The 1,153,433-nt window shown below is 46.4% G+C and overlaps 1 protein-coding gene across 1 annotated transcript; it reads right to left on the bottom strand.

Annotated features, from left to right (window-relative positions):
- Positions 1 to 430,363: 430,363 nt before the first annotated feature.
- Positions 430,364 to 966,988, bottom strand: NKAIN1 (sodium/potassium transporting ATPase interacting 1). The gene is made up of 7 exons (XM_069623039.1): positions 966,342 to 966,988; positions 578,279 to 578,416; positions 543,065 to 543,145; positions 511,687 to 511,884; positions 507,584 to 507,644; positions 483,366 to 483,447; positions 430,364 to 436,408 (listed from the first exon to the last, which is right to left on the bottom strand). The coding sequence occupies exons 1-7, from the start codon at positions 966,393 to 966,395 to the stop codon at positions 436,399 to 436,401; spliced, it is 624 nt and encodes a 207-aa protein (XP_069479140.1). The 5' UTR covers positions 966,396 to 966,988; the 3' UTR covers positions 430,364 to 436,398.
- Between the last annotated feature and the right edge of the window lie 186,445 nt (positions 966,989 to 1,153,433).

The following is a 1,153,433-nucleotide window of genomic DNA, read 5'->3' on the forward strand; positions in this document are numbered from 1 at the left end:
GGAACTGTTTTAGTATTCAAGCCCGGAAGAGGCGGATCCAAGGGGTGAAAAACAATCACCCAACACCACAAGGAAGAGGGGTCTGCACCCGGAACAGGGGGAGCCAGTGGTGAAGAACTTTCACCCTAAGTGAAACCAAGAAACAAACTTTTATTTTGTAGAAGGAACTTTTGTTTTGTTACTTGAATACATCAAACCCTTGAAGGCAAGAGACTTTCAAGGGAAACAAGACTTGGCCATTGAGGCTCCTGATAAACTGGAACAGAACTGCCGACTTGTGCTGAGGAAGCTCGATCCCACCTTGCCCTTGCTCAAAAAGTGGGGAAGGGAGACCCAAGCTACTGCATCCTGACATATTATTTGTGAACACTTCTTTCTTTTCTTGAGAACTATCCCACACCCTTTTGTATTAGTTGTAAGGTTTGGCAATAGGTTTCTTAGTATAGGACCTTTTTTTATTGACACAACGCCACTAGGGCTGTCTTATTTTTCATTTGATGGTCGACACTTGCTCCCATCTTAGATTTAGGTTTAGAGTTCATTTTTTTCCAACCTGCATACAGTTTGATAAACACCCTTGAACTGTGATCACTTGTGTCTGCCTTTACTGTTTCCACCATGAATTCTTTACATGGGCTTGTGGTCTTTCTCAGTCTGTACTGCTCGATTCCTCTTGCTTATCCAAGTATTTTGTTAATTCTGGGAGATGAAGTTCAATTTTGAGAAATTATTTGGAAAACCTGAATAAACATTTCCGGTAGTTTTAAATGGTGAATGAGTTCTGGATAATTGATTGGTGGAGTTGGAGAGGGTAATTTCCCTATTCTTCGTTGAAGAAGGACTAGATGTATCAGTCACCGCTGGGAAATCAGTGATGGCTCTATCAGATTCATCACATTATCGAAATGGAAACATCTCAGTGGTTGATTATCTAAGTGGCCAAGTATCTTGTTAAGATGGATTTCTGAACTCTGACCTGGTGGGCAGATGTTTAGAAGGCCAGCCTTGTTGTTTTGGAACAGGGTAACCTCTGGACAAGCCAGACCAATCAAGGTAGCTATGGCAGGCAGTCAAGACTAGGCCTCAGGGGAGTGAGGGTGACTGAAGGACCTCAATGAGCACACAAAGCAAGGACACTTACAAATTACTCCCAGACAGGTGTATATATAAAAAAATATAAACACATTTATTACAAGGCCTTTGTAACTCAAAACATAGTAAAAGAATCACAGCAATACTAATAAACCAACACAACACTATCAATACAATATATATGATATGATGATATGATATGATAAGGCATTTATAACACGCCTATACACAAGTGTTTCAAGGTGTGATATATACAAGACCATTGGGCTCTAAAGGGTTAACTGCACTAAATATGTCTACAACCTAGAAGGGAAGGAAACAGGCAGTGCAGGTAGTCTTTAGACCCCTTCAACATCAAACACACACCTAACTACAAGGCAGTCCAAGCCCTAAGAAAAGGGGAGCCTTGTGCTCAATAGTACATGCAATGCCAGCGCACGCGGTTGTTCCAATGGGCAAAACTGGGTCTCTTCGGGGGTCTCTAGCAGCTCAAAAAGGTGGGTGAGGTGATGAAGAATAGATTCCCACTATTCTGGGAGGACCTCCAATTGAAGGCAGAGGCAGTTCCAAGGTTCTGGAATAGTTTGCTAGTTCGCACTAGCAGTGGAAAGGAGAGGGACCTCCAGGGGCCATTTGTGCGTAAAAATGGGTGGAGGTGCTAGGGGCCACTGGTTAGGGTTACTCACCGGCCCCAGAAACACTCCAGACCAACCATCGCCAGTCGAGTCCACTGCGGTTGAAGGTTCAAATGTGACAAAAAGGACGTCTCTGCGGCTTTCAGTTCTGAAGATACAGCGATGATTCCCAAACGGGACAGTGGCGATTTCTTCGCTTCTGATGGATGGATCAGGCCAGTTTCACTGCAGCGGGCTTCAGCGGCAAGAGGGTTACAAATGCAGCGCACCTGCAAACATAGTTGCCAAAGCTGGGCAACACAGTAACCGCGTTTACTCCGGTCCTGGCGCACTCGTCTCACTTCAGACCTGGGAATGCCAAGTATTCAAAATTTGGTGTGAGGGTGCCGGGGACACAGAGCTAGCAGTATACCAAGTTTCGAGGGCCTCCTTGAAATGGCGGCGGGGACATTCAAAGGTCCTGTGTAAGCTGGTCAGCCCACTGGTTGGTCCAGGGACACTTCTGAGAAGGCTTACTTGCAGGTTTTGGTGAAGGTGCAGAGAATAGTTGCTCCCACTATTCTAATGGGTCGAAGCTTCTTCGCAGACCTTCTAGGACGACCAGATGCAGAGGGGTCCCACAGGATGACAGCGGGCTCAGGGTGCCAAACCTTCCAGCGGTTCACCAGAGGTTCCTGGACTCAGCTTCTTAGTTTCAGGATACTTGGATCCTATCCTTCGTTCAGTGAGAACTCCAGAGATCGACATAGTATGGGTGTTTGGGGTCTGCTCCTATCCAGAGTCTCCTTTGCGCCAAAACGAAGAGGACCCAATGGGAGATCTGCTCACAAACACCTACTCCATACGTGGACCAATCATGGACCACGGTGGTCCTAGCCATTCACAGCACTCCAGACTCTCTGCCACCCAGGATGTGTTTTGGGGCCAGACACCCCAGCCCACATCCTGGAGGCACACACACAAGGCATGCAGAAGCCTGCGAAAATTTGGCGTTTTGCGGGAAATTGCATGACCAAATAAGGACTGACCCGGGTTGGAAGGCAAAGGGGCAAGATGGCCAAAGGACAGGACAAAAAACCTTGTGGCATGGCCATTTTTGAGCCAAGCCCCCTATTTGTGGCAAACGCGGTTAACACGGTTTAAATGGCAGGAAAAGGTTAAAACTATATGAAAAGATAAGCTGCCACCAGCCCTGTCCATGACACATCTGCACATCTCCCAAAAAGTCCTACGAGAGTATCCAGGGCCGTGGAAATGACTGTGAGACCCAAGTGCACTGTACTGTAAGGTACATGGTGAACTTGTTTCATGTTGCAGAAAAGTTGCAACATTGGAAAAGGACTAAGGGAAACAAAGTCTCCCAGTACTGACGGTCTTAAGGGCATGTCAGTTTCCCCATAAAAAGTGAGCAAAAGCCCAGAGGAGTGCAGCAGAAGGCTGTGCTCCCCTGGCAAAGTCAAACTAAGGTGTTTAAACATCAGCAACAAGTTTGGGGGTGTACAAATGGAGGGAAAATTACATATAAAATGAAATCTTTCCTAACATATCCCAGTTGCAAGTTATCAAAATGGGAAAATAACAGTGGCAGAGTATCAGAGTGGCAAGTTATCCAATGGGAAAATATTACAATGTCAGAGTACTGTGAAGGGCCAGGAATCTAACACAGACACTCACTAATGCGAATTGTGCTAATACGTTTGGTGAAGTTTGCACTGAAGACTTTGGGCCCCGCCTACTTTTCCCAGACTGCCTTTTAAACACGGTACTGTTTTTTGGGTACTTTGATTTGAGGTCAACCTCTTAGGTGTTGCGCCCTTGATAAATTCTATAGTTTTAGTGTTGCGTCTGTGTAAAAAGATGTTTTCGGAGGAACCACTACCCCTCCTCCGAGGCTTGAAACAGATTTAGAAGGGTTTCACACTGCGACAGCGCCACAAATATTTGAAGAATATTTAAAATATTGGATTCGTTAAAAAAATGCATATATATTGACACCAGTTGTGTGTAATGTATCTCCTGTGGGAGGCCCTTTTAATTTGACACATGTTTCGGCTAACTCCAAGCCTTTCTCAAAATAGGGCATATAGTACGATCATTAAATCACTGTTAAGCCACAATATAGATTAATTCATAACATCAGACAGATATTAGGGAGGGGGTAAGGGGTAGGATTAGTAGGAAACAGAAACCATATAAAAGAATAAGAAAAAAAGGGGGAAAAGAAATCGAAACCTTACATTAATTGCATGTTCAAACTCACATGCTGGTCACATTACATGTATACCTGTTGATAAATTGATTCACATATTGTGCATAAACTCTATTTTACAGAAAAAAAGACAAAAGAAATAAGTCAACCTACTTATATCCGTATATGTAATGCAGTTGTTCTAGTTATCACTGTTATGTTTCACACATCAAGTTACAGTGGCATGTTAGGATCTATGGACAGTACTCTTACCGTCATTGCGATTGTTCAAACAAGTGTGGAAAGAATGCATGCTTCCCTGCACAATGCAGCTGCTCCCTATTCTCGCGCGTCGGCTGGACTCATAGGAAAGTGCTGAGTCAATGGAGTGTTGGTTTATGTCTGTTACCATGGCAAAGTAAAAAGTCCCGTGTTGATGTTGGTGGCAGAAGCCAATTACGCGGCCATCTTTTGAGCTAATTCAATTCAAAGCATAATGTGGCTGACGTGGTCTCCCAAACTTGCAGAAAGTGGAGTTATCAAAGAATGCATGAAATGAAGTATATTTACTGAATGATATGAAAAGATTGTAAGTAAGGAAAAAAAGATAGCTGGCTGCAAAAGATTGACAGGATAGTGTAAATATAAAAAATAGGGATTATAGAAAAAATAAAGTAAAAAATATTTGCAGAAAATAAACAAAAAATAAATGAAATGTGTGTAATAGCGGAGTTCAAAGAATGGAGAAAGTCATAATGACATCATCTATTGAGACGTACGGTCACAAGTAGGTTGACATAGTTTGAGAAAATGAGATTGTGAGTTGGGGCGGGATAAAGGTGAAAAATGTGGTGAAGGAAGAGTGGATTGGTGAAATGTATGTGAACATTTGGGCTGTGTTCAAAGCAATGAAGTAGGTTCAAATGACTAAAGGCCAAATGAATCAATAGCTCGAATGAATTTTCTCTGTGCATTTAAAACAGATAATTGATGATGGTATCAGGCAAAAAATCATACTCAATCTGATGCGGGATAAGGAATAATAATGATGGATGGTCAAGAAAACCTTGGGAGAGGTGATCAGTTAATCTCACATGCTTGGGGATCTCTGCCAAGTTGAACTCAAGTGTCATCCCATAAATTGTATTGATGTAAAAACGTCATACAAGAACACATGCATGCGATACTAGGCATAATCAGCTCCAATTATTGACAATAGTGCTAAATGCCACTTAATGCTAGGCTGTAATCAGCCACAGAATAATCAATAAGAACCTAGGGGTGTTCATTCACAGGAAATGGCCTAGTTCATTGTCCTGATTGAGGCCAAATTCTACTGATCTGAATTTACATATGAGGCGTGCATGTCAAGACTCAGGGCTGGCAAAGACGAGAAGTGTTTAGATATGCCTCTTAAGCTGGGAAGGTCTAGAAACTACAATTCCCAGCATTCTCTGGGTCTGCGTGTAGTTCAACACGCGCGAGCTTCGACAGCTGCCTGGGATTAAGGGCAGCATATTAACTGGTAACGGCAGCGTGCAGGTGTGGCTTATTCTGATTCCGCGTGGAGGCATACTGGCCGCGTGCGGAGAGGAACGATGGAGAGCAGGACTGCATGAACTACAGATGGCCGCATTTCGGAAGGAGCAGGAGAGTTCTGATAAGGATCACGGCTTTACGGTCATTGTCTGGGAAGCCCCGTGGGGCTCCCCAGACCAATGATAAGTACGGGGAAATGCACAGTGATTGCTTACATTGTTGGGAGTGATTTACAGCGGGTCGCATTTCGTCTGGGAAGTCCTGAGGGGCTCCCAGACATAAGATAAGTAGCGGCGAATGTTTTTTGGAATGTTGTGCTGAGAAAACATTGTGTATGCGCTCATGTACTGCTGCGTTGGAACATCCAGGGTGTTCACTCATTTACAGTTGTGCTGGGCAAACTTAGTGTGTATCAAGCAATAGTGAATCTGCATCTTTAATGGGTCTCTATGAGTAACAAACTATTTACTGACAAAAGACTCAATAGGATACATGGACATTACATTTACCAAGTTCACCAAATCTTCACTGGTGCAGTAAACTAGTGTAGGAAGGAAATCATTTATGTTATATGTTGCTTTGCTGCCCGAAGGGCCATGTGTCTTGTTTATCATGATGGGAAGTTTTCCTACTGTTTGTTTTCATCAAGTTGCTTGCTTATGTGTTTTATTGTGAACCAACAGGGGTTAGTACACGTATTAAGGTGTACTAGATAGGAAGTCAGGTTATTTACGTGGACAGTGTTACATGCTGGACAGAGTAGGGTTCTTTCCTGGTGCGTCCCCTGTCCCATCCAAAGTAGGAGTTCCTTACCCTTTTTCCGGTGTTCCTAAATTCCCCATCCTATCCACAACCTCTCCCTAACCCCTCTTCCCCCCATTGGCTGCCACGTGGCGACCTGTTTTATATATCAGACGTCTGTGCCAATCACGATGGGAGGGTCGAGTTAATTCGGCTTCCGTGGTTCGGGGGAGAGTGTCGAGCTCTCTTCCTTTCCTTTAAAGTGTGATTTTGACATAATAAGCCACCCCCAGATTGGGATACTCACAACAACCCAAGCCAAATGGACACGACACCTCCACCTTTAGCCGACGTGCTAAAGGCACTACAAGATATCCAAATGGAATTAGCGCATTCTCGGCAGGAAACTACCACTTTGAAATCACAAGTACAAGGATTGGTGGCCCAAGGTACCCCTTTAGAGGGGCCTAGTACAGCCAATACTGGGAGCGTTTCCACTAGTAGAAATCCCACTGTCATTGTGCAACCTCCTAGTAACGTACCTCTGGCAGCACCAGAGCGTTTTTCAGGGGATCCTAGAAAATATATGACCTTTCTTACCCAATGTAGACTTCATTTTTTGTGCAAGATTGCGGCATTTGAAACTATCCAAGCCAGAACTGCATTTGTAATATCATATTTAACAGGCGATGCTGCAGCATGGGCTATGCCTCTGGTACAGAAAGATGATTCGTTGTTATATAATTGGGATAATTTCTTATCAGTGTTTGGCAGACTGTTTGATAGACAGGAAGTCTCACTAGCACAAGACAAAGAGTTGTTAGGTTTAAGACAGGGGTCACGAGATCTGGTAACATATGTGACACAGTTTAATAGACTAGTGATTGAAACAGAATGGCCAGTGGCTAAACAGACCGTATTGTTTTATCAAGGTTTACGAGAAGAACTAAAAGATGCAATTGCGCAGGTAGAACCGCAACCAAGCACTTGTACGGCCATGATAGATCTGGCCCTTAGGCTGGATCACCGGATGAATGAGAGAAAACGAAATGAAAAGAAACCAGAAACTGTCCCATTTGTGAGATTAGATAGGATGAAGGGAGGAAGGAGTAGTGAGGTAGAACCAATGCAGATTGGTAGTGTGAGAGGACCATTATCAGAGGCAGAAAAAGAACAGAGGAAGCTTAACAAATTGTGTTTGTACTGTGGACAGGCAGGCCATTTTATACGCACTTGTCCTAATACTCCCCAGAGGAGTATAGGAGGGGAACGAAGCAAAAAGGAGGCGGGAAAATAAGTGGGCAGACCTTAGGGGGAACTCAGGTGACAGGCCTGAAGGAATTAAAGTTCCCCAAATTGGTGGCAAATACAGTTGGAAGTAAGACATCTCATTTGTATATATGAGTGACGTTATGTTGGGCAATATCCAAGCAGACAGTACTGGCAATGATAGACTCAGCGGCCACAGGTAATTTTGTGGACATTACATTGGCCAAACAATTGGGCCTTCCTTTACAAGACAAACAAAGAGTGGAAGGAGTGCAGTCGGTGGATGGGTCTCCTTTAGTGTCAGGGCCCATAAAACAACAAACACAAACGTTGCGGATGACATTTACATCAGGCCACAATGAAGACATTACTTTTGATTTGATAGCCGCACCACAGTTTGGTTTGATTTTGGGAATGCCTTGGTTAGTGCAACACAATCCAAAGATTGATTGGGAAAAACAGACAGTAGAGTTTGATGAACAGAGGTGTAAAGAACACATGTTACCAGAAGTGGGACCCACGGCGTGGTTAGTTAAACAGGATAGCAGAGCGCAATTGGTGGGAGCCGTGGAAGCAGAACTTCCCCTGCAATATCGAGAGTTCACCAAGGTATTTGACAAAAGAGGGGCAGAACAATTACCTCCCCATCGACCTTATGATTGTGTCATTGAATTGGAGGAGGGGGCGAAGCTACCCTGCAGTAGAATTTGTGCCCTTACAGAGACAGAAAATAAACACTTAAGAGAGTATTTGGATGAAATGTTAGAAAAGGGGTTCATTAGACATTCCACGTCCCCGGTCTCTTCTCCTTTGTTTTTTGTTCCAAAAACAGAGGGGACATTACGCACTTGTATTGACTATCGCGCCTTGAACAAGGTAACCATTAAGAATAGGTTTCCATTGCCTCTAATTTCAGTGTTACTGGATCAGGTGCGGGCGGCAAACATTTACACTAAATTGGATTTAAGAGGAGCAAACCACTTGATAAGAGTAAAAGAGGGGGATGAGTGGAAGACGGCATTTCGGACAAAATTTGGATTGTTCAAATACTTGGTTATGCCGTTTGGATTATGCAATGCTCCTGCGGCATTTCAATTCTTTATGCAAGAAGTGTTGAGGGACTTTATTGATGTATTTGTTATAGTGTACATTGATGATATTTTGATTTATTCAGTTTCAGAGGAACAGCATGTTCAACATGTGAGGGCAGTGCTTCAGAGGCTGCAGGAGTATCAGCTTTGTGTAAAACTGGAGAAATGTGCTTTTCACACTAGGCAAGTGGAATTTCTGGGGTTCATACTAACTCCAGAGGGTGTAGTGATGGATGCCAAGAAGGTACAGGCTGTGAGAAATTGGCCATCACCGCAATGCATCAAGGACATCCAATCAATTTTAGGATTGCCAATTTCAATCTGCGTTTTATTAGTAATTTCTCAGCATTAGTAACACCGATTACTCGACTTCTCAAGAAAGCAACACCATTCATTTGGGGTCCTGAAGCAGAAAAGGCTTTTCAGGAATTAAAGATCGCTTTTACTACTGCACCAGTGTTGAAACATCGAGACACCAATGAAACTTTTCAAGTGGAGACAGATGCTAGTAATCTGGCGATAGGGGCGATTTTGTCACAGAAGGATAAGGAGGGGGTATGGCACCCAGTGGCTTTCTATTCTAGAAAACTATCAGGGTGTGAACAGAATTATTCTATCACGGACAAGGAATTGCTGGCTATCTGATCAGCCTTTTTAGAATGGAGGCATTACCTATTGGGGGCTAAGCATCAGGTGGTGGTGGTAACGGATCACAAGAACTTGCAATACTTTAAGACTGCTCATAAACTTAGTCTCAGGCAATTACGCTGGTCTCAATACTTTAATGAATTTAATTTTGTGGTGACATTCAGACCAGGAAAGAATAATGGCAAGGCAAACGCATTGTCTAGGCAGCAAAATTTGGAGAGTGTGGTGAGTGAAGTAAGAGCAATTATTCCTCCAGAAAAAGTCATTGGAGCTATTACAAAAAATGTAATTGATGAAGTCAAGAAGGCTCTCCCCCCCCCGACAAATCCATAAGTGGCAGGCCAGTCATCCGGCAAGGAAGGTGAGGCAGGGATTACCGTACCATCAATCTCGATTGTTTTTACCTACTAAGGAAATACAGGCAAAAGCCCTATATTGGTGTCATAATTCTACATTAGAGGGACACGCTGGGCAAAGGAAAATGCAAACCATGTTGGAAAAATACTTTTGGTGGCCTACTTTGAGGCAGCATGTGGGCAAATATTTATTACAATGTGAACATTTAATGAGGAATAAAGCAGATCATGTAAAAAAGAGAGGGTTATTACAACCATTACCCACACCTGAGAAAGTATGGACACACATATCTATGGATTTTATTACAGACCTTCCACCTGATAAGCAGTTAGAGACCATTTGGGTAGTGGTGGATTTTCTGTCCAAGCAAGCTCATTTCATTCCTTGTGAAGGAATACCTGGAGCAGGCAAGTTAGCGGAGTTGTTCCTTCAACATGTAGTTAGATTACACGGGATGCCCAAGAGTATTGTCTCGGACAGAGGTCCACAGTTTACATCAAAGTTTTGGCGAGCTTTCTGTCGCATGTTGGGAATCAACTGTGCCTTATCTACCAGTTACCACCCTCAAACCAATGGGCAGACAGAACGAGTAAATCAAACACTCGAACAATACTTACAGGCCTATTTGGGCGATGGCCGAGAGTCTTGGGTGCAGGCAGGCATTATGGTTGCCAGAGTTTACGTATAAAAACACGCTGCACACTTCATTGGGTATGTCCCCCAATGAATGTTTATTTGGACAGAACATGATACCAGAACATTTACCTGAAGTAGAGAATGTACCAGTTTTCCAAGGACGCAAACAGCTGCTTCTTAAGATCAGACAGAAAGCGCGCACGCATTTGGAACAGGCTAAAGAAACCTATAAAAGACACGCTGACAAACACAGACAGGAGAGTCCTCGCTATAAGACAGGAGACAGAGTTTGGTTATCAACCAAGAATCTATCTATAGTAGGATCTCGTAAATTTATGCCTAGATTTATTGGACCTTATGAAATCGTTACATGTGTGTCATCTACAGCTATGAAATTGCGTTTGCCAAAGACTCTACCTATACACCCGGTGTTCCATGTGTCTTTGCTTAAACCTGCAGCTCCTGGAACGACGACAAAAAAACCTCCAGCCATATTGAGAGAAGGACAAACGGAATATGAAGTAAAGCGCATTGTGGATTCCAGAAGAAGATATCAACAATTATGGTATTTGGTGCAATGGGAAGGTTACGGGCCTGAGGATTGTTCTTGGGAACCAGCACGAGATGTCCATGCTCCCAGGTTGGTTAAACAATTTCATGTACGACATCCGGGTAAACCAGGTCCTGGGAGGAGCCCTGGAAGGGGAGGTAATGTCAAGACTCAGGGCTGGCAAAGATGAGGAGTGTTTAGATATGCCTCTTAAGTTGGGAAGGTCTAGAAACTACAATTCCCAGCATTCTCTGGGTCTGCGTGCAGTTCAACACGCGTGCGCTTGTCCAGCTGTCTGGGATTAAGGGCAGCATATTAACTGGTAACGGCAGCGTGCAGGTGTGGCTTATTCTGATTCCGCGTGGAGGCATACCGGCCGTGTGCGGAGAGGAATGATGGAGAGCAGGACTGCATGAACTACAGACGGCCGCATTTCGGAAGGAGCAGGAGAGTGCTGATAAGGATCACGGCTTTACGGTCATTGTCTGGGAAGTCCTGCGGGGCTCCCCAGACCAAAGATAAGTACGGGGAAATGCACAGTGATTGCTTACATTGTTGGGAGTGATTTACAGCGGGTCGCATTTCGTCTGGGAAGTCCTGAGGGGCTCCCAGACATAAGATAAGTAGCGGTGAATGTTTTTTGGAATGTTGTGGTGAGAAAACACAGTGTATGCGCTCATGTACTGCTGCGTTGGAACATCCAGGGTGTTCACTCATTTACGGTTGTGCTGGGCAAACCTAGTGTGTATCAAGCAATAGTGAATCTGCATCTTTAATGGGTCTCTATGAGTAACGGACTATTTACTGACAAAAGACTCAAAAGGATACATGGACATTACGTTTACCAAGTTCACCAAATCTTCACTGGTGCAGTAAAGTAGTGTAGGAAGGAAATCATTTATGTTATATGTTGCTTTGCTACCCGAAGGGCCATGTGTCTTGTTTATCATGATGGGAATTTTTCCTAATGTTTGTTTTCATCATGTTGCTTGCTTATGTGTTTTATTGTGAACCAACAGGGGTTAGTACACGTATTAAGGTGTACTAGATAGGAAGTCACGTTATTTACGTGGACAGTGTTACATGCTGGACAGAGTAGGGTTCTTTCCTGGTGCGTCCCCTGTCCCATCCAAAGTAGGAGTTCCTTACCCTTTTTCCGGTGTTCCTAAATTCCCAATCCTATCCACAACCTCTCCCTAACCCCTCTTCCCCCCATTGGCTGCCACGTGGCGACCTGTTTTATATATCAGGCGTCTGTGCCAGCCACAGTGGGAGGGTCGAGTTCATTCGGCTTCCGTGGTTCGGGGCAGAGTGTCGAGCTCTCTTCCTTTCCTTTAAAGTGTGATTGTGACAGTGCATCCGCTTGTCTTAGGCAAGTCTCAATATTGCTGCCTCTCCTTCCCAATTTTATCTTCTGTAGTCCAAGAAATCTCAAATTACTTTTCATATCTAATTGATGCATTTGTTGCCAGTGTGAGGCTAAAGGCAAAGTAGGATCCTGACTCCCAATTGCTGCAATATGTTCTCTGATTCGTATCCTGGTTTCTTGAATAGTGCTTCCAAAGTAAATTCGTTGGCATACACAAATTAGCACATATACTACAAATTTAGATGTGCAATTAATATTGTCCCGAATTGTTTCTTTTGTGCCTCTTGTGTCCTGAAATTCTTTGGTGTTCTTATGGGCATAAATACACATTGTACATGATCCACATTTTCATAAAAAACCTGCAGGTTCTGTGGGTAACCAAGTTGTAGTTGTCTTTGTTGGTATTTCAGGAAGTAGTGATGGATTGAGGTTCATTTTGAGGGTTCTTGCTTTTCTGAAAATTACCCTAGGCTGCTCTTTAATAAAATCGGTTAGGTGAGGGTCCAATTTAAGCAGATGCCAATTTCGTTTCAGAATTGAGATGAAATGTTGATTATTCGCACAGTAAATTGTGATAAACCTGATTTTATCCTGGTAGGAATTAATTATTTTCTCTTTTGGTGTCAATGTCTGTTCTCTGCTAATTTTTAGAGCTTTCTTACAGGCAGCGAGGATGCAACCGCCGGAATAGCCTCTCTCTTTAAATCTCTTGGTCAAAAAATCACAATCCTGGGTCAAAACTCTAGGGTGCTTGCAATTTCTCCTGGCCCTTATAAATTCAGCGGTGGGTATATTCCACTTGATAGATCTCTGATGGCAACTCGTTGCATGTAGTGTTGAGTTCACCTCAGTTTCTTTTCTGTAGGTTTGAGTTAGCAGTTCTCCGTCCTTAACATAAATTGTGAGATCCAGGAAATTAATTGTAGATTGGCTGTTGTGTCCTGTGAATTCCACTCCCAATGTATTTCTGCTCATTCTGTTTTGAAAATTTTCCAATTCCTCTGCAGAGCCATTCCAAATTAAAAAAACGTTGTCAATATATCTTGCCCAAAGGGCTACATGTTTGGTGAATGAGGGGTCCTGATAAACCATTTGATCCTCATACATACCCATAAATAGGTTAGCGAGTGCCGGGGCATAGTTGGTGACCATGGCCACACCTCTACATTGTTGGTAATATTTGTTGTCAAATATTAATATATTATGTTCCAGAGTGAGCATCAACATTTCCTTAAGCATTTCTACAAAGTGATAGTGTGAGGCAGAATCATTTCTGAATATGTAGTCCATTGTCTGTATTGCTGTGTTGTGTTCAATAATTGTATATAGGGCTTGTACATCCCATGTGGCCAAAAGATAGGATGGTTTCCAGAGCACTTGATCAATTATGTTGATTATGTGGTTTGTGTCCTTGATATATGCTTTAAGTTCGAGTACTCTGGGCCTCAATGCTTGGTCTATATACTCTGCAAGTTTCTCTGTGGGCCATCCTATGCCACTTACTATAGGCCTGCCTTCTGGAATTTTATCGAAGGTTTTGTGCACTTTGGGAAGGAAATAGATAGTTGGGAGAACCAGATGTTTGACATGTAAAACAATATTTTCCTCATCAGTGATTAAGCCCTTACTATGCCAATTGTTGAATGCTTCTTCAATGAATTTCATGATATTGATTTATGGATTACTTGGTACTTTTTTGTAACCTCCTGGTATTATTAAGTGATTTTGTGCCATCAATATGTAATCGCATCTAGTCATAATGATGATATTACCCCCTTGTCGGCGTCTTTAATTACTATTGTAGTGTCATCCTTTAGATCTTGGGGTGCTTTACGCTCATTTGGTGTTAAATTACATTTAGAGTCTGGGTTTCTATTGTATTTTTTCTTTGTTTCTCCAGGGTTCTGGATGTCTCTTGTGGCCACTTTAAAGAATACCTCAATCAAATTCTCAGGTGCAAATTTGGATTTCTCCTTGAACGCCTGTGTTTCTTCCAAGTTCTTTTGTAAGTGTATATTTTTAATATCCAAGATGGTGAATGAGCTTTTCTCAGGTGGTTGACCATGTTTCTGTTTTTGCCTGGCTGCTGTAGCAAAGTATTTTTTTAATTTCAACTTTTGAACAAATTTAAATAGGTCTATTTGTAATTCAGTGGTATTGAATTCATTGGTAGGGGCAAATGTCAGGCATTTATTCATTAATGTAATTTTGTCTGGTGTGAGTTGTCTGTTGGATAAATTCATGACTAGATTGTTGCTTTGTTCCTTTTCTCTGTTTCCCGTGCACTGGCCCTCATTAGGCATCTGTAGTCCTCCAGAGCATCTGGGTTTCCGCTGTCAACCACTCCCCTTCCTTCCTCTCCTCCTGATGAGTGTTGATTCTTGTTGTGTTGTACCAGAGCCTGAAAACAGACCTGTTTAGTATTAATTGATCTGGTCCCTTTTTTTATATCGCCTGATTTGGTTCAGAAATCCTGAGCTTTCTTTGTTCTTATTCTTATTCCCTTCATCTTGAGTTTCCTTGTCAGTGTCAGAGTCAACTTCAGAACTGGCTGATGATGTGTTTGGAGTGCTGGTTTTAGTCGGTTTGGTGTATAGATTACATTTTTCCTGAAAAGTATATACTTGATCATCTATGTAGTCACGTTCGTCCCGAAAGAATTTTCTTAATTTTCTTAATTTAATATCATCCTGATATTCCTTTAGTATTTTGTGCATTTTAAGATAATTATTTTCTTTTGTCACTTCTAGTGCTTTAGTTTCTTTGATGTCATTTTTGATGGTTTCAATTTGATCTGTTGCACGTTTGTGTTTCCGTGTTACATGCTCAATGAGCAATTCTAGCAAGTTCGTGAGCTTTTGTTTAGATTATGCTCCCATTGTTCAGCTAAGTCCTGAGCCTCATCTTTTGAGAAATCTGGAAAGATTAGGATCCTTATACCTACTGGGAATTTTTTTGTTGGTCAAGTAATTCTTTAGCTACATGATTTCCCAGTACTTATCTATTTCTCGTCTTGATACTCTTTCTAGTATAATGAATTTGGATCTTAGATCCTCCTTTCTAGGAGTTATGTTTTTGAAGCCATGGTCCATGCTTCCCTTAGGGGCGAAAAGAATTGGTAGAGTCCTCTTCTCTGCTCAATTGATATTCAGCCATGTTTATTTAAAGAGGAATGTTTAATTTTATTTTGGAGATTTCCTTTTTGTACCTTATTTGTGGTCTGCAAGACAGTTGGCCTCTTGATAACAGCATGTGTTCATGCAGAGCAGGCGCAGAGTTCCCGAACACGGTGCACACGTCGTTCCTTACTTTTACTTTTACTAGGATTTTTTTGTCTCTATTAGTATCTGTAGCGTTTTATATAAGCCCGACCTTTTTTTACTAACAAGTCTATAAACGGTGTACGTATTATTGGAAACATGGCCCCAGCAATTACCCATGGTGGACTCCAGGCCCCAGTCTCGCACAACACCAGCCTACACCCCTGCCTACACGCGGTATATTTAAGATACCTTATAAACAGGAGTCTGATATTTTAGTAACAATGATGGTTTCAGCATAATTGTATGAACTGATTAATGTAATTTTCATAGATGGGATTCGAACCCAGGGACTAAAACTGAAAGACATGCACGCATTCATTCAACACTTGTTTGAACAATCGCAATGACGGTAAGAGTACTGTCCGTAGATCCTAACATGTCACTGTAACTTGATGTGTGAAACATAACAGTGATAACTAGAACAAATGCATTACATATGAGGATATAAGTAGGTTGACTTATTTCTTTTGTCTTTTATTTCTATAAAATAGAGCTATGCACAATATGAGAATCCATTTATCAACAGGTATACATGTAATGTGACCAGCATGTGAGTTTGAACATCTAATTAATGTAAGGTTTCGATTTCTTTCCCCCCTTTTTTTCTTTTTCTTTTATATGGTTTCTGTTTCCTACTAATCCTACCTCTTACCCCCTCCCTAATCTCTGTCTGATGTTATGAATTAATCTATATTGTGGCTTAACAGTGATTTAATGATCGTACGATATGCCTTATTTTGAAAAAGGCTCGGAGTGAGCCGAAACACGTGTCAAATTAAAAGGGCCTCCCACAGGAGATACATTACACACAACTGGTGTCAATATATATGCATTTTTTTAACGAATCCAATCTTTTAAATATTCTTCAAATATTTGTGGCGCTGTCGCAGTGTGAAACCCTTCTAAATCTGTTTCAAGCCTCGGAGGAGGGGTAGTGGTTCCTCCGAAAACATCTTTTTACACAGACGCAACACTAAAACTATAGAATTTATCAAGGGTGCAACACCTAAGAGGTTGACCTCACAACCTGGTGTCAATATGTATCCATTTTTTTAACGACTCCAATCTTTCAAATATTTTTAAAATATTTGTGGCGCTGTCGCAATGTGAAAACCTTCTAAATCTGCCTTTTAAACACTGCGCGCATGAATCCCCGCGCGCGCACATGGGAAGTGCTTTGGAAGTGCTGCTTGGCTGCCCAGAACCACCCTGCTGTTGATCACCTTCAAACCTCACTAATGCGGTGTGGCTGGAAGACCTCATGAGCCCCCTCTATTGACTTTGCAAGTGCTGATATTGGAAGGCACTGACTTACACTAATGCATATTGTTTGTCATTATTCTACAATTGTGCTAATACATTTGGTGAAGTTTGCACTGAAGAGCTTTTGGCCCTGCCTACTTTTCTAAGACTTCCTTTTAAACATTGCGCACACGCATCCGTGTATGCGCATACGGGAAGTGCTTCGGATGTGCTGCTTGGCTGAACGTAACGTCCCTGCTGTTGATCTCCTTCAAACCTCACTAATGTGTTACGGCTGAAATACTTTGTTAGCCCCCTCTATTGAATTTGCAAGTGCTGATATTGGAAGGCACTGACTTACACTAATGCATTTGGTTTGTCTTTATTCTAGAATTGTGCTAATATTTTTGATGAAGTTTGCACTGAAGAGCTTTTGGCGCCGCCTACTTTTCCCAGACTTCCTTTTAAACATTGCGTGTGCCGGCATTCAGGAAGTGCTTAGGAAGTGCTGATTGGCTGCCTGGAACCTCCCTGATATTGATCTCCTTAACCTCACTAATGCAAATTGTGCTAATACTTTTGGTGAAGTTTACACTGAAGAGCTTTTGGCCCCTCCTACTTTTCACAGACTTCCCTTTAAACATTTTGCATGCGCGTCCACACTTGCACATACAGGAAGTGTTTTGAAAGTGCTGCGTGGGTCCCGGAACCTCCCTGCTGTTGATCTCCTTCAAACCTCACTAACGTGGTATGGCTGAAAGACCAAGTTAGCCCCCTCTATTGACTTTACAAGTGCTGATATTGGAAGGCGCCGATTTATACTAATTGCATATTGTTAGTCTTTATTATAGAGTTGTGCTAATACTTTTGGCGAAGTTTGCACTGAAGAGCTTTTGGCCCGCCTACTTTTACCAGACTTCTCTTTAAACATTGCGCACGCGCGTCCACACGTGCGCATACAGGAAGTGCTTTGAAAGTGCTGCTTGGGTGCCCGGAACCTCCCTGCTGTTGATCTCCTTCAAATCTCACTAACACGATACGGCTGAAACACCAAGTTAGCCCCCATTATTGACTTTACAAGTGCTGATATTGGAAGGCACCGACTTATAGTAATTGCATATTGTTTGTCTTTATTCTAGAATTGTGCCAATACTTTTGGGGAAGTTTGCACTGAAGAGCTTTTGGCCGCGCCTACTTTTCCCAGACTTCCTTTGAAACATCACATATGCTCATCCAGGCGCGTACATACGGGAAGTGCTACGGAAGTGCTGCTTGGCTGAGCGGAACCTCCCTGCTATTGATCTCCATCAAACCTCACTAATGCAGTCCCTCTGAAAGACCTCATTAGTCCCCTCTATTGACTTTACAAGTGCTGATATTGGAAAGCACTGACTTATACTAATGGCATATTGTGTGTCTTTATTCTAGAATTGTGCTAATACTTTTGGTGAAGTTTGCACTGAAGAGCTTTTGGCCCTGCTATCTTTCCCAGACTTCCATTTAAACATTGCGTGCACTCATCCATGCACAGGCATGCGGGGAGTGCTTGGGAAGTGCTGCTTGGCTGCCCGGAACCTCCCTACTTTTGATCTCCTTCAAACCTCAATAAGGCGGTGCAGCTGAAATACCTTGTTAGCCCCCTGAATTGACTTTGCAAGTGCTGATATTGGAAGGCACTGACGTATACTAATTGCATATTGTTTGTCTTTATTCTAGAATTGTGCTAATGCTTTTGGTGAAGTTTTCACTGAAGAGCTTTTGGCCCCACCTACTTTTCCCAGACTTCCTTTTAAACATTGCGTGCATGCCTATGGGAAGTGCTTAGGAAGTGCAGCTTGACTGCCCAGAACCTCCCTGCGGTTGATCTCCTTCTAACCTCACTAACGCGAATTGTGCTAATACTTTTGCTAAAGTTTGCACTGAAGAGCTTTTGGCCCCGCTTACTTTTCCCAGACTACCTTTGAAACATCACATACGCTCATCCACGCATGTGCATACGGGAAGTGCTTCGGAAGTGCTGCTTGGCTGCGCAGAACCTCCTTGCTATTGATCGCCTTCAAACCTCATTAACGCAGTACCGCTGAAAGACCTTGTTAGCCCCCTCTATTGACTTTGCAAGTGCTGATATTGGAAGGCACCGACGTATACTAATTGCATTTTGTTTGTCTTTATTCTAGAATTGTGCTAATACTTTTAATGAAGTTTGCACTGAAGAGCTTTTGGCCCCACCTACTTTTCCCAGACTTCCTTTTAAGCATTGCGTGCGCACGCATATGGAAGTGCTACGAAAGTGCTGCTTGGCTGCCCGGAACCTCCGTGCTGTTGATCTCCTTCAAACCTCACTAACGCAAATTGGGCTAATACTTTTGTTGAATTTTGCACTGAAGAACTTTTGGCCCCCCCTACTTTTCCCAGACTTCCTTTTAAAAATCAAGCACGTGCATCCGTGCACGTGCATACGGGAAGTTTTTTGGAAGTGCTGCTTGGCTCCCCGTTTCCTCCCTGCTGTTGATCTCCTTCAAACCTCACTAACGTGGTACGGCTGGAAACCGTGTAAGCCCCCTCTATTGACTTTGCAAGTGCTGATATTATAAGGCACTGACCTATACTAATTCCATATTGTTTGTCTTGATTCTAGAATTGTGATAATGCTTTTGGTGAAGTTTGCAGTGAAGAGCTTTTGGCCCCACCTACTTTTCCCAGACTTCCTTTTAAACATTGTGCACATGCATCCGCACACGCGCATACGGGATGTGCTGTGAAAGTGCTGTTTGGCTGCCCGGAACCTCCCTGCTGTTGATCTCCTTCAAACCTCACTAACGTGGTACGGTTGAAAGGCCTTGTTAGCCCCCTCTATTGACTTTGCAAGTGCTGATATTGGAAGGCACCGACTTATACTAATTGCAGATTGTTTGTCTTTATTCTAGAATTGTGCTAATACTTTTGGTGAAGTTTGCACTGAAGAGCTTTTGGCCCCGTCTACTTTTCCCAGACTTCCTTTTAAACATTGCATGCACGTACATACGGGAAGTGCTTCAGAAGTGCTGCTTGTCTGCCCGGAACCTCCCTGCTGTTGATTTCCTTCAAACCTCACTAATGCGGTACAGCTGTAAGACCAAGTAAGCCCCCTCTTTTGACTTTCCAAGTGCTGATGTTGGAAGGCACTGAATTATACTAATTGCAAATTGTTTGTCTTTATTCTAGAATTGTGCTAATACTTTTGGTGAAGTTTGTACTGAAGAGCTTTTGGCCGTGCCTACCTTTCCCAGACTTCCTTTTGAACATCGCGCATCCACGCGCACACATACGGGAAGTGCTGCTTGGCTGCCCAGAACGTCCCTGCTGTTGATACCCTTCAAAGCTCACTAATGTAGTATAGCTGAAATACCTTGTTAGCCCCCTCTATTGACTTTGCAAGTGCTGATGTTGGAAGGCACCAACATATACTAATTGCAGATTGTTTGTCTTTATTCTAGAATTGTGCTAATACTTTTGGTGAAGTGTGCACTGAAGAGCTTTTGGACCCGTCTACTTTTCCCAGACTTCCTTATAAACGTTGCATGCGCATGCATTCAAGAAGTGCTACTGAAGTACAGCTTGGCTGCCAGGAACCTCGCTGCTGTTGATCTCCTTCAAACCTCACTAACACGAATTGTGCTAATACTTTTGGTGAAGTTTGCACTGAAGAGCTTTTGACCGTGCCTACTTTTCCCAGCCTTCCTTTGAAACATCACACATGCTCATCCACGCGCGCGCATACGGGAAGTGCTAGGGAAGTGCTGCTTGGCTGAGCAGAAACTCCCTGCTATTGATCTCCTTCAAACCTCACTAACGCAGTCCCTCTGAAAGACCTCGTTAGTCCCCTCTATTGACTTTGCAAGAACTGATAATGGAAGGAACTGACTTATACTAATTGCATGTTGTTTGTCTTTATTCTAGAATCGTGCTAATACTTTTGGTGAAGTTTGCACTGAAGAGCTTTTGGCCCTGCTTACTTTTCCCATACTTCGTTTTAAACATCAAGCACGTGCATCCGCGCACTTGCATACAGGAAGTGTTTTGGAAGGGGTGTTTGGGTCCCCATAACTTCCCTGCTGTTGATCTCCTTCAAACCTCACTAAAGTGGTACGGCTGAAATACCTTGTAAGCCCCCTCTATTGACTTTGCAAGTGCTGATACTAGAAGGCACTGACTTATACTAATTGCATATTGTTTGTTTTCATTCTAGAATTGTGCTAATGCTTTTGGTGAAGTTTGCATTGAAGAGCTTTTGGCCCCGCCTACTTTTCCCAGACTTCCTTTTAAACATTGCGTGCATGCATACGGGAAGTGCTTAGGAAGTGCTGCTTGGCTGCCCAGAACCTCCCTGCTGTTGATCTCCTTCTAACCGCACTAACGTGAATTGTGCTAATACTTTTGGTGAAGTTTGCACTGAAGAGCTTTTGGCCCCACCTACTTTTCCCAGACTTCCTTTTAAACATCACGCACGTACATAAGCACGCACGCACACGGGATGTGCTGTGAAAGTGCTGTTTGGCTGCCCGGAACCTCCCTGCTGTTGATCTCCTTCAAAGCTTACTAACGTGGTACGGTGTAAAGGTCTTTTTAGCCCCCTCTATTGACTTTGCAAGTGCTGATATTGGAAGGCACCAACTTATACTAATTGCATGTTGTTTGTCATTATTCTTTAATTGTGCCAATACTTTTGGTGAAGTTTGAACTGAAGAGCTTTTGGCCCTGCCTACTTTTCCCAGACTAGATTTTAAACATTGCGTGCGCGCGCATGTGGGAAGTGCTTTGAAAGTGCTGCTTGGCTGCCCGGAACCTCCCTGCTGTTGATATCCTTCAAACCTCACTAACGTGGTACAGCTGAAATACCTCGTTAGCCCCCCTCTATTCACTTTGCAAGTGCTGATATTGGAAGGTACTGACTTATACTAATTGCATGTTGTTTGTCGTTATTCTTTAATTGTGCCAATACTTTTGGTGACGTTTGAACTGAAGAGGTTTTGGCCCTGCCTAATTTTCCCAGACTTCCTTTTAAATATCATACACGTGCATCTGCACGCGCGCATACGGGATGTGCTTTGGAAGTGCTGCTTGTCTGCCCGAAACCTCCATGTTTTTGATCTCCTTCAAACCTCACTAATGCGGTACGGCTGAAAGACCTTTTAACCCACCTCTATTGACTTTGCAATTGCTGATATTGGAAGGCACTGAATTATACTAATTGCATGTTGATTTTCTTTATTCTAGAATTGTGCTAATACTTTTGGTGAGGTTTGCACTGAAGAACTTTTGGCCCTGCCTACTTTTCCCAGACTTCCTTTTAAACATTGCGTGCGCGCGCATGTGGGAAGTGCTTCGAAAGTGCTGCTTGGCTGCCCGCACCCTCCGTGCTGTTGATCTCCTTCAAACCTCACTAACACAAATTGTTCTAATACTTTTGGTGAAGTTTGCATTGAAGAGCTTTTGGCCCTGCCTACTTTTCCCAAACTTCATTTTAAACATCAAGCGTGCATCCATGCACGTGCATACGGGAAGTGTTTTGGAAGTGCTGCTTAGCTGCCAGTGACCTCCCTGTTGTTGATCTCCTTCAAACTTCACTAACGTGGTACTGCTGAAATACCTTGTAAGCCCCCTCTATTGACTTTGCAAGTGCTGATATTGGAAGGCACTGACCTATACTAATTGCATATTGTTTGTCTTTATTCTAGAATTGTGCTAATGCTTTTGGTGAAGTTTGCACCGAAGAGCTTTTAGCCCCGCCTACTTTTCCCAGACTTCCTTTTAAACATTGTGCACACTCATTCGAGTGTGCGCATATGGGAAGTGCTGTGAAAGTGCTATTTGGCTGCCCGGAACCTCCCTGCTGTTGATATCCTTCAAACCTCACTAACGTGGTACAGCTGAAATACATCATTAGCCCCCTCTATTCACTTTGCAAGTACTGATATTGGAAGGCACCGACTTATACTAATTGCAGATTGTTTGTCTTTGTTCTAGAATTGTGCTTATATTTTTGGTGACGTTTGCACTCAAGAGCTTTTGGCCCTGCCTACTTTTCACAGACTTCCATTTAAACATTGCATGCGCGCGCATGTGGGAAGTGCTTCGAAAGTGTTGCTTGGCTGCTTGCAACCTCCATGCTGTTGATTTCCTTCAAATCTCATTAACGCAAATTGTGCTAATACCTTTGGTGAAGTTTGCACTGAATAGCTTTTGGCCGTGCCTACTTTTCCTAGACTTCCTTTGAAACCTCACACATTCTCATCAACTCGCATGCATACGGGCAGTGCTTCGGAAGTGCTGCTTGGCTGCGCGGAACCTCCCTGCTATTGATCTCCTTCAAACCTCACTAACGCAGTACCGCTGAAAGACTTCTTTAGCCCCCTCTATTGACTTTGCAAGTGCTGATATTGTAAGGCACTGACTTATTCTAATTGCATGTTGTTTGTCTTTATTCTAGAATTGTGCTAATACTTTTGGTGAAGTTTGCAATGAAGAGCTTTTGGCCCTGCTTACTTTTCCCAGACTTCCTTTTAAACATCGCGCACACACATATGGGAAGTGCTTGGAATTGCTGCATGGCTAACCGGAACCTCCGTGCTGTTGATCTCCTTCAAACCTCACTAAAGCAAATCGTGCTAATACTTTCGGTGAATTTTGCACTGAGGAGCTTTTTGCCCTGCCTACTTTTCCCAGACTTCCTTTTAAACATCACGCATGTGCATCTGCGCACGTGTATATGGGAAGTGTTTTGGAAGTGCTGCTTGGCTGACCAGAACCTCCCTGCTGTTGATCTCCTTCTAACCTCACGAACGTGAATTGTGCTAATACTTTTGGTGAAGTTTGCACTGAAGAGCTTTTGGCCCCACCTACTTTTCCCAGACTTCCTTTCAAACATCACACACGTACATACGCACACACGCATACGGGATATGCTGTGAAAGTGCTGTTTGACTGCCCGGAACCTCCCTGCTGTTGATCTCCTTCAAAGCTTACTAGCGTGGTACGGTTGAAAGGTCTTGTCAGCCCCCTCTATTGACTTTGCAAGTGCTGATATTGGAAGGCACCGACTTATGCTAATTGCATGTTGTTTGTCGTTATTCTTTAATGGTGCCAATACTTTTGGTGAAGTTGGAACTGAAAAGCTTTTGGCCCTGCCTACTTTTCCCAGACTTCCTTTTAAATATCACACACGTGCATCCGCATGCGCGCATACAGGATTTGCTTCGGAAGTGCTGCTTGTCTGCCCGAAACCTCCATGCTTTTGATCTCCTTCAAACCTCACTAATGCGGTATGGCTGAAAGAGCTTCTTAGCCCCCTTTATTGACTTTGCAAGTACTGATATTGGAAGGCACCGACTTGTAGTAATTGCATATTGTTTGTCTTTATTCTAGAATTGTGCTAATACTTTTGATGAAGTTTGCACTGAAGAGGTTTTGGCCCTGCAGTCTTTTCCCAAACTTCATTTTAAACATCAAGCATGCATCCAGGCACGTGCATAAGGGAAGTGTTTTGGAAGTGCTGCTTGGCTGCCCGTGACCTCCCTGTTGTTGATCTCCTTCAAACTTCACTAACGTTGTACTGCTGAAATACCTTGTAAACCCCCTCTCTTGACTTTGCAAGTGCTGATATTGGAAGACACTGACCTATACTAATTCCACATTGTTTGTCTTTATTCCAGAATTGTGCTAATGCTTTTGGTGAAGTTTGCACCGAAGAGCTTTTAGCCCCGCCTACTTTTCCCAGACTTCCTTTTAAATATCGTGCACGCGCATCCGAGTGTGTGCATACGGGAAGTGCTGTAAAAGTGCTATTTGGATGCCCAGAACCTCCCTGCTGTTGATCTCCTTCAAACCTCACTAACCTGGTACGGTTGAAAGGCCTTGTTAGTTCCCTCTATTGACTTTGCAAGTGCTGATTTTGGAAAGCACCGACTTATACTAATTGCAGATTGTTTGTCTTTGGTCTAGAATTGTGCTTCTACTTTTGGTCAAGTTTGCACTGAAGAGCTTTTAGCCGTGCCTACTTTTCGCAGACTTCCTTTTAAATCACGCACGTGCATCTGCGCACGTGCATATGGGAAGTGTTTTGGAAGTGCTGCTTGGCTGCCCAGAACCTCCCTGCTGTTGATCTCCTTCTAACCTCACAAACGTGAATTGTGCTAATACTTTTGGTGAAGTTTGCACTGAAGAGCTTTTGGCCCTACCTACTTTTCCCAGACTTCCTTTTAAACATCACGCACGTACATACGCACCACGCATACGGGATGTGCTGTGAAAGTGCTGTTTAGCTGCCCGGAACCTCCCTGCTGTTGATCTCCTTCAAAGCTTACTAACGTGGTACGTTGATAGGTCTTGTTAGCCCCCTCTATTGACTTTGCAAGTGCTGATATTGGAAGGCACTGACTTATACTAATTGCATGTTGTTTGTCATTATTCTTTAATTGTGCCAATACTTTTGGTGAAGTTTGAACTGAAGAGCGTTTGGCCCTGCCTACTTTTCCCAGACTTCCTTTTAAATATCACACACGTGCATCCGCACGCGCGCATACGGGATGTGCTTCGGAAATGCTGCTTGTCTGCCCGAAACCTCCATGCTTTTGATCTCCTTCAAACCTCACTAATGCGGTACGGCTGAAAGAGCTTCTTAGCCCCCTCTATTGACTTTGCAATTGCTGATATCGGAAGGCACTGAATTACACTAATTGCATGTTGTTTTTCTTTATTCTAGAATTGTGCTAATACTTTTGGTGAAGTTTGCACTGAAGACCTTTTGGCCCTGCCTACTTTTCCCAGACTTCCTTTTAAACATTGCGTGCGCGCGCATGTGGGAAGTGCTTCGAAAGTGCTGCTTGGCTGCCTGCAACCTCCATGCTGTTCATCTCCTTCAAACCTCACTAACACAAATTGTTGTAATACTTTTGGTGAAGTTTGCACTGAAGAGCTTTTGGCCCTGCATTCTTTTCCCAAACTTCATTTTAAACATCAAGCGTGTATCCAGGCACGTGCGTACGGGAAGTGTTTTGGAAGTGCTGCTTGGCTGCCTGTGACCTCCCTTGTTGTTGATCTCCTTCAAACTTCACTAACGTGGTACTGCTGAAATACCTTGTAAGCCCCCTCTATTGACTTTGCAAGTGCTGATATTGGAAGGCACTGACCTATACTAATTGCATATTGTTTGTCTTTATTCTAGAATTGTGCTAATGCTTTTGGTGAAGCTTGCACCGAAGAGCTTTTAGCCCCGCCTACTTTTCCCAAACTTCCTTTTAAACATCGTGCACGCGCATCTGAGTGTGTGCATATGGGAAGTGCTTTGAAAGTGCCTTTTGGATGCCCGGAACCTCCCTGCTGTTGATCTCCTTCAAACCTCACTAACCTGGTACGGTTGAAAGGCCTTGTTAGCCCCCTTTATTGACTTTGCAAGTGCTGATATTGGAAGGCACCGACTTATACTAATTGCAGATTGTTTGTCTTTGTTCTAGAATTGTGCTTATACTTTTGGTGAAGTTTGCACTGAAGAGCTTTTGGCCCCGCCTACTTTTGCCAGCCTTCCTTTAAACATCGCGTGCACACATACTGGAAGTGCTTCGAGAGTGCTGCTTGTCTATCCGGTAGCTCCATGCTTTTGATCTCCTTCAAACCTCACTAACACGGTACGGCTGAAAGACCTTGTTAGCCTCCTCTATTGACATTGAAAGTACTGATATTGGAAGGCACCGATTTATACTAATTGCATATTGTTTGTCTATGTTCGAGAATTGTGCTAATACTTTTTGGGAAGTTTGCACTGAAGAGCTTTTGGCCCGCCTACTTTTCACAGACTTCCCTTTAAACAATGCACACGCTCATCCGCGGGCGCGCATATGGGAAGTGCTTTGGAAGGGCTGCTCGGCTGCCCGGAACCTCCCTGTTGTTGATATCCTTCAAACCTCACTAATGTGGTACAGCTGAAATATCTTGTTAGCCCCCTCTATTCTATTCACTTTGCAAGTACTGATATTGGAAGGCACCGACTTATACTAATTGCGTATTGCTTGTCTCCATTCTAGAATTGTGCTAATACTTTTGGTGAAGTTTGCACTGAAGAGCTTTTGGCCCCGCCTACTTTTCCCAGTCTTCCCTTTAAGCAAAGCGCATGCTGATCCGCGGGCGCGCATACGGGAAGTGCCTCGGAAGTGCTGCTTGGCTGCCCGGAACCTCCCTGGTATTGATCTCCTCGAAACCTCACTAGCGCGGTATAGCTAAAAGACATAGGGCCTCATTACACGTTAGGCGGTAAGGGTTTACCAGTACCGGTAAGGGCACCGGTACCGGTAAACGCTTACCGCCTTACTATGAGTTCCCTTTGCGGGACCTGACTTTAACGGCTGGTTTTACCACCCGTTAAAGTAGGGTGCCGCAAAGGGACCTTGGAGCTAATTACGGTACCGCAATTTGCGGTACCGTAATTAGCACCTTCCCCATTCCCATTATGCCCTATGGGGGCAAAAATGGGAATGGGGAAGTGCCTTGGTGAATGGGGAATTACCGCCCCCGCTTACCTTGGAGTAGGGCGGTAATTCCGCCATCCACCAAGGCGGACACGGTAAAATACCGGCGGCAACCATGGTGCTAATAGCACCATCGTAACCGCCTACCGTGTAATGAGGCCAGTCGTTAGCCCCCTCTGTTCACTTTGCAAATGCTGATATTGGAAGGCAGCGACTTATACTAATTGCATATTGTTTGTCTTTATTATAGAATTGTGCTAATACTTTTGGCAAAGTTTGCATGGAAGAGCTTTTGGCCCGCCTACTTTTGCCAGACTTCCTTTTAAACATTGCGTACGCGAGCATACGGGAAGTGCTTCGGAAGTGCTGCTTGGCTGCCCGGAACCTCCCTGCTGTAGATCTCCTTTAAACCGCACTAACGCGGTACCAGTGAAAGACCTTGTTAGCCCGCTCTTTTCACTTTGCAAATGCTGACATTGGAAGGAACCGACTTATACTAATTGCACATTGTTTGTCTTTATTCTGGAATTGTGCTAATACTTTTGGTGAAGTTTGCACTGAAGAGCTTTTGGCCCCGCCTACTTTTCCCAGACTTCCCTTTAAACAAAGCACGCGCAGATCTGTGGGCATGCATACGGGAAGTGCCTCGGAAGTGCTGCTTGGCTGCCCGGAACCTCCCTGCTATTGATCTTCTCGAAACCTCACTAGCGCGGTATGGCTAAAAGACGTCGTTAGCCCCCTCTATTGACTTTGGAAGTGCTGATGTTGGAAGGCAACGACGAATACTAATTGCATATTGTTTGTCTTTATTATAGAATTGTGCCAATACTTTTGGCAAAGTTTGCACTTAAGAGCTTTTGGCCCGCCTACTTTTCCCAGACTTCCTTTTAAACATTGCGTACGCGAGCAAACGGGAAGTGCTTCTGAAATGCTGCTTGGCTGCGCGGAACCTCCTTGCTATTGATCTCCTTCAAACCTCACTAACGCAGTAACGCTGAAAGACCTTGTTAGCCCCCTCTATTGATTTTGCAAGTGCTGATATTGGAAGGCACCGACTTATACTAATTGCACATTGTTTGTCTTTATTCTGGAATTGTGATAATACTTTTGATGAAGTTTGCACTGAAGAGCTTTTGGCCCTGCCTACTTTTCCAAGACGTCCTTTTAAACATTGCGTACATGCTTACGGGAAGTGTTTAGGAACTGCTGCTTGGCTGCCAACCTCCCTGCTGTTGATCTCCTTCAAACCTCACTAACGTAAACTGTGCTAACACTTTTGGTGAAGTTTGCACTGAAGAGCTTTTGGACCCTCCTACTTTTCCCAGACTTCCTTTTAAACATTGCGCACATGCATTTGCACGCCCGCATGCAGGATGTGCTGTGAAAGTGCTGTTTGGATGCCTGGAACCTTCCTGCTAATGATCTCCTTCAAACCTCACTAACATGGTATGGTTGAAAGGCCTTGTTAGCCCCCTCTATTGACTTTGCAAGTGCTGATATTGGAAGGCACCGACTCATAATAATTGCAGATTGTTTGTCTTTATTTTAGAATTTTGCTAATACTTTTGGTGAAGTTTGCACTGAAGAGCTTTTGGCCCCGTCTACTTTTCCCAGACTTCCTTTTAAACATTGCATGCACGTACATACGGGAAGTGCTTCAGAAGTGCTGCTTGTCTGCCTGGAACCTCCCTGCTGTTGATTTCCTTCAAACCTCACTAATGCAAATTGTGCTTATACTTTTGGTGAATTTTGCACTGAAGAGCTTTTGGCCCCACCTACTTTTCCCATACTTCCTTTTAAACATCAAGCACGTGCATCCGCGCACGTGCGTACAGGAAGTGTTTGGAAGTGCTGCTTGGCCGCACGTAACGTCTCTGCTGTTGATCTCCTTCAAACCTCACTAACGCGCTACGGCTGAAAGACCTTGTTAGTCTCCTCTATTGACTTTGAAAGTGCTGATATTGGAAGGCACCGATTTATACCAATTGCATATTGTTTGTCTATGTTCTAGAATTGTGCTAATACTTTTGGTGAAGTTTGCACTGAAGAACTTTTGGCCCGCCTACTTTTCACAGACTTCCCTTTTAAACATTGCATGCACGTACATACGGGAAGTTCTTTCGGAAGTGCTGCTTGTCTGCCGGGAAACTCCCTGCTGTTGATCTCCTTCAAACCTCACTATCACGGTACGGCTGAAATTCCAAGTTAGCCCCCTCTTTTGACTTTCCAAGTGCTCATATTGGAAGGCACCGACTTATACTAATTGCATATTGTTAGTCTTTATTCTAGAATTGTGTTAATACTTATGGTGAGGTGTGCACTGGAGAGCTTTTGGTCCCACCTACTTTTCCCGGATTTCCTTTAAACATTGCGCATGCGCATTTGTGCGCACATACGGGAAGTGCATCGGAAGTGCTGCTTGTCTGTCCGAAACCTTCATGCTTTTGATCTCCTTCAAACCTCACTAATGCGGTACGGCTGAAAGACCTTGTTAGTCCCCTCTATTGACTTTGCAAGTGCTGATATTGGAAGGTACCGACTTATAGTAATTGCATATTGTTTGTTTTTGTTCTCGAATTGTGCTAATATTTTTGGTGAAGTTTGCACTGAAGAACATTTGGCCGCGCCTACTTTTCCCAGACTTCCCTTTAAACAAAGCGCACGCTGATCCGCGGATGCGCATACGGGAAGTGCCTCGGAAGTGCTGCTTGGCTGCACGGAACCTCCCTGCTATTGATCTCCTCGAAACCACCAAAGTTTTTACTGATTTATTCATAAAATGTTAATGGATACATGCATGCATTTTTTCACATTTTTTTTTTTAGCTTGTAACCATAGGACCAACGGCCTATGTAATAAATTATGAAATTTTCAGTACAAAAAGAAAAATACTATCTACTGTGTGTTCTGTTCCTTGTGGTGATTCAAATAGCCTATGGAATAGGACCCAGTTGCAGTAAAGACTGGGTCATTGAACTATTTGATTAATGGTTTATCTGGGGGACCCCCCCTATGTGTGAAAGTACTGTTTGGCTGCCCGGAACCTTCCTGCTGTTGATCTCCTTCAAACCTCACTAACATAGTATGGTTGAAAGGCCTTGTTAGCCCCCTGTATTGACTTTGCAAGTGCTGATATTGGAAGGCACCGACTTATACTCACTGCAGATTGTTTGTCTTTATTCTAGAATTGTGCTAATACTTTTGGTGAAGTTTGCACTGAAGAGCTTTTGGACCGGTCTACTTTTCCCAGACTTCCTTTTAAACATTGCGTATGCGCGCATATGGGATGTGCTTCGAAAGTGCTTCTTTGCTGCCCGGAACCTCTGTGTTGTTGATCTCCTTCAAACCTCACTAATGCAAATTGTGCTTATGCTTTTGGTGAATTTTGCACTGAAGAGCTTTTGGCCCCACCTACTTTTCCCAGATTTCCTTTTAAACATCAAGCACGTGCATCTGCGCATGTGCGTACAGGAAGTGTTTTGGAAGTGCTGCTTGGCCGCCCGTAACCTCTCTGCTGTTGATCTCCTTCAAACCTCACTAACGCGGTACAGCTGTAAGACCTTGTTAGCCCCCTCTATTGCCTTTGCAAGTGCTGATATTGGAAGGCAACAACTTATACTAATTGCATATTGTTTGTCTTTATTATAGAATTGTGCTAATACTTTTGGCAAAGTTTGCACTGAAGAGCTTTTGGCCCGCCTACTTTTCCCAGACTTCCTTTTAAACATTGTGTACGCGAGCATACAGGAAGTGCTTCGGAAATGCTGCTTGGCTGCGTGGTACCTCCTTGCTATTGCTCTCCTTCAAACCTCACTAACACAGTACCGCTGAAAGACCTTGTTAGCCCCCTCTATTGACTTTGCAAGTGCTGACATTGGAAGGCACCGACTTATACTAATTGCATATTGTTTGTCTTTCTTCTAGAATTGTGATAATGTTTTTGATGAAGTTTGCACTGAAGAGCTTTTGTCCCCGCCTACTTTTCCCAGACTTCCTTTTAAACATCACGTGCACAAGGGAAGTGTTTTGGAAGTGCTGCTTGGCTGCCCGGAACCTCTCTGCTCTTGATCTCCTTCAAACCTCACTAATGCGGTACGGATGAAAGACCTTGTTCCCCCCTTTATTGACTTTGCACGTGCTGATATTGGAAGGCACTGACCTATACTAATTGCATGTTGTTTGTCTTTATTCTAGAATTGTGCTAATACTTTTGGTGAAGTTTGTAATGAATAGCTTTTGGCCCTGCTTGTGTGCCTCACTTATTTTGGTACATTGAAAAATGTAGGCTAGGTGGTTTTATTCACTGACCAGCACAATATGAAAATTGAAAAGGTGCTGTATAGCAAAACATTACCCTTTTCGTGTGTTCTTAAAGTACTTTCCTTAGGGTCTGGTGTCAGCTCATGATGCACATGCATGGGGCAATAGCAGGCGTCTAACACACAATTAATTTGTATACCGGAAGATAAACTGTCGGATGCTGCTAGTTCTTTCTACCTTACTTCAGTTTCCCTGTATGTGCCACTCATTTGTATGCATTGGGTCGTCATATGTATTGTTTGTTGTAGCACAAGTGTGTATTAAGTCTATATTGTTGAGCTCGTTATTACATGTGTAACATTACACAATCACCCCTGACATCTTGCTACCAACATAATAGAAAGAACCCTTTGTAGGTAGGGACTTTTTAGGAATATTATTTTTACAATCTATGTCATCAGTGATGTCATCAATGATATTTGTGATCTCATCTTTGATGTCCTGGGTGTTAGTCTTAGCAATGCACGTAGATGGTGCGAGTTATGGTTGCTTAGCTTACTTTTAATGGGGGAATGTGCAGTGGTGTTTGGTTGCACTGTGAAGTATAACATTTCTTTAGTGAAATCTTTTTACTGACTGTACATATATATGTATGACAGGGAAGGAAAAGAAAGGGGCTAAACAAGTGATGTCGTCATTGATGTCAGCATTGACATTTGAGATGACATCTTTCATGGTCTGGGTGTTAGTGTTAGCAGTGCACAGGGGTTGTGGCAAGGTTGGGGGCTTAGTTTACCATAACTGGCGAATTCCAGGGGTTTTCCGTTTTGAATTTGAAGCATAAAGGGGAGGTGGAAAGTTTTTTTCAGTGAAGTGTACAGGTTTTTGCTAGGGCAACTTAACCATAACGTCCCCTCAACAAAGTTTCTTTTGTATTGAATTTCACTGGTTTTTGGGAGGGCAACTTAACCATAACGTCCCCTTAACAACGTTTTTTTTGTAGGGAATTGTGTAGGTTTTTGGAAGGTGGAAGGTAAGCATGAAATTGTGGCAATGAAGTTAGTGAGCAGAATATACACTGTAATCATGAGATTTTGAGAGATATGTAGCATAATCTACGTACTTGACATACATTTAACATGGAACATACAGACCCCCCTCTCTATTGATATTGGAAAGGTACGGACTGAGCCGCCTGTTTGCGGACGGGGTTGGACAGGATCAACATTACCGAAAGAGGCGGGGGGTAGTTGAAAATGTACTATTGTCTTACACAAAAAGTGTGCAACGTAGAAGAAGGACATAAAGATATTATAAGTAGTAATAAGTAAATATGGAAACCTGAAGCTGGGAAAAGAAAACAACAAATTTAGTAAGCATGTAGAATGAAGTGGATGGTACCATAAAAAAAAGAATGCCTCCAGCGTAATCACTTCACAGAAACTCGGCAGCCTGGAACGACAGTGGACGGATGCAGTAGGACAAAGGGATATTGCAGCAAAAGAGTGAGTGCAGATCATTTTTTTATATGCGTGAGGTTTTTTTTTGGTATGTGGTGCATAAATAATAATTTCTTTCTGTTGTTTTGACTCAGAAATGGCTAGTACTTTGGAGTGGCTGCAGGAGTATTTCCCGCATGGGGAAATGTCTGAAGACAGCAACAATAATGGTACACATTGCTCTGCATATGCAAAATAGTGACCAGTATTTTAGAGGCATTCAATTTATGGATTTTATTTTTTTGAACAGATCAGGAAAAAAAAGACGAAAGGGCAACAAACGTGACAGAAGAAGACAAGATAAAGAGGATAGAGGAGAAAATGGACATACTGAACGCCAATTTTCAAAGTTTACAGGAGTTTGTGGAGGTCTGTGTAAGAGGAAAAGTTTGTTATCATTGCCCCACCTGCACCTGCCCTGCTTCTCCATTCCCTAGTGAACCATCCCCAAACCTTGAACAGGAAAATAGACGTTTTGACGAAATATCCATCCCTTCTTCCCCCTCACAAATCTTCTCCTCATAACCACCCGTGTTGAATCTTAATTCCCCCATATTTGTTTCAGTGTCCGCTTCCCCTGCTATTTCTTTAGATTGATGTGTGTGTGTGTGTGTGTGTGTGTTTGAAATGTACTAATGTGTTTTTGTACAGTAGTTGTAGAGAAAAAAGTTTGTGTGTAAAATTATTTTTTAAAAAGATGTAAAATGTTCGCGAACAGTGCGCCTGTTACCTATCCGCAAGGAATGGAATGTGGGTGCTGTGTAATGTCAAGTAAGACGGATGTGATGTGTGACTGCACCATCTGTTGAAATTGTGTGTACATAAACAGAAAAGGGTGTCCAAAGGATATACTACCTCGGCGTACCGCTTGGAAACAAGATAATAAATGTTCGTAGAACACACCAGATGTCCGGAATGGGTGTAAATGAGGAAAATTGGAGTGTGCGAAGGACAGTGTAGCGGTCCATATCGGGCGCAGCCAAAATGGTGCCGTCCGTAGAACAGGCACGGTGACCGGCAAGTTCGTAGGCAAACAAAATGGAGTTGTCCTAAGGACACAGGAACTGTCCGTACAGTGAACATAGCATGCGTGCACATGCACAGTAGAAACGTAAGTATTGCGAACATTGCGCCTGTTCCTAATTGTCTATCTCACTTGTGTCGCACTTTGAAGTAGTTTGAGAACCCGAACACTGTCCGTAGGACACTTGTGCGCATGCGCACGTTTGATTCTTTGCATTTGCTGTCCAGGAGACTTTCATTACTGGGGCAGATGTGTTGAGGACGTCATCATGTGACCGCACCTACGCTGAGTGTGGGGACTAATTTCCGTGGTTGGTGTGCTTCCGCAACAATACAAATGACCTTGTGGGCACAAGGCAAAGTATTATAGAGTGTAAAAATGTAATTTCACACATCCCAAACAATAGGCCACCTCAGGACTTGCTGTGTAAAATTTGTGTACCGCTTTGTAGGGATGAAGACGGTCACGAGGCACACCCCTGCACCCCTACAAAAGGCCACACCCCCGAGCGCATCTTCATTGTCCTTCTAGCTATAACAGATTGAGGTGTGTTGCCTTTACTGCTATAGTGACCAAAAGGAAACTAATCGGTATGACTTCCATGGCTGCTGTTGGGTCATTAGCCTCTGCACCACCCCCAAACCCACCACCACCTCACCAAGGGCCTGCAGAGAAATATATAGGTGAGGATGTAGAGATCGAGGAAGAAGAGGAGAAAGAGAATGAAGTGGAGGAACTCCGCACTAGGAGCACTCGGCGAGAGTCGTGGGTGTGGTGGTTGTTTTCCGTTTATGGGAATGTACCAAAAGCACGTGCGAACCTGGTGACGTGTAACCAGTGCGAGGTGGTGCCATGTCCACACTGCGGACATTTGCAAGGTGGTGCCATGTGAAGAGCGTAGTCGCTTGTGTTCCTCCACAGCATCCTCGGTATCCAATCCTCCCACCACAAGAGACACTCCCGTGGGGGAGCGCCTTCCTCCAGCTGCCTCACAAGCCATTCGCAATGCTGTTGAACCTTACCTTTCAAAGGTGACAGTAGTGTGCACATATTGTAACGCAGTACTCTGCAGGGGGGAGAGTTTTCGAAGTGCTTTTGAGGCTGCAGTCAGCGAGCACCAGAAGATCTGCTCCTCACCTAAATAAAGCTCACCCTAAATCTTTCTCTGTTCAGTTGCCCTTTTTTATCCCCGTGGCTGGTGTCCCTTCCTTACCCTCCTTTCGCCTCTTCTCCTAGTGTGTCGTGTGCTGTTAAGCAATGAACGTAAAAACAACAAAAATTACAGAAAAGGCTCTTTTCAGAGCCGCCTTTCTCAGTATAACAATAGAACTTTGAAGTGACGGCCGTAGAACCCTGCGGAGTTCTTAAAATGTTTGCGGACAGTCATAGAGGAAAAAAGGGAGGGTGCATGCGGAGCAAACACAATAAAGTGTACGTTTAGAGTAAGTGGCGGCTCTGAAAAGAGCCTTTCGGTGGTGTGTTGTGTGGGTCAAAAACAGTGGATTGGGAAAAAGGGATTGTCAGATAGGTTAGTGTAATTGCAAAAGAGGCCGCAATGCATTTTGTACATTGCGAAGAAAAATCTGATTGCCAGCATATGTGAGTTGGACTCCATCTCTGCGGAAAATGAAAGTGCTGAGAAACAAAATGTTTTCATTTTTGAAAGAGGCATGCCAACATCTCTTAAAAATGCACACACAGCCTTATTCACATTACGTCTCGCTTTCTCCATTTGTGGACCAAACGCAGAAGAACGCAGCCATATTTGTCTTTGGGCAATACGAGAAAAAAGTATTTGACAATTTGGAAACATGTCCACGAGCTTCACGAGTCCTTCCTTCATTGCAAATTGCAAAGAAATTCCAGTTACATGGCCTAAACTGTTTCCTCCACAATGAATGATCATTATATCGGGAGGACACTCTGTCAGTAAAGTAACACAAAGAGTTACCAAGTCCAGCCATCTCATGCCACGCACGCCATGCCAGTGCACTTCCGCATGTGGAAATCCGAGATTTGTAGATAATCTGCAGCTTTCTATATGCACCTTCAACAATTTATTTTGTTCTTGCTTTGCTCCTACAACCATTACAGAACCTTCTCTAAAGGAAGGCTTACGTTCCAAAAGAACATTGCATTTCCCAAAGAAGATAGCGCAACACCATCTGCTTCAAAATAATCTGCATTGCTTGGGGCAATGTTATCGTGGCTGCAGAAAAACATAACAGCTCGTAGCATGAATGCACGCATGTCGCGATTGATGACACACCTCCCAATGCTTTGATCCGGACAGAAAACAGAATTGTTGTCCCATTTTACTCTAGGGAGTAAAGCAGAAAAAATGACTTTCGTTGTTGGGAAGATGGTTATGAATGCTTCAATCAACTGTGCCAAATCTGCCAACAAAGTATGTGAACTCACGTATACCAAATGGCAAGCACCGTAGTGCAAAATGACCACATAAGGAGTGGTCATTGTACGCATGTCTCTGCAAACTTGCAGAATTGCCACAGCATTGGCATCAGTGTCAGCACTCCACACCACCTCCACTACTCGCACATCGAAATGGTGTGCCACATGCCTACTCTCGGCATAGTGTTGTAAGCCTTGCACAAAAATGTCTCCAAGCATCAAAACCCTGACCTTCTCCAACTCTGCCATCTTCAGTGTGCGCACCGTTTTTCCACACAAAAGAGTAACGTGAACATCTGATTGGCTGATGCCTACAGTCGCCTTTCCATGCAGGATTCGCACAATCATCCACCAATCACATAGAACATCACTAATTTTAACTTCGTCATCAACATTGCACACTTAAAAATTACTGTCGATGATTCTGAATGCAAGTCGTATACCATTGCAAAGCACCTACTTCACAAGCTACTGTGCAAGGATTGCGAATTTCTACGTACAGCTCCATACATGTCCACATGCATCAGTATAGAGTACAGGTATGTATATTTTAATCAGAGAACATGTGGAAGCCTTATGATTTAAATTAGACAAAATAATGCTGCTAAATGTCCATAGGGAACACATAACAACGCTCCACCTTTAAAGTGCAAGATTGCCGATTTGTCATTCACATATTGCACAACTGCTTACTGTCTTCCGCATAACCTGTACATATGTTGCAAGCATGCCTATTTAGGGCAGACCTCAATTTTGTATGTAAAAATGTCAGAGTTCTGTACTCTGTACGGCCTACAGTAATGCTACTTGCAACGTGATTGTATGAGAATAATAAGCGCTCCCGATTGTAGTGCTGACATTTCCTTCTGAAGGTCTCCCGATTTTTCCACATCGTGCTTTTCATTAACACGCACAAAATGTTTCCCCATCTAGTACTTTGCCCTATCGCTTACAAACCTCTCTCCTATGCATAGTACACTTTGTAAAGAACAAGGCATTTCCATACCCTTAAAAGATTTAGTTATTTTGAAGGACTTACAAGTACCATATTGCAAGTACTATGCCAAGACTTCACACAGTGAAGTTAAATGTGCACGTGCACTGGGTTGAAATATGAAAGTTCAATCCTCTGACGAAAGAAGCACAAGTAATGTCTGCAGTATCATCACTGCTGCAAACACACAAAGTAATTGATTTTGTTTTTTTAATTCAAAGTGAAGACTACTCTCCTGAGAATCAACAGCATCTACACTGCAGATGACATATCCAAAGAAACCTGGTCATCTTGTACAAAAAAGTAAGTACAGTACAACCTTTATATTGTAACTACTTGTTAGAGAGGCTGCGTGGGTTATTTTTTTATTTTGGGCACCAAAGCAAGCATTGATTTGTAAACCATTCTACTTACAAATATCCATTTATTGAACAAAGAATAACAGGCAGAATGGCTGAAAAATCCCTGTGTGTTTGGTACTGAAATAACATAGGTAATCCTTAGAAGGTTAGATTGTGAAAGGAAGTTGCTGTACCAGGTTTTTGGCATTTTGGTTATTAATAATGGTTCTCGTCACAAGTAGGCCACTTTGCACATTGTAGTAGTATACAAACAGTAAAGTAGCCTTACCAAATGATTGTTAGAGTTCAGTGTACGTTGACACACCATGACAAAGAGCTTCCCCGTGAGACTTATGCATACATGCACATTGCACACATGCATTGGACAACAGACCAAAGTATACTTTTTTTTCTGAACAGACACCAAAGAATGCCTACCAAAAGCAACTCCGTAGAAAGGAACGCAGAATTAAAGCAAAGAAAAATAAAGGTGCCCAATGTGAGCATCCACCTGTTGTAGAGTGTGTAGAGAATCTTGGTACAAACAAGCTAATGCAGTTGGGTAACATAATAAAGGAAGTCTCAACTACCGAAACTGTACCTCCTCCATCAAAAAGTGTCACAAAACACAGAAATGTTGTAAAACAAAACGGCTGCCAGTACAGCTAACAATGTTCCTAATAATCCTGATAGTGTAAGAAGAACCCATAGTATAAAAAGTATTTTAGCAAAAGATTTTCGTCACAGTCCTTCAGAATCTACTAAGAAGAGGACCAAAATCATCCTCACCCCTTAAAACGTACCGTAGAAAGTTAATTCTACAAGCACTCGTCGACAGTGCAATCCTTCTCAAAAGGAAGTTGTTCATATTAGTGTTAAATAGGATGAAAGCACTAACAAAACTAAGTACCAAACTACAAAAGAAACTCAGCAATAAACGGAGTGTGAACAAAAATAATTTCTTGCATGTTTGTGGTGGTGAATGGAGTCACACAACAACCACAGAGCCATATTTTAATGAAGAAGCATACAAACAAAATCAAACAAACACAATTGCCATCCATAGCAGTGGACGAGGGTATGAGAAAATCAATACTACCATCATGGAACAAGAAACACTGCTTACAAAACTATCTCCTGAAAACTCAGAATTACCTCTCGATTCAGCAGAACCACAACGTCCAGTATACAAATGGCCGTGCACATCAATGTGTGCCATTCCAAACAAAGCTTTCAAATCTTTACGTCAGTTCCTCAATCAATATGTAAAAGGTAAAGACAAAAGTAAAATGAAAATGCTGCAAAATATGGATATTTGTGCAGTGCGGAAAGACACAGGACTAAAAGGACATTCATTAGCCTGCATTTCTGGGCCTATTTGCAAAAGTACCTTCCATGATATCAAAAGAATATCAGTACATCATTCCAATGTAAGAAATTTAGTGTATAAAATATACTATGCAAAGAGTCCAGCTTCAGAATTAGGCAATTTAAATACCACTCTTCTACATGGTACACCCAAATACTTACAAGAAGAAATGGACTGTTTTCAGAAAAAGTATTTTGGAAGTGAGAGTCACGTAGAAAATGCAACAGTTTTAGAACATAGTAGCGCCAATTCTGCACATAGCAACCTTCTACTACACACATACAGAAAAGAAATATTAAAATGTAAAAGGTCATTGGCTGAAGTACCAAACCATGTGTGTGTGTTGCCACAGAACGTTAACAAAAGGAACACAAAAAATGAGGACATAGCATCCAAAATAGAAAACAACGAAGACTCTAAATGGTTTGAATTAGCTTTGTAACTTTTAGCTGAAAACAAATATGAAATAACTGAACGCCTAATATGTTGCAGTTACTGTACTGCAAAATTAGACAACAACCACACTCCTTCACGTGATATTACAAATAATTTGGAATTGTTTCCATTACCAAAAATCCTGCAACAGCTCAATTTTTATGAGAGCATAATAATTCAAACAGTTCACCCATTTCAAGCAATTATACGCCTTCATCCAAAAACAGCAAAATTACCTTCCTCTGAATTGGTGAAAGGCATGCGTGGCAAAGTAGTTTACTTGCCATTAGATCTAACAGAAAATGTACACACTCTAAGAGTGGAACGTTCAATAGAGCATTCTTTAATAGTCTTGGTAAATGGAGTACCAGCAAAGGACAAAAAAATGTGGGAACAACTAGTGGACTTAAACAAAGTTAGACAAGCATTGCAATATCTAAGAGACATACGCATAGCAAACAGCAACAAAAACAACATAGATATATTAACACCTGGAGAACTTTGCTCTCTAGATCCAGTTAATATCTCAAGATATTTCCATCATCGTTTCATTGCAATGCTACACTTTCTTTGCAATAAAACTGTTCCTCCCCTTGGAGAAGTGCAACACTTCTTTTGGAGAAAAGAATATCAAGCGAGAGGAGCACCACATATTCACATGCTGTTGTGGATCAAAGGTGCACCAAAATTTGGGCACGACAGTGATAGCACTGTTTTGCAGTTTATCCAGAAATATGTCACATGTGAAATCCCTTCAAAACAGACACATAGTGAGCTGCATGGGCATATTTTACAATTTCAAAGACACAAATGTGGCAAATATTGTCGCCGTAAATACAAAAACAAAGATAAATACTACACCAAATGCTGCTTTGGTTTCCCTAGACCAGTTACAGAAACAGGTGAAGTAAACAACTTCATGTCTTCAGTTCGACATAGTGTTAAAGATAAATCACCTAAAAACACGAAGAAGGGAAGAATCAAAATATATCAATGATTACAATGCAATCATTGCCCTATTATGGAATGCAAACATAGATGTGCAGTACATTGCAGACAACTCAACTGCTGTTGCACGATATGTTACAGCCTACTTAACAAAAGCAGAAAAAACAGAGCTTCAAGACCTCTGGGATGACCTAGCATAAGACAAAACATTATCACTGAAATTGTACAGCTTGGGCATAGAAATGCTCTCTCATGGAGAATGTGGGGCCTATGAAGCAGTAGATTGTTTAACCGGCACTGCTTTGTATGGAAAATCAGACAAAATAGTATGGCTCAGTCTTGATCCTGCAAAATCTAGAAAAAGAGTGCTAAAATCATATGAGGACAGAGAAACAATTGCCAGAAATGATCCAAACAGCCAAGACATTCTAAAAAACAATTTACTGGACACATACTATCCGAACAGGAGTACCACTCTGGAAAGCATGTGTCTATACCACATAGCTCAAAACTTTGCATACAAAGAAAATGTAAAACCCGATGAAAGCAAACGTAGATATAGAGTGACCAATTGTGAAGGGAGCTTAGTGAAACTTAACAAATAAAGCTTAATTAATCATGTGAAATTGTCATTAAAACTCATCAACAGAAAGAACTATATTACATGTCTATGTTACAACTTTTCAAACCATGGAGAAAAGAGGAAGACATACTAGATAATTATGAGTGCTATGAATATGCTTTCAAAGCAAATGAAAGCACTATCACCGATGTGAACTTTACGCAGTACAAAACAATGTTACACAATGAGCAGTAACAGGAAGAAGAAATTCAGGCCCAACTAGATAAAGACTCTTCCGACAGTAGTCAACCTTCTGTAACAGGAAGTCAAGAACCATTAGGACAAACACTAATAGCAAATGAGGCTGAGGTAGCTATGGCAGAAGTAGAAAACACCATGTATCAGTATCAAGAAGATACAGAAGACTTAACTGTACAACAACCAAACTTTACAACGATCAGCGCACCATTTTTGAAGACGTAACAAAACAAATTGTACATGGTGTACAACACGAAAATAAAAAATGTACCTGCCAAAATTACAAACCGATGCTGCTGTACGTCAGTGGTGAAGCTGGATCAGGGAAAACATTCTTAATCAAAATTATCAGCAAGTTCCTTCAACAATTGACAAACAACAAACTGTCAGCTGTTGTAACACCCCCCACAGGTTTAGCTGCCTACAACATAGGTGGTGTGACTTTACACCAATTACTACTGCTTCCAGTAGAGCATCGAAATAAATTAGACTACTACAAACTTTCTGCAGAAGCTGCAATGGAATTACGTAGAGTATTGAAACAAATGAAAATGCTACTAATATATTAAGTGAGCATGGTCTCCAATCTAATGTTGGCTTTGATTCATCTCAGATTGCAAGAAGTACTTAAAAGTAATAACAAAGAACTCTTTGCAGGGAAACACATTATCGTTTTCGGAGATCTTCTACAATTGACACCAGTGAAAGGTGAACGATTTTTAAAACCTTAGGCCACAAACTGTGCCGGAAAACTGTTGGTAGCATAGGTAATGTTAACCTTTGGCAACATTTCCAATACAGAGAATTAACTGAGAACATGCAGCAATCTGCAGATCTCACTTATGCCAACATCTTAAAAAGTATTAGAGTTGGTGTATTATCGCAAGAAGCACAAGCTGTATTGAAAAACCGGCATATACATGCATTTTATGGCGATAATGCATGTGCAACTGATGTTATGGAACAAATAGCGCACAAAAATGTCAATTGTATGGCCTTAATGCCAACTCTTGCAAGCTGTTTCAAATTCAATGAAACAATGTTAAAGAAAGAAATGCAAGCAATAATAGAAATTAGCGCCATAGACAAACTAGACGTACATGGTATGACAGTACTCATGTGTGAGCAAGCCACAACAAGACTAAATAGTTTAGAAAATTCAATCTCCAACACAGCTGGGTTGGAAAAAATATTGAAATTGTTATTAAATTGTAGAGTTATGCTTAAACATAACCTTGACGTAGAGCAAGGGCTAGTTAATGGAGCACTGGGCACAGTTGTTGGCTTTCAATCATACCCACGTGATAGCAACATTCAGTTTGTAAATATTCGCTTTGATAAAGTTTCAGAAGTAAAAAGGATAGGGCGCTCAATTGCTCGATTCCTTCTCAAAGACATGTATGTATGTAGAGAGCAATTTTCTCTAACTCTTGCATATGCAGTTACCATTCATAAATCCCAAGGTCTTACCCTAGAGAAAGCATTGATAGATATAGGAAAGACAGTGTTTAAGGAAGGCATGAGCTATGTAGCATTATCACGCTTACGTACACTTGACGGTCTATTGCTAATAAACTTTGATTCAAGTAAAGTCAAAGCTGATATTCCTTGCATTCTAGAATACAATAGATTGCGTTCACTGTACACCCCTCATCTGAAACAGTACCCTGTTCCAGATAAAGTGAAACGTGGTAAAAGAAAAGTAAATGAAACAGAAATGCAACACAATGCAACAGCAAATTCCACAAAGAAAAGAAAAGAAGCTAAAGTTTCATCAATTGCCGCAAACATTGAAGAACCTATTAGGGAATGTAAACCAGGCACGTCGGCAAAGAAGCAACAGAAAAACTGAAAAATGCACTCAGATACAGAACTTGCTGGCCCATTCAAATTTACAAATGAAAGTGGAAATGTAGCAATGAATATTCTATTTCAATTGCCACCAATTGTTAACAATATTTACCTGACAGCACAGACCAATTGTGTTTGCAAATGTTAGTGCTGCATAGAAATGCAACAAGCAATCCTGACAACACATACAGTGTTCATGGAGTAGGGCAACAATTGGACGACTGTGCTGGAATGGTGAGATTCACTATGAACTCACAAGAAGATCCACAAGAATTTCTAATGTACATATTATTAGTATTGGAAAACAAAAGCATACCTGTAAATGAAATCTTCCAAATTTCGTACATGTGGAAAACATACATGAACTCTCTGTAACAAAGTGATACAGGAAGAAATCCCAAATTAGCGGTTTGTGTATGTTTCCATACCAAATAGTGAGAGCATTCCATTTCAGCAACTTGTACATAATGCAAATCATGGCAGATTATGTAGTATTTGCAATTCAGACAATCGCTCTACCTTACTGATACAATCGCATAGTGCCTACATAATACTTATGCTTCTACTTTATAATGCAGATGCCACCAAATACAACTGCAAACTGACTGGATTCACACACGGTGAAGTGTCACTTGGAAAGAAAACCTTTACAACAGTAGGAAAAATCTACCATACAGGGGCTACAACCAATGCAGGTCACTACACTGCATACATTAAAAAGAATTATGGATGGTTTGACTGTAATTATAGCACCATTACTCTAAAGCAGAGGTTGCCAGCTAACCTAACAAATGCGTATTTAATGTTCTTGAAGCCAAAATTTACGAAATAATGTGTACTTCAAAATTGTCAACAAAGTTTGTGAAAGACTACAAACAGTTAGAATACGCCCACAGGTATCTAACTACCCAACAGGTTGGAAGAATGACACAAATAAATGATTATCACAGATCGTTGGAAACAAATGCACAGGTAGAATACGCCTACAGGTATCTAACTGTTGTTAAAAATCAGCAGGAAGACAACAAAGAAAACATGAATGGGAAAGTTAAAGGAAACAGGATAAGACAACGACACAAATGAATGAGTATCACAAATCTGTAGGAACAAATGCACAGTTAGAATACACCTACTGGTATCTGCAGGAAGGCAACAGATATAACATTAATCAGAAAGATGAAGAAAACACAGAAACTGAGCGCAATGCAAAGTACACTGGTTTGTAAACTAAATATGAGGGACAAAAACAAAAAAGTGAACTGTCTATTATACAATGTAGTACATTTTAATAAAATGCAAACACTAACACACCTTTTTTTTTCATCAAAGAAATGGAAAAAGTGATAATTCCGCCAAGTACGATAGCCAATAAAAAAAAAGTATGTGGAACAAAGTAAGGAGTAAGTATATTGGCAGGCATTTTCTACATATGGGAATCTGCACGTCTAATCTATGGTACTAATATGCTGCAGTACCTGTAGTCTGCCCTTCCATCTTTGGTGAGTAAACTACCACCTACGCCTTACAACCAAGGTACAAGGAGTATAGTTCCTATCCACAACCATCGCTGCATATGGAAACCATGGTCCTTGTAAATTAGCTGCTTATAAATTTACTTTTCGGACCATTGTCTACAGCCATGAAGTTAAGACACTAGGGCATCAACACAACTAGCACATTTCACCACACCCATATTGACTTGTAACTCCACTGCTTATGACTTCAGGGTCTCCCCACACCCGTCTCGGTGATGTGTGGTAGTGGGGGTTATTCTATAGGTGTGTTATCCTTCAGCACCTCTGCCCAGAGGCTTCACTCCTATCTGTATGTCTGTGGATCTTACATGGGATGGGTGTGCAGTGTCTTCCACGTCTAATACTTACCACTTTGTTCTTGGGTGCATGGCCTTTGGCCTTTGGCCATGCACCCAACACTGCATGCACCCCCCACAACTTGCCAATCAAAATGCAACACTACGGGTGTATGCATGGGTGGCACATGCGGCGGTGGTTGTGGTCAGGGCCTACAGTCTTGGAAGTAAGGCCTTCGCCATAGCATGTGCCACCCATGGCGGCGTACTAATGAGTATATTAACTAATTGCTTATTTAAAGGAGGGAGCGCGCAGGGCTTGGTGCCCGAAATCTATGACATTGTTGGGAATTATAGACCTGCAAGAGGAATCGGACATATAAAATGAATCAAGAATGGTCTGGGTTCAAGGATGTATCGTTTAGGGTTATGGGTCTCAGCCCTTGTTCGGATGCCTGGAACTTATCGGTGACATCATTGGGGGGGGGTGGTATTTCCTGGATCAAGTAAGGGGGAGGAGGGAGGTGGCGGTAGGGGGAGTTCTGTCCTGTTGACAGTTTCATTGTTGGTGTATGAAATGTCAATAAAAATCTAGTTGAAGAATAATAGCTATTGGAAAAAATAATGCATTCACGGCATGTTGTCAATTTCAATGTTCCCTAACACGACACGTGTCCTTACAAATGTACCAACTCCCCCGTGCACTGCACGGGCTGAAATACTGGCCTTATTGGACCCCTCATTTTCTGTGCGTACAAGGAGGCCATAGAACATACGTCATTAAGTAGGCATAAGTGTCCTGTGCGTACAAGATGTCCATAGAAATTACATCATGACGACCAGAACAAATGCATTGATCACCAATATCTTAAGACTCTAGCCCCTGGCCACAACCACCGTAGCATGTGCCACCCATGGCGGCGTACTAATGAATATAATAGCCATTGGAAAAAATAATGCATTCACGGTATGTTGTCAATTTCAATGTTGCCTACCAATACGCATGTGCTTTCAACAGTTACAAATTTCCTGTCCATTACATGGACTGAAGTGTTACAAATGTCCTGCCCACTACATGGACTGAAGTGCTATCGTTATTACACCCCACATTTACAGTGCGTACAAGGTGTCCATAGAAATTACATCATGACCACCGAAGAACAAATGCATTGATCACCCATGTCTTACTGTCTGAACCTTTCCCAATGCTCTGTGACACATCAAAATAGTTTCATGAAAAAAGCATGTGTACGCTGGTTGTTACTCCGCTTTCCGCGGATCCAAGATGTCGGGCGCATCCAAACCATCTGACGAAGAACACGTCTCGCAGCAGCCAATGGACAGAGACGTCCCGTGTCCACGGTCATGACGCCAGCCCCTTAGCCAATCGATATCTTGTTCGTCGACCGAACAGGGAAGTGTGACCGCAGAGTGAACATAGATATCACTAATTATTTCAGACCTACTTTTTGATAATTATAAAGAAACATACTGCACGGATGGTGACCAAATTTACAAAAGCACGCTTTCCGGACCAACTGTTGATCAGGTGTTTATTTTTCTGCAAAACATTCCATAGTTATTTTAATTTTTTCGTATATCACTGAGAAGAATGATATGAGAATGAAAGATTCATTGTATGAAGTATTCTTGGATTTTAATCCACATTTTGATACAGTAAACATACATTGTTTTAGGCAAAAGTTCACTAAGATTACTATGAATGCACAGATTCTAAATATATTGAAGAATCTCTGTAAAAAAAAAACTACCATAATGTTTGGACATGGTGTTCCAGGTCACAGGAGTGATTCAACATAGCCCAACAGTTGAGTGAAGTAGGTTGTAGGCTCCTATGCCCTTCAACCTGTCCACAAAGGACTTACAGAACATAACATTTCATTGTCTGCGATATGACACAAAAAGAAGGTTTGCAAATTCCAATCCCCTCTAATTGTTCAGGTGGGCAGAACACATTCTATTCATGGCCCTGCTCCAGAAGCCCTACCTCATGCAACTATGCCATATTGGAAGGATAAGAAACGGAAACTTAAAAGCTCAAAATCAAAGGTGATTATTTGCACAGAAAGGTCAGTTCATCAAAATGCCTGCGGTAACTGAAGTGACTTCACACACCTACTGGCATCACATTACCCTTTACCAAAGTGATATCACAAGAAATGATGTAACAGGACTTTTGACCCCAATGGCATCTCTGGAGGGTTGTATACGAATTGTTCGTTTTACAACTGTTCGAATGACAATTGACCTTTTCACAATTTACTGAATTGTGAATGTCAATTGTACCATATATGTGGGGGGAAACCCCCCACAACCCCCCACCCAACGCCAAACCCCCCCAACACCCATATATATATATATATATATATATATATATATATATATATATATATATATATATATATATATATATATATATTACCAAACCAATATATATATATAAATATATATATATATATATTATATATATATATATATATATTCGGTCAATTGTGAAAAGGTCAATTGTGACCCTTTAAATTCGGTCAATTGTTCATTCGAACAATTGTAAATGAACAATTTGGGTAATACCCTCTGGAGATGCCAAGCAATAATACAGGTGAGGCAAAGCAAAGATAGTGTGCATCCAAGCCTTTATTTGAAGCTAGGATGGGTTTGGCAAAAGTCCCATAGGGTCTATGGGAAATGTGATAACCAAAGGGGAACGGCTATTGAGACCATGGATGGTCCAACACAAAGTGAGGGGGATCAAGATGTGCCTAACCTTGAACATGGGGCTCAAATGTAAAGGAATCCAAACCTACCTTTAATCACCCCTCGTCCCTGCAAGGACAACCTAAGCTATCCAAGACGAAAACTCCAATAAGATGGGCAACTAAAATGTTCCAAAATCTAATCTTAAGCAAACTTTTCAACCCTCAGGTTAACCCTAGACTATGCCACACAAAACACAAAGTTCCAACCAACAGAAACAGCTACAATCTGTTACTATAACGGCCAGCCAAACTTCAAACTTCAAAATAATGAAAGATGGTGCAGCATTCAGCCTCACTTGCTCAGGAGTACTCAAAACAATGAGGGGTCAACTGACTTTTTCTCAGGGGTCTTCACTAAGCTCCTCACTAGGCTTCTCTCACAGGTCCCAGGTTTCCCAAGGTACCCTCTCACCAGGTCTCTATACCACGTCACAGGTTTCTCCTGGTGGCCTACCCACAGGGTCTTGCAGTCACACATCTTGGATTCTTGCATCAGGCTTTCTCCAGTGTCCTTCTCGCCAGGCCACCATTGTTCTGTTTGCTCCCACTGAACTCAGAATACCAACAGGCACCTCCAATACGGAATTCCCCATCTCAAAATCTCCAACAATAATTCTACCTTTTTCCAGTGGGGTCTTCCTCCACTCTCGGGTTGTAGTACCAGCATCTTCCAGCTCTTCATTGAGTCAGGCAGCAGTCTCTCTTTCAGGTAGGAAGCAGCAGTAGTTACCTCCTCTTGGTCCAAGACACCAAATAACTGCCTGCTTCCTCTTCTGAACCAAGGTGGCGCTGGGCTATTTTGTAAGCTGACACATGATTGGCTCTTTCCCCAGCCTCCTAGGTTTCTTGTGTCTGGTTGATCTAGTAGTACTGGGTTTTCATTGGTATCACTTATTGAATAATTATTTTTTCTCCAGCATTGGTTAATTGCATAAGGGTCACTGTTGCCTGAAGGTGTTGTCTTATTAGCTTTAGCTGAGGATTGTAAAGGCTTGCATCCTCAGACACAATCTTGGTTTTCCTTGGATGCTGTTTGGCGGCTCTAGGAGTCTCCATGCTCGAGCCAAGTACGTGAATGAATGACTCGGCTTTTAATGCTGCTCATGAGGTAAGTGAGCTGCTGGTGCTTTTCTGCTTGATCTGTGATTCTCGTACGGTTTCATGTTCATATGGTAACTTGGTGGAGGAGTACTTGCTCCATGATTCACAGTGTAAGTGCCTTGTGGTAGCTGGGATTTGTAGTTCTCCTTATTCCTCAAGTTTGATGGCATAAGTAGGTGTTTATTGCATCTCGGGGAAGACCATAGCCTAGGGAATCACACTCCTTCCACCTTCTGGGGTCACACGGGGCAAAGGCCAATCCCATGTGACTTGATCTCACCCACATAAAGGATGGTGATGGCCTCATACCCTTTTCCTTAAATTTGGTCTCTTCCTAGGGGGATCACAGGAGTATAGACCTTTAGCACTATCTTATGCTTTTCGGGGCATCGTCTTGCAAAGTGTCCAGTTTTCTCACAGCAATAGTAGGCAATGAGACCATAAAGGAAACACCTCTCTGCATTGGCTGAGTTCCAAGTTGGGCAGTGATCACTCTCAAATCCGTCCTCTCATATCTCTGCCCACATTCGCTCTCTGTCTTTTCACAGTACAGGATCTACTGTTCTTGGCGAGACATTTTTGTTCAAAGACATCCCTCTGCTTCTCCACTAAAATCCCAGGAAGTGGTTTCCTGTTTCTGAATGTGTATTGGACAGGCCACTCTCAGAATATCTTGAGTCTTTTCCAACCTCGCTCGGTGTGGGGCCCCCAAAAATGTTTTGTGGCCAGATTTTCCTAGGAGTTGTTCTCTTCTCCTAGTATCACCCGCCTTCCCATCAGTTGAGGGGTGCCTCTTAGGTACCTTGTTGGGAAATACAGGGCCTCATTCTCACTATGCCTGTCCGGTAATAACAGTGCCGGTAAGCCTACTGGCACTGTTGTTACTGTACCGGCACAGTATGAATATGCGGGCAGGTGCCGTCTCGCCCACTAGGGTCAGACCTGGCGGGTGGAATGGCTTCCACCCGCAGAACTACACAGAAGCACTAGCCCCGTTATTAAACGTGCCGGTGCTTCCATGGTCCCCGTTCCCATTGAGTCGTATGGGACTCAAATGGGAATGGGGATTTACACTTTACCGGCACCTAATTTCCCAGAACGCTGGGGTTGTAATCCCCTGGTGTTACCGGCAAGCCAGGCACCGGTAAATATTGCAAGTCTAGCGGTAATCCACCGGTAGCACCGGCAGGGTTACCGCCAGACTTGCAATGAGGCACACAGTTTTGTTTTGCCTCAATCAGTGTGGGCATTGGGGTAGGTCTGTAACTAGGACTAGACTTTCGGGAAGTCCTAGCATGATAGCATCTGTTATTTCTGTCTCTCAGGAGGTTGTGTCGCTGTGGACACAGGTGACCTGGACGTTTTCGCCGAGGCACAAGTTCTCCAGATGTACCAGGTTGGTTCGGATTGCCACCTGCCTGAAACAAGTAGGACCTGGGTCTCTCTCCCGTTGTTTATTGCTGTTACTACTTGGTATAATTGGGAGCTAGTTTGGGCCAACATATATGGAATTTTCCCTCAATCTTCCTTTTCTTGTGGGTCTTCCGTGGAAGACTGTGCTCAGTCGGGGGCTTGAAGCACACAATCTGCATGGGTTCATCTCTCAGATTATCTGGACATTGGGCCTCATAACGAGTTAGGCACTAACCCTGGTGGTTTTACCACTGGGGCTATTAGCCCTACTGCCAAACCCCCCGGCGCTATTAGCGCCGGATCACGGGTTTGGCGGAACGGTAAATCGTCATTCCCCATTGGGCCCATTCTGAATTTCCCATTCCACATTGGGCACAATGGGGAATGTTCGGCGCTATTACCGCTGGCGCTATTACTGCTGGCGGTAATAGCGCCAAAAATCATCAAATTCGCTGCAGATCTGCCCCCCAGCTCAGAGCTGGGAGTAAATCCGCCAAGCCTGTGATTTGGTGGACCCTTAAATGCAGCATTAATAGTGTTACTGCCGCATTTAAGGGTTACCGCCAAACTCGTGATGAGGCCCATTGTCTGGAGAGATTCCCAAGAATAACACATACTGTCACTAGGGAGGCTGGTCTAAGGTTTTTTGGGTATGTAAGGAAGGCATAGTATCAACAGCAAGATAGACACAAGGATCACATTTCAAGGGTGTTTATTGAACTTTAACAAGGGTGTAATAATCTAAACCTAAATCTACAGATGGGAGCAAGCTATGACCATCAAATAAAAATAATGCAGTCCTAGTGGAGTCTCGTCAAAATAAAAGGCTCTATACTAAAATAAACTATTGCCAATCCTTACCACTAAACATGCATAGTGAGGGGTAGTGTTAATGAAAAAGAAAAAAGTGTTCACAAAATGATATGTCAGGATGTTCAGGCTGTTGGCCTCCCTTCCGCACGTTTTCAGCACGGGACAACGCGGTTCACTCGAGCAAAGCACACACTCTGGCTTCTTCAGCAGGAGGATACAGTTCCATTACCAGCATCATGGCCTTCTGTGCTGCAGTCTCTTTGCTTTTCCAAAGTCGCTTGACTCAGAGGGCAGGATGTACAAGAACAAAATAAACACCCAGTTCCTCTCCTCTTTTGAGTGTTCAATTCAGGTGTCTCCCCCTGGATCCCCCACAGCCGGGCTCAGATCCCTTTTTATATCACAGTCAGTATTGTGGATCCCCTGTTCCGGGCTCAGATCCCTTTTTATATCACAGTCAGTGTTGTGAATCCCCCTCTTCTGGGCTCAGATCCCCATTATCCAATATTTAGAGAATACCCGTTCTCGGGTTGACTCACGGTTCACTCTGCATACCCCTCAGCCACACTCAGATCCTTTCTCCCTTACAATTAGTCTCACAATTGCTGCTTGCAACCCTGGGTCTAACATATGCAGGGTTTGTGATCCGTCTCTCTGACTCACCGGCTATGCTTTCCTTACTGGTACTGCTTTGTTGTAGGAGCCAAGGACAGTATCACGGCAGGAGCCGCTCCTCCCCACCTTGGTTATCGACGCGGGAGAGCCCCGGGTACCTCTGACACACAATGCAGGTTTGTTCAGCTTTAGTTCCCGGTCTTAGGTTTCTTGCTTTCCAAGGTTTGCAAAAGTAACGGTCTGACGAGGTCCCTCCTTGCAACCTTCTCTGGCCTCTGGTCTCGCCGTATTTCGCCTTGTATTAAACTGCCATCTTGGAACCGCTGTTTCCTGGTGTGCTTTGCCTCGCTCACAGTGTGCTTTCGTGCTTCGCCTTTTATCCGTGTGGGGAAGTGTGATGGAAGTCAGGTGTGTGTAAGGATCAATAATTGCCTGAAGTTGCCTGACCATTGTATTGGGACATGTGAGGTATACGGCTCTGGTGTTAGTCAGTTTTCGCTCACGGTGTACTGTCCATGAGAAAGTGTTCGTGTGAGGAAAGTGAGATGAGGGGTTTGAGTTCCTAGGTATCCTACCTGGTAGAATGGGGAAAGGGTGTTATGGTAAAGGTGATACCGCGTCTCACCTTCCGGGGTCCCACTCCACTCCCCGAAGACCCCTCATCCAGATGATCCTTCCGCACTGATCCACCCCCAGGAACTAGATCCAAAAGTGATGGCCGTGTCCTGTCCACCTTGATGACAGATCCCTGGGGACTAGCGGGTGAGCCATCTTCAAGTTTCTCACAGGTAGATGAGGTGAGACCAGAGTGGGGCTTGCAGGGGCCTGGTAGGTCAACATTCCCATTGGCCTTGTGGCAGCTTTTGGCATGGGTATTAGGGCATCCGTCTTGATGGTGGTTGATATCTTCTGCACTCAAGATTTTTCCTCTGAGAGATCTGATTTCCTTGTCTCCCTGGAACATCTGTCGTGGCATTTCTTGGACCACCAGCTAGCTAGTAGTCTATAGCCTTACAGATAGCCTGCTCCAAGGAGGGAGTATACAGTCTTGATGGTGTTCTCAAAATCCAGTGTCCATTTCCACTTCAGTAATAAGTTCCAATCTCTCAAGTCACATCTCTAGACTCATTAGGTCCCAATTGTGTTTCTCTTAATTATCTCTGACAACATTCTTCCATGTGCCCAGTTATTTCAAGAAAGACTTGCTTAACATCATTGTACGTTGCATGGCCTTCTTGATTAAGGATCTGAGAAGTTGCTTGAAGGTCTCCCTATAGTAATGGTCCTAAGTAGTTTGGGAGGCCACTCAAAATTATCAGCTGGTCTCTCATAGTTAGGAAGATGGCAGTGAGATTGTACCATTCCCTATACATTGTAATACACCCAGGGGCATGTAAGATTCATGTTGCACCAGATGGTGGCCCCAGTAACTCCATTGATTTGGTATGCTTCTTTTCTGCTGCTGTCTGCAAGGCCACAAGTTGACTCGGACTGGCTTCCAATGTGATCTGGCCCATCACAGTAGTGATGCTCGGGCAGCCTCGGGTTTCAAGCGTCGGTGGAAGTTTAGATACCCCTACTTCTGGATCTCCCTTGGATTTCCAAATTGAGTGTTACACAATGATGAACGGTCTGAGTCCTCCGGCAGAGAGATGAAGCTGAGCTTCTCTAAGGCACAGTGAACAAGGGGTCATTGCCTGGATTGCCTATCGTAATACAGGACAAAACCCCAAGTTTTACAAAATGGACAAAGGGTGTTGGGGCCCCTCTTCTGAGAACTAACATGGCTAAAATAGCTTGTTGTATGAGATTTCTTCCACTCAGGGTGATCTACAACCATATTTTAGCTCACTGTACCCTTCACAGAGGAGAAAAAACCATTTACATATCAGTCTGGTACCACCCTAAGTCACTAAGGGTAATCCAGACGTGGGGCCCTTGATCACTGTGCACACGGCGACCCAAGAAGTCGAAAATAAAACGTGTCTTGGGTTGTTGGTGGTAATCCTGTTCAGAGTAGAATTGTCTAGCATTTTGGTGATGGACTGCCCATCTGGGTGGCACCAGACTCATATGCAAATGCTCATGTCTCTTCTGTGAAGGGTGCAGTGAGCTAAATCGTGGCTGTAGACCATTCTGAGTGGAAGAAATTCCATAGAACAGTTTTTTTCTGTAATGAAATATGTTTACAGTGATGAAATACAAACATCTACTAATGCATATGAAAGACTATTTTAGTTAACAAACATATTGTAACTAAGGCGTTAACCTGATATGCTGTACGTGGGGACAAGATATGCAAGAGATACACGCGGCAGAACACAGACCTGTCCTGACTCCTTTCACATGCCAGTACAGCTGTATATGGAGAGGTACTGCCATTTCATGCCAGTTGTAGCCTGCTATTCCAGGTGTAGTTGGAATATGCTAAATACAGCCCATCAATTCCAGGTGTTGCTATAAATTCCCAAGTGTAGCCCCCTACACACAGGTATTGCCATGTTATGTCAATTATAATCTCAAATTCCAGGCATTATCACATTATGTAAGGTACAGCTTCACATACACCTGCGCTGCCATCACATGCCAAGTCAAGATTCATGTGCTCCAGTACTACCATTGTATGTCAGTTAATGCATTCTGTGACTGGTGCAGTCACGATAAGCAAGGTACAGCCTCACGCACCAAGTCTTCATATGCCAAGTGCAATCTTAAATGCAAAAGCAATGCCATCTAAAGGGTTTATAGTCAAAAAGTCGAAAACTTAATTTCGAATAGCAAAAATGTCGAAAAAAAAATGTCGAATGTAAAAAAGTCGAAACCCCAAAACACTTTTTTTTTTTTTACACAAATACTAACATTTTTTATGGGGGGGGTCCCCCCCCAACCCCCCATCCCAAACCCCTACCCCAACCCCCCCCTCCTCCCCATCCCCCCCACCCCCCATAGATATACCTTTAATTATTTTAAAAAAATCTTTAGTATAATATTAAATAATTAATTAATTATTAAAAAAAACCATCCCAAACCCCTACCCCCAACCCCCCCCCCTCCTCCCCATCACCCCCACCCCCCATGGATATACCTTTAATTTTTATAAAAAGTATTTAATAAAACATTAATTAAATAATTAATTATTAAAAAAAACCATCCCAAACCCCTACCCCAACCCCCCCCCCCACTCACCATGGATATACCTTTAACCATTTAAAAAAATTATGTTTTATAAAATATAATTAATTAATTATTTATTTAAACATTAATTCGAAAAAAAATCAAAAAAAATTCGACATTTTTGTAATTCGACATTTTTATTTTCGACATTTTTTTTTCGACATTTTGACTTTCCATATTATTGTATTCGACATTATGACTGGACACCCATCTAAAGCAGCACACGCCTCATATTCCTCATATTGTCACCATATGTAAGGCACAGGTTCAAATGTCCAGGTGCTGTCATCATATGCCAGTTTGTGTGCATGTGTGTGTGTGTTTACTTCAAAATCTCAAGAAACTGACAAGCTAACAAACTGCCAGGTGTGAGAAACCTGAAGGTGTCTCCCTAACTAGTCCCCAGGTATCTGTCATCCAGATGGCCAGGACACGGCCATCACTATTGGATCCAGTTCCTGGGGGTGGATTAGTGAGAGAGAATCACCTGGATGGGGGATCTGGGGGGTCCTTGGAAAGTGGGAGTGGGACACCGACAGGTGAGACGCGGTATCCCTGTTCTTTCAACACCTTTTCCCAATCCTACCACGTAGGATATTCCAAAACACTGCCCCCCTCCCCTTTCTGACATGAACACTTTCGCACAACACGAAAGACAACGGACTAACACCAGAGCCGTTCACCTGAAATGTCCCAATACAAGGGTGAGGCAAAGTCAAGCAATTGACCAGAATCACTCACACCTGGCGGCCATTTCCCTTCCCCACAGGGATAAAAGGTGGAGTACGAGAGCACAGGACGAGCGAGGCAGACCGCACGACGTGAAAGATAATTCAGCACAGCAGTTCAAAAGGAGTCGAAAGACAGCGAATACCGGTAGGGTGGCAAGGAGAGAAGTGACCTTATCTTTCCTATCAAGGCCTGTGAATCCTCAGCAGACCGAAACATAAGACAGTGAACAAAGGCCAGCGTGTGTTCCAGCAGATGGCAATGGTACATGAGACCCTCCTCCTACGCTGATGACCAAGCGGCAGAGAGACGCATGTCTCAGTGGTACCAACCTTGACTCGAACTAGAAGAAAGCCAAGAAGGTTAATCACAGCCAGTGAGCCACAGGTAAGTCGATAAGAAACTGGGCTGGGTGGAATGAAAAGTAGCAAACCGTTCATTCGAACTTTGGAAAGTTTAAAGGAACTACTGAGAAAGTGAGGGAAAAGCATTCAACAGAGGCTTCCGGCACCACGTGGGTGCCCATGCAGAAAACTCGGGGAGATTACCCGAAGGTACAGACTACCATAACCAGAAGACCTTGGGAAGTGGCGAAGAGAGGTCAAAGTGGCCATACACAGGGTCTTGTAAATCCTCTGTACTGTTGAAAGTCTTTGACTGGCAGATAATTGTGAAGAAGGGAAATTAATCCTGCATGGTCAAATCAGTAATGAAATGTGTTTTGTAAAATTGGCTAGAGTGAACCCGGTGGAGGGATGCTAATGAGAAGGGGCGAAGTTTAAAGTCCCATAGTGAACTGTTTGGCAAAGGTTGGTGAGAGTGAACTCGGCCGAGGGAAGCCAACCACCAAGGGCAAAGCCTGATGAACTGTTTAAAACAACATTGAAGATTTGTGAATGCAAGACATGGGGAAGTGAATTTTCCCCCTTGTCAGTTGGGTCCGAGGCCGGCTGAGGGAGATCCAGGGATGAAAAGTCACCACACAAAGTTCATTGAGAAAAGGAACTGGTTAGTTGTTTTGTGGAATATGACTGATGAGGGGTCTGTGACCAGAAGAGGGAGATACGGGGGTGAAGCCGTCACCCAAAGTATATGTGGAACAGAAATTTGCTTTTGTTGAATGCAGCAGGCCCTCAAAAGCAAGATACTTTTATTAAAAGCAGACTTCACCGTCGAAGAACCTGATAGCTGATATGGAAATGTTGGCTCGTGCTGAGAAGGCTCAAGTGTGTGCTGTGCTCCAAGGTCCTACCTTGTCCCATGCTGAAAACGAGGCAGAAAGGGAGACCCCTGGCAAACACATCCTGACTTATTATTTGTGAACACTTTCTGTAATTAGTTGTAAGGAATTGGCAATAGTTTTTTTTAGTATAGGCCTTTTTATTTTCACACAACGCCGCAAGGACTGCCTTATTTTCATTTGATGGTCGACGCTTTCTCCCATCTTAGATTTAGGTTTAGGTTAGGCGTTTTTCCACCCTGCATTTACAGTTTAATAAACACCCTTGAACTGTGATCACCTGTGTCTTTCTTTAATGTTGCCACCATGAGTTCCTTACACCGGATAGAAACCCGCTGAGTAATTGCACAAAATAAACATAACACATTTATTACCAACTACAGGAACACAGTTCTAATTGAAGCTGCAAACTACACGGTTGATAGGAACATACTGCACGCTTCCAGGTAAGTTTCCATCAGTGTGTTGTTCACTTCAGCAGACACAGTTAAGCATCTTCTTTCCAAAGGTAGATATAGTTTCATCATGGTAGTAATATATGCAGAGATCCACCAGTTTATCTACACCTCCAACATTCATATTCCAAGTGCTTCTCCTGAAACACTCTGTCCCATGCATGCACATACATTCTACATTCCAACACCTCACCACTCCACAAACCAGACTCGAACAGAGACCTTCGACTTAAAGAATAGAATATACAGGGTTAAACACAAGTATTAAGCTTTGGAAAATACACATAGTTAAAATATTATAAGGCTAAAGAATTCCTATGGCTGAAAATCTGTTGAATTAAATCAATACATCTTAACCATTCACAAAGTCACGGTAGCATTTCAAGTAGCAAACTAATAACACACACTTGCCAACCCTACTGATTTAGGCAGTAGGCTACTGATTTCTAAGCAGTCCTACCGCCTACAGATTTTGGTGACAGATCCTACTGCTTTTTACAGTGGCAGGCAATTTATGTGACTCTAAGGCAGGCTGCTTGAGACCAGCCATAGGACAAAGCATGCAACACATTAATTAATCTGTCTGTGCAGTGGGCGGGTAAGTGATACATTTGAGTGATGGGCTCAGATCAATCCACTGACCTGACAGCTACATGACTCTGCCCTGCCCTCTGGCCGGGGCAGGCACTAGGTGAACCACCAGTGAAGGCAAGTGGCAGAGCGTACCACCATCACGCAGCATCTGCCTATTGGACTGAGGAGGGTATCAGTCTCCATGTTTTTCAGTGTTCAATCTGCACTGCAGGAATACATATGTACTGTCCGGGCTGCTGCTACAGAGCAGTGGAAAACGTTGCCTACCAGCTCTGTGATTATCTTCTGTGAAGGTAGGTAATTGAATTTGATGTTAACTTGCCATTCACAATAAACATTTGAGCATCTTTCCATGTTGTGCTGTTTGATGGGTTGTGCATTTTAGAATGCTCCAGTTCTGCCAACAATGTAAATTTTGTAATTTCATTTGATGTCATTGTTATGCTAAGTAATTTTTTTGAAACTTGAAAAATCCTACATCTTTTTGATCACAGAATGTTGGCAAGTATGATAACATATTAAATATATGTGCATATAGCATTTGCTAATGCAGTCTTACAGTTTCATAGTGCTCTAAGTGACCGGGGTAACCGCAACTGGTGTTAATCCCAGAGGCTTCATGTGATGCAGTTGCGTGATCCTCGGCAGATCTGTGCCTCTGGGTCTTGCTTCTCTTCTATATAATCTTTGGAAGTGTCTAGAAGGGGGCTCATTGTTGTTATTAATCAGGCACAAGATTAAAAACAGAAGATGCACATTTCTATGAGTGAGCCAGTGACAGCATAATACAGACTAGCTTTCTTCCTAGAGGCCCGAGTCAGGAAAATCCCACATACAAAGTTATGTTTTTTTGTCACAGTTGATACACTTTGACGTCAATTATCTGTTTCATTTCAAAGGATTTCTTGACGAGGTGCTGGTAACAACTTCATGCCGTTTCGGTGGGAAATTAGGGTCCACCGACCAGCTCATTTTAGATGCTTCACACTATTGCAGCAACAGCGTTAATATTAATTCGTGTTGACCAGTGTGGAGGGGATTTCAAAAGGAAACAAGCAGAAAACAAGCATTGGCAAATCCAATATTTCTGGATTTGTTAAAGTAGAAGGTAAGACTTTTTCTTTTATCAGTTAGCCTATACATTTGCAAAGCCAGACCTATTTTCTATGCCAATGCTTGTTCTTTTGGCAGCCATTGTGGATTAGGAGCATGGTAAAAGTTTAAGTAGTAAGATGCTTCCAATCCCTCATGACCGCTTTTTTTAACCACACAAACAATGCAATCAATAAACATTCATAATAAATATAATAATGCTCAAAACTAAAAATAACAAACACAGTGTAATTCGGAACAAAAGTGAAAATGCACATAAATGTACTAAACAACATTGAAGAAAAACAAGCTCTTAAAAGCAACAATGAACAACTCTCCCCACAGTTATGTTGCACACCACATCACTTTCCCCCAGCGGTGATGTGGCCAAATAAAGAGGCAGCGCAAGGGCTTCCGGTTCACTGCGGAGCGTGCCACAAAGCCTCCAAGTTGTTGTGTCCTCTGTTGTGCCTCCTTCCCCGTGCCCGCTTAGGTATACTCCGGAAGGACATCACGTCCAATACGGCCCTGTGCACCAGGACCGTAGGACTCGCCACTGACAATGAGGGGCCACGCACAATTGAATTAATGGCAGCATACTCAGCCGTCTTGCCCGCCGCAGGTTCCGGTGGTGCGAACAATAAATAAATAATAACCATCACAAGAAGATCAAGAAAAAAAAATTAAAATTAGAAGAACAACGAGGCACACTAAGGCCCACTACACAAGAGGAAACTGAACAGAACTGACCAGAAAACAACCACTATAAAACAGGTCAGCGCACATAAAAAAAACAAAGGGAGGATGTCCACACCAGACCCTACCAGCCCAGCCATGTTTGTGCCAACGCTCAGCCCCCACACCTTGACACGATAGCATAGCAAATCAGGAACACTGATGCCACCATTCAGCCATTACAAAAACTCATCCTTAGTGGGGCCTAGATGGGCAATTGGAGATGCTGATGGATTGCTGGGACATCACTGCACTGATAAAGATGTAGTCCCACCTCCTGCTCAACATAGGTGATGATGCACTCCACATCTTCATCAGCACCAACAAGAGGCACGGATGACTACGTCTCAGCCAAAAACGCACTAACAAACAATTTCATGCTGCAACTGAACCCAGATAACGAGATCTTCGTTTTCTGCACAACAGTACAAAGCGAGACTGAAACACTAGACGCATACAAAATGTGACTGTACCATCTAGCCTTATCATGCAAATTTGATGGTGACGAGTAGGAAGTACAGTGCCAAATCAAAAATGGCATAAAGTCGGAGAAACTGAGGTGTATCATACTGAGTGAAAATGGGATTCAGCTATTGCAGACACTGGAATACGGACGCCAGACGGAACTCTCTCATGCCAGAGTGGCACACATGAACACCACACTGCAGAAGCTAAAACTCACCCAGTGTTGTACGTGATTAATAGGAGCACAGCCCCTTTAAGAACAGAGACACACAGGGAAGCGGGAAGAGGGCGGAAGGGGAGGGGACAAACGGGAAGCAGGCAGTTACGATGTAGGAGGAATAAAGGGAAGATTGATACGAATGGTGGCTCCGTGTCTTCATGTAATGCGCGGACGCTGATGGGTGGTGAGAGAACCCCCTAACACTGGCGACGAGGCTGACACAAACCTGCGTGTGATGGTGGCAGCGGAGGGCCGTGAGCCCAGCAGTTCAGACAAGCCCGTGTGCCCTGAGAACGAGCAGAGGCCTGCATGCCCTGCCGGAGGACCCGTGTGCCCAGCAGTTCAGGTGGGCCCGTGTGCCCTGATATTGAGCAGAGGCCCGTGTGCCCTGCCGGAGGGCCCATGTGCCCAGCAGTTCAGGTGGGCCCATGTGCCCTGACATTGAGCAGAGGCCCGTGTGACCTGCTGGAGGGCCCGTGCGCCCAGCAGTTCAGGAGGGGCCCGTGTGCCCTGCGATTGTGTAGAGGCCCGTGTGCCCTACGACAGAACAGCGACCCGAAGTGGACTACCTTGCGGGCCTGTGCACCCGACATCGATCGTGTGGCCCGTGTGCCCCTGGAAGGGAGAACCAGCAACTGTAGAGCCGCCAGGAAGGAGAGAAGAAGACCGCGTCTGTGACGCTCGTGACCGTGCTACAACAACCGTCAGCTGGCATACTTTCATCCAGAGTGGTACACCATCATTACGGTTGATGCCAGTCCAGTAGGACTCGGGTCAATCCTCGCCCAGACCGACGCCACAGACAACGCCGACCATGCAGTGGTGGCATATGCCAGCCGCGCCCTATCACACACAGAAAGGGCTTACTCACAAGCGGAGAGGAAAAGCCTAGCTGCAGTATGGGCCTGCGAGAAATATCACCACTTTATCATTGGCCGGAAGTTCACCCTTGTAACAGACCATCAGGCACTCCTCTCAATATTTGGAAACCCCAAAACCAAGATGCCACCCCGCATAGACTGCTGGGGAATGAGACTACAAGAGTATGACTACGTGATCATCCACAAACCCGGGGGAGACGCCAACCCGGCGGACTACCTATCCAGACAACCCACGATGAACAAGGACAACCCCCTGGCTCATGAGGCTGCTGACTACATCTCCTACCTGTCCTCAAACGACATGCCACCAACAATCTCATCTGCGTTCATTTGAGGAAAGGAGCAAAGCTGACCCAACGATCAGAGCCGCCGTCTCGCTCACTCGCTCCAACAAATGGAGAGAGCGCCAGAAAAGAGGCAACAGAGGGGAGGAAGCAGACAAGAAGGAGCTTGATCGGCTAGCCAAGGTGCACAAAGAACTAATAGCCACAGATCAAGGAATACTACTGTGCAGGAACAGAGTAGTAGTCCCGAGGGACCTAAGGAAGACCCTGGTAACACTAGCCCACGAGGGCCACAGGGGAATTGACAACACAAAACAAATTCTCAGAAACTACGTCTGTTTCCCTTACATGGACGTGATAGCTGAAGATATGCTGATGCACTGCAGACCCTGCCCACTTGCAGCAAAGGGGCCAACCCCGAACCCTCTCCAAATAACCACACTTCCAACAAGGCCCTGGCAAAAAGTTGCGATGGACTTCTACGGACCCCTGGAAGAGGGGGCTAGCTGCTAGTAATAATAGACGAATACTTAAGGTTCCCATTCGTCAAGCACATACCCTCGACTTCATTCACGGAAACAGCACCCATCGTAGATCAACTATTCAGCGAGTGGGGTTTCCCAAACATCGTCAAGACAGATAACGGATCCCCGTTCCAAGTACGAGAATTTGCGAAGTTTGCGGACCACCTAGGTTTCCACCACCAGAAGATCACACCACTCTGGCCCCAAGCCAACGGGATGGTGGAACGGTTCATGGCCACCATCAAACTGACCAGACAGAAAGCGGCAGCAGAGCAGACTCCCCATACGCAAGCCATCTGCAGTATGCTTGAAGCTACCGAAACACTCAGCATGACGCAACGGGAAAGCCACTGGCCGAACTCATGGTGAGATACCAACCCCGAACACGCATTCCCCGATGGGAAGATTACACGCCAGAAGAAGACGCGACCATCAGAGAACGAGACGCCGAATAGAAAAGAAAAGCCAAACAGTGGGCCGACAAAAGGAGGAGAGCGAAGGAACACCAACTAGCAGTAGGGCAAACCGTCCTAGTCCGACAAACTCAACGTAAGAAGACAGACACACGCTACAGCCCAGAGGCCCGGGTCATCACAGCCATCAAAGGACCCATGATCACGGCGACTGGAGAACCAGGAGACATCACCCGAAACTCCTCATTCTTTAAGAGACTATATATCTTGAAGAGCCGGAGACACAGGAAATCGCGGCGGAAGGCCCAAGCGAGGAAGAAGAAATAGAGCCCCCAGCGGAAATGACTGGTGAAAGCAGGGAATCCCCAGGGAGGCCTCTCAGAGCAATAAAGAGACCAGTGAGACTCATCGAACAGATGTAACTGGACTTTCATGTTAAGCACGGGGGAGGTGTTGTACGTGATTAATAGGAGCACAGCCCCTTTAAGAACAGAGACACACGGGGAAGCAGGAAGAGGTCGGAAGGGGAGGGGACAAATGGGAAGCAGGCAGTTACGATCTAGGAGGAATAAAGGGAAGGTTGATACGAATGGTGGCTCTGTGTCTTCATGTAATGCGCGGACGCTGATGGGTGGCGAGAGAACCCCCTAATATCCAGGCCTCCACGATCACTTTGGTCACCAACCGCAACCAGCAGAGGGGAAACAAGAGAGAACCAGGAAACACCCCTACATGGTGAACACGAATACCAGGGCCCAAGGACGGTGGCAGGTGCAGAGGGCAATGCATTGGGAAGAGAAACTGGCCCGGACAAGGAACAACCTGCAGCATGTGTGGCCGACTCGATCACTATGCTACAGTGTGTTGATCATCAACCCCTGTAACGCCAAATCGTCCCATGCCAACAAAGCCTACCCTAAAAAAGAAACAGGCCAAGGATCATCAAGTGGAAGCAGAGGAAGACTTCTCTACAGACAATTCAGGCGATGAAGAGGTAACAGCAGTCATGGAAGCTCAGCGAATGAGGAAAAGAATGGGAAGATCCACACAATCTCTTCGTTAGAACAGGGAGGAGGAAAACAAGCAAGGACAAGATGGGCAAGATTCACAATACAAGTTGACTATTGACATAGGAGCCTTGGTGAATGTCATGCCATAAACACCACTCAAGTGCATGCACCCCCAACCAATGCTAAAAGCCACCAACACAATGCTATATGCATAAGGTAGCAAGAAACCCCTACTCGTGGTGGGAAGATTCTGGATGGTTCTCGGATGAGGAGACACAAAGATAAAATCATAAATATGTTTTTGACACCGGGATGGATTGCCTACTAAGCTGGAACTTGGCAGAAGACCTTGAACTGATCAAATTCATCTGCAACATTGCAATAAACAATGGAATCCAAGGACTCATGGCTAAACACCCCAACATACTCCACAAATTAGTGGAAAACTAATAAAACTAGATATTGACACGACCGTCCAACCTAAAGTTTTGAGGCACCGGAGAACAGCTTTCCACATGCGGGACATGGTTGTCAAAGAACTACATGATCTAGAGAAGGCCGACATAATAGAGAAGGTGACAGGACCCATCTCATGGGTCTCTGCTATGGTGGTTACTAACAAGCCAAAGCAACTGGGGAGGGTAAGGGCATGCATAGATATCCGAAGATGGCGTGACATCTCAGCCTGGATGAACACTAGCTGACCTCATTGTAGTAAGTGGAAGATAGAGGAGGTCTGGAAGTTGGAGGAAGTTGTACTAACACTAAGAAGGAATCTCTCCTCCCACTCCGTATCCCCCTGATTTTTAGAAAACATATCAAGTTGTTATCTCGGGTTAAATGCTTACACGTTACAGTTGATGATGTTTGCAGCCATTTGCAAGGTACGCTTATTTTCATATTAGGTTGGTATGTGATCTTTTTCCCTTCATGCCACTGGATGCAATTGTAGTAAGAGCCTTAGTGATTAGTTACTTGAACTATTATAATGCACTCCTGGCGGGTGCTTCAATGAAACGTATTGGTAGCCATTGGGTGGATCAAAACGGAGTGGTTTCTGGACATAGATAAACTGATCATTTCCAAGTTGCTCCCAGGAACCTTCTGCGATGTCCAGCAGGGTAGACAATTCAGCGTTTAAATGCCCCACATCCCCTTCAAATGCATCCATGATGCTGCTCCTGCCTACCTTTTTTTTATACAATATCTGTTCATTAGCATTTCTGTAAGAACATCATAAGTGGAACAAAGATACACTGAATCTTCCAACAACCATAAACATATGAGCAGTCTCCCAGGCTTAAACATGAAGATAATTGCCCCACCGGCCTGGAAGGACTATAGAAGAGGCAGCATCAGTTGCCTCGAATCGGGCCCAGGAGTTATCACTTCGGTAAGTACCATGCTGCTGCATATAAACAGGTATAGTCCATTACACCATGCTATTGTCTGCAGAGCCTGATGAACCCACTCAGCACTACTCTGTGAGGCTTTGATAGAGTTTAAGATGAGTACAAGTCTGAAGGTTCGTTCAACACATCATGCACTTCATGCCGCACAGTGTAATTGGCAGCATCTTCCCCTGTCCGTGGCCTGTTATCACTGATATGCATCCCAGCTCTGACCCACTTTTTAACATCTGCTAGCAATGCCATGTAATTCAGCCCATTCGTAGATTTCCAAGAAATTGCGATATTCCTCTTAGCTAACAGTGGTCCCAATGCTACTAGCCTGGTCGCTCAGTTGCCTCTTTTACTTCCTAACAGACGTTATTCTCAATAGACAGTATATAACCGGTAATTGAACATCCATACCTGCCAGTTCTCCAAATTTCCGTCACCAGCTTTTCCCAAAACAGAATCACCTTGTGGCAATCCCACCACATTTGTAGAAATGATCCGCCTTTTGACCCACATCTCCAACATTCCGTTCAATGTCCCCCAACATCTTTGCCACTGTGGTGGCCTAAATATATTCCCTCATTATGCATTCACGTAAACATAAAAAATGAAGGCTCCTCCCAATGTTTCAAAAAATTATCAAAAATGTGGCTCTTTACCAAATTCTAGACAGTTGATGAGTAACTAATATGAGGTGGCACTCTCCACCTCAGATTGATGCTAATTAAATGAGTACTGCTACACCGACTATGTAACCAAGTAACTTTAAGCTATATAACTATAACTAATGTGGCTATAATATGTAATCTGTTGTTATTCTTTTATATGTATGTACCTTGAATGCCGCCAAAGTATATTTAAGATGTCTGTAACTACCCCGTGATACCTCAGGGTTTGGGTGTAAAACAAATGCAATAAATAAATAAATAAATACAAATAAATAAATACTGTATCCAAAGAAATTTTAAATTCCTAAAAACCTCCTTCATGTGTCATAGTACCCTTGCCCATTCTTCATTGTTGAGCAGAGCACCCGGACCTGCCTCCCATGCATGTCTAACTATCAGCAGTTTCCCATCTTTTTCACTTGGAATCCTCTTATAGAGCTCAGGCACCTTCCTTCCACCCACCCACCACCAAACCCATCAATGTCTGATTCAACTGGTGCATTTCCGGTTTCTTCGGAAACCCCTGACAGAGCCTCCTAAATACTGCCATCAACCTGGCGTATTCCAAGAAAATCCTATGTGCAATCGAATTTAACAATTACAATTCCTAATATTTGGCTACCCAGTCTCCCTGATATAAATACTCAACCTTTTCCCTGATCTTGCTGCTGGGGACAGCCACCCATATGTGCTTAGTAGAGGCATGTCACATGTAGCTGCTACTTAACAGCATCATAGGCAAATACGCCAATTTCTGAAAGGGTGCCCTTGTCGCTTGTCTCTAAACAGTTAACAGGGTGGTCATAGGAACTGGCAAAGTTTTCAATACCCTCCCAGTGGCTCCTATAATTTTGAACAACTGTAAGGGATGACACAACCCCTCTACCAACTTCATTACCACAATTTTGTCGAGGTACTAGAAACCAATTTTGTAATATCAACGCCCAATAATAAGCCCTAAAATCAGGAACACCATGTCCCACCACCCAGCTGGCAGTTGTAATGTCAACAACGCAATTCTTGGAGTTTCCTAGTATCGTGTTGAGCTTCCGCAGAAATTCTGTTGGTATGACCATAGGCATATATTGGAAAATGTACATAACCCAGCAATGTGATCGTCTTTGCCAACCCCGCTCATCTCATTACAGAGAGCAGGAATTTCATCCAGAAATCGTGAGATTTATCAACTATGATCAGTACTTCCCAACATTACATTGGAACACCCATTGTAGATCCTGACTCACTTGCATGCACAGGTTTTTGAACCCCTTAGTATCCATGTCCATACGCGAACTCCGTAGGTCAGCCCCTAATGAGTCCGGCCTAATGTATACCACGTATTTAGAACTATTCAGCACAGGCCTGATACCAACCCACATTCTTCAACTGTTCCCAACATCAGGCCCAGCGTCTGTGTGGAGTCTACATTGTACAACAAAATATTGTATGCATATAACATAATACAGTGAGAGATCTCCCACACCTAGACTCCCCAGTCATTGTACCTACACTGTATAACCCTAGCCAGTGGCTAAATCACTAATGTGAATACCACTGGTGACAAGGGACATCCCTGCCTAGTACCCCTTTACCCTACCCATGGGTGTGACATTAACTTGCAGCCTTTCACTCTGAGACGCCTTGTCCGACAATGCTCTATCAACGTTCAGGCTTTCACTCTGAAACGCCTAGTCCAGCACTTTTGATGTCCCTATACGATCTTCTCTACCAAAGTCAAAACACTTGGTTGTATTTGGCAGGCAACTTTAAGTTGTAAGCTGTATGTATTTTGTATGCAAATACAAACCCTCACTCTATAAGTAGGTCCTTTGTACAGCAACTTAATCCACATTAAAAACTGATCCCCCAACCACCATCTTTGCTATACCCACATGTTTTCCCAATCAATGGTATTGAACGCCTTTTACAAGTCCAAGCTAGCAATCCCCAGCTTTTCCTGTACATGACTACATTTGTCCTATATCAAAAACAGTTTCCTCAAGTTTTGGGTGGTGGTCCTGCCTGCTATGAAGCCCACGTTATCCATGTGGACCAGCGTGGGCATTACTTTCTGTGTGCTAATTTCTTATTGAGAATTTTCAGATAAAGGTTGATCATGGACAACGGTCTGGATGAGCCGCACACCATCTTATCTTTCCCAGGTTTGGGTAGCAGGACCACCAATGCCTCCAGCATTGGACTCAGGAATGTACCTCTAGTGAAAGCTTCCTTGAAGATGTCCAACAATTTAGGAACCAACAGGTGTTTATAATTCCAATAGAGTTTCACCGTCCATTCATCTACACCTGCTGTTTTACTCCTCCCCAAATTGTCCATAGCCTGCTCCACATCTGAGAGATTTATCAGCGCATTAAGTTGTTGAGATTGGCCCGTGCCCTCTCTAAGGCTCTGGCGCTTTTGGATCAGGGAAGATGGGCTGAAGACCAAGCAGGAAAGCAGGCAGAGACTCAGGCTGATTTTCAAAGTAATCTTTTTACTTATCTCAGCAAACCAGGAAACAGCAGACACCATACATTAGGAGCTCCAACAATAATCAATTGAGCTATGAATTCAGCCCCCTTATATACTATTTCAAAGCTGGTGTAATTTAATATTAATACATAAAACCCTTTCTATTGGTCTTTATAATTAAAGACAAACCCACATATGCCTGTGATTAATTGGTTTAACTGACACTCATCATGAGTACCAATTTTGGTTGGGTGATATTGTATGTAAATATATGCTCTGTAAAGCACTTTGGATTAAGGTGCTATATAAATAACACATCATTATCATTATCATGATCATCAGGTACCCATGTCATAACAAAACCACAACATTCTAGATACAGCTGCCTCCAGTGAACTTTCCATGAACTGCTATGAGGGAAGTATTTTATTATTTAAGTATGACTTGCAGAATTCCACCATTTTGTATGCCTAGCAACCATCTTAGAGTTTGCCTGACTTTGTCCCAAACAAAATGGCCAACCAAATTATGAAATTACTGACCAAACTATGTTTGACCATAACTTGGTTCCTATTCAATTGCAAGCCTAGAATATTGGTATCTATGATAAATATATGCTACCCATCAGGCCCTCTGCTGTGCAAGGCATTATGACCCCAAAAATATTTGCCACCCTACAATGTGCTAGTTTGACCTTTTCACCACTATAATTCTGATTTGCACAATACTGGAGTTATCGATCAACCCGACAAGTTATCTGCATTTAGTTTGAGAGGTGTGGGGGTCTACCTTTTATACATTCAGTTTGAGGGTGGGCGGCGTCTACCTTCTGTACAAAGTGACTCACCTTCCCCCTCACTGAGTGACTGCAACCCCCGCCTCCTCCAATCAGGCTGAGATCCAGCTCGGGTTCACCCTAAGCTGTGCCTCGTACAAATAGGCACTAAAATCATGCACTTCACAGCCACAAAATGGAGAGGGAGAAATCACCACCTTCCCCTCGTGTGCTGGTATTGTTTTCAGGTAGAATCACTGAAAATTACAGGATATTAATCAGATGCCACAGGGCTATAGAGTGGAGATCCATGAGGTTACATGGTCTCGGTGTGGTTCCTGACCATGCCTCTGCTCCTGCCTACCTTAAGGATAGGAACTAGATCGAGGTATGCCGTGTGTAGGCTGGTGCTACAAAAATGGTGGTCAAGGAAAACCACAAGAGAAAGTCTATGAAATTATAGTCGAATGAGGGCTGCTGCAAACTAGAGGGACTAGTAGTTACCTCAAGACTACTAGAATTAGAACAATGAACAAAGAAAGTGGTGCCACCTCTGTCTCGTTGCGCAACCCAAACGGCAAATAATGGAGATACCAATACAACAGCTCTATAACAGTGCTAATATACAATAGTGCCAGTCCGGCAAGAAATCAAGGTCATCAGCCTGAATAGTTGTATAAAGTTTATGGTGAGGTATAGAACAATACCTCACATAAACTTTATACAACCAAAACTGTTGTATTGGTATCTCCATTATTTGCAGTTTTCGTTACCTTATGGATAGCTTCACATAGTATATCCCAGGTTGCAATCTTTAGTGTATGGGGGATCACAAACTATTCATCTCTGTTACATTCCCCACTCCAGGGCCAAACTCGTAGTGTGGTGGAGTGGGTAAAGTGTCAGTAATTCCGTTACCACCCCTTTTTTCCCACTCCACCATACTCGTAATGAGGCCTAGTCTTGGGATTCAGGCTTTGGAATACATGACTGAATTCTATTAATGACAGCACAAGTTCTAAATGTATTCGCCATCTGTTCAGGTTGGTGTTATTTATGGGTGCCAGCCAGCGGAGCTACGATCAGTGAATAGAGTGAATTCATTTCTCAATAGAGATGTATACATGTTCCACCTGACTGGTAGAAAAATAAATAAATGAAAAGCTTAAAGGAAAGCCTGCATTATTTTGCCCATTTCACACACTTGACGGTCAACTTGCCCAGGCTGCAAGTCATCGACACATAATAACATGTGTTACACCATGCTCCTGTCTATTCCATCCACAGTGAGGTTACAGTTCCGCTACTCTTTTTGGTACACCTCTACTACTGAGACATTTACTCTGAATAATAAAATAATTTTGGATATATTAATTCAGTTGTCCCCAAAACCTCACAATATAATTAGTCACCTGACCCTGCCTCTAACCCTCAATCGCCCACATGTGGTCACTTACAACTCTCAAAAGCTGAACTTGTGATAATTTATAGGGTATCACCATTCCAGACTGGGGTAAAGTAGCGTCCTAGTTGGTGGACACTCCCGTCCCCTGCACACCATATAAGCTTAGAAAGACTCAGTAAAAGTTTATAAATGATCTTCGAAAATGATAAAGTCAAGGGAATTTTGTTTTTTCTGGTTGATGCCAGTATTTAATGTGAGCTACATAGAATAATAGTAATAAACAGTGATATTAAACAAAATAATGAGCTCTATGCCTTTCGGGATCTAAGTCCCTTCATCAGGAGCAGTAAATCTTAGCTAAATAACTGTTTGTCTACATACTTCATGCTTCATATGTCTACACAAAGCAAAAAGAAAAAGTTATTTTAGCTTCGAGATTTCTAACAAAATCGGTACTAGCCTTCAAACGATGTAAATTAGTATAAGTGCAATAAAACATCATCTTAATTATTCATTAATGATCATGGAGGAGGTAAAGTCTTCATGTGTTAGTGCTGTCTAGGATGAGGAGTGTTGCTCCATCTAGTGTCATATATACATTACACGGCCCGCGGTAACAGGCGTGTAGTTATGATTTAGTTGCTAAACTCATGGGAAGAGCACTTTTTCGGCGCCTTATAACTTCGCTCCCCATAGAGGAATACTCACCAAACTTTGTAAAAAAAGTATGTGGCCGGCTCTGAATGTTTTCACCAAGTTGGGCAAGGTTTTGTGCGGGGCCGGGGTGGAAAGTTATAGTGGGGGTCCCACATTTTTTTTCCCCATAGACTGACTAAAAACTTTGTGCACGGCTACAGCCCGAACGGCTGGATGGATTTTCACCAAATTTGCTGCAGGCGCGGGGGCTTGGGCCAGAAAGCGTGCTTTTGTGTGTTTGGTTGCAATCAGACCAGGATTTTGTTTGCAAAACACTGAAATGTACGTCCTAAAGAATTTGTGATATCTGGGTCTGCTGCGTGGACCCATTTCCCTGTTCGCTCTAAGGACCGATGTCAAATTGGCCTGTGGTACGCCATGCTGTCGGCGAACAGTAGAGGCGGCCGGTGGTTGACTGGAGGGAAGCGTGCTGTGCGTCAAAGTTTTTGGGAAACGCCGCCATGGTGTATCGGAGGACAGTGTTGCGGTGTGTCTGGAAAGGGTCTACACTACTTTGTGCATGGCTGGGCCTTTTGTACGTAGCAATGTGCATACTCAAAATAGCCATATCTGGAACAGCTCTGCCGTCCTATTTCCCTGTTCACAGTGTAATCAAAAGTTTGATTGCACTACAATGTGCAGTGACGGGATGTGTGCACAGTTTTCCATGCCAGCAGCATGTTGTATCGGAAACCAATGCGGCGGCAAAAGCATCTGAAATCATAGTGTACGGCATCTGGTGGTGGGAAGAAGGGTTTGAAAGGCTGCTGTTGTGAGAAGAACTTCACGTGATATCTATCAATATACAAGAAGACGGTGGTGTGACAGCGGTATCCAGTGTCAGGCACGTTTGCTGAAGGGGAGTGCATTGCACGACACATGACGATGTAAACATAGCATGACCTATGGTGTGCTGTGTGAGGTATGTTTGTAGCCCCTTGGCTGCATACCTGCATCCCTAACACAGAAAATTATGTTTATTGGTTGAAAAGGTAAGTCCACTGGTTGACAGTAGGTGCCACATTTTTGATTATTGTGTCACATTTGGCTGCAGTTGATTGCATGTGTGTGGTGATTGGTACACCAACCTACAGTTGTTGGTGTATGGGTAGAGATGGTGCAGTGAGCAGTTACGCAGTGTGTCCACTGGATGTATTAACGGAATAGTGTACATATGGAAGAGGTCCATGTGCAATTGCTTCTTGTATATGCTTGTGTAGTGTCCATTGCGCAGATTAGTAAGTGTTGCAACATAGTATACACCATTGGTTCTATGCACATACTAGAGTGGTGGGAGCAGGCTGAAAGCTGTGAAGATTGTCTTGTTTGGTTGGCATGCTTATAATGGTTTCTGAGTGGAAGTCGGTAGCGATGCAGAACACACCGGTATGTTGGTGCATTACGGTAAATGGAACACGTGTCATTGTGTCTCTCCTTTATGGTGTGGCGGTTGGGTGGAAGTGCTGATGCGTATGTTGGCTTTGTGACATTTGGCACATGCGTAACTGTTCGCCTGCATGGCTCTTTTATGTTGTGTTGAGTGTGGCCTAGGGCTTAATCACAAACTCCACAATATAATACAGCAATGCAGTTGTTACTGTGCATGCTTTTGGAGTTGGTGAGTAGCACACAATGGTTGCGGAGGGCATTGTGCACTTAGTGGAAGAGCAGAAGTGAGCTGCTATGGCTTCATTACAGCTTGCACAATGCGATGCAGCAATGCAGGTGTTACTGTGCATGCATTTGGAGTTGGCGAGTAGCACAAAATGGCTGTGCAGGACATTGTGCACTTGGTGAAACAGCAGAAGTGAGCTGCTATGCGTACATTAACATATGGTATACATGATTGCCCCTGTTGCGCAATAAGGAGCCACATGTCACCACCTGCATTTGCTATGGGTAGGCCCTTATAAAACCCTTCCCTGACAAAGCCTATTACCACATTGCGCCATGAAAGGAAGTCATCAGCATTAGAAAGTTGCAAAATGCAAAATGTACACAGCCCCTCGCATACCAGTATGTACAGGCAACACAATGTAATTGAGCAACGTATGTACAGCTGTGGACAGGGTTAAATTTGGCAGGCCCATTTGCAGATGGGGCCTGCATTACACATGAAATGAGAAGTAAAACATAGGTTGCACTAGAGTGTTCAGTGTGCGGTGAGGTCCAGCGGTCAGTGATGGTAGAGCAATGGCAGAAGGGGAGAACAATGGAGAACACATGAAACTTGGAACCTACACTGCAATAAGGTGTGTTGCGTGTGCTAAGCCTGTAGACCCTTCCATGCATTGGTGGCCACCTTGCACTGGCAAAAGAGTGCTGTGGGGTGAAGTTGGTTTTACAATGCTGTCCTCGATGTGCGCTTTGTGATCATTGCATGCAATTTTGCTTTTATGGTTGTGGGGAGTGGTTGAAATTACTACACAGTGTAGTATATGCTTGGACCTGATGGAGTGCAGACTCCTCCAGTGTGTCCTGTGGGAGAAGAGCTGAAGTAGTGGATGCTTAGAAGTGGCTAAGGGTGACCTGCATGTACCTGGAAACTTGTTCACCTGTATAAGTTTGTTATGTTGAGCTTGGTGCGGCCAAGGGCAACATTGTTGGGTGTATGGCAAAAAGCCTGTAGCCCGTAGCCTAGTGACCGAAGAGGATAGGCTTGCTGAATAGCACGTCACCATAACACCAACATGCACTTTTAAGTACGCATGTACCTGGCCACTTGTTCACCTGCATAAGTCTGTTATGTTGAGCTGGGTGTGGTCAAGGGCACCACTGTTGGGTTTATGCCAAAAAGCCTATAACCCATAGGGTAGTCACTGAAGAGGCTAGGCTTGCTCAATAGCATGCCACCATAACGCTGACATGCACTTTTAAGTACGCATATCTCTGCTGGTGGCGACGTTGAAAAAATGGTTGTGTGGGAACTTGTATATGTGGTTGAACAGCACAAGTGTCCTGATATGTGTCCGGTAACATATGGTACCTGGTTTGTGATCATTGCATAACATGTTGCTTTTATGGTTGTGGGGATTGATTGCAATTCTTACACTGTGTAGTATATGCCTGGACCTAATGGAGTACTGACTCCTCCAGTGTGATTTGTGGGGGAAGTGCTGCAGTAGTGGAGGCTTAGAAGTGGCTAAGGGTGACCTGCATGTACCTGGAAACTTGTTCACCTGTATAAGTTTGTTATGTTGAGCTCGGTGCGGCCAAGGGCAACATTGTTGGGTGTATGGCAAAAAGCCTGTAGCCCGTAGCCTAGTGACCGAAGAGGATAGGCCTGCTGAATAGAACGTCACCAACATGCACTTTTAAGTATGCATGAAGCGGCTGGTGGCGACATTGAAAAAATGGTTGTGCAGGACCTTGTAGACGTGGTTGAACAGCACAAGTGCCCTGATATGCGTCCGGCACCATATGGTACCCATTATGCCACCACCTTGCACATTAGGGAGCCACATGTTGCTGCATGAGGTTGATATCAGTTACCTTTTGCAGCACCCATCATATGTTATGTTTCTGGATTGTGGTATGTGGGAAATGTTCAGTTTCATGAAGCCATTATGTTGTGCTGGGTGTAGGTAAGGCCTCCAGCATTGGGTATATGGCCAGGGGCTTTAGGCCGTTGGTTATGCACCCAAGAGCCTATCCCTTGACAACAGCCAGAATACCATACTGCAGCCATGTGCAGTTGCCTCGGTTTGTCTCAGAGGATGTTGACATTTGAATAATGGGTGCAGAGAGCATTTTATTCTTGGTGTAACAACCACAGTGAGGTGCTATGCGTTCGAAAGCACATTCTGTAGGTAATTGCACGTGTTGTACATTAGGCTGCAATTCGCCCACAGCTACAGGCCGGAAGGTGTTTTATAAACAGAAGCATGTGTGCCTTTATGTGCAGTGCTGGGATGTTCGGCACCGATTATGACAGCATTAAGGAGCAAGATTTGCACTGGGTGCAAGGAAATTGAATTTTTCTGCCCTCCATTGGCAATGTTGTTTTGTTTGCCGCTCTGCCCGCAGCATTGCATACAATCCTGTAGAACTATAAGAGGAATGTTGACTTTCGGTACGTACAAGTGTGAGGAGAAGGGAACAGGAACGCATCGAAAGACATAAAAAACAAAAGAATGTGTAAGCAAGCATGTACATAACAAAAACAGGACAAAAAAAGTAAAAAAAAAATTATTTTCTGAGACAGTACTACAGACCCAACTCCTTATCCTGTTTTACATTTACCCCTCCAACTCACCTCCCTCCCGCGCTCGCCACCACGAACAGTCAGCAGTTTACGCTGAACGTTACGCTTTCACATGCCACATCCAGCCATTTTCTGAATGGGAGCCATGGAAAGGAAACTGTGGAGCGAAAGACACTGTTTATAAGGTTGGTGGGTCAGGTTTGTACTGAAAAAGTGTAGCAGAAGGTTTCTTTGCATAAAGCAGTGCAGAAGGCTAAGGTGGAAGTGAGCAATGTAAGGAGCAGGCAGCCTGGGTGTCTGCATAAAATCTATGTATTTCTTTGGAGTTAGTAACATACAAGGTGTGCTGCGTGTGCCCAATATTTTTTGACAAGTGTGCAGTAAGGGGGGTAGTGCCGAAACCAAACAACAACTTTGCAGTGTACACAGTAAGTGGCAAGCATCCCACTGTTGTGCATACATTGTGTGCATGATATAATATGATGTCTGCTACGGCATTCGTAATGCGCCTACACACATGTCTAGCAAACCACAATGAGGCAAAGGAAGGCAAACAGAACGTAGACAGAGACAATGAACCTACCAGGCTAGGTGTGACTTAGATCCCCCAAGTGCATTGGTGGAGGGAGGGGAAGGTACAGTACATGGGAAGAAGAACAAATGACAACAAGTAAAAATATTGGCCAATTGTGCCAAGTGTACGGATAAGTGCACACACGAGGTGGTGGATACACTGTTAGGCATACAGGAGGTGACATGGGTTCGACATCACAGAGTCGTCAGGTAAGTAGTGCAGATTAAGTGTACGCCATACAGTTAGCTGGGGAGATGAGCAGAAACAGCAGACGTGAAGAGAAAGACTTTGAGGTGCTTCCGGAACCGGCGATGGTTCCCCTCAAGTGTCAAGGAGGCAGGGAGCATGTTGCAGAGGGAGGCCTCAGGTGAAAAAGCACATCTACCAACAATTGTTTTTTTGTAGAAGCGTGTGACCCTGAGGGAGTTGGAGACGGATGAGGGAAGAGCTCGCGCACGCACATATATAGGGAGTTAGATTTGAAGGTATTGTGGTCCCAGTGGCCAGAAGGCCTTCTGCATAATGCATAGTCTTCTCCCTTTACTGCTTGCAGCTACTGGGAGCTATTGGCGACATTTCAGTGCAGGATAGACACCATCCCAAGTCGCACACTCCTTTTCTGGATGCGTTGCAGAGGGCCGAGAGTGCAAGGGGGCACATTTAAAAAGAGCCTACTGTAAAAGTGCAGCCTACCCAGAAGTACAGCTGTGCAGACAATGATCTTTTGGAAAGTTGCTTTCCCTAGGTACGATACAATTAATGCTGCTATTGATGCCATTTTTGTACACTTTATGTAGGCGGTGGGTTAGTGGGGAAAACATTTCGTACCATTGTGGGAAGGAAAGCAAGGAATTCCTGTGTGGATATTACACTGTATGATATGGGTGAATGAGACCGTTGCAAGCACATATCACTAACGTGCCACTTCATGATAGGGGATGGGGAAAAAACAGTAGGCCTCTAAAGACCGTAATGGCCGCTCAGTGGCAGATACCGGGCGCAGAGGTACTTATAACACAGTAATACGCATAGTGCGGAAACCTTTTTTGTTACCTTACATTTGTGGTAGTGGGTGCACAAGTGGATGAATGTGGATGCACACATTTTGCAATCTATTACCAAATATTGTAGTGGATGTGCTTTCAAGTGACAGTACAGTAGCAGGCTGATTTTCTAACGGTACCTGAAGTGTTGTACACCACAGCCAGTGTTAGATGGTAACGTCTTCGATGGCATTGGTGGAATCGTGTGTATGCATTTACCCGTAACCATTAAGGTGGTGCTGGACAAAAGGCAGTGGAAAGGGAAGAAGGACTGGTACTGGTTTCCTGGGGTGCAGCCCTCGCGGTACTTTGGGAACTGCACGTGCAAGAATCTGTGCTTTTTACGTTGTTGTCCAATGAACATGGGAGTTTCAGAATTATCCAATCAGGTACTGTGGGTGTGGTTCACTGGAAGGGGCGTTCACACTGCTGTATATTATTCTCTGCATAGTGAGGCTGGTTGACATGGCGAAACCTATTGTGTTGCCTTTAGGTGATGCCTTTCTACTACATCTCCATGAGTATGCCCTGGAAATAAACTTTGATGGGAATTTCGGGTTGGAAGGAGTGGTCACATTGTGGAATGGTGTGTACGAGCACAGTTTCGCTGACATGGATGCACTTTGCAAAGACCTGGCAAGTTTCGGTAGAGACTACATGATCTTCATCCACTAAGGCGGCATGCACATGGGTTACATGTCTTGTTTAGACTTGTTCCATCGACCAAAGAGGTTGCTAAAGAGGCTTTTTCCCGCTGCCAAGGTGCTGTTCTCATCGATAACACCATGAAGATTGTGTGCTACTGATCATGGTTGTTGCTCCGAGCCAGGCGCAGGAAGGTGTCTCATCGACAGAAGTATGTATAGTTTTTTGTCCGCTGCTGGGATGTTCTTCTGCAACAATGACCTCATTAGTTGTGGAAATGCAGAATTTTTCCAACCAGATGGCATTTCTTTGTCGCCCATTGGTAATGCTGTTTTGTTTGCCCGTCTACAAGATGCGGTGAAGAGTTTACTTTAACAATGTCCGCACAAGAAACCAGAAAATAAAAATAAAATGGAAAAGAAGGTCTTCATCTAGAAGCCTTTGAAATAGAAAAACTAACTAAGCTCTTTTAAGTGCGCCCCTTATAACAAACTTCCCCTACCCTGGGTGGACGTTATGCCCCCACCCTTGCACGCAGCACGAAAGCCACCTCTGGACATTTTCAGGATGGCGCTGATGGAAATGGGACTATGGAGCTATAGGGATTGCGCAATAATATATCTAGGCGGGCTGTGTATGCAGCAGACTATTGTACAGAACTGATACATGCAGACCTCTTCAATGTCATTGGTGGAAGCATGTCAAATTTTCTAACAGTACGCAATGACGGCGTGCTGCAATGAACAAACTGAAAATGCAAGAAGAAATGTTTGTGCTTCATTTGGACAAGGCCATATCGCCATACTTGGGAACATGCCCATGCGTATACTACCCTTTTCTGGAACTTACCAATGACATTGCGACAATGGGGACTATCGCTGCTGCGGATGTGTGTACCACCAAAGCCTGTTCATAATTTTAGCAACTACTGTGTGTACCTAGGCACAGTCACATGGCTGCACCATTACTTGCAAGGCAAACCTATGTCTTGCAAGTACTCCGCTGCTCAGAAAAGGCGCAAATACACTACACAGCACATCTACGGTGTGCCTTTTGGGCGGATTGTTGTGGAGATTTTTAACGCGGAAAGCAGCCGTACATTGTTCGGAAACATGCATGCATGTGTAATGGGACATAGCGATGTGTTTGTAAGCCTCTGCTTTCCAAAAAAGACAGTGTACATTGCTCAACCCTATGCTTTGCTGCTGTCAGAGAGTCTGTCTCCTGTCCCGGAAATGAGTGCCCACCCGCACCAACTGTGTGGTCGCCTGGTCACATTGGCAATGGTGTCATTACGCAGCTTGAAAGGCACATCCGGTGACTTTGAGGATGGCAGCTATGGAAATGGGACTGTACAGGCACAGGGATTGCAAAACTACGTTTGTGGCCGTGGTGTACGCAGAAGGCTGTTGTAAACAACTAATACTGTGACATGGAGAGCTCTTGAATGTTATTGGTGGAAGCATGTGCAACCTTTTAAGAGTATGCAATGACGCTGTGCTGCAAAGAAGAGTCTGCAAAGGGAAGAAGTAATGTTTCAGCTTCATCCGGCCAAGGCCGTCGCCATCCTTGGGTAAACGCACGTGCGTATACTCTCTTTTTCTGCAAGCTACCTATGACATTGGGGCAATGGGGACTGTCGGTATTGCGGGTGTGGGTGACAGGAAGGGACGTTCATAATTTTCTCCACTACTGTGCGTACCCAGCCAGAGTGAAATGATTGGTGGTAGTTGCAGACGCACTGTAGGACACCACTTTTAGTCATTCCACCATTGCGAAAAGTGAAATACTCCCAATTTCTTCTAGAAATGGTTTCAAGAGACAATCTTTTACCCCAGCCTACCCAGGCCTGTCACATGCATTTGTGACATACTGCTCAAGAATATTTAGAGGCCCACCACAGTGTTTGTGTACCATGTGCAGTATGACTGATTGTATAGAAAACTGAGTGATATCTTATGAAAGGTGTTAATGCACTTTGCACAGACCCCCACCAGTGTATGTGTTTCTTGTGAGGTCTGAGTGACTGTGTACGAAAGTAAGTGATGTCTTATTTGAGCCTTTATGCACCTTTGACAAACCCCCACTACTGTATCTGTTCCTTGTGCGATCAGATTGCATGTGTAAGAAACTGAGCGATATATTGTGTTTTTTTTTGTTCATTAGGATTTGCAAAGTGCACTAGCAGCCCAAGGGCATTGAGGCGCTGTTGCATGCCATTGTCTTAGTTACATGATCTTGTCTTAGTTACATAGGGATACTTGGCTCTTGGTTACCGTGATATAATTTTATAAAGACCTTATACACAATCCAATCCCTTACCCAATCCGAACAGACAAGAATACAATAAATGTGCAAAAGAAAAGCAAATTTAAAGCATAAACTGTCCTAACAATGAAACTCCTGCTCACGGCCACCAAGGGAAAGTATCTCATTCTTCCTCTCCATCAAAGAAACATTAGATTGTGAAACCCATTACATTCAACCAGTACGAAAAGCATTGATAAATTGTCCGGTGAAATTAAAAAACAAACTGCGAAATCATAAGTAGGATAAATCAACATAAGAGTACTTTGCACCTCCTGAAGATCCACACTTTGTGGTGAAATATGTGTAGAGGACTTATTCTTGAATTACTAAAGACTGTTTTCTGGAATGATTTTGATATAGATGTGTCATAATGTTTAATTACAGATTGTACCAAATTGACATAGTGGTGCTTGTTTGGCAGTAGTTGGTGTGGGAGTCAAATGTAGCTGCTGCTAACTGTTCAGTGTTAAGCTAGGCAGGCCCTTCTCTGCTACAAGTAGCATGTACATTGCTGCCAGCTCCCCTGATTTTGGAACCCTGTATTGTATGTTTTTTTTGGCTCCATTTCTGTGATGCCTACTTATTTCAATGTAGCATTACAGTTTGTAACACCAACTACACTTGTTTTTTGTTAAAAAGTGAAGTCTTTGTTAGGCCTCTACAAAACAAAATCTGTTTGATGTCAAGGTACTCTTTGCTATTTAAAATGTTACTGCATTTACCTACTGAGTACACGATTATCACTTTCTTTACTTGCTCTTCTTTACTTACTGACATGTCGTTTGTTTTACCAAGACCTATTAAAGTTTTTCATTTGTATAGAAGTAGTACATGTGTCTTGCTCTCATACATTGTTCACTAGGTTTCGTGGAGTTCTAAAAATCCAAAGTGAATGGTGAATTACATTGTTGTCATTGATATGTTTCAGGAGGAAATTGTGTCCTGTTAAGGAAGAAACTGGTGACACTATGTACAAGTCACTTATTTGGTACTTCTCTTTATCATGATGGGTCAGAGGATATGGGATGGAACCCACTAGGCACTCCACTCCTGTGATCTCTTGAAGGCCATATGCCAACTGAGGTCATTTCCCGTGATGTCATAAGGTGATAGTTAATGTGAAATAATTTCCTGTGAGGCTATGTACTGTCATTTCATTGTGTGAAGTTGATGTGGCATCATTTCCCATTATGTCATCAATATAGTAGGTACGATTGTTGAAAATTAACATCCCTACACATTTCTGGGCACAGAATGTAGGCATGTATGATTTTAGATGACTGTCTGCTGGACGCGTTTTGGGCGCACTGCGTTGTGTGCATGTGCCTGGGTGTACTATGCACACTGTTGCCAATTTTCTACACACTAATAGTGCGCAACACGTGCGCCGACCATTTTGGGAAGATGCTGGCTACTTATAGGGTGCACCAGCTGGGATGCTTATTTGCATACCTATCTGTAGGACGTGGGTGCACGCCCCGACAAATTAACGCTCCTTCGCGTATGCTGCAGAGTGCTGATGTTACCAGGATACAGAGGCACATATACACATGACTGCAATTGCAGTACGCACAAACGTCCGTTCCCACACGCATTGCCAGGTGGTGGATAACATGCAGCCATGCGGAGCCTGCTGCCGTCATACTGATGCGTCCATTGTGATTGTGGGTATTCCGTAGGACACTTATCTTTTGCTGAATTGCAAGCATTGCAAGGAGGACTTCGTGCTGCTGAGTCTGAGCGCAATTTCATGGAAAATAGCATGCCACTCAAACACATAGCAACACTATCATTATTAATGTTCACTTTTGCACATTCCTACAACCCATTAGGGAAGGGAAGGGGTAGCACAATTCCATACTTACTGTGGGTAAATGCGGATTTATAGAACTTGGTTGTTAGGGAAGGAAGAGATTGCTGTGTCACTGTCACGTCTCCCATGACATGATTTTTGAGGGGATGGCGCCCTGTGACATGGGGAAGGAGTATACGTGCAGGTGTGCCCCAGGCATTTAATTTTGTCCAAAACATTTCTTTGTACGCAACTTATCTTAAGGCTTTATATTATAATAACTTATTAAACCAGCTACTATATGTATATGAACAAAAGATGTGTCATGTACTAACCTCACAGATTGCACTAAGTGCTTACATTAAATTAAATTACAGTGCTACACTTATGAAGGAAAAATATTGTTTCATGAATAAAATATGTGGTATGCAAAAAATTGGTGAAGTCATGCTTTCTATTTTAAGTGGTTTGAGATAGAGTAAGCACGATACCTGTTGGCCTCTAATTGAGCGGATTGAGAAAGGGGTAGTTGATTTGACCTGTTCACTATTCAGTTACGCAACTCGTAAAAGGGCAACATTTTTCCCAATTTTTTTTACTTTGCCTTCTAGCCTCTTCTTTTTGGTATTTGTACAGTTTCTTTCCTTTGCTATGCGCAAATGGTGTTGTGCAAGGATTGCAGCTTCTACTTCCTTGCTTTCCTTTGCTTTCCTTTCCAATATATTTTCTTACGGAAAACAGAATGTGTTTGCTGTACATGCAGGAATATATAGTACATAATGAACACTTCACACTACAGTGCGTACCAATGGGGTTACTGTACAAAGTCATTCTGTTATGAGGGACATTTCTTTCCTGCAACTCGAAGGTGCTTGGCATTGCCACGTTTCAAAAACACATGTCACACATATGTAATATTGCATACTGCAACACCTGTGAAATCATTAGAGACCGTTCTGCTTCTTTACTACATTGTTCTGACGTTTTGCTGTAAACTCTTGCCAGTTGTTACTCTGCCCCTTACTTCTTTGTTCCCATGTACAGTAGCAGTGCGGTATGATTGGTGAAGGCAGACGTTAATTCTGTTGTTGAGCATTCCCTTATGGTGTCCTCCCAATGTCTTTTTCCTGTTTGCTTTGTACGTACACATTTTCTACACCTACTTCATTTTGTCTTGCCATGTTTTGCCATGCTGTTGTTTTCATATATTTTTTGCGTTTGGTGATTGGCACCACTATGTAAGAAAGCTGGTGGCTTACTCTGCAGGTTGCATGCCACCCAATGTGCGGAACCAGATGCATAGTACAACTTCTGTCTGCGTTATCATGCTGCCAGCAGTTTCACTATGTTGGAGAGTTCTTCTTTACAAACTAAGCATATCCTGCTAAAAACCAATGAAATTCACTGGCAAAAAACGTTGTTAAAGCAACGTTATGGCTAAGTTGCACTAGCAAAAACCTATGCAATTCAATTGACAAACGTTGTTACAGGGACGTTATGGTTACAGGTAAAACTGAAAAAACCTGAAATTCGCAAGTTATGGTAAGCTAAGCAACCATGACTCGCGCCACCAGTGTGCACTGCAAGGACTAACACCCATAACATCAAAGACGCCATCACAAATCACACTCAGTCCTGGGTGCTACTTGTTTTTTTCGGTTTTACTTTTAACCATAACGTTCCTTTAACAACGTTTTTTCACGGAATTTCATAGGTTTTTAGTAGCTCAACTGAACCATAACACCCCTTTGACAAAGTTTTTTTCACTGAATATAGATATAGATAGCATGAATTTGATAGGTGTTTATTAGAGTTCCCTTAGTTTATGTACATGTAACATAGAAAATTCGGAACCCCCTCCCCCACGCTAGTGGTTCTGAGGTCAGTGGACCAAGCACCTGTCCGCAGATGGACTCGGCCAACATCTGCATTATCCAAAAACTCAGAGGGTATCTTACATTGTTGTATCATGCAATAAATACACTAAACATGCTCAAGCACCAGTATATAAATACATTACATTCAACAAGAAATACAAAGTGCAAACTGTATATGTAAGAAACCAACAGTCCAATTACATAGCATATGCAACATAATGAAATATACCAAAAGAAAATAACATATGCCTCCAGCAGAATTACCTCACAGAAAATGCACAGCAAAAATCAACAGCACACCTATGCAGCAGTAACAGCAAAACTTAAAAAGAAACTGGTAAGAACACTACATTCATTTCATACATTTGTAAACTTTCTGTATTCGAGTACACTAAAGGTAATTCTTTTTTTTTTACACAGAAATGTCTAGTACTTTGGAATGGCTAGAAGAAAATTTTCCTCAGGACGAAATGAGTGACAACAGTGATAGTAATGTTAGACACTACAATTCGGTAAATAAATCAATTAATAACCATCATTTTATGTGTACCTAACATATATTTTTTTTTAACAGTCCATACAGACAATAAGAACAATACAGAAACAGACACCTTAAAAAATCATCTGCAGGGTGTAGAGGAAAAATTGATCTATTAATGACAAATTGAAATCTTTTAAAAAACTTTGTAGAGGACCATATAAAAGAAACAATTAAATATCACTGTCCCACATGTACATGTACCCCTTCTCCATGTCCCAGCCAACCATCCCCAAAACCTCCCCAGCAAAAAAAACGATATTAATAAGCTTCAATCCCTTCCTCCCCTGCCATCCAACATGTACAAATCCCTAATTCCCCTGTATTTGTATCATTTTCTGCTTCCCCATCTCTTTCATAATTTTTATATTTTTCTACAATAATAAAATATTATGTGTGCTGTTACTATATTACTCTGTTTCATATTTTCTTAAAAAGGCAGTTTGGATGTCCGCGGACAGCACGGGTGTCTGGAATGTCCTTAATTAATCAAAATGGGGGTATCCTAAGGACACTATGCCTGTTCGCACTGTTCACAATGAAAATGGAGGTGTCCTTTGGACACACAAGATGTCCGCCCATCCGTAATCAACCAAAATGGGGATGTCCTAAGGACACTATAGCTGTTCGCAATCAAAATGGAGGTGTCCGCAGGACACAAAATTCGTCTGCATATCCGCAACTATTCACAATGAAGTGTCCTTAGAACATACCCTCTGTTTGCGTTGTTCGCAACTACAATAAATATGTCTGTAGAACACACAGCTCGTCCGCCTGTCCGCAAAGTTCTGACACACATTCAATTTGCTCAGGGAACTCAACTCTGTCCGTAGAACACCCGCACGCATGCGTATTACACCCTTGGGTCCTATGAACATCGCGCCTGTCTGTAACTGTCCGCCGCGTGTGTGTCGCACTTTTAATTAGTTCGGGGACATGAACACTATCCATAGAACACCCGCATGCATGCCTGCACCCGACCCCGCACATTTGGTGTCCTACGGACACCTGTCCCATTCGCAAAACGTGTCCGTGACATCATCATGTGACTGCACCCACGCTAAGCGTGAGCCCTTGTTCGCTAACACAGTCCGGGCCCCCAGACATTAACAAAGTGCTTCTTTGAGCAATCCAAACTATTTTCCTGGACAAATTCAGCCTTGCACATGTTCCAGACAATGCGATCTACATACTTTTTGGAACTTTTTGAGCCCTTTTTTAGTGTTCGAAGTGTAGAGGAGGTCGCAAGCACGACCCACACTCAAATCGTTCATTTTGAAGTACCAGGAACTTTTACGCCGAAATATGTGACGTATGATGAGCAAATAAACCAGCACAGAGCCGCAGTGGGGCTCTGCCAAGTACTTATCAGACTGACAGCACCTATTGAAGTACTTGCGCATAAGAAACCTTGGATAGTAAGGTACCCATTGAGGAAACCATATCGACAAGTGAGACAAACTTACGATGTCAAAAAACAATGCCTGAAGAAGCCAAGAAAGTCCTAAAGGAAGACAAATGGTGACATCACAAGAACCCAGACTGACTCACAAATAAAAGAGATGATGACCTGCGAATGACGAAAAGAGACGAAACACCATGGATAAGTGACATCCTGAGTTTAATGTGAAATGAGTGATTTCAAATGTAAGAAGCTTATGCCGTGAGCGTGATGAAGATATGCAGCCAGTTTACACATGTACATATGCTTGGGACTGCAAGAAAGCTAAGAAAATTGTGCGGCTTGCCATGCTTAGAAGTAAGATAGATTGTGTCAAGCGCCACCTATACATATCTACCTTGAAAAGGAGCACTTTATACTTTTACTATGCACAAGAACAGAATCAACCAAAGGTTACTAAAGGTCTCAGGACAGGAGCCCCTCAGCATGTAAATTGAAAACTAAAGACTGAGAGAAACTCAGACACATGAAAATCGTGCCAAGAAGCCAAGGTCGTATCGGCTGAAATAGACCAACAGTAGATACAATTAATGAAGCAAAGAATAGAGTATCCTGTTCAGAGAGTTCAAGATAAGCCGCAGAAGGCAGGTGGTGGGCAAAACTAAATCAAATACATGAATTGCATGGAGAATGAGACGATTTCACGGTGTCTGAATCACATGACCAGCCAAGCGAGAAGAGATGAAACTTTCGCACCTTCGCATGGCCTTGTGCCATGCACAGATAACTGACCTTTTCCAGACAGAGATGCAGTCTCGAGACCAACCACAAAGAAATAATTGACACATGACCACTGGGGTGATGATTGATTGTAGCAATAATTGGAGGAAGGCTGGGGGAGCAGACAAGAACGCTGCAACTGGCCGGATATTCTGCACGCTGCTAAGCTAGCGGAAAGGTATGAGTGGGGTTGGTGCCAACCCAATCATAGTGGACCAAGTAATGTAGGGTCCTATAGTTAATAGAACCAATGAGACGTCATACTTTTAGTGACGTCCACAGTAGCCATTTTGAAGGAGGGGCTTAGATGTCCCACCTGACACTGTTTATCCAATCCCCTCACTCCATTACCATATACAGATGTAGTACCTATATTAAAGTTACCTTTCTATAACCAATAGAATTGCATGCAACATTTTAAGCGTTACACGTCAGTGATGACAATTTTTTAGTATAAAGGATGTGTTTTTTATGAAGTTCATTGGAGTTGTTGAAGCGAGAAGGAAGATCAAGCAATAGCTGATGTTCATGAACTCCCCGTTTTTGTACTTGTCATTAAAAAGAATCCCTTTGCCAAACCATTGAGTTGTCATTTTTGATTTGATGCTAGAGTATCAATCTGCATCCCCATCCATCTCACGGGTGCTGTTTCTCATCTTAAAGTGCTATTGGGCAACCCCCAGCTTTATGGGCCGGTTGGAGTCCTAGTGCACACTTGGTAGCAGAGATAGGGTGATTTATCGATTATCGATTAGATAAGGCACTCATTGACCGTTGACATAAAGTAACTCTAGGTCCTCGGCAATATCACAAGTCCCTTGCTATCTGGCCAAGTAGACCGAGAAGCTCCCTGTAGATAGTGGCTAGATTAAATTTTAAACCCTGCAGGTTGAGGTCTGAAAGAACCTGTGTTTCACCCACAAACCCCTTCCCACTTCTACAAGCAGCCGATCGAGCGAAAGGCAGGAGAGGCGGGGACGAAGGCGGTGGTCCCGAGGATCCAGAGAGAAAAACATGCGAACAGTGAGTGAAAAAGACTGAACGCTTTGGCAAAAAAGTTGCATGACTTAGAACATGTAAGGGAAGATAACGGTGGGAGGTGGGACAAAAATAAAGTTAGAGATAGAGTAGAATGTATATATATATATATAAGTGGAAGGAAATAGTGACTCGGGGATACCCGAGCATAGAGGGGGATACCAGGAGGATACCGGAGCAGAGAGAGGATACGCCCAAATACCTATGCTTTAATATATCGGTTAGAAGAAGCCTGCATTCAAAGTCCTGAATAAAATAGGACGAAATAGGAGACCAAAACGGTTAAAGATGTTTTTGAAAGGAATGGGCTTACACTCCATGTCAGGGTAAATCATAGGGGCAGGAGATCTGATCTGTGTAGCCGGTTGAAGTCTGTCTAGTCTGTCACGTCTGTTTTATGTTTTTTTTCTTTTCCTTTTTTCTCTCTGATGTCATAAAAAATAAGACATTTTTGGAGGAATTAGCACGAAAATTACGTGATTGTTTAATTAAGATATTGTATAGCATGAATTGATGGTTGTTGTGTGAGAAAGAAAAAAAACATTTTGTGAAAAAACAGGATTGGAGCTTGCCACGATTGGTGCTCGCTCATATTGTGGATTTTGTTTAAGTAACGTAAAACGTAACAAAGTGTTGTGTGAGGAGAAGAGAAATAATTTTAAGTATGGAAGATATTACACCGTTACTACACTTGTGCAAGCAGTTGCCAAAACATGAACCTAAACTGAAAAAGTACAGTGCAGAATGGGTTAAGGGAACTGCCAAGAAAATGTTTATGCCATGGCCCCAGGGTGGATCGCTGTCTAAAACGGTCCTGCAACACATGACGACATATTTGCACGCCACGTACAATGACAAAAAGTTAGACAAACTCCTAGCTAGTTTAGAACTTTGGAAGTGGTACCAAGGGGATGAGGAGGAGGAGCCACCCTTAGATTGGATGCTTAACGTATGCACAGAGGGGGTTGAGACGCCTTCCGCGCCACCCACCCCTTCTGAAACAAATAGTGAAGTCAGTAAAGACGAAGGAATATACCCGCTAAGGGAACTTAAAGCAGCCACGGGATATAGCAACCCGGCATATGAGTCACCTACGCAAAGTAGTGACGAAAACCCAGTCAAAGACAGAGATAGGGATATCACCTCCAAAGTCCCCAGGGACAAGGAGAGGCGTGAGAAAGAAAAAGGAGACCAAGCACAAGCAAGTACATCTCTAGATACGAGTAGAGAGGGAAAAAGAGGGAAAGGAGATGAGGATAGAACTGATGAGATAGTATTCACGCAGAACAAATGGATGGGAGGTCAGATTCTGTTGAAACTCGATGGTAAAGGCATTGAGGACGTGAGACAAAAGGGAGCCAGACTATTTAAAAAGAAAAGAGAAGGAAAAGGAAAAAGGATTGGGAGACGAAAGGATAAAGAAAATAAAGAATAAAAATAGGCAGAGACGAGAGCGGTTGTACCGCAAAGAGCAAGAAAGGAAACACGATCAGGAGCAGAGAGCAGCTAATGATCAGAACAGGCAGGAACAATGGAGAATAGAAGAAGAAGAACAACATATAAGGAAAAGAGAATAAAAAGACGAAGGGATGAGGAAATACAAAGGGCAAATGAACGTAGAGATGCAAAGAAATGGGAAGAAGATAGGGTCAGAGAGGAAGCTAGGAAGTGCAGAGAATTTGATGACGACATAGAACGTAATCGAATACAGAAAGCGCACGATCTTGAATATCTGGAAAGAGAGGTTAAAAAACCTGATCCAGTAGTAGATTGGGAAGACATAGAAGAATTCTTCCCTGAGTACGATTCAGTACCAGGCACGTCTAGGGCAAATATCAAGGATGACTTCGACACCAGAAGCATCGGAGAGACGATCGATAGAATATATGATATAAGGGGGCTAGAACAAGTACCCCAAGGGAGAGGAGAGGACGAGCGTCTTGAGAGTACTCAGCTGTACGATACTGAGGAGGCCTCTCGAAGTAGTAGAAATAGAGAGCTGTCCCTAGATAGGCTGACACTAAATCGGAATGAGGAAGATGAGAGGAGTTGCACGAGTTGGGCACATACAATATCAGACGCAGAAAGAGAGGAATATAAGGAAAAGGAAGAAGAGAGGAGACGCAAAAAATGCTTCTCCGGAGGAAAAGGGATAAAATGGTCAGATTCTAGCAAGTCTGCACCTAAGGCATCAGAGTCAGTCACACAGTCAGACCGACACGAAGGAGTATTTTACGGTCAGAGGGGGGTGTCTCCACCACTCTATCTATATGAGCCGACTAAGGACATTGCCAGGTAGACACCGATGCGGGACTATCACCCCTGCAGTGGATAGAAAAATTATGAGAGAGGAAAAGGAGTGCCATGTATTACAATTCCCATTGCTCGAGAAAGGAGGAACGAGGCCGCAGTGTATTCCGTGGCCACACATGTATTGAGAAAACCTGAAAAATAAGCTTCCAATGTTAACATCGTGAGCCGGAAAATGGAGACATGAGCAAGAAAGAATGACGGGAGAGAACACGTTGCTATTGGAGATATTAAGGGTCTGTTAATCGCCATACTTGGTGATAGAGCTGACTATGTGTGGACATGTGCAGGTTACCCTGGCGTGACTACAGTTAACATTGCACACGATGGAGCTCCATTTAACAATAGCAGAGCCGCGGTATGGAAAGCATTACGATTGCTACATCTGACATGGGAGCCATAATGACACGAAAAATGAAAGAGTCAGAAGATCCTTCACTTTACATTCAGAATTTCCAAGAAGCTTGGGTATTGGAAATGCATGAATCTTGGGGGAAATCCATACCCGTGTTTTACCATATATTATGCCAAAGGCTGCCAGATCAGGTATAGAAACAGCTCAAGAAATTTGTAGGAATTGAGGCCAAACCGTGGTCTGAAATACAGTTGACCATAGCTCACTATTGCATATTGCTGCAGGAGAAAAATCGCAAAAAAGAGGCTGCACGAAAAGCCGAAGAGGCAAAATGAGTGCAGAAAAAATTGTCAAAGTATGCCATTGAAGGGGCAATGATTAACTAGCGCAGACGGATCGAACATACAGCAGGTCAATAATCAACTGCAGGTTCATCAGGGCAGTAATGGGTTTTACCTCAGAGGGAGAGGCTTTCGAGGAAGAAGATGGCAGAGTAATCAGGGAGGTTTTCAATACAATCAGGGAGGTTTCCAAAACATTCAAAATGGCAATCAGGATATGTCAAATGGGCAAATAATCAGACCACCGCCAATCTGTTTGACGTGTGGGATGACAGGGCATCTAGCACTCACATTCAGAAGTCAAGGCATGGTTCAAAATGACCAAGGAACAAGAGTAGGGATGGTGAATCCACCCGTGTTTTTACAGCAGGGAGAAAATGGAGTTGCACAGAATCACACGGTGCAACAGCAAGTGGCAGGAGCACAACAAAGCTTGCAAACTCAGAACTTGATAAGTTGTCCACAAGGACAGTCTCAACAGTCGCTGATGCAACTTTCACAAACAACAAGTGCAGGACAGGCATTGAGCTCTGGTATGAGAGCCAACACTGGTGATGGAGGAAATCCATTCACGCAGCATGGGACAAGGTTATATATGGACTAGGACAGTTCACTGTGAAACCTGATGTGTTCTATCCTATCAGTGACACCTAACCCTCACAAGGAACCAAGGGTAGATGTCGTTATAGGGGATACGTGAACACAAGTTTTCCTTGTCCGGCGATGCCATAAATACTCAGGGCTTCACAGGAGCAACAAGTCATGTTCCTTTTACAAATGAACTTCCAGTCTCTATAGGAGAATGTGATATGAATGTGCCATTGCTATATTCAAGGCAGACCCCAATAAATATTTTGGGACGAGAGCCAATGACGAAGTTAAACATGACAATCTCGTTCACAGAGAAGGGCATAATATGTTCAACTCAAGAATGCATTATTTGAATGTATACAAGATGATAAGAGCATACGCGGGACAAACAGCTATGAGGGCTGTCCCATTGGAACCAGAAATATTAATTTATGGGATACGCATACTAATGGCAGGGCTACCAGGCCTTGCAGATAAAAACATGAGAACCCCAGATGAATTTCTATTCAGGCCAAGAATACCTATGCACGAGGAAAAGGAACAAGTAGTTCCCTTGGCAATACACACAGCCATAGTGCGAGGGAAAATGGCCCTGATCGATGGTTGTGATGAAGGCAGACAATGGTGCACAGTAATCGCCATAGAGGAAGGGTACAGATTGACTGACGTCACTGATGACGATCTGTTTGACGAACAAACAGATGTTGAGGAAGCAACAGTTGAGGTAAATCTCATTTTTTGGGTGAGGATGATCAAAAGAGAAGTGCCCCAGAGAATGATGCTGGCACAGAACCGTCCTGAATATTTTGATGACGACATGGCCCAGGTGGTTTTCTCAGTGTGGACCACAGGCCCCTATGACTTAGGCTTATTGAAAGGAGTCGGAGAAGTGAGGATTAAATTGAAACCAGGAGCAAGTTTGCCGAAGTCACGACAATATCACATGTTTAGGGAAGCAGATGAAGGAATTTTAAAGACAATTTCTGCTATGATGGAACAGAGCATCTTAGTGTTGTCAGAGTCATCATGCAACACCGCGGTTTATCCAATTAAAAAATCAAAGGGAGGATCATGGAGACTGATTCAAGATTTACGCCCAATAAATGATATTCTAGAGGCCGAGTTCACTCTAGTCCTTAACCCGGCCACAATTCTATGTAATATACCTGTTGAGGCACAATATTTCTCACAAGATTTGACGTCATTTACATTCAGACAGATGCGTCTGAAAAGCACGAGGTTACCCTGGGGGTACTGTGAGTCTCCTTCAATTTTCAACAGAGTCCTGCAGATGGACATAAGCAATGTTGCATTAGAGAGTGTTGTCTTGCAATATGTGGATGACATCTTAATGAGCAGCACGACAGAGGAAAGATGTAGACACGATTCTATTCAGCTATTGAGTATATTGGCTGAGAAACGATATAAAGTTGACAAAGAAAAGTTACAATATTGTCAGCAAGAAGTGCTGTGCATAGGCCAGCTGATATCGGATGGGGTGAAAAGGCTGACCCCTGAAAGAGCTGAAGCCATACTCAACACAGCCAAGCCACACATGATAAAACAGATGCAGAGTTTTCTAGTTCTTTGCAATTATGTCAGGGCATAAGTCCTTGACTACAGCTCATATACCAAGCCCTTGTCACAGGCCCTAAAGAAGGCACAGGTGACGAAAGAAAACATTGAATGGTCTGAGACCATGGAAGAAGGGAAGAAGCCATTTGCACAGCACCAGTTTTAGGGATTCCCAACTATGCAGAGGAATTCTACCTGTTTTCACACACAAATTGCAGCGTTATGACGGCAGTACTTACACAGAGAACCACATTGGGGTACAAGCCCCTGGCCTACTACAGTGGGAATTTAGACCCAGTGATGAGAGGTCATTTCCCTTGCGAACAAAGTTTAACTACAGCAGCATTCACCATAGAGAAAGCTACAACCATTGTGACGGGATGCTCCTTGACGTTGTTCGTCAAGCACGCACTATTTGCCATTCTAGAGAAACCAAAGGGCACATTGACATCTCAGAGAGCTTCTGCTTATGAAGTGATAATATCAAATCCATCGATTAAGATAGTTCATTGCAAAATAGTGAACCCATCTATGTTCATAGCAGAGGCAGTCATTGAAGGAGAGCCGATCCATGACTGTGCAAATTATGAGGAATTCTATGATGAAATTTCCAGAGTGAAAGAGAACGCATTGGCAGATGGAGAAATTGTCTTCATTGATGGTTCCTCGAGAATCGGTCAAAATGATGGACAGAGATATACAGGCACCGCTGTGATGAAGCAGACAGCAAATGGAGAATTTTGAGTACTCAGTGCATGATTATCATCTCATTATTCAGCACAGACTGCATAATTATTGTCATTGATACTTGCCATCGAGAATCACGCAGACCAGGAAGTGACGGTCTACAGTGACCCCGCCTATGTGACATCTACAGTGCATGCAGGCCTAGTGCGCTGGAAAAGGAGGGGCTACCTCCAAGTAGATGGCACGCCAGTGAAGCACGCAGCCTTATTGGATAGGCTCATTAACGCACTACAGCTCCCAGTGGGCATAGCAGTCATGAAATGCACCGCCCACATGAAGGGGACAGATTTTACCTCACGAGGAAATCAAGCAGCAAACTCAGAGGCCAAGCATATGGCATCCAAGGGCGAAACCATAATGAATTTGGAAATAACTGATGTAAATGAAAAAAAGTATTGTTGCACGAAGTTAGCCTGAGGATTATAGTGACGTGGGGCAAACCCAATTAATGGAACTTCAAGGGGAAGCACCACAGGAGGAAAAGAACCTCTGGAAGCGGCAAGGGTGTTCTTTAAACCCCTCTGAAAGCTTGTGGTGACAAGACAGCACTGGTAAACCAGTAATGCCCATAGCCCTGTTAAAATTAGCATTGGAACAATTGCATTACCCAGCGCACATGTCAAAAGAGAATCTAGAAGCAACAATCGCTGAAGACTGGTTTATACCGAACCTAGCAGAACACATTGCATTTTTTATGGTGAACTGTGTAATCTGCCACCAGTTCACGGCTGAGCATACACTAAGAGTAATTAGAGGAGTCATCCCAAGGCCCAATGGACCTTTTCAGCACTTGCATTTCGATTATGTCGATATGATTCAAGTATGTAATGGAAACAGGTATTTCATTGTTGTGGTGTGTCCATTCTCTAGATGGATAGAAGCAGGTCCATGTACATACCCAGTCTCTACCTGTGTGGCTACATTTCTGGTGAGAGAGGTATTTCCCAGGTGGGGAGTATGTGAGGTCATGAGGTCAGATAATGGTCCTCCCTTTGTTAATGCAGTATTTGAGCAGATCAGCTTGCTGCTTGGTATAAAGCACAAGTTCTCGTCGGAGTATCACCCGCAAGGTAATGGAATATTTGAGAAGCTCAATGGCTTGTTAAAGGAAAGGATAGCCAAGTTGAAGCTTACTCTAAAGAAGGGGTGGCTATACTGCCTTCTATTGGCACTGTACGCACTCAGAAACAAGCCTGGTTCTGACCATCATTTTACGAAATAGCAACAGGCAGAAGGATGCACCCTCCTTTGACACCCCGAGAAAGAGCTAGATTAGATGCCCAGCCAAAAGGAGAAATCAAAAATCACTTGAATTGCATGACATCTTGACTTACTGTAATTTCAGGACAGCTGCAGGGACGACAAACAGGGTGCACAGAACACAGAAGGAGATACTACGGCAAACTCAATTCAGAGTTTATGTGTACCATCAATCTTCCCTGGATACACGGTCCTGGTGAAGAATCACACGAGAAAGAAGTGGGATGAGCTCTTGATGGAGTTCCCAAAGCTCGAGCAATCAAGGTGCGCTGCACTCAATGCCAGTTGGTGCTGAGTCGTGGCAAGCTAGGTTTGTAGAGCTACGGTACTACCTCAATGAAGTGACACCTAAAGGCATTCCACGGTGTGGCTATTTGTAAGGTTGTACCTTGTGATAAATGTAGTAGGTTGACTTCCTCTGCAGCATCCTCCGTTTCGGCTCCTGCCATCACAAGAGACACTCCTGTGGGGAAGTGCATCCCTCCAGCTGCCTCGCAGGCCATACGTGATTCTGTAGAACCTTACCTTTTGAGGGTCACAGTAATATCTATGTACTGCAATGCAGTACTCTGCAGGGGGGAGACCCTTCAAAGTGCTTTCGAGGCTGCGGTCCAGGAGCATGAGAAGGACTGCCAACTATCTGATTAAGGCCCACCCTACATCTTCCTCTCTCCACTTGCCCTCTCGTATCCCCGTGGTTGGTGACCCTTCCTTACCCTCCATTCCCTTCCTTTCCTTATGTGACATGTCTGGAAAAAAAATACAAAACAACAAAGAAGAAAAAAAGAAAAAAGGTTATTTTCAGAGCCGCCTTTCACAGTTCAAAAATAGAAGTGCCAATGAAATGCTGCAGGGATCTGTGTATTTTTTTTAGAATTTTTAGAATTCCCCAGACAGTTCGCGGGCATTGACATTTTTGGTGGGCTGCCCTATCAAAACCATTGCACTCTTCTCCGGGAGGAAGTGGTGGCTCTGAAAAGAGCCTTTTGCTGGTGTTTTTTATGTTTCAAAACTTCACATGGTCAACCCCTACTGGAAAAAGGATTACTATAAATCCAAAAAGGGTTGCAATGCATTTTTGTATATTTCGCAGCAAAATCTGATTGCCAGCATAAGTAAGAAGTACTCCATCTCTGCGGAAAATGTGTGTACTACGAAACATAATATTTTAATTGTGAAAAGTGGACATGCCAACATCTCTCAAAAAGGTACAAACAGCCTTGTTGACATTACGCCTCTCTTTCTCCATTTCTTATGTTTGTGGAGCAAATGAAGAAGAACGCAGCCACATTTGTCTCTGCGCAATACGAGAAAAAATTACTCGGGACTTTGGGAACATGTCCATGACTTTCCCAAGTCCTTCTTTCATTGCAAATTGCAAAGAGATTCCAGAGACATGTCGTAAACTATTCCCTCCACAATGAATAATAATAATGTATGGATGATGCTGTGTCACCAAATTAGCACAAAGAGGTACCAATTCCAGCCACTTCATTCAACGTACTCCATGCCAGTACACTTCCACATGAGGGAATCAAAGATATGCAGCCACTCAACAGCGATCTGCATGCACCTCCAACCAATGTATCCATGAGTCTCCCAAAATCCAGACAATCTGCCTTCTGAAAGACACAGCCATAGCTATCTGCTCTCCTCTCAGGAAAATACTTTCTGACAAAGTATCTCCTTACATATCACACCCAGTAAACCTTATTGACCAATCCCTTGCCCTGCTAAGTCTCATATGCATGCCTCTCAGCCTCAAAATCCCTGTATGTATTACATAGTGTCTGCGGACAAATCGTACAATCTGAGAGTGGGGAACGAAAATTTAAATTGTATGCCCCATTTCTCCTTTGAGGTTGGCTCTGAAAGAGCCTTTTTTTTAAGATGCTTCAGAAACACTTTTCATTTTGTACATTTGTTTGTTTTTGTTTCCTTATTTTCCTCCAAATATCTTCACATTAGCTTCTCTAAAGCAATCCTTATGTTCCAAAACAGCATAGCATTTCCCATAAAATATAAAGACATGCCATCTTCTTTAAAATAAACAACATTACCAGAATCAATGTTGTCATTATTGCAAAAGAACATGCCAGCTCTAATCATAAAAGTGAACATGCATTGGTTAATTAAACACATAGCAACATTTTGCTGAGGACAAAAAACAGAACTATTGTCCCATACTGCTCTAGGTACCAAAGCAGAAAAAATAACCTTGGCATTTGGAAGTACTTTCATGACTGCCTGAACCAAGTTTTCCAGATCTTGCAACTAAGTATGGGCACTGACATAGCCCAAATGCAAAGCACCACAGTGTAGGACAACTACACGTGGACTATTAAACCTAGCCATATCCTGACAAACTTCTAGCATTGCCTGCAAATTGAAACCAGGCACAGTGCTCCACACCACCTCCACTACTTTTACATCAAAATTGTTAGCCACATTCCTAGATTTAGCATACTGCTCCAAACCATTCACAAACATATCTCCAAGCACCAACACCCTGACCTTCTCCACCTCTACCATCTTCATTACACACACCTGATTGGCCGATCCCCAAAATATACTCCCATTTCATACTCTGAAACCCTGATGTGGCACGCCGTGTCCGCGAACAAATGCGGTGTCCAAAGAGCACGTGAGTAACACTGGGGCAACCCTTCTACCCTTTCCGCTTCACATCCAAGAACTCTACATCTAACTCCGTCATCCCAGTTCAGCACTTTAGATGTACTGTTGATCACTCTGAGTACAATTGGGCTTTGATTGCAAAGCACATACAAAAAATCTCCTAGATTTCTGCTTCCAGATTCATCCACACCCACATGAATGAACACAAACTACAGGTAAGAATATTTTCTGCACAGTACATGTACAGCTCTTGTATAAATGCATATAAACGGGGTAACTGCCCCTAATCCCTGCGTAACCCATATCTCCCAACCTTTTGGGTCAACAAGGCGGGTGAAAACAACCGATTTTCTTTTTAGCGGGTGAGAGGCCATAGAAGTGAATGGATGTATGAGGGACTTGGTGGGTGATTCAGCTGCTTGCAAGGCGGGTAACACCTGCCAAAAACGGGTGAGTTGAGAGTTATTTATAACCTGTAAAAAAAGCTTACTGTCATTCCATCTGCTATGATCAAGTGTCGCTTCCAAAGTTGTCTGCTCTCCAAATTTCTATTTATCTATATTACTAACTGTAATGTGCAAACTGTTATTCTGTTCATTCATTCTGTCATTTGTGTAACCACTGCCACCTATTTATCCACATTTCAACTATAGTAGCATTTAATGCATTATAGTGCATCGGATGTACATACAGTTTCCTTTCTATGCAACCTGGATATTTTACACAATCTATTATTTCAACTTCCTTTACAAATGATTATGATAGTAATCAGATATAACACACACACCTATCTAACAAACTGGCATTCGATGTTAAAGATGTGTGAAATAACAGTATAATTGTGGGAGAAGGCTTCGTAGTGTGTTATAAAATAACACGCAGCCAGGATGAGTACATGCATCTTTATTCATGCACATTGATAGCCAATATCATTTGAAAGGCTCCCAGCTGAAACAACACCACTGCATCTACAACTATTCTTCAAATCTTCACAGCTCTCTCATTCCAGCTGGTTGCCCATTCCGTTTCAACTATACACAGGTGCAGTCATGTCTATCACATCATGTACAACTATGTACGAACAATGTAGTAAACCAACACATACAACATCTCCCCCTTCCCTTCAGTCTGCAACGCAAGCACCACACCCTTCATTGCAACCCTTACTTTATTTCAGACTCTCCCATCTCCAAGCACCAGAGGATGACCCAGTAGTTTGCTAATCACCTGCAGTCAGGTAAACGTGCTTTGTCCCATTGCCACTTTTCCAGGTTTTCTTATTTCAACCTTCTTCCCTACAACTTTCCCGAAGAGTAATTATTCTGGTAGCATTCTGGTAGTATTCTGGTAGTATTCTGAGTAGTATTCTAGTCACGGCGGTGGCATTGGCCTCCTCTTCCATCCTAAATACCTTTCCTCTAACTCCTCACCACCTCTTCCTACCTTTTCTTCCTTCAAATACCTATTCAAATCCTTTACTTCCCCTCACCCTATTTCCTTTCTAATTATCTATTTGCCTCCGGGCCCCCTCTCCTCCTTCTACGATGACCTCGACCACCTCCTCTCACTTATCTCTCCCTCCCCCTCTCCTCTCACTGTACTGGGTGACTTTAATCTTCATCTCCCTTCTTCCCCTCAATCTTTCCCTCTTCTCTCAAACCTTGACTCCAATCTCCTTTCTCCTCTCCCTTGTTCTCTTACCCACTCTTCAGGCTCCACTCTTGACCTTATCTTTAATTCAACCTACCCCTCCTCCACTGTCTCTACACTACCCATTTATCTCTCTGACCATGCTTTACTCTCCTTCTCTCTTACTCCCCTTCCCCATTGATCTACTCCTGTACCCTCCCCTACCTTCTTCTCTAGACGTGACCTTCGTGACTTTAATCCATCTCTCTTTTTCGACACTTGCTCATCCTCTCATCCACCTTCCTGATTTCTCTCCTCTCTCGGCCAATGCTGCTGCAGCCACTCTCTCCTCTTCTATCGCCTCCACTCTTGATCTACTTTACCCCCTCTCCTCCTTCCGTCCTACTCGCAAACCCTCTCACCTATGGCTTTCCCCTCATCTTCTATCCATGCGTCATCTCCTTCGTCGCCTCGAGCGACTCTGGCTCAAATTCCCCTCACTATCCAACCGAACCTCCTATTTCCCCTACCATTCTCTTTATGACTCCTGCCTCAGCTCTGCTAAACGTTCCTACTTTTCTAACCTTCTCCACTTACAAGCCTCTAATCCTCGCCGTATCTTTTAAACCCTCTCTCGTCTTCTCTCCCTGCCCACCCCTGACTCTTCAGCCTCATCCTCCCTCTCCCCTTCTGACTTGGGAAACTTCTTCTCCTCTAAGATTCTTTCTCTTAGTCAAAAGATTAACTGCTCTCCCTACTCACCCCTTCCGCTCCCCTCTATTCCACTTCAGTTTACATGTCTGACTTCTCATCTGTCTCCCCTTCTGTCGTGTCCCTCCTCCTGTCCAAAGCCCACCCTACATCGGCCCCTACTGACCCTCTCCCCACCCTCCTCATCCGGAAGATCTACCCTCTTATTATTCCTTACTTAACCTCCTTCTTCAACATCTATCTCTCCTCAGCTACCTTCCCCTCTGCATTCAAGCATGCCACTATTATACCTATTCTGAAAAAACCTTCTGCTGATCCCCTTCTTACCTCTAACTTCCATCCAATCTCTCTTCTCCCATTCCTCTCTAAACTACTTGATCGACTAGCCTACTCCCAGCTCTCAACCTTTGTTACCAACCTTTCCTCCTTCCCCCCTCTCAATCTGGCTTCTGACCTAAACACTCCCCTGAAACTGCCCTCACTTATATTCTTAACTCCCTCCTCTCCGCTCGATACTCTAAACAATCCTCTGTCCTCATCCTCCTCGACCTTTCTGCTGCCTTCAACACTGTCGATCATCCCCTACTTCTCAACATTCTTTCTTCCTTTGGTTTCAAAGGCTCTGTTCTCAACTGGCTCTCCTCTTACCTCTCCTTCCGCTCGTTTGCTGTCTCCTGCGGAGGTCCTACCTCACCCACCCTCCCCTTGGTTTACGGAGTACCCCAAGGTTCGGTTCTCGGCCCTTTCCTATTCTCTCTCTACACCTCTCTCCTTGCCCCCATCATCTCTTCCTTTGGTATTTCTCACCATTTCTATGCCAATGACACCCAACTCTAAGTTTCCTTCTCTTCCTTTTCTCCTGATCTCCACCTTAAACTCTCTTCTTGTCTTGCAGCCATTAAAAACTGGATGTCATCCCGCTTTCTTTCCCTCAATACTGATAAGACTGAAGTCTTATTATTTCCCTCCAACACTCTTACCCTCCCTCTCCTCCACCTTTTATCCACTTTCCCCCCTCTAATCTTCCCATCTGTCCCCATGCTTGCAATCTAGGCATTCACTTTGATTCCTCCCTCTCCTTTTCCCACCATATATCTCTTACCTCACGCGCCTGTCGCTACCACTTTTCATCATTCGCAAAGTCTGCTCCTCTCTCACCTTCCACGCCACTAAACTTTTAATCTCCTCCCTTATCTTCTCTCACCTCTTCTACTGCTCCTCTATACTCTTTGGACTACCTGCATCTCATCTCGCCCCCCTCAAATCCCTCTACTACTCAGCTGTCCGTACCCTCTGCCTCCTTGCTCCTCACGACTCAATTTCCTCTTTGCTTTCTTACCTTGGTTGTCTTCCCTTCCACTCCCAACTTAAACTTCATTTTCTCTGCCTTGTCTTTAAATCTCTCCATGATCTTGCTCCCCCTTACCTCTCATCTCTCCTCTCATTCTACACCCTTTCCCGTTGCCTTCATTCTGCTGATCTCTTCCTTCTCACCCTTCCCCCTTCTCCATGTGTCTCCTCCCGTTTCCGCTCTTTTCAGCTCCTAGCTCCCCTGCACTGGAACTCCCTACCTCTCTATCCACTCGATACCTACCTTTTCCTCCTTCTGTACTTCCCTGAAATCTCTCCTCCATCCCCCACCCTGATACCTTCTCTCATTACTATCTCCTTTCCCTCACATCTCCCCCTAATCAACTCACCCTAACCCCCCTTTTTCCCTTACCCTCCTTGCTTCTTCATCCTAATGCCCTTTCTTTTTCCCCCTTTTTCTCATCCTCACCCCCTCCTTCCCTCTAACCCTCACAGATGAATTGCTCTACATGCTGTTTTATTGGTTTGATTCATGTTTTGCAAATTGCTTCTACTGTTAAAAAATGTTTTATGTACCTTGTTAATATAAAGTACAGCACTTTGGATTAAAGCCCTATATAAACACAATAAATACAATAACAAGCTGCTGAACCCATCAAATCCTCCTAATTTATTTCCCACACCTTCACAAATGCATACTTTGTATATTTTTCCCGACAGTTCCTGCCATTTACCCTGTATAAATAGCAAGAAAAGCATACAGTTATTTCTCCTATCTCCTAACATCCAATAACACCGCCTTAGAAAGCCAAGCGTGTTCTGTGTGCTTACTATTGTAATCATTTCTAAAGCACGTTCAACAGACTGATTCTAAGTAAGAATGTGACGCACCTCACGATTCACCGCAACCAATCAGCAAACATGTCATATGTCTGCAGACACAACGCGAGACGATTATCCAATCAGTGTCCTGTCCGCAGAGCGAACAGGGAAGTGTGTCCATGGAGCGGACATAGGTATCACTAATTTTTTGACATGTACTTTTGCGTCGTTTAAAAAAAAAGTACTGGACGGATTTTACCCAAATTTAGAAAAGCACGCTTTCGGGACCAAGTCGCTGCTCCTCCTGCAAATCTGATGAAAATCCGTCCAGCGGTTTGGGCCGTAGTTGTGCTCAACATTTTTTCTCTATTCAGTCTGTGGGGAAAAAAAGAAATTTTGGGACCCCCCATATAACTTTGCCCCCTTAATCAAACCTTCCCAAACTGTGCAAAGAAATTCAGAGTGGGCCATATACTTGTTTTTGCAAAGTTTGGTGAGGATTCGTCCAGGGGGAGCGAAGTTATAAGCCACCCAAAAAGTGCTCTTCCTATGGGTTCAGCAACTTAACCATAACTACGTGGCCTCTACTGCAATATATATACATAGGATCCTGTCAGCTATTATTCAAAAGGTGCTGAATAGATAACCTCAACTACCACAATATGTAGGTCTGATTAAGAAGTGAGTGAATGCTCACATGATAGTCGCCTCACACCAGATATGGCTGGAAAATGCTTCATATAGAATTAGGTTGAACATCAATGGAAAATGAGAGTTGTTATTTGGTCCTGCAGAGGAGCCTGGTAATGGATGGCTGGAGATTAATTATATATTGAGTAAATTAGTCAATATGCCTCCTAAAAATATAAAGTGTCCACCCAAATTCCACATATGGATTCTAAGACAAGCATATGACGCGAACAAATGTAATGTACATTTTTCTTAGCTGTTTCAACTTTTGAGAGATATGTGGCAAACAATAAATAATGGTACAATCGTTTAGTTGATAAAAAATTATATTACTTCTTAACAGAACGTGAAACAGAGTTCTTGAAGTTTTGAAAAAAACAGGGACTAGTTTCAAAAGTAATCATAGGTCCATTATTAAATCCCCGTTGTTCAATTTTGACACCATCAGATTCTGTGTGCTACATCAACATAAACCACAAGACCACGTGTGTCCTTGTTTTCCACGCTAGGGCATCCTTCAGAAATCTGGAAACTGGCCCATGTTAGCGTATGTTATGAATCCACTAGTTTGGTATACAGAGGAAACATTATTTTTCCTCTGTATACCAAACTAGTGGATTAATTTAATCAAAATCATAAAGGAGTAGCGGAAGTGACATCACTCGGCCTAAGACCCACCCCCATATCACAAAAGAGGAAGTGACATGAGAGTATCTTTGTCCTAGATCATTGTGATTAGGTAAACAATCTATGTAAAACGTGAGGCTGGGGCATGTTCTTGGTCACTGCAACAGCACCAGGGTGCAATACACACCAGAGTGCACATACATATGAATAGCATTCTTCTGAAGGCGAGGGGTAGATGGAAGGGCCACTACCTGTCCTGAAGGAACGGCAAGTCGTGTATATGCATTTGTGTAGGGTGCCATCTGCTGGACCATCATGAGGCACTAGACTGTCACTATAAACGGCAATCTGGACCCTTTTGCAATGTAGGGTGTCCAAATAGCACTTTAGCAGTGCCAGGACAAGTACTGCTTCTGGTTCCTACTTCCATTCGCATGACGTCGGATGTGGGCATCATGGATAGCAACTGGTACTCCTGGCATTGCCCTGGGTTGCCTTGGCTCTGCCTTTCTCATCCCTATCCCTAATAGAGGTAATTTCCAGGGCCACTGACCGTCTTCAAAGGCACATAGATGTGTTTAACTGCCTTAGACCAACATAGCGATCACTAATGAAAGCAGGGTGGCCTTTGCCTAACCCTTTTTTGTTATCGCGGGTCTCCTTGTGCCCTCCCACCCCCGCTCAATTGCCCTAAAATATTTTACGCACATTGCCGGCATGGCGGTGACTCATTCTACTTCTGCTTCACTGCATGATGTATGTAGTCATAGCTCTCTGCAGAATGTTGCTGGTTCCTGCTAGTCTATAGACAATGTTCCAGGCCACATTTGTGCTAGGCAGCACAACCAATCAACAGCAAGCAGAGTTTCAGACAGGGAGCGCTGGGGAGTGAGTGGAGTATGGATTACCTGGTCTCGCCACTAGCAAACAACAATGCACTGATTCCCAAATCAGATTGTCCTGTTGTTACTACAACCGTCTGCTCCTGCTTTTACCAGCACCTCCAATTATATACTGCTTCCTCCATCTGTTAGAACTTCCTCAAGTCTTTTACAACCTGCTCCTTCTGTTACCACCTCTTCCAGTGCTCTACCACCTCTTCCTGCTGCTAACGCATCCTCTGAACATCTACCACTTCCTCGTGCTGGTACCGCCCATTCCAAACTTCTACCACCTCCTCCTAACTCTTCTCTACCTCTTACTTCCAGCCACCACCACTCCTCCACAATCCACATAATGTGCTTCAACCTCCTTGAACAACCAACCACAACCTGCTCCAATAACCCACACTTCCAGACTGGGTTGCCTGGCCTTTATACTTTCTTCCCTCCTCTCCCAGGGTGGATCTTTTACTAAAGGGCTTCACCTGTGATGGAAGGCTTCTCTGACCCACCTAGCATATGTCTGCACTGACTTGGACCACCGTCCGTGCTTTCAGCAAATGAAATCAGGCTTGGAAATACTCCTTGTTAGTTTTCTTGCACCTTTGACTAATTTAAAAGCCTAGGTGCGTGGAAAAATGAACACAACGGTACCCTGGCGCATGAATTTGCCACAGCATTTAATTATACACAGGTGCAGTCAGGTCTATCACATCATGTACAACTATGTACAAACAATGTAGTAAACCAACACATACAACATCTCCCCCCTTCCCTTCAGTCTGCAACGCAAGCACCACACCCTTCATTGCAATCCTTACTTTATTTCAGACTCTCCCATCACCAAGCACCACAGGATCACCCAGTAGTTTGCTAATCACCTGCAGTCAGGGAAACGTGCTTTGTCCCATTGCCACTTTTCCAGGTTTTCTTATTTCAACCTTCTTCCCTACAACTTTCCTAAGGAGTAATTATTCTGGTAGCATTCTGGTAGTATTCTGAGTAGTATTCTGGTCGCGGCGGGGGCATTGGCCTCGTCTTCCATCCTACATACCTTTCCTCTAACTCCTCACCCCCTCTTCCTACATTTTCTTCCTTCGAATACCTATTCAAATCCTTTACTTCCCCTTACCTTATTTCCTATCTAATTATCTATCGGCCTCCAGGCCCCCTCTCCTCCTTCTACGATGACCTCAACCACCTCCTCTCACTTATCTCTCCCTCCCCCTCTCCTCTCACTGTACTTGGTGACTTTAATCTTCATCTCCCTTCTTCCTCTCAATCTTCCCCTCTTCTCTCAAACCTTGACTCCAATCTCTTTTCTCCTCTCCCTTCTTCTCCTACCCACTCTTCAGGCTCCACTCTTGACCTTATCGTTAACTCAACCTACTCCTCCTCCACTGTCTCTACACTACCCATTTCTCTCTGACCATGCTTTACTCTCCTTCTCCCTTACTCCCCTTACCCATTGATCTACTCCTGTACCCTCCCCTACCTTCTTCTCTAGACGTGACCTTCGTGACTTGAATCCATCTCTCTTTTTCGACACTTGCTCATCCTCTCACCCCCCCTTCCTGATTTCTCTCCTCTCTCGGCCAATGCTGCTTTAGCCACTCTCTCCTCCTCTATCTCCTCCACTCTTGATCTACTTTACCCCCTCTCCTCCTTCCGTCCTACTCGCAAACCCTCTCAACTATGGCTTTCCCCTCATCTTCTACCCATGCGTCGTCTCCTTCGTCGCCTCGAGCGTCTCTGGCTCAAATTCCCCTCACTATCCAAACAAACCTCCTATTTCTCCTACCATTCTCTTTATGACTCCTGCCTCAGCTCTGCTAAACGTTCCTACTTTTCTAACCTTCTCCACTTACAAGCCTCTCATCCTCGCCGTATCTTTTAAACCCTCTCTCGTTTTCTCTCCCTGCCCACCACTGACCCTTCAGCCTCATCCTTCCTCTCCCCTTCTGACTTTGCAAACTTCTTCTCCTCTAAGATTCTTTTTTTTAGTAAAAAGATTAACTGCTCTCCCTACTCACCCCTTCCGCTCCCCTCTATTCCCCTTCAGTTTACATGTCTGACTTCGCGTCTCTCTCCCCTTCTGATGTGTCCCTCCTCCTGTCCAAAGCCCACCCTACATCGACCCCTACTGACCCTCTCCCCACCCTCCTCATCCCGAAGATCTACCCTCTTCTTATTCCTTACTTAACCTCCTTCTTCAACATCTAACTCTCCTCAGCTACCTTCCCCTCCGCTTTCAAGCATGCCACTATTATACCTATTCTGAAAAAACCTTCTGCTGATCCCCTTCTTACCTCTAAGTTCCATCCAATCTCTCTTCTCCTATTCCTCTCTAAACTACTTGAACGACTAGCCTACTCCCAGCTCTCAACCTGTGTTACTAACCTTTCCTCCTTCCCTCCTCTCAATCTGGCTTCTGACCTAAACTCTCCCCTGAAACTGCCCTCATTTAAATTCTTAACTCCCTCCTCTCCGCTCGATACTCTAAACAATCCCTGTCCTCATCCTCGTCAACCTTTCTGCTGCCTTCGACACTGTCGATCACCCCCTACTTCTCAACACTCTTTCTTCCTTTGGTTTCAAAGGCTCTGTTCTCACCTGGCTCTCCTCTTACCTCTGCTTCCGCTCGTTTGTTGTCTCCTGGGGAGGTCGTACCTCACCCACCCTCCCCTTGGTTTACGGGGTACCCCAAGGTTTGGTTCTCAGCCCTTTCCTATTCTCTCCCTACACCTCTCTCCTTGCCCCCATCATCTCTTCCTTTGGTATTTCTCACCATTTCTATGCGGATGACACCCAACTCTTCCTTTCCTTCTCTTCCTTTTCTCCTGACCTCCACCTTAAACTCTCTTCCTGTGTTGCAGCCATTAAAAACTGGATGTCATCCCACTTTCTTTCCCTCAATACTGATAAGACTGAAGTCTTATTCTTTCCCTCCAACACTCTTACCCTCCCTCTCCTCCACCTTTTATCCACTTTCTCCCCTCTAATCTTCCCATCTCTCCCCACGCTCGCAATCTAGGCATTCACTTTGATTCCTCCCTCTACTTTTCCCACCATATTTCTCTTACCTCTCGCGCCTGTCGCTACCACTTTTCAACATTCGCAAAGTCTGCTCCTCTCTCACCTTCCATGCCACTAAACTTTTAATATCCTCCCTTATCTTCTCTCACCTCTTCTACTGCTCCTCTATACTCTTTGGACTACCTGCATCTCATCTCGCCCTTCTCAAATCCCTCTACTACTCAGCTGTCCGTACCCTCTGCCGCCTTGCTCCTCACAACTCCATTTCCTCTTTGCTTTCTTACCTTGGTTGTCTTCCCTTCCACTCCCAACTTAAATTCCATTTTCTCTGCCTTGTCTTTAAATCTCTCCATGATCTTGCTCCCCCTTACCTCTCCTCTCTCCTCTCTTTTTCTACACCCCTTCCCGTTCTCTTTGTTCTGCTGATCTCTTCCTTCTCACCCTTCCCCCTTCTCCATGTATCTCCTCCCGTTTCCGCTCCTTTCTGCTCCTAGCTCTCCTGCACTGGAACTCCCTGCTGTCATGATCTCTGCTTCCAAAAGATCAGGACTTGCCCGACTCCCTTGGAAGCAGACCCATAACCCCGGTTCCGAGTGCCAGCCAGTCCCAATTGGGACCTTTTGGACCCTGTCCTGGCGCCAGTGGCACCAGGCGCATAAAGATGCCCAGTCCCAGCGCTGGAAGCGCTGGGCTCATAATGCTTGGGTGGACTTACCTGCAGCAGACCATGCTGCTTACTTACCTGCCAGTTGAACCCCTGATCCTCTTCTGTTTGGGACTACTTTTCCTGTTGGGTGGGGCAGGAGCCACTCCCTAGGTTCAGAACACTGGAACTCTTCTGGAAAGCAGGAACTCTTTTCTTACCTAGGCGTGGCTGTGGAAGGAGACACCTAAGCACTACAGGAGGCTATTTAAACCACACCCGATGGATGAATCTTGCTTTGCATTATTCTGCATTCTCTGCAGCAGAACGCTCATCGTGTCTTCTGCTTCTGATCCTGGGCCTAAGGGAACAAAGGCTTACCATCCTGGAATCCAGTCTTCAGCAGCACCTGTAAAGACAAAGAAAGAACAGGTTAGCACTACGGTCTTCAGTGGCAGCGCATCTCTTACCTGGTCCATCGGCTGTCACCAACGCCTCGCGCTGCATTCCGGCATCTGAAAGACAAAGGCTTACCTACTCTTCGCATGCTCCGGAGGTCTTCGCACTGCATTCCGGCATCTGAAAGACAAAAGCTTACCAGCTCTTCGCACGCTCCGGAGGCCTTCGGCGCTGCATCCCGCATCTGAAAGACAAAAGAAGGTGCGTTTAAAGACATTGGGCAACTTTATTACTCACGTGCCATTACTCCTTCCCACGCCGAATCCAGTGGGTATTCCAGCACCCTTTAGCTTCTCTAAAGCTCCGAACTTGTACCTGCAAGATAAAAGGGACAGTTAGTGCGCATCGTGAAGCAGGCTACAAGCGCTTACTTACGTGCTTCCAGGCGCTTCTATTCCTCACGCGGGTTCGATCCTCAACTCTCATCAGCCCACCATCCGCCATCGCCGGAACCCTGCAAAACAAGAGATATCATTACAAAAGACTTTTAAGACATTTGAAGTGCCCAGAACTTACCGTTCGTGCAGTTAACGACGGACAGCAGTCCTCTGAGGTCAAGAGGCCTGCACCCTTATCCAGTGAAGAAACTGGTTACGGCACCCTGCCCCGAGGCAGATGGAGAGCTCGGCGTTCACTTACCTAAGGTGAGGGTGTTAACCTTTGGGGTTCTACAGGAGAAGAGAAAGGGAAGAGGAGAGAGGCACCCAATAACCCCAGTTCATTAATCCCATATTTTCTATCTGCAGACATCTTACTCTTCGAGTCAGACATACAGTGCACAGAGGTCCAGCCCAAAGAGCTAACCGTGTGTTACACATCACCTTTGAAGATACGGCATTCACCCAGTCAAGACCGGCGCCTCTGCGGGAATCAGGTGAGCGTTACACCTACCTCTCTATCCACTCCATACCTACCTTTTCCTCCTTCTGTACTTCCCTGAAATCTCTCTTCCATCCCCCACCCTTCTCTCATTACTATCTCCTTTCCCTCACATCTCCCCCTAAGCACCTCACCCTAACCCCCCTTTTTCCCTTACCCTCCTTGCTTCTTCACCCTAATGCCCTTTCTTTTTCCCACTCCTTTCTCATCCTCACCCCTCCTTCCCTCTTACCCTCACAGATGAATTGCTCTAAATGCTGTTTTATTGGTTTGATTCATGTTTTGTAAATTGCTTCTACTGTTAAAAAATGTTTGATGTACCTTGTTGTTATAATGTACAGCACTTTGGATTAAAGCCCTATATAAACACAATAAATACAATAATAAGCTGCTGAACCCATCAAATCCTCCTACTTTATTTCCCACACCTTCACAAATGCATACTTTGCATATTTTTCCCGACAGTTCCTGCCATTTACCCTGTATAAATAGCAAGAAAAGCATACAGTTAGTTCTCCTATCTCCTAACATCCAATACCAACGCCTTAAAAAGCCAAGTGTGCTCTGTCTGCTTACTATTGTAATCATTTCTAAAGCACGTTCAACAGACTGATTCTAAGTAAGAATGTGACGCACCTGACGCTTCACCGCAACCAATCAGTAAACATGTTATATGTCTGCGGACACGACACAAGACAATTATCCAATCAGTGTCCTGTCCGCGCAGAGAACAGGGAAGTGTGTCTATGGAGCGGACATAGGTATCACTAATTTTTTGACATGTACTTTTTCGTCATTTAAAAAAAAAAGTACTGGACGGATTTTCACCAAATTTACAAAAGCACGCTTTCGGGACCAAGCCGCTGCTCCTGTCGCAAATCTGATGAAAATCCGTCCAGCGGTTTGGGCCGTAGGCGTGCTCAACATGTTTTCTCTATTCAGTCTGTGGGGGAAAAAGACATGTTGGGACCCCCCCTATAACTTTGCCCCCTTGATCTAACCTCACCAAACTTTGCAATGAAATTCAGAGTGGGCCATATACTTTTTTTGCAAAGTTTGGTGAGGATTCGTCCAAGGGGAGCGAAGTTATAAGCCACCCAAAAAGGGCTCTTCGTATGGGTTTAGCAAATTAACCATAACTACATGGCCTCTACCGCAATATATATACATAGGATCCTGTCAGCTATTATTCTATGGGTGCTGAATAGATAACCTCAACTACCACAATATGTAGGTCTGATTAACAAGTGAGTGAATGCTCACATGATAGTTGCATCACACTGGATATGGCTGGAAAATGCTTCATATAGAATTAGGTTGAACATCAATGGAAAATGAGAGTTGTTATCTGGTCCTGCAGAGGAGCCTGGTAATGGATGGCTGGAGATTAATTATATATTGAGTAAATTAGTCAATCTGCCTCCAAAAAATATAAAGTGTCCACCCAAATTCCACATATGGATTCTAAGACAAGCATATGACGCGAACAAATGTAATGTACATTTTTGTTAGCTGTTTCAACTTTTGAGAGATATGTGGCAAACAATAAATAATGGTACAATCGTTTAGTTGATAAAAATTATATTACTTCTTAACAGAACATGAAACAGAGTTCTTGAGGTTTTGAAAAAAACAGGGACTAGTTTCAAAAGTAATCATAGGTCCATAATTAAATCCCCGTTGTTCAATTTTGACACCATCAGATTCTGTGTGCTACATCAACATAAACCACAAGACCACGTGCGTCCTTGCTTCAGAAATCTGGAAACTGGCCCATGTTAGCGTATGTTATGAATCCACTACTTTGATATACAGAGGAAACATTATTTTTCCTCTGTATACCAAACTAGTGGATTAATTTAATCAAAATCATAAAGGAGTAGCGGAAGTGACATCACTCGGCCTAAGACCCACCCCCATATCACAAAAGAGGAAGTGACATGAGAGTATCTTTGTCCTAGATCATTGTGATTAGGTAAACAATCTATGTAAAACGTGAGGCTGGGGCATGTTCTTGGTCACTGCAACAGCACCAGGGTGCAATACACACCAGAGTGCACATGCATATGAATAGCATTCTTCTGAAGGCGAGGGGTAGATGGAAGGGCCACTACCTGTCCTGAAGGAACGGCAAGTCGTGTATATGCATTTGTGTAGGGTGCCATCTGCTGGACCATCATGAGGCACTAGACTGTCACTATAAACGGCAATCTGGACCCTTTTGCAATGTAGGGTGTCCAAATAGCACTTTAGCAGCGCCAGGACAAGTACTGCTTCTGGTTTCTACTTCCATTTGCATGATGTCGGTTTTGGGCATCAAGGATAGCAGCTGGTACTCCTGGCATTGCCCTGGGTTCCCTTGGCACTGCCTTTCTCATCCCTATACCTAATAGAGGTAATTTCCAGGGCCACTGACGGTCTTCAAAGGCACATAGATGTGTTTAACTGCCTTAGACCAACATAGCGATCACTAATGAAAGCAGGGTGGCTTTTGCCTAACCCTTTTTTGTTATCGCGGACCTCCTTGTGCCCTCCCACCCCCGCCCAATTGCCCTATACTATTTGACGCACATTGCTGGCATGGCGGTGACTCATTCTACGCCTGCTTCACTGCATGATGTATGTAGTCATAGCTCTCTGCAGAATGTTGCTGGTTCCTGCGAGTCTATAGACAACGTTCCAGGCCACATTTGTGCTAGGCAGCACAACCAATCAACAGCAAGCAGAGTTTCAGACAGGGAGCGCTGGGGAGTGAGTGGAGTATGGATTACCTGGTCTCCCCACTAGCAAACAACAATGCACTGATTCCCAAATCAGATTGTCCTCTTGTTTCCACAACCGTCTGCTCCTGCTGTTACCAGCACCTCCAATTATATACTGCTTCCTCCATCTGTTAGAACTTCCTCAAGTCTTTTACAACCTGCTCCTTCTGTTACCACGTCTTCCAGTGCTCTACCACCTCTTCCTGCTGCTATCGCATCCTCTGAACATCTACCACTTCCTTGTGCTGGTACCGCCCATTCCAAACTTCTACCACACCCTCCTAACTCTTCTCTACCTCTCACTTCCAGCCACCACCACTCCTCCACAATCGACGTAATGTGCTTCAACCTCCTTGAACAACCAACTACAACCTGCTCCAATAACCCACACTTCCAGACTGGGTTGCCTGGCCTTTATACTTTCTTCCCTCCTCTCCGAGGGTGGATCTTTTACTAAAGGGCTGTACCTGTGATGGAAGGCTTCTCTGACCCACCTAGCATATGTCTGCACTGGCTTGGACCACCATCCGTGCTTTCAGCAAATGAAATCAGGTTTGGAAACACTCCTTGTTCTTTTTCTTGCACCTTTGACTAATTTAAAAGCCTATGTGCGTGGAAAAATGAACACAATGGTACCCTGGTGCATGAATTTGCCACAGCATTCAACTATACACAGGTGCAGTCATGTCTATCACATCATGTACAACTATGTACGAACAATGTAGTAAACCAACACATACAACATCTCCGCCTTCCCTTCAGTCTGCAACGCAAGCACCACACCCTTCATTGCAATCCTTATTTTATTTCAGACTCTCCCATCTCCAAGCACCACAGGATCACCCAGTAGTTTGCTAATCACCTGCAGTCAGGTAAACATGCTTTATTTCAACCTTCTTCCCTACAACTTTCCTGAAGAGTAATTATTCTGGTAGCATTCTGGTAGTATTCTGGTAGTATTCTGAGTAGTATTCTGAGTAGTATCCTGCTTGCGGCAGTGGCATTGGCCTCCTCTTCCATCCTAAATACCTTTCCTCTAACTCCTCACCCCCTCTTCCTACCTTTTCTTCCTTCAAATACCTATTCAAATCCTTTACTTCCCCTTACCCTATTTCCTTTCTAATTATCTATTGACCTCCGGGCCCCCTCTCCTCCTTCTACGATGACCTCGACCACCTCCTCTCACTTATCTCTCCCTCCCCATCTCCTCTCACTGTACTTGGTGACTTTAATCTTCATCTCCCTTCTTCCTCTCAATCTTCCCCTCTTATATCAAACCTTGACTCCAATCTCCTTTCTCCTCTCCCTTCTTCTCCTACCCACTCTTCAGGCTCCACTCTTGACCTTATCTTTAACTCAACCTACCCCTCCTCCGCTGTCTCTACACTACCCATTTATCTCTTTGACCATGCTTTACTCTCCTTCTCCCTTACTCCCCTTACCCATTGATCTACTCCTGTACCCTCCCCTACCTTCCTCTCTAGACGTGACCTTCATGACCTTAATCCATCTCTCTTTTTTGACACTTGCTCATCCTCTCATCCCCCCTTCCTGATTTCTCTCCTCTCTCGGCCAATGCTGCTGTAGCCACTCTCTCCTCTTCTATCTCCTCCACTCTTGATCTACTTTACCCCCTCTCCTCCTTCCGTCCTACTCGCAAACCCTCTCAACTATGGCTTTCCCCTCATCTTCTATCCATGTGTCATCTCCTTCGTTGCCTAGAGCGACTCTGGCTCAAATTCCCCTCACTATCCAACCAAACCTTCTATTTCTCCTACCATTCTCTTTATGACTCCTGCCTCAGCTCTGCTAAACGTTCCTACTTTTCTAACCTTCTCCACTTACAAGCCTTTCATCCTCGCCGTATCTTTTAAACCCTCTCTCGTCTTCTCTCCCTGCCCACCCCTGACCCTTCCGCCTCATCCTCCCCCTCCCCTTCTGACTTTGCAAACTTCTTCTCCTCTAAGATTCTTTCTCTTATTCAAAAGATTAACTGCTCTCCCTACTCACCCCTTCCGCTCCCCTCTGTTCCCCTTCAGTTTATATGTCTGACTTCTCGTCTGTCTCCCCTTCTGACGTGTCCCTCCTCCTGTCCAAAGTCCACCCTACATCGGCCCCTACTGACCCTCTCCCCACCCTCCTCATCCCGAAGATCTACCCTCTTCTTATTCCTTACTTAACCTCCTTCTTCAACATCTATCTCTCCTCAGCTACCTTCCTCTCTGCATTCAATCATGCCACTATTATACCTATTCTGAAAAAACCTTCTGCTGATCCCCTTCTTACCTCTAAGTTCCATCCAATCTCTCTTCTCCCATTCCTCTCTAAACTACTTGAACGAGTAGCCTACTCCCAGCTCTCAACCTTTGTTACTAACCCTTCCTCCTTCCCCCCTCTCAATGTGGCTTCCGACCTAAACACTCCCCTGAAACTGCCCTCACTTATATTCTTAACTCCCTCCTCTCCGCTCGATACTCTAAACAATCCCTGTCCTCATCCTCCTCGACTTTTCTGCTGCCTTCAACACTGTTGATCAGCCCCTACTTCTCAACACTCTTTCTTCCTTTGGTTTCAAAGGCTCTGTCTTCAACTGGCTCTTCTCTTACCTCTCCTTCCGCTTGTTTGCTGTCTCCTGGGGAGGTTGTACCTCACCCACCCTCCCTTTGGTTTACAGGGTACCCCAAGGTTCGGTTCTCGGCCTTTTCCTATTCTCTCTCTACACCTCTCTCCTTGCCCCCATCATCTCTTCCTTTGGTATTTCTCACCATTTCTATGCCGATGACACCCAACTCTTTCTTTCCTTCTCTTCCTTTTCTCCTGAACTCCACCTTAAACTCTCTTCCTGTCTTGCTGCCATTAAAAACTGGATGTCATCCTGCTTTCTTTCCCTCAATAGTGATAAGACTGAAGTCTTATTCTTGCCCTCCAACACTCTTACCCTCCCTCTCCTCCACCTTTTATCCACTTTCCCCCCTCTAATCTTCCCATCTCTCCCCACGCTCACAATCTAGGCATTCACTTTGATTCCTCCCTCTCCTTTTCCCACCATATATCTCTTACCTCTCGCGCCTGTTGCTACCACTTTTCAACATTCGCAAAGTCTGCTCCTCTCTCACCTTCCATGCCACTAAACTTTTAATCTCCGCCCTTATCTTCTCTCATCTCTTCTACTGCTCCTCTATACTCTTTGGACTCCCTGCATCTCATCTCGCCCCCCTCAAATCCCTCTACTACTCAGCTGTCCATACCCTCTGCCTCCTTGCTCCTCACGACTCCATTTCCTCTTTGCTTTCTTACCTTGGTTGTCTTCCCTTCCACTACGAACTTAAATTTCATTTTCTCTACCTTGTCTTTAAATCTCTCCATGATCTTGCTCCCCCTTACCTCTCCTCTCTTTCTACACCCCTTCCCATTCCCTTTGTTCTGCTGATCTCTTTCTTCTCACCCTTCCCCATTCTCCATGTGTCTCCTCCCGTTTCCGCTCCTTTCAGCTCCTAGCTCCCTTGCACTGGAACTCCCTACCTCTCTATCCACTCCATACCTACCTTTTCCTCCTTCTGTACTTCCCTGAAATCTCTCCTCCATCCCCCACCCTGATACCTTCTCTCTTACTATCTCCTTTCCCTCACATCTCCCCCTAAGAACCTCACCCTAACCCCCCTTTTTCCTTACCCTCCTTGCTTCTTCACCCTAATGCCCTTTCATTTCCCTCCTCCTTTCCCATCCTCACCCCCTCCTTCCCTCTTACCCTCACAGATTAATTGCTCTACATGCTGTTTTATTGTTTTGATTCATGTTTGGTAAATTGCTTCCACTGTTAAAAAATGTTTTATGTACCTTGTTATAATGTACAGCGCTTTGGATTAAAGCGCTATATAAACACAATAAATACAATAATAAGCTGCTGAACCCATCAAATCCTCCTACTTTACTTCCCACACCTTCACAAATGCATACTTTGCATATTTTTCCCGACAGTTCCTGCCATTTACCCTGTATAAATAGCAAGAAAAGCATACAGTTATTTCTCCTATCTCCTAACATCCAATAACATCGCCTTAAAAAGCCAAGTGTGCTCTGTCTGCTTACTATTGTAATCATTTCTAAAGCACGTTCAAGAGACTGATTCTAAGTAAGAATGTGATGAACCTGACGCTTCACCGCAACCAATCAGCAAACATGTCATATGTCTGCGGACACGACATAAGACGATTATCCAATCAGTGTTCTGTCCGCGGAGCGAACAGGGAAGTGTGTCTATGGAGCGGACATAGGTATCACTACAATTTTTTGACATGTACTTTTTCGTCATTTAAAAAAAAAAGTACTGGACGGATTTTCACCAAATTTACAAAAGCACGCTTTCGGGACCAAGCCGCAGCTCCTGTCGCAAATCTGATGAAAATCCGTCCAGCGGTTTGGGCCATAGGCGTGCTCAACCTGTTTTCTCTATTCAGTCTGTGGGGGAAAAAATACATTTTGGGACCCCCCCTATAACTTTGCCCCCTTAATCTAACCTCACCAAACTTTGCAAAGAAATTCAGAGTGGGCCATATACTTTTTTTTGCAAAGTTTGGTGAGGATTCGTCCAGGGGGAGCGAAGTTATAAGCCACCCAAAAAGTGCTCTTCCTATGGGTTTAGCAACTTAACCATAACTACATGGCCTCTACCGCAATATATATACATAGGATCCTGTCAGCTATTATTCTAAGGGTGCTGAATAGATAACCTCAACTACCACAATATGTAGGTCTGATTAACAAGTGAGTGAATGCTCACATGATAGTTGCATCACACTGGATATGGCTGGAAAATGCTTCATATAGAATTAGGTTGAACATCAATGGAAAATGAGAGTTGTTATCTGGTCCTGCAGAGGAGCCTGGTAATGGATGGCTGGAGATTAATTATATATTGAGTAAATTAGTCAATCTGCCTCCAAAAAATATAAAGTGTCCACCCAAATTCCACATATGGATTCTAAGACAAGCATATGACGCGAACAAATGTAATGTACATTTTTCTTAACTGGTTCAACTTTTCAGAAATATGTGGCAAACAATAAATAATGGTACAATCGTTTAGTTGAAAAAAGTAATATTTCAACTTTACAGAACGTGAAAAAGAGTTCTTGAAGTTTTGAAAAAAACAGGGACTAGTTTCAAAAGTAATCATAGGTCCATAATTAAATCCCCGTTGTTCAATTTTGACACCATCAGATTCTGTGTGCTACATCAACATAAACCACAAGACCACGTGCGTCCTTGTTTTCCACGCTAGGGCATCCTTCAGAAATCTGGAAACTGGCCCATGTTAGCGTATGTTATGAATCCACTACTTTGATATACAGAGGAAACATTATTATTCCTCTGTATACCAAACTAGTGGATTAATTTAATCAAAATCATAAAGGAGTAGCGGAAGTGACATCACTCGGCCTAAGACCCACCCCCATATCACAAAAGAGGAAGTGACATGAGAGTATCTTTGTCCTAGATCATTGTGATTAGGTAAACAATCTATGTAAAACGTGAGGCTGGGGCATGTTCTTGGTCACTGCAACAGCACCAGGGTGCAATACACACCAGAGTGCACATGCATATGAATAGCATTCTTCTGAAGGCGAGGGGTAGATGGAAGGGCCACTACCTGTCCTGAAGGAACGGCAAGTCGTGTATATGCATTTGTGTAGGGTGCCATCTGCTGGACCATCATGAGGCACTAGACTGTCACTATAAACGGCAATCTGGACCCTTTTGCAATGTAGGGTGTCCAAATAGCACTTTAGCAGTGCCAGGACAAGTACTGCTTCTGGTTCCTACTTCCATTCGCATGACGTCGGTTTTGGGCATCAAGGATAGCAGCTGGTACTCCTGGCATTGCCCTGGGTTCCCTTGGCACTGCCTTTCTCATCCCTATCCCTAATAGAGGTAATTTTCAGGGCCACTGACGGTCTTCAAAGGCACATAGATGTGTTTAACTGCCTTAGACCAACATAGCGATCACTAATGAAAGCAGGGTGGCCTTTGCCGAACCTTTTTTCGTTATCGCGGGTCTCCTTGTGCCCTCCCACCCCCGCCCAATTGCCCTATAATATTTGACGCACATTGCCGGCATGGCGGTGACTCATTCTACGCCTGCTTCACTGCATGATGTATGTAGTCATAGCTCTCTGCAGAATGTTGCTGGTTCCTGCGAGTCTATAGACAACGTTCCAGGCCACATTTGTGCTAGGCAGCACAACCAATCAACAGCAAGCAGAGTTTCAGACAGGGAGCGCTGGGGAGTGAGTGGAGTATGGATTACCTGGTCTCCCCACTAGCAAACAACAATGCACTGATTCCCAAATCAGATTGTCCTCTTGTTACCACAACCGTCTGCTCCTGCTGTTACCAGCACCTCCAATTATATACTGCTTCCTCCATCTGTTAGAACTTCCTCAAGTCTTTTACAACCTGCTCCTTCTGTTACCACCTCTTCCAGTGCTCTACAACCTCTTCCTGCTGCTATCGCATCCTCTGAACATCTACCACTTCCTTGTGCTGGTACCGCCCATTCCAAACTTCTACCACACCCTCCTAACTCTTCTCTACCTCTCACTTCCAGTCACCACCACTCCTCCACAATCCACGTAATGTGCTTCAACCTCCTTGAACAAATAACTACAACCTGCTCCAATAACCCACACTTCCAGACTGGGTTGCCTGGCCTTTATACTTTCTTCCCTCCTCTCCGAGGGTGGATCTTTTACTAAAGGGCTGTACCTGTGATGGAAGGCTTCTCTGACCCACCTAGCATATGTCTGCACTGGCTTGGACCACCATCCGTGCTTTCAGCAAATGAAATCAGGTTTGGAAACACTCCTTGTTCTTTTTCTTGCACCTTTGACTAATTTAAAAGCCTATGTGCATGGAAAAATGAACACAATGGTACCCTGGCCCATGATGCCCAGCCCTTGTAGGGAAACCACTTTGATGTTGAGTGGCTCCCTGCTGTAGTCTTTTAATGTTACGGGAGCTGTCGGGTTGAAAGATGATGTTCAGGGGACAGGAACGTTCAGTACCGGTGACGTGAACACCAAAACAAGGTGTTTCGCAAGGGCCAGCTCTGGAATTCACGGTTCCCAGACCTCCACTACGTTTGCTATAACCTCAGAAAGGGCTTCCTTTAAAGGCACAGCCTTCAACCTGAGCATGCCTGGCTAGAGAACGTTATATGCTGCCTTGCCTAGAAAAGTGGAGCCTTCCGAAGGTCATATGACTGTCCCCTGCCATGTACTGGGCACTGAGGCCAAGCAATTAAGGGATCCTCCCCATACTGCCCTCACGCCCAACATCCACAGTCTTGGGCTGGCATACAGCCCCCTGGTAGACCTTCTTGATTGTCCCCATACTGAGACAGGAGACCTTGTCACAGGGCATACTAGTTGGGTGGATGTGCCACCCAATAGGATGGTCTGGATGTCTTTTATGATTTGCATGAGGATGGGAGTGAATCCAATGTTGAAAGGTATGAGGCAGGTGGTGGGTCGCCAGTGAGCAGGATATTCCTTTCATATAGGTGGGTTAGGCCTGCAGGGGGATTTAAAGCAGGTGTCTGTTAGGGAGGAATGTATATTCTGCAGTTAGTTTCATGCTGTCTGAGCTTTCTTCACTGTGTGTGTTTTGAAGGAGAAGTAGCTGTCTACGTGAAATCCCAGAGACATAGCCTATGGTGTCAGCTGAGAGGTGACACCCCTGAGGTTTATGGTGGAAAGCCAGGCCTGGAATCAGGCTGTTCCTCAATTTTGATGATGCGCAAGAAATCCATCTTGGTGGTGTTCAGTTTGAGGTTGGCAGTGGGCATCTCAGTCTGATTCAGGGGGAAGTAGATTTCGAGCTCGTGGATGTCTTCAATAGGGTGGTATTTTCAAGTAGAGTTGTGCATTGTGCTATGTGACCCCATAGAGGGGGCAAGAAACAGACAGATTAGGTTAGCTGAATTGATCTGAGCCTCTTTATTCCGGAGGCACCCGAGCACACCTCCTCTCCCAGCTGTCTTTCAACTGTCTTTCCAGACTCCGGTGCTTGGCCCTAAGCCAATCATGCCAGAATGCTTCCTCACGTTCCCAAGCATGAGAGCACAGATACTAGACCACTGATTTCTCTACATTGTTCATCAAAGCTTTATGATACCAACATGTCTTCATTTCTTGTAAAATAGTGTCTCTCATGCCAGCCTGAATCCATTCTTTTTTGCTCACATGCACAATATCTGCATCTAGTTCATCAATAGTTGCCACATCAACTTGATCTTCTGTGGTCTGCTCTTCTAGTGGCATTCTCGAAAGACAGTCTGCTGCAACGTTGCTCCTCTCAGTACTCAATCATGTAAGGCCCAGTACACCTCTTGCAAGCATAACAAGCATAACAAGTTTTATGTCCATTCAAAGGGAAAACCGCCAACAAAGAACACTGGTGCCGCAGAATGTTCTGGCGAAATCAGTATGGACAATACTTTATGACGGCATACACCGTCACCAATGATGCAAATTACATAATGTGCAAACCTGCACTGCTGGTCGGTGAGACCCTAGACATAGGTCACCTGCTCCATAGGGGATGTCGGGCCATTGGAGCCAAGCCCCATCTGTCCATCTTCCTCCATGTGGGCAATGTTGCAGTAGTCATCAGTCAGCGGACAGCCAAATAACAATTATATTATTAAGTAAAAACACATTTATTTCTATGTAACAGTGCACCTGGTATGAACAGACAGGCTCCCAGGGGGAAAGCCGAGGTCACACTAACTCACACGCTTCACTCACTCCAATACAGGCTGGCATTTCTCCAAGGTCTCACAACCTTCTGGGCTATAATTTCATCCCTCCCTGCAACTTGCAAGCGACAAATCACGTGACCTAGGAGTGAAGGCAGGAATGCCCTAATTTCTGATCTTTCTGATCAATCTGGGGCCCACAGGTTTATGGTCAGTGGTCTGGGGTTATCTAGTACATTGGTCATTGGTCCTAAATCCAGGGCATTTGGCTGCTATAATTTAGGATTGGGACTGGTGGGTTTTGGAGGCCCGTGCCTTCCTTCTCATGGGATTGCACCATTCACAGACAATCAGTGCTCCTCCCGTGGGCACATTCTTCCCAGGGCGTGAAAGTTGGCAACCTTTTAGGACAATGAAGAGTTTTATGGAGTTGTGCAGCTCAGGCCTTTCTCATTGGTGTGTGGGATACAACCTATTCCCTTGCTCATGTTCACAGCCTAGGCCTGGAGTATTGACTGCCATGCTATGTTTAAGCTATGTGTCACAAAATGGTTGCTAATATCTAAGATGGCTGCTATTCCCGCATTGTACTACAACTACAAAACATGCAATAATATGATTGTGTATAAGACTTTAAGATCACCCCTTTCCCCCCTGGTTTCTTACATTACCTATGACTGCCTTTGTTTTATTCTAAAGTGCCTGGGAATGCAGTGCTCCTATTATTTTCACCAGAGAGCTGTTCGCTGTGTTGTTTTTAGGGCGAGTTCTCCAGAATGGCTAATTTCCATTACCTACTGAGTCCCTCAGCAGCTTTGATGGATTTCTGGGGTTTATTTTCACTTGATAAGAGTGTGAGCCTTTTTTCCCACTCTTATATGTGTTTTTCTGTGTGTGTTTAACATTCTCTTGTGTTCATAGACTGTGGAGCCTCACCTACTCCATAGGCATCATCTTTTTACTGTGTGTTACACAGCACCTTCAGTGCAGTGACACAGGGTTGTCTTTTGTCCCAACTCCGACTCCATTTTCTGAGACTGACAACTGTCTCTCAGAACATGCAAAGTTGCCATTGACTTTATTAGTCTCTTTTAAAACACACAGACCCAGTACAAAGTATCTTACATAGAGTTCTGGAAAGGGTTAATACTAACCCTTTCCAGAACTTTTTGTCTGTTTCTCTTGGAGCATTGTTTCGCTCGCTTTTCTTTAAGACTTGGCTGGTGGCAGTGGTAACTACCCTATTTTTCCCTACCGCGGTTATCTTAAATAGCCCTGGTATTGTTTTAGGCTATCTTGGTAGCCTCGAACTTAAGCCCGCTAAACCATATACATTTTTATGCGTATCCGGCTGGGTTTAGCCGCCATTATATTTTGTAAAAGTCTTTCTCGTGTTTTCCTCTGCATGCCAAGTTTGGTTCCTTTGTTCACCGTCCCTTCACGGGCTTCTACACAGAAGCCCTCCTTAGGTACCTATATGTCTTGGGGGAACAGGATGTGAGGGAGGGGTTTAGGACTCACTGCACAGGGTCTCCTTGGAGACCCATGTCACCCTCTGATCTGATTGGCTGTGGTGAATGTCCCGGCGGGGCAGACACCCTGCTGTGTAATTGACAGCCAGGCTGTGTGAATGGAGGAAAACTGCATAAAAAGCAGATCTCTGGGTCTGGAAAAACAGAGACACCACTGGAATGAGAGAACCGAAGAGGAGTTGACAGAAGAGGACCCCTACCAAGACTGAACTGCCCGGTGAAGCCCTGCTGCAGGTCCGAAGATCTTCTCCCCTTGAGCTGGTGGGACCAACCAGTTCACCCAAACTCCAAGCAAGGCTCCCTTTTCAGGTCGAATTTGCTGTACAGAGCTACAGTGAACTGGATAGCCAGGAGGAACGGACCCTGCTTGCGTTTTAAGGAGTGCATCTTTTATTCATTGTTTTGCTCTGCTGCTGGTTTCTTCCCTGGGCAGTGCAGGACCCTCCAGTCTTCCAACTTTATGTCAGTCCGACAGTCGCTTCAGGAACCATTAGCCTTTAGCCTGCAGGACCTGCCAGGAACGTCCGCCTCAGCTACAGCCTTCTTCTCCTTTTAAGGTACTGTTCAAATCTGGTTGTTCGTTTCGTCCAGCCATGGTGAAAGTGCGTGAAACCTTTTGCCAATCCGAGGGCTTGTCCTTCTCCATTCTTTAAACTAACTTTTCTGCCGACCAACTTCGTCCGGAACTCTGGGCAAAGACTTAACTGTGAACTACCCTGAACTGTGTGATCTTGAGCAAAAGACTCTGACCCATTGACTTTGGGCCAGGCCCTGTTTGAATCTGATTTCCTCACTGTAGTTCCTTTTTCTAGATTGCCCTGCTTACTTACTTGTTGGTGTTACTCAATTTCTGCCTAACTTTGTCTTTCCCTCCCTTTTAAATTGCTGGAGTGCCATTTTGCTCACACTTCATTTTGAGCCTAACTTGTCCAGAATCTATTGGGTGTGGTGTAGTGTATTAAGAGTGTAATTTTTCAACTGCTTTACTTTAGTGAAATTTTATACAACTCATGTGTAAATAAATGTATATTCTTTTACTCAGAAACATTGAGTCGTTGTTTGTTTGAATCATACTAATTGCTGTCCTTTGTGTAACTATTGATACTGCTCACTTACTCTTGAGATAAGTCTGGCTGCTCAGCCATCGCTACCACTTTACTGTGTAGTACAGGCTTGTACCAAAGGTGAATTTGTACTGTCACTTGTAGTCTTAATTGTATGTGGTAGTCCCATAGGGTACTGCATATAATTCTGCCTAACAGTTGTTTGGAGGTACGAATGTGCAGCAGGAATCACTGATTTTTTGGCAAACCCCTCCTTGCATCGATGTGAGCAGATTGAGCACATACCGATTCTGAAGGGTCATCAACCTTATGGTGCACATCTCGACCATTATTGCATTGTGGCCTTGTTCTGTGTCATTCGCCAGCAGCACAACCTCCCATCTTATTTTTTGCAACTTAACATTCATTGCTGTTTGGACCCCAGCTAGAAGTAGGAATGCAAAGAATGTTTCTTCTTTGCTAAATAGTCTATATTCGTTAGGTATTTCTTTACGAAGTTCGGAGGACTCTAGAGACAGATAGTTTGATCTTCTTTTTCTGCGCAAATTGCTGTTCTTTTCTTTATCGGGGAAGACATGAAAGATGGGGCGTGGTAACAGGTTTCTGGTCGGCTCCATTGCGGCTGGAGCTGGAGTCGGGACAGGCAAATTCTTTGATCCCACTGCAAGGTGTTCTTCAGGGATCACAAGGATTGTTGAGTGCAGCATGGCCAGTGAGCAGTGGCTCCTCCGTGATGGCGGGAGATGCAAGAATGCCTGCTGTCCACACACCCAGTAGTAGTCCATTACTGCAGGGAAGCCTTTTTTTTAGGTCTGGGATAAACAGTGCGTTTGTCTCAGGGATCGGAGCAGCTTATATAGCTGTGATTGTGGGCACGCCCACTAGGCTCGGCTTGCCTGCCACACCTTGCCACTCCTAGAGAGTAAGCACGTGCAAAGCAACCCAATAGCACAGCAGCCACACCCAAGAGTACACTTGGGGCTGCTTTAGTGATGGAAGTTCCCATGTTAAATGCACCTTGCACCCAAAATGAGGTGTTATGTCCAAAATAAAAGCATTCTTCTCCCAAATAAATGTTCTTGCTTATTGTTATTCATGAGCCTGGCGCCAAAGCGCCAGGACTGTGTCCACTCGGGGCCCCTGTGTATGTGGCCCTTTAATGTCTGCGTTCTTGGCCCGATGACCATGACAGCACTCCCCCTCAAGGCCCCTCTCAAGGGTGGTCCTCCTCCCGGTTCTGGTTTGGTGGGATTATTGCGATGGAACTGCCTGTTTAAACGTGGAGCATGGACGTGTCCACTGGGTTCCCATATTTGGTCTAGGGGTCCGTAACCTTTCCAGACTATAAGGTAATACAATTTGGGCCAAACCACCTTGGAGTCCAGCATGGATTTTACTTCATACTCCGGTTCCCTATCAAGTAATTTGGGCTCTGGTGGAGGGCTAATCAGTGTATTTGGTTTCATTGGTTTGAGGAGAGAGACATGAAATGCTGGGTGAATCTTCATGTGCGATGGTAACTCTAATTTTATGGCGGCAGGATTGATTATTGCTTTGATAGTATAGGGGACCAAATATCTGGGGTGGAAGGCCCTTGGTCCTTTCAATGGTATGTATCTGGATGCTAACCAGACTTTATCCCCAATCTGGTAATCGGGAGCTTCTTTTCGGTGCCGATCAGCAATCCGTTTTTGTCTTTCTTTGGCCTTAGTCAAATGTTCTGTCACTTCCTCACGAACCTGAGTGATGGTTTTATCCAAAGTTTTTATTGCTGGCATTTTCAAAGTATCGAGTGGATCAAATACTGATGTCCGCGGATGCCTTCCGTGCACAGTATAAAATGAAGTTTGCCCAGTACTCGTGTGAACAGAGTTGTATGCATACTCGGCTACCCAGAGTATGTTTTTCCAGGAGTCCTCGGAGTGCTGTAACATAAACCTTAAATACCGCTCTAATGTCTGATTAGTTCATTCGGTTTGCCCATCCGTTTGGGGGTGATGGCTTGTGGATAATCGGACGTCAATTTTGGCCATTGTACAACACCTTCTCCAAAAGGCGGAAACAAATTGAGTTCCACGATCCTATATATTAATATTGATGGAAATCCATGCAATTGGACAATTTGTTCTAAAAACATAGTAGCGAGAGTCGATGAAGTTGGGAGTCCCTTCAGAGGGATGAAATGGGCCATTTTGGAGAATAAATCCACAATGACTAAGATGGTGTTGTAACCATTGCAGCGAGGAAGATCCGTGATAAAGTCCATTGACAGAGTATGTCATGGTGCTGGTGGTACCATCAAGGGACGTAGTAAGCCAGCAGGGTTTTGTTTCTGAGACTTGTGTTGTGCGCAGACACCACAGGTTACAATAAATTGGGCAATGTCTTTTCTCTAAGTTGGCGACCAGAAGTTTCGTGTCCTGGATATATAAGCGTCCTTGAAAATATGGTAGATTGTTTTCAATGGCGTATCATTGAAAAGCCATTCCTGTTGTGTTGACTGATTCATCTGGGATTGCAAACTGGTTTTTAAGTCATCTACACACGTGGTGGCGGCGATCTTGGTTTGAATTCGTTCTTCGGGAATGATGGCCACAGAATCTGATGTTGTAAAAGCCCCTTTTTCTTCACTCATGCGTGATAGTGTGTCTGCCTTTCCATTCCGTACTCCAGGTCTATAGGTGATAATAAAGTCGTATTCAGTGAAAAAGAGAGCCCAACGAAGTTGACGCAAGGATTGTGCTTTGGCGGTCTTCAAGTATTGTAAGTTACGGTGGTCTGTGACGTCGGTGACCGTGTGTCTTGCCCCAAGAAGATAATGTCTCCATGCCTTGAATGCTGCTTTAATCACCAGTAATTCCTTATCCGTGATTGCGTAGTTCAATTCGGTGGCAGAGAACTTGCGGGACCGGAATGCAAAGGGATGCAACTGTCCTGTTTCCGGTCCCGTTGAGACAATACTGCCCCCATTGCTACGTTTGAAGCATCTGTTTCAACCATGTATGGCAGGTCTGGTCGAGGGTGTTGAAGAACTGGTGCTGTGGTAAATGCTAGTTTCAGCTTCCGAAAGGCTTCTTCAGCTTCTGTGGACCAATGGAATTTCTTGTTCTTTCTCAGCAGGGAAGTAATTGGATGTACGATTTGTGAGAACCCAGGTATAAATCGACGATAGAAATTAGTGAATCCGAGCACACTTTGTAATCCTTTCGTGGATGTTGGTGAAGGCTATTGGAGGATTGGGTGCACCTTTCTCGATTGTCCATATGTACGCCCTGTGGTGTGAGCATGAAACCGAGAACTTCGTCCTTGGTCACATGGAAGAAGCATTTTTCCAGCTTGGCATACAACTCATGTTGTTTAAGCTTCTCTAGAACTGCCATGGAATTTGAGTAGATGAGAATGTAATCTATGTAGACAAGTGCGCAAACGTCCAATAGTTCATCGAGCACATCATTCATAAAGAATTGGAACGCCGCAGGGGCGTTACATAACCTGAGGGGCATGACCTGGTATTCGAAGAGGCCATATTTGTGCGAAAGGCCGTCTTCCACTCGTCTCCTTTTTTGACTCTCAAAGATGGTAGGCCCGTCGTAAATCCAGCTTTGTGTAAATCTGAGCGTGTTTCACCTGATCCGGGAGTTCTGGTATAAGTGCTAAGGGCTATTGGTTTTTTACTGTGATGTGATTGAGGCACGAAGAAGAGGGGCGATGAAGCAGGGGACTTGGATGGACGGATAAAACCGTTTGCCAGATACTGTTCCAGGTAAATTCTAAGATGTTGGTTTTCCTGCTCTGTTAGAGTGTAAATCTGACTGCAGGGAATCTGGGCTCCAGGTTCGAGGTCTATTTGGCAATCGTAGGATCTGTGCGGGGGCAAAACGTTGGCTTGCTCTTTTTGGAAGACATCCTGGTAATCCAGGTATTCAAGTGGTAAAGAGCCAGTGAGGCCCAGCACGATTCCTTTCTTTGGTTTCAGGTTGACGACGTCTTTGTTGTAACAGGTGTCAGCACAATCTTGAGGAAAGGTCAGAACTCGTTTTCACCAGTCGATCCTAGGATTATGGGTCTCCAGCCAAGGCATTCCCAATATCATCTGGAACTGAGAAGCACTGATGAGATCGAAGGTAATGTCCTCTTGATGCCAGTGCTGCAACAGAAGCTTGACTTTCTCTGTGTATTGTGTCACCGGGCCAGATGATAGCTGAGAACCATCCACTGCAGTGACGTTTTCCGATTTCTGCTTTTGTTGGAGAGTAAGGCCTATTTGGATAGCCAGATCTTGGTCAATGTAGTTACCCACAGCTCCACTGTCAATGCATGCCTCCAAGGCATGTATCTTTGACGGTTGCTTGTGATTCACCAAAAGTACCGGAAAGACTAGATGTGAGGTCTGCACAGATTCCTTTTTCTCGCTCGACAAGTGGATCCCTACGCTTGCCAGGCATTAGAGTTAGCCGAGTCCTGTACTTCTTCTTCATCGTTTTCGTCAGTTGCTCCAACTATTTTCTTGGGTGGTGTTACGGGCATTCACGGATGAGGTGACTTGCTTTACCACAATATAAGCAGCGCTGTTGTTGCCTTCCATTCTCTCTTTCCCCCTTGGTCAGAGGACTTCATAAACCACTGATCAGCATTGGTTCCGACTGTTCGGGTAGTTTGGTCTGGTTCTCACGTGGTCGCACATAAACTGATCTTCCCTCTGTTCTGGCTCGATCCATTTTCCTATTCTGCAACTTATGATCGAGTTGCCCTGTCAGGTCTATGTATTTCGCACACCCCTCAGGTGAGTTCACAACGTGAGCCAACACATCCTTAAGTTCTCCACGTAACCCACAATAAAAGAGCGTAGTTCTCTTTTCTTCTGGCCGGTTGGTCTGGGCTATGAGACGATTGAAGGTTTCAATGTAGGTTAATAAATCTTGAGTCCCCTGTCTGAGTGACAACAACTCATTGTCTAGAGCTTGTCCTTGAGTATGTCAGGCAAACAATTTCTCCATCTCATGCTGAAAATCCCCAAAGTTCTGAAGCAAAGGATTATCTTGAGTGACCAATGGTATTGACCAGTCCACCGCGTTGCCTCCTAGATATGAGAGTACCAATGCAACTTTGGCTTGATCGTTAGGAAAGGCTCCTGGTCTGCATAAGAAATGAAGGCGACATTGGTTCATGAATATGGTGAACTTGTTTGGATTGCCGATGAAGCGTTCAGGCGGGGCTAAAGGCACTGCTCCTGGAAGGACCACCTGAATTGGTGTTGATTGCTGTGGCGTGGAAGAATGGGCTCTCCCCAGCAAGGGAACCTGCTCTGCTTGTGCCTGTAACATCTGTCTTTCCAAGTCGTCGGTTCTTTCTCGAGTTACAATAAGATCCCTCCTTAATGAAGTGGTTTCCTGCCTTGAAGCATGTACTTCAGCCCATAATTCCCATAGTAATTGGGCCAATTGGTCTGTCTCTGAAGTTTCCATAATGCCCAGGCAGAGAGTCGTAGAGGCATCACGTTCTGTTACGCTCACCTGGTCTCTACTGAGGCGTTGGAGCACGGTTGCAGCCCTCCCATGAGTTAGATCACCCCCATCAGATCTTTCCCTCAGCGGATAAGCTGTGAACGGTGGCAATTGGTGACACTGCTCTGCGTGAATATGAGAAAATGTGAGTGCACTGATCTGTGAATATTGTGCCTCTCAAACCCTTCTACCCAAGGTGCGATTTCTGTGTGCATGTACCGGCCCATAGGGCTCAACTGTTAATTATTGATGGTAAGCTCTCTGTCCTGCTACTTCTGGCAGGGGCGCTTGTCGATGGGATCTAGTTCCTTCACTGATCCCTGTTAAGTAATAGTCCAGTCCAGCTGCGACTATGCTTCACCTCTTGTCTCTTTCCCTTTCAGTTTCCTCTTTGCCTCTTCTCATTTTCTGTCTTGGTATTATTGCTCTCAATGTTGCTGTTAATTCCTGAATAACATTTTCTCTTCTGTTTTCTTCCCAATAGATGGAAATGCACTCAAAAGCAGCTTTTCGGGCACGGAACACAGCCAGGAAAAATATGGTTGAGTGATAGCTTGATGCAAAGCGCGAGGTTCAGTGGTAGTGCAACCTTAATCTGAATGTCTTTTAAGTGTCTAACCTTGACTTTCGTTTTTACTTGCAGGTGCTGCTGTTGCTGATGAAGCGCGTTGTGTTGCGGTGCCAAGATGAAGATGTCAGCGTTCGGGAAGGCTTGAAGATGAACTGCGGTGTCAAGAAGAAGATGTCACCGTTCCCGGAAGATTTGGAGAAGAATGTCCGGATCAACGAAGACGCGCACAGGTGAGAGCAGTTTCCCCAGTTGGTAAGTATGAAAGCAGGAAGCAGGATTTCCAAAGATAAGTTTATTCCCAGGCGGCGGTGAGCATTATGCTGCATGGAAGTGCAGAATAACGCGAAGCGTCTGCCTCAGGGATCGCAGTAGCCTATATAGCTGCGATCGTGGGCACGCCCACTAGGCTTGGCTTGCCTGCCTCACCCTGCCACTCCTAGAGAGTCGGCACATACAAGGCAACCCAATAGCAGCAGCAGCCACACCCAAGAGTACACGTGGGGCTGCTTTAGTGATGAAAGCTCCCATGTTAAATGCACTTTGCATCCAAAATGAGGTGTTTGTCCAAAATAAAAGCATTCTTGTCCCAAAGTAATGTTCTTGCTTATTGTTATTCATGAGCCTGGCACCAAAGGCGCCAGGACTGTGTCCATCCGAGGCCCCTGTGTATGTGGCCCTTTAATGTCTGCGTTCTTGGCCCGATGACCATGACAGTGTGAAAGTATTTGGTCATATTTACATCCTGAATTCCACTGTCAGTCATTCTTGCAATTTGAATAGACCCATTAACGGTAGCATTTGGTTGCATATACTCATTTGCTTGCATATTCCCCCCTCTTTTATATGCCCTACCCATATAAATGTACACCCTGAACTTGCACCTAAACCAACCATAAATGTTGCAAATAGTCCAGAAATGTAATGCATTGCACATAGATATGAATAAGAGAATATTGACATGGTACTATACACATAACTTTTTCCTAATATAAAGCTTGCTGGATCCATCGCGATGATGACCTAAAAAGGAACTTTTTATTAAAAGAGGTAGATGAGAAGATAGAGAAACAAATATAGAGAATGAGATGCAGTGATGGAGAGAGGTAAAGAGCTGGGGAAAGAGGGAGAGGGAGAGAGAGAGAGAGAGAGAGAGAGAGAGATGGAATGGCAAGAGTGCAATTCCTGTGCAAATGTAGTACGTAGCAGCATTGTGTGGGGGTATTGGACAATGCTTCTTTATTCCTTAAAAAAGGTTGCTTGTGCTGTCATGGATGGTGGAATGTCAATATTGTCGGCAAGGTGCAGTTCAGTCCGTCAGTGCTGGTTGGGGCAGAGGTGCTTTTCCGACATCAGAGAGGTGCACCCAGTAATGTAGTTCCTTTACTTTGACGGCAAGGGGAGTGGTGTAAATGACCCAAAATGGACCGTTATACCAGGGCTTATTCCATCAGTAAATAAAATTCCTAACATAAATGAAATCACCAGGAAAACGCTGCAGAGCGGGTGATGTTGCAGGTGTGTCCGCTGCAGCGCCAGTTGCTTCTTCTGTTCGGGGAGGCGCAATATGTTGGGAGACACATTGTATTGCCTTTGTTAGGGAGGAGAGGTAGCTATTAAACACCTCCCCCAAAATGGATGCTGCTCTATGAGCGTCTGACGCTCGCCTGACAGGAGAGAGCGGCGTGTGCATGCAGCACCTTGTGACCACTTTGTGGGGCGATAAATGGTGGTCTTTACAGGGCTGGGTGTGCAAACTGTACAATGCGAGTGGTGGACATGCACCAAGTCATTTTTTAAGGTGGTACACAATTTGAACAGCTTTCTTTTAAGCAGGCCATTTATCCTCTTTAAGACTTTCTTGGCCTGTGGGTGGTAAATGGTTCCCATCCGATGCCTGATGCCTAGGAATGTCGAAATCGCTTTGAAGAGGTCACTGAAAAAATGTGTGCCATTATCTGACCTCAATACATCGCACACACCCCATTGAGGAAACACTTCCCGCACTTAAAAATACTTAGTGTCAGGATGTGCACAAGGCCCCGCCTCCAAACATTGCGAGAAGGAACAAACACCCACAATGAGGTAATGAGATCCATTACACCTTTCACCCATGTCTGCATAATCAATGTGGAATTCGTGGAATGGCCCAGTAGGGAGGGGCAGGGTGCCTCTGATAGTCCTTAGTGTGAGACCTGTGTTTTAACTTTGGCACGTAGTGCAATGTGTGGCCATGCTCATAATTTCTCTTGTCTGTTGGGGACGAATTAGTCTTCCTGAATGTCTGCTGCAATTTGTTGTTTGGAAACATGGGATGGATGATGTAACTGGTCGGCCGCTACTAGCAATAACTCATGGGGCATCACTGCTTTCCCTGATATTTCCGGTCTCCACAAGAGATCTGTCGGAGACTGTTTACACCCTCTTTTCACCCAAAGCTCTTTTTCCTCCTGTGGCACCTGTCCCTGTAGCTCGATCAATTGTGCAATTGGTAGGACATTGCATGAGGTAGACAACTGTTCTGTGTTGGGTGTCAGCATGGGATACTCGGCCACTTGTGGCACTGGGAGGTATGCTGCGGATTTCTCTGCTGCATCCGCAGCAGTGTTACTGAGCGAGACCTTGTCTGTGTTAGCAATGTGGCCGGTGTAATTTAAGACCGCCAGAACAGAAGACTGGGAGAGTGCATGGATCAGTTTGTCAAGTAATGTAGCATGTTGCACGGGAGGATGTGTCTGCCCTCCTGAATCCCCTTCTCCTCCACTGTGCAAGACTTGCATGTACTGTGGTTGTTACTTATGCTGAGTCTGAGTAAATGGTCTCGTGACACCCTTGGTATGCTTGTAGTGCCTCAATAAGCGCTACGAGCTGCGCTGCTTGTGCTGAGAAATGCATTGGTAACCTATTCTACACAAGTGTCTCGTATTTCCCATCTACTACGTAGACCACTGCCGCAGCAGTGTGTCGTAAGCCTGTGTCCTGGTCAATTGTTGCTGACCCATCAATGAAGAGGAACTCCCCTTCAAGTGGTTTGTCATGTGCTTTATGGATATCGGGGGTCATTACGAGTTTGGAGGTAGCCATGGCGCTATTTCTATTAGCGCCATGGCTGCCTCCAAACCCGTGTCCGGGTAGTCGGAATGGGGACTTACCGGGTCATTCCAACCTTGGAGGACCCGGTAAGACCCCATTCTGAAAATCATTCCCCATTCCCATTCGAGCCGCCATAGGGCTCAATGGGAATGGGGAAGGAGCTAATAAACGGGCCTGCAAATAGCGGGCCCGTTATTAGCTCCCTGGTCCCTTAGCGGGTCCCACTAAGGGCGGCTGGTAAAACCAGCTGGCCTTAGCGGGAACCGCTAAGGGACCTCAGAATGCAGTGGTAGGGGGTTAACAGCACCGGCATCCTTACCGGTGCCGTTAACCCCCTACCACCATACTCGTAATGAGGCCCATCATCTTTTTTACGCTCAAAAGTGACACAGTCGTGGTTGGCCAAGTCTTTGTCAGAGCACATTTCCGTTAGGAAAGTCGCAGGGTTGACAGTTTTACATCATACAATGTGAATGTTGGGACTGGATAGAATGATCCCGTACGCGTATGCTCGCTGCATGGTCAGTGTGGATTTAGAGCATTCTAAGATGGCAAACACTGTGTGCTCAACGTACAATGCTACAGAGATTCCGCTGCAGAAAGTGCTTGGTCACAGGCGAATTGCCCCAGGATCACTGAATCTAAAATACCACTGTAATAGGCCAATGGCGTGTGGCCCATGGAGCTTTTCTGTGTCAGTACCACAGTCATCAGCAGTCCATTAGAATGGGAAAATAGGTAGAGCTCTTGCATGTAGTTTTGGGTTGCTAACACTGGTGCAATCAAAATGACCTTCTTGAGGTCATTGAAATTGGTACACATCTCTTCTGTCCATATTATTTTGCTGTTGCCCTTCTGAGCTTCCTTAAGGCCCTCCAACAGTGGTCTTGTGTATGCAGCGTGGTCATGTATCCATGCCCTACAATAATTGCATAGCCCCATCATTTTTTCATTTCCTTCACTGTTTTGGGCTGCGAGATGGTGTTCACAGTACGGCGCGATCAGGTATTATTCATTCGCTATTGACAGAAATTAACTGACCCAAGTAGAGCACCTCCTGGAGGCAATAATGTAGTTTTGCTTTGTCAACCTTGTATCCCTTGCAACCTTAAAGTTGTAGGAGCGTTATGGAGTCTTCTCTGCACTGGTGCTCGCTGACACTGTAGACTAGCAAGTCGTCAACATACTGAATGTTGATACTGGGCACATGAATATTGCCTAAATCTGCATGTAGTATCCTATTGAAAATACTGGGGGACTTGCAGTACCCGTGAGGCAATCTTGTGTGTTCTAAGTTCTTCCCCAATGTGTAAATGTAGTGAGGTACTGTGAGTCAGGTACAGAAGGACAGAGAAGAAGGCATTTTTAAGATCCACCACAGTAAAGTGGGTCACCTCTTTGGTGATATTATAAAGTATTGATGCAGGTTTGGGGACCATTGGAAATTCTGCCTGTACAATGTCATTAAGAGGGCGCAAATCGTGAATCATCCTCCAACTCCCCCCTTTTGCCTTTTTTATTGGGTAGATCACCCATGTTACATGGGGAAGTAGAATATAAAATTATCCCCTGATTTAGTATGGCCACAATAGTGTCTCTTATCCCTTCCCCCTCCTCCCATGACAAGGGGTACTGTCTTACCGGAGGCAGCCCCGTTCCTGGCTTGAGTGTTATTCTAATTGGGGTTACCTATTGTAAGAGCCCAACATTGTGGGCATTTGTCGTCCACAATCTCTGAGGGACCTGTTCCAAGTCTGTGTCAGTGAAGGGGGGTGGGGCTACAAGGGCCATCAATGGACACTGCACTTTCCGATACTGCACCATAATATCACAGGGAATAGAAATTTTCAGCACAATCTTGACATTATCTGGCCTATCTTCAAACAAGTCTGCATCTTTCACTTCCTTGAGGGGCATTGTAGGGTCAATACACAGCACTGTGCGCAACTCACATCCATTTGAGCCTATTGCAATTACCACAATCCATTTAACTGACACCACCAGACCCTGCAAATCTAGGAACTATATTGTTCCCGCCACCAGTTAAGGGGACACCACAGGTTGGAAAATGAAGTCAGACGGCACTCACCAGCAAGCTTTACCAATATGGGGCACGGCTTCGAGAAGCACTGTTATGCCACACACAAACAAATCAGGGTCCACAGGAATACCACAAACCACAGCCTCAGCTCCCCTTGCATGTTTTATGACCATCGTTCTTATAACATACGTGCCCGAAGTGGCGCACACTATCCATCCATCTGTGAAAGAAACGGTCATGCTCACTTTACTCAACAACTCTTTCCCCAATACATTTATCGGAGCTCTCAGAATATAATAAAGGTGCATGCACCACTTTCCCTCCTATTTTGATGTCCAGTTCTTTTGTATAGGGAACCATTCCGACAGCCCCAGAGAAGCCCAGCTTGTCTAGAGTTTTACCTGATAGTGGAAAGTTTCCCTCACTGCTGCATGATTTAGTGGTACCTGTGCCAACCATGAAGATGAATTGTTTGTTACCTATCTCAGCCCCCACCAAGGGTTTCTCATCAGGGTGGATTGTCATGGACAGGCCTGGGCATTTTGAGAAACCTGAGGGTATTCTCCCAAGTAGACCTTGAGAATACCTTATTCAGGTGGTGAGGGAAGGGCTGGCACTCTCAGATCCAGGAGGACGAACGAGGAAGGATCACCTGGGTAGGGGATCCCATGGTTATGCTCAGGGGAATACCCCAGGTGAGATGCAGTATTATACCTGAGGCGATGGTGAGAAGGATGAAGTCCCTGAGGCCTTTGTAGGTTGTCCTACACCTACATCCCTTCCACCCAAAGAATCTCCCATACCTCTATCCAACGGCCCTTCCACATCTGGTAAATCCCCTAGAAGCCCAAACCCTGTAGCATTCGGAAACCACATCTCCCAGAATCCCTGTTTTCCTGTTTCCTGTTACACCGGACAAGCTGTTCAAAACAGAGGAGAAAGGCAGCGAGACCTGGAGAGATGATGAAGGGTGAACTGCCCTTGCCCTTTTCAACTTAGACCTGCAAAGACTCTGAAAGGGAAATCATAAGACCGGGAGTTACAGCTGGTGTGTGGAGGAACAGATGTGAACAGTGCATGGGGGCCTCCAGCATTGATAGCACAGGCGTGGAGGCACGCTGGCTACCATGGTACCGTCCTTCACTCCAAAAGCAAAACAAGCCAACAGGTTCAACACAGCCAGGGAGTCGGAGGAAGCTGAAAGCTAACTGAACTGTGCTGAGCCCAAGTTTGCAAGTGGCAACATTATATGAATGCAAGGAACTTTAGAAGAAAGAACTTGTGTGTGCGTTTCAACTTTTGGGAAAGTCCAGACAAGGGCCAGTTGCAGAGTGGTCAGGTGCCACAGGTGTGCTCATTCAAAGGACTCTCACTGGCCACTTTTGTTTTGTGTTGAAACTGCAAGTACCAGAAGGCCCTAGGAAAGGGTGGCGTGAGATGTTAGAGTGGACTTACAAGGGTCACGTCAAATCCCTTGTACAATCCAAAGTCTCTGACCCATTGCCAAGAGAAAGCTAGGGGAAGGGAACCCCCGCTTTCTGAAGAGAATGTTCTGAGAACTGTGGCAAGTGTGAACCCGACCGAGGGATGTTGAGAGAAAGCTATGGGAAGGGAACCCACGCTTTCTGATGAGATGAAGCAAATCATGAACTGTGTTAGAAACTCATGAACTGTTGTTAAAGATGGCTATGTAAACTCAACGGAAGGGATGCCATTGAAAAGCTAAAAGAGTAAATCTTGCATGTGATAAAGCAAAGCAAACTGTGTATTTTGCAAGCGGGAACCCGGCTGAGGGATGCCTGCGAGTTGAGGTGAAGAGTAATGCACCCGTGAACATTGTGTCGACAAGTGTGGCCGCGGCTGAGGGTTGTCCACAGTGAGAAGTTGTTTAAAAAGACATTAAGGCTCTTAAATATTGCAAGATGTATTTCAAAGGCCGTAGTGAACCTGAAGGAGGGAGGCCCAATTTACAAGAAGGCTCTGAGCCCGGCGGAGGGAGATCCAAGGGGCGATGAGCAATCGTCCAAGGTGCAAGACAAGCGAAGGAACTTTTGTTTGTTTGTTGTTTTTGATCCAGCAGGCCTTCTATTGCAAAAGACTTTGTAGGAAAGAGACTTGGCCCCGGAAGGTTCTGGTTGAATGGAATTGCGAACTTCGTGCTGCAGAGGCCAAGGAGTGTGCTGTGCTCAGAAGTCCCACCTTGTCCCGTGCATAAAACGTGGGGATGGGAGATCCAGCCATACCATCCTGACTTACCATTTTGTGCACACTTCTTTCTTTTCTGGTGATAATTATCCCACACGCTTTTTTATAACTTAGTGGTAAGGATTGTCAATCGTTTTTTTTATATAGGCCCTTTTTATTTGACAAGACGCCACTAGGACTGCCTTGTTAGTATTTGTAGGTCATAGCTTGCCCCAATCTTAGATTTAGATTTAAATTAGGCGTTTATCTCACCCATTATAAAGTTTAATAAACACCCTTGAACTGTGATCACTTGTATCTGTCTTTACTGTTGCCACCATGAGTTCCTTACAGCATTTAAGAGTTCTCTGTGGGCTGTCCTAGTCAGGGTATGTATTGGTACAGGGAAACATGATGGGGTTGTTTCCCACCATGCTCAACCCTTTGGTAGGAAACCACAGTGCTGTCCGGCACTGCATCGGTTGTTGGCATGTTACTCCCTTACATAGCGTTCTGCTGGGGCATTAATGTTTGTGTCATTTGTGGCTGTTGCACTTGTGGTAGTTGAGTGCCGGCCTGGTCTATGGAGGTTGGCCTGGGGGAGTGCAGCTGTGGTTGGGGCAGGGGTGGTGGACAATAGTTGCCATACAGATTGTTGCAATACAGATTTGCCGTCTTTACGACTTTGGCGGTAGCCAAACCGCTATTGGCGGCATGGCTGCCGCCAAAATCGGGTCCAGGTCCGGGTTCCCAGAATGGGGAATTACCGGGCCATTCCGAGTTCGGAGGGCCCGGTAATTCCTCCCTTCAGGAACCCGGGCCCAGATCTTCCCCATTCCCATTTTACCCCCCACAGGGCTGAATGGGAATGGGAGAGGGAGCAAACAACGTGTCGATTACCAGCGGCCCGTTGTTTGCTCCCTCTTCCCCTTGCGGGACCTGCTCTGCACGTCTGGTTGACCCAGACGTGCAGAGCGGGTTCTGCGAGGGGCCTCGTAATCAGGCGGTATGTGGTTGATGGCACCAGCACCTTTCCCGGCGCTGTTAACCCCTTACTGCCTGACTTATAATGAAGCCCACTGTATCCCACCCCATCTTGCTGGCCTTTGGCACTCGCCCTTCCCTTTCCAAGTAGCCACCAAGGATTTACGCCACTGTTAGGTTACTGTCTAAATTTCCTTTACTCCTCATGAGTGCATAGATTGCAGCAGGCTAGCCTTCTGGTCCGATTTGCTCGACAGCTCAGTTTCGGCTCCAGCAAATAGGAAGCCCCTTGTTGCCAATGTTATGTGGCGCTGTGGAGGGAGCAAGGGTAGCTGAATTGATCTGAGCCGCTTTGTTCCCAAGACACCTGATCACATCTCCTCTCCCAGCTTTCTTTCAACTGTCTCTCCACGCTTTCGGGCTTGGTCCCTTCCCCATCATTCTAGAATCCTTCCTCACACCCCAGGCATGAGAGCACAGATACTACACATTGTCAGTGTATTAGTGTATGTGGATCTTGTGCTTGGCGAGAATGCTTCGCAATGAGTTTGTGTAGAAGTTGAAGGTCATGGGTGATATGATTTATCCATGTGGGACTATACATGTGAAGTTTAGAGGTGGACAAACTGTTTGCAGTAGGAGGTTAAATAGTGCATGTCATTCGCTCTGATTCACCATGTGGTTGTGTTGAAATTTGAAATGGGTTTGATAGTCTGCTATGTTGAATGATGTGGTAAGTTTGAGGAATAACAGGAGACAAGGGCCCATTGTTGAGGATACAGACTGCATTGTCTACCACTGGGATGGCAGCTGTCTCCATGCTGCATCTGGGTCTCCTGATTGATGCGTCTATTGGAGGCCGTGGAGGTTTATGTGCACTTGATATTAGGTAGCTATAGCTCTTTGAAGGATCTTGCCTGACAAAAGAAGATGTGTGATGTAGCGGCAGTTGCTGAGATTATAAGGGTCCAGCATTGTTGTCGGGGGACGAGGGGGAGGGCGGATTTGCCCAATTCTGGTGGTGGTAGTGGGAAGGTGCTGTCATTGAAGGATGGGTTAATGATTTCTCAAATATGAATATGTTGGCGGCTTCTATGAGTAGTGTCTTCAGTATGGAAACTGAGAAGTTAATATCTGAGTAGGGTATTGCTTTGAGGGATGTTGCAGTCTATGCCCGGTCTTCCATGGTGAGTGATTTGAAGGTAATCTATGTTGTTGTTTTGCGTGGTGCAATGAGAAAGCTGTTGTCAGTTTTGGCATTAGCGTAATTGTTTTGGTGGTTTTTGTGATCTTGTCAATGAAGAAGTGATTGATGTCAGTGGATTTTTCAATAAAAAATGTTGTAGGGTTAGGGGTTTTCTGAAACAATGTGTGACTGCCTTGTAGGGAGCATTGTTTTCACTGTTTAATTTGGCTACGATATTCTGGTAACAGGAGCCGTTTGCTGAGGTGATCCTTTGTTTGCACAATGTCTTGAGTTTTTTTAGAGAAGGTTACGTCAGATGGGGTTTTTAACTTTCATTAGCTTTTCTCTTGCTTATGAATAATTATTTTGCTAATGTTGAGTTCTTCTGTGTACCAAGGAGCAGATGGTTTAGGTATGATGCACATTGTTATTCTGGGACATGTATGTTGATGTTTGACCTTAGGGTTTTGTAGAGTGATTTGGTATGGTTTTGCTGTCCTTGTTGTGGGGTAATGACAGGGCAGTGGCAACGGTGCTCAGCCCTTATCTGCATGGTTCTAAAGGGAGGTATTTGAAGGTTTGGGAGATCTGCTTGGTAGGTTTTGGTTGGGTGTAGTTTGTTGGTGTGACGTGGGTGATGGGGAAGGGAACAGCAAGGTGATCTGACTTGTCTAGGCATAGGGACATGTTTTATTGTAGGGTTGGTGAGGTTGTAATGATGAAGTTCAGGATGTTGCCTTTGTTGTGAGTTCAGTGCTCAGTGACTTTCACCATATCTCGAAGGTTGAGCAGTGCCGTCTCCTTAATTTTGGTGGCACTGTTGTCAGAGAGCTTGAAGCCTCTGAGAAAGATGATGTTGGTGTGTGTGAGGGAGGTGCTGTTGACCAGATTGATCAAGGGGTTCATGAGTGATGAGGGATATATTGGACTTAGGGTGTCTCGAGATAATGTTGAATATGATTGTGCCTGTGGGAGAAAGGCACAAGTGACTTGACTGTGCTTCAAAGGAGTGTATGATGACTACTTACAGTCTGGTGTAGGGCTAGAATTATTTGTGGATGATGGTGAGTCCTCCACCAGACCTATGAAGCTTGTGTCTGAGCTCAACTCAAGTCAGGTCAATTCAGTTCAGTTTGGTTAAAACAAGATCCATACAACTTCCAATCATCACCTTAAAACTAATAACAAGTCTCTTCATGCATTACCTCATTGAATTTTAAAAAGTAATCCTATTACAATCATATAATGTTACAAGAGCATATTATAATATTGTTCAGCTAAAATCCATGATTTACATTAACCTAATTCAGTCAAACAACGAAAGTGCCAGTGTAAAGTGCTTGTACTCTACGAGGTGCAATAGGCTGATATAGATTCACTTGATTAGCTGCTAGAAAACATGCTGGAAAAATCCCACCACCATATTGTTCTTTCTACATCGTCATTCAATTTTCATGTGCGTTTTCCAGCCTAAATAGCCCTGATTGATCTTCCAATTTTCAAATGTTTTCAAATGTTTATGAACACCTCTCGATAATTCATAAGACTGCTTTTGTTTACTATGAGTCCAACACCTGACCATTGCATTAAGGATCAGCCTTGGTGCACAAATGTCCAAAACACCCTCTCTAACAAAATCCCCCTTCTCCAGAACAGAATCAAAGCCAAAAAAAGCTAAACTCATCCGAGACACCCCACCACCCAATTCTCCCACTGTGGCGCCACCTACTGTCCACAAATTTGAATTCACCCCTGTGTCCACTGCTGAAATTATAACAATCATCAAAGGATTGAAGCCCTCAAGATGCCATGGTGACATCTGCCTGGCAACCCTCATCAAAGACTGTGTCAATGAGCTTGCACCCTTCATCACAACTCTGATCAATAACTCCTTCTCCTCTAGTATAGTGCCAGATAACCTGAAAGAAGCCTGGGTACTCCCATTCCTCAAACACCGACACTGGACCCTAACGTCCCCACTAACTACAAGCCTATCACCACAGTTCCATTCCTCCTGAAAATACTCGACAGAGTAGCCTACTTACAGATACAACAACTCCTAGAATTTAACAATCTCCTGGCCCTCAGGCAATCCAGCTTCCTCCCAGGCCACGGAACTGAAACAGCACTTCGAGATCTCAAAATCCAAATGGACCAAATAAAAGAAAAAGGGGACAAAGCAATTCTCCTTCTACTCGACCTATCTGCAGCGTTCAACCTAGTTAACCATAATATACTATGTCAACACCTGGCACTAGATACTAATTTCTTGACCAAGGCCATACAGTGGATTGAATCATTCCTCTCTAACCATATGATGAGAGTCTTCTCCACTTCGGCTGCTGCCATACCGGCTCCTGTCTCCTGCGGAGTGCCACAAGGCTCATGTGTCTCGCCAACTTTGTACAGCGTGTTTACCAAGCCACTTTTTTACCTCCTTGAAAAACTGGGTGTCACGTACACTAACTAAGCGGACGACATCCAAATACTCTTACCAATCACCGGAATTTATGACACTGATTCCAACCTCTTGAATAAAATCTACCTCACCCTTTAAGCTTGGATGGCGCAACATGAGGTTTGTCTTAATGATGATAAAAACTGGACTACTTATCATCGGTAGCCAATCTAAACTGAATAATCTACCCCAACCATACAAATCTTTCAATATGGATGGCAATATCATCACTGTAGCGAAGGAGGTAAAAACGTTAGGTGTTTCTATTGACTCCTCACTCTGCCTAACAAGACAAGTCAATACCATAGCCTCCTCAGCAGCGTACACTTCCAAACTGATCAGAGCCAGTAGACCCTTTCTATTCACTAACAATTGCATTCCCCTCACAAGAGCACTTATTCTATCAAGGATTTATTACTGTAACTCCCTCTTTGCCGGTTCTAACGCACGTAACATTAACAAGTTACAAGTAGTGCAAAACAATGCTATCCGAGCATCCCTCAATATCCTCAAACATGAACATATCTCCTCAGCCAGACGCAACATCCACTGGCTTCCAGTCCGAGATCGGATTAAATTCAAAACCCTCTCACGCACAAATGCCTCTCCAATAGCGCCCCAGCTTACCTGCTAAGTCAAGCCTCGAAAACCCAGCCCACCAGACATTCCCGTTCAACCTAGGCTGGCCACGTCACCATCCCCAGGTTCAGACAACAAAAAAACGGGCGGCTCCAGCTTCCCAGTGATTGCGGCCAAACTTTGGAACTCCATGCCATTGCCCTTGAGGACAGACCCATCCCTATGGTCCTTCCGCAAAAGGCATCAAAACTTGGCTCTTCGCCCAAGAACTCAACTAACTTAAGGTTTATGGTATCACAGGCAGTTTATAGTTGGGACTCATGCAATCCTGTCTGTACGCTCTGTAAATTCACTAACTATGCTTTTGATTCATGTTTTGTCTGTAACTTATTCTGTAATCTGTTACCCGTGCGACACAATTGTGCAATGACTGTAACATACAAGCATCCACTGTAACCGAATTCTTAAACAAAAAGCGCCTAGATGCCTCTGGGCTATGTGCACTATACAAATGACAAAATAAATAAATAAATGGGTCCAAAGTTGTCTACCATCCCCATGGAGGAACACCCAACTCATTTTGATTTCTTACTCTTCCAGCTGGATATGTTATTGAATAAATCTAGATAATGTTGTCTTAATTTAGAAATTAGTGTGCTGTGGGCATGATCTGAAATCGCTTCTAGATGGTGCTGCGGCCTGCCTGGTGCTGTTAATAAGAGGTACTTGTACACAGATGAATGTGATTCTCACTGCTCAGCCAACAGATCCAACAATACTGTATTTTTCAGAATCTGTTTTGCATATGGGGGTGCAGTGTTGGGATTAGAGAAAGACCAGTCCGTTTTTCCCACAAAATGTCTCCCATCTGTTTTAAACATGTTATCCTGCTAGTTTAATAGAATATCAGCATTTGCTCAATCATATATCTATGAATGAAAGTGTTACAGGGCTCTAGCCGTGTTGTATAAACGATCCACACGATCCATCCTAATCCACCTATTCTATCCTGAAAACATGATGTACCTTCTGTTTCATCTACACATTTGGACTGTGTAAGGTGCTCCGACACCTTCTGGGTACAGCCAGCACTGAACAAAAATGTTAATAAAATACAAATAATAAATTATTGTGTACTGTGATGTTGGACTGATTTATTTACCTCAAAACATTTGTGAAGACATTATTTTCACTAGTGTTAAAGTATCTTATAATGTCACGTAACCCCCAAGCTTCCACCCCACATAGGACTTGGGCAATTGATGTTGGATGGCATACTCTGAGCACCGCATTCATTGACACTGTACCTCAAATACTATGGTGGGCAATAATTGTCCTCATTGGCTTACCAGAAAACTGTGTGCAGGGTAATCTGGGTTGTCAAAGATGAGTCAGAAACAAAGCGCACCCCAGGTAATCATATGTGGAAACCAGATCTAGCAGCTTAGCTTTCACCACAAAATCAAGTGTGAGATGCTCGCGTTACCCCACCAACAGGAGTTTTGATTTGTCCAATATATGTGGCAAGCCTACATGCCAACATCTAAAGAAAACCTTAACATTTTTAGCTAGGGCTTCTTCTGTTTTAGCCATGAGAGTGGCCTCATTCACAAGTAGGAGCAGTGTGGCCCGTCCATTTACATTGGGACCATCTGGTATTGCTAATTGTAACCTCTTGTCTAAGCCATTCAGATACAACACAAATAAGAGGGCGTCCAACCTGCTGCCCTGGAGTACTCTGTGAGTGACTGGGAATCCATTGTGAGGTGGCCGCCACATATGCCAGTTCTGACACAAGCTGTGTTGTCTTTATAGAAGGCCTTGGCTAAAACACATTTTAGCAAGCCCACTGGAGGTTCTAGGTTTGGCAGAGTTTGACCAATTTCCTCCTAACTAACATGTCAAACACCTTTATCAGGTCAATGAACACTACAAAGTGTAATGTTTTCACTTTTATGATCTAATGTGTCTGAGTTGAACCCTGTAGCTATTGGGGTGAGAATGCTCTGGATGTGGGGAGAGGTGGGAGTTAGCCAGATTTCGGTTAAGAGTGCATCCACTTTGTGGTTGGTGAGGATGCCTACAATGAGTATCAACGTCTAGGTTCATGTAGGTGGTTGGTTCGAGGATGATATGGCTGACGTTGGTGTGGTGTTTATGTTACTATCAGTGGCTTGCAGTGTTTGTGCTTTCTGTTGATGGCGTGGATGGACTTTGGTGTGAGAGACAGGGCAGAGAGCTTAACTGAGGGGTGGGATGAAAGGCTAATTCATAGTCCAAATACAAATGAGAGGCAACCTGAAAACTAAGAACTAAGTGGGGAAGGGAGCATGTGGGGGCAGGCAACAATAGCTCGAAGAAGAGGCACAAACAAAGGCAAGCAGCGATTAGCTGGTTGGTGGCTGAACACCTGCTAAAGAAAAATGTTTGTCAGACAGGTTAAATGCGGGACAGGTCAGTCAAAATGAGCAGGAAATGGAGGAAGAAAGAAATACGTCCTGTGGATGAGGGCAGAGGTCACGTCAACCTTGCTTCACTTCCACTAGTAAAATAACAGCAAAAGAAAAGGCTGAAAGGCAAATTAAGAGGGAAAGAGAGGTATTGTGCAGGCAAAAAGAGAGAGAGAAACAAGGACAAGCAATGCCTGACTGTTGTCGTACAGGGCAGAAGTCACATGAGCTTGCTCCAGTTGCACTGGTTGAACAACAGTAAAAAATGAAAATGCTCAAAGGCATGCTAAGTGGAGAAAAGATGGGACAGGACAGGCAAAAGATTAGGAAAAGGAGGGAGAAACAAAGACAAGAATGACTAGTGGGTAGAGAGGGGCCATAGGACATTGCTCTGCTTGCACTGGCTGAACAGCTGCTAAGAGAAAGCTGGAAGGCAGTTTTATAGGGAAATGGAGGGGGTGGGCCCGTAAAAGAAGTGCTAAAAGGAGGAGACAGAATCACAAGTGGCGATTGGCTGGTGAGCAGAGGAGAGGCTATGTGCCCTCATTCTCCTTAAAGCAAAAAGGCAAGGACAAGTAATGCAGGTAAGAAAAGGACGGTGAAAGAAGACTAGTAGTGATTGCCTGTACAGCAGGGCATATGTCATGTGACCTTGCTGCACTAGCACCGGCTGAATAACCAGAAAATACAATAATGCTTATAGACATGATGAAAAAGAACATTGCTAAAGCTGAAAACAATACGTTCAAGCATATATTTGGTGAATGTTGTTTGCCACAGGGTGTAGCATCTCATTTGATTGATTAGTCATATTTTTGAATAAATGGTTGGCTGAATGGTTTAGGGTGTTTGGGTGTCTTATGCTGTGACACACCACATTCTGCTGGATATTCTTTTTTATTTATGTGTGCACCTGTTTACAATAAACCTTACAGTCTGAGGTATTGTCATCTGCCAAGGGTGTAGAAGGCCAGGCTTTTTTGTTTTGTATTAATTAATAAGAATTATTTGGTTAATTTAATCTCTGAAAGGGTAATCTGCAAATCAGACTCCCCATTCATAAGCTCCATTACAAAAAGATAGTGTACCCTGCTGTATCAGAACTCTGATCTGCAGCACCTGCTTTTCAGTGCCACAGAGCAGGTTCGGGGGACACAAGTGCCCATCTGACAGCTGCAGTGATGGCCAAGCCTCTGCAGAAAAGGGGCTGCATGAAGGACAAGCATCCCAGTACCAAAACCCATAAGTATGACGCTACTGCACTGGTGGCAGAATAATCTCTTAAAATAAGACATACCTGAGATATTGTATGGTGGACAGTATCCTCATAATTAATAGAGTCACAGCAGTTTTGATATGACAAATGTGTCAGACCTATGAGCCCAGATCAGCTGTGAAGGGACTATGTGCCCCAGACAAGGTTGTCCCTGCTACTGATGCAAGACCATACTGATGTGTGTTGTTGCAAATGAGGGACCACAACTCATTTGAGGTAAGCACGTGAAGGCACTTCATTATATTTCACCAGCGGCCTTCTCCATGCTCCTTCCTCCGTCCACCATTTATCCTCTCTCTGCCAACCATCCTCTCATGCTTGCTAACGCTCCAACTCTCAAATTCCAAACACAGAAGCCACTACACATCCTCTTCCTACCAGAACTCAAAACAACAAAACTTAAGCGAGAAATAAAAGCTCTTCCTTATTATTTACTTTGCTAAAAAATAAATAAGTTACTAACAAAACAAGATATCTAAACGTATATAATAATTAATCTTCAAGCATTCACCAGTTTCAATCCTTCACATATTCCTTGGACCACACAGGGGATTCCTGTCTCTTGCGCCATCCAACCTTTTGTAAAACACCACTCCTGTCGTCTTGCCCAACATTCATGGGAGAATCTGCCCCCAAACTCACTACTCTAGCATCGTCATCCAGCCAACCACAATGTCTATTCTCCTTTTCTCTCACCTCACTATCTACACTCACTGCATCCCAATTCCACTTTCTCATTCCATCCATATTTCAGATTGATCCGTCCTCAATCCTCACAGCATTCGCAAACACCTCTCTTATCGTCATTGGATCCGAAAACCTGAAACCACCCTTACAAGACAACACTCCCTTGTTGATCCTCACCAAATCTTCTATCCTAAACCATGCATTCCTACCACACACAACAGTCCGCTCCCAGAGCTTGGGATCCACAAACTTCATCTCTTTCCAGTTATTCACCCATGACGGATTCAATGCTGTGTTAGGGTCTGTCCCTCTCATAACCACAAACTTTGACTTTTCCATATCTCTCCTGACTGAATTTCTCATGCTCTATAACCTTTCTGCTATAATCATATCAATGGCCACATTATTTCTGATGGCTTGCTCAAACATCTCAACCAAAACCCTATTGTACCTTCTGTGGCATGCTGGAGTAAGGAGTCGAACAAAGGGGTGGCATGTTTAAACAAGTTTCATTTTAAAAAATAAAATACAAAGGTCCTACCTCTCTGTATCTCAAAAGGGTTATCCCTACCTAAACAAATATCAACTCAGGTGCTCGTCATCAGGATGTTTGTCCAAATGAAAAGGTCCATCCTCTGTTCAAAAACCTACTCTAACCCTACAACTAGTCTACAAAAGGGTTCAGCATCCAAATGAAAATAGCACCAGGAGAATAGCTTGCTTCTCCTGGTGAACTGGATCAGTCTTTATCTCTTTCCCATCAATCTTTTGCTTTAGTTTCCGATTCAATAAAGAGAGTATGGTCAGGAGAATGACTCCCTTCTCCTGACCCACCTTGCACAGCCTTGAGGGCTGCCCTGGGATATTCTTTGACAGTAGTCCTCAGAAGTCTCTTCACTTCCTCCCAAGGGGTTCTGAAAGTTTGCTTTACAGTTCCAGCAATTGGTCCTTGTCTTATGATGTTATGAAGAGTATCTCCAGATAGCTCTTGTTGTCTAGGATCCTCTTTAATATTAATTGGTTTACCTCTTCACTCTTGGTTCTCTGGGTATCACGACTGTAACAAGGGCGATTACACCCGATGCAACTTTCATTCTCTGTCTCTGTTTGGTCATCACTGTGATGAGAGAGATTACGTTGTTTGTGTTGGGAACTCATGTCTGCTTCTTCCCAGTGTCAAGACTCCCGCTACCTCTTGGTCTCTTTGGCAATGCTGGAGACGCAGGCATCCACAAGGATGCTTTCTCCCCACAAGATGGCATTCGGTATGTGCCATTTTCGGAACCTCTGGGTGCGGTTCAGTGTTTCAAGAATGTCAAGCGCAGTGCAACGTTCCGCGGAAGGAACTGAACAGAACGGCGTCATGTTACGGAAGAAACAGGTAGGTTCACTACGTTGCTTCTGATCCTTGATCACTGGCACTCCGTAGTTTGTGTTCTCCTTCTTACCCTGTCTTTTGAGCATTTCTTTGGTTGTTCATTTTTTCCTGCCTTTTTCCCTGCCCAGCTCTGCTACACGGTGGCTGCCCGCTCGCTGCTTCTGTTTCTTGCCTCTGCCTTCTGTATCCTGGCTTCTCGGCATACCTCTTGCTCTGGACATTTCCTCTCTCATTACATGTGCTGTTCTGCCAGTAAGCTCCAACATTCTTGGCTTCATCCAGCAACTGGACTCCTCCACTGTAGTCCTTGGATACTAGCAGACTACATCTCTCTTTGACCACTTCAACATGCAACCTTATCCAGCAATCTACATACGGCAGAACAGGTTTTATTTCTCTTTGGGGTTTGCTTATTCAACGCTCGTAGCTTACAGTATCAATTGTGGCTATAGAACATCGTTTGGGGCATTGTCTCATTATCAATACGATTTGGAAGTGCTGCTGCTGTCAGGTCAGTCCCTTAAATACAGATCTTAACAGTAAGCAACGCCTAAGAAGAAAAGAATAGGAGAAGACAGCTACATCGAACAACAGATGCAGCAAATGATGGCTGCTTTACAAGATCTCACTCAAGAGGTAGGACACTTTACAATTGAGAATATTATTTTAACACAGATAAATGCGGCAGGCAGAGCTGGCTCTGAGTTACCCCCTGTGGCACTTAGTTCTGGGAAATTTGACGCCAATCCAAAAATGTTAAAGGAATTCCTAGAATCCAGTGTTGTACAATTCATTCTGAAACCATCATATTTCCGGACTGACAAATCCAAGGTCAGTTTTATGATATGATATGATATGGCATTTATAATGCGCCTAAACACAAGTGTTTCAAGTGTGTCTAACCTGTTAGGTGGTGCCTTGGCGTGGGCAACTCCCTTAGTGAATACTAACAACCAGATGCCGGATTCCTATCCGGCATTCGTGAACAGCCTGCAAGCCATGTTTACTCGTAAAGTGCTAACCATTACTTCTCAAGAACATCTCCTGGACATTCGCCAAGGAGCACAGGATACTGTCCCCAGACCGCCCAATCTTAAGGAAATGATTGCATTGGTTCTCCAGATTGATTTCCGTCTGCAGGAGTATTCTGCTGAAAAGCGAAAAGGGCAGAATTAAAAGTCTTTTGAGTCCTTACGGCCCAATCTTTGCCACCTGCAAGAAAAAGAGTCTATACAAATTGGCACCGCAAGAGGCCCTCTTACCCCTGAAGAACACAATTGTTGGCTAAATATGGGATTATGCATGTTCTGCGCTTCAGATAAACATTTAGTAAGAGAATGTCCAATTGCTTCGCCTAGACAGGCAGAAAACGCCAAACCTTGACCCTAAAGGGAACAAAGAATCGGGGAAAATACATTTGTTCCCATGCTTAGAAACACTTGTGTACAGGCGCGTTATAAATTCCATATCATATCATATCAAGATAACATGATGATGGTCTTGAAGGCGGATTTGTATATTAAAAACAGAGTGATTGCAGATGCTCCAGCCCTTATTGATTGTCGGGCAGCTGGGAATTTCTTTGATGATCATTGGGTCTCTGAACATGGTATAGCTCGTGAACCCACTCCGGTGCTCATTCTTGAGGAAGGGGTAGACGAGTCTCACTTATTCTCTGGACTTATAAAGGAACATACTTCAGAGATCCAAATAAGTCTTACCTCACATACAGAGGTCAGTAGATTTTACCTGATTAAGGCAGCACATTATCCACTGATACTGGGTCTCCCTTGGCTCAGGCAGCACAGTCCCTTCATCAATTGGACAGCTGCCACTTTCTTCTTGGGCTCTGAATATTGTCTTGCTCATTGTTTAGGCCATGGAGCAAAATGTCGGGGAGAGGGTAGTAGTCTCCCAGCTACAGTTTTTACCCCCAGAGTACCATGTCGATCAGAAAGTATTCTCGAGGAAGAGTTCAAAGAACTGCCTACCCCGGTCTGACGATTGTGCTATTGATTTACAGCCCAGTATGCTTGTCCCATTTGGAAGGATGTACTCCTTGTCGGATCCCGAAAAGGAAGCCTTAAGACAGTATCTTCAGAATAATTTGCAGAATGGTTTGATCACAGAGTCCAAATCATTGGCTGGTGCTTCTATGTTCTTTATCCCCAAGAAAGACACTGTAGAGCTACACCCTCGTATCAATTAGCGTGGACTAAATAAGATCACTCTCAAAGACAAATACCCACTTCCCTTGATACCCGATATCCTGGAAGCTGTTCGTGGGGCAATCATCTTCACAAAACTGGACCCTAGAGGCGCATAGCATGTGCTCCGGATTTGTAGTTGCGATGAATGTAAGACAGTATTCTGTACTCCCTTTGGCCACTACGAATACCTTTGGTCTGGCGAATGCCCCTGCAGTTTTTCAATGTTTTATGGATCATTTGTTCTCTGACCTTCTGCTACATTCGATGGTAGTCGATTTAGATTACATCTTAGTATTTTCCAGAACACTACAAGAATCCTGAGTCCATGTTGCAGAGCTCCTCTCCCGTCTTTGACCAAACTATCTCTGTGCAAAACTGACAAAGTGCCATTTTCATCAATCCTCATTGAGCTACCTAGGTTTTGTGCTCTCTGCAGCAGATGCATCTATGGATCCTAGGGAAGTCCAAGCCATTGTAGATTGGAGCGAACCAACCTCAGTGACGGATATCCAAAGGTTTGTGGGCTTTTCCTATTTCTATTGCAAGTTCATTCAAAATTTTTCCAAGAAAACTCTGTCCTTAATCTCCCTACTAAAAATCCTTTGCATGGAATGAGACTGCTAAGAGAGCCTTTCAGGACTTAAAAGGTGATTTCATTTGGGTTCCCATCCTACGTCTACTTGATCAAACCTTACCGTTTATCTTGGAGACTGACGCCTCCAATGCTGCCATCGGAGCTGTGTTAAAACAAAGGTTTGATGATGGTAACGAAAAACCCATCACCTGCATGTCAAAAACTCTACTACCTTCTGAACTAAATTATACAGTCCTCGAGAAGGAATTACTGCCCATCAAAAGAAACTGTACTGAATGGAGGCATCTGCTTTTAGGCTCTATACATCAAGTAACAGTCAGAACGAATCACAGGAATCTTAAAGTTCTCCAGCAGCAGGATTGGCAAAACAGCAGACAGGCTCGCTGGTCCTATTTTTTGCCTCAAACAACCTTCTCTTTACTTTTCTTCCGGGAGTGGAAAATCACATAGCACATGCCTTGTCATGCATAAACATGGGCACTGAAAGAGCCGCTTTGAAGGAGAAGTTACTGCCCAAAGCATCCTTTCTATTTGTGATCTCCACATTCATGCAGAAAATACGACAAGCAACTCATCCCCTAGATCCCGTAACTAAAGAAATTGTGAGGAAGAAATCCCTTCAAGATGATCATGGCTTGCTCTTTCATGTTCAGAAAGTGTATGTATCTGCTGTTTCTCTGCAACACCAAGTACTGCATATATGCAATGAAGTAAAAACAGTAGGACATCGTAGCGTTCGGGTAATAACAGAAACCATAACCCGTAATGTTTGGTGACCAAGCTTACCGCAAGATGTATGCGATTACATGCCAGCATGTATGATCTGTCAACAGAGTAAGAATCCTTGCAGACTTCCTTTAGGTAAGTTGGTTCAACCTGACTTACCTACGGATCCCTGGCAACATATCAGTACTGACTTTATTGTAGAAATATCACCATCCAACAACTTCACCACCATTATGGTCACTGTGAACTCTTTTCTAAAATGGCCCACTTCATATCTCTACCCCAGGTTCCCTCTGCACGCCGTATGGCAAACGTTTTTCTCCAGACTATTTTTTGCTTACATCGCTTGCCCACACCTATCCTGTCTGATAGGGGAGCACAGTACACTTCCAACTACTGGAAATATTTGTGTAAAGCCCTTGATGTTCAAAGAGCCCTCTCTTCCGGACACCATCCACAGTCAAACGGACAGACCGAGAGACTGAGCCAGTCATTAGAACAATATCTACAATGCTTTTCCTGTGCAACTCATGACAATTGGGCTGATTTACTTCCCTATGCAGAATTTGCTTACAACAACTACTTCCAAACAGCTATTGTAACCAGCCTTTTTTTTTGTTCCTACGGGTTTCATCATGTGTGCATGCCTTCCGCATCTCTTACTGGTTCTAAGATGTCTTCCGTTGATGACCACCTGGACAAGATTTCCTCAGCTCGGGCTCTTGCATTGAAGGTGCTAACTCTGAACCCAGAGCCAGTACTAAACGTAATGCAGAACGCAAATGTTTGGCAGGCCCAGACCTCAAAATAGGAGATGAAGTATTGCTCTCTTCTCGTTACTTACCCCACATTTTGGTGCCTTCCAAGTTGTCACCATGCTTCTTTGGTCAATTCCGAATTCTACAACTTGTGGGAAAAGTGGTCTTCAAGATTCAGCTTCCACCTTACTGGTATAGGATTCATCCAGTCTTTCACCTTTTGCTGCTCAAACGCTACATCCAGGACCATTTCCACAGAAGAGAACGGGGATATCCAGCTCGCCTGGTTCTGAATGTGAAGTCAAAGAGATTTGCAACTCACGTTATCATAGAGGTGGATTACAATACTTAATTGACTGGAAAGGCTATGATCCCTCGGACCGTTCTATGAGACCGCTTCCGGGGTAGATGCGCCACTTCTCCTATGCCATTATCACAGGAGCCACCTAAGGAAACCAGGGCCTTTACCCCCTCAGAGGGGGCATACTGTCAGGACTCCCGCTACGTCCTGGTTTCTTTGCAATGCTGGAGACGCAGGAATCCAGAAGGACGCTTTCTCCCCACAAGATGGTGTTCAGTGTGTGTCATTTTCAGAACCTCTGGACCCGGTTCAGTGTTTCAAGACTGTCATGCACAGTGCAACGTTGCATGGAAGGAACTGAACCGACCAGATCCATATTACAGAAGAAACCGGCAGGTTTGCTGCATCACTTCGATCCTTGATCACTGATGCTCCGTAGTTCATTTCCTCTTTCTTATCTTGTCTTTTGAGCGTGTCTTAGCTTGTTTGTTTTTTCCTGCTATTTTCCCTGCGCAGCTCTGCTACGCAGTGCCCTCCCGCTCGCTGCTTCTGTTTCTTGTCTCTGCCTTCTGCATCCTGGCTTCTCGGCATATCTCTTGCTCTGGATATTTTCTCTCTTGTTACATGTCGTGTTCTGCCTGTGAGCTCCAAAATTCTTGGCTTTATCTTGTGGGATGCATTGACCCACTAGGCTCTGCCCTGCGACATCACTGTGTGCTGGTGGCACCAGAACCAACAAAATGGCCGCAAAAAGCCCTATACGCGCTAAACCTCTGAGAATTGCACAGTGAAACCAGAAAGTTGGCTGCCAATCTACTTTGCCTGTGTCAGTGGTGGAACAGGAGACCACACTGCTAAAACCTGTCATTGGGCTGCCCACAGAGTACAAAGGGAAACTACACGAAAGGCAGTGCTTCATTGCAAGGAAACCCAGAAGTGCTCTGAAATCCGTTTTTCCTTGGTTGCTGAAATTACAAAATAATGATTCCAAGCATCAGAAAATATCCAACATCCTTGCTGGGTGTTACCTGTCACTTTATTTAAAGAATCCACATAAGCACACAATTTCAGGAAAAGCAGATTCCAAAACACAAGAATATCCACATTAAAAAGTGTGCTTGTCTGTAAAAATCTGTCAGAATATGGGCGCAGTACCGCTGGCTGCCTGCGTGACAGCTGTCAGTTAATTACATTGGAAGCTTAACTTGTGTAGTTAAAATCACATGGTTGAAATTAAGTGACTTGCTATCAAAAACAATATAGGTTGCAACTATTTAATCTCTATGTTTAAAAGACCGGAATTAGAGATTTGCTGGCCTGTTTTGAAAATGTAAGTTTATTTTCATCAGAGAAAAATTTAAACAAAGTGGATTTTTAAAGTCAACCTCTGATGCCATTCACAGAACTTCAAAGCAAATTCCACAGCGTGCCCCAAAGAAAAGGCACCTTCCTGGCTCTCTGCCATAGGAACTCCAATTCAGGTGTTAATGAAGAGGGGAGGAGATTTTTCTATGCTGCGCTGGGGAGAGACAAAGACTCCCTTGATTGAAAAGATATGCAGATGCAACTGTCAACAGAAACTCCCGCCAGAGGACAGACGCAGGGATTGCTCTTGACCCACCAAAACTTTGGGGGCGGGGACAGACAATTATGTGTATTCTTAAAGCACAAGAAAGTATATTTTTGAAAACAACTGACAGAGGATTGTGCACAATTGTAAAAATGTGTAAAATACAGTATTGTTAATATGAAAATTCTGATCACGTTTTCAAACTACTCAGAAAACTGTATGCTATGTTCAGGGACAAGACTACATAATTTGTGGTTTTGTAGCAATTGTAGTGATACCAGAAACATGAAACTTCACATGATTATGCCCAGATATCATGCGCACATGTGTGTAACAATGTGGACAAATCTGACATTGGGTACCGGACCAAAAGTGCAAACAATTGCCAAATCTAGACCCAAGCTCTCACCGAGACGGGGCTTGGATGAATACTTGCTCCACCAAATCTGTGATATAAATATGCTGTTGCTAGCAAGTTTGTAAAATTGTAAATATGTCTCATATGAAAAATAGATTTCATGTGCAGAAACAAAGGGGAGGTGCTCCCTGGATCATAAAATACAGCATCATCATGACACTCTGTTTTCTTCTCAAATCAGGGGAGAGGAAATACCCTAACCAATAGAATCCCTAGGGGTGTGCCTAGTAGATGTCAGCATACCCACCTGTTTGGAAAATACATAAATAGAGACAACTTAGGACCTAGAGAGACACACACATTCACCCACCATCCGATTGCTGGTGGAGCACTTTGCAAGAGAAATCCATATTCCAGACTCTTTGAAAGCAGAAAAGCCCAGTTCCAAAGCTGAACCCTTCTCAGCTTAGCCTTTAATAAATCCTGAAAAGAGATTTTACCCCAGACCTCCAAGGGGAACAAACAAAATAACAGCCTGGCTGAGCTGTGCTGCTTTCTTACTAAGAATTCTCGCCAGAATCCAGAGATCCGCCCAGTAGAGCAGAGCTGTGACCAGATAGCTGTGAACCAGAACCAACCCGTCAGATCCAGTCCAATTCCACCATGCAGTGTCCAGAGTGCTGTGCTGAGGGCAGAACCAGAGCGCCTTGAGTCCAGTCCAGTGTGCTAGCTGAATTCCTGTCCAGAAAGTATCCCTGACCAGATCTCTGACGGGTCCATTCCAAACAGTGGTAATGAGTATCCATAGCATAGGATTGTCGCTAGAAAATATCTTATCCATAAGTAATCCTATCCAAACCCATTCTATTATATCCAGAACTGCATTGTAGAAAATCTTTGGTCTTACCTGAATCTTTCTCTCATCCCTATAGTCCTTTGGTAATAGTAGTGTTAAAATCATCTTTGCGCTAATATATTTGCTGAAGAAAGGCAAACGTCTTGGTGGGCAAAAACCATCCAGAGGCGTCGCTGGGCTGGTGGCTGTGCTGTCGTGTAGTTTGTGGCTTCATAGTCTCCCTAGTATAAGAAACCTTGTTTCTAATTTTAAAAAGTGCAACCTTGTTTTACAAATTTTGACTCTTTCTGAAAAAAACGACCTCCACAAAAACCTTCATAACTTCTTCACCGTGTATGCTAGAAATTTAAGTGTCAAATTGAAGCTAACACCGTCAGCTTTCCAACGAATTCAGAACCGCATCACAACTATAGTTATTCCGCAATCGCCCTTACCACGTGCGGAAAGGTTTTCCGCAAATTTTTTGTTTGGCTCAAATCTATCACGTGTGAAACAGCTGTACATTGCATCCAACCTCAGAATTAAGTTTTCAACCTGATAATTACTCAATAATCATTGCTAGTGTTTATCTGAAACTATACAAAGCGGCTCCCTCTAGTATTGAAACCATTTTAGTGAATTAAATCCATTTTTCAGTGTTTTTACCATTCATTCAAAGCCACATTCAAAAGCATTTTGACAAGTTGAAATCATTCCTGTTTTTCTCTGTGTTTGCTGGGGGGAAATTGGGATTGATACTGTATTTGTTGAGTGTGTATTCCTGAAACCTGTTTTCTCTCCTTCCATCTCTTTATACTGCATATTGGGGGGATTGAGTAGTGTGCAGGGGGAAAGAGTGATCACATTGCAATTTGATTGAACCCACACCAAGTATTATTCTATGCTGCATTATTTTTCCTATCATTACTCTGTGTGATTAAAGAGATGTATTGTGTCATCACCCCATTGGTGATCATTGTATAAATATTAGTGTGCTATATATATTGTGCAAATCCATAAAATAAATATTTTAACTTTGCAAAACAGCCTGCTTCCTGGTTCAGTGTGACGGGAGGGGATTTAAAGAGAGGGGCGTGATATAAGGGTACATCATTCAGAAATAAAAGAACTTATAGACATAAATAAATAATTAAGGGTTCCAGCTGTGCATCACATGCTAGGCATTGACTTAGGTGGAGTGCTGGGTTGAAATCACTTACAAGATAGCAGTTGGACTCCTCCACTATAGTCCTTGGATACGAGCAGACTGCATCTTTGGGCTTTACCCATTCAATGCTCGTAACCTACAGTATCACTTGTGGCAATAGAATGTCATTTGGGGCATTGTCTCGTTATCAACATGATTTGGAAGTGCTGCTGCCCTCAGGTTAGTCCCTTAAATACAGATTTTAACACCCATGCTCATGGGCCATTTGCTGTTCGTGCTTTGCTTCCTTCTGGTTCACCTGCAGGCGTCATCAAAGGCCTTTGGCTGGCGGTCTCAGCGTTGTTGTTGGACTGAGAGGTCCACCACCTCAACTACCCCGGCACTGTAGTGAGTTGGCTCCTTGCTGGCTCGCGGTTTTCTTCTGCGGCTTCGACTCTCCCGCATACTCTCTTCCGAGGACCAGCTTCTGTGTACATTTGACAGGTTCTTGTGTTAGAACTTGCCAGGCATTGCTGGCTCCTTGCTGGCTTCTCCTCTTCCTTCAGTCCTTTCTCAGTTTTTATCTCTCCTAGCTGTGCCCATCCCAGCACTGCTGGCTTCTCTCCTCTCCCTTCAGTCCTTTCTCAATTTATATCTCTTCTAGCTGTGCCCACCTAAACGCAGTGTCATAGTCTTTTGGTTGTTTCCGTTATATACTCTTCATACCTCCCTGTGGCAACCTATTCGCAGTACTCTTAGAAAAGGATATGCACCGAGAGTGCGCTAGAGGGCCAACCAAGATGCCCACCTCCTAGTGAGCTCCCGCACGGCCTGCCATAAATCCGTCATAAACATCCTTTAATCGGTTCACCCTCGCCCAGACGAACGACATCCCGTGCCACCCAGACTCTGCTCGACCATATGGCGAAAGCTAGACAAAAATCAGACCTGCAAAGGCATAAAACGCAGCCTCTCAGGCACTCGCACCCTGGAGCAGCAACTGAGCCTGATCGAGCCAAGGCAGAAGGGAGCCCCCAGTGTGAGCGGCGCAGGCTCGGAGGAGCCCCCCGCCAGATCAACCCTCCCATCGGGAGACCAGCAGCCCGGAACGAACACCTGGAGACCCACAAGAAGCCACGGGTAGGCTGTACGGTCACCGGACTGCCCACGCAGGACAGCCGCCAATTGCGGGGCAGGCCCGTGCCGCCCCCAGTCTCTCCCTCCCTTCGCCCGACAACTCCAACACATGGCGTGGGACCACAGCACAAACCCCGCAGCCGGAATATCCCATGCACCAGAGGTCCTCGGCTACAGTTTGGGGGAGGCCCCCCGCGACATCAACCCACCCGTCAGGTCTCCAGTCTGAATGAACACCCCGGGTCCACGGGGAGCTGCAAGAAGGCTGTGCGAACACCGGACCACCTGCACAAGGCAGCCGCTGACCTGAAAGCGGTCTGCGCCACCTCCGGGCTCCCCCTCCCCACGCCTCACATTTCAGCACAGGGTGTGAGACCACAGCACACCAGCCCAGCAGCCGCGACTTGGGGACAGAGAACGGCGCCCCCCCTCGAGGAGCAGGGACCTCTCGGAAGTCAGGAGAGACGAGACAGAGCCGTGAAAAAGAGCCCAGCAGCGTGCTCTCCAGGTACGGAGCCCATTTGGGAGAGGGGCGGTCGGCTAACTGGCGGGGGCCAGACTGGGCCAATTAAACTTTAATTCAAGCTGGACATAAATGATTCTCGAGACACAGGGCGCACCGTTGAAGTCAGGCTCTAACCCCTCATAACCTCAGCAGTGGTCCACTCTCCCCCCTCAGCGGTGACCACCACCCCCCGGTCACCTCCCGCCACCTTACGCAGTGACCCTTGGTTACAAGAACACATTTGCCGGGCGGTGTCCGGCACGCTGGAACTTTCTCCCCCCCTTGCCGGAAACCTACGCTGTACACTAACTTTTTATCCAGAAACCCACAGCGGCTCCCTGCACTCAGCCGCCACAGTGAGCTTGCCCAGCCCTTCTCTCCCGTCGGGCATCCTTGAGTGACCAGCAAAAACCAATCCCCTCCGGAGCAAATCTTCAAGATAGCCACACCTGTCCCTACAAAGGTACCTACCCATCGAGGCACTACAATATAGTGCAACTAAATCCCGCCTCTAAAAACTCGCAGACAGCGAAGCGACTACCCACCCTCAACAATTTCTACAAGGCGAACCCACAACCCCCGGCCCATTGGGGAAAACCGACAGATTGGAAAGGAAGTTAACCTTTGAATCCGGCACACTCCCTAAAACCCCTAGGCTCCAACAGGACTCTTAACCTATGTTAAGCGGCACCACCCAGGCAGACGAGGATACATCCTCCACAGATATCAAGAGCCTTTTACTGGACCTTAAGGTCGGAATAGGGAGCCTCAATAAAAAAATGGACGGGCTCTCCTCGAAGGTAGATCTTTTACAACACAGAATGGATACCCACACAGAACGCCTCAATGAGGTGGAACAACGGGTCTCAAATCTAGATGACGGCACGACAACCCTAGCAGCCAAAGTCAACCGACTGGAAGCCCAAATGAAAGCAGCCAACGCCAAGTGCGAAGATTTAGAAGCCCGCTCCAGAAGGAACAACATTAGGATCATCGGAGTGAGGGAACAACAGACGCAGCTAAAAATGGAGAACTTTATCGAGGAGCTATGCACTACCCTCTTTGGCCGCGAATCCCTCTCTCACATGTTTGTAGTAGAAAGGGAACACCGGATTTCCTCTTCCAAGCCATCCCAGGAGCACCCTCCAGGCCAATAATGGCCAGACTACTAAATTACAAAGATTGTGACAACATCCTTCGTCTAGCCAGAGAAAAGGGAGAGCTACACCATGATGGAGACAAAATACATTTCTATCCGAACTTCTCCCCGGAAATCCAGGAACAACGGAGATCCTTCACCTCTGTCAGGCAAAGTCTTAAAGACAATCAACTCACATATTCCTTGCTCTTCCCGGCGCGAATCCGAATCCAACACAACGGCAAAATACATTTCTTCTAGACACCAGAGGAAGCCAACACCTTCCTAGACCGAGCAGGATGTCCCGGGCCAAACCACAACCAAGCCCGCGCGCAACGGGAGAGAGCACATAGAAGCCCACCCTAAACATTACGGGATCGATGTCTTGTACCTTGTACACAAGAACCTCGCAGACAGAACCGAAACATACACAGGAGCTAAACACTCCAAGGCCGTGCAGATTGGGAGGCCCCTTGGCACCCATTGCACAGAAAAAGTTCTCAAACAAGTTCAACAGTTAGTTGTTAGCCGTAGGGACACCAGTTGGTGGCTTGGCAACGCCTGAAGCCGCCTCCTGCATCAGTTTGCAAACAGGCGAGTTGGGGGTTGCCCATGAACGCAAGACACCAATGGGAAAGGGAGGGAAACGCGCTGCCTGTTCAATGCCCCCGTCAGACCTCCATCCCTCAAGCCACCTCCGCCTCTACTACCTCATCCAGCCAAAAACCCTCCAAAAGGCTAACTACAACCTCTCTGAATGATACACGCAAAATCAAAGCAAACATACAATTCAACCCACTCCATTCAAAGTTGCAATTTGGAACATAAGAGGAGCTAACGTACCGTCTAAAACCAGGAAAATCCTGCAGTACTTGAAAAGGCACGAGATCGATGTGGCCATGATCCAGGAAACACATCTACTTCCGGGGAAGGATCACCTTCTGGGCCAGGAGCTGGGGCTGCCACTGATACTTCTCCTCATACTCATCATACTCCAGAGGAGTCGCAATCCTAATCAGCAGAAGGACCAACTTCCGCCTGGTCCACACAGAGAAAGACTCCGAAGGCAGATCAATTCTAGTGTGTGGTATCGTGGCAGGCCAAAAAATTACCCTTGTCAACTCCTACAGCCCCAACGTGGACGGCGCCAACAATTTCGTCAGGGTATTGACCCACTTCTCCACTCAAGACCCGACAACAATAATCTGGGGAGGCGATATGAACACGGTGCTTGACCCAGCGAAAGACAGAACGCGGACCACACTACAACCCATCTCCAAGGCCAGCCTTCAAATAAGAGAAATCTGCAAGGCATTCGACCTTAAAGACGCATGGAGAACATTCCACTGGGCAGTTCACAACACGAGTTCCATGATTGACTACCTATTCACCTCAGCAAATGGTCCACTGATATGCGGCCCTTGCCACATTTTACCGAGAACTCTCTCCGACCACTCTCCTGTAATCCTTAGCCTCAGCCCATCCAACCCCAGACACCCGTTACTGCGCTGGCGCTTCAAGGCAGGCTCCATGCAAGACGAGGTATTCGCCTCTGAATTAAGAGAAGAGATCACATCATTCCTTGACACCAACATAGACTCTGTCCCCTCGGCGAGCATGGTCTGGGAAACACTAAAGTGCTTCACCAGAGGAGTCTGCCTTGCCAAGGAGAACGGCATCCTCAAACTCATCAGGTGAGAACTGGCAGCTAGCGAAGAGAAACTTAAACGCCTCGAGCTCAAAAGCGCAGGCACGAACGCCCCGGGCTCACAGGCCACCCTAAAAGAGGAATTACAAAAGTTCAGCGACACAGCAGACTGCGAAATAAAATTCCTAAACTGCAGCAGCCAAATCCGACAATACGGAGAAGGTTAGAAACCAGGCGCTCTCTTAGCAAAATTGATAAGAGCTGACAAGCGGTCACCGATAGACGGAATACTCACCAAGCAAGGCGAGTTAACCCACACCGACGAGGGAATTGGCGAAGAATTCAGACTCTTCTACCAGGAGCTTTATAGTTCCAAACACAACACAAACTCAAATGCCCCACTGGAGTACCTCAAAAATAAGGAACTATACTGGGTCGAGAGTCAGCTGCGGGAACCATTCAACGAGCTTGTTACGCCAGAGGAGATCATCAAAGCTATCAAATCCCTCCCGAACGCCAAAGCTCCCGGCCCAGATGGTCTGACTGGTGAATTCTATAAGTCATTCGAAAGCACCCTGGCCCCCCTCCTGGCGGCGGTATACGAAGAGGCGCCAGAAAAAGGAGTCCTTCCCCAGTCAACCCGCAACGCCAACATAGTTCTCCTCCATACACCTGGTAAACCTCCAGAGGAATGCGCATCATACCGCCCATTTCCCTGCTCAACCTCGACAACAAAATCCTAGCAAAGGTACGCACTAATAGACTGATGCCACTGATGCCCGCTCTGGTGCTCGCAGACCAGGCAGGGTTTATACCCGGCCGCAACACGACCTTTGGAATCAGAAGACTTTTCGGCCTCATTGAAGCTCTGGACCCATCCCAGCAGGCAATCGCGGTGCTGCTCGACGCTGAGAAAGCATTAGATTCAATGGAATGGCCATTCCTATTTGTGGTGCTCACCAGGATGGGGCTGGGAGCCCGGTTCATCAAATTGGTATCCCTACTATATACCAAACTACAAGCCAGCATCATCGTAGGGGCAGCAAAGTCGTCCTCCATAGAACTACAGCGTGGCACCAGACAGGGTTGCCCACTATCAGCGTTGATATTTGCTCTGATAATGGAATCACTGGCCTCCAATTTGCGCGAGCAGCGTCAACTCAGGGGGCTCAACATAGGCCCACACAAGCTAATTATATCCTTATATGCAGACAATGTGGTTTTATTCATCCGTGACCCCACGGAAAACCTGAACCCAGTCATGAGAGAGGTTATTAAATTCGGAGCAGCCTCCGGGTTGAAGATCAATCAGACGAAATCCATCATATTCCCGCTGACTCCGGCGACCAAGCCGTTTGCCGACGACTTCCAGTTCACATGGAAAACATCCCGAGTCCGGTATCTAAGGATACAGATGTCACTGAGCTACCAAGACGTATTCAGAGATAACTACGACGAAGTTGTGAAAACCTTGCAAGACAAAGTAGCACGATGAAAGACCCTGCCATTATCCCTATGAGGTATGGCCTCTGTGGTCAAGATGGTGATCCTTCCGAAGCTCCTCTACCTATTCACTAACATCCCCATACTACTACCACAATCCTTTTTGAACAGACTGAAAAGCATGGTTCTCGATCTCCTATGGGTAGGCAAGCCAGCCAGAGTGCACATTCAACACTGACTCTTCCGGTATCACACGGAGGGCTGCCCCTCCCGGATCTAGAGAAATACTACTTGGCGGCGCAGGCTCAATTCCTCAGCTTTTGGTACTCCACTCTTGCAATTAGACCACATGTACTTTTTTTTAAAAAACTTTCTTTATTGGTTTTTTCCAACAAAACAAACAAACCATGAGACCGAGCACTGGTCGTACTGTGAAAACTGCACCCTTCCCACCCTCTCCTCCCCCCCCCCGCCCATTGTATTGAAAAGAGTCATTGTGCCCATGGTTGTCATCTAGGTGGCACCGCTACTGGGGCTTCGGCGTTGTGTGTCGGGCTGGTATTTGAGTCATGCGTTGGTTCCGGTTGTTGTGAGTCAGCAGCGTCAGTCGTTGAAAGCAGGTATGTGATGTACGGCCCCATATGTCTGGAGGGCGTGCATGTAATGGCATAGTCTTGATGAAGTCAGTTTCTACATCTTGACAGAAAGTTACGTCTTTCAGCCAGTGCTGTAAGTTTGGAGGGGGTCCTCTACCCCATGTGTAGGCGATTCTTCATCGCGCCAGGATCAGCAGTAAATCTGCTAGCCTTCTAACTGAACTCGGTAGCGATTGAGTCAGGCCTAATAGCACTGTTTTTGGCTCGCGAACAAGCCCTGTTTCGATTATTGCTGAGATCTTTTCAAGTACTGCTCTCCAGAAGGTGGCCACTGGAGGACAGGACCATGCCAGGTGAAGGAAGTCAGCTGTGGGTGCCCTACATCGGTTGCATTCTGCTGAGATAGAGTCCCTTTGGCAATTAAGTTTCACCGGTGTGTGGTATGTTTGGTGGAGAAAGTTAAAGTGGATCAGTTTGAACCTTGCGTTGATCGCTATTCTATGAGTGAGTTTTAGGATGTAGGCCCATTCTCGTGCTGTCTAGTGTTTTTTCCCATCTCCTTTTGGCTCTTGCGCCGGGTGGGTTTGCTTCGTCGAATAGGCCTTTGTAGATGTTAGTTACCAGGCGCACTTCTCCCTGGGCTTGAATTGCGTAGTGGAGTAGTGGCCAGATTGGTGGTTGTTGTGGGAAACTCGGGATTACTGCCTGAAGCAAATGTCGTAGTCTGTAGTATATGAACGTGTCGAGAGCATTGTTGCCTCCTCTTTCTCGGACTTGTTGTGCCGTCATGAAGGTCCCTGCTGGAAAGAGGTCGTCCATGGAGTGCACCTGTAGCTTTTCTGTCCAGAGCGGGAAGACTTTTTCGGTTTTGATGGGAATTCCAGGAATGTGCTTAACTGGCAGAAGAGGGGAGTATCTGGTCGAGATGTCGTTTTCCTTGGCAATTTTCTTCCAGATCGAATATGTGGTGGCGACTGGATTCATTCCGGATTGAGTGACTGGGAATTGCCCAAAGATTATGGATTGGAGGAGGTGCGGCGTCGCCACTGCTCTCTCTATCTGGACATGCGGTCTTATGAACTGCGTTGCGTACCATTGGCTGAGGTATTGGGCCCAGGCCACCCAATAGTAGCGCTCCAGGTCTGGGAGGGCCAGTCCACCTTGCCGTGTCGATAGGGTTAGTGTGGAGCAGGCGACCCTCGCTACCTTGCCGGCCCAGACGAGGTCAAGGACCATACTCTTTATGCGTTGAAGAAGTTCCTGTGTGAGGAGCAGAGGGATGTTTCAGAAGAGGTACAGCAGTTTTGGTAGGATGATCATCTTTACAATTGATACCCTGCCCCAGATGGTTAGTGGTAAGGACTTCCACCTCTCGATCTTGGCTTGGAGGATGTCTATGGTGGTTTCGTAATTGTCATGAATGATCTCCTCTCTCAGATGGGACATCTAGATGCCGAGATACCTTACATGTGTGTGTTGCCACTGGAAGGCAAAGTCGTCAGCAAATTCAGTGGTGGCGGCGGTGAGTGGGAAGATGACCGATTTGCTGTTATTGATTTTCAGCCCTGAGAAGCGACCAAACTGTATTACTTCTCTCATTGCTGGGTTTAGGTTCTCATCTGCGTTCTGTAGAAACAGGGCTATGTCGTCTGCATAAAGTTAGATGACCATCTTGTGTGGTCCAAAAGAGAGGCCTCTGTGAAGGTGTTGCATACGCATGTCGGAAGCTAGGGGCTCCATTACTAAAGTGAACAGAAGTGCCGAGAGTGGACAGCCCTGTCTTGTTCCTCTTCTCAAGTGGATATCGGCAGAGCAGTGGCCGCCTAACATGATGTTGGAGATTGTTTTTTTGTACAATAGGGAGATCATTTGCAAAAAACGCTTACCCTGCCCCATCCTTTCCAGAACTGTGAACAGAAAGGGCCATTCGACTGAGTCGAAAGCCTTCTCAGCATCTAATAGTACTGCCACGGCCTGACAGTCGGTTCTAAGGCTTCCATTGCTCCGAACATCCTTCTTATCCCGTATGATGTGTTCCTCCCAGGGACGAAGCCCGCCTGGTCAGCCAGCACCATGGCGGGCATGAGAGGCAACAGCCTCCAGTTTAGGACTTTTGCAAAGATTTTGTTGTCCAAATTTATTAGCGAGATTGGCCTGTATGAGCCGGATTCCGTTGGATCTTTGCCGAGCTTGTGCAAGAGGATTATGTTGGCCCTCTATAGTGTTGGTGGTAGCTGGTCAATGGTCAGGGCCTTCGTCATAGACCTGGAGGAGTAGCGGGGCAAGGAGGTCTGCGAAGTATATTATAGAATTCGCCAGACAGGTCCTGGTGCTTTAGAGTAGAGTAGTTCCTTGATGACCTCGAGGATCTCCTCAATGGTAATGGGGTTGTTTAATGGTTCTCTGAGCTCTGGGTCGACCCAGTATAGCTCTATTTCATCTAGGTATCGTGTCAGCTCTGTTTGGTCGGCGGAGTAGTTTGAGTCATACAGGTCCTGGTAGAATCTGCGAAAGTTTTCGACGATGTCGATTGTCGAATGGACGGTGTTGCCTGTTGGGTCTCTCACTGAATCAATCGCTGTGGGTTTTCTATCGGCAGCTATGAGCCTCGCGAGGAGAGCGCCGGGTTGCTGCCCCTCACCGTATTGCCGAATTTTACGGTGTATGCCTAAAAATTTTATTTCTCTTTCAGCTGCGTCTCGGAACACTTCTAATTCTTTCTTAATTGCTCTAGCGATTGTGGAGTATTGTTTGTCAGGAGAGCGCCTTCAAGGTCCTTGAGTTTTGTTTCGCTGGTGTTCAACTCCCTTTGCAGTAGTTTTAATATTCCGCATTCTTTCATCATGCAGACCCCTCTGGTAAAACATTTTAGAGTCTCCCACAGAGTCCCGGCTGAGGGCACTGTTCCTAGGTTGGAGTCGAGGAAATGTTCTAGTTCACTTCGGAGTTCTTGCGCAAAGACCGTGTCTTGCAGCGCTCGTGGCTTGAATCTCCAATGAGGTCGAGGTTTGGTTGCTTGTGTGGTGTTGCAAACTAGAGACACCATGGAGTGGTCTGACAGGGTTCTCGGTAGGATGCGGCAATCGTCCCATTGTAGGCGGCGATGGCAGGACACAAGGAGATAGTCTATTCTCGAACTAGTTCTGTGAACCCAGGAGTGGAAGGTGAAGTCGCTGGTGTTTGGGTTCTGGTGTCTCCAAATATCAATGAGGTCGTAGGCTTTGCAGATTTCAGTGATTTGTAGGGACACCTTGGATGGGGTCGCTGTTAGGTTATGCGATTTATCTTTAGCTGGGTTCCGGGTTGTGTTGAGGTCGCCACCCCATATGATCGTGGACCGACTCACCGTGCTCAGTTGGGTCATTACCCAGTCGAAGTTATTGGGACCGTCATTGTTCGGCCATATGAATTCACTAAGGTGATTTCTTCTCCGTCAATCGTTCCTTGTATCATGAGCGACTTGCCTTCTGTGTCCTTTTTTTGAGCGATTAGTTTGAAATTGATTGCCTTGTTGATTAGTATGGCCACTCCCCTGGCGTAGGACGAGAAGGAGGTGAACTAACGGTGACAGCCCCAGTCTTTGGCCCAGGGGTGTTCGGAGGTCGGACGTAGATGTGTTGCTTGGATGAGCGCAATGTCGATTTTGTGCCGGCATAGGTATTGAGTCATCTTCCTCACTTTCGCTGGTTGATTCCCACCTTTAATGTTCCATATAGCTACGGTGAAGGCGCCATTTTTTTAATTCTTTGTTGGTGCGGATCATGGCGTTTGGCTACTAACGGGTGGGGGGGTGGGCCTTGTCGTGTTGATTTTGTTTGTGGTGTGCTCTTCTCCTGAGTGAAGCATATGAGGTGTACTGGGTGCTGTAAAACTTGTTAACTCCCAACTTGTGTGATTTTCCCTCCCATTTCTCGCGAGCAACCCCCAACTGGCTCGTTGTGGATCCTCCTTCTTTTAACCTGTAACTTGAAATCTTGAACATTGCTGTGCTAGGGGCGTTTGGATCTTCCCAAGTCGCGCGGCCTTGAGGGTGTTTTACCCTCTATTTCGTGTTCCAGCAGCGCTGATTGTCACAGTGCACCAAGTTCTTTTGCTTCAGTCCATCTATGGTGGATTCCTCTGGGCCCTTTCTCTTTGAGCTCGTGCTTGGTTATTCTCTGGAGGTCGACAGCCCGCCCGGTCCAGGTACACATTTGCCTCTTCGGGTGTTTGGAAAAACTGGGTCCTTCCCTGGTGTTGTATTCTCAGTCTGGCTGGGAACAGCATTGAGTATGGGATCTGGTTCATGCAGAGTCTCTGTTTAATGTTTGTGAAAGACCTCCTTTGTGCCTGGATGGCTGGGGAGAAGTCCGGATAAAAGTGGACGGTATCGCCGTCGTGCTGCAGCTCACCTTTCTCTCTGGCCATTAGGAGTATCGCATCTCTGTCCTTGTAATTGAGTAATTTTGCAATTATTGGACGAGAGGGGGCTCCGGGAGCGGGTCTTAGCGTCGGTATTCTGTGGGCTCTTTCGATGACGAATAGGGGCGAGAGAGTTTCTGGACCGAAGAGGGATTTGCAAATTTCTTCAACGTGGTCTTCCATTTTGCCTTGTGGTTGTTTCTCTCTTACTCCTACTATCCGGATGTTGTTCCTTCTGGAGCACCCTTCGAGATCTTCATTTTTTGCATTGATTATTTTCATTTGGGCCTCGAGGGACGACACCTTGGTATTTAAAGATGATACCCCATCGTCTAAATTGGAGATCCATTACTCTGCTTCATCGAGACGCTCATTGTGGGTGTCTAGCCGATGTTGGACTTGATCGACTTTGGATGAGAGGCCGTCCAGCTTACTAAGTTACTGATACCGGATTTCAGTTCCAGGAGCAGTGCTCTGATGTCAAGGACTGGGGATCGTCGTTCTCTTGGTTTAGCATACGTGGCGGGGACTCAGGTTCGTTGCTGTGTCTCGGGGTTTTTGCCGAGGTTACAGCCTCGAAGTTCAGTTTACGCTGTTGTTTGTCGGTTTTCCCCATTGCGGGTACGGATGGGCAGCGTCGTTGGTTGCCTAATTGTAGGATTTGTATGGCGGCCGAGGCGGGGGTTTCTTGTGCCTCTGTGGGGGGTTTTGCGAGATGTTTTGCCCGACTGTAGCGGTGGCCTGTGCCGGACGCTCAGCCCGCCATATGCGTTCTAGTTGGTGCCGGGGACGGTGGATTATTGGCCGACCAAGCCAGTCAGGTCCCAGGATAGTTGATTCAGTTCGAAGTCCTATTGGCCCTGCAGACTGGCTGTGGTAGTATCACTGTCAAAGTGGGGCCTCTTGCTAGATAGCGCTGAGTGGATTGTTGGGCGCAGCCCGGAGGGGCAGAGTCATTCCCCCCAGGGTGGTCGTGAGCCGCAACAGTGTGGCTCTTTACTTTGAGTGCTCCTTGCTCGAGCCGCCTCCCCCCCAGTGTGCGCCATACCTGGTGGGGTCTAGCCATGTTCTGCTCCCTCGTGTCGGCCCCGTCTCCCGGCCGTCGCCGCGCCGTCAGGATGTAGCTGCCTGGGTAGCCGAAGGGAGTCCGTGGAGCTGCAAGGTTCTGCCGGGATGTTGCTTCTCGGCCGCTGGGATGGTGTGGCCAGGTGGGAGCGTGGTCCGCCCACCGTCGGCGCGGGGGCCTTCCTCGCACCCGGCGCGGGTCCGCCGCAAGCCCTGGCGGTGGAGCGCAGGACCGCTCGTGCCCCTCTGGGCGCACGCCCTGATCTCCAGGGGTCGGCAGTATCCTCTATGCTGGAGGGGGGGCCCGGCCGACCCGCGCCGGCTTGGCTGCTGCTGTTGTTGGGGGGGTAGAGCCAGGGGGGCACCTGTAGCACCGGTGTCCCGGGCGACAGATCACTCTGTTCCTTTGCTTTTACCGCAGTCTCGGCTGAGCCGCTCGACAGCCGCCGAGGCTCTCCCGCGGCCCTCGAGACACCTCAGTCACCCGGGAACGCCGCGAAGCAGGGTCTAGGCGGCAAGGGTCTTCGGATCCGACATCTGCACGGCTGATCTTCTTCCCTGTGCACTGACTGGAGCGTTGGTAATTGTTTTAGGGAGTTATACTGCCGGAATAAACAGGATTAATAAGGATTTTAATAGGCCGCGCGGGAGCCCACATGGGAGCGGCCATCTTGGTCGGGTCTTTAGCACCCTCTATTAGACCACATGTACAAATAGAATGGGCCGTGGCGACACCTAACTTGTTGACTGTGGTCATCATCAGTCAGACCCCAGTCTCCCATACCACCATGAATGTAATGATTTCGACCTACAAGATCTGGAAGAAAATCACCCAAAAATATCGAGTGCAAACACGATTCTCACCTCTTCTCCTGTCAAGTTTATACCAGGGGTTCCGTTAACATCACAGAGGGTCTTCCACCAATGGGTCGAAAAGCTACACATAAATACCCTGGGTGATCTCTTCACCGAAGACGGATTTCTGACCCCACAACAGGCAAAACTAAGAGGCGGCAACACCACCCTCGACACATTCATCTACTTCAGAACTCGATATACCCTACAGGCACTCCTACCCGACTTCCCACAACAACCTCCAACCTGGCAACTTCTCCACAATGTTATACAGGCGCAAGGCGAGGGCAGACTGGTATCGCAAATCTACAGAGCGATTATCACTGACACAACCCCTAACAACACCCGCACAAAAGCTAGATGGGAAAAAGCCCTACGAATAACCATCCCAGAGGAAGAATGGAACTGCATCCTAAGGCAAACGCAAAAAATAGCTCTCAACTCACGCTTTAAACTGACCCAGTTTAACTTTCTCCACCAAACGTACTACACTCCGGTGAAAGCAAACAAACACCATCCTGATTCCTCCTCAAAATGCGAAAGATGTGGAACACCCAATGCCGATTTTGTCCACCTCGCATGGGGTTGTCCCAAACAGACTTCCCTTCTACAGAACACACTCGTGGAAACACAGAACTATGAGGCGGAGGAGAGCGGAGAGGGGAAGGGAGTGGGGAGGGAGGGGGATACGGCGCACAGCTAAATTCACCCTAATGCGGGTGCGTAGTTGTATCACGTTCAAAACCCAAAAATAAAGGCTTTAAAAAAATAAATAAATAAAAGGATGTGCACCATTGTCAAGGAAGGAAGAGAGGGAATGTTGTAGTTACAGCCAGTAGTACTTTCATTTGCACTCTCTGCAGACTTTAGGGTTTTTACAGGTACAAGGGCAGGAGGGTTAGGGAGTTCCTTCACAGAACTGGAGTCCTTATCCCCATGAGGGGAGTGTCTCCCTGTGAGGTCCCGATTTCCACCACCCCTAGAGGGACTAATGGGTAGTAGCCTCACAGGGAAGGGCTCCTCCCTGGGGAGAAATGACGAGATCCTGTGAATCATCACATTTTCCACCAGCCCGTTGGTCTGGGATGATCATTTCCTGAAGACCTCCACTCTATGCCTATACACCGGACATATTTCTTTATCTCCTCATTCCTAGACTGAACACCATTGTCACTGATTATCCTCTTGAGGTATCCCTCTCTCCTAAAAACGTGCTCCAAAACATAATGACATCCCCAGTACCTACTGTTAGGGGTCAGAAATGAGAGACATACACAAGATTGTTGAATTCTTGGTTAAAGACATTTTTATTAAATAAAAATGTTTTGGGAAAGCACCTCTCTATCCCTATTCTAAAGAGGAACTTCCCTACCTAGAAACTTAAAACTAAGGGTCTGTCTGTGTCAGGATGTCAGTAACTGAAAAGCTGTCCTTGTGTCCAAAGCAACCTATCCTGACCCTCACACTAATAAATAAACAACAAAGGTGCAAGAAAATGTCTTTAAAGTTCAAAACCAAAAGTATAAGAATGACTCCAACGAAAATGTTCTCCAAGGTAAAGACCCTTGGATCCAGAAGGTGGCCCTCTTCCGATGAATTCTTAAACAGGTTGGCAAAAATATCTCTTTAGCTAACAGTTTCTTTGTGTCTTTACTGGACTTACAAAGTTCTTGTTCAAGCAAAATGTCCTGTAACAGTCTTTTTGTAGACGTTTGTGTAACTTTGCAGGTTACCTGGTATACTCCCCTGCCAGAAATGTTTATTCAATTTTCAGCTGCCTGATGCACTCACCTGCCAGGACTTCTCTTTAGGGTTTTCAGATCACCTCGTGTAATCTGCTGCCAGAAATCTTTGTACAATTTCAACTGCCTGGTATACTCGCCTGCCAGGACCTATAATGTGTTACTCAGTTTCTTGACACATCTTCATCTCTCTGGGGTATTCACCTGCCAGGACTCTTATGCATTTCAAAGTTATTTGATACACCACATTAGCATATACCATGTGGTGCTTGATATATCTATCGATGGTAATATTTGCTCAAATGTATTTGCTCAAACTTCTCCACCACACTGGCATCTCATGCATCTGTACTTCAGGGGTTTTCCTTTATATTTTTCCTTGACTGCATTCAAGCAAACCTTGCCTTTGTACTTCACCTTGATTTGCTTTCAAACAAACTTTGCCTTTGTATATTTTCTGCATTAGCAATCTTGTACCATTCAATCACTTGTTGGCATGCTTATCTGTACGCCCCGGGGTCCCCAGCTGCTTTGGGCAGACTCACCAGTGTCGTCCAGCGTCTCTGATGCTGTTTGTGCTTCAGCGGTGTGGCTTCTTTACCCACTTTCCAGTTTGGAGTGTGTAGATGCTCCTCCAGCATCCAGAGTGGCTCTGTGGTCACACACCAGCTTTCCTTCAAGGCCTGGTGTGAAGACTGCTATCTCGTCGAGTGGCCCAAACTCCAGGAGCTCTTGCACTGCTCCTGGCATCGCCACGGCCCTCCTTGCTCACACGCGGTGCCACTTTCCCTGCCCAGGAAGCCTTCTCTGGTTTGCCAGCTTTATCAGTGTGCCTCGCCTTCAGGATCCTTAGCGTGGATTTCAACATCTCCTCCTGTACTACCATCTCCTTAGTGTGGTTGCCATCTCTAAATGTCCCTCTCATTGAAGGTTTGGAAAAACAACTAGTCTGCATGTTGTACTTCAAGATCCTGACACTTTTCACAAACCCATGTGTCCTCCTCCCCGTCTCAGTATCTGAGTGGTTATGGGAGTTGAAGTCCATTACATTCTTTAGGCTTTTAACTCCTGGATGGTTTTTCGCAGGGATTTCACACAAAGGCACATCGGAAAAAGGTGTTATGGGTGAGTTGTGGGTGTTTGGGTGAAAGGTGGAGGCCTGACTATAATGATGTAGACAAAAGGTTTCTTGACTTCCTCTACAGGGGGTAACTGTTAACTGGCAATAGGCCATTAAGGTATTGGGTGTCAGGGGATCTTTCTCATGGGAAAGGGGGAATACTGTGACTTATCCAGTGAAGTCATAACATCTCCCCGGTAGTTGTCTCTTCCCATGTGATCCTATAACTGCCCCCAGGGTCAGGACCAGGTAGCGGCTGCTGTCCCCTTGCCACATGGGAGGAGATTCCTGCCTTGGAATCCATGATGACTCCACTGGATTCATCACACTACATTATGCACAAACTTTGCTTCAACCCATTTGGAGCAATAATCCGCCATCACTATGAGAAATCATTTCTCTGCTCTCACCCTATTATAGGGTCCAACAATAGCTATCCCTAACTGCTCCCAAGCTGCATCAGGTCATTTAACGACAACAAAATCAGACTTTTCCACTTTGCAACTCTTGTCAGAATTTTGACATTGCCAACAAATTCTCACAAATCTTTCCACTCGTATGTCCATTCCCGGCCACCAATTCTTCACTCTGCGATTTTGTTTAGTACCTCTGGATCCAGGATGGCCTTGGTGTGCTTTCACAATCAATTCTTCCCTCAACTTCTCAGGCGGTATTCATTTCCCGCCCCTGACCAACAAATCACCTACTGATCGAGAACTCTCCTCTAACTTCCCAAAACGGTAACACTTTTTCCTCCAAATCACACTTCGATGGCCATCCCCGAACCGTGTAATTAATGACACATTGCAACACTTCATCATCTTTAAGTTCGTCCTGCTACCCATCTCTTGATGTGACATCCAGGACAGCAGCCACTACCTCTTCATTACCCTCATCTCCTGTCACATCCTTGTTCAATGGTTTCCTTGATGGGAAATCTGCCACCCTATTATTCACATCTGGAACGTATTTAACATCAAAACAGTAATCCTGCAACTTTATGCTCAACCTAACAAGCCTCAGGGTTGCCTTACACATAACTTTTACTGTTAAAGGTTCCACCAAAGGAGCAGATTGCAGATGATAAACCTATTCTCCCACACATAGTTGTGGAAATAGTTAACGCCCCAGCAACTCTCTCTCGATCACGGAATACCTAGTTTCTACATCCGTCACTGCTCTTGATGCATGACACACTACTTTCTCTTGTCCATCAATCACCTCCGACAAAAAAGCCCTTAATGTAATGCCACTTATATTCACTGCAATTTTGGTCTCCCTCCCAGCCACAAATCCTCCTAAATCCACAGTCTCGCAAATGCCATCCTTTATGAGTTGTTTTGCCCTCAGATACTCTTCACTCCAGGCAAACCTATTTTCCTTTTCAATAGCCTCATGATAGGTTCCATCACGTTTACAAAATTCTTCCCAAAATTACTGTGATATTCAGCCAAACCCAAGAAGGAACTCACTTCGTCTGTGGGATCTGGAGCATCCCTTATGGCCTCCGTAACATCCAACTTGGGTCTGTACCCTTTAGCGTTCATCAAATGTCCCAAATACTTCACTTCATGCTCTCTGAATCTACATTTGATCTTTTCAACTTTGAAACCCTTCTCTTTCAACCTGTTCAACACCATCCTCAACCTAGAATCATGGTCATTCTCTCCTTTTCTGTAAACTATAATATCATCCTGATAGACCAATGTCCCCTTCAATCCCTTCAGAACTTATGTCATGGCACTCTGGAACACAGCTGGTGCTGACACCAGTCCAAAGGCATCCTTCGATATCGGTACATCCCAAATGGTGTTACAAGTGTAGTCAAATCTCTGCAATCTTCTGTCCACTTTATCTGATGATACGCACTTGACATCCAACGTTGTGAAGATATCCGTCTCTTGTGTATAGTTCAACATTTCAGCAATTATGGCCAATGGAAATTCATCCAACTGTATCTTCTTGTTTAAATTCCTTAGGACCCCACAAATCCTCAACTTGCCATTCCTCTTCAATGCCACCACTATGGGGCTCACCCACTGGGACGACTCAATCTTCTCAATTACTTCTTCTCTCTCCAGCCTGTCCAATTGATCCTCACCCTTATCTATTACTGTGAATGGTATGGTTCTTGTTTTCTCATGGACAACCGTAACAGCCTCTGGCCTCAATAGGATCTTGTGTACATATCCCTTAAGCAGACCCAATTTTGACTGGAACACATCCGCAAAGTCTCTGCTCTTGCATGTGCCACTCAGATCATGGTCTCCTTTTGTGCCCTCCACATAAAGAATTGGTTCTGCCTCCCAAGGGTCTTACCTTATTTTCAACACGACTTGGCCTTGCCACCCCAATATGTTCACTCCTTTCTTAGCAATATAAATCTTTACCTCTGCTATTCTGTTCTTAAATTGTACCACACTTTTCATCCATCGGACAATGTGGATCTTCGACTCCTCAAACCCTTTTGGGTTCTATACTACTGAGTCACGCAATTTTGCTTTCGCTTTCAGGCCCTTGCTTTTCCGATCCTCCCATGTCTTATTTATGATGATCCTGTATGGTGAACAGCTATCCACCATCACTTTCAACTTCCATTTTCTACAATTATTTTGCAACTCGGGCACTTTTACATCTGGTTGTTGTTCTTCATATTTACTTGAACCACCACAACTCTCTCGTCCTATCAATCTGAATCCTCTTGCACCATGGAGACTTTCTTCACATACCTGCAAATTACTTCAAAATGCCCTCTAATTTTGCATGAGGCACAAATGTGCCCTATCACCGGACAACTTCCGGAATTCATATAGTGGCCTATTCTGTAACACTTTTACTTGTTTCTTACTTCGCTTCTGTAAGGTCCCTTCTTCGAAAACTTCTTGCCTTCATGTTCTTTGGGTGTTTGTTGCCTCTCTTCTTTTTTTTCATACTCTTTTTCCACCTGCAAACTGTCATCTTTCTTCTTTTTAACTATGCCAATGCGTGTTTGTGCTCCCTCTTCATTCCATTTGCTACCTTCTGTTTGTGTCTGCTGTAACTCTTTCTTCTTGACTTTTATTGCTTTTGGACACAACTGTGTGTGTGTTCAATTCTTTTCGCCATGGCTCTAGCCTCTTGTAGAGATGGATGACCACGCATTCACAATCATTCTTGGATGACGGAGTCTTTGGTATGAATTATTATTTGGTCTCTGATTAGTTCTTCAGTCATTATGCCAGCCTCAAACCGGCACACCAGAGCTAACTTCTTTAGAAAGGATACATATTCTTCTAGGCTGGTGTGACAGACCTTGCTTGGTGATGGCGCTGGCATTAGGTTGTTAACCAAGGTTGTGGCCTTAGATTGCTTGAGTAGTTTGATATTCGAAATAAAGGAGAAAGGGACTCCTGACCAATTTGCATCAGTAAGGGTTTAATGTGCAAAAAGACATAATGATCACAGGTCTAACAATTTGTGCTGGTTAAGGTGAAACAAAAGCCAACGTGCGTTTCAACCGTAGTCTTTATCAAGGCGGAGAAGGTGGTTGATCCTGGATAGGAAGGGAGCGCATGAGGAGCCTCCCCAAGTTAAAGGGCGGTGGGCTGGTTAGCTATGGATCGAATTGCCCGCATTTTCAGATTGGCTAACCAGCCCACCCCCCTTTAATTTGGGGAGGCTCCTCAGGCGCTTCTTTCCTATCCAGGATCAACCACCTCTCCGCCTTGATAAAGACTACAGTCGAAACACGTGTTGGCTTTTGTTTCACCTTAACCAGCACAAATTGTTAGACATGTGATCATTATGTCTTTTTGCACATTAAACTCTTACTGACGCAAATTGGTCAGGCGCCCCTTTCTCCTTTATTTTGAATATCAAACTACTCATGCAATCTAAGGCCACAACCTTGGTTAACAACCTAAAGCCAGCGCCATCACCAAGCACGGTTTGTCACAACAGTTAGCAAACAACCCACAGGGAACATTGGAGTTTTGGTTCCCTGACAAACTATGTGCCAGGACGCAGGTACTATCACACACATCCACCAACTATTGCCGGTTGCGCTAGGGACCGCCTTCCTCTCAACTCCAACCAACCAACCAAATCTACATATTCTTCTATATTTTTGTCCTCCTTTTGGGTCAAAGTATACAAATTAAATCTGTTAATTGCGACATTTGCCTCTGGGGCATAGTACTTATCTAACTGTCTGATGGTCCTCTCATGTGCATCCAGATCCCCAGCCTCATCATCCGTCAGCGCAGGCAACTCCCTGTATTTGTGTTGCCCCTCTTGTGGTGTCACGTGCCCGAGTAGTTCTGGGTAACGTGACACACCGGAAATAAAGGTACCACCGGGACTGGCGTCAGAACGCCAGTCCGGGTTTATGCACTCAACTAACTGGTCGTGTTTTCTCTTTGCCTGCGACCGCATTGCGCAGCGCGCCTACGCCAGCCTGCCTAGGCCCACGTACGATGGTCGGGCCCGCACCCATCCTGCGGCCCGACTCCACACTGGCGACGAGGCCGGAGAAGAATCCATGTGGGGCCGCACCCCTTTTCTGCAGAAGGCAGAGGCTGACTGCCTCTGGAAAGCCGCGCGATCGGACGCGCACTCTGCTTTCCACGCGGCTGCAGAGCAGAGTGCTCTGTGAAGCCACGTGTCGGCTGCATCAGCAACGAGAACTGCGTATCATACGCGCACCGGAAAAAAAAAATAATAAGAATCTCTAGCCGCGTGTCAGCTGCAACTATGCCGGCACGAACATTCCAGGAAGCAGCGTGTCGACACACACACCCGTAAAGACAGCACTGTCTCCCCTCAACACTCTAACATTGTCACGGGGATCAACAGGAGAAAAAAAAAGAATATTTACACGCACAATGTTTTGCTGCCACCATCTCTGAAAAAGGAGGAGAAGTCACCTTCAAGCCAAATAAACTCTCGTGTTCTAGAGTGAACTGGAGCAGCTTGGGACCTCGGTCTCCCACACTACAGGCAAGACCCAGGATACCCCCACGGCAATGCAGGATGCAGGAATAACACCGGTGAGTGTACCAAACAACCACCCTCACTGAAAGCGTCCTCCCGTCATCAAACCCGTAGCAACATGTCCAGTTCTGAAACCAGCCCCGCGAGGGCCAGCACGAGCTCATCCAACAGAATGAGCCTTGCTACTGACCACCCTGACCCAGCGATGTCCACACTCCTGCCGCCGTTCGACCCTTTCACCACAGGAGCAGCCATCAGATGGGAAATCTGGCTGCAACAATTTGAAATGCACCTTGATGCCAGGGACATCACCTTAGCAAGGAAAAAACGCACTTTCCTTCTACTCAACGTCGGTGCTGCCACCCTACGCCTATTCAACGCCACCCCAAACCGCGGGGACAACAACAACTACGACGCAGCCAAGGCCATACTCACGAACATGTTCAAACCAGATCTCAACCCGGACTACGAACGTTTTCATTTCTGCATGGCAAGGCAGCGCGAAAAGGAAACTGTGGACAAATTTCATGCCCGCCTTCGCGAAATGGCAATAGGCTGTGAGTTCCCTGACGAAGAGTTTACCATCCGCCTCCAAATAATCAACGGCATATCCTCGGAAAAGCTAAGGAGAGCCATACTATCCGAGAGAAACATTCGCCTGTCGCGCATCCTAGAAATAGCGCGCCTTTGCGAGCAGACGGAAGATCAGGTAGCAGTGATGGAAGCAGCGATCCAAAGGCTCCCACTGGACAGCCCTAAGCCGACAGAAGACGTCGCGGCCATATCCAAACATCAGGGCACTCGAACAAAACAAGGCCAGAAAACACACCTACCAGAAGGGAGAGACAAAGCCTGTAAGTGGTGCGGTGGCCCATGGCATAGAGGCGAATCCTGCCCAGCATGGGGGTCTACGTGCAGAAAGTGCAACCGCCTAAATCATTATGCTGCAGTCTGTTTAAACCCGCCAAATCGAAATGACAAGGAAGCTACCACGCGACCGGCACAAGACCGCCGGAAGACGTTCGCCTGAAGAGAATCCTCCTACCAACAAGAACGGAAAGGGAAGGCCAGAGCTGTCGATCATTCCCAAAGATCCACTAACACGAGTGACAGCGACGACAGCGACGACAGCGTATCCCCCGAGAGAAAAGATAAGGACAAGAGGAAGAAAGGGCATAGGCGGATACACCGAATACACCTCATATCAGCCGTTGAACCACACCGATCACGCCAAAGGAGGAGACCATTGTGTACTATCCTCTCCAACGGAGAACTGCTAAAGGTGGTTATCGATACAGGTGCAACAGTAAATGTCATGCCAGCGACGGCATTCAGCAAACTTCATCCAAAACCCACACTTCACAAGAAGAAAGTCCGGCTATATGCCTACGGGTGCAAGAAGCCCTTACCCGTGCAGGGGTCATTTAAGTCATATTTCGCCCACAAGAACACCAATTGCCGGGCGTGCATCTATGTCGTGGATGCCGGCTGTGAGACACTATTAAGCTGCAGGACAGCGGAAAAGCTGAAACTGATTCATTTTGCTTTCGACCTTCAACATGACGAACTTGATGACCTACTAGAACGGCATAAAGCACTATTCCAAGGCATCGGATGTCTAAAAGGCAGAACCATCAAGCTTCACATAGACCCAACCATCGAGCCGAAAGCCGTACGACACCGACGGATTCCCTTTCATTTGAGAGAAGCAGTGGAAAACGAACTGGACAAGCTTGAAGATGCAGGTATAATAGAAAAAACATCAGGCCCAACCCCGTGGGTATCGCCCATGGTAGTGGCCCAAAAACCCAAGCAGCCTAACGCAGTAAGGATCTGTATAGACATGAGGCTTCCCAACGCGGCCATTGGAAGAGAACGTCATGTGACCCCAACAATAGATGAGCTCATTGTGGACCTCACAGGAGCAGCCATCTTCAGCAAACTTTACCTTAGGTCCGGCTATCATCAACTCAGACTAGCTAGAGAGTCGAGATACATTACAACTTTCTCCTCTCACCTTGGCCTAATGAGGTACAAAAGGCTCAACTTCGGAATATCGTCAGCTGCGGAGGTATTCCAACACGAAATCCGCCGAGTCATCACTGGCCTAGAGGGCACCACAAACATCAGCGAAGACATTCTGGTGTACGCATCGAACGAGAAAGAGCATCACAAACGCTTAGCAGCAGTACTAAGCAGGCTGGAAGAGGCGGGCCTGACACTAAATGCGGAAAAGTGTGAGTTCAAGAAAGAAGAACTATGCTTCTTTGGATACATTTTCAGCGCGAAAGGGGTATCCCCAGACCCTTCCAAGGTACAAGACATAAAGAACTCAGTCGGCCACGGAGGTGAGAAGTTTCATGGGGATGGCGATGTAATGCGCGTGTTTCATTCCAGACCTCGCCAGCATCGCAAGCCCACTCCGAGAACTGACGAAGAAAGACCAAAAATGGGAATGGACCCCGACTCACCAACAGGCGTTTCAACAAATCAAGGACACGTTGTCAGCATCCACCACCATGGCATTCTTCAACATAGAAAGACAGACTGAGCTCCTCGTTGATGCCAGCCCAGTTGGCCTAGGGGCAGTACTAACCCAAACGGACAACGACTGCAATGTGTTCCCCATTGCATTCGCCAGTCGGGCACTCACTAAGCCCGAGCAGAACTATGCTCACATAGAAAAAGAAGCCCTCGCTATTCTATGAGGATGCCGTTATTTCAAAGTGTACCTGCTCGCCAAACAAGTGAAAGTCTTCTCGGACCACAAGCCCCTGATCCCGATATTCCGAGGGTCTGCTCCCCACCCACCAGCACGCATCGAGAAATGGATGCTGCAACTGCAACCTTACAACATAGAAGTTGACTATCGCCCAGGAACAGACAACCCCGCCGACTACCTGTCCCGCCACCCGAGGCCGGCCACTGAGGGAGATCAACGCCATGCGAAAGAAACGGATGAACATGTTTGTCACGTAATCGCCTGTGCCCGACCACGAGCCCTGACCCTACATGAAGTGGCACGTGAGACGGAGTCAGACACCATCCTGCAACATACCACCGCTGCCATTCAGTCAGGGAATTGGAAGAACTACCTTGCATCCATGGCCCAACACACCATGTCGGCTCAAGTCAAACTCCGAGCACTTTTCGGGATCCGACATGAACTCTCCGTTGCCCCCGAGGGGGTGCTCCTCAAAGGACACCGGATCATACTACCTGCGTCCCTGGAAGAGAGGGCCCTCCGGCTAGTCCACAGCGGACATCAAGGGCATCGTCAAAACAACGGCATACCTGAAGTCCCGAATGTGGATGCCCAACATACAACAAAGAGTAGTGGAATTAGTAGGATCCTGCGCAGCCTGCCAAGCGTCCAGAAGACCGGAGAACCCAGAACCCATCAGCAGTGCTCCAAGAAGCAGCAAGCGATGGGATGCGGTCAGCATGGATCACTGCACAATCGCTGGTGAGGGATACTTACTCGTAGTGATCGACAAGTTCAGCAGGTATCCTGAAGTGGAACACGTGGCATCTACCAATGCTGAGACCACAATTCTCACGCTAGAAAAGATCTTTGCAACACATGGGATCCCAAGAAAAGTAAAGAGCGACAATGGTCCATCATTCACCAGCCAAGAACTACGCGAGTACTTCAAGGACGTAAACGTCAAACACCAGCAAATCACCCCGAGGTGGCCCCAAGCGAACGGCGACGCTGAAAGATTTATGGGATCGCTCAACAAAGTTATTCGCATTGCCAAAGAACGAGGGCACCCATGGCTGAAGGCGGTATATCGGTTCTTGAGAACCCACAGGCAAACCCTGCACTCCTCCAGAGGCATCAGCCCTGCCGCGCTCATGCTCGGAGTGCCCATACAGGCAGAACTCCCCATCCACCCCCAGTGGATAGCCCCGGAGCCAGACATCCCACCCATAGACGCCATGCGACTAAGGCAAAACGAACAAGAGAGCATTGCCAAGAGAGCCAGCCACAGAGAGTTAACACCAGGCGACACAGTCATCGTCAGAAACCGAGCAACGCCTAAGAAGATGTCACTCAACTTCGAACTCCAACCGTGGACAGTCAGTGCGACTAACCACAGGATGGTTACCGCCACTCGAGAGAGTGAAACCGTAACAAGAAACGTGTCACACTTCAGGAAAGTACCACCGGAGCTATGGGAAGAGCACCCAACGTCCCCACCGGGAGAAACTGTGGCACCGTGCACACCCGGAGGACAAGTGTTGCCGAGGAGTCGCGACACACGAGGGGGCTTTGAAACAACACACCAGCAAGAAGGTAGGGCTGAACCCGAAATCCCCCGGGCAGACACGCCGGAGAGAGGAAACACCCGATTTCACCTGAGAGAGAGGCCCAAACCATCGTCCCGTCTCCGAGGCTGCGTAGTAGATGGAGCGCACACAAAGGAGACCCCCTCCAAATGAACTCAGAGTAAGACTTAATGTGTCAGTATTAGCTCATAATGTTTGTCGTTGACAGTAATGTAAACACCTCCAAGTTTGGGAGGAATGTGGTGTCACGTGCCCGAGTAGTTCCGGGTCACGTGACACACCGGAAATAAAGGTACCACCGGAACTGGCGTCAGAACGCCAGTCCGGGTTTATGCACTCAACTAACTGGTCGTGTTTTCTCTTTGCCCGCGACCGCATCGCGCAGCGCGCCTACGCCGGCCTGCCTAGGCCCGCGTACGACGGTCGGGCCCGCCCCCATCCTGCGGCCCGACTCCACACCTCTGGTGTCAAAGCATGTAGGAGAAATTATCTCCCTTTTTCTGTGTTCAAATTGTCATGCTTTACTGTCTTGGCATAGTTTCTCCAATATTCTCTCCATTCAGACCATTGGATGGCTGGTTTAACAGGATTGGGGAGGACACTTTCTGGAGAAGGAACAGTGATTCCCTGCATAATGAATCACCAACAATCCAAATTCTCCAAAGATATTTATGCCTTTGGATGACAAACCAGATCACTGGTAGACTTCAATATAGTTTCTCTCCATGTTTCAGTATGTATTCAGCAACATTCTTGCATCCAACTTTCCTTTCGCTACTCTGTAATTTAATTCTTCAGTTATTTAAATAGTACTGGGATGAGGAGGAAGACCAATAATGATCACTGTGCTCCCAAGGAGAAAATACATCAAATTGTAGTCAAAATGGCTGCACACAGTGCAACGCCAAATTATCCTTTCCTCTAATCCCTTGGGGATTACCTCTCTTTCAGGGATCAAGTCCTAAAAATAAAAGGGGGGTCTGATTACCATACGGAATGGGATGTGACGTCACCAGAAATGAGCAGATCACAGTGAAATATGCACATTTCAATCAATTGCCTTTGTACAACCATACAAATTGCACAGGACGAATGGCATTTGCCTTTCATAAAATCAAGACACACAAAAAACCAAGCGAGGATATTTTCTTCTAATAGTGTTTTGAAAACAATAAAAGGTGTGCATGTTTTAAACTCCAAAAATCAATGCCAATGTTTTCCCTGGAATAGGCAGTCCTGAAGTGTGACATTTCAACTTTAGTTGTGTGCTGTTTTCCATCAGGTGATATGGTGCAGTGGTGAAGTGTCTGGCCTGAGACTGTGATGACCATGGTTTAAATCCTGAGGTCGGCATAAACACACAGCCTCTAAAATAAAGGGGGGACAGTGTCAACTCTCTGAAAAAATGGGCGGATGTCATCCACCCGTGTGTACCCTCGACTTGTGCCCTGCTCTCTTTGTTCCTTTTGGGAGGGCAGGTAACACCCTTCCCAGGAGCCACAGGAAGCTGGCCTGGGAACAGGAATCAAAAGAGAACACTCATACAAACAGAATTAGCCTCACACCAGGGCACTGCATATCTAAAGACCTTTGTTTCTATTAAGAAGGGAAGGTGGCAGGATTAGTGTAGGGAGAGGGAGCACCGTACAGTTGGAGGGTCCATTTTGTTTCTCACTGCCGCAATCTTTCCTTCCTGCACCCACCCCACTTCCTGTAGCCCACATTGGGTGTGATGCCAGAAGGCAAAATCCACTGGTTCCAAGAGCAGGGATTGGACCCCTAATGCAGGCTAGCTTTAATCCAATCACCTGGGGGCTTTTGCCTTCAAAAGAAGGGTCTCTCACCACTTCACAGATTAGCTTTGGGACAACCATATAAGAATTTTGTTTGGACCCCTGTTGGGAGACTTTACTTTCCAGAGCCCTCTGCCAGTGAAGTGAAGACTGAGTGCCAAAGGCAGAGGCAAGCTCAATTCCCTACCCATCCCCAGGGCACTTGGTGGTGAACCTGCTGCTGAAACAAGACCTCCATCTCTGTCAGTCACGCTGCTACCAGGACCTCAACTTGGTGAATGACCCCTGAAGGTGTGCACCAGCATCCCTTGCAGGGATGAGAACCAGGACTGAAATTGTCCCTGATACCCCTGAGAGACTCATAACATCCTGAGAACCAGGACAGCCGAGAGCCCTTTGTTTTCCTGCTCCGAACCGGTTGAACTGTGGTTGAACCGGGTTCACTGTATCCAGAAACACCAGGACCCTCCGTAACTGCATTTGGCACTCACTAAGCTCTTCGAACTAAAACTGCATGTTTGAAGCTGCTTGTCACTGCATCACGCTAGCTGAGCACATCATTGCCTTGTCTCAGACAACAAGCTCTTTGTTGCATCTGTCACCACCAAAACTCTGCTCGGCCCACCAGCAGCTTCGCTGCATGGTGGATACTGGAGCCATGACCACCAGACGCTGCATTGAACCAAACCTGCGTATCCAGTCATCACCGTCTTTGCTGTCTTCTCAACTGTCAAACCGTTTCAGGATCCACAACAGCACTAACCCGACACAGCGACAAAAAAAAATGTCAGAGAAGCGATCACTGATGTGATGAGGTGCTGCTGGCTGATGAGAACAAAGATTTCCCTTGGAATATCCAGCCCCTGATGACAAAAACAGATAGTTGTGTACCGGGCCTAGGGAAATCCTCAATGGGGAAGAAAACCCTTGTTTTGCTGCAGAAGTAGCTGGAAGGCGAGGCGAGTAGCGTGGAGCCCAGAGAGTAGCAGCAAGATTACTGTTTAGCTGCATTGTTGCTGGAAGGCAAGGCGAGGAGCGCAACGTCAGGAGAGCCGCAGCGAGATGAGAGTCCCGTAGCAGTGTAGCAAGGAGGTGTTGTGAGGAGAGCTGAGCCAGGAGAGAAGTGGCTAGAGGGATCGGGAAACTAAGACATTGGGAAGTGGCCCAGGAGCAGGACCAAGTATCCAGGGCAAGTCAGAAGGAAGGTAGAGAAGGAAACCCTAGGATTGAAGCCACATTTGCTCCCGGTCGAATAATGACTATGCCGCAGCTTCTACTGTTTCCAGACGGAGACATCCAGTTCAATCTTGGAGTGGTTATCACAGCACAAAGTTCCTTGTATTGCCATTTGCGCCCAAGTGACCAGGTTGGGAACCTATTCCTGACAAATCAGCCCTGGTGGCCCTCATGGTCTGCAGTACCTCGAGCACGTCATCAACCCTATCTGGCAGACCAGCGCATCCAGTCACCGGCCTCTTCGAACTGAATGTCGAATCACATCTAGTGGCCCTCACGATCCATTCATTTCCACCCATCACCATCAAACGACAACAAGCTCTGTTCGGCACCTGCTCGACACCAATCCCCATCTAGGGCACCCCAATCACTGCTCTCAAACTGTCTCGAATTGCACAACAGCACCGAACACTCTTGTTTGATATAGTCTAGCCGCTAAGAAGGTACTATTGACCTGTAACTGTTCATTTGATCCATTTTGGGGCCTAGAGACTGGTTGGTCACCTGTGCATCTTTTCCAAAGACATATACTTGTACAAAGTATATTTTCATCGTTGAAATTGCCTTTTCACCACTGTATTCCCATCCAGAGTACTACATTTTCTCTTTTCTGCATCTGCTCTGTTCTTTTCACAGGGGTGGGTTTTTCTACAGTTTTTCTATTTTGTTTTACCGCAGATGGTGTGTTTAAATAAAGCATATATATGTTTTTTATAGAACCTTGATTGGACATTTCCTTTATTTTGAGCTGTGATACTTTGCTGTTTGGGCCACAATTAATCACATTCACACCCCTCTCAAGAGTAGAGCCTTCTCTTGGACCACATTACCACAAAAGGCGAAGGAGGGATATCTCTTGACTGTGCCTGTTTTACCTTTTGTGATTGGGATCACTATTGGTTTGTAGAAGTGTGAAGGCTAAGTAGGCGGTTTATTCTCTCGTCACCCCGGTGAGCAGATCAGAAGTCATTATGCCACATACAGACACGCTTAAAAAGCAAATGTATGACATAATATTCAAGCAGTAACAAGACAATTCATATTAAAATACCAGATACAATACAAAATAAGTTGCATTTGTTAATTAATCTTATTACATAGACTACTAAAATGTATTCCCTATTATGTGCAGGCATGTTAAATATCGTATGACTTGGAGTCCCCTGGCATATCCTAAACCATGAACTATCTGAAGTTAGATAATCCACCTGGCACACACCTTTACTAAAATCAAATAATGTGTGTCACCAGAGCCTCACAACTAATAATAATATGCTTTAGAGATTCCATCTGATCTGACAATTGGCAAAATCTACGCCTTTATGTAGCATCTGTATTGTTCTTTTATAATGCGCTTAATACCAGCGAGTGGTTTCCAAGCGCGGGATCGGGATTCGACCTGTGTTGTCCCTGAGCTATCCTTCCTCCCCTGGGAATCCCCATGATTTCACGTGTAGGTAAACTATTGAAAGTATCTGAAAGAAACTCGTCACACTCGCATTTGCGAATTTAGTAAGATCGTTTGGAATTACTCCAAAACGCTTTTCTTCACATGATAAGAGGTTAAACATTGTATACCTCATTGTGGCTGGCATCTGTTGTTTCTCTGCTGGATATTCTCTGCTTTGTCTACATCTAAGCAGCCTTACAGAGCAAACAAGCGTGGTAAGAAACCTCAGTGGGTTGAGAGCCGGCTGCAGAGACCTATGGGCTACCAGTGGGCCATAGATTACAAATACAGCAGGATTGTTTCTGCCCTTCATAATGCGTAGGTTGCTGAAACTAGTACTGTTGAGGACTGTAATCATCACTTGTATTACTTCAGCACAAATCAGTCTGTGGTGTGTGCCCAGGCCGTTTGCTATTTAAATAGTTGGAGTTGTTTAAGGTGGAGCCGTGGACCATTTGGGGCATCGTTTTCTCAGTGGAAAAACGTTAACGTGCGAATCCCACTGGCTGCCTATTCATGAATTGACATCGCTTCCTATAGTCCGCTGCTCGGCAAAAAGAAAGAATGCAAGCCTGTAGGGGCGGAGGGGGAAAGGGGTGGGGACGGGGCAGCTGCCGGGGTTTCTTTGTCTGACGTGCACATGCGCACAATGGCACTATAACATCCTTCAGAGGCACTAACGAGAAGAGCTCCATCTCCATGGCAACGCCAGAACTCATCAGTAGACATGGGCTGGAGGGCAGAAAGGAAAAAGAAGGGTATCATGGATGGAACGAGGTCACCGATAATAACTCGTGACCTAGACTCTCTGAACCTATTAATTCTCCTCTGAATGTCTGGCCTTTCAGAAATGACTGCAGATGCTGGTCCGCTCTCAATAACTGGCCTCTATCGGTCTATTTATCAATCAGGGCATGGACTCTAGCAGCTGTGATGTGTCTCTCATTGATTGGCCTCCCTGAGTCTTTGGGCCTCATTACACGGATGGCGGTAAGGATTTACCGGTACCGGTAAAATACCGGTACCGGTAAATCCTTACCTGCCTTACTACGAGGTCCCTTTGCGGGTTGGGGGATTTAACGCCTGCTTTTTGCAGGCGTTAAAATCCAACCCGCTAAGGGACCTCGGAGCTAATTACGGCACCGCAAAATTGCGGTGCCGTAATTAGCGCCTTCCCTATTCCCATAGAGCCCTATGGGGCAGAAATGGGGAAGGGCAATGGCGGAAAGGGGATTTACCGCCCCTCCAACCTTGGAATGGGGCGGTAAATCCCCTTTCCGCCAAGGCGGTGCCGGTATTTTACCGGCATGAGCCATGGCGCTAGTAGCGCCATGGCTCACCGCCTACCGGGTAATAAAAGGACTTAACACCTGGCCTCTAGGAGTCGCTCCACCTCGCTTTCAATGACTGGCCTCTCGGAATCTGTTTCTCAATGAATACATAACCTCCCCTCTACGAGTAAAGCCTTTTTAATGACTGGCCTCTCTGAATCTGTTTCTCAATGAATACATAACATCCCCTCTACGAGAAAAGCCTTTTTAATGGCCTCGCTGAGTCTAGATGCTGTCGTCTAGGAATCTATCCATTCCTCTCAATGATAGTCCTCTCTGAATCTGTTTTTCCATGACTATAGAACATGGAAAAAGGAGTCAAGATAGGAGGCTGACCATTTCAATGACTAGCCTCTGTGAGTATATTTGTTGTCAATGGCTTAAGAGCAGGGATGTCATTTCACCAAAATGCCTGGGGTAGCGGAAGTGACACCACACGACCCTTGACCTCTGATGACATCACAGGAAGTGATGTCATTTGACCCCACACCGAAGTGACATCACTGGAAGCAATGGATCACAACCTTTCACCCCACGACAAAAGAGGAAGTGGCATCACATAGCATTGTTTCTGAGTTCACTACGAAAAAGATGGTTATAATATCCCTGCAAAGTGATATACATTTAATACAAGAATGGAACACCATGGGCCTCATTACGACCCAGGCGTTAAGGGTTAACGCCGTCGTTAACCCTTAACGCCTGATTCCAATTTTAACGGCTGCTTTTAGCAGCCGTTAAAATCCATGGCGCTAACCCGCCATGATGCTAATTACGCCACCGTAATTTACGGTGGCGTAATTAGCGCCTACCCCACTCCCATTATGCCCTATGGGGCAAAAATGGGAATGGGGAAGGGAAAATGGGAAATGGGGATTTACCGCCCCACTCACCTTGGAATGGGGCGGTAAATACGCCATCCACCATGGTGTAAACGTAGTTTACACCATGGTGGTAAAGTTGGCGTACTTACCGCCTGGGTCGTAATGAATATGTATAGTTAATATCAGTGCTTAAAGGCGCATATTACCAAATCTCTGTGAATGCAAGCAGACGTCCAAGGCTAAACGATAATGATGTGTTATTATATAGCACTCCCTCTACACACTTAATATAGAACAAATATACATACAATATCACCCGACCGGTGTTGGTACTCATTTATCAACCTCAGCAGGATGAAAGGCTGACTTAACCTTGCTGGGAGTCGAACCTGCAACCTGCAGATCACACACACATTGCAGGAGCCAGCGCTCAACCCACCGAGCTATCTTAACGGCTGTAGCCATCAGAAAAGCAGCCACTCCATAAACAAAGAGCCACATGCTGGCCACAGTCCATGAGCCTCAATGTAAAAAAATAAATCAAGAACATCTTTTTTGGTTGCATTTTTTTAGGGGTAGCAAGGGAGACCTCAGGGGTCGCAGTTGCGACCCCTAAATGACATCCATGCTTCAGAGGCTGGCCATAGTCAACCATATGGTAATTAAGAGCTGGCGTCTTCACGCCAGTACCTTTCCACAACCACTGCAGAGACTGTCTTCTCTTAACTTGCTCCTATAAGTGAATGTAAAGCCTCTTATCTCTGGGTCACTAACCTGCCAATGACTGTAGAACCTTGCTTTATGGTTATCCCTGTCAAATACTACCAGGTCTGACCTCTCAGTCGGTGTGTTCAGGGAATGGTCTCTCTGTATCCATCTCCGACAATGGGCCTCATTAGAAGTGAGCCGGTTTGGAAATAAAGGTGCTGGTGACAAGTTACTAGCACCTTTTCCAGACCACTTCAAGTCTGTCGGTAGGGGCACTGAACAACCAGCAGGCCTGACCTGCTGGTAGTTCAGGCCCCTACCGGATGGTTTTTCACTGCAGCAACGGCACCGTTAGTAACGGTGCCGGTGCTTCAGGGTTCGCATTCCCACATGTGAATGGGAACTTACTGTACCGCTGCCGTCTGTCATATCCCGGTAGCACCGGGATGTCAGGCGGCGGTAACGGTAATACGAGGCGGGTTACCGGAAACCTCGTAAAGAGGGCCAATGTCTCTAGAAGCGTTCCTCTGAGAGTCTAGACGTTCCCCTCACAATGACTGGCCTCTCTCAGTCTACTTGTTGTGAATGTCTTCAGAGTGGTTCTATGTTCAATCATCCCCATTTCTTTTGAAGAGTTTCTTGCCAACACATTTTTGCCAAAAAAACTCATTGCATTTTTGAGGGGGGCATCCCCACTCAAGTCCACCATCCCTATTATTTATTCCCCATTCCACACACCCCTATCTCTTATATGCCGTTACCCACCCCAGCCCCCAAATATTTTACAAAAAACTCTGCCAAAATAAAACGCTGTTCCCTTCAGAGCATGGCTGCTCAGCATCTATCTCCTGCTGCAATGATTACAAAGCCTGACCTCTCTGGGACAGTAGCTTGCCAATGACTACATAGCCTTGCTATAAGCCTGTCCCGGTCAAATACTATCAGGGTTGACCCCTTAGTCGTTGACTGGCCTCTCTGTATCTATGTAAAAGAACAATTATAATGATAATTATACGTCTGTCACTGGCTGCAGAGCTTGGGCTCTCTGTAAAGGAACACAGTGTATGCTGCTTGAGGATGTGAAGTGTTATCTCGAATCTGAGCAGACAAGTGCTATTATTGGAAATTGTTTAAAAAAAAACCTTGCCAAAATGAACATTTGTTTAACTTTATTCCTTTGCTTAAATCTTCATTTTGCTGAATCTGTCACGTAGCATAACTTCTTATTAAATACAACTAACACACTTTCCGTCCCTTGCTGCAGAGCGTATCCTCTCTACATACATCGCCATCAATTACTGCAGAGCCTGACCTTTTGAAGGGATATAATCATCAATTGTTCCAGAACATACACCCTCATTACGAGTTAGGCAGTAAGTGGGAAACTTGGCGGTAACTGAGTTACTGCCAATTTTACCACTACGCCAAATTATGAGGTTGGGTTTTGAGTGGAGGATTTAACTCCAGGAAATCCCTGGAGGCAAATCTTCCCACTCAGCGCCGAACAATCAGTAATTCTGCTGCAATAATTCCCCAAAAAAGCCCCATTTGGTGTCTAATGAACTCAAAGGGCCTCATTACGACCCAGGCGGAAAACCATGGTGCTAATAGCACCATGGTCCATGCCGGTAACTTACCGACTCCGCCATGGAGAAAGGGGGAATTACCACCCCATTACAAGGTTGGCGGGGCGGTAATTCCCCCTTCCTCCATGGCCTTTCCCCATTCCCATGTTTGCCCCATAGGGCTCAATGGGAATGGGGAAGGTGCTAAGTACGGTACCGCAAATTGCGGTACCGTACTTAGCACCAAGGTCCCTTTGCGGGTCCCTACTTTAACGGCTGGTGTAGACCAGCCGTTAAGGTCGGGTCCCGCAAAGGGACCTCGTAATCAGGTGCTAATGGGTTAACGGCGCCGCAGCCTTTTTACGGCGCTGTTAACCCATTAGCGCCAGGGTTGTAATGAGGCCCAAAATAAATGGGGAATTACACCGCCACCACCACTTGTAATCAGATGGAAATTGCGCCTGACCAAGTGGCGGTAATGGTAATTCCTTAGGGGAATTATTTTGCATATTTACCGCAGAATATCCGCCTACGTCTTAATGAGGCCCATACTCTTTCCGACGCAGTCTGTTCTCAATAACAGCAGAGCATAGCCTCCTTGTGTCTATCAGGTTAAGCTGGGAACATAACCGAATGTAACTACACAGCACTGTTCTTGCAGCCACAGGTAAATCCCAGAGTATCAGACGGCAGGTAATGCCCCAGTCCAGGTCTTTTCTTCATCAATTGTATTTTGGGAGTTGCAGACTTACTGCATTTCAAAACTATGGAAAAAAGTAAAACTAAAGTGAAAGCAAACACCAACACTGGATTTGGGTGTAACCGGTGACATGTAGTCATCTGATAACCATAAATACATCTTTATTACGTCACAGGCTTGTCATCCCACAAGTAGTGTTCCTAGGCTTATCCATGCACAAATGTGATATCAGGGGGCCAAGAAGATACCACTGAAGCGTAGGATTGATTTCTGATTTGTGGGCCGAAATCAAAGAGCAGACTGGGAGATGCGGATTAGTCAACTACCATTAATGGGCAAGGGGTGAAGGGCCGTTGACAAATGATGGAGACCAGAAGGATTATACTGCAGAAGGAGTAGCCTGAAGGATTTCATTGATGGGCAAGAGAATAAAATAGTGCTAGATCTTGATGGTACAGTGCAGTGAGATAGTAGCGTTGAGAAGAACAACTGCATGCTGGAACATGCAGTGTGAGATCCTGGAGCGCATTAAGATAACCACATTAAGTAGAAATGCTGAGAGCTGGAACTTGACGTGTAATTTCCAAGAGCATATTGAGAAGGCAGCCTTGAGAAGAAATGCTGAAAGCCTGGACTTAAAATGGAAGTTCATAGAATACATTGAGAAATCTTCATGGAAATGAAAATCTGCATGTTGGAACCTAAAGCGTGAATTCCTTGGGCTCATCTCAGAAGATACCTTGAAAGGAAAATATTGCTTGCTGGAGTCAGGAATCATCGCTCCTAGAGCATCATAGAAAGAGTACGCCATCAAACAAGAGGCTTTGCCTCTCAAGTGGGCCGTGGAGGCGCTCTGTTATTGTTTCCCCCAAGAAAATGTCACTCTTGTTGTGGACCATACGCTCTTTTGATGTGGCAGTCTCAAAATAGATATTGAACACCTGGATACAGCCCTTTTACTTCTCTGTCCTCCATCGAACTTGGAAGAGAAATCGGAAGTGGATGTTCTCTAACTCTTCCCCACTCCGTTAGACAAGCAAAAGGCGATCAGTAAGTAATGTGGAGAGGCTTCCGAGGAAGTGGCATCCACAAATTGCTGTGCAATGTCAGGTTTACAGTCTGTCTTCCTTAACTACAGTCAAGCGGCTGGTACCACAACACCATGGGCAGAAATAAAAGCCCTTGAAAGTAGGAGGGATGAGCCTAGTGTTCACTTGGGGAAATGTTTGCTAGTCGGAGGATGATTGTCTTGCTGGTGGGAGTCGAAAGGACCACAAAGAAACAAAGAGAAGAGGCTGAGCTAGAGGATGTCTGAGGTGGATCCTCTCAGCAAAGAAGATGAGATGTGAATTCCTGCCAGAGAGAAGGAGACCAGGGCAACGCAGAAAGAACATGAGCGAGGGAAGCCAAGAAGAGATGCAAACCTCAGGGGATGAGAAAAGCCACCGAAAGGGTGTGCTGACATGTGGACATAAACAAGAGAGGAGATTGAGAGGTGAGATGTTAGAAAATGAAAAGAAGTCAACAATTATAACTAGGGTAGGAGTGTAGGACTGAGGATAGACACAAACACAGGAGCGGAGAGAGCATATACAGGTTTAGACTCTGACACAGGATAATCGAACGGTGCTAAACAGTGATAGTAACAGACATTGAGAAACCTCCATTGAGAAGGAGCACTGCATGCTGGAACTGGAAGTGTGAGTTCTTAGGGTAAATGACGAAGTCACACTGACAAGAAATGCTGCATGCTGGAACTTGAAGTGCGAGCTCTAAAAGCACCTAATGAAAGCTTCATTGAGAAGAAACATTGCAGGCTGGACATTGAAGTGGTAGTTGCTTGAACACACTGAGAAGGCTACCTTGAGAAGGAATATGCATGCTGGTGCTGGAACTTGAAGTATGAGTTTCTGGGGTGTATTGAGATAGCTGCATTGAGAAGAAACAAGACATGCTGGAACTTGAAGTGTGAATTCCTACAGCTCATAGTGAAATCTTCATTGAGATGAAACATTGCATGCTCAAAATTCAAGTGTTAGTTTCTAGAGCAGATTGAACAAGCCGCCTTGAGAAGGAACACACATGCTGAAACCTGAAGTGTGAGTTTCTAGAGTGTATTGAGTTGGCTGTCGATGTGAAGAAATTTGGCATGCTGGAGCTTGCATCGTGAGTTCGTAGGGCACATCAAAGAAGACACCTTGAAAGGGATATGCTAGAGTTGGGATTCAGAACTCCTAAGTATCTTATGAAAAAGATATTAAGGGATCATATTGCATGATAGAACCTGAAGTCAGGACTGCTAAAGCATCTCAAGAAACACACAGCCATTAAAGAAACTTAGTGCATGCTGGAACATGGAGTCAGGAAAAGGAGCACAGTGCATGGTTAAATATGGAATCAGAAATCCTAAAGCTCCTTTAGAAGTTACGTGTCATCTCAAGCCTGAAGAGACAAGTGCCAGACTGGACAATTGTTAAAAAACCCTTGTCGAAATGAAATTTTGCTTAACTGTCTTCCTTTTCATAAGTCTTCATTTTGTTAAGTCTGACTTAAAATAACTTATCAAAAATGAATACAAAAGAAAGTTCCATACAAAGTGTAGAGATAGATCAACAGAGTGGTATTTAGGCTAGGACTCCAGTTTCCATTTTTCCCTCACCTTTGTTTGTTCCAGAGTCTGCACAGCTGTCTTTCTCCTGTAATAATTATCAATATTGAGGAATACAGCGTTTTTGGGGTCCTGGTGTGACAAAATGACCTCTACTCTGCAGGAGTACAGAGATGAGAAATGATTTCTAAACACTTGTTTAGCCGCACACTACTACACTGCTACTTCAAGACCAGCTATGGCCTCAATCATAAAGGTGAAACAGGCACAGCATGAATGGTATACCTCCTTTGCCTCTTATGGTAACATGGGCTGATGGTAGACTATATTCTTCAAGAAGGACGGGAGCTAACACAGAAGCATCCAAACAACAATAGTACTGTGATATTAAAATACAAATACATGTCAAATCAAGGCTCTATGAAACAAATAGGAGACTTTAATCAAACTAAAAATACAAACAAAAAACACAAACAATCTACCACTGCAAAGGGATACACAGAATATACAGATTTTTGGATGAAAGGGGTTGTCTGAGTATGAAGGCAGCGGTATCAGGAAATTGTCTTTGCTGCAAAAGTTTGGAGTATATCTTTTCGGAAGGTGAAGAGTGGTGTCTGAAATGTCACTAGGGCCTTTAAAACCAGGCCAGGAGGACAGAAACACTACAGATACCTTTGAGTGTTGTTCTATGAGCCTGATAGCATTGATCTGGGAATCTGGGAGCTTTCTAAGTTGTGGAGTCGGTGTTGTGTTGGGAGGCCCCCAGTCCCTGTTCCTTTTTCTTGTGCCTGGATGTTTGGAATAAGTACCTCTGTGGATCACTTTAATCCTGCGCTGCCCAATTCTGACAAGTTTCATTCTGTATGCCCCATAGAACTGAAGTAGCAGCAGCCTTAGTGGTGGAACAGCCATCGGGCAACCTGACCCAGAGAGAGCCAGCAAAGTGCAGACGGGACACAAAGCAAACCACACAGCTACTTAATCCAGCCAAGCTGCAACAAGAACCACACCAGCACAATTCCAGCGATATAAATTGAACGGAGCTCTACACCAGTGTTCACATGCTCACTCTCAGAGACATTTGTACTCACCTTTGGGGGCGCAGTGGAGCAGTTCCCTCCTCAACCTGGCATCTCAAACCAGCAAGAAAGCCCTCAAATGAACCGGGAGACATTCATTGAATGCAGCGGGCCAGCACTGCCTGAAACCGGCGGACCTCGTATGAGAAAGGGGTGGGGCTTAAGATACTTTTTGTATGTTGTCTGCCAGTAACACCTCCCCTGAGAAAATGACAAACAGCCGTTGGCCTGGGGAACCAGCTGATGGAGAGAGACAATGGAGGGGGAAGAGGGAGGATAAAAGGGGGCACAGGACTAGGAAGATGTGGGAGATTAGGGTGAGGTCAAGGGATATGAAGGAGGACCAAGAGACCAGCTGGAGGAAGGACAGTCGAGAGGAGCATGTAGGAGAATTGCTGAAGAAGTATGCAAGGTAAGGTATTAGTTGGTGGGAGAAATGGGTACTTGGGTTAGAGTGCATGTGCAAGATGAGTGAGTGATACTAATAGAGACAGTGTAGGGAGCGAATGCGGATGTGACTGTGGGAGAAAGTGTGGGTGGAGAAACTAGTAGTAGCATGCAGAGGGGAGAGCAGTATTAGTGTGGAGAGGGCAGAGTAATCGAAGTGTAGAGAGGAGAGTGCAGTAGTGTGGAATAGGGAGGGTAGTAATAGTCTATAGTGGGGGTGTAGGAATGTTATGGAGGAGAGAGAGAGCAGTGGAGATTAGGATCAGAGTTCATATAGGTAGAAAATAGGGAGAAACATTGAAGGTATAGAAGAGGAATTATGTGAGAGAGAAGAGAGACAGTGGATGGAGTGGTAGGCAGGAGAGTAGGAGGAGGAAAGGGAGGGTGACAGGGAGACATAGGTAGAGGAAAACCAGACTGCAGAAGGAAAAGATCATTACACGGTAGGCGGTAAGGGTTTACCGGTACCGGTAAACCCTTGCCGCCTTACTACGAGGTCCCTTTGCAGGACCCGACCTTAACGGCTGGTTTTACCAGCTGTTAAGGAACGGGCCCGCTAAGGGACCTTGGTGCTAATTACGGTACCGCAATTTGCGGTACCGTAATTAGTGCCTTCCCCATTCCCATTGAGCCCTATGGGGGCACAAATGGGAATGGGGAAGTGCCTTGGTGAATGGGGAATTACCGCCCCCGCTCACCTTGGAGTAGGGTGGTAATTCCGCCATCCACCAAGGCGGACACAGTAAAATACCGGCGGCAACCATGGCGCTAATAGCGCCATGGTTACAGCCTACCGTGTAATGAGGCCCAAAGTGAGGCCCAGGTGTTTGGGAGGAACCAACCGTTATGTTATATTGCATTGTGGTAAGTATGTCCGGGACTGCTTAGATTGTTCCTAGAAGGAGTTTAGAGAGAGGAGGTGTTTGCCTTTAAGTCATCAAAACCAGTCAGGCAGCTTCTTAGATAGTATCGGTTACTGATCTCATGTGATAATCCTGGGGTTGAGGGAACGCCCCCCACACTAACATAGAGGGAGCGTGAGAGAGAAATAGAGAGAGAAAGAAAGGGACGGGCAGCCTTTAGTGAGCCCTTTGACTATTCTAAACATAAAAACCCTTAACTATCTTTGAGGGTTGGTTGGTTCTTGCGGCCATATGTGACAGAAGCCAAATGTTTGTATGTTATAATGTTCTAGGAAACACCATGCTAGAAGACATGTATGGCACCTGGTAAAAGTGATATATCTTTCATGCTGAATGTGCCTATGCCCGTTTCTTGATAGTAAATTAAATCAATTGGGCAATTATTTTTACCTTGTTCTACGTTATCCAAGATAAATCATGCTGCGGTTGGCCACTTGACCACACTGCTGTTGCATTTATAACAAATGCCAATAAAGAAATTTAAAAATAAATAAAGTAAATCAATTGGGCAAATACCCAAGCACCTTGCAAGTAGCCAGGGCAAATAAATATCTTAAAAGTATATATGCAATGTGCTGTACCTTTATTTTGACAGTAAAGGAAGTCTTAAGAGTACATAGTTCCATTTGTTTCTTAGATGGAATCATCACTAGAGAATTCCCTTTGTCCCTTACTGTACAATTTAGAGATTCAATCTCCAGCTATTTATTTCAGTACGCTCATGCTCCTTTCAGAGAACCCTTAGTATCTGAGTCACTTCACACTTTCTTTCATTAAATCCATAGTATCCGAGTGTCACAACTCTGAAGCTCTACCTCTGGATGGCACTGTCTGCAGACCCGCTGGGCCTGGTCAACCACTAGCAGACATGACCGCAAATCATCATTCAACATCTCCTGGCACAAATCTGTGTTCCCTGAAAACATGGACTACAAATACTGTGCTTTTGTTTCTATACAAAAACACCCACAGTGTGTCAACACCGGCTCCTCTGCCAAAGTCTGTGCCAGGGATTTCCATTAACTACAGTTTTGATTGCTTGTTTGAAGCCCAATCATACAGCTACACCCTGGCTTTTCACCCTGCATGTACTGCTTTTAATCTGCTACACCCTGAGGATTCATGTTCATGCATTGTGCTCTGAACCCCATGCAGCTGGAACCCATTTGAAATCGCTCTGCTCGGCTGATTTTTCTTCTTGTGCTTTGCCTGTTAATCATCCCTGCTCCTGTGTTGCTTTGCTTCAGGTTGCATAGCCCTTGCTAGCACAGCCCTTTCCCTCTGTCTGCTTCCAGTGTGCTTCCCCTTTTCATTTTTGCTGATTTCCTACAGCCCCCAGCCCTTGCTTATTGTACTATGTCCCTGCAGCTTCCAATCACTGTTACTTGCACTGCTTCCCTTCAGTTTCCTTCCCAGCACTGCCATTCTCCTGCTTTCTCAAGTCTTCATAATCTGAAGCTTTTCCCTGTTTAGTCAGACTGTTTTCTCTTGCTTATGCTTGTACATTGCTGCTTAGTTCTAGTCTTGAGTTCCAAGCCCCTGCTTTCAATAGCTCGTGTGTTTCCTGTCGAGTTTAATAGCTTGCTTTAGTTACCTGTACTGGGCCCTTGCTAGAGTTACATTATTGAAGTTATTTACTATAATTCACCTTCTTTTAGTCTCAAGCTACAGTTACCTTGTTGTAGAACAGTGCTACAGGTTCCTGTATTCCCAGCCCCTGCTCTGAATTCTTGTTTCGCCTTTTGGACTCTCACGTGTCTAGTGAGTGTTCTACAGTGTCCTCATCTGTGCTTCTGTGTATTCCTTTGTACAGAGATTGCCTCCTATATAAAGGAGGAAATCTGTGATCCTTTCTTTGTCTTGTTTTGCCTCTATCCTATAGTGTATTTCATCTGACAGTGGGTGATTGCTGTTTCCACAGAAGACATCCACTGAATGTTTCTGGCTGTACCCACATAGGCTTGTCTTGTGTAAGTACACTCAATGGGCCTCATTACGACCCTGGCGTTGGACCATGGTGCTAATAGCACCATGGGCCATGCCGGTAACTTACTGACTCCGCCATGGCGGAATGGGGAATTACCGCCCCATTCCGAGGTTGGCGGGGCGGTAATTCCCCATGCCGCCATGGCCCTTCCCCATTCCCATTTTTGCCCCATAGGGCTCAATGGGAATGGGGAAGGCGCTAAGTACGGTGCCGCAAATTGCGGCACCGTACTTAGCACCAAGGTCCCTTTGCGGGTTGGTTTTTAACGCCTGCAAAAAGCAGGCGTTAAAGTCTCCAACCCGCAAAGGGACCTCGTAATCAGACGCTAAGGGATTACCGGTACGGGTACCCTTACCGGTACCGGTAATCCCTTAGCGCCAGGGTCGTAATGAGGCCCAATGGCCCTCATTACAACACCGGCGCAAAACCATGGCGCTATTAGCACCATGGTTGGTGCCGGTGTTGTAACGGGTCCGCCATGGTTCAATGGGGAATTACCCCCCCATTCCAAGGTTGGCGGGGCAGTAATTCCCCATTGAACCATGGCCCTTCCCCATTCCCATTTTCGCCCCATAGGGCTCTATGGGAATGGGGAAGGCGCTAAGTACGGTACTACAAATTGCGATACAGTACTTAGCACCAAGGTCCCTTTGCGGGTCCCTGCTTTAACTGCTGGTCTAGACCAGCCATTCAGGTCGAGTCCCGCAAAGGGACCTCGTAGTTAGGCGCTAATGGGTTAACGGCGCCGTAGCCTTTTACGGCGCCGTTAACCCATTAGCGCCAGGGTCGTAATGGGGCCCATTGTTTGTACCTTAGGGTCCAGACAATGGGCAGCCTCTCTTGCAGCCCCTTTCCCATGGACTTGCGGGGTGACTATCTGTTAGAGTAACTTGTACAGAGGCATAGAGCTTCCCATATGTATGTGTGCAGTTCAAACCCAACCTTTGAACACCCCTAGTTGGATTCCACATTGCTTGTCCAGTATATAGTTCCCATCCCTACCTTTTAACTATTGAGGTCTGCCCTTTCTTCCTGATACATTGTTCTTATTTGCCTAAACTGTTCTTCCTCTTTTTTCACCCTCCAGCTGCATAAGCATGCCTGTCCATTTACATTAGCAGTTCCAAAACCTTCACATGGTGCCCTGTGCAACTCCTGACACTGATTCACTTCAAGCTTCTTTCATTCAAACCTTAGTATCCAAGTCACTTTGTGCTCCTTTTATTGAACTCTTAATTTCCAAGTCACGTTGTTATCCCGTTCATACATCAAAATTACATTGAAAAATATGGGTAATTATGGGGTAAACAGGCGGTGAGGAGGGTTTTAGGTAGGAGCAGTAATAAAGGAGAAGGGAGGCCATAGCGAGGGGCCTGGGGGGTTCAAAAAGTTTAAATTTGATGTATAATTTCACAGTAATTACTTTGTAGTAAATTATCACAAAGTAATTACTGTCGATGTAATGACATGGAACCGTCACGTTGTGCTCCTTTCAGTAAATCCTTAGTATCCAAGTCAATTTGTGCTTCCTGCCATTGAACCCTTAGGGCCTCATTACGAGAACAGAGGCAGCCATGGAGCTCCAGCTCCATGGCTGCCTCCGTTCCGGGATCCATTACCGGGTTCCTGCAATGGAGACTTACTGGGTTACTCCGACATAGGAGGACCCGGTAATTCCTCCTTGCAGGAACCCATCCCCATTCCCATTTGAGCCCCCATAGGGCTCAATGGGAATGGGGAGGGAGGTAATAAGGGGCAGATTACATCTGGCCCGTTATTGCCTCCCTCTTCCCCTCGCGGGACCCGGAAAGCACGCCTGCTTTTACCAGGCGTGCGATCCCGGTCCCGCGATGGGAAGCTTGTAATCGGAGCTCCCGGAATGAAGGGGGCCGGTGCTGAAGCGCCAGCCTTATAATGAGGCCCTTAGTATCAATACACTTTGTGATCTTTCATTGAAGCCTTGGTATCTAAGTCACTTTCTCCATTCTTTAATTGAACCTTTATTATTGCAGTCACTTCATGCTATCTTTCCTGGAACCCTTAGCATCCAAGTGGCTTTGGGCCTCATTACGAGTTTGGAGGCAGCCATGGAGCTGTTAACTCCATGGCTGCCTCCAAACCGGGCTCCATTACCGGTTTCCTGCAATGAGGAATAACTGGTCATTCCGACATAGGAGGACCCGGTAATTCCTCCTTGCAGGAACCATTCCTCATTCCCATTTGATCCCCCATAGGGCTCAATGGGAATGGCGATGGAGGTAACAATGGGCACATTATAAGTGTCCCATTGTTACCTCCCTCTTCCCCTTGCGGGACCCGGAAAAGACGTCTGGTTTTACCAGACGTCTGATCCGGGTCCCGCAAAGGGAACCTCGTAATCGGCCCTGACGGAATGAAGGGGGCCGGTCCCTTACCGGCCGCCTGCATTCCGTCAGCGCCAGGGTTGTAATGAGGCCCAATTGTGTTTACTTTTATTAAACACTTAGGGCCTCATTATAAGGCTGGCGCTCCCAGAATGAAGGGGCCGGTACAGCACCAGCCCCCTTCATTCTGGGAGCGCCGAATACAAGCTTCCCATCGCGGGAGCCCGGATCGCACGCCTGTTAAAACCAGGCGTGCTTTCCGGGTCCCGCGAGGGGAAGAGGGAGGCAATAACGGGCCAGATGTAATCTGCCCGATATTACCTCCCTCCCCATTCCGATTGAGCCCTATGGAGGCTCAAATGGGGATGGGTTCCTGCATGGAGGAATTACCGGGTCCTCCTATGTCGGAGTAACCCGGTAAGTCCCCATTGCAGGAACCCGGTAATGGAGCCCGGAACGGAGGCAGCCATGGAGCTAATCGCTCCATGGCTACCTCCATTCTCGTAATGAGGTCCTTAGTATCCAAGTCACATTCTGCTTCCTTTCATTGAATACTTACTATCTGAGCCACTGTGTGTTTCCTGTCATTGAACCTTTAACACCCGGTCACTTAATGCTCCTTTCATTCTACCCATAGTTTGTGAGTCACTTCATGCTTCCTACTCTAAGAATTCAAGTCTCTTTGTACTTTGTTTCATTGAAACCTTAATATCTGCTTCACTTTGTGCTTCCTTTAATTGAACCCTTTGTATACAAATGACTACCTACTTCCTTTGAAAGAACCTTAGTATCCAAGTCACCTTGTTATTCATTTAATGAAACTCTTAGTATCCAAGTCACTTTGTGTTTCTTTTTTTGAACCCTTAGGATCTGGGTCACTTCATGTTCCTTTCATTGAACCCTTAGCATCCGTGTAACTTTTTCTCCTTCATTAAACCCTTTGTATGAAAGTCACTTTGTAGTTGTATTCTAATCTTTGTGCTTCTTTTCATTGAACCTTATAATTTGAATCATTTTGTGCTTTGTTTCTATGAACCCTTAATATCCGAGACACTTCATGATTCCTTCCGTTAAACCTTTAGTATACAATTCCCTTCATGCTTCCTTTCACGGAACCCTGAGTAGCTGAGTCACTTTGTGCTTCCTTTCAATAAACCCTTAGTATCTGAGATATTTTTGATTTGTTTCATAAAACCCTAAATACACAAGTCACTTTGTGCTTCCTGTCATTGATCCGTTAGTATCTGAGACACTTTATTCTTGCTTTCATTTAACCCCTAGTAACCAAGTCACTTTGTGCTTCCTTTCATTGAACCCTTAGTAGCCAGTGACTTCCTGCTTCCTTGCCTGGGATAATTAGTATGCAAGTGGCTTACTGCTTCCTTGTGTAACACCCTTATTATCCAAGCCACGTTTGTCACCAGTCATGGAACCCTTAGTATGCAAGTCATTTTGTGCTTATTTTCATTGAACCCTTAGTATCAGAGCCACTTTGGGTTCCTTTTCTAGAACCCTTTGTATCCAAGCCACTTTGTACTTCCTTTCATTGATCCCTTAGTATCTAAGTGACTTTATGATTCTTTCAGTGAACCATTATTTTCTGAGTCACTTTGTGTTTCCTTTCATTGAACACTTATCCGAGACACTTTGTGCTTTCTTTCATTGAACCCTTAGTGTCCAAGTGCCTTCCTGCTTCCTTTCAAAGGAAACCTTAACACCCAAGTCACTTTGGGATTCCTTTAATTGAACCCTTCTTATCAGAGTTGTATGTGCTTCCTTTCACTAAACCCAGAGTAGGTGAGTCACTTCGTGCTGTCTTTCATTGAACCCTTAGTATCCGTGGCGTTTTTGATTTGCTACATTGAGCCCTGAGTATCCGTATTACTTTGTGCTGTCTTTCCTTGAACCCTTAGTTTCAAAATTAGGTTGTGCTACCTTACCTTGAAGCGGCCTTCCGTCTCACCATCCATTGACTCTTCCTCAATGCCTTTGCTTCAGAAAAAAATCTCTGAAAAAAGGTTTCTGTAGCATTCTTTCAGTTGCATGCTTCACAAAATATTTCTAATTTCCTCTCACCACTGCAGAGTCTTCCACCATTTCCGCATCAATTTTATGTGAAACATACAATATAACATGGACCTGTTATTTTTACTCACATAGGTGGGCAGATTACAATTTTAACTGAAGCTATTAAGCACTTCTACCAGCCAATTAAAATTATATGAACTACTTGTGCCATCATACATCAGCCAGGTGAGCTGTACCCACCTGTCAGAATAATTGAAACAAACATGCGTAGTAATGAAACGTAGCCTACCTAATCAGCCGATGTCATGTCACTTTGCTGATTGTGTGCCGTCACATCATTCTACTATCGGGAATACATGCCGCCTACAAATCTGGAATTCATTTTGTGTGGTTCCTTTATGATTGACTCTTACCTGCATGGGGTCTGCCTTGACTGGTTACCTGATGAAGTGCTGGTGCCTGATGCACGTGGTTTTTGAAAATGTACTTGAGGCAGCAAGAAGAGATTTCTTTATTGTCTTAAAGTACGTATAATGGAACTTTAATAAAAAGAAATGTCCTCCATGCTGTTAACGGATTATTCTAAAGGTGTTTCAACCCTCCCAGTGTGTACGTCCACATTTTTCGCAATTTTGTACATTGGTTAACATTTTTTTTATCACTGTGCTTATTTGTGCAATATGCCATCTGGTAAATTACCTGAGCACGTTTTTTTTTTCTGATGTGGTGAGCGAGTGGCTGTCTGGGCTGCCTGATCGAGGTAAACTCTGCATTGCGGTTGAATCATCGACCCAAAAAACGAGAAGCCAAATGCGGCTTGCAAAGGCGTTAACTCCGCCGAATAACAAGGTGAGATTGTACGGGGGGAGGGGGAGGGACTACAGAGGATATCTGCAGGCCATGACGTGGTGACGTCCCCTGATACTGCGTGTGCTGGGCTCCCGATCACTATCAAGGTGGGAGAACTGCCACTTGAGGGCGTGTCCTCCTTGCCATCTAGCACCTCCGGTCTGAATCTATTCCCCAGGATTCGGAGGGGATGGATACCATGGAGCAGAGCTTGTTGCGCCATTGCTTACTGGCTTCCACCCGGACTCTCTTCTGTCAGCCCCTCAGAGGGAGATGGACGCCCAAGCTCTGGTGGAACCGGCAGCTCCCACTAAATTCATTGGAACTATGGAGGTGATCCACAAGGATTGTAATTCGGACGTTTCCTCTCTTCAACCCCCCGCCCCCCTCCACCTCCTTCAATGCCCCTGTCTGCATTGGACCCCAAGATTAATGCAAGACTTGCTTACCCAAGTGAACCCCTGTGGTCTCCTGGGTGGGGGATAAAATGGATTACCGCCCCACAACCAGAATCACTGCGTTATTTCTTTAAGGAAAATGGACCGATTGTTCCTCGAAGAAGCCTGCCACTGAATCTCGAGATGCAGGGTAAAGTTAACCCCTTACATGGAACCTCTCTAAATGAACTTTCAGATAAGGCCCTGTCAGCAATCTAGCACTTATTAGAACTTTGCTCTGAACAGACAGAGAACCTTTTAAGAGAGAGGGCTTCCTCATCTTCACCTGTCAGCCCTGTGATACCATCTCATTAGATTGGGCTACCGATTCCGCCCATGGGAAGCCCAACCCCTGGTCCTAACTCCATTTGGGTGTGGAAAAGACGCTGTGTAGCGGATATTCGGGATATTGTGAAACTGCCCATGGGGGTTCCGGTACAGCTGCACCGTGTTCTGTCAAAGAGATTGAGAAACTAGAAGCAGCGGGCACTAGTGCAACAAACGCCAGATTAATTAACGATATAGCCTCACTATCGCTTCTAATGGAAAACACACGGAAATCCCAGGCGAGACTGTGGCCGGGTTTTGTCTTGTACCCAAAAGATGCTCAGACCCAGCGGCCTTCAGGTAACAATTCCGGAGAGCACGCTAACTCTGCTGGCAACTTCTGTGGTGGGAAACTTGCATTAAACCTCAGTCTTACCAGACATTAGTCAGAGTCGGAGTCAGACTTCTCTTCTTTTACAGATCAGTCACACCGCCCAGGCTCTTATACAGCCCCTAGACAAACACAAAAGAAGAGGAGTGACCCAAGTGCCAGAGACACTCCATCCACAAATGTGACTAGAGAGACTCAAACAAGCCCGCTGGAACAGATTGTAGCTGCTAGCAGCCTTTATGAAGAGCCAACAGTGAATCTAACGACAATTCCAGAGCAAACTCAATCCATCTCTGTAATCTCAGAAATGATAGAAGAGACTCACGGGCCTACTCGGGTTATCTTTGGTCCGCTTGAGAATCCTATGAGTACAACACCTCTGAGCCTTCCTCCAGAGTCATGATCTGTTGAGGGGCTCTTGGACTCCAATGTGGAGGAAGAGGAGCCATTTGTGGGCTCAATGGCTGAGGTGGAGGAAGTGGAGTGTAACACCTATGAAATCTTCTATACAAGAAGGAAGAAAAAGAAGATGGGTAAAATCAACCCTCCAGCTTGCTCGAAACAATCAAAAAGAAATCCAAGAATAAACCTCCTAAAAGTCGAACGGTTCTACAGGCTTTATTCGAAATCTTAAGTCTCACCTCCCTGATACAGAGTCGTTGACGGGGAGACCACGGAGTGTTACTCCGATGGAAAAGAGGAAAGAGCCAAATGGTTCCCTTGCTGAGGATAATGCCGTGGTAATTACGTCTGTGAACTCAATCAACCAGGAGCTTCTGGATTTATCAGTGTATGAGATGGATGAGGTCGATCACGAGCCGATGGCCCGTTTATCTGAGGGCAACAGCTGAGAGGTGCGGACGCCCAACTTCCACCAACTAACATTGAAATATCACCTCCCATCGGTCTCCAACCGTCCGAGCCCTTAAAAGTCTGGTTTTTGACTTTGGAAGAGAGTCGCAAAAAAGGTGGCAACAAACGTGGGCTCTGAGGTCCGACCGCTAACCCCACCTGAGAGAAATGCTGCACAAGTGAGCAACCTACTTTTAAATAGCTTGGCTCGAAGCATGCCACCTAAAAAGGAGCTACTCCCCCAGACGTGTAATGAGCATCCCACTTTTAGTGGTTAAATGGCTTCAAAGTTGAGAGACAATATGACTGAAACACCTAAATTATATTTGGACAGATTGCAGCCAACAAATGATGGGTTACGGATGAATCATACAAACATTTTAAAACTTCTACATCATATACCAGCGCTAGAGGCTTTAGCCTCGGGAGACATTGCTGCAGTCGAGTTTCCCATCACCCAAAAATGTGATTATGCGTGCTTACACTTAAAGTCAAAAATTCTCTGCAACCTGCTTATGGGGGTCGTGAACAATTTTGGCTGCTGGGATTTGACCTAAGCAGTAAGAAGATTAATCTGGTCTCTAAATACAATAAATGGGGTGGAGAAAGGCACCTGGCAGTCCCGGGTAAAGAAGATGGTTCCTGGATCTTGGGCAGTCGAAGTGAGCAGGAGGTGGACACGCCTCAGGAGCTTACAGGAACTTACATCAAAGCAATGATACCAATGGCACTGAGTCCGATTAAAGTCACTTTTGACCAACTGCCAAGGTCAAAAAGGTCAATAGTGGTGAAATCAGCAGCTCCAGACAGTGGCCTCGAGGACGAAAGCTGGGGATGCGCAGCTAGTACCCTCAATGCCAATAGGACCTGTTAACGCCGGGCTGCTGCTGATTGCGATCAGCTAGTGGTGGCCTCATGGAACACTGAGGGTTTCACCCATCTGTTTAATGATTCGGCTTGGGGCTTTGATGTTTTTCATATTTTATGCCTACTAGAGACTTGGTTATCGGCGGCACACATAGCAGATGGATTTCATCTTTTTCTAAATCCTGCTATCTAGAAGGGAAGAGAAAGATCAAGCACATGCCTCCCCACTTTAATTAAAATAAATCTTGCCATTAAATCTGTTAAATCCACTTGCCAAAGCCCCTGTATGCAAACCATAGTAATGGAATAGGAGGGGAGATGTGCGGGTTCATCTTTCCATCTGATGTTAATCAATATTTATTGGAACCCACTAAAGGGGAGTATCTGGGGCTTTTGAATTTATTAATGAAGGTGATTGATGATTTGGAACCCAGAGTATAATAATCTCTGGGGATTTGAACATGAATTGTTTGAGTATTGGGGAGAAGAGACTTAAATCTAGCTCCACAATTATGGCAGAAAAAAAGAAAAGATCCAGGACAACGATCTTAATGCAGGAAATGGCAGAGCAGGGTTTTTATATGTTGAATGACCAAATGCCTGGGGACATTCCAGGGGCTGCGATGTGGAGCCGAGGAGATCAGAACTCTACCTTAGACTACTTTTTTGTCTCGCCAGGAATTGCCCTCTTTGTGAATACGCTCAAAGTTATCTCAATGACACACAGTGACCATGATTTAGTCCAGCTGACATGGTCCCGACCGATTGATAAGGGTGATAAATGGGATGTCAATGTCCAAGTGGTGCTAGGCAGAAACCGCCTCTGCTAAACCCTGATGAGGCAGCATCTCTCAATAGTCGCTTGATGGCTGATTTAGCCACTAATAACCAGAAAAATGACTATGTGTCCCTCTTGAACAATTACTGGGAGATCAAGGGAGAGGGACGAAGGTCACTATTTAAGCCAAAACATCAGTTCGACTACGAGGTGGTAGCCAAAAGGCGCAAACTTAGAAGCAACATCAGGATCCGACTCCACACCAGGGATCCAGACCGAGGCGAAACAATTAAAAGGAAACAGCACTATAAAAATTGGCTTTTATCACATAAAGTCCTTACATTACAGCTGGACTATGAGCTAATGCTCAAAACATTATCCTCTAGGGACTCGAGAAGCCTGTGGCTGCTGCTAAATGAAGTGGGGGCTCGCAGAGGGCCTTAATGTCAAACTGAGTTAAAGATCAAGAAAGGGTAAGGATTTTTGAAGCTCTCTACCAAATACAGGGTGGTTTGAGAGCAGTCGCTAGGAGTGATGGGATTAACCAAAACGGCGGATGGTCCTTATCACTCTTGAGAGAAGAGATTATAAATCTAATAACGAAGGCTAGCAATTCTAGGGCACCAGGCCCAGGCGGTCTGTCCAATTTAATGCTCAAAAAAGCTCCTGAAGAATGGGCTGATTTCTGTATGACCCTTTTTTCTAAAATAGCATCTAGCAGCGAGCTTCCGAACTCTTGAAGACAAGCTGTGGTGATTCCTATTTTTAAGAAAGGTAATCAGCTTGACCTGAAAACTGACAGCCCTATTGCGCTCCTGGGTGTCTTAGGGAAAGATTTCGCTTCTCTCTTGTTAACAAGGCTGAAGAAATGGGTAAAGGAGTCAGGCCACTTTGATTTAAGACAATCTGGCATTGTAAAAGAGGTAGGATGCAGTTAGAACCTTCTCCTCTTAAATAGTCTTAAAATTAGAGCCTTATGACAGGGAAAGAAAATTTATATTGCCCTTGTCGATTTTGCACAAGCTTTCGACAGTGTCAACCGAGAGCTGCTTTGGTCACATTTAGAGTCATGGGGCTGTCCTAGAGACAACAGTTCGGCCATCATCTCCCTCTACACCTTCACTTCGATGCAGGTGAAGCTCACCCTAGATGGACTCCTCTCTATAAAAAATTGTGACCTCAAGAGGGCTAAAACAAGGCTGTCCGGTGGCCCTGGAACTATTTAATTTATTTATTTCAGATCTTAAGGAGGCTCTAGGAGGTGGGGGGGGCACTTTACCACCATGGCTCAATGGCGAACAGGTTGGATGGCTGCTTTATGCAGATGATTTAATTATTTTGGGTCGGGCACAGATTGGCCTTCAACACAAACTAAACACGTTACAAAAATATGTTCAGGCCAATGGTCTTAAAGTCAAAGTGTCTAAATCTGCAATCTTGTAAAAGAGAAAAATATGTCTGGCACCTGGAGAATTAACCAATAACTGTTGTGAACACTGTGAAATACCTGGGAATCGACATCAATCCTAGTGTCAGTGACAATAAAGAATAATTCTTCCAAAAGAACATGAGTAATGGTTCAAAGACCAAGAATCTGGTTACACAGGCATGTTTAATCCTTAGGAAATTCTGAAAGTTCTCCCTGACGCCAGCGCTTATATTTTATAAGCAAAAGGTACCCCCTATTTTGACGTATGGTGGGGACATTTCGCTAAGCCTAACATGAGACATCTGGCCCAAACTGCAGGGCCTTTTCTGGATTAGGATCCTCCAGTTGCCACGTTGTACTCCTATAGCATTGATAAAACACATGCTAGGGCCGGTGTCCTTATATGCAGTGGTCATATGCAAAGCCTTCCTCCTCTACTGCAAACTCATACTAGAGAGCTTGCCTCCTCAATTTAACATCCTGAATAAAAAGAAGGCTTTGAGATTGGATTGGGCTGTGGAGTCCTGGGTCGAGCATTATATTGGAATATTGGTAGAAATAAATGCTACGGAAGATCTGCTGTTATCCAATCCTGATGCGGTCAAAAGGAAAATCTGGCTCGACGATTGGATTACAACAACAATTGAAAAATCAAAATCTTCCTATACCTGCCTTGCTATGGCTGAGATTAGGCTTCAAACAATGTACCTAAATATTTGGTTAGATTTCCTAGTATGCGCCATCGAATGGCATTCATAAGATTTAGATTTAACTTGCTCCATACCAGAGAGGTCCTACTCAAATACAATCAGGCAAATGATGGAGATACATCTTGTAGATTATGTAGGGATCCTGTAGGAACATTACAGCATTTAGTCTTTTTTTGCCCAAAGTTGAGAGAAATTAGAACATCCTTCCTAGGAGATTTTGTACGTGCGTTTCCAGCTAGGAGCGCAGAGGAATGGTGGTCCGCTTTGGGACGGGGGACTGACCTTAAATTGACATTTGCATTAATAAAATGTGTAGAGGAAATACTTAATAGATTGGAAACGGCCTAGGTTAAGTATAGCCTAGGATTCAAGGACTCCCTTTTCCTTCTATTATATGTGATTTTAGTTTTTTAATAAGCAGTACCATGCTACCTATTGTGCTTTATACTTGGGTCTTTTTGCTCGTGTTTTGTGCTTTGTTCTTTTATACTCACCATGATTTTAATGAAAAGATAGTTGATTGTTTGTTTTAATGTAATGTATCATCTTTTTCGTTCCTGTATGTGGCAAAGTTTTCAAATAAACCAACGCTTTAAATAAAAAAATAAAAAAGATTTAAAGCCCTTCACATAATATGTTTTCATTGTAGCAGAGAGCCTCTGTTTCATGTTTTGAACTACTAGAGACTTCTATCGACCATGCTGGGATTTCAATCTACTATCTGTACTACAGATAGTAGCTTGTAACCTAAGCTTCGCATTTTCTGTACTGCTGCGCTCGGCTACCTTTGGGTCTGGTGCGCATTATAACTGAATAAAACAAACAAACAAACATGACTCCTACTAATCTGTTAGTATTTTTGTGCATTGCATTCATTCATAGTTCCGCAGTCAGAAAATATCACATGCTTTAGTGAGTTTTACTATTTATTGCCAGATTTCAGATACAAAAATTGAAGGATTTAGATGATAATGTTTCTCCATCTGAATTAGCATAATTATTCTATGGGGACTGTTTAAGGGAGACTGTAATGGAGTGACACTCTGGAGGCAGCAGGTATGTTATTTCCTTTATTAAGTTACAGGACACATCAGGTCAGCAAGATTACAGGTACATATAAGGGTTAGTTGGTACAGGACAGGAGCCCACTGGCTCGCACCACCAAGGCTTACATCTTCAACTGCGAGGATGTGGAACCCCTTTGACAACCAAATATTCTTATCTCTCCTCAACATTCTCACCGTGACATCACAGAGTCAGACATACAGGAAAGGCAAGACACAGCAGAGACTTTACCTTTTGCACACCTTGTTTCTATATCAATGTGTGTGTCTGTGTGTGGGATAGTGGGTTTACTGATCAAATAAAGGTCCTGCCATGAGGCTCATTATCATTTTGGTGGTATCTATGAAGTAAATCTGCAGAGATACCACCAAGCTGTATTACCGTTACTGCAATTTGGTCTAGTGGTATTACCGCTGGATTACAAGTGGCGGTAGGAGGTGTAAATCCTCATTTATTTTGAGTCCATAGGACTCAATGGCGAATGTTGGCAGAATTACTGCAGCCGTAATTCTGTCAAAATTGGGTGGATAGTGAATGGATTTACCTCCAGCTCGAAGCTGGAGGTGAACCCTTGTTGTAATGTAGTCTTGGCTTGTTATGTCACTGGCCTGGAGTGCTTGCTGTCAGAATGCTGATGCATGAATGCAGCTCAGGAGAATGTTGTGTGGATCTGTGAGTGAATGTTCTGAGAGAGTCAGTTGGGAGCCTGAGCTGGTGTGTGAAGGATGGCCGGTGGGTCTTCTCTGTAATTATGTCCTGTCTACTGTGGCACTATAAATACCCTCAAGAGAAACTGGATCATGTACATTTGTACTTACGTAAATAAAGCTATCTGGATCAAACCCAATGACCCCACAGCAGATCTGTGTCTTGAGTCCCAGCTTGATTACACCAAACAAGCACCATAACATAACAACCCTCCAACTTTCTGCCAAACTTACAGTATACAGTAATAATGGCGCACTTTACCCGCACCGCCCAACTTGTAATAAGCATCATTAATACTGAGCTTATTTAAGTGAAAATACAGTGAGCGTGCAATGCTTCATTAAATGAGGGAAGTGAGATTTGGTAAGTAACTACCAAGCCTAAATTGCCTTGCCACGCTCTTCTTGCTTCACCTATGTCTTTTATGAGTGTCTCATGGATGAAGGATGTTGGTAGGAATGAGTGAGGATGGAGTTAAAGGACACACCACATTATCCCTTTTCCTTAAGAAGTCGACATCAGTTCATGACAGTGTATTTGAGCCTATATTGAAGCTTTCTTTCTCCTCTGGGTCCCTGGATTTGTCCTTGAGGGTCCCTATCATGTGAAGGGGATCCTCACCTGAAGCGATTGTGAGTCGAGTCTCATTTGGGCTGCAGTCCTTTCAGATTTCTGGGAAGACAACGCTACTGGGCCTCTTCTTAGTTGGCGTAGAGTCAAAGCACTGTTCTTTACCTTTTGCCATTCTTTGACTTTCATTTCTCTTTCCTTCACCTCAGCACGTCATCTTTTGTATAGTGCTATCTGCTCCATGTTCCAAATCTTTCCATTGGTCAACCTTGATGCATGTCTCTATAGCCTTGCAAACGTGTACAAGGTTGATGTATTTTAACTGGGAGAGTCTGTCCATATGTGGAAATCTTATTCTTACCCCCAGTCATTGGGTTTTTACGTTGTAGGCCATTGTCAATCTTTTGGCATCTTGCAAGACCTTCTTCTTGTCTTGCTCCTTTTTTTATTGCTTCTGCATCTTTTCTAGTTCCATGTTGGCATTCCTGTTCTGTTTGTTCACCCATCTCAGGGACAACGTTGCACAGTAAAGACAACAGGGAGATTCATGTGACGCTGTTGGGAGTGACCCAGTGCACTGCAGGGGCTTTAGACACCTCTACTGCAGGCCAGCCCTCCTGCTACTGATGCCTATAGGATGCCCTTTATATAGTGAGTTGCTCTTTTTACTTGGCAGTCGTCTTGTGTGTGGTAGAATTGTGCTGCTCGTTGTCAGTTTGCTGCAGTTAATCTTGCATCCCTGTTGACATGAACTGTACGCTGTTACCACCTACTACTGCAGTGGCGCTCCCCTCCTTTCCGAAGACTTCTTTGAAGAAAGCAAAGATGTTGGTGTGGTGATATCTTCCAAAAATGTTAATTCCATCCATTTGGGCGATTACAATGGTTTACCTTTCGCTGAGTAGCATCTACCACATGGGGCCTATAAAGTTGACGTCGGCACTGAGGCCATTCTAGAGAATGTAAAGTTACTGCCCTCTTCTTGAGCCTTTTGTTGGTTTTCTTACATCTCGTGGCCCTTTTATTCTTCCCTCCATAGCTGAGTCGAGGCCTGGCCACAACTACTTCTCTCTTGTGCATTGCTTGGTTAGTGTCATACCAAGGTGAACCTCGTGCCTAGCTTGATAATGTTGTGGTGTTTTAGCAACTTTATTATTTTAACTGTCAGCCAGTCATAGTAACATAACAATCAACAACAGTGTGCGCTGGGCAGGGTCTCTACATCCTGGGCCGGCACGTTGTTATTCACAAACCTGATGACCCAAGTTGGCATAGCAGGACTGTTATCCATTTTCATGAAATACAGTGAGATGCAAGGTGACAGTCCTGGGCATTGATGCTGGCCATGTCCACACACCACTCCACTAAGCCTCCATGACATTTCTGCAAATTCTCTAGTGTAATAATCAGCAGGGTGGGTCGACAACAACAGGACAGTCATCAGCCAACAGCCCCAAAAGCCCTAACACAGGGCTAATTCAGTGAAAAGACCCATATCGAAGAGGGGAGCCAGTCATGAGTGCCAACCTAAGCAAGACGATCTTGCTGCAGTGTTAGTCAGGCAACTCATCAGTTCAGTCATGATTTTGCCTACATTAGTCCAACAATTTGCCATTGGAGGAAAGCATTTTTTTACTCTTTTTTCTGTGGTTAGATGGTTAACATGCTCCACTTCACACCAATACAATTAGAGCAAAATATGAACGATGATGTGTTTTAAAGAAACACTTAAACATTTATTTTATTTTAAGACACAACTGATATGTTATGTTGATTTCACCCTCAATGAACCAGTGGGAGTTGGAGACCTAACTCCAAATGTGTTGACACCTTATGGAGCAGCCGAGTGACACTGTATGTATCAACAGTGGGTGTTGTCAACAGTAGACGGGGAGCTACCCCAAATATGTTCTTACAAATTAAGCACTGATTGTGTTTCACATGTTGATTGTTCCCTGCAAGTGTATTTCTGTGGCCACTTTTCTGTAACATTGGTGATCAGAACAAAGGTCTCTGGTCCCCGTTCACTGTGCCGGTCCTAATTCTGTTTAGGGTTTCGTCATGTAATTCTTTGTCTTGCCATTCCTTTTGCACGATCGCCATTCCCTTGTAATATTTGGGATCTGTGAGGGATGTGAAAATTTGACGCTGAGGAACGTCTTTTCTGTGCTGGAGTTCATCAGCAGGCGAGACAGTCTTCCTGCAGGTTCTGACATCCTCTGATGTGTTTCATTGAATACCTGTACTCTTTGAGCTTGTCTTCCTAAGCGTGGAGTTTGTGTGTCTGTGCTTCTCGGGCCTAATATGTTCATGAGAGGCTTGTGGTCTGCCCACAGCCTCAACTTCCTACTCAAAACATCTCTTGTTCAATGATACAGTAGTGTTTTCCTGTTTTTATTGGTGCTTTAGAAGGCGACTGGATTCATTTGACCATGCCTCCTTTGTGGGGGAGCTGCTCTCAGTCCATACCCACTGGCATTAATGGCTAGCACAGTGGGCATCATCAGGAGTTTGGTGGTAAATCCACTGAATTACTGCTAAATTTGTTTATCGTTATAGCCACTTGGTTCGGTGGAATTACCACTGGATTACAAGTGATGGTAGTTATTTATTTATCGTTACATTTAACAAAACCCTTGGGCATCGAGGTCCTGTTACAACCAGTTGCACTCACGTTATGTTATCGACGAAGCATAAATATACAAAAGTCAGATGGCTTAGGTGAACAGCCAGGTTTTCAGTGCCTCTCTGAAGGTTCAGTAGGATTGGTCCGCTCTTAGGTGTGGTGGGAGAGAGGTCCATTGGTTGGCTGTCACAGAAGGGAAACTCGCACCCCCACTTTTTGCCTGTTTGGATTTAGGTCGGACACGTCTTGGGTGTAGGTCTTCGTGAACCCTTGAGATAGGTAGTGCGGAGCAGAATTGGACATGTATCTGTGTGTGATGAAGTTTTAAAGCTAATCCTTTCCTTGACCGGCAGCCAGTGGGCATTTCTTCTTGCCTCTGATATGTGCTCTCTTTTAGGAATGTTGAGTGCTGCTCATGTCGCATTGTTCTGGATTACTTGGAGCTTGCAGGTATTGTGCGCCAATGTACCGGTGAAGAGAGCGTTGCCATAGTCTAACCTAGCCCCAATGATGGCTCTTGCAATGGTGAGACAGTTTTTTGGGGCTAGGAATAGACTGTTGGCATTCATTAACTAAGTGGTGTAAGCAGCTGAAGTTTCAATGGCGTTGACCTGGCATGTCAAGGAGAGGGTGGTATCGAGGTAGAGAACTAGGGTCTTCAAAGATGCGGAGGCAGAGATCTGAAGCCTGTCAATACTGATGTTGCCATATTGGGGGCTGAGATTCTTGATTACAGATGGAGGCCCTACCATCAGGATCTCTGTCATTTTGTCATTTAGACAGAGTGTCATGATGCCTACCCCCGGGCATCCGGATCAAGCCCATCAGCCCCAGGAGCAGGCATCCAGACATTTACAAAAACCCCAGCAGCCCCAGCTAGGGGCTGTCTGGGTTCAGTCCTGGCGCCGTAGGCACCAGGCTCATAATAAAAATCAGTCCTGGCGCCATAGGCGCCAGGCTCAAAGACATTACTTACCTCATGCAGACCATGCTGCAAATAAATCCAAGCCAACGTGAGGCCTGGATGGGACTATTTTATTACAGGGACTATTTTTTACTCGGGTGTGGTCCTGGGGAACTTCTTTCCTGGGACTACTTTGGAGGCTATTTAAACCACGCCCGAACAGCAGCACATGCTTCGTGTTATTCTGCATCCAGGAGCGTGACTCTCACCGTGCCTGCAGCCAGCATTCAGTCTTCTGCCACGCCCGCCTCGAATCCGGAGCTCCTAGAATAAAGAGGAAGAAAAGGACAAGGTAAGAAAATGAACTTCTTTCAAATTCCTCACCTGATTCCGGATCCATTTCATCTCCCGACCTGGAAGTACATCAGTCCTGCACGCGTCGCTTCGCCAGTTCCAGCACGGCGCCATACTCACCAGTTCTCACAGCATCTTTCGATCCGGCACTGTCTCCATCATTTTTTCGCCGTACTCCGGCACCTAGGGGCACAAGAATAACAAGGTGAGCCAAGGGAATCAACAAATACCTCTTACCACCATAGACTTACCTGATTTACCACCGGCGGTATTATTCTCCATATCTTCATATGCCGCATCTGTACAGAGGGAGAAAAACAACACGTTAACGCATGTAATAGCTACCGGACAGCGTTGGGTAACACAGACTCTTACCTGAACGCCAGCAGCAGCTACGAGACCTTCTTCTCACGAACTCAGTTGCAACTTAAGGAAGGAAGGGGACAAGAGTGAACATCGGGCACATTGAACTCTTTGAACTTGATACTTACCAAACCCGCCTGGGACTTCAGAGTCAATGCTTACCGGAACTCTCCCAACGCCTTCAAACCAGTGAAGTAACTGGTATCTACGCGCCCCTGCAAGACACGCAGGATGGAGAACTCATCTTTTACAAACATAAGGTGAGGTTACTAAGGGGATATTGGAGGTGATTAGTGGGGGAGAGCGAGAACAGTTGGAAGGCCATCACTAAAACCCACAGGTGGCTAAACCCTGTCTCCACTTGCAGGAAAATACTTCTTCGGGTCCAGCAGACAAGACTAGGCGGGCCAGTCCAGACAGTCATCTCTGCACTACACATCACATTGACGGAGACCGCAGCTGTCCGGGTCCGATCGACACCCCTGTGGGGTCCAGGTGAGCGTAACACAGAGGCAGTTTGCTGCCATCTATGCTTGGATAGACAGGTAGATTGTGTTTAGGGCATGAGAGTCTTCAAGGAAGTTGCTGGTGAGGGGATAGAAGAATTTGTGTTATCAGCATAGTTTATGTAAGAAATACCGATGGAGTCCAGAAGATCAAAAAGGGGTTTGGTGAATATGTTGTATAGGGTGGGGCACACAGAGGACCTTTGGGGCAATCCAGATGAGATGGCTGAAGGAAAGGCACAGGCAACTTCAGAGAAAACTCTGATTGACCTGCTAGCCAGGAAGGATGCTACCCAGGACATGGCTAGCAGTTTAGGGTTTTCTTAACGTTTCAGTGACTTTTCCCAATTGTTTATGTCAAACATGCAAAATTAGAATAAGATCATGGAATATCTGTACGTTTTGTTTTTGTTTCAAAATTAACTATTTTCAACAATGTGTCTACGTTTTTAGAGGATTTAAGTATGCGACTTATTTAAACCGGACAACCTTAAGTAGTTTTTGCAAGAAAACTGTCACAGTGCTCACTGAGCTTAAACCAACTGTTAATGAAGTCTAAGAAAATACCTTTCACTGCGCAACCTGAAGCCCAGACAAAGGAAGACTTCTGTAAATGGAAACTAAAAAGGGTGTGGTCCACAGTGCCAATCACTGAAACAAAGGCTGCCACGTTTTGAAGAGAGGTATTTGCTGATGATAGCAATACTTTTGTTTAGACTTTAGTTTTGGTGGACGGGCCACATATAAATCGACAAGGATATATACACCAGCATGTGGCCCAAAAGAAATGGCTCTCTAACATCTGTTCACATAACTTTTATTGTTTCAACCGAGAACATGCCTTTTCTTTTTATATTAAACTTTATCTAAATATCTAGATACAAGTTACATGATGCAAAGGAACATGGTTGCCCATTCCTGTCCCACCCTCCCCTATCCTTGGGCTATGGGTCGAGAACACCCGCAAGAAAACGTGCTCAACTTTCTTAAATTATTTGTGATTTGTAACCAATTTCCATCCACCTACCGCTACCCCCAAACAAAGCAAAACAGGGGCTCGGCCATGTTGGCACAAGGGATTAAACCCCAGGGGCAATGTCTGGTGCCAAGGAAGATGGCCGCCTGACTCATCGGTTCTGTCTTTTTCTTTACTAAATAAGGCATTATCTACACTTTTCATGAACTCTCTTTCACTACCCTTAGTGCTCGCAGCTCCGCGCCAACCTCCGTTGTGGATTCCGAGGCTCTAGCTGCATTTCCTATGATTGATGCCCAAGGCGATGTGTGAAGCTGGTTGAGTGTCTGTTGGCTCTCTGGTTACCCGCCGGGCATGAGTAGAACATCGGCGTCCCTCCCGGCTGTGATGCGTGGACTGTGTGGCTACGCGCAGCTCCTCCTTCAATAGTACACTGCCCTCACACGGCTACGGAGAGTACTAAGATTTAATTCTGTGTTTCACATACACCGCCAAGGTGCAGGACACTTTATATTGTGTATAACAGCGAAATTAAAAGGAAAAAAAGAAAACAGAATTTAAATGATATGGAGGAAGGTTATCAGGTGAGCTGTTTTACCCACACTATTTTCACCATCTACAGCAGGCTCCAGCTCCCTCTACTATAGAAATTGGCGCTCTACTTTTGCCCATTTTAATACATCTGGACTGTGTTAATGGATTTATTTCAGTCAACCTTGACTCCACCCCAGTACAATTTTATACCTCACACCTAAAGTGATCTTTGCTCTGGAGTACCTGGTTCATATCTATATTATTGGCATTAAATATCTTCTACTGTAAAGAATATATTGTGCTTAGGTCACAAATTAATGGTGGCTACTAAAAGTGTGTCGCATCTACTCTAAACTTCCTGGGTACCACAATTTTCAGTAAGATCTTCATTGTTCATTATCTGTACCTTGCTGTTATTAAATCTACCAGTTGGAACCTTGGCATTTTCTATGCTCCTTGTCACCATAATTGTCTCAGCATACTGGTGAGATGGCTTCCAATAAAACCAACCAAAAAACCACACCTACCACAAAATAATCCATGCCTCCGTCCACAAATCTTAAAAGGCCCAAAAGCAATTTGCCATCACCGCTCAATACATCTGATCCTATCACCCTTGCTCATGTAAGGTCTCACACAACGGTCGCTCAGCAATGTCTGATGATACAGTCGACCTCAGAGCATTCATACGTTCCATCAAGACTGAAAATATGGACACGTCCTCTCCAGACAATCCTTCAACCTCTGGTGGTTTATGAGCTCTTCTACCAACAATTTACTCTCAGCTCACCTTTTGTTTCTATATTGTTCATCATTAAATGCCGTTGATAAATATTCCCATTTAACTTGAATGAGACGGTTGCTGATATGGTGCCCCTCTTTCTCCGTGCGCTGCCTCTTTTTTTTTTAGGACAGTCGGTAGGCGCCCCCAGCTTCTGCTACTTTTCTCCCCCTCTTTTTCCCTAGTTCCCTGGCCGATTAACTTTGGAACTTAAGGCTGAGGTTCCTAAGATTTTGGATCTATATACTCTTTCCATACTAGTCGCTTCAGTTTGGATCACCGCATATCTGGCCTCTGCTCCCTTTCTCTTTTTCCTTTTATGTTTCCCTTATGTGTCCCTCCCTTAAGTGTTGGACATCTGACTTTGTCTATTACCTAGATGTTAAGTTTTGGTTCTATGAAATGCCTTCTGAACTGATAATTATCTGTTCATATGACATTTAAATGTATCACTTGGAACATCAAGCGATATAATAACCCCATTAAGAGATGTAAAGTTGTAGCCCATTTAAACAAGTCCAAACCATCAGTAGTATGCCTGCAAGAAACACATCTATCCTCTATAGAAACAATGTAATTTAAAACATTATGGGTTAAGGAGGTTATACCAAGCCCTGCTTAGGAAGAAATTATCATTTAAAATCTTAGATTAAGATGTAGGTGTGAATTGTCGTTGGGCATGGGTCAAGCTCATGGTCAGCTCTGTTTAAATCTCAATCTTGAACATATATGGCCCTACTCAACCAGACACCATGTTTTGGACATCTATCAAAAAGATGATTTTTGCTAACAATTTTGTCAATTTAATTATGTGTGGAGATGTGAATCAAGTCTTGGACCCGCTTCTGGACAGTAAATCCAGCTGTATATTTAAAACGTCCAAAACAAACAAATCTTTTCTGGGGTGTATTTCTGAATCAGGCCTAATTGACTCATGGAGACTTTCACATCCCATGCAACTCAATTTTACTTTCCACTCTCTACCTAACAATACGTTATCCCGCCTTGATTACACCTTTACTTCCAAAACTCTTACAGGCACTATTGTTGACACTACTATTTCAAACATTCTCATATCCGATCATGCCCCGGTTAGTACATCCTTTATGTTTGATGATCTTAGTCAACCATCCCCACAATGGAAACTTAATAATTACTTATTACAGGACAAACAATTTATTTCCTCAGTCCAATCCTTCTTACAACAATACTATGAAGATAATGTTGATGTAGAGACTAATGTGGCAAACAATTGGGATGCATTCAAAGCTGCGCTGAGGTGTCATATTATGGCATATTCGGGGAAGGAAAAAAGATGAGGAAAAAACACCTAACTGACCTCTATTCTCAGCTTACTTCTCTAGAACGTAAATATTATCAAAACCCTAATACCGCCAATCTTCATCCTGTAATCTCACTTCGCTGGCAGATAAATAAGACATTAACTGATCTAGCAGCAGGGACCATTCTTAAATATAAAACAAACATTTATCAAACCTCTAACCAGGCGGGGAAATCACTAGCATCATAACTGAAAGCTAAGAAGGAAAGGTTGTTTGTTTCTCAAATAAAAGATTCCTCCGGTAATACATATAGTCATCCCAAGGACATTTTAAACTGCTTTAAAAAAATTTATGAACATCATTGCTCCTGATTCCCCAATACCCACTGAAAATATGAAATCCTTCCTCTATAAAATCAATATATCATATTATCCTCAGATCGATCGCTCCCATTTAGATAAAGATATCACACTTCCTGATATTACACAAGCAATTAGAGGTTTAAGTAGAAATAAAGCCCCTGGCCCAGTTGGCTTCTCGTCCGAATTCTTTAATTTTCTTGCTCATTCTCTAGCTCCTAATCTCCTAATCTCCCTATTCTCTTACTTTGCTGAACACAAATCATCTTCTGGCTCTTTCACTGAAGCTTTGCTTATACTTTTCCCTAAACCAGATAAAGATCCCTCATGTCCTAGCAATTAACGTCCTATATTCCTCATCAATGTGGAATGCAAAATGTATGCTAAAATTCTTGCCAATAGAATAGAATCATCCCTCCCCGTTTTGATCAAATCTGATCAAGTTGTATGTGTTAAAGGTTGTTATATTGCTTCCAATGCTAGACTCTTCTTAGCTGTCATCCATATTGTCTCCATTGATGTAAAAGACAGACAGGGGTATGCTGCCATTGCTCTTGATGCTCAAAAGCATTTGACCGTGTCAGTCGGGACTTTATGTTTCAATCTCTCCTCTGGCATGGCTGTGGTGATAGATTTATTTCTTTAGTCAAATTGCTTTATTCTTGCCCCAAATCATCTATCTGTATGAATGACCAATCCTCCTCCTTCTTCCCTCTTCTCAGAAAAACGTGGCAAGGCTGTCCCTTCTCCCCAATCCTGTATATCCTTACACTGGAACCCTTACTTGAACTCATACGATCTCGTAAAGATTTACCGGGAATAGCTAGGGGACATTGTAAAACTGCCACTTATGCTGATGATGTTCTTATTTTTGTTAAAAAGCCCAAACACAATCTGTCCCATTTACTTGATATACTACATCAATTTACCCTAGTATCTGGACATAAACTGAACAAGGAAAAATCAGAAATTCTTCCCCTTAACTCATATTGTCTCAAACGTGAGCTAGACTCCTTTGGCTTAAAATTGTGTAAGGATTCTATTAAATTCCTAGGGTACATTTTGCTCCTACGATATCTGGCACTATTAGACTTAATATGCAAATTCTGCTTAACAAACTCAAAGATCTTACGTCAAAATTGTCCCCCCTCTATCTATCCTGGTGGGGTAGGTTGGACACAGTAAAAATGATGCTCTCCCCTATCATCCTATATTACCTTTAACTCCTGCCGGTCTCTCTCCCATTGTCTTTCTTTAAACCTGTTTACTCTGTTTTACTAGATTTCTTATGGTGCCCTGGCAAATCTAAGAGGATTGCAATAGCCAAATTAAGATCCTTTTATGACAAAGCCGGAGCGAGGTTCCCGGACTTCAAACTCTACCACTTGGTCTTCCTCATGAAACAATCTCAACACTGGTTCAACTCTTCCCTCAAGGTCGATACCCCGTCTTGGTCCAGATTAGAAGAGAATATGGTTTATCCGCATGATCCAGCTGATCTTATATACCGGTTCAACTATTCCTCCTTGGCTATATCCGATCCTATTAAAGCCACTGCTGCTGCTCTCAAAGCATTTCTGTTTCCCCATAACAAAACCCAAAATAAAGACCTATCTCCCTTGATTTGGCATTGCAAAAATATTTTCATTAATAACAGGACTTTGAATCGTAAATCTTGGCATAAAAATGGTGTTAGATTCATTCAACAAATTATCAATGGCCCCACTACCTTACCCTTCCTACAACTGCAACATTTATTTTCTATTCCTAACTTTGATTTTCACTTTCACAACTAATTGGTCAACGCTTCTCTTGACACTCTTCAACGCTTCTCAAACAACATTCTTTCACCAGATGGCCTTAGAATGATGCACCTAACCACATCACCTAACATTCGAGCTGCTAACATTTACTCAGCACTTAACACCAATCATGCACCACAGTCTGTATGCCTGCTATGGGAAAAGGGACTTTGGATCAGCTCTTGATGAACACTAATGGTCCTTAATCTTCTCCAAAGTTAGAAACACCTCTGTCTCTGCTAACATTACTCAACACTTCCTGTTTTTCATACATGGGGCTTTCCTTACTCCTGTGAAACTCGCCAAATCTAACAAGGGTGTAAGGGACAATTGCTGGACCTGTGGTCATACCCCGGCCTCGTATGAGCATATGTTTTTTAGTTGTCCTTTTGTCTTTTCATTTTGGCAAGATGTCTGGAAATATGTTAAACTTATTTTTAGGATTGATGTTCCTCTTTCCTTTATGAATATTGTTCTAATCTTCCTGTTAATTATTATGACATACTAACTTCAAAATGAAAACTATATGATCTTTTAATATGTATTGCGTTAAAACGTATACCTACTAATTGGAATAACTCTCGCTCCTTAAGTTGTAGAGGATGGTGGAACAATATCTGTCATATTCAAAGAATGGAACATTGCATGGCTAAAGTACAAGACTATGAGGGTAATTCATAGAAATTCGCACAAAAGTGGCGCACGCGGCTGGCGCACAGTGTCCCCGTGCGATACACTGCGCCAGCCGCGTGCGAAAAAATCCTTTTCATTGCACAGCGTATTCATGGATTTTAGCCTCCGAAACCAGCCGTGGTGCAGAGTGCCGTAGCGATCCTGCAGCAGCACCAGTTACGCCCCCAAGAACGCCCTCGTGCAAGGAAAAGCCTTCAAAATTCCAAAATCATCGCAAAGGGCTGCGCTAACCCTGGACCAGTTCACAGGGCTGCCAAACAGCAAACGCCAAGCGTGGAACGTGTATTTCAGTGGTTCTCGGGAAGTTTCAAACGTGATAGTCCTGGGTACGTGTACATCAGGGGTGTGTGGGAAGTAACACACGCAATTCCATCAGGGCACGTGTATTCCAGGGGTGCGCGGGAAGTATCACATGCAAAAACAGCAGGGTACGTGCATTTCAGGGGTGCGCGGGAAGTATCACACGCAAAAGCAGCAGGGTGCGTGTACATCAGGGGTGCGTGGGAAATAACACACGCGATTCCATCAGGGCACGTGTATTCCAGGGGTACGCAGGAAGTATCACACGCAAAAACAGCAGGGTACGTGCATTTCAGGGGTGCGCGGGAAGTATCACATGTGATTCCATCAGGGTACGTGTATTCCAGAGGTGCGCGGGAAGTATCACACGCAAAAGCAGCAGGGTATGTGTATTCCAGGGGTGCGCGGGAAGTATCACACGCAAAAGCAGCAGGGTACGTGTATTTCAGGGGTGCGCAGGAAGTATCACTCGTGATTCCATCAGGGTACGTGTACTCCAGGGGTGCGCGGGGAGCACCACACCTGAATTGCACGTGTGGGTCCTTCCAGTTGTTCCCGCTACACCCTCCACGGCCCCTGCAGGCGGCCCACACCACAGGGGACTACCCTGCACATGGCCCGCAGGCAGCCCATTCACCATGCCCATGCCCCCCAGCCAACCCACATGTCACCTTGCACTACTGCCCACCAACGCATGTCCCCCTGCACCCCCAGCATCCAGGGGCACCCTCCACCAGGCCCCCACTCATGTCCAACTCATATCTCCCAGCACCCCCATCCCCCAGCAGTGCAGGGCACCCTCCACCAGGCCCCCACTCATGTCTCCCAGCACCCCCACCCCCCAGCATCCAGGGGCACCCTCCACCAGGCCCCCACTCATGTCTCCCATCACCCCGACCCCCCAGCATCCAGGGGCACCCTCCACCAGGCCCCCACTCATGTCCAGCTCATGTCTCCCAGCACCCCCACCCCCCAGCAGTACTGGCACCCTCCACCAGGCCCCCACTCATGTCCAATTCATGTCTCCCAGCACCCCCACACCCCAGCAGTGCAGGGCACCCTCCACCAGGCCCCCACTCATGTCTCCCAGCACCCCCACCCCCCAGCATCCAGGGGCACCCTCCACCAGGCCCCCACTCATGTCTCCCATCACCGCCACCCCCCAGGATCCAGGGGCACCCTCCACCAGGCCCCCACTCATGTCCAACTCATGTCTCCCAGCACCCCCACCCCCCAGCAGTGCAGGGCACCCTCCACCAGGCCCCCACTCATGTCTCCCATCACCCCCACCCCCCCAGCAGTCAGGGGCAACCTCCAGCAGGCCCCCACTCATGTCTCCCACCACCCCCTACCTCCAGTATCCAGGGGCACCCTCCACCAGGCCCCCACTCATGTCCAACCCATGTCTCCCAGCACCCCCACCCCCCAGCAGTGCAGGGCACCCTCCACCAGGCCCCCACTCATGTCCAACTCATGTCTCCCAGCACCCCCACCCCCCAGCAGTGCAGGGCACCCTCCACCAGGCCCCCACTCATGTCTCCCAGCACCCCCACCCCCCAGCATCCAGGGGTACCCTCCACCAGGCCCCCACTCATGTCTCCCATCACCCCCACCCCCCAGCATCCAGGGGCACCCTCCACCAGGCCCCCACTCATGTCCAACTCATGTCTCCCAGCACCCCCACTCCCCAGCAGTGCAGGGCACCCTCCACCAGGCCCCCACTCATGTCCAACTCATGTCTCCCAGCACCCCCACCCCCCAGCAGTGCAGGGCACCCTCCACCAGGCCCCCACTCATGTCCCCCATTACCCCCACCCCCCAGCATCCAGGGGCACCCTCCACCAGGCCCCCACTCATGTCCAACTCATGTCTCCCAGCACCCCTACCCCCCAGAAGTGCAGGGCACCCTCCACCAGGCCCCCCACGCATGTCCAACTCATGTCTCCCATCACCCACACCCCCCAGCAGTGCAGGGCACCCTCCACCAGGCCCCCACTCATGTCTCCCATCACCCCCACCCCCCAGCAGTCAGGGGTACCCTCCACAAGGCCCCCACTCATGTCCAACTCATGTCTCCCAGCACCCCACCCCCAGCAGTGCAGGGCACCCTCCACCAGGCCCCCACTCATGTCCAAATCATGTCTCCCATCACCCCCACCCCCCAGCAGTGCAGGGAACCCCACACCAGGCCCCCACACATGTCTCCCATCACCCCCACCCCCCAGCAGTCAGGGGCACCCTCCACCAGGCCCCCACTCATGTCCAACTCATGTCTCACAGCACCCCCACCCCCCAGCATCCAGGGGCACCCTCCACCAGGCCCCCACTCATGTCCAACTCATGTCTCCCATCACCCCCACCCCCCAGCATCCAGGGGCATCCTCCACCAGGCCCCCACTTATGTCCAACTCATGTCCCCCAGCACCCCCACCCCCCAGCAGTGCAGGGCACCCTCCACCAGGCCCCCACTCATGTCCCCCTGCGCCCCCACCCCCAGCATCCAGGGGCACCCTCCACCAGGCCCCCACTCATGTCTCCCATCACCCCCACCCCCCAGCAGTGCAGGGCACCCTCCACCAGACCCCCACTCATGTCTCCCATCACCCCCAACCCCCAGCAGTCAGGGGCACCCTCCACCAGGCCCCCACTCATGTCTCCCACCACCCCCTACCCCCAGCATCCATGGGCACCCTCCACCAGGCCCCCACTCATGTCCAACTCATGTCTCCCAGCACCCCCACCCCCCAGCAGTGCAGGGCACCCTCCACCAGGCCCCCACTCATGTCCAACTCATGTCTCCCAGCACCCCCACCCCCCAGCAGTGCAGGGCACCCTCCACCAGGCCCCCACTCATGTCTCCCATCACCCCCACCCCCCAGCATCCAGGGGCACCCTCCACCAGGCTCCCACTCATGTCCAACTCATGTCTCCCAGCACCCCCACTCCCCAGCAGTGCAGGGCACCCTCCACCAGGCCCCCACTCATGTCCAACTCATGTCTCCCAGCACCCCCACCCCCCAGCAGTGCAGGGCACCCTCCACCAGGCCCTCACGCATGTCCAACTCATGTCTCCCAGCACCCCCACCCCCCAGCAGTGCAGGGCACCCTCCACCAGGCCCCCACCCATGTATCCCATCACCCCCACCCCCCAGCATCCAGGGGCACCCTCCACCAGGCCCCCACTCATGTCCAACTCATGTCTCCCAGCAACCCCACCCCCCAGCAGTGCAGGGCACCCTCCACCAGGCCCCCACTCATGTCCAACTCATGTCTCCCAGCACCCCCACCCCCCAGCAGTGCAGGGCCCCCTCCACCAGGCCCCCACTCATGTCTCCCATCACCCCCACCCCCCAGCATCCAGGGGCACCCTCCACCAGGCCCCCACTCATGTCCAACTCATGTCTCCCAGCACCAATACCCCCCAGCAGTGAAGGGCACCCTCCACCAGGCCCCCACTCATGTCTCCCATCACCCCCACCCCCCAGCATCCAGGGGCACCCTCCACCAGGCCCCCACTCATGTCCAACTCATGTCCCCCTGCACCCCCACCCCCCAGCAGTCAGGGGCACCCTCCACCAGGCCCTCACACATGTCTCTCACCACCCCCACCCCCAGCAGTCAGGGGCACCATCTACCAGGCCCCCACACATGTCTCCCACCACCCCCACCCCCCAGCATCCAGGGGCACCCTCCACCAGGCCCCCACTCATGTCAAACTGATGTCTCCCAGCACCCCCACCCCCAGCAGTCAGGGGCACCCTCCACCAGGCCCCCACACATGTCTCCCTGCACCCCCACCCCCAGCATCCAGGGGCACCCTCCACCAGGCCCCCACGTATGTCCAACTCATGTCCCCCACCACCCCCACCCCCCAGCAGTGCAGGGCACCCTCCACCAGGCCCCCACTCATGTCCAACTCATGTCTCCCATCACCCCACCCCCCAGCAGTGCAGGGCACCCTCCACCAGGCCCCCACTCATGTCCAACTCATGTCTCCCATCACCCCACCCCCCAGCAGTGCAGGGCACCCTCCACCAGGCCCCCACTCATGTCTCCCATCTCCCCACCCCCCAGCAGTGCAGGGCACCCTCCACCAGGCCCCCACTCATGTCTCCCATCACCCCACCCCCCAGCAGTGCAGGGCACCCTCCACCAGGCCCCCACTCATGTCCAACTCATGTCTCCCATCACCCCACCCCCTAGCATCCAGGGGCACCCTCCACCAGGCCCCCACTCATGTCTCCCATCTCCCCACCCCCCAGCAGTGCAGGGCACCCTCCACCAGGCCCCCACTCATGTCTCCCATTACCCCCAGCCCCCAGCAGTCAGGGGCATCCTCCACCAGGCCCCCAGTCATGTCCAACCCATGTCCCCCTGCACCCCCACCCCCCAGCAGTCAGGGGCACCCTCCACCAGGCACCCACACATGTCTCCCACCACCCCCACTCCCCAGCCGTCAGGGGCACCCTCCACCAGGCCCCCACACATGTCTCCCACCACCCCCACCCCCAGCATTCAGGGGCACCCTCCACCAGGCCCCCACTCATGTCCAACTCATGTCTCACAGCACCTCCACCCCCCCAGCAGTGCAGGGCACCCTCCACCAGGCCCCCACTCATGTCCAACTCATGCCTCCCAGCACCCCCACCCCCAGCAGTGCAGGGCACCCTCCACCAGGCCCCCACTCATGTCTCCCAGCACCCCCAGCATCCAGGGGCACCCTCCACCAGGCCCCCACTCATGTCCAACTCATGTCCCCCACCACCCCCACCCCCCAGCAGTCAGGGGCACCCTCCACCAGGCCCCCACATATGTCTCCCACCACCCCCACCCCCCAGCATCCAGGGGCACCCTCCACCAGGCCCCCACACATGTCTCCCAGCACCCCCACCCCCCCCCCCGCATCCAGGGGTAGCCTCCACCAGGCCCCCACTCATGTCCAACTCATGTCTCCCAGCACCCCCACCCCCCAGCAGTGCAGGGCACCCTCCACCAGGCCCCCACTCATGTCTCCCAGCACCCCCACCCCCCAGCAGTGCAGGGCACCCTCCACCAGGCCCCCACTCATGTCTCCCATCACCCCCACCCCCCAGCATCCAGGGGCACCCTCCACCAGGCCCCACTCATGTCCAACTCATGTCTCCCAGCACCCCCACCCCCCAGCAGTGCAGGGCACCCTCCACCAGGCCGCCACTCATGTCTCCCAGCACCCCCACCCCTCAGCAGTGCAGGGCACCCTCCACCAGGCCCCCACTCATGTCCAACTCATGTCTCCCTGCACCCCCACCCCCCAGCAGTACAGGGCACCCTCCACCAGGCCCCCACTCATGTCCAACTCATGTCTCCCAGCACCCCACACCCCAGCAGTGCAGGGCACCCTCCACCAGGCCCCCACTCATGTCTCCCAGCACCCCCACCCCCCAGCAGTGCAGGGCACCCTCCACCAGGCCCCCACTCATGTCTCCCAGCACCACCAGCCCCCAGCAGTGCAGGGCACCCTCCACCAGGCCCCCACTCATGTCTCCCTTCACCCCCACCCCTCAGATCCAGGGGCACCCTCCACCAAGCCCCCACTCATGTCCAACTCATCTCTCCCAGCACCCCCACCCCCGAGCAGTGCAGGGCACCCTCCACCAGGCCCCCACTCATGTCTCCCATCACCCCCACCCCCCAGCATCCAGGGGCACCCTCCACCAGGCCCCCACTCATGTCCAACTCATGTCTCCCATCACCCCCACCCCCCAGCATCCAGGGGCACCCTCCACCAGGCCCCCACTCATGTCCAACTCATGTCTCCCAGCACCCCCACCCCCCAGCAGTGCAGGGCACCCTCCACCAGGCCCCACTCATGTCTCCCAGCACCCCCACACCCGAGCATCCAGGGGCACCCTCCACCAGGCCCCCACTCATGTCTCCCATCACCGCCACCCCCCAGCAGTGCAGGGCACCCTCCACCAGGCCCCCACTAATGTCCAACGCATGTCTCCCAGTATCCCCACCCCCTAGCAGTGCAGGGCACCCTCCACCAGGCCCCCACTCATGCCTCCCAGCACCCCCATCCCCCAGCAGTGCAGGGCACCCTCCTCCAGGCCCCCACTCATTTCCAACTCATGTCTCCCAGCACCCCCACCCCCCAGCAGTGCAGGGCACCCTTCACCAGGCCCCCACTCATGTCCAACACATGTCTCCCATCACCCCCACCCCCCAGCAGTGCAGGGCACCCTCCACCAGGCCCCCACTCATGTCTCCCATCACCCCCACCCCCCAGCATCCAGGGGCACCCTCCACCAGGCCCCCACTCATGTCCAACTCATGTCTCCCATCACTCCCACCCCCCAGCATCCAGGGGCATCCTCCACCAGGCCCCACTCATGTCCAACTCATGTCTCCCAGCCCCCTCACCCCCCAGCAGTGCAGGGAACCCTCCACCAGGCCCCCACGCATGTCCCCCTGCACCCCCACCCCCCAGCATCCAGGGGCACACTCCACCAGACCCCCACTCATGTCTCCCATCACCCCCACCCCCCAGCAGTGCAGGGCACCCTCCACCAGGCCCCCACTCATGTCTCCCATCACCCCCACCCCCCAGCAGTCAGGGGCACCCTCCACCAGTCCCCCACTCATGTCTCCCACCACACCTACCCCCAGCATCCAGGGGCACCCTCCACCAGGCCCCCACTCATGTCCAACTCATGTCTCCCAGCACCCCCACTCCCCAGCAGTGCACGGCACCCTCCACCAGGCCCCCACTCATGTCCAACTCATGTCTCCCAGCACCCCCACCCCCCAGCAGTGCAGGGCACCCTCCACCAGGCCCCCACTCATGTCTCCCAGCACCCCCACCCCAAGCATCCAGGGGTACCCTCCACCAGGCCCCCACTCATGTCTCCCATCACCCCCACCCCCCAGCATCCAGGGGCACCCGCCACCAGGCCCCCACTCATGTCCAACTCATGACTCCCAGCACCCCCATCCCCCAGCAGTGCAGGGCACCCCCCACCAGGCCCCCACTCATGTCCAACTCATGTCTCCCAGCACACCCACCCCCCAGCAGTGCAGGGCACCCTCCACCAGGCCCCCACTCATGTCTCCCAGCACCCCCACCCCCCAGCAGTGCAGGGCACCCTCCACCAGGCCCCCACTCATGTCTCCCATCACCCCCAACCCCCAGCATCCAGTGGCACCCTCCACCAGGCCCCCACTCATGTCCAACTCATGTCTCCCAGCACCCCTACCCCCCAGCAGTTCAGGGCACCCTCCACCAGGCCCCCACTCATGTCCAACTCATGTCTCCCATCACCCACACCCCCCAGCGTGCAGGACACCCTCCACCAGGCCCCCACTCATGTCTCCCATCACCCCCACCCCCCAGCAGTCAGGGGCACCCTCCACCAGGCCCCCACTCATGTCCAACTCATGTCCCCCTGCACCCCCACCCCCCAGCAGTCAGGGGCACCCTCCACCAGGCACCCACACATGTCTCCCACCACCCTCACCCCCCAGCAGTCAGGGGCACCCTCCACCAGGCCCCCACACATGTCTCCCACCACCCCCACCCCCCAGCATCCAGGGGAACCCTCCACCAGGCCCCCACTCATGTCAACCTCATGTCTCCCAGCACCCCCACCCCCCAGCAGTCAGGGGCACCCTCCACCAGGCACCCACACATGTCTCCCACCACCCCCACCCCCCAGCAGTCAGGGGCACCCTCCACCAGGCCCCTACACATGTCTCCCACCACCCCCACCCCCAGCATTCAGGGGCACCCTCCACCAGGCCCCCAACCATGTCCAACTCATGTCTCACAGCACCCCCACCCCCCCATCACTGCAGGGCACCCTCCACCAGACCCCCACTCATGTCCAACTCATGTCTCCCAGCACCCCACCCCCCAGCAGTGCAGGGCACCCTCCCCTAGGCCCCCACTCATGTCTCCCAGCACCCCCACCCCCCAGCATCCAGGGGCACCCTCCACCAGGCCCCCACTCATGTCCAACTCATGCCCCCACCCCCCAGCAGTCAGGGGCACCCTCCACCAGGCCCCCACATATGTCTCCCACCACCCCCACCCCCCAGCATCCAGGGGCACCCTCCACCAGGCCCCCACACATGTCTCCCGGCACCCCCACCCCCGGCATCCAGGGGCAGCCTCCACCAGGCCCCCACTCATGTCTCCCAGCACCCCCACCCCCCAGCAGTGCAGGGCACCCTCCACCAGGCCCCCACTCATGTCTCCCATCACCCCCACCCCCAGCATCCAGGGGCACCCTCCACCAGGCCCCCACCCATGTCCAACTCATGTCTCCCAGCACCCCCACCCCCAGCAGTACAGGGCACCCTCCACCAGGCCCCCACTCATGTCCAACTCATGTCTCCCAGCACCCCCACACCCCAGCAGTGCAGGGCACCCTCCACCAGGCCCCCACTCATGTCTCCCAGCACCCCCACCCCCCAGCAGTGCAGGGCACCCTCCACCAGGCCCCCACTCATGTCCAACTCATGTCTCCCAGCACCCCCACCCCCAGCAGTACAGGGCACCCTACTCCAGGCCCCCACTCATGTCCAACTCATGTCTCCCAGCACCCCCACACCCCAGCAGTCCAGGGCACCCTCCACCAGGCCCCCACTCATGTCTCCCAGCATCCCCACTCCCCAGCAGTGCAGGGCACCCTCCACCAGGACCCCACTCATGTCTCCCAGCACCCCCACCGCCCAGCAGTGCAGGGCACCCTCCACCAGGCCCCCATTCATGTCTCCCTTCACCCCCACCCCCCAGATCCAGGGGCATCCTCCACCAAGCCCCCACTCATGTCCAACTCATCTCTCCCAGCAACCCCTCCCCCCAGCAGTACAGGGCACCCTCCACCAGGCCCCACTCATGTCCAACTCATGTCTCCCATCACCCCCACCCCCCAGCAGTGCAGGGCACCCTCCACCAGGCCCCCACTCATGTCTCCCATCACCCCCACCCCCAGCATCCAGGGGCACCCTCCACCAGGCCCCCACTCATGTCCAACTCATGTCTCCCATCGCCCCCACCCCCCAGCATCCAGGGGCACCCTCCACCAGGCCCCCACTCATGTCCAACTCATGTCTCCCAGCACCCCCACCCCCCAGCAGTGCACGGCACCCTCCACCAGGCCCCCTCTCATGTCTTCCAGCACCCCCACCCCCCAGCATCCAGGGGCACCCTCCACCAGGCCCCCACTCATGTCCAACTCATGTCCCCCACCACCCCCACCCCCCAGCAGTCATGGGCACCCTCCACCAGGCCCCCACACATGTCTCCCACCACCCCCACCCCCCAGCAGTCAGGGGCACCCTCCACCAGGCTCCCACCCATGTCCAACTCATGTCCCCCTGCACCCCCACCCCCCAGCAGTCAGGGGCACCCTCCACCAGGCCCCCACACATGGCCCCCTGCACCCCCACCCCCCATCATCCAAGGGCACCCTCCACCAGGCCCCCACTCATGTCCAACTCATGTCCCCCACCACCCCCACCCCTCAGCAGTCAGGGGCACCCTCCACCAGGCTCCCACATATGTCTCCCACCACCCCCACCCCCCAGCAGTGCAGGGCACCCTCCACCAGGCCCCCACTCATGTCTCCCAGCACCCCCACCCCCAGCATCCAGGGGCAGCCTCCACCAGGCCCCCACTCATGTCCAACTCATGTCTCACATCACCCCCACCCCCCAGCATCCAGGGGCACCCTCCAACAGGCCCCCACTCATGTCTCCCATCACCCCCACCCCCCAGCATCCAGGGGCACCCTCCACCAGGCTCCCACTCATGTCCAACTCATGTCTCCCAGCACCCCCACCCCCCAGCAGTGCAGGGCACCCTCCACCAGGCGCCCACTCATGTCCAACTCATGTCTCCCAGTATCTCCACCCCCTAGCAGTGCAGGGCACCCTCCACCAGGCCCCCACTCATGCCTCCCAGCACCCCCATCCCCCAGCAGTGCAGGGCACCCTCCTCCAGTCCCCCACTCATTTCCAACTCATGTCTCCCAGCACCCCCACCCCCCAGCAGTGCAGGGCACCCTTCACCAGGCCCCCACTCATGTCCAACACATGTCTCCCATCACCCCCACCCCCCAGCAGTGCAGGGCACCCTCCACCAGGCCCCCACTCATGTCTCCCATCACCCCCACCCCCCAGCATCCAGGGGCACCCTCCACCAGGCCCCCACTCATGTCCAACTCATGTCTCCCATCACTCCCACCCCCCAGCATCCAGGGGCATCCTCCACCAGGCCCCACTCATGTCCAACTCATGTCTCCCAGCACCCCCACCCCCCAGCAGTGCAGGGAACCCTCCACCAGGCCCCCACTCATGTCCCCCTGCACCCCCACCCCCCAGCATCCAGGGGCACACTCCACCAGACCCCCACTCATGTCTCCCATCACCCCCACCCCCCAGCAGTGCAGGGCACCCTCCACCAGGCCCCCACTCATGTCTCCCATCACCCCCACCCCCCAGCAGTCAGGGGCACCCTCCACCAGTCCCCCACTCATGTCTCCCACCACCCCTACCCCCAGCATCCAGGAGCACCCTCCACCAGGCCCCCACTCATGTCCAACTCATGTCTCCCAGCACCCCCACTCCCCAGCAGTGCAGGGCACCCTCCACCAGGCCCCCACCCATGTCCAACTCATGTCTCCCAGCACCCCCACCCCCCAGCAGTGCAGGGCACCCTCCACCAGGCCCCCACTCATGTCTCCCAGCACCCCCACCCCAAGCATCCAGGGGTACCCTCCACCAGGCCCCCACTCATGTCTCCCATCACCCCCACCCCCCAGCATCCAGGGGCACCCGCCACCAGGCCCCCACTCATGTCCAAGTCATGACTCCCAGCACCCCCATCCCCCAGCAGTGCAGGGCACCCTCCACCAGGCCCCCACTCATGTCCAACTCATGTCTCCCAGCACCCGCACCCCCCAGCAGTGCAGGGCACCCTCCACCAGGCCCCCACTCATGTCTCCCAGCACCCCCACCCCCCAGCAGTGCAGGGCACCCTCCACCAGGCCCCCACTCATGTCTCCCATCACCCCCACCCCCCAGCATCCAGTGGCACCCTCCACCAGGCCCCCACTCATGTCCAACTCATGTCTCCCAGCACCCCTACCCCCCAGCAGTTCAGGGCACCCTCCACCAGGCCCCCACTCATGTCCAACTCATGTCTCTCATCACCCACACCCCCCAGCAGTGCAGGGCACCCTCCACCAGGCCCCACTCATGTCTCCCATCACCCCCACCCCCCAGCAGTCAGGGGCACCCTCCACCAGGCCCCCACTCATGTCCAACTCATGTCCCCCTGCACCCCCACCCCCCAGCAGTCAGGGGCACCCTCCACCAGGCACCCACACATGTCTCCCACCACCCCCACCCCCCAGCAGTCAGGGGCACCCTCCACCAGGCCCCCACACATGTCTCCCACCACCCCCACCCCCCAGCATCCAGGGGAACCCTCCACCAGGCCCCCACTCATGTCAACCTCATGTCTCCCAGCACCCCCACCCCCCAGCAGTCAGGGGCACCCTCCACCAGGCACCCACACATGTCTCCCACCACCCCCACCCCCCAGCAGTCAGGGGCACCCTCCACCAGGCCCCTACACATGTCTCCCACCACCCCCACCCCCAGCATTCAGGGGCACCCTCCACCAGGCCCCCAACCATGTCCAACTCATGTCTCACAGCACCCCCACCCCCCCATCAGTGCAGGGCACCCACCACCAGGCCCCCACTCATGTCCAACTCATGTCTCCCAGCACCCCACCCCCCAGCAGTGCAGGGCACCCTCCACCAGGCCCCCACTCATGTCTCCCAGCACCCCCACCCCCCAGCATCCAGGGGCACCCTCCACCAGGCCCCCACTCATGTCCAACTCATGCCCCCACCCCCCCCCCCCGACCCCCCAGCAGTCAGGGGCACCCTCCACCAGGCCGCCACATATGTCTCCCACCACCCCCACCCCCCAGCATCCAGGGGCACCCTCCACCAGGCCCCCACACATGTCTCCCGGCACCCCCACCCCCCGGCATCCAGGGGCAGCCTCCACCAGGCCCCCACTCATGTCTCCCAGCACCCCCACCCCCCAGCAGTGCAGGGCACCCTCCACCAGGCCCCCACTCATGTCTCCCATCACCCCCACCCCCCAGCATCCAGGGGCACCCTCCACCAGGCCCCCACCCATGTCCAACTCATGTCTCCCAGCACCCCCACCCCCAGCAGTACAGGGCACCCTCCACCAGGCCCCCACTCATGTCCAACTCATGTCTCCCAGCACCCCCACACCCCAGCAGTGCAGGGCACCCTCCACCAGGCCCCCACTCATGTCTCCCAGCACCCCCACCCCCCAGCAGTGCAGGGCACCCTCCACCAGGCCCCCACTCATGTCCAACTCATGTCTCCCAGCACCCCCACCCCCAGCAGTACAGGGCACCCTCCTCCAGGCCCCCACTCATGTCCAACTCATGTCTCCCAGCACCCCCACACCCCAGCAGTCCAGGGCACCCTCCACCAGGCCCCCACTCATGTCTCCCAGCATCCCCACTCCCCAGCAGTGCAGGGCACCCTCCACCAGGACCCCACTCATGTCTCCCAGCACCCCCACCGCCCAGCAGTGCAGGGCACCCTCCACCAGGCCCCCATTCATGTCTCCCTTCACCCCCACCCCCCAGATCCAGGGGCATCCTCCACCAAGCCCCCACTCATGTCCAACTCATCTCTCCCAGCAACCCCTCCCCCCAGCAGTACAGGGCACCCTCCACCAGGCCCCACTCATGTCCAACTCATGTCTCCCATCACCCCCACCCCCCAGCAGTGCAGGGCACCCTCCACCAGGCCCCCACTCATGTCTCCCATCACCCCCACCCCCAGCATCCAGGGGCACCCTCCACCAGGCCCCCACTCATGTCCAACTCATGTCTCCCATCGCCCCCACCCCCCAGCATCCAGGGGCACCCTCCACCAGGCCCCCACTCATGTCCAACTCATGTCTCCCAGCACCCCCACCCCCCAGCAGTGCACGGCACCCTCCACCAGGCCCCCTCTCATGTCTTCCAGCACCCCCACCCCCCAGCATCCAGGGGCACCCTCCACCAGGCCCCCACTCATGTCCAACTCATGTCCCCCACCACCCCCACCCCCCAGCAGTCAGGGGCACCCTCCACCAGGCCCCCACACATGTCTCCCACCACCCCCACCCCCCAGCAGTCAGGGGCACCCTCCACCAGGCCCCCACCCATGTCCAACTCATGTCCCCCTGCACCCCCACCCCCCAGCAGTCAGGGGCACCCTCCACCAGGCCCCCACACATGGCCCCCTGCACCCCCACCCCCCAGCATCCAAGGGCACCCTCCACCAGGCCCCCACTCATGTCCAACTCATGTCCCCCACCACCCCCACCCCTCAGCAGTCAGGGGCACCCTCCACCAGGCTCCCACATATGTCTCCCACCACCCCCACCCCCCAGCAGTGCAGGGCACCCTCCACCAGGCCCCCACTCATGTCTCCCAGCACCCCCACCCCCAGCATCCAGGGGCAGCCTCCACCAGGCCCCCACTCATGTCCAACTCAAGTCTCACATCACCCCCACCTCCCAGCATCCAGGGGCACCCTCCACCAGGCCCCCACTCATGTCTCCCATCACCCCCACCCCCCAGCAGTGCAGGGCACCCTCCACCAGGCCCCCAGTCATGTCTCCCAGCACCCCCACCCCCAGCATCCAGGGGCAGCCTCGACCAGGCCCCCACTCATGTCCAACTCAAGTCTCACATCACCCCCACCCCCCAGCAGTCCAGGGCACCCTCCACCAGGCCCCCACTCATGTCTCCCAGCATCCCCACTCCCCAGCAGTGCTGGGCACCCTCCACCAGGACCCCACTCATGTCTCCCAGCACCCCCACCGCCCAGCAGTGCAGGGCACCCTCCACCAGGCCCCCAGTCATGTCTCCCAGCACCCCCACCCCCAGCATCCAGGGGCAGCCTCGACCAGGCCCCCACTCATGTCCAACTCAAGTCTCACATCACCCCCACCCCCCAGCAGTCCAGGGCACCCTCCACCAGGCCTCCACTCATGTCTCCCAGCACCCCCACCCCCCAGCAGTGCAGGGCACCCTCCACCAGGCGCCCACTCATGTCCAACTCATGTCTCCCAGCACCCCCACCCCCCAGCAGTGCAGGGCACCCTCCACCAGGCCCTCACTCATGTCCAACTCATGTCTCCCATCACCCCCACCCCCCAGCAGTGCAGAGCACCCTCCACCAGGCCCCCACTCATGTCTCCCATCACCCCCACCACCCAGCATCCAAGGGCACCCTCCATCAGGCCCCCACTCATGTCTCCCAGCACCCCCACCCCCCAACATCCAGGGGCACCCTCCACCAGGCCCCCACTCATGTCTCCCATAACCCCCACCCCCCAGCATCCAGGGGCACCCTCCACCAGGCCCCCACTCATGTCCAACTCATCTCTCCCAGCACCCCCACCCCCCAGCAGTACAGGGCACCCTCCACCAGACCCCCACTAATGTCCAACTCATGTCTCCCATCACCCCCACCCCCCAGCAGTGCAGGGCACCCTCCACCAGGCCCCCACTCATGTCTCCCATCACCCCCACACCCCAGCATCCAGGGGCACCCTCCACCAGGCCCCCACTCATGTCCAACTCATGTCTCCCATCACCCCCACCCCCCAGCATCCAGGGGCACCCTCCACCAGGCCCCACCTCATGTCCAACTCATGTCTCCCAGCACCCCCACCCCCCAGCAGTGCAGGGCACCCTCCACCAGCCCCCCACTCATATCTCCCAGCACCCCCAACCCCCAGCATCCAGGGGCACCCTCCACCAGGCCCCCACTCATGTCCAACTCATGTCCCCCACCACCCCACCCCCCAGCAGTCAGGGGCACCCTCCAGCAGGCCCCCACACATGTCTCCCACCACCTCCACCCCCCAGCAGTCAGGGGCACCCTCCACCAGGCCCCCACTCATATCCAACTCATGTCCCCCTGCACCCCAACCCCCCAGCAGTCAGGGGCACCCTCCACCAGGCCCCCACACATGGCTCCCTGCACCCCACCCCCCAGCATCCAGGGGCACCCTCCACCAGGCCCCCACTCATGTGCAACTCATGTCCCCCACCACCCTCACACCTCAGCAGTCAGGGGCAACCTCCACCAGGCCCCCACACAGGTCTCCCACCACCCCCACCCCTCAGCAGTGCAGGGCACCCTCCACCAGGCCCCCACTCATGTCTCCCAGCACCCCCACCCTCCAGCATCCAGGGGCAGCCTCCACCAGGCCCCCACTCATGTCCAACTCATGTCTCCCATCACCCCCACCCCCCAGCATCCAGGGGCACCCTCCACCAGGCCCCCACTCATGTCTCCCATCACCCCCACCCCCCAGAATCCAGGGGCACCCTCCACCAGGCCCCCACTCATGTCCAACTCATGTCTCCCAGCACCCCACCCCCCAGCAGTGCAGGGCACCCTCCACCAGGCCCCCACTCATGTCCAACTCATGTCTCCCATCACCCCCACCCCCCAGCAGTGCAGGGCACCCTCCACCAGGCCCACACTCATGTCCAACTCATGTCACCCATCACCCCCACCCACCAGCAGTGCAGGGCACCCGCCACCAGGCACCCACACATGTCTCCCACCACCCCCATCCCCCAGCAGTCAGGGGCACCCTCCACCAGGCCCCCACACATGTCTCCCACCACCCCCACCCCCCCAGCATCCAGGGGCACCCTCCACCAGGCCCCCACTCATGTCAACCTCATGTCTCCCAGCATCCCCACCCCCCAGCAGTCAGGGGCACCCTCCACCAGGCACCCACACATGTCTCCCACCACCCCCACCCCCCAGCAGTCAGGGGCACCCTCCACCAGGCCCCCGCACATGTCTCCCACTACCCCCACCCCCAGCATTCAGGGGCACCCTCCACCAGGCCCCCACTCATGTCCAACTCATGTCTCACAGCACCCCCACCCCACCAGCAGTGCAGGTCACCCTCCACCAGGCCCCCACTCATGTCCAACTCATGTCTCCCAGCACCCCCACCCCCCAGCAGTGCATGGCACCCTCCACCAGGCCCCCACTCATGTCACCCAGCACCCCACCCCCTAGCATCCAGGGGCACCCTCCACCAGGCCCCCCTCATGTCCAACTCATGTCCCCCACCACCCCCACCCCCCAGCAGTCAGGGGCACCCTCCACCAGGCCCCCACATATGTCTCCCACCACCCCCACCCCACAGCATCCAGGGGCACCCTCCACCAGGCCCCCGCACATGTCTCCCGGCACCCCCACCCCCCAGCATCCAGGGGCAGCCTCCACCAGACCCCCACTCATGTCCAACTCATGTCTCCCAGCACCCCACCCCCCAGCAGTGCAGGGCACCCTCCACCAGGCCCCCACTCATGTCTCCCATCACCCCCACCCCCCAGCATCCAGGGGCACCCTCCACCAGGCCCCCACTCATGTCCAACTCATGTCTCCCAGCACCCCCACCCCCCAGCAGTACAGGGCACCCTCCACCAGGCCCCCACGCATGTCTACAAGCACCCCCACCCCCAGCAGTGCAGGGCACCCTCCACCAGGCCCCCACTCATGTCCAACTCATGTCTCCCAGCACCCCCACCCCCAGCAGTACAGGGCACCCTCCTCCAGGCCCCCACTCATGTCCAACTCATGTCCCAGCACCCCCACACCCCAGCAGTGCAGGGCACCCTCCACCAGGCCCCCACTCATGTCTCCCAGCACCCCCACTCCCCAGCAGTGCAGGGCACCCTCCACCAGGCCCCCACTCATGTCTCCCAGCACCCCCACCCCCCAGCAGTGCAGGGCACCCTCCACCAGGCCGCCATTCATGTCTCCCTTCACCCCCACCCCCCAGATCCAGGGGCATCCTCCACCAAGCCCCCACTCATGTCCAACTCATCTCTCCCAGCAACCCCACCCCCCAGCAGTGCAGGGCACCCTCCACCAGGCCCTCACTCATGTCTAACTCATGTCTCCCATCACCCCCACCCCCAGCAGTGCAGGGCACCCTCCACCAGGCCCCCACTCATGTCTCCCATCACCCCCAACCCCAGCATCCAGGGGCACCCTCCACGAGGCCCCCACTCATGTCCAACTCATGTCTCCCATCACCCCCACCCCCCAGCATCCAGGGGCACCCTCCACCAGGCCCCCACTCATGTCCAACTCATGTCTCCCAGCACCCCCACCCCCCAGCAGTGCAGGGCACCCTCCACCAGGCCCCCACTCATGTCTCCCAGCACCCCCACCCCCCAGCATCCAGGGGCACCCTCCACCAGGCCCCCACTCATGTCCAACTCATGTCCCCCACCACCCCCACCCCCAGCAGTCAGGGGCACCCTCCACCATGCCCCCACACATGTCTCCCACCGCCCCCACCCCCCAGCAGTCAGGGGCACCCTCCACCAGGCCCCCACACATGGCTCCCTGCACCCCCACCCCCCAGCATCCAGGGGCACCCTCCACCAGGCCCCCACTCATGTCCAACTCATGTCCCCCACCACCCCCACCCCTCAGCAGTCAGGGGCACCCTCCACCAGGCCCCCACATATGTCTCCCACCACCCCCACCCCCCAGCAGTGCAGGGCACCCTCCACCAGGCCCCCACTCATGTCTCCCAGCACCCCCACCCCCCAGCATCCAGGGGCAGCCTCCACCAGGCCCCCACTCATGTCCAACTCATGTCTCACATCACCCCCACCACCCAGCATCCAGGGGCACCCTCCTCCAGGCCCCCACTCATGTCTCCCATCACCCCCACCCCCCAGCATCCAGGGGCACCCTCCACCAGGCCCCCACTCATGTCCACCTCATGTCTCCCAGCACCCCCACCCCCCAGCAGTGCAGGGCACCCTCCACCAGGCCCCCACTCATGTCCAACTCATGTCTCCCAGCACCCCCACCCCCCAGCAGTGCAGGGCACCCTCCACCAGGCCCTCACTCATGTCTCCCATCACCCCCACCCCCCAGCAGTGCAGAGCACCCTCCACCAGGCCCCCACTCATGTCTCCCATCACCCCCACCACCCAGCATCCAGGGGCACCCTCCATCAGGCCCCCACTCATGTCTCCCAGCACCCCCACCCCCCAGCAGTGCAGGGCACCCTCCACCAGGCCCCCACTCATGTCTCCCATCACCCCCACCCCCCAGCATCCAGGGGCACCCTCCACCAGGCCCCCTCTCATGTCCAACTCATCTCTCCCAGCACCCCCACCCCCAGCAGTACAGGGCACCCTCCACCAGACCCCCACTCATATCCAATTCATGTCTCCCATCACCCCCACCCCCCAGCAGTGCAGGGCACCCTCCACCAGGCCCCCGCTCATGTCTCCCATCACCCCCACCCCCCAGCATCCAGGGGCACCCTCCACCAGGCCCCCACTCATGTCCAACTCATGTCTCCCATCACCCCCACCCCCCAGCATCCGGGGGCACCCTCCACCAGGGCCCCACTCATGTCCAACTCATGTCCCCCTGCACCCCAACCACCCAGCAGTCAGGGGCACCCTCCACCAGGCCCCCACACATGGCTCCCTGCACCCCCATCCCCCAGCATCCAGGGACACCCTCCACCAGGCCCCCACTCATGTGCAACTCATGTCCCCCACCACCCCCACCCCTCAGCAGTCAGGGGCAACCTCCACCAGGCCCCCACACATGTCTCCCACCACCCCCACCCCCCAGCAGTGCAGGGCACCCTCCACCAGGCCCCCACTCATGTCTCCCAGCACCCCCACCCCCCAGCATCCAGGGGCAGCCTCCACCAGGCCCCCACTCATGTCCAACTCATGTCTCCCATCACCCCCACCCCCCAGCTTCCAGGGGCACCCTCCACCAGGCCCCCACTCATGTCCAACACATGTCTCCCAGCACCCCACCCCCCAGCAGTGCAGGGCACCCTCCACCAGGCCCCCACTCATCTCCGACTCATGTCTCCCATCACCCCCACCCCCCAGCAGTGCAGGGCACCCCCCACCAGGCCTCCACTCATGTCCAACTCATGTCTCCCTGCACCCCCACCCCCCAGCAGTGCAGGGCACCCTCCACCAGGCCCTCACTCATGTCCAACTCATGTCTCCCATCACCCCCACCCCCCAGCAGTGCAGAGCACCCTCCACCAGGCCCCCACTCATGTCTCCCATCACCCCCAACCCCCAGCATCCATGGGCACCCTCCACCAGGCCCCCACTCATGTCCAACTCATGTCTCCCACCACCCCCACCCCCTAGCAGTGCAGTGTACCCTCCACCAGGCCCCCACTCATGTCTCCCAGCACCCCCACCCCCCAGCAGTGCAGGGCACCCTCCACCAGGCCCCCACTCATGTCTCCCATCACCCCCACCCTCCAGCAGTCAGGGGCACCCTCCACCAGGCCCCCACTCATGTCGAACTCATGTCCCCCTGCACCCCACCCCCAGCAGTCAGGGGCACCCTCCACCAGGCACCCACACATGTCTCCCACCACCCCCACCCCCCAGCAGTCAGGGGCACCCTCCACCAGGCCCCCACACATGTCTCCCACCACCCCCACCCCCAGCATCCAAATGGAAATAACCATTACATGATAGATAACAAATAAGCAGTATGCGCATGAGCACAAGTCCGTCAGACCCACACAATGGCAACACATGACTGTGAAAACACACATTGTGGCAGGCATGAAACCAATGAGAGAAGTCCACACATTGAAGTAAGAAACAAAAATGTATTACAGTGTAAATGAAGTGAATGAAATCAAAAGAAACAATAATGGGAACAAAAATCAAAATGCTGCATGTCCACCAAAATAATCAATAATGAAAAAGGTAATCCAAAATAACCGTAATGAAATTGTGCCCAAAGTCACCGTCCAACAAAGCAAGTCCAAAGGGAAAGTAAAGTGAAAATCCATTGCTCCATGGTGAAAAAATAATAAAAGATGAAGGCCACAAATCCACTGTCAAACTATGTACAAAGAGCAAATCCAGGGTCCATGACCCCAACTATGTAAATGAAACCTACAATAAAACCCACCTAACTAATAACTATATACAAAAAAGTGGGGCATAGTCCAAGTGCCCCAAATTAAAAAAATAAAAATAAAACATAACACTAATTAACTATGTACAATGGCAGCGGGCTAGTCCAACGGCTCACTTCTGGATGTTGCAGGCCAGGGCATCATCGAACTCCTGCTCAATGTCCCGGAGGCGGTCCTGTTCCATGGCCCGAAGGTCCGCAGGGACGACGACATGTTCTCCTCCAACTCCCTGCGGATTGCCTCGAGGCACTCGGACCGCCTCAGGGCCCTCCGCATGGAGTTCTCCACCCTGACCATCGTGAGCCGTGCCTCTTCTGCCCGCTGGCGCTCCACATCTATGGCATGGCCCAACCGCTGCCACATGGAAGACACTTCCCGTCCTGGGTCCTCCTGCCCTCCGGCCGATGCCTGCCCCTCCGATGTCGAAGGCCCCGAGCCATCGTGGCTCCCACCTACAGCCTCCTGCTGCTGCTGCTGCTGCAGCTGCTGCTGTCCATGTGCCCTGTCCGATGGTGCCTGCACATCCTCCTCCAGCTGGGGTGCAGTTGTTGATGTGGCCACCCCTGCTGGACGTCCGACTCCCGACTGTGGCAGGGATCCGTTGTCCACCAGCCTGGCTGCACGGTCAGAGGCAGCTCCACAGGGCACCCATGTGATACATGGGTGGGAAGATGGCATGGAGGACGACTGGGGCATAGGGGGTTCCGTTGAGGAGGGGGTCAGAACAAGGTCCAGGAAACGGAGGAATCCGGCCATGGTGAGCTGTCCCAGTGGGTCAACGCGTTCAACGAGCCATGTGAGAAGACGTGCAGTCTCATCATGGAAAGACTGAAGGCCAGCTCGCATGGCCCATTGACACAACACCACCCCACCCTGGACAGGCTCAACCTGTTGCAGGATAGACACATCCGCAGGGAGAGGAAGGCCAGTTGGTGTAAGCCAATCCCCTCCCTGAGAACGGGTCTGGAGGTAGGCATCCCTGCTGGTGCAAGATGATGCAGTGACAGGAGCAGAGACAGGATTGCACACAGGCACCTCCGCGGTGGCCTGTGCTGCCACCTGTCCCTGGTCCTGCACTGCACCACTAGCACCAGTGGAATCCCCACCTCCAGACCCCACCTCTGTTGCTTGCACGGCCTCCTCCTCCACCAAACCCCCCACCAACCTGGATGACTCCGTGCCATCTTCCTCCGTTGGGCTCTGTGGGGTCCCAGCTGCCCCTTCTGCTGCTGAGGAGTCCAACTCCAACCTCTGCCTCCTGGACCTCCCCTCGGCAGCTGCGGCCTCGGACGTGGCACCGGACTCCTCACTCCCCGACGAGATCACAACCTGGGAGGGGAGCCAGGCCTTGCTTCTCCGGCTGGTGGTGCGACCCCTGCTGCTGTGCTCCACAGCAGCTTCTCCGCCCTCTTCATCAGTTGACGCTGCAGACAGGGAGAAATAAAACACAGGCATCAGGGCACTGTATAATGGACTGATAAACACATGACAGTTGTACATGAGTGGCATTGGCAAACCTCAGACATGACATCACAATCCCCAACACACATGTCATTTCAACTTGCACACATGAGCTATACCACAGCCATATTGCAACAGCCAGCACCATCCATACAGATACAACAGCATGAGCAGGCAAAGGTGAGCCAGACATCACATGTGACACAGGGAGTGCACTACACATGCACACACACCACCACACTTGCATGCATGTGTACACCTCTGCCAACTGTCGAAGTGTTCAGATCAGCATCCATGTCACACCTGCCAATCATTCTTCCACATCCTTTGCCATGCAAGCCTAGACACACAAGCACCATCCATGTGTCACACATGAGAGCCCTCGCATGTGTCAGCCTCACGGCCCTGTACCCCCCCCCCCATACTTGGCCACATAAAACCACATGTGCAACCTGCACACTCCTGCCACACCACCACACGCACAGCTTACAATCAGTATGCATGTACACTTACCGCTCGACTCCAGACGGGTCTGCCTCTCAAGGACCTGGACGTGGAGCGCTGGGGATATGCGTTCCAGGACCCTCATCTGATCTTCCGACAAGTGGCCCCGGCGCCCCTTAGCATCCGCTGCTTTCAGGAGGCGCCGGGCCTTCTTGAGGGTCCTGGACCTGAAGTCCTCCCAGCGCTTCTTCACATGATGGAATAGTCGGACTGCCACCCCCTCCGCGTTGATGGCAGTCACGATGTCCGTCCAGATCCGAGTCCGTCCTTCCTTGTCAGCGCGCAACCTTCCAAAGAGGGCATCATACTGCCCCAGGACATGCTCCACCAGGACACCAACTTCGGTGGCAGTGAAGCTGGTGCCCCTCTGCCTCTCTGGCCGGGGGTTGCCACTGGTGCCAGATGTTGCAGTGCCCGACATGGCAACCCAAGAGGCAGGAGTGGGTGGGCAACTGGGTCCTGGGGCTGGGCTGTGGAGGGATGGTATCCCAGTTGGGAGTCTTCGGTTCCAGCAGGGGTGGTCACAGCAACAGCACCCCTGGCTAATGTGCAGGCAGCAAATGACAGGACATGTGAGCAGCAGGCAGTCAGGCAGCAGCAGATGGCAGGTGGGAGCGTGCTTGGGGCTCTGGGGGGCAGTAATTCGGCCTTCTGGGCAGGAGCGTGGTCTTCCGTGTGCTTACGCGTGGCCAGCTTGATATGGAGTGATTTGGCACATGAAAATCCAGCACGTCTGCGTGTAATTCGAGGAAAGGCCCTTAGCGCGTAAGCGCGTCAGCACATGTACGTTAATTCATTGGCCCAAAGGTCCCCATGCACATCTATGACGTCACGCGCATGGCCGTAGAGAATGGCGCGTGTAAAAAAAAATATACACGTCCGAGTGTCAAAGCGTGTAATTGGTGGAAATGGCCTCATCGCGTATGCGCGTCTGTGACGTGTGTATAAAAGGTACGTGTAGAACGCCATTTCCTTGTACGTGTGTGTCATCCATGTGCATGGTGTGTGTGTGAGCGCTTCTGTTTGGGTGCCAGGTGAGGGTGTGTGTGCCTGAGTGGTTTGGGTCATGTGCCTCATCCAATACATTCTGTGCACCAGCATTTGGGTATGGCAGTATCCCTTCTGCCAACATTAGACATCTAGCCCAACACCACGCCAGTTGCCTTTGAAGTGTCATCTTGCCACAACATTGTTGCTTATTTTTCTCTGTTTATTCAGGCAGATTGTTTGCATACCACCACTTTTACTAGGCATTTCTCAGTCCTATTGTCACATGTCTGACATGGCTATGGTACAGTGGACTGACTTTGTTTCCTGGATATGATTTGTTTAGACATGTTCCTGTGCTATAGGACCATTTTGGACTGGCAGCTCCAGGTTAAACATTTGAACCATTTCAATGAAAAAATCAATTTCATGAGCAAACTAGACTGAATGAACAATTGGTGCCCTCCTATCCCTCTTCACTTTATGGCTAGGGTACATGCCATCTGTGTGATGGCATGTGTATTTGACCTGCCAATCACAGGCCAATGTGTGATGCCACTGCTAGGCAGCATGCAGCAAATGTGTTCATCTTCCATCTTGGTGTCATCAATGTGTGCCATCTGCCTCCCCTTCACACGCAGTGACGGTGCATGCATGGGAGGGTTTTAGTCATGTGGGACATGTGTCAATCAAGTACTGTTTCTGTAGCTTCTCAGCCCTAATTGTGTGCCATAGTGCTAATGCCATTTCTTTTCTTTTATGTCTTTGCAGGGGATGACGCACTTGATACTACTGGGGTTGTGGAGATGGTGCAGACCCAGGAGGGGTCTCAGTGCCGACCGACCACCAGTGAGGGACGTGGTGTGGTGGTGAGTGAGAACCCACAACTGCTGCAGGTCGTGCTCTCAAGGGGTGTCTCTGGCTGCACCTCCCCTGAGCTGTATTCAGGTGTCGATTCGGATGATGAGACCTATGTGCCGTCGCAGGTGAGTGTTCCTGGGAGGGATTCTGTTCTGTCCCACCCACCTGCACCAGGGTTAGAACCCTCAATGGGGATGTCAGTGTTTGGCAGGTACGCCTTTGGTGGTTATGGATGCAGGGTCACACTCCGCAACATCTGATCCTGTTCCTGGGCCAGCAGATCAGAGGGGGAATGCAGTCCTGCAGCCTCAGGCAGTGCCGGCACAGCAAGGCACAGTTCGCCTTGCCCCAGACAGGTGTGGTGCCCGCCGACGTGGTGGCCGTACGCCACCTGGCAATACCGAATGGGAGCAATCCATATACGGTATGGCAACCCAACAGGCTGCATCATCAGAGATGATGGCTCAGGCCATGGATAGGGTGGCCACTTCCATTGTCCCCCCCGAAAGGCTGATGGAGCGACTACAGCAGGCAACAGACTCCATCTGCCAGTCACACAGGGAGGACATGTTGGCGTCCGACAGGGACAGGTGGGCGGCACTGGCGACTCTGCGGGAAGCCATTTCCATAGAGTCCCAGGGCCACAGGGAAGCCCTGAGGGTGGAACTCCATCACCTCAGGACGACTCTTGTTGAGCTTGAGGCTTCAACAAACACAAGGACAGAACAGCAGCTGGAGCGTCTCACAAGTACGCTCTCAGCTGAGATGCAGGCAACTAGGGCGGAGGTCCGGGCATCCCGTGAGTTGTTGCATGGGGACCTACGCGCAATTAACCTCCAGAACGAGACCTTCCTCACCCGCATGCTTGCTGCCATGGAGGACCAGACTAGGGCTTTGCGTGGGCTGCCTCCCATAGTGCCACCACCTCCTGAGGAAGCTGCAGAGGGTGAGGAGAGCGACAGCAGCGATTCTCCCACAATAGGGTAGCCGTGCAGGCCATGAGCCCATGGAGGTGTTTTTTTTTCGCAAGATCCACACAGGTGGGTTTTGGTGTGCACCCTGTCCTCGGACCTCCTGGGCCCATTAATGGCCATTTTTTTAAATTTATTTTTTACTTTTGATTTTTTGGACAGTGTGTTGCCTTGTGTGGCTCCCGTGGGCATACGCTGTATTGTGGCTGGGCACATGCAGGCTTGTCATGAATTTGGGTCAGATGCTTGGGTTTGTGTGAAACACACCCCTCCTGCTTCCCGTTTCCATGGGATTGCAAAGGGTGTGCCCAAGTGACATTGACATACACAGTGGCGTTGGACTTCCATTTGATGTGTGGGCAGTCTGTAGTCAATACTGTGTATACATTCCTAGTGCATATTGTTGTTGTATTGTACACTGCATGCTGTATTGATATGTGACTCTGCATACATCTCATCCTCCTAATTTGCAGGTCCATTTCTCATGTCTTCACAAGGCAGTCTACTTTGGAACTGGAGACCATGTTGTAAGCAGTGCACCTACACTTTTGCGTGGCGCTAACACTGTATACTTGGAAGTGTTCGAAGTGCTGGCATCATCAGGTAGTGAGGCGACCAATTTTATAAGTCTGTACTGTCATGTTTAAGGTAGGTTGGAGGTTGTGTAGGTGATTGGTAATCTTGGTAAGTATTTGGTAATGTGTGTTGTAGGTCCTGCATTGCTGTGAACATTTCATGTGTGGCCAGTTTCCATTAGGGACACTGTAGCTGGTGACACTTGGGGCATGTTGTGGGGTATTAATTTGTTTGCTCTCACATTGCATGACATGCCATGGTGTGTTGTGTGGCCGTGCCGGGGAGGGGAGGGGTTGGGTGACATGGCACTGTTCTCATGTAGTATTTTGCAAGTGGGTATTCATTTCTGCTGCATGGAAGTGTGTCTTTTGATGACAGTGCATTGGTGGTGTTTGTGTAGGTAGGATGCACACATTGTGACACTTCCACATGAACAATCTCAGGCTGCTATGGTTCTGACAGTTGACTGTCCCTTTGTTCGTCATAATTGTCAGGTCGAGTCATCATTGATTATCAGATGGTATGTGCCAGGGCTGTGTGCACTCCACAGGGGTGTGATTTCTATGTGAAGTAATTAGCCACCAGCTGCATACGTGCTGCCTCACCCTGTGCCCTTTCCCCTCCCATGCGCAGCGGGCGTGCGTGTGGTTGGGGATGTGGGGGCACCACCATGTCCACAGCCAGGCCCCGGCGTGTTGCAACATTGTGCAGGACACATGCTGCCACTATGATCCTGCACACTACTGGGGGCGCATATAACAGCTGCCCGCCAGAACGGTCAAGGGAGCGAAAGCGTGACTTGAGCACTCCGAATGTGCGCTCCACTATGCCCCGGGTTGCAATATGGGCTGTGTTGTATCTTACCTCGGGAGGCGTGATGGGGTTCCGAATTGGCGTCATCATGTGGGTGCTCAGAGGGTAGGCACTGTCCCCTGGTGAGGAGGTGATGGGTATCATTAGTGGGGTAGTGACATGACTCTGCATCTGACATGCATGCATGGGCAGTGGCATTCATACTCACCAAGCAGCCATGTATCGCCATGCCGCCCAGCTTCTAGGTCCCGGCTTAGGGTAGACATTCGGTAAATGAAGCTGTCGTGGGTGGACCCTGGATAGTTGGCATATAATGAGGTGATGATTCCCTTGGCATTACATACTACCTGCACGTTGATGGAATGCCAGTGCTTGCGGTTCCTATAGATGTGCTCAGATGCCCTGGGGGGACGTAGTGCCACATGGGTGCAGTCAATGGCACCTAGCACTTTGGGGAATTGTGCCACACCGTAGAAATCCAGGGCGGCAGCCTGCCTTTCTGCAGGTGTCCTGGGAAGGTATATGTGCCTGCGGACTGATGGGCGTGCAGTGATGATGTTCAAGACCTGGTGTAGGCAGCGTGACTGCGTGGCCTGTGACACCCCACCCACTATGGCACTTGCCCGCTAAAATGATCCAGTGGCCAAGAAGTGCAGTACATTAAGGACCTTCTCCAGGGAGCTGAGTGCTTGGGAGCACAGGGTGGGTGATGTGAGGTCATCCTCCCACTCACTCACCAGGTCCAGTATTATGTGAAGTGGAAACCTGTACCTCCCATACACCTGGTCATCAGGCATCCCAAAAAGGCTGGTTCTGGGTGTGAAAATTCGGGCCCTCACTATCCTCCTCCTTTGGTAACCCACGGCCACTGCTGCTAGGAACGGTATATTCATCCTGGCGTCTGAGCTTGTTTGTTGTTTGCGCGCATTTTTATGCTGCACGGGTCGACGTACGCCTGCTTCCTGCTGGCGTACGTGTTTCTGGATTAGCACGTTTTTTTGTGCGCATGCCTTAGCCCCGTTCAATTCCATGGATACGTGTTGTTGGCGAGCGTGTAAAACTTCCCGCGCACCCCTGTAATACACGTACCCAAGCAAATCGCATGTGAGAATTCCCGCGCACCCCTTTAATACACGTACCCAAGCAAATCACGTGTGAGAATTCCCGCGCACCCCTGTAATACACGTACCCAAGCAAATCGCGTGTGAGAATTCCCGCGCACCCCTGTAATACACGTACCCAAGCAAATCGCGTGTGAGAATTTCCGCGCACCCCTGTAATACACGTACCCAAGCAAATCGCGTGTGAGAATTCCCGCACACCCCTGTAATACACGTACCCATGCAAATCGCGTGTGAGAATTCCCGCACACCCCTGTAATACACGTACCTAAGCAAATCGCGTGTGAGAATTCCCGCACAACCCTGTAATACACGTACCCAAGCAAATCACGTGTGAGAATTCCCGCACACCCCTGTAATACATGTACCAAGGCCAATTGCGTGTATGCGCACTTTCATCCAATTACACGCAATGATACTCTGACGTGCAGTGTTTCCACGTGTGCTCTGCCATCACATGCTATGAAGGAAACACCCGCGCGCGTCACGTCACAGATGCGCTTACGCGCTGAGGGCCTTTGGTCCAATGGAATCGCGTATGCGTGCTGACGCGCTTACACGCTAAGGCCCTTTCCTCGAATTTCACGCTGATGTGCAGGATTTTCACGTGCCAATTCACTCCGTATCAAGCTGGCCACACGTAAGCACACGGAAGACCACGCTCCTGCCCAGAAGGCCGAATTACTGCCCCCCAGATCCCCGAGCAGCCTCCCACGAGCCATCTGCTGCTGTCTGCCTGCCTGCTGCCACCGTGCCCTGCCATTTTGTGCCTGCACATCTGCCATCTGCAGGGGTCCAGTTGCTGTGTCCACCCCTGCTGGAACATAAGACTCCCGACTGCTATACCATCACTCCACAGCCCAGCCCCAGGACCCAGTTGCCCACCCACTCCTGCCTCTGGGGTTGCCATGTCGGGCACTGCAACATCTGGCACCAGTGGCAACCCCCGGCCAGAGAGGCAGAGGGGCACCAGCTTCACTGCCACTGAAGTTGGTGTCCTGGTGGAGCAAGTCCTGGGGCAGTATGATGCCCTCTTCGGATCGTCAGGTGCCAACAAGGAAGGACGGAACAGGATCTGGGACGACTTGGTGGTTGCCATCAACGCGGAGGGGGTGGCAACCTGCAACATCCAGAAAGTCAAGAAGCGCTGGGAGCACTTGAGGTCCAGGACCCTCTTGAAGGCCCGGCGCCTCGTGGAGGGGGGCTGGGGCCGCATGAGTACCATCCAGGTGAGGGTCCTGGAACGTGTAGACCCAGCGCTCCACGCCCAGATCCTTGCGAGGCAGACCCATCTGGAGTTGAGCGGTAAGTGGGCAAGCATTGCTGTGTGAGACAGGGCATGTTGCAGTGTGCTGGTTATCTGATGCTTGCCTGTATGTGTGACATAGGCCATGTACGCATGCATGTGTGCAGGGACATCATGGTCATGCATGTGAGACCAGTAATGTGTGAACCACACGGTTGGTGCATGTGTTTGAATGCATCATGGGGAGCCCTATGCGGACTGGACACATGTGAGCATGCCAGTCTCTGTTCCTGGACATGGGTGGGGGTGAGGGATGGTTGCTGATGCCATGTACATGTATGTTATCCATGTCTGTGTGTCTGACCTGCGTGTCTGTGACTTGTGAATGCCATGGATGCATGACACTTGTCTGTGACAATGTACAGATTCACAGATGCTGCCTAGTTATCCTTGTATCCACTGTGTCTGGGGTGTACAAGGCCAGATGGATGAAATTACGTTGATGTGTGTGCATGTGATAGGCATGACCCATGATGCATGTGAGTTCCATAACAACATTGTATGTTTGGAGAGTCCCTTGGACATGTATGCAAATGTCCATAGCATGTGCCATGCCTGTTACTGAGTGTGTTTTGCCTGCACTGACCCATGTGTTGTGGAGGGACATGATGGAAGTGATCTTTGACAGTGCCACTCATCTGCTATTGCTTCCTGTCTAGGGGACCATTGTACAGTACCCTGATGCTTGTGTTCTATTTCTCCCTCTACACAGCGGCAAGTGAAGAAGAGGGCGGAGACGGCGCTGTGGAGCAAAGCGGCGGGGATGTCCCCACGGCTGCAGCGGAAGGGGTGGGTGAGCCCCCAAAGGGGCTTGCAATGGTGGAAGACGGTGTGGAGCCATCCAGGTTGGTGGTTTCCACAGAGGAGGAGGAGGCCGCTACTGAGGCGCACATGGGGCCTGGTGGGGGCATCCCTGCTGGTGCAAGTGGTGCAGTCCAGGGGCAGGGGCAGGAGGCAGCACAGGTCGCCCTGGAGGGGCCTGTGCATGTCACTGTCCCTGACACTGTGACTGCACCACCATGCACCAGCAGGGATGCCCCATCCCAGGCCCGTCCGCAGGTAGGGGGGATGTCCATGTCATCTGACTCCTCTTCATCTGCGGACGAGGGGACCCGTGGCCGTATGGAGAAGGTCCTGATTGGTGTCGCGTTGCGCACTGGTGTCATTCGTGATGACGTGCATGCTTCCCGGGAGGAGCTTGCACGTCATCACGAAGAGCACCGTGCCAACGTGGCCCAGTTGGGATCGCCCGTGGTCGGGGGTTTCATACATGTGTCGACCAATCTGGCGGCCCTCTCCTCCTCTGTGGAGACTATACGACAGTCGTTCCCCATGCCGTCTTCCGGCCCAGATGCCACCAGGGCCCCCTCTGAACCTGCCCTGACCAGTGCTGCCGGCTTGGTGGGGATCCCATCCCTGCCACAGTCGGGAATCGGAGGTCCAGCAGGGGTGGACACCACAGCAACTGGACCCCAGCAGATGGAGGATGTGCCGGCATCATTGGGCAGGGCACGTGCACGACGGCGTTGGTGGATTCCATCAGCCTGGATGCCGTCGTGCTGGCAGAGGCAGTTGCATCAGAGGCAGCAGCGGAGTCAACGTGGGAGGCATCATGGCTCGGGGCAATCTACATCAGAGGGGCAGGCATCGGCCGGAGGGCAGGAGGACCCAGGACGGGAAGTGTCTTCCGTGTGGCAGCGGTTGGGCCAGCAGATAGGTGCGGAGCGGCGGCGGGCGGAAGAGGAGCAGCTCACGATGGTCAGGGCGGAGAACTCCATGCGGAGGGCCCTGAGGCGGGCCGAGTGCCTCGAGGGAATCCGCAGGGAGTTGGAGGAGGACATGTCGGTGTCCCTGCGGACCCTCGTGGCCATGGAACAGGACCGTCTCCGGGACATCGAACAGGAGTTCGATGATGCCCTGGCCCGGGACACCACGGAGTGTGCCGCTGGACTAGCTCACTGCCTTTGTACATAGTTAATTAGTGTTAGGTTTTATTTCTTTTTTTTTAATTTGGGGCGCTTGGACTATGCCCCACTTTTTTCTATATAGTTATTAGTTAGGTAGTTTTTATTGTAGGTTTCATTTACATCGTTGGGATCATGGACCCTGGATTTGCTCTTTGTACATAGTTTGACAGTGGATTTGTGGCCTTCATCTTTTATTATTTTTTTCACCATGGAGCAATGGATTTTCACTTTACTTTCCCTTTGGATTTGCTTTGTTGGACAGTGACTTTGGACACAATTTCTTTGCCTTTATTTTGGAGTCCCATTTTTGTTATTTATTATTTTTGTGGACATGCTGCTTTTTGATTTTTGTTGCCATTATTGTTTTTTTATATTTCATTCACTTCATTTACACTGTAATACATTTTTTTTCTTACTTCAATGTGTGGACTTCTCTCATTGGTTTCATGCCTGTCAGAATGTGGGTTTTCACAGTCATGTGTTGCCATTGTGTGGGTCTGACGGACTTGTACTCATGCGCATACTGCTTATTTGTTATCTGTCATGTAATGGGTATTTCCATTTTTAATGGATGTGAAGCTTGGTTGGGTGTTTGGACTGGGGTGGCGTGGGGTGGGATTTGGGTGGGCATAGGAGCCTGGGATCTGGATTGTGATGACGTGTTGGCTGGGGGACATGTGTGGGGGCCTGCTGGCAGGTGCCCCGCACTGCTGGGGGGTGGGGGTGGTGGGATACATGAGTTGGACATGAGTGGGGGCATGGTGGAGGGTGCCCCTGACTGCTGGGGGGTGGAGGTGCAGGGGGACATGAGTTGGACATGAGTGGGGGCATGGTGGAGGGTGCCCCTGACTGCTGGGAGGTGGGGTGGTGGGGGACATGAGTTGGACATGAGTGGGGGCCTGGTGGAGGGTGCCCCTGACTGCTGGGGGCTGGGGGTGGTGGGAGACATGTGTGGGGGCCTGGTGGAGGGTGCCCCTGACTGCTGGGGGTTGGGGGTGGTGGGAGACATGTGTGGAGGCCTGGTGGAGGGTGCCCCTGACTGCTGGGGGATGGGGGTAGTGGGGGACATGAGCTGGACATGAGTGGGGGCCTGGTGGAGGGTGCCCCTGACTGCTGGGGGGTGGGGGTGGTGGGGGACATGAGCTGGACATGAGTGGGGGCCTGGTGGAGGGTGCCCCTGGATGCTGGGGGGTGGGGGTGGTGGGAGACATGTGGGGGGCCTGGTGGAGGGTGCCCCTGACTGCTTGGGGGTGGGGGTGGTGGGAGACATGTGTGGGGGCCTGGTGGAGGGTGCCCCTGACTGCTGGGGGGTGGGGGTGGTGGGAGACATGTGTGGGGGCCTGGTGGAGGGTTTCCCTGACTGCTGGGGGGTGGGGGTGGTGGGAGACATGATTTGGACATGAGTGGGGGCCTGGTGGAGGGTGCCCCTGACTGCTGGGGGCTGGGGGCGGTGGGAGACATGTGTGGGGCCTGGTGGAGGGTGCCCCTGACTGCTGGGGGGTGGGGGTGGTGGGAGACATGTTTGGGGGCCTGGTGGAGGGTGCCCCTGACTGCTGGGGGGTGGGGTGGTAGGGGACATGAGTTGGACATGAGTGGGGGCCTGTGGAGGGTGCCCCTGGATGCTGGGGGGTGGGGGTGGTGGGAGACATGTGCGGGGGCCTGGTGGAGGGTGCCCCTGACTGCTGGGGGGTGGGGGTTGTGGGGGACATGAGTTGGACATGAGTGGGGGCCTGGTGGAGGGTGCCCCTGACTGCTGGGGGGGTGGGGGTGCAGGGGGACATGAGTTGGACATGAGTGGGGGCCTGGTGGAGGGTGCCCCTGACTGCTGGGGGGTGGGGGTGGTGAGAGACATGTGTGAGGGCCTGGTGGAGGGTGCCCCTGACTGCTGGGGGGTGGGGGTGGTGGGGGACATGAGTTGGACATGAGTGGGGGCCTGGTGGAGGGTGCCCCTGGATGCTGGGGGGTGGGGGTGGTGGGAGACATGTGTGGGGGCCTGGTGGAGGGTGCCCCTGACTGCTGGGGGGTGGGGGTAGTGGGGGACATGTGTGGGGGCCTGGTGGAGGGTGCTCCTGACAGCTGGAGGGTGGGGGTGGTGGGAGACATGAGTTGGACATGAGTGGGGGCCTGGTGGAGGGTGCCCCTGACTGCTGGGGGGTGGGGTGGTGGGAGACATGTGTGGGGGCCTGGTGGAGGGTGCCCCTGACTGCTGGAGGGTGGGGGTGGTGGGGGCATGAGTTGGACATGAGTGGGGGCCTGGTGGAGGGTTCCCCTGGATGCTGGGGGGTGGGGGTGGTGGGAGACATGTGTGGGGGCCTGTTGGAGGGTGCCCCTGACTGCTGGGGGTGGGGGTTATGGGAGACATGTGTGGGGGCCTGGTGGAGGGTGCCCCTGACTGCTGGGGGGTGGGGGTGCAGGGGGACATGAGTTGGACATGAGTGGGGGCCTGGTGGAGGGTGCCCCTGACTGCTGGGGGGTGGGGGTGGTGGGAGACATGTGTGGGGGCCTGGTGGAGGGTGCCCCTGACTGCTGGGGGGTGGGGGTGGTGGGAGACATGAGTTGAACATGAGTGGGGGCCTGGTGGAGGGTGCCCCTGACTGCTGGGGGGTGGGAGTGCAGGGGGACATGAGTCGGACATGAGTGGGTGCCTGGTGGAGGGTGCCCCTGACTGCTGGGGGGTGGGGGTGGTGGGGGACATGTGTGGGGGCCTGGTGGAGGGTGCCCCTGACTGCTGGGGGGTGGGGTGGTGGGAGACATGTGTGGGGGCCTGGTGGAGGGTGCCCCTGACTGCTGGGGGGTGGGGGTGGTGGGAGACATGTGTGGGGGCCTGGTGGACGGTGCCCCTGACTGCTGGGGGGTGGGGGTGGTGGGAGACATGTGTGGGGGCCTGGTGGAGGGTGCCCGTGACTGCTGGGGGGTGAGGGTGGTGGGGGACATGAGTTGGACATGAGTGGAGCCTGGTGGAGGGTGCCCCTGGATGCTGGGGAGTGGGGGTGGTGGGAGGCATGTGCGGGGGCCTGGTGGAGGGTGCCCCTGACTGCTGGGGGGTGGGGGTGGTGAGAGACATGAGTTGGACATGAGTGGGGGCCTGGTGGAGAGTGCCCCTGACTGCTGTGGGGTTTGGGTGGTGGGAGACATGTGTGGGGGCCTGGTGGAGGATGCCCCTGACTGCTGGGGGGTGGAGGAGGTGGGAGGCATGTGTGGGGGCCTGGTGGAGGGTGCCCCTGGATGCTGGGGGGTGGGGGTGGTGGGGGACATGAGTTGGACATGAGTGGGGGCCTGGTGGAGGGTGCCCCTGACTGCTGGGGGGTGGGGGTGCAAGGGGACATGTGTTGGACATGAGTGGGGGCCTGGTGGAGGGTGCCCCTGACTGCTGGGGGTTGGGGGTGGTGGGAGAGATGTGTGGGGGCCTGGTGGAGGGTGGCCCTGACTGCTGTGGGGTGTTGGTAGTGGGGGATATGATTTGGACATGAGTGGGGGCCTGGTGGAGGGTGCCCCTGGATGCTGGGGGGTGGGGGGTGGGAGACATGTGTAGGGGCCTGGTGGAGGGTGCCCCTGACTGCTGGGGGGTGGGGGTGGTGGGAGACATGTGTGAGGGCCTGGTGGAGGGTGCCCCTGACTGCTGGGGGGTGGGGGTGATGGGAGACATGTGTGGGGGCCTGGTGGAGGGTGCCCCTGACTGCTGGGGGGTGGGGGTGGTGGTGGACATGAGTTGGACATGAGTGGGGGCCTGGTGGAGGGTGCCCCTGGATGCTGGGGGGTGGGAGACATGTGTGGGGGCCTGGTGGAGGGTGCCCCTGACTGCTGGGGGGTGGGGGTGCAGGGGGACATGAGTTGGACATGAGTGGGGGCCTGGTGGAGGGAGCCCCTGACTGCTGGGGGGTGGGGGTGGGGGGAGACATGTGTGGGGACCTGGTGGAGGGTGCCCCTGACTGCTGGGGGTACAGGGGGACATGAGGTGGACATGAGTGGGGGCCTGGTGGAGGGTGCCCCTGACTGCTAGGGGGTGGGGGTGGTGGGAGACATGTGTGGGGGCCTGGTGGAGGGTGCCCCTGGCTGCTGGGGGGTGGGGGTGCAGGGGGACATGCGTTGGTGATCAGTAGTGCAAGGTGACATGTGGGTTGGCTGGGGGGTATGGCCATGGTGGATGGGCTGCCTGCGGGACATGTGCAGGGGTACAGGGTAGTCCCCTGTGGTGTGGGCTGCCTGCAGGGGCCGTGGAGGGTGTAGAGGGAACACCTGAGAGGACCCACATGGTCAATTCACGTGTAGTACTACCCGGCACCCCCGAAATACACGTACCCTGCTGAAATCGCGTGTGGAACTTCCCGCGCACCCCAGAATCCACGTACCCTGCAGAATTAGCGTGTGGAACTTCCCACGCACCCCGGAATACACGTACCCTGCAGAATTAGCATGTGGAACTTCACACGCAACCTGGAATCCACGTACCCTGCAGAATTAGCGTGTGCAACTTCCCGCGCACCCCGGAATACACGTACCCAGGCCAATCGCGTGTGGGAGTTCCCGCACACCCCGGAATACACGGACCCAGCCATTGCGCGCGTGGGACTTCCCGCGCACCCCGGAATACACGGACCCAGGCAATTCGCGTGTGGGACTTTCCACGCAGCACAAAATGCACGCACACGCTATTTTTCACACAGCGGGTGTCCGTGTTTGTCGCGTACCCCTTTGCACGTCATTTGTCCTAGAGGGCCACAATACGTGACATTCATCATGGCTGTATATAAGTGCTTTTTGTTGGCGCACATTTTGGCGCACATTTATTTCAGGGGCAGGGACACTACCGCCTGCTTTCTTGTGGCGGACGTGTTTGGGCCTGTGCGCTGGTTTGACCGTGCGCTGGTTTGCCCTATTGGATTCCATGAATAAGTGTTGTAGGCGAGCATGTGGGCGTTCCGCGCACTTGCCTCCTGTACTTCCCCCGTGACGCCCACATTTTGACGAGTTGTTCCCCATTCCGAGTGTTACGCCCCATGTTCCGCCTACTTTTGTTGTGTGCGCCGCGCTATGTGCGATTTCGCTGTGGCCGTGGCACACGCCGTTAGATATCCTGTGCGCCGGCGTGCGCTGCACACTTTTTCAGCACACATCCGATATTTTTCTCGCTCACGGCTTTCCATGAATCGATGTGCGCTGGTTTCCCTGCGATTTTCGCACTTGCACTGCGATTTTCGCACTTTTACTGCGAATCGCATGTTTTGGCACCTCTGCGCAAGAATTTTCGGCGCACATTAATTCCATGAATCGACACCTAGATTCCCAAGTACAATGCTAAATGGTCATTATGTATTCAATATTGAAATAGTTTCACTGCCTCTACACATGGTACATGAATGTATTGATGTTTACTCCGCACATCATCCTCTTCATGTTCATAGCTATATTCATATCTATACGTATGATTTTGTAAACTAGACTTTTATTGGTATAATACTCCACTCACCCATTCTTCTGTCGTTTGTCTCCTGTGTCTTTGTCTCCCCCTTATTAAACTCTTGATACATTTCTTGTTCTTATATAGTAGATTTGAGACAATTACTGTTGAGCTTTCTCACGACTTTTGTGTTAACAATAATTTAACCTCCTATCTAAGATTGTTCATTATTGATCAATTGTGATGTCTTCTTTTATTTATGCTGTTGTTATTCTAATAAAAATGATGAAACAAAAAACAAGGGATTAAACCTGCTTCATGGAGAAAAGGAAAACTGTCATACTATTTAAAAATTGGGAAAAGTCGTCTGCAAAGTGGGTGCGTGCCAGCGGTGTGGAGGCACAGAATCAATGAAATAAAATGCAACCCTATCTCTGTGTAAAAATAAAAACAAAAAACTAAAGTAGCCCCTGTCCTTGTTCCTATACTGCTTTATCCCACCTCGCCCCACCCCTTCGTATCTTATGCCGTACTCCGAAGGACAGTGGAGGATTCTTAATTTCTTGGTCTGTACAAGAGGTCCCAGTGAGTCTTCAGGGGGAGTGACCCTACCGCCCCCTACTTCTCTTGGTCGTCACTAGTCATAACGCCGCATCTGTCTGGAGGGTGAGGCCTCTGGTCCCTGGATAGCAAGGGATGCTCCCTCCAAAGCACTTCATCTGGGAGCTGCGATCATCCCATCTGCGAGATGGAATCATCCCACATCCCTCTGGAAATCCTCATTGAATGCTAGTGTCTCATTCTCCTCCAAGTTGATGTAGTCTTGCTGCTCTTCTTGATCTCTAGTACAGTGGTTTTGGGGTCACTGCATCACATGCTCCTGCTCTTGGATGACCAATTTACATCTGTTCCAAGCCACTGCTTTAATCCTGCACAGTCCGCACAGTCCACCGTGTCTGAGGTGTTAGTTCCCATTTATGGAGTCCATAGCGATCTCGGCAGAATTCTCACTGGTGGTAATTCCACCAGCAGTACCCAAGAGGTCAGGCATGTGGATGGGTGCTGAGCGAGGTCACAAGAGTGTGCTAGTACAAGAGACTGGTTATGTGTCCAGCGAGACTGAATTTTGTTGTAGGTTGTCGCTGTATTCTAATATCATAGGTGTTGAGACAAGTCGGGCATAAGGAAGCCAAGGTGTTACGTGTCCAGCTACACCAAATTTGTTGTAGTCCTTGCTCCATTCTAACATATGTGGGTAGATAGCCGTGCGTGCGGCCGATGTCCACCGAAGTGGTGCGTTTATACACACCTTAAGCTCAGATGGAGCTTATCTTGGATCTCGCTGTGTGATCTGATCGTCTGCTTGAAAAGACAAGCTACCCTCATAGGCTCTTCTAGGCACTCTAGACAGTTTACCCTCAAATTTGTCTTAGTGCAAATGGACAGGCTATCTTAGTACATCTTCTAGGCATGACAGGCAGACTATTTTAAGATCTTGGGATCATAGGATTCTTTAACATGATAGACAGGCTACCCTTGTAGCCTTACTATATATCTTCTAAGTTCCATAATAGGCTGGCATCAGGCCTCTTCTAAGTGCAATATCAATGATACCTGTGTGTATATTTTTGTATTACAATGGCTAACTTATATATCTTCTAAGCGCAATAGAAGGGTGATCTACAATGATGTTGGTTTACTGAAGTCTTTTGGCTAGTACCATTGTTGAGAGGAGGAGACGTGCAACCTGGGTGCCTGGAAGAAGCCTTTATAATTGCATTTTATGCGCGGATCACGGCACGGAGAGTGAAGCAGAGAGTGGTCTGCAGTGGTGTTAGTTTGCTGGAGTCTTTTGTCCAGTACCATTGTTTTGAGGAGGAGCCGTACGATCTGACTACTTGGAAGAAGCCTTTATAACTGCATTTAATGTGCGGAGCATGGCACGGAAAGCAATGCAAAGAGTCGTCTGCAGTGGTCTTCGGTGGGCCGAGGAGACCGAGACATAGAACAATAGATCTCGATGCGGGACATGGAGAACTTTGTTTCACCAGCGATGCTCTGGAGGTATTGGGGATGCCTTTAGTCATCTTGTTAGTGAGGTAAGCAATTGACTCTCTGATCCGCTGCCGTCTGTGAAGTATTTCTGCATTTGAATATTTCATTTACCACAACTACCACACACATGCTGAGAACAAACTATACACAAAAACTGCATAGCCACTCTAGCTCTGTGAGTATGTCACAATCACTTAACAGAAATATGCAGCTATCAACAACTAATACATTGACTAGTATTTAGCTACAAAGGCAACAACACAGAAGCAGACATTTATAGCAATGGAAACTGACAAGGACGTGGTGACGTTCGACCAAAGACCTAAAGCCTTCACTCTGACTCATGTGCAAGTACACTCAGAGGAGGAGCTGGTGCAGGTTATATGCACTTTCCTTGGAGTACAGGTGAAACATCAGGCTACTACACTAGCACCAGCTGGAATAATAGCAAATGCGGCTATAGCGGCAGGCTCAGGAAACAATCACAGGTCTGAAGCTACATGAACAGCCAAGTTTTGCGCAACCACAGTTGCTGGTCAGAAGATTACAGATTTATTCCCGCGAGCGGGCTCAAGTACTGAGATAAAATACTTGGAACACTTAAGGGCATGTCTCATGGAGGGAGGGTATGGGGATTCTGAATGACTATAGCATTCTATTCTATTCTATTCTATGGAATTTTTCTATAGCACCAACACGCCTGAAGGCCTCAGGGCACTCACAAGACATACGACAAAAACACATGTAACCCTACAATAGAAATAGCTGTGGTGCATTTAGTAAGTTCCTTTGTCAAAAAGAAGGGTCTTCAAGCTTTTGTTAAAATTGTGAGATCGAGGGAATGGATCTAATTAGAAGGGGTTGTTAATATTGGTTGTCTTGCATCTGAGTTTGAGCCAGTGAACATTGGAAAGATCTACACATTGGGTGGGTCAGTTTACCAGAGTGGGAATATTCAAGCACCCGATGGCTTCCTATCTGTGATTAACTTTGAGTCTACCCCAAGGTCACCCTCGCAGATAATCGAGCTATTCTCCAGCAGTAACCTTGTGCAAGGACCAGATGCTTGTTTGCTCAAAGCAATGCATCATACATTAAAGGAAGGCGATGACCCAATTAGGCTATCACCTTCCATCTCAGTGTGGAATTCTATATTAAGTGCTTCAGAAGAAATTTATGACAATATCCAAGATGCGGTGAACGCCCATACCATAATCCAAAGTGTGCTCAATCTAAAAATTTATATTTTAAGTAATTGGGTTTATACAGCAAAGTCTGCCACAGTAGTAATGCTAGTTACGCAGGTATGGGTGGGTGGAAATGAATCCTGCGTGGAGAATAGTGTTGGAAAAGGCAAGGATCAGGTAATGACAGAAGGTAGAAGAGAAGAGGAAGTACAGGTTGGAAAAAAGTCTAAAAAGGCACTGTATAATCTAAACATGGGAGTAAAAATCAGCTGAGGAATAACTCTAGAAAGTTCCTAAGGAATCTTTATTTTACTGAGGAAGAGGCTGATAGTTCTAATCATATAACTGTGGGCCCGGAAGAGGTTATTGGTGCCTTAGTTAATCAAATCCTGCTGTTATATACAGATAGAGCTATCCAAACAGAAATGGGGTGCGCAGAGTATTGATTTAATGGACAACCTCCCAGATAGCCAAGATCAATTGAAAACTTGGTCCACAAACATGTTGGTAGAACCTGAATATGAGAACATTGATTTTCTCTAATCTGCCAAAATTTCAAATAAGACAAACTATGCAGCTGAGGGATGACCGTGAGGATCCGATATTAGTAGTGGATCATCATCAAAAGGGATGGATGACCAACAGAGCTTGTGTTCTATATCAAAGGAAATCTATGACACAAGGAGGTATGGGGGTGTCATAGAGCAAAACCTCACCGTGAATGTTGGTATACCCCCAAAGTCACTTGGAAAGGAGTGCTGGGAGCCCATTTTCAATACGCCCAAGAGATCTAATCCCAAATCTAATTTGGTGGGAAATCAGTACCAAATTGGGAATCGGTCTGTGAGACTGAACACTAAACCCAATGTGTCAGAGGCCCAAACACAAACTGATATTTTAAAGTATGCAGACTCGTCACTTGAGTGCCCCTTAATGCTACAGCAGGATGCAGGGGATAGGAAATGCTGCATTACAATATTTGGGTTGGAGGAAAAACCTCATATAGAGAATGAATACATGAATCTGAGCCTTGTACAAAATCCATACCTTCTGTATCAGGTAGATCTTAGATAGGTGGTAGTTTGAGAGCAAAAGAGATGGTTGAAGAAAGAAGATTGTATTTTGAACTTCAGCCACATTTGAATTTGGAAGTTGTTTTAAATCGTACAAATATCTTGAAGCAGTTGCGTGAAAAAGTCGCTAACACGAGAGAGCAGCTGTTCATTGTGGGGAGGGGAGTGTAATAGAGCTAAAGATGACATGAAAGACGTGTAAAACAATACAAATGATAGTAAAATTTGTGGAATGGTTTAATAATGTGAAGGGTGATGAGGATCAAGAGGGCTGGGCTTGGTTGCTCAGCATTTTGAAATGAGAATTTACAAAAAAAGACAAACCTGCTAATGATCACTAATATCAGATGAAACCCACATCTTAATGTGGAATACTAGAGGCCTTAATAGTTTCTTAAAAAATGAGGAACAAAGCCACATTTTCAATGAAGTATGATATAGGGCTTCATCACGAATTGGGCGTTAGCCCTTAAATGCGGCGGTAATGCTATTACCACTGCATTTAATGGTCTGCCCAATCATGAGTTGGGCGTTAAGTTTGGAGTTTTACCTCCAGCTTTTTGCTGGAGGTAAAAGTCCAGCTTTCTGCCCATTTTAGCTAATTTTTGGACTATTACTGCCAGTGGTAATAGCGCCTCCCAACCCCATTGGGTTCAATGGACCGAATGGGGGAATGGGAACTTACTGCTGCACCACTATTTGTGATCTGGTACTAATAGTGCCGGACCAAGTAGCAGCAATGTCATTTGCATTGGCGGTATACCAGTGATATTACCGCCGGGATACTGCCACGGCTCTGATAGAGCCCATAGTTCTATTCCAAGAAACATGGCTGTCGTTGAATATATGGTTAGATGGCTTCACAATTATACAACAAGTAGCAACTAATCAGAATGGAGGAAGACCATTGGGGGGTTTATTGATTGCAACTAGGATTTCTTAAATTAATTATGTATAGATGTCATCACAGAGAGTATTCAGTGCATTTTGGCCATAGCAATTAATGTTAATATCTATGGGGAAAATTCATGCATACCTATAGTGAATTTGTACTGGAATCCTGCTGTTGCTTAGATGGATTTCTTTCTGGAAATGACATCGGAAATTGTAGGAACCTGGCTGACCACCAATGAATCCAATGGAATATTGGCTGGAGATCTAAATTCGCATTGCTACATGAGTAATAATCCTAATATCGATTGTAGTAGCTTTAATGGTAAAAAATGGAGAGCCATGTTTGAAGACTGGATCTTGGTCGTAGCTAATGACAATGTGAGAGGGGATCTTATGAAAAATAGAACATGGAAAAGTGGAGTTGAATCAACTATGATTGATTACATGATGTTATCCAATACAATATTTGATGCATGCAACTTTTTTATTGTAAAGGACACTCACTTAAGCCATCATAATATGTTGACAGTCAAGTTGGAGTAAGGATAAAAAATCAATACGTCCAAATGGCATATGAACTTGAGTGTCACTTGTGGAGGTAATCGGATCAGGAAATGTAAAAAGGGTGTAGCCCACTTGTGAAAGAATTGGAGAACTACGTATGTAATGTTACTGAGGGTACATTAAAATCCGCTTGTACCAGCCAAGCATTTAAGGATTTTCTTTGGGATAGAGAGGAGCCAAACTGTGTGAGGCCAAGTAAAATTGTCCATACTCGTATATTTGATAAAGCAGTTTAGGCTAGGAAGAAAATGTATCGACAATAGCTCAGCCAATTGAGGATAAGTGTTTCTTGCCACTAGTGAGAACTATAAAACAGGAAAAGTGAGTTGGTGAGGGCGTATAAATGCTGATATCAAACCCAAAGTTCTTTGATGGTGTAAACGGATGGGGAGCTAATGCTTAATTCCCTCATCCAAAAGAATTCACATAATTTCTGGTCTTTAATTAATGACACTAGGAATAAACAAGGTGGCATACAAAGTAACACAGTCAGTGAAGCAAGTTGGTGCTCATATTTGGTAAAAATGATTGGAGTTTCAAGTAACACTAAAAGATTGAGTGAGTGCACATATTGGATTCTAGATTTGGAGATTGAAGACCTATAACACCTAATATCAAAGGCATCTATTTCTAATGCTGCTGGGCCAAATGGTTTAACAAATGCGATACTAAAGTTGAACAAAGAGCTGTGGGAAGCTTTGTTGGACATGCTTTTAAGAGATATTTGACCCATAGAACAAAGCTGGATTTGTGGAAAGACTCCATAATAGTCCCTATATTTAAGAAAGACGATCTGAACCTGTAAATTGCAGACCGATCGCGTTGTTAGACTCAGACAGTCCGATTTTTGCTGCTCTGATTCATGAGAAGTTGGAAACTTGCGACATGGATAGGAGAATATTATCGAAAGGCCAAATTTGAGTTCAGGTAAGGCATGGCAACAAATTTAAATGGTTTGATACTTACAGTATTGAGGGATAATGCATAGCTAAATAGTGGTATCTCTCTGTATGTGGTGATGGTGGATTCCTCTAAAGCCTTTTATACTGTGAATTGGCAAATTATATGGCAAAAGCTAAGGCCATGGGGAATTCCATCTTCCCTTCTCGCAATTCTTGAATGCATACATGATGATACTTGTGTTCGAGTCAAACTAGATAAACGATTCTATTGGCATAACAAGAGATCTTAGGCAGGGATGCATATTGGCACCCTACCTTTTAAATGTGTACTTAGCCAATGTCAATGAAGCATTAAGCAAGGTGGCCTTCGCTAGCCCTAAGCTAAGAGGGCAGCAAATTAGCTGGATGGCGTATGCAGATGACATTGCCCTCCTAGATGTAACACCTATAGGACTGCAGTGGCTACACACAGCCGTGGGAGAATATGCTAGAAATAATGACCTAATTATAAACCAAAAGAAGTCTAAAGTTATCCATTTTGTGAAAACACCACAAAAAAATTGGAAATCTTAAGTGGTTTATTGATAAGGTCCAAATAGCCTCAATGAGAGAAACTATGTACCTAGGCGTCATGATTACAGCGCCCAAAGGAAGAAACTATTGTAAAGAGGTTAGATAATAAAATGGATCAGCTGGTTTATCAGATGAAGAAAATCGTAAAGACTGTAAGTTCTCACTTAAACCCTTGCTCAAATTTTAAATTGGTAAAGTAGTTCCAGCAATTCTGTACGGGTCTGAAATAAAAGGGATGTCTTATGGATTACCGTGGGAGAGATCGGAAGGTAGAGTTTGGAAAAAATGCTAAACCTTCCGCTTTTGGGTCCTATGGCGTCATTGCGCTATGAACTAGGTTTCTTGTGTCTTCAGGCCTGGTTTCAATGACGTTTGGTCTCACATTTTGGCAAAGTATTCCTGCCTGCAAGCTCCTCCCTGTACGAAGATCTGCAAACAGCTACGTATAGTAAGTCATCCAATCTCTTGCTTAGAATAGAATTATATGCAGAATGTATTTTAGCTCACTGTGGAAGATTGAAGAGCGATCTCATGGAAAATACTCTGGGTGAAAACATTTCTTAAAGAAATGAACTGGATTGACACTGTGAAAAAAACAAGAAATTATAGTTTGCATTCAATGTTTTAATGAACAGATAAAGCAGTGGGAATTTTGCCTAAAGATCTGGAACAATATAAACAGTTTTTCAGTATTTTGATTAAACCTCTTACCAACTTCGGAAATTGTATTTGTTTGTTCTAAAAACCACGATTTAAGTCATGGCAAATGTGGCTGTTGCACAAACTCTTAAACACATTGTAGTAGAATGTCCAGCCTTATCAAGTATCAGGAAAAAATACCTGGGATATTTCTTTGTAATAAGACATGAAGTTCATACTGAAGACACGTAGGAACGTCTGAATGCTGGTAATTACATTTTTAGACGGTGAAATACCAACTGCCCACTCCCAGATCCATCTAAGTGCAGCACACTGCCGACCCTCAAATCCGCCTATCCTTCACAGATCTTCTCAGTGAAATACATGTGCTAACCTTTGCCTTTTCTTCTAGACATGTGAAGCCTTCTTCATGTGCAATACATGTGCTAGCAACTAAACTTCACAATGTCTTCTAAGTGCAATACATTTATTAACCTACCCAATTCTTTCTAAGAGCAATGCATGTGCTAGCCTTCACATTTCTACACATGCAATACATCTGCTAACCTACACAATTTCTTCTAAGCGCAACACATGTGTTAACTAACCCAATATCTTCTGACTGCAATTTGTGGGTTAACCTTCACAGTTCTCCGAGTGTGATACAGGGGCTACTCAATTTCTTCTAAGTGCAACACATGTAGTAAGCCTACATGTGCTAATCTTCTAGGTGCCATATCAGGCTACCGCATATCATTGTGGCTATCCTCATGAATTTTAGCACAAAATACGGATTAACATCAAGAAACGTTGTGGTCCAATACCAAAGCTAAGTGCGATCAGCGAGCTATCCTGATATCAGAATAAAGCGTGCACTGACCTGGTCTTCATTTCTAGTCCACTAGAATGTACCTACAGCCCAGAAAACACTTGAGGTACTGAGGTGTACAGTACCTCTAGGGTAATCCGGGATGCAGGTAAGGGAAAAACCCTTGTGGGGAATAACAAACCCCTGCAGATGGTGATTGCAGTATCCTTTGTATAGTCGATTGAACATGTAGTGCAGAGATATTTACAGCAAGTATATGCAATACCACGTTCAATGGAGTTCCACAGTATGAAGAGAAGGGTTTATGGTCATTTCATATGGAAATGTTTCCATCTAAAAAATGTCCTCCATCTAATGCATTTTTTTCTTTAATTTTTTGGGTCGGGGGTCCCCGCAAACCTCAATTTTTTACCCTTTAAAATACACCTGTACAAAAATTAACCCTTTACCCCCCAAAAACATGCATTAAATGGACATTTTTTAGATGGAAACATTTCGATGGAATGGTATTAGATGGAATGGGCTTAGCTTAATTGACTAGATACTGAGAGAAGCAGCAGAGTGGAGCAGTCAGGCAGCTTGCAGAGGTCAGAGCGATGCAGGTAAGCAGCACAGATTGATTAGGAAATTAGCTGCAGATGTACAGCGAGGCGGTGACAAAGAAGCAAGGTAATGAATTACCCAAAGCCGTGTGGAGGTACAGTGGACTGCAGAGTGGAAAGAGTATAAAGCGATGCCAGCAAGCAGTGTGAAACAACTATAAAAGGAAGCTCCGAAGGACGAAGCAACCCAAACCACCTGTAGAGCTGCGTGGAGAAGAACATGCGTAGCAGGATTCAGAGGAATAGGGAACCAGGATCGAGAAGAAGAACAGGCGCTCAGGATGCTAGAGATGGGAGAGGAAAGTGAAAAACAGATATTAGAACAGCATCAGTGCTCACAAGAAAGAGGCGATGCATCTGCTTACAGTGCTACTGCTCCTTATATGTTAAAGCTGCCTTCTGGCATTAGTGTTTTCGTATTCCTGCAGGAGTGCCATCTTGTGGAAATACTAGTCTGTCACTGGCAGATTGAGATCGTAGAGCAGCTGGGCCCCATCTTGGAGCTGACAAAGTATTAGCAAAACAAAAGAGATGATGGCTGGAAGGTTTAGAATATTATTATGATATATTAGTATTATACACATGATGTTTCTTCCACCTCTGCCACAGGGACCGTAGGGACCAGGAGGAGGAAGGGTTTTTCCTGACACCTGATAAAACTGTTAAGCGCAATAAAGAGAGCTGTCCTAGTTCTCTTTTGAACGGAAGAACCACTGTCCGAATACAACCTCTAGGTGATATAAACAGTCTGTCCTCATATAACTTCAAAGCGCAATTGGACCGGTCCTGCCTATAATCTTTCATCATAAATATTCTGTGCATAATGGACAGGCTAATGTTTGAGTGCCAAAGATTATCCACCATCCAAATCCAATCCATCTAAGTGCAACACATTTCCTGCCCCAAAACACACCTAGGTGCAACCCATTTCCTGGTCCAAAATACATCTAAGTGCGACACATTTTCCTGCCCCCCAAATCCATCTAAGTGTAACACATTTCCCGCCTCAAAGCACTTCTAAGTGCAACACATTTCCTATTCCCAAAATACATCTAAATGCACCACATTTCCTACCACCAAAATACATCCAAGTGTGACACATTTCCTGCCCCTGAAATAAATCTAAGTGTGACACATTTCATACCCCAAAATACATCCAAGTGCAACACATTTCCTGCCCCCAAAATACTTATCGGTGCACCTATTTCTTGCCACCAAAATACACCTGAGTGCAACATATTTCCTACCTAACCCATAAATACATCTAAGTTCAACACATTTTCCTGCCCCCAAAATCAATCTAAGTGCAACACATTTCCTTCCCCCAAAATACATCTAAGTGAGACCATTTCCCTCCCCAAAGCACTTCTAAGTGCAACACATTTACTTTCCCCAAAATACATCTAAGTGCAACAGATTTCCTACCCCCAAAATACATGCAATTGCGACGCATTTCCTGTCCCCAAAATACATCCAAGTTTGACACATTTCTTACCTCAAAATACATCCAAGTGCAACAAATTTCCTGCCCCCAAAATACCACTCGGTGCACCCATTTCCTATACCCAAAATACATCCAAGTGCAACACATTTCCTACCCCCAAAATGCATCTAAGTGCGCACATTTTCCTGTCCCCAAAAATCCATCTAAGTGCAAAATCCCACCCCAAAGCACTTTAAAGTGCAACACATTTACTTTCCCCAAAATACATCTAAGTGCAACACATTTCCTACCTCCAAAATACATCTAAGTGTGAAACATTTCCTCTCCCAAAATACATCCAAGTGCATTACATTTCCAACCCCAAAATACATCTAAGTGCAACACATTACCTGCCCCAAAATACATCTAAGTGTGACACATTTCCTGCCCCAAAATACATCTAAGTGTGACACATATCCTGCCCACAAAATCCATCTAAGTGCAATGCATTTCATGCCCCCAAAATATATCCAAGTGTGACAGACAGTTTACTTCAATACATCTAACTGGCTACATTGGGGGTGCATAGGTCATCTACACAGTGTTATAATTTGATGGTGGAATTGATGGAGATGTAGCAGGGTTTTAATTGAGTACAGTAATGCCTGTGTTCACTGTTCTTACCACATTACCTTTGTAGTAGCTGGAGGGTGCTTTGTCTGGCTTCCATGGGCGAACATGAGCAAACGGAAATGGGAGTTGCCACAGGGAGTTGCCCTTTGCCTTGTGGCCCTTTGTGGAGTGGTTTTACCCCCAAGACAAAAGGAAACTGCATTTGGCTGAGGCCTAAAAGTGCAGAATATTGAACACTCACTGTTGTACATTTCAACACTACCACATACCTCAACAGTGTTGTCAGAAGAAGACAAAACAAAATTAAATGCGTCCTGTGCTGTTATGATTAGGCCCAAAGCCAGAGGCCTCCTTTTCATTAAATGTGACTGATGCCTAAAGTGCAACTTTACAAAGACAGAAACAGTTACCGTGGAATGATGTGCATTTTGCAGCTTAGAACAATGAACACATGGAAAAAGAATCTCCATTGCCAGAGTAATGTGAATATATCTCAAGATGTAAAGATGAACATTTATGACGTAATGCAATCATTTGCAAGCAGGCTTCTCAGATGTAAAGAAAATGCAACAGATTGAAAGGCACCATGTATTGGAAATGAACATGCCTTTAAAATCACCAGTTTCTTTTCAGAGGAATTGGCTTCAGCCTGTTCAGAATACTCAAACAGTGACCTTCCCGCTATTTGGACATTTCCATGTAGCCACAGCAATGACCAGGAGGGAATGTATGGGGTTTAAGTGCTAGACAACTGTGTAAATAAAGGCAACCCTTAATGGGCTGAACTCTGAATAATTCTTGAAAATAAAATCCAAATTTGTGGTCTCTGCTCAGAGATAATGATAGCAAACCTGTCCCCGAGGGATTTCCCATGAGCATGGAGGTGGAGATTGCCTCTCTGCTCTCCTAAATAGGGACCCAAATGGGCATTAGCCCTGGGAGAAAGAATGTTAATGGATTAAGTGGATGCAGCATAAGCAAAGAAGCAGATGGCCCGACTACATGTTAAGTGGGGAAACGAAATGTAATGTGCAATTGCAGTCAAAATATGCATACATGCCTAGAAATAGTCATAGGTTTACATAGAGGATCATACTTTGTCCATTATCTTTGGAACTGTGACACTTACAAGAAGGGGACAAATATTAAAAAGTGTATGAACAGACTTATCTGTAGTGAGAACTTTCCTAATAATTCGACCTTGGGAACAAGAGTTGCAACCTGAAACGTGATTATGACTTCCCATGAAATGTCACAAAGCAGAGATTTGGGGAGATAGTAGCTTACTGAATATTTTAATTGTATGCAAAATTTTGTGACACAGGGCCTCATCACGAGTTGGGCGGTAGCCCTTAAATGCGGTGGTAATGCTAGTACTGCTGCATTTAAGGGCTGGCCCATTCGCGAGCTGGGGGGTAAATGGGAGTTTTATCTCCAGGTTTTTGCTGGAGATAAAAATGTCCCCTTACTGGCCATTTGTGGTGCTATTACCGCTAGCAAAATTACCACCGGCGGTAATAGCGACCCCAACCCCATTGGGTCCAGAAATCCTAGTTGCAATCAATAAACCCGCCCCCCCCCCCATTGGGGGGAATGGAAACTTACCGCTGTACTGCTACTCGTGATCCAGCGCTAATAGCACCAGACCGAGTAGAGATAACACTATTTGCACTGGCGGTATCCCAGCAGTATTAAAGTTACCTACCTGGCGACTTTTTCACAGAGACATTATCATATGGAACAACCAAGTCTTGTTGGTATCTGTTTGGTTTAATACTTTTCCCATTATTGATTAGGTGGGCAGACAAAGTACATCCCTAGTATTTTTTACTAAATAATAATTTTATTAACTCCCCTATAACCAACTAAAACGGGGCGATTTTGTTGAAATTTAAAATCAACAACATTGCTTCCAGTGTGGATAAAAATATAGGGCCTCATTCTAAGTTTGCTGGTATCCCACCGGTAATAACGACGGGATACCAGCAAACTAACCTACCGTTACTGGCCCCTGATATCCCGGGATTTGAAGGATATTACAGATGCTGGAAAGGGCAGTAAATCCCCATTGCATGGGAGGGGATTGCTGGTATTTCCAGCACCGGTAAAACCTGTCCCATAAATACTGGCTGTTTTTTGCCATTGGGGTCCTGATTTACCTCCAACTCCTGGGTGGAGAGAAATCTGGTGAACCCCCACCGGCAAACTTGTAGTTTTGTGGTGCAGGAAATGTGCCGGTCACGGAATTACTGCCACTTTTACCAGCACCTTTCCTGCACCAGAAAACTTGTAATGAGGCCCATAGTCTGTTAAAGTCATTGGGTACTCCTATTTCTCATTGCCAACCCAAAATTCCCTAAAGGGAAAACCAAAATTCCTAACTGTTCACCATTTCTCAGCCCCTGCCTTAAAGCAAAGGGGTGCTGAATGTAAACTGAATATGTGCTGGGTTTTTGTGCTGGGGCAGAAAAGTGTCTTGCCCAACTTAAAGAAAGTGAATTCCCTGATTGAAAAGTATGTGCTCTACTGAGAGTGGGAAAGTGACTCCTGGCAGAAGAGAGATTCTTCGTTGCATTCTGGTGAAGGAAGAAAGGTTCTATATATATATATACAAAGTGACAACTGAAGACAACATAGCATAATCAATATCAGTCATACATACCATCTATCTAATAGATACTGAAAGGTAATTATTCATCATTATATGAATGTTATGTCAACCATATTGTCATAGAAATTCTTCGGGATTGTCATAGAAATGTTTTGTCATAGAAATGTTTTAAGGATCGCAATTATAAATTGCAAAAGATAATTAACTTATGTTTTATATGTAATAAGATTAAAAGTTGATAAAAATCAACTAAATAAATAAAAAAATAAAAAATATATATAGAAAAAGTGTTTTGTTTTTAAAAGTCTGTTGTGCTCCAACACTGCTAGCATTGCCTTGTGCGTAGGGAGATTAAAAATACAGAGCGATTTGTGCTCTAGCACCTTGAAGCATCTGTGTCTTAGATGGTATCACCAATAAAATATCTCAGACCAAATAACTGGACAAACTCAAAGTAGATGGTAAAATACTGCTTTAATCTCAACGAAGTGAAGAAGGGTGAATAAACACTCATCAAATCGATTCATGCAGGATCACAATGTCATTTTGACCATATTTAATTTATATAATGCTAGATGTATCGTGGTAAGTTGCAAAAACATATCGAAGCGTCGGATTGGATTAGGGGAATATGTCTACATACAGAATATATGCATGTTAACCCCTCATTGGCGTTCTTGATTTGTGATTTTGTACAAATATCAATTTTCCTATTCATTAATAAATATATTCTTTCTATACAACTGTCTGGTTTTTGGCCTACCTATTGCTAAAGGGTGAGGGACCTATGTGGTTCTATATGAATCACAGGCAGGACTAGATTGCACGTAAAAGGAATGTTGGTGTGGAGCTTTTGATTTGGGAGGGAAAGAATTCCCTGCATTGATTGTTGCCATATAAATATCTCCAAGACTTTAGTATGATAGCCTGGGGGAGTTATTGAACGTTACTGACAGTTCCGGTCACATGCAGCAGCACAGACCCAATTAGAGAGCTTGATGGGTGGGTTGGGAGGAGGGGGGGAGTAGGGTCTGGGAAAAGGGCTGACGGGGAATATTCATGAGCATGTGAATCCATGCCAGACCCATGCTGAAGAACAACGGTTACAGGTAAGTAACTTGGTCCATCCTTAGTCCCCTTTCTCAGGTCTTTAAGTGGGTCAGGGCTGGGCCCCGGCAGGCTCCGAAATTTCGTTTTGAGGCGGGGCCCGGCCAGGGGCCCACTAATCTCCCCTGGAAGCCCCGGCCACTACACGAAAAGGCTTATTTTTTCTACAATCTGAAGCTCTCGCTCGTGTGCGAGTGCTTCAGGCTTCAGAAATAAATGCCTTTCAGTCATAATGGTGGCGCTGCACCTACGAGGCATCCCTTTAAGCAAGAGATGACCGCGGCCGGCGCCACCATTATGGAGAAAACATGAGACCGCTTGAAGCAGAGGCCTTGCTTTTTAAATACTGAAACTCCTGCGGATTTGCGGGAGTGTCTTTAGGAAAAAGGCCTCTGCTTCCAGCGGCCTCACCCTTTCAGCCTCAATGGTGACGCTGTCCCTCCCCAGCTGGTGAGGGGCAGCTCCACCTTTAAGGCTGAATAGGCGAGGCACTGCCCCCTGCCAGGCAAGCCTACAGAAAATAAATGCAGAGATCAGCACCCTCTCCCCTAAGGGGAGAGGGTGCTGATCTCTACAAAAGGCTGCCTGGCAGGGGTGCCAGGAGCCCATTGAGCCGAGGCTTGTCAGGGGAGCGTGGCCTAATCAGCCAGCAGGACCCCCACCATTAGGCCATGCCCCCTTGATGAGCCCTGGCTCATTTTGTAATGCCACTTAAGGCACTGCCCTTTCCTCTATACGTCCCACCATCCTCCCCTCCCTAATAGCTTCATTAAGCAAAGAAGTAGAAGCAGAAGAATTGTTCTTGCGACATAGACGGACACCTCGAGATGCACGAGCATCTCAGACCTCAACGTCATTGAGGAATCCATTTGAAAGATTGGAAGCAATTTCCAAAAAAGAATCAGCTAAGTGGTGGGAGATGAAAACTTTAAGAATGTACATGGACATGGGAAGAATCCCACGAGGGTTAAGGATATGTATTTTTCCATCCTTTGAGGATGGAGATATAGATTTGCAGGATTTGGAGGCACTACTTACAAAAACTTCAAAAGATATGATGATCAGAATTATAAATCATTCTGCAGTAACACATGAGAAGGCATTAGAAGAAATACAAGTTTTAAAAGAAACAATTGAAAAATTAAATCTTCCTGAAATAACATTCAGAGGCAGAGGGAAAACAGAAGGAGAAATAAATAAATAGAATGGGAAATATGCAGGGGAGGGAGCGGCTTACCGTGCAGGTGGCCGGAACAGAAGGAGAAATACATAAATAAATAAAACAGGAGATGAGGTAGGGGAGGGAGAGGCTTACTGTGCAGTGGAACTTAAATAGTTGATTTCTAAAGTGCAAACAAGTTGAATGCTGACTATCTTCTCTGGCAAGTATGGAAGTATATGATGAATTCACTTAAAACTCAAGGAAAGCTAGTAAAACCAAACTAGATTTGTCCAGGTGTTTAGGGAACACAGTAATAGTCCACTGGAACACTTGTGCGCTTTTTCCATAGTCGTGTATAGATGTATAGCTGTATTACTGTGTAACACTACCTTTATTGGAAAGATGAATAAGATGCTTGCACACCCCAAGGGCTTGGACTTAACGTGTAGGTTGGGCAGCAATTTCTGCTAGTCTTCTAGGCAGACTCCCTTTGAGCAAGCTAACGTTCCTTAGTGTGGGGATTGGGGGTTGCAACCAGCTGCTTTGGACTAAGACTTCTATGATCTTCACTGTTTTGTAAGCTAGTTAGCGCCAATGGGCACTTGCTTTTTAACGTCCTTCCACCTGTAGTTTAGTATTCGCAACACTTGGCTCATTTCTTACTCTCCCCGGCCCAAACATTATGACCGGTCTTGGAAACCTCCTGCTGGTAAACTTCATCCCTGTGTGATGGGTTACATATTTTAGATTAATGGTGTTACATTTAGTATATGCAGGCCTGCTCAGGCTCAACCCAGCTGATCACGCATGGCATGTGTGTGAATGAAGATGTGACAGCTCACAATGTTGAAGGCATGGTCTAGTAAAAAATGTTATTGTCCCTACGGGTCGGCCATGTTTTTTTAAGCCTAAGTGGCTCGATTTTAGAAACCTTTCCTATGGACCTTACCCGAGTTTTCGTCTATTAAACGCACGCGAAAACAAGCACTGATTTCCCTGGCTGACCTGCTTTTGCGGCACTAAATCAATTCCCCCGCCCCTGAGCCTGTCATCAGCAGACTCGTACCGCCCATTTCCCAACGCCAAAGCACGTCTCGTGTCAACATTCGCTGCGCTTCAGCTAATGACGTGTCGCCATGGAAATGGCAGGACGCCTCTTTCCTCACTAAGTATAAACAAACCGTTTCACAACACACAGCAGCAGATTTTCGATTCCATTCCTCTCTCTGTGTTACTTTGAGTATTCTGTGACTCGTTTCAGTGCTCTGGTCAGCTACCTTCGTCGCTTGTAGCCCGTGTGAACAGATACCAGTACCACCGCTATAAATTATTTTAGTTTGTTTAACACACAATGGCTACAATAATGCCCTACATGTATGAGCCCGAGTATACCGAGGAGGAACTACTGGAAAGGGAAGCACGCGAAAACGATGGGGATTCGGACGGCAGTTGGCAGGACAAATCAACAGATGAAGAGCCTGGGCCTAGTCGAATGGACGGCGTCTCCACCTGGTGCACATGCAATCGGTGCGAGCTAATGCCGACCGAGGAGGAGAACTGCTGCTGCCGAGAAAACTCGGGATGCCTGGCCTACATTTCGGAAGGCGAGCCACGACCGCAATGCATCACCGAGCTGCCAGACTTCAGGGCAGCCTGCCTCACACGGGCCGTGTCGAGAATAATGATGGTGCTTATGCACGAACTTCGCGCAACTGTTCGTCCTCGTAATCCGAGTAACGAGTAAGTATACTTTGCTTGTCATGCCACTCCTATTTCATGTTCTTCTACTATATCCAAAATTACATCTACATATCATTGTAACGCATGTAAGTCGTTCAATAGTGTGCATTGTCTATATAGCATTTGTCCGTGCAGAATGCCATTAGTTACAAGAATTGTCATTGACAACAAACGTTTATTAAACTTATCTTGGTCATTTAAAAACAGTTTGTTTCATTCCTTTTCACAGGTGGTACAGGCTGGTGGCCTATCGTTCCTTTACATGGTGGCTCCATGGGAGGCTTGGGCACCGCGTTCGAAGAGTGATACCCGCCTGTGCCGTTCGTGCCGTTAGAGAAACGTTCCCGAGTGACAGCGGTCAGTACAGGGGATTGTCTCTCGCTGTGCTGCAACCTGAACTGTACAATGTTTAAAGTCTTGTATTTTTGTGTCATCAAAATAAGATACAAAATAAAACACCACATATATTTTAACAACGGTTGTTTCGATTTTTTAAATGAATCAAGTGTGTCTCCATTCACGGATGGACGTCAGACATCTGTGCTCCGAATGGGTGAAGGTCTGGTCGCTGTGAAGCAGGGTGGTCACTATCTATCTAAGCTAACATAACATATTCTCGATAATGCATGCACTAAATAACACTTGTTCAAAGTCTTTCAGTGGGTTATGTCTCTATAAACGTCACACATATGTCTATACTAACAATTACCATTGGATTATACAGGCCTTGGGTCTTGACCACTATAATACACCGGTTGAAGTGTGGGTCTGTGCTCACAAGAATCTCCGGTATGTGGCATTTGTTATTGATAAGCAACGATATACTATCATTGATTTAAAGACGATATACTATATACTGATATAAAGGCGGTTTGTGCCGGTGGATGCACGCTGGCATGGAGGGCTGTCAGGGGCGCGAAAGGCCAAGTTGCCAAACTACATGTACACTTCAAAAGGTATCCCACGCCAAGGGGCTGTCGGTCACATGGCCTCCTCAGACCCCGTGTCTCCAGCCAGGCCTCCTCTTGAAGCAGGCCGCCCCCCTGCAATCCACATAAGTGTGTCTCCATTCAGCAGTCTTCCTGTGCCTTATCTGCACGCCCCAGGCCCATCCATCCCACCCGCCTTTATCAAATGCGGTTTGCGCCGATGGATGCGCGCTGGCATGGGGGGCTGACAGGGGCGCGAAAGGCCAAGGTGCCAAACTACATGTACACTTCAAAAGGTGTCCCACGCCAAGGGGCCATCGGTCACATGGCCTCCTCAGACCCCGTGTCTCCAGTGTTAGGGAGAATTCTCTGTTTAGGCTGAATTTCCTAACCTAGTGAGACCCCCAGCAGCTTTGCTGGATTTCTGGAGTGTTTTTTTCCATCCTGCCAAGAGTGAGACTCTTTTTCTTCTTCCACTCTTGGACATGAATGTGTGTAATTCCTTTGAATGTCCATGTGTTCTATGGGCTATGGGGTCTTTTACTCCATAGGGTCTCATATGTTTTTCTATGTGTGTTACACTGCACCCTACGTGCCGTAACACTGGGGCGTCCTAGCGGACCTCCATCATAGACTCCATACCCGGGGACTGACTACTGTCTCCCCGGGCATGTAAAATCACCATTGGCTTTCTAGACCTAAATTTACTAACAGAACTAGTACAAACCATCCTATTGTGGACGTACTAGTAGGGGTAATTCGATTACTCCTAGGTCTGTTATTCGAGGGGGCACTGTCCCGTCCCCCCTCGTCGAGTTTTGGCTGGTGGCAGTGGAAACTACTTGTTATATTCGACCCCGAATATAACCCTATGGGATTCTTCCCATTGTTGGAGATTGATACTGTTTCTCGTTTATCTCTAACATACCTCCGGTCTACTTATCTTAAATAAGTCTATCGGATGGTATTTTCTGCCAGAACTCGGCTTTTTAAAATGGCGTTTGTGTTCGTCTCTGTGACTCCTAAACCAAAGGTTGAGCCCTTTGTTCCACTTTTGGCGGGCTTCTGTACAGAAACCCTCCAAAGTGGTGCCATTCTGTCTGGGTTACCACAGGGGTGTGGGAGGGGTTTAGGCACCCTGGACCGAGTTGCCTTGCCAACTCCGGTCGCACTCTGGTGTGATTGGCCCAAGTGGTGAGCCTCCCCGCTCACCACTTAGCGTGTTTTGAGTGACAGCTAGGCTGAATGAATGGGGGTTTTCTGCATAAAAGCAGGGCTTTTGGGACTGGATCTTCAGAAGTCGCCACAGGACCTAAGAATCCGACGAGGGTAAAGCTGAGCCGACCTGCAACGACGACACCTCCGGTGGAGCCCTGCTGAACCGACTCACCACTTCCTGACGACAGAGGAGATCTCCCTGCCGGAGAGTCTCTTCCCCTGACTGGTGGGAACAACCAGTCCCCTTTGCTTTTTCTTCGCCTCAGGACGCAGTGGTCGAATTGCCCGTGCAGAGCACCTCAGCAACTGGATAGCCACTACCCCTGTACCGCGACCAAAAGGTGGTGCCTTATGACGGAGCACTCCGCGGCTGGTCTCTTCCCTGGTGGTGCAACGATCTTCAACTTTCCTTCGACGACGAGATCATCTCTTCTCTTGGCAAAGACCGGACGTGCATCCACCACCAGGAAAAACTGCCCCCGCCGGAGCTGTCTCTCCACAATCAAGGTACTGTGTCCGCCTGGCTTCCCTTGTTGCCGGATAGAGTGAGGTGTCTTAATCCTCGCCTCTCCATAGGGTCGTCTCCAAGCTTTCTCTAGCGTGTTGTTCTGAACTGGTCCAATCTGCCGATAACAATTTGCTTCAAAGACTCGAATGCATTTCCACTAAGATACTTTTTGGGACATATCGCTTCGCCTCTCTCCGAGTGGGCCTGGCCTCTGAACTTTATGATCTACCGTGGTTCTTGCCTTCTTGCCTTGCATTTGTCCGTAAAGTATTGGAACCGTGTTAATTTCGTAACCTGCTTATTTTTCTCTCCCGTCCTAACAAATACTAGAGTGCCATCTAGGTTGAAGCATACACCTCTGTCTGCAAATAAGTGATGCTGGTAAAACCTAGACTTGTCGAACTATTGTTAGGGGGATTGATCTTTTTTTCTTCGTAGAGTAATTGTAATTGAAGCGTTTGCCGTAATAGTGCCAGAGTGTTTTCTATAGATGTGTCGTTATAAATAAATACCTTTATATCTTTACACTAAAGCCTTGTTGCGTGTTTGCTTGTCTTACTGTGTAGAATTGCCCTATGTTGTATACTCCACATACTGGCTAACTCTTCTTGAGGGAAGTCTGACTGCTCAGCCACAGCTACCAAGTGAATCTGTGTGGTACAGACTGCTACCAAGTGGGTTTACTGCCAAACACCTGTAGTCCTAAATCTTTTGCAGTGGTCCCAGAGGGAACTGCACAGGTTTCCGCCTAACACTGGTGTACGGCGGTGGGATTTGTATCGAGTATACTGTTTAGAGTGCTTTTCGACACTTTAGGATAACTAACCACAAAACTTAGCACTAAAAAGCAACTTTCAAAAACATGTCTACTATGGAAGCTTACAGTCAGGAATCCCTGTTAGGAGAAAATAGTGAGAGTTTGCGAGCTCTCTGTAGACAAGAGAATCTTTCTGTAAGGGGCAAGAAGTTAGAACTAATAGAGAGATTGCTGGCGAACCAAAGTCTGGGTACTGGTTCAGAGGAACCAATCTCTCCAGCAAATGTAGATAACAGTGATGGTGTTGATCTAAATCATAATTCTGATGATAGCGATGAAGAGGCTGAAGAGGAAGGAAAGAGGCTAACGAAACTGTCTCCCCTGCTCCTCTACCTGCCTTACCAGCTGTACCTATGGGGCCCATACCAGGTCCCACATGTAACCCTGCTTATTTTGAACTTGAAAAAATGAAGCTCGAATTAGAATACAAACGGTTCTTGGCTCAATCTGAACGAAACCAAGAGCTCGAATTCAGACGGATGAATGCCCAGGCTGAGCAGAAGCAAGCTGAGTTAAGACTCAGGGAAATATAACTTAATCACGAGTTAGAGATGAAAAAGTTGTCTATGGAAAATGCTTCTCTCTCCTCTGGTTCCTCTAGGAGCTCCAGTCCCAAAAGACCCCGGATGCCGAAGGAATTAGTGGGTATGTATGAACCGAGATTGGATGTGTTGGATTAGTTAAAACTGTTTGAGTACAATCATGGGCTCCAGGACATCACCGGGAATGATTTACTTCCCTGGTTGTTCTCTAGGCTCCCTCCTGTTGCGACTGATGTGGTAATGGAGTTGGGGGAGGCGGATAAGACGGATTATGAAAGTGTGAAACTAGCTTTGATAGCTAGGTTCGGGAAGACCCCTTCCCAGTATCTTAAGAGGTTTAGAACCCTCAAAAAGCATGATGGTACCCCTTGGGCTACCTGGGTGAGTGAAGGGTTGAAAAACTTAGAGGGATGGATTAAGGGTTACAAAGTGAACACTTATGAGGATATGAAGAATCTTTTTATGTTGGAGTCTATTTATGATGCCTGTTCTCCTGAGCTCAGACAGCACTTGGCTGATTCGAAGGAATTAGATTCCCGGAAGCTAGCTAAGGCTGCTGACTTGTGGGTTGCCAACAGGGCTACTCATAAGGATTCTGGGGCAACTCAGAAAAAGGATGAGGGAAAACAGCCTAAAAAAGACTCAAAAGAGAATTCGAATAACTCAAATTCCAAAGAGGGCCCCAAACAAAACCAGAAGGGTAAGCTACTGGGAAAACCACAGCAGAATAGTGTGTCTTCTGGTGCCAAACCGGAAGGAGGCCAGAACAAGCCACCATTCCAGAAAGCATTCGGTAAATGCTTTGTTTGTGGCTCGACTGACCACGTGAAAGGAGATCCCAGATGTAAGGGTAAACCTTCAGGGGTCCAGCTTGTCTCCTTAGCCTTCGCTCCAGAGGAGGAAGTCCAAATGGCAAGTGGAAACTTTCTACTGCTGGCCGACGAACCCATTGGAGTCTCAGCCAGCGTTTCTTTAGTATCTCTGGGGTTGTGGGAACAACAGAATTTAGATGTCTATAATTCTATCCACGATAATACTAAAGAGTATTATAAGGACAGTGTCCAGGTGAATGGTCAGGAGACTCCTGCCATTAGGGACACTGGGGCCAGCATAACTGTGGTGGATAAATCATTTTTTCAGGCTGAGGATGTGGTTAAGGCACCCAAACGCCTCACCAAGTTAGCTGGAGGGCCTGTGCAGATGCTTCCCCAATTACCAGTTCTCATCCAGTGTAACGACATGACTGTGAAGATACCTGCCAGCATACAGAGTGAGGTACCAGGATGCGTACTGTTGGGTAACGATTTGAAAACTCTCAGAGTTGTATCGCATACTCCCAGACCTCCTAGTAAACGGTTACAGGAGCTAACCAGACCCGCAAGAGAGAGGACCATGCACGGTACTCTCCAGGAGATGATGAAGAAAGAAATCACTCCTGCTCCACTGGAATTGTCGGCCGCTGTCTCGAAGAAAACAGAAGCGAAAGGGAAACCTAAGACTTCTACCCCAAAACCAGCAGCCAGCATTCCATTGCAGCCAACACGGACTTCCCCGCGGTTGTCCAAAGTTACACCCGTAACTCCACCTCCAGTCGAGGCTGAGAGGGAGGTACAACCCTGTGTGGTAGAGTTAGACTCTGAGGAAGAGCTAATGGAATGCCAGGAACTCATTGGAGATCTGGATCCTGTTGACCATCCTGAGCTGCAGTCTTTACTGGCAGAAGGTGGACCCAGCAGGGCAGACTTCAGTAAGGGACAGAGAGAATGTCCAACTCTGGAAGGTCTTCGCCACCAGGCAGAAGCTCAGGCTGAAGGGCAAGAGCCTGGGAAATACAGGTTGCACTGGGAAGATGGCCTCTTCTACAGTGAACCGACCGAGTCTGCACCTGGAGACTACAAACAACTTGTAGTACCCCAAGAGAACAGACCACAGTTCTTGCAGTTAGCCCACGAGATTCCTTTGGCTGGTCACTTGAGTTTCAAGAAGACTAAGGAAAGGCTCTCTCTCTACTTCTATTGGCCAAAGATGGGGGCCGAAGTAGAAAAACACTGCAGGAGCTGCCACACCTGCCAGACCTCTGGTAAGGTTGGCTCCAAGAATGTGGCACCTTTAGTGCCTCTCCCAGTTGTGGCAGTCCTGTTTGAGAGAGTAGGGATTGACATTGTTGGTCCCCTTGATCCTCCAACCTCCTCAGGCAACAGGTTTATACTTGTTGTAGTAGACCATGCTACTAGGTATCCTGAGGCAATTCCTATGAGGACTGTTACAGCTCTGGCTGTGGCTAAGGCCCTCCTTGGTATTTTTACTAGGGTCGGGTTTCCTAAGGAAGTAATCTCTGACAGGGGGTTAAACTTTATGTCCCACTACATGCAAGCCATGTGGAAAACCTGTGGAGTTACTTACAAGTTCTCAACAGCTTACCACCCACAAACCAATGGGTTGGTAGAACGGTTCAACCGAACCATGAAGAGCATGATAGGTGCTTTAGAAGAACCCCTTAAGCGTAAGTGGGACCTTCTACTGCCATGCCTTCTATTTGCTTATAGAGAAGTCCCTCAGGAGGGAGTAGGTTACTCTCCCTTCGAGCTTCTCTATGGTCATCCCGTCAGAGGTCCATTGGCCCTGATTAAGGAGGGGTTGGAGAGTGCTCCTTCCCCCAAGCCAGTCAGAGTGACTGACTACGTGATAGGTCTCCGGAGGAGAATGTCGCACATGATGACGGAAGCAAGCGATAACTTGAAAGCTGGACAAGCATTGGTCAAGCACTGGCACGATCAAAAGGCTAACATGGTTGAGTTCGCTCAAGACCAGCTTGTTCTCGTTATGATCCCAACAAGGCAGAGGGCCTTGCAAGACAAATGGATGGGACCCTTCAGAGTTGTGGGTAAACTCGGAGAGGTCAACTATCTGGTGGACTTAGGCAATCCCAAGGAGGCTCCGACAGTCTTTCACTCCAACCGACTCAAAGCGTATGTCTCAAGACCCGATGTAGGAGCATTGCTTCTAGCATCATCCGAGGAAGAAGAAGAGAGTGAAGCTCTTCTGGATCTCCTCAGAGGCTTACCTTTGGACGAAAAAATTGAAGGAGTAAATCTCTCTTCAAATCTGACACCCGAGCAACAAGAAGAGTGCAAATCTATGTTGAATCAGTTTGCCTCTCTGTTCTCGCTTTCACCAGGCTTGAACCCTTGGGGCCAGCATGACATACTCACTGGTGACTGTCTGCCGGTCAAAAGCAGAGGATACCGAATGTCAGAGAACGTACGAACCCACATCAAAGGTGAGGTCAGCAAGATGCTCGATCTTGGGGTAATAGAGCCCTCTACTAGTCCATGGTCTAGCCCAGTTTTGTTAGTACCAAAGGCCGGATCAAAAGAGCTTAGATTCTTTTTGGATTATAGAGCTCTTAATGCAGTCACCAAGACTGATGCCCACCCTTTGCCAAGAACAGATGAGTTGGTGGATAAACTTGGCGCCGCCAAGTTCCTCAGCACATTTGACTTGACGTCAGGCTATTGGCAAATAGCCCTGACAGACCATGCCAAGGAGAAAACTGCATTTTCTACCCCTGTTGGCTTATACCAGTTTAAGGTAATGCCTTTCGGATTGAAGAATGCACCTGCTACGTTTCAACGGATGGTAAACCAGGTTCTGAAGGGGATGGAGGACTTCTGCATGGCATACTTGGATGACATCACAGTGTTCAGCAATTCCTGGGAAGAACATGTAACCCACCTGAGAGATGTTTTGCAGGCTCTTGGACGAGCCAATCTGACCATAAAGGCAAGTAAATGCCAAATTGGACAGAGTAAGGTAGTCTATCTTGGACATGAGGTAGGAGGTGGAGAAATAAGGCCTTTGCTCAGTAAGATTGAAGCTGTGCAGAATTGGACAACACCTACTACTCAAACCCAAGTGAGAGCCTCCCATATGAAAACAGGAATTTCATATGGGACCATAGCTTCTCCACTGAATGTCATCTCCTCGCCCAAATTCCCTAAAAAGGTTAGATGGAACGAGGAGTGCAATCAGGCTTTTGAAAACCTGAAAAAGGCTCTTTGCCAAGCCCCAGTACTCAGAGCTCCTGATTACCGCCAACACTTCATTGTGCAGACAGATGCTTCAAATGTAGGAATAGGTGCCGTACTCAGTCAACTGGATGGGAAAGGTAGGGAGCACCCCGTTTGCTTCATCAGCTGCAAGCTGAAGGATCCTGAAACAAGGTGGGAAACAATCGAAAGAGAGTGCTTTGCTATTGTGTGGGCTCTGAAGAAGTTTAGGCCATACTTGTATGGTTCTACTTTTGTCATTCAGACTGACCACCAACCCTTGAGATGGTTAATGCAAATGAAAGGGGAAAACCCGAAACTATTGAGATGGTCGATCTGCCTGCAAGGGTTTGATCTCACCATTGAGCACAGGTCAGGGTGTCACCACCAAAATGCTGATGGTCTCTCTAGGATGTATGTCATCGACTAGAGGTATGAGATTCATCCAGGAGTGGATTAAATCCTCCTGTCCCTTAGTCTGGGGGGGGGGGGGCGAGTGTTAGGGAGAATTCTCTGTTTAGGCTGAATTTCCTAACCTAGTGAGTCCCACAGCAGCTTTGCTGGATTTCTGGAGTGTTTTTTTTCCATCCTGCCAAGAGTGAGACTCTTTTTCTCCCACTCTTGGACATGAATGTGTGTAATTCCTTTGAATGTCCATGTGTTCTATGGGCTATGGGGTCTTTTACTCCATAGGGTCTCATATGTTTTTCTATGTGTGTTACACCGCACCCTACGTGCCGTAACACCAGGGCGTCCTAGCGGACCTCCATCATAGACTCCATACCCGGGGACTGACTACTGTCTCCCCGGGCATGTAAAGTCACCATTGGCTTTACTAGACCTAAATTTACTAACAGAACTAGTACAAACCATCCTATTGTGGACATACTAGTAGGGGTAATTCGATTACTCCTAGGTCTGTTATTCGAGGGGGCACTGTCCCGTCCCCCCTCGTCGAGTTTTGGCTGGTGGCAGTGGAAACTACTTGTTATATTCGACCCCGAATATAACCCTATGGGATTCTTCCCATTGTTGGAGATTGATACTGTTTCTCGTTAATCTCTAACATACCTCCGGTCTACTTATCTTAAATAAGTCTATCGGATGGTATTTTCTGCCAGAACTCGGCTTTTTAAAATGGCGTTTGTGTTCGTCTCTGTGACTCCTAAACCAAAGGTTGAGCCCTTTGTTCCACTTTTGGCGGGCTTCTGTACAGAGACCCTCCAAAGTGGTGCCATTCTGTCTGGGTTACCATAGGGGTGTGGGAGGGGGTTTAGGCACCCTGGACCGAGTTGCCTTGCCAACTCCGGTCGCACTCTGGTGTGATTGGCCCAAGTGGTGAGCCTCCCCGCTCACCACTTAGCGTGTTTTGAGTGACAACTAGGCTGAATGAATGGGGGTTTTCTGCATAAAAGCAGGGCTTTTGGGACTGGATCTTCAGAAGTCGCCACAGGACCTAAGAATCCGACGAGGGTAAAGCTGAGCCGACCTGCAACGACGACACCTCCGGTGGAGCCCTGCTGAACCGACTCACCACTTCCCGACGACAGAGGAGATCTCCCTGCCGGAGAGTCTCTTCCCCTGACTGGTGGGAACAACCAGTCCCCTTTGCTTTTTCTTCGCCTCAGGACGCAGTGGTCGAATTGCCCGTGCAGAGCACCTCGGCAACCGGATAGCCACTACCCCTGTAGGTGGTGCCTTATGACGGAGCACTCCGCGGCTGGTCTCTTCCCTGGTGGTGCAACGATCTTCAACTTTCCTTCGACGACGAGATCATCTCTTCTCTTGGCAAAGACCGGACGTGCATCCACCACCAGGAAAAACTGCCCCCGCCGGAGCTGTCTCTCCACAATCAAGGTGCTATGTCCGCCTGGCTTCCCTTGTTGCCGGATAGAGTGAGGTGTCTTAATCCTCACCTCTCCATAGGGTCGTCTCTAAGCTTTCTCTAGCGTGTTGTTCTGAACTGGTCCAATCTGCCGATAACAATTTGCTTCAAAGACTCGAACGCATTTCCACTAAGATACTTTTTGGGACATATTGCCTCGCCTCTCTCCGAGTAGGCCTGGCCTCTGAACTTTATGATCTACCGTGGTTCTTGCCTTCTTGCCTTGCATTTGTCTGTAAAGTATTGGAACCGTGTTGATTTCGTAACCTGCTTATTTTTCTCTCCCGTCCTAACAAATACTAGAGTGCCATCTAGGTTGAAGCATACACCTCTGTCTGCAAATAAGTGATGCTGGTAAAACCTAGACTTGTCGAACTATTGTTAGGGGGATTGATCTTTTTTTCTTCGTAGAGTAATTGTAATTGAAGCGTTTGCCGTAATAGTGCCAGAGTGTTTTCTATAGATGTGTCGTTATAAATAAATACCTTTATATCTTTACACTGAAGCCTTGTTGCGTGTTTGCTTGTCTTACGGTGTAGAATTGCCCTATGTTGTATACTCCACATACTGCCTAACTCTTCTTGAGGGAAGTCTGACTGCTCAGCCACAGCTACCAAGTGAATCTGTGTGGTACAGACTGCTACCAAGTGGGTTTACTGCCAAACACCTGTAGTCCTAAATCTTTTGCAGTGGTCCCAGAGGGAACTGCACAGGTTTCCACCTAACATCCAGCCAGGCCTCCCCTTGAAGCAGGCCGCCCCCCTGCAATCCACATAAGTGTGTCTCCATTCAGCAGTCTTCCTGTGCCTTATCTGCATGCCCCAGGCCCATCCATCCCACCCGCCTGTATTAAAGGCGGTTCGCGCCGGTGGATGCGCGCTGGCATGGGGGGCTGTCAGGGGCGCAAAAGGCCAAGGTGCCAAACTACATGTACACTTCAAAAGGTGTCCCACGCCAAGGGGCCATCGGTCACATGGCCTCCTCAGACCCCGTGTCTCCAGCCAGGCCTCCCCTTGAAGCAGGCCGCCCCCCTGCAATCCACATAAAGGTGTCTCCATTCAGCAGTCTTCCTGTGCCTTATCTGCACGCCTCAGGCCCATCCATCCCACCCGCCTGTATCAAAGGCGGTTCACGCCGGTGGATGCGCGCTGGCATGGGGGGCTGTCAGGGGCGCGATAGGCCAAGGTGCCAAACTACATGTGCACTTCAAAAGGTGTCCCACGCCAAGGGGCCATCGGTCACATGGCCTCCTCAGACCCCGTGTCTCCAGCCAGGCCTCCCCTTGAAGCAGGCCGCCCCCCTGCAATCCACATAAGTGTGTCTCCATTCAGCAGTCTTCCTGTGCCTTATCTGCACGCCCCAGGCCCATCCATCCCACCCGCCTGTATCAAAGGCGGTTCGCGCCAGTGGATGCGCGCTGGCATGGGGGGCTGTCAGGAGCGCGAAAGGCCAATGTGCCAAACTACATGTACACTTCAAAAGGTGTCCCACGCCAAGGGGCCATCGGTCACATGGCCTCCTCAGACCCCGTGTCTCCAGCCAGGCCTCCCCTTGAAGCAGGCCGCCTTTATAAACCACTTGATATGTCTCATGAGAACATCTTTTTGCTTTGCAAGTCAACTCCTGAACGTGTTACCTGGCAACCACTGAGATCTACGCTAATCTGCTCCTCGTAGTGCTATCCGTGAACTTCTGTGACCGCTTAGAGCAAACCCATCAGTGTGCTACCTGTGGCCACCCACCTATTCTCCTGCAACATACTGCTCTGCTTGCTGAATCCAACTGTTTGTTGGTCAAGGTAAGGCCATGTATACTAGTCATATTTCGCAGATTTTTAAATTTCTATCTATTTGCGAGTTGAGTACACAATAGTGCTAGGTTCATTGGTCTCATTGCTATTGACTTGAGTTTCCATTGCTATGCTATCAATAGATCTATTTATTTTCATCTGTGTCTATTGTCATCGAATTGCACCCTTCGGGGGTCCAGTCTATAATGTAAGCTGTTTCCTTCTCGTACAATACAGAACATCCAAGGGATGAGTCACATGTTCAGTTTTTAGTCACATCATTTATACATTTCTGCAACATGCAAATACTAAGCCGCACATAATGAACTGGTATAGTTCCTGCGACCAAAACAAACCTTGCATTGATCATTGTATGATTCATTTACTTTTGTATCAAATCTTTATTCTTGAAGATTGTATAATAATGTCGATATTTACTTTTCAGATTTATCAACAATGCCTCCCTGTTCGATTAGCGGTTGCCCTTCGAAGACCCATGCTAAATCTGAAGCCACTACAATGCATGTATTCCCGAAAACTGTTGATCGAATAAGAGAATGGGTCAGACATTGCGGATATCCACTGGATGAGCTGGAAAGTAGAGTCCAACAAGTCTTACAGGACAAGAGGGGTGATCGATACCGCATCTGCAGCTGGCACTTTTCCTTGGACATGTAGACAACATCTAGGGTAACAAAGAAGAATAAACGGCGAACGACACGGAAATTGCTCGAAAACGCTATTCCCACTCTATTCGTCCACATTCCGCCACCGGTGAGTCAAGTGTCCGGATTTAGCTTTAGGCCTTGCGGTAGTGTGTAGGTATCCGAACGGATTAATTGATATTGTAGGTGTTCTATCCCTTGCAATAATTTCGATATTGACATGAGTGTATAGTTTTTTGAATAATGACATTTACCAATATATTCTTTTTCGATTTCATAACCCACAAACGCAATGTATATATATGGGAACAGGGAACTGTGCTGTATTGAGCATTTTACAAGTATTCTGTCGCCTTACATGGCTATTTTTAATATTGGCATTTCATTATCAATCATTAATTTACCTTTAAAACTTCTTGGCTATCCCTTGAATCTGAAGCAAGAACATTCTACATCCTTGACGTGGTCGCAGTTATCAACCCCTTCTAGCGCGTATCAGGTAATCTTACTAGGCTAATCCGCTACAGACCTGTTTTATGCATGTCAAGTAATATTTTTATTTTATCGTGTAATCATTTTACCAAATGTTTGGTTAGTGCTTTCCAATTGATATACACCTTAGTTATCGTCCACTGGTGTTTGTTTTCAGTTATAATTAGTGTTATTCATACTAATGCAAGTACTGTCTTTCAGGGAGATGCTGAAGCGTCCGTCACATCTACAACATTTCTAGATGTTCTTCAACAGCAGGAGATATGGATGCTGACAGCTCCATCGAGCGTCATCATCAGAGCTGGAATTCTTGTTGTTTGATTGTTCTACACAATGTTTCATTCGTGGTTAGCCGTTGATATGTACCTGTGCTGTCGACCCCAGGTGTGTGTTATGTTTTCACTATTGTAATCCTCACTAATGCAAGTACTATGTTTCAGGCAGTTGATGGAGCGTCAACCCCTGCACTTGATGCAGAGCCTGACATTCAAGTAATTCCAGGGGAAGTGGAAGCGGGACCATGCGTATACGAATTGGCGCAACAGCTTTCGGAAGTGCGCACTACATTTGCAACATCCATAGATATTCTTCAGCAGCACGAGGTATGGATATTGACAGCTCCATCATGCGTGATCATATAACGTGATTCCATTTGCTATACTTTCTTCCCTATTAACGCAAGTGCTGTGTTTCAGGGAGACGACGAAGCTTCCACTACAATCACAACATCCAATTTAGATGATGCAGATGTAAATAAATCGGAGAAATAAGTCGATGAAATGTGATCATATTTAGATTTTCCTTGATTCTTTTGGACAATGCATCATTTGCGGTTATCTCTTTATATGACCTGTGCGTTCGACCCCAAGTGTGTGTTATGTTTCCAATATTGAAAACCATACTAATCCAAGTACTGTGTTTCAGGGAGACGACAGAGCTTCCACCACAATCACAACATCTCATTTAGATGATGCAGATGTAAAGGAATCGTTGAAATAAGTCGATGAAATGTGATCATATTTGGATTTTCCTTGATTCTTTTGGACAATACATAATTTGTGGTTATCTCTTTATATGTACCTGTGCCGTCGACCCCAAGTGTGTGTTGTGTTTCCAATATTGAAAAGAATACTAATGCAAGTACTGTGTTTCAGGGAGATGCGGATGCCTCCTCTCCAATACAACCATTCATGGCAGTCCATGCAGAGCCAGAGGTATGGATACTGACAGTTCCATCGAAATAGATCATCACTGGTCGAATACTTGTGGTTTGATTGTTGCACACAATGTTTAAATCGTGTTTGGCTATTGAGATGTACCTGTGTGTTCGTCCTCACGTGTGTTTTATGCTAACAATATCTTGATACATAGTAATGAAAGTACTATGTTTCAGGGAGACGATGGAGCCTCATTCCGTGCTGTCTATGCGGATACAGAAAATATAGTCGTTGCAGCGCAAGAGGAAGGGAGGACATGCGGAAACGAATCAGAGCTACAGCGTGCAGATGTTGAAGATCGAGTCAAAAAAGTTGCAAAGAAAAAAAAACAAAAAAAGGTTAGTTACAAACAGTTCATAACTTTAAAAAAATGTTTGTGCTGGGGACTATTTTATGTTTTTTTCCAGTCAATTCTACTACACTCCATCTTGTGTTTAAACTGAACATCCCTTTTCCAATCTCTCCTCCAGTTACCCGTGGGTGTCAGAACTATACACACACAGACGGTGAAGCGAATGAGAGATGTGGCTTGCCAGACCGTGTACACTATGGAGGAACTATTAATTGAGGCGAGGCGTGTTCAGGCTCGAGATGCTCATGTCCAATGGCCAGAACATGAATTAACTGTGTTTGGAGACTACAGCAAAGTTGCATTGGACCATAGCCACAGTGCGACCGCACCACCACAAGAAGATGTTATTGAATGTATTGAAGATAGCTCTGAAGTAGTTGCAGATCAATTTACACAATCTACACCCGCCAAAAATTTGCCACCAAAAAACCTGTCAACATTGTTGTGTTCTCCCATCAATGTTGAAGTAATAGATGTCGAAATGACAGAGAATGAACCAGCCGCAGCATCCATAGACGCATCAGAACTTGATATCAGCGATATTACTTTCCAATGTGTTGAAATCTCCACAACATCACAGGCTGAAACAACGTTGACGCAGGATGACAGTCTAATGAAAGAGAGAAAATACATTGTATTCGACAGTTGTTTGATAGAAATTATAAGTATGCTGAAATGTGTGCATTCCATTAGAGGGAAAGTATGTGGGAAGCCATTGATTAATGTGACTCGTCAAATAAAAGGCAGTAACGTCAAATAAATGCCGCCTGTCGATTAAATCATAGGTTCTCATGGTCTGGACAGCCGATGCTGGAGAAACTGCCACCAGGCAATCTACTGTGTGCAGCTGCATCACTTTTTAGTGGCTCCAGTTTTAGAAAGTTAGAGGCTTTCTTTCAGTTTGTGGGACTCCATTTCATTTCTAAAGCGCTGTACTACATATACCAACGTGATTATCTGTTTCCGGCCATTAGTGATGCTTGGAAAATTGAACAGTTGTCTCTAGCAAGTACATTCGAAGGCAAACGATTCAGGCTAGCCGGCGATGGACAGTGCGACAGCCCTGGATTTTCTGCCAAGTACTGCACCTACCACTTTCAGGACATGGATAGTAAGAAAATTGTGAGTTCGGTGGTCGTGCAGGTAACACAATGTACATCGTCAGTGGCCATGGAGAAACTAGGATTTATAAAATCAGTGGAATATCTACAATCAAGGGGAATGCACATCGACCTCATAGCCACGGATAGACACATTTCAATTGCCAAGACAATGAGAGAGCAGTTCCCACATATTAAACATCAATTTGACGTATGGCATCTTGCTAAATCAATCAATAAGAAAATCTCGGCTGCAGGGAAAAAAAAGGTTTTGAAAGTATTTTGCAGTGGTCACATTCTATCACCAACCATCTTTGGTGGAGCTCAAAAACTTGTGAGGGGTCAGTGAAAATACTACTTAAAAAATGGCGGTCACTGATGCACCACTGTACCAACGTTCACCGCTGGACAGCAAATGAACATTTCCACCAATGTGAACATGGCCCTTTGTCCCCAGAGGAGGCACGGAAGAAGAAGTGGTTGATTCCATCTTCACCGACACACAAAGCCATTGAGATTGTTTTCGACAAAACTCTATCAAGAGATTTGAGAGGACTGACAGAATTCTGTCACACAGGAGATTTGGAGGTGTTCCACAATATGTGCCTAAAGTACAGGCCAAAGCGCTTGCATTTTAGCTTTCGGGGGATGAAACATCGCACTCTACTAGGGTTCTTGGCCCATAACAGCAATGTCGGACGTGAACAATCTAGGACTAGGGGTAAAGTAAGGATGCCTCACTACACTAAGATGTTTTCAAAACGAAGTAAGCAATGGGTGATCAAACCAGTCTATGATGAAATGCAGTTCGACTTTGTGAAAGGCCTTATTGTTGCTGTGTTAGAGAAGCACAGATATGGAATTTTGGACGTTTCTGTGCAGAGCAGTGATCCATTGCCACCGAACATTGCGATTGTGCCATGCCCACCCGAAGCACAGCTGATTGTGAAGTACAAATCCCGGTTTAAATAATTGCAATACGATTGTCTTTTTGTAAATAAATGTTATTGTACAGTGTACCTGTGAACCTAACCCCTACCTTCACCATCATGGGTGGCGAACAAGCTGGGTGTCATCTTTGAATTCTCTCTATTCACCTCACATATGTGTATGTATATATTTTTCTAATGTCTCATCTCATGTAAATGTAAATGCTGGGCACTGTTAACGGAGGGGAGGCTTGCGTATTGCAAATAATAAAACAAACAAACAAACAATAAAACTCACTTTTAACTCAACTCCTGTGGTACTTTATACTTTCCCTGACCTTCCGCAAAAAATTAAATGTCTCAATTTGGGCTGCAAAGCTCGCAGACAACGGGGACAAAATTGGGGCACTTAGAATGCGCCAGCCAAGCGGGCCATGGCATTTGGGAGAGAAGCCAGTTCGCATTTGCACATTGAGGCGCACTACATAGACGGATTCTAAACTTCAAGTTCTCACAGATGCCTATACTACGTGATGTTGCAAATAAAGAATGCGAAGGACAGCGCCCAGATGAGGCCCACAAGTCGCACTGGAAGTTTAAGGGTTTATTGTTTTTTTACCTTGAGACAGGGACCATGCCGAAAGAACTACATTTGAAGGGAGTGCGCAATAACGTAAGAGACGATAAGGCAGAAAATTCAGAAACTAGACCGAGTTTCATTTTAGTTCAGTATACGAAAAAGCGTTGTCAAGAGCACGGTCCGTTTTACAGACTGCATTACGAAGAGACACAATGGAAATTTCAAATATAATGTAAGTAAATCTTTACACGCTTTTATACCGGAATGAAGATTTAATGAATGGATGCATGAATAAATGAATGAATGAAGAGCTAGGAAAAGCAAGTAAAACGTGTTCGTAGTGGGCACATGGGCATGCAGGTCCACTGGTCTCACCGATCTCGGTCCTTGGCCCAGCCACTTTTACCTGCACTGCCTACCTGCACTACGGGACTGTCTCTGTATCCTTCAGCCCCTTCTCCCGGCATTTACCTTGCACTTGCCACCAGCTGGCCCTATTATTTAATTTGTATTCAACTAACCATGTACAGCCCTTCCCCATGCGCAATCAGAAAGACACCTGGCCTAGTAGGATCGTTGTCTGTCTGCCCTTGTTCCCCACCTGCCTCGTCACGCCTAGAAACACTTGAGTATAGGCGCGTTACAAATGCCATATCATATATCATATCATTCCTCACGCATGTAGACTAACTGTCGTTTATCATTGTGTGTTGGCCTCGATTTATCTCGCTACTTTTCGCATTGATTTTAGAGACGAACATACTCCATTGAACTATCCTTGCAAGCAAATAGTTTCTGATCGGCCGTAATAAATGAAATGAGTAATATTAATGAAGTTCGGCTAGCGAGACTAATTATAATTTTTTTGTTTTCATAACAGGTATTTGATCCCATTCTGCCACTGCCATCTGTTTGAGACACCGGCGGATGGATTCTTCAGCAGACACATGCAGCTTCCTGTCAACAACTGGAGCACGATCACCATATTATGGGACGATCGCCAAGGGCCCACATGCCCTTTCGCTGTACTAGTGGCTAGAAGCAACATATCAACCTTTACGCTGGACTAGTGCCTAGTTGATGGAACAGCCTTGCGGTTCACCGTGCTCCCAAAGTGATTCTTTTTACGAAAATGAACACCCTGTGTACCATAAAGGAACAGCGCATGACTCAAGATGAAACGGAACAGTTATTGCGGATACAGATAAAAGAAAATAAATGGCTTTCGGAGTTCATATGGCAATTGCTGAATATTCTCTAAACATTTAATGTCAAATAAATGTACTTTACCAAATGTACCGTGTTGCTGTTTCATTTTAAAGTACAGTTTCATATTCCGAATTGTGGCGCGCTGTGTTGTGAGTTGATCTGTGTTGGTTTCCGGGTTCTGTGTGGAGTCGCGCAGAAGACGACTGGGCGCGTTTGCCTACGCAGCACACTAACGTCACGGAGAGGGGCGGGGAATATGAATGTTTTGATAATGTCAGGCTCAGGGGCGGGGGAATTGATTTAGTGCCGCAAAAGCAGGTCAGCCAGGGCGATCGGGGAAAAGATAGGATTATCAGAAAATGGCGGCTCCCTGGTGCTTGTTTTCGCGTGCGTTTAATGGACGAAAACTCGGGTAAGGTCCATAGGAAAGTTTTCTAAAATCGAGCCACTTAGGATTAAAAAAACATGGCCGACCCGTAAGGACAATAAAACATTTTACTAGACCATGCCTTTAAGAGCGCAATCATCAGTGCATTACTCTGCTTACAGCATTTGAGGCAGGTTGGACTTTGATGGGTGGTTGGGGGGAGGATCAGGCTAAAAACTGGGGTGGCACACAGAATCTCAGGGGCAATGCACTCGTCTTGGAAGCAAGACGACGCGGAGCAACACAGGTTCGATCTAAAAACCTCTGGGTATTAAGCGTGTGATAAATAACCAATTACAATTACATTCAGTGGGGGCTAAAGCTTTCATTGTTGGGAGGTGTAAGGTATGGAAGGCAGCTGACTGGAGCAGTCAATCAATAAATAGAGCACTCACTCAACTGTGCCGAGGTGACTTTGGCGTTGTTGGTCACGTTAGACATAGTTTTGCAAATCAAGAGTTAAGGGATTGGACTAGGTTTTACTGAAGAGTATACAACTCTCCTGGTGTTTGAGGAAAGGCAGTACATCAAAAATGTAAACTGCTTTCTTCAGATGGGATTTGTATAAAGAAAGTATAACCACTGCCTGTCTAAAAGAGTCAGAATCCCTGACTATCTGTGACAGAGAAAGTGCGACTGGAAAAGTAAGAACGAAACCAGTTAAGGCTGGAGTCATTAGCAAGAGATGAAAGACGAATGTCATGATCCACTGTCCCGAATGCAGAGGACAGATCAAAGAGGACAAGAAGAGAGGGGCGTTTGGAGTAGCATGAAGTGAGGAGTGTATTGGTGGTGGACAGGAAAAGAGCAGTTTCAGTAGAATGATGTGTCTAAAGCCAGACTGCAATGGAGGCAAAACAGACTGTGAATTATCCAAGGAAGGTACCTGGGAGTGCAGAATACGCTGCAGATGTTTGGAGAGGAAGGGAAGACGAGAAACATGGAGGAAACTAGAGGTCAAAGAGGGACAGAGCAAGGTTTTTTTTTACAGAATGGGAAATATTGAAGTGTGCTTAAAGGAAAGAGGGACAATAGGTGAAGAAAGAGAAGGGTTCAAAAAGGCAGTCATGTATGGAAGGAGGTAGGATGTGCCCTAGCGAGAGTGGAAGAAATGTCAAAGTGAGTAAGTAAGTCAAATGGTGGTGTTGCTGGGGTAGATGGAGCGAAGCGTTAGATAAGGAAGAGGATGATGGAGAAATAGATGAACGAAGTAAAGACATTTTAGATGTGAAGCAGTTAGCGAAGTCGAATGCAGGCAGTGGGGGACAAGACGCAGGGGGAGGAGGGGAGAGAATGAGGGTTAGGTTCTGGTAGAGACAATGAGGATGAGAGGGCGATGAAAGTGGAATGGAAATAATGCTGTTTAGCAGAGAGAAGCAAGGAGTCATACGTAGAGTGAACTTCAGTAGACCAAGAATCAGGTCTGCCGTAGTTCCAGACTTACGCCAGCACCGCTCCGAGAGGGGCTACGAAACACAAAAGAGGGGTGGAGAATGCCAAGGGAATCCGTCAGCCTACAGAGAGAATAAAAACAAGCAGAATCACCAGAAAGAGAGAAAACCGAAGGGAGGGAAGGCAGAATGGAAACAATAGCAGAAGAAAAGACAGATGCAAATAAAGTGTACAATCAAATTGTGAGAAAGTATAAAGAGAATTCAGACCTAATAAACGATTGGAGTAGAAGGTTGGGGTGTGAGATCTCGTCTGAGATGTGGCATGCATGAGATGTGTGCAAATATAAAACATTGTTCTATCAGCTTGAGTGAACGGTCAAGACAAATAAAGATCCTCAATAGAGTGTATTGGAGCCCGGAAAGGCTGATGAAGCGAGGTATGCTAGACTCTGACAATTGCTGGAGCTGTGGGAGTGAGATAGGCAGTTTACAACATATGCTTTGGGATTGTATATGAGTTCGTGGATTTTGGCATGATGTTTGTACAATATGTTTGTGAGTTCTACACTTGGATATTGATTTGGATTTTATGGATTTTAAAACAATGGTTTTATGGTTTGATGATTTACTCGAGGTCCTTTCCTTATCTCAAAAAAAGTTTCTGTTTAGAGGGGGCTTCGACCTGCAATATTTTAAGAGGCCGGAAGTCTCAAAGTGCTCCACAATCTGCTGAATGGATTGAGGAAATGAATTGCCTTGCAAATATGGAAAAGGTGATTTACAAGAGACAGGGAAAACTACACTTCCATGAAAAATCTGGTATGATTTTTTGGATATGTACTAGTTCATTGATTTGTAAATCTGTTAAAGGATAGTTCCGGGATTTTTTTTTATTGTCCCTACGGTTCGGCCATGTGTTTTTAAGCATAAATCGGTAGATCGTAGAAAACGTTCCTATGGACCTTACCCGACTTTTCGTCCATTAACGCACTCGAAATCAGCCGCCATTTTCTGATAATCCTATCATTTCCCCCCATCGCCCTGGCTCACCTGCTTTTGCGGCACTAAATCAAATCCCCCTCCCCTGAAACAGACTTTATCAAAACATTCATATTCCCCGGCTCTATCCGTGACGTGACTGTGCTGCGTAGGCAAACGCGCCCAGGCGTCTTCTACGCGACTACACACAGAACCCGGAAACCAACACAGATCAGCTCACAACACAGCGCGCCACAATTGGGAATATGAAACTGTACTTATAAATCAAACCGCAAGATTGTAAATTTGGTAAAGTACATTTATTTGACATCAAATGTTTAGAGAATATTCAGCGATTTGCATTTTTATTTGCTCACGTTCCAAAAAGTTCGTTTTGAGGCACGCAATGTTCCTTTGCTGTACACAGGGTCTTAGATCATCTCACAATACAGCGCCACAATTCGGAATATGAAACTGTGGTTTAAAAGCAAACGGCAAGATTGTCCATTTGGCAAAGTACATTTATTGGACATCAAATGTTTAGAGAATATTCTGCGATTTGCATTTTTCTTTGCTCTCGATCCAAAATAGTTTGTCTTGAGGCAAGCGATGTTCGTGTGCAGTACACAGGGTGTTGGTTTACGATAAAATAAGCTCTTTGGTCACACTGATAATCGCATGGCTGCTCCAACAACGAGGCACTAGGCCACCACAACGGTCTGTATGTTGCATCTAGCCGTTAGTACCGCGTAAGGGCATACTTGTACTTGGCGATCGTCCCATAAAATGGTCAGGGTGCTAACGTTGTTCACGCGGAGAAGCAAATGGCGGTTAAAAAAGCCATCCGCCGGTGTCTGGTACTCGTGACACATACAATAATGAAGGATGTACCTGTTTTAAAAACATAAAAAATGAAATTAGTCTCACCATCAGATCTTTATTAAAATTATTCATTTTATATATTAGGTCGGGAAATTATTTCATAGCTAGGACAGTGCAACTGGGTATTATACGTCAAGGGGGGGCTGTAGGATACTGAGACAGTCCCCCAGTGCAGGGGTTGACAGGGAGGCAGTGCAGGTGGAGAGTGGAAGGGCCCAGGACCGAGGTCGCAGACAGTGGATCAGTTGTAGCAGGGGAGAGGGAGAGAGAAAGCAGAAGCAAAGAGGAAGGTTTTGAGGTGCTTCCGTAAAAGGAGATGGTTCTCCTCAAGATAGTGCGCGGTACAAAACAATATGCCACATAGAACGAACAAGTACAACTTAACCCGTCTTTAAAGCTACTGTATAGTAATTAAATTGCGGTATAAACTCATCTAAAGAGTTACTTACATTATATTTGCATTTTCCATTGTGTCTGTGCGTAGGGCAGCCCCGAAATACCACTCCTTCTATGCCGACGTTATTTCTTCTAATGAACGAACATTAAATGGCTTTCGTTTCTGAAATTATATTCATTATCGTTTACGTTATTGCACCACACCCCCAAAAAGAAGTCTTTCGGGATGGTCCCGGCCATTCCGGCACCCGAGCAAAAAATCAAAGCAGCTGACCTTCACTTTGAACGAGCACACATTCCTAGTTAGCTACATTCAGTGTAAGGCCATCTCACAGGACTTGAAATTTACACTCCATCTTTGCATTTTGTGTGCGTGTATTTGCAGCCCCAGAGAACCATAAATACGGAGACATTCTATATATTTTGAAAAATGATTTATATTACTGTTTGGTTTAATTCAATGCGCAAATGAACAAGGTTGGAGAGACACATTGCATGTACACTGAGCAATCACTTTTATTTACACAATACATAGCTACACATATTCAATGGGCCTGCGACATGAGGAGACTCGAGAGCAAAGTCACAGGTGACACCCGGGTGGTTCGCACTACTGCACGGTGAAGGGAGGGGCAACGGTGGAGAGACACATTGCATGTACACTGAGCAATCACTTTTATTTACACATTACATAGATACACATATTCAATGGGCCTGCAACATGAGGAGACTCGAGAGAACAGACAATCAAATTACAATCATTTAAACCGCGATGTGTATTTCTCAATGAGCTCTGCTTTAGGTGGACATGGAACAGAGGCAATGTTGGGTGGCAATGCAGTTGTCCCCTGCACAGGTTCGTTCACAACTCCATGGATGTGCCTATCTAGGACATCAACAATAAGTCTCTCAATAAAGTCATATTGCATATCCTCAAACACTGGTTTGATAACCCATTGTTTACTTCTTTTTGTGAAGGCCTTATTGTAGCGAAGCGTACCTAAAGTTCCGGTCGTCCTACTTTGTTGACGGCCAAGACCGCTAGAAGAGTCCGATTTATCATGCCCTCCATGCCAAAATGCAATCGTTTTGGCCTGTACTTTAGGCACATATTGTGGAACACCTCCAAATCTCCTGTGTGGCAGAATTCCGTGAGTCCCCTCAAATCTCTTGTTATAGTTTTATCAAATACAATCTTTTCAATGGCTTTGTGAGTGGGTGATGAAGGAATCAACCACTTCTTCTTCCGTGCCTCCTCTGTGGACAAATGGCCATGTTCACAATTGTGGAAATGTTGGTTTGTGGTCCAGCGGTGAACGTTGCTACAGTGTAACATTACTGACCGCCATTTTTCCAGTAGAATTTCCATCGAACCTCCACATGTTTTTGAGCTCCACCAAAGATGGTTGCTGATTGACTTGGACCACTGTGAAATACCTTGCATATCTTTTTTTTTACCCGCAGCCGACATTTTTTTATTGATTGTTTTTGCAAGATGCCAAACGTCAAATTGGTGATTTATATTTTTGTACTCTTCTCTCATTGTCTTGGCAATTGAAACGTGTCTGTCCGTGGCTATCAGGTCGATCACCATTCCCCGCGATTGTAGTTCTTGCAATGATGCTACAAAGCCAACTTTCTCCATGGCCACTGAGGATGTACTTTGTGACACCTGCACGACCACCGAACTCACAATTTTCTTACTTTCCATGTCCTGAAAGTGGTAGGTGCAGTACTTGGCTGAAAATCCTGGGCTGTCGCACTGTCCATCACCGGCTAGCCTGAACCGTTTGCCCGCGAATGTACTATCAATAGACATTCTTTCCATTCTCCAAGCTTCACTAATGGCTGGAAATAGATAATCGGTTTGGTATTTGTAGAACTGAGTTTTCGCAATGAAATGGATTCCCACAAACTGAAAGAAAGACTCTAACTTTTTAAAACTTGAACCACTAAAAAGTGCAGCCGCTGCACAAAGTAGATTGCCTGCTGGCAGTTGCCCCAGCATGGGTTGTGCAGACCATGAGAAAGGATCATATTTTGTACAGGTGGCATGTATTTTAAGGTTAGTGCCTCGAATTGCACGAGTCACATTAATCAATGGCTCCCCACATACTTCCCCACCAACCGAATGCCCACATTTCATCCGAATAATAATATCAATCAAACAACTATCGAATACAATGAATTTGGCCTCTTTCCTTATACTGTCACTCTGCATCCCAGCTGGTTCGGCCTGTAACGTTGAGGACATGTCACTCACATGAAAGGTAGAATCTCTGATATCGTCTTCCGCTATGTTCAGTGATATTGATGGTGTTTCATTGTCGTCCACTTCATTCTCTTCCATTGCAACATCTGTTCCTTCTCCGGCGATGGGTGAATAAAACAATTTCTTCAACTTTCTCGCGGTCTTAGTTTTTGCGGGTGTGGATTCTGTGAATTGATCTCCGACTGCATCCGAACTACCAGGAGGACATTCACTATCAATGGCTGGATGTGGTATAGCTCCGTTGTCAATCACTTCATATTCTTCCCATTGGCACGATGCATCTCCAGTCTCAAGTCCCTGCCAAAAGGTTTGACAAGCAACATCTCTTGTTCGCTTCACTGTCTGTGTAGATCTAGTTCGTACACCCACTCGCAACTAGAGGACAGATTGGAAAAGGGATGTTCAGTTTAAACACAACTTACAGTATTGAACTATTAACAGTGAAAAACAACATAATATAGTGACCAGGACACTAACCTTCTTTTGCTTTCTTTTCTTTGAAACTTTCTTGCCTCGAACTTCAACATCGGGACGCTGTTGCTCCGACTCGTGTGTGCATGTCTCCACTTCCTCTTGCGCTGCAACGACTATATTTTCATGATAAGCACATCCATCACGCACTGACGCTCCATCGACTCCCTGAAACATAGAACTTTCATTAGTATGTATAATAATATTGAAAACACAAAATGTACTTGGGGACCAATACCCACGTACATCTCAATAGCAAAACACGAATGAACACTTTGTGTAGAAAATTCAAACGACAATTATTCACGCATTGTTGATCTAGTTAGATGGAACTGTCAAGATCCATACCTCGGGCTCCTCATAGACTTCCATTGATGATATTATTGAAGATGATGCTTCAGTAACTCCCTGAAACACAGTAATTGCATTAGTATGGTTTTCTATTTTGTTAAAAAGAACATACACTTTGTGCAGCCGTCAACGGCTCATCTAAATAGACCTGCACAAATGATCAGTTGTCTAAAATAAATAATGGATATCTAAATATGATTCGATTTGCTCGATCGTTGGAAGTGTCACCACCCAGATATCTGCATCAACTACTAGGGGTGATGTTCTTGTAGAAGAAGCTCCGTCATCTCCCTGAAACATAGTACTTGCGTTAATAAAGAAGGAAGTATAGCGGATGTAATCACGTCATATGATTTCGCTTGATCGAACTGTCAGTATCCATACCTCGAAATGCATAAGAACATCAAGGGACGATGTAACTGCGGTGCACACTTCTGCAAGCTGTTGCGCCGACCCGTAACTGCATGCTCCCCCTTCTTCTTGGACTAATGCTCCATCGACTCCCTGAAACATAGGACTTTCATTAGTAATGAACACAATATTGAAAAAAGAAGACACATAGGAGGGCGACGACAGAAGGACATATCAATGGCTAAAAACGAAAGAAACATTGTGTGTAACAATCACGCTACAAGAATGCAAGATCTGATGATCTCCATCGATGGAACTGTCCGGAAACGTACCTCGAGCATCTGAGTGACATCAACGGTTGTCGTCAATACTTTGGACTCCTCAGCATCTCCCTGAAAGACAGTACTTGCATTATTTTGGATAACAATAATTATAACTGAAAACAAAGACTAGAGGACGAGTACAAGGGTGTACCATTAGGTAAAATAATCACACGATAAATTAAAACTATTGATTTATATGCCTAAAACAAGTCAGTGGCAGAATAGCTAAGTAAGATTACCCGATAGGCGCTTGAAGTGGCTGATGACTGCAATAACGACACGGATGGAGAATCTTCCGCCTTCATATTGAGTGGATACATAAATGGGGAAATTATTGTTAGCTAATGCTACACACTACCGCAAGGCCGAGAGATAAATACGTAAACTTGACTCACCAGTGGAGGGATGTGGACGAATAGAGTGGGAATAGCGGTTGAGAGCAATTTTCGCCTCGCTCGCGGTGTGTTCTTCTTTATTAGCAATGATGTGGAGTACATGTCTGAGCTAAAGTGCCTGCTGCAGATGCGGTATCGATCACCCCTCTTGTCCGCAAAGACTTCTAGGACTCTACTTTCAAGCTCAGACGGTGGATATCCGGAATATCGGACCCATTCTCTTATCTGATTCTCTGATTCTTAGGGAAAACATGCATTATAGTACCTTCAGATTTATTATGGGTCTTCGAAGGGCAACCGCCAATGGAACAGGCAGGCATTGTGGAAAGTTCTGAAAAGTAAAGATCAACAATTCTCTATGAATACCAATGTGTTAAAAAATTAAATGACACATAAAAGGTTCAATGCAAGGTTCGTTTTGGTTCTTGGAACTATACACGTTATTCACATGCGGATAAGTATTTGAATAACTTTAAAAAAATAGAAAGATAATTTGACTAAACTCAGAACATGTGACTAGTTCCTTGCATGTACTGTCTTGAACGAAAAGAAATTGGACGCAAAATGATTATGGTACATGGCCTTACCTTGACGAACAAACAGTTAGATGCAGGGATCAGAGTAGTTTCTTGTCGTAGAACAGGGAGCAGTTCACAGGTTGCAAACTGACGAGTTTCCTCAAAGTGGTCACGGAAGTTCACAGAGACGAAGAGCAGATAACCAGCACCTTCGCGGGTTGACTAGCAAAGCGCAAAGAAGTTCTCATTAGAATATGAAGTGGGTTATAAAGAATTCGAAACAGGGGTGTGTTTGTGAATGAATGACGTGTATATGTCGTGGCATTATGCGGTTTGCAGGGGACCGTCCAGCGTGAGGGGGGATGCTTGGCAGGAGACACGGGGTCTGGAGGTAGACATGGGAACAACAACCCGTGCTCTATAGACCACTTTGAAGTGTACATGGTCTTTGGCACCTCTTGGCCTTTATCGCTCCCTGACAGCTCCACTTGCCAGCACAAGTACCCCGGTGCGAACTGCCTTTGATAGGGCGGGGGGGGGGTGGATTGGGGCGGTGGTCGTGCAGACAAGACACAGGAAGACTCGTGAATGGAGACACACTTATGTGGATTGCAGGGGGCCGTCCAGCGTGAGGGGGGATGCTTGGCAGGAGACACGGGGTCTGGAGGTAGACATGGGAACAACAACCCATGCTCTATAGACCACTTTGAAGTGTACATGGTCTTTGGCACCTCTTGGCCTTTATCGCTCCCTGACAGCTCCACTTGCCAGCACAAGTACCCCGGTGCGAACTGCCTTTGATAGGGCGGGGGGTGGATTGGGGCGGTGGTCGTGCAGACAAGACTCGTTTGCCGCAGGGCCTCACCAAGGAGAGGCCATCTAACTGCATGTAAGAGGCAGGCTGCAGGATCTAGTACATGGAAGGCAGGGGGGTGAGTTTATAAATACCTCACCCTCCCAGGAGAATATATGGGTGCAGTTCACCCTGGAGACCCTGGATGCCTAGGCAGTTAGTCAGCAGCAGGCTGGCCTGTGGTGGCAAGGCGGCACGGGCCAGAGGGGGTCATCTCTGTACCCGGTGCCCAAAAGGATGATTTATTATGATCAACCATATGGATTATTTACCTATAACCATGTTTTGTATCAATAAAATCCAACGGCCTTCCTTTTATTGCCAACGCTTGAACAAAGTGGTGTGGTAAGTATTTTTGGGGGAGGAGGCAAGGCCGGGATGCTTGATGCCAACCCGCAAAATAACATATGTATGTCTGCTGCATATGGGTTCAACGGTTATGTGGATTGAAGGTGGGCGGCCAGCGTGAGGGAGGATGCTGGCCGGAGACATGTGGTGTGACAAGACAAGGCACAGGAAGACTATTCAATGGAGACACACTAGATTCATTTAAAAAATCAAAACAACCATTGTTAAAATATATGTTGGGTTTTATTTTAGATCTTAATTTCAATTGAACATAAATAATAAACATTACACATTGTAAAGTTCCGGTTGCAGCACATCCAGGGAAAATCTGCGGTATTGTCCACTGTCGCTGGGGAAATTTTGTCTAATGGCAAGTACCGCACAGGCAGGTATTACTCTCCGAACGCGTTGTCCGAGCCTCCCGTGAAGCCACCAAGTGAAGCAACGATAGGCCACCAGCCTGTACCACCTGTGAAAATGAAAGATGCAAACTGTATTAAAATGACAAAACTTTCTTATCACTGTCGATTCAGGTAAAAAATGTCATTCTGCTTTGAAAAAAATTCTATCTAGAAAATGCACAATATGGAACCAATTTACATGCATTCGAATGATATGTAGATGTAATTTTATATGTGGGAGACGACCATGAAATAGTAGTGGCATCACTGACATCACAACCAGAGTATACTTACTCGTTACTGGGATTACGCGGACAAACAGTGCCGCGAAGTTCGTGCATAAGCACCATCATCATCCTCAACACGGTCCGTGAGAGGCAGGCTTCCCTGAACTCTGGCAGCTCGGTGATGCATTGCGGACTTGGCTCGCCTTCCGAAATGTAGGCCAAGCACCCGGAATTTTCACGGCAGCAGCAGTTCTCCTCCTCAGTTGGCATTAGCTCGCACCGATTGCACGTGCACCAGGTGGAGACGCCGTCCATGCGACATGGTCCAGGCTCTTCATCCGTTGACTGGTCCTCCCAACTGCCGTCCGAATCCCCATCGTTTTCGCGTGCTTGCCTTTCCAGTAGTTCTTCCTCGGTGTACTCGGGCTCGTACATATACGGCATTATTGTAGCCATTGTGTGGTAAAGAAAGTAAAATAATTTACAGAGATGGTACAGGTGTTCACAAGGCCTAGAAGCGGCGAAGGTAGCTGACCAGAGCACAGAAACGAGTCACAGAATACTCAAAGTAACACAGAGAGAGTAATGGAATCGAAAATCTGCTGCTGTGTGTTGTGAAACGGTGTGTTTATACTTATAGAGGAAAGAGGCGTCCTGCCATTTCCATGGCGACACTTCATTAGCTGAGGCGCAGCGATTGTTGACACGAAACGTGCTTTGGCGTTGGGAAATGGGCGGTACGCGTCTGCTGATGTCAGGCTCAGGGGCGGGGGATTTTGATTTAGTGCCGCAAAAGCAGGTGAGCCAGGGCGATGGGGGGAAATGATAGGATTATCAGAAAATGGCGGCTGATTTCGAGTGCGTTAATGGGCGAAAAGTCGGGTAAGGTCCATAGGAAAGTTTTCTACGATCTACCGATTTATGCTTAAAAACACATGGCCGAACCGTAGGGACAATAAAAAAAAGTCCCGGAACTATCCTTTAACTTTTTCTCTGCATGTATTTTTATTGCCCTTTATATTTTGTGGTATGTTCTGTTTGCTGATTGTTTACTGTTTTTTCTAATGTTCTATTAAATGAATAAATAAAGAATTAAAAAAAAAAAGACAGATGCCAAAAAGTCGAAGATCACCACTATGGTTCTAACTATGAAATGAACACACATGCAGGAATGTTTGCATCAGTAAATAGCATTGTAAAACCACCACGCTGATCTCCCTATGCTGATCTCCCTAAATTAATTCAAAAATGGGGCCTCATTACGACCCAGGCGGTAAGTTACCGCCTGGGCCGTGACTTTACCACCATGGCGTAAACTATGTTTACGCCATGGTGGTTGGCGGACTTACCGCCCCATTCCGACCTTGGCGGGGCGGTAAGTCCCCAATCCCCATTTACCCTTCCCCATTCCCATTTTTGCCCCATAGGGCATAATGGGAGTGGGGAAGGCGTTAATTACGCCACCGTAAATTACGGTGGCGTAATTAACTCCATGGTCCCTTAGCGCCATGGATTTTAACACCTGCTAAAAGCAGGTGTTAAAAGCGCCATGGCGCTAAGGGACCTCGTACTCAGGCGGTAAGGGTCGGCGCTGTTAACGCTGCCGTAAACCCCTTACCGCCTGGGTCGTAATGAGGCCCCATGACATGACAAGTGCAACAGAAAAACTGATGAATAACAGAGCAAACATGGCAATCCGACATATACGATCATAAAAGCCAAATTAGAATCAAGAACATCAGAACACGGCTTGGCATGGATTGCTGGAGGTTGGGGAACAGCGTGGATCGCTGTGGCAGTACGGCGAGACAGCAGCCTGCCTCTGCGCTGGCCAGTCACTATATTCTCTACCTTGCTGCATGATGGGAGGTAAGCCAGACATCACGTGACCACAAATCACAAACTGACACAGTGAGCAGGTGGAGAAAATAGTTCCATACCAATAAAAAAAGGCCATGATATCCTTTAAGATGGATGTTTGTGTGGAAGGCCTTGACACGGGCGTCTTGCTTTACGATAGTTGACAGGATTTATCACTGCCATGCTGTCCCCAAATAGCGTTATTAAACCCGTCAGCCGCTCAAGCCCAACGCCAGCCACAGCACACGCTCTCAGGGCACCTTTAGTGAATGTTTATTAACCAGTTTTTGTGCCTGGGGCATTTGTGCTGCCCTCTAAAGAGATCTTAAGCTGTGTTCTCATGCTCCGTAAAGCAGCGCAACATCATGATGAGTTATTGGGCTTAGACCTACATCGGTATTGCTCAGCGCGGGAAGGTGACAAGGATCCCTTTATTTATGTTCGAGGCAGACATATTTGATCTGTGGAAAGTCTTCATGATCCCTGGGATTAAGGTGTTGTTACAGCCTGTGCTTCTGCTGTACTGCTATGAAGAATTGTCGTATGTTTGTGTAAGGTGGCAGTACTGGCCAAGACGTTGGTCCGCATTAAAGTTTTGCCGGTACCCTGTTGGTAATTCTGGCGGGATCCCGGCAAAACTGCCTTACCATTTCTGTCACCAGATATCCTGGTATTACTGGGATATTACGGGTTGGTGCCGATGATGGTAAATTCCTATTGCATGGAGTTCGATGGATGGAATTGCCAGAATTACCGGTACCGGTAGTATAGGTGCTGGTGATTCATGGTATATTTTTACTGGTTGGTGCCTCAACTCCTGGCAGGTCAGGCCTGCCGGTAGTTCACTACCCACACCGGCAAACCTCTCTTTCCCCGGTCTGGAAAAAAATGCTGGTGACGGAATTGTCAGCATTTTTTGCATAGCGGGGAACTTATAATGAGCACCATTATGCTTGAAATATAGTAGAACTAGCTCTCCCTTGCTCTCACACTTCAATCTAGCTCTCTCTCCATCTCTCTGTGCTTCTGTTCTCTCCCTTTACTTCTCTCCCTCACTCTTCCCTGTCTCACTTTATCTCTGTTTCTCGCTCTCTGTGGGCATCTGAGTGAGAGTTGGGTTGTCAGGTGCACGGTTGCTAGACCCACCTGAGCCTTTGCTGACAGCAGTATAACCAAAGAAAAAACACAGATATCCTGAGTGGGAGATGTGCAATATTTTTCATTGTGAAAAGTAGAAGGAAAGCAGCAGAAACAGAGTCATCCATCGAGGTAGGGACTGGCATGGCGTTTGGAGACATTTAATGTCACTGTGAGCCTTGCAAGAGTGAAACATCACACATCATAGAAGAGTCTGTGAGGGGGAAGTGGATTGGCTTTGCAGGGGGCACTTAGGGACTGACAGACACAAACCGTATAAAGCGCAATGTTTTGGTACCATTCTAGTGTACTTTTTCAAAATACCCTTATGAGAAAGGCGAAGGGGATAAATAGCCCTAATGCAGGTTTCTGGCTGTTTTGCATACATCAGGGAGCATTTTGGGAACTTAAGAATGACTGCAGAACATTATATTTGACAAATATGTCTGTGATAAAAGGGGGTATGCTTGATTCACTAAGTACATAATGCACACCCAGATTGGTGCTTATTTAATTTTTCAAAACACTCACCCTAACATTGAAGTCTTTGCTGCTATGAAAAATGTATACTCATACCGACAGCCTGAGGATCCGGGTGTGTGGATAAATGACTTTGACTCCATTGGGCTTTCTTGTTGCTTATGTTTTGGAGATTTGCTTGGTCCGAAAGCGTGCTTTTGTAAATTTGTTGTAAATCTGTCCAGTAGTTTTTTGTAAAATGGGCCAAAAGCAGGAATAAAAATTGTGATAACTGGGTTCGGTCCACAGGCTCACTGCCCTGTTCGCTCCGCGGACAGGAGTCTGATTGGTTCTGAAGTCGACGTGAGGTCCGCGGACATCAGGCACGCCCGCTGATTGGATGGTGAAAGCGTGAAATGCTTCAGAAGTTTGGAAACGCCCGCCATGTTGGATTCGCGGACATTCGCGGGTGTCCACGGACATCATGGTAAAAACCTATTAAAAAACACAACATTGCACTTGTCAAACTCATCAAACAAACTCGAGGGAGGCGGGGGGTGATGAGCATGGGATGGGATATGGCCGTAAGAAGCCAAAAAACAGGCACTTCCATCCCCGAAGTCCGCAAATGGTCTGGATGGTCGGGTACAGTCCTGTGATGTTCGCTAACACTTCAGATGTTCAGGGACATCTATGCCTATTTCTGCATTGCTGGGTTGGTGAAAAACTGTGTTTGGATGGCTTGTAACTTTGGCGCCACTCAATGAATCTGCATGACATTTTTTAATTTTATTCTAGACCTGATACTGATTGGAAAGCGTGGAGCTGCTATGTCAAGAGTGAACAGAATTAGAGGGGGGGTCCCAAAATATTGCAAAGGCTTATAATTGTGATGCCAGTTGACCAATCTGCACAGAAGTTTGCATAACGATTTTAAATCTAGATGTAAATGTTTTTGCAACATTTGGTGGTATTCTGTCAAGAGGGGGCAAAATTAGAGGGGGGGTCCCAAAATATTGTAAAGGCCGAATAAATGTGGTACCATTTGACAAATCCACACACAGGTTTGCAAAATGATTTTAGATCTAGATATACACGTATTTGTCAAGTTTGGTGGGATTTTGTCACAAGGAGAGGTTAGAACGTAAGGTGGGAAGGGAAATGAGGGATGAGGCCCCAAGCACTAATATGGAGGGGCAGGTGGACAGGGGAAGATGTTGCACTTGTGTTACTTCTAAGGTAGGGGCCAGTGTTTCTCATGCTCCTTGATTACAGATTCAAAAGCACTTTGGAATTGCTTCCCCCTGCAGAGTGGTGTGTTGCAGTATATGCAGGGGACTGTTTTTTTAGAGATATGGATCAACAGCCTGTTTTATTGCTCGCAAGATAGCTGGTGAGATTTTGTGTACCACAGAAATAGGCTGTGTGGTTACAGTATTGGTTGAGGACGACGAGGTGGAGGAAGACAACCTACTACTTGCTAAGAAAGGAACAACCTTTCTGAGAGAACTGCATGGTTGGAATTGGTGTGGCGGAGCATGGCGGTGGTCCCGTAGGAGTAATGTCCACGTGGTCCGCGGCTGATTATAAAGTTTCACTCAGTGCATTTCACTATGGTAGCGTTAGCTGTGTTAAAGAACTGCCCCACCCATGATTCTCTCTGGGTGCTAGAGGTAGGTACTTCCTCTACCTCATCTTCTTGATCCTCTTCATTGTCTTTAGAAGCACTGTGCTTTTTTTGTTGTGTAGGTCCTCCAGCTGGTTGTGCCGGTGGCTCTTGGGGAGGAGGGAAGGCAATAGCTGATGCCATTTTTATGATAAATAGCAGTTTTGCTAATATTCTTTCAAGTATGTGCATTGTACTAGATTGTTAATTGATAATGAGTAAGAATAGGTGTAGGAACTGTTCAAGGGTGAATGTTAATCTTGAAAGTCCCTAGATCAGTAGAAAATGAAGCTCTGAACTGTCCTCGAAGCACGGACCCGTTCGCGAAGTAAGGACGCGTTCGCGGACACATCATCATGCCACGCGCAAGCGCATGGTCACGTGGCACTGTCCAGAAGGTCTGCGATGACATCAGACATTGGCGGACGTCGGCGGATGCAAAAACAGGGGAAAAAGTTGCAACAATTGCTTAGAAGTGTCAAAAATGATGTTACATGGTGAGAAATGGCAGAGTTTTAGGTTAAACTTTGTAAATTGGACACATATGTTGCTATATTAGGCTAAGTATGATATTAGTAAGTTGTAGAAAAATAGCATGCACTGGTAAAAACCCATGAAATTCACTGAAAAAACTTTGTTAAAGGGACGCTATGGTTAAGTTGCACTAATGATGATCTATGAAATTCAGTGAAAAATTTTGTTAAAGGGACATTATGGTTACAAGTAAAACTGAACCTCTGAAATTTGCCAGTTACGGAAAGCTAAGCAACCATAACTCACGGCACCACTGTGCACTGCTAAAACTAACACCCAGGACATCAAAGATGACATCACAAATGTCTAATTTTGCACAGTTAATGACATTTGTGCAAAGGCATATTACAGAAAATATTCGCTACCAGTGCCCCACTTGTACCTGTGCCCCTTCACCCTTCCCAGCCAATCATCCCCACCAAATTCCTTCAATCAACTATGCTATTATGAAACCTCAATCCCTTCCTCTCCTCATGAACAATCTGGAGAAAACCCCAATTCCCCCATATATGTTTCTCATTCTGCTACCCCTTCCCTAATTGAGTGTATTTCTGTGTGTAAATGAATATATATGTGTTTAATGTTGAGGTGTGCGTGGGTCTTTTTTTTAAAAAGCCCTGTTTGAAGTCCGCAGACAGCGCAACTGTCTGGGTTGTCCGTAACCAAAATGGAGGTGCCCCCGAACAACGCGCCTGTCCAGACACGTCTGCAAAGTTAGGACACACCTTTATATGCTTCAGGGCCCGACCCTGTCCTGAGGACACCTGGTGCATGTGCGTTCGATCCCCCGTGCCCTCTGAACACCGCTTCTGTCTGCAGATGTCCGTAAAGGTGTGACACACTTTTTATTAATTCGGGGGTCGCACCCCTTTCCTACGGACACCTGGGCATATGCGCATCTGACCCCATGTGCCCTCCTAAAACCGTGCCTGTCTGGAACTGTCCACTGCACGTGTCACGTTTTTAATTAGTTTGGGACCCAGCCCGGGCCTGCGAACACCTAGGCACATGCGCACACTGCATCCCGTGCAATAGGTGTCCTACGGAAAGCACTCTTATCTGCGGACATCCGGGGACGTCACCATGTGACCTCACCCGCGCTGAGCATCAGGAGTATCCACAAACACTGTCCTTACCCTGATACAGCCTAAAAGTGCATTTTTGCCCAATCCAGGGTTTTTAAGCCAAAACCTCACCCTTGCAGAAGTCCTAGACCATGTCCTGAGCACAACCTGGGGCACAACCTGGGGCTCAAAATATCCACCCAGCACACGACTGTCCGCAGAGCACACCCCTATAAAAGGCCACACCCCACTGCTGCTCCTCATTGTGTTTCTGGCTGACCAGGACTGAGCACATGCTGGAGATTGGTGTTTCTGGATTCCTGCTTTTGCTATGCAATGGCATCCATGGCTGTTGCAGCTGCCTCATCACCACCTCCACCACCACCACCACCTGGAGGGCCTATGGAGGGGAACAAGCGTGGTGATGCAGATGGGGATCAAGAAGACGACAAGGATGAGGTAGTGGTGGGGGCGTGGATAACTGCCATGTACAGAAGACGTGTCTCTGGTGAGCTCTGCTTGATGTGCCAACTATAAGCTGTTTATTTAAGGCTCTGAGGAACCTCTGGACCCTGCGAGCCACATCACCTGCTGCGGACCCCATCTAGAGGCCCTACGATTTTTTTCCCACGTTTGGGAGAGCCTGCAAGCACTTTATCGCTGCACGCCGAGAACTGGCGGACCAGAGGCCAAAATAGCGGCTCCCGCGCTGATCCCCCAGAGGTGCTGGAGCCCATAGACGTCGCTGGGGCTTTTGCTCGCCGTCTGCAGTGCTGACCGAGGATTGGCGAACCTGCATTGGCACCAGAGTGTTCGAACAGGCCTCCCTCGTTTGGAGACTGAAATGGCGTGTCCCGGGATCCCGCATCGAGGAGGTCCCGCCGGGCCGGGTGCGCTGATGTGTGGAGGAGCTGCAGCCGAGTCGCGACCTGCCTGGTGCGTGGAGCTGCCTGGGCACACGCGCGCCTGGAGGCTGCGGGACGGCGAGAACCGGCTCCCGCCAGGAGATGCTGAAAAGATCGCAATGAGGACCTGAGGCGAACCAGTGCCGCGGAAGTGATCAGGGAGAGGAGGGGACCAGATTAGACACCGGCACACTAGGCCGGACACAGGCGACCCAAGGCCGGGTGAAGCCCCGCCAACCCCCGCCAACTTCCGTCGCCACCGCCGAGGGAAGAGGATCACCCAGCATACGCAGGAGAGAGAGCGGCAACCCACGCTTTGGCTATCCTCGCGGCCCTTGGAGAGGAGGCAGGCACGGGGAGTCACGAGTACCGGCTTGTGGCGCCTAGACGCAAACAGGCACCGGCGGGCTCCGGGCTGCTCCTCCGAGAGGGTCCCCAGATCCCCCCATTGGCCTGATGTGCGAAGGGAGGAGATAGGTTGACACCGAAAGGTGCAGATAGCTGGCAGCCTGGAGTAGAGAGAGCCCACCGGACTTAACACAGTGAACCTAAGCTTTCCTACACTTGTGTATGGGTCACAGACAAAAACCTCCCTCACGCCCTAAACCTGATGACTGGAAAATAGACTTGCACTCTTCCCTGCCTCACCGCATTGGAGGACACTGATGTAAGGAGACACCAATTGCTAACAGCATACAAATTGCATCTCGACCCACACAACATCCTCTTCCCATGCGACACAACTGTCATACGAAACTGTGAGCGGAAAGAGCACGCTCTCCAGATCTTACTGATAGCACTCGAACACAAAGCTACCATACACTACCCGCCCAGCTACCCAGGGCCTGAGCAGGCAATTGACTGTAGGGTTACAGAGTTCCCTGTATCTCCAATACCAGCACCCTGCAGAGTTTGGCCGAGTCAGGAACACCTTCTCATCTCGACGCAGGGAAACTACAACCAGACCTGTGGCAGCGGGCACGTGCCACTGTGCCAGTCCCCACGTCTGCAGCCTCCAAACCACACCGCCTGCGCCTGGGTCGGAGGGATGCCACCACCTGACAAGATGTCGGGGAAGGGAGCAAGGTCCAAGCAGCGCCAAACCACCATAGACACCGTCGCAGCCAGCGGGCTTACAGGCCCCGATTGCCCGAGTGTGGTAACCACAGAAGCACGACCTGACCCCACCAATGCAGCAGCTGAACCCAGCAATACCCAGATCCTTGAGGTCATCAAGTTGTTCCAAGCAACAATGGAAAACAAAATTGATGCCATGGCCACAGACCTGGGCCTCCTGCGCCAAGACGTCCGCTCCTTAGCCAGCAGAACCGGAGCACTAGAAACCCAGGTCAGAGAAAATAAAGAAGCCAAAACCCAACTCCTGCAAGACGTGGATGTGCTTCAACAAAAGACAAGAATTTAGAAGACAGAGCTGAGGAGGCAGAAGGGCGAGCTCGCTGGAACAATATCCGCCTCCTCTGTCTGCCGGAGGGTATTGAGGGCTCTGACCCCACTAATTACGTCGAGAACCTCCTGCTGCAGGAAGTTGGTGCACAGAAGCTTTCGCAAGGCTTCACTATTGAGAGAGGCCATAGGTCCCTTGCAAAGAAACCACCGCCGGGTGCTCCACCCGGGCCAATGATAGCGAAGGTACTCAATTACAGGGATCGAGAGGTCATACTTGCCTTTTCGTGATCAGGTGGTCAGATCCAAAGAAACTCAGCACAAATTGCCATCTATCCAGATTATACCTTCCAGGTCAGGGGGCAGTTCATACACAAAAAAGCCAGACTGAAAGCAGCAGGATTGCGCTGCATGCTTCTGTACCCTTCAAGATTGAAAGTAATACACAACAACAGAGCCCACCTTTTTGACACACCGGCACAGGCCCGGGACTGGATGGACGGGCAGCAGCTCCCCGACATCAAAGATAAGAAGTGGCAACCACACTGAGCCCTTTCCCACGAAACACAGGAGAGTCATTCCAATGTCGATAGGCTATCAGTAGGGGGACCGAGCCTAAATACAGCTGATATGATCCACTACAGCGAGGCACCGGAGCCAAAGGTCACTCCACCCCCAGCAGTTTCTTTCAGGGTATATATACCCGCCCGCAGGGCACCTGAAGACCAATGTGTGGTCAAACGGAGCAAAAACGGGACTGTCATAACGAGGGGAACCTCGCTGGACCTGTTCTGTGTTTGGGGAGGTTACAGTTAAAGAGGGGAGGGAAATGGGGCGTTAGCACCATAGTTGGGAACCTAAACCTAGAGACACCAAGACCACAGGGAAATTCCACAAATGGTGCATCATAAGCGGGACCTCAGGCGAGGACAGAAACGACCGATGGACCACATGATACCCATGGCTGATAGGATAAAGGTTATGACGTGGAACGTCAGAGGCATGAATAGCTTTGTTAAGCAACCCCGAATACACGCATACCTGAAAAGATTCAGGGTTGGGATTGCCATGCTCCAAGAGACGCACTTAACTGCGAAAACACTGGAAGCGTTAGCCAAGACTTGGCGGGGGACCCTGATAGGATCCTCCTACTCCTCATATGCCAGGGGTCTTGATTTGGATTGATCCGACTATCCCCTTCAGGCTAGTAAGCACCAAAAACGGATGATGAGGGGAGGGTGGCACTTGTGTACGGTACCATCGAGGGTAGAGAGTTATGTCTAATTAGTACCTACGCACCTTACCATGATGCAACAGTTTTCTTCCACTCCCTATATTCATGACTCAGCCCTTATAGAGATAGCTTTATGATTTGGGGGGGCGATGTAACGGTCACCTGACTCCCACGGAGGCGCTGGCCTGGTTCGCGCTGCTGTGACCTCTTCTAAGGTGATGGGCAGGGTTCGGAAGACGGACTGGACCGGGCCCCCAAATCTGGCTTGTCTGGCTCGCAGAAGTATCCTTCTGTAGGCGAAAATAGGGGATTAACTGTCTGTGGGGTAATGCAATCGGCCTCCCACTTTCCCCTCTCACCCTCCTCGAAACCCTTCTGTGATTCCCCGTAGCGTCTCACCTTAGGGTCTGGAAGGACGAGCTCTCCAACCTGCTTCTGATGCAGGGGCGCGTTGGTATCCAGTTACTTCACTGGATTTTCGGATTGGTGAGAACCAAACTTGCTTGGCTTCCAGGTACATTTTTTTTTATAAGAGGTTCCCCTTGTGTCCATGCATTAATGTACTAATGCTAGTGTCTTTTTCCCCATAGGGGCCGGGGTACGGAATGCCGGGGAACAGGCACCGACCCGAGATGAGAGGTGAAATCCTTGTAGAAATCAGGTAAGTCTTTAATGAGCGTTTTTTGGTAATGTCTTTTCATTCGCTCATTAACGCTGATGTCCTTTTTTCCCCTTAGGGGCCGGGGTCCGGAAATGCCAGGATGCGGCGCGGACCCGAAATGAAGAGGGAATGAATCAACAGGTAAGTCTTAACATGGAGTATTAGCTTTCCTTATTCCCTTCTCTCTCTCACCTTTTGTTCTTGGCTTTTTCTCCCTAGGCGCTGGGGCGTGGCTGCGAATCCGGATGATCGCTGCTGATCATGGAGGCGCCCTGTAAAGGTGAGTGGAATGCGGCGCTGCAGCGATGGACGCGATGAGCTTTTAAATAAAAGTCTTCCTTTTCAGGATTGTCGGCGAGATGTCTCCGGGATGCGGATTTAGCAGGTAAGGACTTTTCCTTCTTCTGTTCTCTTCTTCTCTTCCTTTGCAGGTGATCCAGGATGCTGGCAGGCGTGGCAGAAGTCAGGATGCAGGAGCAGACACAGTGAGCGTCCAGCTGCTAGATGCAGAACAACGTGAAGCACGTGTGGCTGTTCGGGTGGGGTTTAAATAGCCTTGGAAGAAGTTCCAGGTATGTATCCTTCCTCCAATCAGGTATGTATCCTTCCCCGACCACGCCAGGATGGTAAATTAGTCCCACAGGTAAAGTAGTTCCTTTCAGGCCTCAAGGAGGCCGGGATCCTGCAGCATGGTCTGCATCAGGTAAGTGCACCCAAGCACTCCCATAATGAGCCTGGCGCCCATGGCACCAGGACTGATGTTTTTTATGAGCCTGGCGCCATAGGCGCCAGGACACTGTCCAAAGGGCCCCTATATGGGGTTGCTGGGTATTTCCTTGGGGACTGGATGTCCGCTTTCGGGGACGCAGGGCTTGAACCGGCTCCCCGGGAGCGGGCATCATGACAGCACTCCCCCACAAGGCCCCTCCCAAGGTTGTTCACTCCGGGGGTTTTGGTTTGTCTGGGAAGAGTCGGTGGAATTTCCTGACTAATCGAGGTGCATGCACATGGTCGCTGGGTTCCCACGACCTCTCCTGAGGTCCGTACCCCTTCCAATCAATTAGGTAGAACAGTTTTGACCTAAACATTTTTGAGTCTAAAATGTTCTTCACTTCGAATTCGGGCTCCCCATCTATTAGAATAGGTTCTGGAGGTTTGAGTAGTCGGGTTCCGGGTACCACTGGTTTCAGAAGTGACACACGAAAAACAGGGTGAATGCGCATACTAGCTGGTAAATCAAGTTTAACAGCCACTGGGTTAATTATTGCCATAATAGAATAAGGTCCCAGATATTTTGGGTTAAAAGTTCGAGGACCTTTGAGTGGTAAATGTCTGGTAGCTAGCCACACTTGATCCCCAATCTGATACTGAGGTGCTTCACTCCAATGTAGATCAGCATTCTCCTTGTATTTTCTCTTGGCTTGTTGTAAATGCGTAGTTGCCTCTTTGAAGGCTTGGGTAATTGTAGAATGCAGATGTTCTACTGCAGGCATTCCGAGGTTCTGAGGTGAGTCAAGGCTGGAGGTTCGAGGGTGATGCCCAAACAAAGTATAAAAAGGACTGTGGCCAGTTCCAGAGTGTACCGAAATATTATATGCGTATTCGGCTATCCAAAGAATGTCTTTCCAGTTGCTTTCAGATTGCTGTAACATACACCGTAAGTACTGCTCAAGGGTCTGATTTGTCCTCTCGGTCTGACCATCGGTCTGAGGGTGGTGACTGGTCGATAATCTTACATCGATCTGCGCCATTTGACAACATTTGCGCCAGAAGTGGGAAATGAATTGGCTTCCCCGGTCAGAGATTAGTATAGATGGGAATCCATGTAGCCGAACAATATTTTCGAGGAATTCTTTGGCTAGGACAGAAGCTGAAGGTAAACCTTTCAAAGGAATAAAGTGGGCCATTTTGGAAAACAAATCCACAATTACCAGAATAGTATTGTACCCCGAACAAGGAGGCAGGTCCGTAATAAAATCCATTGATAGGGTGTGCCAGGGTGCTGGCGGTATGTCTAGAGGTTGAAGGAGACCGGCTGGTCTTTTCTTTTGACTTTTATTTTGGGCGCAAACACCACAGGACATCACAAAAGATTTAACATCTTTTTGCCAAGAGGGCCACCAAAAATGTCGTTTCACCTTTTCCTCTGTCTTGGCAATACCGGGGTGTCCCTCTATTAATGTATCATGATAACCGGAAATAACTAGTTCATGTAATTCCTTATGTGGCAGGAATAAGCGTCCTCGGAAATAAGGTAAACCATTATCTATGGTAAAGTCTGATCCCTTTTGTATCTAATTCTGTAAGGTTGTAGGGTCCAGGAGTTGTTTCACTCTGGCTTGAATGTCTTCTAGCGTCTGTAACTAAGTGTCAGGATTAGTCAGGCGAGTACTAAGGCAGCGAATATGGCAAGGGAAATGTGCACCCAGGAACAACGACTCAGGTATGCTAGAACCCAGGAGTGCAAAATAGAGTGTGACATCAAAACCAATATATGAAAAGGGATGTGGGGTAAGCACCTGACCGCGAGGAAAGTCGGCAAGCACCTTACCCCCAATTGCTGTTACAGGTACTGACAGCGCTAAACCCACGTGGAGGGCCAGCAATGACAGGATCTGTGTACTAACACTCTTGATGGTATTACATAAGGGAACTTAGGAACTGTACTCACGAGGACGAGATACACCTCTTGAATGTCAGCTAGCCCACGAATCCTGTTGATGAATCTGGGACCCAGAAAGGCTATAACAGCAATGGGAGAAGTAGGGAGGTCCAGAGGACAAGGGCTGAAGGCAGCCGGAATGAGGCAGGCTGCCGGGCAGGGAGCCCAGAGGACAAGGGCTGAGGCTGGGAATCAGCAGAGCGAGATCCGCTGCTATGTGGAGAGCCCGCAGGACAAGGGCGGAGGCTGGAAGGCAGCAGAGCGAGATCCGCTGCAATGTGGAGAGCCCGGCAGGACAAGGGCGGAGACTGGAAGGCAGCGGAGCGTGATCCGCTGCAGAAACTAAATACCTAAGTTGGAATAGGGATAACAAACTAGTGGGGAAAACATAAGCATTCACACAGGAGCTAGCTACCACCACACACCACACCTAATGATCAAATGGGAAATGGATGCAGAAGTGCAATGGAAAACATGGAATGGATCCTCTAGAAAGTAAGGATCAGGAGCAGGGAAAAACGAAATTACCTATGCAAACTCTCCCTACCCCTCCAAGGAAAAGACAGGAAACTAAACTAAGAGGAAGGCTAAGGCAAATGGGTAACAGCAGCAAAGGACAGAGTCAAAGAAATATAGAACACAGACAAACTGGGCTGCATCTAAAAGGGGAAAGCACTGAGAATTGCTGCCTGCAAACAGGGGAAGACAAAAAGGGAAATCAAGGGAGCAGAAATCAATTAGCGCATGAATCCGAAATTCAGGGCGGAGGAAACAAGAAAACAGGAACAAGGAAGTAGGTACAAAGGCAAGGAACCAGGAACCAGGGACTAGTCAAAAACAGGAACACTGCAAACGATGACCAGCGCTGGACTGAAGTGAGACTGAGGCTTTTAAAGCTGTTTAACGAGCACACGCCTCAGGTGTGCTGACTGCTGCACCTGCAGCCACAGGTGTTGCCTATCCTCCACCCAACCTTGTCCTGCAAGGGTGGAGGTGGAGCAGTGGGCCAGGCATTCTGGGAAGCACAGTCATTTGGTTAAAGAAGCATGCTGGCTGCCAAAAACCTGGAATGGATCCGGAAGGGAAGTAGTTTGGAAAATAGGGATTTAGCGCTCCCAATTCATTACAGCACTGTGGCATTAGGTTCGGAGGAAATGTCCAGCAAGGAATAAGCCCCAAAACATGCCCCCAAGTGGCGGGAACGGGAGCGAAGGGAGCGAGTCTTGACAGTATACCCCCTCCTACGGCCCTCTTCGGGTGCCCGCCACCCGTACGAGACTTCTTCTTTCCATGATGGGAGTGCTTTTTCTTTGGAGGTGGCACTGATGGAAATGGTGGCTTGTGGGCAAAGGCAGATGGGCTTCCATGATAGGAGTGTGTTGTCTTTGGAGGTGATACTGATGGAAACGGTGACTTCTGGTGAGGAAGAGACTCATGGTTCGAAGAAAGGCATGAACTTGCAGGACCTGGAGCAGAGTTGGAAGGTCCAGGAAGCTCAGTCACTGGGAGTGGACCCTTGTAAGTCTTTGAGGAGGGAGGCAGGCTGGTGCAACTTGCCTTAGACGATGGTAGAAGTTCTGTTAGCCTTTCTGCCGAGAGCGGACATGCGGGAGGTGAGGAAGTTGCTGGCTTCAGGAAATGTTCATGTTCCGCCATTAGAGAAGGTGGCGGCTGAGGTAGAGGTTCAGATCTTTTTCTGTCATCCATCTGGGAAAAGGCTTGTGGTTGAAAATGATTAAGGTTTGACTGCACATATTCTACGCCTTGGATGCCTGGAAGTCCCATGGGTTGTACGAGGCTGGTACTCCTGGTGACAGTCGTGTAGCCACCTTGTTGCACGTTGGATACAACAGCAGGGACGTTTGGCATACTGATAGGAGTGATAGACACAGTACTTGGTATTTCAGGCACACTCGCAGAAGGAGCAATAACAGACACATCTTGAACTGCAGCAGTCGTTCCCTTCCTTTGGCTACTAGCACCCAACTGGTGCTTCTTGGCGGAATTCTGTTGCACAAGTTCTGTAGGTAATACGCCGGTCTGCACCACCCCCTGTGCACACCCAGGTGAGTGGTTCTGACTCACCACTTGGTCCAGCTTGATGACTCTGAAGCGGGAGCTGGCAAAAGTCTCAAACTCTGATGCTGCATTTTTAGGAGGCTCTGATGCTAAAGTGAAGCAGTTGGGAGAATCGTCTTGTGGAAAAGGCAGGCATTCTGGTGCTCCTCCTGAAGCAAAAGAAAGGCAATCTAAACGTTCATCGACAGTAAATGTTTGGGATTCAGGAGGACTGTCTGGAGCAGTAGAAAATATAGCAGGATCTGATGGTGTAGACAGGTATACCTCTGATGTTGGAAGCGAAGCTAAGCAGGATACCGGTGTATCATGAACTGAAGGCAAACAAGCAATAAACTCTGGAACTGAAGACATGCACATATGATGGACTACCGGAGGCTCTCTGGCTGAAGGATGATCTTCTGGATGAGTCACTGTAGCTGAAGACAGGCAGGCCAGAGGAAACTTTGAAGCTGAAGGCATGCGAGTTGGAGCCATCTCGGTAGCTGAATCCAAACATGTCAGGGTCTTTGGGACTAACCCCGTGCATGGTGGAGGCTCTTGATTAAATGGCAGACATGGCAGCGGTTCATTGATTGAAGACACGTGTACCAAAGATGACTGCAGGGCTGTGGATTGGATCATAGAAGAGTCAATGGTTGTAGGAGGACACACAGAAGTCTCAGAAGTTGATAGACACATTAGTGGCTCAGGAATGGAGGGCACCTTTAGGGCATTAGACTCCTTGGCTCCAGTAACCAAGGACTGAACTGTACCCTTGCAGTCCTTTTCTTTAGTGGGTGACACAGAGTCTCTTTCTTTGTGGAAGTCAAAATCAACCAGTGGAATCACCATAGTAAAGTCTCTGTTAATCAGGATTTCGTCAATTGTCCATTCCTCTGTCTTAGCTTCTGAAAGAGGCAGATTAACAATCAACAGTTCAGGAATCGCCTGCTGGTCTTTTGGTTCTGTATACTGTGGAATGAGTTCATCAGAACATGAAATCTGTACTGTCTCTGACTGTTCGTATTGATCAGAATTGGCAGAAGGAAGAGTGAACCCAGAGGTAAGATCGTCTTCCACATCAGCTTTAACATCTACTTCAGTCTCAGCAGCTGTATCAAGAGCAGGACCTAAGCCTACTGTAGTGACTGAATCTGTGTATGCCACCTTTGTGTATTGTGTTTGGAGATCAGAAGCTTGTATGTGTGCTAGCTCCGAATTATGACAGACTGCTACACAGGAAACTTTAGGTAAAGGAGTGGCTTGTAAATCTTCAGCTAACTGCAATCCCTGACAATCAGCAGAACAATTGTTAGAAACTGTGCCCAGATTGAGCGCTGTGCTAGAAGAAAGACTTTCACTTCCAATAGATCTAACATATTGGCAATTATCATGGTTTACCAAAGTCTCTGCACTCAGGGGCTGAACTGTGTTCACTTCATCAACATCAATGGATAAAGTCTGAGGTGTATTCAGGAATGCGTGCAAGATCTTATTCTCCTCTTGTAAAGAAATGAATTCTTGTGTTAACTCCTCAAGCTTAGCTCTTAGCATGCCCTGCATTAACTGTACATCACTATCAGTAGGCACAGGGGGAGGCATAGTGGCATCAGGGCTGGATCCTGCACTAGCAATCTGGATGTGCACCGATTGTGCATTGTCCTCAACTGCTTTCAGGTTCTGAGATTTATACTTTCTCATACTAACTTGGTCTGTGTTACCCTTAAGCAATCTATTGACCTTAGACCTCTTGACATTAGGGACTACCGTATGTACTTGTGCAAAGAAGTATTTGGACTGAGGGTAGAAAACTGAAGTTATGCAAGGAACCCCTCCATTCGTTATGTTTGTACCATGAAACTGTTCTATCTGAGGTGAAGCACAACTGGAATCATGGGGTTCAACAACAGAGGTACTCTTGTATAATAAGTCTAACAGTGTGTTGTTTTCTGCGGCTAAGGCTTGCGCTGACATAGAATCGGGATCAGAACAAAAGATCGAACTAGGATCAGGCAATGTAGGATGTGCCATCCTATGGGAAAAATACTTTGCTCGTAAATGCCCATTCGTGACAAGGAGTTCATTTAAGCCAAGACTAGTGATTTGATTGTCACAGGTAAATGTAGGGGAAGCTTTCTGTACTAACTTGTTAGAGGCCTTGCTGCCTTTCTTTCTTAAACTTGCCATATTCAATGGGAATTTTGGGCTGGTCATACTGTCAGGATTAGTCAGGCGAGTACTAAGGCAGCGAATATGGCAAGGGAAATGTGCACCCAGGAACAACGACTCAGGTATGCTAGAACCCAGGAGTGCAAAATAGAGTGTGACATCAAAACCAATATATGAAAAGGGATGTGGGGTAAGCACCTGACCGCGAGGAAAGTCGGCAAGCACCTTACCCCCAATTGCTGTTACAGGTACTGACAGCGCTAAACCCACGTGGAGGGCCAGCAATGACAGGATCTGTGTACTAACACTCTTGATGGTATTACATAAGGGAACTTAGGAACTGTACTCACGAGGACGAGATACACCTCTTGAATGTCAGCTAGCCCACGAATCCTGTTGATGAATCTGGGACCCAGAAAGGCTATAACAGCAATGGGAGAAGTAGGGAGGTCCAGAGGACAAGGGCTGAAGGCAGCCGGAATGAGGCAGGCTGCCGGGCAGGGAGCCCAGAGGACAAGGGCTGAGGCTGGGAATCAGCAGAGCGAGATCCGCTGCTATGTGGAGAGCCCGCAGGACAAGGGCGGAGGCTGGAAGGCAGCAGAGCGAGATCCGCTGCAATGTGGAGAGCCCGGCAGGACAAGGGCGGAGACTGGAAGGCAGCGGAGCGTGATCCGCTGCAGAAACTAAATACCTAAGTTGGAATAGGGATAACAAACTAGTGGGGAAAACATAAGCATTCACACAGGAGCTAGCTACCACCACACACCACACCTAATGATCAAATGGGAAATGGATGCAGAAGTGCAATGGAAAACATGGAATGGATCCTCTAGAAAGTAAGGATCAGGAGCAGGGAAAAACGAAATTACCTATGCAAACTCTCCCTACCCCTCCAAGGAAAAGACAGGAAACTAAACTAAGAGGAAGGCTAAGGCAAATGGGTAACAGCAGCAAAGGACAGAGTCAAAGAAATATAGAACACAGACAAACTGGGCTGCATCTAAAAGGGGAAAGCACTGAGAATTGCTGCCTGCAAACAGGGGAAGACAAAAAGGGAAATCAAGGGAGCAGAAATCAATTAGCGCATGAATCCGAAATTCAGGGCGGAGGAAACAAGAAAACAGGAACAAGGAAGTAGGTACAAAGGCAAGGAACCAGGAACCAGGGACTAGTCAAAAACAGGAACACTGCAAACGATGACCAGCGCTGGACTGAAGTGAGACTGAGGCTTTTAAAGCTGTTTAACGAGCACACGCCTCAGGTGTGCTGACTGCTGCACCTGCAGCCACAGGTGTTGCCTATCCTCCACCCAACCTTGTCCTGCAAGGGTGGAGGTGGAGCAGTGGGCCAGGCATTCTGGGAAGCACAGTCATTTGGTTAAAGAAGCATGCTGGCTGCCAAAAACCTGGAATGGATCCGGAAGGGAAGTAGTTTGGAAAATAGGGATTTAGCGCTCCCAATTCATTACAGCACTGTGGCATTAGGTTCGGAGGAAATGTCCAGCAAGGAATAAGCCCCAAAACATGCCCCCAAGTGGCGGGAACGGGAGCGAAGGGAGCGAGTCTTGACACTAAGTCATGCCTAGAATCCTCTGTTCGGGAATTATTGGTACTGGTTCTGAATTTGTATCAGATTCTCCCATTCCAATTCGGGATAAGGCGTCTGCTTTGCCATTCGTGCAGCCAGGTCGATAGGTAATCACGAAATCAAATTCAGCGAAAAACAAAGCCCATCGGAGCTGCCGTGATGACTGAGCCTTGGCGGTTTTCAAATACTGTAAATTCCGGTGATCAGTGATCACTGTGATGGTATGTTGAGCGCCAAGCAGATAATGCCGCCAGACTTTAAAAGCGGACTTAATGGCTAACAGTTCTTTGTCAGTGATTGCATAATTAACCTGGGGTGCCGAGAATTTTCTGGACCAAAATGCTACGGGATCCAGTTGGTTGGTTTCGGGATCTCTTTGGGACAGGACAGCTCCCATGGCTAGGCTGGATGCGTCAGTCTCGACGACGTAAGGGAGATCTGGATGCGGGTGTTTCAATATAGGTGCGGAGGTAAACTTAGCTTTTAAATCTTGAAAGGCCTGCTCGGCTTCTTCAGACCATTCAAAACGTTTATTTTTCCTCAAGAGTGCAGTAATGGGTTGTACCACGCGTGACAATTCCGGGATAAACCTGCGATAGAAATTGGCAAAGCCGAGCATACTTTGAACCCCTTTTACAGAGCTAGGTGATGGCCATTTGAGGATGGCATCCACTTTTCTTGAGTCCATTCGGACTCCTTTGGGTGTCAGGATGAAACCTAGAAACTCGACTTCTGTGGTATGGAAAACACATTTCTCCAATTTAGCAAATAGTTTGTGTTGGCGCAGTTTTTCAAGTACTGCCCTGGCGTGTTTTCTGTGATCAGATTCCGAAGAGGCGTACACCAGAATGTCATTGATATATACGACAACACAAACATCGATGAGTTCCCGAAGGACATCATTCATGAAGTATTGGAAGGCAGCCGGCGCGTTACACAATCCGAAAGGCATCACCTGGTACTCGAATAATCCGTATTTAGTACGGAAGGCAGTTTTCCATTCGTCGCCTTCTTTAACTCGTACCAGATGATAAGCCCCCCGGAGATCTAACTTGGTGTATATGCAAGGGTCCTTCACCTGGTCAAGGAGTTCAGGGATCAGAGGCAGAGGATAACGGTTTTTAACCATTATCTGGTTCAATGCGCGGTAATCGATACAAGTTCTAAGGTCGCCTTCTTTTTTGGGCACGAAGAACAAAGCTGAGGATGCTGGGGACTTTGACAGGCGAATAAAACCTTTAGCTAGGTATTGATCCAAATATTGTCTCAAATGCAGGTTCTCAGGTTCGGTAAGGGCATAAATCCTGCTACAAGGGGGTTGTGCACCGGGCACCAGATCGATTTGGCAATCCTCTGTGAGGAGGTAACGTGTTGGCCTGTTCCTTTTGGAAGACGCCCTGAAAGTCTTGGTATTCCTGAGGTAGTTGCATGGAGGCAGAGGTTACAGATGCTAGATTAATCTTCAGGTTTTCTGGGTAGCAGGTTTGTGTACAATCCGGGAAGGTTATTCTCTTAGCTCGCCAATCAATTCGAGGATTATGTGTCTCTAACCAAGGGATTCCAAGAATAACCTGAAACTGTGGAGCCTTGATTACATCAAACACAACACCCTCCCGATGGCAGTCGGGACCAATAAGAGTCACCTCAGTAGTGGAATGTGTTACCGGTCCAGAGGCAATTTCAGTTCCATCGACTGTGGTGATGACATCTTTGCTGGTTTTAGGACGGAGAGGGAGGTTAATCCTAGAGACCAATTCACGATCCACAGGCGCCAGGACACTGACCAAAGGGCCCCTATATGGGGTTGCTGGGTCTTTCCTTGGGGACTGGATGTCCGCTTTCGGGGACGCAGGGCTTGAACCGGCTCCCCGGGAGTGGGCATCATGACAGGCGACCACAACAGCACCCTTGACCCCCTAAAGGATAGATCGGACACCAGACACACTTGCCCATCACCCCCTGCCAAAATATTATCTAAACTGACACATCAGCTGGCACTCCGGGATTTGTGGAGGGAACAACACCCTGTTAAACGTGAATACTCCTTTTTCTCCCCACCACACGCCGTCCACACTAGGCTGGACTATATTTTTGCAAGTCAGGAGCAGCAAGCCATGTTTGGCGACGCACACTTCTTATCTAGAGTGCTGTCTGACCACTCCCCCTTGTTGGTCACCTGGGAAGTGTTCCCGCCTAGACCCCCGGTGGCCACGTGGAGGCTTAGGGCAGAGGCCCTGCTTGACACGGCTTTCCATGAACACATAAGGGATAGTACCGTAGAATATTGGCGAAGTAACTTGAATAGCGTAAAACATATAAGCACAGTGTGGGAGGCGTACAAGGTGGTTATGAGGGGTGAGATGATTTCAGCTGTGGGCGGGGCCAAAAAATCCATCATCGCTTCGTTACAATGCTCTGAAAAAGAGCTAGGAGAACTGGAGGGCAGGGCGGACTCAACCCCAGAACACCTACAAAAAATACCAAACTACGGCAAACCTGTTTAACGCACTGGGAATCCCTGGGGAAATTGAGTTATGCTAAGCACACCGAAAGAACCCATGCCCTGGGAGACAAACCCGGGAAACTTTTAGCTTGGCTCTATAAGAGAGAAACTCCCAGGATACCTATTTGTCACATACTCAAACCAGACGGCACCACTGCAAATACCCAAGGAGAAATCAACTCAGTCTTCTCTGAGTTCTACCGCAACCTCTATTCCAAGACCCCGCACCCTACTGACACCGAGATTGAGGATGTCCTGGACGTCATTGAACTGCCCAAATTAGATTCACAGATGGCAGAAGCCCTAGACGAGCCTATCACCCCCAACGAAGTAATGGTAATAATTAGATCACTACCATCCGGTAAATCTCTGGGCACAGACGGCCTTCCAGGGGAGTTTTATAAGTCATATGAGGAAACCCTGGCCCCACTGTTAGCCCAGGTATTTAACAAAGCCTATGATCGCGGGTCCCTTCTGGACTCCATGAGAGAAGCCGTAATTATCCCCCTTCTTAAGCATGGAAAGGGCGGAATGGACTGCGGTTCATACAGGCCTCTCTCTATGTTAAACGTAGATAGCAAGATCCTAACTGCCCTACTCGCAAATAGATTACGCAGAGTAATCCCCCTGTTGATCCACCAGGACCAAACGGGCTACGTGCCGGGGCGTTCCATCACCGAGAATCTGCGCAGGTTACATCATGTCATAAATAGCACGGAGCGAAGGCCTCAGAAATATGCAGTCGCGTCAATAGACGCCACCAAAGCCTTCGATTCGGTGAGGTGGGAATGGTTATATGCCACCATGGTTAAAATGGGGATCGGACCGTCCTTTTTAAAATGGACCCAACTGATTTACACCAACCCAACCGCTAGGGTGCGCACAAACAAGACATATTCCGACAAGTGGTCTGTCCATAGGGACACCCGTCTGGGATGCCCACTGTCCCCCATGTTATATATTATCGCCGCTGAACCTGTAGCTGAATATCTCCGACAGGAATACGGAGACAGGGGCATTGAGATAGACGGGGTGACCCACCTCGTCTCCATGTATGCCGACGATACACTACTGTACCTACACAATCCCGAGCATCTCTTGCCCTATCCTAGAGAATCTAGATGGTTTCCCCAGACATACGGGGATCCAGATCAACAAAGACAAGTCTTGCCTCTACCCTCTCGCTGCACTATATAATGACAAATTTAGATCCCTGCCTCACTTAGATCTTAAATGGCAGGAGACTTCTTTAAGATACCTGGGAATCACTATACACCGAAATCCAAACACTGAACACATCCTCAATACGGTTAGGGCCAAAGACACCCTTGAGAAATCTATGGAATTTTGGGGTAAGCTCCCACTCTCGGTGGCCTGGAGGGTGGGTCTCCTCAAAATGGTGGCACCCCCGCTTACTACACAACTTCACCAATGTCCCCTTCAACATTCCCCCTCATTCTTTTGAGACATAAATAAACTCTGTAGGAGATTCCTCTGGCAGTGGGCAGGCACAGGGTGGCGTTGGAAACACTCCAAAGACCCTACGAGAGGGGAGGAATGAAAGTTCCCAACTTCGAGCTATACTACCTTGCAAGTCAACTGAGACACGTGATGCGATGGATGGCCGATGAGACCACAATAGACACCCAACTCCTCCAACCAGCACTGCCCCGATTGTTACTCAGAGACTTACTTTGGGTCAAGGAGGGTGCTCTGCGACACTGTCCATACCTGGCTAAACTCGGGACCCAGCTCTGGAAACGAGCCTGCAGATCAGTGGGGTCTGCGGATCCGTACTCCCCACAAATCCCCATTGCGGCAATCATGGCAAAACACTCATGGGGACAATTGGAAGCGCGCACCCAGTGGGAACCCTACGGTGTGGCTGTACTGGGAGACCTCACTCAGGATCAAGAGTTCTTGACATTCACCGAACTCAGTGAAGCCACAGGCCTACCTATAGGTCAGTTGTTGCTCCACAGAACAGTGTACAGGCCTTGAGGAACAGATGGCCGGGGGCTGCCGACCAGGCTTCGGAGAACGAGATCATAGAAACAATGCTAGACGCTGCTGAGGGAGTCCATGAAACTTCTAGACTCTACGAAGCCTTGATGCAGGGCACGACCAGAGACGAACTCAAATGCAGGGAGAAGTGGGAAAATGAACTGGGCCTCGAATTTGAAGACAAAGTCTGGGAGGAGATAACCCACTATCACAAACAAAATTCTAGAAATGCCCGTTTACAACTTATCCAACTGTACATTACCAACAGGGCTTACCTCACACTGGAAGCCATATCGAAGTTCAGGGGTGCTGTAATCCAGATATGCCCCAAATGCAATGAGCCTAGGGTGGGAATGACTCATATGTTCTGGGGCTGGCCAGTGATACGAGGTTTCTGGGCACAAGTGAAGGAAAGAGTGGCAAAAGCGGACATCGAAGTGGAAGTGCATGAGCCAGTGGCCTGTATTCTGGGCAGATACAAGCGAAGCAGGAAAAATAAGCCTCTAAACAGACTCAGAGAGCTAATATACATAACGGCGAAAAGACGCATAGCCATGGGATGGAAAAGCCCCAGAGGCTTGAGCGAGGCTCAATGGTGGAGCGACCTTAGGAGGTGGATAGCTGCTGAAACTGCTGCATGGGAAACCGCTATTCATGAACAGAGGCTAGACACCAGCGAGGAACTACATTGTTGGGTAGCGATAGCTGTGCCACTGCTCCACCCTATGGCACCAGATGGTGCCTCAGATGGTACGGATTGCCCTGGCCCGAAATCCGCTTGATGAGAACTGAGGAATCGAGCGTGGTCTTGGGGGAGGGAGGGAAAGGTGGGGAGGGAAAGGGATCAGATTTGTGATTATGCATATTGCATTGATAAATGACAGTGGGTTGTTTATTTTGTTAAAAACCAAGAAAGACATTTTTTTTTAAAAAGGATGAGGTAGTGGAAATCCCTGTTTCCAGCTGCCAGCGTGGGTCCTGGGTGTGGAGGCTTTTTACCACTGTTGGGGGGGTACCCAAGGTGTGTGCAGCCAAGGTTCGATGCACTGAGTGCAATGTTGTACTCAGTCACGGAAAGCCTGGGATGTACAGCTACGGAACCACCTCCATGCGCAGACACCTAAGGTCTAACCACAAGGCAGCAGTTCAGAGGGTCGTCCCTTTCGAAGATGGTAGCAGGTTGATGGTAGCAGGTTGACACCCACTGTCACATCCTCAACATCTGCTACTGCCATAACAAGAGACACTCCTATGGGGCAGAAGACCCCTGAGGATGCCTCGCAGGCCAAACATGATGCTCTTGGCCCTTACCTTTTGAGGGTCACTGTACTCTGTATGTACTGCAATGCAGCAATCTGCAGGGGGGGAGCAGTTTCAAAGTACTTTTCGAGGCTGCAGTCCGGGAGCACGAGAAACAGTGCCCCCTACCTAAGTAAGGCCCAGCCAGATCTTCCTCTCTCCACCTGCCCCTTCGTCCCTGTGGTTGGTGCGCCTTCCCTCCCCTCCCTTCCCTTCCCTCCCTTGTGTGTCCTTTTTAAAAAAGCCAAATACATCATTAAACACAAAAAATGAAAAATAAACAGTGACGAAATTGTAGCCCGAGAAAAAGATTTAATTAATCTCGAAAGCGAAATTGTATCTAGCAAAGAAAATCCAACAACCTTTCTATCTCGAAAGATGAAACGCGCCCAAGCAAAAGCCTTAAAAAAAGTAAATCAAAAAATTAAAAAAACTCTTGCTCGGAGTACTCAAGAATCTTCTAAAGTACAAAAAAAAATATAAAAAAAAAGAGAAAAAATTCAAGGACAACAGAGTAACCCTATTGATGACCAAGATGACATACATGCGGTGACTGAGAATGAGCAAGTTAATGAGATAGTGATTAATTTATCACAGTTGAACGAGGAATCAAAAGCACTGCTAAATTTGGCTCTTCCACATGAACAGAAACTAAAAGGTATGGGCAGGAAGAGTACAGAAAAAGACACACACAGCCAGACGGCTATGGCCTCTGATGAATCGAATGTTCAGAAGCAAGGGCGTCTTTCCGCATTCTACCCCGTTATTAAAATCAAGACGAGCAGAACAGATTCCACTCATGACACAAATACAGATACACAACACAAAGAAACCTCATGTGCGACTGTGAGTGAACTGATTGTTAAGGAGCTGCAGAAAACTAGAGAGGATACTCGGATTAATATACAAAAAAACGTTGCGGATAATGAAAGTAAGGAAAGCGATGAAAGATCTGAAATGGTCAACGCGATAACTAAAAATATTCTTGAAAGCATTGAAAACGCTGCCTCTCATCAAGAACAAACGAACCAAAAATTGAGTAACATATCCAGAAATAACATTCAAGAAGAAAGTGAGCTGGAAAATCAGAGCCAGCGGGCACACACAAATTCAGTGGTAGCTATGGAACAGTGTTCCTTTTCAAGGGACACACGCTACATATTGGGTTGGCAGAGCGATCCCCAGATGAATGGTCAGCAAAGAATAAATAGATCATTCTTATTTAATATATTCAAAGGGAGTCCGCAACTAAGAACTTTACACTCTAATGATATTGAATGGATTAGGCTTGCAAACCATAACAACTTGCGTATGATCTGTGCTCCTCAGTCACAGATTATTACGAGATTGTTATGGGAACACAGGCAGGACTTTGAGATGCGTGGCTTGGAATTATCTCTATTGCGATCTATTGAAGAAGTGGAGGTTTTTTTGGAGGCACAGACTGCTCCGGATGAGAGCAAATCTGGTGAGAAGAGTCGAGCTGGTAGTCAAGAACAGGCAGCAGACCTTATCACCCAGATTACTACATTAGTAGGTGTAGCATCCAATATAACCTGGCTAGGGCCCCTAATGACATATATCATCGATATGGCGGCAAATAAAAAACAATCCTAATCAGGCTGAACTGAGATTCATTTCTTGGAACTGCTGTGGGATGAAAAACCTGGGCGATTGGCTTAAAGAGTCTGTGTGTATACAATCGCCCACGGTCATATTCCTACAGGAGACGATGTGCTTAGATGCCTTCTTTATTGATGGCTTTAACACTATTAGTGTACCTGCTTGCCAAGGATTAGCTGGTCGTCCTTCCGGTGGTGTGGCAATCTTGATTGATAATTCTATTGATCATAACGTGAAAACCTTATATGCTACAGACAATCTTATGGCAATTGAATTCTCCGTGTGTGATCACCCTGAGCATATTTATCTTTTAGTCTGTGTGTATTATAATCCTGCTAAGTGCCTTTTAGAAAAATTTCTGGAATTAATAGATGGGATTTTTTTGGCTGCTATGGAACGAAACCCGAATTACTTGATACTGATTGGTGGGGACTTTAATGCTATTTGCACTGACTTGGGATTAATTGACAGACAAACTTATATCTCTAAATATAAAACCAATTTAATTAATAGAGGCGATAATTTGCTGCATTACTTCAAAGCCTGGAACGTTGTCCCTGTGGACTTTGAAGCTGGGTTACTAAATGGTACCTGGAGGAGGGGTGGAGTCGAATCTTATCTTGACTACTTCTTTGTCTCAGTAAATCTTATGGGGCGCGTGAGTAGGATCATTATGATGGATACACCTTATAGTGATCACACGCCCATAAATATGACTATTAAATTAGTTTTTACAACTCTTGAAACTAGTTCTATTCTTAAATTGATTAACATCAAGAGAGTTCAACACTCAGTGAGATGGCATCCCTCCTTATGTAGAAGTTTGAACTTCTTGGTCAACAGGGACCTATGGAGAGTCCCCAAAGGAGATGACTCCAAACAGAATGTAATTTTACGTGAGGCATGGAACAATCTGATTATAAAAAAACACCTTCAATCATTCATAAACGATGTAGGGACGCAAAATGTTTGTCATCCTTACACGTTTAATGCTGAAATTGCCTCTTTGAAATGTGAAAAAAATCTGCGTTTGAGAAAATTGCGAAAACTGAATTTGACTACTGAACTTTATTTACTATGCAAAAAGAAAATCTGTTTAAAATACACTAATAAGAACAAACGTATTAAATACAGAATTAAGCTAATGGAGAACCAGCAAATCATGAAAGCCATTATTCGAAATGACACCCGCAGGCTCTGGTCTATCATTAATGATACTAATGGACGAGAGCAGCATGATTTAAGTTCTTCGGTCTCATCTGAATCTTGGAAATCATTCATGATTGAGAAATTCAAGTTACCATCAAAATTTCATAAAATTGACTCAAACATTTTAACTGAAAAGTGCAGGGACAAACTAGCACTTACTATGGATGAGATCTTGGATGCCATTAATCTACTTAAACCTTCAAAAGCTGCTGGTCCTGATGGGTTGCCTGCATGTGTTTTAAAGGATGATCCGATTTTCTGGGCTACAATTCTCTACACCAAATTCTCAAACATTTTGGATTCAAATTGCATTCCCAAATCTTGGCAGAATGCGATAATTATTCCTATCTATAAAAAGGGTGATCCTACTGACCCTGCAAACTTTCGTCCGATTGCCCTTATGGATGCTTCTGCCAAGGTCTTTGCCATTTGTTTATTAAAAAGACTACAAAATTATATTGATAACAATGATATTTACTCAAAGTTTCAATCCGGATTTAGAAAGAATATCGGAACATCTCTTAATGCTATAATTCTTGCACACTTCATTTATAAATCTAAACTGCCTGAGTCTGGACCAATATACTTTGCATCGCTTGATCTAACTAGTGCATTCGACTGTGTAATTCGAGAAGTGCTGTGGGAAAAACTATTGAATTTAGGTTTTCCTCAACGACTTGTGCAACTTCTTGCAATGTTACATACTAATACATCTTTCCAAATCAGAATAAATAGGGAAGGTGCTCTTACCTCTCCCATTGTTACCGAGATTGGGGTAAAACAGGGTTGCAACCTAGCAGCAATCCTATTTAACTTGTACCTTTCAGATATGGATCGATTGTGGACAGGCAATGGTATATTTCCGATCAAACTTGGTAGTCTTAAACTTGATTGGCTTTGTTTTGCAGATGACATTATTCTGTTTGATAGGACCCCTTCGGGACTACAGCATAAATTAAACATTTTTTATGATTATGCTGCAGAACACAATCTCACGGCAAATTCTAAAAAATCTCAAATCATCATTTGTCATAATAGGAAAAAAATAAGATCGTACTATTGGACAATTGCGGGTAGCAGGCTTGAAATGGCAAATTCGATTAGATATTTAGGTTATCCTTTGAATAACAGCTATTCACTGAAATCATGGAAGGAGTTCTTAACTTCAAAATCTTGTTCTCTCCTATCAATGATGAAGGTGATTTATGCTAAGTACTGTATGTTCTCGGTTGAGCCTTTATTGGACTTCTACTTGTTAAAGGTTGAACCCATTATTCTTTATAGTTTAGATATTTGTCTAATGAACATTGAACAGATCCTTAATAGGATTCAAGGGTCTCTTTGGAAAAAAACCTTGTGCTTGTCATCAGCAATACCAAATTCGATAATTTGCCATGAACTGGGTCTATCTACATTAGCGTCAAAATGGAGATGGCGACAATTAATGAGCTATATGAAAATGCTGTTGCCCCCCAGAAATTCATTGTATGAAGATCTTCACAGTTTATTACATAATGGTGATGTTAAATCGTTGGATATGTTTAAAAAACAAATGAATATCCTTTTGGACACCATTGAAGTAACAATTGAGGACTTAGAACTTGGTTTAGCTAGAAATAAACGCAAAATGTACGAATGGGACTGGAGGATGATAATTGAAAAAAACCATAAATATGTTTTATACACAGAGTGTGCGAATAGACTTAGGACGAGGGGTACTCTTCCACTATATCTTATGAAATGTCCCGATCGTAGAGTACGTAATATCTACCTAAGATTCAGATTAAATCAATTCTCTACTTTGGAACGTATCTTTAAATGGAATTTTGGTAGCAAATTGATCGTGCACCCAAATTGTCGGTTTTGTGCTTCGATTTGTCAAACTGAATCTATAAAGCACCTTGTGGTATATTGCCCATATTTTGAGGAAAAGAGATGCTTGTTATTAGGCGAATTTAATCCAGGCCCAACATATATTGCACGGGCCGCGTTTTGGGAATGCAGTATGCAAGGGGATAGTATGCGCTTTATTTTGACTTTATCAAGGCTCCTATTCAAAATTGACGAGGATTTGAAAACTAAAAATCTGGGCTTAAACATGCTTCTTGTTAAAGAATTACAGTAAATTAAACGAAATTGATGAATTCAGGATATAACTGATGTATTATATACTTTACTTGATTAATTGCATCATTATGTTACTTAAAGCAATGTTTTTTTTTAATATACTATATACAAGATTGATTTGGGTTTTTTGTTGTCATGTATTAAGAAAAGGCCTATTGCAAAAATATATACTCATGTAAAGAAACTATATAATTTCTAATGTTACTAAGTATGAAAACGTGAAAATCGTAAAATAGAAATGATTTATGCTAAATATATCTTAATGCGTATAGAGAAAGAAAATGATTTTATGCGATGCTTCTAAGAAATGTAGTGTTTTAAAGTTGATGAAATAATTGTAAAAGTTTATAAAATTGATGTAAACTATAAACAATTTTTAAATTTAAAAAAAAAAAAAAAAAAACTGTTCTTTTCAGAGCCACCTTTCACAGTTCAAAAACAGAAGTACCAAAAAATGGTGCAGGCCCCTGCACAGCCTGTGAAGTATGTGGACATTGCGGTAGTCTGTGGACATTTGAAAAAATGTGGGTGGTGGCAGCATCTAAACCATTGCATTGTTTTGCGTGAGAATGTGGTGGCTCTGTTTTTTTGAGTTTTTGGAAGGTTTTTTTCAGGTTTTAAAGTAAAGAAGGCAACACCTACTGCAAAATGCTTGCTATATTTGCAAAAAGGGCTGCAAAGTATTTAGGATATTTTGCACAAAAAAAAAACGGATTACCAGCATCAGTAAGATGTACTCCATCTCTGCCAAGAAGTAATTGTGCTGTGATATGTAATGTTTTCATTATGTAAATACATCATGCCAATATCTCTCAAAAATGCACAAACAGCTATGTTGACATTGCGCCTCGCTTTCTCCAGTTGCGGACCAAATTAACTGGAGCCACATCTGTCTCTGGGCAATGCAAGAAAGAATTACTCAGGAGTTTGGGAACATGTCCATCATTTTCCCAAAGTCTCCTTCATTGCAAACTGCAGTGGTGTTCCACTTACATGCCCTAAACTGTTCCCTCCACAATTAACAATAATAATAGCTCGATGTTGGACCATAACCAAAGTGGCACAAAGTAGGAACAAATCTACCCACTTCATGCCGCGCACTCCATACCACTTCACATAAACATGATCAAATCCAAGATGTGCAGTCACTCCACAATGCTCTGCGTTCACCTGCAACCAGTGGATCCACAAATCCCCCAAAATCCACACACTCTGCCTCCTGAAAGATATAGCCATAGCCATAGCCATGAGCACTCCTCTCAGCAAACAAACCTTCTACCACACTCTCTCCTTGCATACAACACCCAGGAAACGTTATTGGCCAATCCCCTGGACTCCACAGTCCCATTTCCATGCTTGCAATCCTCAAAAGCCCCGGATGTGGCACGTGTTGCCCGTGGACTACTGCGGTGTCCACAGACAGATCGTCCAATTCAAGGGCGTGGGGAGAGAAATTTAACCCAGGCTAGGGTATTTTCTCTGTAGTGGTGGCTCTGAAAAGAGCCTTTATTTTTAAAGGGGCTTGTAAACAAACACCTTTGTTTTTTTTTGTTTTTTTTTGTCTTTTCTCTTGTTTTTTTCCTTACAGGTTTACATTAACCTCTTCAGAGCATTCATTACATTATAAAGCAAAATGGCATTTCCAATGTTTGTTAAATAAATGCCACCTGCAGTAAAATTATTCACACTCTGAGAATTAATGTTCTCATTCTCAAAACAGAACATCCCAACACTATGATATGATATGATCGTCGCAAATACACAATGTGTTTCAAAGCGCTTCATGGCAAGGGAGGGAAAAAGGGAAAAATACAAAACACATAATGTTGCAGGGAACAGAGAATGAAGGCAAGGAATCAAGAAGGGCACAGCATGATTCATAGCCACCTTGAGTGCGAGATCCCGGGGAGGTCCAGCATGAGAGTTGAGAAGGTGAAACACCAAGTCAATGTGTCCATAAGGTCAAATCAAAGTGCTGGCAACAGGTCGATGATGGTGAGACAATAGAAAACCGAGACACCTCCTGTAGTGAAATATGTGAAGGGGGATAGAAAGGATAAGGGAGAAGGGAAGAGGGAAGAAGAGAGCTGGCAAGCAGGGGGGTTGTGGGGTATTTTAAGGCCTAAGGCAGACCCCTCTACAATAAAACTGCATTTAGCAGTTACCAAGAAACCATGGCAGCGCTGTGTTAGCTGAGCACCTATTCCCTGGCACCACAAAATTGCATTTAGCAGCTACCGAAATAATGACTGCACCTTGTTTCTTCATTCAAAGAAAACAAAGTAAATGAAGAATGGCTCTGCACTGCAATTGTCCTCCTTTCATTTTAAAACATCCCAAAGCTGTGCCCTTCATGGAAACCTACCCTGGCACTTCTGGGGCAGGCACTTTCAACACTGCCAACAAAAACAGGCATGCATGGCCGCAGCCCCCCTGAATGACAAAAAGTTATGTGCTGCTTTGAAAAATGACATGCATGCCGGATGACTTCGCCCTGGTGACTTTTTCATTTTAAAACAGCACAGAATTTGTTTTAGGCAACGTAGCCCTGTCTGTGTCTTGCATCTAAATGCCATGAAATCAGATAAAACCTGTAGAACAGCATTGTTTCCATCTGATCAAGTCTGTGAAAAGCAGGAAATAATTTTTTGTTTGCACGGCTAACATTTTGCTTTGAAAACAAAGTAATACACATGAAATTATTCTAAAAAGCTCTCTCCTTTTGCTTGATGTCAGTTTCAGAGAACCCTTGTGTTGGACAGATTTCTGTGTATTAGAAATTGGTTAGGCCTTTAAATAATGTTCAGAATATAGATGCGAGAAAGAACTGCATTTGTAAAGTGACATCCAAGAAGAATTAACCCACGTGTAAAAGGGTGCTTTTGCCAAACAAGAACATGCCTTTTTAAAAGTTAAATGTTAAACTAAGGCCCTGTGCTTGCATAGAAATGTGATGGGGATTTGCTTTAAATATATCTGTAATATTATTCCCAAAAGACTTGCTTTCTGTTTAAAGAAAGAAAAATAAAGAAAGAAAGAAAATTACTGTGAGGCCAGCAGAACAGGTTTGGCAGGCTCTGGCTTCAAAGGGCACTGCCTCCCCTGGGAACAGAATCACCTTTCCCAAGTGGACCAGCCCCCTTGGGAACCTGAAAGGGGTCAAGGTGGAGAATCTAGCACCCTCGTCAGATGAAGTGGCTGTGCTACAGCATGAGACAATGGACTGCGATGGCACACAGGTGTGAATTCCTGGTGACACCTCCCCTCAACTCAAACTGAAGGACTTCAAAGGCGAATCCATGGCAATACTGGGCTAAACTGACCAGAGCCTGACATTTGGCTGGGGGTTGGAAGGAATGCCCATATTTGGAAAAACCAAGCCAGCCATAGACTGTTCAGATCATGTCATTTATTTCAGTAATCAAAAGACATATTAATGTGAAATTATGACCGTTTAAATGTCATGTTTGCGCCATTAAAATAAGAAGTTGTAGGTTTTTCTAACGTGTTGGGGATGGAAATGTCAGGAAAAGGCCATTTCTGGGGAAAGCATACATGGTACAGCTTTGAAAATTAATGAAAACATGCCCTGTGATAATATGTATACATATATACAATTGTGGAATTTTAGGTGAAATGTTTTCCCTGGAAATGGTGAAAGATTGCCAGAATGACTAAACAGAATCACACCATTTTGGGAGTTGGAATGGCATGTTCTGTGTAAAATATGGAATCTGCTTATGTAATTTTCAAAAGCGTAACAATTGTAAAAATGTGCATTATTGTGTCATAACTGATTTTGGCAAAAGTAACTGTGTGATGGCCGTGCACATCATAAACCACACACCATAAAACTGATGTCATGTCCCTGAGTCCAACCGGCTGACAGGGATGCGGTGACCTCCACAGCTGACCTATCCGATTTAGAGGTATGTCTAGCTTAGTTCTGCCCACATAGTAAAGATACTCTGATGTCATCCGGCCTACAAAGGTAGAGACTTTCAAAGTTCAGGAGAGACCTTCCAGAAAATCTGACAGGCAGACACTCAAGAAAATCCAGCATTCATAACTCAACATCCAGAGATCCAGATATTTCCTATTCAGCCTGCAAGATTCCAGATTCCAGAAGCAAGGCCAGAGGTAGCTGATCTTACCCAGGCTGAACCTCTGATCCAGAATTAAAACCCTACTAAAATCCCAATAATTCAGGGAGAAAGGGGGAAAGTCTGTGCTACCCTTTTGGGGAGTATCCTGTGACCAGACCGGCTTTTTCCCCTCTACCTGCTTGCCCAGCTGATGCACCTCCCTGTTTCCAGTGAACAGACTAGGTCCAGCTGTCCCCTTCTAGGAGAGCCCGCCGCTGTACAGATACCAGATCTTGACTCGCTGTCCAAGCTACCCCATTCAAGTGCTTGTTGCGAGTATTTCCCTTCCCCAGTAACCACAAACTGCATCCCTTGCTTTGTTACCTTGTATTAGGTCCAATCCCATAGAGATCCTATAACTGCCCTAGCTAAATCCTTAAAATTGTCAGAATCCTCTGTGTACCCTGTTGTTAGCAAAAATCTGTAGTGATCTCCATGTGTTAGCGCTGTTCCTTCCCAATCATTTCAGTCTGTTGTATATGTCCTTAGAACTATTTGGAATAAATAAATTTAATTCCCATCTAGAGAGACACACGGCATGAAGGGGTTGCAGTTGCAAAGTAACCTGTTTTGCGGGCGGCATTCCTCTTTTCTAGCCACTAAAATATTCTCTCAGTAAAACTTGTCATTTCCTTTTCAAACCGATTTTCCCTGTGCCATTGCTTGGATTTTCAAAACCGATTTTTCCTTCCCCTTTAAGAATTCCATAATGTCAATCAATCAGAATTACCCTTTCACTTACATATCCTACCTTTGAGGTGTCCTTGTACTTTAGTATCAAAACCGAATTCCGATTTTGCCTCTTTAGCCCAATTTCCGAACCGCTTTGCTATTTTAAACCCGTGAAATAAATCAATTGCAAGTTCTCCACGTGTGATTTTGCTGCACTGTGTTTTTCCTTACAACGTTGAGTTTCTGAACTGTATGCCTGTTGCTAGTACATTGCCTTGTAGTCTGGTAGTTTTCTGACATCTTTCATACTGCTATACCCATTTTTGCCTTATTCATCCAACCGCACATGTAAAACAATTATTTAGTAATTCTGAGTGCTATTTTGCTCAATTGCAAAGGTTTTCAATCCGATTTTGCCTCCCATTCAGAGGTGCAAGGTCGGATTTTCATTCTGTTTGTTGCATAGTATACCTGACTCCTTGCTACTCCTTTCTACCTACACAAAATGCAGTTAACAGGGCTTTGAGGGGGTGTTGCAGGGGGAAACATTAACTGTGGTGCTATCAGAAATACCACCCGAAAAGTAATCTTGTTTTTATTCAATTGTGCATTGTATCTCTTATGTGACAAGGTCAAACTAAGTGTATTCTATCAATTTACAGTGTAATTATTACCACACTGGTGATTACTGACCTATACTACATTTGTGTAGTTTTCATTGGAATTTAAAAATAAATATTGTATTATTACACAACAGCCTGGTTCATGGTCCATTGCAACCCGTGGTATTTGTAAAAGGGGGTGTGAGATGGGTTGGGTGCCTTCTCAATCTGAAATCATAATAAATAAAATAAAAGGGTTGTAATTGTGCGCTGCATCCCCGGCCAGTAGAACGAATCCTGGTTTGGAGTGTAACCTTACTGCTTCATCCCATTGCCGTTGCTCTTTTGTTTTGTTTGTTTGTTTTATTATTTATATTGCGCACCAGACCCAGAGGTATTTGGGCGTGAAAGCATAAAGAAGGTTGTTAAGCTTAAGTTACATAGTGGACAGGAATAAGTACAGCTAAGGTTACAATGCTGTATGCATGAAACAACAGGCAAGGCAAATAGGTATATACAGTAAGTAACAGGAGTAAGTGTGAGGCACATAAATATAATAAAAGCAGTGAGGTCGCGTATATACAATAGATAATAGGAAGGATGCAGGTGAGGTAGGGTCAGATGTCATGTTCCTTTAGCCAGTGAATGAGACTAGATCTGAATTGTAGGTAGGGTAGATCTTCCCTTAAGGCAGGGGGGAGGGAATTCCAATATAGTGCTGCTTTAACAGGGAAGCTACTCCCACTGGATTTAGTGAGCTTAAATCTAGGTACTAATAGGAGGTTAGAGTTAGCTTTTCTTAGGGGGCGAGAAGCTGTTTGTCTAGTGAATCTGGCTGTGAGGAATTGTGGGGCTGCGTGGTTAAGGCATTTATGTGTCAAAGATGCAGTTTTAAGGAGGATTCAATCTTTTGTGGAAAGCCAATTGACGGATCTCCTAAGGTCAGATATATGGGCATTTTTAGGGAGACTCTTGCTTCTCTACTGCCATCTGCAATCTATCTTCTATTCTAGTGATGGGGGCACCTCCTCCCTTCTGAGCTCTTCATCGCTACTTCAGCTTGCGGTTATCCCTCGCTCTTGTTCCTCCAGCTCCAATTTCAGTACGGGTCTAACCGTCAAATAGACTTCTCATTCCACCTTCCATTCGATATCCATAAACAACTTTTACTAAAGAAGGTGTTATTGTTCTGCTCTCTTCATGATCCCATCTTTCGAAAATTGGAGCCAATGGAGGTGTCACCTCTGTCCGTCTTGTTGCCACTGGAGTGGTTATCGGAGAGTATGGAGGATCAAACTGAGGGTTTGTATATCCTACTATGTGCGACAAAGGATAGCACCAACATATGGGGGGGTGGAAACAATTCCTATACCCTCCTTTTTCATCCCTTCCTCAACGGTCATAGTTTTATGGGCCTTCTCTCCCTTCTCATACAACCTCTATAGCTCCAAGATGTTCAATCGATTCTCCAATTTTGATCCTTTATATTTAGTTACTAGGAAAGTATGCACTCCAACATACCCCGATCATAAGACCCTTCGTTAGGCCAATAATTGAGCATTTTGCCATTTGTTTCTCTCAACCAGTCCCGATAGTATTTTAAAAACGTTACCTTCTGTCCCGGGAGCCCTGACATAAATGATTCAATGGAGTCTCCATACTCGAAACCAATCTAACTCAAACAAATTCTCGAAATTCACGATATAAACCCAAGAACCAAACCTGTAGCACAAAGAATCACTACCTAAAATTCCCTTTTCCTTCCCCTTTTCCGAAAAAAGGAATTTCCCTCACTCACTCTCCTTACTCGCTTTCACCACAAACGCCTCAGTACTTATACACTCCTCAGGGATACACAAAAGACAGTATATTATCAAAACACATGCCGGCCAAAATCCTCTTTACTTCTCTGAGATTTCTCCTTCAATCATAAAAGAAGCACAATGTTTTCCACTACAACACCACTGTATCTTTCTCTTATTTACTAGTTCAATACTAGTATAACAGTCTTGACAACAGTGCTGTTTTTTCTCGACTACAGGAAGATACCCTTCACTACTTCGACTTACAAAGAAAAATCGAGGCGTGGGCTCCGTCTGCACAATCAATACAAAGTAAGGTGTTACCAAGGATATACTGCAGAAAGGCAACTACAGGCGGACTTACCATAAAATGCCACCTCACCCTAAGGTGAAGGCTCCTGCCAAACAGACAAGCAAACTGAACAGTATCAAGGCTATCTTACAATGGACGTGCAGGAGACCACACCTCTAAAATAACAAACTAGATAAAAAAAGAACTTACGACACAGAACAATCCATCCTCTCCCCTAAAGAATGTAACACAAAGTAGGTCCACCACTAAAAGAGTAAATGTGCATTTGTCCGTAAAGCAAGTTTATTGTACAAATAGCTGGGAGGGCTAGATGGCATCAAAGAGTCAAACTAACCTGTCTCCCTGAACCACACAAAGAACACACATTTTATACAATTGGCAACAGTTAAAACACTCCCACAGGTTTTGTTACAAAGTCAACCCCCCACACATGATTGGTTAAACATATATAATGTAACCATATTCATTCAGTTCCCACCTCATTGGATACATTCATTTAAGCACCATCCTCTTTAAACTTATAATTGCATGTTTCATATTTACACTACACCCCAGCTCCGGTCCTTCCATATTTGGTCACAGCCCCATCTTCTAGTTACACAGTTTACACAACTTACAAACAGTTTCAATGATTACAGGTTACATCTGGTTCAAAGCCTTTACCCCTACTTGTGATGCAAACAGCCATTCTAGAGGAATTCCATTGATGTGAAGAGGAGGGCAACAAACAAACGTCCTTTTGATGTACTATTGCTGTTTTTATTGCCCAAACTTGTTGGTGTCCAGATTTAATTCTACATTATGTGACTTGCCATTCCAGTCCACATGGTCCCAACCCACACCCTGACAACACAATTGAAAATCCATGATCTATTGGTGCACCTTTCCTGCAATCAACTCCTGCATCAGGTTAATTTCCAGTCCTTAAACCCAGCCCTACCAGGTGTCCGAAATCCCTCTGTTATTCAATAACAGGCTCCCATGTAATTCCAGAGATTACATCTCTCTTGCACAATAGCAGCAGGCCATAAAACAGGCTTGGTTGAAACTGACCATGGCTCTCCCTCTCAGCCTTCACTCTTGTAAAACCAGTTTCCCATCCATTCAACGTGTCACGTCGCAGCAGATCCAACATTCAGTGATTCACAAATACTCACTACAATAAGGGGGCACACAGCGCACAGAATAATGTATTAATAATATCCCCATATCTCCCAACTATTCCAAAATGCTTCCTGTGTATGTATGTTTATGGGAATCGTACCGTTAGGTCGCCCTCATTTATGCACCCCTGTAGTCACTGCCACTTTGGGGGCACACAAAATGAGGGTGACATTTACTGCGCTCAATTAGAGTGTGGGTTGTGGGGGTAAGCAGGTGGGGACAAGAAAGAAAAAAAGAAGAAAAAAAAGGGAAAAGCACCCTGCGGCGTCAGCTCTAACCCACGTTAGTGGGAGGGGCCGAAGCCGCAAGGATAGCAGGATGTAGGCGGCACACACAGAAGTGAGCCGCCATAAAGGTAAGTGGGGTGGGGGTGTCGGGGGGGGCGAAATGTGGGCGGCGGGGTGCAGGCACAGTGATCTATCTGATCACTGTGCCGCACTGTAATTGGCATCAACATTTTCATCGGTGCAGTTACAGGCGGCGCAGTGATCACATAGATTCATGTTTATACATGTGTGTGTTATAGACTACTGTTTCCCCGCATCACAATCTCCATTCACAACCTTATATCTTGCATGCGCATGTTTAACCCTTTGCTTCTCATTAAGGCTGAGTGACACTTAATGCATTTCTTTGTATCTAGATCATATCAAGAAAGTTGTCATTATATTGCTGCGTGCAAGCGAATCTAAAAATGTATCTTACACAAATAACCCTAAAATTAACATTTATCCCATTAACATTAACTACACTATATTTGTGCCAATTTGCAACATCGCCGTCACACCAGTCCCCAATATGGTACGCTTAATTGAAACTTCTCTTTACCCGTGGGACCTTTATTAAATGCCCCGACATTAGGTCACCAAGGAGCGCTCATTAATCGACTGCTGGATGCTCGCAAGCTACTTGAATACCAAACTAATGAAAGCCAGTAAGGTTGTCATTATACTCATTTTGAAAGAAAGCGAGAGAAGAAAGGTTACAACTGTCATTATCAAAGCAAAGGGAGGGCAATATTGAACCAAGATAGAAACCATCCCTGCCAAGGTAAAAATAGGGCAATATTTAAGAAAGACTGTAACCATCGTTGCCAAAGTAAAGAGAGGACAATATTGCAGAAGGACTGTAACCATCATTGTCAAAGTAAAGAGGATGCACAATTTGACAAGATAACAACCAGCAATGCCTAAGCCAAAGAATGGCAATTATAACAAAGATACATCACTAGCACTTAAATGGTGTTAGAATAGGAACTCAAAGGTGGCAGGAAACAGGCCCACCTTATAGAAAGTATCAAGGAGGAGAGGAACATAACCTGCATTGCATGTGGCAAGAAAATCAGTGGACCAAATAGCACCAATGTGTGTTGCATCCTCATAGAAAAAGTTGTGAATTTCAATGTTGCTTAAAGTCAAAGGCCCTCATTACGACCCAGGCGGTAAGGGGTTTACGCCGGCGTAAACTTCGCCGACCCTTACCGCCTGAGTACGAGTTCCCTTAGCGCCATGGCGGATTTAACACCTGCTTTTAGCAGGTGTTAAAATCCATGGCGCTAGGGGACCTCGTTGTTAATTATGCCACCGTACTTTACGGTGGCGTAATTAACGCCTTCCCCACTCCCATTATGCCCTATGGGGCAAAAATGAGAATGGGGAAGGGTAAATGGGGATTGGGGACTTACCGCTCCGCCAAGGTCGGAATGGGGCGGTAAGTCCGCCAACCACCATGGCGGAGTTGGCAGCTTAGCGCCATGGACCATGGTGCTAATAGCACCATGGTTCTCCGCCAAGGTCGTAATGAGGGCCAAAGACTTTTGTAAAGTTTGAAGCAAGCCTCACACAGAATACTTGTAGTAGTGTTAGGAGTTTTTGTCCTCACAGACGAATATACCAGGAAAGGGATTATTAGTGGTAGTCCTGGCAGATTAATGACCAGGAAGAATACATTGAAGTACTGCATTGTGATGGGAAGAAAGTGGCAAGGCCACTACTGTGTTAAGATGAACTGTGGTAAAACCATCTTGACAAAACATTGTTGTTGATGAAGAAGAATTGTGGAAGTATTTGTTTTTCAAAGAAAATAAGTTATATTGAAATAGTGACTAAAGGTATGAAGACAAAGGGCCTCATCATGAGTTGGGTGGTAACCCTTAAAAGCAGCAGTAAGGCTATTAGTGCCACATTTAAGAGCTGGCCCAATCTCGAGTCAGACGATAAGTTGGAGTTTTACCACCAGCAAAAGGCTGGAGGTAAAGATTTCCACTTACCACCCATTTGTGGCTGTTTCAGTACCATTACCACCAGCACAATTACCACCAGCTCTAATAGCACCCCCTGCCCCATTGGGTCCTATGGACCCAATGAAGAATGGGCAATAACAGCCCATCCGCTACTAGTGATCTTTCTTATTTGGAAATGTAATTTGGAAAATCCAGCTTTAAACCTGGGGAGGGGGATCCGACCCTGGTTACAAGGATACATGGTTGCAAAGTTTATGTTTGAATATAATTGTTATTTTGTTTAACTTTAATGGCCATATAATACCTATATGAGTTTGTTCAATGTATAAGTGTGAGGGACAGATTATTTTTTATTAGAGTGTTTACCTTTAGTCTTAGCTTGATAGGCAAGGAAATCCTAGTTAGTTTAAGGAAAGCAAGCCGTTTGGCATACCCTTATTATTGAATAAAATGGCTACTTGTGAAAAACCTTTATCTTCTTGTCTGCCTTGCATTTCTGACCCCTCGCAGTCCACCCCTCTAAAATGCTTGTTCTAGGGCAAAGTGGCCTGTAAAAGGAAATCTAACATTGCAGAGTGCATTCCAAAGAGGGAAACTGCTGTATACTGCTAAATGCTATTGAACAACACCCGCCCTCATTGCCCAATATGCTGAATCATAGAATGGAATCACATGTTGAATGTGATGTAAATACGTGTCTGTCTCTCACATCTGGCAAAAAGCCCTCTGGGTATGCAATCCATTGTTTATAGATGCTTGTAAGGGAGGCATGGTATCACAAGTATGACATTGAAACAAGAGCTCCAAGTTCTAAAACATTTATTAAATTCTTGGGGCTAATAAACCCCCTACTTTGCCCTATAGCTATGTGGGAGTAGTCTCTAGCATCAAATAATAAAGAAAACACTGTCCTAGTCAGGCTATGTCAAATCAAAATGGCCTATACTGAAAAAGAACTAATGCCTGCCCTATCTCTTATACAAAAGCTGTGTAAAGGGGAAGGTGTACGCAAAGGAAAGTCAGAGTTATAACATAAAGGATCAATGTGGCTGAGTCAGCTCTCCTCCCCATGTTGGACAGCACAGGTAAGGCGGCTCACGTAGACAGGATTACACACTCTGGCTCATGTTATCAAAAAGGCAGTTCAAAACATGGGTCAAGGCCCGCTTGGCCTTCCGCGTTTAAGACATTTGTTTCCAGTTCACCAAATGTGCTTTCACAGTTCAACAAGAGTTCACATATGTCTCCCTCACTCGGACTTGGACCTCTCAAGGTATCAACAGTTTACATAGGTCTCCCTCAGTCAGGCTCAGACCTCCCTTCCCCTAACTTATTTCACATTCCAGGTCTCTCTCAGTCGGGTTTGGACCTTTCACTGATGTTGAAGACTTTCAAGTGTGCAAGGTTTTTTCAAAGACCTCCGCAAGACCATCACAAACTTTCACTTCAGCTCTCCCTTATGTTATTCGCCCCAGTGTCTCTTGGTCTTGGTAGTTCCATTACACAATCAGAAAAGTTAAAAGGAATATTTCTCTTTAAACATTCACCTTTTACCTTCCCGTTTCGTCGGGATTATTCTTGACCATTGCATATTTCAGAGTTTGTTCACTTTGTCACTTTATAACAAGATATCAAACAATTCATAGAGTCTTTTGAGTCGGCTATTTACTTTTGCCGGACCACTCTGCTAATCTGCATCACTGGCTTCACAGTTATCAGTAAGTTTAAAGTTCACTACTGGTTTGCTTTCTTTGGTGTCTCATCAGTACACGCGCAACCTTCAATTGTGAGATACACTGTTGTGGCTTCAATCTTTCCTTGATACAAACCCGCCTTTCATGTCTTTGACTAACCTACTGGTTCTGTGCATTCCTTTCGTTTCTCTGCAGCTTTGATTCACGAGTCAAGGTTGATACCACAGGCCTGTCCTGGCCTCAACTCTGCCATTTACCCGGGAGGGTCGCTGTGTAAAGGAGGTCCCAGGCATGGCCTGCACCCCTTCCCCTCATTTCGAGGTACCAGGAATGCGCTCGCCAAGGTATGTGACATATGAAGAGCAAATGAACCTACAAAGAGCTGCAGTGGGACTTGGCCCGGTATACATCAGAAGATCCATACCGGTTGAAGCTCCCATAACCAGACAACTCTGGGCAGCACGGTACCCTATCAGACAGCCATAGCAGCCGCTGATACGAAATGAGGAGTACCTACACACGGTCCACGAAGAGACCCCAAAAGCCTTAATGGAAGGCCAGTGGAAATGACACAAGGGCCTGAACAGATTTGAGAATGAACAAGAGCAGCTATCAAAGATAACACACCAGTGCGAGTAACTACGAAATTGAATGGAATAGGCACAGAGAGTAGACAATGTTACAATGCCTGGAAACAGTGTTACGAGACAAGATGGAAGCAACCGTCCTGTTAAACGTGTGTAAATAGGCTTGAAACGCAAGATGCTAACAAATCAATATTGCTTGCAATGCTCCGTAGAAGATAGAGCGGAAAGCGCCAACCGTATATCTACCTCAAAAAGGCACATTATACAAGTGCAAATCCATTTTGTAAAAGCAGAAAGGTACCCAGGCGGCCAGAGGCCTGCCAGGCCAAGTTTCGAAACCCAGCCAAAGGCAAGAGAAGGAGCCAAATCGAAACTCAGCAAAGAGTGGCTCATGCCGAGGAAATCAAGGTCAACGGAGAAGGGGAGGAGAGTGTCAGCTCACAAGACTCCAACTTCAGAGCATACCAGGCTGCCTCATGAAGGTCAAGATAAGGGGGGCCCATGCAGGTGGCTAGGCTGACACAGAATTAAATGCACTAAAAGCTGGAAACTGAAGCAGATTCATGGTGAACTAACACGTGACCTGCTAGGCGCGAAGAAGTACCATCGCCTGATGTCATCCAGGACCCGAGGATGCCATAACTTTTCCCGATAAGAGACTACAGTTTCGAGGCCATCCTTAGCCAACTAATTGACACATCACCCTAAAACACTGATTGAGGGAAGGGAGGCAGGGTGAAACTTGGGACACCAGGCACGAGGGTGTCCATTCTGCATGCTGCTAATTAAAAGTGGAAATGTATGTCTATGGGTGTAACCTGCCCAATCACAATGGACCAAGTTATCTTAAGTCCTATAGATATTGTAACCAATAGGACGTCGTAGTTGTAGTGACGTCTATCACGCGTGATGTAGAGGGATGGGCGTAGACGCCCACCCGATAAGAGTTATCCAATCTGTATGCCCTATTATCATATACAGATATAACACCTATACTTAAGTTACCTTTCCTAACCAATTATATTGCATGTTGAGTTTTGTAAAGTTAGACGTCAATGATGACGAACATTGCCTATAAGAATCTCTGTTCAATTGAAGTTCGAGGAAGTCAGAGCGAGACCGGTGATCGCACTACAGCTGATTCCCATTTGTTTCCCTGTTTGATGTATGTATCATTAAACAGACTTCCCTTTGCCAAACTACTGAGTCCTCGTTATTGAGCTGTGTCGAAGTAAGTGAATCCTGCACCCCCTGTCCTCACATGGTGCAGCTATCTTGTCTTACAAGTTCTAGAGGGTGAGTGCTGACCAATGGGCCCGTCAGCGAATTCCTCTCCTCGTGAACAGCTGGCATCCTAGAAACACAATGCAGGCTTCTTCTTATCTGGGAATTGGCTTTCTCTGCATATCCTTCACGATTTCCCGGAGGCAACAACCTCCTGCAGGGATCTTGAAGGTTTATTGATCGGTCATCCTGCTCCAGTGGGTACACCTTCCCACCGGATGATCTGCTACTTCCCGTGTCTCATCTTGCTCAGAGAGTGTCTCAATGTTCCTTTTATCCGTGTGGGGGGAGCTAATGGGTATCAGATTTATATTAGGTCACATGGGTACACAATGATATACACCACATTTGTAGAATTGCAATTAGTACATTGTGTTAGTTGCCACACGCAGGTTCCATGACTGAATTGCACTGCCTTGTTGTTGAGTGGACATGCACTGCAAATTTGCACAGGAGTGGTGCCCCATCACTCCAATTCTTTCTGAATTACATGCTCCTCCCAGCGTAATTTGTGTGTGACTCGTACTGGGGTTTTATATCTATCTACAGCATAGGTCATCAAGACTGAGTCATTTCACCTGCTGGTCCTTGACCACAGAAGGCACTGCCATCATATTATTTTGCTAATGCATCTCAGGGGTTCCTTGGTAAACATGGAGGTGGTGGTATGGATCATCATGTTTGTTCAATTAATGCATGCAGTATGATGGTATTCAAAATCTCTCAGCAAAGGCTCAATCGTATATCATCCTCATTTTCTTTCCTCGCTGTTTTTAGTCTTGTGAGGTTTGTGTATTTGTGATGCTCGTTGGTAGATACATTCTTCTGTTTGTCAAGGTTTTGAGACAAGCTAATGGTGAACACTCATCAAAATAACATCAGTGCCTGTAGAAGCAAACTACCAATATCTACACAAGGATCTTTGTTTGTTTGTTTGTTTGTTTGTTTTATTTATATAGCGCTCCTCACCCGAGGGTATCTGGGGGCGGCAAGAAAATGCATTCTTTTTTAATGTACAGACAGAAATACAGAAATTGGTACATTTCAACATAAGTTACAAATCTGATCACAATATTTACAGTACAATATTTTGTCGTGCAAGACAAAAGCACACAACTGTCTCAAACAATAAAACACAAATCATGGGAAACTACCGGAGTAATGATAGTGGAGTCACAAATGTACCTTGTGCTCAAGACACCTCCCTGGATAGTTAATCTTCTTGAAGATGTAAAGTTATTAGTCAAATACAGACCCAAAGCTGCCGCAGAGTAACAAAGATGCAGTTAGAATCTTGCCATACTTCAGTTCTCGTACAGCTGCCCTTCACACGGGCACAGTAAGAGCGGGAGTATAGTAGGACTTCAGCATCGAGGATGGCCAGGTCATCTGCAGGAGCATTTCCATGCTGCAAGGCCCTGTCCCTGAAATGGTTCCTTCAGGAGGAAAGCACATAGTTACAGGACACGTGCTCTGTGGGCAACGGCATCATCCACTTACATTGTCTAGCATTAAAAAACACTGTAGATAACAGGGCTCCGATTAAGCATGTCAGTCTACCCACTAGTTTCTGGGAGATAATCGGAAGACAGAGGGCCTCATTACGAGGTTGGAGGTAAGGGATTACCGACACCGGTAAGGGTGCCAGTGTCGGTAATCCCTTATCTCCATATTCCGAGGTCCCTTAGCGGGTCCCGCAATGGGCGCATGGTTTTAGCAGGTGCCCTTAGCGGGAGCCGCTAAGGGACCAGGGAGCTAATAACGGGCCTGCTACTAGCGGGCCCGTTATTAGCTCCATCCTCATTCCCATTGAGCCCTATGGGGGCTCGAATGGGAATGGGGAATGGGGACTTACCAGGTCCTCCAAGGTTGGAATAACCCGGTAAGTCCCTATTCCGCCTACCCGGACCCGGAATGCGGTAAGGGGGTAGCCATGATGCTTATAGCACCATGGCTACCGCATACCTCGTAATGAGGCCCAGAGTCCCTAATATTGCTCAAGCCATACACAACGCTCCCCAGTTCTTTATAACAAATTGTGTCCCTCAGAGCAACAAGTAATACCCAAAAGATGCAGGTCCAAAATGTAAATTTTAAAAAATCAGAGTCATCTCCAGAGCCTTTGCAAACACTTAGAAGATGTAAAACTGCCATCTTTAAAAATGTACCCACAGTAACATGTTTTGTGGTACAAGCCGCAGAAAAGGGCATCGCCCAATAAATCATAGTATGACTTATTGTCATCTCCAGAGCCTTTGCAAACACTTAGAAGATGTAAAACTGCCATCTTTAAAAATGTACCCACAGTAACATGTTTTGTGGTACAAGCCGCAGAAAAGGGCATCGCCCAATAAATCATAGTATGACATGGTTGAGGGGTAGCCTCCAGCAGTCTTCGTATTCAAGCTGGTGACTGAAGTGATGATTTACTCTGAGAGAATAGTGGATGCATGGTAATATGCAGAGGTATATTCACCACAACAAACAAGATTAATGCTATGGCAACTTCAATGTTGCCTTGGAAACCACGATGGCCGCCTATTGTCTTATCTTGGCATGTTTCCAACACCTTCCTTTAAAGTTAACCTGTAGGAACAAAAAGCACAGATTGCCCAAAAAAAAATATCCCCCCAAAATACCCCATGCATATATGCACATTTCTTAAAAGATGAAAGAACGTGGTGATATTCCATCTTTAGATATCAACAAGGCATATTTTAACTGAGTGAAAAGAGTTATTGTATAATCACCTTGATTCAGTATCTGCCTTAAAACTATTATCTTCAGTCAAATAAGAAAGAGAAAGGGCATAATGGGACGGAACGTTAGCTCGCCATGCATGGCAACCAGGTCTACAGTACACCTGATGCTGCACCTGCAGGTTACGCTGATCGTTAGGAATCTCTAAAGGAAAATCAGCTCCAAGCAACATGTGTCTCCACTCAGAACAGTGCTCTTTCATGGCTAGCAATCTCGCTGTGTAACGGAGCCATATTTAAGGGAACAGTGATTCTACCAGGAATACTTCACAATGGAAGCTGTAGAGCACAGAGCCATTCCATAGAAGGGTACATGACGTTAGTTGGGGTAACAGTTGCTATGAGCAGTTGAAGGAGAAGTAGATTGCTAGATAGAAATTGGACAAAGCAGACCATCTTCTGGAGAAGCCTGTTATGATCTCGTGATCCATGGCGCAAGACGCCGCTCCGGGGTGGTGCGCCGTTGAACACAGATAGAATGTTGGTGCGGGGGCACGTCCTGGGTGACTGTTGGTGGGTGACAGTTGGGAGATGAGATTGTGATGGTGGCGTTAATGGTTGGCCTGCGTTTGGGCCCCTATTAAAGTACTTGTGAGTTTACTGGTGTCTTGATTTCGTCGCCACTTGTGGCCCATAGCTCTCAACCATTTTCAAATCACCCGATTTTGTTTTTGGCGGGTGAGACGCCCATTGGAATGAATGGGCGCGCAGGAGGCTTGGAGGGTGAGTCAGCCCTTTACAAGGTGGGTGACACCCGCCAAAAGCGTGTGAGTTCAGAGCTATGGTGGCCCCACACGCCGAGGATAACCGGAGCGTGTGGGGCCCTCACTGAAGTGAAGGCTGGTGTGCTGTGGTGACGAGCAGGAGATGGATGAGGCCAGGTGACCCCGAACTTCCAGCAGAGTGAAAGTAAGCTGTGCGGAAGTGTAACGTCACCAGCTTGCAGCGTAAATTGCTGGCTCCACGAAAACATGTTTTATTTCTCATTAATGATTATAACACAAGCGGCCACAAGAGGGCGTCAATTGATTGATTGTATACAATAAGCAAATTCAAAGCGGACATTTAACCACGGTGAAGTGGATCGAACATAGGGAATTTGCCCAAGGAAATCTGTGATTATATAACTGTGAAAGCATAATTGCCAGCAGTGAACAGGCAAACCACCGGTAAAATGGACAGTGTGGCTAAGGGCGTTTGAAACATATTTGTCAGCCAGGGATGGTGAGAAGTACAAAGCTGAAAAAAGGCTGCATTATTGGTTAATGCTCTTGGATTAGAAAGGGAGACAGTTTTTCAACATTTACCGGTAATACATGTAATGGGAGAAGAATGTGTTGAATAAACCGAGGCTATGATGCGAATGACGAAGCATTATGAGCTCCAGACTAATGTGATCTAGGAGAGACACTGCTTCTATACTGGCCAGCAAGGATCAGATGAGTCTGTTGCTGAATATCTAGCTGCGCTGCGGATTCTAGCAGCTGATTGCGATTTTGGTCATCTTAGTGAACAACATTTAAGAGATCAGATAGTGGCGCATTGCAGCAATAAAAAGGTCCAATAAAAAACTGGTAAGTTGCCGTGACCTCACTTTGGACCATGCAGTGGACATTGCGAAAAGCATGGAGGTGTCAGCAAGTATTTGTATTTGTATTTTATTTGCATAGCGCGCCTGGCCCAAAGGCTTCTGGGTGCATATCTTAGGTTACAGTGACATAATCAAATTGCAAGATCAGTGGAGCACAAGTAGGACAAGAGATAAAGAACATGTGTATACACTATTTGCAAAATATAATATATGAACTGTACATAGCAATATACTTACAAGAACAAGAACTTTACAATGTATTTACATTCAGGATACAAGTAGATTATGAAGGTAGTACTTGGTCAGCATGGGTGAGTTATGGCCTAAAACGCTGTGTGGTGGTTGTATGTATCTTGACCAATAAGGAGAACCGGGAAGCTGGCACCCCCCGGCTGTCTGCAGCTTGAATCTATGGAGAGAGAGACAATAAGCTTGGGCTGCTCTCTGAGGACGGCTGGAAGTGTGAGGGGTGAAGCGGCTCGTCAGGTAATTGGGAGCCTGATTGGCAAGGCATTTGTGCATAAGAGCAAGACTCTTAAGGGAAACTCTTTGGACTACGGAGAGCCAGTGTAGGCTGCGTCTGGTGTCTGATATGTTTTGGTTCCTGGGAATATTTAATGCAGCCCTAATGGTGTTGTTTTGAATAACCTGGAGCTTGTTTAGGTTTCGTTGACTAGTTCCTAGATAAAGTGCATTGCAATATCCAGTTTGGACATGATAAGGGTTCTGGCGAGGATATTGCAGTTAGCAGAGGTTAGGAATGGATGCTGTGATAAGTTTGCACGTGTAGGCGGAAGCTGAGATGACAGCATTAGCTTGTCTGGAGAGTAATAAGTTTGAGTCGAGATAAATGCCTATGGTTTTGGTATCATTAGAGACCTTAATGGTGTTGCCATCGATGATAAACGAAATGAAGATAGGATCTAATCTGCTGAGTCGGTGGTGTGAGCCCAGGATGAGAAGCTCCGTTTTATCATCATTCATACAAAGCTCATGTTGTGCCGTCCAAGCCTGAATGACCTGGTAAACATCATTGAGGGCTTTGGTGTCGACTATGTGGTCACCGGTGATGGGGATGGGTATCTGGGTGTCATCGGCATAATTCGTGTAGATGACACCCAGAGAGTCAAGAATATCAAAAAAACGGTTTTGTAAACACGTTGTAGAGTGTGGGTGAGACGCAAGATCCCAGTGGGACCCTACGCAGTACTGGGGATGGGTCGGCAGATGCAGAGGGGGAGAAGACCCTCATAGATCAATTGTCCAAGAAGGATCTAATCCAAGTGGTGGCATTATCTTGTGAAATGGGCTGCTGATTTGAGTGGAATCAGAGCGTTGGATTATCAAGGGGAGGAGATCGCAACATGTTCCCACAATAATGAAAGGGGAATGAGAATGCCGGCAAGGGCAGGTGGAATGGAAGAGGTAGCGTGTTATCGCTGTGGTTACATCGGTCACATTGCGTCCAGCAGACTGTGTCCAGTGGCAAGCAGAGAATGCATTTTGTAAGAACATGCCGATGGGGAAGAGGAGGTTGAGTGAACTTTGCAGGAGGGAGTGATACGGAAGAGGAAAACAGCTTTGATAACATAAAGGTGATGGTTGGCAGGTAAAAGGATATTGCTGAAGGCAGTAAATTCCCACGTTGTAAAGAGAAGATTAATGGCAAGTCTGTGAATTTGGTAGCAGACTGGGGAGTCACAGTGAGCATTATTACCCAGGACATGTATAAGGAGTATTTTGGACATGCGTAATTGTGCTGAGATTTTTCCATGCAGAGCTCTAGAGTTTAAGGGACACTTTGCAGAGGACAACGTTTATGTGGCGAAAAATGGCATACATATGCTTAGCTGGGAGACACAGGCACAAGTAAAGATTGTGTTGGACCCGTGCAGTGAGGAAAACGTTTTGTCTTTACCCAAAAGAGGTATTTTGGAGTGAATCCTGAAGGAAAACAATGAAGTTTTTGAGTACAGATTGGGCAGTCTAAGTTGAAAAGTAATGACAGACTCATGTGACAAGGAGTCAGAGCTATCCCTTTTAGCATACGGAAAGAACTGGCAAACCATCTGGAGAAAATGGTTAAGGATGAAATGAATAATAGAGCCAACTGAATCTTCACTGTGGTTGTCACTTGTGGTGGTGGCAAGGAATGGAAATGGGGAATTTGTCTATGCATATACTTGCGAGAACTCAATACTGCGATCTGGGAGGATTGCCATCCCTTACCCAAGTTGATGGATCTGAAGGTTTCTGATGCTAAGTATTTTACGACCTTGGATTTAAAGGCAGCCTACCATCAGATTCAACTCCATCCTGAGTCAAGACATTTGACTGCGTTTGTGACGCCAGAGGGCGCATGCCAGTTTAAATGGATGCCATTTGGGCGGGCATCCGCTGGCATCCGCCTGTTCGGTTTTCCAGTGTATTATGCATAGTATGTTTAGAGGGTTGGATGGGGGAGTAGCATTCCAGGATGACATGCTGGTTTTTGGGAAAAGCAAGAATGAACAGAACAGGATTTTGGCTGAGGTGTTAAAGAGGTTGCGTGACAGAGGAATAACCTTACAAAAGAGCAAGTGCGTGTTTTTGAAAGGTTCAGTGGAGTACTTGAGTCATGTCATTTCTGCAGAGGGAGTGAAACTGAGAGAAGGTCTGGGTGATGCAATTAAAATGGCACAGAGACCATTTAATAAAGAGAGTTTGTTATCCATTTTGGGGTTATGTGAATACTATGCACGATTTGTTCTGGGGTATGCCACGATTGTAGAACCAATGCGAGAACTGTTGCGGAAGATGTTGAATTTGAATGGTCGTGAGAGAGACAAAAGTGTTTTTCAACAAAGAGTACATGGGGAAGCACCAATCTTGAGTGTGTTCCATGAGGGTAAACCTTGTGCTATTACTGTGGATGCAAGTTCTTGCAGATTGGGTGCAGTGTTGTGTCAGACTAATGCAGGAAGAGAATTTAATGTGGCATTTGCTTTGCGCATGTTAAGAAAAGGTGAGAGGCAGTATTCAGTAATAGAGCATGAGGCTCTGGTGTGTGTATGGGCAGTACAACATTTTAAGTCATATGTTTGACGAACAGTTTTTTTTTATTTTAAGGAATGATCACAAACCCCTGTTGAGTGGGCTGCATGCTTGAGGGTCAGGGAAGTCTACACCGAGTTTGGCATGGTTAGCTTCTAACCTGCATGAATTTATGTACACTATCAAATTTGTGCCTGGGAACAGAAATGTTAGAGCGGATTTCTTATCCCGAATGCCTCTAGGAGATGCAGTGAACAGTGAGGAAACTGATGAAGATATGGAAATGGTGACAGTGGTCAGCAAAGGTCATTGCGACAATTGCAAGTGATGAGTGGAAGAGTACATTAGATAACGATGAGGTGTTGACAAGAGTGGTGCATGGGATGGCCAAGGGAGCGAGTGCTTGATAAAGAGAGGCAAGTCTATGACAAAGTCAAGGAGGAATTGTTTGTAGGCCAGGGAATTTTGATGCAGGATCATAGGATGGTACTCCTGGCTGGTGTATGTGGCAGGTTATTGAACTAGCCTCCGGGGGGACATGTGGGTGCCACACATACCAAGAGGCGGCTTCGCGAGTGTTATTGGTGGCTCGGTATGGACAAGGAAGTTGATTGGTTGGTCAGTAGATGAGGAGTTTGTTGCACAGTGGATAAGGGTATCCAATGCCGTAATGTCCCTTTTCAAATTGTAGATTGGCCAAAAAGGCTTCGGTGAAGGCTTTTGGTTGGACCTATGAATTCGTTGTCTTTAGAGGAGCACTATGCACTGGTATTAGTGGACTACCATTCTAGGTGGTGTGAGGTGAAGTTCATGCCTGTACCAAACAGAGCGAGTGTTATCGAAAATGTACGAGAGCTATTCAGGAGAGAAGGAACCCTGGACACGCTTGTAACAGATAACAGGGTGCAATTTACCTCAAATGAAATGCAGATGTTTTTAGGTGTGTTGGGGATCAGGCGTTGGCATTCTGAACTCTACCACCCCCAAGGTAGCAGATTGGTGGAAATAATGAACAGGACAGTGAAAGGTTGCATTCAGTGGGCCAAAGCCAACCAAGTCCCGCTGCAGTCAGCAATATGTGATATGTTGTGGGCGAACAGACCCACACCCAACATTGTAACTGATGTATCTCCTTTTGAATTATTGGGAGGTAGAAAAGCGGCATCCAAGTTAGTGCCACCTTGGGTTAGTCGGTTATTAAGTGATGACTTGCATGCAGTGGATGTCAACAAAGTTCATCAAAGGGTTTTAGTATATCAACATAAGGCCAGGGAAGTTTTGACAACCGTAAGTATGTTAAGCAAAACGACATACAGGCGGGCGATGTGGTTCAGGTCAAAAAACCATTTAAAGTAATCAATGGTGAATGACAATATTTTGGGTCAGAAATTTTCACCAGAACAAGTCGTAGTGCTGTCCAACTGGGTAAAAGAGGATGGTAGAATGTGGAGAGGATGATAAAGGTGAACAGGAGGAGTGGGATGTTGGGCAGAGAGCTCGACCATGATAATGTTGCTGATGATGAAAGGAGTGTAGGGAGTGCTCCTGTGAGTGTGCCCGTCTGTATGGAAAGGAATGTTCTGGAAACTAATGAAGTAGAAACCAATGATCATATGAATGTGAGTACCTATGGTCAATGCAATGTTACAGTTGCTACTGATGACTCTTGCGGTCCAACTGTGGGTTCTATAGATCATTTTAGGCAAAATGCTGGGTGTCCTGACAAATTCGAGGACTATGTGTTTTATGATTAACCTTTACTTTTTCCTGTACCTGTTGTTCTTCATTCATTGTTGAAGGGGAGATATGTTATGATCTGGTGTTCCATGGCGCGAGACGCTCAAGGGTCGCGCGCCATGGAACATGGATAGAATGTTGGTGCGGGGACACATCCTGCGTGACTGTTGGTGGATAACAGTTGGGAGATGAGATTGTGAGGTGGCGTTAATGGTTGGCCTGCGTGTGGGCCCCTAACAAAGTACTTGTGAGTTTACCAGTGTATTGATTTCCTCTCCACAAATCCCCTTAGGGCAGATTTAAATTCCTGAACAGTTGCAGTGCTTTTCATATGTGGGCGAAGTGGTTTAAAGGAGTGGAAATGGGAGGTAGAGAAGCTCCAGGAGGGGAGCGAGAATATCGAGTAGTGTTTGGGAGCAAAGAGTGAGAAAGGGTGAGCAGCAGGAACAGTAGTTATCTGAGGCGGGTACAATATGTTGAAAGATTGAAAGATCAAGAGGAGGAATTTACAGACAGGCCTATGGTGTACAGACAGATCTGTAGTTTATGCCATCCAGCACTGAGGTGAAGTGAGGAGGATGGAGAGGATCTGCACAGGGTGTGAGTAAACCGTTAAATATTTTGTTGAGACGAAAACAGGAGTAGACCGGAAGGACAGGAGTTTGCTAGAACAGTAGTATAGATGACGGAGAACAAGGGTAGGATTCAAGGTCTTAGTCTTCAAGGTCTTAGTGGCACGAAGAATAAAGTGTGGATGGATTTTCAGGATGTTAAGGAGGTTCATACTGGTTGCCATGACAGTCGAGTGATGAGGTTTGGATGCTTGAGGTCACTATCAAAGAGGACCAAGGGAGTATCTGGCCCAACTTGGATGTGGAGTTTGACAGACTGCAGTAGCAGTTCCTCTAATAGAACCTAACGAGCTGATGCAAACCTGCATTAAACAAGAGGCAGTGGCAGTATTGGTTTGGGCACAGAGAACATGCCCCGAATGTGGCAGCAATTCCCCATTTGCAGCTGATCTGTCCCTTTTAATTCAGTGATAAAAGTAAAAGAGGAAAAAAAGGGCAACACCAAACTGAGAATAATGAATGCCTGGCTGTTTACACAAAATGTTCACCCTGAAAAATATTTTTAGACTCTATCACAGAAGAAAAGAGATGCCAGGGCCTATACTTCTCCTTAAAAAGCAACTAACAACAAACATCGAACAATAGGAAAGACATAGCTGCCAAGTTTCCCAGTTCCATGCGTGACCCATTGAGTCTGTTGCTTCTCCATTCTTTCTTTATTAAAAACTAGCGTACAGGCATGTGTACACGGGCCAAAGTGCAGGTTTTCATTGACACAGTAGGACCACTATATATCCTAAGCCCAGAGCTCCCTCTAGCTGTGACAACAGGCGCAGCTATGCAAATTGGCATTGTCTCTGTATATCCTAAGGCAACAGCTCCCTTTAGTGGTGACAACAGGCAAGGCTACTGCATCGGAGAAACACAGGACAAACTTTATTATATTGTTAGAGTTTTAGATTAGATTGTGGCCCTCAGACACACAAGTTAATAATACCCAAAGGATTCAAGCAAAAAAAATCTAAATTAAAAAAACAAAGCCATCTGAAGATCCTGCATGTCCCAGTATGTAGCGGGGAAAAAACTAAACTGACTCGAGGTGTCACGCATGGAAATGGGCAACTTGGCAGCCATGGAAAGGGTTCCCTAATCTTGCATTACCTTTGCGCAAGTAACCACCTCTCTGCTCTCGAGCCTGGTCTGTGCTTTAAACAATAAAATAAAATAAAGAGTGGGAAAAAGGAGATCATTTCTTCAATGAGAAAAAGTATGCAGTGAGGTTTCCCATTTGTAAGGTTTAGATTTTTAGAAACTATATTTTTAGTTTAGTGAGAAAACGATAGATGGAGGATGAGAGAGCGAGGGGGGGGAGATGGATGAGGGAAGAACGAGGACAGGTTCTGCAGGAATAGGCTCACCATGTGGCTCAGAGTTATAGGGGCCCCCCATTTCAGTCTCGCATTTCTCCTTTACAACTCAATGCTTAATAAGGTGTGCTGTTAGTCATATTGCTGCAATTAAAAGAACTAGGACTACAATTCCCACACTGCACCTTTCAATGAAAATGAGACCCGCCCAGCAAGTCCAACGCCCGCCTACATCTCCATTTTCACTGTCCACCTTCACACGTACTGGAATGCACATATGAAGCTTGCACGGGCACGCCACAGGTTACGCCCTACTGTGACAAGTCCACACAGACCAAGAAAAATCCTAACTCATGACTACATACTCAACCCTAGGAGATGGAGTAATGAGGCTCAAGCATCGGTATCCAAAAATCACAGCTGATGGATAAAATCTGTCAGCAAGAAGTTTACCTTGACATGCCCTTGCTCAATGGGGTAAAATGTGCCACCAGCACCCTCTTGGGTGCTGGGATTTTATGGAAACGAAGGGTCCTGCCCTACACATCACTTACTGCGGTGCAGAGACCCTACAACATCTAAGTGATCTGTTTGTGAATTGTGATGAGGTGACGACTGAGAAAACCATTGAGGTATATTAGTCCCTTATCCCTTTCCATGCTCAGGTGATACGCACTGCTGCTCCATGGCCTTCCAGAAGCACTGAGGAAGTGTAACGTGAGGCTGCAGGCACGTAGCCAGTAGGCAGCAGCAAAGACGAGATCCACGCAAGAAAAAGATGTCTGTAGAACGGGGCGCCACTGAGAGATACCAAACGTGGGGAGTGGATATGGGACGCCAGACTCTGGGACGACAGAGCCACGTGGCAGACTGCTTACTGAGACATCCATGAAATAGCCAGAAGGGGAGACGGCGAGGGAGTCCGGCCAGCAGATCTAGTGGAGAAAGGGTTGAAGATGTCAACTGCTCGAGAGAAGGAGGTTAGAATAGCTCAGTCGGTTGAGCGCTCGCTGGTCCGATCTGAGCGTCATCTGCAGGTTGCAGGTTCGAATTCTGGCAAGGCCAACTTAGCCTTTCATCCTTCCAAGGTCGATAAATGAGTACCAATTTCGGTTCGGTGATATTGTATGTAAATATGTGTTCTGTAAAGTGCTTTGGATAAAGGCGCTATATAAATAACACATCATTACATCATTATATAGGTTTTGGATGGGATCGAAGAGTCATGGACAAAACCCGGAAGGTGACATCAGTGGGAGTAGGAAGGAGTCAGTTGAGTATCTAGGCTGAGGGAGTAAACTGAGCAGTGCTGAATAGTGAAACTTGGAATCAAAGACCTCTAACAGGTCTGCCAGGTCAAGGGCTATTAAAGTAGGGGAACAAGTGTTGGCTGTTTTGCACAGTACTGAAAGCAAGCTCTTGGCACAGTACCATGGGCAAATGTCATCACATAGGCTTGGGCCATTTCAATTACTGGGTGAAACAAGTCCTCCCCATAAAGATCTAGTGGCAAAGGCTATTGGGTGGTTTCCCCACAGGCCTATGACAAAGAGAAAGCAGCTTATGCTACAGCCAGTGGCATGGTCCATATTGTACTCTTACCCTATGAGCTGCATGGCAGTCCAGCCACAAAAAATACCTGAGCAGGTGTTTTAGAATTACTGGCACTGGCCGTATCCAGATGCATACTTAGATGGCATCATGGTCCACGGCCCACACCTGCCAAACTCAACGTGGAAACCTCTATGGTTACTCGGAAACACCCTGAGAATAGGAGGCAAAAAGTCAACTTGACCATATCTTCAGCAAAGCATCTTGGGTACCTTGTGGGTAATGATACAATCACCCTCATTTGAAATGGGGCACAGTGGAAACCAGGGCGTACACGCAAGGCGTAATGCTTTCATGCCTTGATTCACATCTCCGTCTCATGTTCAAGCAGTATGAAGACGGAGGAGGGACAGAAGCGGGATCCCATCTCCAGCGTGCATTCCTCCGCCATCTTGTCATTTCGTTTCATTTTGTTTTCCATCTGCATGACAAATTCATGCAGGCTTAAAATGAATGCATTCCTGTGGTGTTCGCCTCACATTAGCTCCTGCTTAGGAGCAGGCGGTTTCCCGAGGAATCTATTAGTAAACACCACCTGCTAAACTTAATTTGCAGGCAGTGTTGTTCACAAGACAGAGAGGAAAATGAAAGAGTATTAGTGCGTCTGACTTTTCCCTTGTCTTTTCCCCTCTGCCTCCTCAACGCTTAACATTGCGTGCAGGATTCCCCACAGTACCTAAGTGCTAATGTGCGTGGTCCCCTGCATGCAATTAACATGTATTATACAATGAGGCTGAATAAGACCCCAAGTCTCTAGTGTTCATGCCATACAGATGATCCCAGTGACCAAAAGAAAGATCAAACGTTTCATGCTGAGCTAGTTCTCCCTCACAGGCATGCTTTCCACCAAGCACACTAATCCCCTTAGGTGGACAGACAATGCTTTGAAGGCATGTGTACACCTTTTATTAACATTATTATTATTATTATTATTATGGTTTTACTGAGCATGGACCTAGCTTTGGGAAGCAACAGAGAGCTTTACAAGTCATATGGGGGAGAACACTGTGAGGGAATCAGAGACACAAGGGAAAGGGGGAGCGAACATCAGAGGAGGGAGAGGGCTGGCAAATTGGCAGAAAAGGAACTACAAGCAAGCAGGGGAGGAAGCAGGATCGAGGAGATGACCAGGTGGCAGGTGGGGAGTGGAGAGTGTGTGGACCTAGGTGTTAGGGAGCCATTCCTTGACGAGGAGAGCATTGAGCTCCTCTTTGAAATGTAGGAGTGAGGGTGCAAATCTTGTGTTGATGAGGAGGTGGTTCCAGAGTCTGGGGGCAAAGACCGAGAAGACCTATCTTCTTAAAGAGTTGTTATGTAACTCCCCACGTCTTGCTATGCTCAACTTTAAAACACCATTCATTTTGCAAACAGACACTCCTGGTGCAGGATTAGGGGCTGTCATGTTGCTTGGTGGTGTGGTCGACAAAGTCGACCAGAGGGGGGACTGAAGAGGGAAAATCGAGACCGAATCCATGCCCCCGCACCCCAAGCGCATACATAGAAGAACACCAGGAAGAACAAGGAGCACACTTATCATTTGAACCAGGCCCCAGCGCACCCATGGGTGACAAATATGCTGAAACACACCCACTTCACCAACAGTGCAACTTCTATGCTACATTAGAATCAATGCTGCAATATCAGAATCTACAAACACAAAAATCCCTGTTTAAAGGCTTGCAAATGCCTATATGAATTAACATGGTCTAAATGCACAGTGTAAAGCTATGTTTCAGGAAAATTACAGCTAAGTTCATTTCACTCACTGAACACTGGCTGCGGGAGCCTTATCAACACTCCTCGCAAAACATTCGAACTGCCAAGGCCGCAAATTCAAGATAAAATTGCTTTCTGCAGACAGACATTTTTTAATTATCCACAAATGCGAATAAATCACGGCAACCCAGTGTGCTTTTTTTCTTTCTGGGAAAGAAAGACATTTTCTCAAGGACACGCACAACATTGAAACATAACTTGTAACAAGCCAGAGCCCAGGTGCGAACTGCTTGTTCAGCTAAAAGTTATGGGAACAAAGTCACATTGCAACAAGATTAGAATTAGGTAATGGGGGCTGGCACAGCTAAATCAACCCACTGACGCAGGAGGTTAATATCCAATTATCAGGCTCTCTATAAGGGCTACATATGTAACCCACCACTTTGCAGCCAATAACAGGAGGAGATAGGTTTCTGGGAGCTGATCCAATTCTGTGAGGTCAGCCTGCAGTGTGATTATAAAACTTACTTGCAAGACAGCCCCGGGAAAGACGGCGCCTGAACTCGCGATGCACGAAGCTCTGTGCTTTTCTTTGGTTTTTTTTTCTTTTTTCTTTGCCTAGAAATAAAGCAGTTTGAAACATGCTGCTGCCTGCTTGGGACTCTGTTGCATTTCTGGGGGCCATATGGGAGGTGTTGGGGCCTCCCATAGCTGGTGAGGGTATGGCTGCTGGCCCCCCACTGCCCTGGGGGGGAGGGATCCAGCTTCTCCCCGACAAGTTGGTGCCCTCTGTGAGGCTCATTGCTCATTGTAACATGGGTGGATGAGCTCTGCCTGTGCAGGCCCTGCGATGGACTGAGCTCCCTGCCGCCGACTCAAGGAAGCTGTGGGACCCTCGCCTGCAACTGAAGACCACCGGAAAACGCGTAACCGGCTAAAGGCTTCGGGGGCCACTTGGAAATACCCCGCTTGAGGGCGGGTGAGAGCCCTGCAGGAGAAGGGGTCCGGTGAAGCGCATTGAGGGAGTGTCCAGCAGTGGTGCAACTGCCAGTGCAGCATAGGAAAATGTAAGTAAACCAGCAACATGGGCTCTGAGGGGGGGAAATGTTTAAAGTAGAAATGTTAAAGTGGTTTTTTTTTTTGGGGTAGAAACTGAGGGAGGGATTGTAAATTGGGTGGTGGGTGATTGTACATTGTCACAAAATTCAGCGCATTGGTAGTGATCGGCACGTGCATTGTAGTTGGGACTGGGGTGGTGGCAGTGGTCCCTTCTTGTGTTTTTGAGCATATTGGGTGGGGTAGTGACTCCCTACACATAGAACAGGAGTGCCGCGCTGATTGGTCTAGAACAGGAGTGCCGCTCTGATTGGTCTGGATGGTGATTTCATGTACGGGGTCTGGATTTCCTATGAATTGACGTTATAGATCAATGAGTAGATGAGGTTCCCTGCTAATTGAGCGTTTAGTTCAGTGAGTGGAAGATAGTTGGCTGGTTAAGGTCCCCTGGTGAGGAGCGTATCACACACTAGGCGACGCAGTGTGTGCAGCCCAATTATAAGAGTTTATTGTGGTTTACCTTGTTCCAGTTGAGACAGGAAGACAGCTGTGGGGATTGTGGGGTTTTATTTTGGGATTTTTGTGGGGTTGGGAGAAATGGGTTATTGTTCTGTGTATGCACATTTGTCTTTTCATTTGCATTGTGTTTTTAGTTTGGTGACGTCACCTTCAGATTGATGCATAAGGACACAAAGTTTTGATGGTGAGGAGATAGTGGTGTGGTTTTGGATTTGGAGAATAGGTGACCCAGAGGCGTTGTGTGGAAGACACATGCGCAAGATTGTGGGGGTGTGCCGGAGAAGGCAATGGTTTGGTGAAGATGGATTGCACGTGGAGTGCACTGGCTAAGGTGTGGAGCAAAGAAGGCTCACAGAAATTGAAAAAATGTTCAATTATCTTCTAACTTTTGCTCCCTGAACAGCGGACTATCGAAATTTTCGAATTGAATAGAGGTAAAATGTATCACACAATACAGAAATGACTCCCCTTCACTTGTTGTGTAGCACACAGCTTCCATGCTGAAATAAGTCAGTAAAACATAGTGTGCAAAGATTAAAAAGTACTGAAGGTAAATTAAAAAGACCATGGCTGCTCATAGGCGGCTTCTCCAGAAGCGTGCAGCAATCGCTAAGGACACACATACACAGCACTTACACGGGAATAGCTTTAAAAGCACATGGCTACAGTTGAACTGTGTGCACGAAGGAAAGGGAAAATGCGAGGGGTCAGCTGATGCTGAACCAGCGCGAGCATAGGGAAGAGGGGACTCACCCTTCTGAACCTCCGGGAGTGTAATATTTGATGACACAGGGGCAGAGAAAGGCAGATGAGGACAAGTAGGCACAAAATAAATGATTCAAGCATGCGATGGGAGGGGCAGTTAAAAACAGCTTCAACACACACGCACAAGAATCACAATAGCAGTGTCAACAATCACCACAATATGCACCGCCCATGTGGGGAGGATACATGGGGTAGGATGGGATCATTTCAGCAGACACCACAAGCACCAATGCAGGTACTGTCACCACTACATGTACAGACACAACAAATGACAGCACCACTACCCCAGGACTGACTAGAATGACAACACAGGGGCACTGCACACAGCAGCCAGCACCCATACAGAACACTGACACAATAGCAATGGTACCGGTTACATGACTGGGTGGGGTCTTCCTGATGGGGAACAAATCTTTCAAAGGACATAGATTGACATTATACCGCTAATAGGACAGCCCAAGACAAACTTGATTTGACTCACTCTGCCACACACACTAATGCTCCACCTCCCCGACAGAGCTGGCGAGACGCGCGCCGACACACATACACTCACGCACACTCAATAATGCAGAGGACAATTGCATAGGGGTGGTGATAGGTATCAAAACATTTTCTTTTCTGGGTGACAGTGGGGCGACTAGGCCATGCATTAGGGAAGAGACATTTGTGACATCATGAGCAATGTGGATATGACCACCTTATTAACAGAGAAATCCATAACTTGTTAAACACCAGGCATACACATGTTGAAAGTAAGGAAGATTGTTTAAGAATAAGGGGGGTGCACGGTACAGAGGGGGGTGCATAATGATAGCGCATCACAAGAGAGTACATTTAGCTACATTTTGTGCACACATCTTTCAGTGAGGAGTCTGGGCTCATGAATACACGATTAACACAGAACAATTAAATGAGACACACAAGGTGGAAGAAGGTGCACTTGAGGGGGGAGGGCTACATTTCATTGACAGTTCACCACAGGAGGAGAGAAATAGGGGTAAAGGGTGGATGATCCATGTTCCCAACAGAATTAATTTGGCGACAAAATAACAGTGCAAGTGGTACTGCCACTAGCGTTTTTGAAAATAACACTGGCACAAATGCATTAACCAACACACATAGGGAAAGAGGTCATTGCTGCACGAACTGGAGCATAATGGTTGTATTAAAATTTGAGAGCAGATATTGGGGGGAGAAATATATATTGTTTAAATGTAAGAGTAATTAGAAATATATATTGTTTAAATGTAACAGTAATTACAGTAGTGGAGTAATAAAATACTAGACTAAATGAGTAATTAACAGAGTAGGTAGGCTTTAAAAAGTGGAAATGGGGTGGGATAGAGAGAATGGGAGTAAATTGGTAGCGGATTTCATTAGTACCAGCTTAAAGTGCCTGCAGTTCACTGCGAGGCACGCCCTGAGAAGTGAGAGAGGAGCGATAGAAAAAAAAAAAAAAAGTTTTAAAAACCCTGCGATTATCTTAACTAAGTAACATGGTGCACTTAATTTAGAAACACAGCCACCCTATATGACAAATTTACCACCCTGATGTTTCCCTATTTAGCTTGTCAGTACCTGATGCCCCACGGGACAAAGGCACGCACTATAAATAACTTACAACAAAAGCACAGTAAATACAAAGATCCAAAGGCCCATTTGTACACTAGCACCCAAATTGCATATATATGATCCAAGTGTGTAATGAGTATCTTCACATAAATTAAGTGCCTACCAATTTTCTGGGTACATTCCGAATTGTGTAATAATTTACAGTCAGACCGCCATTGAACGCCACCAGGTGGTGACAGGATGGTGCATAGGTGTACCATTGGCTCCTCCCACTAGGACACTGAATAGTGTGAGAGTAGTGCAGAGAGGTTAGGTCAAGAACTTGAAGAATATGTAAATTCTCAGGTCTCAAGCGCTTCCATTTCATTTCTCGCCAGATCCAAAGGACCCAGGGCAGGCCTGAAGACAACGGACAACCAACACCCAATGGCTATGGACTACAGTGGGACATTTTCCCCTCCTGACAGACTTTGTCAGAAGTGTAAGGCGTCAAGCCCTACAAAGCGGTGGCCACCCTGGCAACGAGGGAGCAACGATCAACAGGGCCAACGCAAGAGATTTTCATGAACTGCAAAATAGCACGAACTCTCCTGAGTTAGGGAAACATGGCCATCCCATGGTCCAACGCACACTAGCAACTAGAATAGGGACTGACACACGCATTTCCAAAGTTTAATTGAGTTTCATATTACATTTTGTGCACCTACAGCTGTAACACTGTTTTGTTTCTTCTCTTTTCCCCGCACATGCAGGTTGTTGCGTATGTATGCTGTTAGAAATGTGTAGGAAATTTCCTTAATGTTATCTTCCATTAGAAACTGTGAGGCCTACTGATTAAAACATTGTGTAGCATTCCCCACTCAATTGCCCACCCTATCAAGAACCTCAGACCCCTTAGAGCATGTTTCCCTGAAGTATATTTCCTTGCTTCCATTGAATAAACAGCCCAAGATTTTCCCTACCCATATTGAGAAATTTTGAAAACACGAAATGTCCAGGGGGAGGTTTGATTTTGCCCTTAGTGATTGTTTAGTTCGCGGAGCTTGAGGTTACTAACATGTACTAACGTATTAACGCTTTTCTTGCGATTTTCAGGCGGGCAACTTTATCATCTCATCAGCTGCAAGGACCCAGCAGCGTAAGTGGTTATGGGCACGCAAATAAGGACTTTTACCTTCACGATGGGACTATTAATGATGAACGAAATAATGGGGGTGGTAATTTGAAAATTAGTTGTAATAATGAGCATTACCGCTGTATCCCCTGCTAACATTCCCTTACCTAAGCAGGAAGAGTTACGGCGTCAGTGGGTAAGGAAAAGCTGCTGCTAAAGTAAAGAGAGTTAAGGGCAGACACAAGGGGAATAAAACATACGCATAACACACATATCAGAAGTGACCAACAACATGCACACATGTACAAAATTGGTAGGGACACCACTGGAGAGAGCTGTCCTGACTGTTCTTTAACATATGCCGGAAGAGAATTGATTACAACAGAAATTACTACAGCAGAGCACGACGCCCATGTATGACAAGGTGCGAAGAAGATTGCAAGGGAAGACAGCAACATTGAGATTGAAAAAATAAATAAATAAATAAATAAATATATAAATAAATAATAAAAGAAGAAAGAAAAACAAAAAGAGAGAAGAAAAAAAATAAAAGAAAAAAGACAAAAATATATGATAAGTGCCTAACAGAGTAGGAGAAAAGAGCAAAGATGGTCACTGAAGAAGGACGTATACTGTTAAGGTACCAACGTTACGTTACCAGCACAACAGTGACAAGAAGTGGACAATCATGCTGGATGAGAGAAGGTTGAGAGAAGTTGCGAGATGAGAGCAGGAACATCACTGCTTATGGACTACTATTGAGCACATGCATCCAAAGATCAAGAGAAACTACCACTGAATTGGGGAGGAGAGTGTTGATTGGTGCGCATCAGCATGCCCTTGTTGGTGATGACCAAGGAAGATGTGAAGAGTGACACATTAACAAAGATGGAAAACAACGGAAGAAGAGAAACAGACAGAGAAGTAAAAAGAGGGGGGAATTACTTCTCGAGCGAGAGAGAAGGATGAGTGGGTGAAGTACCAGCATACCAAAGAATGATCAGCAAAAAATGCATCTGAAAAGAGAAAGCAAAGAACTAGCTAGTGATTGCATGGTGATGGATGACATCATGACTGCCTGGTTGCTTGAAGGTGATAACGGAAGGACGAGTACCGAGCACAGCACCATTGTGCAAGATAGAGATACATTGCAAGAGAACAACAGAAGAAGACATCGGAATTCAAATAAGAGACATGGTGAAAGGAAGAGCCGGACTAAGATAGCGGTGCGCAACATGGTTCCAGCAGTAATAAAGGTGGCCACTCCCTGTGATCAGAGGAAGTACGAAGGGAAGTGAGTGTGGTGGAACACAGAAGGAGAACACTACCATATGTACTGTTGATCAACAACCATGCAGAAAATTATGGACACTTCAAGGAATTGGCAAGGATATGCAGACCGGAAGGAGGTGAATGTTGCTTGGTGGTGTGGTCGACAAAGTCGACCAGAGGGGGGACTGAAGAGGGAAAATCGAGACCGAATCCATGCCCCCGCACCCCAAGCGCATACATAGAAGAACACCAGGAAGAACAAGGAGCACACTTATCATTTGAACCAGGCCCCAGCGCACCCATGGGTGACAAATATGCTGAAACACACCCACTTCACCAACAGTGCAACTTCTATGCTACATTAGAATCAATGCTGCAATATCAGAATCTACAAATACAAAAATCCCTGTTTAAAGGCTTGCAAATGCCTATATGAATTAACATGGTCTAAATGCACAGTGTAAAGCTATGTTTCAGGAAAATTACAGCTAAGTTCATTTCACTCACTGAACACTGGCTGCGGGAGCCTTATCAACACTCCTCGCAAAACATTCGAACTGCCAAGGCCGCAAATTCAAGATAAAATTGCTTTCTGCAGACAGACATTTTTTAATTATCCACAAATGCGAATAAATCACGGCAACCCAGTGTGCTTTTTTTCTTTCTGGGAAAGAAAGACATTTTCTCAAGGACACGCACAACATTGAAACATAACTTGTAACAAGCCAGAGCCCAGGTGCGAACTGCTTGTTCAGCTAAAAGTTATGGGAACAAAGTCACATTGCAACAAGATTAGAATTAGGTAATGGGGGCTGGCACAGCTAAATCAACCCACTGACGCAGGAGGTTAATATCCAATTATCAGGCTCTCTATAAGGGCTACATATGTAACCCACCACTTTGCAGCCAATAACAGGAGGAGATAGGTTTCTGGGAGCTGATCCAATTCTGTGAGGTCAGCCTGCAGTGTGATTATAAAACTTACTTGCAAGACAGCCCCGGGAAAGACGGCGCCTGAACTCGCGATGCACGAAGCTCTGTGCTTTTCTTTGTTTTTTTTTTCTTTTTTCTTTGCCTAGAAATAAAGCAGTTTGAAACATGCTGCTGCCTGCTTGGGACTCTGTTGCATTTCTGGGGGCCATATGGGAGGTGTTGGGGCCTCCCATAGCTGGTGAGGGTATGGCTGCTGGCCCCCCACTGCCCTGGGGGGGGGATCCAGCTTCTCCCCGACACCCTGCTGGGCTGCTCCCCAGGCTCCTCCCTCTTGAACTTCTCGCCAGCGTGTTCTGCTACCTGTGTTCGGGCTCTAACACCTCATGCCCTTCCACCAGCTATTTCTTTGGTCCTCCTATGGGGGGGGCTGATGTCTGCGAACCTTTCTGGTCTAATGTGCCAACTCACCAGACACTTTTCATGTCCCCGTGCCCCTTCGTGCACACACCTCTCGGTAAGGGAACACCCTAGAAACTAAGGGTATGCCTAGTGTCTGGCATTCCACTTCCCATCAGTGCCCGGTTTTCCAGTTTTGGTCCAGTGAGATTTAGGGTGGTAGCGCAGTGAGAGATTTGATTGGTTGGCACGCACATAAGAGCCCATAGGCCATTTAGGGATAATGTTAGCCTCTGTTTGAGGCGCAGGTACACCCAGTGATATGCCCCACATCATGACATGAAGGCGCGCTTAGCTGCCTGAGAACCGGAATACGGGTCACGTGGGCACTACGTGCATTATCAGGTCTTCTTACATGTAATGGAAAGGTCTGCTAAAGGGGGTGGTCTGTATCATGTGGATCAGCTCAGCAGAATTGTAAAGGTCGCAAAAGGTGCTGTGAAAGCCAAGCCCTGCAAGGGTGGAGGATGCTCCATAAGTAGGTTCATTGTTAATGTAACAGACTAAATCTATCATAAAGACTCTTCTGTGTAAAACCCTACAAAACCCTGGGATTTCTGTGTTGAGGGCCACATTTATGGGAAGGGATACTATGCCAGTTTCCCAGTCCATTTCTGCACAGCTGTTTGGAAATAAGTCTTGCCTTTTACCTGGCTGACTGAGGTTGCTTATTGGAACATCTGGTGATGGATTTGGGCTTCTACAATAGTAAGACAATTTGTGGAAAGGCAACTTGGACAAACACAGTAATGACAAAGCAAAATGTATGATGAAAATGACAGACTAGGTCATCTCAATTTAGGGACAAAATTCTGGTTTTACGGCCCATACTGACAGCAAAGTATTAGCAAAATGTTATGGGCCACAAACTGTTCAAGAAGAAACATGCAACCTACTTTATGGCATTGACCAACTGGTTGATGAAAGAAACACTCAAGTCTATTACATCAGTTGGTTGGAAACAGTAGAAAAAAGAAGACACAAAAGAGAAGATGAGTGGTTTTAACAAAGTACAACAATGGGTGAAGTACCAATGTATTAGAATTGTACTGAAATTAATTTGAAGGGATTTGTATCTGCACTAACCACCCATGGGGTATCTAAACACTAAGGTAACCAGACTAAACAGGTATAAAGAACATAGCAGTGAGGCAGATCACAACAGAAAAGTCTTAAACTCTTTCCTAAAAGCAGTAACATAACTAGTGCTGCAGATTTCAAGAGGGAAGGTATTCCACAAGAAGAAGACCCGACTTGAAAAGAACATCCCAGACCACTTGTATGTTTGAAAAAGGGAATGGAAATTAAGAACGTATATTTGGCCCTCAGAATCCTAGCTGGGGTGTATTTTGAGATTAAATCGCACCATTAGGAACTTTGCCAAATAAACTGTTGTGTACCAGGGTTATTGCCTTGAAGTGTACTCTGGCAGTTACTGGTAACCAGGATAATTCCCTAAGGATAGGAGTGATGTGAGCCTGCTGAGAGCTCTTTGCAACAATGCAAGCTGCAGAGTTAAGAAGCATTTCAAGCCTCTGAATGGACTTCTTCTTTGCCCCAAGAAAAAGGAGATTACAATAATCCAGTTATCACCAATAAAGGCACGAGCAATAGTAATCAACCTTTCTGATGACGGGAATGGGCAAATATGTTGGAGCATCATCAGATAGTAAGAGGATGAGCTAAACACTTAATTCACGTGTAGAAGCATGGACATTGCAGCATTGAATAACACGGCCAGAGATTTCCCTTTTTCTGATGTTTCCACAAGGTCTTGCTTTAAACAAAAACTGCAAGTCAGCTGACTGGATTTTAAATGTACGCTGGTCTGTGTAAGCAAGCAGAAATTCCCAGTCAGATTGGCTCAAGCTGAGACAAGTCTGTCTCATCGATGTCCCAAAAATTTTAATAATCCTATAACTTTAAACAAAATCGGGGTCCTCTGCATGGATGTGGAACGTCACTCTAGTCTTGGCCAGGAGATCATGAAGAGGCTTAACATACATGTTAAACAATATTGGCGATGAGCAGGAACCTTGCAGTACACCACAGGAAAGCATAGATGAAAAGGATTTGTAGGGATTCATTCTAACATTTGTAGGTCTGTTAGGAAGAAATTACCAAAACCAATATCAAGCATCCGATTGAGACCTAATTCTAATATAAGTCTTTCTATCAAAATATGATGATCAATATTATATAAAAACCTGCAACAGATCTATTAACTTCGAAAAAACACCTTCTTCAGTCTCAAGGAGTGTAGGGAGGTTATTCTTCATTCACATGCAAAGGAGTAGTTTCTTTGATGTTGACTGGTCTAAACCCAGGTTGGTATTTTCCCAGCTTTCACACTCTCTCTTTCTCTCTCTCTCTCTTGTTCTCTCTCCACAATAAAGTCAACTAATTGAATATAGGCAGCCTTATTGACAATTCTTTTGAGAAAATGGATAGTTAGAGATCGATCAGTAATTGTACCACAGATGAGGATCAAGTGACTTCTTTAAGACTGGAGGGCTCCATATTAATTTTAGAGCATCAGGGATTGCACCCTTGTTAAAAGAGGAGTTTGCAATATTTGCGAAAGTTTGTGCAAGAGTATTGATGTGACATTTTATTACCGTGGCTTGGCATGGATAGCCAGCACCAGAAGTTGGTGGAAGCGAGTTCACAATTTCTTCTGTTGCAATTAGCTGAAAAGAAAAACTACGTGCGAAGAACTCTGCCTCTTCAGATATCAAAGTCTTATATAGCACTGGGGCCTCTGAAGATTCCGTAACTGTGGATATCGTAGTCCGTGTCACAGATATTTTATTTATAAAATACCTTTGGAGTTCCTCACACCAGGCAATTAAAGGTGGAGAGCCAAAATGTGCACGATATTCAGAATCTTAAAACGCATCATAGTTCAATTGGCTAATGATGTTGGAATATAGAATGTTGTACAAAAAGGTAGCAGGCACCCCTCTCTAGAAAGAACATGTCATGATACCTGTTCTGTGTTTTTTCCCCATTTGAGAGTCTGCAGCCATCGCTATTAGCTCACTGTACCTTTCACAAAGGAGAAATAGCCATTTGCATATCAGTCTTTGTACCGCCCACAAGGGCAGTCCAGCACCGAAATGCAAGGCAAACCGGCTTTGAACAAGAGTACCAACAGATCCCCAGACACATGTTTCAGCCTTGTTGGGCCTCATCAGTGAAGTGGAACAGTCACAACAAGGCAGGAATGGAGAGAACCATAACTGTCCCAACACTTCTCATACAAATATTCATCTCCACTTTCTAGTCCTGCTTGAGCTCTTTGCATCATCTCAGTGATGCTTGCACTTTGCATATAGCCATGTACATGCTTCTAGTATTTCACCCTACTCAAAGTCCTGAAGATGGGCACATATCTTTCTTAGCCTCTCACTGTTCCCCTTTGTCCTGTTGCAGCCCTAACCACCACTGAGACATTGCACACCCAAGGTCATTTGTCACATTGTACAACTCTTTTGTGATCCTGCACCCTGCCATCAGATGTTTACATGGCTTGGTGAAATACTTCCTTCACTTGCATTGGGCTGAAAAAGAAGAAGGATAGGTGGCTTTTCCTGAGAGTGGATGTTTTTCTAATTCACTCCACCACTTTTATATCGGACATTATAATATCAAATACCCTTTTGTGTGTAGTGCCTATATACCACCTGCTCCATAATCACTGTTACATTTGGCATACTGTTAGGGGTATTTATTTTTTCACACCCCTCTTGTGAGGGGTGTGAAACCATCTATGCTATGTTATGTTATGTTATGTTATAACTACTTGTAAAGTGCAAACGTGGCCCGAAGGCATCCTGACGCTAAGCAGAGGGCCACTTAGAAAGAGGAAGCTGCCTGCCAACCGGTGGAAGAAAGAAACCAAGCAGGGCCCAAAGATTACTGATTAAACAGGCACATTTTCAAGGACAAGTGCAGATGGTCCTAAATATTTTGAAGAGACATGGAAAGTGAGTTCCATAGCGCAGTAGCAGCCACTGAGAAAGCTCTACTTCCAATAGCGATTTATGAAACTGCGGGAATTGTCTTGCGGACCAGAGATTCTGAGATGGACAATATCGCTTGACTTTCTGGCAAAGAAGACCAGCTCCATGAAAAGCCTGATGTACCAGACAAAGGATTTTAAATTTAATCTGACTGGTAATCTTCTGACGCAGCTTAGAGGTTCGAGCACATTTAGGCAATCCCATAGCCAGACGGGGGCCGCATTCTGCACAACCTGCAAACGAGGAAGAAGAGTTTTTGGCTGAGCGAAGAGGGTAGCATTACAATAGTCCAGGTTCCCCATGACGAAGGCGGAGACCACCAAGCCACGAAGTTCAGAGGGCCCAAAGGGAATAACCTGCCTAAGAAGCTTGAGTTTAAAATGGGAAGCACTACATCTTGCCATAATCTGAGGCGCTCCAGAAAGAGAAGCAGCAAATGTAATGGCCACATTTTTTACAGTAGTCACTGGTGTGGGAAGCGGGCCTAAGGCAGGAGGCCAGAAGGCCGTTGACTAAGAGGAAAGAGGAACCCACCAAGGAATCCGCAGCCAACACCATTACTCCTGTCTTGTCTGCATTTAGCTTAATACTATTTCTTTGCGTCCAGGTTCCACTCCCAGACCAGCAATGTTTCAGGTGAGCCACTGCAGTCGCCTGATCCTGATTAACACGCAAGATGATTTGCGTCTCATCGGCATAGGCGAAGAACCTTCAGCCATGGGCATGAATGAGTTTACCCAGGGGGGGCATATAGATATTAAACAGAAGAGATGTGATCACCAAACACTGCAGGTATGGGAAACAGGAGCAGAAGAAGAAGGAGGCAAAGACAAGGACTGGGTTCTATCAGACAAAAAGGACCGAAACCATTCCAGGTGTTCACAAAATAAAGTCAAAGAACCAGTGAAAAAGAAAAAAGGTAATTTGCCTAGTGTTATTGTTGTTTTTATATTACTTACAATTGAGATTGTTTTCATTGTACAATTCATCAGCCTTGAAAAAGACCTATGTACAGGTCGAAACACGTGTTGTCTCTGGTCTTATTGGATTTTTGAAATTTTAAATAACAATGATGGTCATTAAGAATGTGGTTCTTTTGTAATCCTCAGTTATTGAAGACTAAATAGTCAAAGTTTTCTTTTCAAAGAAGTCTACCACCTTGCCAGAGGCTCTGTCCGGACCATCAACTGTGCCTGTCAGCACACAAAGAACCTGTGCCATTTCCACCTAAGGGATCTGGCCACCAACACTACCATCCCTGCCCTGTGTGCCACCACTGCAACCACAATTTTAACCATCACCACAGCCTGATGTGTATCAGACGCTCCGGCCACCAAAGTGGCAACTACCACCTGTGGAGTCACAAGACTCCATTCCACTCACTCCTGTTTTTTGCAAGGGGGCCCCTCCTCAGCTGGACTCTCCTCCAATTCCCTCCCTATCCCATCTCACCATTGTGTCATTGCCCCTATCCAATGGCCAGACTTTGCAGTGGCATCTCTAAGGAGACATGGTATTAACAGTAAGACAGACACAAGTGACCACAGTTCAAATGTGTTTATTGAAGTTTAGTTGGGTTTGAAAAACACCTATCTAATCCTAAATCTAAAGATGGGAGCAAGCTATGGCCATCAAATAATAATAACTCAGTCCTAGTGGTGCCTTGTCAAAACAAAAGGGCCAATACTAATAAACCTATTGCCAATCCTTACCTCTAAATACAAATAGCATGGGAAACAATGTTATACAAAAGAAACATGTTCAAGAAATTATATCAATACAACAGAAAGAGGAAATGAGGGTCAAATGAAATCAAACAAAATTATCAATTTATATCATGTTTAATAATTTAATGTAGCGGCATGGTGCTGGCTTTGACACATACAAGTTAAAACAACAAATGAAATACATAAACCAATATATTACAAAACTACAAGACACAATGAAAAACAGAGTGGTGCAAAGAAATGTAAAAATGTGTAAAGGACAGGGAGCAAAGATAAAAAATAAAAACTCTAACAGTAGCTTCCTTTCCTGTTCAATCAGGTTCCGGAGAAGATAACCCTCTTGAATCACAATCTAATTTGATGTAATGAATATCACATCAAAAAAGTAGGTGATATCACATTACTGTGAACCATGGTATCACATTGGAAGATATAATGGGAAGACAAAGGTGGACTAACAGAAATACGACTAATTTACAGTTACCTACATCATCTGAGTCTGACTCAAGGCGAGATTCTCAATCCTCTGGAGGCGTGGGGACATTCCCCCTAATTGCACAGACCATGACAATCTTCCCGAATCTTGCTCACCACTTGTACATGAGTGCCACACCAGGCCAGTGGGGCATCGGAATCTTGCTATGAGCAGTCCAAATGGGCACTCTGTGCACTTCCTAGCCCATATGTGTGCCTCAGTGTTCGCACCTCGTGGTGTTGCACGGTTTCTGGTGGGTGCCATCAGCCATGGTAGCGCCGAATAGCAAGAGCCTGCCACAGGTGAGAGATGTATTTCATGACTGTAGTGTTTGTTGTGTAAGTAGACATCATCCTACCATGCTTCAGGGCGGTCCTTTTCATTGGGTGCATAATCAGGTATAGGTGGAGGCTCTCACGCCACAGCATTAGCAGGGTGTCCGGCTTTTAAAATGGGTAAAGGCACAGCAGTACCATTCTGGTGAATGAGTTGCCCACAATTCTCACCTGCCTATCGCAGTTGCAACATCACCCTTAGTCAATTCAAAATGTTTGGCCTGTTGCTGCAATTCAATGTCACTTGTGCTGTGCATTGTTGTTTGGTCCTGTCATTTGTATTCCTTTCTGGTTGTCACAGTGATGTAGTTATTGTTAGGGATAGTGGTAGGTACCTCAGTGCATCCTGTGACCCCTACTGTTATACCCACTCATGTCACACTGTGCCTGGGGGCGGGGAGGTGATATTGGGCATGGACTATTCACTCTGGGGTTTAGAGCGCGCTGTGGGCTTGCATTCGTTATTTCACATGCATCATGTACTAACAACGGTTTGACCATGCATGACATGTGTTTGGAAGTACTCCAGTGCTCCTCTCGGCTCATCCACTTTTCATTCTATGGTCAGCATGTGCAGTATTACATTGCCAGTCTTGGTACTAGCCCAATATCCGTGCACAATGTTCCCTGTGAGAGTCCATGTATCGGGGAGGGTGCTGTTCCACAGTACCATGGCGTCATGGAAACAGCCACAGTAGTGTCTTACCGGCAGATTGGCATCACACGTGATTTGTATGTTTCTCGAATGGTACTGCTTCCTGTTGCAACATATTTGCTTCTGGGCCTGGGATTGGACCAATGCCACATGCGGACAGTCCAGTGCAGCAAACACATTATGGAGGTGTCCCACTGCATAGAAACGTGCCCTAGTGAAATACACCTGATTCAGGGTTGTGGCCACTATAATGTGATTTGTCGCATGTGGCATTAGTGCATCAAGCCCCTGCACCAGCACTGAGAATGTTGGCTGGGGCATGTCATGTGGCATTCCAACAGTTTGCTGAAATGTGCCCAGTGCTAAGAAGTGCAGGACAGCCAGCAGCTTCAGCAGGGGCGGGATGGCAGCCCTGATGCTGATCCCACTCTGGAGGTCTACCTGCATGAGGGCGTGCAACTCTGCTATGCTGTCCCCGTCCAGCCATTAGAGTGTGGCTATCTGTTCATCGGTCATTGTCGGGGGGCTGGGTGTCTGACAGGAGGTATGGGTGGCCTCCTCGTGACATGCCACCTCTGCCTTTGCTCGACTGGTCTCCTTGGCAGCTGCTGCACTGTCATTTTCTGCAGCTTGGTGCACACCAGCGCATTGTGAAGGCAGTGCCAGGGGCTGTGTATTGCTTGGAGGTGTGTTTGGTAAAAGGTGTTGTCCTTAGAAACTCTTTTGAATGCATCTGTGGCTTCCTTTTCATCACCTGCAAGTGTTTGCCCAACCTTTCAGGTGGAGGTAACTGCACTGCTTTTTTGGAGGAATTACCGCCTGTTTTTGGCTGCATTTTAGCAGTATTTCACATTGCAATATGGTAGAGTAATTTGTTTTTTGGCGCTATTTACACCGAAGGAAGTAGCACTGGAGGAATTGTCACTGGTTTTTGTGCTGTTATTCCTCTGGAGCTAATTCTTCCAGAGGAAATAGTGCCAGAGAAATTACTACTGGTTTTTGGGCCTCATTCAGCGTTTGCTGGTATTTCGGCAGTAAATATGCTGAAATACAGCCAAAATTGGTTACTGTTGCTGCCACTTGGTCCCGCGGGATTACAAGTGGTGATAAGGCAGTGTTCTTCCCTGTTTATAGAGACCATAGAATAGGACTCCATTGGGAATTTTTAGCAGAAAATTACTGCTGGTGGAATTACTGAGTGGTAAATCTGCTGAGTTTTGGAGGAAAAGTGGAGGATTTACCTCCAGCATTAAACTGGAGTTTTCCCTCTTTTCCTCCAAATATCGCTGGAATTAGCACTTGTTAATTGTGACGGAGGTAAAAAGTGAGGTAATTCTGTTACTGCCAAAAAGTGTAGTAAGAGAATTACCTCATTTTTTTCCACACCACCAAACTCGGAAGGAGCTTCACTGTGCGGTAATTCCTCTGGTGCTATTTTCTCAGGTAGAATTAGCACTGGAGGAATTACCACCGATTGTAATTATAATTCTTCATTTATGGAGCACTTATGCACAGGTGGAGTGCTTTAAAGCGCTTCAAGGCGGGAGGGAGCAAGGTCTTGAAGTTTCCGCTTTTGTATTGCTTTTAAGTTGGTGGTGCAGCAAAAGTGGCTGTAATTCTGCTACCACCACTTTTTAACAGCATTGATGTGTGTGTTTTCTTTACTCCTATTTTTCTCTTACAGGTACAACATATGTATGTAACCGAACCCCGTATTAGCCAGGCTCTAATTTTGCCAGACGGTGGGTTACATGTATCCGTAGGCATCTCTTTGGATTTAACTGGTCGCCATTGTCGGCGATGAGCAGCGCCATCATGCTAGGTACACTAGAGTAACACATTACGACACCGGGTGAAGTAACGATGGCTGTATTAAGTTGTCTGGGCAGAGGTGCAGGAGCACGCCTAGGTAGCACCAGGCAGGGAGGGAGCGAGCAGCAACTGGCTGCACACTCCGCATAGGAACCGTCTCCTCCACATAGCAGTTTGCTTCAGCTCAGCGATTGGTGTACATTCCATAATGGCCTCCTTAATATGTAGCCACACACAAAAAAACAGATCAACAGGAGGAAGGCGAAACACAGTGGCCCAAATAATAACATGAAAATAAACATTCTTTACGTAACTTTAATCACATGCCTATGACAATAATTAGCTTTTTAAATATACATGTTTGCCTGGAAAAGCATACCATCGCACGGTTTTTACTATTACCCATGTGTTGCTTAGCTGATCACTGCGTCAGACTTTATGGAGCAGCTCCCTATTTTGGACATAATTCACTCACGTTATTTACATCGAATTGTTCACATGAGTTTTTCTAACGATACATGTGGGGCTTTTTAGTGAAAAATGGATCTTGGCCACTAGCGGGCAACAACTCCCTATCGTAAACTTTGCTAAAACTTAACAAAGCTGCTATTTATCATAAAAGCAGTAGAAACGGAAAAAGCTTTGACAAATAATCCGGTGGCTACTTTGTGCGAATCTGACGGAAATCCGTAATTCATAGTCAAATAACGCAGCTCTATTCGCGGACTGCGAGTTTTAGATTACACGAGCTGGTTAAAGAGGCTAGAGGAACAACTATGACGTCATCCTCTAGGTCGGGCCAAAGGAACCCAACGGAATACCTATGGATGCAGCTCAATGATAACGCAAGCTAGAACCAGGGCTTCCTTTCCTATTCTAAAATCTTATCTGCTGCTCAACGCAGCTGCCAGCTTGTTAGACATTTTGAAGGCTGAAACCAAGATGTCTGGAAGTTCACGTAATCTTAAATATTAGAAGTTGTGGTGTACCCTGAAACCGGTCACCTCAGAGTGGACTTATACTGAGGCGCTTATACAGCCCTGATGAAGGTTTTCACCGAAATGCATTGGCAAAATGTATATTGACGGCATAAGATGATCGCTCAACGTGCATACTAAATATAAGCGCCATTTCACTAGATGCAAAAACGGGAATGTGAATAAACATTCCTGGTTATAACAACACAGATTCAACTGATGATTTAATTTACTTTATAAATGGAAAGATGAATTTTAGGGAACTACACATTTTAGGAACACTGCAGCCCCTAGGATTGGGGGCCAACTGAGAAGCGCCAGTAATAATAAGGCAACGTCGCCTTATTTTTGTTTTGTGGTTATTAGAGGGCCTTGTGCTATAGGACCAGTTTTGACTGGTAGCTCCAGGCTAAAACTTTAAAAGCTCAATTTAGAGTTTTTGAATATTCAGTACAACTGATAAAAAAGATTGTGGTGCCCACCGCTCCTACATTTTTCTTGTGTACTTTTCAAGCCTCCTTTTATTAACATAGACATTTGTAACATATTTCTATGTTTCTAAAGGATGGCTTGACACGTAAACAATTCAAGGCATCTTTTATAAAGCGTTGATGATGGACAAAATGCAAGGTGGCTTTGTCCGTCGACAAAGCTTTATAAAAGATGCCTTGAAAATTGTACGTTTCAAGCCGTCTTTTATAAACATAGAAATATTTCTACATTTATAAAAGACGGCTTGAAACGTACACAGTTCAAGGCATCTTTTATAAAGCTTTTTCAACGGAGAAAGGCGCATCTGGCTCATTGATCTCTGCTCAGAGCAGATAGATCACCCAGCCTGAGGCATCTTTCACCCTCTGCGAACCTGCGGGCTCCGTGATTTAATCTGCATATTAGATCATGGAGCCCGTGGGTTCACTGAGGGTCAGTGACCTGGGGAGGGCAAACAAGGGGACAGTAACTTCCTCTGATGACCCTGATGAGGGGTCATCAGAGGAAGTTACACTGACTGACAGAAGTGCCGCCAGCCTCAGCGTCACTGTGGCTGGCTGGCACTTCTGTCAGCTTGCCCGACATAATGGTGGGCGCATCTCCCGTTGCAGCTGCGGCGGGATAATGTGTCCTGCCAATGTTGTGTGGGACCGGGGCCCCAGCAGAGCCCAGGTCCAGCACCACTTACTGGAGACTGCCAGGGCCCGGCCCCGGCAGGCCCCGGCCCACTTAAAGTGCTGGCAGGGTGGGATGGGGATAAACTCCTATGAGGAAAAGGGGTCTTTCCACAACAAAGCAGGTTGTTCTCCTCACAGAAGACTATAAGCAAACTCTGTCAATATAGGGTCAACGGGAAAGTGTCAGGATTCCTAACTTAATAGAGATAGTGGTCTTCCTCAAGAATTGTACAGTTCTCTGGGAAATAGCACTTGGTGTGTTTTTTTGCGCCAGCCTGCACACAGGAAGGTTTGGTTTAATCACTTTGAAGTTACAAAGGCATTAAACTAGAAATGATAAAGCTCATTATGGCAAAGGGATAAGGATGGGTAAACACAATGAGCCTTGTTACAAGTTTGGTGGTGTGGTAACAACATTGGCACTAGTTCCGTTACCAGCACTTTTACCACACCACCAAATTACTAGATCAACAAATCGGTGGTCATTCGGCTGACCGAATTAGTGCTGGGGGAATTACCACCACAAAAACCAGTTGTAATTCCCCCAGTGCTGATTCCACCAGCGGAATTAGCACCAAAAAACATAAGGGTAACTCCACTGTATTACAGGGTGAAATCCCATCAAAATACCAAAAGAACTGGTGGTAATGCCTCGAAAATAGCAGTGAAGTTAACTCCACCTAAGAGGTGGTAGTAAAGGCATGCATGTGATGAAAATAAGCCACAGCTACATCCACTTGCATCCAAAAGAGTATATACGGCCAACACCTTTCACCAAACCCACTTTTAAGCAACATGTAGCAACTACTGGACATGGATTATGGGCTCTACATGTTGCTGTTGTTTATTGAGCTGCAGAGACATGCAGCACAGCAGCTGCCAAGGAAACTGGCTCCGTAAAGGCAGAGGAAAAGTGGCATGAGGGGGACCCTGTACCCCAGGTCAGACCCTCACCCTGGGCAATGACGGATGAGCAGATAGCCAGCCACCCTCTACTGGCTGAACAGTGACACTCCAGCCGAGCTGCTCACCCTCATTCAGATAGACCTCCAGAGTGGAAACAGCATCAGGACTGCCATCTCACCCCTGCTGAAGCTGGTGGCTGCCCTGCACTTTCTAGCTACGTGCACATTTCAGCACACAGTTAGGATGCTAAAGGGCCTGTCGCAGCTTACTTTTTCAAAAATGTTGGTACAGGTGCTTGACGCACTAATGCAACATGCATTTAATCACATCACAATGCCCAATAACCCAAAGCGGGTGCATGACATCAAGGTACGTTTCTCTGCCACAGCCCACTTTCCTAACATGATTGGCGTGCTGGACAGTACACATGTGGCCTTGGTATCACCTCAGGCGCAGGAGCAAATCTACAGCAACAGGAAGTAGTGCCATTCCATGAACGTCCAAATGACGTGCAATGCTGATCTGACATTAAGCCACTGCTGTGCCCATTCCCCAGGTACTACCCTTGATGCCATAGTCCCGAGGAACAGCGCCCCACAAGTGTACATGGACTCCTACAAGGACCATCATACAAGGATGTCGGGTAAGTAGCAACAATGAGACAGCAATGCACACGTGGACCAACGAATGTGTAGGGGTAAATCATAGGGGTGCAGGGGGGACAGGAGTACCGGCATGCGCATGTTAAACATGGCCAAACGACTTTCAAAACATGATGCGCGTGCGTGAAAGAATGCATGCCTACATCGGGCACAGAGCTCTACACTCCAGAGTGAGCAGCCCATTGTCCACATCACACATTCCCTCATGCACAGTGTGACATGAGGGCCCATGATAGTTGGGTACAGAGAATGCACTGAGGTACGTCCCACAATCCCTGACAATAACCACCTCACACCACCTAACAGAAAGTCATACAAATGACAGGGCTGCTCAACAATGCCCAGTACAAGTACCATTCAAAAGTAGCAGCACACCAGTAATGTTGAATAGAGTAAGACTTGTGACAAGGTGAAGAAAAGGGTGGCAGAGGCATTCACCATGCAGCTGCATTAACAGTACTCCTTCGCCATCAGCCATTTTACAGCCCTGACACCCCTAATGTCATGAAACGGGCCTCCATGCATACCTGATGATGTTCAAATAAAAAAAAGCCATGCTGCACTGTTGAATGAGGCCAGTGTACACAGCAGACACTTCCATCATTAAACAATTCTCTTACATTACAGGTGACTCAGGCTATCCACTGCTGCCATGACTGATGACACCATTCAGAAGCCCTGCAACACCACAGGAGGTGGCATACAAGAGGGTGCATGCATGGGCCAGGCTGTGCTTAGAGCGCACATTTGGACTGCTCAAGGGAAGATTCAGGTGCCTCCAACGGACCGGTGGGGCACTCATGCACAGCCATGAGAAGGTGGGGAAGATAATAGGGGTCTGCTCAATGCTGCACAACATGTGCATTCAGCAGACTGTCCCTATGCCTCCAGAGGATGAGAGTAGCCACCCTCAGACAGACTCAGATGATGTGGCTAATCAGCTGCCTCCTTGAGGTGCCGGCGAGGATACAAGAGAAGGATGCATCATCTGTCATTATCTAATTCCGAACATTTCAAGATACATATAAATGCACATTTCACTGTAACATAACTTCACTAAAACAACCCCAACAATCATGCCCATCCTGTACATTGGTGCCTGTGGCATGGTCCCCTATACTTCCTTTGGCTCTTCCCACATCCATGCATAGCCAGTGGTCAGGGGGACTGGTTCAGTCGGGAGCACTTTAATGGGGTACTGGGCAGAGATCCGTCTGTGGGCATTGCCAAGATGGAGCTGGCCTTGTCACCCCCCGAGTGTGCTGCAGAGTGAGTATGAACTCTGGAATCACCTCCCCATCAACATCCGATTCGCCCCCTAGCCTCTACTGTTCAGGAAGGAGCTTAAGACCCTCCTCTTCAAGGAATTGCTCGTCCCTAACACACACCTCTATACACCATCCATCCACTCCCCACCTTACCTCAGACTGGGTGATCTGATCCCCACTGTTTCCTCCCCTGGTTACTTGTAAATAACTTGCTGACTATTGCCCTCCCTCCCCGATTGTTAGATCCTCATGCTCTTGTTTCTATTGTACCTAAGCTAATTCTTCCCCCTATGATTGCAAAGTGCTCCGTTGCTTCCCGAAGCTAGGTCAGCGCTCAATAAACACTCTAATAATGATAATAATAGTGTGAGGGGCCTCAACACAGTCTAATTGCTGGAGGATATGGACTCTGATAACACACCCTTTGGACACCTCCTGTGGCTGTCGCAGTGGCATCTCCCACTCTCCTGCTCTGCCTCTCAACAGCAGAGACCACCCTTCTCGATGCCCTCGGAATGGCCTCATACATTGATTGATTGATTGGTTATTTATTATGTGCTTATACACAAGTGTTTCAAAGCACAGCCATGCATGAGTGGGGAAAACATACGGAAGAAAAGACAAATGATCTTACCAGGCGTGGTAGATTCAGATCGTGCAGGTACACAGAACAGGAAGTGTGAGGGGACGAGGGGAATAGGAACCAAGTATGCCCAGTCCCGTCAGACCATGGGTTAAGTGCAGAGAGATACCACTCTCATGGGTCGTAACCATAGTCAGTAGTGCTGCAGTAAGTGCAAGGCCCGGAGGCAAGTGCAGGAGACTGGCGAGAAAAGCTTGGGACCTGAGAGGCTCTGAAGGTACACTAAGCAGCCAGTCAGAGAAACTGAGCAGAAGTAGAGTAGAGGGAGAGAGAGAGCCGAAAGAGGTGGTTAGCAGGGAAGAGGGAGAGAGAAGGAGGAGGCGAAGAGGAAAGTCTTGAGGAGTTTCCGAAACTTAAGGAGATCCGGCTCGAGACAAGAATGGCCTGAGATTGCCCCAGTTGCTACCTTGACATGGCCTAAATGTGCTCCTGTCTCTGCTCCAACTGGCTGAGTCTCTGCCAGATCATGTCCAGTGTGTGTTGTTGAACTGGTGATGGTGGGTCATGGGGCATTTCCCTCTGGCCCGGATTCACAAGGACCGCCATCTGCAGAGTCATCATCATCAGGAGTGGAATTACTATCCTGATCATGATGCCACTGCAGAGACTGACCAGTGGATAGGGGCGATGACATGGTGGTGAGAGGGAAGAGGCAGGGACGTGGAGGAGAGTCCAGCCGATGAGGCTCACCCCCTGTAATGACAGGAGTGTGTGGGATGGTGTCCTGGGATGCAAAAAGGCACCCTTTTTGCACAATGGTGATCAGTGCCACAATGACTGCTGAGTAGGTGGTCCATTCAGAAGTAATGGGGCACCTTTCATCTCACACTAATGCACTTTATAGAGTGTCCTCTCACTGCACGTTAGGTGTTCCATGGTGTGACCTGCCAGTCCCCTACTCATTGTTTTACACTATTGTGCAGGTATTTTCCCAGACCCATAGTCAGCAGGTTGACGAGCAGTAGAGGCCTTGCAATTCTGTAGTGGTTCTCATGTTACACAATGTTACACAATGCACTATTATGTACTTGCCAGGTTCAGTTTGGCTGCACGCTCTGCACTCATCGGATCCAACACCCTGCAGCCCTACCAGGTGGAGGATGGTGGTGACCATCTGCTCCAAGGTGCTCAAGGCCAGTGGCTCCACACTGCCATCTCCTGTGGCAGCTAGCTCCCTGAGGTGGTGTGCCAGGAGACTGTGCACCCTGGCCTTCAGGACCTTCCAGACCCTTTTCCCTGCATCAGTGTCCCTGGGTACTATCCCCACTGCCAACAGCTTGTCGTAAACCTCTGCCCAGATGGCAGACTTTCTCTGTAGCGTTGGTTTGCGACTTCTGGCCCCGGTCTGCATGTGTCTCAACCTCTTCTGTCCGTACGGTGCATCCTGCTTTCGTGAATTTGGGCTTCCATAGCCTCTTTTCTGGGACTTTGCCTTTGGATTTGTCCCCCGACATGTTTAGGCATTTCGTTTGGTTTTGGATGGCTGCTAGAAGCTGATTTCCAATGGAGTCAAGTTTTTCAAAATAGCCACCCTTTAGCTTCCAGTTTTCAGTATGAGGCAATTTTTGGCAGAGTTACGGTTTGGTAATTCTTTCAAACCCAACTGGCCATAATCCAACTGCCGGGATTGTAATATGGCAGCAATTCCACCGACTACATTGGCAGCAACAGTATTGCGGCATGTCGGAATCGAAGCCATCTTTCCCACTCAGTCCTATTAATATAGCACCCTCCTCACTCTCTGCCACTTCTATTAGCAAGTGCTTCTATCCCCTCTCCCTTCTGAGGGTAATTGCCAGGCCTAAACATGCTCTCCCTCTTGCTGCAATGTCACTCACCAGGGCTAGCGTTAATATCTTTGAACAAGCACTCCCACCAGCAAGTGTTTCTTCGTCCTTGTTTCGGCTTTTTCCAGGCTGTGATGATCACACTGTACAGCCTCGTGGGCCGGATGGTATATTTCCTCTTAGTATGCGTCCAGGTTTTAATCAAATCTCATTTCAGTGGGGCTAGGGTTGGGTCTGGCTGTTCCCAGCCACATCCCCCTTGTATTGTTCATCCTTTTCTCTACTGCTGTTGACACACTCCTTTCCTCTCCGGACCTTGAGCCTGTATGAAACCTTTTTCCAGCGCTTTGAGCTCTTGAATAGTCCTATTGATTAGAAGCATTTCTTAATAAAGGTTTTGGTTGGTTATTCTCCCGTTTCTTTATGTTCCCAAAATGAGATTGGTTACTCATTTGTCCCATCACATGTATTTTCTCACTTCTAATGTATTTTGTCAACCATTGCCAAGTATTGTGTCCTTGTTGGTAATTGCATGTAATTGATGTTGGTGTGAGAGCAGCCATACAATAGTATGGCCCATCCACCATTTTGAACTCAGCAAGAAGTGGAGGGCAAGATGAGGCACTCAGCGGAAAGGGCTGTATCTCCAGGGACTCCACAGCACCTTGCCGCTGTTTGGGAGAAGGGTGCTTGAATTTGCTTTTCTAACGCGTGGAAGACATGTTATACTTGCACATGGTAATGCTGGATTCAGCAGCAACAGCTGCAGTCCTCTAGCCACTCTTTCTATAAGGGGCATTGAGAACACAGCTGAATGCTGATGTGTGTACCATTATTTGAGAACCAAGTGCCGTATATTCCGAATGACAAATGATTATCCAGGATGCTTTTGCCAGTTTTTACTTTAGGCAATAATGAACAAAAGGGTATGGATTTTGGGTCACCCTATTTGGTAGGCAGGAGTTGAACCAAATAATTGGGCTGATGCTGGAGAGCAAGGTAAGGATTCAGTGGATGCCCTTACTGATATGGGTGGTAGGCTTGCTTACTCAGTCCATCGTACCCCCACGTCTACCCTAACCCCTGGCTACTCCCTACATTGCCCCAAGTGGTGGGGCATGATTGGAAGAAAACGATCTTGATAGTTCTCATGTTAACTAAATACCCAAAAGGAGACTCAACAGTCTTGAACTGCTACAAGTGTAAGTATTGGTACCAGATACCAAATGTTTATGTTGGAAAAAAGATGGTAACACAGCACAAAGGGCATCATTACAAGTGCGGGAAAAAACTGATGGTAATTCCATTACTGCCACTTTTTCTGGTAGTAACAGAATTAGCGCCACCACTGAACTGCGACTTAGACCTTCAAGTGGAGGATTTTTCCCAGTACGATACTGGAGGTAAATCTGCCACTTTAAAGCCACATATGGTCGGAATAACGGCAGAGGAATTACTGCTTGTGGTAATTCTGCTGAAATCCCCATGAAATCCTATGGTCTTCTTTCAATAAGGATTAACACCGCCCTGCCACCACTTGTAATCCCATGGTAAACTCACGGGACAAAGTGGCTATAACAGTATGTGATTTCGCCGGGAATTCGGTGGATTTACTGCAGAATTACCATCCAACTCGTAATGAGGTCCAAAGTGTTTAAATCCTAAAAAGGACTGTACAGTGGTTTATTTGATGAAGAGTAATTGTTTGGTGCTTGGATGTCACGTGTCTGCCTGTTTACCAACTCAGATGTGGGTGGAGGCAAGAGTTTGAAGAGAGAGCTTTGGCATGGTGGGGAAATGGTCGAGTGTTCATATTATTCCAGGTGATCCAAGAGCCTGTGCTGTCAGACGGAGATACCCAAGTCTCTGGCTACTTAGACACAGCGATAATATCTAACGGGCAGTTCTGATTTCCTCTGCCACCATCGCTCTCAAACCACTCACAGCCATGGTCTCCCAGAAGAGGCTAGGGCTACTGAGCTGGCTGGTGAAGACATCTTCTCCAATGCCACTGGCTGTGCGTGGTACTATCCATCCGAATGTAGAAGGGTGAGACAAAGCGGATGGCGGGTAGGGACGGCAGAGGGCAGCAATACCCGTGCAGCACAAACAGCGGTCATAGTCACTCCTCGGCATAGAAATGGATATTGAAATATACAGAGATGTGAAGAAAGGAGTTATTCTGGCCCAGCCCTATTTAATTAGTACTTGGCATATCTTAATGAAGCCCTGAATCCTCCAAATACATCCCCGGTGAAATATGGTGCAACCACCTTGGCATGGCTCAGGTATGCGGATGACCGCTTCTTTTGGACTAGACTCCGCAGGGTTTGTTGATCCGACTGCGGGCCTTGGGAGAATATGCTTCCTTGAATGGGCTCAAGATAAATTTAGACAAGTCTAAAATCATGGTCTTTGCCTCCCCCCCCCACGTCTAAAACTGAAGAAGTATATCTGGACGATGAACCAAGTATCCAATATAAATACTTGGGGGTGTTGGCTGATGATACATTGAATTGGACTGCACATTGGCAGTCTGTTTATTGTTCAACCATCAAGCAATGAGGGGCTCTAAATAGGTGTGTGGGCAGGAAGTGAGGGCGCTCCACTCAACCGCTAGTAACACTGTACAGAGCTAACATTCTATCTTGTATGGTGTACAGAGCTGTAATCTGGGTTTGGGAATATGGAGAGGCCTTGGAAAAGCTATAAGGTAAAGTACTGAAAGCTCATTTAGGGATCTCTAGGAATGCCACATCCTTCCCATGGTATATTTACGGTTAGAACTACATTTGCAAACGATCGCCATCATGGTCATTCATGAAAGGCAATTTTTGGGGGGTGGGAGGGTTCGGCTTGTAGCCAGGCTCTTTAGGTTAGTACAGATCCATATGGCTATGCAAGAGATAGTACAAAACTCTTGTTTAAATTCACAATTTTTTGACGCCTCAATGTTGAGCTTCGTTAATTGGTGTGCGTCCAGCGCAGTCATCCTTACTTGTATTCAAACATGTGTAAAAAGGGTGCTGCACAATTTTGACTTGGACAATTCGTCAGTATTGGCAGCAAGGTACACAGTAGTAATGTCATGGAGTACATTCAAGGAAGATGGGTTGCCCCAGGGTACACAAGTGCCTATCCATCCAGTTATACTGCTTGATGTTATTTAAACATTACATTTAACTCAGTTGGCTCCTTGGAAATAATTGGAGCAAGAATGGGCATCCTGCGCAATGAAAGATACTGTAGACTTTGTGGAGAGCATGTAATGAAAGCTACACCACGCGCAATGAGAGATACTGTAGACTTTGTGGAGAGCATGTAATGAAAGCTACACCACGCGCAATGAGAGATACTGTAGACTTTGTGGAGAGCATGTCATGAAAGCTACCCCCCGCACAATGAGAGATACTGTAGACTTTGTGGAGAGCATGTCATGAAAGCTACAACCCGCACAATGAGAGATACTGTAGATTTTGTGGAGAGCATGTCATGAAAGCTACACTCCACGCAATGAGAGATACTGTAGACTTTGTGGAGAGCATGTCATGAAAGCTACACCCCGCGCAATGAGAGATACTGTAGACTTTGTGGAGAGCATGTCATGAAAGCTACACCTCACGCAATGAGAGATACTGTAGACTTGATGGAGAGCATGTTATGAAAACTATACTCAGCGCAATGAAATACTGTAGACTTTGTGGAGAGCATGTCATGAAAGCTACACCATGCGCAATGAAAGATACTGTAGACTTTGTGGAGAGCATGTCATGAAAGCTACACCCCGCGCAATGAGAGATACTGTAGAGTTGGTGGAGAGCATGTTATGAAAGCTACACTCAGTGCAATGAGATACTGTAGACTTTGTGGAGAGCATGTCATGAAAGCTACATCACGCGCAATGAGAGATACTGTAAACTTTGTCGAGAGCATGTCATGAAAGATACACTACGCGCAATGAGAGATACTGTAGACTTTGTGGAGAGCATGTCATGAAAGCTACATGTCATTTGTTGACCGAGTGCGACAGTTCACTCCTGCTTCGTCTGAAATGTCTTAGGTCTTGCAATTCTTTAGCTGCCCCTGGCCTGGCTAAGGACATGTGGGAGCGACTTATGGAGGGTCATGGCGTTAATCTATTATATGGTGAAATTTTGCGATCAAGTATTAACGGTACTAGATTAACTATTTCTTAACTTTTAATAGTGTTTTGTATTGTGATCCTGAGATGTTTTGTGCACTGTGCTTTTTATATTTAATTTTATAGGGATGTATACAAAGTCATTTATATTTGATTTTATGTATATACAATTAAAAAATATATATTGAAAAATATCTGGGTTCCTAGAGGATCAAGAAAAAAAAGAGATTTTTTGACTCTGTTAGGTTTGCACCACTTTGTTGTCCTCGTGGTTTGGGTTGCACATGGCTCAGGCCACTTTTCATAGGTTAGTGGATCGCCTACCTTGGGGGCACATCAATTACTCAAAGGGTTTAGTTTGAACCCATTGGACCTCATTTTGTATGGGGGTGTAACCTTAATGGAAGGAGTAAAGCCGCTTTTATGTATTCCATTAACGTTTCCCCCATTTTCATTAATTTGTATGGCGGAGAGGGGGAATGAAAGGTAACTTGTGATTCCACCACCGTTCTTTCTCTCCACCATACAAATGCTTCAGCATTTGCACTGGCATGCTGGATATCCTTACAGGGTCTGCTGGCTTTATGCACCAGCATAAAACAGGGTTGCCCATGGGGAACCATTATAAATGCTGCCTGCGATTCTTGCATGGCAGGCAGTGTTTACAATTTCAATTAAACCCTGACCATCATGGTCACATGTGTAATTGCATACTCAATCGATGAGGGTTCGGGAACCATGCAAATCTGCAGCCCAAAGGTACAGGCACACGATTTCTCTCAACGTGTTACATGAAAAAACACACTTTTATAGCAAACGTTTGCCATCATTGACGTCACACTACGCGGCAAACGAAGAAAACCTACTTGGGGATGTGATAGGCTTAAATGGAACATCTAAGTATATGTTCCATACTGACAGGGGTTGTGATTGGGTCTCTAAGATCAGGTAGTCAGTGAACCCATATGATTATAGGGCCCACCAATAATGTACTCAACCCACAAACCTATTTAATCATCATTTTAGGTGTCTACAGGAGAGTGACCCCATTCTCCGACATTCTCCGACATTCCCGGTATTTCCCCATTTAAATTCTTTCAACCAGAGATGACCATGGGGCACCTAGGAGAGGTAGGGTCAGCCTATATAACGAGATGGAACTTGTAGAACTAGATCTAATTGAGGCTCTAATAACAACATCACTAAAACATGATTATCATTTTACTGTCTTTGTGTTAAACAGATCTCCTTGAAGAATTAAGAATATTAGAACTTGTGAACACAGCCTAAACATATGTATCCGCTCCTGAAGAAGGGAACTTGATTCCCGAAACGCGTTGAGCTTGTGTTGGTTTACACTGTACATCATTGCCTACAGAGAATGACATCTGTATACTACAATATGAATGGAATATTGCGAAAATAGATCTGCATCATTGTATATAAATACTAACAATGAAACATTAGTTGATTCGAATACAAAGTGGCATGTATTAATAAATTGTATACTACTTTGGAAATTTGTGTATAAGCTAATTTTGGAATACTTTTGTGAAATATTTACCAAACATACTCGTTTGGAAAAACTAAGCCTTCTTATGAAACACTAACAATTGCTCTCACTCAATAATATACAATATGATAATTATTTAAGCTTAATTTGCTTTTGAAAATTACCAGTGAAATGTATTTACTTATTGTTTGTCTTTGGACAATAATCTGAGTGTGCAGGGGACACGAGGGTACCACAGCCCGTGCACACCCTTTTTGCTTGTGTTTTAAAGTACATTGTGGAACATCCAGATTCTATATATTCCTATGTATAAACGTTGATGCATTGCTGCAATCTATTCACTACATAGCAAGCCTCAGGATTACTTCATCTACTTGCGTTACAGCATCTGTACAAGAGTACAATTACTTTGCATTTGTATTTCTTTGCACAAGCATCTTCTTTTTGATCCTGAAATGGTGCTAACTTCGACACCTCCTCTTCGGATCTTATAGAATGTTTATGTTCCTTGTTCATTTGTGTCTTTTCTAGGTGTGTCAGTTCTGCTCTATGTGACATCACCAGTCCTTTCTCTCATTCATTTTCATACTTCTTCTGGGACTTTCTCCAGAAGACCATTATTTCTTCGTGAATGCATGTAGGGTTTTCTCAATGGATACCTTGTCTCAAGAATTCTTTGCGGTATAAGCATTTTCACTGGTACTGCGCGTGTCGCAATTTCCAGTTCCCAACATATGGGCAACATGGGGGAGGAGCTCCTGGTAGGGATATTTGGCTCTTCCTCTACACGCTTGTGCACGGGTGGGTGGACCCTTGCTGGAACTGCTGTGAGAGACTTTCTTTTATATTTTTGACTGAAGAAATTCCTAGCTATTCACTTGCTGTTGTTGCCTTTACTGGAATAAAACATTCTGCTGTTCAAAAAGGAACCAGTGTGTCAGCTTCTTTGTGCATCTCACCGGCTCGAATTTGTCTTTACTATAAACACCTTTACAAACTTTTCTGATCACATAATTGCTTTCGTACGAATATGTTTTGTTATTTCAGTTGATTTAAATGTACATGTATAGCGTCTGTGTTGGGCGCTATAGAATCCTTATTGGTAGGTAATGTTTCCATGAGGGACGGTAATTGTAGAGAGCATTTCCTTCCCCAGAAGAAGGAAGAGGGGGAGCTATGCTTCATGCACCAGTTCACACCTGAGTTGTTAGTGGTTGGTTGCAGGCAGGCAGGCAGGCACAAGCCCGGAGTTAAACTCTTTTAAGTATATTAAAGGTGAGTAGTGCACTCACGAATCAAAGATCGTATGATCACAGCCGAGAGTCAGCCTGCCTCTTACAAGCACAGGAATAATTGGACGAAAGGACAAGACAAGCACTTAGTGTGGGTAGCATAAGCATGTCTACTATTGCACTTGTCTGTTCGTCAGGGCTGGACTGCCCCACCTGGACACGAGGACATCGCATGGTGGGCCTCTGGCCATAGGGCCTCTTTGGAGCGGAAGGATACACATTGCGTGAACGCCGCATCTGCCTGGGTGGTTTGCCGGGAATTGGCTGCCTGAAATGCCGGCTGCCAACAGAAACCGAGGCAGGCGCTGCATATTTTTCTTTTCTTCCCAGCTGGGCTGGGTGTGGACAGCTGGGGCTGTGTGCAGGTTGGTATTTTTGAAAGAGAGGTGGCTCGATCCTCGGCGATGATTGCTGGGATCTAACGCAGCAGGGTGAAGAAAGTAGCCCTTCCCTGAAGGCAACACGCTGCATGGAGGGAAAGCAGTCGGCGCTGCTTGAGTAAGCTCTAATCGGCGCAACTGTGTGGTGGCGGTGGAGCTGCAAAGCCTGAGCGCGCAGTGTTTTGGCTCTAAAACACCGGTAGGTATTCTTTTTTTACTCATTTTTTTTTCTGCGCTCGGAATTGTTTGAATTCACTCAAAAGTCTGTTGCTTGAGCGAGATCAATGCCTGGCAGGGCAGCATAAACGCACTTTGAGGGTAGCTTGCGTTCCCAAATGGACGGGCTCCTCTTGCTAATGCTGAGAGTACTTTGGCAATTAGCGAGAAGAGGCTTTTAAACATTCTACTGCAAATCAAAACATTGCCGTTTTACTGACTGTGATGCTGGAAATGCATCGGAGGGACAGGGCCTTTGCATCCTTGTCCTTTACTGCTTTTTATCGTGTGTTCTGTCGTGTTTTCCACGCAGGAGTTCATGTGGGACTCCTGGCAGTGCAGCTCTCTCTTTTGGTTTTGGTGTACAGACCCATGGGATACCCTTATGGCACCCATGGGTTGGGGTGCAACCCTGTGCCCCTAGTGTATGTTTTTGGGTACCTGTGTGTGGCCCACAGAGTAGGATATGGGCTGGTGGCAGATCTGTGCTGAATTGACTGGTGCCCTGAGCGTCATCCATTTTGGGATGCCCAGGCCCTGTCATTGGAATCAGTGGATTCCTGATGGAAACAAGGTGTCCCCCATGACCTCTTGCCTTCCATCGCCTGTTACCTTGGTTTTCCCGAAGTCCCGGGAAGCCCTGACTCTGTCCCTTCCCCCTGACTGGCTGTTGGGTGGAAGTTCCATATATGGTAGTATGGGGAAGAGCCGACCAGACTGGCTGGAGCCTTCCCAACAACCGTATGTTGTGGGTACACCTGTGGGTGGGACCTGGGTGAATGGAGAGTGTGACGAATATACACTTCTTGTTGTGGATGTCTGGTATCTGGTGTTTGACACAATGACTGAGACAGCCCTGCCCGAAACTGGTATGAATGGAGTGTTTTGTGTTGAATGGCGTGGTATTTGTCCGAATCCACATTCTGTGTTGTGAGTGTCTGGATGGAGAAGAGTGGCCTAAATGCCCCGTGCGCCTGATAGGCTGACTGACTGCTGAATGCCCTTCTGAGTGATTGGTTGACTGAGTGTGACCCAGCAGAATGAAAGGGAGATCAACTAGTATATCTGGGGGCCTCTCATTGCTCGAAATCGTTCAAAAGCTGAAGTTGAAACTAAGAATCTTAAATGACACCGTTCAGAAGCTGAAGAGAAACTGGAGTTGAAACTGAAGCTTGATCTTGAAGCCCTGCTGGAAGAGAAGTAGTGCTGTTGCTCTACATCATCGATCTGAAAGCTGCCGTGTCTCCAAGGACGGACCCAGAGAGGACCTGTTAAGGAGACCTCTTTCCGAGCTACGAGGGACCATCGTGCACCAGCTGATCTTTGCCAAAGCTCCCTGGTAGACAGACCTACGAAAGGCTGCCGACCGGAGACAGGGACAGCCGCAGAATCACCAGTAGAAGCGCCCGGAATGTTGTCCATCACTGTCGATGACCACCGTCACCGACCGGAGCCACAGCGCTCCCATTGCCTAGGAAACATTAGATTCACAGGCACGCTCGTCCGTGCTCGTCCGCACCGCCGACCGCCTTATCCCACCAGAGAAGGCCAGGCCGTCGACTCACCGAGGAGCATCCGCCGGTGGGTTTCCCACCACCTAAAGACCACAAAGGCGCCGCCGACGAGCCACAGTTCTTCAAACTCTTTGCGGTCCTGAACTAGCGACATGAAGGTGCCCCACATGCCTCTTCCTTGCAGGACATCTACGCTCCATCATCGACGAGCACAGCTAGGAACGAAGCTGCCACTTCACCGCCATAGCTCACCCTGTTCATCGCCGGACATTCGACGACCCATGGCTCCTGCCTTAAAGGGAGTGCACTCAAGAAGGGCTGTCGATTTCCTGACAAGGAACTCTACAACACCAGGAACTTTGGGGTTGCTGAACTATTGGAAAGCCTCTTGTGAAGGATATATGGACTGGGCTTGTGATATATCTTTATTCTACAGGTTGCCCAGGAGGGGGAGGTCTCCACACAGAACTTTGTCTAGTGGTAGGGGCCAATATTCTGCCAATTGTTCTAACCAACTGCTTTCCTCTTATATCTATTGTTGGTTTCCTTTACAACCTGATTTGTGTGACATTTAACCATATAGTTCATGCACTTTAAAGAGATTGAATAGTAATTTGATTTGCCATTGTAGATATCCGAGTACAAAGTGAGTTATCGTGATAGTGTACATAACTGTGAACATTAATTATATAAAGACTGTGTTTTAACTAAGACAGTGTGTGGACATTCCTTTGTGGGTGCTTGGGGACTACAATGTACTCAAGAACCAGCCTGCATCAACTCCTGAGATACTAGGCCTTGATTGCGCGCCCATTGCTACCTTAATAGAGAAAGAGAATCTTGGCTGGGGTCCACTGTGCCTCTCCTCTAACATATAGAGAGTACAAGTACAGACCCCCCCTCCAATCTTTACACCGACTTATTGAAATGCATCGATAGATCTGGTGTACTTTCTTTAAACATGCAAAATCCCAATTTTAAAAGCTTATGGGTAAAGTGCAACTTTTGTGATTAGGACCTGTCCTTATGGAGAACTGAAAGAAAAAGAACAAGCCAAGACAGGGAAATGAATTGGTGTTGTGACATATTTAGGGATCCTGTTGTGGTCTATGCCCCAACATCAGTATGCACGCCTGCCCAATGGGAGGCCCTGCTGGAACAGTCATTTTAAATCAATATAAGGAGCCCCAGAAATTCTACAAGGTTTTTCTAATTTAATGCTAAACCATCCAAGAAGTGCCATGTTTAGGGTAAGTGTGGACTCCATGCCATCGTGGGTGCCCCTTTTCCAGTGCCAAGCTTTGGTTTTAACATCTATAATTCCAGGTTGGTGGCTGTCCTCTGTAGGCGTACGTTCTACCGAGGGGTTCTGTGTGACATCTGGTGGACCACAAGAGCGAAGCCAGGGTCTGAACCTGAGGTGGAATACACACATAGTTGCAAGCTACACATCCTCATTTTAATTTGTGTGTGAACCCCATTCGCCCCTTTTCTGTGCCCTCCACTGTTCTCATTGACCAGCAGCATTGCAGACGGCAGAGAGGGGCGGCATGGGTGAACTACATACATTGTGAGAAAAAGCAAGGTTCCTCCTCTCCTCAAGCAACAGCAATGAATAAATGAAAAAATACACCTGCCAGAGAAAATACCACATCTGCCTGCGACGATGTCATGGCAGTGGATTATGAATTCCCTGATGTCACAGCAGGCGGCTACTGCAACCCCCCCAAGGGAAATAGTTCCTAATGCTCAACCATGTAATTTCTTCTGGGTAAGTTAACTAGGTGGCTCTGTGTCACCTCGGGCCCCATTGCTGGGCTTTCATTTCTCCATCATTTGCACTCCGGATATTGTAGTCATTGGGTCACTTCAATTGAATGATGCAGGCTAAAGTAAAAAGTGACCGTTGAATTCTATTGGGCGAAGGTTGAACCTACGGTCTAGAACTTTTGTTGCTGGACATGGGACCTACTCTGGACTCCATGCAGGGTATGGTTTGGAAAGACTTTAAACTGACCTCAGGGTACTCCTAATTCAAAAACAAGGCACAAATTGGATCTGACCTCACTGAGGTCTAAACATCTGGGCAGACAATTGAGCTCCTACGCCCAAATAGTTAGATCCTGTGCCACAATGATTGTATGGAGACCTGGGGTCTATGGGCCAGCAGCAATTGGTCCCTTCTTGGGCTTCCTTTCAAAAACATATTATGAGCGCTCTCTCCGCTATTAATTCGACAACGGAGGAATTGGTCAACAGGTCACATAAGACCAAGCATACATTGTTCATGTTTGATCGGTTTCAAACTATTGACAAGATCTGTACCTACTCTTCCTGCAGGGAATACGTAAACTTCCCGAGGGGGTGATGACCTGTCTAAATACCTCTGTCTGTTTCTATCACCTGTGGTTAGACTTTATACTTAAGGTTCAATTTAAACATGCTTTCGACATTTTATTGCAGCAGCAGATGGAACAGTGACTTTATGGGTTCTTTGACGTGCCGCCTCTGTAGGCTGCCTCCGTGGAATCACACATCTCATACTCTTTTGCCCGTGCCAGTCAGAACTTAGAACATTTAAATTCAAGGGGCATTTGGGGGTGGAACTTGTGGCAGACCTTTTCTGGGCTCAGCTCAGCTCTTGTAGGGGAGAATATCTCCCTTGTTTTAGCACTTTACAACTCTTTGAAAGAAATTTTGCATAAGCTTAAATAAACTTTTTTTCTGTCTTTGTTATTTTTGTCTTTTTTTAGGCATCAATGGACTTGGGTGTTGATGAATTTTGTGCATTGTAATGTATATTGTGATGCCAATTTTTCTATTGTAAACTGCTTGCACTGTACCTGTACTCTGACAATGCCGTAACACAATAATAGAAAAGATGAGTGACGTAAAAGAAAGGCAGAGGACTGGAATATGGTCACCCAGTGAGATGGAGTCATCTGTTAACCTTACTTACGGCAATGACAGTTCTGGTGAACTTCAATTAAGCAAATTGGGCTTACTTGCTTTGTAAAGGAATGCTCTGGGATGTGGGAAAAGAGATGCCTCGTCGACTGAGGGTCACCTTTTCACCTTTGCCTTATTGCTTGAATGGGGCGCCCACAGAGCATGAGACACGGGAGTAGATGAAGGGGCGCTGGCATACATAGTCTTATGTGGCCACCAGAGAAGGGGAGCTGTTGGCTTCAAATGCAGTTGCAGGGCCGTATTGCAGCATTAAAGGGGTTGCTCCTATGGCAGGAGCATGTCTCCACCAACTTGGAATGCTTAAAATGTCATAAAAATATATGAGGGTTGATTAGAAAACTATGCAGTGCTCTGAATTGGCTTTATGGTGACGTGAGAGTGCTATATGTAACATGTTACATACGGCCAGGGATGTCATTTAGGGGTCGGCAGAGGTCACAACTGCAACCTCTGAGGTCTCCCTTGCGACCTCTGTGGTCTCCCATGCGACCTCTAAAAAATATATTTTAAAATAACATTTATTTTGAATTTTCTTTTTTATAATGCAAGTTCCTGGGCTGTGGCCAGAACCATGTGGCTATTTACTTCTGGAGTGGCTGGCTTTCTTGTTCAGGCCCCTTAAAAAAAGAAAATAAGAACAGGAGTGCCACAAGTCTAACACTTGCAGCACTGACCCTAAATAAGAAAGAATAGGAATACCACATTTACAGGGTAATTCATAGATTTAAGCACAAAGGCAGCGCATGCGAGCAGCTCAGAGAGCTAGCGTGCGCCAGCGTGCGCCAACCGTGTGCGCTAAACAGCATTCTGGAGCACCGTGTATTCATGGAATATCAAAGCCATTTCGAGCGCTGGCGCAGAGAACATCCCGCAGCGCCAGTTACGCCCCCAAGAACGCCCCTTTCGCAAGCATAAGGCATTGAAATCCCCAATGCAGTGCAAAGGGCCGCGCTAACCCTGCACCAGTTCACAGGGCCGGGACAGTGCATTTGGGGGGTGCGCGGGAAGTTACACACGTGATAGGCATTGTGCAAGCGGGGTACGTGTATTCCGAGGGGTGTGCGGGGAGAATCACATGCAATAGGCCTTGTGCGAGCGGGGTATGTGTATTTCGGCGGTGCGCGTGAAGTATCACATGTGATAAGCCTTGTGCGAGCGGGGTACGTGTATTTCGGGGGTGCGCGTGAAGTATCACACGCGATAGGCCTTGTGCGAGTGGAGTACGTGTATTTCGGGGGTGCGCATGAAGTATCACACGCGATAGGCCTTGTGCTAGCGGGGTACATGTATTTCGGGGGTGCGCAGGGAGAATCACACGTGATAGGCCTTGTGCTAGCGGGGTACGTTTATTTCGGGGGTGCGTGGGGAGAATCACACACAATAGGCCTTGTGAGAGCGGGGTATGTGTATTTCGGGGGTGTACGGGGAGAATCACATGCGATAGGCCTTGTGCGAGCGGGGTACGTGTATTTCGGGAGGGGTACGTGTATTCCTGGTGTGCCCCAGCGCGAATTGGCAGTGCGTGTCCTCCCAAGTGTGCCCTCTCCCCCCTCCCCAGGCCCTGCAGGCAGCCCACAACACAGGGGACTACCCTGCGCCCCTGGCCATGCCCCACAGGCAGCACATCCACCCTGGCCATGCCCTCCAGCCAGCCCACATGTTGCCATGCACAAGTGAGCACCGACACATGTTCCCCTGCACCTCCACCCACCCAGCAGTGACAGGCACCTGCCAGCAGGCCCCGACTCATGTCCCCCCACCCACTCACCCACCCAGCAGTGACGGGCACCTGCCAGCAGGCCCCGATTCATGTCCCCCCACCCACTCACCCACCCAGCAGTGACAGGCACCTGCTAGCAGGCCCCGATTCATGTCCCCCCAACCCACTCACCCACCCAGCAGTGACAAGCACATGCCAGCAGGCCCCGACTCATGTCCCCCCACCCACTCATCCACCCAGCAGTGACGGGCACCTGCCAGCAGGCCCTGACTCATGTCCCCCCCAACACCTCATGACGATCCACAATCATGGGCCTTATGGCCACCAAAATCACACCCCACGCCACCCCAGTCCAAACACACAACCAGGTATTACATCCACCCCACAATGAAATCTCCATCACATGATACATCCCAAATGGCAAGTATGCACATCAACATATTTCCGTCACACCCACACAATGGGTGCATGTGATTGAGAAAACACACATCGTGACATGCATGAAACCAAAGAGAGAATACCACACATTGAAGTAGGACATAAAAATGTATTAAACACAAAAGCAACGGAATGAAATGAAACACACAAGAATGCAAATAAAGATTAAAAAGCTGCATGTCCAAAATATAAAATAAAAATGTAGGAAAGCAGAATCCAAATCAATCCAAAAGCACGTGTCCAAAGTGTCAGTCCGGCAAAACAAATCCAAAGTGAAAAAAGAAGATAAAACCATTGCTCCATGGAAAAATCCAAAATAAGAAGTGAAATGCAGTGAAGAACTATTTACAAAGTACAAATCCAGGGTCCATGAGCCCAACCATTGAAATGAAACCTACAAAAAACACTACCTAATGAAGAACTATATACAAAAAGGTGGGGCATTGTCCAAGCGCCCCAACAGAAATAAAAACAGAAAGGAAACCTAACACTAACTAAGTATATACAATGGTGGTGGGCAAGTCCTACGGCTCACTCTGTGATGTCCCGGGCCAGGGCATCATCGAACTCCATGTCAATGTCCCGGAGGCGGGCCTCTGCCCTGGCCCCGAGGTCTCGCAGGGATGCACTCATGGCCTGTTCCAAATCCCTGCGAGTTGCCTCGAGGTACTCAGCCCGCCTCAACGCCCTGCACATGGAGAACTCCGCCCTGACCATGTGAGCCGTGCCTCTTTCGCCCGCCGCCGCTCCGCATCTATCCGCTGGCCCAACCGCTGCCACACGGAAGACACTCCCATTCCAGGGTCCTCCTGCCCTCCGGCCGATGCCTGCCCCTCTGATGTTGATGGCCCGAGCCATCATCGCTCCCACCTTGAGCCTGCTGCTGCTGTCCATGTGCTCTGCCCGATGATGCGGGCACATCCTCCATCTGCTGGTCTCCAGTTGTGGGGTGTCCACCCTTGCTGGACCTCCGACTCCCGACTGTGGCAGGGATGTGATCTCCACCAAGCTGGCTGTGTTGGTCGGGCCAGGTCCACAGGGGGCCCTGGTGGAATCTGGGCCGGAAGACGGCAGGGAGAACGGCTGGCGCATAGTCTCCACAGAGGACGAGAGGGCCGCCAGAGTACTCGACACATGTAGGAACCCTCCGACCAGGGCCCCTCCCAACTGTGCCACGTTGCCATGCAGCTCTTCGTGATGGCGTGCGTGGTCCCCCAAGGAAGCACGCACGTCATCACGAATGACACGCGTGCGCAACGCGACACCAATCAGGACGGACCCCATACGGTCATGGGTCTCCTCGTCCGCAGGTAGTGGAGTGACAGATGACATGGGCCTCTCCCCTACCTGCAGACGGGCCTGGGACGGGGCATCCCTGCTGGTGCATGATGGTGCAGTCACAGGGTCAGGGACAGTGACATGTACAGGCCCCTCTGCAGCGACCTGTGCTGCCTCCTGCCCCTGGCCCTGGACTGCACCACTTGCACCAGTGGTACTACCCCCACCAGGCCCCATGTGCGGCTCAGTAGCGGCCTCCTCCTCCTCCTCCTCTGTGGAGACCACCAACCTGGATGGCTCCGCACCATCTTCCGCCATTGCAAGCCCCTGTGGGGGCTCACCCGGCCCTTCCGCTACAGCCGTAGTGGCAGACGCGGCACCTGTCCCCTCGCTACCGGATGATGGCAATTCCTGGGAGGGTGGCTGGGCCTTGCGTCGCTGCCTGGTGGAGGCATCCCCGCCGCTTTGCTCAACCGCGCCGTCTCCCCCCTCTTCTTCACTCGACGCTGCATAGAGGGAGACATAGAACACAAGCATCAGGGTACTGTACAATAGTCCCCTAGACAGGAAGCAATAACACATGAGTGGCACTGTCAAACGTCACTTCCATCCTGTCCCTCCACAACACATGGGTCAATGCAGGCAACACACATGCAGAAACAGGCACGGTGCATGCAATCAACATAAGAATCCATGTACATCCATGTATAAATGTTGGCTTCAAACTCACATGCATCATGGCTCATACTGATCCCATGCACACACATCACCGGAGGGTCATGCATCAGGGCTCGTACACCACAGACACAGTGGATACAAGGATGACTAGACTGCATAAGTGAATCAACACATCGTCACGGACATGTGTCATGCATCCATGGCGTTTCAAAGTCACACACAGGCTACTCAGACACACAGACATGTACACCATACATGTACATGAGAGCAGCACCCATCTCTCACACCCCATCCATGTCCAAGAACAGAGACAGGCATGCATTCATGTGTGCATTCCGCATGCTGCTCCCCATGTTGCATTGGAACACATGCATCATCCATGTGGTTCACGTATGACTGGTCTCACATGCATTACCATGATGTCCCTGCACACACACATCCACACATGGCCTATGTCACACATAAAGGCAAGTAGCTGACTACCAGCACACTGCAACATGCCCTGTTTCACACAGCAATACATGGCCACTTACCGCTCAACTCCAGACGGGTCTGCCTCTCAAGGATCTGGACGTGGAGCGCTGGGCTTATGCGCTCCAGGACCCTCATCTAGATGTTGCTCAGGATGACCTGGGACCCCTCTGCATCCTCTGCCTTCAAGAGGCACTGGGCCTTGTTGAGGGTCCTGGACCTGAAGTCCTCCCAGCGCTTCCGGATGTGCTTGATGTCGTGAGTTGCCACCCCCTCCTCGTTGATGGCAACCACTACGTCCTCCCAGATCCTCTCCCGTCCTTCCTTGTTGGCACGCAATGGTGTGAAGAGGGCATCATAATGCCCCAGAACCTGCTCCACCAGGATACCAACTTCCTTATCGGTGAAGCTGGTAGCCCTCTGCCTCTCTGGCTGGGGGTCGCCAGTGGTCTCGGATGGTGTTTGCCCCGACATGACGATCCCCGAGGCAGGTGTGGATGGGCAACTGGGTGCTGGGGCTGGGCTGTGGAGCGATGTTATCCCAGTCGGGAGTCTTCTGTTCCAGCAGGGGTGGGCACGGCAACTGGACCCCTGCAGACGGCTGACATGCAGGCACCAAATAGCAGGGCAGCAGGCAGGCAGGCAGCAGCAGATGGCATGTGGGAGCGTGCTTGGGGCTCTGGGGAGCAGGTAAATGGCCTTTTGGGCAGGAGCGTGGTCTTCCGTGTGTTGTCGCATGGCCAGCTTGATACAGAGTGATTTGGCACGTGAAAAATCTGCACGTCAGCGTGTAATTCGAGGAAAGGCCCTTAGCGCGTAAGCGCGTCTGTGACGTGATGCACAAGGGCGTTTCCCTCAACACGGGTGCATGTTGATTGTACACGTGCAAAAACTGCACGTCCGGGTGTCACTGCATGCAATTGGAGGAAAGGGCCTTAGCGCGCACACGCGTAAGTGACGTTGCACATGTGGGCTGGCTCAAAAGGTACGCGTAGGACGCCATTTTCTTGTACATGCTTTTTGTGGAGGGCGAGCGGGTGATTCTTGTACTTCTTGTCAATTCACACGCGATTACTTCACAACGGTTCCAGTTCGTACTCCCTGTTTACTCAGACAGCGTTCAATTCTTCTTTTGGCGGGGGTGTTGCCAACACGCACACGCGCGTCTTTTTCACATTCTTTTTCCAGGCAGACGGTGAGTCATGCACGTATATTCCAACTGTGGGTGCCCCCGTGTTTCGCGTACCCCTTCAGAGGTCATTGTAGGCTGCGTGTATCAGGTGTACGCTTATTTTTGTGCTTCTGAGTGCCACAGCATACTGCGGGGTCATTTTTCCATGCACGTGGTCTACCAGGGGTTGTGTACACGTTAAATATTGTTTTCTGGTTGCATGTGCGTTGCGTGACCCGTCATCTTCCCCCAGGGGTCACAGAAAGCCTTGCTAGAGTACTAGGGTACAAATTCCATCTAGTACCTACCACTTTTACCCCAATTGCCCAGGACAATGGTTTACTGGATCTCCCATACGCACAGCGACATCAGTGCCATGGTTGGGAGGCGACCAAGCAGTAAGGGAGGCAAAGGTGGCCGAGGTCAAAGAGGTGGGCGTGGTAGGGGACATGGGCAGGATGTGCAGGGTGGCCCAAGAGGCCAGTGTGTGGAGGACCAATCTGGGACACATATGCCCGCCCCACCAAATGGTTCGGGGAAATGTAGCTGACACCATCCCAGCTCAGCCCTTGTTAAACCGGCCCATATTGTCAACAGAACTGGCACAGGATGACTCTCAGGCTGACTTCCGTGTCACCAAGTCTAAGCCACGTGTGGCGGTGAAAGTTGCTGTCACCAAGCCACGTGGATCTGGGGCAGCAATGTCATCTGCTGCCCCAAGTGGCCAGGATGAGGAGGCTGCAGGGGCAGCTGCACCTCAATCCACCCCAGCTCTGAGTCTCCCAGCCGGGACAGTGTCGGTCCAAGTCCAACACACCGAGGTTGGTCCTGCCAACATCACCCTGCAGCCAAGGCCTGCAGTCAGACCTTTGGTCATCGTGCCTTTGGAAAGATCCAGTGCCCAGTCCACCTGCGCTTCTGCCCCTACCAACCAGAGTGGCGTAAGCCAATCAGGGTCCGCACCACCTTCCAAGAAGAAGAAGGGTGCTCTTGCAGTACAGGCTGGGACCCCAGACACAGCTACACACTCTGGCACGTCAAGGAAACTTAGTTTCAATGACGCCAAAGTAGATGCACTTGTGGGCTATGTGTCGGCCCATAGCCGCGGAATGGTGGTGACTGCAGGGTGCAAGACTACAACTGCTCAACGTAGGGCCCACTGGCAGACCATCGCGGACCGCATTAGTTCCCTTGGATTTGTGAAGCGCACAGCTGATGATTGCTCTAAGCGCTGGAATGACCTGAAACGCAGAGCAAAGAACAAGCTGGCTTCAAATCATGCCTCTACTCTGGTGACTGGCGGTGGGTCTCCACCAGTGGAGGAAGAACTCACTGAGCATGAGCCTGTCGCTGGAGGCTTCATCACAGAGGATCAGATCCAAGGCATGGGAAACCTACCAGATCTTGAAGCAATGTCCGGTGAGTGACCATGCATGTGTGTGCAATCCATGTGTGTGTTGCTTGGGTGATGTGTTCCAATTGAGTGCCAGGTGAGGCTGTCTAGTCATGACTGCTATGGGTCACCCATGTGGTCCCTCAAACACATTCCCCAGCCTTGTGTTTCCCTTTCACAGTATCCCTTCTGAACATAGTTCACTTTTTGCACATGATCAATCCATTTGGCCTTCAGCTGTCCTCTTGCCACAACATTGTTCATACTCTTTTCCTCTTCATTCAGCCTGACTGATGAAATGATTAGCATATTTAGCAGACATTTTTGTGGCCTACTGTCTCAAATGTGACATACTTCTGTCATAGATTACACCACACAATGGCCCACATTTCTGGACTTATTTGGGGAAACATTTCTACAATCAGGCTGATTGAGTAATGTGCACCTACACATGGCCTGCACACTATCATTTTGGGGCCCTGTTTGATTGTTGAACATGAGAATTATATCCTCTCATGTCGAGGTGCCCAACCATTGATGTATCCATGTGCCTGCCATCACTGCATCAGTGAACACTGGCTTTGTTGCAGCGTGTGGCACACGCATGTTTTCTCACTCTTATTTACATGTCTTATTTCATGATGTCCATCTCACATGGATGGGTGACAGTACTGATTTGCTACCATCTGGGTGTCCTTGTCAAATCAGCCATGGCTATGGTATGTGCCGTCTGTGTGCTGGCATGTGTCATGTATGTGGATTGTCCATACCACTCACAGGCTAATGTTTGATGCCAGTGTAATCCAGCATGCAGCACATGTGTTGGTTTTCCATCTTGCAGTCATCAGTGAGCGCTTTTTGACTCCCCTTCAAAATCATTGACAGTGCATGCATGCCAGAGTTATTATCATGTGGGACATGTGTCATTTATGTACTGGATCTCTGCCTCGTCAGGCCTATGTCTGTGTGCTATGGTGCTCATGCCTGTTTCCATTTATTATCTTTCATGTTTTTTTAGATGATGAGGCACTTGATGCTGTTGAGGAGGAGGAGATGGTGCAGACCCAGGAGGACTCACAGCCACAACCGGTCACCAGTGGAGGATGTGGGGTGGTGGTGGGAGAAAACCCATTTCTCCTACAGACCGTGCTGTCCACGGGTGTCTCTGGGTACACCTCTGGAGACCTCTATTAATCAGGTGCTGAATCGGACATTGAGACATATGCGCAGTCGCAGGTGAGTGTTTCTGGCAGGGATGCTGTTCTGTCCAACCCACCTGAACCGGGGGTAGACCCCTCTATGGGGATTTAAGTGTTGGAAAGTCCGCCTGTGGTGGTTACAGATGCAGGGTCACACTCCACAATATTTGCTCCTGTTACTGGCCAGCAGATCAAAGGAGGAATGCAGTCCTGCAGCCTCAGGCAGCACCAGGCTTGCCCCAAACAGGTATTTGTATTTGTATTTGTATTTTTATTTGTAATGCGCCGGTAACTCGCGAGTTTCGGGGCGCAGAAACATGGACACGAAGACAAACAAAAAAGGGACGAGACAGTTCCTAATGAAATTAAAGATTTAGTGGGTCAAAGAAGGCGAGGTCAATTAAAGAGATACGTTTTCACTAAATTACGAAAGCATAAGTAGTTGGGTTCTTTCCTTATGTGGACTGGCAGATTGTTCCAGATACCTGCTGTAATGACTGGGAAGGATTTTCCCAGTCCAGACCTACGTTTGTGTGGCATCACTGCGATCCTGTTTTGATCCGAGGATCTTAAGGCACGGCTTGGGACATAAGGACGTATTTTAGCTTTTAGATAGCCTGGTGCCTTCCCGTGGATGCATCTGTGGGCTATTGTAAGCCCCTTGAAGTGGGTTCTACTCTCCACTTTGAGCCAGTGTAATACCTTCCTGGATTTACTGATGTGGTCTGATTTAGATTTGCCTTTGATTATCTTAACTGCGTTATTTTGGATAATCTGGAACGCATGTATGCTTTTTTTGTTGGCTCCTAGCATAAGTGCGTGTCCGTAGTCTAAACGAGAGAGGATGGTTGCTCTGGCCACTGTGGCGCAGTTGTTCTCTGAAAGGTACGGTCTAATGGCTCTGAGGAGTCTCAAGTAATACTTGCATGTTTTTTTATGTACTGAGTCTGGGCTTCTGCTCCTAGGGATGCTTCCATCATCATGCCCAGGGATTTTACCTTCTTGAGTACTTTGATGTTGACGTCTTTGATCTTAAAGTTTGCATAGTCATGGGACAGTGAGTTTCTGGCTTGGGTGGATCCGAAAACCATCAACTCGGTTTTGCTGCCGGTCAAACACATCCAATTGGAGTCCATCCATTGTTCTATGACGTTATACATTCTGATTAGATTGTCATTGTCAGTTTTATGGTCCCTGCTAAGTTCCAGTACCAGCTGCGTATCATCTGCATAGTTGGTAAAGAATATATCTGCATGATCTAAAATGTAGCATAAGTATCTAATGTAGAGGTTGAACAGCAGTGGGGACATGCTGGCTCCCTGAAGAACCCCGCAGAGGATCTCCCTTTCCATGGAGAATTTGTCTCCCCAATGGACTCGAGATGTCCTGTTATTTAGAAAGACATTATCCATGTTTTTGCTGCTTGTGAGCCGTTTGCCGTTTTGCCTAGGGCTACTTCGAGTAGGTTATGATCCAATAGATCAAAGGCGGCACTGAGGTCAAACAGGATGAGAAGTCCCGTTTTTCCCTTGTCTAAGATGCTGAGCATCTTTGTCTGTAAGTCCAACATAGCTGATTCTGTGCTATGAGATGGTCTGAACCCAGATTGTTGTGGGTGAAGTGCATCAGAGGCCTCAATGTGTGCCTGTAATTGTGCGGTGGCTAATTTGTCCATGATAAAGTTACAGTTGGTTATTGGCCTAAGGTTGCTTGGGTCTCTTGGATCCAAGCCAGGTTTTTTTATTAGTGGGGTAACTGTGACTTTTTTTAGGGCCTGGGGGACTAGTTGGTCCTTAAAGGAAGTGTTGATGATTTTAGCAAGTGTAGGGGCGAAGATGTCTCGGTTTTCTAAGATTATTTTGGCGGGTAGGATGTTTTCCACGCATGAGGTGGGTTTCATAGAGACAAGTGTTTTTTTCATCTCTTCAGGTGTGGTGCCCGCCAACGCGGTGGCAATACTGTGTGGGAAAACTCCATCTACACGATAGCAGCACAACAGGGGGCATTGTGTGAAATGATGGCTCAGGCAATGGGTAGGGTGGCCACTTCCATTCTCCCCCCTGAAAGGCAGATTGAGCTCCAGCAGCAGGCGACAGACTCCATTTGCCACTCACACAGGGAGGACATGTTGGCGTCCGACAGGGACCGACGGGCTGGACTTGAAACTCTGCGCACAGCCATATCTGTAGAGTCAAAGGCCCACAGGGAAGCCCTCAGGTTAGAACACAGGTCCCTCAGAGATACTCTGGGTGAACTTGAGGTGTCCCGGAGTACAAGGGCAGACAGCAGCTGGAGCAGCTGACACACACACTCTCAGCTGAGCTCCAAGCAACCCGTCAGGAGATCCAGCATCACGCGAGGCCATGCAGGCAGAAATGTGTGCTACCTGTGAGGTGCTGCATGGGGATCTCCGTACCATCCTCCTTCAGAACCAAACCTTTCACACCTGCATGCTTGCTGTCATGGAGTAGCATGCCCGGGCTTTGCGTGGACTGTCTCCCATATCACAGCCACCTTCTGATGTACCACCAGAGGGTGGTGACAGCGACGGCAGTTCTCCCACTGTAACGTAGCCATGCAGATTACCAAGGGGGCTCCATGAGCCCATGGAGATATGTTTGTTTTTTCTCAACATCCACGCATGTGGGTGTTGGGGTGCACCCTGTACCTCGTCCCTCCTGGGTGGCCTCCCCCTGCCCCCGGTCCACACATGGCCATTTTATTTTTACAGTGTTGTGCTTTGTGTGGCTCCCGTATGCATCCACTGTGTATTCCAGCTGGGCACATGCAGGCTTGTCCTGTCTTTGGGTTAGATGCTTGGGTTCCTGACACACACACCCCTCCTGCTTCCCCTTTCCATGGGCTTGCAAAGGGTGTGACCAAGTGACAGTAACTTACATAGTGACATTGGACTCCCATAAATTGTGTGGACAGTCTGTGGTCAAATCTGTGTATACATCCCTAGTGGGTATTGTTGTGGAAATCTCCACTACATGGTGGATTTATGTATGGTTCTACATCCCTGACTTTTTCCTTATAAGCATGAACCATCTTCATGTCTTAACAAGGCCATCTACTTTGCAGATGCAGTTCATGTTGTATGCAGTTCACTGATACATTTGCCTTCCAGCAACAATCTGCAGTTGGAAGGGGTTGATATGCTGCCTTAGTCAGGTTGTGACACTTGCACTACTTTTATTTTTTATCGTAATATATTGCCACTGTTTGACCATGTACTGATGCTTTCTCTTGCTGGTAAGTATTTGTTCATGTGTGTTGTTTTTGTATTCATTATTGAGAGCAAATATTCTGTGGCCTGTTTCCATTTAGAACAGTGCACTTTGTGACACTTGTGTCATGTGTTGTGCATTCATTTGGTTGCTTTCACATTGCATGCCATTCCATGGTGTGTTGGGGAGGTGTTGGGTGAAATGGCACTATTTTGATGTGGTATTTTGCAACGGGTAGTCCTTCATGCTGCATGAATTTGTGTCTTTTTGTGACACAACATTGGGTGTCTTTGAGAAGCTAGGGATGCACACAATGTAGCACTTCCAGGTGAACAATCTCAGGCTGGTATGGTTGTGACAGTTGACTGTCCCTTTTGTCATTATCATTGATTGCGAGCTGGTATGTGTCAGGCCTGTGTGCACTCAGCAGGGGTGGTATTTTAGGTGAAATAATTTGCCACAAGCTGGGTCCCGGCTGCCTCACCACGTGCCCTTTCACCTCCCATGCGCAGCGGGCGTGCATGTAGTTGGGGATGTGAGGGCACCACCATGTCCACCGGCACCCCCCGCCGGGTTGCATCGTTGTGCAGGAGACATGCTGCCACTATGATCCTGCACACTACTGGGGGCGCATATAGCAGCTGCCCACCAGAGCGGTCAAGGGAGCGAAAGCGTGACTTGAGCACTCCGAATGTGCGCTCCACTATGCCCCGGGTTGCAAAATGGGCTGTGTTGTATCTTACCTCGGGTGGTGTGTTGGGGTCCCGAATTGGCGTCATCATGTAGGTGCTGAGAGGGTAGGCACTTTCCCCTGGGGAGGTGATAACGGTTGTCATTAGAGGGGTTTTCCCATTTCTCAGTTTGTGACATGCATGCATGTGCAGAGGCATTTATACTCACCAATTAGCCATGTGTCGCCATGCCGGCCAGTTTCCAGGTCCCGGTTTAGGGGTGACATTCTGAATATGAAACTATCATGGCTGGACCCTGTATAGTTGGCATATACTGAGTTGATGATTCCCTTGGCATCACACACAAAGTCATGATGACCAACACCTGGTGTAAGCAGCATGACTGCGTGGCCTGTGACACACCCCCCACTATGGCACTGGTCCATTGAAATGAACCAGTAGCCTAGGATTATGTGTGGTGGAAACCTGTACCTCACATAGACCTGGTCCTCAGGCATCCCAAAAAGGCTTGGTTATCCTCCTCCTCCTACGGTGTCCCACGACCACTGCTGCGAGGAACGGTATATTCATCGTAGCGTCTGAGCTTGTTTGTTGTTTGCGTGCACTTTTATGCTGCGCGGGGCCGCTTACGCCTGCTTCCTGCTGGCATACGTGTTTCCGGATTAGCATGTCTTTTTTGGCACACGCCTTTCCGCTGTTCGATTCCATTGAATATGTGTTGTTAGCACGCGTGTGGGTGTTACGGGCATTTACCTCCTGTACTTGCCCCGTAACACCCACATTTTCACGCGTTGTTCCCCATTCTGCGTGTTACGCCCCGTGTTCTGCCCACTTTTCTTGTGTGTGCTACGCTATGTGCGCTTTCCCACTGCGCGTAGCGCACGCCGTTTAGGGATGTGTGCGCCCGCGTGCGCCACCCACGGATTTGGTGCATGTCCCAGCTTCTACCAGCGCAGCGCATTCCATGAATCGATCAACGGCTGCGTGCGTGGCTTTGGCACGCGTGCGCTGCGATTTTCACGCTTGCGCTCCCCTTTTCGGTGCACATTTATTCCATGAATAACCCCAAATGTGTCTTTCTGGAATTCTATACAATAATTGCTAGACTCATTAAAGGTTTATTTCAGGCACACTTCAGGGGGTGAGTCACTGATTTAGTCTATTCTTAAATGCCTCAACTCAGCCTTTCATCCTTCTGAGGTCGATAAATGAGAACCAACACAGGTTGGGTGATATTGGGTGTATATTTTTTCTATATAAAGCGCTTAAGAGTAAGTGCTATATAATAACACATCATTATCATTTGGTCATAGACGTCTGCTTGCATTCTCAGTAATTTGGTAATATGGGCCGATACACACTGATCTTAACAATACATATGGTGATCCATTCTTGTATGAAATGTACATCACATTATAGTGATATCGTAACCATATACTTTGTGGTGTACGATGCTATGTGATGCCACTTCCTGTTTTGTCAACGGGTGAAAGGTCGTGTTCCATCGCTTCCCGCGATATCACTTTGGGTGGGGTCTGTCATGGGGGGGTCAAGGGTCGTGCGATGTCACTTCCGCTACCCATGGCATTTGGTGAAATGACGTCCCTGCATACGCCCCAGGCAAAAGAGCAAACGTTGGAGAACATTCGAGCATAACACTCGAGACTGCTATCAAACGTACACTTGCCGCATTTTCCCACTGCACAGGTGTTCTTTTTAAGTCCGGTAAAGAAAACAATAATAAAACCTTGACATTCCGAAGTAATGCTTGCTGGCTAATCTAGCTGGGGCAAACAACCTATATGTCGCCCTTTGTAGAGGTGGAATGCTGGTAAGAAATCCGAAGTAGGTTGAATGTCCTAAGTGGCACAGCGAGGCTGCCAGCTGAGGGTATATTAAAACACATAATGCTGAGGTGCAATTGTCATCTGTGGGTTTTCTAATAGAGGAATGGGGCCGATACTGTATAGGAAACAAATGCCACACATACCTGCCTTATTGATGTAGAATACACTCGCATCCACCAAAGATCGTTGTGTGAGACTAACTAAATCAAATTGTGGGGTGCTCTTGGGCTTCAGTGCGAGCCCCCTGATCTTTTTGCTGATCCTGAACGGGCACGCTGATTTTTTCTCTACAGTGAGGGCTCACTAAAGTGTGTTGCTCTACGTAGGATCTGCCAGGATAGACCTTTAGTGTCCGCGTTTGTTGCTGAGAAGGTACCCCCTGGGCTCCTTAGCAAATAAACATTTCCGTTGAGGTGTGCGAGTGTGAGCCTAAAAGATGGCGGCAAGTGGCTCAAGCCCTGGCGGAGGCCAAAAGGGTCCAAAGATCTAGGGGGTACCTTACCAAATACAAAAGCACCACCCCAGAAAACTGTGTGAATGGCATGCTTATTGATGCCCATGCGGCTGTCAGAAATAAAGCGATTCAGCAGTTAAACACTAAACATAATGTTGCAACTTAAACGTTGGTTTCGGGAACTACGGAGATTATGGAGCGTGCCCTCCTTGCTGTAAATCGTCTCAGTCGTTTCCTTTAACCCAACCCCCTCGGCCCCCGTGTCCCCGCCCCCCCACCCCCATGCTGTGGTCGCCCTGGGGTGCTTATTTGGCAAACTGGGACTGTAATATACTGTGCTGTGATCGTTTGCCATGAATGCCTTGTACCGTCTGAACTTTTCAGGATGTTCCCCCTATTAGTGTCCTCTGCAGTTCGATGCTTTACACAATGAAATAATATAAAACAGTCCAGCAATAGCCTGTCTGTCCTTTTGCATCTGGAGCTTTGCTTACAACGGATGTGATTTTCCTTCTCAATTAAATTCACAGTACCAGAGAACTGCAAAACTTTCATAGCCAATCACCTCGCTAAAAAAAGGTGGTGGCTCAGGGCTCTGCTGTGCACCGTAAACCTCTTATGATGAATACCGCTTCCCACCTCAGTGCCTCCTGATGCCGCGTGCGGTGGGCGCCTCAGCGCTTGCCATGTTCTTCTGATCTACAGACCTTCTTCCACTGTGCACGCTGCGTCGAGGCCTGATCCGTCTATCACGCAGAACTATCAGGCTGCTGCTGCATTTTCATAATCCTGAGAGACTTTACATATTTATTTATTTACTTATTATTTATTTACTTCTAGTGCTCCGAAAGCCCACAAGCATCGGGGCGCAACACATACACATAAGAACAGAACATGAATATACGGGACTAAAACAAGGAATTTGCGGGAGGGGAGGGATGACCTAAATAGTGTTTTTAGGGCTTCCCTGAAAGTTCTTGAATTGCGTTCCCCTGTCACTGAAGAGGGGAGGGAGTTCCAGAATGTTGCCGCTTTTACTGGGAAGGATCTTCCCAAGCAATTTTCACGCTTGTACTTCGGACAAATCATCTATTTTTTTATTAGCGTACCGTAATGCTCTGGTTGGACAGTACTGTGGTACGAGGTATCACAGGTAGACGGGGGCTGCTCCATACACACAGTTGTGAACGATTGATACTGCTTTAAGGTTTATGCATTCCTGGATTGGTAGCCAATGTAGATTCTTTATGTCGGCTGCAGTGGCCACCCGCCTGGGGAGTTTATTAACAATGCGCAAGGCATTGTTTTGTAGCAATTCCTTAGCTTGGTAGATGAGGCTCCAATCCATAACAAATTACAGTAATCCAACCTAGATAGGACGGTTGCTCGCGCAATGATTGCACTGTTGTCTCTGGTGATGTATGGGCAAATGTTTTTAAGAAGGTTGAGGGAGTAGTTACAGTTTTTCGCAAATTGATTGACGTGGGCATCAGAGTTTAACGAGGCCTCCAAATAGATACCGTGGGTTTTCACCTTACTTTGGACGGGAATGAAACCAAGATAGGGGCAGGAAGCCCTGTTAGTATTCACTCAGACTTGTGTGGCTTCACTGCTAAGCATTTACTGGGCACAGTCGGTGAATGGATCCACCTACAACATAGGCCACACTTTTGACATCATATACAGTAAAGCTGGAATATCAAGGTTAACCCACTGTATCCATGGTTCTGGACGCCATGCTGGCATTTCTTGGTTTATGCAACTCACATACAGCTTCCTGACTAACAGAAGCCGTACTATCAAGATTACTGAACTTCCATGCAGTGTATGCTTGCAATCTTTAAAATGCACCTCTATTAATAATGGTTACAGTGATAATCAGAATTCCTCTTCAGGGATTACAAATACACTAACCCTTGATTAACCAGTTCTTTAAAGCAGAACATATGCATAAAATATGATCTTGGAGATTTTGAACTCTTCCAAGCACAATACACAACCTTTAAGTTGTTGGTTTAGGCATCAAGCAAGGATAGCTACATTCACACAATCAAACAACTCCTTTCTGCTCAGACATAACATCTCGAAGAGCTTTCCCACCTCCTTTGACCACTGGTAGTGCAATCTCCCACACTGGGGACACGTGTGAGAAAAGGGCATCTACTTTTGTTGAAGATCTGTAATGACGTTGCATGTATGAATCAGCGAATCAAAGTCCAGCTTCTGATGCTGTTGGGGCACTGCTTCCCCATCACCCCCATCACCCCCATCTCAGGTCAAACGTTCAGTAGTTCTTCTGCACCAATTTCTTTCGTCTGACATTACAAATTTCCAACTACTGCCTGGAAATCAAGTAACAAAATCTTTTTAAGGCTGCCACACTCTTGGGATCATGTAAAGACCCCCTATACCAGAGCTGTGATCTCACAGAGCACATCTATGTTCTGTAGCCTGATACAGTTATACACATAGTCATCTAACATGTGTGGTTGCAAGGTTATCCCAGAGCTATGACCTCACAGAGCATGCCTACATTCTGAAGCCTTACATGGTCATAAACGTAGTTACTCATGTAACATGTGTGGTTGTAGGGTTATCCCAGAGCTGTGACCTGAACCCAAGGAGAGACACTTAGAGCATTGAGTAAGGGGGAGTGTGGGTGCAAATACGGGACACCATCAGAGTTAAGCTTAGATGCCATATTTAAGAGACTGGTGAACCAGAGGGCAGGGAAGAGAGAAGGACAGGAAATGGAGAGGGGTTATGAATGCTGGGAGATATTCACAGCGAGCTCAGAGGCCACATTTCAAACTCAAGCTGTTAGAAAAGAGATGGCAAGGGGGGGGGAGGGAAAACAAAGAGCCCTTGTGCTGCATAAATGAATTAGTGCCTGAGTCCTGATTGCGCAAGTTGGGTATTGGCACCCGTCCCCCGATTGCCAGGTTGTGATGCATACAAAACCTGATGATGATTTTTTGATTCCTCGCCAGGCTTACAGCAGTGCACATGTTTGGGGGAATGGTTCACTATGGGTGCATGATGGGATTTCTTAAATCCAGGCACCAACTGAATTTGGCCTGACTGTGGCTTGAGCTGCGTCTTTTTGCAACCTGATGCAGAGCACTGCAACATTGCGGTCTCATTCTAGCTACAGTCTTCAAAACAGCACCTTCTGAGATGTATCAAGAACAGCCATATCCAGAGATGTAGATTGGATGAGGTTGAACCCCCTCCCTAGGATCTTTGCACTTCTCCAAATGATTCAAGCTCCAGATGCGTTGCGCACTTCTTAAAATTGGCTCCTATCAAAATAATACAATTATTTTCTATCCTGATGGGTCTTTGGTGAGTGGAGCAGATTGATTGGTATGGGCAATTGGAATCCTGAACTCTGATTTGCTTGAACCTTGTTAAGGGCAGATTTATATTGGCCTTTAGAGTCCATAAATCTTATCAGGTTCATAGGCAAATACAATATCTAGAGCTGCTGTTAAACAGCAGTACTGGGTAGTAATAGGGCTAGAAGCCCATGTGGCTGCACCACAATTATTCCTAATAGGAACTCCCCGTTGTAGGGCTGTGGAAGTAGCCACGCCCCTAGTGGAATGATCTTGCAACCCTTCAGTAGGGTCCTTATCCACCAATCGGTAGTATTCAGTAATGGTGAGGATGATCCACCTGGACAAGGTCTGTTTGGTAACAGTATGGCCCAATCAGTGTCCAGTATATCCCACAAAGAGTTGATCATCCACTCTGACCCTGGACATCCTAGAAATATAAAAGCTCAGAGCTCTCCTAGGATCCAACCTATGTAGTCGCTCCTCTCCCTTACCAGGATGAGGAGGAGGATAGAAAGACGGAAGAACCACTTTATGTCTTAAATGAAATTCAGACACTACCTTAGGTAGAAAGGAAGGACGTACCCTCAGTACAACCCTATCCTTGTGAAACATAGTAAAGGGTGGGTTAGAGGAAAGTGCCTGCAATTCACTCACTCCGCGAGCGGAAGTAACCGCCACCAAGAACACCGTCTTGAAAGACAATAATCTCAAAGGGCAAGAGTGCAAAGTTTCAATGGGAGCACCCATCAGGAATTTCAAAGCCAAATTCAGATCCCAAACCGGCACCTGGAAAGGTGATGGTGGGAACACATTAGTGAGCCCTTTAAGAAATTGGGAAATCAAAGGAATCTTACAGTAAGAACAATCTTCAGACGAGCGCTTAAAAATAGACAGTGCCGCCAGGTAACCTTTAATGGTACCCACTTGAAGGCCCCTGTGGGCCAAAGAAATTAAGAAAGACAAAAGCACAGGAATGGAAGACTGAAAAGGATCATCATTTTGTCCTCTGGGAATTGTACGAACTGACCGAAAAAAGGTCAGACTGCACAAAAAGTCCAAAAAATGCATACCACCAAAGGTTCGAACACCAAAAGTTCAAACCTTTGGTGGTATGCATTGTAGGTAAATAAAAAAAAGACTGTGGGGGCTGCAGCGGTGTCCCCCGCAACACCCCGCTCCACATACTATACAGTATAATGAGCGGGAGTTGGAGGCGACACACCCGCTGCACACCCGACATCGAGAAAAAAAGAAAATGGGGACTGCAGGGGTGTCACCCACAACACCTCGCTCACTATACTTTATAGTATAGTGAGTGGGGTGTTGCGGGGAAAACCCCTGCAGCTGCCCGTAAAAAAAAAAAGAAAAGGACCCTGCGGCGCTGGATCCCAATCATAGAAGTGAAAGGGAACTGGCGTTGCAGGGACAGGAAAAATGGCAGATAAGTAAAGGAGTGGGGGTGTGGCGGTGGTGTGTTGGGGGTGTGTCGTGGGTGTGGGTGGGAGTGTGGGTATGTGTGATTTGCAATGTTTCTTCGCATGGGAAATGTACGAACCTTTGGTGGTGCATACATTTCCCATGCAAACTTTTCCATCACTGACTTTTCCATGCCGGAAAAATCACGTACATCCCTCCTCTGCACCAGTCGCAAAACTTACGCCAAAGGCAATGGTACAGGGATTTTGTTGCTGGCCTCCTGGCCAAAAGCAACACCTCCATCACATCATCCGGGAGGTCCCAATCCTTATACCTCAACCTTTCAGATACCAAGCGTGAAGGTTGAGAGTCTTCACCTCTGGATGGAGAACCTGACCCACCTTGCGCGAGAACTGATCCTCTCGGTAGGGAAGATGGCATGGAGGGCAGATGGAAATTTCTAGAAGGTCCAGGTACCACGCTCTCCTGGCCCAATCTGGAGCAATGAGGATCATGTGGGGTCCGAACCTCCTTAACACTTGAGGAATGTCAGGGACTGGAGGAAACGCGTACAGCAGCAGGAATGAAAAATCCACTACGAATGTGCTCTTAAGGCTCCTCTCAGAGGAAATTCCCTTGAGCAGAATCTCTTGCACTTCCGGTTGGCACTGGTGGCGAAGAGGTCCACTTGTGGGTTTCCCAAAGAGTGAAGATCTCCAGAAGGACTTCCTGAGCCAACTCCCACTCGTGAGAGACTGTGCTCTGCCTGCTCAGTGCGTCCGCCGCCGCATTTTTTCTCTCCGGCCAGATGAACCGCCGAGAGCGAAATTTCCTGCTGGATTGCCCAGAACTAGAGCTGCATTGCCTCTCTGTACAACGGGGGTGACCCTACCTCCCCTTTTTTGTTGAGGTAATGCATGGCCACTGTGCTGTCCGTTATGATCAGGGCACCCTTCCCCCGCACAGATAGCATAAAAGCCTTCAGAGCCAGTCTGATGGCCCTCAGCTCTAACAGGGTGATGTGGAGTTTGGATTCCGACAGAGACCAATGACCGCTGGAGGTCAAGTCTGCTGTATGAGCTCCCCATCCTGTGAGGGAAGCGTCCGTCCCTACAGTCACCTCCTTCCACGTTTGCCAAAACGGCTCCCCCTTCATCAAGTTCCCCTCGTTGGTCCACCACAAAAGATCCTGGGAGACCGAGAGCGGAATCTGAACGGGATCAGACATCTTTCCTGAGAACTGCAACCACTGCATCTTGAGAACCCATTGCAGGAATCTCATCCTCGGACTGGCCTCTGGCACCAGGAAAATGCAGGATGTCATGAGGCCGAGCAACCTTAAGAATTCGAAAGCCAGGAGACTCTGGGCATGTTGAAACTTGTCCACCATCTGTACAATGTGATGAGCCCTCACCTTAGGAGGTGAGCACTTCCCCAAGGACGTGTTCAACACAGCCCTGATGTACTGGAGTTTTTGGAAAGGTGTCAGATGTGACTTCTTGAAATTGAGGGAGAAGCCCAGCCTGTGGAGGGAGCGGCAGGAGAGACTGAGGTGATCCAATGCTTGCTTGGGAGAAAGCACATGGATCAGCCAGTCGTCCAGGTAGGGGTAGATGTGAATCCCCCCTCGTCTGAGATACGCTGCCACCACCACCATTAGCTTGGTGAAGACCGTCGGGCGGAGGTCAATTCGAATGGCAGACCCAAAACTGAAAGTGCGAGTCGCCAGCCGCAAACCTCAGGTACTTTGTGCTTTGGATGAATCGGCACATGAAAGTAAGCATCCTGTAGGTCCAGAGACACCAACCAATCCTGAAGTTGAAGGGCCTGCAGGACTTGAGAAAGAGTGACCATCTTGAACTGGTCCTTCCTGAGAAGTTTGTTCAACCAACACAAGCCCAGGATGGGTCCCAATCCCCCATCTTTCTTTGGGATCAAAAAATAAGGGGAATACTATCCCTTGTTCCTCTCCGCTACAGGCACCAGTTGTATAGCATCTTTCTCTAGCAGAGTCAAGATTTCCTGCACAAGGAGCGGATCCAGAAGCTTCAAAGAGAGATTCCCCCGTGGATTGTTGTGAGGCTGCTTTAGGAAGGGAAGGAAGTAGCCGTGGGCGATTGTATCCAGAACCCACGCATCCAAAGTGATGGCTCGCCACTCTTCGAGATGCTGAGACAGTCTGCCCCCAACTGGCGAACCATGGGACATGGCCTCATGACTGTTTTGGAGCAGCTGCGGCAGCGCCTTAAGGCAAAGAGACAGCTGCCTGAGCAGCTTTGGCACCTCTATTTCCTCGACAACCACGGGTACTTTTACGCTGACCCCTTTGACTGGTGGCTCCTCTTGTTCTACCAAAAGAGGAGTAGTAACGAAAAGAGCCTCTCCTCCACTACTGTCCCCTAGGACGAAAAGGCGGAAGGTGACACACAGCTGCACTTGAAGATTTTGCTGCAGCTTTTGAGGTCTGCAACATCTCCAAGCTCTCGTCAGCTTTGCTACCAAACAAATGCGCGCCATCAAAAGGCATGTTCAAAAGACGGGCTTGCACATCCGGAGCAAAACCCCACTTCCGAAACTAAGAAAATCTGCATATAACAGTGCTTGCAGCCACGGACTGGCTAACACTGACGGCCGTGTCCAAACCCGACTGAAGGGATTCACACATAGCATCCTTGCCATTTTGCATGAGAGCAAGGAATCCATACCTTTCTTCCCCCTCTGGAATATGCTCAGCCACAAGAGAAACACAGTTCCACAGAGTGTGTGAAAATCTTGCCAAGGCACCAATGGAGTTGGCTGATTTTAGCGCCATACTCCCCTCAGAAAACACCTTACGTGCCCAACCGTTGAAGCGTTTGTCGTCCCTATCAGGAGGGATGGTAGGATACGCCGCCTGCCTCGAGTTGGCCGTAGCCGCCTGAACCACCAAACTCTCGGGAGTGGGGTGAGATGAAAGGTAGCTGGGGTCACTACCGGAAGGGCGGTATTTTTTAGTTAATGATTTGTTAACTGCTGGAAGAGATTCCGGGGCCTGCCAAGCAACCGGCACCCTTTTCTGCAAGGTCAAATGAAATGGCAACACCGAGTCAGAGGACGGACCTTGATCCAAAATGTCCATTAAGGCATCCTGAATAAAAGCTTCAGGAGGACTGGACCAACCAAGGTATTCAGTTACTCTAGCCATAAGTCTCCTGTACGATGAATCAGCATGAGCCCCAGGCACAGGGCTGCCAAATTCCACCTCAGGCAAAGTGTCCAGGCCACTAGCGTCATGAAGGGATTGGCTATCCCATGAAAAGACAGGAGCCACATCATGTTCAACAGAGTCAAGATCTAAATCCGACCTCTCCTCCTCCTCATAGATGTCATCCAGAGGGAGGTAAAAGTCCTGTCTCGGAGCAGCCGAGGGTCTGGAGTCCATAACAGGCCTTACAGACTTGGAAGTAGCCTTCCTTGGAGGATCCACAGCACCAGGGATATCCAACAGTAAAATATGGCCAAAAGGCATCGAGGGCGCCTATGGCTTCGGTGTCAAGGGCGTCGACATCAAGGGCACAAACGGTGCCGAGGGCTGATACGAAGGCAAAGCTTTGACGTCTGTGTCTGACGGACACGGCGCTCACAGAGTCGACGCCGACCTCGAGCCCTTAGCAGGTTTCTGTGGTCTCGCTGGGGATGAGCATCGAGACCTGGAAGCACGTCTCTTGCGACCATCCAGAGACCTGTCCAAACAAGACCTCAAAGGTTCCCGATGAGGATCGCGCCGAGGACCTGAGCCTGAAGGCTTGCGAGCCACAGATTGAGACCGTTCATTGCTGGCTTCGTTAGAAGGCGCAGACGGAACTGTGCCCTGCGATTGGAAAATTGCCAACATCTGTTCCCTAAAGGAAGCCCATTCCTCCGGATTCGAGGACTTAGTTGGACAAGCCACTTTCCTTGCGGCACCATCCTCCGAGGAGGACGGGGAAGGCAACCGGTGACAGCGCTTCCTAGAATGCCAAGATGAGGATGACGAATGGCGGGAACTACTCTGGGACTGAGACCCCCGGGACTCCTTCTGACACGGAGAGTCACCCCTCGAATCGTCAGTGGACATACCCTTGAACGGATTTACGGGACTTGCTGGGTCTCGAACCCCTACCTACCTGAAGCTTTCCCTTACGCTCCCGCAAGGCCTTAGCAGTCAGCGACCGGCATTTGGAATAGTCGTCGGTGTCGTGACTCTTACCCGAGCACCACAAACAAATGTGATGCAGGCCGGTAATCGACATTTTTGACTTGCAGTCCCTGTAAGTCTTGAATCCACACCACGGAGTTGGAGGGGTTGAAGAAGAAGACATATTCACGAGGAATACACAAGGTGGGCAGAGTCTGCGAAGCAAACATGTTTGCGGAAAAAATGGAACTGAGGCTATGGGCGCTGTGTGTCCTATTTATAACATCTGGTGACGTTGCCCTCGACTGAGGCCTTCGAGGGTTCATCGATCCGATGCCATCGATGCAGGACGCCCTCTGCCGCAAAAGTTTCCGAAGTACACAGCTGTGGACATTACATGTCAAAGATGTGGAATACGTTGGAGGACACAATACATTCGAAGGGAGGGGTATTTCACAAGGTGCACAGTAAAACATTGATTTAAAAATTGAACATTTTGAGAGGAAGATACGGGAGACCCCATGCTGGGCACAAGCTAGTCTAGTCTACACAGAGAGTAGTGTGTCCCACTGTGCCACCTTTCATGATTATGCCATTTTAGGGGTCTGTTCTACACAGTGCTTCGTCCCACCCGGTTCTTATTCACTGTGCCATTTCACTGGTTTCTATCTCACACAGAATAGTGTGTGCTACAGTACTGCTTTGCACGAAGATGGGATTTTAGGGGCCTGTTCCTCACAGTGCTTTGTCCCACACTGTCCCTACTCATTGTACTATTTGCCCAGTTTCGCTCTCACATAGAGCAGTGTGTATAACAGTACTGCTTCTTGTTATTATGCCACTTTACGGCTCTGTTCCTCACTGTAATGTATCCCATGTGCTCCAACTGATAGTGATTATTTTATGTTGATTACTTGTCACATGAGTAATGACAGCTGACTCGTCTAAGGGATTGTCAGGGCTCAAGCCGTGGGTAAACGCGGATGGACAGAGGCCCTCCACTTTTTTAAAAGGGCACGTTGATATGCTAATTTTTAGTGACACCACATTCAATTGGTATGTTAATGAGTCCCCCCACTTCTTTTTTTTTAAGACTTGACCTTGGGGATTGTATTGTTTTTTACAGTCTCTAAACTCCCCAGAGTTATTTTTACAATATTAATTTATTTAACTTCATCAGGTGTACAAATGTACAAGTGTGGATCTGATCTAAAAATGTACAAAGCAATGATGTTGCACTGATCAATAGGTGACACTGTCAGATGATTCGACTTCTTCGATATCTGACTCCAATTCTTCAGTATTTAAGTTCAAAATTCCTACTGATAGTACGTTGTACCATTCCTGTAAAAGTCACACACAAATATCGAACCTGCCTCTTCACCAAAATTGATTCCTTGTTTGTTTTTCTGGATTTCTGGATTGAACTTTTACCTACAAATTAGGAGCAATGTATTGGCAGTGTTTTGTATCTACCACGTAGCTGAATTGGTGGAATAAACTGCCACATCGACTGTGAAAACCATTGTTAAGTGGGTCTTGTACATAAAGATGGAAGAAGAAAAATATTCGTGGCTGGCCAAAGACGCTTGATCAGAGGCTCCATGCAAAGGGCAAAAATGAGAAACAGTTGGGTATCACATCTAATAACAAACTTATATGAGCAGATCCTGTCCATTAAATTCAGGCGATTGGAGCTTTATACAAATGTCATATCTAATCTATAAAAGAAGTAGCTAAACACCATTTCACAAGGAGACTAGATATTATTCTACCTCTAAAACAATAATCACCCTGGGTTTGTCCTTAAAGTCACATTGATAAGAAGTGATTGAGCTCTCCCCGACTTTAAGTTACATTGCTAGGCAAAGAATAATGTATCTAGCTACTTGCATGTATTCTGATATTGAATGTTTGATTTGTCTTTTGAGAACACAGTAGTTGTTGTATGGATTTTAAAAAAAATCATACTTTCTTCCAAAAATGAAATTGAAGACATTATGGTATGTGTGCATCGTGTGGCATGATATTGCACGAGCATGTGGATTTTTTAAAATTCACAAATCCATGTTCACTGTGGGATAAGACAAATATTATTTACCCAGTAGTTGTCTTTCTGTGGCTTGTGTCTGCTTAGAATCACATGCTTTGCATAGGCCATCATCTAAAAGGAGTATTACATAATATTCCCTGAAATATTCAAGGGCTCCCATACTAAAGCGTGGGAAGTTTTCCCACTTTGCAATAGTTTGATCAATTGTTTATAAATAGCACCATGACATTCTTGAGTCTGTCTAAAAATAATTCACAATTCCACATTCTGGATTCTTTAAATACCTGCTTGGACTCAGTTTAGCTACCTGCAATCCTCCCTCTCCCTGGTAATTGAGAATTTATAGAAAGACTGCAACGCAGTCCATATTTCTTCACACTACATAGCTTCATATGAAATGGATCTTGACGATACTGTTGATAAGACTAAAAAGAGGTCTAGCAAACTGGGAATGTCTCTTCAAATAGAAGATATTAATTAGTAAATGGTCTACCTATATAGTGGAGTTGATCGGAAAATATAAAATTCAACACTATAAAAATCTTTTTGAGTATCACTACATCCATAGACACAGAAATGACAACATAGGAGTTAATCTTCGTGTCCACAATACTTTCAAGAAGACAGAACATAACACAAATGTTCATGCTCTGTCCATTCCTTATAGTCTTCAGACAATTAGCTATATCATTCAGGCCCAATATACTCCACATTTTCTCACTGTTATGTTAACTATCACCTACGGTACAAATGTTCCTTGTGCAAAATGTTTTTTTTGCTTTAAGATTGCTAAGGATCCAATTGTGCACTTGTGGGTCATTGAACTGGCTCCCGCCTATCAGTTGTAGCTCAGTGAACCAATTGATTATGTTTGTGAATGCAGTAATCAATCAGTCACTGGTCAGACCTAAACATTCACTCCAATCTTGACACTCTTTAAAATGTTGGGAACAGGATGGTTTTCAGCAAGGCTTTTCAATATCCAATGGTATTTCGCAGTGTGCGCATTTGCTGGGAGTTTGTTCCAGTGTTTCAGTCCTCCTATTTACAAGAGACAATGTCTTCCTTTCGCTGCCATTTAAAACCTGGGGATATCTCAGAGGTGACAGTCTACCGATCTGTTACTTTCTTACTCGAATAAAAGGTGATGGTCATGGTTACTGTGCAAATGTTTAATGTCGCAACCAAACACGGCCTCATTACGAGTTAACTGTCTGGCTGCTACTGCCACTTTGTCTGGCTGCATTACTGCCGGATTACAAGCAGAGGTAGGCAGTGTTAGTCCCCCACAAATTGGCGTCCATAGGCCTCCATGTGGTATTCCGGCGGTAGTACTGCCGGTGGCAAAGAATTGGCCAACTTTGGGTGGTAAGGTGGTGGAAATACCTACAGCTTTTTGCTGTAGATTTTTCCTCCACCGTACCCCCAAACTCCTAGTTGGACGGTGCGGTAATGCAGTGGTAAACTGTATTACCGCCGTAATTTAAAGCAGTGCCCAACTTGTAATCAGGCCCAAAGTCTTCAATAAGGACCTGCTCTCCAGTTGGAACCAGTGGCACTTACAATGAATGGCCTTCAGTGATAACTCTTTTAAAAAGTCAAAGGATCAAACAGATTGAAAGACTCTACCCCTGCACCCAGGGAGCTCCTCTTTATCAGAGGGAAGGAATCCCACCCAAGTAGGCTCGAGAGGTGATCTAGGTTGCCCTCAAAATCACTGAGCCTACCGCTGTAGATTTCTACCACTATGCACCCAATGGGTGGAGGAGGCATGTCCACTATTTAGTCACACAGATCGACATACAGCCCTGCAGACAAGTACAAACCGTACAGAATTTGAGAGTGACCTCCCCGCCCCCCAACTAAATACAAGGCCCAGGCAGTGTGTTATGTTACTTTGCATTTATGTAGCGTCTTATGTACCATTAGTATGATCTCAAGGGACTGGTAGGTTGAACGCCCTCGGGAACCGTAGTTCAAGTCAGTAGAGAGATAGAGAGAGACAAAAGGTGCGTGTGTGCACCGGATATGTGTGCAGCAGGTGTGTCACTCATATGATAGCTGCTTCTTAGCGGTAGATGTGGTGGATGGGAGATCAGGAGTATGTGTTCGTTCTGGCATGATGTTACCCAGATCGATTCTGGCTGCGTTAGGCCTGAGGAGAACGCGTAGGCTGGCGGGTGTGCAGCAAGCTGTGTTTAATTAGGATGATGGGGAGTATGTGGCAGGTGTTGGTATGAGAACAGCTATACTGGATGTGTCATAGTATCGCTGTGTTCTAGTTGAATGGTGGTGTATAGAAGAGAGTAAGCGTGGTGATGTGATATGGTAGTTTTCAGTAGGTGCTTGAGATCGAGCGCCTTCATGCTCCTTGCATTCCATGCACTCCAGCCATTCCATGCACTCCAACCTATCCATGCACTCCAACCGATCCATGCACAACAAAGATGCCCGAAACAAGGAGGTATGCTGATGCAACTCACTAACCCTATTGCAAAACCTTTTTTTTTTTTTTAAATATCACCTCTCTGCATTCACCTCTCAAACTCTACACAAAACACAACCACATCTACTGCACAGCAAACCACACGTACTTTACTACATTGCAACAACAAAACAAGCCACACATAGACTCCCACAACAGAACATGACAGTCTACCGACTGAGAATCCGCACCCATGCTCAGCGAACACTGTTTACCCTACTGAAGATGTCAACAGCACATCACAGCTCTCGCTGAGCCTTCTCCCACTTTGCCCTTCTAACCAACCCAGCCAGCTTGCCTTTCAGAGCCGCCGGAGCGCCATGGGACCAGACCAGTGCTGATAGTGCGCAGTATAAATGATCTTTTACATTCCATCTTTGGAAGTTTGGTCCAGCTTTTCAAGAAAATGAAGTTGACTGATGTTAATGTGTGTTAGGGGATGTGTGAAGGTTTATGGTGGACTCTGCAAGTTCTATTATGGAATATGTGAGGGTTGGTTGGGTATTATTTAACGGTCTGTTGGGGGCTGTCTGACCCTCTGTGATGTATGTATAGCGAGTTTAGCTGCTTCTTTTGAGAACATGCAGAACTAAGTTGTCCGTAGACGTGATCCAAAGACAATGACCATGACCACGAGAAAAGACAACTAGAGATCTGCAGAGAAAGAGAATGGGGGCTATTCTTGGAGGGAAAAGCAACGTGTTTAGTTCCAGTGCATTTGTGTTCTCAACAATCCTATTCCATAATTAAGATGAAAATCATATTGCAAAGTTATTGCGCAGTTTCTCGGTCATTGCTAATCAAGGATGCATACATGATCCTCCAACCTACCACATATTTCTTTAAGTGACACATCCCTCGGCCATTCACTGATTCTGTACAAGTGTCCACTCCAATAGCTTTTGAGGGGACCCCAGACCTCCTCACATATCGATGCCTAACATTATAATGCATAAACAGTATGATACATTGTTGTACTGTATATTATTCCCTATGGTGAATCCCAGACTTTCTCAGATTTGAACATTTAGCAATTCTACCACCATCATTGCTACATGTGTAAACCTCACTTCTACTCCTTTACACCAATCAAATATACCAAACAATGGGAGCCATAGCAAGGTTGCCCGTAAGCCACCGATAGTACCACGGCTTACTGGCAATCTCGGCTTACCGTTTCCGTCACCCGACATCCAGGTGTTGTTGGAGTTCCACATGCATGAGGAGCTACTCATGTTTTGAGGTGAAGCACACGCATGCCGCCCTCTCCCATTGGACCTCCATTTTGCCTTTGACCCGATTGACCACAAGGTGCTCCTTAAATGCTTGACTGAGGTCGCTGGGATCAGACGTATGGGTCTTCAATGGTTCACACCCTCCCATTATGCCACGTTTAGTACTTAATCTCAACGATCACCTGTAGAGACCCAAAAGCATCCTCGCCTTTTAATTCCTTTTTCTATTTCCATGGTCCTCTTGTCAAGCTAACGGGGCCTTACAACATTGTATGCAGCGCCTATGCTCTGATATATAGCTGCCCCTGCCACTTCATGAAGGCACTGATGGCCATTAGCAGGGGGCGGAGATCCAACAGCCCTCCTCTTTGAATGGACCTCACCTACGAGTCCCGCTCCCTGACCAATGAAAATAGAGAGAGAGAAGGGAGGGCAGGGGGGTGAATCTTTGAGTGCAAAACTGAATTGTATTAATATATCCCTGTACATTTACACGTCAGCCAGCCACTGCTTATCAATATGTGGCATTAGAGTTCCCCTCCTTCTAGACCACTATGTTGCACCCATCTCCTGATATAAGAGGGTGCCAGCACCCCTCCAGTGTTTCAGAAACACTGACCTGTTGGACAATATCAACAATTTCTCCATAGAGCAATCTGTACCTGCTATCAAAGGCAGAGATGGATCCTTTGTACTATTGATGGTGATTAATAACAGTGCAGCATACAAAATATTCCTGCCAAAAACGTAGATCAGTCTGATTGTTTGCCGAAATCCTGCTGTGGTATTGCCATGTTTCCAGTCACGCATGACCCAATGCAGAGACGTTTTCCATTAGAGTCTCTTGCTACACTGTGGCAGTCTGTGCCAAAGGTCATCGGAAAGTTTGTTTTTTTAGATAATGAATGTACTCTCCTTTTTGGTAAATGTTCCGCAATATACATTAGTGCTGAGTTCAAACAGGATAACAAGACAAAACCACATTTAACCACATGCCACAAATGAACAAGCCACACAAAGTGGTTTATGTCAAAAACAGTTTAATTAAACATTGGAGGAGTTTCGCTGACACACAAGAGTTTGTGGGCTATACTCTGGAAACCCATGGCCTGGCTGTTTCACCCTAAAATCATATGTTTAGGATCACCTCTGTACAAAACAGACCATAAGACGGCAAAAGGGATGCCGCCTCACAATTGGCACATAGAGAAAGGGGTCGACTGAACAAATAAGGCAGTGTGACCATGCAGGAAGGGTTCACTGTACAACAGGTAGGGTCTATCAAGTGTCAATCAGTCATCGCCCACCCCACTAACATAGAAAAATGTGTTTACTTGGCAACAGGCTTGTCTTCCTGCAGCCACCTGCATTACCCACCCAACATGAACCCACGCCTGCCTTGTAAGGCACTGTAGAAAAGTAGCTGCCATTCACCACCGCGTTTGGCTGCCAACGTTCTACTAGTGGCAGCGCACAAATGCACCAATGCCACCTGCCAACAGTTAGTGGTAGTTGCACGCATTCTGTTAACAATTAAGAACCATTCTACTGGCCCCTACCACCACTCTACTGACACATGCCCACATTCGTTTCACAGCTGGCACTACTGTATTGGTGAGTGTCAACATTTTACTGGTGCCAGGCTCAATTCTCCTGGCACATGCGAAACCTCTACTGGCAACTGCCAAACATCTAGCCAAAGCTCCCAATAGCCTGTGGGCATCTGCCAGCATATGCATGGTACCTGCAAACATTCCAGTTGAACATTCTAGCGCGCAGCTGCTCGGTGCTTCCAACAATCTGGTGGCAGATTCCAACATCCTACTCACAGCCGCCAACCTTTTTCTGGCAATTGCCAGTATTCTTGTGCAGGATGTCAACATTCTGCTGCCGGTTGTTAAGATTCTAGTGGTGGATGGGAACATTTTATTGGGGCTTGACCACATTCTATTCAAGTGTGACAAGCAGAGATGGAGATAGAGAAAAGACTGTGAAACAGGAAGTGGAATGCTCTGATAAGCTGTGTGCTGCAGGCTTGGGTATGGAGTGCAGAGCTTTTTCCAGGTATCACGTGGTATTAGCAAGCACGCAACATAGTTATGTTGTGTGGGGTTTGTAAATTGCACCTCAGCCATTTACACAACCTCGTGGCACGTTCCCTTCAAGCTCAAAAAGGCTGATGCAGTGGTTTCTGAAGTGTAAACATTGAGTTACTTGCGCATGTGGACTATAGAGACAGATAGCAACCCGGAAGACATTATCGGATTGCCCAAGTTCTTCATCATCTCAGGGGGTTTTACTAATTGCGCTGACATCACATAACAGATGGATAGACTTTAGGACAAAGGGGCACCCTCAGTATCCCAAGATGGATATTTCTGCGTGAAGAAGTGATGGTGGTTTGAAGGTCTTAGTTGGGCAGTGTGGTAGTGGGTGTCTACGCGTCTGCTGAGCAGAGCTCCCATGTTTCCTGTGGCACGTGTGAGGAGGCCATCCGGTGCTGTCTTTGCTTGGAATTCTGGGGCTTGTCGTTCTTCAGAATGTTTAAAGGGAAAGAACAAATACAAGGGAAGAAACCAGATTGGAGTACCTTCCCACGCATGCCCATGGGAATCTTGAGCGCTCTGTTGGGAAGCAGTAAGATTACAGCCAACAGTAACTCACTCATTTAACAGCAGAACAGTGGTGGCAACTGCACAAAATCCATTTATTGGCAACACAAGTGGCAAAAAACAGCAACTGATACTTGATGTACTCAGGAGGTGCACACACTCAATCCTCTCCTCTAAGGATTGTGGAGAAAGTATCCTGAAATGACTCCTCTTTTAGAAACATCACAATTGCTTTCAGGTGCAGCCTTTGGCACTAGCTCTGAACACAGAATCGGGGAGGGACTCTGAGACTGCGCACTGCTCAATCGCAGCCTACTGTTCCATCATGTTATCTTACTTGGCAAATAGCAGACCTTCATTTACCAGGCACCAATCTTCTGAGACTGCCCTCTGCTGAACAGTCTAGTGTGCCGTCATGTGATCTCACCCACCAAACGGCAGACCTCCATTTACCAGGCACAAATCTTCTGAGACTGCCCTCTGCTGAATCGCAGCCTACTGTGCCATCATGTGATATCACCCGCCAAATGGCAGACCTCCATTTACCAGGCACCAATCTTCTGAGACTGCCCTCTGCTGAATCGCAGCATACTGTGCCGTCATGTGATCTCACCCGCCAAATGGCAGACCTCCATTTACCAGGCACCAATCTTCTGAGACTGCCCTCTGCTGAATCGCAGCCTACTGTGCCGTCATGTGATATCACCCGCCAAATGGCAGACCTCCATTTACCAGGCACCAATCTTCTGAGACAGCCCTCTGCTGAATCGCAGCCTACTGTGCCGTCATGTGATCTCACCCGCCAAATGGTAGACCTCCATTTACCAGGCACCAATCTTCTGAGACAGCCCTCTGCTGAATCGCAGCATACTGTGCCGTCATGTGATCTCACCCGCCAAATGGCAGACCTCCATTTACCAGGCACCAATTAGCATTTCTTGCCTCAACGGCGATCAGTTGCGGCTGGGCCTGGGTCTTCCTTTGGCAAACAAAACCTCTTCTTTCCTTACAAACTGCCTGTGCAAGGGGGTGACCTTACCTGACAGAGGGCTAACAAAAACACCTTGGCTACAAACTACAGTCAGCAAATGCTTCTAAAAATGTACCAAGCACCTCACTAGAACATGCAAATGGTCATAATTCATCTACAGTATCACTTAGTTGGCTCTTTTTTAAAAAAAAATTAACCGGTCACTTTTGGGTAGAATTGTTGTTAAGATTTCTTCATAAATTATTATCCCTCCTGAACCCTCCCCCTGATCCCCCTCCTCCGGAAAGGCAAGCTGATGGAGGCAAACCCTGTGAGGATAGTTCACCAGACTTTGCACCCGTTGGATTCTCATGGAGATGGGGCCAGTGGCTACTTTCTTCTGTCTCCTTGGAATGCACCTTGGCACACATTTTAGTTAATGGGCGGTTGTGAGGGGCTAGTTTATTATGTATATACAATACCCCTAGATATAGAAAAATGGGATTTGTCTCTTACAGAAACAGTAACACGTCTTGATGCAGCATTGAAATCGTTCTGCATTTGCATCGGTACATTTGCATCTGTGCCTTTACATCAGTTTTGCTCGGTTTTCACCAGCTGTAACAAAAAGGATAAAGGCGGGGGGTGGGGGGGTTGTTGGGGGAAGCCCCCCTTTTTTAAAATAAAGAAATGGTGCACTTATGCAAACACCCTGATGCAAATAAAGACATGTAACACATATGTAAAGATATAGAACCGCAGAAACATGCAGGGGCCTGTCAGAGGTGGTAAGATAGCTCAGCAGGTTGAGCGTTTGCTTCTGCAATCTGTGTGTGATACGCAGGTCGCAGGTTCCAAACCCAGCAAGGCCAACTCAAAGTTTCATCCTTCCGAGGTCGATAAATGAGTACCAACTTTGCTTGGGATGGTTAACGTATGTAAATATGTTCTATGTACAGCGCTTAGGCGTAAGCGCTATATAAATGACATCAGTTTCATGTACAAAGCGTTTTTCCAATGGGCATTTCCCATTCAAAAACGATTTTGTAAATCAGGCCAATGATATTCAAAGTAGATCTTCGAGGGAGATTTACTAGTCACGATGTGAAATACTGGCCACCGCTTTCTCCAAATTCAGCCGAGCTGCCCGCCACTACGCCCTCAGCAAGCCTGCATGCAAGCAGTCTGTCTCTTTTTCCCCAGTAGCCTATGATTGGTAAGTGACTAGGAGTCTTTGAAATCTAGAGGCTATTCAGAAGTGAAGCACGCCACAAAGAAATTACTAAGACAGGCGTGATTTCTTCAGGATAAAACAAAAGAGAAGAACCAGTTTGGATGAAATCTTATGACAAAATGTGAGGCCGAAAAACTGAAATCGATTCCCGTTCCCAAACTATGTCAGAGTCACTATGATGGTGGGGCTGGCCAGATTTAGTCAGAAGAACTTTTCTGACAAAATGGCCGACCAATCAAGAGAGACACTTGGGATGAGGAGCATGGACCTCCATTAAGAAGAGATCGAAAGAATGGAGCAAATTAGAGTGCAAGCTGAGCAATAGAGTGCAAGCTGAGCAACAGAGTGCAAGCTGAGCACAGGCCAACATGTGATCAGGTCAACATGGATGTGTAGCATAAGAGCAAATGGAACATACACTGATCGACATATTAGGGCTGACATGGAGGGCAGGTTGAACCGGAACATGTCGAAATAGAGGAAACGTTGATCTGGAGGATAGGCCGCGTTTGGGTGCAGGCCGAAGATAGCACCGGTGGAAGTGGAGGGCGGGCCTTTCTACTCATCCTCAAAACTAGATGAAGAAGCTGAGATCAGGTCATTTCAAATAATGAATTGTGGCACGTTTGTGTCGCAAAGTAAGCCGGCAAAGCACCAGCAAACTAGTACCTTCCAACCCCCCCAAAAAAACATACTCAAGCCATAAGTGCCAACTCTCGTTGCACAATAGAACATGACACTTCTCTATTGACAGGAGGGGGGAGGGACACTATTCCGGTGGAGTTATGAGACCACCATTATTCTGGCTTGATCCAACCGGTATTTCAAGTGATGACGTTTTTTTGCTCGCCTTCTTAATTTGTGTGTCCACTGTTGAAGACTTCCCATTTTTCGCAGTATGAAATGATATGATTGGGTATTTATTTATTTATTTATTTATTCATGCAGTATGCTATTGAGCCGCTGCGTTCTCGACTGTGCGGCAGTACCCCAGCTATTCCACACTGTTCTTTCCCTTAAATCCGCATTGCGGCCTAAACCATCCGTGTAAGCGCCCAGACTGGGAACCAGAGGGGCAAGACGCCCTGTGCACAGAATAGCCACCTTCAAGTGCCATTCACTGGCCAAGCGTGCTCTCCGCAAACAACTTATGCGCCCACCCGAACATTCATGTTAAACTACCCGCTGTGACTCTTGCCCCGCCCTGGCTCTTAAGTATTTCTGTTTCACCTCTTAGGAGTTGCGCCTTCTGCCGCTTCTAATCTGGACGCCCTTCGCAGCGTTTTGCGCCTGAGCTTTTCCGAATGGTCATGAAATAAAGGGGTAGGCGGAGACACGCCTGGGTTTTGTTTCTGTGTTGGCCGCATGGTACTCTGTACAGGTTTTTGGTGCAGTTTTCATGCAGCCACGCAGCAACAGTGTGAAGGTGAATGGCAAGGAAAGCCTAAACCAAAACAAGGCCAACTGGCCCTTACAGGACATGAACTCATGCTGACGGCCTAAAGAAACGCCCAGCTAAGATTCTACCCCTTGTGTGTCTCCTGTTAAATATAAGGCAGTGATACGCAACACTGTAGTGGGAAAAGAGGTGCACAAATGAACATAAACGGCACGTCATGTATACACCCCTGACCTGCACAATTCCAATAATGGTGGTTGACGCCTAAATAAATTCACAAAAAAAGTGTTACATATTCTTCATCTCTCCCCATCCAGCCAGGAGGCACTGCTGGCGGGAACAACAGACAGATCGGTTTACAAACTCAAATACAAAATGATATATTGAAATAGTCCAGCCACGTTCCTCCTCGGCCGGGCTCAATAGAGTTCTTCGCACCGAAAGAGATGAGGAAATTGGAAAATACTTCTAAGTGTCAAAACAGCAGAGGTCGCTGCTGCACTCACGATGGCCACTAGGTGGCAGTGTTGTTCTTTAAACCTGAACCAGGCCTCGGGGAGTTTCCTGCGCCCATGTTGTTGTGTTCTCTAGCCGGGCCCGAAATCTCATCACCGCCTCCAAAACTCACTGAATAAATAATAAAAATGTTAAGAAAAAGCGAGGAGTGGTGTTTTCCTGACACAAGCTGGTTTGCTCCCCTTGGCAGACTTGTTTCAGTGGTTTGTGTTCTTTGCTTGTGTTTTTTCGTTGACAGTTTCCCGCGCTGCAGCTGGAATAAGCTTGTGTTCTTCTGTCCCCGAAAAGCTCCAGCAGGACGGCTGAGTTCAGGCAACCAGGGTCTTCTTATCCGGACCTTAAAATAGAGCAACAAAAAAATACTGAATTTACAACCCCAAATTGCGACAAATTAATAAACACAATAGAGAGCGTTGGTAGCAACACAAGCAAATATACACGTATCCATGTATTTATCAGAGGTTTTGCTTTAGAGTAATGCGGAATGCGGTTGAAACAGTGAGAGGGAGAGCAGGCAGTAGTTTAAGCAGTTTATGTCCATATCATCTGTAACTATGAAACCTGTCATGCGGCCAATGCCTACAGGCTCGGTGCGCTCCATAAATGAATAAACAATACCATACAACAAACAATACAATACCTACCTACATTAGAGAAACCAAAACCCACACCCCAGACACGCCCACGATTCAGCTAAGCTCCGCCCTGGCCACGCTCACATTTTTTTTTTAGAGCACATCTTCCAAGAAAAAAGTGTAAGAAAACAAGGCCGTTTTTCCCCAAGCTAACAATTGCAATAGAAACAGGAAACCCTGGCAAATGGGTCAACTTTTGTTTTCTTCCTCGCTAGACTTCTCAATGCATTTCTTTCCCTTTAAAAAGGGAATGCACCGTTATGCACATTTTTCCGCACTCGGCCGACATGTCCAGGCATCCTTGCAGACGTAGGGCGATCAGACGTTCAGGTTTTCCAGGGACAGTCCCGGGAAATCCCCCTCCATCCCGGGGTCCGAGAGTTTTTTTAATTTTCCAAACCCGTTCTGGGATTGGAAGGGTGGGTGGCTACGGTCCCGGTTTTTGCAGGGACCTGATTTCGAAAAATCCCCGAAATCGGGCCGGGAGCGACTCTACCTGTGCATTAATGGGGGCGTGAATGCCTTTCACGGCCCCATTTCCTTCCCTTCCTCCACCCCGGCGCTCTCCTCCAATGAGAGGAGTGTGCCTGTGCGCACTTGCCCCGCAACAGGCCAGCGACATAGAAGTGGGACTACAGTTTTATTTGTGTTTACTTCAGTCCTACTTCTAGTTCTATGGCCTGTCACATGTTTTTTTTGTATCTGGTCACCCTATGCAGAGGGGCATTGTTTATATACATTCTATATAACTTGACAACGAGACCACTGGGTTTTCAGGGTCAATCGTGTAACATTCAGTGCAAAATACCATGAGCCCGATTGCATGGTGTTCACGCTCAGGCAGTAGTTTGCCTAATGCAGGAATGTTTACGCCTCATTTATGTCTCATTTATATAGTGGTGTCGGAGACTCCATGCTCTAACCCAGAGACCCGGAGAAGAGCATAAAAACCCTGAGCCTGTGGGCCAAACCCAGAGGTTAGGCAGGTATGGGTCTAAGTGGGATAAAACATTGGGGGGGTGGGGAGGGGGCGCTAGTGCTGCCGGCTCTCAACAATGATGGTCACCAACTCCTCCCGTTGTTATCAACTCCTCCTTTGCACAACTTCCTCTCCCCATCCTGTCAATAAATCCTCCTTAATGCGCCTGGCATCGCCTTCCAACACTCCTCTACTGCCTCTCGCAACCACACACTCCAAAAACCCACACCACTTAACTGACGACTCTGGGTTTTTACAGCGCTCTCACTCCCCCCTCTGGGTTGGGCTTCGCGTGAGTGGATGCACCTGTGTGAGTTAATTACTGAGGGGTTCCGCTTGGTTGACTACGATTGCCTCAGGTGTGTTTAGCAAATCATACAGTGGTGGGCAAAACTTTAAAATAAACAGTCTTCCATTTTGGAATTCAACCCAGATTGGTGTGGGTCGGAGCATGCCAGATTTCTGGTTCTGTGATCTACATGTGGAAAGGAGTGTTGGATGTCCTGCATGTAAGCACTTTGAATGGGATTATATTTCGATTTGAGGTACTGGTATTCTCCTGTGTGCTCCTGGCTCTCCCAGGATATGACCCAGGCGTGTCGGGTATGGATTGTCAGCAAACCTCTTTTGGAACAAAACAATAAGGCACATGGGTACTGGAATGTGGGGTAAGACGCCTTGCTGTATAGATGAATAGCTCACTGGTTAAGTGATCACCTCTGAAACGGGGCACACCTGTATTTCACCAGTTCAAGACCCAGTGCCACTGGCTCAGATCTTCATCCTGCTTAGGTTGATAAACTGAGTACCAGTGGATTGGGTAATAATAACAGATGGTATTACAGTGCTTAGAGGCGGGAGTAATTTTACATAAACCTCTTCATGAAACATCTGGCATAATGTGCTGTATGATAAGTAGTTGAAATCATTCCTTTCTGACATATTTTTAGGTGACAAAGGTACAGAAGAGATCAATGTCAGTAACCTGAGGAAACTCTCAGACTGACTGAATGAAAAGGGATGGTTTCTGTTGCCCTGTTCTGAATTAAAGGCAGACTATTCTCATGAAGGAAAGTTACAGGCCCTCATGGAGAGGAATTCAATGCGTCAACTCATCCTCATATGGTGCACAGCAAAATGTTTCCGGGGTAATAATGATCATTTGATGTTTCATATAGTGCTTCAAACCATACTAGAGTCTTTCAGTTTCTAAGCACAATATTTGCTGTCACCATTACTCTTCGCTCATGATAGCCTTTGAAATTTGCTCCATTCCCTTCTGGGCTTTAACTTCTCCAATTTGTTGTTTTCTTTTGGGTGAACAGTATGTTCAGTCAATGTACAGGTACTTCTTAGAAGAACGAACACACACACACACCTACTCATTCACCCAATAGTCACTCACTCATACACCTTCTCTTGCGTCCACTCTCACTGCATTCTCCACACAGGCACACACACACACACACAGAACATTCAAACACATACTATCACATTCATACTCATTCACCCACCAGTCACACGCTCATAAACCTTCTCTTACATCCACTCTCACTGCATTCTTCACACAGGCACACAAGCATTCCCCCACACACCCAGAACATTCAGGAACACACTATTACGTTCATACTCATTCATCCACTAGTCACTCACTCAAACACCTTCTCTTGCATTCACTCTCACTGCATTCTCAACACAAGCACACGACCCCCCACCCACCCAGAACATACAAACACACACACACTATAATACTTCTCATTCACCCACAGCTCACTGACCCAAAGCACACACACACATACATCTGACATGCAAAACACACATCACATTTTAAAAGAAAAACTTTGTACCTGTCTTTCCAGCTTCACTCCAGGCCACCCTCGACTCCTCGTGCTGCTCACAAACAGGAACCAGGAAGCTGGGAGAGGTTCCTGGTTCCTGTATATGCGCTGCGAGGAAGTCAGAGAAGGGGTTGGAGCTGAACATGGCATGCAACACGTGCCACATCAGCTCAACCCCTACTGAGCACCTCCTTCTCACTCTGCAAGCCCCAGCCCAGCCTTCACCCTGATGGGTGAGGACTGGGCTGGCCTCCTCCCCCAGATATGGTGTGGCTCCCGCGCTATGCCAGTAAAGCTCGATTTATAGCACCTCCATCTTCCAGGGGCCAATACATGGACCCAAGTGCAGGTGGTATATGTCTGAGTTTCTGCTGCAGAACAGCCTTATTTTGAATTACTTGCAATTTCTGCACCAAGGCTTAAGGTAGCCCCGGATACATGCTGTTAGAATAGTGAATATGGGACAGCACAATCTACAGTGTAATAAAACAAATGTAAAAACAAACATTAAGATGAAGATATTATACTACCGTGGTCTGCACAATAGTTTTCCTCCAGAAATTATGCTGCATAATTTAAATGTACTACCAGTATTATAATATACTAGCTGTTCACGGCGGGATATACGCAGTTCTAGCATCTCTTAAAGGTCAATATCGGTCGGTATTTCATCAGGTCACTTCTGTCACCCTTCTTAAATATCGTAATTACCACTGATAGCTTCCAGGAAGGGGGCTTAGGTCCCTGTGACTTATTAATGGCTATTGAAAAGGCTAAACATATAGGAACTGTCTTCTTTTGAATTTTAAAGGCATGCTTGTATCAGATGGAATGAGAGGTATTCATGGTATAAGGATTACACGGGCCTCTATGATGTGTCTTTGTAGATGCATAATTGTCAACCTTGTTCATTGCAGAGTCCCTGTGATGGCATAAGATTGTGTAGTAGCATAATTACAGCACCCATTTTCAGTTTTAGCTTGTGAGGAGGCATTCATCCTACAGTATTTCGATCTTTAGAGACTGAAACATTGAGCCGGTTATTAACTCTTCATGGACACTGGAACCGCCGTGCCCTGTGTGAAGAGCAGTGGGGATGGAAAGAAGTAACTTGAAATTATTCTGAATGTTTGCGATAGTGGAATGTGAAGGTGACCGCGTAAAACCATGCTCATTCTGTTTGTTAGAATTATAGCTGTTGTTGCAATGGACAGGCACACAGTGGTGCACTTTGCCATTTGGACAGCAGAGGGCAACCTAACACTGATCAATTGCATCAGCTGATTACGGAAGCATACCTAAACATTTTATGTATATAGCTAGATAGATATGTAGAAAGATCTTCTCCATGTTGGTGTTCGAGTCTCCTGTTGTGAGTAGTTTTGCCATTTTTCTAAGGTATAGAAAACTCTATGGTGATGGATTTTAACAGCTGCTTTATTTACTTTATTGATTTCACTTGCCCAGCATCACAGCAGCAGGATACATGGCGTTTCACGTTCTTTTGATGCCACAATACAATAAGTGTCAAGCACTACTTGCCGTCAGACCTATATTCATTTTCTGTCTTTCAAAAGTCCCCATTGATTGGATTTAAAGTAGAACTACATAACACAACATACTTGCTATTTATGTGCAAGGTGTGCTGTCTTCAAATGCCCACATTCCCATCCCAGCGGCATGCCGACTTGCAACCTGTGGGGCCACTTTACAGAAACTTTGCACCAATTCAGGTGCACATTTCCATGGTGGTAGCACTAGGAAAAACAAATCTTAACATCAAGGAACAGGTGAATTTTGTGTGCTCTACGCAAAGAATTGAATTTGGTCTTGCAACTCGCTCTCACCCACTATATACGTGTGAATTAAAATGGCTCTTTTTATTGAATTTCTGAACTATAATCCTCCTATTACTGAGATCCAACAATTCAACCCTAACTCTAGTGTACCTAAACCACCATGACTGTATTTATGTTATTGTCTTAATTCCTTTAGCCTCCCCCTTTTCGTCTTGTTTCTGTGCTGCTTGCGTCATGTCTGCCTTGCTATCTGTTTGATGTATTCCTATATATTTATCAATAGGTCGAGTCACTAATGCCTTATTTTATCAAAACAGATTAAAATCTGTATATAACAATTAAACAATCCCTCCACCACTTGTCTAGTTGGTGACTGGATCCTCTCTCTGTCTCCTCATATGTGAACATCCTCCTTCTTCCCTTTCACACCTGAAGAAGTTACCAGAGTTGTTTGCTCCATGAAGGTCTCTTCTAATCAAGTCTACCCTTGCTCATCCATGACCATCAAGGATAACATCGGCTCACTTGCCCCTGCTTTCACTGATTTCTGCTATCACTCTTTTGCACTGGATCTTTCACCTCCCCCTTAAGCACTCCCTTGTGCGTCCACTCCTGAAAAAAACATCCTCTAATCCTACTTGCCTTGGCAGCTACCACCCTATTTCCATTCCCCCCTTCCTGGAAAAGTGGCTTGAGAAGCTGGCCTTGCCCCAACTCAACTAATACACTGAACTTGTTGGTGGTTCTCCACGACCATTAAAATGGATTCCGAGCATCAAAAGGCACAGAAACTGCTCTTCTGAACGGTGTGAAGAAATGCTCCTTGTTTCTCTGGACTCCAACTCCCCAGCTGTCCTTATCCCTCCAAATCTCTCCTCTACCTTTGATACAGTGAACTATTACATCCTCATACAAAGGCTCCACAATACCCTTGGTATCTCGGAATGGGCACTGGACTGGCTGACCTCTTTCCTCACCAACCGTTCTTCCCAACTCATACTGGGCACCTTCTCCTCTCCTACTTCCTTCTCCACCTGTGGTGTCCCCCAAGGCTCTATACTCTTCCCCCTGACTCTTTAACATCTACCTTGCTCTCCTTGCATGCCTCATCTCCCCTTTCTCTTCCAACTTCCAGTGTTACGCAGATGACACACAGCTCTTTTTCAAACTCCCTGCTGACCCACATGCACCCTCCATCATCCATGACTGCCTATCTGCCATCCAGTCCTGGTGCACTTCCAATGATTTATGCCTCAAGGCCAGCAAAATGGAGATCATTCCCATCAGGACCCCTGCTCTCACCTTCACCACACTGGCCTTCCCCCATGGGCTCTCCTCTGGCGTCATCAAATGAAGCCAGAAACCTTGGAGTCATCTTCGACTCTTCTCTCTCCTCCCTCCCTCACACTAAGGACATTGCCAAGAAGTCCCACTTTCAGCTCTTCCTTCTCAAAGGAATTTTACTTTTTCTCACTTTCCCTCAGAGGCTCAATGTGACCCAAGCCCTGGTTTTCTCTAGGCTTGACTGCTACAATAGCCTCCTGCTGAATGTACCATCTTCCCCTCTGCGACTCCCCAGTAGCTAATCCAGAATAGGACAGTGAGGCTTATCCTTGGCCTTAATACCAGGGCTGCATCTTTCCTGCACTAAAAAGTCTTCACTGGCTCCTGGTTGCTGCATGGATTCAAATCAAATTCCTATGCATCATCCATAAGGCTGTCTGGGCCCGGGGACTACACTATCTTCAACTTTAGCTTACTAAATACTCTCCCTCTAGACCAATACATTCCTCTGCCACCAACTCTTTCTGTGTAAAGCATTTTTCTAAACAGAAGGCGGGGGGTTGTTCACTTTCCTCAGCGGGCTCTTCCTCCCCCTCGCCCTGCTCCTTGAGCTCCTTGAGCAGGATCTTCTCAAATTCCGGAAACTCCATAAAACCTTCCTCTTTCCCTCCTCCATCCCTTCTTCTCTCCTCTGCTAATTCCACAGTTGCTAAATCGGTGTCTTGGGCCCTTATGCAACCTCGGCCCTGACCTCCCACACCAATTCTGCCCAGCTCCTGTCTATCCACAGCACTTGCATCTGCACTCCCTCAGCCATGGAGTTTTGCACTTATAGTTCGCATTGACCAGTCCTTTTAGCACTCAACATTCCTAGCACTTCATCTGTGGCTCACCAATGAGCTCGTACTCCTTGCCACTTACCCCCTCTTCCCTCTTCTTTGCTGCACTTGCACATTCTGAATACTCACAAGGCAGTAGGTTCATCCCTTCTACCTTTTCCCCCCACTGCTCTTAAATATTGTTTTTTTTTAATGTATTCTCGTACCCTTGTTCCCTCCCTACCCTGTGGGCGCTTTGAAACAGTATTTTCTTATTGTATAAGTGCCTACCAAGCAAACAATAAATAAATAAATATCCTCTATTTTTATGGTTCCTGTCTCCACTGATTGCCTTAACTGTGTTGCATCTTTCTCAAAAGGGTGTCTTCCACTGTATCCAGACCCAACACCCCAGTCACACCCAATAAACAAGGACAACTGTGGGACTTGCTCCCTCAATCCCAACTGGGACGCCGAGGGCCATCATCTTTTTCTGTGTAACTGCATTTTCAGGTATTTCAGTTTCTGTGGCTAGTTCTCTATTTTCTTTTAAGATTGCACTCACTTTTCTCTACATCTCTGTCGGTACCAGAATCATTTGGACTGTCTTTCGCAGAAGGTCTGGTAGTGGATGATACAGCCTCCCTCGATCCTGGGAACCGAGTGAGGCAGAGACACGGAGCGCTGCATAGTGGGGTTGCAGAAAAGATGGGGGCCACATGCCTGCTGCATGACTCCCCCAATGTCCTAGGCTTACCGTACACAGGTGAGCACCTGAGCCTTGGATCAAATAGTTAAAATCTTGAACACATGGAAATAGAAATAGAAAGCATACTAGATGTGTATGGCCCACTTTGTGCCTACCACTGTTCCTCTTTCAAAACAGGCAACTAGGCAAAAATGGAACTGGTGCCTCGCTCTCAAGAAATCGCAAACACAAAGAAAGGACTGCCATCTTACTCAGCTGCATTCAAGGTATGGGGAATTCAGAAAGACCACCTAGTATAGGAGGATTGCAACTGTTGAGGCCCATTAAACCTCAATTAGTGTGCCAGCTAACGATTCCTTTGTTGCTATCCGCCCAAAATTGCAAAGATTAGTTTCTCTCGTTCAGCCACCATCAACATTACCAAGGTTAGCGGGATTGCCCAAACTACGCCACCCATTGCTACCATGCAGTTTATCCCATACAGACCATGACTTAGTCAGCATAGGTACGGTTTAGACCCACTAGTCCTACGTCTACCACCATAGGGCGTGGGTAGTCATATGACACCTGAATAAATATTAACAATAATATCACATTGTAATGTGGTACCCCAGGCCAGGCACCCCCTGCTCCTGGGAGCTATGGTGAGGGTTGTTGTTGTCGCCATATGTTTCATGGCTCTCCCCTGCTGACCCCAGAGCACTGGAGGACACTGTCAGCCTTGCTGGGATCATAGCCTGTGCCTTGCAGGGTTGAGCGCAGATGCAGGGGCAATTACATGACTCTCTCTCCTATCTTACTTAACTAATATATTGACCATGTGTTATTTTCAAAAGCACTGAAATCCTAAACTTTACTAATGCTTCCAGCGCCCTATCACTCCAATTCCAATGAAACAAATTTGACTTGTCAATCATAGACCTGTTGCTCTCCACCCATTGCAGGTTTTTCCCTTGCCTCCACGACAGTTGCCCAACTTCCCTGAGATACCCTCTAACGCCCGCCCACTGCCTCGGTCCTCAGTCCTAACATGCCCTATTAAATGAATCCTCAAATAATTTAGATGGCCCAATTTCTAATGCTACTTATTCTGGTCACCCCCACCTAAATTCCGACAGGCCAATCTACACGAGATCTGTGAACTGACCTGGAAAAAATGGGATCAGCAAAGTTTACTGTAAAATACCCACAGTACATAACATTCTAGAACTTGATAAAGATGCTAAAAAATACAGTCATGAACAACCAGCCAGAGACTCTCATTGCCGACACATACCCAAGCTTAATAGTAGGTGCCACTAAAACCAATCACCTATTCTTTGCGTTCCACCCTGACAAATGGTTTGACACTTGTACAAGCTACCTATAAGTCAGGATGATCTGAGATTCGAGGGGCAAGGGCACACATTCGGTACATGAGACAACTTCAATTTTCATTGAAACCACACTATAAACATTTTCTTTTCACCCACAGTGACATAATGAAAGCATCTGAATAAATTGTCCACAGCATAGAATGAGCAAGGAAGAGTTTACATCCACTTCCTAGCAAACCGACTTGTTGGTGCAACGTAACCCGCGAACCTCTCTGTGCTGGCAAATTCAACATTTGAGACCACCCGACTCCCCTGTAGATCTCCTCTGTATGATGTTGTAGAGGTGTAGTCAAGTACCCCCACTAAAAGCTGCACCCCCATGTTCCCTATACGTTGGGAGCCAGAAATTGAGACACGTGCAGTACCAGTGAGGATGCTTGTATCGCAGAAAATCCCGTGAACAAGGTATCCATTGAGAAAACCCTATATGCATTCACAAAGAAGTTCCGGAAGACATGTGAAAAGGAGTGAAAGAGAAGACCGGTGACGTCATGCAGAGTAGAGTTTACGTACGTAGAAAAGATGCACGAGGCAAAAGAACAGACGTTCTATAAGATCTGAAGATGAGGTGGTAAAGGTGAGCAACATTTCGGGCTCGAGATGAAGATGCTCATGCTATAGAAACGCGGAAGAAAATTCTACATCAGTTTACACTTGTAGAGACGCAGTAACGCAAGTAGACAAAGTGATCTTAAGGCTGGCTACGTAGTGAATAGTTGCAGCGATGCACCAATGTATAATACATAGGAATGTATAGAACCTGGATATTTCACAGTGAACTTTAAGCAAGGCTTGAAACCCTGTGATTGGAAAGAGTTTTCAGTGTGGCCTAGTTGGAAAATAATGGAGGGCGAAGGAGAAATTCAAGAAAGGCTTGGCTGGCCCAGCACCAAGAAGTCGAGGCCACCGTGAGCCTGGCTGTCCATCAAGTAGTTACATGAACGAGAGAAAGAAACAAACTTCTGTTTGCAGTGAAATGGAAAAACACTGAAGGCATCAAAAGTTCATCATTTAATAGAATTAAATGCTGCAAAGAGCTTGAGAATGTTGCCTCCAAGTCTAAAATAGCCTACTGTGATTTTTTGACTGCCATTTGCCTACTGAACTAGCCTACTGTCTCATCTACCAGCCCCCTGCCAACCCCCACTCTCACCATGCTGCCCAAAGGCAGCTACAGGATCTTGCACAAGATCTCTAGCCCCCTCCCAAACACCATCACCACATTAGCCGCCCTTGCACTCACCCTTTCCACTCTCTATCCCATCAACAAACACACCAACGTCACCAGCATGCCCTCACTACCACATCACAGCACACCAGCTCTCCCTCTTCTCGCCATTGTGTCCACTCGCACTCCCACGCTGACTCTCCAACACTCTCCCACTGCTTCCCCATGCTCACTCAACCACAGACGCACCAGGCTCAGAACATGCACCCAACCACTCGACATCAGCTGCCACCCCACAGCTACTGCACTCCGTAATCAACACCTAGGATCACGCTCCACCCACATTAGCATCATACACAATGTTTGTACACCGGCATCCAACTGCACACCATCACTACCACCGCTGCATGGACCTACACCAACAACCACCACAGAAGCACCCAGCCCACCCACCAGATCCAAGTCCAACACTATACCCACACATCTCCTTAAATACGCCCTCTTAAATGTCTGTTCACTCCCAGCACACACCCTTGAAATCCATGATCTCCTAAACAGCCTTAACCTTGACCTACTAGCCATTACTGAAACCTGGCTTAATGAAGCTTCAGGTCCCTCCATCGCTCTGGCACTCCCACCAGGTTATACTATCATCAGACAAGATAGACGAGCATGCCTAGGAGGCGGCGTTGCTCTCATCTCCAAAGAAGCACGCTCCCTTAGACTCGTCACTCACCCCTGGGACAGCAACCCAGACATGTTATCTGCCAAGCTCGCTCTGTCCCAGCACCATCAACATGCACATACTTTATTGGCCCCCCGGCCTTCCATCAGACTTCCAGGGCCACCTCCTACATCTACTAAGTAAAAACATCAAAGGATCCACTAAGACCCTACTTCTCTGTGACCTTAACCTCGGTTTTAATGACCCTTAAGACAAGGCTGCCACCTCTCTCACCAATGAATTTAAAGAACTAGGATTCACACAAAAAAGTCTCCGGACCCACACACACCAAAGGCTGCACTCTCGATTGGGTCGCTGACCACAATTGCCACACTTCCATCCTCACCAACTCAGCGCTACCCTGGACAGATCACAATTGCATCGAGTTCACCATACCTACCGCCTCTAACCCCAAAATCATGACCCATGCAACCCCTACACTAGTGAGAAGCTCCAAAAAACTCAAAGAATACAGCCTTCACCCACACCTTAGCACCCCAGCACTAGCCCCCCTTCTCTAAAGACCCTACCACCCTAGCTGACATCTACAAAGATACTCTATCTAGAGCCATTAACGCTATAGTTCCACTCGAATGCAAAAAAGGCTAAAAAAAATCTACACACTAACTCCTGGTTCACGGATGAATTGCAGGCCCTACGCTCCCGTAAAAGGGAAGCTAAAAAAAACTAGCTGGTGCACCCGAGCAAGGAGACTAAAATCTATTTCAACCAAATCTCCCGACAATACAAAGATGCCACCACCAACGCGAAAGCTAACTCCTTCAATCTCTGTATCACTAATGCTAAATCGCAATCCAAAGAAATCTTTGCCATCTTCAATGAACTGATCTCCCCCCCAACACACCAGACGAGATCTCAAAAGACGAAGCTTGGTTCTCTACTATTCAAGCCACCATGCTAAATAAAATTGACCTCGTCCAAAACAAAATTAAGGGTCACCACAAAGCCCTTGCCCACACGCCCGGGCCAACACAATCTGAACCCTCTCCCCCTTCAACTAAACCCAAACCACTCTTCACTTTTAAAGATATCTCTGAATTGGAAGTAACTAACATCCTCAAAAACCTCAAACCTTCTACGTGTAAAGGAGACATCTGTCCCCGCCAAACTCATCAAGGACTGCGCAGACCTCCTAGTCCCACTTATAACAGCATTCATCAATGTCTCTTTCAGAACTGGAATCATCGCTGCCAGCCTCAAAGAAGCGTGGGTACGCCCCCTTCTTAAAAAAACACCCTCAACCACACACAGCCTAACAATTACAGACCCATAACCACTGTGTCATTCCTCCTTAAGATCTTGGATAAAGCTGCACACTACCAAATCCAACACTTCATTGAAACTCACTCAATTCTTGGATCTAGACAATCTGGGTTTCGCAAAGGTCATGGCACGGAAACAGCGCTGGTAGACCTAAAAAACAGATCACCCAAATCATGGATATAGGTAAGCCAGCCCTCCTATTACTCTTAGACCTCTCAGCAGCTTTCGATCTTGTAGATCACAAGACACTCACATCACACCTTACCCACTCAGCCAACTTCTCCATAGAAGCCGCGCAATGGATCACCTGCTTCTTAGAGGGGCGGGCAATGAAAGTATTCTGAGACATAGCCCATGCTGCCCCACCACCATCCACTGTGGAGTCCCGGAGTGATTGTGCACTGCACCCACTCTATACAACTTGTTCACATAGCCTCTCTTCGACAAGCTTGAAGCCCTAGGTATTGCGTATACAAACTATGCTGATACTCAAGTACTCCTACCACTCACAGGCTCCTACACTAGAGATACCCAAGCACTTCCCTCAATATACTCCACCATCCAGGCTTGGATGGCAGCCAATGGCCTCTCCCTCAAAGGTGAAAAGACCGAAATAATCATTTTAGGCCTAAAAACAACTCTAGCCAAGCTAGATAACCTTTACTCTAACTTCATAATAGACAACAGCGTCATCCCCGTCTCCACCTCGGTAAAGACCCTTGGCCTCTACTTAGACTCCACCCTGTCCATGACCAGACAGGTTAGCGCCATTACTTCCACCTCAGCACACACTACCAAACTCATTAATGCAGTAAAACCATACCTATCCAAACCCAACTGTCTCGCAATTGCCAGAGCCACTATTGGCGCAAAACTGCATAACTGTAACGCACTCCTAGCAGGCACCTCAAAAAAATCTAAATAGACTTCAAATCGCTCAAAATAATGCAGCACTTAGCCTTCCCAAAAGAGAACACATCCCCCAGGCCAGACAGGCAGCCCACTGGCTCCCTGTTAAAGAACGCATCAGCTTCAAAATCCTCACCCTCACTCACAAATGCCTCTCCTTATCAGCACCCTCATATCTTGTACAAACCTTATCCAAATCCGCCCACCCCAAACCCATTAGGACACACTATGCCAATCTCCTACACACTCCCCACATCAACGGAGCCAAAGCGGGAGGATTAGGCTTCCCTCAGATAGCCTCAGAGCTCTGGAACACACTACCCACCGACATCAGATCAGAAAACTCCCTACTCACCTTCCGCAAAAAACTCAAGACCTTCTTCTTCTTCATCTGACCTTCTGTACGCTCTTTACATGTTTGTATATATGAATGCAATTGTTTTTCCTCGCTTCTGTAACTAAGTAAGCTGTCTGTAGCCAGCACCACGATGGCTCCGGGCTGATGCAGCTTAACAAAAACGAATAAATAAATAAATATACATAGATATACGCACCTACTTCCGTTATGCAGCTCACACCCTAATATCTATGGCTATAGGTACCCGCCTCATACCTGACTGGGCCCATTTGGGGTACACCAATGATACCCAAATACACATTCTCCTGAAACATGATCTGCGGGGCACAGACAATTCTTTGACCACATTCACCACTGAATTAGGGGTATCTTCCTCTCCTTCAATGGCTACAAAACAGAGATTTTGGCACTAGATGTAATAGAATATGACTAAATACTGTCTGCATGTCCACCTAGGCTGGGAATCCCCTACCCGTCTCTTCTGAAGTACACAACATGAGAGAGTAACAACTGATGCAGAATGATGCTTTGGCCCTCAAGTCAAAACAGTAGTTAGGGACGTGAACTAACCACTGTGTCGACCTGAAGACAGCCCTGGTGTTAGCACGAATAGACAAACTACTGTAACGTTCTCTACACATAGCTCCCAAACCCCACCGCCGGGGACCGTAGATTGCAACATGTTGGCTGCGAAACTACGCCCAAACCTCCAAGAAATGGAATTGCCCTGAGGGTGCTCGATTGGCCCCAGTGCTCTCAAGAATCAAATTCAAAGCACTTTGCACCATGCTCGAGGCTTACTACACACAATCCAGGACCCTGAGCTTGACAAGCGGCCCATCGATCAATAAATGTCCAATCAAGCGACACAAGCATGGTGGCCGCCCCTTGGAAATACCAGGGACCACATTATGAAGTCAGAGCCAGCACTGTGCATTTCAGAAAGCTCTTGAGAACAGAGCTTCTTACATTGGCCTTCCACTAAGGCCTGCCACCACAGGACAGCGACTGAGGAGTACTAGCACTGGGCAGCGACTGAGGAGTACTGCCACAGGACAGCGACTGAGGAATACTGCCACAGGACAGCGACTGAGGAATACTGCCACAGGACAGTGACTGAGGAATGCTGCCACAGGACAGCGACTGAGGAGTACTGCTACAGGACAGCGACTGAGGAGTACTGCCACAGGACAGCGACTGAGGAGTACTGCCACAGGACAGCGACTGAGGAATACTGCCACAGGACAGCGACTGAGGAGTACTGCCACAGGACAGCGACTGAGGAATACTGCCACAGGACAGCGACTGAGGAGTACTGCCACAGGACAGCGACTGAGGAGTACTGCCACAGGACAGCGACTGAGGAGTACTGCCACAGGACAGCGACTGAGGAGTACTGCCACAGGACAGCGACTGAGGAATACTGCCACAGGACAGCGACTGAGAAATGCTGCCACAGGACAGCGACTGAGGAGTACAGCCACAGGACAGCGACTGTGGAATATTGCCACAGGACAGCGACTGAGGAGTACTGCCACAGAGGAGCGACTGAGGAATACTGGTTCGGGGACCATCCCTCACATATAGTTGGATTCTAACTTTCCTGAAATTTGCCTGGAACTGTTGGATCACATAGGCACCCTGAAGTTGTCAGCGAGATGATGCGCAGCGCTCTCAAAACTAACGACAAATGATTCAAATGGAGCTCCATGACTCATACTCTGTTTTCTCTCCAGATGTGTGACTGTCTCCAAGTTTAGATTTGATTCGGTGGGACCGATACTGGATCTCAGGTTGGAGGGCGCGCGTCGGCCGGAGAAACTCCATTTCTCGATAGAAAATATGGCGCCTCTACCCCTTCATTATCGTTGTGGTCTTTGGGTATCCTATGTCTGGCAACCCTCTGTTGAAGATGCCTTCGTACACAAGCAGCAGTATTTGCAAGATTCTCCTCCTTCCTCGGGGTGAGTGGCTGTTGTGACGGCACGTGCGCAGTCTGGGTTGGATTTGCTTCTTTGCAGGCAAAGTCATTCCATGAGCTGATTGGCAGAACCTTTGACCAGGATACTGGTCTACTCTGTAGGGGACATGTCCAACAAGGCTACACCGACGACTATGTGTCCTTTCATTCAACACTACCAATGGAAGTTGGAGGGTCGATTCTCTGAGGAGTTTCAATTGGTTCCAGGATCAGCTACTGCAACCTTTTTAGTTTTGGCTGCCTAAGCACTCAGGTACCAAAGGATGCGGTTTATGCCTTGTTAGACGTGGCTGAGAGGTGGCAGAGGGACCAGTTTGCCAACTGTTTTAATGCATATTGCAGCTGGCTGAGGCGATGGACTGGACTGGACTAAGTACTGTATCCCAAATGTCCCATTTTAGGTGTATCCTTCCACACTGATGTGCCCAGATACTTTAATGCAATTAGTGTAATGCAATAGGATACATGCATCATGGAATGTTGAGAGATCATACTCCAATGAGGTGGAGGAGAGTGTGCAGGTCATGCAGTGGGAAATCATGGGTGCCACGACCATCTCCCAGAGAGCGCAGCAGGAGAGCGGCACAGTGTCTCTGTGCTTCCGCTCTCTTGCATGCTGTCATAGGAAACCTCCAAGATTATTTACTGTAATCTCATTGTATGCCCCTGGTGGGAGGTTGCCTGTCACTGTTTAATCTTGGAGTGTATTTTATTTTCATTCTGAAACTCTCTTACGCCTTTGGCTTATACCAATCCTTTAAGTCCTTTCCATGGTCTACCATGCCACGATGGTTCTGCTTTCCTTTGGAACAAGATTTCCCTCTACTATCCTGTTGGCCAACTGCGCCCCCCCTCCCTGCACCGCCAAAGTCTTCCTTCTTTCAGGTGCCTTGTCTTGCGGGCTGCTCTTCTTCTGGGCTGCTCTTGGACTATCATACCCACTTTCTTCTGCTGGCCAGATTTCTACATCACTGTCTGCAAAATGGTGAACACATGGCTTCTCCATTAATCTTGCGGCTTTCCCATTCACCGCGACTTGCAGTCCTGTCCCAGCACCACAACGCCCTACCGCCGGTGGTGCAGCAGGACTGTACCTGGAAACGCCTATCGAAGGACTACACAAAAGCTACATCTATTGACTATGTCATTGCCGTGTTTTATTCTGGAGTGGGTTGAAGAACGAGCAAAGTTCTAGCATTTTTGCCTCTATGGCAAGGGCACTGGGGAGGAAGTTAAGAGGTATTTACCACTAACTGTCAACCTACAGACTCCTATGTTACTATGCAACATAGCTTATGCTAACCCCCTCCTCGCCTCCTGGGCAGCATAGTCTTCTACGACGCTACTTATTGATTTATAATAAACTGCAAGTCTGGCTCAAGGGGGGTGGGTATAATTTACACCCTGTAGTGACATTCTGAAAGGACACCGGTGAAAAGGAGTAGGACTCATTAGAAAGAATATCACCATCGAGTACCCTCATTGCATTGAAATATATTTACAAAAACACAGATGAAATTGACAAATTTTGGGACATTTGGAGCAGTTTTCTTGATGTCTATGGATGAATTTGAACTTTAATTCAGGAGCGATGCAGCCCTGGCTGGGAATATTACTATTATGATTACTTGCTGATCATTTTATGCAATGGTTTTGTAATATTCTTATATCTGTTGCATTGTTTATTGCATGTGTCATTTTCAGTCTTTGGCTTCAATGTTTTCTTTCTTTTTCCTTTTCTTCTTCTTTTCTCCCTTTCATGCACCTCTATTCTTTCTCTTATATATGATATTTGGAACCAGTTTATGATGAACTGTTTAATATGTTTTAACTTTCGTTGACTATGTGCTTGATTAATAGATCAATGCCATGTTTTGTTCTTATTTGTTATTATGAAAATAAAACATTTTGAACATGAAATATATGGGCGCAATGTTGCCAGGTTATAGTGTGTCCCGGGGCCAAAGTGTGATACTAACTCCCAATGACTACGAACCAGTGACTTACCAAAGATCACAGAGTACTGTTTGTGAGCCGGGACACACATCCACAAATTGCCTTCATCTAATATCATCAGCGAGTACCCATTAAAGTATATGGGCGCAATGATGCTAGGCAAGAGTGGGTCCCGGGCGAAAGTGTGATACTCACTGCCAATGAGTAAGGACTCAGTGACTTGCCAAAGATCACAGAGTACTGCTGGTGAGCTGGGACACACATCCACAAATTGACTTAATCTAATATCATCAGCGAGTACCCTCATTGCATTAAAGTATATGGGCGCAACGATGCTGGGCAAGAGTGGGTCCCCTGCGAAAGTGTGATACTCACTGCCAATGAGTAAGACCCAGTGACTTGCCAAAGATCAGAGAGTACTGATGGCGAGCCGGAACACACATCCACAAATTGCCTTTATCAGATCGATTTGCAGCCTAAAGGCTCTTTTTTTAACTCAAAGGTACTCTTTCCCCAGGTGAAGAGACAAAAGGCTGGCCAGACTTCCTATAAACAGAACCCGAGCCACTCGCGTCGTAAAACAATATTTTTAATTAAATTGGGTCTGTCCTTGGGAAGAATGGGGGCAGCAAGTACCAATGGCTCCTGTAATTGAACTATAAAGCAGGCTGTTGACATTTTAAATGAAAAAACTATTCCAGGAAGGCTTAGCGCCAACAATTCATGTTAAACAGGCTGTTTTATATTTTTAAGACCTTTTCTATTGCTTCGGTAAATTTTAAGCGCGTTTAGCTCCGGCGACAAGAAAAGGAAAAAAAGTCCCTTTATACAACAGTCTGTCTCTTCATGGATTACAGGTTCAAAAGTGGGAGCAGCTCTAGGAAAATTGGATTCTTGAGATCAGAACGTGTCCCTGGGCCAGCTGAAGGGGCTGTTGGCAGCTTGTCAGCAAGATGGAGAGGCATCCTGTCTAGAGAAGGGCGAAAATGCTGCCCGTACTGGAATAGAAGCAAATGGTTTGATGGGCTGACAATTCGCTATCCAGTTCGGTAATGCAGTATTTGGGGGCGGGCAGACATCTATCTTCTCAGAGAAGAAGGTGACAGTTCCAGCGTGCAATTGGCAGGAAATAATGTTCTGGGTGTTCTGATTGGCTAAATACCTGGCCTTCTGGCCAATCAGAGTGTGTGAAGCCTTTCAGCCTCTGAGTAGCAGAAATGCTTGCTTGTGACTCAAATCAGCTTTGGGGGAGGGTGGAGAGTTGGCAGATGGATCCGCCATGGGTTTTCTCGATCTCCAATTCAGTCTAGTCCCAAAGCATGAAAATGCCAGAATTGGGCACACATCGCCCCCTATATTGAAGGGTCTTCCATACTGGCTTCCAATTGCTCTGCCATCGTGTCTCTCTGTTCTTATAATGGTATAGATTTCTTTTGTGATATAGCAATTAACTATGTAAACAGGAATACGGATAATTAACGCAAGAATCATAAAATAAAATCATACAATTAAAAAATAAATCACTCGGAATTCTCAATGAATGAGTTTATTGTGACAGCCAGAACTCAATGACAGGTGGGACAGGAGAGTGAAGGAGCAGTGGAAGGTGATGGGGAGGCAGAGAGGTAGGCAGGGATGCTATTGCCTCACACCGAGTTACGGGTCAGAGAAGTGATAACCCCAAAAGTTGGCAGGGCTCTCCATCTCACCCGCATGTGTTGTCTACTATTTTCCTGACGAGAGGTCTCGAGAGTTTTCTATGTTTAGGATCGTGAGACTATTTCAAAACATATTACACCTATGTATATCATGCTAACCATGCGAACATGTGAAACAAAATGGGACATTTAAACCAATCTCTGGCCTAGTGAATGCAACAAACTAAACATTAAGGACTGGAGGTAAGAGGTAAGTCAGTGCCCAATAAAATGAAAGGAGTCTGTGCTACCATGGAAAAGGCATCATGGAAAGTTCCCTCTAATGATTCATTGTCCCAGCTTGCAGCCAAGGAATGATTGTGTCAATACTTTTATCAGGTGTCCAGGACACTGAGGGAAGCCACTATGTGAGTGAGCAGAGCAAGCGATCTTCCAGACTTTTGCTGAAAATGACCCAAAAGCTGCATTTTAAAACATGTTTTGCTAACTATGTTGGCATGCAGCTCAACAATCATGCCAAACAACACCTCCAGAAGTGCTGGCGCTCAGTCCGCTTTTCTACATAAGTCCCGGGGCTGAGCACCTGGCAGCTCCAGCACAAACTAAGCATAGCAGTAGCAGACTCCTTACGGTAACCCCCTACTCGCCTCCTGGGCAGCATAGTCTTCGACAAAGCTACTTATTTATTTATACTAAACTGCAAGTCTGGCTCAATGGGGTGGGTATGATTTACACCCTGGATTTGACATACTGAAAGGACGCAGGTGAAAACGAGTAGGACTCATTAGAAATAATATCACCAGCGAGTACCCTCATTGCATTGAACTATATGGGCACAATGATGCCAGGTTATAGTGTGTCCCCGGCCAAAGTGTGATACTAACTCCCAATGACTACGATCCAGTGACTTACCAAGTATCACAGAGTGCTGATGGTGAGCCGGGACACACATCCACAAACTGCCTTTATCTGATATCATCAGCGAGTACCCTCGTTCATTAAAGTATATGGGTGCAACGATGCTGGGCAAGAGTGGGTCCGGGGTGAAAGTGTGATACTCACTGGCAATGAGTAAGATTCAGTGGCTTTCCAAAGTTCACAGAGTACTGATGGTGAGCCGGAACACACATCCACAAATTGCGTTTATCTAATAACACCAGCGAGTACCCGAATTGTATTAAAATATATGGGCGCAACAATCCTAGGTTATAGTGGGTCCCCGGCCAAAGTGTGATACTATCTCCCAATGACTACGATCTAGTGACTTGCCAAAGATCACGGTGTACTGATGGCGAGCCGCAACACACATCCACAAATTGCCCTTATCTACTATCACCAGCAAGTACCCTCATTGTCTTGGCCAGTAACGGCACCACAAAGCCTTTGCTAAGCACCCTGGCTTAGCTTGGGGCCTCAGCTCAGGAGGCAGGCCATTACTGGCATGGACGGCGCCCTTACCTAGGCATTATCACCTATGTAAAGTTGGTGTAATGTGGCTGGATGTTTCAAGATATTCCTGAATGTCAGTAACATCCTAGAGGCGGACGGAGCATACCAAGTTGCTTGACTTACAACTACCTGTTATTGTTCAGCAGGATCAAGTGGCCCCTCTCTAAGGAACACATAGGGGATCATTCCATGGCTGCTCCAAACTCGGGTCCGGGTAGGCGGAATGGCGACTTACCGGGACATTCCGACCTATGCGGACCCGGTAAGTCCCCATGCCAAATACCATTCCCCATTCCCAATCGAGCCCCCATAGGCCTCAATGGGAATGAGGAAGGCGCTAATAACGGGCCCGCAAATTGTTTAGTAAGCGACTAGTGTTGTATGTTTTGAGCGTGTTTCTAGGCAAAGAGTGACTGTATCTCACCCAATGGGCCCACGCTGCATCCCGGCTCTTTACATAGGACTGTGATGCAAGTGCTCTGCATTGGGGAGATCGGAGGAGTGCAGAACGGGGGCTCCAAACCACAAAGTAACCCAATGCCATTGTGTGTGGCATGCCTGATGATAGCCCCAGGCACAGGGATGCCGCCACTGCTGCAAAAGCCAGTCAAGCATGTGCCAAGCAGGGAATAGCCACGTCGCCTAGTTACACCATTGTGATTCATTGTGTATTGTGCATTAATATACATCCACCAATTAGAAAATGGCGGCAACGAGAATGTAGGTGCATAAGGGGATAAAAAAAGAGACCAGAAAAGATGGAAAGAAAGGGGAGAGGGGTACAAGAGGAGGAGGCGAAGGGGCATCGAAGGCGTGGGCAGGGAGGCATGGAGACAAGAAATGATTCTCAAAAAAGAGAAACGAAAACTAACACAGTCCATTCTCGCCAAGGGCAATAGGAACGTGTGCCTGTCATTCACACGGAAAGGCGCATGCGCAGCCGGGGAAACCTCGACCTGTGTGTGCTGGACACATGGACGCCCGACTAATACCACTGCGTGTTGCACAATGGTATCCCAGAAGGGTGCACACAAGAAGTCCTGCCCACCTAGAAAATCCATAAGCGGCTTATTAGAACTTACGAGGGGCGAGTGGGATTTTGGGACCACTACTAAGAACTTTAAGCTAACATACATGACACCTATTATTGAATTCTTATAAAGTCTTTCAAGTTTTAAATACGGTTTTGGTAGGGTGTTATACGCTTATGATAACATCCTTATAAGGAAATCCATAGGCAATATGTGTATTGCATAAGAGCAAGGTGGGAAGGAAAACTGCACAATCAGAAAGAAGAAAGAAACTATAGGAGCAGAAACGGTGGCTGCAGAGCTCCCAGCAGTGTCAGGGGGGGCGGCCTGTCGAGCAGCACGGATGCTTGCACAACTGAACGCTTGTTACTGAACATCGCGGGACTTGCCGCCGGCAGAACTGTGCATCCTATAAAACAATAACAGGCATTGAAGTATGCAAAGCAGAGCAGCACCCCATTCCCAACCCATAGGTCCTGCTTGATTACAATGGAAGAGCCTATGGAAGGCCTTAGGTTTAGCTTCTTGTGGTGAAAGATTCCTAGCAGTGCTAGCAGGTTAAGCTGCTCTTTTCACTGTGGCCAGAAGGTGGCGTACGTTCTACAATTGGACTTAGTGGTTGTAAAGTTTGAAGGTCCATAGGGAAGCTTTTATGTTAAGGCTGTGCTTAAACTTCACAAATATTGTGGTCCTAAAATTAAATACACTCCTAGAATGCGGCAACATATGTTCTAGGACTCAGGCAGAAATAATTAAATAGTATAAAGTCATTGTTTTGCTCTATACTAGTCATGGCAATTGAGTGGGGTCATTTTGGAGCATAAGATGAAAGTGTAAACACAAAGGGCCCGATTCATGGAACTTTTAGAGCGGTGCAAAGTGACTGTGCACTGGTGCAAAGTGACCTTGCATTGCCAACAAACACCCTGATTCACAGAGCGGTGCAACGTGTATTCTTGCAGTGCAAAGTGACTTTGCAGTGGTGCAAAGCGACTTTACACTTTGCCCTGATCTGTGAATCAAGAGTATTTGTGGGCAGTGCAAAGTCACTTTGCACCTGTCCAAAGTCACTTTGCACCGTGCTAATAATTCCATGTATCAGGCCCAAAGTGTAATGCTCCCTGCCTTCATTGTACACTCCAAAACCCCATTATCCTGCTGGCACAAGGCGGACGAGGAACGCGGAGGGGAGAGAACATCTCTGTGAAGCTTTCGTAGTCCGCCTTCACAGTCTTTTAAAAAAAGTGAAAATTGCATGCAGCGGACCCCCAATGTTTGCACTCACGAGCTGTGGGGTTCCATGCATGACTTTTTTTTTAACTTTTGCAAAGAACAGTACAAAAGTAAAGAGTAAATCAAGGCAGACTCGCCTTTTCTCTTTACTGTTACTATCCGCTTCCTTTTACGCTTTCATGATGTTTTCATGCAGGCGTAAAACGAATGGAATCCTATGTAATCCTCCTGGCATTAACACCTGCTAATGAGCAGGCGGATTCCATAGGGATCCATTAGCAAAAACTGCGTGCAAAGCGTATTTTGCAGGCAGCAATTACTTTTGCAGTTTGTCTTGCAAAAGTTAAACATTGCACATAAGTGCAAATGTTGCTTTTCTCCTGCACGCAAAGTGCTTTTTTTAACAACAAAAAATACCCTTGTAAGTGTGTGATGAAGGTCAGTGACGTGAAAGTGCAGGTCAGTGAGAACGGTCATGCTGTCCTGCAATGGAAGATGCAGTCGCTATTACCCATAGTATGGAGTTGGGCACCAAATGCGTGAGCATGCTGACACAGAAAGTTGGCGAGGGTGAAGGTGATATGCAGTTGGTGAGTGAAGAGTTTGAGAAGGGGGGTGAATATGGTGGATGGCATTACCGATCAGTGAAAGAGGCAGCAAACAAGTCAAGTTATGATGTCGTAGTGGCATGACTCTGTTCCTGTTGTGGAAACCCATGGCACGTGCCAAGTTGATATACAGTGTCTGGCATCAGGCCCATGCGTATGAGGCTGCCCCACCTGAAAGCTTGGCAAATAAGTGGAAAAAAGGAATGCCATTTTACACGTGGGAGGTAGATCTTTAACTTCTAAGTGCAGTAATAATTGGTGTCAGCATTATTACATACTGGTGGTACTCAATAAATAAACCCCAGGACAACGAAGGGCTCTGTCAGCCTGACACAGACATTGAACATGATAAACAGAAAGGGTGTTCCTACAAGAGATAAATTCAACACCTATTCAGCAATTGTTTATATGAACATAATTCAACAAATACTGGCAACTCATACAGGAAGTGAAATTATTATGTATAGTACTAGCGTCTTCATTTAATCAAACAATAATTTTTGTTAATTTGAGCATAAGTCTCAATCACTATAATACATAATTTCACATCTTTTTGGAAAGAGTTAAAAAACAATGTGCACATAGACATATGACAGCAGAGAGTGCTAAAACAAGATACATTCCAACTGATACTGAATAGACATAGTACCAGAGGTGGTAAAGACAAGATAAATAAAAATCTGCAAAAATGTGCGAATAGTCCAGGGTCGACGCAGAGTAGCTGTGTTTCGGCATGAATAAATATGCTGCCTTCTTCAGGACAGGATTCTCAAATCTTGTTGAAATCCAAAGAACGGGTCTACAGTAAGTAACATTCTCCACGGTTGATTTACAATCTTGTTCAGTTTTTTCTAAGGGGCCATCTTCTCTTATTTTGAGGAATGCCACAGAAGATATATTATGACAGTTCAGTCAAAGTTTTGCATTAGAGGCCACAGATCCCTCTTATTAAAGTCAAACCAGGTTCTTGAAAAAGGCGTGCAAGGTGCAGGCTGCCATGAACACTAAGTAGGCATAGAACATGCCTCACATGAAAAATAAGCACATTATTGGCTTGTTTTCATGCAGACTCCCAAAAATTATGAAATGCAAACATTAGCCCTGGAGCAAAATGAAGTGTCCCTAGCTACACAGCGTTTTATTTCTTGTTGATGGGTAAATTCTAATGGAGTTAAGGTAAAGGTGCCTAAGAGTTAGGGGGCAAACTATTATGGGATGTGAACAGCAAGGACTAAAGAAAGACTCAATATTGCATGTGTATGAGGGGTCACTGACGATAGTGTTCGTTGACGATTCAGTCAACTTGAGAAGATAACTCAGCAAGTTAAGTGCTTGAGCACTCATCTTAGACATAGAGCCGTCCTGCAGTTCACAAATTCAAAGCTCACTAACGCGGACTCCAAATGCATTAACTTTGCTTGGCTTAGATTAATTGACATTGTAGTTTGGCTACACGCTTTGCTAAGGAAATGTTTTTTTATAATTCAAAGGTCAGGGATCAGCACTTTCAGGATAAAAGACCATACATTACTGTTGCAGACTATGTTAAGGAGTTAGTCTCAGACCTTTCTGAGGTCAATACATTGTGAATGATAACATTTGGTAATAATAACACCATTGATTATTGCAATGCTTAAAAGCGGGAAGATGTGGCATGGAGCACTATATAAAATGTGACCTTACTTCTAAGAGTATGAACAAAGGAGGAGAAACACCTTTTGTTTACAAAGTTAGGAAGGTCCAATCATGGTTGGGGTATGGCTTGGAATTAGACCGGTTGTGTGAACACAAAGTATTAGAACCAACTGAAGCCTCAATATGGCTGTCGCTAATAGTTATAATACATAAACAGGACTCTGGTATGTACAGATGCATTGATCTACACAGCCGCCAAAGAAGTACTGCGCAGCTATCTATTGCATACTTTTCGGAAACTGTTCTCGGCTCTATTCAGTGGCATTAGTCTATGAGCACTGCTCCCTGATTGTTCGCACTCGACATTGACTATTATGTTGCAGAGGGCTTTCCACCTTAAGCAAATATCTTTTGGGTTGGCATTAGCCGCTCTCATGTTCCAGCCATGGATAAAGGTCTCTGAGGAATGCAAAGTGTATGGTATCTTCAAATTAACATCTTGGTTAATGGCAGAATATGAAAGGAGTGTGGCCTGAAACTTCATATTCATGTTTTTGGTAATATTAAATGGCGATGGGGAGCGGGTTGAATGTAAAAATATTGGAGTGTCAAATTAAGACCAATAGTTGAACAAGTATTTGACCCACCTTATTTTTGGAGATAAGATGTATAAGCAAGCCATTATAGAATACCTTTTGACTGAAATGAAGAAGCCTTGGATAGGTTAACGTTAGATGTGTGCAATGCGTCTAATGCTACACACACTATCAGATGTAGAACCATTCTTACTGTAGTTGACATTGTTCAAGGTCTACGTGCAGTGTCATCCCAACACAGAATGGCAAAGCAGCTGCTGTGTATAGAGCACAGGTCCTAGGCCGGGCTAAGTAAAGGTGCCTGGTCATTCAGCGCCTAAATAAGCATGCATGGTGAAATATAAAGGTTTGGTGTATTTGAGGGCCTTTGCTGCCTGGTGTTGTGAATTAAATGAACCACCCCCCTAGATGCTTTAGAGTAAGGCAAATCCCATTACTAAACTTGCGATGTACCAACAGCAGAGCGGGTGATGCCAAGACACCCTGCACAAACCCAATATTACATGAAATATAGATGCTTAGACTTAATGCGCACATATAAGCAAGCACCATTTTTGTGGCCATGGTAGAAACATTCGGCCCTGCATGGCTGCGCGGTAAACCTAGACCCAACGAAGAAACTTGAACAGGTCCAGGCGCTGATGATAGAGAGACCCACGCTGCTAGCTCCCATAGAAACTTTCCTGTGTTCCATAACTGTTGCTAATACGTGTTATCCCAAGAAGGAATGTAACCTGCAAGGCCGTAAAACAGTGTCACACGCCTCACAGTGCAGGTTTATGGCAGCTAGGCCAAAATCAGACCTCCAACGCCCACCAATCCCACCATGAGTTCTGGCACCCACAACTGTCCCAGTCCAAGACCCCTGAATTCCGCGATAGTAGGTGACCTCAGACCACCAACTATAAACCCAATGGTCATAAAAGATCTAAAAGAACATGACCATTCAACCTTATTTCATAATGACAAGATTTGCAATGCGGGTTACGGGGTGGAATACATTATAGACCAAAGCGAGGGTGGTTGCCTTGGTTACAGAGAATGCGATAGCTGAATGAGTGTAGAATGTGTAGGTCAGTGCAATCTTAAGCACCCCCCCCCCTTGTGCCAGTACCCGAGCCTCGCAGGTGCACGCCATAATGACAGAGTAGCATTGTCTTGCATAGTAACAAATTGCAAACTTGACCTTGGTTCCCTGGAGATGAGCCCAACAGACCCCACGTGATAGAAGATGGACGGATAGGGCTGGGACCAATAGCAGCCTGGTATCCCCTATGGAGTAGGCCACCCATGTATAAGGTGTCACCAACCAGCCACACAGATTTTTTACTGTATATGTGTGTGTCATTGATGACGATGTTTTTCCTTATAACATTCTGCGTGTATCATTTTTCGCAGAACGTTCTTGAGCAGCAGAGTTCTTTGCTGGCATACATATTTTTGGTGTGATTAAAACTTGTTATCCTTGCAAGAATCTCTTGGCTTTTTTTCCCCAGAAGGTTGTATTTGTTCTGGGTTGTATTTTTTGTGGCGTGAGCATTTGTGGGCGTGCCTTCGCTGGCTCCACTCCTGTCCTGATGTCCTAATGCATGCAGGGTACTTTGGATTAAACTTGCGGATTCAGACAGTACGAGTGCATCAGAGACACTAGAGACTCTTGTTACAAGGAATAGTGGGCGCGATTAGTTCATCACCACAAAGAGCAGTGCGTGGTGCTCAGTGGCACAGACAGTTCCAGTGAGTGGAATGCATTCAGCGGCACAGACAGTCCTATGTCAGAATGACGATTTTCTCATTAGGATGAATTAGCCAAGATGTGCCTTTTTGGATTAATCACTTTCTTTATCTTTTCTTTTAAATGGGGGTTCCCCTCTAAAGCCACCCTTATTCTTCACCTCGGCCTTTCCCTGTCTCTGCTTTAAATCCCTTGTCTTAGATTTTTCGCCTTTTCCTTTTGTCCCTCGTGTGTTGACTTTTGGTTAACCCTATTTATTTACAGGTGTTAAAGCATTTCGTCAAAAGGCCACTGCCAAAGTGTTCCTCAGAAAGTCAGGGGAACCGTGAGGGAAAAGGAACTCGGGGAGCAACAGCAGGTAGTGCTTACATGTGGAACCATGTGGGAGGGGGAACTCAGGGAGTGACAGCAAGTGGCGCTTGCATTTGGAACCATGTGGGAGGGGGGACTCAGGAAGCGACAGCAGGTAGCGCTTGCATTTGGAACCATGTGGGAGGGGGAACTCAGGGAGCGACAGCAGGTAGCGCTTGCATTTGGAACCATGTGGGAGGGGGAACTCGGGGAGCGACAGCAGGTAGCGCTTGCATTTGGAACCATGTGGGGGGGAACTCAGGAAGCGACAGCAGGTAGCGCTTGCATTTGGAACCATGTGGGGGGGGGGACTCAGGAAGCGACAGCAGGTAGCGCTTGCATTTGGAACCATGTGGGAGGGGGAACTCGGGGAGCGACAGCAGGTAGCGCTTGCATTTGGAACCATGTGGGAGGGGGAACTCGGGGAGCGACAGCAGGTAGCGCTTGCATTTGGAACCATGTGGGAGGGGGAACTCGGGGAGCGACAGCAGGTAGCGCTTGCATTTGGAACCATGTGGGAGGGGGAAGTCGGGGAGCGACAGCAGGTAGCGCTTGCATTTGGAACCATGTGGGAGGGGGAACTCGGGGAGCGACAGCAGGTAGCGCTTGCATTTGGAACCATGTGGGAGGGGGAACTCGGGGAGCGACAGCAGGTAGCGCTTGCATTTGGAACCATGTGGGAGGGGGAACTCGGGGAGCGACAGCAGGTAGCGCTTGCATTTGGAACCATGTGGGAGGGGGAACTCGTGGAGCGACAGCAGGTAGCGCTTGCATAGCAGGTAGCGCTTACATTTGGAACCATGTGGGAGGGGGAACTCAGGGAGCGACTGGGAGGGGGAACTCGGGGAGCGACAGCAGGTAGCGCTTGCATTTGGAACCATGTGGGAGGGGGAACTCGGGGAGCGACAGCAGGTAGCGCTTGCATTTGGAACCATGTGGGAGGGGGAACTCGGGGAGCGACAGCAGGTAGCGCTTGCATTTGGAACCATGTGGGAGGGGGAACTCATGGAGCGACAGCAGGTAGCGCTTGCATAGCAGGTAGCGCTTACATTTGGAACCATGTGGGAGGGGGAACTCAGGGAGCGACAGCAGGTAGCGCTTGCATTTGGAACCATGTGGGAGGGGGAACTCAGGGAGCGACAGCAGGTAGCGCTTGCATTTGGAACCATGTGGGAGGGGGGACTCAGGAAGCGACAGCAGGTAGCGCTTGCATTTGGAACCATGTGGGAGGGCGAACTCAGGAAGCGACAGCAGGCAGCGCTTGCATTTGGAACCATGTGGGAGGGGGAACTCAGGAAGCGACAGCAGGTAGCGCTTGCATTTGGAACCATGTGGGAGGGGGAACTCGGGGAGCGACAGCAGGTAGCGCTTGCATTTGGAACCATGTGGGAGGGGGAACTCGGGGAGCGACAGCAGGTAGCGCTTGCATTTGGAACCATGTGGGAGGGGGAACTCGGGGAGCGACAGCAGGTAGCGCTTGCATTTGGAACCATGTGGGAGGGGAAACTCGGGGAGCGACAGCAGGTAGCGCTTGCATTTGGAACCATGTGGGAGGGGGAACTCGGGGAGCGACAGCAGGTAGCGCTTGCATTTGGAACCATGTGGGAGGGGGAACTCGGGGAGCGACAGCAGGTAGCGCTTGCATTTGGAACCATGTGGGAGGGGGAACTCGGGGAGCGACAGCAGGTAGCGCTTGCATTTGGAACCATGTGGGAGGGGGAACTCGGGGAGCGACAGCAGGTAGCGCTTGCATTTGGAACCATGTGGGAGGGGGAACTCGGGGAGCGACAGCAGGTAGCGCTTGCATTTGGAACCATGTGGGAGGGGGAACTCGGGAAGCGACAGCAGGTAGCGCTTGCATTTGGAACCATGTGGGAGGGGGAACTCGGGGAGCGACAGCAGGTAGCGCTTGCATTTGGAACCATGTGGGAGGGGGAACTCAGGGAGCGACAGCAGGTAGCGCTTGCATAGCAGGTAGCGCTTACATTTGGAACCATGTGGGAGGGGGAACTCAGGGAGCGACAGCAGGTAGCGCTTGCATTTGGAACCATGTGGGAGGGGGAACTCAGGGAGCGACAGCAGGTAGCGCTTGCATTTGGAACCATGTGGTAGGGGGGACTCAGGAAGCGACAGCAGGTAGCGCTTGCATTTGGAACCATGTGGGAGGGCGAACTCAGGAAGCGACAGTAGGCAGCGCTTGCATTTGGAACCATGTGGGAGGGGGAACTCAGGAAGCGACAGCAGGTAGCGCTTGCATTTGGAACCATGTGGGGGGGGGACTCAGGAAGCGACAGCAGGTAGCGCTTGCATTTGGAACCATGTGGGAGGGGGAACTCAGGAAGCGACAGCAGGTAGCGCTTGCATTTGGAACCATGTGGGAGAGGGAACTCAGGAAGCGACAGCAGGTAGCGCTTGCATTTGGAACCATGTGGGAGGAGGAACTCTGGGAGCAACAGCAGGTAGCAGTTGCATTTGGAACCATGTGGGAGGGGCGACTCAGGGAGCGACAGCAGGTAGCGCTTGCATTTGGAACCATGTGGGAGGGGGTCTCAGGAAGCGACAGCAGGTAGCGCTTGCATTTGGAACCATGTGGGAGGGGGAACTCAGGAAGCGACAGCAGGTAGCGCTTGCATTTGGAACCATGTGGGAGGGTATAACTCAGGAAGCGACAGCAGGTAGCGCTTGCATTTGGAACCATGTGGGAGGGGGAACTCAGGGAGCAACAGCAGGTAGCGCTTGCATTTGGAACCATGTGGGAGGGTATAACTCAGGAAGCGACAGCAGGTAGCGCTTGCATTTGGAACCATGTGGGAGGGGGGACTCAGGAAGCGACAGCAGGTAGCGCTTGCATTTGGAACCATGTGGGAGAGGGAACTCAGGAAGCGACAGCAGGTAGCGCTTGCATTTGGAACCATGTGGGAGGAGGAACTCTGGGAGCAACAGCAGGTAGCAGTTGCATTTGGAACCATGTGGGAGGGGCGTCTCAGGGAGCGACAGCAGGTAGCGCTTGCATTTGGAACCATGTGGGAGGGGGGACTCAGGAAGCGACAGCAGGTAGCGCTTGCATTTGGAACCATGTGGGAGGGGGAACTCAGGGAGCGACAGCAGGTAGCGCTTGCATTTGGAACCATGTGGGAGGGGGGACTCAGGAAGCGACAGCAGGTAGCGCTTGCATTTGGAACCATGTGGGAGGGGGAACTCAGGAAGCGACAGCAGGTAGCGCTTGCATTTGGAACCATGTGGGAGGGTATAACTCAGGAAGCGACAGCAGGTAGCGCTTGCATTTGGAACCATGTGGGAGGGGGAACTCAGGGAGCAACAGCAGGTAGCGCTTGCATTTGGAACCATGTGGGAGGGTATTACTCAGGAAGCGACAGCAGGTAGCGCTTGCATTTGGAACCATGTGGGAGGGGGGACTCAGGAAGCGACAGCAGGTAGCGCTTGCATTTGGAACCATGTGGGAGAGGGAACTCAGGAAGCGACAGCAGGTAGCGCTTGCATTTGGAACCATGTGGGAGGAGGAACTCTGGGAGCAACAGCAGGTAGCAGTTGCATTTGGAACCATGTGGGAGGGGCGACTCAGGGAGCGACAGCAGGTAGCGCTTGCATTTGGAACCATGTGGGAGGGGGGACTCAGAAAGCGACAGCAGGTAGCGCTTGCATTTGGAACCATGTGGGAGGGGGAACTCAGGAAGCGACAGCAGGTAGCGCTTGCATTTGGAACCATGTGGGAGGGTATAACTCAGGAAGCGACAGCAGGTAGCGCTTCCATTTGGAACCATGTGGGAGAGGGAACTCAGGGAGCAACAGCAGGTAGCGCTTGCATTTGGAACCATGTGGGAGGGTATAACTCAGGAAGCGACAGCAGGTAGCGCTTGCATTTGGAACCATGTGGGAGGGGGGACTCAGGAAGCGACAGCAGGTAGCGCTTGCATTTGGACCATGTGGGAGGGGGAACTCGGGGAGCGACAGCAGGTAGCGCTTGCATTTGGAACCATGTGGGGGGGGGGAACTCAGGAAGCGACAGCAGGTAGCGCTTGCATTTGGAACCATGTGGGAGGGGGAACTCGGGGAGCGACAGCAGGTAGCGCTTGCATTTGGAACCATGTGGGAGGGGGAACTCAGGGAGCGACAGCAGGTAGCGCTTGCATTTGGAACCATGTGGGGGGGGAACTCAGGGAGCGACAGCAGGTAGCGCTTGCATCTGGAACCATGTGGGAGGGGGGACTCAGGAAGCGACAGCAGGTAGCGCTTGCATTTGGAACCATGTGGGAGGGCGAACTCAGGAAGCGACAGTAGGCAGCGCTTGCATTTGGAACCATGTGGGAGGGGGAACTCAGGAAGCGACAGCAGGTAGCGCTTGCATTTGGAACCATGTGGGGGGGGGACTCAGGAAGCGACAGCAGGTAGCGCTTGCATTTGGAACCATGTGGGAGGGGGAACTCAGGAAGCGACAGCAGGTAGCGCTTGCATTTGGAACCATGTGGGAGAGGGAACTCAGGAAGCGACAGCAGGTAGCGCTTGCATTTGGAACCATGTGGGAGGAGGAACTCTGGGAGCAACAGCAGGTAGCAGTTGCATTTGGAACCATGTGGGAGGGGCGACTCAGGGAGCGACAGCAGGTAGCGCTTGCATTTGGAACCATGTGGGATGGGGGGACTCAGGAAGCGACAGCAGGTAGCGCTTGCATTTGGAACCATGTGGGAGGGGGAACTCAGGAAGCGACAGCAGGTAGCGCTTGCATTTGGAACCATGTGGGAGGGTATAACTCAGGAAGCGACAGCAGGTAGCGCTTGCATTTGGAACCATGTGGGAGGGGGAACTCAGGGAGCAACAGCAGGTAGCGCTTGCATTTGGAACCATGTGGGAGGGTATAACTCAGGAAGCGACAGCAGGTAGCGCTTGCATTTGGAACCATGTGGGAGGGGGGACACAGGAAGCGACAGCAGGTAGCGCTTGCATTTGGAACCATGTAGGAGAGGGAACTCAGGAAGCGACAGCAGGTAGCGCTTGCATTTGGAACCATGTGGGAGGAGGAACTCTGGGAGCAACAGCAGGTAGCAGTTGCATTTGGAACCATGTGGGAGGGGCGACTCAGGGAGCGACAGCAGGTAGCGCTTGCATTTGGAACCATGTGGGAGGGGGGACTCAGGAAGCGACAGCAGGTAGCGCTTGCATTTGGAACCATGTGGGAGGGGGAACTCAGGAAGCGACAGCAGGTAGCGCTTGCATTTGGAACCATGTGGGAGGGTATAACTCAGGAAGCGACAGCAGGTAGCGCTTGCATTTGGAACCATGTGGGAGGGGGAACTCAGGGAGCAACAGCAGGTAGCGCTTGCATTTGGAACCATGTGGGAGGGTATAACTCAGGAAGCGACAGCAGGTAGCGCTTGCATTTGGAACCATGTGGGAGGGGGGACTCAGGAAGCGACAGCAGGTGGCGCTTGCATTTGGAACCATGTGGGAGGGGGAACTCGGGGAGCGACAGCAGGTAGCGCTTGCATTTGGAACCATGTGGGAGGGGGAACTCAGGGAGCGACAGCAGGTAGCGCTTGCATAGCAGGTAGCGCTTGCATTTGGAACGATGTGGGAGGGGGAACTCAGGGAGCGACAGCAGGTAGCGCTTGCATTTGGAACGATGTGGGAGGGGGAACTCAGGGAGCGACAGCAGGTAGCGCTTGCATTTGGAACCATGTGGGAGGGGGAACTCAGGGAGCGACAGCAGGTGGCGCTTGCATTTGGAACCATGTGGGAGGGGGAACTCAGGAAGCGACAGTAGGCAGCGCTTGCATTTGGAACCATGTGGGGGGGAACTCAGGAAGCGACAGCAGGTAGCGCTTGCATTTGGAACGATGTGGGAGGGGGAACTCAGGAAGCGACAGCAGGTAGCGCTTGCATTTGGAACCATGTGGGAGGGGAGATTCAGGTAGCGACAGCAGGTAGCGCTTGCATTTGGAACCATGTGGGAGGGGCGACTCAGGAAGCGACAGCAGGTAGCGCTTGCATTTGGAACGATGTGGGAGGGGGAACTCAGGAAGCGACAGCAGGTAGCGCTTGCATTTGGAACCATGTGGGAGGGGGGATTCAGGTAGCGACAGCAGGTAGCGCTTGCATTTGGAACCATGTGGGAGGGGGGACTCAGGAAGCGACAGCAGGTAGCGCTTGCATTTGGAACCATGTGGGAGAGGGAACTCAGGAAGCGACAGCAGGTAGCGCTTGCATTTGGAACCATGTTGGAGGGGGAACTCGGGGAGCGACAGCAGGTAGCGCTTGCATTTGGAACCATGTGGGAGGAGGAACTCAGGAAGCGACAGCAGATAGCGGCTGCATTTTTCTGTCACAGGGCAGGAGTCAGTGGGGTGCAGGGCTTTTAAGTGGGCTGGGGCTAGGCAGGGCAGAATCCCTGCGATTTTCATCACATTTTTATCGATTCTCTCCTGTGAGTGTTAGGAACTGCTGTGGGAAAAGATGCATTCAGGGAAACCGTCTGCCTACTAATAGAGGACAGTCAGCACCTGACTCCCAAAAGGATAGCTCTCTCCAAATGTGTGTTTGTGACCCATAGCTTGTTACCACTTTACTGGTAGGGGGTTATCATAAATGAAATAAGCAAAAAGGGCTCAGTGCGTTGTGTGCTCAGAAGGATTGCAGGCTTGAATCACTGTCACATATACGTCATATATAAACATTGATGTCCATTCTTATGTTCCCAAAACGCTTTTTTTGCAAAGCACTAAGTACTTTAGATTGGTGCTATTTGTCCTCTTCCCTGTTAAGGATACACCCCGACGAGACGCCAGATTCCAGACACATCCAGGGTGTTCCGAACCTCCCCTTGCGTGGCACCTGTACCCAAGATGGCGCCTAATTGGACAGCGCCAGGCAAAGGGTTCCTGACAAGTAGCACGAAGTGACTAGAGTTGCTTCTGGTTCGAGCTGACAAGAGCGTACACCAGGACTGGTTCTGCGTCTGAGCAACAGATGCGACTCTTTGCTCCAATGCTTTAGACCCGTTTTCTGTTCGCTTCTGTGAATTCCACGTCCATGAGTTGCACAAAAGTGAGTATTACGTAGTGAGGGACAACAGGAGACGCAGGTCTCGTAGAGAGTTTCCTTACTGTTTCCTTTCCTTCTGGTTTATGGTTATAGTTTTGTTCCTTGTCGAATTACCCTGATCCACCCCTTTCTGTTACGTTGTGGAAATTAAGTCCAATGAAATTCCGCCTTCACATTAAGTTAAATGTCCTGTTCCACACGATTGCTGGTAAGTATACTGGGGGTTATCTAGTTCATGGTAATATCCCATTGACTCACAAGATACGACAACCTTTCTGTCTATCTTACAGAAAAAGAGGGTGATTCCTTTCTTGGACCTCATATCTTCCTCCTTTTGCCCTGGACTAGGGAGGGGGTGGAACCCTGGGTACTCCCTTAGATTGGAGACCGCAGAGTGTCAGCCTTCTCCTGGCTTACAGCATGCCACACCTGGCAGTGATCTCTAAAGTCTGACCCGAAGAACACCCAAGAGATCAAGACACTCCCCTTTCTCACAGGTGCTCTCCTGGGTGACTTCAGGGCAGGCTGAAGATGTCAGGAATAGGTCTGTTTTTGGCCAGCAAACACACATATAAAGAAGTGACATAGCCTTTAGTGTGAATACGCTTGTTCCTTGATAGGGTATATGTGTATACTGTTAGCCCTTCACTGCAGGGGATTAATGGCTAAAGATGTTCACAGGACAGAGAGTTACCCTAAATGAGCATTTAAGAGCTATTAAGCACACTGAACCCAGGCCATTTATTCACAGAATGGAGGGGCATTTACACGCTGATGGAATTGCTTATATCCCTGGCAGAAAGGGATTTATTTGCAGCCAGCTGTTTATTTGGAAAATGAACCAGAGAGAGTTTTATTTGCAGTATATAGACTGGATGCAAACAAAACCACGCTGGGTGGTCCAAAGTACATGTTTGCAAAGCCTCATGATGTATTGTTTGCCTGGGGCAGGTTTCCCTTGCCTAAATTAGCTGCCCCTCCTTTAGGCCACGCCTAACACAAATTGGGAACTCCCCCTTTCCAGAGGAACCCCTTAATTTCATATTCCACTTAAAGAACTGGTGAGGGTTGGGGGCGTGAGGGTTTAGCAAGCAAGCTGTTTGCTATAACAGTGAATTTGCGGACTGGGGTTTGGTGTCAGAGAAAGTATGGGGTGTTTGACAATATAGAGTTGTGAGTGTGCGCGGGAGACGTTCAGAGTCACAATTGTCTGCGAGTGCATGGAGTTCGGTTTCACATAGAGCATTAAGTAGGACGGGGCTCTGCAAACTGCTCCAGAGGTTTTGGGTTCCGACTTCCATAATCCCTCACCACTGACTAGAGTTGCTAGGGCTGATGGTAGTTATAGTCCAAAACATGTTGGGAATCAACGATTGCACACCCCTCAAGTAGGAGGATGACTGCCACAGAGAGCACAGAGTGGGTTCAGTGTCCCGCAGAGGGTTTAGTGCGAGGAGTTCAGCGTAAAGAAGAATAGTAGGTGGGAGGAGATGCCTCACACAGAGTGGGTAGGTTCCATTTCATAGTATAAACAGCTACACTTGGTAGAGGACAATGCCCGAAAAAAAACAAGCCTTGGAATGTAATTGTTCCCTTAGATGGGCAATGGGCATACCTCCATTTCTGAATTTAAGTTGGTGGGCTTCAGAAGAGGCCATGTACTTTACATTTAGCAATTTAGCAAATCAAACAAAGCAATGCAGGAGAAATCGGCCAGTTGTGATGGTCACTGTTTATACAATGTTGAGGGCCGCAGTGGGGTATATTAATATGATGGATTCAGAATAGTAAAAAGTACACTGAACACCTTGGTAAGACTCCAACCTGGCTTCCCTTAAACGCAAGTGTAGGGCAGCTGAGCGGAAATGGAATGAGTCAGGCGAACCATCTGACAAACTGGCCAGCCATCTCCTTGAAAGGCATTATCGACTCTGCATCCGCACGAAGAAAAGAGTCTTTATTCAAGGATGCATCGCCGCGGCAGCAAACAACACGGCAAAACTCTTCAAAGTCTGCAAGGAGCTGGTCAATCCTGCAGCTGCATCTTCATCTATCACACCCTACCAGGACCTTTGCTCCGCCCTAGCTGCACACTTCACTACAAAACCCCTAGACATCCTTTACCCCATCTCGTCCATACCACAGCATACACCAACAGTGGAGCCTCCCTTGGCCACCCTTCCACTTACCCCCTCTTCTCTCTCACCCCTCACACCGGATGAGGTTACCAGACAGGTCCGGATCTATGAAGGCTTCATCCAAAGAGGTGGACCTCTGCCCCTCAAAAACCATTAAAGACAATATCGACTCCCTCGCCTCAGCCTTGGCTTATCTCTGCAATCTCTCGTTCTCCACTGGAGTTTTCCCAACTGCACTGAAGCACTCCCTTGTGCACCCTCTGCTCTGAAAACCCTCTGCCGACCCCTCCATCCCAGCAAACTACTGCCCTGTCGCCATCACTCCCTTCTTGGGCAAACTCCTGGAGAAACTGGACATCTCTCAGCTGACCAATCTGGCTTTAGAACATCCAGAGGCACGGAAACTGTTCCTCTGAACACCTGTGAAGACCTGCTCTCAAATCTTGACACTTACACCCCATCCATCCTCCTTCTACTTGACCTCTCCTCTGCCTTAGACACAGTTAACCACAACATCCTGATCGCACGTCTCCACGACACCTTGGGAATCACAGGTCAGGCTCTGGCGTGGTTAACCTCCTTCCTTTCTGACCGCCCATCCCAGGTGGAACAGGGAGCCTTTCACCCGACTATCACTCGCTCAACCTGTGGCGTTTCCCCGGGATCTAACATATACCCCTGGTTCTTCAGCGTCTATTTGGCTGCCCTGGCACGGGTGATTGTCACCATCACCTCTAACTTCCAGTGATATGCGGATGACACACAACTATTTTTCAGGCTACCCTCAGCCGCCTCCTCCTTACCTCTGCCTCAACGCCACTAAGACTGAAATTTTGCGTATTGAGATCCCTGCTCCCGCTTTCCCCCTTTCAGTCTGACTGGCATCCCTTGGCCCTGCACCTACCTGCGAAGCAAAAAACCTTGCAGTCATCTTTGATTCCACTCTCTCCTTCTCTTCCCACATTTCAGACAACTCTAAAAAATCTATCAACTACACCTCCTCAGAGTTATTCTACCCTTTCTCACTTTCCCCCATAGGCTCACTGTCTCCAGAGCCCTGGTTTCTCTTTAGGCTGGACTATTGCAATAAGCTCTTCCTCAACCTCCCTTCTTCTGCCCTGCACCCTCTACAACTCATAAAAAACAGAACCGCAAGACTTATTCTTGGCCTCAAGCCCAGGGACTGCATCTCTCTGGCTCTGAAATCTCTCCACTGGCTCCCCGTGGCTGCAAGGATAAAATTCAATACCCTTTGCATTGTCCATAAGGCTCTCTGGGGCCTGGGACCTACCTACCTGCAACATTGCCTACCTAAATACTGTCCCTCAGTAGCCCTCCGCTCATCTACCTCCAGCCTTCTGCGAGTTGGCCAGTTCTCCAAGCAGAGATTTGGCAGGAGATCCTTATCCTCAGCAGGTGCCTCCCTCTGGAAAAGCCTCCCAGCCGCCTTATGTCTTGAGCCGAAACTCCTGAAATTCTGGAAACTCCTCAAGACCTTCCTCTTCTCCTCTTCCTTCTCTCTCACTCTACCCTGCTAACCTAGCTCTCTCTACTTTCCCTCTCTCACTCCTATTCCTTTACTGCAGGCTGACTGACCTACTGGTGTACCTCAGAGTCTCTCTGGTCCCCGGCACCCCTGCCAGTCCTCTTGCACTTGCCTCAAGGCTCTAAACCCCATCCTTGCTCAACGCGCTGAGAAATGTACCCAAGAGAGTGGCTCTCTCTCTCTGCACTTACCCCAGTCTCAATTGACCGGGTGCACTTGACCCTCCCCTCCCTGTGACCCTCTGTGCACTTCTCGATCCATACGCACCACGCCTGAAGATCGTCTTGTAGTCTGCCTCTCCCCTGTCTCCACCCCAATTGTACTGTTAAAAACATGCAGAATCGCAATCAGGCCTATTTGCTATATATCATATTGATAAATGTATTTTATGCACTTACTCTGCCTGTGCAGACTATTATCGTCTCAGAGTTTCAAGGGCTCTGAGCGACTGTTGTTTTTTTCCCCGTTTACCCACACTCCTTGAGTGGTTTGAAACACTTACCTGTGTTTAGGCGCTAAATAAATAAACAATACAATACCTAACTCATAGTGTGATTTCAGTGTTCATGTTTACTGGGTTGGTGTTCCTTAATGATCGAATTAAAAAAAAAAAGTGCAGGTTTTCTTTATGGTCTTTTTATATATTCCACATGCAGGTGCGGGCGCGGATAACAGAACTGTCGGATTCAGCAGCTGGTTTACTTTGTAAGGCAGTCTGTGTCCCGTATCATGTATACCCTCGGTATGCAAGTGCTCTTCTGCATATTGAATATTGGACCAGATGTTTGGGAAATAAAGGTGTATGCCTGTCACAGTGAATGGTGAGTGAATGCAGCACACTGGCACAGAAAGCAGTAAGTGGATGTAGTAACCTGGCACGGAGAGAAAGAAGTGGGTGCAGTATCCTGCCACAGACAGCAGTGGGTGGATGTAGTAACCTGGCACCGAGAGAAAAAAGTGGGTGCAGTATCCTGACACAGACAGCAGTGGGTTGATATAGTAACCTGCCACAGAGAGAAAAAAGTGGGTGCAGTATCCTGCCACAGACAGCAGTGGGTGGATGTAGTAACCTGGCACATAGAGAAAGAAGTGGGTGCAGTATCCTGACACAGACAGCGGTAAGTGGATGTAGTAACCTGGCACGGAGAGAAAGAAGCAGGTTGAGTATCCTGCCGCAGACAGCATTGGGTGGATGTAGTAACCTGGCACAAAGAGAAAAAAGTGGGTGCAGTATCCTGCCACAGACAGCAGTGGGTGGATATAGTAACCTGACACAGAGAGAAATAAGTGGGTGCAGTTTCCAGCCACAGACAGCAGTGGGTGGATGTAGTAACCTGGCACAGAGAGAAAGAAGTGGGGGCAGTATACTGACACAGACAGCAGTGGGTGGATGCAAAGAAGTGGGGGCAGTATCCTGCCACAGACAGCAGTGGGTGGATGTAGTAACCTGGCATAGAGAGAAAAAAGTGAGTGCAGTATCCTGCCCAAGACAGCAGTGGGTGGATATAGTAACCTGGCATAGAGAGAAAGAAGTGGGTGCAGTATCCTGCCACAGACAGCCGTGGGTGGATGTAGTAACCTGGCACACAGAGAAAAAATGGGTGCAGTATCCTGACACAGACAGCAGTGGGTGGATGTAGTAACCTGGCATAAAGAAAAATAAGTGGGTGAAGTATCCTGCCACAGACAGCAGTGGGTGGATGTAGTAACCTGGCACATAGAGAAAGAAGTGGGTGCAGTATCCTGACACAGACAGCGGTAGGTGGATGTAGTAACCTGGCACGGAGAGAAATAAGTGGGTAGAGTATCCTGCCGCAGACAGCAATGGGTGGATATAGTAACCTGACACAGAGAGAAAGAAGTGGGTGCAGTATCCTGCCACAGACAGCAGTGGGTGGATATAGTAACCTGACACAGAGAGAAATAAGTGGGTGCAGTATCCTGCCACAGACAGCAGTGGGTGGATGTAGTAACCCGGCACAGAGAGAAAAACGTGGGTGCAGTATCCAGCCACAGACATCAGTGGGTGGATGCTATAACCTGGCACAGAGAGAAAGAAGGGGGTGCAGTATCCTGACACAGATAGCAGTGGGTGGATGCAGTAACCTAGCACAGAGAGAAAGAAGTTGGTGCAGTATCCTGACACAGACAGCAGTCTGTGTCCCGTATCATGTATACCCTCGGTATGCAAGTGCTCTTCTGCATATTTAATATTGGACCAGATGTTTGGGAAATAAAGGTGTATGCCTGTCACAGTGAATGGTGAGTGAATGCAGCACACTGGGACAGAAAGCAGTAAGTGTATGCAGTAATCTGGCACAGAGAGAAAGAAGTGCGTGTAGTATCTTGCCACAGACAGCAGTGGGTGGATGTGGTAACCTGGCACGGAGAGAAAGAATTGGGTGCAGTATCCTGACACAGGCCTCAGCGGGTGGATGTGGTAACCTGGCACGGAGAGAAAGAAGTGGTTGCAGTATCCTGACACAGACAGCAGTGGGTTGATGTAGTAACCTGGCATAGAAAGAAAGAAGTGGGTTCAGTATCCTGACACAGACAGCAGTGGGTGGATGTAGTAACCTGGCACAGAGAGAAAAGAAGTTGGTGCAGTATCCTACCACAGACAGGAGTGGGTGGATGTAGTAACCTGGCATAGATAGAAAGAAGTGGGTGCAGTATCCTGACACAGACAGCAGTGGTTGGATGTAGTAACCTGGCACGGAGAGAAAGAAGTGGGTGCAGTATCCTGCCACAGACAGCAGTAAGTGGATGTAGTAAGTAACCTGGCACATAGTGAAAGAAGTGGGTCCAGTATCCTACCACAGACAGCAGTGGGTGGATGTAGTAACCTGGAATAGAGAGAAATAAGTGGGTGCAGTATCCTGACACAGACAGCAGTGGGTGGATGTAGTAACCTGGCACAGACAGCAGTGGGTGGATTTAGTAACCTGGCACCGAGAGAATAAAGTGGGTGCAGTAATCTGCCACAGACAGCAGTGGGTGGATGTAGTAACCTGGCACAGAGAGTAAGAAGTGGGTGCAGTATCCTGCCACAGACAGAAGTGGGTGGATGTAGTAACCTGGCACCGAGAGAAAAATGTGGGTGCAGTATCCTGCCACAGACAGCAGTAAGTGGATGTAGTAACCTGGCACAGAAAGAAATGGGTACAGTATCCTGACACAGACAGCAGTAAGTGGATGTAGTAACCTGGCACAGAATGAAATGGGTGCAGTATCCTGACACAGACAGCAGTAAGTGGATGTGGTAACCTGGCACAGAGAGAAAGAAGTGGGCGCTGTATCCTGACACAGACAGCAGTAAGTGGGTGTAGTAACCTGGCACACAGAGAAAGAAGTGGGTGCAGTATCCTGACACAGACAGCAGTGGGTGGATGTAGTAACCTGGCACAGAGAGAAAGAAGTGGGTGCAGTATCCTGCCACAGACAGCAGTGGGTGGATGTAGTAACCTGGCACAGAGAGAAAGAAGTTGGTGCAGTATTCTGCCACAGACAGCAGTGGGTGGATGTAGTAACCTGGCACACAGAGAAAAAGTGGGTGCAGTATCCTGACACAGACAGCAGTGGGTGGATGTAGTAACCTGGCATAAAGAAAAAGAAGTGGGTGCAGTATCCTGCCACAGACAGCAGTGGGTGGATGTAGTAACCTGGCACATAGAGAAAGAGGTGGGTGCAGTATCCTGACACAGATAGCAGTGGGTGGATGCAGTAACCTAGCACAGAGAGAAAGAAGTTGGTGCAGTATCCTGACACAGACAGCAGTAAGTGGGTGTAGTAACCTGGCACAGAAAGAAATGGGTACAGTATCCTGACACAGACAGCAGTAAGTGGATGTAGTAACCTGGCACAGAATGAAATGGGTGCAGTATCCTGACACAGACAGCAGTAAGTGGATGTGGTAACCTGGCACGGAGAGAAAGAAGTGGGTGCTGTATCCTGACACAGACAGCAGTAAGTGGGTGTAGTAACCTGGCACACAGAGAAAGAAGTGGGTGCAGTATCCTGCCACAGACAGCAGTGGGTGGATGTAGTAACCTGGCACAGAGAGAAAGAAGTTGGTGCAGTATCCTGCCACAGACAGCAGTGGGTGGATGTAGTAACCTGGCACACAGAGAAAAAGTGGGTGCAGTATCCTGACACAGACAGCAGTGGGTGGATGTGGTAACCTGGCACAGAAAGAAATGGGTACAGTATCCTGACACAGACAGCAGTAAGTGGATGTAGTAACCTGGCACAGAATGAAATGGGTGCAGTATCCTGACACAGACAGCAGTAAGTGGATGTGGTAACCTGGCACGGAGAGAAAGAAGTGGGTGCTGTATCCTGACACAGACAGCAGTAAGTGGGTGTAGTAACCTGGCACACAGAGAAAGAAGTGGGTGCAGTATCCTGACACAGACAGCAGTGGGTGGATGTAGTAACCTGGCACAGAGAGAAAGAAGTGGGTGCAGTATCCTGCCACAGACAGCAGTGGGTGGATGTAGTAACCTGACACAGAGAGAAAGAAGTTGGTGCAGTATCCTGCCACAGACAGCAGTGGGTGGATGTAGTAACCTGGCACACAGAGAACAAGTGGGTGCAGTATCCTGACACAGACAGCAGTGGGTGGATGTAGTAACCTGGCATAAAGAAAAAGAAGTGGGTGCAGTATCCTGCCACAGACAGCAGTGGGTGGATGTAGTAACCTGGCACATAGAGAAAGAGGTGGGTGCAGTATCCTGACACAGATAGCAGTGGGTGGATGCAGTAACCTAGCACAGAGAGAAAGAAGTTGGTGCAGTATCCTGACACAGACAGCAGTAAGTGGGTGTAGTAACCTGGCACACAGAGGAGAAAGAAGTGGGTGCAGTATCCTGACACAGACAGCAGTGGGTTGATGTACTAACCTGGCATAGAAAGAAAGAAGTGGGTTCAGTATCCTGACACAGACAGCAGTAGGTGGATGTAGTAACCTGGCACAGAGAGAAAAGAAGTGGGTGCAGTATCCTTCCACAGACAGGAGTGGGTGGATGTAGTAACCTGGCTAGAGAGAAAGAAGTGGGTGCAGTATCCTGACACAGACAGCAGTGGTTGGATGTAGTAACCTGGCACGGAGAGAAAGAAGTGGGTGCAGTATCCTGCCACAGACAGCAGTAAGTGGATGTAGTAAGTAACCTGGCACATAGTGAAAGAAGTGGGTCCAGTATCCTACCACAGACAGCAGTGGGTGGATGTAGTAACCTGGAATAGAGAGAAATAAGTGGGTGCAGTATCCTGACACAGACAGCAGTGAGTGGATGTAGTAACCTGGCACAGACAGCAGTGGGTGGATTTAGTAACCTGGCACCGAGAGAATAAAGTGGGTGCAGTAATCTGCCACAGACAGCAGTGGGTGGATGTAGTAACCTGGCACAGAGAGTAAGAAGTGGGTGCAGTATCCTGCCACAGACAGAAGTGGGTGGATGTAGTAACCTGGCACCGAGAGAAAAATGTGGGTGCAGTATCCTGCCACAGACAGCAGTAAGTGGATGTAGTAACCTGGCACAGAAAGAAATGGGTACAGTATCCTGACACAGACAGCAGTAAGTGGATGTAGTAACCTGGCACAGAATGAAATGGGTGCAGTATCCTGACACAGACAGCAGTAAGTGGATGTGGTAACCTGGCACGGAGAGAAAGAAGTGGGTGCTGTATCCTGACACAGACAGCAGTAAGTGGGTGTAGTAACCTGGCACACAGAGAAAGAAGTGGGTGCAGTATCCTGACACAGACAGCAGTGGGTGGATGTAGTAACCTGGCACAGAGAGAAAGAAGTGGGTGCAGTATCCTGCCACAGACAGCAGTGGGTGGATGTAGTAACCTGGCACAGAGAGAAAGAAGTTGGTGCAGTATCCTGCCACAGACAGCAGTGGGTGGATGTAGTAACCTGGCACACAGAGAAAAAGTGGGTGCAGTATCCTGACACAGACAGCAGTGGGTGGATGTAGTAACCTGGCATAAAGAAAAAGAAGTGGGTGCAGTATCCTGCCACAGACAGCAGTGGGTGGATGTAGTAACCTGGCACATAGAGAAAGAGGTGGGTGCAGTATCCTGACACAGACAGCGGTAAGTGGATGTAGTAACCTGACACGGAGAGAAATAAGTGGGTAGAGTATCCTGCCGCAGACAGCAGTGGGTGGATGTAGTAACCTGCCACAGAGAGAAAGAAGTGGGTGCAGTATCCTGCCACAGACAGCAGTGGGTGGATATAGTAACCTGACACAGAGAGAAATAAGTGGGTGCAGTATCCTGCCACAGACAGCAGTGGGTGGCTGTAGTAACCCGGCACAGAGAGAAAAACGTGGGTGCAGTATCCAGCCACAGACATCAGTGGGTGGATGTAGTAACCTGGCACAGTGTGAAAGAAGTGGGTGCAGTATCCTGAGACAGACATCAGTGGGTGGATGCAATAACCTGGCACAGAGAGAAAGAAGGGGGGTGCAGTATCCTGACACAGATAGCAGTGGGTGGATGCAGTAACCTAGCACAGAGAGAAAGAAGTTGGTGCAGTATCCTGACACAGACAGCAGTAAGTGGGTGTAGTAACCTGGCACACAGAGGAGAAAGAAGTGGGTGCAGTATCCTGACACAGACAGCAGTGGGTGGATGTAGTAACCTGGCACAGAGAGAAAGAAGTGGGTGCAGTATCCTGCCACAGGCAGCAGTGGGTGTAGTAACCTGGCACAGAGAGAAAGAAGTTGGTGCAGTATCCTGCCACAGACAGCAGTGGGTGGATGTAGTAACCTGGCACAGAGAGAAAAAAAGTGGGTGCAGTATCCTGCCCAAGACAGCAGTGGGTGGATATAGTAACCTGGCATAGAGAGAAAGAAGTGGGTGCAGTATCCTGCCACAGGCAGCAGTGGGTGGATGTAGTAACCTGGAATAAAGAGAAATAAGTGGGTGCAGTATCCTGCCACAGACAGCAGTGGTTGGATGTAGTTACCTGGCATAGAAAGCAGTGAGTGGATGCAGTACCTTGGCACAGCCAGCAGTCAGTGTATGCAGCACCATGTCACAGAATGAAAGGGGTATATGCAGCACTCGAGCATAATGGATGCGCTTCCAGGTCAGTAAGAGTAGTGAGTGACATAGTTCCACATCACAGACACCAGTGCGGGGATGCAGTACCTTAGCACAGTGCACAGTGAGTGGAAGACGCTCCAGGTCGCAGAGAGCAGTGAGTGAAAGCAGTTTCATGTCAAAGGAGCAAGTGGATGGAATCAGTAGCCTGGTATAGAGAGCCATGACTGGAAACAGTTGCCAGTCAGAGATAGATGGAAGTGGAGCAGTTCACGTCTCAGAGCAGTGAGTGGAAGCCGTTCAGGCATCATTGAGCAGTAAGTGGACGCAGATCAAGTATCATAGAGCAGTGAGTGGAATCAGTTCCAGATCTCATAGAGCAGTGAGTAGAAGCAGTTCCAGATCTCATAGACCAGTGAGTGGTAGCATTTCCAGGTCATATAGAGCAGTGAGTGGAAGCAGTTCCAGATCTCAGAGCAGTGCGTGGAAGCAGTTCCATATCTCATAGAGCAGTGAGTGGAAGCAGTTCCCGGTCTCAGAGCAGTGAGTGGAAGTAGTTCCAGATCTCATAGAGCAGTGAGTAGAAGCAGTTCCAGGTCACATAGAGCAGTGAGTGGAAGCCGTTCGGGCATCATCGAGCAGTAAGTGGACGCAGATCAAGTATCATAGAGCATTGAGTGGAATCAGTTCCAGATCTCATAGAGCAGTGAGTAGAAGCAGTTCCAGATCTCATAGAGCAGTGAGTGGTAGCATTTCCAGGTCATATAGAGCAGTGAGTGGAAGCAGTTCCAGATCTCATAGAGCAGTGCGTGGAAGCAGTTCCATATCTCATAGAGCAGTGAGTGGAAGCAGTTCCGGGTCTCAGAGCAGTGAGTGGAAGCAGTTGCAGGTCTCATAGAGCAGTGAGTGGAAGCAGTTCCAGGTCTCATGGAGCAGTGAGTGGAAGCAGTTCCAGGTCACACAGAGCAGTGAGTGGAAGCAGTTCTAGGTCTCATAGAGCAGTGAGTGGAAGCAGTTGCAGGTCACATAGATCAGTGAGTGGAAGCAGTTGCAGGTCACATAGAGCAGTGAGTGAAAGCAGTTCCAGGTCACATAGAGCAGTGAGTGGAAGCAGTTCCAGGTCACATAGAGCAGTGAGTGGAAGCAGTTCCAGATCTCATGGAGCAGTGAGTGGAAGCAGTTCCAGGTCACAGAGAGCAGTGAGTGGAAGCAGTTCCAGGTCTCAGAGCAGTGAGTGGAAGCAGTTGCAGGTGTCAGAGCAGTGAGTGGAAGCAGTTCTAGGTCACATAGAGCAGTGAGTGCAAGCAGTTCCTGGTCACACAAGGGGGTGAATGAAAGCAGGTAGAGGCCACAGATAGAAGTGAGTAGCATGAGGTCTCATACTCACGTGTACAAAGGCTGTAGCTGTAAGTGTGAAGTCTTCTGAGGAGCCTGGTAACCGTAGGAATCAAATCCTCCAATAAAGTCAACTGTGGAGAATAAAGAGAGGTGTCAGGACAAGTCCGAGCGGCAGAGCACGCAACTGCCTAGGGTGGAAACCCACACAAGCAAAGCATCAGTCGCTGCTAACAAAAGGAAGGGGAGCCTGCATTTCACAAGTGCAAATCCTGCAGGAGGGCAACTTAGCCTTTCCTGCTTCCAAGGTCGATAAATGAACTAACATTAAAAATGGGGTAATACTAATTGCCCTGTTGAATTCATACGATTCGAGTTAGGTCTGACTTCCCTTCGGGGAGTGGCCCTTTGGGCAAGAGGCCTGCTGTACGTAAAATCCAGAACAAGCCCTACATGTCGGTTACTGACAAGCCTCAGAGAAAATTGTGATCAGGAAGTCAACTAAGGGGTAGCAACTACTCAGCCTTCAACAACAAAGTCTTTGCAAAGATAGACTGGTACCCACATTTCAATATTGAGAAACCTTATACCGTCCTGAAAGTGGCTTTTGAAAAGAGATTTAACGGGCGGGACTGGTATAGTAACTATTCTCACCTGTCGAAACTAAAAACATCACTATAGGAAAACTCAGCCCTACTTGTCGTTCTGTCCTGAGCCGGCAGTTATACGCTTGATACTTTTGCTCCGAACCAATCCTCTACCCTTACTAGCTGTACGAGGTCCACAGTTACATCTTGCACCCGAGGCACGTTACTGATGTATGTATGGGTATGGACCCTAGGGTGCGCGCTAGGGCCACTAAATCCTTAGGATGTGGCTAGCTGCGTCACCAAAATCGCAAGGTGGGTGCACCCATCAGCACCAACAAATAGTAACATTTTGAAAATACATGACTGGCATGACACGCTTCACCCATTAATCTTAAGAGATCAAAATTAATGTTTATATGTTGTATGAAGAGTTCAGATGCAGCTGAAGTACATATATTGCTGTGCCTTTATTAGAAACGGATGTCAGCCGACACGTGTTTCAACAAAAGTCGTTCTGAAGGCTGGCAAAATCATCCAATTTTAAAGAAATAACATTAATGAAAAAGAAAAATGGTATAGTATAAATTACAAACGAACCGAAGCCATTATGGCAAATAGTCCCGACATTTGTGTGCATTATTCACAATAGGTTGTCAAATATAATTGCAATAACAAAATGTGTACATACCCCACGTGTGTTTCAATCATATATGAGGCATTTGAGGATGACAGGACGAACAAAACAAAAGGAAGGAAATAGCCTAATAAGTTAAAGTCACTTGATAAACATATGAACAAGGTAGATTATTGTGCAGTGAAAGCGCAATCTGCAAGCCCAGAAAATGTGGCCCGTCTCATCCCAATTATTAGAATCCTAATCACGACTGTGATGCTGGAAATGCATCGGAGGGACAGGGCCTCCGTATCCTTGTCCTTTACTGCTTTTTATCATGTGTTCTGTCGTGTTTTCCGTGCAGGAGTTCATGTGGGACTCCTGGTGGTGCAGCTCTCTCTCTTTTGGTTTGGTGAACAGACTCATGGGATACCCTTATGGCACCCATGGCTAGGGGTGCAACCCTGTGCCCCTAGTGTATGTTTTTGGGCACCTGTGTGTGACCCACAGAGCAGGGTACGGGCTGGTGGCAGCTCCATGCTGAAATGACTGGTGCCCTGAGCGTCCTCCATTTTGGGATGCCCTGTCATTGGAATTGGTAGATTCCGGATGGAGACAAAATGGCCCCCATAGCCTCTTGCCTTCCATCACCTGTTACCCTGCCTCTGTCCCTTCCTCCTGACTGGCTGTTGGGTGAAAGTTCTGTATATGGTAGTGTGGGGAAGTGCCGACCAGACTGGCTGGAGCCTTCTCAATGACCGTATGTGAATGGAGTGTGTGACGAATATACATTCTATGTTGTGGCTGTCTAGTATCTGGCGGTTGACACAATGGTTGAGACAGCCCTGCCCGAAACCGGTATGAATGCAGCTTGGAGTGTTGAATGGCTCAGTACTTGTCCCAATACACATAACTTGTTGTGAGTGTCTGGAGAGAAGTGAATGGCCTTAATGCACCGTGTGCTTGATTGGCTGCCTGCCTGTATGAATGACCGTAGTTGTGATTGGATGCTCGAGTGTGACCCAGCGGAATGAATGGGAGTTCAACAGTATATCTGGGGACCTCTCACTGCTAGGAACCGTGTTCAGAAGCTGAAGTCCACTACGGCGAGTAACTGGAGTAACTGAAGCTTGATCCTGAAGCCCTGCTGGACGAGAAGAATTGCTGTTGCTCTCCTTTGCAATCTGAAAGCTGCTGTGCTTCAAGAAGTGACCCAGAGAGGACCTGGTAAGCCGCCCTCTTCCCGAGCTACGAGGGACCATCGTGCACAGCTGATCTTTGCCTAAGCTCCCTGGTAGACAGACCTTCGACAGGCTGCCGACCCGATACAGGGATTGCTGCGGAACTCCAAGGAGAAGCGCCCGGACTGTTGTTCGCCACTGTCGATGACCGCCGTTGCCGACTGGAGCAGCCGCGCTCCCATTTGCCTAAGAACTTCATTGATCCAAGGACGCTCTCGTCCGCATCGTCGCTGCTGTATCCTGCCGGAGAAGGCCTGACCGTCGACGCGCTGAAGAGCATCCACCGGTGGGTTTCCCGCCACCCAAAGACCACAAAAACGCAGACGACTCAATGCCCTTGCTGGGCCACAGTGCTTCAACTTTTTGCGGTCCAGAACTATCGACACCGAGGTGCCCCGCACGCCTCTTCCTGGCAGGACGTTTACGCTTCCCCGTCAACGAGCACCGCTAGGAACGACGCGGCCACTTCACCGTCGTAGCGCGACCTGTTCTCCGTTGGACGTTCGATGACCCGTGACTCCTGCCTGAAAGGGAGGACACTCAAGAAGGGCCATCGATTCCCTGATGCGGAACGCTACAACGCCAAGGTACTTTGGGGTTGCAGAACTTTTGGAAAGTCTAGTGTGAACAATATATGGACTGGGCTTGTGATACATCTTTGCTTTACAGGTTGCCCAGGTGGGGGGATCTCCACACAGAACTGTGTCTAGGTAAACGGGGCCAGTATTCTGACAATTGCTCAACCATCTTGCTTTCCTTCCTCTCTCTGCTGCTGGTTTCCTCTTTATTCTGATGTGTGTCATTCTGACCGTATGCACTTTAATGAGATCTAATAACATTAGTGGTACCACTTTAGGACTGTATATATTTACCATTGTTGATTTTCGGAGTACAAATTGAGTTATCGTGATATTGTATAGACCTTTGAACATTAATTATATAAAGACTGTGTTGTAACCGATACAGTGTGTGGACCTTTCCTTGTGGGTGCTTGGCTTGGGGACTACACTGTACTTAATAACCAGCTCCCATCACCTCCCGAGAAGCTAGGCCTGATGATGAAGTACAGACCCCCCTCCGGTCTTCACAACGACATAGTGAGGTGTACTTATATAATCAAATTCAAGTTGATACCGCGTCCAAAAACCGTGCCAATAAATAATACATTTGTCCTGCTGGTCATATAATAATGAGCATGCGTGAGGGATGTGCCACATGAGGGTAATGAGGGAAAAATGTAATATGCGGATGCTAGCTCACCAATCATCCAATGTTGTCTATTTAGTATTGGTTTTGTATGCTCGCCACAATAAAGTCGTATCTGACATTATTCCGGTATCAAGAGCATTCTGTAAGCGAATAATATAGACAAGATGCACAATTCCTGTGATGGACTGTTAAACTACGTCATGGAATGAGTACAAAGGAATTAGACCCAAGCACTCCCCAATCCTCTTCATAAAACGCCCCTGAATGTAATTGTGGGGCTGAAGTCTGTGAAATCGTCTTCTTGGTATAATCCCAATCAACAGATAGAATATGGTTCTATATAAGCCTGCTGGCCAGAAACACATGAAAGCTGTGTAGGGAAGACTAATGTTTCGTTGTACTCATAGCAACCTCAAAGTCTTCATTCTTACCCGGTGGTTGTAGAAGTTTGCTAGGGCTAAATCCCTGCGTTCGCGTGAGAATCAGAAACGCAAATGATTTGGAGTCCTAATGTGTAATGGTGAGGAGGTGCGTGTGACGTGACACGGAGCGGTTCGTGTTGCCTGACACATCTCACGCAGCACGCGCATGCCGAAGATCAACTTCATGTCTCTGCATGCGCCGATACTCCCCGACGTGTTGTTGACTTGACTGACACTATATATTGTGAGCTCAATGGAGTGCCTTATGAATGCTAGTGTTACGGTTTGCAAACTGGCGGGTCGTAATGGTTAGCTTTTCAAGTTTTAAACAATTACTTAATCCCTTAATACACTAGAATTCACATTAAAGTATATGGCTCAATATTGATTTAAGCTGGCTAGGCGGAAGCACTCAGAATGAGCAATACAATCTTATAGTTACTATGGTTACGCTTCCGTAAAACTAGCATTCATAAGGCACTCCATTGTGCTCAGAATATATAGTGTCAGTCAAATTTTACTTGTCAATCCCCAATTGCAATCCACACGCCAATATTGTGTGTTGACTTCTTTTTAGTACAAATACACTACAGTGTCCTAAATTTAATTACGCAAAATTTTAAAACAATTATGGAATAATGTACACGTATATATACACATACATATACTGTATATGTTTATATACATAATTACAGTTCTGAGCCATCCAATATATGGCAGAGGTTTGAATATGCAACAATTGTATGATTTGATAACGCATTCACGAAACTGATGAATGCAGATGGCTACTGCCGATAGTCACTTTCACTTTCAGTGTGTTGATCAACAACACGTCGGGGAGTATCGGTGCATGCAGAGACATGAGGTTGGTCTTCGGCATGCGCGTGCTGCGTGAGATGTGTCAGGCAACACGAACTGCTGCGTCCCACGTCACACGCACCTCATCAACATTAAACATTAGCAGGGCTGGTATTTGTGTCAGGCAGCTCAGGCGGCTGCCTGATGTCTGTCGGCCTCTAGGGGGCGCCACACCAGCAGTCTGCTAGTCAGCATTTCATTAAAAAAAAATGTTTCACTGTTTACCATACCTTTTTATTAACTGACACACACTGGCTCAGCCACGTGGCACCACCAGTCATATAGGGCCCATTTAGTGGGGTTCAGATTATGTAATTTCACACTGAGGTGTCAACTCCCAGGTCATTAAAGAACCCTGACTGAAGGAGAGAAAAACGAAAATGCATACACTTCTTTTAATTTTCAGTTAACTGGCATTTCTAAAGAAAAAGTAATATTGAACTGAAATCCTAGAAATTATAATTTATTAGCAATGCAGCCTCAGCGCAGGGTAGCAATTAGCATAGCAAAATGTTTTGCTACATTTACTTCCCTGGTGGTGCTGGCGCCAGGCAACCATGGCCCATGGCTGGGCGCACGTGCGTGCCCTCCTCCAGCTCATGCGCTGCCCAGTGCACTGAGTGGGGAGTTGATTGATTGGGGCTGGGTAGCCTTCCCTTTCTTGAAACGGGATCAGGATCGGATCAAGGCCCAGCTGCAGCCAGACCCAGTGTGAACCAGAGCCTGTTTCCATCTTGGTGCACCGGTCCGTGCAGCCCTCGGGTGCCGAGTGCTTCTGGCAGTTTGTGTATCAGATGACAGAGAGGTACTTTCAGCTACGAGGTACGGCTCTGGGCATGGGAGGTACCATTGGAAAGTGAAGGCCTGGCTGGCACTGGCAGAGTGTTTCTAGCATCTCCTTTATTCAAATTAGGGTGCTCGTGGAGTGCTACTACTTCACCCAGTCTGGAAACCCAGTACATAGGGTCTCAAGGGCAAGGGCACTGTTTGTCTGACCACCCATTCCAGATGGTGAATACACGGGTCTCACAGTTGAGAGGTACTGCTTCACCACTAATTCCGGATACCGAGAGATCTCAACGCCTCTGGGTGCAGGTGCACAGGGTTAAAGGGAAGACGTGACTAGATCTCGAACTGTTTTCCAAACTGCATTACGTCATTGACTGGCTTTTTGCAGATACACAGAGGTCCCGTTGACAGATGCGCAAAAGTAGAGCCTCTGGCTGCCATACTACTCTCACACACTGAACGGCTGTCGGCTGGCAGTGTCCAAGGTCCACGGCCCTGACGATTATGGTCATATGGTGCTATTTCAGGAAAAGTCCCTACCGCCTGCCTGCAGCAAGTGCTTCATCTATACACAGAGCACATGGGTTGGCGGACTGGGTACACCCCCTTCCAGCTGGGTTGCTGTCTGATGTAAAAATGCATTCCTGACAAGTCACTGTAAATTGTCATTTCATGCAGATCAGGCACACTTCATGGCGCTGGCGCATCACTATGAAAGGGAGCCTCTGCAAGATTCACAACTGGGCACCACACAAGTTCATGTTTATTCACAAAGAGTGGAACAAATGTGTATTAGTTACTCTGCATAAGAGTCATGATGTCCATGTTGTTAGTCCATAAAGAAATTATGATTGTGTCAGATAACCTATAAGAAGATTAGAAAACAGTTTACTGAAAGGTAAACTGACCTGCTACCACATAACCTGCTGTGCCGGTGAGTGCTCCTCACTGCCAAGTGCGGCTGCTGATCTCTGCGGACTAAGATGCGCTGGAATATACAAACAAGGTGATGCATATTCCAAACGCAGCGTGTGAGATGCTCTGGAGTCACACACCCCTTACCCCTCATTCTCTGTGCTAAAGTAACAGCCTTTCAGGTGGGTAAATGTATAAGTTATGGTTCATTTAACAAGCCATTGTTTGTATACACCAGGTGCTACACATTCCAGTCTTCAGAACTGAACATGGGACATTTTTATTCACCAGGCCAGCACAAGTATCAGTTAGCTGACCAAACCTATGCATTCTGCAAAGAGAATTAACGTGCCACACAGAAAAGCTAAAAACTATTTTCTTTATTTTCATGTCTCTTTATTTGACATACCAAAACTTATTTTTTTCTTATATTACTTTTTATTTACATATGGTGCATCCCTGAGAAGGTTAACTGACATTTTCTTGCTTAAATATTCTAGTGTCTGCTTTCGACTAAATGCATCAGCTTAGCATCAAAGGTGTTTTAATTTTCAAAACAACCCAGAGCCAGCCACTGCCTAGCAGGCACACCAGATGGCAACTCAATGTGACCTTGATTAGGAAAGCAGTGTTTATTGTGTCACTGTGCAGACCATAGTCTGTGGCAAATCAGTGCAGTGATATGTGTGCAGCAATGATTTGTGCACTGCCCAAGTTACCACCCTGTTGGTTAGTGGCATCTATGTGGCGCTCCCGTACGTAACAGCACATATACCTGTTGTTGTCCGATGTGCCCAATGTCCACACTATAGCACACTGGAACGTTATGTGTATGTGACTGACAAGATAGCCATACTGTGCTGCCCACACTTAAACACATAAAGCAATCAAAGAAGTTGCCTCAAATTATACATCCACTAGGCCCAAGGCCCTTTCTACACTGCCACGCTATGATTTGCAGTTGCTGCATATCCGGCACTAATAAGAGATGCTAATAACAGGTCTGTTAGATCATGGGCCTGATCTCATTTGCCAAAATAACTCCTGAGGCCTGCGTAACAGTGAGGAGGTAGTAACTGAGGAACTGTGGACCCTTTACCATGCATTAGAAGCCAGTTTTGTTTAAAACGCTTCATCAGCTTATTGCTGGTCGGGCTAAAGCTTGTAAGCGGTACAATCCTTTCTGTGTAGCCTTTCTGTGCATTGTTTATTTGGTCTCTCTTGTGCGGTATCTTGTCCTGTCTGTAGATATAATTCCCAAAAGATGTTTCTTTATTGGGTTGGGTATGACCACAGTGTGACCCAGCCCTTCCTCATCTAAAATTCTTCAGAAAGAAGCAAAAGAGCCCTTGTACCCCCATTTGAGTGGCTAATGTTGCAGCCATTTAATACTCGCATCCAACAATTTAAGCTGTTCAAATAAGCATGTATGGTCCATGGTTACAAACATTTTAATGTTAGGGTGAGTATTGTGAACCGTGATGTGAGCACCAAGCCATGCATCGGTTATGCATTTAGAGATTCACACATACAATCCTTTTATCACATACTTGTTTATCAAACGTAGAGATCTCTGATCACTGTTCTAGTCCTGAAATGCTCTGTGATTTAAAGCAAAGCATACTGGAATCCTCATTGTTGCTATGTGTCCCCTTTCCCACTCTCAGAGAGGTATTTTGAAAGAGTACAATAAGAGTATACCAGACTGTCCATCTTGGAATGATAACTTACTATCAGAAAATTATTCATATCGTTACTCTAGTATTGCCCCATGTGAAATGCATGTGAGGTGGTACGAAACAGAACATCTGCAACACAGGGCCAGTGGTCAGTGGGCCCTCAGACCCCGGCAAGCTGGTTACATTTGTAACACATGTTTTTGGTTGTCATTTTTAGGTGTTGGGGTGCAGGAGGGCGCCAACGATGCTTCCTGCCTGGGGTGCAATGTGGTGTAAGACCGGCCCTGAACATTAGGACACCAATCATTCGCGTTTCTGATTCTCACGCAAACGCAGGGATTTAACCCTCGCAAACTTCTGCAACCACCGGGTAAGAATGAAGACTTTGAGGTTGCTATGGATACAACAAAACATTATTCTTCCTTACACAGCTCTCATGTGTTTCTGGCCAGCAGGTTTATATAGAACCATATTCTATCTGTTGATTGGGATTAAACCAAAGACTTCAGCCCCACAATTACATTCAGGGGCGTTTTATGAAGAGGACTGGGGAGTGCTTGGATCTAATTCCTTTGTACTCATTCCATGACGTAGTTTAACAGTCCATCACGGGAATTGCGCACCTTGTCTATATTATTCGCTTACAGAATGCTCTTGATACCGGAATAATGTCAGATACGACTTTATTGTGGCGGGCATACAAAACCAATACTAAATAGACAGCATTGGATGATTGGTGAGCTAGCACCCGCATATTGCATCTTTCCCTCATTACCCTCATGCGGCACAACCCTCACGCATGCTTGTTATTAGATGACCGGCAGGACACATGTATCATTTATTGGCACGGTTTGGGACGCGGTATCAACTTGAATTTGATTATATAAGTACACCTCACTATGCGGTGATTAGGATTCTAATCATTGGGATGAGACGGGCCACATTTTCTGGGCGATCAGATTGCGCTTTCACGGCACAATAATCCACCTTGTTCATACGTTTGATATCAAGTGACTTTAACTTATTAGGCTATTTCCTTCCTTTTGTTTTGTTCTTCCTGCCATCCTCAAATGCCTCATATACGATTGAAACACACGTGGGGTACGTAAACATTTTGTTATTCCAATCATATTTGACAACAACCTATTGTGAATAAGGCACACAAACGTCAGGACCATTTGTCATAAAGGCTTCGGTTCGTTTGTAATTTATGTTATATCATTTTTCTTTTTCATTAATGTTATTTCTTTTACAATTGGATGATTTTGCCAGCCTTGAGAACGACTTTTGTCGAAACACGTGTCGGCTGACATCCGTTTCTAATAAAGGCACAGCAATATATGTACACCAGCTGCATCTGGGCTCTTCATACGACATATAAACATTCATTGGGATCTCTTAAGATTAATGGCCGAAGCGCGTCATGCCAGTCATGTATTTTCAAAACGTTACTGATGTGTTTGTAAAATTCCTCAGAAGACAAACAGGGGGACACGTTTTTAATCATGTGTAACCTGGGTGGCCTAGCTCACAACTATGAGCCAATTAAAACAAAAGCCTTCTGGGACTGTTGCCTCCACGCTAACTCTATTTCTTCCCAGATAGTCTTGTCTCGTATATGGCTAAACTTTAAAAACGATTTGGGCTAATATGAACAGTGCTCCCGAAAGGAAGTTCACTTTCCCAGCTGCTGGTAATCAATATTTGAACCTTTAGCTGGCCTTAGGGCTTATAAGTAATGCTCACGGTTAGGCTTAAGCTTTGGCATGCCCATGTTGTTTGCACAACCTATGTATTGTCATGAAAAATGAATTCTCTCTAGGAATTAGGATTATTTGTCTATTTTAAGTAGTGTATGTATTTTATGCATTTTTTATATATTATGTATGTAATCATGACATGTTTTTCTAATGATGTTTCTGATGTTCTATTTGATTATATGACTTATTTTTGTAAAGTTCAATTTGTGCTAAAACACAATAAGGGTTATTATTATTAAGGCCTGTTTTTACAGCGCTTAGAAGCTAGAGCAGTACAGTTTGAAGCACTACATAAAAACACGATATTATTGAATATGCATACACTTGCCTGCAAGGTGCACGCAATGAGCCCTTGATACACCTGCCGGGCGAGGCTGTGTCTAGACCTCGGCAGTTCAAGGAAGCTTTGCTTTGTAGATTGAAATACTTATAGGGAAACACATACACTTCTCATTCAGTGCTACTGAAAGTCAAAAGAGCTGCCAGCAGTGCTTGACATGCGGGCAATCTTCCTGCTGACCAATAAGGGTGTTGTTTTTGGCAAAATGGCGAACAGAACTAGTCATTTACTTATTTAATGCATATCTATAGCAGATCATAAGCTTTGTGCAGTGCCTTAAATGGCATGGCAAAACGATCCGGGGCTCATCAATGGGGTGTGGCCTAATGATGAGGGGATCGCCTGCCGGCTCATTAGGCATGCCCCCTTGATGAGCTGGCTTAAGGGCCAACAGGCACTCCCGCCAAGGAGCCCTTTGTAGAGATCAGAACCCTGTGCCCACGCTGATCTCTGCATCCATTACCTGACAGGATGCCTGGCGGGGGACAGCAGCCACATGTTTTCAACCTTAATGGTGGCGCTGCAGCTCGCCTGGCATTTGATGAGGGACAGCAGCACTGTTAAGGCTGAAAAGGGGAGGCCGCTGGAAGTTTAGCCCTTTTTACCTAAAGCCTGAAGCTCCCGCGAACGAACGGGAGCTTCAAGCTTCAAAAAAAGGCCCTTGTCTTCCAGCGGCCTCACCTTTTCATCTATAATGGTGGCACTGGCCCACGGGCATCTCTTGATTAAAGGAATGCCTCACAGGTGCCAGTGCCATCATTACAGAGAAAAGGCTTTTTTTTTAAGTCTTAAGCTCTCGCAAATGAACGAGAGCTTCAGGCTGTAGGAGAAAAACCTTGTCCTCTAGTGGTCGGTGCTGCTGGGGGACGTTAGGGGTCCCCCGGCCGGACCCCGGCTCAGACCCATATTTTTTAGCCTGCCGGGGCTCGGCCCCAGCTGGCACCAGCCCACTTAAAGCTCAGCTTTATAGCTCATGAAATACAGTTGCAGCCCTTGGCGTCCACGGGCATTACACTAGAGAAAAAAGTCCCGGCTGGATAACCTTTCAGACAACGGAACTTTCCACAAGCAATGAGGGAGCTCTTTTAAACGCTGCAGCATTTTCACAACTTCAAGGTGCCGATTGTCTACCTTAAGAGGAGGGTGCCCGCTTTCATGTTGGTATTATACAGAATAATGGACCCATCGAGCGCATTTTACGATATTATAAAACACCCTGGAGTCCTTAGCCAGTATAACGCACAAGGGATATGAGATGAGAAGAAGTCACTTTTGGCAGCTATCATTGTCCCCCTTCGAGTCTTTTTCATTGATATTTTGTAAATTGTGCTCGTATATTGCTTGGGCACAAATATTGCGATGTGGCAAGATTAAGGTGGACGGCCCCATCACGGCGGCTTCTTATATTCCCTCAGAAGGGCGCAAATGGCAAATTAGAAAAGCATGCAGGAATAGGTAAAAAAGAAGGAAAAAAAACAACCACTGCCTTGAAAAGATGGCCCTGGTATTTGTTTAGCACAGCCCACGAGGCCTTTTCTTTATTTTTGAGTGAAGTGGTGGGTGGGCTGCTGTATGATCAATGTTTTCAAAGTGGTTGCATAAGGAAAATGTGAATGTTTTACAACAATGTTTATTTTTTTATTTTTGTTTGTTTGTACCATCTGTTTATTGCCATTTTGTAATCATGTGCATTGTGCAAGCAGTAACGAAAGGGTAAGACAGAAAACATAACACTGCCAACTGTTGAAGCAACCTTAATGTAGCGGATGCTCGCGAGTCATCAGGTAACACATATTAACTACATAAACATATACAACAGTGAGAACGATTACAAACCCCCCATCCCCCCCACCCAACATTGTGAGGTAGGTAGAGTGTTAATGCAATGGTTAAAGTATACAATGTAGGGGAGATTTACTAGAACTCCTTATTGTTTCGCTTCCACGCCTATGATTTCATCCGGTTCAGCCCAGGGGAAGGACTTCTATGCTGGAGCCACGCCTATGATTTGCATCCGGTTCAGCTCAGGGGAAGGACTTCTATGCTGGAACCAAGCCTATGATTTGCATCCGGTTCAGCTCAGGGGAAGGACTTCTATGCTGGATCATCCGGTTCAGCTCAGGGGAAGGACTTCTATGCTGGAACCACGCCTATCATTTGCATCCGGTTCAGCTCAGGGGAAGGACTTCTATGCTGGAACCACGCCTATGATTTGCATCCGGTTCAGCTCAGGGGAAGGACTTCTATGCTGGAACCACGCCTATGATTTGCATCCGGTTCAGCTCAGGGGAAGGACTTCTATGCTGGAACCAAGCCTATGATTTGCATCCGGTTCAGCTCAGGGGAAGGACTTCTATGCTGGAACCAAGCCTATGATTTGCATCCGGTTCAGCTCAGGGGAAGGACTTCTATGCTGGAACCACGCCTATGATTTGCATCCGGTTCAGCTCAGGGGAAGGACTTCTATGCTGGAACCACGCCTATCATTTGCATCCGGTGCAGCCCAGGCGAAGGACTTCTATGCTGGAACCACGCCGGGCTTCTATGCTGAAACCACACATATGATTTCATCCGGTTCAGCCCAGGGCAAGGGCTTCTATGCTGAAACCACACCTATGATTTGCACCCGGTGCATCCCAGGGAAAGGGCTTCTATGCTGAAACCACACCTATGATTTGCACCCGGTGCAGCCCAGGGAAAGGGCTTCTATGCTGGAACCACGCCTATGATTTGCACCCGGTGCAGCCCAGGGCAAGGACTGCCATGATGGAACCACGCCTATGATTTGCACCCAGTTCAGCCCAGGGCAAGGGCTTCTATGCTGAAACCACACCTATGATTTGCACCCGGTGCAGCCCAGGGAAAGGGCTTCTATGCTGAAACCACACCTATGATTTGCACCCGGTGCAGCCCAGGGAAAGGGCTTCTATGCTGGAACCACGCCTATGATTTGCACCCGGTGCAGCCCAGGGAAAGGACTGCTATGATGGAACCACGCCTATGATTTGGACCCAGTTCAGCCCAGGGCAAGGACTGCTATGCTGGAACCACGCCTATGATTTCATCCGGTGCAGCTCAGGGCAAGGGCTTCTATGCTGGAACCACGCCTATGATTTGCACCCGGTGCATCCCCGGGCAAGGACTGCAATGCTGGAACCACGCCTATGATTTGCACCCGGTGCATCCCAGGGAAAGGGCTTCTATGCTGGAACCACGCCTATGATTTCATCCGGTGCAGCTCAGGGCAAGGGCTTCTATGCTGGAACCACGCCTATGATTTGCACCCGGTGCATCCCCGGGCAAGGACTGCAATGCTGGAACCACGCCTATGATTTGCACCCGGTGCATCCCAGGGAAAGGGCTTCTATGCTGGAACCACGCCTATGATTTCATCCGGTGCAGCTCAGGGCAAGGGCTTCTATGCTGGAACCACGCATATGATTTGCACCCGGTGCATCCCCGGGCAAGGACTGCAATGCTGGAACCACGCCTATGATTTGCACCCGGTGCATCCCAGGGAAAGGGCTTCTATGCTGGAACTACGCCTATGATTTGCACTCCGTGCAGCCCAGGGCAAGGACTTGTATGCTGGAGAGATCAATACGCTCGTGGCACATCACTTTCTGGCATTAGACATTTTGATTTACGTGCCAAAGAATCACAAAGAAATACAATCATACAAATCAAACATTCTAATTTTAATAATATGAACATCATTACTAATCCTCGTCATAACGCAGCACCAAAAGTAGACTGTGAGGATATTAAAGTATACGTCACTGAGGAATTATGTGATGTGCCATTCTATCCAGTGGTGGAAATGGAAAAAATGTGGTGGGGGATCCCTCAAGGTCCGGGTGGGGGGTGGAGTTTGGGGGGTCAGGGGCGGTGCCTGAGGAGGCGGGGTTGGGGGGCGGAGCTGGCAGTTGACCTCCAATCAAAGGAAATGTTCAAAATAATAGTTTAACACAGCGCAATTTCTCTATATATGAATTCCACTTTAAACCACTTCCATGGCACTGGTGATGAGTTACTTCACTGCGGGGATAATAGTTTTGACCAGTGTTGCTGAGTAAATATTATTTAAAACTATTCAAACGGGGTGATTTCTGTTCGCCAGAAGCAACGTTTTATTTTACTTGAACCGCATCCGCACAGCTCCTGCAGCTCCCCTCTGAGAGCAGTTGGGTGGCTTCATTGTGTGTCATTGTTACAATGTTAGTAGGGCTATTTATGTATTCATGCAATGTTTGTGGATACCTGTATATTTATTTATTTATGCAAGGTTTGTCGGATACAAGCATCCGGCAAACCTTACATAAATAAATAATCTGGTTCCATGGATCCGCCAAACATTACATAAATAAATAAACCAGGTTGTGGCCAAGGACTAACTTTTACTGGTGACCCCTCACACGGGGTCACCAGAGGAAGTTACAGTTTGCTTGTCCTGCAGTTGTGACCTGGATCAAAGTCCTGTAGGGGGGTGGAGCAGCTCAGCAACTCCTTGTTGCCATGAGCGTTCTGCCGTCGGGGGCGCTTTTTTTTTTCAAATTTATTTTCCATGTAACCCAACACAGAGCATGGGTTTGGGGTTTGTGGTGGCCGACTCTGGCCGGGTCCCAAGAACCGGCTACACATCTGGTGCTGGATCTCGGATCCGGCGAGAGCCGGCCCAATGACCAGCACTGATTCTATCAAATGCATTTAACCTCCTCCACAGTGACTTACACAATCAAGATGCTTGACGGGCGTACATTATTCTATCTAATACCACAGTGGTAATGGCATTCTGCTTTCGATGCACGCGATAGGTGCCTACACTCAGAAGAACGTTGTAGACCTCCAGAAGGGACATCTTCGTTCGTTGAACAGTTCATCTCGCCGTGTACGGTGGAACCCAACGTGACCTCGTGTCTGTGACGCCGCAGACACACGTCAATGAAAACGCGACATGTCCGTTGCGACACGCAATCCTCAGCAGAGGAGCCGCGCATATCGACTTGCACTTCCTAAAGGCACCTGCCCTCTGTGGGCTGCAGCCATCTCCAATTAGCGTTGCTTCCTGTCATTAGGTGCTCCTTGAGAGCCCAACAATTAGACTAACAAGTGGCCAGCTCTAGTGTCAGAGCCGCAGGAACCTAATGATAATGGCTTCCATTTATTCTAGGGGTATTTTGTTACAAGTGGGGTAATATTAATTATGGAAACTATATAGATCAAGTGGCTTGTGCCTGCCGCTATACACTAACCAATCAGAATTCTAAGAAAGTGTAAGCCGATGCACCTGTTAGTTTATAGGCTGGGTGCCCCACCAATCCCAATTAAAAGGCCCTTTTACTTGCCACCCAACAGGTCCAAGCTAACCCCATGTGCGGGTGTTTTGATAGCAAATATTAGGTATCCAGTTAATATTTCTAAAAAAAAATTCTAATGACAAAAAGTCGAAAAATGTTACTGAATTTTTTTTTTCAAATGTATTATGTTTTCATTTACATGTTTTTTTTGTTTCACGAGTAAACAAAAAAAGGGTTGAAAAAATAAATTAAAAAAGGGGGGTTGGGGGGAACCCCCCATTTGAAACAAAAAATAACAAAAAAGACATTTGAATTTTTTTTTTTTTTTGGTAACATTTTTTCGACATTTTTGCATTTGAAATTATGTAATTCGAAAAATAATCACTATAAACCCAAATATATATATATATATATCAAGAAGAGCACACAGGAACACAGTTGCCTAAAACGCAAGTCATCCAATTTAATGATATCGATTCTTGAATCATACAAAATTTTTGTGTATGAAATGCTTACACGTGCTTCACTCAACTACCTCTTCAGAGACTCACTACATGGCACATATCATGCTTTTATAATACATTGACAATCTTTTGTTAGGGAAGACTAAAGATATATATTACACAATATAGTCCCAATGTGATTTTCTTCAAATACATTGCTCGTGTTCCATTCTCTATGCACGACTGCGATTATGTCTGTCCTTTCAATGTGCGTTCTCCTTGTCTGCCTTTATCAATTAAAATAAGCTTCACAGGCGTTTCCAACGTCCCATATCCTGTTGATTTCCATAAAGGCAGTGCAATTCAATGTTTACGTATCCTCTGCTTAGGTTTGTGTGCTGCAACTCCAATGTCGCGGTTACATTACCTCGTGTCTGTGGCGTCACAGCAACATTGACGCAAATCTAATTTTAAATGATGACGTAAAACTGGAAAACATGATTTTGAAAGCCGTGCTTTACACTGTCAAGGGCTCCGGAATAAGCAGAGTGTGGGTGGATTATACGGTTTTGTTCTGTTGGGTGCTAGGGAATAAGCAGAGTGTGGGTGGATTATACGGTTTTGTTCTGTTGGGGGCTTGGGAATAAGCAGAGTGTGGGTGGATTATACGGTTTTCTTCTGTTGGGGGTTTGGGAATAAGCAGAGTGTGGGTGGATTATACGGTTTTGTTCTGTTGGGGGCTTGGGAATAAGCAGAGTGTGGGTGGATTATACGGTTTTGTTCTGTTGGGGGTTTGGGAATAAGCAGAGTGTGGGTGGATTATAAGGTTTTGTTCTGTTGGGGGCTTGGGAATAAGCAGAGTGTGGGTGGATTATACGGTTTTGTTCTGTTGGGGGTTTGGGAATAAGCAGAGTGGGTGGATTATACGGTTTTGTTCTGTTGGGGGCTCGGGAATAAGCAGAGTGTGGGTGGATTATACGGTTTTGTTCTGTTGGGGGCTCGGGAATAAGCAGAGTGTGGGTGGATTATATGGTTTTGTTCTGTTGGGGGCTTGGGAATAAGCAGAGTGTGGGTGGATTATACGGTTTTGTTCTGTTGGGCGTTCAGAGTGTGGGTGGATTATACGCTTTTGTTCTGTTGGGGGCTCTGGAATAAGCAGAGTGTGTGTGGATTATACGGTTTTGTTCTGTTGGGGGCTCGGGAATAAGCAGAGTGTGGGTGGATTATACGGTTTTGTTCTGTTGGGGGCTAGGGAATAAGAAGAGTGTGGGTGGATTATACGATTTTTTTCTGTTGGGGGTTTGGGAATAAGCAGAGTGTGGGTGGATTATACGGTTTTGTTCTGTTGGGCACTTGGGAATAAGCAGAGTGTGGGTGGATTATACGGTTTTGTTCTGCTGGGGGTTTGGGAATAAGCAGAGTGTGGGTGGATTATACGGTTTTGTTCTGTTGGGGGCTTGGGAATAAGCAGAGTGTGGGTGGATTATACGGTTTTCTTCTGTTGGGGGTTTGGGAATAAGCAGAGTGTGGGTGGATTATACGGTTTTGTTCTGTTGGGGGCTAGGGAATAAGAAGAGTGTGGGTGGATTATACGATTTTGTTCTGTTGGGGGTTTGGGAATAAGCAGAGTGTGGGTGGATTATACGGTTTTGTTCTGTTGGGCACTTGGGAATAAGCAGAGTATGGGTGGATTATACGGTTTTGTTCTGCTGGGGGTTTGGGAATAAGCAGAGTGTGGGTGGATTATACGGTTTTGTTCTGTTGGGGGCTTGGGAATAAGCAGAGTGTGGGTGGATTATACGGTTTTCTTCTGTTGGGGGCTTGGGAATAAGCAGAGTGTGGGTGGATTATACGGTTTTGTTCTGTTGGGGGCTCGGGAATAAGCAGAGTGTGGGTGGATTATACGTTTTTTTTCTGTTGGGGGCTCGGGAATAAGCAGAGTGTGGGTGGATTATACGGTTTTGTTCTGTTGGGGGTTTGGGAATAAGCAGAGTGTGGGTGGATTATACGGTTTTGTTCTGTTGGGGGTTTGGGAATAAGCAGAGTGTGGGTGGATTATACGGTTTTGTTCTGTTGGGCATTTGGGAATAAGCAGAGTGTGGGTGGATTATACGGTTTTGTTCTGCTGGGGGTTTGGGAATAAGCAGAGTGTGGGTGGATTATACGTTTTTGTTCTGTTGTGGGCTTGGGAATAAGCAGAGTGTGGGTGGATTATACGGTTTTCTTCTGTTGGGGGTTTGGGAATAAGCAGAGTGTGGGTGGATTATACGGTTTTGTTCTGTTGGGGTTTTGGGAATAAGCAGAGTGTGGGTGGATTATACAGTTTTGTTCTGTTGGGGGTTTGGGAATAAGCAGAGTGTGGGTGGATTATACGGTTTTGTACTGTTGGGGGCTAGGAATAAGCAGAGTGTGGGTGGATTATACGGATTTGTTCTGTTGGGGGCTTGGGAATAAGCAGAGTGTGGGTGGATTATAAGGTTTTGTTCTGTTGGGGTCTTGGGAATAAGCAGAGTGTGGGTGGATTATATGGTTTTGTTCTGTTGGGGGTTTGGGAATAAGCAGAGTGTGGGTGGATTATACGGTTTTGTTCTGTTGGGGGCTCGGGAATAAGCAGAGTGTGGGTGGATTATACGGTTTTGTTCTGTTGGGGGCTTGGGAATAAGCAGAGTGTGGGTGGATTATACGGTTTTGTTCTGTTGGGGGTTTGGGAATAAGCAGAGTGGGTGGATTATACGGTTTTGTTCTGTTGGGGGCTCTGGAATAAGCAGAGTGTGGGTGGATTATACGGTTTTGTTCTGTTGGGGGCTCGGGAATAAGCAGAGTGTGGGTGGATTATATGGTTTTGTTCTGTTGGGGGCTTGGGAATAAGCAGAGTGTGGGTGGATTATACCGTTTTGTTCTGTTGGGCGTTCAGAGTGTGGGTGGATTATACGCTTTTGTTCTGTTGGGGGCTCTGGAATAAGCAGAGTGTGTGTGGATTATACGGTTTTGTTCTGTTGGGGGCTCGGGAATAAGCAGAGTGTGGGTGGATTATACGGTTTTGTTCTGTTGGGGGCTAGGGAATAAGAAGAGTGTGGGTGGATTATACGATTTTGTTCTGTTGGGGGTTTGGGAATAAGCAGAGTGTGGGTGGATTATACGGTTTTGTTCTGTTGGGCACTTGGGAATAAGCAGAGTGTGGGTGGATTATACGGTTTTGTTCTGCTGGGGGTTTGGGAATAAGCAGAGTGTGGGTGGATTATACGGTTTTGTTCTGTTGGGGGCTTGGGAATAAGCAGAGTGTGGGTGGATTATACGGTTTTCTTCTGTTGGGGGTTTGGGAATAAGCAGAGTGTGGGTGGATTATACGGTTTTGTTCTGTTGGGGGCTAGGGAATAAGAAGAGTGTGGGTGGATTATACGATTTTGTTCTTTTGGGGGTTTGGGAATAAGCAGAGTGTGGGTGGATTATACGGTTTTGTTCTGTTGGGCACTTGGGAATAAGCAGAGTATGGGTGGATTATACGGTTTTGTTCTGCTGGGGGTTTGGGAATAAGCAGAGTGTGGGTGGATTATACGGTTTTGTTCTGTTGGGGGCTTGGGAATAAGCAGAGTGTGGGTGGATTATACGGTTTTCTTCTGTTGGGGGCTTGGGAATAAGCAGAGTGTGGGTGGATTATACGGTTTTGTTCTGTTGGGGGCTCGGGAATAAGCAGAGTGTGGGTGGATTATACGGTTTTTTTCTGTTGGGGGCTCGGGAATAAGCAGAGTGTGGGTGGATTATACGGTTTTGTTCTGTTGGGGGTTTGGGAATAAGCAGAGTGTGGGTGGATTATACGGTTTTGTTCTGTTGGGGGCTTGGGAATAAGCAGAGTGTGGGTGGATTATACGGTTTTGTTCTGTTGGGGGTTTGGGAATAAGCAGAGTGTGGGTGGATTATACGGTTTTGTTCTGTTGGGCACTTGGGAATAAGCAGAGTGTGGGTGGATTATACGGTTTTGTTCTGCTGGGGGTTTGGGAATAAGCAGAGTGTGGGTGGATTATACGTTTTTGTTCTGTTGTGGGCTTGGGAATAAGCAGAGTGTGGGTGGATTATACGGTTTTCTTCTGTTGGGGGTTTGGGAATAAGCAGAGTGTGGGTGGATTATACGGTTTTGTTCTGTTGGGGTTTTGGGAATAAGCAGAGTGTGGGTGGATTATACAGTTTTGTTCTATTGGGGGTTTGGGAATAAGCAGAGTGTGGGTGGATTATACGGATTTGTTCTGTTGGGGGCTTGGAATAAGCAGAGTGTGGGTGGATTATAAGGTTTTGTTCTGTTGGGGTCTTGGGAATAAGCAGAGTGTGGGTGGATTATATGGTTTTGTTCTGTTGGGGGTTTGGGAATAAGCAGAGTGTGGGTGGATTATACGGTTTTGTTCTGTTGGGGGCTCGGGAATAAGCAGAGTGTGGGTGGATTATACGGTTTTGTTCTGTTGGGGGCTCGGGAATAAGCAGAGTGTGGGTGGATTATACGGTTTTGTTCTGTTGGGGGCTTGGGAATAAGCAGAGTGTGGGTGGATTATACGGTTTTGTTCTGTTGGGCGTTCAGAGTGTGGGTGGATTATACGGTTTTGTTCTGTTGGGGGCTCTGGAATAAGCAGAGTGTGTGTGGATTATACGGTTTTGTTCTGTTGGGGGCTCAGGAATAAGCAGAGTGTGGGTGGATTATACGGTTTTGTTCTGTTGGGGGCTAGGGAATAAGAAGAGTGTGGGTGGATTATACGGTTTTGTTCTGTTGGGGGCTCGGGAATAAGCAGAGTGTGGGTGGATTATACGGTTTTATTCTGTTGGGGATTTGGGAATAAGCAGAGTGTGGGTGGATTATACGGTTTTGTTCTGTTGGGGGCTTGGGAATAAGCAGAGTGTGTGTGGATTATACGGTTTTGTTCTGTTTGGGGCTTGGGAATAAGCAGAGTGTGGGTAGATTATACGGTTTTGTTCTGTTTGGGGCTTGGTTTTGTTCTGTTGGGGGTTTGGGAATAAGCAGAATGTGGGTGGATTATATGGTTTTGTTCTCTTGGGGGCTTGGGAATAAGCAGAGTGTGGGTGGATTATACGGTTTTGTTCTGTTGGGGGCTTGGGAATAAGCAGAGTGTGGGTGGATTATACGGTTTTGTTCTGTTGGGGGTTTGGGAATAAGCAGAGTGTGGGTGGGTTATACGGTTTGTACTGTTGGGGGCTAGGGAATAAGCAGAGTGTGGGTGGATTATACCGATTTGTTCTGTTGGGGGCTAGGGAATAATCAGAGTGTGGGTGGATTATACCGTTTCGTTCTGTTGGGGGCTTGGGAATAAGCAGAGTGTGGGTGGATTATACGGTTTTGTTCTGTTGGGGCTTGGGAATAAGCATAGTGTGGGTGGATTATACGGTTTTGTTCTGTTGGGGGTTTGTGAATAAGCAGAGTATGGGTGGATTATACGGTTTTGTTTTTTTGGGGGTTTGGGAATAAGCAGAGTGTGGGTGTATTATACGGTTTTGTCCTGTTGGGGGCTTGGGAATAAGCAGAGTGTGGGTGGATTATACAGTTTTGTTCTGTTGGGGTTTGGGAATAAGCAGAGTGTGGGTGGATTATACAGTTTTGTTCTGTTGGGGGTTTGGGAATAAGCAGAGTGTGGGTAGATTATACGGTTTTGTTCTGTTGGGGGTTTGGGAATAAGCAGAGTGTGGGTGGATTATACAGTTTTGTTCTGTTGGGGGGTTTGGGAATAAGCAGTGTGGGTAGATTATACGGTTTTGTTCTGTCGGGGGCTTGGTTTTGTTCTGTAGGGGGTTTGGGAATAAGCAGAGTGTGGGTGGATTATACGGTTTTGTTCTGTTGGGGGTTTGGGAATAAGCAGAGTGTGGGTGGATTATACGGTTTTGTACTGTTGGGGGCTTGGGAATAAGCAGAGTGTGAAAGATACCAGGGTTTGGCCTATTAGGGGTCATGGCAATAGCTCTGTGTGTGTCTGAATTACCATGTTTTGGCCTGTGGGGGGCTCTGAAATTACCTGAGTGTTGGGGGAAGGCTTTGCTTTGGACTGTCAATGGCCCTGGAATAAGCAGAGATGGTACAACATCCTTTCATCGCCAGGCATTACTACGCCTCCATTTTAAATGTATATTTAAAAATGGGAAAGTTCAGCAAATTGTTTTGGGGGGGAAGTGCAGGTAAGGGGTTGGGGGGTCACATATAGTTAAAAATAGGTGGGGTAGGGGTTTCCCCCCAAAACAATGTCAACCTTTTTTGGCATTATATACATGCAGGTGTCGAAATACTTCCGATGAAAGGACATAGAACCGCAGAGATTAGGGTGACTGTCATGGACTCTGGAAAAAACAGACGCTAGGGGGACTGGCAAGGGCTCTGGAATAGGCAGACATTATGGGGACTGTCAACAGCTCTGGAAAAATCAGAGTTTAGGGGGCTATCAAGGGCTCCTGAAAAAGCAGAGATTAAGGGGACTGTCAAAAACTCTGGAGAAAACAGATTATAAGGACTGCCAAGGGCTCTTGAAAAAGCAGAGATTACCGCGGCTTTCAAGGGCTCTTGAATAAACAGAAATTGGGGGGACTGTCAACGGCACTGGAATAAGTAGAGATTAGCAGGGCTTTCAAGGGCTCTGGAATAAACAGAAATTGGGGGACTGTCAACGGCACTGAAATAAACAGAGATGAGGGGGACTGTCAAGGGCTCTGGAATAAGAAGAAATTAGGTGGACTGTCAAGGGCTCTCAAATATACAGAGATAAGGGGGATTGTCAAGGGCTTTGGAATAAACAGGGATTAGGGGAACCGACAAGGGCTCTGGAATAAACATATTAGTGTGACTGTAAAGAGTTCTGGAAAAAGCAGGGATTAGGGGGACTGCCAAAAGCTCTCAAATATACAGATATTAGGGGGACTGTCAATGACTCTCAAATATACAGAGATTGGGGGACTGTCAAGGGCTCTGAAAAACGCAGAGATTAGAGGGATTGTCAAGGGCTCTCAAATATATAGAGATTAATAGGACTGTGAAGGGCTCTAGAATAAACAGAGATTAGGGGAACCAACAAGGGCTCTGGAAAACGCAGAGATTAGGGGGACTGTCAAGGGCTCAGGATTAAGGAGATATTAGGGGGGCTATCAAGGGCTCTAGAAAAATCTGAGATTAGGGGGACTGTAAAGGCTCTGGAATAAACAGATTAGGGGGACTGTTGGGGCTCTGGAATAAACAGACAATAGAGGGACTGGCAAGGCTCTGGAATACACAGAGTTTAAAGGGACTGTCAAGGGCTCTGGAATAAACTGAGATTAGAGGGTCTGTTTGGGGTTATGGGGTAAACTGAGATTAGGGGGACTGACAAAGGTCTGGAATAAACAGATTAGGGGGCTGTCAGGGCTCTAGAATAAACCAATATTACAGGCACTGACAAAGGTCTGGAATAAACAGAGATAAGGGAGACTGACGAAGGTCTGGAATAAACAGAGATTAGGGGACTGTCGGGCTCTGGAATAATCAGATATTAGAGGGACTGACAAAGGTCTGGAAAAAAGAGATACAAGGGGGACTGATAAAGGTCTGGAATAAACAGATTAGGGGGCTGTTAGGGCTCTAGAATAAACCAATATTACAGGGACTGACAAAGGTCTGGAATAAACAGAGATAAGGGAGACTGACGAAGGTTTGGAATAAATAGAGATTAGGGGGACTGACAAAGGTCTGGAATAAACAGATACAAGGGGGACTGATAAAGGTCTGGAATAAACAGATTAGGACGACTGTCAGGGGCTCTGGAATAAACAGAGGCTAGGGGGACACTGCTCTCTCCTTTAGAGAACCCATTGATGGCAGTAAATACTCCTCTGACATATTTAGAGCGTTGGAGGAGGACACTGTGGGGACAATACCCTGCTTTGACTAATTCAGGCCTGGGCCCCCGCACTCCCTGCCTTTTCTATCCTCGAGGCGGTGAGAAAATGGCACAGTTCACCTGCTCACCTTTTCCTCCTCCCTTCTTGGCATCAGATAGTGGAAGAGGCGCAACTGCAATCAATGGCACAACCTATTTTCCCCTAATTATCTCACAATGCTGCTGATTGCGAGCGTCACGAAGAGCGACTGAGGCACTTACAGCTGTCTTCTTCCTCCATGAAGACTTTGCTGACGTAACAGGCGTAGACGAACCCAAAGAGCTTTGGAGAGAAAGAGAGAGAGAGAGAGAGAGAAGAGTTACACGAGGCTAGCAACAGGCACTGCTAAAGCGAGAAGTTAGGTGTCCATGATAAACTATTTCCAATGATGGATTATCCAAATGCCTGCACACAATCTTGCAGCTATCTTCCACTCTCCACACACTTTTCCAACTCTACTGAGTTATGTACATTATACGCTTTGCATCACACGTTTATGTTAGGAGAATTCTGTAGTACAACTCACTCTTAACAAGGAAGCTGAGTTCTAGAGGCACGTTTATGGAAACCATTGCTCTAGGAGCGTTATTTACTTGGACCCTAGTTCAAGAAGCACTTCTGTAGCAGGTCCAGCTTCGGAAGCACTCTCTATGTGACTCCTAGTTCCATTCTAGAAGCACTTGTATGGCAGCTTCCGCTGTAGGAACACTCTTTGCCTGCACCTCTGGTTCTAGGGGCACTTCTATGGCAGCCCCAGCTGTAGGGACACTCTTTCCCTGCACCTCTAGTTCTAGAAACACTTCTATGGCAGCTCCAGCTGTAGGAACATTCTTTGCCTGCACCTCTAGTTCTAGGGGCACTTCTATGGCATCTCGTGCTGTAGGAACACTCTTTCCCTGCATCTCTAGTTCTAGAAACACTTCTATGGCAGCTCGAGCTGTAGGAACACTCTTTCCCTGCATCTCTAGTTTTATAAACACTTCTATGGCAGCTCTAGCTGTAGGAACACTCTTTCCCTGCAACTCTAGTTCTAGAAACACTTCTATGGAAGCTCGAGCTGTAGGAACACTCTTTGCCTGCACCTCTAGGTCCTAGAAGCCCTTCTATGGCAGCTCCAGCTGCAGTAACACTCTTTGCCTGCACCTCTAGTTCTAGAAGCCCTTTTATTGCAGCTTCAGCTGTAGTAACACTCTTTGCCTGCACTTCTAGTTCTAGAGGCACGTATATGGCAGCTCCAGCTGTAGGAACACTCTTTGCCTGCACCTCTAGTTCTAGAGGCACTTCTATGGCAGCCCCAGCTGTAGGAACACTCTTTCCCTGCATCTCTAGTTCTAGAAACACTTCTATGGCATCTCGTGCTGTAGGAACACTCTTTGCCTGCACCTCTAGTACTAGAGGCGCTTTTATGGCAGCCACAGCTGCAGGAACACTCTTTCCCTGCATCTCTAGTTCTAGAAACACTTCTATGGCATCTCGTGCTGTAGGAACACTCTTTGCCTGAACCTCTAGGTTCTAGAAGCCCTTCTATGGCAGCTCCAGCTGCAGTAACACGGTTTGCCCGCACCTCTAGTTCTAGAGGCACGTCTATGGCAGCTCCAGCTGCAAGAACACTCTTTGCCTGCATGTCTAGTTCTAGAACCACTTCTATGGCAGCTTCAGCTGTAGAAACACTCTTTGCCACATCTATGGCAGCTAGAAGCACTTCAATAGCAACTCCAGCAACAGGAGCACTGATCAGCTGGCCCCTACTTCCAGAAGCACACCTTGTTCTAAGTTGCACTATTTGTAATTACACCCAGTTCTAGAAGCACACTTTATAATTCCATGCTAAGGGGGCATACCTCTTTAAGGCCTCTAGCTCTAGGAACACACTTAATTTGGAAGCAGAACATCTATGTGAATAGGAACCTCAGTAGAAATCCTAGTTCTACATGCACTTCCTTTAAACCCACAGTTTACGGAGCACTTCAATCAGAGCTCTAGTTCAAGAGGCATGTCATTAGGACCTGTATTCCAATGAGCACGTTATGAGAACCTTCAGTAGGACCCCTAGTTCTAACAGCATGTTTCATCAGGATACCAACCTCTAGTTCAAAGGTACAGTGAGCTAAAATGTGGTTGTAGGCCTTTCCCAAGTGGGAAACCTCCCATTGAACAGGGTATTTTAACCGCCTTCTTTCTCAGTAGAGGGGCCGCCACCATTTTTAATATAATTTTGTAATGCATGGGGTTTAACCCTACATTACCCAGGGTAATCCAGACGTGGACCCCTTGCTCACTGTGCTTAGAGAGGCACAGCTTCACCTCACTGATGAGGCCCGACTAGGCTGAAACACATGTCTGAGTTTGCTGATAGTACTCTTGTTCAGAGGCGAATTGCCTTTCGTTTCAGTGCTGGACTGCCCTGGTGGGAGGGACCAGGCTTGTATGGACATTTATATTTCTCCTCTGTGAAAGGTGCAGTCAGCTAAAACGTGGCTGTTGACCTTCCTGTGTGGGAAATCTCCCACAGAACAGGTTATTTTAACAGTGTTGGTTCTCAATAGAAGGGCTCCCACAATTTCATATAATCTAGTTCAAAGAAGCCATCTTAATTAGAATCCAGTTCTAATAAAAGACCTTAGAGACACTCTATTAGAATGTCTACCTCAAAGAGCACTGTTTATTACAGGGATCTGAAACTTGCGGTTATCCAGATGCTTTGGACTATGACTCCCATGATCCCTCACCATCGACTAACCTTGCTAGTGCTAATGGTAGTTGTAGTCCAAAGCATCTGGTGAGCCAAACGTTGCAGACCACTGCTTTATTAATACCCCTCGTTCTAAGGAACACTCTATATTACAGCCCTATTTCATGGAGCACTCTTTATTGGACCCCCTCATTCTGAGAAATAATCATTAGGATGCCCTATTTCTAGAAACACTTTTTATTAGGCACTATAGTTCTAAGAAACTCTCTTTATTAGAATGTACATTTTAATGAGCTCTCTTTATTAGGGCCCTTCCTTCTAAGGAACCATCTTTTATTTGCTCTGGTCTCATGTGCCTTTGAGGGTGGGCTCTTGTAATAGCCTCTGCCTGGGCCTCCCCAAGTCTACACTGCTCCATCTGCAGGGGATAGATAATAAGACAGCCAGGCTCATTCTGGGCCTTCGCCTCAGAGACCACATCACCCCTGCCCTGAATTCATCGCTGTGATTGGTTTATGGAACTCCCACCCTTCTCACCTCGGGAAGAAATAAGCCACTTTCAGTTCAGGAAAGACCTCAAGACTGCCCTGTTGGGGGATTATGGGGATCTGGGCCTTTGTTACCCTGCCTCTTATGGTAACCTTGTCTCTTCACCGCCTGGTGTTATGGGCTTCGCTCTTAATGATGCCCAGTCCTATGCCCTAGTGCAAAGAGCTGCTTAGCCCATTGCAGTCATTGGACCCCAGCCATGATGGACTGTTTTCTGGGGTAACCTGGTACATTGGGGATACGTGCCTTGCTCTTGTCTTTAGGACCTTTTACTCTGATAACATGCTGTGTCTGAGTGCCCTTTCTATGCACTGACTTAGGTTCTGCCATTGTCTTTGGCATCAGCTTCGATATGTCGCTTAATGGGTACCTTTGGTACCCTCCTGCACTTTACTCCTCCCCTTCCTGCTGGCACTTACCTCACCACAATGTTACTTCCTCCCTTTGTCTAGTTCTGGTGCCACAAAGTGATTATGTTACCTGTGGGCACCCTATAACTAATAGGTACATTCATATGTTTAGGAACGCTCTTTATTAGGAGCTCTTGCTATTAAGGTGTCGGTTTCAAGGCGCGCTATTTATTGGCCACTACTAAGAAATAATCATTACTTCGACCCTATTTCTAGGAACCCTCGTTACTTGGACTCAGCGCTCTAAGGAACGCTCTCAATTAGCCTATGTCAAAGAGCACTCTTTATTAGGGCTCCCCTTCTGAGTAATACTCGTTGCTACAGCCATATTTTAATCTCCTAATTAGCACCCCTCCTTCTAAGGAATACCTTTCTTTTATCAGATGCCTATTTCTAGGACCGCTCTTTATTTGTCCCTCCCCTTCTAATAAGCAATCTTTAGTAGAAAGTCTATTTCTAGGAACACTCTTTATTAAGACCACTGGCACTCTTAACACTCTTTGTTTCTCTGAGCACTCTTTCTGAGGACTCTAGTCCCAGGAGCGTTGTTCTGTATGATCACTCAATCCAAAAACAGTGTCCTAGCACAAAATGATATTTAAAATAATGAAAGAGAATGTAAAAAACAAACAAAAGATCCCCCTCCCCACTCCAGGTGCGCTGCTCAACTTACAGCGAGGAAGATCTGTAGGGCGCTGCTGACCACCTCAATGTACTGGTAGTCCAGCAAGCAGCCGGTCACTGTAATGACATGGTGGTCCTCGGGGGCTAGGTCAGAGTTCACCACTGGGGTTACCAGGCAGCCGGGTCCGTTCTCCATCCACCACGAGCGGTGCAGTGAAGTGTTGAAGGTCATGATGAAGTCTCGATCCTGTAGCCAGGAAATTAAACCAAGAGTTGTGGTGAGAAGAGCGCCAGATGACCCAACCCACAGCATGGATACATAGAATGCTCACGGGTAACTTAGGTGTGTGACTCATAGAAAGCCAAGCGGTGCAGTGCAGGTATAATTGACAGCCTTGGGAAGTAATGAGAAAACCTCACTGTTTTTTCAACGCCTCTTGGTATTTAGTAACATATTTACAACTGTTCTGTACATAGGTACAGTAATAGGTAGGTGCAGAGATTCAGAGTTGCCCGGAGTTTGTATACAAGTTCACAACATTGTGGAACCCAACAGTTCATATAACACCCCTTACAGAGGGTTACTCTGGCCATGACCTGAGATAGTTCAAGGCATGTTGGACTTTGGACTATGGTCCTATCAGAAGCTTCACACTGTACCATGTGAACATTCCTCACACCTGCTTTCGTTTATCGTGAACCCTAACCCTCTTTGAAAGAGCATTATCTGAATTTAGTTACCCTTATCCACCCACTTACCTAGTGTTGTGGACTAAGCAAAAATATTTTGCTTAACTCTCATTGAGTCTCAAGCCCTTTGTGGATCCCATAGACTGTGATATAGGCCATTCCAAGCCCAGTCTCTTATGTGTGGCAGGATTGTTGCTAATGCTGCCTCCCTTCTTTTTGCTTGGACCTTCCCCCGGGTTTACTTCCATTGTCCTACCCGACGGTTACACGTGATTTTAACGAATCACAAAACAACGAATGAATTTGAAACGAACCAAAACCCGCTAAAAATAATTTACTGATATTGTTTCTTTGTTTTTGGGGGGGTTCCCCCAAACCCCGTTTTTTTATTCATACTTTCCCCAACCCCCAAAACTACTATTCCCATTCCCAGCTACATAGTTTTAACAAATTTGTCATTTTTTTAATAGATGTTTTCGGTTCGTTAAAAATTAAATTCGTTATTTTCAATTCGCTATAATCACTACATACCCTACCAGACGCCATGTTCTTGGTGCATGGCACCAGAGGTTCTTCTGCTTGGTGTTCACGTTTTCTCTGCTCAAGCCCAGACCTCCTACTCACACTGTTATTCGGACGTTTCCCGCATCCAGACTACTCACTCACTTTTTCTTCTTTGGTCCATTTTCTGGGCATAGTATATGATGACGATGGCAGTAGTGGAGATCCTTCTGCGTCCATGAGACTGCTGAGTCGGCAGGCTGGAGACTGGTCTCCCGCCACGTGCTGCCTCAATTGGCAGGCAAAATGCACCATCGCCCATTCCAAATCTTCCGAGGGAGTGGTGTAGACCACAAATGCATGCACCTCCTGCCCCCTAACCTCCAACCCCCAACTTCCACCCACACACAAAGAACCTCTCCAACATGGGCAGCAGCAGGTTAGTGCTACACACACACTACTCCTAGCCCAGTTGCCTCAAAGGAAGCGCCATCTTCCTCCCCCATAGAGAACAGGTGCACCATTGGCAGCAGAAGCTCAAGCATTTCCATGTAATGAGAAGAAGGGACAGCATTGGCCGCAGCAGTGCATGCATCCTTCATGCATGCAGGACAGGCACAGCACCCGGGGCAAAGGACACGATGTCCGGCCGAGAACCCTTATGCACTGCTCGGCCACTGATAGCTTGGGAACATTCTACTGCATTCTACAGCTACAGCAGGGGGATGCGTAACTTAGTGCCACCTATTGTTCTTGACACCTTTTCACCAACTATTTCTTCCCCCTTTTTTATCAGTTTGTGACCAAATTGACTAATATCTGATCAACAGATCTGTTCCTCGATGGCCTCATGATACTTTTGGGTGGATGTTGTATGTTTAACCAGTAATAAATAATGTAACTGAACTTAACAACACATCAAGTTTCCGGCTCGTCAATGACATCACACTCCAGGTTCAGACATGCTAAAGCAGTGCCTCAATGCCCGGCTTAATTCTCACCTCCGAACATGACAAAGTCACTTTGTCGATTCTGGGCCTGGCACAGTCTGGCCAGCGGCTTGCGGCCATCCCGCAGCTATTGAACAGAAGCTTAGCATCTCTCCAGCCCGCTATCAGGCTGCTGCAGGCACGGGGTGCCGGATTAGGCCCGCGTCTTTATCCCTGCGACCGCTGACAGCCAGGAGCAAGGCCGTAGGCGAGGAGCCAGGCTTTGTGAGCCCAGATCTGAGAGCTGAGCCAAGATTAGACATGGGACACAGAGACGAGAAGCACAAATACAAGAGTTTGCAGTAAATATCCTGGCTCAGTTTGCATAAATATCCCTTAAAGGAGAACACACCCAGGAACATCAAGAAAAAGATCTAAGCCACTCAACTACCTTCAGACCTGCAGTCTCAATGCCCAAGGTCAGGGGTTAGCAGACTGGGCAGGACATATAGCTCGGTGAGGTGCGGGGAAGGGTGGTGTGCCATGCTCAATCTCCCCTCACGCTGATGTCCCCGGGACACACCTGGAAGGCTGAAGGTGGTAGGTGGTGAGAAGAGCCTCTTGTCTAGTTCCCATGACCAGCGGGTGGCTCTGCTCGCCAGAGACTTTAAGCTACATCTGTCCTTTCCTTGAAACACTTGTGTATAGGTGCGTTATAAATGCCATATCCTATCAATAGTGCACAATGAGACTACAGGTCAAAGGGACACCCGTCGGCATCACTGACAGACACCACAGACGATCACATTCTTGCTCCCATTTTGTCCCTCGAAAGGATCCAGATGGAGATTGCCTTCTGAAAAATGAGAGAACATAAATGAGGCTCACATTATGTAGCACACAGCGCATGCTTACATCTACCCATGAGCTGGCCACAACAGCTTGGCAGCTTCTGTCAGTGCAACCTGCTGCCTCATGCACTTAAAAAACACCATCACCATGGAGTGCACATTCATTGGATGGCTCTGCGCAGGAAGATTGTGGGATGTGAATTGTCTCCTCCCTCTACGGCAGGCATGGTCAAGATGGTTAATGTCCACCTCCAATTTACAACTACAAGCATTGAGGAAAGTAGTAGGGTGACCAGACATCACAGTTTTCCCTGTACAGTCCTGGGAAATCGCCCTACGTCCCGGGGTCCCATGAGTTGTTTATTTTATAAACCCCATCCCGGGATTGGATGGGTGCAAGTCTACGGTCCTGGTTTTAGCCAGAAAGCGATTCCAAAATCCCCAAATCGGGCCTGGCACGACTCTTCCTGCGTGTGAATGGGGGCGTGAATTCTTTGTAAGCACACCCCTGCAACAGGCCAGAGACATAGACGTAGCACTATAGTTTTATCAGACTCCTGTTTGTGTTTACTGTACTTCTATGTCTATGGCTTTTTTATCTGGTTACATTTGAAAGTAGGCAAGTGGTTACAGTTCCTTCCTGGTGATTGGTGGCAAAAGGTCAGGGGGGTGAACAGGAAGGGGTTGACAACGAGACAATGGGTGCCAGTTCAGTGGGTGTGGTCGGAGAGAATGTTAGAAAAGAGGAGAGCGTGTTAGTGGGGGAGAGGTGGACTAGTGTGGTGCTTGCACCTTTAAGAGCACACACGAGGTGCAGTGATGCAACTCTGCCACGTGTGCACGTAATAAACGGGGCGTGCCACGGATCACCAGTGCGACCGTGGAGCCCGGACAGAAAGCCTTGTGTCCCGTGTGCTCTGTATGCTGGGGGGGGTTCACAGGGCTGGAGGGGCACACCGGCAACCTGTAACAGTGGCAATGAGGTCATGTGGTCGTTCCGACGTGGACGCGCAGGGCTAAGGCAGTGAGATATTGGGGGCATTTTTCTCTGAATTTTCATGCCGTGGAGTTGGCGAGGTTGATGCAGTCGGCCCCCATTTTTTCTACGTGGTGGAGAGGTTTGCAGCTCCTATCAGGAGTGCTTGTGCGCCTCTCACATGTATTTTTGGAACCCCCTCACGCAGTGGGTAGCATTGTGTTGCTGGAAAATCGTTTGGGAGTGTTTTGGACATTTTCGAATCATTGAATGTGAGGTGAGGAGAAGGGGAGGCCTAGAATGTTTTTTTCTTTTCTTCTTTCCCTGTGTCCCACCCCACTCAATTTTTGGAACTTCTGGCCTATGGGCTATGGAGGCTACTCCTTATTTCTGGCTGTTTGGACATTGGTGGAGGGGCAATCACCATAACTAGCCCGAGGGGGGGGGGGGGAGGGAGTGTTGGCTTTCATCGGCAAGCTCAATATTTTAGTGCATTCTACCCGCAGGAGGGCCATTGTGAGTTGCGGCCCCAGTGCTCATGTGGGGTGCTTGTGCGTTCACCACCATGGGTGACCAGGAAGACAGTGCAGGAGCCCCGGTGGCGCAGGCAGGAACAGCTGGACCAGTGGGTGCACGTGCACCGAGACAGCAAGGGACGCTCACACCAATGCCTGAGTTTGATAGTTCTCGGACCCCATCAAGACTTGGACCAAGGTGGAGGCTCTGGATAGATTGGCTGGACATGTACTTCCGGGCTACGGGTGAGGCAGATGAGGATAGCAAAGTGGCAACACTTCTATACTTGGCAGGACCAGCAGTGCACAAAGTTTCTCATTCCCTGCAACCAGTGGATGCATCGTACATGGCGGCCAAGAATGCGCTGCTTGAGCATTTCATGCCCTTGGCCAATGCGGACTATGAACGCTTCCTCATGTGTAATGCCAGGCAAAAAGACGACGAGTCTCTGGACACGTTCTATGGACATTTGCACCGGATGTCACTGTCGTGTGCCTGAGAAAACCCACAGACCATGGTCAGGAACCAGCTCATACAGGGCTGTTCATCTGGAAAACTGAGGAGGTAGGTGCTGCAGGAACCGGGACTCACGCTGCCCCGCATATTAGAGCTAGGCCGGTTCCAAGAAGTGTCTGAGATGCGGGCGTCAAAACTTGATGCATCAATTTGGCCGGGGAAAATAGAGGAAGTGTGTACCATGGGTCGAGGTCAAGGAGGAAGAGGGGCCCAACATCCAAGTGGTGGCCAGAGTGACAGAGGAGCCATACCCCTTGAGTCCTGCATCAAGTGTGGGTATGATCTTCCGCACCCCGCAGAATACCCTGCGCAGGGGAAGGCCTGTGGATGCTGTGGGGCACTCAACCATTATGCCCGTATGTGCAGGACACCATTGACGGTTGTGGTGCAGAGGGTGCTGGTAAGGGTAGGCTTCTTTAGGCCACTGCGCCCACCCAATGTCTCCCAAGTAGATCAAGGGGAAGATGGTATGACTCACAAAAAGGAAGAGGAGGATGAGGAGGAGAACATCTTCTTCATATCCAGCGTCAGTGCGCTACGTGCAACCACCAGATTGCAGCCATGGGGCCTCGTGAAGGTCAATGAGTCGACGGTACCCGTGCTGGTGGACACAGGGGCGGACGTCAACATAATGGCCAGGGTGCACTATGATGCCATGGTGGCACAGCCCACATTGCAGAAGCCCAGGGCGTGGATATTCACTTTTGGTGGCGAGCAGCCCATTCCATTGGACGGAGCGTTTGTGGCAAAGGTTGAACATAGAGGGTGGTCCATCAAAGCTCGATTCTATTCTATGTGACAAGCGTAAGCAGCAACACTCTCCTGAGCTGTGAGGCAGCAGAAGCATTGGGCATCGCGAGCTTCGCCTAAGCAGTGTATCTTGAAGATGTACAAGGATGTACAAGGACTTCTCGCAAAGTACATCCAGCTCTTTGAAGGAATAGGCCGCATGGCCGGCGAACCTGTGAGGTTGCCTATTGATGAGTCCATACAGCCATTGCGCTCAAGCACCGCAGAGTCCCATTCCATCTGCGGGACCTGGTAGGCAAAGAACTGGACAATTTGGTGTGGCTGAACATCATCGAGAAGGTGGATGGACCTACCCTGTGGGTGTCGCCAATAGTCATTGCATGGAAGCCAAAGCAACCAGATTCGGTGAGGATCTGTGTGGACATGAGGCTCCCGAATAAGGCCATCAAGTGGGAAAGGCACCTCATGCCCACGATCAACGACATCATTTCTGAACTGCAAGGGGCGCATTTCTTTTCGAAGCTTGACCTGCAGGCGGGCGATAATCAGGTGGTGTTGCACCCGGACTCAAGATACATTACCACCTTTACCATGGAACGAGGCCTGAACAGATACAAGCGCCTGAGCTTTGGGGTGTTATCAGCAGCGCAGGTGTTCCAAAACATCATCCATAGGGCACTGGTGGATCTAGAGGGTGTCCTCAACATCAGCGATGACATCCTGGTGTTTGCAAAGACGGAGGTGGAACACATGGAACGGCTGGTGAGGACTCTGGAACGGTTGTAGGCATTGGTGCTGACCTTGCACATGGAAAAATTTGAAGAAACATTGAATTTTTGGGTTTGTACTCAAGGAGGGAGGCGTGTCACTCGACCCTCGAAAGGTCAAGGACATTGTGGAGGCAAGGTCCCCGAGAACGTATCTGAAGTCCGACGTTTCCTGGGGACAGTCATCTACTGTGGCCGATTCATCTGGAACCTAGCCTCCAGGTCTGAGCCCCTGAGAAGTTTCACCAAGAAAGATGCAACGTGGCAGTGGGGTCCGCTGGAACAGGCCGCGTTCGAAGATGTGAAGGGAGCTCTGATGGCAGAAGACACCAGGTCATTTTTCGATCCATCCTCAACATCAGAGATCGTGGTGGACGCCAACCCGTTTGGTCTGGGTGCGGTCCTCACTCAAACGGACGCACATGGGGAGGTCAGACCGATCGCTTTTGCGAACAAGGCCCTGTTAGAAACAGAGCAGCGCTACTCACAGATTGAGAGGGAGGCCTTGGCAGTCTTGTGGGGGTGTCAGCATTTTCGTCTATACATGCTGGGATGGCCGGTGACAATGGTGAATGACCACAAGCCCCTGCTGCCGATCAGGGATGGCTCGTCATCCAAACCTCCAGCCCGGATTGAAAGGTGGATGCCGGCGCTCCTGGAATATGGGGTCTTGTTGGTGTATCAGCCAGGCAGTAACAATGCAGCAACAACGCAGCCGACTATCTGTCTAGGCATCTCAGAGGCGGGCGGAAGGACGTTAAGACATCAGTGGTGAGGAGGCTGACAAGCATGTGCAGTTAATTGTCGAGTCGGCAACCCCAAACTCAGTGCCTCTCCAAGAGCTCGAAAGGGCGGCGGCCGAGGATGAGTGCTTCCTAATACTGAAGGCGGCCCTTCAGCAAGGGTCGTGGAATTCGCTGGTGGACACAGTGGTGCAAAAGACCTAAAAGGCACAGTTGGCGCTGCAACAGCTGTGGAGAGCAATGGAAGAGCTGCCATTTGTTGAGTCAGGGCTATTGCTCAGGGGAGAACACATAGTGATACCGATGTGCAAAATCCCCCAAATCCCCCAAGTCATTGAGCTGGCCATCAATGAATTGCCAAGATGAAAGCAAGGTTATGCAAGAAAGTATGGTTCCCTCACCTCGAGAGACGGGTGGAAGAGTTTGTGTCAGCCTGTGTGTGGTGCCAGCTGGCTGCCCCAGCACAGAAAGAGCCCCTCATTGAGATGATGCCCCGGTGAACAAGGCCCTGGGAGAACGTGCATGCTGACTTTGGGTCCACGAGCCGGGACACTCACTTCTTGGTGATGGTGGACGAGTGGTCACGATACCCAGAGGTCGAATTCATCGAATCTGTGTCATTTGACAAGTTGGCCGTTGCCCTAAAAAAGATCTTTGCCACTCACGGGCTGACTCAGACGCTGTGCTCTGACAATGGGCCGCCATTCCAAGGGGACAGTTTCGCCCAGTTGATGGGAGAGTACGGCATTCAACACTGGAAAATTACACCAGTCTTGCCCCATAACAATGACGAAGCTGAGAGGTTCATGAGGACTCTGAACAAGGAGTTCCACGTTGCTCATGGCCAGGGCCACTGCCTGCAATGGGAACTGTACCAGTTCCTGAGGGAGTATAGAGCTGCCCCTCCTGCGTCAACTGGAGTGGCATCAGCGGAAGCAATGTTTCAGTGGTGTCCGAGGGTTTTAATCCCTGAAGTGAGGGAGCGAGAACCGGCCGTGACTGATGATGTTCCGGTGGAGCTTGAAAGGAGACTCAGGACAGAGGGAGAGAACGTCAGGAGAGGGCTCCGGTCCCAGCAGGTGACTCCCAGTGATGAAGCGCTAGTGAAGAACCGGCATCCACAAGGCAAGCTCTCACTAACTTATGAGCCTGTTCCCACGGACTTGATGGTGGTGCGCGGCTCGGTGGTGACTGCTTCCGACGGGACTGCCACTGTTACCCGAAAAGCCCATGTTTTGAAGAAGGTGGGTGAGACCAGGCCGGAGGCGATCCTCAGAAGAGACTGTGTCGAGGTACCGGATGAGGGCATTGGCCTCGCCCATCCACTGAGTCCCCTAGGTGAGGAGGTATCCCCAGTGGGTAAGGAGGGGGAAACCTGCCCATCACAGTGACTATGTGTTGGACACCTGAACTGGTGGGCCCAGCCCACGGGTTTAGCGAAGACTTGTGGGACTTGGTGGGAAGCAAATAAATGGGTGTTATTCCATAGCTCTCAACCATTTGTGCTGCAAAGGCGGGTGAAATCACCCGATTTTGTTTTTGGCGGGTGAGACGCCCATTGGAATGAATGGGCGTGCAGGAGGCTTGGCGGGTGATACAGCCCTTTACAAGGTTGGTGACACCCGCCAAAAGCGTGTGAGTTGAGAGCTATGGTTATTCTGTGTGCAGTGAAATGGTTTAAAGTGTCTATATGTGCCTTCTTTTGTTGTGTTTGTTATGAAAAAGAAGGAGAGTGGTGCCTGCCCTTTTAAGGGCACACACGCGGCAGAGTGATGAAACTCCACTGCGTGTGCAAATAATAAACGGGGCGTGCCACGGATCGCCAGTGTGACCATGGAGCCCGGACAGAAAGCATTGTGTCCCGTGTGCTCTATCTGGTGGGGGGCTCAAAGGGCCAGAGGGGCACACCAGCAATCTGTAACAACTAGGACAGAAACAGAAACTAGGAAACAACAGGTTGAATTATGCACGAAACAGTAAATGACAGCTCATCACACTGCTTTTTATTTTTGAGCTTGTTGAAGACTGGGGAACCGACAAGTGGCACAAAAAATGCATTACATTAAGGTGGCTTTTCTTTCATGAAAGGGTTTGTAGTGGGGAAGTCAAGACATTTTCCAATATTCTGCTTCCCCTGGAATGCCATCAGGGCTGGGGAAGAGGCAGCACCATGTAGGGCCAGGTTTCAAAGCAATGGGCATACGTTCCGACTTCGCCCTCTTCCATGTGGAGGAAATGCACGCAACACAACCACCAATGACTGAATATTCCATACTGTGATTGGTTTAGCATTCTGGCAATAGGGTTGCCCGAAAAAAATCAATGTTTCAAGCAGTCAGATTGACCTACGTTTTGTGGCCAATTAGATTGGTCAATGGGTTTCGGCCAATGATATAAGCCAAAACACAGACAGTGTTGGCCAATCAGATTGGCTGAAACCTGCAATACCAGTCCAGTCTGTCAAGAAGAATGCAACATTAAAGGAATGCGCATTACCAACATTCCATTCTGGATGGCACAGCAGGCGGATCCGAGATTCAGATTAACGTCTCACAATTAAAAGTGCATGATATGATTGCATTTAGGGTACCAACTGCAGGTTGAAGGGGTATCTGCTATATGAATCCTTGATTAAATTGGGTGTGTGCATGGTTAGTAAAAAGCGACTGAAACAGAATAGTAAAGGTGACATTGAGAAAGTATCATTCCTTGGTGATTTAGGGTCACAATGGGAGAGAAGAATGATGTTGTCTGTAAAACAAAATCCGTGAAGATACAAATGACTTCTCATGTGAGGAAACCGATCCAAGATGGCCGCTGGGTACCTGGACCAACCCTGAAACGCTGGAGGTTAAACGCGGGAAGCTGCTCTTTCTTATATGAGTGTTCTGTTCATTCCTACCCAGGGTTTGAAAGCCTATGACCTCTGGATTAAAGCTGGTTTATTAGGAAAATGGAAAACATGTTTATTATTTTTTTCAATCTTATTATTTACATTCAGGACGCATTCTCACGTGCGGGGGGGGGGATACCTTGTGGGTGCATGCAGAAATATGAACTGGGGCTTCTTCTGGTGTTACCAAATATATCATAACCCAGGCCTGCTTCAGTGGACTCCCTGAGGAGCCTGTGGAACGCCAGTTCCCTGTATTATTCAGTATGGATGATGCACAGTGGTGACTGTGCCTCTTATGCAATCTTTTCTAGTTTAATAATGAATGTCATAAAAGTTTAATGGTTTTCTGTACTGCATAAAAGTGTATTTTCTTCTGCCGGGAACTAGATTCTAGCAGCTTACATCATTTTCTTTGCATTCACAGAGGGCTGTTTGTCCAAATGCAAATTTGCAGAGACATTCAGATTGGTTAAAGGTCTCTTTGTTCACAATGTTTCAATTAGTCTGCTCCAGAACCCAGGCTCATAACCAGAGAGCGTTTATCAGAGCTCAGCCTCAGGACCCTCGATTGTCTGAGCAACTCCACTCCAGAGTTAAGCCTCAAAATCCAGGGTTCATGCTCCTAACACCTGAGTGTTTCCACAGCTACACTCTAGGGTTCAGTCTCATAACCCCAGAGTGTTTCTACAGCTCCACTCCAGGGTTCAGCCTGCTAAGTCCCGATCCTTCAAAAGGCGCCACTGAAGGGAGAGCCTCAAATCCCAAGGTGTGTGCATAGCTCCACTCCAGGATTCAGTCTCATAACCCCAGAGTGTTTACACAGCTACACTCCAGGGTTCAGCCTCATAACCCCAGAGTGTTTCCACTGCTCCTCTCCAGGGTTCAGCCTCATAACCCCGAGTGTTTACACAGCTACACTCCAGAGTCCAGGTTTCTAGCCCCCGAGTGTTCAAACAAAGCCGCTGAAGGTAGAGCCTCCATCCCAAAGCGTTTGCATAGCTCCACTCCAGGGTTCTGCCTCATAACCCCAGACTGTTTCCAAAGCTCCACTCCAGAGTTCTGCCTCATAACCCCTGAGTGTTTCCACAGCTACACTCCAGGGTTCACCCTCATCCCCCCAGAGTGTTTCCACAGCTCCACTCCAGGGTACGTCCTCATAAACTCAGAGTGTTTACACAACTACCATCCAGGGTTCAGTCCCATAACCCCAAAGTGTTTGCACAGCTCCCCTGCAAAGTTCAGCCTCATAACCCATAGTGTTCAATAGCCCCACTGAAGGGCTCAACCTCGCACCCCAGAGTGTTCCCAAGGCCCACTCCAGACTACAGCCTCATAGACCCAGTGTGTTTTCACAGCTCCACTCCATGGTTCAGCTTCAACCCCAATGTTTTGGTATAATTCCACACAAGGGCTCAGCCTCATAACCCCAGAGTATTTCCACAGCTACAGTCAAGGGTTCAGCCTCATAACCACAGAGTGTTTTCACATCTACAGTCCAGTGTTCAGCCTCGTTGTCCCAGAGTGTTTCCACAGCTGCAGTCCAGGGTTCAGCCTCATAACCCCAGAGTATTTCCACAGCTACAGTCAAGGGTTCAGCCTCATAACCACAGAGTGTTTCCACATCTACAGTCCAGTGTTCAGCCTCGTTATCCCAGAGTGTTTCCACAGCTGCAGTCCAGGGTTCAGCCTCATAACCACAGAGTGTTTCCACAGCTGCAGTCCAGGGTTCAGCCTCATAACCACAGAGTGTTTCCACAGCCCATTCCAGGCTACAGCCTCATAGACCCAGTGTGTTTTCACAGCTCCACTCCAGGGTTCAGTCTCAACCCCAATGTGTTTGGATAATTCCACACCAGGTCTCAGCCTCATAACCCCATGGTGTTTCCACAGCTACATTCCAGGGTTCAGCCTCATAACCACAAAGTGTTTCCACGGCTACAGTCCAGGGTGCAGCCTTATAACCTCAGAGTGTTTCCACAGCTACAGCCCAGGGTTCAGCCTCATAACCACAGAGTGTTTCCACAGCCCATTGCAGGCTATAGCCTCATAGACCCAGTGTGTTTTCACAGCTCCACTCCAGGGTTTAGCCTGAACCCCAATGTGTTTGGATAATTCCACTCCAGGGTTCTGCCTCATAACCCCATAGTGTTTCCACAGATACAGTATAGGGGTCAGCCTCATAACCACCAAAGGTTTCCACCGCTCCACTCCAACGTTCAGTCTCATTCCATCAGAGTGCTTATGCAGCTCTATTGCAGAGTCCATCCACATAACCCCGAGGTGTTTGGACAGCTCCACTCCAGATTCGACTCACACAGTCCCATAGTGTTTGCACAGCTCCATACTGGAGACCAGCATCACATTCCCAGATTGTTTGAACAGCCATACTCCATGGATCAGCCTTGTAATCCCAGAGTGTAACCCAGTTCCACCCCAGTGTCCAGCCTCCCATTCCTGCATTCTTCAAACAGCTACACTGCAGGGCTCAGACTCACAACCCCAGAGTGTTTTCAGAGTTCCACTCCAGATTCCAGCCTCACCATCCCACAGTGTTTGAAATAGTTCCACTGCTGGCTCCAGCCTCGCAAACCGAGTGTCGGTGCAGTTCCACTTCAGATTCCAGCCTCACAATCCCAGATTATATGCACAGCTGCAAACCAGAGCCTAGCCTCCCAATGCTAGAGTGTTCAAACAGCTCCACTCCAGAGGCCTGCCTCGCATTGCCAGATTGTGCGGACAGCTCCACCGCATAGTCCTGTCTCACAATGCAAGAGTCACAACTCCACTCCATGATCCAGCCTCACAATCCAGGTGTTTGAAAATCTCCACTGCATGGTCCAGACACACACTCCTGAGTCTTTGGACAGCTCCACTGCTGGGTACGCCCTCACAATCCATAGTTGGCTTCAACAGTTTCACTGCACGGCTCAGACAAATAATCCTATTATTTGAACAGCTCAACTGTATGGTCCAGACACACAGTCTTTGGACAGCTGCATTGCCGGGTGTAGCCTCACAATAAATGTGTCTAAACAGCTCTACTGCATGGCCCAGGCACAAATTGCTAGAGTCTTTTTACAGCTCCACTCCACTTCCTGAGACGAATGCTGGGGTGAACTTGGTTCAGGAAGCAGCTGTTGTGAGTTGAATTAAAAGTTCTTTCCATGCATTCCCATATGCAGGATACAGCCTCATAATGCCAGTGTTTGGATAGCTCCACTGCACAATCAGACATACAGCCCTAGAGTATTTGGACTGCTCCACTGCTGGGTACAGACTCACAATGTATGGTTGGTTGAAACAGCTCCATTGCTTGGCCCAGACCCATAATCCCAGGATCTTTGGTCTGCCCCACTACAAGATACAGGCTGTCACTCCTGGAGTGTTTCAACAGCTGCATTCTGTCCAGCCTCACACTCATAGTGTTTAAACAGATCCAGTGCATGTTCCAGAGCCACCGCGACAGTCTTAGGACAGCTAGACTACAGTACAGCCTGACAATCCCAGAGTGTTTGGACAGCTTCATTCGGGATTTCAGTCTCACAAAAACAGGGTTTGAACAGCTCTACTCCACGGTTCAGACCCACAGTCCAAATGTCTTTGGAAAAGCTCACCTGCAGGTCACAGGCTCATAATACCAGTGTTTGAACAGCCCCACTTCATGGTCCAGACTCCAAGATCCCACAGACTCTAGAAAGCTCCACTACAGGGTGCAGTCTCACACTTCGAGAGTGTTTGGGCAGCTCCATTCTGAAGCTCAGCCTCACTATTCCAGTGTTTGAACAGCTCCACTGCAGGATACTTAGCCACAAACCTAGAGTGCTTGAAACAGAACCACTGCAGGGAACAGCCTCACAATCCCAGTGGTTTTGGTTTGGAGATCTCCATTCAGGAGTTGTCTTACAATCCCAGTGTTTGCAAAGCTCCACTGAAGCGTACAGCCTCATAATAGCAAAATGGTTGGACAGCTCTATTGAGGGGCCCAGACTCATAATCCCAGAATGTTTGAAACTGTTGTACGGTGGGGTCCTGCCTCACAATCCTTCTGCAAGTGATCAGCCTCCCCTTTGCAGGGATGCAGCTGAGACATCACATGATTGCCGGGCTTCCATTGCACCATGTACACCCCCACTCTGCCCTCAGAGCCTCAATCCTCCCTGATTCCCTCTGGTCAGCTGGTCATCTTTTGGAGGATCTAGTTCAGAGGAATCAGAGTACTCTTGAAACTAATTTCCCCAATAGCTGAGGAAGAATACGGATACACTCACCATATTAAACATCACCTTGGTTACTGCCTCATAGAGGAGGGACATCCCATAACCTGAATAACTCCACCCAAGACCCAACTTCTTTTGAACTAGACGCTCCCCTCAAACATGCCCTTATTCTCCAAGTTCATCGGGTTATGTGTCAATATCCACACGTCACAGTTCCGGAGCAGTCTCCACTTTGGTTCCCACTAAGCATATGGAGCTGAGAACTCATTGACCCTGATCTGGGATGGGCTACTCGGGATCATGGTGGACACAGTCCAGCATGCACTGCTTCTGAGTCGCCCATAATCTGTGCTGTGCTTGATATGTGAATGGCATGTCCTAAAGGCCTTCCAGAGGCACTAACATATTTGGTAATTTGCCTTTTTTCCCTGTGGGTCAGACCATCTCTGCCTATCAAGTGCTCATTCTGTACCCAACTTCCTGATACGAATGCTGGGGTGAACTTGGCTCAGGGTGCAGCTGCTGTGAGTTGAATTTAAAGTTCTTTCTGTGCATTTCCAAGGATGACACAATACGTGACATCCTGGTTGCGAACGTTCAACCTCATGAGACCATATTTAAACGAATATTCTTGTGATGGCTACTCTTGCTTAAACATTAATAATACAGTTTCGATGTATGACCTGAATAATTACACTGTATTGTTTATGTAATTTCTAAAGCTTATATAAGTATTTCAGCACAGTGTTCAGCTTCTCAAACTACACTCTGTGATATGCTATGATAAGTCATTTATAACCCGCCTGTACACAAGCTCAAGACAAGTGAGGGAAGACAGAGGGAGGACAACACATACGATCTTACTAGGCTTTGTGTCATTCAGATCGTGTAAGTGCGAGAAAGAGAAGTGCGAGGGAAAAGGGAGAGGGGTATAAGGTGCGTCTACAGCAAGCTCCCTATCATCATCATCAATAACTTTATTTCAGCCTAGGGCCATAAAAGTACATCACGACACAAACAGAACAACAATTAGACAAGTAGATTTACATTCCAACACATGCCTGTTAGTCCAATTCCTGTTGCCCTGGGACCCATCTATTATCCACCAGGACCAATTTCCAATTAAGGTCTCTTCAAGTGAGGCACAAGGTATAGGTTTGTGGACTGTACATAGATGAGCAGATCTTTTGTTTAGTACTAACTGGAATTGCACGGTATTTACTGCTTACCATGATCTACCCAGACCAACACACTCAAACCTATTCTAGGGACGAACCCTAGTTGCAACATCATGCATCCTTGGTAAATGGTTGGGCCAGGTGGGTTGACCAATGTCCTTTTCACCAGTGGGACTGCATTGCCACCAGAGAGCCTAATTCCAGAAAGGGAATCATAATTGTGCAGAGGGTAGGCTCTGATTTCTATCATGCTATTAGGAGGGAGATGGCATCTCATGTCAATGCCCATTTGTAACGGTTTATTGAGAAGCCACCCTCAACACAGGGAGTTCCTTCCCGGCCCACTCAAGGTGTTACGCAAAACAAACTGTTTAACAGATTCTTTTCTTTAGCTCTACTTTAGACGCATACCATGCCCCTTGGATCCATCCTCCTGAGCTACCAATGAGCCAAGAACCAGGCCGGTGTACAGGAAATATATTTGCATTTATTTAAATGAAAAGGAATAGAAATAACACTGAACTACACACGCCACCTTCTTTGTGGCTCACCATTAACTTCTTGTTATTCAAATCAATTGCACAAATTAGTTAAAAAAACACAATTCACAATTCTTTACTTTCTACAAATTTCACTTCAAGAAATAATTAAACTGATCAATAACCAAAACACTTATAAATATAGTGCTCTTTGATTTTCCTGCGGGCTTAAAAGGCTAGCAGTATGTTTTCAAGAATGGTACAAATACATATGGCAATTAGGATTTCACCCACATTTTTGGTTTAAAATAAACACCAGGTGATTTATCAGTTTGTCTGTTTCGGGGAAGTCAGACAGAAAAACTGGAATGTTTTGGGGAATTTGGAATTTCAGACCCCACTGGTCTGTTTCAGGGAATTCAAACAGAAAAACGGGAATGAAATTGGGGAATTTGGGATTTCAGACCTCCCTCCACTGAAATGCCTGTGTTGGTGAAGCTGGATGGTAAAAATTGGGATGATTTGAGAATTTAGGATTTCAAAATCCCTTCGTCGTATGCCACCAAATGGGGAATTAATTAAATTCATCTTTTTATTTAAGTAGGCTAAGAATCTGCTACATTTTGCCCCCACCCACTATAAAGGGAAAAGGATTTAAGGCAAGCAGACTCCCCACCATTTGGTTTCCCAGGACTCAATCCTACCTACAAAGAAGGCCTCTGTTTGAATTTCAGGACAGCCAGCTGCATGCCAGGACCCTCTGGAAAGATAGGGCATGGGTCTGGTAACTCCATTCTCATGAATGGCCTCCTGCTTTTCACCATGTGACCCAGTCAGCTCTTAGGCTTTCCAAGAAATAGGCAGCTCCACTCAGATGAGCTCTAAGCAATCTCCTCTGGTGTTTCCTTGCAAATGTCAGATGTTATGTTTCATCAGCTCTCTTCGATGGTCATTTTCAGCAGCTTTGTCCCTTCCTCCTAGTACAGTCCCCCTTATATAGCAGCAATGATACCTCCAATTTTACAATCTTAGGGGAGTACCCTGCAAGAGATCATGCAAATAGGATTGGACAGTTACCCTTCTCTCCCCTGCCCACTCCAGCCCCTTGCTAAAGATTTGTTTAAGAGTCTAGAGCAGATATATGGCAGTTTAATTTACAAGCCCCATTTGTTCTCATGTCAAGGTTTTGGCAAAAACTAGTTGTGATGCTGGAAATGCATCGGAGGGACAGGGCCTCCGTAACCTTGTCCTTTACCTCTTTTTATCATGTGTTCTGTCATGTTTTCCGCACAGGAGTTCAGATGGGACTCCTGGCGGTGCAGCTCTCTCTTTTTGGTTTGGTGAACGGACCCATGGGATACCCTTATGGCACCCATGGGTGGGGGTACAACCCTGTGCCCCTAGTGTATGTTTTTGGGCACCTGTGGGTGGCCCGCAGAGCAGGGTATGGGCTGGTGGCAGCTCCATGCTGAACTTGACAGATGCGCAGAGTATCCTCGATTTTGGGATACCCCGGCCTTGCCATTGGGATCAGTCGATTCCTGATGGGAAACAAGATGGCCCCTGTGGCCTCTTGCTTTCTATTACCCATTACCTTGTTTTCCCAAAGTCCTGGGAAGCCCTGACTCTGTCCCTCCCCCTGACTGGCTGTTGGGTGGGAATGCCATATATGGATGTTGTTGTGAAGACCCGGCCAGACTAGCTGGAGCCTTCCCGGTGATGTATTTTGTGGGTACCTCCTGTGGGTGGGACCTGGGTGAATAGAGTGTGTGACGAATATACATTCTGTGTTGTGGGTGTCTAGTATCTGGTGGTTGACACAATGACTGAGACAACCCTGCCCGAAACCGGTATGAATGCAGCTTGGAGTGTTGAATGGCTCGGTACTTGTCCCAATACACATAACTTGTTGTGAGTGTCTGGAGAGAAGTGAATAGCCTGAATACCTTGTGTGCCTTATTGGCTGCCTGCCTGCATGAATGCCCGTAGTCGTGATTGGATGCTTGAGTGTGACTCAGCGGAATGAATGGGAGATCAACAGTATATCTGGGGACCTCTCACTGCTAGGAATCGTGTTCAGAAGCTGAAGTCCACTACGACGGGTAACTGGAGTAACTGACGCTTGACCTTGAAGCCCTGCTGGACGAGAAGAATTGCTGTTGCTCTTCTTCACAATCTGATAGCTGCTGTGCCTCCAAGGACTGACCCAGAGAGGACCTGGTAAGGCAACCTCTTCCTGAGCTACGAGGGACCATCGTGCACAGCTGATCTTTGCCAACGTTCCCTGGTAGACAGACCTTCGACAGGCTGCCGACCCGATACGGGCACTGCAGCGGAACTCCAAGGAGAAGCCCTCGAACTGTTGTCCGCCACTGTCGATGACCGCCGTCGCCGACCGGAGCCGCCGTGCTCCCGTTTGCCTAAGAACTTCCATTGATCATCGGACGCTCTCGTCTGCATCGTCACCCGCTTGTCTCTCGCTGGAGAAGGCCTGACCGTCGATGCGCCAAGGAGCATCCACCGTTGGGTTTCCCGCCACCAGACGCCGACGACTCGACGCCCTTGCTGGGCCACAGTTCTTCATCATCTCTTTGCGGTCCAGAACTATCGTCACTGAGGTGCCCCACACGCCTCCTCCTTGCAGGACACCAACGCTCTGTCATCGACGAGCACCGTTAGGAGCGAAGCTGTCACTTCCCTGCCGTAGTTCACCCTGTTCACCGTCAGACGTTAGACGACCTGTGACTCCCGCCTTAAAGGGAGGGCACTCAAGAAGGGCTGTCGATTCCCCGACACCGAACGCCAAGTTCCTCGACACCTCTTGACGATCCGTGGCTCCCGCCTGAAAGGGAGGCACTCAAGAAGGATCGGTCGGCGCATCGTCGGAGAACCCTACTCCGCCAGGTACATTGTGGGGGTAACACCTTAATAGGAAGAAGTAAGACTATCGAACATTATATGGACTGTGCTTGTGCTATGTATCTTTATTTACAGGTTGCTCAGGTGGGGGGATCTCCACACAGAACTGTGCCTAGTGGTAGGGGTCAGTATTCTGCCTATTGTTTAAACCATCTTACGTTCCTGCCTATCTCTATTGCTGGTTTCCTCGTTATTAATCTGTGTGACATTTTAACCATACAGTTGATGCACTTTAATGAGATTTGATAGCATTAGTGGTACCACTTTAGAATTGTATATATTTATCATTATTGACTTCCGAGTACAAAGTACGTTATTGTGATCGTGTACATACACTTGAATATTAATTATATAAAGACTGTGTTTTCAGTAATACAGTGTGTGGACATTCCTTTGTGGGGGTTCGGGGACTACACTGTACTTAAGAACCAGCCTGCATCACCTCCTGAGAAGCTAGGCCTTGATAGCTCGTCCATTGCTACCGTAATAGAGAATCTTGGCTGGGGTCTTCTGTGCCTCTCCTCTACCATATAGAGAGCAGAAGTACAGACACCCCCTACCGGTCTTTACACTAGTTATGTGGCAAAATGTCCCAATTTTATAATTTTGCTAATAACTGCCATAATATACTTATTTTCTGATTCAGCTAATCATCGGGAATTAATGAAATGACTGGCAGGTATGCACCATTTTGCCATTTCTGTAAAAAGCATAACAGTTATGAATATGTAATTTATTACCCACACTACTAATTGTATCCTCCACCTGTTCATCATTTCTCCCATTTGGAACATTTTCAGATCAGCTATAAAGCTAGTTTAACTGGTCATTACAGTTTCCTACCTCGTATGTGCATGAATTTTATATCTCCAAAATCGCCTGGAAATTACCTAAACAATGGTACATAAATGAAGAAAATCTGCCTTATGGTTGCTGTGAAAAAGGCCAAAATGTTAATAGTCCTTTCACATTAATAGTTTATCTTCATGTGGGACAAATAGCAATCCTCCTACCTTCAGGCCATATGGTCTCACTGTGTCTGCCTGTAACCAGAGTTTTTATTAATCTCCTTTTATTTGCAGCTTACTCTTTGAAGTTGGTTGCCCATTTGAAGTTGTATCCCCCAATCTTCACACATTTTAGTCAGGCTCCAGCCAAGAGGAACTTGTCCTACAATAACTGTCTTCAGAGCCAGCAAGTCTGGGGAACACTGGGTTTTCCACTCTTAAGTAGGACACTTTATTGCAGTTTGTAATTACCTCGGGGATGTAAAATGCAGACTGGTAGTGAGGGACTTATTTGTGAAGTGTCCCACAGCCAGAAAATGGTTTGCTTCGGCTGAGAGACACCTTTTCATGAACACGAAGTGGCTCTTAAAATGTCACTGGTATTGTGTATGCAAAACATAATATACATTACTTTTTGTCAACACGCATCATGTCTTTTCCCTGACATTTTTCTGTTAGCCGTGGTACATTTTCACATTTAAACTGCAAAGCGGTTTTTGTGTCAGTGTTGAAAAATCCTGATTTTCATGTGAAAGGGGCTTTCAATTTTCACTTGCAGCCACAAGCAAAGCTGTTTTTGTGTCTGTAAGGAAGAAACCTACATTTCATGTGAAAGGGACTTCAGTTTGGGGCCTTTGAATGCACCCCACACGGTATGTCATTAGCCACACTTCCCTCCCTAAATTTTATTCCGTATGGAATCAAAGCCACTTTCCCCCTAGTAGTGCAATCTAACTCCCTTGCCATCTGGTACAACCTCATGGTGGGAGAAATAAGTGAACGGGTTTGCTGCATGATCACATGACTCCAATTGCCCAATCACATCAATACATATTAAAGCTGTTAGATGAGCAGCTGCTGCTTGAAACTGATGTCAGCCAAGAATGGGGTAGTCCTCTATGGCAACCAGCCGCCTCACTGGATGGCGGTCTCTCAACCTTTTTGGTTTGTTCATTCCCTGATGTGTAGTTTTGGTGGGTGAACCTGGCTTCTTGGTGTGCACAACCAGGACCACATTTCATGAGTTTACTTTGTGTCTGGTGGAGGTTTGCTCAACACAGTCAACACAGTCTTATGACAGATTTTCCTCACATTGTTTTTCCCCCAATAAGATAGAGTTAAATCAGTGACAGCTGTTTTTGTATCCCAGATTGGATCACCAGATCAGACGGTACTTGGGTATCTCCAATCATCTCATTACCACCCAATCCCACGTAAGTGTTCAAAATGCAACAGATGGCTCCCTTGCGAGAGAAGATCAGAAGGAGTATCAGTGTTCGACCTTTCAGGTTTATTGATTATATCTGTTGGTTACACAAAACCAGGTACAAATGCATCAGAGCGCTGTACAGTAAACATACACAGTGCCCAGTAAAATATACAAACCAATGCAAGGGTGAATTATTAAAGAATAAAACGTCGGAAATAAAATATGACTAAAAAGCAGCATTCCATAGCCAAGCCTTCAAAGCTTTCCTAACGTTTAGATAGTCAGAAACCATACGTGAACCAGGAGGAAGAGAATTCCAGCGAAAGGAAATAAGGCATTTGTTGCAATTTTTTTTAAAAAAAAGAACAGATTCAAGACTTCCTGTATTATCCTAAAATCCCTATCTTGGCCCTATCATCCTCTTCATCGTATTCAACTGCACTTTTTCTTCCGACCCACTCACTGTAATCCATGGTAATCAAAGCTCTAGCAATCATCCCCGTCTCCTCTATCAGATGCCTGTACCTGGGGCTAGGTTATGCCTCTTCTAGGTGGCTGTGTGACCATAGGGCAACTTGAATCGTACACAAATTTAACATGTGGGGTCCCACAGGGAAAGCATAAGTAGGCACAGCAAAGAAGGCAGCAATATTGCAACAAGAACTAACTTTCATTATCACATGGACACTCATTATCTGAAGCACAAGCTTCTAGTGCTTATTTTGTAAATGTTTAAAAAAATGTTTTAAGTGCATACAGTTGTAAACAACTTATTACATTGCCAGAGTTAAAAGGGTGTTTATTGCTGTTGCTCAATCTATTTTTGCAATGATTTTGCTCTCAATTGAATGTATAACTAGAGCCAATAGCTCCCCTTTAGCCATTAAAGGTCATACATATGTTTTCATCAGATTTACTTTACTGAAACACCTCAACAATCAGCAACAGCGCCTCTAACCGAGATTCTCAGGGTAACCCAGACATATGCAAGCAACAACTGTATCTTTGCAAGATGAAGACGATGCAATAGTGAAGGCATATTCACTACCTACATCCCATAATTGTTGGCTTTGCCAATAACTATAGTCTAGTAAACCAGGACGAGGCTTTTTTGAATAGCACACACTATGAACGGAATCACTGCTAGGGCCTACCAATTTGGCTAGCTAGGGCACAGTGAGACCAAATGATGGGCCCAGGATCAAACAGTTTAAGTGGTGAAGCTAGGATTTGAGCCCAGTTTGCAATTTAGGCACTAGACCACATATCTTCCCAGCTCTAGCTGGTATGCATATATGTTAAAGGGAGCCTAAACAAACCTTCTCAGGATCTCACAGCTAAACTATAGAGACTAAAAGCCACAAGTAAAAGAAAATTGCATATAAAGCTCACCAACCTGTAGTCATTGGTTTAGACAGCATGTAGCGTTTTATGCACATCGCCCATTTCAAACAATATTTTTACTTCTTAAGGGACATCGCACTAACAATAGCGACTTCCAATTTCCCTCTCACAGCTGTGTCCGGAGTCCTCATAACTGCTACCTATTTTAAATGCTCTGCTGACAACAGAGACCTCTTTGAAGCATTATTGAGAGACTACGAGACATTCATTTTTTTCCTTTGGACTTGAAATGCGAAGCACAAATAAACCCGACAAACAGGAACAGTGCTTGTCAATTGGTCTCTGAATTTTACCTGAACCAGCAGCTTTAGCCCCCCTCTTGTTCCACCCCAAGAAAGGACCCTGCGAGCGTGCACAGAGGCAGGCAGCTATGAACACACACTAACCAACTGTACAGGCACGGTTGTTCAATCTGACTTTATTTATGAGTAGTTGTCGGATACAAGCAACAACGCTTTCTTGTGAGATTATTAGATTCTGAAACCGCTTGCTGGGTTTTTGCAGCGCTTCCTTAACGCTGCGGCGTGGCCAGGCTCCCACATGAAGAGTTGCTATCGCCGGCAGTGCTCATGGTAATGCGTTAGCGGGCGTGTGCCTCATGCAGCCTGGGCTACTGAGTGGGAGTGAGTTCCACAGAGGCGGCACTGGAGGAGATAGAATGCATTGCCATCACAGGAGTGCTGCAAAGGCGGACTCGAAAGTCACCTGCCAGCTGTAACACCAGATGCACCACTTCTCTCCAACTGTTTTGGTATCACAATTGCAAGATGTTACCGGGTGGTAAAATAAGTGCGATTATACAGGCTAGTGCACCTGTTAGCAACAGGCTCACGCGAGACCAGTTCAAATGTAATTCGCAAATTCTACTAATTCTGACTACCCAGTGCCTCTATAAATCGATGCATACAATTCCAGTAGAAAGTAGCCCTCATGCCTTAACAAAACATGTAGCACTGTCTACCAAGGGTAAGCTGGTGAGATAGCTCAGCAACTACAGATTCCAAGCTCAGTAACATAGCTCAGCGTGTTAAAGTGCCTACAGCAGAGACCGGTGTGAAATTTGCATATCACAGCTTTCAATCCTAGCAAGAAAGCTCAGCTAGCTAATGCATGTGCTATGCTCTCAATCACGTGGGCTCCCAGACTGATTGCCCAGCAGTCCCCCTGGAAGTCTAATCCAGCCCTGCAACCACACGTGCGCGCCAAACGTTTGGAAACGCAGCTGCCGATTAGCTTTTCCCTCTAAATGGCATTAATGAGGATAGCGACTGAGGAACAGCAATTATCACAATTCACAGCCTCTTGCATTCCATCACCTCTTGAAAACTGTGATGTGCAGAGCTGGACAAAATACCTAAGTAGAATAAGCCCATTGGGCTTCTGGCTTTGAGAGCCCCGAGGCCTCATCGTTGGCAGGCGAGCAAATCATTGGGATCATCTGGATAGCGCCCATTATGGGATAAACCACCTCTTGGCACATGTGTGCTTTACAAGGTGAATAAGCGACTCAATTTAACAATATTTTCTAAGATGCTGTAAAATAAAATATTACAAAACACAAACAAATGTGGGCAGAAAAGAAAAAGAAATAATGTGTGCTATAGTACTGTGGGCGCCCAAAGACAGATCTCTCTGTGTGACTAAGTGGCAGCCGAGAGCTGGCAGAATTCATCACCTGTGGCAGAGTAAAGCGAGGCCCGCCTAATTACTGGGCGTGCTTGAGTCCCCAGTTAATCAGTCTCGCCAATTGTGCCTTTCTAGCCTTTTGCGTTTGATACATTGCAGCAATCTGCTGCCCTGACTCTCCCTCTGCTGGGTTTCTCACCGACACCCCTCTCCCCTCAGGAGGCTGTGCCATTCATCTTGAGGCGTCACAGGTGGGGGTTAGGAGGGGGGACGGGTTCTGCAGAACGAGGGCACAAAAAGGAACCTAACCCCACTTTGGGGACAGAACGCAAAAGAGCAGTAAACATACAATGTCTGTGGCCTTAACTTGTCTCAGTGTTTTATTAAGGACTAGAACAGAGGTCTCCAATCTTGGGCTCTCCAGATGTTTTGATTTCTGACTTCCAAGTTCCATGACTATTCACCAATGACTCTGCTGGCAGGGCTGATGGGACCCACAATCAGCTGAATGAATATTCATCGATTCATTCATTAATTTGGTCATATGTATAGCGCCTTCCACCATAATTATGGTCCCAACGCGCTGTTGGTTGAACGTTGGGAGAATTGGGAGGTCCTATTAGGTGTGTGTGCATTACAGCCGTTAAAGTTATGAGAGGGTGGCAAAGACCCTGCTAGTCACCCATGTCTACATGGAGTGTGCATGTGCACAACAGAGGTATACCATGAACTAAAGGGGGCGGGGTTGTGTTTAAAGAGATAGAGAGTTACGTGGGATGCTATAGTTCAAATTGTTGTTAAAAGTAGCTTCATTCTTATGTCAGAGGCGTTGTGCATTAGTGTTTGTGTTATATGTGAGTGCAGGGGTTGCGCAGTGAGCCTTCCGATATGGAACCCCAAAGGTTGCAGCTCCCCGGACTAGACAGTGGTGTAAACCTGCAACAGACACAACGTTCAGGTAAGACATTAAGGAGAGAGTGACGCATAGCAGGTCTCCTCAAGCCAACGTTGTCTTTGAGCAGGATCTCTGGAGCGGCTTAGAAATATTGGTTTTAGCCACGCCCTGGGAAAGTCTGGGCATCCCCCTCCCGTATATCTAAACGCCAAGTCGCAGGTTTCTGATTCTTACGACATTTTCTAGTCCTTATTCAAATACTTGCACAGTTGGGGGCCCCACTCTTCTGCCCCCCCACCCAACTTAAGGTGAATCCATGCATCTTCAGAGGGAGTCTGTACCCAGAAAGGGGTCTTCAGTCGCAATGAGGAACCCCTCTTTTGTCATCGCCAGCAGCTCCTGCTTCTTTCTACTAGTCCTCTTGCTTTAGTGTCACGCAATCAGACTGCTGAATGCTGCAAAAAAAGGTTTGAGAAGATCCACTCTGAGTCAGAACGATCAACACTGGACCCCACCGGATCCTGTTTTGGAGCGAGAAGCTCTTCTCTCCACTCTACTGGGTGCCTGTCTCCATTCGCTCGAGAACATGTTCCCTCCCTGATCCAAACTTGACCCTTGCAGTACAGTTAAGATCATCAAGGTCCATTCTTCCAGATGACTTCTTGGGCCTGATTCATGGAATTCCTTGCCCAGTCCAAACTGACTTTGCACTGCTGACACAAACCCTGATTCATGGAACTGTGCAAAGTGTATTTTTGCAGGGCAAAGTCAGTGCATAGTCATTTTTGCAGTACACAATATCTCCAGGGATGCCAATTCACCAGAAGGCCAGGGGTAGCAGAAGTGACATCTCATCAACTTTTGATCTCGATCGATTATGTCATAGGAAGAGATGCCACTTGACCTTTGGCTCCATGCCATTAGAGGATCTCACATCAGTGTTGAAAGGACTGCAGTAAGAACCTCATTTTGCATTTGGTCCTAATAGTAATAACACGTGGTATTTTAAATACCTTCTGCTTTTAAAATACCAGCTAGTTATGCATTTGGATCACATGAGAAATTTAGCACATGGGTTACATACAATGCAATGTATGTGGTACAGGCATGATGAGCACTGGGTGTGCCCAGCAGAGCCATTATTGGCAAGGGGAACTCCCTTCATATGACAGTTAAGTCCTTATGGTCAGTAACTGCCATCTTCTGTCATTTAACACTTCATGTAAGGTATAACAATCATATACTACATGCAGTTTTTAAACACTTTGCATATTGCATAATCATTTGGCATTATTCTAATGCCCAATGATGTTACAATATGCACCCACACATACCCAGACACTGCTTTATTATGCTATCATAGCTTCAGATTCCAGGTGTGGTCATCATATGCAAGCTCGCCTCAAATACCCAAATACTGCTAGATTATGCAGAGTTTAGCCCTATTTGCCAAGTGTTTATATTATCTCCCGAGGTTTTACCATTATATTTTCCTTTCCACCCCCACAGAGCGTGGTCTGGACGCCACCCTGGGCAGGGTTACAATTCACCTCTACACATTGCATTTTAAGAGCACTACAGTGGTGATATGCACAGAATAAAAGACAAGTAATATTTCACATGCCTGATGCAGCCTCAAATGCCCAAGTATGACTACCTCATGGCAGATGAAGCCTCATAACCTAGGTATGCTCATCATATTCTCTTTGATTGCAGTGCTTACCCACAGATCAATACCTTCATGGAATCTAACAACCTCCTAGAACGTGCAAAATCAGTCTTCCGTCCATGCCACAGAACAGAAACCATGCTGATCTATATCTGGGATGACCTCAAAATGACAGCAGACAGAGAAGGATGCACAGCTCTTATTCTTCTCGATCTCTCTGCAGCGTTTGACACCATCAACCACAGAATCCTCCTCAACAAACTGCACTCTGTAGGAATACGTGATTCAGCTCGCTCCTGGATCACCTAATTCCTCTCTAACAGACAGCAAATCACCCTCCTCCCTCCTTCCTCTCCGCTGCATGCCCAGTAAACACCGAAGTACCCCAAGGTGTCTGCCTCTCTACCCTCCTCTTCAACCTCTACCTGACCCCCCTTCCCAAGATCATCCGTTCACACAACCTCACTTGCTACAACTATGCGAATGACACACAAATCATCATGAGAATTCTGAAATCGACCTCCTACCTCAGCCGTGATCTAGTAGCATGTCTCTCAGACATTGACCGCTGGATGCCGACTAATCACCTCCTTCTGAACCCAGGGAAAATGGAGTTTATGATATGCAGAAATTTTGACCTTTCCCCCTTATGAATGCCTGGCCACTCTCACTTGGACTTCCGGCAATGACCACCACCACTGTAAAACTGTAAAAAACATTGGCTGCACAATGGACACGGCCCTAACTATCTCACCACATCAACAATGCATCCAAAGCCTGCCATTTCCACCTCAGCCTCTTGAAGCGTGTATTTCCCTACCTTACCTACGCGCACAGACTTGCTGCAATTATGTCCATTGTCATGTCCAGACTTGACTATGCGAACTCCCTCTACCTGGGAACACATTCCTATCAGTTGAACAAGCTCCAAAGAGTATAGAACTCGGCTGCAAGACTACTTCTCGCATTGGGACAAAGGGACCACATCTGACCGGCCCTCTGTACCCTAGACTGGCTACCAATTGGATGCAGGGCCACCTTCAAATTCCTTTGTATTACTAGGCCCCACAATCCTACAAGACAAGATCACGTCCTACCTCCTGACCCACACCCTTCGGTCAAGCACTGTCCTCCTCCTAGTGGTCCCCACCTCCAATTCGAGCAGGATTGAAGGGTCAGCCTACTCAACCCTGGCACGAACCTTGTGGAATTCACTGCCTCCCTGCATGAGACACAGCAAAGACTACATGGTGTTCTGGAAGGCACTCAAAACCTGGCTCTTTGCCTAACCACTCGACCTATCCCCTAGACGGACACCTGGCGTGGTACCCCACTGAATAGGGACCCTAGCATAGACCGTCAGGCCTGATATTCTCCAACCACACCACCTACGGCCTCTGTCCAGATGTGAATTATTTCAAATCGTAGTGGCACCCTGACAGCACTCCACATCCTGGCAAAATGTATTCATCACCTCATCTGCAGGAACTCAGCACTTGCTAAGGCCTAAAGCCAGCTATCGCCATTAATCATGGGCAATTGTGCCAGACTCGCAACCCAAGCACCACCACTCTCGAGCTGGATCAAGGCCATGCAATTATGCAACACGCAATCAGCCATAGAAGGCACCTACCTGCTAACGCTTCACCCCTGGAATCCCAGAGCAGAACTAGATATTGGGGGGCCGGCCAACACTTAAGCTGCTAATCACTCCTATCATTGCATGTATATAACAGAACTACCAACTGGTAATTCTTTCTAGCAGAACTAGAAACCCATGTGCTAATCAGCACTTATGCATTTAATCACTGACCTGTAAATGCGCACTATGCTATGAAACTAGGAATTGCCTCACTTGCTAATTCTTATGAAGAACTATAGCAAGAAATGCCCCAGCACGTACTTGTTGCTAATCCCAAATATCCGGGTATATCTAAGCAGAAATACATACCAGGGAACAAATGACACCGAGGACAGTGCTAGCAGATATTCAATAATAATATGAGTGTTTGGGACTGACCTCTCTTTTATCACCCGCCAATCTTCACTAAACAATGTGACTCACCAAGTTACAGGAAGATTCCATGACCTTGCCAGGGACTGCAAGCAGAACAGAAACAAGCCCCCCCTGGAAAACATACAGACACTCAAACACACCACTATGCTAACTCTTGCCTCTGCACCAACAAACAATTAGAACATAGCTACACCCCTCTAATAATTCGGCCTGGCTGCACACATAATGTCATCCTCAAGCACCAGCGCCGCCTGAATGCAGATACCATTTCCATTGGTTTTCCTGCACACAGTCTTCTGCCCTTACACAGCCACCGCACAACAGCTAACACTAGTATGCAGCTACACATCAACCACTGCACACTAGCTGCACACATACCGAGTGCGTCCATGCATGTTCTACTACACTACTCTCTCCACTGACCTGGACTGAGGTCCCCGAAGGCCTTCAATCCACAGCACTTTGAAATTATACGAATGGTAAAAAGTGCTATACAAATGCCAAATAACATAACATATTCTCGATCTTGTATGGCATAGACTAGTCCATTTCAGACCATTACAGGCATCAGGTGAATCGCAACTGGCTGTTACCGAAGAGAGCGATCTCAACTAAAAAAGAAAAAGAAAATGGAGGGTAGAAAGAGGACGGATTCAATGAGGCTCACATAGCTCTTTAGAGATCCTCATTTGTAGAGTCAGACCATCATGTTATACTAGTTTTGAGTTTAGTAAAGAAAGAAGAGAAGGTTCCAGTTGCTGTCAGCAGTTGGCTATGCAAGCTTCAACGCACAGATTGCAAAAGCAGCTCTACAAGTGGTAAAAGAGACGCATGAGGTACCAGTGGTGAACTCCAAAGGACATCCATGGGTCAACTGTTGATTAGATCCATTCCTTTATGACCTCTCACTCTTAAGTGGGCACGAGGGATCCTTTCTTCTCCAACATTCATACTGTGGCTTGTGGTGGTCCTGAGGTTTTGTCCCTCTACCCTGTGTTACTTAACATGTGCGTCCAGCTGTTGACTCATCTTATCCACTCAATTGGCTTCAGATTGTACTCTTTGCAGATGACCCTCAAATCCTTCTCCAGATGGAATGAAATGGGGAATTGTCGCTTACGTCCTTTATGAAGTACCTGATTGCCAAAGACAGGTGGATGAGTAGGCATTGGCTCAGGCTAATCCCTGATAAAATGTAGGTATTGTTGGTGGGGTCCTGACAATTGCAGGGAACAACTCCTTCTAGTCCTCATAAATAAGGCCCTCTCCTTGTCCTTATCTCTGGGTGAAGGCCTAAGGGTCAAACCTGAGATTACACTTTTACTGATCGCCCAAATCAATGAAGTGTTCACTCCGGCCTGGTCCTCCAGTCCTCCTGGAAATATGTGGCCCGATGCCCTTTTTGCTCAACCTCAGCCTTGCTCTTTAAGGTCCCTGGGTTTAATAGACATTTGATGGCCCTCTCTATCTCTTTCAATTTGTTGCCAGGCTAATCATCTCCTTTTAGGCAAGTCTTGAAAATGTGGATTTTCTTTACTTCTACCAAAGCCCCCATCGGTTTTTTTCAGTAGTACTAATTGTCAAGAGACACGAGAGTGCATGTGCGCTCCATAAGTGTCCAAATTAAATATAATCAGGGCAAGGACTTTCTGCAAGATAAATGCAATGTATAAAATATGTCGTGCAAAATCTTCATTCGTTCAAAAAACATAACTCTCAGAACTGTTGCTATATTTTATTTCTAAGGTGCCACAATTCATAGCTTTGCTAACACATTTGTCCATCGTTGGATCGGTATCTAGTCTATCCATCGAAATTAGATTCCTCGAATTACTATCCAACACATTTTATCCAATGAAAACCCTTTCCATCGAAATGCATTTTCATTGAATACATTTTGTTGGATTTCGATGGATTTTGGTTTTTAACACTATGGTTAGGGTTAGAGTTATGGTTAGGGTTGGGTTAGGGTTGGGTTAGAGGGGTGCCCTTGGGAGTTGGGGGAAACCCTCCCCCAATAAACAATAAACACTAAAACGTTACATGAAGCTGGCCAATGCCGAAATACTTTAAATATTTCAGCGCTGGACAGATCCATGTAACATTTTAACGTGAAGCACGCTACATCGAATTTCATGCAAAAAATGTAAAGTGTTTATACAATGAAACTTTTCTCGATGAAAGGGTTTCGATGCATACTTTCCATTGTATGTATGGTAATTCGATGGAACAGTTGTCGTTGAATACGTTTCGATGCATTCCATTTTCGATGGAATGCATTCGATGCAAAGACCATAAGCCCTTTGGATCCACAGCTTAGAAGAGTGTTGTCTTAGTTTCTTTGAGCATTACACGTGTGCGGTGTGCTGGGATACTAATACTGTCCTCTTGTTGCATTGTTGCAATATTTCAGGGAATGTGATAGTTGCTTTGATCAGAGAGCATTTGTGATGCGTGGAATTACATTTCTTTTTCAGGTGCAGTTGTGATCTTTCCTGCCACCTATGTTCCCATTGCTGCCGTGGGAAGTTGATGACTTTGGTGAGAATAGAGATGGTGGAAGTATGTATTGTATGGGAATGGATGCACACATTTCATACATGGTGCACTTGATTCATAATGTTGGCTCGTGGCCTACAAAGCCGTTGAAGTGTAACGTGTGATGACTTACCTGTGAGAGATGCCCAACTTCAAGGTAGAAACAGATGATGAGCGCGTTCCACCCGACCCACAGCACCAACCACACGGCATACTGTAGGGAACACAACAGATAGAGGCATGAGAAGTCAAAGCGGTAAAGGTCCAGCAAAGCATGACCCACAGCACCAACCACACAGCATACTGTGGGGAACACAACAGATGGAGGCATGAAAAGGCCAAGAGGTGAAGGTCCAGCAAAGCATGTACCACAGCACGACTAACACAAGGGCATGCCGCCCGCCTCCTCATCTAACCGCATCCTGCTTACATGCTCTACATCTATGCCTCTACCCACATTCCAGGGAACGGTCTTCCCATCTGCCCCATCTGTCACATAATCAAACTGCTTCCCTCAGAAACCTTCTACAACCGTGTCTCTTCTGGCACATCACCGAGCTGTATCTCTTGGCAATGCACTGCAACAGTGCCTCTCCTACCATGAGATCTAGCACCTATCTCAAGGCACGTTCTACAGCTTTGCCCTTCTTAAAACTTAATACACCCCCCTCCCCACATCCCAAGTTCTACACCTGTGCCTCTTCTAGCATGGCAGCTACCCACATTCCTGGGTATGTTCTTCAACTCTGCCCTGCCCATCCGGCACATAATCGAACTGCATCCCTCAGAAACTGTCTACAACTGCACTTCTTCTTGCACATCACCAGCAACAGTGCCTCTCCTAGTGTGTGATCTACCATCATGTCTCAAGACATGTTCTGCAGCTGTGCCCTTCCTAAAACGTAATATACCCCACCTACAAGTTCTACACCTGTGCCTCTCCTAGCATGTCATCTACCTACATTCCAGGGTACGTTCTTGACCTTTGCCCCATCTGGCACGTAATATGCATCCCTCAGAAACCTTCTGCAAATGTGTCTCTTCTGGTACATCACCTACCATATCTTTCGGCAATGCGCTGCAACAGATGGGCCCATCATGCAACTTAATATACACCCATCCAAATCACAAGTCCTATACCAACACCTCTCTTGGCATGAGGGCCACCATCCCGTGGACACATTCGCTGCCTATTGTTCCCCTGGCATGTAATCTGCCTGTCTCCCTTGAGCAGCTTCTACACCTGTGCCTTTCCTGACATGTCATCTATCTGCATTCCTCTGACATGTTCTACACCTGCATGCCACTATGCATACCTCTTACATGCTCTACACCTGCGCTCCTCCTGCCACTTTACATACCTCTTACATGTTCTGCACCTTTTTACCACTCCTGCCACTTTACATACCTCCTGCATGTTCTATACCTGTGCCGCTCCTGCCACGCCACATACCTCTTGCATGTTCTACACCTGTGGCTTTTCTGGCACATCACCTACCTGCATCCCGCTAGCATGCTATTCACCATATAGATGTACTTGCGAGATTTAGATAGCATAGCACTGTGTGTATTAGCCACGTCATACATATGCACACTTTGGACAGGGGCATAATATCTATCAAAGTGATGGGGGCGGCTGTAAAAAGAAAGGGGGAGGATTTGGGACAGACCGGCCCCTTGCCTAGGCTTGCAGGCGTGGAGCAATACATGTACTGATCCTGCTCTGGTGAAGAGGCAAGACCCAGTCATTAAATCTCCACATTTTCAGAAAGATGACTCCCTCCCACCCCCAGAACGCATGAGGTGAGGGATGAGTGATGCTCGATCCTTGGGTTCTAAGCCCGGGAGAAAAAGCGAGATCCTATGGACATGAATTAGGCCTGTGATACAACGAAGACTGAGTGACTGCTAGTCAGTGCTGTGGGTAATGGGCGACACCCATAGATGCCACTGCCAACTTGCCTCAGCGACTCGTACACCACTTATAATGTGTGTCTTCCTTCTTGAGGGGCTCACAGGTCAGGTCCTTAGAACGTGAAAGCGGTAGCACCAACTTGACTTAAGGATTTCCGTCACTTGACATGTTTGCAGACATCAGTTGTGTGCCCATCATCTACCTCTCACACTGTCCTCCCACTAATGAACCCCCAGCTTTTCTTACAAAGCCACACATAGGTCCTGATTCACAGAAGCATTTTATAATGGCGCACTCCCCTTGGAAAGCGCTCTAGGAATCCGGCCCATAGCGAGGCCACCAAGAGTGCTATACAAGACCGCTTACATTACATTACATTACTTGCAACTGTTGTGTGCACCATTCAGTCATAATGTGATGGAGGCCACATTGTTGGGGCTGGAGAGGGTGAAAGGATGAATCAGATATCTGTGTAGCAGTCTTAAATTCCATAGGATTGCATTAGATGGCATGCTAAACACATCATTGGGTAACATGTGATTAATCTAACAGCTTGCTTGTCTTGACTAAACATGGAGAAAAGTGCAAACAAGTGCCAGTTGTGTCCCAAGGCTTCCTTCTCCGTTATAGCATTATTTTCACAAATACCCATTTGGTCTGGGCCCACCAACAAGGAAGATGGTCCTGGCTCCACCGATATATTTGAGATCTTGGCTCCCATGGTGACACCCACTCTTTTCCTGATCCGGGGTACGCATGAGATGCCCCCGACATACAGGAAGCTGAGGAGGCTCCATGAAAGCCAATGAGGCAAGAGTTGGGGGGAGCCAGGACTACTCAATTAAAGTGAATGCTGTCGCGAATATGGTGAAGAATTGAGCCCGAGCAGAAGTGATGGGGACTATTGTTATTGGAGGCCTTGCGAACAATAAGATAATACATCGGTCTCGGATAAGAGACATTGCACAGTAGTTTTTCATTTTGTCGGAATAAGAAGGTCGCACTTTAATAAGATGACAGCATATAAAGATGGCTGTGGGAAATTGATTTGGCTTTAATGAGATTCCGCGTTATGGATTACAAGTGCCCCCATTTTATTAGCTTTAAAGTACTGCACTTTGCAGAGGCTGGAATCCATCCAGTCCAGGGCTCTGAGGAGCGCTTATGCTTCTATCACTGGGAAAGCTTTGCACCGTTGAGAGATGAGCACCTGGGGGCTAAGAGCTGCGAATGGCACTCCTGCAAGTGGAGCAAAGCCAAGGCTATCTGGAGGAGGAGAAGGTGGAGGAGTGCGTCTCAGTGAGGGGTGAGCGGTAAGGGAACCCCAAACCAGAGGGCTACACGATTCCAAAGAAGGACAAGAGGCAAATGAAGCATTAGAGAAAGGAGCACGTGCCAGAGAGTGGCGGGAGATGAGGGACCTCCAAATGGAACAGGAATGTGCAACAGGCATAGGAGGGTTCTCGAATGGGAGAGGGGTATATGCTAGAGAGGAGAGAGGCATGAGGGACACCCAGAGGGACACAAGTGTGTACCAGGGGTATGCGGGTACTCCAGTGGGATAAGGGTACACATTAGAGAGAGGAGAGAGAAGAGGGACCCTCAAAGAGACAGGAGTGTGTACCAGTGATAGGAGAGTTCCCCAATAGGACCGGAGTACATGCTAGAGAATGGAGCGAGATAAGGGACACCCAAAGGGACAGGAGCGTGTACCAGGGATATGAGGTTCCCCAATGTAAGAGGGGCATATGCTAGAGAGGAGAGAGAGATGCGGGACAGCAAGAGGTACAGATGTGTGTACCAGGGATATGAGGGTTCCCCAATGGAAGAGGGACATAAACTAGAGAGGAGAGAGAGATGTGGTACACCGAGAGTGACAGGGGTGGGTATCAGGGATATGAGGGTTCTTCAGTGGGAGAAGTTTATATTTTAGAGGGGGAGCGAGATGAGGGACACCCAAAGGGACAGGAGCGTGTACAAGGGATATGAGGGTCCCCAATGGAAGAGGGGCATATGCTAGAGAGGAGAGAGAGATGCGGGACAGCAAGAGGTACAGAAGTGTGTACCAGGGATATGAGGGTTCCCCAATGGAAGAGGTTCATAAACTAGAGAGGAGAGAGAGATGCGGGACACCGAGAGGGACAGGAGCGTGTACCAGGGATATGAGGGTCCCCAATGGAAGAGGGGCATATGCTAGAGAGGAGAGAGAGATGCGGGACAGCAAGAGGTACAGATGTGTGTACCAGGGATATGAGGGTTCCCCAATGGAAGAGGGACATAAAATAGAGAGGAGAGAGAGAGGGATGCGGGACACCGAGAGGGACAGGGGTGTGTACCAGGGATATGAGGGTTCTTCAGTGGGAGAAGTTTATATTTTAGAGGGGGAGAGAGATGAGGGACACTCAAAGAGATTGAAGTGTGCAACAGGGAGATGAGGGATTACCAATGGGAGATCCGTACATGCTAGAGAGGAGAGAGACATAGAGAGGGAGATAAGAGATGCCCAAAAGGACAGGAGTGTATACCAGGGATTTGAGGGTTCCACAATGGGATCAGAGAACATGCTAGAGAGTGGCGAGAGATGAGGGACACCGAAAGGGACAGGAGTGTGTACCAGGGATTTTAAGGTTATCCCAGTGGGAGAAGAGTACATACGAGAGAGGGGAGAGAGATGAGTAACAAGCAAATATAATTACAGCGTGAAAGATAAGGAACGTCAAAAAAGAGGAGTGTGTCTCAGGGAAATGCAAGACTCCCTCCGCCACAATGGAGATGCAAGGACCCCAGACAATGACAGGACCCCCAAATGAAGAGAACTGAACCCTAGAGAGGGGTGAATGACGAGGAACCACAAACTGAGAGGAGTGCATATCATAGAAAGGCAGAATCCTCCTCCCCAACGCAGACAGGAGTACATCCCAGATAGATGAGACACCACAAAGGGAAGATACTGAATCCTACAGTCGAGACATGCTTGAGGCACAAGCAAAGGGAGAGGATTGCATCCTAGAGAGGTGAAGGAAGGGGGACCAAATAAAGTATAGAAACATATTCCAGATAAGGATAGCAGATGAAGGACCCCATAATGGAGAGGAATGCATCCCCGGTGGACAAGCGACCCCAAAGGAAAAGAGTGTGAACTAGAGAGAGGGGGGATAGACCAGAGAACCTGCAATGGGGAAGAATGTGTCCCAAACAGGGGGGATAGATTAAGGATCACCTAAAAGGGAAATGGAGGCAAGATCTGAATAGCCAAGGGTGGGTGGTGAGAACTCCCAAAGTTAGAGGAGCGTGCGCCTGCCAGAGAGAGATGTACAAATGGAGAGTTGGCCATCACAGACGATAGCAATACATTTGGGGTTGTCAAAGAGAGGGGGTTGTGTGCCAAAGAAGGGTGAGATATCGAATCCTCCAAAACTGGAGCAGATTCACTTTCAGTGATGCAAGAAACGGAAGACCCCAAACTGAGTGAAGTGCTGAACAAAAAGGGACAAGAGATGAGACCCGAAAGTCAAAGTGAGAAGAAAAAGTGAAAAAAATGACAAGTTCCAAAGATCAAGGGGTACATCCTAGAAAGGACTGCAAGATGGGTTGCTGTTCTTCTTCTCCTAAGCTCCCTGGTGCCCTTTAAAAATCACACATATCTCATTTTGATAGTGAGGATGAACACTCAGAATAATCAATGGCTGAGTCTGACATGCTGGTACTTGAACCTGGAAATCCAGGTTGCAAGCAGGGCTCTCTGTGACAAGCCCTTAACTCACTAAGCTATTTAACCCGTTAAGCCTCTAGCTATTCTGAATAAATCCAGAGAGAAGGAAAACGCATTGGAATCCTGTGAAATGGGAAAGACGTGCATGATGTCAAGATGCCAAGAAAAGACCAGCAGATGGTGAATCCTGCCAGGAGGGCATAAGATTAGAAACGCTGCGAAAATAACGAAAGATAAGTCAGAGAGAAAAAAAGAATAAACAGATTAATACGTGTGATGAAACCACCTACTTAGCATTCACACTACTACAAACCAACAGTGATCCCAAAAATAAAGGTGAAACAGGAACAGTCAGGAGATATATCTCCATTGCCTTTTCTGACAATGTGGGCCAAGGGTAGGCTATACTCTTAAGAGGGGTGCAAATCCGATAACAGTAGCCACCCAAAAAGCAATAGTACAACAGTCCAAAAATTTGGCCATCAAGATTATATAAATACACATAGGGCCTCATTACGAGTAGTGTGGAATGGGTTTAACGGCACCGGTAATGGTGCCAGCGCTGTTAAATCCACTCCGCACTATTAAGAGGTCCCCACGCGGGACCCGCTCTGGATGTCTGGTTTTTCCAGATGTCCATAGCGGGTTCCTCAAGGGAACCAGTGAACTAACAACGGGCCCGTAACTGACGGGCCCGTTGTTAGCTCCCTCCCCATTCCCATTCCCATTGAGCCCTATGGGGGCTCGAATGGGAATGGGGAAGGACCGGGCCCGGTTCCCTGAAAAAGGAATTACTGGGCCCTCCGAACTCGGAATGGCCCGGTAATTCCCCATTCAGGGAACCCGGACACGATTTTGGAGGCAGCCATGGCGCCATGGCTACCTCCAAAGTCATAATGGGGCCCATAAACACCACATGAAATAAACTGTACTATAAAAATACTACAAAAACCCAATTGTGCGGAAAGGACACAGAACATGCAGTATGAAGATGATGCAAGCAATAAGGTAATGTAGCAGGGGTGAAAGGTAAATAAATCACAACAATGTTACCAAAAGGATATATGTGGGTTGGGAAAATGCTCACATGGATGGCTTGTCAGTCTCTAGGGTCCCAAAAGTGGACAAAGGTGTCTGGGGCCTGCAATTGTACCGTTATCAGTTCATTGCGGTTGTATGGTGTGGAACCAGGCTTCTTAATCTTGTGCAATTGTGTCGAACCAGGTTTGGATTTGGTGTGGTGTGCATTTAAAGGCCCCAAACAGAAATCCCTTTCACCTGAACAGCAGCATTTAAACCCTGCAACCAAAAATGGCCCTGCTTTGCTTTCCCTGTCACATGAGTGGCAAGCATTTAAACACTGCAACCAAAAATGGCCCTGCTTTGCTTTCCCTGTCACATGAATGGCAAGAATTTAAACACTGCAACCAAAAACGGCCTGGGTTTTTCTTTTGTGCTTACATAAAATTAAATAACCATGTGGAAAATAGCCTACCCATCATCATCTAAAAAACATTAAAAGCAAAAACGGCCTGCACATGTGTTGCAAAGGAAAACGGCTTTAAAAAGCCACAATGGAAAATGATATCACTGCTCACACAGAAAATGTCAGGGAAACATGATGTGGGGTGTGACCAAAGCAAATGTATATTAGGTTTCAACCACAAAACTCCTGTAACCTGTGAAGAGACACTACTTCAGGAAAAACCGGTTCTGGCTGAGGCAGGAACTTCACAATGACAAGCCCTGCATCCAGTTGGATATCACACCTGTCCTCTAACAACCCTGCAATAAAATGTGATGCTGCAGGAGGCGTCATAATTCTCTGCTCTGCAGACATGATGGCAGGTATGCAGGGATTTCAAAGAAGGCAATCCTTGGCTAAAGCATGACAAAAAGGTGTGAGTCATTGTAGCACCCACTTCAAAGAGCAAACTGCCGATTTCAAAGGGACTCATAAAAAACCCTCTGATCACAGGCTGACCCAGGGGAGCAGATGGCTTTGGGGGATGAAGCGGCCCTCCCATATGTTGAACAAGACACTCCCAACTAATATTAAAAGATTGTTTTCGTTTTAGGCATTTTGCACAGCGATCAGACTAAGGATTTTTTGCATTTTATGCCATTTTGTATGTGATTTCCAGGTGGTTTTAAGGATATAAATTGCATTTACCTGGGACTCCGGGAACTGTAACAGCCAGTTAAATTAGGTTTCTGGCTGATCTGAACATGTGACAATGATGAGATTTGATGAAAAGGTGGAAATTGAAAATTGGGGGTATGCGTGATGAATTGCATGTTCATAACAATTATACATTTTATAAAAATGACAAAAATGTGCCACATGGTCATGCTACATTGTACGGATTTGGTGATCGGTTTATCTAATTCCCCATGGTTAAAAAAAAAACGAATATATGTTTCATATGGCAGTGGCTAGTACAATTATGAAGTTATGATACATAACTAGTTGTTGCCAAAAAGTTGTAAGGGGAACACAAAAAGGATAATAAATGGAAATAGACAGATGGTGCTCTCCTCCCCTGAACCAATCCTGACAGGGGGCGGAGAGAGGGATGGTAACTGTCCAATCTAAGTGGCAGGGATAATTACAGGGTACTCCCCCTAGATTGTAAAATTAGTGATGTCATTTCTGCTATATAAGGGGGACTGTACTAGGACTCAAGGCACACAAAAACTGGGGAGACAGGAGGAGGACGGAGAGAAGGCTGCTGAACCTTACCATCTTTGAGAGTGCAGTGACCAGACCACTTGCCCCATCTGTCCATATTGTCCTGAGATCCAGCTGGCTTTCCTGAATCCTAAACCAAGGCTTGCTATGTAAGTAGCATATAACCCCAGCCCTAAATTGCCTAAACCCTTCATTTTTGTAGTAGTACATCCAATATTTCCAAATGAAAAACCCAATTTCCCAGGTAGTCCAGTCATCTGCCTATAGAAGAATCTCGTTAGCATATCTCCATTAAAAAAAAAATGTCTGTGTAAATCCTTAGTATTTTTGTAAGTAAATCAATTAATTCCCCCATTGAAATTCACGGATCAAGATCGTTGCAATTCGAAATCAACAATCTTGTTCGTAGTGTTTTTATTTAATTGTTATAGTCATTAAAGTGTTGCCCAAAAAACAATTATTCCCATTATGAGCTGAAAACCGAATGTGTCCGTGCATTGTGTGCGTTAACCAAACAAATTCCTATTTGCATCTGTCAGTTTAAACCCCAACTGGTTTCATTAGTGTGAGCTATCCCTTTTGCCTAGAAATCTACCTGTTATGTGCCTCTGTCCTTGTCACTGAAAACCAATTTTTCTATTGTAAGCTAAACCCCTTCCCTGAGCTGGCTGTCATTGTAAGCCTCAGTGTAAACAAATTTCCATTTGACACTGCATTTTCCCTTTGCATTTGCTTTCTCCAAAACCTATTTTCCCACTTCATTTCTATTTTGCCCGTGTGTGCTGATTAATGTGCTCTAAAACTTTGCCTATCCCGTAAGTGTAAGCAATACAAATTTCCTTCTATTATGTCCCCTTGCAGTTATGAGAAATAACCAAAACCCCATTCTTCCCTTTTGCTCCAAAAATAGGGTTTCCCTTTCTTTGCTGGCTTCCCGTCTTGTGTAGGTTAGGCTTTACCCCAAATCCGGTTGCCCCCCATATATTGCTACTCCTTGCCACTGCCTTTCATTCAAAGGAATTAAGTCCAAATTGATGTTTGGGGGGTGAGTGTTGCAGGGGGGAGTGTTTAACTATAGGTGCTATCACTTTGTGGTAAATTGTTATTTTTCTGTTTTGCCATTAAAGACCTGAATTAACTGTAATAGTTTACCTTAACCTGGTTGTTTTGTAGAGATTATTGCATTTTGTGTTGCCATTTTGCTGCATTTTGATTATTTTGCTTTTTCATTAAATAATACATTAATAAATATCTTATTGATACACACCGGCCTGGTTCCTAGTCCATTGTGACAAGGGGCGTTTGTGGAGGTTGTGTGCGAGACCGGTTTGAGGCCTACTCAAAAAGAATCTGTAGTAGATCAAAAATAAAAAGCTTTTTATTGTGCGCCACATTCACTGTAGGGGAAAGAGTTGCCTAGCTGGCTTGTGCCGTGCAATATACCGTGACAGTGGTGAGTTGTGCTGATCCAGATGGGGAGTCAGTGATGAGTCACGTTGGAGATGCTGGTGGTTTGAGGTGCTGTATGAGATGAGGCAGTTCGAAGGCTTGCACAGCAGCAAGCTTCTTGTTTGAGCCGAAGCAGGTGAAGTGCTCAGCTAGTGTGATGCAGTGGTTCGACAAATGTGGCAAAGATGCTTCGAAGAAAGTGCTAAAATCAGCAGTGCAGGTTCTGGTGGTTTGAATGTGTTTGAGCACAGTTGACAATGGTTCAATGCAGGTTTGATGCTGTAGATTGCAGGAAAACAGCTGCTTTGCTGCTTTTGGTGGTGAGAGTTCCAATCCAGGGATAAAATTGATCCTTGTTCTCTTAAATCCCAACCCAGGGCAGGGTAGCTAGCTTGAGGAGTCCTACACCTTCAGTGAAGGGCCTCTGTACCAGTTCAGTTGGTAGAGAGGCAGGTCTTGCTCTAACAGCAGTTCAACCCCAATGTGCCATGGGGATGAGTAGGGAGCAGAGCTTGACTCTGCCTTGGGACACGTGTCTTCATATCTGTCGGAGAGCTATAGAGAGGACTGTTCTCCCACCAGGGTCCAGATTGATTCTTCCTGATGTCCTTCAAGGTCTAAAATTAAATAAACGAAGGAGTGGGAGACCCCTTCAAAATAAAGGAAAAGGCCACCTTGGATTGGATTAAGGCAAGCTTGATTTAAGGGGTGCATTCCATGTTAAGGCAACAAGTGATTGTTGCCTTCAGACAACATTGCCAAAGTGATTTGCTGTGCAAGAAGTGAACGAGAAAGAAAGGAAAGAGAAGCCCGCAGAAAACCAAGATGAGGGAATCCATCCTCCCTTCTGTTCTGCACTGCCTTGACTGTCTAAACGTACCCCCTTCACAAGCCTGCAACTTGAAATGATCTTTGGTGCGAGGTTGGTATATTTTTGAGGGTGTACCCTTTGAGTCCAAGTTCACAGGAATCCCCTGCTTGGCGGTTCCTGGGATGGAGATAGTTGTTATAAGACCTTACAAAGAATCAATGATAGGCAGAGTCTTGCAACTCATTGTCCTGCTGAGTGAGCAGGGACAGCAGTCTGCAGATGTTCTGACTCACAGTGTTGACATGCACATGCTACAAATCAGATGTGACATCCATAATTATCTGAACTTCCAATCACCATACCACAACCAAGGTATGGCTTATATTTCAAAATGATCCTGCCACCAGGCAGTAGCTGATCATAATTATTATGGTTTGGGTCAGAGGTGCATATTTAAATGCACCCTCGGTCTGCAGTGGCGGCTTTGCTCTCAGTTGCAACTGTGAAATAGGGCACCTTTGAGATCTGAACCTGCTTTGTGCCACTTGAGAGCAGGAGCTGCAGATCGGGAGACTGATGCAGCAGGACGAAGTAGTATGCTAGGCTTTTGCCATGGAGTTTAATGAAAGGGGTGTCTGATTAGCAGACCAACTTTTCTGAGATGGATTACCCACACCGTTGTATTATCGATTAAAAAAAAAAGCCACGGCTTTCCCGCCCTTGCCAGATGGCAATTCTTCACAAAAAAGCGAGAAATTAGAAAATGGCAAGAGGTAAGAAAAACTGATAATATAAGGTATGAGAAATTATAAGGAATGGGCAGAAGATGAAGACTCCTTACAAAACAGATAAGAGGTGCTGTCTCATGAGAAAAAGACATGGGCTAATGAGTCTCAGAAAAAGTTCAAGAATTGAGAAATTCTGCAAAGAGAAGAAGCAATGTGTGATCCTGAGGAAAGGGTAAGATATAGGGAATCCTAAGAAAGAAACCAGGCAAAATGATACTGGGAAACAAACAAGAGATACAGCTTCCTGAGAAAATGGACATGAAATATGGCACCTTGTGAAGAGAGGAGAAACATCTCAGAAGTCAGATATTAAGGAAAAGAGAACATGAATCCTGATAGACAGGCAGGAGAAGTTGAATCGGTCATAAATGGGCAAATGCTGAGCTACCCTATGAAAACAGCAACACATTAGGAACCTTGCTAAAAATGCAACAGTAAATGAGTCCTGAGAAACAAGGAAGAAAGGAAGAATCCTGAGAAAAGGGTCAATAGATGAGGAATGCCAGAAATGGGCAAAAATAGTCAACCGTAGGAAAAAGGCAAAAGACACTAAATGTTGAATGCAAAGCAAAGATGAGTGATGAGAAATGGTCCAGAAATGAGGAATCGGGTATACAAAGGCAAGAATAAGGAATTCTGGATAAAACGCAAGGGACCAAGTTTCTTAAAGAAGGCCACGAGATGAAAAACACAGAGAAAGGGGCATTAGATGAGGACTGTGACAATAGCAAAAGATGAGGGATATTGTGAAAAGGGCAAAAGGTGAGAGATATTGAGATAATGGGAAGAGGTCAGTAATTCTGAGAACAAGGCAAAGATGTGAGGAATGGCAAGAAAATTCCAAGAGACAATGAGGCCCGACAAGAGCGTATGATAAGCAATCCTGGAATTTCTCAATCCAAGGAAAAAAGGGCAACATATGAGCTATTCAAGAGGTGAAGACATTGTAAAATGTAGGTATAGACATACACACCTCCAAACAGAGGCTCCCCGATGAAAAATTGGATTAGGAGGTGTACGCAAAAGGAGAGAGAGATTCGATCACTCCTTCAGAATGAGAGTACATTTTGTCATTGCCCAGAGAGGGGCAGGAGAGCAGATTTATTTGATCAGGAGGAAGTGTGGATATATCCCAAGATGGAGGGAGAGAGGGGGAAACCCCAACCAGAAATGAGCAGCACAATCCCCATAGAAAGAAGTAGAACCATTAACATGCCAGAGGGTAGGAGAACAAAGGACTTTCCTAGAAGGAGATAAAACAATGGACTTCCACAGTAGCAATCGAGAAAGGACCAATCATCCAAATGGATGAAGAATATAAACAGTGGACCAAACATTTCAGTGTGGGGAAGAAGGTGACCACAGGTATAGTTGAGCGACAAGGACCTACAATCACGAGACCCCATCAGGAGGTGGGATGTGATGACCTTCAATTAAGAAACGGGGGACAGGGACTCCCCAATGTGAGGGGTCAGCAATGTGAGACTCACAACTGTATTGAGTTTTCTCAGGATTTTCCATTTTATTACACACAAAATAATAACAGGAATCCTAACTAAACCTCCTCTACCAGGGGATTCCCTGCTTATTCTAAGATCTATGGGAAAACCTCCTAGCATTCACAAAACTACCCCTCACCGTAAACAATATAAATATTCAAACAACATAAATGTAATATAAATAAAAGGTTAATGAACACCTAGTGTCTTGGACGATGTCTCGTGGTCCTGGTAGGATCTTGCCGCCACAAGAATGTTGGAGAGTCAGTTTTCTCCAAGTAACAAAAAGTCTCAACCAAAGTCTTGAAAATTTCCAAAGAGCCAAAAGGTTCACACAAATCAAACCCACTGGTCAAGGTATCTTCTTTGTTTGGTGAAAGAAATACTTCCTTACAGATCCACAAAGAACTAACAGCACCAATGGAGTTTCTTGGATGTCTTCCTTCCAAGAAAGAATAGATGAAGTTGACAAAAGTATCTTCTCCCACTTTGACAACAACTTCTTCACTTGTAGATTCTGCAGTGTCTTAAGTACAATTGTCAGGATGGTCTTGCTAACTGTGAGAACAGGTTCTTTGGCCCCACAGTTAGCTTCAACCGTACTGACAACCACAATCGTGATACTGCTATTACAACTTCTACTGCTCTGCAATGTGCTGCTACAACCGCAACTTCAAAATTGGGCACTGCTACAAGACATTTTCTACCTCTGCAGGTTTGCAAGACACTCTTCCTTCTATCTCCTAAGGAAGGCCAGCCTTGCTGCCTGTCTTGCAGCTATCATAGATTCTGCTTTGGGCTTCTAGACTCCCTCTAATTCTCCAGTCTTTGCCCTGAAGATGTAAAACAATTTTGGTGAACAAGTAACCAGCTCCCTTTCCCAGCTTTATATACACCTTGTCTTCAGTAGTTACCCAAAGTGGTTGTGCCACTCTCCCAGCTTTGGATGAAAACTACTGGGTAACCATGCCTTCATCAACTTCAAAACACCAGTGTATAGTTCTTATATTAAGGGACTTGGCTTTCATAGAGATCCCTCTATGGACTTGGGTAGTGCTTATTCTAGCTTTGGCTTCTACTGCTTCTTTATTCTGCTGCTTCAGCCTTTGATGTGTTGCAGGATGCGTATTTCTAATGGAAACCCAAAAAACCAAATTAAGCACACAAAATTGCATTGTATTGAACTTCTACTTCAAAGAGAGACGATGTCCCACCTTTCAGTCAGCAATAAGCCTCCAAGACATCTGGAAACATTGTCTCATGCTTGCAGTCCCTTTAACAATACTTGCAAATCTTCAGGAAAGTCAGTTTCTCTTCAATGTGGCTACAGGCAGAGTTCTCTGCGTTAACCGGAGCCACACGCCCACTCGGCAACAAAGTATTTCTGCTCTTAGGGAAAGAAAGGCTTTTCATCACACGCGAGCATTTCAGGTAATCGTGTGTTACTTTCCCACTAGTAAAAAGACTCCCCACTTCTACGGTTGATTTCTACTCGCTCATAACTCGAAGCAAATACAATCAAAAGCTGGCTACAGTGACCGGCAAAGAACTTCCGCTTCTCAGGAGTGCAGAGCTTTCTTTTCCGACTCCCAATTATAAAGATTGCGGGCTACGGTGGCTTCCCGACTGCTGCTTCTCCTGTTACTACTGCGGGCACTTTTGGGATCCACACCCCTCTTCTGCTCAGGTGTCTCCAATCCGACCTCATTAAGGGAGAGCTTCCCACTCTCCAGTTTCCCTCGACTTCACTCTGCACACGGGCCTTAGGAACAATTGCAACTTCAGCTCTGCATACACCGCAATGAGGCACAACAGGAAAGACAGCCTGCTGCTTTCTTTTCTCTCCAGTGCTGCAACAGCTATTCAGGGTTCATGAGCACAGGACCAAATTGGAGTTTTCAATTCGAATTTGCCTGTCTACTTCGGTGTCCCTGTTGTGGTCACACTTCCTTGTGGTCAGCTGGCTAAGTGCTCTGCCTGTTCTGCTTCTATGATTTCCACCCTTCCAGGTTCTGTTGCAGCCTCTTTCTGCTGCTTCTCTCACTGGCAGCCTTTTATGCCCCTCAGACGGGTTGATTAGGTTCAGGTGCAGGCCCTTATGCTTAATTGCCTGACCTTGTTTAGAGCCATTAGACTTGTCTGCCTGACCTGGACTCCTACCTGCCTCTTTTGTCCTCTTCATCTTCACAGTCCCTGAGGGATTATGGGACTTGTTTGATTTAGAAACATTTCATTTCTCTACTTTTTCAAAGGATCTGAAAACGTTTTTTCTTCCCGAGATTTTAATAAGGGAAGAATTATAAGGTTTAACCCTTTCAGAGACAGAAGGGACAGAAAAGGTTACATGTTCATTGCTCCTGTTGGAATACTTTTGATCTTGTGGAGGATATGAGAACAGATATGTATACAAGCTTGGTTTCTTGGGTTTAACACAAAGTGTGGTCACTCTGTCAGGTTTTACCTTTTTATCCTTAATAGAGGATCGAGATGTACCAAAATGGCAATAAGCCAAGTCCACTTTTAAATTTGGGTTAACAGTATCCCTCTTTAACGAGAAATGCGTTGTCTCCATTGTGCAATTTCCCCACTTCTGTGGCCCTGGTCTCCATCCAGGTGATCCTTACCCAGTGCACCACCCCCAGGATTGGCCTTCTCCTTGCCACCTGGGATGAAACTCTAGATAGGGATTTAGTGGGGGATCTGCAGGATTCTCCACACCAAGTAAGAGGTAGGAGATGAGGAAAGCCCTGGCAGAGATTGAAGACATGCAAAAGCCAGGATGGGGGAAGTCAATGACACCACATTATGAGGTGAGAGACAAGGAGTCTCTAACAAGAGGTGGTAGAACAGGACACATGATGAGGAGAGGGTTAACAAAGGCAATCCAAAAAAGGCAGGAGAAGAGGCCATTCTAGGAAGAGGACTCCCCTGGAGAGAGTGTGCACATCAGGTGGAGATGGAGACAAGGTCCCCAAGTGGAGTTGGGAGATGAGGAGTCACCGATAGAATGAGGACATTCTAGTAAACGATTGAGGTCGAGAACATCCAAGGATGGGAAGGAATTGAAGGACATCATTGGAAAGGATAGAACACCACGAGACTCTTCAGGAAGGCGTAAAAGAGAGGAACTCCCCAGTAAGCAGTGGAAGAAAAGAGCATGGGATGGGCGACATGGAGACGTTGAAAGTGTTATATGTGCAATCCCATCAGGAGGATAGAAAGGAGTACACTTCCCAGGAGGGGTCGGGGGAGGAGTAGGGAGACCAACACACCAGGGTCAAGGAGACACCCCTGGGGGAAACATCACAGCCTCTAGACAGACAAAGCAAAGACAGGATCCTACAAAATCCAGGGTCTAAGAATTCATGCCAAAGTTTTAATCCCAAAAGGAATTTCCATTGCAAGGCATTTTGGTCATTCCTTTCACATAGGCGAGAAACCTTCACTGTTGTATACAAGGGAGAATGTGTATTTTGGCAAGAGCTGGCCAAAGTCAGGGTGGCCATTCAGGAAGACTGCAGCAGAGGGACAGCTGTGTGAGGGTCAGAGTATACATGAACCCCCCCAGAATACATCATTGCAATGCTGGGATTTATTCTTTATTTATTTATTTAAATAAAAGGCTACTACGGGCCGTGAAATGCAGTACTTGTATTTATTCAATGTTCTACCTTTTACATTTTGAACAAACGTCCGTGCCTTACTTCCTTACATTTCTAGTGAGCAGAGTCTCCATCTATTCCTCCCCGGCAGCCTCCAGGGCTGGGAGGGGGGGCTGCAGCGTATGGACATACACATAATTTCAACAACATTCCAGGGGTGGCGGATGTGACAACACTCCACCGATGACATCAGAGGAAGTGGCAAGACAGCACTCTTGAGTTTGGTAGCATCACTTCGGTAAACAAAACGTACAAGAAGTGAAAACTAATAAAATAACACATAGTTTCATAAGCAGGCATAATGTTTCTTCATTTAGCATCGATGTACCAGAGTCTTACGTGGATAGGTGATGCACTGTTATGCCAGTGACATACTCTAATGGCAGATGCAAGCATCATCTGCAAGGAACAGCCTCCTATGCCCAGGTGCTGCCAAGAGCGCTTCCTTTGCACAGGTACAGCCTGATCTGCACCTAAAGCCCCTCTTACCTGAAAAGGTTGTGCCTTGACGTCTGGGGGTCGAGGAGGCTGGTGCACAATGGCACTTTAAAGAGCTTTAAGACGGGCTGATGTTAGTACCCACATTAACAATTCGATGCATCAAGCTCAGAAGGATGAAGGGCTGTGGTGACATCATGTGACTGCAGGTTGCACACATGTCTCTGAGGTAAAGGCTTAACTCAACGAGCTATCTATCCATCCATCTGCTGTGAAAAGCTGAACTGCTTCCCCAAAGCGTGCTTTTATGTGGTTTACGCGTATCCCAGTTATTTTAAGTTTATGAATTTTCATTGACTATTTGTTATTCTAGCAGATTAAAAATAACTTTCACATCTAGAACACGCGCACACACTAAACCAATATATAACTGGAAAAAAGATCCTGACACCTCCAGTTGTCCCATGGCAGGTGTGAATAGTTTATCCAATCTTTGATTTATTTCTTGGCCTTCTGGAATGGTAAATGCAATTTCATTTTCTATATTACAAATGCAATGTTTCGGTGTGAACATGCAAAGAATAAAACAAGCCTGCCACAACAGGCGACTCCTTTGTCGATACAGTCTGAAGCATTTTTTTCCAAAATCCAAGAGCGGGCGCATTAATTGTGATGTTCTTTAATTGTTAAGTTAACATATGAGGATACAAGTGCCCCCATCACCAAACTCCGGGTGATACATTGACACAGTCCGCTGCGTTCTCCAGAGGTTGGAGGAACAGGAGCTTCACAGAAATGAAATGACACACTTGAAACCGTACATGTTGCTGCTTACCACCGCCATGAACTGGCTGCCTTCCATTTCCCCCCCAAAAAAACCAAAACAATCGCTTGCCTGTCTAATGGAATCCAGATGTTACCTCATGGCATACCCCCTATGACCCCACACCCCAGAGCAACACAAGTCTGAAGGCCGCTCACAGGGCCTTTTTGACCAGGGGTAGCAGAGACACTTGCAGGGGTAGCACGAAGGAGGCCATGCTAAGCAGCTACTACAATCCATGCCCCCCGACGAGCCTCCTATGACTCCCAGGAATATGAATGAAGTGCAGTGAGTTGTGTTCAGCTAGGCAGCAATTTTCCAACTCAATGCTCGTTATTGTCATGGTGTCTTGAGGTGACAGCTGTCTCAGTGGGGGACCAGAATACCCTCAGAGAAGCACCCTAGAGTGGAGGGTGAGCAAGGCTGACGGTGGCCGTCCGCGTCCCAGGGGGGCCAGTGGTGGTGTGAGATTGATCATCATTGTGGTGGGTGAGAGCAGTCTCTGGGTCTTTAGGCGGAGGTGGGCGGCAGAGTTGGAGGGGGCCCAGGCTTCAGGGCATTCTGTGACCTGCGGGTGTCAATGTTGGTAGGTCGTGGTTTGCAGAAGACCTATTATAAAGCCTCAGGTGTGGCAGTGGTAGAACCATTCCAAGGACTGTGAGGGGGTATAGTTATATAGGGTGCATAGGATAAATCAAAGAGATGCTCGGGGCAACTACTGAAAAGGCTGCTTTTCACTCTTCTTCTGCCGATACCCAACACTCTATCAAGTGCTGCCGGTCACCCTCCTCGGCCCACCCCTCACTTGCCCCACTGACATATACAGACGTATCGTATTCTGTCTCCGTCACTCCTTCCCTCTCCTTCTCCTTCTCCTTCATGGAGGCTCTCTTTTCCCTGCTCGCCCCCACCACGTTAGGAAACAGGGGTGATGAATGAGAACTTCACTCTTTGCCCTGAGGGCCAGGGGTTCCTGGAGGTATAAACGTTTAGAAGACAGAAAGAGTTCCCTGGAGTATGAATGGGACTGAAGAGATGCGGAAGTTGCATCTCCTGTAATGGTGGCCAGCCTACATCCTACCCCAAGTTTTAGAGTCTATGCATCCAACAGAGAATAGCCGAACCCTCTCCTGGCATAGCTTGCCCCATCTGGGAGAGATTTGGAGGCCCAGTGGGAGATGGCTTAACCGCTGAGGACATGGTAGGCCCTCTCAACAACTTTGCTCAGAGCCTAGGGACAGTCTAGTCAGGTAATGAATAATGCAGGTGTAGTTATGCAGTGGAGCCATAAGAAACAGGTGGTACTATTACTAGATTGCTTAGTACCCAATGGTACTCAAATCCCCTGTGGATAGCCACTTATGAACCTAGAATTCAGTGCAGAAAGGCCTGCGGTCATCGCCTGCCTGCTCCATGTCACCACTCTATTCCCAGCTGGTGCCTACCAGTACCTGAAGTTCCCCAGCTGCTGCCTACCAGTGCCTGAAGCTCCCCAGCCGCTCTCACCAGCTGCTGTCTACCAGTACCTGAAGTTCACCTGCCACTCTCCCCCAGCTGCTGCCTACCAGTGCCTGAAGCTCCCCAGCTGCTGCCTACCAGTACCTGAAGTTCCCCAGCCACTCTCCCCCAGCTGCTGCCTACCAGTGCCTGAAGCTCCCCAGCCACTCTCCCCAGCTGCTTCCTACCAGTGCCTGAAGCTCCCCAGCCACTCTCCCCAGCTGCTGCCTACCAGTGCGTGAAGCTCCCCAGCCACTCTCCCCAGCTGGTGCCTACCAGTGCCTGAGGTTCCCCAGCTGCTGCCTACCAGTGCGTGAAGCTCCCCAGCCACTCTCCCCAGCTGCTTCCTACCAGTGCCTGAAGCTCCCCAGCCACTCTCCCCAGCTGCTGCCTACCAGTGCGTGAAGCTCCCCAGCCACTCTCCCCAGCTGGTGCCTACCAGTGCCTGAGGTTCCCCAGCCACTCTCCCCAGCTGCTGCCTACCAGTCCCTGAGGTTCCCCAGCCACTCTCCCCAGCTGCTGCCTACCAGTGCCTGAGGTTCCCCAGCCACTCTCCCCAGCTGCTGCCTACCAGTGCCTGAGGTTCCCCAGCCACTCTCCCCAGCTGCTGCCTACCAGTGCCTGAAGTTCCCCAGCCACTCTCCCCAGCTGCTGCCTACCAGTGCCTGAAGTTCCCCAGCCACTCTCCCCCAGCTGCTGCCTACCAGTGCCAAAAATTCCCCAGCCACTCTCCCCAGCTTCCGCCTACCAGCGCCTGAGGTTCCCCAGCCACTCTCCCCCAGCTGCTGCCTACCAGTACCTGAAGCTCCCCAGCCACTCTCCCCCAGCTGTGCATGCCCCCAACCCCCACCTCTCATGAGGCAGAGAGTTTCATAAGGACACTGATTGACCATTGTTCCAGTCATCTGTAATTTATTAATCAACAAATCAATGTCAAGTCCCTCTTAGAGATAATTATTTGCATCTATGCAAAGTCTTTCAGATCTGCCGCAGCTCTTCGGGAGCTTTTCTTTGCAAGTCTCCCCCCCCCCCCCAACCCCACTCCACGTGGACCTTTCTGTCGCATTCCTTGTAGCTGCACACCTACTCTCCTGGCTTCACACTCTTGAATCAAACCATTCCTGTTGTCCCAGAGGAGCCAACTCCTGTGTTTGTGGATTATTTGAATCTTAATTCCTTCCAAAGGAACAGTGCTCTGCTACTTCGGCAGCTGGCAGTGTTTCTTAGAGAGATTTCTGGGTGACCTTACCATATATTTTCCAGGTTTGGATGGGTCTTGAGAACCTTTTAGCCAAAGGTAGTGCACCTCCTCCTGGATGGGCATCCATCAAGCTTTACTTATTTTCCTACACTTCTAACCTCTTCTAAAAGCGATTGCGCTCTCAGACTGCTTAACACCTCTTAACTTCCAATGCATGTCCTGAAATCTTAGCACCTCACGTGCCCTTTAAGACCATTTGACACTTCTTTTAACATCTGCTCCTCTTGGCTTCTCGGTACCTTCTGTGACAGGCGCGCCTTTCGCCTGCTCAGCAACTCACATGGTAAGTCCTTTGCGTGGCTTCACAGAACCTAATGTGAGAAGTATTCCTCATGCCTCATCAGGCCCCTCATTTGGAAAGTTCCCCTCTTAGCTTCACCATCCCTCTTCGTGCAAGGCTGCTCTGCTCGGTTTCTCTGCAACTCTTGGGGCAAGTAATCTCTTCTCCGTTTCTCTGCACCTCTTGGGGTAAGCACTCTCTTCAGCTGTACAGCCCATCAGGTGGCCACTGCTCTGCTCGGTTTCTCTGCACCTCTTTGGGCAAGTACTCTCTTCACCTGTACAGCCCATCAGATGGCCGCTGCTCTGCTCGGTTTCGCTGCACCTCTCGTGGCAAGCACTCTCTTCACCTGTACAGCCCATCAGGTGACCGCTGCGCTGCATGGTTTCTCTGCACCTCTTGGGCAAGCACTCACTTCACCTGTACAGCCATGAGGTGGCCACTGCTCTGCTCGGTTTCTCTGCACCTCTCATGGCAAACACTCTCTTCACCTGTACAGCCCATCAGGTGGCCACTGATCTGCTCGGTTTCTCTGCACCTCTTTGGGCAAGTACTCTCTTCACCTGTACAGCCCATCAGATGGCCGCTGCTCTGCTCGGTTTCTCTGCACCTCTCGTGGCAAGCACTCTCTTCACCTGTAAAGCCCATCAGGTGGCCGCTGCTCGGCTCGGTTTCTCTGCACCTCTGGGGGCAAGCACTCTCTTCACCTGTACAGCCCATCAGGTGGCCGCTGCTCGGCTCGGTTTCTCTGCACCTCTCGTGGCAAGCACTCTCTTCACCTGTACAGCCCATCAGGTGGCCACTGCTCTGCTCGGTTTCTCTGCACCTCTCGTGGCAAGCACTCTCTTCACCTGTACAGCCCACCAGGTGGCCGCTGCTCTGCTTGGTTTCACTGCACCTCTTGGGCAAGCACTCACTTCACCTGTACAGCCCATCAGGTGGCCGCTGCTCGGCTCGGTTTCTCTGCACCTCTTTGGGCAAGTACTCTCTTCACCTGTACAGCCCATCAGATGGCCGCTGCTCTGCTCGGTTTCTCTGCACCTCTCATGGCAAGCACTCTCTTCACCTGTACAGCCCATCAAGTGGCCGCTGCTCTGCACGGTTTCTCTGCACCTCTTGGGCAAGCACTCACTTCACCTGGGCCACTGCTCTGCTCGGTTTCTCTGCACCTCTCGTGGTAAGCACTCTCTTCACCTGTACAGCCCATCAGGTGGCCACTGCTCTGCTCGGTTTCTCTGCACCTCTTTGGGCAAGTACTCTCTTCACCTGTACAGCCCATCAGCTGGCCGCTGCTCGGCTCAGTTTCTCTGCACCTCTCGTGGCAAGCACTGTCTTCACCTGTACAGCCCAACAGGTGGCCACTGCTCGGCTCGGTTTCTCTGCACCTCTCGTGACAAGCACTCTCTTCACCTGTACAGCCCATCAGATGGCCACTGCTCAGCTCGGTTTCTCTGCACCTCTCGTGGCAAGCACTCTCTTCACCTGTACAGCCCATCAGGTGGCCGCTGCTCTGCTGGGTTTCTCTGCACCTCTTGGGCAAGCACTCACTTCACCTGTACAGCGCATCAGGTGGCCACTGCTCTGCTCGGTTTCTCTGAACCTCTCGTGGTAAGCACTCACTTCACCTGTACAGCCATCAGGTGGCCACTGCTCTGCTCGGTTTCTCTGCACCTCTCGTGGCAAGCACTCACTTCACCTGTACAGCCCATCAGGTGGCCACTGCTCTGCTCGGTTTCTCTGCACCTCTTTGGGCAAGTACTCTCTTCACCTGTACAGTCCATCAGGTGGCCACTGCTCCGCTCAGTTTCTCTGCACCTCTTGGGGCAAGCACTCTCTTCATCTGTACAGCCCATCAGGTGGCCGCTGCTCGGCTCGGTTTCTCTGCACCTCTTTGGGAAAGTACTCTCTTCACCTGTACAGCCCATTGGATGGCCGCTGCTCTGCTCGGTTTCTCTGCACCTCTCGTGGCAAGCACTCTCTTCACCTGTACAGCCCATCAGGTGGCCGCTGCTCTGCACGGTTTCTCTGCACCTCTTGGGCAAGCACTCACTTCACTTGTACAGCCATCGGGTGGCCACTGCTCTGCTCGCTTTCTCTGCACCTCTCGTGGCAAGCACTCTCTTCACCTGTACAGCCCATCAGGTGGCCACTGCTCTGCTCGGTTTCTCTGCACCTCTTTGGGCAAGTACTCTCTTCACCTGTACAGCCCATCAGATGGCCGCTGCTCTGCTCGGTTTCTCTGCACCTCTCGTGGCAAGCACTCTCTTCACCAGTATAGCCGATCAGGTGGCTGCTGCTCGGCTCGGTTTCTCTGCACCTCTCGTGGCAAGCACTCACTTCACCTCTACAGCCCATCAGGTGGCCACTGCTCCGCTTGGTTTCTCTGCACCTCTTGGGCAAGCACTCTCTTCACCTGTACAGCCCATCAGGTGGCCACTGCTCTGCTCGGTTTCTCTGCACCTCTCGTGGCAAGCACTCTCTTCACCTGTACAGCCCATCAGGTGGCCGCTGCTCGGCTCGGTTTCTCTGCACCACTTGGGCAAGCACTCACTTCACCTGCACAGCGCATCAGGTGGCCACTGCTCTGCTCGGTTTCTCTGCACCTCTCGTGGTAAGCACTCACTTCACCTGTACAGCCCATCAGGTGGCCGTTGCTCTGCTTGGTTTCTCTGCACCTCTCGTGGTAAGCACTCACTTCACCTGTACAGCTCATCAGGTGGCCGCTGCTCTGCTTGGTTTCTCTGCACCTCTTGGGCAAGCACTCACTTCACCTGTACAGCACATCAGGTGGCCACTGCTCTGCTCGGTTTCTCTGCACCTCTCGTGGTAAGCCCTGACTTCACCTGTACAGCCATCAGGTGGCCACTGCTCTGCTCGGTTTCTCTGCACCTCTCGTGGCAAGCACTCTCTTCACCTGTACAGCCCATCAGTTGGGCACTGCTCTGCTCGGTTTCTCTGCACCTCTTGGGCAAGCATTCTCTTCACCTGTACAGCCCATCAGATGGCCACTGCTCTGCTCGGTTTCTCTGCACCTCTTGGGCAAGCACTCTCTTCACCTGTACAGCCCATCAGGTAGCCATTGCTCCGCTCGGTTTCTCTGCACCCCTTGTGGCAAGCACTCTCTTCACCTGTACAGCCCATCAGGTAGCCACTGCTCGGCTCGGTTTCTCTGCACCTCTTGGGGCAAGCACTCTCTTCACCTGTACAGCCCATCAGGTGGCCACTGCTCCGCTCGGTTTCTCTGCACCTCTTGGGCAAGCACTCTCTTCACCTGTACAGCCCATCAGGTGGCCACTGCTCCGCTCGGTTTCTCTGCACCCCTTGTGGCAAGCACTCTCTTCACCTGTACAGCCCATCAGTGGCCACTGCTCCGCTAGGTTTCTCTGCACCTCTTCGGGCAAGCACTCTCTTCACCTGTACAGCCCATCAGGTGGCCACTGCTCTGCTCGTTTTCTCTGCACCTCTTGGGCAAGCACTCTCTTCACCTGTACAGCCCATCAGGTAGCCATTGCTGCGCTCGGTTTCTCTGCACCCCTTGTGGCAAGCACTCTCTTCACCTGTACAGCCCATCAGGTAGCCACTGCTCGGCTCGGTTTCTCTGCACCTCTTGGGGCAAGCACTCTCTTCACCTGTACAGCCCATCAGGTGGCCACTGCTCCGCTCGGTTTCTCTGCACCTCTTGGGGCAAGCACTCTCTTCACCTGTACAGCCCATCAGTGGCCACTGCTCCGCTCGGTTTCTCTGCACCTCTTGGGGCAAGCACTCTCTTCACCTGTACAGCCCATCAGGTGGCCGCTGCTCCGCTTGGTTTCTCTGCACCTCTTGTGGCAAGCACTTGTTTTGCTTGCCCACGACCTCAAGCGGAATGTGATAAGCAAGGCTTTTTAGTACTTTATATAGCAAGTGCCCCACTCTGCTTTTACGCTCCTCGTGTGGCAAAGGGCAGTTTCACCTGTTCAGCTCCTCATGTGGCAAGTACTTCCATGTGCTCTTTAAAGCATCATGCAGCAGGTGTTCTGCTCAGCATCTCTGCATCTCCTGTGGGTAGTCTGCCTTTTATCTGCTCAGCATCTCATGTGCCAAGCGCTCCATTTGGCTTCTTTGCACCTCTTGTGGCAAGTGCTTTGTGTGAAGTGCCCAGCTTGGCTTCTAAGCATTTCGTGTGCCAAGTGCTCCAGTTGGCTTCTTTGCACCTCCTGTGGCAAGTGCTTTGTTTGAAGTGCCCACCTTGGATTCTAAGCATTTCGTGTGCCAACTGCTCCAGTTGGCATCTTTGACCTCTTCTCGCAAGTGCTTTGTATGGAATGCTCAGATTTTTTCTGCACCTCTTCTGGCAAGCACATCTTTCACCTGTTCGGCACTTTATGTTTCAAGTGCTACGGTTGGCTTCTCTGCACCTTTTAGGGCAGGTGCTTCTTTTGCCCGCTCAAGCCCTCAAGTGTCAAGTGTTCAACTCTGCTTCTCTGCGACTCTTGTGTTTTGAGCATCTTTTGCCTGTTCAGCACCTCATGTGCTAAGTGCTCTGCTTGGCTTCTCTTGGAGAAAGTGCTCTGCTCAGTTTCTCATCGCCTCGTACAGCCAGTGCTTCTCCCAGCGTCTCAGCGCCTTATGTACCAAGTGTGACGAAATGACTACAGCACTTCAGGAGCAAAGGGATGATTACATAATCTACTGCCGCACACTAGAACTAAAGCAGCAGTGATCTCACTCAAAGGTTAAACACAAACAACCGGAAAGGGATACCGCCTTTGCCTTGTGAGGACAGACTATGGGGGTCGTTATAGGTTTGGCGGTGAGGTAAAAGTGCTAATAAATCCGGTACCTGCACTGTAACCACTATGCCAAACCACAAGTTTGTTGGTGGGCTTCACTGATTTACCTCCAGCCAGGAGCTGGAGGTAAATCAAGCACCTACAGGCAAAAACATGCAGGTATTACCGGCACTGGTATTACCAGTGCCTGTAAAACCCGAAATCCCCTCCATGGAGTCCTATGAGACTCATAGAATAGGGATTTACCGCCCCTTTTGCTGCCTGTAATATCCCAGTAATACCGGGATATCAGGGGGTGGAAACGGTAGGTAGGTTTGCCGGTATCACGTCGGTATTACCGGCAGGATACCTGCAAATCTATAATGACCCTCTATATCTTCGGGAGGGGTTTGAGCTGATAACAAAAGCAACCCAAGCAACTTAATTACAAGGATACCAAAATAAAAAAAGTACAATTAATACAGACTTTCAATCTCAATCAAACAATTAAATGCAACCAATCATTTAGGAAATACTAGAAAACCCCATCCTCTGTTAAAGGAAACACAGAGAATGCAGACTTTTGAGAAAGGGCACTGCGAGTAGATGAGCAGGGGGGGTTCAGGCAAGCAGATCGGGCAACAATGTCAATGTTCATGAAAGAAAAAGGTAGAGACAGAGGACTTAAAAGTCAGTATGGTCCCAAAAGTGGACCAGGGGCATAGGGCCTCTTCACAATACTTGTATTATTGTGTTTAATTGCAGTAGAGCTGTGGTCGATATGTTTCAAGTCAATTCAAACCCCATTTTGTCAAGTCGGTTCAAAAGTGCAGACTACCGAAGGGTGGAATTGCCGTTTCAGATGGTGAGATGATGTCATACAACGGTTTGGGCAGCAGTTGTTTTGAGAAGACGATGGCTTCTGCTTGGTTGAGTATGCGTTCGTATGGATAAATTGGATGGCTTCCAGCAATCAAGTCTGCACTTGAATCAGGTGTTCCCACAAAAGTCGAGCCTGCGATCGGGTTGCTTAAGGCAGTCTGTGGCAATGCGCTGAGCCGGCATCTGTATGGCTTGAGAGGCAGCCAGAAGATGGAAGTTTGCCAAGATTGCCAAAAGCAGCACTGTGAGTCCTGTGACCGCTCAATGGCGTCGACTGCAGTCGATCAGGTTTGAAGGGACCTTGAGGCAATGAGACAGGATTCCAGCCCTCCCAATCCAGGGAGGCTGTCTGGAACCTACAGGAAATACTTCACCTCCAATGATGAAGAGCATGGTTCCAGTGCAACCAATAGAGAGGCATTGGTCCACGCAGTAGTTCTCTCTCAATGTTCCCTGGATGGTTAGGTGGACAGAGCTCTTCCCTGACGTGTATGCCTTCTGTCTTCCTCTCTATGGCAAAGGACTTTGGAATGGACTGCATTCCCAACTGAGGGCCAAGAGTGAATCCTTCTTCTCTTGGTGGTCTTAAGATGAATCAAAGAAAGAGGGAGGGTCCCGCCCTTGAAAAGGCAAACGGTCACACAGAAGTGGTCCAAAGCATGCATGCTCTAAGGGGTACACTTCAGGTGGATGTAAAAAGTGTCCTCTGCCTTATGACATCACCCGCAGAGTATCTTGCCTTCAGGAAACAGAGGACACAGGAAAAGGAAGAGAGCCCTAACAGAAGCTTCTGGCTACTCTTACCACTTTCCTATGCTTGCTGACTTTAATGGGTCTCCCAGTCAGCACACTAGTGTGAGGGTGACCTTTGTTATGCCAGTGCCTGCCTTTGAAGCATGGTTTCCCGGAGACCCTGAGGGAAGGTGTTACCCATCCTGCAGGAGAATCAAAGAGGCAGCATTCTGGCTATTGTTCCGCATGGCTGTAGTGGCGACAGTCAGACCAGACACCAATTCACACCTGTCCTGCCATAGCTGGCCCTGCTCACAGAGCTGACACTGGTGTTTTTTATCAAATTGCTGTGCCGAAAACCTCTGTGCTCTTATCACATCATAAGGCCTGGCTGAAATTTAAGTGCTACCAGGCTGACCAAGGCATACAATTATTATAATTTCGATTAGAGGAGAAGAAGATTAAAAAACTACATCTCTCCTGCACAAACTCTGTGTCCCAGCAGCTATCTGGGATACACATGTGACATTTCAACCTGCTCCATGCCACTAGAATCTCAGGCTGAGGGGACCTGTAGGCTGTCTCAGCAAAGGCACATGTATGCAGTATAATTTTGGCATGGGGCATATATGAAATGAGATCTGTTTAGCAGCCCTTCCTTTCAGCAACAGAATTACCTGCATCATTTTAAGTATTGTATTGTATTTGGTTATTCATATAGCACTCTTTCCCCATTTGTATGGCCTCAATGTGGTTCGTGGTTGGAACGTCCTTGGTGACCATAGTCAATGTGCTGGGAGTTCTAAGAGTTTTAGATTAGGAGATGCATGTGTGCATTTTCGCCGGTCTAGAACTTAGGTGGTTGGCTAGGCTTGACCAAGCAGCCCAAAGCGGTCAGGCACGTGGGTGGGTGCTGTTGGTGGTTAGTGATAGATTGCTATTGTTGAGAGAGTTGATGTGTCACCAGCTATACCAAATGTATTTTCATTGGTAGTCTCTGTATGCTAGTGGCAGAGGTATTGAGGTACATCAGGTGTTTCTGTGTGGACGGCTGTATGCTCTGCTAGACCGGAGGAGCATAGCCATAGCTGCATTCTACGGTGCATGGATGTTTGGCCGTGCCTGCGGCCTGTGTCCACATACGTGGTGTGAGGTATATGTACCATATGCTTCAAAGTTGTTCGGCTGGAGACATCTTTGACCAGTGTGGACAGCGTGGTCTCATTGGTCGTCCAATGGTCTGGAGCGATGGTCAGGGCGGTGAGGGCAGGAGAGTTTATTGTAGTGCGCCAGAGCGAAAACTGCTGGCTTTCCTAGTCTTTTTATTAGGAATGTTGTTGTGCATGGGGCGACAGTATGTCAGGTGAGCTGCTGCGAATGCTGCAGGCCACTGTGTTGTAATTGGTGCAAGCGGAATTGGGTCTGGCAGTGTAGTTTCAAGGAGGGGATGATTCGGGGGGATATTATGGGAAGATCCAGGATCTTAGAGCCTTTCTAAATTTCAGGTGGTTTTCAGTGTTGTGAATGTGTAGGGCTAGGGAGTTCAGGTGATTGTCGCTTGGACGGAGAAAGAGGTTCCACCCAGTCTGGAGGAGTTGTGAGGTGGGACCACTAGGGGAAATGCTGTGCGAGATCTGAGATTCCTTGAGGGCTGGCAGGGAGCGATTTTGTCTCGGAGGAATTCTGGTCCAGTGCTGTGGATGGCGTGGTGGGTGATGCACATGGCTTTTAAGGTAGTGCGTCATCCTATATGGTGCCAATGGATGACTTTTTGTGTAGAGCTGATGTGTTCTCTGGCAGGTAGGCTAATGAGCAGGCATACAGCCAAATTTTGGATTTTTCAGAGTTTCCTTAGTTGCGATGCTGGTGCCAGAGTTTCCTTAGTTGCGATGCTGGTGCGCCTACGTAGAGGCAGTTATCATAATATTGTAGGCACATGATGGAGTTGATGGCCGAGAAACGGTGGGGGTAGGTGAGGTAAGGGAAGATCTGCCTGAGAATCCGTAGTTGACAGAAGCAGGTTTTTGATACGGTAGTGTTGTGTTGGTTGAGGGACAAATATGAATCCAATGTGCATCCAAGGTTTTTTACCACGTTGGAGATTGCCGGTGCTTGTTCTAGGGGTTGGGGCCATGGAATCAGTTCGGGGAGGAGGGCTGATTTCCTGCAAACTAGGATTTCAGTTTTCCCAGCGTTGAGAATGAGGTGGTTGATTGTCATCCAGTGGTCAATATCCGAGAGGTACGACCACAGGTTCCGACTGCCGCAGCCTTAGGATTTGGGGATTTTAAGGATGATCTATGTAATAATCAAAAAGGCTCGGCCTATCTTGTGCCACAGGATGGCAATTTTCCCACAGCAAGTGAGCCTCTTGGCTTCTCCAGTAATCCTGCCTCTTTTTCTGTGAACCAATTCTCTGCTCTACAAATCCAGTACCTGCCATTGTGTTTTCATACTCTGATAGTGTTCACAGATCCATTGTGGATCTGCCTCTCTCATCCATTGGTGAAGGCTGAAGTCTGCAATCTGCACACTCACAAAAACCTTGAGCATACCAGCCACCATTGCGAAAATCCACCTCCCGGAATTGGTGTTGAGTGCTTGTTAAAGGTATGTCGATGATCAGAATGCCACATTATAGATTAATGGGCCTTCACAAACATATGTTTATCTCCTGGTTGTGTGCTCACTTCATCACATCAAAGTCTAGCAACCATAGCACCTTATTGACTCACCCTAACCCACCCCCCCATGTCTTTTCCCTACCGTTCCTATTGTTCTATGGAACACGCATCCCATTTCTAGCAAACCCTCTTCGACCCTTGCTGTTTTCTTTCGGCTAAACCTAAATTTGTTCTGCCTCACTGAATCTTGGACCACTCTTCCCAATAGAACCCCTCCTGTTACTTTTTCAACCTGTCAAACTACTCTGTCCCACTCCCCTCACTTTAGCAGGCACAGGTGGTGGCACAAGAATCTGTAGCACTCCCCATGGAGTCTATAAAATCCTACCGCCTGTGTTTACCACCTTTAAATATAATTTCATTTATCTTAGAAATCGCGATTCCCTTGCTTTGCAAATACTTTGCCACCCTCCTGGTCCTCTTGCCTCTTTCTGTGAAGATTCGGATCCCTGTCTCCTTCTTTTTACTCTTGATTTCCCTTCCTTTCTCCAACCACCCCTTGATTTCCCTTTCTTTCTCCAACTCCTCACTCAGCCTGTCCCATTCTCCTCGTTACTAACTGCTTCCATCTGACTCAACTGAATTCTCCACCTTCTCATTCCACTGGATCTTCTCTTACTCCTCTGCTTTTCTTTTTTCCCCGCCATATCTTCTTCTCTGGACTCACAGGGTTGTCCAACACCAGGCTTGAGGCCGGATCCATATCAGGTTTTCATGATACCCCACATTAATATTCATGATATACATTTGCATACAATTATTCAAATGTTTCCTCATGAACATTAATGAGGGATATCCTGAAAAAGCATCAGGATCCCGGCCCTCGAGTCCTGGAGTTGGCTATATCCTCTCGCTACTTTTCCTGCAAATGCTGAAAGATGCAGGAACAAGCCACGCTCACCTTCAGACCTCTCTTTCTTTCCCTTTCTCCATTTTTTCTATGGCCTTGCCTTATTGCATGCTGGGCAACTGTACTATCAGATGCTCAACACTTCTTTGTTGTCTCCTTTCCACTACTCTCAAGCCACTGGTCCAGCTCTCAGCTCTCTGGTCGCTGACTCTGATTTTTCTTCATACTTTACTTCAAAAATGTCACACTTCACACCTGTTCCTGTCTTCCCCTGCCTCTGTCTCCTTTCCTTTCTCAGTTTTTTCCTCCTAACGGAGCCCAGTTTAGAGCTGCAATGCACCAAATCCTACTTCCGCCCAGATCACCCAGCATTTCCACCCCATTCCCTAATATTTCCATGCCCACAACCTTACCTCTCTTTTCTATAACTCTTCTCTCTGCATTGGCATATTTTTCAATTCTTGTAAGCAAGCTACTGTCCTACCACATATTTTTCAATTCTTTTAAGCATGCTACTGTCCGGTTATAGGTCAAATTTTCGAAAACAAAAGGCTCAAATGCCTTTTTTTCGACAGTAAAAGGACAGAAAAAAAGGATCGATTTTTTTTGGGGGGGTACCTCCCAGCCCCCCGTTTTCCTTTTATAGAAAAGCTTTTTATACATGCTAGACTAAAAAAATATATAAATAACTCAATTTAAAAAAAAAAAAAATCCATCCTTTTTTTCAGTCCTTTTACTGTCGATCAAAAGGTCATTCGATCTTTTTGATTCGAACATTTGACTGGACACCCTAGTGTCCTACCACTCTTATAAAAAATCTTCTCTATCCTCGTTCCTTCCTGCCAGCAACCGTCCTATTTTGCTCTTCGCCATTCTTCCTAAACTTCTCGAGCTACCTTAACTCCAATTCTCTTAGACACCATCAATCTTGTTTCCACCCAGGTCAATCCACTGAAATTGCTCTACTTCACTTTACAAACTTATCTAAATACGAGTAAATAAAATGCTATTTGGACCTGGGAATCGGCTCTGCTGTGATTTGAAGCAGGTATCTGCAATGAAACACATATCACAGTAGCAATTGTTGAACTCTGAACTGTTCCAAAGACTTTGTGCCATCTACAAGTGACATCACTCACTGTCCTGCTTGCCCACTCGCTTACTCACACGCCACACTCCCTAATTTACCCACCAACTCACTAACACACTGTAAGCAAAGGCACATCCTCTTTGCCAGGTGGGACAGGTTCACAATGGGGAGGGATGTTCCAGGAAGGGATTGCAGGGCCACTGCCATCACCCAGAGCTCCGCACAAGTGCCATCTTGGTTCCACTTTCCTTTCATCTGTCCCAGAAACCAACAATAGAAAATGCTGCAACCTAGGGTCTCCCCAGAGGCTGGCCTGGGCTATGTTAACATGAAATCAAAATATTTTTATCCCAGAGTTGCGCTCTTTCTCTAAATAAAGAAGTCAATCCAAGTTTGAAATCTCAAAAAAAGGTTTGGTTTAATGTTCAAAAAGAAAAACATTTTTGTGCATAAGGGAATGAGCAGTTTCAGACAGCATAGTTGAAATTCACTATCTGTCAAGAGATATATTACACAAAATATGACTCAACATGAAAGTATAAGTCCAATCTCAAAATCCATTCTTCATCCTTATAGTTACTACTTATTTTCAAACCTCTTGGGTTACTTGTTTGAGTTCTCAAATAATGTCACTTGAAGTCCTTGTAGTTTAATTCATTTGAGTTGATTCCAAATCTCCTTGTTGATTTGGAAGCTTAATTATGAACCACAACACGTGTTTTCTCCACTCGGGTTCATGAGTGGTTCTTCAGGAGCTAAATTAGTCAATTTTCCAGTTCAATTTGTAATGTTCCAATTTTAATTTGTAATGTTCCAATAGAATTCCTTGTTTGAGGATTTGCGTGTTGTTGACGTGGGTGTGTACTCATGATGTCTTCAGTGAAAACACAATGTAATGCTTAGGATATGCTGTCCCTTGTTTGCCATAATGAGAAACAATGTGATGTTCCTCTCAAGTGTGGGTTCTGCTTTTCCAAGTCCAGTGTGATGGTTCGATTGCCATGACTAGGAAACCACTCAGCCTCCACGTGCAGGTCCTAGAGACTGAGCCAAGATAAATCTGCTTACATTTTGAGACTGGTAACACTTGTATTTTACGTATAATTTACCCATCATGCTTTCTATATAGTGTTAAATTAAGATAAACCATAGTTTCATGTTGCTACGCTTTTGAGCCACTTTCTCGGGTTAGAATAGTGGAGCAGGGTCTTCTAATAACCAGGGTGTCTTGAGGGCTGTTTTTTGGGGATCAAATCTACTCCACATCAGCACAAAATAAACTTGCATGCAGTGAATCTGAATAAGAGAAATTCACTCAGAGGTTATCCTAAAAACCTGGTGTAACTCTGGAGGACTGGAGTTGGAGACCCCTAACCAAGACACAGGGCCATGATGATTAGACCTGCCATTAGCGTATATAACTGGCATCAGATGGCATCACCTATTTATGTGAGATCCTAGTTTGTATATGGGTGGTAACTGAAATTACCTTTTGTCTGCTTATGAAACTACTCACTATGTTATTAGTTTATACTTATTGGCGTTTTGACTTTACCAGATTGTTGCTGCCCCAGCGGCCTAAGCTGCCCAAATTCAGTGAGAGAGAGGCCACACTAGATGAAATGCACAAGTCAGGGCTCTGCAGTAAGAGTGCAGAGTTTGCCCTCTTTGCTCTTTTGTGCGTTTCAGAGTTAACAGTGTAATATTGGTGGTACTCCACGATGACTGAAAGGGTCGAAATGCAGAATGTTGGCACACATTATATATTTAACATGGTCAAAGGAAGACCTTTCAAGTAACATGGCTATCATGAAATTCCTGCAAGCTTATTCTTTTACCCGGTCACTCCAGCAGATTCAGTTGTTGGAAACGTTATCCATGAAATCCATCATAGTAATTTTGAACAATATGAATTACTGTTATTTGTCTCATATTGTCTACTGGAAAAAAACAGTAAAACGTGTTTGTTGAAGTGCAGGGGTATTGCTGATTTTCACTGTACTGGCCAGCTGCAGGGGCCTGCAGCCTTTGGCTTGCTAGAAGTTTTAAACTACAACTCCCTTCAGCCCCAGCTAGTATTGCTGATGGCGAGGGACCATGGGAGTTATAGTCCAAATTAGATAGGAGAGCTGCAAGTTGCAAACCACTGTACTAGTGTGTGTACGCGGTAGGATTCAGGTCGCCTGGAAGCACTGTTGGAGAAGAGAAAAAAGGGAAGGACCGAGTACAATAGGTGGTGAATTTGGAGGACAAACCAAGCAGTGAGGAAGATACAGTGGAAAGCGGACAGTGGGTTAGAGCTTAGTTAACAAGACCAGTGCAGGTTGTTGTTTACCTAAAATTAAAAAAGCAAAAAATAACAACGGGTCTTGCAGAAATGATATTTTTACTAGGCAGACTCATATTTTTGTCTGCTAGCTTTCAGGACCACATGAGGCTCTTTGTCAGCCAATGCTCCAGATAAGATTTGGAAGTGGGAGCATTGTACTCCCGATTTTTTAAAGTTGGGAGTAAAATGATTTTTAGGGAGTAAAAATGTAAGTCCAATTCTGTTGTGGGTGATAGCTGCATTCTAATAGAAGATGTGTTTTGTGATGTGTCTTAAAATGGTGCACGACAGCAGATGTGTACGGGTGGGCGGCCTTCCCTTTGACTGACTTCCATAATCATGGAGTGTGATACGCACCCAAATGTTCTGGCTGGTTTCTTGGTCTCATAGATGTGTCGCGGAATATGTCCAGTGTGCTACTGGAGTTTATTCTCTCTATCTCTGTATGTTTCATGGGGGGTTTCTTTGCTTATCTGGAAGGGGACTAACTTACCAGAAGTGGAGGCCAGGGCTCGTCAGGAAGCAGGGGGAATCCTTACCGAGTAGCGTGTATCTAATTTCAGTGCAGAAGACAAAGGGGAAGTAGGGTCTGTATATACCCCTAGGAGATTCCGATGAGTCGCACATCGCAAACACTGATTGATTGTTTATTTATATAGTGCCTATACACAATGTGTTTCAAAGCGCTTCAAGGCAGTGAGGTAACATGGAAGAATACAGTGACATTCCTACAGTCCTTGATAAATACAGAATGTGAAAAATAACTATCATAATCAGCCTGGCGACATTTCAGATAGTGCAAGAGCTTTTGGACATAAGGAGGGAGGGGAGGTAGGGAGGAGAATGAGACAGACAAGCGGCTACATTACTGTGCCTGGTGACAATTGAGGTAGTGCCGGAATTTAACAATAGGTGGGTGGGTGGGGGAGGGAGGGTTGGAGTAAGGGAGAAGGAGAAGAACAAAATAAGCAACTATCATACTGGGCCTGACAACATTTCAGATAATGCTGGAGGGGGAGAGGGAGGAGAAACAAGAGAGGGAGAGAGTGGGAGGGGGGAGGAGACAAACAAGCTGCTATCAAACAGGTCAGGAGACAGACAGGTCAACAGACCTTGGCGTGTTCAGGGAGACCTGACCTAACACCTCAAAGGTCACATCCAGGTTTCTACAGGAAGACAGCTAGAGGCATTGCCTCACTTACCATTATGAGATATCTCGACCTGTACTGGACGGTCCCAAAGATACCAAGGATGACGGCCATGATGTGTAGGAAGTTGGCTAGGATGGGTGCCCACTGGTACCCCAGGAAGTCGAAGATCTGCCGCTCTAGGGCCGCGATCTGCAAAGCAACAACAGAGAAAGAGAGAGAGAGAGAGAGAGAGGAAGAGAGAGAGAGAGAGAGAAAGAGGACAGAGTTACTCACTGGGCCTCGCAGGGCATTGAAGCACAGACTGGCAAGTAATTAATGAGCTCTTCCACGCACAATTAGTTTCAACAGACGGAATTGTCTTGCATGATTCATTGGCCGTCGCATAGCAAATTGCACCTCGTGGGGTTGTGGGAGGGCGGTGCTGAGGGTTATTCCACCGGAGAACTACTTGTTCAGAAACAGCCTTTGAAACATGTGTCACTTTGACTGCAGAACTCTGAACATCGGAACAACGGAACAAAACTAACAAAGTCCATGCGCCATCAACAAATTCATCATTGACATCAGATGAGTTCCGGCAGACCCGTCCAGTCTGCCCATTTTCCTTCCAACTTTTGATACAGACACACACACAACCTGCATTTACCCAATCACAACCCTTGATTTCTTAGAACTATTGCACCCACAAAAATAATAGTTAACTTAATAAACATATAATTTCTAAAAAAGATCCTGCGTTTTTATCAAAATGAAAACAACAACCTGCGTTGTGGTCACTTGGTAGGTTTTGACTATCAGACTGTGGGCCTTTCTACTGTCATCCCCTAGATTTCGCTTCCAAACTCACCGCTATTTCCCTCTCCTTCCCGCTCTCCTCTTCCCTTACAGTGCCTTGTGACAGCCTAAAATCCTATATTCATAAATACACTCCTTCAATTAACTTTTTGAGTCCATCCCTTTTTATGGGAATTTGCTCTGTCTTGTCCCTATCCTTACTGGAAATACAAGTTATAAAATCACTTGTGTCTGTTTCGAACCCTAGTTGCCGGATTACTTTTTGGCTGAGAAATACTGATATTGTTCTGTGTGTATTCAAGTTTGGGAATGTTCGTGTATCTATCATCATGACCCTCTCCCAAACCCTTTTCCGCACGTCACACTTCCACCTTGTACGATGAACACATATTGGCATTCTTCAGCCTACCTCCACTACCTCATAGTGGAAAACCTGCACTGTCGACACCCACCCATATTCCTGGTACAAAACGCTTCCTGGCAATAATTCCATCTTGTTCTTAATAACTGTATACGATTTCATCAAATGGAAAAGAATTGACTAAGTCCACCGTCAATTTCTTGATGTCAAATATTCTAGTCTGATGTTAGAATAGTACCTTAACTAGATGTAATAATTGTGCGGAGCAGCTGACAGTGGTTTTGGCCATTTCTTTTTTAGGTCAATTTTCTGGCATGGATCATCTTTGTTCTTATTAGTAAATGGGGATATCAACATGTTGAATAAAGTCCTTAACTAGGAAAAAAGGGTCCATATGGGATGGTTTTGATAATCTGCTCTTCTCTCTCTAGGAGGATTACAGGAGCCCGGTCCTAACAAGGAGGGTGTCAATGTCTCTACCGATCAATGTCTCCACCGATATGTGTTTTGCAAGAACCCTTAAAAGATAAATAAATGTAGATATAAGTGTTCTATGTCTGTGTGGTTGGCAGTTAAGTATACTCGGACTTCTTTAGAAACCCCAATGTATATCAAATAATTTTCCCACAAGAAACCCAATGTATGAGAATTTCGGGTTGAATTCAAGAGATCTAGGTGAGGGAGGGTCTACTAGAGCACCAATCGACCCATCAACAAGCTACATAACGGAGCCTGCCATTGGCCAAAGTTAAGGGGGTCTTTGAGCGGCCGGTGATCTTAATTGGCGACCTTCTTCCAGGTATTCTGGGTCAGGACCCTGCTGACGAAGGTACTAATAACCAGGGCTGACCGCGCAAGATGCGCGGGCGCAATCGGCGTAGAGATAACACGGGAGCTCTGTTTCAATGTTTTAATCTGCAGCATTCGGCAGTAGTTGGAGCTTCCAAGTGGGCACTGTGGAAGCTTTAAAGATGAGGTATCCCTGTGATCAAGATGCCCCAACACAAAGGTACAAACTAGTGACTCCAAGCCGTGCCCACTTACGGGAGGGTGCACATTCCCACTTGAGCACGCTCATTCACACTAAGGCAAAACAAAGATACGGAGTGTGTGCCCTTGGGTCTCAGAGCCAAATCTTTAAATGATTACACCTCAGGTTGCCGTAGGTCTAATACCATTTGGCCCTGTGATTCCACATTCATTAAGTCTGGTTTCAGATTTAAGCAAAGTTAGTTTTGCCGAATCCTTAATAACTTGTTGGATTTCAGCACATTTAGCACTAAGATGTTTTTGAAGGCTTGGGGGGTGGGGGGAAGGCTATTCACCTGCTCAGATCTTGTCATCTCTCTCCCAGTTGTTCATCCTCTTGCATTGGCTTCCTCTGGTGTCCTCCTGTGAAGAGTCTTTGGGGGTCATTACGAGTTGGGCGGTAAGGGATGCCGGGCACCGGTAAGGAGACCGGTGCCGGTAATCCCTTACCACCCAATTCCAAGGTCCCTTAGCGGGAACCGTAAAGGACGTGTGGTCTGACCGCTAAGGAACCAGGGCGCTAATAACGGGCCACTATTCGCGGCCCTGTTATTAGCGCCTTCCCCATTCCCATTGAGCTCTATGGGGGCTCAAATGGGAATGGGGAATGGTTGGTTGAATGGGAACTTACCGGGTCCTCCAGGGTCGGAATGACCCGGTAAGTCCCCATTCACCCATTCACCCAGACCGGACCCGGTTTGGGAGGCAGCCAAGCCAGTTCGGTTTGGCAAGGCTCCTTGAGGATGTAGAGCCATTTCGTGTTTACCCCACAAGGACAAACGGGAGGCTACCGACTCCAACAATGATGGCGCCAGACTGGGCATGGCAGTCAGGTGGTAGCTGCCAAAAGAAATGAGGAAGCTTCCTATTGGATGGGGTGGTGGATGCAACGTAAGCAGATAGACACTATCCTGAAGTCCCTTGCAGCATCGGGAAGAGGGCCTATTGCGGTCACAGCAATGCTTTGCTGCAGAATCGCACATGCGTTCTGCTCCCAGAGTTTTGTTTTGCTCCAGTAACTTCTTGTTTGTGCGGGCTATTGCTGCTGGCAGGTTTCTGTTCAGTTACTGGTTGGTTTAAAGCCTCATCCGGCAACGTTCCTGCAGTGAGAGGAGTTTGTTCACGTTTGTTCCTCTACACTTCCAGGTGAGTGACCTGCATCCATCTTCCGGCAAGTGGTTCTGAGGCAGTCTTTTGGCCCTCCTGGTCCTGCTGTAAACTGGCTGCCTACTGTTCCTGGTTCACTACTAGTTATAGCTGACTAGGGCGTGTGGGTCTGCCAGCACCGATCCTTTACTCAACATCGTCCGCCTTGAAGCCCAGGCGTCAAGACCAGACTGGAAAAATTCGAGTTCTGATGTAGACTTGCCCATTGCCACAGTCTATATGTCTTCCACTCGAGTGCAGAGACTGGAATGGACCAGACTCCCACAGATTCTGCTCCCCAGTGCAGAGAACACATGCACCTATTTCTCCCCTCACTACACTCTGCCCAATGCCAAAATATACAAGGTGATATTTTAGTACTGAGTTCTCTCGGTGCAATGCACTGTGTACCCACAAATCAGACCAAACGCACATGTTCCACCAAGAGACCAAAGCTAAGATGAGTATCTTTCTTCGCATTTCTCTCAATAAGAGAACGGGTGGTGTCTACTGCTGCACCCCATCTGTGGAACACTTGGCACATTATGCAGTCACGTTCCTGGATTAACAACTTTTCATCGAGCACTGAAATATCACTGTTCACTAAAGTCTTTTAATAATGATTCAGGTATGTTACTAGCATTTAACTTTGCCTGTCCAGATTTCAAAGTGTGCCATATAGATCGCCCGGAGAACATGCAAATGGGAGCAGAGCATGGCATACATCCTAGTACATACATGTGAACATGAACTATTATTAACATCAAGTTCCCGCCACACTTGCATGAATCACAGCACCATGAATGCGGCGTATTCTCTCAACAAGTTCCTCATCAGGCCAAATGAATAACAGAGATCTACTTACATTGAGAGCGTCAATTACTTTGTCTCTAAGAAAGGGTGTGTAATTGACAGCATGTCAATTTCGATTCTTATGCAGCTGGTGGCGTTGTAGGGCAAGTGTGTAGAGCTCCCTGACCTGGGGAGGAATCACTTCTCTGCAGGGGGAGGGTGCCAGAGGCACTACAGAGACTACTCGGTAGTCAAAACCTGCAGCCCAATTTAAGGATGCTTCCTTAAGCTCACACCACCACTGCAGCCCAGGGGATGCCACGGGAGAATGTGCTGGAGGCACCACCAGGTAGGCCTAGCTGGGGTTAGTGGCTGCAGGAGCATCCCGAAGTCTGAACAAGTGAAGTGCATTAACAACACGGTAATCACAACAGCTCTCCTGTAGACAATTGTCCCAGTTATAGTTCTCCACTCTGATCCTGTTAATCCCATTAAAACATTGTTACTCTTGTATGTCCTTGATGAAAATACAAAAGTCCTAAAAAAATAGTAAGACATTGATTGAGTTGCCTAAAATATGTTGTTTTATTAGGTGGCGGGAAAATGTGAGGCCATAAAATACACACATGCCTATGTAAGCTGTCATGGGCCTCTGACCACATGTTCTATCTATCTGCCTGTTGCTGCTGGTGACTAGATTGCCAGAAGTGACTTCATTGCCTGCGCTCTTGCCCCCGCTCTGGACATGATGATGGCCGTAAACTTCTTAAGAGATGCACGGGCAAGTTCATTGGCATTGGCAGGAACTGTGTCTAGAGGCCAACCACAAAAGGGTCTGAATAGCACCCCAGGGTTGCCGGCTACTCTCTAAACCAGCACTTTGAGGGCTCTTGAGCTGCATTACACTGTGCATAAGGGCAGGCAAGTCTGGACCGTCCCCGGTCTATGGGATTAATCGATCAGGAAGGAAAGGATAATAAAACAGCGGCTGCGATTGATAGGCTCCGGCCATGCTGGCGGGGAGGAGGCACTTGCACCGATCATTTCTAGGAATTAACGTTCGAGAACACTACAAGGCCATTTATGCAAGGCCATTACTTTCCCGCTCTGAATTCAGAGTAATCACGCACATTACGATGACTTACGCCGCTGCACGGTCAGCAGCTTCAGAGACCACCGTGGGCAATAAAACCCGTCCAACACACCGGTCTAAGAGCCAACATGGCGTGCACTTGTGCATAGAGAAGGATGCCGCTGAGTACTTCAACGCAGGGGAGGCGTTGGACTCCCCTGAAGGGTGGTCGGGTTTTTTTCTTACATTTTCTTAATTAGTGTAACAGACTGACAATCTGAAATCTTCACTATTTCAACACAAAGTGAATTGGTCACTGCTTTCCTGCCAATTTGAAGTAGCAAATTGCAAATGGCTTCCTTTTTGAAGTGTATTTTTGCATACAGTTGCTTTTCTTGGGAATAATGTTTTTTTTTCACTGCAAACTTTTTGGGTAATTTGGAGCAGTTTCACAACTGGCCAGCAAAGAAAATTCTGGAACCAAAACGTATCTAGACCAATGTCTTTACTTTTAAAAGAGAAAGGTGACTGTTGTCCTCTTTTTAAGTTTAGAAATAGGCCATCAGCGCTGGACCGCAGGTGCTAAAATGTACAAACATAATAACGTTCTAGTTTTGAAATTATTCTACACAAAATGCCCAAAGCCACAAAAAACCCTAGACTGGAAGCTGTACACTGAAGGTTGGCAGCATTTGATATTGTGCTTCGTCATTGCAACAGGTGATCCCTGCGCATCCGGACTTCCTCGCGTCATTCATGGCTCGTGCGTACAAAAAGAACCAAAGAATGTTCCTCGTCGCCTCAAATATACATTTGACATACTGGGAAAGTGGCACCTCCTTTCTCTCAAAAAGACCAATCGGTAAGTCTATAACACCATACCACCCTGAGGTTAGGCACAGTTGTTGAGTTACTTAGGCAGGGATTTCTCCTGGCTACATTATTTCATCAGAACGATATAAGCACAGGGCAGTTAGGTAAGAGTGGCTTATTAAGAGTATTCCCAGAGGAGCACAGGGCAGGTAGGTAAGAGTGGCTTATTAAGAGTATTTCCAGAGGAGCACTGTGCAGTAAGGTATGAGTGGCTTATTAAGAGTATTCCCAGAGGAGCACTATGCAGTAAGATAAGAGTGGCTTATTAAGAGTATTCCCAGAGGAGCACAGGGCAGTTAGGTAAGAGTGGCTTATTAAGAGTATTTCCAGAGGAGCACAGGGCAGTTAGGTAATAGTGGCTTATTAAGAGTATTTCCAGAGAAGCACAGGGCAGTTAGGTAAGAGTGGCTTATTAAGAGTATTCCCAGAGGAGCACAGGGCAGTTAGGTAAGAGTTGCTTATTAAGTGTATTTCCAGATGAGCACTGTGCAGTAAGGTATGAGTGGCTTATTAAGAGTATTCCCAGAGGAGCACTATGCAGTAAGATAAGAGTGGCTTATTAAGAGTATTCCCAGAGGAGCACTGTGCAGTTAGGTAAGAGTGGCTTATTAAGAGTATTCCCAGAGAAGCACTGTGTAGTTAGGTAATAGTGGCTTATTAAGAGTATTCCAGAGGAGCACTGTGCAGTAAGGTAAGAGTGGCTATTAAGAGTATTCCCAGAGGAGCACAGGGCAGTTAGGTAAGAGTGGCTTATTAAGTGTATTTCCAGATGAGCACTGTGCAGTAAGGTAAGAGTGGCTTATTAAGAGTATTCCCAGAGGAGCACTGTGTAGTTAGGTAAGAGTGGCTTATTAAGAGTATTCCCAGAGGAGCACTGTGCAGTTAGGTAAGAGTGGCTTATTAAGAGTATTCCCAGAGAAGCACTGTGCAGTTAGGTAAGAGTGGCATATTAAGAGTATTCCCAGAGAAGCACTGTGTAGTTAGGTAAGAGTGGCTTATTAAGAGTATTCCAGAGGAGCACTGTGCAGTAAGGTAAGAGTGGCTATTAAGGGGGGCGTGGCTTGGAGCGCCATCGATGTGGTCGCTCCTCTGAGGCCGCCCGTGGGATGCCCGCCGCCGCCGCCGTCGAATCCCGGCAGTTCTAAGCGGGTTTCCGCGTCGCCAATGCCATCTAAGGCGACCGGAACCGACATGGCACAACCTGGCCAAACATAGCCTTCGACCGAGGAGGCGTTCTACCAGAATTCAGCGGCCGAACTTCTCCCCCGTCTCCAACCGAAGAAACCAAGATGGCCGCCAAGCCGGAACCCAGCAGCACACTCCGCACCCGGCGGTAGCGGGGCCCTAGAACACTGGGGAGCTGGAGAGCTGGAGAGGGGGAGCGGACTCTAGCACAGAATCATCCGATTCATACCAAGGCGACCCAGAACACACCGGTGTGCAGCCTCGGCGACTAGGGCCTGAGTTCCCGGCGCACACTCCGAGGGACCGGGAGAGTGGGCTTCCACCCCTCCCCACGCTACGCAGAACGAGTCGGGACCCCCGCTCAACGACAGCCTATACCATCACAAAACCGCACACGAGAAGCTCACAGAGGGACCTGGAACCCCCACCAGCGAGAGACCACCGATGGAGACCGGAGGAGGGGCGGGGAAGCAACGGAAGACGTGCTTTCACCCAGAGAGGCCTTGAACCTGTGGGCCTCATCGTAGCGACATACCCCCCCCTCGTGCAACAATCAGCCATCCTTCACCATCCCCGATGGAGATTCTCCCCCACACCAACGCTTCCTGGGGCGCCCCTGCCCACTCGCCCAGATCTAGCCCAGAGCGGAGGTCGAGTGCGAAATACACCCCGAGCGCAGTCTCCCACCGCCCTAGGCCCTGCTGCTACTCTCTCAATCAAGACCGCCTGATACGAGCAGCATGTCGAGGCAAACGAAGGTGAGCAAGGGCACAGATATCTCCGCCATGTTTACTGCACCGGAGAAACCCAAGAAACAGGATCCTCCTAAACTGACCCCACAGAAGCCACAAGAAGACAGGGGCGCCCTCGCCACCAAAGGAGACCTGATAGCCTTCATGGCGGATATCAAATCAGAGTTTCGCGCCTGCCTTTGGGAACTCACCGCTAAAGTTGATCAAACGGACCAGAGGGTCACAGAAATCGAACAGAGGCTCGGAGAGATCGAGGACCATTCTCAGGATCACGCTACCACACTGGGGGAAGTGCAAAAATCCATCGATTCCCTGCATCACAAATACGAGATCCTGGAGTTCAAACATGAAGACCTTGAAAACAGGGCACGCCGCAATAACCTCCGCATTCGGGGTGTCCCATCCTCTATCCCCGACAACAAGCTAGCGGACTACGTGGGAAGCTTCTTTGAGGCCCTACTCCCGGACCTGGACAAATCCCAGCTCCTGCTGGACCGGACCCACAGACTCCGCCCGCGCCGTGGGACAGATTCGGACCCCCCTCCCAGATGTTATTACCAGGGTCCACTTCTTCACGACCAAAGAGGCAATATCAGCGATCAGTCGCCAAGGAGATGAGATCACTTTTCAGAGCACTCCACTTCAAATATACCAGGTCCTCTCACCACTTACTCTCCAGAAAAGAAGAGCACTTCGGCCTCTGACAGTGTTCCTTCAGGAGCAACAGATCCGTTACAGGTGGCTGTTTCCGACAGCTCTCCAGTTTACATATAATGGCACCCTACGCCGAATCAGCCACTTGGAAGACGCAGAGAAATTCTTACATCCAACCTCGCCCCGAGATCCTTCCACGCCAAACCCAGAGGGGACCGAAGACTCTGGACCGCTTCCCTCTCCAAAGCCCAAACGCACGCCATGGTCGTCAACCCAGCAGAGCAACAGAAAGAGATGAACGGGGACGCTTCCACGATCCCAGGTTCCGTCAGCAATTGAGCCTGGACACAGATGCCCCTACCTAAAAGTAGGACCCGCCACCTAGATTTCGAGCTAAGGAACCTTGAATGCGGTGGCGGCGGGCCATACCCATGGTTCATACACACTCCAAGTATACTTTCCATCCCTTGTTCCTTGGAAACCCACAGTACACGATACGTGATGGGACAGTTGGCCCTGTTGGCAGTAGGTACGACCGTACTTACAATGTCGGTCTACCCCCCTGTTAAAGTTCCGGCCCCCCGTTGGGGTTCCGCGTTAAAACCTCACGTGCAGGATGATATCAAGAGATACCCTAACAGACATGGCAGTTGAATCACCGCCCCACGACCCACCCTAACCCAAGGAAAGGAGAGTGAGTCTTCAGTGGACCTCCAGACGCTTCGGGTCCTCTCCCTGAATGTTAATGGCCTGAACTCCCCTAACAAGCGAAAGGCAATTCTACTGAAACTCCGGGACGACGACGCAGCGATAGCCATGCTCCAAGAGACTCACCTGCTGCCGGCAGATGTAACCCGTCTTCGATCCCGGTTATTCCCGCTCCAATTCTTCGCCTCTGGCACAAACAAAAAAGGAGGTACGTCGATTCTCTTCAGGAAAGACTTGAACCCACAGATTCTGGAAACGAAAATATGCCGAGAAGGCCGATTTACAGCGGTCAAATGCCTCCTGATGGGAGACCTATATACTCTCATCTCAGTGTACGCCCCTAACACTGGACAGTCACACTTCTATGACTCCTTGGGCACATCTCTCGCTAGCTTTGTGGAGGGCCAAACAATTGTCGGTGGGGATTTCAATAGGGTTCCCGACCCCACCAAAGACCGATCACACCCCCCGACTCCAGGCGACTTCGCCCAAGCACTTAGCCTCCTCCGACTCTTCAGGACCCTGGAGATAATAGACTCATGGCGGGTGTTCCACCCTGACGAAAAAGATTTCTCTTTTTACTCTTTCGTCCATCGCACCTTTTCAAGGATCGACCTGTTCCTGATCTCCCCGCAAACGTTCCCCTCAGTCAAAGAAGTCTCCATCGGCACAAGAGCGATATCCGACCACGCCTCAGTGCTCCTGGAACTCCGGGTTCACAACCCTAACCCAATAACCCACGTAAATGGATGTTGTACGACCCGATCCTTAACGACATGGCCACCAGAGACAAGATCGCAACAGGAATAAGAAATTTCTTTAACGAAAACCCAGCCTCAGACACCTCATTAGCGAACAACTGGGACGCCATGAAGGCAGTAATCAGGGGCTCCCTGATAGCCCAAGGTGCGGCCTACCACCGAGACAAGCGTCAGACCCGGACGGCCCTAGAGAACGAACTAAGAGAGGCCGAGGCACTCCATAAGGAGAAAGACTGGTCCCCCAAAACGCAACGGATCATTCGTACGGCACGGAAAAAACTGGAGGCCCACTATGCGGAACAAACCGCCCAACTAATGGCGAAGGCCAAACAGTCATACTACGCGAAGGGTAACAAGGCGAACAAGTTCCTGGTGGCCAAACTAGCCAAGCAGAGACGCGTCAACGCAATCACGGGCCTGCGTGATTCCAACGGGGTCACACTATACTAAGAGCCTGAAAAGCAACGCCTCGCAATAGATTATTTGACCCAAATCATGAAGGCAACCCCACGAAACTTACCACAACAGAAGGAATACCTACAGCAGGCAGCAGTGCCCCGGCTCTCCGACGCAACGAGAGACGAACTGGAGGAGCCCATTACAGGGGAGGAAATTGAGGAGGCCATCAAATCCCTTAAAACACGGGCCCCCGGCCCGGACGGCTTCTCAACCAGGTTTTACAAACTATTCAGAGCACAATTGACCCCCCACCTGGCTACCCTATTCAACTCCTTCAGGGAAACGGGAGCGGTGACCCCATCGATGCAGGAATCAACCACCATCCTCCTGCCTAAACCTGGAAAAGATCCAAGAAGCATAACATCCTACAGACCGATCGCACTTTTAAACATTGATGCGAACATATACTCAAAAATTCTAGCAACCCGCTTAAACCGCATCTTGCCGAAGATCATTCACCCCGACCAGGCAGGTTTCATCCTACACCGGACAGCAGGTGACAACATCCGGAGAACCCTGAACCTGGTGGACCTCGCCTCCCGGAACTCCCAAAAACTAGTCTTGGTGGCTCTCGACGCAGCTAAGGCGTTTGATAGGGTGGATTGGACATTCATGAGACACACCCTAGGGGCCTTCGGCTTCGGGCCAGCTTTCCAAACGATGGTTCTAGCCAACTATGATAGCCCTAAAACTAGCCTGAGGATCAACGGACATAACTCGGCCCCAATCCCCTTATCATGCGGAACCCGGCAAGGCTGTCCACTGTCGCCCTTGCTCTTTGCACTCACCATGGAGCCCTTCGCACAAAAGATCAGGCGAAATGACCAAATCAAGGGCATACAAAGTGGCCCCACGCATCACAAACTCGCCCTATACGCGGATGACATTCTGCTCACGATCTCGGAGGCCCACTCATCTCTCAAACACGCGATATGTGAAATCGCCAGCTACGGCGAAGTCTCAGGCCTCACCATAAACTTTGATAAATCATCCGCCTTGGGTATCGGCCTCACCCCAGCAGAACGAGAACCATTGACTAAGATGTGCCCGATAACATGGGAAAAGAGTGCCATCCCCTATCTAGAGGTCCACATCCCGGCTGACCCAAGGGACACGTACAAAGCCAATTTCCCCCGAATCTTTAAAGAACTGGAAGGCGACTTGAAGCGCTGGGAGACCCAAGAGATCTCACTGCTCGGGCGCATCACTGCATGCAAGATGAACCTCCTTCCGAGATTCCTATACGCCTGTGCCTCCCTACCAGTATCAATCCCCACGCCAACTCTTCGAGGGATCCAGAGAAAAATGCTGAACTTTATCTGGAGAGGTAAGAAAGTGAGAATCCCTCTCAGAACTATGCTGGGGAGTTCCAAATTGGGAGGGCTGGGGGTCCCAGACTTGCAGGCCTACAGAGTGGCAGCCCAACTGGCCCAGGTCCAGGCCTGGCAAAATACGACAAACCGCCCCAGATGGGTAGAGCTGGAACAATCACGGGCGCCCCTACCCCTACGATTTCTACCACACATCCCGCCCCCCCTCAGGACCCAATGGGGAGAGCTCCTGCTATCAACCAAACACACCCTTAGCACCTGGGACTGGGCGCTAAAACGAAAGGGAGTGCCAAGAGGACTGAGCCCACGTTCCCCGGTCTTTCATAATCCAACGTTCGCACCGGGAACGAATCCTCGCAATTTTCGTAACTGGATCAAAGGCGGGCTGGAGACCATAGACCAGCTGTATACAGGGGGGAGACCTCTCACATTCGCCCAATGCAAGGAGAAATTCCAACTCCAGGAACGGGATAGATTCACATACATTCAACTACGCCACTGGTGCTCACATCCCCAAACTCTGCAAGCAGCAACACGCCCTCCTACTGCCCTAGAACTCACTCTGGGAGACCTTCCAACCCGCGGCAGAGTATCCACCCCATACAGGCACTTCCTAAGCGACTTCCTGACCACAAAAACCCGCTGCATGGCCCAATGGGAGGCGGACCTGAGTCACCCGATAGAGGATCAAACCTGGGTTGACATATGGACCAGAACACACACCTCATCCACCTGCATCACCAATAGGGAATGTGCGTACAAGATCACGCTGCGGTGGTACTATCCGCCCCTCAGACTTCACCATATGAACCCCCAGGTGGATCATTCTTGCTGGAGAGGATGCGGCCACCCAGGCTCCTTCTTCCACATGTGGTGGGCTTGCCCGAAGATCCAACCATTCTGGAAAGCTTGCCTAGGGTCCATCAGACAAATTACCGGAGCAACGATTCCCCTGGAACCAGAACCGGTTTTGCTGGGAGCTCCAATTCCCGGGACCTACTCGCGCTCCAGACCCAGAGCGAAACTACTAACCCACTGCCTACTAGCAGGGAAAACGGTGGTGGCCCGAGCTTGGAAAACCCCAGAAGGTCCTCACATAGCCCAATGGTGGACCAAACTTTGGGACATTTTGGTAGCGGAGAAAGTGACAGCAGCACAAGCGGGTACTCTTCATCGTTTCCAGAATATCTGGGCCCCAGTGCTGGAATTCGACCAACGCTTCCCCGCCCTGACCTATAAACCTACCGGGGCCCGCTGGATCTTAAAAAATCAGGAGATCCCGGAGGAAGATACATAGACGCTGAGGCCCAAACTGAACAGCCCGGGAGGGAAGAGCCCGCCTACAAGGCCTAAGGGACAGATGGACCAAAGGGAAGGGGGAGGGAGGAAACACAGGGGGGGATAAAGGACTGGGGATCAACATGCCTAAATAACCACTGCTTATAATGTCTGTACTTGTCATCCTGCCTTGATTTAAAATAAACAAAGTTAAAAAAAAAAATTAAAAAAAGAGTGGCTATTAAGAATATTTCCAGAGGAGCACTGTGCAGTTAGGTAAGAGTGGCTCATTAAGAGTATTCCCAGAGAAGCACTGTGTAGTTAGGTGAGAGTGGCTTATTAAGAGTATTTCCAGAGGAGCACTGTGCAGTAAGGTAAGAGTGGCTATTAAGAATATTTCCAGAGGAGCACTGTGCAGTTAGGTAAGAGTGGCTCATTAAGAGTAATCCCAGAGAAGCACTGTGTAGTTAGGTGAGAGTGGCTCATTAAGAGTATTCCCAGAGAAGCACTGTGCAGTTAGGTAAGAGTGGCTTATTAAGAGTATTCCCAGAGGAGCAGAGGGCAGTTAGGTAAGAGTGGCTTATTAAGTGTATTTCCAGATGAGCACTGTGCAGTAAGGTATGAGTGGCTTATTAAGAGTATTCCCAAAGGAGCACTATGCAGTAAGATAAGAGTGGCTTATTAAGAGTATTCCCAGAGGAGCACTGTGCAGTTAGGTAAGAGTGGCTTATTAAGAGTATTCCCAGAGGAGCACTGTGTAGTTAGGTAAGAGTGGCTTATTAAGAGTCTTCCCAGAGGAGCACTGTGCAGTTAGGTAAGAGTGGCTTATTAAGAGTATTCCCAGAGGAGCACTGTGTAGTTAGGTAAGAGTGGCTTATTAAGAGTCTTCCCAGAGGAGCACTGTGCAGTTAGGTAAGAGTGGCTTATTAAGAGTATTCCCAGAGAAGCACTGTGTAGTTAGGTAAGAGTGGCTTATTAAGAGTATTCCAGAGGAGCACTGTGCAGTAAGGTAAGAGTGGCTATTAAGAATATTTCCAGAGGAGCACTGTGCAGTTAGGTAAGAGTGGCTTATTAAGAGTATTCCCAGAGGAGCACAGGATTAGCCCGACAGTGGTGTGTCCAAGGGGTGGCCTGGAGTGGCACGTGCTACCCCTGGAATCTAATTGGCCATCCCAGGTGCCACCCCATTATCCTAAACTATGATCGCTATGTGTGTGTATGCGCTGGTACTTCATACCACCCATGCCCCACTTGGGCCACCCCAGTCAAAAGAGTCGGACACGCCACTGGTGCCGAGAGGGGCTCAATCCACCATACTGCAAAGCAAGAACCCCAAGAAAGCGTAGGGCCAGGGAGCTTCCAGGCAGTCGAGCTCGGGGCACGGCGCTCCGGTGCCACAGGCCCACGTCTCGTAATGCCCATATTTCCACCAAGATTACTCGCCGGCGTACGTGGGCGATGGCAGGTTTCAGGATGACCCAGGTTGGCTGGAATACACTGCACTCTGCTGGGCAAGTCCAGAGACAGCCTAGACCTAGCCACTACCCACCGATCCTCACTGGAAGGCCTGGAGAGTCCAGTGAAGGGGCTTGGATTGGAATAAAATCTGATCTGGGTAGGGGAGGCCCCACATGGCCTGTCGGCTTGCGGAGGTACATACATGTGTGCTTCTAAGCGGCACTTAATACTTGCAAATCAGTACTCAGTGATATGAAGATGGGAACTTGGGCACAGCCTTTACCACACAGCGCATGCTATGCCAATGACCCAGGCACCACCAATCAAAGAACACCTCCCACCCCCTATCCCCACCTGTAGGCTCTCCTTTAAACCCAAGGATAGATGTATGTCAGGTAATTACCACAGGTAAATGGACAGAAGGCCCCATCACCCACACAATGTCCACTTGGCAGATACAACGTTGACCGGGTGGATACATGTGCGGAGGTTAGTGCAAGGGGAGGTGGAGCACTCAATAGAGCACCCACCCGAATAACTAAACCCATAATCTTAAAGACACTAATCCCCAAAGGTGGGGTAACCTATACATACATTGACAGATATCAGGATAGGCCAAAAGGGATGGGAAGGGTCAGCCTCATTTCATGTATTTCTTCCGAATTGTTCTATTGGAAAGTGTAATGTTACACTATTAAACGGGGGCTGGCCATAGTGAAAAAACTGCGAAAGATTCATGCAAATGAACACGTGAAGGCATGCCTTCTGCCTTCACCTCGATTCAGAGGTGGGAGTGGGGGCAGTTAATGAAGAATGGGGGCTTTTAAAGGGAGCCTAGAAAATAAGGTGGAGTCTTTTTGTTTTTAGTTTTGGCTCTGAGAGGTGGCAATAGTCACCTGCATGAGAGGAAAACAATTAATACATACAGTATATGTGGGCTTGGCAGTGTGTGATCATTTGCGGATGACTACATCTATGCCAGTACCATGACCAGTCAGAAGCAAATACTCTTAATTCTTGTCACATTTGGGGATTTCTGCCTGCAAAAACAAACGCCTGAGAGGTAAAGCGATAATTGCAGTAATAGGCTGCACATCATCCTTTAGGATGGGGAAGCGCCTGCGTGGGTCCGCCCACGCCTCCGATAATTGAGAAGAAGAAGAAGAAGAAGGCTGCTCCTTATAGCCGTTTTCGCCTGTAAAACCATCTGTGCGCACAGTAATGGGTTAATTGCAGCTATCAAGCAACTTTTGGTGTAATAGAAACGTGTTAACTAAGTGAGCAATCAGCAACTTGATTTGGAAGCAATACAGAACCCAGTGGAAAGCCCTCAATTAAATTACTCAGTTTACTTCGTTTTATTTATTTATTTTATTACTTGATTTAATCGGATTCGCGATTTTTACAAGAAGTCTGCTTTGTTTTCAGCTTTTATGGAGAACTGTCAAGAACAAAAGCAACATGTTATTCGTTTAGTTGTGATATTTTGTAGAACTTAATATTAGATCTATCTGAACGGGGGTATGCGTACATCTATACAAAAGCCCAAACCATTGGCTTTGCCAATTCTTGTTTCTATTGCACTTGAAGGGTTATATGGTATATTAAAACTAAATACTAAAAACAAACCTATATTTCACAGAACGTAAACTAGGTAGAAAAACAGTTCTGTATAAAGACAGTAAAAAGGGAAGAAACATCTTATACACATATATAAAAAATAAAGGTAAACTCCACTGGTCTCTTATGCTTCTCTAAAGTGGCCTGAGTCGTTTCTTAAATGTTGGTCAAGAAAACCAAACAAGAAAAGCAACAAAAACAAGGATGACTGCTAATCCAGAGCATGAAAAAATAAACATTGCATCCCCATGCATGTGTCAGTCACGCGTGATTACTTTATCTCAAATTAGACATTTCCATAAACCGTCAACTAATTAGCAGCAGCTTGGGAGCGTTTCCTTCAAATGCAAAGATAAGCAAAGCGATTAGTTCAAGACGTCCGCGCATGCGCAGAGGACACTGAGCCGCCAAGCTAGAATGCAATGTTCCACTGGATGGCTCCATTAATGCCTTCTGAACGCTGCAGAATTCAGAATATGCAAATGCTGAAGACGAATCTGTGTATGCTGGCCCTTAGATGCAAAAAATGGGCCACTTCGTTGACTTTTCTGCGGAAAAAAGTCTAATCGCAAGCCCACACGATATTTCATTTGACAGTGTACCGTGTGATAAGGTTCGGATTTTTGAGATAGCTTGTGGTTAATCAGACTATCTAATTTATAGCGATTGTGCGCCGACAACAAAAAAGTTGAAAATGAGTCCTTTTCAGGTGTTCTGAAAACCTTCTGAAATGCGGCACGAAAAGGTTCATAATTCAATGTTTTGCCCAAACACCACTCCTTTTAATTACTGCATAGGACGGTTCCTCATATCTGATGCCCACGGCGCCAGCCTGCCTATGGTTTAAACGGATCCACTCTGCATACAAGGGCATGTTTTCAATTAGCAAGCCCAATAAGGACATCAGCAATGGATTTCTGTAAGCTTCGTAGCTACCTACTACAACAATGTTAATTTAGCATCAATGCGGCCCAATTGCATTTAAGATCCCGAAGTACAAGGAGAGGACTAAAAATAAAAAGTCACGGCAAGCTGCTATAGTGACAATCTAATATTATCTACTATTCCCATCCACCGACTAAGGGGACTGCAATCGACGGCTGGGTGTTTTGGACTACAGCTCCCACCAGCCCTAGCTTGACTAGTTAATGGTGAGGGATCATGGGAGTAGCAGTCCAAAACATTTTGAGAGCCACGGGTTGCAAATCCCTGTTATATGATATGATATGGTATTTGTAACGCGCCTATACACAGGTGTTTCAAGGCGCGACGAGGCAGGGAGGGGAGGAACAAGGGGAGACATAACAAACGATCCTACTAGGCCAGGTGTCATTCAGATTGCGCAAGTGCAGGGGTGGGGGAACACCTTTTAGAAACTTTAAGTGCCTAGACACATCCTTAAAGGCTAATGTGTGCTATAAGATGACTATATCCAGTGCTGGAAAATGAAAACATTTATTGGGGGAACTGTCACCTCTTTGAAGGGGCGGGGCTGTGGGAAGGATGCGGCAGGTCCAAGAGGTGTGAACCCCGGCCAGGCCATGCAACACAGTATCTCTTTATAGAACCCAAGCCAAGTGATATGCATAAAAGCAAAGAGCATTATGGGAACATCATAATGGCCACAATTTTTAATGTTAAACATGTCTTATAGTGATTCAGTAAGAAGTCCTTTTAAGTGACTAATGGACTCTTGTTTTGATTGGTCACAATATTCACCCTAATAAAGAGAGGTCTGTAAATTGCAGGATTTATATACTAGTGTGGACAGCTGCCAAACAGTCTGTGAGATTTGGCTGTTTCTACCTGCAGTGCAAGAGGTCTGTTCTTTGAGGTCCCTGGGTCTGGGGTACAGAGCAGCGCTCATGCAAGACATTTTTTGCAGGACTAGACGAACGTTGAAAGAGGAATTTTAGAAACGATTGCAGCATTACCAGTGGGATAAATACCAACATGGCCCATGTCATTTGGGAGATGCTCGTCCAGTGCTTGATTTTTGTTTGCATTCTTAGACTTGTAGAGCAAGATTTGTAAAGGAAAAAGCAAAACATTGCAGGTCCCAGAATGCAATGGAAAAACCAGTCTGGCTGAGCTTCCCATGAACCACATGGGCCATGTTGGCATTTAGGCCTGTGGTCATTCTACACGCATTACAAGTAGCTGTATACATGCGTTTTCTTGCTAAAATATACATTCGATTCTTCACATTAAAAGATGTGGTCCTTTTATGGATAAGTGGTTTACGCTTTTGAGGAAAGTTACGCCTCATTTTATTTATTTATTAGTATTTGTTTTAGTTCATTCAGAACTTTGACAAAATGAACATCATATATTTAAAACAGAGCGAATTCCATTCAAATAGAATTTCATTTCCAAACCAATTTCATCATTCCTTCTTAGGTACAATAAAACATCACACAACTAACAAAATACTCAAATTGATCCTTATACGTAACGAAAACCTACAACATTCATATAAAAAGTTAAGTTTCATCATAAATGTTGGACTATACCATTACACAGTTTGCCAAAATGTTTCCAAATTAAAGATTGGGGCCTGGTAGTTTTAAGTCGCTCCCACCAGGGACATACGTCTTGGGCTTCACCCTCATAAGCATACCACCCTTACAGGCTCAGGCCTTTCAAATGCTTTTCTGCCCGCAACCAAACACGAAGACGTACAGTGTGCAATGAATCACACCCCGAGTTGAGGCAATTAGTCCAAGAAACCTCAGTCTTTATCATGTCGCAATGGTGCACAAATATGACCCAAAAACATACCCAGTATAGATACCTTACGTCATCACCTTTGTCTGGTCCTGGTTTTTTGCCATTGGTCCATTTCATTCTAGGGCGTGTAGGGCGATGCAAATTCCCAGCGTGCTAAGTGCTTTTGAGTAAAAGTCCACCAAGCCTGCGCAAAGGAGATTGGGATTACTCATATTCTATGAGCTCAAAGGTGGGGGGCTAGGAGGAGGACTCTGACATACGCAATAGGGAGCGACGTCACTAGTGGTGAACATAACCTAAAGTGAAATATGAAAACGTCATTTAATTTGTCTTTCCCACTTGGCGTGCCCCTTTTACACCTACGAATCTGTACCGAACCATGCCCTGTGCTGGAGATTGTCAATGTGTGATAAGATATGTGCATTGTCCTGTGGCTGAGCTTCCGGCGTCACAGTTGCACAGCATGTGTTTGAATCCTGGCCGCGCCAGTGTGGGAGCTGCAAATCATTATTTTGAATTCCTGGAAAACAAGTGGGTGCAGCAAATTATTCATTTTTTTAAATTCCCTGAAAACACACTGGGGGGCAGGCGGGGGTGGCGTCCGTCCTCTGGAAAAAGTGGGCAGGCACTGTCCGTCCGTGGGCTCTCTCGGCTTGGGTCCTGCCACCACTCAAACCCAAGCAATTAGCAGGGAACCGTTGTGCAACCCAGACACTCAGCATGTTTTTCCCAAGGTTAGTAAAAGCAACACCATATAATAGGATAAAACGTATTTAAGCGCCAAGAGACATTTCATTTAGTTTTGCGCACTATAGGCTCGATTCATGGAAATGTGAGCTGAAATCCTGCAAGGGCGGCACGCCGAGAAGGACACTGCGTGAGCCTGTGTGCAGAAAGAAAAATGCGCCCCCGCGTATTCATGGAATTTACAGCGTAAAGAAACCTTATTCGCAGGTCCCGCCTGGAATGCCCCCGACACGCCCACAAGCAAACATGATCAGCCAGAACAGCTACCTTTGCACTCTGCCCCAGGCGAATACATGCACCCTTCAAACAGTGCATGGGGTCCCCCGTAACCAGACCTGCGACTCGGGGACTCTGCGTGGGGTCCCCATATCTGTACCTGGCACCCCGTCAACATGCATATAAAAAAAATTGCAACTCGCCAAGAACTCGGGAAATCTGCGTCCGAATCCCTGTAAAATGTTCCTACACTGCTTACGCACACCACTAAGGAAGACCGATTGAGTACACGCACCCTGAAATCCGACATGCGACCCCACTTGCGTGTTATAAATCCACCACACAAGTCTATTTATGCCTGTCTTCGGGTTGCGGGTCATATGAAGGACTTGCATGGCCATTTCCCAGCTGAGACGTTGCGCGATCGAATCCATGAACACGATTTTTGCCACACAATAGTGGGTGTGCAAGGGACTGCCTGCAGGCCGTCCTTTGGAACGTCCACTTTTTCGCAAGTTCATTCCCATTTTTGGTGCTCCGTCCCCTTCCCAGTCATCTGCACAAGCCACGGCCATGCTCTGCTTGAAGTCTCGCGAAAGGCCCTCGACAGCTCGCACGGACAAGCCGAGCCAACGCAAACTCCACGCAAGTCCAGGAAAAGTACCACACATTTGGCTCCATGAATCAACGAAGGCGGATTTGCAGGCAGTTGCGCGCGCAAGTACTCTATTTTCCATGCTGATAATTCCATGAATCGGGCCCTATAAATTGTGACATATTTCTGGGAATACAACCTCATATAAATGTTGTAAGTCATCATCAATGAGCTCAAATGACCCTGAACAGGAAGGAGGCTGGGTTACTACATAAGGTCACAGAACTTAGAGGTGACTCAATACATCATAAAAGTCATTTTTTATTCTTTAAAAAATACATGGGCATGGTGTAGAGACATCGCGAGAGCCCGCGCTCTCGCGAGATCTCACGGCACCTTCAAGCTCCGCGCCTCGCGCGCATTATGGGACGAGCGGAGGACGCGAGAGGACGCGTCCTGCACAGCCCTCCTGCTACGGGGGCCCGCTCCTTACAAGACTTGGACTGTTACCAAGAGAAGCTTTCTCTCTGCCACCTAGGGCCCGTTGGCCTTTATCATTAGTGCACACACGTTGTGTGTACATTGCATAAATCTGGTTTAGTAATTAAATACATCGTCACCAGATCCGAGGCTCCTGTCTTCATTGAAAGAATTATACTACATAAATTGGCGACGAGGACCACCACTAGAACTCACGGAAGAACATGCAAGGAGCAACGCCACCGCCGCCATTTCTCCAGACTCCAGGTAGGCCTGCCATTCCATGGCCACAATGGCATCCCCTATTCACGACATATGTGGAGGCCCTAGGTGGGGCGGGGTTTTCAGCGGCGAGGCGCAGGGCCATGCTATTAAATGGCCTGGGGGTGGAAGGACAGAGAATATTCGAGAGTCTCACCCCGATACCAGTGGCTGGCGACGAGGACGATGTTTTCAAGGAGGCAGTCAGGAGAATCATAAAAAGGTTTGCCAGTAAAGAGAACACAGTGCTCCACCGGATACGGTTTTACACACGTAAGCAAGAAATATCTGAACCAGTCGACGATTACGTCACCAAGCTGAGGGAATTAGCAGCGCTGTGTAACTTTGGCAACAACGCGGAGAGTCTCATTTGTGACATGTTGGTTGTCCACACTAACAGCCGGAAGGTCCAAGATAAGTTTATAGTTGAAAAAGAACTGCAGTTGGAGAAAGCGATTGAGATCGCCAGGGCAGTCGAAGAAACGGCAGGAAGACGTAAGGAGCTTACTGGGGCCCAAAGTTCGGCAGAAATACAAGCAGTGGGTTACCATGCAAGAAGAGAGAGGCTGGCTGCTGACACGAAAGAAGGGAGAGGGAACAGAAAAGAACCCCTAAAGTGTCACAGGTGCACCAGCACGAAACACCTGGCGTTTGACAGAGAGTGCCCAGCCAGAGACAAGGAGTGCTCCATTTGCAAACGCATTGGCCATTTCTCCATCGTGTGTCGGTGGAGGAACAAGAAAGTCTCCAGCCTCAATGCAGATCGCAATCCGGAGAAAGAGTCATCCTCCGACGACGAAGGGAGACCCACTGTCATCATGGTTAACAGCACAAGAGCGAGGAGAGAGAAGCCCCACTGCGTGATCAAAATCGATGGAATAGAAACTAGGGTCATGGCGGATTCAGGGTCTGATCTAACGATCCTTCCCCTTCGCACGTATAAGGACATGGTGGGTAAGGAAAAGGTGCAAGTGCTCACAACGAAGCACAAACCCACAGTGTTTGGAGGGGCGTCAGTCAATCTACTAGGATACATCAACGCCAAAGTCGAATTTAAAGGAAGGGAAACCATGACCAGGGTCTATTTCAGTCATGAAGGCCCAGCAGTGCTAGGGTGGGACGACCAGGACAAGCTGAAAATCAGACTGGATCCCAGCACTGAAGAACAAGTGCTGTCAGTCAAGGCAACAAGAGGACCTGTGGTCAAAAGCGACTACCCAACTCTGTTCTCAGAGGAGCCGGGGCACATCAATGGATTTCTCCACAAGATAATACTCAAAAGGAATGCTGTCCCTGTAAAGCACCGAGTGAGGCCAGTACCAGCCACGGCAAGGGATACCCTTAGAAGTCAGCTGGAAAAGATGAAAATGGAGGGCGTCATAGAAGAAATCGAAGCATCTGAATGGCTGAGCCCCGTCGTGCTCATAAAGAAACCCCAATCACAAGAACTCAGGGTATGCATAGACTTACGTAGCTTAAACCTGGAAGTCGTCACTGATAACTACCCCCTTCCAAGCATAAATGAACTCATTCTGCTAATGAAAGAAGCCAAGATATTTTCGAAACTAGACATGAGAAATGCATATCATCAAATACAGCTACATGACGAATCGAAACCCCTCACGGCATTCATCACTCCATTTGGCACATACCAATTCACCAAAATGCCATTCGGGTTGTCATCGGCAGCGTCGGCGTTCCAACGCATGATGGACGTCTTGCTGAAGAAAGTCAAAAACGTAGTCTACTTCCAGGACGACATCCTCGTGTATGCGGAAGATGAACAGACGCACGATGCCACGTTGAGAATTGTCTTAAACAAACTACAAGAGGCAGGGGTACGGTTGCGCTATGAGAAATGTCTGCTCAGAGTTAAAGAAGTTGAATACTTAGGATATAAGATTTCAGAAAAAGGGATCAGTCCCAAACAGAATCTCATGCAAGCAATCATTAAAGCACCGGAACCAGTCTGCAAAGAGGAAGTAAGGTCATTTCTGGGGCTGGCTGAGTACTATGCGAAGTTCATACCAAAGTTTTCCGAAACCACGACACCCCTTAGAGAAGTTCTCAAAAAGGGCTCGGAATTTGTGTGGCAAGAACCCCAAAAGACAGCAATGGTGAAGATAAAGCAGCACATTGTAGAAGCACCATGCCTCCAATCGTTTAATCCCGCGTGGGAAACAGTTATCACCACCGACGCCAGTGCCTATGGACTGGGAGCAGTGCTAACCCAAAAGAAAGGCGACACCGAACATGTCGTGGCCTTTGCATCGAAAGCATTATCAGAGGCGGAACAGAACTATTCCACCATCGAAAAAGAAATTCTGGCCTGCGCATGGGCGGTGGAACATTTCAGGACATATGTATGGGGCACCAGATTCAAGTTGGTGACGGATCATAAGCCCCTGATCCATATGCTCAGCCCGGGAGGCACAAAAGTATCCACGCCCAGATTGGCACGCATTGCAGCCAAGCTGCAAGAGTACACGTTCGAGATCCAGCATATTTCAGGCTGGAAAAATTCACAAGCCGACTGCATGTCGAGACTGCCGGAGGGTAAGGATAAAGCCACCACTTTTCTCCATGGAGAATGCATAGTAGCATCGATTATGGACGTGAGAGCACCAGAGTACCTGGAACTCAGTGAGAGACACTGGGAAGAGGAGGATGGAAAAGACCCCACCATGGCCATGATCCGCAAATGGACAAAGGAAGGTTGGCCAAGCGAAAAGGCGTTACCCGAGGGCATGAGACCCTACTGGAAGGTCTCGGACGAACTATCGGAAACGGAGGGAATAATCATGAAGTCAGACCAGATTATTCCTCCCACAGGAATGAGAAGAATCAACCTAGGTAGAGCCCACGCGGGCCACCTGGGAAACACCCTGACACGTCGCAGAGTGAGAGAGGCCTACTGGTGGCCATCCATGGACCAGGAAATTCGATCCATGATAGAACGTTGCCATGAATGCCTCAACAGCGACAAGAGACTCAAGGTTCGCCAAGCACCCCTTATACCCACAGAAATTCCGGAAGCGGTGTGGTCAAAGGTCGGCATTGACTTCATAGGACCTTTGGAAGCAATGGCACCTGAACACCGGTACGGTGTAGTACTGGTTGACTACCTATCCAAGTGGGTGGAGGCCGCGTTCGTCCCGAACATAACCACGGCAACGGTTATAGAAGTACTCACAGAAATTTTTCAGAGGGAAGGTCTTCCAAAGGAAGTAGTCACCGACAATGGGGTGCAACTAGTCTCGAAAGACATGGAGGAGTTCTTAAAAAGAAACCACATAAAACAAAAGAAAGCGGCCCTGTATCACCCACAAGCAAATGGGCTTGTCGAAAGGGCCAACAGGTTCATAAAGGGCGCCATCCAATTGGTGACAGCTTCGGGCATGGACCCGCTCAAAATTACCAAGGAGGCCATAGCAGCCCACAGGCTCACACCCAATGGGATCACCCAAATATCCCCGTTCAAAATGTTGAGAGGGAGGAGTGCAGCATCCACGCTGATCCCACCATGGTTGTCGAAAATACGAGAGGATGAAGCGGTGGACATGGCAGAAGTAGTCTGGAGAATTGAAAGCGATAAGCCACGCATGAAATCATGGAGCGATCGAAGAAGAAGGACCAAGCAGACGGCAGACATCGGAGAGGGAGACTTGGTTAAAATCCAGTTACCGAAGAAGGATCAAAGCACAGGGTCTCGGTTTAGCCGACCCATCAGAGTGACTCACAAAGGGGCAAACCACATCTGCACGGAAGACGGGCGAGCGTGGAATTTAGAAAGGGTAGCATTGTACCAAAAGAATCGAGGAAGAGCGAAGACCCCAGAGAGACCACCCACGCCTCCGAAGAGACTGGAGAGACCACCCGCGGAAACCGAAAGGGACTTTGGAGCAGGCGAGGAAAGAGAACCAGAAGGAGACGACAGAGAGAGGGGTGAAACAGGAGTTGAACTGGAACCATTGGGTGAAGATCCCGATCAGGAGCAGCGAGAGAATTTCACCCGGACTGTTGATCGTCCCAGAAGGGAACACAGAAGACCGGTGAGATATAATGACTATGTTTTGCAATGAGTTTGACGTGTGTGTGAAAAGGGGAGATGTGTAGAGACATCGCGAGAGCCCGCGCTCTCGCGAGATCTCACAGCACCTTCAAGCTCCGCCCCCGCGCGCCTCGCACGCATTATGGGACGAGCAGAGGACGCGAGAGGACGCGTCCTGCACAGCCCTCCTGCTACGGGGGCCCGCTCCTTACAAGACTTGGACTGTTACCAAGAGAAGCTTTCTCTCTGCCACCTAGGGCCCGTTGGCCGTTATCATTAGTGCACACACGTTGTGTGTACATTGCATAAATCTGGTTTAGTAATTAAATACATCGTCACCAGATCCGAGGCTCCTGTCTTCATTGAAATAATTATACTACACATGGTCAGGTCACCAACTCCCCTCTAATAATATTAGGTTTTTAAACAGTGCCTCATGCCAGATTCCTACAGCTTCTAAGCACCGTAATAATAGCTGTTATTATTACCCAATGTAATGGCACTTGCTTGATTGACCTCAGAATGGTGAAGGGCTGAGTCTGCCCTGCCGGACCTGTGAATTGCCGGCTGTCTTCATGTCAATGTGAGTGCTTAACATGTGAGCTATCTACCTGGTAGTACTACATGCAGCCTGATTCTGATGGGGTGTTTAGACTACGTCACATCCATTAAAAGGGATAGACAGCACTTTTGGGATGTGCGAGATATGTTGACGGTTTCGGAAAGCTTGGTACATCACTCTCTGGCACCATTTTCTATTGCCCCTTTATTTGAATGCCCTGGCTTTCCTCCTCAACACTAATGAGAGTAGACTCTGTGGCTGCTCTCTTGGCGTGGTGAAAATAATGGTGCGCCATCATTTTGCACACACACTGTCCCCAGAGGTGGGCATTGAAATGAAATCTGATGTAGCAAGGGTAATATGAGCGCCCTTATTATTATAATAAGCCTATGGAGAATTACCAGATGTCAAATGCTGTGCCCCCGGGCATGAGAGCTCTGCCCAGATCCCAGCTCCCCCATCCTGCTGCCTGATGGAACCGATGTAGGACACGGAAAGGGGAACGCGAGGGGTGCAACTGACAGACCGGGAAGGGCGAGGCTGCCTAGTTAACTGGTGTGCTGTCAGGTAATGCTTCCCCTTAAATAATGATGGCGGCCGGGGTAAGGGCACAGGAAGCAACGTTGTTATCTGACAGCCTTCGAGCCTTCATTAAACTGCGCTGCCTGACACATAATGCTGCTCTGCTGCTCAGCCATACTGGGTGGGAGATAAAATGTTCGTGAGTTTTGACACATATTTTATATTTCTTGTATTTTGTTTTTTTAATAAGATTAGAAAAAGCCACGTGGGATCTTGAAGAGCTCACACCTTTGTAGGACTAACTCCAGGGATGTCATTTCACTGAAATGCCAGAAGCAGCGTAAGTGACATCACACGACCCTTGACCTCTGAATACATCACAGGAAGTGATGTCCTTTGACCCCACCGTAAAGTGATATCATGGGAAGTGATGGGACATGACCTTTCACAAAACAGGAAGTGCCATCACATAGCATTGTTCCCAAGCAACACTAGAAATATATGTTTACATATGGTTGATATACATTTGATACAAGAATGGATCGCCATATGTATCGTTAAGATCAGTGTGTATAGGCCCATATTACCAAGTGAATGAAAGCAGACGTCCAAGGCCAAATGATAATGATGTGTTATTATATAGCACTTAACCTTACACACTTTATATAGAACAAATATACATACAATATCACCCAAACTGTGTTGGTACTAATTTATCAACCTCAGAAGGGTGAAAGGCTGAGCTGGCCTTGTCGGGATTAGAACCTGCAACCTGCTGATCACACACACATCGCTGCAGTGAGCAATCAACCCACTGAGCTATCTTAGCGGCTATAGCTAGCGTACCGGCTATAGTAAGATGACCAATTACATGTCTGAATATTCTCAAAATTAGAAAGCACATTACACTGTGGTGGATACTATTAAACTGGTAACAGATGTAACAGCAGGCCAGCTCACCTGCAGGTCTGGTGCAAAGTTGGCCACATGTCAAGCCTGCGTTGATCTACTTTTCAGGCTTCAGAGGTTGGGCCCACATGGCATCCCGTACTTTGAGCACTCCTTACCTCATACATGCACACAAACATCCTGAACAGCATGCCATGGATATAGGAAAGATAGATACATTACAACAAGGCATTCATTGTGGCACAATAAAAACAAGGGCCACTCTAGGAGCTATGCTCAAACATTTCTACACTGTACACAATCTTTTAGGCATAAGGATTTTGTTAAGTGACCAAAGACACTAAGATAGCTCAGCGGGTTGAGCGCTCGCTGCTGTGATCTGAGCGTGAACTGCAGGTCACAGGTTCAAATCCCGTCAAGGCCAACTCAGCTTTTCATCCTTTCGAGGTCGATAAATGAGTACCAATTTCCGTTGGGTGATATTGTATGTAAATATGTGCACTGTAAAGTGCTTTGGATTAAGGCGCTATATGAATAACACATCATTATCATTATAACAGAGACAACAGCAGAATAAAAATGCTATAACTGCAACTTGCAAAAAACATAGTTCAAAGTTGATGCTTATTCTACTCTAAATGCATTTTGGATGTTTTTGTCTGCATTGGGAATTTGAGATGTTTAAGAACAGACTAAATCAGCGACTCCCCCCCGACCCCCTTAAGTGTGCCTGAAATAAACCTTTAATGAGTCTAGCAATCATTGTATAGAATTCCAGAAAGACAAATTATTTGTTATTCCTATTCTTTCTTATTTAGAGTCACGCTTAAAGTGTTTTTTCGGATTAGCAAGGGAGACCTCTGGGGTCGCAGTTGCGATCCCTGGCAATCCGTACATGACGTCCCTGACTAACTCATCATTTTGCTTGATACTTATAGCATATGTCTCTTCCTGGTCTCTTCCATATAGCATATGTCTCTTCCTTGGGCAGATGTGCGTGGCTTTCCTGTGCAGTTACGTGCGTTCTAGTTATTAAGGTGGATGAACATGTCATCCGGTGAAATTAAAAAACATGGTTCTTTGCCCAAAACTGGCTCATCAACAACAGCGTTCTAGAACGGCCCTCTCTAATGACATCGAGAAGGGTTTGAATGTGGATTGGGACATCACTCTCTAGAAGGCTCCATTAATGAAGCATTAGAGCCCACACTAGAGGGCTCCATTGTGGGATACTTGACTGTGGCTAAAGTTAGTCACCCTGAGCTGAAGACGAGTGGCTCCAACCCAGCGTAAAGGTCACACAGCACATAGCAGACACACATGGGTGGGCTCCACAGCTATTAGAGTTTCTTAAGGGAGGATGGAGGGGGGGGGGCCGAGCAAACCTTGGACTTCCAGTGAAAGAGCGAGTCCGCGTCTCATTGCCCAGTGTGCACACATCCCAAAGGAAAGCACGGAATGCAGCCCTTACAGGCGTTCGCGACTCCACTTCAAGCTTGCTGATTGGTTAGAGAGCAGGGAAAGAGTGGGAAGAATAAAGGCGAAGCATGGAACTGGCAGTTAAAGCATTTTCTGATCGTCTAATGCAGGAGTATGCAACCTTTGCTTCTCCAGTTGTGTTTGACTACCACCCCCATCCTAGCAAGCATAGTCAATTGTGAGGGATCATGGGCGTCAAAATACGACACATCTGGAGAGCCACAGGTTGTAGACCATGCGTCTACGGAGAAGAAAATATACTCTAATAAATTATTGCTTTATTTACGTGCTCTTTTCTTCTGCACACCAGGCAGCTTTGCCACCCCTGCGTGCTTTTGTATTAGATGGCAGGATTCAAGGTACTATGATCACTCACCAGGCAGGAGCACATGTTGCTACATTAGAACAGAAGATACAGGGCAAAAGGGTACCCTCTTTTTTGTTGAAGGAGGGTCTGACTCTTGAGGGTGGGTTTAGACAAAGGAGGGAGATAGAGTCAAAAGCTACCCCAGTTCAGGGACGCCTTACAGCTAGGTGCGGAATGCAGCAAAAGCTAGTTTTAACAAATACTAGCCGGAACACAGGGTTACAAGACGAGGGCCATGAATCCAAAAAACAAGCTCTAATTGATATTAAACAGACATCGAAAAAATGTAGGCCTATAACTCAACACAAGGCCTTAAAAACATAAACCAAAAGAAAGGAGGTACACAATGACACAATTAGCTACACATTGTTGTGAGGGTTAGTAGCAGAATTAATCGTGCAATTTCATGTACTACTTGTTGTCAACAATTGCGTGCAAATATTGATGAGTAGTACATGAAATTGCACGATTAATTCTGCTACTAACCCTCACAACAATGTGTAGCTAATTGTGTCATTGTACCTCCTTTCTTTTGGTTTATGTTTTTGTTTTTAAGGCCTTATGTTGAGTTATAGGCCTACATTTTTTGTGACCCTGTTTTCCGGCTAGTATTTGTTAAAACTAGCTTTTGCTGCATTCCGCACCTAGCTGTAATGCGAGCTACATTAGAACATCCATCTGGACAGAAAGGGTTCATAGCATGCCCACAGTTTAATTTGTAAAGGCGGATAGTGTAGGTGGGTGTTGTGGCGTGCCTTCTATGCACGCATGATGTCATGAGAGTTCTATATGTGGAGTGCTGTGTGCGTGAGTTACTGAGAGCGCAATGTGTGACAGAGGCTAGCTTGAAGAGAGGGTGTGCAGAGGTATGTCCCTTTTTTCCACTACTTCTACTTACCTGTGGGGGCCTGTACCATTTCTGAAATCTGGAACTACAGGAATAAAGAGTCCTCCTTTGTATCTGCAGCTCTTGGCTTCTTCTTGAAAGCCAAATTTGACACCGGTGAGGAGCTGGATCCACCACTGCCTGCTGCCATTGATTGCAAGTGCCCTCCTGCCCTCTGTGTCTATCTGTCTGCAGTAGCCTATCTGAGCTGTCTTCTGCTGTCTTCTGTGCAGCTCAACTATCTACAACTAGGGGGGCTGCTGACCTTCTTCCCCTTTGGTCCCTCCCCTGAGTGATGCATTGTCCTAGTGTCGTCATGTGAGCATTATATTGAAATGGTGCGATGTGCAGACTTAACTAAGTATCATGGAGTGTCTCTATGGCCCTGTGTTGTGTTCTGCAGTGGAGCTGTACCTGCACAAGCCAACACTTAGTTACTGGTGGGTGTTGTGTGGCTCCAAAGGACCTTGTGTTGTGGTGTGTGGGCCTGACTGATGATGTGAGTAAAAGCTGAGCTACAAAGCATTCCCTCCTCCCTAGTGGATGTTCTAGTTGTTGCACACCTCCTACTTCTTCCCTGTGTGGGGACGAACGTAGCTGTGCTCTTGTGAAAGCGAACCAAGCGCACCAGAAAACTAGAACAATGGAACTAAGATTAACTGGAACCACATGGTGCGGCTGCAGCGCTGCCGCTGGTGTGGTTCCTATGGCAGCCGGTGACGAACAGGCCCCTCTGTATGCCCTCTTCAGGCATACGTACATTGCTGGCATGGTGGCCCTGGATTACGTGCTGCTACTGTTTTTTGCAAGGTAATTTAGGCCAACCCCCCTCTGCTTCCATGACAAGCACTGTTGCTCTTTGTACATGAGCACTACGCTCCTCCACGTTCATTGTGTCATTTCCAGTGACAGCGCATCTGGCAGAAAGAATGTTCAACTAGTTTTCAGCAGTCAGTGTGAGGACTTCCAAATGGGTGCTCCTATTTACGTTTGCTCCTGATGCCATTAATACTAGCAGGATGGCAGCTTTGAATTCTTATTTCCTTTTCCTCTGAGCCATTTCCTGATTCATTTTAGGTATTGTGTGGCCTGTATTTTGGTGTGAATGTTCATTATCAAAGAAGAAGCATTATCTGAGAAGTATAATCTGAAAAAAAAGCATGAACCGAGGAGAAGTATTTATCTGAGAAAAAAGCATGATCTGAGGGGGAAGTGTTACGTTAGAAAAAAGCATGATCTAAGAAGTATTATCTTAGAAAAAAATCATGATCTGAGGAGAAGTATTATCCGTGAAAAAAGCATGATCTGAGGAGAAGTATTATCTGAGAAAAAAGCATTATCCGAGGAGAAGTATTATCTGAGAAAAAAGCATTATCCGAGGAGAAGTATTATCTGAGAAAAAAGCATGATCTGAGGAGAGGTATTATCTGAGAAAAAAGCATGATCTGAGGAGAGGCATTATCTGAGAAAAAAGCATGATTTGAGGAGAGGTATTATCTGAGAAAAAAGCATGATCTGAGGAGAGGTATTATCTGAGAAAAAAGCATGATCTGAGGAGAGGTATTATTTGAGAAAAAAGCATGATCTGAGGAGAGGTATTATCTGAGAAAAAAGCATTATCTGAGAACGATTATCCGAGAAAAAAAAAACATGATCTGAGGAGAAGTATATTACGAGGAGAGATTTTAACAGACAGAACATTATCGAAGCAGAAGATTGTTTCCGAAGAGAGGAATTACCTGGGCAGAATCATTATCTGAAAAGAGAAACAGTCATGAAGATGACAAATTATCTGAGAATAATAATCTGAGAAGGATCATCTGAGAAGTGTAGTCTGAAAAGAGCATTATGTGACCATTAGTATTATTGGAACAGAGCATTATGCAAGAAATAGCATTATCTGGGCCGCAGCATTATCTAAGGAGAATCGTTAGCTGATTAAATCAGTATCAGTGGGCACACCTTTTCTGAGGAGGGATTACACACATCATTTGAGGAGTCACATCATTTGAGGAGTCACATTATCCAAATATAAGCAGTACTTTATAGTACACTGGGAGGCCATGTCGGGCATCAGACTGAACTGGGATAGTGGAATCATGAACTTTTGCATTAACTTTTTGGGAGGTTTGAGGGCAGTGGGCTTTAAATGTATCCATAAGAGCTTGATAGGTGCTGAAACAAAATTGTTTATCTGTCTAACACCAAAGTGCCACTATTGCCAGCATGATCGTGTAGTGAAATATTGTCTGTGGTGCGGCGTGTGGCCTACCTAGAAAAGAATGTGTTGGCCCCGAACATATTAGATTTTTTAGGTTATGAAGTTTATCTGAATTTGTTCAAAGTGTGCCACACAAATATAACTGTACAACCTAAGAAAATAAGGTTTGCTCTTAAGGGTGGAAGGCTTGGTGGGAAATTCTGAAACTCAAAAGGCTGGCCAGACAAAAATCAGAAGAATCCGAGAGGTTCATGTGAATGTTCACCCATCCATAAGATTGTTTGGCTACATCCGCCAAAGAGGAATGAATTTGTGGGTGAATGAAAATGCACCACAGCAGGGTTGTCCCACTCCAGGCCTCGAGGCTGGAAACATGTTGGCGTTTCCATGTACCCCTCATTAATATTCATGAAATACATTTGCATACAATGATTCAAAATGCATACCCATTTTTTCTCATGAATATTAAGGATATCCTGAAAACCTGTCAAGTTTGAGGCCCTTGAGGCCTGGATTTGGACAACCCTGCACTAGGGATGTAACGGGGTAACGGTATACCGTTAAAGATACCGTGAACCACTTAATTGAACAATAATAACCGTCACATTGTTTATACCGTTATACCGTTATACCGTTCATACCGTTAAGTGTGCTTTTCAATCTGATTTGTAAAGGCTGCAGTAAGCAAGTGCTGCGCAGACTTGGTCTTTCACTGTTGGATCTGCCATCTGCCAAGTAGTTTCAGTTGGAGCAGTTTTTAATGCCATTCCATAAACCACACGTGCCTGACACAAAATCAATATGTTAGCAATAGGAAGAATAGATACAGTGCCAAGAAGGAAAAGGGTTTACTTTGGGGTGGCGGCTTTGGGGTTTATATATTTACAATGGATAATGTTCTCTAAACATATGGCAATGAGAGATTTCCCTGGTTCTATCATTGAATTTACATATAATAAGTCACACTGCGAAATTCACTCATCTGTCGGTATTCCATGCTGCCATACCAAAGGGTAACATGTCCGTGATTACTGAACACCTTTTGGCCCGCAAGTAAACTAAAGGCTGTAACGTAAAGAGAGTGCGTGTGTACGTATGCGCACAAGCGTATACTACCATCAGCCTCCATTGATCTGTGGCATGCAGGTTATCAAGATGGCAACATGTTCATCTTCACCAGTAGCCAGTAGGGGAACAAAAAGTCTAAATGACCACTTAAGAAAAGCTATTTAGTTTGCTTTGCCAGTTGTAGCAGGGCCCCCTCCCCCTCTCCACACGTGTGTTTGTGTTTGGTGGAAGCAAGTCATTTCAGTGGAAAGTATGTTGAAAAGCCCAATTCTGGCCCTGGGTGCATGGTTTTGTTTGAGATGATAAATCTGTCAATTTATGACCTTTTAGAAAATATCTGTTAAGATTAGTTAACTCCACCTGCTATACCGCGATAACCATGATATACCGTCATTTGGCAAGAAGGTTATCGTACCGTCATAAAACTAATACCGTGACACCCCTACCCTGCACTACAGCAACCACCTTGTGATAACATCCCTCGTAATAATGGACGGACTGCTCAACGAAGGCCACAGAAGGGCCAACAGATCCAAGACCCAAGCAGTAAGATAAGGGTAGGGACCATTCACGGCTGGTACATTCAGCTCTTACAGGATGCATCGGAACCCAACCCTCAGCATATCCTCATAATCTAATCCTTTGTCACATGGTGGAAAATGCATTGAATATATTTAGATGGAAATACATTGTGCTCCTCATCCAGACCAGAGAGTTAGGTGTAGCCTTTGGGGTGGGCTCTGGGAGGTCTGGGCTTTTAATTGAGCGAAGGAACATGATACTTACAACCTTAGAATAAAAACATGCCCAAAAGAGCCTTGTGGCCCCCAGAGCAGGAGTTGGATTCTTGGTAGTCCGCGATAATGCCATCTATCTGCTCTGCCCACCGCGCGACAGGCAGACATGCTTATATTACTCCCAATTCCCTGAAAGGAGAATGTATTGATTTGATTGGGGTGTTATGCTGCGCATCATGCATTGTTATGCTGCACGTCATGCATTGAAAGACGCTCCACGGGGCCCTAGAGGAAGGTGGGTGGTGGGCAGTGGAGAGGTAGGTAGCTAAGACGAGGGCAAGAGAGAAAGGGGAAAGCCAAGGGGAAGAAAATGGCAGAAAGACCTGGTTTCCTGAAAAGCTAATAGTAAGTTCAGTGCAGAAACCCGTAGCGCTACCAAACTGATTTCATTCCATGTGCATGTAGTGTCTTTCATAGCCAGAGGTAACAGGATATGCATCTGGAAACACTTCACGGAACATTAACATTTATAGAGCAAGCCATGTAGGTAACTCATTCAGTTTTTAAAGAACTATAGTACCATACACATGAGAATCAGAGACTACATTTTCAAAGTAAATGCGCCATCGTCCTAAGAGACACCCTTTGTTTCAGCCACTCTCCCTGCAGGGGGAACGGTGAGGTGCAAGGTAGGTCTATACCTTTAGGACCACCGCACTGAGTGGGCGTGTCTTCTCAAGGGGAGTTCGGAGCTGGACCTTACATGCAGTATGCCTGTTGTGGGGGAAGCATCACACAGGAGTTGAGAACTAGAGAAGACAAAGGCAGGGCGCATGACTGCAAAATGAGGTCAGATGCAAAACCGAATCAAGTCTGAAAGCGCTTAAAAATGCAACTGTGCGTGAGTCTCGTTCCAGGAAAGGGGGCGGCCTAGCCACAGCTGCTGGCCCTCGCCGGCCCTCGCCGTGCTCTACCCAACGACACGCGGTAGGCAGCGGGGAAAGTAAGAGGGGTGGCGGAGCAAGAAATAGGACCAAATCTTAGGAGGGATATGAACCCCACTTCTTACACCACCCGGGAGGTTAGCAAACAGAGTGGGGGTGCATTAAAGTCGCACAGCAGCAGCTTTTTCTCTGGGTGTAAGGGACATGGAAAGTTTATGTAATGTGTTTTTGCAAGGCACATAAACCAGTAGTGAGCAACCTGTGGCCGTCCAAGTGTTTGGGCCCACTAATCCCATGATCCGTTAACTTTGACTTTACTAAGTGGGACTCATGGGAGTTGCAGGCCAAAATATCTGGAGGGCCCCAGGTTACCCACACATGACTTAATCTCCAAATGCCTTTTCTGTTTTGGGTGTGATCTTGAGCAACTCGCTGGTCTTGTGCTGGTAGGCGATCGTTTCCACTACGGTTACTCCTTGTTGTTCAGAAAACATGTTTTTGGTCTTTTGTTGAATTGTTGAGTGGGAGTTAAGGCCTAACCACAGAAGATTTTCTGACTCGCCAGGTTTATATTTTAAGTCTGGCTGATGAAAGCTTTAGCTCTCCAGATAAACGAATGCATCTCTAGGCACAGCAAATCTAGCACACTCACTTAAGCTTTGCGATGCAATGCTCCACGCTTGCCGGTTGTGCTTGGGATTTGAAAAAGAGAAACGCAAGTTATGATGTAGGTCTGTTGGTAGTAACACAGTTTTATATTGGTGCTTCCTTGCACACGACGTTTTGATTGGTGGATTATTGTATGCATTGGTAAAATAGTGAAACGCTAAAACAGAATAGAACGAAACACACCACACACACACACATGAATAAACCCACCATCTAGCGACCACTTCATCTATTCAAACCTCAACTCACCTCTATAAACACACTCAGGAATGTAGATTTTGAGCAGGATCTCTAACTTGACGTTCTGCCACCGCGGGCATTGATCGTAGCACTTCCCAGTTGAACCCGAAGGGCATGCAGCATTGCAGGTGCGCGGCATTGCAGCCGAGATATCAGGATTGCAGCACAAGGGGACAGGCTGGATCTAGGGTAGATTTGGGGTCAATAACGGAAGGAGATTCATTTATGGGTAAAGAAAGGGCTGTAGCAAGCAACCATCTGCTGAGTGGATGACTGGGGGGGGGGGTAGACTAAGTAGAGGGAGCAATGCACTTGAAGAACTCGCCTCATCACCCAGCGTCATTAAGTTTAAACCTGTGTATTCTTTGTTATAACCCACCAACCCAAATGAAAAACTCCTTTTCTGCCTACTGGGAAATCTATGCGATATGTGCTGTGTTAATACATGATATATTAAGGTCACCAGATCACTCAATGTCATGAGGGACACCATGCCCCAGACCTGATCTTTCATTTCTCTATCAATTGTATTATGGGAACTGTAGTCTTGGGTCAGTTCATTAGATCACAACTAAAGAAAAACCAGCGCCCAAGACTGCAGCAGGGTGTTCCCTGTGACTTGCAGTAAACTGGAAATCATGTTGTATATGTAGTAGTCCCCAGTTGCCTCGTTTCATCCTCATCTTTCGGCTGTGTCCCCGCGGAAGCACATAAGAGCCACTCAGATCGCAGTTGTGCTATATTAAACAAAAAAGAAATGAATGTTCAGCTAGGAATGGGAAGTGCTGCAGAAAACAGAGGCGCAGCAAAGGCAGGCCTCAAGACATGGCTAAATTAATCCGAAGATCTCCCAAGAAAGCAAGGCTGGGAGGTATCCATTCGTGGCTTTCCTGCTATTTAAACAAAATGAATTCTTGTTGTACTCACTCTGCAATACTTGTGTTAGTAAGGCAGGCAGTAAAGGACGCCATTGGTTCCATGCTACGACATTAGCGCAGTGAGCCACGCAAGTAGGTACAGAAATGCACGTGCGACATGGTGCGCAGTGTCAGAGAAGCACAAAATCCATCAGAAGTGTGCAAAGTGAGTGAAATAAAATGTGGAGTAGTATTTTGTAGTGTGCTAGAACTGTCTGTTGTGATAATAAAGTAGAGATTTTTTATACAACCTTGACTGGACAGTTCCTTTTATCAGTGGGTAATAATTGTATTTTCGTTGTGTTGCAACTAAGCAACGATCCACAACCTTGCCAAGATAAGCCTGCCGTGCCATCCACGTTACCAAAACTGGACAAGGAGGTTTATAATTTACTTATATTTCCAATCTGTTCGAATCCCTTCTGGTATACTAGAGGTGTGGGGCTGATTGATGGTTTAGAAATCGATATTCATCCATGGACCACTGGTCCCTCAGAAGTTTATTCTTCACAATTACAACAAAGCGAACTTGCCCTGATAACGCTACTCATACTTTAGTCCCCTGGCCCACCTCTTGCGGGTCCTGAGGCACCAAGCGATCATTAAAAATAGCTGATGTACTATACAAGACCAACTCCCGCAGCATAAAACTGCAGAGCAAAGAGTTTCATTCATTCTCCCAAAGGGACGAGCTCGGCCCAGCCCAAGCAACTCCGGTGACAGAGAGCAACAGCAGAGGGAATGAATGTTGGTTCAGCTGCAGTCAATTCACTATAATGGAACTTCTGGCACCCTAACTGGCTGATGGCAGCATGCATCCTTCTGTTAAGTCAAGTGATATGGGACTGAATTAGGGCAAGTGCTACCATAGCACGATTTTAGGTAAAAGCCCTGGTGGCCATTAGCAGAGGGGCGCAAAGGCCCACAATCTTTTCCCTAAAATCATCTGCCCCATTTGCTAGGCACTGCCATGGTGCTTTAACTGGCCATTAATGGTAGCAACTGTAAAATGGTGCAAGTACCCAGGCATACTCTAGCATTGCCTTGAAAATGTCTAATACATATAGACAAGTCAAAACTGTTGGTTTAGCCAATGCTTGTTTTTAACAGGACTTTAGTAAAGGACGCGGCCAGTGCTTATAAATCGGGTGACTAAAGGCAGCACGTTTACAGCTCCAACTAAGTTATAAACTATCAGTAGAGTGTTTTCGACCACACAGTTTGATGCTAAGGCTTGCTAAAGCCAGCCCGAACAGATCCGGTCAGGGCGTGTTTTTGGCTGGGAGGGGCAGAAAGTGGGTGGGCATGCCCCTAGGAATTAGCAGGGCCATGGGCAGTCAACGGGTGTGTGAAAACCCAAACACCACCCACAAGCTTTGTGTCCCTCCTCATATACTCTTTATCTTTAGCTGTACGCTAATGCAATCATTTAAACGTATAGGTGGTGCTTACGAAACAGCCACAACTAAAAGGGATTTTAAATGTGTGACTCACTTTAATTATTGGAAGAAGCACACATCGTGTAGGAACGATTGTGCGTGGACTTTCTATTGGAAATCACCCACCACAGTCCGAGTCGCTATTTTAACACATAAAGAAGAGGCAAACTGTGTCCTGCTCATCGAGCATCTTAGGATGGGCCCAGGAGAGCTGGCCCATAACCTGGGGAGGGCAGGGAATAAAGGCCAGCCTGCCCGCCTATCGCAGCGTCCCAGGCTGCCTCCTTGCATTCCATAACACTGCACGTGAAGCTAATACGCGCTCTGCCTTTTTGGGGTGTGGCTCTTTGCATGTGATACTAATCCCCAGATCACTCAAAGAGCTCTAGGGTAAGGAGAGCAAGACGAGGGAGAGAGTGGAAGTAGGGAGAGGGAAGATGAAGGAAGAGGAGGAAGTGAGTGCGATGAGAAGTCCAAGGTCTCATTGAAAAGAAACAGGGTCTGACAGTGAGTTATGCCTTCGTGAGCCCAGCTTGCAGGGGGTTGGGACATAGGTGCTCCGGGAACGCATATCTGCCCCTCCCCCCACGATAGTGTCTGCAGGCAGGCCCCATCTGTTAGCTGACTCTGCCCTGGAGGATGGGCTCATGTAGGAGTTCAGGGTTATAATGAAGAAATGGGGCACTTCTGGGAGTACAGCTTTTAATTACTCGCAGCAGACAGTCTTAACTGTTGCAAAGGGCCCTCCTCAAAACCTCTGCTACGGGTTAGTGGATATGCCTGGAACCAGCACTTTAAGTGGGAGACTAAATTGAGGGTGGGCTCTCATTAGGGGGCATGCCTAAGTACGGGTGTACTTAGGCACCTCCCGAATTGGACTCCCCCCCCCCCACGTCTGGGTTGGGGGCCTGCTAAGAGCTGGAGAGCTAGGCACACTGACATTATTACATTTGGTGCACCCAGACCCTCATTTTTGTTCAAAATCAAGGGCTCAGAGCCTGTGATGAAGAAACAAAATGAGAGGCTGGGCACAGGAAAGGTGTGACACTAGTGCTCCACAGCTCTCCTTCTGGGCCCCCAACACCCAGCAGCTGGCTCTTTCATTAAAGGAGCTGTGTGGGTAAAGCGTTGCCTGCGGGGGTCACAGGGCTTGCCCAGCCCCTCCTTTTGTTTCTGAGTAAAGACCCAACACGCAACAGGAAGCCCTTTGAACCGAGCAGCACTGCATGGTTAAAGGGCTGACTGCAGGTGTCAGCACTTCAGATTAGAAAAAAGAAGAGGGGATGCTATTTCTTTTTTCTAATCCGAAAGGGGTGACACCTGCAGGTAGCCATTTAAGCGTGCAGTGCTGCTCAGTTTTCACGCCTTGAAACACTTGTGTATAGGCGCGTTACAAATGCCATATCATATATCAGTTAAATGGGCTGCAAGAGGGTCAGTGTGGCTGGGGCTAGTCGGGGAGTGAGCCCTGGCAAGACTCTGGCTCGGGAGCCCTTTTTAGAGACTGCCGGGGCTCTGCCCCGGCACACTTAAAGCACTGCCTGAAACACAGATGGCAGTGGAGGACTGTACCGGGCATCTAAAGCTACTTCAACATCATAGACTCCACTCAGGCTCTAGAAATAAACTGTTGGGCACAGGGCCTCGCAAGGCAGTCACAGATCCGTTTTGGCCCGTGCAAATCCGAGCATCCACAGGATTTCTTTCTTTGCGTTTCTATTTATTGAGCCCTGCAGTAAAACCTGCAGGACATTTTGGGGTCTTTAGAAGCGCAATGGATTTAACAGCATCTCAAAACGAATTTCACACGTTTTAGCACCCTGTAGTTTATTTAATCTCTGGCTGATTAAAAGTCTATAAAAAAAATCAATTACTTAGTGAAAGCCTTTTCTTTAACCTAGAGCTACTAGTTGTTTCTGTAACCTCGGTTTATTTTTAGTGGGAGAGCACATCATGCATAGTAACATCCTGCATGGCTTCATGGTTCCTTTATAAAATAACAAATAAGAGCAGGTGACTTTCACACACGTGTGACATGCAGGTGAGTTTACAGACATCTCAAGTTCCTACATGTCACTAGTTTGATCCTTGACTTTGGGCTCCGAACACTAGCATTATGATACTCAGCCGTGCGTTACCAGTGAGACCATAAAACTACAAGTACTGTGCAAGAATGTACAGCCTGAGAAGGAGATAAGCTGCATTGTCAGAGGGTTGGTCCTTAGAATAACTGCCCCTGCCCCTCGACTATGGGGACCGACAAGATGGAGCATCAGAAGGTCTCTATTGGGAGCAATACGATGGAGGAGATGGCATCTATAGGGACGACAAGATGGAGGATCAGAAGGCATCTATTGGGAGAAATAAGATGGAGGAGATGGCATCTATTGGGACTGATTGGATGGAGGATCAGAGGGCATCTATTGGGAGCAATACGATGGAGGAGATGGCATCTATTGGGACTGATTGGATGGAGGATCAGAGGGCATCTAATGGGAGCAATACGATGGAGGAGATGGCATCATTGGGACAACAAGATGGAGGATCAGAAGGCATCTATTGGGAGCAATAAGATGGATGAGATGGCATCTATTGGGACTGATTGGATGGAGGATCAGAGGGCATCTATTGGGAGCAATACGATGGAGGAGATGGCATCTATTGGGACCGATTGGATGGAGGATCAGAGGGCATCTAATGGGAGCAATACGATGGAGGAGATGGCATCTATTGGGACTGATTGGATGGAGGATCAGAGGGCATCTAATGGGAGCAATACGATGGAGGAGATGGCATCTATTGGGACAACAAGATGGAGGATCAGAAGGCATCTATTGGGAGCAATAAGATGGAGGTGATGGCATCTATTGGGACGACAAGATGGAGGATCAGAAGGCATCTATTGGGAGCAATACGATGGAGGTGATGGCATCTATTGGGACATCAAGATGGAGGATCAGAAGGCATCTATTGGTAGCAATAAGATGGAGGAGATGGCATCCATTGGGACTGATTGGATGAAGGATCAGAGGGCATCTATTTTTGGACTGACAGGAGGGAGGGTCAGAAGGCATCTATTGGGACCAGGTGATGGAGGATCATAGGACGTCTATTGGGATCAATTAGGAGGGTCACAGGGGATCTATTGGGACCGACTGGATAGAGGATCAGAGGGCATCTATTTTGGGACAGGTTGGAGGATCAGAGGGCATCTATTTTGGGACTCACATGATGGTGGATCAGATGTCATCTATTGGGACCGACTGGATGGAGGGTCCAAAGGCATCTATTGGGACCGACTGGATGAAGGATCGGAGGCTATCAATTGGGGCCAATTAGAAGAAGGATCAGAGGACATCTATTGCGACCGACTGACTGGAGGAACAGAAGCCATCTATTGGGACCAGTAAGCGGGAGGATCAGAGAGCATCTATTGGGACCGGCTGGATGGAGCATCAGTGGGCATCTACTGGGACTGACAGGATGGAGGATCATAGGGCATCTATTGGGACCAATAAGAGGGAGAATCAGTGGGCATCTATTGGGACCGACTGGATGGAGCATCAGTGGGCATCTATTCAAGCCAAATAGATGGAGGATAAGAGGGCATTTCTTTGTCAAGTCTTAACACGCATTGGCAATGCCAACAGTTTTGGCTTTTGTGTAGACATTGAAAAGATATTTGCTAGGAATTGCCTTAATGGTACTAACTGTCCATTAACGGAAACAGCTGGAAAATGGTGCACACACCACCCAAACCGTTGGCTTTGCCAATGCTTGCTTCTAAGAGGCCCCCACCGAAAGACACGCATACTGCTTATAAACCAAATGGCTGAAGGCAGACCTGGTGAAGACATTTTTATTACAACAGTAGTGTGTTTACAACACTAATTAAACAATTAGCTTTCAGAAGACTGCTTTGAAAAAATCTGGCAATCAGTTTCAGTGCAACGTTTGATTTTAAGGCTTGGTAAAGGTAGCTCAAATAGATCCCAGGAGGGTGTGTTTTGGGCAGGGAGGTGCAAGCAGTGGGTGGGAATGGTCATAGAGATCAGCAAGGCCATGGACAGTCAATGGGTGGGTAAATAGCCAAAAAACACCTACAAGCATTATGCCTCTCCTCATATGCCATCTCTCCCTAGCTGTACCCTTATGCATTAGTTTTGGCTTATAGGTGCCACTAAAGCACCACCTTATACCAAAACTAAACAGGGGCAGTTGGAAACCTAGGGACATTTACTACTTCCATCCCCTGACTTGTTTGGGGCAAGCCTTCCCTTTCTTGCGCCTTCTTTTCTGGCTTGGGTAAAGGTTGAACCATATGACTGGCCCCTCCACCACTGCTCGGCAATAATGCAATTTGAGGAGTTTGAAGGGCCACTAATTGCAAACTACAACTCCAAAACATAGGCTCAAAGCGAGCATTCTTCACTTGAGCAACCTATGTGATCCTTGGCAAGTCACTCCGCCTAACAGATTTTATTTGTGTTGGCTGACAACATGGGCTTGCCTCTACACGATTCTGTCTCTGTCATACATGCTGCACATTGTTTCATAGACTGCAGACCGACTCCAGTGTTCTTTCATATATAATACTATACAAAAATGTGTGTTATGGTTTAACAAAGAAAACCTTATACACATTTAATTAAAAAAAACATCATAAAATACAATCAATTCATAAATGCCCAAACACAAAATTATACAATTGCACTTCGCAATAGTATACACTAGATAATAACACATAACTAGGTTGAAATCCAGGTCATCAGGATACCACAGCTAAAATGTCTTCAATGCATCTGATCACCTCCAAAGTTAGTGCAATCGATTTCCCATTCAAATATTTTTTTCACATGCGGATGAACATATTTACAGCTTATTGACCTAGACTGCATACATGCAATAAAAGATGCTCAATAGTTTCAGTCGAACCCGGGCCATTACATGGCCTACAATGTCTTAACAATCTTTCAAGGCTATTTCTTGCCCCCCCAATTTCCAATGTAGGTAGCAAGTTCAAGCGAAATCGCATAAACTCGCTTCTCCAGCTATGGCTTGGAAATCTTTCAAGAGACGCCCCTGGCCACGACTGAGGCTTTTCTATTTTGCCACATTACGATACGAGGTGCATTTTCCTACTGCCTCACTTGTTCCTATCCAGTCCCTTTCTAACAAAGCCTTTTTCACCTTTTGTGGATCACACTCCGGAGACTCCAATGATATCTTCAGATCCAGGAAAACATTCTCAGTGAGTTTTACCCAACCCTTAAAGTGTACCCAAGATTCATTTATCAGCAAAGTGTTTAACTCATAAAATAAGGAATTTTCTTCTGGCAATCTGATTTTTCTAAGAAAGGAGAGGTGCTTCCATTCGAAACAGGATTCCATTGATTGGAGACCCAACTCATACAGTATAACAGAAGCCAGGACACCATTTGGCAAAGCCAGGACATTCCGCCAGACAGTTCCTTCCAACAGAGAGCCTACAAACATATCAACATCATGCAGTACAGAAGGTAACATCTTGGCCCTGTAGTATGTTATTGCAGGCTTTAAAGAAAATGTCCCCACTTTCCAGATAATTATTTTCAGGTGTGCACTAAACCTATTCCTCATGGCCTCCAATCTAATCTTTTTATTAGGACAGCCACGTATGGTAAATCCCCGGTAGAGGTAACTGCCTACGCACTCAATAGGCGAGTTCTTAATTTTCAAAACTGCATTTTCCACTTCCTGTTCCCACAGACCAGTACCTTTGTTTCATGACAATTTACCACAAGTCCATGTGCATCCATAAAGCAGGCTAATGAGTTTATCGACCATTGGAGGCCATCTTGACCCCATCTACCATGAGCCCAGGTCCGCAAGATACAAACTGAATAAAATAATATTAACAATGATAATAGCGGACCCTGAATTGTTCCTCAGTTTCCTCAAGGCACTGGTAGGCATAGGAGCTTGTGGGCGAAAATCCCATAGCTAGTTTTAACAGTCTGGCTGCACAATTGCTTTTGCTCCCCAACCTTCCTTCAGCACTTGGGGCTGGAGCCTGTGGATCTCCTGCAGCAAGCCCGTTTGTGCCCTGCCCACATTGCTTTGTTCTTGTCCCCCATCTAGGTCATGGGGTTGTAGAGGAAGTTGGGGGGTCATACAGGGCTTAATCCTACTCACAGTTCATCCACTTTCCCCTGGAGAGCCTCGGAAGGATGAAATGCTTTGCATGATCATCCTGGACACACATTTGAAATCTGCAACTCAACCCACCGCTCTCTAAAGAATGCAGATAAATCAATGCTGGTATCTCATAAATTATATTAAAAGCCAGAGTCAGAACTCCCTCAGTGCTGCAGCTGTTGAACTGGAGGATTTGAAAGGAATCCCCTTGTTTCTTGATCAGGACCGGATTTAGGCCCAGGGGACCAGGGTGGTCGCCTGGGGCGCCACATTGCCCCGCTATGCCAGCTCTGGGGAGTCTTTCAAGGGCTCCCCCGAACTGGCGTGGTGGGTAAAGGCACCCTATTGAAAGGAAATGCTGCCCCCCCTTGCCAGCACCAGCACGAGAGCGCGCCTTTCCTTTCAATGGGGTGATGATGCTAAACCAGCATCAGCGCCCTATTGAACTGATTAACTCCCCGCTCCAGCACGGAAGCGGGGAGTTAATCACTCTAATTTGCTCGCCCCAGGCACTGCAGGAGCTAAGGCCGACCCTGTTCTTGATACATTATCTGAAGCACCCGTTGTTTTATAGTTGCCTGCTGAGGTGTATGCCCTGTGCCTTTGCAGGAGCTAAAACCGGCCTTGTTTTTGATACATTACCTGAAGCACCAGTTGTTTTATACTTGTCTGTTGCTGTGTGTGCCCTGTGCATTTGCCCTCTTCTTGATACATTATCTGAAGCACCAGATATTTTATACTTTTCTGCTGCTGTGTGTGCCCCCTGTGCATTTGCCCTCTTCTTGATACATTATCTGAAGCACCAGATATTTTATACTTTTCTGCTGCTGTGTGTGCCCTGTGCATTTGCCCTCTTCTTGATACATTATCTGAAGCACCAGTTATTTTATACTTGCCTGCTGAGGTGTGTGCCCTGTGCATTTCCAGGAGCTCAGGCCGGCTCTGTTCTTGATACATTACCTGAAGCACTGGTTGTTTTATACTTGCCTGCTGAGGTGTGTGCCCTGTGCATTTCCAGGAGCTAAGGCCGGCCGTGTTCTTGAAACATTACCTGATGCACCAGTTGTTTTATTCTTGTCTGCTGCTGTGTGTGCCCTGTGCATTTGCCCTGCTCTTGATACATTATCTGAAGCACCAGTTATTTTATACTTGTCTGCTGAGGTATGTGCCCGGTGCATTTGCAGCAGCTTAGGCCGGCCGTGTTCTTGAAACATTATCTGATGCACCAGTTGTTTTTTACTTGTCTGTTGCGGTGTGTGCCCTGTGCATTTGCCCTCTTCTTGATACATTACCTGAAGCACCGGTTGTTTTATACTTGCCTGCTGAGGTGTGTGCCCTGTGCATTTGCAGGAGCTAAGGCCGGCCCTGTTCTTGATACATTACCTGAAGCACCGGTTGTTTTATACTTGCCTGCTGCGGTGTCTGCCCTGTGCATTTCCAGGAGCTCAGGCCGGCCCTGTTCTTGATACATTACCTCAAGCACCAGTTGTTTTTTACTTGTCTGTTGCGGTGTGTGCCCTGTGCATTCACGACAACAGCCAATGCCACTTCCGCGTGTGACAATGGCTGAGATGCAACCGTTGTGCACGAAACAGGTAAAGATACACACATCACACTGAAATGCTCACAAGCCAACGCAGACGCAGCTTTCACGTGAAGCTGCACGTCTGCATCAGATTTCTTAGTTTTTGAAAAACCTGCTTGAATGATGCCTCCTCTTCAGATCACACTGACCAAGTATTGAACTCCTTCTCTAAGTGAACCAGTAGCATCTGGGTCCACCTTGCTCAAGTGTCACATGGTCAGACCACATTTCAGCCGTCTGTCAATTAACAGATGTACAACAAACCAACGAAGCGATGACTGGAAGGCTTAGAATTATACACCTCCGGCAATTGCTGTGGCCAACCCTCCAGACCATCGTTCTTCACCTGCCAAGCCACTGCAGAAAGGAGAGCGATCATATGCATAGCAGGCTCGATCCCACCCCCAAAGGGGCAGTCCAGCCCATACTGCTAGGTCACCTCCCTTCTGCATGAGACCCAAGCTTAAACCTATCAGATGCGCAGCTGATTTTTGTCAATTAAAATACACATTCGCCTGTTTGCATAGACCGGTCACTTCTCATGCATTGCAGGCCCTGCTCGCTCCTTTCACAAGAACCACATCTCTCTAATACCACACAGGTACAACAGTCTGCATTACAATTGATGTTAATTTGTTACCAAAGTAAACAAGAGCTGACAAAGACAAGTGTTTTCATGTTTCTATAAGCATTGTATAATCACTTGCTAGACATTCAACATTTGAAACCTGTTGCCATCATAACCCAATGTATTCGATTCGATATATCACGATAGATAATGCTATCAGTTACCAGATAATGTCAACACATTCCAAGATACTCACATTACTGTTAAGGTATTGTGAAACTTTCAAGGGAACTGAAGCAAGCATTGGCAAAGCCAACAGTTCTTCCTTTTGTGTAGGCATGTGAAAGGTAATTGCCAGTCCGTACCAAAATGGTACTACCTGGCCATAAAATGGCAATAGCTGGCAAATGGTGTGTGCACCCGAGAATATGCTGTCACTGCCTGGCAAATACCTGTACATAAGCCAAAACCTTTGGTTTTGCCAATGCTTGTTTTTAACAGAACTTCAGCGCAAGGAACAGATAGGAGGACAGACATATTGCTTATAAATCAAGTGGCTGAAGCCACACTTGGTTAAGACAGGTTCATTGCAGCAGGATCTCCTCTATTAACTCTGAAGTAACCCTGACAGGTGACAGGTGCTCTTTAGGACAACTAGAGAAGTTTGTGCATGATAGTGCTAGCTCAAAGAGACCCCACGAGAATGTGTCTTGGGCGGATAGAGGCAGGCAGGCAGGTAGTGGTTGGGAATAGTCATGCGAATAGGCATGGCCATAGGTGGTCAATAGATGGTTTGAAAGCCAAACACCCCCACATTATGTCCTTGCTCACATTTATCTCTCTCTTAGTTGTACTCCAATGCAATCCTTTTAGCTTACAGGTGGTGCTAAAGCACCAATTAATAGCAAAACAAAGAACACATTCACAGCGCCAGTGCCACTCAACTTTAATCCTTAAGGGCACACCTTGCTCTGAGAGAGAAGCCCCTAGATAGAATAATATGCCCCATGTATCCCTTTTCAACACACTACATGGCATGCAGAAGGCGGCACACACCATGGATTGTCTGTGATGCAATGCTTAGTCTCAACGACCATGTCAACCCTCTCCCATGTTCATGGCAATGCAGCAATCGGTGGCTGCAATAACAGCCAAAACAAAAGGCTAACAATGACGGAACTCTAACCAAGATGGCAAAAGAGCTGCCAATCAGAAACCAGCAAGGCACTGCCTATATCATGGCTACCGGTTATGTAGCACTCCAGATGTTTTGGACTTCAACTACCATCAGTTTTAGCCAGCATAGTCAGTGGTGAAGGATCATGGGCATTGCAGTTGTAAAACATCTGCGGCCCACACAAGCATACACAGGAAGGAAAACAGGATCTAGTCTAGTTGAAATCCCAACTAAATGACTATTCAGGGTCTGTGCTGACACATAAGCCTTTGGCTGCAGTGTTCTGTTGGAGTTAGGCTTGGGAGTGGGACAGATGCTGCTTGTGGGTTCATGGTGCTGCTGCCTGGCAACACTGCATTCAGTTGGGATGCAAGGCCGCACCTTTGATCATAAGGTCATGACAACCCCGGGCGTGGCAATAATGGCGCCACCTTTTTTGGATTTATATTAGTTATATATCTGCTGGTTTGCATCGCAGATTGGATCGTCCCTATGTTTTCAGACTTCCAGCAGAGCATATACCCATCGCTTTACAACAATGTGGTCTAAACCCTACATGAATGCTCAGCGTTGTAGGTTTGTTCTACAAATACTGTGATTCAGTCCCTGATGAATGTTCAGTATTGCAGACATTAAGAACAGAAACATAACATTTTATGTCGGGCATGCATGCATACAATAGGGAATGCTGTTAGCAGTTAAGCATTATTAAAACAACTTGGCTGTTCATCTCCAGAATTTTTAAACAATCGTTTTTGCTCATTTTTGGGATATTGGTGTGTAGAGTGAATGATTTGGCGCAGGGCTTATTATGGTAGGCACATTTTGGCAGTGAATGAGATTATGCTACACAAGTTGTTTTTATGGATAATTTGATGGTGAAATATCAATCTGAAATTATGGTCCCATTTTTTTTTCAGTGTGTGTACATTTTGAAACAAATAGCATTGGTTTACAGTCGAATGTATTGTCTAGGGTCCCCATTTCTGCACACTACAACTTTGATTGAGGCTGTGTTTGTGTGTTTGATTTTTCAGAGAGTCCTGGGTAATACTGGACCTTCAACACTACATTTGATAGTGTTGCATTCCTGCCACAGAGGCTTGTCAAGCCTCATTTGCACCGCGTGCCGCCTGCTGCTGTAGTGGACCAGGACTGTTCCCACATATGGCTCCAGTGTGGCTGCCACAGGATTTCCTATTGACAATTCTGCATGATGCCCAAATAAAAGACTACAAAATGGACGCAAACGTTCCCCCAGCCAAGTCAAGCCATGCTTAGCATATTTGTAATTACAGCCATTGAGAATTATGGGTAGTTTCCATTCTGATCCTCTAGTGGCGAGAGAAAGACGCTTCGTGCTCACAGCCTCGCAGAATACAGCAGCGAAGTCTCTCCTTCAGTGCCCGAAACATTGCTTAATTTGTGGGGGGCTTTCCAGAGCTCAGCCCTGGCACTTATTTTGGAGCCCTGCCACTTATTTATAATCCTAGCTTGATTTCTTGGTGTTTTGGCACCTTTATTTTTTTAACTGTCAGCCATAGTAATATAAAAACAACAGTGTGCACTAACCTGGGCCCCTTCATCCTGGTCTTGCTCATTGTTAGTCATGAACTTGATAATCCAGGCTGGCAGAGCAGAGCTATTTATCCATTTTCATGAATGAGAATGAGTTAGAAGGTGCCAACGTTGGGCACTGGTGCTGGCCATGCCCACATACTGCTCCAATGAACCTGCTTGACATTGCTGCACATTCTCTACTGTAATAACCAGCAAACGTGGTTGATAACAACAGGACAGTTACCAGCCAGCAACCGCAACATAGGAGGGGCAAGGGCAGTGAAAATGCCAATATCAAACATCTGCAGTGAAAATCAAACATGCAAAGGAGCCAGCAAGCCCGAACGTCCAACAAGGTGCATTCAATAGCAGGCAGATACCGGGAGACAAACAGTTTCACAATAGTCCCAGAAGTGCAAAATACCTAATATTAGGCATAAGGGACGTAGGACAGCTCACGAGCCCGGATGTCCTAAACAGTACCCTCAACTACAAACAGACACTGTGTCACTGATTGCAGAGGACGTGACAGATCCATGCTTGGATACAGATGGTGTGACGGCCAGATGCCTTGAAACAGAGAGAGTGAGGGTAAAAGCCCTAACTACACAGAACATGAATGCTCCAGGCCAGGATATAGAGTGAGGGTCCCAGGCTTACATACACGTAGTGGACATGCCCCTGCACTACAGGCAGAGGGCGTGGGAGCACCAGGCCTGGCTACAGAGTGGGTACTGGTCTCATGCATGGATACAGAGGATGTGATGGTCCCTGCGATGGAGAGAGAGGGTCTGAGGGTGCCAGCCTGGGTACAGAGTGGGTACTGGTCTCATGCATGGATACAGAGGATGAGATGGTCCCTGCGATGGAGACAGAGGGTCTGAGGATGCCAGGCCTGGGTACAGAGTGGGTACTGGTCTCATGCATGGATACAGATGATGTGATGGCCCCTACGATGGAGGCAGAGGGTCTGAGGGTGCCAGGCCTGGGTACAGAGTGGGTACTGGTCTCATGCATGGATACAGATGATGTGATGGTCCCTGCGATGGAGACAGAGGGTCTGAGGGTGCCAGGCCTGGGTACAGAGTGGGTACTGGTCTCATGCATGGATACAGATGATGTGATGGTCCCTGCGATGGAGACAGAGGGTCTGAGGGTGCCAGGCCTGGGTACAGAGTGGGTACTGGTCTCATGCATGGATACAGATGATGTGATGGTCCCTCCGATGGAGACAGAGGGTCTGAGGGTGCCAGGTCTGGGTACAGAGTGGGTACTGGTCTCATGCATGACTACAGATGATGGGATGGTCCCTGAGATGGAGAGAGAGGGTCTGAGGGTGCCAGGCCTGGGTACAGAGGGGGTGTCCCATGCATGGATACAGATGATGTGATGGTCCCTGCGATGGAGGCAGAGGGTCTGAGGGTGCCAGGCCTGGGTACAGAGTGGGTACTGGTCTCATGCATGGATACAGATGATGTGATGGTCCCTGCGATAGAGACAGAGGGTCTGAGGGTGCCAGGCCTGGGCACAGAGTGGGTACTGGTCTCATGCATGGATACAGATGATGTGATGGTCCCTGCGATGGAGACAGAGGGTCTGAGGGTGCCAGGCCTGGGTACAGAGTGGGTACTGGTCTCATGCATGGATACAGATGATGTGATGGTCCCTGCGATGGAGACAGAGGGTCTGAGGGTGCCAGGCCTGGGTACAGAGTGGGTACTGGTCTCATGCATGGATACAGATGATGTGATGGTCCCTGCGATGGAGACAGAGGGTCTGAGGGTGCCAGGCCTGGGTACAGAGGGGGTGTCTCATGCATGGATACAGATGATGCGATGGTCCCTGCAATGGAGACAGAGGGTCTGAGGGTGCCAGGCATGGATACAGAGTGGGTACTAGTCTCATGCATGGATACAGATGATGGGATGGTCCCTGCGATGGAGACAGAGGGTCTGAGGGTGCCAGGCCTGGGTACAGAGGGGGTGTCTCATGCATGGATACAGATGATGTGATGGTCCCTGCGATGGAGACAGAGGGTCTGAGGGTGGTAGGGCTGGGTACAGAGGGGGTGTCTCATGCATGGATACAGATTATGTGATGGTCCCTGCGATGGAGACAGAGGGTCTGAGGGTGCCAGGCCTGGGTACAGAGGGGGTGTCTCATGCATGGATACAGATGATGTGATGGTCCCTGCGATGGAGCAAGAGGGTCTGGGGGTGCCAGGCCTGGGTACAGTGCTGTGTGATCTTACTTTGTCATGCAGTGTATGGGTTCCAGGTTCCGGATACAGAGGGGTTGAGAGTACCATACCCAGATACAGAGCTTGTGAAAGCCCAGACTGGATCTAGAGGTTACAAAGCTCCCAAACGAAATACGGGGGGGCACAGGAACCCGTGCCTGTATGCAGATGATGTGAGGGTCCTAGACATAGATGCAAAGGGTGTGAGAGACCCAAGCCTGGATTCAGCAGGTGTGATGTTCCCACCTCTGGATTTGGCGTGGGTATGTTTCTCAGGACTGAGAACAAGGGACCTGAGAGTACCATACCTAGTACAGAGGATGTGATAGCCCAGCTCAGGATGTAGAAATTGCAAGGCTCCCAGGCCGAGAAACAAAGGGCACGAGGGACCCACACTAAGATTCAGCCGGTGTGAGTGCCCAAGCTCTGGACACGGGGTGGTGTAGGGGTCCCAGGACTGAATACAGAGGATCTGAGAGGACCATACCTGGAAACAGAGGATGTGATAGCCCAGCCCAGGATGCAAAGGATGCAAGGCTCCCCGACTGAGATACAGAGGCCTTGCGAGACCCATGCCTGTTTACTGATAATGTGATGGTCCTGGTCCTACAAAGAAAGGGTATGCAGGATCCGCACCTGGATTCAGCCGGTGTGAGGGCCCCAACTCTAGACACTGGTGGTGTAAAGGTCCCAGGACTGAATACAGAGGGTCTGAGAGTACCATACCTAGATCCAGTGGACGTGGTAGCTAGACTTCGGATGCAGGGGATGCAAAGCCTGCAAACCGAGATACAGAGGACATGGGGGACCCATGACTGTATACAGAGGTAGTGAGAGCCCTAGGCCTAAGTGTGTCCCCGCCCTAACCCCCTACCCCCATATCTGGATATTTAGAGTTTAAACGTCCCAGGACTGGAAAGAGAAGATGAGATCATACCATGCCTGGATACAGAAAGTGTGATGGTCCGCCTTCTGGATACAGATGGTGTGAGCATCATCGGCTTGCATACACAGGTCTTGAGGAATACATGTCTGCATGCAGTAAGTGTGAGGTTCCAAGCTTTGAATACATGAGGTGTGATTGCCTGTAGGGCTGGGAAAAGTCCCAAATACAGTCTCAGTTCTTCATACAGATAATGGCGACCCGATGCACACAACGGCATCGAGAGCAGGAAAAAGACTGGCTGCAACCAGCTCGTGCTGTGGAAGACCCCCAGATGTAGGTGTGTGAATGCACAGGAACCATACCCTTATTGCTTTTTAAACCTTGCTTTTGTCTTTTAAATGCATAGTCCTGATAAAGGCCAGAACCATTCCCAGCTCACTATTGCCTTCCCATGGGCGTCATACTCCTCCTGGGCATCCCCTGATTGGCAAGGAACCCGCTACACTAATAGCTGTTAATTACTTTACAAGAGTCGCAGTTTCGGCTCTGCTGGGCAGGCACAAACATCTGTGCGGGAATGGCTAGGGAGGGATTTGCCTGGCATAGGATCGGCACTTAAGAGTCATTTCTCTGAGGCTTAATAATCCAGATGTGCCAGTTCTAAATTCAAACATCACTGGTTAAAATTGACTGCGCTATCTGTCAAGTTGTCATCCCTCCCCCTGCTGCTGCCATCAGGGGACTACAATGTGATACTTTCTGTCCAGAAATCATACTGCGGGTGATTACAGAAAAGCCAAATGTGTTTCTTCCAAAACGTCAATTAAAATTAAAACAAAGGCATTGCCAACCACTGATGCAGTTCATGACTGCCCTACTGTGTTTTGGAGGGGGAATGGTGGGAGTCTTTGCACTGTGTTCGTCTTTGTGGTCATGCAGAGCAGATGCGTGTTCTATGTGTGAGTGAAAACTGCACAATTAACACCTGTAACGTACATGCTAGAGGTGTTGGTGTTGGTGGTGATGGCATCCATTCTTTGGTGCACTTTTTTCGTTTTTTACTTTACCAGTTCAACATCGGCCACCTCAAATCAACCAAATAAAGCACACGCAAAATCAAATAGATGGTAAAAAGGAGGGGGGTGAAAGTAGCAACGGGAAATGAATAGTAGAGGAGTACAGGGGTTATCTCTATTTGAATAAATAAAGTGCAAAACAAACCTGAAAGCAAACTAAAGTTGAGGGATACCTGACAGAAGAGGTTCTAGCGCTGCCTACAAAATTCCACCGTCAAGGCCAGTGGCGCCCTCAGACATTTTTCATAGGGATGGCCAATTGGAAATCTTGGGGTGGCACACCAAAACAAACACACATAACTGAACAGGCCGGTGTCGGAGCGGGGGGGGGGGGCAGCATTTTTATAAGGTTGGCCCTGACCCAGCTGAGTCACCCCTTGGCACGCCTGGTTGAGGCTACAACATTGGCATGCATACCATTAACTGCCAAAAGATAAAATGATAAATATCGTGTTGTCCAAATGCGCTTGCACTATAAGATTAATAAAGCAATGTAAGTGACAAAAGTAATTGATTTATTGTCATGAACAAAGCAATTCATGCTAATATTGCATAATATTCATAGCGTTCTAGTTAGAAGGTTTCATTTACTTTAGGATCTGAACACTCAGTACTTGCTGGTGTCTGGCCTACACATGTTTCACTCTTTGAGCTTCTTCAGGGTGTCTTTCTAGCTATTGTTGTATCAAATTTCTGAAAAAACTTTTATACAGATTATATTGCAATTGTTTCTCTAGTGTGAGTTATTGATGAAATAGGCATTGGTATATATATATGCCTTGTGTTTTTTCAGAGCTGGTAGCGTTCCCATATCTATTACCTCTTATTTCAACATAATTGATTCTTTCTCAGTGTATGTCAATCATATGCAGCCGTTTTTATATCAAGGTTCAAAGGACACTTCCTTTCTTCAAAAGTGTTCAGGAAAAAATGACCCCATTACAAGGTTTCTACAACTGGGGCTCTCGTCATGCGTTGGGTGTTGACGGTAAAATATACAGTTCATCAAATGTTGTGTCTACCACCTGCATAGTTAATTACAGCTCATGCAGCATTTACTGCATGCAGTATTGCTGCGAGGATTGCATGCAGCAATTGCCTATTGACTGTAAGATGGAAATCTGCATTGGATGTCCTCCAATGTTTACATTCACCTGACTGGTGGAGGTAAAAGTTGTAAAACACTCTTAGATACAAAAGGGAGGTATTGGCCTTAACGTGCAGGGATGGGCAAGTGCATTTGCTTCAAGCTCAGGGACCAAACCTTGCTGGGGGACCCCTACAAGGGATGATAAGGTGGCCAAATACAACGACCCCTGTGTGCATTATTTTACATTGCAAAATACAAGTACCCACTACTGTACGCAAACCAAGCCCACCTTCAAAACAGGGATGTTTACATGGATGGGTATGCACACTTAAAAAAGATACGACATGTACTTTTTCTGGAATACCACATGTAGCATTTCACGAAATCCATATCTGTTATCACCCTACTGGCAGTATTCCCATAATTCAGGCAGATGCCCAAAACGTCTGCATGCCATGATGATAATTACTGCATGTGGAAATCAAGGGAAAGATCTGGCAAACTCACAATGAGCTCCTAATTAAAGTTAATATTGCCCATAAAAATCTATCCAGCAAAGAGTGGCCCCCAGCCCCTTGGAACAGGCAAGCCTGTGCTGCTGCGAAGCCTATACTGCATAACAGAAGCTGCATAGCTGCTGCCAGTACTGCCCCGCTGTGTGCCAGGGGGCATCCTCTGCTGCCGCCAGGGGGGCACTTTATCCATACATGGCTACCGAAAGCCCATCCTTTGCCAGTGCCTCTCGCCTGCCATATTTCCCCAGATACAAATTACTGACAGGCCTTAAATAGAAGCCTGAGATATCGGAAGGCAAAAACGGGAGCTGGCCGGGCTCATGAGCTCCCACCACCTTTCCTTCTGAACAGGGCAGACGGCAGCCTGTGCACATGCGCTGGCTAATGGGCCGGCTCTCGCTGTATCCGAGATCGGCATCAGATCTCTAGCCGGGTCTCGGCATCCGGCTTGCCTCTGCCCCAGCCCTGCCAAACAACCGTGCACAGTGTGCTTGCACGTGATCTAATCTGCTCTATGCGAACACATTGTCCACACAGAGGCTGTGTGCACAGTGCACATTACATCACCGAAGCCCAGTGGCATAACGAGGGGGAGCAGCTGCGGTACATTGGTCGGTGTGATACCTCTCCCGTTGGGCACATCAATGAAGATGCCCAACGGGAAAGGTGCCCCGCTGGACCGGCAATGTGTGCTGAGCAATGCCTGCTCAGCACGCTCATTGTCTTGGCACTGGCAGCAGGACACCTTACCCTTTGTGAACAGGAGAGGTGTACCGCTGCCGGGACAATGTCCCAAGGAGCTGCGGACAGCAGCAGGGCTCTCACTTTGCTCTGTGTAAACAGAGCATTAGAATGTGAGCTATTAGGCACTGATGGGATGGAGGGGGGGGGGGATATTAGCAGGGACTTTTGCCCTTAGAAATGTGAGTGGGAGGGAGTGATATGTGTGCATAATGTTGCATCTTTTATGAAATAATGACTTTGGCTTTAAAACCCAAGGGGCATTTGTAAGGCTCACTTTAAATGCAGGAAGGGGGAGAATAAAACTAAAGCCATACTCCTATTGCAAAATTACCCCATATGATTGTAGCTTTATTTTCCCCATCCTGAATGGAAGCGTAGAAATTCCAGCAGGCAATTTAATAAGAATCTACAAGAAAATCTCCTAAAGACACAAGGGGGCTCATCATTGAGTACCTTGTAATTTCATAGAGGACACCCGTTACTTATACACTTTTGTGTAGGCAGGACCTGCCACGTAATTTTCAACATTTGCACAGTGGAGTGCAAATGTAAAGTACAAAAAAGTGAGTATGCGCTTCTGCACCACCCTTTGCACTCTGCCGTGCAAAATGAGTAAACGCCATGTAAGCATGTCAGGCAGCATTTGCTATGGAATCCCCCTGCTTTTTGCTGGTGTAAAAAGCAGGCGGATTCCATAGGAATTTACAGCATTTGCAAGGCAGAGAGGAAAGTCATTGCAGAATCGTAACTTGCACAAGGCCTTTACACATTTAATTCACATTATGGTATTAATTAAAGTGAGCCCCAATGTGAATTAAAATGCATGGCATGATCATTGTTTGACAATGCTTGCAGCTTGTTCTGTACCCCCATAATCTCTAAACACCCACCAATAATAGCTTATTAAAACCGTAGATAGCTGTCAGAGAAAAAGTGCCACAGTCATGGTCGCTGCCTTTACCTGCTAACACCACTAATCCCCTCCCATTGTAAATGGTCTGCTGCTAAGACTCAACAAGATAAGATCTCAGAGGAATGCCCGGTACAGCCTGGGCTGGCCTGCTGGCCTTTGAGGTGAGAGAGGAAGAGAAGGGGTCCCTCGGGCATTTGTCTATTGTCCGACTGCTACTGTTGAGCATGTAAGCCTATTGGTAATATAGAGCATTGTGACATTACTAAACACAATTCTGTGCGTTGGGATAATTTTTGTGATGAGAAACTAAACAGGCCCCACCCATTCTGCCCGGTTAATTCCAAAATTATTTAATTATTTATAACATTTGTGTAACGCCCAAACCAGGGGTTATCACTGCATTTGTACATTGGGAAAAAAGGGAGTGAATAGATAGTGGTAGCACATGTAAGATAGAGGGGTACTCATATATATTAAATAGCCAGGTTTTGAAAGTGTTTTTAATGTTAGGTAAGAGTGTTCATTTCTGATATAGAGGGGTAGAGTGTTTTGTGCAGTGACACAAAAACACACGCATCCCACTCTGTTGCTGTTAAAGCGTGGGGTGTGCAGGGTGATGTCGGTTGATTGCAGAGAGCGAATCTGGCATTTTTAGGTGATGCGGTCATTTAGGTAGTGCAGGGCTTCTTTGTAGATGCAACGGTGTGCAATGGTCAGCGATTTGAAGTCAATGCAGCCAGTGGACCTCACGCTTTTACTTTACTTTAATTAATTTATAATGCGCAGCAATGAACCCGTAGGCATGGTGGCGCAGACAAGACATAACACGACAAGGAACAAAAAAAAGTTAGCAGTCAGGCTAAGTCATAAGCTAAAGCATGAGAAAAAAACTGTAATCAAACAGCCAGGTTTTAAGCTTTCTTTTGAAAAGTTCAAGTTTAGTTTCCAGTCTGAAGTCTAGACTGGACTACTGTAGCATACTGCTCAAGAGTACCACAGCAAGAAACCATGCTAAACTACAATTCCTTGGTTGAAGAGATTTGATTGGAGCAATGGAGGACCAGGAGTGTGCTCAGGGCTTTATTTTGAAGGAATTGAGTTTAGCATGGTTTCTTGGTGAGGTACCCTTGAGCAGTATGCTACAGTAGTCTACTGATGATGATGGCTCTTGCAAGCGCGAGTCAGCTTCTTGGGGGGAGGAATTGCCTACTCAAGGAGATGAGGCCAGGGCATTGACATGCTTGGTCATGGATAGTTCTGCATCCAAGTAGACACACAGCGTTTCTACATGTATCATGACCGTTATGATGGTGCCGTCAATGAAGAATGAGGCAAAGGCAGAATAAAGGTTTTTGAGGCAGTGCGGTCAGCCCACAATGAGCCGTTTTGTTTTTTCATCATTAAGGCAAAGAATGTGTCTTAATGATGGCTCTTAGGATGCTGCTAAAAATCTTGCTTATAGGGACCGTATCACTGGTGTGATTGCCCGTAATAAGGATAAGGATCTGCATGTCATCAGCAAAGTTAGTGTAGGTGATACCAGAGGAATCAAGGAGGTCGAAGAGGGACTTGGTATAGGTATTGTATAAGGTAGGTGAGAGGCAGGATTGAGGGATGCCTAGTGGGACTGAAATGGAATCAGCAGCTGAATCTCCTATGAAGACTCGCGAGGTGCGGTCGCTTAAGAAGGATTTGACCCAGGAGTCTGCGTCTGATGAGGAGTGGAAGTGGAACCTGAGATGCCGACATAGGATGTCATGGTCCACTAGGTCAAACACTGCTGAAAGGTCAAGGAACAGAAGCATGGTGAGGTTGCCCGAGTTCCTGATGATGTTGAGGTGGATTTTAAGATCAAGGAGGGCAGTCTTGGTGCTATGTTTAGGGCGAAAGCCAGATTGTATGGCTCCCAGGAGGTGGTCATGTTTGAGGTAGCATTAGACTTGGGAGCATGCTAGTTGGTCCAGTAATATGAGCAAGAAAGGGATGGTAATGATAGGGTGGTAGTTTGAGGGAATGGTGGCTCAATTGAGGGTTTCTTTCGGAACAGGGTAATCCAAGCTGCTTTGATGCTGGGGGGACCACATTGGTGGCAAAGGATGCATTGACAAAGTGTGTAAGGATGGGCGTCAGAGTGGTGCATCGAGCATTATAATGTGAGCAGGGCAGGATTATCCCTTACAATTTGACAGTTTCAGGGATTTAATGGTTTTCAGTACAGTCACTTGGGTAAAGAAGAAGGATGGTGGGCAGGTGGGTAGTGGTGCAGCTGTGCAGCTGGTCTCAGAGTATTTAGTGTTTGGGGTTTAGAGACGAGTTGTGTAATTTTGTCTGCTAGAGCGGCTTGAATCGTGGTGCACCATGGTTTGTCAGTTTGAGATGGGGTGTGAGTGGGGCAGGGTTTTCCAATTCTCTCAGGATAGAGAACAGTTCTTTGTCATTCGAGTTGGCATTGGATATTCTAGTGTCATAGGATTGGGCTTTTTGTAAGATCACTGCTTTCTTGTAGGCCTTGGTCATGTTGTAGCGGTTGTTGCAGTTAGCAATTGTGAGGTGGCTCCTACATAGGTGTAATAGCTGTTCTAGGGCTCTTTTGCTTCTGATATAAAGGTTATTTTCCCTGTCTTCCACATTTACAGTCTGTCTTGGTGTCTTTTAAAAAAATTATCTTTTCAAAGTACCTAGCCACGTGATGCAGCCTGGGAGGGTTATGGTCGCCAGAAAGCATCTATGAGACAGCCATTCTTTCTGCAACATGCTCCCTCACAGAAGATGTTTTTCTTCGATCTACAAAGACATGATATACGGCCTGGCATGGTTGTTTTTAGCAGCTTCAAAGCAACAAAATGCTGAAAACTTCTCATTGGAAAGAAACAGCGTTGAAAGATCACATGGGCGTCACATGCAGCAAGGCCGAGGTGAGACACATCACTCTATGCCCAGCTGTGGTGAGGCCCTTTCAATGAAATAATTCAGTATTTATGCAATGTCACAGGTCTCCTCGAAAGAAGGAATTGGAGGTGCACAATCTCATGTAACTGGTGATGCAACGACCATTGGACAGATTGGGCTTTACCTCTGCCCTAAAATTGTGGGTTATGTTGGCTTGACCTGGCAGACCTTGTGGGGTACATTTACCAGCCCCAACAGAAATTCCCTGCATCACAAAACTGCATTTCAGCAGTCATCCAAACATGGCAATGCTTTGGTCTGCTGAGCACATATGGGGCGAGAGTTGAACACAGCCACCCCAAGAATAGCAGCATTTTGTTTTCATTCACATGAATCCAGAGAAGAAAACTCAAATTCAGAATGGCTGTGCATTGCTGTTCTGTCATGTAAACATTCAAGGCTGCACAGGAAAATGTCCTTCATTTAAAACGGCATCATAATGGTGCTACTTTCATTTCAAACATCACACAGTTTTGTTCTATTAAAACACAGCCCTGTCTTATTTTGAACACCATCAAATAAGGCTATCCCTCCCAGAAAGGCATTGTTTCATCAGTAAAGTCCATGAAAAGCCAAAGAATTCTGCTTCAAGTCTGCACGGCTTGGATTTACTTTTTGAAATAAACTAACACATGCAAAGTACTTCAAAAGGAAAGATGCTCTCTCTCTTGCTTCATGTCAATTACCAAGAAACCATTTTCAAGCATATATCTGTGCCCAGAAACTGACCAGATCTATAAAAAGCCTTTCAGAAAGTAAATGCAAAGGAAGCGGCGTGCGGCAAAAAACACATTTTGTGAAATAAACATGAGAGAAAAAGAACATGGGTAAATCTACTTTTGCAAAGCAGAAAATTACATTGGGAAAATTAAATGTGAAATGCTGCAGCTCACACAGAAACACAATTGTACATGGGGGGAGCGGGGTAGCAAAGGTATGTATATTCCCCCCCCCCAAAGACAAATCATCCTGGGTGAGGCCCAGGAATTTCTGTCAAACCATTTTGGCTGAAAGGCTAATTTCGCACCTACCAGTGAACTAATGCTGCAAGGGAATGTGCCCTGTTCTTATGGACTGGACAGTGTGATAATTACAGGTTCTCCCAGACTGCCAGGCAGAACTGCTCCCAAGGCCAAAGGATGGGGGTGAAGCCCTGTGTTTTGCCTCGGAGGTGGGATATCCTCTCCATTCATTCCCAGTATCCACTGGAGGACTTCAAAGGGGAGTCATTGAAACCATTGTGCAAGGTGACCCATGGGAGACAATTTGGATTGTGGGGGTGGCAGCACCGCCCACATCTTTGGCAAATCCACTTCATTGACAATGCAGAACATTTATACTGCAAGACATTTTCCCCCGCAATCTGAATAAGCAGTAATGTGATGTTATGACAGTTTTAATGTGATTTTTGGACAAGCACAATAAGACTGTGTGCATCTTTCTAGAACGTAGTGAACTGAAATGGCAGGATTTCTGGGGGAAGCATAAATGGCATAGATATTAAACTTGGGGAAACTATGCCAAATACTATTATGCATATGTGTAGCCATTTGCAGAATTTTAGATGACATGTTTCTCCTGAAAATGGCCAAATTGTGCCCAAGGACGAGGCAACATCACACAGAATTGGTGTTCAAACCGGCATATTCCTTGCGAAATATGGGATCTGCCCATCTGATTTTCATGATGGTGACTATTGTAAATATGAAGTTTTGTTCCATTACCCACTTCTGTGAAAAATAGGATTGTGAGACAAAGGGGGTGATAAACGTACACACACATATGGTGACGTCACTTCCCTAGAACCAATCAGCTCGGAGGAAAGAGGCAACACCTGTAGCCTGGCCTATCCCATGCAAGGGGTAAGTCCAGAGTATTTTTGCCCAGATTGTAAAGATTCTATGATGTCACTCTGCCTATATAAGGGGTAGACAGAGAGACACAGGGATTCAACATTCAAAATTCACCCTGCAAGATCGCAAGACACCAGAACCAGGTCCAGAGGCAGTTGATCCCATCCAGGCAGAACTACCTATTCAGAACAACATTAATCCCAATAATCCAGGGAGAAAGGAGGAAGGGCAGCTGATCCCTTTAGGAGAATTCAGTGACCAGACTCTTTGTCAAGCTGACTCCTCCTGCTATCCACAGTGACCAGACTTTGCCCAGCTGTTCCCTACCAGGAAAACCCAGCTCACCTAGTAACCAGATCTCTTGACCCCGATGCCCGTGACCAGGTCTGTGGCCCTGCCATCTAGAGACCTTGCTGGCTGTCCAAATTACCAAACCCAAGCTTGCTTTTTAAGTATCCCATCACACAGTACCCAAAAACTGCATATCCCGCTATTTTACCTTGCATCCTGTTCAAACCCTATTCAAATCCCATAAAAACCCTAGTCATTTCCCAAATTGCCAGTATCCCCTATTCACCCTTTTTTCCTAGAAGAATCTGTGTATGTCCATATTTGTTAGCATATTTGTTCCTTATTTCCTTCAGTTACCTGCGTAAGTCCCTAGTATCATTTGGAATAACTCAATCAATTCCCCTATAAAGAGATTCACAGTGAGTTGGTTGTAATTCAAACTCAACCTCCCCATGTCTTTCTTTAACAATTACAGTCCTTAAAATATAGTCTCAGACCTAATCACTGCGCTAACAAAACCAACTTTGTTCTGTGCCTTTGTTTCCCATCCCAAAAACCGATTTCCGATTTTGATTGCTAAACCCATTTTCCTAGCAGTTTAAAGCCTGTGTGAAATAAGAAATTGCAATTCTGCTGCGTGTGATTTTTGTTGCATTGTTTTCCTCCCAAAAATCGATCTTCTCACCAGTGTTCAAGTTGCTTTATTGCTCTGCTCAGTAGCTTGTAAGCATCCTTGTCTCTTTAGTGCAGCCACACAAATTTCTGTCCAAGCTATACTACCAGAAGTGTAACTGATCCATAAGTAACCAGTGAAATCCGAGTATGCTATTTCGCTCATTTTGAGGGTTTTCATTTTGGCCTCCTATTCTGGGGTTGTCGGACAGATTTATAAAATGAGTTTTCCCTCTTCTTGCCACAGCTTTCCATCCACACAGAATTTAGTTAGCAGGTGTTTGGGGGAGTGTTGCAGGGGGAGTGCATAATGTATGTGCCATCTATGATTGTGCATAAATGTGATTTTGTTTCCATTTCTATTTAATGTTTATGTAGATGATGTCAGAAAGTTGAATTGTATTTTAAGAGTTTGCATTTGTGTTGCCACACCGTGGTGGCTGCTGCCCTAAATTTTGTTTTGCTCTGATTTTCCTTTAAATTCTGAAAAATAAATAAATATTTCATTGTTACACACTGGCCTGGTTCATAGTGCATCGAGACACTGGGTGTTTGTTAAGGTGGGTGTGAGATGGGTTGGGTGCCTCTTCAAGAAAGAATCCCGGGTTCAAATATAAATAAAAGGGCGTGTTTTATTGTGCGCCACCTTCAGTGGCAATGGAAGAAGTCTCTGGCGGGAGTGTGCCATGTCATAGAATCCGTTACAACCTACAGAGCCGTGGCATTACAGAACAGGACACAACAATAAAAGGGGCCTGTGGCTGCATAGTTAACAAATTCCTGGCCATTACTAATGTAAAACCTTGTATTAGCAACAGCATTTGCCTGCAGACATTTTAGGCGATGGCGTGTTAGCACTTGCATGTCAGGGGGGTGATTGGAAGGGTAGGGGGGCACTCCCAGGAGATGGTTCATTCTCACAAAACTGCTTAAGTGTGTGGTTTCCGAATGAAGGAGAGAGTTAACTGCTTTTAACTTTGAGGCTGCACGTGAATAGTTTTGTTAGAATGTGTAAAGAAGTTAGATGCACCCACACAAGTAAGTTTGCCCCTCCCACACAGTCTCAGAAGGTATGCCCTCTACCAACATTTGAAGGGTTTACCCCCTGAAATCGTAGCCTACTTGCACCCCTGCATAAAATGCAAAGATTGCCGGAACAGTTAGCAATGTTGCCCAGGGCTCTGGTATCCCCACTAATGGTCACACGGATGGATAACACATGGGGTGCGACGGCCTCCATTTCATGAGTGACACTTCCAGCCAATCCAGTCACTGTCGAGCCACTACAACTTTGAATGCTGGGACCTGTAGTCCAATGCTTCACCAAAACTACAAATCCTAGAACCCTAAGTGTTGTGAACTGAAATGGCTGGACTGGCTGTAGGTGTCCCACTGTACATGGGGATATGATTACACTTGGCAAATATATTTAGTTGTGTTCCTTGTTATAAGAAGACTAATAAACATGAAGAAATTAAAATGCCCAATGTGAGAAACGATTTTCCAGCCCAGGAGGGATACACTTTGTTCGGTAAGAAACAGGGTTGTGTGACACCATCAGACGGTTCTGGCTTTTCAGGCAGCTGGACTGGTAGGGAACTGCATATACCAAATAGCAACTCCCAGAATGCAAAGCGCTGGATGCTGGGGAGACAGTACTGGCTGAGGGTGTTAGACATAACATGCAGTGTCTTAACAGCTGTACGATTCTGCGACAGACGCTGGGCCACGTTAGGAACAGGCGGGACTGCCGACCACGTGCCTGGCGTATGCAAACAGAGAATCCCCGCTGCCTGAGGATTACATGTCTGCCTTCCGGAATTAGCGCTCCTGCGCATCGCATCGGCTGGCTGCAGCGCACATCGAGAGCTTTCCAGGAAAAGAGGTTTTCAAAGAACTCTAGGGGCCTGCCTGCGTTTCAGCGGATGCCTTGGAAGCCACGGCTCTAGTGGAAAGTCGGAATCCTGGGATAGCTTCAATTGGGTGGAGTGAGGGGAGGGTGGGGGGCATTAGCAGGGAAAGAATTGGGCCTGAACTGTGCACTAGCAAAAGTTGTCTTGCTGGAGCACCATTCTGTGTAGACCAGAGCCCCAAACAGCCACCCAAGTCGAGGACGCTCTCTGCGCGGGTCTGTGCCTTTGCAGTGTCAATGCATGCAGCAAGCATGATACGCAACTTCCCAAACTGCATTTGAAAGTTTCCCTTTGCTCACAGGACAACACAAACTCAAACAATAAAACGGTTCAAGGCTGTATATGTCTAATGCTTTGCACACATGTTATTGTCATGGTGACTATTCTAACAGATGAAATGAGCACCATACCCAGCGTGCATGGCATGCTCAGACAGAATGCATGTTTGAATTATGGTCATAGATGATTGGTGCTCATTCTTAGGTTCCCAAAATGCACTTTGCTTTATGCAAAGCAGCCAGCATTCTATATTTAGGGCACCCACATTACTCAACACCTATCTCTGCCCCTCAGTCCTGGCCACACCACTGCCAATTCGCCTCCCTAACCGTTTATCTGCCCCCCACCCCCCCCCACACACATACACACACAAAGGGGGTGTTCCCCCAGTAAATGTTGTCCTTTTCCAGCATTGCGTATTACTCTCATGGGGAAAAGGACATCACATGAACCACTCACAGGTCACCTCAAGGGCGTTCAACTGTTCCCTGGACAGGTCTATGCTATATGAATTATGTGCTTGCAGTTTTGCTTTGCGCATTATAAATGCAGAATTGTAAGTACCAACATTCCCTCGTGGAAAAAAACACAGCACTGCATGATTTACACACATGTAACAGATCAGAGTGACTAACCGCCATGAAGTCTAGACGCCTCCTCCCAGTCCTGACTGTATGAATGAGCACCGGGACATATTTTTCCGGGATCTGGCAAAAGAAATTCTGTCTGGATCTCATATCCGGGAAAGCCATTTGTAGCCTTCATTTAAGTGTGTTCAGGCGACCAAATGCTGCCGCGCTCTGGAAGCCAGGATTGGAAGCGCGATCGTTGGGATCAGGGCCGAGACATTTGCCTGGGAGACCACTTGAGCGTCTGATCAGGGTCTTAGTGAAACTGCGGGTTTAGGTTGCACTAAGATATCACAAATACGTAAGTACACCTCTTTAGGGCTTAGAACATGTGCATCCTTTCTACTTTGCTTGCAAAATTCTAGGAAACTCTCCTTGCTTGTGTTATTTTCCAGGTGTTCACAGTTAATCTTCCGAGGGGCAAATGTAATGTAAAATAAAGTGGTTGATATAGCGGCCATCTGCCAATAATGTTGGCCTCGCTAGGCATGGCTCTGTAAGAAAGGAGGGCAGGGTTTGTTCGTCGGATAGTGGGAAGGCAGATGCAGAAACCTTCAGTGTTGATGGATGGAAACACCCCAAAAGACTGAAGAAAAAAAACATAGGGCATATTTGACCGAATTTAGTCTGTACGAAAACCTTGTATAGCCTAAAAATTCCAACAAATATGCCATACAAAGCATTACAGTGAAGAAGGGCAGCAGGGGGGTGCAGGGGTGTCCCCCGTACCCTTCTTCACTGTAATGTGAGCAGGGTTTGCAGGGGTATCCCCCGCTCCCATCTCAATAATGTTTCTTTAAAAAAGTAATAAAAAAGGAAAAGCGGACCCTGCAGCGACGTTTCCCATACACGCAAGTGAAGGGAACCAGCATCACGGAGGTATGCTGGAGATGGCGGTACACAGGGAGGTGTGGTGCCCACAGGTAAGTAAGGGGGTGGGGGGCAAGGTGATAGTCTAAAATGTTCGGGGGAGAGAACACAGCGTTGTTTTGGCTAAAATAACTTTGTTTTCTCACTGGAACATTTCAGCTTTGTGAAAATCACAGTAAATCTTGATGGATGCAGGTCAGAAGTACCTGTTACCTTTGTGTCGATATGAAAATCACAATGTTGTTTCTGGTTGCTACCGACCGGGCAGGTTAGCCATATGAGCAACCCCCGGATTGTGACGTGCAAAAATTAACAGCACGGTAGTTCAAAGAAGATGGATAGGGTCTGAATCTTTTAAGTAACTAGGACACCGTCTGGAGGTGTGAGGGATGTGGAAGGATGCAAGTAATATTAGTGAGGAGTTAGGTGTGGGGTGTGAAGGGTGGAGAGGAGTGCGAGGGTGTTGTCAGATATTTATATAACAGCAATTATCCCCTATTCTCCCTTTTACATTGCACCCCAATAAACCCATTGTGGTGCCGGTGTCTGCAACATTTGGCTCTCAAGTTGTGGACTACAACTCCCATCAGCCCTAGCCAGCAAACAATGGCCCGGTATCATGGAGTTAAACATCTGGAGAGCCGCAGGTTGCAGACCCCTGCTGTGGCAGGATCCCATAGTACAGCATTTTCATTTCCAGGACTGAGTGAGGCCCACTCGAGAGACAGGGGTTTAAGAATACCTTAAGAATACACCTTTCTGGCAGGAGATCCCCCATTTCCCCCAACCTGCTGTGTTTCCCCACCTATTTGTGTATGCCTTCCCACTTCCTTTTGGTAGCGGGGTTCTCTGTGTGTGTTATCGTCCCCCTTAATTTGTATGGTGGTTTGCTCAGTATTTTGAGATTTGTCCGTCTAAATGTACGATTAGTAATACTTTGCTTGGACAACGGCGTACTCTACACACAGGAATGTGCTTTTGTGGATGATCACAGATTTATTCTTGTTATATCCTTGTCCAGCGAGGAGTGGGACACGAAAGAGGTCTTCGCATCAAATATTCCTTTCTCGGTCTAATCCTAGGATACCTCGGCCCGCATATCTGACTGCCAAGAGGCTGGTGAGCAAATCCCCTGGGATTTATACATCTGGGTCAATACTTTATTTGTAAAGGGTCTACTAAAGCACCTGTTTCCCCGAGTGGGACGCACTCATATTTAGGAACGGAATCAAGAAGGTGAGGCTAGTAATCAGAAGATCCAATTCCAGCACTTGAAGGATAAATCCATGCCTTGTGTTCAGGATAGCCAAATCCAATACACTAGAATACATTGAGCCTCATTACAATGTTGCCGGTCCGGTAACAACGGTACCGGTAATCTTGCCGGTACCGTTGTTACCGGACCGGCAAACTATGAGGTCTCCTCGCGGGTGCCTTTCAGCCCGGCAGGTCGGAACGGCACCCGCAAGCAGACCTACACGGTACACCGATACTGTTAATAACGGTACCAGCTCTACCGGTCTCTCCCTTCCCATTGAGTCCAATGGGACTCAAATGGGAATGGGGAGTAATGTTTACCGGCACCCAGCGGAATGATGGGTAAGCAATCAAAGAATTTGCTCCACTCTCCATCCCCTATCATTCCATGAAGATGTTGTACTCACCAGTCCGGGCTACTGCAGTGCTTGGAAAACTAGTCTGGGCTTTCTGCCCTAGACTCTGGCGACACTTCAGTCATTGGCTGAAAACGGCAGTGACAGTGAAGGTACAAGCATCTCTTAATGGACTCTCTGGCGGGTACAGCACAGGGGTGGTCAACAGCAAACACATCACAGTGCTTGCATGAGCCCGCGCTAACATGGAGCAAGCATGTGTTTATTCTCAATATTTGTTTTGACTGCCAACATCAACATATCGCCTTGTGTTCAGTACTTCCTGTTCCGACACCCTGGCCAGAGAGCAAGGGAATGCGGCCAAGGGCAAGATGAATGAAAGTAAAGTTGGCGAGTGCAGGAGGTGGGTGATCGGCGAGCAAGAGAAAGCAAGATGAGGAGAGCGACCAAATGGGAAGCTTGTTAGTAAAGTTTGGGAGAATGGGGTGGCCAACGCCGGAAGAGCACCATATTTTCTAGATTATGTATAGGGACAACATTTTGCAGGGGTGTTGCTAGGACTGGAAAACGATCCGGGGCTACGCTAGAGTCGGGTCTGTCGGGACTCGGGGCTAGCTAGGGGTGGCCAGGGGGGGCATGGCCACCCTTATAAAGACACTGCCCCCTGCGCCCCCCCTACCGGCCTGCCTGCCGGTTATGCATTTGTTTTGGTGCGCTACCCCAATATTTCTAGTGACCTCATCAGGCCACCCCTATTAAAAATGTCTGGAGGCACCACTGTTTATAGCACCTGAGCTTCTATCCGGGGATACAACCAAAAGACCCGGGCTATAGCCCCCTCAGGCCCCCCGCCCCCAGCAATGCCTCGTACATTTGGCCTTTTGGCCAATTGGGAACGATTTGTATCTTCGCATAAAAATAAAAAACAATACCGAATTTAGAGAATACAGCCAGCAGACAGGATGGGTATTGCACGTACAGGCGCAAGCAGGGCAGTGTGTTAAACATGCAAATCACACAGTGCTCCGATATGTCACGTCTCAAAAATGGGAAAACACTGGGTCACACAAAGGGTAAACACAAGACTCTAAACTCAACTGCATACACCACACAAGGAACACTCAGGAGACGGTGCCCAGCAACCTGGTGGCACCATACCATCTGCAGGACATCAGAACCATGCTTGTGTAGGGCAACATCAAAGTCAGGATAGCTAGGGTAGGCCATCTTCCAGGGAGGGAACCGCTAGGCAGCACAAGCAGTACCTTCCTCCCCCACATGATTGCACATTAAAGCAGCCTGACGTCAGTACTCCTGCCATTAAACCTTGTGTGGGGCTCTACAACAGTTCAGTATCTTAAGGCACTACGAATGTCTGCGAGCATTCGATGAAAGTTATAGAGATGAAACTATAGGACAGCAGCGCCAGGCCAACCGAAGGTCTTGCCGAACCTAATAGACTCACTATTATTGCAATCAATTAGTTAATGAAAAAACAAAATCCTTGCCAAAGCAACACTGGAGCTGTAACATGTGCTACAATGCATAACTGAACTCCTGGCATGCTAAAATCAAGAGACTGGAAAGCCACCAAATCAGAATGTCCACCTGGATGTTTGGCTGTCTGGGGACAAAGGCCAACAGATCAAGCTCAGAGACAGATCACGTGAGAGAGGGACCTAGTGCCTGTGCCAAAGTGCACACCGAGACATCGTGTCTTCCACCGGGGCAACTCGCCACCAGCGTGATGCTTAATACTTCTGCCCGTCATTCCGGTATCGCACGCAGCTGGTACATAACTTGCAGAAAGGGCACCAGAAGGCTCTACAAATGGTGAAAGGATGTACCCCGTTCTGCAGGACAGTAGATCATACAGAACGCTGGATATTATGATACTGTGAAGACAGATCTATGACTGGACCACAATTTACAGACCAGTAGATTCTGTAAGAACACTTGTGACGAACCCATTTCCGGGACACAAGTGGTCCAGGGATGAATATCGGTTTCTAAAACATCAACCTGCCCCACACCTCTAGTACACCAGAAGCGATCCGAACAGATTGTAAATACAAGTCATTTATAAACCTCCTTGTCCAATTTTGGTAACATGGATGGAACAGCAGGCCTATCTTCGCAAGGTCGTGGATCGTTGGTTAGTTGCAACACAGTGAAAATACAATTATTACCAAATGATAAAAGTGACTGTCCAGTCAAGGTTTTATAAACATTTCTACTTTATTATTATTACAACAGACAGTTCTAGCACTCTACAAAATACAACCCACCCTGTAAAGGAACACAGACGCCAGTTTCACGAGGGAAAGGGGAGCACTCTGGATACTGACAGGAGGGTAGTCGGTAAAGCAATCAGTCTTAACTGTTCAAGGTTATTTGGATTCAGCACCAAGGGAGCAAGGGTCGTAAATGTCACTAGGGGCCTTCGGAGAAGGATTCGGGGGACAGAAACACAATGTACCTGGTGCTTGAGTTGATCTTGATGCTTGGCAGCATTGAGTCGGTTCAAGGACGCTTTGCAGCTCCTGCAACAGAGGTCAAGATGGGAGACAGCTGCGGGTATCAGGCAGCAGGCAGTTCGGAAGTGAGGCTGAATGGACGGCTGCAGGCTGGCCTACATGGTGGCTCAGAGCCAAGAATCGTTGTCTCTGTGTTGGTTGGTTGAACTGGAATTCTGGTTGAGGCGTCTTGGAAGGCTCTAGTGACTGCAGCCTGACAACAGTCATTGGTGCAGCCGGTCATGGTTCGAGGGCTTGACTGTCTCGAAAACGTCCTTAAAAGATGGACATTGGTTGATGCTCGTTGTGGCACTCCTAGCTTCTTCGCAGGGCTTATGTCACCCGTTAAAGTGGATGGCCCAAAGCTGAGGAGAGTGTTTGCAGGCACTGGCCTTATTCTTTGTTCAGAGACTCTCTGGCACTTCCCACCTAGGAAGCTTGCTGGCACAACCTAGCAGGGCACACTGTGTGCTGGCTGGCTACCGGTTCTGGAGCTGCTGGACAGGTCCTCTGAGTCTGCTATCTCCCTCTGTTCCCTGGGAGATGTTTAGGGGAGGGAAATCCTGACCTTCCTTCACTGGCGGAAGCTGTAAGGCGGACTGTACCTTCAGCCAGGGTCCAAACAAGTTCATCTTATTCCTTTTGCAATCGTTGGATGATCTGTCAAAAGAGGGGCTGAACCCTCTTTTAAATCCAAATGGGCCCCATTGATTGGTGCAGGCTAAGCCTACCTTATTGAACCAATCCTGGGTCCCCACCAACAATCTTCTGTTATGCATTAGGCCATGACCAGAGTGCTTTGCAACAAGAAAGGAAAGGGGTAACAACATGTACTATTAAGTCCCACCCATCTTCCTGTTTGTTGTGGATCAAAGTGTCTCTCTGGTTAATTGAGCTTTCTGTGACTCCTGATCAAATTGCAGGTCTCCCTTGAAATTTGTTGTGAGAACAGACTTTCTGTCTCCATCAAATCACATACTTCTTCCCTCTGAACGGGGGTCGCCCTGCAGAGGTTGCTTACTGTAAACAGTTGTCCCAGACATGATATTCACTGCCCTTCATACAGAGGATTGGGAGCTAGCTTCAAGCTTATACGTTGCACATCAAAAAGGGGTTGGGGTTTCCTGGCCTTTGTTAGTTCTATGAACAGGCCTTTTTGCAGGCCTGCTTCAATTAACTCTCATCAGTATGCCCTGCCACCACAAACAACTTAATAGGCAGGGCAGATCCATGGAGCCTTTGATATTTTAATTAGGCTGGCCATGGCTGGAGGAATGTGTTGCCTTCCCCCATCTTGAGATGCTTTGATGTACCCGTGGCTGTCACATTCCAGGTGAACATGACAGCGGGACTGTGCTGGTAGGCTGTGTCCCTCAGAGTACACTTGACTATGTGTTTGTTGTGCGGTGACCCTTGGGAAATGTGTGCAGATTAGCCCCACACATTTTCCGGAGGTTTATCTACCAACATTCAAATTCTTTAAAAAAAATATCAAAGCAGCTCAGGCGAGTGCACACTTCCCATGTGGATGGTCGTATTCCTTACAACATTTCTACAGTTGGACAACAATTATGGGATATATATATATAGTGCAGTGGTCATTGCACTACAGCTAAGGTGAGTAGCATGATCCATAGCAAACCAGAAAATTGGACAGCTGATTACTTTTGACTTTGATGAAAGATTTGGCTGATATTTTGTCCCGGGCTCCCCCAGACTGGAAATTCGGGGAAAGATTGGTTAAGAAATTGAAAAGTTATTAAGAAAGCAAAATAAATCAGTTTCCGGCCTACTCCCATTCATTTTCCCATAGGGAAAAAGTCAAAATGTCTGCACAGGGCAAAATCCCCTGGACAGAATTGGACCAAATAAAATACACATTGGGCATAAAGCATGGACTCGATTTCCAGGAAGGGGCCTGAGATTATTCCTTCCAGTAGTTTTTAAAATATTTGACGGTGAAGGGGGCACCCTCTTCACCGAAAATTATAGCTATATCTCGCATCAGAGAAGCGTTTCAGAAATGAAAAAAGCCACCATTTGGGGGTGAGCGGGTCGTTAATTACAATGGTAATGCGAAAATGAAAAATGAAACAAAAGCTATTTTGCGGTGGAAAAGGGATGACATCAAATCAGTCTAGAGGTGGCGGGAGAAGACGACATGAAGTGCAGTTAGGGAGTTGGGGGTGGTCTGGGGAGCCAGTCACAGCTCAAACGTTTTTGCATTACAGCAGTAATACCATGATAATTACTGCAAAAAAATTGGCATTATTGTGGTAATTACAGCATGATTACCTCAATAATTACCACAGTAATCATTGGCTGAATGGACACTGAGGAAGAAAAAAAAACTGAGAGGACATCTGTTGTGATCACATCTACTAGGCAGGGGGAAATGGGTCTTTGTGCCAGTGGCCCTGGCCAGTAGGCCCCAAAGAAACCTATTGGTGCAACATGTGCGGTGGCCACGGCAAAGGACGTGGCCACTGGCCACGGCCGAAGGCCAGGACAAGTGGGCTTGAATGAAACCTAGTGTATTAAAATATATAGTGGGTATCGCCAAATACCGTGCTTAGCGGCCAGGGCCAAAGGCCATGGTTAGTGGGCCCTAAGGAAACATATGGGTGCAACATGTACCGTGGCCACAGCCGAAGGGCATGGCTAGTGGGCACTCAAGAACCCTATTGAATAAACTATGGTGTAACAAAACCCTTCAAATTCATTGAAAAAAACTTTAGTTAAGGTGATCAGATTTAACACAGAAAACCCTTGAAAGTCCGAGGATGTGGGAAGTGATGATCATCTTAACTCAGCGTCACCCGGTTTCAAAGCACATGAGCATATACATAAGAGATGGGATTCAAAACGACAAAGAAAATTAGAAGTCGGCAGGATAGCTCGGTGGGTTGAGCGCTTGCTGCTGTGGTCTGTTTGTGATCTACAAGTTGCAGATTCAAATCCCAGCATGGCTAACTCAGCCTTTCATCCTTATGAGGTTGATACATGATTACCAACTCCAGTTGGGTGATATTGTATGCATATGTGTTCCATGTAAAACGCACTTAGGTGTAAGCACTATATAAATGACACATCATTAGATCCTATGGGTCATCAACAGGGAGACGCTGAGTTTAGATGATCATCGCTTCCACATCTGCTTAATTCCAAGGGTTTTGTTGAGTTAAATCTGATCTCCTTAACCATCCCTTAACTAAAGTTTTTTCAATGACTATATATCACACTTCAATTTTTTGAATTGTGATTTTATATTTATGAAGAGAGTCCTTTTTGATGGCAAATGCTGCATTACATAATTACAAATACTACTAACATTAATAAAATCGAAATTCATCAGCAACTACTCCACAGTTTGCTTTGAGGCAGTATAGCCAACCTTTTGGTCAAACAATTGGGAAATCAAACAAAAAACAAGCATTGGCAAAGCCAACATTTTTGGCTTTTGTGTAGGCATGGGATAGACATTTGCCAGGCACAGCCACAATGGTACGACCTGACCATAACATGGCAACAGGTGGGAGATGGTGTGGCTATTAAGGCATATAATAGCAGTGCCTGGCAAAAGACTATGTAATAACAATACAAAAGACAGAACCTTTGGCTTTGTCAATACTTTTTTTAAAGGACTTCAGTGCAAGGAACAGCTATAAATCAAGGGGCTGAAGGCACGCTTGGTCGAGACATTATTGTTACACCCATAGCACATTTACAGGGGCAATAAAACGATTACCCTTCAGAAGTCTGGATGAACTAATGCTTACAGGTCTTTACAAAACAACGTTTGATGTTACTGCTTGAAAGAGCTTGATCAAAGGAATACCAAGAGGATCTGTTTTGAGCGGGGAAGAGGCAGGTAGTGGGTAGGAATGGCCATAGGGATTAGAATATCAGCATGGGCAGTCAATGGGCTGGTAAATGACCAAACAGCACCCACAAGCTGCGAGTCCCTTCAGGAGTCCTTGCTATGCTCCAATGCAATCGTTTCGCTTTAGTACCACCTAATAGTCAAAAGTAAAAAGTGCTGCCATGACAACAACCTGTATGCAATTAAATGAATGTTAATTTCCAAAAAGTACTTTATAAAACATTAGCACACTTTCATTCTGACCAATAAAACCCCAGAAAAGTTCATAAAACCATATAAAAACCCCTTACAGTTTAACAGAGGGTGTTTAAAGTACTAATTCTACAGCTCTTACCCACAGAGTAATGTTTCCTTGTTTCTATTTGGCATAGTCTGGTGAAGTAACCGGGGTGAGGGTTCATCCTCCAAATTCCACGAAGGAACCATGTAAGTTTGATAAGTTTATTGTGCTCAAATATACATTGGAAGTCCAAGTGTAGCAGAGGAAAAACACTGGCCCATCCGCACAGCAGCCCAGCTGACTCCAACACCACCACTCAAACAACACCAACATTCCGCACGACATTCCAAAGGCTAGGCATTCCAACTCACTGTAGCACATTCCTACATCTGGCTGTTAGTGCAACCCAACAACTCATCAAAGTCCTGCTGTACTTGAGAGAAACCACAATGGCAACCGTGCGCATATCATGGACCAAGAAACCCAAGACATTGTGGTTCAAAACTCCACCTAGAGTAATGGAGCAGAAGCCCCTGCACTCAATGGCACAGCAGCCAGAGAAGAAGTCTGCTGCTGGGATTCATTTCAGCCAGAGAGTTGAACAAAAAGGAACCACTGGGAATGAATTGGAGATACTCACACAAAGGACACGTGGCACTCTGGGGTGGGGCGCAAAGGGGCATTGCCAATTTGGCATAAGTGAGCTTGGGTGGAAAGGACATGTGCATCCTATTTCCTAGCACATAACACTGCCCTGGGCAATGTCTGCTCGCTGCCCACTCCACAGTGCCTACATATGGCACTGTGCCCGTAGGCACAAGGCGTGCTGCACAGAACCATTTTCGAACAGGTGCGTTGTGGGCTTCAATTTGCGACTTTCTGGGCACGCGCCAGGCTTCCGCGTGCCTCCAGGGTTTATCCTCCTGTTCTCCCCTTCCACCTGCTCACCCTCTATCTCCTAAACCCTCCCCAAAGCCCACCATAGGCACCAATGACATTCCACCCTTCCCCCTTCTCTAGAACCATCGCAGCAGCATCACGACCTGTGTTAGCTGCAGGATCGGAGCCCCCAGTGAGAGAGAAAGGGGGCCCCGGCGCACTGAGCCCCCACATCTAAGCCCTTCATAATTTACATGGTGTTCTGATGTGTTGATCAGTGCGCCCCTTCACCTCCAAATTCAGGGCAATTGTACTGCACTGGGCCTATATTTATCCGTACAGCTCCCATGTAAGGGAGGCCTGTAGTTATCAGTTCTGCCCCACGGAAGGCAATGGGTAGTGGATGATCTGGTACCAGTGCATGGGCTTCTCAGTGTTTCCCTGTCTATCCCATACATTGGCAGGTGAGTGATCAGTGCAAGCCATTATCGGGGGTTTCCTTTGTCAGACAATGGCATTGGAGTGATGTGGTACTATGGACTGTGGTTAGTAGTGATTCCCGGTGCCTGGCAACGGCTTCCCCAATGCCAGTACCATGGTCGTTGTACACTATCACCAGGGCCAGCCTGTAGCAGGTTAAGGTTCTTCTAAGTGCGCAGCCTCTTAAATCCTATTGTTCTAATGTCCTAAATGCCCTAAATGTCCAACAACAATGTCCCAAATGTCCATCACTTTGGATCTCTTCTACACAACAGGTCAAGAGCTACCAAGAAGGTGTTTTGTTATTGGAGAGGTTAATGGTTGTGAGTTGCCAGGGAGCTTGGTGGCTATAAGTTTCCAGAGAGACGATTGACGTTGAGTTACCTGCCTGTGGATTGGCTGTTGATGCTCAGAGATGTCATTTAGTCAGGTACCAGAGATGTGATTGGCTCGTACAGTCCAAACGGCAGATTTTAGCCTTCGAACAGCCTAAGAGAAGTTCGATTGGGATTAAACAGGGAACGGAATAATGGCAACATCCATGAGAGCAGAAGCGTTGCTGGGGGTGTGGGGGGGGGCTGAGGGGGCTATAGCCCTGGGTCTTTTGGTTGTAGCCCCGGATAGAATCTCAGGGGCTACAACCAAAAGGCTAGCTAGCCCCTGAGTCCCGACAATCCCGACATTAGTGTAGCCCCAGATCTTTTCTAGACCTAGCAACATCCCTGGCTGCAGAGGCGTTGCTAGGGGGGGGCTAAGAGGGCTATAGCCCCGGGTCTTTTGGTTGTAGCCCCGGATAGAATCTCAGGAGCTACAACCAAAAGGCTAGCTAGCCTGAGTCCCGGCACTACCGACATTAGCATAGCCCCGGATTGTTTCCAGACCTAGCAACACCCCTGCGTGAGAGTGCGCTGTGCCCCTAAGAATGATTAATCTTACCTCCTAACTACTTGATGGCTAGGATGGGAACGTCAAGGAGGGGTTATAACGTTTAGATTTTAAACAGGCCAGTGGTTGGGTAAAAAGGCTGGGAGAGTTCTCCTACATTCTATTTTTTAAGTACAATCAGCAAAACGTAGACAACGTTGCAAGTGAATTTGTAAATCTCCTCTTCTGGCCACAGGAAGTGTAGGGAAGAAATCTGGGAAATGTGCAAGAAAAATGAGATTAACATCCACAGAAATCATATTTTAAACACATTTCCATTTGTGGAATACTTTATTATTATTATTATTTTTTTTATAATTCACCAAGTTGCAGGGGTGCCGCTTCAAAGAACCTGGGAAAAACAAGAAATTACATGAGGTACAATGCAAATGTGTGATATATCTATTCAAGGAATAGTAAGAACGGGATGAGGTTACACGCTCACGTAGTTTGCTTAGTTACAATGGGTATCAGAGATCTGAGCTGACAGGAGGGTTACATAGTGTGGGTGATGCTTTTGGTAAGTCACCATTGGTTATAGAAATGCTGATGCTTGCAGATTATTCATGTTACATCAAACACAAACCAAGAGTATGTAGGCACCTGTCGGGTAACCTTTCCCAGGACCAAGGCATGCAATTGTGATGTTATCGGGTAATGGCCAAATGTGGATGTGGGGCTGAAGTACTACCGCTACCCATAAGGTATAAATAAAGAACAGCCAAGTATAGGAGTCATTGAGGGAGAGGGGATTATTTGGTTAATATATGCAGGGCATTTGTTCTGTTGAAGGAGCTAGATTTTCACATTCCTTTGGAAACTCTTGAGGGTATATTCTTTTTTCAAGGTTGTGCGATAATTGTTCCAGAATTTCGGACCCAATCCTGTGAAGGATCTTCCATCTGTGTTTAGTCATTTGGACCAGGAGGTTGTTAGGTTGTTAAACTTAATAGCCTAAATCCTGTTTTTTAAAAACATTTTCTGGACTTAAAAACATTCAGAAAGAGCGAACTTGAAGCAATGAGGTATTGGAGGATGTCCTTCTACAGGGAGGCAATAGCTCAAGATACAAGATGGCTGTGGGATATAGATATGGGACAGCAATTAATGCAGGGACTTGCCCCCCCCACCGCGCAAGCGACAGCACCACACCAATATACCTGTTGATATGATATCATTAAATCTAGCCCTGTCTGTGAACCATATACCACTGCTATCAGCCCTCACCCCTGTGCAATAGACAAGCCAAGAATCAGGCCGGTGGTAGAAAGAATATATATTTATTAATTCATATTGATATTTTCCCAAAATCACATGACACTCCACCTCATTCTGTGGCCCAAATGATTTTCTTTTCTAACAATTCACTTTTCACACAAATTGAAAACAACGGTTGGTTTAGCATAACTCAGATCACAGACTCTAACTCTTTAACCCAACATATGTACAGTTTTCCTTCTTGGGTTCCTGTCCACACTGGTTACATAGAAACACAGATCTATCGAATACTTCAGATACTTGTGTCACTCACAAAATACTCTTAATGTACAGAATTGTGCAGCACCCTGGACATGACAAAACAATTTAACTTCACCACATACTTTGCATGGGGCCTACTTTAAATAACATGCAATCATTTTCTGTTGGTAAAAAGAAACTTGACATGCACAGCGCTCATCTCCCTGTGTACTTGTCAAGGCTAGCAATGTTACAGCACAAAACACTTTTATGAACACCACATTCTTTTTGATATATGGACCCCTTCCTTCTCCAGCACTATGCAATGAAGAATCTCTCTTCTACCAGCAGCCACTTTCTCACTCTCTGTAGAGAGCATGCTTTTAATTAGGGACTTCACTTTATTTAATTTGGCAACACTTTTCTGGCCCAGCACAAACCCAGATGTTCAGTTTACTATGGAAACCCCTCTGCTGTAAGACAGGGTCTGGGGAATGGAGGACAGTTGGGAATTTCATTTTTATACACTCTTCTCTTTAAGGAATTTTGGGGGTGACAAGAAGAAATAGGAGGACCCAAATACTTTAACAGACTATCTTTTTATCCATACTGTAAGCGATGTTGATTTGGAATTTTAAAAAAATAACCCTGTGTCAGTTGGCTATAGGGCAATGAATTAAATTATTTGGTAAACATTCTAATGATCTACTTGTTCGGCTCACCCAATTAATAAGGGAAGATATTGAATCAAGCAGATCCCCACAAGACTTGGCTTGGTTGGAGAGGTTTACTTTCATACAATATCACTTGGGTTTGGTCTTGAGGGACACAAAAGGACTTGGCTAGACAGCCTGTCAAGGTTCAGTCGAGGATACCTCTGCTGATTCTGGATCCCCAATCTCTGTTGCTTTTCCAGATTTCCTCCAATTCTTGTCCCCCACGCAAGGTAAGATTTCCAGCAATTTTTCAGTAGTCCCTCTCAGATGATATCAGACAGCTTTCCCCTTTTTCCATTGTGCGTCTCCTTATAAATCACCACTCCCCATATCATCTAAATTAGGATGTTCCAGCTGATTCGCTAAACATTCTGATTGGACATCTATTGTCCACCCCCATTGCAATGATTGGTTCCTTTAGTTACTATGCATCATCCCTGTGCGTTTTAACTCCACCCCTTTGAAAATTCATTTTTGACTACTTCAGTTATGAGTTTAAAAACTACAACATGGCAACAAAAAAAACAATTTACAAATAAGAGTCACAAACTATGTTTCCGAAATGGTCTAATCATGCCGGACTTAATGAAATGTGTCTCATTTTAGCACAATGTTGCAGGTTCAAATGCTAGATTTTTGTAATTTACTCAATAAATATGACAGTTATCAGCATTAGTTTTTCTATACAGACATATAATTCCACAGCTATCATCTCCCCGAATTTATGCTTTGTGAAATTTCTGGGAAGCTATCATCACCTTTCAGCTTTGAACTCTCAGGCTGTCTAGATGTGAAGAGGAGCGCCCCCCACCCCCCGGTGAACAAAGACCTTCCGCAACAAAGTCTCCCACTGCTGCACCAAGAAGTGCTTGGGAGTCTAACATGGCCACCACCATTCATAATGAAGCAAAGCTGATCCTGCAAGCTCCAATGAGCCCCCTTCCCCATTGGCTGGACCCTGCACATACCCACAAGCAAGCTGTGCAGCAGATAAGAGACTGCACGTCCAAATGACCGCAATGGAGGGCAGGCCTGCATATGAAAGGTTTGCAGTGAGGGCACATCCACACAACAGCCATCAGCCAAGACTATCAAATAAAGTACCAGAGGGACTAGTGTCAGAAGATTGCCAATAGTTAGTTGTATTGTTTAAGTCCGGCTGAAACGAGCTTCAACTCTCTAGAAGAACTACTGCATATCTAGGAACAGTAACAGGGGTATGTTTCCTTAAGCTGCAAGGGATTTGATGCTGGTCTTCTGGTTGGTGACTGCTGAAGCAGCGAAACGTCAGTGATGACAGAGTTCCAGTGAATGTTGTGCCGTTTTGTGTTGGTACTTCATTGCATTACGAGTTTATTTTGAGGTTTACAGTGGTCGCATTGGCAAACGAATGCTACATGAGAAAATAAAAGTCATCAAAATGCAGAGTGAACACATCCACCCATGCACACAAACACATCAGCCAATTGAAACTTTCATTCAATGGAATAACGGACCCATTGCTTTTTATCAATGAGTATTTCACTGACATTTTGCCGGAAATGCAAAGGGATGTTCTTGACGCGAACTTTGTCCAATCCCCAGGCAGTAATTCATCATTGTTGCTTCTTTCCTCGCTGTTTTCAATGTTATTTTAGTTGTCTCTCTAGGTTTGGAACTCATTTCACAGATAGCCAGCAATGACCATGAAAGATGTTCAGTGGCGTTGCTAGGGGGGCGGCTAAGGGGGCTATAGCCCCTGATCTTTTGGTTGTAGCCCTGGATAGAATCTCAGGAGCTGCAGCCAAAAGACTAGCTAGCCCCCAGTCCCAACAGTTCCGACATCAGCGTAGCCCCGGGTCTTTTCCAGACCTAGCAACTCCCCTGAAGATGTTTGTCTGGAACCAAGAAAAGAAATCTAAGAGCACAGTTACACAACCGTTTCTTAGCAATCCATATGGCACCATCCCTGCTGCTATGTAGACCCTCCTTCATGTACCCAGTAGACAGTCACATCTCACCCCTATAGGACCTATAGGCACAGGAGGTGACCCCTGTGAGACGGCTCTGCCCCCTGGGACCTGGTGTGTTTTTCTGGTGCTCCAGGGGCTGCCTTGCCACCATGCAGGTAATCCTGACACTTTTATTCCAATGTATGCCTCAAAACCTCATATGGAAGAGGAATAATGCTACCATATGTGCATGTACTAATTTGCAGATCTACGACAGGCGCATGCTGTTTCTAAGTAGGCTGGTTCAAGGCACATATCTGGGACCAAACACAACAAACGGCACAATGCACCACGCAGGAGTCATACCCCATACCTGCATGCCCTCTTTAGTTTGAGCTTTGAGGTGGCATAAAAGCTGAAACTATTGCATTAGAGTACAGCTAGGGAGACATGGAATATGAGGAGAGATACAAAGCTTGCAGTTGTTGAATCCCTATGGCCGTTCTCACCACTACCTGCCCCTTCACACCCAAAAAGAGCACCTGGAGGCGGCCTGGCCTGGGTGGTAGTGGTGCGTGATATAAATCAACATAACATAACAAAACATCCTCCTGGGATCTCTTTGAGCTGGGTTTATCAAGCCTTACGATCAAAAGTTGAGCTCAAAGTGCCTGTCAGTGTTTTTTCAAAGCAGTCCTCTGACAGTTTCTGAATGGTAATGACTTATTGGAGCTGTAATGGTGCTACTGGTGTAAGCACATTTCTTAACCAGGGTCTGCCTGGCAAAGCAACAGTTTTGCCTTGTGTCTAAGTATTAGGCCTTTGCCAGGCACTGTTGTTATGTGCCCATGTACTCTCACCATTTTGCAGCTGCTCCCCATCAATGGTCAGTTATTCCTACTATGACAGTGCCCGGCACATGCCATTCCCCTGCCTACCCAAAAGCCCAAACTATTAGCATTGCCAATGCTGGTTTCATTAACTAAGACGACTCTGAGGATTCATACTGGCGAATTGGGCACTGTGGCAAACAAGGCTTTCCAACGCCAGCAGAGTGAGAGAATGCCGACACCAGGCCCATTGACGCTGAATGCTTGCAGGCAGGTCCATGTCTTTAATTAACATGTCTTTTCATTTTTCATTCATTGCAATTTTTTTAAAAAACCCAGTTCTTCTTCTCTTAACCATTTCACAAGACATATCTTTGATTATTAACGGATGTAAAGGCATGTAACCCCAGGAGACGGGGGAGACGGGGGCGGTGGAACAATAGGTGCCACATGCAGAGGGTTCACCAATCAGACATTTCAAATGAGGTGGTGGCACAAACATTACACCTGGCCTGAGGTGTCACAAATCTTTGCACAGCGCTGCCCGGACCCTGCTTTTAGTACCTGATATTAACCCACCTCTTTCACTGCCCCCAATGTGTCAGAACATGGTGCGCGCCCCAGGTATTCTTCTAGGCGGGCAGGCACTCACAATAGGACTGATTCTAGGATTCATTTTGCACTAGACTGAGAGCCACTTTGGGCTCCTACCACCCTCCTCTGATTTAGTTTCTAGGGGGTCACGTTGAGTTGCATAACCAACCAGTCTCAAGGCTCGCCCCCCTCCTCTAATCTAAATATTGTTCAGCTACTAACGCAATGGAGGGAGATGTAATCCTGTAAGCGATATTCAATCAACACTACAGCCAAGTCAATGCCTAGTCTGGGATGCTGAGGAAAACCCTTATTAATGTATTCTAGTTCAGTACTCTGGATGACCACCCTTGTATAACACCCCCCTTAGAATTCCCCTGACCCCACTGAGCCAAGAAGTAGGTTTGTTTTGCAAATTAAAAGGTTTATTTGAGAATTTAAACAATATATATATCTATATATATATATATATCACACTTTATAATAAATTAATATCTGATAGTACACTTAGACATATGATGTTGATCAACAATGGGTAATCTGGCACTAGCACACTTCTTTACAATCAATGAGGAGTTAGTATAGGATGGATAAAGTAGCAAAAATACTTTTATGATTTCAAGGGAAAAGCAAGGAGGAAAAAAAATGCAGTACAGAAATACTTGATATGATTTTAGCAAAAGATAAGATAATCACTTTTTCTCTGGCAATTCACCCCCCTCCCCTATGCAATGTAAGAAATGGAAGGAGATGGAAAGAGGAGCACAGAGTTCTCAGGAACGCAATCAAATACAATACGAAATTCAGTTCCCCCCCAGCAAGCTTAGAGGAAACAGGTAGGAGTTTGAAACACAGGCCCAAAATGCTTTTTAAATGTGATGGCAATGGATGGGAAAATGTGCCAACTGATTTTAATTCCCTCTAGAGATTCAGGGTGAGTGGGAGATGCGTGTTGGTATTAGTTCAGGCTCACTTTAGCAATGCTCTATGAGTTATTACCAAGTTGCAAACGGATTTTAACAAAAGAAAGAATGGAGCTGCTATTTTGACAAGTGGAGAAATTGAGCCAAAATCGCAAATCACGGTAAATATCGCGAGTGCGTAAATCGTGATTGCGGAAAAAGAATAAGGAGTAGGTCTGGGCTTGTTGGAAAGCTTAGATTCTAAGCTTTCGGAGGAAAGTTAAATCTCGTTCCTAGCCCAAACGGTTCCAGAGATACGGACAATTTAATAAAGGTAGTTTTTCGGATTTAAAGTAAAACTCAAAATGACAGGTGACAGCTTGCAGCTTCAGAATTGACAGGTGACAGTTGTGCAGCTTTACAAATGACAGATGACACGATTTCTAGGAGTCTGTTCTACTTAGGTTAAAATAGTTTGGATTAGATTATTTTAACTAAGAGATTGGTTCTGCACAGTTCTGCTAGGTACTCACAATATAAATTTGAACTAGGCCTCGTCACAGATCTGGTCAACACGTCCGGCTGCGGTTCTGTCTGCTCGGCGGGTCAATCAGGCACCGGTTCTGCTCACAGCGATCTGGGTCAGCTCTGCTCTGCTGGTCTAGCCTCTCTGGATTCAGCGGCCTCTGGTTCTGGATACTGCTCTGCTTTCCGGTCCGGATCAAGTGGATTCTGGATGTAACACTGCTTTCTGGGTACTGGCAAGAGTTCTTGGCAAAAGAACTCAGACAGCTCGCCCGGCTGTGGAATAGTTTGCAAATGATTTTGAGGCCTGCTGACAAATACTTTTGCTTGCAGTGGGCCTTCTTGGTTCAAAGTTCTGTAGTCTCTGTTTAGCTTGGAAGTCTAAGTGTTGGATCTCTGGATGTGAAGTCGTCGGTCAGCATGCTCCGCAGCAAATGGAATTGAATGTCTCTACCTGTCCCAGCAGTCTCTTTTTATGTGTTTTGAAAATGGGTGTGTGCCTGGGCCTAGCTAAGCCTGCCCCTCTCTACTTGTCATTGGCCCAATTCTCCCCTCTCCCATGATTGGGGGAAGGAAATGGATTGTCATCATGATGAGGTCTGTTTATGGGTCAGAGGATCCTCCCCTGGTCAGTTTGCCCACAAATCTATATTTGATTCAAAAACATCTATCCCAGATATACAATTTGTTGAAATTAGATGTGCACATTATATATTCCTTATGGTCCATGCTTGTCCGCCTCTGATCTTCCTGGGGGCTTGCATTCAAAAATGACAACATTTTGCGCTTTTTAACTGGTTTTGCAATATCGGACATTTACCCAAAATTACACACATGTGCGCAAAGAGTATGGACATTAATTGATGAAGTGTCAGATTTTCAACATGCAGACATTTGGAGTGAGACCCTATTTTCCGCTAGCAACCCCCCAGAATACACCACAGGGTCCTAACGCCTCTCAAAATGTTCACAGAAAAATCACAAAAATAATGATATTACTTATATAATTCTGACAAGTCCGCACTATGAGTTATCTATCTTTTTTAAATTATGCTATGGTCAAAAAGGGGTGTGGCTTCCCACATCACAGGGTGGAATAACTGGTTTATCCACTTCCCCCAAGCTCAGCTGGCTTACAGAGGCACTGCCCCTCCCAGTTTCCCCTAAGAGGAAGCTATTTTACGACGCCCCCAATATAACATTTGCCTGAGTCCAGGACAGGCCTTTGTTCAACTCCCTGTAGTCCCCCTGTAGTCCCCAGCTGCTGCACCCCTAATCTAATCAGAGAGGTGTTAACTCCTTTTGGCCAGGGGCAGAGTGGCTGAGCATCCAGTTTCATCCTCCTGTCGGGGGTAGTTGTCAGGCACAATTCAGTTTCCTTAAGCCAGGTTTCAGCTAAATGTCACTTTTTGTTCCCAGTTTTCTACATTCAAATCAAACTGACAATTTTTACCTATACATTAAATAATTACTCCCTTCAAGTCATTTCAGAATATAGTTTTACATTGTATCCACCTCTTAGCAAGTCTTTCCTTGGTCTGGTTTTGTTTCATTTGTTCAGTTTTACACAAAAGTCTGGTGGTTTTAAAACGCCGGCTTTCTGATAGTGGTGAGTACTGGTAATGCAAACATTTTTGGGATTAAGAAATGAATTCCCCACAGTTCTGGGTTGCTTTTGGCAATCAGCATTGCCATTCCCAATGGTTTCAGGCTACTGTGTGTGTAGCCCAATGGTGGTTTTAGGCAGTGCCCTCCTGTGCTCACAACATAGGCAAAAATGGGTGGCAGCCTATTCTTCATGTTTTCCCTGTGCACTCTCTGGGGAGTTCTGGCCATCATGATGTTTTCCATGCCAGTACTGCACAGTTTTATTGTAGGGCTTCGATGCATGGGTAAAAACATCCCACAATCCAAGGAAATCTTCTAAAACGAAGTGAAATGTTGCCTTTTTTAAACCACGTCTAGATCAATTTCCAAAATAAAGAATACACTTTACAGAAACGATTCTAAAGGAGGCAATGTGATACGCCACACATTATTCACTATAAAATAGCTATCCTCTTCTATTTTGTAACACATATTTTACAGATGTGTTGCTCAAAACAGGAGAGGCAAGTTTGCAGTAGGTGTTGTCTAATAAAAATAAATGTTGGCAAAGCCAATAGATTTGTCTTTTGTATAGGGAAAAGTTGTTCTGCTTATGCCCATTCATAGAGACATGTGGGCAGAGTGACGTGGGCAGTGTAGTGAGCAAGCAGAGAGCAGGCACAGGCAGGAGGAGGGAGACAATGGCACTGCAGCACGGGCCCCATATGAAGAAAGGGTATCTGAGGTCACTGTAGCACAGCTTCTGCCATTTGCTTGGCTTCTTGGAACTTTGCGTCCTACAAGAAAAAAAGGTTGGAGTTGTGGATTGGCTTCTTGGAGCACAGCAAAGAGCAAAATTTGGTTGGCTGTGGACACGGTGCTTCATTTGTGGGCGTGTTTGCCAAGGCTCAGCCCCACACTTATTTTTGAGCCCCGGAACTTATTGTCTCAGACTCACTTTAATTATGAAGTGGTGACAGATAGTGCATCCATCAACCACAATGAGGCGGTGCAAGCTGTAGTGTAATGCCAAAAAGGCCGGCACTGAGGGGAGCAGCTATGGGTGGTGGCAGCAGTAAAGGGGAACTGCCCACCCGCAATGTCCCGGGAGCACTAGAACAGATTTGGGCCCTGGCAGTTCTTTTTTTTAACGAATTAAGCACTGTGTGGATGGCATGCTGGGGAGTGCTATTGCCTCTGTGCAGGTCAGAGTGCGCTGTGTGAGTTTTATTTGTGTGATGGTGTCCTAAAAGGCCGGACCCCATTGACTGCATGCTGGTTATGGTCGGGGGAAGAGTTGTGTTCAGGGGCGCGCATAGTTTGTAGAAGCGTTTAGGAGGTGGAACACCCCTGCCAGTTTGTAGCTTTGTCAGTTGTGTGTGATCGGCTCAGTCATGCTACAATACACAGAGATGCCCTGCAGTGCCATGGCACTATAAACGCTCATTGCCACATACCTGCTTTTGGAACAGGAAAATGGCGTGCAATGTCCGTGCAATGTCAGTTTGATTCCCCGCCTAGCGTTTAGAAGTTGGAGGAATCTGCCGTGAAGCGCTATCCAAAGAACCAATAATATTGCCTCGTGCCCGAGTCAGAGCAATCACACACACACGCGCACGCACACGCGCACGCCCTTTTCTAGTGGTGTAGTGGATAGCTGTCTTGTTCTGGCCCACCCCCGCCTTCCTGCCTGGAACCATAGAGAAGGGTGTCATGGTGGTTTCTGCTGCTTCGGCACCTCGCTGGTGGGAGCAATCTGCACTTGCTAGAGTGCTAGATTGCTTTGCCCCCCCCTCCCCACTCTCAGCCGGCCATTCACACCTCCTAAAGCCCAGCCAGCACGGAACTGAGGTGTGACCTGCTGTAAGCATGATGACTGGAGCAGTGGTTAAAGGGCTGTATGCCGAGTAACACCAGCAGCACAGCAGCACTTAGGTCGGTCAGAACATTGGCGAGCTTTCCAGTTCGCCTCCAGCGACCAGGTTCCCACACCCAGGCTTTCCAGAACCCCTACAGAATCTAGTTGCCTGCAACCGCTGCCCCCGGGGCCCTTGCATTGACCCTGGCTGGCAGCCCACTTTCCCACTGCCCGACGCTTGCAGCCACACATGCCACCAGCTAAGGTGCCAGTCTCTCTCCCACTCTGCCCCCCCCCCAAGCCTCTATCAAGTTGATGTTTTGAAGAAAGGCACGCATGTTGGGCCACTATATGTCCTGAAGTCGTGGGCACGGACTTTGTCTTATCTGCCAAAATCCCCCAGGAAACGCTCTTTTCATGAAAGTCCCTATTCTTACTATTCATATAATGGGACTTTTTGTTGTTGCTGTCGCTGACCCACGCATCCCCCCACCCCCGCCTCCAAAACCTCCCCCTCTCCCCAGGAAAACCAAAATTCGGCACCCCTGCTAGGTAATTGATTCAGTTTGCAGCTTTTGCTATTTAAAGAAACCCTTACCCAAGGTTTCCCATTAATTAACTTAATACAGGAGACCAGCCTCTAACTGCAGGTCTGGGATTTGAGTGTGTTGCTCTGCATTTTCTTGCTCCCAGGACAAACGCATTGCCCCTGAGCTATCCTCCCTGCCCAATACCATGCCATCACTCCTAGCCGATGATACAGAGTTACTCCACATATCATAATAATAGGGACCAAGCCCATATTGCACACAAAAAATACGAGTCCCCATTCAGGGGAGGCCGGAGTGGCTTCTGTGGTCTGTCCCTTTGCCAGGGTTGCCAGTGCTGGCCCATTGTGCGCGTGCTTGCCGCTCTTTCACTGTTTTGGCATGTCTATCGTTGACCGTAAAATGTAATTGCCATCAAGAGGCAATCAGCCAGAGGAAGCTGTCCCCTTAAGGCAAACTCATCTCAGGGTCCCTTATCCAAGTTGGAATGACTAACCTAGTGGTTATGTAGACCACTCTCCAAGTAGAAGAACCAGGCATTTGTGCTGTGCCTCCCAACTTGAAGTGTGACCCTGGGTGTATTGATCTATTCTCTAGTGCTTTAGGTTCCTTAATATACACAAAGATAGGAACACCCAAGAGCAAACTAGCACTCAATATGTAGCACTGTATTGAAAGCAGGACCATAGCTTTGCTTCTTTACTTGGAGAATATGCCAGATCCTTAGTGCTAATAGCCATATGAATGGGATAATTACAGTAATGTTAAGTTCCAGATGCAGATTTCGATAACCCTTTTCTTTGCAGGTGGGATCTTGTGCTACTAAATCGTCATGCCAACTGACCTCCCTCCGCCGTCACCTCTTTCTTCCATTTTCTTTCCCTATACTCCCTTTACTACCATTGCACACACAGGCCTTGCCTCTCCATTTTCTATGCACCACCTCAAACTCAATTTAACTTCTGATTCTCCAATTAGCGCTGATATTTCGGTGGTAACCCTTATTTCATCGTGGTCCCTGGTTTGCGGTCCCTTGTTCTCTACACAACTATTTACTGGACATGAATCGGCCTTCGCTCTCAATGCTTGCACTGTCCTGATGTCACGCTCATCAGGGAAATGGTGTCTCATGACATTGGGAGCCGGTCAACCCACAACCTATTATTCCACCAGATGGGTGTTGGGCTGGTTCCTCGCGTTACCATTTCCTCGCTTCAGCATTAACTGACAGATTGGCTACCCCTCTGTATCCATCACCAAGAAGTTCGGGTATACAGCGCCCATGAGATGCTTTCTTTAACAATATGAAGAAATCATATGCGCTAAAGAAATTAGTAAGTAGCAATAAAGTGAATGTAAATATGCAGAAATGCAAGGTAGATGAGACATATAGAGGCTTGCCGCAGAAGAAAACATAACGTGGCTAAGGCGGCCATGAGGAAAAGATGAATGCCGGACCTGTCGTGAAACCAATCAAGCTACCTCAGAGACAGACCAGGGCTGTAGAGACAGGAGACGCTGGAAAAACAGCTTATTTCGTGGAACGAAGAGGAGTCTATTGGCCTGGGTCCAAGGATGCCACATCAAGGAATAATTGCAAGGCACAACGGGAGTCAAGAAGATAAGCCATGTACGTAAGACCTATTTCTCTTAGATTAAGCAAAGAAGAAAACATCTCCAAGTGCCAAGTATTGGACAATTAAAGATGCTAAAAGCTTCTGTAAGAAAGAGCAACCAAGTCTCCAGAGGCCAAGAGGAGTCATGATACCTAGCTTAATTGAATCAAATAGCAGTGAATAGAAGGTTGAAATGGACCAAATCGTGGTCTCCTCACACTTCATTCAGAAGTCAAAAACAAGGGCTATTCATTAAACTCCAGACAAAGATAATGGTGCACCTACACTCCCATGAAAGTCTCAGAACAGAGAACAGGCTGCAAGGTCAACTATAAAGAAGAAGCCTTGGCTTGGGGCCTGACCGATGAGAGATGATGGACTAATTGGGAAGTGAGTAGTAGTCTGACATTGCTCTCTGCACCGGAATTTAGTTTTGATTATGTGCTGCTAACAAGCTAAATGTCCAAGGTTGGGATAGAATGCCAACCAATCAGAGGGTCTATGTAGCGGCATGCTATGCAATTTTGAACAGGCCAATTCGCTGCTGTTATTCTGCTATAATCTGTACTATACATATTTAGAGGTGGTTTAAGGCATGCCTACTAGATAAGGGGCATCCAGTGATATTACTAATACTTATATGATATGTAGGTATATATGTCCCTTTAACCAATCTCTCCCTTCAATAGGTTTTACAGTTTGCCACATAGGATGACATCATAGATGACACATATCGAGGTATAAAGCTCTGTATAATTGCAACCTAAAGTGTGAGTGCGTGGACTACAGTTTGTTGTTCGACAGATTGCCCTAGTTTATTCTGAGCTGATAATGAAGTAAGACTTTGCCATATTCTTTGAGTCTGTCTGGTTATTTGGGTCTGAGATCATTATTGATAATTCCATAGAGCACATGAGACACGTCAAGGTGCAAGAGCACAGTAAAATAAAGTGTCCCCATTCAGTTTAATATAAAGCTTACATCTGAGTCAAGTTTACTTCACTGTTAACACCCTCCTGTAACAGATTATTACACTGCCCAGTATGGGTTCACTGTAGGCATCAGCCACAGACAGCAGCCCACCAATATTGTCCCCTTGAGCCCACCGGTCCAGTGTATTTTTATTCTGGGTGCATTTTAATATCAGGTACAATCTATCAGCTATGCCCTATTCTTAAAACATATCGAGTTGAATACATTTCTAAATGGTATTTTTTTTTAAATGCTACATATTGTCAACTGAATCACTCGCGTATCATAATTTAATTATTTATGGAAGTTCATGCTGAATTCTTCCTGCACGTAACAGCTGTTTTAATAGGTGTTACTATTAAACTATTTAATAATACTCCATGTGTCACTCTCAGAAGGATTGAGGGGTGAGTTGATGGTTCCAAGATTCAAAGATGTACTCTATGAGCTGAACACAGATGTCTGTGGCGAGCCCTTAACTTCGCAGTGCTACTTTAACTGCCACGGATTTCCCCCTTTCTCACCCGACTTCGATTCTTGCAGCAATTCTTGGAAGGAGCCTTCTTGCGTACGGATCGGGTTTTGTACAAGCCCGCGCGAGCCTCTTCTGGTTCCAGTGTGCGTTCAGCATCCGGGGGTACTTGGAGTCTCCGGGATGTCCAGGAAAGGAGGGAGGTGTACTCTGAGGCGGTACACGAGATCCGGGAATCAAGGCAGAGTAAGGAGGGAGGAAGGGAAGAGGGGGAAATCGAGGGTCCGGGAACCAAGAAACAAGAGATTAGTTACAGCGAACTACGGAGCACACGTCTAGCCACTGCAAGCGGTAGCGTTGAGACGAGCGGGGCCACGGAGGCGTGGTCTCTTTATAGAATGAGCTACGCCTGACGTGGAGGCTGATGGAGAGCGTACCACGTTAGACGGCCATGTTGGAAGTACCAAGGAGTGCAAGCCCTGTTGTGACAGAGACCAGGAAGTCCAAAAGGGATGCGTTTTATGGATCATGACAGCATGCCTTCTCAGAAAACCTGTCCCACCAGGTTTGCTCGGGTGTATGAGATGATACCTTCTGAGCAATCGAGGGGTATTCAGATTTGAAAATGGTTCCCAGGTTCTTTCACTAGGAGGATATCCTTTCCACTCAACCAGGTATTGAAGTTGACCCCGTTTATACCTGGAGTTGCATATTCTGGATACTTCATATTTCAGCTGGTCGTCCACAACCACGGGGTTGGGTCTGAAGGACTTCTAGGAGGACTGGATGTAAGGTTTTATTAAAGAAGTGTGAAAAACTGGATGAATCTTCTTCCAGGAGTCTGGCAATTTGAGCCGGAATGTCACTGGGTTTATGATTTCCTTTATGGAAAAAGGGCCATAGTACCGGGAGCCAGTTTGTTTTGTGGTAAATGTCGAGGCAGTAGTATCGAGGACAGCCAGACCTTATCACCCACTGCATAAGAAGGTCCTGGTCTTCTTTTGGAGTCCGAATAATGCTTGGTATGAGTTTGGGCCTTTTCTAAGTGTTCTTTGGCTTCCTTGTGTACGTTGATGAGAGTTTCAATCCAAGAGTCGACTGTTGGTACTGGTGTGGGATGTGGGAGAATGGAAGGTTGGAATGGATTCCGAAGGGTGGAATCATTGGCTGCAAAAAAAAGGGCTGGTCTTGGCTGGCGAGTGATCAGAACTGTTGTAGGCGAATTCAGCCACAGGTATTAAGAGTGACCAGTCGTCCTGCACCTTGGTGGCGAAACAACAAAGGTATTGCTCCAGGGTCTGGTTCACAGGTTCGGTAGCTCCGTTAGTCTGTGGATGATAACCTGAAGAGAGGGCACGTTGGATTCCTAGAATACGGCATAAGTGTTTCCAGAATTGAGAGATGTATTGAGGTCCCCTGTCTGATATGATCTTGGAAGGGAGTCCATGAAGTCAAAATATGTGTTCCAGGAAGATGCCAGCGAGTTCTGAGGAAGATGGCAATTTGTACAATGGTGTAAAATTAGCCATATGGGTGAATAAATCAATGGTGACCATGATAGTCGTGTAACCTCTGGATGGTGGTAATTCCACAAAGTCCGTAGCGATGAATTCCCAGGGCCTAGACGGTAGCGTAGGTTGAAGTAGGAGACCTGCCGTTTTCTTGTTATCATGCTTGTTTTGATTGCAGACTGCACAGGCTTGAATGTACCGTTGAACGTCCATTTTCATTTTAGGCCACCAAAATTGTCTTTGTATGAGACGGAGAGTGTTGGTAATGCCATGATGTCCGGAGTGAAGGGTATCGTGACAGAGGTTAATAATCCGTTGTTGTAGTCTCTGTGTGGGAATGACCAGGCCATTATCCTTAAACAGATACCCGTCTCTTGTTCTAAGATTCCACCGATTCTTCCCTGTAAATTCTTTCCAGATCGCAGAGGACTGGGTTTGCATCCATATGTCTTCCAGGAGAGTGATTGCTTGGGCTACAAAAATTGTGTGGGGAAACATCTTTGGGAAGGACCAATCTTCAAGAGTTTCGTAGTCGGGACGTCGGGATAAGGCGTCAGCAATTTTGTTCTGTGATCCGGGGACATGATGGATGTTGTACTGGTAATGGGCAAAGAAGAAGGCCCAACTGTTTTGACGACTATTCCTACATTCCAAAGATTGTAGAACTTGAAGATTTCGATGGTCCGGCGGGACCTGAACAGGATGTATTGCTCCCAGAAGTAGATGACGCCATTCTGTGAAAGCTTGGCGGATGGCTAACAACTCCTTTTCCAAGACGGAATAATGAGTCTCGCTGGAAGTCAGGGTTCGTGAAAGGTAAGAAATGGGATGTTCTAATTTTTCCTCGAATTCCTGTTTTAGCACTGCATGTTAGTTAGAAGCATCGATCTCCACTAGAAATGGTCGATTAATATCAGGTTGAGCTAGGATGGGGGCTTGAGTAAACTCCGCTTTTAATCGTTGGAATGCCTTATCTTGAGCTGATGTCCAGAGAAAGGGAGTATCTTTCTTCAACAATGCAATGATTGAACTATCTCAGAAAAGGACGGTATGAATTTCCGGTAAAAGTTGGCAAGCCCCAGGAAGGATTGAATCTGTTTCACGGTAGTGGGAACAGGCCAAGATAGTATGGCTTTTACCTTGGAGTGGTCCATTCCAATTCCTTCTGGACTAAGGACAAATCCTATATAGTGAACAGTAGAGACATGAAAAAGGCATTTCTCTGGTTTAGCTAGGAGTTTGTGTTCACGTAGCCGTTGTAAGACTGCCTTAACATGTTCTTCATGCTTTAAATGGTCCTTGGAGTATAACAAGATATCGTCCAGATAAACTATGATGAAGAGGAACAGCATGTCAGAAAACACCGTATCCATGAAACGTTGGAAGACTGCTGGGGCATTAGCGAGTCCGAAGGGCATGACCAGGTATTCAAAGTGACCAAAGGATGTTCTAAAGGCTGTTTTCCATTCGTCTCCTTCCCCGATATGGATCAGATGGTAGGCACCCCTGAGATCCAATTTTGAAAACACTACAGCTCCTCTCACCGCTTCCAGGATATCTGAGATTAAGGGCGATGGGTAGCGGTCCTTGAGGGTGCATTGATTTAATCCACGATAATCAAGACAAGGCCTAAGCTGTTTAGTGTCTTTCTTGGGAACAAAAAACAACGAAGCTCCAGCTGGAGATTTGGATGGTTTTATGGTGCCATTTTCAAGGTTGGTATCCAAGTATTCTCAAAGGTCCCTTTTTTCTGGTTCGGATAAAATGAACATCCTTCCAAAGGGAATCACTGCTGAAGGTTCTGTATCAATAGCGCAGTCTTCAGGTCTGTGAGGGGGTAGGGCCTGGACTATAGCAGTTGAAAACACATCAGCGTATTCCTGATAGGCCTTAAGAACCTGAATGATATTTGAAACCATGAATGGGCCTTGCTGGTCTGTTGGCGTGCCTTCGGAAGATGTCGAGGAGGAATCTAGGAATAGACAGTGAGACATGCAATGCTCAGAACCAAGAAACAAGGATCCTGCTGCCCAGTTGATATATGGGTTGTGCTTCTGTAACCAGGGCATACCCAGTACCATTGGGTAATGAGCTGAATTTATGATGTCAAATTTGATCACCTCTTGATGATGGTTTATCGAGAGTTGGATCTCTTTGGTCTGTATGGAATGTGGTGGCTGAAGACCCAATCTTGATCTATGAATAGCCCCATGGTCCCACAATCCACCAAGGCCAAAATGGGGTCGGTCTCATTCTTGGATGGCGATAGAAAGGCCTGTAGAATCACTAGGTTGTTCTGTCCAGGAGAGTTCAAGGATGGAATAGAGCTGGCGTTTCCCGAACGCCGTGGAGGGGCTAGAGGTTTACTCTGTGGAAGCGGGCATGCCACCTGCCCAACACATATCAGGAAATGAATGAGAGTACAATGCGCAAAAGTCGACTCAGGTGAAGGCATGTGAGAAGGACCAAAACGCTGTGCTTGCACTCTTTGATGTGCTGTCCACTCTATAAAGGGAAAGTGAAAGGACACAGTGGTGCCCACAAGGCACGGCCCCAGCAATGCAGCCACTAGCCTGCCTCTAACGAACTTGAAGCCCCAATGGAAGCTCAAACTAAAAATGCTCTTGCGTTTTAGGTCCCTCCTCTTGGCTGGTGCATTAGGCTGCACACCCACATGCTCTACCACAGGTTGCCGGGCCTGGTCCCCAATTGCGGATATGTGCCCCTCACATGCAAGTCCATGTTGAGTTCCGAACCATTGCACCAGCTGGGTTGCCCTCCTGCGGATCGTGTGTGCTTAGAAATGTCAGTTTCTAACCCCACACTACTACCTGGCACTGGCAACATAATCTCCTGTTAAGGCAAAACAATTGAAACATGCAGACACCACAAAATGGAGGCGCGAGACCCCAGGGCATTGTTTCAATAGACCCCGCCCTCGCTGCTCTTTATTACATGACACTGCCAGTGTTTTACCTACATGGGAGCCCCCAGGAGCTCACAGCTGACTGGTCGGCTGCCTTGCGCCGTGTTCTAATTAGCGATAGAGTCCCTCGCAAGCAGATTTTTTAATGACATGTTTTGCAACATTAATTGTTCGCCTCCTCTTTGTCGCAGCCCCAGCTGCTGAAAGCGTCTGCAGGAGCCCAGCCACGGGTGCCAAGGCCCTCTCGCACATTAGTAAGAAGGGGCGTGCCTTCCCAGATCTCCCTTGGTCATGGAGATGAGATCTCGCAAACCTCAAACAAATGCCCCAAAAACATTTACTTGCACAACGTTACACATTAGCAGGCTCCTAAATGACGGTGTTAACAGGTGTTCTAATTGCACAACTTAATGGAACTCATTTTGTGGCTCTCGACAGAGCGAGTACAAGTATCTATGCAACTCCTAGCCAAGCGTTTCCGTGGCAACAAAGCGAAATTTGCTGTCAGTGATGCGTGCTATGTGGCACCCCATGCTGCTACCAACCTAGATGCCACCTGGTATTGCCTCGCCCTAGAAAATGCCCTGGACATCGCAAGGCTAAGATGTGAATCTACCGCCTCTGGGAAAGCAACCAGTGGCCTCAGAGTTGCACACACATGCCTTATTTTCCGTCATGGTCCCTACTTTCTCACGCAAGCACATTTCTTTAAGTGCACCCAGTTTGAATGTTACCCAAAGCCTTCTGGGCTACAGAAGCGCTAAATAAAATAAATTCATAAATGGATTTAACAGATGGCTGTATGCAGTGCTTTAAGTGGACTGGGGCCTGCCGGTGCTGGGCCCGGGCAGTCTCCAAAAAGTGAGGCTGAGCCGGGGCCCTGCCAGGGCCCTCCCATCCCACCACTTGACAGCAGGTCATTGTCCCGCTGTCATCAAGGCAGGCAGCTGTGACTGACATAAGTGCAGGGCAGTCACAGCTTCCCTCAAACGAGTTTGCTCGAAGCTGGGGCTGGCTGGCACTTGTGTTAGTCACAGCTCAGCGTCCCCACCCACCATTAACACCCCTTTGTCTCCACTTCCTGTTGTGCCATTCACAACATAGGGCTGAGAGTAACAGGCACAACAGGAGTGAAGACAAAAGGGTGTTAATGGTTGACCCATTAACCCCCATGACCGGACTCAAAAGGTGCCCAGCCTTCTATGCCACAGCTTGGTTGGGACAGACACCAGGGGAAGCAGGACAACCAGGGGGTGGCAGCTCTCGCCAGGAGAGGGACAACGCGCAGGGGGGTCTGGGGGGGGGGACAGTGACAGAGACAGATGTCAGAATAAGTACAGGCGGGAGGGACAGGTGAGGGAATGCTGGGAGGCGGGAGGTTTTATGAGGGGACAGAGGAGGAGTTCACTCAAGTGAAGGAAGGGAGGGAGGAGCCTGGGAAGTTATTTTATGGGCCATTATAGCATTTGCATAAACAGAACAGAGCTGAGAACTGATGCAGAGAACAACTTTGGCCTATCAGTGGAACCCAAACACACGCACCGCCTCTGCTCCCACCCTCTCTTCCTCACACGGTCATAACCTTCTCTTATGTCTTACACAACACCCCCTGCGAGCAGGAATCGCGGACTTCTTGCCAGAGGACACCCCATTGCATTTAAAGGCAGACCATTTGTAAACTTTTCTGTTTGCTTGTTGGGGTGGAAGGGATATGAGAGCCCACAATAGTGCGCTATCGTAGCCAACATCTTCCACCTGTCACCTTACCCTGTCGGCAGTACACCCACGTTCAGGCGCTGGGCTCTGCAACCATGCCATGGCCGCATTGGGCAATGGCAGTGGTATACAAACTTTTTTATGTCTTGCCCCCAGAGAAAAACGTTGTTGGTAGGTCTCCCTCCCCGAATGCAAGGACTGCTTGTATTTTATATTAGAAGCATTCAACTTCTCTCTTTTTAAAAAGCCTCACCCTCAACAGTGCAATTAAATGATTTGCCCAGGAACACACGTTTTGGTTGTACCAGCAGTGTTGCAGTATGCGCCTAGTTATGTAGACGAGACAACCCCTGTTAATTTTTACATGCTCTTCTTTAGGTCACGCCTTTAAATGTTAGGCCACGCCCATCAGGCAAGCCACGCCCCCAAATTAGGCCCTTCCCCCTCAATTTCTTACCCCACTTAAAGCACTGGCTGTATGTCACTAGAGACAAAATGTGCCAGCTACGAGCTTTCATTTAAAAACACGAAGCATTCTGGGATTTGTAGTAATGGGTGACATTATTTGATCCAATTGGACTAAAGTGGAGGTGCTGCCTCATGTCAATGCACAGAGTTAACTTCAGCACAGGAAGGGAATTTAGGAAGGAGTGGTACATGAAGGTTGTACCCAGAAGAGCCTTGTGGTGAATTAAGCGGGCGCAGCCTTCACAGCACTAGTGGAACCCCAGAAGGAGTGCGGCTGGGTAAGGAGGGCTGCTCGTGGAGTAGGCAAAGATGGAACGTACCATCTCGCCTGTGGGACAGGGGGAGTGAGGACACCACAGACCTTCGGGTCATCTGCGAGGCGTGCTCAGGGGCCAAGCCCCAGCAAAGACACAGTGGTGCACTGATGCACGCTCTTTCTTTACTGCAACTGTCTGACCCTTGCCTTGTACTGGCCTTGCTGCATTTTTCGATGTTGCCAGGCACTTAGAAGCAATTAGCACAGTATGAAACAGAAGGAAAACCAGCAATCTCATCACAATAGTTGTAAAAATGCTAATGGAGGGTGTTCTCATCTTGCATTCCATAAAATATCACTTTAGGCCCAATCCACGGCTGCAATTTTAAAAAGAAAACATGGGAGCGGAGCATGGTGTCCTCTGCGCCATGTAGTGCTCTTACAACCCCATGCCACACCAATGCAGCGGATGCTCATTCTGGGCTATTGGCAGAGGCGTAGCCAGGATTGTCTGACAAGTGGGGCCTGAAGCTAATGTAGTTGGGCCCACCACAGTGACGTTAACAACTGTAAGCAGATTTTGGGTGTGCCTCAACTTGCCCACTCAGGCCCGACCTGATCAACACCATAGTGTAATTTGTAAGGTATTTTTTTCTATGTTACTAAGCTGTAAAGGCCACCGGGGTGCCCTCTGCAAACTGAAATGAATTCCTTTTGAAAAGTGACATTAACAAACCAGGTGGACCATGGACAAAATATTTTGAATACAAGATGAAAGTCATTAACGGAAAGTTAACGCGGCAACGAGGAACGCAGTGCTCCTCTCACGCGCTTTGCCAGGAAATTCCCCAGATCTGATCTTTATGAGAAGGCTCTTAATGCAGAGTGGGAGGATGGGCTCAATTAATGTCACTCGCATCAACAGGTGGTGTCACAACTAGGAACAAATAGCTGCTCATGTCGCAGAGATTTTGAGTGACAGGCTTTACAGCCAATGATCGTTGATGCATGGTCGCATAGAGTTGTAAAGGAAATATTGCTAGGGGGAAATGCTGCGATTTTACAGCCGGCCGGTGTCTTTGAGGGTGGGTGGAAAATCAATCGTTCACTTATCAGCAGGGCTGTTGATACAATAAGGCCATTGTATTATTGTTATTATTATGAGGGTATTTATTGAGCATGGACCTAGCTTCAAGAAGCAACGGATCGCTTTACAATCATATGTATGCAGTTGCCAAGTGTTTCCCCAGAAAAGAGTCAGAGGGGGCACCATTTTGGTCTTAGTAACGTTACATCTGGTCCCATTGTAAGAGATTTGGAGGGCACCTCCCAATCCCACGTGGCAAAAGTCCTTCTGTGTCAGACACTAGTGTGTCTCAAACCCTCCCATGACATGACCTAGTGAGGTACTTGCAAATAATTCTTATAGAGTAGTGTGAGCCCTACAAATACTCCCATGTAAGATGACTTTGAACACCAGCAACCAAGCAAAGGTCAAGAGTGGGAAAGCCATGTTAACTGACAATTTGATTCAGTAGCTCACCTACAAACCTTGAAGCCCCATAAACTGCAATGGGATTGACACTATGACCACCATTGTAGGTCACACACGGGCCAATGAGTACCACTTGGTCTGCATCTGGGAACTGTTTACGTCTCAATCACTGCATGCCAATGGCACTTACTAACACATCAAGTGGCCCCATAAAATGTTGATGGATCTTTCTCACTTAGTTGGGGCCATCTTTCATTGCACTATCCACTTCTCAATGCCTCAGTCAGGAAAGATCGGACACCCCTGACCCGACAAATACTTCTTGCAAAGCACTAGCAAAGTGAGCGCAGTTAGAGGTCTACATGTCACTGGTGGTGCAATGCACCAGTACTGGGCCTTTTCAGGTCTTGGCTGTCAAATCAACTATTTCTAAATGGACACTTGAAAAATGTCACCTCTAAATGATTGCGCAGCCCTAAGCGAATGATAAATATCCTATTCAAATTGAATGTGTAACTGGACAACAAATACAGTGAAACAAAGAGTCCAAAGCAATAGATTCTTCAGTCAAAAAAACGCTGTTGAAACAGATTTTATGAGTTGATGCAAAAACAAGACTGTTGACACGTGTTTCGACCCAAAACAACGGGTCCTTTTCAAGGCAAGACGTATGTTATTCAAACTGAGTTGGAAAACCCAAGCCCTCCTTAGGGGCAGATATACGGGCCAATTCTAAAGTAGTTGATTCTCCTCAAGAACATAAATGGCAAATAACTGAAGCAGTCTCTGTTACTGATACATTGTGGTACATTCCCAGAACATGGGAGTTTGTTCAAATGTTGCACCTGTAAATTCAGGGGCTGGTTCCCCACTGTGGCCAGAGTCCAAACGCTTCAAACGCTGATTTCGTGAAGCGTTTGGTTAGACATTATTGAAGTATCAAAGCTCAAGCTTCTGGAAGTCTCTTTCACACCTCTGAAACTGGACCCCGACTGGATAAAGTTCCAAAAAACAGATTAAAAGTGTATCCCGAAAATGCAGAAGCTTGGAAGTCAGACATATCACTCCCTCCCTGTCATCCTGATCCACGTTCCAGTTCTACCCTTTACCTCCACCCGTCCCTTCCGCTGCACATTAAAGTCCATGTTACAAAAACCTTAAATTATTATTAAAATTCTGTTCCACCAGGTTCCAATTCCGTATGCCTTCATGAGCATGTGTATAGTAGGCTGCATTGAAACCCCATTTGACGTCCTGAATGTATCCCAAATATGGATAAACAGAAACGTATTGAATTGGGAGAAGGGAAACAGTCTGGTGTGCGGATGATCTGCAGCACTGTAAAGTTAGTATTTTATTGATCTTGCTTTCTGTTTACATTTAGAACAAGGGATCCGATTGAGTAATCTATATTTCTAAAAACAGATTTTCATAAAACATGATTGGAGTACCATTTTTAGGAGTTAGCATTGAAATGATCTGGTTTGCGCGTTGGCGTCCATATTGTGCTTGCCGAACAGGTGCACCCATGCCTGAGAAGTGGGCCACTCCAGAACTGAAATAAGCCGTTGATTAGCAAACTGGCAATTTGCAAAGGGAACATAGCCTCTCCCAGTGCAAGGACTTCAGCTGTAATCGCTCAGGCGGGAATTCGTTTCTCAACCACCTCCAATTTTCCAGCGCTCTTGTGAATCCCACCAAGTGGCGAATAAGGCTTCAATTTAATTGACAACCTTTTTAATTCCGAAAGAAAATAAGATGAGATCTGGGCTGGAGGTGGAGAAGGGGGCGACCACAGAGTTTGCAACATTTCAGAGCGAACCCTGGAGGTAATCAGTGAATCATTATAGCTCAATGATTGGGAGGCTGGAGGGGCTGACACTTGTTCATTGATTGGGGGAGGGGATGTTCAGAATTTATAGACCGATTGGGGAATTACAAATGATGGAATGATTACGGAGTTTTGGAGCTTGTTCAACGAATTGGGTTGTTTGGCATGTGCAGAATGATGTGCAGTTATGGCTAAGCTCAGTCAAAAACGGTTATACAGTGCTCAAAGAATTGATTAATGCATGTTTTCTGACCTTGTTGCAAACATGGAAGGGGAATCCAGGATCCACCCACCAGTAGAAGCCTGCATTCCATGCTTCCCCTTTGTTCTCATCACTGGTCCCAGTTTTCTAGCCAATCAGCAAGCTTGGAATAGAGGCTCTAACAGTCTGTAAATGCTTAATTCCAACCTTCCCTATGTGATCCGTGGCAAGGAGGCATGGGCTTGCTCGGTCACAAGGAGCCAAAGGTCAGCCATCCCTTTCCCCTCTGTACAAGCTCTATTAGCTTTAGAACCCTGACCATCTGGGTTTATTGGGTGGCAATGACATTCACCCTCATCAGATGCCCTTGCCTTTGGTGCGGAACAACCAAGTCACGCTTTATTATGGGGCATTCTGGGCATGCCTAATTATGAGGGATGATCACGGCTGTCAAAGTGTGGGGAATAACTAGGGGTGCTTGGCACATAAGCAGTGGTTAGGCCAGGTGTTGGAGTGAACAGAGATGATCGACGCATGTAGAATGATTCGGAGTAGACTGAGCAATCACTATTCTGGACTTGAATTGCGATTACTGGGTATTCTGAACATTTGTAAGAAATAGAGGGTGCTCTGAGTTTGTGTAATTTGTATTTAATTTTATTTATTGAGTGCTTTCGCCTACGCCCTTTACAAAAAGTAAGTAACTAAGTAACAAACAGTACAATAAAATATGTAATGATGAAAGTTTGCAATCACCTATGCGGAAGATCAAGAGAGAAGAAGATGAGCTTTGAGCTGAGAACGGAAAGTATCATAAGTAGAAGAGACACAAATAGAAAGTGGAAGGGTATTCCAGTAATTCGTTGCGAGAAGTGAAAAGTACCGAAACGGAAAGAGGCACAATGCGGCTTTGGAACATAGAGAGGAAATAAGGGTTCAGAACGAAGAGAACAGGGTTGAGAATAAAAAGACACAAGGGAGCAAAGGTATGAAGGAGCCAGACCATGTAAGGCTTTATAGACAAAACAAAGAAAATGAAACGTAAAATAGAGATGAAAGGAAAGCATAGAGACCGAGCGAAGAGACAGAGTCACAGAATAACGAGCCAGTAATAAAAGCAAAAGACAAATTGCAAAATTAAAAACCAAGCATAGTGGATTAGGGTGAGACCTAGGAAGACTATGAAAGAGAATGGAATAATTAAGATGGGGAAAAACAGGGAACACATTTGCAATTTAGTAGCCTGAAACGATGGAAATGGCCGAGCACGCTGAAGATTTTAGGGGTGAAAATGAGCAGTGTTAGAAAAGTGCAAGGAGAAAGAAAGAGAAGAGTATAAGAGAACATCTAGATTACGAGCTGAGGAAAAAGAAGACCTGTTAGAGGAGGAACAGGAAAAAGAAGACCTGGTGGAGGAGGAACAGGAGAAGGAGAGGAAGAGGGGAAAATATATTTTTTTTAAAAATAGTACCTCCGTTTTGGAGGAATTCATGTGAAGAAATTGGGAAGCCATGCAGGACTTAACAGCATGCAGACAGGAAGAAACAGTATCATGTAAAGACGAAGAGAATGTAGACAAAGAGAAGATGATTTGGGAATCGTCAGCATAGAAGTATCAGGACAGACCAAAAGAGGAAATGACATCGGACAACAGAATAGTGTATAAAGAAAACAGAAGAGGACCTAGAACAGAACCCTGGGGAACCCCGTAAAGAAGTAGATAGGAAGATAAAGACTGACCAGCACAGGAAACAGAACAGGTATGATCAGAAACATAAGATTTAAACCATTTAAGCACAGAACTACATAACCCCACTGTAGGCAGAGAAGAGAGTAGGACAGTGTGATGAACAGTATAGAACGCAGCATATAGGTCAAGCAAAATAAGTATCAGGACAATTTGTTATGCCTAGCAGAAAGTAAAGAGTTCGGAACATGTAACATAGGAGATTCAGTGGAGCGGGGAGGACAAAAACCAGATTGCAATGTAGGAAGAAGAGAATGTAGATGTAAAAATGAAGAGACTTGAGCATATACCACACGTTCAAGATGTTTCGATAGGTAAGGAAGAAAGGAAATAGGACGGAAATTTGAGGAAAGAGAAGGGTTTCTTAAAACTAGGGATAATAGCAGCATGCTTAAAGGAAGATGGAAGGGTAGCAGAGACAAGTGACAAGTTAATCAACACAGTAAGGTATGGAATTAAAGGAGGGTAAACAGAAGAAATCAGGGCAGAAGGAACAGGATCCAGTGCGGATGCAGTAGCATGAGCCCCCACCAAGAATGATGAAGTGTCAGAATCAGATCGAAGGGTAACATAAGAGAGTGATGGAGAAACATTAGAAGAAGTAGCAGAAAGAGAAGGCTCAGGAAAGTGGAATTACACCTCAAGTGAAGTCACCTTTGAAGTAAAGACATCTGCAAAAAACATTAACCAAAAGCGAGGAAAGAGAAGGATCAGGGGGACGAGGAGAGAGAATAGAGCTTAATAGTTGAAACAGATCTCGATGAAGGTGAAAGACAGAAAGAGTAAGAGAAGAAAAATATTATTGTTTCTTTGCAGCCAACAGAGACGAATCATAGGAGGAATGGAGTAAAGATAAAGTATGAAGGTCAGCAGGAGTACGAGATTTCTTCCACCTGCGTTCAGCCTCACTTAAAGCTGAGTGAAGGGAATGAAGAGAAGAGGAAAACCAAGGCTAAGATGGTCTTTTAGAAGGAGTGAATGGACAGGAAGGATGTAGAAGATCAAGTGTTGTGGACAAACCTGAATTAAGATGAGTAGAAGCAGAGTCTGTCGGGAAAGAAGAAAATTGATCAGGAGAAGAAAAAAATAGTTGAGTTAAAAGAATGAAGCTCACGACGTGAGACAGATCTAGAAGGAGGAGAATTAGAATAAGTGTCAGGCAAAAGAGGATAGAATGAGAGCAAAAAGTGATCAGATGAAGAGGTAGGTAGGCTAAGCGGCCATAACAGTGTCCGGTGAGTCATAGGTAAAGATTAAATAGAGTGAATAGCCCAAAATATGGGAAGGAGGAGTAAGAAGCAAAGTTTGATGAAACGAGGTAAGAAGAGGAAGCAAGGGCAAAGATGCATGAACAGAAGAAAGATGAAGATTAAGTCACCAAAGAGGATAAAAGTAGAGGAAAGTGGTAGAAGAGTAAATAAAAGAGAATAAAAATCAGCCAGAAAAGATGAGAGGACCCGGAGCACGATAGAGAATAAGAAAAGCAATTAAGCATGTGGGTGGTTTTTGGACTTTGTGGAATCACGTGGGTGCTTGGATATTGTGGAATGATTTGTTCTTTTTCTGGAGTTTGTATAACTACTAGGATGTTTGGAGCTTGTGGAAATATTAGGAGCGAGTACAATCACTGTGGTGCACAAAGCTTCCAAAATGATAAGGGGTTTCAGAGCTTGAACAATTATTGTGGTGTTTAGAGCATGTAGAGTGATTAGTGGCATTTAAAGATTGTGAATTCCTTAGGGGTGTTGGAGCTTGTAATTGCATCAGGGAGAGGTTCAGAGGTTGTAACAAGAAAAGTAGGTGTTTTAATGTTGTGAAACCAGCATGCTGTATGAATAGCATGTAGGGTAATTGAAGCTTTGGGGCGCTTACTAGTCATTTCGGCACCTTATGAATCCTAACCATTCTCTGGTTTGCTAAGATCTCTTCGGCCTCAACAATTTCTCTCCATTCAGAATCTCGATGACATACTCTCGCTCTCTTCGGCACTTTAACTGATGCAAAGTCTGAAAACAGTGGATTCTGGATTCAGGTGCATCTTAGTAGCAATAGTCAAATTAGTTGAGGCATTTGGTGTACTTTATTTTTCTAGAGAGCCCCGCTACAAGCAGTGAACTGTCGGGTTCTGGTTGGGTGGTTTGCTTAATTCTAAGCTAGATCATACAAGTGAGTAATGCAAGTGCCACCAACAGCTCATGAATGATCCTCTTTTGTCATATTGCCCCTAAAATCATCAGTACATTGATTTAAGTAATATCACCTATTAGCTGAACTTTTATGAATCGCAGGTGTGTGCTAGCAAGGGCTATATAAAACCGATGCAATCAACAATATTGGCTTCGAGATCTTCAGACTAGTCCCTAATTCTCTGTATGGGCCATGACTCTTGGTGAAAGAGCGGGCATTGGTTTTCTCTGTCAAGATCCCGTTGGCGAACTGTCCACAACTTTGGGATGTACTGAGAATGCAATCTTTGAGCTCCAGAGACCTTTTTCTTGTTCCAGAAACCTCATAAACCTAAATGAAATTGCATCTGAATACGCCCCGTCCTTGTAACAAAGAAGGGTGGAGAAGAAAATGAAACAAGAGAAATAATCAAAAATGGCAACAAAGGAGATCATATTGTCAAAGGAATATCCCTGTCTGTAAATGTCTCACATCCTCTCTATATGGGGCAGTCTATCGATTTTGCAAATCTACAAAGGGAATTTTGCATATAAGGTTGTCCTCCGTATAAAGCCATCCTTTCTTAAGAACCTTTTGAGCATGTGCCACCATCGAGACATAAGATTGCCTTCATTTTTACTTTTTTACATTGCGGCTGTCCCCGAGTCCGAATCTACAGGGCAAGGACTCGGCTCTCAGGAAGCTTCAGCTGACGGTGAGATAGCCTGGCATGTGCTTGGCATACATGATATAGCAGCCGTATGTAACCGTTTGTATGCAGCTGTACACATGGCAACACCACGTGTCCCCCATGGGCACGCTCCTGCTCTTAGCGTGGTATTCTTGCCTTATGAGAATCAATACACGGCCAAAATCAAGGAGTGAAGCAAGGGCAGAAACGAAACTCAATTCTTCAACTCAAAAAAAGAATAAAGGATCCTGTAAAACATAAGCTATCCACGTGGTTCCGATATTAGTTTGGACTATTAGGTGTCGCTTGCCACACCTATAAGCCGAAACTACTGCATTACAGTCAGTGATCCAAGTGTATGAAAAGAAGTAGTGGAGCTGTGTTCCCCGCTGACCTGCCCACTCCCCACAAAACCTATCACCATGCCCCCTCCCATGCGCAATCCAACCCCCCAAACACATGCCCTGCTGGTTAAGGGGAACGTTCAGTGCAGTGCACTGAAGTGCAAGTTTGAACTGCTTCCTACATTTTTATTTTAAAACAAAACCATTCCGGAAAAGTTTCTTTTTAAAATAAAAGTATAGGAACAGTAAAACTTCATTAAAAAAATTATAGGAGCACCGCCCACTTTGACCAGTGTTTAGAGTACAGATAGGGAGGAATGGCATATGAGGAGAGACACACAGCCTAAGGTGCTGTTTGGTAATGTGCCCACCCATTGACCGCCCATGCCCATCCTAATCCTAATGACCATTCTCACCCAGTTCTTGCCCGTCCTGGCACAAAACACCCATCTCATAGGAACTCTTTGAGCTAGCTGTAACAAGCTTTACCATCAAACGTTGTGCTCAAAGAAAGTGCCTGCCAGTGTTTTTTCAAAGCAGTCTTCAGAGAGTTAATGAATTAATTGGAGTTGTAAACCTGCTACCGGTGTAATAAAAATGTCCTACCAGGTGTGCCTTCAGCCACTTGATTTATAAACACTCTGTCTGTCCTTCACTGAAGTCCTGAAAAAAAACAAGCATTGGCAAAGCCAACTGTTTTGGCTGGTGTATAAGTATCAGGCATTTGCCAGGCACTGCCATTAGATGCCCAGCTACTCACACCATGTTCCACCTGCTACCATCAATGGCCAATTAATACCACTGTGGCAGTGCTTGGCATGTGCCTTTCCCATGCCTGCACAAAAGCCCAAACCTTTGGCATTGTTTGTTTGTTTATTTATTTATTTATATAGCACACCGGGCCGTTAGGCAACTGGGCGCTTGTGAAGTCTTATGTTACAGTTACATAAATATCTTACATTTATTAGTTTACATTTACATATATATCTTGCATTTACCATCAAGGTTACTTTTACATATATATATCTTACATTTACCCTCAAGGTATCATTTACAACTAAGGTTATGATTGTATATGCACGGGCAACTTGAAATAGCAGCGAGCAGGTATACAGGAGTTAACATGGGTGTGTTCATCTCACCCCAGGTATCTTCGTGGGAGGAAAGTGGGCAGTCAAAGGTAATGCGATGTGGCTCTTAGGGAATCCGGGATAGAGTTCCATAGGTGAGCTGCCAATACGGGGAAGCTTGAGCCTCCAGTTCATTTCAGATTGAAGTTAGGGATTCTAATACTAATGGCCTGAGCCTTTCTGATGGGGCATTCAGATTTATGGTTAGTGAATTTTTCTGCGAGGTATGCAGGTGCTTTGTTATTGAGACAGTTACGTGTAATGTTTGGGGTTTTGAGTTTGATTCTGTCATTTATGGCCAGCCACTTGGCGGTTCTTCCTTGGTCAGATATGTGCTGTCCTTTGGGAATACCCAATGCTGTTCTGAGGGCATTATTTTGCAGGGTTTGGAGTTTTATGGTGTTGTGTTTGCTAGTGCGTAGATAACGTGCATTACAGTAGTCTAGTTTTGAAAGAATTGTGTACTAGTGATGCAGCTGTCAGTGGACAGAAATGATTTACATGCATGAATTGGTTTATAGGTGTAAATTGTAACGCCAATGCTTGTCTAAATATTGTTTCAAGATGCTTCTTAAGCCCTTTAGAAACAATCTTTCTCTCTCTGGTGGTCTCTTTGCTCAATTGCCTTGAGATATAGACAGACATCTGGTGACTTTGATAGTATTGTTCGATCAGACTGATTCATTGTGTGTTACCCAGTCCTCTTTTTATGACTATTCCTGTGCACATTAAGAAGGTAACAGTTTTTCTGTGACGGCAGCTCTCTCCAAGGTGCAATCCTGGGGAGGACCACTTGGTGATCATCAAACTCAGCAATGTCAGAGTAAAGGTATTATGATTTTGCAACAATTTGAGGGAGCACACCCTTCTGGAAGTACTTGCAGGGATAAGGATGGGTTATTTAGTCTGAACGTTATTCCGTAACAAGCAAAAGTAGCAGACCTTTTAAATGTATCATTAGTAGAATAATCTGCATAGGACTTCGAGATACAAGATGGCAGAAAGGATGCTTAATAAGCTTAGCTACACTTTTTTGAAAGAAGAACAGGGCACTTCCGTGAGTCCATCTTTCTAGGGTTTAATATGATCAAACAAGCGATGTAACCTTTTGTACTGGAGGCCTGCATAAAGTGTGTTGCAGAGCCCACCGCGAGTGGTGAGCACGTATACCGCGAGCTATCCGCCCGAAGATGGGCGAGCCTTATTTTGTAAGTGCCAGCACAGGAGATTCTATATTACTGGCAATGGTGGAAAACAGATTATAAAAAAACAGTATAATCTTCATCACTGGGGGTTGCATAAAGTGGGTTGCAGAGCTCAACGCTAAAGAGTCCACTCACGTTTCAATGTACCCCTCTCTCAGGGGATGATACTTCCTGGTTATACTCGCTGAGGTTTCTCTCCCAAAGTCGACCCGCAGTCTCAAGGTGAGGCCGTCGGGCACACAAAGGGAATGGCTGCAGGTTAGGGTGACCAAACGTCCGGGGAGTTTTTTCATTTTATAAACCCCGTCCCGGGATTGGAAGGTTGGGTGGCTACAGTCCCGGTTTTCACTGGGACCGATTTAGAAATCCCGAAATCAGGCCCAGCGCAACTCTTTCTGCGTGTAAATAGGGGCGTGGATGCTTTTCACGCCCCCATTTCCTCCCGCTTCCTCTCCCTGCCCGCTCTCCTTCAATGAGAGGAGTGTGCCTATGAGCACCACCCCCCGCCGCAATAGGCCAGCGACATAGAAGTAGGATTAAAATGTTATTTGTGTTTACTTTCGTCCTGCTTCTAGGTCTATGGTCTGGCCTGTTTTTTTTTCTATTTGTTTTTTTCTGGTCACCCTACTGCAGGTGGCTGTACAATTACCCATTAGAGTGGAGCTAATTCTGCCCATTGCATTAGAGTTCTCAATGTGATAGTGGGAGACAATGGACATGTCAAGGAGTAGTTAGGATCTGCATGTATATGACGATTTATGGCTTGAAAACGGGGGTCAAGATCCATACATAGGCAGTACGCACTGCCCTCTCATTTCCCCCTGCTCGCGTATTCAAATGGGAGGCTATGCTGTATTATTGCTATAGAAGGGAAATGAAGCAGCGCTCATAAAACCAGGCAGCCTTAAAAATGGTATTAGCATACTTGATCGAAAATTATTTGATATTTTCAATTTGACAGAATTCTTTTGATCAATTTTTTGGGGAAATTCACGCATATGAAATAATATATATATATGGATGGGGTAAGGGAATAGGTGATGGTGGGGGTCCGTGGGTGAGGGAGGTGCGTCGGGTCTCCCCCCCCCGTATTTTAGAACAAAAAACAAGACCCAAAAGATTTCAGTATTAATATCAAATATTTTCGATCAAGTAGACCTAAACCTTATTAATAACTATATTAAAAACGGAAGAAGGTGGAATTATTTACATGTAGGTCTTAGTATGTTCGGGAAATGTGATTGGCAGCATGGTTGGATTGGCCCCTCTGCCTTTCGGTCCGTGGCCGGGGAAAAATCGTGGGGGCCAGTTTCCTGCCATGCCTGAACCGATTTTGAAAAAAAACTTTAAGCATGTTTTTTTTCTTCAATTTTTCTTTTTTTGCTCTCAAAAAGCCTTCTTAGGTTGATAAATGAGTACCAACACAGGTTGGGTGATATTGTATGCATATTTGTTCTATAAAAAAGAGCTTAAGCATAAGTACTATTACAACAACATATTATCATTTGACCTTGGACGTCTGCTTGGATTCACAGTAATTTAGTGAATTTAGGAACAATTCTATTTGATGACACTTCCTGTTTTGTCAAGGGGTGAAAGGTTGTGTTTCATCGCTTCCCGGGATGTCACTTTGGGGTGGGGTCAAATGACATCACTTCTGGTGATGTCATCATAGGTTAAGGGACGTGAGGCGAGGGGTGGGCCACTTTTTTGAGGCAAGGGGTGAGCCACTTTTTTTTGGGTGACCGGGCCTATTTCTTGTCCCACTCCGACCCTGATTGGCGGTCAGAATCTCCAGTGGAGCGCCTGCCCTTCTCGGGGTTGAAATATGACCGGTGCACCAGCGCTGCATCGTGTAATAGGAAAGGGATAAGGTCAGCACATCTTGATGGAGGGCGCCTGTCCTCCCATTGCTCCGGAGACGGGGAACGCTCTGAGCTATCTGCTGAGGCGGCATTGCGTCCCGCCCGTGTCCATTTAAGAGTCCAGACGCTGACAGGTAGATTTACACATGTGTACACTGTAGAGAGGAGAAAGAGATAGGAGGATAGAGACATTCAAATCACTAAAGGAACACATACAGCACAAGAGGCAGAATATTTCCACAGGAGAGCACTCACAGAACGAGAGATCACGTGATGAAACCGGAAGGGGAGGAGGCTAAGGCGCATCAGAGAACACTATGCGCAGTCGGTGAATGCAAAAATACAAGAAGATAACAGAAGAGGTAGGATGGCTGAGCTGTAGACAGACACGTTGGAACGGTAGGACGGAATTGTAGGGCCTGTGTGTAGGGTGACCAGACGTTTAAGGTTTTGCATAAACTTGGCCAGAAATTGGAGCTCTGTCCCCCTTTCTCAAGGTTGTGTTCCCATTGGAAACTGCAGTGGTCCCGGTTTTTGATAGTAGGTCTTCATAGCTGGCAGGCACAGCTCGCACAGAAGAAATGCTGCATTTTACAACTTAAGATAGAGTTAGTTTGGGATAAAATAATGATACATTAATTATAATATGTGTTTATTTGAACAGTAACAATTAAACCTCCTTATCCTCCAACCACTACTGAAATGTAGCGCACTGACAGCCACTTTCAAGAGTTAGTCCTACTTTTATGTTTGTTGCCCTCTCCCGGTTTTTTACTTTTTAAATTTGGTCAGTGACGCTGAGTATGCGGGTGCTCTGGGGCTCGGGCACCCCACGGGAAAGACCATCTGTGTAAAAGTCCCTGTACTTTAGATGAGACATTTCTTTTTCGGGCACCGGCACTCCCCCACACCACAGGGAAAACCTGAAGTTGGTGCCCCTGAATCTGGTCACCCTACCTGTGTCCCAAGAGTAGGTAAGGGAAATTGTCAGAAGGGCTGCACCCAGTGGTCTTCATTTGCCATGACATTCCAGCTGTGTATATGCAGGATTGACCAATTGGGGAACAGAGGGGGCTTAACTCCCCCCTATTGTGAGCACTGCTTGAGCATGCCTTTATATTGATCAATCATAAATAGCCTTTGTTTGCACTGCAGAGCCAGTGTTTAGCGTGTTTAAGCACAAATCACAGTCGATATTACAGACTACATGAATTGTTTAACATCAGTGCCCCGTGGGCTTCACAGTCAACAAGAAACACTATTCAGACAGAAGAAACGAACACATTCAGACAAAAGGCACCCTCACGGGTTAACCCCAGTCAATATCCTGTTCCTGAAGTTGACGCTGCCCTTGACTCCTGTTTGAAAACTTCGTGCAGGGCTTCTTTGAAAAAAAGCCTTCTCCAGTGGTTGGCTAAAGCCCCGGAGAACCGACATCCCCGTCAACTACACCACTAGGAGCAATCAGGTGCGGGGCATCTAGGAGGCAGTAAGGAGCTTTAAAAAGGATTGTATGTGCACCTCACTGGTGCACTCTAAAGGAGAGTGGTTTGCCTAGTTTTCGATGCCAAACTGTACTCATTTTAAGAGGTTACAACTTAGGTTTTTTGTCCTGTTCTCAAGGCCAAATGGGAAGGATCGTATCCAAATCTAGATGCTGTGTCTTCAATATTATGAATATTGTTGCCAATACTGGAATCTAAATCTGGACCATTTTATCTCAATCTTGGAGCTAACCCTAATCGTATTGAATTTCTAAACAGCAATTCAGCCTGGGATCCTCCCACTTTAAAGCGCTGTTATAATTGCTACTAGTAACGGGGCGATGCATGGACCTATCAGCTCTCTTCAAACATAGACTGAAACTATTTATCCAAATGCGCATTCATAATGAGCTCAGGGCTCTTAGCACCCGCCCACCATTTTCCTACCTGCCTCCCACCACACTCACCCCAAGGCCCCTTCCCCTGACCTCCCAAACTCTGCTCCCCGCTCTGTCCCCTCTACTTACCCTCGCACTTATTGTCCACCACATGCTGAAGCATCATCTGCAGGCCCCCCATGTCTACCTCCTCTTCCTCACCAGCACTGAGAAAAACACCCTATGGAAATTAAAGAATGGCTCCATCCCTGCTTCAATTTCCATGCTGCGATCTCCCAGAGGACCTGGCTAATCTTGCAATGACACAATAAGCCCCTCAGGGGTTGGACCCCGGGTGCTAATAGCAACAATCAGCCATTCAGCAGGCTCTGGCGGTTGGTAGTGGCCGAGGGATCATAGCTAAAGGCCCACTTGCTTGCACCTTAAGTCGCTATCATCGGTTACAGCGTATGGCATGAACGATTATTGCTACCCAATTCATTGGTACTAATATTTTGACAGCCCTGTCGAGATTTCATTTGGTGACAACAGATGCTATGTACTTGCTCCTTGCACTAAGATATGCAAGGTGAGCACCTAATTTGATGAGCTCTCTCACTGGTGTCCAAGTACCACGGCACATCTGGCACATTATGTCCACTTTTGAATGCTGAATCTGGATAATTTCCCCCAGGTTTTGTAGTGCCAATATAAATATGGTAGCACGTTCTGCAGGTCACACTGGGGAACGGTGCCTGGTTTCGGAGGCCACATCATCCAAAGGGTAAAAGGATAGATTAGAGAAGGTCTAGGGGAGGCCGTCTAGGGGAAGATGCAAGACTTGTTATGGAGGGTAAAGAGTAATACAAGGCGGGGTCAACGCCTTTGGGACGGATCAAATTTGGGTACAAATCAGTAACCCAGGAAACACACTGAAGCAAAACGAGTGTAAAGCAAAGTTACACCCTAAGCCCAAGTCAGAACAGGAGGAGAGATTCTTAGAATGTTTGGGCCGGGCGGTTACATATACATGCACTTTATCGTGCACTCTCTTGGGCGCAGGTGGAAGGTTCCCTCTGCAGTTCACTGGCTTCCTTCTTCCAATTACTGTCTTGGAACACACACTTGCGTTTGGAAAATGTGCACTCGCACCCCTCATCAGAAATGTACCGCAAGGTTAAAGTTCCTCTAATGTTCTTTATCGCGAATATAATGAAACGTGAATGTTTTTTAAATGCCCTTAATAGGGCAGGCTCCTGCCTGCGATATGACTCTTACTAGTTCTAGTTTACTACCAATTTGACCCACTTTTCCATCGCTTCTGTATGAGGATTCTTTTTACATTTCAAGGTTCTGGTTCAATATAGTGTTTATAAATCCCATCTGTACATTCAAAGGAAGGCTGATGCTAACAGTCATACCTTTAATCTATGAATGTGCTTTAACTGTTCCTAGATTACTTCGATCTACCACTCTATGGTGGCCGAGGGATGTACTGTAGCCTTGAAGAAGGTGGGAGCAGTCATTACCATGGGATTATTGCCTCCACTCCCTCCTTTACCTCTGGCCATACATTCGAGAAAGCCAATGAAGCAAGCCAACAATCACTGCTCCCAATATCCACGAGTTCACTGTTACCATGTGCACAATGACAAATAGTGAATTGATTGAGGTAGTATATAATATTATTGGAAGTGAACACCTTTGAACATAAAAGTGAAGTGAAAAACTCGAAATTAAACCATTGTATGCAATGAAAATAATCATTAAGTAACATTTAATCAGATTGTAAAGAAACAGTAGAATTGTAAACGAATCATCTGTAGGGATGGACACTGCTGGGAGCTACTCAGCTCCTGGCTGCAGTTTAAGAGCCTGGTTAGCTTGGCCCCAACATCTACCAGGAGGTATGTTTAACTCCCCAGTCCAGCTGATGGCATGCTAACATGCCTATGGGACATTATCTCTATGTCTGGGAATTGTCCATAATTCATATTGACTTTTTTATGTGTTTGTTCTTTCTATTCTGATTTTATCTTGCCCTATTTTCTTTTAATGGATTCTCAACTTCTTTAGGTAACTGAAGATTGTGACTGTTTTAACTTTGTTATTTAATTACTCATTTCTGTTTGTTTGTGTAAGGTTGAGTATGTACAGCCAATATCACAATAAAAAATAAAGAAAAAAAAAAAAAATATATATATATATATATATATATATATATATATATATATATATATATATATAAATAATATAATATTTTTTTCTTTATTTTTCTTTATTTTTTTCTTTATAAAATATTTTACGGCTCAAGATACCATTGCTTATATAATGAGCCTGATTAGAGCCATTGGGGGCATGGTACACCGTGAATACTGCATAGTAAACTATATGAATATGGAAATATTTGGTAAATTGTAGCCTTAGCAGACATCTGTCCATTGTCTATGCAACATAGTTGGTCAGCCCAAGACAAAATGGCTGAACTGTTTTGGTAAAAGTAGAAGTCATCTTTTTAGTTTTCACTATATGGGTGCTTTAAAATTATGTTTTGGGAAGGGTGGAGTTACTGTAACCAAGCCACACGAAATTGGCGATACGCGCCAGACTGCCTGCACTCTGCTGGCATAAATCACACTGGGAGGATGAACCTATTCAAATGCTGATATTTTTTAAATAAAGTTTGGAAGATTGGATCAAACCTTTGGAGTGTTTTTGGCTTTTCAATTTTTGGAAGATACATCACGGTATTGCTGCTTGCTATAACGGAGTTCTCTTGCCGTTAGATATTTTGATTTATATATATATACAATTTTTAAAAAATGTCATAGAAGAGATTTGGAACATAAGAAGACATTCAAAGCATAACGAGCCAAACCTAATGAACAAAAAGTTAATTTACATCTCATGTGCAAGTTACATTTACAGCATGCTATGTACTTGATCCTTGCACCCCAGAGGAGGTTCCTGCTTACTTGGCGATGCCCGATACCCAGTACTAGATGCTTTAAGCTTCTACTCATCAACGCTTTACCATGATTCTTTCATCTGCGTCAATTGTGTAGAAAATACATAACCACGTTCTCTTTCCCTCTGCGCTTTACTGTGTTGATGAAGAAGATCCTTGAAGGGAAAGTAATCTGGCACTGCTGTCCAAGCAGTATTCCTGTTCCTAGAAATGTTTACATTGGAGTCTATCATTGATCTCATTAGGAGCATTCTGATTGGCTAAGATCATTTACGGAGAACCAACACTGCTGGATCTGTTGGGAAAAAAGGGGCTCTCCATTGTCTTGGAAGAAGAGCCTGGCATACTAATGTTTATATTTAGATAAAAATATGGTCACCTTCACTTTAAAACTGAATGCTTTCAATGTAAAAGTGATAACACAAGATGGTGAGAAAGGATAGCTAGGGGGTAACGCATTTGTCTTGGAAGTAAAAACGCAGCACAACAGAGGTTCGAATCCCGACTCTGTGCTTAGAAACCACTCACTGGTATTAAGCGCGTTATAAGAGAACAATTATAATCCCAAACACACAACTGAGCGTGCAACAGAAAACATTCTTCAATGTGTATTCAAGCTCTAACTCCCTTCATGAAGCCACACTAATATTTTTCCATTACAGATCTGTGTGAGTGCATGAAAACGGCAGCAGGGCGTGCAAATCCTAATAGCGCAACATGTATGAGAGAGTTCCAATCAAAGGTAGGAGGAGATGCGAATGAGCGAAGAGCTTTCATTCCCTTCTTGTCTAAAAAGACACAGCACCATGTAAAAATATCAAATAAGGCATGCGAGATCCAAAATATCACATACAAATTAAAATAAATCTACAATCACATATTCAGAGTTTATAATTAAAATACCAGTTTGGTCTTCATATTATTTAATTCCAAATTATTTCACAAAAATAATTGGTCCCAATCGCCAGTCACACACTTCTCTACCACTGCAACTAAGAGAACCCTCACTTATCTACCGTACCGAGGAGAGCAGCCGTTCCTTATCCAATCCCACTTCTCATCCTCTGCTCTGACTAATGGCCACAGCAATCTTTTAGGGAGACAAAGCTCTTTCACGTTGGAAAGGATTATAATCCACTAACAAATGTGCATGTCTGTGAATTTCCCTGATTGTATTTCGAGAGACCAAGACCTTTGAAAATCTACCAAATATTGCTCTAAATTTTAACTGATCAAATTGAATTTAGAGAAACAATATCTTCTTCTTGTGACCAGACCCCCTAAGCAACTCTGAGATAAAGGTGATAAATCACAATTGTAATAGTACTGTCAATCCCTTTTTGAGAACAGGTATTCGATAGGTGTGCCTCCTGGCATACCCCCTTGAAACGTGTAATGCGTTCCTCCCAGGCCCTTCTATCGCAGAATGGTGGGAATAAATCCTTGAACAGGATTCTTCTAGTGTCAAGCTGTCGTGTAAAATCAGATCCAAGTGTGGTAATCCCGCGTGTCACCTCAACCATGAAGGAATATGACCACTCACAATTTGCCTGTGTTGCTAGGCACTTGCTCTCCACTAAAAGAAACATTCTTGGAAATGGGAACAACAAACCCAGCCTAAAATAAGATATTGGATATTGGACATTGGACTTCAACAAAAGGCCCAACTGGGAAAAGTGACTTATAAACTGAAAGATAAGTAAGGATTCTCCATAGACATCTGCAGCACATATATTGCCATTTATGACCCGCTATTTGAACCCCCTTCCCATCCGCCCATTGTATATCGTGCACTGGTCTAAATGTGATCCGGAATCAGCTGACCATGTCTATGTATTAGATTACTGATCAAATTCCAATAAAAAATGCACATAAAAAAATCAAAGGGGGCAATTGATAATTTTTGGATCGTACCAAAGCCAAGCTTAAAAGCATTTGTTATCACTGGTGTTGGTTCAGAGGCTTAAACATTCCTTGATGGAAAAGGTCCATATTTTCCTTTTATTGCTGAATCAATCAATGAATAATTTTCTGCATAGGTCCCTTCCGAGCCTGTAGAGCCAGAACATATATTGTGTTCTGTATCTGAGGCTGCGCATTCCAAACGAACTCCTTTAAAGTAAGAGGTGTGCTTCTTCTACAGAAATCAAGCATTTTACGCTGAGCAAATAATCTGTCTCTTTCAAATTTAGGACATGGAATTCAAGAGTTAAAACTTTTTCCTGTATACAGGTTGCAATCCTTTTCCTAGTACATTCAGAAATCAATGATAATACTCTCTAAACTAAAAGCCATGTGTTTCTTTTCCTCCAAGACATTAGTCAAAATAGCTGCACAACTCAATACAAAAACTAGATCTTTGCATATCATGTTGAGGTGGGTGCTAATGAGCAGCATTTAAAATTAAATAAGAACTATTCCTAATGACCACTAGAGGCAGGCAACTGGCAGAATAGTGCTTTTTCTTGTATACTGCTAATTAGAACATGGAAATCGTTATTGACCTCCTCTTAACCAATCAGAATGCGTAGAGTGCAGTCAATAACTACTAGTTTTGACTGCATTCCGAACATTGTCTTTAGATTCAGACAGGGAAACAACAATGCAATGTCCAGGCAAGATTGTGTTTCAACAAGACAATTACTTGCTGGGGGACATTTTTCTTCTGCTGCAACATGCTATTAAACACAAGAAAATGAAAGAAAAAAACATTGGAAAATGTTTTCACTGTCTTATAGAGAAACCATTTCCTTTCACATGACACCTAATGCTTGCTCATTTTAAACCTATTCCAGTTTAACTAAGTTGCAAATAAAATGCATAACATAACTACAACCATGACATTTCAATACTACAAAATAAAATCACATTTAATTTACTAACTCAGTTTGTCTATTTACTTTACTCACTCTTAAAGCACCACTTTTAACTTCACCCCGGAAACTCAGAAACATGCATTGCTACTACCACCATGTGCTACTAGACTGGACCTCAGAAGGGGTCGTTATCACTAGGCATAATGACCCTTCCCCACCACATGGCCCTCGGCTTCACCTCATGCCATAACTTGGTGGCGGCTCCCCACGATAACGACCCCTCACACAGTCTATAAGGCTTTAATTATGTTTTTCAGATTATTTTGAAGTGTACCCAATATTGGTAGATCCAGGCACTGAGGCACTGGGTGATAAAGTGATTTGACAAGACCAAACCAAATATGATTAAGAGGGGAAGCTGGGAGTACAGCACTGGTATCCGGATTCGTAAAGCAGATCTTCCTTCACTAGACGCACTTTCATTACCTCCTAGTAAATGCAGATAACCTGCCAGCTGAAATTAAATGCTACCTTAGCAGAATTTCTGAAACCAAAAACATGTATTAACAAAAAAAACAAAGTGAGGAACATAAATGGTTGAGTTATGTTGTTGATGTTAAGAGGACTTGTTTAAGGTGAATTCTGCTACTTTCATGGCCGCTTGGTGCCGAGGCACCCGCAAGTGGTGGTCTGGGATTGGTTGGGTGGGAAGTAGACACGTGAGATCTTGGCTGCTGTTGCTATACTGTTGATGTTTGCAGATCCCAAGAAACCATAATCTGTTTGGCTAATCTCCTATGTTTTCCTGGAGGTGCCCACACTGGGGTATGCTTGTTTGGTATCAAGTGAGATTTTATGTGGTGATCTAGTCGGGTGTCATATGCTTGGAGGTTGGATGGGGATTTGGCATGCAATGTTTCAGTGCTATGGTGGTGCTAGGAGGGCAATAAATCAAAGAAATAAACAAGGGACACAGGTGGAGCGCAAGGGAAAGACAAACAGTGTGAATTAGAAGACACAGTAAAAGACAGACAATGACAGTGACACCAGTGAAACCACACTGCGACTCACCCGGGCAGAGGAGGAACCAGCAGGTCAGAAATCAAGTGCCTTGCTCAGCTTTGAGATAATTCATGGGCTCCATTGGCCGGTACGCCATTATCATAGCGCCAGGATTACAGTGGGCGGACCGATATGACTTCTCATTCTTCCAGCCCTCCCCAAAAGCATTAAGCAATTTAAAACAGTAGGTCTTCAAAAAAAAAAACTCACGAGGGACAGTGAAACATAAAGCGAGAACGTTAATGCGCAGCCAAAGATGCACCGGGGAGACGACTAAACGCACCGCAGCGAAACACGCACCGCCATTATATGAGGCCGCTGAACTGTTCATCAGCTGAGCGGAGGCCCCTTTCCTAGACACTTGCAAAGGGGTGGGACGAAACCTTTTTTGAGGGGTCTTTAAACTCACAGCCAGACACAGGCTAGGCTAGTAAATTAATGTGTATATTCGCTTCGGAAATAGACACCGAACTTCTGAAAGATCTACCTGTCAGGGAGGGGGGTAAGGAGTTTTCTGCCAGTTGCCAAAACGCAATACACAGATTCTGCATTTCTGTGCAAAAAATATAATGTTTTCCCTTTAATTGATTTTTTAATCCCATTTTTTCCATCACATTTCTTGGAGAAAATTGGAGACACAGATCAGGTAAAAAGGTGATCAGTAAAGGAAAACATCACCCATTTTGATTTTTTGGTTAAAAAAAAGAATGTAAAAATGTGTCAAGCCTTAGTAAGTTTAAGCACTGATGTAAAGGTTGTGATACATAATTTGAAACCCCCCATCTGCCAAGAAGGACCTCAGTATTGCATGTCAATCACCAGCCTGGTTTATCCTGGCACCAGAGGGAGTGCCAGATTTTGAAATAGGAGAGGAGATGTGGGTGGCAATTGCACCTCAAACTTTATGTTGACATGGCATCCTTACAGCAATGCCCAAGGTACACATTGATGATGGCGATTGTTTATTTGGCATTGCAAGAATAATCATTGTGCGAAATGTACTAGGATGGTTGACAGCTGATCCATTCAGACCGCGTCACCATCGGGATGATTCCTACTTTACCCTTGCTGGTTACCCTTGGTTACTCTTACTGTTGACAGGTCTATTAGCATCAAAACCAAGGGCACCTATGATCTTGGATGTCCTGTGGCCCATTTCAGCTGGAACTTGACCGGCACCCCCGCCTCCTAGATCTTGAGACCGTTCGTCCAGTATCTCCAAGGGTAACTATGGTAACAGCCCTCTCGCATAAAAGAAACCAAGCCGGGCTGTTGAAACATCTATGAACTGAAAGGTTTGATTTTTGGAGACAAATTCAAAGGAAATGGACACCCACCAGTTGTTGGACTATATAGGAGGTCTCTGTGTATTGATGCCACAGAAGCTTTTGGAACTGGCTTTGAGTGGTAAAAGCGGTATGTGCGAGATGGTAATCGGACTTCATTTGCATACAAGGGACCGAGACTTGACCTGATCCTTGTCTCGTTAGACGCCTTAATGATCTCAACTAATGTCCTCACAATGAGTTCTTGATTCGCCTGCGGCAGGAGAAGGAATTGTCAAGACCACTGTACAGAAGGACTTCTAGTTCGTTTAAGGTGGGATTCTGTTGGTTAACATTGGTTTGGTCCAAAGGAAACGTCACCCGTTGGGGTGTTGGGAGGATTAGTCTAAACACTGTTCTTCATCAACGGGTAGGTAAGGCACTAGGGGGCATTATCCGAAAGGGGTCTTTTGAACTGTTGCGGCCAAAAAGTGGATTATGATTCCGAGTTCGAGGAGCTCGGGGAAAGTAGCGGCCCTGTTAATCTGAAGGGGCTGGGACAGTCCTGCATTACAGGGATGCATATTCCACCCCCATTCTGACTAGAGCCCCCCTGTGGTTGGGGAGGACGGGGTCGGGAACGCCGGGGAGACCGATCTTCCGCTCCAGCTTGTGTAGAACATGGCAGCTCGGCAGTCAACTCTCCTCAGGCCTATCTCCTTGTCTGCTGGGGTCTGCAGTGGCTTCCTTCCAGTGAGTGTCCTGGGCCTCACTGATGGGTGACGGCAGGGAGGCCCTGCTCCTCATTCCCGCTCTGGCTGCCTCATGCTCACAGTGGACTCAGGCTGTTGAAGATAGATTCTAACTGCATAAATCTGTGTTTAGGATCGGAGTACCAGCGAATGACTCCGCTTACATCCTCCTATGGTCGATAAAAGGAGTACGATTTAACCGTACAAAGATTACAAGATGTTATTTACAGTCATACAAAACAACAAACACTGTGGTAGCAAGTACTGCATAAAAAGTAGTTTGTTTTGATATTGCACGAAATGCCGAGCAATCGGTACTCCTTTCCTCCTCAGGCCCAGTCTCCCTTATTTCAGCAAACGAGTCAAGACTCGTGTCTCTTCCCTTGCATGCATGCCTTCTTTACTGCCTCGGTTTTATTGTGCCTTGAAGCCGCGTGTATGGCTTTACCGTGTCTCGTTTTGAAGGGTGCAGCACTGAGTGGATCGATTGCTTTGCATCATAAAAATAAAGTGATTTATAACTGACTAGCAGGCGGGAGGGCACGCAGAGCCCAACATTAAGGGGGAGGGGCCGAGATACAAAATGGGAGGGTGCATAGCAGGGAAGTAGGATATTCCAGTCTATAGCCCCCACTTTAAAATAAAGCCCCCAAACCACCCACCCATCGCACATTCAGACCATTCAGAAGCGGTGGCCTGTCAGAGAGTCCTTCATTCTCTTACACGATTGCATGCAACTGACTCCGTCCCGCCCATACCAGCCTTTGGCAAGCCAGTCTGCCAGGAAACGAGGGAATTCTCCTAACTAAAGGCTAGCATGGCCTCTGGTTATAGAAAAAACTCTGTACCCGACAATTCCTAGAAAGAGGTCGAGGCCGCCGCTTTTACGCTGTGGTGGACGGACCCCGGGGACCGATTGAGCCCCCCGCCCACGCATGAAGCAGAAGAGTCCAAATAAGTGATTCGCACTTCTCAATACCGCCGGCCTTCAGAGGCACTGGCCTGCTACGAAAGCACCTGATTTCCCAATAGGCCAGTCCACCTCTGAGCAGACAGCGCGTGCCCCCGACACCATTTCCGTGCACATCGTCTCGACAGGCCATTCATTTGTGCGAACCCCGCATCCTGCGTGAAAAGAACGCAGCCCCTGGCCAACACACCCAGCCCCCTCATTCCACTTCCCAGGGCGTTCTTCGTGCCTGATGGTGATGGGGTTGCCATGGGAACGACAGTGGCTCGCAGATGCAGAAACACATCTCTCGGTAGGGCGCACAGTGTCTAGACAAGGACCCCCAGGAGCCCCCAAACCGAGGTACCGTCAGATGAACAATGAATAATGCAAAGGGCGCTGAAAACGACAGTCTTCTATCCGCCAGCATCACAGAGGCCACAGGAATGCACAGACAGCCCCCTCCCAATGCTCCCCAACAAACACCTATGGAAATCATATCTAACCCACCCAAAACAATCCAGAGCATATGCCATCTGTACCCTTAATCCAGAAGCGAGGGCGTAACGGCACCCCACCAAACAACAAAAGGCAAAGCAAATCATAGCAGCCTCTAACATCTTACAAGAATCCAGTGGGGGCATGCTTGCACCCCACTACTTACCTACAATACAGGCAGAAACATGCCTCCCCAACCCCTGACCTAATCCGGGGGGGGGGGGGGGGGCGGGGGCATGAGGGGCAGACTTTGCACTGCAAAATACACTTAGCAGAGTTCCATGAATCAGGGTCTGTGTCGGTAGTGAAAAGTCATTTTTCAGAAGTGCAAAGTCACTTTTCAGAAGTGCAAACTCACTTCGAACCGTGCAAGAAATTCCATGGATCATGTGAATCATGATCACAGCAAGTGGAACATGGTGATCAGCTATCCACAGAAAAAAGAGCAAACATGCCTTCCACATATGGTAAATTGATGGACAAATGGAGGCGAAGCCAGTAATGAACTGACGAACTTGCCTGTCTAACACTGCAGAACCATCTTCCTGAATGGGTTGGCAATGGATTTGCCCCTGCGTCCTGTTGTCAACCCGCCGTGCTGTGGCAGTGCTGCTGATCATCAGTGCAGCAGAGCTGAAGCAAAGCCATGGACGCTGGCTGGAGCAGTGTGCGGGCCACCTAGCATTGCCACCATCTCATCACTGTTCATGAAAATGGATAGCTAGCACTGTGCGGTGCGCCAGTGTCATCATGTTCATGATTAACCACAAGCCACCCAGGATACACACAAGCCACCCAGGATACACAGTCTCTGGCCAGAGCACACTGTTGTTGCCTGGCGTGTGGCTGCACAGCTAGCACTGTGCTGTGGCCAGTGTCATCATGTTCATGATTAACCACAAGCCACCCAGGATAACAGTCTCTGGCCAGAGCACACTGTTGTAGCTTGCTGTGTGGCTGCATAACTAGCACTGTGCTGTCCGCCAGTGTCATCATGTTCATGATTAACCACAAGCCACTCAGGATACACAGTCTCTGGCCAGAGCACACTGTTGTAGCTTGCTGTGTGGCTGCATAGCTAGCACTGTGCGGTGTGCCAGTGTCATCATGTTCATGATTAACCACAAGCCACTCAGGATACACAGTCTCTGGCCAGAGCACACTGTTGTTGCTTGGCGTGTGGCTGCATAGCTAGCACTCTGCTGTGCGCCAGTGTCATCATGCTCATGATTAACCACAAGCCACTCAGGATACACAGTCTCTGGCCAGAGCACACTGTTGTTGCTTGCTGTGTGGCTGCATAACTAGCACTGTGCTGTCCGCCAGTGTCATCATGTTCATGATTAACCACAAGAAGCCACTCAGGATACACAGTCTCTGGCCAGAGCACACTGTTGTTGCTTGCTGTGTGGCTGCATAGCTAGCACTCTGCTGTGAGGCAGTGTCATCATGTTCATGATTAACCACAAGCCACTCAGGATACACAGTTTCTGGCCAGAGCACACTGTTGTTGCTTGCTGTGTGGCTGCATAGCCAGCACTCTGCTGTGAGCCAGTGTCATCATGTTCATGATTAACCACAAGCCACCCAGGATACACAGTCTCTGGCCAGAGCACACTGTTGTTGCTTGCTGTGTGGCTGCAACTGACTGACAGTTAAAGTAACAAAGTTGTCAAAACACCAGCACATAATCAAACAGAGACAATAAGTGTCAGGGCTGAGCCCTGGCAACTCCCAGCACAAATGAGTCCCTGGGGCTTCGAGACCAGAGGCATTCACAGTTTGTAGTGCTATGGGAATTATTGGACATTTGCAATTATGCAGGACGGTTGATGGGCAATGTATGTAATATGTGCTGTTCCAATGTACCCAGTTTGTGCCAGAAGCTCCTGTGTCTTTAGGTCTGGCCAAGCAAAGAGCCTGGGCTCAAGGCAGACCTGATGGAAGGGGTAAAACAGTGAGTGGAGTACAGAATACCTGGATGCGTTTTCCACCTATCCACCAGCAAGCGGTCTCCCTGTCAGCACCTAAAAGCAGAGAGAGAGGCCTCTGGGGAATGCAGAAGACTTCTAGATAGGCCGGTGACTCTAAAAGACCAGTGGGGCTGGGGCAGAGCCAGTCCTCTCCGGCAAGGATATTTATTTTCACAGTGTGTGCTAGAGAAGCGTTCTCGGATGCTCACTCAGTGCCAAGGCGAATCATAAAAGTAGCAGTGTGCGACTATAAAACGCTTTCATAAAAAGACGCGCGCCATCTGCATAGCACACGTGCACTTTACAAGTGATCATTTTAATGATCTGTTTTCGTTGGTATTCTTCGAAGCAGCATGAGGCGGAAACTAGAGCCGTTTCCCAGGCTCACTGAGAGCGGGAATTCTGCAAGGCCCTGGGTGCCGGGGTGTGTGTTTACACCAATTTATGTAGCCCCTCTGCTGTGTGCAAGACAGTTGTTGGGGCGCGATCACAGCTCTTATATTGTCGGTGGAACAGTTGCAAAAGGTGCACTTGTCACGGTGCAGGGAAATGATGCCTAGGTGTTGGCTTGGATGCTTCTTAATGCCAACATGCCTCTGCCCTCCGCAGAGTTCACCATGGGCACAGGTGCCTGGCCTGCCAGGGTGGAAGGTGCAGCTGTGCCTGCGAGGACGTTGCAAGAAGCTCAGGGTCTCCGAGGGGCACACCCAGGCACCCAGACCACGCCCTGCATTGCAATTTCCCTTCTAGTTCGGAGGCACATAGGCAATAAAGTGTGGTTATGCGAATTAGCACAAATGTTACATCTTTGCTCCAGGCTATGTCTTTATCTACTGTGTAAAACCAATTTAAAAATAGCATCTTTCAACCCAAGACAAACAGTTCTTAAGGCTGCAGACAACTACATATTGGCTGTCACCCTTATGAGGGATCATCAGTGACATACACCCAGAGCAGGCCTTAGGGACGGGGCGAGCCGGGGCGACCGCCTAGGGTGCCACGCCCCCAGGGCACCGTTAGCCCCCACCACACCAGCTCAGGGGAGTCTTTCAAGGGCTCCCCCGAGCTGGCTTAGCGGGAGAATGCGCAGTATGCAGGCTTTTGATGTTAAATGCACCCGCGGCGGCAGGGGCTAAATGTGCCACTCCACCGTGGGCGCCTTTAATGACAAAAGGTGCCATTAGTCCCCCACCAGGCCAGCTTGGGGGAGTCTTTCAAGGGCTCCCCCGTGCTGGCGTGGTGGCAGAAGGCGTGGCAGGCGCATCATTGTCATTGAATGCACCCGCGGCAGCGGGTTCAATGACAATGGGGTGCTGACGCGCCCTATTAATATTACCTCCTTGCCGGAGCGAGTGTGGCATCAGAAAAAAATACAATATTACGGCAGTTACACCAAGCAAAGGAAAATACACCGACCCGGGCTTGTAAAGATTCCCAGAATCTTTATTACAAAACTGAACAGTATTCAAAAAAATACACAAATAGCTATTTGGCCGTCAGTACATCACAGAGACCACCAGCAGGGTTCAATGTGAGCAGTGAACAGGATTTGCTAGCTGGACATCGACGTATTTATACAATTTGTAAAAATGATGTCCAGCCTCTTACAGGTTAATAATACATTGGGCTAGGGTCGCGTCGGGTTCACTTTCCTAATTTACATATCTCTTGCGTGCGGTTTACTTTTGAATACATTTACTAACACACTCCATTATTCTTTAATTTAACGTTACACTCTTTACGTATCGTTTTAATACAGATCAAACAAATGTTTTGCATATCGTATTTGGATAGCATTACTGTTCTTGTATACTTGTAGTTTAAGATTGCTAATTCAAGTAATCCCCTGCTCCCGAGGTCAACAAAGGACAAGGTCTACATGACCCTAACATGTAGCCTGAAGGCAGGTTGGACATTAACTCTCCTACAGAGTTTGAAGAGGTTAAGGCAAGAACAAGAGCACACGAGACGGCCATTTTAGATTACAGGGTGACTTTGTACAAAACCCCAAAATGGCGGTTCTAACCTAAAATGGAGGCTTAATTCAAGATGGCAGCTTACATCAATTTCTAAGGTCAAGACCTTGTCGTAGAGAGTTATTCGCGTACAATTTTAAGCAACTTGGCGTAGGCCAATATACATACAATCGTTACAATAGGAGGCATAATTTAATATCCAGTTTGACACGAGGAGGTTAACAAAAAAACAAAACAGAAAAAATAAAATAAAAAATAAAATAAAAAAAGGTGGCCCATCCTGGCCCTGCCCCCATTCCGCCCAGCCCCCTGTTAACCAGGGGCGCACAGGGGGCGCCAATTCGCCCAGGGCGCTGCTGCCCTTAAGGCCTGCCCTGCATACACCCTAGCAGGCTTGTGGTTGGAGCACTGGGCATGTGTAACAAATACCAGCAAAGTTATGGTGGGCTTGAAAAAATCTCTTCCACCGGAAATTAGTTCCACCCAGTAGCATCACAGGCAGTTCAGAGCCAGATGAGCAGAGTGCTACTACCTGCTCTGACGTGGCATTATTTTCTTTAATGTATAAAATCTCAAATGTAACATTGCACCATTCAAGCCCCTGAATTTTATTTCTTAAGTGGTAGTGAATTCCGTCACATGACGATAATGGCCGGCCCATTGAGCGGTCGCGTTCCGCAAGCTCACTACCACAGGGCGGAGACATGCGGAAGGGCCCCTGGGAGTTAATGTGCACTGCCTTACTGGGACAGCCACTTTATGATTCGGCGCCCTGATGCCCGAGGGCTTGTGCGTGCTATGTAAATGCAATACATAAATAAATAAAGAGGACAATCTTTGTCTTTTAAAAGCACTCATGCAAACTTTCTGAAAGTTATAGCATTTTAGAGGGACATCTTAGGTGAGACAGTTCCTTAGTCTTAGCTTTAGGATTTTGAGTGTTGCATAGGAGGGAATTTTGTGAGTTAGAGCTCTCCCTTTGGCACAGTCTTGGAGAGTTAGAAGGCACATGGCTTTGCCTAGCCTGGCTCTTGCACTGGCCTTGCCTATATGTGTTGAAATATGAGTGGGGATAGATGCAGGGTAGTCCAACTCCAGGCCTTGAGGGCAGGATCCATGCTGGATTTTTAGGATGCTACTCATTAATATTCATGAGATACATTTGCATAGAATGATTCTAAATGTATGCACATTTTTCCTCATGCATATTAATAAGGGACATCCTGAAAACCGGTCATGGATCCTAGCCCTCGAACCCTGGGGTTAGGGTGAGAACAACATGGGAAAGTATGTTAGTTGCAAATGTCCCATGCCACTGCTGTTAAACGTGATCCCTTAGTAATAGATTTCCTGTGGTATGTATAGGCAGTTTAACTTTCGGGGCTCTCTTTGCAAATTACTTTAACTCGGGCGCCCACATTAGGGGTCTACAAAAGAGCCACACAAACAATATTTACGCTTTGTTCAAGAAAATGAAATAATTATTAAGTCTCAGCCAAAAATTTGTAAAAGTACCTGAAGAAGATAGATTTGCTCTGGTAAATTAGACGGTGAAGTTAATCACTCATCGGGTTTATGTGCTTTAAGTTGTTAATGGGTACATTACATAAATACAGTATTTTCTCTATAGAGTTGATTCATTTTTTTCTATCTTTTGGAAACAATTTAATAACGCTTGATTGTAATTTTCTTTCAAGATCAAATCAATATTATTTTGATCCATAGTCGCTGGCCCCTAAAACTGTTGGATTTTGAATTTCTCTACCCCACCCACTGAGACTGATTTTCTTCTCTTTTGAAATAAAGGCTTTTCTGAATAATCAGCCCACTTCTTTCCATGTCTTTCTAGATGGTGCGTAGTTCTTCCCATCTGCTGCGTGCCTCACCATGCATGACTGGCAGAGGAATACAAGATATGAGTTATGCAGTCATATTAAACTTTCATCAAACTAGCCGTCTACCATTCGGCACGATGGTTGCATGTGATCATATCACCGTGAAAATGTCATCAGGTAGGTAACTTTTTTTATGGAGACCTAAAATTCTTTTCCCAAATATTCTAGGATGGGTATAATTATATATTATTACCTCCAATCCTAGAATATTTGGGGGAAGTGTTTGATTGTCTGCAGGGTGCATTTTTAGGGAAATGTCGCCACCTGGTAGCCATTTTCACAGCAAGATTATCACTTGATACCACTCCAATTGGGTTCCAGGTATTGTAAGTGGCCTCGGTTTCAGCCATCAGTCAGGATGGGTGGGCATGTGAGTTCGGAGCCAGAAACTGAGAAGGCAGATACACACCCGCTGGTGTCAAGGATGGCATCCAGCATCTCTGCAGTACCCTGCCCTCCTGTAATCAGTAGTCTTTGTGATTATATTAAATGACTCATTGCTTCCAGGTTCAGGGGCAGCCGTCAAGCGAAAATCCCAATTTGGGACTGACAATACCACATCCTCTAAGTGCCACCTGAGTGCTGCTTGCTGGCAAGTTCTGGAGATCTCTCATTTCAGTCCTGAAACGCACACTATAATCTCGCTTTAGGGAAAGCCTTTGACCCTGGCAGACATCCCCATAACACTGAAACATAAGGATATCATCGGGCAATCAATGTTCCCTGCAATTTACTGACTACGTTGGCCAAACCAGCTAACAATGTTCTGCCACTACACACACCATCTTACCAACTAGGAGGCAAGGGAACCCTTACAAGAACTTGTAAACACTATCCAGCAGATACCCCAGGGCAAAACTAGACTGAAATATTAAGGGGGTGGGGGCTAATGCTTCATAGGTAGGAAGGCATTACCTCAAGGATGTTTTGTGAGTAAGGCAAACATACCTTCATGGGGTCACACTTCCTGTTCCCCTGCAAAGATTTTTTGGGTGGAATGAGTTATGTTATGTTGATTTATAGCATGCACCACTACCACCCAAGGGCAGTCTCCAGGCACTCACATGGCTCTGCAAGATAGAGGACGGGGTTGGTTAGTGAGGGTAGAGTGAAAGGATCGGTCCATAACAAAGAGAAACTAGCGTCTGTGTGTGTTGGCTTGAAGATGGTTAATGGCGTGCACTGGCTTGTTGTAGTATCCACACAGGTAAGGCCCAATGTCTGGGTTGTTTTCTATGTGAATGTGTGTTATGTTGGGGTGTTTCTGTGTGTTTTATATGTAGATTGGCTTCTATTTAAGGTTGTGGCTGTGCACGCTGGCTTGTTTGATCTGAACAGGTAAGGCCCAATGCCTGGGTTGTTTTGTATGTGAATACTTGTATTGTTGGGGGCTGTCTGTGTGTTTTATGTGTAGATTTAAGGTTGAGGTTGTGCGCACTGGCTTGTAGATCTGTATGGGCAAGGTCCAGTGTGAGGGATTGTTTGTTGTATGCAAGTCCTGCTTATGTTGGGTGTGTGTTTGTGTATGAATTGGCTAACCCAGTGGGCGTGCATAGTACTTGGGTGGTGTGTTGGAGGGGAGCAGGAGCAGGGTGGTTAGTACATTGGCTACTCTCCAAGTTCTTCTACGTGGCTATTCTACGCAATTCTAACTTCCCAATCCAATCTAGGGACACGCATGGTTAATTTCATAATCTATCTAACGAGTGTCCGATTAGTAGCACATTTTTTAGTTTGAAGCACAACGAACAGTGACATTTCTGCAAACATGACCGGCTTTAAAAACAAAATGCACATTTCGATTAGGACCGGCGAGAATCGCAATGTTACAGTTGCAGTGTGGTGTGGGGCTGGCTTTGTCAGTTGGCAGTTTACGCCCGGCGGCATTCTACCGGCATCCCATCTAATCTTAAGTGGAGCTATGTATGATTTCAGTGCCTTTCGGGTGTCAGTGGGCAGAACGAGGTGATGCCCCGGGCAATTGACTGCTAATTATGGACCCTGAATTTGCACCCTTGCATGGCCTAACCTGACAAAGCGTTATTTATCCTAACATCATATAATAAAGCGTAACAAGGCATAACAGCGGGAGAAATAATGTCTTGTTGGGATATAAACAAATAAGTGAGACCGCATTGATGTTTCCAAAGTCAAAAAGATTGTGCACAGTTGTTATTGGGTGGTCTGCTGGGCAAGATATGACAAGGTAGCGCTCTAAATCATACCACCTCCCACCGTAACTGACAATGCATCCTAACACAACTGCAGCACCAAAACAACACTGGTTAACACAATGAAACATACACCACGCAAGACTCTGATCTCTGCACTAAATTTGCCTGAATACCAAACTAAGCCACCAAAGTTGCACCATGAGAACTCGTAGCAACCTTCTGAAACAATACTGCCACACACCACAAACAACCACATGAAAAATGTACATTAGTGAACTGGAGTGCACATTAACCAATGCACCGGCCAACCGGAAACATATCTAAAATGTACCCAGTACATAATACGCAGATCCCTCCCTTTTCAGATCTGCACACAACATTGAAACAAAGCAAACTTGCTCTGCTCCATTGTTAGTCCTCTATCCCACCTCCGTTTCAATTAACCATACAAAATGGCAGAAGTTGTGCTATGCAAACACCTATAACTTGGCATAACAGATAGTGACGGGCCAGACCCTCCAGTCCCATAAGATTGCGAACATCATATCAGTCACACTGTTTTTATTGTACATTAAACATTCATCCACATTGAAGCAGGTATTTTAATAAAGCATTATCGGGCGATTATGGCCATTAATGGCCTGCCAGTCCGATCCAAGTTAGACACAAGCGTAACGAGGGCCTCATGAGAGCTGTGAGCCGTTCATGCCCATGACCACTGGGTGCAGCCTTGTCTTGCGACTAGGGTGCTGAAAGCGTGTACACATTTAATGAAAGGCTAAGCTGTTCACTTGATAATGCACCTCTTCATGAAAGGGAAACAAGCCCGAAAGAAATATGGCCGTCATAGATACGACAGGGACAGGGTCGGAATGGGGCATAATATTGTCTCTGGCACCAATGAAAAAGTAGGCCACAGTTGCAAATGGAAATTCATTCCTTTTGTGACAGTGTTCAAATAGAACGCAAGGGGTCATTTTTTTTTTAATAACATGTGATGCACATTGTGCAATTTAAAGAGTATTTATTTAGCAACAGTGGTCAAACTACTAACCGCATAGTGAAGTAACTCAAACTGGCCCACATTGGCCAAAGAAGTGGTCCACTTTGACCAAGAAATATGGCCCACACCAGCATTTCACCTTTTTGTTTCAGGCATTGCCCTATTGCCCTATAGGCCAGTCCAGGACTGGACAGGGATTCAGGAGCGAGCCTTTTGTCGCTGTCTGCAGCCGGAAGAAGACAGGAGTGGCTATGTATAATAGTTGTCGAAGTGGGCGGGAGTGGCTGGGAGCGGTACATTTTAGGTGGCTGCAGACAAAACGGTGTGTGGGCAATTGAGAGAGGCTATGGTCTGTGGCATGACCCTTAAGAGGTATGGATTTTATGCGATTAAAATGGGGAGTGGTGCATAAGATTACATGCTATGAGGAACAATGACTACACACAGGTTATTCTATCATGCATTTTCGTTCACTATGCTTCTTTATGTCTTCATAGTTGTTATAAATCCCAGATGACATTTCTTTAGGTAGACATTACTTTGTATGTAGGTACCTGTTGGCTTGCATTTAGGATAGTGACAATTATACTTATTTTTATTCAACATTTTATTATAACAATGTTTATATTGTCAAATTGTTTCATTGTGTGATTTGTGCACATTTCACATCATCTTTATAAAAGGGGGTGATAGACCAGTGCTTTTTACACTTTTACAAGAATACCATATGCCATGACTCCACCCCTAGATCCACCCCATTATTCCACTCACTGTCCCCCGCTCCAATCCCACGGGAGGTGGGTTGCCAGAGCTGTTCTAATTAAGTAGAAAACTCTGCTACATCTTTTGTATATTGTTGGAACACTAATCATATTCAATAATGGGATATCAACATAACGCTGACCCAACTTCAAAAATACTTTGGACGCTATCACATGTATTATTTCTTTTCTATGAGTATTAACTAAAACTATTTAACTGTTTGAACATAGGCGAGACTTGTCAGATGAGAATTCAACCTCATGGGCATCATAGATAAAGATATGTCTATATATATATATATATATATATATATATATATTTGTGAAAGTGTGTTTGTATGTTCAGGGTTAGCTCCAGCCCCATTACAGTTGGTGGGCTGAAATGTTGGCCCATGGTCGGCATAACAGTCTGAGGTGTACTGGCGATAGTGACATTTGACCAACCCTACCAATTCACTCTGCACAGGGCGGGGTCCGGCCCTGTGCTATCAGTATAGGTGATTTTGGGAGATTGTCAATTTTACAACTTTTCAAAAATAGGAAGCTAGGCCACACAGTCGGCATACCAGTCTGGGGTGTACTGGTGATAGCGAAATTTGACCAATCCCACCAATTTTCCCTGCCCAGGGGTGGAGCAGGGTCTGGCCCTGTGCTATCAGTAGAGGCTATTTCCGGAGCTTGACGATTTTGAGATGTATCAAAAATAGAAGTTATGACACAATAAAACATACACAACCTACAGCAGACCCCCATGTGCATGTCAGCTACAGACCCGTTTAACACTGAGTGGTACTGCTAGTATAGTATATATGTATGTATGCCATCACTTACCGATGGCACTGTAGATTATATACCTGAATAGTACCTTTAAGCAGCCTAGAATGCCTTACAAAAATTGACATGTCCAATAGATGTGGTTTTTGTAGAGGCATTATATAAGCATTTTCCATCTCATGAAGCATGCACAAGTAGCATTCCATGCTGCTTGCATCTGCTTTCAGTGCACTTCTTCTCATGAAGGGTACAAAACAGAATGGGATCTTGGAAATGCACTACTTAGTAGAGTTGATTGCCTCAGCCCCCTTTCATGCACACCCCAGGTGGCAACCTGGTGACTTTTCGACCTATCATCGGACGATAAAGCTGGTGGCGACAGCTCAATCTCTGTGGCACCTCAGTAGGGCAAGTGCAGGGTCGGATTGGCCCATCTACCACTCGGCCCGTGGCTGGGCCGATATCAAGTGTCATCGCTGGGGGCCGGTTTCTGCCCATGCCTGGGCAGGTTTGAATATTTTTTTTTAAAATAAAACAAAAGTTTGAAAAAATAAAATGTGTTTTTGTTGAAACAATTCATTAAAGCAAGGTAACACGTTAGCTTGCTTTGATGATTGATTTGCATGCATGATGTGTGCATCATAAATGATGATGCATGCTTCATTCACATGCTGCTGCAGCATGCGGCCAACTTTGCACCAGACCTGCAGATGAACTTAACTGGTCTGCTGTTAAATCTCAGTTACCAGTTTAATGGTATCCACTACAGAATAATTGCTCATTTTACTATAGCCGATATGATAGCTCAGTGGGTTGAGCGCTCGCTGCTGCGATGTGTGTGTGATCTGCAGGTTGCAGATTCGAATCCCAGCAAGGCCATCTCAGCCTTTCATCCTTCTGAGGTCGATGAATGAGTACCAACACAGGTTGGGTGATATTGTGTGCATATTTGTTCCATAAAAAAGAGCTTAAGTATACAATAACATTATCATTTGGCCTTGGACATCTGCTTGCATTCACAGTAATTTGACAATATGAATCTATACACAAAGATATTAATGATACATATGGTGATCCATTCTTGTATGAAATGTATATCACATTAGTGAATTCATAACCATATTTTTCGTAGCGTACTTAGGAACAATGCTATTTGATGGCACTTCCTGTTTTGTCATCATGGGGTGAAAGATTGTGTATCATCGCTTCCCGGGATGCCGGTTGGGGTCAAATGACATCACTTCCGGTGATGTCACCAGAGGTCAAGGGTCGTGAGGCGAGGGTTGGGACACTTTTTTGAGGCGAGGGGTGGGCCATTTTTTCTTGGGTGTCCAGGCCCATTTCTTATCCCAGCCCAACCCTGGGCAAGGGGAGCGAAGACAACACCTATGAATAAATGGCCTCCCGCCCGCCCTGTAGGAAACAGACATCTTGCACGACTAAAGGCAGCAATCCAGCAGGCTACTTGAACGCTCAAAGCAGGAGGAAGGTGGCTACAATGTAACCGTCAGATTTAAAAGTAAGTGTATTATTTGTTACAGAGCGTTTTAGAGCTTCTTTAACCCTACAGCTACAGCAAAGATGTGGAATTGGAGCATGGCCGGTAGCCAGTATCCAGTAGCCAGTAGAATGTGCACCCACAGGGAAGATCATAGAGCAGGCGAGGGGAGCTGAGGGGTGTGCACAGGTTGGAATGAAAGACCTTGAAGCAACAGATGATGGTTTAAGAAGAAAAAAACAACACATGCCCAAGTCAGCCTAAAATCTGCTGAGGTCCATACATTTAGTACACCTAAATTGGCTAGCCATTACCGTTGGAACCGGGAATCATTTGTTATGGATCACAGTATAAAAATGAGGCAATATTATTACCTCTAACCCAGCATTTCTTCCGGAACCCCATGACTGTTCGGCCAATGCATCTGGGAACTGTCATTGCTCTAGGCCTGACGTCCTGTCTCTTCTAGGTCATGGATGCAAGACCTTCCCAAGGTGAAATGTAAGAATGTGTCAGCTGTGCCACCCACAGGCTTTTTGCTTCTGCATCCATTGCCTTTTGTCTCGCGTGCTCTCTCTGCGTATACTGTGGGGGCAGTGCCGCATATTTTGCCACTCACCCAAATCTGCTATGTGTGCTGGCTTCAGAACAGCACCAGTGGGCAAGTCACCTGTGAGATACACTGCAACATTGATGATTCTGGCATCACAATTATACACGCTGTAGCCACTTATAAAAGAACGGTCTAACAATCGAACATCGGTTAACACATTATTTTCTCATTGGTAGATTGTTGAGGGAAGCCTCCTCCTCGAAGGGACATTGCTGGTAACAGATGTGTTTTGTTGTACTGGATCCTTCTCAACTCCCCCAGACCCCGAAACATTTGTCTCTCAGAAGATTAATTGTGAACACCTAGAAAATAACCCAAGGGAGGGCTTTTTCCTATGATGCTGCAAGCAGAGGCGTTGTCGGGGTGGGGGGAGGGGTTGAGGGGGCTATAGCCCCATGTCTTTTGTTTGTAGCCCCGGATAGAAGCTCAGGGGCTACAACCAAAAGGCTAGCTAGCCCCGAGTCCCGACATTGGCGTATCCCCGGATCTTTTCCAGATCTAGCAACACCCCTGGCTGCAAGCAAAGTATGCAAGAGGCACACCTTTTAAATATAAAAATATGTACTATTTTCTACAGGGTACTTACTGTCTTAACAAAAGAGTTCACAGGGATCCCAGTCAGATTTTCAAGTCGTCTTGAGGGTACGAGTCTTGCCCCTAATCTTAATGACCGAGGCTCAAATCCCAGCCTCATTTACAGCAGTCCGAATGCACTCAAATAAATGAAGGGTACAAATGGGTACAAATCGAATCACAACCAGTCCGCAAAGAGAGGGCCTCCAAACAATACATCCTCAATTCTCCAATTTCGCAAATCTCTCAAAATGCAGCTTTTTGAACAGCACCTGACCATGGATTAATCCCAAAAGACGCATAGAAAGCAACTCATGGTACTGCGCAACTGTTAAAAGATGTTGGCCCAAACGCTGGCTACCGAAACGTTGTACCGCGCTCTGCTGTTCGATCTAGGCGCGCGCTTTAAAGAATAAAATAAAGTTAAGTAAAAGGATGATCCGCAAAGACATGTTTTGCTGCATTGGGGAAAATCGGGCCCAATGCCAGCATTGCATAGGGCTGGACAGAGACAATAAGAAGCTACACTTTGGTTTGAAAAAGGACAGGAGGAGCTCCTATATGGAAAACTGGGTACAAATGAATGAACTAATAATTCCCAGGGAAGAGGCCCCTTTTGGCGGATAGCCCAGAACCGCCTCCTCCTTGCAGGGTCAGGGCTGCATGTGTGCGGGGCAGAGGGGCGTGGTTCCAGTCGAGGTCATGCAGCAACCTATCTCTTTAAGGAAACCAAACAAGGCAATTTGCGTAAAAGAAAAGAGAGTTTGGGAACCTCAGAATGCCCACAATTTGATATTTGAAATATGTCTGCGATAGTGATTCAGTAAGAAGCCCTTTTGAGCAAGTAATGGAAGTTGAGCTCTTTGCTCTTTTTATTGGTCACAATACACACCCTCACTCCAGGGTCGGATTGGACCCTCGGCCTTTCGGCCGGTGGCCGGGCCTAAATCGTCCCTGGGGAGTGGGGCCGGTTTCTGGCCATACCTGGGCCGGTTTGAAAAAATATATATTTGAGAAAAATATATATTTTTTTCCAATTTTATTTTTTCTTTCCAAAAAGCCTTTCATCCTTCTTAGGTCGAAAATGAGTACCAACACAGGTTGGGTGATATTGTATGCATATTTGTTCTATAAAAAAGAGCTTAAGCGTAAGTGCTATACAATAACATATTATCATTTGGCCTTGGAGATCTGCTTGGATTCACAGTAATTAAGTGTACTTAGGAACAATGCTATTTGATGCCACTTCCTCAAGGGGTGAAAGGTCGTGTTTCATCGCTTCCCGGGATGTCACTTTGGGGTGGGGGTCAAATAACATCACTTCCGGTGATGTCATCAGAGGTCAAGGGTCGTGAGGCGAGGGGTGGACCACCTTTTTGAGGCGAGGGTGGGAGCCACTTTTGTTTGGGTGACCAGGCCTATTTCTCGTCCCAGTCCGACCCTGCCTCACTCATACCAATTTGGACCGCTCATGAACCAGGTGTGAGGTTGTGTCTCTTCCTACACGGAGTTCATGAATATTCAGTCTTGCATGCTGGGTCTTCTGAAGATGGCTGCTTATGGGGGAGAGCTCAGCTCAGGGTCTGTCGGTTTTGGACTTTTGGGGGGATAGAATTGCGCTCCGGCAACGCAAACTTTGCCAGAGCTGTGCTACCTCGTGTTCCAGCACATTTCCGACACGGCCGGTAAGGTTGTCTGTCACCCACACACCCAGGGCGTACATTCCGTTACCATCCTGCCACCTGCACCTCTTGCTCAGAGACTGAGTTTTACCTTTGAACGTTGACCTTGTATGGGCCCTAAATGGGTCCCCATGCATCAGGTGAGAATGTACGACACACTTAATTTGCTAGTCTCAGCTCTTGCTAAGGTTCTAGGGAGGAAAACGCTGCGATGTTGCACGTGCTGTGCCTCCTTGGAAGAAAGGGCACAAGCTCCGACCACACTGTGTGCCTCATTAAAAGATGGTGGGCACCGTCATTGCGAGCGTCTGCACGCCATTGCAGTGACATCACCACGCTGACATCTGTGCCCAAGTCATCGCCAGTGAAAGAGCTGGATGCCAAGTCATGCTTCAGCTGCCCTGTCCCACGCACAGCGTTCCCCCACGTTGGGAGGTATGCACTGCTCTCCACTGTGCTCGGGGAACATTACAATCTATGCATCACCACACGCAATAATAATGATAGGTGTTTTTTTTTCAATCCATTGCTTTGCAGGCATTGGCGCGCTGTTGCCCGGCACCACAATAACTGAGAGCTACTGAGCGGTGATGTCAGCACGTCACGTTAGTTCAGTTCGGAGTTTGGAGTAAAATAAAAGCACGTACTTTGCAGCCCTCCGTGTCGGCCCTATTCTTTGCTGCGCAGCGCACCTTGCCCCGTGCGGGGAGTTCACAATGACGACGAGGATGGGATCAGGAACAGCGTGTTCCCCCCCGTGAGAGAGAGAGACACGGCCTTGCTGACACACCCACAACGAGGCGCCGAACGCTCAAAGGCGCGAGTCCAAGCACCAGGACGGAGACACGGGGAGAAGTCGGAGCCCCGCCCGATCCTCCACGCAGCTGCAGGCCGTGAGTAGAAGCCCGCGACAGGAGCCGGAGCTCGCCTGCTTCCCGACGGAGGAGCAGGGCCACAGCGGTGAACATGCGAGCTGGAGCTGAGAGCCCCTCCCCACCCAGGAAGAGGGAAGAGGTACGGCTTACACGTGGGGCACGTGCCAGCACAGCCATGGGCACCTGCACTGCTCCCAGCCCACATAAGGGTATAAGGATGCACCAGAGACACGCACGTGATACCCCAAGCCCACATGAGGCGAGGGAAGCGACCCCAGGACAAAAGAGAACAGCAGGTGGTGCAGTTAAACACCCTGGAAAGGGAGGACTAGTGGATGGTGCTCGTGCCACACCAGGTGGCCATCGCGTAACAAAAAAGGAACTACCACCCACAAGGAGACCCAGTAAGGGGGCACACATCCATCACGATGTCATCCAAAGGGAGAGATACCCCGCGCCACGAATAACCGACATGATTCATCTGTTGAACGGGGCAAAGGTCCTCTCAAAACTGGACCTACAAAAGGGATACCACCAGCTGGTGTTACATCCCGAGAGCCGCAACATAACCACCTTCGTCACTCACGTCGGACTCTTCAGGTATAAAAGACTGAGCTTCGGGTGTCCTCGGCAGCGGAAACATTTCAAGCAGAAGTTCACAACATAATAAAACATATCCCTAACTGCCTCAACTATTCTGATGACATTTTGGTTCGGAACTGATGCAAACAAACACGACGAGACCCTCATGAAAGTATGTAAAGCACTACATGATGCCAACCTCATGCTAAATAAGGACAAATGTGAGTCCCGAAAAAACACCCTGAAATTTTTCGGGCACGTGTTCTCGGAATCTGGGATGACCCCAGACCCAGACAAAGTGTCAGCTCTGAACGACACTGCAGCCCCGACCAACGTGTCTGAACTTCGATCCTTTCTGGGTCTAGCCAGCTACTGTAGCAGATATATTAGGGACTTTGCCTCAGTCAGCAAGCCACTCAGGAAATTGACCCATCAGAATGAAAAATTTGAATGGACCAGAGACTGTCAATGTGCCTTCGAAACAATAAGGGAGAGGGTCGCAAAGGCGGATAACATGTCATACTATGACCCCAACAGGAAGACAGAACTGACGGTCGACGCCAGTCCCGTAGGTCTGGGCACCATCTTGGCACTGTTTGATCCACGAGAACCGTTACAGAAACACATAGTGGCCTATGCCAGCCGCAGCCTGTCTACCACGGAACAGGCATACTCTCAAGCAGAGAAGGAGGGGCTGGCCGTCGTATGGGCGTGCAAATATTTTCACTTGTTTCTGTATGGGAAACCATTCCAAGTCGTTACGCACCATCAAGCACTACTTTTTCTCTACGGCAACCCACAAGCCAAAATGCCTCAGCGGATTGCACGCTGGGGGCTAAGGCTTCAGGACTACGCATTTGACATTGTCCATAGGCCGGGAAAAGCGAAAACCCAGCCGACTTCCTATCGAGGAGACCACGGGGTGAGAGCGCACCCGAACCATCGGTAGCTGACCGATATCTCAGATACCTCATTGATCAAACCACACCGGAGGGCGTCAACACGGAAGAACTCGCTAGAGAGACGGAAAACGATCCCGCCTGCCGCATTGTATGCGAAGGACTAGAGTCCGGACAGTGGCAAAGGGCCAAGGAAAGGGGAAAAGCAGCGGGGGGGGCAAATAAAGGAAGACGTTGAGCGGCTCATCTTAGTGAAAGAGGAGCTAGCAGTGTCGGAAGACAGACTACTACTCAAAGACTGCAAACTAGTGATCCCGGAAGCATCAACCTAGCACACGAGACTCACAGAGGCATAGTCTCCACCCAGAGCATGCTTCGCCAGAAGGTCTGGTTTCCCCACATGGACGCCCGGGTAGAGGCCGCCCCTAAGAGCATGTTTGACATGCTGTCTCATCATGCCCAACTGGCATCCTGAACCCCTGCGCTTGTCAGAACTCCTGTAGAACATATGGGAAGCGGTTGCAGCGGACTTCTTTGGGCCCATCGAAGGGGGGAAATATGTCCTGGCGGTGATGGATGAATATTCACGATATCCAGAGGTGCAGTTGATATCCTCCACGGCCGCTCATCACGTCATTCCGGCATTGGACCACATGTTCTCGGCGTATGGCGTGCCCAAGGTGTTTAAGACGGACAATGGGCCTCCATTCTGCGGACATCAATTCGCTCAGTTCATGGAGTACCTAGGCTTCCATCACCGAAAGATCACTCCTTTATGGCCTCAAGCCAATGGGATGATCGAACGGTTCATGGCCAACCTTAAGCAAGCCTTGCAGGTCGCACGGCTAACAGATCAACCATATGAACAGGTGCTGAATCAGCTGTTGAGGGATTACCGTGGGACGCCCCACAGCACAACAGGAAAGACACCTGCTGAGCTCATGTTTGGACGGAACACACAGACACGACTTTCACAGGCGGAAGCAATCAGCCCACGACCGGCGTTAGACCTGGAGGTCCGAGAGCGAGATGAAGCTGCCAAGAACCGCATGAAAGAATACACCGACACCCGCTGGCGAGCTCAACCCTTCCAAATAGACATAGGGGATGTAGTGGCAGTTCGCCAACCCTCCACCCACAAAGACACGGCAGCATTTCGAGAGGAGCCCCTTCTTGTCACACAAAGGAAGGGGTCGATGATCACTGCCCAAGGGTCAGCTGGAGCGATAACTCGCAACTCTTTTCACTTCAAGGAACTTCCGCAAACAGGGACAGGACGTCTGAGTGGAAGAGTGCAAGCTCCACCGGACGAGGAGTCGGATGACACCTACGTGGACGACCAATGGGCGTCAAATGAGCTCGAGCGGGATGCAGTGTCAGGAACCACGGAGAACGGGATGTCGCCGAGGCCAGAACCAGCACGACCACAGAGAGCCAGGACCAGACCTCGTCGATGGATCCAGGAAATGGACTAGAGTCTCACCAGACCGACGCACGTTGCAAAGAGTTTGGTAACTGCTTAAAAAGGGGGGGAGATGTCATGTTGATGTTTCTGGGGCAACGAGGGCGGGATGAACACTGGGAGCGGGAGGAACAGGAAATGACGTAGGAGGGCGGGGATAGCTCAGTTCGGAGTTTGGAGTTAAAATAAAAGCACGTACTTTGCAGCCCTCCGTGTCGGCCCTATTCTTTGCTGCGCAGTGCGCCTTGCCCCGTGCGGGGAGTTCACAATCACCACTCTGACATCTGTGCCCAAGTCATCGCCAGGGAAAGGGCTGGATGCCAAGTCATGCTTCAGCTGCCCTGTCCCACGCACACGGTTCCCCCACGTTGGGAGGTTGGCACTGCTCTCCTCTGTGATCAGGGAACATTGCAATCTATGCATCAGCACACGCAATAATAATGACAGGTGTTTTGTTTTCAATCCATTGCTTTGCAGGCATTGGCACGCTGTTGCCTGGCACCAAAATAACTGAGAGCTACTGAGCGGTGATGTCAGCACGTCACGTTCATGCCGGCGTGCGTGTAAGCCGGTGAGCAGCCCCATTAACCCTATGGTATGAGACCAAATCAGGACTGCAGCTAGTGTTCTCAACAATAGGAGAACCAAATAAAAGCCTCAAAGGAAAAGATTCTATGATTAGATTTACCGTGACAAGGTGCCACAACCAGCATCATCATCGAAAGACATACATGCTTGCTGGTACTGTCACCATGCCAACATGCGCAAACTGAGAAACTTGGCAGCTATGAAACAGTCGTTCAAGTTCTTGTCTTCTGCAGCTATGCACCCCTTCATTCTATGTACTGGGTGTAGCAGCAGAGTCCCACTACCACCCTGCCCTGCTTCGGTGCTTTTGGGGAAAACCTGTGCCGTCATCCCCAAGGACCGCTCTCTGGCTGTCCCGTGACCCCCTCCTACATGCAAACATTGTCCATTCAATTCGTAAAGACACTAATCCAGTCCTGGTTTTCTGACTTGTAGGCCTGTGTTTATAATGGCGAATGCAAGACTGCAACGTCCAGTATCTAGAGTAAAAACAGAACTGGACTACCGGCTCCTGAATGAAATGGATAATGTTGCCATGCATGGCCTCTAGAGATGCCATGAATGACCTCGCTCCCTTGCCACCTCTGTGCTACACACTCCGTCCTCTGCCAGTCCGGAGTGGCTCTTTCGTGGGAGCCACCACCTCATCAAGCTTGCCTGACCTCTATTCTTCTATTTCCTCTGGGAAATGCTGATGGGGATGCAGGCTTTGCCATAGGACACACTTGCCATGGACTGATTCTACTGCCATCATAACAGCAATACATTCCATTGTACATAGACTATTTCTCCATCGCGCATGCCTGTTCCTATCTCTGCTTGTCTTTACATGTAATTGCCTTTGCCTGACTTCTTCTATATTTGCCATGTGTATTTATTCCTGTAACCTAAGCAGTGAACCTTCTTGCAACCTCTGCAGCCCGTTACCTCCGGGTCCGGTGCGCAATACAAACAAACAAACAAAAGATGACTAGAACGTTTTAGCAATTGTATAAACGTTTTTTTTTCTCCAAATAGCACATTAACACATTTTACGACTGCTTGCGTATGTTTTACCTCGTGCTAGGATTTTTAAAAAGAAATATTTAAGATTTTGAAAATTCATTGGAAGGATTATTAAAGAACGTACACATATATATGGCTTATTGATGATATTCTTAAGATCAATACCAAAGAAAATAATTTGGAAACTATATATTGAACCGAATTGAATCAAATTAGACAAAGCACTCAATGAACACTTTCCAGATTCCCTGGAATATCTCCTTTTTCAACCATTTCTAAATCATCCTCTTACAGCGTGGGCCGAGTTGGACATCCCCTTGTGTCTCAATACCTTCTAGGCTTCCAGTTGCTGAACAGCAAACAAGCTCAAATTCTAACGTCTCTGAGAGGCCCGGCGACTGCATTGGCAGTGCAAGGCGCATGGTAGCCAGCACCAGGAGTCGGTGAGCATGCCCATAGTGGACTGTTCTAGAGACCCAAGGACAAGTGGGGAGGGGCCCGACCTGCAGCTGAAGCCCTAATAGTGTGTGCCCAGGTGGCTGGGGTTCGAGGACGCTGTGGGGAAAGTGGAGATGGGCGTGAAGATAGTCACTGGAACCCAAGAGGGGAAAGCACCAGAATGGTCCCCGGAAAGATGGGTAAGGAACAGGCGGTGCTGAGAGGAGCTCGCTGCCAGCCACGTCCTAAGCAGGGCCCAACAGAGGTGGACCGGTGGGAACCGCTCTGCCTGAGCTGTGTCGGGGCAGCAATACGGACAGAGGGCAAGGAGACCACCTGCACGAGCCCGCAACCGTTGGTGGAGAGGAGAGGGCGCAACTGAATGAGTGGGATAGGAACTCTCGCTCAGTGTCGCTATCAGGACAAGGAGTCGATGGCGAACGTAAACGGAGAAGGGGGACCCCGCGCACGTACGGCAGCGATCAGGACAATCAAAAGCGTCATCCAAGACATTTTGGAAGAGATTAGGGGAATGCAAACAGACATAGGGGAAAAGGTGGCAGACCTCTCAGCAAGGATGATAATACTGGAGGGAGTGGAGGCTAACCAGGCCTCGAGTGGAATCACAGAAAACAAATGGAGACACGATTCCTGGAACTAGAGAAAAGGGAAGGGGAGCTATGACTTAAGATAGATGATATCGAAAGCCTTTAGAGACGCAACAACCTCCGTTTTTTTGGGCTGAGGGAACAGAAGGGGAGTCCCCCAGAGGCCTAGAGATCCAAATACAAGAAATAATTGGAATGATCCTGGGGTCCAAGGAAGGCAAGAGGGTCATTGATAGAGTGCACTGGGACGGAGGAGGAAGCAGAGGTCCGTGAAGTGTTTTTTCCCAGATGCACTACTAGGACGACAAGGTGAAGAGACTTGAAAAGGCACAGCCCTCAGGGACATTGAATATAGGGATTCCAGGGTAGCTGTCTCCCAGAACCTGCCAGCCCACACGCTGTCGGGGCATAAGACATGAGGCCCCCTAACCAAGTGGCTCCAGGAGAAAGGGGTGAAATACCGATTGGGGTACCCATTCGCACTGGTGTTTAAATGGCAGGGGGAGAGGTTCCACTTGGTCACAGAAAAGGAGGTACATTCACCAGAGTTCATATGTAAAAGGGAATCCAACCAACTTTGTGATCTTTTTGCAGGTGAATTTGAATACCACGGAAATATGATGTCAATTCAGTCGGCGCCAAACTACTAGTGGGTCAATTGAGCCTTTTGAGGGGGGCCGCTTCCGCTATATATTGTCAAGCAGTTTATTGAGGGTGGTGAGCTTTGATTACTCATGAAGCTCTTCAAATAGTCTGTTGTAGGAGCTCACAAAGGATTTCCCCATACCAGAGAGTTTGGAGGTACTTCATGTTCGATGTAGACATTGCAGCAGAGGTTTTGTCTATAACACTTCTATTCTTCCACAATTACAGTCTGGCTTTCGTCTTTGTCACTCTACGGAAACCGGTCTTCTTTCCGTTCTGAACTCACTACTTACTACACACTACTCTAAACATTCTTCTCTTCTTATTCTTCTGGATCTGTCCTCTGCATTTGACACTGTTGATCCCTCCCTTTTACATGGCATCTCTCTCACCATTTGGTTTGATGGGTTCTGTTCTTTCTTGGTTCCAGTCATATCTGTCTCAAAGAACTTCCTCTGTTTCGTGAGCTGGCAAATCATCCAACTATTTTTTGCTTGCTCATGGCGTTCCTCAAGGGTCTGTTTTGGGACCTTTTCTGTTCTCCTTTTATACTTCCCATCTTGCCGCAGTTATTTCTTCATTCGGCCTTTCCCGCCATTTCTATGCTGATGACACTCAACTTTTCCTTTCTTTCGCCTCCTTCTCCTCTGATATCCACCACGCTCCCTCTACTTGTCTGTTAGCCATCAAATCATGGCCGTCTTCTCAATATCTCACACTCAATGCTGGGAAAACAGATGTTCTCTTTTTTCCCTGCAAATACTCTTCCCCCTTCTCTTCTTCCATCTTTCCTTTAGTTTCCCCCATCCCAGCTTCCAATCTCTCCTACGGCTCGAAATCTGGGGCTTTACCTGGACTCCACCCTAACCTTCTCTCACCATATTTCTCTAGCATCACGCGCCTGTTGCCATCACCGATAAAATATCCGCAAGGCTCACTCATTCCTCACTTTTCAACCTTTAAAACTGCTGATTTCTTCCATGATCTTTTCTAGACTCTTCTATTGTTGCACTGTTCTCTTTGATCTTCCAATCTCTCGTCTTGCTCCTCCAAAATCTGTCTTTTATTCTTCTATTCACCTTTTCTGTCTTCTCTGCTTTCGAGACTCTATCTCACCCTCCCTCACTCCCCTCGGCTGGCTGTCTTTCCACTTTCAACTCAAATTTCATTTCTTATGTCTTGTCTTTAAGTCTCTCTACGGTCTTGCTCCAGACTTTCTGTTCTGGCCTACTTCTATAACCCTTCGCGTTCTCTTCGTTCCTCTTCTCAAATTCTTCTGGTGGCACCTCACCCCCAATGTACCCAATCTCGCTTTCGTTCTTTTGCTTTTTTAGCCCCTTTACACTGGAACGTTCTCCCTTACTCTCTTTGTTTTATCTCTGCCTAGTCACTATTCACTATTCCTTAAGTCACTGAAGTCGCATTTTCTCCAACATTCTTAATGTGATTGAGTGTTTTTACTGATTACGTCCATTCACTTATATTGTATTGTATTTCGTTTCTCTGTACAGCACGTTGGGTTAAGGCACAATTTAAAATATAAATAAATACAAATACCAAATCAAGGGGGTGTGACCTAACGGTGGGTGGTGCCTGCTGGCTCATTAGGCCACTCCCAATTGATGAGCCCCGGCTCAATGGGTTACAGGCACCCCTGGAAGGCAGTCTTTTGTAGAGATCAGCACCACCCCCCTCCTGGGGGAGAGGCTGTGGATTTCTGCATTGATTTACTAAAGGCTTGGCTGGCAGGGGACAGCCCCTCGCCTTTTTATCCTTAATCGTGGTGCTGCCCCTTGCCAGGCTGGGTAGGAGCAGCGCCACCATTAAGGCTGATAAGGTGAGGCTGCTGGAAGTCGGGGCCTTTTTTCCTAAAGTGTGAAGCGCCTAGGAATGAGCGGGAGTTTTAGGCTTTAGAAAAAAAAGACCTCGGCTTCCAGCAGCCATAGCTTTCTTCCATAATGGAGGTGGTTGCCCACTGTCACCTCTTGCTTGAAGGGAAGCCTCACATGTACGTTGCCACCATTATGGATTAAAGGTATTTTTTCTGAAGCTCTCGCACATGAGCGAGAGCTTCAGTCTTTAGAAAAAAAAGCCTTTTCCTTGGTTGCCAGGGGAGATTAGTGAGCTCTGGTAAGGCCCGGCCTCAGAATGAGATTTCTGAACCTGCCTGGTCTCGGTCCCACTAGCCCTGGCCCACTTGAAGCCCTGGTACTTCCCGAAAACAATCTGATAATAAAGCAGACAAAAATTGTGCTTTAAAACGATTGTCTAATTTTTATTTTACAGAAATGGTGGCAAGTCAGCAGCATTCCCAACCTAGTAAAAAAGAAATCTGCTTGCCGTGGTGGCACCACCTACTGGTTGGCACTCAAGGAAGTTGCCTCCCTTTCTAAGGGAATCTCAGTATACAGTAAATAAATGAATAACATTTAAACAAATGGATTTGGAGAGATTTACAATGGAGAATGGGTCTGGTGTTTCCAGGACGGAGAAGGATTGTCTTTTTCACCAATAATGTTCGTTCTTAATTAGATTCTTCTAAAAGTAGATCCGGATGTTCTTGTAAAAACAGTGAATTGTTCCGGTGGTTTTAACAAACTCTTTGAAATGCTGCTGATTACCTCAATTCTTTTGGTGCGGCTTTGTCACAGATCTGCAACTTTTGGTCCTCAGAGGTTTTGGACTACAACTCCCATCAGGCCTAACAACCATAGCATCCAACTAGCCTGGGAAACTTGCTTCAAAGACTAGAAGTTAGCCCAGAATACAAACTGGACACAGTCCATAACTTTTCAATAGCCGGATATGGATCTAGGTAATATATTGCCATGTAAATAGAGTTTTATATTACAAGACCGGTACAAAAAATGGGATTGTCAGAAACTATAGAAAAATCCACTTTAAATGTAGATATCTGGCTGCCAAAATCTTATCCTGGGTGATCTGTATTTCCTTCTATCAGCTCCACAGCCCAACAAACGTTCTGTGCCCAAAGCATGTTGTTTCTAATGGTTATGCGGAATACACATTCGGCTGGCCTGATGTGCTAGCTAGGCCAGGGGTTTGCAAACGTTGCCTCTCCAGATATTTTGGACTACAACATCCGTCAGCCCTAGCGATTATCGGCAGTGGGGAGGGATCGTGCTAGTCGGATATTTTGCGGCAAGCTATTCCGCCCTCCTCAATCATTGCTTTACCTCTCACCTCACTCACCAGAAACGTGTTTACATGCTCGCCTGGCAGGTGTATGGCGATGAAATGGGATTCAGGCACCAGTCGCCCACCTTGTCACCAATGTCACATAACAAAGTTCGTCAATTTGATTTGTGGACGCGAGAGAAGTTGAGGGTCGGTGGCGGCAATGGGGCAGATAATGAGTTTGCCTTGCGCCTGCAGGCAAGGCCGTCCTTTTTCACCAGGGCCCTCCTATCAGAGGCGGCTGCGTTATTCCATTTCAGGACACATTTGTGCTCCTGGATCAGGGATGCCTATTAGGATAAAAAAAAAAGACCCTGAGAGTGGGATGCTTGCATGTATCCCTTGGAAACGGGGTGGGTGGCGCTGGGGGGGGGTTCCAGGCGCACAGCAGATTTTAATGAGAAGGAAGGCCGTATTTTAAGGGGGAACCGTGATTACCCAGGAGTTCATACAGGCCAAGCTGCAACTATCACGGGGGTTCGCTGCACCCTCTTTGCGAAAGGATCTCGATCGCTACCTTGGCTTATTGTCCTATTTTTCGTCCAGGAAATCTAACCGTTCACTACTAGAAGAAAAACAGGTTGCCAGGGTAACCATTAATTGCAACAAAATCACCACCCCTTCTGCTTGCAGGAGCGAGAACCGGGGACCAATTAGGAGGCGGCAGCCTACCCGCGTCAACGCCGGAGGCTCAGCCGAGGTGAATGTCCACAGAACGTCTTCAATTAGGATTCCATTTACCCAGAGCATTAGCAGAAGCCCTGGGCTCGCGTGCTCAAGGTGATCCGTCCAGACACCTTACAGCGTTCAGGGACTTGCACGATGCCCCCGATTTGTGGAAAGATGTGGGGTGCACACATGCCTGGTTATCGCTTTCTCTTCAAGGCGATCCATATAAGTAGCTTATGGGCCATGGAAGCTGGTTTGCACCGCTTGCTTATTTATTTATTTATTGTTGTTTTGTAAGGCGCCTAATTGATTAACACCTCTTCAACGTGCAGGAAAAAAGAAAAGATTGGAGGGGGAGGGGAAATGGTGGAAGGCAGGAATACAAAGGGGGAGTTCAGTAATCAATTGCAGTACAGCTAGCGTACATTCCTGTTTACAAAGTATACAATCACAAAAAATAAGGGTCAGCAAACGCAGTCCAGTCAACAGCCTGATGAAGGCGGATGAGAGGTGATTTAGTGAGATCACAGTCCTTCCGGGAGCGTGGAGGCCAGCGGTGCAGTGGTGGCTCTAGCAGGCCATCTAAAGTGAGGCTCATGTGGTAGAGAAGGCTCCTTGGAACAGGAAGTTCTTTGCTGCTTCACTGCAAAGGTTTCCTTTTATGTAGGCATCGCTTACATCTGGTGAGCAGGAGTCTGTGGTCTTTTTGTCCACAGTTACTAGTATAGGGCAGCCTCTAGTCTTATGTAGCCCTAAGACAGGTCTTAGTCACATAAATGAGGCAACTGCTTTTCTTTTTGTGAATAATACATGATTGGCGATGATCACACTACCATCTCATTACTGTCAAAGCTCTCTGTACCATAATGTTCAGTCCGTGCCTTTCATCCACCAGAAAGAACTACTTGTGACAGTGCCTCACAGATAGACAAGCCAGCAGCCCAAACCCTTGAATAGTTATTAATAGTTTTAACTGAATATTCTATTTAAAAAATGACATTCCTGGCCCCTTTCTGCCTCAGTCCTTCAAATCTCCGCCTTCTTCGCGCAGTCTGTATTTCTTCTTGCAGAGAAATGCATTAAGAATGTATTTAATTACATATCTTGTTGTACCATAAAGTGTTGCCATAATGAATACCAAATCATATGGTACATTATTCTCTCTACTCCCTGACAATCAGGTGTCCACGCCCAGTGCTTCAAGCAAGAGTCGCCTTACTGTAATGGTATATGTTTCCATTAGCAATCTTACAGCTACTCAATGAATACGATGTGATGCTTCTGGCATTTCCTGATCACATGTACAGAGGTTGCTCCCTTGCAACAAACATGCTCAGAAGCAACCACAAATGCACGCAGAGAACATTACAGGCATCTGTACAACCATTGGCTAGGCGATGCGGATGATATACTAGCTGCTGAATTAGAACAGTCGCTGGATGATCTAGGCTTTATTCAGCAAATAATAGCACCTACACATGAACTTGGGCATTCTCTTGATTGGGTCTCAACCTTGAACAGCCCCTGTCATGATGTCTCTATTAGTCCCTTCCCATGGTCAGATCATGCTCTTCTACTTTTCTCTATTGCTGTCCCATTTCCAGTGAAATTGAGGAATTCGGCCAAGGGCCATATCCCGTCACGAAAGTTGAAATGTATCAATCCGAATAACATAATGCCTTTATTGGATAGTAATGTCAATTTCCACCCAGACACACCGTTTCATGTAATGTCTTCAGGGTTAGCATTTAGCCTGGCTAGTATTTCTAGCACGCTAGCTCCAATAACGCCAAAGAAACAGAAGCTTGCTGACACCAAAAGTCAGCCATGGTATTTGGCTGAGCTCAGAAAGCTAAAAGCTGTAACATTTAAGGCCTTTTACTCTTGGAAAGCTCTACCGTCTCTAGATCTTTTGCAATCTTATAACATTTCAGCCAAAGAGTATAAAACTGCCATCCTAGATGCCAAGCAGAATTTCCATAATATCAGAATAATGAATGCTGCATCGGATGTTAAGGAGATCTTTAAAATACTCAAGGACAGGAGGTAGCCCACCCCCCCACCCGACCAACTACAGATAAGAGACACCACTTGGTGGCGGCATATACAGGATGGTATGCAAAACAAATTACTAGGCATTAGGGCTAGTGATGGTGGTATGCAAGAAAGAGCTACCCCAACTGGCCATGGAAAAGCTGCAGATGCCCTTTGGGGAAAACCCCAAGGCTGCACAATTTGACTTACACCATATTTCTGAGGAGGAACTACAAAACGTTATAGAAAATGTGAAACCTATCCACTGTAAAGGGGATTCTTGCTCTTCATTAATAATAAAAACATGTCCCCCCCCCTCTCATAAAGGCCATCTGTAGCTTCGTCAACGCCTGCTTGGCTGAAGGCAATGTCCCAGACTCATTGAAACAAGCTATGGTTATTCCAATCCTGAAAAAACCTGGCATGGCCACCGACAACCCTTTGAATTATTCCCTGATCTCAAACACTCCATTCCTTTTAAAAATGTTAGATAAGGTTGCATATGTACAGATTGCAGAACACCTTAATTTGTACCCAGTCCTGAATGTGCGCCACTCAGGTTTAAGGTGTAATTTTGGCAGGGAGACCTCTCTATTTGAACTCAAGGCAAAGCTCTTGGATCACTTAGATAAAGGATCTTTATCTCTTCTTATCTCCTTAGATCAATCTTCCGTGTATGACTTGATTGATCACTCGATATTATAATCTAGGTTGACGGAGGTGGCTAATTTTTCAGCCCAGGCCGTTTCATAGATTGAATCCTTTCTCGAGAACAGACCTAGTAAAGTCTGCTCGGAGATAGTTGAGCCCCCCCCCCATTCCAGTCATTTTTGGGGTCCCACAGGGAACTAGCACTTATCCGTGCCTATATAAAATATATCACACTCCTTTCTTTTCTGACATAGAGGCAGGGGGCATTGTTTTCTCGAATTTTGCAGACGACACCCAATGTGTCGTCCCAATATAAGTGTGTCATTTAGAAGAGCAACAAGAGCTTAATAGAGTCTTTTATCTCATTGAGAGGTGGATGCTTAAAAACAACTTGGGGCTAAATAAGAGAAAAACAGAACTCATGATTGTAGACACTCCAGCAACCCTTTCCAAATTAGACAGTAATATGGCTCTTTCAGATTAGGGGGAAGACAACATCACCCCAGTCTCAAAACGTAAGATCCTGGGGGTCATTTTGGATCAATCTCTAACTATGAGTCATCTTGTCACCAGTCTTGTATCGATATCTTTGTACTATGTCAAATTACTCTATCATCTTAGACCTCTGATTACGCAGGCTAGTGCTGCCATAATCGCCAGAGCCATCATTGGCACCAAGATGAACTATTGTGGCAGCCTATTAGCAAGCGCGACGCTCAAAGACTGCAAACTATACAAAACAGAGCAGAAAGAGTGGTAGTGGGACTGACTTGCAGAGGTCATTTTTCAGAAGCTAGGAGGTTGCTCTATTGGCTCCCTGTTGGAGCACGAGTTAAGTTCAGGGTCTTAGTCATGACATTTAAATGTAGATAAGAGCTAATGCCTCGCTACTTGCAGGAATACATCATTGATAAAGTCAATGGTAGAGATCTGAGATCCGGTGGACAGAATTTGTTGGTTATTCCTAGGAGCAGAACCTCAAAAGCAGACAAGGGAGCCTTTCATCTAGTTGCTCCCAAACTGTGGAATCAGTTACCGACCTCTCTAAGACTCCAGAAGTCCTTATCTGTATTCACGAAAGACCTCAAAACGTATTTGTTTGAATAAGGCCTTAGCGTCCTCCTATCATTTATACACTCACTTCTCTATTGATGCGAGCTCCATGTTGAACAATAAAACCATATATACTTAACTGCCCTGATGTTTTGTGTTTTCTGTCCCAACTATGAGTGCCTTTATGCCTCAGGGTCCACGGCACGCTATATAAATGATGTAATGTAATGTAAATCTAGGCTTGAATGCTGTGGACCCAAATACTCCTTCGTGTTGAGGTACATTTCTGCCTCAGATCATCAGTGATGCTTCCGACACATCTAAGTCCCCTTGCTTGCCTTCCCCAGTTGGTAATCCCCCATAAAAAAATGAATTACAAAATAACGAGGCCAAAAACGCAGAGCTTTTTTGATCGTAATTGTGTGATTTGTTTGCACTTTTCTAAGCAAAAAATAGATGGGTGTGGGGTAAAGGAATAAAATTAGGAAGGGGGAATCTGGTATCCTGTGCATTAAAAGTAAGTGCACAAAACAAGCCATTTTTTAAATTCAACCAAAAAAACATCTGCCGTTTCAGCCTCGTTATTTTAAATTCAGGTCTTTTAACGTAGAACCCGCCAGTTCAGTCCTTGATCTGCAGGGCCCATAATATTTAGAGATAAGAGAGAAAGACTGGCGCTTGAATAAATACACAAAATAATCAAGGGACTAACACTGTCCATAACTAAATGTAATTTTACTTTCATTAACCAATATGCAAATAAAACAAGCCCAATTAGGCTGGGATTTTGGGAAGCCTATGTGCCCACCTTATCAGGACACTAACATATGATCCTACTTGTAGTTGTAATCTTAAGATTTTCCTTAAATCCTCAAGATCCTCTTTAATACCTAGGTCCACACACCCTTCGCTCTCTACCTTTCCTGAGACTGGGCGATCTGCTCCCCCCTGGTTCCTCTTGTGGTTGCTCGCAGATCCCTTTCTGCCCTCCCCAGATGTCATCTGCCCACTCCCTTGTGATCTATCTGCTTCCCTCACCATGTACTTTAACCAGGGCTTGTAAAGCTCTCCATTGCTTCCCAAATGTAGGCCTACCCTCAATAAATACCATACTAATAATAATAGATAGGTTGTGGGGGCTGCCTTCTACCTTCATTCAAGTCCAGAAATTCAGATCGATTTGGGGTCTCCTCATCCCAGAATGCTAAGGCCCCTCCCAAGCCAATCAACAAAGATTTACAGTGCAGACCACAGGCATGGGAATACATTTTCACCTACTCCTCTCCTTGTAAAAATACCACAGTAGCTCAGAGCATGTGGCATAACAAAGGATGCACAGAACCTGTCCATCTGGCTGCCTTGCATGGTCCTTCCATGTTGTGCTGAACCGGTCCATCTACCTGCCTTGCATGGGAATGCTGCACACTAACGGCGTACACAAGGACAAGACTTTGAAATCTCTCCTGGAGACGGAACTGGTAGAGTTAGACACCATGGAGAGGCCAGACACTGCTTGTAGTTAAGCAGGAAGGACATAGGAATAAAGAGTGAGGAATGGGCACTTGTCAACATAAAAGAAAACTCTAGTAGTTGGAAAAAAAAGCAACAAAGAGTCCTGAACATTGAAGTTGTTGGACTGGGATATGTTCCAGTTTGGTGCCACTGAGACGCCCCAAGTGTTTCTCTGCAGAAAAATGTCTCATTTTTAAAAGAAGCACAGCTTTCAAGAATAAAGGAGGGTTATGATATGATAGGTTATAGGTATCGAACCTGTGGTGCTCCCTGTCATCTTACTTCCAAGGCGAGCATGTTGCCCCTGAGCTATCCTCCCAAGAATGTTGTTGTGGTAGTCCTGATGAAGGCCCGCGCGGAATAAGTTGGCTCTTGTGCAAAAGTATGGCAGACCAAGAGGGCAGATGGACTGAAACACAGATGTGTCGACATGTCAATAAATTTGCATTGTATATAGTGGCTATGAATAGACCATAGGCTGTAGGTTTTTGCGAAGAGCACCACATTTGACACTGTGGGGCTGGAGCGTGTCCGCAGAAGTTGAAATGGGAATTAATGTGGTGAGATGAGATAGTTATCAAATAAAAATTCTTGATGCAGAGCAATTGTCTGAGCAAGAGTACAGTATTGACCCACGTACTAACCCCCACAAAAAATATATACTTTTTAAAAATAATGTTTTATTGTGGTCTGTTTTTTGTATGAGAATTGGTTTAGGGATTACACTTTTGTCAATGTAATAAAAAGCGAAACACACTTCGGATATGCTGTTTACGAGAGAGATGGGTTTATGTACAGGCACCATGAAGCAAAGTGTGTGTAGGAGTGACTAAAAAGTTAAGAGTACTTCCGTTTAGGTGTTGTGCTTTGACTGACTTTAGTTCCCAGTGGTGAAAAAGTACAAGGCTGGGCCCCATTTATAGTTGTGTCCATCTAAATCCCTTGAAGACTGAAGTTCTTTTCTTCCTGGCCATGAGCGTGCTGCTCCTCTCTGCCCCCATCAATATATTTTCCCCTTCTTCTCTCCCCATTTCCCTCTCTGCCCGGAATCTTGGGATCATTCTCGACTCTTCTCTTTCTTTCTCTAGCTATATTTCCACTTATTTCCTGTAGGTTCCTGCTCTTTAACATCCACAAGACTAGATCTTTTCTTCCCTTTACCGCCCCTAAAATTCACGTTTCCTCTCCCATCTTCTCTCAACTGTTTTACCGTTCTTCCCTCCTACTAGGTATGATATGATAAGGCATTTGTAACGCGCCTATACACAAGTGTTTCAAGGCGCGACGAGGCAGGGAGGGGGGAACAAGGGGAAGACAGACAACGATCCTACTAGGCCAGGTGTCATTCAGACCGCGCAAGTGCAGGGGTAGGGAAAAAGTGCAAGGGGAAGGGGGAGGGGGAGGGGGGGTGCAGTACAAATAGTAGAATAGAAATAAAATAATAAATAAATAGGGCCAGCTGGTGGCAAGTGCAAGGTAAGTGCAGACAAGTGCTGGGGGGGGGGGGGGCTGTAGTGATACAGAGACAGTCCCGCAGTGCAGGGGTTGCCAGGGAGGCAGTGCAAGTGAAGAGTGACTGGGCCCAGGACCGAGGTTGGTGAGAGTGGCCCAGTTGCAGAATCAGTGCAGTTATGGTGAAGAATTTAGCAGGGGAGAGGGAGAGAGAAAGCAGAAGTGAAGAGGAAGGTTTTGAGGTGCTTCCGGAACCGGAGATGGTTCTCCTCAAGTTTCAGGGAGGCAGGAAGGCTGTTCCAGAGGGAGGCTCCTGCCGCGGAGAGAGATCTACCCCCAGCTCGTTGCTTCGAGAAGCGGCTGACCCTGAGGGAGTTGGAGACGGATGAGCGTAGGGCTCGGGAAGGAAGATATTTAGGAAGAGAGAGTTGAAGGTATTTAGGCCCCAGGCCCCAGAAGGCCTTGTGGACAATGCAGAGGGTTTCTAACTTAATCATCGCAGCCACTGGGAGCCAGTGTAGAGATTTCAGTCCTGGAGAGATACGGTCCCTGGGCTTGAGGCCAAGGACAAGTCTCGCAGTTCTGTTCTGGATGAGTTGCAGAGGGCGGAGAGTGGAGGCAGGCAGATTAAGATAGAGGCTGTTACAGTAGTCCAGCTTCGAGAGAACCAGGGCTCGGGAGACAGTGAGCTTCTGGGGGAAGGAGAGGAAGGGAAGAATACCTCTGAGGAGGTGCAGCTGGTAATGTGACTTCTTAGAGACGTCAGATATATGAGGAGAGAAGGAGAGTGTGGAGTCGAAGATGACCCCGAGGTTTTTTGCCTTGCAGGTAGGAGCAGGAAGAGGGCCAAGAGAGGCCGGCCAGAGAGCTGCAGGGAAGGAGGGAGTGGGTGTGCCGATGAGTAGGATCTCAGTCTTACTAGCATTAAGGCAGAGGTCATTGGCAGCACACCATTCCTGGATAGCAGACAGACAGTCAGAGATGAGGGAGGGAGAGGAGGAGGCCAAGGGTAGCCTGAAAATTAGCTGGGTATCGTCCGCATAGCACTGAAAGTTGGGGCAGAGGGCGGCGATGCGGTGGGCAAGGAGTGCCAGATACTGGTTGAACAGCCAGGGAGAGAGGTTAGATCCCTGGGGAACGCCACAGGTGGAGAAAAAGATGTCAGAGAGGAAGGACCCAAGTTGGACCTGGGAGGGTCGATTGGAAAGGAAAGAGGTCAGCCACGCCAGAGCCTGACCAGTGATACCCAGGTTATCACGGAGACGGTTGAGCAAGATGGCATGGTTGACACTGTCAAAGGCAGAAGAGAGATCGAGCAGAATGAGAACACACGGAGTGTTGGAGTCGAGGTTCAAGAGCAGGTCCTCACGGATGTTCAGGAGAGCAGTTTCCGTGCTTCTGGCCGCTCTGAAGCCAGATTGATGGTCATGGAGACTATCAACAGCTTCAGCATGGAGGTTAAGCTGGGAGATGGCCAGTTTCTCCAGGAGCTTGCCCAGGAAGGGAGTGATGGAGATTGGGTGATAGTTAGCCGGACAGGAGGGGTCGGCAGAGGGTTTCTTAAGGAGAGGGTGCACAAGGGAGTGCTTGAGGGGGGATGGGAAGACTCCAGAGGCGAAGGAGTGGTTGCAAAAGTCAGCCAGGGCAGGAGCCAGGGAGTCGATTTGGTCCTTGATAGTTTTGGAGGAACAGGGGTGAATCTGTTTAGACGAGACTTTCATAGATCGGACTTGTCTGGAAACCTCGTCAGCAGAAAAAAGGGGAAAGGCAGAGAAGGAGGGAGGAGGGGTGGCTGCAGAAGGGCCAGAGGAAGAGCAGGGAAGAGAGGGGGGGAGGTGATAGGAGGAGAGTGAGGACAGGATGTCCTGAGTTTTAGAGATGAAGTGGGAGGCCAGTGCAGTGCAGAGGGCCTGGGAGGGGACAGGAGAGGTAGAGACTGCAGCAGGGTTGGCAAGCTCCTTGCAGATTTTAAAGAGTTCAGCCGAGTTGTTAGATGCCGCAGAGATGCGGGCTTGGATAAGGGCTCTCTTCTTGGTGAGAACAGAGAGACGGTATTGCCTTTGGAGCAGGCGGCAGGCCAGGTCTTCCTGTGACCCATCTCTCGCCTCTTCGCTCCATCTACAACTCGGCTATACGTCGCCTCTTCTGACCATCGTTTTGTGATTCCATTGCCCATGCTCTTGCCTCACTTCACTGGCTCCACTTTGAGTCCCTTCTACTGTTTTACTTTCTCTGACTGGCTTTTAAATGCCTTTACATTCTTGCCTCCCCAATCTCTGCTCTCCTTTTCTTTCCACTGTTCCTGGTCCTCCTTGTGTTAATACCCGCGTCCATTCTTTCTCCCTTGTGGCCCCTAATCACGCCGTACCTCTCTCCCTTTCCTGTTTTCCGCTCTCACTTGAAAACACACTTGCTTACCTGTTCATTTGTATACTCTATTTAATTTGACATTATTCGTACCATCTTATTTTTTGTACAGCGCTTTGGCATATATCGTTTTATAAATAACAATCAAATCAAAACCTGTCCATCTACCTGCATTGCATGGCCCTTCCATGCGTCACTGAACCCAGTGCTGGAAACGGACACAATTTACTGAGGGAACTCCCTCCATCCCCTTGTGGTGGGGGGATGGGATGAGCCGATTATCAATGGTGTGGGCAGGACTGGGGGCCAGAGCCAAGTGTTGAATAATGTGGGTTCCCCTGAATATAGGATACTGGCTGCTTTGCATAAAAACAAAGTGCATTTTGGGAACTTAAGAATGACCACCAATTTATCAATCATGTCTGTGCCAGTAATTCAAATATATGCATAGAAACACTGTGTTTATGTGTGCAGCTAAGTGGTGGTACACATTGAGCGCAGTAACCCCTGTCAACCCCCAAGCTGAGGGAGTTCTATGCCCCCGATTATGCTATGCGAGACTTCTGCAGTTTCCTGAATGCTGTGTCTCAGACACAGCGTTCAGGAGACTCACAGCAGTCAGGGGCAGAGTTGGGGGGGGGCGGGGGGGTTGGGAGACTTACAGCAGTCAGGGGCAGAGTTGTGGGGGTTTGGGCCTCGTGTCAGGCAAGACAGGTTTTTGACAGACCGCAGCTCCGTCTTGTTGCGGCCCAATTCCTCTGCTGATAGCAGCAGGTGGTTTTAGGAACCAGGCATGTAGGGGCACACGTGGAACACTCCTTGCGGCAGGATCAGTCATGCAGCAACACGCCAAAGCTCAGCATGCATTCTAACAAAGAGGAATTGGAGCGCCTACCCACACCGTTTAAGTGAAGCAAAGATAGATCAGTTTTCATAAAATGTGGATTTTGAACCCACTATGAATGCACTCGTCACACCCTTCCTTGGTCTGTGGTCTATAGCGTAACCAAGGGGAGTTCTTTATAGGCTCACGACTGGCAAATGCTGAATGACTGAATGACTAACGTGTTTACATGCAGTGGTTGTACGGTTCCAGCTGATTTCCTCGCGTGCCATTTTTGCAGAAGGCAGAATCCCGCTTTCCCGGGTCTGGCCTGGTGCTGCGGTGAATCCCTCCTCATGATCCTGCCCCCCTTCCGACCCACCTCGTGTGCGGGGATGCATTCCCCCTTCGGCCCTTCACCCCTTAATCTCCACTCTCACCATGCTCTTGCAAGGTGCAAACCCCCACGACCTCTGTAGTGCTAGCTCCTTTTACTCCCTCTACCTCCATTGTCCTCAACCCACCATTCCTTTCCCCGCCTCTCCTGCTCCTTACCTTGTTGGCCCGCCCGCTGCAGCTGCTTCGAGACGTGAGCACGCTGGCGCGAGTTCAAGCATGCGCTATTCCCGATCGCTGCCATTCGTGAGAGGCGACCCGTCGCCAGGGCTCAAATCGAGGCCGCGCGAGGGTGGACGCCGTCCCCCCACTTTTGTCAGAGGGCGGACGCCGTGCACCTTGATATTTTAGAGGCTGTGTGTAAAATAAGACAATTACACTGTTTTCTTCCAAATTACAATTTAAAGCCCAAATGCATTGGGGCCAAGCATGCTATATATATATATATATATATAAAGAAAATACAAATACAAAGTGCATCTTTTTCTATAATTTACGATTTAAATTGCAACCTGGGGATTCGAACCTTGGTGGGTAGGTTTAAAGGTCGTCCACGACACCGTGTAACCTAGTGAGGAATTACAAACAATTAAAGATGAAATGTCCCATTTCTGGACTGCACTCTCCAGGGAAAACATTGGCATGGATTCTTGCGGATTCCTCGGGTTTTCAATCCCTGGTAGAAGAAAATATACTCTCTTGGTTTTTTTGTAGATGTTGACTTTATGGAAGGCAAATGCCCAGGTGTCCTGTGCAATGTGTATGGTTATGCAAAGCCAGTTGCCTGGAATGTGCATAGTTCACCTTGATATGCTAATGTATGGTGACATGACCACATCCCATCGTGTATGTTAATGAGACCCCCTGCCGACTTGTTTTTTTATGGACTTGAGTGTAGGCAATATATTTTTTAAATCAAAGAGGGCAGTCCCATTTGTAGCAACATTGCTGGAGTTACCATACGGATGTTGAGACAATGTGGTGATATTAACCAGTGGGGTGGCATTTCTTTTAGCACTGCTGTATGGATAAAAAGGCTGAGCTGTCCAATGGTATTCAGACAGGTACCGTGCCCACATAGTTCCACAGTTGGCATGTTAGCTCACAGAGCTGTCCCACAAGGAGTAAAGCGTGTTGTGGGGCTAGGCCAAGATCTGACATTGTATTGGGTGCTGCCAGTCCAAGAGCAATGTACACTGCCCACACTATGTGTTCCTGTGCTGCAGGCCGGGAGCTTCCTGCACCGGTAGAGCGGTGTGTGGGTCTCCATGCAGTTATAGCAGGGTTTCTGCAGGCCAAAGATGGTACGGTGCTGTGGGCACTGGCAGAGCTTTCAGACCAGTGGATGCACAAGGGCGTGGATTGCGAGCCCGGGCAGAGCTGCGTGTGTGTCCTGTGCGGGAATAGCCAGTCACGTGTGCAGTAGCAAGGCTAGTTGCGAGTCCTCACGTTATAATAGCAGGTATGCTGCAGGCCAGTAATGGTGGGCACTGGCAGAGCTCTGTATTGCTGAAGTAGCAGTGGGCGCGGCGGGTCAGGGATGATCGGCACTGGCAGAGCTGTATGTGTGCCCGCCGTGCTGTAACTGCCAGTCAGGTGTGCACTGGCAGGGCTGCCTCTGGGTCCTCGTGTTATAATAGCAGGTGTACTGCAGGTCAGTAATGGCGGGCACTGGCACTTGCAGAGCTCCGTAGTGCTGGAGTAGCAGTGGGTCAGGGATGTTCTGTGCTGGCAGAGCAGTATATAATCATTTTAAACAGTGGACGTGGAGCACAGCGCGGTCTCAAGTGCAGAAAATCGAATTCACTTCAGATTGCTGTAAATTAAAACAAGGGTCTGCCTCCCTTGACTCTGCATATGTTTTGGACTACAGCTCCCATCAGCACTAGACAGCATAGGTGATGACGATGGATAAGGAAGTCGTAGTCCAAACTATCTGGAGAGGTACAAGTCCCAGGCTCTTGCAGAATAGAGAAAATCAAGGAAGGGGCAACCTATGCCAATGCTAATGTCACTGCCTTCCTGAGACCACGAGCCAGTGCAGTGGGTTCCTTCCTTATCCACCTACTTTCCTACATAGATTGATTCCCCTGGTATTACCCTACCGCAGCCACCGTTCTGAAATAGAAGAGATTTGTCCAGCCTGAAACAGCAACTGGCGAGACCCTTGTTGTCTTGGAAGTGATTATGTTGAGAAAAATGGGGCAGCAAACTTGTATCCACTGGTTCTGAGGCTGTCCAGAACTATTTGTGACGTATAAACCTGAACAGGTGGATGCTTCTCAGTTTACACTCCTAATGATTTCTAAATGATGACATGGTATATTGTTTCTTATTCAAATTTTGTTTTTATTTTTTTCCCATTGAATTTCTTTTGAATTGTATTCATTCTCAATATTCATTCAATTTGTTATTCAATTTTCTTAATTTAATTATTTCCAGAATGAGGGCTCAAATTCCAGTGCTAAGTACAATTTTCTTAAATAATCATTCAGCCACCGTTACTCATATCCAACTACTTCCCTACTCAGTCACGCAAATGTACGAAACATTATAGACATGGGGCCTCTTTATAGGCACAGTGGTGCGGGTATAAATGGTGGTAAAGTGGTGGTAGTCCCGTTGCCACCACTTCACCTCCATATTACTGCACCCACATACTACGAGACTGGCAGTAGGGTGGAAGATTTACTTCAACCAAAAAGTTTGAGGTAAGTCTTCCTCCTTATGACAAAAAATGGGCAGATTTACTACAGGGTAATTCCACCGGTGGTAAATCCGCCAAAACCCTCATGGGGTCCTGCGGACTCCAGAAATTAGGAATTGCCACCACTTGTAATCCTGTGGTAGCACTATGGGACTACCGGTAATCGAATTTGGTGGTAATTCAGTGGATTTACCCCCAAACTACCAGCAAACTAGAAATGAGGACCATAGTCCTTTCAACCATCTGCATCTCTGATTGCTACTTGTGTCTCAACTAACTGGTTGCAAAAGCACATTTTCCACCTGATATATAATTCAGAACCATCTGCTGTTACTGCTTGCAGCTTCCTTGCTTCTTTTGTTCTGCTTGCCGTTTGCTTGCTTCGTTTGTTTTGCTTGCAGCTCGCTTGCTTCCTTTGCCTGTTTTGCTTGCAGTTTGCTTGCTTCTTTTGTTTTGCCTGTTTTGATTGCAGCTTTCAGCTTGCTTGCTTCTTTTGCTTTGCTTGCAGTTTGCTTGCTTCTTTTAGTTTACTTGCAGCTGGCTTGCTTCTTTTGCTTTGCGGATTCTGCCCTTCCTCAAGAATCTTGTAGTCACTTTGGTTCCCACATGACAAGGCTAAAGAAAATGGGCAGCTAATCTGTCACCCTCCCGATGTGTTGTCATAAACTCCTGTAAACTCTAGCCAATAGAGTCAATGGTGAGGGATCATGGGAGTTGTAGGCCAAAGCATCTGAAGGCTAGCAGTTGGGCTGCAAGGGAACCATCATATACGGCAGGATCTTAGGCAAATCCCACAGTGGTAACTGGCTGTCCTGGTATAGACTAAGGGACTCAAACTGGCACTTCACGCACCCTCATACACTCAGTAACACATAACCCGGCTCATTGGGTTACACACCAGAGCAGCTTGTTATGCCCTCAATCAGCATGGCAAACATGGGTGAACGTACAGAACACCTTAACCACACATGGGTTAATCTTTCTGAAAATGCTTGTGTGTTCAGCCATTCTCTTCAAATGTTAATATTGACTGCATCATACTCCGATGCCCGGGGGACCTTGGGAAGGTCTAGTCAATTGAAGGATAAGATATGGACATTGGAGACAAAACATCTCCTGCCTTGCAGTTAAATGATAGAAACCGCCTTCGCTGTAATGTAACATAACATCCATGCTTGGTTTCTACTTGCATATTATCCAACAGGGTTTATTATTCAGGTTGCAAAGCGTTGCCCGTGATCACCCTTTCACTGCCCTACATAGAAAATGGAAAATGTTCAGGTAGACATTTGCCTTCGAAAAGTGGCTAGTGCTGGGACAGTATGAAAGGTAATGCTCTGTCTTTCATACTGCAAAGATTGCACATTTGAAATTGTAGAACCCGAAGCAGCACCCATCTACCGACACCACCCATTTACTTAGTCCACCTGTCAACCTACACCATTATCTTGCTAATCCACTGTCAATGCATTACATTTTCCCTTTCATCATTATCTAGTTCTCTAACCATTCATCTAAGGTAGGGGTCTGCAATCTTTGTCTCTCCAGATATTTTGGACTACAATGCCATCAACCCTAGACACAATATTCAACGGCGAAGGATCATGGGAGTTGCAGTGCAAAACATCTGGAGAGTGCAGGTTACAGACCCCCCAATCTAAGGCTAGAACAAGCTTAATAAATCCCTAAACAAACAACTATTTCTTACACCAAATAGCCCCCCTTTAACCATCCATCCAGATTCAAGCAAACACCCATCTTGTCAAGCAACCACATTTCGCTCCAACTTATTTATGATGGTGCTTTGAGAAGCATGAATAAGACCATATGTTCAGACGTTCATGTGCTGTGCAGGCTAATCATCTTATCAGTCTTATTAAACTTATTTGCTTTATTTAAGAATTTACCTCAAAAGGCCAACAATGGCTTTACCAGACAATCTCACTGTTAATACAAATCATCTTGTTTTCACAAATTCTACCTCTTCACCCTATGAATGGTTGTCCATGCAACTAACAGTGAATGTTTTGAGCCAACCATCTATCTTGCCTTTCAATCACGTAACCCTTTTAGCCGTTTATCTGCTCCTGCAACCACCTCTCGTCCTGTACCCATCGCTTCCTGCCACCAAACACCCGACCCACCAGTCTCAAGCATCCATCATGATAAGAATTAATCTATATAGGCAGCCGCCTCATTACGCTCCATCTTATCCAGTGGTGATTTCCCCATGTGGTCATCCCCTCAAATGGCCGTCCATTCAACCAGCTATCACCTTAGGTGGCAGTCTCCTCTGGTGGCCATCTCTCCAGCCAGCTCATTAGCAAGTCACCTACTTAGACAGCGATCTACCCAGGCAGCCATCTATTCTGGATGGCCATCTGTTCAGAGTGAACATGTAATCAGGCAGCAAGCTACTCAGGTAGACAAATATTCTGCAAAAATGCAGCCAGTTCCAATTCACGGGGAACAAGACAGAGAAATCCCTAGGCCACATGTTAAAATGAGGAGAGTGACCTAAGGCTGTGAGGAGAAAAGGGGTGATCATTGAGCAGTGGAAAGGAATGTAGTGGGAAGGTGCCCTTTCGGTGTAAGCATAAATGGATTGATAAGGTGGACGATACAAAAATATAATAGGTGCATCCTAGGGGCAGCATTGTTCAAAAACATGAGGATTTAAACTCTGGGTGGGTTGGACCTTGTTGCACCTTGTCATTTTTTTGGAAATCGCAATGAAGGCTAAAACTATGCTGTTCTGGGCTGCAGCTAGAGAGAAATTGGGAGAAAGTATTCTGAGATTAATGGAAAGCTTCTATTAAGTACAATGATATTCGGCACATAATTACTCCAAGTACAGAGAGAAAAATTACACCCTTGACCATTGCACAGGCAACCTAAATAGGACCTGGCAGCAGCGGCCATGCAGCAGTATCGATTTATCACAGCCTCGTTTACAAGATGGCTCCATTAGTGACACTCTCACTTCGCACTTCGTTTGCTGAGATTTAGAGGAAGACTCAAGGAGGACCATATGGAAAGAAGTGCTGGAGTTGGTACTAGAAGAAACGTAACAGTCCAGAGACCTCTCAATGCCCTGTCTTTACCTGCTCCCCTCCTTTTATGCTTAAATAGAAAGCCATTGTACTTAAGAGCAATAGACAATATGGTAAAGCCTTTGCACTGATTGGCCCAGATATGGACCATTACTGAGGGTACTGGAGGCTTTTCTCAGTAAGGGCGTCTTCTTGGATTGGATTGATTTGACCGTGGCATAATTGTTTGCGGCGGATTTGGCTGTAGTCAATTTCGCTGCAAACCCAATTTTGCTGTGGCAAAATCATACCAATTCATCCCCATCTCCCTCCCCACAATCCATCCCCACCTCCTTCCCCCCACTTACCTTTCACTGTCCGCTTTCCATCTGACCCTGCGGCGTCAGTTGGTGTCCAGTTAAAGTTCCGAAAACAAAAGGATCGAATGCCAAAGGAGAGAGTGCATTCGACCGAAAACCAAAGGATCGAAATAAAATATAAAATGTTTTTTTTTTTGCTCTAGTTTAGCTTTAAAAAGGTGTTTTTACACCATGAACGAGAGTTTGGGGGGGGCCCAAAAAAGGACCCCCCCCAAAAAAAAAGAGACGCAGGGTGAGGGGGACAGACACATGGGGAGAGAGAGACAGACACAGAGACAGAGAGAGGCAGAGACAGAGATAGAGACAACAGAGAGAGAGACAGGGTGGGCATGGTAGACAGGCCAGGAGAACCTACTGGTGGAAGTACCTACAGGCACTGGTAGTATAGCTCAGTGGCAATGTGCTCGTCTTGGAAGCAAGATGACGCAGAGCAACACAGGTTCAAATCCCAGGTCTGCACTTAGAAACCTCTTTCATGTTTTGAATAACCAATTATAATAATATAAGAATAGCGCAGGTTAAGGGGGAAAGGAGGGGTTGGATGGAGCGGGAAGACAAGGGTACATGTGAAAGGGGCTTCCTGAGCTCTGATGCCCCCCCCCCCATCAGCACACCACTGCCAGCAACCAAAGAGAACCCCCCCTAGTCATCTCTTCACAGGTTTATATAAGGTTGTTGCTCCCGCCCACTCCAGGGTCAGCTCTAACCCAGAAACACAACATGTGCAATTGGTTTGTTTGGCTGTTGCCACAGACAAGTTTGTGTGGTTTCCAGGGGCGATGGGATGCAGGCTGGACATGCATTTTCAGGTAATTACATGGTGGAGGAGAAGTGTACTTCTAAAGCCTGCCCCTCACCCATTCCCACAGTAGGGGAAACCAGATTCTGTGTGATTCTGAGGTCAGGGAAGTTGAATTTATAGAGTGCAGGGCACTTGGGGCCTAAAGGGGAGGTTAATTGTTGGGTGTGGGACAAGTGGCTTCCCAGAACCATTATGGACACTAGGGGAACTTGTTTTGCAGGGCTCAGAGAAGAAGACAAAGTAGGGAAGGATATTACAGGGTAGGAAAAGTGGGTAAAAAGGTCAGGCCAGATTGTTAGCTCAGGAATTCTGGTAGCTGTGCGGGGATCAGGTTTAACTGATTTTTGAGCCCTTTCCCAGGGGTGGAGGAATTCCACAAACCCCCCCAACCCCCATGTACCACAGGTGCAGGGGACAGAGTGAACTAAACCCAATGGCAGAAACTCAGCACAGGTTCACATAGCAAGGCAAACACGCTCATCTTGAAAGCAAGGTGACTCAGAGCAACACAGGTTTGATCCCTGCACCCGTGCTTAGAAACCTCTGGGTATTCAGCACGTTATAAATAAGCAATTCCAATAACAGAAATAAACAGTGAGCATAAACAGCTCAGCGAATATGCAGTCATATGCAGTGCAAGGTGGAAAATACATTTGGGAAACATTAAAGTCACGCAATATGTTGGTAAAATGAAAACCCACAGTAAACGACAAGTGACATATGGATACTGGGATCTACGTGATCACTATGCAGCACGAAATTGCAAATCCGAAAATATCTCATTCCAAAATTGTGCTGCGCAGTCATCACATAGATTACTTTCCCGGCATCCTGCATCCATCCCCCTGTATCCCCACTTACCTTTTCGGCGGCACACACGGAAGTGTGCCGCCGACTCTCCTCTATCCCTTCGGCGTCAGTTCCCTCCAACTAACGTGGGTTGGAGCTGGCGCCGCAGTATCCCTTTTCTAATATGGTTTGATAAAGTTGGATTCACCATAGAGGTTGAACGCATTTCATTTGTGTATCATTGTTGTTACATGTCTTTCTAAAAGAGGCAATGATATGTTAGGTCAGTGGTATTCAAACATTTTATATTGAGCCCCCACCTGAGTAAAAATATTTTTTCTGGGCCCCCAAGAAGCGATAACTGCTTATATTTTCTATTAAAATCAGTGACCGTAATACTCTTTTTAAAGAGCCTTTCGCCCCTGGACATCCTTTGGGCGCCCCTACATAGGTTAGCCCCACAGTTTGAAGATCACTGTCTTATGCTAGGCTATCTTGCATTTGTATAGTGTATCCTGGCATGGGTTATTCAGTCGAAGCGCTTTGCCTGTCAGAGGCAAATATATAGGATTATGCCTGTTACACATACTGTATGTGCTGATTGTGCGTTTAAAGTAGCAATCTACTCACTTAGCAATAGTGTATGTGACTTCATAAGCAGTGTACTTTCTAATACATGACAATAGACGTGTTTCAAATAAAAAAGTCATACATTTAATACCAAAATGTACATGTTTATTACTTTTCTTTTCCAAAAGCTATCTGCCCATGGCTATCTTTTGAGATCTTATAAAAACATGTTGAGGTTTCTGCAGCACACCAGTCACTTGCCAACGGCACGTTTTTTGTCCAACTACACAAAAAAACCTGTGAAAATGTTTAACACATACTGGCAATTGGATCTGTGTATTCGCCAGACATGCAAAACCCTAAACGTTTTTGGAATTCTCTTAACTCGCGGGCCATTCGACCTCTCAATTGAGCTAGCACTTTTCATGAGCCTTCCAAATGAATGACTAACTTAGTAGTAGTAACTAACTTTGCTGGCAGCCTGCACTGAAATGAGTAATAGCGGGGTGTCCCGCAAGAGTGAAGAGCACAAAACCTTTTGAATCGGAACATTTATACAATGGTTTGCAAAATAAGGACACCACAGCTTCTCCTTCTGTTTCTAAACTACATTCTGCACTATCCACATCCACGTACAGCTGAACAATGCTCTGAAAACCATCACTCCACTTCATGAATATATTACATCTGCTCTGAAGAAGGCTGGGTTCTTTGAACATTCGTAAAACCATATTGGCCGAAACTTGAGTCGGCAAAGAAACAAAGCAGCTTGAAAAGATTTATTGAAAATATTCCTTTTTTTTGTAAAGTTGTTTTTTGGTAGCTGAGAATTCACTTTCACGCCACGTTATACAGAGTAGTGGCACGCAGTGTTTTAAGCTTATTGGTGCTGGTATTGTTTACCTTAACATTGTCTGAAGAAGTACATCTTGTGTTCAGGATTCGGCGTTGTTTGCACAGTATGCCGATACAGCACTTATTATGATATTTGGTTGTGTATGATAACGATGTTTGGTTGGCTGTTGTGTTAGTGGTGTGTCTGTGTAGATTGACTGATGTCTTTCTATTGTTGTGTATTTAATGTTTGTGATAGTTTGATGAGATGTACTGTATTTGAATGCTTTTTTGCAGGAGACATTTGCGCATTATTGAACTCTATTTTTTATTATGCTTATTGTACCATGTAATGTTTAATTATCTGTAAATTATGTACTCTTTAAGAAATGTGCCAGGTGCATCAGGGCCAGGCGCGCAATACAAATAAACTAAATACAAATACGGATCTTGCACTTTTAGGCAGTATTTTCCTGCATGTTTTTTCTTAAAAGTAACCATTGTTTGTAAAATAAACGCGAGAAGAAAATGATGCTCATTTAAACGTGCATTGGATCTTTCATGCATATTTGGAATGAATTAGGCCACAACTGAATTTGTATTGCAAGAGTATATATTGTGAAGCACCAGAAGGCAATTACTCTTCCCCGCTACAGCAGATTGAAGCAGGAACCTATTGGCTGCTGTTTCGATGCAGACTGTTATTCTTTGCAAACCATTCATGGGCATGTGGGCTCAGTTCATGACTTCATTTTATCTGTGTTTAATAATTATAAATACTTCACGTCAGAGGGCTAAAAGAGTACTGGACACATTAATTGAATCAGTAATTAGAATAATCACCAAGTGGTACAAACAATCACATGATACAAATCACACCAAACGAATATTGTATACAACATAAATCAAATCAACGGCCGAATGAACACAGATAAATAGAAGAAAAAAAATTACATAAAAAGCAACAAACAAAAAAAGTCAAAAAAACGAAGCAACACGAAAACCTTCCTTTGGTGTCATAAATGTGATTTAATTTGATCATGAATGAGTTTTTACTTGACAGCTGCTACCTTCATGTTTATATGGATGCTTTGCATAATGAGACATAGGTGAAGGTGATTTGGTCTTCCTTTACACACGTCCAGACAAGTTCAGTGTATTAAAACAGGGTGACATATTAGAAAAGTAAAGCTGCAGGTGGGACCCGGGGCGAAGCAGAACTGGGGGATGGGAGCCGAGTGCATGATAGTGGTGGCCTGCTCTACAGGGAGCCATGGAGATTTCCCGGTGGGCCTCTGCACCCCGGGCCTCTTTTGGGTGGGATGAAGTAAAGAATGTGTTACAAAGCTTCCAGTATGTGTGGGTATGGGGCCACATTGAAAGACATTTCCAGGGCCACTTTTGTTTCCCGGTCCAGCCCTGGATAAGGGATTTATCATATGTGATGATATTGTCATAGAGACGCTAATGCGACGTGTCCCTCCCCCCCCACCCCCCTTATCGGCAAACACATGGGCAGGGTGGTCACGTCCCTTCTTGACGGCCAGACTCCGCTCACATTAGGTATGCAGAGCTGGCGAATGCATTCAGTGGCGTTGCCATCATTAGCTGGGAATTATCAACACTAGAGACCCACCTGAATAGCAGTTCACGGCATGTCCCCTGCATATCAACCCCTCCCACCCCGACCCCCGCCATTTATCACGGAAGTGTCATAAAGCGCGCCGAGGGACGTTAAATAAATGGCTCCCGCTCTGCCCATCAATTGTGACGCAAATTGCGAGACTCCCCCCTAGTAATGAGGAATTCTGGGCTGGACGCTAGCGTCCCTCGTTCGCAGAGTGTGGAGTGCCTCTCCGCCCTCTTGAGCCAGCTGCCAACCCCGCCACTTCCCTCCAAGTGGGTGCACTCTCTCTCGCTCCTGTACCACTCTTACGCGCTCTCACCCTCTCGTTCTCTGATTGGTTGTCTGGCATTGCGCTCTATCGGGCAGAAAAACATACCATCTCTGGAAGGCCAGGGTGTCTCAATAGTCGCAGACACCTCTCACTCCACGTTCCTCATTTTAGGAAGGCTAAACCTCCTCCAGGTCCTTTTCTGGGGCAGCAGTGAGCAGAGGCGTTGCTAGGGGAGGCTTAGGGGCCTGTAACCCCGGGTCTTTTGGTTGTAGCTCCAGTTGGAAGCTCAGGGTCTACAACCAAAAGGCTAGCTAGCACCGAGTCCCGACAATCCTGACATTAGTGTAGCCCCGGATCTTTTCCAGACCTAGCAACACCCCTGGCTGTGAGTTTCTGGAATCAGTTGCCCCCCCTTGTTTGACTCTGCAAAGGGCTGCTGCAGGTCTGGTTCTGCTCTAACCTTTTTAGGGGGTGAGATTTTTGCCACAGGTTTTTCTTTCGGTTTTGTGTGATCCATCATTGTATGGTATATATGTCCGCTCAGTGGACTTCAGTCAGAGACTGTTTTGATTTTTAAACACTTTGTACACTGCTCTAGCGCACTGGAGACCTGCCTCCCACGTTAGAACAAGCATTGGCAATGTCAACAGTTTGGGCTGTTGTGGGTGTTGGAAAGGCATTCGTGAGGAACAGCCATAGTGGTAAAAAGTGACCATTGATGGCAGCAGCTGCAAAATGGCACGAGTACCTGGCATATGCTAGCAGTGCCCGGCAAATGCCTAATACTTCTCACAAGCCAAACATGTTAGCTTTGCCAATGCATGTTCTTTAACAGCACTTCAGTGATGGACACAGTGCATATAAATCAAGTGGCTGAAGGCAGACCTATTTTTACACCAGGCACTTTTATTACACCCTTGTAGCACGTTTACAGCTCCAAAGAAACATGAATTCTCAGATGACTGCTTAAAACAAAAAAACCACTGGCAGACACTTCAAGCGCAAAGGTTGATGGCAAGGCTGCATACATCTGTCTCAAAGAGATCCCAGGGGGATGTGTTTTGAGCGGGCAGGGGCAGACGTGGGTGGGAATGGCCATAGGGATTAGAATAGCCATGGGCAGTCAATGGGTGGGTAAATAATCAAACAACACCTTCAAGCATTATGCCCCTCCTCATATGCCATCTCTCCTCAATTGTACTCTAAAGCAATAGTTTCGGGGTTTGGTGGCGCTTTAGTGCAACCTAATATAAACATTTAGAAAAACGATAAATAAATTAATAAAAGAATAGAATAAGAACAGGCCATGAGAAAGAATGACGGGGGCACAAGCACAGCCCTCAGTCCCCATGTGTGTCTACTGAAAACTACACAGAAGAAACGCCGCTATGGAAAGTTTGGATGGCCAACTGCAGTCTCCTCCAGTATGACACAGTTTGAAAAAGGGGACATGGCGAAAAATGCTCCAACTTCAAATTCTTCATGGAAACACAGTGCTAGTGCAGGCTGGGTGGGGCCGCCAGGGTCCCAATTCCAAGGGCTAATTAAGCAATTGCCCAAAAGTCCCTGCAATTTAGCAGGGGGCCAACAACCGCATAGCCACCCTCCAATCCACGATGAGGCTGCACGTATCCGCAGAAGTGCAAACTCTGTTCTCTCGTTAGGCCATGTACAGTCATTCATAGGACAACTAAAGGGTTCAAGAAAGACGGAGAAGAATCAACTGCACACCCCAAAAATGGAACCGCCCTTCGTAAGAAGGGACAGTAGTTGTAATCCGTCTCCAGACTCATCAGAGGACCTCATAGTAAGCAGGAGGTTCTTTATTTCCATCGTTCGCATCGTTCCCCCATAACATATCTCCCTCTCAGCTGCCAGTTCTCTCCACCCATCCATCCCCACTCTCTCTCCTCCCATTCACCCCTACATTCCCAACTCTAAATTGCATGTCAACCCACTACACATCTCCCACCCACACAATCATTATTTACAACTTCTTTGTAGAATGACATCGTGCAAATAAACAACCTGTCAGATTGACGACTAATAAAGAACTCAAAATGGTGTGTGCGTATGTGCGCATGACATTGAACTGTATACAATACAGCTAAACATATCTGTGAGCAACACCATCTGTAAGTGCATAAAGCACCTATGTGACATTAATTGAACCATTTACGTTACACATTTACATTGAGACCTGCTATAATCCTGTGACCTGGGTGGTCTTCGGACTCTCTTGCCTCTACCTATTGAACTTTCTGCACATCTTCCTGCAGTTCTCCAAGCATCCATTACCATCCTGGCTCCATATCCACCTGCACCCTTCTCTGGCCTGAGCCTCCTTCTCATTTCGTACACCTTTTCCAAATACTTGGCAACTCTCAGAACCATCTTCTAACCTCACAGCACTGGACAGCACTTCTAGTACATGAATGGGATCCGAAAAAGTAGACAATCCTTTGCTTGTGGCCGCACATTTCTTTAATTTTTCCCAACTCACCTGGCACAAAACTCCTGGTATACTTTGGAGGCTTGGCATCATACTTTGGGCCTCATCACGAGTTTGGTGGTAACCCTTAAATGCGGCGGTAACGCTATTACTGCCGCATTTAAGGGTCCGCCAAATCACGGGCTTGACAGATTTACCCCCAGCTCTGAGCTGGGGGCAAATCCGCAGTGATTTTGCCAATTTTCGGCACTATAACCACCAGCAGCAATACCGCCAGCGGTAATAATGATGAACATTCTCCACTGGGCCCAATGGGGAATGCGAAATTCCCAAATGGGCCAAATGGGCACTTAGCGTTCCGCAAAACCTGGGATCCGGCGCTAATAGCCCCGGGGGTTTGGCGGTAGGGCTAATAGCATTACCACCGGGGTTAGTTATGTTATGTTACTTTGCATTTATATAGAGCCTTATGTACCATTGGTATGGTCTCAAGGCACTGGTAGGTTGAACTCCCTCAGGAACTTGCCCAACTCGTGATGAGGCCCTTTATCTTATATTTACTCTGTGCTACACCAATACGTTTTTTCACTTCCTCCTTTCCTATATCATCCTTCTTTGTTATCACATTCACCCATCCAGATTTCATTTTGAATTCGGATCTCTCCGTTTCATTAATTGAAAAAGGGAGATCCCTGTCATGGCATTAGGGGTTGTTGTGACCATCCACACCTTATCAGCAAGAGCCTCTACAACATCCATGCTACTTTTGTTTGGCAACTGTATAATCTCCACTAACACACTGTTGAACCTTTCTTCTAACCTGTTGGCTTCTAGGTGATCATTTGACGCATGTTTCCATCTTATCCCCATCTTGCTTTCATAATCCTGAATGTCCTTAGAGCTAAACTGTGGACCATTGACACTCAGCACTTCCTCAGGATACCTTTGTAATTGGTTATTTATAACGTGCTTAATACCCAGAGGTTTCTAAGCGCGGACCTGGGGATTAAACCTGTGTTGCTCCGCATCGTCTTGCTTTGCCCCAGAACTATCCTCCCGGCCCTTCCCTTCTGAAAACATGGTCCATACATTTAATGACATCATCACAAGAAATATACTTCACAATCTTCACTTCTGGCCATTTCTAATAATCAGTATTACACTAATGAACGTAATCTACTTGCCTACCACTTAATAGGGAGCCAACAAGTATACCTCAATCTTTTTCCAGGAACTCATCGGGTACTTCCACTGCTTTCAATGATTGCTTCACAATTTTCAAACGTTTATCAGAATTAAGTCACTAGGGGAATCCAGGTGGATCCCTTGCTCACTATTCTTAGAGAGGCACAGCTACACCCTACTGATGAGGTCCAACCAGACCGAAACACTTGTCTGGAGTTGCTGTTGGTACTCTTGTTCAGAGGAGAATTGCCTAGCATTTCGCTGCTGGACTGTCCCTGGGCAGGACAAAGACTGATATGTTTGGGATATTTCTCCTCTGTAAAAGATAGTGAGCTAAAGACACTGGGTATGGCTCTTTTAACCAGGACTAATGTCTGTCGATGGGACTCCCAAGACCCCCCCCCCCCTTGTTATTTGCAGAATCTTGACACAGCCATCAAAACCTAATCATCCTTTTCAGACACAAATATATCCCCAGCCACCAATACCTTTCTCTAATCCTTCTTTGGTGCCGGTTATACCTGGATGTTTTTCGTGACCCAAACTCATGCTGCGATCTCTCAAAGAACTGGGAGGAATCAACTGCTGTCCTCTGACCAAAAATCCCCCATCTACAGACAATTCATCCTTCAGTTCCCAAAATGGCACATATTCTTCTGTTAATTCATGTTTAATTGGGCAAATCCTCCTAAATCCAAATCATTACTTTGTTCAATATTGCATCCTTATTCATTTTCCCAATCCATTCTTTAACAGATATGGATTTCCACAACTAGGTAATCTCGATAAGCAATCTGCAATCTCATTTTGTACTCCTGGCAAATATTTTACTTGAAAATCATAATCTTGGGGCACTGTTGAGCAGCAGACTAAGAGGGCTGCCTACTATCGGTGAAAAGATCCTATTGGTGGCGGCGGTTCTAAACACTCGGACAAGCCGAAAACATCAGAGCCGAGAGGCAGAGCCCGATTGCCTTGCTATGTGAGTGTTGGGCTTGAACACTTGTGACCACCGCTGCGCCTCCCTGCCGCCGGATTTGGGTGCGGCTGAGACTTCTGATGGCGATGCGCAGCGCCTAGCCACTAGGAGTATGCTGTGGCCGTATGCTGGCAGAGGCGATCCTACATCGGCCCCCTCCTGGACAGCCTGGTGGTTCTTGTCTGAAGATGCGCAGTGCGCACTGGAAATTGTCACAGTGAACACTCTGGTTGCCGCAACTGGGGCGGTGGCCATATCTCTTCCTGCACAGCTGCTTGGAGGACTGATAACATACTCACTGCATTGCCCGGAATGGTGAGTGCTCCCCTCCCTACCTGCGGGACCTGATATCCTTGAGTGCTGTGAGCTGTGGCATGTCCGATCTTGCCTGAGCCACGTCTGGTCCCCTGAGGGCACGAGGGCTTTCGTTTTCCTTCCCATGCATCCAAACAACACAGCAATACTGGGACTGTACAAGAGACATACCATTCACACAGCAGGCCAACACCGAAGTGGATGGTGCCCTAAAACTGGCGTTCAAAATGGTTCCTCTTCCTGTGCCACTGCTGATTCACTGTGCTGGCTGAGCTGCACACCCTGGGGCTCGCGACCGTGAGACCAAGTGCACTGAATAAACTCAATAAGCATTAACCTCTGGCCTGGGCTATGCCCACATAAGAGACATGCAATGTAGGGGGTGACCGTACATCACATAATAACGGCATGCACCCTCGGCGAGCAGGCAACATCCCACCTCTCTTCCAGCCCAACTCTTCTCCTCCTTTCAGGGGGAGATTTGTTTACCTGTACAGCATGACAAAAGGGGCCGGCGGTTGGAAAAAAGACAGAGCCATGGATACATTTTCAAAAGCGGCCCCCGGGGGAGACCGGAGTGTCACATCTCCTCCTGCAAGGATTCGGATATCATGACCCCACCTACTGACTTGACACATATAATGGAGGCTATGGCCAAGGGCTTCGCGGCAGTGCCTGAGTAATTGGACGATATTACGGCTAGCGTCACCTCCATGCGTTCACAACTGGCAAAAGAAGTCGTACGTATAAATGAATTGGTGCGATGGAGGACAATGTGCAGGTGCTACAGGGCACAGTGGCTTCCCTTGTGAAGGACATGAAACTGGTTAAAGGTAAATGTGACGGTTTGGAGTCACCGTCATGCAGGAACACTATCTGGATAGTTGGGGGATCTGAACATGCACTGTTTGGGAATATAGAGCAAGCCGTGGAGCGTCTACTTAAGGATCTCTTGGGGGACCCACAATTGTCATCTTTCTTCGCAGTGGAATGGGCACACCGTGCTCTCACCGCCAAGCCAAAACCCAGAGATGTCCCCCGCCACATTATTGCCAAAATATTAAGCTATCGCAACAGAGAGCATGTGTTGCGCTTGTCCAGGGAAAAAGGGAGATGCATATTGGCTCTCAGACCATCCAGATCTTCCCAGATTTCTTGATAGTGGTTGAACAAGAGGGCTGACTGTTCATAGGGCTCAAGAAGATGCTGCACAAATGTAACATTCAATATGCAATGCTATTCCCGGCGCGCATACCGATTCCAATTTCGAGGCAAACTTTATTTCTTTACGGTCCCGAATGAAGCAGTGAAGTTCATGTTAGCCAAGATCCCGACTGGCGACCCGGAGGAACTAACCTCCCGAAGAACGTCCACTTGGTTGACTGCTCTCTCTCCTCAGTGTCAAATGGCTGCTTTAATGATATGAGAACATAGTATCAGCCTTAAGTCTGCCGCCGCAATCATAAGTGTCATGATTACATTTAATAGAAAGTGTTGAAGCAGCAACAGCTAGCCCCACTGCGATTGCCTGGTTTATGTTGGAACTAATATTTCCTTTGTTGCTGAGGAGGTCCGGGTGCTGGGAGGGGGGAGGGGGGATGAGTGTGGGGGGTGTATCACACTGCTGGTTGGAGGGTGGGTGGAGATTTGTTGGGACCAGAGTTTAAAATGGATCTTTGTGCATGCCAGAGTACAGGCTGTGTAGTTTGTATGAACGGGGTTGGAAAACAAGGAACTGGCTTGGCAATAGAGCACACAGGTACTATTGACCGGGGGGTACAGACATGGTAGGCAGAGAGGCAGCCATTGATGTGGCATTGACATTAGATTGCCATTGTAATGCGGTTGAATGTAATGTTCTGGAATGTTAGGGGGTTGGGGAATTTTAGCAAATCACAGAAATTGATGTCCTATGTGAACAGACAAGAAATCAATGTTCTACTTTTGCTGGAAACACACGCTAAGGAAGAGGTTTGCTGTAGTATAGCCCCGTCCTGGGGGAGGGGGAATAGGTCCTTTACCTCCTGCTCGACCCAATCAAGGGGCGTACTGACACTCATACATACTTCTTTGAAATTTACTGAGAAAAAGGTATCTATTGACCCGGAAGGGAGATACGTTATTGTACATTGTGTCCTGGACGGGACTGAAATATTGCTGGTGAATACATATGGCCCAAACATTGACTCCCCAGAATTTTATGATGCTACAGTGGGCATACTAGCTGGTTATGTCGGGGCTTCCCATTATATGGGGCAGGGACATGAATTTGATTCTGGATCGCCCATAGATAGAACGGGCATGGAAGCAAGGTCCCAATCAAGGGCTGCAGGCACAGCTTTTACACCATATGGACTCTTTGTCCCTGAGAGATGCCTGGAGCCTTTTACACCCACTTGCTTGAGAGTATACATTCTACTCCACAGTACAAGACATGTCCTCGCTAAATGGTATGTTCCTGATATCAGGCCTGCTAATGCGTAAAGTACTGAGCATCGATATCTTGCCACGTACCATGTCCGATCATTCCCCCTTGGTACTGTTGCTTATGACTGACAGATCCTCTGCATTGGAGAGATCATGGCGTTTCAAATCCGAAGCATTGAAAGATTTAGTCTTGAAGGCAGAGATCGGATCAGACATTAAAACTTTATTTTCTTGTAACACTGCAGATGCCATATCCTGGGACACAAGATGGCAGGCCCTCAAAGTTTATATTAGAGGTCTGGCAATCTCTAGAGAAGCTTGGGGTTCTAAAGACCATTAGAAGGGACGTGGAAAAATGCGAAAACTAAACCCAAGGGGCTGGAAACGGAATACATCTGTTCACCAGACCATGAGGTGCTTGTGCAAACACGCCTGGAATTGGAGCAGTTTAGAGCCCATCCTTTGAGGGAGGCCCATTATACCTTACACGCCCACTGGCAGCAAGGAAGTATGGGGAAAGGGATAGGCCAGGGAGGACATTGGCTAACCTGGTGAAAACTGAATGCAGGTGATCCCAAATTGATTGTATTGCTGACGTGCAGGAGAACCCCAAAGGGTCGGATCGGGATGTACTCGAGGTACTCCATGAGTTTTATAGTGCACTATACACTGCAGCCCCTTTTCACGGGGAACAATCCATACACTCCTTGCTGGAGGGGGTACCTCTCTCATAGTTGAGCACCCAAGCCATAATCAGTCTGAATACCCCCCTCTCAGTAGAGGAACTCCTAATAGTAATTAGAGATCTTCTCATGGGTAAATTTGCGGGCCCCGACGGCCTGATAGCGGAATTCTATCAGAAGTATGGGGCTCTATTGGCCCCACATCTTCTTGAAGTCTGGAGGAGTCACTACTCAATTCCCTTCTACCTGAATCACTATGGGAAGCCACTATAACTTTTATGCTAAAACCTGATAAACCTGGCAATGAGTGTGGTTCTTACCGTCCTCTTTCACTCGTGAATGTGGATGCCGAAATATACACGAAAGCCTTAGCAAACCGCCTCCTCCCACTAATGCCCCATTTAATTCATAGCGACCCGGCTGGTTTTGTCCCGGAGCGGTCCACATCTCTCAATATCCAACGTTTGTTCAGCTTTATGGCCAGGTTGGATGCCGCGATTGAGATAGTGGCAGTGACCATTGATGCCCAAAAGGCATTTGATATGGTCTCATGGGAATATCTATTCATAGTTCTGGAAAAATGGTTTTAGGCTCTGGAATGACCTGTTACATTCGATTATTGTATACCAGCAAGTTGGCTAGGGTGCTTGTTAACACATGTGTGTCGCAGCATTTCTGTCACGCCCCTTCGGAGACGCTGGGCTTTGTGGCATCGATGGACCATAGGACGGCGGGTGTCAGCCATTTCTACTACCAAGATGGCCGCCGTAACTGGAGTTGCGAGTCTAGCCTCAGCACACCTTGATTTCCCGGAAGTACTGCCTCCCTACCCGAGGGTGGGTATATCAGTCCCGGAGATCAACACGGCATTGCGTTGCTACTCCTCATTAACAACGCTACGTAAGTTCGTTCCTAGGTCTTAGAATTTGACTTGCGAAATACTGTCTTCAGCTTCTAAACTTCCTGTTTTCAAATTCTAGCGTCTCTCCAACTACCTCTTTGTTTTCCGAGTTCGCGGTCTCCTCCTCTTCATCAACCAAGTTTGCCATCCGGTCCCATTCCGGACCGTGGTAAGCCTCATCCCAATCCCATATAACCAATTACCTCCAATCCCGCTTATTCTAACATTCACAACTCACTATTATCCTCTTCTTCGCTTAGTAACAGGCACATCACGCACCGGCATTTCAAACACACTGGCAAGACTCTGCACCATCAAAACAGATCTTAGCTCCGCCTCGATTGCTTCTCAGAGGTTTTCGGAAGATTCTGACTACCATCATCTTCCCCCTATTGTTCCGGTTTAAGGGTAATCCACATTCCTCTTACCTTACATTCTATCCCTCTGTTACACTCTGATACTTACCAGTCTCTTTCTTCTTCTCAAAGACGAACGCCCTCCTGACTTCGCCGAAATCCCCGACTGCAACGGAGGACAACACACCGCTACCTTCGGAACAGGGTTTTCTTCCCCAGAGGGTTTCCCTGGGACTTCTTCTTCTACCTGGTTTATCCGGGAGGGGGAAGAGGTACTTGGGAGGCTTTCATTATCTTCTCTCCATTTGGAACAAGAAGAGCCTTCCACTACCGAAAGGGGGTCTGTCGGAGGAAGAGGTAACGGTGAGTCCTTGGGATAACCTGCCAATTGATTGATTGGATATGCATATAACTTGTCTCATTTATTAATATATGACAGTTAGCAACGCCTAAAAATATAAAGTATATCTGAGCAGGTTGTCTCAGGGATTCAGGGTTACTAAGAAACATGGACGCCTCACAACAACAGCAATTAGTCACTGCAGTACAGGCTCTGACAGATGAAGTGCATTCTTTAAAACAAGAGAATGCTTACCTCCGACAACAGGCAGGCAGAGTCCCTAGCTGGTCCGAAGTGCCTCCTGGCCCTATCCCAGGAGGTTTATACGATGGTAATCCTCATAAACTCAAGACTTTTATCGAGGCTTGTACCGTTCAGTTCTCTTTCAAGACAGCCTTTTTTCAAAGCGACCGTGATAAGGTAGGACACATGATTGCAAACTTGACGGGGTCCGCGTTAGCATGGGCCACGCCTCTTGTTACTACCAATAATGTCTTATTAGATTCTTATCCTGCCTTTTTGAATAGTCTTCGAGCCATGTTCAGCCGTCAGGAGATCACGATTTCAGCCCAAGAGCAGTTATTAGATTACAAACAAGGATCTCAAGATCTATTGTCTTATATCACCAATTTCAAGCAGTTAGCAGCTGGTACGTCATGGGCGGACGATGCTCTAATCACAATATTCCGCAGAGGATTAAACGAAGAGCTAAAGGATGAGATCTCCCGAGTACCCAGACCTCCGAATTTGGCAGAGATGATCACCATGGTTATGCAGATGGATTACCGACTGCAAGAAAGAGTGAAGGAACGTCGTCGTGGCCGCTCCATGAGACCACCTATGACATACCCTCCTAGTGTAGGAAGATCACAAACAGATGAACCTATGCAGATAGGGACTACCAGAGGTCGCCTTACTCCAGAGGAGCGTCATAGACGTCGAGTCAAGGGCCTGTGTATGTATTGTGGTTCCAAAGAACACGCAATTCGAGATTGTCCTCTCATCCCAGCCAAAAGTCAGGGAAACGCCATCTCCCAACCGCCAGGGGAACCGCGGCTAGGGAGTCAGTAAACGGTTCCTCATCTTATCTGATACCTTCCCAAGTTACGGAGATCCCCGATCTTACTATGTTGGCCTTACATGTCCAGATCAAATGGGGAGATACAGACCCCATTCCGGTCACGGCCTTAATAGATTGTGGGGCCGCAGGGAACTTTGTTGATACCCTCTGGAAGACCGCTCATAATATACCATGTTCAGTCAAGACAATGGCAATCCCAGTTGAGTCCGTGGATGGTAGTCCGTTAACATCAGGTCCCATAAAGGAACAAACTATACCTTTGCGGATGAATATCTCCTCCCATCAAGAATCCATTATCTTTGATGTAATCCGTACAGCCCACTATCCAGTTATTCTAGGACTACCCTGGCTTCGTGCTCATAACCCATACATCAATTGGAAGGCGGGCACGGTTTTTCTGGGATCTGAACATTGTTTGACGCACTGTCTTTCGGACGGTGCGGTTGGGTTTCGTCCCACTATCTCCATGTTGGAAAATCCGGGTTCCATCTCTGTATTGAACCATATCCAGGAATTACCCATTGAATACAAACAGTATCAGACAGTGTTCTCCGAATCTCAATATGCTGAACTACCCCCACATCGGAGAGACGACTGCGCCCTGGAACTAGTTCCAGATGCACCGATTCCTTTCGGTCGCATGTATGTCCTATCTGGACGGGAACGTGAAGTTCTTAAAGAATATCTTCAAAAGAATCTTTGCAATGGACTTATTCAAGAATCCACCTCACCAGCGGGGGCTTCTTTGTTCTTCATCCCAAAGAAAGACTCTACGGAACTCAGACCGTGTATAGATTACCGAGGCTTAAATAAGATCACCATCCCGGATCGCTATCCTATGCCTCTCATCCCAGATATACTAGAAGCCGTTAAAGGAGCTACCATCTTTACAAAACTGGACCTCCGCGGGGCTTATCATCTCATTCGTATACGAGCTGGCGATGAATGGAAGACAGCTTTCCGTACTCCTTTGGGACACTATGAATATAAAGTAATGCCTTTCGGCCTATCCAACGCCCCCGCAGTCTTCCAACGCTTTATGGACCACCTCTTTTCAGACATTCTTCTTCACACAGTTATTGTCTATTTAGATGATATTCTGGTCTTTTCTTCATCACCATCAGAACACTGTCAGCACGTGAAAGAAGTACTACGGAGACTATTCAACAACCACCTTTATTGCAAACTAGAGAAATGTGAGTTTCACAGAAACCAGGTTGCCTACCTAGGGTACATAATCTCTGCAAATGGGGTATCCATGGACCCTAAAAAAGTATCAGCTATTACAGATTGGCCTATACCAATCTGCATTAAGGATCTGCAGAGATTTCTGGGGTTCTCCAATTTCTACAGACGTTTCATCCCACACTATTCGCAAGAGATACTTCCACTGACGACACTTCTTAAAAAGAATGTAAAATTCCTTTGGTCCGGGGAGGCACACATTGCCTTTGAGAACCTGAAGAAACATTTTCTCACAGGACCCATTCTGATTACTCCAGATCAAACCAAGAAGTTCATTGTGGAATCGGATGCGTCTCATCAGGCCCTTGGGGCCGTTTTGCTTCAAGAAAATGATCAAGGAATAGAATGTCCTATAGCTTACCTTTCTAAAACACTGTCTCCCTCTGAAATCAATTATTCAGTGCTAGAAAAAGAACTATTAGCTATAAAAAAGGCATTCGAAGAGTGGAGACATCTTCTCCTGGGGGCAAGACACCCAGTTGAGGTCAGGACTGATCACAGTAATTTACGCGTCCTACAGTATGCTCAGACCCGAAATAGTAGGCAGGCACGTTGGGCACACTTCTTTTCACCGTATGAGATTGTTTTCACCTTCATTCCCGGGAGAGTCAATCTCAAGGCTGATGCATTGTCCAGAAAGGATTATACCTCTTCTACGCCTTTTCGATCGGAACCTCTGTTTCCCAGAGCCACATTCGTGCAAGTAGTTACCACGTTTTTACAGAACGTGGCTAACTCCACTTTGCAATTTATTCAGTTGAATCCACAGTTACTGGCGACCTGGAAACTCAACTTGGTCCAAGGATGTGCTTATAAGGACAAGAAGCTCTTCCTCCCTTCGAGTGAACTGCAAAAGACAGTTCTAAATCTCTGTCACGACTCATACCTAGCGGGTCACCGAGGTGTGGCTAATACTAAAGAGTTGATCCAACGTAACTTCTGGTGGCCGGAAATGACTCAAGACATCATAGACTATGTGTCCGCTTGTGCTATCTGTTTGCAGTCAAAATGCCCTCGAAACGCCCCTTCAGGACTCCTCTCAGTAATGCCGATCCCGGACCGTCCTTGGCAAATGATTTCCACTGATTTCATAGTTGATTTGCCACCATCAGACGGTTGTACAGTAATCATGGTCACAATCGATTACTTCACAAAATTGGCACATTTCGTTCCACTTCCGCGGATTCCCACCGCAGCTCAGATGGCAAGAGTTTTTCTTTCACGGATTTTTTCCCTTCATGGATTACCTGAGACCATTGTTTCTGATCGAGGTTCACAATATACATCTCGCTATTGGCAGCAAGTCTGCAAGAGTTTGCATATCTCCCGGGCATTGAGTTCAGGTTTCCATCCGCAGACAAATGGTCAGACGGAACGCCTAAATCAGACCCTTGAGGGATATTTGCGTTGTTACATCTCCTCCTCACAAGATAACTGGTGTTCCTTGTTGCCTTTGGCTGAATTCGCGTATAATAACTCTCGACATTCAGCCTTGAGATTCAGTCCTTTTTTTTGCTCCTACGGATACCATCCTCAGTGTTTTCCCAGCGGACCGGTCTCCACTTCAAAATTTCCCGATGTGGATCTTCTCGTTGATGCCATCCAGTTGGGACATCGAACAGCCAAGACCTCTCTTCGGGAGGCCCAGATCCGGGTCAAACGCTCTGCTGACAGACATCGTACTCCGGCTCCGCGGTTGGTACCAGGAGACTTGGTTTGGTTGGCATCTCGATTTCTGCCTCGTCATCTGGTACCATCCAAATTGTCCCCGAAATATTTCGGCCCTTTCTGCGTTTTGAAGCGTATAGGGTCATCAGCTTTCAAGCTCAATCTCCCTTCATCCTGGTCCAGGATTCATCCTGTGTTTCATGTCTCGCAGTTGAAGAAAGACGTGGCGGATCGTTTCTCCCGTGCACGGAAAGGATTACCCTCTCCTGTCATCACCCCGACAGGTCCCGAGTATGAAGTGGCGGGAATTTGCGATTCACGCATTTTCCGGGGTCGTCTACAGTTCTTGATTGACTGGAAGGGTTATTCTCCGGCGGATCGCTCTTGGGAACCGGCATCGGCGGTTCATGCTCCTACTTTGGTCCGCCGGTTCTTTTTGTCCCATCCGTCCAAACCGGGAGGCCCGGGGCATTTGAGGGGGCATACTGTCACGCCCCTTCGGAGACGCTGGGCTTTGTGGCATCGATGGACCATAGGACGGCGGGTGTCAGCCATTTCTACTACCAAGATGGCCGCCGTAACTGGAGTTGCGAGTCTAGCCTCAGCACACCTTGATTTCCCGGAAGTACTGCCTCCCTACCCGAGGGTGGGTATATCAGTCCCGGAGATCAACACGGCATTGCGTTGCTACTCCTCATTAACAACGCTACGTAAGTTCGTTCCTAGGTCTTAGAATTTGACTTGCGAAATACTGTCTTCAGCTTCTAAACTTCCTGTTTTCAAATTCTAGCGTCTCTCCAACTACCTCTTTGTTTTCCGAGTTCGCGGTCTCCTCCTCTTCATCAACCAAGTTTGCCATCCGGTCCCATTCCGGACCGTGGTAAGCCTCATCCCAATCCCATATAACCAATTACCTCCAATCCCGCTTATTCTAACATTCACAACTCACTATTATCCTCTTCTTCGCTTAGTAACAGGCACATCACGCACCGGCATTTCAAACACACTGGCAAGACTCTGCACCATCAAAACAGATCTTAGCTCCGCCTCGATTGCTTCTCAGAGGTTTTCGGAAGATTCTGACTACCATCATCTTCCCCCTATTGTTCCGGTTTAAGGGTAATCCACATTCCTCTTACCTTACATTCTATCCCTCTGTTACACTCTGATACTTACCAGTCTCTTTCTTCTTCTCAAAGACGAACGCCCTCCTGACTTCGCCGAAATCCCCGACTGCAACGGAGGACAACACACCGCTACCTTCGGAACAGGGTTTTCTTCCCCAGAGGGTTTCCCTGGGACTTCTTCTTCTACCTGGTTTATCCGGGAGGGGGAAGAGGTACTTGGGAGGCTTTCATTATCTTCTCTCCATTTGGAACAAGAAGAGCCTTCCACTACCGAAAGGGGGTCTGTCGGAGGAAGAGGTAACGGTGAGTCCTTGGGATAACCTGCCAATTGATTGATTGGATATGCATATAACTTGTCTCATTTATTAATATATGACAGTTTCGCCCTCAAGAGGGGTACTCGGCAGGGTTGTTTCCTGACCCCCATCCTGTTTGCTTCAGCCATCGAACCAATGGTGGACCTGATATGCAATCGCCACAAACACTGGGGCATCCGCCTCAGTGGCCCCCTCGAGATTATTTAATGATACACAGATGATGTTCTTCTTTAGATTCGAGATCCGCAGACAAACTTAGATCCTATTCTCTGTGATATCATGCAAGTTGGTGCAGCTGCTGGATTTACAATAAATTACTCTAAATCGGAGATATTTCCCTTGGCACCTAGCACTAAACAACCGCATGGAGAGTATACTCTCGGATGGGACCTAGACAATATGAAAATACCTGGAGTAGTGGTATCTAGGGATGGGCCAACCCTTCTTCGGGATGCTATTTCACCTTGGAGTGGTATATGTTAGGAAGGGTAAGTAGGTGGATGCTGCTGCCAATTTCAGCAGCAGGGAAACTGTCCGTGATAAAGATGACCCTCCTACCCAAGCTCCTATATGCATTTGTTAACATCCCTGTCTGGCCTGGCAAATCCTTCTTCTCCAGGATACATGGGTTGCTTGCACAATACTTGGGGCACACAGGTGCAGTCCAGACAAAAATGGGCTGATATGACTCTCCCTTATGAAAAAGGGGGCCTTAGTGCCCCCCACATTCAACTGTATTGGTTGGCGGCGCAAGCCCAATTCGTTACACACTGGTACTGTAGTGAAACAGCCCCACCCCATGTGAAGCTGGAGAGACTGGCGGCGGGCAAGTCAGACCTTAGAACGCTGATCTTGGATCAGAGGTATCAAGATGACTGCCTGTTCGACCCAGTGTCTGCCACAGTATTCGACTGGCACTCTATTTCGTCTAAGATCGAAGATACACGGCCGTACTAGAAGTGGCTTCCCCTCTGGAAATTCCCTGGGTTGGATGCTTAGTTCTGCACTCGGAACGCCTAGGCTACAGTGTATTGGCAGATTTGTTCCCAGAGGGGAGATTTATCACTCCGCAGACAGTGTCAGGAGCAGGCAAACACAGCTGTGGAGCTAATACAATGTTATAGGATCTGCGCTGCGATTGCAGCATGGTGGCTGGACTACCCCGTTGAACTCCCAGAGAGTGCGGAACAGGCATACATTCAAAATTCCAGTGGGAACAGACGGCTCCTTTCCTCAATTTACAACCTGGTTTAGAAGAAGTTGAAGCCCTATTCATTAGCAGCGAGACTCCAGTGGTCTAAAAACTTGGGCATTGAGCTATCAGATGTCCAGTGGAAGCAAATGTGTATGCACACTAGGAATGTATCCGTGAATTTTAGATTCAAATGAATGCAATTTAAATTGTTGAATAGATTGAAACACTTGTATAGGAGCGCGATACAAATAAAATATCACATCATAGTACTATACACCCTGGAAACTGGGTAAGATGTATCATGGGGGGGACACCTCTGCCTTAGATGCCACTCACACGACACAGACCTCATGCACATGTTCTGGAGGTGCACCCATCTAGATTCCTTTTGGGACTTTGTCCTCAATACTCTATCGTGGGTGGTGGGGTTCCCGGTCGAGCGCTGTCCCCTGGCTGTGTTGTAGAGAGGGTCCCAAGAATGCCCCTCCTCACCCCCAAGTTCATGGCAAGACGAAGAGCAGAAACGCTCACAAACACACATCTTATTTCGGATGAATCCCGAGTGCACCAATGATTGACAAATACACAGAAACGTACCACAGCCATACAGACCAAATCCAGTACATGTCTTCACCGGCATGGGGGGAGAAATGGAGATTGTGGACGGAAACACCTTGATGGACAGTTTTGATTAAACACCAAGAAGCCACGATGCCGATGGCACTAGTGACACCATGACGTAGCAGCTTTAGTCATGAAGCACACTTGCAGTCCTGCACCGCATTACATAGACATGCACTTGTATACATGAAGAACATGCTTACACAGTTCTATAGCTGGAGGACAGACCCAAATACATACTGCCAATGCTTTTATAGTTTTTTCAGTAGCCAAATGCAGTAACACAGAAACGCAATGCAAACACGAGATCCTGAGCAAGCTTGCAGATGCTTATGCAAAATAATCCTATGGAACCACAGGAGCATATATGGAGCTTGATAGGACCATGTGTGACTAACTTACAGGATACCTAGTACAACAAGAGCATATTGAAATCATATTATGAAGTTGAGGATAATTACAGAAGGCCTCAAAGCGACAGAGCCTGAGACAAAGAGAGCTGATTCAAGCTGCAAAGAGCACGAAACGGGCTCACAGCCATGGTCAGAGATACACGGACACATTCCAATCTTGAGATGACTAGGGGACCAGCTCCAGAGAAACAGAATAAATCCTCATAAATACAAGCTCAGGAGCTTGATTTTGTGGTCCCCAAGCACGTGATGCAGCCGAACGAAACAATGGGCATTAACCCATGGTGGGAAAGCCCCACCCAGCAAAGCCAGACGAAAGACGCAACAAGTATTGCAACATCGGAGAGCATTCTCATAGGTGGTACACTGACAGTTACAATACAGACACATAATCACAACACCTTGAAGAGGTGCACAGCGAGTTGAGAACTCAATCGAGCCCCAGGCTTGGGGAGGGAACAGCTCTAGCCAATGACAGAATAGAAACTCAGTGGTGGATGTTAAGGGGCATGGGCCACTAGTGAGCCTGTTACTCTGCAACAATGTAATACATTGTTTCTTGGGGACGGGACAGGCCAGCCACCTGACATGCAAAGACCAGTAGAATAACCTCTATAGGGTACCCCCATAGGTAATGGTACTCTCGATACCCAATCCTCTGTGACGATAGGTTTTTCAGGGAAGGGCCCAGGCGATGACACAATGCTCGTACAAAATGGAGCGCATTCCATGGAGAGCTGAGATGCACTGGAGAATCCTCATTGTCTTGTATTGATCCCTGTTTGTTTTGTTTGCAATAAACTGCAGTATTGTGGAGTATTGCTTACTACTGGTTAGCATCGTCGAATAATGTCAAGTATTGTCTAGCATTGACAAGTATAGTAGGGACAGGAGCGCAGGTAGATATTTGTGGTTAGGGCACATTTGGACGCAAGACAACACGAAGCAACACAGGTTCGATCCCCGGGTCCGCGCTTAGAAACCTCTGGGTATTTAAGCGCTTTATAAATACGCAACTAAGACAAAAAATCAATTACGCAACAAAAAAAAAAGAATTCTTGTAACAGCGCCTCGATGCCCACGGGCTGTGTGAGCGCTTCAAAAATACAAAATAAATAAATAAATGAAAAAATGAAAAATGGTATCCCCGTAAGGGTTAGCAAGGGAGCTGGCCTAGATTGCAGAAGATGATTTGAGTATTATGGAGTATTGCTTAGTACTGGTTAGCATTGTCGGAAAAAGATTCAACTGGTTAAGACTTGAGGAGATGTTTTGTTTGTTAGGCGAAGCAACAGGTGCAGATTGAGCAAAGAAGAATAGTGGCATACTCTGCTAGGAGGCAGAAAGACAGATGTGGGGTTTGGGTTGGGATTGTGTGTATTTTTGGGGACACGCTTATGGTATTTTGTATGCAGTAATTGGCTTTGTAGCACTACCTTGTTTAGTAAATTGGTGACGTCACCTGCAAGTTTGCACATAGGAATTGGATAACATGAGACGGTGAGGAGCTAGCGTTGGGAAGCGTGAGATTGACAGGTGAGGTGAACGAGTGGCAGAGTGCAGAAGGCACCTGCGCAAGATGTGTAGGTGTGCCTGAGGAGGCAACGAGTGTGAGTGGGGCGGTGCGCAGAGCATGCCTAACAGGTTGTGGAGCCAGAGCGGGCTACTAGTGGCAATCCTCAGGGAAGCTGCTGATGATGTATGGAAAAGGGCGGGGTTCCCTGGAGTGACTATTAATGACACGGCGCACAGTGGTTCGCTGTTTGCAAATTGTAAGGTTGCCTTATGGCAAGCCTTAAGGACACAATTCCCCGACATGTCAGAAATTGGTGCAATTATGGCCTGCAAGATGGGGCCAGACGAAGATCCTTTACATTATATTGAGGCGATCCAACAAATTTGGCGACTTAAAACGCTAGAGCTTTGGGACAAACAGTAGCAGTATTTTGCCACCTATTATGCCAGGGACTACCAGAACCAGTTCAGAAACAGCTGAAGAAGTTAGTAGACATGAAGGCAAAACCTTGGCCAGAATTACAGCTTACGATAGCACACCACTGTAGGCTATTGCAGGAGAAAATTGGAAGAAGGCGGAGGAAAGAAAGCTAGAGGAAGCAAAATTAGTGCAGAGGAAACTATTGAAGTATGCATTGGAAGGGGCGGTACTGACCAGCGCAGGTGCATAGGGGCACAACATCAGCAATACACACTGCCGCCTGCATGGGGATGATTCAAGGGGCGGTGGAACATGCAACTAGGGTTTCGAGGAAGAGGGCGGGCCTTCCGGAGGATGCAGGTATGGGCCACAGATACATCAAAACCAAGGGGTTTTTTGAGGATTTGGGCCACAGGTGCAGCAGGGCCCGGGGGACTATGTAGGGGGTTTCCAAAGGCAAGGGAGGGAGCCACCACAGTGCTGGATGTGTGGGCAGATGGGGCACATTTCGAGAGTGTGCAAAAGCATGGGGATGCAGCAGAATTGGGAATAACTAACCAGCAAGCAAATCATGGGGACCAAGATGACTATTACACACAGGACCAATCACAGTTACAGAAGGGACAGACACAGTGCACATCCATAGGCACACCAGCCCATGACACAGGTACCACAGATGCAAGCACCCGCACCATAGTATTTGCAATCACTCCGGATTTGAGGCAACACGCAGCAGGTGCCACAGATGAAGAACAGTGTGCAGTCATATGACGGCACAGTGTCACACATGGACTCCATGGCAATGGTCCCCGTTAGAACACTGTGGGGGTCACCAAGGTGGGGAACAATCAATTTTCAGGGAATGGGATGTCCTTATACACTCAATAGGACAGCGCACAGACGGACTTGATGTGTTCCTTCCTGCCGATCACACCCAACCCTCCAGAGGAATCTCGCATAGGGGTGGTGATAGATGACAAACCTTTTCCTTTCTTGTAGACACAGGGGAGACTAGGTCCTGCAATCAAGAGGGAGCATTTAAGTTGTCAGGTGAAGCCATGAATACTCAAGGATTCTCTGGGGCTCGGGAAGTGTTTACTTTTACAGACAATATCTCCCTTTCTATAGGGGAACATGATTTATCTCTGCCTTTACTTTACTCCTTGACAGACACCTGCAAATATACTGGGATGAGACATTATGAGCAGACTAAACATGACAATTTCATTCACAGACAAGGGGATAGTGTGCGCTACACCAGGGATACACTTTCTTAACGTAAGAGAGATCATTCAAGCCCATTGTGGACGAAAGGTACAGAGGGGGGTGCCACTAGACGAGGAGCTGTTCCACTACAGGACTGAGATTGCAATTGCATGGGTTCCGGGGATTAAACAGAAGATGTGGCGTGTTCCACTTGAGTATTTATTCAGACCACACATACCATTGGATGAGGCAGAGGGGACAATAGTACCCATAGAGATTGAGGCAGTGATTGTGAGGGGCGAGTGGATAGTAGTACATGGGATGGATGACACAGGACGACCATGACGAGCAGTAATCACTGTAGCTGCAGGGTACAGGCTAACCACAGTGACAGATGAAGAATGAATGGTCAGAGCACAAGATGGTGTTCGAGATGAGTGTGACAAATTGCTTGAAGATGCACTACAGAGAGGTACCGCAGAGGATGGCAATGGCCACTGGAAGTGCCGCCATCCTTCTGCAAGGAGGATTTGGCCAAAGTACCCAGCATCCTATGGACCACAAGTCCCTATGATGTGGGGCTTTTGAAAGGAGTGGGAGGAGTGACGATAAAGCTGAAACCAGGAGCAATTTTACCCAGAGTCAAACAGTACCCACTCTCAAAAGAGGCAGACAAGGGCATTTATGAGACGATTGCAGCACTAGTGGAGAGAGGCATCCTAATACCATCAGAATCACCATGCAACACAGCTGTGTACCCAGTTAAGAAAGCAAAGGGGGGGGTCATGGCTTTTTATCCAGGACTTGCGCCCCCTCATTCACATTGTAGAAGCAGAGTATCCTCTGGTTTCAAATCCAGTGACAATTTTGTGCAGCATTCCGACAGAAGCTGCATGTTTCATGGTCATAGATTTGAAGAACACCTTCTTCTCTATAACACTACACCCAGACTCACAAGATTTGAATTCCTTTATGTATAGAAACCATAAGTGAAAACATACAAGACTTCTTCAAGGGTACTGCGAGTCACCCTCTATATTCAACAGGGTCCTCCAGATGGACCTGGGCAATGTACAGATGGAGAGCACGGTCATACAGTGTGTAGACGACATATTGATTTGCAGCACGACAGAAGACCAGTGAAGAAATGACTCAGTGCACATGCTGACATTGCTAGCTGAGAAGAGATACAAGGTGGACAAAGTAAAACTGCAGTGCTGTTAAAAAGAAGTACTATACATTGGACAGATGATCTCACAAAATGGCCGACAGGTGACATCAGAAAGGGCGGAGACAATACGCAAGACAGCAAAACCCACGAGAGTGAGAGAGAGATGCAGCAATTTCTGGGGTTGTATAATTACTGTAGAGCATGGGTCTTTGACTACAGCACTTACACCAGGCCTTTACTGGGAGCTCTGAAGGAAGCACAAAAGGAACACAAAACAATAAAATGTACAACAGAAATGACTGAGTCATTTGATGAGCTGAAAGAAGCAATATGCACAGCTCCAGTGTTAGGGATCCCAGACTACAAAGAATACTTGTTATTCTCACACTCTGATGGGGTGGTGATGAAGGCAGTACTGACACAAAGGACCAGTTTAGGACACAAGCCCATACCTTCCTACAGTGGGAAGCTTAACCCAGTAATGAGAGGACACTATCCTTGGGAACAAGCTTGGCCTGCTATCACATTTGCAGTGGACAAATCAGTAAGTACTACCATGTGGTGCAGTACCACTGTCTATGTGGAGCATACCCTTTTTGCGATACCGGAGAAACCAAAGAGCACACTGACAACACAAAGAGCATCAGGGTATGAGGTGTTACTATCAAACCCACCACTCAAGGTGGTGAGGTGCAGAATGGTTATACTAGCAATTTTCCTTGCAGAGGTCTTACAGGAAGATGACTACGCACATGACTGTGCAGAAAACATATAGGAATTCAGTGACTCCCGTAAAGTACAGGAGGACGCACTTGAGGGGGAGACCTGCTTTGCATTGACAGTTCTTCCACAATTGATGAGACGGATGGGGCAAGACATACAGGAACAGCAGTGGAAAGCTTGAGAGAGGGTGGAACAAGTGAGGTAGTGGTTAGTGCGCGATTCACATCACATTATTCATCACAGGCAGCAGAACTACTGGCCTTTATATTAGCATTGGAACACAGCAGAGGGAAGGAGGTGACAGTATACTCAGACTCCACGCACGTGACGTCAACAGTATACTCAGGCCTGTCACGATGGATGAGGAGAGGCTTCAGGAGGACAGACGGTCACCAGAGCACTTTTATTGGGCAAACTAATTGAAGTCATACAGTATCCAGCGCAGGCAGCCATAGTGAAGTGCCAAGCAAACAACCGAGGGGAAGACCCTGTTTCAAGGGGAAATGAAGCAGCAGACTAAGATGCAAAGTGTGTGGCATATTTCGGAGAGCTCCTAGAAATGGAGGCCTCATGACATGCCAGTGACTATGCAAGGACAATGGTACTAAAGGAAGGATACAGTGTATTGCCAGAAACATAGATAATGAAGTTGCAGGGAGATGCACCCAGGGAGGAGAAAGACTTGTGGACTAGGAGGGGGTGTACAGTTTCTCCCAAAGACGCCCTATGGAGGCAGAACAACACAGGGAAAGTGGTCATGCCACTAACATTAATGCACACTGCATTGGCACGTTTACATTATCCAACACACACAGGGAAGGAGGGCATGGTCATGGTTCTTTCCTAACTTGGCACAACACGTGGCTGAATTTGTGAGTAACTGTTTGACATGAAAGCAGTTCACTGGTGGTCATACATTGAGAGTCGTGGGAGTATCAGCTACAATGAGCGATAGTGTCCTCTTTTTAGGGGCTGTTTGGATGAGGACTGAACGATTCAATTAACAAAATTTACCACAAAATCAGCTTCCTCCCTTCACGCTCTAGGGTTGTTCTAAGTATCCACCTGACAATGTCACAAACAAATCTTCAACATTAATTGAGCTGAAAATACATGGATTTCAAAAAATACATATTTTAATCTTTTTAAAACACAGTAATGGCATACATGTTCTTTAAACATCTAAACCTACATCACTCATCTAATACACATAGTGTATCTAAAAAAAAACAAAGTTACTTCATTCTGGTATACTTGAATGACAGGAGAATTTATATTGTCAACGAAAACAGGTCACTCAATCACTTAATCGGTTGTCTTTTTCAGTCAACATAGGGAATAGTGGGCATGGACATAGATATAATTGACAGTAATATCCGGATCCCCTTTTCATTGTCAGGTGGATATTTAGAACAACCCTAGAGCGTGAAGGGAAGAAGCTGTTTTTGTGGTAAATTTTGTTAATCGAGTCGTGGGAGGAGCCATATCGCGCCCAGCAGGTCCATTCCAAAATCTTCATGTCGACTATGTCGACATGATCCAAGTCTGCCAAGGATACTGCAACATGATAGTGGTTGTGTGCCCATTCTCTCTGTGGATTGAGGCTGGCCCTTGTTCTCATCCCGATGACCTCAGGGCAGCAAAGTTCTTGGTCCAGAAAGTATTGCTACAATGGGGCGTGTGTGAGGTCCTGCGGTTTGACAATGGCCCTCACTTTGCCAATGAGATGTTCAAGCACATTACAACGTTGCTAGGCATTCAACATACATTTTCCTATACTTATCAATCTCAGGCAAATGGGGTGTGTGAACACCTCCATGGCCTGTTAAAGGAGAGTATAGCCAAAACCAAAAGGAGTATGAACAAAAACTGGTTCCATTGTTTGCCAGTAGCACTCTTTGCATTGCACAATAATCCCAGGTCTGCCCATCATTTAACGCGGTGGTACAGGACGGCTCATGCTACTCCCACTGGCTCCTCCCACTAGGGCACTGAAGGATGCTGAAAGTAGTGCAGCTGCGTTAGGCCAGGAAATGTTTAATGTACTTCTTTGATTGCTATTGCCTCTTTTATCGCTCGCCAGATCCAGCGACACCGGGGAGGACGGGAAGACAGTGGAGAAAGCAACAGGGACAAGGACTCTATGTCAGAAAGACTTGTTAGCATTGGTGACATTGACGAATTTCATCTGGAGGTGGGACGCACCCAGGTTCACTGGACCATATATTGTTGAGGTGGTAACAGAAAAGGCTGTAAGGTTAGAAGGAAAGACGGTGTGGAACCACATCAAGCCTTTCCAAACTGCAGCCTCACCTGACAACGAGATCCACAGGGACAATGATCAGCAGCAAGAAGAACATGTTTATGCGCCCTGATTGACTTCTCGCATCCACCTATACTGACCTCATGCATTGTGTGCTGTTGCCGCCCTTCAAGATGGGGTTGGCCCTCATGTTAATGCCACCTACACTGACAATATTCATTGCGTGGTGTTGCTGCCCTTCAAGATGGGGTTGGCCCTCATGTGAATGCTACCTATACTGACACTATTCATTGCGTGATGCTGCCGCCTTTCAAGATGGGGTTGGCCTTTGTGTTTATGCCACCTATTCTGACTTTATGCACTTATGTAACTAAGTTAGCCTTCTTAATAGCGCCACGATACCCAAGGGCAGTTGTGCACTTTACAAATGCAAATAAATAAATAAAAATACTCTGCTGCCTTTGAGCGAGTAACCATTGGGTCCCTCCACTCGAACTTAGTAGTTCTGGCCGGCTCCCGCCTCCCGGTTGCTCTCATTGGTCTATCAAGGACAAAGCAACAAATGGGAGGGGGAGTCGGCTAGTCAGAGAGAAGAAACGTCGGGTGCAGTATGGCGCAGCCATCTTGGAATGGCAGAAGAGTCAGTGAGGCATCGCGCAGCATTAGAACAATTCACAAAAACCCACTTCAGTGATTAAAGGCAGGCAGGGAAATCCATTGTTGCTATCCCCTAGCTGCATTGGTAAATTGTACCAATATTGTAGAAAAAATGAAGACGTTTGCGCAAAGAGCACGAACAGATAAAGGGCCTTACCCTTACAAAGTACGCACTCTCCGAGTTGTAGATTTCGGGCAGGGATGGTCGCCTGCAGCACTTGCAGTGATGCTCCTCCATGGAGATGTTGTTAAGCAGGAAGAAATGAGACGGAGGGGCCTCGTTGTGGGCCTTAGTAGATCCGGCCGGCTCCCACCTCCTGGTTGCTCTCATTGGTCTATCAAGGCCAAGGCAACCAATGGGAGGGGGAGTCGGCCAGGCAGAGAGAGGAAACGTCGGGTGCAGTATGGTATAGCCATCTTGGCAGAAGAGTAAGATTAAGGGCACTGATTTCCTGAACATCTACAGTGAGGATACACTGTCAGTTATTTCATTCTCTGCATACATTCTTCTTGAAAGCCAACTGTGATATTTGTTAACTGTTTATGTTACCCATTGACTTTCACCCTGATACCTTTTCAAGACAATTTGTTCATAATATTAGAAGACCCAGCCAGTTTCGAGCATGTTCACCTAGAGTATATTATCTTGCTCTTATACCATATTTGGCCCACGTTTACCCACAACTTGGACAGGGAAACCCTTCTGTTCTTCATACTGAGGGACCCTGGAATTAGAGATCTGTGGGAGCAGTTATTTATCTTCGCTTTAAATGACTATATAGTTCACAGGGCTTAAAAATTCAACTGAAACTAACACAATAACGCTCACCTTTGCGCATTTCAGGCGGGTAACTGATATAGTCAAGCCGCACAAGGATCCAGCAGCACAGGGAAAGATGGGTGAAATAATAAAATATATGCTTATTTTGTTGTGTTTCTCATTTCCAAGTGGAGTATTTGTATTCATATTTTGAAGAATGTTCCCATTGCTAGAAGGTGCATACTGCAGAAATTGAAGGATGGGAACCCACCTGTCACCCAGGCGTGGTTGGTTGCACTTACCTGGGCTCAAAATTGTGAAGAGGCCTATATCGAGACACTGCCCCTTACCTCTAGACCCAGAGATGTATGGGCGGAGTTCTGTACATATTTGGAAAACCAAGCCCCTACCTGATGACCACTGCATTGTGTCACTCTGAATTGAAATTATATCAGTGCTCTGATGCATATTGGTTGTAATCTCTCTGACTGCCTACCCACATGCCATTGTTTGTCTGTAACCATCAATCCTGTCTGAAACCAATTGTGAAGTTTTTTTTTTAAAATGCTCAATCTGGCAATTCTTGGTGATGCTCTTGCCAAACCACTTACTGTTAACACCTCAACAAGCAATTTGTGATCTGTGCAAATGGTACATTTGCTTCCCCAAAGACAATCTCTAAAGTAATTCAATCCCCAAACACATGCTAACAACTCATGTTCTATTACTAAGTACCTTGATTCTGTCTCGGATATGGCCCTGGATGCATGATATATGAATATTTCGGTTCCCTCCAGAACCTGTGACATGACAGCTCCCAAACCTTTCCCAATGGCACCAACTGTTAATTTAATCGGCCTTCCTCTGACATTATCCCTAAACAAGGGGCTTCACAAATTCTTTCTTTAATTTGATTCGCTGCAAATTCACATTCCTTGCCCCATTCAAAACGTGCTGTTTTTTTCAATAGTTTCCGCAATGGTTGTGTTAATTCTGCAAAAACTCTTATGAATTTGTTATGAAATTCAGCTACACCTAAGAATTATGTCACTTCATCCTTATTTCCAGGAATAGGTGACTTCCTGATTGCCTCTAATGCTTCATGTTTGTGTCTGTACCCTTCTCCATTCAAAACATGTAAAAAATAATCCACTTATCTAAATGTAAACTTTTTTTCAAATTGTCTACCCCTCTGCTTTCAAACTTTCCAAGACTGCCTCTAGTCTTTTGTCATGCTTCACTATTCCATTCCCATGTATTAAAATAATAATAATAATATTAATAATTTGGCATTTATATAGCGCTACGAACCCTCAGGTATCTGAGCGCTGCTTATTAATACCCCCGGTGTGTGGTGCTCATTTATCGACCTCAAAATATCACCCTGCTACACTATTGTTCCTCGTAGACCTTTGAGTACATGTGACATCATATGCTGAAATTCTGCTGTGACTGTTGACAGTCCAAACGGCATCCGGTCGTATCGACAAGTCCATACGGTGTGATGAATGAGGTGATACTCATGCTGTCATCAGTTGATCTTTTTGGCAGAGAATACATATCCACTTGTATATTTTATTTTATGCCCCTTAGGTCAACACATACCCTTACTTTGTCATTTTTTTTTACTGCAACCACTATGGAGATTATGCATTCTGACGATTCAACTTTCCCTAAGATGTGTTCTTTTTCCAATCTGTACAAATCCCTTTCCACATTTTCTGTCAAGGGAAACGGAATGCTCCTTGCTTTATGAATTACAGGTTCAGTTCCTGCTTTAATATTTTTTTGTGGGCATATCCTTTGGTGCAGCCAATGTTTGAAGTAAAGACGTCTACCAATTTTTCTTCCCCGTTCCTGTCTTTTTGTCGCACACATACCACTGGTTCTTTCAGACATGGGTCAAGTCTTCTTTTGAGTACATTTTGATCCCTCCAGCCTAACAGCTCTACCCTCTTCCTTGCGACATACACTTTGATTGCCGGCATCCGCTCCTCAATTCAGCTAATGCTTGAAAATAAAACATTTGAATGCTTGTGCCTTGAAATTCTCCCGGATTTTTAATAGTTGATTTATGTGAAGCTGCTTTAACACCTTTTTTGCTTCAATTCTTCCCACTTCTCTCTTGAAATTATAGTGTATGGATAACATCTGTCTACCATTACCTTCACCTTTGTTCCATCCATCAGTAGCATACAACTCGGGCATTTCAGATCTGACTTATTCTCTTCATAGCTGATGGTTATGACTATGTCTTCCTCAGCTGTATCTTCTTCTTGTACTAATGCAACTTTCTTTTTATTCCTGCACGCAACCACAAAATGCTCTCTCATGCCACAATTTCACATTTGAGATTTTACACTGGACAAAACTTTGGATTGACATACTTTCCACTTCTTCCACAACAAAAACATCTTGTTTCTCTCTCTGTCTGCCTGGTGCCAACTCTTTCTGATGCTCCGTTCTTTATCTCTGTCCTTTGGACTTGTTTCCATTTCTTTTTTCTTCACATTTACTTTTGTTCTCTTCCTCACATTAACATGTGCGCTATATGCTATGTCGCCTTCCTTCTCAGGCTTTGCTTGCAAAGTGTCCTTCGCTTTAGTTTCCTTCTAGCACAATTTTGCTATTGCAATTGTCTCTGCTGAGGTGGGATCACCACACATCCACAGCCTCTCCTGTATAAGTGTGTTACTTGTGTGTATGATTATCTGGGAGGCAGGCCAAAATGGGGAAGGCTGCGTGGGGGACCCCAGGCAGAGTCACAGTTTTGGGCCAGGAAATTAATAGACCTAGTGAGGGTGCATTGTGTAGGCGGACAGACTACTCCCGCCCCCCTATCTGGCAATAACAGGCAGGTTACACCGAATAGTATGAACACCAATGAATGCAACAAAGTCTTTGCAGAACAGATTTATTACAGGCAGAGAAGTAGACTTATTGCCAGCACAGTACGTTAGGCACACTGGACATGGATGATTGTCTGCAATGGGCTGCGGGCACTAGGCGGGGCATTGGTGGCCGGCATACTAGCTAAGCACACCCACTTGCATGGGACCCGGGGGCCTGGGGATTACCCTTAAATGCAGAGGGGAGAAGGGACCCCAAGGGAAGATGGGACGGCTTGGAGAGGGAAATGTTTTGAGTCAGGAGGCTGCTAGGAAGGAGGAGAGAGGGCAGGAGAGACTGGGGAGAGGGGAGAGAGAAGAAAGAATGGGCAGAGGATGAATGATAGTTTATTTATATAGAGTCTATACACACATGTGTTTCAAAGCGAGAGAGTGTGAGGGAGGAGGCAGGGGGAAGCAACGGCAGAGAGGCCAGCAGGCATGCTGAAGGGAAAATAGAGCAGGTTAGGAGAGAGGGAGGAGAAAAGGGGAATAACGGAGAAGGATAGGGGCACACTGGCAAACAAAGGTATTTAATGTAGGTAAAGTGTGGCCCCATGGAGGTAGGCGAGAGCACAGGCAGGCCCATCCTGAGGCCATCATCTTCCCCTGTAACCGACACTACTGTAAGCTCCCACACCACACCACTGCTCAATGTACCAACATTCCAGGAATGACCCCACCTCACCTGAGGTTTCTGCCAAGATGCATGCATCTGCCAGTATTAGGCTTAAGTCAATACGACTGATGGAAGGCCTTCTACCTACTGAGAACTTTCCGAGGCCTCTGTAGCATGAAGAGCCTTAGATTGTGGGCGTTTGTAAGCCTTTGGGGATAGGCAGGGGGGGCCGACAGTGGCAAAGATGGCTTCCCTTACCTAGTGCAACCACACACCAGCCTTTGCACACAGACAAACTGTTTCCTCTCCCAGCCACAGAGGAAATTCACCAACTGGGCCCTCAACCTGGCTCCTTCCACTAGCCACAAATGTACTAAACACATGCAAGTGATTACTGGCTATAACAGTCTCGCCCCTTTACTCCTCTCCCTAAAATACCAGCGTTTTCAGTTCCCAAGTCTTCTTTTCGAATTAACTAGCCCCCTTCCCGGGAGGATAGCTCAGCGGCAATGTGCTCGCCTTGGAAACAAGACAACATGAAGCAACAAAGGTTTGATCCCCGGGTCCGCGCTTAGAAACCTCTGGGTATTAAGAGCGTTATAAATACGCAACTAAGACATATTCCTGTAACAGCGCCTCGAAGCCCCCGGGCTGCGTGCGCGCTTTAAAAATGCAAATAAAGTGCATGATGCAACTCATATACATTGAATCCGACATTTCAAGTAGCAGAAGAGACACCTCTATTAAGCTTGCTTTTGATACCTTTTAAATCCCATCGTCAGCATTGCGGTTTGCATTTGGAATGGGCGAGCGGACGCCGCTCCCTTTTCGGCCACTGGGGAGTGTCGGGAAGCGGAAAACGTTGTGAACATTTTCATGCTGCCGCGTCCTTCAGCCGGTACCCTTTACGAGCAGCAAAGCACAGCACCCTGCGCTCAGTGTTGGAGAGGCGACAGCATGCAAAAATCGAATCGAATCAGCGATTGGGAAAAAGCCTTGCTAACTGCTGGCTGGAGCCGCTGTCACATTGTCACACAAGAAGCCCTCTCCCTCTCCCCGGATAGCACACATCCCCACACACTCATTCATCACCCGCAGCAGGCAGGGCTTTTTTCGCTTAACCTTTCGTCAGGGGTCCCTGGGCAGAACGGAGATGTCTGTTTCATTCCCTCATCGAGCACCTACAGGGGGAAGCCAACACCAGAACATGGGAGAGTCTGCCCACTGCAATCAATCCCACCTGCCAGACTCGGGGAAATTATAGAAGGCTCATCCCCTTCGCCCCCGTCGCCCACCTGAACACAAAACAACGGAAAGTTCCACTGCTCACCAAACGACCGGCCTTCAGGAAACGGAAAAGAAACCAGCAACCACTTTCAGAAAACAACTAAAACCCTTCCTGCTCATTAAACCTACCAGGCTTCAGCAAGCACAGACTAGTCATTTACTACCCCAAGCAACAGGCCTTCCCAAAACAAACCGTGGGTGGGGGGGAGGGGTAGGATTGGGGGGTTATTATTATAAGAACCTGGGCGGCATACCCACTGCAATCAATCTGCCAGTCTCAGGACAACTACTGAAGCGCATCCCCTGCCCGTCCACCTGACAACCTACCAGCCTTCACAAAATAACAGAAAGTTCCTGCGCTCACCAAAAGACATGCCTTAAAGAAACCAAAAAGTAGCAGCTTTCAGAAAGTAACAAAAACCTCACCTGCTCCGAAATCCAGGAGGCTTCAGAAAACAACAGGCGCCTCATCTACTGCCGTGCACCAATCAGCAGGCCTTCACAAAACAGATCGTTTCCCTGCTTACCAAATGACAGGCCTTCAAGAAAGAGTACCAAAAAGTAACCAGCAACTCCCAGAAACAGTTTTCAGAAAATAACTAAAGCCCTGCCTGCTCACCAACCCACCAGGCTTCGGAAAACAACGAAAACCACATTTACTGAACCAAACAACAGGCCTTCCCAAAAAATATAATTCCCCTTTTCACCAAACTACCAGCCTTTAGGCAACAGAAAAGTAACCAGCAACTCCCAACAACAACCTTTTAGAAAACAACCCATCGGGCTTCAGAAAACAACAGACACCTAATTTACTGCACCAATGAACAGGTCTTCCCAAAACTCATAAAACCACCTTCATCCATAAAACAACATAACTCCCACAAAATACTCCAAAAACATGCCTCTCAAGAAAACTCCAGACTACCAATCTTTAGAAAACTACAGAAATCGGAATTGCTGTCCAAGCCACCTGTTTCACAACCCACTGGCCTTGAGAAAACAACAGCAATCTCACCTACTACCCCAAGCAACAAAAATCAAAACAAACACCCCCTTTCACACTGGCAGTCCAAAACCTCACTTGCTCTCCACACAAAGGCTTTTAGAAAACAGAAAACTTGACAGCTCTGCCTACAAATCAGCCTTTTCGCCTTCAAATAAAAACAAAACGCCTCCACTCCACCCACCGGCCTTTCGAAAACAGAGCTCTCAGAGCTCCCCAGTGCAGCAAACCTTTTGGAAATAACAGGAAACTCCCCAGCTTTGCCAAATAACTCACCTTCAGTAAAGAACAGAACAGTTACCTCAGAACCTTCCAGAATCATAATGCTCACCTGAACCAAAGAGCAACAGACCATCCGAAAACAGAAACATCAGTTACTCCCCCACAAACTGACAGAAATCTACCCAGCTCCCCCAAACAACTGGTCTTCTGAAAGCCACCTAACCCAAATATTTCTCAAACCCCCTCCATGTACAAACGCCCAGAAGAAACCAACTGAAGACTCATCTGTACCACCACCTCCCACCCTACTGACATCCAGAAAACATTGAACACCCCAACAACCGGCCTTCAGAGAGCAACAAAAAAACAACACACGTTTTACAACAATGGATCAGACTTTTGAAGAGCAACTCATGATTCACCTATTCCGTCAACCAATGGGCCCACAGAAGCCATCCAAATAACCATTTCCCAGCAACTTTTCAAAGAAATCGAGCTTGTGAAAACAGCCCAAGATCCCGAACAATTCCTATCAAATGCCTTTGTACAGCAACTAAATGCACACCTGTTTGTGCTGCTCCTCAATTTAAATGCCTTCATAAACAACTCCAAAGATAAACAACTACAAACTCATCTGATCACCCATTGACCAAACCTGCCGCTCTTTACGAAATAACTTGAAACTTAATGTTTTCAACCCAGCATTCCTTTTTCTGGGTGCCAAAAAACAACTCACGACCCCCCACCCCAAAACTCAAGAAGCTATTAGCCCCAACAAAACAAGGGATTTGAAGCGGATTTAAAGAAAGACCTCTTTGATCTAGAATCTTCTCTCCTGCTTTCATCCAACGTCACTGCCACCTCCCTGCCTGCACCCATTGTATATCGTTGTAAATAAAGTATATTACAGTAAATGTTCACTCAGTAACTTGCCTATTTGTTTGTATCGCCCCGGACTCGCCGGGTTCTTTGGCAATATTGACGGCTACTCCTACCTTTGTAAAGCCCCTTTGTGCGCGTTTACCATTCTATAGTGTTCCAAATAAATCTCAAACTTACTCTGGCTGACTTTACTATGTGGTTTTACCCTTGTTTTTTGTCTTGTCGGTTGCTTGTATTCCATTTCTCTTATTGTGGGTGAAATGAGAACATATGTTTGATTCTACTCTGCAATATGCAATATATTTTCGTGAAACAATTGAATTTCCATTTTGTATTCCAAGTCATTTATTGCGTCTCAATCTCAGTACAGATATATTTGATGTGGTGTAATTTGTGTTTACTGTACATTTATGCACCACTCAGAAATGAAATGCAAACAATTAAAAAAACGAACACCTGTATCCGCCTCATTACATATTATATATTTGACAGTATCTCTCCAACACTGCGTGAGCTTCTCTGGTTCCCCCTCCCCGCCAGGATCATATTTAAAACTGCACGTATCACTTACAAAGCGGTCTCGAACGGAACACCGACATCCTCGGCGGCTACACTGCGCATCTCTACAGGCTCTCACACCTCAAGCAGCAAAATCGTCAAAAGGTTGGAGTATAAACCAGCCCCTAAAGAGAAGACTTGCACGCAGTCCTTCTCCTGCCACACCGCGACCACCAGGAACTCAATCCTGGCAGGCGCTCGAAATGCCCCAGCATACCCCAGTTACGCGACACCCTAAAAAGTGACTCTTTCAACAATACCTGCCGGACGATACAAAAAAAAATCCCTCTCTTGGCTCCACCAACAGTACTGCACTACTGTATAAAATTGCAAGCTCTCTTACAAAACGCTGCGCTTCTCTTGAGCTAGGTCTGTGCTATAAGCAATCAAATAAAATCATATCAGCATTTTGAATAGAAGAAAACCCAACACACACCCACTCCTCCAATACGGAACCAACTAAACACATCTTAGGACTAGGTCAACAAACGCCTGGATGCGCCAATGGCAACATGGGTGTTGGAGCAGGTGCAGGGACACACACAAACCATAACTGAGATGGAAAACACGTGACCCTAAATTAACATGCAGTCATATTTTGCAAAAAATGCCCATTGCATTCAGAGGGTCAGTTGTTCACACGTTAAAACCCCTAACCGGAAAGACTAGAGTTGTGCCAAATGCCTCCACAAACCTACCAGGTCGGTGGGTAACAGTGATTGGCAACTTCACCAGCTAACACAGCGTGGCTCATAGTCAGTAGCACATTCATTAGAATAATTATTGAGAAAAAAGTTAAAATGTGATAAATTATAAATAAAAATAACCAAATTAAATAAGAACCGCTTAACTGAAAAACCATCTAAAAAAATATCTCTGCCAAAATTCACTTTATAACTCATACTAAAATACCTCATGGGGTTGGGGTGATAGTAGCAAGAAACTAGAGTGTTGTGGCAAAGAACCAAGATGGTGAACCCCACTGATCAGGGGTGTATAAAGACCCTTGCATGCCCACATCCGGGCACCCCTTGAAAGAACAGCACCACTTCTGGACTCCACCCCCGCTGCCAAATACAGCCCCCAATGCAGTAAAAAAAGAGATGATGCCCGAAGGCTGCCTTGTGTAGGGGGTGGAGGTGAAGAGCTAGTACTTGGTAAAAGTGGGGTGTTGGCCACATGAAAACAAGGGCTATATATAGCCGGTCAGATAGCACAGTGAGCTCCTGCTGACGGGCCCACTCAGCCTTTCATCCTTCCAAGGTTGATAAATGGAGTACCACGCAGTGTGTAATGATCTCAAAGGTTATTACACCGCGTTGATCACCTCGGTGAGCTAAAAAATGGTATTATTAAACAAACATTGCAAAAGAAACCTTGCCTCCCGACTCCCCTTCAATCTGGACTGATAGATGTTAGTTGCTATTCTTCTAAACCGAGTGACTACTTGTTTTATAATATCCGATGCGGTCATTACAGACCTGGAGCTGGCACAACAATTCTAGCTTCTACCTTCTGCATTATTGGCCATTGAAGGCCCATCGCCCTTTCCAACCTACTCTTATCAGTGGACCATTAATCAAATCCTCCCCATGGGCCACATTATGGGGGTACAATAAGAGGGGCAGCAGAGGACCCTGCGGTGCTCCACCACAAGCACGCAGTCTGTGATATTGATCCGCGGCATCGCTCCCAAATGACTAGGTTATGAAAAATAACTCACTCCGTGCAGCTACGATCTCACCTCCCAGCCCAGGACGCGTACCAAGCTCTCTCGCCTCAACGCCATCAATCTTCTTTCTGCGTGTCCTCCCTCGACTGGACCCGCATATTGTAGTGTTATGCTATGCAGTGCCTTTTTTTTGCTAGACAATGTAGGTTTAAAATCTTACTCTAAGACATATCAAAGATTTTGGTAAGCAGTGACCCATAGGCAAATCAGGGGCACTTGAACCATTGGATAATGAGCTCTACAAACTCAGCAGCATTCGTGGACGTCAAGTTGTGTGGATACTGAAGTCCATTGGCATATACGGTAGCACTATTGTCACCCACCCAACAAATACTAAAACCCAGCCAGGTGTTACAATAGCCAGAATAACTGGCTGGCTGTTGGTATGCGTTGTGTGGATGGCCAGCCTCCTGCAAGCAAGTTCCATAGATATTAAACGGATGCAAATAGTGACATGAAGCCCCTTAAAGCAAGATTAATGGATATAGAGATCAACAGATATTAAGATCCATAGCTACTAGGATCCACAGACATTGGCACCCATGGGTGCCAGGGTGCATCAAGTTCCATGGGGGATACGGATTACAGTGGCTCCCTATGTAATTTGATGAAAATATATGCCCTTAACACTTAAGGGGTGAACAGTGAGCACTAGCAGAGGACAGCTGGCTTCAGCCTCCGAGTCGCAGGCATATGTCAAAGCACAAACAAAAATATGTTTAATTCTGAGGAAGCCCACGTCAGTGGAAACATGCATTGATTCAAGTAAGGCATTTCATTGAATTCACCACGGATTAAACACATTACGAAGGCAAAACATTGAAGTGGCAAATTACTGCTAACAATCCACAGGAACTGCTTAATATAACATTGGATGATAAACTATGCATTTGATATCTTATTGCCTGTGTTTGGGAAATGTTCCTCCATCTACCTGTACTGATGAATGGCAGCGGCCCAGTTACGTTTCCCAGACACCACGCAGAGACCGCTTGAATTTACCCGAACTCGGGATGCGATTATAAATGCAATACTTGTGGACATATGTCTGTGGCTCTGGTTTGCAGCTTACTTAACAGTCTATTTTTGCAAGGGAAAGGATTAAACAGAGTTTAATTAGCTAGATTAGAAAAATGCCACAATCAATAGATCCCATTAATTGCCTATGAAGTAGACTTCAAAACATAAACAGCACGGTCCGTGTTCAGTACAGCCTCCCATAGCCTTCTGATCATCTCGTGCCTACAACACAAACGTCCATGTGGGTACGCGCAAATCTGACTCCCTCCACACCGGTTAATTGCCATACTGGTCACACAATGCTTGGCTCCCTTGCATACTGCCTCCCAATAACACACCGAGCAACGGCCGGTGAATCTGGGAGGGCCGTTGGCCAATATGCAACTCAAAAGATTGTTCAACAGCCTGGTGACACAGAGGCGGGTGTAAGGCACTGGTCAGACCAGGACTGACCAGCACCAGTGGTCTGTTAGAGGCACTAGCCTGTCGATAAGCCTCAATGTTCCGTCACGCCCTTACTAGCTGCGTCATCAGCGATTTGGCGATACTTATAGGTCCTACTCTGTGTTCAATGCTTAACACTCCAGGTTGACACTCTGCACAATCCAGCAGCCTCTTCTACGACTTAGGTTTATTATGTCATCTTGGGAATCAAAATGAAGTCTAGCAGGACCTGAATAAGGAATAAATACCTACCAATAACATTCAGGCTTTAGATTGCTGGCTAAGATGTCAAGATTTGATTTGGTCAATCAGACCGTGCTGATCCTTTCTGACACTCTATCATCCACCTTTGTACACAGTCACGTTTTACCTAAGCCCCTCAGGTTTGGAAGTCAGAAAACTAACATTCTGAATTCGCCCTGCAGTAAAATGTAAAATATACCAATGTCCGAGCACATCTCGTGCCCTTCATGCATACAAACATTATATTATGTACTCATTTTCTATCCTCCATACCCACCTCGAAGCTCAGCCCAATTGCTTCCAAACCCTTTTGAACATACAAGTCTTTTCAGCATCAGAGATCTTTTGTCCGTCTAACAGGAGTGATCGGCGCCCAGGCTATCGCGAAACCTTCTTCTCCTGCTGCATCCATCCCACTCTTGTCCTCGACAGCTATTCCTCCGTTCCCATCCTCTATTCTTGCCCCCTGCTCAAGTTTACAATACCACTGGTAGGAGTACACTACACCTATTTCCAGATAAGCCTAGGCACGCTGGGACTACAACACTAGTGACTCGGTGCTGTATAAAAGCTTCATAACATAATAATATGGCATTAACAACCCGTTCCAAGGGCTGCAATGGGTGGTGTGGCCCGGCAGCCTGAATTACAGGCCAGAGCGAAGTAATGGCAATTAGGGAGCGCTCTGGGACGTTACCACCTGTTCCAGCCCTTGGAACGGGTGATTAACGCCATTAGCACCCTTAACAGAGGCTGGGACAGAGCTAGTCCAAAGTCTTTTCTTTCCGTGAACGGTTTGCCTGACAGCGTCCCATTCCAGTAAAGAAAATACTGTTCAAAGATGGCCACCGTGGATTGGGAAGGCTAGGTTCCCTACGGAGCCCCTCTTGCCTTTCCATGTCGGCCAGCCTGAGCAGAGCTGAAGGAGCAGCCACCACAATGAGATAAGTGGGGAGAGGGAGGGAAATAAAAAAACAAAAGGAAACGGAGGGTGGGGGGAAGATGGCGGGTGAACCGGCCATCAGGCGGCTTGAAACGCAAGCTGAGATTGCCAGTTTCAGCCTGCATTCCTTGCCTCCTGATTCGCCTGCTCCTCCACCAAGGGTGCTAATGCTTGGAACTTTAGATCAGGTGGCAAAGTTCAGCAGAGCACCCCTATCAGACAAGCCATAAATCAAGGCTCTCTACCCCCTTCTACTCCACTCAGCTTGTAACACCAGAAGATGGAAGAGCAGCAGCCCTCCCTTTAAAGCATGGGTGCACAACATACGGCCCGCGGGCCAGTTGCGGCCCGCCATGCCCTTTTGACCGGCCCGCGAGGCACAAAGACTTTCCTAATGGAGGGCGGCCCGCGGCCACCCTCCATTAGGAAATTCTTTGTTGTCTTCCGGGCCGGTCGAAAACGCTGGACCTCATTGGCTCAGCACACACACGCATCACGTCGCTCCTACGAGACACGTAATGCGTGTGTGCTGCACCAATGGAGGGCCAGCACTACGGCTGGCGTGGTCCATAAGGCTTGATGCCGGAAGGCATTTCAACCTTGGACCGCGCCAGCCCTAGTACGATTCCAGTTTACCTGCCGCTTACCTGCCTTCCAGCCTTCCAGCATGTCTCCGGTAAGTGGTCTGTTTGTGTTTGTGTGTCGGGTTTGTTTTGCTTTATGTTTGTGTGTGTATGGGGGTGTGTGTGTGTCGGATGTGTATGAATGTTTGTATTTTGTGTGTATGTTGAGATGCGGGGGTGGGGGGTGTGTCGGATGTGTATGAATGTTTGTATTTTGTGTGTATGTTGAGATGCGGGGGTGTGGGGTGTGTCGGATGTGTATGAATGTTTGTATTTGAATGTATTTTGTGTGTATGTTGAGATGCGGGGGTGGGGGGTGTGTCGGATGTGTATGAATGTTTGTATTTGAATGTATTTTGTGTGTATGTTGAGATGCGGGGGTGGGGGGGGTGAGTCGGATGTGTATGAATGTTTGTATTTGAATGTATTTTGTGTGTATGTTGAGATGCGGGGGTGGGGGGGGTGTCGGATGTGTATGAATGTTTGTATTTGAATGTATTTTGTGTGTATGTTGAGATGCGGGGGAGGGGGGTGTGTCGGATGTGTATGAATGTTTGTATTTGAATGTATTTTGTGTGTATGTTGAGATGCGGGGGTGGGGGGTGTGTCGGATGTGTATGAATGTTTGTATTTGAATGTATTTTGTGTGTATGTTGAGATGTGGGGGGTGTGTGAATGTTTGTATTTGAATATATTTTGTGTGTATGTTGAGATGCGGGGGTGGGGGGTGTCGGATGTGTATGAATGTTTTGATTTGAATGTTTTTTGTGTGCTGAGTTGGGGGGTGGGGGTTCGGGTCTGTATGGGTGCATGTTTGTGTGTGTGTGTGCTGAGTTGGGGGGGTGGGGGTTTGGGTCTGTATGGGTGCTTGTTTGAGAGTTTGCTGATTTGCGGGGGTGGGGGTTCGGGTCTGTATGGGTACATGCTCGAGTGTGTGTGTGCTGAGTTGGGGGTGGGGGTTTGGGTCTGTATGGGTGCTTGTTTGAGAGTTTGCTGATTTGCGGTGGTGGGGGTTCGGGTCTGTATGGGTGCATGCTTGAGTGTGTGTGTGCTGAGTTGGGGGTGGGGGTTCGGGTCTTTATGGGTGCATGTTTGTGTGTGTGCTGAGTTGGGGGGGTGGGGGGTTCGGGTCTGTATGGGTGCATGCTTGAGTGTGTGTGTGCTGAGTTGGGGGTGGGGGGTTTGGAGTTGGGGGGGGTGGGGGGTTCGGGTCTTTATGGGTGCATGTTTGTGTGTGTGCTGATTTGGGGGGTGGGGGGTTCGGGTCTGTTCGGGTGCATGTTTGTGTGTGTGCTGAGTAGGGGGTGGGGGGTTCGGGTCTGTATGGGTGCATGTTTGTGTATGTGCTGAGTTGGGGGGTTTGGTTGGGGGTGAGGGGGCCATGGGGTGGGGGGTTTGGTTGGGGGTGAGGAGGCCATGGGGCATAGTGTTTGGGTCTGTATGGGTGCATGCTTGAGAGTGTGTGTGCTGAGTTGGGGGTGGGGGTTCTGGAGTTGGGGGGGTGGGGGTTCGGGTCTGTATGGGTGCATGCTTGAGTGTGTGTGTGCTGAGTTGGGGGGTTTGGTTGGGGGTGAGGGGGCTATGGGGTGGGGGGTTTGGTTGGGGGTGAGGAGGCCATGGGGTATAGTGTTTGGTTGGGGGTGAGGAGGCCATGGGGCATAGTGTTTGGTTGGGGGTGAGGGACATATGGGGCATAGTGTTTGGTTGGGGGTGAGGGGGCCATGGGGCATAGTGTTTGGTTGGGGGCGAGGAGGTAATGGGGCATAGTGTTTGGTTGGGGTGAGGGACATATGGGCATAGTGTTTGGTTGGGGGTGAGGGGGCCATGGGGCATAGTGTTTGGTTGGGGGTGAGGGACATGGGGCATAGTGTCTGGTTGGGGGTAAGAAGGCCCTGGGGCATAGTGTTTGGTTGGGGGTGAGGGGGCCATGGGGCATAGTGTTTGGTTGGGGGTGAGGGACATGGGGCATAGTGTTTGGTTGGGGGTGAGGGGGCCATGGGGCATAATGTTTGGTTGGGGTGAGGGGGCCATGGGGCATAGTGTTTGGTTGGGGATAAGGGGGCCCTGGGGCATAGCGTTTGGTTGGGGGTGAGGGTGCCATGGGGCATAGTGTATCTAGGGTCAATAAAATATATATAAGTTAATTAAACAGACGAGATACAATAACTAAATAGAAATAAATTATAACAATGGAAAATGTGTAGTACAAAATGTAAGTTTGAAATGCAAATAAAAATCGTTACCCCTCAAAAACATTCTTTTTCCATGTGTTTAGTACAAATTGGGGGTTTAAAAAGCCTCCTGCCACGCCCCGCCTACCGCCCCGCCCACATTTACTTTTTGGCCCACTATAGCCCTCATGTAAGGTACTTTCGGCCCTCTGTCAAAATCAGTTGTGCACCCCTGCTTTAAACGGTAATATTTTGAAGAAGGGTGGGCAAATCCTGGATTCGAATTAAGCTCCCTGCAAATTGGATGCTAATTCTTCAGCACAGAACCTACATCTGAAGGACCAGGGGCCATTAACCGACCCCCACACGACCCGCCAGCGCTACCAACCCAAGCATCTCCCATATTGTGATCAGTGAATGTGAACACCGGGGCCCAAAATGTTCGTTTTTTTTTTTAATCTCCCTTCTTTTGTTTAGCAAGAATCCAATCTACACTCGGATTTAGTGACACCTTTTGTAATCGATTCTCTAAGAGATGACTGGCTGAATACCCTCTCGTAACTATGGGAACAGGGAAGGTCCCTTCACACAACCAAGCAGAGATCCCTGTTGGCGTCCACCCACCCCACTACCAAAAGATATAAAGAAAGAAATCTGCCTGGTAACAACACGTGTGCACTAATAATCCCCCCGCACCCTATAGAGACACGGCGGCCAGAGGAGGAAAGTCCTCAGTGGGAGAAAAAACTCTCACTTCCGTCCACGGATTGCATTTGTGACCCCTAAAGCAATTGCATGTAAGAAATAAATAAGAGACACAGCAGTGATGCACGTTGAATAGCATTGCCACATTACCACCTGCTTCATTTCCAGGGAAACCTTCCTGTTTTTGTGGGAAAATCTGAATTGTGTACACGCTGTCCAGAAGAAAATCATCCGACCTTATCCAGTCCATGCCATTGAGTGTTTTGCCCAGTCCCTTGAATCGCCTACGTGTTGACTAGAATACCTCATGCAATCTATCTTAAAAAGGGGTCTGCCAATGAGTGCTAAACATAAAAAAAATCATGAATGGCATTGCTTGAGCCAACATATTTCGTAAACTGGATCACACTTGCCCACACGCTTGCAAATTCACCAAGTGACCTAACCACCCTGAGAAGCCAAGCACCAGAGGCCTCCCATCAGGAAACAAAACGTCTCGTGTACACACTAGAACTCAGCTAGAAAGCACACCCACACATGACGCTGCACGTCACCAGGCTCGGACTGGCCTACAGGGCAATCGGCCCATGGCCGAACCAAAAACGCACAATGCTTGTGTGGGTCCGTTTTGTGGGTCAAAGTGGGGGCACTTTTTTGGCCAACGTGGGCCAGTTTGATGAGTTACCTCACTATGCGGCTGATCGTTTTGACCACTGTTGCTGAATAAATATTCTTTAAAACGTACAATTTGCATCACATTTTATCAAAAACCTTCCCCTTGGGTACTATTCAAACAGTGTCACAAAAGGAATTAATTCCCATTTGCAATTGTGGGTCACTTTTTTGTTGGTGCCCGAGACAATTTTATGCCTCAGTCCGACCCTGCACGTCACCTTGTGTTTCCCCTCTTTTCTACCCTAACAAACCCACCCGCCCACTTTCCTGTTCTGATCCATGGAAGCGCCTGGAGACCATGCAAATGGCAGTGTTGGACAGTATGAATCCCAACAACATTCCATAGCACTACTGGGGCCCGCTTGAGCACACCTCAGCTCCAGCACGCGATCATGCACCAATCATATCTAGCCCCATGCATCGTCTGGCCTAGATCCTGCCATCCCAGCCAAGCCTTGCTATTAAAGCAAGCTGCACACCCCTGAAATGTTCTCTCAAGCTTACCCATGACTAATCACAGTTAGGAAACACGCATCCCAGCTGCCACAACCATGAACTCTCCACCACATCTCATGCGTTCCCCCACTTTGTTAGCTAGCTAATCCCCCTGTCCTATCACCTTCCTCCCAACCCCACTGCCCCCCCCAACACTCCTCCTTTCATATTCACAGACCATGGGCTGGCAACACCCTGATGTGGTCACAGTACGCCACCTCTCGGACAAGGTCAGGCACTGTAAAACCACTACGGTCGGTGGTGATGGGCGCAGTATAAATATTGAACGACGTAACAATGATATATTCTGATCATTCCTCACAGCACCAACATTAAACCATTCAATCCCATCACCGGCCCCTTACATTTCAATGGAGACACACTCATCCCCACATTACTGGATTCATATACTTTGATGGAGTCTCACCTATTCCTCACATCCCCCGGCCTCATGCACGCCAACAGGGTGCCATTCATGTCCACATCATACTCATTAAATTACCCATTATTGAGGCTGCAGTCTCACTGTGCTGGTGAGTGCTTATGGGAGCTGTAGTGCAAAGCATCTGGGGAGTCAAAGGTTGCAGACCCCTTCTCTATGCCCCAAGCAGTGTTCCCCGCTCCCTATTAGTACAAGCAGCGCCCCAACCCCCAATTAGTGCAAAGCCCGCCTATGTGCGGCAATGGTACAGGCAGCAGCCCACACCCCCCCGCCCCCATTAGTACAGCCAGCATCGTCTGCATCCTAATGGAACAGGCAGCCTCCAGGTGCCTCATAGTTCCGGGCAGCCTGCTTCATTGGTACACACCGCACATTGCTTGCCCCAATGGTACAGGCAGAATGCCACAGGCCCCACTGGTACAAACAGTATCCGCCACCCACCAATGGTGCAGACAGCCTCCCTCATATCTACTCGTGCAATAAGGACCCCAGCAGACAGTGGCATAGGCGGGAATATAGAGCATCACCTATGCCCATTGGTGCATGCAGCATACCACGTGCCCACAGGCAAGCCAGCAACATCCATGCCCTATTGGAGAAGGACGCCTCCCATGCACCCCATTGGTATAAACCATACCCACCCCATGTTCCATTGGCACAGGCATCCTCCTTTACTGCGCTTCTTTGGTACAGACCGCCTACCTGTGCCCCATTGGTACCAGTACCAGCAGCCTTCTTCCTGAAACATTGGTACAGGCAACACCCCGCATCCCTGCACCCCTTTGGAATAGGCAGCGTGCCCTGCACCACATCGATACAGGCAGCCAGCCACCCTCCCCCTGCACCGCTCTGCTCACCCCCTACCCGCCCTCCTTCCCTCCCACCCCCCACCCCTGCTCGGTTCAGGCAGTACCCATTGAGCTCTTGCTACAGGCAGCATAGCCCACTAACACAGTCAACTCCCTACACCAAACGGGTACAGGCAGCAACACCCGTTGTTCCCAGCTGGCAAATCCTTCCCAGAGGCACCCATGGCTCATGCATGTGGCACGCTTTGGGGTCCAATCCAACGTAGCCTGGGCGGCTCCCGCAGCGAGGATCCCCGGACGCCCAGACAAGCCCCTATCGCCTGCTGCCCATCAGACAGACATACTGTTTTAAGAGAAGGAAGCAAATTAAAAGCTCCCGGGGGGACCACGAGGGACATGGGAGGGGACGTCCAACCCGGCTGGGGTTAAAGGTCAGATGGCAGCTGCGGTCATAATTCAGGAAGCGACGGGGGCCTGCGGATTGGAGCGTGTGTTGGGGGTGTGCAGGCATGCGCCTGATGGATGCCTACAGTGAGGACGAGCGCGCAGCTGTGCCCGCTGTATCGGAAATCGATGGAGCTGCGCGCCCTTCGCTGCTATGCAGACATCAGTGGGAAAAGTCTTGTTAACATCTTGCATCCAGGCCTCTCGGAGAGCCCAGCCAGCCTTATAGCTCCTCCCCCTGATCATTAAGAGGCGTCATTCTCCCCTGCCCGGATACTTACTGGGCCATTTCCTTTCCAGGTGCACTTCGAGGTTTCTTACGTTGCCGAGGAGGTCACCCAGCTCTGCCTTTTCTTTGAACTCTGAAGTTACATATTTAAAATGATGGTTGGTTTCTGTTTTATGGTATTCATTTTTCAGTGGAAGGAGCTACTCGTGTCCACATTGGGCATTTCGGAGCGCTATACTTTGCCATGGCCAATGACCTTAGTGGTAGCTGGTGAATTTTGAATAGAAGGGGTGTAGATGTTTACCACAAATATTACCAACCTTATCGACGGACCCTGGGGCCCGACTGGGAGAGGAAGGTGTCAGACCCCTCCCCCACAGATTTGTTTTTAATGTCTTAAAATGGTGCATTTTACAGCATATTTTCGGTGGGAAATTTAGTAAAAAGCCTCACAATTTTCTATCATTTTTGTAGAGTAACCCATGAAAAAAGCCAATACATGCAAGTCACCAGCACTGCACAAGAGCATTTTCCAATACATTTTACATGAGGCCTTCGCCCACAATATATGCCACTATGAAAAACATGTTCATGCTGACGGTTCCCAAACAGGTCCATGATGGCTGCCCCTATGTATGCCAGAATTCCCATAAAACAATATATTCATGTTTGATTTGTGCAGAACGCCAGTAATCCTATACTACAAGAAAACAGGCACCATACTGGCTCTGCCAAGATATGCTAGCATCCCCACTTAACAATATGCTCTGTAGGATTTGCATATAAAAATACTATGCAATAGTAAGAAAATGTATCCAGACTGGCTGCACTAATGTAGGTCAGGCTAGCCACATAATAACATTGACCACTTTTGTTTTGCTCTTAATGCCCAATAGAATTGCCATGCCAAGATAAAAAAGGTTTATCCAGACTGGATTATGCAAAAATTAACCCCTGGTCAGAGGCCCCCAGCACACATGCAAACACATAAACATTCATGCTGCCAGTGTGAATGTGCGAGTTCATGTTGTACCATACAGCAGACACACACGCACGCACGCGCGCGCGCGTGCACACATTCATTCATACATTTATTTTCCTACCTGCAGCCCCAGTCTGGACTCTACTCAGCCTCACGCCACTAAGGTGCTATTAATCCCGCTCAGCACGAAACAAGACACAGGAATCGGGAAGAGCTTCCAGGTGGCACATGCTGGAGGGCTGGAGTGCTCACAGTCTAATACCCCTGGATGTCTGAATTTGCGGGCGGTGCAGGACCAGCTGGGGAAGAAAAACGCCCCTGACTTTGTATGGCCCATTGGACTGGCATGCTGGGGTACAAGGACCGTCAAAGGGAAGCCACGTTTTCCTGTACAGTTTAAGGCCAGCCCATGAGCACTCCCAGGGCTGATTACTACTGCTGAGGGTTTTCAATGGGATAGTTTGGCTCATCCATAAAGGGTGGCAGGTGCCGCAACAATGAAATCGCTGGTACCTCTGAGGTGCCAGTTCAAACTTTTATGATCAGATCAGCTAGTCACAAACTATGAGAGGCGGGCAAAATGGCAGCAGAACTCACTATATTTAAGACCTCTTAAAATTACATTAACAGATATTGTTTTGTGGATTTTATATAGCTTAATATTCCCCATTATCATGCAGTGCTGACTTTTAATCCCACATAACTTTGCATGCTGGGACTAGTAGTTCTACTTTATACATTACGTTTTGTTGTGTGGTTTACCAAATAGGACAGAAAAGGTAACATGCGGTTGTGTTCAGTTTCCATATGCTTTTTTATGTTTACTTTGCGATGTGCATATACTCGAATTGTGTATATTGTCCATTTATTTATTTGTACTTTTATTCACAGCGCACAAAGTCCAAGGGTATCTAGGCGCTTGTTACACAGTGGCGAAAAAGAATTGGAGGAGGAGGTGAAAGGGAAAGAGGGGAAAGGGTCAAAATCAGTTGAAAAGTTTTCGTCTTTAGGTGAAGACTGTTCATTTTGCATGTGTGGTGGGAGTTCGTTCCAGAATGCAGGTGCCTGGACTGGAAAGCTGGACCCTCCCAATGTTGTGCGGTTGAACCTGAGTGTGACTAGGTGTGTCTGTAAAGGGATCCTGTGGGCCTTGCAGAAGAGTGTTTCTTTATTTTGTCGGCCAGTTATTACGGGATGTCATTCGAGAGTGGATGATGGACAGGATCTTAAAATGTATTCGATCCTTAACCGGGAGCCAGTTGGCATCTTTTCTAGCCTCTGAAATGTGGTCCCTCTTACCAATGTCCAAACCTACCCTGAGGACGTTGTTCTGAATTGTTTGTAATTTATGCAGGTTCTTTTCAGAGGTGCCGCAGAGTAAAGAGTTACAGTAGTCGAGTTTAGACCCCATAAGGGCATGTGCAACTTTGAATCAGTTCTTGGTGGAGAAGAAGGGCTTGCTGGCTATAACTTAGCTTGGTAGCATAGCCAGATGATGAGGCAATATGGATGACCTGGAAGGGTCATATTCAGAGAGGAGTCAAGGTACACGCCCATGGTCTTGACAACGGTAGTTACAGAGATGTTATGGTCATCAATGATGAACATTTTGTAGGCCTGTGGTAGTTTTGCTAAGCGGGCAGGTGGCCCAATGAGGAGAAGCTCTGTTTTATCATGGTTGAGGCAAAGGCTGTGTGTGGCCATCCAGGCTTGGATGGCTTCATAGATAGAGTTAATTCTGCGACTTTCCTTGGAGTGGTCGCTTGTGAGGGGGATATGAATTCGAGTGTCGTTGGTGTAATTCATGTATGAGATGCAGAGAGAGTCAAGGTGGTTGAACACATGTTTTGTGTACACGTTGTAGAGTGTGGGATCCTTGGGGTATGCCACATGATGTAGGTGTGGGGTTGGCAGTGGCCTCCCCGGCGAAGACTTGCAAAGATCTGTCGGCTAGGAACGAGTTAACACAGTACGCCGCTTCCTAGGAGAAGTGAGCTGAGGAAGGGAGGGCGTGACAGAGGATCTCATGGTCTACGAGGTCAAATGCTGCTGAGAGGTCGAGTAGTAGGAGTAGCGAAAGGGCACACTGGTCATTGGCATTGTCAAGATGTTTTTTCTGATCTAGGGGGGCTGTTTCGATCCCATAGTAAGGGCAGAAGCCTGATTGTCGGGTTCCCAAGATGTGGTGGCATTCAAGGAATTATTGAATTTGTAGATAAGCAACACTGTCCATGATTTTCAGGAGGAAGCGGACTGTTGTGATGGGTCGACAGTGGGAATGGCAGGGTCCAGTCCAGGCTTTTTGAGCAATGGAGAGATCCAGGATTCTTTTAAAGTGGGGGGGTGGTGCAAGTGGTGAAGGAGGAGTTGATGATAGTAGAAGTAAGGGGTCTGCTCATACCTTACCCATGGTGGCTAAGCAGACGTCTCCTTTGCAGCGGGATGGCTTGAGTCCTGTAATGGTTTTAGCAAGGGTGGAGGTGCTGATGGGTTGGAAGTGGAAGGGGGGTGTCCCTATGATATGTGGGCTGAGACGCTGGAGGCAGGATTGCTGGAGTGGATGTTTGTTTTGCTTTTATTTTTGCTTGAAGGTGTGTGATTTTGCCTGTGAGGGTGTCTTAGGTCCTATTGCACCAAGCGTTGTCTTTTACGATGGAAGAGGGTGGGCAGATGTGGGTTTCTAGTTGCCGGAGGATGGAGAAGAGATTGCATGAACTGGAGGTCGCTTCAGTGATTCTCTCCTTGTAGGTGGCTGCTTTGGAGCTAAGGATCGATTGTTTGTGTTGGGTGGATATCTTGGCCAGGTGGGTTTTTCTGGCCGTGGAAGGGTCTTTGTGCCAAGCCAGTCCCGCTGCTTTTTTAGAAGCTTGTGTGGTGAAGAGATCAGGGTTGAACCAGGAGTTGAGGTGCATGGGATTCTTGGTTTTCCGGGCTTTGAGAGGTGTGAGCAGATCTACTGTCTTGCATAGCAAGGTATTGTAGTGTTAGACCAAAGAGGTGGTGTCCTGGGTGGAAGGAAGACGTTGGATGAGGAGGGTGTGATTTTGTTGCAGGTCAGGTTGTGTGTGTTGTGGGCCATGGTGGTGGGTTGGCCCAGTGTAGGCCTGGAGTGAATGACGTCTGTGGGGACAATGAAGGAGATGGTATGGTGGTCTGGCCATGGGCAAGGTCAGTTGGAAAGGATGGAGATGTTGCTTTTGTGGTCCACAATCCAGTTGAGGATGGGCCGTGGGAATGGGTTGGCTCTGTGATGTGTAGGGTGCAGCCTAAAGCTACCAAGGACGTGGACAGTGCGGCAGCCTCTGTGTCATTGTGGTCGCTGAACCCAAGGTTGAAGTCAACTCGTAGTAGGAGTTGTGTAGTAGGCTTAAGGTTAGATGAGATGAACTGAATGAGGTCATCCTCGAAGGTAGTGGTCAGGCCTGGTGGGCAACAGATGAGATGGATGGTTATGGTGGCATTATGTGAGCATTTTAGTTCAGCTGCGAGAGCTTTGCCGTTGAGGAGAGAGATGGAGTTGAGGGTGTACAATGCAAGGGAGTCCTAGTAGATCAGGGCCACACCGCCACCGTTTTTGGGTGACCTGTCAGATCGGAGCATGGCATAGCCTGTGGGGATAGCAATGAATAGTGCTGGGCCAGCAGTGGGGGTGAGCCAAGTTTCAGTCAAGGCTAGGATGTTCAAGTTGTCCAAGGTAATGAGGTCAAGAATGACATGTGCAATGGCAGTTTCAGGCCTAGTGTTGAGGAGGGCACCACGGAACTGAGTTTTTAAAGGGGGCACTATGGATGTGAGGGTATCTGTGGATTGCTTAGGGTCATGTGGTGCCAACCCCTGTGGGGGAGAAGGGGCTGCTGGTGGTGCATTGCAGGGGGGTGCAATGTTGGGGGTTGGCGTGGTGGGAGTCAGTCCCTAGAGTCAGTGCAGCAAGGTTGGGGGAGGTGAAATGTGAGTTTATGGATTTGCACGTGCACACATATGTTCCGTTTTCACATGGGTGTCAGCTTTTTCAGAATGTATGCACATGCCCAAAATTCAAGATCTGTTTTCGTACATGATTCTGTGCATCAGTGTTCTGCACACATGCCCGAGTTATGAAACATCTGTAATGCAACCGTACATATGTTTTGAGACCCCACATGCAAATTATGCACCAGCGAATTGCAGCCACTGTTTCACTGGTGAAAACTCAATACTTAATCATTGTTACTGTGCATGGTTTCCTTGTGGGATGCCTCTCGATGTAGAACGCAGTCCATTGAAAGATAACCTGTTATCAGAGTAGGTATCATGAAATCATGCTCTAGGCCACGTTCACACCACCTAGACAGGGGGACAGCAAAGCAAGCGCACCATATTATATGGTTAAAACAGTGCATGTCAGAATGGATGCTCGGTGCATCTAGGTTTGTCACCCCTCCCATTCTTCATAGAAATATGCACAGATCAATCGTCAGTGAATTAATTATTAATTAGGGTCGACCAGTGCTTCATTTGTAAAAAATAATAAGCGCCAGGGCACAGATATTTTCGAGCACTCCTGTGACACTGCAGGTGGACACCACTGCTGCCAGCTGCTCCCCACAGTGTCAACATTTTTGGGGTTACACTACAGCTTGCACCACCTCATTGTGGTTGAGGGAAGCACTGACTATCACCACTTCATAATTAAAGTGAGCCTGAGACAATAAGTGCCAGGGCTAAAATAAAAGTGCTAGGGCTGACCCTGGCAAACACACCCACACAAATTAAGCACGGCGGTCGACACAGCCTGGATGATGCGTGTTGCTGTGAACTTTATCTGGACGATATCAAAATAGTGTAATATATATATATATATAACACAAATAATACAAATAATATTGGCACATCATTCAGTCCAGCATTGGACTTTAAAGCTTTAAAGAAACACCCAAGAATACAGAGCGGGTGGGCCAATGATCTGCAGCCTCACATAATGGCCCGCTATTTTCACTGCGGTCCCATTCATCCAAACGGACTACCTCATTAATGCGCGCCAGAGAGATATGCCTCACCCCTTACCTTTACCCACTGAAGTCAGGAAATGGCATCTCTGTGCTGCTGTGGACAATGTGCTGAGGGAAGTAGGGGGATGGAGGAAGGGAGGAGCAGCAAAACATTTCCGAGCATGATGAGAAAAGCGAGTGGGAGGGTGGGGGCCAAGGAGAGGCCAGTGGGTAAGGCATTAGGAGAATGTGCTCTGCATGAGCGTGGAAAAACAGCGTAAAACACATCATTATGGATCTCCCGTCTGTGTTTCCATTGTTCAAACTGCTTTCAGAAAACATTCCTCCATCGAACGCCTTCGCTCTGGACTCTGCACACTCACACGCGCGTGCGTGCGCATACATACACACAAGCGCATGTACACACACGCGTGCGCATACATATACACACACACACACACACACACACATGTACACAGAGACTTACTCTAATAGGAAAGGGGGCTACTGTTTGCTATAAGCCGCCGAGTACGCTCAGTGGGCAAATTCTGCATGCTAAGCAACCCGGCCATACCTTACATATGGCAGGTTGGAATCGCAATGGGGCCGGCCCAGCATTTTATCCACTCCTAAATTTGAAAACATAAACATCACTGTGCTGAGTACAAATGATACTGGTTGCTTATAGACTTTTCAAGTGGCACTAACACTTGTATTCCTTTATTTGTGAAACTTCAGAACATGGCACATTGCAGTGCTCTCGTGTTGAAGTGCGGAAACCTGCATGTAAAGCACGATTTGGTAATATAGGCCGCCTGCCTAGTTCTTTATGATTGACGCAGGACCGACCCAACAGTCTGTAATAGATACATATAGACGGGAGTCTATAAAGCCCGTCTTTCCAATGTCTATAGACTAATGGGAAAACGCTTGAACATTACAAGTTGTTCGCCTCCTCCCTGGGGCTCACTATGTGCCCCTGATTTCTAGTTCCCACCACTCCCTCCCTTGTGTTTTACTCCCATTTGCCCCTTTTACTCACCAGTTCTGTTCTCTTCCCAGCATGCCTTGCGACGTTACCATGGGAATCTCACAATATTCCTGCAGGATTACCCGATAAAACGAAAATGTTTTCTTCCAAAAGAGCTCTGCAGCCCACCGAAAACTCCCCCCACTGCATAAGTGGGGCTCTTTCGCCTCCCCACCTGTAGCCTGATATGAATGCACCCCTTTCCCCCTCCAAATATCCATTTGAAAACTTTTCATTTTCATCTTCCCTCAATATTACCGTAGCAATCGCTCGCATCGACTTTTCATTTCTGTAAAACCGCTCAGCCTCCGTCCTGGGAAGCACCCTGGGAGATATTGACGTTTTTTGGGAGCAGTCACCCCCCGTCGCCATCGAATATTTTATGTTAAAAAATACTGGACCGATTTTCCCCAAACCACCAAAAGGCACACCTGCAACAATTTGTGACTAAGTTGTTTCTTATTTGCTGCAAATCCATCCAGTGGTTTTCGCGCTACAGTTGTTCAAAGTACTTTTTCTCTGTCGGAAAATGAATGGGGCCAAAAACAGTTTTTTTGTTTCCTTAATAACTTTTCAATTACTTTAATGTCATCCAAATCTATCCAATTATACGGCTGCAACCGCCACAATCATTGGTAAATTAATCGTTTATTGGTCTCCATACAGGGTGGTGCAGGAAGCCGAGCTGACAACACATTTCCCTGTGAGGATCTAAGTATTATCAACATATTAATATAGATATAAATACACATTTTTAAATATATACAGCTAAATATATATGACACACAGTATTGATTGAAACCGCATTCAGTTCAACGTTGGCCTTTAACCAAAGCCAGATGGTTCGATACTAACTGATGGAAGGATATTGATTGATATGCAGATACTGAAGGAGAGATGCGCACTAGGTACTGCTCGATTTGTCCAGGGAGTTTCCCTATGTGGTCTCTATGGCAACCTGGAATGATAGCCACTTCTAGATGGTTATACAGGTATATCTGTGGCTTTGCACCAAGGAGGATCAATGGGAAAGACGTCTAGTCAATCCACAATGTTCTATACAACATTTCATTTATTTATTTATTGTGCATTTGTAAGGCGCTTAGACATCAAGTAAATTGAACATGGGATCAAAAGGCAAATATAACAGCAATGAACGAAAGAGGCGGTCGTACTAGGCCTTGTGAGCATTCGAAACGTGCAAGTGCAGAGGGAGAGAAGGGACGAGGGAGGGGGCTAAGTGCTAGGACATGGCAGCAGATCAGGAGTACTCATGTTTTGTGGGGACATGACTTTTATTAATAAAAACGATGCAGTTGGGGAAATCTAGTTGCCAGGTCAGGAACAGAGCTGGAGCCCAGCACTGAGTGACATCCCACGTGGGTGCTGATGCAGTGGGAGTGTGTGACTGATCTCCATTGCCAGGGCTCGGAGGCGATGCCTGCCTCGCCTGAGACCACGAGCATAGAAAAACAAGCTGCTTGGCCCCGTCCACTGCGCTGCCGCCGTGCTTTCATTAAGGGTTTTCGTAACCGTATAATTGGCCTGAGAGCGCAAGGAGTGAGTCTATTCATCCGGCTTAAAGGGATCAGAACAAAAGCGCCGCCGCGAAAGAACAAGTGCGCCAGATGGGCGTAGAATGGGCAAGCTGCGGCGGCAAAGGCAGGGCCTCGGTCCCCTGCTGTCGAAAGCGCAAAAGCACTGGGTAGCCGGCCAAGGGGAGGAGTCTGGCCTACCAGGATTTTCTGCGATTTACCATTGGGTCGGTGCCACTGGAAGGTGGAAGAGGGTTGCGGCAAGGCTGGAATGTCACTGACTCAGCCCCGGCCCCCTTTTGCCTCCTGGATGAACAGCCAAGTCCCTCCATTAGTAGATCTCCTAAAGGACCAGACAGGATCCAGCAGGCTACAATACCTGCGACTTATCGAGCACGGGTATTGTGTTTGATGATCTTGCCCTTTTCTGCCACTTCGGTACAGACCGTCGCCTTCATTTTAAATGAGGTACAGTGGGAAATGACGTAAATGCGAGGCGTAATGCATTTACGCCTCCATTTGCTGCTCTGCCTCATTTACTGCTGACACATGGTGGGGGAGGGTCAGGGAGCAGAGATAAGATCTCTGCCATGCTCACCTCCCCTGTCTCATGAGAGCACGTCCTTTAACGCCTGCATGAAATTTTCATGCAGGCGTAAAATTAATGGATGGAATCCGCCTCGGTTTTTGCACCTGGTTAAAACTGGCCAGTTTCCCTAGAATACATTATCAAATGCCACCTTAAAGGGATATTTGCAGGCAGTGTTTACGTTTCCACGAGACGGAATAGAAAAAGGAAGAGTGAAAGCGAGTTTGCCTCCCTTTCACGGTCTCCTTGTCCAGTCTGCCTCATAGGCCAATACAAGTGCATGCAGAGGACCCCACAGCACGCTAGTTCAAACGTTGGTGGTCCCCCGCATGCAAATGCCACCTCTAAAATGAGACTGAGCGTTTCAAGTCTTTCAGTGTTTGACAAAAACTGTCTTCAAATCTAGATGGTGGGCCCTTTGGAGACATTACAGCTATAATTTCCACAAATTGGTAATTTTGACTGATGTCACTGTTGCTAAGCAGCAGGATGCCTGAAAGCATACCTCAGATCTAGAAAATGATGTCTCCCTCCTTCTATGATCCTGTCAAAAGATAAGGGCTTTTAATTGACATTGGATCACATTACAAGTTTGCCGGTGCTGGTAAAACTAGCGGTAACATGGTGGTAATTCTCATATCACCACTTTACTTCCACTTTACCACACACAGAGGATGGAGGTGAAGTGGAGGATTTAGCACCAGCCTATTCCTTCTCCGCCCACATCTCTGATGTCTCTAAAAGGTCAAACCTCCCACTGCACCTCCTCAGAGGTACTCTGCCTTTCCTCTCCTTCCCTCAGAAGCTCATGGGCTCCCAAGCTCTGGTTCCCTCCAGGTTGGACTATTGTAAATCTTCCTGCCTCTACTCTCCGTCCTCTGCTACTAATCTAGAACAGGACTGCGAGACTTGTCATTGGCCTCAAGCCCTGGGATCGTATCTCTCCAGCTCTGAAATATCTCCATTGGCTCCCAGTGGATGGAGGGATTACATTCAAAACCCTCTGCATTGTTCACATGGATTTCTAGGGCCTGGGTCCAAAATACCTTCAGCTATCCCTCCGCAAATACCTCCCCTCTCAAGCTCTTCGCTCCTCTATCCCTAACTCCCTCAGGGTCAGTTGTTTTTCAAAGAAACGAGCTGGGGAAGATCTCTGTCTTCAACTGGGCCTCTCTCTGGAACAGCCTCCCTGCCACTCTGAAACTTGTTCCAGAAGCACCTCAAGACCTTCCTCTTTGCTTCTGCCTTTGCCCCCCCTCTCCCCTGTTGATCTGTCACTCTCTCGGCACCGTACACCTGGCCACCCTCTGTCTTCCGTGCCCAGGTCCCTGCTCACACTGCCACCCTCCCGCACTGCTTCCGGGCCACCCCTTGCACTGGGGCCGGTATCAGTACCCATACAGCCCCCCCCCCCCCTTTTCTCCCTGCACTAATCAGACATACCCTGCCTGCTGCCATAAACCCAGCACTTGCCACTTGCTGGCTGCACTACCACTGTCACTGGTTTGTCGCCTTTGTTATTGATGCATTTATGATTATGTGTTTCTCCTTTGTTCCGCACTTTCCACTTCTCCCCCCTTCCATGCACTTTTCCCCTCTCCCTCTCCCATGCACTTGCATGTTCTCGATGTCACTGGGCCTAGTAAGATCGTTGTTTTGTTCTCCCCTGTTCCCCTCCCTTGCCTTGTCACGCTCTGAAACACTTGTGTACGAGCGCGATAGAAATAAGGTGGCCAACTGTCCTGTAATTTGCAGGATTGTCCCGCAATTGGGGCCTGCGTCCTGCAGTTTGCCGAGTGGCTCTGCAGGACGTGGGTTGCACCGACTTGCTCTGTTCGAGCACAATTTGTGCTCGAATAGAGCAAGTCAGAAGTCAAAATTAGGCATGCTGGGCCTGGGGGCAGGGGCCGGCCGCTGCAGTGCACTGTCTCACAGACTAGCTGCCATTTGCCAGCCACTGTTCTTCTCGTTTGTGGGAAATGTATGTATATGACCCTCTCCCCAAAAGGAGCAGGGAGGGTGTCATATACATACATTTCTCACAAATGAGAATAACAGTGGCTGGCAAGTGGCAGCTAATCTGTAAATAATAGTTCTATTGCATTACATTACACCCACAGCTGCCGACGTGACAGGCCTGTAGGCCTGTCACATCAGCACTGCGGGGGGAATGCCTTGATTCTGCCCTGTGAATGACACCATGACGTCATCACCACCTTGTGTCCCACAAAAGGATCTGACAAAGTTTCTGGCTCTTTGCTTTTCTGAGTGAATGGGATGCCAGAAAAATGGAATGCTGATTTTATAATGTAACTGTAGAACTACTGAGCCAGCATTAAAGCTCTGCACGTTTTTGGAAACAAGAACATCAAGACGGTGCATGTTTATGTTTGTGCCAATGTGCCAGGATACCTCCAACTTGGTATATACTGGCGATGACGTCAACAACTCTCCAACTATGAGGACGGCGATCAAATATACAATGTATGTCAATGACTTGTTAGCGATCCGTGATTGGGCTGCTTATTTAATCAGTGCTTGACGAGGGCACTGAAAGGCACGGCCTGATGATGTCACACTGAAAACATAGATTATGCTTCTGTACACGTTTAAACAGTTCAGTCTAAAGACCACCCATACCATGTGCCATTTGATCGAAATCTAAGACGTAAGAAGCCTGAGTTGGCCCTGTACCGCCATGCTCGTAGTGAGGCCCAATGTCTCTCTCAAACACTCTCTGGGCCACCTCTCCGCACCCACCCACATGCCTGCCTGCTCAACATGGGTGACTAGCAGGGACCTGGCCAACGCTAACAAGTGTCATCCTGGCTAAGTGCACGCACGCACTCGTCTCTGAGGAATTTCCCACACTTGGACTTCGGTCGCCTGAGGCCGTTCAACCTACATCGTGTTGAGAGCATACCAATGGTGAAAGGTACTTTACAAAATGCCCATTACAGTACTTATACACATCTATAGTAATGCCATACATTATCACCATGATACTTTAGCTCATTGCTCCTGCAACCTATGTTCCCGCTTTCCCACCTCCCACCTTCCTACCCTTTTTATGCCGTCTGTTTCAGCAGTTAAGGTCTGATTTCACCAAGCAGAGGCACAATATGCCACGTTACTGACCAGGATATGCACTTTGAGACTACTGCGATGGTGATTTAGCAAAATACAAAAGCATATTAATATAACGTGACATAACTTGTAAAAAGAGAGCAGCCGAATTCTCAGGTAAACTGATTTACTCTGTCGTAAATTAGTCTCGAAGCCCCAATCAATTTTCTTTCCCACTGCTGGACACTCATAGTTCTATTTTCTGACCTTGCTTCCTTCAAATACACATCCAGCTATCGCACGATGCCAATGATGGATACCTGCTGATGAGGTCCATTACTGTGTCAATGCCTCATAACGTTAATTACAGTAACTGGACTTTGATGATGACCATAACAAGCTTTAGCCCGCTGGCAGGGGGAGCCAGCCAATCAGGTGGCTAGGAACGCGGGCTTGAATCGGCAATGAAAGCCTGCGTTCCATGCCACCTGGCGGACGGCTCCCCCGCCACCATCTTCCCCCCATCCTCCATCCCCCTTTTTCTCTCCATTGCCCACCCCCCCCTACTTACCTTATTTCGGCTGTGAAAATTGCCACCGCAGCCACTCCTTCCCCATGGTTCTCACAGGCTGCCATGGTAAGGGAAGATGGGCTCTGTATGGAGCCCCACCTTCCCTTTCAATGGCGGCCATCTTAAGATAGTATTTTCAGTCATTGAAAGGGATGCGTGAGGCATCCCGTTCAATGACTGAAAATACTTTTTTTTAGCACACCGGGTTAGCACTTTGGTAATGGAATTAAGCCCCTGTTCCAAGTGTTGGAAGGAAGTTAACGGCCTGGAGCCCTTGTTAATGGCTTTGCTTTGGTCTAGCCATTAACATGGGCCGCTAGGCCATTGCCTCCATTACATCCCTTAGAGAGGATTTAGCACCACATTATTGGATGAGCAACAATATAGGATTTGGCCTGTGATAATAAACTGATGTGCCAAGGACCATCATTGTCTGTTGCCATCAATAACCAACATTTCCCACCAGTGCCAATCACTGTGTGATACTGTCAGTGGCTGGTCCCTGTTTGATGATCGCAAGGGCAGTCCACAAGGGTGGACTGGGAACCAAAAGAGGCCCTTGAAATAATGTTCGAAGTGGCACCATAATGCACTTTTTCAGTACTCCCAGCCATTTTAATATGACAACATTAAAAAAAAATGGGTTACCACACAAAAGAGCCCCAGGGGGTGCAGGGCTACCTAGACATTTTCTAATTTTCCTAGGGCCAGTCAACTGTTGGATGACGCAACACTGAAGAGTGATGGATGGAATTTTTTTTAATGTAATCCTAGCCAGTGGTAATTGCTCCCAGCAGCCTTCCGTTCTATCATTATTCAGCTTGATGCACCTTTACAGATGGGGAAACCCCAAATACGACCAAGGCTTAGCCCCACCTCAAAAGTAGGAGTCCAGTCCAAACAGTTCGGTCACATGCCTTCTGCACGAGATCACCGGCAACCCCAGACATGTTTTACAGCCATGCAATGGCTCAGGGAGGCTAAAGACAAATGGTAATTTAGTGGGAAATTGGTTATTCCTCAAAACTAGCCTTTGCACTACCCATGGGGGAAGGGATGGTGTGCCTTGAGGAATCCACACTCCACCTTTTATCCTGCCAGCTCCTCATCTCATTGTGCTCTTGCTGAAGAAACCCCTGCCGGGTTTTAGCATCCTTTTGAAACTGAGGTTATGGTGCTGAAGTCACATGGTGCTGCCTCAAAAGCATTTGAGGGGAAAGGCCGGGTGGGGGGGGGGGGGGGGGGGGGGTTGCTAGCATTCCTTTTTGGCCCATGGCTGTATGCACTGTGGGAGATGAGAACGAGGCCTTTTGGAGAGACTGGGTTAGACTTCCAGGAGACACAATAGGGGAATCTGGCTTGTGGCCCAATTACCTGATGAACGCCCGTATTCCCTGGCGACCAACAGTGAACATTCCCATGATGGCCCACTAAAAGCAGCCCCTGAGTTACAGTGAGGGTTAAGACTGCACTTAGCCTGCCAACCCAAATACTAAGGAATGTGAAGCGAGAGCCTGCATTTCCATATCTCGGGCATCCTGCTGTCTGAGCCCAAAGAATGAGCTTCCCATAATGCTTAGCACTGTGCATATGGTAATGTGTGGAGTCCCCAGACGGCCCTCCAGCCTACATCTGCCAATTCCCAGAGCATTATTGTAAACAGTACACAATGTACCTATTTCAGAGATAGAGATGGAGAGGGAGAGAGGGAGAGAGGGAGAGAGGGAGAGAGGGAGAGAGGGAGAGAGGGAGAGAGAGAGAGAGAGAGAGGGAAAGATCGAGAGAAAGACAGAGAGACAGAGCTTTGCAGTGGCAATGTAAGAAGGTGAAATGGCAGCTGTCTTCTGAGGCCAGTGGTATGAGTATGGGGAAGAGAACAGACTGCTTTGCCATGTTAGGCCGTTACATGCTTTGTTATGCGTTTTCACGACTGGCTAACCTATGCTGTTAAATACAAAATAAAACAAAATTGAGCTTTGATATCGTACTTCATGCCAGAGACCGGACCGTGTTTCGAACCTGTGATGCACCACATTGCCTTGCTTCCAAGACAACCACATTGCTCCGGAGCTATCCCAGCATTGTTATGCCTTGCTAAAGTGAGTTTGATTGTCTGCATCCCTTGCTGACCTGCTGAGCATCCTAATTTCTATCTTTTACTGTCCTGCTCCCAGGTGCCACACTATGATTCTGTCCACTGGCATTTGCTCCCATGTATCCAACGGTAATTTCGCTCCTCTGTCTCCCACTGCCATTTCCCCCTTCTGAGATCTTGCTCCATGGTGTTCGTTCCCCTGTGATTTGGCTACCTTGCACCCAATGCAATGAATGCCCTAAAGTGTTTTTCCTCTCCTATCCCCAATGTAATATTCCTGTGACTGGCTCCTAGATATAACACCTTGACCTCATAGCATGCTGAGTTGTTACACAGGGACGACCCCACCAGGACATTGCCTCTCTGAAACACCTACCATGAACTTTACTTGGGAACTATTCTAATCCACTTTCTAGTTAGTACTCACAGCTGTACTGTCCGCATGGTTTCAACTCCATCCTTATGTCCCACTCCTCCCCTCCAGAATCAGACACTGTCCGCTACCAGAGACACCAGCCCATTCAAAGGGTGTCTCAGGACATATCCTCACCAGTGCCTTACATCAAGAGTATCCCTACCAAGACATATACCAGGGGGCATGCCTAAAAAGACGTTGCCATGGCCACACAGGAGGGATGCTCAGAGTCATCCACTGGGCCCTCCAGCAACCTCCCTACATTAATATTCTCAAGCTCTCTGCTGAAACACCCTTTATGCATAACAACTAAGCCACTCACGCATGGCAATTGAATAACATTTACATTCTCATAGCAGATTTATAAGGCGCCACTTGTAGATCACAGTCACTTCGAGGTGCAAGGATAACCACCCCAACAGGCATCAAACTATAGAATGACAGACACACCTCTGCAATCAGCTATCACATGCCAGTCATCAGGCCAATGCATCCTGGCACCAGGGGCATAGAAGGTTCCACTCTGGGCACACATGCCTCTGTGCTCCCATCAGATGGCACTGAAAAGCAGGGCACTTCTGGTGTGAATGCACCAACACAACGGTGTAAGCTATTTCTATTGTACATGTTCTCTCTCTCTCCTCACTAACCTAAGCCACTCCCTTCTCTTGCAGATCTGGCAGTGTGCCTTGAGACCATGCAAATGGCAGTGGTGCATGGGGTACATACAGAAAAGATGTACTGAACGACTCCTATCCCCTGTTACCTTTACACTGTTCAGTGACGTCTAAAACCAGAATCATCTACCACACGCATGTTACCCTGCCCTGGTGTCCTTCACCCACAGTCCCCTCACCACATCCCACAAAGGCTTGAAACAATGGCGCCTTCTTTGAAAATGAACTTTACCTCTGTTTACTGCAGCCACTGAAGCCAGGATTTACCAAGTGAACATCCATAAAATGCCCCTCTCCTCCTGCCACTCCATTGAGACCGTAAATTCCCATCAGCATTGTAGATGACTGGTATAGCCTCCCGAGGGGGACTCCACCTCTACGCCTTTGCCCCACGGAACAGAAATAGCAACTTTGCGACTTGCACAGTCTTCAACCTTCCCTGATCCTCGCTAGCATCTGTACACCTGCTCTCTACGCAACACTACTCCCTCTTTAAGTTTCTTCTCCTTCTCCTTAAATCCGTTATTGGCCTGCTTGCATCCTCTACATCAGAGTTCTGCAACCTGTGGCTCTCCAAATGTTTTGGACTACATCTCCCATGATCCTTCACCATTGGCTATTGTGGCTGGGGTTGAGGGAGTTGTAGTCAAAACCATCTGAAGAGCCGGAGGTTGCAGACCACTGCTCTACGTGGTGAACTGTATGTATCGCTATTTCCCACACTGCCCTCCGTGCTCTCATACACTTCTCAGTCTCTCTTTTCCCTGCGCCCCCGCGCTGCCAGCCACTTCCACCCCTCCACCTTTCCTCCTCCCTAGAAAACCCCCTGGGATCCGAATGTTAAGAAAATAGCTACTGTTAGGCCTTCAGAGGGGCACTTGAGATGTACAATGGCATCATGCCTTCCCACTAATCCCCAACCTCACCCTCAATAATACATCATAGTAAATAAGGTTTCTTGCGGTGTTGCTATTCCATGGCCCCACTTCTATCTTGGCCCTCCATAACCCGACTCAAATCATGTCCATTAACGATCATTGTAAAGCTCTCTGTAAATGAACCGCTCTGAATGTACAGTGTTTCTGATCAAAGTACTTTGCAGCCTTCCCATGATCTGTCCATTATTTGATTATGTCAACGGCACATCACTCTTTGCTCGTATTAATGGTCGATAACTAATTGATGATGTCAGTAGTTGGTTTCTGGCAATGTATGACTTAGTTGTGGTTTGGTAATCTGTGACAGTCACAGTCTCGGATGTTGGTGAGTTCAATGCTGCCCCCTCCCCAAATCCCTCCACTGATGATGTTAATAGCCTGTTGACTCTCTGGTACATCAAAGACTCTCAGAACAGTACACAGACGAACCCCTCTCTGAATATGTACATGTCTCTGCCATTATATGTTGATGTCGACATCTTGGTCACTACCTGGTGATGGCCATGTCTTAGATATCCCACGAAAACGGTGCCCAAAGAGTTGGTATCTTTTCTTGATGTAAACACCCTGCTTCTTGTTTGATTTCAATGGCTTGGTCACTATATCATTTAAAACACAACACCAACCCCACCAGCCCTTCTCTTCTGCACAGTCACTAAGGGCGAGAGGAGATCATGTTAACAGAGAAACATGGTGTCTTGAACCTGGATGGAGTGGAAAGGATGTGTGCATCCCACATACTCAACTCTCCCAATTTTCATCAGTCGGCCTGACTCGTTTAGTAAAACTGGTGAGATGATTCTTAAATGAGCCTATCAGCTTGCGGTTAAGTTCCCCTTGTGGACTACACTCTAGATGAATTCTAGTGGGTAGTGCAACAGCTGGGACCTTTGAAGGCCCAGTGACCAGGGGCAACAGATTCAATTGTGAAACCGACAGAACATGAGCTCTGATGCACAGAGAAAGCAGCCCGCCCCACGGGGGACGTCTTCCATTTTTGTCTGCGGCTTTAATGAAGCCCTCTGTTCCATTTTTCTAATTTTATTTCGTTCATTATCCGTCCCAAGTGTTCTTTGCAAACGCGCTCCCTTTGTTTCCTAAATGAATACAAATGAAAAGCCTTTGTGGGAGCGGAGATCACTTTCGGGACCAGGACTTGTTAACTCTGTTAGCATTTAATTAATTTAATAATACTGAAGTGTAAGCACTGCGGTAAAACCACCAAAAATAAGCAGCAGTGGGAGGGGGCAGGGGGGCTAGAACGAGGGTGGTAGGGTCTGGCAGCATAGAGGTGCCAGTAACTGAAATGTTCACTTTCTGCAGTAAATAAGAACTTCATTATGATCACGCTGAAAACACTTTAAATACCTCCACTTGTTTAAATACCACCCAGTTATGAGTTGAGCTTGCATGGAATATTTACAACATAGGCTACACAGAAAGTACTTCATTTGGGAAAAACGTACATTTACCCCATGCGGTACTTTCTATGTACCACCATCCAGTAACTATCCCATGCAATCCCAACTACTAGCTTTGTGGTATTTAAAATTAGGTGGTACTGTCTTTAAAATACCACATGATTTTACTGTTATTACCAAACTCATAACGAGACCCTAAGAACTGTCTGCGCTCTGCTAAGGTATATTAACTCTAACCCAACCCTCTAAGTCTTCAGAGGCACCAGTCTGCCAGAAAACCCTCTTATTTGCCTTGATGCCAGTGCCCCAACACTACACAGTCATCTCTACAATCTACTTGGATCTTCTGGGGGAACTAGTTACCAAGGCCAATGTCGAGATACACCAATATGCAGATGACATGAGCCGTCACCTAAAGACCAACTGCTTCAACAACAACAATCCGCTAAATCACGGTGTGCCCCTCACCCATGCCTGGATGCCCATTGCCCACCCGAAGCTCAGACCCACAAAGGCCAAGTTAATTCTCCCCTCAAGCATGCCCAATTCTAGAGTTGGCTGATGGAAATGAAACCAGACAAACTCAAACCTGAACACCCTTCCAGTGTGAAATCTCTCAGAATAACCATCAAGTAACATCTCTTTCAAAGCCAAGAAGACTCAGCAACATGGTACCAGCTGGCACTCCTCTACAACGTCAAGCCCTTCATCCCAGAGTTTCAGAAAAGTCACCCAAGCCCTTATCTCCCACCAGGATGGTGGCAATGCCCTACTCGCAGAAGTCTCAGGTGCCGCTTTGGTCCCTCTGAAAACCACACAGCAATAAGCAGCAGGCCTCGTTGCGCGACTAAGAGAACGTGTGCACATCACCCGCATCTTCAAGGAGATGTCCTGGATACCCTTTCCAAGACATACTGCATCACCTAGAAAGCAGTCACAACCAAAATGCCACTCTACATGGCCGAGAAACCAAACTTATCCAAAGGGAAAAGCACTATCCCAAGCCATGCCAACCACAAAGTGGAAACTTCAAGAGGGTAACACTAGGAAACAGGCCCCATCGCTGGAACACATTACCAAAGCAGATCAGAATCACCGCCCCCATCCTACATTTAAGGAAGGACTTAAAGACCCTCCCTGCAAGGAACATCTTGAGAATTGTTGATTAACCCACTGAACCCTACATCTCCTTGCCGAAATCTCCAGAACTCCCCCCTCTTCACCTGGCCAGCAACCTTTGTGCCATACCTGTAACCCCCTTAGCGTGTTGCATATGTACATCACGGTGTTCCTTCTACAGCTTTGTACTTTATGAATCCCGTAAATACATGGATAGTGCTCTGTCCTTCATTCTGATATCCAGCACTCACAATGCATGTAGTCCCCAGTAGAGTTTGGGAACTATTTCCCTGTGCACTACTAGAATGGCCATCTCATGTGTGTTGCAAATGGTGTGCCAAGTCTTTAGACTCGCCTTTCCCAAGGATGGAGATACACCTCGTCCTTAAAAAAGTCCAGGGGTCCCATCTCCTTAACGCTGTGTGCACACGGTGTGCATCCGTGCTAGCGTGGTCCTTTGTGTGGCCCATCCATACACAGTGTATATAATCAAACCATCCATTTAAGTTCCAGGAACACAGATGTCTATAAGTAAGACAGCAGATATAAACTTAATTCTACAGGCCAGTCTACACGTATGGACCACACCGCCGAGGTCCACAGGCCATTCCACCCTCATGGCCCCTACTGCTCAAGGTCCATAGGTCATTTCTTGTGGTACACATGTCAACTCCATCGACACTGTCCTTATGACTTAGTTTCAAACTTACTAATTGGAAAAGTAGTAACAGAAGAATAATGCAAGAACAACAGTGCACCTCGAATCAAGGTCGGCTTAGTGGGAAAATGTTCCTTCTCCCCATCCCGTGCTGGGTGCACGACATCTCGAGACCCCTATGACTTCCCTTCACCCACTATGCACTCACTCTCCTTTACCCTCTGGCGCATAACTTTGCATCGCTCAGTGTCCACCTGCCCTGTGCCCCAGCAGGAAGAAAGGGGAGCATGCCTATGTGGCTCGGAGCCACAATGCAAGCACTGCGCGGGTGCCCGGATTGTGATCCTTGTTCCTGCTGACTCCTACACACTCCGGTGGGAAAATGCCAAACATCACAGCATTGCACCATTATGCGGGCCGCCATGATTATAGGTATTGCATGCATGTGCTGTATGTTGATGTTGTCCTGTTAATATGATTTTCAGAGATAGTACAGATGGAGATGAAAGTAGCTTTGGTTATACAACCCTTGAACAATACTCATCTGAACCCCAAAGGATGGCTAATTCTCAACCCTTCCTCAACTTCCTTATCTGGTAAAGGCCCAGAAACTCTAGGTTTCTGATCAGAATCAGCATTGTTCAATGCCTTGTACACTTCATGGTCTTCAGACTGGGTTCTGACTAGGTTTGGAGTCTGTGCTGGCAAAAGTACTCAGCGACTTGTGGCTTGTGGTGGCCGTGGTGCCACCCTGGCACCTTTCGATCTATTTGTGGCTTTTGATTTCGTTAATCAGCAACTACTCCTTGATCATCCAACATTGGGGGAAAGTTACTCCAGTGGGTAAGGTCTCATCTTACTGATCAGTGTCAATCAATTTCATATCCGATTTCGAATAATTGGGGCACAGTCTATATTTTTGGGGTTTACACTTATACCCTTCTTACTTAATCTTTGTGTGGCCCCTCTAGCAGGGCATGCCATTTTGGTTTTGTTTCACTATGTTTATGATTGCTGACCGCATGCAAATCCTCTTAGTTCACCCCTGCCATACCTGCGTTCCAGGCTATCATCATTATTTTATTTATTTATTGTAACTTTATAAAGCACCAATTAGGTAAAACCAGTTCTGAGCACCCAGAATAGAGGGGGAAGGAGGGAAAGGGGAAACCAGGAAGAGGAATAACCATTCACCGTATGCAAGTTGTACTTTCTAAGCTAACACAAAACATATATTAAAATATTGGCCTTCTAAAATACCAAAAATGTGCATTAGACAAGAACCAACTAACTACTCATCCAGAGCGTGAAATATACCCGTGCTGACATATCCATGGACACACAACTACAGGTAAACATACAAAAGATCTCCAAATCCAAAACACCCAGTCCAACTTTCTTGTGCAGGTTTGCTATGCGCACACGCAGCACTACGATCAGAGCCTATCCCTCGTCAGCACGCACAGCCAGTGCTTTAAGTGGGCCGGGGCCAGCCAGGGCCTAGCCCTGGCAGTCTCCAAAAAGTGGGGCTGAGGTCCCACCATAACGTTGGCAGGACACATTATCCAGCCGCAGCCACCGAACCTGGGGACTCTGTGCTGATTTCTGTGTTTATAAAAGATGGCTTGAAAAGTACACAATTCAAGCCATCTTTTATAAAGCTTTGCCAATGGATAAAGACGCCGCAGGCTTTGTCCGTTGGCAAAGCTTTTTAAAAGGTGACTAGAATTGTGTACTTTTCAAGCCATCTTTTTTATAAACACAGAAATGTTTAAAAAAGATGGCTTGAAGAGTACGGAAACCATAAGGTACGCACACAAATGTATAAAAGATATATATTTGTGTGCGCACCTTACTATGCTTTTTGTATTTTTCAAGCCATCTTTTATAAACATAGAAATATGTTACATATTTCTATGTTACATATTTCTATGTTTATAAAAGATGTCTTGCATTGTACGCAAACCATAGTAAGGTACGCATACAAATATATAAATGCTTAGTGCTTACATGCATTTATATATTTGCTACCTTCCTATGGTTTGTGTGCTTTTTTAGGCCACGCCCACCCCCACAAGCCACGCCCCCAAGAGGCCCCCTTCGATGTCTTACCCCACTTAAAGCCCTGCGTACAGCTACCGCTAATGACACGTGACACACACACTACTAACTGGCGTTTTGCACAAAGGCTTCACCCTGAGGCGCTCTATGTCTGGATTGGTTCAGTGTTTCTACTGTGCAGCTAAATAGGCAGCCATTGGACGCATCATCAAGAAAGTGATTCTCTGGGTATTTGCACCTCTGTCCTGGGGTCCCGAGACTTTTTAAAGTTTATAAACCCTGTCGCAGGGTTTGGGGATCGGATGGATAAGATCTCGGTTCTAGGCAAAATCGATTGAAAAATCATGATATCCAACCAACTAGCACTCTCCCCACTCGCTTTTCACCCCTTCCGTCCTACCCTTCCACCTTCCTCCGGCCTCCAATCAGTGTTCTATGCCTCCAACATGACACGTGACAGGCCACGGACATAGAAGTAGGGCTAGTTTCATTAGCGTCCTCTTTGTATGTTAGTCCTTTTGTGTTTATCACAGCTGAAGCTGTAGTCTTACTTCTATGTCAGTTGCCTGTCCTGTTTTTTTATTTTCAAAATCTGGACACCCTACTTGGGCCCCAACCTCACAGTCTGAAGGCCATTGCAAGACTACAGTAATGTAGAGCTGATTCTATAGCGCCTTGGGCATTCTTTTAATGTTATGTAGCTCAAGTGGTTTGCTTACTTTTTCTCATTGAGCACAACTTAATTTACAATGCCTGAAAATACTCTAGGGCTGAGTGCTCGGCCTCTCCCGCCTGCCGAACGAACGTGTTGTACTAATGCCAGCTCGGTTACAGCCATGAGTCTCGGCTGTTGCCTTCTGTGGCTCTCTGGACACGCAGCCCGAGGGTCATCTATGAGTCTGATGACAGTCCTAAATTAATATTGCCTTTCTTATAGTCACAAAGATCGTCTGACGTTATAAACATGCGTTAAAGTCCTTATTAAGTCGGTGCCTAAACGTGGAATACAGGAGCCCGCCTCACAAAGGAAAAAAGACTCTTCTGAAAATGTAGGGGAAAAAAAACAAATCATAAAAAAAGATAAAGTGAAAATAGACTCCCGAGAAAGAGGAAGGAGCTCGTCCCCAGGCGGCAATGAAACCACCTCGTCACCGCTGTGAACAGATTTTACTGCCATTCAAAACCCATCCAAATATTTTTTATATGTTTTAAAGCATTGGAGTAATTAAATTTATGACTATGAAACGTAAAATTAAATTAACTGGCAGTAATATAAATAGAGCGGTTATTGTAAGAAGCTGCCGCTGGCTAGATTCTTTTGGCTGGGATTTGCTGGGCCAGCGGGCATTAATGAGGTGGTGAGGAAATGACCAACCCCCACCAAGTGGCGCTGGCTGGCTTGCTGGAGAATCAAGAATCACTGATGTCTATGAGAATGCATGTACCCCCAAGCACGTGACATTGTCCACCGCTATTTTGGACAAGATCAGATTCACGACAACATTACAGTGTCCTTTGTCTCTGAGGCGTAGGTGATTGCGTTTCCCCCGTTTCACATCCTCCTAAATTGCTGAAGTGGATAATGTCAAATTTGCCTTCACGTCTCAGCATCCTCTATTGCTGATCTGCACAAGATCACATTTTCCACCACACCATGGCCTCCTTACTGATGTGGACAGGATCACATTTACTGCAAGATTACCGTGTGCCCTGTTGCTGATCTTTATGAAAAGCCATTTACCCCTTTATCACATCCTTCTCAATTGCCGATGTGGATAATATAAAATTTGCCCTCACGTCTCAGCAACCTCTATTGCTGATCAGGACAAGATCACATTTACCACCACACCATGGCCTCCTGAATCACTAAGGTGGACATGGTCACCCAACACTATAGTCTTCCGTCGCTGATGTGTAGGAGATCACGTTTACCCACAACAACACAGCCTTCTCAATTACTGATGTGGACAAGATAACGTTTACATCGTCATCAACCCACCCGCCCTCCTCCCTCATCATTCCCTTCTCAATCATTAAAGTAGACAATATCAAATAAATTCACACATCATGACCTGCCAATAGCTGATGCAAACAATATCACATTTACACCCACATCACAACCTCCACACTCGCTGACGTGGACAAGATTATGTCCACCTCTACGACACAGCCTCCTCTATTGCCTGTGTATGGAAGTTCACCTTTACCCCACATTGTGTCTCCTCAATTGGTTATATTTATGAGATCACAGTTCAGCCCCACATCGTGGCCTCCTCTATCCCTGATGTAGATGAGACAGCATGCACCCCCACAGTGAAGCCCTTCTATTACTTGGTGCAAGAAGTGCCATCACAGGGTAAAGATGACATTAATTTGGTTCTCTTCTAGAATAACTGAGTATTTGGAGTCTCGGAAAGTGTCTAAAATGACTCAGTTAAGGTCACATCCCACAATGATATGATATAATATGATAGGTTATTTATAACGCGCTTAATATCCAGAGGTTTCTAAGCGCGGACCCAGGGATCGAACCTGTGTTGCTCCATGTCATCTTGTTTCCAAGTCGAGCACGCTGCCACTGAGCTATCCTCTTGGGACATATTTGATAGGCCAAACCCTAGTGTGATCAAGGTTCATAGCTCAATCCGCATCCACGCGCCATGCCGCTCCCATTCCACAGGCTATTCAAGTTTCCCTGGACAATCTGCACTTAAGAACATCAGGCTGATAAGTACACCAAGATTCATGCTACACTCAGCATAACATCGCCAAGACAATTCAGACTTACGCCCCATACGCACTGAGGCCCATAGGCTATGTTAATGCATTCATACTGTGCGAGAAGCCATACAGACAAAACTCCATCTGGGTGCAGGTGTTAAGCAGCAAAGATAAAGAGCTGGAGCTAACAAAAAGCTATGTCTTCAAAGCTTTGCAAAAGGACAGCAGAGAATCAAGATTTCAGAGAGTAACGGACAGGGCGTTACAAAGGCAAGGCCCAAGAATTGAGAACCGACGATTCCCTCTGGTCTTGAGTCTGGTTTTGGGAATATTCAACACTAAACCGTAATTATGGCCATCAGTGCCCAACATCTGGGGATGAATCCACGCTCGCGGCTCACACTGCCTGAGATCTAGGGGATAGTCACGATCAGTGTCTTCGTTAGCTGCGATCCAAACGCGAATCCACAACCATTGCCCACATTGTACGGAGTTCAAAGGCTGATTTCCACCTTGTCTCAGGTTCACAGCTGCAACCACAATCATCGGTCACACCCAAGAGTCGAAAAGGTCCACCTAAAAACATGGCCATGCGTCACGTATCCTAATCCACACACAAGGTAACACTACCTGAGATACATTTGCCCCTCTGCATTTACACTCCATACCTCACGAATTTTCCCAATCAATCCTTCTCTATAGACGAGTACTTTGTTTTTGGCTTCTAGAATACCGAGAGAAACTAGGAGTGGTTGTATTGCCTTTTGGCTTTTAGTTTGTAGAGCAAACGTCCTCTTCCGTTTAGCTCTGAACCCATTCTACTGGAATTGTGTAGGTCACTTACCACTTATTTGTTTTCCTTTTGTGTTTGAACTCAGTTGGGAAATTGTAATCTCTTTTCATTTGACCTGTCCTCATACACCACTTTGACGCCACCTTGAGGGTTAGGATATAGTAAACAGGTATCTGGTCATTTCATCTAAAGCATTACCATCGAATGCCATTCAACTGACAAAATATGCATCGAAAAAATATGCATCGAAAAAATATGCATCAAATGCATGTTTTTTCAAGGTAAAGGGTTTAGTGTTATTTATAACAGGTTTTAAAGGGTAACAAACATGAGGTTGGGGGGCATTTTAAAAAAAGGAAAAAACATGCATTCAATGGTAATTTTTTAGATGCATTTTTTTAGATGGAATGGTTATTCGATGGTAAAATTCGATTGAATGACCATAAACCTAGTAAACAACATAAATTAACAAATTTAGAACCCACAATTCTGGAGGTCAACTGGCCAAATGCTGATTATGCTCTGTGTGCCCACATTGCTCTACCGACAGGTCAATGGAGACTCAGCATGCTTAAGACCCAAAGAGAGTAGAGTCCCAAACTGCCCGATGAATAAAGGTCAACCCCCAACCATGGACTGCAGTGTCCGAGATACAAAGGACACACCACAACATCAATTACGGACTGCATTGTATGAGATATAATGGTCATTCCACAATCAAGGCCATCGGTGCTGAGGTACGCAGGCCAGTCAGACAATCTGCAATGCATGAGATGGGCAGCCCAAACCCACAATCAAAGCCCTCAATGACAAGATTAAAGGCAAATCCACAATCAAGGACTGTAATACCAAGATTAACAGGACAATCCACACGCAAGGGCTGTAATGCCCAGATTAACAGTACAATCCACAAGTAAAGGCTCTAATGCTCAGATTAACAGGCCAATCCACACGCAAGGGCTGTAATGCCCCGATTAACAGGACAATCCACGAGCAAGGGCTGTAATGCCCAGATTAACAGGACAATCCATGAGCAAGGGCTGTAATACCCAGATTAACAGGACAATCCACGAGCAACGACTGTAATGCCCAGATTAACAGGACAATCCACGAGCAAGGACTGTAATGCCCCGATTAACAGGACAATCCACGAGCAACGACTGTAATGCCCAGATTAACAGGACAATCCACAAGCAAGGGCTCTAATGCTCGGATTAACAGGACAATCCACGAGCAAGGGCTCCAATGCCCAGATTAACAGGCCAATCCACACCCAAGGGCTACAATGCCCAGATTAACAAAACAATGTACAATCACAGACTGCAATGTACGACCTATGAATCGAGGCCCACCGTGCACAAGATATAAAGGTCAATCCACAATCAAGGGCTGCCGGACATGAGATTTTTACAGGCCACAAGACAACCAGAGCCGAAATGCCACGATTAATTAGCCAATCCATGTTCTAAAGCTGGAGTGTACGAGATATACAGGCCAATCCTCAAGCTAGGCTGCACTTTTGAAATATATCAACCTCCCCATAAAGGGTTCATTGCTTTATTTGTGTTCGGGCCTTAGCCCCAAAAAACACGTGTTAACATACATGTGCAAAACTACCACATATCAAGAAACAATGCATTCCTTGCCAACCATGCCAGGATGTGGGACCCTGTGCGAGACTGGGTCACCCACTATGCAGACACAGTTTAAAACCTCTGCAACACCTTCTTGGATGCTTTCAGGGATGACCGCTCATTTCCCGTAAGTGCTCACAGCTGAAAATTGGACTTTTTGTGCCAGGAGACTCGGCCTTTTGCGTCGGGAAAGAGCAATGTATTCACTTGGGAGGCGAGGGAGAAATGCTGCCTTGGATGTAATTTCCAAGATAAATTGTCGTGAAAAGTGGTGTGTGAACTGAGAGCACATCAGCAGAGAAAGGGGCGAGGGGAGCGGGAGGGTTAGAGAGAAAGAGAGAACCTAAGAGTGAGAGAGAGCAAGAGAGCGAGAAAAGAGAACGAGGGTGGGGGGCATACAAAGAGAGAAAGAGTCAGAGAGACGCAGAATCAGAGAAAGAGAAAGAGAGAGAGAGAGAGACACACATGATCACACAAAAGCTGGTATTTCCTATTCCCACACTCTCCTTCATTACGGCTGGTGCAGTTTCAGATAAGTAAATGGTGGCCCTGCTCTAGTTTTCTGACTCCACACACTTGTTTTGGTGCGAAGCAGCTTTCTTTGGGGGATGGGGGGCTAAAGGATAGACTAAAGGTCTGTGTAAAATGAGAAAAGTGTTGTGCAATGGAGGAACAACATTTTTAGCTTACAAGCACCGAATTCTGTCAAAGAAAGAATGTGGCATACTAAGTTCAACGCCTTCCTCTTGCATGTCCCTGTTTTACGGCCCGTCAGTAATGCAGGGATTCTCCTTGCAAAGCCATACTTTCCCATTAAGAAAATAAAACAAGTTAAAATATGGCACCTGTGAGGTGTCGTTAACAACTAGGAAACCTTATAGTACATAAGCAAGGCATTTTGCAGACCTGCAGATGTTTGCGCCACTATTCTGATTCCCTGAAGGCACTGTGAGACTTCCTTAAATCAGAAAAGATGCAGATTTATTAGAAGCCCCTCTCAGTGACACTAGCTGTACACACTACCCCACAATGATAGATTTGATCATCTTTTGCAGCTGGAAAGCACAGCGACTCCCCTGCAACCCTTCCACCCACCTTAGAGCGATAGTACAGGAAAGAGGAGAGAATGCCTACTTTCCACACTACTTTTCCCAAGACCTCAAAATAGGGCCCAGAGTATTCTCAAATTGGCTGAAAGGATCTGAATCCAGTGCAGCCTCTACATGGGCTGGGCCATTGTGTAAATATGGCAGGTGTGCAGTGCTTAATTTATGGGGGGCTTGCTACCAGCACTTAACTCTGAGCCCCGGCACTTGTTTCTAATCCTAGCTTGATTATTTGGTGGTGTTTTGGCACCTTTATTATTTTAACTGTCAGCCATAGTAATATAAAAACAACAGTGTGCACTAACCTGGGCCCCTTCATCCTGGCCTTGCTCATTGTTAGTCATGAACTTGATAATCCAGGCTGGCAGAGCAGAGCTATTTATCAATGTTCATGAATAACAATGAGTTAGAAGGTGCCAATGTTGGGCACTGGTGCTGGCCATGCCCACATACTGCTCCAATGAACCTGCTTGACATTGCTGCACATTCTCTACTGTAATAACCAGCAAACGTGGTTGATAACAACAGGACAGTTACCAGCCAGCAACCGCAACATAGGAGGGGCAAGGGCAGTGAAAATGCCAATATCAAAGACGAGACGCTAGCATGGGTGCCAAACCATGGAAGAGGATCTCGCTGCAGTGTTTGACAGGCACGTTCATCAGTTCAGCAATGATTCTGCCTGCATTTGTCCAATAGTTTACCATGGAAGGAAAGCATGCTGGCTCTTATTTTCTATTGAATGATTGTTAAAATGTTCCACTTGGCACTGATCTGATCAGAGCAAAATATTAACACTAATGTGCTTTAAAGAAAAACTTAAATATTTATATTATTTCAAGACACAATATGGTATGTTGATTGGTATCTGTAAGTCACACCATGCATCCATCACCCTCATTGAACCAGTGGTTTGCAGCCTTAAAACCAATTATGTTGGTACTGTATGGAGAAGGCATGGGCGGTGTCAGTGGGCTGCGAGCTGCCCGCCCCGATGCGTATTTGGGGCCTGGCACTTAGTTTCATACAAATTCAGAACTGCAGGTTTCGGACTACTCACCGCTGCATGCATCCCTACAATCAGTAAATAGTATAGTGGGAAATAGACCTATCAAGTGTAAACAACTGACCAAAGCAAGACCATGGCCTCATTTGCTCCAAATTTCACTTAATTTGTTTTCCCCCCGCAAACACCATATAGTTTTACTGACAAAACATGAATCAAGTTAAGGATCATAAAACCGGACTATGGGCCTCATTACGACTCAGGCGGTAAGGGGTTTACGGCGGCGTAAACAGCGCCGACCCTTACCGCCTGATTCCGAGGTCCCTTAGCGCCATGGAGGTTTTAACACCTGCTTTTAGCAGGTGTTAAAATCCATGGCGCTAAGGGACCTTGATGTTAATTACGCCACCGTAATTTACGGTGGCGTAATTAACGCCTTCCCCACTCCCATTATGCCCTATGGGGCAAAAATGGGAATGGGGAAGGGTAAATGGGGATTGGGGACTTACCGCCCCGCCAACCTCGGAATGGGGTGGTAAGTCCGCCAACCACCATGGCGTAAACGTAGTTTACGCCATGGTGGTAAAGGTACGACCCAGGCGGTAACTTACCGCCTGGGTCGTAATGAGGCCCTATGTCACATGACCAAACTTGGTTCAAGAAAAATGGACATCAAGAGGGCACTGGAAACATCAACTGTGAATTATCTTTACAAGGGATCCGTGGGGCACCGGCCTATTGGAGAATTGAGAGCTTTTCTTACTTGCAGGTGTCTCTGAATTCCCAGCAGGACTGGGCTAGAGTCAATCACCGACCATGATCATTCTACTCCAAGCCTTGAGGCTTTTCAGTGGTATGACCCTGTCAGGAAGTCTTCAGGTTTCTTACTGACCAATGGACCTCTACAAGAGGTCTGCTCAACATTAGAAAAAAACACCAAGAAGGGGGTTGTGTAGTGGCAAAGAACCCGATTACTGGTGGGGGCAAAATGGATGGGGCATTGGTAGTGTCACAGAGCTGGCCTAAGATGTAGACACATTTGGAAATAGGATCCATGTTTTTCTAAAGACTTTCGAAAGTTGTTCAGGGTCCTCCATATGGCTTGCTCGGTATGGCCAATATCAAGCATTCCAGGAGGCCTTGGCAAAGGATGTTGTTTACAATCACGTTATAACCTGTTGCCAGTATAAGGAAAACCTCACATAGTCCCAAGTCCATAGCAAGTTGCTATCCATTCCTGTGTGATGAAGTGCCTTAATCTAGCATCAGAAATACACATAAAACAGAAATTATTGGTTGCATGGAATCGCTAGTGAAAGCAGAAAGACAGTCACTTACACCGGAACCCCCCCCCCCCCACCACCGAGACCATGTGGATAGAGGTCAGAGACATGAGATGGCGCCAAAGACTAATAGATCAGTGAGACTGTGACGCTTGTGGTGGATCATTCGGCTTGAAGAACACAGCTAGATGCGATGAATTAGTGTGAAATGCAGGATACATTGATCATCAACACTTCATGGGACTCCCCAGGTGAACTAATGGGAGGAATGAGAACGGAAGGAGACAGGAGACACAGCAGAGGGGAAGAAGATGTGGAGAACTGGAAGAGGCAACATGGAGGTGGCAGCTACTGAAATCTGGTGGAGAGATGGCCCAGCGAGTGCTGAGAGCAGGAGGCACTCCGAGTTTGCTTGGGCTGGGCCCAATTAGAAGACTGAACCAGAGGTTGGAAGTCTTAAGAGACCTGCAGGCAGCTGCGGGAAGTCGAAAGAGTAATATAGAGAGAGTGTACCCTAAGGATCAAGGGGGGCTGCTGGAGACACTGACACAAGAGCCGTGAGAGGTCCTGCAAGAGCTGTACAGACGTGACTTTTATCGGTAGAGTATGGCAGTGTGCTGTGAAAAGAGACAAAGTCAATGACATTGAAAGTTCATAGGAAAATCAGATACAGAATTTGAAGAACAAAGATAAGGTAAGTTGAAGAGAGACCATGGAGGTACAAGTGTGCAAGTGGGCCTGATGCTGCATGTTGCTGATGTAGTCAAAATACAGTGTCTAATAAGGACTTTGAGAGAAGGAGAGATCTCGGAATTCTAGTTCAAGTACAAAATTGCCACAAACCCACAGCGAGAGAAGAAAAACTCAGGCACTTATGTCTGGGAATTGCAGTCAAGTCATAAAAGTGTCCAACAAAGACTGTTGAAAAGCAAAGCCCAGACAGTAAATTATGGGGCTTGAAATCCAAGTTCCAAAGTGTCTACTAATGATTGTGAGAAAAGGAGAGCTCAAATACTGAATTCTTGGAAGTGTAGTTAAAATACCAAAGTGTAAAATGAAGATAGTAAGAGAAGGAAAGCACAGACACTAAATTACGGGAACTGTAGTCAAAGTATCAATGTGTCAAGAAGGAGCTTGAAAGAAAATACTCAGTAGCCTGTCAGAGAAGAGGAGTCTGATGCTGCATTTTGGGAAACAAAGTCTGAGCACTAAGGCATCCCATAAAGATTGTTCAAGGTGACAAAGTCTCAGAGTGTTCACAAGAGAGTTTGTGAACAAGCCTACATGCAGCTGCACGCGTCATCAAGGGTCTACGCAGATGCAACCACATCATCCCACCCTCATCGACTTTCAATGGCTGTCACTGCATGCACGGATCACCTTCAAGTCTTGCTGCATCATCTATAAAGCAGTCACACGCTACCTCGCGGAGAAAGTCAGCATTTCCCACGGACATCGCACCACCAGAAACCAGGACACATGCATACTTCAAATCTGCTGCTGCAAAAAGGAAAGGACCAGAAAACAAGCATTCTCTGCCTGTGCCCAATGATTCTGGAACCACCTCGCCATCAGTATCACGTCGTCCTCCGTGCCACCTGACTTGGTAGACACCGATCGCCCCTCCCCTCCACAACACCCTGTACAGCTGTACCCTTCCTCTCTGCCCCTCTATATCCTAATCCCCGCTGTGTATCTGTTCCTCTGCTACCTCTGAAAAGTGCTGCTTTATGCATCGCTACTGCTGTATACCTCTGTAAAACACTCTGTTGATTCTTGAAGCTAGGTCTGCACTCAATAATAATGAGCCAAAGCCTAATCCTGATAAAATAAATACTATGTTATTTTGAAAAAAGAAATAAAATATTTGCTAATAGAAATGACCGTAATGTATTTGTGCTTCTTTCGCTGGTTCGACACCTGTTTATTTCTTTATGCTGTATTTTATATTCTAGTCCTTGTAATTTTGCTTCCCGTTTATAAACTCATAGACCAGAATGCAGGGAATAAAACACAAGGAATAATTTAAGACATGAGGTCCATGGGGACTGATTCCCTATTATCTTTGCTGTGTCATATAGCGGGTTCTCCCGCTGGAACTCAGGACGCTGGGGCATATCGCAGCCACATTTTAAAATGGTTTAACCTCGAAAGTAAGAGTAAATGAACAATGCTGGAGTTATGTTAGTCCTTTCCCTTTAAATATTCTAAGAGGGCGTAATTCAGTCATAGAAAGTTGGATAAAGTTTAGGATTTTGGAGCCCTGTGGGTGGAAATGCATTACATCCCTTGGGGACTTTTGAGAAAATACATAGGCTAACTGCAGAGGCTGCCATAGGCAGGCTTACTGGATGAACCCGAGTCACTGGTGATACCGTCCTTCCAGTCCTAAATTGACAATCAACAAGATGCATTCTGGGATTGGTAGTACGGTTTACAGTGGTCTGTTGCATGGAAGGCTGGGTATAGAGCAGTATGGCGTGAGTGACTCAGTCACCGGGCAACCCGAAGGTAGCGAATCCAATAGTTTGGGTTTCCATGGGCACGCACTGGTGCTCCTTCCTTCCGCACTGGATTTATGAAAGCAGGGCCTGCCTGTGTACGCGCATGTTCTGTAAATGGGCCGACAGCCCGCAGAGGGGCGGGGCAGGAAGTGCAGGTGTCAGCCCAGCACCGTCCGTGGAGTGCAGCATCGCGAGCCACACCCATGTACTTCGGGAGGATGCGGGAGTGAAGGCCCAAGCACGTCAGCAGCATGTTCCGACATTAACGAGGTTTACGGGGAAATGTCTGGGGAGGGCGCCATTTATCTGGGACATGACTAGCTCGGGGAAACGGATGAGAGTGAGGGGCGGAGGCCGCTTATTCCGTGGCATTCCAGTCATATCTCTCTCTCTCTGTCGCCCCTGTCCCCTCTCGAGGCGGGAGGCTGCGGATGACCTCTGACACAGGCCTATTCTGCTGTAGGAAGCTGCAGATGCTTGGGTTGGGAGGGGGCGCGGGTTGTTTCTACAGGGCTCATCATCGATCATGTCAGAGGCATACCATTGAAGCAGGGGGCGAGGCGGGGGAGGGGCGCTTCATAACAGCATTAATAATGTTGCACCGAGAACAGTGCTGGGCTTTAGGGAAAGCAAGGCGTGCCTAAATAGGCCACTTGCTCTAAAGGAGTGGCCGGAACGGGAGTGTTGGGATGGTCCCTCGGAAAAGCTGGTGAGGCTTAGACCCGGCCGGCATTTTCAGAGGAAGCGAGGGTATCCACAGAGGTCAGTTGGCCAGTCTCTGCTTATCTTACCCACCACTTCAGAGATGTCATGCATAACACCATTTACCCAACAGGATTGCAAAATATTCCCTGCATCTCCCAAATCCGAGAGGCAGAGATGTCCTTACAAAGCCAAGAAACGTGTAGCGCAACACCCTCCCGCCCCCGTTATAAACGAGAATAATCCAATGCAGGCAGGCTTTCGCGGCCACGTTTCACTTACTGCTTAAACAAAGTATAGTTTCCCAATTTATCCTGGAGCCAATCCCGGGTTAAGGTAAAAATGGAAATATTAATGCTTAATGGCAAATTGGAATGTAACCATCTAGGATAACCCATCCAGATTTAATGGCCCGTTAGTTCCAGTCCCCAACATACCTTCCTTCCCCCCATAGACAACCCAAGGCCTGCTCCCCCTCTTTTCCTCTAGAACCGTTCACATAAGATTGTATTGGCAATTGATCTCCATGCCCGGCCTACCTATTGGCCTCCTACGCCTAAGCGCGCGCTCTTTATAGGTCTCAAGACATCCTTCTGTTACCTGAACCTCGGTATTAAGATAGCTGGTCCCCCGCACTTAATTTGGTATCATACAAAGAGGATTCATGACATGGGTAAGTCTACAGCACTTGTATGTATGAGTAGAGTCAGCGAATTGCAATTAAAGACAGGTGGGAGACAAGTTAGCAACCTGTCTTCATGCTTACATAATGCAATATGGTAGTTTGACTAGGGCAACCGGAAGACCAATTAGGGCAACTCGGCTGTTGTTCCCAGAGCACTCTATAAGGGAGTCTTCTCTCCTACAAGAACAACCTGATCGAACAGCGGCATCCACAACAAAGCTCCATACCAGCCTCAAGGTATGTATAAACGTACCACTATGGTGCACATCTGCTGCAGGCATGGCTACCCACTCACATTCAAAAGCAGCGATGACCTATCATAAATCTGCTGGGCACATAACATTTCTCCTCCCTACACCAGAGTATGCCTCAACACCTCAACCATCAAACGAACTATGACAAAAATTCAGTCCAGTTGGACACATAATGAGTGTCTTGCACTCGCGCACTCTCCTGACCTCCATCAGCACCCACTCGCATGTGATCTCTTGGGTCGCTTACTGGACCCCAGCCAGCCCCCCTCAGCCTTTATCCCGGCCAAAATGCACACACACATTGTAAGCCTATTCCGCTATTTTCCTCATACTTTGGACTCCGGTCCCCGAAAGCGCTCCCACCACAAGCGTGTTGCGACCACATTAACGGGTTAAGGGAGGGAAGTAACGTGTACCACATTTTCCAAGGGTTGCAGCCATGCTGCTTGACAGCCAATTGAGTTCAAACAGATTTCAGTTTAGCTGTAACTGCTATTGGGTGGTAAAGTGGAGAAATGTGCTTTAACTTCACAAAGAAAAGTTCCAGAATGGTGAACATGGTTGAAAAAAGTAGTGCAACTGTTAACTGTAACAAATAAAAGTAGTGGCATTCCGCTCCCGACTGTTCCCGCTCATTTCGACCACTTGGGAGAAGGGAGTTTGGGGGCAGGGTTGGATCAAATTCTTTTTTTGTTTTTGGCCTTTGTAGAGGGTGGAAGGTAGGACAGCTGGAGGGGCTGGTCTGAGGGCCAACCATCGATTAGATGTAGGAGATGCACCACCCATATGGATGGTGGAATCCAAGTTTGTTTCAGAAGCTGAATTTTGGATCTCCCAACCTCATCTGCCATTTCATTTCTGTGTACTATTTGCCCATCTCTTGCTTTCTCAAAACAAAAATGCCACCGCCTCAATAAAAGATCATCGGAAACTATGCAAAGTGCCACTAAATCTCACTGCTGTTCTCAAATGTTGCGTGTAATCACTATGAGGGCGCAGAAGCAAAGACTTTAACCTATATAAGGTGATGGAAAATAGGTGAGAAGAGTATGATAGAGTCATGTTTCCCAAGAGTCTTCAGTACAAAAGAGGAGGACCGCAAGAGGGGGAACAAAAAGCAAGAGCATTCTCCTGAGAAATGCCAGGCAAGGCTGCAAAATGCCTCCCACCGGACGGATGGGGGCAAAAACACACAGCGATGTAATGGTATGTAAAGCTGGAGACCAAGTAGGGTCTCTGGTGTTTACAGTTAAATGCAAAGTTGACATTCTGGATTGGCTGGTAGTCTTCCACGGGAAATAATTGCATCGAAACCCAGAAGCCCCACTGACTTGTATTCATAGTGTGTATTTAGAATTTATTTCCAAGCTCTCTTCCTGTTAAACAGCATGTATTGACCCTTGCAGACTGGTGGATCGAAGGCGGCTGTCGCTTGAGTAGGTAAGTCTTTAGTAACTTGCCAAGTGTACAATGTTCCTTTATATTGCCATTGTTGTTGGCATTTTATTGCCCTGTGCTGAGCCCAATGAGATATGGCTTTTGCACCCAGGTTTATGGAGTTTGTGTTCTCGCACCATCCTTGGAGGTGAAAAAGTTCTAGCAGGAGACTTACATCTGTCATGCGAGTAATGTTGGTAAGTGATGCATCAGCATAACTCACTAGGGGGGGTGGGGGGACAAGAGGGTCATGCTAACCCATATGTGATCCTTGTGCCCTCTTGCCCCCGCACACAGTCATCCTGCCCCACTAATGGTGCTGATACAGCTGGGGGCTGCCGTAAACACGTCCGACTTCTGTAGTACTGATGTACTTTGCAGACAGGGCCGGACTGGGCCATAACATTGTCTCGGGGACCAATCAAAAAGCGGCCCGCTGTTGCAAATGGCGATTCATTCCTTTTGTGACGCTGAATAGCACACCCAAGGGAGAGTTTTTTGATAACATGTGATGCATATTGCGCATTTTTAAGAATATTTATATAGCAACACTGGTCAAAACTACTACCTGCTTAGAGAAGTAACTCTTCGTGAAGCCACTGCTGTACTCGTCACAGTTCTTGCCGTTTGTAAATGTGGAAGAAAGGCCTAGCTGCTAATGTTTCACTGCTTCCCATTCAGTGGGGCCCACTGATAGAAACAGGCACTGAATGCGTTGAATTTCCTACATTTGGCACTAGTATGGAGAGGAACACAGGCCGCTCTTTAATGCAAACAGTTTACTGCCTCCCTCGCTTAAGCGATGTTCTTTCTGTCATGTTGTCGCTTGCTTGGGATTGAATCATATGAGTTTTGCCCACTACGTTTCTGCAAAGATTGCTCACACAATATAAGATTGATTTTGTGTCCTTTGAAAGTCGCTAAGTGGAACTGAGATACCTAAGCTCAGATCCTGGGTTTGCCCCTTGATCAAATTGTGTAATCCTGGGCAAATGATTTTACCTCAATGTGACTTGCTTTACTTATGTGCCAAAAATGGGAGCACCTAGAAGTGATTGGTACGACAGTGTGTGCCGGGGGCACCACACGTGGTTTGGATCTGAGACGGGCCATAATTCAGATACAAATATTGAACGCCCTGATAACCCAATCCATTTTAGACAATACGAATAAGACTTCAAGACTCAAGTAATGTCAGGCACATGCAAGAGGTCAACTAATGCCAATAAGGTCAGGACTCCTTTCCCTGACCTTTGACAGGCAACTGACCATCCACAAGGCCGAGTCTCAGCCTTGGCCTTGCTGCTACACTCATTGCCAGGCTGCTAGCAGGTGGCTGCCTTCCAGATGAGACTGAAGTCACTGAAAAGGGATGCTGGCTCCAGGGGATGCATGTCTTTACTTCCTCTCCATTCACTTTGCATTCATTCATTGAGTCACTTTTACTTCTCCAGACCTTTAGTTGCTTCTATTTCATCATATCATCGACAGTCATTTTTACGACGGGTGTTTTCACAAAATAATTTTGCTGAAAAAAGTAATCAGCAATTTAGTAACATTATTTTTGGGGCGGGGGTTCACCCCCCAATCCCTTACTCCCCCACCTATTTTTAACTGTTCCTGACACCCCTTCGCCCCTTATGCCCTCCCTCCACCCCCCAAATTCCAATGAGTTTTTTCAGCAAAGTGATTTCGTAAAAACACTCGCTGAAAAAACGACTGGTCGATGACACAGCATCATACCCTTTAGTTCACCCTAGCATTCACTTTGCCATTACAGGAGGAGATCTCTGTACTCCCCTTCTTTTTTACCCAATAAAATACCTCTGTGCGGCCCCTTGACCACAACCCTAACCTTAAGCTAACCTTAACCACATACGTTGCCACCTACACATTGTGAAGATGCAAACGAAGTAAAGTCACGAGGAAGTGCAAATATCTGGCAAAGTGACAGGATACTCAGTGGGTACAGGGGCGGGGGGAGGGGGGACCTAAAGAGGGGGACACCATTACAGTTTGCTACCAGTGTTGGAACTGGGCTGGATTTCTTTCAACAAAGGAATTATGAAAACATTGAAGATGGTGGTGCATATATAGTGTTGGATGATTGGAAGGGGAGGGAGGGAGGGCACGACTTGCTCAAGACTTAGCGAAGGGAAGGGGTCAGCACCTTGGTCCAATGATAACCGCCTCAGAGGAGGTCCACTCTTAGGGTGTAAGCAAGAGTCTCCAAGTCCAGTCCCTCATAGCTAAATCCATTCTATGTTTTCGGGATGGCCACACACAATACAGTTGCATGCAGTTCATCTAACCATGAGTTATTTGCATAGTCAGTGGTAATCCTGAAAACCTGACGTGTCGGGGCCCGCGATGGCTAGACTTTAAGACTAGTGGCACAGCGAGAGGATGAAGAAAGAGAGCCTTTGACAGTAAGGTAATGCCAACTTTTGCATGAAGGGACATTAGTGGCCTGAGGAGGGTGGGCCTTATTGGCATTAGCAGTGGAGTAACTTTGCTGAAAATGTTGGGGGGACATGACATCTAAATGAAAGGGGCACCTGCCAAATGAATGGGGACAAAATGGTGTGCCACGAAAGTTGGAGGGGACAATAACCCCTGTCCCCGCCCCTAAAATTACGCCCATGGGCATTAGAACTGTCCCCCTAATGTGTATATAATATTCTGTTTGAAATAAGGAAAGGCAAAGGATACATTCTGGAAGGTGGAACATGATGCGTAATCCAGTGAGTATAGCGCTCTGCAACTGCATTGTGTACAATGGCACTGTCATTTATTCCAGTGTTCAGAATCAAGCTTTACACACCCAATTTCAATGTTGTACTGTGTATTACGGGACCTGAAGAACGAGTTATAGGTCAAAGCATAGCGAGGGCATTGAAGGAGGTTGACAGACTCATAATGGTGGGTGTGGCCCAAGGGCAGGGTCTATAAGGGTATTATAACTCTGTCGCTCTTTCATGGGAAAGAAACTAAGAGTTAAAAGGGCATAAATGGTGGATGCACGCAATGCCTTTAAAAGCCCATACAACAGACACGTCAGCATTCTCCACTTCCTTAGGGCAAGGCCATCTCTGCTTTTGTTATTTACATTAACATAGGTAGGCAGGGACCTGCTGATACTATTTAGATCTGCCTGGGAAATCTTGGGGCGATGGCTGCGAGCATATATGCACTGGCCTACTCACAGAACAAAAATCTGCCCAGGTGGTTAAGGGGAATTGATTACGGGTATGCTCGGAGCCGTTGATAGGGTTGGTAATTGTAAATTGTAATTGTTTATTTGTAAAGCGCTTATACACAAGTGAAGTGCTTCAAAGCACTTCAAGGTGGAAAGGGAACAAGGGGATATCATCTTCATTCTCAGCCCTTGAATATTCCGAATGAATTAACAGCAATAACTAGCTTACTAGGCCAGGGCATTTCTACTAAAGTGCCTGACAAAGAGTTGGGGAGAAACGGGGGAGGGGAAGGGGAGGAACATACAAGACAAAGAAAGGGTTGGTCATCAATGGGGCTATGCATGCAGGCAGCTAGGGAGGGGATGGAGAGGAGGACAGGACAGACAAACATGCTAAGTCTAGTACATTCAAGGTCGTGCAAGTGCCCAGACAGAAGTGAGGGGCAGGCGGGCAAGTGCGCCCAGTCCAGCAGGGACTGGGTTAAGTGCAGAGTGGATCCCATTCTCCTGGAACGTATTCCAAGTGCAGTAATGCGAGGCAGAAGTGCGGAGACCGCAGGCACGTGCAGGACTGTGGTATGTGGCATTCTGAACAATCTCTGTCTATTCCACTTCCTATTGCCCTCAGATTGTTCAATGAGAATGCCTAATCATGATTCTAAGGGCTGTAACGGCTATTAGACTCCTGTACAGAGCGTATAATGGATTCTAAAACTTTGTGTACTCTGACGTTCTTTCGTTAACCTCACACTTACCTTAATTATAGTCAAATACTCAAACTTAACACTCAGTACATGTCTTAGTTTTAGCAACTTGAATGGCTAGCACTGATTAAAAAAACATATTTTTCTAAAGAATTTTATATAGTGCAGTCATAGCTACAAGGCACACCATAGCGATATACATTAAACATGTATGTAACAGGGGCATCTCGAACATGAGGTGCTGAACACACAATAGTGCGGTGGGGGATGGGTTCCAGATTATCGGTGCTTTCAAAGGACCTTGAAGATGGACGCCTGGTTGGTTCCTAGTTCAGTGGCATTAATGGCGGCAACCTTTGACGTGTCACTTCTCCCACACCCTTTCCTTATCCTTTAACACAGGCCCAAGCTCGGGATGGAAACACAATGGAGCCATTTGTTGGAGCGACTGATGCTTTTGTGATGTCGAACTATGAGTCAGGGCCTAGATATTCACCATTGTGTGAGTGCCCCGGTGAGACCGCCCTACGTACAAATAAAAGATCTTAAGAGAATGGAAAGGAACAAGGCAGACAACTAAGGCAAAGTGAATAAAACATTAAAAACAACTCAGAACCACATGGTGACGGGTCATCTGATAACTACCCAGATCATACGAGTAGTTTCAGTCCTTACTCTATCCTACGTGTTAGAACCTGCATCCATTTCACACACTTATCTCCAAAGCATGTGTTAGGCCCCTCCTCTAGTTACATGGAACACATATTCTTATTTAAAATACTAAAGCCACGCTACTCCCAAGTGGATACTCTTTTCTAAAGCTTCAGGGGCGCCCACTTGTTTCATCTCACTAAAAGCAGAGTACTAGAGTATCTAGTCTTTGCATCGAATGCCTTACCATAGAAAAAAAGCATCGAAAATAAAGCATCGAATGCATTTTTTGAAATGGTAAAAGGTTTATTTTAATTATAATGGGGGTTTGAGGTTAAAAAAAGGGGGTTTGGGGGACCCTCCCATTTAAAAAAAGGAAAAAATGCAATTGATGCTTTTTTTTCTATGATGAGGCATTCAATGCAATGACTATAAAGCATTACTAAGGTTCAACGAACTTCGGGTTTGTGTAAGTATTTGGACAAATTCCAGCTGATAAAAGCTATTCGGCTGGAGCCAAATAGTAATTATTTTGCTAGTCGGCTCCTGCTAAATACTTTCTTCTCATGTGATTAGAATGTAGCAACTGAGTTAGGCAAATATGAAGTGAATATTGGAAAATACAATAGAAGTAAACATTGTATCACAGCATTCCTCTTCAAATATCAGGCAAGTGTGCATATGCTTGTGTACCAGAGACGAGTGATGAGGATGTGTCAGAGGTGAACATGGGTTGTTCCTGTAGGAAATGCGTTTGGAGAAATAAATAATTCACACAGGTAGTTGCGGCCAGACGAGCTGAGATAGTTATATGTCGGGCAGAGTACCAAGCCCCTATCTAAGAGGTATCTTCCATATTTGAAAATCTCTCCACCTCCCCTGTGGGCCAATCGGAAAGAGGGAGTATAGCAAGACAGGTTGGGGACTCTGTAGGTGACATAATTAGAGGGCTATGCACTGTTGGTGAAATTGGTAGGGCAATGTTTACAAATCCAAAGACTTCTCAAGCTGCCGTGAGCCTCCTCTAGGTCTATTGCGCGGGTGACCAGTCAGTTTCATGTCAGGCAGTGCAAGATTTTGCTGACATTTGATTGATTTTGCATTTGTAGTGCGCTTATCTCAAAGAGAACCTGGCAGCAAACTGCTTCTAGGCGCATGTATTAATATAGTTCTAGTAAACAAAATAGCTAATCAATCGGAACACTACACAAGCAGATAGGTTTTCAGGTGTTTACGAAAGATGGTTAAAGAATTCATTTGATGAAAGGTGTATCGGCTAAGAGTTCCAGGCTCGAGGGCCTGCGACAGAAAAAGATCTGTCACCCCAAGTGATGGTTCTGGAGGAGGCAACCACCAACAGACATTTGTCCATCGAGCACAGTAATCGAGAAGGTGTGTACTTTGTGATTTTAGATATTAGATAAGAAGGAGAGAGATCATGAATACATTTAAAAACCAAACATAACAGTTTGAACTGTATTTGCTCCCAAATTGGGAGCCAGTGCAGGCTCCTCCGAAAACCTATTGAGTTTTTCCAGGACAATGAAAAAAACAATCGTACTGCAGAGCTCTGCGTCACCTGAAGCCGTAGGAGTTGGTATTTAGGAGAACCAATCAGCAGATCATTGCAGTAGTCCAATTTAATGTTTAAGAGAGAGCCCACGACCATAGGACGATCCTTCTCAGAAATGAGCAGAAGCAGTGGTTTAAGAAGCTTCATCTGGTAATAACAAGTTTTTATTATCTGAAGATTGCAACTCATGCTGGATTGCAGATAACACTAACACCCTTTACAATCTGAGTGTAATCAGCAGTTTGTCCAAACAGGGTAGGGTAGGGTAGGGTTTTTAATCCAACTAATTTCTCATTTTTGTTTGAGGACCAAAAACAATAATCTCTCTATTGTTTATTGTCCTGCATCCAAATTTGTATTTTCTCGGCACGTTTTAATATGCGCTCAATTGCCACCAGAGGCTGTGTGAGTCTTAAATATATTTGCGTATCATCTGCAAAGGAGTGGTAACACAACTTAAACTGACCAAAAATATTAAGTAGTGGGCGTATGTATAAATTGAACAACACTGGGGACAGGGACGAACCCTGCGGTACTCTACAACTGATAGGTAGGGGTTCGGACAGATATGAACCTGCCTTAACCTGTTGCACACAATTGGACAAGAGTGCTGTAAACCATTGACTAGCTAGGTCCAACATCTGTCCCATTCCCTTACACCTTTTGGGATATGTGTAATGACACTCCAGGCCAGCATAGCCCAACAGAGAAGGCCTGAGTGATGAGAGATCGCTTTTCTTTGTGGACAGAGCGCTGGCACTGGATGTGCTAGTGTTGTGGAGTAGAGGATGGAAGAGTGGGTGACCTCGGAAAAGCAGCAGAGCCTTTAATCCTCCACTCTGGAGGCAATTGGATGTGAACTGGGATCTGCTGGAATTGAGTGACTGCTGAACAGCCCAGTGCTTTCTTAGAGTGTGTAGGGCTTGGGCCGGTTCAGTCTCCTGACAGCTTGTCTATGTATACCCCTGCTCCCACCTTTTTGGCCTATCTAGGAATGTTGCGGTTTGCTGCCTGCAACGGCGGGATAGCCCGAGCTTTTTTTTATTTGTGTTTAGATCAAATGCAGGTAATTCTGTTTCTCAAAGGGAGGCCTGCTAATCATTTCATAAATGCTCCAAGTCGGACTTATGTTGTTATAGAACCTTGATTGGACTTTCATTATTCTGCTTAGGTTGCTTGGGTTGTTGCTGCCATCAGCTCACACCCCTCCTGTAATATAGTCTGCCTTCAGCCTGCACTGCCTCATAGGGCAAAGGAGCTATAGCTCTTGGGCTGTGCCCATTGAGCCCGCTCCCTTGTTTGGCTGTTTAGGGGAGAATATAGGTGGTAGATGTCATCCATCGCCCCCCCATGTACCGTCCATCTGTATTCCGCATGAGCGAGCAAGCAGAAAGCATTTCTACATTTCTGTGAGAGCTGCAAAGATTATTTGAACCACACTTTCCACATAATCTACCTTGCAACTTGCAACAGATTCCAATGAGTGCGGTTCCCAATGGCACTTGCAAAGGGCAACATCCATTTGGTTAATTGAAACCTTTTACTTTGGATTTGAGAAGCCTGCCACTTTGAATAGCACCGGTTTTGCATATGCAACATCTTTCCATACTTTGGGTCCCTGCTTTTTGTTAATCAGTTCTTTTCTGGCTTGTGTGCTTTAAATAAAAAGAAGGATGATATGTTGTTTAAAATGAGGCGAAAGAAGTGACATATGGCAGCACATATTTAAAATAGTGTTTTATTTTTTAAAAGCGTGTCTTTTTGGCACGTGATGTTTTAAATAAAACAGCCATTCTGTCTCCGCCCCTACAGACTGCAGAACCCAGGATGTGGTTGGGAGGGCGGTGTGCACATATTATGGAGCGAGCATTTGAAGGCACAATGTTTTTTTTTAAATGCATTGTGAATTGTTTAAACATAGTAAACCTTACACATTTTAAACAGTGGACGTGGAGCACAGCGCGGTCTCAAGTGCAGAAAATCGAATTCACTTCAGATTGCTGTAAATTAAAACAAGGGTCTGCCTCCCTTGGCTCTCCATATGTTTTGGACTACAACTCCCATCAGCACTAGACCGCATAGGTGATGACGATGGATAAGGAAGTCATAGTCCAAACTATCTGGAGAGGTACAAGTCCCAGGCTCTTGCAGAATAGAGAAAATCAAGGAAGGGGCAACCTATGCCAATGCCACTGCCTTCCTGAGATCACGAGCCAGTGCAGTGTGTTCCTTCCTTATCCACCTACTTTCCTACATAGATTGATTCCCCTCGTATTATCCGACCGCAGCCACCGTTACTCATCGCCAACTACTTCCCTACTCAGTTGCGCAAATGCAAGAAAAATAGACATGGGGCCTGTTTATAAGCACGGCGGTGCGGGCACAAATGGTGGTAAAGTGGTGCTAATCCTATTGCCACCACTTCACCTCCATATTACTGCACCCACATACTACGAGTTTGGCGGTAAGCAGTGGTCGAAGGGGGTGTGAGCGATTGGTAGTGGGGCTCCTCTATTTTTTTTAATTAAGTTTTGCAGTTCCTATACTTTTATTATAAAAAATAAACTGTTCCGGAATGGTTTGGTTTTAAAATAAAAGTGTAGAAAGAAGTTGAAACTTGTACTTCAGTGTACTGCACTGATCGTTCACTTAAACGGCAGGCACGCCTGTTTGGGGGTTTCTATTGTGCGTGGGAGGGGATGTGGCGATGGTGTTTGTGGGGAGCGGGGCAGACCAGTATGGAACAAGGTTCCTCTACTTCTTTTCGTACACTTAGACTACTGGTGGTAGGGCGGGGAAGATTGACCCCAACCAAAATGTTTGAGGCAAATGTTCCTCCTTACGGCCAAAAATGGGCAGATATACCACAGGGTTATTCTGCCGGCGGTAAATCTGCCAAATCCCCTTATGGGGTCCTATGGACTCCAGAAATGAGGAATTACCACCACTTGTAATCCCGCGGTAACACTATAGGTCTAAGTGGTGTTAACAGTAATAGAGTTTGGTGTTAATTCAGTAGATTTACCGCCACACTAGCATCAAACTCGAAATGAGGCCCACAGTTCTTTAAACCATCTGCATCCCTGATTGCTACTTGTCTCCCAACTAGCTGGTTGCAAAAGAACATTTTCCACCTGATACATCATTCAGAACTTCCTGCTGTTACTGTTTTCAGCTTGCTTGCTTCTTTTGCTTTCCTTGCAGCTTGCTTTCTTCTTTTGTTTTGCATGTTTTGCTTGCAGCTTGCTTCTTTTGTTTTTCCTGTTTAGCTTACTTCTTTTGTTTTTCCTGTTTAGCTTGCTTCTTTTGTTTTGCATGCAGCTTGCTTGCTTCTTTTGCATGTTTTGCTTTCAGTTTGCTTGCTTCCTTTGTTTTGCCTCTTTTGCTTGCAGCTTGCTTGCTTCTTTTGCTTTGCCTGTTTTGCTTGCAGTTTGCTTGCTTCTTTTGTGTGCCTGTTGCTTGCTTCTTTTGCTTTCCTTGCAGCTTGTTTGCTTCTTTTGTTTTGCGGATTCTGCCCTCCCTCAAGAATCTTGTAGTACAACGGTTCCCACATGTCAAGACAAAGATCCCTTAGGATCATGGGAGTTGTACGCCAAAACATGAGGCTAGCAGTTTGGCTGCAAGGGAAATATCATATACGGCGTGGACTGTAGGCAAATCCCACAGTGGTAACTGGCTGTCCTGGTATAGATTAAGGGACTCAAACTGGCACTGCACGCACCCGCTTGCACTGCACGCACCCTTGAACACAAAGTACCACTTAACCCGGCTCATTGGGTTACACACCAGAGCAGCTCGTCATGCCCTCAGTCAGCCAAAGAAACATGGGTGAACGTACAGAACACCTTAACCACACACGGGTTAATCATTCTGAAAATGCTCGTGTGTTCAGCCATTCTCTTCAAATGTTAATATTGGCTGCATCACCCTCCGATGCCCGGGGGACCTTGGGAAGGTCCAGTCAATTGAAGGATAAGATATGGTCATTGGAGACAAAACATCTCCTGCCTTACAGTTAAATGATAGAAACCGCCTTCGTTGTAATGTAACATAACATCCATGCTTGGTTTCTACTTGCATATTATCCAACAGGGTTTATTATTCAGGTTGCAAAGCGTTGCCCGTGATCACCCTTTCACTGCCCTACATAGAAACTGGAAAATGTTCAGGTTGACATTTCCCTTTGAAAAGTAGGTAGGGTTGGGACAGAGTCGGTCCTATATCATGCAGTGCCCGGTGTGTCTATAACTACCCAAGCCTCCTACGTTAATCTTTGCCTCCTGTTCCTCCGAGTCCATTGTCTGCAATACTCCAGCAATTTTCGTGGTTCTCAGGCCAGATGTTAACGTTTCTGCACTTCTGGGTTTAGTTACAAGGATTAAGCAAACAGATGTTAAAGATTGTATGCCAGACCATGAAAGAAATGTTTAATGGACGGTGTGAGATTACCTAACTCGCTAAATGCTTTCCAAGAAATTCTCTCGCTAGAATGATCAGGCACTGTGGTCTCCAAATTACATAAAACAAAGGGGAGGGGTCTGGATTGGGCCTGGACATGATGAAGTGGGCCCACTCACGCACCCACACTGAGGATTTACAATCTTTTTTTAATAAAAACTGCTTCTCAACACCCTAACACCACACCTGCGCTTGCGCTATTGATGCCATTGTTGTTTCAGACCAGGCTGTGCTCTGTGTGGTGTGGCTGGTGTTCCTCCTTTGTTGTTAGAGTAGAGAGAGAGAGAGAGAGAGAGAGAGAGAGCGAGAGCAATGCACTAATGCGGTCTTACTTTATTGTTCCCGACAATCCTGTTTCCCCTGAAAACACAGGACTGAAACAGCCGTCCTAGACCTAAAGAATCAACTCGACACCGCCAACGACCATGGCTCCCTCTCACTCCTCTTACTGCTTGCTCTTTCGGTGGCCTTTGACATTGTCGACCATGGAATCCTATGCCAAGTAATTTCTACCTCAGCCCATTTTCCTCTGGAAGCCTCCAATTGGATCTCCTCCTTCTTGGTTGACGAACTTCCAGAGTCTTCGCTGGTGAGGCTGCCACCACACCTACACCAACCTCTTGTGGTGTACAACAAGGCTCCTGAGTTTCACCTGCGCTGTACAACATATACACCAAACCTTTTTAAAACGCTCACACAGCCCGGGGGAATCGAGGCGCTGTTACAGGAATATACAGGAATATGTCTTAGTTGCATATTTATAACACGCTTAGTACTCAGAAGTTTCTAAGTGCGCACCCGGGGATTGAACCTGTGTTGCTTCGTGTCGTCTTCTTTCCAAGGCAAGCATGTTGCCGCTGAGCTATCCTCCCGGGACCTGGATGGCAGCCAACAGCCTCTGCCTTAATGATGAAAAAACTGAAATCCTCATCAATGGCACCCCAGCCTGCCTAGCCAAACTCCACGAGTCCTACAAAGCCTTCACCATCAACGTCCACAAGCTACCAGTAGCATCCTCCTTCAAGACATTAGGCATATACTTGGACTCTTCCCTCTCTATGACCCAACGGGTCAACCATATTGCCTCCTCCTCAGGCTACTCTACCAAACTCATTAATGCCAGCAAGCCCTTCTCACTCCCCAAAACCGGCTTGAATAGGCCATGCCCTTATAGGATCCAAACTAGACTATTGCAACTCACTACTTTGCGGCACATCAGAAAAAAAAACCTGCACAAACTTCAGACAATTCAAAATAATGCCCTCCGGTATTGGACATCGGCAGGCATGATCACATCTCAGAGGCCAGAAAGGGTGCTCATTGGCTTCTGGTCAAGGACAGAATTAAGTTCAAGAGACTCTCCATCACCTATCGATGCATTGCCAACTACGCACCCCAATACTTGGCTGAAAAAAAAATAAATAACAAAACACTCCTCAACCAGGCAGGTGAGATTAGCCTACAAACACTGCCTCGTCACCCCAAGATTGAACAGGAAAAGAGCAGGAGGTGCAAGCTTCCTAGTCCAGGTGCCAGCCCTCTGGAATGAGCCCCCCAATCTGCGAGATGAACCATCATACAACACCTTCAGGAAACACCTCAAGACCCACCTCTTCAACAAACGCACTACCTTCTGTTACCCTCCCCTTCCGTTCGTCCTGTGTAACCAGTGCCTAGATGCCTGTGGACTATGTGCGCTTCTCATAGATGTACTAAATAAATAAATACATTGTATCAACAGAATTCTATCTTTTTCATGTTTAAGTCCACTTTCTCGGGAGAACAGATGATATATGTTTGCGTGGGGGATTGCCAAAAACACAAAGAAACTCTGCATTTGTTTTTTTATTAGAGTTTAAATAGACTTATTTAGATGAAGACTTCTGCTACACAATTGTATATGTTGATACAGGATAGTACCGAGTTTGCATATATAAATAAGGATTGTTAGGAAATGGGAAAGGCTGTAAAAAAAAATGGCCCCCCTTATCATAACGTGTTTAACACAATAGGTTGCTTTATGGACCGATAACGCCTGGGAACCAGTTGAGAGAGTATGAGGGTGGGCGGTGTTCACTCACTTTTTTCAGAGTGCGGATGCCGTACCGGCATGTGTGTTTTTCATGAAATTAAAACAAAAATAATAACTTGCTGCGCCTGTCTCGGCCACCGCCACGATCGGTCAGCTGCGAGGCCACACCCTTAACCTCAAGCCCAGACGAATCTCGCATCACGAACCAGTCACATGACTTCGAGTGATATTGGATAAGGGGCGCACCTTTTAGATTTAGCCAACAATAACATAGTAACATCTGTTCTCTTGGCAAATGCTTACTTGTCATGTGGACTTGCTTCCATTGTGAAAGACAGCGTGAAGGAAATGTGCATATTTCACTTTAGGAAATGATCACTTCCTGTGACGTCAAAACCAATTGCGAACGTTAGTCTCCTCGCCTAACACCCCTGGCCCACAACCACCACCTCCCCCCCAAATGTTCTTTTTAGGACTCTACAGGGCTGAAGTCCTTAAGACACCTTGTAATGGTTAAATGCAAAAAATTGCTGCCAAAGCTAAGCTACTCTGCTTAGTATGACCTCTCACCTTAGGCTGCAGGGATGTACCACCGATCCAATAGGGATAGAGGAAAGGTATTGCTTGGAAGCTGTTTTTTCTTACCCTTGTTTTGGAATATTAATTCTAAAAGGTAATCAAGACTGAGGAGCTCTGCTTCAGCTTGACCCGCTGCTGAAGTGATACAAATAATCACTTTTGTGCTTATATTATTCAGGCGGAAATTTTACCACATTTTTTTCCACTCTCAATTGAATTTGTACGGCACTTCACAAAATTAAAAACTCCAAATTGTCGTTTCACTAAACGGGGTATCTCATCCCAATAAGGGATATCCCACTCTTGTGGTCGACCAGTTTCTGCAAACTTGAATACGTTGTTGCATTCTTCAGGACCTTCATTTTACAACTATTGCTCATGATATCAGGGTCACATTTCAGGTTTTTAGTTTCTGCATTGTTCTGCGTTTCCTAAATATCGGAAATGTAGATGAGATTCTATTATTTGAAAGTAAGTATTATCCAAATGGTCATCCATACTGAAGTGCGCGAGGTTTGCTGTCGCACAAGATGCTCTTATTTTGAGTGTCTCCTCAATTATCTTCTAAACTTCCTGTATTTAAGAAATACAGAACATTGCAGAAACTAAGAACCTGCAATTTGATCTGCCCGTCTACTCTTATTAGTGAGGCGACACACGACTGCAACCTATGGTGAGCTTTCATACACGTAATGGCTTTCAGCTGCCAAATTACTAATTTTTAATAAAATGTGCCCTTTTGGGATTATTTCGTAGTGCACAATTTCGGTGGTAATAGTCTGCTGCTGTTAATTTGCTCTTCAAGATGGCGTCCAGGAGATAAGTGGGATGGAACTTGTTTTGGCCCCAATAGGAAAGCTGGAGACCTAGATGTAGAGATCACCAGGTGATGAAGAGGAGGGTCTAGCGTGTGAATGCCACATTAGGGTTTTAGCATTCATTGTGCTACAGCTATAATGATTAGTTTGGTCCTCACCCCCAAACTATCGGGGTGCTGTGCCGAAATGGAGCACTTTATTCACGGGTTGGGAAAGCAGTTCCCCGGCTTGCTCTCCAACACACTTGCATCACACAGTTATATATTCTGTCCCCTGCTACAGTAACGTTTAGCCTATGCCTCCACTAGGTGCAATATCACAAAAACATCATTCCGTTTCCCCAATGGTGTCTGACACAATATAGCTCAGAAAGCGAGAGCAGTCTGGAAACCTCCTTTGCTACAGTGACCCCTATCCATCTGTCCTGCAATTTACCGACATCTCTTTATTAGGGCGAGTATTGTGACCAATCAAAACAGAAGAGTCCATTATTCGGTTAAAAGGGTTTCTTACTGAATCACTATGAGACGTGTTTAACAATTAGAATCGTGCACATTATGATGTTCCCATAATGCTCTTTGCTTTTATGCAAATCACCAGGAGTGTTTTCTATGAAGAGATAATATGTTGTGCAACCGTTGCGCCGGGGCCCCGCCCCTTCTTACCACCCCTCCAACGAGGACAGTTCCCCCGTAAATGTTTTCCATGCAACATATTTTAACCCAAAGGGGGCTCAGCGTAGAAAAGTGTGAATGACCCCTCCCCCCTCATCCCCAGATATACGTTTTGTATAAGGCATCTTGGAAGCATGTTCTATTGTGAGTGGGGTTGAGAAGGGCTAAAGTGGTGCCTAGTGCTGCTCTGCTCGCCCCCTTCTGTCCTGTGACAGCGACCCTACTATCCCCCCTCCTCCTTCCCATTCCTTGGCTGTTTTTTTTTTATTGCCGGCGTGCATTCCCAGCTCGGCTTTCCCCGGCAGCGTCAATTGCTGGAAAGGAAGGAGGAAGGGTGTGTCTGCGTTAGGACCCGAGTGGGGGAGGGGTGGGCTTCTGGTGGTGTAGTGGCAGCATGCCTACTTCTCGGTGTAAGGGCGCATTCTGCTGCAATATTGCTCTCCCCTCCATCACGTTGAGATGTTCTTTCTTCTATACAAACGTCTGTTCACTCTTCCGACAGAGAAAGCATTGGATCACGTGACTGTTTTGGCGGATCCCATCAACAAATGTAGTTTAGACTTAAAACAGTGGCACGATTAGATCCTGCCCCATTCTAGAACTGAGACAGTCAATATGCACACCAAAAGGAAGGTGCGCGGCGAATCACAATTGTTGGCAACCTGGATAGCAGTAGCACCTGGGACGGGGGACAGGCACGTTTTGGGGATTATTTGTGGCAAATGGTGCATTGTAAAGCACGTTCCATCCAGCCTCGGGAGGATAGCTCAGGGGCAACGCGCTCGCCTTGGAATCAAGACAACACGGAGACCACAGGTTTGATCCCCGGGTCCGCGCTTAGAAAACCTCTGGGTATTAAGCGCTATAAATAACCTATCATATCATATCATTCACTTTGAAAAAACCCGTGTTCGAACATGGTTCTACCAAAAGTAAACTATAGAGAAAGCAAGAAAATACAAATAACACACAGAAACGGGGTTTACAGAAAAATCAAAGAAAGCCGTGGTTGGCGAGTGACATTATAGGTGAAACAAACGGGCCACACCTGTAAGATCGAACAGCGATGTGGGAGTGGAGTTTTGGGTGACACACTAAACCAGCGGTGAACAGGATGAAATGCCCACTGGGGTCCATTACAGATGTAGTCCCCAGGCTAGAAAGGAAGGAGGGCAGCAAGGAGGGCCACAGGCTATCGCTCCAGGGAGAAGCGGTGGCTAATGCATGATGGGCAAAACGAGCCCACTGAGCAGTGGCCGAAGTGCACGAAAAGAAGTACTGGAACTATGTTCCCTGCTGGCCTGCCCCGCTCCCCACAAACCCCATCGCTACGCCCAATCCAAACCCCCAAACACATGCACCTGTTGTTTAAGGGAACGTTTAGTCCAGTGCACTGAAAGTGCAAGTTTCAACTTATTCCTCCACTTTTATTTTAAAACTAACCATTCCAGAATGGTTTCTTTTTAAAATATTTATTTTTGGTTTACACAAAAAAGGAAAACCTTTGGCTGTACAAATAAACAAGTATATACACAACACAATCAATATCCTCGAGTAAAAAAATTTAATTAAGAAATCTGAATTAAAAAAAAACGAAAAAAAAAACGGTGTTACATCATAGTCTCTTCAAAGTAAAAGTATAGGAACAATAAAACTTTATTTACAAAAGAGGAGGAGCAGCGCTCGCGATCAATTTGACCACTGCCACTGAGACTTGCCAACGTCAGAAGGGGTAATCCAGGCCCCTGGGTAGTCAGCTTTCTGGTACCCTGGAGACGCAGCAAAGACACAGCCCAGGCAGAATGACAATAAAAAGCCCGAGGTCAAAGGTGCACTGCCTATCTCCTACCAGCCCTGCTATGTTTCCAGAGGTCACCAAGGCCAGTGGATGTCCCCCTACCCCAGACTCTGGCTGTTGTCCTCACAACAGATCACCAGTCTCTGCCACAATACAGACATTTGTGAACCTCTCCAGCTAGCCAACAAAAAAACAACTCCTTAAACAATAATGATAGCAAAGGCCGTTACCACCTGTTAATGCTCCCATTATTGCTATTACAACAGTCCACTCCATGAAGATAGAATGTATTGCTTAAAATAAAGAAAGACAAAATAGAAACAATGGAATGTTCGGGTAGAAGACTTATAACTGCCATTAGCACCCTGATGGGGGGGCCGCTAGCCAATCTGGATGCTGGGAACGCAGGCTGTGCTGTATGGTACAGGCACGTGTTCTGAGCAGCCTGGGAAGCTAGCTTCCCTTCAACCACCCCTCCCCCGTCGTCCCCCTTCACCTTAGCACTGTGTGGTTTCCTACCTGGGTGCTAATGGTGTCTTTTGTTTTGTAAATAAAGAAAAGAAATGCACCTGGGCCGCGCGGCACTTGCTTTCCGTGAAGTCTATTTTCATGTTGATGACTTCAGTCATCAGCAGTGAAAAGGGAATTCCAGGACACCAGCACTGCGCGGCACCAGGCCACGCAGACACGGTAAGTTCCTTTTTTTATTTACAAAAAAAGTACACCATTAGCACCCGTCTAGGATACTTCAAGGGTGCTATTAGAGATCTTAAACTTTTGGCCAACCCTGTCCTGCTCTGCTCTTGGGCCCTTAACTTGGGCGGTGGGACGTTGACGCCGCCTCACTTAATATCGCGGTGGCTCTGCCAGCATTCTAAAGTTCTAACATAGCATCTGACATTTGCTGTATGGCAGGCCCCCAGTTCCTTCTTTGTGGCTCTAGTAGCATGGATCTGTGTATGCAGAGGCCCGAGCAGCTCATCTTTGCTCCTGCACCTTTGTGGCATGTCAGTGACATCATATGATATATTTTATTTATATCGTGCCTATACACTGTGCTTAATTTGTGGGGGTGGTTGCCGGTTCCCAACACCGGCACTCTTTTTTGGGGACCGGAACATGGCTGGGCATGTGCAACTACTTTGTTTATTCAGTTTCCACCGGTCCAAGATCATAAATCATTGCTCTGCAGCTCTGCTTGCAGTTGCAGGCCATAGCTGGCTGCGGGGCCTGGGAGTACAGCAACAAACAGCCAATGAAAACCAACATTCTGTTGTTACTATGCAGTATTTGATACATTCTGTATTGTAACACAGAATGTACAGTTTTCATTGGCTGTTCTCTCCAGCCAGTGAAATGACATGATGACGTGCGTGGGTCACGTGTTGTTGTGAGGTCAGGCAGGCCACCTTCACTTCACGAGGCACACTTGATTTGATAAGGCGTGGCTGTGGCGTGACTCATGAGAAAGCCTGCCTGCCCCACGTGTGGTCGTGTGCGGCCTACTACAGTTGCAGGCTTTCAGTCTCAGCTTAAATTCCTTAGGCAGGCTGCTAAGGTAAGTCAAGTGTCTGTCAGTTAAACTTTCTGTCCTGATTTTCATTTTCACCACTAAACTAACTTAGCTAAGCTAAGTTAGATTATTGTGTCAGTTCATGTCCGCCGCCCAGCCTTCGCCGTGAATATGTTGTGAACTTGTGAACTTACGACATCCACGGCAGTGGGCGGCGCGGCAGCACCATGCCATGATAATGGTGTAGGTAGTGGCGGTCCCCCTTGCTCCCCCCAACTTTGACTGAGCCGGTGTGGTGACTGGTGTGTGCCCGCGCCTGCTCCGCGGCCGCTGCAGGCTCAGGATTGGCCCAAGCAGCTGGCAGGCCGCGGGCGCGAGGCAATGCGAGCGGCCGGCGCTGGCAGTCCAGGCAGGCTGCCGCGGCAGCAATCATGGCAGTTAGCCAGTGGCAGTGCTGCCCCGGCGGCCACAATTATAATGTAACGGCCACCGGGGCAGCAAATAAATTAACAGCAGTGCCCGAGCCCCGGGGTGGCCCCCCCTGCCCCCCAACTTTCACTGTCTGTGTGGCCACCCGGCCCAGTGTCTGTGGCGACTGGCTTGTGCCCGCCGCGGCCCGCCCCGCGGCCACCGCAGGCTCAGGATTGGCCCAAGCAGCTGGCAGGCCACGGGCGCGAGGCAATGCGAGCGGCCGGTGCTGGCAGTCCAGGCAGGCCGCGTTAGGGTATGCTCCCCATGTCAACATGTGGACGCATCCCAGAATTCTCCACAGGACCAGCAGCCCACAAATTGTGCCTGGGTTAGATGGTAAACGGGCGTTACTTGGATACATTTTATTTTTTCCAAAATGTTAGTGCGCAGTGCTGGACTGGCCGGGTCTAACCAGCCTGGGTGGTTCACTCTACAGCTGGCATAGGCTGCTGCATTTCGGCCCGGCTCCTGCCGGGGCAGTGCCTGGGTGGCTCGCGCCTGTGCTTTTGTGGGGGGCACTGCCCGGGCATCGTAAACCGCACGTGCCCTGGTGCACAGGACATGCGGAGGTGCAGGCAGTCTGGTCCCAGACTGGCGCAGTGCTGACGACAAGGCGAGCTCAGGCGCTTGCTGCTGCCCGTGACCTGTCTCTTGCTGTCCAATGCAGGTCGCATGCCAGACATGGTCTAGCGCCAATGGGGCACAGCCTCTTGCATAGTTAAACCAACCTCTGCCACCCCGCTGCCATCATCGTTCATCTGCATTCCCCGAGCCACGGTCCACCAAGGACGGCCGAGCTGGCTGGCGGAGCCAAACGCACTGTGGTGTCCATGTCTGTGCCGGACCTTGGTGGAGACGGTTGGGGTGGGGGAGGGCATTCCTATTCATACCATGAGAGAGCCTCGTAGTGCTCTGAGGACTCGTGGTGCACGAGAAATAAAGAGCGAACAGAGGAAGATTCTGGCGTCCGGGGACGGGGTGGCATTAAACAGGCGAGGAGAGGCAGCCTGCTGGATCACCTCGCCCATGGTCTCGTGCTCTAGCTGGTTGGGACTGGGAATTCTCATCTCGATGTATCCAATGTGGCGCCGCGTCAGCAATCATGGCAGTTAGCCAGTGGCAGTGCTGCACCGGCGGCCGCAATTATAATGTAACCGCTGCCGGGGCAGCAAATAATAACAGCAGTGCCCGAGCCCCGGCCCGTGGCCCCCCCGCACCCCTAGCTTTCACTGTCTGTGGCCGCCCAAGGTCATTGAATATGAAAGGGTATTGTGCTTTTATTTGGAGTCTAATATCAGTGTACCCAATGCTGGAAGTGGTATGGAAAGTTTTCTGTTTGCTGGCTTCAACGAGGACACATGAAACATGAGTTGTATGCACACTTAGGCTGGTAGACCTAAACTGATAGCTACTGGTCCTACCTTACTTAGCCTGAGCTCGGAGGAGACCAATAAAACGTGCGTGTGTGTTTTGTGGATAACCACACCTAATCCCTGACTTGGTGCATTGAATGTTTTCTCTCTTTCATTTTCCTGGGCTGTCTACGAGGACTGAGTTCAAGGAGTTATTTAACTTCTTGCATGTCATTCGGTACCATGCTAATGGGTATAATTTCGGGGTGGAAACCATACCTAAGGAAGAAAGGTGTTGCCTGGGTTGAGCTATGCTGTTTGTTGTTGTAAGCAAATGTAGCCCTCCAGATTAAATCTACCCGTATATAGGTAGCAAGAGCACTCAAACATAGTAGATATTGTTCTACGCCATGATAAGCCTCTCTGATTAGCTGTCTGTTTTTGGATGAAAGCTGGTTCAGAGTTGTATGTCACTTCCAATGGGCACACAAATCTAATTGACTTACAAAGAATGACATGAATTGTGTTGCCTGATCTGAGATAATTCATAAACTCTATGTAATCATATCACATGTGTTATAAAGAAATGTCTACTAACTTACTAGAGTATGACATTACTTTAAAGGGTGTCAAATGTGCCATTTTAGTGAGCCGATTTACCACTACTGTCACAGATTGGGGATTTTTAAGGCCACCTGTGACAGGATGTTTCAGGTGTCTTTCGGAAATTTCAAATGACTCTGAAACTAAATGAATTGTGTGGGAAATGCGGGGCCCTAAGGGACGTCCCCTCTCTTGTTTCTCATTGAAGTTCCACCTCCCTAGTGCAGGCTTCCCCAATCCCGAGGTTGGGAAGTAGAGATTGGTAACACTTACTACCCATAATCATTCCCAACCCATGTGTGCCCTTCCCCCATCCATCCCACTACTAGCCTGTGCCAGCATTTGCTGCAGCGCCAATCATGTGACATGGAGCAGCAGCAGTGTGATGGGCTGGTAGTGGGCCGATCTAGGTAGGTCTAGCACTGAAATGGTGTGGGCCGCACGTCCGCACTGCGGGGCGGCGCCACACCCGTCATTATCGGGCCAATATTTTTTGGGCACTGGCACTTATTTTTTTACAAATTAAGCACTGCCTATACATAAGTGTTTCAAGGCGCGACGAGGTGAGGGAGGGGAACAAGACAACGATCTTACTAAGCCCAGTGACATTGAGATTGCGCAAGTGTATGGGAGAGGGAAGGGGAGAAGGGAAGTGCAAGACATAGAATCAAATATTGAAAACTGGAAGTGCAGCCAGGAGGTGGTAGCGCAAGGGTGAAGTGCAGAAAACAGGTGATAGATAAGTGCCAGTATGGGGGGGTTCTAGGGTTGCAGATACAGCCCCAAGTGCAGGGTTGCCAGAGGGCAGTGCAGGTGTGCAACTGGGAGGGCAGCGGCCTGGGCCTATGATACAGAGGGTAGCCTGGTAGCCAGTGCACATTATATGCCCTCGATTCCTTACATTGGCTCACAAGTGACACAGAATGACCTTCAAGATGATACACATTACTCACGGGGAAACCTATGCACGCTGAGTAAAGTATCCCAACACCTACTTTGGGTTAATAGTGATAGTAACATTGTGTTCTTACATAGCCCGTTATGCCAGACTCCTCCAGCTTTATGCCTATAATAATCTGTGTTATTATTACCCTACTTTTAACGTATCTTGATTTATTGCCCTCGGTAGGATGAAAGGCTGAGTCGGCCCGCTGCAAGTTTTGTACTTGTGAAGTGCTGGCTGCTCCTATGTCGGAAACCAAAGTATTACCTTGAAAGCCAGAGGTCGACGTGCACAAGCCACTCGCAAGTGCAGTGGAGACAAGCTCTTGGGCACCAGGGCACCAGAAGCTTGGACTAAACTGATCCTTTCCCTGAGACTCCAGGAAGACCTCCACAGGTTCAGAAAGAACATGAAGGCCAGGTTTTACCATCAGATTTATGAAGAATAACTAATTTAACAGCGAACTTGACCCATCACCTAGATCTGCATTCTACCCGCCCTCGATGTGTAGCCCGTGCCCACAAAGGGCCCTCCTAGTAAGGGCTATATGCTTGTACCCTAAGGGAAAACCTTGAAATAAAGACACAGACACTAGGGTTCAATAACATATCTAATTAGGTGTATTGTGTGTATGGATTATTTATGCTTCTGTGTTTTGGACTGATCCACCCAGCTCACCATTGGGGTGGACGGAATCTTGAGGAGAGAATAAAGGAATAACAAACAAACATAACTCCCCTGCCCAAGAATGGGCTGGGCAGAGGATAAAATAATCCAAAGAGGATTTGAAAAGACGAAAAAGTTGGAAGAAGTCAGTTGGGGAAAAGAAGAAATAGTAATAGGAGATAGAGAAGTAAGAAAGAAAAAAAAGAGGGGAGAAACAAAAAGGGAATCTAGCGCCTCTGAGTGTGGGGTGTTTCGAGCAGACCCCCAGGGTATTAAAACATCAAGACCACTGGGCCACGTTTGTGGGGAGTCTCACAGTGTCAACCGTTGGGCCGATCTGCTTGGCAGGGGTAGCTCGGCCACCCACAGGGCTGTGGCGGGTGTCGGGCCATCCAGGTGCCAGACTGGACGGGACCAGAAATACCTAATTGCCCAGGCAGTGAGAATGGGGCGGCTACTTGGGCTGAAGATAGACTGAACCAGGTAGCCTGGCTGTGCCCTAAGTTTGCCCACATTGGTGCCAGCGAGGCAGACCCTTTCTAAAAAGTCCTCTTTGGCTGCATATTTCAGGTGACCTAGGAGGTGCAGAGCAGAACACTGCTCCACCACAATAGGCAAAGTGGTGAAGATGAAGTATTGGGCTGCCTCGCAGGGCAGCCCGGGTGAAGAGCAGGACGTGGAAACTCCTGGGCTGCCTCTTCGTGGCAGCCCAGATGAAGAGAATCCCCAGGCTGCTGTGGCGAGGCAACCCGGGTGAAGTTCTGGCGACATGCCCCCTGCATCGCTGTGACGCAATGCAGAGGGGGTGGGCTGGGAAGAAAGGAAGGCTACGGAATGGGAGTGATCAATGGCGGCATCCCTGTTGCCACAGGGATTCTGCCTAAACTCAAGATGGGGCACTGGGAGCAGCGGTGAGACCAGTGCCATCGCCATAGCCCCAGAATGCCATCTGAAGTAAATATGGCACATTGGGGGTGCGGTGGTGATGCAGGTGGCCACCGTGCCAATGGGGCACACATGAAGAATTTAAATGTGTTCACGGGCACAGTGGTGACTGCGGGTGAGCTCTCCAGCCTATAGGACCCATCCTGAAGATTAAAGAAGACAGCGGGTGTAGCAGTAAGTACGGTCGGACCCACTCGGGCAAGGGGCCCCCCCAAAAACATTTTCAAAGGTGCAGGCCACGAGCAGTGGGATGGGTGGCCCCACGTGATGGATGGGGTCACCCAAAAGCAAGAAGAAGTGGGGCCTGGCCCCCTATACAAGCAGGAGACAAGCCCCATGCAGCCACTAAGGACAGACCCATGGAAAGTGCTGTATACAGCGTGACTGACTGCAGCAGTCACCCCTAGTGTGAAATAATTTACTATATGTGTTTTATATGTTGTACATCACTGTAAGAGTTTATATTTGGGCATATGTAGTCCCTTACATATTAAATGTTATGTAGGGTAGTGTACATTTATAAATAGTATACATTTTAAGTAGGAGAAAGTAAGTGGAGAAATGAGTAGAGGGAATGTTAAGTAGGAATGTTAAGAAGGTGTAGTATATATATGGAGTAGAGGGAAGGTAGCCTGGCGTGAATTAGCCTGTGGAGGTGGGACCACCCACAGAGGCCATCCTGTGACCTCACAGTTCATTTGAGTGGTACCTGGAATTAGAAAAGGGGTCTGTTATGTCAAACTCACACTATGAGTTCCTGAGACTCCTCCAAGGAAAGGCTAGTTGACGTAGCAGATCCCCATTTAGATTGTACTCACTTCAGGTGGATGTTAGGTAGCGGATTAGAGATGTTCAAGATAGTTTGATTGTTATTATAAATAAATCCAGGGATCCCTATAAAATTCACCTTGGTGTTTATATCCCGTAGTAAGGTAAGAACTCTGGGTATAGCCCATCTTCTGTTAACAGCAATTTCATTGTCGGGTGTAGAGTCGCTCCCTAATCAGCTGGCCTGGGGATGGGGGTTCCCATGGGGACTGTTCATGGTCTTGGGTGAGTGAGGTGTACATCCTTGCCCTTGCTCGGACCAGGGCCGGAAAACGGGGACTATATATGGAACGCTGAATCATTGCCAACAGACAGCAATTGTCCTTTATCCCCCCCACCCCCTGCATCTGTCATAGGTTTCTGGAATGCAACTGCTTCCTTTAGCTGCACATGTTACCTGTAACCACTCTCCCCCTCCTTCATCTAGCTCAACTTTGGTCTCTGATGCTCTGCTGCACTTGCGTTATGTAGCACACCAGGATTCGGACTTGTGCAGTGTATGTTGGCCTCATGTCTGATCGGAGCACCGAACACCTGAGGTACCAAATGTTGGCTGACCTTTGGCAGAATACCTGCTAGAAGCCGAACTTCCAACACACCTTCATTTTGCATACATAAAGGCACTGGATATCGACTCACCCCACGTGCCTTCTGTTGCCCACTGTGACTCTCTCTCCCGGAAACCTTGAGGATGAAGGATTGAGATGGAGTAGACGGAGACAGCGCCATCGGGATGCTTGCAAGGAAAGACCGGAAGCAGGACATGATGGTAGTTTTTCTACTTTTATTTAGAAGAAGCCAGTCGGCAAGAACAGTGTTAACTGCCTATGAATGAGGCGTCATTAGCCGCGCCCGCATTGGCGACTGCGCAGGGTGCCAAACGCTGCAGCGGCCTGTTACACATGCACATGTCCAACCTTGCCACAGGCTAATTATGAGCGCATATAAAAGATCTAATGAGTTGAGCAATGGATAGGGATAATGAGATATTTTACCTTGCACGCTACTGAGTGCCAGCGACTGAAGCAATGGTGGCACTCATCGTGTCTTTCTCCCTTGGTCGTGCTTGCTCCAGGTTTGGGCGTGCTTTAGGCCTACATGCCGTTGATTTCACCCGATACGCCGGATGCCCAAGCTCCAGCGTGTTAACGCTACAGTCAAGCTGCCCAAACTGCTTGCACCTCTTATGCTCCCCTAAGGCACGATCAAAGCCTTGTGGGCAGGGATGTTGCTAGGTCTGGAAAAGATCAGGGGCTAAGCTAATGTCGGGACTGGCGGGATTCAGAGCTAGCTATAGGCTCTTGGTTGTAGCCCCCTGAGCTTCTATCAGGGGTTACAACCAAAAGACCTATGGCTATAGCCCCCTTAGCCCCTCACCCCAGCAACGCCTCTGCTTGTGGGGCAACACAGGAGGCGAGGGGGCATGAGATATAGGATGGAACATGAGGGCCAACAGAAAAAGGAAGGGTGGCATGCGAGGAAATTAAGGAATATACCAGGCAACAGAAGGAAGAGGGACATGGGAGCCAAGGATGGAGCATGCGGCAAGCCTCTGCTCTCGATCACGGCATCTCCTCTCTGTAACTAAGCCCCCATGTACCTCCGCTCGCTTCCATTCCTTTTCATCATTTGCTGCCAAACACCGGAATTTTCTACCTCTCGATATCCACTCTACCTCTCGATATCCACTCTACCTCTCGACATCCATCCACTCTGCCTCTCGACATCCACTCTGCCTCTCGACATCCATCCACTCTGCCTCTCGACATCCATCCACTCTGCCTCTCGACATCCATCCACTCTGCCTCTCGACATCCATTCACTCTGCCTCTCGACATCCATCCACTCTGCCTCTCGACACCCACTCTGCCTCTCGATACCCACTCTACCCCTCGATACCCACTCTACCTCTTGTCTTAATGCCTTTCATACTCGCTTAAAAGCTCACCTGCTTTCCATCCCATCTGACACTTAATTGACACTGTGATTGCCTTATTTACAGAATAACCTTTGTTGTACGTTTTGTATTTCTACTTTAAGGCCTTTGGCGAAAGCGCTCAATACATTCCAATAAATACAAATACAATAGAAGAGGGAAGGGTGGGACATGGCAGCGTAAGCAGGGCCGTGCAGGCCAACAGGTGAAGGCAGCGGATACAGAAGGGCCAAAGGGGCAACATGAGAAGGGAAGGGGCATGGGAGGGAATAAAGGAGGTAAGGGGGTGCTATAGGGTGAAGGAAGGATAGGGTAGGGGTAATACTCTTGTATTGTACTGTGGAAGGGCAGTATGGGAGGGAAGGAAGGGCCATGCCAGGCAACAGAAGAAGGAAAGGCGGGAAATGAGAGCAAAGGCAGGGCCAAGTGAACCAACCGAAGACCAACACCCGGAGCAGGGAGGGAAGGCAGAGACATGTGGGGCAACAGAAAAAGGGAGATGGGAGGGAAGGCAGAGACATGTGGGGCAACAGAAAAGGGGAGATGGGAGGGAAGGCAGAGACATGTGGGGCAACAGAAGAAGTGAGATGGGAGGGAAGGCAGAGACGTGGGGCAACAGAAGAAGGGAGATGGGAGGGAAGGCAGAGACATGTGGGGCAACAGAAGAAGGGAGCAGGGAGGGAAGGCAGAGACATGTGGGGCAACAGAAGAACGGAGATGGGAGGGAAGGCAGAGACATGTGGGGCAACAGAAAAAGGGAGATGGGAGGGAAGGCAGAGACATGTGGGGCAACAGGAGAAGGGAGCAAGGAGGGAAGGCAGAGACATGTGGGACAACAGAAGAGAGGAGCAGGGGGGGAAGGCAGAGACGTGGGGTAAAAGAAGAAGGGAGAGGGGAGGGAAGGCAGAGACATGTGGGGCAACAGAAGAGGGGAGCAGGGAGGGAAGGCAGAGACATGTGGGGCAACAGAAGAGGGAAGCAGGGAGGGAAGGCAGAGACATGTGGGGTAGCAGGGAGATGGGAGAGAAGGCAGAGACATGTGGGGTAGCAGGGAGATGGGAGGGAAGGCAGAGACATTCGGGGTAAAAGAAGAAGGGAGATGGGAGGGAAGGCAGAGACATGTGGGGTAACAAATAGGGAGATGGGAGGCAAGGCAGAGAGACATGTGGGGCAACAGAAGAAGGGAGATGGGAGGAAAGGCAGAGAGACATGTGGGGTAACAGAATAAGGGAGATGGGAGGGAAGGCAGAGACACGTGGGGCAACAGAAGATGGAAGCAGGGAGGGAAGGCAGATACATGTGGGGTAAAAGAAGAAGGGAGATGGGAGGGAAGGCAGAGACATGTAGGGCAACAGAAGAATAGAGCAGGGAGGGAAGGCAGAGACATGTGGGGTAACAGAAGAAGGGAGATGGGAGGGAAGGCAGAGACATGTGGGGCAACAGAAGAAGGAAGCAGGGAGGGAAGGCAGAGACATGTGGGGCGACCGAAGAGGGAAGCAGGGAGGGAAGGCAGAGACATGTGGGGTAAAAGAAGAAGGGAGAGGGGAGGGAAGGCAGACATGTGGGGCAATAGAAGAGGGGAGCAGGGAGGGAAGGCAGAGACATGTGGGGCAACAGAAGAGGGAAGCAGGGAGGGAAGGCAGAAACATGTGGGGTAAAAGAAGAAGGGAGATGGGAGGGAAGGTAGAGACATGTGGGGTAAAAGAAGAAGGGAGATGGGAGGGAAGGCAGAGACATGTGGGGTAGCAGGGAGATGGGAGGGAAGGCAGAGACATGTGGGGTAGCAGGGAGATGGGAGGGAAGGCAGAGACATGTGGGGTAACAAGAAGGGAGATGGGAGGCAACGCAGAGAGACATGTGGGGTAACAAGAAGGGAGATGGGAGGCAACGCAGAGAGACATGTGGGGTAACAGAAGAAGGGAGATTGGAGGGAAGGCAGAGACATGTGAGGTAACAGAAGAAGGGAGATGGGAGGGAAGGCAGAGAGACATGTGGGGTAACAGAAGAAGGGAGATGGGAGGGAAGGCAGAGACACGTGGGGCAACAGAAGAGGGAAGCAGGGAGGGAAGGCAGATACATGTGGGGTAAAAGAAGAAGGGAGATGGGAGGGAAGGCAGAACCATGTAGGGCAACAGAAGAATAGAGCAGGGAGGGAAGGCAGAGACATGTGGGGTAATAGAGAGGGAAGCAGGGAGGGAAGGCAGAGACATGTGGGGTAACAGAAGAAGGGAGATGGGAGGGAAGGCAGAGACATGTGGGGTAACAGAAGAAGGGAGAAGGGAGATGGGAGGGAAGGCAGAGACATGTGGGGTAATAGAAGAGGGAAGCATGGAGGGAAGGCAGAGACATGTGTGGCAACAGAAGATGGGAGGGAAGGCAGAGACATGTGTGGGAGCAGGGAGATGGGAGGGAAGGCAGAGACATGTGGGGTAAAAGACGAAGAGAGACGGGAGGGAAGGCAGAGACATGTGGGGTAACAGAAGATGGGAGGGAAGGCAGAGACATGTGGGGCAACAGAAGAGGGAAGCAGGGAGGGAAGGCAGATACATGTGGGGTAACAGAAGAAGGGAGATGGGCGGGAAGGCAGAGGCATGTGGGATAACAGAAGAAGGGAGATGGGAGGGAAGGCAGAGACATGTGGGACAATAGAAGAGGGAAGCAGGGAGGGAAGGCAGAGACATGTGGGGCAACTGAAGATGGGAGATGGGAGCGAAGGCAGAGATATGTGGGAGCAGGGAGATGGGAGGGAAGGAAGAGAAATGTGGGTTAACAGAAGAAGGGAGATGGGAGGGAAGGCAGAGACATGTGGGGTAACAGAAGAAGGGAGATGGGAGGGAAGGCAGAGACATGTGGGGCAACAGAAGAGGGAAGCAGGGAGGGAAGGCAGAGACATGTGGGGCAACAGAATAAGGGCGATGGGAGATAAGGCAGAGCAGTGTGGGGCAACAGAAGAAGGAAGCATCGAGCAGGGAGGGAAGGCAGAGACATGTAGGGCAACAGAAGAAGGAGGCACGGAGGGAAGGCAGAGACATGTGGGGCAACATAAGAATGGAGCAGGGAGGGAAGGCAGAGACATGTGGGGCAACAGAAGAGGGGAGCAGGGAGGGACGGCAGAGACATGTGGGGCAACAGAAGAGGGAAGCGGGGAGGGAAGGCAGAGACATGTGGGTTAACAGAAGAAGGGAGATGGGAAGGAAGGCAGAGACATGTGGGGTAACAGGAGATGGGAGGGAAGGCAGAGACATGTGGGTTAACAGAAAAAGGGAGATGGGAGGGAAGGCAGAGACATGTGGGGTAACAGAAGAAGGGAGATGGGAGGGAAGGCAGAGACATGTGGGATAACAAGAAGAGAGCAGGGGGGGAAGGCAGAGACATGTGGGGCAACAGAAGAAGGGAGATGGGAGGGAAGGCAGAGACATGTGGGGTAACAGAAGAAGGGAGATGGAAGGGAAGGCAGAGACATGTGGGGTAACAGAAGAGGGACGCAGGGAGGGAAGGCAGAGACATGTGGGGTAACAGAAGAAGGGAGATGGGAGGGAAGGCAGAGACATGTGGGGCAACAGAAGAAGGAAGCAGGGAGGGGAGGCAGAGACATGTGGGGTAAAAGAAGAAGGGAGATGGGGGAAGGCAGAGACATGTGGGGTGAAAGAAGAAGGGAGATGGGAGGGAAGGCAGAGACATGTGGGGTAACAGAAGAAGAGAAGGGAGATGGGAGGGAAGGCAGAGACGTGGGGTAACAGAAGAAGGGAGATGGGAGTGAAGGCAGAGAGATGTGGGGTAACAGAATAAGGGCGATGGGAGGGAAGGCAGTGACATGTGAGGCAACAGACGAAGGGAGCAGGGAGGGAAGGCAGAGACATGTGGGGCAAAAGAAGGCAGAGACATGTGGGGTAACAGAAGAAGGAAGCAGAGAGGGAAGGCAGAGACGTGGGGCAACAGAAGAAGGTAACAGGAAGGGAAGGCAGAGACATGTGGGGCAACAGAAGAAGGAAGCAGGGAGGGAAGGCAGAGACATGTGGGGCAACAGAAGAAGGGAGATGGGAGGGAAGGCATGGGCATGTGGGGCAACAGAAAAAGGGAGATGGGAGGGAAGGCAGAGACATGTGGGGCAACAGAAGAAGGGAGCAGGGAGGGAAGGCAGAGACATGTGGGGCAACAGAAAAGGGGAGCAGGGAGGGAAGGCAGAGACATGTGGGACAACAGAAGAGGGGAGCAGGGAGGGAAGGCAGAGACATGTGGGGCAACAGAAGAGGGGAGCAGGGAGGGACGGCAGAGACATGTGGGGCAACAGAAGAGGGAAGCAGGGAGGGAAGGCAGAGACATGTGGGTTAACAGAAGAAGGGAGATGGGAAGGAAGGCAGAGAAATGTGGGGTAACAGGAGATGGGAGGGAAGGCAGAGACATGTGGGGTAACAGAAAAAGGGAGATGGGAGGGAAGGCAGAGACATGTGGGGTAACAGAAGAAGGGAGATGGGAGGGAAGGCAGAGACATGTGGGATAACAGAAGAAGAGAGCAGGGAGGGAAGGCAGAGACATGTGGGGCAACAGAAGAAGGGAGATGGGAGGGAAGGCAGAGACATGTGGGGTAACAGAAGAAGGGAGATGGAAGGGAAGGCAGAGACATGTGGGGTAACAGAAGAGGGACGCAGGGAGGGAAGGCAGAGACATGTGGGGTAACAGAAGAAGGGAGATGGGAGGGAAGGCAGAGACATGTGGGGCAACAGAAGAAGGAAGCAGGGAGGGGAGGCAGAGACATGTGGGGTAAAAGAAGAAGGGAGATGGGGGAAGGCAGAGACATGTGGGGTGAAAGAAGAAGGGAGATGGGAGGGAAGGCAGAGACGTGGGGTAACAGAAGAAGAGAAGGGAGATGGGAGGGAAGGCAGAGACGTGGGGTAACAGAAGAAGGGAGATGGGAGTGAAGGCAGAGACGTGGGGTAACGGAAGAAGGGAGATGGGAGGGACGGCAGAGAGATGTGGGGTAAAAGAAGAAGGGAGATGGGAGGGAAGGCAGAGACATGTGGGGCAACAGAAGAAGGAAGCAGGGAGGGAAGGCAGAGACGTGGGGTAACAGAAGAAGGGAGATGGGAGGGAAGGCAGCGACATGTGGGGTAACAGAAGAAGGGAGATGGGAGGGAAGGCACAGACATGTGGGGCAACAGAAAAGGGGAGCAGGGAGGGAAGGCAGAGACATGTGGGGCAACAGAAGAGGGGAGCAGGGAGGGAAGGCAGAACCATGTGGGGCAACAGAAGAGGGGAGCAGGGAGGGACGGCAGAGACATGTGGGGCAACAGAAGAGGGAAGCAGGGAGGGAAGGCAGGGACATGTGGGTTAACAGAAGAAGGGAGATGGGAGGGAAGGCAGAGACATGTGGGGTAACAGAAGAAGGGAGATGGGAGGGAAGGCAGAGACATGTGGGGTAACAGAAAAAGGGAGATGGGAGGGAAGGCAGAGACATGTGGGGTAACAGAAGAAGAGAGCAGGGAGGGAAGGCAGAGACATGTGGGGCAACAGAAGAAGGGAGATGGGAGGGAAGGCAGAGACATGTGGGGTAACAGAAGAGGGACGCAGGGAGGGAAGGCAGAGACATGTGGGGTAACAGAAGAAGGGAGATGGGGGGAAGGCAGAGACATGTGGGGCAACAGAAGAAGGAAGCAGGGAGGGGAGGCAGAGACATGTGGGGTAAAAGAAGAAGGGAGATGGGGGAAGGCAGAGACATGTGGGGTGAAAGAAGAAGGGAGATGGGAGGGAAGGCAGAGACATGTGGGGTAACGGAAGAAGGGAGATGGGAGGGACGGCAGAGACATGTGGGGTAAAAGAAGAAGGGAGATGGGAGGGAAGGCAGAGACATGTGGGGCAACAAAAGAAGGAAGCAGGGAGGGAAGGCAGAGACATGTGGGGCAACAGAAGAAGGAAGCAGGGAGGGAAGGCAGAGACGTGGGGTAACAGAAGAAGGGAGATGGGAGGGAAGGCAGCGACATGTGGGGTAACAGAAGAAGGGAGATGGGAGGGAGGGCACAGACGTGGGGTAACAGAAGAAGGGAGATGGGAGGGAAGGCAGCGACATGTGGGGTAACAGAAGAAGGGAGATGGGAGGGAGGGCACAGATGTGGGGTAACAGAAGATGGGAGGGAAGGCAGGGACATGTGGGGCAACAGAAGAAGGACGCAGGGAGGGAAGGCAGAGGCATGTGGGGTAACAAGAAGGGAGATGAGAGTTGAAGGCTGAGACATGTGGGGCAACATAAGAATGAAGCAGGGAGGGAAGGCAGAGACGTGGGTTAACAGAATAAGGGCGATGGGAGATAAGGCAGAGCAGTTTGGGGCAACAGAAGAAGGAAGCAGCGAGCAGGGAGGGAAGGCAGAGACATTTGGGGAAACAGAAGAAGGAAGCAGGGAGGGAAGGCACAGATGTGGGGTAACAGAAGATGGGAGGGAAGGCAGAGACATGTGGGGCAACAGAAAAGGGGAGCAGGGAGGGAAGGTAGAGACATGTGGGGCAACAGAAGAGGGGAGCAGGGAGGGAAGGCAGAGACATGTGGGGCAACAGAAGAGGGGAGCAGGGAGGGACGGCAGAGACATGTGGGGCAACAGAAGAGGGAAGCAGAGAGGGAAGGCAGAGACATGTGGGTTAACAGAAGAAGGGAGATGGGAGGGAAGGCAGAGACATGTGGGGTAACAGAAGAAGGGAGATGGGAGGGAAGGCAGAGACATGTGGGGCAACAGAAAAAGGGAGATGGGAGGGAAGGCAGAGACATGTGGGGTAACAGAAGAAGGGAGATGGGAGGGAAGGCAGAGACATGTGGGGTAACAGAAGAAGAGAGCAGGGAGGGAAGGCAGAGACATGTGGGGCAACAGAAGAAGGAAGCAGGGAGGGAAGGCAGAGACATGTGGGGTAACAGCAGAAGGGAGATGGGAGGGAAGGCAGAGACATGTGGGGTAACAGAAGAGGGACACAGGGAGGGAAGGCAGAGACATGTGGGGTAACAGAAGAAGGGAGATGGGAGGGAAGGCAGTGACATGTGGGGCAACAGAAGAAGGAAGCAGGGAGGGGAGGCAGAGACATGTGGGGTAAAAGAAGAAGGGAGATGGGGGAAGGCAGAGACATGTGGGGTAAAAGAAGAAGGGAGATGGGAGGGAAGGCAGAGACATGTGGGGTAACAGAAGAAGAGAAGGGAGATGGGAGGGAAGGCAGAGACGTGGGGTAACAGAAGAAGGGAGTTGGGAGTGAAGGCAGAGACATGTGGGGTAACGGAAGAAGGGAGATGGGAGGGAAGGCAGAGACATGTGGGGCAACAGAAGAAGGAAGCAGGGAGGGAAGGCAGAGACCTGTGGGGCAACAGAAGAAGGAAGCATGGAGATGGGAGGGAAGGCAGTGACATGTGGGGCAACAGAAGAAGGAAGCAGGGAGGGGAGGCAGAGACATGTGGGGTAAAAGAAGAAGGGAGATGGGGGAAGGCAGAGACATGTGTGGTAAAAGAAGAAGGGAGATGGGAGGGAAGGCAGAGACATGTGGGGTAACAGAAGAAGAGAAGGGAGATGGGAGGGAAGGCAGAGACGTGGGGTAACAGAAGAAGGGAGTTGGGAGTGAAGGCAGAGACATGTGGGGTAACGGAAGAAGGGAGATGGGAGGGAAGGCAGAGACATGTGGGGCAACAGAAGAAGGAAGCAGGGAGGGAAGGCAGAGACATGTGGGGCAACAGAAGAAGGAAGCAGGGAGGGAAGGCAGAGACGTGGGGTAACAGAAGAAGGAAGATGGGAGGGAAGGCAGCGACATGTGTGGTAACAGAAGAAGGGAGATGGGAGGGAAGGCACAGATGTGGGGTAACAGAAGATGGGAGGGAAGGCAAGGACATGTGGGGCAACAGAAGAAGGATGCAGGGAGGGAAGGCAGAGACATGTGGGGCAACAGAATAAAGGAGATGGGAGGCAGGGGAGTTGCTAGGTCTGGAAAAGACCCGGGGCTAAGCTGATGTCGGAACTGTTGGGACCGGGGCTAGCTAGTCTTTTGGCTGTAGCTCCTGAGATTCTATCCGGGGCTACAACCAAAAGATCAGGGGCTATAGCCCCCTTAGCCCCCCCCTAGCAACGCCCCTGATGGGAGGGAAGGCAGAGCAATGTGGGGCAACATAAGAATGAAGCAGGGAGGGAAGGCAGAGACGTGGGGTAACAGAATAAGGGCGATTGGAGATAAGGCAGAGCAGTTTGGGGCAACAGAAGAAGGAAGCAGCGAGCAGGGAGGGAAGGCAGAGACATTTGGGGAAACAGAAGAAGGAAGCAGGGAGGGAAGGCAGAGACATGTGGGGTAACAGAAGGGAGATGGGAGGGAAGGCAGAGCAATGTGGGGCAACATAAGAATGGAGGAGGGAGGGAAGCCAGAGACATGGGGTAACAGAATAAGGGCGATGGGAGATAAGGCAGAGCAGTGTGGGGCAACAGAAGAAGGAAGCAGCGAGCAGGGAGGGAAGGCAGAGACATGTGGGGCAACAGAAGAAGGAAGCAGGGAGGGAAGTCAGAGACCTGATATAATATGATACGATATGGCATTTATAACGTGCCTATACACAAGTGTTTCAAGGCGCGACGAGGCAAGGGGACGGGGAACAGAGGGCAGACAGACAACGATCCTACTAGGCCAGCTGTCATTCACATTGCGCTAGTGCATGGGAAGGGGAGAGACAGTGCAAGTACATGGGATAATAGAATAAATAACAATAAGTAAAGTACGGCCAGCAGGTGGCAAGTGCAAGGGTAAGTGCAGACATCGGGTGCTGGTAGTGGGGCAGCAGGTATACAGAAACAGTCCCCAAGTGCATGGGTTGCCAGGAAGGTCAGTGCAGGTGTGTGACTGGCGGGGGAGGTGACCTTGGCCCGAGAGCAGGGAGTGGCCAGGTAGCCAGTGCAGACACAGTTACAGCTAGGAGTCATCAGGTCAGGGGAGAGGAAGAGAAACAGCAGAAGCAAAAGGTAGAAGGTGCTTCCGGAACCGGAGATGGTTCTCCTTAAGTTTCAGGGAGGCAGGGAGGCTGTTGCAGAGGGAGTCCCCAGCCGAAGAAAGAGATCTACCACCAACTTGTTGTTTGGAGAAGCGACTGACCCTGAGGGAGTTGGAGGCGGATGAACAAAGAGCTTGAGAAGGAAGATATTTAGGAAAAAAGAGCTGAAGGTATTGACTTAATCCTTGTAGCCACTGGGAGACAATGGAGAGATTTCAGACCTGGAGAGGTATGATCCCTGGGCTTGAGGCCAAGGACAAGTCTCGTAGTCCTATTCTGGATGGGTTGCAGAGGGCGGAGAGTAGAAGCAGGCAGATTTAGAAAGAGGCTGTTGCAATAGTCCAGCCTAGAGAGAACCAGGGCTCTGGAGACAGCCATGTGGGGCAACAGAAGAAGGAATCAGGGAGATGGGAGGAAGGGCAGGGCAATGTGGGGCAACAGAAGAAGGAAGCAGAGAGGGAAGGCAGAGACATGTGGGGCAAAAGAAGAAGAAAGCGGGGAGCAGGGAGGGAAGGCAGGGCCATGTGGGGCAACAGAAGAAGGAATCGTGGAGATGTGAGCGAAGGCAGAGACATGTGGGACAGCAGAAGAAGGAAGCAGGGAGTGAAGACAGAGACATGTGGGGCAACAGAAGAAGGAAGCATGGAGATGGGAGGGAAGGCAGGGCCATGTGGGGCAGCAGAAGAAGGAAGCATGGAGATGGGAGGGAAGGCACAGCCATGTAGGGCAACAGAAGAATGAATCAGGGAGATGGGAGGGAAGGCAGAGCCAGGCACAGGAATGTCATTTAGGGGTCACCAGGGGTTGCAACTGTGACCCCTGAGGTCTCCCTTGCTACTGCTGTGGCCTCCGTTGCTACCACAAAAAAAGAAATTCTAAAAACCTATTTCTTTTCTTTTTTTACAAATTGAAGCTCCTGGGCTGTGGTCAGTGCCATATGGCTCTTTGTCTCTAGGGTGGCTGGTTTTCTTGTTCAGGCTGCTTAAAAGAAAACGGGTTACACAAGTAAATAAGAAAGAACAGGAATAACAAATAATTTGGCTTTTTGGAATTCTATACAATAATTGCTAGACCCATTAAAGGTTTATTTCAGGCACACTTCAGGGGCGAGTCACTGATTTAGTCTGTTCTTAAACACCTCCAATTCACAATGTAGACAAAAACCTCCAAAAAGCATATTGAGTTGAACACACATCCATTTCGGACTATGCATTTTGCTTTTCGTAAATTGCAGTTATGGCATGTTTTTTTCTGCCATTGTCTCTGTTACGATCATCACAAGACATTCCAACTCGGTGTCGGTCACTTGACAAAATCCTTGTACCTAAAAGCTTGCGTAAAGTGTAGAAATGTTTGACCATAAAACATTAAGTGGCCCTTGATTACATTGTGGCACAATTAATGATTTATTGTAATGTGTCTATCTTTCCTATCTCCCTGGCATGCTGTTCAGGATGTTTGCTTGCATGTAGGAGGTAACGATTGCCCAGCGTATGCGCTGCTGTGCGAGTGTACTGCATTTCCTGCGCTACTCTTCAATACATAGTTATGTACCTTCTCAATGGTATGTATTTTGCCAACCTCTGAAGCCTGAAAAGTAGATCCACGCAGGCTTGTTATTTGGCCAACTTTGCACCAGACCCTCAGATGAACTGGCCTGCTGTTAAAACTCAGTTACCAGTTTAATGGTATCCACTACAGAGTGTAATTTGCTTTCTGACTTGCTCTTTTTAATATAGCGGGTAAGATAGCTATAGCCGGTAAAATAGCCCAGGAGGTTAAGCACTTGCTGCTGTGATGTGTGTGTGATCTGCAGGTTTGAATCCCAGCAAAACCAAATCAGCCTTTCATCCTTCTGAGGTTGATAAATGAGTACCAACACAGGTTGGGTGATATTGTATGTATATTTGTTCTATGTAAATATAAAGCGCTTAAGTGTAAGTACTATATAATAACACATCATTATCATTTGGCCTTGGACATCTGCTTGCATTCACAGTAATTTTTTATATGGGCCTATACACACTGATATTAATGATACATATGGTGATCCATTCTTGTATGAAATGTACATCACATTACAGTGATATTGTAACCATATTTATCGTAGTGTACTTAGGAACAATGCTATGTGATGTCACTTTCTGTTTTGTCAAGGGGTGAAAGGTTGTGTTCCATTGTTTCCCGTGATGTCATTTCGGGGTGGGGTCAAATGACATCACGTCCTGTGATGTCATCAGCGGTTAAGGGTCGTGTTCACTACTCCTGGAATTTTGATGAAGGGAGCACGGGATGGGAGGGAAAGCAGAACCCTGTGGGGTAACAGAAGAATAAAAGTGGCATGGAAGGACCATGCAGAAAAGCAGGTGGCATGGGAGGGAAGAGAGTGGCATGTTGGGCAACAGAAACAGGAAGGGGGGGACATTGGAGGGAAGGAACTAGAAGGGCCAACCAGGAAACAGGAGAAGGAAATGGGCATGTGGGCCAACAGATGGGCGGAACAGGGACCTGGGAGGGAAGGAAGTACCATAACAAGGAAAAGGAAAGATTTAAGGAAGAGGGAGGAAGGTACAGGATATTATATCATGTCAGTTGCATGTATACCACTAATGCCAACCTGAGGAAACCTCAAAGTTCTGAAGGGGAATACAATTGGGAGGGGGGCAAGTAGAAGGGTGGGGAAATAGAAATGAAGAGTGCAGGGGAGGGGTACAGAGCAATACATGTTATATCAGGTTTGTAAATTATATAGCACGTATTCCTCTCTGGTGAAGCTTCAAACGTCTGTCTGCTGAGGGGGCAGAAGGAGGGTGTGTATTAGAGAAAGAGAGGGCAGAGGAGATGTATTGAAGGCATGGGGGCGGGGCTTAAAGGTACAGAAGGCAATGTTGTGTTGCTTAGTTGTACAGCACCACGCAGTCCCAACACCAAATCAAAGCACTGGAGAGCATCTTGGCACTTTTGGCAGATTCCAACGGTGGTTTCACCTGGTTCTCTTTTTAGAATAGATGTCCTGAAAGACATTAGGTGTGGGGTGAGTCTTTTGTCTTCTTGAAGGTTATTACAGTGACATTTTTGGGATTACCAGGAGGTTGGGCCGTTCAGAAAATAGGGTTCTGCTGGGTCAGTATTGCAAGATATGTGCTTCTTGTTACAATGGTGCAGATCCTGCCAGGCATTTGTAGTCAAGGCACAGAGTCTCGAAGGGCCATCCCGCCTGTGCCGCGAGCCAATGAATGCTTTTGGGATGGTAGGTGACAAGTTAGTCTTTTTTAAACTCAAAATTGGTACTGTGTGGATAAGGCCTTTTTGTAGCCTTTCAGTTAAATAGGCGTGGTTCCAGGATCAAGGGCATTGCAACAGCACAGCTTGACTTTAAGAGTGCACCCACAACTACCATTGGATTTTCTGTTGGTATGCAGGGTAGTATTGTGTAGCCCGTGGCTCCACGGTGCCGGCTAGTAGGGGCTACATGGAATAAAGACGCATACACCAGGGTAAAGTATTTTAATAATTGTGTAGTGTGTGCTTTATTTGTGTGTGTGTGTGTGTGTGTGTGTGAGAGAGAGTCTGGATTAAACCATCCAGCCCACCATGGGGCTGGATAGAATGTTCAATAAAGAAAGAAAAAAGAATGAACATTAGCACACGGGCAGGGGGGGCGCAGCCAATCAGGTACCGCGGATCGTGGGCTGAAACCTATAATCTCAACCTGCGTTCCACAGAACCCGCAGGCTGCCATCTTCCTTCATCCCACTCCTGTGTCTTTATTATTATTATTTTTTTAAGATACCAACCCCCACTCCTCGTCCCCACTTACCCGAATGCAGCGGCGGTTGCCCGCCGCAGAATCTTCCCTTTTCCGGCCGTATGGTCATAAAAGTGGGGCTCCGTACGGAGTCCCACCTTCTATAATCATGGTGGCCATTTTGGATCAGTATTTTCATTCATTGAACGGAACGAGCACGGTGTCCCGTTGAATTAATGAAAATACTTTCTTTTAGCACCCCGTGTTATCGCTTTGGTAACCCAGGGTGCTAATGGTCTTAACCCCCCCATTCCAAGGGCTGGAACAGGGTTAATGGCCCAGAGCCCTCGTTAACTGCCCTTGCTATGCTCAGACCGTTAACTTGGGCTGCTGGGCCGTTACCCCTGTTCCAGTCCTTGGAATGGGGGGGTTAACGCCACAATAGGACAAAACTCCCCTGCCCAATTATGGGCTGGGCTGGGGAGAAAATAAATCGAAGAGGATTTAAAACAAGAGACAGTTAGAGGAGAGAGAAAGAAATAGACGTTCCTGGGGGGCGCTGCCTGAAGACGCCCCCAAGGCCTAAATCACAGAAATGGCACTGGCAGTGCGTCGGCAGCCTTCGCCCGAGATTAAGGGGGCCAAGCTGCTACTGCGTTTGGCAGCTCAGCCGCCCCAGGGCCCACAGGGCCCAGGCAGCGTGCCAGGTGCTGCCTGGGCTGAAGAAAAGCAGCTCAGCCCAGGCCGTCCAGACTGGCTGGATTGCCCGGCCGTGCCCCTCGTGGCCAGCAAGGCGGGTCCTTCATAAATGTCCTCCCGGGCTGAGTAAGCCAGTTGCAGTCCGGGAGCTGAAAAGCAGAGAGGGAGAAGCCAGAGCGATGAAGATAAATTTCTGGGTTAGCCAGCGAGGCCAACCGGGATGAAGAGGAAGAGGCAGAAGAGGCGGAAGTCCCAGGCTGCTCCATTGAGAGACCCGGATGAAGGACAGCCCCGGGCCGCTCAGAGGAGCAGCCTGGGTGAAGACAGCAGCCCACCCCCTGCGTCTCACGGCGCATTGCAAAGGGGGTGAGCCAGAGGGTCAAGAAAGCCGAGGCGCGCAGCAGTGTTCCAAGGCAGCATCCCCTGTTGCCATGAGGACGATGCCTGATCATAAGATGACCACGGGTGCAGAGGTGATCACAGCATCGTCCACATGACACGGGGGCACCGCCTGAATCAAAGATGGGGGCGTGGGCGCTCGTTGATGGGTGGTGTCCCCCATGCAATGGGGCCACCCTGAAGATTACAAAGGGGCGTGGAGGGAGGCAGTGACAACAGGTGGGACCCCAGCCAACAAGGCCAACCCAGAAGACAGCACAAGGCCACGAAGCATGATGGTGATATCGTGTAGATCCCCACTCACGCAGGGGGCAGCCAAGGACAATTTAAAGAGCGCAGGGAGTGCGATGATCGTGGGTGGCCCCATGTGGTGGAGAGGTCCACCCAGAAGAATGAGCAGTGGGGCCAGGCCCCAGCCATCGTGGCAACCAGAAGACAGAGCTCAAGACAGCCTGAAACCAGAAACACCCTCTAGCCCTGCATAGCCAGCTCGTCCACCAGCTTTACAGCCGGCCATCACCAAGGACAGACACTCAAAGGTATTTTGATGGGGATTACTGACTGCAGCAGTCACCCCATTGTGACATGGGTGCTCATTATGAGTTTGGTGGTATTCCGGCAGTAAATCTGCCAGAATACCATCAAATGGAATTACTGCTACCTCCGCTTGCTCTGGTGGATTTACCGCCTTATTACCAGTGGTGGTATGTGGAGTTAGTCCCCATTTCTTGAAAGTCCACAGGGACTCCATGGGAATTTCGGCAGAATTACCACTGGTGGTAATTCTGTATATTTTGCCGATTCCACTGCGGACATTTTGAGGATTTACCTCCAGCATAGTAGAAGAAAGGCGTCGCTGTTTGCATAGCAGGTCGATTAGTGGGTGGAAGGAGGGGGCTATAAAGGGAACTGGACATAAAGAGAGGGAAGAAGTATGTATGGTGTGATGTCATGCCAGTGGTTGAATAGCGCTTATACTGCCATGAGACCACATCAAAGAGCTGTGAAGGGAACAAAAAAAGAGGGTATGGCCCAGCGGTGATCAGATGACTTCAAACGTTTGGGCAATTCAAAATGAACCAAGCCTTTGTGTGAAACAACAGATTATCATCAATTAAAACTGCCATCAGATCCGTACCCCGTGGAGCCTTCGAGTCCCCCCATGGGCAACGCTGTATGTCCTAGTCTACAAGTCTGACAGTAGATGAAAGTGACTGCGCCCCCACATCCTGGTCTCCTGCCAGGCCCTCCCCCGCTGCCACCTCGTCGAATCCCGAAGTCGGCGAGGCGCATCGATGAAATGACAGCTGGGGGGGGACCGCGGCCCATGTACAACACGGGCAAACAAAGGCGCGAAAAGCCGGCCAGAGACTGCATTCATTGTTCTAACAGCCAGCGACAGGGCAAGGCAAAGAGGCTCCGCTGCCAGCCAAAGGACAAAGGCTTGGTGCCAGCTCTTAGCACAAAGGGCAGCTTGGCAAGTCCCACCGCCGAGGCCTCCAAACCCAATACGGATTACTTGGCCTGCACATTTTAAGAACTGCCTGCTTAAATGGCCGTTCTCATAGCTACTCTGGAAGAACTTTACTTGTTGGGGTGCTCCCAAAATATGTTTTTGATTGGACAATTAGAAGGTGAATAGTGCCCAGCAGAGGAATTGGCACCTTGCTGTGATTAGCCGGGTCCAAACGTTGGGTGGCCAGATTTGATGCATGCAGGTACATAATCACACATTGCCACATGGGTGTGTTCATGCACTAGCTCGTGTGCATGGACCAGATATGCAGTGGCATGGAGCCTCCTGGCACAAACGCCATTCTACCATATGTGTCTAACATGGTCGATTCTTACTCTGAAGATCTGACCCCATCAGAGTCCTCGGATCCTCGCCGGGCTCATGACCTGCAGTGCATTTGGCGAGGGCATCGTCTTAGGCCTGCGGGCACTAAACAGAGCTCAGAATGACACATGGGCTGCGCGGTTTGGATGGCATTACTCCTACCCTGAGGGCACACCATTGCCCTTCCATTTCACAACAATCTTACATTAAATTCCTCATTGAACGGGAATAGGTAGTTTTCATCACAGGAGAATTTGTCGAATTCGAATTCATCGAATTTCTTTAAACTAATTTGGCTGCAAATAATTGTGGGGGAGTGGGTCAGGGTAATAATTGAGGTGGGGGAAGTATGAGGGTGTAGGGAGGGAGGGGTCACCCCCCCCATATATTTGCAGGCAAATCGAAAAAAATGAAAAATAAATAGATGGATTCGAACTCGATGATTTCTCCTCGATTAAATCACTTAGAACCCATTGAGCGTATGTGTCAGTCCACCCCCCCCCATACCTTTGCAGATTGATGCCCTCATCAGACCCTCGCACCAAAACCTATCAACACATTGAAGGACAATCCTAATGTGTGCAACATTAGTTGACTTGCGATTCTCTTCTGCTAGGTCTGAACCTCGAAATCACTTCTAGAAATAGCGCAAAGGTCTGAAAGCAAACTTTTCACTCTGCTTATGGTCAATACCCCCGGAACTATAGGCTTCCTGGAATACACATTTTCATAAGGTCACCCTGGTTAATTTTGGCTGATTGGTGGCATGTCCACCAACTGGCAACTGTTGCCATGTATGTATATGGTAGAGGACTTGGGAGATCAAATGAACCAAGTAGGGCAATACACATATGTAGGTAACCTTCAGCATGCAGAGATCTGTGATGAAAGGTGATACACACAGCACAGAATGCAGGGAGAGCCAGGGGACACTTTACAGCTAAATGTCACGATTCCTGACCAACAATGTGACTAGCTGGGTATATGACTCCAATAGCTGGCAAATGCCTACACAAAAGCCTAAAGTATTGGATTTGTCAATGCATGTTTTTCAGATTGTGTGCACTTAACCTTCCTTGTGAAGGTATTAGAGCCTTGCTGAAACATTCAAATGAATGAATACTAGGATGTGCGATTGGGAGCCTCAGGGGCAACAACCGTGAGGCGCCCTGCACACAAACCTGCCACAGTGATCCCTGTTGCTTCTATGGTGAGTCCTGCAATAGGAATGGCCATGGATAGGCCTACACAAAACTCTGCCATGGGGATCCCCGCACAAGGATATGCCAGATGCAACATTTGGTCATGGGTATGGCATACACGTACGTATCTTCCATGGGGATTCCCGCACAAAGATGTGCCACATGGAGCACTGCACACGAGCATGATATAGAGGGGCGTGTCACAGTGGGATCTGCCAAGGTGACCCTCGCAGTAGGTTTTACCGTGACAAGCTTCTCACATTAATCTTCCATGGCTCTTGGTCTTCTCATCAAAAGCTGAGAGGGCGTACCTCCAAAAGCGCAACACTGTATAGCAGGCTGGGGAACCTTTCCGTGGACCACTGGAAGTACTCCATAGGTCAACAGATTCAGAGATCTGTGGAAGAGGCACTCCATCTACTCATCCTTTACTCGAGATGTTAAGTTATGTTGTATGGAATTTCTATAGCACCTACAGCCATTGGTATGGCATCAATGTGCTGTGGGGATGAACGCCCTTCAGAAGTCCCTAGTCAGAGATGTGAGTGGTGAAGAAAGGATTTCTAAAATGTGTGTGTGTGTTTACATTTTTAGCCAGCACAAAGGTGGGTAGAGAGCAGCTAGGTCCCTAGCAGCTAACCATAGTTATCAGTTGAGAAAATGGGTGGAGTGACAGATTGGCATGGGAGTGGGCGATTCAGAAGGGCCAGATTATGTGAACAGCTGGTCTGAATTTTGCATGGGTCTCAACTGCTGTATTATATTGGCGGTGGTGATGGGTGCTTTGGGTGTGTGTAATCGAGTAGTGTTTATGTAGGGGTATGAAGGTGGGTGGGCCATGCCAGTGCAGGATATGGTTATGCTTCATTGTGATGGCATGCTTGACGTTCCATTGAAGAAAGACTGACACCTGGTTGTAAAGATCTCGTGTAGCTTATCATAAAGGGTTGACTGATATTCATTCAACGGAGGGTGATGATATGTTCCCCCCTGTCGACTCCTCAGGTGCCCTAGGATTCCCATAAGGGGGTGAGTAATAATTCATCCCCGCGATGGGCTGGTCCCGTCGGACGTCGAAGGAACGAGCCAGGTTTTGAGAGCTTTCCTGAAGACAAGGCGCTCTTCTGTGCGATGGATGGTTTATGGCATCGAATTCCAGATTGTGGGTGCTTGGAATGAGAAAGAGCAACCCCTTATTTTTTTGATTTTGTCACTGGAATGATGAGAAGTGCTGCGCCTGATATGAGGTTTCTGCTAGGCCTGTATCGTGTAATTTCATGCTGCTGGTTTTCTGGTCCTGTGTTGTGGAGTGCTCAGTGGGTGATGCACATTGCCTTGAAGGTGGATAGTCGCCTGATCGGGAGGCGTTAAAGGACACGGAGGGCAGATGAGATGCATTCTCTAGGGCTAGAATGAGCCTTGCGGCTGTGCTTTGTACCTGTTGGAGTTTTCTTAGCTGTGATGTGGTGGTTCACTGGTATAGGGTGTTAGCATAGTATAAGTGTGAAAGTATGATAGCTACTATTGCGAGGACTCTGTGAGGGAAGGCCAGGTAGGGAAAAAAGAGGCGAGAATGCAAATGTGTAGGTAGCAGTTGTTTGTCACAGAGTTAATGTGATGTGACAGGGTCAGGTCTGCATCCATTATGCTACCTAGGATTTGCACTGTGTTGGAGGTGGTGAGCAGCGGGTTTACAGAGAGCGACAATGGGGTGGGATGAGGTAGGACGGAGGTCTTGCCACAGAGCAGGAGCTCAGTTTTGCCTGGGTAGAGTATGAGGTGGTTTAACGTCATCTAGTGCTCGATTTCTGGGGGGCATGTTGTGAGATCGGGGAGGTTGCAGAGGGGTCCTTTAGGATTTTGAAGACGATTTGGGTTTCAGCTGTGCAATTATAGCAGGATGGGCAGTGGTCGAAGTGTACAAAAAGAAGCGGAACTATGTTACATGCTGGCCGGCCCTCGCTCCCCATAAACCCCATTGTCATGCCCCCTCCCACGCGCAATCCAAACTCCCAAACAAACTCACCTGCTGTTTAAGGGAATGTAAAGTGCAGTGCACTGAAGTAAAAGTTTCAACTTCTTCCTACACTTTTATTTTAAAAAGAAACCATTTCAGAATGGTTTCTTTTTCAAAGAAAAGTATAAGAACAGTAAAACATTTTTTTAGAGTAGAGGAGCACCACTTACAACCACTGCAGCCAACGTTGACCACTGAGAATAGGCTATGGTATTTAATGAGTGTGGGAACGGGACTCAGGTGAAGGTTAAAGAGCAATGGGGAGATAGAGGCACCCTGCAGCACTTTGTAGGCTACTGGGTAGGGGGGGTGTCGAGGAGAAAGGAGGCGAGTGTACCATTTGGGATCTGTTGGCGAGGATGGAAGATATCCACTTTAGAGCTGTGTCCCTGATGCCGATAGAGTGATGTCTGTATATGAGGGTGGAGTGGTCAATGGTGTCAAAGACTGCTGAGAGGTTGAGTAGGGTTAGGGCGGCGCAGCCTTCCGAGTCCGAGTGTCTCTTAAGATGGAGACTAGGCACGATTCAGTTCATCAAAGGGTTCTGAAGCCGGATTTGGCGGGGGTCACGGATCTGGTTGGATTCTGTGAACTGGCGTAGTTGTGAGAATGCTTCTCGTTGGTTAGTTTATCTATAAATCAGTTGTTTGAGACGGGTCTGTAATAGGTCGGGGCAAGGGGGTCGAGTGTGAGCTTTTTGAGCAGGGGCTTGATGTATGATGTTTTGAATTCTGCTGGGAAAGTTCTGGAAGTGAGAGATGTGTTGACGATGGATCTTGAGAAGTCGCCGGCGCAGTCTTCTTTCATTTGCTACTCATAGTAGTTCTCACCCACACTTCTTTGGGTTTGTGGCTTATCCTCCTTAACCTCTTTTTTTCAGGCCCCAATGGAAGATAAATGTTCTTTTGAAAAGCTCTGAAATCTGGCATGGGCATAGCTAAATGAGAGGCTGGATCATAGTGCTGTCATATATGCCCAGGTACAGTCTCACATGCCTATTTACCGTCTTGGTTGATCAAGGACAGCCTTACATGCCCAGGTACTGCAATTAATTGCAAGGTTCAGCCTTGAAGGTCAAGGCACAGCCCCAACTTCTCCAATCTGCTCTCTCACCTTAAAGGGTTCTAGTCTTTTTGCCTTACACAGGGGATGGGAAAAGCCCGGTGCCCAGGCAGGCGTGGGGAGGGGACAGCAGGAGGCCAAGGGATTGAGAAAAGAGAAGTCTCACCACATGGGCACCTGCCTCCAGGACAGGGTACACGAAAAGATATGCAAGAGGTTTGAAACTATGTTTTCTCCACTTATGTTGAGACATGGTTCAAGATAAGCAGAGTACCCAAGGATGGCCATAGACTCCAGAAAAAATACGTAAAAGAGTGTAAAACTATGTGGTTCGCTGCTTATCTGGAAAAGTCCTCCTGGGGGCCTCGTGCAAGGAGACAGAGACGGGTGGCAGATATAGAGGAGTATCGCAATAGGGGTGCTCTTCCAAAGGCTTAGTTTATCTCATGCATAAGCAGGGCATAGGGGAGGGAGTGGAGAGGAAGTGGGCAGAGGGAGCAGCACAGCATCCCAATGAGGGCAACTTCTGACCACGTTACCACTTCCTGGTGACATGCAGTGACAAGAGGAAGTGGGCAGGGGGAGCAGCACAGCATCCCAATGAGGGCTACCGCCGGTCACTCCACCACTTCCTGATGACAGGCAGCAACAACAGGAAGTGGGCAGGGGGAGCAGCACAGCGTCCTAATGAGGGCTACCTCCGGTCACTCCACCACTTCCTGATGACAGGCAGCAACAACAGGAAGTGGGCAGGGGGAGCATCACAGCATCCCAATGAGGGATACCTCCGGTCACTTCCTGGTGCAACACAGCAATCCAAAGAAGGCTATCTTCAGTCACTTCATCACTTCCTGGTGATCTGCAGTGACAAAAGGACGTGGGCAGAGAGTGCAGCACAGCATCCCAATGAGGGCTACCGCCATTCACTCCGCCAGTTTCTGGTGACATGCAGCGACAGCAGAAAGTGGGCAGGGAGAGCAGCACAGCATCCGAATGAGGGCTAGCTCCAGTCACTTCACCACTTCCTGTTGACAGCAGTGACAGCAGAACCCCTTCCAGGCTTTTTGGTTGGTTTAGATTTGTGATATTCAACCTAATGCTGAGCCCCCCCTTGGGTAAAACTATTGTCGCTGGGACCCCAAACGTGACATTACTGCTTATGTTTCCAATTAAAATCAGTTCCTGTACTCTTGCTCCCTTTTTAAAGGGCATCATGCCACCCTGGATATGCTTTGGACCCCCATAAAGGACCGAGCCCCACAGTTTGAAGACCACTGGTTTAGACATAGTATTCTACAACTTTCCTGTTAACACCCACTGAGTCCTGTGCTATTAAGCAGCCCTCTGCTGCTGGCGACTGCTTTATATGAATGTATCACTTCCCGGACTCATCACCAACAGGTGTGTTTTCAGAGTATGCAGAGAAAGCCATCTTCACAAATACCCATAGTTTTGGCCTTGTCAACCAAAGTTATTCGGATACCTACAGTCATTCTGCACAAGTATGCGCATATGACATGCACAGATCTGTTTCTGGTCTTTCTGAAAACCTGACGATGATACCGTCAGGTCGGTCGACGAGCCCGTCCAAGGCAGTAGCAGCACTCCACTGCCAGTCCACAATACCTGCCTGGAAGGAAGTGAATCATGAAAGATACAGTGATGGCTGCCACAGGGCTTGGAGAGGCCTGGGCCCGAAATGTGATGATGCCTCTTTACGATTCGGTGCACAGGTCCAACAGCAGTGTGGCACCACCAACAGGAGACACAACTCTAATTTGGGTTTATGGAAGGAGGAACCTGAGTTTGGTTTGGCATTATGATTAAAAATAAAATAACACAGAGACGTTTTGAAGCCGATAATCAAGGGACAGGCTACTGGTTGCATAGAAATGTCCATAAAAGAACACAAACACCATAACCCTGTTGCTAGGCCAACTTAGTGTCTCCATAGTAGTGTAGAAGATGCCAAACACCAATATGCAGCCAAATGTACCCAGTTGAAATCCTTTGTAAATGGTTGGTTGTAATATCCACAAAGCTAAAATGAGGATAAGTCACTCAAATAGAGCTTCTCGTAAGAAGCAGGAGTATTTCACAATTTGGTGGCAAGCCTATCACCGTCCCCCTCACAGTCTATCAACAGTGGCATGCACCCTTGCCAAGCCCACAAAGCACCCTTCCCTAGAGACAACAGGCCTTTGCCAGACAAGTGTCCATTTCCAAGGCATCCTCCTTCATGTCACCCCTTTTATGTGTCCCAAGTATTGCCTGTGCCCCTTAGTGAAGGCATGTATCTCATATGGACCTCAATATCCTGAAGGCCATCTCTTTTTTTGAAAATTTATTTTCAATGCAGAAACATAAGACATCAACATATAATGCAAGAACATATGTACAAAAAATGTATATACAAAGTCACAGAAACCCACCCAACCCCTTGTTCACATCTCATTACCTACAAAATCAAAATGAATAAAGCTCCACAAATTTCCCCCATATCTTTGTAAACAAACCTTCCTTGCCTGTTTCCTATACAAACGTTCCTCCATTGCTGCCAAATCTCGCATCTCACTCAGCCACATTTCTTTATTTATTGTAGCAACATTTCCAATTTCGAAGGATCATTTTCTTACCCATTACAGCCCCTCTAAAGAACCACTTTTTTTGGCATTGAGAGAGATCATCCACGAGGGAATCATTCCCCAGAATTATTGTCTCAAAATTAAAATCAATTGTCACATCAAGTATTTCATCACATATTTCACCAACATCACCCCAAAACCCTCGGACCTTCACACAATCCCACATCATAAGGTCATCTCAATAAATGCCAATGTTGGCCTCTTAAGTGCCATGAGGCTGCTGCCTTGTGGCAAGTTGTTTCAGCATTATAGGAAACGGATTTAATTGGATTCATGGACACTGACCATGGACAGTAATCTTCTTCAGAGCATGCAAGAACTGGTTGCCCAATGTTTTGATTACTGCCGGGGTCACTAAGGTTATAGCTAAGGTTAGGCAAAACTAGCATGGTTTACTTGTGGAGGAGAAATGACCACAATGGAAATATACATCCTCAAAGGTTGATGCAGTAAAACAGGGGGATTCAAAAATGAGAAATGCATCTGTGCTATCTTACAAAGTGGAATCACAAAACAAGGAAGGACATGTGCTGTCAATGAAGGTTAGAGAAGTTGGCAAACTTAATGGCACAATGCATCCTTCCAGATATCAATAGAGGCGATGAACTGCTCCATGTGCAAAAGAAGGAGTCCGCCCGTGTAAACGCATGTGCCCAGGCTTATATGTGCCCCCTCCCACAAGCTGATGAACACGAGTTGAGAATTGCCCTGCAAGAGGGCCTGGCATACGCAAAAAATCAATGAAATAACGAATGGGTGGCAGCACGCAGAAAGTACAGCAGCTCCAGGCGCCTTGTCACATTCAGCGCCAGGCCACCCAAAAAATAAATAGAAGCTTGCTTCACGTTGCCTGCCGTGGCCTTTCCAGAGCGCGAGGCCTGGGGCAGCTGGCCCTCGGGCTCCCACCTACCTGAGGGCCCTGGAAATGGCACATGGATAATGCTGCTGTAGCGCTTTATGGTGGATTCCTCCCGTTTCTAGTCACTGTATTGATGGGTGTTATCTATTGCTGGCCCTTCACTGCTTCACTAGGGACCTGAGTGGTGGAGAGGCCCGACTCTCCCCCGAGTCTCTCTCCCGCTCTATCCTTCTCAGTTTCAATTTATCTCTCACTCTCTCACTCACTCTCTCTCTCACTAAGCCTTCCCGCCAGCCCTTGGAAGCACCACAATATCACATGAAAGGAGAGACACTAGGGACCATATGTGAAGGTTACCCCTAGACACAAAACCTTCACTTTAGAAATTGTAGGTGGCAGCATAAATGGACATACACCCAGGACTAAAGTCGAGGGTACACGCGGGTAAACCGAGTCCACCCACTTTTTTCATAGGGTGGACTCAGTCCCCCCAGCTAAAATGAGTTACAGTGAAAGTCTTCCTTGAATTTATTAATTAAAGCCAACCTCAGGTCTGCGGGCCGGACACTTCACCACTGCACTATATAACCTGATGAAAGATAACAAACAACTAAAGGAGAAATGTCCTATTTCGGTACTGCCAGTCCCAGGGAAAACATTTGCATTGGTTCTTGAAGTTTAAAACATGCACACCTTTAAACGTTTTCAAAAACTCTATTAGAAGAAAATATCCTCTCTTGGTTGTGTGTGTGTGTTGATTTTATGAAAGCAAATGCCATTCCTCCTGTGCAATTTGGGTGTTTATGCAAAGCCAATTGAATGAAATTTGCATATTTCACCTTGATATGCACATCTCTGGAGACGTCACATCCTATTAAGTTTGTTGATGAGTCCCCCACTCATATCTTTAGGACTTGACCCCTGCACACACCAAGTATATTAAATTATTAAAACAATTTCAAAACATTTTATTCATAATCAGTCAGAATTACTAAGAACCATCAATAATTAAAACGGTTGCATTTACAAAACTGAACACGTATAAAGTGACAAGTGCAGTGCATCTTAAACATCCATCATCAATAAAGACAAACAGTTGGTTTGTACACAGACTTATTAAAGTGACAGGTGCAACATACACATTTGTAATAAATAGATTTCTCCAACAATACTCAAGTCAATCTGGTTAAGGTAAGGACTTCCACAGTGAAAAACGTTATTTCAATTGAACACGAAACAGGTCAGAACATTGGCTACAAAGGCATTATTCACATGTCAAGTAATCATCTAGTACAGAGCTGCTTCATTCAGCTCTAACAATAGCCCAAACCCAACATGTTTCGTTCCTGTAATTTATTTGTACACCCTCTAGGAACTTCTTCAGGGGATTTAGCAGTAGATCACCTGAATTGCATCAGAATCACAAGTTCATCAGATCCTATATCGGAAACACATGACATATTTTGAATATCACCCCGGCTAATAGCTCTGACGCTGCACCAAAGTCATTGAATCCATTCCATTATTTCTCCAATGTGGTCACAATGTAATGTCAAAACGCAATGAAATAAATGCTGTCAAAACAAGTAAGCCATCTCGTAACTGGATAATTATAACTAATTATGCTTTTTGCCCTGCTCACCTTCTTTAAATCATTCTTTAAAGTGGCGTTACGGCCCGGTTTTCGTCGGGTAAAATCTGAAATAAAAATATGTACAGCTCAATGGCTGAACATACTACGATACATAAAAACAACCGGGCAGCGTACACCATATTCTACTCAAATAATATGTACCCCCAACCTACATAGAAAGGGTGCATAACTGTCACTGATTTGAAGCATCCGTCACGATCCTCACCATTTTCTGAGATTCGTTGTCTAAAATAAGACTGATACCATGCATCATTTCTCATTCTTCGTATACGTCCAAAAACACACAGTAGAATTTTGTGAAGGGTCTATGAATATTATCCAAATTTCTATACCTTGCTAATGGCGCTTTTGGCTCCCCGGCGACTCAGACCTCCACGGCATTAGTTAGCTGCTTTTCGGTTGCTCAAAAGGGATATGAATAAAGTTAGCATTTATGTAGAAGTCACGTGATTCCCAATGCGTGAAATTCAACTATAGCATGTTGCGTGTATATGTCGTGTACAATTTCGTGCCCTCTTGGAATAAGCTATGCATTATTTAACTAAAGTGTCTAATATGCACAACTATCAAACTCACAATACAACAGATTTAAAATGTTGTGTTTCTTGACGCACCAAGACCAATGACACGCTAAACTCCTCAGCCAATCAAACCGCCGCCAAGTACCAAACTGTTTGAACATATTACCATTAAAGCAACAGGGAATTTACACATGATTCAAACACACGTTATGGCCATCGATAAACCTATTTATATTAGAGCCATTTTCTTCTGTTATTCGACAGCAATAGTGCAACCACGAACAACACTTGTTTGAAAGAGAGGCGAAGCATGCACTGTTAGTGACAAGAAATGTCGATGAAATTAGGTAACGGCCTCTTTTTTATCTCCATATTAAAATGACATAATTTAACAAGCTTTATTCCACTCAATACATTCATTTAGTCCTATGATTTTACTACTAGTGAGAAAAACTACATTTTGTTCCTTTTCTATTAGTCGCTTCTTATCAAGTTCAATATCTCCACTATGTTTCATTTTAAGGAGGATAGTTCATCTCAAGTCATCACAATTATGTCCCATTGTGGTAAAATGCTCAAACAGAGGTGCTGTGAGCACCCGATTTCTAATACAACTATTGTGCTCGCTAATGCTAGTTTTAATTTTCCTTTCTGTCTTGCCAATATAAATGTTCTCACAAGGACACCAAATGGCGTACACTACCATCATTGAGTTGCAGTTCATCGGAACCTTTTGTTGCCAAGGATTTTTAAGCCCTATATTCACAGATGTACTTCTCTTTGTCTGCACGCAACATTTACAATGGCCGCATAGGGTCTGGCCAACAGCTTTCTCCACACCCCATGTTTCAGAAATAGTTATCTGTTTAGGGTCTGGAAGGTAAATATAATTTTTTGTCAATAGATCTTTCAGATTCTTCCCTCTTTTAGAAGTAGAGCGGGGAATCTCTAATGGGATCTTGCCTCCTTCTGCAATCTTCAAGGTTTTTCTAATGATTTTACTGATTTGATTGGACAAATTCGTCTATGTGCTGACAAAGACAATCCCACAATTTTGGTTATTGTTTTTGTTGTACTCCAATAAGGCTTCTCTGTTGTTGTTGCTTGCTTTTTTACGTTCCTTTCTTACTGTTGTTCTTGAGTAGCCTCTATTGACCAATTTTGTACTCAGTAGTTTAGCTTCTTTCAGAAACGCCTCTTTCATAGAGTGGTTCTTTGTAGCTGTACAAATTGGCAGAACGGTAAGTTCTCCTTTGTGTGTTTCCATCTAAGACACACGAAGGAGTATTTACCGTATGGTTAAAGAGAAACAGCTTTACGAAATAGGTGTTTCTGAAAGAAGCAGGACTCTTGAGTATGAAATTGGTCAATAGACGCTACTCGAGAAGAACAGTGAGAAAAACCTGTAAAAAGAGCAAAAAACAACAGGGCTTCTCTGTTGTTGTTTCTTGATCTTGTACATGTTTCTTTATAACCATACAATAAGTTCTCCTTCGTGTATCTTGGATGGAAACACACGAAGGAGAACCTACCGTTCGGCCAATTTGCCCTATGGGACTTCATGGAATGGGGATTTACAGTCAATTCAACCACCTGGAATATATCAGGTGGTGGAAACAGTAGGGGCAGTTTGACCATATCCCACCGGAATTACCAGCGGAATACTGGCAAACTTCTAATGGGCCACATTACATTAACTACATAATGGCATAGCTTATACCAAGATGGCATGATATTGAACATGGCATGCACACGCAACGGGCTTTCATTGAATTTCACACATTGGGAATCACATGACATCTACACAAATGCTAATTTTACTCATATTGCGTTTTAATAACCGAATGGCAGCTAACTATTGCCGTGGCAGTCTGAGTCGCCAAGGAGCCAAAAGCGCCATTAGCAAGCTATAGCAATTTGAATAATATGTATAGACTCTTCACGAAATTCAACCGTGTGTTTTTCTGATGTATATCAAGAATAAGAAATGATGAGTGATATCGGTCTTATTTTAGATGACAAAAATGGTGAGGATCGTGACGGATGCTTCACATCGGTGACAGTTATGCACCCTTTCTATGTAAGTTGTGGGTGCATATTATTTGAGTCGAATATGTTGTACGCTGCCTGGTTGTTTCTATGTATAGCATGCATTGAGCTGCACATTTTTTTTGTTTCAATTTCACCTGAGGAAAACCAGGCCGTAACACCACTTTAAATAATTGTTTAAAGAAGGGGTGCATCGCATAAAGTATGCGTAATTCGTTATAATTATCCAGTTACTGGATGGTTTACTTGTTTTGCCAGCATTCATTTAGCTGTGTTTTGACATTAGATTGTAGATGGCCACATTGTTTGGAGAAATAATGAAACGGATTCAATGACGTTGGTGCGGTTTCAGAGCTATGAGTCCCCATTATCTTTAAAATGTGTCTTATGTTTCAACTATAGATTCTGAACAACTTGCGATTCTGATGTAATTCAGCTAATCGACGGCTACATCCCCTGAAGAAGTTCCTAGAATGTGTAAAAATAAATGACAGGATCGAAACATATTGGGTTTGGGCTATTGTTAGAGATGCATTAAGCAGCTCTGTACTATATGATTAATCCACATGTGAATAATGCATAAGTAGCCAATGTTCAGACCCTGTCATGTGTTCAACTGAAAGATGTGTTTTCGCTGTGGAGGTCGCTAGCTTGATCAGGTTGATTTGAGTTCTGTTGGAGGAATTTATTAGAATTCTTAAGAATTTTTAAGATGCATTTGTCACTTTATAGGGGTTCAGTTTTGTAAAGACAAGAGTTTTAATGGTTGATGGTTCTTAGTATTTTCTTCTGATTGATAATGAATACAATGTTTTCAGATTGTTTAAAAACTGTAACATACTTGGTTTATGTCCATGTATGCTGCCACCTTCAATTTCGAATGTGAAGATTTTGTGGGTTAGCTTGGCAGCACCACGCCAGTTATTTATGACCTTTCTAGCTGGCGGCCTGTACATTTCACAGGCATACTAAGGCAGTGGTAGGGCTAAACACTGTGGTTGATTTGCATTTGCAAGTTTGCCAACCCTTGGTCAGACGCATGTTTATGTGGCTAGGGGAGCCCTGAAGGGTTCTCAGTTCAAATAGGTGACTGAGGAAGGGCGTGACACGCTGAGCTATTTGACTTGTTGACCAACATGCTAGTGCCAGTAAGACTTAGCAGCAAGTACCATGACCACGAGACTGTATATGTGTTATTTCACTCAATGCTACCTATATTTCTCCTCCTTTGTTGTCTCAAACTTTATAGAAGTTTTAAAAATTACCTTTGGGGGGAGAGTCTCAGAAAACAGTCAGGTTCTTCGGCCGATCTGGTGGCAGGAAGAGTGCTGGTGACCTTTGGTGACCAGAAGACTTCATGTCAAAGGGAGACCAAGTTCCAATTCCTGGGTTTCCCTGGGTTGAACAAGCTGGACTTGGAAGACCCATAACTGGAAATGTATGACCCTGTCATATGACATCAGCTGGGCAAGCTTTGGTGCCCTACGCGCCTGCACAGAAAGTCAGGCCCCACTTGAAGGCACCCACTGAAACCTTTGGGTATTGGAATGGTTTCTCAGCTGTAGACTACTTTGGGTTCAGGTTGTTCCCATTGCCAGTCAACAGCCTATTTTCTGGCATTAACATACAATTGGAATTGCTTTGTACTTTAGGCCTGATATGCAGTACATACACAACAGACCCACTTTGGGGCCGCCAGTAGGATCAATTAAGTCTCTGCGTTTAATGGTGTCATCTAAACCAATTGTCCTGTGTACACCGTTTCCTGGTTCTTTTTGCTCCTTCAACCAAATATAGTCATCTGCCTAAGAGCTCTATCCATGTATGGCATTAATATAGCATAGACCTCGCTGGAAAGCCATGGAATTCTGTCCAAACAACGATAGAAAATACAAAGAGCGGGGGGCAGGGAAAGCCAGGGGGACGAGGGAGGGAGATGCCCTGCTGTGCAATACACGGAGAGAATGCAGAGAGCGAAGCAACCAGAGGCGCGAGGAGAAGGGCTATCTGGGGTCATTGGCAGCTGCGTGTTCCTTGATGCGAGTGGGCTTCAGTTCCTCGCTGAAGCGGAGGCGACATTGGGCCAATCTGAGTCGCATCAGTCTTGTTATTCCAGAGTCTGGGTGTGTAGCTGGAGGAGGCCCGTCTTCGGTTCTTTCTTTCCGGCATCTCTTAGATTCTAGTCTGGTGAGGTCCTGGCCTCTAGTGCAGTGGGATCATCCACAGATATTGGGCTGTGTTCCTCGCTGCCTCATACGTGATACAGGCCATTTTGAAGGGGATGCAGAGTTTGAGAGCGGTGGAGATACAAAGTCAATACCTTTCTCCGTTTTTGAGGACATAAGCCTTTCCTTTACCTGTGACGAAGTGGCCAGGGCGTACACACATCCTAAATGGGTGCATGCAAGATGACAAGGCTCTTGAAGGCCTAGCTTCCGTACCATGGCAATTAGGACCTGCTGCTGTACCAGGCACGCTACTCCTCGCTCACGGCTCTCTGGTAGCAGGTGCTCGGAGCTTTGCTTCTGCTGAGGCTATAATTATAACAGCACTGGGGAGCACTTGCGCCCTGCTTAGCTGCCAATAAGCAAAGCAAAAAGAAAATATAAGATTTTTTTCCAGGGCACCCAGCAGTTTGGGGTTTTGTTGCGACAGGCGGCTGTCAGGATCCAGGCAGATGTGCAAATCAAAGCTGGGAGGCGAGAAATCCTTACTATAAATTATTGGAGGGAGACAAGATATGAGAGATATGATATTCGGCTTGCAATGATAGGTAGATGTTTATCACACTGGTGGGGGGACATCAATTATTCTAGCACATCCTGATCTTAAAATGAGAGGCTTACTGGTTTCTCAGGCGTGGCATGTGATGTACCCTCTCCCAACACTGGCAGCCTGTCAAGAGTACTGGCCCCTCTTACAATCGCCCAATTGCCATGCGGGACATCCAACGCTGGTCAATACTGACAGTAGTTTACGTGTGGACTACAAGCAGCAGGATGCACTGGGGGTAGTGAAAGCCCCTAGCCTGAAACCAGACCACAGTCTGTGATGCATTCAAGAAGGGCCAGGCTCCAGAGATCTGACGGTCAAGCAGCTGTGGGGATGTAGATGTGGCAAGGTGAGCTTGGATGTGAGGGGGCTGTCTCATAGCTGTCCCTGCTTTCCAGAATTCCCTTCCCAGTAGTACTCTATGGCAAACCAGAAGGACCTAAGCATGTGTCTCTGCACCAAGAGGCAGCTCCATGCGGATCTAAACCCAATTCCCTTCACATGACTACATTAGTTCATCAAGGGTAAGCCATGGTCATCTGGAATCTATTGTGATCAATAAATAGTTCCAGAGCCATTGCTGGGGGGGGCCATAGCCCCTGGTCTTTTGGTTGTAGCCCCGGATAGAAGCTCGGGGGCTTCAACTAAAAATATATAGCTAGCCCCGAATCCCACTAGTCCTGACATTAGCTTAGCCCCTGATCTTTTTCAGACCTAGCAACACCCCTGAATAGTTCACTCACCCGGCCTGAAATTGCTGCATTAATTCCAAGGGCTTAGAAAGAAGGTGCCCATTGATGGGAAACCTGGAGTGGATCAATACGAAAACTGGAGTGGATCAATAGCAATAGGACAATTGTGCTGATCGATATCCAGAACCCAGTTGGTGCAGATCCATATCCAGAGACAATTTCATTGGGATCAATAGCTATTGCTTTTATTTATTAGGATGTGTGTTCAGCGCTGGCCCCACCCAGAGGGCCTCTGAGCACTTTACAATGTTTCAAAGGTTCAAAAGGTGGGAGGTGAAGCAGTAGTTACAATATGTTTTCAGAATGGGATAGGAAGGTTAGGATTCACAAGTGGAAGCAGGGGAAGTGGAGGGGCTGGATTATGTGTGGGGAAACAGGTATGTTTTGAGGCTCTTTCAGAGAGTGGTGATGGAGGGTGCAGTGCAGATGTGATTTGGAGGCTGTCCCAAGCTCTGGGTACACACTAACACGCACACAGGATTGCTTGTTTTTGTGTGGTAAATGCTTGTTTTTGTGTGCATGCTAGTTTGCAGAGGGGAACGTGTAGAAGATGTGGCTTATTTCTCTGGTGTTTGTGTGGCTGATGGGTTTGAGCTTGTCATGAAGGTAAGATTACGTTTTGAGGTGAATGGCTTCGGGTGCAATGGCAAGTCCTTTAAAAGCAATACCTTAGTGTATGGAGAGCCACTGGAGCTGGGCAAGAGCTGGGGTGATGTGTGAATGTTTGGGTAGGTGGAGGATGAATCTGGCTGCTGCATTGTGCATGTCCTGCAGGGGGAAAGGGTGCTGTTGGGGAATTCCGTGAGGGGAGCATTGCAGTAGTCCAGCTTGGACAGAACCAGCCCTTGCACCCTGGTTCGCAAGTTGCCAGGAGGAAGGATGTGTCTGAGCTTGCATAGGGAATGTAGTTGTAGTTTTCATGTTTTGGTGACAGCAGTCATGTGGTGCATGAAATAAAAGTGGGAGTCATTGATGAAGCTAAGGGAGTGGACAGGTGTGTAAAGTGATGTATGTGTGTTTTCAGTGGTGAGTTCTTGGATCCAGGGTGTGAGGTCACGTTTGTTGCTGGGGATAGATGAGGAGGAATTCCCGTTTGGAGGGGTTGAGCTTGAGGAAGAGGATGACCATCCAGGTGGTGATGGTGGAGACACAGCTTTTGAGGGTGTGTAGTTGTGAAGGGGATGACATTTTAAAGTATATTTTCGTGTCATTGGCATAATGATGGAATTGGATGTTATGTTTGGTAACGGTCTGTGCCAGGAATTAATTGTGTGTGTGTATATATGGGATACATTACTCACCGTAATCGTATTTCTGATGCTTGTATCTGCTTAGATTCACATGCTGTGCATAGGCCGACATCTAGTGGAAGCTGCGGAGTATTACAGTTTGTTTTTCGAAAGTCGAAAATGGGCGTCGACACAGGCGTGCCAGTAATACTATCCCTAGTGTGACGTCCACTGTACCCAAGATCCCTCACGCGTGTAGGATCCTCAGATTGTATTTTTTCTGACATGAGGAAGCATGAGGAGTAGCGTGAGTACAGATAATCCAAGCAGATAGACAGAAAGGTAAGACCACAAGCAATCATGCGCCTTCTCTCGGAGGGGAGGAAGGGTGGGTCGCATGTGAATCTAAGCAGATACAAGCATCAGAAATACGATTACGGTGAGTAATGTATCCCTTCTGAGGCTTGTGGAATCTGCTTAGATCACATGCTGTGCATAGATTAGCGAGCAGTACCAGAAGAAGGAGGTGGGATGTGAGAAGGGTCATGAGCAAACAGGTGTCTTAGAACCGCTTGTCCCACTTGTGTATCTGCCTTGGAATGAGTGTCAATGCAGTAATGCTGAGTAAAAGTGTGAATAGAGCTCCAAGTAGCCGCTTTGCAAATGGTGTCGAGGGGAACATTTGCAATGAAAGCCAGAGTGGCACCAATGCCTCTAGTAGAGTGGGCCCTTGGCGTAAAAGGCAGAGTCTTTTCAGAAAGAGAGTAACACAGCTGTATACAGTTGATAATCCACTTCGAGATAGCGCCCTTAGAGACGCGATCCCCCTCTCTGCCTGTAGCTACGGAGACAAACAGTTGATCTGTTTTCCTTAGCGGTCTGGTTTTATTTACATAGTATAGGACCGCCCTACGCACATCTAGAGTGTGTAGTTTCACCTCAGCCGAGCTTTGCGGGTTCTGGAAGAAAGCCGGAAGCTCGATGGACTGGTTTACATGGAACTTGGATATGAATTTAGGTGAGAACCTAGGGTGTGTGCGTAAAACCAGTTTGTCCTTGTGGATAGTAAAGAAAGGATCCTGCACTGACAGAGCCTGAATTTCACTGACCCTTCTTATGGAGGTAATGGCTACTAAGAAGGCCGTTTTAAAAGTCAGGTGTTTGAGACTACTTTTATGCATGGGTTCGAATGGGGGTCCCATGAGCTTAGCTAGCACCACGTTGAGGTCCCATCCTGGCGGTGGGTTAGAAATAGGAGGGTGAAGTCTCTTTACTCCTTCCATGAAGGCTTTAACCACTGGTACTTTCCACCACGAGACCTTGTTATGGGATGTGGTGTAAGCCGAGAGGGCTGCCAGGTGTACTTTCAGCGAGTTAAAAACCAACCCTGCATCCAGCAGGTGGAGCATGTATGTTACAACGTTGGAAGGAGTGCAATCAACCGGGTTGATTTGTTTATACTGGCACCAGATAACGAATCTTTTCCACTTATCAAAGTAACAGTGCCTTGTATTTGGTTTCCTGGACTCCTTTAGAATGTCCATACACCTCTGAGGTAATTTGAGATGTCCAAACTCTATGACTTCAGGAGCCATGCTGCTAGGTTCATAGAGTTGGGTTCCTGATGCACTGTTTGACCCTGCTGCTGGGACAGTAGGTTGTACCAGGCTGGGAGTCTGATGGGTTCGCACACCGCCATCCTGCGTAGGTGTGGAAACCATGGTTGTCTCGCCCACATGGGAGCAACTAGGATGAGCGTCATCGATTCCTTGTTCATCTTGTACACCACCTTCCTGATGAGAGGAGTTGGTGGAAAAGCGTACGCAAACATCCCTGACCAGTTCATCCACAGGGCATTCCCTTGGGAGTCCGGTTGGGGGAACCTGGATGCAAATCCTGGGCATTGTTTGTTTTCGCTTGTGGCGAATAGGTCTATAGTGGGGAAACCCCACTGAGAGAAGAGATCTTCTACTACGTCTCTGTGAAGGACCCATTCGTGTTCTTCTGGGAGGGAGTCTCTGCTTAGAGCATCCGCTAGGGAATTGAGCTCCCCTGGAACATGTTGCGATGACAGGAAGATGTTCCGTCTGAGTGCCCATATCCATATTTTCTGGGCAAGCTTGGACAGATTTGGCGAACGAGTCCCTCCTTGTTTGTTCAGATAGAACATGGCTGTCGTGCTGTCCGTCCTGATCTGCACCGACAAGTTCAGTAGATGGGGCTCGAACGCCCTTAGCGCTCGGAATACTGCCAGAAGCTCTAGCAGATTGATGTGGTTCTTGGCTACTGAGTGAGACCAGAGACCCTGAGCTGTGTGGTGGAGATGGTGAGCTCCCCACCCAGTCAGGCATGCGTCTGTAGTCACCACTGCCTGTACTTCTGGATCGTAAAAGGGTTTTCCCCTTGCGAGATTCTCTCTTGTCCACCAGAGTAGGCTTTGTACTAGTGTTGGCGAAACGACCACTAGATCGTCCCACTGACCACTTGCCTGAGACCACTGTTTCGCCAACCATTCCTGCATGGGGCGCATGCGCAGACGCGCGTGGGGGACCAGGTAAATGCATGACGCCATCATGCCCAGTAACCGCATTGCTTTGCGTACTGTTATCTGTTGACCTGACTGATAATGCGGAATTTGCAGAAGTATATTCCGAATTCTCTCTTCCGAAGGGAAGGTCAATCCTTTCTGAGTATCTAGGATAGCTCCTAGAAACTGTTTTGAGGTGCTTGGCACCAGACTTGACTTTTTCTCGTTGATGGAGAAGCCTAATTCGTGGAGGAGGTCGATAGTCCTCTGAATGTTTGATCTGCAAATTCCTGGGGTTTCCCCCGTTATGAGCCAGTCGTCCAGATAAGGGTACACCGGGATTGCTTCCCTGCGTAGGTGTGCAGCCGCCACCGCCAGTACCTTGGTGAAAACCCTTGGTGCTGAAGCTATCCCGAAGGGCAGTACCTTGAATTGGTAGTGGCGACTGTCTACCTTGAAGCGCAAGTACTTTCTGTGCGCTGGGAGCATGGAAATATGAAAATAAGCATCTTTCATATCCAAGGTTGCCATGTAATCCCCCTTTTTTAGGAGGGGGATTACCTCTTGTAGCGTGGTCATACGGAATTTTTGGGGCTTGACATACTTGTTGGTAGGCCGTAAGTCCAATACTGGGCGCATTGTCAAATCTTTCTTTGGCACAAGGAAGTAAGTTGAATAGATACCCTTGTTTACCTGGTGTCCTGGGACGAGTTCTATCGCGTCCTTTTCTAGCAGAATGGCGATCTCCTCGAGAAGGATCCTTTGATGCTCTAGGGAGTGCACTCTTTGTCGTGGGGGATGATTCCGGGGACGCTGCAGTAGTTCTATACAATATCCTGCGGATACTGTTGACAGCACCCATCTGTCTGAGGTGATCCCTTCCCAAGCCTGGGTGAAGGTGGAAATGCGTCCCCCTACTGGGGTTGCGTGGCAAGGGACCCTGAACTGAGCATCACTGTTTTGGTGGAGGCGTGCCCCCTCCCTTGTTGGGGCTGCCTCTGCCTCTTCCACGACCTCTCTTGTTACCCCTGCCGTAACTTTGGGTAGACTGCTGGTTGTTATTCCATTGTGTACCCTGTCCCTGGGCATAGTTGCCTCTTTGTGAATTTTGGCCGCGTGGGCGACGAAAATTATTGTTCCCCCTCTGGTTAGGGGGTTTGTTGGTAAGCTGGCCAAGGGATTTGAGAGTCTCATATTCATCTTTGGCATTTTTAAGTGCGTCTTCGACCGCTTTCCCAAACAATAGGTCGGGTTCCACTGGCTTGTCTATTAAAGAAGCCTGGGTCTCTGTCTTGAATCCCGACTGCCGTAACCACGCATGTCTCTTGATAACAGTACCTTCTGCTATCAATCTCCCTGCGTTGTCAGCGGCGTCGAAAGTTGCCTTTAAAATGCAACCAGACACGGCTCTCCCCTCTGCCGAGATCCGAGCCAGCTGGCCCTTTAACGGTTCTGGAGCAGAGGCAATGAGCGCCGCGACTTCTTCCCATTGATGGCAATTGTAACTAGCCAACAGGGTGGTGGAATTCGCAATCCTTGCTTGGTAGGCGGACGTTGAGGCTACCTTCCTGCCAAACCCGTAAAGCTTTTTGCTCTCCTTGTCGGGAGGAGCTTCTGATGAAGATAAGGGCGTGCCAGCCCTTTTTCTAGTGTTGGTCACCACTAGGGAATCTGGTCTAAGATGTCCCCTTATATACAGAGGGTCAGACTGGGCTGCCCGGAAAATCTTTTCAATTCTGGGGTTGACAGCTCTGGTGAGGTTAGGATTCACCAGGGAAGGATCTATTCTTCGTTGGATGGATTTGAGGATAGGGATGGTCTGAGCGACCGGTCTTCTCTCTCCTACAAACTCCTCCGCGAAGTCCCTTTCCTCCTGTACACCGTGGGTGTCGATGTGGAAGTGTTCCGCTGCTCGCGCGAGAACCTCGTTAAGGAGGGGCTGGTTATCAACTGGAGAGTCAGTAACTGGGGCTTCGCTTTGTACTGGGGAATCTACTCTGTACATTTCCTGCTCATCTTCTTCCTCCTCCAGGTCCTCATCTTCTGCATAGTAATCTGTCCCGGTTTGTTCTTCCATAATTTCTAACTCCTGGTCCTCTTTCGGGAAAACTTGTCCCTGGTAACTGGGGAGTGGAGTAGAATATGGGGTGGAGTAAGGCTGAACCTTGAAGGGTTCAGGACTTTCGACCCGGGGCTTTTTACTTAGCGGGATAGGATCGGAGGAGCCTGAGGGTGTGGCCCCTTGAGGGTTATATGAAAGAAAGTGTTCTGGGTTCTTGTCATAAAAATCAGCCAAGGAAGACATCCTAGACATAACTCTGTCTATGTCTACACTGGACCATTCCCTGGAACAGGGTATTACTTTAGCAGGTGATGATTTATGGGACTTTTCAAGGGTAGACTTGAGTTTACTTGTCTGCCTAGGGTGAGAGGATGGCTTTACAGGGGTGGAAGGCTGTGCTTTCCGCTGTTTCCCCCCCTCCCCGTGCGTGGAAAAATGTTTTCCCTGTCCCTTGGAGGCCCCAGAGACTTTCGACGCCTGGCGCCGAGGGTCTGGAGAGGTATTTGGGCGTGGGGCCTCACTGGTGTTAACCGCGGTCTCGGTATCTTGGAGCGCGGCCTGGGGGTGGAAGTCGTCTTCGTCTCCCGACGATCGAACTTCCGTTAATGTGTGTAGCGAGGCACCCTTGGCAAGAGTGGATGATTGCCTTGCGTCGTGAGGTGATCTCGATCGAGAGCGCCCAGAGGACACCGAGTCGGACCGTTCTTCTTGTGCCTCTTTCCGGGAAGTCGACGTCGTCGAGGTCCGGTTGGTCTTAGTGTGTTTAGTGTATGCTATGTGTGTAGCGCTTGCGTCGCCGGGGGTCTTCCCCATAGCCGCCCTGCCGGACGACCTTCCGAGGTCGGGGACCTGCGCTCGTCGGCTGTCTTTCGACGCCATAATGCCCTCGCCGTCCGAAAGTACGGCGTCGCTGCCATCGCTGAAGGCGCCCTCCGCTGCCATGGCCTCCTGCCTGGCGTGGTGGGCCCAACGCTTTGTCGAACGGTCCTTAAGTGTCTTAGGTTTAAACCTACTACACGCTCTGCAGTTCGCTTCGGGGTGATCCCTCGGCAAGCAGAGATTGCACGTGGCGTGCCTGTCGACCCAAGGGTATTTGCGATTGCACTTGGGGCAGAATTGAAAAGGGGTACCCTCCATACGCACCTTAAGGCAGCGGGCTGCTAAGTGTAGGAATATATAAATGTAAATCTATATATCAAGAGTGAAGAGTATGTACCACCCCCCACTCTCCCTACTTGTAAGGGCCGAGGCCAGCGGCCTACTAGGCCCGGGCCGAGGCCGGCGGCCTTCCTAGGCCCAGATCCGTCGTGCAGCAGCCGACGGTCGATGACTTCTCCAGCCGTCGTCGAGGTTGAGGGTCGACGTTGGGGTGGGGAAGGGAATGAATAAGAAGTATAATTATAATAACAGCAAAAGTATGGCTAAGGCCAGGGAACTCCGCAAGATGCTTCCGACCAGTATGGCGGAAAAAAACAATCTGAGGATCCTACACGCGTGAGGGATCTTGGGTACAGTGGACGTCACACTAGGGATAGTATTACTGGCACGCCTGTGTCGACGCCCATTTTCGACTTTCGAAAAACAAACTGTAATACTCCGCAGCTTCCACTAGATGTCGGCCTATGCACAGCATGTGATCTAAGCAGATTCCACAAGCCTCAGAAATATATATATATATATATAACATTTAGTATCAATATCCTCACACACTGAGTTTAATCGTATTAATAGATCCCTGAGGGTGACCAATATTCATGGGGCACTGTTGCTGAGATCAATACAGATAGACGCCTGGTGCCGATCAATATAAATAAGTACACGCTTCGTACACCTAGTACTGATCAATACCATAGAAAGTGCATGTGCATCAATACCCACAGACTCATGGTAGTGATCAATACTCAGATACCTGATGCTGACCAATACCCCTGGTACCTGGTGCTGATCAATAACCATAGGCACCCGGTGTTCATCAATAGCCGTGGACACACTCTCTATTCAAAGACCAGAGAACAGATGTGTATTAGCTCAGGCCAGGGTAGAAAATGTTCCAGAAAAAAGATGGAGTTGCGCTACAACAAAGTGTGTCTTGTCGGAGCATTGTTCGCTTATGAATGCCAACCCGAGTCCCCAAAATTGGTTTCCGACCCAGGAGCTCTCAATCACAAGCAGCGCTTCCGGAGACTCTTGCAAGCAAGACTGAGTCTCTAACATATGCGCTGCGTGCAGGAACAGCCCAAGCCTAGCATCTTGTGGACAAGCTGTCCAAATGGGTATATGTGTTTTGCCATTTTCAGACATTTCTCTGTTCGGGCAAGTACAGTGAAAATGAAAAGAGCAGGGAGCCCAACTTGCAATACTTGCATAAAGGGTTCCTTGTTGAATCACTACATGTAATATAAATGTGATCATTTTAACTCCCAAAGTGCTCTTTGCTTTTATGCAAATTGCCAGGATTGGGTTCCTTGAAGAGATAGAGTTCTGCGCGACACTGGACTGGGACACCACCCCTCAGCCCTACCCACAACCCCCCCACCCACTCGCACACAGTAGAAGGCGATTCCCAGAGTAAATTGTTTCCATTTCCAGCACTGACTCTAGCAACACAGCTGTGCTGGATGGCTGCTGTCCAACCAAAGTTGCCAATCCTGGCTTAGCTTCCTCAAATGTCCAGAAGATCTGGCAAAGGGCCACTCACTCCCTGCACATTTCATATCCTCCGTGATGAATGTCAAAATGCCTGTTTCTAATTGGAAAACAGAACTCATCATGAAAGGGTCCCCTGAAATGATGAGCCCATAGCATTACCGCAGCCTGGCAGGAGTGATGGATCGTCCATCACTAGCATGGAGACGGCTTGGGCGCTGCAGGATTATAAGGCAAGGGACATACTCGGGAAGCTGAAATGCAGACTCGCCTTCAAGGGGCTGAGGCGATACATTCAAAACCAGGAATACCTCCTCCTGATCAATATACATCAGGCTCCTGGTTCTGATCAATATAATAGCACCTCTGCTGATGGTAAACATCTGTGAGACGCCTGGTAGTGGTCACAGGCACCTCCTGTTCAACGGTATCCATGAATATTGGGTTCTAATCAAAATCTATAAAGTTTTTGGTGCGGATCAACATCCACGGGACACCAGGAGCAGAACCAGACCCTTGGGTCAATGCTGATAGGACAACTGTGCTGATCAATATCGAGAGGACAGTTGGTGCACATCAACAGTCATACAGCAATTGATTGTGATCAATAGTTATATAGGACATTTGGTGCTGATCAATATCCTCCGGCACCCGCATGTCATCAGATATGCAATGCTGATCAACATCTGGTGACGATAATCACCAATTGACACCTGTTGCTGATTGATATTGGGTGGCTTTCAATGTTCATGGACACTTGGTGTTTAACAACATCAATAAACACCTGGGAAGAACAATAGACATTGGATAACTGGCACCGATCCACTGCCATAGACTCGTGGGACTGATCAGTATATATTTTATACCTGGTGCTGAAAATTATCCAGGCTGACCCAGTGATTATCATTCTCAAAGTACACCAGGGCTGATCAATATCCATGGGACACATGCTGATGATCAATAGCCATGGAACCCATGGTGTTAAGTAGTGTCCTTAAGACAACTGGTGCTGGGTGATATCACGAGACACCTGCTGCTGATCAATACCAATAGACACCTTGTAGTGATCAATATACAGGCACACATCTTGTGGTCAGTCCGCATGCTCCCTCAGCACAGCCCTGCTCACAGAATTTGCTACCATCCATGCAGCGTGTCAAGGCACACCACATTCACTTAGTTTATCTATGAGATTTTCCAGGATACATTTAGAAGAGGCCATTTGGGGTCTACAAGGGTATCTATAAAAACAAAATACAGATCGATCATGAATGAATGAAAAACAAAAACACATCCAATCAATCCCACAAAAGCAAACTTTACATTGGTGCTCAAGTCTACTCGTGTCTGTAAACAGATCTAGATTTGCTATGAAATCAGATGAGGTTCAGGTTGATTTCTCACCAGATCTGCCAGGACCTTCGATCGGCAATAATCCAGTTCTGCCTCTGAATAATGTTTGACCTGCTTACCACAGATGGGCAATGACCAACACACGATGCACCCTGAACACTTCACTGATATACCCCTATATCATTGCCTGGGGGGACGGGGGTCAGGCCTCAGATTCTGTTAGACTAGGCGAGTACATGGCCAACACATTGCCCACAGTAACTTCTATACTATTGCCTTGGGGGAGAGTAGGCGAGTACTTGGCCAACACATTGCCCACAGTAACTTCTATACTATTGCCTTGGGGGAGAGTAGGCGAGTACTTGGCCAACACATTGCCCACAGTAACTTCTATACTATTGCCTGGGGTAGACTAGGCGAGTACATGGCCAACAATTTGCCCACAGTAACTTCGATACTATTGCCTTGGGGGAGACTAGGCGGTTACATGGCCAACACATTGCCCACAGTAACTTCTATACTATTGCTTTGGGGGAGACTAGGTGAGTACATGGCCAACACATTTCCCACAGTAACTCCTATACTATTGCCTGAGGGGAGACTAGGCGATTACATGGCCAACACATTGCCCACATTAACTTCTATACTATTGCCTTGGGGGTGACTAGGCGAGTACTTGGCCAACACATTGCCCACAGTAACTTCTATACTATTGCCTGGGGTAGACTAGGCGAGTACATGGCCAACAATTTTCCCACAGTAACTTCGATACTATTGCCTGGGGGGAGACTAGGCGAGTACATGGCCAACACATTGCCCACCGTAACTTCTATACTGTTGCCTGAGGTGAGACTAGGCGAGTACATGGCCAACACAAGTACAGCACGGTTTTATGCCAGTAATGCCATGGGACGGGTTGTATATTACCTCAGTGTAGGGCTGTACATGTAAAATACCTTGCAGACGCTAACCTAGGGACAGGCTGTATAATGGCCATCGACAGGTCGTTTATTATCTCACAGTGGGCTTATAAGTAACCAAAACGTTCCCACACTAAGGAAGCATGGGAAACGTCAAACACACAACCATTGTACCAAGTGGTCAGGCCAAACCAACTTGGTAACAGAATACAGAGGAATGACGTTCATGAGATGCAGGTCATTAATTCTAAAAAAGACCCTGAGGAAGCACGCGTGTGGGAATACAAAGTCCACATAGTGTGAAACACGTGTTGGTCATTTAATGTTGATTGTTCATCATAACACAATACGTACTTTGATTTAGAAATGTAACTGTGGGATCTCGTTAGACCCTATTGCCCTAGGCACATATATAACATGGATGTATTGTTATTTGAATCATTTGAAAACAAATATCTACATATAATGTAAACTAAAACATATATCAATAGAAATAACGGATGAAAATACAACACATAAAAAATATCTGTACATTTTGATGTACAGACTTAAGATTTGGGCATCAGTGCATTGGAGATAGCTTGAACATTTTAAAATATTGAAGCAAAGTGCAGTATGGTTGTATCCCTACAATGCCTAGGGGCAAGAAAACCTTAACCGGTGAGTAGGTCTGCAAGTGCCAAACACCTTCCACACCCTTCATGTTCTGGAGGCCCATTGGGACATATGAGTAGACATCCAGGAGCATTCTCCTCTCTAGTCCTATTGCAGATGCAATCTGCTGAGATAGTCTGCAGGTCTTCACTCAGGGTATAGTTACAGAATCTCGTAGAATGAGGATCTCAGGATCAGGAATGAGGTTCTATACAGCTATAATCACAGAATCTCTTAGAATCGGGGTCCAGAGTGTATGGTTTTATACATGCATAATTACAGAATCTCTAGGAATAAGGTGATGGGCATCACATGTTATCCAGCCATAACTACAGAATCTCTCAGAATTAAGGAATGGGCTATTAAGTATAATCTATATAATTACACAATCTCTTAGAATGAGGGGCTAGGCGTTAGGAATTAAACATGTATTATCACAGAATCTCTTAAAATGGTATCGTACCAAAACTGCGAATAAAACAATGTCACTTGTACCTGATACTGCGCCTTTGCACTGAACAAAAATTCCGACTCACATTACAGTGAATAAGGGGAGCAGGGTTTCGGGGGGGGGGGGTATCCCCAAACCCCCTTTTTTGCTGTAATGTGAGTCAGGGGTTGCGTGGTGTCCCCCGCTATCCTTTACTTGGATAGCGGGTACGATAAAGAAAAAAGAAAAAAAGGAAAGGACCCTGCAACGGCAGTTGCGAGCCACGTTAGTGGAATGGAACGGACGCTGTAGGGACAGAGAGGAGTCAGCAGCACACATAGAAGTGTGCCGCCGAAAAGGGAAGAAGGGAAGGGAAGGTTGGTTGGGGAAGTGGGCAAAAATGATCGATGTGATCACTGTGTCGCACCATAAAGGAAGTCAGCATTTTCTTAGTCGACATTGTGGGTGGCGCAGTGATAAACCGCATCCCTTAAAATTAGGGTCCAGAGTGTTAGGTGATATATAGGTGCAATCACAGAATCGCTTAGAATGAGGATCCAGGGTGTGAATTTATATACTGGTGTAATCATAGAATCTCTTAGAATTGTGTGTGTGGTGCGACAGGTGGGCCGATTGGGGATAGTCAATGGGGAAGAGGCTGTTCCGGTAGCTTTCTCTGTCAGTTGTAAGTTCATGTCCCCATTATTGCGTGGTGGTGTTTTGATATTGAGGAGGGTGGGTACGAGTTTCCTTGTTATTTTAACAAAGTTCGAGGGTGCGGTCGAATTGGGAGAATTTTAATGAATCATGGCGAAATGGAAATGGAATCCTCTGCCTTCAGTGCCCTCAGGTGAACCCTCAGGCATAGGTGAACTTGTCTTTATTGGGCCAGGATCTGTTATATATTACATTCATTTATGTATATTTAGAAAAAAACATATGAAAAGTCCCACTGCACATGAGGATTTGAACTCTTCTGTGTTTTGCTTCTGACCCACCTGCAACCCGGGCTTGACTTTTGTAACCTGCTGTGCTGTGCTGTGCATCTGACTCACCGGCGACCATTGATTGAATTTTGCAACCTGCTGTATTTTGCTTCTGACCCACCTGCAACCACGGCTTGACTTTAACCTTGCCATGCTTTGCATCTGATCTACAGGCAACCACTGGATAGTCTCTCTCACCCTGTGCTGTGTATTACACTGTTTTACTGTGCTCATACCTGATGTAGCCCCACATTCCATGAGATGAGGCTTTTCTAGTCTGCAGTCACTCTTGCCTGCTTAGTCATAATTGCTGTCTACATGCCTGATGTAGCACCTCATTCCATGCGGTGAGGCTTTTCCAGTCTGTAGTCCCTCATTCCATGCGGTGAGGCTTTTCCAGTCTGCTGTCATTCTTGCCTGCTTAATAATTCCTGTCTGCTTGCGTGATGTAGCCCCTCGTTGCACGAGGTGAGGCTTTTCCAGTCTGTAGTCATTCTTGCCTGCTTAGTCTTAATTGCTGTCTGCATGCCTGATGTAGCCCCTCGTTGCACGAGGCGAGGCTTTTCCAGTCTGTAGTCACTCTTGCCTGCTTAGTCTTAATTGCTATCTACATGCCTGATGTAGCCCCTCACTCCATGAGGTGAGGTTTTTCCAGTCTGCTGTCATTCTTGCCTGCTTAATAATTGCTGTCTGCTTGCGTGATGTAGCCCCTCGTTGCACGAGGTGAGGCTTTTCCAGTGTGTAGTCATTCTTGCATGCTTAGTCTTAATTGCTGTCTACATGCCTGATGTAGCACCTCATTCCATGCGGTGAGGCTTTTCCAGTCTGTAGTCCCTCATTCCATGCAGTGAGGCTTTTCCAGTCTGTAGTCATTCTTGCATGCTTAGTCTTAATTGCTGTCTACATGCCTGATGTAGCACCTCATTCCATGCGGTGAGGCTTTTCCAGTCTGTAGTCCCTCACTCCATGAGGTGAGGTTTTTCCAGTCTGCTGTCATTCTTGCCTGCTTAATAATTCCTGCCTGCTTGCGTGATGTAGCCCCTCGTTGCACGAGGGGAGGCTTTTCCAGTCTGTAGTCATTCTTGCCTGCTTAGTCTTAATTACTGTCTACTGATTTTGCCCCACATTCCACGAGGTGAGGCTTTTCCTGTCTGTAGTCACTCTTGCCTGCTTAGTCTTAATTGCTGTCTGCATGCCTGATGTAGCCCCTCATTCCATGAGGTGAGGCTTTCCGGTCTGTAGTCACTCTTGCCTGCTTAATAATTGCTGTCTGCATTCCTGGTGTAGCCCCTCACTTCATGAGGTGAGGCTTTTCCAGTCTGCTGTCATTCTTGCCTGCTTAATAATTGCTGTCTGCATGCCTGATGTAGCCCCTCATTTCACGAGGTGAGGCTTTCCCAGTCTGTAGTCACTCTTGCCTGCTTAGTCATAATTGCTGTCTGCATGCCCGATGTGGCCCCTCATTCCATGAGGTGATGTTTTTCCAATCTGCTGTCTTTCTTGCCTGCTTAGTCTTAATTGCATGTCTGGTTCTCCTTTAAATGTAGTTTACCTACGTGTCCTACACTTTTTTTTAATTGTTTTTGCATTTACTCTACCTTTCACCCTCTTGCTCCCCCCCGCACTCCCCTTCCTCCGCCTCTCCCGCTTTTTCATGTCTCAGCACTTGCACGTCTTCTCACAACCTTTTGTTTGTTTTTTGTTTGTTTTCTTCAACTTTACCCCTTCCCTGCACTTCCCCTCCTCCCCCTCTCCCCTGCTCTCATACTATAGCACTTGCACATTCCGAATGTGTCAAGACCTTTTAAGAAAGTTTTTGTTTTATACCTACTTCCTCTTCCCTATTCCCCCCTTGTCTTCATGCGTCTTGAAACACAATTTTTGCTGTATAGTGCGCGTTACAAATAACCAATAAATATATTCATTCAAAGCTCTATCTCAAATCCAGCAACTAAAGGGTTAGCCCGGCTCGCTAGACTAAATCAAAATATTAGAGAAATTTGGCAAAGTAATTGCAACAAAATATTATCTGTTTCGTCATGGAAGTAGGGCGTAGACGACATTTTATTGGCCTTGCTACAGCAATATGGTTTACAGCTGAAAGTGGAGGCCGGAGCCCCGGCATTGTTACTTGCCTGTGTACAGTGGCGTTGGCAGGAGTCAAATTTAGGAGGGGCACAGAGGGGGCCAAAGACAAAAGTAGGGGGGCCACAGACAAAAGTGGGGGGGCTGCTTATAAGAGGTAATTGGGACATCACAAGCACACCTGCAGAGAGGCTTTTGTGCACACCAACTACCCACACCCCACTGCAACAACCGCCCCCCCAATCAGAATGCAGGCACAAAACCATTCAGTGACTAATGGCCCATCATTTGCAGTTTCCTGTGCTACATTCTGATGGGAGGGGCTGCAAGCTGCTCTGCACACTATGAAGGTCACTGTGCAGAAGCCGGGCAGGAACACCTGAGAAGTGGCTCGTGCTCATGTTCATGCCGATGCCATAATGCATACCAAGATCACTGCTAGCTTTGAGACAAAAGGAGAGTATTTGCTGTGCGATATGCAGACATTTGCCTTAGTGAGTGTCGCAAATAACACCACGAACAGAGAACACGGTCACTGCTCACCTTAGGTAGTGGGGGGAAATAGAGGGGGGCAGGATTTCAGAGGGGGGGCACAGGCCCGCCGGCCCCCCTAGCGACACCACTGCCTGTGCAATGCTTGAATAATGTACGTTTTGTGTTTGTATTTGTATTTTGTGTACATTTGTTTGTATGTATGGTGGACTTGGCAGGTGGGAGATTGGGCGCCAGTCAGACTGTGCCAGTGGTTTTGTGCTTAACTGACAAGCAATGAACCTACCCAGAGAAGGGCAGCCACTCTTCTCTGGCACAGCAAGGGAAGAATGGTGTTGGCCATATGAGGTGTGATTGTGTGTGCACGTGCGCACGGGTTTATGATAGGGTGGCAAATGTTGAGCATGATTGGTTTCACATATCAGTCCCGCCAAGCCCCACTCCTTTACCCCCAGTCAAAAGGGCCAGGTTCTGAGAATTTTGGCTGCTTGCATTCACGCTCTTGCACAAAGATGGCCTCTAGGCTCTTGCCCGCCAGGTCCCTGGCTTGCTGTTGCTGTCTGGGTCAAAAGAAGCAGGCTCTAAATGCTGGGGAAGCTGGGAAGGAGGGAGGAGGAGAATTGAGGAACACAATCTTCCTGCCCCACCCCCCCAACCCCCACAATGTACAACCTGTTCCTAGACTACCTCATGGCGGCCGGTTCCAGTTGGTCTTACTTCACCCATCCAGTCTCCCCTCTCCTTTCCACACTCTTAGCTGCTGGGTCTTAGCCATTTACTGTCTGGACAGGTGTAATGTGGGCCTGTAGTCTAGTTTCATTGCGGCGGGGAGGAAGTCTGAGCCCATCCTCTTGGCGCTTCACTGGCTTCCACTGCAGTACCACGCCTTGATCCAGAAGGAGAAAGATCAGGACGTAGTTGGCTCCAGGGTTACCCACATCTGTAGATTGGGAAGCCCCACATTCAGGCTTCCCTCTTTGCTTTGCTGCTGTCTCACGTCTTTGGAATTCCCTTCCCCCGAATATCAGACATGCCCCAGCAGAAATCCTTCCCCCCCGGAGATCCCGCTGTTCTCCTCCGCTTCAGGGTCCATTTCCTAACCGCCATTGTTCCCCTCATTTTGCTTTTTTTCCCCTCTACTTCCTTTTTATTTGTGTTTTCGATATGTTGCTGCAGATATGCTTTGCTTGTAACTTTGTTCCGTGCCCCTTCAACTTTTGGTGCTTTAAAAACAATATACATAAGACTGAAGTAGCGAAAATTGCTAACATTTCAGAATTTCACTCTCTCTTTATCCTTCGTAATGCATTTCTCACCCTTGAACCCCTTTTCCGGGTAAACCTTGGGTCTCTCTTTTGTGCTCACTTTGCCCCCAGGTTCCGCCACACAGGTCAGTGTTCTGAGAGGATTCGGGACGTAGCATGGGTACTGAAAGCCACCAACATGCCCTGCCTCACTCTCTCTTCTTCCCTCCTTCCCATGCATGCCCCCCTTCAGTACTTTGTTACACTGCAGTGCTTTGAAATCAGGTCAGGAAGCTATTGGCGCTATCCAGCTAACGATATCCATGCATGTTGTGTATGTGTGGGATTTATAAAGCGCAAACCTAGCTGCCTAGCAAGGGAGTGATGCGCATATGGGGCACTGCCAGGATAGTAGTCCAGGTTAGGTGAGGGTTAGCGGAGGTAGCGGAGGTGGATTTGGTGAGCAGGGAAGGGAGGTGTGCTTTTTTATGCATGACATAACATTATGCTGCACGCTTGCCTCGTCACAATACCGTCCATTCCTCTTTGGGAAATGGAGGAAAAAAGGAACATTTTGTTCATTTATCAGGGAGTCGCAAACATGGCAAATTTGCATTTCTGACATACAACCCCCACCCTCCCATTATTTTCATTAAAAGGGTTCCTCAGTGTACAAGCTGAGCAGATCACTATTCTCTTGCCCGTCAGTCCATTTTAGAGCAAATTCTAAAGGGAGGCAACTCGCAAATATGGGAAGTTGCTTTGAGTGATCATTGGGATCTGGACTTTGATCATGATGATATCAAAGCGATCATACTCATGCCAAGTAACTCTAGAGCCACGGGCCCAGATGGGCTTTCAAACGTCATGTTCAAAGCCTTTCCTGAGGGGTGGGCAAATGTATTGTTTACAATGTTTATGTCCATCCTGAAAGCCCGGAGAGTTCCGAATACATGGAGAAAATCTGGGACTGTACCCATCTTTAAGAATGGTATTCGGTCTGATCCGGGAAACTATCAGGCCATCGCCTTGCTCGATGTTGCAGGAAACATTTTTGCAAAGTTGGTGCTTGGGTAAATCTGTCAGGTTTTATCCCGGGATTGGGCACCTCAATAAATGTGACAATTTTGGCCCAAATCAAAGAAAACATGTTTCGCTTGCAACAGTCCGTTTTTTTGGCCTTTGTAGACTTTAAACACGCCTTTGATTCGGTTGACCGAGCTAGACTTTGGACAAACTGGAGACCTGGGGATATCCATTGCACTTGCTAGAAATTTTAAGGGACCTACATATGGAAACATCCACCCAGGTCTGATTAAATTATCAGGGCCTCCTTTCAATTTAATTTAATTTAGCGTTTATATAGTGCTATGAACCCTCGGGCATCTGAGCACTGCCTATTATTTATTACCCACGGGGTGTGCTGCTCATTTATCGACCTCGGTAGGATGAAAGGCTGAGTTTGGCCTTGACGGGATTCAAACATGCGTCAGCAGGCTCTGCACAGATGTCAAAGAGAGCTTTCTATTCGCTGTGCTATCGGACCGGCAAGATTCATCAAGACATCGAAGGGTCTAAAACAGGGATGTATCTTGGCGCCAGCACTATTTAACCTTTACATTGCAGATATTAGGGCCCATTTGTTGGAAGCACGTACATGTACCACTAGAATTGGACAAGCCACGATTCAATGGATCCTCTAGACGGAATATTTGGTCCTCTTGGATCAAACTCCAGTGGGTCTCCAAAGGCAATTGGCTAAGTTGGAGGAGTTTTGTCTTGACAATGAGTTTAAGGTAAATATAAAAAAAATCAAACATGCTGATCATTAAACTGGGTCAAGGGAAAAAGTCAGCAATCCCCCTGTTGAAAGTACACAACCTTCCTCTACAACAGGTTCCAGAATACAGATATTTGGGGATCCCCATTAATGATTCTTGGGTTGAAACCCAATACTGCAATGACCTAAGAACAAAGTCAGTAACAGCGGCTTCACAGGGTTTCATTTTGCACATATAATATGGGAGGTTTTCCCACAAACCATTGGTGATATTTTATAAACAAAAAGTGGTCCCGACTTTATTTTAAGGATTGGAAGCCACCATGTTTTTTAAGCGAAAGGCCTCTTTTGGAAAAGAGTTTTAGGGGTACCTAAGGGAACGCCAATTCAGGTGTTAGGTTATGATATGGGTCTTCTTTCGCTATCCGCAATAATAAAGTGGCAATGTATAAGCCTTTTAAGGAAAATACTAGTCCAGGTTAATTCTATCCTCCAGTTTTGTCCAAATCACTTGGTCCAAATTGCCTTAGTGTATTTTACTGTGTTCTATGAGAATAGGTCAAATATCTGTATGGTTATTGTGCCAAAATGTTGTGTTGAATAGCATAATATTTCAGCAGGCCTGTGTTAATAGTTTGAACCTACGAATCAACTTTAGACTTACATGTTGTATTTGTTTTTATACATTCCTTGTAGAATCGGTTATGCTGATCTATTTGTGGGGTAGAAAGTCGGTTTCGACTTGCTTTGAAGAAATTCTGTCCTGAAGGCGGCCTAAGAAAAAGAAAGATTTAAAGACACTAGGGATAGTGTCTGAAACAAAATAATGGCCGAAACATGTCAACAGCTATCTGCTATACCCATATGAACCAACTGTGGGATCTTTGATGCAAACATATATTTTGTGTGTTGCTTTCAACCCCTTTTGTCAAATTGATGTTTTGATGTTTCTTGTGCGTTTTTAGACTCAAATAGTTTTTTTAAGTATTGGTGATTTGTTAGAAAGTGTGTAATATCATGGTGTGGCATTTTTTGCCTTTTTTAATGTTATACTACCTGTGATAATAATAAAACTGAAAGTATTTTTGTGAGTACTGTTTGTGCATTGGGTTCATGACTTTGGACAGTAACAAATCCAAATGTTATTTGTTTAGTTTGTAGTTGTTGCTCACTTCAGAACACTGGGGCAATGGAAAGAGGGGTAATCGGACTCACCTTTATGTTTTTCTCAAATCACTTACAGACCCCCATTTTGGTGCGCTGAGTAAATGGAGTGAGGGATGCCTAGCCTGAATAAAGGAGGCAGGCACCAGTGTAGAAACCTTATTATTGAGACCGGGTGACGCTAAAAAAGATGTTATGGAAATTTGACTGGTGTCTCACGATTGCTGAGTGTCATAGATATAAGATTTTTTTTAAACTATTAATTTGAAGGAAGAGCGCTTAATTGTCTCCCAAAATATTTGTCTCAATTCCCTTGCTCCAAGAAACGTCAAGGGTTTCTAAGATTGCACCTGAACCGTTGGAGCACGTGTGAAATCACAGCCTTAAGATTGAAATTGGGGGCTACTGCTAAGGTATATCTTGTTTTTGTAGTAAAGAGACCGAAACCATAAAACACCTAATCGTCTCATGTACTGAACGGGAGGAATTGAGACCCCAGCTTTTGCAAAAAAGAAATCATTTTTATCATTTTAGAGCAATCTCAGAGGCCAGAGTTTGGGTGTCAGTTTTTAGTGGGGACCAAGTCTTATTGGTTTTAGATACTGTCAGATACCTGGAGCATATTGTTTTAAACTGAAATGAAATATTGTCACAAAGTGGAACTAAGTAATCTATTCTGGTTTGTTATGTAGTTCAATTTACATGTTTTTTGTATCACAGTGTTACATGTTATTGATTCTATTTTAAAGGATAATAATAATAATAATAATAATTTGGCACTTATATAGCGCTACGAACCCTCAGGTATCTGAGCGCTTCTTATTATTACCCACGGTGTGTGGTGCTCCTCATTTATCGACCTCGGAAGGATGAAACGCTGAGTTTGGCCCCGCCGGGATTCGAACCTGCGTTAGCAGGCTCTGCACTGATGTCAAAGCGAGCGCTGTACTCGCTGTGCCACTTGACCGGCTTGGATGCCAATGGTGTGTTTTTTAGGTCTGTTTTATTGTGTAGGAGAGTGTTAGCATTGTATGGTAACTATGTGACTCATATCGTATGTGTTTCCCTTTATTTTCTTCTTTCACCTTTTTGCAAATGGTCATTTTAAACCATAATGCAAATAAATACAAATTAACAAAAAGAAAATTCACATGGTTGTTCACTGCCATCAACAGCTCAAGAATACTTAGCATTCACTTGTTCAACAGTGCAGCACTATATGCAATCTAAAATATACTGCATTAAATCGATGTTTCAGGCAAGTTGACAGATCCAACAAATATGCATGTCATTTGCATGTAAATGCACGTTATTCAGTATCCGTGGGTTCTGCATGTAAATTATAGTAGAATCCTCAACTATGGGGGTTGATAGACTATAATAGCTTGTTCCCCCTTTAGTGCTGCGATCCACAGAAAACGTATTAGTCCCATGAAAAAGTCAGTCCACCTGTCACGTAGTCACAGACATAGAATTACTCTCTGCTCTTAAACAGTCTACATGTATGGATAGTATAATCTCTTGGAGCTAGTCATTTTTTCTAGTAACTAAAGAGTCGCCTACATTCTAAATATATTTGCATGCAGTTTAATACTTTTGAATGTTCACATTTGTTCAGACTTATGTCTGCCGAAGAGTCATTCACCCCACAGCGCTTCGCGGCCATAACAATGGCAGTAGGAGCTATACAAATATCAGAACATAATATCTGGGGACTGTGATGCTAATTTGAAGGACACTCTCGCTCTGTGGAGTGATTGTGATTGGCTGACCACCGCCCCTGGAGATGTAATGCATGGGTTCCCATGGGGGCGGGTCACTTACACCTTTAACACAAATACTGTACAGTGGTAGGTTACAGTATCTGTGTTAAAGGTGTAAGCAGTGCCGGTTCAAGGTGCGCTCCAGAGGTGTCGCCATACAAGAGCACCCCCCCTGCAGTAAAATTAGGACGACTTGTCTCAAGTTTACATGACACTAAGCTGGAGGCTCCAGCTCAGTGTCATGTAAACGTAAGCATCGTCCTGGCCCAGCCTGTGCCTATTAAAGAATCACGCTGCACCATGCACGGACCTTAAACACAATTTACAAGAACAACAGCGGGCTCGTTTCTGTTGTTCGGAGACCCCTGCTGTTCTGCATTTGTGGTGTGAGGGTGGTGGGGCGGGGGGTGCACACGGAAAGATCTCGCACAGGGCACTGGCAGACCTCGGGCCGGCACTGGATATCCGCCAGAGGAAAACATACATGACCTCTCGAGGGGCTGCACTCACAGTCACTCCACAGAGTGAATGTGTCCTTCACATTATAATCACCATCCACAGATGCCTGGTGCTTTGGCAGGCCACACTTTAGAAACGATTATAGTTTTGATATGGGCCCCCTTCCCCATGCAGTGCCGTGTATGCAATGCAGGTCACTGTGCCAGGTACTGCTACCCTCCGCTCAGGACAAGCGTGAGGTGGGGAGAAGGGTTACAGGAGATGCGTGAAAAAAACACAGGATACAAGTGGACGAGAGACAGGGTACAGAGGGGAAGAGGAGAAAAAGAGCGGGCTAAAGCAGACTAGCCGAGGGAGACACAATGGGAGGGCACAGAAAGAGAGAGAGGAAGCGAGAGTGACCCACGAGGAGGGGACAAAGGGAGTGGGCCCCAAAGACGGTCAGCAAACGGATAGAACCGAGAAAGCGGGAGAGGCCGCAAAGAAAGGAATGGCCGGCTCTCAGAGAGAGGAGCGATGCTAAGAAGAGAAACAGAAAAAAATAAATGTGGGCAGTGAGATTGCGGAGTGTTCATCTTAATGTAGTTCAGCCGCCACAGCATCTTAGCCTACTCCAGCAGTGATGTCATCCCCATGAAGTCCAGAAGTGATAGCAGCGAAGTCTACTCCAGCAATGATATCATCGTATTGCAGCCCAACAGTGATCTCATACTACCTCAGCTAAGCAGTGATATCATCTGTGTGCAGCTCAGCAGTGATCCGATCTTACTGCAGCCCAGCTGCAATGTCAGCCTATTGCAGCCTATTAGTGGCATCATATCAGTCCAGACTAACAGTGATAGCCTCTCTGTGAAGTCTAGCAGTGATAACAGCTTATTGCAGTCCAGTAGGCATATCATCCTGCTACAGTAAAGCAGTGATGTTCTATGAGTGCAGCCCAGCAGTGGTATAATATGTTTGGAATTCAGCAGTGATATCCTCTCTGTTCAGTCCAGCGGTGATATCATCTCCATGAAGTTTAGCGTAGGTAGCTCCTCACTCTAGCAGTGATAGTATCTTATTGCAACCCATTGGTGATAGCATGCTAGTCCATACCAGCAGTGATAGCCTCTCTATGAAACCCAGCAGCGATACCATCTCATTGCAGTCCAGTAGGGATATCAGCCTGCTACAGTAATGAGGGATATTCTATGAGTGCAGTCCACCAGTGATATAATCTCTGTGAAGTTTAGCATAGATAGCTACTTAGTCTAGTCCAGCGGTGATAATATCTTATTGCAGCCCATTAGGGATATCACGCTAGTCCAGACCAGCATTAATATCGTCTTAGTGCAGCCACCACATGTGCCATTTTCCTTGGCGCTGCACAGTTGCGATTTCCCAACTTGCCTTCAATTAGGGTCTTCTTTACATTCCTTTTGTAAAGATATCACAGGGAGCTACACTCTAGCCAACGTCTACACTCTGGGTTTAATTTTTCACATTGTCTCAGTATTCCCTATTAGTACCCGGCAAGGGGGACTGGCAGCCTCTCAGCCAATGAAGAGGCTCAGAGCAGGGTCTTTTCAACATGGTATAGACTCTGTTCCTCACTGGGAATCAGGTGACTGTGCTCCGCTGTGCCCCCGCGTCGCCTTCCCCCATACCCTTTTTCCACATATTAAGGACATCCACACTCCCTCACCACTAACCTTGTGTTTCCTTCTTTCTCGGCAACACTGGAAACAGTACTGTTCCCGGCGCATTTCTGACCCGTGAATGGTCGCCATGGAAAGGGAAAAGTGACCTCCTGTAGTTTCCTTCTACCCAATCCATGGCGGTCATCTTTTTTGGAGTTTTTTCTTGTGTTGCGAAACGGTAAACACGTCATTTCTCAACTCAAGAAAAACACTATTAGTACCCTGCGACAACATGCCAGGGTACGAATAGGAATATAACCCGAGGAGGGGGCATTACCGGTGGGGGAATACTCCGGGACTCGCGTTAAGCCCTCGCTTGGCTCTGGCTTCTAACTGCTGCCCCGCGGTATTACTTAACCAGCAATGACCCCTCCTCAGGTTATATTGCTTAAGTATTACACTTTGAGCTATGGAGGGAGCTGGACTATACCCTACTTCTACACTCTGGGTTTAATTTTACACATTATCTCAGTGTTCACTACTATTGCACTCACACAGGGTACTGCACTATACCCTTTTGCTGCACAGTGGATTTGCTTTTGCACATTTTCTCAGTATTCCCTAGTATTACACTCGCAGCTACCCAGGGAGCTGCACTATACCTTACTTCTACACTCTGGTTTTAATTTTGCACCTTGTCCAAGTATTCGCTAGTATTACACTCAGATTGATGCTGGGCGCTGCACTATACCCTCCTGCTGCACACAGGGTTTGCTTTTGCACATTTTCTCAATATTCCCTAGTATTACACTCGCAGCTACGCAGGGAGCTGCACTATACCTTACTTCTACACTCTGGGTTTAATTTTGCACCTTGTCCAAGTATTCGCTAGTATTACACTCAGATATAATGCTGGGCGCTGCACTATACCCTCCTGCTGCACGCGGGTTTACTTTTGCACATTGCCTCAGCATTCATGAATTCTTAATCTGTGGCAAACCAGCTCTCCTTCCCCAACCTATCCCTTGGATGCATTCTTTAGGACACACTCCCATTGCATCCCCCTCACTCAAAAGCCTAAGATGCACTTTTAGCTCAGACCTAGCCCACTCCTGTCACATCAATGCAGTCTCCAGATCGTGCACCTTCTACCTCGGCATTCACAAGCAGATCTTTCCTCATCTCTCCTACCCCCATAGAGTTTAACCAATCATGCCCATCATCCTCTCATGCCCAGACTAATCCATCTCCCTCTACCTAAGCGCGCCTACATACCAAATGAGAAAGATCCAGCAGGTTCAAATCTCTGCAGCAAGGTTCCTCCTCGCACTTCCCCCAGAGAACACATGGACTTGGAGGGAGGAATGCATCCCACTTAAAATGCACCTTGTGAAAATCACGCTGATCATCCTGTAGGAAAACAACCAGGAACCTCGCACCCCTCGCTCATGTTTGGCATGACAGGTAACTCTAAAGCATAGGGTGGTGGCCCAGGACGCTGCATGCAATCATGAAATGGAGTCCTTGGTTTCAAACTATAAGGAACTAGGAATGACAATCTCTCACTCCAAGAACCGCACAGAGGGCGAGTATTATGCATTCATCGAGCACTTAGATCGCCTGTGAAACGCAGCACTGCTCCTTGCACATAGGTGAAACCCAGCAAATAGACAGTGTTGTTAGTACAAGTAACCCATTTCTCCCCTCGCACACGGCACCTTTGCAATTTAGCGGAAGTTACAGTCTCACTCCACACACCCTGAACGCACATACAACACAAACACAATTGCACATCACTTCTGCCATAAGAATGTAGGTACTTTTAACGACAAAGATTTGAACTGTAGCTTCACACATAACTCTCTATCTCCTCAAACACAACCCCCCTACCCCCTTAGCCCATAGTATTCCTCTGCTGTGCCCTTACACACTTCATTTAGACTTGAGTGACTACCAGGTTGTTGGCCACCCTCGCATAACTTTAATGGCTGAAATGCTCACACGCATAATAATACCTCCCAAATTTCTGGACTCTGGTCTGTCCAAGGTCATTCAACCAAAAGTATGTTGGGACCATAATAATGGTGATAAGCGCTATAACACATGACAAAATGAATTAATGAATTCCCTAGAATTACACCCAGAGCTATGCCGGTGTTGCACTATACACTACTGCTACACTCTTGATTTACTTTTACACATTGTTCCTGTACTCTACAGTATTACACCCAGAACTATGCAGAGAGATGCACTATACCCTACTGCTAAACACTGGCTTTACTTTTGCACATTATCTTGTTGTTCCCTGGTATTAGACTTAGAGCTATGTAGGGAGCTGCACTATACCCTCCTGCTACACACTGGGTTTACCTTTTCACATTGTCTTGGTATTCCCTGGTATTACACCCAGAACTATGCAGAGAGATGCACTATACCCTACTGCTAAACACTGGCTTTACTTCTGCACATTATCTTGTTGTTCCCTGGTATTAGACTTAGAGCTATGTAGGGAGCTGCACTATACCCCACTGCTACACACTGGCTCACTTTTGCACGTTGTCTCAGTAGTCTTTAGTAATACCTTCATGGGTATTCCTGGTGTCACGGTAGTCCCTTTGTATATCTCTCAGGGTTTCCCTATTCCATTGTATTTCTCTCAAGGTTATGCATCATGTCACAGTTTTCCCTCTTGTTAAACTAATGCTTATTCTCAGTACACCCTAGTATTACACTCTGGGTTCTGCACAGTGTTGCACATTACTTGTGGTGTGCAAAATTGGTTGGGCCAATCTGGAAACTCAGAATGTAGGCCCTACCCCTCTGTATGGGCCTAAATGTTCAGTCCCCAGAAGAGCTAGAAGTTGTGCTTGCCATGTTACCTTTATAGCCCTTCCTGCTGCTTCTACTCTCACCAGCAAGTTTCATCACTGTCCACCGAACCTCCCGGCCACAATTCTGCCCCCCATTTGCCATGTCATTTGCCCCTCTCCGCTCCTCATCCTACGTCAAACCTATCCTCAAAAAACTGGCACTAGACCCACTCCTCCCCCAGAAATATCAGCCCATCTCCAACACACATTTCATCGCCAAACTCTTGGACCATGCGGCATACAAACAGCTTGGTAATTTTCCCGAAGTCACCAACCTCCTAGACCTGGCACAATCAGGCTTCAGACCACTAAGGGGAACAAAATCTTTGCTAATCTCCATTTGGGACAACCTAAAAAGAACAGCCAACGCAGAAGGCTGCGCTGTTCTCATCCTGCTGGACCTCTACACAGACTTTGATACCATTGATCACACCATCTTACTAGACAGGCCACAAACACTAGGAATCAGAAGCAAGGCCATCTCATGGATATGATATGATATGATAGGTTATTTATAACGTGCTTAATGCCAAGAGGTTTCTAAGTGCGGAACCGGGGATCGGCCCTGTGTTGCTCCGTGTCGTCTTGCTTCCAAGGCGAGTACGTTGCCCCTGAGCTATCCTGTCGAAACTCCTCCTTTATCTAAAATCGATCACAAATCATGCACCTCCACCAGTTCACATCCACATCACGACCAGTAAGTAAAGGCGTCCCACAAGGAGCCTCCGTATCACACCCAATCTTTAACTTCTACCTCAAACCCCTTCCCGCGATCATCCCCTTATACAATCTTACCTGCTACAACTATGCAGACGACACCCAGATCATCCTCAAAATCCCAAAATCCCAAGGCTCTGGCAGTCCAGACCTGTCGCATGCCTCTCGGATATGACGATCAACCACCTCATCCTCAACCCTGTGAAAACTGAAATCCTAGTTTGCGGGAAAACAGCCATCCTCCCCCCAACCAATCCTGTGGCCCAAATCTCTAGGACAAGAACTGGAAATCTCTAACGTGGTAAAAAACCTTGGATGCACATTGAACTCAGACGTATTCCCCACCCAACACAGCACTATCGCATTCAAAACCTACTTCTTCTATCTACGGATTCTCAGGTGTATTTTTCCTTACCTCCCCTATCCCCACCGTTTTTCGGCCATCAACTCCATCATCCTGTCCCACCTTGACTACACAAAACTGCCTCTACCTAGGTGCCCCAGCATCTCAACTAAGGAAACTCCAAAGAATCCAAAATGCGGCAGCACGCCTGCTCATTAACCTACGAACCAGAGAACACATCAGCCCTACTCTAAGAGTCCTCCATTGGCTTAGGATTGGTCGACGCAACACCCACTGCGCTGTCCACAACACCAGACCGGAATTCCTCTGAGACAAAATTATTCCCTACCAAACCTCTAAGAATCTCAGATCTCGCACAGCATTTCGCCTAGTGATCCCACCTAACAACTTCTCCAGACTGGGTGGTTCCTCTTTCTCCATTCAAGCGCCAATCATCTGGAACTCTGCTACACATTCTCAAAACACTGAAAACCACCTCAAATTACTACACTCTAGTTTAAGCATGGGCCAGCAGTGTACCATAGTATTCTACTCAAGTTAATGTGCGCTATCTCAGTAATACCTATTTCACATATCGCTAAACATAGTCCAGAGGTGTACCCTAGTGTTACACTAGAGTTTTGATTGCTGTTTCCGTCTTCTGTGGTATTGCATTCATGGTTGAGCAGGGTCAGCAGTGTACCCTAGTATTACGTTCATGCTATTGCTGCCGTCAGAGTATTATGGTCATGATAAGTGTTGTTCTGTAATATAACCTAATGTCACACTCAGGGTTCAGCTTGTTGCTGCAATATAGCGTAGTGTTACTCTCCTGGTTAAGCGTGACAACGCAGCATAGCCTAGTGTTAAGATGGGGTTTAAAGATCATGCCATATGATAACCTTGTGCATGTGGCAGGGTCATATTCATGACCCTGTCAAGGAGGGGGAGGGCAAGGATCCTTCTTCCCACACTGGGGCAGGAAGCTCGCCAAAACAAAAGCCTGCAGAGCCATCCCAGCCCTGTATAAAGAAATACAGAACGTGGCAGTTGAGGTTTGGAGAGCGGGGGCATTCCCCAAAAATCCTACATGTGCCTTGGATGTTATCAATGATGCCATTTGTTGTCGCATAATACCTCCCGCTATTCTTTATGGCCTGTGTCTCTTTTTCCATTTCAGAACTGCAACTTCCAGAATACCTCTGGAACAACCAAGAAATCCTGGGCTGGATCCAAATGAAGAGGCAACAAGAAAGACTGCATCCAACATCCAGTATGAATCTTCACCACATCCAAACACTGACCGCACCTCAGAAAAGAACAGGACTAACCACAACAGCAGAAAAATGTGCTGGAAAAGTGGGCGGGACATAAAGGGTCTTTTAAAGCCTCTCACCTGTGTAACAGAGCTCCTGGGGGAAAAGACAGGAACTGATTGGTGCAGAGAGTCAGGTGAGCGCTGCAGCCAATGGAAGTGGGAGAAACCACCAGCACCACAATATAAAAGGAGACAGAAGGAGAGGTAGAGTGTAGGTTGTTGGGATGACGCCAGAGGAGGTGAAGGTAGACAGAGACCAGGCAGAGGATGGATGGATGGATGGATGGAAGAGTGGAGTGCTGGATTTAAGCCGAATACAGGTGAGGAATTTGTGAGAGAGAATAGTAGCACTTGTGAATAGTATAGTGTAGGAAGGAGGAAGCTGTGTTGAAGGTAGGTGAAGGATAAAAAAAAGATAGCTCTAGTGTGGGAGATGAGTGTAGGGGAATGAGGGTAGAACCTAGACAGAGGGGCGTTGGGTGTTGGGAGAGACAGAGAATAGTAGAGAGGGGTGTGGGAGTGGGGTGGGAGGAGAAGAGTGCAGGAGAGAAGTGAGGGTGAGAATATTGAGAGTGAGTTTATTGGGAGAGGGAGCAGGTCACCATGTCCTTGAGTATGTGGTGCATAGAGGAGCACGGCGAGAGGGGAGAGATGTAGTAGTGCAGAGAGGGGAGAGATGTAGTAGTGCAGAGAGGGGAGAGATGTAGTAGTGCAGAGAGGGGAGAGATGTAGTAGTGCAGAGAGGGGAGAGATGTAGTAGTGCAGAGAAGGGAGAGTAGTAGTAGTGCAGAGAGGGGAGAGATGTAGTAGTGCAGAGAGGGGAGAGATGTAGTAGTGCAGAGGGAGTAGTGTGCTGTGAGAGTATATGTGATGGAGGGAGTAGTAGTGCAGAAGAGGGGTGTAGGGGGGAGTAGTAGGATCACAGACAAGGTAGTAACATCAGAGAGTACAGGTAGGTGGTAGAAGGAGAGAGGGAGACACATTGGAGAGACAGAGGAGAGACACCAGAGAGATAGAGGAGGGAGACACAGGAAGAAAAGAAGGAGGGTGGGGTTGGACGGAGGGGAGAAGGGAGAGGAGGAGAGTAGGAAGAAGCTAAAGTGGGGTTTGGGGTCTGATGGCATCCACATACAACCTGCTAGAACTAACTTCATGGAGACTGTAGGGTCAATTTAGGAGTTCCGTGAGGGAGCTTAGATAGACGAGGCATTTGCCTTTTAGGTGATCACCGCAGCTCAGTTAGAGGTTTAGCAAACTGAGCGAGCAACAAGCTCTAGCACTAACCCGGGCATAAGGACACCTGGGCTAGGAAGGGGGGTGTATCAGAGGAGCGAGAGAGTGTTACACTCAGGGTTAAGTATGGCACCTCAGTATAGCCTAACATTACACTCAGGGTTAAGCATCCAAGCGCCAATCATCTGAAACTCTGCTACACATTCTCAAAACACTGAAAACCACCTCAAATTACTACACTCTAGTTTAAGCATGGGCCAGCAGTGTACCATAGTATTCTACTCAAGTTAATGTGCGCTTTCTCAGTAATACCTATTTCACATATCGCTAAACATAGTCCAGAGGTGTACCCTAGTGTTACACTAGAGTTTTGATTGCTGTTTCCGTCTTCTGTGGTATTGCATTCATGGTTGAGCATGGGTCAGCAGTGTACCCTAGTATTACGTTCATGCTATTGCTGCCGTCAGAGTATTATGGTCATGATAAGTGCTGTTCTGTAATATAACCTAATGTCACACTCAGGGTTCAGCTTGTTGCTGCAATATAGCGTAGTGTTACTCTCCTGGTTAAGCGTGACAACGCAGCATAGCCTAGTGTTAAGATGGGGTTTCAAGATCATGCCATATGATAACCTTGTGCATGTGGCAGGGTCATATTCATGACCCTGTCAAGGAGGGGGAGGGCAAGGATCCTTCTTCCCACACTGGGGCAGGAAGCTCGCCAAAAAAAATGCCTGCAGAGCCATCCCAGCCCTGTATAAAGAAATACAGAACGTGGTAGTTGAGGTTTGGAGAGCGGGGGCATTCCCCAAAAATCCTACATGTGCATTGGATGTTATCAATGATGCCATTTGTTGTCGCATAATACCTCCCGCTATTCTTTATGGCCTGTGTCTCTTTTTCCATTTCAGAACTGCAACTTCCAGAATACCTCTGGAACAACCAAGAAATCCTGGGCTGGATCCAAATGAAGAGGCAACAAGAAACACTGCATCCAACATCCAGTATGAATCTTCACCACATCCAAACACTGACCGCACCTCAGAAAAGAACAGGACTCACCACAACAACAGAAAAATGTGCTAGAAAAGTGGGCGGGACATAAAGGGTCTTTTAAAGCCTCTCACCTGTGTAACAGAGCTCCTGGGGAAAAAGACAGGCACTGATTGGTGCAGAGAGTCAGGTGAGCGCTGCAGCCAATGGAAGTGGGAGAAACCACCAGCACCACAATATAAAAGGAGACAGAAGGAGAGGTAGAGTGTAGGTTGTTGGGGTGACGCCAGAGGAGGTGAAGGTAGACAGAGACCAGGCAGAGGATGGATGGATGGATGGAAGAGTGGAGTGCTGGATTTAATCCGAATACAGGTGAGGAATTTGTGAGAGAGAATAGTAGCACTTGTGAATAGTATAGTGTAGGAAGGAGGAAGCTGTGTTGAAGGTAGGTGAAGGATAAAAAAAAGATAGCTCTAGTGTGGGAGATGAGTGTAGGGGAATGAGGGTAGAACCTAGACAGAGGGGCGTTGGGTGTTGGGAGAGACAGAGAATAGTAGAGAGGGGTGTGGGAGTGGGGTGGGAGGAGAAGAGTGCAGGAGAGAAGTGAGGGTGAGAATATTGAGAGTGAGTTTATTGGGAGAGGGAGCAGGTCACCATGTCCTTGAGTATGTGGTGCATAGAGGAGCATGGCGAGAGGGGAGAGATGTAGTAGTGCAGAGAGGGGAGAGATGTAGTAGTGCAGAGAGGGGAGAGATGTAGTAGTGCAGAGAGGGGAGAGATGTAGTAGTGCAGAGAGGGAAGAGATGTAGTAGTGCAGAGAGGGGAGAGATGTAGTAGTGCAAAGAGGGGAGAGATGTAGTAGTGCAGAGAGGGGAGAGATGTAGTAGTGCAGAGAAGGGAGAGATGTAGTAGTGCAGAGAGGGGAGAGATGTAGTAGTGCAGAGAGGGGAGAGATGTAGTAGTGCAGAGGGAGTAGTGTGCTGTGAGAGTATATGTGATGGAGGGAGTAGTAGTGCAGAAGAGGGGTGTAGGGGGGAGTAGTAGGATCACAGACAAGGTAGTAACATCAGAGAGTACAGGTAGGTGGTAGAAGGAGAGAGGGAGAAACATTGGAGAGACAGAGGAGAGACACCAGAGAGATAGAGGAGGGAGACACAGGAAGAAAAGAAGGAGGGTGGGGTTGGACGGAGGGGAGAAGGGAGAGGAGGAGAGTAGGAAGAAGCGAAAGTGGGGTTTGGGGTCTGATGGCATCCACATACAACCTGCTAGAACTAACTTCATGGAGACTGTAGGGTCAATTTAGGAGTTCCGTGAGGGAGCTTAGATAGACGAGGCATTTGCCTTTTAGGTGATCACCGCAGCTCAGTTAGAGGTTTAGCAAACTAAGCGAGCAACAAGCTCTAGCACTAACCCGGGCATAAGGACACCTGGGCTAGGAAGGGGGGTGTATCAGAGGAGCGAGAGAGTGTTACACTCAGGGTTAAGTATGGCACCTCAGTATAGCCTAACATTACACTCAGAGTTAAGCATGGCGCCACAGTGCAGCCTAGCATTACACTCGGGGTTAAGCATGGCATCACAGTGTAGCCTATAATTACACTCAGGGCTAAGCATGGCGCTGCAGTTTAGCCTAGTGTTACACTCAGGGCTAAGCATGTCACTGTATTGTAGCCTAGTATTACAATCAGGGTTAAGCATGATGCCACAGTGTAGCCTAGTATTATACTCAGGGTTAAGCATGATCCACAGTGTAGCCTAGTATTACAATCAGGGTTAAGCATGATGCCACAGTGTAGCCTAGTATTACACTCAGGGTTAAGCATGATGCCACAGTGTAGCCTAGTATTACAATCAGGGTTAAGCATGATGCCACAATGTAGCCTAGTGTTACATTCAGGGTTAAGCATGGCGCCACAGTGTAGCTTAGTGTTACACTCAGGGTTAAACATGTCCCTGCGGTGTAGCCTAGTATTACACTCAGGGTTAAGCATGGCGCCACACTGTAGCCTAGTATTACACTCAGGGTTAAGCATGGCACCACAGTGTAGCCTAGTATTACACTCAGGGTTGAGCATGGCACCACAGTGTAGCCTAGTATTACACTCAGGGTTGAGCATGGCACCACAGTGTAGCCTAGTATTACACTCAGGGTTAAGCAAGTCACTGCAGTATAGCCTAGTATTACACTCAGGGTTAAGCATGATGCCGGAGTATAGCCTAGTGTTACACTCAGGGTTAAACATGTCATTGCAGTATAGCCTAGTATTACACTCAGGGATAAGCATGATGCTGCAGTATAGCCTAGTGTTACACTCAGGGTTGACATGTCACTGTAGTATAGTCTAGTATTACACTCAGGGTTCAGCATGGCACCGCACTGTAGCCTAGGATTACACTCAGGGTTAAGCATGACGCCGCACTGCCGCCTAGTATTACACTCAGGATTAAGCATGGCGCCGCACTTTAGCCTAGTATTACACTCAGGATTAAGCATGGCACTGCAGTGTAGCCTAGTATTACGCTCAGGATTAAGCATGGCACTGCAGTGTAGCCTAGTATTACACTCAGGGTTAAGCATGGCACTGCAGCGTAACCTAGTATTACACTCAGGGTGAAGCCTGGCGCTGCAGTGTAGCCTAGTATTACACTCAGGGTGAAGGTGCTGCAGTGTAGCCTAGTATTACACTCAGGGTTAAGCCTGGCGCTGTAGTGTAGCCTAGTATTACACTCAGGGTGAAGCCTGGCGCTGTAGTGTAGCCTAGAATTACACTCAGGGTTAAGCCTGGCGCTGCAGTGTAGCCTAGTATTACACTCAGGGTGAAGCCTGGCGCTGTAGTGTAGCCTAGTATTACACTCAGGGTGAAGCCTGGCGTTGTAGTGTAGCCTAGTATTACACTCAGGGTGAAGCCTGGTGCTGTAGTGTAGCCTAGTATTACACTCAGGGTGAAGCCTGGTGCTGTAGTGTAGCCTAGTATTACACTCTTAAACCTGGCGCTGCGGTGTAGCCTAGTATTACACTCTTAAACCTGGCGCTGCGGTGTAGCCTAGTATTACACTCAGGGTGAAGCCTGGCGCTGTAGTGTAGCCTAGTATTACACTCAGGGTGAAGCCTGGTGCTGTAGTGTAGCCTAGTATTACACTCTTAAGCCTGCCTGTATTACACTCAGGGTGAAGCCTGGCGCTGGGTGAAGCCTGGCACTGCGGTGTAGCCTAGTATTACACCCAGGGTGAAGCCTGGCGCTGCGGTGTAGCCTAGTATTACACTCAGGGTGAAGCCTGGCGCTGCGGTGTAGCCTAGTATTACACTCAGGGTGAAGCCTGGCGCTGCGGTGTAGCCTAGTATTACACTAGGGTGAAGCCTGGTGCTGCGGTGTAGCCTAGTATTACACTCAGGGTGAAGCCTGGCGCTGCGGTGTAGCCTAGTATTACACTCAGGGTGAAGCCTGGCGCTGCGGTGTAGCCTAGTATTACACTAGGGTGAAGCCTGGCGCTGCAGTGTAGCCTAGTATTACACTCAGGGTGAAGCCTGGCGCTGCAGTGTAGCCTAGTATTACACTAAGGTGAAGCCTGGCGCTGCAGTGTAGCCTAGTATTACACTAAGGTGAAGCCTGGCGCTGCAGTGTAGCCTAGTATTACACTCAGGGTGAAGCCTGGTGCTGTAGTGTAGCCTAGTATTACACTCAGGGTGAAGCCTGGCGCTGCAGTGTAGCCTAGTATTACACTCAGGGTGAAGCCTGGCGCTGCGGTGTAGCCTAGTATTACACTCAGGGTGAAGCCTGGCGCTGTAGTGTAGCCTAGTATTACACTCAGGGTGAAGCCTGGCGCTGCAGTGTAGCCTAGTATTACACTAGGGTGAAGCCTGGCGCTGCAGTGTAGCCTAATATTACACTCAGGATTAAGCATGGCACTGCAGTGTAGCCTAGTATTACACTAGGGTGAAGCCTGGCGCTGCAGTGTAGCCTAGTATTACACTCAGGGTGAAGCCTGGCGCTGCAGTGTAGCCTAGTATTACACTCAGGGTGAAGCCTGGCGCTGCAGTGTAGCCTAGTATTACACTCAGGGTGAAGCCTGGCGCTGTAGTGTAGCCTAGTATTACACTAGGGTGAAGCCTGGCGCTGCAGTGTAGCCTAGTATTACACTCAGGGTGAAGACTGGCGCTGCGGTGTAGCCTAGTATTACACTCAGGGTGAAGCCTGGCGCTGCAGTGTAGCCTAGTATTACACTCAGGGTGAAGACTGGCGCTGCGGTGTAGCCTAGTATTACACTCAGGGTGAAGCCTGGCGCTGCAGTGTAGCCTAGTATTACACTAGGGTGAAGCCTGGCGCTGCAGTGTAGCCTAGTATTACACTAAGGTGAAGCCTGGCGCTGCAGTGTAGCCTAGTATTACACTCAGGGTGATGCCTGGCGCTGCAGTGTAGCCTAGTATTACACTAGGGTGAAGCCTGGCGCTGCAGTGTAGCCTAGTATTACACTCAGGGTGAAGCCTGGCGCTGGGTGAAGCCTGGCACTGCGGTGTAGCCTAGTATTACACCCAGGGTGAAGCCTGGCGCTGCAGTGTAGCCTAGTATTACACTAGGGTGAAGCCTGGCGCTGCAGTGTAGCCTAGTATTACACTAAGGTGAAGCCTGGCGCTGCAGTGTAGCCTAGTATTACACTCAGGGTGATGCCTGGCGCTGCAGTGTAGCCTAGTATTACACTAGGGTGAAGCCTGGCGCTGCAGTGTAGCCTAGTATTACACTCAGGGTGAAGCCTGGCGCTGCAGTGTAGCCTAGTATTACACTAAGGTGAAGCCTGGCGCTGCAGTGTAGCCTAGTATTACACTCAGGGTGATGCCTGGCGCTGCAGTGTAGCCTAGTATTACACTAGGGTGAAGCCTGGCGCTGCAGTGTAGCCTAGTATTACACTCAGGGTGAAGCCTGGCGCTGGGTGAAGCCTGGCACTGCGGTGTAGCCTAGTATTACACCCAGGGTGAAGCCTGGCGCTACAGTGTAGCCTAGTATTACACTAGGGTGAAGCCTGGCGCTGCAGTGTAGCCTAGTATTACACTAAGGTGAAGCCTGGCGCTGCAGTGTAGCCTAGTATTACACTCAGGGTGATGCCTGGCGCTGCAGTGTAGCCTAGTATTACACTAGGGTGAAGCCTGGCGCTGCAGTGTAGCCTAGTATTACACTCAGGGTGAAGCCTGGCGCTGCAGTGTAGCCTAGTATTACACTAGGGTGAAGCCTGGCGATGCAGTGTACCCTAGTATTACACTCAGGGTGAAGACTGGCGCTGCAGTGTAGCCTAGTATTAGACTCAGTATAGCGTTCTTTCATCAACAGTTGTAATTTCGATGGGTTTTTAACGAGTATTTGTTACTGAAAAAACTCATGGAAATTTAGAAGGGGGTTGGTAAAGTGCATATAAGGGGTGGGGGCGGAACTATTTAAAAAAGCAATAGGGGAAGGGGGTTTAGGGGAACCCCCTCAAAAATAAAAAATGAACAATTTCGATTAGTTTTTTTCTGTAAAAAAATACTCGTAAAAAGAACCATCGAAATGACAACCTTCGATGAAATGACAGAACCAGTATAGCGTAATCAGTCCCTCTCTCTCTCTCTCTCCCTCTCATAGTAGAACCTTGGTGCCTCCTGCTCCACTCCACTTTTATTTTGAGTAGCCCGGATATCTGTGCCGTTTTTCCATTTAGCTTGCAGGTACTGTATTTTACTGCGTAAACGGAATAAGTACGCATCTGTTTCCCCTGATAAACCTTTTATTATGGAGAATTATAGTGTAAGATGCAAAAAAAAATCATCCTCACAAAACCCAAGGCGCTATTACAGGTGTGAAGATTTATGCACTGGCAATTATGTTAATGATAACGCAAAAGCTGTTCTCGGATGACAATGTGATTTCCACTAGGATTGCGTATTGCGGTTTATCTAATGAACATGAGCAGTGTGTTTAAGCGGCACACTGATGACAGATGGTTTCCCCAACTCACTGGTAATTCTTTCATGGCGCTTAAGCATCGAAGGCCAGCAGGACACATATCGGATTCCAACCTTAGACCAGGATGTCAAAACCATCGGACTAGGACGTGTGCTGGCCCACTGGGCCACCCCACAGCCCTGGCTCATTGACAAGTCTACACGCAGTGGACTGTGTGTATTCTCGCTTACTCTGGCTCTAACTCCCCCCCGCCCCCATACCGCCCTCCCCTCCCCATTCACCCCCGACCACCACACCCTATCGCCAGGGTATATTCCAGAGCCACGGAATAGGGAGGGCGTGCCTCCAGACGCCATGGGGAAACAACAGGGAGAGGGCTTACTTTGCCCCCTAACCAAGCTCTAACCCAATCAGACACCATTTCCTTTCACTGCCAGACACCACCTGGTTCCTCTGGCAAACGTACAACTTTCCCTCGCCTACCACACCCTGCCCACCCCTCTCCCTGTTAACAAGCAGTGACTTAAAGCGGCCTGAAGGCGGCTCTAACTGCTATACAGAAAACACACACTAACTGGCCAAGTACCTCGGCAAGTTAAGTGCTCGCAGTTAAAAAAACTATAGCTCAGCTACAAATCTCCCAGAGGAGGCAGCCTGCCGCCTTCACAAGAGCGATGCAAAGCGTTTTGCAATGGAGCAATTCCATTGGAAAACGCTGTGTAAAACAGGCCCATTGCGTTTCAAATGGGGTACTTTGAGCGCTACGAAAACTGCGCTAGCAAGTCTTACATGTAAATGTATTCTTTTTTTTGGGGGGGGGTCTATTTTAGCCTTCATATTTTATTAATATAAGCGAAAGGAGAATTATGTCAATTGCCACCACTGGGGGTCCATGGCCAAGAGTCGACGAGGAACGAGAGACCTGAAAAGTTCAAATAAATATATGCTAAAAATAAAGACTTGAAGGTTAACTAAAGCCCATGTGTTGTAGCAGGCAGGAAAAAGGCGCACAACAATACATAGGTTTAGCATCTTTAATTGCGCTCAAGTTGTCCTTTGTCAAGCGCGATGCTGTAAGCTAGTCCTAGTTTTTATCAGTACTTGACACTTGTTGTCTGCACTTACCCTTACCCTTGCACTTGCCACCTGCTGGCCGTACTTTACTTATTGCTATTTATTTATCCCATGTACTGCACTGTTGCCCCTCCCTGCACTTTCCCACTTCCCCCTCCCATGCACTTGCGCGGTCTGAATGACACCTGGCCTAGTAGGATCGCTGTCCGTCTTCTCTCTGTTCCGCCCCCTTGCCTTGTCGCACCTTGAAACACTTGTGTATAGGCGCGTTACAAATGCCATGTCATATCATATTATCGCATGCTAGGACGTGTATCATCGGTTTTCCCATTAAAAGTATGGGCCTGCAAGTCCCAGCATGCATTGGGGGGAAAAACCGAACTGACTCGAGGCCTCACGCGTGTCACACGACAACCTGGCCGCTTTGCATTTTAAAATATACAGTTGCCCATCGCACATTATCGAGAATATCACCCCAAAAACAAGCTACAGGAAATGGCACTTGTCCAGAGGCACAACCAATTTCTAGCTACGAAACTTCAAAGCACAGAAAAATGTATTTGTGTAATGGCTCTCAAAGAAATGTAACAAACATAGTCAGGAACGGCCCTGGTTGCAGTGAGACGCATAGGGGAGCCCAGGGAATGTACCTTCTCTACTGTAGACAGTGTGCTTTTTTCCTTATTTAATTTCCTTTTTTCAGATTCTGATATAGTGTGGACCTAGCTCCTAGAAGCTGGAGAGTGCTTTACATAGAACACTCCTAATTCATTAAACTTTTAGCGCGGCGCAAAATGGCGTGACTTTCCACTGGCAACAAACACCAGAGCGGTGCCACGTGTATTTTCGCTGTGCAAAATCACTTTGCACTCTAAAAGCACTCTTTGCACCGTGAATTGGGCCCATTTAGTGCTGTGCAAAGAGTACTTTTGCAGCACAGAGTGACTTTGCATCGCTCTGAGAATCAAGGTGTTTGTTGCCAGTTGCACCAATTAAAAGTCACTTTGCGCCGCATAAAAAATTCTATGAATCAGGCCCTTATTGTAGCAATATCGTCTCCATCTTCCTGGGGCTGTACATAGCGCTGAGGCTTGTGAGCATGGTCCAATTGAGCTCGGTTTCCAGACACCCAGGGGTGATGCAGACGGTGGCAGGTGAGTACAGGGGAGAACTGAGGCGGTGCCAGATGGCACATCCTTAGCAACACTGGTCAAAACTATTAGCCACGTAGCAAAGTAACTCAACAAACTGGCCCATATTGGCCATAAAAGTGGCCCACTTTGACCAAAAAAACTGACCCATACCAACAATGTGCGTTTCTGGTTCGACCATGGGCCTATTGCTCTATAGGCCAGTCCGAGCCTGGGAGCAGGTCACTGGGGCCAGGAGCTGTGTGGAGGAGCCAGGACGAGCGAAGGCTGCAAGACGAGGGTCGCAGCGGATCAAGCTGAGAGTGTTGAGTGGGGGCTGCGAGGATACTGAAAGCGTGGGTTACAGCCTGAGCTTTACCCTGGGGTAAGGGGGGGGGGGGCTCACAGTTTAACCAATGAGACGTGTCAATTTCCCCAGCTGGGGTGATAATGTTAAATACACCGCCATTACTCTGATGCCAGGGCCGGTAATATAGCGAGAAAAAATATTGGTTTCTCGGAAAACATCATTCAGTTGGTGGCAGGCCATATATTATCATCTTTAGTGCTGCGATGATTCATCAGCTGACCGCCGCAAACACAAACAGGCCCACGTGGCCCGCTTCCAAGCACACACGCCGACGCGCAGGCGCATTCCCGTCACGGCGACAGAAGGGCGCGGGAGGGGATGCTGTTGCTAAGGGGTTTCTCTGCCACGCTACACGCAGTCGGCCATCACATTCGAAGTGACACACCGGGCGGCCTCCCTCTTCAAGCGTGGCGTCAACCGGGCTGTGCCCGCACGACGTCCCAGCCCACGCTTCATCGATTGCCATGCCAATAGCTGCCTCTCATAGAATTGGGCCAACACTAAGCAGGCTCCCTACCAGTAATCCCTGGAAAAAGCCTGGACCACTTCCTAGAATACCCCCCCTCACCCGCCCCCTCCCAAACCCCTAATCCGCCATGGATTTCTTCCCACGGAAGTCATTTCCTATTACCTCCCGCGGTAACACATGCCCGTCTCCCACCGTGAGAATAGCGCCAGCTCTGGGCATATACGAACAGCGGTATTTCTTCCCACAGGGATTTCAGAGGAGGAACGCGCTACACATGCTGCCCAGGCAAAAGCTCCTTTCTTCCCACAAAAGGCCCTTGATTGGAAAAAGAGAGAAGGAGGAGCTTGGAAAAGCACCCCCGCCAACACAATGTCTTCTACAACCCCTGTAATTATATGTCGCTCATGTAACGCGGTTTGTTGTCTGTAAACAGGCTACGAGACAGGGACCCGCGCTCCAACCTGGGAACGCGATGCAAACAAACATAAACGAATAAGAGAAAGTAACATGCAAATGCGGATCTCCTTTATTATTTCCCAGCCAGGACGTGCCCACGCCACTATATCCAGCGAGTCGCGTGAGCGAGAGTCGCAGGATATATTTAAATGATACAACACCTCACCACAGACTCCTTCGGAGTGGCCATTCAAGCTTCTCAAGGCAAGGTGTCCAGACATTTAGGCCCCGATTCATGGACATTTGTGCACGGTTCAAAGTGACTTTGCACTGCTGAAGAGTGACTTGCCACTGCCGACACAAACCCCCGATACATGCAACTGTGCAAAGTGTATTTTTGCAGTGCAAAGTCATTTTGTACTGCAAAAAGGACTATGCACTGACTTTGCAACGCAAAAATACAATTTTCACAGTACCATGAATCAGGGTATGTGTTGGCAGTGCAAAGTCACTTTGAACCGTGCAAAAAATTGCACGAATCAGGCTCTTAGGCCATGATTCATTTGCGTTTAAAACGGTTTTGACAAATGGGGATTTGTGGGCAGAATGGCACGGAAATCCCCGTTTTACACGCACATAATTCCATGAATCAGGGCCAAAGTGTCATCATTTAGCAGTGGGATTAGCTCAAATGTTACTATATGCAGGGGTCAATGTGCTTTCATAAAAAGAGCACCCAACTCGTTTGGGAACGGGGCAGTAGGGGGGTATATCCAAATGGTCATACCGGATTGGAGAATTTGGATAATTAACGTTACAGCTTTCCAAAGCAGGTCTGCTGTTTTCATCACCTTCTATCCCCAGTCCTCTAGCCCCCTCAGTTAGCAGTGGGGTTAGCACAAATGTGACTATATGCAGTGGGTTGTTTACATTTCATAAAGAATGCACCGACTCATGTGGGAATATATACTCAAATGGTCATATAAGATTGGAGAATTTGGATAATGTTACAGCTTTCCAAGGCAGGTTTTCCCATGTTCATCCCTCTTCAACCTCCGGTCCTATGGTACCTTCACTCAGCAGTGAGATTAGCCCAAATTTGACCATATGCACTAGACCATTTACATTTCATAAAAAGAGCACCAGACTCATGTGGGAAGATATACTCAAATGGTCATATCGGATTGAAGAATTTGGATATTTAATATTACAGTTTCCCAAGGCAGGTTTGCCATGTTCATCCCCCTTCAACCTCCAGTTCTTTAGTGGCAACACTTAGCAGTGGCATTAGCACACATTTGACTATATGCACTGAATCATTTCGCATTTCATGAAAAGAGCACCCGACTCGTGTGAATTTGGTTATTTAACGTTACATTTTACAAAAGTATGTGTACCATGTTCACCTCCTTCAACCTGCAGTCATCGAGGGGCATCATTTAGCAATGGGATTAGCACAAACCTACCGATCTACAGTAGGTCACGTACATTTCATAAGAAGAGCGCCGATTTATGTGGGAGCCGGGAGAGTGGGGGGATATATATTCAAATGATTGTACCCTATCGTAGACATTTGAGCTTTAACATTACAGCTTCCTTAGGTGTACCGATTTCATCTCCGTCGGCCTCCAGTCACTGAGTGTCATCACATATCAGTGGTATTAGCACACTATATCCCGTGGATGCTGTTAATGCCATGAAAAGTGTGATGAGCCATGTGGAGCTGGGGTAGATACTGACATGATAACGTCCTGTTGCAGACTTGGATGCTTAATGTTGCAGCTTCCTAAAGCAGTTGTTCCATTTTCATTTCCTGCCTTCTCCAGTCACTGAGTATCATCACTTAGCTGTGGCATTAGCACAAAAATGAACTATTTACGGTGGATCATGTACACTGCATAATAAGAGCATCCAACTCACATGGGAGCTGGGGCTATGTTCAAGTTATGACACTCTAGGGCAGAAACTGTCAGATATGCAGCATAACAGCTTCTCTAGGTAGGTGTCACATTTTCATTTCCTTCAATATCCAGCCTTACAGTTCCATCACATCTCAATATCCCCCAAACTCACCTCAGAGGAATTGGGATATATTCAGGCGATGAGTGCTATCACAGATTTCCTCGGAGCTGTAACGTTACAACTTCCCTAAGAAGGTGAGACATTTTCAGCACTTTCCGTCACCAGTCATTGAATGCCAACGCTGAACTATGGACTAACTCACTAAATCCAGCGGGCATTCGCTAAACTGCATACCAAGAGGAGTCGACTCACGAGAGCCTGAGAAAATATTCATGTCCAATGTATGCTTTGCATTCTAATCCCCTTCAGTACCTTGCCATTCAGCGCCATCAATTGACTGTATTCCCTGGCCAACAGAGGTTCAATATTAGCATTCCCCTAGCTATAACATGTTCATCTCCTCTCCTTCGGTACACTGCTATCATCATCAATCAACTATATCCCCTGGCTCACGCGCCCGCCTGGTGGATATAGTCAAGTCATGAACCTCCCTTACGGACTCCACCACAGGTTCAATATCACTGTTCCCCTAGCTATGATATTCTCATCTCCTTCAGTATCCACCCTGCCATCATCATCAATCTACTATATTCCATGGCTCACATGACAGACTGATGGATACAGTCAAGTTATGAAACTCTCTTACAGACTCCATTGGAGGTTGAATGTAACCATCCCCTTAGCTATGCCTTTCTCGTCTCCTTTGGTACCCACCCTGCTATCACCATCAATCAACTCTATTTCCGGGCTCATACGACATCCTGGTTGGTATAGTCAAGTCACGAAACTCTCTTGTAGACTCCATTGGAGGTTGAATGTTACCATTCCCTTAGCTATGCCTTTCTCGTCTCCTTTGGTACCCACCCTGCTATCACCATCAATCAACTCTATTTCCGGGCTCATACGACATCCTGGTTGGCATAGTCAAGTCACGAAACTCTCTTGTAGACTCCATTGGAGGTTGAATGTTACCATTCCCTTAGCTAGGCCATTCTCATCTCCTTTGGTACCCACTCTGCCATCATCATCAATCTACTATATGGGTCACATGACAGCCTGATGGATGTAGTCAAGTCATGAAACTATTTTGTAGACTCAATTGGGGGTTCAATATTACAGTTCTTTTGGCTATGCCATTCTCATCTCCTTCACTACCTACCACCCTGCCGTCATCATCAATCTACCTTATACCATGGCTCACAGAATAACCTGATGGATATAGTCAAGTCATGAAACTCTTACAGACTCCATCACAGGTTCAAGAACAATGTTCCCCTCGCTATGTCATTCTAAACTCCTTCGGTACCCACCCTGCCATCATCATCATCATCATCATCAGTCTACTATATCCCATGGCTCACATGACAGCCTGATGGATATAGTCAAGTCATGAAAGTCTCTTGCAGACTCCATTGGAGGTTGAATGTTACCATTCCCTTGGCTATGCCATTCTCATCTTCTTCAGTACCCACCGTGCCAGCTCCGTCCATCTACTATATACACATGGCTCAGATGACAGCCTGATGAATAAAGTCATGAAAGTCTCTTGCAGACTCCATTAGAGGATCAATATTACCAATTCCCCTAGACATGCCATTCTCAACTCCTTGAGTACACAGCTACGTATACAGCTTCAACACTTGACTATTCCTCCACTCATAGGAGATCTTAAGGATGAACTCAAGTGAAGACACAATGGTGGACTCCTTCCAACATTCAACGTTGCAGCTTCCCTGGGTTAGAGTAAGATTTTCATCTGCACTATTCCCCCACCCCACACTACTTACAGGAGATCCGGGCATGTATTTAAGTGCCAACACTATGGAGAACTCCTTTGTAGTTTTCAAGTTGCAGCTTTCAAAGGTAGGAGTACAATGCTCGCCTCCTTTAGTCTCCAGCCACTGAGTGCCATTGGGAATGGCACTAAAAAACCCTAAGGTCAGTGGCTGTAAAGTGGGTGCCTTCAGAGATTTACACTCGGTGCCCCATTTAATCTCTTCCAGTAACAAACCCAACAGCACCGTCACCCATCTATATCCCCAGAGCTCACACGGAAGGCGGGGAGAGGCAGAGAGTGGGAGGAAGGGGGAAAGATACATATGACAAGGCTCCATGGCCAACTTCTATGGAGAGTCTGTATTACAGCCGCTCGATACGGACTCCACATATTCATCTACTGCAATCACTGAGTGGAACCACTTCCCTATGGGATTAGAACAGAAACTCATGATCTCTGGCCACAGTGTTCGGCCCATTGGAACACTGATCGGTAATGGGAGGTTTCATTGCTGTAGATATGGTCGAGGCCAAATCCATCGCATTTTTTCTGCCGCATTTTGCCGCAAAAATAAGGTGGGGGGACAAGTGGGGCTTATGGGGTCCCCCCATTTCATATATCTGCAGCAAAATGTTTAAAAAGAAAAAGAAAATTCGACGGGTTTGGCTGCCAGCAAATCTACATGAAATCACAAAGAACCCATTGATCCAAGAAAGCGCAGCGTAGCGGATCAGCGATCCTTGCACGGATATGCTGATCAAATCTGGAGGACTCGATTTAAAGTGATGTACCGAATGCGGGACCATACGCACTTGAGGCAAAACTGATGTTCTGAAGTGTTGTGACTTAAGCCCCTCCTGGCCTCGTGAAAAGTCACGGGTGGTGCACACTGGGCACACACCACGTGATGCTTTCAATGAAAGGGGTGCACGGCTTCCTATGCGCAAGTCAGACCACCGACTCCTGGCCCCCTGCCTGTTATTGCAGCCAATGGGATCAGAGGACCTGCATTTAACAGACCTGCCGGCACCCCCCCCATCATTCTGCCATAACGACTCGCCAATCCTCGTAGCCTTAGGTGCCCAAGAACAGGGCCAGGAGTGGGCCCTAAACTGGGCCATGCCCAGTCACGTCTCTGCTGTTGCCGGTCCCCCGGCAACCCAACAACTGGCAACGAGGTCTGAAAAGTTCTTGCTTGGGGAGTACCCACCATGCAGAGCTCCCTCTGTTCATGTCGGATCGTTTGCGATGCGACGACCATCAGCATGGCTGGCGAGGTCCCGGGGTGCACCGGCGCCCGCTCACTGGAGTCCACAGTGCGGGCTTACATGCACCACACAAAGCAGGTCAGGGGCAGTACTGACGACCGCCGGACCGACAAGGGCTGCGCACTCGCAGATCCCAGGGTGCGTGTGATGCTATAATGGAGTGGCGCCGCTGTGCAGAGTGAGGCGGCATGAGGCTACACTGATGTAATGAAAGCTCCTGCCTCAGAGGAAACAGCCTCCTGCTGCAACACCGAGGGTGGACACAACACGGCCCAGAGATGGTGCGGCTGACACCGCTGCAGCGGGAGAGAGAGCGACTCACGCCCGTGGGGGGAAATGGTGCAGACGTGATCAATGAATAAAAGTTCCCACTTGGGGGAGCCAGTAAAAGCTGCTCGCTGCCCCTCTAAGGTAGTAGTTGTACAGCTCCTACCTGGGGAAAAATGAATGTGGCGTGTTGCCGCAGTGGAATAAGTCACTCTCCTGCCTGAGAAATGTAGACATAGCGCAGGAAGGAAACCCTGCCGCCAGTGTCCTACAGAGTCCCACCAACCCCTTACTGTAAAGCTGGAGTGCCATCCAGAGTCCAACAGAGTGCTGCCCACATGGGAACCACCAGGAGGTCCATCCCAAAGACCCCTTAGCACCTCCTGAAGAATGCAGCCTGCCCCCACCCCACCCCACTCATGATGATTTCTGCGTAGGTCGGTCCAAGAACCATTACCCAAGTTGCATGGAGTCCGGAGACCGCTGATGTACTCTTGAGAAACCAGGTTCCTGCGCAGAGGCGGTGCACATAGAGTGGACACAGTGAAGGTCGTCAAGAAACTGTGAGCCTGTGAACTACATTTGGGCCTAATTTGGTCTCAGTAAAAGCAACTTCCGTGATGCCCCATTCTTCCTGGACTAATAAAGTATTGGGTGTGGGTACGTAATCCCCAGTGCTCGTGGGCGGAATTTCAAATGTCGGTGTTTTGTGCTTAATGTGTTAACAAGTATATCGAGTGAAAAATCTGTGTGAACATTTACTCTTGGCTTGGAATGTTGTCAATTAAGCCCCTCCTGGGGTCGTGCAAAGTCACGGGTGGTGCACACGTGGCACATACCACGTGATTCTTTCAATAAAAGGGGTGCACGGCTTCCCATGCATTCAGACCAACAACTCCTGGTCCCCGACGTGTTATTACAGCCGAAGGCTGCGGCACGCGCTTGCCACTTTGGGATCAGAGGGCCTGCATCTATCAGCCCTGCAGTACAGGGTGCCGGCATCCCTGGCATTCTGCCATAAAGACCCACCGATACTCGTGGCCACAGGTGCCCTAGCCCGGGGCCAGGAGCGGGTCCTAAACTGGGCCATGTCCAGTCAAGTCTCTGCTGTTGCCAGTAAGAAGCACCGTGGAAATGTTAAGACATGAGATTTGCTGCCTGTTCCAGCCACCCCCCCCTCCAGTGTCTCGGGGAGCATCTGTGTTTGTGCCACACTACTGAAGAGGTAATGAAGTGGCCACTCTCTCCACATTCGCAACAACTTTTGTTTTCCATCTAGTAAATATGGGCCAATGCCTAAGAGACCCCAGCCAGCGGACTAGAAAGGGACATCTCGCCCACAGAGTACAGAGCTGCGGGGCCTGGCAGCCATCTTGAAATGGGAGAATATCCTAGTGTAGGGCACTACAGAATCCCAAGGCAAATATGTTTCCTGGGAGCAGCTCGGTTGCTGCTAAAATGTATAAAATCAAACAAGAGTTCATATATTGCTCCGACACTGTCCAGATAGGCGTTAACTGTAATTATCTGTTAATTCGGCAAAGGGTGCTTATAATGTCATCGGCACAGGGTGAAATATTGCTGCAACAGATCTTATATATCTGGCATATTTAAAAATGGAATAGAGATGACTGCCCATGCATGCCACTCATTCAAGGCTAACTGCCAGTGCGTGGCACTCACTCAAACAGCCTAAGCATTTCCTCCGGTAAGGGTGATCCTCAAACATCTGTCGTTTGCTGCATCCTTCTGGTCAAGATAAATTGAATACCATTAACCTGGGCAATGCAAACACCTATTATTCTAGAAGTGGGAGGAATGTGGCATGAAGCGCAGTATCAAAATGTAAGACTGTTATGGATTAAACATTACATTGTCATTCAAGGGAAACCGCTATTTTGTCTTAAATTAACCCCCTCGTGCACTGGGCCTCTTCCAATAAAGGGTTGCTTTGCCTAGTGTGCATAGCCATCATTGCCAGTGTAGGGATCCGTGTGCATAGCTTCCCTGGTATTGCCAGTGAAGGGATCAGTGTGCATAGCTTCACATCTATTGTCAATGGAGGGATCAGTGTGCATAGCTTTACAGTTCTTGCCAGTGGAACCAGTGTGCATAGCTTTATGGTCGTTGCCAGTGGAGGGTTAAGTGTGCACAGCTTCACAGTTATTGCCAGTCGAGAGATCAGTGTTCATAGCTTCCCAGCTATTGCCAGTGAAGGGATCAGTGTGCAAGGCTTTACAGTTATCGTCAGTTGAGAGACCAGTGGGCATAGATTCATGGCCAGTGCTAGTGGAGGGATCAGTGTGCAAGGCTTTACAGTTATTGCCAATGGAGAGACCAGTGTACAAAGCTTTATGGTTATTGCCAGTGGAGGGATCAGTATGCATAGCTCTATGGTTATTTCCAGTGGCGGGATCACTGTACACGGCTTTACGGTTGTTGCAGGTGGAGGGATCACTGTGTATAACTTCACAGTTGTTATCAGCGGAGGGAACGGTATCATACCAAAATAAAGTAGGAAAAAATTCTGAGGACAAAAATGCAGAATTTCGTCGAGGACTGCATTTCGCTGTGTGTGTATATATATATATCAATGAAAAAACTTTGTTAAAGGGACGTTATGGTTAAGTTGCACTAATAACCTATGAAATTCAATTAAAAAACTTTGTTAAAAGGGACGTTATGGTTACAAGTAAAACTGAAAACCCCCAGAAATTCGCCAGTTATGGTAAGCTAAGCAACCATAACTTGTGCCACCACCATGCACTGCTAAAACGAACACACAGGACATCAAAGCTGACATCACAAATCTTCTGTCCAGATGTTTATACTTCTCAGCTGCCAGCTGTGGTTACCAAGAGAGACTGCACGCACTGTAGAGGCTGGAGGGGCGGAAACACAATGCGCATGCGCATGAACTTCACTGCTAAATGCAGGGACTTTCAACAGGATTGGGAAACACCTTCAATGGCGAATTCTTGAGAGCCCCACAACTTGGGGTGAATTTAGCGATGGGGCGCCAGAGAAAAATGCACTGTGGATTTTCTCACGCTGCCCTCCAAATCCTGCATATGGGAGTCGGTTTTAGTACTGATTGAATTTCTGTAAGTTCTTGACCTGCTGTCTGCGGAGACTGCTGGCAAGGCGCGCACAAAGACCCAATAACGAGCAGGGTTTACTGTGAAGGGGCACAGGCCTGCTGGCACCCCTCACGCTCCCTTCAGGGTGGATTACCAACATCTGCCAGAGGGTAATGGCGTACACCACCGTCCCACCGAGTGGGATTTGAACATCCCCGAAGTCAACATTTTAAATGTTTATTGGGTTTTCAACCAATACAAAAAGCAAACACTCAGTACCCCTAAACCCCCGTCCATATAGATGTTAAATGTTAAAGGTATTTGTACCGCGCACCGTCACCAACGGAGTTGGTCCCCAGGCACTTTGGCGGCTCTGCAAGGGAGAAGGCGGGATGGGTTAGTAGGGTGAAGAGGGAGTAGGATTGTGAGAGGCATGGTGTTCCGTTGGCAGCTTAATCTCGGTATACACCGTGCGCTGAGCATTGGTGCAAGCATTGGAGCGATGTCAGTCCTCATGTGCTGTTGGTGTGGTTTATGCGTTGTTGCAGTGTGGTGAAGTGAATGTGGCTTGCTGTGCGAGAGGTGGTTGTGTTTGTTTTGTGAGTGAGTTAAGTATGCAGAAAAAGTGAGCTTTTTTGGTTAGTGGGTTGTATGTTATGCAGCTAATCATCACAGTGTGGCTGAATGCCTCGATTTCGGGAGTCCTGCTTTGTGAGAAACAGCTAGTTTTGCGAGTCCCGTTAATTAAGTGCAATCCTAAAGCAAAGCTAGATTAGTGGGTCCGTCCTGTATAGGGAGAAGGGGCCTACGCCTAACATAGATTTAGGTTCTTTAGTGGGACGCGCTCCCTGTTCTATTCTAACAGACTGTATAGTGTTGTAATTCTAATGAACTAAGTATAGTGGGGTTGGGTGTCTGTTCTCCTTGGGTGTTGGAGCAGGAGTTGTGCATATATATATATATATATATATATATATATATATATATATAGGGCCAGTCTTTACACCTTCTACTGAGACTCCTCTCATAAACGGGTATTTTGGGCTCTACAGGCCCATCTTCATACCTTCTACTGAGGCTGCTCTCATAAGTGGGTGCCCTGGGCTCTACAGGACCCATCTTTACACCTTCTTCTGAGGCTGCTCTCATAAGCGGGACCCTGGCCTTTACAGAGCCCTTCTTTACACCTTGTACTGAGGCTACTCTTATAAGCGGGTACCCTGGGCTCTACAGGGCCGGTCTTTACATCTACTGAGGCTGCTCTCATAAGCTGGTACCTTGGGCTCTACAGGGCCCGTCTTTGCAGGTTCTACTGAAGCTGCTCTCATAAGAAGATACCCTGGGTTCTACAGGGCCAGTCTTTACACCTTCTACTGAGGCTGCTCTCATAAGCGGGTACCCTGGCCTCTACAGGCCTATCTTTACACCTTCTACTGAGGCTGCTCTCATAAGCAGGTACTCCGAGTTCTACAGGGCCAGTCTTTACACCTTCTACGGAGGCTTCTCTCATAAGTGGGTACCTTGGGCTCTACAGGCCCATCTTTGCACCTTCTACTGAGACTCCTCTCATAAGCGGGTACCTTGGGCTCTACTGGCCCGTCTTTGCACCTTCTACTGAGACTCCTCTCATAAGCGGGTATCTTGGGCTCTACAGGGCTGTCTTTACACTTTCCACTGAGGCTGCTCTCATAAGAGGGTACCCTGGGTTCTACAGGGCCAGCCTTTACACCTTCTTAGGAGGCTGCTCTCATAAGTGGGTACCCTGGGCTCTACGGGGCCTGTTTTTACACCTTCTTAGGAACTGCTCCCATAAGCAGGTACCCTGGGCTCTACAGGGCCAGTCTTTACACTTTCTATTGAGGCTGCTCCCATAAGCAGGTACCCTGGGCTCTACGGACCTGTCTTTGCACGTTCTACTGAGGCTGCTCTCATAAGCAGGTAACCTGGGCTCTACTGGCCCGTCTTTACACCTTTTACTGAAGCTGCTCTCATAAGTGGTTACTTTTGGCGCTACATGGCCTGACATTTTACCTTCTACTGAGTCTGTTCTCATAAGCATTTAATTTGGGCTCTACAGGGCACATCCCATAAGCGGGTACCTTGGGCTCTACAGGGCTCGTCTTTACACCTTGTACTGAGGCTGTTCTTATAAGCGGGTACCTTGGGCTCTACAGGGCCCGTCTTTACACCTTCTACTGAGGATGCTCTTATAAGCGGGTACCTTGTGCTCTACAGGGCTAGTCTTTACACCTTGTACTGAGGCTGTTCTTATAAGCGGGTACCTTGGACTCTACAGGGTCCGTCTTTGAACCTTCTACTGATGCTGCTCTCATAAGCGGGTACAGGCCCGTCTTTGCACCTTCTGCTGGGGCTGCTCTCCGAAGCGGGTACCTTGGGCTCTACAGGCCCATCTTCACTCCTTATGAGGCTGTTCTCATAAGTGGGTACTCTGGGCTCTACAGGGCCAGTCTTTACACCTTCTACTGAGACTCCTCTCATAAACGGGTACTTTGGGCTCTACAGGCCCATCTTCATACCTTCTACTGAGACTCCTCTCATAAACGGGTACTTTGGGCTCTACAGGCCCATCTTCATACCTTCTACTGAGGCTGCTCTCATAAGCGGGTACCCTGGGCTCTACAGGGCCGGTCTTTACACCTACTGAGGCTGCTCTCATAAGCTGGTACCTTGGGCTCTAAAGGGCCCGTCTTTGCAGGTTCTACTGAGGCTGCTCTCATAAGCAGGTACCCCGAGTTCTACAGGGCCAGTCTTTACGCCTTCTACGGAGGCTTCTCTCATAAGTGGGTACCTTGGGCTCTACAGGCCCATCTTTGCACCTTCTACTGAGACTCCTCTCATAAGCGGGTACCTTGGGATCTACTGGCCCGTCTTTGCACCTTCTACTGAGACTCCTCTCATAAGCGGTTACCTTGGGCTCTACAGGGCCGTCTATACACTTTACACTGAGGCTGCTCTCATAAGAGGGTACCCTGGGTTCTACAGGGCCAGCCTTTACACCTTCTTAGGAGGCTGCTCTCATAAGCGGGTACCCTGGGCTCTACAGGGCCCGTTTTTACACCTTCTTAGGAGGCTGCTCCCATAAGCAGGTACCCCGGGCTCTACAGGGCCAGTCTTTACACTTTCTATTGAGGCTGCTCTCATAAGCGGGTACCCTGGGCTCTACTGGGCCCGTTTTTACACCTTCTTAAGAGGCTGCTCCCATAAGCAGCTACCCTGGACTCTACTGACCCGTCTTTGCAAGTTCTACTGAGGCTGCTCTCATAATCGGGTAACCTGGGCTCTACTGGCCCGTCTTTACACCTTCTACTGAGACTACTCTCATAAGCGGGTACCTTTGGCTCTAGTGGCCAGTCTTTACACCTTTTACTGAAGCTGCTCTTATAAGTGGTTACTTTTGGCTCTACACGGCCTGCCTTTTTACCTTCTACTGAGTCTGTTCTCATAAGCATTTACTTTGGGCTCTACAGGGCACATCCCATAAGCGGGTACCTTGGGCTCTACAGGGCTCGTCTTTACACCTTGTACTGAGGCTGTTCTTATAAGCTGATACCTTGGGCTCTACAGGGCCCGTCTTTACACCTTCTACTGAGGATGCTCTTATAAGCGGGTACCTTGTGCTCTACAGGGCTAGTCTTTACACCTTGTACTGAGGCTGTTCTTATAAGCGGGTACCTTGTGCTCTACAGGGCTAGTCTTCACACCTTGTACTGAGGCTGTTCTTATAAGCGGGTACCTTGGGCTCTACAGGGTCCGTCTTTGAACCATCTACTGATGCTGCTCTCATAAGCGGGTACAGGCCCGTCTTTGCGGGTACCTTGGGCTCTACAGGGCCGCCATTACATCTTCTACGGAGGCTGCTCTCCGAAGCGGGTACCCTGGGCTATACAGGGCCCGTCTTTACACCTTCTACTGAGTCGGCTCTCATAAGCATTTACTTTGGGCTCTACAGGGCACATCCCATAAGCGGGTACCTTGGGCTCTATATGGCCCCCTTTAAACCTTCGATTGCTGGATCTCCCCGTATTGCTACAAGAATGTTTTAGGGCCAGATTTAAAAAGAAGCAGGAGAGGGTGAAGCGCTACCAGGTCCCCGTGAGCAGGGAAAATCTATTGGAGGCTACCGCATTTGCTAGGACCCTGCTCCATAGCACTCAGCTTCACAGCGACACTAGCAGCCTCTACCAAGCAGCAGCCTCACGTTACAGCCAAGGGCCAGGAAGGACCTGCTCTCACCACAATGATGCATGACATCTGATGTGATATGGGCCAAAGCCTTCATAAATGCATACCAAACACCAGGAATGTTATGGTGGGTTCAAAAAAGCAAGAGCAGACGACCTACCTACAAGGTGAGAATAGAATATGCCATTGTAACTACCAAACCACACATGTCACGGTATTAAGTGAAATGGTCTATTTAATTTTCTCAAAAATTAAATAGACCAATTTAGAAAGGTGTTTCTAAATCCAACTGTCACACCCATGCCAAACACGAGTGCGCGTAGCGACTGACAGGTGCGTTGGGGACAGCCGAAAGATGACAGAAGTCAGCTCGAAGGTGAGTGTTTGCATGACTCTGTGTCTGTGTGTATGTTGTGTGTTTGTGTGTGTTTGACAGTATGCGTGCATATGTCTGTGAGGTGGGTGAACAAGCATTGTTACGGCAGGATCAAAGAGGGATATAGGGGGAGAAATCCCCCGATTTTAAGTGAGAAATTGGTTTTCTTTGGGGTTGAGGGCTGAATATTGACGTATTTTGAATATTGAAGGCTGCACCAAATCGGTTGAAAAAGAATCAGTCATTTTCGCATGCACCCCTTACTATTCAAAATGATCACATAGAACCACATCACAGCAGCACTTGGTAGCCATCCCAGGACGTTCACCCCCAGTTGAGAGACACAGAGCAAGGCACTATGGCGTGGTATTCAAGCATTTTATGCCAAGGCTCCCTTTGGGTAAACATGTATTGCCGAGCCTTCGCTGGAGTAGAACAATTGCGGCTGGGCTCCCCTAGGTGTCATTTATGGTTATATTTTCCATTAAAATCAGTCGCTGCACTCCCTTTTGGAAGAGCTTTGCCCCCACCATTTGGGCCCCCAAGGCGGGCCAGCCCCACAGTTTGAAGACCATTGCACTATGGACATGCACGGGCAGCAGCAGGGAACTCCTCCCTCAGGTTTATTTTCACATCATCAATGGGTCCTTAGACAGGTCTCTCCCTGGGGGACAACGGGGACATGAATTTGTGAGTGTGCTGTCAGATAGATGAACATCACGCAGCAGGGCTTACCCTGCAGGAAGAGGTGCAGAGCTCCACATGCAATGCCTCTGAAGCGACCACACCTGCAGTGCACCCAGAAGAGAACATACAGGATTGCACTGCACCACCGATGTAAGTGACTTCTTCGAAAATACTTCACCAAATTGAGATTTCACCAAATCCATTTCACCGAAAAACAAAATTAACTCGTTTATTTATTTATTTATTTATTGAATATACTTACAGCCTTAACGGCTTTGTATATATACATATTTACATTTCAGCACATCATCTAAAACCAAATGTACAGGACTTCATTTTAACTTTCGGCACTTCAAACAAATAAAATCTAAATATATAAAACAGAACACGACTGTCAACATGTGGCATCACTCTTCACAATTAAAACAGTAATCTATGTTCAACCCTTATTCCTAATAATTAAAAGACACCTCTTGACAATTCATCTAAAATCTCAATAGATTGCATATAAAATGTCACCATAAAATATATAAAATTGGTGTCATTGCCTCACCTGCAGTGCACCCAGAGGAGAACAATCAGGATTGCACTGCACAACAGATGCATGTGATTTCTTCAGAAATATTTCACCTAATGGAGATTTCACCAAATCCATTTCACTGAAAAACGAAATGAACTATTTTCTTTTTCTACTTTTTAAAAATAATTCTGGGGAGACCCCCCCCCCCGCAGCTCCCCTAACCCATCCCTACCCTAACTTATACCCTTACTCCACAGCCTACCTATTACGCATTAGACATATACCACTTAACTTACCATTTTCGGTGAAATGTATTCGGTGAATGTCTCATTAGGTGAAATGGTATTCGAAGAAATCTACAGTAATGCAGCACCACAGCCACGTGAGCTTGGACACACTCTACACATGATGCCATATTCGGTTATATACCAAACTGCACTGTTTTGTCTTACGAGTAAGCACTTTGAGATGAAGTGCCTTCCCTGGCCCTGGGGCAATGCTATAGTCTGTTTCAGCATTGCATTCAAAACAGACTTCTCGATCGGTGCCCAATGAATGTGTGAACCCTGTCTTCATGTGAGGGGGGCCCGGACATCTCCTTATTCTGCCAACCAGGGAATTCTTCCATCTCCTGAATGGGACCACTAGTTAGGTAACGGAGAATAAACCACTGCCGGTGCCGCTGGCAAATGTGTATTCCTCAACAAAGACCAGATGACAGTGCCAAGGTCGCATATGCTTCCTATGCCAGAGGCTTTTCTATTAGAGGACTAGGAGCCAAAACTAGAGAAAACAGTTGTCTGTACCTACCTCTTATTCCATGTAATGGCACAAGTGACTGCTGTCTGCGCATAATTAGCACCCGTTGTGGGAACTCTCTACAGGGAGGCCAGGATTTGCATGGGCATGTCATGAAACATTCCTCTTCCCAACTGTAGCAGAATTGACACCCACTTCTAGACTGACCGGGTGTCTGGTACATGTGGGGAGCTTGCTGCCCGCTGGGGGAGAGGAGGAGCTGACACCCCGATTGCCAATGGGTAGGCGGAAGGGTAATGTCCAATTTGACCTACTCGCATTTGACTGCATCTTTTTGAACTAATTCGGTAGGTCAAATGGTACACTTCAATTAAAAAAATAGTTTTGGGGTAAGGGAATAGGTTGAGGTGGGGGAGGTCTGGGGGGTCGTGAGGGGTCTCCCCCGGCATTTAGCGTGGGTGCGGGGGGTATCCCTCCGCAGTAGAGCAAAAAAATTGGGTCAAATGGGCAGTAGGTCAAGTTTTTTAGGTCAAGCAACCCACATCCAGCGTAACACTGTGTTAACTAGTAGGCAGCAGCGTTGGCACTGGTTGGCAGTGAGGAGGCGACAGGATGAGTGTGAGAAAAGGGGTAAACCGGGAAAGAGGCTGGCAGCTGTGCTCAGTGTGAGGAGCTGGCGGGGGTGCAGTGTGAGGATTTTTCTTAAGTGGGAGGGCTCCCCAACAATGACCGAACTCGCAGCAATCTCTCCAAAGCGCCACGAGGCAATTTAGCTCTCAACAAACGCTAAAAAAGAAACAGTCTGTGGAGGGGCGTTATTTTAGCAGACAGTCTAGGAGTTTCACAGCAAGAACAGTCAAGAGTTCACCCCCAATCCATCCCTGCCTCCTACTCTAGAATGCCTCTTGGGGCCTATCACTTCCCTGACTCCTGTTTCACTGTAACTTTATGTTCTTATTGTAATGCGCAACACATGTGCATAACCGGCCTTTCAACTCTGCCTGACCCCCTGCACAGAAAATCTACTGGTAATTCCCGCCAACCGCAGACTCATCTTGTTACCAGCTGGTGTGGCCGCTCTCCTGTAAATGTTGCTCCAAGTGGCCTTGGGGTAAGCAGTCTGTGTTTCACTGTTACGTGTAAACACCGTGCACGAGAAGGCAGGTGTCACCTTAAAAGCTCGCCTAAAACCAGAGGTCACGTGGTGAGAGTACGAGGCTCCAGAGCAGCGCTGGCCACTATTCCCACGGGAAATGCACAGGGTTGCCTCCCAGCAGAAGTATTCTAAAATATACCATGCATTAAAAAAAAAATGGCGACCATTTGGAGACTATTCGAAAAAGCAGGCAAGCTCAGCCGGACATGGGCAGGTCTACCTAGTGGCAACATATTTTATGAAAACATATTTTCCAATCTTACTCCCGAATCCCTCAGCCCCATATTGTGACCCAGAAACACTCTTCAACGGAGTCATCTGAGACTAAAGTGGCCATGGTTTTGGGTGCCTTTTTCTAGCTGTCTTCAGTCCTTCTTTATACTGTGGCAGAACTGGACACAGTCAGATGTGACTGCCAGAGTCGGATTGCCCCCTCGGCCTTTCTGTTCGTGGCCTGGCCGAAATCATCCCTGGGGAGCGGGGGCCGGATTCTGGCCATGCCTGGGCCGGTTTGGAGAAAATAAAATGAGAAAGAAAATTCTCCCCCCCCAAAAAAATTCTTGAAGCCTTTCATCCTTCTTAAGTCGATAAATGAGTGGACCCCACAAGGGAAGATATAACCACAGGACACCACAAGTCACTACATGGAGGCTATCGCCCAGTGTAACCTGATACAACTACAAAACTACAAGAATCCACTAGGGGAGACTACCAGGAAAGCATCAAAAGACACCAATCTAACTGGAGATCAGGAAATAACCAACCCAAGAGGGCACCCCTCCCTGGCAACACACTAGAACATAACTCAACCAAAAGCAGAAATGTACGCTATCTCCAACAGCACAGTGAATTGGCCCACACCAATTTAAAAGGAAAACTGGAAAGCATCGAAATACACTGATCTAACTGAGGACCAGGAGATAACTGAACCAAGAGGGCGTTCACCCCATGAAATACGCCAGAATATAGCTCAAACCCAAACGCAGAACAGAGGTTACCACCAACAGCCATAACACCACAGCAGAAAATCCCACCTCTTACTCAAAGTAATTAAAGACATCCAGGGAGCACACGCCCCTGAAATACATCGCTAACCCAACCAAAAATCAATAACACAAACCACCAAAATGCCACAATATTAGAAAGACAAAGAAACTAGAAAGGAAAACAGAAACAGGAAGGAAAATGCACCCCCAACAGAATGTAAACCACCCGCCAGAATTTACACCACCAAGAAAACCCACGGGTACATCACTAAACGAACCTATACAGACCAAGAAAAGAGCGAACACAGAATACATCTCACGCTACCTATCCACCTACGACTCCAGCTCAATGGTAAACTGTGCAATTGCCTCTCTCTCCTCCCTCCGCGCCTTCAGCAGGACCTCCTTAATGTCCAAAAAAGCCCCAAGACCTTTCTCTTTACCTCTTCCTTCTCCTCCTCTCTTCCTTGCTAATCATACAGTAGCCTGACTGATGTGCAGGGCCCTTATGTATCATGTATTCTCCATGAACACCACAGACCCTTTCCCTTACCCACATCCCCTCTGCACCACGTTCTCAACACTCACATGGCACATAGGTTTGTCTCCCCTCCCTGTTATCTTCATCATTTGTTTGTACTATTAATTAAATTATTTATCCAGTTGTTCACTGTCTGTCTTCCACTGTCTCCACCCTGTTGCCCTGTGGGTGCTTTGAAACAGTTGTTGCTAGTTGTAGGAGCACCTAACAAATAACCAATAAATAAGCAAACAAGTGACAAACTACCCACAACCAGGAACACAGACAACCCTGAATTCCAACAGAACACCTAAGCAAACAACCCAAAAACACTAAACTCAACAACTCGGAAAACACCTTTGGTAAGACCCCAATAAGAATCGGGGGAATACCTGAGTCCACACCCATCTACACACCCTACATCACCAAAGACCTGAATAAAACCCACACGTACAACCAAGCAACCAACACAGAGGTACCAGAACTAAGAAACTCTGCTATCAGACTGATCTAACTCCTCAACGAAGAGACAGAGACCTCAACCACAATCTCTGCAAACAACTGCCCCACCCAAGTGAGAATTCCAAAAGATTAAAACCAAACCAACAGAACCCTGGCTCAAAATCAAAAAAGGACAGGCAACAAGGATAAACAGACTGCAGCGTAGTCAATGTAAGACCCATGGCGAAACACAAATCTAAGACCTCCTAAGTGAGGGTGGCACAAATGCAATCTTCTTCTCAGAAACATGGCTATCGGACAGCCGCAAGACAATCACCCGCAAACCATACTAGACAATTTCAAACTAATACAGGCCACCATAGAAAACCGAAGAGGAGGAGGAATCGCAATAGCACACATAGAGCACATCCGCACCACACCACTTCCCTCAACGGACATAGATAACTGCAAAACCCTCCTCATCAAGCTCAACTACCAAGTGAATGTACTGTTCGTTCTGATCTACACACCACCATCCTACAACCCAAACTTTGCAATGAAACTCACTGACATCATCGCCAACCTTTCCACCTATCATGATAACATCATCATCCTGGAGGATTTCAACATCTAGTTGCAAAAGAGAATGAAACCACAACAAACTCATTCAGTGCTCTTCTGGATGCATGCCACTTCAAGCTACTTGTGAACGTATTGACCCACAATGCTGGACACACCTTAGATGCAATCTTCTGCAGAGACGGATTCTCCACCGCTGTCCCACTGGTACCAATGATATGGGGTGATCACTACCAGATCCCTTTCACTGTCAAAACTCCCAACTCGCATACTACCCAGTAACACAATTCTGCATGCTACCAACAAAAACAACTCGAGGAATCTTGACCTGAAATCCTTAACAGAAGTGCTGGATTCCACAAAACCAAACATCTCAGAAATAAATAGAATTACCCATGACCCAGCAGTGTCACTGAGGCTGTAGACCAATTAGCACCAGTGAAACCTTTTCAAAGCCACTGTCAAATAAATGGCCGCAATGTTGTTCACAGAAGAACTGAGGGAACTCAGGTTAACAAACCGAAAACTGGAAAAACTTTGGAGAAACCATTACAATCAATCTGACACAAAGAAATACCAATGACAACCCAGAATATACAAATCGGCAGTCGTTAAAGCAAAATAAACATTGTAATCCAGAAGAATCCAATCAGCAACCAACCCTCATAAAGAATTCTTTAAAATCACCAAAGAAATAAAAAACCCTACATCCTGCAACAAAGGCATCAAACCATCTCAATCACTATGTGACATCACCAACTACCTAAGAACAAAAATAGAAACAATCCAATACACCATTGAAGCTATCCACGCAACAAAAAACACAACCACAATTTAAAATCTACCAACAACTGGCGCACCACCGACTGTAACAACCTTTAACCAATTTGAACCCATAAAGGCAGAAATATTTTCCACACTAATAAACATCAACAGCCTCACCGGATCCCCAGAGACCCATGCCCCCCAGGCATCTACAAAGAAATCCTCAGCCAAAGCACCCCAGCATCTTACTTCCGGCTACTGATGAACCTATCCCACAACACAGGAATAGTACACAAATCCTTCAAATCTGCCTACATCAAGCCACTTAAAAAACGGATACAGGAAGCACCGAAGACCCCACTAACTAAAGACCTACATCTAACCTACCCTACCTGGTGAAACTACTGGAGAACCATGTATACAACATTCTACTCAACCACAAAGAGACTAACGGATTACTCAACCACTCGCAAATCGGCTTCAGACCCAGGAGAGGAACGGAATCAGCACTTCTATCCATATGGGATGACCTTAAAATAAATGCAGACAACAGCACATGATTTACCGTCATATTACTAGACATATCAGCTGCGTTCGATACAATCAGACACACAATACGAATCGAAAAACTGGAGGAATGTGGTGTAAAAAACTCTGCGTTACAATGGCTAAAATCCTTCCTCACCTTCAACAGCAAAAATATCTCCTGTGGCTTACCAGAAGTACGCAGCCTCTACCCATGCCTTTTCAACATCTACATGTCCCCCTTAAAGAAAATCAATCAAAAGCACTGACTGCCTACAACTACACAGATGACACCCAACACATCGTCAAGATAACCACAACGCAAGACCCCAACAACACACTGAAGAACTGCCCCATACAACCTCAAACATAACTCAACCAAAACAGAAATAATGATCTCACCCCCTGAGGACAATGCAACCGGCACACAACTGAATTTGCTGCCTGGCATGGGAACCCAAGCGGAAGCATCGGGAGTGGTAAATAAATCTGGGAATACTCATGGACAAGTGACTCTCACTAAAGCCACAAGTCTACGCTATAACAAAGAAATGTGTCTACCTCCACTGACTACTTAGAGGGATCCTCCCCTACCTCTCCTTCCCACACAGAACCCTAGCAATCATCCGATTAGCACTTTCAAGAATCGACTACACAAAACAGCCTCCACCTTGGAAGGCCAGAACGACCCATTACAAAACTCCAATGCATACAAGACACTGCAGCAAGGATTCTCTTGAGACTAAACAGAAGAGACCACACCACACCCGCAAAAAGAAGCCTACACTGGCTCCGAGTGAAAAAACATGGTATCGCCCACAAATCGCTGCACATACAAGGAGATGAATCCTCCAAGCCATGATAACCCGCTACGAACCAGGAAGAGACCTAAGATCAAGCAACGACAACCTCCAGATCGAAACGGAAAAAAAAGAAAATTCAGAGGAACTCCTATGAAACTCAATCCCAAAGGAGACAAGAACACCAGAAGACCACCTCACCTTTAGAAAATGATTAAAGTCCTGGCTATTCAACTCACAGTGATTTACATAAACCGGGACTGCCAGCATTGTCACCAGGGACCCAAGACTATCCAACCACCGTATGGATTCTGGAACTACACTAACCTCACTGCTACTCGCTCCTCACCAGCACATCCCACACACACCTCACACGATCAAATGGATCAGTCTCACCTCATGGAAACACACAAGCCCAGCGGAAAACCAACTGGCACAAACAAACTCTCCAGTCACTGGAAGTTACATTTACGTATACAGCAACCCCAGTGCATACAATTTAAACACACTTAGAAAGCAAACCCACAGACGCCAGTTTTTCCCGGTTCTAAAAGCACCAACAGAAAAGCACAACCTCTATCCTACTCCCTCTTCCCGAACTAACCTACCTGACCCACTTTCCTACAGAACGCGGGAGTGCCTGGAGACCATAATAATGGTAATGGTGTGCAATATTTGACAACTTAACATAACATATACACAAGGCTTGCAGAACTGGACGCCGTCCTCCATGTGTGGCCTCTAGAACCCAATGCAGTGTTCCATATGAGGCCCCACCAATGATGCCTACCACGGACACCCACCCTCTATTCTCTTTTCTGGAAGTCACTTATATTTTTGTTTACATGCTTTTAAGCAGTGCTTAATTTAGGTGGGGGGGGGCGTGGAGCTTGCCAGGGCTCAGCCCTGGCACCTATTTCTGACCCCTGCACTTATTGCTGATTCCGGCTTGATTATGTTGTGGTGTTTTGGAAACTTTTTTATTTTAACTGGCAGTCAGTCAGTCATAGTAAAATAACAGTGTAACGTTCAAAATTGCTGGGAGCTATTTAGCTCCCGTCTCCACCCTAGCATAGCCTGGTTGCCTTGAAACCAACAGCTACCAGAAACGACTTTTAGCTACCCAGTCCAGGTGGTGCCTTACAAGCATGCATATGTGACATTAACTTTGAGCATTTGAAAATGTTAATAAAGAACAACTAGGGCACAATGAAACATAATGGATCATACATAATAGCCCGAAAGGTACTGTGCATCTCATGTGGAAGGATGATGTGTGGTGCGCTGTGTACCCACTCCTGGTTACCTATCCGTAGCTCCTGCTTACTGCGTGATGCCTGACACCCTGGATGCTGGTTTTAGCTCCTGCTCACTGAACCTTAATTTCAAGCCCTGCAGTGTGCACTGGCCATGGTCCCAGCATCGGCTAGCTCATTGTCATTCATGAACCTGATGACCCAGGTAGGTTGGGCTATTTATCCATTTTCATGAATAACAATGAGTTGGACGATGACAATGCTGAGCCCAGATGCCTGACATGTCTGCACACTTCTCCACTCAGCCCACATGTCATTGCTGCAAATTCTCTACAGTAATAACCATCAGGGTGAATTGCCAACAACTGGACAGTGACCAGCCAGCATCCCCAACACAGGGGCACGGTCTGTGAAAAGGCCAATATCGAAGTGGAGTTCCTGTCGTGATTGGCAACCTATATAAGACATTAGTAACCGGGGGTCCGTGCGTCCACGGGATACACTAACGTGATTGGCTCCATCCATGATTTATCCAGCAATTTACAGTAGGAGGAAAGCATACCTGCTCTTTTTTCTGTGGATAGATGGTTAACATGTTTCACTTGCCAACGAAAGGATCAGAGCAAAATGTTAACACTTAGTTTATTTCAAGACACAACCAATATGTTATGTCGATTGATAGCTGTACATCGCAGAGTGGATCATCACCCTCAATGAAACGGTGAGAGTTGCAGCTTTCACCACAAATATGTTGACACAGTTTGGAACAGCCGTGGGTAGTGTCAACAGTGGGCGGAGAAATACCCACCCCGATGTGTAACATGCGTGCTAGAAAATATTTGAGCCTGGCACTTATTTTCTCACAAATTAACCACTGCTTTTAAGCATTTTCCGGCGATATACGAGGAAGAATAATCAGCGAGACATAACCTTAAATCGCAAATAGTAAGAGCTAGGATAATAATTAACCCACTGTAGAAGCAAAGAACACCCAGTCAATCCGCCTAGTAATGTAAGTAAGCATAGACCGAACTCACGTGCATAGAAATATCACTGGGAGCCAAGTCAGACACAGGGATAATAGGGCGGTCCTATGCAGTAATAAATACCCCGGCAGTATTAACCCAGAGTAAAAATAAAGAGGTAAAAAGAGCCAATGTCAACTATCAAAAACAAGGTATTTTAAGTGAAGAAAGGAAAAACTCTAATTTTGTTTTCTCCAAGCAAAAGGAAATGCACTCCAAATAGATACATTTTCTTTTTAAGGGGTGCTTTGCGGTTTCTTGGTGAAATAGTGGAGGTAGGGACACCAAAACATGTCTGGGGATGCTGGAGGTCTCCGGCAGAAGGGATGTGGCCAAGCAGTTTGGGCTGGACAGTCTCTTTTGGGGTGGGGCCAAGCCTGATTTGCATATGGCCATTCCTCTTTAGTAATGGCTTGACAGGCGAAGAATGATGGTCTAAGGAGCTAGAGCAATGCCACAGGTTATGATTAATTCTAAACCTTCGAGACATCACCTCCTTTGCTTTGCTAGGGACACCGTGCACAGCTCTCAGGCCTATTGGAGCACTGAATTGCTCAACTTTGTACTGAGCTGAATGGGACCCCTGCTGTCACCTCCAACACCACGATGCTTACGTCTCAAACTCCACACATGGTTTTATTTGCACCCTCTGGGTCCTCAAACCACCACATATTTGTGCCATCGGCCAACTGACATGTCCATCCTCACCAGACATTCTGCAATGCCACTCTACAGCCTGGAAAATACACTGCAGAACTAGTTATAAGGATGTCACACGAAGCACCAGAATGCAAAGAACGAACAAGGACTGGAGTGACTGCTCTGACCTGGTGAAGGGCCCCATGAGATACCTGTAGACTGACATGTGAAGTACTCAGTCCCTCTGCCCTTTGGGACAGCATTATAGCTCCCGATTTCTCCTTAGGCAGGGTGAGAGCAGGGAAAGCAGCCCCCTTAAGGGATGGTGGAGGAACAGATCATCCCTGTGTGTGCAGGGTGGGTGCATAGAGTATTGGAGGTAGTGATACATGGGACCCCCCAGACCCCAGAACTGGAAAATGGAGAGACGAGCCCCTTTTAGAGGTGGTGGATACACAGTGCTGCCCCCATCAAGAGAGGCAGATGAAAAGAGCAGTGCTAATTGGAAGTAGTGGATGCCTGGAGTATACCATAGCTACTCACATCAATGTCAAGACTGGCAATTGTATGATATGATCGGTTATTTATAACGCACTTAATACCCAGAGGTTTCTAAGCCAGACCCAGGGATCGAACCTGTGTTGCTCTGTGTCGTTTTGCTTCCAAGGCGAGCACGTTGCCGCTGAGCTATGCTCCTGATGCCAACAACCCACCTGAGAGTCGCTGTCACAGATTCAAAGAATTGAAACTTCATGGCCAGGCTGCCAGAACCCTGGCCGAGTCTCGACAGCTCTGAGAAGACAGAATGCTGATTTTCCAAACAATAATTATACTTTAGAGCTTATACTGTCTGCTCGCCCCATCATCCCCATCCAACACAACAACAGTGTCCACATTATCCCTCCCACATTCTCTGAATTCTCCCAGAATCCATAGCTGGAGTCTCCGAAGCAGGTTAAGACAATTAAAGCATCATCCAGCAGTTTAACAGCTGAGGGGCGAAAGTGGCCAAACCTGAAATCTCTGTTATTACCCCTCCTTACCCACATCACCCACTCCATCAATACATCACCGAGCCAACGTGATGTTCCTTGTAAGCTCAAAGATGCAGCCATCACCCCTTCACTCAAGAAACCCACCGAGATTTCTTGCACCCTAGAGAACTTAAGATTTATCGCGTGCTTTCCTTGTATTACTAAAGCCCAAGGTCAAAGGGCAACGCTCAGACCATCTTGAGGCTCCGGGTGACTTTCAACCAGGCTTCCTTTGCAGCAGTGCTAATTAAACTACTGCAATGGCCATCAGAGCAGAACTGCTCCATTGCAGAGAGCAAGGCCGCTCTAGCACATTGATCCTACTTGGTTTATCATGCCACCCTACTACTGGGACATCTGAAGGACTCCATGGGTGTCAACGGTACAACCTGAAAAAGGCTGCCCTCCTTTCTGACTGACCAATCCCACCCAAGGAAACTCGGTCCATTCATGTCCTTAATGACGAAGATCAGCTGCAGACGGGATGCTGCAGTATTGACTGTGTGCTAACAAATAGGATGCATGTCCATGTAAATGCAATTTGTTAAAGTAAATGAAAAAAAAATGAAACAAACAGGGAGGTTAATGGAAAGGTAGAATGTAGAGGTGGAGCGAGAGGGAAAAAAATGGGAGGCGTGGAGAGACCCGCGCCTACGGGGCAAGTTGGGGTAAAAAAAGGAGAGGATCATGAAGATGTAGCTGGGAATATGCATGTCGAGAAGGGACGCCGGCAGAAGTAGACCCGCCGGGTTCTTCAACCGCCTGCTCTCTCATAAATGTTCTCTTTAACATCCACATGGCGCCGATTGCACCGGTCCTCAATGGTTATGGTGTCGGTTTCATAATGCAGACCAACAACACACAAGTACATCTAAAACTCTGAGGGAATCTGTGGAGGTCAATGGGTCTCCTTCATATCAATGGGTGGGTGGCTACTAGCAATCTGTGCTGAAACATCTCCAAAACACAGGTCACATTGAAGGGGCTGATTGGCCTGGCCTCTACACTGCTCTCTTGGCTGCCGGCTCTGGCCTCCAACACAAGACAGGAATCTGGGAGTCCTTTCTGAAGCTGAGCCATCCTTCATCCAGCAAGTCAACACAGTCTTTAAGATGATTAGAATGACCCTCCCCTTCCTTCGGACTCCCCAAAGAACAGTTCCTGGCCTTGCAGTAGTTCTGTCCAGACTCGGCAACAGCAATGGAATCTGCACTGGTCTTCCTGCCAAATCATGTCCTAAAATGCAAAAGGTACACACTATACGCTTCACCTCAAGTTTAACCTAAAGTGACTTGGCCCTATCTCTTAGGCTGTGCAGTAAGTGCACTAGCTGTCATTTTAAAAACATTGAATTCAAGATCTTATGCCTCGCATAAAGCCGTGAATGGCCAGGCACCCCGATACATTGCCATCATTCGATCAACTGTCCAGATGCCGATGGTCGCCTCCCAGAACATGTTGGATTGACACCATCCATGATCTGTATGAGGGTAGATCGTTCCCTCATTGAGCTCCTCTCTTTGGAATGCTCTTCCCCTGCACCTCCCTCTGGAATTTGACTGGCTGCATACAGTTCCTAGCATGTGCCCACCTTGCCTTCTGTCCAATCCCCGTTTCTCCCTTTTTCAGCTTCACCTAACCAGCGTAGCACCCAGAAGCTCTCTCATAGACTTCTAGAGCTATACAAAGTCCAAACAAAATAAAGAAAAAAGGTCAGGGCAAACATGCACCGGAGAACATGCAGAAATAATACTTTATTCATCTCTGATAGCAAGCAACTGCAACATCTCTGTAAAATAAGCATTGACAAAACCAATAGGACTGGGTGTTTCATAGTTGATATTGTCTGTATATCGATGGGTATATTTGTTTACAATTGTGTGTATTGGTTAATGGGCGATTGGATAGGGAGCTTCATAGTGACTTCGTCGGTGGTGGATGGATTAGTTGCTGAATGGATGGAGCCGTTCTTTGTAAAAGTGTGTGTTGCATTTTGATTTCTTTTGTTTGCAGGTGTAGGATTATTTAACTGCCGCACTATCTCCAAATCACAAGGGAAACTTTGTATACTTTTTACCACCAATAGAAAAGGATAGACGATTTGATGTCACTTCCCTTGCCCAACACGAATCAGAAAGTGGACAACAATGCATTCCCCTGCCTGTGCTCCTAAGGAGGAGGTAGCTCTGCCAGGTAGAAGAGAGCTAATGTTATCTTTAGCCAGACCTAAAAATAACTCGGGGCCCTAGAAGGTCAAGAAATTGGGCTTCCAATTCCTCCCATTCATTTGTGGTGGTGAATAAGGATACATGCCACCAGTGCGCCAGATAAGATTTGGAGGTGGGAGTATTTTCCTCCCTATTTTTTAAAGTTGGGAGAAAAAATATTTTTTGGGAGTACAAATGTAAGTCCAATTCCCAATGAGAGTATTTTAGAAGTGAAAACAAATATGTTTTAACTGAAAAACTGAATTTGTTTTAATATTTATTTCTTTGCACCTAGTTATGCATGCACATTAATGGATTCATGTTTACTTCTTCCAATCAGGCAGGTAAAATAGTAGTGTTCTTCCTGTGGTACTACACGTGCACTACCAGTCCCAACATATCCCTGGAGCTGTGAGGATGAAAGGAGGGGTGCAAGGTTCTACATTTTATTGTTGCAAATATTTTTACTCCCTATTTTTATTTTCTGGGAGTATTTGGCATTTTTAGGGGGTAAAAGTGGCCGATACACCCCTTCATGTCCCCGAAGAGGAATCCCTGAAGCCAGACATTTGAAACAGACAGATTTTCTGTTGGTTGTAGATACACGTTTTCAAAGTAAAATGAAACCGGGATAGAGCCGTACAAAATATGAGTTTTCAGACCAATCTGGACTATATACTCCAAAACACACTGGGCGAGATTACCTATACCTTTTAATCGATGAAAGATCAAGGCAGAGACAGGCTGGCTAGTATGGAAACGGCCACCAGGGGTATTTCCTTACAGGCTGGCATGCCCTAAAAGGCGGCCATAGGTGAAACCTGACACGTGACTCTCTCTGCCCCATTCAGAGACCACCAGCTTGTTAAAAAGGTTCTATATTTGCTTGGAGACCACTCTCCCCAGGTGGGGCTAAGCGATACAAAGCCCGGACCATCCAAAAACAGAACTGCCCTCCTTGAGCACCCAGAAGCCATGTACCCCAAACCTCAGCGAACCCCCAAGTCCCTGGAAGTGAATGGGGGAGAGTGGGATGTATGGAAAGGCTGGAGGGCCACACCATTTTTTTCTTCCTTATCAGGATCCCTTTTTTATCCACAGTCACCTTGGTTCCGTGGGTAACTCACAGGCCGCAAAGTTATTAAGAAGCAGTGCCATCCCTCCTTTTCTAATAGCAATATTAGTTACCAAACCTGATTCCAAAATCTCCTCCCACCACGCGGTAACTTTCTCACACAACATCCACATATGTTCCAAGGAACTCTGGACACCACATCTCCAACTCCCACCCTTTGGCAGAAGATTTAAGCTTCTCCAATAATGCATCCAATATAGTGGGTGACAGATGTTCTGTTTTGTTGCCTGCTCAATAGGTCAAAAACAACCTCCCTCCTCCTTTTGTACGTCTGTAAATGATTCTATGTTCATAAAATGTGGCCACAAATCCCATGCGATATTTCTGCCTCCTATAATAATTTTGCATTTTATAATTTTTTTATATATATAGTGTCTATGTGTCTGTGTGACAGCTTGGACAATATTATCCACGCCTACGAGTAGAATCTGTGTTGCTGTGCTTCATCCATCCATCCACTCATCATCTTTCATCCAACATTCCTCAATCCCCCTAACTCTTCAACCACCCATCCATCCAGCTGTCCAACCCAACCAACCATTCATCCATCCAACTGTTCACCAATCCCTGCAACTGTTTATCCATCAGTCCAATCATTCAACCATATATCCATCCATCCATCCAACTGTTGCTCCATCTGAACAACCATTCATCCATTTACCCATACGTCCATTCATCCGTTGGTCCAACTGGGTTCCATCTGTTAATATCCCCACATAAATATTGCCATACAAAAATATTGCCACATTTTTGCGGCGATATTAAGCCATGGAACCTGCGGGGGACACCCATGCAACCCTCATAATTCTTTTAATGGAGCAGGGAACACCCCCGCCACACCGGTCCCAATAACCCCATAAATTATCCTGACTAATAATATCGCCTTTAACCTTGGCCCACAACCATACTGATACCTCCAACTGTTCATCCATCCATCTATCCATGTTTCGTTCCATCCATCTGCCCATCCACCCAACCATTCATCAGTTTATTCATTTATCCTACCGTCCATCCATCCATCCATCCACCCATTCAAGCGTACATACATTGGTTCATCTATCCATGTACCTGTCCATCTCCCCCTCCATCCATCAGTCTTCATCCCTTAAGAAAAGCAACCCAGGTAGGTCAAACGTATAATAAAGCCTGAGGCAGTCATTCAAAAGAGACAACTTGTAATGGATTTCCGAGGGTTAATTGCCCTGCACATGCCATGCCATTATCCACCATTATCCACTCGAGCCTTCTAGCAATAAATACATGATTTCTTCAATATGACCTTCAGACATATTGGGGGCACCTTTGTCAAATTCGACCTCTACAGTCAATATCGCTTCTTTCAGGCACAAATCGCAGTTGATCTAGAAGACTCGGGTTGCTGGCTGGTAAGTCTCCATAACCAGGCGTTGAAGTGGCCAGGAACTGTAGGATACAGCGTTCCTTTACTTTTCTGGGAAATCACCTATAGTTGCCTTACTTTTTCCGCCCAGAGCATCATTCCTGGACGGTGGAAGAAGGTCACTTTTGGTTTTTGTAAGTCCTTCTGCAGGGATTTGAACTTGTGCCTTGCAGCTAATGATATACTGCTGCCATAGCCCGCAGAGATTTCTTGCAAAATTTCCATCACGCTATTTTGATTGCCTGCTTGGGACATAGAGCCTATTCCTGAGCCGACGCACCCCCCAGTGATCGGCGTTTGCCTTCTTCATTTAAACGCACGATTAATGTTAGATTGCTGTAGGCACATGGGCCCAGCTGTACGAAGATAATGGGGAGGCGTGCCCCTTGAGAGGTCTGAATGTGGGGTGTATAAGTCGTGATGCAGTGGGGGGATTTTCGGTATGGGGACAGAACCACATTTTGATTTTCACCACAGGGGCAGAAACCCCTACACTGAGTGAAGCGAGGAAGCCATATCCATCCCCAGGATCAAACAGCACAGCACAGCACATTTAGCAGCAGGAGCTTGTTAAAAGCCATATCATTTACAGGCAGGTCTTAACATAAAACGTTTCAGCAACAGTCGCCGAACTCGCTGCGCTGTCTTTGCAGCAATCTGCTTTAGGATTCCCTACTTCTCCAATACTCGCCCCTCCCAGCCACCTATCCCCCAATCAAGGATGAGGTGAAGGCTAATTTTGCAAGATGCATGCTAACACTTCACTCAGCCTGAGCCCAGCAGGAGAGGGCTAAACCCGGATTTCTCTCCCCTTAGTTTGTTTTGGTTGCAGAATGTGCACGGGGGCAAAATGACACTCCTGCCCCCATGTATAAATAAAGCGGGCAAGTCTCCTCCCCGTGCACGTGGAGCCTATGGGTGGGCCGAGCAATGAATACATGTAATGCTGATATTAAGATGCACTTTCTTTCACTGTGTTTCTTTCAGTCTTGATAGCACAGTTGTAAAGCAGGAGGCTGGACATGTTGATCCACGATCTCTCCAAACGCATTTTCATCACTATTTTTTAGGTTCGGGAGACTGGTGGCAGAGTCACCAATTTGGCAATTGTGCTCATGCACATGGATGGGCAGGGGCAATCAATTGATCTAAATAATGATACTCAAACCGTGCATGCTGTGTGTATCCAATGCAAGTGACTACAGACAGCACGCAAGGCTTTGAGTGCATGTCCATGTGGCGGGGAAACCACGGATGCCTTTCCCAGGAGAGAACATATGTCAAGCCCCTACCCTGCTGAAAGAAACAGAAGAGGGGGTACCCGTTCCCTGCTATGCCCAGGCTTTGAACCTTTGACACACACAGATGCACAGAAAATGTAGTTATTTATTTTATTTATTGAACATTTGCATGCCACCTATACAGCAAACGTTCCAGGCGCCGCAAGACAAAAAGAGGGTGGGGGCGGGGAACAGAGGAGAAAACAGTAAAGATACTACTAGGCCTTGTGACATCCGGGTTGTGCAAGTGCAGTATCAGGAAGTGCAGGGGGGAGGAGCCCAAAGAATGGGGCAAGTGCTAAGGGGGGTCCAGAAGGGCAAGTGCCAGGGGGAAGCAGGGGAGGGGTCACTTGTGGGAGGACAGGGGTGGACCAACCTCAGAAGACTAGTCAGGGAAGGGTGCCCGAGGCCAAATATTGGTAAGAAGGGGTGAGGACTGGTAAAGGGGGGGCCTGACCCCAGTAAGACTCATAAGGGACAGAGGCAACCAGTCACAACGGCAGGAGGAGACGAGCAGGGGAGAGGGACATGGCAGGAGGAGGAGAAAAAAATGAATGTCTTTATAAGCTTCCAGAACTTAAGGAGATCTGGCTCAAGTTGGACAGGGGCAGGAAGGCTGTTGCAGAGGAAGGCTCCTGCCGAAGAAAGAGATCTACGCCCCACTCTCTGCTTGGAGAAACGTCTAATCTGCAGAGAGTTGGAGCTAGAGGCCCCAGGCTGCAACACGTTGTACTGAAGTACTGGAAATGCAATGCATACATAAAAGTAAGAACTAGTGGCTATGTCAACGCCTGTTTTGGTTTTCTCAGTGAGTCTCCCTTAGTGGGAGTACTAAGAAAAGACATAGGTCAAGACAGACATTTTCCAGTTGGAATGGAATTTTGGCTCAAGAATTTCCATTTGGAGGCTTTTCAATGAGGGTGTTTGAGCATTTATTTATTTATTTATTTATTGTGTATTTGTAAGGCACTTATACAAGTAAATTGTGATTCAAAGTGCCCACCGGGCAACAGGGTGGGAACATGGGAATACAAATTAGATGTAACACTGTAGAGATAGAGGCAGACCTACTAGGCCTTGTGAGCGTTTTGAACGTGCAATTGCAGAGAGAGAGAAGGGGTGGGGAGTAGGGTGTAAGTGCTAGGTGTATCAAGTGGGAAGTGCTAAGGAGCGAGCGGCTGTAAGTGCCTAGGTGAAGTGGTCAACCACCAATAAATAGGTAAGTGCAAGCCTGTGGTAGCACAGGCCAGTGGGTGCAAAGACAAAGTGCTTGGAGGGTCGGAGGCTCTAGGCGATTGGGTGAGGGAGGCCAGGACCCAGGAGGAGACATATGGGCCCTGGTCACCGATCCCAGCAGCTGTGGGGTTTAGCAGAGGAGGAATGGAAGGAGGAGGTGAAAAGGAAAGTCTTGAGGAGCTTCCGGAATTTGAGGAGATCCAGTTTAAGACGAAGACGAAGAGGAAGGGGGAGGCTGTACCATAGGAGGGAGCCTACTGGGGAAATAGATCTGCCACCAGCTTGTTGTTTAGCAAAGCGTTTAACACACAGAGAGCTGGTGCCGGAGGAACGTAAAGATCGCGAGGGAGAGTATTTAGTGAGAGCAAGTTGCAGATAGCGTGGTCCCAGGCCTCAGACAGCCTTTTGGATGATGCATAGTGAAGCAAATTTGATCCTTGCAGCAACCGGGAGCCAGTGGAGAATTTCTGGCGCTGGAGAGATGCAGTCCCTGTACTTGAGGCCAAGGATGAGTCTTGCAGCCCTATTCTGGATTAGTTGAAGAGGGCGGAGGGAGGAGAGAGTCAGGTTAAGAAAGAGGCTGTATTAGTAATCCAGCCTGGAGAGAACATGAGCCCTAGTCTGGATTATCTGAAGGGGTTGTAGGGAGGAAGGGGGGAGATTAATGAAAAGGCTATTGAAGTAGTCTAGCCTAGAGAGAACCAGAGCTCTAGAGACATTGAGTTTATGTGGGAAAGTGAGGAAAGGAAGAATTCCTTTGAGGAGGTGGAGTTGAAAGTGGGCCTTCTTGGCAAGGTCCTGAATGTGAGGGATGAAGGAGAGAGAGGAGTCGAAGAGGACTCCAAGGTTTTTAGCTTCAGATGAAGCATAGGGGTAGAGCCCATAGAAGATGGCCAGGGTGATGGAGAAAAAGAGGGAGCAGGAGTTCTGAATGGGAAGGATCTCAGTCTTGCTGGCGTTGAGGCAGAGGTCATTGGAAGTACACCAGGACTGGAGGGCAGATAGACAGTCAGGAATGATAGATGAAGTAAGGAGAGGATCAGAGGGAAATTTGAAGCAGAGTTATGGGTCATCTGCATAACACTGGAAGTTTGGGGAGAAGGTGGAAAGTAGGTGTGCAAGTGGGGAAAGATAGTTTTTGAAGAACCAAGGAGAAAGGTTGGAGCCCTGGTGAGCGGCGCAGGTGGAGATAGAGCTGGGGGAGGAGAAAGAGTCCAGAAGGACCTGGGACGGATAGTCACTGAGGAAGGAAGTCAGCTAGTCAATCTACTCTGAGATACCTACGGTATCATGGAGCCATGTTATGAGGGTGGAGTGGTTGGCCATATCAAATGCAGAGGAGAGATTGAGTAGAATGAGAACAGCTGGAGGGTTGGAATCAAGAGATGTGAGCAGTTCCTCACGGGTGTTCAGAAGAGCAGTTTCCGTGCCTCTGGATGCTCCGAATCCAGATTGAATCCAGGTTGTGTAGGCAACCAACAAGTTCAGTGTGCTGGGTCAGTTGGGGAAAGACTCGCTTCTCCAAGAGTTTACCAAGGAAGGGGTGATATATATGGGGTGGCAGTTGGCTGGACAAGACAGGTCTGCAGAAGGTTTTTCAAGAGGGGGCACACAAGGGAGTGTTTGGGGGAGGAGGGAAAATATCCAGTAGCAAATTCGTGGTTGTACAGATCAGCAAGTGCAGGGGTAAGAGAGCCAATATTGTCCTTAATGGTTCTGGATGAGCAGGGGGAAATCTGTCTGGAGGACACCTTCATGGAGTGGACAACTCTAGTGACCTCATTAGGTAGGAGAGAAGGAGGAGAGAAAGGCAGAGGGTGGAAGGGGGCCGTAGGAGGCAGGAGCATGGGGGAAGCAGGAATGGGGAAGCAAGGGTGATCAGGATGTCCTTAGGTTTTTGGTGAAGTGATTGGGCAGTGCGTTGCAAAGGGCTTAGGTGGGAAGAGGTGAGGAGGATACTGCAGAAGGGTTGGCTAGTTCCCTGCAGATTTACAGAGTTCAGCTGTGTTGTTGGAGGCACTGGAGACACAAGCTTGGATGTGGGCTCTTTTCTTGATGCAGATGGAAAGTCTGTATTGCCTTTGGAGCAGGCGGCAGGTCAGTTTGCCAGAGGATGAGCCCGAGTTCTGCCACTTCGTTCCGCAGCTCTGCACTTGCATTTCAAGGCTGCAAGTTTGGAATGTTTCAGGCGGGTCCTCATGACTGGGGCAAGAGTGTCGAGGGTATTGGTAATGGCAAGAGCGTGGTTACTGAGAGCAGAGTCCGAGAGGGGGGAGGAAGGTAGATGCGAAGGCAGCAGCTGGCACTTGTTTCATTGAACAGATGTTCATGAACAAGGTTCACAGGACTGTTAGAGGAGCGGTCAGAGGGCTGAGAGGACCCAGATGAGAGGAAAGAGTGGTCTGACTAGGAGAGCTGGGTGGGCCGTTGGGGGGAGGGTGAAAGATCATTGTTGATGAGAGCATCAAGAGTGTGACCAGCTGAGTGGGTAGGACTAAATGGGGGGAATTCAGAAGGAGCGTGAGGTGCAAAGTTCACAGAAGACTTTGGATGCCATGATTGAGGAGTCAAGGTGGATGTTGAAATCACCCACAAGAAGGAGTTTAGAAGGGGTTGCGAGGAGAGAGCAGGAGAAATCAGCCCATTCAGAGAGGAACAGGGTGGTAGAGCCAGGGGGCCTGCAGATAGTGGCAATGGTCAGAGAGGAGGAAGGAGAAATGGCCAGCTTGCAGACCAGGCTCTCAAAGGAAGAGGAGGGCTTGGTGGGTATGAGGGAAGAAGGGATCCACTCAGGGAAGATCAGAGCAACTCCACCACCAGCATGTTTAGGGCGAGGCTTGGGGATGATTTTTATAGCCATCAGGGAGTCAGGGAGAAGGGAGTCAAAAGCAGTGACTGAGCTGTCATTGAATCAGGTCAATGTCTTCCGGTCAATGTTTTCAAGAAGGAGGCAGATGTCGGCAGAGTGTTTGATGGCTGAACAAGCATTAAGAATGGCAAGATGCAAGAGGTCTCCACCTCTGAAGCTTTTCTGAGGAGGGGTACAGGGGCATGGTACATAAGTCGGAGGAGGGGGGACAGAGAGAGTGGAGGAAGGAGTAGCAGGTTTGGGAAGGAAGTTTGAAGTATGGCAGGCACCGGTCGAAGAGAAGGAGCTTCGGTTGAGGGCCCTGAACCAAGATAGTGCCTGTATTGTAGATATTAATGATACACCTGGATGATGTGAAGCCCTCCAAGAGGACTTCCCATTTGGTGCCACCATTAATTGGAGAGGATGTGTAAGGCGAGAGTGTAGAGATGAGATGCGGAGTCCACAGATCTGGGGAGGGGACAGAGAAGAGGATATCAGTGAAGACTAGTCTGGAGGTTGTGCTGACGTAGGTGTTTGCGATGGGTAGGCCAAGGTTCGTGAGCAGGGTATCTTCTTTATGCCTTTTTCTTCCAGACTTCGTGGGAGAGGGAGGATAGGTGATAGTCTAGCAGTTAGAGAAGAGAGGGGAGATGGTACCATGGGGCACTGGAGGATAGTTGAAGGAAAGAGGAGTGGCTGCACAGCACACTTCTTGCACAAACTCATCAGGCGGCCTAGAAGTTGCAAAAGGGACACAAATACAATGCAAAAGGGGTGCAAAGATGTTGTAAACACACACTTAAATTCGATTTTACAAAAGGGGACACAAAATGCAGTGAAAGAAGAAGCAGATTAGTGGAGGCAAGGAAGGCAGAGTGAAATAGGCAACAGTTTTGGTTCAGAAGTTGATTAGTGGAGGAGGCAGAGGGAAAGTGCATCTATCACCCACTGGTGCATCTGCAGAGAGCGTAGAGGTGCAGGCGCCCAAGTTCGTCCGGTAGCAGGGTGGGATTTTCATATATGACGCAAATTTACATTTCACCCCTACCAAATTCCCTCTCTTTTAAGTAGAATTACTGAAGGGGTGGCAAGAACACCTGTTCGGAGGACCCCCAACTTCACTCAAATCAATTTCTCCACATTAGACCTGTTAAAGAGTGGCTCTGATCATGTGTGTAAACTTGCAAACACTGGATGCTTATGTTTATATATTCCGGAACCATATTCACACGATGCTGATTCGAAAAGAACATCACTTTTTTTAGAAGTGAGTTGTGCTTGGTGTGCTTACAATTGCAGTTTAGTGAGTCTGTTTATCAATTTAAGAAGTTTGAATTTTTTAAACATAATTTTGGTAAATATCTAAAATGTGCTATTCAATACATCTCCATTTAGAATCTACCTCTTGTGGCAGAGAATGTGTGGCCGAAAATCTTTTGTTTTGACTTCTTAGTTCAAACCTCATGTGACCATAAAAAACACTTTCCCATCCACTATAATGCAATGGTAAATAACTTTTAGGAAGCCTATTTAACAACAAACTAATGTTAGTTAAAAAAAAAAATCATTTGGTCAATTACTAAAATGCGATCTTTTATATTTCCCTAGTTAAGTACATATTTTTCTTTCAAGTATTGCTGATTAAATGGTCTAGATCTTCGAAAACTTTAATGTAGTGGGAATCAGTGCAAGTCAAGCAAAACTTTGGATAATGAACAAGTGAAGATGTATAGTGTCCTGGTCACTCTGGGAATCTATCTTAAAGCCTTACATGCTGAGCTCTATGCAAGTCTATGCAAACAGGATGAGCATACTCGTCCTTAGTGCTTAAGGGGTTAAGGGACACATGACGAAATTAAGCTTCCAGGTCCCTCAACTGGAAACTGGAGGCAGAAAATGGCAGTGTGCAGTATGATCTCAAGCTTTCCCTTCACTTGCGTTGTACTAAGGAACATGGCGGGTGACACAGCCCCCAGCCTTTCTTGCACCTTCTCCCCATTGTCAGTCCCTTCGAAAATCCTGCTAGCATTTTACCTCCAACTTCCTCCGATGGAGCAGCTCCATGCTTCCTCTACCTCAACTGGGGACTCTACATTGCATCCATTACCTGTGTTAGGTGTGCTCAATGCATCCCTGACCTCCAATGGAAGCTTCTATGTGGGTCTGTCAGCTTTAATGGGCGCTGTCCTGTGCACCATTGACCCACACTAGGGGTGCTCCATGTGCCTGCTGCCTCTGAAAGGGAGGCTGTGCACCCATCGCATCCGCTGGAGCATGCGCCATCCATCCACGACCACTTGGGCTAGGGGCTAATTATGTCTCCTCTTCCTCCCATAGACGAGGCTCCATGCAGCCAACACTTCGTAGGAGACAGGTCTGTACGTTCACCATCTCTGCTTAGGCTGCTCCAGACATCCACCACCTCCACTGGGAGATGCTCAAGTCACCTGCCACATCCAATAGGAAGTGACTACATGCATCCACCACCTCCACTGGGAGATGCACCAGCCATCCGCCACATGCATGCATCCACCCCCTCTACTGGGGAGATGCTCCTGGCATCTTTCACATCCAATATGGAGCAACCACATGCATCCACCACCTCCACTGGGAGATGCACCAACTATGTGCCACATTCGATAGACAGCAGCGTTATGTATCCACCACCCCCACTGGGGCGATGCTCCAGGCATCCTCCATGTCCAATAGAGAGCTGCTGCATGCATCCAAAACATCCACTGGGGAGATGCTGCAGGCATCCTCTCCGTCTAGTAGGGACACGCTGCATGCATCCACCAACTCCACTGGGGAGATGCTCCAGACATCCTCTGTGTCTAGTAGGGACACGCTGCATGCATCCACCACCTCCACTGGGTAGGTGCTCCAGGCATCCGCTATGTCCAATAGGGAGCGGCTGCATGCATCCACCACCTCCACTGGGAGATGCACCAGCCATCCGCCACATGCATGCATCCACCCCCTCTACTGGGGAGATGCTCCTGGCATCTTTCACATCCAATATGGAGCAACCACATGCATCCACCACCTCCACTGGGGAGATGCTCCAGGCATCCTCTACGTCCAGTAGGGAGACACTGCATGCATCCACCACCTCCACTGTGGAGAGCCACCGGGCATCCTCTGCGTCCAGTAGGGAGACACTGCATGCATCCACCACCTCCACTGTGGAGAGCCACCAGGCATCCTCTGCGCCCAATAAGAAGATGCTGCATACACCCATCACCTCTGCTGGGGCTACTCCAAAGACCCACTACTTGCAATGAGAGCCACTTTTTTCATGTGCCACACTTGATAGAGGCAGCACTGAGTATCCACCACCTCTAAGAGGGGCTGCTCCTTCTGTCTACCCACTGTGGGGGTATGGGCCTGATATATCCAACACCTCTCTTGCTTTGGGCATCCACCCTGCCTGCTTAGGGTATTGCATCCCTCAACTACCTCCACAGGGGCTTTTCTTGCGCTCCCCACCTCTGCTTCAGACAGTCCAGCCTAAGGAGAAATCCAGGAGGACAGAGTTTATCACATGTCAGCCTACAGATATCTGAAGCTGCCCTTCACCAGGGGTCAGCAATCCATGGGGTTCAGCCAGACAGATAGCACAGTGAGCTAAGCGCTCACCCCTGACATGTGGGCAGCCTGCTGTGGCAAGTTCGAATCCTCGGAAGGTCAACTCAGCCTTTCATTCTTCCGAGGTCGATGAATTGAGTACCACTCTGTAGGGTAATAATGTCTTCTGTTATTTCAGCGCTCTGAGACCTACGGGTGTGTAGCGCTATATGCATTATCATGACTATCCAGCCCGTGTTCATTCTTTGCATTCTGATGCTTGCAATGTCTTTCAGGGCTGGGTGACTTATTCACCCCGACATGAGATAGCTTGACACGTGTCTATGTGGATAATGGCCGGACTGGCTAGCACCGCACCGACTCTGGCCAATCACCACCAGCCTTGCTCAGATGTCCTCACAGGACAGTGTGCCGTGGCGGGGTGAGGTAACCCTAGCTGTCCCGCATTTGAGTGATTATACCGGGGCAGGAAGGGAGGAGTGGAGCTCAGTGTCCGGCCTACACCCATCACTCCGAGAAGCTGCCTTGACGTGGAGATGTCAGGGGCCCGAGGGTTCCCACAAGCGGCTGTAGTACCCTAGGATTGTTATATAGCCCCCTTCCATCTCCTTTTAGGGGTGTGATATGAGTTTTACATTTATTTGCGATTTCTCCCTTTGAACCCCACCAGGGGCAGGTGCAATGCAGGTTGCCACTGTGCAGTTCCACATCAGAAAAGGCCTAGTGGACCAGTACAGGGGAAAGGTTTCAAGTTCACCGCAGGAAGGGAAAGCTGGATTGTACGCGTGTTTAATGGGATATTCCAATGATAGGAGTGTACTGGGTGAGCGGAGAGGGGGGAAGACTCCAAGAGGGCTACTAGCATGTTCGTGGGAAGACCCCACACCTCACCCCATTCGGGTTTGTCGACAACGATGTAGACGGGGGGGGGGGGGCAGAAGGGGAGGGCTTGTCATTTATATGGCAATTAAGGCATTCAATTAAATATTGTGAGGGACAATGGCACTTTTGAGAAAACATCCGGCATGCCTGAGCGGACATAAAACAGCAAATACAATAGTTTAAAAACCTCCTCGGCGTTCACCAGGCGTTGTGACATTCACAAACCAGAACAAAAACTCGTTTTAAAAAACAGGCAACACGCCCCCTTCACTCTGCCCCTTTCAGAGACAGAAACGCCGGAGAACAAAGCACAAGCTCCTCAGTTACCAACAACCACCTTAACGGTAAACTCAGGTGCTCCGCGCACGATATAAGTGCGCCGATGCTTCAACAGGGCTTCGACGCCGTGGCGTGTGGCAGGAGGCGCTATATAAATATAAGATAACACAATAAGCCTCGAACAAGAGTAGTATGGCAAGTCGTGCACAGCAGAATAACCCCCCAGGAGTGTATTTAAATGACCCACCCCCTGACAACAGCACATCAGCGAGTAACATTTAATGAGAGATCGTTAAACAAGCCCCTTTCCCCCTAAATACTGCAACATGGTAGCCCGGGACGCCGTTCTCTTCTCACACACAGTACACTGCATTAAATGCACAGTTTACATACACAATATACTGCAGGCAGCTAGGAACCACGTTTGCAGCGTGCCTTTAAAGAATGCACCATGTTTCGGTTGGCCCCTATGGTACTCATATCTGGAACAATGCAATGCAATGCTTCACGGGTCTGCAAGAGGATGACAGCAGGCGGGGTGATGCTGCCTGGGTAGGGAAGGCAGCAGCGGGGTGGAGGGGGCCGCCCCCTGCTCTTTCTGTTACGCCCGGGCAGAAGCAGCCCCCCTCTCTTTTATTGGAAAGCATGGCAGATCAGAGAGATGCAGAAATATACAAGCGGCTTTGTTTGCACTTGGAGAACAATGAAAGTCGGAGGTGTTCGCACACGGCATCCCCAGGGCCGCCTGCTTCGTGCCCATAACCAGGCTGGGCGTTTAGAGCACAGCACACCCAGGACCCGGCATGAAATCCGCCCACGCGGATCCTCCGTTTAATACACATAGACGTTAATATGCACATCCGTGGCACCATGGAGTGCCCGAGCTGTGCCCACAAGGAACCCGAAATCGGACTCACCAACTGCATGCAGCAGAAGCCCACCAGGGTACACCTCCCGTTGCACTTCCCCATAGCGGCGGTCCCCAGCCGGGCGCTGTTGTACGGTGGCCTCCCTTCCACGGTGGCTGCAGGAGTCCGTCTGTCTCCAGAGCCTGCAACGTTCCTCCGAAGCCCAGGGCTCGCCTACCCTTGCCGGCGTGGGATTAAGGGCAGAGCCGGCGTGCCATGCCGTCCTTCCCGGGGCCGTATGGGTGCTCCAGCAGATCCTGCGCGGTGCCCGTCAGGGGGTGGCAGCGGGCATCGCTCCCCAGGCTCTCCCTCGCCCTGCCACACCTCTCACACATCCGAGTGCTGGGGGGCGACGAGAGGCTGCCATGCATGTGAGAGAACCCGCTTCTTCCAGCTGCTGCCTGCTCGGGGGAAGGGGAGGGGGCGGGCGGAAGGAGGAAGGGACTCCTGCTCCCTGATTTGCACAATTTGCAATACCGATTGGCCCCACTCCTTGACTGCTTTCTTAGCTGTGTATACGAGGGAGGAGAGGAGGAGGTGGGGAGGGGGACCGAAATTCGTGATTTAGAGAGGGAGAGGGGGCGCAGCACATCCAGGCTCTGCGTGACGGCAGAAACGCGCAGCATTAATCCCAACCCAAGCTGTGTCTGCTGGGAAGGAGCAGGGTGATTTCAGGCTGTGTGTGTGTGTGCGGTGTGAGAGGACAAAGAGATTCCACGCGCTGGGTGGCGTTGTGAGGGGACCAAGGATTCCCGGCGCTGTGTGCTGTTAAAAGGAGGAGCGATTCCAAGAAGCTCTGTGTGTTAGGATGGGGCAGAGTGATTGCAGGTTTAGGCTGAGTAGCGTGGGTTCATTTTGCTTCTCTTACCAGATCCCTGCCTAAGTAATAAATTACAGACAACTTATGTGTATGGAAAAGTTGTAGGCCGTAGGCATTTTATTTTCTTACAGAAAATACAACACAACAAAATAATTACACTACCATATGCTTTTGGGCACATTGTGTCCAGTTCCCAAGTTGCTCAAGGCTCCTCTTGAGTCCTTGTTATCCCTGAGCCTTCGTTCCTGAGCACATGCCGCCACACCTGAGTGGGTGTTCCTTACGCCCGCTCAGGTCCCCCCCAAAAGCACCCTACCTACAACCCCGTTCCTGGAGTGCCCTAAAAATGTTGTCGGAAAAAACCCCCATCGCTTCCTTTGATAGGTGCACCCCATCCTGGTGAAACATGTCCGGATTGTTCTGGTGTAAGCCATGTCTTATGAAATGCAGCACTGTGCTCTTGCAGTACTTTTCTACTGATTCATTTAGTTTCTTTCTGGCTATCTCAATTGCGTGCCTCTTCTGTGCCCCATACCAGACCCTTCTTGGTATTATCTCTGGCATAAAAATCTCAGTCTTCCACCAGCTGCGGGCTATGCTATGCAGTGACTCGCAGATGTTCCTTTGTAATTTACCCCTGTTTGTGCTCACCAGGTCGTTCCCCCCGAGATGTATAACCAGGCACTCGGGGGGGGGGTCCCTGAAACCTATCAGGTCGGATAGCCTGTCGTGGATGTCCTCCCAGTACATCCCCGGGAGGCCCCACCATAACGTGATTGTGTTCCTGAAATGTAGTCCTTGCTTCACCTCTTCCAGCCACCTGCCTGCCCGGGTCATGAAAGAGTGCTCCACTATTCATGCCGATTTGTATGGTCCGGCCTCTGTGGAAACGGGGGAGATAAGTGTCATATCAGTTCCTCCCTTATGTGTTTTTTAAAACATTGCAACTTCCATCCCCCAATTCGTCTCACCCCCTTTGCTCCCAGGCCCCCCCGCCCACGCAGAGGTTGCTGCCCCTATCCTGAAAGAGTGTGTCCCAAATTCGGCTGGATCCCATCCCGCTTTCGCCACCGCCTGTTTTAATACTGCCTGAAACTGGTACCTGCTGAGCGCGCTGCCATCCCTATGGATCAATAACTGTCCGTCGACCTCTGGTCGCAGATCTAGGAATTCCTGGGTGATGCATCTGGGACAGTGGTCCTTTTCTCTGATGCAATTGAGATCTATTGCTCTCCCCTTCCCCATTTTGTCCGTCTTAGATTTCCTTAGCATTATAGACATCCCCTTGATACCCATACTAACGTCTTTTCTTGCCAGACCGTCTCCTGCCTCCGTATTCCTGGCCACCAGTTCCCCTATTCTGAATGCTCCATAGTATGCTAGCGCAAATGCTGCCCTGAACAGCGCGGTTTCGTACGTGCTGCTGCACGTGTCTTGCAGCACTTTTAGCAGAATTATCAATTTCCCAAAATTTACCGGCCTTCTGCTATCTGGTTTTTTCCCCTCTAACTTTGCTCATCCCCTCATAGCGTATTTTATCTTAGCGCTGTCAGTCGGGTCTGGTATGCCCGCCACTTTTGTGGTATATGCCACCGCCGCCAGGTGCGCTGCTGCCCAGCTTTTCTTTTTTCCTTTTGTAAATGCCCCTTCGAGAAATTCACACACTTTTTCAGCTGACATTTTTTCCACCTTTTTTCCACCTGTTTCCACCAACACATCTTTTACATGCTTTTCGTACTGCTTACCCGTTTTGTACGTCAAGGCATTTCTGGTCAGCTTGTCGATGACCCTTTCTTTTCTCCGTTCTTCTCCCACTTCTTTTGAGTCGACCTTGTGGCCAACCGTGCTTTCCTTTCTAGTGCCTCCAACAGGACCCATGTCTTTCGTGGCATGGGCGTTCTTTCCTTGTCGGCGTCCGGTCTCAGCTCCCTGAATTTCTCCCACTGAAAGCAAGAGATTGCATCAGCCACCACATTTTCTTCCCCAGCGATATGCCTCGCCTTTATGCATGTATTAATTTTTAGGCTTTCCAGTGTGATTGCCCTCATTAATTCTAATACTATCATGCATGACGCACTTCCTTTGTTTAACACGTGCACCACCGCCATGTTATCTGACCATACTGCCAACTCCTTGTTCCCTACCTCTTCCCCTCCATGCACATAACGCGACCCATATCAGGAAGAGCTCCAGCAGCGTTATGTTCTTTGTCCATTCCGCCACTTGCCACGATTTTGGCCACTTGCCTGCACACCATTTTTCCCCAGTATTGCACCAAAACCAAAGCCACCATCTGCATCAGTGAACAACAACCTTTTACCTTCATCGTTCACTGGTGAGCGCCATATTACCGCCCCCTTGAAGTTTTTCAGAAATTCTGCCCATACTTCCAGATCTCTCTTGATTCCTACCCCTAGCCTGACCCTGTGGTGCCCTTTGGTAGCACCTCTCGTTTTCAGCTCGATACTTCTCTGGAACACCTTCCCCTGAGGTATGACTCTTCCTGCGAAGTTCAGTTTTCCTGCCAGTGCTTGCAATTCTCTCACTGTTGCTTTGTTTCTTCCTTGTAGTTCCTTTATTGTCTTCAGCAGCTCCGTCACCTTGTCCTCCGGGATCCGACACCTTCCCTTGTTGGAGTCAATTTCTATACCTAGGAATTGGATAACCTGCTTTGGCCCCATCGTTTTCTCTTCCGCCAGAGGAAAACCCCACTCGCTCGTTATTTCCATGAATTTGTCCAGGGTTGCCCTGCATAGATCCGCAGCTTTGGGGCCGACGAATAAAAAATCGTCCAAGTAATGCACCATCATGGACTCCCTCATCTCCTGTGTTACTGCCCATTGTAAGAATGAACTTACCCTCTTGAAATATGCGCATGAGATGGTGCACCCCATCGGGAGGCATTTGTCGATGAAGTATTCCCCCTCCCAATGCATGCATAACCATCTTTGTGATCTGCTGTTGACTGGCAACAGGCAAAATGCCGATTTAATGTCTGCTTTCGCCATCCATGCCCCTTCCCCTGCCTTTCTGACCAGTTCCACCGCCTCCTCGCAGTCTGAATATGATACTGTCGCCTCGCTCTGAGCGATGCCGTCGTTCACCGAGGCACCCGGGGGGTAGGACAGGTGTTGTATCAGCCTGTATTCCCCTTTGTCTTTTTTCGGCACCAGTCCTAGTGGTGAACATAAAAATTCTTCGAATGGTAAGGCCGTGAACGGGCCCTCTACCCTCCCTAGTTCTACTTCCTTCCTGATCTTACTGGTCACTATCTCCCTGTTTTCGCTTGCCGATTTTAGATTCCTAGGAATGTCATGTGCTCCCTGCCCGGTAAACGGGATGTTAAAACCTTCTCTAAAGCCTTGCCTGATTTGTTCTGCCGCTTCTTGGTCGGGGTATTTCCGGAGCCACCTTTCCATCCTCTCGATTTTTAACGGCGTGGCCCCTTTCCTGCCCCAGTTTTTATTTCCGCGTCTCATCTCTTCTGCCGCTTGGCGCTGCGGCCCTTGTGCACTTGGAGCTGCTGTGGTCACCCTTGCATCTCTCGCACTTGTGGCTGAATTTGCACTTCCATCCCCAGCTACATGGTACCCCCTTTTCAAAGCTCCTGCATTGACCTGGTTCCGCTTGTGCTGTCCACGTGCTCCCACTGCCACCCCCTGTGTTGTCGGGGGCAGGCTGCTCTGCCATCCTCTCTGTGACCCGTAATTTCTGCTCCGAAAACTCTGGTCTCTATTCCTGTCATAGCTGGATTCGTACCTTCTGCCACTCGATCTATAATCTGTTTTGTAATCATTCTGCCAGTACTGCCTTCTCTGCTGTCCCCCTATGCTCCGCTCCTTGGAATCCCATTTCTCTTTTAGCACGTTAAAAATGTAGAGGTTAAAGTTTTCTTCTTCCCAGCCCATATCCAGAAAGCAGTCCATCTCCTTTCTGAACTCATGGTCATACTCCAGCCATGCATCCCCTCCAAATGCTGCGTGGACCTTCAGCACCCTCTGTTGATATGCCACTAATGCTACCCCGTCTTCCGGGAATTTTTGTAATATAATTGTAGACATTATGGTGAAGGCCGCCATCCGATTGTCAAAGCTCCTCACTACTGGCCCCTTTCTTAGTAAGCTTTTTTCATCCTCCTTCATGTCCTCTAGGGCCACATTCATCCCCCTCTTTTGACAATCTAACAATGTAAATATATCGATCAATTCCTTCCTCCAGATTTTTTCCTTTACTTTATCATTTATGTACCAAGCCGTCGCTTTCATTGACCTGCCCTGTGCGTCTTTACCCATGGTTGGCCTGCCATATTTCGTCTTGAGTGGCCCCTCATTTTCTGCCGCTGCCACCGTCGGTGCTGCCCCCGGTGGTGTGGCCCTTGCCCCTATGTTTGGCCCTGCCGGTACACCTTGTGGTGTCAGTAAAATTGGTGCTCCTTGCGGCACCGGGACTACTGGTGCCCCTTGTGGTGCCGGGACCAGGGCTTCCCTGGGCTCTGCTGGTGCCCCCTGTGGTGCTGGGTCCGGGGCCTCTCTGGGTTCTGCCCCTGCCCCCCCTGCCCCACTCTGCCTTTCCTTGCTCACCACTCCTCTCGATTTAACCCAAGCCTTTAGGTGATCCCTTTCTTCGTCATCACTGCTTGATTCGTCTGATGAACTCCCCTGCCACTCTTCCCTGCTTTTCTTCCCCCGTCTGCTCTTCTTGTCATTGGTTCTGGGCGACTTACCCGAAACCGTGACGCAATTTTTAAAATTTTTTACTATTTTATTCCCCACATTATTATTCACAGTAGCTTTCTTTTTATCTTTTTTCTTTCTCTTGGTCGGTGCCTCCGTCTGTTCCTCTGATCTCTTCGACTCCGCTCTTCCCCTTTTCTGTCCTTGCGGTACCTTGTCTTCTCCTTCGCTGCTGCTGGGCTCTATGAACAGCAGAGGTGACGTTGCCTTTGCTCTTTCCTCTTTCTGCATTACTTCTAGCACCCATTGTGCCCCATACTCCTTCTCCGCCTTTCTTGCCCATTCTGAGAATTCTCGGGCCCTCTTTGCTCTTCCTTCCGCCATCCTTCTCGCCTGAATTGTGTCGGTCGCGCTTCTGTTTTACCACTGCGAAAGTACCCTTTGTTCATTCGCAGCTGGTACTTCTGGGTCGCTCCTGGTCTGGCCCCGTTGTAACCACTGTGATAGTATGAACTCTAGAGAGGTAGAAAAATGCGTGAGCCCGCAAGAGCAAACGTTTTTCCTTCCCCTTCTCCAGGTACTAAGAGCCTACGCGAGAGAGGTGAGCTCTTACCTGGTTTGTGCCGTCTCTCCTTTTCCAGGCTTACTTATACCCCCCCGGCCTTTTGTTCCTTCCTGGGGGCAGCCGGGTTACCCCCCTGACCTCTTGTTGTTACAATTTGCACCTTCCCAGGTGCTGTTTCCTGCCCTTCCTGTGCTTTTGTTTCTTGTGGCGCCATTCAGACGCCCCCCCCATGCTTTTGCGCTGTATTCCCCCACCCCGCGCCTAAACTCCCAGACCCTCTATCGTCCCGCATTTCATGCGGCCCGGGGCCTGGGTCATAAGTGTCGTGGTGGGGCAGAGTGATTGCAGGCTTAAGTGCTGTGGCGGGGCAAAGAGATTCCCAGAAGCTGCCTGTGTCGTGATGAGGCGGAGTGGCAGTGGGGTCTAAGTGTCATGATGGGCCAGAGTTATTTCAGACCCCATATTTTGTGACGTGGCAACATGATTACAGTCTTGTGATGGAGCAAAGTGATTCCAACCTCGGTGTGCTGTGATGGGGAAGAGGGTTTAGGCTCTGTGTGTTGTGATGGGGCCAGAGTGATTCAACGCTCTGTGTATTGTGAAGGGGCAAAGTGCTTCCAACCTCTGTGTGCTGTGAAGGGGCAGAGGGTTTCCAGGTTGTGTGCGTTGTGATGGGGCAGAGTGATTCAACGCTCTGTGTATTGCAAAGGGGCAGAGGGTTTCCAGGCTTTGTGTTTTGTGATGGGCCCAAGTAATTAAACGCTGTTTTTGCCGGTGAACACTCGAAGGGCGGGGGCAGGAAGTGGGCATGATGGGAGTGGGAAGAGGTGGCCCCAGCTCTGCCAGCGCCCTGTGTGAGATTTTTTGGCGGGTCTCCGCCCCACTCTCCCCATCATTTTGACAGCATTACAGTAGTATTTCTAGGAAGCATGAAGACTGCTATAATGCAAATGTTTAGGAGGGTGACACTGTCAGAATGTGTAATTTGGGACAGTGGAAAAGAAAATGCTCTGTGATTATTACATTTACATCATTTTCTAATGCAATAAACAATACCTTCAAAATAGCTGTTTCCATATCTGCCCAGAGGTTCCCAAACTTAGTTTTAGGCTTAGTGATGATTTTTCAGCTATTTTTCATGTAGCTGGCTATTTAGAGGCAGTTGTGATAAGCAGTGCTATATGTATGAGACGCTATGTGAGAGAGATGGGCCTGGCATATAACTGCCACCGAGCTGCTCCTGAAAAGCAACTGTAGGCAAATACGGAGGAGGTGACCCCATCACTCGCCTGTGAGCATCCCCGAGTCTTTAGGAACAGGACCGTCACTAATCATGCCAACCCACCACAAGTGCAGAACAGCAGGGGGCTCAGTTCTGTTGTTCAGCTGTTACATGTTCTGCATCAGTCGAACACCAGAACGGGGCCCCCTGCTCTTCTTGTAAGTGTGTTTGAGGTCCAGCTCTGTGTCATGTAAACTTAATCATCGGGCGGCGTGATTCTTTAAAAGGTGCTGGGCCAGACCGATATTTAAGTTTACATGACACTCAGCAGGGGGCAAAACACCCTTTATTTGCTGTGCTGGGGGGGCGGGTGGCACCCTTGTGCGGCCGCATCCCCTAAGCGTACCTTGATCCGGCACTGGGAGGTGGTTCCAGGGGAAGTGGGTGGGCTACGTTGGGGTCTATTGGTGGGACCGAAATGTGTCCAGCAGGGGGAGGACTCTGGGGTCATAAAGTGGTACGCATAGTTGAACACCCTTTTGGGTGCTGGCACAAAGTATCTAAGTAACAAGTCAAAGTCAAATAATGTCATGTACAGAGAGGGACAGTTAGGGAGTTTTAGATTAGGGGAGACACCCTGTGAGGAATAAGAGTTTCTTCCTTACTTGTGGTGTACCTAGTATGCCAGCTCAACATAGAATAATCTGAAGCTCTGACCTTTGTTACAGATCACCTGTAAGATAACTCTTGCCCAATCAAGCAGCTCTGCCTATGTTTCTACAAATTCAACCATGTTGTGAGCCTATTATTTCATGGGAGGGGCTGTTGGAATTACTGTGGGAGACTATATTCTTGTTTGTGGTTAAACTACTCAGGATATTTTGGGGTTGCTGAAGGGACATGTGTTGGCTTGCGCTGCTATGTGCTGTGATGGGGCAGAGTTATTCAGTGATCTGTAATATTGTGAAAGCGCATAGATTTTCCAAGCTCCATTTGTTGTGATGAAGTAGAGTGATTGCAGGCTTTATGTATTGTGAAGGGGCAGAGTTTTTTGAGGCTCTTTGTGTTGTAAGAGTTAGTCAATGCTCTGTGATGGGGCAGCGTGATTCCAAGTTCTGCCTGTTGTGAGAAAGTACTGCGTTTTCATACTCAATGTGCTGTGACAGAAAGGAGTGGGTCTAGGCTCTGGCTCTCTGTATTGTCCTATGACAAGACAGAGTAATTCCAGATGTTGTGTGTTCTAATTAAAGGTCAGAGTGATTGTGTGCTTTGTTTTGCTTTGTATTTTGTGAAAGGATGGCGATTCCATGTGCTCTGCAGTGTTGTAAAAGGTGATCATTACACAAAGCTCTCTGTGTTGCAAAAAGGCAGAGCAATTAAAGATGTGGTGTGTTGAGCAGGAACATAGTGATTCCAGATGTGGAGTGCCCGAGGAGGAACACAGTGATTCCAGATGTGGTGTGTTGTGATACTGCAGAGCGATTCCAAGCTGTAGGATTTGCCAAAAGGCAAATGGATTCCAGATGTGCTACATTATGCAAGAACAGAGTAATTCCAGATGCGCTGTGTTGTGACAGGGCAGAGTGATTCCTGTCTCTTTGTGTTGTGATGGGTCACAGTGATTCCAGCCTTTGTGTGTTATGATTGGACAGAGAGATTGAATGCTCTGTGTATTGTGATGGGGCAGAATGATTCTAAAGGTTTGGTATTATAATGGGACAGAGTTATTCCACACACAGCCTCATTATTAGTTTGGTGGTATCACGCATGTAAATCCGGCGGGATACCACCAAACAGACCGTTACTGGTACCTCATCTGCTTTTATTTATTTTTCTATATTTATTTCACTGTCATCCTATATATTGCACTGCCCCCTGCCCTTTCCCCCTGCCCTTTCCCCCTGCACTTTTCCCCTTCCCCACTTCCCTCCACTTGTGCAATCTCAATGTCACCTGGTCTAGTAGGATCGCTGTCTCTGTCTTCCCTCTCCTCCCTTGCCTTGTCGCGCCTTGAAACACCTGTGTATAGGTGCGTTATGAATGCCATATCATATATCATATCAATTAGTGGCAGATTATAGGTGCCGGTGTATAGGCGTGCCAGTGTATAGGCATGCCAACCCCTCCCCCTTCAACTGAGTACAGATAACATAATAGGCAGATCAAATGGTTCCATTATTGCAGAAATCAGGATTATAGTGCCTTTATTTAAGGTAAAAAGGGCACATAGCTCTGCACATATTTGGGTTAAAATGACCCAGGAAGTGAAGGGTGCTTTAAATATCACAGACACATCATGAGTATATAAAGATATATTATGAATATGGGATACCAAGTGAGAAATGCTTAAATAAATAAATAATGGCTCCCTGAAGGATTAATACAGTGGCAGACAGAGATATATTTCAAAATAGATGACTCAAGTACAAAGTGGTATTGAGTGTAAAAGCCAGGTAAGAAAACCCTGACTCATGCTGATAAGCAACAAAGGCCGACACATGAAATGGTCTTTGGCAGAATCTTGCAATGAGATAATTGAGTCTGGGAGGTTAAACTTGAAATTTGGTAGGAAAAGCAGACATGATTAATGATGAAGTTAGACAAGGCATGTGAAACTTGGATACATTTAACTATGTTATTAATAGGAAGGGTATACTGTACTTTATGTAGACCAATTTGCAGGACCTCGAAAAGTTAACAAAGAATTCACAGTGATGTGATGAAGTTGTTTTTAGCAAGAGTTGAGAAATGTTACAAATGTGTCTAGCCAAGTCTAAAAATAAGCTTATCAGTGTGTGCGTCAGGAAAAATAGTGTATGACAACTATGCTAATGTGGGCTTGGTGTGCATCAGATAAGCCATCCAATTTTAGGAAAGGGAGGTTTTTTTCTTGGGCTAAGAGGATCTATATGAAACATGCTCTACACAAAAAGTAGTCATTTGCATAAGGATGTTGAATCATCCAAATAGCCTATATAAGTAGGTTGAAGGCACAATGTTGCTGAGTGCTTTTACAGACGGGGTCGTGTAACCACACTTAATAAAGAATGCTGAGAAAAACTCCCAGGTGCCTGATTTCCTTTTGCTTCTGTCTCTGCCTCTGAGAAGTGTTCATAGATGCGAGAAGCTTGATGGGATGGGAAGAGGACCCCCCCATACACTTGGCACCTACAGATTGCGTGGTGAAATATAGCCCCTGGATGCCAGAAATAAAGAGGTCAGAGTCATATGTGCATGCTCACCGAAACATAAGGCCAGCACAGAAATGATGCCAGACCTGAGGCCTATGGGACCAAAAACAGGCCTAAAATCGAAGGAAAGAAAGTAGGCCTGACTCTATAAGGTGCAAAGATGTGTGCAATGCCTTTCAGGGAGAAAAAGAAAGACACGTGGCAATGATGTTTTGATTCAAACCATGGAGAGCTGCACTTACATATCAAGAAACCGCAGTGCACAGTATCTTCAATGGGATTGCAGAATTGTGCTCCAAGCAGCTGAAGTGAAATGGATCATTGCATGTAAATTAAATAAAAGAATGTAATTTTCATTTTTCTCTCCCAAGTTACAGTATACTAAGCGAAATGCCCACTACACTTTCAAACTTGGGCATGGTGTTCTCATAACACATAAGGACAATTTTGAAGTAATACACATGTATTTCTGAAACTATGAGGCCTTAGAAGATGTCATTTAAAATGCATGTATGTAAGAGTTTAGAGGCTGTTTGCTGCAGAGTACATGGGCAGTCATTTATCCTAACTTGAAATTAACCTACTGGACCTCCCTCTGTTGCCCTGGAGATTCAGGCATGGTTGTCTTCATCCATCATTGCCCTTCCTTAAAAATACAAGCAGGAATACTTTTTAGATCAGAAAATGTGGTGCAGACCAGATAAAGTCAGGTCTGTTCTGCAGCACTTGTGACCACCAGGTCACAAGTCCCATGAAACTATCCATTGGTGGCTCTTGGGCTTTGAAGGGGCAGGCGGGACCTAAACACAGATCAGGCTCTGCTTAGTCAGAAGAATTGAAACAGAAAAAAAATGAAACAGAAAAAAAGGTGGGGGCCCAGTGAAAGAGGAGAGTGTGAAACTGCAGCTTGATGAAAATGGGAGGAATACACTTTATTGTATTATATGAGCAACGTTCATGTCACAATGTTCATTCCAGACTTTCATTAAAGGAGACAGTGACCCTCTTGAAACCATGCTAAAACGATTTTGATAGGATAAACACAACTAAAGTTATTACTGAAAAGGTGATTTGGGCCTTCGTTTGAATCCAAGAGATGTGAAAGTTGGTAAAAGCATGCAGGTGGTAATTAATATGACGACTGTAAAATGGCATATTTTTCACAGATATGGTTCCTAAGTAAATGAAGAAAAACGGTATCTCTGCACAGCAAGGACGTGCAGACTCCAGACTAGACTAATCTGATTCACCTTAAAATATAGTTCTGAAAAATGTGTTAATACATGCAAAGATTTGAAAATTCAGGGTACTTGCCATGTTGAGATATTTTGTGAGCTCAATGCAGACCGAGCCCATCTGTCAAAGTGGAATGATGAAGCTTACTCTTCCCACAGCTATTCCAAATCACTCCCCCATCCCCTGGTCCTATTGGCACACAGGTGGGAGGTGGGTAGTGAACATTAACCAATCCCTTTTTTGCGGGAATCATGACAAGTTAGTTATGTCATTTGCCCTATAAATAAGCCAGTTTGCATCAGAGCTGGACTTCTTCCAATAATTCCGAGGGGCGACCTGCTGCTGAAACCTGGCGAAAAACATCCCAGCAGAGATGCCTAATTTTTCATTGGAGCCAGGAACCAAGAGACATAGAAGCTGATTGGCACCCCTTGGAGGACTCAGAGGAGATCCTTGACTGACCCCTTGCTGTCCCAGCGGTGCTCTGATGTTCCCTGATGCCAAGTCCAGAGCTCTTCTGTAAGTAGGACTACCCAAACCCATAGATTGTGTAGGTCCTATATTCTTCCAGTATTGTTTTACTTATTTCCCCATTGCAAATGTCCTGTTTGTCTGTGTAGATCCCTAGCATATTTGTCTAAGTAAATCAATTAATTGCTCTATTGAATTCACAGGATGTGTATTGTTGCCATTCGAAACCAACAGTCTTTCCCCAGTGTGTTGTGAACCAGTATGGACCTAAAGACTTCCCAAAAGAATTAATCCCAAAGCGCTATTTCTACGTGAGTATGCAGGGTACGAAACAAAATTCCTCATTGATCCCCTTCATTTTAAATCAGAAGGGGAAGCCTGGCAGTGCCTTTGCATATGCAAGGTGCAAAATGAAATTTCCCCTTTGTATCCATTGTGCTCTGACCAAAATCCCATAAGCCCCACCAGTTCTTTGTCAGTGTGGCAAAACGAGTTTTCCCATTTGCATTTTATTTCTTACATTGCAGCTGTGCTAAATATCCCAAAAACAATTTTCCCATTGTGTGCAGACTAAAACCCCAAAGTCCTGGCTGCTCTTTTTAGGTGTGGCAAAACGAATTTCCATTGCTTTTCTTTATTTCATATTGTTTCTGTGAGTAAGACCCCAAATCCGATTTTCCCATTGTTTTCCCACTCTCTGCCACTGTCTTCCATTAAGAGGAGTCAAGTCTAATTGATGTCTGGAGGGTGAGGGTGCAGGGAGAAAAGCATAACCCTCTTTAAAATCAATTGTAACGGCATATTTTAGTGTCATCATTGTGTTGGTACTTTACTGAAGTTATTTTGTTCTTGTGTTGCCACATCCTTAGTGGCTGAAAATAACCTGTTTGTCAAATTTGATTTAAATTAATTAATTAATACATATAATCTTAATACGCACCAGCCTGATTCCTAACCCATTGTGGCACCAGGTATTTGTTGGGGTTATGTGTGAGACGTGTTGGAGGCCCTACAAAAAAGAACCTGAAATAAATCATAGTGATTTTATTGTGAGCCACATCCATTGGGGGAAAGTAATTCCCTGAGTTGAGTGTGACTGCATAATAAACCGTGATGAGACAGACCCTAAAGTTTTTTCATAATATTAAGGGACAAGGACCCAGGCTTCATGTTGGTATGCTGACGGACAGGGGGAAATGCCTGAAAGAGATGACAAGGTGAGTGACAAAATTGCATTATGCTCTCATTTCTGTCAGGGGCGTCTCCCCATGACCGTCAGCATGGCACAATTGGCATCTGTGAATTATGGTATGTATTATGAGGGACAGAGGCAACAGAAAATAAAACATGTTTATGGACATATTAACAGGGTTGTGGTAATTTAAAAGTAACAGGAAATATTGTGTGGAGATAGAGATAAGAAGCGCCCAGAAGCCTGACCCAAGGGGGTTTAGAAGAAATCGTCTCACACTCCTGTCGTAGTGCCCAGGCTATTTGTAAACAGGTTTACATAAGGAGACTGTTTAAATCCTGTGACAGGATATTGATTAGGGGCGAGGAGAAAAAAGGTGATCACAGTCTTTATTTTGTAAATGTGTAAAGTCGACTAGTCTGTCTGTTTAAATGAGTAGAAATATTGAAAAAGTGGTAAAAAATAGTGAAGTCATTGAGAAAAGTTGAGGAGCAACAGTGATTGAGCATAGCAAAGTGATTGGCACCAATCAAAAGAATAGATAAGCTATTGAAATTAGAGGCATGAGCAAGTAATTGATGGGGTGCGCTCGTATTTGTTGTTTTGAAATGTTTGGTGGCTCTATCTAAGAATTGGTTAAAAAAATGCAGTCAATTGTGACTCTCTACAGTTTTAAACAAGCGAGTGAAATCAAGTAAAGGCAAATAAAAAATATATACGCACAATGAGAAGGCTTTTGACAGATTGAAATGCTTTGAACGATAGAAAACCGACAAACGGGACACACAAACGAAGAAGGAACAGATAAGACATGTGGAAGATTTAGCAGACTCGCTTCTGAAAACAAAATGCTTAGTTGAAAACATTCCTTAAGGCTGGTGTGTGAGCTAAAAACCAACAGAAATTTCATTTATTATTTGAATAAATAAAGGCAGTTTTTACATGGCATGATTCAAAATGTAAACAAGGAAGAAATGTGTTCATTTTGAGAAAAAGAAAAAAAGTGTGCAGCTGATAAAAGCCACGCAAAGACAGCATGCACAGTGAGATTTATGTTTCAAAACCATGGCATTCTTGAAGTAAATCAAGGCTCGTTTTCAAAAGTAAGATAAGAACTGACACAGAGCCAGGAAGTAATTAATAGTTGCAGAAAGTCAAGGCTGCGTGCCTTTGAAAGCCCTGTTAGTCAAAGCAGCTATGAATTCGTTTTGCACAGAGAAACGGCAATATGCTGTTGACAATATCTTTTATAAAACACTAGTGAAATCATGGGAAGTTTAGAAAAATGTATGTATGTGTGTTAACATTGAAACAGAAAAATAAATAAAAGTCATGAAGATATGATTGAAAAAAGTGGCGTTGAGTAGGGCCAAAGCTGATGTATGTATACTTTTTTTTGGAACAAGTAGTGGTTTAGTTGTGTATTTTTTGAAATATTCATATTTTGTGTACGTACTAGGCTGTAAGTGAGTGAGGGCTGACTCACACCCTTATGGAAATGTAGCCTTGACCCAGAACTCATTAAAATTGATCTTTTGGGGGATTTATGTGATGCACACATGTATTGCTTGTGTTTTTGATTAGGGAAGCTCAGCTGTCGGTTCAAATGACAAACACCAGCTGAAGAAATTGACAATTGAGTAGGTCTTGAGAACAGTATTTTTTCATGGCATTTGTGCATGTTTATTGAAGCCAGGTGCTAGAGAAGCACTGGATTGAATGATATGACATTGAGATAGTTAAGCCCCTGATTGTTTAAGATAAGCAAAATATATATATTTAGAAACATTTTGATTTTGCCAAAGAAACTATATGTGATTGAACCTTATTGTGAATTTATGGTTTTATACAAAAGCTGCCCCCAGTTATTGCACATATGTGAACGAAGGAGGTCTCATTAGGTCACTGTTTAAAAGTCACACAAACCACGTCCCATTTAAAGGTGTTGTTAGTTATTTTGAAGTTAATGCTAGATACTTTCTCTGTTAAGCACACACTAGATCGTCCCTGATTTGCTAATTTCAATTTAAACAAAAATAGGCATTTTCGTTAGTGATAAATGGGACATTTTGAAAGAGCATAGATCATAAGGCATCCATGGGTCAATCACATAGATGAGGAAAAGAGGAAAGGTGCTCCGCTACAAAGTATCTACAAAAACGAAGAGCAGATGCACACAGTTTGTTCTCATAGAGATTGAAACAGAAGGCAAGGAAGTATGTCAGCAGAAGGAGAATGGGAAAGGGACACAACATGATTAGAAGAGCAAAAGAAAGATAGATTGCAAATGAAAGCACAGGAGAGAGCTATAAGTAACCAGAACAGAGAGGATATTGGTAGTAGAGGACAGAGAGAGGAGACATGGAATATGCACCATAATACATTAGAGTTATAAAGATATTATAAAACCTCTGCATTGTCCATAAGACCTTCGGGGGTCGGGGCCTCAATACCTTCAACTCCCTCTTCCTAAATATTCTCCTTCTCAAGCTCTTCGCTCATCTGCCTCCAACTCCCTCAGCGTCAGTCGCTTCTCCAAGCAACAAGTTGGTTGTAGATCTCTTTCTTCGGCAGGGGCCTGCCTCTGGAACAGCCTCCCTGACTCCCTGAAACTTGAGGAGAATCATCTCTGGTTCCGGAAGCACCTCAAAACCTTCCTCTTTGCTTCTGCTTTCTCTCCTCCTCTCCCCTGTTGAACTCCTGGTTGAAACTACACTGGTCACCTGGCTACCCACTGATCTTGGGCCCAGGTCCCTTCCCCCGCCAGTTGCACCTCTGCACTGGCTCTCTGGCATCCTCCGCTCCTGGGGATTGTTTCTGTATACCTGCAGCCCCTTACCAGCACTTGACACCTGTTGTCTGCACTTACCCTTGCACTTGCCACCAGCTGGTCGCACTGTTACTTAATGCTTATGTATTCTATATATTTTTCTGTCGTTTTCAAGTACGCCCTGCCCCCTCCCCTTTCCCCCTGCACTTTTCCCCTTCCCACTTCCCCTGCACTTGCGTAATCTCAATGTCACCAGGCTTAGTATGATCATTGTCTCTGTCTTCCCTCTGTTCCCCCCTCCCTTGCCTTGCCACACCTTGAAACACTTGTGTATAGGCACGTTATAAATGCCATATCATATCATTACACATGCAGATTCAAGCACTTGCACCAAAGCCACAGCAAATCAGGCAACCGTCAAGAGGGGGGACAGCGTCTCTCCCACGCCACAGCAAAAATAAAAATGAAAGTGCCTAAGATCACACAATTTGTGAAAACATGCGCTGAGAATAGAAAATATAAATATGAGTGCACATTACATTAAAAAGTAGATTAATGCAATAGTGAATGATATTAAATTAAGTACAGTGAATATTTAGGGGGAATAGCAAGAATTAATAAGATAAAACTCCTTTTTCGGCAACAATGTCAAAAGTGCATGTATTGATGCATACATGTGTATTTAGAATGGGCAAGCAGTACATTATGAGAGGAAGTGCTCTCAAACACACCAAATCATAGGTTACACACAATACAGATGAAAAGCATGATATATTCAACAGTTGTATTGAGGAGAGATCTCAGTAAATAATTAAGGAAATAACATGCACTAGTTTAGGGATTAGTTATGAAGACACATAAGAAATCACACTAAGTATTTTCTAAGGTATGAACATTTAAAGGAGTGTGCCATTAGGTCAAATTAGTATTTTGTATAGAGCACACCCCCTGATTAGTCTGACTTCCAAGAATAAGGAGTGCATGATATAGAATTTCTTGCAGGGTTTGTTTAAATGAAACATATTCATGAATAAATACGAGCAGGCTGGCCACTGACATGGAAAAACAAGGAATGCTTGGCACATATATTGAGCACAATATGGATTACTATTATGCATGATGAATTGATTTATTAGAAGTAGAATTTGGAGATATGAAAAGAGAAGACATTTTTCATGAGATTGGGAAAAAATAGAGATAATTAGGTCAGAGTCCCTGTCATGATATGCTTGTAAGGAACGGGGGAGGCACACATGCACACATGCACACATACACACATACACACACCCACATTTACACACATATGCAGACATACATGCATGCACACAAGCACACATGCAGACACATGTGCACACACACACACACATTCATGGACACACACATACACACATGATTTTGTGAAAGTACAGGCAATCAATGGATCACAGGCTCAATTCACATAAAAACACATTTAGGTAGTCAAGGAATGAATTCAATGCTGCAGTGAGAAAACACACACACACACACACCTTTCGCTTTACATTAGGAATACCAGTTAGGGACATGATGTCTTGCTAAAAAAAGATATAAGAGTAGCTAGACTTTTGGAGAACATAAATGGAAGAGAGATAGGGATACTCTGAATTTACCGGCTCAAGAAGAAACAAGGGAAGGGTTTGCCCAAGATCAGACATTGTATCAGACACAAGCACCGAGAGTGCAACAGGTACAACAGCCAGAGCGAGTGCAAATAAATCCACTACAAAGGCAATCGTAACAAGCCCCCACGCAGACTCAGAAATATGCAAACACAGGTGGGAAGAGATTTGATGACAAAACTTAACATGACAATTTCATTCACTGACCAAGAGATAGTGTGTTCCGCTTCAGGAATAAACTATTTAAATGTGGGCAAATGTATTCTGGCATTCTGTGGAGCATTCCATAAGAGCCAGAGGTTTTCTTGTATGGAGTGAGCATTCTACTGACATAGCTACCTAGCTTAGTGTGCAAAACTGTGAGAATACATGATGAGTTTTTGTTCAGACCATAGATACCTATGGACGAAGAGGGGGGACAGACTATCCCTCTAGAGTTAGAAGCAGCCATAGTACAAAGGGAAATGGCGATGCTTGAAGGAACTGACGATGAGGGTAGACCATGGAGAATAGAAATAGCTCTTGAAGAAGGGTATACATTGACTGACTTCACTGATGATGACATGTTTAGAGATGACCAAACAGATGATGAAGTGGTGTTTTTTATGAGGATCACATATTGTGCAAAAATAGAGAAGAGGGAAATCTCACAGCATATGGCAATAATGCAGTAGCGCCCAGCATCATTTCAGGAAGACTTGGAAAAGGTGCCAAGTGCCCTGTGGGCTACAGACCCTTATGACGTGGGTCTATCGAAAGGAATAGGGGAACAACATAAAAGGACACACATGTAATTGATTATAATATGTAAAATATGAGCGTTTGTGTTGTGTTTAAACTAATTAATACAAAATAACAATGGACAGTTAAAACCAAAAACAGTGAAGTAAGAAGTTCATAGTCAATAGATTGACATCAATCAAGGGGGTGAAATAAATAAGTAAATTAAAAATGATGAATGAAGGAATGGATAATAGAGCAATAAAAACACAAGTTGATAGAAGGTGTGAATAAAGGATCAGAAAATATATAACATTGTGAGACAAGGGTGATGGAGAAAGGTGTGAGTAAAATATTCAGATTTCAAATGCTGAGCACAATGGATGGTGCTTGTTTCAATTGATTAGTGTAGTATATTTGATGAAAATAAATTGCAATTAATGAAAGGCCACGAAAGTATGTATGGCCAAGATTGATCTAACAGTATGAGAGAACTTTTATTAGAACTGCACAAAAGCACACATGAGAGTAAGTAACAAGAACATTATTTGTGTTTATATGAAGATGTTGATTCATGTATTATGGATGAAAAATATTGTCATTTTTGAAGCACGGGAGGAATATCTATATGGCCTTAGTGGAGTATAGCGATATAACGAGAAAAAACATTATGACAAAAGTAAGTACTAGTGGACAAGTAGAGAATGAAAAGGTAAGTACCAGTTGACACAGTTTGTGAACAACCTTATTGATCATTATTAAGAGTAAGAAGACCCAGGTGAGTACAGAAAAAAGGTAGAAAGGGATACAGTCCTTTTAAATAGATTGTATTTTTCCCAAGAAATGTGTAAGCAGGTGTGAGCGCAGGATAGTACATATGTGCAAGTATGGCCATATCTAACAACGAGAATTAAGAAGACCTTTGTATAGAAGGTGGATTAACCTTTTTGTAATCCTGGTGATAAGGAAATGCCAAATATGCACATTTGGCAAATGCATGAAACTTTAAGGACAGGCAAAACAGTATATGCCTATATGCCACACTTGCATGCACTTAATAGGATCAGTGCTGGTTTAAAAAAAAACATGGGTAGGTAGGATTGGTGTAGGAAAGGGAACAAACAATGTTAATTGTATCTCAAGAGAATAAATACAGCAAAGAAAGAAGAGACCACACTCCCACGCCACGGACGTCATTTCTCCAAAATGCCAGGGGTAGCAGAAGTGACATCACATGACCCTTGACCTCTGATGACATCACAGGAAGTTATGTAATTTGACCCCCCCCTGAAATGACATCACAGGAAGCAATGGAACACAAGCTTTCACCCCTTGATAAAACAGCAAGTGGCATCACATAGCATTGTTTCTAAGTACAATTCACAAAATATACGGTTACAATATCACTGTAAAGTGATATACATTTATACAGGAATTATTATGTAGCTCTTACGCTTAAGCAGTTCATATTGAACAAATATACATACAATATCACCTAAACTGTGTTGGTACTAATTTACCAACCTCAACAGGATGAAAGGCTGAGGTGACCTTGCCGGGAGTCCAACCTGCAACCTAGAGATTACACACATATTGCAGCAGCGAGCATTCAACCCACTGAACTATCTTACCAGCTATAGATATCAGAAAACCAGCCACTCCAGAAACAAAGAGCCACATGCTGCTGGCCACAGCCCAGAAGCCTGAGTTTAATCAAAAAAAGAAAAACATTATTTAAAAATAAAATGTTTTACGGGTACCGAGGGAGACCCCAGGGGTTGCATGTGCGACCTCTAGTGACCCCTGAATGACATCTCTGTCCCACGCCATCAGGAGGAGGACTTCAAAAGTACAGAGAATATTTTCAGCATAGCAGAAGAGACTAAAACAGGCCTATTACTACACTTATGACAATTCAACTAAAAGTGCACCTACATTTTTATTTTTCAGAAAAAGCAAGCCTACATTAGCATGCTGAAAGAAAAAAGAAACGCCTACTTTAAAGAAGTAACTGATCGCTTTGCCAGCTCATCTTGACTGTGCCTGTATTTTGGTTTCTACAGGGAGCAAGCAACCACCTTACCTACAGATACACCAAGAAGAATGCTAGGGGGAGCGACTGATGAAGACACATCCTTTTTCTTTTAAAATGCTTTGAATTTATTATGTTGTTTGTTTTGTCTTTTATTATTTTTTATCATAAAGAATGAGACTGAATAAACTCTATTGGTGTAAAGAATGACACAACAACAGAGAACATTTTTCCTTTGTCACTTAGAGAATTAGTACACTTTAACATTTTTGGAATGAAAACCCATGAAAATATGGAGCCAGAAAAAGCAAAAACATATGTGCTTTATGGTCTCATGTCATAGCCACACTCAGGTATAAGCCAGTATATATGAAGCATAGGTGATACTAAGATATACATAAAGGGAAGACAAAGCAGCCATTCTATTATATTAGAAAAAGAGAAACTTCAGTAATTGTTTACACGAGGTAGGAATGCTTAAAGGAAAAGGACACAGTTATTATAAGGTTTACGTCTGAGTAGGCAGTACTGATGATGAAAATGTACTTGTTCTTCAAGGAACTCATTCCGTTTTTTTATATTGCAGATGGACAGGTGGTACCTGTACTCCAGGTGATTGATGGCAACCGATCCCGTGAGCAGGGAGAAAAGCCCATTGTGAAAAGGGTTTTGAGGGACCCAGCCAAATGCCCATTTGCAACTAAAATACGATACCTTTTTTTATAAGACCCCCCCATCTTTGCGTTCCCCAGGAACAATCGAATGACCTTCCTGAATATTTTATGTGAAAAAAGAAGATTGAGAGTTTGAGTCCCCTGTTGTCACAACAACAGTGAATCCAAAAAGACTGGCCTATGAATTCAGGGGCCCTTGCACTTGCTGCAAAGCAGCCCAAAGGACAAATAAAATAAATTATGGACTGAATGAAAAAAGGTCCTTGGACTTGGAATCAGGAAAATAAGAATCGGGTGCCAGATGTCCAGATGGAAGACAAATAAGAAGAAGACGGGACGTGCATGGGGAAAGGGTAGGGACCATGGAAGTGTTGTGGGTTGGGAGGAAGGAAAAAGTGTATATGAACAGTAAAATGTTGCATGTGGAAGGAACAGTAGAACATGGGCTGGTGGGTTCCCTCAAGGAATGATCTCTCCCGATTCCTGATTCTCGTGGTGGCTGAAATCACTTGTTGTGCATGTTATTTTATATATTTAACTGGGTAACAGGGTTGGGAACCAGACAGGAGCAAACAAACTTATTGTTTGGGGGATACATACACTCAAAGATTTTTTAAAAGATGATGAAACATATGCAATGGTCTTGACAGAAAAGAAATAAATACATATATACACATATATATCTTAGATTCGGAGAATACAATATGGCTGAAGACACTGTTGATTCCTTAGAAGTGTCTTTTATGATAACTCCCATGTTGAGCATTACATTCAGGGGGGTGACTGAGATAGGGATGCATAGGTAGACTGTACATGGGGGAGTGTGGACACTGGGTGTAGTGGTCCTATATTGAACAGTGGTTTAATATCAACCCGGAGGAGGGTTGTATAGGGGTGCCAATCCCTCTCCCCTAAACTGAGTACAGATAACATGATAGGCTGATCCAATGTTCCATTATTGCAGAAATCAGGATTACAGTGCCTTTATTTAAGGTAAAAAGCACACATGGCACTGCGCATATTTGGTTTAAAATGACAGAGGAAGTGAAGGGTGCTTTTAATATCAACCACTTATAATGCGTATATAAAAGATACATTATGAATATGGGATACAAAGTGAGAAATGCTTAAATAAATAAATAATGGCTCCCTGAAGGATTAATACAGTGGCATTTTATAATAACAGTGGTGGTGTGGCCCTCTTTTTTGATGAGGGGGGCCTACGTCATGAGGGAGTTTAACGTAGTAACAACAGGGATTTAGGCTACCCCACCTGTCTGGCTCTGGCCTGGAATGGTTTCAGCACACTTTGTACAAATCCCTATCGGTGGTTTGTGCATAAGAGTACTCCAAGATTACTTTGCATACAATAACAATTTTATTCATGTGACTAAATAAACATTTCTGTGGCTTAAAAATAGTGTTACAAAGCTATTATCCAAAACCTTTTGTTTGCCCTTAGTTACTGGGTAGTAATACACCGTTGAAGGCTTCTCACATCAACCTCATACAATGGAAATTTGCATACAGTTTATGCGGTGTGGGTTAGTACATCTGGTGACTTTTTAGATGTGGTATTATTTTCTTCACATTTCTCTAGTCGACACTCAGTGGTGTTTCTGGCACCCTGTAGGTAGCTGATATTCAGGTGCCGTCTTCAGGACAAATGTGGGGGACTTTGAGGTGTCTGTGGTGTGTCACAGTGGTGGGACATCTGAGGCATTTCTTTACAGAGTCGCAGGTAGTGAAGAAAAAGGTCCAAGTTCTTCTCTCCAAGCGCCTTCAATGCGCTTATATTAAATTGAATACTGTGCATCTAGGATTGGGTCTGCAGCTGGGTAACTTAACGCTCTGCTACAGCTCGCCGTGGCAATGCTCACATAAGTCCCTGTTGTTACTACTTAATACAGTGGCAGAGATATATTTCAAAATGGATGACTCAAGTACAAAATGGTGTCTAGTGTTAAGGCCAGGTGTGAAAACCCTGAGTCATGCTAATAAGCAGCGGAAGCTGACGCATGAAATGGCCTTTGGTAGCATCTTGCCGTGGGATAATTGAGTCTGGGAGGTTAAACTTGGAACTTGGCAGGAAAGGCAGACATGATTGATGATGAAGTTAGACAAGGCAAGGGAAACCTGGATACATTTATCTATGTTATTAATAATAAGGGCAGACTGCACTTTAAGTAGACCAGTTTGAGAGGCCACCTGCATTATTTGGCATCATATAATAGAGGTTATTTATTTCTCCACGGTATAAAGTACTAACTGACTTGGCAGGACCTCAAAAAGTAGATAAAGAATTGACAGTGATTTGATGAAGTTTATTTTGGCAGGAGTTGAGAAATGTTATAAATGTGTCTAGCCAAGTCTAAAAATAAGCCTATCAGTTTGTACATCAGGAAAATAGTGGATGCCAACTATGCTAATGTGGGCTTGGTGTGCATCAGATAAGCCATCCAATCATAGGGAAAGGAGGTTTTCTCTCTCTCTAAGAGGACCTATCAGAAACATGCTCTAAACAAAGTAGTCATTTGCATAAGGATGTTGCATCATCCAAATAGCCTATATAAGTAGGTTGAAGCCAACATGTTGCTGACTGCTTTTCCAGAGTGTGTCGTGTAACCACACTTGATAAAGAATGCTGAGAAAAACTCACATGTGCCTGATTTCCTTTTGCTTCTGTCTCTGCCTATGAGAAGTGTTCATAGATGCCAGAAGCTTGATGGGATGGGAAGAGGACCCCCTGTACACCAGTAACAGTAGGTTAATCCCCATTCCACAGGCTTCATGGGGGGATTGCTGGTATTACTGGCATCGATAATACCGGTGCCAGTAATAACGTGCTGTTAAATGGAATTACTGGCACATTCATTCCAGACCGGCAGGGTCATACACTGTGTTGTGGGTGGTCAGTGTATTGTGATGGGGCAGATAAAGTGCAGTCTCTGTGTTTTGTGATGGCACACATAATTACAAGCCATTTGTTGTGATGGGATAGAGCGATTCCAGATGTGCTATGCTGTGATGGGGCACAGTGATTGCAGGATCTGTCTGCTGTTAAAAGGTAGAGTGATTCTAGGCTCTCTGTGGTGTGAAGGGACCAAGTGATTTCAGGCTCTGACTGTTGCGAGAAGGTAGAGTGATTCATAGCTCTGCTTGTTTTGAAAGGAGAGAGTTGACCAAGCTCTCTACAGCTTAGTGTCAGTTCCAAGCTGTGCGTGTATTGTGAAAGTACACTACGATTGCTGACATAGGGAAGAGCGGTTGCAGGCTTTCTTTGTACTGTGAAAAAACATGATGATTCCACGCCATGTACATTGTTGTGAAAATAAGAGAATCCGTCAATACTCCGTGTTCCAAATGTGATGTGCCGTTCTGAATTAGCAGAGTGACTGTAGGCTTCGAGATTACTGTGAAAGAACACGAGGATTCCTCGTCATGTACATTGCTAGAATCCATCAATGCTCCATGTGCTTTGAGAGGACAGAGTGGTTCCAGATGCAGCTCTGTAAAGAATGGACAGATTGATTTGATGTGTGATGTGCCTTTATAAATGTTTAGAGTGATTTAAGGTTGCATGTGCTGCTTTGAGAAAAGAGTGTGATGAGACAAGAGTGTGATGAGAGAACAGTGTGATTCCTTGCTCTGTTTGTATTGTGAAAGGGCAGAATGAGTGCATATGTTTTACTGTGAAATGGTATAGTTCTTTGCATTTTAAGAGGATAGAGAGATTCGGGCACATCTGTGCTGCTGTGTTATGTTATGTTTGGAAGCTTTTATTCTGGGCCAAATCACCACCATTGTGGTCTCAGAGCGCCTGTCTTGTCCAGGAAGTAGGCATACTGTCTCCCCACCAGTGATCACCTGACCTTAGTCAAGGAGAGAAGAGGCATGGGGTTAAGAAAAGGGGATGCGAAACCGGATCTAGCTTTTGACTGGCATCGGGAGGAGTATTGTAGTTGTTTGGGTATATGTGGGCCGCTGGAAGACCGTATGTCAGTACTTGAACAAGGTGGTGCCTCTAAATGTTGTGTAAACAGTTGGTAGCATGATTGGCAGTGGATGAAGGGAAACGTGATCCCAGATACCACCAGTGTTCTGAAAGGCAACAATGACTCCAAGCTGTGTTGTGAAAAAGACACTTGCAAGGACCTACTTCTAACTTCAGTAGGGTCTGTCTAATAATGCATTGTACCACCCAAAGGACAGAGCTACCTACACGTAGTTAACAAACATCTCAGACAGCATGACTAATCTATTACTAGCTGCACTGCGACACTGCAGTCTGGTATAGGAACCAGACCAGACAAAAGACAGCACATACGTCTAACTGTCTTTAATCATACAACCCACTGAACCAAGGTGTCGGTGGTGTACCGCCTGTCTATGATGAGACAGAACAAAAAAGAGTTGCCCTAAAACAAGTCTATTGGAAGTCCACAGATCGTCTGCAGTGTCTTAATGCAGAGAGCAAGCTAAACATTTTGCTACTTACACAAGTTGCAGAGCCTGTCGTTCATGTTTACCATGATGACGCATGGAGCAGCCGCGCTGCATAGATAGAACAGGACAGAGCAGTGGCCAAGGCAAACGCTGCTGGCGGTCTGAGTACACTGAGCGAGTTAGTGCTTTACAGTAAGTTTCCAACATACACACTTGCGCCCTTTCTCACATATGGGACCTTATTGCGTGCCTCCTTGCGTGAAAATCAAATCTCGGGAAGCTCTAGCAGAGCATAGTTCCCTGTCAATTGCAGTTACTCTGCAATAAAATGGTCTACAAGTGGGTAATATTGGGTGCCCTGCTACATGGTACTCGATTTAAAACAGACTTAAGCACAATCTATTGCTCTCTCTGTCGTGTCACGGTGCAACACACTTGCCCATGAATGAATGACACTGGGTCACCCATATGCATGAAGCTATGACACAGCATGCTCCTGGTGAGCAACTCTTTCTCTTACTCAGGAGGATAGCAGGGGCAACATGCTCACCTTCGAAGCAAGACGACACAGAGCAATACAGGTTCAATCCCCGTGTCCGTGGTTAGAAACCTCTGGGTATTAAGCGCGTTATAAATAACCCATCATATCATATCACAAGACTTTGGGCTAAAAACAGGCCCACATTTGGGCAATGCTGGGTTCTCTGAGGCTTGGATTAATGATATAAGACATTTGATCCTTGCAGGCGGTCAGGAAAGCTGTTCCACCGACTGTAGACCTGGGTTTGGCAGTGATTGCCTGTAGTAAGTGGGCAGGGTTGGCGTTAAACGAATGATTATAAGTAACGAAACGCTTAAAGTTGAGGTGGTAACTCACAGACACTGAAGTGGGTGTTTTTATTGTTGACCTAGCTGCAGGCTACGAACACAACACAGTCCGTGGTAAAGAAAACAGTGGCTTGCAAGTACCATATCTATTATAAATGATGAATGGTTGTACTTGTATGGTTGCACTAGAGGAATAGAAGGCGGCCCTGAGGAAGATGGCTGTAATTGGCGAAGGCCATTGAAACCAGTTGACTTTTCAGTCTGGAAAAGATGCTGAAACACAGCGAACACCAGACTTATTGATTTTATTGAACATATGCCAGTAGATCATACTACGTCTTCGTAGTGACAGTGCTTTCAATTTTAATTTATACTTGAGCACTTTTTAATTGAGTCTTACCTGACCCAGGTAGAATAAATGCAGGATGCCTAAGACATTGACACCTTTTTAATATGTTTGTATGTTGATGGTCTTTGTTGTGTGCTAAGATTTGCAAAGGAATCCACAAAATGAGCGTTGTGAAAAGGCAGAGTGATTTTCAGCTATGGGTACTGAGAAACAGTGTAATTATACCCCTTATGGTGTGTTTTTGTGTAAGGAAAACGTTATTCCCGGCTCTGTGAGTTGTTTAAGGACACAGTGACCCCAGATGGGGGTGTTGTCCTAAAAGCGCTGAGTGATTTCAGACTGAGTGCTGTAAAAGGGCGCAGTGATTCTATGTTGTGCAAGGACAGAGAACGTTCGGCTCTGTGTGGCATGGCAGGGCCGAGTGAGTCCATATTTGGGGAGCTGTTGGGTACGAACACAGTTTGGCTCTGCGCAGTGTGGCAAGACAGGGTAAGCTCAGATGTGATGCATTATCCGGAAAGGCTTGTGAGTGCTGAGAAAAGAGTGATTTTAATCTGCATGTGTGTTGTGAAAGGACAGGGCGATTTCATATGTGATTTGTTTCCTTAAAGGACAGACTGATTCCAGACTGTGTGTGCGTGTGTGTTCCGACAAGAGAGAGTGATTTAAAGCATTATGTGTGTTGTGAACGCACAGAGTGCTTACAGATGTGCACAGTGGTGTCTGGTGAATTCTTAAATTGGAGAGGTGTACGTTTTTGCCACAAATATGCATGAGTGACCGAGCGTAGTGAGGGGAAGCCGGGTCCCCGAGAAAATCATTTTTTTTTAATGATGAGACTTTATGTGATAAACTGGGTAAAAAGTCTGAAAGTTTGAAGTTGGCTTTGAAGGATAACGCATGAAAAATGCAATAGATGAAAGTTACCAACAGTGCTCAGGAGTATCCCAATGCATTTTCATGATGGATTTCCCCACAGTATAGGGCAGAATAAAAGAAAAATGTCACGCTGGCTGTGCCCCTCCATTTTCATGTTGGCTACACCAATGCATGCCAGTATTCCCATATGAGAACATACATATTATTACTATGCTCATAATGGCAGTAATGATACTATAAGAAAACATGTCCAAGCTGGCTCTGCCAATATATGCCAGTACCTGCACATACGAACATACTCTTGTGGGCTTGGCCATTAAAAATTCCATGGCAAAATATGAAAACATGTCTGACACATAACAGCAATTATGTTTGGTTTATCATAGATGCCCAACAAACATGTCATGCCACAGTAAGACATAGCTAAATGCCATTCTAGCCACGCAATAACACTTATCATGCTTACTTTATCTCACATGCCCAGTTGTCAGGTTTGGCAGGTTCAAGGCTCTCCTGTGGTGTCTTGTGCAGGGTTTTCTTGACTGTTTTCTCCTTAGTGGTCTTCTTTTTAGTGCGGCTCTCATGAAGATAGCGGCGGGCCTCTACAGAGGCCACCCTGCACAATTGGTAAAACAACCCTTAGCCAAGGGAAAATACCTGCTAAAATGGCCCGTGGGAAGTCCAGGCAAATCCACGGCGGCAGCTGTTTGATTCCCACACCATGGAGAGACTGAGCGGCCAACAGGTAAACTATAATGGAAGCAAGACTGGTAGAGGAAACAGAGAAAAACAGCAAGGAACCCAGGAAGAAGGCCATAGGCGAAGGCGCCACGACACAGAAGGACCAGGAAGGAAGGAATCAGGACGTAAGGCAAGGAAGCAAGGTACAAAGTAGCGCCCATGCTGATCATGGCTCTGCTGGGGCATGTGCACACTGTGCTAGGTAAAAGATGTAAGTATTTCCTTTAATCAAAGCTTAAATCTTTCATCTAGTGAAGAAATAATGAGAGGTGCCTGGCCCCTGGCATCTAACTGTACCAGCCACCTCTGGTGGCTGGTGAATTAGTTTAATTGGAGTTGTGTCAATATTTGTCAAAAGTATAGAAGAGTGACTGAGGCCCTCATTCCACCCAGGTGTTAAGGGTTTAACGGCGCCGTCGGCACCGTTAACCCTTAACGCCTGATTTCCACCTTAACGCCTGCTTTTAGCAGGCGTTAAGTACCAAGGCGTTAAGCGTCCTTGGCGCTAATTACGGCACCGTAATTTACGGTGCCGTAATTAGCGCCTTCCCCACTCCCATTATGCCCTATGGGGCAAAAATGGGAATGGGGAAGGGTAAATGGAGATTGGGGATTTACAGCCCCACTCACCTTGGAATGGGGCGGGAAATCCGCCATCCACCATGGTGTGAACGGAGTTTACACCATGGTGGTAAAGTAGGGAACTTACCACCTGGGTTGGAATGAGGGCCTGAATGTAGTGAGAGAGCTTGAACCAATTAAAAGGGGGAGAAGAGGGTGTGACGAATCAACTTCTGGGGCAAAAGTGGTCCAGGGAGGAATATCGGTTTCTAAACCATCAATCAGCCCCACACCTCTAGTACACCAGAAGGCATCCGAATAGACTGGAAACACAAGCAAATTATAAACTTCCTTGTCCAATTTTGGCAAGATGGATGGAATGGCAGGCTTATCTCTGCAAGGTTGTGGATCGCTGGTTAGATGCAACACAGCAAAAATACTTACCCAATGATAAAAGGGACTGTCCAGTCAAGTTTGAATACACATATCTAATTTATTATTATCACAACAGACAGTTCTAGCACACTACAAAATACAACCCACCCTGTGAAGGGATGCAGAGGACAGACAGTTTAAAGAAGGAAAGCGGATGCACTCTGGACACTGACGGGAGGGTAGTCAGTAAAGTAAGTAATCGCAATAGTTGAAGGATACTTGGTTTCAGCACAAAGGGAGCAATGGGTCATAAAATGTCACTTGGGGCCTTCGGCGAAGGACCAGGGGGATAGAACCACAATGTACCTTATGCTTGCAGAGGTTTTTGGTGCTTGACAGGGTTTAGTCAGTTTCAGGGAGCTTTGCAGCTTCTGCAATAGAGTTCAAGATGGGAGACAGTTTGGTGAGCAAGGCAGGACGGATCACTGCAGGCGGGCCTACATGCAGCTCGGGGTCATGAATCATTGTCTCAGTGCTGGTTGGCGTGTCTGAAGGACTGGTCGAGGCATCTTGGACGATGTTAGCTACTGCGGCGTGACAACAGTCAGTGGTGCAGTCGGGTGCAGCTTGAAGGGCTCGACTGGCTCGAAAATGTCCTTTAAGGGCGCATGCTGGATGATGCTTGTGGATGCACTCCTGAGGAGAGTTTTGCAGGCATCGACCTTGTCCTAGGTTTGGTTCAGAGACTCTCTGGCACTTCCCACCTAGGAAGCTGGGAAGCTTGCTTGCACAGCCTATAAGGGCGTGCTGTATTCTGGCTGGATACCGGTTCTGGAGCTGCTGGAGGGTCCTTTGGGTTCAGTATCTCCCTCTGTTGCCTGGGAAATGTTTAGGGGAGGAATCCTGCTTCCTTCTTTGGGAATCCTGGCCTTCTGTCACTGGTGGAGGCTGTAAGGCAGACCATACCTTCAGCCAGGGTCCAAATTAGTTATTCTTGTTATTCCTTGCGAAGTCTTTAGATGATCTGCCAAAAGAGGGGTTTGGCCCTCTTTTAAGGTCAAATAGGCCCCAGTGATTGGTGTAGGCTAAGCCTATCTTGATGAACCAATCCTGGGTTCCCACCAACAATCTCCTGTATGTGTGAGGTCATAACCAGAATGCTTTGCAACAGGAAAGGTAAAGGGGTGAAAATATGCACTACTAAGTCCCACCCATCTTCCTGTCTGTTGTGGATCAAAATGTCTCTCTGATTAATTGAGCTCTCTGTGGTTCCTAATTAAGCAGCAGTTCTCCCTTGAAGCTGCGCCTGATCCGACTTGCAGTCGCTGCCAAACCACATAATGATACCTTCTGAATGGGGTCCCCCTGCCAGGATGACTATTATAAACAGCAGTCCCAGACATGACATTTCACTGCCCTTGATACTAAGAGCGGGAGCTGGCTTCAGGTTGACACAGATGCATATCAAAGGTGTTGGGGTTTCCTGTTTTTTGTTAGCTCTCCAACCAGGCCTCCTGTGGGCCTGCTTGAACTAACTTTCGTCAGTATGCATAGCTGCCACCAACAGGGCAAATAAATGACAGGGCGGATCCATGGAGCCTTTGTCATTTAATCAGGCTGGCCATGGCAGAAGGAAGGTTTTGCCCTCCCCCTTTTGAGATGCCTTGATGTACTCCTGGCTGTCATATTGCAACTAAATGTGTCAGGGGAGGGCGGCATCTGTATGCTGTGTCCACACAGAGTACACAGGTCTATGTGTTTGTCGAGTGGTGAGCATAGGAAAATGTGTGCGCCACACATTTTCTGAGGTTTATCTACATCATTCAATTTCATATAAAATTTCAAAAAAGCCCAGGGGAGTGCACACCCACCGTGTGATTGGTCGAATTCCTCAAGGGTGGGGGGGGGTTTGCCCCCCCCAAGAATTGTTGTTGAATAATAAGTTAAAATGGTGCAGACTTTCTGTGAAAAATTGAGAAAAAAAACATACAGTTTGCAATCAATTTTGGAAGGTAACTCATGAAAAAATCTAAGAGATGCAAGTCACCAACAGTGCACAGACGCATTTCCAAATGCATTTTCATGCCTTTCCACACAATATATGCCAGTATAAAGGACATTTTCATGCTGTGTTGCCCCTACATTTCCATGCTGGCTGCACGTATACATGCCAGCATTCCCATATAAAAACATACTCATGTTTGCTTTGTGAAAAATGCCAGTAATTATACTATAAGAAAACATGCCCAAGCTAGCTCTGCAGATATATGCCAGCACCCCCACATAACATTCTCCTGTTGGCTTTACCATTAAAAATGCCATGTCACAATAAGAACACATGTCGAAACTGGCTGCAATGTACAGTCTAGATGGGCCTTCTGACATTCAACAGAGTCTTTGTTTTGTTTGAGTTAGGGAGACACCTCTTAGTGTAGGGACAGAGAGGCATTTCTCAACCGGGCTTTCTTTTGTCAATAAAGGTTTATGGTCAAAACCATACGTCTCTGTGTCTGTGTCTCTTTCCTGGTTCCTCACAGTATTCAATTATTTTCTAGAAACGGCCTTGTTTCCAAACTTTTTGACATAAACTATGATGACTCCACTGTTAAAGAAACCATCTTCAAACCCAGAAGAGTAATTAACGTCCGATATCTAACATCTCCTACATTGCGAAGATAATTAAAACGGTCATCCAAAACTAAATCGCTGAATTTATTGAGCAGGCAGATATACTGTCCCGCTATCAAACAGGCTTCAGGCCAGGCCATAGTACAGACTCTGCCGTAACCCTGATGCAGGACAACATTAGAGACTTTGTGGATGGCAATGGCGTGGGAGCATTGATCATAGTGTCTCCATCAGCTTCGCTTGACACCGTCAGCCACCACCTTCTCCTAGACAAATTGCACACACTATTTATTGCAGGTTTGGTCCTAAACTAGACCCATTTGTTCTTTTCTGGCAGAAGCTATGCAGTTTCAGTAGGTCCATTCTAATCGACCTTTCAATGAATAGCCTGTGCAGTGCAGCGTGGTTCTCTGTTGTCACACAGCCTTTTTAATGTGTGCATCTAAACACTAATTAAACTATTGGCCCATTTTGGAATCCCATAATTAAACGACGACCACATGCAGATGCTCATTAAGTTAAAACATGACACCTACTTGCAACGAAAGAATGTTTGAGCCTATCTGATCGAAACCGATGATGGAATGACGACGAATAAATGTGAGTAAAACCGACATCAGTGTTGTAGGGGCATTAGAAATAGATTGGCCAAGATAAATTTGGCCTACCTCGCTTGGCAACTGCCTGCTCCCAGTGACTCAGGCCAGAATTTCTGGGGGGTCACAAATGACACTCAATTTACACTGAAATTTTAAATTAAGCAGCTAATTAAATCTGGTTATTTCCACCTTCTCTTTCTGCATCCCATTTTTCCTTATTTAACTTGCACTTTTAAAACTGTAGTGTTAATCCTGTCTATACTGCAGTTCTCAAACTGGATTTATCTTGGACTGCCAACCTATTCCCTGGCACAATGACAAAGACAGTAAAATGCAGCAGCCAGACAACTTCCTCAAACTAAAAAGTACCATCATCCCAAGCCCTGAACAAGCTTCACTGACAAACAATACAGGAGAGACTTGCTTTTAAGGTGCCACACAACTCTTATAAAGCTTACTATGGCTACAGGTTCAACGCTATTAAGCGATAGGTTCATTCACTACACTCCGCGTAGATCACTTCACTAACAGGAGCAAATGCTATTTCAACCACGAAGGTTCCAAAAAAGCAGGAGAGAGGGCAGAAGTTTCAGAACTCTTTCTAGTCAGATTTGGCACAACCGAAAAAAACGGCCGTACAACTTGCGTAGGCAGCATCGCAAGTTAGTTGAACTACCGCTCTGGTCTTACCGCCAACGTAATTTTACGTCTATTTGAAAAAAAGGATTGTAATGAATACCATTTTGTAATGTCAAGTTCAATTTCTAGCGCACTGTATAAGTCTTGTAAGATTTTGAAGATTTTTTTCTGCTAAACTGTAGAGTGGACTAGTTACATTTTATTATGCACTTAAAAAGTATGTCTAGCTCCGGAAATTTTTCAAAACATCTCTCTTTTCCACAAACAGTGACCACAATCGCCACTCCCCTGGCTTACAGAAATTGGGAAAAGAATGGAAATCCTCAACAGTGATAAGAAAAAGAAAATGGGATTCCCCTGGACAGTGGACTCACACTACAACCACAAGTTTATGCCATAGTTAGAGAATGCTTCTACAGCCTGTGCTCAGTCAGGTATATCATGGCATATCTCAACTTCCCACACAAGATACTTGCCACCGTCTTTTTGATACTCTTGAGAATTAACTACACAACCAAGCAGCCCTGGGATATCTGACTAGCTCACCATGAAAATATAACTGATTAAAAAAAACACTACGCTTAGATTGCTTCTAGTACAAAACAGGAGGAAACCCATCACAGAAATCTCCATAATCTACCAGTGAAAAAAGGATCCTCCACAAAGCATTCTGCACTGCACAAAGAGGACTACACTGGCAGCGAGTGCAATTCCTTCAATCAAAAATCACCCTTTACCAACCTTGAAGGAGGCTCAGAGTAAGCAGCGACATGCTAATTGAAACCAAGCATTATGAGAAGAACATTTATGGAGGTGCATCTTTCTCCCCCATCATAGCAAAATTATGGAACGTCATCACTTAAGGAATCCGGGCAATAAAAGACCACCTAATTCAAAATAAAAAACAGGCTTATTGATACAAGGCAGTAGAGGAAAACTCTCCATCGAGCAATAGACAAAACAAACAAAAACAGCACACAATCATAAACCATCACCCTCTCACAACCCCACACTGGCCCAACAAGACAAAACCCAGCAAAAAATGAACACAAGGAAGAAACACTCAACAAGCAACAAACCTACATAAAAGTCTAAATCGCCTGAGAACCAACTCTAATCATTCTATGCTAGCATGCAACACAGGTTCGGTTCACTTAGCATCATTAATGGGAAACCTGATACCCACCAAGTAATCAAAAATGTAATCAGGTTGAAAAAATAAATAAACGGGTAGCAAGGAACAAGCTTGCAGGAACACTCAAACGGCACCAACATCAAAATGCTTTTGGACTAGCATGCCACATAGGCACAGCACATCAAGAACATCAAACAATATTCATGCAACGTCAAACAAAACCAAGCAAAGGTAATGAACCAACACTAGACAATCTTCCCATAGCCTTGACCAGTACGAAATACCATAACATTGTGGGGTTCAAATGCTGTCCCAAGACACAAATGAACTGCTGCTAGCCATGTTGGGCAGAAATACTTTCTGGCTATTGGAAAGAACACTGTGGACAGTGTAAGGAACTCATGGTAGCAACAGTAAAGACGGACACAAGTGAGCACAGTTCAAGGGTGTTTATTGAACTATAAATGCATTGTGGAAAAACACCTAACCTAAACCTAAATCTAAGATGGTAGCAAGCTTCGACCATCAAATGAAAAATAAGGCAGTCCTTGTGGCGTTGTGTCAAAATAAAAATGCCTATACAAAAAAAACGATTGCCAATTCCTCACAACTAATTATAGAAAGAGTGTGGGATAGGGTTTCAATAAAGAAAGAAGTGTTTACAAATAATAAGTCAGAATGTGATTGCCAGGGGTCTTCCTTCCCCACGTTTTGAGCACGGGACAAAGTGGATCTCCTGAGCACAGCACACACTCGAGCTTTCCCAGCATGAGCCAACAATTCTGTATCAGTTATCAGGTTCTTCGATGGTAAAGTCTCTTTTAAATAAAAAAAAAAGTCTCGTGCCTTCAAGGCCTGATGTTTCCAACAAACAAACACAAAGTTCAGTTCCACGTATACTTTGGGTGAATTTACTTCCCCTTGTCTTCCAATACTTATTGCATTCACCAATCTTAATGTTTCTTTAAACAGTTCTTCGGGTTTCACCCCTTTTTGTCAGCTTCCCTATGCCGGGTTCGCTCTCACCAACTTTTACAGACAATTCACTGTGGACACCTCTCGATCGGGTTTACTTAGGTTAACACACTGTTCATAGAGACTTCAAGCCTCGCCCATTTCCATTAGCATCTCTCCGTCAGGTTCACTTTTGCCAACTTTTACCAAACAGTCCGCTGTGGACATCCGTCTGCCGGGTTCACTCTTGTCAACATATTCTATGGGACCTTAGACTTTGACCCTTCTCGTTAGCATCCCTCTGCCAGGTTCACTCTTGCCAAACTTCACAATACATTATTCATGTGCTCATTTCACCAAGCAGGATTCAATTCCCTTATCTTCTTAATCATCTGTCGGTCAAAGACTTTCGACAGTACAGAGGATTTTAGAAGACCGCTGTATGACCACTTTGACCTCTTTTCGCCTCATCCCAAGGCCTTCTGGTTAGGGTAGTTTCTACCTTTGGGTAAGCGCCCAGAGTTTCATTCGTGAACATCCACGTGGTGCTGGACCCCTCTGATGCTGGTTTTCCCCCTCTTTTATCAATAATTTCTTTATGCTTCTTCAAAAGTTCAAATTAGCCGTTGGCTATTTATCGTTCAACACAGTTCGGTTTCTTATTAGCTCTTGCCTCGACTCACCGGCCGTGATGAACCGATTGGCTTTTTCCTCCTTCGAGTCAAGGTCGGTACCATATAGACCCACATCTCTTCCCGGCTTGGTTATCAGCGGAGGAGGGTCTCATGTACCGTAGACATCTGCTGTGACACACGCTGGCTATTGTGTGCAGACTTATGATTCCCTCTGCAGGGGCTTCATGGGCCTTGGTCGGAAAGAACAAGGTCGCTTCTGCCCTTGTCACCCTCTCACTCTGTGCTGTCTTTCTCCTCCTCTTGAACTGCAGTGCTGAGTTAGCTCTCACGTCATGCGGTCTGCCTTGCTCCTCTCGTGCTCTGGTGCTCCACCTTTTATCCCTGTGAGGAAGGGAACGGGCCGTCAGGTGTGTGTGATTCTAGTTAATTGCCTGACTTTGCCTCACCCTTGTGTCGGGATATGTCAGGTAAATAGCTTTAGGGTTAGTCTGAAAAGGGGGGTTGGTAAATTCAGAAGTTTGAGATTGGTGGGGTTTGTAAAGCAAACGGGAATGATTGGGATTATTATCATGAAATAAACAAGGGGGTTTGTGGGAATGGTAGTGTTTTATCTGAGCAGGTTGGGAATGCAGGAAATGATAATCAGAGGGACGCCAAAGACAATAACTGGGAGTATTCGGGTATGTAACAGAAAGACAGGGATTCTGGGAGGTGTAGTTTGTCATAGCACTGGAGTTTGAGTTCTTGAAGAGTTTACTATAGACGGATGGTTTGTTGGCTGTGACTAAGGGAGATTCATTGAGAGGAAGGGGAGTAGATCGTAGATCTGGAGCAGCCTACACAAGCTTCATGGACTTCACCCTTCTCACCTTCTCGCCTGGTAAAATACTGCATCGCCCCTTGGTTATTCACCCAAGCACAACCCCAGGTTCCCCAACGCAGGGGATCCTCCCACGCTTGTCCACCCCCAGGGTTGGGATCTGAGAGTGCCAGTCCTTCCCTGGCCACCTGAATAAGGGATTCCCAAGGTCTACTTGGGAAAATTCTTTCAGGTTTCTCACAACAGGCAAAGAAAAGGCCAGCAGTTCATTTCAACTACAAAATCATGAAAACGCAGGTTCATTTTCTAAAATAGAGAGACAATGGAAATGTGTACATTCTGCAGTTTGGAACAAGGAATATTTTAAATATGAAACAACACTGCAGAAGAACATTTAAAGGCACACCATAGGGAAACTGGTGGATATAATAAAACAGTTTTAAATAAGCTGTGAGAAAGAAGATGGAAGCAAAATATATCGGTGGGGATACAAGACATGGAAGCAGGTACCATGTAATGGAAATAAACATGTATTTTAAAATCACCAGTTTCTGTTCATAAGAAATGGCTTCAGCCTGGGCTGAACATCCAAACTGTGACCTTACACATATTATCTGGAAATGTCTTTCAAGGTGCAAAAGTGCCTGGGAAGGAATTAATTGGGGTTGTGCTAACTACAGAGTAAAAAGAGAGGCAGCCCTTAATGGGTTGAACTTTGGAAAATAGTTGGAATTGAAAACACATATTTTGGTCTCTATATCTGAGCTATTGACAAGTGACAAGTTACAGGAGACTGTCACTTGAAGAAAACTGAATGAAACACTCAAGCTAATCAGTCACTCACAAATTATACCCCAGTCGGGGTTGCTATGATTTTTACAAGAGTAAAAAAAGCTTTAGAAAAATGTCCAACATTTTGATAGTCAAAGTAGAGTTCAATGCTCAAATGTGATAAATCAAATGAGTAGTTTAATTCTTCAACAGAAGGAGAGGCCAGCTGTAGCCTAAATACCTCAAGAGTTCCTGTGCCAATGCATTTTGGAGTGTTATACTCCTTTGTCAGGGCCGAGCCCTCTGTATAACAGTAAATCATGACAATGTATCAGAGATCAGAGAAAATTACAGTCACATTCCAATGTATAATGTGAGTCCAAAAATAACATGTACATACCCCAATGTGCAGCCAAATGTGCACAATTGCAGGGTAACATAAAAAAGAACAAAAAACAGAGAACAACACAATCATGTAACAGTGTACCACATTTCTCTCTTTGTGTACCAGGTGGATTAATGCCAGCAAAGTACCTCAGTCTTGTGACCAGCCATTCAAAGCTGACATATTTTTCTAAAAAGGTGTTGTAGGTTCCCATATTACAACATTCTGAAAATGAATTCAATAAATGTGCATCAATAGCCAGTATAAGCATTTTGTGTCCGTATATTAATAAAAGTACATAAGGCGAATACTTACCTACACAGTGCGTGCTGGTGTTTAATATCATGCAGAAGAGCGCACCGTTAATGTACTGAATTTCTCCAAAATGAGACTTGTGAAAGGGTCTCAAAAGCATATGAATGATTAATGTGGGTTGCTAACTATGGTGATCCACAGATCTGTAGTAACTTGTGCGTGATTCAAAGGGACACTGCTTGCCTCTAGCGAGCACCATACTACTACTGAAATGGAGAGCGCCAGATTTGATCGGAATTACATTCTGTTTACAGCAGATGTAAAAGGTCTCTAAACATCTATACCTCATGATCTCGGGCTGTAAGCCATTGCATGGATGCTCCTTAGAGAAACAGAGATTAGAGCACAGAAAGAGTTTATTCTGGTTTTGTTACAATTCATTGCTGAAAACTTGTACTTTCAGTATAAAGACAAGTTCTTTCTACAAGTTTTGGGAGCATCCATGGGTACCACTATGCCACACCTGTATGCTAACTGTTTTATGTTTAAATTTGAAACTGACCATGTTTTGACACATAATATTTGGAAGAACATGATACACCTATGGAATTGGTAGATAGAGGCATTTTTTTGGAAGAGAAATTGGACCTTGGGAACTGAAGTTATACGCTGAAATGTGATGATAGCTTCCCAGAAAATGTCTTGAAGTGGAGATTCGGGGTGAGGATAGCTTGTTGAATTAGATACCTGTATATTAATTCTTGTGACACTGACTTTTCCCTTGTTTGAATAAATCATGAAAATCTGTGATTCGAACCTGCAACATCGTGCCGAAATGAAACAGATTCCATTAAGTCCAGCATGATTAGACCATTTTGGAAACATATAGATTGTTGCTCATTTGTAATTTCAAAAAAATTGCCATATTGTCATTTTAAGGTCATAACTGAAGTGGTCAAAATACAATTTAAAAGGGGTGGAGTCGTAGCTCCCAAGGGATGATGCCTAGTAACCAAAGGAACCAATGATTGCAATGGGGGTGGACAAGAGATTTCCAAACGGAAGTTAGCAAATCAGTTGGCACATCCTAATTTAGATAATTTGGGGAGTGGTTAAAGATTTGTAAGGCGATGCACACTGGGAAAGGGAGAGAGCTGTCTGATATGATCTGATTAAGACTACTGAATTATTGCTGGAGAACTGACTTTGCCTCGGAGTTGGGTTAGACCAGCAGGAAGATGAAAATGTGGATGGAACTTGGAGAGGCAAATAAAGGGATGGATTCTGGCGGTACCCATGACTGAACCTGGAGAGGTCATCTAACCATGTCCCTATGTGATACATGAGATGATTCAGGAGATAGCTTTCCTGAGCACAAAACCCAGAGATTTCCTATGTACGTAACCTGTCCAACCAAACTAAGTCTTGTGGGGATTTGTCTGATTTAATATCTTCCAATTATTGATTGTGTGGGCAGACCAAGTAGATCCCTAGCATTTTCTAATCAAGTAATAATTTAATTAATTCACCTATTGCCAACTGACACAGTGTGATTTTGTTTAGATATCGAAATCAACAACACCACTTCCAGTGTGAATACAAGTCAAGTCTGTTAAAGTAATTGGGTACTCCTATTTCTTTTTGCGAAACACAAAATTCCCTAAATGGAGTGGCGCATAAAAACAAAATTCTCAACTGCTCCCCATTCTTCAGACCCTGCCTTACAGCCGAGGGGTTTCCATAATAAACTGAATATCTGGGTTTGTGCTGGGGCAGAAAAATGTCTTGCAAAATTAAGGAGAGTGAAGTCCCTGATTAAAAACATACTCTCTACAGAGAGTGATAAAGTGACTCCTGGTAGAAGCAAGATTCTTCATTGCACAGTGCTGGAGAAGGAAGGGTTTCATATATGTAAAACGTGTTTTGCTTTTAAAAGTCTGTTGTGCTCCAACACTGTTAGTATTGCCAAGTATACAGGGAGATTAAAATAAAGAGTGTTGCACATGTTTTTTTACCAACAGAAAAGTGTTGCATGTTATTTAATGTTAACCCTATGCAAAGTATATTGTATATATATGAGTATTTTGTGAGTGACACAGGTATCTGAAGTATTCGATAGACCTGTGTTTCTATGTAACCAGTGTGGACAGGAACCCAAGAAGGAAAACTGTACATGTTGTTGGGTTACACAGTCTGTGTTATCCTAAACCAACAGGTGTTTTCAATATATGTAAAAAGTGAACTGTTAGGAAAGAATATAATTTAGGGCACAGAGTGGGGTGACGTGACTTGTGATTTTGTACAAATATAAATGTTCCTATTAATTAATAAATATATATTCTTTCTATGTATCGGCTTGATTCTTGGCTTATCAATGACACAGGGTTGAGGGATCTACGTGGTATGAGATGGTTCATAAACAGGGCTAGATTGAATTAGATAAACAGGTATTTGGTGTGGCGCTTTGATTGGTTGTAACAAAATCCCTGCATTAATTGTTGCCCTATAAATATACCCCACAACATGTCAGAATAACAATAACCACCAGAAAAGAAAAAAAACACACTCACCACATGCTCACAAACCACACCAACACAAACGGAATGACAAAGCCCTTTACCCCTTCAAAACAGTCCCAACTTTACACTTTCCGAATCAACTTGCAACCCTCAACCCCTCGTCATAGTAGCCTGACAACTCAAACAGTTGAAATGGGCCATCTGGAAGAAAAAGTCCTCTGGTGTAGATATCAATATCTACCTAGAAAACACATCCACATAGATGCCAGTTGCTATTGGTTCTAAATACACTAACAGTTCAGGACAAATACTTGTACATTTCCTCAATTAACTAAGCCCACTCCTACATTCCCTTTCAGATCAATGTGAGCACCTGAAGATCATGAAAATGGCAGCGCTGTGTGGAATAAGTCCCAATAACTTAATATAACATAAGCGCAGAGATACCTTTCTGACGGTTGAGTGCTTTACAAAAACCGAATAGCATAACAGGTAGTTGCATTGGCCCTGTGATGGGTAAGAGGGATGGAGAGATTTGTGTCACTGTTTAGAAGAATTTAATGCAAATGGATGTAGACCTTTTCATATTTATTCCTTTGGGACATACCATTGGTCCTAGATGCCTTGATTAGGGCTGGTCATAGTGCATCCCCCAGGAATAGCAGGTGAGCATTGGGCCTGCAGGAGTACTTGTACAAAACGGTCATGAAAAACCAAAAGGTGTAACACCCATCTTCTTATCCTTCCCCAATGACTCGACCACTACTGTGTGTGTGCCATCAGCTTTCAAGCCAGCTTTTGTCAAGCAATTTCCCATAAACCTCACAGCTGACCAAAATAACTCAGCAAGCCACCGCCCCATTTTAAACAATCCTTTCATTGGACAATGTATGGAAACATTCATATAACAGCCATCTCTGGGGCTATGTAGAAAGAGAAAACCTGCTTCAGGAGGCCCAGAATGGCATTAGGCCAATGAATGTACAGTTTTATCCCTCTGCTCAATCTGGGGCATGCAAAGGAACAATGCAGATGGAATCTTCAACAGCGCTCTCATCCTAGTGTACATCTCAGCAGCATTTGATACCATCAGCCACGAAAATCTTCTAAGGAGACAAGAAGATATTGGAATGAAAGGAGCTGCGGTACAATGGATCACATCCTTTCTAACAGGGAGAACGGAAACCACCATCTTGCTTCCTTACAGATCCCAGCTACACCTTCTAATCTGCAGATAACCACAAGGATCCGCCCGTTCACCTCCCCTGAACAACATTTGCACGACTCCTCTACTGGAGTCTATAATACATAGATATTATATAAATTAAAAAACAACAACCTCTCAACAAAGTCACTGGCCCTAAAAGCATGCCTTGCACAGGGGAAAGCTTGGATGACAACAAACAGTCTACAGCATAACCTCACCAAAACAGAACTCATGATCTGTGGTATGGCTGCATCAAACACCACCTCAAACCATTAGCTCGATGAGATGGGCCCATGGCCAGTATCACAGTTGAGAGCCATTGCCAGAAGTTGCCTTTTCAAGCTCCATACTCTACAACATGACATGCCTTCGCTGTCTCTCACCCCCAGGCCATCACCATGCTGTGAATAGCCTGTCAAAGTTGTACTAGGCAAACAGCCTCTACCCAGCGTCCCAGAATACCTCATGGAAAACCTTCAGCAAATCCAAAATGCAGCAGCCCAACCACTCCTTAGAATGAAAAGATTGAACACATTACCCCAAGTTTGCACATTTTCTATGGGATCCTGGTCAGGAAAAGAATATTCGTCAAAGCCCCCTCCATTGCCCGCTGTGATTACCATGGAAATGACTCCATTTCTTTCATAAAGAATTTCCAGCGCTGCTCACCATTGAGGGATCTAAGGTCCAGTAACTGCGGGTTGGTACTAGTTGCTAGCTTCAGCAGGAAAATGCAGGGAGGATCCTCTTTCTCACTACTGGCCACCAAACTCTGAAACTCACTTATTGAGCAACTTTGCATGGAAGAGGACCACCAGACTTTCAGGAAACAGCTCAAGATGTAGCTCTTCAATTGCAATAAATGCCCAGGGAGACGTTTAGGGGATGGATCTTGCTTCCATCTTGGCTGTCCTGACCTTTCTTCACTGGCAGAAGATGTAAGGCAGACTGTACCTTCAGCCAGGGTCCAATGCTGAGTTCTTCTTGCTACTCCTTGCAAAGTCTTCAGATGATCTGCCCAAAAGATGGGCTAAGCCCTCTTTTAAATCCAAATGGGCCACAGTGATTGGTGCAGGATAGTCCTAACTTAATGAATCAGAAAAGGTAAATGGGTGAAAACATTTGTATTTGTATTTATTTTATTTGTAATGCGCACCTTGCCCTAGGACATCTGGGCGCATGTTTAGAGGACAGTGGTTACAGCAAAAAAAGGTTACACGCATTTAAAACATTGCATGAAGAGAAAAAGGACAGGTCCTGCAGTATACATTATGTAACAAAATACCAACAGTGCTCAGGTGAAAGGAGAATCAGGATACACTATGGAGGGAAGATGTGGAGATACCGGAGCAGATATGATATGATATGATATGGCATTTATAACGCACCTATACACAAGTGTTTCAAGGCTCGACGAGGCAAGGGGGGGACAAAGGGAGGACAGACAACGATCCTACTAGGCCAGGTGTTATTCAGATTGCATGGGAAGGGGGGAAAGGAAGAGTGTGTGGGGGGAAGGGAGAGGGGGAAGTGCAGTACATGTGAAGTGGAATAAATAAGATAAATAAAACACATAAAACAGCCAGCTGGTGGCAAGTGCAAGGAAGTGCAGACATAAGTGCTGGAAGGGGGACTGAAGGGATACAGAAAAAAATGGCACCCAAGCTCAGGGGTTGCCAGGGAGGCAGTGCAGGTGGGCAGTTGATGGGCCTGGGCCAGAGATCAGAAAAGGGTGGCCAGGTAACCAGTGCAATTTCAGTCAGGAATTCAGCAAGGGAGGGGAGGAGAGAAAGCAGAAGCAAAGAGGAAGGTTTTGAGGTATTTCTGGAACCGGAGATGGTTCTCCTCGAGTTTCAGGGAGGTGGGAAGGCTGTTCCAGAGAGAGGTCCCTGCCGAAGAGAGTGATCTGCCACCAACTTGTGGTTGGAGAAGCGACTGACCCTGAGGGAGTTGGAGGCAGATGAGCGAAGAGCTTGAGAAGGAAGATATTTAGGAAGAGAGAGTTGAAGGTATTGCAGCCCCAGACCCCAGAAGGCCTTGTGTACAATGCAGAGGGTTTTGAATTTAATCCTCGTAGCCACTGGGAGCCAGTGCAGAGATTTCAGTCCTGGAGAGATACGATCCCTGGGCTTGAGGCCAAGGACAAGTCTCGCAGTCCTGTTCTGGATAAATTGCAGAGGGCAGAGAGTGGAGGCAGGAAGATTTAGATAGAGGACCAGGGCTCTGGAGACAGTGAGCTTCTGGGGGAAGGAGAGGAAAGGAAGAATACCTCTAAGGAGGCGCAGCTGGTTGTGTGACTTCTTAGAGACGTCAGAGATGTGAGGGGAGAAGGAGAGTGCAGAGTCGAAGATGACCCGAGGTTTTTAGCCTTGCAGGTGGGAGTAGGAGGAGGTCCAAGATAGGCCGGCCAGAGAGCTGTAGGGAAGGAGGAAGTGGGTGTGCCGATGAGTAGAATCTCAGTCTTACTGGCATTAAGGCAGAGGTCGTTGGCGGCACACCATTCCTGGATGGCAGACAGTCAGAGATGAGGGAAGTAGAGGAGGAGGCCGGGGTTAGCCTGAAAATGAGCTGGGTATCATCCGCATAGCACTGAAAGTTGGGACAGAGAGCGGCGATGCAGTGGGCAAGGAGTGCCAGGTATTGGTTGAACAGCCAGGGAGAGAGGTTAGATCCCCGGGGGACACCACAGGTAGAGAAAAAGATGTCAGAGAGGAAGGACCCAAGTTGGACCTGGAGGGTCGGTCGGAGAGGAAAGAAGTCAGCCATGGTTGACAGTATCAAAGGCAGAAGAGAGATCAAGCAGGATAAGAACGCAAGGGGTGTTAGTCGAAGGTAGCACCTTCCAGCAAGGATGCCTGCAAGGATTAGGGTGCAGCGGCCAATGTGTCACATTCATAGAGCCACAATTCTGTTTTATTTTTAAAGGTGTGGATGGAGGGGACTATTCTGAGAGAATTGGGTAGGAAGTCCAGAGCTTAGCCGCAAGGACTGGGAAACTAGATCCTCCGGCTGTCTGCAGCCTGAAGCTAGGAATGGACAATGTATGAACATGGGCATATCTCAGAGGTCTGGTTGCTGCATGTTGCGAGAAACGTGTGGACAGGTAAGCAGGAGCCGCGTTGTTCTGGGCCTTGTGAGTTAGAACGAGTGCCTTGAGAGATATGCGATGTGTAATGGGTAACCAGTGCAGGTCATGTCTTGTGTTGGAGATGGGAGAATGCCTGGGTACGTTAAGAGCAGCCCTGATAGCATTGTTCTGGGTTACCTGAAGTTTATCAAGGTTTCTTTGAATGGTCCCTAAGTAGAGGGTGTTACAGTAGTCAATTTTGGACATGATGAGGGTTCTGGCGAGGATCAAACAGTTGCCAGTTGTCAGGAAGGGACGGCACGCTGTGATAAGTTTACAGGTGTAAGATGACGCTGAAACTACCGCATTGGTTTGTCTATTAAGGGAAAGAGTAGAGTCTAAGTAGATTCCAAGTGTTTTGGTGATATTGGATACTTTGATATAATTCCCATCAATAATAAAGGATTTGTATTCTGGGTCAAGTTTGGTAAGTTTGGTGTGGGAACTAGAATGAGTAGCTCCGTTTTCTCATCATTGAGGCAGAGCCCATGATGTGTCATCCAGGCCTGGATGACTGTGTACACTGCATTGAGTGCTTTGGAGTCGGTTACATAATCGCCAGTGATAGGGATGAGTATCTGTGTGTCGTCTGTATAATTGGTACAGGAGACACCCAGATAGTCAAGTATATCAAAGAGCGGTTTAGTAAACACATTGTACAATGTGGGAGATACACAGGATCCTTGTGGTACTCCGCACGGGACGTGTGCTGGATCAGCTGCGGCTGAAGGTGAAAAGACCCTCATGGTTCTATTTGCCAGGAAGGAGCTAATCCAGGATGTGGCTGCATCAGAGAAGTGAGCAGCTATCCTGAGGTGGTGGCAAAGGATTTGATGATCGACCAGGTCAAAGGCTGCTGAAAGATCAAGAAGGAGCAGAAGAGCTTGTTTGTCCTTGTCTTTCAAGTCCTCGATTTGAGCTTCCAGATCAATCAAGGCTGTCTCCGAACCGTGTCTAGGACGGAAGCCTGATTTTCTAAGACATAATAAATTATTAGTTTCGAGGTAATCCTGGATTTGAAGATAAGCCGCCCCATCTAGAATTTTGAGCAGGTATGGCACCGTGGTGATAGGCCTATAGCTGGCGGGGTTACTGGGATCGGAAGTGGGTTTTTTGATTAATGGGATGACCCACGCATCCTTGAGGTTGTCAGGTACAGTACCCGATTTGAAGGAGGCATTAATTAACGTGGTAATGAATGGGGCGAGATCATGAGCCGCCTCCTTTATGACGGGAGCAGGACAAGCGTCTCCTTGGAAATTGGCAGGCTTGAGTTTCATGATAATATTTTCGACTTCCTTAATGGAGAGGGGTGTGAAGCTGAATGGTTTGAAGGAATGATTTGGTGAGGGGGTTTTGTACAATGGGGGGTTGCCAGCTGAGTCAGATAGGTGGCTTTTTTTGGCATTCATTTTGGCTTGGAGCAAGGCAATTTTGTCTAAGAGTGCCTTTTGAATATTTGTACACCATGCAGTATCAAGGGTGCATGTATAAAGCGGGGCAACTGGGGACTCTAATTCCTTGAGGATCTTAAAGAGTTCCTTAGTGTTTGATTGGGCTTCTGCAATCCTTTTGTTGTACACTTCTTTTTTTGCGGCTAGAATGGCTTCTTTGTAGGTAACGGAGACTGCGGTGAGGTTATTTTTGCTGACTAGAGAGGGTGAGCTTTTCCAATGTGCCTCAGCTTTTCTTTTTTCTTTGCGCAGATCATGTAAGTGAGGGGTGAACCAGGTATTAAGGTGGAGGCAAGGTTTTTGTTTGTGCAGTTTGATTGGGGCGATGGTGTTAAGAGCTTTTAACATGGTGCGATTATAGCTGTCTACTAGTGCTGTCCGAGCAGGTGGATGAAGCCGTGTTCAGAAGAGGGAGGATGAGTGGGAGTAGTTTCTCAATCGTAATATCCTTCTTATTGCATGTGCAGGTAGGAGGGGCAAGGTTGGGCTTATCTGTGAGTGGGCTAGTGTTGATAGAGAATATTATTTTGTAGTGATCGGACCATGCGCAAGGAGACAGAGAGGTCACATTAAGCGCACAGTTCATTTCAGAGACCCAATCAAGAGTGCGACCCTTGATATGGGTAGGCTCTCTGATGTGTTGGGTGAGGCCGAAGTCAGCCAGGACGCTTGCTAAGTCAAGGGCTTTGGCGTCGTTCACGTCCTGGTAACCTAAATTGAGGTCCCCGAGTAGAAGGATTTGAGAACTCGGCTTGGTGCTAGTGGCTAAGATAGATGAGATGTCCTCCACGAATGAAGAGATGGAGCTAGGGGGCCTGTAGATAAGATGCACTGTGTGCACATGTAACACTAAGTCCCACCCTTCTTCCTGTCTGTTGTAGATCAAAAGGTCTCTCTAGTTAATGGAGCTCTCTGTGGTTCCTGATTAAAGCGACAGGTCTCCCTTGAAGCTGCAGCGAGACCAGACTTTCTGATGTCTGCAAACCACATTCTGATATCTTCAGAATGGGTTCTGCAGGGATGACTACTGTAAACAGCTGCCGCAGACATGACAGTTCATGCCCTTGATACTAAGAGACGGGAGTTGGCTTCAGGTTGACACAGATGCTTATCAAAGGTTGTTGAGGTGTCCTGTCTCCATTGTTAGTCCTGCAGCCAGGCCCCACGTGAGCCTGCTTGAATTAACTCTGAATAGTATGCAAAGCTGCCACCAGCAGGGCTAACAAAATGATAGGGCAGATCTGTGGAGGCTTTATTAGTTAATTAGGCTGGGCATGACAGGAGGAATGTTTTGCCCTTCCCCTTCTGAGATGCCTTGATGTACTCTTAGCTGTCATATTCCAACCAAATATGACGAGGGGCCGGTGCATGTAAGCTGTATCCACAGAGAGTACACTAGTCTATGTGTATGTCATCCGGTGAGCATAGGAAAATGTGTGCGGATTAGTCCCATACATTTTCCGGAAAGTTCATCTACCATCATTCAATTTCTTTTAAAAGTTCAAAAAAGCCGGGCGAGCGCACACCCACCGTGTGGATGGTCGAATTCTTCATATCCATCTCAAATCCTATTTCTAATATGTTAGTTGACATTTGTATTGTCATGATAATAGAGCAGATGAATTTAAAATAAAAATTTAGTAATTTTGTTTTGTTTTGTAAAGAAGATATTTTCTCAATATATTTTTGGAAAGTGCATTGTTGCATGGTGATAATATATTTTGAAATAAAAAGTAAGGAGTCGGAGTCAGAAGTGTCGGTGTCCGCAGATTGATACAGTTAGTGAATTTACTGTGATGCTGATTTATTATGTTTTGATAACTCTGTGGCAATGAAAAAAATCCTTCTCAGTGGTGTCATGCGGTTTTGTAATGAAAATCACAACCCATGGTGTCACTCTGTGCTCTGCTAATATTCGTTGTGTAACTGTATACATATTCTTAAAATTTCACAACTAAAGATAATGCAGTAATCTGATCAGTGCAAGGTGTGCATATTGATGTAGTTCATCCTGTCAGTGTGGCATACGCTCCTGTTGCATGTGGCTCTCTATGATGAGCCCGTTAATATTCCAGTACATGATAGGAAGGAGGAAAAGCTCAAGGACAAGAAAAGTCAGGAGAGCGGTGAGAAAATCTGTAAGATCAGTCGTAGTTTTCCAATTTCAAACAAAAAGTTAATGAAAAAATGAACGATAAATAGTACTGTTAAGGATTTCAATCAGGCGACACACACCTTGGTCTCGGCCTAGTATGCAGCACACGACTGAAATGCTTATCTTTTTATGTTAGATTCAATATTGAAGTGATACACCACTCATACCACACTGCCTTCTCAAATACCCCGGGTCACAATGGACCATGAACCAGGCTGGTTGGCAAAATACAATATGTATTTATTTATTTGAAAAATAAAAGAAATCATACACTTTTTAATATGGGGCAGCAATCACCAGTGGGGCGATAACAACAATAGGAATGCAAGCAATGCACTAGTTTAAGCGTCTATTGACACATCTACAAAACACCAGGGAATAGGAGCACTTTTTGATTTTAGTAAAGAATGCACTCAAGTTAGAATTTCCCCCTGCAATGTTCCCTCAACCCACAAATAATCAATTCTGAGTGGACAAACAGATGTAGCAGGTAATCAGGAATGACCAATAGGAAACAGAATTGAAATCTGACCTTCACTCCCCAAACAAGAGAGAAAAACTGATTTTGAAACCCAGCAATGCTAAAAATGACACTCGGAAATGGATGAATAAAATAATGAATGTTTGTGAAAAACCTTGAAGTAAATATAATTCCTCACTAAAGCAACAATGCTAAGACACTAACAATCACAAAGAATGGATTACCAAAAGCATACAGTTTGAAAATGAGTGGCAGGTTTAACACAGATTGCAGCAAATGACACGTTGGAAACTTTGCAAACTTTGCAATTCCCGCCTGAAATTACCAAACATTATTTTTTTAAAACGGGTAAAATACACTGATTTGAAGTGCATGTTTTTGGTTGGGGTATAGCTATAGATCACAGGTACAATATGGAAGTGAAATTAAGTCTCTAGCTGGTAAATTGGATGAGTTATGCAAGATCTAGAAATGTGCGTTTTGAGTAAAATAGAGCGGTGAAAAAGGAAAGGGAATCAGTTTTGACAAGAACAGTTTTACTCTAAACTAGAGTAGTCAGGCTAGGCCACCAAAGAGGGACACAGTAAGCTCCAGGGTTGATTCGCGAGTTCAACCCTTTCACCCCAGCACCCAACGCTGGCAGAACCAGTCTGTTCACTCGAAATAGGACTAAGGGCTTAGGATTTAAACAAGGCAAAATTACCATAGAGATGGCGCCAGCACTAGAAATCAAGAGCAGGGTTGCAAGAATAATTCTGCCAGTTTTACAAGGTATCAGGATAAGGATAGGGTGACTTAGAGAGACAAGGACAAAGCAAGGCACGGTATACTATGGATTTCTATGGGTTCCTATTGAGACTCACAGTCCACTTTAGTTTAGGATTTTGGGACAGTCAGCATTCTGGTCACCACACGGACCTGGTCTAACAAAGGGCAGCTGGACAAAATCAGCGAGACAGGATCAGCTGTGCAGGGACTGGATACCAAAGGATAGTTCTGTTCACCGGATGGCACAGGTACCTCTGGATGCAGTTATTGGGCAGCAATTGGTGGGACGCAAGCCAGGCTGGTGCCAGGAGGCTTCCCTCAAAAATACCACCGCTTCTCCCTTTGGGAATTGAGGCCTTGCTGGAAGGGCCAGCAATACTTGGCCTTGTAGTTGGATCTGGAATCTGAATCAAGATGAAGGAAACAGGAACAGGACGCCACGCAGGAAATCAAGAAGAGAGTGGGTGTCCGTCTAGAGTCTTGTCAAGTACCCTTATTTATAGTGCATAATGACATCATCAAAGTATAGGCTGGGCATGGTTAAATAAGCATGCCCCTAAACTAATTGGATTGGGCAGGGGTGTTAGTCTCCGCCTTGCTCTCAATTGCTTGGATTTCCAAGGGAATGATGTCAGATTTATGAGGTGAGTTTTACAATGTCCAAAAACTCCCACATTTACTTTACTGAAAATCTGATTTTGCCAAACACATACATTTACACCATTGCAATCTCTTGGCAAATTATAAACACAGGTTACATATTATGTGCAGCACATATCCGTCCAATCCTCCAGTCTGTGGGACCGTATTGTGCCCTTCTGATACATTTTGATAATTTTAAACATGAAATATTTGGCCTAAAATTCCATAATTTTATACACAGATGCGAATTATCCCATGGGATGTATGTACATTTATTTATGTTTGCAACATTGATATTTTTCTGTTTCTCCTCAATACTTTGACCTTTCTGTCCCCAATGTGTAAGTGACTTCTATTACGTCTCAAATGAAAGCACAAAAAATCACTTTTAAACTGCAACATTTTTACAATTTTTCAAAGTCTTGCTGCAAAGATAGAAGCCTATAAAGTTTATTTCTGAAATAGTCTTTGGGAACAAATGGTAGTCTCTTTGTTCCTGGGTCCATTTTTATTCCTGTCCTTCAACTGCTGCCAACTGTAATTTCCTTTAGAGCATGGTGGGGGTTTCTGCTTGATTGAAGATATATTGCTCCTTCACACTTCACACTTCCTTCCCTGGGACCTTCATTGTCAGGATCCCAGCAGAGACAAAAGTCTGTTCATCCCCGTAATTATCAGGGGGTTGTCAGTATCTGCTGAGAGAGAGCCCTCCTTGTGGTGCCACCCCTCCAAGCAGAAAACCTGTTTTTCAACTTGCAGCTCCAGCCACAATAGTTTTAACCTTTAATTTCTAATCTTAGATCCAGAATTAAAGCAAGCCGGTTGCATAAAATAACCCATGTTTTATAGTCTCACCATCAACAAACCCCTTCATATTGCTAAGGACTGCCAGGCTTTCATTCACCAGAGTGTTGTTCCAAAACACATGCATTTATTTTTCTTTAATTTGCAAAAGCCCATTTTCTTTTACACATGGTGCAGCTGGCCTTTCCTCTTAAATTCCACTTTTCATCTCCAACAGATTCACACACTGTCTTGCAGCTGTGGTTATTCTCTTGAATGCTGAAGTTGGTCTGCAGCACAGATACATTGAAACAAACATGGCTCAGCTAGTTAGAGTCTCTCTCTGAACAGCTGAGTTTTGGATACTTTTGCAAAGAAAATGACTGTGTTTCCCGTGTAAGTCAAAGTAAAGTTCCTGGTTGATTTTTTTAGAGTTGGTTCGACTGGGCTTGTCGATTCAGAATTATGCCTGGTTTTTCTGAGGCACAGTGAAACACGCAAGGCTTGGTAGGGCTTATTAATCACAGTGGCTTTGATGAACAAGGGGAATTAGCGTCAAAACCACATTTTTTAAAGTGAAAAAGGGTTTCTTTTCAATGGAGATTTTGGCTTTTGCAGCACAGCAACGCTGCTTTTTCCACTTTCTTCCTTTTGTTGATGCCAGAACACACTGGCAATCTCCTTCAATGTTCCCCCTGTGTTCCCTCCTGCCCGATGTGTGCTTGGCAGGATGGTGTAGCCATTTTTGGTTGTTGTTGCAAAATGCAGTTTGAAGCCATGGCGCTCACAGGAGCCAGCGCAGCCATTTTGTGGTTTCTAAGCAACTGCAGCTTGGTGATGTGGGGAAATGCTGTTGAGTGTGTCAATATATCCCACAGTACATGAAAAATAAACTGATTACCAATGTTTGTTGGTTCAATATGACGGTTCTGTAAGTTCGGTAGCATTTTATTTCACAATTAAAGCACAATGTTTTTGAGAAACAAATCAGCTTTCCGTACTTTTTGTAACAAAACAGAAAAGTTGGTGTTGAATAATGGTGATCCTCTTGCCACATCTTGTTGTGTTAAGCTTTGGGTAAGTCTGTGAGTCTAACAATAAAGGCCGAGTGTCATGTTTCTGCATAGGATGTGCAGTCCTGGTTCAAAGGGACTTGTGTTTTTAAGAAGGCATTGAAGTCTGAGACATTCTTGAGGCCTGTGTTGCAGGTATTCATGTTGTTTATCCCAAAGTCCTCTCATGTTTGACAATGTAGACAATTATGAGGAGGGAGATTTTACCTACTTTTGCATGCTGTTGGTTATTGTTCTAATATGTTGCAGGTGGGTGTGCTTTCTTATTTTGGATTACAGGCAAAGGTTCCTTCAATCCCTCTTGGAGAGGTTTTATTGACCTCCTAATTTTTTTACTAGTTGTACACACATTTTATGATGTAGACTGTCTGGGTGGTTGGGCAATTAATTAATTCCTTTATTTCTTGAGCTATGCCCCATCATTATTGTTCTTTATTTCATAAGGTATATATACACAAATGGAGCATTTCCCACACTTGTAGCATCTCTTTGGTAACGGTCGCATACACATTCTCTCACTTCTCATTGTTGTGCTTGGTGTCCAGAAACAAGGGATGAGTTGGTTTATGGCAGGTAATTGAGGATTTATGTTGTAGCATATCTTTGCTGTCATTTTCCATACATAGTGTGTTCCATTGTTTGGAGATTATTTTGTGGATGTTTTGATGTCAGCACTTTATTGTATTGTTAATTGATTCTTGCCTTTGGAGTTATCCTGTTTTGCCAATTAGATTGTCTTTCTGTTCTAATCTGTTGGCTGGCTTAAGTGACAGTATTAGAGATTGTTTGTATTCTATTTGTGTGAAACCTTTAAGGGAAGCTGGAGCGTTTTTAGATATTATTTCTCCTCAATGTAGTTACTCTTAAGAACACCCTCTGTTGGCTACTTTTAACCATGTGCGGTGGAGGGCTACTGCTTGCTTTCAAGATAGAGTTCACTGCAGCTCTCTTGTGGTAGAATGTACTTTAAAGAGTGCTGTTGTGCATATAAATGGTCCTGTCCAGGAAATCTATGGTGTTTTGCTACTCTGCATTTACCCAAAGTATACAAATTCTGGTGATGAAATGGTATGTAGCTGTCTTGGGAATCTTTGTCTCCACCCCTGATCATCTCAACATTGTACTGGCCACCAAATATTACCTGCTTTTTTTAAATGCCCGAAATTACATGCAAGTCAAATTTTAAAATGCTGCATGTAAAGATTTTAACAAGAAGCCAAATGCTGCCCAATGTAGCTCCTTGGGGGTGTATGTAGACGCCTGCATCAAAACAGAAGATATTGTGTGCCAGGATGAATGCAATCGTTTTCAAAAGCACTGTATTGCATTGAAGAAAGGATACTTACCTTATTTTGAGGTAGTGGACAATTGTTTTTTCAGGCCAAGTTCATGTTCAATGCTTGTGAAAAGTGATGTCATGTCCAGTGTTACAGACCAGTAGTTGTCTGATCATGGTATATCTTGCATTCTGCAAAGTATGTTCTGTGTATCACGGATATATGATGCTAGAGGTGTTACCAGGTTGTAGAACATGGATGATGCATTTAGATGTTGGTTCAGTGAGTGTCCCAATTTTTGATATAATGGGTCTACATGGGGAGAAGTTCTCTGTACACTTGAGTTTTTTTGGCATTGTGTATAGAGTGGCCATGTTTGGATATTCACACTGTAAATATTTAAGTTATTTTATGGCCAGCAGAACTTGGATGGGTGTTCCATTGTGTTTTTAAGTATGGTATGGGCTTGCTTGCTAGTTTTTGATACCATTGTTCATCCCTTAGTTGTCAATTGCCTTCCAAAATAGTCTATAATTAATTATGTCTAAAGGACCCCATTTGTTTCATGGTGATAGAGTAATATCATTGAAGTTTAAGGAGTGCTTATCATTCTATATCTTAGATTGTCTCCATGCAATAATGTGTCTATTTTGATCTGTTATGTCTTAAGGTTTGGATTCCTATGTTTGTTAGTTCCTCAAAACGATCCATTGTGTTTCCATGGATGAAGATGGGTCTAAAGCATGATTAAAATTTGAGGCCACTATCTTCTGATAAATTAACCTTAATGCTCAGATTGCTGGCTAGCTCAGGTATGTCAAACTCTCCATTCTCTGTTAAGGTATCAAGAGTTTGGGCATTTTCAAGGCTTGTAATGGGAAATATGAGACTGGGTCCATTGTGATCATGATCATGGCAGGGAATTGGTGTTTAAAGTATCTCTTGAGTTTGAGTTTGCAGTAGAATTAAAGATGTCATTTTCTGCTTTATGACGTGTCACAAGTTTGAGTGTGGTGACGGGTTGCTGCTGTTGGTTGGTGATTTGTTGAAATCAAGATGCTGTTACATTACTGCATCCAGAGGAAGACAAAATCTATCATGTTTCCTGCACCGATGTATCAGAGGACACCAGTGGAATGGAGTAGATCCTGGTGTGGTTTGGCACCTGCACCCACCAAGGGCACAACAATGCCCAGGACATTTCAATGACTTTGTGATGAGGTGATCCTTCTGAGTTCTACTGGGGGAGAAGTGTGTGGGTGGGATAGGATTTTGGGGGATGGTGTGGGCTGCAGAATGTGGAATGTGAGTGGAATGTTGGTAATATGATGATGGTTGGAGGGTCAATTGGCAGGGTCTTCTGGAAGAAGAAAGACCATCTTCTTTCCCATATGTGCGTGGGTCCTTCACATATGTTCCACTTTTCATTATTGCTGTGGTCTCGTCATTACTAAAAAATCCTCTACTATGAACAGACAAAGCCAAATCGCTTGTTCAGATCTTGTTATGTTTTAACTCTTTGTGCCATACCAAAGAGGAATACGCATTTGTATATCAGTCTGATCCCCTGGGAGGGCATTGCTACCCAAAATGGCAGAAAACTCTACTATGAGCAAAAGTAACAACACGATCCCCAGACATGTGTTTCTGAGCACCTGAGACATTATGAGTGAGATGCGGGCGAGGTACAGCTGCATCTTCAAGCAAAGAGAGCAAGAGATCCCTGTCTGGAGTCTCTTAGACCTGTAAAGTGAGGACAAAAGTGATTTAAAATGAGCTAGCAAATTGGGTAATGTCCGAAGAATGAACAAAAGTTAAAGATGCTCGTCCTATGGGCTGTAATCAACTCAGTAAGATTACCATTGCATTTCAGCTCTCTTTGTCATAAGTGGGGCTCTCTTGATCAGTGGAGATTTCATCCTCCAGATGATATCAGACTGGAATGCAAAGTGATGTTCTCCTCTAATATGGCACAGCAAGGTAAAATGTGAATTGGAGTTCCCCTGAGTGGGTCAAAATGCAACAATGGGTGGTAACTGTGAGGAACCAGGAATGAGACACGGACACAGAGGACACATGATGGTTGTAATAAACCCTTATTAAATAATAAAGGGGCTGGAAAATGCCGCAATGTCCCTAATTTAGGAGGTATTTTCCTATCGTTACCAAAACTTAAGGGCCTGTCCTGTGTAAAGATGTCCAAAGCAAAAATGTCCTGTGTCAGAAATCCTATCCTAACCCTCTCATTCTAAAAGTAACTATAAGGTGCTAAGGGTAACGTCTTTGGCTTGAAAAGTGCACAAATGTTCAGGTTCAACAAAAAGGTATGAATCCAACTGAGGTGTCAAATGGGTAGCGTTCACAGTTCCAGGAAATGGCTCCCTTTCCCAGGTTTCTCTCCATCAAAACACAAGTTCCTAAACAATAACCAAGTTCTTTGTAGCCCAAGAGGATAATCCTCTCCACTTGATGTTGCAATTCACTCCCAGGGAAATGATTCTCTTCCCCAGGTCTTTTCCATATGAAATATGCAATCACGCATACAAACACTTGTATACAGGCACGTTATAAATGACTTCTCATATCATATCATATCATATCATATCATATCATTACAGTTCAACATCCTAAGAGCATGATTCTTCCTCGGCGTTCTCTTTTCAAGGATATTCAATTTGGGTGCAGGTCTCAGACTCGCAAATGCCTGGTATATTCTCCTGTCAGGACTTTTGTACTACACAAGTGTCTATAGGTGCAGATCCCAGATCTGCTCTTCACTTGGTATACTCTCCTGCCAGGACCTTTGTACAGCAGAACTCTTTTTACATTTGGATGTGGGTTCCAGACTGACATAATATCAGGCAACCACCTTCTCCATGCTTTCCTTATCAAGTGGGTCAGCGTCCCTCTGCTTTGCAATTCATCAGTCTCTTTTGCTTCAATGGGTTTCCCACCCTCTCAAATAACCTCCTCAGGCTTTCACAGCATTCACTGTGAAGCAGCTATTTCTCTTTTGTTCATTCACAGTAGAAGATTTCTTACATTGTTGGCTTATTTTGACAGGCATTTCTGGTTCCCAAACCAGAGTTTCGAAAACAATAAAAGGGTGGCGATTTAAAGAGACGTTTGAACACCGTGAAGACCATCAGCACACAACAGTGCACAGAAAAAAAACTATGTGACAAAGTAGCATTTGACAGAATACCACCGAGGTCTCAAGATGTAAACAGACTGTGAAAGGCCATCTAATGGCAACAAATATAAAACTAGTTTAGAAAACAATAGAAAGTAAAACTAGGCACAGAAGAAAAGCAGACCCATTAATCTTCAGGGAGATGCATAATATTTGCATGCCGCCCCAAGGACTCCTCAAGCCTGCACTTAAAACAGTAATGAAGGCAGCACAGGCTGCATGTAGCCCCTGATTTCTTATCCTGGTCCAAGCTAGGGTGCCCATCTCCCTCACCCCAGAACAGGGCAGCCCCAATGGGAAACACCATCCCCACACACCAGGCCAGCTGGATAGGGTGGGACTCTGCACCTGTAAATTAAATTGCTGATAACAGGAGAACCGAATTGCAACATTTTCTCATAAGAACATCATTGCCGTAGCTGCAGAGATAAGCTATGCCCAGTGGTTATCAAACCCAAGGAAAAGGGCAATTATTCTATGTCTTAGAACAAACCTGCTTTTCACAAACGAAACAGCACCCATTCTGCAGAATAATAGCACCACTGGGTGGATACGTGTACATTCTTGGACCAACGTGCAAGACATGCAACACTTTTTATTTTTCTGCCCTATCTTCGCCATCCCGAGGAAGAGATTCCTCCTCCGAATATTGAGGGTGTACGGAGTGAGGCATGTTCAATCAGCCCTCAGGCTTTGTTTATCAGCCTCAGACTTGTTCACAGCACAGTGCGTTTTTCTCTTATATTGAAAACGCTTTTTTGTTGAGTAGCCAATTACTGTGAACAGAATTTTCCATGTGCTTCTTATTTTAATGTATTAAGTTCATATGCTGTTTACCCTGTTTTATCTCTTTTACATATGTACTGTTGTGGTTGTATTGTGTCTATATTGTACATTCTTTGATGGAAATTACTATTTTCCGAATACAGTAATAGGGTAACAGGAGATCGGCTACATCCTGAGTTCTTACCTTAGTAAACTTTAGTAAACTGGACACAGACACCTAGGTGGATTTTTTTTAGGAATCCCAACGAGGACCCCATCTTTATTAAAAAAAAAAAAACCACCAAACCCCTTATTAACCATTCGTATTCTCTTATATTGAACCCCCTTTCCAAAATTCCCCTGGCGAGAGTTGCCATTAAATGGAGATCTGCTCTGTCAGTCCACCCTTCCTTGAAGGGGGTCACAGGGAGACCCATAGGATGGGACTGACACAACAGATCCCCTGCCTAATACCTCGTACCACCCACAGATGTGTGAGGCCAGCAGATGCCCTCTGTGGCAGGTCCCATGCCCTGGGTGGCTTCAGGCAGGCTGCCACCTTCTTACGCTACCTCATGTCAGAGTCCTTAACCCCTCTAGAGTATTTCCCCCTTACTCCCTAATATGTACTATATATATAACCAATTTAACCTCTACCCAATTTAGGATTTCCTATAAAAGCCTCTACATAACATTTACCCTACTTAACACGTATTAAACACGTAAAATATATACACAAAAAATGACATACAATATATATAACATGTATGTTACACAGGGATAACTGCTGCAGTCAGCCACCCCTTTCACAGTTCCGTCTTGGGTCTGCCTATGTGTGGTGGAGTCTCCTGATGACTTGGAGAAAGGTCTGCCACAGACAGCGTTTAGGCCTGGCTCCCACAGTTCTTGTCTTCTGAGGAGGTCCCGTCCACCCCCGGGGACCACCCCAACTCAATGAGTGCAATCAGCGAATTACAAGGTCTCTTGGCGGTCCCCTGCCAAGCTGGGGGTCCGATTTTCTTCTGTGCCATGGCACCGCAGCTCACCAAATATTCACCTAATATTCTTGGTGGACCCGGGGCCTCATAGGGCCTCTCGACATCATAGCTGTAACCTGCAACCATGTCCACTTTTCTTGCGGTCACCCACATCACCTCCACGCCCCATGACACCATTTGTGTCTTCAAGGTGTTCCCATTGGCTGAGGGGCTAACCGCATCATTTCACCCCGCTGAGCCATTTTTGGTCCAGGCCGTGACCTGCTGTCATGGGGACACAACTGTGACCATGGCCTGCTGGAGTCCTAGCGGCCCGCTTCCTTGACAATGCATCGGTGGGATGCAGGGGGCAGGCAGCGGTTTGTCTGTGAGCCTTCACTAGGGATGCAGTCTGTGACTTCTCTTCACTGGAATGTATTTCTCTGATCTTCACCTCCTGGGCTACCTGGCATGTGTGGTTCAGCAAGTCTTCTAGACAGGGCCCGTCTCGCCAGCCATGAGGTGGCCCGACACTGGGGCATGGGCAAGTTGCCTGGCTCGGGCATGGCTCTTCAGGCCAGTAAGCACCGTGCACACAGCCTTGGCCCTTTAATAACAATGGGCCCATTTGTTCTGGGCAGACCATCAAGCACCATGGCCACTTGGGTGCCGCTTGATCCGGGCCTCCAGCCCGGTCCCACGGTTCATATCACACACACACACACACACACACACACACACACACACACACACACACACACACACTCTCTCTCTCTCTCTCTCTCTCTCTCTCTCTCTCTCTCTCTCTCTCTCTCTCTCTCTCTCTCTCTCTCTCTCTCTCTCTCCATATAATAAAGTACTTTATTCAACCTTGTTTGTATCTTTAGGTCTTTTCCCTTTGGGGACAAGCATGCAGACCTTTCTAGTTGTGCCACATTTGGGCAACGGGCTACATAAATCTAAGAGGAGTCTATACCATTGAGTGATTCTTTAATACAGTAGCGATCACATCAGTTTCCGTCCTGAAGTTCAGAACTTATTGGTGCAGATAGGACAAATGAGTGGCAAAATTCTAATCTGCTCAAAAATTCCTCACCAGAGGAACTCAGATTGTAACCTCTAATAGGGAGGTGGGCCTGCTTTATAATATGGAGAATCAAATCCCCTCTCAGGCTCTTTTAGTCCACAAAAAGCAATTCCATCCAATGAGAATGCAACGTGACAATCTTGGGCACTGATGCTGGCCATGTCCACAACCTGCTCCACTCAGACTGCATGGCATTGCTGCAAATGCTCTAGTGTAATAACCAGCACGGTGGGTTGACAACAACAGGACATCACCAGCCAACAGCCCCAATGCAGAGGCAGAGTCAATGAAAAGACCCACATCCAACAGGAGAGCCACTCATGAGTGCCAAGCTATGCAAGACGATCATGCTGCAGTGTTCGTCAGGCAAACACATCAGTTCAGTAATGATTTCGCCTACATTCCTCTATCAAGTCATCATAGGAGGAAAGCATCCTACACTGATAGGATTAAAGCAAAATGTTAACGATGATGTGTTTTAAAGAAACACTTAAACATTTATTTTAACGTTAATTTCACCCTCAATGAACCAGTAGAAGTTGGACTTTAACCCCAAATATGTTGACACCATATGGAGCAGTCGTGTGACACTGGATGGAGCAACAGTGAGCGGTGCCAGCAGTGCACGGGGTGCTTCCCTTCCCCCCATCCAAGAAGGTATTTGGACCATGGCACTTATTTTCCTACAAGTTAAGCACTGCCAACAGCTAATCTCCCTAAGAGCCTAACTCCCTCTTGTAACTATTCTTATAAAAATGTATCCTTTTGACAAAGCAACTGGTCTGCAAATGCTTAATAATTTACAATGTTTCTCTTTTTTTATATATGTCCTTAGGAAACATTTGCAAACCTCTCTTTTACAATTGTTTCAATCAAAGGTATCCTGCATCGAAATCAAGTCACTTGTAAGTGATTTAACATACACATTAACGTGTCGCCTCTAAAATCCCTGGGGGGTACCGCTGAGCCCCTTATGGTTTCAGTGAAATGTGTCCTGTTGACAAAATGAAACCCAGAAGTGCTACAGAAATTGAAGGTGAGCCCCCTCTCCTATTGATATATGACTCATAACCCCCTCATTACAATATGTTCTCAACCATGTATGATGGTACCAAAACCAGGGCAATTGCCTATATAATGCACCATTTTTGCTAATGACCTCTGGAATTTTGCATGCAATACCCAATTTATAACCACTGCTCGACAATGTGCCTATTTTATAGTTTTGAGCACCACGTCTGCATAAAAATATATGATCTTGTTTCCTTTTTGGTAAATGCAATATGATAAATACGAGTTTAAAGTCTTTACTCTATTGGTCTTCCAACCTGTTAGGATACATTCTGTGCCCTGAATTTACCATGTTTTGAAGAAAGCAATACAGTTCACACAATTAGAAGTGATAACAATTATTAAAATACATAACACAAAGAGGAGCATACTTCAAACAAAAAATGTAGAGTATAATTCTCAAGCCTGGGCTATCTGGGACTCTTTCATTCAATTGACAGCAAAAGCAACCAAGTGCAACTAAAGCACAGGCAAATGTTCAGATTTCAGCAAATCACAATGCCAGAAAAGTAAGAAAAGAGGGACTAATGATCCATCAGTAATGGTGTGTAGTCATACACATTTACTATCTAAAACAATCTACGAGTATCTGCACAAACAGTTGATTTGGCTCCACTAGGTACCACAAAAGCAATACGTACACACCAAAAGAATGTTACATTACTTTATATGACCTCACTTTCGCTATGCAGGATGGGGAGAATACAACTAAAGCCATACTCTTAGTGCTCAACATATTTCTAAGGCAGTGCCTATAGTGTATAGTTAGTTTCCTATGAAAGGCTAGTTTATGTAACATGGTTTGCTTCGAAGGCATTGCTATAAATTAAGTATTATTTATGCACATGAAATGCAGAGCAAAACCTTAATAAATATCTATATCAACTAAACCTGGCAAGAGGTGCTTGGTTGCTTAAATTGCCACATTCCGGTTTCAACATGTAACCAATGTTTGTGGTCCGGGGCAAACTACTTAATCAGACATGTCTTATCTGCAGCTCTGTAAGTAATTCTGCTTCACTTCATAGCTTTTGTTAATATATCATGCTATTATTTTAAAAAGGCTAAGGACTATAGAGTTGCTCCATATATAATAATAGTGCAATTTAGGTATTTTGCACCACCAAGTTATTTGCCACTTGGCTTACTCATGGTAACTTATTCTAAAGTCACATACATCCATGGTGCCTCGAAGTATCAATGAATGACCTTTTCTGTGAAGTCGCTTCAGTTGGTGCAATCCATATGCAAATTTGGAGGTCTGCATGTATTTTGCCCCAGAGCGCCTGTACACAGCTCTTATAGATGAGTTTCCTGCATCTGTAATGATCCTGCAGTTTTATTTGTTATGTGTTAAAATGCCATCTGCCACTAATGTGACCAAAAAAGTAGATTGGGGCATGGGTGGGCGGTTTGGAGGTGCAAATGAGACCATTAGGAATTGCACACACTGCATTTGGGGGGAAAGTAGCAGGACCTTTTTCGTGGCTTTCTGCACATTGTAAGATCATGGTATGTGTCCTCCAGGCCACATTCCAGCACCTGCAATGGCCTCTGCCTCATACCACTTGCAGACCACAATGTATGAAGATGAAGAGAACTCCGGAAGCACATCAACGACACCTGCTTGAAAGATAATAGTTGGGTCACAAATGTATGAAGACACATGCATTGGAGCCCAGTGAATGTGCATAAGTGTGGAAAATCGAAGCAAGGAAGGAGTAATTCAACAACTTGCTGATAAGGTCAGATACAAACCGAGCTCCCGACTCACAGAGCATCCCAGCACCCCATTAGTTACTTCTTAGTCTTGGTATATCATACGCCTGAAAACGGTATTCACAACGAAACCAGGCGTACGGTACTAATACCAAAAAGGTTGTGCACCTCTCCTCCTTCCCTGATAAACAAAAAAGGCACACTTGCACTCAATATAAGTGGTTTAAGACTCCCTGGTTCATGGAATTATTTACGTGTAAAACGGGGATTTGCGTGCCATTGTGCGTGTAAATCCATGTTTGACGAATGGGGATTTGCTGGCAGAATGGGTTTATAGTCATTGCATCAAATGCCAGAGCATCGAATGCCTTACCATCTAAAAAATGCCAGAGCATCGAATGCCTTACCATCTAAAAAAAAGCATTGGAAAAAAAAGCATCTAATGCATTTTTATTTTAATGGGGGGTCCCCCCCCCAACCGCCATTTTTTTAACCTCTAAAAACCCAATTCAGTTAAAATAAACCCTTTACCTTAAAAAGAACTGCATTAGATGTTTTTTAAATGCTTTTTTTTTAATGGTAATGCATTCCATGCTTTGGCATTCGATGCTATGACTAGATACCGGTAGAATGGCAGGCAACTCCCTGTTACACACACAAATCATTCCATTAATCAACTGCGTTGTGGCATAATCTACTACCACGTTACTCTAGATAGTCAAAAGATGCACATGATGTCCATTCACTTTTTTTTTTTTTTTTTGGAATAATTTATTTACAATACATAGAAGAATACACCAACTCACAATACTTTAACATTATATACAAAATCACAGAAACAGTAAATAAACAACAAAATTTCAGGACCCAAACCCACCCAACCCCATGTTCACATCTCGTTACCTACAAGATCAGATCAACACAGTTCTAAAAATGTCCCCCAAATCTTAAGAAACAAACCTATTTTGCCTTGCTTTCTATACAGTCGTCCCTCCATAGCTGCCAAATTCCCCATCTCAGTCAGCCACAGCTCTTTGTCTAATGTAGCAATCGACTTCCCTCCATTCACGTTTTCATGCATCACGTCTGTCACCGTGACAGAGAACAATCTGGTATTGTAGAAATGTGTAATGCATGTTGACGTGATCTCCTCGGACATAGCACAGAGATCCTCTTGCGTAGGCACTATCCATAAAACAGGTTATGGGGACTTGTCCATTTCTGGTAGAGGGGCACTCATACTGTTGACAAATGATGTAACACGTGAGGTTCAGCCTAAATTAGGAGTGTAATACAGACGTTGCTCTCTGTCCCTATAGGGATGCTAAACCGCAGCTGCTCCTGACTCATGACGCCCAAGAAACACGGGTCTGGGGTCACTGCTGGTACCCAGAACCGACTGATGAGCAAATGGCTATCCCTCCTCTGGTATGACACAGGGCACTGAAGCATGACTGTAGAGCCTCCTGAGTGGGCACCATTTTATTGCGAGGTCAGTGTGCTGTGTTCCATGTCACTGACGAGGCTCTTTCATTTTTGGCAATTTTTAAGTCCTTTTGAATAAACAAAAAGTTGTGCTTTTATTGTTGTGTACATCTTCCCCTTTGACCCACGCACACTTTTCTAACACTGTCCTGGGAACAACCTCCTTTGCTGGTCTTTGTGTTGGTATTGGTGTGTGAGTTATACTATTATGAGTAGCTTCCTCCAAATTGTACACGAATGGAAAAATGATACAGCCTTTAGTAGCGATCTACTCGTGTGTACATTAGTACTACTTTCAGGAGTAAGACAAATGTACTCCTGGGCCATTTTTTGCGGCTCACCGCCCGAGTCTTTGACACAAATACCTTCAGAGAATTGGCAGCACATTTTTCCATCCACGATCGTAATATCAGGTCAGTTGCATTCCAGAGCAAACAGAATAGGCTGAACCGGAAATGATGAAAGCGTTCTTTATTGTTCCAGCGCCCAGTAGGTCACAATAAGGTTTCATCATAAACATTGATTTCCGAAAATTCGGATTCGCTGGTTACATTTATCACACGTGCATTAAAATGTACCATCGCCGCATCTCTGATCCGTATGTTCATGCCACCACCGCACTCACCATCCCGGGGCAACAGGACGAGTCAGCGATGGAAAGAGAATGGGTTGCGAGCAACAAGGCAGCCAGCGGGTATTGTCCAAGCGGACATGTTTGTGGTAAGAAAACCTGGCCAGGATGGAACACCCAACCCAGGGAAACTAAGCGTGATCTGCACCTGCGAGAGCAAAATGGCAGCCTTTTCACTTTGTCATTGAAGAACGTCTTTAACGTTGTGTGTTCGTGAAGATTCATTTACAGGGCATTATTTACATATTCTAAATGAAAGGAGTTACTTTTTTAAAAACATTTTTATTTTTGGTTTAATTGTCAAAAAATAACTTTTACAGGAGTTACAATCTGTGAAGAATGATATTTTTCCTGGTAGGGTCAAAAGTCTTCCAAAATAGCAGCAGTTGCGCTACACGAGGCCACGTGACATTGTGAAATTGTCATGCCAATTTGGTACTTAGTAGCATTTTTTGTGCGCCTATTTCATTAGTTTGGCTAGAAATCACAGACTTGGGACTGTGCCATGGCAAAAAGTTAAAGAAAAGTCAAAATGGGGCCAACACGAAGGTTGATCCCGGGGTCAGCTCTGTGTACACTTTGGAAATATTGTTTTGTTCTGAGGGAGGAGCAGCGATTGAACGAATACCAGGAGTAAGTGTTCTGCCAATTTCCCCACTAGCCACTACATGGTGAGTCCAGACCTTACCTGACTGGCCAAATATGCTCTGTTTGAACTTTGCTCTGTTTGTGTGAGGCTGCGCTGCCTCGTGTGTTTTCTTTGTGCTTTTCACATCTTGCTGGCCTGATTTGCCAGAACATGGCCTGCCCTTCCATCATGGTCGCCGTTCTTGCTCTGCACTGGAGTGCCTCTTCTGCTTCCCCTACCTGCAGTGATTGGCCAGCTGCTCCTTCTTGAGCCAATCTCCTTCGCCAGCAGGCAAACGCCGGCCCCACTCAAGCCCCACAAGTAGGCCCGGCACAATTCCTTTGTGTTTTTCTGTTCATCGTGCGAACCTGCGGGGGAAACAGCTGATGCTGCAATGGGACCGTGCCCACAACTAAGGCCCTGTGTGCTCCCTGTCTGCTGCCGGGGCGCTGGGTGATGACTTCTTGCACCCCTTCCTCACTCGAGCATTGAGGCGGTCTCTCCCTCACTCTTCAGTGGAGCCTGAACTACCATGACTTTCTCACCTTCATAACAATGGGTTAGTCCCCTCCAACTGGACACACTCCTGCTCCTCTGGCTTTCCCTCCTTCTCTCCATCTCACCTTGTCTCACACACCTACAGCCTGTGATTGCACTGTGTTTTCACCTACTGTTACCAATTTGAATCTAGCTGTGTTTTCACCTACTCCTAACAATTTGAATTTGACTGTGCCCTTGCAATTGTACTGTGTGCTTTTTTTTTCTCTTGAACTTAGTTGGCACAGTGACTGCATTGTCCTTCTCTGCCCCGCTGTTCCTATCCTGATCCCCCTTCTCCCCCTCTCTCTTTCTCTACTTCACCCATGGCATTCTCTGTTTCTCCTATCTTCTCCAACAGTTTCTCCATCGATTACCCTTCCTTTCTCCCTAAGTCTGGCAGGAAGAAGTTCAAAAAGGATATCTTGGCCTCTAACCCTGATCTCCCTATCGCTGACACCTATACCAATGCTTCCTCCAGATATACCCTCACCGACATCCTCTTTGTCGTTCCCTCGCCAGATCCATGGACTCTTCATATGGTCTCTGTTCTCGCTCCTTTCTCCTCTTCTCCAATTAATGGTGGCACCTGCATGGAGGCCCTCCTGGCCCATTCCACTCCTCTAAGGTCATCATTAATGTCTACCTGAATGCCACCATCTTGGTCTAAGGCCCTCAGGCCAACCTTCTCCTCTTTGATAGAGACTTCCCACGCTTCAATTTCCTTTCTTCTCCTGCTGTCCCTTCTCTCCCTTCCTCGGCTTCCTTGCCTCCCTCATCGTCCTCCTCCTTGGCTTCCTTGCCATCTCCTCCTTCCTCTCCTTCCCCCCATCCCTTGGGTTCCTTTTACACCTCCTTCTACACCTCTGCAGGGCATTCTTTGATCTGTACCCCTCACCGGAAGTCCTTCAAGGATGGCAACCATCTCCATATTGCCACTCTCAACTCTCGCTCAGCCGTCACACACTCCTCTGACATCTGCTACCTCCTGGAAGAACTTGAGCGCAATGTCCTCAGTCTTACGAGACATGCTTCATGGCCAGCTCTGTCACAAGCTTTGACACTCTCCTCCCTGACGCCAACAAGATCCTCTCTCCGTGCCCAGATCCACCCGGTCTGGAGGGGGTGTAGCGCTGATCTTCCCAGAGTGGATTCCTGCCTCTGCCATTCCCATGCAGACCTGCTCCTCTTTTGAATGCCTTGTCTGCAGGCTTTCTCTCTCTCCTGGCCACTCCCTTACTGTGGATATTATCTATCGGCCACCTGGGCAGATCAGCTCCTTCCTCTCTGAGTCGATGGACCTCTCCTCCTCCCTCCTGGCCTCAACCACTCAATTCCTCCTTCTTGGTGACCTCAATATCCATCTGGATGCTCCCTGTTCCTCCTCTGGACTCTTTCGTGACCTCTGCGATTCTCTCTATCTTTCTATTCTCCCGTCTGGCCAACTCACTCTGCAGGCACGCGCTTGATGTTTTGATCTCCTCTGACCTCCTCCTCTCCATTCCCCTGACCACTCTTCTCTCCTGGAGTGATCACTCCCTCCTTTCCTCCCATCTCTCCCCCTCTACCCCTTAGGCCAAGCCAACTCCAACACTGCCATCTACCTTCTCGGTCATTCGACCCCTGAAGTGTGTGTCCATTAAGGCTTTCACCGCCACTTTCTCTCACCCTCCTCCTCCTCTGGCTGACTCACACCCCGACGGCGCCCTTTCCATGCTCTACTCCTCTATCTCTGATACTGTTGATGTTCATGCCCCTGTCATGAGGATCCGCTTGAAGCCAAGTTCAACTCTTGGTACAACTCTGACCTAGCTACCCTAAAACACGAGTGTAGGGTGGCTGAGAGGAAATGGCAGGCTTCTTATACACCCCCTGACAAACTGGCCTGCCACCTGTTCCAAAGGCAATACCGGCTCCTTTTCCGAACTCAGAAGAGAACCCACATCCAAGCCTGCATCTCTGTGGCATCTAACAACTTGGCCAAACTCTTTAAAATCTGAAAGGAGCTGGTCAACCCTGCTGCAGTGTCTACCTCTCCTGTCGCTTACCAGGGTCTTTGCACGGCCCTTGCCTATCATTTCATCTAAAAACCCAGGACATCCTGTCCACCCTGTCATCCTCTCCTCTTCTTCCCCCTTCTCTATCTGTCACCCCTGGCCTCCTGCAGCCGCCCTCCCTGCCTCCTTCTCTTTCCTTCCTCTGTTCTCCCCTGACAAGATTTCCAGACAAGTCCAATTTATGAAAGTCTTCCCTGTTCGTCCAAAACCATCAAGGACAACATTGACACCCTTGCTTCTGATCTGGCCCAATTCCTCTCTGAACAAGAGTACCAACAGCAACCCCATACACGTGTTTCAGCCTTGTTGGGCCTCATCAGTGAGGTGAAGCTGTGCCTCTCTGAGCACAGTGAGCAGGGAGACCACGTCTGGTTGCCCCCAGGTAACTTAGGGTGACCAACCCCAAGTTCCTTACACATATTTCACAAAAGGTAGCAGGCACTCCTCTCCAGAGAGAACATGGCATGATAACCTGTTCTGAATTGCCGTAGCATTCCGGTGCTGGACTGCCCATGTGGACGGGACAAAGACTGATATGCAAATGGATATTTCCCATCTGTGAAAGGTACAGTGAGCAAAAAGCGTGTGCTGCAAACTCTCATCTCAGAACAGGTTATCATGCCAGGTTCTTTCTGGAGAGGAGCGCCTGCTACCTTCTTTGAAATGTTTGCAAGGAACTTGGGGTTGGTCACCCTGAGTTACCTGGGGGCAACCAGACGTGGTCTCCCTGCTCACTGTACTCAGAGAGGCACACCTTCACTGGCTGAAACACGTGTATGGGGTTGCTTTTGGTACTCTTGTTCAGAGAGGAATTGCCGTAGCATTTCGGTGCTGGACTGCCCATGTGGGCGGACAAAGACTGATATGCAAATGGGTATTTCCCATCTGTGAAAGGTACAGTGAGCACAAAGCGTGTGCTGCAAACTCTCATCTCAGAACAGGTTATCATGCCAGGTTCTTTCTGGAGAGCAGCGCCTGTTTCCTTTTTTGAAATGTTTGCAAGGAACTTGGGGTTGGTCACCCTGAGTTACCTGGGTGCAACCAGACGTGGACTCCCTGCTCAGTGTGCTCAGAGAGACAAAGCTTCACCTCACTGATGAGGCCGAACAAGGCTAAAACATGTGTATGGGGTTGCTTTTGGTACTCTTGTTCAGAGAGGAATTGCTGTAGCATTTCAGTGCTGGACTGCCCATGTGGGCGGGACAAAGACTGGTATGCAAATGGATATTACCCATCTGTGAAAGGTACAGTGAGCAAAAAGCGTGTGCTGCAAACTCTCATCTCAGAACAGGTTATCATGCAAGGTTCTTTCTGGAGAGGAGCGCCTGCTACCTTCTTTGAAATGTTTGCAAGGAACTTGGGGTTGGTCACCCTGGGGTTGGTCACCCTAAGTTACCTGGGGGCAACCAGAAGTGGACTCCCTGCTCACTGTGCTCAGAGAGACAAAGCTTCACCTCACTGATGAGGTCCAACAAGGCTGAAACACGTGTATGGGGTTGCTTTTGGTACTCTTGTTCAGAGAGGAATTGCCGTAGCATTTCGGTGCTGGACTGCCCATGTGGGTGGGAAAAAGACTGATATGCAAATTGATATTTCCCATCTGTGAAAGGTACAGTGAGCAAAAAGTGTGTGCTGCAAACTCTCATCTCAGAACAGGTTATCATGCCAGGTTCTTTCTGGAGAGGAGCGCCCAGTGGCGTAACCGGGGTCCCTGTAGCCCCCGCAGCGCGTGGGGGCCCCACGCCATCGTCACTGAGAGGGGCCACACAGCCGCCCTCCCAGTCCCAGCACAGCAATCTCACTGTGTTCTCTCAGTCAGAGCAGCCCTCACAGCAGCACCATATAACCCAGAGAGACTACGGCGTGGCCCTCTGTCTCCGGGTCTATGGTGCCGTTGAGGTGCTGCACTGACTGCACTGCAGTGGACCATCGCTGCCTGGGATTCAGTGGTCACGTGAAGTTACTGTCGGTCATCAGGCTCAGGCAGGCACACTAACTTGCCTTGCAGATTTGCCGAGCTGAGCCTGCGAGTGTGCTGCATGCTGCAAAGTGCATGCGCAGCTGGCAAGCTAGCCATGCCTCCGCACAAGCTGAGAGTGAGCTGCACCCTGACACTACGCATGACGGACTGTAGTGACACAGAGATTATAGTGTGTTGGCCCGGGCAATCACATAATTATAATTCGGCAGCAGGATCTACTGAGGCTTCAGTTCGGAAGGTCGGAACTCGGGACTCCACTAACGTCAGCTCGTCAACTAAGGTGAGTTATTCTTTTATTTTGACTACTGCAGCAGGCAGCCACTATGATGGTGCATGCGTGACTCTATTGGCCGGGCGAGGATAGGGAGGGGGCTTGCAACTCAAGCACCGTCCACGTTTCTCTGCCACAGCACAAGTCACAACAGCACATTCAGTGTTTTGCTGAGGCCTATGACCTGTCTGAAACAAAAAGGGTTTATTTTACATTTCCTTCGATGTTGTTCCAAATCCATAGGCCTAATGTGGAATTTCACGGGGTCATCCTTTTAATCTCGCGTGAGTTTAAATAACGCTCAACGGTTAGCAGAGCACGCCAGAGCAGCTCATGTTAATTCATCGGTTTGAAAACTGATCTTACGCCTTTAATGCTGTACATTATTCGTGCTGTGCGCTTCTGAATGCCATTAGAATATGAAACTAGAAAACCATCAAAAATAAAAAAGAAAGTGTAGGCCTTGTCGGGAAAAGTACCTTGGCAACACTGTTTCGAAGGAAATGCATTAACACTATTCATTATTCCTCACACATCTAAATTCGATCAGAGATTATCCTTTTTTTTAAAAATCACCAATACCATGCATCCGCCTATGTTTACGTGATTATATAGCGAATGACGTCTGGTTGTCAAATAAGAGACCCTCAACAATATTCACGGACTTCATGGCTATGGTTGGCAAAGGTAAGGATGTATAGCCTCATTTTAAATTAACATGTTTAATAGTGCTTTGAAATTGCAGGGATCAGTAAAAACACGCGGGTATACATTTTTGGTGCATTTTCGATGATCAGAGCCATTTTGTTTAAGCTTCCTCCGACGGGATAGGAGTGGGAAATACACTCTTTGGTTTCCTCAAGCAGCAGCATGTATATCCCATCTATTTTGGTGAATGTGGAGAGGCTTGAACGCCTACGGAATTCTCACTGCCTTTGATAATCAATCAGGAATCCGTGTAAGGATGTGCGCCATATTGGCGCCATATTCCCAGGTGAAGGCCGTCGTTACTGATTGCATGCATTGACCGAGAAGTATTTTCTGACCGAGGCAGTTAAAAGGGACAGGGAGCTGGAAATAGCACACAGTCGCATTCATTTTCCACACCATCCAGAAAATACCTCATATCGGTTGAGCAGGCGGTGGAGACAAACGTGGTCACAAAGGCAGTCTGGGTTGTGCTATTGAGAGGGTCATTTGAAGTTAGCCTGTTACACGTGCCATGCAAAAGCTACTCCTACGTGTGGTAGTAAATTATGACTGTACATTGAGTTAAGGGACAACCATGTCTATACATGTGTAAAGTAAGCCTGTTGGAAATTGTGCTTTTCATTGGTTGAGAGTGTAAAATATTATAGGCCTGCCCTGATTCACAAAAACGTTTTATAGGGGGAAACGCCCCCCCCCCCCCCAAAAAAACGCTCTGCAAATCATTGCAAAGGACACACTGCACGCACTTAATCAGTTTTCTTAATCAGGTTTGTAGGCCAGACACTTCTTGAAGTTTTAAACATGCACACCATTTACAGTTTTCAAAACCACTATGGGGGGAAGGAGTCCACCCACTTTATTCAGGTGGTGGGCTCAGTACCCCCAGCTAAAGTGAGCAACATTAAATGTCCTCTTTGAATTCATGAATTAAATCTGACCTTAGGGATCACACCACGGTTGTCAGGTTTGTAGGCCAGACACTTCACCACTGCACTATATAACCTGATGAAAAATGACAAAGAAATAAAGATGAAATGTTTCCCAGGGAAACCATTTGTATTGGTTCTTGAAGTTTAAAACATTCACACCTTTTAAAGTTTTCAAAAACATTATTCGAAGAAAATATCCACTCTTAGTTTTTGTGTGTTTGTTGATTTTATGAAAGGCAAATGCCATTTGTCCGGTTTAATTTGGGTGGTTATGCAAAGCCAATTTAATGAAATGTGCATATTTTACCTTGATATGCTAATTTATGGTGACGTCACCTCCTATTGCATTTGTTGATGGGTCCCCTACTTTAATTTTTAGGACTTGACTTGATACACATGTGAATGGGTTCGTTGCTAGAAGACAAGATGTTCTTTGTTTTTACCTTATGTGACGTATATGGTAGGGTGGGGTGTGCGGACGGTAGAGGTTGATGAAGCAGAGCTACGTGTAGCAGAGGGTAAGTATACCGACAAAGCCAAGCGCAGAGAAGAGCAGGGACCTGCTAAAGTTCAAAAGACAATCATGTAATCATGGGACAGCTGGTTTTGAGCATGTGACGTGTTTCTTCATTTATTGACCGGCCTGATTCCTCTGGTGGGGATGACTACTAGAACATCTAGTCTGGGTCTGCAGTTTAGAACCGGCTGACGAGGTGCACCGGAAAGGCACCTCTTGGCCTGATAGATAGACAACGAGAGAGAAAGGGAAACCGAGAGAGAGTGGGTGGGGGAGAGACAGAGCGAGGGAGGGAAAGAGAGGAGAGAGAGTGAGAAGGTGAAAAGGGGGGAGAGGGAGAAGTGCAGGAGAAGAGGGCGTGGGGACACAGGGGGTAAGGTGAAGGTGGATCAAAGGCTGCTAGAAGTTAGTTGTTTTGTTAAAATGGGTGCTCATACATCAGTGTGTATGTCACAACTGATGGGACCCTACCTGAAAAGTGCATTTCAGGTTTTTGGTGCACACTAAACACAGATGTAAATGAATTGATTAATGAGCCTATTATAGTTAGTGGTGGCCGCTTGCAAAGTGTTCTAGGTATTTCAGTATGTGTCAGTTGGTCCATGTCACGGAGCAGCCAGCCCTTATAAGCAGCCATTGACAGGGCACAGGATGAGGTGGTTGGGCTGGATTGATATACTCATAGCTGATAGTAAATCCATCATGGCGCACACCTTAACCACGGGCCGTCATGCTTTGGAGACTACCAGAGTGTGCTATCGTACATGTTGTCTGCTGGGTGCGGCCTGGCATGGGCCATACCCTGCGGCCTCAGGTGTGTTTTTTATGGGCCATGCACGGGCGCAGACGCACCACCATCATAGTACAGGGCAGCCCCCTGTGTCATAAGGTGGAGAGTTTTGCGCATGCATCCCTAGTATAGGAGCCCTTTATTTTGGTGGTATTCTCTTCTTATCACCCGATGCAGGGAATAGGCAGGTTAGGGCTGTCAGCCTCGGTGTGAGGGATTGAGCCTCAGACTAGACTCACAGAGCCTAACGAGGGAAGACGGTTTGCTTAGGAGAAAAAAGGGAACAGTCTTTCAACATTGCAGCTTTGTCTACAAAGCAACAGCCTAGCTGTAGCATGAGAACCACTAAGGGACGGCGCAGACTGAAAGGTTATCAGTTGCGTGCAAATCCCTTATGCCTCAAAGCACGGCGAGGGATCCGGCGAGGGAGGGGGGATATGAAAGCAAAGTGGGAGCAGCAAAGAAGGAAGTGTGAAGTCAGAGAAGGGAACTCTAGATATGCCCCATTTTTGCTGGAGGGTAACCTGGGTATTTTAAGACAAAAGTACCAATGACAACATTCCACCCTGGTGTCCACATTCCTACAGAGATTGTTTTATTTTTGGATACCTGCAATTCCAAATTTCCATGACTTGATTTGGGATAATGGCTATATTGTGTTACTGACAAGAAGAAGCATATATTTTATAATATTTGACTTCCATCACTATACTCTGATTTGGGGCTTGTTATCTTTATCACTTCTTTATATATATCTGCTTAGTTCGTATGTGTCGTAGGATAACATATGCTTTACATTATATACTGACTGTGCTATGTATTAAATACAATACATTGTACGTTAATTGGTAGCAATGTTTACGAAATAAGAGTGAGAACGTTATACTTGAGTGCAGATGCTCGTCAAGGTATGAGTGGGACGAATGGCTCGTAAATATATGAGTGGAGCAAATGTGTATGCGTGAGGCATATTGTGGTGGGCGTGGTCTAAACTGGTGGGCGGGGCATACCTATGTTGGGGCGGAGTTTAGGGGGCCCCCATTGGGAGGTCTCGCAGGGGGGCCCTGTGATACTTTGATTAATTCTGACAACAATAAGACTCTGAGTCGAATGCGTAGTTGTATGAGTTTCAACGAGAACCCAAATCTTTTATTAACAAAACTCTTTCTTTCTAATACTGTTAAAGGATACGTTTCTCCGATCTTCTCAGGGGTCTTAAGTGAAGGTCTGTTGGGTCCCTTTCAGGTAGGGGTTTCCTTTATTTAATTATTTGCCGTACACTATGACTTTCAGGAGTTCTTCGCTTTCTCCGACCTGTCCCTTTCTCTCAAACAGTCTTAAAAGGGTTTTGCCCTTCTCCTACCGATTCCCTCGGATCTTCCTGAATTTTCCTCTTTTTCTCCCTTTCTCTGGTTTTCTCTCTCTCTCCTTTCCTTGTCCTTTTCCCAACACCTGCTTTTACTTCATTTGCCTTTTAGCCAGCCTCCTTCCACCTCTTGGCAACAAGATCCTTTTCGCCGTAGCCTGTTGTGCTTGTTGTTATTTATCTCCTCCTTTTACTTCACTCTCCCTTTAGATCGGCGTCGCTGATGAGTGCAACAGCACCCGACTTTGCTCAGCACCGCTGGGGAGGCGGCCGTATCTTTAATTCCCCTCTCTCACTGGGTTCGGTTCCCATGCGTGAGTCCACATCCAGTCCTTCACCTCTCCCTCAGTATCACCCCTCTCTCTCTGGTTTCACTGCTCCTTCTTTCTAAGCGGGCAGGCCCGGATACTCACAGCGAACCCGTCATCGGGACAACGGTCCCCTCTTGAAAACGAACTTCGTTGTGCGCAACAGTGCGACCAACTCAATAACCTGGACTGGCGACACCGATCGCCTTGTTTAAACAACGCTCTCTCTCTCTCCTTTACTTCTCTTCACGTCGCGACCGGAGAAACCCCAGGATTTGAGTTTATCCCGTTTCGCCGTCTTCTCCCTCAGTACGCCCAGCTGCAACCGTTGGTCTCGATCTCCGGCTCCTCCTCGTCTCCCGTTTCCTAGGATACCAAAACACAGCCTTGATTAGAGGAAAGTCCATACAGGGATCACTTCCTGGTTCTGTATTCGGGCTTTAATAGTACTCCCCGCTGTACATAACCACCGGCAGACACAAGTAAGAAGGCTCATATGCTGTCACATCGTCACAGGCCCCCACATTTTGTGTTACGCCACTGGGAGCGCCGGCTACCTTCTTTGAAATGTATCACTGATCAGGCCCTGGCATGGCTGACCTCGCTCCTCTCTGATCGTCCCTCCCAAGTCCAACTTGGGTCTTTCCTCTCCCCTATCTCCCTCTCTACCTGTGGTGTTCCCCAGCAGTCTAATTTTTCTCTATGGCTTTTCAACCAATGCCTGCACCCATTGCCCACTGCATTGCCGTGCTGTGCTCCAACTTTCAGTGCTATGCGGATGACACTCATATGAAACAGGGGGGGTGTCCTGCCACTTAATGTTAATAACATCTCATCATTCAAGGATGTCAAAAGTTATTCGGAAAGTATATCAGCTTTGAGTATTTTGCTCTTGGCACCCAGTCTTACAAGCCAATCTTACACCCAGTCTTACAAGCATACAAGAAAACACTGTGTTCTTTTCTGATCAGCTTTCTTTAATTGGCTGTCAATTAATTTTCTACTTTTTTACTTTTCCTTTTTTATATATATATACCACAAATGAATAGTACATTGTATACACAGACTATTGTGTCATTATTTCAAAAAGATACAAATATACATACACATATACAGTGAAAACCAGACAATATCATGTGTGGTGTGTAGGCCATCAATTTAACTCAGAGATGGTCTAGTTAATGCATTATTCACATTTGCATACACAATACACCAAAAATAATTAATCTTGTTCTAGTAGTGTGATTCTGTGACACAGGGCTTATGTGTGTGTCCTTGTTTAAAACCTAACATAGGTTAGAAAACAGAGAAATGGAGTTGACCAATCCATGCAGATGACACTGAGCTCATTTTCAGGCTTCCCTCTGCCACCTCTTCTCCTTCTCTCCTCTCTGGCTGCCTGTCTTCTATCCAGGAGTGGTGTGCCGCCAATGATCTCTGCCTTAATGCCAGTAAAACTGTTATTCTCCTCTTCGGCACACCTGCACCCTCCTTTCATGTAGCTCTCTGGCCGGCCTCCCTTGGCCCTCCTCCTGCTCCCAACTCTGAGGCTAATAACCTTGGGGTCATCTTCGACTCCACACTCTCCTTTTCTCCTCACATCTATGATGTCTCTTCGAAGTCAAACTACCAACTGCACCTCCTCAGAGTTATTCTTCCTTTCCTCTCCTTCCCCCAGAAGCTCACTGTCTCTAGAGCTCTGGTTCTCTCTAGGCTGGACTACTGCAACAGCCTCTTTCTAAATCTGTCTGCCTCTACTCTCTGACCTCTACAACTTATCCAGAACAGGACTGTGAGACTTGTCCTTAGCCTCAAGCCCAGGTATCGTATCTCTGCAGGACTGAAATCTCTGCACTGGCTCCCAGTAGCTGCAAGGATTAAATTCAAGACCCTTTTCATTGTCCACAAGGCCTTCTGGGGCCTGGGCCCACAATGCCTTCAACTCTCCCTCTGCATATTCCTTCCTACTCGAGCTCTTCGCTCCTCCACCTCCAACTCCCTCAGGGTCAGTTGGTTCTCCAAGCAACAAGTTGGTGGTAGATCTCTTTCCTCGGCTGGGGCCTCTCTCTGGAACAGCCTCCCTGCCTCTCTGAAACTTGAGAAGAACCATCTTTGGTTCCCGAAGCACCTGAAGACGTTCCTCTTTGCTTCTGCCTTTGCTATTCCTCTCCCCTGCTGATATTTCTGCTTTGGCACCGGGCACCTGGTTACCCTCTGATTTTCGGGCCCATGTCCCTGCCCACTCAGCCACACACCCGCACTGCCTCCTGGCCACCCTTGCACTTGGGTCTGTATCTGTAACCCTACAGTCCCTGCATTTACCAGACACCCCTTGTTTGAACTTTAACCTTGCACTTGTCAACTTGCTGGCTGCACTACCATTTCCTGTTGTTTTATCCCTTGCTCAGCACTTTCCACTCCTCCACTATCCCCCGCACTTGCGTGTTCCTAATGTCACTGGGCCGAGTAAGATTGTTGTTTTGTCCTCCCTTGTTTCCCTCCCTTGCCTCGTCGTGCTCTGAAACACTTGTGTCTGAGCTCGATACAAATAAAATATCATATCATAAAAAGCATGCTCACTCCTTCCATATGCCTCACCAAGGCCGGAACCACTATCCTTACATTCAAATGGCCTAATTCCATCCGATCCAAGCAATCCAAAATAGACTTTAAAGACTGTCTGGACCAGTAACCCCGAAACAAGCACCACTCATCGCTTCTACAGAGTAATCAATGAAATAATCCTTGACTGGCTTTAGCTTCGACATCACTGATGTCTATACCTGGCTGAAGGCACTTCAAAATGCCCACCACACATCTGAAAACAGAGATCCTGGAGGATGCAAACTTAAGGCAGCTGCTTATGCTTTGGCTGCCACTGTGCTTACCATTGATATGTAAACCATTAGTCAAATGGTGTTCCAGTATAACCACAACTTCAACCCCTTGAAAGCATCAGTTGTTACTTGGTGCACATTCTCACCAGCACCACACATCTATGTTCACCCTCATCCTAAACAAGTGAAAGCAGATGAACCCTCCCAATTCAATTATCCACAATGGCACAGTGCCGTTTTCCCTTCATCCACAACATGGCACCACACACCCTCTGTTACTGCAGCCTCCTCCACAGTCTCTCCTCCTTCCCAGGACAAGTAACTCTATTGCTCCATGCCCTGCTATTTATTGAAGTTGAAGGAGGATCAGTTTTAAGGTAAGTGTCAGGCATCCATTGTTATGGAGACGCTGGAGGCATTCAGGTGGAAGATAGAGACGCCAGTGTGGAGCTCCCTCACATCCCTGTGTGTGCATTAGTGATCTAGTGGTTGTCCGCTCTCACAACGTAGCCAGCAAGCCAGCCCTCTGCGGATGCTTTTATTGCCTTCTAGTTCCTGGCTCCTTGTTCATCCACTTCCTGGTTCTGTTGTCTGCCTTCCAGTCTCTGTCCTTGTTCCAATCCTTTTTGCTTCATGTTTTTCTGCCCAGCCTCCTCCCGATTACCTCATTCTGTGTCCTGCTGATGAGTCGGTGCTCTAGCACCTTGAAGCGTCTTTTGTGCTAGATGCAATTACAAATAATGATCTCAGACCAAATAATCGGACAGACTCAATGAATATGGCAAAGTACTACTTTATTCACATTTGATAAAGCAGGGACAGACATCGGACTGATGCTTGCACACTCACACAGTAGTTTGATTAAATAGCGGTCTTATACCCCAAAATGCGTCATCTCTGATGTCATTCTACGTGGCAAATTATAAAACATGTTGAGGAAAGGGATGGTTAAGGGAACATATATTTCTTCAATTTCTGAGTCACATGTGAAGAGACCACAAAATTGTCAGTTTCAGCCTCTTATTTACTGTTGTTTGATTCAATTATACAGGGTGCTCTTACTCCTCTTGGCCTGTAGAGACTAGCGCACTCTACCTTGCTTAGACTTTATGTACTTTTATTTGTCCAGTACTTTGGCCATTGCAGATTTTTTCTTTTTTAATCCAAGAAAAAGATGCCCTGCGTTTATAGCTTATCCTGGTTAACTCCCCTCGTCCCTTGCAATTATTCCTTAAAATAGCATCCTTGATCCTAGGCCAACATAGCCTTCCTGTTGTTCTGCACACAGAGATTTCCAAGCTCTCCTGATCCTGCAACCTTGGTCTGTCTCTGAGGTAGCATGGTTGAATTTGACATTAGCCAGTGTCCATTTTCATATCATAGTCGTCCTTGCCACGTTATATATTAGTCCATAGCACGCCTTTATATGTTTCCTTTCTACCTTACTGCGTATTTACAGTTGTTGACCAGTAAGTTACTTCATCTTCTTTGTATTCACGATTACTTTAACCTTAGGTACATATATCTCTTGGTGCCTTAGTTACATTGTTACTCTTAAGTATTTTCATATCATTTAAACATAGGTTCATATATCCTCTTCATGACATCACTCTACCCTTGTCAGATTTTACTTTAACGTTCCATGATGTCCATAGGTGCATGCTAACATCCTTCCATGTAGCATCCTTTCACACTTTCAGTGTGAGGGTACATTCGGTAGGTCTGTCTGAGTGCATGGCGTCTCTCATACACTCAATGTGGTATAGAAGCAATTAAGTTCAAGATATACTGATGGTCCACTTCAAATGGCCACCACTTTAGACTTATAATTTTGGATATAAGGAGGATCTAGAATGGCACCCAGCAAAGAGGATGCTTTGCACCACGGAAACGCTTTGTTGAACTGTGGAGGCTTCTCTTGGACCCACAGGTAAGCACAGTTAAAATCCAAGGGAGTTGCTAAAGAGAGGGGATAGTTGAGACTTTGTAGAAGTAGTATCAACACCTCTATGGGTATGTTTTCACAGATCTGCAATACGAAATAACGATAATTTTTTATGAAGATGCAGTACGATAATAGTGGCCGGCAGGAAATACTAACCCGAACTACAATAAACAAATCCAAAATGTATTATTAGAGGTTTGTAATGGGACACCTAGGGTAGCAAAAGGAGATAACAAACATGGGTTATACTAATTTGTGTGTTGGATAAATTTGGACAGCTCATTAATCTGAAATGCGCCAAGATATGCCCAGCCCGCAGATCACACACATGCATAAACTAAATGAATTGATGTACTTAACATGAATATATAATGGTAAATGTAGATGTATATGAGTACAATTATTTATTTATGAGTGTTTGTACAGTCTAAAAGATATTAGAACATTGGTTGTTAGATAAGACCTGGGGAATAAGGATAACAATAATTGTGTTTGAATTATATTTTGATTTTGAAGGCAACTAATGGTATATTCCATTATAATATTTATGCTGATGTTGAAAACTAGTTACCGTTGCACATAGTCTTGAAGAAGCTCACTAGTCTCCACTGCAAGAAAGCTGGAGACTAAGCGAAACACGTGTCGACTATTGTTCAAGAAATGTGCCTTCGGTCGGAAAGACTATTGAAATCCCAATATTGGGCCTCATTACGAGTTTGGAGGTAGCCATGCCCTTAATAAGGGCATGGCTACCCCCAAACCCGGGTCCAGGTCCGGGTTCCCTGAATGGGGAAATATCGGGCCATTGCCACCTAGGAGGGCCCGGTATTTCCCCATTCAAGTAACCCGGACCCGGTACATCCCCATTCCCATTTGGGCCCCCATAGGGCTCAATGGGAATGGGGAGAATGCTAACAACGGGCCTGTTAATGACGGGCCCGTTGTTAGCATGCTGGGCCGCTCGCCGCATCCTCTAAGGACGTCTGGTAAAACCAGGCGTCCTGAGCTGGTCCCGCGAGCGGACCTCGTAATGAGGCAGTAGGGGGTTAATGGTGCCAGCACCTCTTCCGGCGCTGTTAACCCCCTACTGCCAGCCTCGTAATGAGGCCCATTGTGTTTTACTGTATTTGCAATTATTGTTGATGCAATGATAGTGATTGTTCACAAATAAAAAATGGCACTATAAGAATGCTTTGGAAACTTGTGTAACCATCCCTCCTATTGAGGTGGGATCTGTCTAGTGTGTTGATGTTTCGATTGCTGTGAATGGAATTAAATACAATATCACAACCCTAGAGGCTTCTTTAAATTCATGGAGGGTGGTTTTTGAATAAATGTGTAGGGGAGCAGAGGTATACATCTGTAGGAGATCCTGCCCCCCACCTCTTTTGCATTGGAGACATGAGACCGTTCCTTGCCTGACAGCAGCTATCGTGCCAATACTGCAGAAAGTATTTGGAAGGAGATATCCGTTGAGACAACCCTTTTATCCTCGAAGTGATGACAACTTACAGGAGGTACTCCCTGAAGGAATATGAGAAAGAGCTAAGAATATTAACAGATGACATCATAAGAAATTGTGCATGATGTCCCGAGTTACTGAATAGAGATAGTGGCCCTCATTACAATACCGGCGCCAAACCATGGCGCTATTAGCACCATGGTTGGTGCCGGTGTTGTAACGAGTCCGCCATGGTGAAATGGGGAAATGCCGCCCCATTCCAAGGTTGGCAGGGCGGTATTTCCCCATTTCACCATGGCCCTTCCCCATTCCCATTTTTGCCCCATAGGGCTCAATGCGAATGGGGAAGGTGGCAATTACGGTACCGCAAATTGCGGTACCGTAATTGCCTGCGGGGTCCCTTTGCGGGTCCCTACTTTAACGGCTAGTCCAGACCAGCCGTTCAGGTCGGGTCCCGCAAAGGGACCTCGTAGTAAGGCGCTAAGTGGTTAACGGCCCCGCAGCCTTTTACGGCACCGTTTACCACTTAGCGACTGGGTCGTAATGAGGCCCAATGTATGGATCCTAGAGGACAAATGACGAAGTAAAGAATTGAGTGAACTATCAACGTGGAAAAGGAGAAAATTACATGTTAACAAAGTGCTGCAGAAAACATAACTTTAATAAATTTACAAACGCAGAAACGCAAGGTAGATCATGTCATCGTATACGCTAGGTATGAGTAGTGAATACAATGCAGGCAAAGCTACCATTGTATAGAAACTGGACATTGGTATCATGAAATAAAAAGAAACCATGAAGGGGGAATGGAAAGCTCTGTCGCAGGAGAATAGCAGGCTCATGCAGCTACGTGGCAAGAATGTCTGACCTCAAGTCAAGATCCTAGAAATCGAGGTCAGCTATCTACTCTGAAGAAGAACGAGTGTACAGAGGATGAATCTTCTCACGTTAAGGTGCAAGAAAGAACACACGGGTGCCAAGTTCTAATTCATTTAGTGCATTTAAAAGCTGCAAAATGGGCTATCAGGTGAGCCAAGGATGGAAGCAGAACTTGAACTTGGAGTTCCAGACACAATAGCACTCTCTCACTCCCGTGCATTCCCAAGATGAGAAAAATCAGCAAGGCCAAGTACAAAGACAATTTCATGGCGGAAGGCATGGGTGATGAGAGATTCTGGGCTAATTGTGTGGTGAGGTAGCTTCATGTCCTATCTCCCTGCACCTGGGTCTGGGCTTACGTGCTGCTAAATTAACCGAATGTTCCAGACATGGCACAAGCATGCCGACCAATTGTATTGGGACCTTATAGTTTGGAAGACCAATGAAACACGATCTAACTACTTTTTCGTGAATGACATGTTTGAAGAAGTAGGCATAAATTGTCCACCTGATAAAGGACAACCAATAAAAACACTAGCTCATATATGATTGCATATCTAGATGTTTCACTTAACCAATCCCGACCCTTGATAGGTTTTTCACTATTGCCACGTAGTATGCCGTCACTCTGAGGCATAATCGAATATATGAATTCTGTTTTTTGTGGAAATCACTGAGAGACTGAGCATCCGTTGATATTCGTTGTAACCTCCCTGTTTTAGATAATTGTTAATAAAACAGTAACTTGCCATCTTTTCGAGTTTGTCTGGTTATTTGGACTCCCATGTAATCCCATTCAATACCACATGCACATTCCAAGGGCCTCAAGCTCACGTGGTGGCAGTGCAGATGGTTCCAGATCAACTAGTTTGACTTCAGAATTTTGGACGATTGGACATCATCCACCATTAGCTGGACGATCGTGGGGTTTGCTGTGGAGAGTGGCTGATAGAAATAAACTTGCAAGAAGAGCCAGGGCGGTGGGCAGGTCCCCCTTTGAAGAAATCCCTGAAACATTTTCACGGGCGCTCTGCGGACGGAAGGCAAAGTGGTCAGAGATACGAGGAGGACTCATTACCGAAGGCCTCTAGTCAATTAATGGGTGTAAGTAGACTACGGGAAATGGCAATATATAGGGGTGGGTTTGTGATATTTTTGGGTAACAGGAAAGTTTGTGTAGACAAAGGAATGTCTAAGTAATCCTATTTAAGGAAGATTGAAGAAGACGTCTCAAATTCCAGTCGGAATATTAAGAGGGAGAATACGCACAGTCAGGACTGACGTCTTAAACCCTGTACAGAGTAATATAATTGGAGGTGAGGCGAGAATACTTCTTACTATAAATTAATATAGGGAAAAGGTGATCACAAAAGTTATAAATGTGTATTGTGTTATTGTTTTAAGTATTATTTGTTGTGTGGATTCTCGAGAGGTAATACCTGTGGAGGTTGGAAGTGATGTTGTTTTGAGTTTAAAGTATAGTAAGCGATTGGTGCCAATCAGAAGACAGATAAGTTGTTGAAGCAAAAGAGGATTGAGCAGCGATTGATGGTGTTTGCTCAGATGTATTGTTTTGAGATTAAAAGTGGTGAGCGATAAGCCTTGAGATAGAGATGTATTGACGATCTGGTAAGTATCGACAGTCAATTGCGACTTGTCATTATGGAGGACACTCCTCTTATGCACCTTTGTATAACATTACCACAACATGCGCCCAAGCTAAAACAGTATAGTGCAGAATGGGTAAAGGGCACATACATTTTTTTTATGCCATGGCCAAAAGGGGGATCGTTGTCAAAAGCAGTATTACAATACATGACCACATATGTGCATGCTGCATACATGGGAAAGAAATTAGAGAAAAGCCTGGCAGTTTTAGAAATTTGGAAAATGTACCAAGAAGCGAAAGAAGACCCAGAAAGGAGGATTGGATGTTTAATCAGCATAAAGAGGAGGGCATTGAGCCGTCAGCTCCTGTTACTTTGTCTGAGATTAAGAGCGCAGATACAGAAGAGGGGTTTATCCTTTATAGGAATTAAACGCAGCAGTGGTGTATAGTAACCCAACATATGAACCCCCGCTTACAGTAGTGATGACAGTCCAGAAGAGAGCAAAAGGAAGGAAGATGCCTGTAAGTTCGTACAAGATAAAGAAGAAAGAGGCAAGAGATCAACTATATCGACAGATATAGATAGAGAAATTAAGAGGTGGAAAGGAAAGAAGGATGGGGCTGATGAGGTAATGCTCATACAGAACGAATGGATGGGAGGGCAGATATGACTCAAGTTAGATGGGAAAAGCATTGAGGAGGTTAAGCGAAAGGACGATAAAGACGAACAAGTAAAGAATGATAAGGAACGAGAAAAGAGATTGAGGGAGGCTGAGCAAGGAAGAAAAAGCAGGGAACGACAGGAACAGATATATAGAGAAGAACAAGAAAAAAGATGAAAAATGGGCAAAGAAGGAGAGAAGAAGAAGAACAAAGACAAGAAGTGGGAAGGGAAGAACGAAGGCAAGAAGAAGATAGGGAAAGAAGAGATGCGAGAAAGTGAAGGAAAGTGAATGAAGAGATAAAACAGAATAGAAGGCAGCGAGGTCTTGATGCCAGTCTTATTCTTAAAGAACAAATGAGACCATGCAATGAAATACAAGGGCAATGGGACAAGATAAGTGAAGTCCTCCTGATGAGAGAAAAGAGCCAAGGAACACTTAAAGTAGCGCAGGAAGAGGAAAGATACAATGCAGAAAGTATTGGAGAAATTATGAATAAGATATACCAGCAAATAAGGCAGAACAGCGAGTATGGGACTCGAGGGAGCAGTAAACAATCCTGATACCAAAACCACGGAATGAGGAGGAAAACATGTTTAGGACTGAACACCGAGCACTGTCTTTGAGTAGATTACATTTAGATGGAGAAGAGGAGGATGATAGTCACACTAGTTGGGGCCTGGCAATGTCAGATGACAAAAGAGAGTCAGGTCATGAGACAGTGGGAGAGGGTACATGCGCCCCCCAGGGAAGTCAACAGATGGATAAAGAGGTAAGATGGTCAGATCTGGAACACCCTAAGGAAAGAACACCAGATACTATATCCTGGTTTTCCCCAAAGACAATTGTGTAGTGAGAGAGGAGACTCTCCACCTTATGTGAGTTGGTTAAGGTTGTTACCAGCACAAAGACAAATAGGGCCAATTACCCTGCATTAGGTAAACAAATAGTGGAATCCTGCTATGGTATGGGGTTCTCACAGTTCCCCTTGCCAGAGAAGTAGGGAACAAGACCGCAATATACTCCATGGCCTCAGATGGATAAGGATACCTCAAAATGCAAGCCCCTAAGTTTGACTTTAGGGGCTTGGAAATGGATATATGAATTAGAAAAAATGACAGGGGGATACACGCTGGCCACAGAAGTCATAAAAGGTCTCCTGGTAGCTATTCTTGGAAAGAGAGCTGATGACATTTGGAAACGAGCAAGATATGCGGGTGTGACGGCACAAAACACAGCGCATTATGGAGCACCATTTAATGATTGCAGGCCAGATGTTTGGAGGGCTCTCAGGGTACAGTATCCTGGTACATCAGATATGGGTGCAATTATGACATGTAAAATGAAGGAAGATAAAGACCCTGTTGCTTATATTCAGGATATTCAAGAGAAATGGTAGCATGAAATGCGTGAACCGTGGGAAAAGACAGTGGCACTATTTTATCATATTTCGTGTCAGGGATTGCCAGAACCGGTACAGCGACAAATGAAAAAACAAGTAGGAATGGAAGCAAAGCCATGGGCTGAGATACAATTAACTATTGTACATCATTGTTGGTTATTACACGAGATGAACAAAAAGAAAGATGAGAACAGAAAGACTGAGGAAGTCAAGTTAGTTCAAAAGAAATTGTCAAAGTTTGCTATAGAAGGGGCAGTATTGACAAATGGAAAAGGAGTAGGAACGCAAGAAATAATGGGTACGTCACAGGGGAATAATGCACACTGAGTTGATCAAAGTGGGTATGGATAGAGGGCGCTAGAGAGCCATCCAAGATGGCTGCCTCCTAGAGAGCTCTGTGTGGCTCTCCATTAATCCTGCGACATCCTTCCCTCTGCGGTGTCCGTTTCTCCCACAACTACAGCCAGGCGCATTCAGGAGGCGCCGACGAACATTTTAAGCCCAAAATCGTCTTTGGCGGTGGAGCAGCGGCCGAGTCCCGGCCTGGCCGGCAAGGCCTGCCGTTCACGCCGGCGGTGAGCCTCGGACGGAGGAGGGGATCGAGAGAGAGGTGCAAGAGCTCCCCATCAAAGCTCGAGCGGCGGCATCGGTGTAACACCCGACACCCAGAGCCAACGGAGACCCGTGGGGAGTGTAGAGCTGGGCCGCGTCAAGCAGCGGGTAGACGTGCGCGCCGGTGGCGCCAAGAGACACACAGTCTCCGTCCCTGCAACAGCCCGGCCGCAGCTCAAAAAGAAGTGCGACGAGCAGCGGTGCTCTCGCCGAGCACCCAGGTAGGAGCTCCCCCCAGCATGCGCAAGCTGCCTCCCCGATCCGTCTGTCTACGGACGCCCTGCGCTTCCGTCAAATCATCGGTGAACGAGGGAGGCACAGCAGGATACGCCTCACCAGCAACCGTCCCCAGCGCCGAACCGGCTGCCTCCCCTCCGTACGAAGGCCGCACCCGACCCAAGGCGGAGCGGAGCGGAACACGCAGCGACAGGGGGATATCACCATCATTCCCCGCAGCCACAGCGAAAGCCACAGCGATCAGCCCATTTGGCCGAGGCCAACACGGTCAAACCCCACGGCCGCCGAGAAACAGTGCCCAGATCAGAGACCCTCAGCACCCCACAGCATACAACAGAACGGCAGGCATAGGAGACCCAGACTAACAGTATCGCTTCTAGGGGTTTGCCTACGACACAAGGCCATACGAATCCCGCCAATTGACGACACAACTCCTCACACCGAGGCCCGGAAAAAGCCTGGCAGCTCACAGCCAGAATACCTGCAGCCTGAGGAGCACAACCCTCAGAGGACGCCTCCGCAACCCAGCGCTACAAACCCTCTAGTAGAGGCAGATGCTCCTAATGTCAGGTTTCGTGGGATTTGGATGAATGTGGTGTAGTGAGGATATGATTAACATAAAGTATGGTTTGGGCCTTAACTTTCTGTGCAGAGTGTGGAGAGCTTCCCAAGTCAAAATGGAGAATTCCAAAAGGATCAGTGATTGGTCAGAAGTAAAAGAAAGGCATTGTTGGAACATTCTAAACCGCCTTTCATTGTCAGAAGCCCAGCTGGAAGGTCTTATGTTTGAAGCTCTTAAGATTTAGAAAACTTTAGTTAGGCCCTTGTGCCTAAAATTAGTTATTTGGACCAGGAAAGTGTTGGAGAATTAAGAAGAAACTTAGAAAACGCTCCGGTGAAAGAAAGAAGCAAGCTAAGTGAATTCATTATCTTTTATGGAATTTTATGATCTTCAAGCAAGAGTTAAATATCAAAACCATTAATTAACTTGTTCCTGTTTTTCTTAGTTTTTGTTTAAATAGTAGTTAATTTCATTCTTTTAAGAATTTATTTTTGAACTTCTAGAACTGTATTTAAATTTATTGAACTGCGTCACATTTTTTGCACCTGGCAAGTTGGAGTGTGGAGGTCTGTTTATCATTTTAGCGTCGTGTGTTTTTTCGGCCGTATAAAAGATTATTGAGTATTGTACCTTTTGACGGTAACAGTGCTTTTCTTAGCGTCGGACTAGCGTTAGAAATCTTACACTGTCTGCGCAAGTGACTGTGTGGTAGCCACGCGACTCCGAGGCGTTATGTTTAATTTACTAACATTCTAACCTGGCGTGTGTTCATCACTGGACTGCCTCTTCAAGGATTAGTGTCCGGAACTGAGGAATTTCTTCTTTCATGTTTGAACAATTCATATTAAGAAGAGTGGAATACTATTCCTTTACGCATGCGCCCATGCCAGTTTCATTTTTGAACTCAATTCCTTTTTCATGTGCGCTTCCATTTTAGAAGGAGTAAACAATATCTTCACGCATGCGCATATTCTGGTTAAAGGAACGCTTCTTTTATGAGCGATCTTCTTTGCAAGCAAAAGATCCAATTAATGAACACTTTTATACATTCAGGAAACAAACAATTTTAAATTGAATAGTTAGAGTGTCATTTTTGGAATTTGTGTTGAAGCTAGAAACCAATACAAACTACATGTATAATATTTCCAGCGGGTTGTTTGGGTAAAAGACAGTTGAACTGCTTGAAGATAAACTCATTAAACTGAGAGAGATTAGCAGTTTTTTCAAAACCGAATTGAAGAAACTAGTAAGAGCATCTGAGACTCTATTTTTATGTTTTCTTCAGTAGAATTCACACACGTCCTCTACGTTATTCACAGAGGATAATCAGGTATGGTGGCATATTTATTTACTTAAATTTATAAAGAGAAGTCAGAGCCAAGGAATTCAAAGGTTAGTGACTAAAGTGATTTTTTTGTTATTTTTACCAACAGGTTGACAGATAAAGAAGCTGAGCAAAACCTGAAGCTTATTATTTTGTCCCATTTTCCCCCTTTCCCTTGGGGGTGCTCTCAACTGAACTGTTTGATACCAGTTAAGAGGTTAGCATCCAAAGGGGACTGCGGGGGTTCAGCAGCTTCCGGGGACAACATCAGATTTGAGAAAGCCTGACAGTATGAAAGGCCAGAAAAAATAGTCCTCCTAAGCTGTCATGAACCCCGAGTTCTCAATGGAAGCGTTAAGTGTTTTAGTGAGGGAATTACAGGAGGAATTAAAGGTGGCATATCAAGAGAATAAAAAATTAGGACAACGAGAAGATGAGTTATGTGAAAAGGTGGCACAGACGCAGGGAATTGGGAGAGAAGAATTTCCCCCGGAATTGGAAAGGGCTGGTGAGGAGAGAGGTGTGGGTAGAGGTGATGGGGCAGAGGGAGGTTTTAGGGCATTAGTTATGCCAGTACCTTTGGCAGCTCCAGAGCGTTACTATGGAGATTCAAGTAAATATCAGACATTTATAACCCAATGTGAGTTGCACTTTCTTAGTAGGCCCGAACTATTTCCTTCTGATGCTTCCAGAGTTACTTTTATGATGTCTTATTTATCTGGAGAGGCTTTTACTTGGGCAGGTTTATTGGTCAGGCAGAAGAGTTTATCTTTAAAAAATGTTTATCTTTTTATGGAAGAATTTAAGAAAATGTTTGATAAAAGACAAATGTCCTTAGAAGTTGATGGGGAATTATTCGATTTGCGTCAAGGAAACAGAGACTTGGTCACATATATCACACAGTTTAGGTCTTTGGTTTTAGAATCCCAGTGGCCAGCAGAGAAGAGGTCTTCTCTTTTTTATAGAGGCCTCAAGGAGGAATTGAAGGATGCCTTGTCCAGTGTAGTCCAACGCCCTTCTTCTTGTGAGGAATTGATTGATTTAGTAGTTCAGTTGGACTATCGTATAAGTGAAAGGAAAGCAGAAAGGCGTCGTTGTACTCAGGGGGAGGTGAGGTCAGTCATTAGAGAAGATCGTTCAAGGCTTGAGGTGGGTAGTAAAGAAGTGAAACCAAGGTTAAATGATCAACAAATTAGAGTAAAAGGTCCTTTATCAAAGGAGGAAAAGACTAGGAGGCGTGAGAATAATTTGTGTTTATATTGTGGTAGGGGCGGTTTTACCAAGTAGTCGAGTGTATGCATTAACTGAAAAGGAGAATGATTATCTTAAAGAGTACCTTGCAGAAAATTTGGCTAAGGGTTTTATTCGTCATTCTCAATCTCCAGCCGCATCTCCATTATTTTTTGTACCAAAACCAGATGGGTCTCTCAGAACATGCATTGACTATAGAGCTGTGAATAGGATTACAATCAAAAACAAGTATCCTCTCCCTCTAATTTCGGAAATCTTGAATCAGGTCCAGGGAGCCACAATTTTTTCCAAACTAGATTTACGTGGTGCCTATCATCTGGTGAGAGTCCAGGAGGGTGATGAGTGGAAAACGGCATTCAAAACCCAATTTGGGCTTTATGAGTACTTGGTGATGCCTTTCGGTTTATGCAATGCACCAGCTGCCTTTCAATTCTTTATGGATGAAATTTTAAGAGATTTTTTAGATATATTCGTAGTAGTATATATTGATGATATTTTGATTTATTCTCAGGATTTAGAGTCTCATAAAATTCATGTGGGAAAGATTCTACAAAGACTCAGAGAGAATCATTTGTTTGCTAAATTAGAAAAATCCCAGTTTCATACTAATTCTGTGGAATTTTTAGGATACATTGTTTCTCCTAAGGGATTGGAGATGAATCCGAACAAAGTTCAAGCCATCACGGATTGGCCAGCACCAACGAAAGTAAAAGAAATTCAAAGCTTTTTAGGTTTTGCAAATTTTTACAGAAGATTTATTGAAGGATTTTCTCGGTTGATTACTCCCATAACAAAACTCTTAAAGAAAGGTGCCAAATTTGTGTGGTCGACAGAGGCAGAGGAGGCATTTCAAGAATTAAAGAAAAGGTTCAGTTCGGCCCCTATTTTAATTCATCCAGATCCATCTCAGCTTTTTTATGTAGAAGCGGATGCATCGAATCTTGCCATGGGGGCTGTTCTTTCTCAGAGACATCGAGAGACAGGACAACTTCATCCAGTGGCTTACTATTCTAAAAAATGTTCTATGGCAGAACAAAATTATACAATCTCAGATCGAGAATTATTGGCAATCAAGTTTGCTTTTGAAGAGTGGAGGCCTTTTTTAAAAGGAGCAAGACATACAGTGACTGTGTTAACAGACCATAGAAATCTGCTTTTTTTGAAATCAGCCAAGACTCTCACACCAAGGCAGTTAAGATGGTCATTGTTCTTTGCTGATTATGATTTTGTAGTGACATTTAAGCCAGGTAGGCTTAATGGAAAGGCTGATGCTTTATCACGTCAATTTCCTGGAAGTGAGATGGAATCAGAAAAGGAGATGATATCCATTATCGATCCATGCTGTTTTATTTCTGCCGGAATACAGAAAATTGAGGATGTTGAGGAAGAAGTTCGAAAGTCCATGTCAATTGCACAAATGGAGGAATGGGTTCGGAAGGATCCGGTTCGAAAAATTGAGAAAGGATTGCCGTTTTTTGAAAATAAACTTTACTTACCTATTTTGGAATTGAGAGAGAGAGTAATAAGAGACTGTCATGAATCTATGCTGTCCGGACACCCAGGTTTTAGAAAGACGCTAGAATTGGTCAGGAGGAGCTTCTGGTGGGAAAAAATGCGTCAGGACATCTTAAATTTTGTAAAAACCTGTGCTATTTGCGCTCAAATGAAGAATCAAACCGGAAAACCAGTCGGGTTGTTGGAGCCGTTGCCTATTCCACCTCGTCCTTGGCATACAATCTCCCTGGACTTCATTACAGATCTTCCTTGTGACAAGGGTTGTACATCTATTCTAGTTGTGGTGGACCTCTTGTCAAAAGAGGCTCACTTTGTTCCAATGGAGGGAGAGGTTACTGCAGACAGTTTGGCCAAAGTCTTTTTGCGAGAAATAGTTAGACTGCATGGTCTTCCTAATCAAATTATCTCAGATAGAGGTCCTCAATTTATTTCTAGATTTTGGAGGGTTTTTTGTAAGGATTTGGGTGTGGAAGTCAGTTTATCATCAGGTTATCATCCCGAGACCAATGGACAAGTAGAAAGGGTAAATCAAGAACTGGAGAAGTATTTGAGGTGTTATCTACAGGCAGGGGAAGAATGGGTGTATTTGATTTGGCTTGCCAAATTTGCTTATAATAATTGTGCTAAAGATTCAACTAACATGTCTCCGTTTTACCTTGGAAGAGGTTTTCACCCACGGTTTTTAAGTTTTGAAATTACTGAAGAGTCAGAGAATCCTGGAGTTGAGGTTCGATTAAAAACTATGAGAAAGAATTTGGAAAGAGCAAAAAGGATACTTTTCGATAGTAAACAGAAGTACAAAACATTTGCAGATCAAAAAAGGAGGTTGGGTCCTAAATATGAGGTTGGTGACTTGGTTTGGCTTTCGACGAGACATTTGAGAATTAAGGGCAAAAACAAATTTACTCCACGTTTTGTAGGTCCATTTAAAGTAGAAAAGGTGATCAATCCAGTGTCAGTACGGTTAAAACTACCTACTTCCTTGAAAATACATCCCACCTTTCACATTAGTCTATTAAAACCTGTGATTCAGGGGACTAGAGTTGTACATCCACCTTCACCAGTTCAGTTAGAAAATTCATCTGAAGAGTTTGTAGTGAAAAGAATTGTAGATTCCAGGAGGTTAAGAGGAAAACTACAATATTTAATAGACTGGGAAGGTTTCGGACCTGAGGAACGTATATGGGAGGATGAAGGGAATGTGCATGCACCACAATTAGTCGCAAAATTTCATAGAAAGTATCCTTCTAAAGTTGGCCCTGGGACAGGGCATTAAGGGGGGGGTACTGTCAGGTTTCGTGGGATTTGGATGAATGTGGTGTAGTGAGGATATGATTAACATAAAGTATGGTTTGGGCCTTAACTTTCTGTGCAGAGTGTGGAGAGCTTCCCAAGTCAAAATGGAGAATTCCAAAAGGATCAGTGATTGGTCAGAAGTAAAAGAAAGGCATTGTTGGAACATTCTAAACCGCCTTTCATTGTCAGAAGCCCAGCTCGAAGGTCTTATGTTTGAAGCTCTTAAGATTTAGGAAACTTTAGTTAGGCCCTTGTGCCTAAAATTAGTTATTTGGACCAGGAAAGTGTTGGAGAATTAAGAAGAAACTTAGAAAACGCTCCGGTGAAAGAAAGAAGCAAGCTAAGTGAATTCATTATCTTTTATGGAATTTTATGATCTTCAAGCAAGAGTTAAATATCAAAACCATTAATTAACTTGTTCCTGTTTTTATTAGTTTTTGTTTAAATAGTAGTTCATTTCATTCTTTCAAGAATTTATTTTTGAACTTCTAGAACTGTATTTAAATTTATTGAACTGCGTCACATTTTTTGCACCTGGCAAGTTGGAGTGTGGAGGTCTGTTTATCATTTTAGCGTTGTGTGTTTTTTCGGCCGTATAAAAGATTATTGAGTATTGTACCTTTTGACGGTAACAGTGCTTTTCTTAGCGTCGGACTAGCGTTAGAAATCTTACACTGTCTGCGCAAGTGACTGTGTGGTAGCCACGCGACTCCGAGGCGTTATGTTTAATTTACTAACATTCTAACCTGGCGCATGTTCATCACTGGACTGCCTCTTCAAGGATTAGTGTCCGGAACTGAGGAATTTCTTCTTTCATGTTTGAACAATTCATATTAAGAAGAGTGGAATACTATTCCTTTACGCATGCGCCCATGCCAGTTTCATTTTTGAACTCAATTCCTTGTTCATGTGCGCTTCCATTTTAGAAGGAGTAAACAATATCTTCACGCATGCGCATATTCTGGTTAAAGGAACGCTTCTTTTATGAGCGATCTTCTTTGCAAGCAAAAGATCCAATTAATGAACACTTTTATACATTCAGGAAACAAACAATTTTAAATTGAATAGTTAGAGTGTCATTTTTGGAATTTGTGTTGAAGCTAGAAACCAATACAAACTACATGTATAATATTTCCAGCGGGTTGTTTGGGTAAAAGACAGTTGAACTGCTTGAAGATAAACTCATTAAACTGAGAGAGATTAGCAGTTTTTTCAAAACCGAATTGAAGAAACTAGTAAGAGCATCTGAGACTCTATTTTTATGTTTTCTTCAGTAGAATTCACACACGTCCTCTACGTTATTCACAGAGGATAATCAGGTATGGTGGCGTATTTATTTACTTAAATTTATAAAGAGAAGTCAGAGCCAAGGAATTCAAAGGTTAGTGACTAAAGTGAATTTGTTTTATTTTTACCAACAGGTTGACAGATAAAGAAGATGAGCAAAACCTGAAGTTTATTATTTTGTCCCATTTTCCCCCTTTCCCTTGGGGGTGCTCTCAACTGAACTGTTTGATACCAGTTAAGAGGTTAGCATCCAAAGGGGACTGCGGGGGTTCAGCAGCTTCCGGGGACAACATCAGATTTGAGAAAGCCTGACAGTATGAAAGGCCAGAAAAAATAGTCCTCCTAAGCTGTCATGAACCCCGAGTTCTCAATGGAAGCATTAAGTGTTTTAGTGAGGGAATTACAGGAGGAATTAAAGGTGGCATATCAAGAGAATAAAAAATTAGGACAACGAGTAGATGAGTTATGTGAAAAGGTGGCACAGACGCAGGGAATTGGGAGAGAAGAATTTCCCCCGGAATTGGAAAGGGCTGGTGAGGAGAGAGGTGTGGGTAGAGGTGATGGGGCAGAGGGAGGTTTTAGGGCATTAGTTATGCCAGTACCTTTGGCAGCTCCAGAGCGTTACTATGGAGATTCAAGTAAATATCAGACATTTATAACCCAATGTGAGTTGCACTTTCTTAGTAGGCCCGAACTATTTCCTTCTGATGCTTCCAGAGTTACTTTTATGATGTCTTATTTATCTGGAGAGGCTTTTACTTGGGCAGGTTTATTGGTCAGGCAGTAGAGTTTATCTTTAAAAAATGTTTCTCTTTTTATGGAAGAATTTAAGAAAATGTTTGATAAAAGACAAATGTCCTTAGAAGTTGATGGGGAATTATTAGATTTGCGTCAAGGAAACAGAGACTTGGTCACATATATCACACAGTTTAGGTCTTTGGTTTTAGAATCCCAGTGGCCAGCAGAGAAGAGGTCTTCTCTTTTTTATAGAGGCCTCAAGGAGGAATTGAAGGATGCCTTGTCCAGTGTAGTCCAACGCCCTTCTTCTTGTGAGGAATTGATTGATTTAGTAGTTCAGTTGGACTATCGTATAAGTGAAAGGAAAGCAGAAAGGCGTCGTTGAACTCAGGGGGAGGTGAGGTCAGTCATTAGAGGAGATCGTTCAAGGCTTGAGGTGGGTAGTAAAGAAGTGAAACCAAGGTTAAATGATCAACAAATTAGAGTAAAAGGTCCTTTATCAAAGGAGGAAAAGACTAGGAGGCGTGAGAATAATTTGTGTTTATATTGTGGTAGGGGCAGTTTTACCAAGTAGTCGAGTGTATGCATTAACTGAAAAGGAGAATGATTATCTTAAAGAGTACCTTGCCGAAAATTTGGCTAAGGGTTTTATTCGTCATTCTCAATCTCCAGCCGCATCTCCATTATTTTTTGTACCAAAACCAGATGGGTCTCTCAGAACATGCATTGATTATAGAGCTGTGAATAGGATTACAATCAAAAACAAGTATCCTCTCCCTCTAATTTCGGAAATCTTGAATCAGGTCCAGGGAGCCACAATTTTTTCCAAACTAGATTTACGTGGTGCCTATCATCTGGTGAGAGTCCAGGAGGGTGATGAGTGGAAAATGGCATTCAAAACCCGATTTGGGCTTTATGAGTACTTGGTGATGCCTTTCGGTTTATGCAATGCACCAGCTGCCTTTCAATTCTTTATGGATGAAATTTTAAGAGATTTTTTAGATATATTCGTAGTAGTATATATTGATGATATTTTGATTTATTCTCAGGATTTAGAGTCTCATAAAATTCATGTGGGAAAGATTCTACAAAGACTCAGAGAGAATCATTTGTTTGCTAAATTAGAAAAATCCCAGTTTCATACTAATTCTGTGGAATTTTTAGGATACATTGTTTCTCCTAAGGGATTGGAGATGAATCCGAACAAAGTTCAAGCCATCACGGATTGGCCAGCACCAACGAAAGTAAAAGAAATTCAAAGCTTTTTAGGTTTTGCAAATTTTTACAGAAGATTTATTGAAGGATTTTCTCGGTTGATTACTCCCATAACAAAACTCTTAAAGAAAGGTGCCAAATTTGTGTGGTCGACAGAGGCAGAGGAGGCATTTCAAGAATTAAAGAAAAGGTTCCGTTCGGCCCCTATTTTAATTCATCCAGATCCATCTCAGCCTTTTTATGTAGAAGCGGATGCATCGAATCTTGCCATGGGGGCTGTTCTTTCTCAGAGACATCGAGAGACAGGACAACTTCATCCAGTGGCTTACTATTCTAAAACATTTTCTATGGCAGAACAAAATTATACAATCTCAGATCGAGAATTATTGGCAATCAAGTTTGCTTTTGAAGAGTGGAGGCATTTTTTAAAAGGAGCAAGACATACAGTGACTGTGTTAACAGACCATAGAAATCTGCTTTTTTTGAAATCAGCCAAGACTCTCACACCAAGGCAGTTAAGATGGTCATTGTTCTTTGCTGATTATGATTTTGTAGTGACATTTAAGCCAGGTAGGCTTAATGGAAAGGCTGATGCTTTATCACGTCAATTTCCTGGAAGTGAGATGGAATCAGAAAAGGAGATGATATCCATTATCGATCCATGCTGTTTTATTTCTGCCGGAATACAGAAAATTGAGGATGTTGAGGAAGAAGTTCGAAAGTCCATGTCAATTGCACAAATGGAGGAATGGGTTTGGAAGGATCCGGTTCGAAAAATTGCGAAAGGATTGCCGTTTTTTGAAAATAAACTTTACTTACCTATTTTGGAATTGAGAGAGAGAGTAATAAGAGACTGTCATGAATCTATGCTGTCCGGACACCCAGGTTTTAGAAAGACGCTAGAATTGGTCAGGAGGAGCTTCTGGTGGGAAAAAATGCGTCAGGACATCTTAAATTTTGTAAAAACCTGTGCTATTTGCGCTCAAATGAAGAATCAAACCGGAAAACCAGTCGGGTTGTTGGAGCCGTTGCCTATTCCACCTCGTCCTTGGCATACAATCTCCCTGGACTTCATTACAGATCTTCCTTGTGACAAGGGTTGTACATCTATTCTAGTTGTGGTGGACCTCTTGTCAAAAGAGGCTCACTTTGTTCCAATGGAGGGAGAGGTTACTGCAGACAGTTTGGCCAAAGTCTTTTTGCGAGAAATAGTTAGACTGCATGGTCTTCCTAATCAAATTATCTCAGATAGAGGTCCTCAATTTATTTCTAGATTTTGGAGGGTTTTTTGTAAGGATTTGGGTGTGGAAGTCAGTTTATCATCAGGTTATCATTCCGAGACCAATGGACAAGTAGAAAGGGTAAATCAAGAACTGGAGAAGTATTTGAGGTGTTATCTACAGGCAGGGGAAGAATGGGTGGATTTGATTTGGCTTGCCGAATTTGCTTATAATAATTGTGCTAAAGATTCAACTAACATGTCTCCGTTTTACCTTGGAAGAGGTTTTCACCCACGGTTTTTAAGTTTTGAAATTACTGAAGAGTCAGAGAATCCTGGAGTTGAGGTTCGATTAAAAACTATGAGAAAGAATTTGGAAAGGGCAAAAAGGGTACTTTTCGATAGTAAACAGAAGTACAAAAGATTTGCAGATCAAAAAAGGAGGTTGGGTCCTAAATATGAGGTTGGTGACTTGGTTTGGCTTTCAACGAGACATTTGAGAATTAAGGGCAAAAACAAATTTACTCCACGTTTTGTAGGTCCATTTAAAGTAGAAAAGGTGATCAATCCAGTGTCAGTACGGTTAAAACTACCTACTTCCTTGAAAATACATCCCACCTTTCACATTAGTCTATTAAAACCTGTGATTCAGGGTACTAGAGTTGTACATCCACCTTCACCAGTTCAGTTAGAAAATTTATCTGAAGAGTTTGTAGTGAAAAGAATTGTAGATTCCAGGAGGTTAAGAGGAAAACTACAATATTTAATAGACTGGGAAGGTTTCGGACCTGAGGAACGTACATGGGAGGATGAGGGGAATGTGCATGCACCACAATTAGTCGCAAAATTTCATAGAAAGTATCCTTCTGAAGTTGGCCCTGGGACAGGGCATTAAGGGGGGGGTACTGTCAGGTTTCGTGGGATTTGGATGAATGTGGAGTAGTGAGGATATGATTAACATAAAGTATGGTTTGGGCCTTAACTTTCTGTGCAGAGTGTGGAGAGCTTCCCAAGTCAAAATGGAGAATTCCAAAAGGATCAGTGATTGGTCAGAAGTAAAAGAAAGGCATTGTTGGAACATTCTAAACCGCCTTTCATTGTCAGAAGCCCAGCTGGAAGGTCTTATGTTTGAAGCTCTTAAGATTTAGAAAACTTTATTTAGGCCCTTGTGCCTAAAATTAGTTATTTGGACCAGGAAAGTGTTGGAGAATTAAGAAGAAACTTAGAAAACGCTCCGGTGAAAGAAAGAAGCAAGCTAAGTGAATTCATTATCTTTTATGGAATTTTATGATCTTCAAGCAAGAGTTAAATATCAAAACCATTCATTAACTTGTTCCTGTTTTTCTTAGTTTTTGTTTAAATAGTAGTTCATTTCATTCTTTCAAGAATTTATTTTTGAACTTCTAGAACTGTATTTAAATTTATTGAACTGCGTCACATTTTTTGCACCTGGCAAGTTGGAGTGTGGAGGTCTGTTTATCATTTTAGCGTCGTGTGTTTTTTCGGCCGTATAAAAGATTATTGAGTATTGTACCTTTTGACGGTAACAGTGCTTTTCTTAGCGTCGGACTAGCGTTAGAAATCTTACACTGTCTGCGCAAGTGACTGTGTGATAGCCACGCGACTCCGAGGCGTTATGTTTAATTTACTAACATTCTAACCTGGCGCGTGTTCATCACTGGACTGCCTCTTCAAGGATTAGTGTCCGGAACTGAGGAATTTCTTCTTTCATGTTTGAACAATTCATATTAAGAAGAGTGGAATACTATTCCTTTACGCATGCGCCCATGCCAGTTTCATTTTTGAACTCAATTCCTTGTTCATGTGCGCTTCCATTTTAGAAGGAGTAAACAATATCTTCACGCATGCGCATATTCTGGTTAAAGGAACGCTTCTTTTATGAGCGATCTTCTTTGCAAGCAAAAGATCCAATTAATGAACACTTTTATACATTCAGGAAACAAACAATTTTAAATTGAATAGTTAGAGTGTCATTTTTGGAATTTGTGTTGAAGCTAGAAACCAATACAAACTACATGTATAATATTTCCAGCGGGTTGTTTGGGTAAAAGACAGTTGAACTGCTTGAAGATAAACTCATTAAACTGAGAGAGATTAGCAGTTTTTTCAAAACCGAATTGAAGAAACTAGTAAGAGCATCTGAGACTCTATTTTTATGTTTTCTTCAGTAGAATTCACACACGTCCTCTACGTTATTCACAGAGGATAATCAGGTATGGTGGCGTATTTATTTACTTAAATTTATAAAGAGAAGTCAGAGCCAAGGAATTCAAAGGTTAGTGACTAAAGTGAATTTGTTGTTATTTTTACCAACAGGTTGACAGATAAAGAAGCTGAGCAAAACCTGAAGTTATTATTTTGTCCCATTTTCCCCCTTTCCCTTGGGGGTGCTCTCAACTGAACTGTTTGATACCAGTTAAGAGGTTAGCATCCAAAGGGGACTGCGGGGGTTCAGCAGCTTCCGGGGACAACATCAGATTTGAGAAAGCCTGACACCTAACCCCCGAGCTATCCCCATACTCAAGTGCCTCTGCAGTAAAGGGAGTAGACTGCTAGAGCCTGCTCTGCAAATCAAGGGGAAAAAAAGCCGCCTCACCAGGAATTCACTCCAAACCTCCCCCAAATAGCAACCCAACGCCGACGCAGCTACTACCCTAACGTAGCTACCTTAACGAAAGCAATAGGCGTCACTCGATCACCAGTCTTTGACCACCAGTTATCCGCCTGTTCCATTTTCGAGTGCTTGGAAGCAGAAGATAGTTTAAAATGGGGAAATTAGACAAATCCCAAAAGAAACTGAACTTTGGGTCTGGCTGCACCAGCAAACCGCATTCCGAAGCTGCATGAGTTGAAGATGAAGCAGGACCAGTAGCTGTAGTCCCATTGGTTAATTCAACACTATGCTTCCGGAGCAAGGGAATAAAATCATGTCGGACATAACAAAGGGTGCAAGACAAGAACATAACTGACATTCCAGGAATGAGGAGAGAGATGTCTGTCTTAATGGGTCGATACTGGCCCTGTGGATCGAGAGCATGTATGAAACTGCCCAAGAATTGGGGTGGAGTGTGTTCCTTGGTACATAGCCATGTTCTAGCACTGGTGATTCCACAAAGCGACCTGAAGATTGAAGAATTTCTAAAAGTGGATGATCGCTTAACAAAAAGGAGGTTGCTGGAACTCCGGCGAATGAATAGGGGGGAATTATTGCTCTGAAAAATCAGTAACGGCTTATAAAAACATTCTTGATGAGCACAAATTGTTCAGCAGGACTGCAGTGATGTTCACATCTATATTAATTTCTGGAATTCAAACAGTGGTGAATGCCAAATGGCTACAGATCACCAGGTGGGAACTTCTGCAAACTATCAATGCCGCTATAAAAGAATTTAACGACATAAAAGAAGAACTGAGGGCCATAAGGTTGATGACCCTCCAGGATAGACATGTCCTCGACATGATTACAGCAATGGAAGGAGGTGTTTGCGCCAAGATCGGCCATCATGTCATACATTCATACCATCTCATGATGACGAGAACAGGACTTTGACAGAGGCCATATTGATGTTGACAGATCTACACGTGAAAATTGTGGAAGAGACAGAGGCCATCGAAGATGACAGTTGGTTCGCACTCCTGTTTTCCTGGATTCCTTATTGGATGACAGACCTATTAATGTTCCTTGGAGGAATATTAGTGATAATAATATTTGGATTCTGTATAAGGATAATAATTGAACAATGTAAGAAAACGGCAAAGAAAGCAGTGGGAATGAAGATCATGATTGATGCAAAGAATGAACCAGAAGACAAAGTGCAGACCGATGATGCCCTCAGACTACATAAAAGCACGTATTGTGGACCAGAAAGAACAAAAGTCTGGTATCCGAAGGATCACAAGAATTACGTGGGACGTTGAGTCTTCTGTACCCCGAATGGACAATGCTATTACATGACCTGGAGTGTGGATGAACACATTAAAACAGCAGGCACCCTGAGGGAGTGACGAAGATTTGACACCTAAGAAACACTTCTTCAAGAGGAGATACAAAGCAAAAGAAAAACATGATGAGGTGGTTGAGGACTTGACCAGATGGGACAATGTAGAGGAGCAGATGTATATATCTGTAGGAGATCCCGCACCCTTCCTCCTTTGTATTGGAGACATGAGACCGTGCCTTGCCTGACACCAGCTATCATGCATATACTGCAGCAAGTATTTGGAAGGAGATATCCATTGAGACAACCCTATCAAATGTATCCTCAAAGTGATGGCAACCTACTGGAGGAACTCCCTGAAAGAATATGATAAAGAGCTAATAAAATGAACAGATGACATCATAAGAAAGTGTTCACGACGCTCCGAGATAATGAATAGAGATAATGTATGGAATCTAGAGGATAAATGACGGAGTAAAGAATCGAGTGAACTATCGACATGGAAAAGAATAAAATTATACGTTGACAAAGTGCTGCAAAAACAGACGTTTAATAAATGTACAGTTGCTGAAACGCAAGGAAGATCATGCCATTGTATAGGCAAGCTATCAGTAGTGGATAGAATGGAGACAAAGCCACCATTGTATAGACAATGGACATTGGTATCATGAAATAAATAAGCCAGAAACCATGAAGGGGGAATGCAAAGCTGTGTCGCTGCAGAAAGGCAGGCTCATGGAGCTGGATGGCAAGGCTGTCTGGCCTGAATTTAAGATCCTAGAAATTGAGGTCGGCTATCTACTCTGAAGAACAACAAGTGTGCACAAGATTAATCTTCTCACATTAAGGTGCAAGAAAGAACACAAAGGATGCCGAGTTGAATCCATTTAGAGCATTTAAACGCTGCAAAATGGATCAGATTGTGGTCTCTTGTCATGTGAGCCAAGGATGAAAATAGAGCTTGAACTTGGAGATACAGACACAATAGCGAGTGCCCTCACTCCCGTGCATTCCCAAGACGAGAACAATCTGCAAGGCCAAGTACAAAGACAATTTAATGGCAGAAGACATGGGTGAGAAGAGATGCTGGCTTAATTGGGTTGTGAGGTAGCACTTGGGTCTGGGTTTACGTGCTGCTGAATTAACCAAATGTTCCAGTCATGGCACAAGCGTGCCACCCAATTGTGTTAGTGCGTATTAAGAAGGACCTTATAGTTTACAAGACCATGAAAAATGATGTAGCAACTTTTTCATAAATTACATGTTTGAAGGGGTAGGCATAAGTTGTCCACCTGATAAGAGACAGCCAATAACAAACCGAGCTCCTATATGATTGTATATCTAGACGTTTCCCTTAACCAATCCTGCCCCTTGATAGATTTTTCACTGTTGCCACATAGTATGATGTCACTCTGGCGCATAATTGAGTATATGATGCATGTTTTTTGTGGAAATCATTGAGAGACTGTGCGCACGTCTGTTGATGTTCATTGTAACCTCCCTGCTTTAGATAATTGTTAATAAAATAGTAACTTGCCGTCTTCTTGAGTTTGTCCGGTTATTTGTACTCAGAAGTATTCTGGTGTAATCCCATTCATTACTATACACACGTTTCAAGGGCCTTAAGCACAGATGTAATGGTCATTCATAGGCACGATTGGTCTAACTTTTGAGTTTGGTATAGGAACAATACAGGGGATACCATTTACTGCTCCTCTTCTACTGTTCCAATATGATGGCGGTGAGGGGGCGGGAACTAGTGAGATAGCATCCACATGCTCCTCCACAAGTCTCTCTTTTCCTGGATACTGGCCTTCAATCCTGACCAATTCCTGCAATACCCGCTCATTCCTTCAGTTTCCATTCCTGGAAGGACGGATTCTGCTGTTTGGCTCTGCAACTTCCATCTGGGTTGTTCCACACTCTGTGTTTTCTTTCCCCCCCCCCCCCCCCCCGAGGATGACCTTTGCTGTAACCTCTTAACATTGCATGAGCCATCCAGGAAAACAAGGTGGCTATGGATAAAGAATGGTCGTACCTCTTCATTTCTCAGCATACACCGAGAAGGAAGGTAAGGCCAGAAACTGACACTGAGTACAACAGTGGCACTCAATCAGGGCATCCCCTCAATCGCACAGGTAGACAAAATTGTGAACTAAGCACCAAACAGCACAAAGTGCCTCACCCATATGTTCCCACTTTCAATCATGGCAAATGAGGCGAAGGGCCAAAGGGAGACCATATGTTCTCTGCTCATGAAGCCTAACTCCCACATCAGGTCTGATGCCCCAGGATGCTACCGGCACTGGCAGAGCCTTGGTGGCTGGTACTACCCTGTCTCCTGCAGGCACACACAACTCTCTACGCTCGTGCCATTGCCCAAGCCTTCTTGAGGGCCCCGCTTGATGCACCTTTTATAATTGCCCTGACACCTGAAATATCATGTATGACTTGCACTACCCAGAATTTCACAGAAGCCTGACTACTCACTGATGCATACAAAGGGTGGGGGAGTAGGCACTATGCCCTCCTGTTACCTCATAATTTACAAGAAATTGATGTCTCGACTGTCAGAAACTTTGCTAATTTCACTATAGCCCCTTACACATCATTATGTAGTGGTCTACCACTCAGGGAAACCATGATTCCTTCTCTAGTACTATACTCAAATACACTCTGTACCGACTCTCCCATCTTCAACCATGCATGCATGATCGGTGATCTGAGCATTTGGGTGGAATACTTAACACCTTTACTCAATGGGTAATAGTTGATATGATAAGACATTCATAACGTGCCTATACACAGTGTTTCAAGACACAACGAGTCAAGGGAGGGGAACAGAGGGAGGACAGAGGCACCGATCTTACTAGGCCAGGTGACATTGAGATCACGCAAGTGCAGGGGAGGAGGGAAGGGGAAAAGTGCGAGGGGGAAGGAGGGGGGAAGTGCAGTAGATAGGATGAACAGTAAAACAAATAAAAACAATAAAAAGAACAATAAATAAGAAGTGTGGCCAGGTGCAAGGGTAATTGCAGACATCAGGTGTCAGGTGCTGGTAGGGGGCTGTAGGAATACAGGAAACAGCCCCAGAGTGCAAGGGTTGCCACGGGGGCAGTGTAGGTGTGCAACTGGCAGGGAGGGGACCTGGGTCAGAGAACAGAGGGTAGCCAGGGAGGCAGTGCAGTTTCAGTTACAGCCAGGAGTTCAGCAGGGGAGAGGAGGAGAGAAAGCAGAAGTAAAGAGGACAGTCTTTAGGTGCTTCCGGAACCGGAGATGGTTCTCCTCAATTTTCAGAGAGGCAGGGAGGCTGTTCCAGAGGGAAGCCCCAGCCGAAGAAAGAGATCTACCACCAACTTGTTGCGTGGAGAAGCGACTGACCCTGAGGGAGTTGGAGTTAGATGAGCGAAGAGCTTGAGAAGGAAGATATTTAGGAAGAGAGAGTTGAAGGTATTGAGGCCCCAGGCCCCAGAATGTCTTGTGGACAATGCAGAAGGTTTTGAACTTAATCCTCGCAGCCACTGGAGGCCAGGGAAGAGATTTCAGTCCTGGAGAGATACGATCTGTGGGCTTGCAGTCCTGTTCTGGATGAGTTGCAGAGGCCGGAGAGTAGAGGCAGGCAGATTTAGAAAGAGGCTGTTGCAGTAGTCCAGCCTAGAGAGAACCAGAGCTCTGGAGACACTTAGCCTCTGGGGAAGAAGAGGAAAGGAAGAATACCTCTGAGGCGGTGCAGCTGGTAGTGTGAATTCTTAGAGACGTCAGAGATGTGAGGAGAGAAGGAGAGTGTGGAGTTGAAGATCACCCCAGGGTTTTTAGCCTCATAGGTGGGAGCAGGAAGACGGCCAAGAGAGGCCAGCCAGAGAGTGACAAGAAAGGAGTGAGCGGGTGTGCTGATGAGGAGAATCTCAGTCTTACTGGCATTAAGGCAGAGATCATTGCCGGCACACCACTCCTGGATACCAGACAGTCAGAGATGTGAGAGGAGAAGAGGTGGCTGAAGGGAGTTTGAAAATGAGCTGAGTGTCATCCACATAGCACTGAAAGTTGGGGCAAAGAGCGGCAATGCGATGGGCAAGAAGTGCCAGGTATTGGTTGAACAGCCAGGGAGAGAGGTTAGACCCCTGGGGAACACCACAGATAGAGATAGAGGAGAGGATGGACCAAAATTGGACCTGGAAGGGTCGGTCGGAGAGCAAAGCAGTCAGCCAAGGCAGGGCCTGATCAGTGATACCCAGGTTGTCACGGAGAATGTTGAGCAGGATGGCATGGTTGACCATGTCAAATGCAGAAGAGAGATCATGTAAGATGAGGACACAGGGTGTTGAAATCAAGGTTGGAGAGCAGGTCTTCACGGATGTTCAAAAGAGCAGTTTCCATGCTTCCGGCAGCTCTGAAGCTAGACTGATGGTCATAGAGACAACCAACAGACTGAGTATCAATATTAAGCTGGGAGGTGGGCAGCTTCTCCAGGAGTTTGCCCAGGAAAGGAGTGATGGAAATTGGGTGATAGTTAGCCGGACAGGACGGCAGAGGGTTTTTTAAGAAGAGTTTGCACAAGGGAGTGCTTCAGGGCGGAAGGGAAGACTCCAGTGGCAAAGGAGTGGTTGCAGAAGTCAGCCAGAGCAGGAGCCAGGGTGTCAATGTGGTCCTTGATGGTTTTGGAGGAACAGGGGAGAACCTATTTTGATGAGACTTTCATAGATCGGACTTGTCTAGAAACCTTGTCTGGGGAGAACAGGGGAAAGGCAGAGAAGGAGGGAAGAGAGATGGCTGGAGAAGGGCCAGAGGAAAAGCAGGGAGTAGAGGGAGGAGGTGGAGAGGAAGAGAGAGAGGACAGGATGTCCTGAGTTTTAGAGATGAAATGAGAAGTCAGAGCCATGCAGAGGGCCTGGGAAAGGACATGAAAGGAAGAGACTGCAACAGGATAGGCCAGTTCCTTGCAGATTTGAAAGACTTCAGCCGAGTTGTTAGATGCTGCAGAGACGCAGGCTTGGATGTGAGCTCTCTTCTTGGTGTGGACAGAGAGCCGGTATTGCCTTTGGAGCCGGCGGCAGACCAGTTTGTCAGAGGATGTACCGGAATCACGCCATTTCCTCTCAGCCTCCCTGCACTTGCGTTTTGGGGGTGACGAGGACTGAGTCGTACCAGGATTTGCACTTGGCTTTGGGCTTCAAGCGGATCCTCATGACAGGAGCAAGAACATCAATAGTATCAGATATAGCAGAGTGGAGCTTGGAAAGGGCTTTGTCAGAGTGTGAGTCAGCCAAAGGGGGAGGTGAGAAAGTGGCGTCGAAAGCCTCAACTGACACACGCTTCATGGGATGGATAACGAGAAGGTGAGTGGCATTGCTTGAGGTGGCTTGGCCTGTGGGGGAGAGAGGGTGAGCTGGGAGGAAAGAAGAAACTGATCACTCCAGGAGAGAGGAGTGGTGGGAGGGATAGAAAGGGGAAAGTCTGAAGAAATCAGAACATTCAGAGTGTGCCCTGCAGAGTGAGTCGGGCCAGAGGGGAGAAAAGAGAGTGAGAGAGAGTTGCAGAGGTCGCGAAAGAGTCCAGAGGAAGGACAGGAAGCATCCAGGTGGATGTTAAAGTCTCCAAGAAGGAGGAGTTGAGTGGTCGAGACCAGGATGGAAGAGGAGAGGTCTGCCCACTCAGACAGTTGACATGAAAAACCTTGACTTCCCCCAATTTATCGACCCCAAAGCAGGCCACAGGTTCCTTATCTTCTTCTCACTGAATACAGATCTGTCTATCTCCATGACTATACAATACCTTTATTCTGGTCTAATATGGGCTAAGTCGCTTCAATAATTACTTGAACCTGCCCTGCATTCCATACCCTCCACAATCACCAATGGTGTGTCCTGATCCAGTATCTTGCGGCTTCCAACATGCATTCCTGATGTTCTTCTCCCTCCAACCAGCGGATATACAGACACATTCACTAAGCCACATCTTTTATAGAGCACTAACCCAAATTCGCTGGAGCACAGATAAGCGAATGGCTTGTGGATGAGCTGTAAACTGTCAAAAGATGTGCAACGTGCGGGAAAGGTGGTGGAAAAATCATCAACTGAAAGCTGATAAACCCCTCTGCCTAATCGTTTCTATATGATTTCATCAAGTTTATTTCAACGAATTGGATTTAGTTTTATTTTATTTATTTTTTATTCCATTTTGCCACAAATATATGTGGAGGGAAACCCTTGCAACCTCCCCCAACTTCCTCGTACCTTTACCCACCCCCCCACATACATTTGTGGCCAAATTCGACGAATTCTACTCAACGAAACATCCCTACCCCATCTAATCCACTAACAAGGCTAGAAACAAGCAGTACTCGGAGCGAAAAAGGTACTTAGTTCTGACATGTATCTCCTATGCAGAACACTCTTCAGACATCCGACTCTAATCATCATTATGATCACATAATGCAGTCTTCTGTATCAAGATTGAACCTCTTTGATCCTGAGATCTAATCCCCACCTACACTTGGTCCAAGTGCCTTCCCAAACAAAGCCACTTTCGCCAATCTCAGAAACAGACATCTCCAACAGTATCGAGTTCATTAAAGCTTTGCCCTCTGCCACAAATCAAGGCAATGCTTTGATCATAATCCTTGGCAAGTAAATTCTCCTTCCACCATCTCATATAATAAGCGTATCTTTCAGTGAAGAAGTGGTTCATCCAAACTAAAAGATGCAAACATCATTCCATCTTGGAAAAACTCAATATCAGCGTCAAGTTCAAATTGGCCTACAGATCATTAAATAAATAGCCGAAGCCCTTGAAAGCTGTTGACAGTCTTATTCCTAATTTCTCTAGAGGGTAATTGCCTCTCAGTGATAGGCCATCCTGACTCTGCTCAGGAGGAGCCCTGTAGTAACTCTACTCAACACCACATACATGCTCCTAGCCGGCAAGCACAAATGTCTCATTTATTCACTGATATGACCACTCAGCAGCTTCTGACACTTTCAGTCATAAAGTTCCTAAAGTGCTTCTCCACCACATTAAAGTGACCTGTGGCATGTCCCGGATGTGCTTCTACTCCTTCTTGGAAAGTTGAACCATGCTGGTCAAAACTTTCCACCATCATGTCTGACATTACAGGCATTGCAGGCATCACTTGGAGAGTGCTACAATTACGAGACATTTACATGCTCTTACTGTTAAAACTAATCTCAGGGGGGCGTGGCCAATCGGCAGCAGAGCTGTGGAGCTCCGAGAGTGGAGAAAATAATCTTCAATAAGGACATTTAGTTCGGCCTGCCTTTAACCATTTATATCCCTAATTACTGCTATTGGTAACAGAACTTTACTCTTGTAACCTTCTGTGGCTTCGGTTACAGTGAAACCTCCATACCTTGCTACCGACGACTCGGTATGTCTCTGCGCTGTATCCACGTCTCCTCAGGCGCCTTTCGCTTTGTCTTTTCCCTCATCTATGCAGCGGTGTCCACCGCCGGGAGGGTCTGGAAAGGAGGCTTTCTGGTTTCCAGCTGTGTACCTTTCACAACAGCCTTTTATCACGCTAAACCTTGGATATGGGTTCCTCACAATCTGCGCTGCTTTTATGCTGTTTGAATTAGCACTGTCACTTGTTTTCTTTGCCTGGGAGAGTTCATTGCTGTGTGGGCTGCTTCCTACACTTGCTGGGGCTTTCCCATACGATGTGTGATTGATGTAATTGAGGGAACCTTCACCTTGCATCCTCCTATGCAGAAGCTCTCCTCACACAGCCCGGCCCATTAATCGCCTCATTACACGGTAGGCGTTAAGGGTTTACCGGTACCGGTAAGGGCACCGGTACCGGTAAACCCTTACCGCCTTACTACGAGGTCCCTTTGCGGGACCCAACCTTAACGGCTGGTTTTACCAGCCGTTAAGGAACGGGCCCGCAAAGGGACCTTGGTGCTAATTACGGTACTGCAAATTGCGGTACCGTAATTACCTCCTTCCCCATTCCCATTGAGCCCTATGGGGCAAAAATGGGAATGCGGAAGTGCCTTGGTGAATGGGGAATTACTGCCCCCGCTCACCTTGAAGTAGGGCGGTAATTCCGCCATCCACCAAGGCGGACACAGTAAAATACCGGCGGCAACCATGGCGCTAATAGCGCCATGGTTACCGCCTACCGTGTAATGAGGCCCATTACCTCCTGGTCTGAATAACACAACTACTCGCTACTGACTCCCGGTGGCTCAACTAAATATTGCACTTCATATATTTGAATTTTTCCTTAGATTTCCCTCAATTATTTGAATTTTCTTTGGATTTCACTCAATTGGTAACATACAACTTTTATCTTTTGCCTCTAAACATGGCTTATGCTTCCAAAAATGTGCTGTTACCTGATAATAAACCATTTAATTCCTGTCTAGAATAAATCCTCAAGAAACTTGGCAATATTCGTGCATCTATTTCTACGCTGAATTCCCGTTCCTCCTCTATACAAGATAAGCTTAAAGGCTTTAAAAATGACATTAAAACTTTCGTGGACAGACATGATTAAGCTGAAGAAAGAGTCAGCATTGTGGAAGATAGGGTGGAGGGCCTCGACAGCATGCAATTCAGACTCGCACAACTGGAAGGTGAAGTTACGGAGTTGGAAGACAGAACCCGTAGGGACAACCTTCGATTTTACAGAATCCCTGAAAAAATAGAAGGAGATGACCGCATCAAGGTCCTTACTAAATGGATCCCCTCCGCCCTAGGTATCACCTTTTCACTCCCATTGAAATTACAGCGTGCCAACAGGATTAGGTAGGCCCCGCTTCTCCAGCAACAACACTTTGCCAAGACGCTTTATTGCCTGCTTTTTGAGACATCGACAAGCGCGCCAAATGCTACTAACTGCCAGAAAGAACTCCCCCATCCTTTTTCAGGGCAACAAAATCTTTATCTCCCCAGACTTTTCCAAGATTACCCAAGCCAAGAGGAAATGATTCCTTTACATGAGATCTTTCTTGAAATCCCTTAACATCCGACATGGTCTCCTGGATCCTGCAAGAAGGATCATTACCATTCTGGATAGTCCTACCAAAGAATTCACAGATCCAACTGATTTCTTCAATCTACTTCAAGCTCTTTAATCTTAACCGATGGATACAACCTCCCCGATTCCCTCATCCAACACTTCCAAGCAAGATCCTCTACTTCATTCGCCTACATTCAGGGAAACTAAACATCAGCATATCATGTTCACGCCTGAAGAGGGAAAATCCGAGTGTCCTTTCCCTCCTGATGGGGCCCCTAACCGGAAGACGCATTCACGACAGAACAACTATCGACTATCCGAGATTACACCCAGTCCCACCGTTCCCAACGCAAGCTCACATCACGACAGACATCCAGCCATCCGCCCGCTCAATCCCACGATGGCAAGAGCCTAAGCCAACACAACCAACGACAACCAAGACCGAGCTGGAGACAATTATATGGACCAACTTGATTGACGTCCCTGCAAACCATGTTGCAGGTTGTTAGAGACTTCATGACAACATAGCTGCATTAGACAGGAAGTCCACATGCAATAGGCACAATCGGGACACTCGCACATCAATCCACACGAAGAACATCTGCGTACAGTTCTATGAGCTAGAGGACAGTGACATACATCCTGTCTGCACGTTTGTTATTTTTCATATAGGTCGTTATTACACCACAGAAACGCAAGATGCCAGAAGAGCTCATGTATAAGCTTGCAGGTGCCACTTGCTATTTACTCTATGGATGGACAGGAGCACTCAAGGGATCTGACCACTTATTGCATACTTTTAACCCTTGAACATTCATATTGGAAGAATAACCAGACATTATATAGGCCTCAGAGCAATCCAGCACACTAAACTTCCTTTACAGAGATCTCGACACTGCAGGCTGCTGAGCGAGCAGAATCCCCCTGCCAGGGACTGCCACCGCCAAGGCCATAATGGTGCAAGTGACATTCCTCACTCACTGTGCCACGATGAGCCCAGCTACAGGGCAGGACACCTCAAGCTAAAATATAAATCAAATTGAAGTAATTTGACTTCCCCGGCGGTCTCCTCACACGTGATCCAGCCAACCTGACATGATGCCAAGACCTGTAACCAGGGAAGATGCAGCCATCCCACATCTGAGACTGAACCTTGCCACATAATTGCAACAATTCATCTACAAAATGCACTGGGACTGGACTGCTCTCATGGTATTAGCAAAGACCTAATTGTTACACACTGTCACATAGTCACATCTTGTTGATACACATTATATGAGAACAGGTGCCTCACGGGCTGGGAACAACAATGGGCCCAGGCTTGGGGGCTCGCACCCTGACCAATCAGCACACTAGGGGACAGGAGCTGGTGGTTGGAATTTCCAGCCAATCATCAGGGGTTCTAATGTAACATTTCTCAGGTAGCAATTTTCAGGGATGAACCAAGTACACCACCTGACACCGCGACCAATAACCATGTACCTATATGTCTCCATACTGGATCTACCACTCTGGGAGTCAACCCAGCATGGCGTTAGGTTGAGGGAAGGATTTTGGTAAGTGATGACGATTGTGACATCACAAGTGCACAAAAAGGGCCTGCGAGCGTGAACTTGTTGAGATGTACTCAGATGAAACTTGATGCCTAGTATGTAGTCCCTGCTCGTTTGATATAATAAAACGGCAGTTAACCTTTTCTCCTTGTGTAGACCTCGACGTTGGAGGGAGTTAGGGCCCTCCGTGACCCTAGGAATGGCTCTGCCGACCCAAGAATCTACCCTAACAAGTTGGAGGCACTGATGAGATGCGCTCCTGAGACCCTGGCAAGATCGCTTGCGATGCCAGCCTGGCAAGGTGCGGCCCCCTCCGCCGTCGAACCTCGGAGGACTGCAGGACCCTCGCGTAATTGCAACACCACTGGACAGCGCAACCGGAGATTGACCATCGGAATCCGACTTCAACAATGTATCCCGTCCACGGTTGACGAGTGTCCACACGCAGTCCAGAAGATGCGAGGCGAGCCAACTGGGAGGGGAGCAAGCAGCCAAGCGGCACCTGCAGACATGCACCTAAATGTAAGTGTGGTCCGCACAACGAGTAACAACATCTTGTGTGGGGGGGGAGGATATGTGTGTAGGTTGGAGGGTGGTATCACATTATCATAACATTCAGAAACAAGGTGGTGATCGGCATGTGTATAAGTAAAGGGAATGGAGTGGAGGTAGTCCCTTCTTGTGCAGGCTAGCGTCTTCAGGCAAGACAGAGGGTCCCTAGGAAACAGAAAGGTTGTTGCGCCGACAGGTCTGGACAGTGAACACATGTGTGGGGGTGAGAAGTGTGGTTTTCCTATGAATCGACGTTGTAGTTTGGTGAATATATGTGGTTTTCCTATTAATTGAGTGGTCTAGCTCAGTCAATAGATGTCGAATTCCTGTATCTTAAGATTGCGGAAGGTAGGTGACTGGTTAAGTTTCCGGTATAGGAAGCGTATCGCACATCAGGCAATGCTATGGGTGCAGTACACCTACAAGAAGGAGAAGAGGTGATTGATGATGTATACTCCACTCCGGGGGAGGTGGGAAAACAGCTGTGGGGATTTTGGATGTCAAATTAAAAGGGTGCGGGTGTGTGTAGGACATTGCGTGATCAGCAGAGCTTGCGACTCGGTGCTCAAATTACAGAACAGGTGGATTAACGACAGCACAGACAGCTCCGGCACGTGGTTGAGGGGCACGCCGAGCAGCGGCAGCCCAGTAAAGGTGGGCGGTACCAGGATACGCTGCACTGGTGTACGGTCACAGGGGGCCGGACACATTTAAGGGGCTTCCCGGGAGGCGACAATGCCCATGAAAGTGGATTATATTGCATAAGGTATACGGCCACAGGGGGCCATAGACTTTGGGGGAGCGTGCCGGTCAGCGACAGCCCCTTAAACAGCAGGGCGGTACGAGAGTACCCCTCGCAAGACGTGCAGCTGTTAAAAGCCACAGCACTAACTGAACATTGAACTGCATAACAAAAATGTATCCACCCTTGTTCGGACCGCAGAAAATCAAAACCCTCAATTTGAGGTCAGGTAAAACATACGAGTGAAAGACAATGATGTACCATGGGGCGGGGGAGGAGCATCATACGGGGTGCCCGGGATGGTACTGACCCCAATCCAAGACGTGCAAAACATTGCCTAATTATCAAGATAAAATAGTGAAGTAGAGTGTAGAATGGACTAAGGGTACGGAGAGGGGAAAGCATCTATACCATGGCCGCCTAATGCCAGTTTCTCAAGGGATACCTTATAGTCACTACTCACATACGTACACAACACATACAAGGGAAAGAAACTAGCAAGCAGCCTAGAAATCTTCAAACTTTGGAGAATGTTCCAGGGGCATTACCATGGAATGTTGAACTTACAGGAGACAGAAAAGGAGGGAAGGGACACATGTGCCCCACCTCCTGCACCTCCCAGCATCGCCTTTGACGATGCAGATGAGGAGGAGGAACAGGGATTATACTCGATTAGGGACCTAAAAGAAGCTACGGAACCCAGAGAATTAACTGCAGCCGAAGGCTACTCAAACCCCATATGCAAACCCGCCCTGTATGCCCCGAAGGTGCATACCACACGGGCAGAGGTAGGTAGCCCAGATGTCGAAGAGGAAGGGCCAAGACAGGCGAAGAGCGAATTCGCAGGGATAAGCCCAGATGAGTGGATAGCAGCACAAGTGCTATTGAAATTACAAGGAACTACCACGGGAGAACCAGAAGGGTCAACAGAAGCAATAAAGGAATTAGAGTTGGGGAAAGGATGTAAAGGCAGACAGATGAGCGACACAGGAAAAGAGCAATTACAGGAGGAGGAGGAGGCAAAGCTGGAGGCGAGGATAGCAGAGTTGAAGGAGAAAAGGAATGCACTAGTGAACCAGTTGGAACAGAAGGAACGGGAGGAGCAGCTAGCATTAGAAAGGCGGGAAAAGGCGTACAACGAAAGGAGGGAATGGGATGAGTTACTGGAGAAAGAACGGAGAGAGGTGATGGAGAATATAACAACAGGAGTATCGAGTAAGGTAAGTATGGAAGAAAGGCGGCGTCAAACACTAGAGAAAGAAAGGGTTGAGGCTGAACAAGAAATGGCATTTTGGAGATGGAAGACATTGCTGGACAGCACCCGGAAATACGAGGAGAGCAGGCTGAAGGGGCTAAGGTTAGCATTGACAGACGAAGCGCAAAGTTAGAGAGAAAAGGACGAAGAAGCGCTACAGCGGGTACATAAAGGAATAATGGAAGAAATAGATAGGACGTGGACGGGAGCGGAAGAAAGAGAAGAGCACCGGCCTAGACGGATACCGACGGGACACACAGGGAGTAGCGTGGGAACAGCTGGAGTGCCTCAGGCAGGGTCCGTACAACAGAGCACAAGAGGAAAAGAAGATATAGAAGTGGCAAACTTTACAAACATTGATCTTGAAAGCGTAACAGTGCGGTGCTCAATACCACGCAAACTAACATTCTCAGATGGATTTTGCAGTGAGGAAGACAAAGATAGCAATGGTATAGGTAAGGAAGGGTTAAGCAAATTGTACATTACACAAACAGGCACATGAATGTCATGGGAGTGTAGAACTCAAGATGAAAACAATGGGGTATGACACACCAACACAACTACAGAGGACGCAACAGTAACAGTGGCACCACAAACACCCTAGATGCATAGGCTCCGAGACCTCCCCGGGTGCAGAAGAGATGGGGCAGCAGTCACACACAACAGGGGACACACATGTCATCGGGGTGGGCACACAGGACCCCATGAAGCATCACGCACAACACACAATATAGAGGTCACAGACATCGGGGTAGACGTCGAAGATGAGAGAGGCCCAGTACAGATACGACAGTATAGACAAACATCTGAGGAAAGAGCTGAATATTCACAGATGCCATTACTAGAAAGGGGGTGGAGTAAACCACAATATATACCATGGAAGAACGCAGACAGGGAGAATGTTAAGAATAGGTTGCCATCACTGAGTGGAGGGGCAGATAAATGGATATATGAAATGGAAAAACAGTCAGCAGAACACAGACTGGCAGTGGGGGACATGAAGGGGCTATTAGTGTCCATACTGGGTGACGCAGCAGATGACATTTGGAAGAGGGCGGGATTCCCAGGGGTAACAACACAGAACACTACACATGACGGATCCCCATTTCAGAATTGCAGGCAGGCGGTATGGCAGGCCCTAAGGATACAATACCCCGAGACATCAGACATAGGAGCAATTACGTCACACAAGATGCGTGATGATGAACATCCCATAAGCTACATTCAAGAGATTCAAGAGCTTTGGCGCCTTGAAACTCAGGAGCCATGGGACAAAACACTGGCTATCTTCTATCACATCTTGCTACAAGGGTTGCCTGAATCTGTGCAGAGGCAACTCAAGAAATTAGTGGGAATGGAGGCCAAAGCATGGTCAGAAATACAACTAACAAAAGTACACCATTGTAGATTATGGCAGGAAAAGATGAAACAGAAGGTGGAAGACAGGAAAGCGGATGAGGCCAAATTAGTACAAAAGAAATTGTCAAAATACGCTGCACCGCCAACTCAGACAGCAGTGTCCCAACCCCAACAACTACTGCAACCGCCACAAATACAACCACAATTACCACAACCACAACTACAACAACAATTGCCACATCAGTTGCCACAATACAACACAGCACAGTAGTGCCAACCACAGATGGGGGAGGATATATGGGGATGGGCGGGCACCAACAGAACTTTAGAGGTAGAGGAGGAGGAAATAGGGGGTGGGGATTTGGGCCGCCAGCACACTACCCAGGAAGAGGTTTCCGGGGTTACCCAAAACAGTGATGGCAGGGCCAAGGAGAGGGAGGAGGAGGATTCCCATGGCAAGCATGAGAACCACCCCAATGTTGGACATGCGGATTAGTAGGTCACATCTCCCACAGATGCAGACAGAGAGCAGCACAACAAAGGTGGGGCGAGCAAGGGCCACAGAACTACCAATGAGGCCAGAATGGGTATTATCAGCAGGCAGACAACCACCCACGGTACAACAGCAAGGCATACCCCAACCGCAGACGCAACAGCAACAAGTACAAGGGACACAGCATCCACAGCATCAGCAACAACAGCAACAACTACAACACATCCAGACAGCACAACAACTGACACAATTACAGGGTGACATGCAACAGCCAGTGGACACAACTGCGGTAGTACCGGTCACACGAATGAGAGGGGTGACTATAATGGGACACAACCCTTATACTGTCAACAGACAATCACTATACCCACAATAGGACAGCCCACAGACAGCCCACAGACTACCTTATTGTGTCCCATCCTATCAGTAACACCTAAACCTGCGGAGGAACCTCGCATAAAGGTGGCGATAGGTGACAAGATGTTTTCCTTTTTGGTTGATACGGGCCACAAGGTCATGCGTACGTGAAGAGAACTACACGTTGTCAGGCAATTCCATGAACACTCAAGGATTTTCTGGGGCTCGAGAAGTGGTTCCATTCACCTATAACATCTCCCTATCTATTGGGGATCATGACTTATCACTGCCCTTACTCTAAACATGCACCCGTAAATATTTTGGGACGTGACATAATGAGCCGACTGAACATGACCATCTCCTTCACAGAAAAGGGAATAGTGTGCTCCACACCAGGCATACACATGCTCACAGCAAGACAGTTACTCCAGGCATATTGTGGCAAGAGTGTGCAGAGGGGTAACGGTAGACCCAGAAGTATTTCAATACGGGACAGACATGGCAATGGCATGGCTTCCAGGAATAGCAGGGAAAGTATGGAAAAGACCAGGTGAGTACCTTTTCGGGGCAGAAAAGCCCACAGATGAGAAAGAAGGAACATTTGTCTCCACAGACATTGAAGGGATAGTGGCACGGGAGGATTGGGTTGCAGTACACGCCCTAGACAATGAAGGGAAGGCCTGGAGGGCAGTAATAGCGCTAGCAGAAGGGTGTAGATTGACTCAAGTATCTGATGAAGAACTCTTCTCACAGGAAAAGGGAACGAGTGAGATGATGCTGGGAATGAGTGTATATGTTTGGATACGGGTAAACACAGAGAAGTGGCACAGAAAATGGCAATGGCACTAGAAGCACTACTCCCAGCACCAACCACATTCTGCGAGGAGGACCTAGGAAAGGTACCAGCTTCTTTATGGACAACAAGGCGCTATGGCGTGGGGTGCATCAAAAGCATAGGGGGAGTGAAAGGAAGCGCCCCCAATTTCAGCACGATCCTCCCCGCAATGAGAGACAATAAGGGACTCTCCCGTAGTGGGAATAAGACCAAGACAGAGTGCGGGTGAGCGTAAGTGGGAGTTTATCCAAAGAATAGGGCATGCAAAGAACTCTGCAACCTCCGAGAGCGCTCTGTCTGACAATAGCAAAGACAGGCGTATTTCTAATACAAAAAACGTCATCAGAACCTACACACTATAGGGGGCACAAGTTAATTGGGATTGGGTGGCGTCGACTAACTATAGGTGTTGCTGCAGCGTGGTTGGTCTTGGCGTGAGGACGTCACTGGTCAGCCTCGTGGGTTGGGTTGGGCCTGGCAGGCCAGCTTGAGGTCATCCGAGCGGTGTTGGTATGCTGGGGCAGCCTGTGACAAAGATGAATACCTTTCCTGACTCGTTTGCCCTAGGCCATGCACACTGCAGTTATTCAAGAAACGACATCTAAGTTCATCAATAAATCGCTCAGCAGTTTGTCTTATAAAATAAACGCAACACATGAGGAATGCACCTCGTGAGAGGTCCGGTGGTTGTCGGTTGGGGTGAGATTTACCTGTGTCCTATTGACCGGTATTTTAGGTCGAGGGGCTGGGCTCTGGGGCCTGAGCCGAATGATACATGTCTGTCTGCCGCGTTAGAAGTTATTATATAAATGGGTCTCTGTGTCTTGTCCCAGTGATGGGGGTCGTCTTTGCACGGGGTCATGATTCTTGGGGTGGTCTAGGGGGGGTTGTGGGATTTACGAGAGGGTGCTGGTAGATCAGTAGATTCAAACGTGGGTTTATTACCGTGCTGTAAATAACACAGGTGGCGGGCTGTGGCCTTGGGTGCGGTACCGGGGCCTCTGACTCTCTGAAGCGGCTCCAGCTTGGTTGGGGGAGGTGAGGGAGCGCGGCACATGCCTTAGCTTCTTTATCTGGCAGGCTTGGTAGGGTGGGAGGGAGAATGGCCTTGCATATATTCACAAAGGTTTTTTCCTCGTGCGTTGCTAACTTTTGAATGCAGAACTTTTATAATGTTCCGCCTTATTTTGATGTTATTTAAACACACATATATATTTCAATTTCGTTACACATTTCTTTAATACAGTCGGTCCGAGTACCTTTTCATTACCTAACATTATATTTACTACATGGTGTGATTATTTTAGGTACATTAGACGTTACACGAGGTAGTTCTAGGTTATGGCCTACAGAGATTGATGCTCGCTGCTTTAGGTGATTAAGAAAACATATATGAGTTCAGGTTTCTACATAAAATTGTAAGAACACTTATACAGATAAAGGCTATACATTTGGTCGACATCTTTCTCTGTGGTTATAGCAGCACTAGTCCAGACCTGGGGTGGTATCATGTAACGTTACATCTTTATGGTTTATTCACAGTTTACAGGATCTGTTTAAACAGAGGTAGTTCGTTAATACCAATACTTGAATTATTTTCTACTTTCTTCAGATAGTGATGCTTCAGCTTTTTTTTCCGTCACCCTGGCCTCGCGGACCAGGTCGTGCGGGGTGCAATATTACATTGTGAACGATAAAATGTTACAGTGTTAGCATCTCGGGTTAGCTCATACCCGACTTTCTCATGGGAACGCGCTCGCAGCGGATCTACCAGGGCTACTGCGGCGGCAGAGATGCATGAAAGGCCCTCCAAAGGTGGGGGCCTCGTTACAGTGTGCTGAACTCACGCCATGTTTGCTAGACAAGATGGCTTCTAGGCCTAACTGAATTTTGGTATATGCAGGGAACGGATACGTGTGGGCAATGTCGTCGGCGGGTGAACCCTCCTCCACCTGGGCCCGGGTGGCATGAGGGGACGGCCACCGAGTCATGGTCCTCACCTGGGGAGAAGGCTGCAGGTGAGGAGGGCCTCGCGGCCAGTCCTCCCCTACATTTCCCCCCTTTCGTTACTAAAGTAACGAATTCTTTAGCTCTTCTAATCTTCTACATTCTTGCTCCTCTATCACTGCGTCATCCCATGCAGGTGTTCCTTTTCTAGGCATCCAGGCTCTGCATACCCCCCTCAAGCTCTCACCTCTTCTAGCATACTCATCTGGTGTACATGTTAAATATATACAGTCACCAGTTTCTTCCAAGTCTACCCAGACCTCCTCATACCATTCCAGTTCTACGTCTCGTGGTTCTTTGATAGTGGTGTGCCATAGTTTATCTACTATGTACTTATCACGGTACATAGGCACTAACTGGTACCTGGGAGTGTTATCTGTTCCTGTCTGTACATGTACTTCTTGTGTCGCCTTAATTGTACCACCAGAGTTGCCCATTGTCACCATCATCATTGCACCGTTAGGGACTGCGTTAGCACAACATCGGAGGCCCACCTGGCACAGGCAGAACACCACGAGGAGGACCACCACAACTGGTATCAAGAACTTCATTGCCATTCCAAGCCATGAGGGAACCCAGGAGAAGATATTGTCGAACCATGAGCTATCTTTAGCCCCACCTTCCATCTTCATCTTCTCTCCCAGGTTATGTACTGCTTCAATGACGTGGGACAGGGACCCATTTTCTGCGTCTTCAGAAGGTACGAACGTGCAGCACGCACTTCCTATTTTTCGGCAAACACCTCCATCGATCGCTGTTAACAGGTCCAGAACATACCTGTTCTGCATGGTCATTAGTCGCAGAGCTCGTAGTTCCACCTTTATTATGTTGAACCCTTCTTCAGTGTCATTGGCCAGCTGAATCAGTTCCCACCGTGTGATCTGGAGCCATTTTGCATTTGCTCTTGCTTGGACACTTGAAACTAGTGAGGCAAAAAATGTTTCCACGGAGCTGAACAGGCGATACCTGTCTGGGATCTGTGCCAATAAATCGGATGATGCTTGTGATATGTAGTTCGATGCTCGCTTGTTCCGTGATAGCTCCTCTTCTTTCCCTCCGGAGGACAGGACATAGAGGTGCGCTTTTGCAGTGGGAGAAGTCACATCCTGGTTCACGTTTCCTTGCGTCCTTTTATTTTCGTCGACGTGACTTTCTGGAATCACCATTAGGGCCGAATGCAAAGTGGCCATTGAGCAGCTGCCACTCCATGCCTGGGGAAGGTGCAAGTAAGCCTGATTCCCGCATACCCAGTATGTGTCCATTAGTGCTGCTGTTCCTTTTTTCATGTCTGGGATGGTGAGAGTTTTGTTACAGTTTTTATTCGTTCCCATTGCCACTTTTCCTTCTCCCTTGAAACATAGTTCGTTTTGTATTTCACTTTGTAGCTTGAAGGGTTTCTCCATCGCTGTTACCCATGTTAGTTTAGAGATGTGTTCTTTCCATATTGGTAAGCACGTTTTTTCCATCCACCGCAGCTTGTCTGGTTGGACACCTTTCAGTGCTTCCGCTTTGCACAGTACTTCTTCATCTTTCCATTTGTTTTCGGAAAACAGCGTCCCTTGTATTGCAAAGAAAGGTTCTTTAAGACAGACCACTCCAGACGCTTTTGAATAGCACGTTTTGTTGTCCTGTATCATTTTGAAAGAGACATCGTGTGCTTGGAAGGTGTTCTTTATTCTACACAGCGTGAGATGAAGGAGACATTGGGCATCCACAATGGGCAATTCTCTTGGCAACAACACTTTGGGTGTGCCTGATGCATGGGGGATGAGCGAACAGACATAACAGCTTTCATTGGTTGTCTGTTTAGCTGTTGTACTCATATCTGCATACCATTTATTTGCTTGGTGGGGGTGTCGTGGGTCTTCCATCTTGTCTAATCCTAACCCATAATACTCATCATACCCCCTCCTACTTGTCTCTCTTCTTCGCCTACTTTTCTCCCCCCTCCTATACCTTTTAGTTTCGATAGGTGAAATAATAGGCCCCCCTTTCTCATTCCCACCCCCCTTTTCCAATTCCTCATATCGGAACTTGTGTTCTGTCATCGTAATTACTTTTCCATTTTCCTCAATAAACAACAAATCGCTGTTTTGTATCGGGGCGGGAAGGGTAGTGGGGCTGTTATATATTTCAGGTAGGGACATTGTGTCATTTTCCATATCTTTATTTCTTGATTGTGACAGGGCAGCAGTGGGTGGTGCAGTATAGTAACCCCATACAAAGTGTGATCCATCCCAGACCAAAAAATCACCTTCTCTAATATTCATACTTGTAATTGAATTCGTGCCAGGGGCAAGGGTGGTGTTACTCCCCCCTCCCCCCTCGTTCATCTCGATAGAGATGAACGCTATGAACCAATATGTCACCAGGCAAAATATTGAGATGAAGAACACAATAACACACATTGATAAACCACATTCGTATGAATATGTCAATCTATCTACTAACATTTCTCTAAATCTAACAAATCTATTAGTTGCAGGCTGCCCATTCGATGCCATAGTGAATCCTGTTTGAAACATAAAAGTGCATTAAGTACAAGCATGTAAACATTTCTAACGTTGTGACATTGTTTCGACAAAGTATGGGAGTGGGTGGGGGAGGGGGTGTGTCCACAGACAAGGTAACTTTACAATCATTACTATCCGTACATTATTTCATATATAAAAAGGAAAGTCGAGAGAAAAAAACTTCTCCAAAACCAAAAAAAAAAAAAAAAAAAAAACCCACAAAAACCTTCAAAAGTTGTAAAAAATTATATATATATATATATACATATTTATTTCAGTACACTTGTCGTGCGCCAGTCGCGTTCAATGTTCATCACTTAATGCACACAAAAATTCCCATCATTCATTCTGCACAACTTCATTGTCCGCAGTTGCCTGTGCCTCGTCCTGCACCTCACCTTCCACGGCGCTATAGGCTCTGCGTACGTCTGTCAAATGCACCCAGTATCGTAGGCCCTTCACCTTTACTGCTGTGGGTGTGCAAAACACTACCTCATAAGGGCCATGGAAACGTGGCGCATTCCACCTTCGCACAAAACTTCTGACATATATAAGGTCACCAGGCATTAGTTGTAATGGTTTTTCAGGCACTGTCTCTGTTTCTGTTGTGTTCCCCTCCTCTCTTGTAGAGGGGGGGGCTAGTTGCTTCGCAATTACACGCGCTGCCCGTGTCAGTTTTTTCAAGTACTCTGTGAACTCCTCTCCCAATATCGCTGCACTTCTGTGTGCATCAGAACGTTCACGGAGAGGCGAATGCGCTGTGTGCATTCTCCTTCCCGTGACGATCTCATGCGGGGACAAATGGTGGTCTTTACTTGGCTGATTTCGTAACTCAAACAGGGCCAAAGGCAGGCAGTACATCCAGGTCTTTTTAAGGGAAAAACACAGTTTTGACAATCTGCTTTTTAACAGACCGTTCATCTTTTCCACTACGCCATTACTTTGAGGATGATAAATCGAACATAATTTGTGCTTTATTCCCAATAGCGTAGTCACTTCCTTGAATAGTTCATTAACAAAATGCGTGCCGTTGTCTGAGCGAATAACTTCGCAAATCCCCCAGCGCGGGAATACTTCCCGCACTAGGAACTTCGCGGCGCCCTTCGCATCAGGGCGCGCACAGGGGCCTGCCTCCACCCACCTCGAAAATGGACATACAACCACAATCATGTAGCGAGCCCCGTTACATCTTTCTCCCATGTCTACATAATCAATGTGGAGCTCTCTGAATGGGCCATTTGGTTTTGGTATCGTTCCTCTTAGTGTGCGCAATGTCATACCTGAGTTGTAAATCTGACATGTCGTGCATTCTAAAGCCAGCCTTGTGATGTGTTCATGGAGGCAAGGTGCAAACCAATCTTCTTGTATGTCCGCCATTATGTGTTGCTTTGCGTTATGTGCGGGAAAGTGTAGTTGTTGAAATGCTATTTATAACAATGTAACTGGCATTACCGCTTTTCCTGAACTTTTTTGTCGCCACAATAAATCAGTCGGCGATTTGCTGCATCCCCTCTTAGTCCACAGCAATTTTTCTTCTGCACTAGCTCCCTCTTGCAGCTCTATTATTTCCTGTGTGGGCAGCATGTTGTATCCTGTGGGGACCTCTTGGCTTGCTGTGTGGTGCAACATGTACTCTCCTACTTCACCTTTCTGTAAATACGAAGCTTCTTTGGCAGCGGCGTCTGCTGCCGCGTTCCCCAAAGATATAAAATCTGTATTTGTGGTGTGGGCTTGGCATTTTACGATGGCCACTGCCGTGGGGTCTTGCAGGGCCTCAATCAGTTCTTTCAATAATTCTGCATGCTGAACCGGTGTTCCATCTGCTCGTCGAAACCCTCTCCGCCCCCACCGTGCCAACCCGCCGTGTACTGTTGTTGTCATGTATGCTGAGTCTGTATATATTGTCACTGCGCACCCCTTGGCGGCATGCAATGCTTCTATTAGCGCTATTAGTTCTGCTGCTTGGGCTGAATAGTGTGATGGGAGGCGGTGTTGCACTAGTGTCTCGTATTCATCTTCCTCTAATCGTACAACTGCCATACCCACATGTTTCTCTCCTGTCTCCATGTCTATTGATGCTGACCCGTCCACGAAATACACCTCTCCCTCGTTCAGGGCATTCTCAAAAATCACTTGATCCTGACCTTCGTCACCTGTGTATGTAGCGCAGTTGTGGTTCTGCATGTCCTCTACGGTGCACGCCTCTGTGATGAATGTGGCCGGGTTCACTGTTTTACATCTTACTATATGGATGTTTGCGCTGGACAGTATTATTTCATATGCTGTGGCGCGTTGTGTCGTCAATGTGCTCTTTGATCGCTCTAATATTGCAAAGAGTGAGTGTTCCACAAACAGTGTCACAGGACAGCCCATCACTATCGTGGCACTTTTCTCAATCGCGAACGCGGCTGCAGCTAGGGATTGCTCGCACGCGAAATGACCTTGCATTACTGCGTCTAGGGTGCCACTATAGTAAGCCAGTGGTTTGTGCCCTAACGATGTCTTTTGTGTCAGTACTGCTGTCATCAGTGTTCCTTTGCAGTGTGAAAATAAGAAGAATTCGCGCCCATAATCTGGATTTGCCAGTACTGGAGCGCTTGATATCAGCTCTTTTAGTGAGTTAAATGCTGTGTTCATCTCTTCTGTCCATTCTATGTGTTTGTTTTCCTGCTGTGCTTCTTTTAGTGCCTGTAACAAGGGCCTTGTGTACGCTGCATAATCCAATATCCATGCTCGGCAATAGTTGCACATACCCAGAAATTTCTGCATCTCTTTTACTGTTTTGGGCTCCCCAACTGTTCTAATCGCCTGTACCCTGTCTGGTATGATCCGCTTGCCATCCTTTGATATCAGCTGTCCCAAGTATAGGACCTCTGTCAGACAGTATTGTAACTTCCCCTTGTCCACCTTGTACCCTTTATTGGCCAATAATGTCAGGAGTGTTATTGAGTCCTTTCTACACTCTTCCTCAGTTTGTGCACAAACCAATAAATCATCAACGTACTGAATCACTGTGCTTTCTACAGACAAATTCCCCAGATCTTCATGTAGTACCCTGTTGAATATGCTTGGGCTCTCGCAATATCCTTGTGGTAGTCTGCAGTGTTCGAACCTCCTCCCCCCTAGTGTAAACGCTGTTAAGTACCTGCTCTCTTCTGCTAAGGGAATCGAGAAAAATGCATTTTTTAAGTCAATAACTGTGAAGTGGGATGCCGTTTTCGGAATGTTGCACAGTATTGTCGCCGGGTTCGGGACTAAAGGGAACTCCTTCTGAATCACATCATTGAGTGGGCGTAAATCTTGTATCATCCTCCATGAACCTCCCTTCGCCTTTTTAATCGGGTAAATGCATGTGTTGCATGGGGAGTTTGAGGGCACTATTATTCCTTGTGCTAGCAGTGCATCTAGTGTCTCTCTGATCCCTTCTTCTGCTTCGCGTGACAATGGATATTGTTTTACCCGGGGTAGAATTGCTCCCTGTTTCAGTTTTATTACCACAGGCTGAACCCCATGTAATAACCCCACATCATGGGGGCCATTTGTCCATATGTTAGTGGGTACTAACCTCATGTCGTCATCAAAAAATGCATGTGGTGCTCCTACTACTGCCATTAATTCAACTTGAGTTTTTCTGGCTGTAACTACAATGTCGCACGGCATTGCTAGTTCCATCACTATTTCGCCATCTGTCTCAGTGTCAGAAAATAGCTCCTCGTCCGAGAGCTCCCTCAGTGGGATATTTGCATTTGTACACAGTACTGTCCGCCACTCACATCCTTCCATGTCAACGCCAATCACACATATTCTGTTTGCTGACACGTGTACTGCGTGTAAATCCAACGATAGCACTGACCCGGGAGCAGTGTCGGGGCTTGCTATGGGGCGGAAAAGGAATTCGGCTGGAATCCTCCAATCCATCCTTTTTAGTTCTGGTACTATGAGAGCCAATGTTCTCATGCCCTCAACAAACATCTCCTTGTTTCTTGGTAACCCTCTGATCTCTTGCATGATTGTGTGGCCGTGTATTACTGCTAATATGCGGAGGGGGCATATGCCTGGCGTCGAACATACGATACCGCTCCGTGTGAATGATATTGTCATGTTTAGTTTGCTTAAGAGATCTCTCCCCAGCAAATTAATGGGAGAGTGTTCATAGTACAGTAAGGGTGCTTTCACTGTTTTACCCCCCACTGTCACATCCAATGCCTCTGTGTAAGGAACTTCAATTACAGCCCCAGAGAACCCCTGCGTCTCTAACGTTCTATTAGATAACGGGAACCGGCCCTCTCTAATGCATGATTTCTCCGCTCCCGAATCCACCATGAATATGAACTGCTTGTCTCCTATCTGCGCTCCTATCAATGGTTCCTCTGATGCATTGTGGGTCGTAGATAGTACTGGACACGCAAGTGCTCTCTGTGGGCTGTCCTATGCGGGGTGTCTCATTGCCCCCCCTTGATCAAAAATGTTCCCCGAAACTACTGACACCCCGCTGTAAGGTGCGGGGGCAGGCGCTCCATTAGCTACTGTGGCGAAAGTGTTACCTGGCGTGTATTGCATATTGTCATTATTCTGTGGGTGGTTTTGTGTTCTGTACTGATGTCCGTGTAGTTGTGCGTTACTTCTTTGTCCTACATTTTCTGGTTGCTGGTATTGTCCCATGGGGAGGCCGTAGGGGCTTCCTGGGTGGGGGTGACCGTACTGCTCTGTCTCCTGGAACCCGTTGTTTTGTCTGCTCCTGCACTCTCTTGAGTAGTGCCCCCATCTCCCACAATTCCAGCAGCTCCCCTGTGGACCTCTGGGACCCTGCCACCCATTTCCTCCCATTCCTCCATACCCTTGTCCTCCTCTTCGGCCCCTGTACCCACCTCTTCCCCCTCTTGGGGCCCACTCTTGCCACGTTGGACCTCCGTTCTGCTCCTGCTCAGTCCACTGTCGTTGTCCTTGTCCTGCCCAATTTGCCGCTATTCTTCCTTGTATTGCTATTTGCCCCTCCTCTCCTTCGTCTCCCTCCCTCATGAGTGGGAGCCCTGCTACCGCTGCTGCAACCTTCACCAGTTTTGATTGTACCAACTTTGCCTCGTCTGCCAACCTTTTCTGTGCTACTTCCCTCTCTCTCTCTTTGATCCTTTTGCAATGGTGCACTATTATACTTTGGATCTCTGGCCACCCCTTTGCCTCAACGCCCGCTATTTTATCGAGTGCCTTCTGCACCTCTTTTGGGAGCCCTCTCTTAATGATAAAATAAAATAGAGATGTGGATTGGTGCCAGGGCGTGCCCGTTTCCGCTCTCCACATCTCCTGCACCCGGAGAATGTAATCCATAGCATCCTCCCCTTCATTCATTGTACATTGCATTACTGATTGTAAATCAGGGGTATCTGGGAATGTCTCCCGCAGTGCGTCCCACACCCTTGCTCGTACTGTATTAAAGGAAGCCCCATCATGGCGATCACAGTCTAACGTCACGGCCGGGAAACCAGCCTTAGCCCATACTCTGTCCGCTTGATCTCCTACTGCGGTTACTAGTAGGCTTTTCACATCGCCTACTGCCAACGGTATGCCGGCGGTGTGTTTCTCAAATGCATATATCCACTTGCTCGCCCCTCCTGACAGCTGGGGCAATAATTTCATTAAATTAGCCTTATCCATCTGAGCCCATGGTATATAGTTTGGTCTCCCCCCCCCTCTGTGTATCAATGGAAGTTGTAACTTCCCTTTTGCAGTTGCACCCTCCCTTTCCTTAGTCGCTGCTGACTCCAATGACGCCATCTTCCCCACCCTATTTCTTAGTCGTCCCATCCATTCGTCGTCTACAGTCCCTAGCGAACATGCACCGTCCACCTCCTCGCTTTCCCCTCCTACTGCCATACTCAACCTATCACTCTCATCCAACCCTCCTCTGACATCACATAACAAGTCCTCTCTGATCCCTCTCTCTCGTGATACATCACCAATGCTCCCTTCTACTGCTCCTACCTCTATTATTCGTGTCGGCTCTTCCTCAATTCTGAACAGTATTTCCCCCTTTTTCCATCCTTCCTCAATTTGTCTACTTTCGCTCGACGCTCTAGACGTGCGTCCTGATTGTGTAGGGGCGCACGCTGTGCGCTCACATATGTCTTTTATTCTTGAGAGTTCATCCCTTGCCACAGTAAGCCTCAACTCTAAGTCACTCGTTAGCTTCTCTATATCTACCCTCTGTGTGCTTCCCTGGGCGCGCTCTCTGGTGCTTTCGTATGGCGGGGGGGCTGTTGGTCTTTGTGGTGTACCAGTTGTGGGGGGAGGCACATAAGTAGGGTCGCTATATCCTGCTGCGGGGGCTGGTTTAGGTAATATCGGGTACAAACTAATCACCTCCGCAGGTTGTTCTGTACTTAGCTGTTCCTTTTCCTCTCTTGGAACCATCAGTGGATTATCTGTGGTGGAAGGTAGATCAATATTTGGTGCCGGAGCTTTGGGTGGGGGTACTTCCTCAAACAATCTCCAGAGGTCTAATATCTCCTTCCTATTTTGCCATTGTTTCCCCTTATACTTGAGGCTAATGCATGCTCGTACCATATCAAGAACGCTTTTGTCAAAAGACCCTCCCTCGGGCCAAATCTGGGGCAGACCCTCCCCTTTCAATTCTGTTACCCATTGATCGTGATATTTATTTATTCGTTCAGCGTATCCCGGTAAGCTCTTACAAATATGTGACAAGGGAGTTTCTGCCCCCATACTCTAAATCACTAACACAGCCGTGTCCACCTTCTTTACTTTTAGTTAGGTGTAGATATGTGTATGTATACCTTTATGGCACAGACAAGAGCGGACGTCTCAAAGATTATCACCCAATTTTATTCACTGCGCAAATCCTTTCTCACTCACCATAGCTCATCTCCTTCCCATTCCCATACACTCTCATGTGATTTCACTTGCAACTGATCAATTACTAGTTATGGTCAACACTCTCTGGCACCACCTCGCGGTCAACCGTTCGTCTCCAATACTCACACGGTGCGCGCACCCTTCACAATACTTTTCCACTCACACCTCGTCTTTTTTCCTCCCTTTCCTCCCTGGCCAGCTGTCCCTGTTTTTCTGCTAAGGTTACTGTGTTCACGTCTGTACGTGCCACTACTTAATCCCCACTCCTACAAATGTGCTCCCTATTTTATAGTTCTTCTACAAGTATATTTACCTTATACCCTTTTCGCTTTCTCCCCCTGCCCCGTGGAATGGAAAAAAGAAATAGAGAGAGTAGCAATCACTAAAAAATATTCCCGGTGTCTCCCTTTGCCAGACACCAATAACTTATTTCTTACTTCTTCATATATTCCCAGTACTAGTTTAGATAGCACTATGCGGCGCCGCCTTCCACCCCCTTTCGGAGCTAGGTTTCCGTCACTTCTACCACTTCACTTATTTCTTACTCCTAATGGCCATATGCAAAGAAAAGATAAAGAAAGTTTCAAGACCCGTTTTTAGTAGACCCCCGTTATTCTTCTCCTCTACCTGTCCCCGTTCTTCTGTTCACAATTTCCCCTCCCTTCCCCTTTACGATCGCTCGCACTCAGTACTCACGTGTCCGTCTTGAACCGATAGTCTCCGAAACTGGGTCCGTCCAGGCAGTGTCACCGGTAACTCAACGGTCAGCCCCTGGCTCCGGCGAGCGGCACTCAAAGGGGATTTTTTTCCAATCGGGATCCCGTACCCTTTCTCATTGAGTGCGCACTTCTTATTGTGCCGGTCGCCGTTGGCGGGCAGCCTCCCGGAGCCGGCTCACCGTGCGTATCCCTTCTCGACCGGAGATTCTCGTGCCACAAGGGGGTCGTTAAAAAGGAGTTAGGAAAAATAATTTGGAGATATCACGCTATCGGGGTCACCACTGAAAGGAAGCGCCCCCAATTTCAGCACGATCCTCCCCGCAATGAGAGACAATAAGGGACTCTCCCGTAGTGGGAATAAGACCAAGACAGAGTGCGGGTGAGCGTAAGTGGGAGTTTATCCAAAGAATAGGGCATGCAAAGAACTCTGCAACCTCCGAGAGCGCTCTGTCTGACAATAGCAAAGACAGGCGTATTTCTAATACAAAAAACGTCATCAGAACCTACACACTATAGGGGGCACAAGTTAATTGGGATTGGGTGGCGTCGACTAACTATAGGTGTTGCTGCAGCGTGGTTGGTCTTGGCGTGAGGACGTCACTGGTCAGCCTCGTGGGTTGGGTTGGGCCTGGCAGGCCAGCTTGAGGTCATCCGAGCGGTGTTGGTATGCTGGGGCAGCCTGTGACAAAGATGAATACCTTTCCTGACTCGTTTGCCCTAGGCCATGCACACTGCAGTTATTCAAGAAACGACATCTAAGTTCATCAATAAATCGCTCAGCAGTTTGTCTTATAAAATAAACGCAACACATGAGGAATGCACCTCGTGAGAGGTCCGGTGGTTGTCGGTTGGGGTGAGATTTACCTGTGTCCTATTGACCGGTATTTTAGGTCGAGGGGCTGGGCTCTGGGGCCTGAGCCGAATGATACATGTCTGTCTGCCGCGTTAGAAGTTATTATATAAATGGGTCTCTGTGTCTTGTCCCAGTGATGGGGGTCGTCTTTGCATGGGGTCATGATTCTTGGGGTGGTCTAGGGGGGGTTGTGGGATTTACGAGAGGGTGCTGGTAGATCAGTAGATTCAAACGTGGGTTTATTACCGTGCTGTAAATAACACAGGTGGCGGGCTGTGGCCTTGGGTGCGGTACCGGGGCCTCTGACTCTCTGAAGCGGCTCCAGCTTGGTTGGGGGAGGTGAGGGAGCGCGGCACATGCCTTAGCTTCTTTATCTGGCAGGCTTGGTAGGGTGGGAGGGAGAATGGCCTTGCATATATTCACAAAGGTTTTTTCCTCGTGCGTTGCTAACTTTTGAATGCAGAACTTTTATAATGTTCCGCCTTATTTTGATGTTATTTAAACACACATATATATTTCAATTTCGTTACACATTTCTTTAATACAGTCGGTCCGAGTACCTTTTCATTACCTAACATTATATTTACTACATGGTGTGATTATTTTAGGTACATTAGACGTTACACGAGGTAGTTCTAGGTTATGGCCTACAGAGATTGATGCTCGCTGCTTTAGGTGATTAAGAAAACATATATGAGTTCAGGTTTCTACATAAAATTGTAAGAACACTTATACAGATAAAGGCTATACATTTGGTCGACATCTTTCTCTGTGGTTATAGCAGCACTAGTCCAGACCTGGGGTGGTATCATGTAACGTTACATCTTTATGGTTTATTCACAGTTTACAGGATCTGTTTAAACAGAGGTAGTTCGTTAATACCAATACTTGAATTATTTTCTACTTTCTTCAGATAGTGATGCTTCAGCTTTTTTTTCCGTCACCCTGGCCTCGCGGACCAGGTCGTGCGGGGTGCAATATTACATTGTGAACGATAAAATGTTACAGTGTTAGCATCTCGGGTTAGCTCATACCCGACTTTCTCATGGGAACGCGCTCGCAGCGGATCTACCAGGGCTACTGCGGCGGCAGAGATGCATGAAAGGCCCTCCAAAGGTGGGGGCCTCGTTACAGTGTGCTGAACTCACGCCATGTTTGCTAGACAAGATGGCTTCTAGGCCTAACTGAATTTTGGTATATGCAGGGAACGGATACGTGTGGGCAATGTCGTCGGCGGGTGAACCCTCCTCCACCTGGGCCCGGGTGGCATGAGGGGACGGCCACCGAGTCATGGTCCTCACCTGGGGAGAAGGCTGCAGGTGAGGAGGGCCTCGCGGCCAGTCCTCCCCTACAGGAGTAAAAATAAAATTGAAGAAAGGAGCAATTTTGCCCAGAGTTAGACAATACCCACTGTCAAAAGAAGCAGATGAGGGCATTTATGAGACAATAAGTGCCCTCATTGAATGAGGCATTCTGGTACCATCAGAATCACCTTGCAACACTGCTGTGTACCCCGTCCACAAGGCAAACAGAGGTTGATGGCGTTTCATACAGGGTTTGAGACCCCTAAACCACATTGTCGAAGCAGAAAATCCAGTAGCAGCTAACCCAGCTACAATACTTTGCGGCATTCCAGCAGAGGCTACACGGTTCACCGTGATTGACCTAAAAAATGCCTTTTTCTCGATACCACTACACCCAGGTTCCCAAGACTTAACGAGTTTTATGTATCACAATACAAAGTGGAAGCACACAAGACTACCCAAGGATACTGCGAGTCTCGGGCCTCATTAGGACCTTGGCGGCTTCGGAATGAACAGTGCCATTAAGGGACCGCACCATTCATTCTGGGCCGCCTCATTACGAGGTCTGCTGCAGGTCCCGCTCAGGACACCTGGTCAGGACCAGCTAGCAGACCAGGATGCTAACAATGGGCCCATCATTAACGAGCCCGTTGTTAGCAAAGACCCCATTCACATTGAGCCCTATGGGTATTGGAGAACGAAATGCATGAATATGTCACTTCACTTGTTACCAGTGCCTCATTTATCTCTCAACAGATCCAACGGACACAGGGGAGGTCAGAGAATGACAAACAAGAAGCCAACGACACTCAAGGACAAGCAAAAGACTCAATGATGAAGGAAAGAGATCAGGTTCTACTACGCAACTTTAGTCGCAAGTGGAATGCACCCAGATTCCCAGGTCCTCACATAGTGGAGAGGGTTAAGGACAGGGCCCTTAAATTAGAAGGCAAAACTCTTGGGTCGCATTTACATGACATCAAGACCTACAATGCATCGACCTCACCCCAACTCAGCATCAACAGGGCCAATGCTTCAGCAACGGATACACCAGACAACAGCGGTGTCCCACTATCAGTACCTGCCAGTGTAGATAATTCTAAGGACATGAATGAACAAGAGCACACAGGCCACTCAATGATCAGGCGCTCACAGACATCTGAAGTTCCCACAGAAATGTTGATTAAAATTTAGAATAAACTGGACGTTATCACCAAAACACGTAGAATTCTCATACAAATGCTGGTTGTACAAATTAGAGAACACCACCATATAGATAGGGCTAATCAGCATGTACTCACCCATTAAGAATACACTGTGCTACCCTATCTTTGCATGCTCTCTTCTCCCTTTTTTGTCTTGCAAATGCAGGGTTCTGCGTCTGACAAAAGTTTATGAATACATTTTAAAGATAGATTGAACAATTAATTGATTTAGATGTTACCTCCCAATGAACACCCTGAAGCACTCTCCCACCAATATATTCATGCCCTGTGAAGACCCACCCACTCCAGACCAAGGCCACCACGCATGTATTGTAACGTGTTTATTGAATATATATAGCGCAATCAGACCCACAACTCCACCACACCCTACCCATAGTCAAAAATAGAGCAATAAGGAGGATTTGGGAGGAACTTTTCTCCTGGGCATTAAAACGATTACTTAGTTCATCAGGCTTCAAATACCTACCAATACTAATACATTAACCCTGGTTTACTGTGATTTTCAAGCGGGCAACTATATCATCTCAACAACTACAAGACTGCAGGTTAAGTGCTAATAATGACTACCTTAATAAAGATTGTAATAAAAATAATATGGGTACTTTTTTCTACCGGATTGGTAGCTGCTTTGTGTGGCAAACGTACATGTACATGTATCTGCAACACCCCATACTAACTTTCCTCCCACCCCAGCTGCAAGGAGCACTGTGTCAGGTGGTACGACAAGCACAAACGAGAAGGTAAGGAGAGGTAAGCGTAGCATTGGCACTGATGTTAATGGGGTTGACACATATCTCACTGGTACAGCACACGTCACAAACATCATGTGGGGCAAGCACATGTCAAAAATTGGTAAGGACACAACACAGGATAACTGCTATGTCTGCTCCTTGTTCCCGTATGCCATGAGCGCTTCCACAACCTTTGTAGCCACAGAGGTACCAGCAACAGCGGCACAATGCCTCCTATACCTTGCATTGTTCCAAACACTGGGGAGATTCCAAGGAAAAACGGCAACCCTCCTGTGGAGATCAAAGCAACATACTCGTACAAGGATAATTTCATAAAGACAATACCTATGTTTGATAACTACTGGCAGCACACACAAGCACTCTGGTACATAACTGACGGGCGTGAAAAAGGAGATATGAAGGAGATAACTTTAGACTTCCTGCTATGCAAATGGAGAGCCAGAGAAACAGGCAGAGAACCTGGTTGCTGGGAACGCCCACAGATGTTGATATACTGAAAAGTATACACAAAGGAAGGATCGGTGGATGGAGTGGTGGGAAGCAAACCATTAACATTAACAAAGGCTTCAGTGAACAAGGTCCAGGAAGAAAACAATAAGTGCCTCAAAGAATGGGCTAGGAGTGCAAACTTGCTGACGTGGATGGATAAGGAAGACGGTCCACTGACAATCATTTCTCTCACAACACCAACGCTATGTTACCAACACAACGAGATATTGAAGTAGGGACAGGAGGATTCAGGAGAATAGAGAAGCTAGGACACATGGGATCAGGCACAGCGATACTAATGGACCACTATTGGGCATGTGGGACAAAAGCATACAACAATCTACCACATAACTGGGGAGGGATCTGCTCCCTGGCACATGTTAATGTACCCTCACTAGTGGTACCCCAATAACATGTCAAGATAGATGACTTCCCTAAAATGGATGAAAATAACAAGCGCAGGAAAAGATCGTTATCCCCTACCCCACTACCATCCAACAATGACATCAACAAAGAGATGCCATTACGAAGAGTGAAAAGGCAGGAAAATTGGAAATTACTTATGGGGCAAATCAGAAGAGGCACTGGACAAAATACCAGCATCACATCGGCTGTTCAGCAGGGCTGCCATGTTTTTCTCAGCAATAATACACCCAGGGATACAGACATACGCAAATGCAAAGTGGCTCCAGATTACCTGGTAGGAGCTGATGATGACGATAAACTCAACAGTTAATGGATTTAATGCAATAAAAGAAGAGCTCCGAGCTATACGATTAGTGTCCCTACAGAACTGGTACGTGCTGGACCTGCTCACAGCCATGGAAGGAGGAGTATGCACAAAAATAGGGAGCTCCTGCTGCACGTTCATACCAGCAAATGACGAAGATAATGGAACTTTATCAGAAGCAGTATCGCAATTGGCAAAAATACACGCTAAAATGGAAGAAGAATCAAAGGGTACGAAATAGAACAGAAGGTGGTTCTCATATCTCTGGTCAAGGATGCCATCATGGCTCTCTGATGACCTAAAAATACTAACAGGGGGCCTGATCCTAGGATTGGCTTCTCTAATTGGAATAAAAGCATGCATGGCAAAATCAAAGACAACTGCAGAAGAAATGATTTGGATGAAGCTACTCCTACCTGCAGAAGATGAGCAACAAAGAGACATAATACGTATGGAATGAGAGAGGCTAAGACAACAAGTAATGGAATCAGATATGTACCCACCATCAATGGAATTAGAAAACCCAAGGAATCCCAAAGTGTACGTCGGAAAATTGGTTTACTGCAAGCCCGGAGGAGGATGTGTGTACATGTGCTGGTCATTTGAAGATCATGTGAACCACTATGGACATCTAGCGGGAATTACAAAGGTATGGCGCCTGAGAGACTGCAAGAGAAGCAGGGACTGAAGAGGGAAAAACCGAGTATCCCTTCCCTCCTGATGGGGCCCCTAACTGGAAGGAGCATTCACAACAGAACAACTATCGATTATCCGAGATTGCACCCGGTCCCACCGCTCCCAACGCAGAATGCATCTAGCCTTCCACCCGCTCAATCCCACGATAGCAAGAGCCTTAGCCAACACAACCAATGACAACTAAGACTGAGTTGGAGATGATTATATGGACCAACTTGATTGATGTCCCCACAAACCATGTTGCAGGTTGTTAGATACTTCATGATGACATAGCTGCGTTAGACAGGAAGCACACGTGCAATAGGCACAATCGGGTCACTCACACACCAATCCACGCGAAAAACATCTGCATACAAGTCTATGAGCTAGAGGACAGTGACATACATCCTGTCTGCACATTTGTTATTTTTCATATAGGTCGCTATCGCACCACAGAAACGCAAGATACCAGAAGAGCTTGTCCATATGCTTGAAGATGCTACTTGCTATTTACTCTATGGAGGGACAGGAGCACTCAAGGGATCTGACCACTCATTGCATGCTTTTAACCCTTGAACAATCAATCATATTGAAAGAATAACCAGACATTAGGTAGCCCTCAGAGCAATCCAGCACACTAAACTTCCTTTACAGAGATCTTGACACTGCAAGCTGCTGAGCAAGCTTAATCGCCCTGGCAGGGACTGCCATCGCCAAGGCCATAATGTTGCATGTGACATTCCTCACTCACGGTGCCACGATGAGCCCAGCTACAGGGCAGGACACCTCAAGCTAAAATACAAATCAAATAGAAGTAATTCAACTTCCCTAGCGGTCTCCTCACATGTGATCCAGCCGACCTGACATGATGCAAAGACCTGGAAGCAGGGAAGATGCAGCCGTCCCACATCTGAGACTGAATCTTGCCACATAATGGCAACAATTCATCTACAAAATGCGCTGGGACTGGACTGCTCTCATGGCATTAGTAAAGACCTCATTGTTACACACTGTCACATAGTCACATCTTGTTGATACACATTATACGAGAACAGGCACCTCATGGGCTGGGAACAATGATGGTCCAAGGGTTGGGTGCTCGCAGCCTGACCAGTCAGTACACTGGGGGACAGGAGCTGGCGATCAGAATTTCCAACCAATCATCAGGGGCTCTAATGTAACATTTCTTAGGTAGCAATTCTCAGGGATAACCCAAGTACACCATCTGACAACGTGACCACCAATAACCATGCACCCTTTATGTCTCCATACTGGACCTACCACTCTGGGAGCCAACGCAGCGTGGCGTTAGGTTCAGGGAAGGTTTTTGATAAGTGACGGCGATTGTGACATCACAAGTGCAAAAAAAGGGCTTGCGAGCCTGAACTTGTTGAGATGTACTTGGATGAAACTTGATACCTTGTATGTTGTCCCTGCTTGTTTGATATAATAAAACATCAGTTATCCTTTGCTCCTTGAGTGGACCTCAGCTTATTTGGAACATTGGAGGGAGTTAGGGCCCTCCAAGAGCTGGAGGTCTGCGTACCCTAGGTACAGCTCTGCCGACCCCAGAATCTACCCTAACACACCTAAGCACAGAAGATCAGGCTCTTCAATTCCATTTGATGTTCCGTCCACCTCAACTCACCTGAGAGACAAATCGAGATCTCCCATCAAATCCACTGATCATTCTCTCTAAACTTTAGAAACTTGACCGACTTCACACGTGGGCTTTACTTAACCATCACCTTGTTCGATCTACAGTTTTTCATTCTGTTTAATCACCTCGTTCTTTACAGAATAACTCCATTTGCTTTTTCTACTTGTTCATAGTCTTATAACATTTGACGTCATACTAATATCATGCTCTTTGCTTCTCTTCGCCTGTGCATATTCCGTCTCTGTACTCTGGTATCCCCCATGATACTCTTACTTACTCATTTCCAAACTATTCTAACCATATCCCTCATGGTATTACTTCTTCTTATATCTTTTCTTTCACATATCTTGTACATTATTGTATGTTTTGCTCTCTCTTGTTGTGCCCCTTCCCTTCTGTTCCTCCCTGTGTACTCCGGTGTTGCCACAGTATATAGTAATGTTCACTCCTACGATGTACTACATTCCGTTAAATCATACTCATTGTATTATATTACCGTTTTACTTCTCACTGCGTTATTTTTTGCTTTTGACATTATTTTCTCTATCTTTGCAAATGTCTATTAAGTTTGTTACTTGGAATGTTAAAGGGCTGAGTCACCCTATCAAATGTAACAAGATAATCTCCAAACTTGCCAAGCTTAAACCTGATGATGTTTGTCTCCAAAAGACTCACTTGAGTTCAGATAGTGAAAACTTCAAGATCAGAGCCTCTTGGGTCAGCCATACATTTGTTTCCAATGCTCTAGACAAGTAAGGGGGTGTCTCTATATTAATTTACAAACTTCTACATTTTAAATTAGTTAATGAAGAAAATGATCCTGACGGTTGTTGCATCATTGTAGAAGCAATTATTAACAACCTGCCTGTTACTTTAATCAATATTTATGGTCCCAACGCCCCTAATCCCTTTTTTTGGTATAATTTTAACTTAAAGCTCTCACAGATGATTTCTGATAGACTTATTGTTTGTGACGATATGAATCAAAATTTTGATCGTAAATTTACCTCATATTTTGTAAATTCCAAATCCTGTAGTAATTTCCTAAACCTACTTCAAAATCTCAATCTAATTGACTCTTGGCGCTTCTGTCACCCAGATACAAAAGATTTTACGTTTTAATCCTCTCCCCACCAATCCTTCTCTAGACTTGATTATATTTTTGTTAATTCCTCACTTACTCCCACTATTTTAAATTCTGTAATTGGCCCCATAACCATTTCAGATCATGCCCCTGTCTCCACCACGTTACAATGGATTCCTATTTCCAAACTTTCTCCCAGGTCGAGTTGTAATTTATTTCCCCTTAATGACAAATCCTTCACTGACAAAACTAAGTCCTTCATTGATGATTTCTTTCTCAATAATCGCACTGAACGTACATCCGTCCTTAACAATTGTGATGCTTTCAAAGCCACCCTCTGAGGGTTTATAATTCAATATGCGGCCATTAAAAAACAACAATCAGAACTTACTCACAGTTATATTTGAGTTATTATCCTGATGTATAACGTTGTTGATATATTTTGGTTATTGATAAATTAAATAAAGTGTTCAACAAAAAAAAGAACTTACTCACAACACTCTGTTGTCCTCTATCAAACTTCTCGAACAGTCGTACTATGCCAGCCCCGATTCAAATTCCTTGAAAGCTCTCATGGACAAACGTATTGAATTTAATAAACTATGCACCAACAAAGCTGCTAATTCTATACTTGGATCTAGAGCTAAACTACACATTGGATCCAACAAAGCTTGAAAAATGCTTGCTTCCTACTTGAAGAAAGACAAATCGCTCATTACTCATATTCTCTCTCCTGATGGTATCAGATTAACCAACCCAAAAGATATTAATAATGCTTTTCACAATTTTTACTCCAATCTATATTCCTCTGATCCTTTTATTAACACTCCTGAAATCCATTATTTCTTCAGAAAAATCAAACAAATGTCCTCAAACCCAGTCAACCTTTCCTCTCTTGACATCCCTATATCCCTATCTGAAATTAAACAAGCCATATCAGACCTCAAACCTAATAAAGCCCCAAGGTATGACAGGTTTACTGTAGATGTAGATTTTTACAAAACGTTTCTCGACTCCAAAACTCTTACAATTATATTCGTACTTTATTGAAATTGGTCAAAGCCCTGGTTCCTTTGGTGAAGCGCTTCTCATACTCTTTCCTAAATCTGATGAAGATCCCTCCTTAGTTAAAAACTACAGACCCATCCCTCTTATTAATTCTGATTCTAAGCTATTCACCAAAATTCTAGCTAACCGTTTAGAGCAATACCTTCCTATGCTCATACACTCTGACCAATCTGGTTTTATCAAAGATCGCCACGCGTCCTCCAACACTAGACTCCTATTTCCCCTTGCTCTCTTAGCTCGTGATGCTGAGAAAGCTTTTGATCATGTCTCTTGGTCTTTTATGTTTCATTCCTTAACCTGGCATGGCTTCTCTCCATATTTTAGTAACCTGGTTAAAGTCCTATACTCATCCCCTATTGCTAGAATTCTAATTAATAATTCTCTCTCCTCTTCTTTCCAAATTAAAAGAATCACCCGCCAAAGCAGTCCCCTCTCTCCTCTCTATTATTTAACCTTGCACTAGAACCTCTCCTACAAAACATTAGAACAAATCCCAACATCAAAGGCATCTTCATTAACAATATAGAAATCAAAATCTCGGCCTATGCTGATGACATTCTTGTTTATCTCTCTAACCCCGCCTCCTCCATCCAGCACTTAATAACTACAATCACTTGTCTATGGTCTCTAGATACAAGTTAAATCTCGATACATCTGAGGTCATACCTCTCACCAACGCCTGTACGCCTACCAATACCCCACTATTCGGAATATCTTGGCAACCCTCTCATATTAAATATATTGGGCTACAAATTGCTAAAGATATACATACTACTATAACGCGTAATATCAACCTCTTAATTGAAAAAGTTATAGATATGGTCTCAAGATGGTGCCCCTTTTTCTTACCTTGGAGAAGGTGACTTGATACTATAAAAAAGATGATTAGGCCCATTATTTTCTACTCTCTGTCTATGATCCCCACTGCAATTCACTCTTCATTTTACAAAAAATGTTGACTTCCTTCTTCTTAAAATTGTATGGAATCATAAAGTACCACTCATTGCTATCAGCAAATTAAGATTTCCTAAACATACAGGTGGAGTTAAATTCCCTAACTTCCAAAACATTCTAAAACAATTAACTATCTTTAAACATTTTGAAACCCATCTTGCAATTGCCCCTCTTTCGGTAAATGTTGAAACTAGCTTTATTTCTCCACTCTTCCCCCACTCATTTCTTAATGACTTCCTCTTGGCCCAACATTACATCATTTCATACTCTACATTTTTTCAAATCCATCTGGAATAAACTCCCTACCAATTATTTCTCCAAAACCAACTTGGATGACATCTTCCTTTGGTTTAATAAACAGAACCCGACCAAATCCAACCTCACTACTACTATTTACAGATGGTTCTCATCAGGTATCAAATTGATTAAACAACTTATTCATAACTCTGTTGAGATCCCCTTTTCACAGATTTGCCAACAATACAATATCCCTGAAACATATCTCCCCTTTCACACATCCCTGATTAAATCATTAAGGAAATCCCTTTCTTCTTTGACCCAAAATTTCCCTTCCCCTTTTTTGACTTTCTTAATTAGCAACCATGCTATTAGTGACACCAAGCTTTATGCATTCCTAAATGATCCTCCCTCACCCAACTTACTAAACCAGAACACTGTCAAACTATGGGAGACAGACTGCAACCTTCAACCGACCGCAGATCTTTGGTCTCAAATATGGGAATTATGTCATTCCCCATCTGTCGCTGCCGATCTTAACCAAACCTTATTTTTCATCTTTCACTGCGCCTTCCCAACACCCCTGCGCATTGCCATGGTCATGGATAATTCTCCCCATAATTGTTCATTTAATTTTCAAATGTAAATATGTCTTCGCTTTTTGCATTAAGATTTGATCTTGCATGCAACAGATCTTTCACTTTGCAGAACATTTATTACTTTTGAATCTTATGATTGGCTCCATTGTCAACCATATAATGCGACAAATTGAATCTCCTACTTTATTTAATCTGTTTGTCAGTATTGCGTTTCATAACATTAATTGTAACTGGAAGAACACATTTAACATATCTTTTATCTGCTGGTAGAATTCTATCTGCTCCACTCATTGGATCAAAAAGTGTCATGCCTCTTCCTCTTCCTGTTTGTACAAATTTAACAAAAAATTGAATGTATTTATTCATGATCCTAAGTACAATTACTTCTTTAATATTGCTGTCCCTTCCCTTTCCTTTCCCTATTGTTTTCTGTCTTGTTTCCTCATCCTTGACTTCTCCGTGTCTGTATCAATATCCATCTAGTAATTTAAACGCATTGAAGAGTTTCCATTTAACTTGTTTTTATCATTTGTTATTTATATTTTTATATTTTACTCCAACAGAGTATATCTGTTAAAATCTGTAAAAATGTGTTAAAAAAAGTATACCTTTTTCTTGTGTAACTTGCTATTTACTCATCTAATAAAAATAATAAAGAAATAATTAAAAAAATTAATCTCAGAATGCAGCATGGGATTTCAAATGTGGGCTCATTAATGATGCTCAGACCCGGTTCAAGCTATAGGTGAGTACTAGGGTCATCAGCCAAATGCTGACCACTTGAGGTACGACCAGTGTTGGATGAAACTGAAGTAGCACTATGTCAATTTCAGAAGGAACAAGATGCTACTATCAAGTCTAGTTGACCCTTGACTTCACTTTGAAGGTCTCACTGGGGATTTCTTACACTCTAAAGATTAGAACCATGGGAGTCACCTCAGACTCAGAGTTATCATTTGGAACATAGGTAAAGGCACAGAAAGGCACCTTCCACCACACCATCCAGCAGAGAGGAATCTTTGTCTTCTTGTTCCTGAAGGAATTGCTTTCCCTGGTTTTTGAGGTTGTAACTACACATCTGCACTTTGTTAAGAGGGTCCTCACCGGAGGTAAGGTTCCACACTTTCTTCAACCAGAGCATCTTCTGACCAGCTGCCTCCAGAGCAAGTGCATCTCCAAATAGCATCCGACCCAGGACCCGTTTCCTATCACTTTCTCTTTGACCCAATCCATTCCACATGCTTTAAGTCTCACAGAAAACCCTGCACATCCACAATATATATATATATATATACATATATATATATATTGGCCATGCACACAGGAATCATAACCCTGCGACCTGGCTTCCCCTCTCCACCACTCTGATTCTAAAATTCAGCAAGTTTTGTCAGAAAGATTCCAATAAAATGATAGCTATAGCAACCATTTATTCCACCTATCCAAAACCTAAAGCTGTCTGAATGAGTATATATGTTCCAGGTTACTAACACTTAATGTTATAATTAGTTTTTTGAAAAATTAAATGAGTATCAAACATAGCATGCATTATGCACTTAGTGAGTCAAGCAACCCCTTGAAAAAACACTTGAATAAAAGAAGATGATGGACCCTGGGATTCCTGCGCTTACTTGGAGAACACAAAATGGTTAGAAATCACTCAAAAACTTTTCTCATTGCAATTCGGAAATTTTTTATGTTGTAATCTTTACATTAATGAATTGATGTTACTCAAAAAATATAGTTTCCAAGATTTGTGCATAGATGGGTCAAAAAGAAGACAAATAAAGCTTCACAGTGGATGAACAACTTGAAAATAAACTGCTTGTTCTCTTAAGTATCCAAATTAATTAGTTGTGCGTATCCCTTTTTCGACACATGACACGGTTCATCAGGGAATTTAGGTGTATGTATTGATCATACGAACAACATAGTGTGTTCCCAACTGTGGTATTAATAAAGCTGCAAAAGGATGAAAAAAGGACAGAATAAAATATAGCTCAAAAAATGAACACGTATTTGGGGAGGTTATTAGCTGTCTTGCAATGCGTATTGGATGTACTTACAAGGTTTCTACTGCACTCCTTTGTCTCTCGTAGGTGGTTTCCAAAATAAATCAGTCTGTAGAGTGGATTGTTTAGACCAGTCCTCAGTAAAGATGATCAGTCTAATAGGGTGGATTTACTCTATTTTTGTTTTTGGCATTGACTTTTGGTCCTCATGCCATAGGACCTTTTTACAACTGGTAGCCCCAGGTTAAAGTTCAAATAATCAGTATTACACTATATGGAGTATTGAGCATAAACAGAAAAACGGACGTAGTGCCCACCTTTATCCTGCATTCCTTGTTACATTGTCTCTGCATAAACAAGGTGGAGGCACACAGACTCAACTTACAATACTCATCACATAATCAAACATGTCATTTGCTGACATAGAAGGTCTAACTACGAACAGAGCTGAAATATTGGGCTTCACAGCCGAAGAGGCTGACAAAATACTTGGTCTTATCAAGGACACCGGATTTAGCACAACCAGTGCCAACAAGGAAGATCCTACACGCCAAATTAAACAACTGGAATACTTGATTCACAAAGAAATTAACCGTAAATTGCATGCAATTATGCTTGGCAGATACCACAAAAGCCAAAGAATGCCTAGGGGACTTTGTATTCAGTTAAGACCCACCTTGTGTAAGGAAAGCAAAGAGTTTGTAAAAAGATGGGAAGCCATATTAAATAAGTGCTCCTTGGATCTTATTTTATTGACTATACAAGAACTGGCGAACAACATTAAAGATTTAGGACAAGAAATACAGGAGATAGAGAAAGAACTAGTTACTACTTTAGGAAGTAGATGCCATCTTATAAGACATCAACAACAAATTATCTGAGTACAAAACAGAGCTGGAAACCAAAAAGATCAGTAAATTCAAACGTTTAATAATTCAAATATTATACTATATGGAGTATTGAGCATAAACAGAAAAACGGACGTAGTGCCCACCTTTATCCTGCATTCCTCGATCAGTCTGTTTGAAACATAAAATGTTAAGTATGAGTGAATGTTGGGTCATCCCGCGCCACGTTGTAAAGACATATTGTAATGCTCAAAGTTCCCAATAGTCTAGCTTAACTTTTTGTGGCATGTGGCATATGGCAATACCCTCTGATTTGAGGTAGTGCTCTATTTAAAAAGTTATTGAGGTGTCGCTAACAAAATATGGTCTATTTATGAGTTAGGTTATTATTGCCATAATGATTAGACCTCACGCCGACCCACTGTTTCTATGTGGACAAGTAACTGTTTGAAATAAAATTTCGTAGTCAGAAACAAAATGTAAAGTAAAGTTATGTGCCGCCGCACTTGTAATGCGTGTGCTGCTTGCAAAATCTTGTGCTCACCTGGATTGACAAAGTGGAATTCCCAGATTCTTCACAGTGCAGTACGATTGCCGGCATTCTGCAAATTGGACGCGTACTTCCTTTGTTGAAGTTAGTTGGAGAGACGTTTCACAAATCACGGGTGCGACGCGATGACGTCACATGTGATGTTGCCATTCGCCATGTTGGATTGGGATCGCTTATAGTTTACTGGCTTAAAATAATTGATAACAGGATTTATCATTATAAAATAAATACTTCGCGGGAATGGCTGATGATGTTTTAAGACTATTCAGAAAAACAAACTGGCTTCTGACTATAAATGTGTTAAATGTGCAATATTCTGTTGCACATGATGTTTTAATTAGCCTCAATAAACGGTGTCCTAAATGCGTGTACGAACCTGTGGTAATGAACGCTAGTATAGGATATTGGAAATAGGTAAAGTGTTGATCGATTGCTGCAAAAACTTCTCAATGTGTAATTTGCTATTTTCGGAAAGATTGTGTAAATGAAAAAATAAGGAGGCTGATATAAAAATAACGAAAAAGAAAAAGAAAAAGAGATTTGATATATACTCAAATCTCCCTAACGAAAAATGTCTTTCTGTGTGGGAAATAAATGGGTATCATGAACCCAATTTCAGATGTTAGTTGCAATAACTCTAACGGTCATCCCTTCGTGTGTAAGTGCTGATTGTAACCACATATATGCACTAGAATGCAGGATTATACGTGTGAGACATTACATGTAGGATCCCATGGTAGTCTGGTTGTGACAGTCAACCCATTGTGTACATTTGCTGTGTGCATTCTACATAGTCATAAACATGTAAAGCATTACAAACATTTCACAGAGTGAACAAATTGTTAGAATTTTGTCATAGTCTATCACAAAAAGTGGTGTAACTCTTGATCTACATTCAGACCAGTGTACGTCGCATCCATCATACATTTACAAATGCTTCTCGTTTTCATAGTTTGTTCATAAGATTGCCTCCTCGGGGTGAGGCTAAAAGTTTTTCAATTCCAAAGCATTTGATATGTGGTAGATCTGTGTCTTGGTGGTTTTCTCCAAAGTGGATGGCAATTGGAGATTTGGTGTGTTGGTTAGTGATGGCTCTGAGATGTTTGCTTATTCTGACCTTCATTTTCCTAATGGTGCTCCCAAGATATATCTTTCTGCAAATACATTCTAGTGCATATATAATGTATGTACTGATTTAGTTAATATGTTGTTTGATCATATAGTCTTGTTGCCATTTGGTTTGATAATGTCTTTCTTTGCGTTGATCATGTGGCCACATTTGTAGTTTCCTTGCACTGGCTGTTTCAGCCAACATTCTTGTTCTTCAGTCTGTTTTTTCAAAACGAGTCGGTATCTGGTGTGGTCAAAGTGTGATAGACTAAGCATCTTTTTTTAGAGTTTTGCATTTCCGATAGCATATATTTGGTGCTTTGTCAAGTATTAAGTACATATCTGGGTCAGCTGTTAGAATGTTCCACTTTTGCTGTAGAATTTGTCTGATTGTTTTATTGTTGGTACTGTATGTTGTGATAAACCTAGGTTTATCCGGCTGGGGTTCTTGTTTTCGTTTCTCTTTCAAAAGATCCAGTCTTGGCCTCATCAAAGTTTTCTTGACACTTTTATTTATATGTTTCGGGTTGTAGCCTCTATTTTTGAACTTGTGGATTAGTTTTTCTTGATGTTTTTTTAATTTTTCTTCCGTGGTGCATTTTCTTTTGGTCCGGAGAACTTCTCCGAAGGGTATATTGTGTATGATGTGGCGAGGATGATTGCTGGTCGCATAAAGAATGCTGTTCACTGCTGTACTTTTTGGTAAAGAGGGTCGTATACATTGTATTGTCCTTTACTCGTCCTTGGCACTAAAGAAGCTAGGAACTCGCCTTGATGCTGTTTGTCCACTTCCACTTTCTCATAGGGGGATTTCAAAAGAGTACAATAGGAAATAATGTATATGGTTATTCTCGGTTTCGATCAGGTGTGTGGCTCATCACAACTGCGCTCTCTTGTTACCTTCTTTTCCTCTCTTGGTACTCACAAAGGAAACAGACCATTGGCTTTAACCTGAGTTCAACAATTTCCAAGATGGAAGGCCTTTTTGAGGGACAAAATGCTGTATTTCTCTGCAAACAAAGCTATTCGAAAAAGGAAATTATTTAATGTTACTAACATTGTAAACAGGCTCCTTTTAAAAAGCCAGACTATTAATTTCTAATGATCACTTTTAGTCTATATTTTAGTAATAATTAGTCATAATAATTAGATAAGATTGTTTTAATGAGCCACGGAAGTGACCTTTACACATGCGCACACACACACACACACACACACACACACACACACACACACACACACCCACACACCCACACACCCCCCTCCCCCAACCCCCACCCCCAAAGGAGAGAGAGAGAGAGAGCGAGAGTGCCAGAGAGAGAGGGAGGGAGAGAGGGGAAGAGAGGGACAAACACCCACAAGCGGAGAGGCAGAGAGAGATTCACAAAGAGTTAGCGATAGGGATGGGGAGACAGGGACGAAGAGAGTTGGAGGAGAAGGTGCGGAGAGAGAGGGAGAGTAAACACAGCTGAAAAGACCACATTAGCAGAGGAAGAGGTAATCAGGCTTCAATGACACAGTGAAAGAGAGAGAAGCAGACTGCACCAAGAGAGAGAGAGATCATGAGTTCACACCAGACTTGACTGTCAGAGGGAGAAAACTGAGAAACCCCATTTGACAACATGACTCTTGCTTACCGAGAGAAAGACAGAGTCACCGTCTAGTGAGACAGAGAGTGAAACAAAAAGCAACTGAAGACAGAGGGATAGAGAGCTAGAGAGAGAGAGAGATAGATAGAGAGTGCTAGATTGGCATATGGTATGCCAGGGATAGCTAGTTATTTCTGATTTGATAATTGAACACTCTCTATTAATAAACTCCAATAAATATCTTGGCCTCGGTGGGGATTCTGGTACATACGATACAGAGGCAAAGACATGGGAAACATGGCGGACATGTCAGGTTTACCGAGCTCAGTAAACAAAGCTGGCATAGCACCGGAAAGTGAAGGGCATGTGATAACGCAATGATTTTCAATAACAGAACAGGAATCATTGGTGAGTGTGTCAGGCTGACCTCGAAGTACAGCTTCAGAGAGAGGTGTGGGAATACCAGGCCTGACTCACGATGCAGGGAGAAAAAATAGCAGATTTCCTAATAGCTCAATCTGTTGCCGCGTTAAAGCAAGTCTGTGGCGTGCAAGAGGACAAAGAAGCAATCAAGCATCATATCATTTAATTTGATTTAATTACGGGGGAAGGGAGAACATTTGCTGAGATTGTCTTCGCGCATCTGGAAAAATCGGAGAACAGCCCGAGGGCTCTTTTGTCAAAGAAGTTCTTTTTGCATAATAGTGTATTCACAAACGACGAACGCTGCTAACGTAATAATATTACATTTGTGTACAGTGCTCCGTGCCAGATTCCTTCCACGTCGAAGCGCTGTAATGGCAATGTTCATTTAATGCTACTTCATTTATCAGCCTTGCAAGAAGGCAGGGATGAGTAGGCTTTGGATTTCAAACGTGTTACTTCCGCTTGCGCCGAAATCTCGGAATCGAGGCCCCAAATCACTGATAGATTTTGCTGTTTCAGAGGCTCCAGTTGCTAGATACGGTGGGGCGAATTAAATCATGCATTTATGGGGTGCTTATCGTCTCAGACGCAGCTTTTGATTTGGCGTACCCTTTAAATTCTTTTGGCGAAATGAAATATTTTTGGGGATCAATTATGAATTGATACGAGTCTGCCACTGGCTGCAGGGCGGAATCACAACAACTAAGAACTTAAAGTGGACGCAGACAAGGAGGTGCTGTGTACTGTTGTTTCGTCAAATGAAATTACTGAGTGGTAATTTGCATCGCTGAAATTCCTATGTGGCGGTAAAATAGGTTTGTTTATGTTGAAGGGTAGGAAGTATTGGAGAAGGGCGTGCGTAGGGAGATGTAAGGGGGTCATGGGCCTACCCCATTAAAAGAAACAAGCATTGGCAATGCAAACAGTTTTGTCTTTTGTGTAGGCATCATAAAGGCACTTGCTCTGCCATAGTGTTATTAACTGGCTATTGATGGTATCAGCTGTAAACTGGTGCAAGTAACTGGGCATATAATAGTAGTGATTGTCCTGTGCCTAATACTTATACACATTCCAAGACTGTTGACTTTGCCAGTGTTTATTTTTAACACGACTTCAGTGAAGGACACACATAGTGCTTATATATCGAATGGCTGAAGGCAGACCTGGTTAACACATTTATATTACACCGTACGACGTTTATGTCTCCAATTAAGTCATTAAGTTTCAAAAGACTGCTTTGAAAAAAACTGGAGACCCGTCTAGTACTAAGTGTGATTGTAAGGCTTGATAAGGTTAGCTCAAAGAGATCCCAGGAGGATGTGTTTTTGGAGGGAGGGGCAGGAAGTGGGTGGGAGTGACCATAGGGATTAACATGGCCCTGTGCAGTCAATGAGTGGGACAATATAATACACACCTACAAGCTTTGTGTCCCTCCTCTTATGCCACTATTCCCTGCTGTACTCTAATGCAATAGTTTTGGCTTATAGCTGGCGCTAAAGTGACACCTAATAGCCCAAACTAAAAATGCTGGCATGTAAAGAAGATTTCTGAGCATAGAACATCAAGCTACTCCTCACCTATAATGCCTCACTTATGCTGGATGGACCATGTCAAACACATCTGATGGGGCTTGTATTCCCGAGCAGGAAGGATCCAATATAGCAGTTAAGCCTGGCCTGCCTCTCTTGTTGTGAGCACAAAGCTGATTTGAATTGGTTTTCCCCATTTGCAATGGCACAGAGGGAATAATAAATCATGCAATGGAAAGTGAAAGCTGCCCAGAACATGTGCAAGAAGCTAAGCGCATTTCAAAGTGCCCCATCCGCAATTGTTTTGGTTGTTCCAAAAAAGAAGGGAGCAGAGGCACATTTGCTGGAAAGTTGCCTTGTACCAATAATAACTTTGTGAATATGATACATTTAACATCAATCAGTAAGGTTTCTGACCAGACCCTAAATAGATAAATTGACCCTTTACAATTCTTAGAACTTCACAGCAAGGAAACTACTGCAATGCCCATTCCTGCAAGTCTCTGCCAGTGTAGCTCAGCAGAAGGTGGAATTCCTAATTGTAAGTCTCTGAGTTTATCAGTCCACCTCTTTATATAGGGAGAAGGCAGAGTGTATGCCATTAACCATGGGCTCATCACAAAAACATGTAAGTGGAGGCCTTGGTAGGCCTGAATACGCACTCTGCTGCATCCCTTATGCCCTATGCATGCCAATCATGTGCATTCCAAGACTCCACGTTATCTACCTTTGTAATGCCACCATGTTGCTGCTAGCAGTCGATCTGAGGCATGTTGTAATAGCATGACATCTGGGGGCACAGGGACATGTTTTGCTGCCAAGGTTGTTTGGATCTGTATGGCACTCACATTGGTGAGAACCATAATGCGCCCCCGGTGTGTCAGGTTCAGCATGGTTGTGCAAGGGAGTGTTACTGATGCAACAAGGTTACTTCTGTATGGTAGTGGGGGTCTTGAATTAGGCTTGTCTATATTGATCAGTGGAAGAAGATGTGTTTTGACATTACTGGGTGTCAGCAGACATGACAGCAGATACGTATTGCTTTTCCAGTGTCAAGCCGGAGGGAGTAACAAATACAACTTCTTCCAGACCACAGAAGCTGAATGGAGGGCGGCCTTCCCACCTTGGTGTGCACGGGTTCATGATTGTGAATGACAGCTAACCACAAGGCAGCCATGCGGGGGGAAGAGGGTTAGGGAGAAGTTGTGGATGGGTAGGAAGATTTTAAGAAAAACGGAAAGAGTGTTAGGAAACTTGATTGGATGGGTAAGAGGGTTGAGGCAAAAACATACCGCCATTATGACTCTGCATACCACATTGTCTCCTGACTAAAACACCAGGGCCCTCATTACAACACCAGCGTTAAACCATGGCGCTATTAGCAACATGGTTGGTGCCGGTGTTGTAACGGGTCCGCCATGGTTCAATGGGGAATTACCACCCCATTCCAAGGTTGGCGGGCGGTAATTACCCATTGAACCATGGCCCTTCCCCATTGCCATTTTCGCCCCATCGGGCTCTATGGGAATGGGGAAGGCGCTAAGTATGGTACCGCAAATTGAGGTACCGTACTTAGCACCAAGGTCCCTTTGCGGGTCCCTACTTTAACGGCTGGAGTAGACCAGCCGTTAAGGTCGGGTTCCGCAAAGGGACCTCGTAATCAAGCGCTAATGGGTTAATGGCGCCGCAGCCTTTTACGGCGCCGTTAACCCATTAGCGCCAGAGTCGTAATGAGGCCCCAGGTCTAATTTCCTGTTCCTCTGTAATGACTTGTAATTCTCACACTCCTGTTCCACCTGACCTAAGGACTCCTGAACTCTAGCGTTGCTGCACAGACATTGAAGCACATGTAGCTGACACATTTAGCAACATAATACACAGAGCACATTAAGCATGCATGTACCTTGGCCACATTAGTGACAAACACATATAGCCAGCGGCAAGCAACATGAACAGACACACATAAATGCACTGGCACCTGTCAGCTATATGCCAGATATTCAAATGACAACATAATAGCCACCTCCTTATCAATAGCACACGTTTCCCTGTACACATATTCTGTTCCTTCACAGGTTTTCAAAATCATTGTCTATGCAGGCAAAGATGCGAACAGTTCACTTATCTCATGCCTGGGGAGTCGGGTGAGGTCTCCACAGGCTTTTCCAGTACGCGCAGTGATAATTCCCATGGGTGGAGAGGGAAGCCGCTACTCTATCACAGGCCACACCTGGGAGAGCGTGGAAGAATGTCAACGGGGAAGAATTGCCCCCCCCCCGTAACGCTCTCTCCGACCTCAATGAGCGCTTCGTCCTGGTGACGCTTCCACTCCAGCACCGCGTATGGCATCTGCTTCCTCTCCTCGGCCCATGCCTGCACACCAAACAATCACCAGAAAGTGGTACGGGCAGAGAAAGAGTTAATAATCCTCCTGACCTGTGACGCTCAACGTGCACGGAGCCCCATGCACAGCAGTTCCTCATGGGACCTTTAGTTCCAAAGTGGTCCGGGGTCCCAACACACTACAACGCTGAGGCTGATTAGCCAGTGTGTGGTGACTCCGGCCGCACAGGTCCTCATGGATGCAGCTAGCCCCCTAATACCTCACATCCAGGTTGGCTGCACTAGCAAGCTATTGATTGCCTTTACCGTACCCAATCTTGAACAAGCAGTTCCCTCCTCATTGGTTGGTCTTTGCCATATATGTGGTGGTAATGGGAAGGAGGTGCTCTGCAACTCCTCGGCTTTCAGTGCAATGTCATCTCAATGTTGGCGTCCTACAGATATCCTTACCTCGGCTCCTGGTTGACGTCAGGCCTTCGTTGGGGGTTTCTTTCTTCCAGTAGGACTTTCCCACCTTTGCAGGAATTTTCCTGCAGACATTGTAACTTCATCTTTGTGACATCTAATGCCAGAAGGTGGCTTCAGTTAAAGGCCATCCCTTTCTTCATTGATCAAGGGAAGTGACGCAACCTGAAAGTCAAAATCCTGACAGTTTTTAATCACAATCATCACAGTGCACAACCTTCAGTGTCTGACAAAACAATCTGTGCACAACCACTCACCAGTCATGTCTCTCATGCCCTTGGAGATCTCAGCACTGACCAACCCAGGAGGAAGTAGGGTGCACACCTTACTTGTCCTCTTTCTGATTATATGCAGCAGGTGTAATCATAAACACTCCTCTATCCAGTCAGAGCCGCCAGCTTTCTCTTGCTGTAGAGTCTAGACCTCAGGACGGGTGAGCTACAGCTCAAACCCTTTTGTCACCCAACATCCTGGCAAGTCCCCCGGATGCTTTCTCCAGGTCACCTCCATTTCAGGTCCACAACTCTGAGATATTAATTAGAGAGTCTCTCATTGTCAATGTGAGGGCTGATTTGAGAGATTTTGATGGTGTTGCATTTTTCTACTGATTGTGGAATGGCGGTGTCAGGGTCAGGATTACAGCAATGGAGACTGCCTCACAGAGGGCTCTGCCTTTGTTTGCTGTCTCAGATATTGTAGTGCTGTGGTGTGGGGCCTTGGCTGTACGTCAGGCTCAGTTTGTGATTCATTTCGATGCTAGGCTTTTTCTGCCCCCACATGGCCTGTTTGCTGTCCCAAAGTTCCTTGTACAGTGAGTTTCCAAAAGCATCTGAGCATTGGTGAGCATGCATATAGTCTTCTTAAAGGCAGCGAGGAGAGAGCCGACGATGACGTAGTGGAGCCGGCAGTGGCTGGCAAGGACAGTAGGCTAAGTTCCAGGGCTCCTTTGTGGAAGTCCTTAAAGGCCCAGCGGCTGCTGAAAGCATGCAGCTGCTTCGCTCTGTTGCTCGGTATTGAGCCATCTCGCTGGAGTGGGATGATGGCTCGATCTGATCAATACAGCCTGACACTTGAAGAGTCCAGGTGAGGATAGGATAGGTCTGATTGGTTGCCCTTGAGGTGTGTAAGTCTTGTGACATGGTGTCTAATGTTCATGGTGTCATTAAAGTCCAGGAGTTCTAGTTTGGAGGGGTTTGTGCCTGTGCTGCTTGGGAAGTTAGAGTCACTGAGAAAAATGCTATTGACGTTGGACACAGAGGTTATAGAAATGAGGTCTGTGATATCATCTTGGAACCCTGTATTTGTGTCTGGGGCTGGGAAAATAAGGTGACACATTGCAGTCAGGGTGTGGTTAAGGGGGCTGTGGCATGAGGCAAGTTCCATGGGTGGGATTATGACTGTAACCTGTAAGGGGGTGGGGGGTTGCGGTATAAAAGGATTGGCCCTTCCCAGCCCAAACAGGTATAGAGTCTGGATTAACTTGCTTTGTGAATTTGAAAGAACTGTGATGACTCATTTGGAGTCATTACTGATCTCCATCCTAAGATCTCCTACCATGTGGCCAGGGGATGGCAGCCGCTACCTGATCCTGACCCTTGGGGTGGTATTATGAGGGAGGATCATATGGAAGGAGATGGCTGTCGGGGAGGAGTGTTGACCTCATCTGGAGAGGCGCAGTATTCTTCCCTTCCATGTGAAGAAGGCCCTAGAATGGCATGTTGTCATTATACAAATCCTTCCAGTTGTCAAACCCTAAAACCACTTCTTGCCACACACCCTAGACAGAATACCATTAACACTTCATATGTATATAACAAATGTCTAACACCTCTTGTTTCTGATGGTTTTGTTTTAAACAGAAATCCAAAGCATACAACTTTAAAAAGCACAATAAGTCTATGAACTCCAACTCCCCTAAAACCTCAAATACTGAGACCAGGACGAGGGAGGAATACACGTGGATTAAAAGAAACACCAAGCTAAACATGCAGACTCGTTGTTGTGATGGCAATCAGCTGTGTGGGACCTTTAATAATGTGTGCCTCTTCAAGTTAACGTGAAGGTGGAGAGGAGAGATGCATAGCGGGCACAGTGAGAAGTAGAACCGAAGGCAGGCACCTGAGGGCAGACTGTGCTGAAGGAGGCAAGTGCTTCATACCGGAAAGGCGAGGGAGCAGGAGAAGCACAACGAGTACCGCAGGAGGACTGCTGGGGTGCCGGCAGCAGCGGAGAGGCTGTCAGGGAAACTGTAGCATTGAAGAGCAGCAGCTCAACCGGCGGGTCGATGAGAAGCCGTCGGGAGAACTGGACAAAGATCTGCATAGCGGAAGATGCTTTTCCGAAGCAAAGATTTTGCCGCAGCCGTACGGCAGGGGTCGGAGACGCTAGCAAACAGTGGGGCATCTGCCCATATGTATTGAGAGCCTGGGGGAATACCAACAGGCATACGAACAGTTGGAAACTTGTTTTGAATATCAGCCAAGTGATATAGAAAGAAAGAATTTACACACATTCCATATTTGAGATGTCGATGTGGGGAAGATTGGAACAAGTGTTGCCACACGCCAATAAATACTAAGAACAAAGTCAACAAACAGAACTTGAACAAGTGTGCATATGTGAACTGTAAATATGGAGGAAGTTGGAACGAGTTATAGCTGGAGCCAATAAAGTATAAACAGTGAAGGAGTACAACTGCGTTATACTTAAAGAAAAAGAGAACTTAAAGATAACGAAAAGGTTATAAGAAGACCTGGTGAAAGAAGTACATCAGGCATTAACCTTTTTTTGGGAAAGAACCTGGCAGGAGAGTACAGCAGGGGATCTTCAAAGCCCAGAGTGGGATTCCTGGGAGTGGAGTAAACCAGGTAATCCATCAAGAGTATGTGAAAGGAATAGACATTGTGAAAAGGTTCCTGGCAGTAGAGTATACCAGGCAACCATCTTTTAGAAGGTATTGTGTTGAGATACATTTGACATCTTTAAAACACCATTCTATGGAAAATATATTTTTATCGTCATCCTTAAGAAAGTGTTAAAACACCATTACTTAAGTTGCTGTGTAGAAGAGACACTTTTGAAGTAAGGTGGGGTCTGTTAATTTCCCCAAATACACACAAGCGGAACTGGTCCAGGGACATCCCCTACAGTCAAAAAAGGAAGAGGAAAGAAATGTGACAAAACTTACTGTTTATTGAAAGATTTCGAAATAGGGATCAAGATATGGACATCGCATGATTTCCAATACTTTCACACATGTTACAGGCTTGTCATGGAGATTTAATGTGAAGTGACGTCACAAAATAAATTATACATTGCAAAAACCTAAGGTGGGATGGGATTGGTTAGTTCAGTAGGCTACATATAGAGCATATATGGGATTAGTACTTTCAAATGCTAAACATTGTTTGGTGGCTCCTCGTATGACCACCTAAATGTAGCAACTACAGGTATGTCAGGTTGGAGCATTACCATTGGGTCTTGCAACAAAGTGTGAGCTAGCATGGAAGATGGGTAGGGATTGGTCAGAGAGGGTCTTCTCCACCTTGACACTTTGGAAAGTTACCAGCCCATGAACAACTTTTCAAGGTTTTGGGAATAGTCCCAAAGGTGCTGTCTATACCCAATAGAGTTACCATCTCCGATCCTCTAGGCCTTGAGACAGAACATTAAGCTTTCAATCTGGTATTACCTTTGTATCATCTGTCATCAGTTGGATGTGAGCAACACTCTCCGTCTGGCTCAAATTAATAGGCTTTGTCTTCCAGGTTCAGATCACGTGTGCAGATGGCATAAACTTAATTTTCCTGCTCACATTTATGCGGATTTTCAGCTTTTACACATGCAGGTGTCCTATCTCTTGTGCTAATGTGAAACTTTCTCTGCTTCTGTGTCCTTGCCATGAAGCTGCACAATAGCTGCATTAGCAGCCTGGTAAGCGCATCTCTATGAAATCAATGTGTCAGGCCTCTCTCTGCATTCTCATGTCCCTTTCAGTATCTTCCATTAATTTCAATGTGGCTGTGGCTTCCATCTTGATTTACATGACCACTCATGTTAGTTGCATTCAGCGTCAGCAAGCAGTTCATATGTATTCATGATGTTATCAGGTTTTTGCACAGTCACAGTCAGTCTACTTGCTCCATCGACTGAAAACGTATCGCTTTAGTGATGTCATCAGGATAGGCTCTGAATGGCTGTCTGAGTGAATAGCGTTTCTCACATCTGTGGCATATTGGCAATGGAGAGGAGGGGGCCATGAACGATGTACACCTTTAATTTCTGTGAAGTGGAGACAAGGGCGGGCCCAGTGCAATGAGGGACACATTCATGTCTCCCTCTTCAATCCCCCGCTGGTCGATATATCGACCACACTTCCTTGGAGGTTCTCCCTTTTAATGTATGGCTTTGGAATCCATACTTACGCCACTCCTCTCAGGTGACCTTCGTACTTTACTTGTCTATCAAAACCCCAGGTCATATAGGATCAGTCTCCGTCGGGTGTGCTCCATAACCAATGTCCCATGTAGTTGCGTGGATCTGGGGGAAATAAGAAACTTGTGCCTGGAGGGAAAAGGGGGTATTGCTTCAAGTGTGAATGTTGCACTTTGAACATTTGCATCTCTCCATCTGCCTTGGGCTTCTACATCCAATAATAATTTAATTCCTATTGTCTTCTGGGAAGTCTCCTCGAACTGGGTTTTAGCTACTTTAATGACACAGATAGCTAGTAGTACTAGTACTAGGGCAGCTATGAGTACCTTCAGCCTGTTGGCCATCCATGATGGTATCCAGATAAAGATGAATGTCAGCCAACCTTTGTCTTCCTCTGCTGTGCGTGTTATGTCTTCTATCTTAGCCTGCAAGTCTGATAACTGCATGATGGCTTCTGTGAGGGTTCCATTATCTTCATTGTGATCGGGCACGTAAGTGCAGCAGGACGGCCCTATGCATATGACTCCTTCCATAACAGTGAGGTGATCCAAGACATATCTGTTTAGGAGTGTCATCAGCCTGACAATTCTTAATTCTTCTTTGATGGAATTGAACCCCTTAACCATCTAATGGATTGTCTGCAGCAGTTCCCATCTTGCGATCTGGAGCCACTTGGCATTCAATTTGGCTTGGACCCCTGGGACAACTGGCGCAAAAAACATTTTAGTCCTACTAAACAGTCTGTGCTCTGGTGGTATTGCATTGAGTGCTTCATTGTTGAAATATAGTTTCCTCTCTTTACTCTTGTCAGCTCTACAGATCTTCTTTTCCTCTGGAGAGCATCCATCTTGGGAAACCCATCTACTTGTATGTCCTTTTGAGATCCCACTAAGCCTGGTCCGAGGCTATGAATGTTCTGGAGGCACGCATGGCATAGGGGATGAGAGAGCATATAGCAACTGTCCTTTGCTGGTATCACATATTATTAGTGACATGGGCCAAATTTGCTAAATATGCATTAACATGCTCAAAGTCAGGGTTCACACTTTTCCTATGCCTTTTTACTTCTCGGGTAGCATTGGTGACCAGTTCAGGTATAGTTTTAGTGACAACGGGAATAGGAGATGTGTTAGTATATGCTTCCGTGTGTTTATAATACAATGCAGCTCTTTGCAAGATGTGGAAGGTGAACAGGCAAAGATAGCAGAATGCAAAGAAATGTCTACACATTTACTCTTGCTGCAGAGTCCATGTTTTGCATATGTGTACGCTCTTGGCAGTGTCCATGAACTCTAAACAAGCGCTTACCAAAACTCACAACCTTCGAAATTCCCTTATTGAGGCAGCCAGTTTTTTCTACTGTAATTTTGTGCTAATGCAGCAATAAAGAGTCTTTAAAAAATAAATCAAGTCTTAGGATTTCTAAGAAAGGCAATAATAGGCACGTTATTTCTTGTCAGAATTGGATAAGTGTGTGCGACGTAAATAAGAAAAGCATAAACAACGATTTTATTCTGTTATCATTTGGTCCTGGTCTCTATGAGTTCACAAAGTGTTTTTTCTTATACAGTATACAATTACTCGTCGAGACTCAGTTCACATAAACGCGCTGATTACCTGGTGTAAGAAAAGACAGTGTGCCCAATCTAGCTTTCTGTGGGCTCCTGTCTAGGTCTGGTCCTTGAACGTGTCTGAATCTATCGTTGTTCCTCCTTTTCTTCTTCTTGCGGTTCACCGTCTGCATTTTGGACCAGGGAGGTCTCAAATCGGCAGGGCTTGATGTCTCCCAGATGATTCCGAGCTTTCTTCCGTAGCAATTTAACAGCCTTATCTGTTGTTTGCTCTAGTGCAAAGGGTCCCTCGAAACGTGGCTTGTGCCACATTCTATTAAAATTCCTCAACAAAACTTGATCCCCTGAATAAAGAAGAGGGGCTTTGAGCAGTTCATGTGATTCTATCGGTGTGTCATCTTCATCATCCTTCTTCGACCTCCCCTGCCGTGACTTCAGCTTTTGAGAGATAAAAGAAACACTAGCCATCATCGAAGCAAGACATTCATACATTTCATTACCAAGAACAGTAACAGCACCATGGGCACCCGTCATCGCTCTAGAGGAGGGAGCAAGTGGGAAGCGCATACGTCGTCCTGTCACCACCTTATGAGGAGTTAAATGATGGTCGGATACAGGCTGATTGTCCAATGTGTACAATGCTATGGGGAGGCAATGAAATCATCCCTTTTTCAGTGTCATTTTTTACTTTTGCAATATTCTCTTTGAGCAAGCCATTGAGGCGTTCACAAATTCCATTTGCTTGCAGGTGATAAGTGCAGGAAAATGTATGCTGACACCCCAGCAGGGTTGTGATGTGCTCAAACACTTCATTTATGAAGTGAGGTCTGCTGTCAGATTGCAGGACCTTGCACACCCCCCAAAGTAGGAATACCTCTCTGATGAGGAATTGTGCCGCACAGAGGGCATCAGGGTGTGAGCCTGGACCAGCTTCAATCCAGCAATAAAATGGGCACACCACTAGAGCACCAGGGGACCACTCCGGTGGTGATAGTGCGTGGTATAAATATCTTTTAACATTAACATTAACTACGAGCATGTACCTGTTACCATGACAATTTAGAATCATATCCACATAATAATAAGGTGTTGGAACGGCCCATTAGGGTGTGATATTGCTCCTCTCACCACACACAATGTGTGCCTCACAGTAAACCTCTGACAGATAATGCAATTATGCATAAAGGAGGCAATATGCTCTGCCAAGTTGGGACAGAAACAATCTTCTGCTATATGTGCATATTTGCTAGGGTGGGTCGGTTAATGGAGCTGCGTAAGAGCTACTTGCAATAATGTAAGGAGAAGTTTTCCGGTGCTTTCCTGTTGCCACATATATGGGGGTTATCAAACACCCTCTGCTTATCCATAATTACTTCTCATCTGTTGGTGCTCATCCCTGAAGTTCTATTATTTGGGTAACAGGAAATTAACAATACCCTTCTTACAATATCATGCTGAGGCTCAAGTGCATCTTTGGGAGGACTGTTAAATTTGTTTAATTCCTAGGAAATATGCTGCTTGCTTTGCTTCTGCGTCTGCAGCTTTATTGCTGCCGGAAACCATGCCTCCCCTCGTTTGGGCTTGGCACTTCACTACCGCAATGGTTGCTGGGAGCTGTAGTGCATCCATGTGTCTATCCAGTAGAGGCACATACTGCACTGGCATGCCGTCAGCATGTTGAAAGACCAACTCTTCCAACATGACAGTCCTGCATGTACTGTTGACGTCACATAGGCATAGTCGGAGTACACTGTGATCTCCTTGTTCTTGTGTGCCTCTAGCGCTATTGCAAGTGCAACCAATTCTGCCATGTGTGCTGAAAAATGTAAGGGTAATCTTGCGCTCGCCACTACTTCAAATATTCCACTCTGTCTTAATTTTACTGCTGCCATCCCAGTTTGTTGTTCTCCTGTCGTCTGGTCAATTGTTGAAGACCTGTCAATAAAGAGTACCGCCTCTCCGCCAAGGGCATTTTCTCTGGCTCTTGGACTGTCATCATGAAATTCTGTGTACGTAGTACAGTCGTGTACATAGTCTCCCTCTTCTACTGGCTCTGCTATGAATGTCACTGGGTTAACAACTCTACACCTTACTACTTTTACTGCTGGATTCAAGATAATCACGTAGTAGCAATATGCTCTCTGTGTGGCCAATGTGCCCTTAGGCTTCTCAAGAATGGCAAAAAGGGCATGCTCTACGTACAGAGTGGTATTATAGCCCATTGTGACACTTGCTGATTTCTCTACTGCAAAGGCAGCAGAAGCCAATGCTTGTTCACAAGAATAATGGACTCTCATTACTGGATTTAAATGCCCACTGGAGTAAGCTATCGGTTTGTGCCCTAAGGTAGTCTTCTGTGTGAGCACCTCCATCATCACTTCTCCATTTGTGTGTTAAAACAAATACAATTCTTCACTGTAGTCAGGGATCCTCGGACTTGGGCCGTGCATATTGCCCCTTTTAGTTCGGCAAATGCTTCTGTCATTTCCCCTGTCCATGTTAGTATACCACGCACCCTCTGAGCCTACTTGAGCCTGTTTAAAAGAGGTCTACTGTATGTGCTGTAGTCAACCACCCAGGCTCTGCAATAATTACAGAGACCTAAGAATTGCTTCTTCTCCCTCATTGCATTTGGCGCCAGCATTCTGACAATTGCCTCTGCTTTTTCAGGAGTCACCTTTCTTCCCTCTTTGGATATTAATTGTCCAATGTATAAAACCTCCCTCTGGCAATACTGTAATTAACCCTGTCCACTGTGAGGAGGCAGTAATGTGAGACTCACAACTGTGTTTTAGTTTTCTTAAGGTTTGATATTTTATTTGAAAGATAATCAGAACATAAACCCCAAATAAACCTATTCTACCAGGGGATTCCCTAGCTAGTCTAGCATCTAAGGGAACACCTCCTAGCATGCACAAAACTAACCCTCAGACTAAACAACAGAAACAGTGAAAACAACATAGAGACAACATAAATTAAATATTAACAAATAACCAGTGTCTTGGATGACTTCTATTGGTCCTGGGCAGATCTTGCTCCCCCAACAATGTTCCAACGTCAATTTCTTACAAGGAAAAGAAAGTCTTAAATCAAGTCTTGAAAAGTTCCAAAGAAACGTAAGTTCACACAAATAAAAATCCACTGGTTACAGTTTGTTCTTCGCTTGATGAAAAGATTGCCCTTTCAAGTTCCACAAAGTAAACAACAGCACCAATGGTATTCCTCGATAACCTTCTTCTTGCAACCTCTGCAACATCCTTATATATAGTTTGTCAGGATGCTTCTTCGTAGGTATTGCTCTCTTGCGAGCAACTCTATTCTACCAATAATACTGTGAGAGCAGGCTCCCTTGCCCCACAGTTGACTTCTACATTCAACTGATTACGTTATGACAAAAGTATTGACAAACACAGTTCTACTACTATTACTGGGGCTTAGAATTTTAGGCAACTCCAACAAGACTTTTCAAACTCTACAGGTTGGCAAGACACTCGTCTCTATTGTATGGCAAGAAAAGGCAGCCTCTTTGCCTTTCATTTCTGTCTTGCAGCTACTACAAAATCTGTCTTTTGCTCTCAGACTGCTTCTTCTCGACTTTAACAGTCTCAGCCATGGGCGTAGGACATGGGGTGAATGCAGGGGACAAACACCCCCCACAATTTTAGGCAGGGGGGATATATTGCCATTTATCCACCCCACAATCAGAAGCAAGGCGAGGAGCAGGGGTTAATTTTAGCAAGGCTGTCTGTGTTAACTTAAAATCAGGGCTGGAGCTGGACACTGTATGAGCGGGTGTTCGCTCTGCTCTGCTCATACAGTGTCTCTTGCTCGGAGACAGTCACACTGGCTGGCTGTATGTGGCTGACTGCCTGGTGCACCGGTCTGGACCGCACACATAATTGTTTTCTATTTGCTGGTGCTCCTGGGGTTTTTCTGCTTGTGAGCATAACAGTACCCACCTCTTTGATTGGATGACATTCTAGGCATTTTTCTTATCTTAATGGGCAGGCTGGAGGTGGCACCTATACCTTTAAGCAGTCCGGCATTGATGGCGAAATAAATGATTTTTTATGGCGTGCAGACAACTTAGCTCGTAGTTTTGAAAGTATGAACCATTACTGTTGAAATTAAATTTAAACAACTTTATCCAGCTTCAGACCACCTCTAGATTGAAAATGTGTGAAATCCCTAACTCTTATATAATGTTGATGTCCTTTTGATGCTGCATACTTTATGAGAGACTTTATACAGACTGATCATAATAATAATTTGCATTTATATAGTGCTACAAACCCTCAGGCTTCTGAGAGCTGCTTATATTAGCCACAGTGTGTGGTGCTCATGTATCAACTTCAGAAGGATGAAAGGCTGAGTTTGGCCCTGTCAGGATTCGAACGTGCGTCGGCAGGCTCTGTATGGATGTCAAAGCGAGTGCTCTACTCGCTTTGCTATCTGACCAGCATTTTCCTTAATGGGTAGGTTGGAAGTGATACCTATACCTAAAGCAGTCCAGGCCTTGGTGGGCAAATAAATGATTTTTTATTGAGTGCAGACAACTGAGCTTGTAGTTTTGAAAGTATGAACCATTACAGTTGAAATTGTATTTAAACAACTTTATCATAGTACCTGATCATTGTGAGGCAAGCTAAGCAACATTATTAACATTTCGTTTTGGGCTCGTATTTGATTTCAGTGTACACTCACTGCATTTTGTTAAGTGTTAGCCTGAAGATGCCTCTGCTGGTGAGCACCGATCCGTTGCCATCACAATGTTTTCCAGGCAGCAGTGGCCAGAAGCGATGGGCTTGCAATTACAGGTGCAAATATCACACTAGTCATTAAAGCTGCATTGTCTGGTTAAATTCATTGTTTATCTGCTCTTGGACGGCTCATATGGGTTGTATGGTGTGGCACCTGTGCCCGGCTGTCGCTGCACACGAAACGAGGGCTGCTCCTTCGCTGCTGTGATGTTAGGGAGAATTCTCAGAAATGTGTTAATTCCCTTCTACCTTAGAGACCCCCTGCTCTTTTTCTTGACTTTGGGACTTTTTAATTTTAACCTTGGAGTGAGTGAGCTCTTTTTCTCACTCACCCATGCGTTATTTGATTTGGATTCTGTATTCTCTTTGTTTTTGGAGTCTGACAAACTCCATAGGCATCACTTTTTTTGTGACACACAGCACCTTCAGTGCAGTGTCACAGATAAGTCCCTTGGTTTAAATACCTTCTCTTGGATAAACTACTATTTCCAAGAGCAGTACAGTGAAATTGACTCTACTTACCTTTTGTTACTTTGTAGACCCAGCACACACCATCTTGTGTGGAGTGCTGGAGGGGTTACTTAGTATCCCCTTTGTCTACTTTCTCATGTAACATTTTTATGTTACTCTTTCTACAATTAATGGCTGGTGACAGTGGTTTATTTTTCCTACCATTGTGCATTTTTACCACAGGCTGAATCCTCAGCTGTAGTATTGCACCCATGGGTGTCCATTTTGTCAAAATGGCCCTGTATTCTTTTTTCGCCATTTCTTGTTGGAAAGGTCCTTCTTGAGATTTACGCTGCACCCCAAACCAGGTTTGGTTCCTTTGTTCATTTTGTCTTTGGTGGGATTCACTGGTGAAGCAGGCCTCTGGCTCCAGTGTGTCTGACGGGGGCAGGAAGCAAGGGAGGTGCCCAAAACTCCCTGTGCTTAGTCTCATTTGTTACTAGAATGCACCCACAGGTGATTGGCTGGCTGGCTGTCTTGGAGGGCAGCCACCCTGCTGTGTGAGTGACAGCTAGGCTGCGAATGAATGGGAGAAACCTGCATAAAAGGCAAGGTCGACCACTTGACGAAGGAACCAAAAAAGAAGAGAAGCTTGCTGTAGCCTCCTGGAACATTGGTTTGCCGGGTGAAGCCCTGCTGCATTGCCGAAGCTCTGAATTCTGATCGACTAGAGAAGCCCTGCATAGGACGACTTCTCCCCTTGGGTTGGTGGGACCAATCAGCCCCAAGACGAACTTGCCTGGAAACCCTCACCCTGCTGACTGTACTTCTTCACGGATGCTGGAACCGAGTGCCTAAGGGACAGAACCTCCAGAAATGAGTTTATCATTTTTAAGTCGGATCAAGCTCCAGAATGTTCCTCTGGACTCCCTCCAAGCAGGACTTCCCAAGCCTGAGCCACCCCAACAGAGTGCTGGACCCCAGAAGCGAAGGAAGCCCACAAGGTGTCCAAGTACCGCGTGGTGCTATTCGCGAGTAGCTGAAACTGTGAAGTGCCGCTGATCTGAATTGTGCCTATTGCTGTTGCTGACCTGTGAACCGTAGTGCAGGAGTCACCAGATGTCCTCCCTCTTGTCCCCACGACTGAGGCCCAGGAACAACAGATTCTGCAGGAACTACAACAGGAACAGAAGCCAGCTGGAACCTTTTCTTAAGACTCAAGGTACTGTTAACTAGGGGTACTTACCTCTTGTTGTGTGTATCTTGCTAGCTTTTAGTTGAGACTTGCATTTGCTGCCTTTTGCAGAGTTGCGTGTAGCTTTGCCCTTCACAAGCCTCCCAGCTTGTGGCCCAACAGTGATATCTTTTGTAACAAACTCTCTTTAACATTGTGCAAGACTTGTGTGCTAATCTGCACGAAGTGCCTCAGCTCCCCTAGGCTTTGCTCAACTGACATTGGCTGTCCTGGCTCTCTGAAGACTCTTCTTACCCTCTGACTTTGTGTTTAACTATCCCTCCAAAAGTGATACATTCCTTACTTGGATAGCTGGAAAAGGGTTCATCTGCGTTGCATTGGGGAATTAAAAAGTGCTTACCTGTGTGAGAAACTTGTTAACCATTGCTTCCCTCCCTAACCTTTTCCTTTTGCCACAAATCTCAGTATTGCTTTAAATGTACATGTGATATATCAATGTCCACAGTGCCCTAAACAATTGAAGTCACCTCAGGGTTTAGGAAGTGTCTGTGTACCATCCCAAAAGGGTATATACTTATTTATTAAAACTGAGAGTCTGTATTTTTTAAGTATATTTAAGTGTTGTATATTTGCTCCCTTATAAAGAAGGCTTATTTTAAAACTGACAGTTAAATTAATAAATAATTATTTTATAAAGGAACCTTAAGTATAATTGTTATTTGAATACATGCCACTGTGAATCTGTGTTACAACCCTACAGTTCACTTTGACCCCTCTTGAGATAAGCCTGGCTGCTCAGTCACACTACCAACTTGTGTAGTACAGGCCTACACCAAAGGTTGGGTTACCTATTGCCAAGAGGACAAGGCTGCATACAATCTTGCCCAACAGGTGGCCGATGTCCTGACCCGGGCATGATGCATATTATTAGCAGCACTTTAGCTTTTAGTGCTACAATAAAAATTAAACCATCGGCATCATCCATGCAGATTGTGTTGAATATTCAGTCCTGATTATGAACTAGAGAAATTATAAAGGCAATGTAGGTGCAGTAACGTATAGTAGCACATTGTGTTCTGCGACTGCTGCCTGGTGGAGCTTTTCTGACATATATGCTTTTTATATGCTTGGTGCTCATGTTACAAAGTGTCATGGTGATGCTGCACTTGTAGCAACTTACTAGCAAGTGCAATGTTAGTAAGAACTGGTGAGCAGAGCTTGCTCCTTTGACCAATTAACAACAAACCACTACAAGACCAATTTATTTACCCAAGATTAGCTGAGTGGGACTCGGGACGGGAACACAGTCTACAAGTCCACAAAGTGTCCCCTGTCCCCCCCCATATTTTATGTATCTCCTACACCCCTGGTCTCAGCTTCGCAGGTTTTAATGAGTTACCTTTCATTAGTACCCAGCTCCTTTCCCCAGCTTCATATACACCCTTTTGCCTCCAGAGGTTACCCCAAATCTGTAGTGCCACTCTTCCAGCCTTCAATAATCTTGTCACCCTTGTATCAGAGGACTCTGGGCGTGCAACAGCTTCAGCAACTTTGAAACAATGGTGTTCAGTTCTTAAATGAGCTGGTTCGATTTTAACAGGGTTTGGTCTGCTGGCTTGAGTAATACTGTTCTTTGTTTAACTTCAGCCACTTCTACAACTTGTACTTCAGTGTTCAGATGTTACAAGGAGCAGGTTTCTTGAAAGAAACAAAAATTAGGCACAGCGTTTTTTGTTTTGATGTTAAATGACCACTTTAAAGTATAAGTGTTCCCTCATTTCGGTCAGCGTTATGCCTCCTAGGTAATCGTGAAACACAGTTTCATGCACAACCTCTTCTGATGTTAAACAAACTTGTAACAATGCAGGAAAGTCATGTTCTGCTTTATAAAGTTTACCAGCACTGTTTTCCTCTTTAATAGGAGGCACACAACCGCTCAGCAACAGGTTACATCTAAGAATGGAGAAAAGAAATGCTTTTTTTACACAAGGGTACTTCAGCTTTGGTAATATAAGCATGTGTTACAAATCCTGTTAGAACAACTTCTTCTCGTTTTTATGTGTATGCAAGTACAAATTAAGCTGGCTACAGTTACCGGCAAGGTACTCTTGATGAGTTTGAGTACAGAACTTCTCTTAACCAACTACACAATCCCAATGGCTGTGGGCTGCTTCTGCTTCGTGGCTTGAATTCCTCTGCCGCTACCACCACAGGAACTCTTGGGACCCACACCCCTCTTCAGCATGGGTGTCTCTGATCCAGCCCCATTAAGGGAGAGTCTTCCTTTTTTCCAGTTTGCCTCGGCTTGCTTCTGCACACAGGGCTTTGGTGGATACACAATTTTTTGCTCTGCATTCATGGCAATTAAGCGCACCTGGAAAATCTGCCTGTTTCTTCCAGTCTCTTCAAATGCTGCCACAACCAAACAGGGTTTGTGAGCACAGGACCAACTAAGAGCCTGCTGGTGAAAACTGCTTTTCCTAAATTCCAGTGTCCTTTCTGTGGACACACCTCCTTGTGAACTGCCAGCCGCGTGCTCTACTTCTTCTACTTCTGCTACTGCCAACCTTCCAGCTCCTGCTGCAGATTCTTTCTACTGCTCCTTTCTTCTGTAGCCTTTTATCCCCCTAGGATGGGTTAATTGGCTTCAGATACAGACCCTTAAGACTAATTGCCTGACCTTGCCAAAAGCTATTAGGCCTGCCTGCCTGTCCTTGGCTCCTGTATGCCTACCCAGCCCTCTTCTTCGTCATAGTCCCTGAGGGATTCTGGGACATGCAGTCTACTTCAGAAACATTCTGTTTCTTTACTTCTTTAAAAGGTTTAAATATGGGTTTTCCTCCTCTGATATAATTGAAAGAGGAGTTATAAGGTTTAACCTTTTGAGCGATAGATTGGACAGGAAAAGTCACATGTTCATCGTTCCTTTTTTTTTCCAATACATTTTTATTTGCATTTCTGTAAACAAACAACAACTTGTGGTTCCCCTCCACTCCCCCATTCCTCCCACCCCCCACCCCCCCTTTTGATCCGGATTCTGTCCTAGCTGTAGTCCTTTTCATCAGGGCAATCGATTTCCACGTTACAGTCTCTTTTGCAGTCTCTTGTGGAGTCTCCCATCATGTTGCTCCATCTGTGTGGGTCTTTTATAGGTCCTTCTAATCCTGCGGGTCGATTATTCCCAGAAAGCCCATAGCCATGAGGCACCATGATCGACATGCTCCGTCCTTTAGATATTCCAGTAGGCTTGACCAATCTGTTCCGAACCTCATGTGTTCCCCTTGTATCAAGTATGTGAGCCACTCCATAGCAACTATTGGCCAAATTTGTGCGATCCATTTGTGATCCTGTGGAGGGTCTTTTGTTTTCCATTTATGCGCCAGCACCGCTGACATCATCATTAGGACGTACGGTTTGGCTTAGATGTGATGCTCTCTAGGACCCCATTCACTCCAATCAATTCCAGTCCCCTGCTCTCCAGGACCTGTTCTATTGCCTCTTGTATTCCTTTCCAATATTGGTCTATTTTTGGGCATTCCCACCAAATGTGGCCCCAGGTGCCTTCCCCTCACACTCGCTCCAGCAGAATCGTGAGGTCTCTGGGTACATTCTATGTAACCTTACCGCCAGAGTCAGGTGCCACTGGAGCATCAACTATCTCTCTGATTTGGAGCGATCTGGACAATTTGGGAATCTGCTCTGATAGTTTCTTCCAATCTACCTCCCCTGTCATGCAACCTGTATCGGATTCCCATTTTCCCATATATGCCCTGGTCAGGGGAGGTTCTCCCTCCTTAATGTGTTTGTATATAGATGTGACCACTCTCCTGTCTCCGGGATCAGTACTTAGGTACTTCTCCAAGGGGGTTAGCTGGCGGGTCCCCGCATGCTTCATAGTCAGATGTAGGAGCCAGTGCTTCAGCTCGACGTAGCCGTATCCCTGCTTTTCCCCTAGGTCGAAATCTGTTTTGCATTGCTCAAAGAATTTTACCTGGTCTCTCGCGAACATGTCTCTAGCCATGCGGCATCCCCCTTGTTGCCAACCCTCAAACGTGAATGCTTTGTGTCCTGGAGTGAATTGAGGGTTATCAAAGAAAGGTGTGTATGGGGAGGGGTAGGTGGTAATGTGTGCCTTTGTTACTGCGTAGTCCCACATGTCCCCCACCGTCAAGAGTATATGGCTACTATATATTTGTGGGGGTCGGTCAGGCTTCGGTTTCCACAGAATGCCCTCTAAGTTCCCTCCTGCTACTGCCTTGTCCATTGGCCTCCATATCTTCCCCCTATCGTCCCTTTGCCAGTCCCTGATGACTCTTGTTTGTGCAACGGTGTAATACGCCCTGAAGTCTGGCTCCCCCATTCCCCCGCAGGAGGTCGGTGTTCTCATTGCCTTTGTGGCTACTCTCGGGTGCTTTCAGTTCCAGACAAATTAATTTGTGAGTTTTTGGAGGGATCTGAAGAAGGCGGGTGGGGCGCCTAATGGGAGGGCCGTAAAGTAGTACAAGAGTTGCAGCAGTACCATCATCTTTAAGGTGTTGATGCATCCTAGCCATGTTATGGTTAGCGGACCCCAGTGTATCATTTTAGTTTTCAGTTTCTTCAGGAGGGGTGGATAAGTCACTTGATAAAGTTCTCCCACCGATTTGGTCAGGTGTATCCCTAGGTATTTTAAGGCCTGGTTGACCCATCTATTTTGGAAGGCACCACTGAGATCTTGCTCTGTATTTTCCGATAGGGTGAGGTTGAGAATTTCAGATTTATTTGTATTCACATTTAAACCAGCCACATCTCCGAACTGGGCGAGTTCTCTGTTCACTGCCTGCAGAGAGGTGTCAGGTCGGGTCAAAGTCAAGAGCATGTCGTCCACAAAGGCGGATCCTTTATGGTTGTTCCCCTTGAATGGTATCCCTTCTATGTATTTGTTCATTCTTATTGCTGCGAGAAATGGCTCTAGATGTAGTGCATACAGCAGGGGATACAAGGGGCAACCCTGCTTTGTACCCCTCTCGGCTTGGACCGGATCTGATATTTTCCCATTTATGGCTAGCTGGAGGAGCGTGTTTTGATAGTTGGCTTTGACCCAACCCATGTACTTGGGGCCGAAGCCCATCTTGGTCATGGTAGCAAAGAGAAATCCCCACTCCACCCGGTCGAAGGCTGTTTCAGTGTCCACTGTGAGCAGGAGGGTGGGTATTTCTCTCTTTTGAGCCTTGTCGATTTGAGTGTGCTATTCTTCTAACGTTGTCTCGTTGTCGTTGGTGTGAATTTTCGCATCAACGTTAATCAGCGCTATGGGGCAATGCGACCCGCATTGTGTGGGGTATTTACCTTTCTTATGTATTAGTATTACTTTCGTCTCCTCCATTGATTTGGGTAGTGCCCTAGTGGTTCCAAAATGGTTGAATAACTTGCTGAGGTGGGGGATTAGGGCTTCTTTATGGGTTTTGTAGAATTCTGCTATGAATCCATCTGGGCCTGGAGAGTTATTGGTGGGTCGGGAGTATATGGCCATCCTGACCTCATCTCTTGTGATCTCCCCTTCTAAGCTTTCCCTCTCTTCCCCAGAGATGCATTGTAGGTCGATCTTTTCCAGATATGTTTCCTGACTTAAGGGTGACGGATTATTAGAGCTGTATAGTTTCGTGTAGAATTGAACAAACTCCCTTTCTATGTCTCCATTATTGGTGCTCGTCAGACCCCCGTCGATCTTAATTTTCAATATTGACTTGTCCCTTTCCTCTTTCTTCAGCATTCTAGCTAGGAGCCGGTCAGATTTATTAGCTTTGACATAGTACTTTTGCTTGAGACGCAGTAGGTTGCATTCAGCTGCCCTAGTTTGTATGAGGTCCAGCTGTCCTCGTATTACCCTGCATTCTCTTTTAGTGGCCGCAGTCTGTTTTGAGCCTATCTTTGCCATTATATCTTTAAGTCTACTTTCTAGTTGACCTTCCTCCAGCCTCAGCTCTCTGTCCCTTCTCGCCTTTATTACTATGATTTTGCCTCTTGTTGTCGCTTTGAGGGCATCCAACCATATCTGTGGGGTTGTGTCTTCCTGCTTATTATGTCTATGAACGCTTCCACTTCCTCTTCTATTTCACGGATGAGCAATGTGTATTTAAAAAGCAGGGTTGGGTAACGCCACCTCCACAAGCCCAGGGGACCTCGGGTTCTTTTTAAGGAAAGGGTCAATGGGGCATGATCAGAGAGCATGATTATCCCTAATGCAATATATGTTATTTCAGCTTTCAGGGCTGTGGAGATCCATATGTAATCGATCCGTGAATGTGATCACTGTGTGTGTGAGTAAAAGGTGTATCCTTCCGTATCCCCCTGCAGCTCCCTCCATGCGTCCACTATGACTAGGTGCTGGGTTTTCCTCCTGAGGTCCATTGACAGCCACGCCAGTGGCCCCTGGGAAGACGAGCCCCTATCTCTGGTGGGGTCCCAGGCCATATTGAAATCCCACGTTAGTATAATGCACGCTTTTGCGAATTTCTCAAGGCGAGTGGTGGTTTTTCGGATAAAGGCATCCTGGCCTATGTTACGTGCATAGAGTGTCGCCACTGTCTATGCCTCTCCACTCCCGTCCAATGCCACGGCTAGGTACCGCCCTTGGTCGTCGTTCTCCTTCCCTTTAATTGACAGGTCCATACCGTCTTTCAAGGCAATCAAAACTCCCCTTTTTTGTTTTGTTGTGTGGCTTGGATAATTCTTGAGTAACCCCAGAACGTTATCCTATTTGTGTCCCGGGTTTGTATGTGTGTGTCTTGTAGATTGACTGTGGGCCTCATTACACGGTAGGCGGTAAGGGTTTACCGGTACCGGTATTTTACCGGTACCGGTAAACCCTTACCGCCTTACTACGAGGTCCCTTTGCGGGTTGGGGAATATAACGCCTGCTTTTTTCAGGCGTTAAAAATCAACCTGCAAAGGGACCAGGGAGCTAATTACGGTACCGCAATTTGCGGTACCGTAATTAGCGCCTTCCCCATTCCCATAGAGCCCTAAGGGGCAAAAATGGGAATGGGGAAGGGCAATGGGGGAAGGGGGAATTAAAGCCCCACCAACCTTGGAATAGGGGGGTAATTCCCCTTTCCACCAAGGCGGGGCCGGTATTTTACAGGCATGGACCAAGGTGCTAATAGCACCTTGGTCCACCGTCATCCGTGTAATGAGGCCCTATATGTGGTTGTTCTCTCCTCAGGAATCTCTCCACCTTCTTCCTTTTAATCTTATAATAACGAATTTAACCCGTTGACGTTTAATGAAAGGATTTTCAGTAGTTCTGTTTTAGCCATTTATGTACCCCTTGTTTAGCTCCCTCCGCCTATTGAGCCCTGGAGCTCCAGCCCCCCTCCTGTGAGTTTTGTAGTGTCTGACGTGGATTCTCCCTTCCTCTTTTAGTGCTCCTGGATCTTGACCTCCCTCCCACCCTCCCTGGGGCCCCGTCCCCCTTCCTTCCCCTGCCCCCTCTGGTGGGCTCAGATGGCTCTCAGCCACGCTTGTATTGTGTTGACGAGAGCTGAGCCCTAACGTGTACCCAGTCTTCCCCCATGCAGGAATTCCCAGTCCCATTTCGAGATCCCATCCCTCTCCCCTCCTCCCTCCCCCCTCCCCGCTGTTGGATTTTTCAGTTCTCTATTTTATCCTGAAGCACGGTACTTATCTTGTTCTAGCGTATGCCCTCCTGTCGCCTGTCGCCTCGAGATTGTAACTCCGGGATTTGGTATCAGTTGGAGCTCTCAGATGTGCTGCTGTGATGATCTGTTGCCTTTTTCTTAGGTGTGTTCCTGGATGCGGGGTGGTGTTCCTCTTTCTTTGGCCGTTTGGGTCCCACCGTGGACCATTCCCATGGTTTGCGAACATTGAGTTGGGCAGTCGAGACTGAGGGACTCGTTGGAGGTGGGTCTTCCAATCCCAGCAGGGATATCCCTTGTTCTCATGTTGTAATTTTGTGCTGTCTGCCCTGCCAGTTGAAGCTTAGACCAAACGGGTGTGTCCATCTGTAGCGGATCTGTTGGGCTCTCAAGTGTGCCAGGGCCGGTCCCATTCATCTTCTTTTAATGAGGGTTATTTGGGCGAGGTCTCGGTACACGAATATTTCCACGCCATTGCAGCTGATGCGCTCTGCTTTTCTGGCCTGCTCGAGAATTTGCTCTTTGATCGCATAGCTATGGAAGGCCACCGGGACGTCTCTCTGTCTCGCACCTGGTTCGAGCCAGCACGGGCCCACCCTGTGGATCCTCTCGAATTGGACCTCTGCTCCTGATTCTGAGTCAAGGAAGTCACCAAAGATACTCTTGAGTGATTGTGTTAGGTCTTGGTCCTGTATGTCCTCTGGGAGGCTTTTGACCCGTATATATTGGATCCCCTGGATCTGTTCTTCAAGTCCTCAGCTTGCAGTTCTAGGTTCTTGGTGGCCACCACCAGCGTTTCCAGAAGGGTGTCGGCTTTCCTCGCGTCCTCTGTCAATTTTTGTATAGCTCGCTCATTGGTGTCCACTCTCTCCTCTGTTTTGTTGATGCCTCTTTTTATTTCCTTTATTCCCTCAGCTAGGTCGTCTTTCAAAGTGTCAATTTGCCTCTGGCTCGCCACTGTGATCTTGTCCACCAGCTCGCCCATGAATTGCTTGAGTGAGGCATGAGTAACTAGTCTGTCTTGCTCTTCTTGAATGGAGTCTGCAACAGGATACTTAGACCAGTGTCCCATGAATTGGTCACCTTTTGGCTTGGCCTCCTTTGCCCATATCTTCAGCAGGGGCCTGTCCTGTGTTTTTTTTATGTTTTTAAGAGCAGCCCGCATTTCTTTTATTTGGTTTCTTGACATACTGGGCTGTATTGGTGGATTGTATGCTGTGGCGGCTCGGTGCTTCTGACTCAGTCCTGAGACGATTCTTGGGTGTGTGATAGATCAGTTTCGGTTGAGTGGTGAAGGGCTTCTGCCCTGCTGCTCCGGTTTGTTGCACCTAACCCTTTTCTACTCCTTATTTGTCAATTTGGCCTTAGTTCAAGGCTTGGGGGTTTCCACTGCTACCTCCGAGGGGTGCTGACGCTTTGGGGGGTCTGTGCTAGTGCGTAGTCTACTTGGCATGTCCGGTGTTGGTGGTGTCCCCCCAGTCTGTGGTGTACCTCTTTGGGGGTTTTGTTGTCGATGGGTAGGCGTCCCCCTGCTCACCCTCCCCTCTTCAAGAGATTTGCTGTTAAACCTTGGATCGCCTCTGCTTGGTTACCTCAGTGTTCCGTGGGGTCTCTGTTGGTACGGGGAACTGTGCTTCCTCAGACTGCCAGTTTAGGTTGGTGCAATTCTGCTCCGCGTAGGCGAGGTGTTGCCCCCTTTGGTGCTTCCTTGTTGTTATTTGTTCATGCTTAAAAGACTTGAAGCAGGAGGGTCTCCCGGACCCCTCTTCTGTGTGTTGGTGGGCTTGGCGAAGGGGACAACCTTATATGTTTCCTCCAGCTGCTCTTGGTTGCTTTGGGGCCTTAGTGCGCGTCTGGACTTCAGGACTTGTCTCCCTTGTGGGGTGGCAGGTACTTGGATGAGTGATCACGTTGGCGAGGGGGTCTGTTCCCCGGCCTCTCTCCGCTGGGCAGACCTAGCAAGCTGCTCGGAGGGGAAGGTTTGACTGTGGGCACAGGGTACCAATGTGGGTCCGGCTCTGTGCCTAGTCTTGGGTGCACCAGTGGTGCGACGTCCTTTTCACTCCCTGCAGTGGGTCACCTTTTAATTTCAGAGTGCGCTGGGGATCTTGCTGGCATGGTGTTTTTGAAGGGTCCGCTGCGCCTATGGTGCTCAGTGAGGTCTGAGTCCCTGTCCTCTCTTGATCATCTGGAGCTAGCTGTGTAGTAATCTGCCCGTGTGCCCAGATCTGGATTTTCAGGAGTATCGGGGAGCGGCGCTGGGCTTCTGTTGGGGGGGCGTTGAGGTACCTACGAGCGTGGTGCACCCGGCTTTGAGAGGTATTCCGGGCTCTTGGTTGCTGGGCTTTGGTTTTTGCGATCCCTTATGGGGTGGAGCACCACCAGGATTGGCGGGCCTCCGTGCGTGTGGGAGCCTGTCAGGTCAGTGGTATTTCAGCCCCCTGGGGTAGTGCCTGGCCGCTGAGACTTGCAAATGTGTCAGTTTCTTACCCGCTTCCTCAGGCGGCATACTTCGAGCTGCGGAGGCGGGCGCCTTGCTGGGGAACCTCCTCTCTTCTAGGATGCTCGGCCGACCACTCTGTCTGTTTGGGGTATCTCCTCTCAACCTGATTCTCTGAATGTCTGCTTGGCATCTCCCTGCCACCATGTGCAACTTTGTCCAATGGCCATAGATTTCAGGGGAGCGGGTCGAGCGTCCGGATCGGAGGGAGATGCTGAGGAGGGCCTCCTAGTCTGGGGACACAGGCTGGGAGTTCCTTGATTCTTGCTTGCTGGGTGGGCTTCCCTCGTGTGTTTTCTGTCTTTGGACTCAGGCTGTGTCTAGGCAGCCCCGACTGCCGTTTTCTGCCCTTCGTCGGGTGAGGCGTGGTGGTCCTCACCGCTGACACTCCCAGCTGTCCTCTCTGGGGTGCCGCAGTCTGGTGGCCCGTGTCAGACTGGACCGGGCTCAGGTTTGTTGTCAGAAATAGGGTTTTGCTCACCGCCCAGTGCAGCCCCTATGGGCCCCATTCGCTCTGGTGCAGGAATCTGTGCTTGGTGGGAGCCGGGGAGGGCTATTTTCGCTGCTTTTGAACCTTAAGGTTCTGCGCGAGTTGGGAGCTCGGGAGCCATGGTGCTCAGGGATGCACGGCCATCTTGGAATCTCGTCGTTCCTTCTGAAATGCCATTGGAATTGTGGAGGATATGTGATTTTAGGGGTACAAAAATGTTTCTGGAGGGTTACTAACTTTAGAAAATGTTATCTTAGATTTTGTTAGTTTGGTTTTAACCACAGACTGAAATTCATCAGAATGACACGATGCTATAACCTCTCTTGGAATAATCTTACTGGTATCCAAGGAATGACACCATGTCTCAGCCTGTGAAATCATACCACCATCCTGGGCCTTGTGATCCTCCCGCAGTACACCACCTCCACTATTGGGATCAGGAAGTGCCTGCCCTTTACTGCACACCTGGGAGGAGACTCTAGGCAGGCTTTTGGTGGGGATCCACAGGATTCTCCACACCACCTTGTACCCTGTTTCTGCCAAAACTGTCAACAGCTGCACTGAGTCTTTTCGGTCACTGTTCTTATGATCCACTGCATATTTAGAGGTCATCCACGTACTGAATAACCGTGCTGTCTAAATGTACATTCCCCAGGTTCATTTGAAGGACCCTATTGAATGTAGATGGGGATTCACAGTACCCTTGTGGCAATTTTGTGTTTCCACTTTTTATTTCTATATACAAACATATTCAAATCCTGTGATCCTTCATGAAGCGGGAAGAAAAGAAAGCATTCTTCAAGTCTATGGGCCTCATTACAAGTTTGCCGGTCCGGGAACTACGGTACCGGTAAGCTTGCCAGTACCATAGTTCCCAGACCGGCAAACTACGAGTTGTGCTCGTGAGTGCCTTTCTGCCCGCCAGGTCTCACCTGGCGGGCAGAGCGGCATCCGCGAGCACAGCATGTCGGGTGCACCGGCACCATTCTGAATGGTGCCGGTGCATCCGACCTCCCCATTCCCATTGAGCTCTACAGGGCTCAATGGGAATGGGGAGCATTCCATTCCGGCGCCCGCAAATGGGAAATTACCAGGTCTGGCAGGGCTGTAATGACCCGGTAATTGCCCATTCGTGGGTGCCGGAATTTTTCAGAAGTTTGGCGGCAGCCTGCCGGTTTTACCGGCAAGGCTACCACCAAACTTATAATGAGGCCCTATGCCCATGAAATGAGTGGCTTCTGATGGACCACTGCATAATATTTTCACTGGATTGGGAACTAAATGAAACTCTGCTTTGACAATATTATTCAAAGGGTGCAAATCCTGAATAAAACACCACAACCCCCCTGTCATCTTCTTCACCAGATACACAACCGTGCTACATTGAGATTTTGATGGTACTGAAATTCCCTGATGCACTAGCGTGGAAATTGTCTCAAAAATTCCTTTGCCTGGTTCCCCGGATACAGGGTATTGCTTTGCCCTCGGCAGAATCGTCCCTGGCTTGAGCATGATTTTAACAGCTCCTACCCCTTTCAACAGGCCAATGTCATATGGGCTGTTGGTCCACAATATGCGTGGCACTTTTGCTAGGTTTTCCTCAAGAAATGGTGGTTGAACCTTTCTCATCAGGGCCATCCTCTCTGGTACTTCCCTGTAATGGATTCTCACCCAGTAAGTGATGCTCATAGAAAACATTGTGTCAATATATGAGTAGTCATCCCAAAACAATTCTTCGTCTGTCAGGTCAGTCAGTCTGTGTCCTTTACTTACTGCTATTACTGCTCTCCAAGCTCTTTCCGTATCATCAGTCCCATGTATAACTACTTTCTTGTCACTTACTATAACTTTTTTGCAATTCTAGTAGAAATACCTGTCCTTCTTCGTCTAAAGGGATTTCTGGTCTTAACAAAATCTTGTTGGGCAAGCAGAGCAGCTTGCCCTGTATCCCTGGAAGCCATGCTAGCAGCACCTCAAACACATTCTGAAACATCTCGGGATATAGGGGCACCCCCCTCTGTACAGTCTGGCCGCCGAATGCATGAATACATTCTTGTGCATTCATATAGTGAATTCCTGGGGTACAACACACTATCCCTTGCTCAGTGAATGAAATGGTCATGTTGATGTAGAGGAGCAGCGGAATGCCTCTACAGGAAGTCCCACCTCTATTCTGCCTATATGTTGGAAACTGGAAATTGCGACAAGTTCACATGTGCAACGCCAGTAATGGTACCTCTACCATGAAGAATCTTTGAGACAAGGTATCCGTTGAGAAGACCCTATGAGAAATGCCCCCGAAAGACTGATAAAAAGAATGAAGCAGGTGACGTTACGAGAAGTGAGTGTGACACACTGAAAAGGATGACTAGAGAAGAGAATGCATAGGTGATATAGAATCTGATGGAGAAGTAAAGAATTGAGAAGACTTTCATGCATGGAATGAAGACTGCACGAGTGTGAAGAGCACTGAAGAAAATGCAGGCCATTCAATAACTGTACAGATGCTCTAAGGCAAGTAGACTAAGCAGTCATAAGGCTGGCTGTACCTAGTATATAGACCGCAGGTGGTGCCACCAACATATATGTATATAGAGTTCTGGACATTCAATGACATATTTTAGAAAGCGAGTCTCCATGAAGATGCATTTGAAGTTACGTGTGTCGCAGAAAATAATAAGCTTGAATTCGAAGCAAGATCAGAGAGGCTGCCTGGCTTGATGTCAAAGACTGGAAGCAGCCAAGAATTGGTTATCAGTGTGCAAAGAACAGTACACATGACATCCCTTATTAAAGTTGCAAAGAAGGAACACCATGGGGGCCAGGTTTCTTCATTAAAGACGAATAAATGCTATAATATGAGCAGATTCACGGAGTCTGATCACGTGAGCTGACGATGAAAATAGATGAAGAGCATGGTGCACCGGACTGAAGATAGCAAGTGCTCATACTCCCATATATTCCCAGAGATGAGGAGCTACTGCAAGGCCAACTTCAAAGTTCAAAGACAATATTAATGGCAGACGGCATGAGTGATGACAGATGGCAGACTAATTGGGTGGGAAGATAAGGGCAATTCCACCCACCAACACCTAGCATACCAGCTTACGTGCTGCTAGAGCATTGAATGTTCCAGAAGGGTGCAAGCATGCCAACCAATTATAGAGCACCATATAACGAAGAGTCTTATAGTTTAAGAGCCAATGAGGTGTTGTGTTTCTAATCATTTTTGAAGATGACTTGCATGAAGGGAGGCATGATTGGGCCACCTGACTATAGAGACCCAATCACAGTACTTTGATGTTCCCCTTGAGCCAACCACGATCCCATGTAGGTTTTCTTAATTTGCCACGTAGTATGATGTAACAAATGATGGGTTTTTGATATTAAGATGTGATTTTTTGTAAGAATCGCTGAGATCATGCTTTACAATGTCCGTTGATATCCGTTGTACTCCCTGTTTTAGATAATTGTTAATAAAACAGTGTTATTTGCCAATTTCCTGAGTCTGTCTTTTTGCGTAGTTTGAGAAGTTATTCTCTGCCCCATTCATAGTACGACATGTTACCTTGAGTAAAAGGGCCTGAGGGTTCATTGAGTTTACTCATCATGCTCCTTCCCATGATGTTTACTGGTGTCTGGCGGGAATATAATGGTAGCATGGTACGGTCATGCTCTCCAATGGAAATTGGCAGTTCATCAGTAAACGGAACCAAATCTGTAGCTCCAGAAAAACCTTGAACATTCATGGCAATGCCTGAAATGGGGTTTCTCCCCTCTCTAATACAGCAGCTAGTTTCCCCCATATTCACGAGAATATGGAACGTTTTGTCACCTATGGTTACCCCTACCCCTACGTGGTTCCTCTTTTGGGTCTGGTGTAACAGATAGGATTGGACACACCAAGTCACTCTGTGGGCTCCCCTATTGTGTGTATAAAGTCATCCCTGTCTCCATGAAAGGATTCCGTCCCACTACGTTCATGCCCCTTAGTCTTGGAGTGGGAGTATGTATTGTGTTATCCATGTGTCTCGTGGCTACAGTGTTCTGCTGCTTGTGGTGGCTGTGTGTACGTCCATGCCTGCAGTGTATCCATCATGAGCTGTTGTGATGGGGGCCGATGCGTGTTGTGCTGGCACCATTTGCAGCACATATGTCTGGTCTGCGTCTGCATGTGATCTTGGGCATAATAGTCAGGTTGCTCAGTATTTTCTGTTGGTGGGTCTGTTGCCCCTCTATTCTGCTGCATTCCCCGCCTGCTTCTACTCACTCAGGTTATGTGGCCAATTTTTCTGCATATCCAACATTGTGGTGGAAGTCCTGTGGGTCTGCTCTGTCTCCTGTTAAAAACCTGTCTCCTCCCTACTCCAATGGATAGCCTGCTCCTCTCCCCCTGGGCACGCGCCTCCTCTTCCCCGTGGCTAATAGTTAATGTCCCATTCCTGCTAAACAATCCCCAGCTATTTACTATTTGCTGCTGACACTGCACATTCTGGGTAACCGCTCCCTCTCTGCTTGTCAGCATCGCCCCTTCCATTGTACATTTTGACACATTTTTCTGGACTAACTCTGCGTCTTCCTGTTTTCTTTCCTCACATTTCTTTCTCGCGTTCTCCTGCATTAGTCGACAATAATGTACTACAGTCAACTGCATTTCTGTCCATGGTTTCACCTACATCCCCTCTTTTTTTCAATTGCTTCTGCACCTGCTCTGCTAATCCCTGGCATAGTATATGGTACAATAAACCCAGTTTTGTCCCACGGTTCAGTATCTTCTATCTCCTGAATATAGTGTAGTGGGTCTTTGTCCTCATGCATTTTGAGTGCCATAATTGCTCTTATGTCAGATGTGTCTGGGTACTGCACCCTCAAGGCCTGCCGTACGGCCACCCTGCAGTTATGAAATGGCTTACCCTCGTACGTTGTGTTCTGCGCTGTCACCCTGGGTTACCCTTCCCATTTTCAAACATTGCCAGCTACCTCCCCAAGAATGGCAGAGAGTAAGCTCTTCATGTCACCCACTGCTAATGTCATCCTACTGTCAATCTTTCTAGTTCATTAATCCATTTCCCGCTCCTGCAGTCAACAATGGTAATTTACACCTCAAATTATCCTTATCCATCTGTTACCATGGGATATATTGTGGTTGCCTGCCACCCTTTTCTAAAAGTGGAAACTGTGTCAGCCACACACATTCGCTATGTGTTTTGTGACTGTAAATGCTCCTGTCATGTTAGCTATCTCTCGTCCTGGTAACACTCTCAACTTCTGCGCATAAGAAGTAACTTCATCTGCGGTATGCAATCTGCTTTTTGGGGGCTTAGTGCCCCCCTAATGCTTTTGCTTTACCCTTTCTGTATCCTCCTCTTCGTCCCACAGTGTCCCCCACTCTCGGTTTACCTCCTCAGAGGTGCGCCCCGGCCTCCTCCCTTCTGCGCCATCGCTAAAACCTAGTTCCTTGTCTGACCCCATTGTTCCTAAACCATCATCCATGTCTTTATTCCTCTCATCCTCAAATATCTTCCATAACTCCAGTATTGCTAATCTGTTGCTTAATTTCTGTCACTTATACGCAGTATGTAAATATGTGGTCATGTGTTGCAGCACAGATTTCGAAAGACTGCCCTCCCGGGGCCAATTTGGCTGCTGTATCGCGAGTCCATTCGTGGTATACTTGCATATTTTGTCCTGATACCATGGAAGAGACTTGCACCAATGTTTAACAAATGTTTAACCGGAGTATCCCCATGATGGCACGTCACTCTCAGACTGCCGATGCTTACTTGACCTCAAATCAAGGTTTTTGTACACTTCAAGCAATGTCAATCTTAATTTGGTGATTCTCGTCAACAATGAACCAACTGTTCCAAAATAAACAGCCTCCACTGGATTCCACCATTCTAGTCTATGCCCTTAAAGCCAAGGCAAAAAGCCTTCAGGTGTTCTTCAAGCTCAAGCCAAATGGTACAGCAATCTTTCAGTTTTCCAATGTTTCAACACCATCTTGCCCCACTACAAAACAACGTTTTTTCCACTGTTCTTCTCCAACACCTCCAACACCTTCGTGCCCCACTGCAGGCGGTCACTCTTGTGCCTATGCTTTATGTACTATGAACAACCTTTGTGACGTCACCAACCACTATGCATGTAAAAAACTTTGAGTGCACTCTCAAACCCCACAATACACAAAAACACCACAACATAAATTCGTCACGGCCTTCATCCTGCTTTATATTCACAGGGAAATCATCTCTTAAAAGTGCACACTCAAGGCCGTGGTCCTTCTTCTACACGGTAGCATAGAATAACCTTTAAATTATTTCTTTCAGTAAAATTCAAAAAGGTACCACCTTCCAAAACCTAGCACTTGGACACAGGGACTCATCTCATCATCTGTAAACTAAGCTCATGACCTAGAAACAGGGATTCATCTCATCATCCATAAACTAAGCTAATCGCCTAGAAAGAGGGATTCGTCTTGTCATCTGTAAACTAAGCTAATCGCCTATAAACAGGGGTTTTCTCATAAATAACACAAAAACAAATCACAACACAACAATTCCCTCGCCCAATATTTGTCAGATTGTTGGACTCATACTTACACTCTGTGGATCCACTGAAGTCCTTGGACACTGTCACTACCACAATCTGCCACTCTGCCTTCTGGGCTGCTTGGCGTCCCACAGAGACTGGGCAGGTATTTCACCAAGGGGGCTCCTGACGACCATCTCAGTTTCCACGCGTGGTCAAAGATACAGACCTTGTGAGTCGCAACGCATCCCTTTGGGCACACAATGTGAAAAAAAGGTATTTTCCGGGGCCTTAGCGACCCTCCTCTGTTACCACCTGATGTAAGGTAGGGTCTGTTAATTTCCCCAAATACACATATGATGAACTGGTCCAGCGGAATACCCGCACTCAAAAAGGCAAGAGTCCAAAAATGTGACAAAACTCACTGTTTATTGAAAACTTTTCGAAACAGGGATCAAGATATGGACATTGCATGATTACCAATGTTACAGGCTTGTCATGGAGTTTTAATGTGAAGTGACATCACAAAATAAATGATACATTTCAAAAACCTAAGGTGGAATGAGATTGGTTAGTATGGGATCGTCATCAGGATAGGGTCTAAATGGCTGTTTGAGTGCAAAGCATTTCTCACATCTGTGGTACATCGGCGATGGGGATAAGGGGGCCATGAATGATGTACACCTTTCATTTCTGTGACATTTAGACAAGGGTGGCACTGGTGCAATGAGAGCCACGTTCATGTGACCCTCTGCAATTTTTCCATCTTTTAAAACACCATTGCTTGGAAAAGACACTGTTCATCATCCTTAAGCAAGTGGTATGTGAAAGAGACATTTCTACTAATCTTAAAGAAATATTGTTTGAACAGAACCTTTTCAATATTCTACCTGAGACAGTTCAGGGGAAGGGAATCATCCCCTCGATGCACAAATTGTTTTGTTGGATTTACATACACACGTTTTGCTGAATCTAAACCAGGGACATTTACCTAGCACTTTTTTGTTGTTCTTTTTTAGTATGAGGGTCAGACACTTTTTTGGACACAAGGACAGTTTGCCTAATTTGAATGGCGAGACACAGACTGATCTTTAGTTTTGATTTCCTAGGCAGGGAAACTGTTTTTAGGATAGGGACAGAAAGGCCTTTATCCAAAGCCTTTTATTTTCATAAAATGTATAATGTTAAAAACATTACAACTCTGTGTCTGCCTCTCATTTCTGACTCCTCTCAGAACCCTTTGTGAATTTTACATAATCCTTGTGAGAAACAGGGTTAACAGTGGGCAGAACTGTGCAAGAAAATGAAGCAGACGAACCCATAACAGCCATTTTAACTTTTGGCTCCTTAGGCACATAATATAAAGATTGTACTAAATTCGGGTGAAGTGAATCTTTCTAAGTCTGACGTGCCATTTCCAACAATCCCATTCAGACATATAGGACTACATTATTTATATTTGTGTAATCACTGTGTTCAAGAAATAATGTGCCCAGATGTCAATTACAACAGGATAGAGAGTAATCACTGTTCATCAGTTGTCAGTGCACAGATGTTAGTTGTTGTTCCTCCAGAAGCGTGAGGTGATGATTGTAGTCAACTTCTATTAAACAAAATGAAGGCGTGTGGTGGTCACCGACCTGGAATTTGGGACTTTCACCTGTTCGAACAGTGGGTTACTTTGAAGGGGACCTACCTTGTAATTCAGGAGCCACTTAAACATGCAGGGTGTCTGACAGCAAGTGCCAGAATGGCAGAGAAATATGGTCTGGTTTACATCTGCAAAAGGAATCAAAAAAGTTGGGAAAACAGGAAACTGGAAATAGAGAAAGCAAGGGTAGTAACCAGCAGTCTATGGGCTCCTTACTTCATCCTCACTGGTGATGGGCTTATCATGATCTCTTGAGCATGTATCAGAGTCAGGGCCCCCACCCAATACTTGGGTATTAACCCCACTACTTGAGCATGAAAAGGCAGAAGGGTGACAGCACTTTGCAGATTTTGGGAACAATTTTGTTTGTGGTCATGTAGGATCAAAGTTGACAGCTTGGTTGTAGTTCCTGATGGGTGGATTGGGTCATGAACAGGACACCATTAATATGTGGGGAGTGGTCCAGAGTCCAAATGGAAGCAGTCCAAGCTATGCTGCAAGCAACAACAGCAGATGGACTCAAACAAATCCAAGACAGGTACAAAGCCACTCTGACTCAAGTGGAGTCCCCTGGAACACAAAAGGCAGAGGCTCAATGCACTAGGAGCCGGGACCCAACATGAGACGCACAGGCACTGGTCCCACAGGGTAGGAGGCAAAGTAACAGAAGGGAGCAGCTCTTGAACAGACAGAAAAGATGGGAAAAGCTTGGTGATGCAGTTTCAAGGTGAATCTCTTATATCTTAAGTACAATACTCAAAAACAAGATTTATATTTTGATTTAGAAGTCTGGACTTTGTTGCGTTATATTGAGACCACCCTTAACCTGGGGTGTTCCGTCCCACCCCCAATCAAGGAGCCCCACAATACTCGCTTACGTTTTTAGCACTGGCCTTACTGAAGATAGGTAATAGAGATCACACTAAAATGACACACGCCACTTTCTTTGTGGCTCACAATTACAATTTATACAGATTTCACTTCAAGAAACAATCAAACTGGTCAATGAATAAAATCAATTTACATATGTAGTGCTGTGTAATTGAAATTTTCCTGCACACTTTAAAAGGTTAGTATTTTGATTTACATGGTTGGATACATAAGGTCTCACTTTTGCAAGCACTTCTCCTTCAGCCTCAAAAGCACCAACTACATGCAGCACCATTCTATTCAAAGGCCAGGTCTAGGGAGTGGGGACAGTTTCTGAAGTTTGTTTTGTGACCACCTGCCTCACTTAAGGGTCTGTGTTAGGAAAGCCCGACAGAAAAATTGGGATGATTTAGGACTTTGGCATTTTCAGACCTCCTCCACTTAAAGGCCTGTATTAGGGGAAGTTGGACAGTAACATGTTGGGATGATTTAAGAATTTTGGATTTCTATACCCCCTCCACTTAAAGGCATGTGTTAGGGGACATTGGACCCATAGGATTACACATTTAAATGACATTCTATAGTTTTCAGCGCACACTGCAATGAGCTTCGTTCATTTAAAATTTTAACAAAAATCACCCTTTGATGTTCTGCCAAGGGGAATTAATTCAATTAATATTTTTAGTTAAATAGGCTAAGGATCTTCACAGTTTTGCCCCACCCACCAATAAGGGAAAGGATTTAAGGCAAGCAGATTCCCCCATCTTTGGTTTCAATTGGCTCAATTCTACTTTCATTGAAAGCCTCTGTTTAAAGTTCAGGAAAGCCAGCTGCATTTCGGAGACCCTCATGGAGAACAGGGCAGGGATCTGCTTCCTCCATTCTCAACGATGGTCCCCAGCTCTTCACCATAGGACCCAGTCAGCTCTTAGGCCTCCCCAGCTATAGACACCTCCACCAAGATGCAATTTCAATTTTCCTTTGGTGTGTCCTTGTGGCTGGCAGATGGTAATTTTTAGCAGCTGTCTTTTTCCTTATAGTGCATCCACTTTATGCACCAGTGATGACACCATCAATATTTGAAGAGTGGGCGATGCCCTGCAAGAATTCTCGCAACCAGGATTGGACAGTTTCCCTTCTATCTATGCCCAAGTCCAGCCTCTTTCCAATGATTGGTTTAGGAGTCTGGAGCAGGCATATGGTAATTCCCATGTGTAATCCCCTTTTGTTTTCATGTCAACTTTTGGCAAAAATCTAATTGTGTGTCAAAAACTTGTGATTTACTAGTAACTGCCATAATATATATATATATATATATATATATATATATATATATATATATATATATATATATATATTCCACTTCAGCTAATCATGGGGAATTTAATAAAACAATAGCTGGGGGTCTGCAGCATGTTGCGCGGCTGTTTGGCAATTTTCCTCTGTTTTTACAAAAAGCATAATTAATAGGAACATGCAATTTACTCTCCACATTCTTAATTTTACCCTCCACCAGTTCACCAACTCTAAAATTCGGTACATGTTCAGAGCAGCCAGGAACACCTTTTAGTTGGTCATTACAATTCCCTAAATCTCGGGTGGAGGAATTTTATTTCAACAAAATTGCCTGGAAATGATCTGAAACATGACACAGAAATTAAGGCAGTATGACTTCTGGTTGTTGAGAAAAATGCCTGAATGATAATAGGCCTTTTAAATTAATAGCAAATCTTCATGTAATGCAAACTGTAGCTCTCTGGTCTCCAGGCCATTTGCCACTCTGGGCCAGCTTGGACCAGAGATTTGTTTTTGTTTAATTACTCTCATTGTTGTTTGAAGTGTAAGCTGCAGATCATAACTACCTGGGATGCACCGGCCAACACAGATATCCCCCTCCCCACATTCTAGACATGTACTGGCTAAAACATCTGGCCTGCACATAATTGCCCTCAGTGACGGCAGGTCTGGGGAAACTTGCTTTTCAACACCCTTCGGGCAGGCCATATTTTATTGCAGTTGTAAGCAGTTAGGATGCACAAACCAGGGTTGCAATGGCGAAAGCCATTTGTGAATTCTGTCCAGAGACCCAACATTTGTCCTTGGCTGAAAGAAACCCACATATTGCATTTTCTAATATCAGCCTTGATTCTTTGACATACATTATGTTTTACTGATCAGGGTTTACTTTACTTTTATGCTGAAAGTCCAGGGCTGTTTCTTTCAGTCATTAATAAAACACACTGTTAATTATCTGCTGTTTGTTTTTCTGCCAAAAAGTGAGTCTGAATTGTCACATTGCACCACCTTTTGATGGGTGACAGTTGCAGTGCTTTTCCAAATTTAGTTTCAGTCTTCTTTGGATTTCAGCTGCAGAAAGACACCCACATAGTCTGCATAAATGGCCCCTTTTCAGCGTGCAGTTTTCTGAATGCTGGCAGATAATTATTTCAGTGGGCCCTTCAGTTCTGTTGGTTAGGGGCCTTTGATTACAACCTGCATGCCCCCCTGACCCCCAGTTCTTCGATGATTCTTTCATCTGAAGTCCCCCTTTTTTTTCTTCTCATATTTTCTTTTGTTTGGAGCTCACCCGGCTCATTTTCTCACATTAGAGAGTGGGCACTCCTCCCCTTCCGTCTTTGGGTTGGGATGTAGTACTGCACCCCTTTTGTACTTCTTTCTGGCCTCCATGCCGTCCTCCTAAGACTCCACTCTTGCCTCCAGACTGGAAGATAAGGAAGTTAATTATCTAGCAAATAGAAAAAAGAGAGGTTCAGTACTCTTACACAACTTGTTTCCCAGGGGGATTTACACAGAATTGACAAAAACACAAAAACAACACCACCATACATTTATAACACAAGATATTTTCACCATTACACAGAACCTTATTTATTTATTTTCTTCCTTTTTACAATGAGCACTAAGTAAATTACTCTATATATATATATATATATATATATATATATATATATATATATATATATATATATATATATACTAAAAAAAAACTTTGTTGAGGGGAAGCTATGGTTAAGTTTCCCTAACAAAAACCTGTACACTTCCCTACAAAAATACTTTCCACCTCCCCTTTATGCTTCAAATTAAAACCGAAAACCCCCTGAAATTCGACAGTTAGGGTAAACCAACCCTGCCACCGCCCCTGTGCTCTGCTAACACTAACACCCAGACCATGAAAGATGTCATCTCAAATGTCAATGATGACATCAATGACATCACTTGTTTAGCCTCTTTCTTTTCCTTCCCTGCCATACATATATATGTACATTCAGTAAAAAAAATGACACTAAAGGAATGTTAGACTTCACAGTGAAACCAAAAAACACTGCACATTCCCCGATTATGGTAAGCTCAGCAACCATAACTCGCAGCATCTACGTGCATTGCTAAGACTAACACCCAGGACATCAAATATGACATCACAAATATCATTGATGACATCACTGATGACAGCACATGTGAAAATAATGTTGACGAAAAGTCCCTACCTACAAGGGGTTCTTTCTATTATGTTGGTAGCAAGATGTCAGGGG

Source organism: Ambystoma mexicanum, chromosome 11 (genome assembly GCF_040938575.1).
Source record: "Ambystoma mexicanum isolate Mex_15411 chromosome 11, UKY_AmexF1_1, whole genome shotgun sequence".
NCBI lineage: Eukaryota > Metazoa > Chordata > Amphibia > Caudata > Ambystomatidae > Ambystoma > Ambystoma mexicanum.

Bases quoted from the DNA above. Each gene is read 5' to 3' on its own strand.
- NKAIN1 (XM_069623039.1), bottom strand. From the start codon at position 966,395: ATGGGGAAGTGCAACGGGAGGTGTACCCTGGTGGGCTTCTGCTGCATG. The intron at 511,885-543,064 runs GTAAGTCATCAC...TCCTGGCTACAG, and splicing joins AAGTTGGGCATCTCTCACAG to GATCGAGACTTCATCATGAC. The intron at 507,645-511,686 runs GTAAGTTGAGCA...TTCTCTCCAAAG, and splicing joins CCCTACAGATCTTCCTCGCT to CTCTTTGGGTTCGTCTACGC.